Consider the following 1069435-nt stretch of genomic DNA (forward strand, 5'->3'; position numbering starts at 1 on the left):
CTTTGTAATTTGACTGTTAGATGCTCTTTGTAATTATAGCCTTGGGACCAGTCCAGTCAAAGTTTTGTGGCTTTCATTTCCTATTTGTTAACAATCGTACGAGCCAAACTTGGGAGAATGTCTCATTTTCTCAAATTAACAATCCATCCACAAAACGGAGGGAATGAGATTTTTGAAAATGCCATTAAGTTAACAGCATTCTTCAAGTTGATCATTAGAAGACCGATTTTACCCTCCCCTGGGACACAGGATACACAAGTCAGGCTGGCAGGTCACGTTTGTTGAATCATTCGCTGGTATGTACTGCCACTTTGTGGCAGAGAGACCTAACTGCGTCCAACGCACCATTCGTTGCTTCTCCCCAAAATAAATGCTCTTATTCCTTCCATTTTGAAAAAATATATTATATTTATTGATGTTTTACATTTTAACAAACAACGCAACAAAACCCACAGGAATGGTACAACATTGCAGGAAAACCAGACCCGTTTGTAACCCTGCAGGATCCAATCACGGATTCTTTATACCCATCCATAAAAAACAAGAAAACTCGCAAGTGCCCCAGTTCTAAAAGGGCGTTACAAAAAGACCACAAAACTCAACATAACCCCAGTCCCAGGCCCAGAACTGAACCAACATCATTCCGTACAATTATACAGAGAGGATCAGCAGCTATATATTTGGATTATGATCTGTGCCGTCAACGTCTCCCAACAAAAGAGACAGAGATCTACCAGGAGTGGGTGACGACGGGTCAGGAACGAACTGTGAATCCATATTCCCCGTAAAAAAGCACCCGACCGTTAGTGTGTGTGTGTTGGGGTGGGTGGGGGGAAAGAGGTGATAGGATATCAACTAAAGTACAGAACGCAGCTCAACCCCAGGCATCTGTGCACAGAAGTGTCCTTCCAGGATGTCCCTAATAAGTGCCTTCAGGAAGGGACATCACAAGCTCCAGGGGGCAACAGGACAGCAGTCACAGCACCGGACCTGGCCTAGCCCAGCACGCTCCAAAACACAAAAGCCAGCAGCCCCAGCACCCCCCAAAGCCTAAACCCCAGCTGGTCCTGCACCACTTCAACCACACTCGGGGGCAGTGCACTCCCCGACCACCCAACTCCAGACCAACCATCCACCCATCACCCTGCCATGGCTCCACTCATCTTCACCATCAACGAGACAAGAGGTGTCTAAAATACACTCCCATCCCATAACCACAAGGGTAACTGCACATAAAAAGAAAGGAATATAATTGTACACAGACCACACAAATAGACTTAATATGAAATGAAAAATGAAAATCACTTGTCACAAGTAGGCTTCAATGAAGTTACTGTGAAAAGGCCCTAGTCGCCACATTCCGGCGCCTGTTCGGGGAGGCTGGTACGGGAATTGAACCGTGCTGCTGGCCTGCTTTAAAATCCAGCGATTTATCCCAGTGTGCTAAACCAGCCCCTGGTTTTTGCCGGATAACAAGAGACTTCTCCCTTGGACTGACACTTCACACACCCTTTAACATAGAACATACATTGCAGAAGGAGGCCATTCGGCCCATCGAGTCTGCACCAACCCACTTAAGCCCTCATTTTCCACCCTATCCTTGTAACCCAATAATCCCTCCTAACCTTTTTGGACACGAAGGGAAATTTAGCATGGCCAATCCACCTAACCTGCACATCTTTGGACTGTGGGAGGAAACCGGAGCACCCCGAGGAAACCCACGCACACACAGGGAGAACGTTCAGACTCCGCACAGACAGTGACCCAGCGGGGAATCGAACCTGGGACCCTGGTGCTGTGAAGCCACAGTGCTAGCCACTTGTGCTACTGTGCTGCCCTTACAGGATAAAAGACAACAAATCATCAACAGCATAATTATAATGGAGTAATGTCCAGGATTATTGAAGAACTGCAGGATAATAACACCATGTAAAGGCCAAAGTCATGACAGGATCATCACTTCCCAGGATTTCTGGAGGATTCCAATGAACGAAGCACCTTCACTTAACAGGATAATAGGCGGCCAGTTGTCAGGGGGCCCAGCCGACCACAGGCCTCAAAGATCAGATACATCGGACTCCCGTTGAATCTGATGTACCCAGCCCCCAAATCAGGATTCTTAAAAAACTCAAGTCAGGAACTCGCCTCATTTCCCGCCAGAAGCAGGACACACCTTTCCCGGCCCCTGCCTCCCGAATCCAGCAGGATATGCGAAATGCAGTATCTCAACAAACAGCCCTGACCATGAAAAGTGCTCTATCACATGCTTGGATTCTCTCCTGCACCTCCACCATTCTCTCAAGGATATTCTGCGGTGGCGCAGTGGTTAGCACTGCTGCCTCACGGCGCTGAGGTCCCAGGATCGATCCCGTCTCTGGGTCACTGTCCGCGTGGAGTTTGCACATTCTCCCCGTGTCTGCGTGGGTTTCGCCCCCACAACCCAAAGATGTGCAGGGTAGGTGGATTGGCCACGCTAAATTGCCCCTTAATTGGAAAAAATGAATTTGGTACTCTCAATTTTTTTTTAAAAAAGAGGATACTTTGCGGTTCCTTAAGACCTGCAACACGGAGCCGAGATCATCATCATCTGGAACAACTCTCTCAGAGGCAGTCATCATCCCGATGCCTCCTGCACTGCCGAGGCACAGGCCCACTCATCAGCAACGCCACTGCAAACTGGGCCCCACCCCAGCCAACTCCGACCACCTGAATCACACAAGGATTCGTTCTGGGTTAACTCGGCTCCTCATCGCAAAACTCAGGATCATCCAGGGACATATTACGGACCATGTGCCCGAAAAAAGACAATTATGAAATGTGCACCAGGATAAAGTAAAGGATTAAAAGGTGAGCAGAGCCAGAGCTCCTGAAAACACAGCCGCTCCTGTGTTCACATCTTTGGCCGTCATCGATACGAGGTTATGTTTTCGGACTAGGTGCTTTTGTGATGCAGCTTCATTTTCTACACACTGGCCCAAAGGTGGTGCAATTCTATTATCACTAGACTCGTAATCCAGAGACCCAGCGTCCTGCTCTGGGGACCGGGGTTCAAATCCCACCATGGCAGTGTAATGATGACCATGAAACCATTGTCGATTGTTGTAAAAACCCATCTGGTTCACTAATGCCCTTTAGGAGGGGAAAGTCTGCTGCCCTTACCTGTGACTCCAGACCCACAGCAATGTGGTTGACTCTTACCTGCCCTCTGAAATGGCCTAGCACGCCACTCAGTTCAAGGGCAATTAGGGATGGACCACAAATGCTGACCTTGCCGGCAACGTCCATGACAGAATTAAAAAGAATATTCTGTGCCTGTGTGGCACTCTGGTGTCAGGCATGCGGGAACCGCCCAGATGAAAGAGATACAGAGGCACCTGCTGAGATGGGTCTGGAGTCTCCAGTACCAGTCATTTAACAGCACCCTTCGGCATCATAGTGCAAAAGTTTACAAACTCGAAGAGTTCATATTGGTGTGAAGTGTGGAAAATCCCGGATGCAATTCTACCCAGTTTCAGAACATCGAACATACAGTGCAGAAAGGGGCCATTCGGCCCATCGAGTCTGCACCGACCCACTTAAGCCCTCACTTCCACCCTATCCCCGTAACCCAATAACCCCTCCTAACCTTTTGGACACTAAGGGCAATTTATCACGGCCAATCCACCAAACCTGCACGTCTTTGGACTGTGGGAGGAAACCGGAGCACCCGGAGGAAACCCACGCACGATCGAGGCAACTCTAAAATTAAATTAAATTAAACTCCACAAGATGGGGAAGGGAAAGGCACTGATACAAACCTATTCCTTACATGGTTCGGGTCTGTAATGAAGTACTTAAGTTATGAAATTTAAATGTACTTAAGTGTCTGTAAGGATGGCGGATAAGTTTGCAATTTAAAAACAAGTGGAAATACATTTTTACTCCTCTTCCAGTAGCCCATTCAACATTTCCCCTTTATCCACTGAATTTGATTTTTGTTACATGCTTGCATGTTTATAACCCGATTACACAGCCTTTATGAATTGTGACACTGCGATTCAGCCGTTGCCCTGTGAATGTATTTCTTGTACATTATCATTGTAATAAAACGGTATGACCTAGCTCAGAAGTGACGCCGCACACTAATGATAGCAGTGTTCAATTCCATTCGCAGTCCCTCAGATACATTCTGTGTTCACCTGCAGCAAGACCTGCACAACATTCAGGCTTAGGCTGATAGTAGCAAGTAATGTTCATGTTACACAAGTCCCAGGCAGTGGTCATCTCCATAAAGAGGGAACCTAACCGTCTTGCCTTCACATTCAATAGGGTTACTATTGTTGAATCCCCCTCGAGGGGGGGGGGGGGGTGTCAACCAGTGACCAGAAAATTAATTGGACCACAGTAAGGCAGAGCTCATGTATTCTGACAGGTGGCTCATCTATGAACTCCCCTAAGCTGCTTCACCATCTGCAAGTCACAAGTACCATTGGCGGAATGGTAGCACAGTGGTTAGCACCATGACTTCACAGCGTCAGAGTCCCAGGTTCGATTCCGGCTTGGGTCACTGTCTGTGCGGAGTCTGCACGTCTCCCCGTGTGTGCGTGGGTTTCCTCCGGGTGCTCCGGTTTCCTCCCACAAGTCCCGAAAGACGTGCTGTTAGGTGAATTGGGCATTCTGAATTCTCCCTCTGTGTACCCGAACAGGTGCCGGAATGTGGCGACTAGGGGCTTTTCACAGTAACTTCATTGCAGTGTTAATGTAAGCCTACTTGTGACAATAATAAAGATTATTATTCCAAATATGTACTTGTATTTTTGTGCGTTTAAGGTTCAGGTTATAAGACTCTCTGAGATGTCAGTGAGTTTACTCAGTATCTGAGTTGGGAACATAGGAATCGAAGCAGGCCATTCAGCCCATCGATCCGACTCCACTATTCAATACGATCATGGATGATCATCCACTCCACTGCCTTTTTCACATACTATTCCCGTATCCCTTAGAAATCTTTCCCCGTATCCCTTAGAAATCCATCAATCTCTGCTTTAAACATACTTAGTGACTGAGCTTCCACAGCCTCTGTGGTAGAGAATTCCAAAGATTCACAAAGAAATAGCTCCTCACCTTGGTCCCAAGTGGCTTTGCCCTTATTTTAAAATTGTTCCCCTTGGTTGTCGACTCCCCAACCAGGGGAAGACCACAAGATATAGGAGCAGAAGTAGGCCCCTTGGCCCATCGAGTCTGCTCCGCCATTCATTGAGATCATGGCTGATCTAACCCTCAATTCCACTTTCCCACCTTATCCCCAAAACCCTGGATTCCCTTACTGATTAAAAATCTTACCGGTGTCCTTTTGTCTTTCCATTTAAGTATCCGATAGGCGATATTGGTCAAGTGTTCCCAGTTGGATTCTCACCCCATAATGAGTGATTCGGTTTTTAGACAGACTTTTTATGGGCCTCAGGAATCCGATACTGGTTGGAATCCGGCTTTTCCAACATAACAGTGACTTTGTGCTGATGTGGTGCCTCCTGCAGCGGGATAGGTTACTAGCAATCACTCCATGATGCCTGGAGCACGAGGTCATGAGTGGAACATGTACCCAGCTTGGAACACAAGGAGGAGGATGGATGGGAATGGGGAAAGTAGACAGTACCGAGAAATAAAACGGCAAGTATTGAGAATGTAACTACAATGCCTCCCTGGACAATCTGTTGCATGAAGGAGTCACCCAGTCTTGGACTAAAGATGAGAAGGCCAGGCAGGTTCTGGGTGCAATCTCTGACCCTCGCTCCATCAGCAGTAGCTTTGTTATTCGCACTGGGCATCAGGGTTAGGAAGGGGAAGGCAAACCAGGTTCTTGCTTCTGATTACTACCCACTGTGCATGTGCAGACCGGATTGAGAATGACTGTGACGCCCTCCACCATAAAACCACCACCGGTATAGGCTCATAAATACACCTCTTATACCCGTACCTATAGAATTGCTACCCGCAAGAGTCTTCAGAATAACAAGAGAAAATTAAAAGTGAGAGTGGGTGTACCTAATATATTAAAAATATAAATAATTTATCACTATATATACCCATTCTAGATTAAGACCAAATACTCCCACCACATTCACGTTGCGCAGTCTGTTGTTACGTTACACCACTTGTTGTAAAAGTTTTTAACTTTCAATAACATTTTTTCAGTCAGGTCCCAGCTCTCGTCCCATTTATTTTTCTCCGGGCTCGTGTATGTCGCCATATTTTCTGTGTATTGCAACAATGTCTTCAGGAACCTGCAAGTGGAAATGCACGATATACTTAGAAAAATACACACACACACACACACACACACGACAGGAACTTTCCAAAATCATTCATTCATTAGCAATGTACAGAGAAGGCTCATTAATTCCGTTCCGTATTGGAGGCATTTTAGGTCAGTGATGGGCAATCTAGGCCGGTGAGTGGGCCGCTTGAGTGGCTTCTCCTTCATCTCAGTGGGCCGTAAGATTGAAATCGGGCTTCTTCACTAACCGTGAATAAGGTTGAATATAACTTAAGACATGGCAAAACAAGTTATAGAAAATGTTTGATCATTCATATATTAATAGGTCATTAACTTCGAACGGTTACAACATAAGAAATATTTACACAGAGGGAGCGCACGGCTCTCAGAGTCAATGTTGTGAGCAATCAGCACACTCCTCACTTCACTCGCCCTTGCTTTGTGTACAAATCGCTTCAGTCTTACCGGCAGGAAACAAAATACTACGCTGACAGAAATCTGCAGAATGTGGCAACCCTGCGCGTGGGCAACGGTCAATAAAATGTCTCGCGGGCCACACTTCGAACCCAGATGGGCTGCAGGTATCCTAAAGACTTGTATTTCCCGGAAGGCATTCGCTCCAAATGATTAGCGTCTTATCTCTCTGCCCCCCCTCCACGCTGATACGTCAAGAAGCGGATAAACACAAATCGTTCGAGGTCCAACACGGGTAGGAAAGATCATAAGAGAGAGGTTGTATACACCCACAACAATTTGTATTTAGATTGCGCCTTTACCATAGTATAACATCCCTGGTTGCTTCATGGAGTAAATGAATTTGACACCAAAACACACAGGATATTAAGACAGGTGACCACAGGTTGGTCAAAAAAGGTAGATTTTAATGGGGACCTTAAGAGAAAGAAAGAGCATTAGAGGGCCGGAAGGATTTAGGGCGGAAATTCCAGAGTTTGGGACCTGGGCAGCTGAAGTCACAGCCACCAGTGGTGATTCCCCAACAACTGCAGGTCAGTGGAGGAGTCTCGTGCTGTGGTTCACGAGTTTGAAGAGAGGTTTCCTGGCTGAGATGTCTCACAAATAAAGAGCAAAAAATAAATAGGAGCGCGTTCTCCGTTTGCAAAAGTCTCCTCATACCGGCTGCAAAGCTGCCATCTCCGGAGAGTGACATTTAGTGAAGGTTTCAACACAAACGGCCTCAAATTATTCCTGCCTTTTCCCACCTTGGTTTACTGGATTTGAGTGGACCAAGGTACGTTATGTCAACTAAAGGAGAGACAATGGTTCCCCCATCCTAACCCCAGCCGGTATCAGACAGCGTTCCCCGACCCTAACCCCAGCCGGTATCAGACAATGTTTCCCCACCCTAACCCCAGCCGGTATCAGACAATCGTTCCCCCACCCTAACCCCAGCCGGTATCAAACAATCGTTCCCCCACCCTAACCCCAGCCGGTATCAGACAATCGTTCCCCCACCCTAACCCCAGCCGGTATCAATCGTTTCCCCACCCTAACCCCAGCTGGTATCAGACAATCGTTCCCCCACCCTAACCGCAGCTGGTATCAGACAATGTTTCCCCACCCTAACCCCAGCCGGTATCAATCGTTCCCCCACCCTAACCCCACCCGGTATCAGACAATCGTTCCCCCACCCTAACCCCAGCCGGTATCAGACAATCGTTCCCCCACCCTAACCCCAGCCGGTATCAGACAATGTTTCCCCACCCTAACCGCAGCCGGTATCAGACAATCGTTCCCCCACCCTAACCCCAGCCAGTATCAGACAGCGTTTCCCCGACCCTAACCCCAGCCGGTATCAGACAATGTTTCCCCACCCTAACCCCAGCCGGTATCAGACAATGTTTCCCCACCCTAACCGCAGCCGGTATCAAACAATCGTTCCCCCACCCTAACCCCAGCCGGTGTCAGACAATCGTTCCCCCACCCTAACCCCAGCCGGTATCAATCGTTTCCCCACCCTAACCCCAGCTGGTATCAGACAATCGTTCCCCCACCCTAACCCCAGCCGGTATCAGACAATGTTTCCCCACCCTAACCGCAGCTGGTATCAGACAATGTTTCCCCTCCCTAACCCCAGCCGGTATCAATCGTTCCCCCACCCGGTATCAGACAATCGTTCCCCCACCCTAACCCCAGCCGGTATCAGACAATGTTTCCCCACCCTAACCGCAGCCGGTATCAGACAATCGTTCCCCCACCCTAACCCCAGCCAGTATCAGACAATGTTTCCCCACCCTAACCCCAGCTGGTATGAGACAATGTCTCCCCCACCCTAACCCCAGCCGGTATCAGACAATCGTTCCCCCACCCTAACCCCAGCCGGTATCAAACAATCGTTCCCCCACCCTAACCCCAGCCGGTATCAGACAATCGCTCCCCCACCCTAACCCCAGCCGGTATCAGACAATCGTTCCCCCACCCTAAAACCAGCCAGTATCAGACAATCGTTCCCCCACCCTAACCCCAGCCGGTATCAGTGTTTCACCACCTTCCAGATCTTCCCTACAAATTACAACACACAACCTTCCCTTCGGATTCACGGAGATGGATTGGTGGCTTTTTCAGACAGTTGGCACAGAAATGATGGGCTGAATGGCGTCCTTCTGTGTTATTTTTGTGTTCGTCCAACATGGCTCAGGTGGCACGGTAGCGCAGTGGTTAGCACTGTTGCTTCTCAGCTCCAGGGTCCCAGGTTCGATTCCCGGCTTGGGTCACTGTCTGTGCGGAGTCTGTACGTTCTCCCCTTGTCTGCGTGGGTTTCCTCCGGGTGCTGCGGTTTCCTCCCACAGTCCAAAGATGTGCAGGTTAGGTGGATTGGCCATGATAAATTGCCCTTGTGTCCAAAAAGATTAGGTGGGGTTACTGGGCTATGGGGATATGGTGGAGGTGTGGGCCTAAGGAAGGTGCTCTTTCCAAGGGCTGGTGCAAACTCAATGGGCCGAATGGCCTCCTTCTGCACTGTAAATTCTGATTCTACGATCCTGGTACTTGTTACGGTGGGAGGGCAAACTGAAAGTTCAGAGGAGAAAACCCGTCGCCACCTCGGAGCGAGATACAGGTGGCCGGGAGAAACGGGAGTAGGATTGGCCACAAGAGGCCATGAAGCCTGCTCTGCTGTTCGACATCACGGGTGATCCATCATCTCAACGTCACTTTCCCACCCGATCCCCATATTCCTTGAATCCTTGATTCCCAGCTTGGGTCACTGTCTGTGCGGCGTCTGCACGTTCTCCCCGTGTCTGCGTGGGTTTCCTCCGGGTGCTCCAGTTTCCTCCCACAGTCCAAAGACGTGCAGGTTAGGTGGATTGGACATTCTGAATTCTCCCTCTGAACAGGTGCCGGAGTGTGGCGACTAGGGGCTTTTCACAGTAACTTCATTGCAGTTTTAATGTAAGCCTACTTATCACAGAACTTACAATGCAGAAGGAGGCCATTCAGCCCATTGAGTCTGCACCAGCTCTTGGAAAGAGCACCCTGCCCAAGGTCAACACCTCCACCCTATCCCCATAACACAGTAACCCCACCCAACACTAAGTGCCATTTTGGACACGAAAGGCAATTTATCATGGCCAATCCACCTAACCTGCACATCTTTGGACTGTGGGAGGAAACGGAGCACCCGGAGGAAACCCACGCACACACTGGGAGGATGTGCAGACTCCGCACAGACAGTGACCCAAGCCGGAATCGAACCCAGGACCCTGAAGCAATTGTGCTATCCACAATGCTACCGTGCTGCCCAACTTGTGACACTAATAAAGATTATTATCCTTTCATTTTCACAATTCAAAAATTGTGACTCAATGAGCGAGCATCCTCTGGGGTATAGAATTCCAAATGGGTGATAAATGTGACCTGACCAATGACACCAGTGTCCCGAGGACAAGGCGACAATCAAGGCACCCGGTGAGTGAGACAAAGCTTGGGTGTAACTCTGTGCTCACAGTCATGGTAGACACAAACAGGATGAGACAAACCAATATGGCATTTCAAAACCAGCTGTTTGATTTCCCAACTATAATCTGTTGTACGCAGGTCTTGGGTTGCAGCAAGACCTCCTCCTCCTTCAGGTACCAGGCCTGGTGACCCACAGACTTCCATTGGGTTGATCAAGAATTGAGAGAAATGTTTAAATGGTTATTAAAAAGTGCTACATTAGAGATGAGACTAGAGCAACATTTTATCCCACATTGTGATCTGCAATGGTGTATTACAGGCTGCAGTACTTACTTCAAGTAGCAGTGCCATTCAGGAGGAGCCTTGGCACTCTTTGTAGGTGCATTCAGCAGTTCCACTGTTATAAGGAGAGTAAGTAGACTGAAAACGTGGTGCAAATACTGAACACTGTAAAAGAAAATGGTATCCCATCCTGATTCATCAAATCGGTTAGATACATCATCACAATACACTCATCACACAGGATTTACCACAATACCTTGGAGACACACACAGGCAACAAGGAAATACAGTCTACTCTGCACTACTCAGAAGTTTCTCAATTAGAACTTCCTGTCAATTTGATTTGTACAGACATAAAAATACACAGCCTCCAGCGCCATCCTGATTTATATTACAGGATAAATTGAATTTATTTTTTTTCCAGCAAAAATGAACAATTAAAATAAAAATTGTGCACAAGTCGCCTGCACACACACGCATGTGCACACACGCACATGTCCACGCTCTCGCACCCATAGGTGCAAGTCACACCGCCATAGGTGCAAGTCACACAAGTCACTCACACACAGGAAAACGTTCAGTGCATGGACAATAAATTGTGCTACATACGGCAGATGGAATTTTGAGGAACAGGATGTCAAACCGCCGCCCTATAGGTGAGCAGACTGGCAGGGCATGTCTGTCTTGTTCGAAATTTTACATAGCTAATTCTAGGCATTCCATTCTTTTTTGATTAATACACACCAAATGCTCAAAGGGTTCTATTTTCATAAAAGTAACTGGTTTATTTTTGAACAAAACGGCTGGAACAGCAATAGGCAGGGAACCAAAATGTTGTCAAAACGCAAAATATCTCACATCAATACCTTACCTGTCCAACATCCGAAAATAATTCTGCCTTTGCCGCGAGCGCAGGGATTTGTTCAGCCACTGTTGGTGACGCGATGCAGCACTACCCGTGATCTTCTCCGAAACAGTCAAGCACTGAGAGGTCATTTTCCTCAGTAAGGACACCACCTCCAAAACGGCCCGCGGGCAATACAAGGTGCACATGTGGCCGGTCAGCAGTTCAGTTACCAAATGCAGCTGCCTGGAATGGGAAGAGGCAGCCTCAGTTAGGACTGCAGAACTGTGGACACTGCTCACATCCAGCGCACAAAAACACGGAAAGAATATAACAACAACATTCATTTGTATAGCCTTTGCTGAGTTATATGATACCTTGGGCATGTTTCCTGTACAAGACACCAATTGCACATAAGGGATTGGGTAAACATGTCATGGGTTTATTTATTAAGACTAGGCACACGAGAACTGTTGTACTAAGGTATAAAGCTTAAAGGCGTCAGAGCCGTGTGTGTGCTCTGCTCAAAGTAAAAGTGAAACCAGGACTGGATCACATGAGAGATCTAGGTGTACAGGTCCACAGGTCACTGAAAGGGGCAACACAGGTGGAGAAGGTAGTCAAGAAGGCATATGGCATGCTTCCCTTCATTGGCCGGGGCATTGAGTATAAAAATTGGCAAGTCATGTTGCAGCTGTATAGAACCTTAGTTAGGCCACACTTGGAGTATAGTGTTCAATTCTGGTTACCACACTACCAGAAGGATGTGGAGGCTTTAGAGAGGGTGCAAAAGAGATTTACCAGGATGTTGCCTGGTATGGAGGGCATTAGCTATGAGGAGAGGTTGAATAAACTTGATTTGTTCTCATTGGAACGAAGGACGTTGAGGGGCGACCTGATAGAGGTCGACAAAATTATGAGGGGCATAGACAGGGTGGATCAGAATTTTTCCCCCAGAGTAGAGGGGTCAATTACTAGGGGGCATAGATTTAAGGTGCGAGGGGCAAGGTTTAGAGGAGATGTACGAGGCAAGTTTTTTACACCGACGGTAGTGGGTGCCTGGAATTCTCTGCCGGAGGAGGTGGTGGAAGTAGGGATGATAGTGACGTTCAAGGGGCATCTTGACAAATACATGAATAGGATGGGAATAGAGGGATATGGACCCCGGAAGCGTAGAAGATTTTAGTTTAGACGGGCAGCATGGTCGGCGCAGGCTTGGAGGGCCGAAGGGCCTGTTCCTGTGCTACACTTTTCTTTGTTCTTTGTTCTGATATCCCTTAAAGGCATATTGCAACCTTTAACATAGTAAAATGTCCCAGAGCACTTCACAGAAGTTTTATGAAACAAAGTTTGACACCAAACAATGGGAGGAGGTATTAGGGCAGGTAACCAAAAGCTTAGTTGAGGAGGTAGTTTTTGAGGAGTGTCTTAAAGGAGCAAAGAGAGAGTAGGAAGTTTAAGGAGGGAATTCAAGGATTTAGGGCCGAGACTACTGAAAACATGGTCACCAATGGTGGCGTGATTAAAATCATTAGGAAGGACCCAGGTTTGGAGGCACACAAGACCTGTGAGGTGCAAGGTCAGGAGGATTTAATAATGATAATAATTGCATATTGTCACAAGTAGGCTTCAATTAAGTTACTGTGAAAAGCCCCTAGTTGCCACATTCCAGCACCTGTTCGGGTCGAGACTGGGTGGTCAATTGAAAATTTTAAAAACTCAAGTGATAAGACTTTTGTTCGCCAAACGCATCGAGGTGGTTTGGAATCAAGGCGGGTAAACAGAATGAAGACACAAACTGAATTCCGAAACAGCCTCGAGGGGCTGAATGGCCTCCTCCCATTCCTGTTGGTATTGTGTGTCAGTCAGCGGCCACGCTCATTACAGTTCTAGGACTCCACAGTTCTCACGTCAACCACCTCAGGTTCAGAACAGGCATCAATGCACCAGCGGAAAATAAATCACAGTGAAAGAGTCAAAACCATTCCTGAAACGTGACACTTACGCCTCAGATAACAAGTACTGGGAGGGATTAAGCTCTTTGGTCCAGATTGTCCGCAGTCGGTTTATTAGGTTAGGAACAAGTTCTTCCAACAGGCAACCTGTGGGGCCAGAACGGGCAGACCTGTGGAGTGGCGGCAAAAATAAACCCGTTTTAAACATCAACAACGGTTTCCCATCACAAATTGAATAATCAGTAAGATTTCTCATTATTAATTTAACATTACATTTTCCTTATTATGAATTTAATTATCAATGCACGTGCCCTGTTAATTTAATATTCAATATCGTCCCATTATTAATTTAACATTACAATTGCTCCATTATTAATTTAATAATTTATATAATTTCCCCCATTTTCCATTTGTGCACGCGACAACAAACATCAATTGTGTGCTACCCTTGATAATACGTTTCCCTTTATCCACCCGTTTTCTTTCCTCATGCAAGGAGGCAGTGGCCTGCGCTGGGCTACAGTTCCACGGGCAGCACAGACTTTGCCCGGTTGGCTCACCCGCTTCGACCATAAAGTGGCAGTAGATGCTCTATAGTGAGCGTCTCACAGGCCCAACCTCTATACACTTGAATGTTCCAGCACGGCGATTAAAAATGGTTCTATAGACAGGAAAAAGGACTTGTGCTCATGTAGAATAGTCAATAGTTAGCACTGTTGCTTCACAGCGCCAGGGTCCCAGGTTCGATTCCCGGCTTGGGTCACTGTCTGTGCAGAATCTGCACGTTCTCCCCGTGTCTGCGTGGGTTTCCTCCGGGTGCTCCGGTTTCCTCCCACAAAGTCCCAAAAGACGTGCTTTTTAGATGAATTGGACATTCTGAATTCTCCCTCTGTGTACCCGAACAGGGGATTTTCACAGTAACTTCATTGCAGTGTTAATGTAAGCCTAAACTTGTGACAATAATAAAGATTATTAGTATTTTTATTCACAAGCTCAGGACATTCACAGCCAGGGAGGTACAGTCACTGTTGTACTGTAGGAAACACAGCAGTCAATTTGTGCACAGCGAACCCCCACACACAGAAATGTGATAATGACTCAGATAACTTGTTCTCTGATGTTGATTAAAATATAAATTGACGATGACATCTGGGACAACTCCCCCCTGCTCTTCGAAACAGTGCAGTGGGATCTTTTACATCTAGCCGGGAGAGCTGAGACCCCACCTTAACATCTCGTGGAACAATGGCACCTCTAACATTGCAGCACTCCCTCAAGCACTGCACTGAGTCAAAGATTGGATTTTGGGGTTTCAAGTCTCTGGAGTGAGACTTGAACTCACGAACTTCAGATGCAGAGGTGAAGGTTCCACCACCTGAGCCACGGATGGTCAAAGTCAATTGAGAGGAGGCCGAAGCTGGGCGAGATTAGCTGGCCCAGCACTGGCCAGGGCTCAATCCCGAGATTGTCCCATGTGTCAATTTGCCAAGAGAAGTCATTTAAAAAAAAAAAAAATGGTACCAAGTATGCTTTTACTGAGCACCCTTTTCCCCGGCAGAGGTGACAGAACAACAATAAACAACAGCAGAACCTTGGAAGACTTACTCCTCCCAAGATATGTCTACTGAACACAATTGCCAACCCATACAACATCAGATAACTGCACAGACTTTCCTGTATACTCCAGCAGCTCACTACTTTTACCAGTCAGGCTAGCGAGGTAGTTATAAATTCATGTTTTTAAACAGCAACATCTAATTGCTGGTAGTAAGGTCTTCCTACCCGGGTCTGTCCGGTGATTGTCCAAGCGTGGGTCTGGGCATCTCACCCCATTTCTGGAGGCTTTCAACACAGTGTAGAAGCTGTAAGAATAACCAGTTGAACTAATTCTGCATGCTGAAAACAAAGGGGCTCGCACGCATTCTGTTCAATGATGGGGCAACTTCACGCAGAAGAATAAGAAAACAGGAATTCTTGTTTAGAAATCAACTGACGGCTTCCCCTCCTGCTATGATAGCACATCTGCAGCCAAGCCATACTGAACAGACTCAATGTGAAAGCACCATTTCAGTTCCGATAATGCAACTACCAAGGCAGCGGGTCAGCCAACATTCTTTTCAGTTTTTAAGTGAAGGACGTACTGACAAGCGTTTCCAATACAAAAAAAGTGTTTAAATCACCTCAGGATGTACTGTAGTTCTTCACAGCCAATACAATACCGCAGTTTATCAGTGCAGTACCTATATTAAGCTAATTAAATGCCTCATTTTTCTTTTCCACATTGTTTTGTATGGATTTTTACAGTTCTTATCTAAAATTAGAAACCCGGAAAATGTCTTATTCATAGCAATACGTGAGAGACAAGCAAATGAAACTTATGACTTTGTTTATCACTATTAACGTAATGAATCAAAAAAAGTATAATCTGTCTAGGAACAGTGTCCTCGCAGTCAGCGTCACAGTGAAGCAATCTGGGAACGGTGTCCTCGCAGTCAGCGTCGCAGTGAAGCAATCTGGGAACTGTGTGCTCGCAGTCAGCGTCGCAGTGAAGCAATCTGGGAACTGTGTGCTCACAGTCAGCGTCACAGTGAAGCAGTCAGGGAACAGTGTGCTCACAATCAGTGTAACAGTGAAGTGGTCTGGGAACAGTGTCCACGCAGTCAACTTCACAGTGAAGCAGTCTGCGAACGGTGTGCTCACAGTCAGCGTCACAGTGAAGCAGTCTGGGTACGGTGTGCTCACAGTCAGCGTCACAATGAAGCAGTCTGGGAACGGTGTGCTCGCAGTCAGCGTTCCGGAGAAGCAGTCTGGGAACAGTGTCCTGGCACTGAACCTCACAGTGAAGAAGTCTGGGAACGGTGTCCTTGCAGTCAGCGTCGCAGTAAAGCAGTCTGGGAACAGTGTGCTCGCAGTCAGCGTCACAGTGAAGCAGTCTGGGAAAAGTGTCCACGCAGTGACCGTCACAGTGAAGCAGTCTGGAAACAATGTCCTCGCAGTGAGTGTCACAGTGAAGCAGTCTGGGAACAATGTCCTCGCAGTCAGCGTCACAGTGAAGCAGTCTGGGAACAGTGTGCTCGCAGTCAGCATCACAGTGAAGCAGTCTTGGAACAGTGTGCTCGCAATCAACGTCATAGTGAAGCAGTCAGGAAACGGTGTTCTCGCAGTCAGCGTCACAGTGAAGCCGCCTGGGAACAGTGTGCTCGCAGTCAGCGTCACAGTGAAGCCGCCTGGGAACAGTGTGCTCGCAGTCAGCGTCACAGTGAAGCAGTCAGGAAACGGTGTTCTCGCAGTCAGCGTCACGGTGAAGCAGTCTGGGAACAGTGGGCTTGCAGTCAGCGTCATAGTGTAGCAGTCTGGGAACAGTGTGCTCGCAATCAGCGTCATAGTGAACCAGTCTGGGAACAGTGTCCTGGCAGTCAGCGTCACAGTCAAGCAGTCTGGGAACAGTGCCCTCGCAGTCAGCGTCCAGTCTGGGAACAGTGAGCAGGCAGTCAGCGTCACAGTGAAGCAGCCTGGGAACAGTGTGCTCGCAGTCAGCGTCACTGTGAAGCAGTCTGGGAACAGTGTGCTCGCAGTCAGCGTCACAGTGAAGCAGTTTGGGAAAAGTGTCCACGCAGTGACCGTCACAGTGAAGCAGTCTGGTAACAATGTGCTCGCAGTGAGTGTCACAATGAAGCAGTCTGGGAACAATGTCGTCGCAGTCAGCGCCACAGTGAAGCAGTCTGGGAACAGTGTGCTCGCAATCAGCATCACAGTGAAGCAGCCTGGGAACAGTGTGCTCGCAGTCAGCGTCACAGTGAAGCAGTCTAGGAACAGTGGGCTTGAAGTCAGCGTCATAGTGAAGCAGTCTGGGAACAGTGTGCTCGCAATCAGCGTCATAGTGAACCAGTCTGGGAACAGTGTCCTGGCAGTCAGCGTCACAGTCAAGCAGTCTGGGAACAGTGCCCTCGCAGTCAGCGTCCAGTCTGGGAACAGGGAGCACGCAGTCAGCGTCACAGTGAAGCAGTTTGGGAACAGTGTCCTCGCAGTCAGCGTCACAGTCAAGCAGTCTGGGTACAGTGAGCTCGCAGTCCGCGGCACAGTGAAGCAGCCTGGGAACAGTGTGCTCGCAGTCAGCGTCACAGTGAAGCAGTCTGGGAACAGTGAGCACGCAATCAGCACCACAGTGAAGCAGTCTGAGAACAGTGTGCTCGCAGTCAGCGTCACAGTGAAGCAGTCTGGGAATGGGGTGCTCGCAGTCAGCGTCACAGTGAAGCAGTCTGGGAACAGTGCCCTCGCAGTCAGCATCCAGTCTGGGAACAGTGAGCACACAGTCAGCGTCACTGTGAACCAGTCTGGGAACAGTGTGCTCGCAGTCAGCGTCACAGTGCAGCAGTCTGGGAACGTGTGCTCACAGTCCGCGTCGCAGTGAAGCAGTCTGGAAACGGTGTCCTCACAGTCCGCGTCGCAGTGAAGCAGTCTGGGAACAGTGTGCTCGCAGTCAGCGTTACAGTGAAGCAGTCTGGGAACAGTGTGCTCGCAGTCATCGTCACTGTGAAGCAGTCTGGGAGCAGTGTGCTCGCATCAGCGTCACAGTGAAGCCGTCTGGGAACTGTGTGCTCGCAGTCAGCATTACAGTGAAGCAGTCTGGGAACAGTGTGCTCGCAGTCAGCGTCACAGTGAAGCAATCTGGGAACGGCGCGCTCACAGTCAGCACCACAGTGAAGCAGTCTGGGAACAGTGTCCTCGCAGTCAGCGTCACAGTGAAGCCGTCTGGGAACGGTGTGCTCACAGTCAGCGTCACAGTGAAGTAGTCTGGGAACAGTGTCCTCGCAGTCAGCGTCACAGTGAAGCAGTCTGGGAACAGTGTCCTCGCAGTCAGCGTCACAGTGAAGCAGTCTGGGAACAGTGTCCTCGCAGTCAGCGTCTCAGTCAAGCAGTCTGGGAACAGTGTGCTCGCAGTCAGCGTCACAGTGAAGCAGTCAGGAAACGGTGTCATCGCAGTCCGCGTCGTAGTGAAGCAGTCTGGGAACAGTGGGCTTGCAGTCAGCGTCGTAGTGTAGCAGTCAGGAAACGGTGTCCTCGCAGTCAGCGTCACAGTGAAGCAGTCTGGGAACAGTGTGCTCGCAGTCAGTATCACAGTGAAGCAGTCTGGGAACAGTGTGCTCGCAGTCAGCGTCACAGTGAAGCAGTCTGGGAACAGTGGGCTTGCAGTCAGCGTCATAGTGTAGCAGTCTGGGAACAGTGTGCTCGCAATCAGTGTCACAGTGTAGCAGTCTGGGAACAGTGTGCTCGCAATCAGCATCACAGTCAAGCAGTCTGGGTACAGTGTACTTGCAGACAGCATCACAGAGAAGCAGTCTGGGAACAGTGCCCTCGCAGTCAGCGTGCAGTCTGGGAACAGTGAGCACGCAGTCAGCGTCACAGTGAAGCCGTCTGGGAACGGTGTGCTCACATTCAGCGTCACAGTGAAGTAGTCTGGGAACAGTGTCCTCGCAGTCAGCGTCACAGTGAAGCAGTCTGGGAACAGTGTCCTCGCAGTCAGCGTCACAGTGAAGCAGTCTGGGAACAGTGTCCTCGCAGTCAGCGTCTCAGTCAAGCAGTCTGGGAACAGTGTGCTCGCAGTCAGCGTCACAGTGAAGCAGTCAGGAAACGGTGTCATCGCAGTCCGCGTCGTAGTGAAGCAGTCTGGGAACAGTGGGCTTGCAGTCAGCGTCGTAGTGTAGCAGTCAGGAAACGGTGTCCTCGCAGTCAGCATCACAGTGAAGCAGTCTGGGAACAGTGTGCTCGCAGTCAGCGTCACAGTGAAGCAGTCTGGGAACAGTGGGCTTGCAGTCAGCGTCATAGTGTAGCAGTCTGGGAACAGTGTGCTCGCAATCAGCATCACAGTCAAGCAGTCTGGGTACAGTGTACTTGCAGACAGCATCACAGAGAAGCAGTCTGGGAACAGTGCCCTCGCAGTCAGCGTGCAGTCTGGGAACAGTGAGCACGCAGTCAGCGTCACAGTAAAGTAGTCTGGGAACAGTGTGCTCGCAGTCAGCGTCACAGTGAAGCAGTCTGGGAACAGTGTGCTCGCAGTCAGCGTCACAGTGAAGCAGTCTGGGAACAGTGTGCTCGCAGTCAGCGTCTCAGTGAAGCAGTCTGGGAATGGTGTGCTCGCAGTCAGCGTCACAGTGAAGCAGTCTGGGAACAGTGCCCTCGCAGTCAGCGTCACAGTGAAGCAGTCTGGGAATGGTGTGCTCGCAGTCAGCGTCACAGTGAAGCAGTCTGGGAGCAGTGTCCTCGCAGTCAGCGTCACAGTGAAGCAGTCTGGGAATGGTGTGCTCGCAGTCAGCGTCACAGTGAAGCAGTCTGGGAGCGGTGTCCTCGCAGTCAGCGTCACAGTGAAGCAGTCTGGGAATGGTGTGCTCGCAGACAGCGTCACAGTGAAGCATCTGGGAGCAGTGTCCTCGCAGTCAGCGTCACTGTGAAGCAGTCTGGGAATGGTGTGCTCGCAGTCAGCGTCACAGTGAAGCAGTCTGGGAGCAGTGTCCTCGCAGTCAGCGTCACAGTGAAGCAGTCTGGGAATGGTGTGCTCGCAGTCAGCGTCACAGTGAAGCAGTCTGGGAACGGTGTGCTCGCAGTCAGTGTAACAGTGAAATGGTTGTGATTTTAAAAACTTTTTATTGGAGGATGGACTGATGAAGGGATTAAGGCCTAAGATCACGCGTCAGATCAAGCCAAAATCAGGTGCAAGGCCTTTTCTTGTCAGCTTGTATCTTGTATGTCTCATGGAGACTATGAATTGGATTCAATTTGACTTTGAATTGGTTTTTGGAGGAAACAATGAGATGGACTAAGGGCTTGCATTGGCTTTGTAACTTTAAGAATAGGATAAACATTAAAAAAAAGGATTAACTGAGACAAAATTCAAGTGTAAGCCAAGGTAATTAAGATACAGTAAGATAGGGTAAAGGAAGCATGCATAGCATAAGTTAATAGTATTCTTATCGAAGCACAATAGTTTGTTAAAAAGGGGAGTAAATAAGTTCGTTGAGAAGGTGACTGAACAGGTAGACGAGGGTAGAGCAGTTGTTGTGGTGTATATGGATTTCAGTAAAGCGTTTGATAAGGTTCCCCACGGTAGGCTATTGCAGAAAATACGGAGGCTGGGGATTGAGGGTGATTTAGAGATGTGGATCAGAAATTGGCTAGCTGAAAGAAGACAGAGGGTGGTGGTTGATGGGAAATGTTCAGAATGGAGTTCAGTTACAAGTGGCGTACCACAAGGATCTGTTCTTGGGCCGTTGCTGTTTGTCATTTTTATCAATGACCTAGAGGAAGGCGCAGAAGGGTGGGCGAGTAAATTTGCAGACGACACTAAAGTTGGTGGTGTTGTCGACAGTGCGGAAGGATGTAGCAGGTTACAGAGGGACATAGATAAGCTGCAGAGCTGGGCTGAGAGGTGGCAAATGGAGTTTAATGTAGAGAAGTGTGAGGTGATTCACTTTGGAAGGAATAACAGGAATGCGGAATACTTGGCTAATGGTAAAATTCTTGGAAGTGTGGATGAGCAGAGGGATCTCGGTGTCCATGTACATAGATCCCTGAAAGTTGCCACCCAGGTTGATAGGGTTGTGAAGAAGGCCTATGGTGTGTTGGCCTTTATTGGTAGAGGGATTGATTTCCGGAGTCATGAGGTCATGTTGCAGCTGTACAGAACTCTGGTACGGCCGCATTTGGAGTATTGTGTACAGTTCTGGTCACCTCATTATAGGAAGGACGTGGAAGCTTTGGAACGGGTGCAGAGGAGATTTACCAGGATGTTGCCTGGTATGGAGGGAAAATCTTATGAGAAAAGGCTGATGGACTTGGTTGTTTTCGTTAGAGACAAGAAGGTTAAGAGGAGACTTAATAGAGGAATACAAAATGATCAGAGGGTTAGATAGGGTGGACAGTGAGAGCCTTCTCCCGCGGATGGAAATGGCTAGCACGAGGGGACATAGCCTTAAACTGAGGGGTAATAGATATAGGACAGAGGTCAGAGGTAGGTTCTTTACGCAAAGAGTGGTGAGGCCGTGGAATGCCCTACCTGCAACAGTAGTGAACTCGCCAACATTGAGGGCATTTAAAAGTTTATTGGCTAAGCATATGGATGATAATGGCATAGTGTAGGTTAGATGGCTTTTGTTTTTTGACTTCCCATGTCGGTGCAACATCGTGGGCCGAAGGGCCTGTACTGCGCTGTATCGTTCTATGTTCTATGTAAGGTGCTTACTGATAGTGGAGCCGGAGGATGTAGAATAGTTTGTGTCGGAATTCACTATTGAGAGGGATGATGTGGGTATAAAAATCAGGGAGAAGGATTGTGGTAAAATTGAAGAAATTAACAGAGAAAGAGGAGGTTCTGAGTGATCTGGCAGGCCTAAAAGTAGACAAATCTCCAGGGTCAGATGAAGTGTATCCCAGGCTGCTGCTTGAGGCAAGGAAGTAAATAGCAAGGGTACTGGCAATAATTTTCAATTCCCCTCTGGCCACGGGAGAGATGCCGGAGGACTGGAGGATAGCCAGTGTGGTACCATATTCAAGAAGGGAGGTAGGGATGAACCAGGAAACTACCGGCCAGTCAGTCTGACCTCAGTGGTGGGGAAATTATTGGAAGCGGTTCTGAGACACAGAATTTGGAGAGGCAGGGATTAATTAAGGACGGTCGGCAGGGTTTTGTTAAGGGGAGGTTATGTCTGACCAACTTGATTGAATTTTTCGAAGGGGTAACAAGGTGTGTAGATGAGGGCAATGCATTTGATGTAATCTATTTGAACTTCAGCAAGGCTTTTGATAAGGTCCCACATAGGAGACTGATAGCGAAGGTAAGAGCCCATGGGATTCAAAGAAATTTGGCAAATTGGATCCAGAATTGGTTGAATGGCAGGAAGCAGAGGCATACGGCATGCTTGCCTTGATTGGCCGGGGCATTGAGTATAAGAATTGGCAAGTCATGTTGCAGCTGTATAGAACCTTAGTTAGGCCACACTTGGAGTATAGTGTTCAATTCTGGTCGCCACACTACCAGAAGGATGTGGAGGCTTTAGAGAGGGTGCAGAAGAGATTTACCAGAATGTTGCCTGGTATGGAGGGCATTAGCTATGAGGAGCGGTTGAATAAACTCGGTTTGTTCTCACTGGAACGAAGGAGGTTGAGGGGCGACCTGATAGAGGTCTACAAAACTATGAGGGGCATAGACAGAGTGGATAGTCAGAGGCTTTTCCCCGGGGTAGAGGGGTCAATTACTAGGGGGTTTAAGGCGAGAGGGGCAAGGTTTAGAGTAGATGTACGAGGCAAGTTTTTTACGCAGAGGGTAGTGGGTGCCTGGAACTCGCTACCGGAGGAGGTGGTGGAAGCAGGGACGATAGTGACATTTAAGGGGCATCTTGACAAATACATGAATAGGATGGGAATAGAGGGATACGGACCCAGGAAGTGTAGAAGATTGTAGTTTAGTCGGGCAGCATGGTCGGCATGGGCTTGGAGGGCCGAAGGGCCTGTTCCTGCGCTGTACATTTCTTTGTTCTTTGTTCAGAGGTTGATGGTCCAGGGGTGTTTTTCTGACTGGAAGCCTGTGCCCAGTGGGGTTCCGCAGTGTTGGGGCCCTTGATGTTTGAGGTTTATATAAATGGTTTAGACTTGGATGTACGAGGATTAATCAGCAAGTTTGAGGAAGATATGAAAATTGGTGGGATGGTAAATAGGGAGGAGGATAGCCTTAGATTACAGGAGGATATAGCTGGCCTGGTCAGATGGGCTGAGCATGGCAAATGGAACTCAATTTGGATGTGTGAGTTGATGCACTTGGGCAGGACAAACAAGGCAAGGGAATACAGGATTAAAGTCAGGACCCTGGGAAGCACTGAAGGTCCGGGGGCCTTGGTGTGCATCCTTTAAGGTAAAGGGCAGGTAGATAAAGTGATTAAGAAGGCATATGTTATACTTGCCTTTATTAGCCGAGGCATAAAGAGCAGGAAGGTTATGCTGGAACTGTATAAAACATTGGTTAGACCACGAGTATAGCACTGGAAAAGGTGCAGACGAGATTTACCAAGATGTTGCCTGGGCTGGAGAGTTTCAGTTGTGAAGAGAGAATGGATAGACTGGGGTTGTTTTCCTTGGAGCAGAGGAGACTGATGGGGGGCATGAAGGAGACGTATAAAATTATGAGGGGGATTGATAGAGTAGACAGGAAGAAACTTTTCCCCTTGGTGTAGGAGGCCTAGAGGGGATTGGAGGGTAGAGCCTGGAACTCACTCCCTGAAAGGGTGGTAAAGGCAGAGACGCTCATAACATTTAAATGTGCACTTAGATGTGCACTTGCGATGCCAATGCATACCAGGCGAAAGGCCAAATGCTGGAAAATGGGATTAGAATAGTTAGCTGGTTGTTTTTGACCAGTGCAGATGCGAAGGACTGAAGGACCTTTTCTGTGCTGTAGGTCTCCAGGTCTCTACAACAAACCCAACATATTTAAAGCACTTTAGAGCCAGTGCGGGTAGGTTAGCTTAGTTGAGTAGAGTTTGTGCAAAATAATGGCAACTGCGCAGGTTCAATCCCTGCAAGGATCGGTCAAGGCAGATCTTGGGGGCTCCCCTTGATTTACCCTCGGACAATGAGGATGCTATACGGAGAGAGAGTGCCTGTTGAAGTGTACTCCCTGCTGTAATGGAGGAAACACAAGAGCCAATTTGTGCACAGCAAGCTCCCTCAAACAGCAATGCTCTGACGACCAGATAATCTGTTTCGGTGACATTGACTGGGGTATAATTATTTGCTCCTTGAAAGAACCAGCGCAGACTGGATGGGTCAAATCCTATGAATAATATTGCATCCCTGCTCTTCCTGGAAATGCTATCTGCCTCCAGGTTCAGCTGGGTGCGCAGAAGGAGTGCACAATCTACACACAAATGCTATAATCTAGAAATTCTGGTGTAGTGCAGTCTTCAATAACACAAAACCCAGATTGTATAGAGAAGTCTCATGTTTCGTGCCGTTGGGTCAATGCAGCATTATTCTGTCCAGCAAGTGAGAGACAACCTTCACCGAACGTTTGCATTAAAAATAGAACAGAAGTTCAAATCCCCTGGCAGAACTGGGGGTACCTTGAGGGGCGGCACGGTGGCAAAACGGTTAGCACTGCTGCCTCACGGAGCTGAGGGTCCAGGTTCGGTCCCGGCTCCGGGTCACTGTCCGTGTGGAGTTTGCACATTTTCCCTGTGTCTGTGTGGGACTCACCCCTACAACCCAAAGATGTGCAGGGTAGGTGGATTGGTCACGCTAAATTGCTCTTTACTTGGGGAAAAAAAAGAATTGGGCACTCTAATTTATAAAAAAAAGAGAAACAAGTAACTGGGGGTACCTGCCGTTTAAGCCTCCCAATTGGGTGGAACCGTGAACAATATGAAGTTGTAGAACTGATGATCGTTCTCAGGCACTCCTCTTCCTAGAAAAACAGACACCATACGTTAGATGATGTTAAGATGAACAGGTGACAAAAGCAAATTTAAAAATATATATATTTCTTTATTCTCCTCCTTTTTCGCATTTTCTCCCAAATTTACACCCACCAACAATAAACAATAATCAGTAACAAATATGTCAATCCCCATATCAATAACAACGATCCCATCCTCGCACCAAACCCCAAACATTAGCCCGCATGTTCACATAAACAAATGACAAAAAGGAATCAGGAATCCCCCAAAGCCCCCATTAACACCCATCGCCCCCCTCCCCCCAGCCCTCCCACCCACCCCCCAACTAATGTTCGATGTTATCCAGTTCTTGAAAGTGCATAATGAATAATGCCCATGAATTATAGAACCCCTCCATCCTTCCTCTCAGTTCAAACTTAACCTTCTCAAGGGTCATGAATTCCAACAGGTCCCCCCGCCACGCCAGGGCACAGGGTGGAGAGGTTGATCTCCAACCCATCAGGATCCATCTTCGGGCGATCAACGAGGCGAAGGCTATGATATCTACCTCCGCACTCGTTTCCAACCCTGGCTGGTCCGACACCCCGAATATGGCCTCCTGGGGGCCCGGGTCCAGTTTCACGTGCATATGAACGTGATTAGTGCCCTCCCCACCCCCACAACGTTCACACACATCTTCAACTCCTTCAAAGAATCGGCTCATCCTCGCCCTCGTGAGGTGTGCTCTGTATACCACCTTGATCTGTATCAGCCCCAACCTCGTGCACGAGGTGGAGGCATTCACTCTCCGGAGCAGCTCACACCAGAACCCCTCCTCCATATACTCTCCCAACTCTTCCTCCCACTTTGCTTTGATCCCTTCCAGTGGTGTCTTCTCCTCTTCCAAAATAGCTCCATAAACTGCTGACGCTACCCCCTTCTCCAGTCCCCCTGTCGTCAGCACCTTCTCCAGCAATGTGGAGGCCGGCTCCTCCGGGAAGTTCTGTAGCTCCTTTCTGGCAAAATCTCAAACCTGCATGTATCTAAACATTTCCCCCTGCTCCAGCCCATACTTCGCTTCCAGCTCCTTCAATCCTGCAAACCGACCCCTAAGAAACAAATCTTTTAGTGTCTTAATCCCCTTCTCCTCCCATTTCCATCCCACCTCCCTGGCTCAAATCGGTGGTTCCCCCGAATCGGCATTTCCCTTGACCCTGCCTCCAACCCGAAGTGTTGGCGAAACTGCCTCCAAATTCTCAATGAAGCTGTTATTACTGGACCCCCTGAGTACTTCCCCGGGGCTATCGGGAGCGGCGCTGTTGCTAGTGATTTCAATCCTGACCCCCTGCACAAACTCTTCTCCATTCTGACCCACTGGGATTCAACCCCTCTGACCCAGCTCCGCACCTTCTCCACATTCGCCGTCCAGTCGTAATAAATCAGGTTCTGAAGACCCAAACCCCCTGCCTGCCTTCCCCTCTGTAGTAGCACCTTTCTAACTCTGGCCACCTTACCTCCCCATATGAACGACGTAATCCTTCCCTCAATCTCTCTGAAAAAAACCTTTGGCGGGAAAATCGGCAGCCATTGAAAAATAAACAGAAATCGTGGCAACACTGACAAAAGCAACTTTACGTAAATGTTGAATGCAATTACAATCTGATTACCTTAACGACCCCATTGTCCCCACTACAGCAGTGATGAAGTAAAACGATCGCCAGTGCCACCACGTGACTGGCCATTCCTCTCGGAAATGCTTTCAAATCTAGCTCGCCGTGACTTAGGTGGTCCCGAAGCCGAGGACCCTCCTGGTGGTTTAACAGGTCCCAGAGAATCTCCTGCAGAATAGACGCGACGGGAGACATTAATTCAGCTAACCAGTTATTCTAGAGCCAATGTTTCCTAGATGCAACCCTAATGGTTCTAAATGGCAATGAAATATCTAGGACAGACACTAATTTGGAGTATTGTGTTAGACTCTGAAGAGGATGAGAGGAGGATGCTCAGAGTCAGCTGGATGGATAGTAGAACAAATGAGTGGATTGGAACAGCAGCAGGAGTTCAGGAATCAAAAGGGTTTCCAAGTACAGTTGGAGAGAGAACGCCATGTTGGAAACAAAGACCCAATAGTCTTGGCCTGGCAACAATTGAGGAAGAAATTGAGCGTAACGACAGACGAGGAAGCAGTAAAATTGGATGGGTGGATGATATTGAGACGTGGACCGAAGGAGGCTCGAAGAAAACCAGACAAGAAGGAAGAGGATGGCGTCGGTCCCAATAAGGCGGGGGTGAAAAGGAATGAACAAACCCACAACGTCCCTCTCCAGTATTCCCAGATTGTGGAAATCCACCCCTCCACCGTCTTGCCTTACCATGGCTGCTGGGCCAAGAGAGATCACCCTATTCAGGTCCAATTCTAGCTGCCCACCTTCCCAGTGTTCCCAGAGCCAGTGACAAGGGAATGCCTCTGACCTTTTCTTGCAAAACCTCCAACATTACACAATCAACACCAGGCAGGATCTGCTAGGGTTTTTGAATTCTCATTTTGTTACAGGATGCGGACTTGGGTCATCCCAATGTTCTGTAACCGAGGCCTTGTCCAGCCATTTCAGAGCACCCGCATGGCATGTCACAAGCAAACAAGGTCAGATAACATTGGCCCCAGTCACATGCCCCAAGGCCGACAGCTTTCCTGCTCTGGAGGGAATCACTGAAATTGCGGCAATTTTACAACATAGGACATACAATGCAGAAGGAGGCCATTCGGCCCATCGAGTCTGCACCGACCCACTTAAGCTCTCACTTCCACCCTACCCCCGTAACCCAATAACTCCTCCTAACCTTTTTGGTCACTAAGGGCAATTTATCATGGGAAATTGCAGCAAGATATCCCTGCCCCTGTACTCGAATCCTCTCGCTATGATGGCCAACATACCATTTGCCTTCTTAACCGCCTAATGCACCAGCATGCTTACTTTCAGCAACTAGTGTACAAAGACACCCAAGTCTCACTTCACATGCCCCATTCCCCTCTCTCAATTTATTGCCATTCAGATAATAATCTGCCTTCCTGTTTTTGCTACCACCCCCCTACCATTTTAATGTAAACCCTCCCCAACCACTCTCGCAAATACTCCCCCTTCTTACACCAATGTAGCAGCTTTGTCTCTTGCTGCTATGTAACAGTGTCTTGCCTCTGTAGCTCGCAGCTTACGACAATGACGGGCATTAAACGACCAGTTAGTTTATCAAACTCATGATGGCTGGAGCATAATGGAGACTCTTCCCAACTCCGTCCCTGCAGCTAATCTCCCGGGACAGGCAATTTGCAGGGACGGTGAAACACCAAGTTTATTGTATCCTGCTGGCAGGTCTCCCTTAGTGTCACTCACGAGTAGTCAACATCAATCTCAGTTGTAATATTTAGCTGATAACATGGCTTGCCCCTTTAAGGCACTTGCTGTGGTGAGGTGTTCTAATCCTAGTAATTATAGCAATTTATAAACGGCTGATTGCTATCAGAAGGAAACTATAACTGCTTAGAAATTCCAGCCTGCAATCAAAATGTCACAGAACAGAGACCTGGGGCTAAATGCCCATAAATCATTGAAGATAGCAGGGCATGTTGAGAAAGTGATTAAAATTATACCTGTACTAGACCTTGGGCTTTATAAATAGAGGCACAGAGTTCACAAATAAGGTGGTTATGATGAACTTTAAAAACACTATTAAACACAAGAAGTGGTTAGGATCCAGAATGTACTGCCCGCGGGTCGGGGGAGATTCATCGAGGCTTTCAAAAGAAAATCAGATAAACACCCAAAGAGAAAAAAACTGCGTGCCCACGGGAAAAAGAGAAGGGATTGGGGCCAGCTGATCTGCTCTTGCAGAGAGCTGGCATGGGCAGGGACAAAGGGCCTCGGTCTGTGCTGTAACCATTCTCAGAATGTGATCTGTCGTGTGTGACGAGCACGCGCCAAGACACCCAACACCAAAGGTAGAATCTCCCGAGGAGGCATAGTTGGGACTTTACACCCAAAACTATGCCCAATCGCTCATTAAGCCAATGTTCATTTTCATCCAACTTCCTGCCAATCTCATGAACACACAACGGAATGTAAAAATACTCGTAAACATGCAGAAATCAGGGTAAACAATCTGGGTCCAAGGAAATCACAGAACTCAGATCATACGTTTCTTTCGTAAGTATGAAGATAAAAGTTTCCAGCCACTTAACTACCATTCATACACATTAGTCACATCATGTTTATGAACACATATACGTGGAAGCGTTTCAATACAACCAGCAAAAATAATTTTCAGAGACACAGCAAAGACGGGGCACATCTGAGTGAAGATAACGAATCACTCAAATTCACAATAAACACCAGAAAAATAGGATTTTTGTTTGCCATTTCCCCGTAAAATTCTGGACTTCATTTTGCACCAGTGTAATTGCAGGAAATTTGTGTCCATGTTTCTTTATCCTGGGGATGGTGTAACTGTGACGAATGGATGTGTGTCCAGTCGCAGAGATTGAAAGAATGCTGTAAAAGAGCAAGGAAAGAGCAACACTCTTGCGCTAGAGTTTTCTCATTCTTTTGCGTGGGTTGTTTGTTCCATGCCCCGATTACAAAGGTTGAAGGGTGTGATTGCCACAGATTTCAACCCTACACACACTTACTGGTTTGTTCCCTCCCAAATAAGTGAAACCAGTGGATAACCAATCCAGGTCTCACTACGCATATCACTTCTGTTTTAGGGTGTTGGATACCACTCGGTATTCGCAGTGTTAAGTTGGTTAAATGTCTTTATTAACGACAAGGACAGTGGACATGTATACACAAAAGGATTCAAGCTGGGAGCAATCTCCATGCTTGCTTGTGCACACAGCTCTGTCCCAACACCAGACTGACCCTGAGAGGAGGGTCATGTGTTCTCTTACATCACTGCATGGATGATACAGTTACACATTAACATTCCAAGTATCAGACCCTTTTACCACAACTGGTACGAGAACCAGACTTGAAAAAGACGTACCATTATAGGATCTCCCAGAGCTGTAGGAAGCTGATTCCTAACATCATTGTCTAGATATTTTGCCAGCATCTGTAGGGAAAAACAATCTGCTGTGATTCACGTGACTTCAGAACAAGTGATACAAGTACCAAACGTCTTGATATTTTCTGCTGCTTCTGCGGGAAACCAGAGGGCTGGTGATAATTTGAACCATTTTTGAAATACGATTGCACACAATTACCATATTCACACGCTGTCACGAATAACATTGCACTGTAAGAGGAAACAAAAAGTGTTGATTTTGGATTATTTGTACAGATGCAGGTGTTATCTAACATTCCACATCTACCAGTTTACTGTGCTCACTCGGATAGATGCAATCTTTCAAATTTAGAATAAAACAGCTGGGATTCTATACAGCCTCTTTTTGTTTTATAATTGTGTACCCCCCCCCCCCCCCCCCGCATGCTTAAAAGCTGAACTAAGGAAGATGATTTGTGCATTAAAGGCAAATCATTAGCTGACCAACAGCACGTTAAATAAAACGATGGGCAAGAGGCACGTTCAAAATAAATTCTTGGAAAGAAAACTTGGGTTTTTTTAAAATCCTGAAATACCTCAAGTGTTTAAGAAAAAGAACTTGCATTTATGTTGCACCTTTCGCAACCTCAAAATCCGACCGTGCTTTCCCGACAATGCTGTTGAAGCGTAGCCATTGGTGTAATGTGAGATACAGGACAGCCAATTTGCACACAGCGAACACAATCCATTCAATATGTTTTAGTGATAGTGCTTAAAGGTAAAGAACTCCTCTTCTTTGAAGTGGTGGCTTGGAGTCTGCTACATCACAGTTATCTTGTAGGGGAGCAGCAGCCAAGCTGCACACAGCAAAATCCCTCAAACGACAAAGAGGTGAGTGACCTGATAGGGGAGGGATTCAGTGGCTAGATCACCAGGGAGAAATCCCCAGCCTTTCACAGAAACGTCTGTGTTGTGTACACAGGAATGTCTGTATTCATGGAATCATAGCATTTACAGTGCATTCGGCCCATCGAGTCTTCAGCGGCTCCTGGAAAGAGCACCCCAATTAATCCCACACCTCCACCCTATCCCCATAAATCAGTAACTCCATCTAACCCAAGGGCAATTTAGCATGGCCAATCCACCTAACTGTCATAATATACACCAGTATATCATGGTGCAGACACACACTGATGGACACACAGTGGGACCAATCAACACACACAACACCGCAGCCAATCATCAGTGAGAGCACACGCACTATAAAGACAGGGGGCATCAGAGTACCCGCTCACTCGAGTTGCAGCTAGCGAGGAGGACAGAGGTCACAGCCTGCAACACAGGCATTTACCATGTGCTGAGTGCATAGACTGGTTAGGACAAGACAAAGGTCTTTAGTTAAAGCTAGTATCATATTAACCCACAGTCTGAGTATGTTTAAACAGTTAATGATTCAATAAAATAGTGTTGCACTATTTCAAGTGTTGGTGACCTGTATGTGATCCAGAACACCCAACACATCACCACCCTGCACATCTTTGGACTGTGTTGTGTGCAGTGACTGGTGTTTTTTTAAAAACAGCTTTACTAATGCTTCTGTGAATCTCGCAGGAAAATCCCTTGCAGCATTTAACAAGCCAGTATGCTGCTGTGGTCTCCAGACTGAACAGAGCTGAGAAACTTTCCACTGGCCGGACGGTTGGTCGGTAACCCGAGGGCATCAGACTTAAGGAAATATCTGGAGTTTGGTGGGGAAGAGATGATCAGGAACGCACTGGCTGTGGTAGACATAGATCCATTAGTAACTTTCAAAACGGAATGAAAGGGGAAGAGGATCACTGTCCCCATGCCTTCTACCAGCTGGAGGGAAAAGGGCAGATGTATTGGGAACATCACCACTTGTGAGCTCCCCTCCTCGCCAAACACCATCATGACTTGGAAATATATCGCCGTCCCTTCACTGTCGCTGGGTCAAGGTTCTGGAACTCCCTCCCGAACAGCACTGTGGGTGTACCTACACCACATGGACTTCAGCGGTACAAGAAGGTAGCTCAGCAACACCTGGTCAAGGGCAATTAATGTTCGTTTAGCCAATGACGGCCACATCCCGTGAACAAATAAACCAATTAAAGATCGGCACTAATTGGATAGAACGGGCAGGCTGGGCTGAATGGTCTCCTTCTGTGCCAAATAATTATAACGCAAGACTCTCTCCTTGGAGATTCACTCGTGCTATTCAGATAGACTCGATAACTAGTTAACATATGATTGGAAACAGGAGGTGAAAAGGAAGAAGTTAAAACTACAATTTCTAATCATCACAGAAATCAAGCTTACCTCATCAAACGTAGTGTAGAGTGTTGTGGACTGTAGCAAAACAAAATAAAAATTACGAAATTCAAAACAAGGGAGCCAATCTTTCTGCTTGCATGAATTTCAGACTGCATCCTAGCTGGATGTCAATTAATACAGCAGCTTCTCCGGGGTAAACTAGGGGTGAGCTTATATTTTAAATTCTGCTTCTTTTACCTGACCCCTGTTCTTTAGATGCTTCCATGGGGGAACTGATGACTGGCTGGAGCCATGCTGCAGTGGGAGTGCCTCCGGAATAGGAGCAATGGTCTGTGTTTACTCCTTTCCAGGTTTTCACAGATCTCTCTCCTTCAAGACCAGATTGACTTGGACGTAGGTGACTGTCAAAGAAAAGCTGCTCCCATTAGCTGATGGCACAATGTCGAGGCGACCCAGATTGAAGCATTTGGGAGAGAAATGATTGGTAATGACCTGGGGCTTGCTGCCCGCAAGGGTAATGGAAGCAGAGATGATGATCGATTTCAAAAGAAACTGAGTGGGCGCTTGAGGGAAATAAACAAACAGGGCTACAGGGACAGAGTGGGGGAATGAGACCGACAGGATGGCCGTACAGAGACAGCATGCACTCGATGGGCTGAATGTCCACCTCTTGCACCGAGATGACTCTTTGACTTTACAGATGAGGAACTCAGGACTCGTACAACCAGAGGTGGAAACGGTTCCTTTCCCCCCCCACCTCGAGAGGAAAAAATCGCCACAAGACCGGGACTTAATATTGCAGTCAGTCTGCGCAGTTGATTTTGGGCGGTAACAACCAATTTGTAACCCATTCAGGCCTCAGTTTATTCGCTCACAGGGAGACACTGTGGCGGTGAAACCAGACAAGGTCAGGAATGCAAAATGAGCAAAGTAGTTTTTGCTTTCTAATCAAGGGCACACCGATTTAAATCAATGGAACAGAATATGAGACACGGTAAATAATACCCAGCCTCTGTGATGTTCTTGGTTTTAAATAGCCTCCCATGTCCAGCAGGTTGGCATTATTATACCAGTAAATTGCCAAGACTTTACAAGGTTTAAAGAAAAAGATGCATTTTTTTTTGGGGGGGGGGGAATGCCAAATTTGTGGTATTGCATTCTGAAGCTTGCTGAAGAGATTGAAAAGTGGGAGATAGTTTAATGATTGTTGTGGGTGCAGGGGGCATACATCCCATCACCAGATCTCTGCTGATTTCAGCAGTGCATTTTGAAGATTTAGCACAGTGTAAAGGATCTGAACTCAGTATAATGTCGCCCTTACACCAATTTCAATGGGTATAACACGAGGTGGGACCGATTCAGGGCGCTCCTTTGTCATGCTGAAGAAAGAACCACCTTTATAAAGCACCTCACATCCTGAGGAATTCCCAAAGCATGTCGGAACCAATGGATTAGCCTTGGAAGTGCTCTTATTTGTGTAGACGCACAGGTTAGGACTGTCTTGAGGCAAGCCGATTGCCCCCTCAGGTGTGAATGTACTTACCTCTGCGGTCAGCAGTCTGCTGGGACAGTTATTAACTGCAGTAAAATATTTGCGGAGTCCCATCTCCAGTTGTGGTAGTAGCAGTATTGTACAGTCCGCATACCTGTGGATACAAGATTCACATCACCTTGCCTGGAAAAAAGTTTCAGCAGCGTAACATTTCGACAATCAAGGGAACGTCGAGTGTTAGTGAGATCTGACGTCTGATATCAAAAGGTTGCTGGACTGGAATTTTACGCTGTTTTCAATTGTACTTTTAAAAATTAATAATATAAGAGGGAGGTTATGATGGAGCTGTATAAACACTTGTTAGGCCCGAGCTAGAGTACGATCTTCAATTCTGGTTGCCATACTATAGGAAGGATGTGATTGCAACTAAAAAGGGTGCAGAGGCTGAGGTTGTTCTCCTTCGAGCAGAGAAGATCGAATGGGCAGCGCGGCAGCACAGTGGTTAGCACAGTTGCTTCACAGCTCCAGGGTCCCAGGTTCGATTCCCGGCTTGGGTCACTGTCTGTGCGGAGTCTGCACGTTCTCCCCGTGCCTGCGTGGGTTTCCTCCGGGTGCTCCGGTTTCCTCCCACAGTCCAAAGATGTGCGGGTTAGGTGGATCGGCCATGATAAATTACCCTTAGTGTCCAAATAGGTTAAGTGGGGGTTACTGCATTATAGGGATAGGGTAGATACGTGGGCTTGAGTAGGGTGCTTTTTGTAAGGGCCGGTGCAGACTCGATGGGCCAAATGGCCTCCTTCTGCATTGTAAATTCTATGCCTCTATGACATGATCGAGGTGTACAAAATTACGAAGAACATCGAAAGGAAGAAACTTTTCCCTAGTGGAGGGGTCAAAAACCAGAGGGCATAGATTTACAGTAATGGGCAGGAGATTTAAAGATAACTCCCCTGATTTTCTTTGAAATAGTGACATGGGATTTTTTTCCAACTACCCGAGGGGCCAGATGGGCCTCGGTTTCACATCTCATCCAAGGGATGGCACCTCTGACAGTGACATTGTTTTTTAATAAAACGTCCCTTTGAGACACAATCCTCCAACACAAGCAATGCCACAGCAGACCAAATATTTTTATCTTACCGCTGATTTTTATACACCGTAAGTGCCTCTCTCCAGTAAGGCAGCATGATCTCCAGCACAAAATCAGATTTCCCAATGAACTCCTCTGCTACCGCAATAGCCTCTTTATTAATATCTGTTTTTAAAAAAATCACACTAACGTCATACGTGGAGTGGCATAATCTCAGGTGCACAATTTGTTTGTCATTAGGTCCCCCCGTGTCGGCAGCTAATTCTATTCTTCCTCTGGTTGGATGCCACAATGTTAATAAAAAGATAACGCTTCTCCCGTGACTGGAGGGGCGTAACATCAAAATTTGGTGACCGTCAGTTTAGGAGAGCGTAAATAAGAGGTTTATTTATTTATTTGTTTAAAACGTTTCCAATTAAAGGGCAGTTCAGTGTGGCCAATCCACCTACCCTGCACATCTTTGGGTTGTGGGGGTGAGACCCACGCAGTCACAGGGAGAATGTGCAAACTCCACATGGACGGTGACCCAGGGCCGGGATCGAATCCGGATCCTCGGCGCCGTGAGGCAGCAGTAATAACCAATGCCACACCGTGCCGCTCCCGTAAGATTTTTTATTTATTTTTTAAACCTGCAAGGTGTTACGATCTTGAATGCATTGCTTTGAAAGGGTGGTCAAAACAGATTCAATATTAGGTCTTAAAGGGAAATTATGTATAGGTTTGAAAAGGAATAATTTATTGAGTTATGGTCAAAAATAGGAAAATTGGCACTAATGGGATACCTCTTTTAAGGAGCTGGAAGACGTACAATGGGCCAAACAGCTGCCTAAAGTGCTGCAAGTTTCAACAAATAATCAAAAGTTACTAATCTGAAGGTACTGAGGCAGAGTGTAGCAGCAGGGATCAGCTAACTGGGATCGTCGGGGGAACTCTGAGCGGAGAGCTTTGTAGCTCAAAATGGCCCTCTCCTTAACTAGCTGAGACAGTAAGAGCTCTACAATTAATTTCCAGCTTCATTTCGCGAGGCTCACCAGGGAATACAGCAAGTTCCTCCAGCTGTGTCAATCTGAAATAAGGTCGATGGACAAGTGTGAGATTTCTCTGAGGCAGGGCACCTTTCAGTATCTGCCCTAGTCCAGCTGTTAGTAACAGCAGCATGGAGGTGTACCTAGAGATAATTACATACATAACAATGAAACACAAGACTGTTTTCTTTTAACAGAATGGGTAACCTGCTTCCACAAAACCTTGGGCCACCGGAAACCAAAGATGCTGGGAATGCAGAGTGGCTTCGTCAGCATTTGAAAGGAGAAAACAGACAAACATCGGACACATAAAAACGCTGGGAACACGCAGCAGGTCAGGCCAGATCTGCGCAGAGAGAAACAAAGTTAACGTTTCGGGTCAATGAACTTTCCATCGGAACTGGACGAAGTTAGAGATTCAACAGTTTGTAAGGAAATAGCATGGCAGGATGAAAGGTGGAGGGCAATAGATTACGTAACAAAAGGGATGATGGTGAAAAGCAAAAGGAGACAACAGAGTTTATCAAAAGATTATCCTCAAAATAGATTGTGGAATCATCTTGTCCATTGGGCTTGTTTGGAAAAGATATTATTAGCGTTATACATCAATATTTCTGGAATATTACAGGAATTAATCTTAGTACAATAATACAGTAATGCACTGGTCATATAATGCAGTATATGTTTAGTGTTACACAATGTTACTGCCATAGGTCGATATCATATTAATAGCTGTGGTACAGCAATATTGTGTTCTGATGCACCATAGGTCCATAGTTTGCATTAGGGATAATGAGGAGGCTACAATGTTCCTTTGCCACTGACAGCAAAATCCAAACCAATAGTACAAGAATCTATAGTTTTCTAATGCTGTACTACATTGGTGTATTGCTGCAGACTCTCAGATGTAGGGATTCATACTGGAACTTCCTCCCCAACAGCACAGTGGGAGTATCTACACGACACAGACCGCAGCAGTTGAAGAAAGACAATCAGGGATGGCCAATATGCTAAGTCCCCACTTAAAAGTCGCTTTATTTCACTTTAATGTTGCGAACAGAGTCAAGATGGTGCGCTCGCTGAACGTCGCAACGTTCATACTAGTGTCGCTATGGGCAGACCTGTACGTAGTGCTAGGTGGACAAATCGCTGCCAGCTTGGAGCAAGTGTCAGTGAGAGGCGTTAGCGCGAGTTGAAGGCAACAGAGGCTTTTGTTGAATACTGGACTTCATAGCGTTGTAGAGAAACACCACACCTACTGGGCTGGAGTGGAATCATGGACTGTTCACTTTAGTGCAGTAGCACAGGTACAGCTCCTCACTCTGCAATCCTCTTTCTGGAGACCCAGGTCCGCTTCCTGTGCAATTTTGCATCAGGCGAGGCAGAGGCCATTTTAAGTCTGCGAGGAGGCATTTGCTGCACGTTACCATGCTGTCCTTGGCTCAGGGTTTTTAAAATGTTTTGGTGTCAATGTTGACTCAAACAAATAGAACCATTGAATCCTTACCGTGCGGAAGGAGGCCATTCAGCCCATCGAGTCTGCACCAACCCTCTGAAAGAGCACCCCGTCTAGGTCCATTCCCCAAAACTGTCCTCATAACCCCACCTAACCTGCACATCCCTGGACACTCGGGGGGCAATTTTATCATGGCCAATCTATCTAACCTTCACATCTTTGGACTGTGTGGGGAAACCCACGGGGAGAACGTGCAAACTCCACATTGACAGTCACCCGAGGCCAGAAATGAAGCAGGGACACTGGTGCTGCAAAACAGCAGTGCTATCCACTGTGCCGCCCATAACAGAACATAGAACATTACAGCGCAGTACAGGCCCTTGGCCCTCGATGTTGCACCGACCTGTGAAACTACTCTAAAGCCCATCTACACTATTCCCTTATTGTCCATATGTCTATCCAATGACCATTTAAATACCCTTAATGTTGCAGAGTCCACTACTGTTGCAGGCAGGGCGTTCCACGCCCTTACAACTCTCTGAGTAAAGAACCTACCTCTGACATCTGTCCTATATCTAGCTCCCCTCAATTTAAAGCTATGTCCCCTCGTGCTAGACATCACCATCCGAGGAAAAAGGCTCTCACTGTCCACCCTATCTAATCCTCTGATCATCTTGTATGCCTCAATTAAGTTACCTCTGAACCTTCTTCTCTCTAACGAAAACAGCCTCAAGTCCCTCAGCCATCCCTCATAAGATCTTCCTTCCATACCAGGCAACATTCTAGTAAATCTCCTCTGCACCCTTTCCAATGCTTCCACATCCTTCCTATAATGCGGCGACCAGAATTGCACGCAATACTCCAAATGCGGCAGCACCAGAGTTTTGTACAGCTGCAACATGACCTCATGGCTCCGAAACGCAATCCCTCTACCAATAAAAACCAACACACCGTACGCCTTCTTAACAACCCTCTCAACCTGGGTGGCAACTTTCAGGGGTCTATGTACATGGACACCGAGATCTCTCTGCTCATCCATCCTACCAAGAATCTTACCATTAGCCCAGTACTCTGTCTTCCTGTTATTCCTTCCAAAATGAATCACCTCACACTTTTCTGCATTAAACTCCATTTGCCACCTCTCAGCCCAGCTCTTGCAGCTTATCTATGTCCCTCTGTAACTTGTAACATCCTTCCGCACTGTCCACAACGCCACCGACTTTAGTGTCATCTGCAAATTTACTCACCCATCCTTCTACGCCCTCCTCCAGGTCATTTATAAAAATGACAAACAGCAGTGGCCCCAAAACAGATCCTTGTGGTACACCACTAGTAACTGGACTCCAGGCTGAACATTTCCCATCAACCACCACCCTTTGTCTTCTTCCAGCTAGCCAATTTCTGATCCAAACTGCTAAATCACCCTGAATCCCATGCCTCCGTATTTTCTGCAATAGCCTACCGTGGGGAACCTTATCAAATGCTTTACTGAAATCCATATACACCTCATCAACTGCTTTACCCTCGTCCATCTGTTTGGTCACCTTCTCAAAGAACTCAATAAGGTTTGTGAGGCACGACCTACCCTTCACAAAACCGTGTTGACTATCTCTAAAATCAAATTATTCCTTTCCAGATGATTATACATCCTATCTCTCATAAACCTTCCCAAGACTTTGCCCACAAGCAGAAGTAAGGCTCACTGGTCTATAGTTACCGGGGTTGTCTCTACCCCCCTTCTTGAACAAGGGGACAACATTTGCCTATCCTCCAGTCTTCTGGCACTATTTCTGTAGACAATGATGACATAAAGATCAAAGCCAAAGGCTCAGCAATCTCCTCCCGAGCCTCCCAGAGATTCCTAGGATAAATCCCATCCGGCCCAGGGGACTTATCTATTTTAACACTTTCCAGAATTGCAAACACCTCCTCCTTATGAACCTCAAGCCTTTCTAGTCTAGTAGCCTGTATCTCAGTATCCTCCTCGGCAACATTGTCTTTTTCCTGAGCGAATACTGACGAAAAATATTCATTTATCACCTCTCCTATCTCTTCGGACTCCACGCACAACTTCCCACTACTGTCCTTGACTGGCCCTACTCTTACCCTAGTCATTCTTTTATTCCCGACATATCTATAGAAAGCTTTAGGGTTATCCTTGATCCTACCTGCCAAAGACTTCTCATGTCCCCTCCTGGCTCTTCTTAGCTCTCTCTTTAGGTCCTTCCTAGCTAACTTGTAACTCTCGAGTGCCCTAACTGAACCTTCACGTCTCATCTTTACATAATCCTCTTTCATCCTCTTGACAAGTGATTCAACTACTTTAGTAAATCACGGTTCCCTCGCTCGACCACTTCCTCCCTGCCTGACAGGTACATACTTATCAAGGACATGTAGTAGCTGTTCCTTGAACAAGCTCCACATTTCAATTGTGCCCATCCCCTGCAGTTTCCCTCCCTATCCGATGCATCCTAAGTCTTGCCTCATCGCATCATAATTGCCTTTCCCCAGATATAACTCTTGCCCTGCAGTAAATACCGAGCCCTTTCCATCACTAAAGTAAACGTAATCGAATTGTGGTCACGATCACCAAAGTGCTCACCGACCTCCAAATCTAACACCTGTCCTGGTTCATTACCCAGTACCAAATCCAATATGGCCTCGCCTCTCGTTGGCCTATCCACAAACTGTCAGGAAACCCTCCTGCACACATTGGACAAAAACGGACCCATCTAAAGTACTCGAACTATAGCGTTTCCAGTCAATATTTGGAAAGTTAAAGTCCCCCATAACAACTACCCTATTACTTTCGCTCCTATCCAGAATCATCTTTGCAATCCTTTCCTCTACATCTCTGGAACTTTTCAGAGGCCTTTAGAAAACTCCTAACAGAGTGACCTCTCATTTCCTGTTTCTAACCTCAGCCCATACTACCTCAGTAGACGAGTCCTCATCAAACGTTCTTTCTGCCACCGTAATACTGTCCTTGACTAACACTGTCACCCCTCCACCTCTTTTACCATCTTCCCTGAGCTTACTGAAATATCTAAACCCCGGCACCTGCAACAACCATTCCTGTCCCTGCTCTATCCATGTCTCCAAAATGGCCACAACATCGAAGTCCCAGGTACCAACCCATGCCGCAAGGTCACCCACCTTATTCCGGATGCTCCTGGCATTGAAGTAGACACACTTTAAACCACCTTCCTGCCTGCCGGTACATTCCTGCAACTTTGAAACCTTACTCATGTGCTCACTACTCTCAACCTCTTGTATACTGGAGCTACAATTCAGGTTCCCAACCCCCTGCTGAACAAGTTTAAACGCTCCCGAAGAGCAATCGCAAATTTCCCCCCAGGATATTGGTACCCCTCTGGTCCAGGAGTAGACCATCCCGTTTGTAGAGGTCCTACCGACCCCAGAATGAGCCCCAATTATCCAGGTATCTGAAACCCTCCCTCCTGCACCATCCCTGTAGCCACGTGTTCAACTCCTCTTTCTCCCTATTCCTCGTCTCGCTAGCATGTCATAGATATCATAGAATTTACAGTGCAGAAGGAGGCCATTCGGCCCATCGAGTCTGCACCGGCTCTTGGAAAGAGCACCCTACCCAAGGTTAACCCCTCCCTCCTAACCCAGTAACCCCACCCAACACTAAGGGCAATTTTGGACACTAAGGGCAATTTATCAAGGCCAATCCACCTAACCTGCACATCTTTGGACTGTGGGAGGAAACCGGAGCACCCGGAGGAAACCCACGCACACACGGGAGGATGTGCAGACTCCGCACAGACAGTGTCCCAAGCCGGAATCGAACCTGGGACCCTGGAGCTGTGAAGCAATTGTGCTATCCACAAGGCTACCGTGCTGCCCCACAAGGCTACCGTGCTGCCCCAGCAGATATGTAACAACCCAGAGATAATAACTCTTGTTTGTTCTAGATCCAAGTTTCCACCCTAGCTCCCTGAATTCCTGCCTTACATCCCTATCCTTTTTCCTACCTATGTCGTTGGTGCCTATGTGGACCACGACTTGGGGCTGCTCCCCCTCCCCCTTAAGGATCCCGGAAACACGATCCGAGACATCGCAGACCCTGGCACCTGGGAGGCAACACACCAACTGCGAGTCTCTCTCGTTCCCACAGAATCTCCTATCTATTCCCCTAACTATGGAGTCTCCAATGACTAATGCTCTACTCCTCTCCCCCATCCCTTCTGAGCAACAGGGACAGAAGCTGTGCCAGAGACCTGTACCCCATGGCTTACCCCGGGTAAGTCCCCCCCCTCCCAACAGTATCCAAAGCGGTATACTTGTTACTAAGGGGAACGACCACAGGGGATCCCTGTACTGACTGCTTCCTCCCAGCCCCTCTCACCGTCACCCATCTATCTTTATTATTCGGAGTAACTACATCCCTGAAGCTTCTATCTATGACCACCACTGCCTCCCGAATGATCCGAAGTTCATCCAGCTCCAGTTTCCTAACACGGTTTCTGAGGAGTTGGAGATGGGTGCACTTCCCACAGGTGAAATCAGCAGGGACACTGACGGCGTCCCTCACCTCAAACATTCTGCAGGATGAACATTGCACTGCCTTCCCTGCCATCCCCTCTAGATAAAACAAGAAAAAGGGAAGGAAGAGCTTACCTGATATTCACTTAACCCGTTAGGTTAGAGGAGGTGGAAGGGTGGGGGACACTGCAAGTGTAATGTCCCCCAAAGGATTTAATGTTTTATTTGAAAGTCCATGTTTTTGTAGCCATCTGAAGTAGTGATTCTGTTCCCCGGGTGCTTAGTTCACAAGAACCAGCTCGGAGATTTCCCCCCCCCGTTTTCTTTTATCAGTGTTTTAATTGGGTTGAAATTGGAATTATGCAAATATCAGGAACACGCAGTGGTCCTTAATGCTGAAAGGCCTTCCAGCTGAATTATAATGCAGTGGTTTACAGATGTGTTCCTTGCTGGCTTCGCTGGCTCCCACTCACTGATGGATCCCATTTAAAATCCTTGGTGTCATTTACATCTTCACCGTGGTCTCACCACCCCTGCTTCACATGTTTATGTCTGTGATTTCACCAGTCCTATGTCCCCTCCTGACACATTCCATTCAGCCAACACTAGACTTCTGCGATAAAAGCAAATTACTGCGGATGCTGGAATCTGAAACCAAAGAGAAACTGCTGGAAAATTTCAGCAGGTCTGGCAGCATCTGTAGGGAGAGAAAAGAGCTAACGTTTCTTCTGTAGGGAGAGAAAAGAGCTAACGTTTCGAGTCCGATGACTCTTTGTCAAAGCTAACAGACAGAGAAAGTGGGAAATATTTATACTGTGGAGTGAGAATGAAAGGTGAGTCATAGCCACAGAAACCCGGGGAAACCGGGTGCTAATGGCCACAGAAACCAAGGGGAAAGAGTGCTAATGGCAGTCCCCAGAGAGGACAAAAGATGTGAAAGGTCAAACAGCAGGGAAACTAACATCAGAGGATGGACTGTAGATGTGGGGGGAGGGGAAGGGGGAAGCAAGAGGAGAAAGGTGAAGGAAAGGGGGATAAGATTGGGGATGGGGGGGGGGGGGAATTAAATATATAAAGAAAGAAATGGTAAAAGACAGTTAAAATGAAATGAAAACAAATGGGTCGAGGTGGGGTAGAGCTGATCATCTGAAGTTGTTGAATTCGATGTTCAGGCCGGAAGGCTGTAGCGTGCCTAACCGGAAGATGAGATGTTGTTCTTCCAGTTTGCGTTGCGCTTCACTGGAACATTGCAGCAGGCCAAGAACAGACATGTGGGCATGGGAGCAGGGTCTTTTGTTAAAATGGCAAGCAACTAGGAAGGTCAGGGTCCTGAATGCGCACAGACCGAAGATTCTCAGCAAGGCGATCACCCAGTCTGCGTTTGGTCTCTCCGATATAGAGACCACATTGGGAGCAGTGAATGCAGTAGACCAAATTGGAAGAGTGCAAGTGAAACGCTGCTTAGCCTGGAATGAGTGTTTTGGGCCTGGGATGTTAAGCATGGAGAGGTAAAGGGGCAGGTGTTACACCGTCTGCAATTGCATGGGAAGGTGCCATGGGTGATGGGAGTGGTGTTGGGTACGGTGGAGGAGTGGACTAGATTGTCTCGGAGGGAACGGTCTCTGCAGAATGCTGTCAGAGGGAGTGAAGGGAAGATGTGTTTGGTGGTGGCAACACGCTGGAGTTGGCGAAAAAGGCAGAGGGTTACGGAGGCTGGTGGGATGAAATGTGAGAACGATGGGGACTCTATCCTTGTTCTGGGAGGGCGTGGAGGGAGCGAGGGTAGTGGCGCGGGAGATGGACCGCACACTGTTGAGGGCCCTGTCCACAACTGTAGGTGGGAAATCACGGTTGAAGAAGAAGGAACACATTTTTGAAGCACCATTTTGGAAAGTGGCATCATCGGAACAAATGCGACGGAGGCGAAGGAGTTGAGAGAAAGGGATGGAGTCCTTACAGGGTGTAGGGTGCGAAGAGCTGTAGTCCACATAGCTGTGGGAGTCAGTGGGCTTGTCGTGGATTCGTGGATAGACTATTGCCAGAAATGGAGACAGAAAGATCAAGGAAGGGAAGGGACGTGTCTGAGATGGACCAGGTGAAAGTGATGGAGGGGTGGTAACTGGTAGCGGAGTTGATGAATTTTTCCAGGTCCGGGCAAGAGCATGAAGCGTGAATAGTCACCAATGTAGCGGTAAAGGAGTTGTGGGAGGAGTCCAGATAGGCCTGGAACAAGGAATGTTCCACATAGCCCATAAAAAGGCAAGTGTAGCTAGGAATGCCTCCAACATTCTGCCTCCAAGTGGACTCCCCCCGCCGGGACAATTACCTGCCCTTGATCTTTTCATTGAGAACTGTCGACGGGACATTGGCCGTCTTAATTTTTCTGCCCTCCTCACCCATTCCAACCTCTCTCCTTCCGAACTTTCTGCTCTTCACTCCGTCAGGTCTAACCCTGACTTTGTCATCAAACCCGCCGACAAAGGGAGTGTTGTTGTCGTCTGGCGCACTGACCTCTACCTCGCAGAGGCTGAGCGCCAACTTGCAGATACTTCCTCTTACCTCCCCCTGGACCATGACCAGACCACTGAACATCAAGCCATTATTTCCCAACCCCGGACAGGCCCGCTTTTACCTACTTCCCAAAATCCACAAAAAGGACTGTCCCGGCAGGCCCATTTTGTCAGCATGCTCCTGCCCCACCGAACCTATTTCCTCTTATCTTGACTCTATCCTCACTCCTCTGGTCCATTCCCTCCCCACCTACATCCGGGATTCCTCTGATGCACTGAGTCATATTGCCAGCTTCCAGTGCGCGGGCCCTAACCGTAACCTATTCACCTTGGATGTGCAATCTCGCTACACCTCCATCCCACACCAGGGTGGCCTGAGAACTCTTTGCTTCTTTCTCGAAAAGAGATCCTGACAATTCCTATCCACCACCCTCCTCCGCCTGGCTGAACTCATTCTATCTCTTAACAACTTCTCCTTTAACTCATCTCACTTTCTCCAAATCACAGGTGTCGCAATGGGTACCCGCATGGGTCCTAGCCAGGCATGCCTTTTTATGGGGTATGTGGAACATTCCTTGTTCCAAGCCTATCCGGGACCCTCCCACAACTCCTTTACCGATACATTGATGACTAATTTGGTGCCGCTTCATGCTCCCGCCCGGACCTGGAAAAATTAATCAACTTCGCTTCCAGTTTCCACCCCTCCATCACTTTCACCTGGTCCATATCAGACACTTCCCTTCCCTTCCTTGATCTTTCTCCATTTCCAGCAATAGACTATCCACTAATATCCAGTACAAGCCCTTTGACTCCCACAGCTATGTGGACTACAGCTCTTCTCACCCGACATCCTGCAAGGACTCCATCCCTTTCTCTCAACTCCTTTGCCTCCGTCGCATTTGTTCCGATGATGCCACTTTCCAAAAAGCCTTCCGGCCTGAACATCAAATTCAATAACTTCAGATGATCAGCTCTACCCCACCTCGACCCATTTGTTTTCATTTCAGTTTAACTGTCTTTTACCATTTTTTTCTTTCTTTATGTATATTTAATTCCCCGCCCCCCCCCCCCCCCCCAATCTTATCCACCTTTCCTTCACCTTTCTCCTCTTTGCTTCCCCCTTCCCCTCCCCCACATCTACAGTTCATCCTCTGATGTTAGTTTCCCTGCTGTTTGACCTTTCACATCTTTTGTCCTCTCTGGGGACTGCCATTCGCACCCTTTCCCCTTGGTTTCTGTGGCCATTAGCACCCAGTTTCCCTGGGTTTCTGTGGCTATGACTCCTCTTTCATTCTCACTCCACAGTATAAATATTTCTCACTTTCTCTGTCTGTTAGCTTTGACAAAGGGTCACCTGGACTCGAAGCGTTAGCTCGTTTCTCTACAGATGCTGCCAGACCTGCTGAGATTTTCCAGCATTTTCTCTTTCGTACCAGACTTCTGCGATCTGTCCTTCCCATTGCCCATCTTCCAAAACCTTAAGACATACTCTTTGGAACTCCATCCCGAACCTCCAGGTTTAAGAACTTGCTCAAGGCCCATTGCTCTGGCCAAGTTTCCAGTTAATCCTCCTCAACCATCACACCCTCTAGTTGGCAAATACTGATTTGCGCCTTTCACTTACTCAGGAAATTCCCCCTACTTCCATCCTTGGATACAGCATTTAAACTGAACGATATTTCCTTTGCATTTTCATTAACAGACACTGCAAAATGTAAACATAAACAAAAGGAGAGTGGGGGGTCTGACTTTTGGAACCAAACACTTACATAGGAGGGATTTCTGCAGGAGCTGCGAATCCATGCCACAGGATGTTGCGGAGGTTTAAGCTTCGTGGTGACCCCAAGAACACACGCAAGATGTTCATCTGCATTTGGGGAATGAAGCCGACAGAATTAGTTTACTAGAACCTGACCTGATACATACATCACACAGAGCACCACTATCACGGGCACGATCATTCAACAGGTGTTTTTCAAATGTCTTTTCCGGGACCCACTTTTGCCAACCGGCTGACCTTTGTGACACACGCCACGTTTACATACCTCTAATGTGAAAGGGGAGTCTGCTTGGTCCTCACGATCTCACTCCATATTAGGTTCAGAGCAGGAGAGGACAATGCGCATATCAGGTGCCGACTTCAGCCAGTTCCTTTGGGCCGTCTTCACCTTTGTGAGAATGGAAAATCCAACCTCGTCATGAAGGACAATAGCAACAAAATGCTTGTTTTACTCAGCACTGGATACTCCTGGGTGGTGCAACTTCAGAATGCTGACAGCCTCATGAGCTTATCATAGAAAGCCCACACCCCTAATCTTTTTAGCAAGTTAGCATGGCCAATCCACCTACCCTGCACATCTTAGGGTGGAAACCAGAGCACCCGGAGGAAACCCACGCAGACACGGGGCGAACATGTAGACTCCGCACAGACAGTGACCCAAGCCGGGAATCGAACCTGGGGCCCTGGAGCTGTGAAGCAACAGTGCTAACTACTGTGCTGCCCAAATTGTGTGTTTTCATGTGCTATCATAGGTCAGGTACAGCAGCATAGTCTTTTCATTTGGAGTCAGCTGTAAGTTAATAACGGACTCTGGGGTCTCCAACCTCAAAAGGATTTTTTCACCCACCTCTTTCAAAACCGGAAACTTCTCTCATTTGCCAGTAAAACCTGCATATAACACATATGGACTTTGCATCCTTACTTGCACTGGCACAATTGGCAAAACCATACCGCCCAAGAAATCATCTTTATTCTGCTTTGTTCCAGAGTTAAGTTTCTTCTTTGAAGGCTTCTTTCCAAAGGCCATGGAGCTCTGTACAGACCTTCCCTGGTCTCTCCTGCGCAGCTCTCACCAGCAGATTCAGTTGAGAGATCCTGGCTGGTAGGTATGCTGTCTGTGTGTGTGTGTGTGTGTGTGTGTGTGTGTGTGTCTCCCAGGAGTATCCAGTGCTGAGTAAAACAAGCATTTTGTTGCTATTGTACTTCACGATGAGGTTGGAATTTCCGTTCTCACAAAGGTGAAGACGCACAAAGGGACTGGCTGAGGTCTGCACTTGATATGCGCATTGTCCTCTCCTTCTGTGAACCTGATAAGGAGCGTGATCACGAGGACCAAGCAGGCTCCCCTCTTGCATTAAAGGCCATTTCTTACTTGCATGAAAATGATTTGTCTCCAGTCCTCTTGCCTGGCTTGCCAGCAGCTAGAAAATGGAAAAAACACGTCCATAGAGGATGCTTGGCATCAAGTGTACATGTAGGTCAGGTGACCTGATCACTGCTGCCGCCGATGGCCAGGAGACTGCACACAGCCTCATTTCCTTTTAATTTAAAAAGGTGGCAGCGGCTGCCGTTGTCAATAGAAACACTGGTAGCAGCCATTTGACACTTTTCCCATGATCGAGACCACCGTAACAGATCACTCCGTGACCTCCTGACACCCACCCTCAACCTATCCGCGGGTCATGACCTGCACTTTGAAAGAACCCCCGAGTCAGGCACATTTAATACCGGAAACATAACAAAATATTAGCAGTATTCTGCTTGAAATAAAAGAACAAGAGAAACATTATATAAATCACCAAGAATATAAAACTAAAACTAAAATTCTTACCACGCTCTGCCCAAACAGAGAAGCTAGCTCTTGTGAGGCCAATAGATCTCTCAGGAGAAAAGGACATTCTTTGCCAATCATGAGGAAAACCTAATGTATAGAAAAATCACTTGGATATCAATGTTCACGGTTAGAATGGGTACTTGGCAGGAATTTAAGTCCCTTTGACCCAAACAGCGACTGACCATGCTGATATTTATGCACCCTTAGAACTCTGGTGATCCCAAGCAATATTGTGTATCAACTCAAGACTCCTACATTCAACTCTCACACCTCCTCAAAGGATAACAGGAATTCAAGTCACATTTTCACACAATGTTCCCAATCTCATGCCGGGTACCAGTGAATAACAGAAACTGCGATGGAAGGAATGCAAAGCTGACTTTTTGAACCAAATGCTTATCTTGGAAGGATTTCTGGAGTCTGGGAATCCCAGATTTTGATCATACATAGAAACATAGAACATTCAGTGCAGAAGGAGGCCATTGGCCCATCGAGTCTGCACCGACCGACTTAAGCCCTCACTTCCACCCTATCCCCGTAACCCAATAACCCCTCCTAACGTTTTTGGTCACTAAGGGCAATTTATCATGGCCAATCCACCTAACCTGCATGTCTTTGGACTGTGGGAGGAAACCGGAGCACCCGGAGGAAACCCACGCAGACCACGGGGAGAAGGTGCAGACTCCGCACAGACAGGTGACCCAGCAGGGAATCGAACATGGGACTCTGGCGCTGTGAAGACACAGAGCTATCCACTTGTGCTACCGTGCTGCCCTCAACATCATTGGCTGTGGCCCCCCCTCCCCCCAACACACACCCATCATGAAAACGGACATTCCCTCATCACCGTCTTAAGTGAATTATGGATTCCCCTAGGATTCAATGGTAAAGCAGGGGGAGCCGGTGGCAGGTCCGTTTGGACATTTCTTGCCTGGAAAAACCAATGCACAAATTGAAATACTGGACTGTACATGTGCAGCACCTGGCATTCCTAGCTGGAATGACTTGCAAAACAAAATAAATCATTAAATATAACGCAAAAACTATATCAATCAGTTTAGATAACACTAAATCACACAAAGAAGCTCCAAGTAGCATAGCTGCTGCGCCTCATCCACAGCATTCCGGACACTCAGCTCAGCATTTTGCTTGCTTTCCTTTCCCATTCTGTCTGTCTCCCTCCAGAGCTCGGACCCGGTCTTTAAACCCAACTTGGATGTGACCTCCCTGCAATATTTCAGGAATAGCTGAATTGGATTCTGAAATAATGTTCACTATTGGCACAAGCTTGGGGACATGGATTCAAACTTACATGAGAAGAGGTGAAGAGATGCACGCAAGTGATAAATATGTGGAGTAATAAATATGGGAGAGAAAGATATATTTGTATTCATGTGTAAACGTTCTGGCATTTTTTTTTTAAAAACCTCCTTTATAGGACCTGGGTTTCACTGGGTAGGCCAGCATTTTCATTGCCCATCCCTAATTACCCTTGAGAAAGTAGCGGTGAGCTGCCTTCTTGAATCACTGCAGGTGTAGGTACACTCAGCGCTGTTAGGGAGGGCATTGCCGGATTTTGACTCAGCGACTGAAGGAACGGTGATATATTTCCAAGTCAGGATGGAAAGGAACATGCAGATGGCGGTGTCTCCAGACAACTGCTCCCTGTCCTTCTCGGTGATTGGGGTCACAGGTTTGGAAAGGTATTGCTGAAGGAGCCTTGGTGATGGGGCGGGGGGGGGGGGGGGAGTGCATGTCGGAGGTGGTGGTGGATGGTGTGCCAATCAAGTGGACTGCTGAGTGCAGGATGGCTTGCAGCTCGAGTGTTGTTGGAGCTACACCCATCCAGGCAAGCGGAGAACATTCCATCACACTCCGGATTTGTTTCTTGTCGATGACGGACAGGTTCTGGGGCGTCAGGAGAGAAGTCTTATCGATGGGTAAGGTATTGGAAATAAATTAGGACAAAAGCTTTGATCTTTGGAACTGCTGCAATGGGTGGAGTTGGTCGTTCCAACCTCCATGCATTCCTATATTACTCAAGGAAAATTGAACAGAAAGAGGGAGGGTGGAGTAAGCTTACGTATATCTAGCAATGCATCATCACAGAACTGAATCACAGATTCAATTATCATGGATAGTTGTGGTCTCAAGAGATTACTTCACTTCTTTATACAACTGCGAATGAACAACTTAGTATAGTTCTTAAAACTGACCATATCTCTGCCCCTCTTGCGTTTTTACTTTCCCAAGCAGTCAGTGCTGCACAGGCACTCTCCCTCTCTCCATCTCACACTTTCACCAGTAATGATTCGAACAAAAAGTAAGTGCGGTCATCTCTCAACGTGAGCAGCACAGACAACCTACTAAAAAATAAATTTGCAAGTCGTTCTTGTACTTACATCACCCAAAGTCCGCTCCAAACAAGCTGTTAGTTTCATCAGGCTGAGAGCTATGGAGGTGTGTAATGAACTCTCGATGGCTTCAAACACTTCAACAAACAGCTAAAACCAAGCAAAAACACATGGGAGTTTTCTGGAGCTGTTCTTTTTTAATTTGAATTGTCAGTGTGTCACTTTGAAGCAGTACATACATGAAATATCAAAGGATGTAAAGAAGGCTGGGGGCTGGATTCTCCCATTTTGAGGCTATGTCCCCACACCGGCGTGGGAACGGTGGCATTTTACGACCAAAAATTCTGTGTAAAACGGCCACCGATCCTCCGTTTGGCGGGGCGCTGGCAGCAGAGCAGCGTAGAGCACCCGGCTCCAGCTGCCGATACGGCCCGGAGAATTGCCAGGTCGGTGGCCGCGCATGCAAATGGTGGCGGCCTGCAGCGGCCCTGCCGTGCAACATGGCGCCAGCCCTCGCGGACCCAGACTACAAAATAGTGCCCCCGCTTTGGCCGGCTCGCAAGCCCCGGACCACTCCCCAACAGTGCCCCCAGCCCCTGCCAAAGTCCCGCCTGCCCGCGGGATCGGCCCTCCCCCGATGATGGTGACGCTGGACTGAGTCCGCAGCCGCCACGCCGCATTCCAGAGGGATGATAGCACACCCGACCGACGCCATCAGGAACTCATCCGGTCGCGGACAGAGCATTGGGGGGGGGGGGGGGGATGGGCCTCAGGCAATGTCCTGAGGCTGGCGGTACGGCGTACTCGGCAGGGAGCGGAGCATCGTGAAAGTGGCACCTCCCCGATTTGGTTGGAAACAGGGATTCTCCGGCCGATTGCCGAACGCGATTTCGGCGTCGGCGACCGGAGAATCCCACCCTGTGTGTCCATTATCATTGAAACAGGGGAAGGTTAATAGGGACAGCGTGTCTGTGAGAGCTGATCAATAAAAGAGTCAGGTGCTCGATGCATGCACTTTTAATAGTAAACAGGTTGGATTTAAAAGTTGCACAGGAAATAGGTAGAGATTTGGCTTTTCAGCTGTTAAATTTAAAAGGGGAGTTCAGAAGGGACTTTTAGAACTTGGGAACAATGCAAGGTTATTACATTTTATTGACTCAAAAGTGGAGGGATTAGGAAAACAAAGTTTCTTATATTTTGGAAAAGTTAAATTCAAATGGTAAGCTGGCGACAAAGGGCTTGGAGTTGAAAGGGGAAAAGGATATTTTTTTAATATAAATTTAGAGTACCCAATTCATTTTCTCCAATTAAGGGGCAATTTAGCGTGGCCAATCTACCTACCCTGCACATCTTTGGGTTGTGGGGGGTGAAACCCACGCAGACACGGGGAGAATGTGCAAACTCCACACGGACAGTGACCCAGAGCCAGGATCGAACCTAGGACCTCAGCGCTGTGAGGCAGCAGTGCTAACCACAGCACCACCGTGCTGCCCCAGGGGAATAGGATATTTAAGAAAAGATTTTGGACTCAATTTAATGGGGGAAAAAAAGAGTCGTGCTTTGTGCGAATTTAGCGGGGGGTTTCTTGGCGCTGCACCCCGCTATCAAACGGGATTCTTTTTTCTGGTCCCGGCGAAGAATACCTAGCCGAGACCACACTTATCTTCATTTCTAAATAATGTCCCGATCTCTCAATCTCCCCCCCCTCCCCCACAAACCCTAAATTACTTGTTAGGGGTCCTCGAGACCCCTCACCCCACCTCATAAGCACAGGGCACCCCTAGCCCCGATTCTCCAGTATAAGCAACCTGGCAACCTTGACACTGCCAGCTGGGTGGCACTGCCCAGGTGGCGTGAGTGCCAGGGTACCACCCTGCCCAGAGCCTGACCACCCAGGGTGACTGATGGCCTGGGAGACTCTCTCTCTCCTCTCCTCTCTCCCACCCCCCCCACTCCAGGTGCTATTGTGCATCATCCACATTTGTGTGGACAGTGCTAAACGGTGCCACGGTGAGGTCTCCAAGGCGTGGGTGTTCAATCACAGGCCTTGGGAGACTGAGGCTAACTGCTCACTTAAATATGCAAATCTGGATCCGGTCCAGTGACGGCGAGTTCCACATCGCGGCATCTTGCAAGGCACCCCGAGCATCTTAAATCTCGTGAGAGGCTTCTTGCGAGATTTAATGACCTCATCGCATCCAGAATCGGGCGAACGAAGCCATACGATCATGCCTGTTAAGTTGTGTGGGGGGAGGGGGGGGGGGGGGATGTCATGAGACCAGCTCTGTGCTGTGAGGTAAGAAAGTTGTAACAGCCATCCAGTCAAGCTGGAAAAAGCCTGTATTCAGAAAGCAGTTTGTTTCCGAACCTTCTTGGATTTCTAAAGCCAACGGCAAGTGTTTGAGGGTTTTCCTGGGTTTACCTTTATTAAAGAGACAACAGTTTTTGCCTTGCACGTGGAGAGGAGAGGCTGTGTGTTGCTCTCGCTCACCCCAAATGTTGACTGCCTACTGTTTCAGAGTCTGCAGAATAGTCTCGAGACCCTGATGAGTCTACAATCGGAGACCTAGACTGAAAGAATTTAACTGGAAGATGGCCATCTGAAACAGACTTTGATCCTTTTACTTTTAGTATTTGTTTTTAAACACCCCTCTGTTTGTGTGTCTTGTGAGTGCGTATAGAGGACCGGGCGAGTTAAAGAGGGGAGGGGGTTAGAAACAAGTTAATGGTGTTTAAATTTACAAACCTGGTGACCAACGATTTCGGATATATTTTTAAAAATGAGAGTTAATTGCAATTACGTTGCGACGCCGGGTCAAGTGGGGCTGGAATGTACTGCGCACTAGCCCAGGGTGTGGGAACAGGCCGTTACACTCAGTATAACGTAAATGCAGACTACTTTCCCTTCCATGTAACTCCCCTGCACAGGTGGAAATTCTTTTAAATGGCCCATGAACAAATTGACATTTAACAGTCTTTAAAGGGACATTTTGATATGCTGTAACCTTTCCCCAATTATCAGCTGCTCTTAAATGACAACTAGAAAACATAGTCGAACTGTTGGTGTGCGCCCGGGAAAGGAGTCTGCTGGGCTCTCTGGTTCACTTAAAGGCCCATAGGGATCACAAACTGTAAACTGGAGGATAGTCATTCCACAGGAGGTAATTATTTGAGTTTGGCTAAGTTAAATAACACTACATTAAAGGCCTTTCAATGAGTGGGACCTGAAATAGGACTACCTCAACTGTGTAGTTACAATTTTAACTTTATGGCAATATCATTACCACAGTCCGTTTACACAAAATATGTCATTTTACAACAAATTGTATTGTCATCTAGGCACAGTGTGGGGGAGGGAAGCAAGAAAAATCCCTCATCACAAGCCAACATTGCAGGATCCAAAGCTGGAAAGGTGAAGACTTTACCTGTAAACATGTTCTAGCTGTGGGAAAATGGAGAAGTCAGCACTCAAGAAAATGGTACACGTGAGTAAATGTATTTTGTTTGAGAATAGTACCAAGTTACGTTGCTGAATCATACCTCTGTGTTGTTAGTCCATTCAAACCACAGGCCATATTGATCATCGAACTGCCTTGTGTTGAGCGACAGAAGATACAAATGGACGGTTTTACAAATGGGTCCCAGAAGCCTCACACATTCTACATAGTCCAGGTCTTGTTCTTCTGTAACAACAGTTGATCGCATTATCACAAGCTTCCCCACCTCTCTAATGTACCATTACAAATTAATCTTACAATTAATTTGGAAAAGGTGGTTTACCTGCATCTGAAGTGTGTAGGTGAAAGGTAATGGCGTCCCAGCAAACCTCACCAGATGCAGTCACTATGTGCTCACGGTCTGGGTTATCCACTTTCCCCAATCCAAGGCTGCAGACCATACGGTGCACTTCTCCAGAAAGGCAGGTGCTTATTGGCTCGAATGTTGCCATTTAAAGCAAAATTAATATTTTTAACAGCCTAAAAAAAAAAATTAGGTCAACTTAAGTTTAAACAGTAGAGGGATCTGGGTGTCCTGGTACATGAACCACAAGTTAGTATGCAAGTACAGCACATGGTTAGGAAGGCAAATGGAATGTGGGTGTTTATTGCAAGGGTCATTAGTTTGTGGCATTCTCTTCCACAGAGAGCAGTGGAGGCTGGGCCATGGAATATTTGAGGTGGCGTTAGATTCTTGATTGACAAGGGAGTTATAGAGGGTAGACAGGAAAGTGGAGTTGAGGCCACAATCAGATCAAATGGTGGAGCAGACTGGAGGCCGAAGACCTAATTCAGCTCCTACGTTGTATGTATGTTTATTTATTTATTTAAAAAGGGTTAATGCTCCAGAGCTTTACAGCACAGAAGCAGGCCGTTCATGTCAAAAGATCTAACTGGTTGAAGTCATAAATATGGTGAGTCATTACTTCAACCGACAGATCAGTTGGACTGAATGGCCAGCTTCTATGCTGCAAGTTCTATTTAACTGAATTGACCTACTCAGTGTTATCTCGCTGTTTCTGCAACAGTTCAACGTGGTTCATCCCCAGTTTTTCAGAGCGGTGGACAGTAAATACCAGTCTTGCCAGTGATGCCCACAACCAATGAATTAAAGTTAGAGAAACAATCCATGGGCAGCATCAAGGTGAGGCTGGCATGTCACAGGCTCCAATGCAACAGTTACTTTTCGCTTCGCTCCTGGAGGTGCTGATTGAGGTTTATGGAGCTCTGACAACCTCTCTCTGGTACTTTATCCAAAAAGTTCTACTGTCAGCGACCAGTGTGACTCCCGAGGATGGGCAGATGATATAATGGTCCATTAATGGAAAGGGATTAGGAACAGCACCTTCCCTTTACTAGTTCCGGATCACAAGCTCAATCAATGACAAACAGGAATTGAACACAAGAGCTTCCCTATTAAGTCTGTTATTATCTACACCACAGAGTACATGTGCATTAATGTTTCTTTATTCCATTTTGCTTCATGGTTACCTTAGCAGCACCAATTATTTCTCAATCAGTTCTCACAGGAGAAACACTTGCATTTATATTGCACTTTTCCATGCCTCCGAAAATGTCAAAATGCTACTTTTAAATTGGAGTCACTATTTTAAAGTGAGAAAAAGAATTACAAATTTGCACACAAAAAAAATTATGCAGTTTATTTCATAATGCCCCCAAGAAGCACTGTGGAAAGTTTTATCGTACTAAAGCTCTAAGTTGTTGTTGATAAATGTTGGCTCGTGCAACAGGAACAATTCCTCTACTATCGTTCAAAATATTACCGTGGCTTATTTTATGATCAGCTGAAAGAGCAATCAAAGTTTCAATTTAACCCCATCTGCAACAGCAGCTCCAATAGTGCAACACTTCCTTGGTAGTGCACAGGAGTGTCAGCCTAGATCTTTGCACTCAAGGTTTAGAGCGGGACTTGAACTCAACCTTCCATTTGCTGCTTGCTCCTGCTGATGGTTGCAAACGCCTGGAGGCTGCTGTTGCTGATTACTTTCTTTTCTGCAGCTGGAAAGAACAATTTTTTCTGTAGCTGGAAAGAAGGACAATTCTTTCTAAGATTCCTGGATCACTGGGCTCAGTGGGACGTACGGGTCCAGACTGCAATCCAGCTTGAAGCAAGACTACAGGGCTTAGGGCACGAAATTCATCCAAATGGGCCACCTGATGACACTGTTGAAGAACTGCTTTTGCAGATTGCTGATGCTTTTGTTGTTGGTGTGGTGGGTGCTGCATGTAACTGGCACATCACCACAGGCTAAACACGCTGGAAGTCAAGGATGTTTAACTGCACCTTGAGCACCGGTGGAATCTGTGGGTGCAAGGATTTGGTTCTGGTGAGATGGTGCCATGTAGGAGGGCCCGTGCGGGAGGGACTGCACAGCTGCGGCTCCTGGATGGAGAATGGCACTGATACATGGCCATAGAACACATTGATGGACATCAGGACCCGGACCTTCCCGTTGCTTGCCATTTTAACACCCTGTTCCCATGCCCACATGTCTGTCCTTGGCCTGCTGCAATGTTCCAGTGAAGCTCAAAGCAAACTGGAGGAACAACATCTCATCTTCCGGTTAGGCCTTCCGGTCTCAACATCGAATTCAACAACTTCAGATGATTAGCTCTACCTCACCTTGACCCATTTGTTTTCATCCCACTTCATTTTAACTGTCTTTTATCATTTCTCTCTCTTGTCTTTCTTTATATATATTTACCCCGCCCCCATCTTATCCACTTTTCCTTACCCTTTCCTCCCCTCCCCCCACATCTACATCTGATGTTAGTTTCTCCGCAGTCTGGCCTTTCAAACCTGCTGTTCTCTCTGGGGACTGCCACTAGCACTCTTTCCCCTTGCTTTCTGTGGCTATTAGCACCCGGTTTCCCTGGGTTTCTGTGGCTATGACTCATCTTTCATTCTCACTCCACAGTATAAATATTTCCCACTTTCTCTGTCTTTAGCTTTGACATACGGTCATCTGGACTCGAAACGTTAGCTCTTTCCTCTCCGTACAGATGCTGCCAGACCTGCTGAGATTTTCCAGCATTTTCTCTTTGGATATTGATGGACAGACCATTTCTACAACAAAGTTCTGGACATGATAACACACTCTCAGGCTTACCCTCCGGTTCTGTTGAGGAACCAATGAGGGGTGATACGGTGTGTTTTTTGTGTGAAAATGAGCTAATGTAGCTTTGTATTGGCACCAATATGGAATGGTGATGTTTCCTTGTTGCTTAATCGTTAGTGTGATATGTGCAATGTTACGTTGTTGATTTTTCAAATCTTCATTGCTGTTCACCGTTTAATAAACAAAATATTCTCAGAAGTGAGAACTCCACACTGAAACACATCTGATACAGTTGGTAGCAATGAGGAGTACGTGCTTTCTTCCACTCGTTTGCACTTCACACGTGACAGCTAACATACTTCAGAAATGCCTCCTACGGACTAGAGCCTGCAACTCGACAGTGACAACTGAATGCTAAATGTTGACATGCAATTTACAATGTTGATACAAACTAGTGCCAATTTGTAGGCAGGGAGTCCACATTCTGAATTCTCCCGGTGTACCCAAACAGGCGCCGGAATGTGGCGACTAGAGAATTTTCACAGTAACTTCATTGCAGTGTGAATGTAAGCCTACTTGTGACAATAAAGATTATTATTTTACAAAGCCTTTATGAAAAAGAAAAGCTGCAGGCCTGCCACTTATATGATTTTAAATTTATATTATAACACACATTCAAATGCAAACAGTACAAAATAATTTATTCACACACCGTAAGTGTGTAAACTGAGCTGGCACAAGGAATTCTGAAGCAAATCCTTTCCGGTGCAGCAAATAAATACCGGATAGATGCTGGGAATTGAAAACACTTCAGTGTCAGGGGGTATCTGTGGAGAGGGCAGCACGGTAGCATAGTGGTTAGCACGATGGCTTCACAGCACCAGGGTCCCAGGTTTGATTCCCACTTGGGTCACTGTCTGGGTGGAGTCTGCACATTCTTCCCGTGTCTGCGTGGGTTTCCTCCGGGTGCTCCGGTTTCCTCCCATAGTCCAAAGATGTGCAGGTTAGGTGGATTGGCCATGACAAATTGCCCTTGGGTTAGATGGGGTTGTTGGATTACAGGGATAGGGTGGAGGTGTGGGCTTAAGTGGGGTCCTCTTTCCAAGAGTCGGTGCAGACTCAATGGGCCGAATGGCCTCCTTCTGCATTGTAAATTCTATGAAATAGCAAACGATTCAGGTATCAACATGCTGAGGAAGAGCAAATAACCGCAACGACCACAACGTTCTTCCGCAGATGCATCCTAACCTACTTACAACATTTTAGTTGCAACAATAAAGATGTGTCAGAAACTGATTTTCCACTGTCATTGGGGCTAGGTGGATTGGCCATTAAAATTGCCCTTAAGTGTCCAAAAAGGTTGGGTGGCGTTACTGGGATAGAGTGCAGATGTGGGCTTAAATGGGGTGCTCTTTCCAAGGGCCAGTGCAGACTCGATGGGCCGAATGGCCTCCTTCTGCACTGTAAATTCTATAATCATATTACAGTAAGAAGTCTAACACCACCAGGTTAAAGTCCAACAGTTTGGTTTCGAATCACTAGCTTTCGGAGCACAGCTCCTTCCTCAGGTGAATCATAGAATTTATAGTGCAGAAGGAGGCCATTCGGCCCATCAAGTCTGCACCGGCTCTTGGAAAGAGCACCCTACCCAAGGTCAACACCTCCACCCTATCCAGGTGGGTTCCAGGAACATATATATTGACAAAGTCTAAAACACCTGGTTGTCACCCACACGACACTGGTCTTCTAAGACTTCTTATTGTGCTCACCCCAGTCCAACACCGGCATCTCCCCATCATAATCATATTAGGCACAGGTTGCCTGAGTCAGTGAAAGATTGGACTGCAAATTTCAACTATGTTTCTCTCCACAGACACTGCCAGACCTGGCACAGGTTGCCTGAGTCAGTGAAAGATTGGACTGCAAATTTCAACTATGTTTCTCTCCACAGACACTGCCAGACCTGCTGAGTTCTCCCAGCACTTGTTCCTCTCTCCCCCCCAAAAAACACCAAGTCGGCAGTACTTTGCTTCAACTGGGACCAGGAAGCTGCCGCCCTATTCCTCCAAGTCTCAACTTACCCACAGCAACACAGCGCTTCTGTGCTGCAACTGCTGACGTCACAAGCACGCTATTGGGCGTGTCGGCGATTGTAACGAATTGCCGTCGGAGTTCCATTCCTGGCGCATGCGCCCTTTGATTGACGGGCGGGGGCCGGGGTCGGCGCCGGCGCGCGCAGGTTCACCACGTGACAGGAGCCGGACGGAGCAGAGCGGGCGACAATCACCCGCCTCCTCTCACGACACTGAACTCTATTCTCCTCGCGCTTAACCAATGGCAGCGGCAGGCATTGCTAATAATAACATGGACAGAATAAGGCCGGAATCAAACACACAAGAAATAAATGAATGGGTGAGGCGAGGTCACGTGACATCATTTCCCGCCCGTTCTGAATGGCCGGCACGCGGGCCTCATTCAAATCAGTAACGGTCCGGCCGGCGGGCGGGAGGCCAGTGAGGAGGAAACCGGCGCGGAGACGAGATGGACGACGACGATGATGAAGTGCTCCGAAGTGCGGGAGAGGAAGGATATGAGTCCATGGAGATGGACGAGATGAAGGCGCACGTGCCGCTGGGCCGGATGGGCTTGCCGATCCGCAAGAAGATAACCCGCTCGGCCATGGAATCGCAGGATGCGCGGAGAGGAGGCTCCACCCGGACTCGCAGGTCCAGCGTGTTCGAGGAGAACGCGGTACGGGGAGGGATGGGAGGGCAAACACCTTGCCAACTATGCTGGCCCCCATTCCGGGAGGTGCCGGCCATCTGAGCTCCAACCGCCCCACTCCCACCATGCTGCCATTGGCTGCCCTGCGTGTCCATCACCACAGCCCCGCCCCTCTTATTGGCTGATCATGATCACAGCCCGGCCCTTCGATCCTCATTGGCCGCCCAGTATGTCCATCATCACAGCCCCGCCCCCTCATTCCTCATTGGCCACCCATTAGCACAGCCCCATCCCACGATCCCCTCATTAGCTGGCCACATGCCCACCTTCAGCGTCCTGCTCCACTATCCCCTCTCATTGGCTGCCCATTATCACAGCCCCGCCCCCACAAGCCAACTCCAAACACAGATTTGTTACAACACAGGAGACCATTTGGCCCATTGTGTCTGCACAGGCCCTCCAAATGGGCATCATGACTCAGTTCCATACCCCTCACACAATCCTTCCCGGTTTATAAATTCATAATGTGGAGAAGCTGCCGTTGGACTGGAGTGGGCACAGTAAGAAGTCTTACAACACCAGGTTAAAATCCAACAGCCGAAGAGAAAATGCTGGAAAATCCCAGCAGGTCTGGCAGCATCTGTAGGGAGAGAAACAAGCTAACGTTTTGAGTCCAGGTGACCCTTTGTCAAAGCTAACAGACAGAGAAAGTGGGAAATATTTATACTGTGGAGTGAGAATGAAAGACGAGTCATAGCCACAGAAACCCAGGGTAACGGGGTGCTAATGGCCACAGAAACCAAGGAGAAAGAGTGCTAATGGCAGTCCCCAGAGAGAACAAAAGGTGTGAAAGGCCAAGCAGCAGAGAAACTGACATCAGAGGGAAAACTGACAGATGTAGATTAGGGGAAGGGGGAAGCAAAGGGGTAAAAGGGTAAGGAAAGGTGGATAAGATGGGGGGGGGGGGGGTAAATATATATAAAGAAAGACAAGAACAAAATAAATGATAAAAGACAGTTAAAATTAAATGGGATGAAAACAAATGGGTTGAGGTGGGATAGAGCTAATCATTTGAAGCTCTTGAATTCGATGTTGAAACCGGAAGGCTGTAGCGTGCCTAACCGGAAGATGAGATGTTGTTCCTCCAGTTTGCGTTGAGCTTCACTGGAACATTGCAGCAGGCCAAGGACAGACATGTGGGCATGGGAGCAGGGTCTTGTGTTAAAATGGCAAGCAACGGGAAGGTCAGGGTCATGAATGCGCACAGACCGAAGGTGCTCAGCAAAGCAATCACCCAGTCTACGTTTGGTCTCTCCGATTATAGAGGTCGGGCACACTACAGCCATCCGGTGTCAACATCAAATTCAACAACTTCAGATGATTAGCTGTACCCCACCTTGACCCATTTATTTTCATCCCATTTCATTTTAACTGCCTTTTACCATTTCTTTCATTCTTGTCTTTCTTTATAAATGGGTTGCCATGTTTGCACATATTCCTGGAGGTATCAGCACATAACCCTTTGCTTCAACTGCTGACTGCACCCACCCTGGCGTAAAGAGTCATCCAGACTCAAAATGTTAGCTCCCTTTTCTCTCCGCAGATGCTGTCAGACCTGCTGAGATTGTCCAGTAGTGTCTGTTTTTGTTGTTGTATTGTCACTGGACTATTAATCCAAAGACCTGGTAATTCTCCGGGGACCTAGGTTCAAATCCCACCATGGCAGATGGTGAAATTTAAATTCAATAAAAATGTGGAATTAAAAGTCTAATGGTGACCAATGAACCATTGTCGTTTAAATGTCCTTTGGGGAAGGAAATCCCCCATGTTTCCCTGCTCTGGGCTACATGTGACTCCAGAGCCACAGCAATATTGGTGATTCTTAACTGTCCTCTGAAATGTGCTTGCAAGCCACTCAGTATTACGGCAATTAAGAATGGGCATCAAATGCTGGCCCAGCCAGCAAAGCCCACATCCTATAAACACATTTTTAAAAAGCCCACACCTTTGCTGCCCACTCACCTAACATATCTATATTGGTAGAAGAAGGAGTAGGAGTGGGCCACATATATCATTGAGCCTGCTCCACTTCAGTGCGATTATGCTTGATCTGGGCTCCAACTCCATTCTCCTGCCCGCTCTCCATATCCCTTAATTCTCTGAGTGAGAAAAAATTCTGTCAATCCCAGTCTTAACTGTATTCAAGGATGGAGCACCCACAACCCTCTGGTATAGAGAATTCCAAAGATTCACAACCCCTTGAGTTCAGTGAAGTAATTTCTCCTCCTAAATGATCGGCCCCCTTATCGTGAGACTGTTTCCCTGTGTTCGAGATTCCCCCAACTAACGGAAACAATCTCTTAGCATCTATACTGTCAAGCCCCTTCAGAATTTTTAGGTTTCAACGAGATCACCTTTCATTCTTCTAAACTTGAGAGAATATAGGTGCAGTTTACTCAGTCTGATCATAGGACAACCCCAGGAACCAATTTAGTTAACTTTTGCTGTACTGCCTCTAATGCAATTAAATGTGGAGACCAAACCTGCACACAGTAGTCTAGATGTAGTCTCACTAAAACCCTATCCAACTGGAACAAGCCTTCTTTATTATTGTACTCCAATCTCCTTCAATAAAGACCAATGTGCTATTTGCCTTCCTGCACCTTTCTGTATCTGCATTCCTTGCAATACAATCCCGAACTAGATCCCAACATTTGCCAGGATACCGGACAGAAACTCCAATATTTAATTTAATTTGTAAGATTGAAGAAAGGATAGGTCGCTCCATGAGTGACTCCACGTACAAATAGGGATATGGTATATTGAAACAAACTGCACTATTAACACAGTATTATAGTCTTTTTAAAAATATTTTTATTGAAAACGTTTTCATTTCGACAAAATATTTTACAGAACAGAATTTACAGTGCAGAAGGAGGCCATTCGGCCCATCGAGTCTGCACCGGCTCTTGGAAAGAGCACCCTACCCAAGGTCAACATCGCCACCCTATCCCCATAACCCAGTAACCCCACCCAACACTAAGGGCAATTTTTGGACACTAAGGGCAATTTATCATGGCCAATCCACCTAACCTGCACATCTTTGGACTGTGGGAGGAAACCGGAGCACCCGGAGGAAACCCACGCACACACGGGGAGGATGTGCAGACTCCGCACAGACAGTGACCCAAGCTGGAATCGAACCTGGGACCCTGGAGCTGTGAAGCAATTGTGCTATCCACAAGGCTACCGTGCTGCCCTTAGTATAACAGTATGATATAAAACGGATGCGTCAGGTTACAAAATAAAAAGAACACAGTCAACAGTTAAGAACACATCCAAACTTAACCCCCCAACAATAAACTAATCCCCCCCTTAACAACTGACAGTGACTAACTCCTTAAAAAAGGAAATGAATAGCTGCTATCTCGGGTAGAACCACTCTACCGACCCCCTAATGGTGTATTTGATCTTCTCCAAGTACAATTTCCATGAGGTCACCCAACCAGGCCGAGGCACTGGGCGGAGTAGGAGACCTCCACCCAAGCAGAACTCTCCACCGGGCTATTAACGAGGCAAAAGTGAGGACATCCACCTTGGCCCTCGTCTGTAGCACCGGCGAGTCCAAAGATAAAATCCTCTTCAGCAAGAAGCTCATGGAGTCCCAGGGCGTGGGAATTTTACCGACAGCTCAGCAAACCTGGGAAGCCATCCCTCCACGAACAAGTCCCTGAACCTTACCAGACCCTTCCCTTCCCATGACCTAAATGTTGAGTCAAACCTTGACGGCACAAAGAGATGATTGCCAGACGTAGGGGCCAACAACAACATGGAGCTAACTTTAAATGTCTGAATTGCTTCCGCATCCACAGGGTGGACACCACCCCCGGATTCAAAGAGAATCTCACAGGAGAGAACGAAAGGAGGCAGTTATTAAGGCAGCCAAACTAGAAACCCTGCACGAACCCACCTTCATTTGGCCCCATGTGGAACTCAGATAACTAAGCCATCTCAGCCGCTCATTAATAAAATTACGAATTGGGTACAGCTAAACCACCTGACTGTCTATCCCTCTGGGGAAACGCCCTACGGATCACTGGGGTCTTGCCCACCCAAATAAAACAGCACACCAATTTGTTAACGTTGGCTGGCTAGTGATCGAGCAGGTTTCAATGGACCTGGGAGGTGTGAATGGTGGGGGGAGGGTATTGATATTGGGTGAGGTGTTTGCAAAAGGAAGTAGATGGGGGGGGATTCTGGGAGTGGGAAGGGGTTCGACTAACAAAAAGATGGGGCGGGCTTGGCTGGATGGCAGGGCCCGGGAGAATGGTGATGGTGGATATGGGGGGGGGGGGGGGGGGGGGAATGAGAGACCCACAGGTCAGTATGGTGACGTGATGGGGTTAGGGAACCGGTGAAGAGAGTGAGGGTTTTTCGCACTTGGAAGAGTTTAAAAGCTGATGTGGCGATGCTGCAGGAGACCTTTGAGGGTAAAAGATCAGGTGAGGCTTAGGAACGGGTGGTTGAGTCAGGTGTTTCATTTGGGGTTTGATTGTAGGGCTCGGGGGATGGTGATCTTGGTCAGCAAGAGGGTGAGGTTTCAGAAGGAGAAGGGGGCGGCTGACCAGGGGGGCAAGTACGTGATCGTGAGGGGTGCGTTGGAGGGAAAGTTGCCAAGCAGATATGGCCCCAATTGCGACAATGTGGGCTTCATGAAGAGAGCGTTGGGTGCTATCCTGGATCTAGATATCCATGAGCTGACAGTACGTTGGGGGGGGGGGGGGGGAACAGAGTGCTGGATCCAAGGGTCGATGTAAACACTGCGCCACAATGACACCCTTGGGGGGGAGAGAGGGATTAAGGATCTGTTTCTGGGAGGGCAACTTGCGTGTTTGGAAGAGTTGGGTGAGAAGTTTGGAATGGCGTGGGTGAAGGTTTCAGGTATGTGCAGGTGCGGGACTTTGCAAGGAAGGTCTTCCCAATAGCGTCTGCCTCCCTGTTGCTGGGGGCTGTGCTGTTGGGGGGGGGTGGTTCGTCTCACAAATGTACAGGAGGATTTTGGAGAAGGACGGGGTGTCCATGGGTGGGAATTAAGGCAAAGTGGGAGGAAGAGCTGGGATGGTGCGGTAGGAGGGTCTGTGGCGCGAGGTGCTGTGGAGGGTAAATGCGAGGTAAATGCCTCGATTTTGTGCGCGAGGCTGTGGCGCACCTAGTGTACAAGGCTAGGATGAGGCGGCTATTTGAAGGGGTGGAGGATGTCTGTGAGTGGGGCTCTGCGAAGCATGTGCATATGTTCTGGTTGAAATTGGAAAGGTTTTGGAGGACGATTTGCAGCACCATTTCGAGGGTTCTGCTTGTGGACGTGGAACCTGGTGCCCCAGAAGCCATATTCGGGGTGCCGGACCGGCTGGAGCTGTAGGCGAGTGCGGGGGGCAGACTTTTTAGCCTTCGCCTCGCTGATTGCTCGCAGGCGGGTCTTGTTGGGTGGAAGTCAGCTTCTCCACCCTGTGCCTCAGCGTGGCGGGGGGACCTGCTGGAGTTTCTGACCCTGGAAAAGGCGAAACTTGCTCTAAGGTGGGTGAGTGATGGGTTCTACAATTGTTAGGATTTGTTTATCATGCACTTTCGGGAGTTGGTTACCCCAAGGGGGTTGATGGACTGGGGGCTTTGTGGGGTTGTTGTGAATTGTAAAACTACTGTAAATTTGTGGAATAAAAGTATTTTTTTTTTTATAATTATGAAAATCACCCCCCTGAACCTACCATCGAAACCCGAATGAAGTCTCTGGCAAGTCTGGTCCCTTACCCACAAATGAGTCTCTTGAAAAAACACCACATCAGCACTCAAACTTCTCAAGGTGAGCAAATAACCTCAACCTTTTCACTGGACCATCCAACCTCCTTACATTACATTCTAGGCGACTGTCTGAATTGGGGGCCTCCCACACTGCAACGCCCTCCCCAGCCCCCCTTGACCCGGAGTCAGCTATTTCCACCAAAAGGGAATAACCAACATCTACTTAGAGTATAAGCACAAGGCCTAACCAAGATGGCCACCAAAACCACCAGCAAGACAAAACAGAGAAATCTGTAGTCACTGGCAGCAAACTAATACTGCCCCCCACCCTTCTTCCCCGCAGCGCCTCCTGCCCTCCAACAATATCACATCCAAATGTACATACCAATAACATCAAAGCAAACAAACCCCCTTTCTACTAACCCTAACCCCAAACAAATTGAAAACTCTGAACTCATTATCCAAAACCAAACTAGTATAATGAGCTGCAACTACGCCCACCATTTCACTCCCGTTAGCTCACTACCTCTGGCTAGCTGGGCGGTCCCACCATGGGGGAAAAAAAATATGGCTCAGACCAAAGCAGAAATTGGAACAAAACCCCATCAAACATCATGGGCGGAATTCCCCCCCCCCACGCCGGGTGGGAGAATTGCCCGGACACCGCACGAGTCCCGCCACGCCGTCCCGATGCCCGCACAAAATTCTCCCCCCCCCCCCCCCAAACCGGCGCGGCGCGAATCACGGCTGGCCGCTGGGAGAATCGCCGCTTGCCGTTGGTAATGGGCGAGCGGCGATTCCGCGGCGCCGCTCCTAGCCCCCCCGGGGGTGGGAGAATAGGGGGCTGGGAACGGCCTCCGACGCCGGAGTGAAACACTCCGGTTTTCACTCCGGCGTCGGGACTTAGTCTCCCGATGGGAGAATTGCGCCCCATATTCCAACAGGGAGTTATATATTCCCATAACAACCATGGTACAGAGAATAACATCCCCGTAACATTAAACCTCCCGAAAACACAATCAACTCGAACCAAGCCTGTGTTTTTTTACAAAGGCATCTGCATCCTCTAGCACATCGAAAAAATAGTCTTTCGGCTCAAGTCACTCAGAGACCATGCCGGGTACACCATCTCAAACCGAACTGCACTCTTATATAGGGCAGCTTTGACCTTGTTAAATACCGCCCGCTTCTTTGCCAGCTCCGCTCGAAATCTAGGTAAAGCCTAATGGTGTGGCGTTCCCATTTATAGTCCCGATGCTCCGTGCCCATTTCAGGGCCCGATCCTTCTGGAAGCTGTGGAACCCTACAGTGGTGGTCCATTGGGACAGGGCTTCTGCCAGAATGTCCGATGGGCTCGATCCAGCTCAGGATCTTCTCATCTTCTTAAACATCTTCGAAATGTATCCTGTGGGAGTTGGACCTTCCATACCATCTGGCAACTCCATGATTCTGACATTCTGCCTCCCAAGTGGTTCTCCAGATCATCCACCTTAGTCCTCAGTGCCATCAAGGTGATTTCAGCCTCCAACGAGACAATTTGTTCACTGTATTTCGAAAGAACTGTCTCCTCGTCCTTAATCATCGCGCCATGCGCTTTTACCTGTTCTTGATCTCCTCTAGCTTCACTGAATGGAAGCCAAGGCATCCTCTATCGATTTACCAAGTTCCCCGGAAACTAACCCTCCATTGCTTCTCAAGTTCCACCACCAAGATGCCAGCAAGCAAGTGGCCGGAGTCACAGGAACAGCCTCTGCCATTTTCTCCACCAAGGAGCCTCGGGAAACCTCCGAATCTGTCGACGAATTTCTATCTGCGATTTTCTTTGTCCTGGTCCTTCTTGGGATTTACCTTATGTGGGTACTTTATGCCATCAATCGGATGGATTTTACGCAAAACTTATCCCCAGAAACTGGGTAAAAAGGGCCAAAGGTAAAGTACCCTAGTGGGAGCCACCTTGGGTCCAACTTCTCCCTACATGCTACCACCAAAAGTCCCCCATTAACACAGTATTAAACTTTCCACCTAGCTTGGTTTCATCTGCAAGCTTAGATACATTACTCTCTGTCTCTTCATCCATGTCATGAATATAAGTTGTAAATAGCTTAGACCCCAGCATTGATCCAGGCGGCATTCCACTATTCACTGTCTGCCAATGTGAAAAAGCCCAGTTTATGCCTACTCTCTTTTTTTCATCCATTAACCAGTCCTCTATCCATGCTAATATATTACCCCAATTTCATGAGCCCTGATTATACCTATTAACCTTGAGTGTGGTACCTTATGAAATGCCAGATATACTACATCTATTGATTTCCCTTTATCTACCCTATTAGTTACATCCTCATAAGACTCTTAATACAATTGTCAAAGAGGATTGCCCTTCAACATGGTTTTACTGACTTGTTCTAATCAAACTTTGCTTTTCTAAGAGCAGTTAAGAATTCCGTCACAATAGATTCCAGCATTTCCCACGACTGATAATCAGCGAAGTGGCCTCCTTTCTTGTAAAGCGATGTAACATTTTCCAACTTCAAATCTAATGGGACTGTTCCCAAATCTAAGGAATTTTGGAAAATCATTGCTCACATTTCCTCTATCCCTGCAACTTCACTTCCCTGCACCAATCGGCAAATAAATGGATTCTTCATTACCCATCTAGGTATTTTAATCTGTTGGTCGCGTTGCTTATTGAAAGTATTTGTAAGACATAAACAAAAGCCATCGATTCTCCAAGCTGGGAAACACACCACTGGTTTATAGTAACTAGCAGATTTCCATTTCTATTTTAGTTCCAAAATTCCACAAAGATAGCTCGAGCCCAAGACTTCTGAACTCCCACACAACAAAATGAGTCTCTATATTGTAGATTGTTCGTTTTTTCGGGGAGTGAGGATTGCTAGTCTCCTGCCAGCTCTGGTGGAAGATCAAAAGAATCTACTGCAGAATTTCAGAACTTTCCTGTTTTTACAAAAATGGCCAAGAAGAAGGTGTACTATGAATTTTTAAAAGTCCATCCCCATAGACTTTCCCTTAATTACTACACTTTGACCTCCAAGTCAAACTTGTAATAGTTCTGGTAAAATTGCTTACAGCTGTCAGAAATGTAAAAACCTATCATTTTGTTTCCTGCTAGAAATAAGCATGACCATAAATCAGTGCTGAACAGGTTACTTATGACTTCATCTGATCCTAATTGTTAATTTTATTTCTGATTAAAGTTTCATGAGATCCTAAAGGAAAGGCTACATGATACCATCCTTCAGGTTGTGCACGTGGATAAGAGTGAACTGGAAGAAGATGATGATGATGTTTTTGAAGAACCTTTAACTTGGAAACCTAGTCTGGTGAAACAAAAAATGGCTAATACTTATAAATTAGTCCCAGATAAAGAATTTAACTTCACTGCAGTGAGAAAAAGAGTAGATGCGCTTTTAGAGGTGATGTATAATGCAGCACAGTTTTAAAAATAAATGTGATTTTTTTGTTATTCCTTCAATGGATGTGGATGTCATAGCCAGCTCTGTCCTTGAGAAGCTGGTGGTAAGTCAGTATGGTTTAGTGGTCACAGACGGTCTTGGTCTTGGATTTAGCGTTTTCGGCATCCATGGAGGGCAGCCAGGAAAAATGGGAACACTCAAAACATGTAACAGCTGTAAACGGCCAATTGAATATAGTAATTTACATTGTTGGATGCATCTAATTACAACGTAATTGCCAATAGAAAAGAGCAGTAGAATTCAATCCATGACAGTCTGCTGAGCTGAAACTATTAGTGGAAGCATATTAAACCCATTCAATGGATTTCTCATTGAACCCACCCCACGCTGCCGGGAAACCAGCGGATGGGGGATGCGCTGCGAGCGGGAAAAGAGAATCCCAACGCCGGAGAATTCTGGGCTTAATTTCTACTTGCTGGAAAATAAAGTTGTTTAGGATTGATGAAATACAAAATTAAGTTTTTCTTTTCTTTAAGATTAAACTAAGAGATAAGGATTTTGAAACTCACAATATGAAGACTCTAACTCTTTCCCTTTCCGATGACATAAGAACAATAGCAAAAGAATTGGCACCTGATAGGTTTAAATTAATTGCTCGTGTTTTCTGTGGAGAGTTGAAAAATCAAGGCATAGTGGTAAGTAAAACATTTCAAGTTGGCAATACTTTTAAAAAAATCATGGTGTATATAATGCATATGAGAAGCCAATGATGCATTTTTATGATTTTTTCTTTTATCACATGGTGGTTTGTCTATATTGTGAGTGTCATTCAACTGCACCCTTAAATACTAAAGACCATTGTTTCTTCAATTTGCAAATAAATGGTTTATTCCCCTGTCCTTGCTAAGCTAGATTGCCTCCCAGTCCCAAATTATTTTCTATGTAAAATTCTCTTCACTTTTAGAATTACTTCATATCTCTATCACTATCCAATCATATAATCCCCAAACTCTGCTTCTATGACCTCCTTGTAAATTCCCTTTCACCACTCCATTATAGCCATGATGTGAAGATGCCAGCGTTGGACTATCATCAGGTGATGAAGGTACAGCGTTTCAAAAGCTAGTGATTCCAAATAGACCTGTTGGACTTTAACCTGGTGTTGTAAGACTTCTTACTGTGACCACTCCATTTGTCAGCAACTTTCAGCTGATTGTATGCTCTGAAATTTTTGCCGAGAGCCTTCTGCAAACCTTGCCCCTTGCTTTTAAGATTCCTTCTAGAATCTACTTTTTCTGAGCCAAGGTTCCCCCTGTAGAAATTCTTCTTTGTCACTCTCAATGTTATTTATTGGCCAATTACACCTCTTTGAAACCAATTGGCACATTTTTCTACTCTAAAGACATCGGGGGCGATTCTCCGAACCCCGCGCCGGGCCGGAGAACTGCTGCAATCGCCCCCCGGCGCCGGCACGCGATTCTCCAAGGTACGGAGAATTTGCGCCGCTGCGCGGGCTGCTGGAATTGGCGGGGCTGCCGATTCTCCGAGCGGCCACCCTGATACGACAGAGTCCCGCCGGCGCCGTTCACCCCTGGTCGCTGCTGGCGGGAACTCTGCAGGAACGCTCGGGAGGCGGCCTATGGGTGGGGGGGGGGGGCTCCGATGGAGTCTGGCCCACGATCGGGGCCCACCGATCTGCGGACCGGCCGCGCGGCCGGCTCCTGAACACCGGCCCCATGTTTGGTCGGGGCCGACGTGCCGAAGAAGTCGCATGCACAGGCTGGCACGGCCCAACTGCGCATGTGCGGGTTGGCGCGGCGCCCATTTGGCGCCGTGTAAGGAGGCTGGAACGGCATGAACCGCCCCAGCGCCGTGCTGGCCAGAATAGGTCGGGCCCTGGCCCTATTCGCGCCGTCGTGAAACGCGACGGCGCGAACACTTGGCCTCCATATCGGAGAATCGCCCCCATCAAGTGGCCAAAAATGGTGCTATATAAATACATGCCTTTTTGTGTAAATGCAAGTTGTTAAGAACTCTACTTACAATAATTAATTAGCTGATCTATATAATAGTTTTTAAGTTTGAAGTGAGACTCCCTTTTTAATAATAGTTGTAAAAGCTAAGTAGATTTATGAATAAATTTACTTCCAAACCAACTTGATTTATGGTACAATCTTAGCAATATAATTGTTATGAATTAAGAATGAATAGTTGAGTGTTTTTGACACGTTAGTATGTCAATCTAAACAGATTTTACTTTAATTGTGTAGCTTGCCAGCAGATACCTCTGGGATCCGGAACATGACAGTTGGTGTGAAAGTCTGTTTCAAACCAATTCATTTTTTGTAGTGGGAACTGTGTATGCTGTGTATTATGAGTAGCAGTACTGTAATCAAATCTTTACCATTTATTTTTAAATGTAAAAGAACTGTTTAAAAAGATGCATTGTATGTCGCTATGGAAACTAAATGTAAAATTGACCATACTTGGGGGATATCCAAAGATGATTGTTTAAACTTGATGCAAAATCTCTCCTGTACCTTTGAAAAGATTTTTCTGATATTGAGACTTAGCCATTTTCTGCTCTAGTAACTATTTTGTAGTGGAAATAAACTTTATACAAAATAAAATTTGTAATCATTAGTAGCTTGGAATTGCATCATTTTATGAAAATGCGAACTCACCTACAATAAACAAACGTTTCTTTTCAACACAAGGCACCAATAAATAATATTATCTAGGCTGCTGGTTCCTGAATGTTTTTTGTGAGGGCCATGAAGAATCCAGCACGAGTTAAAGGATAGAAAGAAATAACATTTATTTACAATAACATATATATACTACAGCAGCAACTCCCTTGCTGCTCACTCCTCTCTAGTTGGTTCCAAACTGGCCAGCTTTATTTATGCAGGGAATCTGCTAATGATTTCTCCGCCCCCCTCAATGGGGAAGCTCATACTCCCAAAGGATTGTGGGATTGCCATTAGTCCCCAGCCTGTGGTAAGCAGGCAGGTTATAACACTTGCAGTTTACATTCTTTCGCAGATTAACTCCAAACAACTTTTCTCTGGGATACATTTCGAGTATTGGTGGAAGATACTTGTTCCTGTTTTCAATGGTCTGCCCTATTTAAAGAATAGAACAACATTGAACGTGGCCACTCAGCCATTGAGTCTGTGAGTTCTTTCAAGAAGAAATCCCGCTAGTCTCAATCCCCCACCCTTTCCCTATATCCCTGCAATGTTTTTCTTCAACTATTTATCCAATTCCCTTTAGAAGGCTACTATTGAATTTGTCATCATCGAGTGTCCCTCAATTTGAGGATGATGTTTATAGAGTCACAAATTTCTATCATGGGTTTTCAAGTGACTGAACAGTTTCTTTCTCAATCCGTAGATCTTTGGACACATGCGGCAGGGCATCCCATGAGGTAGTGGGTTCTGGAGTGAAGGATTTGCTTTCTTTTCTTTCCTTCTCTGCCTTTCTGCCTCATTATGGTGTTGTGACTTCAAGGAGATCCCCTCTTGTCAATGAAGCCACCCCACCCCTCTGAGAAATCCTTGGGCGGGAAAAGAGAATCCTAATGGCCAGAGAATTCCAACCTTGATTCTCTCCTTAGCTGCTACTCCCTTTTCTGTTCTGTTTTGCCGACCAACCTTTGACTCCACTTGACCTGGGACAAATCCATTCTGACCCCATTGAAATTTGTTGCCCCGTTAATCTTACTCTGGATTGTTCCTTGTCCTTTTGAAAAATGAAATGAAAATCGTTTATTGTCACGAGTAGGCTTCAATGACGTTACTGTGAAAAGCCACTAGTCGCCACATTCTGGCACCTGTTCGGGGAGGCTGCTACGGGAATTGAACCGTGCTGCTGGCCTTCCTTGGTCTGCTTTAAAAGCCAGCGATTTAGCCGAGTGTGCTAAACCAGCCCCTGTATTTTTGCCCCTTGTTTTTGTTGTTTGCCCCAGCCCCTTGTTTTTTCCATAAACAAGCTGAATCTTATTATGCAATAATGATCATGATTCGGTGGTGACCACACGGTTGCCTCCACAGAATGTCTCTGCAAAACGTTTCGTATTTATAATCATGTACTTTCCTAGCTGCTCAATGCTAGGGAAAACTTGACAAAGAGTGGTCAGCGTATGGCCTGTATGTATGGCCTGCAACCAGGCCAAGGATGAAGGATGGTTAATTGACTGGCTCCAAGAGAGAGAGGTGAAAGACGATAACTGCTGCAGAGTACTCAGAGTACTGAAGCAGCAACATACAGGAGGATTAAAAAGGCATGCACACTAAGATGATGGGTGCATTGGCTAGCCGACCAGATATCCTCCTGTCACTGTCAAGGAAGATGGAGGAGTCCAGTTCCAACTTGGCAAAAGAAATGGTGCAGAACTTGCCCTGTCTGGTGGCTCTAATCCCTCTCAGGCAGAACGGTAGCACAGTGGTTAGCACAGTTGCTTCACAGCTCCAGGGTCTCAGGTTCGATTCCCAGCTTGCGTCACTGTCTCTGCGGAGTCTGCACGTTCTCCCCGTGTCTGCGTGGGTTTCCTCCCACAGTCCAAAGGTTTGCAGGTTAGGTGGATTGGCCATGATAAATTGCCCTTAGTGTCCAAAAAGGTTAGGTGGGGTTACGGGGATAGGGTGCTCTTTCCAAGAGCCGGTGCAGACTTGATGGGCCGAATGGTTTTCTGCACTGTAAATTCTATGACTCTCCCAATCCTGCAGACCCAGAGGCACTGCTGCCCTATTTCGGTCTTTGTGGGCACAGGCCCCCCTACTCCACAGCCATCGCTGCGAGGATGAGGCAACACACTGGCAAATGCAGGAACTCACCAAATCAGCTCAAACCACTTGAGTATTTTCAGACACTTTGCAGTAGAAAAAGGTCCAGAATCATTGGTCACAATAGTACTATTTCAGGGCCCATTTAGCAGCTTACTGTTTCTTTTCTCATGAGTAAATGTTCAGGCACTGCCTGTCCACCCTTTGTCCAAATTTGGCATCTTGCCATTTCTTCTGCCAGTTGGACAAATCAATGTCCTCTGGTGGATGCAGGGAAAGTGCTCACATTCCACCAACAATGTGCAGGCTACAAAGAAGCGCGTTCTACCCCAGGGAAATGGATAGGCATCCATAAGGTTGCTAGGAGACGAGTCGACAAGAACTATTTTTCAAACTTTTTTTTACCAGGACCCATTTTTGGCAACCGGCTGACCTTCACGACCTAGACTATGGCTCAATACAGACTACAAAAATAAAATCTATGACAAAAATATTGCATTTATCATTCCAAATGGATAGAAATAAATACATCTCAATTTCTTCAAACTAAGCTGATTTTCTGGCGAATTTCTGTACATTTGGTTTTTGGAGATGTGATGAGTGAGATCAGTTTTATAATCTGGAGAGATGTCCATGTACACAATGGAAGGCAATTATATCAACCTTTCCGGAATACACTGTTCACTAGCAGGACTCATCAGTAACTGGCAGGTCCGTCCCAAAAATTACACCGAACCCAGTGCATTTACAGAATCAGCATTTGGTTCCACAAGTATCTCCAAAGTATAGAGTTAGCTAGAGCTTTGAGAGATCAGATCCAAGCATCCTATTCCAAAACAGGGTATGGCTTGATTCTGAATCTAATCAGACCGCATTAACTGTCTCCCGTTCGCTCATACGATGCTGCTGACTCCTGGATCTGCTGATTGTAGTATTCCTGTAGGATATCACAGCTGTACTACGGGAGGACACCACCGAGGGCAGTGAGGCTATATGGGTAGAGATCAGGAATAAGAAGGGTGCAGTCACAATGTTGGGGGTTTACTACAGGCCTCCCAACAGCCAGCGGGAGTTACAGGAGCAGATAGACAGATTTTGGAAAAGAGTAAAAATAACAGGGTTGTGGTGATGGGAGACTTCAACTTCCCCAATATTGACTGGGACTCACTTAGTGCCAGGGGCTTAGACGGGGCAGAGTTTGTAAGGAGCATCCAGGAGGGCTTCTTAAAACAATATGTAGACAGTCCAACTAGGGAAGGGGTGGTACTGGACCTGGTATTGGGGAATGAGCCCGGCCAGGTGGTAGAAGTTTCAGTAGGGGAGCATTTCGGGAACTGACCACAATTCAGTAAGTTTTAAAGTGCTGGTGGACAAGGATAAGAGTGGTCCTAGGGTGAATGTGCTCAATTGGGGGAAGGCTAACTATAACAATATTAGGCGGGAATTGAAGAACCTAGATTGGGGGTGGATGTTTGAGGGTAAATCAACATCTGACATGTGGGAGGCTTTCAAGTGTCAGTTGAAAGGGGCTGTTTAGCACAGGCCTAAATCGCTGGATTTGAAAGGAGACCAAGGCAGACCAGCAGCACGGTTCAATTCCCGTAACAGCCTCCCCGAACAGGCGCCTGAATGTGGCGACTAGGGGCTTTTCACAGTAACTTCATAGAATCCTACTTGTGACAATAAGCGATTTTCATTTCATTTCATTTCAAAGGAATTCAGGACCGGCATGTTCCTGTGAGGAAGAAGGATAAATACGGCAATTTTCGGGAACCTTGGATAACGAGTGATATTGTAGGCCTCGTCAAAAAGGAAAAGGAGGCATTTGTCAGGGCTAAAAGGCTGGGAACAGACGAAGCCTGTGTGGAATATAAGGAAAGTAGGAAGGAACTTAAGCAAGGAGTCAGGAGGGCTCGAAGGGGTCATGAAAAGTCATTGGCAAATAGGGTTAAGGAAAATCCCAAGGCTTTTTACACGTACATAAAAAGCAAGAGGGTAAGGGTTGGCCCACTGAAGGATAGGCAAGGGAATCTATGTGTGGAGCCAGAGGAAATGGGCGAGGTACTAAATAAATACTTTGCATCAGTATTCACCAAAGAGAAGGAATTGGTAGATGTTGAGTCTGGAGAAGGGTGTGTAGATAGCCTGGGTCACATTGAGATCCAAAAAGACGAGGTGTTGGGTGTCTTGGATAAAAAATTAAGGTAGATAAGTCCCCAGGGCCTGATGGGATCTACCCCAGAGTACTGAAGGAGGCTAGAGAGGAAATTGCTGAGCCTTGACAGAAATCTTTGGATCCTCACTGTCTTCAGGTGATGTCCCAGAGGACTGGAGAATAGCCAATGTTGTTCCTCTGTTCAAGAAGGGTAGCAAGGATAATCCAGGGAACTACAGGCCGGTGAGCCTTACGTCAGTGGTAGGGAAGTTACTGGAGAGGATTCTTCAAGACAGGATCTACTCCCATTTGGAAGCAAATGGACGTATTAGTGAGAGGCAGGGCGCTGGCAACGGCACCGCTGCCGCTCCCTCCAAGGAGGTATGCCACGAGCCCGGTGGTGGTGGCAGCCCTCAAAATTTGGGGGCAGTGGAGGCGGCATGGGGAGGTTAGGGCCTCGGCGTGGACCCCATTACGGGGGAACCACCGGTTTGCCCCAGGAAGAACAGGTGGAGGGTTTTCGGGGTGGCACAGGGCAGGCATACGAAGGTTGGGGGACCTGTTTGTGGACGGGAAGTTGGCGAGCTTGGGTGAGCTGGAGGAGAAGTACGGGCTCCCCGGGGAACACCTTCAGGTACTTACAGGTAAGGGCGTTTGCCAGACGGCAGGTAGTGGAATTCCCACGGCTACTGCCACACACAGTACAGGACAGGGTGCTCTCGGGGGGGGGGGGTGGGTGGGAGTGGGGAAGATCTCCGAAACTTACCAGGTGATGCAGGAGGAGGAGGAGGCCTCGGTGGTGGAGTTGAAAGGTAAGTGGGAGGAGGAGTTGGGAGAGGAGATCGAAGAGGGGACGTGAGCAGATGCCCTAGGGAGGGTGAACTCTTCCTCTTCATGCGCGAGGCTCAACCTCATACAGTTTAAGGTGCTGCACAGGGCACACATGACCGGGACAAGGATGAGCAGGTTCTTTGGGGGTGAGGACAGGTGTGTTAGGTGCTCAGGGAGCCCAGCAAATCACACCCATATGTTCTGGGCTTGCCCAGCGCTGGAGGAATTTTGGAAGGGCGTAGCGAGGACGGTGTCGAGGGTGGTAGGATCCAGGGTCAAACCGGGCTGGGGGCTCGCAATAGTTGGGGTGGCAGAGGAGCCGGGAGTGCAGGAGGCGAAAGAGGCCGGAATTCTGGCCTTTGCGTCCCTGGTAGCCCGGCGAAGGATTCTACTTCAGTGGAAAGATACGAGGCCCCCAAGCGTGGAATCCTGGATCAGCGATATGGCAGGGTTCATTAAATTGGAGAGGGTGAAATTCGCCTTGAGAGGGTCGGTACAAGGGTTCTTTAGGCGGTGGCAACCGTTCTTAGACTTTCTGGCAGAACGCTAGACATTGGTCAATGGCAGCAGCAGCTCGGGGGCTTTACTTTATTTTTGTTTATGTTATTTACACTGGAAGGGTCTGAGGGGGTGTATACACCTGTTGTCTTAAGTCGGGGTGTTAATGTTAATTTATTATTTAGGTACGGGGGGAGAGGTTTGGGGGGTTGCTTTTTTAGATTGTGTTTTGTACTTAACCCTGTTGGGTTCTTTTTTCTTTCTCATTTTGTTATTGATATTTTATGAAAACCTTTAATAAAAATTATTTTTTTTAAAAATTAGTGAGAGGCAGCATGGTTTTGTGATGGGGAGGTATCTCACTAACCTGATAGAGTTTTTCGAGGAGGTCACAAAGATGATTGATGCAGGTAGGACCGTGGATGTTGTCTATATGGACTTCAGTAAGGCCTTTGGCAAGGTCCCTCATGGTAGACTAGTACAAAAGGTGAAGTCACACGGGAGCAGGGGTGAGCTGGCAAGGTGGATACAGAACTGACTAGGTCATAGAAGGCAGAGAGTAGCAATGGAAGGATGCTTTTCTAATTGGAGGGCTGTGACCAGTGGTGTTCCGCAGGGATCAGTGCTGGGACCTTTGCTGTTTGTAGTATATATAAATGATTTGGAGGAAAATGTAACTGGTCTGATTAGTAAGTTTGCAGACGACACAAAGGTTGGTGGAATTGTGGATAGCGATGAGGACTGTCAGAGGATACAGCAGGATTTAGATTTTTTTGGAGACTTGGGCGGAGAGATGGCAGATGGAGTTTAATCCGGACAAATGTGAGGTAATGCATTTTGGAAGGTCTAATGCAGGTAGGGAATATACAGTGAATGGTAGAACCCTCAAGAGTATTGAAAGTCAGAGAGATCTGACTTTCTGAGGTCCTTTCTGAGATCTGAGGTCCACAGGTCACTGAAAGGGCAACACAGGTGGAGAAGGTAATCAAGAAGGCATGCGGCATGCTTGCCTTGATTGGCTGGGGCATTGAGTATAAGAATTGGCAAGTCATGTTGCAGCTGTATAGAACCTTAGTTAGGCCACACTTGGCGTATAGTGTTCATTTCTGGTTGCCACACTACCAGAAGGATGTGGAGGCTTTAGAGAGGGTGCAGAAGAGATTTACCAGAATGTTACCTGGTATGAAGGGCATTAGCCATGAGGAGCGGTTGAATAAACTCTTTTTGAGTTTGGAACTTTTTTTCACTGGAACGACGGAGGTTGAGGAGCGACCTGATAGAGGTCTACAAAATTATGAGGGGCATAGACAGAGTGGATAGTCAGAGGCTTTTCCCCAGGGTAGAGGGGTCAATTACTAGGGGGCATAGGTTTAAGTGCGAGGGGCAAGGTTTAGAGTAGATGTACGAGGCAAGTTTTTTTACACAGAGGGTAGTGGGTGCCTGGAACTCGCTACCGGAGGAGGTGGTGGAAGCAGGGACGATAGTGACGTTTAAGGGGCATCTTGACAAATACATGGGGCGAAATTCTCCCCCAACGGCGGGATGCCCGCCGACTGGCGCCAAAGCCGGCGCAAATCAGACGGGCATCGCGCCGGCAAAAAGGTGCGGAAGTCTCCGCATCTTTGGCGGCCTAGCCCCAACATTGAGGGGCTAGGCCGACGCCGGAGGGATTTCCGCCCCGCCAGCTGGCGGAAATGGCGTTTGTTGCCCCGCCAGCTGGCGCGGAAATGCGGCGCATGCGCGGGAGCGTCAGCGGCCGCTGTCAGTTTCCCCGCGCATGCGCGGGAGCGTCAGCGGGCGCTGAAAGTTTCCCGCGCATGCGCAGTGGGGAGAGTCTCTTCCGCCTCCGCCATGGTGGAGGCCGTAGCGGAGGCGGAAGGGAAAGAGTGCCCCCACGGCACAGGCCCGCCCGTGGATCGGTGGGCCCCGATCGCGGGCCAGGCCACCGTGGGGGCACCCCCCGGGGTCAGATCGCCCCGCGCCCCCCCCCCAGGACCCCGGAGCCCGCCCACGCCGCCTGGTCCCGCCGGTAAATACCAGGTTTGATTTACGTCGGCGGGACAGGCAATTCCTGGGCGGGACTTCGGCCCATCCGGGCCGGAGAATCCAGCGGGGGGTCCCGCCAACCGGCGCGGCTGGATTCCCGCCCCCGCCCAATCTCCGGGAGCGGAGACTTCGGCGGGGGCGGGGGCGGGATTCACGGCGGCCAACGGCCATTCTCCGACCCGGCGGGGGGTCGGAGAATGACGCCCATGAATAGGATGGGAATAGAGGGATACGGACCCAGGAAGTGTAGAAGATTGTAGTTGCTGCAGAATTTTGTCAGGTGTCTTGCATTGACAATATGCCGCCTATCTGCCCCTTCCTTTAATGATGCCAGGATCAGTCCCCCTCTAATACATGATCACTACCGTCATCTTCTGAATTCAGCATGTGAAAGAATAGTAATTGCTTCAAGGCATGAAGGTTTGTTAGTGCAACCTCTGCTCGGGAATAGGAGAGTATTGAGACTGAAGACCGACCCTGGCTTGAACAGTGCAGCTCAGGCCATTTTCAATCAATATGCTGGTAGCAGCCGATGGGCGCTCCTCCCAAGATCGGGACCACTGCGTGAACGCAATGACCGATTGCCCTGCGACCCTCCCGATACCTGGCCCTGACCCACCCACAGGTCACAACCCACACTTTGAAAAACCCTGGACTAAAAGACCGTACCGGCTCACGTTTTTCATGAAGGCCCCGCTTCTCAACCATGCCCCTTGCCTGACGTGTGGTGATCCTCAGGTTAAAGTCAGCTCTCCCCCTCAGAAGGGAAATCAGCATATGGTCGTCTGGGACTATGGCGACTTTACTTTTTAGAAGACGATGCAACTGAGTTTTGTAAGAATATTTGTGAATGTATAGTCAGTAATTAGTTGCCAGTATTGGACTTACTCTCTAAATTTCTCTTCTCTTTGGCAAAAAGTGGCCATTCATTCAGGAGCCTGAAGTTTTCAATTGAAGGCTGGTCTAATCCAAAATGTGTGATGTAACAACCACATAGAGCCTTTAATGTGACCAAAAGCACTGGAGACACAACTAAAGAGATGAGGAAAAGGTTTTCACAAGTTGTCGAGATCTGGAACGCTGAACCTAAAAAGAGGATGGAAGCTGATTAAATTCAGAATTTTTAAAGGGATTTGGACAGTTACAGGATTAAGGACTGAAAGTGGGATGTGAGACTAAGCATGACTGCACTTTTAAAGAGCCAATAATGAGACTTCCGGGTGCGGCGATGACCAGCTGAGTCGCACGTTTCGGCAGCTCCCGGTGGAACGGACTTTTGGGCTCTTAATAAGAGCCCCAACGGCAATTTTAACGGCTAAAAGTACTGTGCGGTGAACCAGAAGGGAATCCCCCCTGGATACGGATGAGAAAAGGAGAGGAAGGTGGCCGGATTGCGGTGGATCCTTTAGAGCAGCGGCAAGGAAGGCAAGCAAAAACCAAGATGGCGTCGGAAGGTGGCAGTTTAATATGGGGCCCTGAACAACACGAGTTTTTGAAACGCTGCGTGGAAGAACTCAAAAAGGAATTGAAGAAGGAGCTGTTGGCCCCGATATTACAGGCGATCAAAGGGCTAAAGGAGGAGCAAAAGACCCAGGAGCGGGAGCTTCGGGTCGTGAAGGCAAAGGCTGCCGAGAATGAGGACGACATACAGGGCCTGGTGGTGAAGACGGAGATGCACGAGGCACACCATAAACGATGTGTGGAAAGGCTTGAGGCGCTGGAGAACAACGCGAGGAGGAACAACCTAAGGATTCTTGGTCTTCCTGAAGGTGCGGAGGGAGCGGACGTCGGGGCATATGTGAGCACGATGCTGCACTCGTTAATGGGAGCGGAGGCCCCGGCGGGTCCGCTGGAGGTGGAGGGAGCATACCGAGTGATGGCGCGGGGACCGAGAGCAGGAGAAATTCCTAGAGCCATAGTGGTGAGATTCCTCCGTTTTAAGGACAGAGAGATGGTCCTTAGATTGGCAAAGAAAACTCGGAGCAGTAAGTGGGAGAACGCGGTGATCCGCGTATACCAAGACTGGAGTGCGGAGGTGGCGAGAAGGAGGGCGAGCTTTAATCGGGCCAAAGCGGTGCTTCACAAAAAGAAGATAAAATTCGGAATGCTGCAGCCGGCAAGACTGTGGGTCACATATCAAGGGGGGCACCACTACTTTGAGACGGCGGATGAGGCGTGGACTTTTATCGTGGAAGAAAAATTGGAATGAGCGGGTTATTAAAAAAAGAACGTTTGAAACAAAGTGGTGGGGCGAGTATGGGGGGGCGAAGAGGGGGGTAAAAAGGGGGGAAAGAGGAGTTTTATGTTATTAATCCTGCGATGTGGTAACTTTTCTCTCTTCCACAGGAGGTGGTGGGGGGAGGAAAGGAGGTGGAAGAGATGGGGCGTTGGCCATTGGGGGCGGGGCCAAGGGGGAAGCGCGGGCTCGGTTCCCGCGCTATGATAATCATGGCGGGAATAGGGAAGCAGGAAGGAGGGGGCGTCGCACGGTGTGAGCCGAGGTCACGGGGGGAAGCCGAGGTCGGCCAGAGTTTGCTGACTTCTGGGAGCAACATGGGGGGTGTAACTACGGGGGGATCTAGCGGGGGGGGGGGGGGTGGGAGGGGGGAATTATTGGTCTGCTGCTGCTGGGGAGAGGGGGGAGCTGGTATGGGGTGGGATGGGCGGGGGGGCACCGCCCGGGGGGGACACAGCTGCGTGGGAACCGGGTGAGGAGCTGGAAAAAGGGAATGGCTAATCGACAAGGGGGGGGGGGTAAAAAGCCCCCCAACCCGGCTGATCACGTGGAACGTGAGAGGGCTGAACGGGCCGATAAAGAGGGCACGGGTACTCGCACACCTTAAGAAACTTAAGGCAGACGTGGTTATGTTACAGGAAACGCACTTGAAACTGATAGACCAGGTGAGACTACACAAAGGTTGGGTGGGGCAGGTGTTCCATTCGGGGCTAGATGCGAAAAACAGGGGGGTGGCTATATTAGTGGGGAAGCGGGTAATGTTTGAAGCAAAGACTATAGTGGCGGATAGCGGGGGCAGATACGTGATGGTGAGTGGCAAACTACAGGGGGAGACGGTGGTTTTGGTAAACGTATATGCCCCGAACTGGGATGATGCCAATTTTATGAGGCGTATGCTAGGACGCATCCCGGACCTAGAGGTGGGAAAGTTGGTAATGGGGGGAGATTTCAATACGGTGTTGGAACCAGGGCTGGACAGGTCGAGGTCCAGGACTGGAAGGAGGCCGGCAGCAGCCAAGGTGCTTAAAGATTTTATGGAGCAGATGGGAGGAGTAGACCTGTGGAGATTTAGCAGACCTAGGAGTAAGGAGTTTTCGTTTTTCTCCTATGTCCACAAAGTCTATTCGCGAATAGACGTTTTTGTTTTGGGAAGGGTGTTGATCCCGAAGGTGAGGGGAACGGAGTATACGGCTATAGCCATTTCGGATCACGCTCCACATTGGGTGGACTTGGAGATAGGGGAGGAAACAGAAGGGCGCCCACCCTGGAGAATGGACATGGGACTAATGGCAGATGAGGGGGTGTGTCTAAGGGTGAGGGGGTGCATTGAAAAGTACTTGGAACTCAATGATAATGGGGAGGTCCAGGTGGGAGTGGTCTGGGAGGCGCTGAAGGCAGTGGTTAGAGGGGAGCTGATATCAATAAGGGCACATAAAGGAAAGCAGGAGAGTAGGGAACGGGAGCGGTTGCTGCAAGAACTTCTGAGGGTGGACAGGCAATATGCGGAGGTACCGGCGGAGGGACTGTACAGGGAAAGGCAAAGGCTACATGTAGAATTTGACTTGCTGACAACGGGTACTGCAGAGGCACAGTGGAGGAAGGCACAGCGTGTACAGTACGAATATGGGGAGAAGGCGAGCAGGTTGCTGGCCCACCAATTGAGGAAAAGGGGAGCAGCGAGGGAAATAGGGGGAGTGAGGGATGAGGAAGGAGAGATGGAGCGGGGAGCGGAGAGAGTGAATGGAGTGTTCAAGGCATTTTATAAAAAATTATACGAAGCTCAACCCCCGGATGGGAGGGAGAGAATGATGGGCTTTCTGGACCGGCTGGAATTTCCCAAGGTGGAGGAGCAGGAAAGGGTGGGACTGGGAGCACAGATTGAAATAGAGGAAGTAGTGAAAGGAATTAGGAGCATGCAGGCGGGGAAGGCTCCGGGACCGGATGGATTCCCAGTTGAATTTTACAGGAAATATGTGGACTTGCTCGCCCCGCTACTGTTGAGGACCTTTAATGAGGCAAAGGAAAGGGGACAGCTGCCCCCGACTATGTCTGAGGCAACGATATCGCGTCTCCTAAAGAAGGAAAAGGACCCGCTGCAATGCGGGTCCTATAGACCTATTTCCCTCCTAAATGTAGACGCTAAGATTCTGGCCAAGGTAATGGCAATGAGGATAGAGGATTGTGTCCCGAGGGTGGTCCATGAGGACCAAACTGGGTTTGTGAAGGGGAGACAGCTGAATACGAATATACGGAGGCTGCTAGGGGCAATGATGATGCCCCCACCAGAGGGGGAAGCGGAGATAGTGGTGGCGATGGATGCCGAGAAAGCATTTGATAGAGTGGAGTGGGATTATTTGTGGGAGGTGCTGAGGAGATTTGGTTTTGGAGATGAGTATGTTGGATGGGTGCAGCTGTTGTATAGGGTCCCAGTGGCGAGTGTGGTCACGAATGGACGGGGATCTGTATACTTTCGGCTCCATAGAGGGACAAGGCAGGGATGCCCTCTGTCCCCATTACTGTTTGCACTGGCGATTGAGCCCCTGGCAATAGCATTGAGGGGTTCCAAGAAGTGGAGGGAGTACTTAGAGGAGGAGAAGAACACCGGGTATCTCTGTATGCGGATGATTTGTTGTTATATGTAGCGGACCCGGCGGAGGGGATGCCAGAGATAATGCGGACACTTCGGGAGTTTGGAGAATTCTCAGGATATAAACTGAACATGGGGAAAAGTGAGTTGTTTGTGGTGCATCCAGGGGAGCAGAGCAGAGAAATAGAGGACTTTCCGCTGAGGAAGGTAACAAGGGACTTTCGTTACTTGGGGATCCAGATAGCCAAGAATTGGGGTACATTGCATAGGTTAAATTTAACGCGATTGGTGGAACAAATGGAGGAGGACTTCAAGAGATGGGACATGGTATCCCTGTCACTGGCAGGGAGGGTGCAGGCGGTTAAAATGGTAGTCCTCCCGAGATTCCTCTTTGTGTTTCAGTGCCTCCCGGTGGTGATCACGAAGGCTTTTTTCAAAAGGATCGAAAAGAGTATCATGAGTTTTGTGTGGGCCGGGAAGACCCCGAGAGTGAGGAAGGGATTCTTACAGCGTAGTAGGGATAGTGGGGGGCTGGCACTACCGAGCCTAAGTGAGTACTACTGGGCCGCCAATATCTCAATGGTGAGTAAGTGGATGGGAGAAGAGGAGGGAGCGGCGTGGAAGAGATTGGAGAGAGCGTCCTGTAGGGGGACTAGCCTACAAGCTATGGTGACGGCCCCATTGCCGTTCTCACCGAAGAAATACACCACAAGCCCGGTGGTGGTGGCGACTTTGAAAATTTGGGGACAGTGGAGACGACATAGGGGAAAGACGGGAGCCTTGGTGGGGTCCCCGATAAGAAATAACCATAGGTTTGCCCCGGGAGAATGGATGGGGGATTTGGAATATGGCAAAGAGCAGGAGTTACGCAACTGAAAGATCTGTTTGTAGATGGGAAGTTCGCAAGTCTGGGAGCGCTGACCGAGAAATATGGGTTGCCCCAAGGGAATGCATTCCGGTATATGCAACTGAGGGCTTTTGCGAGGCAGCAGGTGAGGCAATTCCCGCAGCTCCCGACGCATGAGGTGCAGGACAGAGTAATCTCAAAGACATGGGTGGGGGACGGTAAGGTGTCAGATATATATAGGGAAATGAGGGACGAGGGGGAGATTATGGTAGATGAGCTGAAAGGGAAATGGGAAGAGCTGGGGGAGGAGATTGAGGAGGGGCTGTGGGCGGATGCCCTAAGTAGGGTAAACTCATCGTCCTCGTGTGCCAGGCTAAGCCTGATTCAATTTAAGGTGTTACACAGGGCGCATATGACTGGAGCACGGCTCAGTAAATTTTTTGGGGTAGAGGATAGGTGTGCGAGATGCTCGAGAAGCCCAGCGAATCACACCCACATGTTCTGGTCATGTCCGGCACTACAGGGGTTCTGGGTGGGGGTGACAAAGGTGCTTTCGAAAGTAGTGGGGGTCCAGGTCGAACCAAGCTGGGGGTTGGCTATATTTGGGGTTGCACAAGAGCCGGGAGTGCAGGAGGCGAGAGAGGCCGATGTTTTGGCCTTTGCGTCCCTAGTAGCCCGGCGCAGGATACTGTTGATGTGGAAGGAAGCCAAGCCCCGGGTGTGGAGACCTGGATAAATGACATGGCAGGGTTTATAAAGCTGGAACGGATTAAGTTCGTCCTAAGGGGATCGGCTCAAGGGTTCACCAGGCGGTGGCAACCGTTCGTCGAATACCTCACAGAAAGATAGAGGGAATGGAAAAGAAGAAGGCATCAGCAGCAGCCCGGGGGGGGGGGGGGGGGGGGAGGAACCAGAAGGAGTCTCAGGGTTATTAATATATATGTATAATATGTATAGGTCGTTGCTATAAATAATTGTATATTGGACTGTTAAATCATATTTTTGGAGAGTGTTTATCTGAGACAAGGCAGTTGCCATTTAGTTTTAGTTTTCGTTTTTGTTATATATTATTTATTCTTTGTTTATAAAACAGGTCATTGTTATTTATACTGTTATATTATTGTGTAAAGGATACACAATGTACTGTGATGGTTGACCAAAAATTTTCAATAAAATATTTTTTTTAAATAAAAATAAAGAGCCAATAATGCTACAAGTGGCACAGGCTCCCTCTGCTATACATTTCTAAGGCCAGAAGTTTATGCTCCCCACCAGCAGGCTTTTAGGTGGTGGAGGAGCATAAAAGTGAAGAGACGGGATTCCCACCAGGTTCCTGTCTGCCCAGAACACACAGCTATTTTACACGGGTGGGCAAGGGCTTGGATGGGAAGAACGCACTTGCCCCGTTCCCACCCAGCCTCAATTTTAGGCTGGCAGGATTGAACCTCCTTGGGGGAAGCCAGTAATAACAAGCCCAGAAACACAGATGTAATGAAGTAATTGTTTCGCTTTCATCAGCCTAGTTAACATGTCAGCCTTGACTATCATAAAATCTACAGTGCAGAAAGAGACCATTTGACCCATCGAGTCTGCGCTGGCCCTTGGAAAGCACCCTACTTTACTTAAGCCCACGTCTCCACCCTATCCCAGTAACCCCACCTGCCCTTTGGACACTAAGGGGCAATTTAGCACGGCCAAGGAAATCATAGAATCTACAGTGCAGGAGGGAAACCGGGGACTAATGGATTCAATCTAGAGACTTTGGGGCAGCACGGTAGCATAGTGGTTAGCACTGTTGCTTCACAGCTCCAGGGTCCCAGGTTCAATTCCTGACTTGGGTCACTGACTGTGCGGAGTTTGCACGTTCTCCCCGTGTCTGCGTGGGTTTCCTCTGGGTGCTCCGGTTTCCTCCCACAGTGCAAAGATTAGGTGGAACTTTGGATTAGGTGGATTGGCCATGCTAAATTGCCCTTAGTATCCAAAAAGGTTAAGTGGGGGTTACTGGGTTACGGAGATAGGGTAGAGACTTGGGCTTGAGTGGGGTGCTCTTTGTAAGGGCCGGTGCAGACTCGACGGGCAGAATAGCCTCCTTCTGCACTGTAAATTCTATGATTAAGCACTGTCAAAAGTCCATCTTACTAATGGGACATCAAGACAAGTCCTGTCTTCCCTCAGGTGGATGTAAAAGGTCCCATGGTATTTTTTCAAAGAACAGGGAAGTTATCCCATTGTCCTGACCAATATATATTCTTCAATATGATTTGGCAAGAAGTGGTCATTCATTCAGGAGGTTGAACTGTTCAATTGTATGCCCTTGAGTAAGATATGCAAATATAATCCTTGGAGTAAAAAGGTTGGACAAGCCTGCTTAAAGTATACCATTTATTTCTCTTTACATTGTGGTAGTAATAACTTTTAACCTTCGGCTGTCAAGCCAAAAAATATATATTTTTATTGAAAATGTTTTCATGTATAACAGTATAATATAAAACATATGCTTCAGATTAGAATATAAAAAGAACATAGTCAACTAAGAACACATCCAAACCTAACCTCCCAACAATAAACTAAAACCCCCCTTAACAACTGATAGTGACTAATCTCTGAAAAAGGAAATTAATGGTTGCCACCTCAGGTAAAGCTCCTCTACCGACCTCCTAATGCTGCACTTGACCTTCTCCAAACAACAATATTTAACAGTCGTGTACATTGGCTGACAATTACTGAACCTTAGCGAAACCTGTCTGGTCTTCTGCGATCACCTCTGGCAAGCAGGTCTCCAATTGCAGCGCCAACACCGTTACAAGTAATTTAGTGTTCGCATTCAAAAGGGACATGGGTCGATATAACCCACAGTTTATAGGGTCCTTGTCCTTCAGGATCAGAGAAATAGAAGCCTGTGTTAGTGTAATGGGCAACGAACCACGAGACAAGGAATTATTAAACATGTCCAATATTAACGGAATCAACTGACCCGTAAATGTCTTGTAGAATTCGATTGGAAATACATCAGGGCCTTAGCTTTGTCCGTCTGCATTAACCCAATACCTTTCAAAATCTCCTCAGGACTCAACGAGGATTCCAACTCCGCCCGCCTTTCTCTCTCCACCAATGGGAAGGACAATCCTTCTAAAAACTCCATGACCGAACTCTCCTCTGGGGTTCTGATCTATAAAAAGCCTTATAGTGTGCTTTGAAAGCCGCATTGACTTCAGACGGGATGTAAACCAATCTGCCACTCGAGTCCCCAATCTGTACAATCTCCCGGGAAGCTGCCTCAGCTGGTGAGCTAAAAGGTGACTGGCTTTCTCCCCTTATTCATAGAATACCCTCTTTGAGCACTGCAGCTGACTCACCGTCTTACCTGTTGATAACAATTAAAATTGCATCTGCAGCTCTTTCCTGCTCGCAAGTAACTCTGTGGTAGTGTCAAGTGAGTACTGATGGTTCACCTTAAGGATGGGGTCCACCAGCCTCACAGTCCTTTCCACATGTGCTTTATAGGAAATTATCTCCCCCTAATAACTACCTTAAGGGTATCCTAGAGCGAAGAGGGTGAGATAGACTTGCTCTTGCTAAACTTTATATACTCAATGGCGGAGGATATACGTTTGCAAAATCCTTTTGTCTGCTAAGAGCGCAGTATCCAACCTCGAAGGCGGGTGCTGAGAGGGACCTGACTCTAGAACCAAGTCCACAAAGTGTAGAGCATGGTCTGAAATCACAATAGCCGAATACCCTGCCCTCTTCACCCAGGGGAGAAGAGACCTACCCATCAGAAAAATGCAAATATGAGTGAACATGATGGACATGGGGAAAGAAAGAAAAATTCTGATCCCTCAGGTTCAATAAACGCCACAGATCTGCCCTCCCTCTCCCCCATCTGCTCGGTTTGACTAATTTGTTAGAGTTCTTTGAGGATGTAACAAGCCGAATGAATAATGGGAGTTCTGTAGATGTAGCGTATCTGGATTTCCGGAAGGTGCCTCACAAAAGCTTAACGTGCAAGGTAAGATCCCACAGGAGTGGGGGTAATATATTAGCTTGGATAAGGGCGGCATGGTGGCTCAGTGGTTAGCACTGCTGCCTATGGCGCCGAGGACCCGGGTTCAATCCCGGCGCTCGGTCACTATCTATTTGGAGTTTGCACATTCTCCCGTCTGCGTGGTTCTCACCCCCACAACCCAAAGATGTGCAGGGTAGTTGTATTGGCCACGCTAAATTGCCCCTTAATTGGAAAAAAAAAAGTAATTGGGTTGGATACTCTTAAATTTATAAAACAAAAAGCTTGGATAGAGGTTGGCTAACCAACAGAAAGTTGAGAGTGGGGATAAATGGGCCTTTTTCTGGTTGACATGCTATAACTAGCGGTGTGCTGCAGGGTTCGATCCTCAGACCAAACTATTTACAATCTATATTAATGACTTGGATGCAGGGATAGAATGTACTGTAGCCAAATTCACAAATGGCACTAAGATGGGTGGGAAAGCAATTTACCCGAGGAAATAAGAAATTTACAAGTGGATATGGATAGGTTAGGTGAGTGGGGGAAAAAATTGGCAGATGGAATTTAATGTGGATAAGTGTGAGATAATATTTGGTCAGAGGAATAAAACTTATTATCTAAATGGAAACTTCAAAATGCTTTGGTGCAAAGGGATCAGGGTGTCCTTGAGCATGAATCCCAGAAAGTTAGCATGCAGAGTCAACAGGTAATATTGAAGGCAAATGGAATGTTTGCATTCATTGCCGATGGAATAGAATAGGGAAGTGTTGTTGCAACTGTGTAGGGCATTGGTGAGACTGCATCCGGAGTACCGTGCAGTTTTAGTCCACTTACTTCAGGAAGGACGTAAATTAATTTGAGGCGGTTCACAGAAGGTTCGCTGGATTAATTCCAGGAAAGACGTATTTGTTTTATGAAGCGAGATTGAGCAGTTTAAGCCTATGACCGCTGGAGTTTAGGAGATCCACGGGAGATCTAATTGAGGTACATCAGATGCCAAAGGGGATTGACAGGGGAGACGTACAGTGGATGTTTCCCGTGGTTGGACATTCGAGAACAAGAGGCCATAGTTTTAGGTTAAGGGGTGGCAGATTTAAAACAGAAATGAGGAGTAATTACTTCACTCAAAGGGTCATGAATCTGTGGAATTCTTTACCCAGAGTGCATTGGACGCCGAAACACTGAACACATTTACGGAGGAAATAGGTTTTTAATTCGTAGTGGGATAAAGGATTATGGGAAGCAGGCAGGAAGGTGGAGATGAGGCCAAAATGAGATCAGCTATGATTGTACTGAATGGCGGAGCAGGCTTGAGGGGCTGAATTGCCAACTCCTCATAGAAATATAGAAAATAGGTGCAGTAGGCTATTCGGCCCTTCGAGCCTGCACTACTGTTCAATATGATCATGGCTGATCATGCAAATTCAGTATCCCCCCTCCCGCTTTCTCTCCATACCCTACGTCCAGCCCCCACTTGAATATATCCAACAAACTGGCCCCAACACCTTTCTGTGGTACAGAATTCCACAACTCTCTGAGAGATGTTCTTCCTAATCTCAGTCCTGAATGGCTTCCCCCTTATTCTTAGGCTGTAACCCCCCCCCCTAGTTCTGGACGTCCCCAACATCTGGAACATTCTTCCCGTCTCTAGCCTGACCAGTCTCATCAGGATTTTATCTGTTTCTGTGAGATACCTTCTCAGTCTTCTAAATTCCAGTGAGTACAAGCCCAATCGATCCAGTCTTTCTTCATGTCAGCCCTGCCATCCCAGGAATGAGTCTGGTGAACCTTCGCTGGGCACCCTCAATAGCAACAATGTTCTTCCTCAAACTAGGAGACCAAAACTGCGCACAATACTCAAGGTGTGGCCTCACCAAGGCCCTGTATAACTGCAGCAAGACATCTCTACTCCTATACTTAAATCCTCTCGCTGTGAAGGCCAGCATGCCATTAGCTTTCCTCACCACCTGCCATACCTGCATGCCAACCTTTAGCGACTGTTGCACCATGACACCAAGGTCTTGTTGCACTTTCCCCTTTTCCTAAACTGCTACCATTCAGATAATAATCTGCCTTCCTGTTTTTGCCACCAAAGTGGATAACCTCACATTATATTGCACTAGTCCTTATGGTCTGAACTGGTCTCGTATACCTTAAAATAGAACTCTAGTTCAGCCCATTGCCAGTCATTTCCCAAGTTTAGCTGATTTTTCCTTCTCCTCACGCCAGGTTCACCCCGCCAGCGGGATGCTCCGTTACGCCGGCCTGTCAATGGCGTTTCCCATTGTGGGGCTGCCCCATGCTGTCGTAAAACCGGAGCACCCCACCGGCGGAGAAGCCAGCCCCACGTCTTTGGGGACTTGTGCACCTGGAGGAAACCCACGCAGACACAGGAAGCACCTGCAGACTCCACACAGTCAGTGACCCCAGCCGGGAATCGAACCTGGGACCCTGGAGCTGAGGCAACAGTGCTAACCACTGCGCCGCCCCTGTCTGCGTGGGTTTCCTCCGGATACTCCGGCTTCCACCCGCAGTCCAAAGATATGCAGGTTAGGTGGGTTGGCCAGGATAAAACTGCCCCTTAGTTCACCAGGGTTATGGGTCTGGGTAGGGAGGGTGTTCTTTCAGAGGGTCGGCCAGACTCGATGGGCCGAACGGCCTCCTCCTGCGCTGAGGGGATTCTGTGAAGGAAATTAAATGTGTTTTGGCCGGACTCCTTTTCCACCGGAAATCTGCCAGTTTCCCCAGCGTTGACACAGACCCAGCGGACAACTGGCTGCTGCTCCAGGGTGGGTCAGAGCGCAGGGGGAGGCCGCACGGTGGGCCGACCGTGGCGACCCTGGAGTTGAGCCGGTGCCGGGCCGCTTTGCCGCGGGAAGGCTCATGGTCGGCCCGGCTGGCAGCGCAGTGCAGTTGAAATGGCCGCCGCGGTGTCGTCGGGCCGCTTGTACGACAGTAACCCAGCAACACCGGGAGCGCAGTCCAGCAGGGTGAGTGTGTGTGGGGGGGCGGCGGCGGCTGGGGGAAAGGGTGCTCCCCCGCCGGGAGGGGAGAGTCTGTACATTCGCCGTGCTGGTTTTGACCCGTCTCCGGGCTGAGACGGGGAGAGTTCTAATCAGCGAGCCGCCCGCGCGCAGTAAAGAGGCGTGTTGTTTTTGTGTTTCTCGCTCAGCGAACCCGCCTGCAAGTGATGCGCGCAGTGCAATTCCTGCATAGCCCATTCTCACCTGTGGAGCTTTGACAAAGAGTCATGTAGACTGGAAAGGTTAGCTCCCTTCCCTCTCCACAGATGCTCTCAGACTTGCTGAGATTGCTCAGTATTCTCTGTTTTTGTTTCCGATTCCAGCATCCGCAGTAACTTGCTTTTATCTGAAATCGAAAGAATATAGAACATACAGTGCAGAAGGAGGCCATTCGGCCCATCGAGTCTGCACCGACCCACTTAAGCCCTTACTGCCACCCTATGCCTGTAACTCAATAACCCCTCCTAACCTTTTTGGACACTAAGGGTAATTTAGCATGGCCAATCCACCTAACCTGCACGTCTTTGGACTGTGGGAGGAAACAGGAGCACCCGGAGGAAACCCACGCAGACACTGGGAGAACGTGCAGACTCCGCACAGACAGGGAATCGAACCTGGGACCCTGGCACTGTAAATCAACAGTGCTATCCACTTGTACTACCGTGCTGCATCAAAGGACTTGATTCCAGTCACTAGTTCTCCCTGTTAGTTTCTGGTGACATGATTAGCTCATCCTTTCATTAAGTTAAATAGTAACACGCCCTCCGGTGTTCTGGAACACAATTCATGATTTGAGAGAATAACTTTGCCCCCATTATTGTTCCACTTCTCTAATCCCCTCTGGAGTTACTGCAGTAAAAAAGCAAAGAACAAAATACTGCGGATGCTAAAAGTCTGGAATGTATACAGGGGATACTTAACGGGTCACAGCACCTGGGAAGAATAACAACTGTATAACTTATCTAAGGGAATAAAGCAGTTTGAGTGCTTCACAGGAGTGTTATGAAGCACAATTTGACACACAGCCATGTAATGTGACCAAAGGTTTTCTCAAGACACTCGTATTGAGTGTAAACGTTCCAGCCGAACATTCTCTTATTTCATTTTGAATCTTTTTGCTATTCAGCTGTGGATCACTTGAGTCACCGGGTTCCATGGTCAAGTCCTACTCCAGGACGTGAGCACAAATGTCAAGGCTGACACTCCAGTGCAGTACTGTGGGAGTGTTACATTGTATTATTAGACATGCTTGCATTCATCAACCGTGGCATTGAGTACAAGAGTTGGGAAATCATGCAGCAGCTATATAAAACCTTGGGTAGGTCGCATTTGGAGTATTGCGTGCAGTTCTGATCATCACATCAGAAGGATGGGGAAGCTTTGGAGAGAGTGCAAAGGAGGTTCACCAGGATGTTGCCTGGTCTCGAGGGTGTTGGCTATGCGGAGAGATTGAATAAACTAGGATTGTTTTCACTGGAAAGACAGAAGCTAAGGGGAGACCTGAAAGACAAAATAATTAAGAGGCATAGACGGGGGGCTGGATTCTCCGCCAGCGGGATACTCCGTTTGCCGGCAGCCCGGGGGTTTCCCGACGGCGTAGGGCTGCCCCACAATGGGAAACCCCATTGACCAGCCGGCGTGACGGAGCGTCCCGCCAGCGGGGTGAAACAGAAATGTGGCGGGGTGAGAGAATCCAGTCCAGAGTGTATAGGCACCCTTTTTCCAAGGGTGGAAGTGTCAATTACAAGGGGGCACATGTTCAAGGTGAGAAGGGGAAAGTTTAAGGGAGATGGGCAGGGTAAGTTTTTCACGCAGAGAGTGGTGGGTGTCTGGAATGCGCTGCCAGAGGATGTGGTGGAAGCAGGCACATTGGCAACATTTAGGAGGCATCTGGATGGATACATGAATAGGGAGGAAATAGAGGGATACGGACCGAGTAAGGGCAGAAGGTTTTTTTTTAGTTAGGGCAGCATGATCGACACAGTAATGGCGGGACAAAGAGCCTGTTCGTGTGCTGTACCTTTCTTTGTTCTTTGTTTATGAGACATTAAACTGAGCCAATATAGACCCAATGTCACAATTCTAAGACGGTAGATGCACAAGATCCCATGGCACTATTTGAAGAAAAGCAGGGGAGTTATCCCTGATGCCTTAGCTAATTTCTATCCCTCAATTAACATCACAAAAACAGATTATCTGGCCATTATCACACTGCTGTTTGTGGGAGCTTGCTGTGTACAGATTAGCTGCCACATTTCCGTCATTACAACTGTACTTCATTGATTGTAAAGAGATTTGAGACATCCAGTCGTAATGCAAAGTATTATATAAATGAAAGTTTTTTTTTGTGTTTTACTCATCACGCTAGGAAGACACAGAGGAGACTTCAAATGATGATGCCACAAGCCAGCCTGCCAAGCGCCGACGTATGGGATCTGGGGATAGCTGTAAAAGCAGTGACACTACTCAGGACTTCAGGTATATACTTTGTTCTGTTTTAAATTTCCCCTTCTTATCATATGAAGTGGTGAACAAACCCAGATATTGATGCTGTGGTAAATTAACCACAGCAGTCGTCCACAGGAAATTGGGAACATATTACTTTTGCCAGTATTATCTCCAGGTAATCGCGTTATAAGATTGCAACACACTCCCACACACTTGCACCATTGCCATTAGGGCAAGTCCTATTGAATTGAGCCTATTAGAATTTCTGTTACTTAAACTGTAAAGATTGATCAGTACTGAAGATTTTTAAAATAATCTTTCCTCTCAGCTCCAGCTATTTTCCAGCAGAGATGTTGACAGAATATAAATGGCCAGCTGATGATACGGTGGAGTATTACATGCTTCAGGAACAAGTTAGTGAATATTTAGCTGTGACTTCATTCAAGCGTAAATATCCAGGTAGGGTTTTTGGGGTTTCAGTTTGGAATGTAATGCCCTGACGTATATAGGAATTGTTTATAATAAGAACAAACCAAGCTAGAAAATCTCAGCCGGCCAGGCAGCATCTGTGGAGAGAAACAGTGTGACTGTTTCAGGTCGCAACCTTTCACCACAACCGAGGAAAGGTAAAAATGCAAGAGTTTTTAATTCATCTTCTTCTTGTTTCTTTCTTTATCCCATCCTGTTGCATTCAGGTCTTTTTTATGTAGCTCTTCACGCCTCATTTGGACACGGCCTTCGTTTTGTTAGTATACCCATTGCCATTCTTTTTTATTATAATCCTTATTAGTGTCACAAATAGGCTTACATTAAAACTGCAATGAAGTTACTGTGAAAAGCCCCTAGTCCTCACATTCTGGCGCCTGTTCAGGTACACTGAGGGATAATTCAGAATGTCCAATTCACCTAACAGCACGTCTTTCAAGACTTGTGGGAGGAAACCGGAGCACCCGGAGGAAACCCACGCGGACACGGAGAGAACGTGCAGACTCTGCACAGACAGTGATCCAAGCCGAGAATTCCTGTTGCACCATGAAATATTCTGTTAGTTAATCTTCCCTGCCCTCCATCCTATCACAGACCTTCCCTTTGTCTTTCCTGCCTCCCTCTATCCATTCTTCACACACCCCCACCCCCGCCAACTTTCCACAGACTCAAAACCTATTACATTTCCATCTTTCTTCAGTTCTGATGAAAGGTGATCGACCTGAAACTTAACTCTGCCTCCACAGATGCTGCCTGACCTGCTGAGTTTTTCCAGCTTTACTTGTTTTTTCAGAATTCCAGCACCTGCAATGTTTTGCTTTGTATCCTTGATGTAGAAATTGTTTGGTTTGTGTGTTGAATTATAAATAGTCATTTGTTACTACAAATCATGAGTATTGCTGATAAAAAGAGAAATGCTACCAAAGCTTGTCGCCTTGCACTCATTGGCATACCTCGCAGGTAAACTCCAACAGTAATGGAATTTATACTTCACAAGAAGAGTGCTCATGGTTGGCAAGTGGACTCTGATTGGTAGAGATGTTGCCATGGGGCATGCAGCATGGAACAGTTAACTGTCGTATAAATTGTTCCCCCGTTACTGTTGGAAATTTCTTGGGAGCTGTCATGATGAGTGCAAGGCGGAAAGCTTTGATGGCATTTCTTTTTTCAGCAATTTTGAATTCACATTTAAAGACCATGGTGTAATTGTGAATATACAGTAAATTTTATGCATTGCGTTTGGATCGGCAGACATTTAAGTTGCCATATCTGGCATCACCATTCTGTAATACAGCCCTGTCTGTGCTGCACTCTTCTGCATTAGATGGAGCTTCATAATCTCTAGAAACTGTAATGTTCATTCCTACAACATCACTAATGCCCTCTGACAGAAACCCTTCTGTGCACAAATACACAGAAAGTCAATTGTACCACGGATCCTCCTCTTGACTGAATACTTGTACATCCTTTTGCCCCTTTGGAGCTGATGGATCTCCTGTAGCTTGGACGTTTCTCCAGTTAGATTTGACACCCCAGCCTTTGAGATGTTTCTAAGAATTTTCAGTTATCAAAGCTGCAACCTCCTCTCTTGGGTGCCATTTATACTGTTAGAGATCCATTTTTGCATGGGTGTGAGATTACAGTTATTTTCAGTAAATCACACCACTGCGCCGATTTGGGTCAGGAACATGAGCTGCAACTCCTCGGGTCTCCCAGAGCATGAGGCCCAACTTTACTGACACTGACTGAAGCCATGAGTTGTGTTCACGAGGATAGGGGAAGGGATGGGGTGGGGGACACTGTCGGCCTGATGCTGAGAGCCCACAAATACGGTCTGCAACAAGTTAGACAAGGAATTGGGGAAGTTAGGAAAGTCTGCAATTGGGAGGCTGGGGTAGGAAAGGCACAAAGTATCCTTTGGGGACTTGGTGGAGCAGTCCTGCCACAAGGAACCTTTACATTTTAAAAAAGGTGACTTACCTCAACCTTATGTGGCCAGGATCCATGATGCCAGCACTTTGCTGGCTGGTTTGAGCGCTTAGTCGGGTTTCCGGTTAAAATGATGAACGTATCCCATTGATATAATTACCCCGTATCTTTACCGTTTATATGAGGCCCTTACCCACTTGGACCAGTGGTGTTTCCTTGTCTGACTTCAGGCTTAGCTAAAATAGTGAGATGGGAAGCCACTGTGAATGTGGCACAATCTCCACCCGCCCCTGCACCATCTTAACCCTGTCTCCCAGACTGCACCATTCCCGCTGGGTTGGGGTGCCTGTATGTTACCGAGCCACTTAGTGTTGGCTGTTGTCGTATGTCAACAGTCTGACTTCAGCTTACTTCAGTGTGAATCTGAGTCAGATACTGAATGTTATAGCCCAGAAACCGAGTACCAGACCCTAACACTCACAGGAGTCCTTTTTGGCTTCTCTATAGTCTTGATGAGGCATAAGGAGGAGTGCAGCAAGGCTGATCTAACACTGTTTGATCTTGAGTTTTCAACTTTTCTAAAGCTGTTGAACTCGTTTTGCTGGATTTTACTGTTTGATGTATTCTCTATTTTTATATCCAACACCCTACTTAACCTAAAAAAATATTGATTTGTAAGAAGCATTAGATGTTTGTATTTTTGTTTTCTGTTGAGTGCAACTCATTCAGCTGAATTATTGACTACAGGTATTTTCTGCCTGTTCTTGACTGATGGACAATATTGTGAAGAAGGTGTAGCTATTGAAAGGCTGCCATAAGTATTGATCATTTAATTCCTTAAAACAAATGAAACATGTCCTTTGCCAGATCTGGAACGACGTGATCTATCTCACAAAGAAAAACTATATCTGAGGGAGATGAATGTTATCACAGAAACCCAGTGCACTTTAGGTAAGCTGTCTTGCATTATAAAGTCACCCCACTGACCTTCTGTTTAACGTGTGTGGTTGGGATAGTGATAATAATTTTACTTAAATCAAATTAAATTTTATATTTTAATACATGTATGAATGTAAACATTAAATCAAACTATCAATATAAGGTGCTCACCAAGAAATCAAATGGGGAATTCGGAAGAAAAGTTGTTAACCAGAGAGTGATGAGAATGTGGAACTCTCTACCAAAGGGAGCAGTTGATGTGAATAGTATAGATGCATTTAAAGGCAATCTGGATAAGCATGTGAGGGAGAAGGGAAGCGATGAGTATGTTGATAATTAGTTGAGGAAAGATTGAAGGAGGTTTGAGTGGAGCATGTGGTGTAGGTACATCCACAGTGCTGTTAGGGAGGGAGTTCAGGATGTTTTCCCAGTGATAGTTAAGGAACAGCAATATATTTCAAGTCAGGGTGGTGAATGACTTGGAGGGGAACCTCTAGGTGGTGGGGTTCCCAGGTATTTGCTGCTCTTGTCCTTCTCGATCGTAGTGGTCGTGGGTTTGGAAGGTGCTGCTTAAAAAGGCTTGGTGAGGTTCTGGAGTGCATCGTGTAGATGATACACACTGCAGCAACTGTGTGTTGGTGGTGGAGGAAGTGAATGTTTGTGGATGGGTTGCCAATCTGCTTTATCCTGGATGGTGTCAAACATCCTGAGCATTTTTGGAACTGCACTCATCCAGGCAAGTGGAACTTGCTCCCTCAGGAGTTTATGCAATGAATAATTTAGATGAAGGGCAGCACGGTGGCCCAGTGGTTAGCACTGCTGCCTCACGGCACCGTGGACCCAGGTTGGATCCCGGCCCCGGGTCACTGTCCGTGTGGAGTTTACATACTCTCCCCATGTCTGCGTGGGTCTCACCCCCACAACCCAAAAAGATGTGCAGGGTTGGTAAATTGGCCACGCTAAATTGTCCCTGAATTGGGAAAAAAAGAATTGGATACTCTTTTTTAAAAAAAAAACATAATAATAATAATTTTTAAATGAATAGTTTAGATGCATTTAAGGGGAAACTAGACAAGCATTTGAGGGAGAAGGGAGTGGATGATTACAATGGCAAATTTAGATGAGGAGAAATGGAAAGAGGCTCAAGTGAAGCATGAACACTGCCGTGGACTGGTTGGGCTGAATATGGCACCGAAACAGCCATATTTTGTGTAATTCTCTGATCTCCATAAGCACTTGAAAGAAGGGGAATATTCCATTCTTTAGTCAATAGTAACTAGGAAGAGTCACAGTAAGCACACAGTTGGGGTTTAGGATGATTTACCTGCTGCACTCTACCCCTTCTCCTATTTTGGGTGGCAGTATGTCAATTGGCAGCATGGTAGCACAGTGGTTAGCACTGTTGCTTCACATCGCCAGGGTCCCAGGTTCGATTCCCAGCTTGGGTCACTGTCTGCGGCGTCTGCACGTTCTCCCCGTGTCTGCGTGGGCTTCCTCCGGGTGCTCCGGTTTCCTCCTACAAGTCTTGAAAGACATGCTGTTAGGTGAATTGGACATTCTGAATTCTCTCTCAGTGTACCTGAACAGGTGCCAGAATGTGGTGACTAGGGGAGTTTCACAGTAACCTCATTACAGTGTTAATGTAAGCCTACTTGTGACTTTTTTTTAATAATAAAAAGTCTTCTTAAATTTTCTGTCTGCAAACAATTCGGTAAAAAAGTATCAAAATGGATCGGAGAGGAATCTCCAATCCAAATGTGGGATCTGGAATACTAACATGATCTGGCTTTGTGCCAAAAATCTAGCGTGTCGAGATTGGCTCAGTGGTGGTCCATTACAATTTAGTGGTAATGCATTACAAACTTAAAGCCAGCTGTAGTTTGTTCTAAAATGCCATTCCCACCGGAGTATGATACATGTTATGAGGTTAAGTCGAGCCTCCTTCAAACTGCATTTTGAGCTGTAAGGGGAGAAACAAATTATTTGAAGCAAATCCGGTCTGTATGATCAGCTAATGATATTTTGGCCTTTGTTTCACGATTTAAACGTGAGGAAGTGAACCTTCAGTTGTATTGAACCCATCTGGAGTATGAGTCTGGTGTTAACAGCATTCGGTTATAGGCACCGCTCCTTGGGGAGGACATGTTGGCCTTGGAGGGGGTACCACACCAATCTACCAGAATTATACAATGATTTAAAAGGGGTTAAATTGAGGCTAGTTTGCAAAAACCTGGGTTGCTTTCCTTTTGCGTTTACAAGAATTGAAAAGCTTAATGTTTGAAGGGCAGATGCAGAGAACATGCGGAAGAACAAGAGGCCACATTCTCAAAATGAGAACAGGACCATTTCGGAGTGACATCTGCAAGTTGGTTTTGACAAGAAGGGCAGTGGAAATCTGGAATTCTCCCCTGAAAGCCTGTGGCTGCTGGGCCAGTTGAAAGTCAGCAGATTTTTATGATGTAAGGGTATCAAAAGAGCAACGGTGATGGATTTTGAACTACAGACCAGCCAGTTGGGTGGTACAAGAAGCTCAATGGGCTGAATAACCTATATCCTGTTCATTTGTACGGTATGATAGCCAACTATATTTGAATCATGTTGCTTCACCCCGAGAAAGGATATTTAAATGGGCTGGATCAGTTCATTGAATTGGAATCTTACCAAGAGAATTGAAATGGACAATCCTTAAAAATAAAAACGGTTTACTTGTGTGAAATCTGTCCATATTTTTAAAAATTGATTGACATTAGATGTGGCTCCTCATTTCATCCACCTGAGGTGTTAGGTAATACAATTATATATTTACAATAGAAATTCTATTACAAGCTGGGACCCACTATATTGTAGCTCGCTATGGTGTGGAACCATCTTGGACTCCAAAAGTTCCATTCAAATGAAAAACTGTGATTTTACTACATCTATAGGGGCAGCACGGAAGCACAAGTGGATAGCACTGTGGCTTCACAGCGGCAGGGTCCCAGGTACGATTCCCCGCTGGGTCACTGTCTGTGCAGAGTCTGCACGTTCTCCCCGTGTCTGCGTGGGTTTCGTCCGGATGCTCCGGTTTCCTCCCACAGTCCAAAGACGTGCAGGTTAGGTGGATTGGCCATGCTAAATTGCTCCAAAAAAGGTTAGGAGGGGTTATTGGGTTACGGGGATAGGGTGGAAGTGAGGGCTTAAGTGGGTCGGTGCAGACTGGATGGGCCGAATGGCATCCTTCTGCACTGTATGTTCTATAGAACCAATCTGTAAGACTTCTTACTGTGTTACAATCTTTTAAAGGCCGTGACTATTGTCACTGACGTTTTGAGATGTGGTTGTCCTGTACTGCTCCATGTGCATGGATATTTCTCAAAGGCGCTATCGCCAATGGGTTTTTGAACATGAAAGCCCGAATTATAGACCAGTATTTGGAGAAAAGGCTTAATTTTTCTTTGTATTTGATGCAATGAATCTGGAAAATTTTCTGTCAAAAATATTATCAAAAGTGAAATCATTCTTAACCCCTCACCTCCCATTTAAAATAGGTTAACACAGAATAGCGTAACTGCACCAACGTTATCTTGTTGGAATAGTGTGTAAAATCCAACTAGTTGATTATCAAATTCACATTCCTGCAGGAAAGGGATCCTCAGGTTGTCAGCATAACTTTGGCCTTTGTTGGCCAGGGAGTTGAGATCTAACTTGTCTCTTCGCTGGAATGTTCTAAAAGGAGAGTGTCGAGGCGCTCTTCCTTGCAGAGTTTTGAGTACTCAAAACAAAGGCTGACGAGAGGGAGTAGACTGTGATCCCCGCTATGTACTTTGAAAGAATAAACACTTTTGTTTTAGGTTTAACTGCTCTGAGAAGTGATGAAGTTATTGATCTGATGATCAAGGAATACCCAACCAAATATGCTCAATATGCTGTGGTTCTACAGGACAGGGAGCGGCAGCAGATCACCGATCGCTACAAGGAATACTCGGTCAGTACTGGGGGTGTGATGGTTTAACTGGACTTAACCTGTGCATATGATGCATAAACCTGAAACCTCTTTCACCATCTACAATCTCCCCACTCCCACAACTCCGACAAATTCAAATCTGTGACATGGTGTTTAGATCATTGTTTTGTGTTACAGAAAAATACATGTAGACTGGTCTCCAGTCTACAAGGGCTGAAAGCACTGCCCATTTTATTTCCGTAAGAAGTCTTACAACACCTGAGGAAGGAGCAGTGCTCCGAAAGCTAGTGATTCGAAACAAACCTGTTGGACTTTAACCTGGTGTTGTAAGACTTCTTACTGTGCTCACCCCAATCCAATGCCGGCATAGGGGCTGGTTTAGCACAGGGCTAAATCGCTGGCTTTGAAAGCAGGCCAGGAGCACGGTTCAATTCCCGTACCAGCCTCCTCGAATGTGGCGACTAGGGCTTTTTACAGTAACTTCATTGAAGCCTACTTGTGACAATAAGCGATTTTCATTTCATTTCATCTCCACATCATTTTATTTCCCGCAAATTCTCAATCACAGCGTTAAATGGTAGTTTATTCTATTTTTGGATTCCCTTTTCACAGAATCATAGGGACAGCATGGCGGCACAGTGGTTAGCACTGCTGCCTCACATCGTTTGATTCCGACCTCAAGTGACTGTGTGGGGTTTGCACATTCTCTGCATGGGTTTCCTCTGGGTGCTCTGGTTTTCTCCCAAAGTCCAAAGATAAGCAGGTTAGGTGGATTGGATATGTTATATTGCTCCCAGGTGGGGTTACGGCGATAGGCTGCGGGACTGGGTCTAGGTAGGGTTCTCTTTCAGAGGTTCGGTGCAGGTTCGATGGGAAGAATGGCCTCCTTCTGCACTGCAGGGATTCTATGACAGCATGAAATGGTAGTTTATTCTATTTTTGGATTTCTTTTTCTCAAGAGTTCAGTAGATATTTTTAAGATGGATGAGCGACTGGAATATTTTCTGCCTGAAAATATTTTAAGAGCAGAAGCCATTCTTTTTCAAAAATAAATTTAGAGTACCCAATTATTTTTTTTCCAATTAAGGGGCAATTTAGCGTGGCCAATCCACCTACCCTGCACACCTTTGGGTTGTTGGGGTGAGACCCACGTAGACACGGGGAGAATGTGCAAACTCCACAAGGACAGTGACCCGGGATCGAACCCGGATCCTGAGAGCCGTGAGGCAGCAGTGCTAACCACTGCGCCATCGTGCCGTCCCTAAGAGCAGAAACCATTCTTAAGTATTCACTGCCATTTAGTGTAGCTTAACACAGGATATTATAGCCCTGTGCCAATGTTATCTTGTGGGGGCATCAACATGTCACCATGGCCGGAAAGTTGAGACCGAACTTGTCACTTAGCTGGAATGTTCTAAAAGGAGAGTGCTGATGCTCTCTCCTCTCTGCAGTTTTGAGCATTAAAAACAAAGGCTGACGAGGCTCACAGGAGGGAGTACGTTTGGATCCTGCTATAACAGGCTGTCACCGGGAACACGGTTTTATGATGTGGACCGTGTCACCGGGAACACGGTTTTATGATGTGGACCGTGTTTTATATATATTATATGGGTGGCATGGGAGCACATCTGCACAACTGCAAATCTCCAGGGTCTTGGGTTCGATTCCTGGCTTGGGTCACTGTCAGTGCGCAGTCCGCCGAAAGGTTCCCGCCGGCGCCGGCCACTCCTGATCGCTGCCGGCGGGAACTCTGCGGGAACGCTGGGGAGGGCGGCCTGTGGGGGTGGAGGGGGGCTCCTTCACCCGGGTGGCCTCCGATGGGGTCTGGTCTGCGATCGGGGCCCACCGATCGGCGGGCTGGCCCCCCCCCCCTTCCGTGCGCGGCCCCAGAACACCGGCTGCATGTTGGTGAGGGGCCGGCGTGCGTAAGATGTTCCTCGCGCATGCGCAGGATGGCACGGCCCAACCGCTCCAGCGCCGTGCTGGCCCCCTATGGGGGCCAGAATAGGTCACGTCCGGGCCCTGTTTGTGCCGTCGTGAAACGCGACGGCGTTCACGATGGCGCGAACACTTGGCCTCAATATCGGAGAATCGCCCCCTATATGTCTAATTCTATGTCTATGATAATGGGGTTCAAGTGTGCTGTTAGGTTATTTCCTTTACTATTGAGTTAATGTCATAATATTGCTTAATGCTTTGAAGTGTTTTGAATGTGTAAAAGTAAATAGGAGCTTTGTACACTGAAGGACATTTTTGACTTTTTTTTTAAGTACATTGTAATTGTAAAAAAAAACAAATTATCCTGTATTTTATTGATGCCTCCACGTGGAATTGAAGTGTATTGAGCAATGCAAAAGTTATATTTCGGCATGCAGAATCATAAGGCATGGATGTAGTCCTTTCAGCCTTGTGAACAAGGGTAGAGCTATTCAATTACTCCCACTCTCCTGCCTTTACCCTATAGCTTTGCAAATGTTTCCTTCTCACGTATAGATCTAATTCCCTTTTGAAAGTTAACATGTTTTTCCATGTTTACAATCCAAAAGTATTTGGGAATTGCTCAATCTCAAGTTTCACTCTCGCATGAGCAACCTCAAATTCCCCAAATTTGTGTAATTTGGATTAGACTTTGTCCTCCCCAGGTGAACAGAATCACTGCTGGCTAATGAAATACTCACATTGGTCTCTTTCAGTGGGATTACCAGTTTAATGCTGATGTACTTTGTCAAATTGGAAGCTGAAACTGTCCAACCTCACCTCACTCCAAATACAATGCTTCCCTGGAGGCTGCCCTTCCTTTATATCTTAGCTTAACCTCACGTATTTGTTCAAAAACATTTTTTTGCAGTACGTCTGAAAGTGCATGAAGGTTCAAGATCGAGACATTTGTTAATTATTCGGTAGTGAGTCTCTGAAGCGTGGTTGTTTTAGCATTTATATTTGAAACTAACTGATGTTTTTTTTGTGCAGCAAATGCAGTTGCAGAACACGCAAAAGGTTGAGCCCAGTAAAGTTCCAGAATACATTAAGAAAGCTGCAAAGAAAGCAGCAGAGTTCAACAGCAATTTCAACAGGGAGCGGATGGAGGAAAGGCGAGCCTATTTTGACTTGCAGACACAGGTAAGGTGGATGCCACAGATAGTTTCAAAAGCAAGTGGAATCCTAAAGTGCAAAAGTGACTGACCGACCATAATTTGTGATTATAACTTGCATATCTAAAATGTAGAGAAACATTCTTGGGTTCCAATCTCATCTCGTGGAGACTTTAACTTTGATATTCTCCTATTCTGGTTAATTAATAACACTTTAATCAGATGGCGCGATAATATATGTCTGGAATCCTGTCCCCTCTCTCTGCCCCTTGGCGGAGGGGAGGGGTGAGAAAAGAAACCTCCAGCACTGGTGCAAGATCGTTACAGCTCATGTTTCGCACCCACGCTATTTCATGCAGCATAAGAATAGTACTGAATCCGCGGAATAAGACAGGGGGATAGTGATCTTAAAACATATTTTTCATGCAGGCCTCAAATTTGGTGTCTGGTATGTGAGCTCTATAGAAGTATTTAAATCTGGGTCCTACTCTTGTTAGAGACCTGGTTAGAGACCAATGCTATTCTTTATGGATAAATGGGAAAGGCATGATCTGCTCTGTTGGTACCAGGCATTGAGTGACCCAGCCAGCAGGCCTGGATAGGTCAGAAAATGGGACCCACAGATTTTTGTAACCTTTGTAAGACCAGGAGGATGTCTGTTGCCGAGGGCTTCATTGCCCCTGAACCTCTCCTCCAATACACAGATGCCTCCTCCTCTCTCCTGCCCGATGTGTGCTCAATTTGAAAACAGCACCTGGTCCTTTTCAGTATCTGAGAAACTTATTTTTAAATCAGCATTTCCTTTTTGAAAGTTGGTGTTTTCTTTTTTTCAGATTTGTATTTTCTGATTTGCAAATTCCAGTCGGAAAGTTGAGCATGCTGCGGAAGAAGAGAATTTCGAAAGCTGTACTTTTATGCTGAACTTCTGCGCTTGGCTTGAACTTTTTTCAGTCCAATCAAGTGGCGCTGGCATCCAGCATACTCCGTACAGGTCCATCATGCCTGGAACATGAAGTGTAACCCTCCCTCTGAAAGAGGGGTTTAGATGGTGTCTTCACGCATTACCCGGGAGCATCTCGGTGTTTACCATACACCAAATTGCCTTTTTGAAGCTAATGACAGCTACATAGGCAGATTTGGCAGCATTGCTTTTGCTCAAGGATTTTATTTTATTTTATGTGGAAAATGCCTTTATTTTTTCAAACCTAAGTAACATAGGGTGAGGAATCAATATTTCTGCTTCGTTTAGGATTTATTTTTTCCCCCCCAATTCAGGTAATCCAGGTGCCACAGGGGAAATACAAAGTTCTTCCACCAGAGCGGACAAAAGTTGGGGCTTATCCGGTTGCTCTGATACCAGGCCAGTTTCAGGAATATTACAAAAGGTGAAAAGAAAAACTTGATTTTTTTTTTTTTTTATAAACCCTGTGTAAAAGAGCCTTTTACCGATAGTGTATCTTCTTTACTTTTGGTTGCACGGTGAAATGTTTTTACAAAAAGCGCAACTTGTAAAGAAACATTTTTGTGTCTACATTCTTTATGTTTTCAGAAAAATCATCAGTACAGGGCTAAATCGCTGGCTTTGAAAGCAGACCAAGGCAGGCCAGCAGCACGGTTCAATTCCCGTAACAGCCTCCCTGAACAGGCGCCGGAATGTGGCGACTAGGGGCTTTTTACAGTAGCTTCATTTGAAGCCTACTTGTGACAATAAGCGATTTTCATTTCATTTTCATTATTAATACTGCAGTTGGGCAGCACGGTGGCGCAGTGGGTTAGCCCTGCTGCCTCACGGCGCCGAGGTCTCGGGTTTAATCCCGGCCCTGGGTCACTGTCCTTGTGGAGTTTGCACATTCTCCCCGTGTCTGCGTGGGTCTCACTCCCACAACCCAAAGATGTGCAGGGTAGGTGGATTGGCCATGCTAAATTGCCTCTTAATTGGAAAAAATGAATTGGGTACTCCAAATTTATTTAAAAATAAATAAATATGACAGTTGACAAAATAACAGAAAAATAATGAAGGAACATTTATATATGTAGCACCATTCCCAAGACATCAAAAAGGGGTTCCTCTGAAGGGCAGTTGCTGTTAACTTGTAAGCAATGTTGGAACTAATTTGCGTACAGCAAGGTGTCTCAAACAGGAAATTAGATGAATCTCCAGTTAATCTGTTTTGGTTGAGGGGTAAATGTTGATCAAGCATATAAGTTAGGCTAGGTCGACAGGCTTGTATTTTTCGGATGGTGGGGGCTCAGCCCTCATTGTCTGGTGGTTCGGTGGGGAACACATCCCCGCTGACTCCAATAGGCCGGCTGCCATTTTATCCTCGAACGAGCGTTGATTGGCAACAGGCGGGATTTCTGTCCTTCATGGGAATAAGTCCCACCTTGGAGAGCTGCTGGCGAATCAGATTGGCAGGGAACTCTCCAGGCACAGTGCTGCAGTGACCAGAAGAGGCACTGTACAAGGTGTCCGGCACTAAATGTCTGGACATTGAGGCTAATGGCTGGGCCCCTGGCTAGAGGAGGGTAAGGTATACCTGGGTGGGTCTCAATGGGATGGTTGGGGTCCTGGAGGATAGGCTAGGGGGCGAGAGAGATCAGGAGGTGTCCGGGCCTTCATTGGAGGGTGCCCGTCGTTAGAAGTGGGCTTCTGATGTAGCCTCCCTGTTTTTTTTCTATTGCTCCCTGATCTGCCACCTGCCAGACTAAGAATTGTGGTTGGATGGGAAACGGCCCTTAAGTGGCCACTTAAAGGCCTTAATTGGGGCAGAGGCGGATGTACTTCCGAAGCCATGCCTGCCCTAGGGTAAAATTGCTTCCAGTTCGGGGCAGGAAGTAAATGACAGCATCGCTTACAGAGTTTTGTTCATGGTAATTTTGTAAATAATATGATTATCTTACTGTGTGTCTGTTGGAAGAAAAAGAGTTTTGCACTTATTTAGCACATTTCGCTACCTCAGAATGTCTCAAAGGGCTTTACAGACAGTAAAGTAAAAGTAAGTAAAGTCGCCATAGTCCCAGATGACTCTCGGCTGTTCTCCCCTTCGAGGGGGGAGAGCTGACTGGTGGTGATTTAATCTGAGGGTCACCACACCTCAGGTGACGGACAAGCTCAGCTGGTACGGGAAGTGAAATCGCGCTGTTGGCCTTTCTCTGCATCACGAACCAGCTGTCCAGCCAACTGAGCTAAACCGGCCCCCAGATAGTGACGTACTCTTGAAGTGCAGTCGCTTTTGTGATGGAGGAAATATAATGCATTGCCAATGTAATGCAATAAGTCCCAAGGCAGTTCACAATGGAATAGTTAAGCTATGGGGGGGGATTACAAGGTGTGACCAGAAAATTGGAGAGAACAAGAGGGTCAGTGAGAGTTTTTGAGAGCAGGGCCAGAGAGATTGAAAGCTGTGACACACACATAGAGAAAATTGGATACCTAGAAAAGTAGCGTTGGGGCCAAACACTTTTCAGTTTTCTTCCCCTCCAAGACACTCACCTTCCTGACCTGGAAATATATCTGTTCCTTTTCTGTCGCTGGCTCAAAATCCTGGAACTCCCTCCCTAACAGCACTGTGGGTGTACCTACACCACATGGACTGCAGCGGTTCAAGAGGCAGCTCACCACCACCTTCTAAAGGGCAATAAGGATTGGGCAATAAATGCTGGCCCAACCAGTGACACCCACATCCTATGCCTTTACTCCGAGATAAGTCCACTGCAGGTGGAGCGTATCTAGCATTCTCAGTACTAATGTAGAAAGGATAAACTTCCCCAATAGCAATATCAATGTAGCTATGCTACCTGGGAGAAATGAGCAGGTCAATGTTGGGGTTTGAATTGAAAGGTGACAGCAGGGAAGATGAGGAAATGTTGAAAGAGTTGTCGCACCAACGTGTGAATCGACAACCTGCGTCAGACAGTCCGGAAGCAGAAGTTTGATTTCCAGGTTTCTCGAGGCTGTCAAAAGCACAAAGGAGCTAAGATGCAGTCCTGTAGTCAAGTTCGAAGGCACAGGAACAGAATTGTACAGATACCAAGAGACGAACGGGAATTCTGTCCAAGGGAGCTCTTTTGACAACCTGCAGTATTGACGACATTTTTATTTTGGTCGGATGTTTAGCAAAAATTACAACCCAAGGAGGTGACTTACGGGAAAATAAAATGTTTGCAAAATGGCGAGCATTGGGTCAAATTACAGTGGTGCTCAATTATCTACCTAGGTATTCCCCCAATGAGCTGCGTTACCTGCCTGTAAACACAGCCTTGTATGAACCACCTTTGGACCCAGAATTGCCAGCACCCGACAGTGATGGAGACTCTGACGATGCAGAAGATGGGCGTGGTGAAGATGAGCGGAAGGAAGACAAAGGCTTATCGGTAAGAAACCAGCTGAAGAAACTGGACGGTACTTGTATCTTTATTTCTGTAAATTTTAAAAAAGCCCAGCCTATTCTGCACTAATGTGTTTCTTGTATAAATGGATTAACAAAAAGTCCGAATCAAATTCCATTCTAGTCCGATACAATCTGCTTCTGCTAAGTGTGTAGCAAATAAGTGTGTACTTTGGCTAAGTATATAGAATAATGCTATTACTACTGGTATAAATATTAGGAATAATTTATATTATTACATCTGCACACAACTTCTAGCAGCCAGTGATGTGACGTCAGAACCTCGTACGGTAACGCTGCGAACGAGGTTCTTGCTACAGTTAATGGCAGCGGCCTAGTAAGTGGAAAACTTGACTTTTAAACCCATTCTTAATGTTCAGAATTAATTTTGTGCTAGTGGTCAGATAGTAGAGGTGTTTTCTCATCTATTCAACATTCATTATTCGATGCTGCGATTCTCCTGTTTTGAACTTCATAACTGTGTTTGTCTCATCAGACAAGGGGTTCCTTTTAAATGGGTTTGCTGTAACTAAGTTGAGTTAGTTTCTAATTTTAAAGATAAGATCTCATTAAAGGTAGTACCTCATTGATAAGTCGTTTGCAATTTTTTGTGCTTTTTAAATCAAAATCATCACTAGATCAGGCATTTCTTTTCTTTTGGAAAGTTGCCACACTGGTATTCATCTATCTATCTGCCTATGGTGCTCCTATAAAACGCTTGATTCCATTTTTGGAAATTTCCAGGGGTGTCACGGTGGTTAGCACTGGTGTCTCACAGCGCCAGGAACCTGGGTTTGATTCCGACCTTGGGTGACTGTGTGGAGTTTGCACGTTCTCCCCGTGTCTGCGCGGGTTTCTTCCGGGTGCTTCGGTTTCCTCCCACAATCCAAAGGTTAGATGGATCGACTACACTAAATTTCCCCTTAGTGTCTGAAGATGTGCAGGTTAGATGGAGTTGCGGGGTTGAGGTTGGGGAGTGGACCTACGTGATGTGCTCTTTCGGCGGGTAGGTGCAGAATCGATCGTCTGAATGGCCTCCTTCTGCACAGTAGGGATTCTATGAATTCTATGAATATGAAAAGCATAACTCGTTTGGAAACAATCATAGAGCCATAGATGTTTACAGCAGTCCCTTCGGCCCAGCTGGTCCATGCTGCTCAGTTTCTATCACTAAGCTAGTCCCACTTGCCTGCATTTGGCCCATATCCCTCTATACGCACCCTGCCCATGTAACTGGGCAGCACGGTAGCATGGTGGATAGCACAATTGCTTCACAGCTCCAGGGTCCCAGGTTCGATTCCGGCTTGGGTCACTGTCTGTGCGGAGTCTGCACATCTTCCCCGTGTGTGCGTGGGTTTCCTCCGGGTGCTCTGGTTTCCTCACACAGTCCAAAGATGTGCAGGTTAGGTGGATTGGCCATGATAAATTGCCCTTAGTGTCCAAAATTGCCCTTAGTGTTGGGTGGGGTTACTGGGTTATGGGGTGGGGTGGAGGTGTTGACCTTGGGTAGGGTGCTCTTTCCAAGAGCCGGTGCAGACTCGATGGGCCGAATGGCCTCCTGCACTGTAAATTCTATGATAAACTGTCTAACTGCTTTTTAAAGGACAAAATTGTACCCGCCTCTATCACTGCCTCTGGCAGCTCATCCTAGATGCTCACCACCCTCTGTGTGAAGAAATTTCCCCTCTGGTCTCTTTTGTATCTCTCTCTTCTCACCTTAAACCTATGCCCTCTAGTTCTAGTCTCCTCTACCTTTGGGAAAATATGTTGATTATCTACCTTATTGATGGTCCTCATTACTTTATAGACCTCTATAAGATCACCCCTAAGCCTCCTACGCTCCAGGGAGAAAAGTCCCAGTCTATCCAGCCTCTCCTTATAACTCAGACCATTAAGTCCTGGTAGCATCCTCGTAAATCTCTTCTGCACTCTTTCTAGTTTAACAATATCCTTCCTATAATAGGGTGACCAGAACTGAACACAGTATTTCATGTGTGGTCTTACTAATGTCTTGTACAACTTCAACAAGACGTTCCAACTCCTGTATTCAATGTTCTGACCATCTCTTTGTTCTGTAACTCTCCCCAACTGCCTACCGTTAACTGAATAGGTCCTACCCTGATTTGATCTACCAAAATGCATCACCTCACATTTATCCAAATTACACTCCATCTGCCATTCGTCAGCCCACTGGCAAATTGGTCAAGATCCTGTTGCAATCTCATATAACCACCTTCACTATCCACTATGCCACCAATCTTGATGTCACCTGCAAACTTAATAACATTGCCTCCTATATTCTCATCAAAATCATTTATATCGATATCACAAATAACAGTGGACAATCATTTTGTCCTGGCCTTTAGCTTCACTTCCTGAGTACACAAAATTATTTTTTTTAAGACTCTGAGATCCCTGGTCCATTCAATGAGCTACCTGGGTATCTGCCCATATGATTTTAAGTAGTAACATGAGCAATATTGATGAATGCAAACTTGCAGTGGACTTTCTCCTACCAGACATGTTTTTTTGTTTCTCAAAATGAACATAAGGGTCGAGGAACTGCTACTTTATTTCTGCATCTGTAAATGCATTGAAGTGGCATCAGTAAATAGCTTTTTATTTCTCTCCTAATTTTGTTAGGAGACTAATTCTCATGAAGCTGTCAGTTCCATTTCTAATTGGCAGAATGGTGAAATTCTAAGCTTCCATACCGATTTAACCAGTTTATTTCAATGCTCAATGTCCATGGTGTGGTAGTGGAGATATTAATGGTACTTTGAAAAGCATAACTCCTTTGGAAACAATCATAGAGGATTAGATTTTTAGGAGAAAAATCACTGACTGCCTAGGAAAAATAGAAGTTGGCCATACAGCCCATCAAGCCAAATGTGCTTGATCTGTATCTGAACTCAATTTATCCATTTGGTTCAGCAACCCCAGTACCATAAATTATTAATCCTAATTGAGATTTTCAATTGATCCCCAGCCTCAACAGCTTTGAGTTCCAAATTTCCACCACCCTACGTGTGAAGAAGTGCTTCCTAATGGCCTCGCTCAGTTTTAAAGAATGTGTCCCCTTGCTGTGGACAATTGGAAGAACTCTGCTATTTCTTGAGTTTTGTTGGGTTTTCCGTGCGGCCTTTTGCAGTGAAACCAACTTGAGTGAATTTCACGCCAGTAGATTTCCAGTTTCTAAAGACATCTCCACACCTGTCTGTGTTTCTCTTGGCATTGAATGATTTCCCCTCCAAATCACCTATCAACTCATGGTGGCGTTTTTTTTTGCAGTTCCGTCACTCTCCATTCATTTCAGTGCACCTGTGTAAATCCTCTCAAAGTTTGGCGGCCAGCAAGTAATGGGTTTGTTTTTGTTTCAGGATACCTCTTCGGGGAGCACAACAGACGGTGAAAGTCCGATTGAACATCAAGACGATTCCTCACAGGGAAAGCAGACACCAAAAGAAAAAGGAACTCGAGCGTGGAAAGATGCAAAACGCAGTGTGACACCCAAATCAGTAACTGGGTACAAGGTAGAAGATAAAAGCCCCTGAGACTTCTTTTTCTGATGAACCTCTCCCCGATTATTTATTTTTTGTTGTACTGGGTAGAATTGATCAGCCGGTACTAGCCACAGTCCACTAATGCATCTCCTGCAGTTTCTCGCCTCTGCTTCCTCATCTTATCCTGTTTTATTTTCACCTGAGGCTTACTGGTGAAGTTACCCGAGTTCTTTTTCCTATTGGGACTGTGCTAGGCTTGTACTATGTCTCTTCTGGGGCTTGCTATCCTCGCTCTGTTAAAGCTGCTGCTCTCTTAGTACACATCAGTACGACATATCACATTTAATTACTAACTTTATTGTTATTAGATTCTAATGATTCTATTGCTAAAGAGCATATTTTATATAAAAAGTCAAAAGTTGTATTTTTGACTATTTTTGAATTGCATTTGTGTTTTACTTCGCATTTCCATGTAGCCTGATTTTTTTTCCCCTCTGGTTTCAATATTTGTCCTTGGACGGTTTAGGCCAGTAGTGTTTTATGCAAGTAAAGGTTCATTTGGCTTCAGAGTGTCCTTGGACCGTTAGAGTCTCCAGATTATAAGGATTCAGGTTGACTGGTACAGGGAATAAAGCAAATATAATTTGCTTACTAAACTAGTCCAGTGGCCGTGAACTCGAACTTGACAAATTGTGTACGTGGCCAAACAATGGTTTTAGCACCCAATTTTGCCTCTCAACCAAAGAAATTGTGTTCAATTAAACCATACGTTTTGAACCATTACTGCTCAGTTATGACATGTTTTAGGAGGGATGGGGTTCATTGTAATTGTTAAGTAGTTCTTTGTAGCTGAGGATTGCTTCAGAGGTTTAATTAAGATTAGTTTTCGTCTAATCCAAGGTCTTGAGAGCAAATCTCATTCACTTGTTTATTTTTTCCACTTTAAGACCAGGCTTCGAATGAAAAGTTGGGATGAAGTATGCGTGAGCCTTTATTGGAGGCTGGACTTTGGGTTGTTCTGAATCAGATGAGGGTCAGGGAGAAGGAACAAATCAAGCCTGTGTAGAGTATTTATTCCTTGGGCCTTAAATGGTTTTACATGAAGTAATGTACAGCAGACTTTATTTTAGTATCAGTATTCAAGGCTGCTTCAGTGCATTTTGCTCCATTTTCATGCACATTTTACAGATGATCAAGGGTTGAAGACAAAGTGAGCAAAAATGAAAGGATGCCAAGAATCAATTACCAGATAATAACCTCATTGCAGAATTCTGATTCTCTTATAGTTTACAACCATTGTCTGCAGCCCAGGGTGAGATTACTCCCTGGATATATTTTCCATGCAATTTTTTTATTTGGTGATGTTGAGGTGAATATCAGTGATTTGTGATGAAAGGTTACAACTTTTAACATATTCATTGAAAGTTCACTTGGGGATAATTGGCAGTGAATTATCCAAAAAGGACACAGATTGCAACAAGCTCTGGTAACGTGACTTCATTTTTGGGAGAAAAACTATTTAATCTGGCAGTGCTTATTCTGGCTAGTTTTAAATACTCTTTTCCCCCATAGCTTAGCTGTCTGGCTGAGCCATACGAGCCATCCAGAAAGCTCCAAGTTTGATCACTCGTCTGTGTTGAGTTAGCTCATCTCAACAGGGCCCATAGTTGGGGCGCTAGGATAGGCCTCAGCAGTGCAAGCTGGGAAGGGCAATGCCAGCAAGGGATTCTCCCTCCTGATCTTTGAGAAGTGGAGTCACATCTATCTCAGGCAATTAGTTCAATTACCAAATTGTCTATGAACAGGTCCACACTTGCAGGGAGGGAGATGAAAAGATTTGCAGGGGAAAATTCAGATGTTTTACTGCATTTGTGCCAAAATCCAAACAAAAACCCATGTTGTTTGCGCTTGACATTAAAATTGAGCAGCAAGCTTGCTATGCCTTAAACAGTAAAAGTCAGTTATTACGTTTCTGTTAAATTTGATCATCATGCACTTGGGGGAATTTCCTTTCACTTGTAGTTCAGATGATCTCATTTATTAAGTTTATGAATGTTTCCCATTAAGTTCACTGTGAAATAGTATTTTTAGTGTTAAATCATTTTTCTTCTACATTTCATGTAAAAACAAATCTTAACTAGATGTTTTTAGTTATTTACCCTGTATCTTCTATTTTTAAAAATATATCTGTAACAGACTGAGATACTTGGAGGTAGATAGCAGGAGTAAAATTGGACAAAAAGACAACTTGACATGCTGAAAGGTTGTTTATGAATCTGATTCTGAGATGGTCCAAGCTTAGTGACAGATGAACTCGCTGCTAAATTTTTGAGCTCAAAGTGATGCTTTATTGTTTCAGCTGTATGTAGAAAATTGCTTTGCATCACCTCTGATAATTTAAATGCAATAACCTTCAATCTGCAACTTGCCCTGGGATTGGAATTTGTGACTCCGATTGTGACAAAGCAGCAATTGCATTGAAACAGCTCTGTTCAATATTAGTAATGAGTAGCAGTAATTTGAACAGGTTATGACAGCAATTGTGTTCCAAATGTTGATTGACATTCATCACTAATACTGCACAATGCAATTTCAAGTCGATGAGTATGGTATTGGCATCTTTCTCAGTTTGACTTGAGTGTCCTTAAACCAGGGTCTAATATTGAAATTGCTCCTGAACTTTGCTTTCTAGATTTCCTACATATGCTGCATTTTAACCTTAAGTGCTCCCGGGGAATAGGACATTTGAAATATCGATCAGGTATGGAGGAGTTTGAAAGATCTGGGGTGGGTTTCTCCGTCCCACAGCACCTGATTTCTGGTGCAGCACACCGTCGGGATTCTCCGTTTTGCCGGCTGGTCAATGGGGTTTCCCATTGTGGGGCAGCCCCACGCCGTCGGGAAATCCCCAGGCTGCCGGCAAAACGGAGCATCCCGCCGGCGGAGAATCCAGCCCCTGAGGTTTCGATCTTGAGGAGAAAAATGATTTGTTGGAGCAGGAACATTTATTTTAAAAAAGCCTGGACTAAACTTTGATTCCTTTTCGCTGCTTTGACCAAGGAATGACTAAGGACTAACGCGATGTTGACTTTATGATGGCGTACACCACAATTTTAAGTATTGTAGTATTGTGTTTTTACTTGACCGGTTTTGTTGGTTCCTGTGAAACGCAATCTGAACTGTGTTTCCCTCCAGCCATTTCAATTTGACCGAGAAAGTTGGTGTGAAGCTTTTAATCTTCACACTCTCAAAAGTAGGTTGCGGTTGGTGCTACTGTGCTAGAGCCAAAGAAAACTATTTTGTTTCCAATAGCGCACCTCTTTGCTACTCCAGAAAGATGCATATTTTGGATTTTGTTTCAACAGCAAATGGGAGATTGTGTTACAGATGCAATTTGAAGTGTGAATAGCCGTGATTATCAAGGGCTTTTGTTTTGCAAGATGGGAACTTTTCTCTTAATAGCGGCCTGTTGTGCCAATCTTGGGTTTCAGATGACAGGATGTTACAATCTCTATTTGTTGTTGAGGGGAGGAGGCTGTAATTTATTTTTAAGCGTTTGAGGATTTTTAAAGTCATACTAACAGTAAATGGGGAATTTAATCCTCAGTCTGAATGAGTTCATCTGAACCTTGGGAAAAGAACAGGGGGTGAATTCATTCTTTCAGAATCAGCATAGGCATGGTGGACGGCTCCCTTCTTGCTGCACAATTCTGCTCTACTTGGCATCTGAACATAAATTCTTGAACTGTAAATGTGCAAGTACTGAGCGGAGGGCGAACAAATAAATTCTACTGATCTTATTTGTTGAGTTCTGACCGAAGGGGCTTGAAACATCACCAAGCCCCAATGTAACATAATGCACGTCTAACTTGTACAAAATTAGGGTTTAGTTCTTGGCCATTGTAACCACAGCATCATTAAGCTGCTGATGAGGCAAGGACATGACATAAGCTTTTATTTAATATATCGGCACAAAGTAAGATTCCAACATAATTCATGGTCATCCATCAAACTGCACTTTTTTACCATGCTAAATAACCAACATAGATACAGTTTACCTTAATATCTTGCATCCTTTGCATACAAGCACTTTTTCTACATATATAGCTATTTGTGGCTGTGTTGATGGTTGTAGAATGATCGTAATTTATTGAGTGGATGGTGCATAGTTTCTGCTGGAGAGCAGAACTTGTGGAGAAACAGTGAAACGGAAGAAGGTTGTAACCAATCTGAACCTGAACTGGTTTCCGATTTTGCTGAGGCTGGCACTCTAGGTATTAGTACAGTGAACCGTACAATGTTTTGATGTTCAAAAATAGTTTTACGTTAGTTTTCTGCTTTTAAAAAAAATTGTAGAATAATCTCAGAACTGTAAAAATAGCAAGATGTTTCTCTGTTTGAATAATTTCCAAATTGTAGAGCTTATTTTATAGTATGATATTTAAGAGGTGCTGTCGTACAGTTTTGCAGCCTCAGTTTAAAAAGTACTCAAATACTTGTTACCAAATTTTTGATGTAAACTTTTAACACCTGAACAACTTTTTAATAAAACATTAAGCCGATTTTAAGAGTGCCTCTGTCATCTTTTAGAAAGTGTGGCTCCACAGAATGTTCACCAGCCCAAAATCAATTCTTTCGAGCATTAAATGCTGAGTTGTCAGCAGCACCATCAGGGTACTGGAACGTGAATTAGTTGACGGATGCATTTATTCTGTGCAAATTCTGTGATTTAGTTGGGGATATTTTGTGGAATTAGGTTAATAATCCCTGTTTTATGCACTATTTTTTATATACTTCTGTTTGGTTAAGAGGATCTTTTTTAAAACTTAAAAATAAATAGAATTTTCTGAACAGATTTTCAAAACCGGCCAATGAAACAGGCTTCAACATTCTGAATGTTAAAATCTATGATGGTGCATTTATTTTCTTCTCAAAAATGTACCGTGCTAGTGTTTCTGCTGTGCAGGTATAGGAATATCTTTAGTTTGATTTATTTCAAATGAGGGAAGGGAGAAAAAAAACTACTGATATTTATAAATGTTATTTAAATACTCTTTCGTGGCAATGCTCACGATAGGTTGGATGGTACACTGTTTTATAACAGGAGCATTATACCAATTAATCCTCTGCTAAAGGGGTTGTGTTTAAGTTTGGCTGTCCCCTGCATCACTATTTTAAGACCACAAGATCAGTTTTCTGTAAATGAGCACACCTTGAAGTCGGCTGCAGTAGCAGAGGGAAGTTCGTCAATCGGCGGGTGCTTGCTCGGTGGAAAATTCCTACAATTTTCCCCTTTTTTTGTAGTGCTTCTGATGCTCTGAAATTAGGTGAACATGTGCTGGGGCAAGATTTTTGTGAGCTGGGGCAAGATTTTGTGCGTGTGCGTGCATATGTAGATATTAAGGGCTATAGAAAATGGTAGTTTGTGAATAAAATACTTTGAAGTATATGAATAGTTTTAATTGCTAATTTAGTTTCTGACTTTTCTGTGCTAATTGCATATTTGCACACATTTCATTTCTTTGGTCCCTCTCACTATTTTTTAAATTATTAGTGACCTGCATTCACAGCTCGTTCTGTGTAATCTTTCCTCAATCTTTCTTTGGTCATGATTGTATGTTTTATGCTTCTTATGCCATATATGCATGCTCTAAAGTCAAGCCCCATTTGCGTTTTTAAGTACTTTCCGTGTGTACCTTCTGTGTAGTGTAATTATAAAAATATTTAAGGTTGACTCACTGATTTTAAACTAAATAGCTGGTTTGCATTTTTGCACCCACAAGCGAGAAAATCTCTTAAAGCCAGCATTCTCTTTGCTCCTGCTGAGCTCTTACTCTGTATTCTGGACTGCTAGGTTCCACGGACATGATTTTTACAGTGCTGTTCTAACTATTGCCCTTCCAGCCTAAGATCATTCCAAATGCAATATGTGGGATTTGTCTAAAGGGTAGAGAGTCCAACAAGAAAAGCAAACCTGAGGCACTGATACACTGCTCCCAGTGCGACAACAGTGGTAAGTAAGCCTAAATTAACTGGTGAAAACTATTCGGCCTCGTGCGTAATGTCTCATGTGATTTTGTTCTGCTCTGAAAATGATAGCGAACAGGTTAACGCTAAGACACCAAACCACACAGCAGCTTCAAATTACCACACGGTGAATTGTTCAGTTATGCACTCTTAACCTGTATGAAAATAATTTGGGTGGATTGTGTGAGAGTAACACTTCAGCTAGCAGATGTTTCCAGTCGCTAATTTAAAAAAAAAAATTGAGAAGAAAGTTCCTGACTCCGAGTGGTTAGAACATGGAACATGGAGTAGTTGAAAAAAATAGCAGTGATGCATTTTAAGGGGAAACTAGGTAAGTACATTTGGGGGAAAGCAATAGAAGTATGTTGTTGATGGGGTGAAGTAAAGTAGGGTGGGGGAGGCTCATGTGAAGCATTATTACCACCATAAACTTAATGGGAAAGCAAAATCCTGCAGATGCAGGAAATCTGAAATAAAAAACGGAATATGCTGGAAATGCTCAGCAGGCCGGACAGCATCAGCGGAGAGAGATGCAGGGTGAACATTTAGGTGATGAGAGGCATGGATAGAGTGGATAGCCAGAGACTTTTCCCCAGAGCAGAAATGGCTGTCACGTGGGGGTATAATTTTAAGGTGATTGGAGGAAGGTATAGGGGAGATGTCAGAGGTAGGTTCTTTACACAGAGAGTGGTGGGTGTGTGGAATGCACTGCCAGCAGAGGTGGTGGAGTCAGAGTCGTTACGGACATTTAAGTGACTTTTGGACAGGCACATGGACAGCAGTAAATTGAAGGGGTGTAGGTTAGGTTGATTTTAGATTAGGATAAATGGTCGGCACAACATCGTGGGCCGAAGGGCCTGTACCGTGCTGTACTGTTCTATGTTCTATTTCAGGCTGATGATCTTTGGTGAGAACCTGTGCCAAATGGTGATCTGATTGAGTTCTGATGAAAGATCATCGACCTGAAATGTTCCCTCTTGTTTCTCTTCATAGATGCTGACCGACCTGCTGAATATTTGCAGCATTTTCTCTTTATCACCAGCAGGGGCCTGTTGGACTGATGTGGCCTGTTTTTGTGATTTCAGTTCTATTTTAATAAACGGTGGGTGGGGAGGAACAGCTTGCATTTCACCTGCAAGTTGTAATGAACACAAATGCGATTGCTATTGTTCTGCAGAATCGTCATAGTTGGTGAAGCGACTTGGTGACTGATTCTTGAAAAAAATAAAGCGTACTTTTGAGTGGATAATTTGCCAATGCTTTTCATAGGTCACCCATCCTGCTTGGATATGTTGTCGGAGTTGGTGTCCATAATAAAAACCTACCCGTGGCAGTGTATGGAATGCAAGACCTGCATCGTGTGTGGCCAGCCACACCACGAGGAAGAGATGATGTTCTGTGATCAGTGTGACCGTGGGTATCACACTTTCTGTGTAGGAGTCGCCTCCATCCCTTCAGGTAATCTTCATTTGCATTTCGAGGCACTGGGTGTGATAAGTGTTGCTGAAATTCTACTGCCAGCTATTGAAAAAGTGTAAATGGTCATATGGTCTGGTAGGAGGTGAGATTATTAACCTGAAGAGTTGAACGTGCCTTGAATTATTTTTACATTACTGGATCTCCAATACATTGTTCTGAGTGAATTGTAAGATAATTTACTTAGAAGATCAGTGTGGTTGTATTGTAAAATACACAGAATTATATATAGCCTTAACCAGGAAATTGTTATTTTGTGCACTTTAGAAAATTTGAATTAGAAACCAGATTAGAGCAATTGTTTCTCTTTGTTCAATGAGATTATGGCTGATCTGTGACTGGATTCCATTTACCTCACTTTGTCTCCTATTCCTCTCCACCTTTGGTTAACAAAAAACTATTAATATTTGATTTAAAATTTACAGTGGGCCTTACATCAGTTGGAGTGTTCCAAACTACCACATTTTGTGTGTACAGGTATTTCCTAACTTCACTACTGCAAGGTCTGGCTCTAATTTTTTAGACTTGTCTCCTAGTCTAATTTTTTTTTTAAACTGCTAGAACTACTCGATAGCATCTGTGGAGAGAGAAGCGGAGCTCGTTTTTCAGTTCGATGACCTTTCATCAGAACTCCTAGCTTCCCAACCAGCGAAAATAGTTTCTCTCTATCCCAATTGTTTCCTTTAATGTGTTGAGAACTTCTATCAAATTACCCCTCAACCTCTAAACTCCGGGGCTACAAGTATAATTGTGCAATCTCCTCGGGTTTTAAAACTTGGAAGTTCAGGTATCATTCTGGTATGCCAATGCTGCACTTCCTCCACCACTTGTATATTCTTCCAAAGCTGGAACTGCTCACATTACTCTGGGTGTGGTCATAGAACATACAGTGCAGGAGGAGGCCATTTGGCCCATCGAGTCTGCACCGACCCACTTAAGGCCTCACTTCCACCCTATTGCTGTAACCTAATAATCCCTCCTAACCTTTTTATTTTTATACTAAGGGCAATTTAGGATGGCCAATCCACCTAACCTGCACGTCTTTGGACTGTGGGAGGAAACCGGTGCACCCGGAGGAAACCCACGCACACACTGGGAGAAGGTGCAGACTCCGCACAGACAGTGACCCAGCAGGGAATCGAACCTGGGACCCTGGCGCTGTGAAGCCACAATGCTATTCACTGTGCTACTGTGCCGCCCCGGTCAAACCAGGACTTTGTGTAGCTGAATGAGCTAAATTGCAAAGTGGAAATTTTGTGCGTGTACCCTCAATTACCAGTTACTTTGAATGAAAAAGTTACTTTATAAATGCAACAAAAACAGAAAATACGGGACGATCTCAGCAGGTCCAACAGCATCTGTGGGGAAAAAAGGGAGCGAACGTTTCGAGTCGGGTGACTCCTTATCAAAGCTAGAGAGAACCGGAAATGGGGTCAGGTTTATTTATACTGTAGTGGGGGTGGGGGAGCAGTCTGGCTGGATAGGGGCCCAGCGATAGGTGGAGATTGACGAAGATGCCGAGGACAGAAGACAAAAGGAATGTAAATGGGGGTGATTAAGGCTAAGTAGAGTGCTGATAGTGGCACATAAAGAGATTAGAATGTGTGAACGGCAGAACCAAGGTGAGCAGTGTGCATTTGTAAATGCAACTTGCTGTATGAAGATCCAGACAGCAGTATGAGGTCCTCGGATGGTGATGTCTAGCACGAGGGGACATAGCTTTAAATTGAGGGGAGATAGATATAGGACAGATGTCAGAAGTAGGTTCTTTACTCGGAGAGTAGTAAGGACATGGAATGCCCTGCCTGCAACAGTAGTGGACTCGCCAACACTAAAGGCATTCAAATGGTCATTGGACAGACATATGGACGATAAGGGAATAGTGTAGATGGGTTTTAGAGTGGTTTCACAGGTCGGCGCAACATCGAGGGCCGAAGGGCCTGTACTGCGCTGTAATGTTCTATGTTCTATGTATTCACAGTGCAGTGGAGGGACAAACTCCCATCCAAAAGCAGCAAACAAATTAAAAATAGGAAAGAAAACCCTGCAAATGCATTAGATCCGATCTCTCACGCGCAGACTGAATGATCAGAATAATGTGCCACTAAATACTAATTGGTCACCTTAGCATTTGAGGTTTTCTTATTTGATTTTCTGGCACCACCTAAGTGAGTTCTTTGTGGTAGAATCAGAATTATTAGGATGATCTGCTGGTTCATAGTATCTTCTTTGCACCAGGCCCCTTCAGATTCCATTTCAATGAAACTGTTGGGCATTTCTGTGCATATCATGGTTGCAACCTATGCATAACACAGTGTAACACTCTTGTGAACTGTTTCAGGTCGTTGGATTTGTGAGTGCTGTGCAAATGTTCCTTCTACAACCAAGAAAGGTGGACGGAGAGGAAAAAGTAACAAAGAAGGATAAAGCTACCACATCAGAACCAATCCGGGAAATGTGTGGCCAGGTTAAAGTTCCTGTCGAAGCTTTGGTCGACTAGGGATAGCAGGTGCTTTTGTGATCTCAATGTGTTTTATAAATACTCTTTACATTATTTGTACGGAAAAGTTATTTTGAATTGAATAAAATGACAGACTGAAAGAATACCAAGTGGTTGCCTATATTTATTTGAAGTGATATTGTGCAGCCTGGATTTTTCATCTAATTGCAAACTGCAGCAGAATTTGTGGACAGAAATCCGATTATTTAGTTGCCTTAGAAGGGACATGGGAACAGGAGCAGGCCATTCAGCCCCTTGGGCCTGTTCTGCCGCCAATCAAATCGTGGCTAGTCTGTAGCTCAACTCCATTTACCCACCTTTGCTCCATATCTTTGATACCCAACAAATATCAGTTGATCAAAGGTCATTGACCTGAAAAGTTAATTCCTTCTATAGATGCTATCTGACCTGCTGAATCTGACCTACAGGGGCTGGTTTAGTACAGTGGGCTAAATAGCTGGCTTGTAATGCAGAACAAGACCAGCAGTGCGGGTTCAATTCCTGTATCAGCCTCCCCGAACAGGCGCCGGAATGTAGCGACTAGGGGCTTTTCACAGTAACTTCATTGAAGCCTACTTGTGACAATAAGCGATTATTATTATTAATATTTCCAGCATTTCCTGTTTTAATTTCAAATATCAATTGATCTCTGTTTTGAAAATGAAATTGTCGTAGGATTCATAGCCTTTTCGGGGGGGGGGGGGGGGGGGGGGGAATCCAAGAATTTACCACCCTTTTGAGTCAAAAAAGTGCTTTCTGATTTCACTCCTGAATGGTCTAGCTTTAGGATTGTAGCTTCTCGTTCTCAATTCTACCAGGGGAAATAACTTCCCCATATCTGCACCCGAGGTTGAATAAACTCGAATTGTTTTCTTGGAAAGATGGAGGCTGAAGGGGAGACCTGATTGAGATCTACAAAATTACGGGAGGTATAGACGTGAATAGTCAGAAGCTTTTTCCCAGAATGGAAGACTCAGTTACAAGGGGCACAGGCTCAAGGTGAGAGGGGGATGTTTAGGGGAGATGTGCGGGGAAAGTTTTTCACGCAAAGGGCGGTGGGTACCTGGAATGCGTTGCCAGTGGAGGTGGTGGAGGCAGGCACCATAGCAACGTTTATGATGTATCTTGATAGATACATGTCCCAGAGCAGTAGCCTGCGCTTCTGGATTACTAGTCCAGTGACGATGCCATACGCCACCATCTCCACTCAAATTTTTGCATTCCTAAAGTCTGACTACTTGCAAATCCTTGGTTTTCATTGCTCGACCACTGGTGGACGTGCCTTCCGTTGCCTAGGCCTTAGCTCTGGATTTCCCTTCCTAAACTTCTCCACCTCTCTACCTATCCTTTTAAGATGCTCCTTGAAACCTACCACCTGTCCTACTAGGTAGCGCTGTCATTTTTGTTTGACATTGGTCCTGTGAAACATACTGGGATATTTTACGACATTAGAGGTGCTTTATATAAAGCAAGTTGTTGTTGTACTCTTGCTTTTGGGTCAGAATGTCATGGGTTCAAGTTGTTCTCTGGAATTTGAATGTCATTTATGCTGAGAAATTGAAGGTGTCCGACCTGTGATTTTTCCAATACTCAATGATGGTCAGTGAATTCTTCCTAAAAAAAATCAAGCTAATGCGTTTCTATTTCCTGCAAACCTGATTGTTTTAAAATTGGAACAGCGTCACTAATTTCAAGTCACCCATTGTTATTTCAGTGTTTAATGAGCCCTGAAAAATTTTCAACCACAGCTTTCCACTGTTTATTCTCTAATTTCCTCAAGTATTTATGGATTTTTGCCATCTGTTCTTGTTTAGCACATGAATGTTTAATTACTCCAGTGCATCTATCCTTTTAAAGTACCATTTCGTTACTGATCTGGTTTCTTTGTGAACTTGGATGATTGCTTTACCTATACCTGGAAGGGCTCAACACACTTTTAACCTGTGGAAATGTCCTTTATGTTCCCCTGCTCCAATTAACCTAGCTCTCTTTGGTGAAGGCATTTCAAGTTCTATATTACATCCTTCCATGCTGCCAGTATCCTCTCCCATCAAGTTCCATTCATCGATCACTCACCCCTGCTCATTGACCTGCACTGGTTCATGGTCTGGCAACACCTTGACTTTTGAAATTCTCATCCTTTTTTTCAAATCTCTCCATGGCTTTGCTTCCCCCTATCTCTAACTTCTTCCAGTCCTGCAATCCTCTGAAATCTCTGCACTCCCCCAATTCTGGCCTCTTGCACAGTGCTAATTCGAATCGATGTACCATTGGAGGCTGTGCCTTCAGCTGCCTGTGCCCTGAACTCTGGTGTTCATTTCGTAACCCACTCTTTTAAGGCACTTACCTCTTTGGCCAGGCTAGTGGTTACCTATCCTAACATCGGGGAGGTCTTGTGCCACGGGTTCTGGGCCAGAGGCTCCGGGTTCAAGTCCCACTTCAGGCCACTGAAAGTGCACGCAAGGGATGGCTAAACAGGGTGATTATCAGCCTGTAAATCCTTCCAGTACACCTGATGGCAGGCAGTAAAGAACAGAAGAGTTTCCTGGTCAGCCATACTGCTGACGGCAATGATAAACCACTGCAACACTTTGCCAAACATCACCATGGAGCAACCCAACCAAATTGGGCAGCACTGTGGCACAGTGGCTAGCACTGTGGCTTCACAGCGCCAGGATCCCAGGTTCGCTTCCCCGCTGGGTCACTGCGGAGTCAGCACATTCTCCCCAAGTCTGCGTGGGTTTCCTCCGGGTGCTCCGGTTTCCTCCCACAATCCAAGACATGCGGGTTAGGCGGATTGGCCATGATAAATTAGTGACCAAAAAGGTTAGGAGGGGTTATTCGGTTACGGGGATTGGGTGGAAGTGAGGGCTGAAGTGGGTCGGTGCAGACTCGATGAGCTGAATGGCCTCCTTCTGCACTGTATGTTCTATGTACTATGGTCCATGGTCACCAACCTCATCTTAGGTATCTGAAAGACGAGGAGGAGGATTCTGATATCTCTTGATAGGCTTGGTGTCAAATTTTGTTTGATGTACCTCTGAAGCACCTTTTAAGTTTTATCACATTAAAAGGGCAACAGAAATGTGAGTTCTTGCTTGTGGAAGTTTGATGAAAATGATTTCTCTCCACACTGTTACAAAGAGGGGATATTTGAAGGGTTGCCCAGACGTAGAAGCATGTGAATTTTGTTTCCTGTGTAAGGTATAATGGTCACGGTTTCATAAGCTGCTTCTCTTGACCCTGATGTGTTTGGTTTGGTAAGTTTTCTGCTCCTCATGCTCTTCCTCATCTTGATTTTCATTTCACTTCACTTTATTGTCCACGCAGAAATTAATTTCAAGCGCATTGCCCATTCATTAAATAAATACAGATAAATGGTAACAAAAAAATTACCCCATGACAAAGACCTAACTTTGATTTTAAATATGTATTAAAAACTATTCCAATAAAGCAAAATAATCAGTCAGCGAGTTCCATCCACTCTTGCTCATCCATACATCAAACTCCTGTTAAAAGTTCCAATTTAGAAGGGGACAAATTAGTTCAGGAACTGATTTGTCCAGCAGCTTGAGGGATTTTAGCCTTTCCCTGAAGTCATTCCAACAGTAGTTCTGAGACACGGTGATTCTCATTCTTCATGACGCTCTTTACTGTCATCAAAATTCTTCAAGAACAGGTTTCATCAAGAGGGATCTGCTCAAGACAACTTAAAATGCCACCACTTTTTGTAATGACTATTTTGAAATGTGTGTAATGTTTTGATTGTATTGAAACACCATGATCTATGTAGAAAACTTGAATATCGTTGCACTTTGTTTTGGCATTTTGAAATGTTTGTCACATTTTTCAGATATTTTACAAATAAAGTATACTTTTTGCAACAAAAACAAGTCAGTTCCCTTCCTGCCTGGTGCAATAATCCTGTACTCTTTAAGAGGAGTTCCAATATTCATTAATATGGGCTCTGAGTAAATCCTGAAAAAATCCAGTCATTGCCTGGCACTTGTGGAGCGTGAATGTAACTTGCCACTTGTCAGCCCAAGCCTGGATATTGCCCAGGTCTTGCTGCATTTGGACACGGACTGCTTCATTATCTGAGGAGTTGCGAATGGTGCTGAACATTGTGCAGTCATCCGCAAACATCCCCACTTCTGACTTTATGATGAAAGGGAGGTCATTGACGAAGCAGCTGAAGATGGCTGGGCCGAGGACACTACCCTGAGGAACTTCTGCAGTGATGTCCTGGAGCAGAAATGATTGACCTCCAAACACCAGCATCCTTTGTGCCAGGTGTGACTCCAACCAGCGGAGAGTTTTCCCCCTGATTCCCACTGACTCCAGTTTAGCTCGGGCTCCTTGATGCCACACTCGGTCAAATGCTGCCTTGATGTCAAGGGCAGTCACTCTCACCTCACCTCTGGTATTCAGCTCTTTTGTCCATGTTTGAACCAAGGCTGTAATGAGGTCAGGAGCTGAGTGACCCTGGCAGAACCCAAAGTGAGCATCCATGAGCAGGTTATTGCCGAGTAAGTGTAGCTTTGCAGCACATTAAATTTTTTTTTAGAGTACCCTATTATTTTTCTTTCAAGGGACAGTTTAGCGTGGCCAATCCACCTTATCTGCACATCTTTGGGTTGAGGGGGTGAAACTCACGCAGACATGTGGAGAATGTGCAAACTCCACACGGACAGTGACCCAGGGCCGGGATTCGAACCCAGGTCCTCAGCGCCACATTTCCAGTGCTAACCACTGCGCCATGTGCCGCCCTTGCTTAATAGCACTGTTGATGACCCCTTCCATCACTTTGCTGATGATAGAGGGTAGACTGATAGGGCGGTAATTGGCTGGGTTGGATTTGTCCTGTTTCTTGCGTACAGGACACACCCGGGGAATTTTCCACATTGCCAGATAGATGCGAGTGTTGTAGCTGAACTGGAACAACTTGGCTAGGGGTGCGGCATATTCTGGAGCAAAAGCACCTTCTCTCTCCACAGATGCTGCCAGACCCACTGAGATTGAGCAATATTTTCTGTTTTTAGAACATACAGTGCAGAAGGAGGCCATTCGGCCCATCAAGTCTGCACCGACCCACTTCAGCCCTCACTTCCACCCTATCCCCGTAACCCAATAACCCCATCTAACCTTTTTTGGTCACTAAGGGCAATTTATCATGGCCAATCCACCTAACCTGCACATCTTTGGACTGTGGGAGGAAACCGGAGCACCCGGAGGAAACCCACGCAGACACAGGGAGAATGTGCAGACTCCGCACAGACAGTGACCCAGCGGGGAATCGAACCTGTGACCCTGGCGTTGTGAAGCCACAGTGCTAACCACTATTCTACTGTGCTGCCCAAAGAGTGTTTCAGATTTCAGCATCTGCAGTAATTTAGCATCATGAGCTTGACTACTCGGAAGTGATTCTCCGACCTCGTTGGGCTCTCGCTCAAGCGTAACGAGGCCGGTGAATAGTGGGAGAGGCCACACACCAGATCCGCGGCAGGTGCCAATAATTTGCAATGCAACTGATGTGCTCCCCTTGGCGAAACCGGGATCTCACTCGCGTGGCGAGAAACCAATTATCACCACTTAAGCCCCATTTCCATACAATTAACGAGGGCCACCCCATATTCAATGGCCTCCCATCATTCACAGCCTCCCCAGCTGGCGCCGTTTAGTATTCCTTTTGAAAAATGTGAACCTGACGGAAGGGATCCTGCGGGGAGCCGAGGAGGTGAGTAGCCATCTTTGCTCACAGGGAAAGAGCCCGGGGGTGCTGGGCTTGCCCGCTCCAGTGCTTGGCGGGGGACTCTCGGCTGGGGGTGGGCCGCCATTGGGGGGGGGGGGAGGCATTGGGGCAACTGGGGGCGGCAATCGCTTGCTGCACCACCATGCCAACCCCTGGATCGTTCCGGGGGCAACCCTTGTTCCAGCCCATCTTCCCCAATGACCCCCACCGCCGACTGCTGAGGCCTCTGGCTGCGCGGCTGGAGGCTATTGCTGATAGGGAATTGGCAATCGTAGTTACGTGAGCACCTCACAGATGACTAGTAGATTCCCGTGGGTAAGTGGGCCATGTAGCATGTGGGAGTGATTGCCTAGCATCCCAATCACACCTTGATGCCTGGGCACTGGGAGGCAAGACCACACACGCAAATCCGAACACCCAGGGATGGGACACAGCTCCGGGGCCATGTCCACGGACAGAGGACGGGTGAGTGCCACGAGGGAGGGTGGGGGGGATGCTTTGGGAGATGGACAAAGGGCCTGGGGTTAAGCCGCATTGCAGTAGAAAGTGACAGAGGCATCAGAATGGCTGTGCAAAAGGAGTTGAATGTGCTGTACAATGCCCCACTCCCGATGGTGCCGCCTCCCACAACCACCACCCTCCCTACCCCCCTGTCCCCCCCCCCCCCCCACCCCCACGCCACTCCCCAGGTGCCCTCAGTGATCCTCAACGTGTCTGGCCCTCCTGGTTCTACTACTATGTCTGGGTGTTTCCCCAGGATGTACATCTGAGGCGGAGGCACTTTGATGTGGCCTTCGATGCCCCTGGTGGGCATCCTCTGGGACTAGATGGCCCCGGCTCACTTGTCAACGGCACATGCTCAGCCGTGCCGCCCTGTCCCGTGTGCTGACCCCGACACGCGGCCTCATCAGATGGGTGGAACTCGGGGGAGCTGGTGCCCACCGTCGCCACTCGATGGGACGGGCACGAGTTGGCATTCAGCACCCCTCTCCTCCTGGTTGGTGCCCATAGTGCCCTGGGGTCCACCTTAGGGATGAGTGGCAGCTGGTTCAAGCCCTGACTGCCCCTGAAACATCTGGCTTTGCCATCCCCGGCGGTTCCGCAATGTCTGCACCATGGTGTCGACGCTCTCGGCGATGCTCCTCAGTGACCGGGGCAGGCTCTGCCGCGCATCGGTGATGCTCCTCCGTGACTGCGACACGCTCTGCCGCGCATCGGCGATGCTCCACTGTGACTGGGACACGCTCTGCCGCGCATCGGCGATGCTCCTCAGTGACCGGGACACGCTCTGCCGGGCATCGGCGATGCTCCTCCGTGACTGTGACACGCTCTGCCACGCATCGGTGATGCTCCTCCGTGACTGGGTCACGCTCTGCCGCGCATCGGCGATGCTCCTCCGTGACTGGGTCACGCTCTGCCGCGCATCGGCGATGCTCCTCAGTGACTGCTACACGCTCTGCCGGGCATCGGCGATGCTCCTCAGTGACTGGGTCACGCTCTGCCACGCATCGGCGATGCTCCTCTGTGACTGGGTCACGCTCTGCCGGGCATCGGTGATGCTCCTCCGTGACTGGGTCACGCTCTGCCACGCATCGGCGATGCTCCTCTGTGACTGGGACACGCTCTGCCAGGCATCGGCGATGCTCCTCCGTGACTGGGACACGCTCTGCCGCGCATCGGCGATGCTCCTCCGTGACTGGGACACGCTCTGCCGCGCATCGGCGATGCTCCTCCGTGACTGGGACACGCTCTGCTGGGCATCGGTGATGCTCCTCCGTGACTGTGACACGCTCTGCCACGCATCGGCGATGCTCCTCAGTGACTGGGTCACGCTCTGCCACGCATCGGCGATGCTCCTCACTGACTGGGTCACGCTCTGCCACGCATCGGCGATGCTCCTCCGTGACTGGGTCACGCTCTGCCGCGCATCGGCGATGCTCCTCCGTGACTGTGACACGCTCTGCCGGGCATCGGCGATGCTCCTCCGTGACTGGGACACGCTCTGCCGCGCATCGGTGATGCTCCTCAGTGACCGGGGCAGGCTCTGCCGGGCATCGGCGATGCTCCTCCGTGACTGGGACACGCTCTGCCGCGCATCGGCGATGCTCCTCAGTGACCGGGGCAGGCTCTGCCGGGCATCGGCGATGCTCCTCCGTGACTGGGACACGCTCTGCCGCGCATCGGCGATGCTCCTCAGTGACCGGGGCAGGCTCTGCCGGGCATCGGCGATGCTCCTCCGTGACTGGGACACGCTCTGCCGCGCATCGGCGATGCTCCTCAGTGACCGGGGCAGGCTCTGCCGGGCATCGGCGATGCTCCTCCGTGACTGGGACACGCTCTGCCACGCATCGGTGATGCTCCTCAGTGACTGGGTCACGCTCTGCCGCGCATCGGCGATGCTCCTCCGTGACTGCGACACGCTCTGCCGCGCATCGGCGATGCTCCTCCGTGACTGCGACACGCTCTGCCGCGCATCGGCGATGCTCCTCAGTGACTGGGACACGCTCTGCCGGGCATCGGCGATGCTCCTCAGTGACTGGGACACGCTCTGCCGGGCATCGGCGATGCTCCTCCGTGACTGGGACACGCTCTGCCGGGCATCGGCGATGCTCCTCAGTGACTGGGACACGCTCTGCCACGCATCGGCGATGCTCCTCCGTGACTGGGACACGCTCTGCCGCGCATCGGTGATGCTCCTCCGTGACTGGGACACGCTCTGCCGCGCATCGGCGATGCTCCTCCGTGACTGTGACACGCTCTGCCGCGCATCGGCGATGCTCCTCCGTGACTGGGTCACGCTCTGCCGCGCATCGGCGATGCTCCTCCGTGACTGGGACACGCTCTGCCGCGCATCGGTGATGCTCCTCCGTGACTGGGACACGCTCTGCCGGGCATCGGTGATGCTCCTCCGTGACTGGGACACGCTCTGCCGCGCATCGGTGATGCTCCTTCGTGACTGGGACACGCTCTGCCGCGCATCGGCGATGCTCCTCCGTGACTGGGACACGCTCTGCCGCGCATCGGTGATGCTCCTCCGTGACTGCGACACGCTCTGCCACGCATCGGCAATGCTCCTCAGTGACTGCTACACGCTCTGCCGCGCATCGGCGATGCTCCTCAGTGACTGGGTCACGCTCTGCCACGCATCGGCAATGCTCCTCAGTGACTGCTACACGCTCTGCCGCGCATCGCGATGCTCCTCTGTGATTGGGTCACGCTCTGCCACACATCGGCAATGCTCCTCCGTGACTGCGACACGCTCTGCCACGCATCGGCGATGCTCCTCCGTGACTGCGACACGCTCTGCCACGCATCGGCAATGCTTCTCAGTGACTGCTACACGCTCTGCCGCGCATCGGCGATGCTCCTCAGTGACTGGGTCACGCTCTGCCACGCATCGGCAATGCTCCTCAGTGACTGCTACACGCTCTGCCACGCATCGGCGATGCTCCTCCGTGACTGCGACACGCTCTGCCACGCATCGGCGATGCTCCTCCGTGACTGGGACACGCTCTGCCGCGCATCGGCGATGCTCCTCCGTGACTGGGACACGCTCTGCCACGCATCGGCAATGCTCCTCCGTGACTGGGACACGCTCTGCCACGCATCGGTGATGCTCCTCCGTGACTGGGACACGCTCTGCCGCGCATCGGTGATGCTCCTCCGTGACTGCGACACGCTCTGCCACGCATCGGCGATGCTCCTCCGTGACTGGGACACGCTCTGCCGCGCATCGGCGATGCCCACCTGAGAGTGGGACATGTCCCGCAGAACCTCATCAAGGTTTGCCTGGTACTGGGTGACATCCCCCAGTGATCTGTCGAGACCCTCAGCCATGGCTGCCACCGATTGCGCAATGCCTTGGAGACCCCCTCTCATGGTGCCCACCTCGTGCACCAGACTCTCCACTGCGGTCGCCATCCTAGCAGTGTTGGCCTCAGTGCCACTCATTGCCGGCGCCATCTCCTGCACCCGTAGCCTCTGGGAATCCTCCAAGCGGCTATGGGTCTGCCAGAGTGATGCTGGCATCTCGCCCTCTGAATGTCCCGGCCACTCCCTATCGTCTCCATCAGCTCCGGGTCACCCACTTCCAGAGGCTCAGCTTCTGGCTGGGACCCAGCTGAGTCCAGGCATCCAGCAGACCTCTGACTGCTTTCTCGCCTGGGGGTTCCTGCCTCCACCAGATGTACATCATCAGCAATGTGGTGCTCACCAGATTGTGCCCCAGACGCCTGTTCACTAACATGTCCCACCGAGGTGTGTGTATCTGCGCCGGTGGAGGGTGGGGATGACAGCTGTGCCGTCACTATAACAGTTGCATCCTCGGAGTTCCCCTCCGAGGTGTTCTCCTCGCTACTCACGTTTGACAGGTTCTCCGGGTGGAGCCCGGTGGTTCCTCGCCTCTGCGGTGTCCGCCAGCCTCTGCCTTGGTGACTGCCCTGTCCTCGGCCACACCGCTCACCTCCAGGGCCTGCTCCTCGAAGGAGGTGGGGGATTCTGATGTCCGACACCCCTCTCCAGCCCATTGTGGGAGAGCTTTTCCTGAGGAGACACAGAGGGCATCGTTAACCACGTGTGGTTCACAGTGGTGCGAGAGCGGGAGTGTGAAAGAGGGGATGTGGTGTTGAAGGAGGAAGGGGGGTGGCCGCTCCTGTGGGGGTGAGGGGAGAGGTCTCGGGGGAGGGAGGGGATGGGGAGGCATTGGTGTCTACTCACTCGTGCTGCCCGGTAGGGCGTTGACCTTAAATACATATACATAGATACGTAGAAGATAGGAGCAGGAGGAGGCCTTTTGGCCCTTCGAGCCTGCCCCGCCATTCATCACGATCATGGCTGATCATCCAACTCAATAGCCTAATCCTGCTTTCTCCCCATAGCCTTTGATCCCATTCTCACCAAGTGCTATATCCAGCCGCCTCTTGAATATATTCAATGTTTTAGCATCAACTACTTCCTGTGGTAATGAATTCAACAGGCTCACCACTCTTTGTGTGAAGGAATGTCTCCTTATCTCTGTCTGAAATGGTTTACCCAGAATCCTCAGACTGTGACCCCAGGTTCTGGACACACCCATCATTGGTAACATCTTCCCTGCATCTACCCTGTCTAGTCCTGTTAGAATTTAAGTCTCTATGAGATCCCCCCTCATTCTTCTGAACTCCAGCGAGAACAATCCCAACCTAGTCAATCTCTCCTCAAATGACAGTCCCGCCATCCCTGGAATCAGTCTGGTAAACCTTCGCTGCACTCCCTCGAGAGCAAGAACATCCTGCCTCAGAGAAGGAGACCAAAGCTGCACACAATATTCCAGGTGTGGCTTCACCAAGGCCCTGTATAAATGCAGCAACACATCCCTGCTTCTATACTCGAAACCTCTCGCAATGAAGGCTAACATACCATTAGCCTTCTTTACCACCTGCTGCACCTGCATACTTACCTTCAGCGAATGGTGCACAAGGACACCCAGGTCCCGCTGTACACTCCCCTCTCCCAATTTACAACCATTCAGGTAGTAATCTGCCTTCCTGTTTTTGCTTCCAAGATGAATAACCTCACACTTATCCAAATTATACTGCATCTGCCATTGGCTTGCCCACTCGCCCAACCTGTCCAGATCATGCTGTAGGATCACTGCATCCTCTTCACAATTCACCTTCCCACCTAACTTGGTATCATCTGCAAACTTTGAGATGTTACATTTTGTTCCCTCATCCAAATCATTAATATATATTGTGAATAGCAGGATCTTCTTCCTGCACTGAAGACCAGTCCCCCTGGTCACACTCCCCGAGCTGACTGCTGCCGCCACCTCGTCCCAGGCAGCACTGGCTGCCTTGTGGCTCACCCTCCGTGACCCCTGGGGGAACAGGACATCCCTCCTGGCCGCCACCGCATCCAGGAGCCTCCCCAGGTCAGCATCCCTGAATCTTGGGGCTGGCCTCCTCGGCGCCATTGTTGCGAGCTAACTGGGGTTGGCCAAGCAAGTGCTGCTCAACCTTGTTTGTGGGGGTGGGGGGTGGCGAGCGCAGTCCCGGCGAATCAGCTGGTGAGCCATCATTTGCAGTGAGTAGCCCCTGAGGCCTCATTAAGTGGACCAATTAACATTGAATTTTGTTGCCGGCCTCGCTGGGCCTAGCGCCGGGAAGCTTGTGAGAATGGCGCCCCGAGACTTTTGATGACTCAGGTTGGGTCAGAATAAAGGGACCTTAAATTGGCATTTGATTTTCACTCTGTTTAACTGAGCTTTGCTTGCTAATTCTCTGACCAAAGTATATCTTTCGCAGCATTTCCTCCATTGACTGAGATATTATTCAAACTGGCCTGGAGAGGGCGGTCTTGTATCGTTTTTGAGACTAGCTTTAATGAAGACTGACAGGGAGCAATGGAAGTTGGGAAAAGGTTAAAAGCATAATCCAAAACAAATGCTTTGGCAATCAACTTTACAAAGGACTACTGGTACTGGATTGAACTTTTCTAATTTCTCGACGTAAATCTATTATACATAGGTCCATGAAATCCAGTGGGGTGTCACTTAGATCAGTTTAAACATTTAGAGCTTAATAACTTACAGAAACATAAAACGTACACTGCCTAATTTAATATATTGCTTTTTACATGGTGACTTACCACATTGAAACATTTCAAAGAGCTTCTTAGAAGGAAAGAATTGCACTTGAAAGTCAGCCATGATTTTAGTTGAAAGCATTGATCTCGCGACTGAGTCAGAAGGTTGTGTATTAATTGTCCCACTCCAGGACTTGGGCACAAATGTTTCAGCTAACACCCAACCCTGCCGCAGTGTCAGAGGTGGCGTCTTGCAGATGAGGCATTAAACCAAGCTGTGTTTGCCATCATTGGTGGGCATCAAGGATCCCACGGCATTATTTCAAACAGCAGGGGAGTTACCCCTGGTGCCCTGACCAATATTCATCCTGCAACCAACATCACTGAATCAAATTAACTGGTCATTATCAGCAGTGCTATTTGTGGGAGCTGGCTGGGGGAATTTATTTCTAAATTTCTTCATGGGATGTGGGCATTTATTGGTAAGACAAGCATCGTTGTCCCTGCCTAACTGCTCTTGAAATGAGCCACTCTCTTGACTACTGCAGGCCATATGTTGTCGCTATACTCACAGTGCTGTTACAGAGGGACTTCCAGCATTGTAACCTGTTTCCCACACTGCAATAGACGCTGCAGTTCAAAAGTGCCGGCTCCAACTGCGATTATTGGGTCATGCGCCCGACTGGCCATTCTTAAATGGGCCCCTGGAAACTGATAAAACTGTGGTCCAAACGTTTAAAAGTTTTTATATTCTTCAAAGAGAAATGTTTCGCCTGATTCCGCTCGACAATTTAGGGCCGCTGTCAGCTGGACTGTCTGGCAGAACCGCAGGGGGGGGTTCTTCTCCGCGCCGGCCATCACGGAGCCTTACACAGGCCGGCGCAGGGCCCCGATCGCGGGCCAGGCCACCGTGGGGCACCCCGGGGCTGAATCCCCCGTGCCCCCCCCAAGGACTCCGCAAGCTGTCCTCAAAGCCAGGTCTCGCCAGTATGGACCTTGTCTAATCCACGCCGACGGGACTGGCCGAAAACGGGCCGCCGCTCGGCCCATCGGGGCGCGGAGAATCAACGGGGGGGGGGGGGCACTGCCAACGCGATCCCCCCCCCCCCCCCGCCCAAAAACCGACGCCGGAGATTTCGGCAGCCGGCATCAGAACGGCAGGGCGGGATTCACGCCACCCCCCCCCCCCCCCCCCCCCCCCCCCCACTCCCGGCGATTCTCCGACCAGGCAGGGGGTCGGAGAATCCCGCCCCATATCTCCTATTAACTTTTAGCACAATCAGAGACCCTGGACTGGATTCTCCCAAAATGAGACTATGTCCCCACACCGGCGTAAAAACGGTGGAGTTTTAATCCCAAAATTCCTTGAAAAAATGTAGACGAATTCATAGCCCTAGGCTAGCAGGGACGCAGAGTGTATCTCGCAGCCTTTGCTGCAGACATGAGCCACCACACTTCCGGGTCAGAGGCCGCGCATGTGCACGGTGGCGACCTCCAGCGACGTGCTCCATGGCGGACTCGAACCGTGGAGCCAGACAAAAAAAAAATAAACTCCCCGATCGGCCGCGCGCTCGAGCCTCAAACCCCGTGCCTTTAATTGCCGGCCGCCTATAAGGCCCCCTCCTCGACTCCAATTCGCCCGCCCCTGACCAGGGCGGCCGTGGACGGAGTCCGCAGTCGCCACGCCAGCATCCTGACCGGCAATAGGTGGTTAGTTCCACGCCGTCGGGAACTCGGCCGGTCGGCAGCAGAGGATTGCTGGGCAGGCCTCTGGCATGGCCCCCCCCCCCCGGCGGCGCGGTGACGTTGGTTTTCGGTGCCTGGTGAATCGGCGAACCGGCGCCGGGCCCGTTTACAGCGTCAAATTGGATTCTCTGCCCCGGTGACGGCCGCGATTTTGGCACTGGAGAATCCAGCCCCCTATGCCACAGTTATTCTTTACATCCCACATGACCCTCTTCACTACTCTATATTACCTTGAATTAAAGGGGTAGACTGGGTAGATGCAGGTAAGATGTTTCCCCTGATTGGGGAGTCGAGAACCAGTGGACACAATGGCAAAATAAAAGGGAAGCCACTGAGGACTGAGATGAAGAAAACTTTCTTTACTCCGAGGGTTGCAAATCTTTGGAATTCTCTATCTCCGAGAGCTGTAGAAGCTTGGTCATTGAGCATGTTTAAAGTAGAGATTGGCAGATTTCTAAATACCAATAAAGAGATGTGGGGATAGTGTGGGAAAGACATTGATGTGGATGATGAGCGATGATGGTATTGAGTGGCCCGATGGGTTGAATGACCTACTCCTCTTCCTATGTTCCTAAACAGTCCAGAAACTAATTACCTTATAAAACTTTGTATTTATAACATTATTGGTAATGTTTTAAATAATGGGCCGAATCTTCCAAGGGGTGACAATCAACGTTTAATAGCCACTTCAACGTTTAATAGCCACTCTGCTCCTATTTTCTTACACAGCGCGGAAGCTTCGCACTTCTTGTCTGAACTTCTGAAATGGGCCTCTTCAAAATGTGGAGCAAGCCTGTTCTCTGAGTCCTTCTTCGTACAACAGGTTCATTCTTGGAAGTGAAGTCATGCCCCTTTTTTCCTTTTCATGGTAAGTCTTCATTCGGCAACACAGTGAAAGGCTTTGGAACATTTAAGTAGCTTTTCACTGTGTGGCTGGGCGGTAAGTGGTAAGGTGATGGGTGACAGGGTAGGTAGGGTGAGAGTGGGTAATCATAGATCATTGAATTTACAGTGCAGAAGGAGGCCATTCAGCCCATCGAGTCTGCACCGGCTCTTGGAAAGAGCACCCTACCCAAGGTCAACATCTCCACCCTATCCCCATAACCCAGTAACCCCACCCAACACTAAGGGCAATTTTGGACACTAAGGGCAATTTATCATGGCCAATCCACCTAACCCGCACATCTTTGGACTGTGGGAGGAAACCGGAGCACCCGGAGGAAACCCACGCACACACGGGGAGGATGTGCAGACTCCGCACAGACAGTGACCCAAACCGGAATCGAACCTGGGACCCTGGAGCTGTGAAGCAATTGTGCTATCCACAATGCTACCGTGCTGCCCTGATAAGGTGACTGGGTGGTAGGTGTCAGGGTGGGTAAATTGATAGGTGGCAAGGTGCCAGCTGGGGAGGGTAGTAGGTGGCAGGATGGGTAGGATGGCTGGGTGGTCAGTGGCAGGATGTGTAGTGTGTCAGTTGGATGGGGTACCAGGGTGGGTGGGGTCAGCTGGGTAGGGTGGTAGTGTGGCAAGCTAGTGAGGTCAGGTCAGGTTGATTTGGGGAGAAGTCAGAGGGTTGGGGGGATGGATCGTATTGGAGAGTTGGGGAGGGGTCAGGAGTGTTGCTATCTGTTGTATAGTTCCCCAGAAATTAGACATGGTTTTTTCCTGTCTAACATTTCCTGAGTAACTATTCTGGTGAGTCAGAACCGTCCAAAGTTGCCCAGTCTAACTCAAGAGTTGAAGACTTTTTGGAGGATTTCAGGAATCAGGGTGATTGCCTATTGGAAGTTGAGACTTCCTGGGCAATTCCCAGGGAGTCCTTGCATTGGCACACCTGAGGGGTCCCCTTGCAAATTTCCGGGGTACAACTATCCGGAGGCCAGAAGATCTGGGCCAATATTTCTGAGGTTCGTTTATCTTTAGGTTAGCTGTTTTTCCTGTCTCTTGCTTGATGCATTATTTCCAGGAAGAGCAAAAAAGCAACCTCCTCCACCTGTTCACCTGTAGGTATGATATATAACCAGGTTTTGTGTGCATTCTGACTACACATTTATCATTTTGGCGGTAGGATTCTCTGGTCCTGCTGGCAGCGCCCCCCCCAAACATTAGCTACATGAGAGATGGCAGATGGAGTTTAATCCGGACAAATGTGAGGTAATGCATTTTGGAAGGTCTAATGCAGGTAGGGAATATACAGTGAATGGTAGAACCCTCAAGAGTATTGACAGTCAGAGAGATCTAGGTGTACAGGTCCACAGGTCATTGAAAGGGGCAACACAGGTGGAGAAGGTAGTCAAGGAGGCATACGGCATGCTTGCCTTCATTGGCCGGGCCTATAACTCCATTTCGCACTACGTAGCCGAGAATGGCTAGCCGGTCGGTGCTAAATACACATTTATCCTTATTATACGTTAAGTTAAGGATTTTAGCGGTCTGGAGAGATTTTCAGAGGTTGATGTCGTGGTCCTGCTGGCCGTGCCAGGCCTTTAGCCGCATCAAAGCGGATATCGTAAATGCCACGATGCACGCCATCGACGAGTCCCTCCTCTTCCAGGTCGAGAACGACGCATCCGATGTAGCTCTGGCGGCCACTCTCAACCAAGCGGGCAGACCAGTGGTCTTTTTCTCCCGGACCCTCCACGCCTCAGAAATCCGCCACTCCTCAGTGGAAAAGGAAGCCCAAGCCATAGTGGAAGCTGTGCGACATTGGAGGCATTACCTGGCCGGCAGGAGATTCACTCTCCTCACTGACCAACGGTCGGTAGCCTTCATGTTCGATAATGCACAGCGGGGCAAGATCAAGAATGACAAGATCTTGAGGTGGAGGATTGAGCTTTCCACCTATAACTATGAGATCTTGTATCGTCCCGGAAAGCTGAACGAGCCGTCCGATGCCCTATCCCGCGGCACATGTGCCAACGCACAAGTAGACCGCCTCCAAGCCCTCCACGAGGACCTCTGCCACCCGGGGTCACTCGATTCTACCATTTCGTGAAGTCCCGCAACCTCCCCTACTCTGTTGAGGAGGTCCGTACAGCCACCAGGAACTGCCAAATCTGCACAGAGTGCAAACCGCACTTTTTCAGGCCAGATAGAGCGCACCTGATAAAGGCTTCCCGTCCCTTTGAACGCCTCAGTTCGGATTTCAAAGGCCCCCTCCCCTCCACCGACCGCAACGTATACTTCCTGAACGTGGTGGACAAGTACTCCCGTTTCCCCTTCGCCATCCCCTGCCCCGACATGACCGCGGCCACAGTTATTAAAGCCCTCGGCACCATCTTTACACTGTTCGGTTTCCCCGCGTACATCCATAGCGACAGGGGGTCCTCCTACATGAGCGACGAGCTGCGTCAGTTCCTGCTCAGCAAGGGCATTGCCTCGAGCAGGACGACCAGCTACAACCCCCGGGGAAACGGTCAGGTAGAGAGGGAGAACGGTACGGTCTGGAAGACCGTCCTACTGGCCCTACAGTCCAGAAATCTCCCAGTTTCCCGGTGGCAGGAAGTCCTCCCGGATGCCCTCCACTCCATCCGGTCGCTGCTGTGTACCACCACTAACCAAACGCCTCACGAGCGCCTCCTTGTCTTCCCTAGGAAGTCCTCCTCCGGAACGTCGCTGCCAACCTGGCTGGCAGCCCCAGGACCCATCTTGCTCTGAAAGCATGTGCAGGCACACAAATCGGACCCGTTGGTCGAGAGGGTTCACCTTCTCCACGCAAACCCTCAGTACGCCTACGTGGCGTACCCCGACGGCCGACAGGACACGGTCTCCCTACGGGACCTGGCGCCCGCCGGAAACACACACACACTCCCAACACCGATCACCCCCTCCCTGCCACCGGCGCACCCCACGACCGCTCCCTTACCGGGTGGATCGGTCCTCTTCCCATGCCCGCCCAGGAGTAAGGAAACAGGGACGAACAGCGCAACACTCCCAGAGACGACAGTGCCCGAGCCAGCACCTGCACCACCATCGGAGCTGAGGTGATCGATAAGGATGACCAGGGCACCCGCTCGACTCGTGGAATCCGCGTGACACAAAAAAAAACTTGTAAATAACTCTGACAACCTGTACATAGTTAACTGTTGGGCTAAATGCATAGCCACTGTACGAAATTTGTTCCAGGACCAGCCTTGTAAACGCCTACCACCATGCGGATCGCCACCCCGGCGGGTTCTGTGAAGCCGAGAGGCTATTGGCTGACAGGTCCCGGGTCCTGGTTGGATCTGCCGCCTGCAGGCTCCGCCCTGAAGGCGGAGTATAAGAGCTCAAGTTCTCCCAGCAGCCGCATTCTGTAACTGAGCTGCTGGGGAACAAGTCTTGTTTAATAAAGCTTCGATTGATTTAATCTCTTCTCGACTTGAGTGAGTAATTGTTGCGCTACACTTAGTTAGGCCACACTTGGAGTATAGTGTTCAATTCTGGTTGCCACACTACCAGAAGGATGTGGAGGATTTAGAGAGGGTGCAGAAGAGATTTACCAGAATGTTGCCTGGTCTGGAGGGCATTAGCTATGAGGAGCGGTTGAATGAACTCGGTTTGTTCTCACTGGAACAACGGAGGTTGAGGGGCGACCTGATAGAGGTCTACAAAATTATGAGGGGCATAGACAGAGTGGGTAATCAGAGGCTTTTCCCCAGGGTAGAGGGGTCAATTACTAGGGGGCATAGGTTTAAGGTGAGAGGGGCAAGGTTTAGAGTAGATGTACGAGGCAAGTTTTTTACGCAGAGGGTAGTGGGTGCCTGGAACTCGCTACCGGAGGAGGTGGTGGAAGCAGGGACGATAGTGACATTTAAGGGGCATCTTGACAAATACATGAATAGGATGGGAATAGAAGGATACGGACCCAGGAAGTGTAGAAGATTGTAGTTTAGTCGGGTAGCATGGTCGGCACGGGCTTGGTGGGCCGAAGGGCCTGTTCCTGTGCTGTACAATTCTTTGTTCTTTGACATAGTTTACATTACATGTAATTAATAAGAATCTGGATGTGATTAATTGTGTTTTATGAGTAATAAATGTTGATAAAAGATGAGTAATTAACAACATAATTGAGCATGTCATTACCATATTCATACTTAAAAATACTGGGAAAACTCAGCAGGTCTGGCAGCACCTGTGGTGAGAGAAACAGAGTTAATATGACTCTTCACCATATTGGACTTGAAACATTAACTCTGTTTCTCTCTTCAGAGATGCTGCCAGATCTGCTGAATTTTCCTCGCATTTTCTGTTTCATTTCATATTTCCAGCATCTGCAGTATTTTGCTTTTTCTTGCATGTTTCCATATAAGCTACCAAGATGGAAAGCAGTGCGGCTATTGTTTTGATCAGTTTGAGTGCTTACTTGTTTGGTTATTACTTAGTGTTAGATGTTTGGCTAATGTACAATGGGGAAGTACATTTACCTGTGTTGTCAGAGTGTTTGAAAGGCTTTTTCTACTAAAATCAGTGCATGTGGCCGGAACGGGTTTTTGCCTAGTCACAGCTGTAGCTAGTCTGCAATTCCTATTGGACAACACTGTTATGCATGTTCTCCCCGTGTCTGCGTGGGTTTCCTCCGGGTGTTTTGGTTTCCTCCCAAAAGACGTGCTTGTTAGGTGAATTAGACATTCTGAATTCTCCCTCTGTGTACCCGAACAGGCGCTAGTGTGTGGTGACTGGGGGCTTTTCACAGTAACTTCATTGCAGTGTTAATGCAAGCCTAGTTGTGACACTAATAAAGATTATTATTATTAAGGTGGATCCTCTGTGAGTGGACAGATGAGATGATACAAAACCAATCTGTTTCGTTCGACAGGCCTCATTGACTTGGTCAAATGCTGTGATCAACAGCGCAGAACTGATGTATTGCTCATATATTGAATGATGACGTATTGAAGAGGTTAAATATCCTACTCTGTTTTCGATCCCACGGTCATTGATTCTTGTTCTATTTTCTTTCTGTGAAACGAGTTTGCATCTTTGAGCACTCAGAACATCCAGATCTCATGAGTGGTTGCTGCAATCTCTCATGAGGGGTTGACAGGAGATACACTTGTAACAAATGATGACAGATAATGCTAATTATTCTCTTCCCCAAAGAGAACCACTCCAAGTCTTAAAAGCACGCTATCAGGTTTCGCAAGAATTGACCAAAGCTGTGGATTCTGGAGACAGAGAGCTCTTGGAAATGGAACCATTGGACGAGAAGCTAGTTACCATATTCATTGCTAATCATTGTGTCGCCTGTAACACAATGAATTTACAATCAAATATCTCAATGCAGCAAAATTTAGGTGTCGTCTGTTCATCCATTCTATCACATTGTGATTGCTTGTAGAAGGGGATCTACTGACATGTTTCTCCGGAGAAACACTTTAACCGGCAGTCAGTAACTCCGCTGTAAAGATTTAAAATTTGGCATCTTTATTGCTTACTTTCATGCATGCACATTCACATTGACCTAATTTAAACCTAAAAAGAATTGCTCATACAATAGATTTTTAAAAAACTGTTGGAATTTGGATGCTCGTCAAAAGTTAATCACATTAGGAGATCATCATCAGTTAAGGATGTGCTGTTTGTGATTACACTGGGAAAAGTAGAACTGCTAAACCTATTGATGTTTCTATGTATGCAGTGTGTTCAAACCCTTGAAGTATGTTTGTATGTATTCTTTGGATGGGAAACCTTTGAATCTATACACACATATCCCTTCATGTGTACATGTCATATTATAGATGTGTATTTTTTTAGATTGTGTTGCCAAATGTAATTACTGAGTTCAGTATTTAATCCAACATCAGTTTGAATTGATCGTAATGAGGATATTAAATATATTGTCTGCCAAACTTAGAGACATAATAACTATTACTCAGGGTTGACATTTAAGAAAGTATTTCATCTTACTTCACCATTTCAGATTTGGAAACTTTAAGTGCAGAAATATGCCTTTGTCTGCTTAAGTGTGCAATTATCATTAACTGTTACCACTGATGTCCAGTATTAACAGGATGCTTATACAACTGATTCCAAAAGGCAACAAATAACACATTTTTACCCAATGTTTAACGAATGATATACTATTAATATTCTTTGGAAAAGTCAATATATTTTTGTCCCAATTACCCTTTGGAAACTCCATTAAATACAGTCAGAAACAATTACTGGTGATTGCCCTGTCTGTACTTTCGCAGAGTAAGGCACAGTTCCTAATGTTGATTTAAGCTGAATTTATATTTTCTGTCAGTTTTCAAGGTGTCGTGTTCCTTTTGACATCATCCTCTGAAACTCTATTCAAGATGGAAGGATTCCTGATTAAGTGTTGAAAATTGTTGACATCTGTTTTCTGGATAAATGTCGCAGTTCGTCTTGCATCATCCATATGCTGCAATATAATATTCCCAATTATGCTGAGATATTATAGAAGTGTATAAGGTACCGTGACAATATTTGAGTTGCACGTTTCCTATAATTAGCAACTTATTAACTAGGCAATATTACAGGATTTTTCGGGGGGGGGGGGGGGGGGGTGGACGAGGGCGAGAAATATCTTTAATATGAAATTTTGCAGTTACAATAAGAATTCCAGACACATAGTCATAGGGATAGATGCTGACTTTGTGCTGTAAAACAGGTGACAGTGAGTCAGTATCCTGTTCTGCAGCTCTCTTCATTTTTATTTCCATTGAAGTTAATCGCGGTCACCTGTTTTACATTACACAAAATCGAATTCTACCCCATTGGTGTTTCTAGATCTCACAGTTCCTCACGCATATAAAACAGAAAATGCTGAAAATACACAGCAAGGCAGTTAGAACCTGAAAAGGAAAATAATGCAGGTTTGATGTTTCATGTGCTTACCCTTGGACAGAGCACACATTACTCGTCTTCATTTGTTTGTGAGGCAAGGGTGATGTCTTCAAGAACAGTATTTATTGCTCACCCTTAGCCACCAGGAGAAGGTGCTAATGGTCCATCTCCAACAACCATATTGGTTATCATTTGCAGTTTAACTTCCATCCTAAGGCCCCATGACCTTATCTGTAACAAGAGTTTCAATAAATTTATCCACAGTGGATGTCAAACTCACTCGTTTAGAGTTTTCTGGGATTTTCAGAAAGCTTTTGATAAAGTCCCACAGATGAGGTTAGTGTGCAAAATTAAAGCACATGGCAGGGATTGAGAATTGGTTAGCAGCCAAGAAACAGAGTGCAGGAATAAATGGGTCTTTTTCCAGGTGGCAGGCAATGACGAATGGGGTCCCACAAGGATCAGTGCTTGGGCTCAATCTCTTCACAATATACAGCAATGATTTAGATGGGCGGCACGGCGGTTAGCACTGCTGTCTCACACCGCCAGGGACCTTGGGTGACTGTGTGGAGTTTGCACGTTCTCCCCGTGTCTGCGTGGGTTTCCTCCCTCTGTCAAAAGATGTGCAGGGTAGATGGACTGGCCATGCTAAATTGCCCCTCAGTGCCCTGGGGTTGTGGGATTACAGGGATGGATGGAGGGGGTGGGCCGAGGTGGGGTGCTCTTTGGTAGGTCAGTGCAGACCTGATGGGCTGAATGGCACTTCTGCACTGTAGGGATTCTATGAGGAAATCAAATGTAATATTTCCAAGTTTGATGACAACATGAAACTTGGTATAAATGTGACTGGTGAGGAGGATGTTAAGAGGTGATTTCGACAAGTTGAGTGAGTCGCCAAATAATGGCAGATGCAGTATAACAGGAATAAATGTGAAATTATCCAATTCGGACGAAGAAATAGAATGGTAGAGTATTATTTAAATGGTGATAGATTGGGAAATGTTGACGTACAAAGGGATCTGGTATTCTTGTACACCAGTCACTGAAAGCAAGCATGAAGGTACAGCAAGCAGTTAGGAAGGCAAATAGTATGTTGGCCTTCATTGCAAGATGAGTTGAGTAAGGAGAAATGTCTTACTGCAGCCGTACAGAGTTTCAGTGAGACCATACATGGAGTATTGTTTTGGTTTCTTGATCTAATAAAGGATATACTTGCCATGGAGGGAGTGCAGTGAAAGTTCACCAGACTGATTCCTGGGATGACAGGGCGTGTATTCCTGGGCATGTATTCATAGAACATACAGTGCAGAAGGAGGCCATTCCGACCCATTTATTCCCTCATTTCCACCCTATCCCCGTAACCCAATAACCCCTCCTAACCTTTTTGGACACTAAGGGCAATTTAGCTTGGCCAATCCACCTAACCTTCACATCTTTGGACTAAATTCACTGGAATTTAGAAGAATAAGAGACTATCTAATTGAAACATAATATTCTGACAGGGCTGGACAGACTGAATGCAGTTTCCTCTGGCTGGGGTGGGGATCTAGAACAAGAGACAGTCTGAGGAAATGGGGTAGGTCATTTGGGACTGAGATCAGGAGAAACCTATTCACTCGGAGGCTGGTAAACCTGTGGAATTCTCTACCTCGGAAGACTATGGAGGTCAAGTCACTGAATATATTTAATAATAATAATCACTTATTGTCACAAGTAGGCTTCAATGAAGTTAATGTGAAAAACCCCTAGTCACCATATTCTGGCGCCTGTTCGGGGAGGCCGGTACGGGAATTGAACCCACGCCGCTGGCCTGGTTCTGCATTACAAGCCAGCTGTTTAGCCCGCTGTGCTAAACCAAAGGAAATAAGTTGGATTTCTAGATTCTAAAGGCTCCAAGGGATATGGGGCGAGCACGGGAATGTGGCATTAAGTGAGAAGATGAACCATGCTCACATTGAATGATCAAGCAGGCTCCAATGGTTCCAATGTTACTTTTACTCGAGAAGTATCATGGGTACTGTAATAGCAATAATAATATTGTTGGACTAGTGCTCCAGAGACTCAGATCTGTTCACATCCCGCTAAGACAGTTAACAAATCATGGAATATAAAACTGGTATATAATTCACTCATGGGGGTGAGGGCACCACTCAGTGGCTTGCTAGGTCATTTAAGAGTCAACTGGAGTCACAAGGTAAGAATAGCAGATTTACAACAATCAATTCATTGACATGATGAGACTTTTAATTCCAGACTTTTATTGAATTCAAATTTTACCATCTGCTGTGGCAGGATTTGAACCCAGGTCCCTAGAGCACTCTGGGTCTCTGGACCCAGTTATAATACCACTCTGCAAACAGCCATACTGATCGTGACTATTACCCATCTGATTCACAAATATCTGTTCGTGAAGGAAATCTGGTCTAGCTGACAGTTTGTAAAAATTCATTCGTGGGATGTTGGCATCACTAGTTAGGCCAGCATTTATTGCCCATCACTAATTGCCCTAGAGAAGGTGCTGGTGAACTGCCTTCTTGTACCGCTGGAGTACATGTGGTGTAGGTACACCCACAGTGCTGTTAGGAGGAAATCTCAGGAGTTTGACACAGCAACAGTTAAATAACGGCAATATAATTCCAAGGCAGGATGGTGGGTGGTTGGAAGAAAACTTGCACGTGGTGGTTGTGGTATTTCTAAAGGATAGGATTGAAGACCACAAAGGTACAAACAAGCAAGAGCTTTAATAGAAATGTGTTTATTCTACAGGCTGTAAGGATAGACTGCCCATTTGCCCGTGCAAAATGCTGATGATGTCGTCCATAAGTCACGTGATTGGACTCTTCAAGTGATCTTGTTTGACGTGAATACACACAATTTTCCTCCCCCTTTACATTAGAGGTTCCTGCAATGAAACGTAACCTAATATTAACAAACAAAATTTAAAGTATGAACAATTAATGAACACAACAGTCAATAAGTTAGACGTTTCGAAGAATGTCGATTTCTGTGTGGTTGTTGACGATCCTCAGGCATCTTCTTTTTCACGTTGACTGAAACCTCTGTTTATGGTTTAAGAACAAAGAAAAGTACAGCACAGGAACAGGCCCTTCGGCCCGCCAAGCCTATGCCGATCATGATGCCCTAACTAAAAAAAACCTTACTCGGTCCGTATCCCTCTATTCCCTCCCTATTCATGTATCCATCCAAATGCGTCTTAACTGTTGGCAAAGTGCCTGCTTTCACCATATCCTCTGGCAGCGTGTTCCAGGCACCCACCACTCTCTGCGTGAAAAACGTATCCCACACATCTCCCTTAAACTTCCCCCCTCTCACCTTGAAGCTGTGGCCCTTTGTAATTGACACTTCCATCCTTGGAAAAGCCTCTAACTGTCCACCCTGGATGGGTGTTTGGATGGTGTTGTCTCAACCAGAGTCGACGTAGTGTTTGGAGGTTGACATGGCATTGAAGTGTGCTCTTCCTGGCTGCTAACTTCCAGTTTTTTCTGGTATTGTCAGGTTCTCAGGAATGTCTAGGTCATCACTCAGCAGTTTGTTCAGACCCTCGGGTGACTCTGTCTCTGACAAACTACATCATCCCGAGTTTGAACGGAGTCGGAGGCCAGTTCGGTCTGTGCCAAAACGATGGCAGCTATCCACTTCTTACTGGTGATATAGTTCCTTGCAAATACTTCCCAACCTTTCTCAAAAACAAGGCATTTAGCCCTGTTTTCATGTTGCAAAACCTGACTTTGCTGCTTCCTCTCAATAATTTCTCTCGTCTTAGATGGCTTCAGCAAATTAAGCGCTGTACGTAACTGACGTTTTACCATGAGTAAAGATGGAAAACTTTGAGTTGTCAATGTGTTGTATTCCTGTATGTCATCAGGAGTTGGTTTAGTCGTTGAGACAATGATCCTTTCTCACTAGTTACCTTCAATGAATGTTTCATTGTCTGAACAAACCTTTCAGCCATCCTATTTGTGGCAGGATGATAAATAGTAGATTGGGTGTGTTGGATTCTGTTCTCCTTGAGATAATTTGTGAATTCATTTCTTTTAAATCTAGAGTGTCCAATTCATTTTTTCCAATTAAGGGGCAATTTAGCGTGGCCAATCCACCTACCCTGCACATCTTTGGGTTGTGGAGGTGAAACCCACGCAGACTCGGGGAGAATGTGCAAACTCCACATGGATAGTGACCCAGAGCCGGGATCAAACCTGGGACCTCGGCGCCATGAGGCAGCAGTGCTAAGACCATAAGACATAGGAGCAGAATTAGGCCACTCGGCACATCGGGTCTGCTCCGCCATTCAATCATGGCTGATATTTTCTCATCCCCATTCTCCTGCCTTCTCCCCATAATCCCTGATCCCCTTATTAAGCAAGAACCTATCTATCTCTGTCTTAAAGACACTCAGTGATTTGGCCTCCACAGCCTTCTGCAGCAAAGAGTTCCACAGATTCACCACCCTCTGGCTGAAGAAATTCCTCCTCATCTCTGTTTTAAAGGATCGTCCCTTTAGTCTGAGATGGTGTCCTCTAGTTCTAGTTTTTCCTACAAGTGGAAACATCCTCTCCACATTCACTCTATCCAGGCCTCATAGTATCTTGTAAGTTTCAATAAGGTCCCCCCTCATCCTTCTAAACTCCAACGAGTACAAACCCAGAGTCCCCAACCGTTCCTCATGCGACAAGTTCTTCATTGCAGGGATCATTCTTGTGAACCTCCTCTGGACCCTTTCCAAGGCCAGCACATCCTTCCTTAGATACGGGGTCCAAAACTGCTCACAATACTCCAAATGGTTTCTGACCAGAGCCTTATACAGCTTCAGAAGTACATCCCTGCTCACGTATTCTAGCCCTCTCGACATGAATACTAACATTGCATTTGCCTTCTTAACTGCCGAATGAACCTGCACATTAACCTTATGAGAATCGTGACCAAGGACTCCCAAGTCCCTTTGTGCTTCTGATTTCCTGAGCATTCCCCCACTTAGAAAATAGTCTATGCCTTAATTCCTCCTTCCAAAGTGCATAACCTCACACTTTTCCACATTGTATTTCATTTGCCACTTCATTGCCCACTCTCGCTTGTCAAAATCCTTTTGCAGCCCCCTTGCTTCCTCAATACTACCTGTCCCTCTAACTACTGCACCACCATGCTGCCCCTGATAATTTGTGAATTCTTGCAAAGTGAACTATGGCACATAGTCATTAACAAGTTGTTCAGCATAACCGAATCTTGCAAAAATTTCACTCGGTCTTTCTATTGTTCCCTCCGAGAACGTAGTCTTCATAGTGGTGACTTCAGGCCATTTTGAGTGCATGTCTCCCATATTCCTCCTTCGAATGGCCTGACATAATCTATATGAAGTATTTGCCATGGCCCTACTGGCTATTCCCATGTCTTTAATGGTGCTAGTGGTGCCAGGTTTCGAACCTTTGCACAAGCTGAACACATTCCCGTCTTCTCCTCGATTTCGCTACCAAGCCTGGCCACCAAAAATAGCTTCTGGCTTTCTCCTTCATCCTTACTATCCCACAATGGCGTTCACAAAGTTGGTTTAGGACATGTAGTCCAAAGGTGTGCAGGTTTGGTGAATTGGTCATGATGATATTGCCCAAACGTTAGGTGGGGTTACTGGAATGGGATGGGGAATTGAGCCTAGGTAGGGTGCTCTATTGGAGCAAGGGGCAGTGCAGACTTGATGGGCCAATGGCTTCCTTCTGCACTGGAGGGATTCTATGATTTTGAGGTTTCCTGAACAATGGTGGAATGATGATCCTCATTCCCCAGAGGAGAGAATCAGCCTGTCTGGATAATTTGAGTCTTTGGGTAACATATGGCTTTAACTCCCAAGTTTGCTCCCATGGTCTCACCATGAAATACCATGTCCATAACTTCTGACAGTAGTGGATTATTTCTAGTATACTTGTCCTGCGGTTACAAGAGTGTTATTGACTTCTTTGACAAAGAAATTACCAAACTATTCATTGACGACTCGTTAGATCAAGAAAATCCAGAGTCCATCAGCATTCCCATGGAGATTTGATTGATATTTTATCATGTATGTATGTGCTGACAACAGCTCTACATCTGGCTTGCTGCTAGAGATGGAATACTGGTGTGTAGCCCAAGTATTGTTGGCAGTGCTCAATGATCCGTTAGTAAAGTAAATTTCCTTCTATCTAGGTATTGGCCAAAATGTTTGATTCTGAAAATGATGCCCAAGAGCTCCCTTCTCTATCTGTGCATCATTCATTTCTGCTTTGTTCAAGGGTCTTGATGCAAATGCTTCTCTTCTCCATTGGGCATTATGTAAGAAACCACTGCTCCCACCCCATAAGTGATGTGTCACTAGACAGTTGCAAGGGTAACTTTGGACTAAAGTGTGTCAGGACATTTGACTTTATTAGTGCCTCTTTAACTTGTACGAAGGCTTTCTCACACTGATCCAACCATCAAAGGAGCAGTTGCTTCACAGCGCCAGGGACCCGGTTTTGATTTCTGGCTTGGGTCACTGTCTGTGCGGAGTCTGCATATTCTCCCTGTGTCTGCTTGTGTTTCCTCCCACAAGTCCTGAAAGACGTGCATTTAGGTGAGTTGGACATTCTGAATTCTCCCTCAGTGTACCCAAACAGGCACGGGGAGTGGAAACTAGTGGATTTTCACAGTAACTTCATTGCAGTGTTAATGTAAGCCTACTTGAGACACTAATAAAGATTATTATTTCCATTTCCTGTTTTGACACAATTAAGTTGTGTAAAGGCTTGAGAGTAGTTGCTAGATTATGAAAGACCTTCCATAATTATCCCCAAAATGAACAAAGTTGACTTACGTTTTGAGGTAAAAATGCCATTTATGGCTTTTACTTTTGAAGATAATTTGTACACTCTCTTTGCATCAATGATGTGTTCCAGGTATTGAATAGACTTGTAGAATTCACACTTATCCTTCTGTAATTGTAGTCCATGATCTTCGAACTTTCTACCATCTAAACTTTGAAGATGCTCTTCTTCATTTTTTAGAGTAACTAAATAGCACTGGACTCCTTCTAGTCTGCTTAAAATTTGATGCATGGAACGTTGGAATAATGCAGACATGTTGCTTCTATTCATTATTTCTATTATTATTCTTCACTTCTCGTGCCACATTCAATATTCTTCTTCATCATTTTGCTGCCGTTTTACAATTGAGGCATGCATTTTTTGTGTTAAATCAATTGCAATTTTAACCAATTTTACTTCATGGCCTGTTTTCTCCTTTATAGGTTGCCTGGCAGTTAGTCCCAGTGCCGGCAAGGTGCCAGTCTCACAGTTGCTCTGTTCTGGATGTTGTCGAGCTACTTGAGTAAATTAAGTTTGTACCTGCCTCGTGAGTGGTGCGCATTCCATCACAACTCTGATGAGACCTTGTAGATGAAGTGACATTGAGAGGTCAGCAGGTGAGACAGTCAGCAGAGTACTCAGTTTCTACCCTGTTCTTTTAGGCATTGTATTGATCTAGACAGTTACAAAGATGGTTAGGCTTCTGGGTCCATTTAAGGCCCTGGCAGGTAATCAGTATTTGCAATTTTTCTTTTATATTTTATGCCGATTAACATGTATTTTGTGGAGGCTTATGCCTGTTTGATCATTTTGTAACACTGAAAAACTCAGAACATGATGTCTACTATTACATGTGATTCCGTTATTGGACAACATTTACTGAACAATCTCAAATGTGCTATGAATTACACTAACAACAAATCTAAGACTATCAATTGAGCGAGCAATATGGCTCAATACTTACCAGAAACTACATATATTTGTGTGCAGGGACCAGGCAAAAGGAATATGTCCAGACATTGCACCTTTTTTGAATGAACACAAGTATGGGTCATAATAGTTCCCTGATGCATTCGGCATGACAATGTCTCAACCAATCGGAATCTACATGCCAACCAATCTGTACCCCTTTTCTTATGCAGCATAAATTATTGTTCCATTTTATATTTGGTATTCTTTCTTCTGTCCTGATGTGTGCAAGATGAAAAACATAAATGGCATGTCTCTTTTTTCAAAATACTATAAAGACTGAAATCTGGTCTGTCCTAATCCTGAGATCATAAATATTTTATGCAGGTGTCAAAGGAATTCTTTCACACTGACAGTACTTGGAATATTAATGACCCCCAAAAACCTGGCATGAAATCTTTAAGAAATTCTCAGAAAAGTTGCAGTGTTTTTTAAATCACGTAGAATGAAAAATGAGTTGGTGACTAATTGTGTTCTTGGCAGCTTGAAGAGATTCATGGTAATCTCAAAGTGTTCCTTTTATTTGGCATGCTGTCCATTCCTACTCCAGAAACTAAAGTAGGCTTGTTTTGTTTTGCATCCAACGCTCCCTTACGCACGCAAATTGATTAACACGCAGTGTCTGATAAAATATATAATTTCCAAATACATATTTTCCCATTTAAGAAAATAAAATTCACTTTACTGCAAAGAAAGTGAATTACTTAAGCATGCCTGTATTTATTAGAGAATTTGGGTGCCTTACTTTTGCACTTTTGCTCATTTTGTTCTGGCCAATTAGTGTAATTACTGACTCAGTGGAAGCATTCTTGCTTCTGAATACATCAATTATATAATAAAAGAATACAAACATAAATATATAAATTAAATGTAATGATTGAAAATAAAAGTTGGAAGGCAGTCATTGAATATTTTTAAGGTAGAGGTTGAGGGATTCTTGAGTAACATGGGAGTCAAAGGGTATTGGGGGGCTGGCAGGATAGTGGCAGTGACGCTACAATCAGATAAGCCATTATCTTATTGAATGGCAGAGAATGCTGGGGGGGTGGCCTACTCCTTCCCCTAGGATGGAATTCTCCTGCCTCCCCATGGCGGCAGGTTCCCCGTGATAGAGGCGGCTCGCTGTCGGGATCTTCTGATGCTGGCTAAATTAATGGCATTTACATTATTCATCCATGCCACTGTCGGGAAACTGCGGGGGGGGGGTTGCCTTCTGTCACATTAGACTTTAAATTATGATCTGGTCTGCTATCACAGGTGTATATTAAAATATCCCATGGAACTTATTAATGAAGAGAAAGAGAGTTCTTCCAGTATCCTGTCAAATATCTATCCCTCAACCAGCAAAAACGGTTTCATCTGCCATTCCTTTCATTGTATATTGTTATAACACCCTGGGTTAGGGTGCAGTCGATTCCAGCCCCATAGGCCTAGGAGTCACAACACAAGTGAATTAACCAATAATTTGTGTGAAATTCTCAAACTTCTTGGCCTTTGATGTGCTGGCCTTGGAAAGGGTCCAGAGGGAGTTCACAAGAATGATCCCTGCAATGAAGAGCTTGTCGTATGAGGAGCATTTGAGGATTCTGGGTCTGTACTCGCTGCAGTTTAGAAGGATGAGTGAGGATCTTTTTGAAACCTACAGGATACTGCGGGGCCTGGATAGAGTGGACGTGGAGAGGATGTTTCCACTTGTAGGAAAAACTAGAACCAGAGGAGACAATCTCAGACTAAAGGGACGATCCTTTAAAACAGAGATGAGGAGGAATTTCTTCAGCCAGAGGGTGGTGAATCTGTGGAACTCTTTGCCGCAGAAGGCTGTGGAGGTCAAATCACTGACTGTCTAGAGATAGATGGGTTTTTCATTAATAAGGGGATCAGGGGTTATGGGGAGAAGGCAGGAGAATGGGGATGAGAAAAATATCAGCCATTATTGAATGGCGGAGCAGACGCGATGGGCTGAGTGGCCTAATTCTGCTCCTATGTCTTATGGTCTTATGGAGTGCTCAATAATATATAGAACATGTGCGAGGTGATTCATTTTGGTAGAAAAAATTTGAATGCGGATTACAGGGTCAACGGCAGGGTTCTGAGGAATGTGGAGGAACAGAGAGGACTTGGGGTTCATGTCCACAGATCTCTGAAGGTTGCCACTCAAGTGGATAGAGCCATGAAGAAGGCTTATAGTGTGTTAGCGTTTATTAACAGGGGGCTTGAGTTTAAGAGCCGCAGGGTTATGCTGCAACTATACATGACCCTGGTGAGACCACATTTGGAGTATTGTCTGCAGTTCTGGTCACCTCATTATAGGAAGGAGTGGAAGCATTGGGAAGGGTGCAAAGGAGATTTACCAGGATGCTGCCTGGTTTGCAGGATAGGTCTTATGAGGAAAGGTTGAGGGAGCTAGGGCTTTTCTCTTTGGAGCGGAGGAGGATGAGAGGCGACTTATTAGAGGTTTATAAGATAATGAGGGGGATAGATAGAGTGGACGTTCAGAGACTATTTCCTCGGGTGGATGTAGCTGTTACAAGGGGGCATAACTATAAGATTCAGGGTGGGAGATATAGGAGGAATGTCTGAGGTAGGTTCTTTACTCAGAGAGTGGTTAAGGTGTGGAATGGACTACCTGCTGTGATAGTGGAGTTGGATACTTGAGGAACTTTCAAGCGGTTATTGGATCGGCACATGGAGCACACGAGAATGACAGGGAGCGGGATAGCTTGATCTTGGTTTCGGACAATGCTCGGCACAACATCGAGGGCCGAAGGGCCTGTTCTGTGCTGTACTGTTCTATGTTCTAACATAGAAATAGGAGTACGCGTTTCAGCCCCTCAATTTAGTCCCGCCATTTATTGAGATCATGGCTGATCTGTGACCTAACTCGATATACCTCCATATACCAAATAATAGTCACCAGGATTAAGTTGAACACAATAACTGTTTATAACAAAAAGAAAGCTGAAATATGCAGTAATTACAATGGAATAACTGTCAGCTAACCTATTACGCCCCCATTTTTAATAAGTAAATTTAGTGTACCCAATTATTCTTTTTTCCAATTAAGGGGCAATTTGGCGTGGCCAATCCACCTAACCTGCACATCTTTGGCTTGTGGGGGTGAAACCCACACAGACACGAGGAGAATGTGCAAACTCCACACCGACAGTAATCCGGGGCCAGGATCGAACCCGGGTACTCAGTGCCGTAGGCAGCAGTGCTAACCCCTGCACCACCTTGCCGCCCTACTACCCCCCCTTTTTACCGTCCCACCTTCTACCAAACACACACAGGACAAACAAACACAGAGGAGGGAGAAGGAGTTGAATAAGGGGTTAATTGCAAAAGAGAGATGAGAGTCCTTGCTTCCGGTGTTGAAGTCTCGGCAGCAGGCTGTCCTCCCTGAATGCTGAGTGATCAAAGCCACTTGTGTACTATTAAGGATGTTCTCCTGGCAGCAGCATTCAGTCAGTGCTCCCAGACAGTATGATTTCCACTGGAACAGCCTCTTAATTCTTAAGACTCCATGACTCACCTCAGCGTAGCTCCAGCCTGGGTATTAAACTTAATTGGTTTCTAGTGTCACCAGAATGACCCACAATCTTTCTGAGAAAGGAACAAAAGCCCCACACGAGATTTTCAGAGAGGTTTAAACATGTGAGGGAGAGAATCGGAGTAGCTGCTTCCAGCTCTGATCTCAAAAACAAAACTGATAGGAAAAATCAGCCCCAATGGGAAAGATACATTCCAGAGAAATCAGAACCAATTAGCATAGACTATTGGCAAATCCCAGCAATCCCAAATCTTTCTGGAATCTGCTGGTTTGAAATGCAAATAGCTTCCTGCAGACTGCCTTGCCTGGAGGTCACAGGTCAGTCTTCAGTTTACATCTTTGTCCTTAGGCTTAATCACCCCCATTTACATTCCTTTTGTCTTCTGTCCTCGACATCTTTGTCTATCTCCACCTATCGCTGGCCCCCTATCGATGCCCCACCACTCCTCTTTGACCTCTTCAGCGATGCTTTGAGGATTTCCCCACAGTGTTTCCGCTGTCCTCACGGGAGTCGACTACAGCCACTGAGCAGTTGCTTCGGGCTTCGTGTCAGGCAGACAAAACAACATGTACCACCCAGCGGAGCTGGTTCTGAGTGATTAGCGCCTCGATATTGGTCATGTTGGTTTGGGAGAGCACACTGCTGTTGGACCACCTGATTTATCAATGGTTAACCTTTAAAAAAAAAGTTTTTCCAATTAAGGGGCAACTTATCACCTACCCTGCACATCTTTTGGGTTGTGGGGGTGAGACCCACGCAGACACGGGGAGAATGTGCAAACTCCACACGGACAGTGACCCAGGGCCGGGATTGAACCCAGGACCTCGGTGCTGTGAGGCAGCAGTGCTAACCACTGCACCACCTAGCAATGATCAACCTGTGGACGTGGATTGCCTCAAACATACAATTTGACTTTTAAAAATTCCAAGTTTGGCTGGAAAATGTTCGAAGTTCTGCCCTGGCCGAGGCAGCTTTCAGCACAGGCCGGATGGGCAGAGCGGCCTCATTCGGTGCCGCAGTTCCCTCTGCCACCTTCAGCCTGCACGGTTTTGAGTTTGTCAATCTCCGCCTTTCGCTGCCCTTTCTGATCCTCGGGATGATCCGTCCGCCGGCGCCGCTGCCATGGGAGACCGCGAGCGGGGAAGACGCTGAGGGGGCGGCCGCGGTCCTCACCAAACGTACGGACGTTATTTTGTTTACCTTTTCTGACTCACGGCATGAGCTTCGGGACGGCGAGAAGCGGTAGCTCCGAGGAGGCAGCGGGATGAAGCCCCCTCTCCTCCCAATGGGCGGCTGCACCGCCCGCGCGCCCCCCAATCGCCAGTCCGCGCGCGCCCCCCCAACCGGCAGCCCGCGCGCGCCCCCCCAACCGCCAGCCCGCGCGCGCCCCCCCAACCGCCAGCCCGCGCGCGCCCCCCCAACCGCCAGCCCGCGCGCGCCCCCCCAACCGCCAGCCCGCGCGCGCCCTCCCAACCGCCAGCCCGCGCGCACCGTCACGCGCACCCGAAGTTCACGCATGCGTGCGCGGTGCCAGACACATGCAGCAGAGCGTGCTCTCACCTGCCCCTCCTCACCCCCCCTCCCCTCCTCACCCACCCCCTCATCCCCCCCCACACCCTCACCACACCCCCCACCCTCACTACACCCAGCCCCCCACCACACCCTGTCCCCTCCCCACCATGTCTCCTCCCACACTCACCCCCCACCACACTCAACCCCTCCACCACACCTTGCCCCCTACACTCACCCCCCCCGCCCCCTACATTCACCCCCACCAACCACACCCTGTCCCCCACACTCCCCACCAACCACACCCTGTCCCCCACACTCCCCACCAACCACACCCTGTCCCCTCACACGGCACACCCTGGGGGCGATTCTCCGCTCACGCGACTACGTGCCCACGCCGTCGTGAACGCCGTCGAGGTTCAGGACGGCGCGAAACGGCCCCGATCCTGACCGATTCAGGGCCCGAAAACGGTCTGAGATCGGGGCCGCGAGAAACTCGGGGGGGGGGGGGGGGGGGGGTGTTGCGAAAGCCGCATCGTCACCGCGCGACGCCCGAATGACGCGGCGCTGCGTCATTAATGCCGCGATCCGCGCACAGAGGACCCGGAGGAGAAGAAAGAGGAAGAGATGGCCGAGCCCCGATGAGCCGCGCCATGAGGGTGCCCCCAGGCACCCCCCCCCCAGCATGAGGGGGGGAAGTGGGGGGTCTGGGGCATCAGGGACGGTGGTGGGGGCATCTAGGGGGGTTTGGGGGCATCTAGCGGGGTTGGGGCATCAGGGGGGGTGGTGGGGGAGTCGGGGGGGTTGGGCCATCAGGGGGGGTTTGGGGGGGGTCAGGGTGCCCAACGATTTACTCGACCCACATGAGCCGTGGGACCCCCCCTGGAGCAATGCCATGGCGTGCTGTCTCCTGAACCAACAAAAATGTAGTTTATATCTGCACGCCCTGATGATACCCGCCCTCCTCCTCTAACCTAATAATAAGACCCATTGTGTGAGATAAGTGCCATATTATATTATTTAAATTTTTTTTATTTATTAACCAGAACTTGGTTGGAAGTTAGAGGGATGGCAGGGAAGGTAGTGCAATGTTCCTCCTGCAGGATGTTTGAGGTGCGGGATGCCGTTAGTGTCCCTGCTGATTTTACCTGCAGGAAGTGCACCCATCTCCAGCTCCTCCAAGACCGAGTTAGGGAACTGGAGCTGGAGTTGGATGAACTTCGGATCATTCGGGAGGCAGAGGGGGTCATAGATAGCAGCTTCAGGGAATTAGTTACACCGAAGATTGGAGAGAGATGGGTAACTGTAAGAGGGACTGGGAGGAAGCAGTCAGTGCAGGGATCCCCTGCGGTCGTTCCCCTGAGTAACAAGTATACCGCTTTGGATACTTGTTGGGGGGGGGGGGGGGGGGACGTACCAGGGGTAAGCCAAGGGGTACGGGCCTCAGTCGTGGTCCACATTGGCACTAACGACATAGGTAGGAAAGGGGACAAGGATGTCAGGCAGGCTTTCAGGGAGCTAGGATGGAAGCTCAGAACGAGACCAAACAGAGTTAATTCTGGGTTGTTGCCCGTGCCACGTGATAATGAGATGAGGAATAGGGAGAGAGAGCAATTAAACATGTGGCTACAGGGATGGTGCAGACGGGAGGGATTCAGATTTCTGGATAACTGGGGCTCTTTCTGGGGAAGGTGGGACCTCTGCAGACAGGATGGTCTACATCTGAACCTGACGGGCACAAATATCCTGTGGGGGGGGAGATTTGTTAGTGCTCTTTGGGGGGGTTTAAACTAATGCAGCAGGGGCATGGGAACCTGGATTGTAGTTTTAGGGTACGGGAGATTGAGAGTATAGAGGTCAGGAGCACAGATTTGACTTTGCAGGAGGGGGCCAGTGTTCAGGTAGGTTTGAAGTGTGTCTACTTCAATGCCAGGAGTATACGAAATAAGGTAGGGGAACTGGCAGCATGGGTTGGTACCTGGGACTTCGATGTTGTGGCCATTTGAGAGACATGGATAGAGCAGGGACAGGAATGGATGTTGCAGGTTCCGGGGTTTAGGTGTTTTAGTAAGCTCAGAGAAGGAGGCAAAAGAGGGGGTGGTGTGGCGCTGCCAGTCAAGAACAGTATTACGGTGGCGGAGAGGATGCTAGATGGGGACTCTTCCGAGGTGGTATGGGCTGAGGTTAGAAACAGGAAAGGAGAGGTCACCCTGTTGGGAGTTTTCTATAGGCCTCCTAATAGTTCTAGGGATGTAGAGGAAAGGATGGCGAAGATGATTCTGGATAAGAGCGAAAGTAACAGGGTAGTTATTATGGGAGACTTTTAACTTTCCAAATATTGACTGGAAAAGATATAGTTCGAGTACATTAGATGGGTCGTTTTTTTGTACAATATGTGCAGGAGGGTTTCCTGACACAATATGTTGACAGGCCAACAAGAGGCGAGGCCACATTGGATTTGGTTTTGGGTAATGAACCAGGCCAGGTGTTCGATTTGGAGGGAGGTGAGCACTTTGGGGACAGTGACCACAATTCGGTGACGTTTATGTTAGTGATGGAAAGGAATAAGTATACCCCGCAGGGCAAGAGTTATAGCTGGGGGAAGGGCAATTATGATGCCATTAGACATGACTTGGGAGGGGTAGGTTGGAGAAGTAGGCTGCAAGTGTTGGGCACACTGGATATGTGGAGCTTGTTCAAGGAACAGCTACTGCGTGTTCTTGATAAGTACGTACCGGTCAGGCCGGGAGGAAGGCGTCGAGCGAGGGAATCGTGGTTTACCAAAGAAGTGGAATCTCTTGTTAAGAGGAAGAAGGAGGCCTATATGAAGATGAGGTGTGAAGTTTCAGTTGGGGCGCTTGATAGTTACAAGGTAGCGAGGAAGGATCTAAAGAGAGAGCTAAGACGAGCAAGGAGGGGACATGAGAAGTATTTGGCAGGTCGGATCAAGGAAAACCCAAAAGCTTTCTATAGGTATGTCAGGAATAAAAGAATGACTAGGGTAAGAGTAGGACCAGTCAAGGACAGGGATGGGAAGTTGTGCGTGGAGTCTGAAGAGATAGGCGAGATACGAAATGAATATTTTTCATCAGTATTCACTCTGGAAAAAGAGAATGTTGTGGAGGAGAATGCTGAGACCCAGGCTATTAGAATAGATGGCATTGAGGTACGTAGGGAAGAGGTGTTGGCAATTCTGGACAGGCTGAAAATATATAAGTCCCCGGGGCCTGATGGGATTTATCCTAGGATTCTCTGGGAAGCCAGGGAAGAGATTGCTGAGCCTTTGGCTTTGATTTTTATGTCATCATTGGCTACAGGAATAGTGCCAGAGGACGAGGATAGCAAATGTGGTCCCTTTGTTCAAGAAGGGGAGTAGAGACAACCCCGGCAACTATAGACCGGTGAGCCTCACGTCTGTTGTGGGTAAAGTCTTGGAGGGGATTATAAGAGACAAGATTTATAATCATCTAGATAGGAATAATATGATTAGGGATAGTCAGCATGGCTTTGTGAAGGGGAGGTCATGCCTCACAAACCTTATCGAGTTCTTTGAGAAGGTGACTGAACAGGTAGACGAGGGTAGAGCAGTTGATGTGGTGTATATGGATTTCAGTAAAGCGTTTGATAAGGTTCCCCACGGTAGGCTATTGCAGAAAATACTGAGGCTGGGGATTGAGGGTGATTTAGAGATGTGGATCAGAAATTGGCGAGCTGAAAGAAGACAGAGGGTGGTGGTTGATGGGAAATGTTCAGAATGGAGTTCAGTTACAAGTGGCGTACCACAAGGGTGTGTTCTGGGGCAGTTGCTGTTTGTCATTTTTCTAAATGACCTAGAGGAGGGTGTAGAAGGGTGGGTTAGTAAATTTGCAGACGACACTAAAGTCGGTGGTGTTGTCGTAAGTGCGGAAGGATGTTGCAGGTTACTGAGGGACATAGATAAGCTGCTGAGCTGGGCTGAGAGGTGGCAAATGGAGTTTCATGTAGAGAAGTGTGAGGTGATTCACTTTGGAAGGAATACCAGGAATGCGGAATATTTGGCTAATGGTAAAATTCTTGGAAGTGTGGATGAGCAGAGGGATCTCGGTATCCATGTACACAGATCCCTGAAAGTTGCCACCCAGGTTGATAGGGTTGTGAAGAAGGCCTATGGTGTGTTGGCCTTTATTGGTAGAGGGATTGAGTTCTGGAGTCATGAGGTCATGTTGCAGCTGTACAAAACTCTGGTACGGCCGCATTTGGAGTATTACGTACAGTTCTGGTCACCTCATTACAGGAAGGACGTGGAAGCTTTGGAACCGGTGCAGAGGAGATTTACCAGGATGTTGCCTGGTATGGAGGGAAAATCTTATGAGGAAAGGCTGATGGACTTGAGGCTGTTTTCGTTAGAGAGAAGAAGGTTAAGAGGAGACTTAATAGAGGCATACAAAATGATCAGAGGGTTAGATAGGGTGGACAGTGAGAGCCTTCTCCCGCGGATAGAAATGGCTAGCACGAGGGGTACATAGCCTTAAACTGAGGGGTAATAGATATAGGACAGAGGTCAGAGGTAGGTTCTTTACGCAAAGAGTGGTGAGGCCGTGGAATGCCCTACCTGCAATAGTAGTGTACTCGCCAACATTGAGGGCATTTAAAAGTTTATTGGATAAGCATATGGATGATAATGGCATAGTGTAGGTTAGATGGCTTTTGTTTTTTGACTTCCCATGTCGGTGCAACATCGTGGGCCGAAGGGCCTGTACTGCGCTGTATCGTTCTATGTTCTAATTGTGATGCTTTATCCAACCCCCCCTCAACACCAGGACGAGATAGCTCACAACTAGCGTGAGCGTTTGAGAACCGGAGGGGGTTCCCCTGTGCTGCACCTGCTAAATGTCCACGAGCAGAGGGCCCTGGACCTCGCTGGGGGATCCGCCACCCGGGAGGTCGCGACATGCCAGCTCGGATGCGCAGAAGCAAGTGAGTCAACCCTGCATGTCCTCACCCCCCGCCCCCCAACCCGTCATCGTCTCCCTCACACACTGCCCACTGCAGCCTCGATCCCCTCCCCCCTCACACTCATGCCACTGCACCCTCGCTCCCCTCCCCCCCTCACCCACCACTACCATACACCCAGGCCACCGTGTCTAACGAACCCCGAATCTTTGTGTTCCCCAGGGCCAGCCGACGAACGTCCAGGGACGTCTCGGCCAAGAGACAGCGGAACATCGCCAACGACAAGCGCACCCAGGGACGCACGCCAAAGGTTGACAGTCGGTCGGCCAGGAGGGCAATCCTCTCAGTATGCGACGCTGGTCACGGTCTGGTGCGCACCCCACATCCGGCCCGGTACAGCAGGTGGAGTTTGGAGCAGCCCAGGGGCTGGAGGGTCAGAGGGCAGCCCAGGCCCAGCAAACAGCTGCCACACAGACGGTTCCCGGGTTCCTGGATGTACTTGACCCACCCGGACAACCGATGCATGTGGACACCCAGGGACTGAATAACGGGATGAAGGCCATCTTCCAGGACCTGCACACGCAGTTGGAGGAGTCCATCCCCGTTCAGGAGCAGGGAGTGGTGCCGCTCATCGCAGCCACCCAGGCCGACACTGCACGGGTGGCATCCGCGGTGGAGGCAATGGGTGAAACTGTTTTGGCCATGGGTCAGGTTCTGCAAGGCGTTGGGCTTAACGTGCACGCGTCATCCATGGCCCAGGAGAGGGCTGCCCTCTCACAGGTAGCCATGCGCCAGAGCCAACACGACATTGCCGCCGCTCTCCGGGCCCTGGCTGTGTCTCACCATGCCATGGCCCAGTCCCAGCAAGCGATGGCACAGTCCCAGCAATCAGTCGTGGAGAGCATTGACCGCCTGGCGCACGTGATGGATGGTGTCGCGCACTCACAGGTTGAGATCGCACAGTCCTTGGCAGGAATGTCGCACTCCCTGGGTGTATGGCAGGGGGGTGGGCATGGGAGCAATAGGTCAGAAGGTGAGAGCATTGAGGGAGAACTAGGGAATAGGGACAGTGTGGCTCTGAGGCAGAGCAGACGGGGAGAAGTTGCTGAACACAGCGGGTCTGGTGGCCTGAAGTGCATATGTTTTAATGCAAGGAGCATTACGGGTAAGGCAGATGAACTTAGAGCTTGGATTACTACTTGGAACTATGATGTTGTTCCCATTACAGAGACCTGGTTGAGGGAAGGGCAGGATTGGCAGCTAAACGTTCCAGGATTTAGATGTTTCAGGCGGGATAGAGGGGGATGTAAAAGGGGAGGTGGAGTTGCGCTACTTGTTCGGGAGAATATCACAGCTATACTGCGAGAGGACACCTCAGAGGGCAGTGAGGCTATATGGGTAGAGATCAGGAATAAGAAGGGGGCAGTCACAATGTTGGGGGTATACTACAGGCCTCCCAACAACCAGCGGGGGATAGAGGAGCAGATAGGTAGACAGATTTTGGAAAAGAGTAAAAACAACAGGGTTGTGGTGATGGGAGACTTCAACTTCCCCAATATTGACTGGGACTCACTTAGTGCCAGGGGCTTAGACGGGGCGGAGTTTGTAAGGAGCATCCAGGAGGGCTTCTTAAAACAATATGTAAACAGTCCAACTAGGGAAGGGGCGGTACTGGACCTGGTATTGGGAAATGAGCCCGGCCAGGTGGTAGATGTTTCAGTAGGGGAGCATTTTGGTAACAGTGACCACAATTCAGTAAGTTTTAAAGTACTGGTGGACAAGGATAAGAGTAGTCCGAGGATGAATGTGCTAAATTGGGGGAAGGCTAATTATAACAATATTAGGCGGGAACTGAAGAACATAGATTGGGGGCGGATGTTTGAGGGCAAATCAACATCTGACATGTGGGAGGCTTTCAAGTGTCAGTTGAAAGGAAGACAGGACCGGCATGTTCCTGTGAGGAAGAAAGATAAATACGGCAATTTTCGGGAACCTTGGATGACGAGTGATATTGTAGGCCTCGTCAAAAAGAAAAAGGAGGCATTTGTCAGGGCTAAGAGGCTGGGAACAGACGAAGCCTGTGTGGCATATAAGGAAAGTAGGAAGGAACTTAAGCAAGGAGTCAGGAGGGCTAGAAGGGGTCACGAAAAGTCATTAGCAAATAGGGTTAAGGAAAATCCCAAAGCTTTTTACACGTACATAAAAAGCAAGAGGGTAGCCAGGGAAAGGGTTGGCCCACTGAAGGATAGGCAAGGGAATCTATGTGTGGAGCCAGAGGAAATGGGCGAGGTACTAAATGAATACTTTGCATCAGTATTCACCAAAGAGAAGGAATTGGTAGATGTTGAGTCTGGAGAAGGGGGTGTAGATAGCCTGGGTCACATTGTGATCCAAAAAGACGAGGTGTTGGGTGTCTTAAAAAATATTAAGGTAGATAAGTCCCCAGGGCCTGATGGGATCTACCCCAGAATACTGAAGGAGGCTGGAGAGGAAATTGCTGAGGCCTTGACAGAAATCTTTAGATCCTCGCTGTCTTCAGGGGATGTCCCGGAGGACTGGAGAATAGCCAATGTTGTTCTTCTGTTTAAGAAGGGTAGCAAGGATAATCCCGGGAACTACAGGCCGGTAAGCCTTACTTCAGTGGTAGGGAAATTACTGGAGAGAATTCTTAGTGACAGGATCTACTCCCATTTGGAAGCAAATGGACGTATTAGTGAGAGGCAGCACGGTTTTGTGAAGGGGAGGTCGTGTCTCACTAACTTGATAGAGTTTTTCGAGGAGGTCACTAAGATGATTGATGCAGGTAGGGCAGTAGATGTTGTCTATGTGGACTTCAGTAAGGCCTTTGACAAGGTCCCTCATGGTAGACTAGTACAAAAGGTGAAGTCACACGGGATCAGGGGTGAACTGGCAAGGTGGATACAGAACTGGCTAGGCCATAGAAGGCAGAGGGTAGCAATGGAGGGATGCTTTTCTAATTGGAGGGCTGTGACCAGTGGTGTTCCACAGGGATCAGTGCTGGGACCTTTGCTCTTTGTAGTATATATAAATGATTTGGAGGAAAATGTAACTGGTCTGATTAGTAAGTTTGCAGATGACACAAAGGTTGGTGGAATTACGGATAACGATGAGGACTGTCTGAGGATACAGCAGGATTTAGATTGTGTGGAGACTTGGGCGGAGAGATGGCAGATGGAGTTTAATCCGGACAAATGTGAGGTAATGCATTTTGGAAGGTCTAATGCAGGTAGGGAATATACAGTGAATGGTAGAACCCTCAAGAGTATTGAAAGCCAAAGAGATCTAGGAGTACAGGTCCACAGGTCATTGAAAGGGGCAACACAGGTGGAGAAGGTAGTCAAGAAGGCATACGGCATGCTTGCCTTCATTGGCCGGGGCATTGAGTATAAGAATTGGCAAGTCATGTTGCATCTGTATAGAACCTTAGTTAGGCCACACTTGGAGTATAGTGTTCAATTCTGGTCGCCACACTACCAGAAGGATGTGGAGGCTTTAGAGAGGGTGCAGAAGAGATTTACCAGAATGTTGCCTGGTATGGAGGGCATAAGCTATGAGGAGCGATTGAATAAACTCGGTTTGTTCTCATTGGAACGAAGGAGGTTGAGGGGCGACCTGATAGAGGTATGCAAAATTCTGAGGGGCATAGACAGAGTGGATAGTCAGAGGCTTTTCCCCGGGGTAGAGGGGTCAATTACTAGGGGGCATAGGTTTAAGGTGAGAGGGGCAAGGTTTAGAGTAAATGTACGAGGCAAGTTTTTTACGCAGAGGGTAGTGGGTACCTGGAACTCGCTACCGGAGGAGGTAGTGGAAGCAGGGACGATAGGGACATTTAAGGGGCATCTTGACAAATATATGAATAGGATGGGAATAGAAGGATACGGACCCAGGAAGTGTAGAAGATTGTAGTTTAGTCGGGCAGTATGGTCGGCACGGGCTTGGAGGGCCGAAGGGCCTGTTCCTGTGCTGTACATTTCTTTGTTCTTTGTTTGTTCTTTGTTCTGGCCTCCGTCTCGGCGAACATTCGGACCGTGGTCGATCCCGCTGCAGGCCTCCAGGACTGGCAGCGCCAGGTGTCGGTGCTGCGACAGGGCATGTCTCCGATCGCATCTCCGTCCCACAGTGAGGCCCGGGGGCCACTGGGCTCCCCGAGGGAGGAGGAGGTTCTGGGGCCCGTCCCGGTAGCTCCATCAAGGGACGTCCCGGGACACTCGGCCTCCCCCTGTTCCGTCCCTGGCGCATCTGGTGAGCAGCGGGCAGGTCAGGGTGGCACAACGCCATCCAGCACGCCCGAGCAGCCTGGCCCATCGAAGCCAGGCCGCCCCAGGAAACGCGTGCCGGCGGGGAGCCATGTCGAAGGGCGTGATTCTCAGCAGTCCGCCTCCACTCCTGCTGTACCATCTGGGAACACACCTAGACGTAGTGGTAGGACCCGTAAGGCAAAGAAGTTAGGCACGTAAGAAGTTGGCACGGGTGCAGGACACAGTTTAGTTGTAGGGAGTAGGGCACCTATGTTAATCACACAAATAAACTCACTGTTGAATTTGACTTGTAAAACTCTGTGCTGTGTCCGGTGCCAGGGGGCTCGTGAGGGTGCCCGATTGGCTTAGTGGTATACGAGCGCTTCAAGGTCTGTTCCGGATGTGCTGACCCTTTCCCCCCTGCCTCCCATAATCGGACACCGTTGTCCTCGATATCCGTCACGAAGGCTGTGACCACCGGAGTGCATGGTCCAGCTATAGCCATGAGTCAGACCTTGGCTGGCGAATCTGACCATACAGCTCAGCGCAGAGCAGGCCGTCATCATTCAACATGACACTGATCACACCCGCTTACCCAATCATCACTGTTGTGCAATCCCGTAGTGCCGCAATGGTAAGGTGATGTGGAATTGGTGCCGTGAACGCGGTGCGGGGGGAGTTGCTGTGTGGCGCCCGTGTGCAGGAGTGACGGTGCAAGTGGCAGTGTTCACCGAATTCTACCCCCACAGTGCGTGAACCGTGCGGCCACCAACGCGTCGTGTGCCCGCTGTCCGCGGCGGTGCCGTTGTGCAGCCTCCTGGACGTAACCAGCACCCGAGCAGTGTCTGTGTCCTGCGCCCCTCCCCCCACCCTGATGCGCGCCATCCTCCTCCGCATCCTCCTCTTCCCCATCCCCCTCGTTTGCGTTAGCTCCAGTGTCGTCGGGTCCTCCCTCCGACTCCTTCACCAGGTCATCTCCCCTCTGCATGGCTATGTTGTGCATCGCACAGCAGACCACAACTATGCGACCGACCATGTCGGGCCGGTATTGCAGGGCCCCTCCGGATTGGTCCAGGCATCTAAAGCGCATCTTCAGCAGGCCGAAGCACCGCTCCACCACACCCCTGGTTGCTGCATGTGCCTCGTTGTATAGGCTCTCCGCGTTGGTCTGAGGCCTCCGTATTGGTGTCATCAGCCATGACCTCAACGGATAGCCCTTGTCGCCCAGCAACCAGCCCCTCAGCCGGGGGGGGGCATCCATCGAACATTGCGGGGATGAATGACTGTGCCAGAATGTAGGCGTCATGCACACTCCCGGGGTACTTTGCACACACGTGCATGCTTCATGTGGAGGTCGCACACCACCTGAATGTTCATGGAGTATGCGCCCTTTCTGTTCATGAACACTTTTCTGTTGTCTGCAGGCGGGCGCATGGGGACGTGCATACCATCGATGACACCCTGGACCATCGGTATCCCGGCCACCTTGGCGAATCCACGTGCCCGTGCTTCCTGCTGTGCTCGGTCCTCGGGGAATTTTATGTACCTGTCCGTGATGGCGTACAAGGCGTCGGTGACGGCCCTGATGCACCTGTGGACCGATGCCTGTGATATCCCGGAGAGGTCCCCGCTCGGCGCCTGGAAGGAACCGGTCGCATAAAAGTTTAGAGCCACCGTCACCTTGATGGAGACTGGTATCGCGTGTCCTCCAGCAGTTCCAAGTGGTGCGAGGTGCGCCACAAGGTGGCATATATGTGCGACCGTCTCCCTGCTGAACCGTAGTTTCCTCCTGCATGTGATGTCCGTTAGGGCTTCGAACTACATTCTGTCGCGGTACACCCTCGGCCTTGCTGGACGCCTGTGGCACCCTGGCACCACCATCAGTGGATCCTCGTGCTCCACCTGTTCCTCCTCCTCCTCCTGCTCCCCCCAAGCACTTCCTCTGCATTCCTCGCCGTCAGGGGGTCAATGTTCCCCTCGGCATCACCCTGTACATTCGGGTCCTGAGCGCCTGCGGCCTGCGCGGTGACGACGGGCCACTCCGCGGCCATCCCCTCTGCTGCACCGGCAACTGCTGCATCTGCAGCCACTGTGGGCCGTCGCAGTCTACGCTGCCGGATGGCCACCTGCAGTCCTGCGGCTCCAACCACGGCAGTTAACATCGCTGTCTGGTTGGCATACACGGTGACCTGCAGGAGGGTGGTGGGAGGCAGAGAAACAACATGTTACACGGAGGTTCTTCCACACCTCGCCAGCCGGGTTGCATGGGATACCCGTGTGCCCTGGTGGGATGGTCGCGCTGCAGATACGCACCCAGCCTAACATCTGGTCACTGTCTGCATCCAACGGTCAGTTCACACCATACTCCTCACCAGTGTGCCAGTTGCCTGTGCCCATCAGCCACACGGCAACGTGCGGCCGTGTCCTTGTCACCGTCCTGCCATATCAGGGCGGCTGACATGTTGCCTCAGTGCCACGCATTGCCGGCGCCATCTCCTGCGCCCGTAGCTTCTGGGACTCCTCCAAATGGCTATGGACCTGCTGGAATGTCGCTGGCATTTCCCTCTGAATATCCTGGCCGCTCCCTATCGCCTCCATCAGCTCTGAGTAACCCTGTACCAGCGGCTCAGCATCAGGCTGCGACCTAGCTGGGTCCTGGGATCCAGCGGACCTTGACTGGTGTCTCGTCTGGGGGCTCCTGCCTCCACCTGATGTACATAAGCAGCTGTGGTGTGCTCACCAGATTGTGCCCCAGTAGCCTGACAAACGTTTACCACTGAGGTATATGTATCTGCACTGGTGGAGGATGGGGTTGGCAGCTGTGACGCATCGATCATGTCTTCCTCAGAGATCTGCCCCGAGGTGTCCTCCTGGGAGGAAGGAGAGGGAGCCATCCCGGAAGGGCTGGTGCTGTCGGCTGGAGGACTCGCAGAAGAACGGACGTGTGGCCAGTGGGAGGGTTGGGTCAGTCAGTAAGGCAATAAGAACTCACGTGTGACAGGTCCTCTGGGTGGGGCCTGATCGACCTCTGCGGCTTCCGCCAGCCTCCACGTTGGTCACGGCTCTGTTCTCAGCCACCCCCGTCACCTCCACGGCCCATTCCTTGAAGGTGGTGTGGATTCTTAAGTCCGGCATGTCGCCGCTGCTCTCCCGACGATTGTGCGAGAGCTCCTGAGGAGACACAGAGAGGGCATTGTTAGCCACACGCGTGTTCACTATGGTGGGAGGGGGTTGTGAGGGAAGAGTTGGGGGGTGCTGAAGGGAGAGGGGGGTGAACGGAGGCTTGGGGACCGCATGGAGAGTTGGGGGGGGGAAACTCTTATGTGGGGACGGAAAGGTCTTGGGGTGGGAGGGGTGTGTCAACTCACCCATGCTGCCCAGTGTAGGTCGTTGACCTTAAGACACCGGAGGCCAGTCCTGGTTATGCTCCCAGAGCTCACAGCCGCCGCCACCATGTCCCAGGCAACTACCGCTGTCCTGTGGCTCACCCTCTGGGACACTCTGGGGAACAGGACATCCCCCCCTGGCTTCGACCGCATCTAGGAGCATCTCTGTAAAAGTGCTGTTTAAGTGCTGCTCGACCTTGTTGGTGGGGGGCTGATGAGTGCGGTCCTGGCAAATCGACTGGCGAGTCTTCATTTGTGGTGCGAAGCTGAGGGGCATCGTTAAGTGGACCAATTAACACTGAATTACGTTGCTGACCTCGCTGGGCTGAACGCTGGGAAGCTCGCAGCAGTTCCTGCTCGTTACCACACTTAGAAATCTTTCCAGAGAATCGCGCCGAACATTTCAAGTCTGTTTGGCTCTTCAACAGAACTTGTATTACTTTAATACTTGTTTGCAAAGATCCTTTTGTGGTAGTAGAGGTGTTACGGTACCTGGTAATGCTGAAACACCATAGAAATTGTATGCTTCCTATTGGTCAAGCTATATGGTAGCCCCGCCCTGCTAGGTGGGGTGTAAGAACCCGTGCTGCCCCAGCAGCCTTCGTTCTGTACCTGAGCTGCTGGGGGAAACATCTAGCTTATTAAAGCCTTCAGTAATTGATCGTGCATCACCTTTCAATTTTTATTTTTCTAAAGTTTGATAATATTTTTCATTTTGTTTTTAGAATGAAGGCAAGTAAAACTATCCACCAGAAGGCGGAAAATAGTTATTTGAAAGAAGTTATTACAGAAAAGCATTGTGTTCAGTCCAATACTCCACTGTCTCATATTCAGCTAGCATGTTGCTGGAAGTATTGTGCTTTTCCTCATGACAAACGAGATGTGTGCGTTTGGAATATCCACAGTCCTATCTTGCAGGTAATACTTCTTCAGAGTGTTGTCTTGTTTCGTGGACATGGTTTAAAATTGAGTTTAAAAAAAAGTTACTATGAACATTCGCGGTAATGCAATTGTTCAGATGGTAATACTGAGTTTAAATGAAAAGGTAAAAGGATCAGTTTTACACTGTGGCATAGTTGCAGCATGGACTGATGTGCCACTGCATACTTCAGTGAACTTCAGTTCTACTGGCAGTATTTTCTGGTCTTCGTTATTTGGGATTTTCCTGCCCTGGCTGCCTGACAGTGATGTAACCTTCCTCTGCAATGTACCAATTTTAAGTATTAATAAAAAATACTTTTTGCAAAGAAGGAATGACCAGCGGCACTGGTCAATGCCAAATACTGGACAGATTTTGTGTTGTGGATTTGAATCCACTGCAAACCGGATTGAGGGTTTCCTAATTTAGTTTACAGCAGATCTTTCAGTTTAAGTACTCCCTCCAACTGGCAAGGTGATTAGATGTAATTAATGCCTTGGCAGCGCAGTAAATCTCCAGATCTTCAGTAAGGGCTTAATTGGTTTTCTGGGTTACCGAGGGATAGATTTTCAGCTTGCTGCCTGTGTGCAAAACTGCTGTTGTAGATTTACCATCCATTGCAGAAATTACTGTGAAAATCCATTGCTGTGAAACTTGAGCTGATTCAATAATGGGTGATTGATTTGCAACTCCAGTTTTATGGCCAGATGAAAACCCAACAATATGCCACAGTCACTCCGAAACACTGTGTAAAATGATGAGTAGTTTCTGATTCAAGAAATGCAAAGATCACAAGATAGGTATGGATGAGCAAGGCACAATGCGTCTCATCCAGCCCCAACCATCCAGAAAAAAAGTCAACAATCACTTACCTAGAATGATTGCATGTGCTTTCCAGCCCACATGTTAATTGCTCTTTTTAAAAAAAAGTATTTTTATTAAGGTTTTGCAGAATTTTTCTAATAAAACAGTAGTAACAATAATAACAAAACAAACTAGAGTGAATATTAACTTAGTGCAAAAAGAGAATATACAATAACAATTAAATAGACATTACCCCACGCGACTCAGTCTTCCCACACCATCCCAATGAAGCACTCACCCCTCTACGGATTGCTGCTGCTGCTGACATTTTAATTTTCCCCGAGAAAGTTGACGAACAGCTGCCACCTCCGAGAGAACCCTAGCGTAGACCCTCTTAAGGCAAACTTTATTTTCTCGAGGCTGAGAAACCCAGCCATGTCGTTAACCCAAGTCTCTACACGGAATCTTCGAGTCCCTCCACATTAATAAAATCTGTCTCCGGGCTACTAGGGAGGCAAAGGCCAAGACGTCGGCCTCTTTCGCCCCCTGAACTCCCGGGTCTTCTGACACTCCAAAGATGGCTATCTCTAGACTCGGCACCACCTGTGTGTTAAGCATCTTGGACATTGCCCTTGCGAACCCTTGCCAGAACTCTCTACGCTCCGGGTATGCCCAAAACATGTGGACATGGTTTGCAGGGCTGCCCTTGCACCTCATACAACTGTCTTCTACCCAAAAAAACTTGCTCATTCTCGCTGCCGTCATGTGTGCCCGGTGGACCACCTTAAAATGAGTCTGGCACATGATGAGGAGGAATTAACCCTGCCCAGGACCTCTGCCCACAGACCCGCTTCCAACTCCTCACCTAGCTCCTCCTCCCACTTGCTCTTGAGCTCCCCCACCGGGGTTTCCTCCGCCTCCTGTAGTTCATGGTAGACATCCGACACCTTCCCCTCCCTCACCCAGGTGCCGGAGACCACCCTGTCCTGTATCTTCAGTGGCGGCAGTGTCGGAAAGGCCACTAACTTTTTTCAGGAAGGCTCGTACTTGCAGATATTTAAAGACGTTTCCTGGCAGCAGTTTAAATTTGTCCTCTAGCGCCTTCAAACTGGGAAAGCTTCTGCCTATGAACAGGTCTCCCATCCTTCTGATGCCTGCCCTCTGCCTGCTCTGGAACCCACCATCCATCCTACCCAGGACAAACCTGTGGTTGTTACATATCGGGGTCCAGACCGATGCTCCCTCCACCTTGTACCTCCTCCACTGTCCCCAGATCCGCAGTGTCGCCACCACCACCGGACCTGTGGAGTAACGGGTCGGCGAGAACGGCAAAGGAGCCGTTATCAAAGCTCCCAGACTAGTACCTTTACATGATCATAGCTATATTGGCTGCCCAGTAGTAGTTGTGAAAGTCAACCCCCCCCCCCCCCCTCAGACTGCGCTCCAACAACGATCTCCTGACTCGCGGGGTCTTATTCCCTCACACAAAGCCCGAAATGATCCTACTCACCCGCTTAAAAAAGGCCTTAGGGATGAAGATGGTGAGGCACCGAAAGACAAACAAAAATCTGGGGAGGGCAGTCATTTTCACGGTCTGCACCCTCCCTGCCAGTGACAGCGGGAGCATGTCCCACCTTTTAAAGTCCCCTTCCATTTGCTCCACCAACTGGGTTAGGTTGAACCTGCGCAGGGCATCCCATTTCCTGGCCACCTGTATACCCAGGTAACAAAAACCTTTCTCTACCATCCTGAGCGGCAGCTCTTTCAGTCTCTCCTCCTGCCCCTTGGCCTGGTTCACAAACAACTCGCTCTTTCCCATGTTCAGTTTGTACCCTGAAAAACTACCAAAATCCTTCTGGATCCGCAGAACCTCCCCCATCCCCTCCACAGGGCCCGAAATGTACAGGAGCAAATTATCCGCCTATAGCGAGACCTGATGATCCACCCCCCCCCGAACCAGTCCCTGCCAGTTCCTCGAGGCTCTCAGCGCCATAGCTAGCGGTTCTATAGCTAGGGCAAATAGTAACGGGGAGAGGGGACACCCCTGCCTCGTTCCCCAGTGAAGATCGAAGTACCCTGACCTCAGCCGGTTTGTACATACACTTGCTACAGGCGCCTGGTACAGCAATTTCATTGTTAATCGCTCTTTGTGTGAGGGAGAACTTCCAGTATTTGGTCCTAAATTCATCTTTTTCTTGACTTGAACCTGCCATTCTGTATCCTAGTTTCATTGTTTAACTTGAGACAGTGGCTTGGAATTGCTTTCATAGCACTTATGCTGGTTCCTACGATCATCTTGCTGGGCCCACAATTTCCCGGGGAGCAGGTTTCCCGCTGCCAGAATGTAAAAATGCAGTTCTACCAATGGTCTTGTTTCCAGAGCCTATTGCCTTTGACGCTTCTCTTCAATTATCATACAGATCAGGGGTAAGCCTGTGGGGGGGGGGGGGTCGCATTTCAGCTGCTTGTTCCTCTAAATGCATGCGAGTGGGATCAGGACAATCCCAAACATTTTCCAAGTCTCTGGAGGAAAATTTCAAAAGCATCCAGGAGAAACCCTTGGAACCTAAGTTGCATTGATGTCAAGTGACTGTTGGGGTGCTGTGATTAAGATTTTGGGTCTACCTATCTTTACTGGCAAAAATAAAAATGACTTACTTGTAAATGGCTGGCAGAGGGCTTTTCACCGCAAGTGATTACGGAAATTTAGCACGTTTCAATGTTTCAGTGTAAAATTGTTTAAGAGTGAATTTCCACACAGGAAAACGATGTTATGCTGCTTTGACCAACAATCGCTTGCTTGAATCCTGTTGAAAAGAGAGACATATTGCTGAAGCTTTCTGTCTTACACTCATCTGGACTAATGCAAGAATGCCAAATTTCAAACAATCGCAACAATTTATACCAGAAGAGAAAAGGGCACTGATTGGTTGACTATCAATCAGCACCTTTTTCTCATCTAGTATAAAATATTGTGATTGTTTGAAATTTGACGTTCTTGCCTTTGTCGTGATGAGTGCAAGATGAAAAGCTTCAGCAACATGTCTCTCCTTTCAGTGGCTCTTGCCCTGTAGTTATGCCGAAACTTTCAGGATTGAATGCCGTTTATCTCTTTTATCTGACTGACTACCTTAAACTACCTCTATAGACCCCCTTTTCTGGGTAGATTGGCTCACGTTTTCTTAATATTTTTGGATGAACATGCTGCTGGGTTCCCATCGCCTTATTTTCACGTAAAAGTCAAGCATCTTGTAAAAGAAAGTGTGAATTTGCATCTCCAGCAAATTATATACATTCATTTATCTTCAATTAAAACACTAAATTGCAGTTTGTGATACTATCCTGGAACGGTGCATTAATCTTATTTGCCAGGTCACCTCAGTTGGCAGTGAATCAGTTAGAATAACAACGAGCGTTTACGCTTGCAGTTAACACAGTAAATACCCCAAAGCAATTAGTAATCCAGAAACATTCCACAATCATTGATTAATGATATTTTAGTCAGTATGTTTTGCAGAGAGAATATTCTGAATGAAATGGTTCAAGTCTATATTTGAGGATAATTCTCAAGATATTGATGTGTCCATTCATTTTCTTCATATAGACCCTGCAATTAAAAGGCCACCACCAATCCATTACTGCACTAGCATTTGGAAACCACCATGAACCAATGCTTCTGAGTTCTGCAGCTGAAGATTATATCATTATATGGGATATGGAAGCATGTCAAAGGAACATACAAGAAGGTACACTGTTTTCTGATATTTTGCAGTGATATTAATGGTTCTGGTTCCTTGACATAGAATCATAGAATTTACAGTGCAGAAGGACGTCATTCAGCCCATCAAGTCTGCACTGGCCCTTCGAAAGAGCACCCCATTTAAACCCAGACTTCCAACCTATCCCCGTAATTCAACCTAACCTTTTTGGACACTAAGGGCAATTTATCATGACCAATCCACCTAACCTGCACATCTTTGGACTGTGAGAGGAAACCGGAGCACCCGGAGGAAACCCACGCAGACACGGGGAGAACTTGCAGACTCTGCACAGACAGTGACCCAAGCCGGGAATCGAACCTGGGACCCTGACGCTGTGAAGCCATGGTGCTAACCACCGTGCTGGCCTGCTTCCACTCTGTTTTATTTTATAAAATGTTACTGGGTCAGATTAAAGCACCAAGGTGAACAATTATTCTTTTTGTGAAAAAGATGTAGTTATTTTACCATGAAAGCCAGATAGAGAGAAAGGCTATTTATGTTTAGAAGATGTGGTACAGTGAGCTCAGATTATACTGACGCCAGTTTAAGTAGTTTGAGTTGTTGAAGGCAATCATGCATAAAGAAATCAGTGGGATCATTTTGTTCCAGCCAAAATTTGGGGTTGGGGGAGGGTGGGATTGACTGTGTGTTGGGCCAAAATGGGTAAGAGTGAATCAGCAGCCCAGTTAACATTTCTCCATTTAATCTTCATTGTCGTCAATAGTTCACGGAAGGTTCATTCATAATATGGCTAAACCGGTTGTTCATCAGTCTGTAAATCCTTCCAATTATGTCTGTTGGCAGGTGGCAAGAGCGGGAGAGTTTCCTGGTCAGCCATACCGCAGAAGGCATTGGCAAACCACTGCAGGACTTTGCCAAACAGAATCATGGATCAATCCAATGGATGGCTCTAGTCATAAATACCCTCTTGGGCATGGTTCCTGAAGGAAGAGGGCAGTCAATAGTTTGTTATAACCTGTTTTACACTAATGCACAAAGACAAAATGACCCCTTGTGTTAATAAATGCAGGGTGATTTCCTCTCATTGGTATTTCTCATGAAATCAGAATCACATACCTTTGATCACATTTAGAACAGAAGAAATCATCTGCCACTAAGATGTTACAACATGCAGTGACCAAGTTTAATAGTATTAGATTCCATCATTTTGTCCATTCCACCATCAATCCCATTGCAGCTTGCTATGGTCCTTCGAATGAATTATTATGCTTCTTATTTAAGCACACAAATTCTTTTTGAAGACTGTTATTTCCTATGTGGCACTTTGTCAGATATTTCCTGCTATTGTGTTCAGAATGTAGAAACAAATACTAGTCTGTATGAATAGTCTTTGGGCGGAATTCTCCCAACCTGTCAAGGTGCTTGGTCCCGATGTGGCCTACATCCTGATGGCGCCCACCAGAGTGTGTGGCCATGGAGTGCACTGCCCAATGCAAATCCGGCAGAACCTGCTGGACCAAGGTCTCCATGGTGGCTGCCAACCTTCCCATGGTGGCCTTGAAATGCCCGCATGTCGATGCCATGATATATGACAGAATGGGGAGGGCCTCCTCCACCGTGCACTCCACTCTGACGAGCCAATGTTGAAGTTGTGCCGAATGTTCCACTGCCTCCCTTTGCATCTCCACCAGTAAGCTGGTAGCTGCTTCCAGAATCATAGAATTCCTACAGTGCAGAAGCAGGCCATTCGGCACATCGAGTCTGCACTGACTCTCTGAAAGAGTAACTTATCTATGCCCAACTAACCTGCACATATTTGGACATTAAGGGGCAATTTAGCTTGGTTAATCCACTTAACCCGCACATCTTTGGACAGTGGGAGGAAACCGGAGCACCTGAAGGAAACCCAGGCAGATATAGGGAGAAAGTGCAAACTCCACCCAGACAGTCACTCCAGGCCGGAACTGATCTCGTGTCCCTGGCACTGTGAAGCAGCAGTGCTACCCACTGTGCACCAATCTGCCCATGCACTCGATTCAGCACACCAATACAGTTTCAGTTCAAACATGCGCAAAAGTGCCAAATATCAGAGTTAAGGTACTAGACAGCAAGGTAGAAGTGTGACATTAAGAATCCCCAGCAATATTTAAGTCAATGGGATTCAGGGGGGGAAACTATCCATTAGTTGGAGTCATTAGTTAGGCAGCATGGTAGCATAGTGGTTAGCACAGTTGCTTCACAGCTCCAGGGTCCCAGGTTCGATTCCTGGCTTGGGTCACTGTCTGTGCGGAGTTTGCACATTCTCCCCGTGTCTGCGAGGGTTTCCTCCGGGTGCTCCGGTTTCCTCCCACAGTCCAAAGATGTGCACGGTTAGGTGGATTGGCCTTGCTAAATTGCCCTTGGGTTAGATGGGGTTACGGGGATAGGGTGGAGGTGTGGGCTTAAGTGGGGTGCTCTTTCCAAGAGCCAGTGCAGACTCGATGGGCCAAATGGCCTCCTCCTGCACTGTAAATTCTATGATCTATATCTAGCTCAAAGGTAGATGGTTGAAGGCCAATCAACTCAGCCCTAGAATATCACTGGGAGTTCCTCTGTGTCCTAGGGCCAATCATCGTCAACTGCTTCATTAATGAACTTCCCTCCATCATAAGATCAGAAGTGGGGATGTTTGCTGCTTGTCCACAAAGTAGGGAAAATCCGCCAAGTCATATTTGTAGAAACCAAAGTTTTGACTTCTGATCTGATGGGCAGGCTTGAAAGGCTATTTTTGAACATTTTAAATGTTCGTTGCACAGTGCAGTACCATTCACAACTCCTCAGATACTGGAGCAGGTCATGCCTGCATGTAGCAAGTCCTGGACAATACTGCAGACTCCCCAAACCCTGGACACCAAAATACATGTCAGGCACAACTCTCCACCTGCCTGGATGAATGCTACTAAAACAACACTCCAGAAGCTCAACATAAACCAAGACAAAGCAACCCACCTGATTGGCACTCCATCCATCATCTTACACATTGACTCCCCTACCATAAGTGTCAGCATGGATGACTGGGTTGAATGGCCTGCTGTTGTGCTGTATATCTTATGTAATTCTATATAGAGGAATGTAATATTGCATTTACATGAGCAAAACTTGTACATAGAGTAAAATTGCCACATTAATAATAATCTTTATTCGTGTCACAAGTAGGCTTACATTAACACTGCAATGAAGTTACTGTGAAAATCCCCTAGTTGCCACATTTCGGCGCCTGTTCGGGTACACTGAGGGAGAATTCAGAATGTCCAAATTACCTAACAGCACGTCTTTCGGGACTTGTGGGAGGAAACCGGAGCACCCGGAGGAAACCCATGCAGACTCGGGGAGAACGTGCAGACTCCACACAGAACCATAGAATTTGCAGTGCAGAAGGAGGCCATTCAGCCCATCGACTCTACACTGGCCCATGAAAGAGCACCCTAGTTAAGACCATGCCTCCACCCTATCCCAGTAAGCCAGTAACCCTACCTAACCTTTTTTGTTTGGACACTAAGGGGCAATTTAGCGTAGCCAATCCACCTAACCTGCACATCTTTGGGCTGTGGGAGGAAACCGGAGCACCCGGGGGAAACCTGGGAGAAAGTACAAACTCCACACAGACAGTGCCCTAAGCCGGGAATCGAACCTGGGTTCCTGGCGCTGTGAGGCAACCGTGCTAACCACTGTGCTACTGTGCCGCCCATTAACAACAAGTAATAGTTCGCTACTGTTCCTTCTACATAGTGGGCCAAAGATGATTGGCGATAGGACTTGCTATATCTACTCGAAGACCAACAAGACAGTGTTTTATATTGTGAATTAAGCAAATCACACATGAAAGGGAGTTTCACCATCAATGGCTGTCTCCTAATGTGACTGACTGAAGTGTCGATAGCACGGTGATCACATGGTGACAGAGTGAGCCTCTGGACCCAGCTTTCTTTACAGAGAACCAGAAACAAAGCACCCATCACTGCAGTAATGGGGGAATGACACTGCACCATATCTGCCCACATATGGTGGGGAGAGGCTCAACAGCAGCAGAATGAACTAACACTGTAATACATACCATCATAATGCAACACTCCGACTGTTCTGCAGTCTGTCATACAGAACATGCAGAACCACCAGAATTAGAAACTGCTTCACGAAGCACATCTGTTTGAAACCTTCTTTGCAATATCTCCCCTTTACATCATCTGCCTGGGACTGAGCAGGTGGCTGGTCTCCAGCAACCCTCCAAGTGGCAGACACCTCAGCTGTCCCTGAAGTCGACTGCAGTGGGGACGTGACAGTGAGGTGTTCGCCAGAAAGTGACCGAGAACTACGCCCTGCTTAATTGTGGTCTCTGCACTATTGGAGGATGTGGTTGAGAGCAGTCATGGTTCTTCCTGAGCCTCCTCATCCTCAAATATGCTTCAGGGGCTTGGAGAGCTGCTGGGCTGGTTCACTGAGTTTTGGTGGATGAGCTGAAGCTAATTAGAGTATATTGCACTCACTTTGAATTGCGGGATTGGGTGAAGTGATGGAACTGAGATCCGTACACGGTTGCTGCGGGAGGCCCAACTCTGTATCAACACAGGAGCAATCCCTGTCTTCATCTGCGAGCTCTGCGGCAGCCTCCTCGAACTCGCTGAGGGCGAGTATCTCTGTTGTCACTCCCTGGTCTGGATTTGCTCTTGCATGTTGTGTGCAAGTTTGGCCTATATGGAGACATAAATAGATGTAATGAGTGGTTGGGGCAGAGGTTGGATAGAATGCATGTCCCCTGTGTGTGATGCCCTCCCAAGAAGGGACAGCGATTGGAGTTGGAGTAACAAGACAGATGGTGCTGTGAAAGTCTTGTTGAGCGAGTGTTGATATGTATTCCCCATGACTGTGAGAGATCTGTGAAGAGAGTAACCATTACAAGATGCCACACTGCGAGTTGGATAGTGGAAGGAGCCGAGAGCGGACTTGCCCTGGCGGAGTGGATGAGATTATTCACCCCCTTCATGCTTTGGATGTCACTTTGTGGGTGGGTGGCAGCTGCACTGATCTCCTGGGCAATGGCCTTTCAGGCTGGAGATGTGGGCTTGGTGTGCTGCTTTGAGCCATCCCTGGGGTGGCGAACATGCCGTTGGGTCCGCACTCCCTAATAAGGACCTCGAGGACTCTGGTGCTGAAAGCCGGTGCTGCCTTCTTCTTGAGGCTGCTAGACGTTTGCCTGTGTGATCCAGACATGTTGGAGGGTCTGGTGAAGACAGGTGCTGGACTAGTGTTTAAATATTACGCCAGGACCTTCAAACCTTCTTCAGAGTCCGAGTCAAACTCACCTGTGCATAATTAATAAGGTTCCAAGGTCGAATCAGGTGCTGGATCCCACTATTCTGGTCGGCAGGACTGGCACTTCCGGAGCCGCCCGCCACTTCATCTCAAAACGGGAGAATCCTGTCCTTTGTGTGGATGTGGTTGTAATTTTTAACTTGATGCTTGCAGGCTTTGTCCCAAGAGGAACTGTTGTGGGAACTCTACTAGGAAAGGTGTTATATTTATGCTTCAGTCCAGATGACCAAGCACTGGCCACTTGTGCAGATGACAAAATCTTTGTGTTGAGCTGTAAGGTAAGTTCAAAACAATATAATAATCCTTTACCTGAACTCAGTGATGCCAAATTATTGCAGTTGACTTTAACTCCTGGTGTGGTTCAGGGTGGGGAGGTGCTGAACGCAAGGCCTGCTCGCAGGCCCAAGGTATTTTAAATGTTGGGCCTCAGTTGCGTGTCTGCTGCTCCCCTGAAACAAATGGGAAGTAGCAGCTGCCTCCCTGGTAGGAAGAGTAGTTGAGACAGTCACCGATCGTTGGGCTGCCACCAAAGAGAGGTTTGCCAACAAGCAGATAAATATTGAGTAGGGGGGCATGGGAAGCTCTTGCAGGAGGAAAGGGGGTGATTAACCTGAAAAAGGGAGAGAAGACAAAGTTTAAGAGCACTGCATCATCAACCATTGATAACTATGTGCTACAATTATAGAACCAGAGAATGGGTTTTGGAAGGAGGCCATTCGTCCTATCGTGTCTGTGCTAGCTCTGGAGCTAGTACCACTCTCCTGCTCTTCCCCTGTAAGGCTTCAAATGATTTCTCTCCAGGGAATTATCAAATTCTCTTTTGAAATCCGGGATTGGAAGTGCCTCCTCCACGCTCTCAGGCAGTGGATTCCAGATCCTAACCACTTGCCGCATCAAAAAGGTCTACTTCATGTCTCCTTTGGTTCTGTTACTATTTACCTAGTTCTTGACCCTTACACCAAATGGGAACAGTTTATCCCTATCGACTCTGTCCCCATTTGAACACCTCAATCAAATCTCCTCTCAACCTACTCTTCTCGAAGGAGAACAGCTCCAGCTTCTTCAATCTATTTATGTAACTAAAGCCCCTCATAATAACCTTTATTAGTGTCACAAGTAGGCTTACATTAACACTGTAATGAAGTTACTGTGAAAATCCCCTAATCCCCACACTCCGGCGCCTGTTCGGGTACACTGAGGGAGAATTCAAAACGTCCAATTCACCTAACAAGCACGTCTTTCGGGACTTGTAGGAGGAAACCGGAGCGCCCGGAGGAAACCTACACAGACACGGGAAGAACGTGCGGACTCTGCGCAGACAGTGACCCAAGCCGGGAATCACTGTGCTACCATGCCACCCATCCCTGGAACCGTTCTAATTAATGTTTTCTACACCCTTTCTGAAGGCTTCACATCCTTCCTAAAGCATGGTGTCCAGAGCTCCGCAATTGAGACCAAATGAGTGCTGTATAAAGGTTCACCAGAACTCGTTTGCATTTGTACTCTATGCCTATATTTATAAAACTCAAGATCCCGTAAACCTTATTAGCCACTTTTTCACCTTGCCCTGCCCCTTCAGAATTATTTCCTTTATTTTCTATCGCCTCTCCTCGTTCTTCCAACCAAAATGTATCACTTCACACTTCTCTCCATCAAGCTCCCCCAACCTGTCCATGTCAATTCTTTCCACTGTATTTAATAAATTAAAATAATAGCCTGAATCTTACCTATTTTCCTTACACATAATTAAAGAAAGTTTTTAAAAAATAATAATTTTTATTAAAGGTTTTCATAAAATATCAATAACAAAATGAGAAAGAAAAAAGAACCCAACAGGGGTAAGTACAAAACACAATCTAAAAAAGCAACCCCCCAAACCCCTCCCCCCCCCCCCGTACCTAAATAATAAATTAACATTAACACCCCGACTTAAGACAACACGTGTATACACCCCCTCAGACCCTTCCAGTGTAAATAACATAAACAAAAATAAAGTAAACCCCCCCACCCCCCAAACTGCTGCTGCCATTGACTAATGTCTAGAGTTCTGCCAGAAAGTCTAAGAACGGTTGCCACCGCCTAAAGAACCCTTGTACCGACCCTCTCAAGGCGAATTTCACCCTCTCCAATTTAATGAACCCTGCCATATCGCTGATCCAGGATTCCACACTTGGGGGGCCTCATATCTTTCCACTGAAGGAGAATCCTCCGCCGGGCTACCAGGGACGCAAAGGCCAGAATTCCAGCCTCTTTCGCCTCCTGCACTCCCGGCTCCTCTGCCACCCCAAATATTGCGAGCCCTCAGCCCGGTTTGACCCTGGATCCTACTACCCTCGACACCGTTCTCGCTACGCCCTTCCAAAATTCCTCCAGCGCTGGGCATGCCCAGAACATATGGGTGTGATTCGCTGGGCTCCCTGAGCACCTAACACACCTATCCTCACCCCCAAAGAACCTGCTCATCCTTGTCCCGGTCATGTGTGCCCTGTGCAGCACCTTAAACTGTATGAGGCTGAGCCTCGCGCATGAAGAGGAAGAGTTCACCCTCCCTAGGGCATCTGCCCACGTCCCCTCTTCGATCTCCTCTCCCAACTCCTCCTCCCACTTACCTTTCAACTCCACCACCGAGGCCTCCTCCTCCTCCTGCATCACCTGGTAAGTTTCCGAGATCTTCCCCAATCCCACCCACCCCCCGAGAGCACCCTGTCCTGTACTGTGTGTGGCAGTAGCCGTGGGAATTCCACCACCTGCCGTCTGCCAAACACCCTTACCTGTAAGTACTTGAAGGTGTTCCCCGGGGGGAGCCCGTACTTCTCCTCCAGCTCACCCAAGCTCGCGAACTTCCCGTCCACAAACAGGTCCCCTAACTTTCGTATGCCTGCCCTGTGCCACTCCGTAAACCCTCCACCTGTTCTTCCTGGGGCGAACCGGTGGTTCCCCCGTAATGGGGTCCACGCCGAGGCCCAAACTCCCCCCTATGCCCCCTCCACTGCCCCCAAACTTTGAGGGCTGCCACCACCACCGGGCTCGTGGTATACCTCCTTGGAGGGAGCGGCAGCGGCGCCGTTGCCAGCGCCCCCAGACTCGTACCCACACAGGACGCCGTCTCCAGCCTCTTCCATGCAGCCCCCTCCCCCTCCATCACCCACTTGCGCACCATTGTCGCATTGGCGACCCAGTAGTACCCACAAAGGTTGGGCAGCGCCAGCCCCCCCCTATCTCTACTCCGCTCCAGGAACACCCTTCTCACCCTCGGAGTCCCTCGCGCCCACACAAACCCCATTATACTCCTGTTAACCCGCCTGAAAAAAGCCTTCGGGATAAACCTTGGGAGCACCGTCATTTTGATATAATTAAAGAAAGTTAACCACCATCTTTTTCTTCATAGATTCTTATTTGTGCATCTGTGTCTTTCTAATGTTAATAATCAATAGTGGGACCAATAAAAAGAGAAATTCATACTCTTGTAAAACTGACCTATTTATAGGTGTTATAGGTGTTAAATATTCTATTAGCAGGAGGAGATTTTGGCTGTCTTAGAAGGTCACCTTGCTGTGGTAACAGCTGCAGAATTTTGCCCTTGGCAAGTGAACATACTCGTATCGATTTCTGAAGATAGGACTTTTAAGGTATGGATGTTCCGATTTTAATGTTTTTTTTAACTACTGAAGTTTTGGTTCTAGAAAATTATCTCTATTTGCAATCCTTCTAACCTTGATGTTCTCAGTCAGAATGTATCCCAACACCTCCTGTTTTCTTCCCAAACCAATGAATTGCAACTTGTGCAGTAGTCATTTGTCACAGTATTACCTGCTTTGTTGGAGTACATTTTCCAGCCTCTAGGAATGAGTCTTTCACTTCATAGATCGACCTCTACCTCTCCTTTTATTACCTCTTTGCAACTAAATTCAAACTAGGACTTCATAGTTGTTACATCTTGCCAATTGTCTCCTTAACTGCCCCTATTTAATTGAAACCCATGTCCTTTCCCTCCTTTTCATTTATTTCCTATTCCTAGTTAAATTACGCTGTAATCTCTGCTTCACTGGCCACCTCTGGTAGCGAAAATTCCAGGAGCAGCATTTTCCAGCCCTTCTCACTGGTGGGATCGTCTGGTCCCACTGAAGGGGACCCCTCTTGGCGGCCATCCTGACAGTTGGGCGGGCGAGCCATACATAACACCATGGACCTCGGCAGGACTGGAAGATCCCGCTGGCGGGTCCTGCCTCTGCATCCAGAAAACACATTGCGGGGGCAGAAAATCTCAGCCCAGATCATAAGAACCCTCTGAGGGAAAACGTCTACATATCACCCCTTTGCACCGAGACTATGGGGGAGAAAATCAACCCATGAACCATGTGTTTAGTGCTGACCAGGACTCGGAAATGATGTGGCGGAAGGGTAGGCCTCTCCTTTGCTGTCCCATTGATAACCCAAGACCTGCCTAACGACATATTTAGGCTTGTAAATGGGCATGCAGATGTAGGACCCTGATGCAAAATTTAGATGCAGAAACGTACACAGTGTCAGAGCACTACCTCATTGTATCAGGCCTTGAGCTTCCTTGAAGGGATCATTGGAGACAAGTCAATAAATCCTTTTTCAAAGGAATTTTGATGGAGCAAATAGGGAGAACCTTTTTTCCACTGGAAGGTGGATGGGTAACTAGGACACATTTAATATAAACGTCAAAAAAGCAATGGAGGAGATACATTTTCGTTCACAAAGAAAGTTGTTCTGATCTACAGTGCTCTCTGAAAGGGTGGCGGAAGCAGATTGCACTGCCTGAAAACGATGGTGAAAACAGGTTCAGTCGTAACTTTTAAAATAGAATTGTATATTCCCCTTCTTAACAGCACCTATACCACATGGACAGCAGTGGTTCAAGAAGACAGCTCACCAACACCTTTGCAAAAGCAAAGTGGGTCAGGCAGCAAATACTGGTCTTTAGCCAGCAACGCCCACATCCTGGGCAGGATTTATCCGAGCAACCCGGGAACCTGGCAGTGTCATGGGTTGGTGGTGAGATCTTCTGGTCCTGTTGAATGCATCCCAGGCCTCCAGGAAACCCGTGGCGGGGTTTTCCTTCCATGGGATGGGAAGATCCCACCAGTTTTAATGACCGGAAAGCTCCAGCCCTGTGTAAGAATACATTTTTAAATTATTTACTTGAAAAGGAAAGATTTGCAGGGTTATGGGAGAAGATTAGGAGAGCAAGATTCACGAGATGACTCATACAGAAAACTGACACAAGCACCTCTACACTGTATCCGCCTATGATTGTATGAAAGCTACAGAAGGAGCAGGGGTGCTCTTCCTGTCTCCACAAAAATTCTGAAGACTGCAGCTGGCAGCCCTACACCACAGAATTGATTCAATGTGAGAGCCGCACTGTGGGTTGTCACAGCTGTTACGCAGCAAACTGCCTCAGGACAATCTTTTAGCGCTTACGGTTCACGTAGTTCCAACTTAGTGAGATCTGAGATCCAATTTGTCTTGAGTGCAGAGAAATTCCACCTAGACGTGAAGGTTCAGTTAGGGCGCTTGAGAGTTACAAGTTAGCCAGGAAAGACCTAAAGAGAGAGCTAAGAAGAGCCAGGAGGGGACATGAGAGGTCCTTGGCGGGTAGGATCAAGGAAAACCCTAAAGCTTTCTATAGGTATGTCAGGAATAAAAGAATGACTAGGGCAAGAGTAGGGCCAGTCAAGGATAGTAGTGGGAAGTTGTGCGTGCAGTCCGAGGAGATAGGCGAGGCGCTAAATGAATATTTTTCGTCAGTATTCACACAGGAAAAAGACAATGTTGTCGAGGAGAAAACTGAGATACAGGCTACGAGACGAGACGGGATTGAGGGTCATAAGGAGGAGGTGTTAGCAATTCTGGAAAGTGTGAAAATAGATAAGTCCCCTGGGCCGGTTGGGATTTATCCTAGGATTCTCTGGGAAGCTAGGGAGGAGATTGCAGAGCCTTTGGCTTTGATCTTTATGTCGTCATTGTCTACAGGAATGCTGCCAGATGACTGGATGATAGCAAATGTTGTCTCCTTGTTCAAGAAGCGGAGTAGAGACAACCCCGGTAACTATAGACCAGTGAGCCTTACTTCTGTTGTGGGCAAAGTCTTGGAATGGATTATAAGAGATAGGATTTATAATCATCTAGAAAGGAATAATTTGATTAGGGATAGTCAACATGGTTTTGTGAAGGGTTGATCGTGCCTCACAAACCTTATTGAGTTCTTTGAGAAGGTGACCAAACAGGTGGATGAGGGTAAAGCAGTTGATGTGGTGTATATGGATTTCAGTAAAGTGTTTGATAAGGTTCCCCATGGTAGGCTATTGCAGAAAATACGGAGGCATGGGATTGAGGGTGATTTAGTGGTTTGGATCAGAAATTGGCTAGCTGTAAGAAGACAGAGGGTGGTGGTTGATGGGAAATGTTCAGCCTGGAGTTCAGTTACTAGTGGTGTACCACAAGGATCTTTTTTGGGGCCACTGCTGTTTGTCATTTTTATAAATAACCTGGAGGAGGGCATAGAAGGATGGGTGAGTAAATTTGCAGATGACACTGAAGTCGGTGGAGTTGTGGACAGTGTGGAAGGATGTTGCAGGTTACAGAGGGACATTGATACGCTGCAGAGCTGGGCTGAGAAGTGGCAAATGGAGTTTAATGCAGAAATGTGTGAGGTGATTCATTTTGGAAGGAGTAACAGGAATACTGAGTACTGGGCTAATGGTAAGATTCTTGGTAGTGTGGATGAGTCCATGTACATAGATCCCTTAAAGTTGCCACCCAGGTTGATAGGGTTGTTAAAACGGCGTACGGTGTGTTAGCTTTTATTGGTAGAGGGATTGAGTTTCGGAGCCATGAGGTCATGTTGCAGCTGTACAAAACTCTGGTGCGGCCGCATTTGGAGTATTGCGTGCAGTTCTGGTCGCCGCATTATAGGAAGGATGTGGAAGCATTGGAAAGGGTGCAGAGGAGATTTACCAGGATGTTGCCTGGTATAGCGGGAAGATCTTATGAGGAAAGGCTGAGGGACTTGAGGCTGTTTTCGTTAGAGAGAAGAAGTTTAAGAGGTGACTTAATAGAGGCATACAAGATGATCAGAGGATGAGATAGGGTGGACAGTGAGAGCCTTTTTCCTCGGAAGGTGATGGCTAGCACAAGGGGACATAGCTTTAAATTGAGGGGAGATAGATATCGGACAGATGTCAGAGGTAGGTTCTTTACTCAGAGAGTAGTAGGGGCGTGGAATGCCCTGCCTGCAACAGTAGTGGACTCGCCAACATTAAGGGTATTTAAATGGTCATTGGATAAACATATGGATGATAATGGAATAGTGTAGATGGGCTTTAGATTGGTTTTACAGGTTGGCGCAACATCGAGGGCCGAAGGGCCTGTACTGCGCTGTAATGTTCTATTGTTCTATTGAAAAAATATCCTGACTTGGGTACAAGTTAAATTTCGTTCCCTATGCTCACTCACCTACCAGTCTGTCACAACCTTCTTGAACCCTTTTGTTTAGTTGAAAACTGCGATTAGATTCACCACTTAATCTTCATTGTCCAGTGAAAAATTTTATTTTGAAGCCTTTCCTGAAATCATTCCTCCTGTACCCTTTACATGCTTCCAGTATTCTCCACAGAATAGGGAATTGAGGAATACACGCACAGGGCTAAATCGCTGGCTTTGAAAGCAGACCAAGACAGGCCAGCAGCACGGTTCAATTCCCGTAACAGCCTCCCCGAACAGGCGCCGGAATGTGGCGACTAGGGGCTTTTCACAGTAACTTCATTTGAAGCCTACTTGTGACAATAAGTGATTTTCATTTTTCATTTTCATACTCTTGTCATAGTCTTGTAAGGGATTTAGCATCACTTCCTTGTTTTTAATTCAGAAAGAGAGTTAATAATAATAATCGCTTATTGTCACAAGTAGGCTTCAATGAAGTTACTGTGAAAAGTCCCGAGTCGTCACATTCTGGCGCCTGTTCGGGGAGGCCGGTACGGGAATTGAACCCGCGCTGCTGTCATTGTTCTGCATTACAAGCCAGCTGTTTAGCCCACTTGTGCTAAACCAGCCCCAGCTGCAACCTATTTATCAAATCAACTCCCATGATCCATTACCAGTGTCTCACAGAATCAACTCAGGAAGCAATTTTGAAGCACAATTCAATTTGTTGCGAAACCACAGTGTGTCTTAACCCGTATACGCTGGTCAAATGACTGCAAGTCTGTTTCTTCAAACAATCAATATTTATTCACGTGCACTCAATGTTATTGTTATACAATCACACTCACAACATAAATTATACTACAGAGCAAGTTCATACAAGACCTTAACTTAACTTCAGACTGACAAGTACCGGACAGATATGGGCCGTTATCTGTTTTCCTGTATCTTGCAGTCCTCAATGTTCGGTCCTTGGTCTGGTCTGTTCCTGGCTCAGGCCTTCCTTCTGTTTGTTGGGTGATAATCGTCCTCGCGTTGGCTGGTGAAGGTCACAGTTGTTTGGTTGCTGCTGTACAGATCATAGGGCTGTGCAGCATCTTTTATCCCTGTAGATTCCGCGCCCTTTTGGGCGGTCCCAGGTGGACCACCAATCAATCGATCAGGGTTCGATCACCCTCATTGATAAAGTCCAATCAAGGTCTGCCACCTTGATGGTGAAGCGTGCCCTTACAGGCCATGTCTGTAGGTGTCCAGGGCACGTAGGCCCTTCCAAATAAAGAAGATGGTGCCGTTGTGTCTGTTAGCTGACTGAAATTAACATTTAATCCTGTTGTCCTGGGATGACCTGGAGATGGCCTTTTCCTGTGTATTGTAAGAGTCTGGGCTGCAGCTTTAGTGTTTATTTGAACTGCAGCCTGCTTGTCCACGAACTTGGCCATTTCTCCCGGCATCCTTTGCAGGACGCCATCTTAGGTGGCCACATGGTTGTTTTAGTTTTGTAAGGGCCACGAAGAATCCAGCACGAGTTTTAAGGATACAAAATAATAACGTTTATTTACTATAACAATATATACATAACAGTAGCAGTAACTTCCCTTGCTACCTTCTCCTTCCTGTTGGTTCCTGAACTGGCCAGCTTATTTATACTAGGGGTTTCTCCGCCCCCCTCATTGGGGAAGTTCATACTCCCATAGGATTGTGGGATAGTCATTAGTCCCCAGCCAATCGTAAGTAGGCAGGTTATAACATCCCTCCCCCCCAAAGTCCAAGGAATCCACCGAAAACCCTGGCGAAGGAAGGCGTCGAACTCGTTTGGCTGCAGGCCGGACGCCATTTGCACGCGGCGCTGGATCAGGCGGCGTGTAACGAGACGGAGACCTGCGCTTCCGTGATGAAAGGCGCGGTTGTACATCCACGGCCTGTGGACCCGAGGATTCCCCCTCTGATGCATCCTGTATCTCCATCTCGGAGTCAGAGTCTGCTGCCTCCGTCATGTCAGCGTCTCTATCTCCATTCGGTCCCATAACGACCTGCGCAGGCTTCGAGTGAGGCACCAGTGGAAGATTTTGAGGACTACCTTCCCTTGTCTCTGGTCTTTGCGGCTGTTGAAATGAGCTCCGGGGGCGGGGAATCTTTTGAGGGGATGATCTTCTGGACCGGACGTGGTCTACATGTTTTCGCTGGAGACGACCCTGGGCTTGCACTTGGTAAGATATAGGGCCCGTTTGGCGAAAGATTACACCAGGAACCCATTGGGCACCACCAGCAAAATTCCGCACGAATACTGGGTCACCGGGCGCAAACTGCCGAATTGGACGATGCCGTGACAATCCCTATCCCTGCCGTTCTTGTGTGCGGTGTACTTTTGCGCCAATGTCCGGGAAGACCATACTAAGGCGGGTGCGAAGTCTTCGGCCCATTAGGAGTTCTGCGGGAGCTACCCCAGTCACTGCATGGGAGGTGGTCCTGTACGTAAACAAAAAGCGAGCCAGTCTCGTGTCCATTGATCCGGAAGACTGCTTCTTTAGGCCTCTTTTGAATGTTTGCACTGCACGCTCTGCCAACCCATTTGAAGCCGGGTGGTAAGGGGCAGTGCGGATATGGCGGATGCCGTTCATCTTTGTAAACCTAGCAAACTCCTCACTCGTGAATGGAGTGCCATTATCCGTGACCAGCACCTCGGGGAGGCCATGCGTACTAAATGATAAACGCATCTTTTCAATTGTTGCGCAGGACGTTGTCCCCTGCATCTTATGCACCTCCAGCCATTTGGACTGGGCGTCAATTAGTAGAAGGAACATGGATCCCTGAAAAGGGCCTGTGAAATCTGCATGTAAGCGTGCCCAAGGCTGCCCTGGCCATTCCCAGTGATGTAGGGGCACGGCCGGCGGAAGCTTCTGATGCTCCTGGCAAATGGAGCAGTTTTGGGCCACCTTCTCAATGTCGGTGTCGAGGCCTGGCCACCAGACATAACTCCGGGCCAACATTTTCATCTTGGTCACGCCCGGATGCCCATTGTGCAAGTCTGATAATATCAGCTCCTGGCCTTTTTCCGGGACAATCACATGCGTCCCCCACAAGAGGATGCCGTCTTCCACGCTGAACTCTGACAGCTTGGAGGAAAATGCCTGCAACTCGCCTGGGAGCTGTCTATGCTGCCCACCATACAGGACTATGTGCCGAACCTTTGACAAGACTGGCTCCGTCTGGGTCCACTCACGGATCTGTGATGCCGTGACAGGCAAGGTGTCCATAAAATTTAGGGTTGCAACCACCTCACCGGTCGTGGGGGTCGACATGGGGCCGGTCGATAAAGGCAATCGGCTCAGTGCGTCGGCATTTGCTATCTGCGTACCTGGTTTGTGCTCCAGAGAATACTCATATGCAGCAAGCAACAAAGCCCAGCGCTGGATCCGTGCAGAAGCAATGGGCGGTATTGGCTTATCCTCTCTGAAGAGTCCCAGCAGGGGCTTATGATCTGTCACAATAGTGAAATGGCGGCCGTACACATACTGGTGGAAGCGTTTCACCGCAAAAACCACTGCCAGGCCCTCCTTCTCGATCTGCGCGTACTTTTTAACCGCTGCAGTCAATGTGCGGGAGGCGAAAGCTATCGGTCGCTCGGCCCCGTTCTCCATCTTGTGGGACAGGACAGCCCCAATACCATACGGGGATGCATCACATGTGACGAGCAAAGGCTTTCCCGGATCATAGTGGGTTAGTAACCCAGACAACGACAATTGTTGCTTTACCCGCCGGAAAGCGGTTTCTTGCGGCTGACCCCAAACCCAGGTGTGATTTCTCTTTAGCAGCAGGTGCAAGGGGGCCAGCGTAGTTGCCAGATTGGGGAGGAACTTCCCGTAATAGTTTACGAGACCGAGAAAAGAACGAAGATGCGAAGTGTCAGTCGGGGTGGGGGCATGTTGAATTGCACGCACCTTCTCTGCGACGGGGTGCAGACCCTCGCGGTCCACCCGATAACCTAGACTACTTCTTTTGCCTGAAATACGCACTTTGTGTGACGTAAACGGACTCCAGCCTCCGAAAGGCGTCTAAGGACAGCCTCCAGATTTTCCAAATGCTCTTGCTCTGACGTCCCTGTAATCAACACGTCATCTAGGTAGACAGCCACACGTGGTAAACCTCTCAAAATGCCCTCCATAACACGTTGAAAAATTGCGCAGGCAGAGGATACTCCAAAGGGCAATCGTGTATATTCATACAGGCCCCGGTGTGTGTTAATTGTTACATATGGTCGGGAGGCAGGGTCCAGCTCCAACTGCAGGTAGGCGTGACTCAGATCTAATTTTGTGAATGAGAGTCCACCTGCAAGTTTCGCGTAGAGATCCTCTATGCGAGGCATTGGGCATCGGTCGAGTTGGGAAACTGTATTCACTGTAAGTTTATAGTCGCCACACAAGCGAACTGTGGCATCTGGCTTCATTACTGGTACAATTGGTGCTGCCCAGTCAGCAAAACGGACGGGCCTGATAATACCCAAACTCTCCAAAATAGTGAGCTCCCCTTCTACCTTCTCGAGCAAAGCGTAAGGCACTGGGCGCACCCGGAAATAGCGCGGCGTGGCTCCTGGTTCAACTTGGATACGGGCTACGGCCCCTTTTATTTTCCCCAAACCAGGCTGGAATACCTCTGGGTATCGTCCTAGCACCTCAGTCAACCCTCCAGAAACTGTTTGGAGGATGTGCTGCCATTGCAACCGCAAATGGCGCAACCAGTCCCGACCCAACAGGCTGGGCCCATGGCCACGCACTACGATAAGTGGGAAACGCCCCTCCTGGCGTCCATAGACAACAGGGGTCATTGTAGTTCCTGCAATGTCCAGTGGTTCCCCCGTGTAGGTAGCCAACCTGGCCTGTGAGTCAGTTAATGTAAGGGTCTGTATACCCTGCTTGATGCGGTCGAATGTCCTCTGGGCGATCACGGAGACCGCTGCGCCAGTATCCAACTCCATCTCCAGCGGGTGGCCATTGACCCATACTGTCACCTTAATGGGGGCCACACGGGGAGCTGCCACACAATGCAGCTGCAGGCAGTCGTCCTCCGTCTCCACATCCTCAGGAGTGGTCGCCGCAGGTTCATCCACATGGAAGGTACGGCCTCTGGGCTGGTCCCAGTTACGGCCCCTGGGCTGGTCCCAGTTTCGGTCGGAACGACGGCGCCTCTGGCGTCCCCAGGACCGCCGTCCGCGACGGGGTCGGCGCCTACAAGTCTGACACGGACATGGCTCCTCATCCATTGGCTCTGGAGAAGGCTCCCTTCGGGGAGGAATGTCCGATGGCCACTGGCGTCGGTCCGGTCGTTGCCTCGCCCAAGGTACCGCAGGAGTGCGGGGGGGACGTTTTTGGGCGGAAAGGGTTGCGCCCCAAGGCATGCACTTCCATTCCCTGTAGCTCCTGTACTCCTCGCTCTGCGCTCTCTCGGGACAAGACTATTTGTATTGCCTGTTGAAAAGTCAATGTTGGCTCCGCTAACAGCTTTCTCTGGGTTGCTGCATTGTTAATACCGCAAACCAAACGGTCACGTAACATTTCTGACAAGGTCTCACCATAGTCACAGTATTCCGCAATCCCGCATAGCCTGGATAAAAAATCGGCAAGGGATTCTCCAGGGGTCCTCTCAGCGGTATTAAACCGGTAACGCTGGACTATCGTGGACGGGGTTGGGTTAAAGTGTTGCCCCACTATATTCACAAGTTCATCAAACGTTTTGGTGTCCGGCGCAGCTGGGTACGTAAGGCTCCTAATCACCCCAAACGTATGCGGCCCGCAGGCGGGGAGCAATATGACCACCTGGCGCTCGTTTTCAGTGATATTGTTTGCCCGGAAATAGTAACGCATCCGTTGTGTGTACTGGTTCCAGCTTTCCAGCGCAGCATCAAAAACATCCAAACGTCCGTACAGAGGCATGGTATAATAGAAAACAACTTCCAACCTGTATCCAACAAAAATCCAGGGAGGTGGCTTCAGCAGTGTAGACAGCTATTCACTTTTACCTTCGTCGCCAGTTTTGTAAGGGCCACGAAGAATCCAGCACGAGCTTTAAGGATACAAAATAATAACGTTTATTTACTATAACAATATATACATAACAGTGGCTGTAACTTCCCTTGCTACCTTCTCCTTCCTGCTGGTTCCTGAACTGGCCAGCTTATTTATACTAGGAGTTTCTCCGCCCCCCTCATTGGGGAAGTTCACACTCCCATAGGATTGTGGGATAGTCATTAGTCCCTAGCCAATCGTAAGTAGGCAGGTTATAACATTTAGAAATTGCTTTTATTTACATAATGGATCCTAATGCTGCAGGACATCACAAACGCTTGCGTGCACAGTTCTTAAGCCACAGTTTAAGACCATATTGATCTTCATAGCTGGACAGGTACTTTGAGCACATAACACTTCACTGGTGTAGAATGGTTCCAGGAGCTTCCCAGAGGCCTGAAAAGATGGCTGCTTCTGCCTCCTGTGCAAACATGCTTTCTCTTTATGCTGCTATTTGGAGTTGCTTTAGCATTGCTACTTGCAATTAATTTGATGATTCATTCACCAGTTTGTAGTTGGTGCAAATCCACATTATAAAGCCACCATGATTCAGGCTAACTGATGGTTTCATTCAGCCTCGTAATGTCTAGTAAGAGGCATTTTTCTGAAGTGGAGGTTAAGAAATATTTAAGGAAGAGCAGCTTTGGTTGTAGCGTGCAGTAGAATTCTAAACGCATTCAGAAAGACCATATAATATGTGTCTGCACACAACAGCAAGAACAATTCTTCCCTCATAGCTTCAGTCTTTAATTAATTGTTGCACAGTAGCAAGGTCTCAAGATTGAACTGCAGATAACTGCTAGCCCCACAACCCACCTCTGCCCCACTGATCCACCTGGTTTAATTGTGAGCCTTGACATTGGTTAAAATGAATTAGGCTCCGACAGGCATTGTCGTGCTTGATTGGCACCTACAATGTGCCTAAATTAGGATGACGAGGCATAGGGACAAAACTAGTTTTCTCCTCAAGCTTTGCCATTCTAGTGTCCTGCTTGAATTGCACAGGGTTTAGGGCACTAATGAATTAGGAATGATGATATAAAATCTGTCGGCCATGTGGCCCAGTAGTAGTGTCCCTACCTCTGGGCCAGAAACTCTAGGTTCAAGTCCCCACTTCAAGATTTGATGGACACAGAAGGTGCGTTTATGATGCGGCTAAACAGGTTGATTATCAACCCGTAAATCCTTCCAATACACCTGAGGCAGGCAGTAAAGGTGAGGAGAGTTTTATGGTCAGCCACATTGCAGAGACTATGCAATGCTTTACCAAGAGTAATCATGGACCAATCCAATGGAAGGCCATAGTCGCCAATGCCCTCTTAGGGCATGGTAAGACCTTTGAAAGTTTCTTTTAAGCCATCTATCCTTTAAAAAAATAACTCCCCTTTGACTTTGAAATTTATAATACATGACTGTGCAGCGTAATAAACATTAGACGCGATTCAGCGGAAAACAATCTATGTCTGGTTTTGGGCACGTTTAGTGGGGTGTTTCTCTGCTGCTGAGAAACACCGAGAAACACCCCACTATTCAACGTCACTTTGCCATTTTCTGGCCTCGGGAAGTTTATCTCTGCCGAGGCTGCACTTGAGTCATGTCCTGCTGGGGAGCCCAGCAGGAAAGGCTCCTCACAGATCAGGGCACCATTTTGTCTGGCTGCCCCCTCCCTTTCAGCTCCCTCCCCCCTCCTTGTTTTTGACCCTCCCCACTCCCCCCAACCTTGGGGAGACCACCAGGGACACCCACGCAACCCGCTCCACCTGGTAAGGCCCCCAAGCCTGATTCCTGGCAATGCTAACCTGGCACCTGGGTGGCACTGCAGGGTTCCTGGGTAGCACTATCAGGGTGCCAGGCAGGCCATGCCAAGGTGCCCAGGTACCAGAGGGTGTGCCAGGGTGCCACCCTGCCCTGTGCCCGACCACCTGGGAGCTTCTAATGGCCTGGGAGACCCCCTCCATGCCATTGTGACTGGTCCACGTTTGTGGAAACCATACTTAAGAGTGCCCTGGCGAGTTTCCCAGGTGCAGCTGTTCGGTCCTGGGCGGCGGGAGAATCCCGGGAACGCATATTTAAATGAACCTGATGGCTCACTTAAATATGCAAATCTGGATCATGGCCAGTGAAGGCGAGGTCCAGATTGCGATGTCTCGCGGGATTTCGCAAAATCTTGCGGGGTCTCTCGTGAGTTTAAACGGCCTTGACCCGGCGTAAAGTCAGATGTGACGAGGCCGCTAAATCGCGCCCATTATTCTGTAGCAATGACATTTCTCTTTTTTTTATTTATAGGTTTGGGATTTCACCAGTAATGCATTGCTGTATCAGTCGGCAGTTTTATCAGGTAGGTTTACATTTGTCTTACTAAATCGTTCATCGATGAAGGTGTGTGGATTGTTCAACTCGTAATCATTTCTGAGCCATATATCTGATGATATAAATCTTGACATGAATTCTGCGTTTTATTTTTATCTAGGCTCTCCTCTGTTAAGCCTGTGCATGGACAACAGAACTAATCAGTTTATTACTGGATCTGCTAATGGACAAGTAAGAGCAGTGATATATTTGTGTAAAATTCCTAAAATATTGTACAAACGACAGGAAAATGTTTTCAGATTTTTGTCTGATGGAGTAAATGCTAATCAATTAATTAAAAAAATGTTTTTTTTAGAGTACCCAATTCATTTTTTCCAATTAAGGGGCAATTTAGCGTGACCAATCCACCTACCCTGCACATCTTTGGGTTGTGAGGGCGAAACCCACGCAAACACGAGGAGAATGTGCAAACTCCACACGGACAGTGACCCAGAGGCGGGATCGAACTTGGAACCTCGGTGCCGTGAGGCAGCTGTTCTCACCACTGTGCCACCGTGCTATGCTAATCAGTGAATATAGGTGCCCTCACACTAGATATCAAATTTGTTTTCAATCTTCAGGTTAACCTGGAATTTTCTTGGACTCTTTTATTTATCTGCTTATGTGTACCTATCCAATAATCCGCCCTGCTCCTGTTACATTTCAAATATCACACCTTAGCCATCAGACCTTGTATGTAAAGTACGTCTTTCTCTTGTTCTGCTCAAATTTCATATTCATAAAATTGCAACGAATCACAATGGAACAGATAGGGAGAGTGCCAATCAAAGATAGGCAAAGTGTACAAATAAATTCCCAATGAAAACAGGTAAGAATGCAGGAAAATATTCAATCGTCAGAAATTGAAAGAACCAATGAACTTGCTCCAGAAACCAAGTTGGACTCTGGCTATACCGAGTAATGTGTAACTGGAAATGACAAACTGTGACATTATAAATACATTAATACACAGTTGAACTCTGGCTATACCGAGTAATGTGTAACTGGAAATGACAAACTGTGACATTATAAATATATTAATACACAGTATAGTTCACAAAATTATTAGAATTACCAGTGCATTAGCATTTTAAAATATGTCAAACAATATCAGGGATTTGTGTGTTGAAACTTAGAACTGGAGTTCGTGGAATTTTCAAGCGCTATGATTCTCAGCGAAAAGAGATTTGATAAGGTTGCAGGCCTGTGTCTGTAACTCAAGAAATATTTGTGATTGACAGCAAGACAGGGTATTCACGGAGCATGCCAGGACTTCCAGTTTATAGGCCTCACTTCCTCTTGCACATTTGTATGTCCATGGAACATTACTGACAAATTCCCAAGAAAATCTAATTTACAAGCAGTGAAAGTATCAGAGTTTGTTTGTTTCAACAAAACATCAAGCAGGAGTTAACCTCTTTGAGGTACTAAACAGTGCAGCATACTTAATCCAAAGAGTTGTTTATGTAGCCAATGTAGTATGTTATTTGCAAGACATGATGAAAATTTGCATCATGAAATTATTTAGTCGTTCCATTTTGTAAATTATGCTAAATGGTTACACCATCTGTATTTCTTTCATTTATACTCAACTCCATACTCAAAAACAACCCGCAAAAGAAATGTTGGTTATAAATAGCAGAAAAAGTTCAAAATAAAAGTATTGCATTTAAACATATGTATTTAAGCCAAACCATTCAGTTATATTTATTTTCCAGAAACAAATCCAAAAGACATGCTACTCTGTCTCCACGAAGAGCCCCTGCAAATGTTCAAACTTATTTTAAAATTGCCTTTACGACTTCCTCAAAGCAGGAACATTTATTGTCACAGCATAACCATAAGACATAGGAGCAGAATTAGGCCACTCGGCCCATCGAGTCTGCTCCGCCATTCAATCATGACTGATATTTTTCTCATCCCCATTCTCCTGCCTTCTCCCCATAACCCCTGATCCCTTTACTGATCAAAAACCTATCTATCTCTGTCTTAAAGACACTCAGTGACTTGTTCTCCACAGCCTTCTGCGGCAAAGAGTTCCACAGATTCACCACCCTCTGGCTGAAGAAATTCCTCCTTATCTCTGTTTTAAAGGATCGTCCCTTTAGTCTGAGATTGTGTCCTCTGCTTCTAGTTTTTGTGACAAGTGGAAACATCCTCACCACATCCACTCTATCCAGGCCCCGCAGTATCCTGTAAGTTTCAATAAGATCCCCCCATATCGTTCTAAACTCCCAATGAGTACAGACCCAGAGTCCTCAACTGTTCCTCATACGACAAGCTCTTCATTCCATGGATCATTCTTGTGAACCTCCTCTGGACCCTTTCCAATACCAGCACAGCCTTCCTTAGATATGGGGCCAAAACTGCTCACAATATTCCAAATGGGGTCTGACCAGAGCCTGATACAGCCTCAGAAGCACATCCCTGGTCTTGTATTCTAGCCCTCGCGACATGAATGCTAACATTGCATTTGCCTTCTTAACTGCCGACTGAACCTGCACGTTAACCTTAAGAGAATCGTGAACAAGGACTCCCAGGTCCCTTTGTGCTTCTGATTTTCTAAGCATCTTCCCATTTAGAAAATATTGTATTCCATCTGTCACTTCTTTGCCCACTCTCCTAGCCTGCCCAAGTCCTTCTGCAGCCAGCCTGCTTCCTCAATACTATCTGCCTCTCTACAGATCTTTGTATCAATGTGAAAAGGTTGTGGTCCCAGCACCGACCCCTGAGGTATACCACTAGTCACCGGCTGCCATCCTGAAAAAGACCCCTTTGTCCCCACTCTGCCTTCTGCCAGTCAGCCAATCCTCTATCCATGCCAGGATCTTACCTTAACACCATAGGCTCTTAATGTATTTAACAGCCTCCTACACGGCCACTGGTTCTCCTTTGTCTAGCCTCCTTGTTATGTCCTCAAAGGTAACAGATTTGTCAGACATGATCTCCCCTTGACGAAGCCGTGCTGACTCAGTCCTATTTTATCATGCACTTCCAAGTACCCTGCGATCTCATCTTTAATAATGGACTCTAAAATCTTACCAATGACCGAAGTCAAGCTAACCGACCTATAATTTCCCATTTTCTGCCTCCCTCCCTTCTTAGACAGGATGTTACATTAGCCGCTTTCCAGTCCTCTGGGACCCTTCCTGCCTCCAGTGATTCCTGAAAGATCATTACCAATGATTCCACAATCTCCTGAGCTATCTCTTTTAGAACCCTGGGGTGTAGTCCATCCGGTCCAGGTGATTTATCCTTCAGACCTTTTCATTTCCCCAGAATCTCCTCCTTAGTAATGGTCACTGCACTCACCTCTGCCCCCTGGTTCTCCTAGAGCTCTGGCATCCCACTGGTGTCTTCCACTGTGAAGACTGATGCAAAGTAACTATTCAATTCATCTGCCATTTCTTTGTTTACAATCATTACTTCTCCAGCCACATTTTCCAGTGGTCGAATGTCTATTTTTGCCTTTCTCTTACCTTTGATATATTGAAAAATACTCTTCCTATCTTCCTTTATATTACTAGCGAGCTTGCACTCATACTTCATCTTCTCCCCCCTTATTGCTTTTTTAGTTGTCCTCTGCTCGCTTTTAAAGGCTTCCCAATCCTCTGGCTTCCCACTAATTCTCGTCACTTTGTATGCTTTTTCTTTAGCTATTATGCTGTCCTTGACTTCCTTCGTCAGCCATGGATGCCTTGTCCTCCCCTTAGCATGTTTCCTCCTCCTTGGAATGAATTTCTGTTGTGCTTCCCGAAACCCCCCCCAAAAACCTTCCACTTTTTTAGGACTCTCGTTTGAGAAGCCAACAATTTGCAATTTGTAAGATTGTGACACTGACCAATCATATAGCACATAACAACTTTCTACATTCATCACAGCTTACAAAGAGCAATACCACAGACGATAGGTGTGAAAAAGGTAGAACAAGAGAAAAGGCTCTGGTTTCTATAAAGTGAATAGAAGATATTTAAAGAAGCACTCGCATATTGTATTTGGAGACGTCTGATTTGCTTAAGTGTGTGGCACTGTGCCAATTCTAACCTGTACAGTATGGCACTTCAGTAATTGGATATCTAGCCTGTTACATTCGAATGCAGTTCTGTCTGTTTTGCATCCCTCTTTATACACCCATGATTTTGTTGCTATATCATATACATTAGTGTCATGTTTTGTAGCAGTCAACCACACAGCAGGAAAAGCTCACACAGAAAACTTTTCATTGTGCATGTAAATAGAAACAGTTGTTTCCCTTGAATTAAAAACGAACAATGAGGTCCTCAGCTTAGGCCGTTAATGGAATCTGTCATTCAGCCAATTTATAGAGAAGAACATGGGGAGGGTTTCTCCGTTCTGCCGCACCAGATTTGCGGATCGTCATCCAAATTCTCCGTTTCGCCGGCTGGTCAATGGGGTTTCCCATTGTGGAGCAGCCCCACGCTGTCGGGAAACCCCCGGGCTGCCGGCAAAATGGAGAATCCCGTCGTCGGAGAATTCAGCCCATAATTCAGCACAGCTTCAAGCCCTGTATGTCAATTGGAAACTGCCTGTTTGGGAAATTTATGGGCGGGTTTCTCTAATAATGGGGCTGTGCCCCAACGGCGGCGTGAAAGGCAGCGCCAACCACTCCGGCATCAACGACCCCCCCCCGATAATGGGGAATGCTCCCCTTCCTAGGGGGCTAGATTGGTGCCGGACTGATCACGCAGCTCCAGCCGGCGTGGAACAGCCGACGTGATTCCGCGCATGTGCGGAATGGCTGGCGTGATTCCGCGCATGCGTGGAACGGCCGGCGTATTTCCACGCAGGTGCGCTATGGCCGGCGTATTTCCGCGCATGCGCGGGGGTTCCCTTCTCCTCACCGGCCCCCGGGCAATATGGCGGAGCCCTACAGGGGCCAGGCACGGAGTAAAGTAGGCCCCCACGGAACGAGCCCGCCCACCGATAGGTAGGCCCCGATTGCGGGCCAGGCCACCATGGGGCTCCCCCCCAGGTCAGATCCCCATGCCGCCCCTCCAGGATGGCCCCCGCACACTCACCTTCCTGGTACCGCCGTGTGGGACCGTGAGTAACCCACGCCGGCGGGACTCGGCCAAACCTGTTGGCCACTAGGCCCATCGGGGCCTGGAGAATCGCCGGGGTTGCCGCTGTCAATGAACAGTGCGGCGAGAATCTTGCGGGCACCTGAGAATCGGCGCCGGAGAATGGGGAAGCTGGCGTGAATCGGCCCCCCCCCGGGATTCTCCGACCCGGTGCTGGGTCGGGGAATTCCGGCCTATATTTGTAGTACTGGCTGGTACTGTTGTGCGCTTTATTGGTGCTAAAACTTCCTTCCTCTGATGTAAAAAGCTGGAAAGAATTGCAGTTGCACAATGCCTTTCATAATGGGCAGCACGGTAGCACAATGGTTAGCACTGTTGCTACACAGCGCCAGGGTCCCAGGTTCGATTCCTGGCTTGGCTCACTGCCTGTGCGGAGTTTGCACGTTCTCCCTGTGTCTGCGTGAGTTTTGTCCTGGCGCTCCGGTTTCCTCCCACAAGTCCCGAAAGATGTGCTGTTACCCTCTTCTTTTCTATAGCATATCATTAGGTGAATAGGACATTTTGGATTCTCCCTCTGTTTACCCGAACAGGCGCCGGAATGTGGCGACCAGGGGCTTTTCTCAGTAACTTCATTGCAGTGTTCATGTAAGTCTACTTGTGAGAATAAAGATTATTATTATGACATCCCAACATACACCTGCAATGTAACGCAACATCCCAAATCGCTTCACTGTGACATCATGCCACAAAATGTGAGCCACATGAGGGGTCCCTGGGGCAGATGACCACAAACCTGGTCAATCAGATAAGTTTTAAAGGAAAAAAAGAGAGGGAGCAAAAGTTTCGGGAGGGAATTCCAGAGCTTAGGACCCAGGCAGTTGATGGCACATCTACCAATGATGGAATGATAAAACATGGGGGTGCACAAGAGGCCGGAATTGGAAGAATGGAGATACCTTGGAGACTTGGGAGGCTCGAGGAGATTTTACAGACAAAGAAATGTGAGACCATGGAGGGATTTGGAAACAGGATGAGAATTCTAAAATCGAGGCATTGCTTAACCTGAAGTCAGTGTGGGTCAGGGAGCACAGGGTTGATGAGTGGAAAATGAAGTATTTTTAAAGTTCTGATTTTAATGTTACGATGTCACCAAAAGGAATTGAAATGATATGCTATAGAAAAGAAGAGGGTAATTGAGTGGTTCTTTCCTTAACAGTTTCTTTAAGCAATTTGTCAAGGATTTATATACAATATATGGATCAGACACTTATTTGTATAATAACTACAGCTAGAGATAGTCATCTGTTATTTTCTGATCATATTTTATGTTTTAATAACTAATCCTAAATTGCTTCTTGCAGTTGGATGTTTTCACTTTACTGGACAAGCAGCAGTGTCGCCGTGTGCTGCACATTGATCTACAAAAAGAACAGCAGAAGTACTCCTGTAGAATCCATCAGAAAGTCAGATTAACAGAAAATTCAGGTACTGAATTAGATTCAATTATTTTGACCTCACTCTTCTCAGCATTATTGTTTTGTTTAATATTTTGATGGGGGACCTGGTTAGTTCAGTTGACTAGAGCAGCTAGTGTGTGGTCCAGAGTAGTGCCAACAGCACGGGGTTCAATCACCATTCCGCTGTGGTAGACTTGGTGCTGCCTCCTCGCGCTGCCCTGCAGTGAAATCATGGTATAAGATGTGGTTCAATGACCCTGGAATAATCGAGGATACTACCTGAACAAGGAGAATTTCTTTATCAATGATCCGGCGCTGGGTGTCACGAGCACAGTGACTAAATCTGTAAATGCTATAGGATTTAGGTGCAGGGTAAGCACATTCCCTTTAGAGTGAAGGGCTAGGGAACCCTGGATGACTCGAGATATTGAGACTCTGGTCAAAAAGAAGAAGGAGGCATATGACGTACATAAGCAACTGGGATCAAGTGGATCCCTTGAAGAGTATAGAGATTGTCGAAATAGAGTTAAGAGGGAAATCAGGAGGGCAAAAAGGGGACATGAAATTGCTTTGGCAAATAATGCAAGGGAGAATCCAAAGAGATTCTACAGATACATAAAGGGGAAAAGAGTAACTAGGGACAGAGTAGGGCCTCTTAAGGATCAACAAGGACATCTATGTGCAGAGCCACAAGAGTTGGGTGAGATCCTGAATGAATATTTCTCATTGGTTTTCACGGTGGAGAAAGGCATGGATGTTAGGAAACTAAGGGAAATAAATAGTGATGTCTTGAGAAGTGTGCATATTACAGAGGAGGAGGTGCTGGAAGTCTTAAAGCGCATCAAGGTAGATAAATCCCCGGGACCTGATGAAATGTATCCCAGGATGTTGTGGGAGGCTAGGGAGGAAATTGCGGGTCCCCTAACCGAGATATTTGAATCATCGGCAGCCACAGGTGAGGTGCCTGAAGATTGGAGAGTGGCGAATGTTGTGCCCTTGTTTAAGAAGGGCAGCAGGGAAAAGCCTGGGAACTACAGACCGGTGAGCCTAACGTCTGTAGTAGGTAAGTTGCTAGAAGGTATTCTGAGAGACAGGATCTACAAGCATTTAGAGAGGCAAGGACTGATTCGGGGCAGTCAGCATGGCTTTGTGCGTGGAAAATCATGTCTCACAAATTTGATAGAGTTTTTTGAGGGGGTGACCAAGAAGGTAGATGAGGGCAGTGCAGTAGACGTTGTCTACATGGACTTTAGCAAAGCCTTTGACAAGGTACCGCATGGTAGGTTGTTGCAGAAGGTTAAAGCTCACGGGATCCAGGGTGAGGTTGCCAATTGGATTCAAAATTGGCTGGACGACAGAAGGCAGAGGGTGGTTGTAGAGGGTTGTTTTTCAAACTGGAGGCCTGTGACCAGTGGTGTGCCTCAGGGATCGGTGCTGGGTCCACTGTTATTTGTGATTTATATTAATGATTTGAATGAGAATTTAGGAGGCATGGTTAGTAAGTTTGCAGATGACACCAAGATTGGTGGCACAGTGGATAGTGAAGAAGGTTATCTAGGATTGCAACGGGATCTTGATCAATTAGGCCAGTGGGCCGACGAATGGCAGATGGAGTTTAATTTAGATAAATGTGAGGTGATGCATTTTGGCAGATCGAATCAGGCCAGGACCTACTCAGTTAATGGTATGGCGTTGGGGAGAGTTATAGAACAAAGAGATCTAGGAGTACAGGTTCATAGCTCCTTGAAGGTGGAGTCGCAGGTGGACAGGGTGGTGAAGAAGGCATTCGGCATGCTTGGTTTCATTGGTCAGAACAATGAATACAGGAGTTGGGACGTCTTGTTGAAGTTGTACAAGACATTGGTACGGCCACACTTGGAATACTGTGTGCAGTTCTGGTCACCCTATTATAGAAAGGATATTATTAAACTGGAAAGAGTGCAGAAAAGATTTACTAGGATGTTGCCAGGACTTGATGGTTTGAGTTATAAGGAGAGGCTGGATAGACTGGGACTTTTTTCCCTGGAGCGTAGGAGGCTTAGGGGTGATCTTATAGAGGTCTATAAAATAATGAGGGGCATAGATAAGGTAGATAGTCAACATCTTTTCCCAAAGGTAGGGGAGTCTAAAACTAGAGGGCATAGGTTTAAGGTGAGAGGGGAGAGATTCAGAAGGGCCCAGAGGGGCAATTTCTTCACTCAGAGGGTAGTGAGTGTCTGGAATGGGCTGCCAGAGGTAGTAGTAGAGGCGGGTACAATTGTGTCTTTTAAAAAACATTTAGATAGTTACATGGGTAAGATGGGTATAGAGGGTTATGGGCCAAGTGCGAGCAACTGGGACTAGCTTAATGGTAAAAACTGGGCGGCATGGACTGGTTGGGCCGAAGGGCCTGTTTCCATGCTGTAAACTTCTATGATTCTATGATTCTATGATTAATGAAGGTGGCAGACTCCAGAATTGAGCAGGATAAGCGACAGAATAATTAGGATATATTTGGAAATTGTGCAGATAGGCGGCAGATTAAATTCACTGGAGAAAATTGCAAAGTGCTTCATGTATGGACAAAAAAAAGTCTCCTTCCGGTGCCTATTACTTAAATGGGTTTCTTAAATAATCTGCACAAACAATTAACAAGGTACGGGGTTCTGGATTCTTCCGATGTCATTGTCAATGTTCAGGAGCAGTGAATGAAAGAAAATCAGAAATGGCATCCTGTGTGACTACGACTGGTTAATTATCCCTCATTGTCCTCATTGATCTCTCTGGATTCTTTAACATGGTGCAACACACTACCATTCTCCAACGCTTTTTTGTGTTGTCCAACTCAATGGGACTACCATTATCTAGTTCCACTTCTTGTTATCTGATTGTACCCGGGGCATCTCCAACAATGGCTTATTATCCTGTACCATTACCTCTGGAGTCTCAACAGATTCTCGGTTGCCTTATCTGCATGTTCCTCCTTGGTGGCATCATCCAAAAAGCCACAAATACCCAATGGCTCTCAGCTCGGCCTAGCTTCTGATGCCTCCACTGCCTCTGTCATGCAAGACTATGGCCGCGATCTAGCGGTTGTGTTAGCCTCAGGCACAAATCCCATAATGACTGCTAAATCTTGTGAGCAGCCAAAACAGGGATTTGCGCAAGCAAGATCTCGGTTTGAAATCATCCACACCTCCCCCCGCTGGTGACATAATCAGGTTCACACCCAGAAATTTAATTTACAATTTAATCTAATTAATGGGATTGACACCTTAACATCCGCCCACGATGCCTCTTCCCCCACCCGCGTGGTGTGACATCATGGGATCTTCTGGTCCTGCCATTGTCAACAGGGTTTCCCGTTGAATGCACCCCTCCTAGCCTTAAGGACTGGAAGATCCCATCAGTGTGAACAGCTCGAAAATTCCGGCCTCCTGTCCTCAGTTGAGTTTCCAACCCGACAACCTCTGTAATGTTGACCATCTCTGGTCAAATTGCCAAAACTGTTATCTACACTTTTGTCATCACCAGACATGACTATTCCAATCCTCTCATCCCCTCATCCTTGATCGTCCATAAACTGCAGCTCACCTCAAACTCTGGTGCCTGTATCCTGCTGCAGGTCTCCCTCACCTATTACCCCGGTCTACCCAGTACCCCAATATTTCAAATTTACAATTCTCATCCTCATTTTCAAATCCCTTTATGCCTTTGCCCCTTCCCATCTTAATAGCATCCTGAAACCTTATAACTGCTCCTGACGTCTCCATTCCACAAACATGTGTATCTCTCTTTCTTTGCTCTACCAATGTTGACTTGAAGTTGATTGACCATGCACTCTGGAACTTACTCCCTATAATCTACTGCCTCTCAATCTTCACCTCTTCCTTTAAGACCTACCTCTTTACCTGATTTTTGGAAACCCATACTAATCGTTTCGGAATAGGCTGTGTCCACTATTTTTGATTGGACCTGCTATCCAACTTTCATAATTCACATTTTATGCCTTTTGTGGATGTATTGTTAATCATTTTTCTATTTACAGATGTCAATTGTATGAGCAGTCTGAGTAATTGTAAGAATCTGCAGTATTCTTCACCCTATGTCAATAGTAATGATTTGGAAAGTGGACCACGTGCTTGCATTGAGCTTCCAATCCTCAGAATGTGTCATTGTGAATATTTATTATGTAGTTTACTGAAAAAGGACCCAAGGTATGTATGTATCTTTTGTCATTAAAAGGTTTGAATATGAAAGTATTTTCCCTTAATACCTTTACACTTCAGCCATATCGATAATAGTAATAAAAAATCTTTATTGTCACAAGTAGGCTTACATTAACACTGCAATGAAGTTACTGTGAAAAGCCCCTAGTCGCCACATTCCGCCACCTGTTCAGGTATACTGGGAGATTTCAGAATTTCCAAATGACCTAACAGCATGTTTTTCGGGACTTGTGGGAGGAAACCGGAGCACCCGGAGGAAGCCCACGCAGACATGGGGAGAACGTTCAGACTGCACAGACAGTGACCCAAGCCGGGAATCGAACCTGCGACCCAGGAGCTGTGAAACAACTGTGCTAACCACTGTGCTACCATGCTGCCCATGTGTACGGCCTCTCCCCACTTTTGATGATGTGATGTTTTTTCAGACTGTGTAAATGGTTGAAGCTCTTTCCGCAGTCAGTTCACTGGAATACTCTCACTCGAACCGAGTGTATGTGTATCAGGTTTGTTTCAGTCACGCTGATCTTGAAAATCTATTCCTACAGATGGAATAAACAAACATTTCTTCTTCTACATTCACAGGCCAATGATATTCAGATCCTGTTGAATGGAGTGACTCTGTTAAATCATGCTGTGAAGTTTGATTTGGAGTTTCCATCTGTCAATCCTCCCCTTGTAATATTCTTCGACAGGATGAACAGGGCCATGCTCGCAGACCAAGGAAGGGAGGTCTTGTCCCTGGCCTCTTTGAAATGCAATGTGAAGGCTGGACAGTGAGTCAGTGGAAAAAATGAGATTGGGGTGCAACTAGGAGTGTGTGGAGTGTGATAGATAAGAGGAGATGTTTTTCAGAGTGGAAATTTACAGCAAAGACGTCAGTGAAAGATGAGGTTGTGAGTCTTGGGTCAAAGGTACAGGTGGGAAAGTAACTTGGACAATCTGTGGAGGTGAGTTTGGACTTTTGGTTGCCTCTTTGTCTATTTTTGATGGGCTACCAGTCTGGAACTATTGTGTCAGCTGGAAGGGAGCTAATATCTGATTAGTTGTTTTTCGAAAAAAAGGAACATGAATCAATTAGAAAAAATGCCATTTATTTTTATTTCTTTATGACCGGTTATTTTATATTTTAAAAACAATCAGATAACTTGGGCATGAACCTATACTCAAGCAACCATGGCCCAGACTTTGAGGTTGTAATGATGGTAAAACTGTCAGGGATAGCTGTTATTACTCCTCTGACATGAGTAGCAGAAGTTGTTGCCAGTGATTCTGAGTGTGTGCTGTTAGGTTTCCCTGCCGGAAATAAATCAATTAGAAACCATTGAATTGACAAGTAATTACACTTATGCTATTAGCCTTGCCAAACGAACTCTTGGATAAGTTATACATTGTCGATTGGTGTGTAACTGGGTTTTTAATGGGTGTACTGAGTTTATAATTACTGCTCTATATGCTCACCTGCTCTGAAAGAGTAATCTTATATTTGTTGAATATAAAATTTCTCCATATGATAAGAAATTCCACACTTTGAAATAATAATTTTAGAGTTTGTGTATAATACTTTAGCTTCTACCCTAATCTGCCACCATAATCATGCGCATATTTTCCTACCATTTAATTAAAAAATTAAAATGAAGGGATTCAGTATTTTTTCCTGGTTTGCTGTCTGTGAGAATACTTCAGTGTGATTGGCTGCCCACACCATTTGATGACAACATTATAGCTGCACACCTGTATATATCTGTTAATTTGGTAAAAGACTGACACCGGAAAAGAGAAAATCCACAGGCTAGAATCTCTGGTTTCAGGACTAAGTTCTCCTGGCAAGGAGAAAACTGGGGTAGTTCCCACTGGCGCTTGGAGCATCATTGAGCTGGGATTCTCATGGCTGCCTGAGATCACCATGCCAAGAGTCATCTTCAGGTTACCTAGGGCTAGGAGGGACAGTCCAGACATGGGACCCCCATCCTGGGGGAAGTCCTGAGGTCAATCCCTTACCCTCAGCATGAGCCCACCCAACCCCGGGACACTTGGGGGACCCTCTGCAGCCTTTCAACGACAGAGCGGGACATGGGCAATAGACTGACCTCTTTGAATCCCCTCGGGGTCCATCATGCCAGGACAGCGCTTGTCATGACTTGGACCAAAGCCTGCCTGATGGAGTACTCGCCAGGGGTGTCGGAGCATCACGGGGAGGTGGAGATCGGGCTCCCAGCCCATCAGTCGCATTCAGATGAATGCATATGAGCTATTTACGTGTTCCCGCTGGCGCAGGGTGGGAAGCCTGTTCTGGCCGGTGGGGCGGGACCGGAAATTTGGGACTGGTCTGTCACCTGGTGCCGATCCCGATTTTGGGCCAGTGCAGGATTCTCTGCCCGATGAGGCCTTCCCGATTTCAGTGGGAGGGAAGCAACGAATCCCCTCCCCACATCACAGAGATCGCTAGATCTTTGTGGGTAGCTTTCTTCGTGGTCAGCAGTGAGCGCTGTCACTTTGCCATTCACCGTAAAATGAGTCTACTGTCAGACAGTCACTACAAACTCAAAATATCTTGTGACATTTGTAGATATGAGGCTTAATGTAATCAGGAACATTGTTGGCCATTGCTGCTGTATCATTAATTGATTCTATGATTTTGCTGTTCTGTTTACTTTGACAGTTTTAATTGTTTATATTATTATTTGCTTTCTAATTCAGTTTTACAGAAGGCTCCAGCAGCCTGTGGGTAGGGACAATAAATGGCTTATTCAATATCAATTTGGCCACAGGTGAACTCGATGCTACTGTGCAGTTTGAAGGTAATTTTTATAACATGTTTGCACCTTATTTATGCATATGGTCCATTCAAGTCTTACTCGTTGTGGTTCCAATATTTAATTATTTAATTTACTTTGGTTCAGTATATTTAAAATACTCAACCACTTGCAGTTTTACTGAAATAATTTGTCTTATTTCATATTACATTGTTTGTTTTAAGATGCTTAAAAATCTCAGTTATGTTAATTGCATATAATATCCTTTTTCAGATCATCTTGAGTTAAGCATTCAGACAGCTGGATCTTGTGCAATAGGAAGTAGAAGTACTGACAAGGCAAGAGAAAATGATTAAATATCTCTTCAACAGGAAATGTATGACATATACCATTTTAAATTTTGTATATATTCCAACTGCCACCTAATACAGGTATATTTGCACAGAACACGTATTGTATTCCCATTGGAGATAAATACATGTCAGTGCAGTAATGTGTTCGGTTGTAGCTAGGCAAGTAACACTGTGGATTGATGGATGCTGACTTTCTGTCAATGATCCTCCCTCCATCTCCATCATAAAAATAACAACTTGCAATCATATATCTCTGTTAACATAATTAAAACGTCCCAAGGCACTTCACAGGAGCATGCTTAGGAGATATTAGGACAGGTGATCAAATGTTTTGTAAAAGAGATAGGTTTTAAGGAGCATCTTAAAAGAGGAGAGGCTGAGAGGATTGGGGAGGGTATTCCAGAACAAGAGCCGAGGCAGCAGGTGCTACAGTCGCCAGTGGTTGCGTGAAGGAGATTAAGGAAGCTGAGGAAGCTGTTGTTGGGGGAATGCAAAATTATTGGAGTGTTGTATGGCTGGAGAAGGTTACAGAGATAGGGAAGGTGGAGGCTAATGGAAAATAATGCTGAACATTTTAAATGGGAAATTTTACCAGACTGGGAGCCAAGGTAAGACAATGACACTGGTTGGTGTGGGGAGACCCAACGGTAAATAGAACTGAGAAAGGGCTGGATCTTGGGTACTGAGGCAGGTTGGGAAATCTCCCGACCTTGCTGGACCAGCTTTGGTGAAATCTTCCCCAGAATACAGTCTTTGTTTCAGGGGTTTTGGTGGTTCAGAGGTTTTGGTGGGGTGGAAGGGCAGGGGTGGTATGGAGTCAGGCCCACCCTGAAGCAGAGTATTGGCGGTCACGGGAGCGGGCGAGTGATGAGACGGGATTGAGGCATGCATGGAAAAGGAGGCCCAACTTCACAAAAGTTCTGGAGAATCTCAGAGAAGCCTATACCTGCATTAGGGCCGGCTGGGTTGGGAATTCAGGGTGCGGGCTCGCTACCCGCATCCATATCTCACGCCAGGGGCTGTCAGGCATGGTGAATGGCGGCAGGAATCCTGGAATTGGACTCCACCCGCCATTTTTGAATGGCTTTAGAGTTGTTCCGGGCTGGTGTGTATTCCTGACAAAAGAAGAGCAGTATTTGTAGAATTATGTCAACCAAATGTCACACATATACCCAAAAATACGCAAGAGACTATCTTACACAAAACAGTAACTAACCTAGTTACGTTGAAAATAAACTTTAATAAAGCAGACCAGAAATGTTCTTCATTCTTGGGTGACCCAGAGAACAAGTATATTAAGAATAAGAGTGAGCCATTTCTTGCATGACATGCAGTAAGACCTGGACAGTATTCAGGCTTGGGCTGATAAGTGGCATGTAACATTCAAGCCACACAAGTGCCAGGCAATGACGATCTCCAACAAGAGAGAACCTAAGTATCTCCTCTTGACAGTCAATGGCTTTACAATCATCAACATCCTGGGGGTTACCATGGACCAGAAACTGAACTGGACCAACCCTAGAAATACCGTGGCTACAAGAACAGCTTAGAGGCTGGGAATTCTGCAAAGAATAACTCACTTCCTGAACCCCCAAAGTTTGTCCACCATCTACAAGCTACAAGTCAGGAATGTGATGAATTATAGAATTTACAATGCAGAAGGAGACCATTCAGCTCATCGAGTCTACACCGGCCCTTAGAACGAGCACCCTACTTAAGCCCATGCTTGTTATAGGAACACCCACAGTGCTGTTGGGAATGGGTTTCAAGATTTTGACCCAGCCTTTCCACGTGGCTGGACGAGTGCAATTCCAACACCACTCAAGATATAACATATTTCAGGACAAAGGAGCCCACTTGATTGCCACCTCATCCACCACCTTCAACATCCACTCCCTCCACCACAGATGCACAGGGCCAACAGTGTGCACCATCTACAAGGTGCACTGCAGCAACTCGCCAAGGCTCCTTTACAGCACTTTCCAAATCCGCAACCGTTACCACCTAGAAGGACAAGGGCAGCAGATGCCTGGGAAATGCCATCACCTGAACGTCCCCCTCACCTCCAAGCCATCGTGGCTTGGAACAATATTTCTCTCCCTTCACTGTCGCTGGGCTAAAATCCTAAAGCTCTCTTCCTAAAAGCACTGCGGCTGTTCCTAGACCACATGGACTACAGGGATTCAAGAAGACAGCTCACCACCATCTTCTTGAGGACAGTTAAGGATGGACAATAACCACTGGCCTCGCCAGTGAAGCCCACATCCTATGAACAAATAATTTAACATAACTTACACGTGTGCTCAGTTAACTGGAAAAATTATTTGCATTGTCAATAGACTCCCTGCAAACTGAATCATTGTAACCTCGGGATGATGAATTTTGAAACTAGTTTAAGACTCAATAAACTTTGTATGAGATATATTCTGTATTCATGATGTTTCAAAACTAGACTGACAATGTTACAGGTGTAAAAATGCAGGTATGGTCATGCAAATCATTGCATATTGGCTATCATTGATTTATTTCACACAAACTGTTGAAGTTTCTTCAAGAAAAAAGTTATTTCAAGCTCACTTCTTTATACATGTTGCAGCACCGGCTTTTTAAAGTAGTGAGGTAGATTTTTCACTGTACTTATGCATGGGGAAAAATATATATCCTGTGACACGTTCCCTACCTTTAGCATGATAACATCACCAGATACCAGGATGTCTGTTAATCCGAGACAGCCAGCCTTGCTGTGACAGCATTTTCCAGACTGTGAATCCTGTACAATAAATTGCCCCACATTTACCACAATGGGAATGTAAGCCCCCCTTATCTGCAAAATGCAGGCTAGTATCTTTATGCCAATGTTTGGTTTTCAATTGTACCCAGTCTTTGCCCAATTTTTGCAAGTACATTACTGGTGATACAAGTACTCAATATTTTTACAAGATACAAAACGTACTCTGGGAGGGAAACATTTTACTGCAATTTATGAACATGCATCTCTTATTGTAATTCAATTAGTTTTACTCCTACAGATTTTCTGTCTCCTTTCTTCCATGTTTGGAGAGCAAATTGCTCTGCTGGAAGTTCATATGAATGAACTTGCAAAAATGTGTCTGCAGTATAGCAACGAGGAGGAATCACTCAGTGTCATTGCCAGGTAAATCAGTTCCTTACTAGATATTTTAAAAATGTTTAAATCTCAAATTAATACGATTTTCACCTCCGAAGCCGATGAAGCTGATATATGTATCAGCTGATGTTATGTTTTTCATCGTACACTGGGATAAATTATGCAGCTCAATAACAGAAAATATTACAGTGTACAGCCTGCAGGTTTAGGATATATCTATATTATACTAATCTGTGACTAAGGCGCCTAAATGAGGGAGGAAAGGGTTTCTCATCTTCTTCCTGTAAAGGTTTTTTGGAAGCTTCAGACCAGGAGGTGCTCTGAGAAGGTGGCCTGCCTCCACACCACTGAAAACAGTTGCTTTGCAGCAATCTTCTCGGCAGGCAGAAGGTTTTAGTCAGAGCAGCTGCAAAAAGTTATGAACCCTCCTCCCCCAGGATCCTGAGGTCTTAATGGAATCTGGGAAAATCTGCCCTTAAAATTGAACAACTGAGTCTGTATGGGAAAGAATTTTAAGATGGAAGGAAGGAAACAAATTCAAAGTGCCAACTACCCTGTGCTTTACTCTCTCTTCAATCATGTGACTTGTCATTTGCCTATCTGTAATAATATTGTCCATCCAGCTATTCTTTAATTAACTTCATTCCTTGTAGTTGTTGCCCTCGCGTTTCTATATAGCTTAACTGTAATTTTCACTATTTGATAAATCTGTTGAATTATTCATGATTTGAACCTTTATTAATATGTGCAATAGGAGTCACTTGATTGGCAATCAGTACTGAGCAGCTCATCTTTTCTTTCAGATCACCTTTGCTGACCACATCCCCGTTAAACTGTGATCTGCAGCAGAAAGAGAAAAGTAAGCCAGCCGGGCACACAAAGGCAGGTACGTGCTGTCTACCTGCTTCTCTAGAATGCGCACAGGAGCACAATGACCTTTTATTGCAGCCAGATTTATGGCTGCTGATTGACTGTACAGCCCATGGTCAGAGTTCATTTTCTTCCTTGTATTGTTTTGAAACAAAATGTCTGCACTTAACGTTGCCATTTATTTGGAGGAGACTTCAGATAGTACACAGTTTGTCACGGGCAGTTCATACTGTGACGTTTGGTGTTTGTTTCCCGTTTTGGCGCTGAATTATTGTTCCCCAACTGTGACAGTTTCATCTCGGTGAAATCACTGAGTGATCAGTTTAGCTAGAGTACAATTCACTCCCAATTCACTCTTAATGATATTTCAGTGCTTAGATTAGTGTCCAAACTGTATTCCACTTGATGCCTGCAACTGACTCTAGCAATTATAACATTTTGTTTGTTGATCTTACTGGGTTAGCTTTTAAATCTGTTAACTTTCTTCTCCCACATGTTCTTCATATTACAATTAACTTCTTCTGGTGAAATTGATTTATTTCTGAATTCAATCCAGAAATAACTGAAAGGTAATTTTTCAGTAATTTATTTTTCACTTTTGTATTATAGGTATGCACATTTTTCCATGCCCATATCACTGATCAATTTTTTGGCAACTTTTGGGAACACATTAAAAAGAATGTTATGCTGCAGGAAATGTGATGGAATATATGACAGATTGTTGTGATGATAGATCGGGATCATAGATTGTGAAGAATAACGGCTGAAGCCATGTGTTGAAAGGACCTGTGCGTGCAAGTGTGTTGGAAATGCGTTATGCTGAACATCAAAGACTACAAGAAGCAAAAGCAACTTAAAAGTTTTTGATGGGGACTGAAATAGTTTTATGGTAGCTGGGTGTCTGACGGAGTGCCAAGATTGTGTAACTGAGGCCCTGTGTAGCAGAACTCGAGTGTTCGCTGTCAAAAGCTGCACATTTTTTCATTCATCATATTTCAGACATTGCTATTTTTGTTATTGTCCGCTTTGATAGTTTGGCTTGTGTATGAAAGTGTTGCCATTGGTGTGTGTAAGTAAGAAAATCTGCTTTAAAGGGGGAGAAAGCATGGCCCAAAGAAAATCCTCATTTTAACCATATCACCAGGTTCATAATAATCTGGTTCAGGTTTTCAGGTTAGACACACAAATGTTGCATGTCTAAATCTGTGGTGGGATTGCACCCTGAATATTTCTGGTATTTTTTGCATTCACGTTACAGCCGAACGGAGATGTTTATATATATATTTACTATTATTAATTTTCTGTTATATGAATGGATAAGAGATATTTACAAATCCAGCTGAAATAAGTCAACAATACATCAAGCAAGAAGATAAACTTCATCGAATAATTGACTCCTGAACTCTATATCATGGAGATTTAATTCCCTAATTCATTCGGGGATATTTCAGAAAGCTTCACATTTTTTCACATTGTCGATCTGAAAGAGAAATGTACAGTTTATAAAATTAAACTGTCATGATATACATCAGCATATCATGGTGCAATCACACACACACTGACACACTGAAGGACATACAGTAGGACCAATCAGCATACACAACATCGCAGCCAATCATCGGTGAGAGCACACGCACTATAAAGACAGGGGACACAAGAGTTCCCGCTCATTCTAGCAGCAGCCAGCTCAGAGCACAGAGCTCACAGCCTGCCTCTCAGACATTCACCATGTGCTGAGTGCCTCACCTAGATAGTGATAAGACAGGGTCCACAGATAAGCTGGTAATGCACGTACCCAAGCTTACAGTATGTTATTACAGTTGAGTTGTTAATAAAATAGAGTTACACCATCTCCAGCCGTGTTGACCTGTTTATAGACCAGAACACCCAACACGACATAAACTTCAGTTGAAAGTATCTTGTCAGTGGAAGGAAACACTTGGATTTGGATTTGTTTATTGTCACATGTACCGAGGTACAGTGAAAAGTATTTTTTTGCAAGCAGCTCAAACAGATCATTTAGTACATTAAAATAAAATAAAAAGAAACTCGGTAATAGGGCAACACAAAGTACACAATGTAAATAAATAACACCGGCATCGGATGAAGCATACAGGAGGGTAGTGTTAATGAGGTCAGTCCATAAGAGGGTCATTTAGGAGTCTGGTAACAGCGGGGAAGAAGCTGTTTTTGAGTCTGTTCATGCGTGTTCTCAGACTTCTGTATCTCCTGCCCGATGGAAGAAGTTGGAAGAGTGAGTAAGCCGTGAGGGAGGGCTCTTTGATTATGCTGCCCACTTTCCCCAGGCAGCGGGAGGTGTAGACAGAGTCAATAGATGGGAGGCAGGTTTGTGTGATGGACTGTGCAGTGTTCACGACTCTCTGAAGTTTCTTGCAGTCTTGGGTTGAGCAGTTGCCATACCAGGCTGTGATGCAGCCCGATAGGATGCTTTCTATGGTGCATCTGTAAAAGTTTGTAAGTGTCAGTGTGGACGTGCTGAATTTCCTTAGTTTCGTGATGAAAAATAATAATAATAATCGCTTATTGTCACAAGTAGGCTTCAGTGAAGTTACTGTGAAAAGCACCGAGTCGCCACATTCCGGCACCTGTTCAGGGAGGCCGATATGGGATTGAACCCGCGCTGCTGGCCTTGTTCTATATTACAAGCCAGCCGTTTAGCCCACTGTGCTGAACCGGCCCCTATAGGCACTCTTATGCTTTCTTTTTATTTTATAAATGTTTTTTATTGGGTTTTTGAACAAAGTATATTTACCGTTATGTACACAGGATAAGAAACATATATATATATGGGGCTGGTTTAGCTCACTGGGCTAAATCGCTGGCTTTTAAAGCAGACCAAGGCAGGCCAGCAGCACGGTTCGATTCCCGTACCAGCCTCCCTGAACAGGCGCCGGAATGTGGTGACTAGGGGCTTTTCACAGTAACTTCATTGAAGCCTACTCGTGACAATAAGCGATTTTCATTTCATTTCATATATATACACATATATAGAAGAGAAGGGCACACCCAAACATACCAAAGAAAAGAAAATAGTAAATAGTTAAAAAAAAAATACAATAAAAAAAATAAAATAGGATAACTGGTAGGGTATTGTGCAACAGCTCAACAACAGCAATTTTGTACAACTGGCAGAATTCTTTACAGCACATAAGTAGGCGACTGCTTGCGTGAGGGAGAGGGGGGCAAGGGGGGTGGTGGAGACCGGGAAGGTAAATATAAATTCAGGTGCTGGAGAGACAATTACAGTGGGCAATACTCGAATGGGTTTGGTGTTGTTGTTGCTTCTCTTGGACATATCTCGCAGCCGTCTTGTGCTCACCACCACTTCTGCCGTTCCTCCCGTCTTAAGTCTTCATTCTCCTCGTTCCCTACTCCTGGAGATGTCCAGTTCGTTGTTGTATCCCGTGCCTTCCCTCCGGCTCTCATTTCCCTGCCTCCCCCCTCCCACCTCCCTGATTCTCCTCTCTTGTTCCCTGTCTCCTCCCCCCCCCACCTCTCCCGGTCCATCCCCAACCCCCCCTGCTGACCGCCAGCCAAACAGGATTCTACGGCGGGCAATCAGGGAGGCAAAGACAAGGGCATCCGCCCTCCTCCCCAGGAATGAATCTGGCTGCTCCGAAACCCCGAAGACTGCCACTTTCGGGCATGGCTTCACCCTCATCCCCACCACTTTGGATATTGCCTCGAAGAAGGCTGTCCAGTACCCTGCAAGCCTGGGGCAAGACCAGAACATGTGGGTGTGGTTGTCCGGACCTCCTTGGCACCGTTCACATCTATCCTCCACCTCCGGTAAGAACCTACTCATACGGGTTCTTGTTAAGTGGGCTCTATGTACCACTTTTAGTTGCGCCAGGCTGAGCCTTGCGCACGTGGAGGTGGAGTTGACCCGATGCAGTGCTTCGCTCCAGAGTCCCCACCCTACCCAAATCCCCAGGTCCTCCTCCCATTTCTTTCTTGTTGCGTCCAGTATGGTGTTGGCCCTTTCTATCAGTCGGTCATACATGTCACTACAGTTTCCTTTGTCTAGTATGCTTGCGCCCAGTAGTTCTTCCAGTAGTCTCTGTCGTGGCAGTTGTGGGTATGTCCTTGTCACCTTTCGTAGGAGGTTTTTGAGCTGTAGATACCTTAGCTCGTTCCCCCTGGCTAGCTGGAATTTCTCTGTCAGTTCGTCCAGTGTTGCGATCTTGCCGTCCGTGTATAGGTCCCTGACTGTCAGTGTCCCTCCGTTCTGTCCCCACTTTTTAAAGGTGGTGTCAGTCAGTGCTGGTGCGAACCTATGGTTGTTGCAGATGGGAGCTTTGTCTGACATTTTGGTCAGGCCAAATTGCCGCCGCAGTTGGTTCCAGGACTGGAGGGTGGCTATCACCACCGGGCTGCTGGAATGTTTTTTGGGTGGGGATGGGAGTGCCACCGTGGCGAGGGCCCGGAGGGAGGTCCCCATGCAGGCGGCCTCTTCCGCGCGGCAGCGGGGACAGTGGGCTTCGTTGTCTGGTGCCCCTGTGCAGCTGGAAGTATCGGGAGTTGGTATTGTTGGTCCGTACGCTCGCCATGGGAGCGTTGTATAGGAGCTTTACCCAGGAGGTGAACCCTGTTCCAAGCCCGAACAACTCCAGTACCTCTATGAGGTATTTCCATTCGACTCGGTCGAAGGCTTTTTTTGCATCTAGGGAGATAATCACCTCTGGCGTTCTCTTCCCGGAGGGGGTCATTATCACGTTCAGCAGGCGCCTGATGTTCGAGGTAAGCTGTCTACCTTTGACAAAGCCCGTCTGGTCCTCTGCAACCACCTCAGGTACACAGTCTTCTATACTTTTGGCTAGGATTTTGGCGTCTGCATTCAGCAGTGAGATGGGTCTGTATGACCCACATTCCGTTGGGTCTTTGTCTTTCTTAGGTATCAGCGAGATTGAGGCCTGTGCTAGTGTGGGTGGCAGTGTGCCCCTAGCTAGCGAGTCTGTGAACATCTCCCGCAGGTGCGGAGCCAGTGCTGTCGCAAATTATTTGTAGAAGTCAGCCGGGAACCCGTTGGGTCCCGGCACCTTCCCCGCCTGCATGGAGCTAATGCTGTCCATGATCTTTCCCAGTGCTAGTGGTGCTTCCAAGCCCCGTTTTCTGCCCTCCCCCATGACTGGAATGTCCAGTCCATCAAGGAACCGTTTCATCCCGGACTCCCCCTTTGGGGGCTCTGAGGTGTACAGCCCTTGGTAGAAGGCCTTGAAGGTTTTGTTGATATTTTCTGTTTCTGTTTCTAACGTGCCTCTGGTATCCCTGATTTGTGCAATTTCTCTGGTGACTGCCTGCTTTCTCAGCCGGTGTGCCAACAGGCGGCTGGCTTTGTCTCCGTGTTCGTATAGGGTCCCACGTCCCTGGCGGAGTTGGTGCACTGCTTTCCTGGTGGAGAGCTGGTCAAAGTTCCTTTGTAGCTCTTTCCTCTCCACCAGGAGCTCTACGGTCGGGGCCTCGGAGTGTTTACGGTCTACCTCTAGTATGGAGTCGACCAGCTGCTGCCTAGCTGCCCTTTCCTCCCTATCTCTTCGCGCTTTGAAAGTGATGATTTCCCCTCTTAGTATGGCCTTTAGCGCTTCCCAGAACGTGGAGGGTGAGACCTCCCCGTTCTGGTTGCTCTCTGTGTACTCTGCTATGGCCCGTGATATCCTTTCGTTGAAGGCCTTGTCAGCTAGTAGGGCGACGTCCAACCTCCATGTGGGGCGTTGGGCCCTGCCCGTCTCCAGCCTCACGTCCATGTAGTGTGGAGCGTGGTCTGATATCACAATTGCGGAGTATTCGACTTTGTCTATCCCCGGAAGCACCGTTTTCCCCACTACGAAGTCAATTCTGGTGTATACGTTGTGTACTGGGGAGAAGAAGGAGAATTCCTTCTCCCCCGGCGTTTTCCCCACCACGAAGAAGTCAATTCTGGTGTCTATGTTGCGTACTGGGGAGAAGAAGGAGAATTCCTTCTCCCCCGGGTGGGCGAACCTCCAGAGGTCCACCGCCCCCATCTGCTCCATAAAGTGACTGAGTTCCCTTGCCGTGCTTGAGGTTTTCCCTGTTTTGGGGTTTGATCTGTCTGTCTTTGGGTCCTGTACACAGTTGAAGTCCCCCCCCCCCCCCATGATTAGTCGATGCGTCGCTATGTCGGGGATTTCTGCCATAGTCTTCTTGATGAAGCTTGTGTCATCCCAGTTGGGTGCGTACACGTTAACTAGTACTACCGGTGCCAAATCCAGGGCCCCGCTGACCATGACGTACCGTCCCCCTTGGTCCGTAACCGTCCTTGTCGCACTAAACATCGTCCTCTTGCTGATCAGTATTGCCACCCCCCGGCCCTTGCCCCATAGCAGGAATGGTAGGTTTGTCCCACCCAGCCCTTTCTTACCCGCAGTCGGTCCTGCTCTCTCACGTGTGTCTCTTGGAGGAAGACTATGTCGGCCCTCATATTTCTTAGGTGGGTGAGGACTCTGGATCTCTTCACTGGGCTATTGAGTCCCCTTACGTTTCAGGTGACTATCCTGGTGGGGGGCTTCTGCCCCCTCGCTCCTGTGGGATTAACCATACTTACCTGTGGATGCGCCCCTGCCTTCCGGGTTTCCCTTTGTTAGGGGGCCGTCCAGGATGGCCACTGTCACTGCTCTCTCCATGCGGTCGGGTCCCTGCGCTCCGGGGTTTCCCTTTGTCCCGGGGGCACCCAACATGGCCGCCCACTGTGTGTCCTCCATGCGGGTAGTCCCCTGCACTCTGGGGTCTCCCTTCGCCCAGAGACCGTACTGGGTGGGTACTTACAGCGATTCCTTGTTTCGAGCCCTTGGTTGTGGCACTTTGTAGCCCTATTCCTTTTCTAACTTTGTTTCTCCCTCCTTCCCTGTGTCCCCCCTCCCCGGTCTCTACCTCCCTGTGTCCCCCCCTCTCCCGGTCTTGCCCTTTTGCCCCCTCCCCTGTTTACCCTTCCATTGTCCCTCTTTCCCCTGTTCCCATCCCCGTTTGCTCTCCCGTCTCTGTTGAGTGTTCCCCCCCACCCCCAGCCTGGCGCCTTCCTCCCTGTTGGGGGCGCGCTGCGGCCCTGCTTTGTTGTATGCCCCCGGCGCTAGCTTTCCTGCTAGTACGGTGGCCCCCCTCTCGGGAGTTACTGTCTCGCTTCTCCCCTGCCCGGCCTCTGCGGTTTTTTGCCCGCTCTTCCCCTATCCTACCCTGCACTCCTCTTGCTTGCTCTCCCTTCTCCGCTACTCTTGTTCCCTTGTGCTGGGGCCTGGCCCCCCACCTGAAGCGGTCCCTCGGGCAGTGGTTTGCTCATTGTTCAGGGTGCGCTCGCCGTGACGGGTGCGGGGGGGCCCGGCGTTGCCTCACCCCTCCCCTCCCCCCCCCCCCCCCCCCCCCCCCCCCCCCCCGTCGGCGTGTTGTTGCCCCTTGCCAGGGTCCCCACATTTCTACGTTCGCTGGTGGTCTTCCGGCCTGTGTTCTTCGACAAACTTGTTTGCTTCAGCAGGGGCTGTAAAGAAGTATTCTCTTTCTTGGTATGTGACCCAGAGTTTCGCTGGGTACAGCATACCAAAACGCACTTTGCTCTTGTGAAGAGCTGCTTTGCTCTATTAAACTCGGCCCGTCTCCTGGCTAGGTCTGCCCCAATGTCCTTGTAAATTCTAATGGCGTGACCTTCCCATTTGCAGGTTCTGTTTTTCCTGGCCCAGCGCAGGATTGTTTCCCTATCTTGGTACCGGTGCAGTTTAGCTATAACTGCTCTCGGGTGGTCCCCTGCCTTGGGCTTCGGGCGCAGCGACCGGTGTGCTCTGTCCATTTCTGGTGGGTTGGGAAAGGTTTTCCTCCCCACTAAGTTGCCCAGCATCTCGGCCACACATGTCGTGGGGTTTCTACCCTCGATCCCCTCTGGTAGGCCCACTATCCTGACGTTTCGCCTCCTCGAGCGGTTTTCCTGGCTGTCCACCCTGCCCTTCAGCCTCCCCTGTGTTGTGCCCAGCCTCGCCACCTCCCTCTCCAGGGCCGTGATCCGGTCACTCATGTCAGTCGCTGCTTTCTCCGGCTCCTTAATGGTCGCCTCTTGGGCTTCCAGTTTCTCCCCTTGGGCGTCCAGTTTCTCCCCTTGGGCGTCCAAAGGTCCATCAGGGCATTGGCCATTGCTGCCTGCACTGCGGCCTCTATGTCTGCCCTAGCCTCTGCCTTGTTTACCTGCTGATGTTCCCTCAGCGCATCGGCAAAGGCTGCCTTCCAGTTCCAGCTCCCCCCTAGCCCCGGGGGAGACTGCACCTGCCTGCCCAGCTCTTTATGATGCAGCGATACTTCCGTTCTGCCGCTTTGTGTGCTGATTAGCTCGTCTGAACTAGCTCGCCCATTGCCCCATCTGCCTTTGGTGCCCCTCCTCCCTCTGCTTTGGCTCCCTTCTGGCATTTTTTCCCCCCCTTCCCCCCCCCCCTTTTTTTCCCCCTCTTTCCCCCCCCCCTTTTATTTCCCGGTTTCTTCCCTTTTTCTTCTCCCCTCCCTTCTCTCCCATACCACTTTATTTTTCCTCTTTTATAAAATTCTTCTCAGGTGAACTTATTTTGGGTGAGAAAAAGAGAGAAAAAAAAAGTGCCAAAAGAATTTTAAAAAGTTTTCTTTTTAGAGTTTTGTTTTTGCAAAAGTTTTGCCAAAGTTCTTCCTTCCTTTTCCCTCACTCACCCAGGTCGAGAGAGAGAGTGGCTTTTGGTCGGGAGTCCCTCTTTGTTCCTGCCTCGTGGTGGTCGCTGCCAGTGGGGGGGGGGTCGGTCGGTCAGTCCCCGCTGCTTGGTCCGGAGGCCGCCGCTTGTCACACCTTTGCCACCGCTTGTCCTGCCCTGCACTCTGCTGCGGGGCGTGGGGGGAGGGGGTGCCCCGGATCGCTCCGCTCCCGAGGGCCCAGTTCCCCTGCTCCCGGTTTGGCGGGACTTAAAATTTTTTTTTAACCCGGAGACCCCCTGAAGTAGCCCCGACTTCGTGGACCTGCGGGAGCCTTTTTTCTGTTGTGCTTTCTTGGTAGTAGCGCCGACATGGGTGGACCAGGACAGATTTTTGGTGATATGCACACCTACGAATTTGAAGTTGTCGACCACCTTCACCTCGGCCCCGTTGATGCAGACAGGGGTGTGTAAAGTACTTTTCTTCCTGAAGTCAAAGACCAGCTCTTTAGGTTTGCTGGCATTGAGGGATAGATTGTTTTTAAAATAAAAATTTTTTAAAAATTTTGAGTACCTAATTATTTTTTCCCCAATTAAGGGGCAATTTAGCGTGGCCAATCCACCTAACCGCACATCTTTAGGTTGTGTGGGTGAAACCCACATGGACATGGGGAGAATGTGCAAACTCCACATGGACAGTGACCCAGGGCCGGGATTCGAGCCCCGATCCTCAGCAACGCAGTCCCAGTGCTAACCACTGTGCCACATGCCGCCCCGAGGGATAGATTATTGTCGTTGCACCACTCCACTAGGTTCTCTATCTCCCTCCTGTATTCTGACTCGTTGTTGTTCGAGATCCGACCCACTATGGTCGTGTCGTCAGCAAACTGTGGCAGCACGGTAGCACAGTGGTTAGTACTGTGGTTTCACAGCGCCAGGGTCCCAGGTTCGATTCCCAGCTGGGTCACTGTTTGTGCGGAGTCTGCACATTCTCCCTGAGTCTCCGTGGGTTTCCTCCGGGTACTCCGGTTTCATCCCACTAGTTCCAAAAGACATGCTGCTAGATGAATTGGACATTCTAAATTCTACCTCTGTGTACCCGAACAGGTACCGGAATGTGGCGACTAGGGGCTTTTCACAGTAACTTCATTGCAATGTAAGCCCACTTGTGACAAGACGACCATAAGACCATAAGACATAGGAGCAGAATTAGGCCACTCAGCCCATCGAGTCTGCTCCGCCATTAAATATCATGGCTGATATTTTTCTCATCCCCATTCTCCTCCCTTCTCCCCATAACCCTTGATCCTCTTATTAATAAAGAGCCTATCTATCTCTCTCTTAAAGACACTTGATTTGACCTCCACAGCCTTCTGCAGCAGAGTTCCACAGATTCACCACCCTCTGGCTGAAGAAATTTCTCCTCATCTCTGTTTTAACGGATCGTCCCTTTAGTCTGACATGGGTGTCCTCTGGTTCTTGTTTCTCCTGCAAGTGGAAACATCCTCTCCACGTCCACTCTATCCAGGCCATGCAATATTCTGTAAGTTTCAATAAGATGCCTCCTCATCCTTCTAAACTCCAACGAGTACAGACTCAAGAGTCCTCAACCGTTCCTCATATGACAAGTTCTTCATTCCAGGGATCATTCTTGTGAACCTCCTCTGGACCCTTTCCAAGGCCAGCACATTCTTCCTTAGATACGGGGCCCAGGACTGCTCACAATACTCCAAATGGGATCTGACCAGAGCCTTATACAGCCTCAGAAGTACGTCCCTGGTTTTGTATTCTAGCCCTCTTGACATGAATGCTAACATTGCATTTGCCTTCTTGACTGCCGACTGAACCTGCACGTTAACCTTAAGAGAATTGTGAACAAGGACTCCCAAATCCCTTTATGCTTCTGATTTCCTAAGCATTTCTCCATTTAGAAAATAGTCTGTGCCTAAATTCCTCCATCCAAAGTGCATAGCCTCACACTTTTCCACATTGTATTTCATTTGCCACTTCATTGCCCACTCTCCTAGCTTGTCCAAATCCTTCTTGCTTGCTCAATACTACCTGTCCCTCTACAGATCTAAAGATTATTCTGAAAAAAAATTATTATATTATATGTTGTAGATGGATTTGGAACCAAATTTTGCCATGCAGTCATGTGTACAAGTAGTATGCTTGTATTGGGAGTAGAGTAGGGGGCTAAGTACGCAGCCTTGAGGGGCCGTGGAATTGAGGACCATTGTGGAGGAGGTGTTGTTTATTCTTACTGATTGTGGCCTGTGGGTCAGAAAGTTGAGGATTTAGTTTCAGAGTGAGGAACCAATTCCTAGGTTTTAGAGCTTTGATATGAATTTGGCTAGGATTATAGTACTGAAGGCAGAGCTGTAGTCAATAAATAGGAGTCTGATGTAGAAGTCTTTGTTGTTGAGATGCTCTAAGGATGAGTGTAGGGCCAGGGAGATGGCGTCTGCTGTGGACCGGTTGCGGCGGTATTCGAATTGCAGTGGATCAAGGCGTTCTGGGCGTATGGAGGTGATGCGCTTCATGACCAACCTCTCGAAGCACTTCATTACGACTGAAGTCAGGGCCACCGGACGGTAGTCATTGAGGCACATTGTCTGGTTCTTCTTTGTCACCGGTATGATGCTGGTCTTCTTGAAGCAGGTGGGGACCTTGGAGCAGAGTAGGAAAAGGTTGAAGATTTCCACGAACACATCTGCCAGCTGGTCCGCACAGGCTCTGAGTGCACGACCGGGGATCCCGACCGGACCCATCGCCTTCCGAGGGTTCACTTTCAGGAAGTGAAAGTGAACTTGCACTACTGTATTCAGTGGAACCACAGCTCATTCAGAGGGAAAATGTGAAATTTGCTTCTTTGCAATTTCATGATTGTGTAGACTTTGGAGCGCAGAAAACCTACATGTTACAATCCATGGTTTATGCTAGTGACCTCCAAAAAACCCTGCAAATAGAGATCCTGATGGGTTGATAAGTAATGTGTATCGTACCATGCAATGCTTTGCAAGGAAAGACTGCACATTTGCAGCTGGTTATACTCCAGTAGTACCACTGTGTGCTCTTGGCCGTCCGGAGACTATGTCTTGTTTACCAGCAGAGTAAACTGCTTGTTGCCTTGAATTGTTTCCAAATTGTGCCTCTGCTGTCAGGACTTGGGTTAAGTGGGCTCCTATGGAGAGGACTTGCAGGCAGAAGCTGTTTGTGGTGCATTTCTCAGTTGCTTGGTGTGGTATTATCAGGTATTGCAGCACCCGAGAGGCTGAAGTTCCATTGGTCAAACCTGGGTGTTTACCATTGGCTGTATAGTATGTAGCTCCGCCCAGATAGACGGGGTATAAGAGTCGGTGCCGTCCCAGCAGCCCTCATTCTGTACCTGAGCTGCTGGGGAACAGTTCTAGTCTATTAAAGCCTTCAGTTACGCTTTAGCCTCGTCTTTGCAGTAATTGATCGTACACCAATTTAATAGACTACACTTAAGCAGAGAAGATGGATCTCCGAATCAAGCAGGAGTGTCTGCAACTCAGTCCCCACGTGGCGAACTCAGCGGCGATTTTCAAACACTGGCTGGCGTGTTTCAAAGGCTACCTTGAGATGGCTGGAGGCACACCCACGGGGGAGCAGAAGCTGCATCTCCTGCACTCAAGGGTAAGCCCTGGGATCTACACCCTCATCGAGGAGGCGGAAGACTTCGATGCAGCAATCGAACTTTTAAAAGGACATTATATCCGCCCTGTAAACCAGGTCTACGCACGTCACCAGCTTGCAACGAGACGACATTGCCTTGGGGAATCGTTGGAGGAGTTCTACCGCGCGCTGCTGGTGCTGGGCAGAAGCTGTGGCTGCCCGCAAGTTTCGGCGAGCGACCACACGCAACTCCTAATCCGGGATGCATTCGTAGCAGGTATGAGCTCCTCAGAGATCCGCCAGCGTCTTTTAGAGAAAGACACCCTGGGACTTAGAGAGCCACGGGTCCATGGACGTTGCCTCCAGGAACGCACAATTCGATGTGCCCGACCACGCGGCGGCCCCCTGGGCAGCATGGAATCCCGCAGCGGCAGCCTCACAGACCTTCCCCCTGTCCCCGCAGGCCTGCGCTGTAAGGCGGCCCACCAACTCCGATGGGCCCCGCTGTTTCTTCTGCGGGCAAGAAAAGCACCCCCGCCAGCGCTGCCTGGCCCACACCTCCACCTGCAAAGGGTGCGGCAAGCAGGGCCATTTTGTGGGGGTCTGCCAGGCACGAGCGGTGGCCGCGGTCTCCAGCAGCGACTCCGGGCTGCTACAGCGAACTTCCCCCCGGGCCCCAGGTGGCCAGCAGTCACCGCCACCCCCGTATCCTAGGGCCATGTGCGGCCCACGGGCGCTGCCACCTTGTTCCCCGGACACCTCCCTGGACGGATGGGAGCCGCCATTTTGTCCATCTCCGACCACCATGTGCGACCCATGGGAGACGCCATCTTGGATGGGGCCCCAGGACCCCAGCCCAGTCGACTATATACTGCCCGATCAAAATTCACAGCTACTGCGTCTGGCCTCGGTGACTCTGGACCAAACTCGACATCGAACACTCTCAACAGCAACGACGACGGTCTTCATCAACGGCCACGAGACGTCCTGCCTGATCGACTCTGAGAGCACGGAGAGCTTTATACACCCCGACACGGTAAGGCGCTGTTCACTTTTTACCCACCCTGTAAATCAAAGAATCTACCTGGCCTCCTGTTCCCACTCAGTGGCGATAAAGGGGTTCTGCCTAGCAAACCTCACAGTCCAAGGAAGGAAATTCAACAATTTCCGCCTTTATGTCCTTCCGCACCTCTGCGCGGCTACACTCCTGGGGTTGGACTTCCAATGTTATCTGCAAAGTCTGATCTTCAAATTCGGCGGCCCTTACTGTCTGTGGCCTCGCGACCCTTAACGTCGACCCGCCTTCCCTGTTTGCGAACCTCACCCCGGATTGCAAACCCGCCGCCACCAGGAGCAGGCGGTACAGTGCACAGGACCGGACCTTGATTAGGTCGGAGGTCCAGAGGCGACTAAGGGAAGGGGTCATTGAAGCTAGCAACAGTCCCTGGAGAGCCCAGGTAGTGGTGGTAAAGACCGGGGAGAAACATAGGATGGTCATTGACTACAGCCAGACCATCAACAGGTTTACGCAGCTGGACGCGTACACTCTCCCCCGCATATCCGACCTGGTAAACATGATCGCGCATTATAAGGTCATCTCCACGGTGGACCTCAAGTCCGCCTACCACTAGCTACCCCTCCGCACGAGCGACCGCAAATACACTGCCTTCGAGGCAGATGGGCGGCTCTATCATTTTTTAAGGATTCCCTTCGGTGTCACTAACACCGGGTCTTGGTCTTCCAACGCGAGATGGACCGAATCGTTGACCGGCACGGCTTGCGCGCAACATTTCCGTATCTCGATAACGTCACCATCTGCGGCCATGACCAGCAGGACCACGACACCAACCTCCGAAAATTTCTCCAGACCGCTAAAATCCTTAACTTAACGTACAATAAGGATAAATGCGGATTTAGCACCGACCATCTAGCCATTCTCGGCTACGTAGTGCGAAATGGAGTTTTCGGCCCCGACCCTGAACGCATGCGCCCCCTCATGGAGTTCCCCCTCCCTCACTGCCCCAAGGCCCTGAAGCGCTGCCTCGGGTTTTTTAGTTACTACACCCAGTGGGTCCATAACTACGCAGACAAAGCCCGTCCCCTAATCCAGTCTACAACCTTCCCCCTGTCGATGGAGGCCCGCCAGGCCTTCAGCCGCATCAAAGCAGACATTGCAAAGGCCATGATGCACGCCATTGACGAGTCCCTCCCCTTCTAGGTCGAGAGCGATGTGTCCAACGTAGCTCTGGCGGCCACCCTCAACCAAGCGGGCAGACCCGTGGCCTTCTTCTCCCGTACCCTCCATGCTTCTGAAATCCGCCACTCCTCAGTCGAAAAGGAGGTCCAAGCCATAGTAGAAGCTGTGCGACACTGGAGGCATTACCTGGCCGGCAGGAGATTCACTCTCCTCACTGACCAACGGTCGGTTGCTTTCATGTTCGATAATGCACAGCGGAGCAAGATAAAAAATGACAAGATCTTGCGGTGGAGGATCGGAACTCTCCACCTACAACTACGAGATCTTGTATCGTCCCGGGAAGCTAAACGAGCCTCCTGACGCCCTGTCCCGCGGCACATGTGCCACCGCACAAGTGGACTGCCTCCGAGCCCTCCACGAGGACCTCTGCCACCCCGGGTCACTCGTTTTTTCCACTTTGTTAAGACCCACAACCTGCCCTACTCCATCGAGGAGATCAGGACAGCCACCAGGGACTGCCAAATCTGCGCGGTGTGCAAACCGCACTTCTACCGGCCAGGGCGCACCTGATAAAGGCTTCCCGTCCCTTTGAAAGCCTCAGCATGGACTTCAAAGGCCCCCTCCCCTCCACCGACCGCAACACGTATTTCCTGAACGTGATTGACGAGTACTCCCGGTTCCCCATCGCCATCCCCTGCCCCGACATGACTGCCACCACCGTCATCAAGGCCCTCAATGGCCCTCCGGATCATTCGGGAGGCAGAGTTAGTCATAGAAAGAAGCTTCAGGGATGTAGTTACTCCGAAGAATAAAGATAGATGGGTGACGGTGAGAGGGGCTGGGAGGAAGCAGTCAGCACAGGGATCCCCTGTGGCCATTCCCCTTAGTAACAAGTATACCGCTTTGGATACTGTTGGGGGGGGGGGACTTACCAGGGTTAAGCCATGGGGTACAGGTCTCTGGCACAGAGTCTGTCCCTGTTGCTCAGAAGGGAAGGGGGGAGAGGAGTAGAGCATTAGCCATAGTTAGCGGGATAGATAGGAGATTCTGTGGGAACGAGAGAGACTCACGGTTGGTGTGTTGCCTCCCAGGTGCCAGGGTGCGTGATGTCTCGGATCGTGTTTTCGGGATCCTTAAGGGGGAGCAGCCCCAAGTCGTGGTCCACATAGGTACCAACGACATAGGTAGGAAAAGGGATGGGGATGTAAGGCAGGAATTCAGGGAGCTAGGGTGGAAACTTAGATCTAGGACAAACAGAGTTATTATCTCTAGGTTGTTACCCGTGCCACGTGATAGCGAGACGAGGAATAGGGAGAGAGAGGAGTTGAACACGTGGCTACAGGGATGGTGCAGGAGGGAGGGTTTCAGATTTCTGGATAATTGGGGCTCATTCTGGGGTCGGTGGGACCTCTACAAACTGGATGGTCTGCACCTGGACCAGAGGGGTAACAATATTCTGGGGGGGGAATTTGCTAATGCTCTTCGGGAGGGTTTAAACTAGTTCAGGGGCTTGGGAACCTGAATTGCAGCTCCAGTATACAGGAGGTTGAGAGTAGTGAGGTCATGAGTAGGGTTTCAAAGTTGCAGGAGTGTACCGGCAGGCAGGAAGGTGGTTTAAAGTGTGTCTTCTTCAATGCCAGGAGCATTCGAAATAAGGTGGGTGAACTTGCGGCATGGGTTGGTACCTGGGACTTCGATGTTGTGGCCATTTCGGAGACATGGATAGAGCAGGGGCAGGAATGGTTGTTGCAGGTGCCAGGATTTAGATATTTCAGTAAGCTCAGGGAAGGTGGTAAAAGAGGGGGAGGGGCGGCATTGTTAGCCAAGGACAGTATTACGGTGGCAGAAAGGATGTTTGATGAGGACTCGTCTACTGAGGTAGTATGGACTGAGGTTAGAAACAGGAAAGGAGAGGTCACCCTGTTAGGGGTTATCTATAGGCCTCCGAAAAGTTCCAGAGGATTGCAAAGATGAGTCTGGATAGGAGCGAAAGCAACAGGGTAGTTGTTATGGGGGACTTTAACTTTCCAAATATTGATTGGAAACGCTATAGTTCGAGTACATTAGATGGGTCCGTTTTGGTCCAATATGTGCAGGAGGGTTTCCTGACACAGTATGTAGATAGGCCAACGAGAGGCGAGGCCATATTGGATTCGGTACTGGGTAATGAACCAGGACAGGTGTTAGATTTAGAGGTAGGTGAGCACTTTGGTGATAGTGACCACAATTCGATTACGTTTACTTTAGTGATGGAAAGGGATAGTTATATACCGCAGGGCAAGAGTTATATCTGGGGCAAAGGCAGTTATGATGCGATGGGGCAAGACTTAGGATGCATCGGATGGAGAGGAAAACTGCAGGGGATGGGCACAATGGAAATGTGGAGCTTGTTCAAGGAACAGCTGCTGCGTGTCCTTGATAAGTATGTACCTGTCAGGCAGGGAGGAAGTGGTCGTGTGAGGGAACCGTGGTTTACTAAAGCAGCCGAAACACTTGTCAAGAGGAAGAAGGAGACTTATGTAATGATGAGACATGAAGGTTCAGTTAGGGTGCTCGAGAGTTACAAGTTAGCTAGGAAGGACCGAAAGAGAGAGCTAAGAAGAGCCAGGGGGGGACATGAGAAGGCTTTGGCAGGTAGGATCAAGGATAACCCTAAAGCTTTCTATAGATATGTCAGGAATAAAAGAATGACTAGGGTAAGGGTAGGGCCAGTCAAGGACAGTAGTGGGAAGTTGTGCTTGGAGTCCAAGGAGATAGGAGAGGTGCTAAACAAATATTTTTCGTCAGTATTCACACAGGAAAAAGACAATGTTGTCGAGGAGAATACTGAGATTCAGGCTACTAGACTAGAAGGGCTTGAGGTTCATAAGGAGGAGGTGTTAGCAATTCTGTAAAGTGTGAAAATAGATAAGTCACCTGGGCCGGATGGGATTTATCCTAGGATTCTCTGGGAAGCTCGGGAGGAGATTGCTGAGCCTTTGGCCTTGATCTTTAAGTCATCTTTGTCTACAGGAATAGTGCCAGAAGACTGGAGGATTGCAAATGTTGTCCCCTTGTTCAAGAAGGGGAGTAGAGATAACCCCGGTAACTATAGACCAGTGGGCCTTACTTCTGTTGTGGGAAAAATCTTGGAAAGGTTTATAAGAGATAGGATGTATAATCATCTGGAAAGGAATAATTTGATTAGAGATAGTCAACACGGTTTTGTGAAGGGTAGGTCGTGCCTCACAAACCTTATAGAGTTCTTTGAGAAGGTGGCCAAACAGGTGGATGAGGGTAAAGCAGTTGATGTGGTGTATATGGATTTCAGTAAAGGGTTTGATAAGGTTCCCCATGGTAGGCTACTGCAGAAAATACGGAGGCATGGGATTCAGGGTGATTTAGCAGTTTGGATCAGAAATTGGCTAACTGGAAGAAGGCAAAGGGTGTGGTTGATGGGAAATGTTCAGACTGGAGTCCAGTTACTAGTGGTGTACCACAAGGATCTGGTTTGGGGCCACTGCTGTTTGTCATTTTTATAAATGACCTGGAGGAGGACGTAGAAGGCTGGGTGAGTAAATTTGCAGATGACACTAAAGTCGGTGGAGTTGTGGACAGTGCGGAAGGATGGTACAAGTTGCAGAGGGACATAGATAAGCTGCAAGAGCTGGGCTGAGAGGTGGCAAATGGAGTTTAATGCAGAAAAGTGTGAGGTGATTCATTTTGGAAGGAATAACAGGAAGACTGAGTACTGGGCTAATGGTAAGATTCTTGGCAGTGTGGATGAGCAGAGAGATCTCGGTGTCCATGTACATTGATCCCTGAAAGTCGCCACCCAGGTTGAGAGGGTTGTTAAGAAGGCGTACGGTGTGTTAGTTTTTATTGGGAGAGGGATTGAGTTTAGGGGCCATGAGGTCATGTTGCAGCTATACAACACTCCGGTGCGGAGTATTGCGTGCAATTCTGGTCGCCGCATTATAGGAAGGATGTGGAAGCATTGGAAAGGGTGCAGAGAAGATTTACCAGAATGTTGCCTGGTATGGAGGGAAAATCTTATGAGGAAAGGCTGAGGGACTTGAGGCTGTTTTCGTTAGAGAGAAGAAGATTGAGAGGTGACTTAATTGAGGCATACAAGATGATCAGAGGATTGGATAGGGTGGACAGTGAGAGCCTTTTTCCTCGGATGATGATGTCTAGCACGAGGGGACAAACCTTTAAATTGAGGGGAGATAGATATATGTCAGAGGTAGGTTCTTTACTCAGAGAGTAGTAAGGGCGTGGAATGCCCTGCCTGAAACAGTAGTGGACTCGCCAACACTCAGGACATTCAAATGGTCATTGGATAGACATCTGGACAATAAGGGAATAGTGTAGATGGGCTTTAGAGTGGTTTCACAGGTCGGCGCAACATCGAGGGCCGAAGGGCCTGTACTGCGCTGTAATGTTCTATGTTCTATGGTATCTTTGCACAGTTCGGTTTACCCGCGTACATACACAGTGATAGGGGGTCCTCCTTTATGAGCGACGAACTGCGTCAATTCCTGCTCAGCAAGGGCATCGCTTCAAGCAGGACGACCAGTTACAACCCCCGGGCAAACGGGCAGGTAGAGAGGGAGAACGGAACGGTCTGGAAGACCGTCCTACTGGCCCTACGGTCTCCCGCTGGCAAAAAGTACTCCAGGAAGCCCTCCACTCCATCCGGTCATTGCTCTTTACGACCACCAATCAGACACCTCATGAACGCCTCCTTCTCTTCCCCAGGAAGTCCTCCTCCGGGACTGCGCTCCCGATCTGGCTAGCGACACCCGGACCCATCCTGCTCCGAAAACACGTGCAGGCGTACAAGTCGGACCCGTTGGTCGAGAGTGTCCATCTGCTGCACCATAACCCCCAATACACTTAATTGGCGTTCCCTGACGGCCGACAAGATACGGTCTCCCTACGGGACCTGGCGCCCGCCGGAACCCCCCCCGCACCCCAACCCCCCCCCCCGCTCCGCAGCACCTCACAGGAGGGTTAGTCCTCCTGCCTGGGCCCTCCCACCCACCAACGCCCCCTACAGGTCAACTGCTCTCCCCACCAGCGCCGTCTTGGGGTGACGAAGCTGCCATGGAGGCCGAAGCAATGCTCCCAGAGTCGCAGACGCCTGGACCCCCACCGGAATCACCACCGAGGCCCAGACGATCCCAGAGGACGACCAGGGCACCCGACCGACTGATTGCTTCATCTTAACCAATCTGTAACTGTAAATAATAAACACTGACTGTATATATCTGCCATGTCTGTAAATATCCTCTAAACACTGTAAGGAGGTATCACGGTACCTCCATATCTGATCATACCATGTTGAATACAGTTGTAGCCGCTGGCCACCACCCCCGCCAGACTTTTTTAACAGGGGGTGTATGTGGTATTATCAGGTATTGCAGCACCCGAGAGGCTGAAGTTCCATTGGTCAAACCTGGGGGTTTACAATTATCTGTATAGTATGTAGCTCCGCCCAGATAGGTGGGGTATAAGAGTCGGTGCCATCCCAGCAGCCCTCATTCTGTTCCTGAGCTGCTGGGGAACAGTTCTAGTCTATTAAAGCCTTCAGTTATGCTTTAACCTCGTCTTTGCAGTAATTGATCGTGCATCACTTGGTTTGTACACGTAAGCGCAGCAGTGAGTTTCCATGTGTGCCAATCACCTAGCTGACCTAAATGAAGAACTGTGGTACATTTGAAGGTAAAATATTACTCCACTATAACAGTAATATATTAAACAAATACTGTAGTTAACACAAAGATAATATATTACTGTGCAATAACAATAATACTGCATCATTATATGTATGTTGGCAGTATGCTGCAGCGTTAATATAGTCTGGTACTATAACACTGATGTTACAGTACAGAAATTTTGGTGCTATAACATTGACATATTAATGCACCATAATACAGGTATACTGTAGCAGAAAAAACATTCTTCTATTGATGTATTAATATATAGTGTTTTACTTTAACAGGAATATTATATTATAACACTGCAGCATGACACTATAACACATACTGTATCATAACAACAATGCATTATAATACAACTAATTTTTGCAATATAACACTGTGCTATAACAGTACTATCTTTAAGCACTAAACTCTGATTAAAGTGAAAACTAAAAATGAGAAGATTCCACAATATATATATATTTTTTAATTTAGAGTACTCAATTCATTTTTTCCAATTAAGGGGCAATTTAGCGTGGCCAATCCACCTACCCTGCACATCTTTAGGTTGTGGGGCGAAACCCACACAAACACGGGGAGAATGTGCAAACTCCACACGGACAGTGACCCAGAACCGAGATCGAACCTGGGACCTTCAAGCCATGAGGCAGCAGTGTGAACCACTGCGCCACCGTGCTGTCCCTCCACAATATATTTTATCAGAATTTTATTTATGTAACGTAGCATAGTCTTTTTCATGCTTCTATTATTTTGCCTATCTTGATAAAGCGAATGCTATAAATAGTCTCTTATTAAGTGCCAGTAACGCTTATATACCAGCTATTTTCTTCATTTATACATATTGCAAATTACAGTATTTCTTCAATCGCTATTAATGCAAAAGAACTGTGTTTTAACATTCCTGCAAAATTTAACACAGTTCTTTCCATTTTGAATTCTTGGAACCAGCTACTAGCAGTATAAAAGACAAACCGGTTGTGTTTCATACCAAAGTAAAGTCTTCTGGCTATACCTCAGCACCAACAAGGTAAGAGTAACTGTGAACACAGTCGGTATCATAGAATTTACAGTGCAGTAGGAGGCCATTCGGCCTCGCAGATCTGCACCGGCCCCTAGAAAGAGCACCCCACCCAAGTCCACACCTCCACCCTATCCCCGTAACCCCACCTAACCTTTTTGGGCACTAAGGGCAATTTAGCATGGCCAATCCACCTAACCTGCACATCTTTGGATGGTGGGAGTAAACCGGAGCACCCGGAGGAAACCCATGGAGACACGGGGAGAACGTGCAGACAGTGATCCAAGCCGGGAATTGAACCTGGGACCCTGGAGCTGTGAAGCAACTGTGTTACCACTGTGCTACCGTGCTGTATGTTTGAAGCAAGTTTCATTCAGCACATTAGCTGGGATTTTCCACTGTTGCAGAACCCAGCTACACGTTGGTTATTGTTCTGAAGATCTTCCTGTTCTGCTGGTGTGCCCTAACCCGAGAGTGATTTGCATATGTAGGGATCCATCTAGGACCAAATGGAGAATGGTTACAGAAAGGCTTTATCATCTGCCAAAGTTGAGGGGGGGAGGTAGCTCGGTGTTATCTGAACGTTTTATAATTTTATTTTGAAAAAGCATCATTATTTGTACAGTATACTGACAATATTCTGAAAATAGTGCTGAAGACTTGTGCTCCAGAACTTGCCACATCACTAGCTAAGCTGTTCCAGTACAGCTACAACACTGGCATCTACCCGGAAATGTGGAAAACTGCCCAGGTGTGTCCTGTACACAAAACTTTGGATAAATCCAAACCAACCAATTACCAACTCATCAGTCTACTATCGGTCATCAGTAGAGTAATGGAAGAAGTCATCAACAGATCTGTCGTGTGGCATTTGAACAGCAGTAATCTGTTCACGGACGCTCAGATTGGGTTCCGCCAGGGCCACTCAGCTCCTGACCTCATTACAGCCTTGGTTCAAACATGGACAAAGAGCTGAATGCCAGAGGTGAGGTGAGGGGGACTACCCTTGACATCAAGGCAGCATTTGACTAAGTATGGCATAAAGGAACCATAGCTGGACTGGAGTCAACGGGAATCAAGTGGAAAACCCTTCACTGGTTGGTGTTTCACCTGTCACAAAAAAAGGTGCCTGTGGTTGTTGGAAATCAATCAACACAGTTCCAGGACATCACTACAGGAGTTCCTCAGGGTAGTGTCCTAGGCCCAACCATCTTCAGCTGCTTCATCAACGACCCTCCTTCCATCATAAGGTCAGAAGTGGGATTGTTAGTGGATGATTGCACAATATTCAGCACCATTTGCGACTCTTCAGACACTGAAGCAGTCCAGGTCCAAATGAAGCAACACCTGGACACTATTCAGGCTTGAACTAACAAATGGCAAGTAGCATTCGCACCACACAAGTGCCAGACAATGGCCAATCTAACATTGCCCCATGACATTCAACGCCTTTACCATCGCTCAAACCCCACAATCTACATTCTAGGCATTACCATTGACTAGAAACTGAACTGGGCTAGCCATTCTGTGTCTACATAAGCACCTTAGATGATAGCAATTCTGTGGCGAATAATTCACCTGTCTCCTCAAAGCTTGTCCACCATCTACAAGGCACAAGTCAGGAATTTGATGGAATACTCTCCACTTGCCACACTTACCTTCGTTTCCTGCACAGAAGGGATCGGAACGCCATTTTTAAATTCCGCCCCGATCTCTGAACCTCTTGCCCAGGATGCCTGGGTGGCACTGCTAAGGTGACAGACTTGCAGTTCTTGGGTGGCAGTGAAAGTACCAAGGTACCGCCCTGCCCAGAACCCAGCCACCCGGGGGTCTCCCATGGCCTGGGAGACTGCCCCAGGTGCCGTTACATTTGGTCCACGTTTGTGTGGGCCAGTACTAAGTGAGGTCTCCGAAAGGTGGTGGTGTTCGATCACGATCTTTGGGAGACTCCGGCTCAGACATATAAATGAGCCGGAACTGAATATACAAATCTGGATCTCGTTAGATCTCGGGAGGCATCCTGAGCATTGCAAATGTTGCGAGAGTCCTCTTGCGAGATTTAACGGCTGAGTTGGGCGCCACAAGGCCGTTGGACCGCGCTTGATACCACTGTTGCTTGGCACCAGAGATCCATTTGCTTGTGCCAGAATGCAATTCACTTTGGGAAAAGTAACACCGAGCTAGTGATATCCTTTTTAATGCCAGCTCACTGCTGCTCTTAAAATCCGGTCCACTGAAGTTAATTCAGGAATCCAGGAGAACCTGAGTGGAAAATGCAGAACTTTATAGTTAGTACTGTGCACAGTGTTTTATGTAGTACTGTAATGCTGCAATAATATGATATCAAAATGTGAGAACAATAGTTTTCTTTTGTGCTTATTTACTTTGGGTCCAAAATGCAGCTTTGAGCTCTGCTGTAAAATAACAGTACAACTGGGATTGAACCATTTCACAGATTTAATGTCATTTTGGCAACAGGAAAGTTCTAAACCCCCCCCCCCCCCCCACTCACAGACACACACACAGTCACCACGACTATTACTGTGCCTGTAAAGGTAGTTGGTTTCTCTGGAATTAATATTCAGAAAATTTGTGCCAGATTTCAGTAAAGTGAAATGTACATTCGCCATATGGCATTCCAGGTCATCTCTCTTTGTCTTCTCTGTGCCTCCTCATACAGGAGTTTAAAATATTGTTTATGAATATTCATAGGGGAGAGTTAAAATTTCAAGACATTTATATTTTTAAAGTTTTTTTCAAATGTGGTCCACTTTTGCTCTTTTTACCCCTCTTGGACCATTTTCCTTAATAATCATGCTTCTCACCTCCATTTTATGGTACTCTGCCTTTCCAGTTCCCTACAGCAACCCTTGAGTACTCCTCTATCTTCCTGCTGTCTTACCACAGTTGCGTAGCTCCGCTCTGTGCCTCTCTGGGCAAACTGTGAAGTGCTCATCGAGGTACTCTGTACCAATTCGCTATGAGCAGCAACATCATTTGCCCTATTTTCCTCTCTGATCGACGTTCCTGCCCAGCGCACCCACTGGGGTTCATCTCGTTTCTGTCCAAATTACCTCTCCTGCTGCTAATCCTGTGGACTCTGCCAGCTGAGCAGCTCTCACCAACCTTCTGCACATCTCCCCCAGAAGGGCACCTTTTCTTCCATGAAGCTATTGTGGATGATTGCATTGACATCTTGGCCTTAACTGAAACCTCACTGACAGGTGATTGCACCTTTCCCCTTAACTTAGTTGAAGCCAGAAAATCTATAATGCACAGTTTAGCACACTGGGCTAAATCGCTGGCTTTGAAAGCAGACCAAGGCAGCCAGCAGCACAGTTCAATTCCCGTACCAGCCTGCCCGAACAGGTGCCGGAATGTGGCGACTAGGGGCTTTTCACAGTAACTTCATTTTGAAGCCTACTTGTGACAATAAATGATATTCATTTTCATATAATGTTCACTGATTTGTGTTTGGACATCGCAAGCATTGCTTTGCACCTGAGGTGTTTGCTCATTATGGGTCTTGGCTCAGCCGTTTGCAAACATTTCACTTATCTGCTCTTCAGCAGCCAAGCCACAAATAATGCTTGGATTTAAATGAGGACCGCATTTTTGAGGCTGATATGCCCCTTGCTTTTGAGTATACCGGCTGATGATTCCCCCCAAGGCAGCCCATCCAAGGGGAGTATCATGGGGTCTCCTGACTTTGAAAATTCCCTCCTTGGCTTTGGTTCTTTTGCAGCAGTGTTCTTGCAAGGCTTAACAAACTCCCAGGCAAGGTTTGAACCTGTGGTATCCTGGTCCCAACCTCTTCTCGGGCTCCTCTGCCACACCAATCATGGTCATGGCAGAAGCACATCAGCAGGGCTGTGTGATTCCAGCCCCAAATAGTTGAGTGAACTAGTTGGGCAGCACGGCAGCACAAGTGGATAGCACTGTGGCTTCACAGTGCCAGCGTCCCAGGTTAGATTCCCCGCTGGGTCACTGTCTGTGCGGAGTCTGTACGTTCGCCCCTTGTCTGAGTGGGTTTCCTCCGGGTGCTCCGGTTTCCTCCCACACTCCCAAGACTGTTCAGGTTAGGTGGATTGGACATGCTAAATTGCCCTTAGTGTCCAAAAAGGTTAGGAGAGGTTATTGGGTTACGGGGATGGGGCGGAAGTGAGGGGTTAAGTGGGTCGGTGCAGACTTGATGTGCCGAATGGCCTCCTTCTGCACTATATGTTCTATGTCTATGTTCTAGTTCAGTAGCAGTTTCCACTGTTTATGCACTTCTATTTTTGTCAGATGAAAATCTGGTCCGAAGTGTACAATCTGTCCATATCAGTTGCCAAATAATTAGTTCAAAATGTCAATTGCTAAATGATTTAAATGTTGATTCATTAAAATAAGTATTATTCAAATTTGATACAATTCAACAACATTAATAATTCTGTTGCAGTGTGAACATGTTCACGCCGACGGTAAATCCCCGGAAATCTATCAGCTCAGTGAAAAAGGAGGCAAATAGCAGTCTGAAGTAAGGGAACCATCTGCAAAAAAGTCGTCTTAATTTCTCAGATCTGCATACAAAAATATTGGGGATATTGTACAGTTGTGAAAAATGGTATTGAATCCATTGGTGCTTGTTTGTAACCGTCCCTCCCAATGTTCTGGATAGAACACATCAACGTGGAATTACAAGAAAATCAAGCATAACGTACATATATTTATATGGTGTATTGGATTTGTTATGCGATAGTTTGCATCTGTTTCTAATGGTAAATATAAAGCAAACTCTTTGGGCGTGATCGAACCGCCACATGTGCCCGAAAGCAACACGCTGCGGTGCAATGTGACCGATAGAAACCAGGAGACATCACTCCCAAGATCTACCTGGCTCCCAATGTCTCACAAAATCTAACACGATCTTTGTGGGCGGGATCTCATTTTGACAAATCTGCATATTGGTGAGACAGCTAGTTGGGGCGGGGACCCTCCCAATTGTGGGTTGGGACTGTGGGGGGGGGGAGGGGTCGGGGTGCACCAGACATGGGACACCATTTAAAAATGAACTCTCGCTACACTGAGAAGTTCCGGTGAGCCAAAACGCGACTAAGTGCGGCCTCGGTCGCGTGTTCCCAACTGAGGGCCCCTATCTAATCCGAGTGACGTTTGATAGCGTTGTGTTTCACGGCGCTGTGAGCACTGGGAAATACGGGGCTAAACGTGCTCGCTATGGAACCCATTTAGTTAAATCGCGCCCAAGATTTCAATAGCTTAAGAAATTTGGTTAGTGTTTCAGTTCAGATGTGCGGTGCTGACCAGTGCTGTTTTGATACCATGCATTGGGGTGAAATTGGACGTGGACAGAGATGCAAAACAGGCTTTTACCGACTGGTGTACGGCACACTGGTGCTCAGTTCTGTGGACGTTCAACTCCACAGGTTTTGTCTCCCACCCGTGCTTAATTTCACCCCTACATTTGGGGAAATATGATATTTAGGTCTAGTAAGAACATAAGAACTAGGAGCAGGAGTAGGCCATCTGGCCCCTCGAGCCTGCTCCACCATTCAATGAGATCATGGCTGATCTTTTGTGGACTCAGCTCCACTTTCCGGCCCGAACACCATAACCCTTAATCCCTTTATTCTTCAAAAAACGATCTATCTTTATCTTAAAAACATTTAATGAAGGAGCCTCTACTGCTTCACTGGGCAAGGAATTCCATAGATTCACAACCCTTTGGGTGAAGAAGTTCCTCCTAAACTCAGTCCTAAATCTCCTTCCCCCTATTTTGAGGCTATGCCCCCTAGTTCTGCTTTCACCTGCCAGTGGAAACAATCTGCCCGCATCTATCCTATCTATTCCCTTCATAATCTTATATGTTTCTATAAGATCCCCCCTCATCCTTCTAAATTCCAACGAGTACAGTCCCAGTCTACTCAACCTCTCCTCGTAATCCAACCCCTTCCGCTCTGGGATTAACCTAGTGAATCTCCTCTGCACGCCCTCCAGTGCCAGTACGTCCTTTCTCAAGTAAGGAGACCAAAACTGAACACAATTCTCCAGGTGTGGCCTCACTAACACCTTATACAATTGCAGCAGAACCTCCCTAGTCTTAAACTCCATCCCTCTAGCAATGAAGGACAAAATTCCATTTGCCTTCTTAATCACCTGTTGCATCTGAAAACCAACTTTCTGCGACTCATGCACTAGCACACCCAGGTCTCTCTGCACAGCAGCATGTTTTAATATTTTATCATTTAAAATAATAATCCCTTTTGCTGTTATTCCTACCAAAATGGATAACCTCACATTTGTCAACATTGTGTTCCATCTGCCAGACCCTAGCCCATTCACTTAGCCTATCCAAATCCCTCTGCAGACTTCCAGTATCCTCTGCACTTTTTGCTTTACCACTTATCTTAGTGTCGTCTGCAAACTTGGACACATTGCCCTTGGTCCCCAACTCCAAATCATCTATGTAAATTGTGAACAGTTGTGGGCCCAACACTGATCCCTGAGGGACACCACTAGCTACTGATTGCCAACCAGAGAAACACCCATTAATCCCCACTCTTTGCTTTCTATTAATTAACCAATCCTCTATCCATGCTACTACTTTCCCCTTAATGCCATGCATCTTTATCTTATGCAACAACCTTTTGTGTGGCACTTGTCAAAGGCTTTCTGGAAATCCAGATATACCACCTCCATTGGCTCCCCGTTATCTACCGCACTGTTAATGTCCTCAAAAAATTCCACTAAATTAGTTAGGCACGACCTGCCCTTTATGAACCCATGCTGCGTCTGTCCAATGGGACAATTTCCATTCAGATGCCTCGCTATTTCTTCCTTGATGATAGATTTCAGCATCTTCCCTACTACCGAAGTTAAGCTCACTGGCCTATAATTACCCGCTTTCTGCCTACCTCCTTTTTTAAACAGTGGTGTCACGTTTGCTAATTTCCAATCCGCCGGGACCACCCCAGAGTCTAGTTAATTTTGGTAAATTATCACTAGTGCATTTGCAATTTCCCTAGCCATCTCTTTTAGCACTCTGGGATGCATTCCATCAGGTCCAGGAGACTTGTCTCCCTTTAGCCCCATTAGCTTGCCCACCACTACCTCCTTGGTGATATCAATCCTCTCAAGGTCCTCACCTGTCATAGCCTCATTTCCATCAGTCACTGGCATGTTATTTGTGTCTTCCACTGTGAAGACCGACCCAAAAAACCTGTTCAGTTCCTCAGTCATTTCCTCATCTCCCATTATTAAAGCTCCCTTCTCATCCTCTAAAGGACCAATATTTACCTTAGCCACTCTTTTTTGTTTTATGTATTTGTAGAAACTTTTACGATCTGTTTTTATATTCTGAGCAAGTTTACTCTCATAATCTATCTTACTCTTCTTTATAGCTTTTTTAGTAGCTTTCTGTTGCCCCCTAAAGATTTCCCAGTCCTCTAGTCTCCCACTGATCTTTGCTACTTTGTATGTTTTGTCCTTCAATTTGATACTCTCCCTTATTTCCTTAGATATCCACGGTCGATTTTCCCTCTTTTTACCGTCCTTCCTTTTTGTTGGTATAAACCTTTGCTGGGCACTGTGAAAAATCACTTGGAAGGTTCTCCACTGTTCCTCAACTGTTTCACCATGAAGTCTTTGCTCCCAGTCTACCTTAGCTAGTTCTTCTCTCATCCCATTGTAATCTCCTTTGTTTAAGCACAAAACACTAGTGCTTGATTTTACCTTCTCACCCTCCATCTGTATTTTAAATTCCACCATATTGTGATCGCTCCTTCCGAGAGGATCCCTAACTATGAGATCCTGAATCAATCCTGTCTCATTACACAGGACCAGATCTAGGACCGCTTGTTCCCTCGTAGGTTCCATTACATACTGTTCGAGGAAACTATCGCGGATACATTCTATAAACTCCTCCTCAAGGCTGCCTTGACCGACCTGGTTAAACCAATCAACATGTAGATTAAAATCCCCCATGATAATTGCTGTACCATTTCTACATGCATCAGTTATTTTTTTGTTTATTGCCTGCCCCACCATAATGTTACTATTTGGTGGCCTATAGATTACTCCTATCAGTGACTTTTTCGCCTTACTATCCCTGATTTCCACCCAAATGGATTCAACCTTATCCTCCATAGCACCGATGTCATCCCTTACTGTTGCCCGGAAGTGATCCTTAAATAACTTAGCTACACCACCCTTACCATCCACTCTGTCCTTCCGAAAAGTTTGATACCCTCGGATATTTAACTCCCAGTCGTGACCATCCTTTAACCATGTTTCAGTAATGGCCACTAAATCATAGTCATTCACGATGATTTGCGCCATCAACTCATTTACCTTATTCCGAATACTACGAGCATTCAGGTAAAGTACACTTATGTTGGCTTTTTTACCTCTGTTCTTAATCTTAACACCTCGATCAGTAACCTCTCCTAAGTTATATTTCCTCTTAACCTTTCTTCTAATTTTCCTTGTCGTCGAACCCATATCTTCCTGTAACAACCTGCTGCGTCGCTTACCATTAATGTTTTCACTTCCCGTTTTATTTCTTTTAGTATTCCTGGTCCTATTCACTGAGCTCCCCTCAGTCACTGTACCTTGTACTGTCGCCCTTTTTGATTTTTGACTATGGCTTCTCTCCCTTACACTTTCCCCCTTACTGCGTTTTATTTCTGTCCCTGTTTTACTACCTTCCAACTTCCTGCATTGGTTCCCACCCCCCTGCCACATTAGTTTAAACTCTCCCCAACAGCTCTAGCAAACACCCCCCCTAGGACATCGGTTCCAGTCCTGCCCAGGTGCAGACCGTCCGGTTTGTACTGGTCCCACCTCCCCCAGAACCGGTTCCAATGTCCCAGGGATTTGAATTCCTCCCTCTTACACCATCTCTCGAGCCACGTATTCATCCTCTCTATCCTGACATTCCTACTCTGACTAGCTCGTGGCACTGGTAGCAATCCTGAGATTACTACCTTTGAGGTCCTACTTTTTAGTTTAACTCCTAGCTCCCTAAATTCAGCTTGTAGGACCTCGTCCCGTTTTTTACCTATATCGTTGGTGCCTATGTGCACCACGACAGCTGGCTGTTCACCCTTCCTCCCCCAGAATGTCCTGCAGCCGCTCCGAGACATCCTTGACCCTTGCACCAGGGAGGCAACATACCATCCTGGAGTCTCGATTGCGTCCGCAGAACCGCCTGTCTATTCCCCTTACAATTGAGTCCCCTATCACTATAGCCCTGCCATTCGTCTTCATGCCCAGCTGCGCTGCAGAGCCAGCCACGGTGCCATGAACCTGGCTGCTGCTGCCTTCCCCTGGTGAGCCATCTCCCTCAACAGTATCCAAAAAGGTATATCTGTTTTGCAGGGAGATGACCGCAGAGGACACCTGCACTGCCTTCCTACTCTTGCTCTGTCTATTGGTCACCCATTTTCTATCTCCCTCAGTACCTTTCATCTGCGGTGTGACCAACTCGCTAAACGTGCTATCCACGACGTCCTCAGCATCGCGGATGCTCCAAAGTGAGTCCATCCGCAGCTCCAGAGCCGTCAAGCGGTCTAACAGGAGCTGCAACTGGACACACTTCTTGCACGTGAAGGAGCCAGGGACAGTGGACGTGTCCCTGAGCTCCCACATCGCACACGAGGAGCATGACACGGGTCTGAGATCTCCTGCCATGTCTTAAACCTTCGGTTAACTTCAACAATTTCAATTTCCCCCCCAAAAAATTTAAATAAATAAATAAACAATGAAGAAAAAAATAAATAAATATACCAATGAAAAGAAACAGAAAAACGGAAACACTACTTACCAGTCACAAAAAGCACTTCCTCCCCACCCAGCTTCGAATTCCCACCTAGATTCAAATTCCCAAACTCACTCTTTGCTGTCTCACTCCTGGCTGTCTTCTCTGTCTCACTGGGACATGTTTGAAAATGTCCTTGTATTTATATTTGAAGCCCTATTGCTAAGTCTCAGTGCTTTGATTTGTTATAGGGGAGTTACCAAAGAATACCCGCTGGATAGCCTGGCACCAAGCAGGCTTCATGCACGAGTTGCTGTTTCAAACCAACCAACATCTGTGTGCTGCATCCAATACTCAGGTAGGGCATGATTGGAGAGCATAGGGAATGTTTCCTAAACGCTGTGAATCAAAAGGTTTGGCCGTCTGAACCTGGTTCATCGTGGCGTTTGGTTCTCAACTCAAAACTAATGACTGTGGATGTCTAACAATGGAAAATAGATTGAGACATACTTGTGGACAAGGGTAGAGTTAGAGCTTTACTCTGCAAGTAACTACGAATGCAAGTAACTGGGATTTCCAGGATTCCTGAGTATCAGGAATGGTTAGGTTTCCAATACCAGCACTAACTCTCCTTGATGGGCATGATGTGGAGATGCCGGCGTTGGACTGGGGTGAGCACAGTACGAAGTCTTACAACACCAGGTTAAAGTCCAACAGGTTTGTTTCAATGTCACTAGCTTTCGGAGCGCTGCTCCTTCCTCAGGTGAATGAAGAGGTCTGTTCCAGAAACACATATATAGACGAATTCAAAGATGCCAAACAATGCTTGGAATTCTCGCATTCCAAGCATTGTTTGGCATCTTTGAATTTGTCTATATATGTGTTTCTGGAACAGACCTCTTCATTCACCTGAGGAAGGAGCAGCGCTCCGAAAGCTAGTGACATCGAAACAAACCTGTTGGACTTTAACCTGGTGTTGTAAGACTTCGTACTGTGCTCCTTGATGGGGTCAAAGCAACACCCCCACACTCTAAACATTCTTTATTGAGAAAGTTATGAAACACGGTACAGAAATTCTGAAACCTCTTGCATATTCGACAGAACTATTTAAGAAGTGGCATGCAATGCATAACTGGAGAACAACTGTCTCAGAGAGGAAATTACCTTTCAAACCAAGATGCACACAGAGTATATTAGATTAACATTTTGATTTGCTTCCCTGCTTACTCAGCTAGATTAGTAAGTGATCTAATTTACCATACTCTTAGGAATCTTTCTGATGTTAGATGCAAGGGTATCCCAAAAGCAAGAAGGTAACTTGGAACACCGGTTCCTAAAGTGTGCATATTGCAATTTGGTAAAATGTGAGGAATGATATGCAAACCAGTGAGGAAAAGTCCAGCCTTGCTGTTAGTATTCAAATAAAAGAATGTTTATTAACTAAAATGAAAACACAAGGAAAAGAACACCACAATACCAAACAAAGGTACATTGAACTAAAATAATGGCTACACACAAACGCAGTATCATATGGAATTATCCCCGTTCTTTGTGCTTTGTGGTGATGATCTCATACTCATGTGGGGTACCTGCATATTGCAAATTATCGGCTAGGAAAGTGTGGGTCTTGGTTCTTTTAACCGTAATGTCCCGTCCCTGTAAAAGAAAGGTCCAACGGGCTGCGCGGACATGGCTGACTGTGCCATCTTTAAGTCGACTGTCTGATAATTGCTGTGTTGGGGTGTGTTCAGTGAGAATGGTCATGGGGTTGAGTCCTGTAATGTAGGCGAAGTACTGTACTGCCCAAAAAACTGCGAGCAGGTGCCTTTCGCAGGCAGAAAATCCTTGCTCGACAGGATCTAACACGCGTGAGGCGTATGCCACGGGGCGTAATTGGTCATGGCGTTCCTGGAGGAGCACGGCCGAAAGGATTCGGTCGGTACTTGCAACTTCGATTGCGTACGGGGAAAGTGGATCTGGGACCTGTAATGCGGGGGCTGTGCTGAGGGCTCTTTTTAAAGCATTCACGGCATCCGTGTGCTGTGGAAGCCATTCCCAAGGTGCCTGTTTCTTGAGAAGGTCGGATAGGGGCGCTGCTTTTGTGGCGAAACCGTCGATATGGTTTCGGCAGTAGCCAACCAGTCCTAGAAATGAAAGGAGGGCTGAGACATTATGGGGAAGGGGCAATTTGACGATCGAGTCGATTCTCTTTTGCTCGATCTCACGTTTACCATGAGTGATTACTGTACCCAAGTAAATCACATTTTCTTGCAAAATCTGGGCCTTCTTGGGGTTGACTTTACATCCAATCTCTTTTAGAAGCCCTAGTAGTTCGGCGAGAAGCGAAATGTGCTCTTCCTTTGTGTCTGTCTGTAGTAGCAAGTCATCTACATACTGGACCAGACAATTGGGGCGGGGAAATTTTGTTAGTCCATTTGCCAGCTATCGGTGGAAAATGGAGGGGGAGTTGTGGAAGCCTTGTGGAAGGCACGTCCACGTATATTGTTGTCCCTGGAATGTAAAGGCGAATTTATATTGGCACGCTTTATCCAATGGAATGGACCAAAAGCCGTTGCTAATGTCCAAAACCGAAAACATTTTTGATTGTCGTCCCTCTTTGAGCATGGTCTCGGGACTCGAGGCTAAGGTGGGGGTTGCTACTGGGGTTACTTTGTTCAGTTCCCGGTAATCAATGGTCAGTCGCCATGATCCATCGGGTTTCCTGACGGGCCAAATTGGTGCATTGTTCGTGGAGGATCTGAGTACGCCTTGATCAAGCAGACTCTCTATTACTTTGGAGGTCTCTCCCTCTGCCTCTTGGGGAAAACCGTACTGCTTTTGGGGTCTGGGGTCGGGACCTGTAATATTTACCAAGCCAGCTATTTTGCCACAGTCGTGCTTGTGCTGTGCAAATGCTGCTTTGTGTTGCTGCAGGACTTCCCTAACCTGTTTGTCCTGACGAATGGCTCGAGGGCCGAACCAAAAGTCTCCTACTGAGCTAATTCTGTCTTCATAGTCTCCAACTGTGAGCGTGGTGGGGGCTCGTGCTGCCTTTGCCATTTTCCATACACATTTATTAACTGGATCAAAAGAGAAGTTGTGGGAGCTCATAAAATCGATTCCTAGGATGTGTTCAGCTGTCTGGGGTAGATCGACCAAAACTACGGGGTGTTTAGTTGTAATGTATCGCTACAGGGGCTGTGATGTGTCCTTGTTGTAAATGACCTGTAAAGCCACTGAGTGTGATGGTGTCTGTTGTGGGCCATGTGTCTCACTGAAACATCATGGAGGAATTGAGTATGGTGTGGGACCCTCCTATGTCCCAAAGAAATTCTACGGGGTGTCCCCGGACTTTGCCTGCTACGACCGGTCTACCGGACTTGTCCCAAAGGGTGTCGCAGACCCAAGTTGGGGAGCCCGAACACCGTCAGTCTGTGCCGTTCATTTCTATGTTCTCTGAACGGGTGCTAACACTGTGGATTGGCTTTGCCCTATTCTTATTTAGGGTGCCTGTCTGTTGGTTTCTCTGCTGCTTTTGGGGCGCTTGACAGTCTCGTGCAAAGTGTCCTAATTGTCCACAGTTGTAACATTCCTGGGATTTTGTTTGCGGTAGGCTGTTCCTGCCCTCATTTACCCATGTGGGGTTCTGGTGTGCTTTAACTGGATTCATGTCTGCCTGCTCTTCCTCGGGGTTTGCAAATGCGGTTTTGCCTTGGACGGATTGTTCCCAAGTGCGGGACAATCTTTTCAAAACCCTTTTCTCGTTTTGGGCCTCGTCTGAGGGGTCGTAATTCGCACAAGTTCTCTGTCCTGCCTCTGTCGCATGCGAAACTAGGATTCAAGTCCATTTGGCCATATTATCCGTGGACAAATGGGTGCGGGCTAACTCTCCGAATGCCGCTGTAAAATGTATCCACAAGCATCCAGCAAATGCTGTGGGGTGCTCTGTTTTCTTTTGCCTACACTTGTTTAGGCTTTCTACGGGATCTCCTTTGTTACAGCCGATCGCATCCAGGATCGCTGTGTGCATCTCTTGGAGTGTGCCTCCTCCTACATTCTGTAGGTCGGGAAGTGCTGCCACGACTGAAGGGTTGATGCTTAAAACCGTGAGCTTCACTTGCTCCTTTACGTCCAGGCCGTACATGGTAGCCTGCTGTTTAACTTTAGCAAAAAACTGGTGGGGGTCTGATGTGGGAAGGAACGGTGTAATTTTTCCACACACGTCCTGTAATTGGGTCACGGTTAACGGGGTTGTATATAGGAAATCTGCGCTTCCTTCTGCTGCGGCCCTGCGGTGTGTGGTTACAGGGTTCATGGGGGTGTGTTCTGCCTTTTCAGTCGGGGGTTGGGGAGCTTTCCTTTTCTGTGTTTTTTCTTGCGTACATGTCTCATGTAACGTATCTGTGGGCAGTTTCATTTAACTCCTGCCAATCGGGGCCGTTTTCCTGGTCTAACTGGGTTCCAAACGTACTTTGAACCCATTATGGACAGAAAGCAGTTATTGCAATTCTGCAATTTGCTTTCGGCACTTTGCGTGATCTACTGAGCTCTGCCTTTGTTCCGTCGTCGAAGTGTGGAGTGCTCGTAGGGCTGCTTTTAAATCATTGCACTGTTTCTGCAATTGCTCTACCTGTTGCTTGGTTTCTTGTCTTACCAAGACAGCACGTTGCGTGGCCTGGTAGGCCTTATCATACTGGGTCTGAAAACTACTCAAATGGGCGAGACAAGACTGGTGTGTCCACTTGGCATCATCCACCTCTCTGTCCCTCGCTGCTAACTGTTCTCTCAAATCCTTATTCTCCTTCTCAAACTCGCTCACATCTCCCTCACTATTTCTGTCTCTCTCCTCTATCTCTCTACGGAGCATCCTAACGACCTCCTCTGTGCCTCGCAATTGTGCCAAGCAGGACATGATTGCCATCGGCTTGCGAGCTCTCCCTAAGCTCTTCTTGTGGGTCTCTGACAGGTTCTCCCACCAAGTATGTCCTATACATCCGGGACCTGTTTCATCATTCGCGCAGAATTCGCTCCAAAGGGGCCATCCTTTCCCTTTGAAATACTTTCTGATTTCCTCCTTACATACGGGACACTGTCCTACTCTATTGGTCGCTGCGACCTCGAATTCTTGGGGGTTCATAAGGCGTTCCATTGCCTTCATTGCCATTATAGCCACCTGGGTTGGCCACTTCCTGACGTAAAATGGAGAACAGCAAAGGCTGAAGGGAAATTCAGCCAACACAGGCAAAAACTAGCAGGTGCAGGTTTACTGTGTATTAGACTCTGCAAAAGCCCAGACAGCATCGATATAAGTAGCCATCTGCATAGTAATGTAGCAGCCATCTACATAGTAATGAGCGATTCCCGGGAACAATCGAAACATTTGAGGTAAACAAGGCCAAGCCAGACTCCTCGGCGCCAGCAGGAGCTAACACAAAAGAGGTTAACGGACACTTAAAGACCGCCCAACGATCAGGGAACAGCTCCAGTATTGGAGAAATCGAACCAAGCGATTGGAACGAAGTTCCATCACTTGAAACCAGGTATGGGGTCCGCCCCGAAAGGCGGGAAGCCCCTGGGGACTATAAAGTAAAGCCCCCAAGTTCAAATCGTCCTTCTTGACAGGGTCACTTAGCAACGCGAACCAACCCTTGACAGTGACCTGTCCAGCTGCCTCCAAAGAACGCAAGTTTCAAGCCAACGCTCGCTACGAGATAGGCGCTCCTAGCTACCAGTCCATACCAGCTTTTGAATCCCGCAGACTCAGAACCCGAACGAAAGGCCATTTGTTCCCCTGACTTGGTGGGTCAGTCCGAAGCTAAGTATTGGCCTGTTAGTGGTAGAAATAGCTTAGAAAGTAGAGTTTATGCATGAGTAGTGATTTACTGTGTATAATAAATGTGCTTTGATTTGAATCTTACTAATTGGTGTATTGAGTTATTGATCATTACTTGAACTTGAACCTCGTGTCAGTATCATAAAGATACCTGGCGACTCTGGAGCAAAGGTTATAAAACAGAGCCAATTGAACCAACCAAAAGTTAGCAACACCATTTTCTCTAACTCTGTGGTTCTCTACTGAATTTGGAACAGGGGGTGATAAAGTGGTTCTGTAAACACGGGTACGGCTTACGCTATTTTCCGGCCGACAAAACCCCCTACAGTTTTACGCAACAAAATCTCTCAGGTTTACCTTATATCCCTGTTAGTACTCATGCATTAACACACTTCCGAACCTCGGAGGTTTGATCAGTATCGTTCTCACACTTGTGGGTTTTCTGTTTCTAATTGCATTCCAATTCAAATTTGGGTTCTCTTCTGCGTCAGAGGTCGCCAGTAAATGTTGCTAATTGTTTCTCTATTTATTTGTCTCTGAATATGGCAGTCAATATGGTCGCCTGCCTTAATTCTAATTACGTTTGCTCTAGAGTCACCAGGTATCTTTCGATACCGCCACAAGGTTCAAACCGAATACTGATCAAAGACTCGATACACCAGTTAATTAGGTCAAAGTCAAATGCTTATTTATTTACACACACAGTTAAATATATTCATGCACAAATACTACAGACTAAACTATCACTACTGCTAAAGCCTATTCTTAGCTTTGGGCGCCCACTCAGTCAGAGGAACAATGACCGCTGTTCGGTTCTGAGGCTGCTGGGGTCGAAGTGGTGAAGCGGAACAGCTAAGGTCGTCTGTCTGGTAGCCTGTGTTGACCTTGGACTTACTTGTTCTGGTGCAGCTGTTGGGCAGGTCTCTCCTCGGTGAGAGCCAAGAGAGCGATTCTCTCTTGGGGAATCCTTCTTGTACCCAAAAGGGGCTTTCCGCGCTTTTAGGCGGGCCTTGAACTTGGCCCCAATCAACATTGGACCGTTTCTCGATCGTTCCTACCTATTTCATCCAATAAAGGGATGGGTGCCCTGATGGCTGGGCGTGTCCTAGGTCGCCGTTGGCCTGCTTTGTTCTGGTCTCCTCTGGCGCCGGGGTGTCTGCCTTAGTATCGGTTACACAAATGTTACTCTTTTGTTCCCGGAGATGGGCCATTAGTATGCTAATGGGTTTGCAGTTTTGGTCTTGTCTGGGAGCTGCGGCTCCAATGTGCAGACAAACCCTGAACCTGCTTGTTTTCTCGGTATTGTCCATTTTCCCTGCAATCTTTGCAACATGTCCATTTTGTAATCGGGAAGTGGCCATCCCAGATGGCTACAGAGGAAAACGGCGCACCCGGAGGAAACCCGCGCAGACACTGGAAGAACAGACAGTGACCCAAGCGGGAATCAAACCTGGGACCCTGGCGCTGTAAAGCAACAGCGCTAACCACTGTGCTACCATGCCAAAGGCAACGTTTCAGATTTTGGAACATAATAATCTTTATTGTCGCAAACGGGTTTACATCAACACTGAAATGATGTTATTGTGAAAAGCCCCTAGTCGCCACCTTCCAGCGCCTGTTCGGGTACAAGGAGAGAGAAGTTAGAATGTCCAAATTACCTAACAGCAAATGTTTCGGGACATGTGGGAGGAAACTGGAGCACCCGGAAGAAACCCACGCAGACACAGGGAGAACTTGCAGACTCCGCACAGTGAGCCAAGCCGGGAATCGCACCTGGGACCCTGGCGCTGTGAAGCAACAGTGCCACCCATGACATCAATGAACTGTACATCACCAGAAATATGATCAAAGTTTGCATCACTTGCAGTAAATCTTTACACGGGCCATGTGTAAAGTGCAAAATTTGTTGCAAGCATTTAAAACGGGAGAATTGTCAGTCCTGATGGTCAGTTTTACAGAAGGAATAATAATTTTTATTGTCACAAGTTAACTTACATTTACACTGCAATGAAGTTACTGTGAAAAGCCCCCAGTCGCCACATTCCGCCACCTGTTCAGGTACACAGAAGGAGAATTCAGAATAGCCAATTCACCTAACAGCATGTCTTTCGGGACTTGTGAGAGGAAACTGGAGCACCCGGAGGAAACCCATGTGGAGAATGTGCAGACTCTGCACAGACAGTGACCCAAGCCGGGAATCGAACCTGGGACTCTGGTACTGTGAAGCAACAGTGCTAGCACTGTGCTACCGTGCTGCCCTATTAATGGACCTATTAATGACAGTGTTGCGCAGTTTCTCCTGTTTCTGTGCCATCTCTATATCAATTCAGTAGTTTGCTATTATTGGCAACGATATCAATGCTGCTGCCACTTGCACTCCTAATTCTAACCACAGAGCTTGTATAAATTGGAGAACGTAAACCTTCCCCCTACTCTGCTGCTGACTGCAGGCCAGATGCTCGAGACTGGCAGCTGGATTGGGACTGGGAACTTGTGGCTGGAAGATGGCTGCTGGTGATTAGTCATGGAATGCTTACAGGTAACTGGACATGGAATGGTGCAAGTGACTGGGCATGGACTAATGCAGGTGACTGGGCATGGACTGGTGCAGGTGACTGAGCATGGACTTGTGCAGGTGGCTTGGCATGGACTGGTGCAGGTGGTTGGGCATGGACTGGTGCAGGTGGTTGGGCATGGACTGGTGCAGGTGACTGAGCATGGACTCGTGCAGGTGGCTTGGCATGGACTGGTGCAGGTGGTTGGGCATGGACTGGTGCAGGTGACTGAGCATGGACTCGTGCAGGTGGCTTGGCATGGACTGGTGCAGGTGGTTGGGCATGGACAGGTGCAGGTGGCTGGGCATGGATTGGTGCACGTGGCTGGGCATGGACTGGTGCACGTGGCTGAGCATGGACTGGTGCAGATGGTTGTGCATGGATTGGGGCAGGTGGTTGGACATGGACTAGTGCCGGTGGCTGAGCATGGACTGGTACAGGTAACTGGGCATGGACAGGTGCAGGTGGCTGGGCATGGATTGGTGCATGTGGCTGGGCATGGACTGGTGCATGTGGCTGAGCATGGACTGGTGCAGGTGGTTGAGCATGGACAGGTGCAGGTGGCTGGGCATGGACTGGTGCACGTGGCTGAGCATGGACTGGTGCAGATGGTTGTGCATGGATTGGGGCAGGTGGGTGGACATGGACTAGTGCCGGTGGCTGAGCATGGACTGGTACAGGTAACTGGGCATGGACTGGTGCAGGTGACTGGCTGGGAAATAGCTTGCACCAAGCAAGTGGTGCCTTTCAGCTCAATCAAATATACCTTTTCTTCTGTTTACAAATATCTTTTGTGCTTATTCTTCAAAGTTGTCTAATTTGCTGCGTCTGCAAACATAAGTCTAATGAAGAAACCGGTACATGGAACACTGTGTATTACCTAGACAACAACTAGGTGAATCAAAACTTAAAAGGGCATCTGTATGGCACATGCTTGTAGGTTGGATGTGCATGTGTCAGGTGTGCAGTATCCATATTATCTATTCATCTGTCAAGAAAAACAAAAATAAGTATCCAATTTTCAATTGCTGTAACTAGTAGTTGGACACTTCAGAAACATTCACCCAGCAATAAAACTCTGACACTTCCTCAGTCTCTGATTGAATGTATTTTACAGGAGATGGCAAGCTGCTTGCTGTTGGATTGGCTGACAAATCCATGCTCGTTTATAATTCATCACTTACTGGATCACCGACTGTCTTTAAAGGTAACAACTGTAAATTGCGATCATTAACAAGTGCAACAGTCACTTTGGGCAGCATGGTAGCACAGTGGTTAGCACAGTTGCTCCAGGGTCCCTGGTTCGATTCCTGGCTTGGGTCACTGTCTGTGCGGAGTCTGCACGTTCTCCCTGTGTCTGCGTGAGTTTCATCCGGGTGCTCCGCTTTCCCCCCACAGTCCAAAGCGGTGCAGGATAGGTGGATTGGCCATGCTGAATTGCCCTTAGTGTCCAAAAAGGTTAGGTGGGGTTACTGGGTTACGGGAGTAGGTTGGAAGTGTGTGCTTAAATGGGGTGCTCTTTCCAAAGGCTGGTGCAGACTCGATGGGTGGAATGTCCTCCTTCTGCACTGTAAATTCTATGATTTTATTTTGAATATATTTTGTTATCTATTCTATTATTTAAAACCTTGCAAGAGTTGTCAGTATATTTCTTTTTATAAAAAAAAAATATTTCATTCCAAACACAATCAATAAATCACATGTTCGTCAAAAGATTCAACCAAATTGCAGTTAGTCATTTTTTCATTTTTTCCTTTTTTACCCCTTAACAAACACAACTTGGGGGGCTGCAGAACGATTTGGACAGGCTAGAGGAGTGGGCCATGAAATACAATGTGGAAAAGTGTGAGGTTATGCACTTTGGAAGGAGGAATGGAGGCATAGACTATTTTCTAAATGGGGAAATGCTTGGGAAATCAGAAGCACAATGGGACTTGGGAGTCCTTGGTAACGATTCTCTTCAGGTTAACATGCAGGCTCAGTTGGCAGTTAGGAAGGCAAATGCAATGTTAGCATTCATGTCAAGAGGGCTCGAATACAAGAGCAGGGATGTACTTCTGAGGCTGAATAAGGCTCTGGTCAGACCCCATTTGGAGTACTGTGAGCAGTTTTGGGCCCCATATCTAAGGAAGGATGTGCTGGCCTTGGAAAGGGTCCACAGGAGATTCACAAGAATGATCCCTGGAATGAAGAGCTTGTCGTATGAGGAACGGTTGAGGACTCTGGGTCTGTACTCGTTGGAGTTCAGAGGGATGTGGGGGGATCTTATTGAAACTTACAGGATGCTGCGAGGCCTGGATAGAATGGACGTGGAGAGGATGTTTCCACTTGTAGGAAAAACTAGAAGCAGAGGACACAATCTCAGACTAAGGAGATGATCCTTTAAAATAGTGATGAGGAATTTTTTCAGCCAGAGGGTGGTGAATCTGTGGAACTCTTTGCCACAGAAGGCTGTTGAAGCCAAATCACTGAGTGTCTTTAAGGCAGAGATAGATAGGTTCTTGACTAATAAGGGGATCAGGGGTTATGGGGAGAAGGCAGGAGAATGGGATGAGAAAACTATCAGCCATGATTGAATGGCGGAGCAGACTCAATGGGCCAAGTGGCCTAATTCTACTCCTATGTCTGATGGTGTCCCCCCGGAACACCGCTGATGACAAACAAATCTTTGAATAGAGACATAAACAGCCTCCATCTTACATAAAATCCCTCCTCGGTTTCCTCCGCTCCCAGTTGTGGGCCACCTGAATTCCCAAATACCAACCTTGTTTTGGCCAGCTTGAATGGCAGTGCTCGCAAATTAGCACTCCTGCCCTGGGCGTTCACCGGGAATATCTCACTCTGTCGCATTCAATTTATACCCAGAAAAGGCGCCAAACTTCCTAGAATGTCCATTGTTTTCCGCATACACTCCAGCGGGTTTGAGACATATAACAGCAGATCATCCGCATGTAATGACACCCTGTGCTCCCTACTTCCCTTTTCAATGCCCTCCCCCATTGGGTGGAGAGTCATGTGTCGGCTCAAAAACAGGATCAGCCCCAGGCGGCAGACCTGCCCCAGCCTCCGGTCCCGTCGCACAAGCCAAAACAGACTCCGTGCCGGTGGAAACATGCAAATAGCTCATATGCATTCATTTGAATGTGATTAGTGGGCTAAAATGGGCCCATGTGCTGCCGCCGACACCGCCTCACCAAGGAGACCATGCGTCACCTGTGCCAGATGGTGGCGGACGTGGCGCCATGAGGCTAGGAGGAGGACACCCCCTCCTGGTAGCTGTCAAGTTGATGCCTGTCCTTAACTTCTATGCCTCTGGCTTGTTCCAGGGCTGGAGGGGAACATGTGCGAGGTTTCGCAAATGTCCGCACGCAGGTGCATCCGAGATGTCAATGATACCCTACGCACAGCGCATCTATCTACATCCACATTATCCAGGACCAGGTCCGCCATTATGCCCAGACTGCTGGATTTGCTGTCATTGCTGGCATGCGTCAGATCCAAGGGATAATTGATGGCTTGCATGTCACCCTCAGAGCACCAGATCAACAGGAGTTGCCCTTCATTAACTGGAAGGGGTTCCATTCCCTGAACATGTAGTTGGTGTGCGATGACCAGCTGCACATCATGCACATCTGTACACGATACCCCAGACCGCATGCATGACGCATATATCCTGCAGCACTAAGAGATTCCCGGCACTTTTGAGGCTCTCCCTTGGTTGAGGGATTGACTAGTGGGCGACAAGGCCTACCAGCTGACGTCATGGCTGATGACACCTGTGCGGAGGCCCCAGACCGAGCTGGAGAGACATTATAAGGAAGCCAACTCAGCAACCAGGATTGTCGTTGAGTGTTGCATTGGGCTCCTGAAGATACACTTCTGCTGCCTGGACTGGCCTCTAATACAGCACCAAGAGGGCTGCCCGTGTCGTGGTGACCTGCTGTGCCCTACACAACATCGAGGAGCGACATGCTGGAGGAGGGGGAAGATTGGCAGGCATCGGCGGACGAGGGTGGTGTCCAGGATGTGCCAGGCAAGGACCTGGAGCTGGCTCGACAGGCCGCAGAATGAGTCCTTCAGGGCCGTCGAACCAGGGTATACCTCATTACGTCCGACTTGCCGATTAGGAGGCCAAAAGACTGGCAGCTCAATCAGCCCCCCACACCCCCCTTCTCTTATCCTCAGCCCCTTATGTTCCATTGCCCTCCCCCTCCCACCTTCCCCTTAGCCTTTCACTTCTTCGCATTACCACAGCTCCCTCTCTCCCCTCTGAGGGTCATCTTAGCATCACAACTAAGTTGTTGGGTCTGGGTTGGCAGTATTAGTGGGTCTTGTCTATGGGACAGAGGATGATGATGACCCTCTGTAAAATGAGCTCTGATGGTACTCTTTGTCTTTTAGATAACATACCACTGTCCACCCGGATGATCACTGTTTATGTGATGGGAACTCATTCTCGTGGACCACATTATTTTGGGGAAGTGGGGTGGCGGTGATGAGGCGAGATGGAGCAAGCCTTGTGGTATTACACTGGGGATGCTGTCATTCTCGGCTGTCTCACACTGCGGCTCCCATGGCCTGTCACCTCTTGGTAGATAGTGGATGCCTATGGGAGGCCCATGGATCCGATACGGAATGAACCTCCCCTTCCCGCCCACCCACCCAACGACAGCCTAAGATTCAGCCCCAGCCAAACCGTCCCACACGCGAGACAACAGTAAGGCATATTAGACCAGTGTGGAAAAGTGTTTAATGGTGCATTTACACAGATTGTGTCCCCTTCCCCCTGACTAATGCTCACTGCACCCATGCCAACTTAAGTGCCGTCTAACTTTCAGATCTTCTATGGCCTCCCGCTCCTTCTAGGTATTCCTCCTGGGCTTCTGACTGCATCTGCTCTGGGACTGGATGTTCCAGAAGCCTTGGACCCACCTGGACTGTAGCTAGCTCCTTGGGCCGGCCTGCCCTCCGACGGTCAGGGGGGGGTAAACATAAATAACAACACCAGGGGTTGTGTAGATGGTGACCTCAGTGGCCAGGGCACTCGGCCATGGTGGCTGGAATGGGTGCTGGCATGTGGGGCAGGGTAGGGATTCAACTGTCCCCCAGGGAGAAGGATCTGGGTTACGGGTGTGTGGGGGGAGGGTGGGGTTTGTGCCAGGGGCATGGAGCAGCTGACTCACCCTGGCCACCCTGAGGAGGTCGTGGAGTTTCTTCCGGCACAGAATGCCAGTCCGAGCGTCGTTGCCTATGGCGCTGACTGCCTCTGCCACCTGCACCCAGGACCGTCAAATGTCGGCCTTCCTCCCGGGCCAGGGTACAGGGTCTCCTCCACGGCGGAGGGTGTCCAGCTCAGCGCCCTGGAACCGTGGCGCTGCTCTCCTCCCAGCCATCTTGTTGACTTGGACGATGTGCGTGGGGGGAATGACCGTTTAAGTGGTGTGTGAGCCTCATGTGCGCCAATCACGGACCTGGCGAACGTGGCACCGTGTTCCACGTGGCAATGGTATTAGCCCATTCAAAGTAGCTGAATCGGTGCAGCTGTTGCGCCATTCTTTTCTGTCGTAAAATGCCACGGTTCCCATGCTGGTGTCGGCACTTAGCCTCAAAATTGGAGAATCCAGCCCTTCGTCTCTGAAATGGCGAATCCCACCCCAGATTTCTGATCCTATTATTTCAGTCATATTATTCTGCACACAAGAGGGCAGCGCTTAAACTCTACAAACTTGCATCTGCACTGAAAAGATTTTTAAAAAACAAACTATTTTACTTATGCAGATTAAATAAACATGGGGCGGGATTCTCCACTCCCGCGCCGAAGTGCCTCGCGGAGAATTTTGGCGGCCCAGGCGATTCTCCCAACCGGCGCGGGAGTGGAGTATCACGCCCTAGGATTCATATATTCATAAAACTCACTTTTTAAATGTTTGTCCTTTGATGTGTGAAGCTTTTCATTAATAGTTTGCACATGTCTGTTCAAAACAAAATTGCAATTGTTGGATTTGAGTTTTGTATTGTTCCTGTTGCCTTTCCACAAAGTACTACAAAGCACTTGTAACCATGGCTCGTGTTTCTTGCCTCTTTCATAAAAGGTTTGCAAGGCCATTGTGAATAATAAATGAAACAGTATGAGAGTGGGATTCAGAAACTCTGGTGGCATTTTGGGGATGGTTCTCTGAATTTTCTTTGCAAGAACAGAAACATCAAGTAGAAAGTTTCCCTGCTGAGGCTCATTCATTGTGTGGTATTGTGAAACGAGGCAGACGTACCACAATAGTGTGATCTTGAAATGGTCGAGGAATCTCCAATAATTTCTTTCAGAGTAGCCCCTGTGCTAAAGTGTTTAAAGAGGATGTTGCTAAGGACTGAGGAGAGTCAAGGGAGGAAATAACTTTGGTCTAATCCTCCTTTTTCACATTTTCTAACAAATTTGCACCCACCAACAATAAACAATAAGCAGTAACGAATATAATGTCAATCCCCATATCAACAGCAACTATCCCATCTGCCCACCAACCCCCAAACTGCCCGCATGTTGACATAAACAAATAACAAAAAGGAATCACCCATAGTCACCATTAACACACACATTCCCCCTCCCCCCAACCCTCCCCAAACCCCCCCTCCCACCCACAAATGTTCGATGTTATCCAATTCTTGAAAGTGCATAATGAATGACGCCCATGAATTGTAGAACCCGTCCATCCTTCCCCTCAGTTCAAACTTAACCTTCTCAAGAGTCAAGAATTCCAACAGGTCCCCTCCGCCACGCCAGGGCACAGGGTGGAGAGGTTGCTCTCCATCCCAACAGTATCCGCTTTCGGCCGATCAACGAGGCAAAGGCTACAACGTCTGCCTCCGCACCCGTTTCCAACTCCGGCTGGTCCGACACCCGAATATGGCCTCCCGAGGGCCCGGGTCCAGTTTCACGTGCAGCTCTTTAGAGATTACCCTAAAAACCTCCTTCCAGTAATCCTCCAGCTTTGGACAGGACCAAAACATATGAACTTGATCCCCCCCCCCCCCTCCCGGCAACGTTCACACACATTTTCTACCCCTACCCCTCAAAGAATCGGCTCATCCTCGCCCTTGCGAGGTGTGCTCTATATACCACCTTCAGCTGTATCAGCCTCAACCTCGCGCACGATCATTCTACGGAGCACCTCACACCAGAACCCCTGCTCTATACCCTATCCCAACTCTTTCTCCCACTTTTTTTTGATCCCTTCCAGTGGTGCCTTCTTCTCTTCCAAAATAGCCCTGTAAACCCCCAACAATACCCCCTTCTCCAGTCTTCCTATCGTCAGAACCACCTCCAGCAATGTGGAAGCCGGCTCCACCGGGAAGCTCTGCATCTCCTTCCTGGCAAAATCTTGAACCTGCATGTATCTAAACATTTCCCCTGCTCCAGCCAATACTTCGCTCCCAGTTCCTTCAATCCTGCAAACAGACCCCCAAGAAACAAATCTTTTAGTGTCTTAATCCCCTACTCCTCCCATTTCCGAAATTTTCCATCCCAATTCCTTGGCTCAAATCTGTGGTTCCCCCGAATCGGCATCTCCCTTGACCTTGTCCCCAACCCGAAGTGTTGCCGAAACTGCCTCCAAATTCTCAATGAAGCCATTATTACTGGTCTCCCTGAGTATTTCCCCGAACCATCGGGAGCAGTGCTGTTGCTGGCGCCTTCAATCCCGCCCCCCTGCACAAACTCTCCTCCATTCTGACCCACTGGGAATCAACCCCTCTGACCCAGCTCCGCACCTTTTCCACATTCACCGCCCAGTAATAATACATCAGGTTCGGAAGACCCAAACCCCCTACCTGCCTTCCCCTCTGTAGCAGCACCATTCTAATTTTGGCCACCTTCCCTCCCCATATGAACGAGGTAATCATTCCTTCAATTTCTCTAAAAATGCCTTTGGCAGGAAAACCGGCAGGCATTGGAAAATAAACAGAAATCGCAGCAACATGTTCATTTTAACCACCTGTACCCGACCCGCCAGTGACAGGGGGAGACCATCCCACCTTGCCAGATCAGCTTTCACTCTCCACACCAAACTAGAAATGTTGGACCTACAGAGCGCCCCCCCCCCCACTCCCAAGCAACCTGCACCCCCAGGTATATAAAGTGAGTCCCTGCCCTAAGGAATGGCAGCACCCCCCCCCCACCCCTGCCCCCACCCCCGGAAAAATACTCACTCATGTCTAGATTTAATTTGGACCCCGAGAAAGACCTAAACACTCGAAGCAGCTCCAATATTCCCCCTATTGACGCACTCGGTTCGGACACGTATAACAACAAGTCATCGGCGTATAAGGACACCCTATGCTCTATTCACCCCTCCCCCCGCCCCCCCCCCCCGCACTATCCCTTGCCTCAATTGCGAGTGCAAACAGGGGGGACATAGAACATCCCTGCCTAGTCCCACGGTGGAGAGAAAAGTATCTCGAGCTGATGTTGCAAATGCACTAGTGATAATTTACCAAAATTCACTCGACTCTGGGGTGGTCCCGGTGGATTGGAAATTAGCAAACGTGACACCACTGTTTAAAAAAGGAGGTAGGCAGAAAGCGGGTAATTATAGGCCAGTTAGCTTAACTTCGGTAGTAGGGAAGATGCTGGAATCTATCATCAAGGAAGAAATAGCGAGGCATCTGGATGGAAATTGTCCCATTGGGCAGACGCAGCATGGGTTCATAAAGGGCAGGTCGTGCCTAACTAATTTAGTGGAATTTTTTGAGGACATTAACAGTGTGGTAGATAACGGGGAGCCAATGGATGTGGTATATCTGGATTTCCAGAAAGCCTTTGACAAGGTGCCACACAAAAGGTTGCTGCATAAGATAAAGATGCATGGCATTAAGGGGAAAGTAGTAGCATGGATAGAGGATTGGTTAATTAATAGAAAGCAAAGAGTGGGGATTAATGGGTGTTTCTCTAGTTGGCAATCAGTAGCTAGTGGTGTCCCTCAGGGATCAGTGTTGGGCCCACAATTGTTCACAATTTACATAGATGATTTGAAGTTAGGGACCAAGTGCAATGTGTCCAAGTTTGCAGACGACACTAAGATGAGTGGTAAAGCAAAAAATGCAGAGGATACCGGACGTCTGCAGAGGGATTTGGATAGGTTAAGTGAATGGGCGAGGGTCTGGCAGATGGAATACAATGTTGACAAATGTGAGGTTATCCATTTTGGTAGGAATAATAGCAAAAGGGATTATTATTTAAATGATAAAATATTAAAACATACTGCTGTGCAGAGAGACCTGGGTGTGCTAGTGCATGAGTCGCAAAAAGTTGGTTTACAGGTGCAACAGGTGATTAAGAAGGCAAATGGAATTTTGTCCTTCATTGCTAGAGGGATGGAGTTTAAGACTAGGGAGGTTCTGCTGCAATTGTATAAGGTATTAGTGAGGCCACACCTGGAGTATTGTGTTCAGTATTGGTCTCCTTACTTGAGAAAGGACATACTGGCGCTGGAGGGTGTGCAGAGGAGATTCACTAGGGGTTAATCCCAGAGCTGAAGGGGTTGGATTACGAGGAGAGGTTGAGTAGACTGGGATTGTATTCGTTGAAATTTAGAAGGTTGCGGGGGGGATCTTATAGAAACATAAAATTATTAAGGGAATAGATAGAATAGATGCGGGCAGGTTGTTTCCACTGGCAGGTGAAAGCAGAACTAGGGGGCATAGCCTCAAAATAAGGGGAAGTAGATTTAGGACTGAGCTTAGGAGGAACTTCTTCACCCAAAGGGTTGTGAATCTATGGAATTCCTTGCCCAGTGAAGCAGCTGAGGCTCCTTCATTAAATGTTTTTAAGATAAAGACAGATAGTTTTTTGAAGAATAAAGGGATTAAGAGTTATGGTGTTCTGGCCGGAAAGTGGAGCTGAGTCCACAAAAGATCAGCCATGATCTTATTGAATGGCGGAGCAGGCTCGAGGGGCCGGATGGCCTACTCCTGCTCCTAGTTCTTATGTTCTTATGTTGTTATGTTATTTTTGTGGACACTTTCCCTCGGCTCCTTATATAGTAGCTTTACCCAGTCCACAAATCAAGGTCCAATCAGAAACCGCTCCAGAACTGTCATCAAGTACCCCGATTCTACTTGGTCAAACGCTTTCTCGGCGTCCAATGCCATAACCACCTGTTACTTTCCCCTCCGCCCGTGCCATAACCACGGTCGATACCCTTCTAACGTTCGAAAAGAGCTGCCTTCCTCTCATGAACCCCGCCTGATCTTTACCTATCACCTTCGGGAGGCATTCCTCCAGTTTACTTGCTAGTACCTTCACCAATATTTTTGCATCCACGTTTAAAAGTGATATGGGGCTATACGACCCACACTCCGTCGGATCCTTATCTTTTTGAAGCGACAGGGAAATCGATGCCTGCCCCAAAGTTTGTGGTAACAACGCCTTCCCTGTCGCCTCCTCAAACATCCCCACCATCAGGGGTGCCAGCTTATCCTTGAATTTTTTAATAATATTCCACCGGAAACCCATCCGGCCCTGCCACCTTCCCCGACTGCATCCTCCCAATCGCATCTTTTATCACCTGCCCCACTATCGCTTCTTCTAATGTAGCCCTGACCCCCTCCCCTAACCTTGGGTACTCCAGCCCATCTAAAATTTCCTGCATCTCCCAGTATCCCCAGGTGGCTCTGACCTGTACAACCTTTCATAAAATTCCTCAAAGACCTTGTTAATCAGGTCCGTGGCCACCACCGACTTCCCTGCCATGCCCCGCACCTGAACAATTTCCCTTGCCGCCTCGTCCCTCCGAAGCTGACCCGCTAACATTCGCCCCTCCTTCTCTACATGCTTGTAAACTGCACCCCTTGCTCGCCTCAGTTGGCGCACCGCCTTCCTGGTAGATAGCCGGTCAAAGCTCGCCTGTAGTTCCTTCCTCTTTTCCAACTTCGTTGGGTCCCCATCTTCTGCATAACTCCTATCAACCTCCAGCATCTCATCTATTACCCTGTTCCGCTCCCATCTCTCCTCTTTGTCTACCCTGGCCTTAAACGAGATCACCTCACCCCTCACCACCATCTTACGTGCCTCCCAGACAACTGCCTTCGACGCCTCACCCGTACAGTTGAAACCTACATATTCGTCAATCACTTTTTCAATTTTGCCACAGAATCCTCGGTCCCCCAACAGTCCCACATCTAATTTCCACCCTGGCCTCTGTACCCCCTTCTCCGGTACCATATCCACCCAGTGCGGAGCATGATCTGATACTGCAATTGCCGAGTGTTCCGATCCCTTAACCCCAGCCAGCAAAGCCTTCCCATCATGAAAAAGTCGATCCGCGAGTATACCTTATGGGCTGCCGAGAAAAACAAGTACTCCCGCTCCCTCGGCTGCAGAAGCCTCCAAGGTCCACCCCTCCCGTTTCCACCATTAGCCCAGCCAACTCCTTCGCACCCCCTCCCCCCTGACGGGACCAGGTAGCGCGACTGTGAATCCACTATGAGACTTAAGGATATTGTCATTTTGTTCCTGATATGCATATTTTATAGCCTTTATAATTCAGGTACTCTCTGTACTGCGATCAACATTTATTCTGTGCTTTCATTCAGGTCATGATGGTGCTGTGAATTGTGTTGGTTGGACTCAGAGTAATAAATGGCTCTTGACAGCATCGGAAGACAGGTCGTTATGGATCTGGCCAGTTCATGGCTCTGCACCTGCACTGATGCTGGTAATTTATATGTCTGTATAAAAGGATGGTGAGCCACACCTGCTTCCTGCAACAGTGCCTATCTCTATCACATTACTTCTGTTGGCCCTGTCTTTCAAGCTTTTTTCTCACCTTTAAACTCACTTATTCACTTTATTCTGATTGTGCCCACCTGTCACTGCTGATGGCACTGCTGCATATTTGTAGAATCATACAGCACAGAAGAAGGCCATTGGCCCCATCGTTCATGGCAGCTTTTTGAGAGCACTGTTCAGTTATTCCCACTTCCTGCTCTGTGCTCATAGCCCTGCTAATTTCTCCTTTTGTCGAACTCCCCTTTGCAAGTTACCACTGAATCTGCTTTGACCACCCTTTCAGGTACTGCATTTCAGATGTACAAATGCATCTTGATTTCCACCCCTGCCTTCATGAAAGGTGGTGTTGTGACACTGCAATCCATAGAACCATCCACCTTGGAGCTAATGGCCTGCTGCTGTGTACTGCTCCCTTGCTGCTGCATCTTGGGTTGTACCCAGCTCAGAGTAATGGATTCAAATTCTCTTCAGTTGGAAGACTCGTAGATGATTTGGGCAGTTTCTGAACGTATGAATTAGGAGCAGGAGGAGGCCACTCAGCCCCTCGAGCCTGCTCTGCCATTCAATGAGATCACGGCTGATCTGATGATAACCTCAAGTACACATTCCTGCCTACCCCAATGACCTTTCACCCCTTGTTTACCAAGAATCTATCCAGCTCTGCCTTAAAAATATTCAAAGATTCCGCTTCCACTGCCTTTTGAGGAAGAGAACTCCATAAATGCACGACCATCTGAGAGAAAGAAATTCTCCTCATAGGAACACAGAGACACATAGATGTTGACAGCATGGAAACAGGCCCTTCGGCCCAGCTTGTCCATGCCACCCAGTTTCTATCACTAAGCTAGTCCCACTTGCCCGCATTTGGCCCATATCCCTCTATACCCATCCTGCCCATGTAACTGTCTTAACTGTTTCATCTCTGCCTTAAATGGGCAACTCCTTATTTTTAAATAAGAGGAAACGTCCTCTCCACATCCGCCCTGTCAAGACTCCTCGGGATCTGATATGTTTCAATCAAGTCGTCTCCTACTCTTCTAAACTCCAATGGCGATTTCTAAGGGCCAAATAATGACCTTTTATTTGGCACTGTTAAGGGACCGTTACTCAGAAAGACCTCAGAATGATTGTTTTTTGAGAAATGGTAAATATCACACTGTTGCAGCAGAAGGTGCTGTTCACACCTTCAGAAACACTGAGGAAGTTGCTTTGATTTCTATGAAATATTGTTAGGTAAATGGAGAATTGGTTTATTGGAAAAGCATCATGGCGGCAGGTGCTGAATTGTAAAGACAAAATAAATGGAACAAGTAATCTTCATCCATGACACAGCTATAGACAAATATGAAAATAAAAACAAATTACAAAATAATAAAAGGATTGCATCATTATGATCATTTCGGTATACAAATAATACGTTGCAAAATGCAGGCCTCCTTAATTTCAGTTAAAGCTAATCCGGGAATGTTTGAGGCTGTCTAAAATAGGGAACTGTTGCATTTCCCCAAAGATTTCTGAGTTTGGCATCATCCGTTTGTTGTTTTTCTTAGGATTATGCAAAGCATAAATCTTATTTCTCTGAGTGATAATTTACCTGAATATGAAATCAAAAAAAAAATTTGCGTGAATTAATTATTGCAACTTTCCAATTGACAGCTGTGTGCATCCTTTTGGATGAACTTTAGTTCCATTACATCACTTCTGACCAATCCAGAGTGACCACTATGATAGTGAGGTAACTTCTAAAAATGAACGTGGTGCAGAGAATCAGCATCTGTGCACAATAATATGACTCACGGGCCCCGTAATCTGGAACCAGTGAATTAATCACAGTGTAGCAAAAATCCAAATTGTACTACGGAATTTCACATATATTTATGTTTAACCTGATGTTACTTCTATATTACCCAATGGAAGTCGATCTGAATTAGTGAATTAAGCATACTGCCATTAGATTTGAAATGTGACACTGCCCTGCCTGGTAAATGTCCTGGTTCAGAACTATAGATGCAATCGCTGAATGAATGCTTAAAACAAGCCTCATAATTGATAATGCAACCTGAGCGCTCAATAAGAATTGAGGACACTGTTGGCCCATCCTGGTGAGTGTGTATTTATTCGTAGCAGATGTCACATATATGCTGAAAGCCAGCATCAGCCTGGTCAATTAGCAGAATGTCGGAATGGGAGGATTTTACAAAAGTTTATTAATAAAAACTATTTTCGCTTACATTGATTGCCAAACCAAATAAAAATGGAAACAGCTTTTCTCAAGGCATATGCAATTCATTATGGACATTTATAGGGTTGGCTCCATAATGGCAATGCAATCGAGCAACTCGCTCTGAGACAAGGGTCTTGAGAATAGGTAGTAGGATCCATATTTGTTTGGTTGTACTTAGTCAGTATTTGAAGAGATGAAAGCCTAGTTGCTGTTTTGAGAATTTTAATTTGGAGAAATTTAAGAACATTTGAAAAAAATATGCTAACCAAGTTTATTCTACCTGCAGCCTATATATTATTTGTGAAGTTCTAGGCTGTACATAATTTATTTAACCTCCTGAGGGAGCTCATCAGCCATGGATGGAAATTCCAAAGAGAGAAGCCTCAAACTTCTCCGTCCCACTCACTTCCCAAGATTGACTGAATTCCAGGATGCTAATAGACCATTAAGAACCCACATTATTCAGTCGCAATTGTGCACTCAACAGATAACATTTCCATGATTTCTGGAGCACAAAAATCATCATGTTTATGGGCTTGTCTTTGCTGGTTTTTCTGCTATTTGATCCTATTCTTAAACAGATACTCTTCCATCTCTTTTTCTCCAGTTGCATAAAAAGTTGTACACCACAACAGTGTAATGGTCAGATGTTACTCATGATAGAATATGAAGCAAGCCTGCAGACGCAGTGTCATGTCCGTTTACCATTTCAGCACTTCTGTTTCATTTATCAAGTTCAATTCTAATCTGACATGAGAACTATGTGACTGCAGAGCCATGTAAAATGTGGTTTGATCTAGCCCTTTTTCAAAGGACTTACCATAACCAGCTTTGGCTGAATTTTTTCTACATTTCTTTTACTCTGTGGGGTAAAACACTCTTCTGATGTGCCACCTTCATGACACCGGACGGAATTTAATCCATGGCACGCTGTTCCCGATGGTGGAACCCGGAAGTGGCACCACTTCCACTATCATCACAGGAGCCGGTGCCCATGAGATTTTTATGAAAATTTAAAGGGGCAGTGGCAAGCGCATGGAATATGTACGATTACATACTGACAGCGGGGCTGGGTTTCATTTGGAAGACCCCTCTGTCAGTCTACGCAGAGGCTTTGTAAAAGTCAAGAAGCTGCAAGTTCCACAAGATATATGAGTCATAGAAACATATAAAATAGGAGCAGGAGGAGGCCATTTGGCCCCTTAGAGCCTATTCCTCCATTCATCATGATCTTGACTGATCATCCAACTCAATAGCCTAATCCCGCTTTCCTCACATATTCTTTGATTCCCTACGCCCAAAGTGCTATATCTAACTACTTCTTAAGTACATGCAATGTTTTGGCCTCAACTACTTCCTGTGGTAACGAATTCCACAGATCGACCACTCTCTGGGTGAAGATATTTTTCCTCATCTCTACCCTAAATGGTCTACTCTGTATCCTCGGACTGTGACCCTTAGTTTTGGACACACCCATCATCAGGAACATTCTTCCTACATCTACCCTGTCTAGTCCTGTTAGAATTTTATAGGTTTCTATGAGATCCCCCCTCATTCTTCTGAACTCCAGCGAATACAATCCTAACCGATTCAATCTCTCCTCATGCGTCAATTCTGCCAACCCAGGAATCAGTCTGGTAAACCTTCGCTGCGCTCCCTCTATAATGATAATAATCTTTATTGTCACAAGTAGGCTCACGTGAACACTGCAATGAAGTTACAGTTAAAAACCCCTCGAGAGCAAGAACATCCTTCCTCAGATAAGGAGACCAAAACGGCACACAATGTTCCAGGTGTGTCCTTACCAACGTCTGTACCAATTGTATAATTGCAGCAAGACAGCTCTGCTCCTGTATTTGAATCCTCTCGCTATGAAGGCCAACATACCATTTGCCTTCTGTTGCACCTGCATGCTTATCTTCAGTGACTGATGTACGAGGTCACTCACGTCTCATTGCACGTTCCCCTCTCCCAATTTATGGCCATTCAGCTAATAATCTGCCTTCTCGTTTTTGCTACCAAAGTGGATAACCTGGCATTTATCCAAATTATACTGCATCTGCCATTCATTTGCTCACTCATTCAGCTTGCCCAAATCACACTGAAGAATCTCTGCATTCTCCTCACAGCTCACCCTCCCACACAACTTGGTGTCGTCTTCAAATTTGGAGATATTACATTTTGTTCCCTCATCTAAATCATTAATATATCGTGTGAATAGTTGGGGTCCTAGCACCGATCTCTGAGGTGCCCCACTAGTCACTGACTGCCAATTTGAAAAAGACTGTTTATTCCTACTCTTTGGTTCCAGTCTGCCAACCAGTTTCTATCCATCTCAATACACTAGCCCTAATCCCATGCGCTTTAATTTTATACTAATCTCTTATGCGGGACTTTGTCAAAAGCCTTCTGGAATTCCAAATATACCACATCCCCAGCCTCCTGCTCGTCAGCTCTACTACTTACATCCTCGAAGAATTCCAGTAGATTTCCCTTTGTAAATCCATGCTCACTCTGTCCAACCCTGCCACTATTTGCAAGTGCTCTGCTATAAAATCATGAGAACTGACTGAGAGATGAACACAGACCTTTTTTTAAAGAAACTTAGAGTATCCAATTCATTTTCAGGGCAATTTAGTGTGGCCAATCCACCTACCCTGCACATCTTTGGGTTGTGGGGGCGAAACCCACGCAAACACGGGGAGAAACCCACGCAAACTCCACACTGACAGTGACTCAGGGCCTGGATCGAACCTGGGACCCCGGCGATGTGAGACAGCAATGCTAACCACTGCGCCACCGTGCTGCCTGAGAATAACACAGACCTGCATGATTTTTCATTTGATGTCGCAGACCAGTTAGACATTAAGAGAGTGTAATGCCTTGTGGTCCACGTATGCGGCTGGCTATTCCAATGGAGCACTAGCGGCAGCTTGAATGCATTCATTGACCCCTTGCTTCTAGGGGAGTGAGCTACGGCTATGAATCCCATTACTCTGGCTATCACCTGATATACTCATTATTATGATGTAAGAAGGTATTTGCTACATGTTGCCCTTGGAGTCATGGAAGCAGCTGGTGATGAAAAAGCTGAGTGCCATGGATTTCATCCATACAGCTGCAGAGCAGTGAGATTTTCTGTCCCTGTCTAAACCTCCATTTCCTCTTATTTCTGACTCGCCCGTTGTTCCTGAGCCTCCCTGCAAGTTGCCATTCTCCTGCCCCCCCCCCCTCCCTTGTACCCCAAAGTTAAACATCCGCTCACCTCAGACACAACTGCATTAAGCCAAATAGTGCACCTCCCCTTTAGACAACTGTTAACCGAGGTCCATAAGTTTCCCATAAGCCACTGTCTTAATCTTGAAGGTAGGACATATAAAAAGGTTTTAAGATAATACGTTTACATTGCAGGCTGATGTATTAAAAGTAAGAACCTGCCACAATGCCCTAACCCTAACCCAACTGGTCACTGCCAGGCTGCTGGCTTAATTTTTCAGTGTGAATCCACCATCATAATTCCAAATAACTCACCCCCACCCCTCACTTTTTCTGCTCTGAGAGTCATTAATGTTAGGCCACCGTTTTTTGAGTACAGTTGGACCACAATGTGGGGAGCAGGCCCGAAAATGGCTCTGAAAGACATGTATCCGTGATTTTTTGTTTGTCCTGCATGACCCCATAAATGTCTTCAGAGCCAGTGACAGAAATGAGTGTTACCGTGACCACTAGGTTAGTGCCAGATGTCTCATCAGGCCTCATGCTTGATTAGAGGGGCACAGTTGGCTACAAGATTTAGTTAGCAGCAATCGGACAGTGTCAGATTATGGACCCGGGGGGGAGGGGGGGGGGGGGGGGGGGGGGCGGTCACAGAGACCTAAAATGGCCAGTCAACTCTTTTTGAGTAATTTTAAGATAGTATGTTAGGAAGCAATGGTTTAGATATGATGTATTAATTAATTGTACAATAAAAGTACACAATCCGTTGAGAGCGATTTACCCATCCTCAGGAACGGACAAATAAATGCGGCTCTGCAGCATGATATGGCAGGGATGCCAGTCGTTTGCCGTTTGCTGGCAATGGTCTTATTTTCTTTCTTTATCCTTTTCTTTCTCAGGCCAGCTGAGACATCAGGAAGCTCTTGGTCTTCTCCTAGGCAACAGCTTGGCTACTCATCCCCTCTGAATAAGCCCATTGATATACCCTATGGCCCTAATAATAATAATCATTATTAGTGTCACAAGTAGGCTTACACTAACACTGCAATGACGTTACTGTGAAAATCCCCGAGTCGCCACACTCCGGCACCTGTTCGGGTACATGGAGGGAGAATTCAGAATGTCCAATTCACCTAACAAGGACTTGTGTGAGGAAGCCAGAGTACACGGAGGAAACCCATACAGACACAGGTAGAACGTGCAGACTCCGCACAGACAGTGACCCAAGCCGGGAATTGAACCCGGGTCCTTGGCGCTGTAAAGCAACAGTGCTAACCACTGCTACCATGTCACCCATCATCACCATAAATGGGTGACCCCTTATTCTGAGATTATGCTCTCTGGTCCCAGACTCTCCCACAAGGGAACACAGCCTCTTAGCATCAACTCTTTCAAGCCCCGAGAGAAACTGGAGGTTTACCTTGTATCGATCATCTGTTTGAACCCTTTTGTCCAATGAATATCAGACAGGTACCCAAGATGTCAGAGTGGTCACCTCCCTCCCTGTCCATCACCCAGCTCGAGGTCATCTTTTTAGTGTACTCCAATGCTGAGAGTTGCTTCCTGGCCCTTTCGAGACACTTGCACAGATAGGAGGGTGCACAAGATTCCATCCGACCAACTTAGGAATGTCAGCATGGAATCCTGAACCAAGCAACCCTGATGTTTCCAGGGACTGTTTAGAATTGTTGCCTGTTTAGAAATTGCCTTTCCAGAGAGAGAAAATCAACGCTCTGTTAGCCAATCTCATAAGATTGGCATCCCACCATCTGGCCTGCAAAATCCTACCAACTGTCCTGGCTTGACACAATTCACACCTCTGTAACCTGAGGTTACCCCATCTCTGGATCTGTAAAGATTTAATCACCTGCTAATGCTCGCATTCCAAGCATTGTCTGGCATCTTTGAATTTGTCTATATAATGTTTCTGGAACATACCTCTTCATTCACCTGAGGAAGGAGCAGCGTTCCGAAAGCTAGTGACATCGAAACAAACCTGTTGGACTTTAACCTGGTGTTGTAAGACTTCGTACTGTGCTCACCCCAGTCCAACGCCGGCAATTCTACATCATGAATCTCATAAGAGTTCAATGCTGTGCTGAAAATTCCAGTTTATTGAGGCCCCTAATTTCTTACAACAGGATGGAAAAAAGATTGCCATGTACCTTGAATATGATTCGGCTTCATGTATTTTCTTATTGCTGTTTTCTTATGCTTTAGCTCTGTGAAATGGAATGCTCTGACTCTTGTTGGATGAAAAAATGCTACTAGGCCTTTCGGACATAAAACAAACCTATTTCGATTCGTATTTGGTCTTTCATGCCAAGGCAGAGTTGTCAGTCAAAATAGATAAACTATTGTAAATATAAGTTAACGTTCCAGTTAAGTGTGTGAATTCAGTTGGATTTTTATCCTGTTTTATAATAATACAGTTGAAATGTTCAAATTGCTATATATATAAAACCCAATCAACAAAGCATAAACTGTTGTTTTCTACGTTTCTACCCATGAGACACAGAGATATATCTATCCGTTTCTCTGTTTATTCTTAGGGAGGTGAGACATTTTCGAAGCCAGCACGGTCAGCTCAGTTCTATTATATGGACAAATTTATCTTGTTCTCTTCAGGGTCAGAGTTTCAGCTGCATCGATACCTTTTGGACACAAGCAGGGATGATATTAAAAGGCTGGTGCAAGTATATTTTAAAATGAATATCTTTTGGGTGACATTGTTTTGTTTGTTGCATGCTTATCAAAGTGGTGTTCATGAATGGATTATATTTATATGCTGGGTAACATTATGATCCCAGCTGATATTACTGCTGGACAATTCAGATCCCAGGGTGGAACCTGGCTTGATAGATCCTAACTTTTATTTTTTGTTTAGCAACATGGAAGGAAGGGCGGCACAGTGGTTAGCACTGCTGCCTCACGGTGCCGAGGACCAGGGTTCAATCCCGGCCCCGGGTCACTGCCTGTTTGCACATTCTCCCTGTGTCTGCTTGGGTCTCACCCCCACAACCCATAGATGTGCAGGGTAGCTTCATTGGCCATGCTAAATTGCCCCTTAATTGGAATTTTTTAAAAAAGAAACGTGAAGGGTGACACCTGAACAAAGTCACAGGAGTCTGCTGATGAACTGTTAACAAAAGAATAAAACATTCATTAAACAAGATGAACTATATTACACTATGCCTTCACCAAACTATATCATTACAGATATATACAGCTTTGTAAGGATAGCACAAGGTATAAAATCCATCTTATATTCTAATGTTCACAGTAAGTACAGAGCCCATGAAAACCAATAGGTGACTTGTGGTCAGATACAGCACACTGTGAAACGAAGTGGCAGATGTCACACAACCAACTTCCATGGATTTCTCATCAATTCCCCCAGTTGCTTGTCACACTGTGAGGCAACTGGTCTTTCTGGAACTCTGACTTTCACATGAGGATTCCCAACCTCTGCTCTCAAAGAACACGCCTTGGAGTCTTATCCCAAATCACACTTTCTCTTGGGGTGTCTTCACTAAGGATCCACCTCCAGGGTTTCAACCTCTCCTTCCATTGTTCCTCACATCTGGATCGTCACATGCATTCAAACATCGCATTCCACACTCGTTCAGATCCCCAGCCGAAAGAACAGAACACTACTGCTTCACAGGCCCTTGCAAGGAGTCACAATCCATCTGGTCATCATGGATCTGGCTTTTTGCAAACCCACTTTGCTTTACGTCTGCTTCCTGCTGCTTTGTCTTTTTGGAGTCTCTGCTCCTCATTCTTAACTTCACTGAACAGATTCCTGTTCGTTGTTCCTTTGACTGGAAGGTCGTCTTGGAACTTCATTTTGTCTCTCTCCCTGGTTTTGGGACCTTTGTATTCTTTAGTTTGGCGCCTACTCTCTGCAATCGCTCTTCATGCCTGCTCCAGCAGATTCTGTGAAAAGCTGCTCACATCAGAGTTACATTCTTTTAACTGGAAAAAACACTTTCTGTCCCCTTGTGGCTTCTCTGTTACTGGACAGTAGCCCAATTTTTTATTCCTTGTGTTTGCTTTAGGGTGGTAAAAATCACATTAAAATGCAGGCATCTTTTAAAGTGAAGCTAAATCTGCAGTTTCCTTAACACTCAATTGCAGAAATATAAAGTAAGCTTAAACTTCATAGAATCATAGAATTTACAGTACAGAAGGAGGCCATTCAGCCCTTCGAGTCTGCACCAGCCCTTGGAAAGAGCACTCTACTTAAGCCCACACCTCCACCCTATCCCTGTAACCCAGTACCCCCACCTAACCTTTTTGGACACTAAGGGCAATTTAGCATGACCAATCCACCTAACCTGTACATCTTTGGACAGTGGGAGGAAACCGGAGCACTCAGAAGAAACCCAGATATGGGGAAAAAGTGCAAACTCCACACATACAGTCACCCGAGGCCGGAATTGAACCCGGGTCACTGGAACTGTGAGGTAGCAGTGCTAGCCACTGTGCCACTGTGCAGCCCCAACTTAAATCTATACCTTATGCCCAACACACACAATGCAAATATAAATGACTTGAAACTATACCTGTTTCCGAACAGTTGGAGGGGAAGATTGGGCAAGGTGAGTGGTGGGTGTTGGTTTTTTGGAGGCTAGCAAATGAAAGGGAATAGGGACATCACTCCAGGAGGGGGGCAAAGGCAGCACCCACTCAAGGCAGGAGATCCAGGGTCACTGAAAAGAACACTAATACAGAGTAAGGAGCATCGCATAGGTCTTGGAGTGTTACAAGTGTCATGAATAGGTTCTCTAGCATGAAATAAGTCAGTAGAAATTTGGAGATAGGTTTGACCAAAGGCAACTGGAAAATGCACAAGGGAATCGTGTGTTATACAGTATTTAGGTTTTTGAAGAGCGCTGCAGGATTGTGGATGTGAGTAAAATGTCAGAATATGGGCGCGATTTACCGACTGCGTCCCGTTGGAATCAGAGTGGGGCGCGGCTGGTAGATCCCGGCAGAGGCCTCCCTCAGGATTCCCGACGGTCGTTACACCTTGCGAGATCCAACCAGACCTCACGTGACATCGCAATCTGGATCCGCTCGGAATGCGTGGGACCCAAGCTCGCAGAGCGTTTAGAAAGCCACTTAACTCTGCTGCCGCCGGATCGACCATCCACCTGGAATCTACCAGCCTCGCCGAGGAGACCCCAGCCACGCGCCGTTTAGCACTGGTCCACACAATAAGATGAACTTCTGAAGAAGTTTCTTTGCAAAATAGAAGCTTATGGAATTGGTGGCAATGTGTTAGGTTAGGTGGTTACAGGTTAGGTAGCGATTAATTTAGAATTGTCTGACTGGCCCAAGGCAGAAAGTTGCCGACGGATGTGGATTTCCTTGGAGAATGATCCAGAGAAATTGTTGTTAGGACCATTGCTATTTACTATCTTCTTTAATAAATACATGCAGGTGCTTGGAAAAATCTTCAAGTTTGTGCTTTACACCAAACATGTGTCAGTGTTCAAAGTATCGAGGATTTTCAGCTATTCTAAGCCGATCTAGACATGTTTGGAATATGGTGTTTAACTCATAAAAATGCAGTGTTATTCTAGTGAGCAATCCAATGCTAAATATAAATGCACCCTACAGGGAATAGAAGTGAAGCCAGTGGTGAGAAGGAGGAAGAGCTGGGTGTTACAGTACACTGAATTCTAGAGATTCATGACCAATGCTGTGAGACTACGGCCAAAGCAAACAAGGTTCTTAGTTGCATTCACAGGATGGGGGAAGACACAAATAACTTCCCAGCAATATTAAGGAAGCAAGGGTCCAGTGAGAAGGAGGAATTGAAGGAGACTAGTATTGCTGGAAAAATAGTATTGGAGAAATTAGTGGGACTAAAATCCCCAGGGCTTGATAATCTACATCCCAGGGTAATAAAGGAGGTGGCCATGGAAACAGTGGATGTGTTGGCTGTCATCTTCCAAAGTTCTGTAGATTCTGCAGATTGGCGGGTGACAAATGTAATCCTGTTATTTATAAAAGGAGGGAGGGAGAAAATGGAATTACAGACCAGTTAGCCTACCACAGTAGTAACAAGGAAATGTTAAAGTCTAGGATGTGATAACAGGACACTTAGAAAATATCAATGGGATTCGAAAGTTCAGCAGACTGATTTCTGGATGACAGGATTGTTGTATGAAGAGAGAATGGCTCAACTGGGTTCCGTATTCACTGAAATTTGGGAGAATTTGAGAGATTCTAATTGAAATGTATAAAATTCTGGCAGAACTGGAAAGACTGGAAGCAGGGACATTGTTTCCTCTGGCTTGGAGATCATGAACAAGGGGTCACAGTCTCAGGATATGGGACAGGCCATTTAGGACTGAGATGAGGAGAAACATCTTCACTCAGACGGTGGGGAACCTGTGGAATTCTCTCCTACAGAAGGCTATGGAGGCCAAATCACTGAATATATTTAAGAAAGAAATAGTTAGGTTTCCAGACTCCAAACGTGTTAAGGGGCATGGGGAGAGTGCTGGAGTATGGTGTTGTGATAGAGGATCAATCATGATCATGTTGAATGGCGGAACAAGCTCGAAGAACCGAATGGCCTACTCTTGATCCTATTTTCTATGTTCCTATAGCAAACCACAGTTAACAAAGCATAGCATTTTCCCCCTTGTACAAGACCATGGTTAGGCATCAGTTAGTCTAAAAGGGAATCAGAAAGAGGTCTGTTTAGTGTTTGGAATCCCTTGGTGTTTCACCGTCTGAACTCTATTAAAATTGGGCGTCTTAGCAAAAGTACTAATTGTCATCAGTGGCACTCTAAGCTTTTTCTCATCAATTAATATTGAGAGGAGGCCGGCTAAACCCTTTTTACAGAACTAATATGCCAAGTCTAGACACTGTTCATTTGTTCTCTTACTAAAAGCTGATAGCTGGTGAAGTTAACAAGTTATGAAGTTTGTTGCATTTGACCTTCTAATTAAGAGATTGGAGGGCATGGATGTTCTGGGGTCAGTAAAGTTGTACTACCAAGAGCCCTCAAGAAGGGAAGAGAGCCATAAGGAGGCTTTCAAGGCTCAATCACCCAATTAGCACTGGAGGCCCTGGTATAGATTCAAGCACGTTTGTACTTTCGTACAGGTTGCTTTCAAAGGTTGATGGACTAACTCGGGTTGTTTCCATCCTCCTAACTCATTATACAAACAGGGGAGAATTAGGTTAACGGTCCAGGTTTTGCTCAGGAACATGGGCGTCATTCTCCGACCCCCCGCCGGGTCGGAGAATGGCCGTTGGCCGCCGTGAATCCCGCCCCCGCCCCCGCCGAAGTCTCCGAAGGGAGAAAAGTCGGCGGGGCGTTAATGGCGCCGCTGCCGCGGAGAATGTCACGGGTCTGCGCAAGGCAGCCGATTTTCGGCCTGCCGATATTCTCCCTTCCGGATGGGCCGAAGTCCCGTCGACGTGATGACCGTTCACGTCGACGTGAATCAAACTTCCTTTTCATCGGCGTGACCCGGTGCTCCAGGCTCACGCCGACCAGCGAGGAGGTGAGTGACGGCCTGGGGGGTTGGCTCTGGGCAGGAAATGGCGTGGCCGCAGACTGATTGCCTGAGGAGAGGTGTGTCTCGGCTTGTGTGTGTGTGCGGCGGGGGGGGGGGGGGGGGGGGGGGGGGGGGGGGTGGTTAGAGTAGGCTGAGCTCCGGGGGAGTGCCGGGAGGGGGTCCGTGCCGGGGTGGAGGTTGGGGGTTGTGGAGGGGGTCCGTGCCGGGGTGGAGGTTGGGGGGGGGTCCGTGCCGGGGTGGAGGTTGGGGAGGGGGTCCGTGCCGGGGTGGAGGTTGGGGGGGGGTCCGTGCTGGGGTGGAGGTTGGGGGTTGGGGAGGGGGTCCGTGCCGGGGTGGAGGTTGGGGAGGGGGTCCGTGCCGGGGTGGAGGTTGGGGAGGGGGTCCGTGCCGGGGTGGAGGTTGGGGGGGGGGGTCCGTGCCGGGGTGGGTGATGGGAGGGCAAATGAGTTGGTCCACCTGGCCAGGTGCCAGCCTCCAACAGTTGGACCCATGCGGTCCATGCCACCTGGCTGGGGGGAGGAGGGGATATGGGCAATGATGACATGTCGTCGTTCCCCTCACCCCCCCACCAGGCCGTCATGTTTTCAGACCATCCAGCGATGTTGGCCGCCGTGGTGGCAGCCGCTCATGTCTATGTTGCCCTGGATGAGGAGGAGGAGGAGGAGGAGCGTGCCAGAGAGGCGGCGCAGGCTGCCGCAGAGGGGCAGGCGGCAGCCGCCCAGGCTGGAGGGACACCTGACCGACAGGACGAGGGGGGGGAGGAGGACGTCGCGGCCCCACGGCAACGGAGGCACCCGAGGGCGCCCCGTGTGTACCGGCCCCGGCAGTCATACCAGGACCTCACGGACCGGGAATGCAGGAGGAGACTCCGGATGAGCCGGGAAACCGTGGCACACATCTGCCACCTGCTGGCACACCTGTCACCGCGTGGCACTGGCGGGGGACACCCTCTCCCCGTGTCCGTCAAGGTTACGGTGGCCCTGAACTTTTATGCAACGGGGTCATTCTAGGCACCGAGTGGGGACCTGTCCGTCATATCGCAGACATCGGTGCATCGGTGCATCCGGGCAGTGACAGATGCCCTTTATGCCATGGCGCACCGCTACATCCGCTTCCCCGTGGACCGGGCCAGCCAAGATGCCCGGGCCGTGGGCTTCTCTGCCATTGCCGGGTTCCCCATGGTCCAGGGCGCGATCGATGGGATGCACGTCGCCGTGCGGCCACCTGCAGATAACAGGGCCGTGTTCACTAATAGGAAGGGGACCTATTCGATGAACGTACAGGTGGTCTGCGACCACCGCATGATGATCCTGCACGTCTGCGCCCGTCACCCAGGCAGTGTACACGACTCATTCGTGTTGTCGCGGTCATCCATCCCCGGCATGTACGAGGGACGCCATCCCCGGCTGAGGGGCTGGTTGCTGGGCGACAGGGGCTACCCATTGCGATCGTGGCTGATGACGCCTATACGGAGGCCATGCAATGAGGCGGAGAACCGCTACAATGATGCCCATGTAGCGACAAGGGGAGTGATCGAGAGGTGCTTTGGCGTGCTGAAGATGCGTTTCAGGTGCCTGGACCTCTCTGGGGGCGCCCTCCAGTATCGGTCAGATAGGGTCGGCCGCATCATTGTGGTGTGCTGCGTCCTGCACAACATAGCCCAGCAGAGGGGCGATGTGCCGCAGGCAGAGGAGGGCGGAGTGGAGGAGCAGCAGGAAGAGGCCCAGTCCTCCCCAGATGAGGGGGATGGGGGCAATGGTCAGGGCAGACGGGGTAGACACAGACGGGTGGCTGTCCACCGTTACCGGCTGGCCCAGCGGGCACAGGACAGACTGATAGACGCCCGCTTCACTGACTAGATGGGCGTGGGAATCGGGTAGTATGGCCACAGACCGCACACCATGACAACAGCCGACCACCCACACCCCCCACGCGGGTGGACGCGTGTCTATCGCAGGCCATGGAGAATGATGACAACCCGCCTCCGATGAGCTCCTGGCTCTACATCGTTGGACTATGTCTGACCCATGGCCACAGTACCACCATCCACCCGGACCATCCCTGCATGCGGCTGTGACACTGCAGCGCACGGTCCCGTCCTCTGCCCGGGGGATGTTGATGGCGGCCCAGGGGGAAGGGGGCAGACTCACCTGGGGCTGAGGTAAGACCACCCCTCACACACACACTTGCGCTCAACGTACATGACACCCCCGCACACTTTGGACAGAGCACAAAGGCAGCTTCGGTAGGTGTAACATTGACTTTAATAACCAAAGGAGTTCATGCACGTGCCCTAGCGCCTAAAACTCATCTGTGCCCTGCACCCGTGCCAACTTACTCAGTGTCTAATTGTTTGGCCTTACGGGCCCTTTGACTACGTCTACGTGGTTCCCCAGACGGTACAGCAGAACTGGAGGTGGACTCCTGTGATTCCTGCCCTCTGACACTGGATCCCTTTGGCGGCCGTTTCCTGGGGCGTCCTGGCCTAGATGGGCCAGGCTGCGGCCCGGGCGACTGGGATGGCGAGCTGCCAGCCTGTCCTGCCCGTTGCCCACCCGATGCACCTGGGACGGAAGGGGGGGAGTCCGAGGTGTCGCGGTGTACCGGGACCTCCCCTACAGAGGGAGCCGGGACGGACCACACCACCTCCTCCTCCCTCGGGGTGCCCGATGGCCCCCAGGCCTCTACATGGGTGGGGGATGCGAACGGACTGGCCATCCGACGCGCCTCCGACATCTGGCGCTGCCAGTCCTGGAGGCCCGTGCTGGTATCGACAGGGGTCTGCAGGTTTGCAGCCATGGAGCCCAGGGGGTTGTCGAACCCTGTCTGCGACAGTGCGACGCCAGCTCGCACATGGCCACTGGCGTCGATGCCCTCAGCGATGGCCTGCTGAGACTGGGCCATGGCCTGCAGAGACTGGGCCATGGCCTGCAGAGACTGGGCTATGGCCTGCTGAGACTGGGCCATGGCCTGCTGAGACTGGGCCATGGCCTGCTGAGACTGGGCTATGGCGTGCTGAGACTGGGCTATGGCGTTGAGCGCCTCTGCCATCTGGCGCTGGCACTGGCTCATGGCCTCCTGTGAGAGGGCAGCCATTTCCTGGGCCACAGACGCCGCCTGCACGGAAGGCCCCAGGCCTCGCAAACCGTTCCCCATGTCTGACACCGTCGCACCCATTGCCTCCACCGCGGACGCCACCCGTGCGGTGTCAGCCTGGGTGGCACGCATGACCGGGACCACTCCCAGCTCCTGGACGCGGGTGGACTCCTCCACCTGCGACCGCAGCCGCCGCAAGCCACCCGTCACCCTATTCGCTCGTCTCCGTGTCGGGGGTTGCATCGGATCTATGTGTGGGTGTGGTAACTGCAGGAACCCGGGATCCATCTGGGCGGCAGATGTTCGCTTGGCCTGGGCTGCCCTCCGACCGCCCGGTCCCTCTGCTGCTCCTACCTCCACCTGCTGTACCGGGACGGCTGTGTTGTGCGCACCAGTGAGTGTACCAGACGCCTCATCACTAAAGTGCCCAACCGTGGTGAGTGTTTCTGCGATGGTGGAGGGTGTTGATGACAGCAGTGGCGTTGTGTCGTGCTCTTCGTCCCACTCTGAGTCCATGGCACTTTGGGGTGGGGGTTCGTCTCCACCCATCCACTCTGAGTCACTGTCCGGTATTTCGTCTTCCCGGGTAGGGGTGTCCTGGGTAGTGCTGTCCCGGGTAGTGCTGTCCCGGGTAGTGCTGTCCCGGGTAGTGCTGTCCCGGGTAGTGCTGTCCCGGGTAGTGGTGTCCCGGGTAGGGGTGTCCTGGGTAGTGGTGTCCCGGGTAGGGGTGTCCTGGATAGTGGTGTCCTGGGTAGTGGTGTCCTGGCTCGGATGTGACGGGGGCCTGTGGCTGCCCCCCTCATCGCTGGGTGGTCGCTCCCGCACGTGACGGGGGTGTCGTCTCCCTGTTGCTCCAGGTCTCTCCGTCTCCCGTGGTCTCCGAGGGGCATCCTGCGGGCGTCGCATGCTGGAGGGTCCGGGTCTCTCCGTCTCCCGTGGTCTCCGAGGGGCATCCTGCGGGCGTCGCATGCTGGAGGGTTCGGGTCTCTCCGTCTCCCGTGGTCTCCGAGGGGCATCCTGCGGGCGTCGCATGCTGGAGGGTTCGGGTCTCTCCGTCTCCCGTGGTCTCCGAGGGGCATCCTGTGGGCGGTCTGCATCTGCGGGGATGGGTGCCTGGACGTTTGGTCCTGCGATACACAATGAAGCATGCATGGTTAGACATCAGGCAGTGATCAGGTGATACGGGAGAGGGGGATATAGGGGAGGGGGGATATGGGGACGGGCTGTTGGTGGCTCACTTGCTCATGGGGCCCCGACCTCTGCATCAGCAACCTCCCGTTCCTCAGGTCCGCCAGCCAGTTCCAGGGCCCTTTCCTCGTGTACGGTCAGTGGCCTCTCATCAGCGGGCCCTCCTCCAGTCCTCACATGCTCCCTATTGTTGTGTGCGCGCTTTTCCTGGGGGGGGGGGGGGGGGGGGGGGCGGGTGGTCGCAGGGGTAAAAGGCAACAGTGTTAGGCAGGTATATGAATGCACGCCATCGGTTGCGCGTGCATTGCAGAGGTTAAGGTTAGGGCTGGATTCACTTGGGGATATGGGGGATATGGGGGAGGGGGGGATATGGGGGAGGGGGGATATGGGGGATATGGGGGAGGGGGGATATGGGGGAGGGGGGAATATGGGGGATATGGTGGAGGGGGGATATGGGGGATATGGGGGAGGGGGGATATGGGGGAGGGGGGGTTATGGGGGAGGGGGGGTTATGGGGGAGGGGGGGGATATGGGGGATATGGGGGAGGGGGGATATGTGGGAGGGGGGATATGAGGAGGGGTGGATATGGGGAATATGGGGGAGGGGGGAATATGGGGGATATGGGGGAGGGGGGAATATGGGGGATATGGGGGAGGGGGGATATGGGGGATATGGGGGAGGGGGGATATGGGGGAGGGGGGGATATGGGGGATATGGGGGAGGGGGGATATGGGGGAGGGGGGATATGGGGGATAGGGGGGATATGGGGGAGGGGGGGGGAGGGGGGAATATGGGGGAGGGGGAATATGGGGGAGGGGGGATATGGGGGAGGGGGGATATGGGGGAGGGGGGATATGGGGGAGGGGGGATATGGGGGAGGGGGGATATGGGGGATATGGGGGAGGGGGGATATGGGGGAGGGGGGAATATGGGGGCTATGGGGGAGGGGGGAATATGGGGGCTATGGGGGAGGGGGGATATGGGGGAGGGGGGGATATGGGGGAGGGGGGATATGGGGGAGGGGGGATATGGGGGAGGGGGGGATATGGGGAGGGGGGATATGGGGGAGGGGGGATATGGGGGAGGGGGGAATATGCGGGATATGGGGGAGGGGGAATATGGGGGATATGGGGGAGGGGGGGATATGGGGGAGGGGGGAATATGGGGGATATGGGGGAGGGGGATATGGGGGAGGGGGGGATATGGGGGAGGGGGGATATGGGGGAGGGGGTGATTTGGGGGAGAGGGGATATGGGGGACGGTCACCCTGCCTGCTCTGACGAGGTCGTTCACCTTCTTGTGGCACTGGGTGCCTGTCCGTGGTGTTAGGGCCACAGCGGGTGACGGCCTCTGCCACCTCCCTCCACAGACGCCGGCTGTGGCGTGGGGCAACTCTGCGGCCGTGCCCGGGATACAGGGCGTCCCTCCTCTGCTCCACCGCATCCAGGAGCGCCTCCACATCGCGTGACTCGAACCTCGGGGCTGAGCGACGGCAGCCATCAAGTCGGGTGTTGCGGTCGGCTGTTTCCGGTCGGGTGGGGGGGGAGCTGCGCGGCCTTATGAGCCGTCACGCCGTGCAGCGCGTATGACGCTGCACGGCGTGAACCACTGCGCAAGCGCGGATCCCGTTACGTCGCTGCTAGCCCATTTCGGGCCGCAGACTATCGGCCCATTTTTATGACGTGACGCAAGTGGGATTTGCGCCGTTTTTTGCGCCGATCGGCGGAGCTTCCGCCGATAACGGAGAATTTCGCCCCTGATATGAGAAGGAACTGTGGCTTCACAGTGCCAGGGTCCCAGGTTCGATTCCCCGCTGGGTCACTGTCTGTGCGGAGTCTGCACGTCCTCCCCGTGTCTGCGTGCGTTTCCTCCGGATGCTCCGGTTTCCTCCCGCAGTCCAAAGACGTACAGGTTAGGTGGATTGGCCATGCTAAATTGCCCTTAGTGTCCAAAAAAGGTTAGGAGGAGTTATTGGGTTACGGGGATGGGGTGGAAGTGAGGGCTTAATGGGTCGGTGCAGACTCGATGGGCTGAATAGCCTTCTTCTGCGCTGTATGTCCTATGTACACTGTGAGTGAGGAAAAGAGGCAGTGATTGAGCAGAATGGGCCTATATTCACTGGATATAGATTTAGATTTATTATCATGTGTACTGAGGTACAGTGAAAAGTATTGTTCTGCGTGCAGTCCAGACAGATTGACCATACATGAATAACATAGGACATACAATAGATACACAATGTAAATACATAGACGGGTGAAGCATATGGAGTGTAGTACTACTTAGAGAAGATGAATGGAGAGATCAGTTCAGTCCATAAGAAGGTCATTCAAGAGTCGAGTAACAGCGGGGAAGAGCTGTTTTTGAATCTGTTCTCAGACTTTTGTATCTTCTGCCCAATGGAAGAGGTTGGAAGAGAGAAAGATCTGAGTGGGAGGGATCTTTGATTATGCTGCCTGCTTTCCAAAGGCAGCGGGAAGTGTCGACAAAGTCAATGGATGGGAGGCGGGTTTGTGTGATGGACTGGGTTGTGTTCACGACTCTCTGTAGTTTCTTACGGTCTTGGGCCGAGCAGTTGCCATACCAGGCTGTGATGCAGGCAGGTAGGATGCTTTCTATGGTGCATCTGTAAAAGTTGGTAAGAGTCAATGTGGACATGCCAAATTTCTTTAGTTTCCTGAAGAAGGATATACGCTGTTGTGCTTTCTTGGTCGTAGCGTCGATGTGGGGGGACCAGGATAGATTTTTGGTGATGTGCACATCTAGGAATTTGAAGCTGTCAACCATCTGCACCTCGGCACCATTGATGCTGACAGGAGTGTGTACGATACTTCACTTCCTGAAGTCAATGACCAGTTCCTTAGTTTTGCTGATGTTGAGGGAGAGATTGTTGTTGTTACACCATGCCAGTAGGTTCTCTCCCTCCTGTACTCTGACTCATCGTTGTTCGAGACCCTACCCACTATGGTTGTGTCATCAGCAAACGTGGAGATGAAGTTGGAGCCACATTTTGCCTGTGTATAGGGAGCATAGTAGGGGCTAAGTACGCAGCCTTGCGGGGCCCCGGTATTGAGGACTATCATGGAGGGGGTGTTGTTGTTTATCCTTACTGATTGTGTCTATGTGTTAGGAAGTCAAGGATCCAGTTGCAGAGAGAGGAGCCAAGTCCTAGGTTTTGGAGTTTTGATATGAGCTTGGTTGGGATTATTTTTTGAAGGCGGAGCTGTAGTCAATGAATAGGTGATGTAGGAGTCCTTGTTGTTGAGATGCTCCAGGGATGAGTGTAGGGCCAGGGAGATGGCGTCTGCTGTGGACCGGTTGTGACAGTATGCGAATTGCAGTGGATCAAGGCATTCTGGGAGTATGGAGTTGATGTGTCTCATGACCAACTTCCCGAAGCATTTCATAATAATTGATGTCAAGGCCACCGGACGATAGTCGCTCAGGCACGTTGCCTGGTTCTTTGGCATTGGTCTGATGGTGATCTTCTTGTAGCAGGTGGGAACAGAATAGGGAGAGGTTTAAGATGTCCGCGAGGAAACCCGCCAGTTGGTCCACGCAGGGTCTAGGTGCACGACCAGGGACTCTGTCAGGACCCATTGTTCTACAAGAGTTCACTTTCAAGAAGGTCAGTCTGACTTTGACTTTGGAAGCTGTGACGGTGAGTATGGGTGTGTCCGAGGTTGTTGGGACAGTTGACAATGGTTAGTTGGTTTCTTGCTCAAAACCAGCATAGAATGCATTGAGTTTATCAGGGAGGGGTGCGCTGTTGTCGGAGATTCTACTCGGCTTTGCTTTGCATCCCCTTATGTTGTTTAAGCCTTGCCAGAAGCGACGTGCGTCCGTGTCGTTAGTCTATGACTCTAGCTTGGTCTGGTATTGTCTCTTGGCATCCCTGTTGGCTTTGCGGAGGGCATACCTAGATTTCTTGTATAGGTCAGGGTCGCCTGTCTAAACGCCTTAAACGTGGCCTTCTGTAGGGAGTGAATCTCCCGGTTAAACCAGGGTTTCCGGTTGGGGTGCGCACGTACTACTTTCTTTGGCATGCAATCTTCTACACACTTGCTGATGAAGTCTGTGATGGTGCTGGCATACTCGTTTAGGTTGGCCACTGAGTACCTGAGACTGGTTGCCCACCTGAGACTGGGAGATGCTCTGCAGCACCTCAGCAAGGTCCACCAGATACTTGGTCATATCAACCAGTGACTGTTCAGACGCTCAGCCATGGCTGTCATCGATTGAGCCATGCCTTGGACACCTCCACTCATGCTTCCGACATTGTGCACAGGCTCTCCACTACGGTCGCTACCCTAGTACTGTTGGCCTCGGTGCCATGCATTGCCGGGTAGCCTCTGGGACGACTCCAATCGGCTATGAACCCGCTGGAGGGTCACTGACATCTCCCTCTGAATCTCACGGTCGCACCCTAGCGTAAGCATCAGCTCCAGGTAAACCTGACCCAGAGGCTCTGCATCTGACTGGTACCCAGCTGCGTCTTGGGATCCAGCAGACCTCCGACTGCTGTCTCGCCTGGGCGTCCCTGCGTCCACCTGATGTGCATCAGCAACTGCGTGGTGTTCACCAGAATGTGACCCAGAAGCCTGTCCAGGACATCCTGCCTGGCCTCGACTGCATCCATTAATCTGCCCATGTTGGCATCCCCGAATAGCGGGGCTGGTCTTCTCGGAGTCATGGTTGCGAGCTGTGCGGGGTTGGCTATGCAACGGCAGTTGAAGTGCTGTTCTCCTTGTTAGAGTGGGTTGGCGAGCGTGGCCCTGGCGAATCAGCCAGCGGGACCATCAATTGCGACGTGAAGCCCTTGGGGCCTCGTTAAGTGGCCCAATTAACATTTTGTAGTGTTAATGGCCTTGCCGGTCCGAGCGTCGGGATGCTCGACGAAGTTCCCGCTCAATACCACACTTAGAAACATTTTGGCTAAATCGCGCCCATTTTGTGCCTCTAGATGATTGTGCTGATCTGTATTGCTAACTGGAAGATGTGTTGGGAAGAAGTTGTTTATGAACAGATTGCAATTCTGAATTAGTGTAACTACACCTCCAATTATGATTTTGCAACATGAGTTATTGAGACTCCCCTTCATGCTAATAGATGACAACAGCTGGAATTGTTTTTTGACGCATGTGCGATGTGGGCACTTTGCCATGTTTTCATGTGGCTGACTCTTGTTCTTTGAGATACTTCCAACCATCATTCAGAATTGCACGGATAACAGTGCCTTGAAGATCGAGTCATTCTTCTAATTTAAAAACAACCCTTCAAGGCTGTTGCTTTGTGAGTCAGTGAAATAATATTATTGCTAACATTCTGGGAAAGCTATGTTCAGAGGCTACCCAGAATTTGATGGTGTTCTGTCATCTGGTATTTTGTAGGGACATAGAAGCAGGAATAGGCCATTTAATCCTTTGGGCCTGCTCCACCAATCAATAAGATCATGGCTGATCTGATCGTGGTTTCAGCTGCACATTCCTGCCTGCCCACCATAACCCTCGCGTTCCTTGTCTATAAAAAACTTGTCTAACTCAGCCATGAATAAATTCAAAGACCAAGGGCAGGATTCTCCGACCCCACGACGGGCCGGAGAATCGCTGGGGGGCAGCGTGAATCCCGCCCCGCTGCCGGCTGCCGGATTCTCCGCCGCAAACAAGGTCCTTACCGGCGGGACCTGGCTCTGTGGGCCGCCTGCGGAGTCCTCGGCGGGTCGCGGGGGGGATCTGGCCCCGGGAGGTCCCCCACGGTGGCCAGGCCTGTGCCGTGGGAGCACTCTTTCCCTCCACGCCGGCCGCTGTAACGGTCCGCCATGGCCGGCGCGGAGAAGAACCCCCCTGCGCATGCGCTGGGATCACGCCAGAACACGCTGGCGCTCCCGCACATGTGCCGACTCGTGCCGGCCGGCGGAGGCCCTTCAGCACCGGTTGGCACGGCGCCAACCCCGCCGGCACCAGCCTAGCGCCTGAAGGTGCGGAGGATTCTGCGCCTTCCGGGCGGCCCGACGCCGTAGTGGGTCACTCCACTCCTTGGTGCCGGTACGGCCCGCACCGCCAGATAATGGAGAATCCCCGTCTTAGCCTTCATTTCTTTGGGGGGGGAAGCAAATTCCACACACCAACGTCCCTTTGGAAGATAAGGTTTCTCCTCATCTCTGCATTAAAAAGGAGGCCTCTTATTTTTAAACTATATCCCCTAGTTTTAATCTCTCCCACAAAGGGAAACATCCTCTGGGTATCCACCCTATCAGTCCCGTCAGGATATGTTTCAATAAGGTTGCCTCACATTCTCAGAAACACCAGTGGGTATAGGCCGCAACTGTTCAACCTTTCTTCATAAGATGGAATTGTGTGGTTATTGAGGATGTTTACTGTTTAGCACAATGCCAATTTTACCATACCATCAGGGTACCGTATGGTGAAGGTAGCAGTCCCGTCTCGTCATCCAAACTGCCTGCAATTTCCTCAACGAACTACTAATTCTGTACTGTTGGCTTTAAAAAAAATAATATTTATTGTCACAAGTGGGCTTACATTGCAATGAAGTTGCTGTGAAAAGCCCCGAGTCGCCACATTCCAGCGCCTGATCGGGTACACAGAGGGAGAATTCAGAATGTCCAAATTACCTAACAGCACGTCTTTCAGGACTAATGGGAGGAAACCGGAGCACCCGGAGGAAACCCACGCAGTCACTGGGAGGACGTGCAAACTCCGCACAGACAGTGATCCAGCTGGGAATCGAACCTGGGACCCTGGCGCTGTGAAGCCACAGTGTTAACCACTGCGTTACCGTGCTGCCCCTAAACATAGCCTCCCTGAAACTGTCTTACAACACCAGGTTAAAGTCCAACAGGTTTGTTTCAAACACTAGCTTTCGGAGCACTCGGGAGGAAGGATCAGTGCTCCGAAAGCTAGTGTTTGAAACAAACCTGTTGGACGTTAACCTGGTGTTGTAAGACATCTTACTGTGCTCACCCCAATCCAACGCCGGCATCTCCACATCATCCCTGAAACTGAAAACAGTTTTCCCAAAATGGCCAAATAACCTGTGCGTGGTAATTATCTGTTGGATTTAGCTCAGAGTTATATCATATTGGATGTTCTTTGGGAACTAAGGGATGTCGGTAGTTGGGAACCAAGAGGTAACTACATGTAATACTGTTTGTGTACAGCCATCAGTATAATTAATTATTGTAGTGTATTATAGTCCTTGTGTGTTTTGCTTTCTTTTATTTTAATAAATAATCATTCACACAATGACTGGACTATTCTGCCCTTGTTCGCATATTTTTCCTCACTGTATACTGAATTAAAATATACACCACTAAGAACCAATGCTCCATGTAACCCTTCTGGGATTTGGAATTATCTCGCATTTAACATCAGCGGGGTTCTTAACACTGGTCAATTGACAGGTCTAATTTGGATACCTGCACCTGAATTTCCTAAAAGTTCTTTATTAGCATATTATGAATACTTGTTATGAGAGGAGTTGAACATGTCATATATTTTTGGAATCATCCTTTACCAGATGGTTGCCTCCAAGTTGTGTTTTCATGAATTTTTTTTTCCCCTGTATCCTGGACACAATCCAGAGAAAGGCTTAGGTACTTTTTGATCAACCAATAAGGGCTTTTCAATAAAGCTATCCAAGTACTGTGTGGAATGTGATTCTTCTTGATATTATATTCCGAATGAACATTTTCGTAGTTTAAAAAATGTTCTGTTAAAGGTTAAGTGGAGAGCTGATAGAAATGCTCAAAACTATGATGAGTTTCGATGAAATAAGTATGGAGAACCTTTTTCCACTGATAGGAGGGTTAGTAACCAGAGGGCACAGATTTTAGATACTTGGCTATAAACCCAGAAGGGAGATGAGGAGATTGTTAGAATCTGAAATGCGATCATTGAAAGGGTGGTGGAAGCGTAGGTCCAATAGTAACTTCCAAAGGGACAAATACTTGAAAAGGAAAGCTTTGCAGGGCCAGGAGGAAAGAGGCAGGAGTGTGGAACTAATTAAATAGTTCTTTCAAAAGATCCAACACAGCCAAGATGGGTCAAATTGCCTGCTTCTGTATGTGATTCTGATACACGGCCACAACCTCGTAAGGGGTCCGTAATACCTTCATGCTGCTAAACTCACTTGAATGTTTCTTTCCCTGAAATGTAAAGTGACAGCGGCTGAGATCCTCCGTTTGGGAAACTATGTTCTCCTGCCAGAGGCGAATCGGAACTCCCAGCGGGAGGGTAAATCAGGAAGCACTATGGGGGATTCCTGAGGGAACCCTGCTATCAGGCCTCCATTTTGAACGGGTGGCTTGATAGCGAGGTCCCGCGGCCGGCCACCCCACCCCCGACAACGCAAAGCAGCCCCCCATATCCCAACCCCGCATCGCGATTTAGCCCCCCACCCACCCTGGCATCGCAAAGCAGCCCCTCATATCCCAACCCTGCATCGCTATTCAGTCCCCCCACCTCTGGATTTCCTGGGTTCCCCTTACCTCCAAGTACAGGTGTGACCCGATCCACCTTCCCTCAAAGACCCCCTGAATAGAGGGACCCCCCCCAGACTCCATAGAGTTACCTCCCTCTCAGACTCCTGAATAGGGGACCCCTGAGACCCCTGAATCAGGGAATTACACCCTGAGACCCGTAACTAAATAGACCCTCCCAGAGACCCTCTAACTAAAGGCAGCCTACAGAGTCTCTCTCACTAAAGGAAAAAACTAAAGGCCCCCGAACTAAAGGAACCCCCCACTGAGACCCGCTAACTAAAGGGACCCCCACAGACTCCTTAACTAAAGGGAGCTCCCACAGAGACCCCCTAACTACGGAAACCCCCTACAGACCTCCCGGAAATTAGGCTCCTGTCTGGAAGCTAGAAAGCAGTCTAGACAGGGGCAGTGAAAAAAATCACTGTTGTAACACTCAACTGGATATACACCTGCTGACTAAGACAGAGGAAGCACCGTGTGTCCATTCCTGGAAGAGAAAAGCAATACGCTGTGTTTAAACCCATCAGATTCTTTAGCTGCAAGCCAGTCATTTATTTCTCTTAGTGGGCTGTGATTGGCAGCTTCCATAAACACAGCTGTCAGCCTTACTTCATTCATCTTCCTTCATGGATGAATAACTAAGCACTGTAACCACAATGTTTACAAACATCAACCACTTCAAAGAGAGTTAAGTGCTGTCAATTTCCAGCTCAGCACTTCAAAATCACACAAACATGAGAGAGGTGGGGGGGGGGGGGGTGGTGATTGGCATCCAACCCAGTATCTTCAGCCATAGTCCTCAATGTGTAATCAGTTAGACCTGAAAGCACAGTCCAGTTTCCTAGGGTGTCTTGCAACTTGCTGACTTACCCTTAGCACTAGTTAAGTATTTAATTAATAGTTTATCCACTGATGCAAACAGTAATACCATGAGTGCTTGTTGGCATTGCATTTTAATTTGACTGCCAAAAGCATTCTTTTGAGTATGAATTTGTTTTTGCAATTTCACTAGTTAGTTAGAAATAGTCCCTTTAGAATTGGGTGGTCCACAGGCTGTATGCAGCTGCATAGAACTCCGTGAGATGCTTGCAGTTAAGCCTCTATCTCGTGCTCTTCCTCAAAGGGAATAATTGAAGATCAAATTGCATCTTGTTTGGCAGCCTGTTTAATGTGTCTCAATTGTTGTTTGTATTGAAGCAGAAAAAAATGTTAATAGAAATACACATCAGCAAAGAGGCTGTTTCACTATCACCTCTTTTACCTTTGGCACAAAATCAAACTTATCCTCGTTATCTGAGAGCTTAAAATCATGGGTTATATAAAACAGTACTTTTGCGGAGGACTTTTACAGAATTGTTGAAGCTACTTAAGTAGTGATCATTACTAGTGCGAGGAGGTTCCTCTTATTTTCAAGTATCTATCTTTTCTGCAATGGCTGGAAAATACAGCACCGCAAATAAAGATGGAAACAAATCAAAACACCTTTCTGTTTGCGGTTGGGTGATGAGATGATAAATTTGTGCTTTTTAAAGTAACATCACCCCCTCCTCCAAACGCTCCTGTCCGTGACAGAAACTGGGACCTCAAGTCCAGGATTACTCGTTTGAATTTGACCAGCTCCTAAACAGAGGAAAATTCGGAACTCCAACATCCACGAGACTTCCCATAAAGATAGCTTTGGATCTTCCCAGGTCACCTAAACATCTCGCATCCCAGGACAGGACAGTACCATTGCTGATGCACCAACCCAGATGTAAACCTCAAAACAAAATGCAGCAGGGAGCTTGCATTGCCCCTGCTAACCGTGTGTCTGACATGCCAGTGTGAATGAGAGAATGAATGCAAACTTTATCCCTTGTTCTTCCTCCATAAGACGACACAGAAAAAATTTAATAGAATTCAATTTTGTTCCCCCAAGGCCGTGAGGACTGAAAGGGACTAAGACCTCACACAGTATTTTATAAAATATATTCACATATCCTCTGGCTATTTCTAACATTTAAAAAATTGAACAATCATCCTTAAAATGGCTGAATCTATGTTTGTTTGTCATGTCCAAATAAAAGATGCTACCTAGCAATATCAAGGAAACTTATACACCGTTGTCGCAGGGAGACACTCACAACATCCCGTGGGCTGCACAGGCCAAATTCAGAGAGGACTTTACAAAGGCCGCCTACATTATTTAGATGTGCACTTGAGATGCCAAGGCATACAAAGCTATGGGTCAAGTGCTGGAAATGGGATTAAAATAGTTAGGTGGTTGTTTGTGACCAGTGCAGACGCGATTGGCTGAAGGGCCTTTTCTGTCCTCTGCACCTCTCTGGCTCCGTGACATTTCAGACCCCGGGTGGCCAACAGGAGTCTGCTTGCCTGCTACGTCAGAGAGACCCACAGCCAACCTTTCAATTCTTAATGATGTGGAGATGCCGGCGTTGGACTGGGGTGAGCACAGTACGAAGTCTTACAACACCAGGTTAAAGTCCAACAGGTTTGTTTCGATGTCACTAGCTTTCGGAGCGCTGCTCCTTCCTCAGGTGAATCTGAGGAAGGAGCAGCGCTCCGAAAGCTAGTGACATCGAAACAAACCTGTTGGACTTTAACCTGGTGTTGTAAGACTTCGTACTCAATTCTTAATGGTTGAGAAAGTTAACAATCTTGGGGATCCAAATGAGGGATGCACATCCATTGTCAAAGACAGTGTGGAAAGGTGAGAGTCACATGACATGGGCCTCTGGTTTGTGGAACCAGTAATAATGCCTTGCTGAACTGCAAAGCTTAGTCTACTGTTCACCATCTAACTAGCTGCTTCATAGAAAATGAATTCTTCCCAGGTCGAGCACCTGGTCCCATCTACACTGCTTTTGCTGGAAATGCTGTACCATCGCTTACAAGATTGATTTATCTCTGCATGCCTATCTCATCATGTGCAGTCAACACCACCAGAATAGTGAATGATACAGCATCGGTTTGCAGCCCACCGATCTCTGTAAAGGAATATCTCATTGAACTTCGATTCTGACTCTGGAACCCACTTGAAATATTTCCATTCTCTGAGGTCGCTGCATTGTAGATCTCTCTTTTCTCTATCCCTCTCTTTACTAACTGAGTGTGGAGGTAACATTGCAACCCGCCTTTCACATTTTGCATGTGTGCAAATAAACTAACCTTTTGAGTTCACCCTATCTGAGATTACTGTGAGGTTATTAATAGAAAATTGGATTGCACCAAAACCGAGAGGTTGGAAACTACAACCCTGCTTATAAGGAGGGAAACAAATCAAAACACGTTTCTGTTTAAGGATGGATGATGAGAGGAGAAATTTGTGCCATTTAAATTAACCCTCCTCCTGTCCGTAATATTAGATTTGATTCTTCTCCTCTTTATCCATCTTGGCTAGGATGGAGGATATATCACTCACAGAGTGGAAGGCACTGGTTACAATCTTCACGCTGGAAAGATCTTTGTGGGATTACAGCTGTTGTTTTTTAGGATCTATCCAAAATGCTCAATATCTCCTCTGTTTAATATGCACTGATTTTTTTAAGGGGCAATTTAATAGTATTCCTGTATAGACCCTAAATTTGCTTAATAATCCAGAAAAGGTCGACTGATTCAAAGAGGCATCAAGATGTATATTAGGGTTGGGGAATAAATTCTGGCTTGACCAACCTCGCCCACATCCAGCGGATGAGTAAAAATCAAAGGAAAATGGGCTGTGCAGTAAGATAGAAAATGTTATTACTTTACAGTGTTTTATCATAATGTTCTTTAACAATAGCAGTACAACGATCTGGATTGGGTGGAGGAAGGTCGTGGATGAAGATATGAAGATTGCAAGATAATGTTTACTCTTATTTGGATGGTTGTGTCAACTTTTCCTTTCCTCCGATTTAGGAGTGGCTATCTTATCCAGGTCAAATTCAATCCAAGGCATTTTATTCTGGCATAATTTAAGACCATCCTACCTCTATGTGCCAGACAGTTTAGATTAGGTAACTTGGCCAGTGGATGCTATCAGTAAATCCTTCAGCATAATTAACTGCTAAGGCATGTCTAGTTTATTATACTTCAGCAGTGTCAAGAAGCATCACTATTTCAACACAATATTGGGTCGACATTGATCTTCATTGCCAGGCAGAAACAGAGGCAAAAAAGACTAATTTCATTAGGCCAATTACAATGCCCTAAAGACTTGCAATCCGTGACCACAGTAATGGCCTCAGATGATTTTATGGTGTCCAGGCTGTTGCCTTAATTTGGCACTATGGCCATTGTACATGTTAATGAACACCAGGGCTCTTCCGCTTATGTTTTCAAGCGATGCCATGTCCATTTCCAAACAGGTAAAATGTATTCTTTGTTTAACTGCATGTGGATCCAGGAGGAGTAGGGGCCCCTGGCCTCTCCTGAGGGCTTGGCTGGTCAATGCTAGCCCCCTCTCATTTCATCCCCTCCCTCTCACAACCTACTTGAAGATCACTGTCGGTGAGGCAGTCGGCCAAAATTGGTGATCTACCAGCATCCAGCTGCCTCTTGATGTTCAACTGGTGCCATTAGCTCACCAGTTATCAACCCCCAACCTGAGACCCAATTTCCGAATTTTCATCTCCAACTTCTCCGCGCTTATTTTTAAGCCATTCTTGTGTTAGAAAAAAAGCACTGCACATTTCCGGAATATAAATACTGTACACCAACATTAAACATTTATAGGGAGGGATTGTTCCCTTATCTTAAATCTTTCAAAGATAAGTTGTTGTGCAGGTGGACTTTTTAACGTCTACATTTGTATGAAGCAGGATTACTATGATAAATAAACCAATTGGTAACAAATCTGGTTTCTCTAGTTACAAAAGGAAGAGCAAAAGCAGATTGGTTGGCAAATTCAAGATGACAGACACCCAGGAGATCTGTTGCCTGTCTGCAGTGAATGACTTCTACTCCTGTATCCTTTTGTTGGTCTGTATAAAGTTTATTTCCTGAATAGATTTTGTGGTATTACTTGGGGTTTGTGGGATGTGAGCATTGTTATTATCCCAGTTGGTGTTATAACTGGGTGGGAGGATTCCAGAATAGAACCCTGCCTCAAAAGACTGTAACTTTTACTTTTTAAAATTAAAATTTAGAGGAACAGAGTCACAGGGCCGCTAATTAGTTTTAACAACAATAGAAACATTTATTAAACATGAAGAATTGGATTATTTTACAATACTCCTTTACTCCCCACCTTAGCTTAACAAATAAACGCCAATTTTAAGATTAACACGGATTTCAAAGTACATTTCAAACTACAATGGTCTCATTAACACAAAGTCCCTTTTATGCACACAGATTGGCTGTGGTCAAGTACGCACACTCTAGTCTGAACCCAATTTGGTGTCTGTGGTTTTCTCCTTCGAGTCCCCCCAGATGATAGGGCAGCACGGTAGCACAAGTGATTAGCACTGTGGCTTCACAGCGCCAGGGTCCCAGGTTCGATTCCCTGCTGGGTCACTGTCTGTGCGGAGTCTGCACGTTCTCCTCGTGTCTGCGTGGGTTTCCTCCGGGTGCTCCGGTTTCCTCCCACAGTCCAAAGACGTGCAGGTTAGGTGGATTGGGCATGATAAATTGCCCTTAGTGCCCAAAAAAGGTTATGAGGGGTTATTGGGTTATGGGGATAGGGTGGAAGTGAGGGCTTAAGTGGGTCGGTGCAGACTCGATGGGCCGAATGGCCTCCTGCACTGTATGTTCTATGATTGTCACATGAGAGTTTCCAAACTCCACTCCCAAACACAAGCTTCAAAACCTTCTATCATAATAATAATGCTTTCCCTTAGCGCTTTGCATTCCGAAATCTAGTCCAGGTTTTCCAAAAGACACTTTTAAACAAAACTTCCGCTTCACTTTTTATAGGAAATTGAGTCGAGGATTTTACATCAACCCCTTTTAGGATTTCCTTATCTTGATGATGGCTGTACAAACTGTTCACTATTGCTTTAACTCGCAATTCCCAGATTGTATTAAAATACCATCAAGAGTTTCATTTACTCTGAAATCCACTGACCCACTTTAAATCTAGTTACTGCAATTGTCTCTTTAACTCAGAATACATTTTTTATCCTTCATTAAATTCTTCTGAACAGTACCTTGTCTCTGTTCTCTTAACTTCAGGTGTTTTAAACGTTTTTTCTATCCCAATTCTATTGTCATCTGGATAAAAGCAGGTTACTGTGGATGCTAGAATCTGAAACACAAACAAAAACAGAAAATACTAGACAATGTCAGCAAGTCTGACAGCATCTGACAAAGAGTCATCCAGCCTCGAAACGTCATATCCCTTTTCCCTCCACAGATGCTGTCAGACCTGCTAGGATTGTCCTGTATTTTCTGTTTTTGCCCCATTGTTATCTGAAATGTATTTTGCTCCATAGAAATATTGGGCGGGATTCTCCACTCCCGCGCCAAAATGCCCATGCCGTCATGAACGGCGTTGAGGTTGACGACGGCGCGAAACGGCCCCAATCCCGAACGATTCAGGCCCCGACAATGCGGCGCCGCATAGATGACACGGCCGGCACCGCATAACTGGCGTCACCCGCGCATGCGCGGGTCGGCCAGCGCCAACCCGCGCATGATTGGTTCACGTCCTCTCTATGTCCGCCCCGCAAGAAGATGGCGGACGGATCTTGCGGGGCCGCAGAAGGAAGGAGGTCCTCCTTCAGAGAGGACGGCCCGACGATCGGTTTGCACCACATTTGAGGTGCCCCCCCGGTGCAGGATCCCCCCTCGCCCCCCCCACCCCCCCCCCCCCCCCACCGGCAGGCCGCCCCCCCAGCGTTCGCGCGCTGTTCCCGATGGCAGTGACAAGGTGTGGACGGCGCCGGGGGGGGGGGGAACCCACCGTTTTGACCTGGCCGCTCGGCCCATCCGTGCCTGAGAATAGCGGGGGTGCCGGAGAATCGCCATTTTGGGTGTCTCCAGCGTTTCTCCGGCCTACGGCCCGCGGAACTCGACGGGGCCATTCCTGCCGCTTGGGAGAATCGCGGGAGGGCGTCGGACCGGCGTCCCGGGAAATTTTGGCGGCCCAGGCGATTCTCCCAACCGGCACGTGAGTGCAGAATCTCGCCCATTGTATCCTTGCAACTCCCTTGTCCTGCCCAGCTTCTGGTAGAGTGGAGAGATGTCCAGTCCCCTGTCTCCAACTGCTCTGGCTTCCAGTTAAAAGTAAGAACAAAGGAAAGCCCGTCCCTCTGGAAAAGGGCGTCCTGTTGCTAAGCAAAGACTTACTTCTATTTACTCTTCACGTCCTAACCCTCTCTAAGCGCAATCGAGATGTAGTTGGAACTTAACCAACCCCCACACACACAAAGACCTTTGTCCAGCATGAATCTGACTATAGGATTTACCCTTCCAAGCACAGAAAGATGAAATTAAACCCATTTAAAATTTCTAATTTTTCCAATATGAATCCCTTAAAACTACCGTTATATTCTGAACAGCATCGCTGGCAGCGCCAGCATTTATTACCTATTCTTATTTGCCCTTGAGCAAGTGGTGGTGAGCTGCCTGGAACTGAGCAACTTGCTAGCTCCATTTCAGAGTGTGGCGAATCATTGAATTTACAGTGCAGAAGGAGGCCATTTGGCCCATCCAGTCTGCACCGGCTCTTGGAAAGAGCACCCTACTTAACCGCACACCTCCACCCTATCCCCATAACCCTGCAACCCCATTTAACCTAAGGGCAATTTAGCATGGCCAATCCACCTAACCTCCACATCTTTGGGAGGAAACCGGAGCACCCGGAGGAAACCCATGCAGACACGGGGAGAACGTGCAGACTTCGCACAGACAGTGACCCAAGCAGGAATTGAACCTGGGACCCTGGCGCTGTGAAGCCATAGTGCTAACCATCGCTAACCAATCAATCACATTGTATGGGCCTTGAATGACATGTATACCAGTCCAGGTAAGGACAGCAGATTCCCTCCCTTGAAGGATATTAGTGAGTTTTTACAACAATCCGGTAGTGTTATGGTGATTATTAGTAAGCATATTGATCCAGATATATTAATTAATTACCAGGGTGGGAGTTGAATTCCTGCCCCTGGAGCATTAGCCCAGACCTCTGGATTAGTGGTCCTTAATATTATCATGCTACCGCCAATCTGTGAATGGGGAGAATACTCTTCAGATACCTTTATCATATATTAATGAGTTCTGAAATTAACTCTAGTGCACTAAAACTAACTTAGCCTTTTTCATATATCTGTAAATAAAAATACATATATATTTCTACACTCTGCAGTTCTCTATCGAGAGGGATGGAATGAAAAGATGTCATGAATTATAGTTTTTGCCATTACTGATTTGGCTGCCTTACATTTCTTCATAGTTGCCAAGATAAATAACTTAATGCCATATTTTCTTTGCCTCAAGTCTGGTGCACACTCTGGGTGTTTGCTCTAGTTTAATCAATAGGGAAAACATATGCTTAGACCATCATCTTTTTCTCTCAAAGCAAACGTCATTGGGTTTATTTTCCTTGACTATTTTTAGCAAAAAATAGATCTGGGTAAAAGCAATACTGCTTTATATTTGCACATACTGTTTGCTGAAATAGTGAATGTCGGAAAATATACTGCGGTGTCTACTACCTCTGGCTTTGTCTCAGATTGGAAACCTTGTTCGGGTCTGACAAAGGGAGTAGCTTCATTCTCTGTTAGCAGCCCTCAAGATATATGGCACAACAGTGGCCTTGCGTTCTTTTAGATCTGCATCTTTCCAAAGTGCAGGTAAATAATACTTGCACTTGTCACACTGAATTATCAGTATGCTTCATGCAGTCAATTATTTTTGAAATTTAGAACATAGGTAGCCAACTTCGAGCAACAATGTCCCACTAGCAGAGGTGAGCCATTCTGGGTTTTATTTAAATGTATAGGGCACTAGGAGAACTTTCCCTTTGAAAATACTGCCACAGGATCTTTGACAACAACACGAATAAGCAGATAATGCAAATCTGCAGTGGCCCGTCGTAAAAAGCCAAATCCCCTTTGACATGTCCAGAAATCTGTGGACGTGCCAATGGCCATAGGGTATTGGTGGGCATGGGCAAAATACCTCCGGTGTCATTGTATCTTCTGTCCCTCTGTCTTACTCATCTCACTCATGCAGTGTTGCAAAGACCCCAAAAGACATCCTCATCCTTGACATTCACCTGAGGAAGGAGCTGTACTCCGAAAGTTAGTGATTCAAAACAAACCTGTTGGACTTTAACCTGGTGTTGTAAGACTTCTTGCTGTGCTCACCCCAGTCCAACGCCGGCATCTCCACATCTTGACATTTAATGACAGCAAAACCAAGAATATGTAAGGATGGGAAAAAGATTTCAAGAATGGCAGTGGAATCAATAAATCCAAACATAGAGAGTAAAGTTCAGCAAAACTTAAGAACACAACTAAAAAAATTCAAACTGTGCTATACCTTTAAGAGGCCTAGCTGAGCAGGCCAAGTGTGTGGATTTATAACACACCGACATTACAAAGTGATTTGTGGACGCGATTGAACTAAAGTCATGGGGCTGGATTCTCTATTATTGGGACTATATCTCCATGCCGGCGTAAAAACGGTAGAGTTTTATGCCAGAAAACCTGGCATCAAAGGGACATGAACTCTCAGCCCTGCAGGAGGCTAGCAGGGACCTGGAGTAGATCTCGCAGCTTTTGCTGCAGATACGGGCTCCCACACCTCCGGGTCAGAGGCTAAGCATGCGCACGGCGGCGGACTCCAGCAGCCGTCACCGTGCTCCATGGCGGACTCGGACCACGGAGCTAGACCCACAAAAGAGACCCCACGATCAGCCGCGCGCCTAACCCTCAACCCCCGCACAAACATTCCCCGGCCGCCTATAAGGCCCCCTCTGGCCTCTGATCGGCCTGCCTGACCATGGCGGCCGCAGACTGAGTCCGCAGCCACCACCCGAGTATCCCGACCGGCTGGAGCACATTAATTCCACGCCGTCGGGAGGATGACGGAGTGAGCCTCTGGCAATGGCCCCAGGCGGCGCGGCGAACTCCCTGAGTACGCTACTTCTCGGGGCCTGCAGAATCGGTGAACCGGCGCCAGTCCCGATTTCCTGCGGTAACATGGATTCTCTGCCCCCGCGCCGGCCACGATTTTGGCGCGAGGGTGCGGAGAATCCTGCCCCAGGCTTTTAATTTGGGAACTTTTAATGTGATTGACAGGGTTGTACTTGCCTATGGCATGAACTTATTTTACTCCAGATATCCCGTGTTGTAAAATGTAATTCCAGAATTACATTACAGGAACTAGGTGACCAAAGGCATTGCTGCCGATTGTGGAGTAAAGAGAAGGGTGGTGTACAAAAGTTGAGAGTCAGAGAGACTGTAGGGCTGGTGGGGTGAAACAATTTAAACACAAGAGTGAGAATTTTCGACTGGACACCGGGAGACTGGGTGCCAGTGTGGGTCTGCAAGAACTGAGTGGGCGACACTTGATGACAGATAGTTTGTGGACAACCAAAGTCTGCATGAAGAGGGATATTGGGTCTGTAGCTCAATTTATGCGAGAGTAGAACATGAAGATCGTAAACAATTCTGATCCAGCCTGTGCCAGAGGCAATAGACTGGAATGGAGTCAGCAGGAATAGACTGGAGGTTGTGGCAGGACTGAAAGGAGTTGGCTTCAGTTTCCCTATTGTTTGAAAGATATTTTGGCTGATCTCAGATTAGGGACAGAAGTTTTCCAGTAGGGGGGTTTCTCTCCCTATCACTGCAGAATTTAATGGCCAATGTATCCCGACTGATCAGGGCTGCCCAGCAGCAATTTAATGCTCCGCGAAGTGGTAATTGGCTGGAGGCAAAGAAACATAGAAAATAGGAGCAAGAGGAGGCCATTCGGTCCTTGTGCTCTGCCATTCATTAGGGAGCAGTGACCACAATATGATAGAGTTTACACTGCAGTTTGAGAGGGAGAAACTGCCATCAGATGTAACGGTATTACAATTAAATAAGGGCAACGACAGACATGAGGGAGGAGCTGGCCAGAGTTGATTGGAAAAGGAGCCCAGCAGGGAAAACAGTGCATCAGCAATGGCAGGAGTTTTGGGGGATTATTCGGGAGGCACAACAGAAACTCATCCCAAGGAGGAGGAAATATGCTAAGGGGAGGACAAGGCATCGATGGCTGACAAGGGAAGTCAAGGACAGCATAAAAGCTAAAGAAAAAACATACAAAGTGGCGAGAATTACTGGGAAGCCAGAGGATTGGGAAGCCTTTAAAAGCGAGCAGAGGACAACTAAAAAAGCAATAAAGGGGGAGAAGATGAAGTATGAGTGTAAGCTAGCTAGTAATATAAAGGGAGATAAGAAGAGGTTTTTTTGATATATAAAAGATAAGAGAGGCAAAAATAGACATTGGACCACTGGAAAATGTGGCTGGAGAAGTAATAATAGGAAACAATGAAATGGCAGAGCAACTGAATAGTTACTTTGCATCAGTCTTCATGGTGGAAGACACCAGTGGGATGTCAGATCTCCAGAACCAGGGGGCAGAGGTGAGTGCAGTGACCATTACTAAAGAGAAGGTTCTGGGGAAACTGAAAGGTCTGAAGGTGGATAAATCACCTGGACTGGATGGACTACACCTCAGGGTTCTAAAAGAGATAGCTGAGGAGATTGTGGAGGCATTGGTGGTGATCTTTCAGGAATCACTGGAGGCATGAAGGGTCCCAGAGGACCGGAAAGTGGCTAATGTAACACCCCTGTTTCAGAAGGGAGGGAGGCAGAAGACGCGAAATTATAGGCTGGTTAGCCTGACTTCGGTCATTGGTAAGACTTTAGAGTCCGTCATTAAAGATGAGATTGCGTAGATTGGAAGTGCGTGATACAATAGGACTGAGTCAGCACGGCTTCGTCAAGGGGAGGTCATGTCTGTCAAATTTGTTAGAGTTCTTTGAGGAAGAAACAAGGAAGTTAGACAAAGGAGAACCAGTGGACATGATTTATTTAGATTTCCAGAAGGCCTTTGACAAGGTGCCGCATAGGAGACTGTTAAATAAGTTAAGAGCCCATGGTGTTAAGGGTAAGATCCTGGCATGGATAGAGGATTGGCTGACTGTCAGAAGGCAGAGCGTGGGGATAAAGGGGTCTTTTTCAGGATGGCTGCCGGTGACTAGTGATGTGCCTCAGGGGTCGGTACTGGGACCACAACTTTTCACAATATACATGAATGATCTGCAAGGAGGAACTGAAGGCACTGTTGCTAAGTTTTCAGATGATAGAAAGATCTGTAGAGGGGCAGGTAGTATTAAGGAAGCAGGCGGGCTGTAGAAGGACTTGGACAGGCTAGGAGAGTGGGCAAAGAAGTGGCAGTTGGAATACAATGTGGAAAAATGTGAGGTTATGAACTTTGGAAGGAGGGGTGCTCTGCTATAAAATCCATGCTAATGGAATCTAGAATTTTCCCCACTACCGACGCCCGGCTGCTGGCAAGACTTCCACCTATTACTCGGCATATGTTCAGCCTCAGAGAACTGCTGGCCAATCTGATTGGTTGCAACTCTGTGGTCCCAAATCCACCCGGAGCGATGGCCATTGCTGTAGTCCCAAAACCACCCGGAGCGTTGGCCATTGCTGTAGTCCCAAAACCACCCGGAGCGTTGGCCACTGCTGGGAGCACAAACAGTGCTGGAGTCCCAAGACATGAGAAGATTTGGGGTATTGTGGTGAGAAGTGGGGTGGCTGGGGGTGTGGGTCCTGTTGAGCAATTGGGGAGAGAGCACTCGCGGGGGCCGTGTGGAGAGGAGCGGGGAAGGTCACCCAATTTCAAAAGGTGATCAGTAATGGAACTGCCCCATCCCCCACCTGAGCCCCAAGCGAGATAACCTGCTGGGCAACCCTTCCTCCCTAAACCTGTCTTTCAAGCATGGGGCAGGAGGCGGCCCTTAAGTGGCCAGGCTGCCTGTAAGACATGCCGATCACCCAGGAACTTTCATGAGCCCCTCCACCTACAATTCCACCATTGGGGGGTCCATAAAATTCTGCCCTGGATGTTGGTCAAGCACTGAGACATCGGAGAGTATGGTGAACTGGATCGACCTCCTTTCCCTCATCATTCTTCCCTTAACTCTGCCCAATCTCGTTTTCTTGCAAAGTGTCCTGATGAATTCAAAATGAAAAGCTTCAACACGTCTCTTTTTTTCAACAGTAATATCTGGGTTGTTAGCTGAGCCATGCACCAATTGACATAGGGTCAAGCAGACTAGAGAAATAAAAGCCAGGCTCAAGGAGTGATGTGGGAAGAAGGGGTATTGATTCATCGGCACCGACATTACTGCTCCAGGTAGAGTGAGCTATTCTGTTGGGATGGGTTACACGTGAACTGGGCTGGGACCAGTGCCCTGGCCAATCCTATGACTAGGACCATGAACAGGACATTAAACTGAAATCTGTGGAGGTCATGGAGGGGGTTGTGGAGAGAGGGGGGGAGTGAAGAGAGATTTAGAAATCCAAAGAGAAAAGTTAAGGCATCAGAGCAGTAATGTGGGTAAAGACAAACGGAATGGAATGAGAAGGGACAGAGGGTTTAACAAAACATGCCCATCAACAAAGAAGCTCAGCATAAGTTCTTCATCTGAATGCACAAAACTTCTGCAATAAGATAGTTGAACTTGTGGCACAAATAGAGGTGACTGAGTTAGATCTAATGGCCATTTCAGAGACATGATTGCAAAGTTACCAAGGTTGGGAAATAAATATTCAAGGGGACATAATGGGCTTGATTCTCTGCCTCATCGGGAACTCCGGGCACCTATCCCGTTCAGATGTTCCGGTCGCCACTGATGCCGGGATCGAGATTCACGGCACGCGCCATCCTGTTACTGGCTGGGCACCATATATGAGCTGGTTTAGCGCAGTGGGCTAAACAGCTGGCTTGTAATGCAGAACAAGGCCAGCAGCGCGAGTTCCATTCCCAGCCTCCCTGAACAGGTGCCGAAATGTGGCGACTAGGGGCTTTTCACAGTAACTTCATTGAAGCCTACTTGTGACAATAAGCAATTATTATTATTATCATATTCGCCAGGCCTGCCTGATTCTCTGGTCCTCGAGGCCAGGAATCGCATGGACATGAATTGGTGTAGGTCTTGACAAGCATGGCCCTGACACGGTGTACCTTGCGGTGGGCCAAAGTGGTAAATCTTTAAGGGAATTGCCGCCAAAAGTCCATTGGAGGTCCACCCTCACGCCCCCAACAATGCAAGACCTGCCCACTCCATCAGACTCACCGCCCCCCCACCAGAGGCCCGCTAATTAAAGAGCCCCCCCCCCACCACCAGTGACCCCCTAATTAACAATCGTTATTTTTTAAATAATCTTCATTAGTGTCACAAGTAGGCTTACATTAACACTGCAATGAAGTTATTGTGAAAATCCCCTAGTCGCCACACTCCGGCGCCTGTTTGGGTACACTGAGGGAGAATTCAGAATGTCTAATTCACCTAACAAGCACGACTTTCTGGACTTGTGGGAGGAAACCCACACAGACACTGGGAAAACGTGCAGACTCCACACAGACCGTGACCCAAGCCGAGAATCGAACCTGGGACCCTGGCGCTGTGAAGCAACAGTTCTAACCATAGTGCTACCGTGCCGCTCATAACGAGCCCCCCTAAATAAAGAAGGCCTCACCAGAGGCTCCCAAATTCAAGAGACCCCCACTAGAGACCCCCTAATTGAAAAGACCGCCATAAGAGGGACTCTTGTCTGGATGTCCCCCCAGAAGAGAGATCTTTGTCTGGAAGCTAGAGAGCAGTCCACACAGAGGCAGTGAAAAACAATCACTGTTTTAACACTCATGTGGGCAATACACAGGCTGGCTCAGGAAGCAGCACCTGTCAATTCCTGGAATGGGAAAACCTGTCAGCTGGGTTTAAACCCCCTCAGATCTTTGATCTGCGAGCCATTCATTAATTTCCTTGTGATATTGAATTTACTAGGCTGTGATTGACAGCTTCCACACAAAACCAGTTGTCTGCATTGTTTCATTCATCTTCCTTCAGGCTTGACTGATTTTGAAGTAGTCAGCTGTGAAACTAACTGTAATGTTTATCAACTTCAAACTATGATTAACAGCTCCTGGACCACATCAAAGAGAGTTAAGTGCTTTCTTTTATTTTCTCGCCACCAGACCTCGCTACCGGGCTGCCGGCTCAAAATGACGACCTGATGGGGGGATTCCCTTGGGAATCCCTTGCAATGCTCACCATGCAAAAATTTGCATGGCGAAGGATTACGCATCTCTTCATGATTTGCGTTACCAGTATGAGCGAAAATCAGGTGAAATTCATCTCTGGTGGGAGAACATAGGGCTGGATTCTCCATTTCTGCGGCTAAGTGCCAATGCCAGCATGGGAGCTGTGGCGTTTTATGATGCCAAAATCGGCGCCGAACCCTCACTGATTCCAGCACCGGTGAGCGGCTAGCAGCGGCGCCGGGTAGAGCTCCTGGCTCCCGCGGCAAAAACGGCTGGAGAATGGCCGGGTCTGTGGCTGCACATGTGCACGGCGATGACCTGTAGCGGTCGCGCCGTACATCATGGTGTCGGCCGTGCGTGGACCCGACCTGCCAAATATGGCCCCACAGAACAACCCCTGGCCACCCCCTACCAGCTTCCCTGACCAGCAGCACGGTTCCCGGCCGACTTTGGCGGCGCTGGACACAATCCACGGCCATCACGCCGGGTTTCCGACTGCTCAGACCACACGTCAACAGCAAGGTCGGAACTCAGCCCACCGGGGCGCAGCATTGGGGGAGGGTATTCAGGTGACACACCAACACCGTTCCAACGGCGCGCGACGTGATGATATCATCTCGGAGGGGGCGAAAAATCGAAAACCGATGTCAAACCGGCGCTGCCCCAGATCTGGGCGATGAAAGGGATTCTCCGCCAACCGCCAATTACGATATCGGCGTCGGGCAATGGAGAATTACACCCATAGTCTCCCCAGTGAGAATTCTGCCCAATATTTCAGAAAGACAATTGAAATGGCAAAGAAGGCAGATACTACAGGATGGCAAAAGGACGTTAGAGAGATGGACCCTGGGCTCAGGAGACAATTAAGTAGAATCAATACGGATGGAAATTAGAAATAGCAAGAGTCTGAAAATTCTGGTGAGAGTAGTTTATAGGCCCCTTAACAGTAGTTATACCGGTCAACAGCATTGAACACGAAATCATTGGAGCTTGTAACAAAGGCAATGCAATAATTGTGGGGTACTCTAATCTTCATGTAGACTGCGACTGGTTAATTTGTAATGTCTTTGCAAAAGTTCAACTGGGAAATAGTGATCATAATTCCATGTTAAATGTGAAAGTGATATACTCCAATCACAAATCAAGAATTTTAAACTTAAACAAAACCAATTACCCAGGTTTGAAAGGAGAAATGATTAAGGCAAATTGGGCAATAGTTTATAAGGTATGACTGTAAATGAACAGTGGGGCACATTTAAAGAAATAATTCAAACTGTCCAACAAAACAACATTCCATGGAATGAATAAAACTCAGCAAGAAAGACCATCAGTGACTCATTCGGGAATTTAGATATTATTTGATTAAAAGATTAATATTCCAAAAAACAGGTACAAGTCAGATTGGGAATGTTTTAGAAATCAGCAAACAGTAATCAAACATTTGATGAAAAGGAAAAAAAGAGAATGAGAATAAACTAGCCAGCAGTATAAAAACAGACTGTAAAAGTTTTTCTAAATATATAAAGGAATGTTGGCCCATTAGAGTCAGAGACAGGAGAAATTATGGGGAAATTTTTTTAAAATTTGTTCATGAGATGTGGGCATTGCTGGCTGGGCCAGCATTTATTCGCCCATTCCTGAGGACATTTAAGAGTCAATTGCATTGCTGTGGCTCTAGAGCCACAAAAAAAACCAGACTGGATAAGGATGGCAGATTTCTTTCCCTCAAGAGCATTAGTGAACCAGATGGGTTATTACAACAATCGATGATGGTTGTTACGGTCACCATTACTGAGACTAACTTTCAATTCCAGAATTATTTATTGAATTTAAATTCCACCAGCTGCTGTGGTGGGATTTGAAACCCATGCCCCAGAGCATTACCTGGGTCTCGGGATTACCAGCACAGCGACAATACCACTTCACCACTGCCAATGCAGCATTTAATGCAACATTGAAATTATATTCTGTGTCTGTCTTCGCAGTAGAAGGCACAAGTTTCATTCCGGAAATATATGGTAACCTAGGGGCTAAAAAGAGAGGAAATTAGGGGACTAAATTTCAACAGAGAAAAAGTATTGGAAAAAATTGAAGGACTAAAATCCAACAAATCCCTGTGGGCTAATGGCCTACACTCCAGGGTTCCAACGGAAATGGCTGCAGTGAAAGTGGATGTGCTGGCTATGATTTTCCAAAACTCATTGGATTTGGGAACAAACCCATTAGAGTGCAAGTTGGGCAAATGTTACCCCGCCTTTCAAGAAAAGAGAGAGAGAGAAAACAGTGAACTACAGGCCAGTCATCCTAACATCAGTTGTCGGGCAAATGTTGGAATCTATTGTCAAGGAAGTGATAACAATGCACTTCGAAAAGCATAGTATGATTGAAACAAGTCAACATGGTTTTACAAATTTATTGGAGTTTTTTGAGGATACAGCTAATGAGATAGATAAAGGAATGTGTAGATATAATGGGCTGAATTCTCCAATAAAGGGTCTATGTCCCCACTGGCGTTTCACTCTGGACTTTCTTTAAGAAAGTCCTGAGTGATTCTCCAACCTGCAGGGGGCTAGGAGGGCCCCGGAGTGCCTCTTGCAGCTCTGGCTGTGGTTGCGGGGCCCCACACTTCCGGTCGGGAGTCCGCGCATGCGCATGGCGGCCTGCAACGACCGCCCCGTCGGACATAACGGACTCGGACCGCGGAGCGGCACCAAAAATGTAGGCCTCCCCGAAATTGCGCGTGCCCACGAGTCCGTGATGCCCGATCGCTCCCCTGGCCATCCATGAGGCCCCCCCCGGTGAACGATCCCCCCCCCCCCCTCACCAGGCGGCCGCAGACTGAGTCCGCAGCTGCCACCCGACGTTCCCAACGGCCGATAGGTGGTTAGAACCACGCCGTCGGGAATCAGCTGGTTTTGCGCAGAGAATCGTGGTGGGGGCCTCTGTCAATGGTCCCCTATCTGCGCCGCGTAGTTTTAAAAAAAAAATATTTTTTTAATTCTCCTTTTTCACATTTTCTCCCAAATTTACACCCACCAACAATAATCAGCAACAAATATGTCAATCCCCATATCAATAACAACGATCCCATCCTCCCACCAAACCCCAAACATTAGCCTGCATGTTTACATAAACAAATGACAAAAAAGAATCACCCATAGTCACCCTTAATACACACAGTCCCCCTCCCCCCAACCCTCCTGCCTACCCCTCCCAACTAATGTTCGATGTTATCCAATTCTTGAAAGTGCATAATGAATAATGCCCATGAATTGTAGAACCCCTCCATCCTTCCCCTCAGTTCAAACTTAACCTTCTCAAGAGTCAAGAATTCCAAAAGATACCCCCGCCACGCCAGGGCACAGGGTGGAGAGGTTGCTCTCCATCCCAACAGAATCTGCCTTTGGGCGATCAACGAGGCGAAGGCTACAATATCTGCCTCCGCACCTGTGTCCAACCCTGGCTGGTCCGACACCCCAAATATGGCCTGCCGGGGACCCGGGTCCAGTTTCATGTGCACCACCTTGGAAATTACCCTAAAAACCTCCTCCAGTAATCCTCTAGCTTTGGACAGGACCAAAACATATGAACGTGATTAGCGCCCCCCCCCCCCCCCCCCCCCCCCCGCAACGCTCACACACATCTTCTATAACTTCAAAGAATCGGCTCATCCTCACCCTCGTGAGGTGTGCTCTGTCTACCACCTTCAGCTGTATCGGCCCCAACCTCGCGCACGAGGTGGAGGCATTTACTCTCCGGAGCACCTCACAAGGGGCTAGTTTAGCCCACTGGGCTAAATCGCTGGCTTTTAAAGCAGGCCAGCAGCACGGTTCAATTCCCGTACCAGCCTCCCCGAACAGGCGCCGGAATGTGGCGACTAGGGGCTTTTCACAGTAACTTCATTTGAAGCCTATTTGTGACAGTAAACCATTTTCATTTCATTTCATTCACCAGAACCCCTACTCCATAACCTCTCCCAACTCTTCCTCCCATTTTGCTTTGATCCCTTCCAGTGGTGCCTTCCAAAATAGCTCCATAAACCGCTGACACTACCCCCTTCTCCAGTCCCCCTGTCGTCAGCACATTCTCCAGCAATGTGGAGGCCGGCTCCTCCGGGAAGTTCTGTATCTCCTTTCTGGCAAAATCTCGAACCTGCATGTATCTAAACACTCCCCCCCCCCCCCCCCCCCCGCTCCAGCCCATACTTCGCTTTGTTGCTCGTTTTAGCCTTAGTTTAATTGCTCTTGTTCTATCACCTTTGCTGTTGAGTTGCCAGGTATCTTTCTGATTCTGCCAGGTGGTTCAAGTCCGAGTAATGATCAATGATCCAACATACCGCTTCGTAAGAGTTAAATCAACGCACATTTATTATATACAGTAATCAATACTTATACATTAATTCTACTTCTAAGCTACTTCCTACAACTAACAGGCCAATACTTAACTTTGGAAATGGCCCATCAGGTCAGGGAAACGAATGGCCTTTCGTATGGGTTCTGAGCCTGCGGGATTCAAAGCTGGTACAGGTCGATAGTCAGGAGTGCCTATCTCGTAGCGAGCGTTGGAGTAAGACTTACTATTTCTCGCGGCTGTTGCAGAGGGTCAGCAGAAGGGTCTCGAAGGGTTCGGAGAGGAGAAGAAGGGAAGAAGGGCCGATTTGAACTTGGCCCCTATTCTTATAGTCCCCAGGGGCTTCCCGCCTCTCGGGGCGGACCTTGTACCTGGTTCCAAGTGATTGGACTTGGCCCCAATCACTTGGTTCGATATTCTCCAATGCTGGAGCGATTCCTTGATCGAGGGGTGGTCATTCACCTCTCTTTGTGTAAGCTCCTGCTGGCGCCGAAAAGTCTGGGTCGGCTTTGTGTTACTAATTTGTAGCATATTGTTCCCGGGATTGCTACTTACTATGCAGATGGCTGGTGTGGTGTTGTGTTGATGGCTGCAGGTATCGATTCGGTCTGGCTTCCCCAGAGGCGAATACACTGTTTTACCTGCAGCTGTCTGTTTGAGTCCTGTTGGCTGATTTTCCCATCAGCCTCTTCCGTTCGCCATTTTAAATCGGGGTTTGGCCATTCTAATCGGGAGTTAGCCATTTTACATGTCTACAGCTTCCAGCTCCTTCAGTCCTGCAAACCGACCCCGAAGAAACAAATCTTTTAGCGTCTTAATCCCCTTCTCCTCCCATTTCCGAACATTTCCATCCCACCTCCTTGGCTTAAATCTGTGGTCACCCGAATCGGCATTTCCCTTGACCCTGCCCCCAATCTGAAGTGTTGGCGAAACCACCTCCAAATCCTCAATGAAGCTATTATACCGGACTCCCTGAGTATTTCCCCGGGGCTATCGGGAGCGGTGTGTTGCTAGTGCTTTCAGTCCCGACCCCCTGCACAAACTCTCCTTCATTCTGACCCACTGGGGATCAACCCCTCTGACCCAGCTCCGCACCTTCTCCACATTCGCCGCCCAGTAGTAGTACATCAGGTTCGGAAGGCCCAAACCCCCTACCTACCTTCCCCTCTGTAGCAGCACCTTTCTCACTCTGGCCACCTTTCCTCCCCATATGAATGAGGTAATTCTTCCCTCAATCTCTCTGAAAAAAGCCTTTGGCAGGAAAATCGATAGGCATTGAAAAATAAACAGAAATCACAGCAGCACGTTCATTTTAACCGCCTGTGCCCGACCCGCCAGTGACAGAGGGAGACCATCCCACCTTGCCAGATCAACTTTCACTCTCCCCACCAAACTAGAGATGTTGTACCTGCGAAGCCCCCTCCACTCCCGGGCAACCTGCACCCCCAGATACCTAAAGCGAGTCTGCGCCGCGTAGTTCACGTGTGAGAGACTCCCGACCGATTCTCCAGGGACCGGAGAATCGCGGGAGCGGCGTCGGCCAAAATATCAGGTTTGACGACCATTTTCCGCCCCTGCAGCGTGCGCGATTTCGGCGCGGAGGCGCGGATAATCCAGCTGAATATGCTTGGATTCCAAAATGATTCCGATGAGGTACCAAACAAAATGTTAATTGAGAAGATAAATGCTCATGGAGTTGGAAGTAATGCTTTAGCATTGATAGAGGATAGGTTAACAGATAGAAAGCATAAAATAGGTTTAAATGAGACTTTTTCAAGTTGGCAGGCAGTGAATGGAGTATGGCAAGGGTCAGTGCTGGTCCTTAGCTATTTACAATCTATAGTAATGACTTAGATGAAGAGACAGAGAGTAATATATCTATGTTTGCTGCTGTTATAACACTAGGTGGAAAGTTAAGCTTTGGGGAAGACACAAAGAGGTAGCAAAGTGATGTAGACAGATGAAATGAGTGGAATTAGGAGCAGAGGTAGGCAATTCAGCCCTTCAAGTCTGCTCCGTCGTTTAATCACATCTTGGCTGATCTCTTTCTGGTCTCAAATGTACCTCCCCACTTGTTGCCGTTATTCCTTTAACCTGTTTTTTTAAAATCAGAAATGTATCGATCTCCTTCTTGAAACCATTTAATGACTCCGATTCATCAATCCAATTTAGTATTTCATACACCTCGATTAGATCTCCTCTCATCCTTCTAAATTCCAGCGAGTATGAGGCCCAAACTGTTTAGTCTCTCCTCATACGTCAACCCTTTCATTCCCGGAATCAATCTGGTGACCCCCCCCCCCCCTCAGAACTGCCTTCAATGCTACCACATCCTTTCTCAAATAAGGAGACCAAAACTGGACATAATACACCAGATGTGGTCTCACCAACCCTATGCAATTGCATCTTTACAGATGGATTATAATGTAGGAAAGTATGAAATTATTTACTTTGATCGAAAAACTAGAAGAATTGAAAATTTTCTGAAAGGTGAGAAACTTATAAATGTTGATGTTCAAAGAGACTTAGATGATTTCGTACAAACAACACAAAAGTCCCGAAAGACGTGCTGTGAGGTGAATTGGACATTCTGAATTCTCCCTCGGTGTACCAGGTGCTGGAGTGTGGCAACTAGGGGATTTTCACAGTAACTTCATTGCAGTGTTAATGTAAGCCTACTTGTGACAATAATAGAGATTATTATTATTAAATGTTAGCATACCGGTATAGCAAACAATTCGGAAGGCAAATGGGTTGCTGATTGGAGTACAGGAATAAAGAAGTCTTGCTAGTCTGGTTTTTACATTGACGAAACACGCGTATGGGATATTTTTAAAAAAGGGGTTTAAGGTGGAGGAGAAAGGTCAAAATCTAAAGTTGTCAAACTCAACTTTGAGTCCTGGGGATTGTAATGTGCCCAACCGGAAGATGAGATGCTGCTCCTCCAGCTTGGGATAGGCTTCACTGGAGCATTGCAGCAGGACCAAGGATGGACATGTGACATGAGAGCAAGGTGCTGAGTTAAAATGACATGCAGCAGGAAGGTTGGGAATCTTCATAGATAGAACAGAATTTACAGTGCAGAAGGAGGCCATTCGGCCCATCGAGTCTGCACCGGCTCTTGGAAAGAGCACCCTACCCAAGGTCAACACCACCACCCTATCCCCATTAAACCCCTCCCAACACTAAGGGCAATTTTGGACACTAAGGGCAATTTATCATGGCCAATCCACCTAACCTGCACATCTTTGGACTGTGGGAGGAAACCGGAGCACCCGGAGGAAACCCACGCACACACGGGGAGGATGTGCAGACTCCGCACAGACAGTGACCCAAGCCGGAATCGAACCTGGGACCCTGGAGCTGTGAAGCAATTGTGCTATCCGCAAGGCTACCGTGCTGCATCCTTGTGGACTATGCTATTTTAAGCATTTTGATATTCCTTACATGTTTTGCCTCAATTAAAAAACCCCTCTCCCCCTCTCACACCAGGCCATTTGTCTTTTGTTCTTTTCATAAAGGAATAATTGGCAATCCAGTTGTCCGAGACCCTTTGGGGATGAGCGATCATAATATAATAGAATTTTTCATCAAGGTGGGGAGTGACGGAATTGATTCTTTATAAAGGAAACTACAATAGTATGAGGCATGAGTTGGCTATGATGGTTTGGGAAACACTACTTAAAGGGATGACAGGTGATATGCAATGCCAAACATTCAAAGAGCGCATGGTTGAATTGCAACAATTGTTTATTCCTGTCTCACGCAAAAGTAAAATGGGAAAGGTGGCCAAACCATGGCTTACAAGGGAAATTAGGCATAGCATTAGATCTAAGGAAGGAAGAGGTATACCAATTGGGAACAAAATGTAATATCTCCAAATTTGCAGATGAAACAAAGCTGGGTGGGAGGGTAAGCTATGAGGAGGATGCAGAAATTAATGTGATTTCGAAACGCTGAATGAGTGGGAAAATGCATGGCAGATGCAGTATAATGTGAATAAATGAGAGGTTATCCACTTTGGTTGCAAAAACAGGAATGTCTATAAATTAGGAGAGGGGAATGTGCAACAAGACCTGGGTGTCCTGTATTACCAGTCACTGAAAGTAAGAAGGCAAATGGTATGTTGGTCTTCATAACGAGCGAATTCGAGTACAGGAGAAAGGATGTCTTGCTGCAATTGTATAGGGCCTTGGTGAGGCCACACCTGGAATATTGTGTGCAGTTTTGGTCTCCTTATCCGAGGGAGGATGTTCTTGACAGAGAAAGTTTACCAGACTGATCCCTGGAATGGCATGACTGACGTATGAGGAGCGATTGAGTCGATTATGATATTCGCTGGAGTTCAGAAGAATGAGGCGGGATCTCATAGAAACCTAGGAAATTCTAACAGGACTAGACAGTGTCGATGCAAGAAGGATGTTCCTGATGATGGGGGTGACAAGAATCAGGGGTCACAATCTAAGGATATGGATTAAATCTTTTAGGACTGAGATGAGGAGAAATTTCTTCATCCAGATCGTGGTGAACCTGTGAAATTTGTTATCACAGGAAGAAGTTGAGGCCAAAAATTGCATGTTGTCAAGAAGGAATTAGATATAGCTCTTGGATCTAAAGGGATCAATGAATATGGGGGAGGCAGGAACAGGTTACTGAGTTGGATGACCAGACATGATCATAATGAATGGCGGAGCAATCTCAAAGGGCCAAATGGCCTATTCCTGCTCTTTATTTTCAAGGTTATTTAAAGTTGTTACATTCTCACGAAAGTGTCTGTGAGTCGAAACGTTAGCTCTGTTTCTCTCCTGCTAGATGCTGGCAGACCTGTTGAGTTTTTCCAGGGTCCTCTGTTCTTTTTTCAGATTCCAACATCTGCAGTATTTTGCTTATTATTACAAGCAATATTATCTCTGTGTAAGAACAGCTGAAATGGAGGAATGTTTATTTTCTAATCTAGCAAAAGAGAAATTAATTTTAAAGCAGACATGGTTATAAGAGACTTGGTAAAGAATGCAAAAGTCTGTTTTCAATTTTCTGTGACTTGTGTGCTTTTGTGTACTTTTACTGTATTCTCATTAAATCAGCTTTTCTGAATGAGATCCAAAGCCAATCTTTATTATGGGGAAATTCCTGAGAGTTTCACCTCGTTTCCTAGTTAAATCTGACGCCCACACGGTAGAAGTTTATTATTTCTGTCTGCCCTGTCCACTTTCCTGCTACCATGTTCCTCTTCCTGTCAGATTTCAGTTGATTGGATTATTTTCAGCAATATAACCCTAGGACGTGCCAAACAAGTCTCCTTATTCTATATGTCATGTATTGCAGATAGCATCCATTTAAAATTGTGAAGTTTTGGATTTCTGAACCCATCGCATTATGATGCCAGTTTGGTTAAGATGTGTAAAATTAACAGACATAAGAACGGAATGTTTTGTCAGCATCTGGTTAGGTTTAAAATAATTTGTGGGATTCTGACCCAAACTAGTTGATAGTCCAAAACGCTGGCATTTGCCTGTTTTGGACTATCAAGTAGTTTGGATCAGTATTGTTCCACGTGAGCTTGGATGTACTTTTCGTCATACAACTGGTTAAATGAACAGTTTTTCCCCCCATACCATGCCACATGCTATTACAGTGCCAAGTCTGAAAATGGCAGACCATTTGCAATTGTGTCCACCATTTTCTGACGTGGCAGTGATGCGGCCTTGGCTCAGCTTCCAGCAGAATGTGCAGAGCGGGAATGAGGAGCTCCATCTCAGCAAGCTGGGGTGAAAGTTAACTCTGCTGCCCATATTTACCACCTTTATTTAATAATCCTATTGTCACAAGTAAGCCTACATTAACACTGCAATGAAGTTACTGTGAAAATCCCCTAGTCGCCACACTCCGGCACCTGTTCGGGTACACTGAGGGAGAATTCAGAATATCCAGTTCACCTAACATCACGTCTTTCGGGACTTGTGGGAGGAAACTGGAGCACCCGGGGGAAATCCACGCAGGCACAGGACAACTGATGACTGAGGATAGTGAGCAGACATCTAATAATCACTTGCTTGCTTGTTCTTGTCGTAGAATAATGCACATTTAAAGATGGAAAAATAATTGGACTCGAGTAATTGTATTTAAACATTTTATATAATCTATTTTTTTTAATGGACTTTACATGCATAATTGACAATACAAGTTCTAGTCCATGCGGCTGGGTGTTTTATAATGCTCCTGTGAACCACCTTGGGACATTTTACTCATAGCTGCTGCATGATTATGAACTGTCGTTAAAAATTGATTCACTTGTGAAATTTAACTTTGTCCCATTCAAAAAAATTTTTAATAAAGGTTTTGGAACAGATCATTGTCTTAACTAGTTACTTGAGAAAAATAGTGGTTATGTTTGTCAGACTAACATTTCCCTGTTTCCATATGCTATCAATTTTTTTTCTACTGCTCTTAAGTCTGTTCTACTTCTCTGGATAATATATTTCTAACCATCCCATTTCTATTTATGTCTGAAAAAGTTTCAATCGAGCAGAAAACCCATGGCCCTTCTGGCACATCCCCACTGTAACTTCAGCAGGATGGAACAGGCACAGACTGAGCTGGGTTTCAGATATTCCAGGCCGTGGCCTAACCTTGGAGTATTTATCTTCACCTTTTGGGGTCACTGTCTCTGTCCACCGGGTACAAAAAATGAGTTATGAAAAGTCATGGTGGTGCATGAAATCTGAGATTTGAGCTTGCACTTTTGAATAAATTGTAGATCGGCTGGAGATTTGTGTATTAGGAAATAGCATTCAGTTGAGTTTGCGATGGGTGTAAGGTGATCATTTAGTCACTAATTGTCAGGCAGAGGGGTATCAGCAGTAAAATATACCTCATTAAAAAGTAACATTTTCAATTTGAACTGTTAATAACGACAGAGCATGGCCGCCTCAATGTTTGCAAGATTCCTTAAGTTTTTATTTAATAAGATTGCTGCCTTGCACCTCCCCCTTCCTCCCACAACTGTCCGCAAGGATGGTTTTGTGAAGTTACCGGCTGAGCCATACAGGCACTATTGGCTCAAGGCTCCGTCCCAGGTTCCAGTAGAGTTAGTGGGTCTCAGCCAATGTAATGATAAATTGCAATGTTTAACTTCAGCTCCCCAGGATTCAAGGAGGGGCAAGTTGGGGACGATACCCACTTCTTGACCACTGTACTTTGACCAGCGGTCAAATGACGTGTGTGTGTGTGTGTGTGTGTGTGTGTGTGTGTGTGCAGCTATCAAAATTGGGTTTGGTTTTGATGTCTTCCATGGTTCTGTCATCATCATTGCCAAGGCTGAAAATTGGACAGCAGCCAGTTGGCAACTGTTATCATGCGGGGAATTAGACACCCGCAGGAACGGAGAGAAGAGAAGAAGAATTGTAAAAAATATTACTTCTTTGTTGAGATAAATCCAACCGTATTAGGCACCTTAAAGTAATTTATCCCGATTAGGAACAATTTTGCTGAAGTCAGCAAGTTTGCCTCTAATTAAATGTGAAGGCTGTGGGTTCTGCATGTGGGCGATGGGAACGAGTAAAGTGCTTTTAGTTTTTTATAAAGTTTATAGGTATTAATGTTTCTATGATACCACTCACAACTGTTTACCTTAATGGAAAGACATTGCAGATATTGTTCTGACAGCTGGCACAAACCATGCTTTGGAGGTGTTTGATCTGAATGTTGGTCGAAGTGTAGTAACTGTTCCAGATGCTCATGCTAGACCTGTGCACCAGATTTGTCAGAATAATGTAGGTCATTGCTTTTACAACTTTTTCTCTATTTCTACATTAAATATAGTGGCTACTTACTTAATGTCCTGGAAAATGTGATTGATATGTTGTGTACAGCAATCCTCCCTCCCATCCCCCACTTTATATTGCATATATTTAGAACAAGACACGTTGGAGTTAAAACAAAACACTGCTCATTTTTGTGTACATAATTGCAGTATAGTTCCAGTGCATGCCAGAATCAGGAGCCCGGGTCCACCCAAAATTGGTTCTCAATGATAATTGAGTTGAGCTGCTGGGCAGAGCCTTATACAGCCTCGGAAGTATATCTCTTGTATTCTAGCCCTCCGGACATAAATGTTAACATTGCATTTGCCTTCCTAACTGCCGACTGAACCTGCACGTTAACCGTAACAGAATCTTGAACCAGGGCTCCTAAGTCCGTTTGTGCTTCTGACTTTGTGAGCCTTTTCCCATTTAGAAAATAGTCTATGTCTCCATTCCTCCACCAAAGTGCATAACCTCACACTTTTCCACATTGTATTCCATCTGCCACTTCTTTGCCCACTCTCTTAGCCTGTTCAAGTCCTTCTGCAGCCCTCCCCCTGCTTCCTCAGTACTACCTGTGCCTCTGTATATCTTTGTGTCATCTGCAAACTTAGTAACAGTGCCCTCAGTTCCTTCTTCGCAGTCGTTAATGTATATTGTGAAAAGTTGTGGTCCCAACACCGACCCCTGAAGTACACCACTAGTGTGCTACCATCCTAAAAAGACCCCATTATCCCCACTCTCTGTCTTCTGCCAGTCAGCCAATCCTCTATCCATGCCAGGATCTTACCCTTAACACCATAGGCTCTTAACGTATTTAACAGCCTCCTATACGGCACCTTGTCAAAGGCCTTCTGGAAATCTAAATAAATCAAGTCCATTGGTTTTCCTTTGTCTAACTTCCTTGTTACCTCCTCAAAGTATTCTAACAGATTTGTCAGACATGACCTCCCTTTGTCGAAGCCGTGCTGACTCAACCCTATTTTTTCATGCACTTCCAAGTACTCTGCAGTCTCATCTTTAATAATGGACCCTAAAACCTTACCACTGACCGAAGTTAGACTAACCGGCCTGTAATTTCCCATCTTTCTTCCCGATTCAATTTGGGCTGCTGCTCCCACTGGGAATGTACTCGAGGGGCATGAAGTAACCCACTCAGTCCATGCAAGTGACCGTATGCATTTGGAACAGAGTTGATGGCTTTGTGCAAGGACAGAAGGGGTTCTGTTCCTTTGCACTTTGAGTAGCTCCCCAGAAATTACAATGATCGCCAAGTGTGGGCAGTACAGAGTGCAAATTCTTCTAATCACAAGTTATTGCTTCAGAAGTTGAAGCTTCTCAGCATTTCCATCTATCTGTTTCTGTGTTATCTAAACTTGTAGATTGCTCTCTGCAGATTTTAAGGAAGTAAAATTCAACAGTACATGTGAATTGTGGCAAAATAATTTTGAAATGATATAGGTGCAAAATGTTGCAGATGCTGTCGGTCTGAAACAAAAACAAAGTGCTGCGAAAAAATCAGCAGGCCTGGTAGCGTCGGTGGAGCGAGAGAAGCAGAGTTAATCTTTCTTTGGAACCCCGATGAAGAGTCCTGTTGGACTTGAAACCTCAGGGACTTCAACGGTTCAAGAAGGCAGCTCACCACCACCTTCTCAGGGGCAATTAGGGATGGGTAATGATGGGCAACAAAGCCCACACCCCTTGAATGAATAAACAAGACCTCCTAAGTATTGTTTAAATGGAATATGTTTTCAGATAGTGCAAATGGGCAGCACGGTAGCATGGTGGTTAGCACAATTGCTTCACAGCTCCAGGGTCCCAGGTTCAATTCCCGGCTTGGTTCACTGTCTGTGCGGAGTCTGCACATTCTCCGTGTGTGCGTGGGTTTCCTCCGGGTGCTCTGGTTTCCTCCCACAGTCCAAAGATGTGCAGGTTAGGTGGATTGGCCATGATAAATTGCCCTTAGTGTTCAAAATTGCCCTTAGTGTTGGGTGGGGTTACTGAGTTATGGGGATGGGATGGAGATGTGGGCTTGGGTAGGATGCTCTTTCCAAGAGCCGGTGCAGACTCGATGGGCCGAATGGCCTCCTTCTGAACTGTAAATTCTATGATTCTAAAAGAATCTATCCATCAAAGTCCAATGACCATGCAAACACTCTGTAACAAGAGCACCCCTAAAATATCGTAAAAGGAGAGATTTTACAGTATCTTTTACAGCAGTGTTGCTCCAGGCATATTCATTTTTGTAGAAACATAGGGGCAGCACGGTGGCGCAGTGGGTTAGCCCTGCTGCCTCACGGCGCCGAGGTCCCAGGTTCGATCCCGGCTCTATGTCACTGTCCGTGTGGAGTTTGCACATTCTCCCCATGTTTGCGTGGGTCTCGCCCTCACAACCCAAAGACGTGCAGACTAGGTGAATCGGTCACGCTAAATTGCCCCTTAATTGGAAAAACTGAATTGGGCACTCTAAATTTTTTTAATTTTTAAAAATGTTTTTGTAGAAACATTGGGTGGGATTTAGAGGGCCCGTTCTCCGCGGGTGCGAATCCCACGATAGCCGCTAAATCTCGCAAGAGGGCCATAACAGGATTTGCGCCAGTGAGATCCTGCCAGTGACAGGATCAGGTTCAGGTTCACATCCAAAAAGGGCGTGAACCTGATTTTCATAATTTTTTATATATTTACAGATACTTACCAGGCTTGGCACCTAAACATTCACCCATGCCTTACCCACTCACCCAGTTGGCCTGATGTCATGGCGGCATGAATCACTACTGGTTTTCAAAAATGAGAGCAAGTCGTGATGACCCATGCCGGGGGCATGGAGATTAGTATAGCTCCCAGGTGGTGAGGGACATGGGCTTGCGCGCTGACACCCTGGCACTCCCCTCTGGCGAGCCATGTTGGGGGACCCTCTTTTGTGTAGGGAGTGGCCCAATGGTTGTCAGGGGTGGGGCTGTGCATACATTTGGGTGAGGAGGTGCCAGAGACTGTGGAGGGTGGTGGCTGCAGTACCAGTGATGGGGGAGCAGTGCTAAGGAGGGGGAGAGGGTGCCGTGCCAGTGACAAAGTGTGGGGGGCGGTGCCAGTGATGGGGAAGGGGGGCTGTGCCAATGTGAGGGGGCGAGGGGGAGTGCCCTGATGCTCGTGGGCGTCGGGTCACGCCGATGCTTACGTGATATTAGGGGGGTCCCGATATTTGCATGGTGGTGGGGTTGGTGCTCTTCTGCATGTGGAGTTTGGAGGGAGTCTGCTGAGGGGATGTCCCAATCTCTCTGGGGGGGGGGGGGGGGGGAGGTCCCAACCTCGGTGTGTGAGTGGGGGGGGAGGGTGGGGGGGGGGGGGTCCTGATGGCTGTGGGAGGAGAAGTGTACCTTTAATGTAACTTTTTGAAGGGCATCCTGATCTCAAATCCTGGCTTTGCTAGCGTATTTGCGTACCCCCCCCCCCCACCTCTCAAAGCTGGCTATATGATCCTCCCCAGCACTTTGGGACGGTAGTGGTGTAGTGGTATTATCACTGGACGAGTAATTCAGAGACCCAAAGTCATGCTCTGGGACCCACGTTCGAATCCCATCATGGCAGATGGTGAAATTTGAATTCAATAAAAATCTGGAATTAAAAGTCTAAAGGTGACCATGAAACCATTGTCGATTGTCGTAAAAACCCATCTGGTTCACTAATGTCCTTCAGGGAAAGAAATCTGTCGTCCTTACCTGGTCTGGCCTACATGTGACTCCAGATCCACAGCAATGTGGTTGACTCTTAAGTGCCCTCAGAGAATGGACAATGAATGCTGGTCCAGCCAGCGATGCCCACATCCCGTGAAATAATTTTTTTAAAATTGCATCGAGTGCTGTTAAGTCAGGTGAGAAAATGTATATCTGTAGCCAGCGAAATTCACCCAGCTTTTCTAGCCTGATTTGATTTGATTTGATTTATTGTCACATGTACCGAAGTGCAGTGAAAAGTATTTTTCTGCGGCCGAGGGAACGTACGCGGTACGCACATAGTAGACAAAGAGAATAATCAACAGAGAACATTGACAAATGGTGCATCGACAAAGTGATTGGTTACAGTGCAGAACAAGGGGCCAAACAAAGCAAATACATGAGCAAGAGCAGCATAGGGCATCGTGAATAGTGTTCTTACAGGGAACAGATCAGTCCGAGGGGGAGTCATTGAGGCGTCTTGTAGCTGTGGGGAAGATGATGTTCCTATGTCTGGATGTGCGGGTCTTCAGACTTCTGTACCTACTGCCTGACCCAGCACTCGGTGCAATTTTGGGAAAATCTGCCCCTTGTCTCCTGTAAATATTATTTGAAATGAATTGTGGCCCATAATAACTTTTTGTCCAAAGCTACTTCAATGGCAGAAAGCTGACTTGGGCAATTGCAATCTCCTGTTGTCAGAAACTATGTGGCATTAACGTTTTGCAATATAATGTATATAATGTATATCACATTCATTTGCATGGTAGGCAATATGAGGTGCCATCCAAATTTTAGTGAAACATGACAAATGTGGTGTAATGAAATAATGGCAGGATTCTCCATTTGGAAGTGAATTGCTCATGGCTTGCGCTGGAGCCAGGAGCAGTGCCCAGTAGTGATACACTCTAACTCTCTCTTGCGGTGCTAATTTATGCACGGCGAGGAGTTCGAAGGATTCCATTCTAGCTATTATTGGCAGCTCCAGACAACACCATAAGCAGTTCAGTGCGTTCTGCTGAGAAAAAGGGGAAGTGAAACCATTTAATTCCTAGATGTTTATAAATATTGCAATATGGTTCAAAACAGGGTACTTGAGATGCATTCAAGCATGAAGGGAAATGGAAATAACCAATCCAGATATCAATCCAGATATTGGACCTTCACTTTTATAGGGCCCAGGGGCTTCCCGCCTCCCCGGGCGGCCCTTGACCCTGAGTCCCAAGTGATTGGATTCTGTCCCCAATCTCTGGGGTCGATGTGTCCAATGGTGAGGCGATTCCTCGATCGGGGGGTGGTCGCTCACCTGTCTTTGTTTCGGCCACTGCAGGCGCCGACAGGTCTGGCCCGGTATTCAATTGCTAATATGTTGCAATTGTTCCCGGGGATAGCCGATTTAACTGTGGATGTCTGAGTAGATTAGGTGTAAACAGTCCTGAATGCAACTGCGGATACCTGGGTTGATGGGCTGTTGATTGCCCTGAGTATCGATCTGGGCTACGTTCCCAGAGCTGAATATGCAAACCTGTCTGCAGCTGCCTGCTTGTGTCTTCTTGGCTGCTTTTCCCAGCAGTCTTTCGGGTTAGCCGTTTTAAACTGGGTTTTGGCCAGATTAATCGGAGCGCAGCCATTTTACATGGCTACATTCCCGCCTTGTGATCCTAACGCGAAGCGTGAAGGATCACATAAATTTTGTCCTCTTCGTTTCCCGACTGGGGGCGCACCTCCCACATGGCCACTCCTCTGACCCTAGCTATGCACAAAAATTTACCTAAACAATTCTTGAGGGCGCTATGTCAGGCAGTGGCATGTGTCTGGAAAAAAATAAACTGGGAACCTCTAATTTTACCTAAACAATTCTTCAAACTTACAGTCTTATCTCTCTATACAATGACAATTACAACATTTAATATATTCTTTCCTGGCTTGGCAGTCAAGCTCAGGATCATACATTTCCACACATTCTCTTTTTTTATTTACAGGAAAAAACAAACCGCCGGTGCATGTTTTATTGTTCATATGTCGCGGGGGTCTGGGGTCTGGTTGTAGCCGAATATCGGGGATTGGATCCGATAGACCGAGGTTCGAGCGCGGTATGCTCTCCTTTTCCACTTGCGGAGGCGCATGGTCTGTACTCCACAACTGAGTATAGCCAATGCCAACAGTGCCTCAATGATGTACGATAGGGAGTACCAAGTTATGAACTTGGCACACCAGGATAATGCAGCGTGGTTGGTAACTGAGCCCTCGGTACTACGGGGCACTGAAGCGTTAACGGCAGGGGGGTTTGGAGTAATGGGGTCCGCGTTCCCGCGCAACAAAAAGTCCATAACAAGCATGTTGAGCACGAAGAAAGGAGTCCTCATGGCTGTCTTCTTTCTTTCCTTTTCCTGTTTTTGCTGGTTTTCTCCGGACTTGGAGCTTCTGGAGTTCTGTAAGACAAGCGTAGTGTGTGTAAATACTTCGGTTTAATATCTGGTGTGTTAGTGTGTCTGTCCTACTTGGGGCCAATTAAACCCTTATAATTGGTCACAGTATGTGACTCTCCCCCCATTTTTTTTTTTTCAAAACAAATGTTTGGACAGGGCACACTTCCCAATGGTGGACCAGTGCTAACTTTATCATCCAAATGCTCTAGGATGTAAATAGCATGTGGCAGCAACCCGTTGGATTCAAACTTACACTTGCCGGTGGCTGGTCTTGCGAAGGTCTCGAGCCGGCGAAGATGAGAGAGAGAGCGATCTGAACTTGGACCTTCACTTTTATAGGGCACAGGGGCTTCCCGCCTCCCGGGGCGGCCCTTGACCCTGAGTCCCAAGTGATTGGATTCTGTCCCCAATCTCTGGGGTCGATGTGTCCAATGGTGAGGCGATTCCTCGATCGGGGGGTCATTCCCTGTCATTTACAGCCTACTAAATCCATTTCTTTTTGAAAGTGAACAGACGCCTTTCAGAGCAAAGGATCTGTGGGAGTTTAAAGCCTAATGTGTTTTGGCTTTTTGTGAAGTAACAGCTGCTGCTTTCTGCACATCTATTTGAGGCAGCAGGTGTAAGGGACAGGGAAGTGAAAAAGCAGTGATTTTTCACTGTTCTGCCTGGTGTAGCCATGTAAAATGGCTGCGTTCCGATTAATCTGGCCAAAACCCAGTTTAAAACGGCTAACCCGAAAGACTGCTGGGAAAAGCAGCCAAGAAGACACAAGCAGGCAGCTGCAGACAGGTTTGCATATTCAGCTCTGGGAACGTAGCCTAGATCGATACTCAGGGCTATCAACAGCCCATCAACCCAGGTATTCACAGTTGCATTCAGGACTGTTTGCAGCCAATCTACTCAGACATCCACAGTTAAATCGGCTATCCCCGGGAACAATTGCAACATATTAGCAATTGAATACCGGGCCAGACCTGTCGGCGCCTGCAGTGGCCGAAACAAAGACAGGTGAGCGACCACCCCCCGATCGAGGAATCGCCTCACCATTGGACACATCGACCCCAGAGATTGGGGACAGAATCCAATCACTTGGAACTCAGGGTCAAGGGCCGCCCCGGGAGGCGGGAAGCCCCTGGGCCCAAAGTGAAGGTCCAAGTTCAGATCGCTCTCTCTCTCATCTTCACCTGCTCGAGACCTTCGCAAGACCAGCCACTGGCAAGTGTAAGTTTGAATCCAACGATCGCTATCCGGTAGAGACATCTAGCCACCGACCTGTAGCAGCCTTTTGAATCCCGCAGGCCAGATTTGATTGGACAAGCCATTCGTTTCCCTGACCTGGTGAGCTCTTCCTCAGTTAAATATTGGCCAGTAGTGATAGGTTTATTATATAAATAGTAGTATTAGGGTATTAATATTGCTTGTATATAATAAATGACCGTTGTTTTAATCCTTACTAAGCGGTGTGCTGTGTTATTAATCATAACCTGAACTTGAACCACGTGGCGGTATCATAAAGATACCTGGCGACTCATGAGCAAAGGTGACCTAAACAGAGCAAATAGACTAAAGCTAGAAAGAGCAACATAATTGGCGACTCCGCCGGGACCCGACTTTGAAGTGGAAAACCACTCCGGGAGAACCCCAACATTTTGAATTAGAATCCAATCGGAAGCAAACAAAAAAAAACCACAAGTGTTCATGCGGTTCTGGTTAATAATTCACAATTCGGAAGTGTGTATATGCATGCGTAACTAACATGGTTATAAGGCAAAACTGATAGATTTTTCGTTGCGTCAAAACTATCGGCAGTTGGTATTTCGGAAATAGCGCAAGCCGCACCCGCATCTACCACACCACCTTGGCCCCCTGTTCCAAATTCGAACGTAACGAGCAGATAAGAGAGAGCCATGCAGGCAATGCAAGCGATGCAGCGCCTCATGAACCCCGAAGATTTTGCTGTCGCACCAGTCAGCAGCGTAGGAGCGGGACAGTGTCCCGTGTGGGAGGTGGAAATCCGCAAAATTCTGCAGGGCAAAGGATGGCCCGTGTGGAAGGATTTCTGCAATAACGACGACTCAGGTCCTGGAAGTATGGGCATACTTGGTGGGAGAACCTGAGTGAGATTCACAGAAAGAGTTTAGTAAAAGCGTGCAAGCCGATGGCAATTGTGTCCTGTCTGGCACAATTGCGAGGCACAGAGGAGGTCGTCAGGACGCTCCGCAAGGAAATAGAAGGCATACATCGGATAAGTAAAACCGATATATGCGAAATTGAGAAAGAGAACCTGGAATTGAAAGGGAAATTAGCAGCAAAGGACCAAGAGGTGGCTGACTCCAAACGGGGTCACCAATCTTGTCTGGCGTACTTGAGTAGTTTCCAGTCACAATATGAGAAGGCTTATCAGGACCTGCAGCGTGCAGTCCTGGTAAAGAAAGAAACAGAAAACCAGTTAGAGAAGCTCCAGAAACAATGCAGTGATCTCAAGGCAGCCTTGAGAGCGCTCCACGCCACAACAACGGAACAAAGGCAGAGTACTTTAGACCATGCAAAGTGCCGAAAGCAGGTTGCAGACTTGAAAGCACTGCTTTCTGTCCAAAAGGGATTTCAAGAAACCTTTGGGGAAAGTTTAGACCAGGAAGACGGCCCTGATTGGGAAGAATTGCAAGAGACAGCGCAGAGATATGTTCAGGGAGCATGTGCGCAGGGAAAACCCCAAAGGAGGAAAGCACCCCCACACAACAGATAATACAGGCTCCCATGAACCCTGTAACCACCCACCGCACCACCACAGCAGACGCGGCGGAGGTCTTATATTCCACCCCCCTCACAGTGACCCAATTACGGGACGCGTGTGCCAAAATCACACCGTTCCTCCCCGCTTCAGACCCACACCATTTCTTTGCCACCGTCAAACACCAGGCGACCATGTACGGCCTGGATGAGAAAGAGCAGGTAAAGCTCACGGTCCTCTGCTTAGACCCATCGGTCGCAGCAGCCCTTCCCGACCCACAGAATGTAGGAGGAGGCACCCTTGCAGAAATGCATACCGCGATCCTGGACGCAATCGGGTACAACCGGGGCGACCCCGTAGACGGTCTGAATAAATGCAGACAGAAAAAGTCTGAACACCCCACAGCGTTCGCAGGACGCTTGTGGATTCACTTTGAAGCTGTTTTCGGCAACGTAGATCGTGCCCATTTGTCCCCAGACAATATGGCCAAGTGGGCCCGCACCCTTATCTCCCATGCCACGGAAGCAGGACAGAATGCCTGTAGCAATTATGACCCCTCGGAGGAGGCTCATAATGAGAAGTGGGTGGTCAAGAGATTGTCCCGCGTTTGTGAACAAGCGGCTCACGGTAAAGCAGCCACTAGAACACCCGAGGAAAACCAAGCCGCCGCAGACGTGCAGGCAGTAAGAACCACTCTCCACAACCCCGCCTGGGTAAACGAGGGAAAGAACAGCCCCCCAGCCAAACCGCAAGAGTGCTACAATTGCGGCCAATTGGGACATTTTGCTCGGGAATGCAATGGCCCGAAGAAACCACAGAGTGCCCAACCGACAGGCACTCTCGATAAGAAAAAGGCAGAGCCCGTAGCTCCCGAGAACTGAGCTGTCCACATGATGATTTAAAGGAGACACTTGGTGAAAAGTGTTGTCCTTTCTGATGGAACCTGCAGAATGTTTTATGTTGTCTGTCTGTCTGTTAAATGTTGTTCGTCCTACAGGAGAATTTTCTCACCGCCCCACACCCATTCACCTGAACTTTTTAACTTTCCCACTGACCCCCACCACGGCCACATGCCCATTCGGCCGATACCTCTGAGGACTTGCCTCAGACACCCACCGAGACCAGACGCCCATTCAGAGGAACTAGCTTTTCAGCTGATACCTGATCACCAGACCAGACGCCCGATCGTAGCTACTCTTCTGATTTGATGGTAGAATCAGAACAGTAGCCCCACCATGATGACTACATTTTTGTCCGTTCTTTGGTCGCTCAGGCAGTGGAGAAACGGCATGAGACCCGCCCTGCCTGGGGACCCCCCCGTTGGTCAGAAACGCTCGGGTAGGGAAGATACGGTATTGGTAGCCGTCCTACCCGGGGACTCCACCCAAATCGTACCCGTCGCGGCCCACACGCACCTCATTCGAACTTTTCTTTCAAAAACCGTTTTATTTTATTCAGGCAACCTTTGGGTTGCTGCCACATGCTATTTACATCCTAGAGCATTTGGATGATAAAGTTAGCACTGGTCCACCATTGGGAAGTGTGCCCTGTCCAAACATTTGTTTTGAAAAAAAAAAATGGGGGGAGAGTCACATACTGTGACCAATTATAAGGGTTTAATTGGCCCCAAGAAGGACAGACACACTAACACACCAGACATTAAACCGAAGTATTTACACACACTACGCTTGTCTTACAGAACTCCAGAAGCTCCAAGTCCGGAGAAAACCAGCAAAAACAGGAAAAGGAAAGAAAGAAGACAGCCATGAGGACTCCTTTCTTCGTGCTCAACATGCTTGTTATGGACTTTTTGTTGCGCGGGAACGCGGACCCCATTACTCCAAACCCCCCTGCCGTTAACGCTTCAGTGCCCCGTAGTACCGAGGGCTCAGTCACCAACCACCCTGCATTATCCTGGTGTGCCAAGTTCATAACTTGGTACTCCCTATCGTACATCATTGAGGCACTGTTGGCATTGGCTATACTCAGTTGTGCAGTACAGACCATGCGCCTCCGCAAGTGGAAAAGGAGAGCATACCGCGCTCGAACCCCGGTCTATCGGATCCAATCCCCGATATTCAGCTATGACCAGACCCCAGACCCCCGCGACATATGAATAATAAAACATGCACCGGCGGTTTGTTTTTTCCTGTAAATAAAAAAAGAGAATGTGTGGAAATGTATGATCCTGAGCTTGACTGCCAAGCCAGGAAAGAATATATTAAATGTTGTAATTGTCATTGTATAGAGAGATAAGACTGTAAGTTTGAAGAATTGTTTAGGTAAAATTAGAGGTTCCCAGTTTATTTTTTTCCAGACACATGCCACTGCCTGACATAGCGCCCTCAAGAATTGTTTAGGTAAATTTTTGTGCATAGCTAGGGTCAGAGTAGTGGCCATGTGGGAGGTGCGCCCCCAGTCGGGAAACGAAGAGGACAAAATTTATGTGATCCTTCACGCTTCCCGTTAGGATCACAAGGCGGGAATGTAGCCATGTAAAATGGCTGCGTTCCGATTAATCTGGCCAAAACCCAGTTTAAAACGGCTAACCCGAAAGACTGCTGGGAAAAGCAGCCAAGAAGACACAAGCAGGCAGCTGCAGACAGGTTTGCATATTCAGCTCTGGGAACGTAGCCCAGATCGATACTCAGGGCTATCAACAGACCATCAACCCAGGTATCCGCAGTTGCATTCAGGACGGTTTACACCTAATCTACTCAGACATCCACAGTTAAATCGGCTATCCCCGGGAACAATTGCAACATATTAGCAATTGAATACCGGGCCAGACCTGTCGGCGCCTGCAGTGGCCGAAACAAAGACAGGTGAGCGACCACCCCCCGATCGAGGAATCGCCTCACCATTGGACACATCGACCCCAGAGATTGGGGACAGAATCCAATCACTTGGGACTCAGGGTCAAGGGCCGCCCCGGGAGGCGGGAAGCCCCTGTGCCCTATAAAAGTGAAGGTCCAAGTTCAGATCGCTCTCTCTCTCATCTTCGCCGGCTCGAGACCTTCGCAAGACCAGCCACCTGCAAGTGTAAGTTTGAATCCAACGATCGCTATCCGGTATAGACATCTAGCCACCGACCTGTATTAGCCTTTTGAATCCCGCGGGCCAGATTTGATTGGACAAGCCATTCGTTTCCCTGACCTGGTGGGCTCTTCCTAAGTTAAGTATTGGCCAGTAGTGATAGGTTTATTATATAAATAGTAGTATTAGGGTATTAATATTGCTTGTTGTATATAATAAATGACCGTTGTTTTAATCCTTACTAAGCGGTGTGCAAATAGACTAAAGCTAGAAAGAGCAACACTGGACTACTCATCAGCTTCCAGGCAGGGGTGACTGATGGGCGATCTCTAATATGCGGGGTGAGGTGAATAGGTTTTGCGACAGTGGGGCCCTCCGATGGAATTTTTGGGGCACCTATGTAAAACACTGTATCAGGGCCATGTTGGCAAATACTTGCACAAATTCACGCCGCGTGAATCCCGGCCAAGAGGGCCAGAGCATCACGGAGGCGTGGAGAATCTGGTGTCCAGCCTTCTAAATGGATGCAAATTAGTTCAAATGACCGACTTGCATCCTCCCGCCGGCATGAGGCATAAACCTCGATGCCGCTGCCAGTTGAGGACCAGAGCATCGAAACGGGATTGTTGTTTTTTTGCCCAGCGCGAGATTTTCCGCCACATCGTGAATTCCACTGCTGGCAGTGGGTGGTGGATTAATTTAGTTATGACTTTTATTTATATATATGTTATATAAAACAAGGCAGCAGCGCGTGCTCAATTCCTGTACCGGCCTCCCCAAACAGGCGCCGGAATATGGCAACTAGGGGCTTTTCACAGTAACTTCATTGAAGCCTACTTGTGACAATAGGCGGTTATTACTATTATTATAATATATATGTATAAAAAAAGCGTCATAGCCATATCATTATTTCAGCACCAAAGTCAAAATCTATGCCGGAATTCTCTGTTCCCGCCGGCAACGCATGCCTGCCAGGGGTTTCCCAGTGAAGCAGGGTAGCTTCAATGGGTAATCTCCTTGATGGACAGTGGGAGTAGAGAACCCTGCTGCTCGCGAATGGTGTGCCGCCAAGAAACATACAGCTGAGGGGCTGGAGAATCCAACTTGTAATCTAGTTACAAATCTTCGTAAATTCTCACAAAATGTTAAGTTGTAGGCCCAGTGATTACAGTATGCGCATGCTAATTAGGCCCACTGACAATGCAAATTGGAAGAATTACTATTTTAGGCCCCTCCCCAAAATTCTTCAATTTCGGCGCATTATAACCCACGTGACTCAACAATTAATTCAACAACTTTAGACTGTGATATTTCTCTTCCATCTTGACCCCCCCCCCCCTCCTTTTAATCCCAAACATTTTTTGTTCCAACACAAACCGTGAAGTCACAGCCTGCAGGTAAGAGATTGGCTGGTAACTGGTAAGTAGTTTTTCTTTTATTTTCCCTCGGGTGTTATCGTGCGGGGCGCAAAGATTGCTGAGTGAGTGTTTGCTGAGAAGGGGAGTGAATAACAGGTAAGCTCTTTCTTTTTCTTTTGGCAGGGATGGCAGGGAAGGTAGTGCAATGTTCCTCCTGCAGAATGTTTGAGGTGAGGGGCGCCGTCAGTGTCGCTGCTGATTTCATCTGTGGGAAGTGCACCCATCTCCAGCTCCTCAGAAACCGCGTTAGGGAACTGGAGCTGGATGAACTTAGGATCATTCGGGAGGCAAAGGTGGTCATAGATAGAAGCTTCAGGGATGTAGTTACTCCGAAGAATAAAGATAGATGGGTGATGGTGAGAGGGGCTGGGAGGAAGCAGTCAGTTCAGGGATCCCCTGGTGTCGTTCCCCTTAGTAACAAGTATACCGTTTTGGATACTGTTTGGGGGGGGGGGGACTTGCCAGGGGTAAGCCATGGGGTACAGGTCTCTGGCACAGAGTCTGTCCCTGTTGCTCAGAAGGGAAGGGGAAAGAGGAGTAGAGCATTAGTCATTGGAGACTCCATAGTTAGGGGGATAGATAGGAGATTCTGTGGGAACGAGAGAGACTCACGGTTGGTGTGTTGCCTCCCAGGTGCCAGGGTGCGTGATGTCTCGGATCGTGTTTTCGGGATCCTTAAGGGGGAGGGGGAGCAGCCCCAAGTCGTGGTCCACATAGGTACCAACGACATAGGTAGGAAAAGGGATAGGGATGTAAGGCAGGAATTCAGGGAGCTTGGGTGGAAACTTAGATCTAGGACAAACAGAGTTATTATCTCTGGGTTGTTACCCGTGCCACGTGCTAGCGAGACGAGGAATAGGGAGAGAGAGGAGTTGAACACGTGGCTACAGGGATGGTGCAGGAGGGAGGGTTTCAGATTTGTGGATAATTGGGGCTCATTCTGGGGTCAGTGGGACCTCTACAAACGGGATGGTCTACACCTGGACCAGAGGGGTACCAATATCCTGGGGGGGAAATTTGCTAATGCTCTTCGGGAGGGTTTAAACTCGTTCAGCAGGGGCTTGGGAACCTGAATTGTAGCTCCACTGTAGAGGAGATTGAGAGTCGTGAGGTCATGAGTAAGGTTTCAAAGTTGCAGGAGTGTACCGGCAGGCAGGAAGATGGTTTAAAGTGTGTCTTCTTCAATGCCAGGAGCATCCGGAATAAGGTGGGTGAACTTGCGGCATGGGTTGGTACCTGGGACTTCGATGTTGTGGCCATTTTGGAGACATGGATAGAGCAGGGACAGGAATGGTTGTTGCAGGTGCCAGGGTTTAGATATTTCAGTAAGCTCAGGGAAGGTGGTAAAAGAGGGTGGCATTGTTAGTCAAGGACAGTATTACGGTGGCAGAAAGGACTTTTGATGAGGACTCATCTACTGAGGTAGTATGGGCTGAGGTTAGAAACAGGAAAGGAGAGGTCACCCTGTTAGGGGTTTTCTATAGGCCTCCGAAAAGTTCCAGAGATGTAGAGGAAAGGATTGCAAAGATGATTCTGGATAGGAGCGAAAGCAACAGGGTAGTTGTTATGGGGGACTTTAACTTTCCAAATATTGACTGGAAACGCTATAGTTCGAGTACTTTCGATGGGTCCGTTTTTGTCCAATGTGTGCAGGAGGGTTTCCTGACACAGTTTGTAGATAGGCCAACGAGAGGCGAGGCCATATTGGATTTGGTATTGGGTAATGAACCAGGAGAGGTGTTAGATTTGGAGGTAGGTGAGCACTTTGGTGATAGTGACCACAATTCGATTACGTTTACTTTAGTGATGGAAAGGGATAGGTATATACCGCAGGGCAAGAGTTATATCTGGGGGAAAGACGATTATGATGCGATGAGGCAAGACTTAGGATGCATCGGATGGAGAGGAAAACTGCAGGGGATGGGCACAATGGAAATGTAGAGCTTGTTCAAGGAACAGCTACTGCGTGTCCTTGATAAGTATGTACCTGTCAGGCAGGGACGAAGTGGTCGAGCAAGGGAACTGTGGTTTACTAAAGCAGTTGAAACACTTGTGAAGAGGAAGAAGGAGGCTTATGTAAAGATGAGACATGAAGGTTCAGTTAGGGCACTCAAGAGTTACAAGTTAGCTAGGATGGACCTAAAGAGAGAGCTAAGAAGAGCCAGGAGGGAACATGAGAAGTCTTTGGCAGGTAGGATCAAGGATAACCTTAAAGCTTTCTATAGATATGTCAGGAATAAATGAATGACTAGGGTAAGAGTAGGGCCAGTCAAGGACAGTAGTGTGAAGTTGTGCTTGGAGTCCGAGGAGATAGGAGAGGTGCTAAATGAATATTTTTTGTCAGTATTCACACAGGAAAAAGACAATGTTGTCGAGGAGAATACTGAGATTCAGGCTACTAGACTAGAAGGGCTTGAGGTTCATAAGGAGGAGGTGTTAGCAATTCTGGAAAGTGTGAAAATAGATAAGTCCCCTGGGCCGGATGGGATTTATCCTAGGATTCTCTGGGACACTAGGGAGGAGATTGCTGAGCCTTTGGCTTTGATCTTTAAGTCATCTCTGTCTACAGGAATAGTGCCAGAAGACTGGAGGATAGCAAATGTTGTCCCCTTGTTCAAGAAGGGGAGTAGAGACAACCCAGTTAACTATAGACCAGTGAATCTTCCTTCTGTTGTGGGCAAAATCTTGGAAAGGCTGTTTTCATTCGAGAGAAGAAGGTTAAGAGGTGACTTAATTGAAGCATACAAGATGATCAGAGGATTGGATAGAGTGGACAGTGAGAGCCTTTTTCCTCGGATGGTGATGTCTAGCACGAGGGAACATAGCTTTAAATTGAGGGGAGATAGATATAAGACAGATGTCAGAGGTTGGTTCTTTACTCAGAGTGTAGTAAGGGCGTGGAATACCCTGCCTGCAACAGTAGTGGACTCGCCAACACTCAGGGCATTCAAATGGTCACTGGATAGACATATGGACAATAAGGGAATAGTGTAGATGGGCTTTATAGTGGTTTCACAGGTCGGCGCAACACCGAGGGCTGAAGGGCCTGTACTGCGCTGTTATGTTCTATGTTCTAACTCTCGCTCCGCCACTGGGTCACCAGTCACTTGTTCTTACGTTTTGCTTCCAGCGAGCACTGACCTTTGTTCTCCTGTTAACACATTCTGCTATCTTACCATTATGCCACTATCAGCACCTTCTATAGCCCTTCACACTGCCATTCACACTTCTTCTGTCTAGTGATCTACACATCTTTGTTGAAATCTGCCCTCGCTCCCACCAACCACTGACCTTCTACTCTGCTCCTGCTGCTCCACCTCCTCTTCTGCAGTATATAATCCATCACATTCCTCCCTCTCTTTAGCTCTGAAGAAAAGTTATACAGACTTGAAACGTGAATTTTATTTCTCTCTCCATAGATGCTGCCAGACCTGCTGACAGCAGGTGCCCAGCACTTTCTGTTTCTATTTCAGAGTTCCAGCATAGGTAGTATTTTGCTTTTAGACAAAGTACTGACAATGCTGAAAGAAAAACCAAAAATGTTGGAAATACTCAGCAGGTCTGCCTCTATGGAGAGTGAAACAGAGTTAGCGGGCGCGATTCAATTAATTGGGAACAACGTCCCATAGCGAGTGCGTTTACTCGCGTGTTTTGCAGCGCTCACAAGGCCGAGAAACACGTGAGTCCACAACCCGAAAGTTGCATAAGGGGCCTCAGTGGGGAACGTACAGCCGAGACTGCACATAACCTGTCTTGTAGACTGGGCAGCCTGACCCCCCCCCCAGCGCCCGAATGTACTACGGGAGGGTTCCCGGCTCCCCCACCACCACTCTCGCAGGGAAGCCCCGGCCCAATCACGCACTGATGTGCAATCAATTACACTCTAGATGAAGTGATTCCATAACTGAAGGCTTTAATCTGCTAGAACTCTTCCCCAGCAGCTTTGATACAGAAAGTGAAGGCTGCTGGGACGGCATCGGTTCTTATACTCCGCCTCTCAGGGTGGAGCTATGTACATCAGCCAATGGTAGACTCCTGGGTCTAACCAATGGTCATCCACCTTAGGTACCGCAATACCTGGTACTACCACATTCACCCCCTGTTAAAAAAAGAGCCCGGCGGGGTGATGGCTCAGCGTTAATAGTCGCCTTTCGCATGGTATGATCAGGTATGGAGGTACCGTGATGTCGAGGGTAATAACAAAGTGTTCATCGTGCAGCAATCAGTCGATCGGGTGGCCTTGTCGTCCTTCTGGAGCGTCTGGGCTTCGGCGTGATCCTGATGGGAGTCCCGGAGGTTGCGACTCCGGGAGCATGAGGTCGTCCTCCCAGGCAGCTTTGTTACCCCTAGGCGGCGTTGTTGGGGCAAAAGGTGGACTGGGAGGAAGGCGCCTGTAGGGGGCGTCGGTGTGTGTTCGGGCCCAGGTAGGAGCAGCGGGAGTACTGACCCTCCGGTTAGGTGCTGTGGGGAGGATGGGGGGCGCCAGGTCCCAAAGGGAAACCGTGTCTTGGCGGCCGTCAGGGAACGCTACGTAGGCGCACTGGGGGTTGCTGTGCAGCAGGTGGACCCTCTCGACCAACGGGTCCGACTTGTGCGCCCGCACGTGCTTCCGAAGCAGGATGGGTCCGGGTGTCGCTAGCCAGGTTGGGAGCGAGGTCCCGGAGGAGGACTTCCTGGGGAAAACAAGGAGACGTTCGTGAGGTGTCTGATTCGTGTTTGTACAGTGCAGTGACCCGATGGAGTGGAGAGCCACCGGAGGACTTCCTGCCAGCGGGAGACTGGGAGATTTCTGGACCGTAGGGCCAGCAGGACGGTCTTCCAGACCGTTCCGTTCTCCCTTTCTACCTGCCCGCTTCCCCGGGGGTTGTAACTTGTTGTCCTGCTCGAGGCGATGCCCTTGCTGAGCAGGAATTGACGCAGTTCGTCACTCATAAAGGAGGACCCCCTATCACTGTGAATGTATGCGGGGAAACCGAACAGTGTAAAGATACCCTGGAGGGCCTTCATGACGGTGGTTGTGGTCATGTCTGGGCAGGGGATGGCGAATGGGAACCGGGAGTACTCGTCAATCACGTTCAGGAAGTATGTGTTGCGGTCGGTGGAGGGGAGGGGGTCTTTGAAATCCATGCTGAGGCGTTCAAAGGGACAGGAAGCCTTTATCAGGTGCACCCTCTCTGGCCGGTAGAAGTGCGGTTTGCACACCGCGCAGATTTGGCAGTCCCTGGTGACTGTCCTGACCTCCTCGATGGAGTAGGGCAGGTTGCAGGTCGTGATAAAATGAAAAAAACGAGTGACCCCCGCGTGGCAGAGGTCCTCGTGGAGGGATCGGAGGCGGTCCACTTGTGTGGTGGCACATGTGCCGCGGGACAGGGCATCAGGAGGCCCGTTCAGCTTCCCCGGACGGTACAAGATCGCATAATTGTAGGTGGAGAGTTCTATCCTCCACCGCAAGATCTTAAATAAATAAATAGATAAATAGAACATACAGTGCAGAAGGAGGCCATTCGGCCCATCGAGTCTGCACCGACCCACTTAAGCCCTCACTTCCACCCTATCCCCATAACCCAATAATCCCTCCTAACCTTTTTGGATACTAAGGGCAATTTAGTATGGCCAATCCACCTAACCTGCACGTCTTTGGACAGTGGGAGGAAACCGGAGCACCCGGAGGAAACCCACGCAGACACGGGGAGAACGTGCAGACTCCACACAGACAGTGACCCAAGCCGGGAATCGAACGTGGGACCCTGGCGCTGTGAAGCCACAGTGCTAGCCACGTGTGCTACCGTGCTGCCATCTTGTCGTTCTTAATCTTGCCCCGCTGTGCATTATCGAACATGAAGGCAACCGACCGTTGGTCCGTGAGGAGAGTGAATCTCCTGCCGGCCAGGTAATGCCTCCAGTGTCGCACAGCTTCCACCATGGCCTGGGCCTCCTTTTCGACCGAGGAGTGGCGAATTTCGGAAGCATGGAGAGTACGGGAGAAGAAAGCCACAGGCCTGTCGGCTTGATTGAGGGTGGCCGCCAGAGCTACGTCGGACGCATCGCTCTCAACCTGGAAGGGGAGGGACTCGTCGATGGCGCGCATCATGGCTTTTGCAATGTCTGCTTTGATGCGGCTGAAGGCCTGGCGGGCCTCCATCGACAGGGGGAAGGTTGTGGACTGGATCAGGCATCGGGCTTTATCTGCGTAATTGGGGACCCACTGTGCATAATAGCTGAAGAAAATAGCGTCGCCCGGAGATGTAATTTCCGCGCCAGATGGCGGGGCACCAAAGGCATTTTCCTCCTGCTGGCGGGGCGGAAATTCGTCCGGCGCGGGCCTAGCTCCTTCAGGTTGGGGCTCGGCCCCCAAAGGGGGTTAGATAGGGTGGACAGTGAGAGCCTTCTCCCGCGGATGGAAATTTCTGGCACGAGGGGACATAGCTTTAAACAGAGGGGTAATAGATATAGGACAGAGGTCAGAGGTAGGTTCTTTACGCAAAGAGTAGTGAGGCCGTGGAATGCCCTACCTGCTACAGTAGTGAACTCGCCAACATTGAGGGCATTTAAAAGTTTATTGGATAAACATATGGATGATAATGGCATAGTGTAGGTTAGATGGCTTTTGTTTCGGTGCAAAATCGTGGGCCGAAGGGCCTGTACTGCGCTGTATCGTTCTATGTTCTATAAACAGAGGCAGCGCTTTAGGGCCTTGGAGCAGTGAGTGAGAGGGAACTCCATGAGGGGGCGCATGCGCTCAGGGTCGGGGCCTATAACTCCATTTCGCACTATGTAGCCTAGAATGGCTAGACGGTCGGTGCTAAACACGCATTTATCTTTATTGTATGTCAGGTTAAGGATTTTCGCGGTCTGAAGAAATTTGTGGAGGTTGGTGTTGTGGTTCTGCTGGTCATGGCCGCAGATGGTGACGTTATCCAGATACGGGAACGTTGCGCGTAAGCCGTACCGGTCAACCATTCGGTCCATCTCTCGCTGGAAGACCGAGACCCCGTTCGTGACACCGAAGGGAACCCTTCAAAAGTGATAGAGCCGCCCGTCTGCTTCAAAAGCAGTGTACTGGCGGTCACTATTACGGAGGGGTAGCTGGTGGTAGGCGGACTTGAGATCCACCGTGGAGAAAACCTTGTATTGTGCGATCCTGTTCACCAGGTCGGCTATACGGGGGAGAGGGTACGCATCCAGCTGCGTAAACCTGTTGATGGTCTGACTGTAGTCAATGACCATCCTATGTTTCTCCCCGATCTTTACCATCACTACTTGAGCTCGCCAGGGACTGTTGCTCACTTTGATGACTCCTTCCCTCAGCAGCCTCTGGACCTCCTACCTGACAAAGGTCCGGTCCTGGGCACTGTACCGTCTGCTCCTGGTGGCGACGGGTTTGCAATCTGGGGTGAAGTTCGCAAACAGGGAAGGCAGGTTGACCTTAAGGGTCGCGAGGCCGCAGACAGTAAGGTGGGGTATAGGGCCGCCGAATTTAAAAGTCAGGCTTTGCAAATGGCACTGGAAATCCAGCCCAAGGAGGGTAGCCGCGCAGAGGTGCGGCAGGACGTACAGGCGGAAATTGTGGAATTCCCTGCCTTGGACAGTGAGGTTCGCTAGGCAGAACCCCTTTATCTCCACCAAGTGTGACCCGGAGGCCAGGGAGATCCTTTGATTTACGGGATGGGTGACAAGAGAACAGCGCGTGTCAGGGTGAACAAAGCTTTCCGTGCTCTCAGAGTCAATCAGGCACGGCGTCTCGTGGCCGTTGATGGAGATCGTCGTTGTAGCTTTCGTCCGGGGCCGACTCAGGTCCAGAGTTACCGAGGCCAGCTGAAGCAATGGACAGTTCTGGTCAGGCAGCATGTAGTCGGCTGTGCTGGGGGCCTGGGGCCCCATCCAAGATGGCGTCACCCATGGGTCACACATGGTGTCCGGGGATGAAGAAGATGACGGCGGCGAGGGACAAAATGGCGGCGCCCACCCGTCCAGCGTGGTGTCCGGGGGGCAAAATGGCCGCGCCTGCGGGTCGCACTTGGCCGTAGGGTAGGGGGGTGGTGGTGAGCGCTGGGCGGTCGGGGCCTGAAAGGGGGGTTGCCGATAGTCGCTGGAGACCGCGGCCACGGCACGGGCCTGGCAGTCCCCCACATAGTGGCCCTTCTTGCCGCACCCTTTGCAGGTGGCGGTGCGGGCCGGGCAGCGCGGGCGGGGATGATTCGCCTGCCCGCAGAAGAAGCAGTGGTGTACAGCGGCGTTAGCGGGCCGTCTCGCCGCGCAGGCTTGCGGGGTCAGGGGGAAGATCTGAGGGGCTGCCGCTACGGGGTGCCACGCAGCCCAGGGGGCCGCCGCGCGATCAGGAGCAAAGGACAGCGCGTTTTTATAGGCAACGTCCATGGACCCTGCCAGGGCCCGTGCCTCTGCAAGTCCCAGAGTGTCCATTTTTAGGAGCCTTCGGCGGATATCGGGGGAGGTCATACCTGCCACGAAAGCAACCCTGATCAAAAGTTCCGTGTGCTTTTTCCCCGAAGCTGGCGGGCAGCCACAGTTTAGGCCCAGCACCAGCAGCGCCCGGTAGAAGTCTTCCAACGTTTCCTCGGGTACTTTGCCTCCTAGTCGCCAGCAGATGACGAGCGTAGACCTGGTTCACAGGGCGGATATCATGTCCTTCCAGCAGCTCGATCGCGGCAGCATAATTCGCCGCCTCCTCGATCAGAGGGTAGATCCTAGGGCTGACCCATGAGCGTAGTTTTGTCCTTCCGTGGGGGTGTCGGCGGCAGTGTCGAGGTAGCCCTGAAAGCATGCCAGCCAATGTTTGAAAATAGCAGCAGAATTGTCCGCGTGGGGGCTGAGCTGATGGCATTCCGGTTTGATACGGAGATCCACCTTTTCAACTGAAGTTGTAGCAGATTAAATTGATGCGCAATCAATTACACTCAAGACGAAGTGATTCCATAACTGAAGGCTTTAATCTTCTAGAACTCTTCCCCAGCAGCTTCAATACAGAAAGTGAAGGCTGCTGGGACGGCACCGGTTCTTATACTCCGCCTCTCAAGGCAGAGCTATGTACATCAGCCAATGGTAGACTCCTGGGTCTAACCAATGGTCATCCACCTCTTAGGTACCGCAATACCTGGTACTACCACACGCACGTACAAAAAATGATCGATTGGTAGTGCCAACCAGGGAAAAGGACCAAGGGAGAAATGTGTGTGTGAAGCCGCAGGGTACTGCTATGGTGTTAAATGAATACTTCTCATCGGTCTTCACTCAGGAAGAAGACGACACAGGTGCTGAATTCAGTAAATGGGACTGAGGACCTTGAGCAGTTCGACACAGGAAGTGAGGAGGTATTGGAGCTTTGATGGGCTTAAAACTAGACAAATCCCCAGGCCTGGATGAACTGCTTCCCAGGCTGCTGAGGGAGGCAAAGCAGGAAATTGCAGGGGCTGTGACACAAATTTTTAATTCCTCTCTTGTCATCGTGGAAGTGTCAGAGGACCGGAGAGCAGCTAATGTTGTTTCCCTTTTCAAGAAGGGTGGTAGAGAGAAACCAGGGAATTACAGACCGGTGAGTCTCGCGTCAGTGGTAGGGAAACAGCTGCAGAAACTTCAGAAGGAGACAATTAATTTCCATTTGGAAAGGCATGAGTTAATTAGGGACAACCAGCATGGCTTTGTCAGAGGGAAGTCATGCCTGATAAATTTGATAGAATTTCTTGATAAAGTGACTGAGTGTGTATAGCACAGAAGCATAGAGTCTACAGTGCAGAAGGAGGCTATTCGGCCCATTGAGTCTGCACCGGCCCTTGGAAAGAGCACTCTACTTAAGCCCACACCTCCACCCTATCCCCGTAACCCAGTAACTCTACTTAACCTTTTTGGACACTAAGGGCAATTTAGCATGGCCAATCCACCTAACCCACATATCTTTGGACTGTGGGAGGAAACCGGAGCACCCGGAGGAAACCCACGCACACACGGGCAGAATGTGCAGACTCTATGCAGACAGTGAGCCAAGCCGGGAATCGAACCTGGGACCCTGGAGCTGTGAAGCAACTGTGCTAACCACTGTGCTGCCCTGTAGATGAAGGAAGTGCAGTTGATGTAGTTTATATGGATTTTAGCAAAGCCTTTAACAAGGCCCCATATGGGAGACTGATTGAGAAGGTTGAAGCACATGGAATTCAAGGAAACTTGTCAAGAAGGATCCAAAACTGGCTTAGTTGTAGGACACAAGAGGTGGTGGTAAAAGGCTGCTCGAGTAACTGGAGGCCTGTGTCCAGCAGTGTACCACAGGGGACAGTGCTGGGTCCCTTATTGTTTGTTGTATATTTAAATTGGCAGGAATGATAAGTAAGTTTTCAGATAACACCAAGATTGGTAGGATGGTTAACAGTGAAGAAGAGGGTCATGGGTTACAGGAAGATATAGATGGGTTGGTCAGATGGGCAGAGCATTGGCAGATGGTATTTAACCCAGATAAGTGCGAGGTGATGCACTTTGGAAGAAGAAATAGGACAAGGGAATGTGTAATGAATGGCAAGACACCAGGAAACTCAGAGGAACAGATGGATCTTGGGGTACCTGTTCACAGATCCCTGAAAGTAGCCGAGTGGGTGAATAGGGTGGTTACGGCGGCATATGGGACACTTGCCTTTATCAGTCGTGGCACGGAATATAAGAGCAAGCAGGTTATGTTGGAGATGTACAGAACATTGGTTAGGCCACAGCTGGAATACTGTGTCCAGTTCTGGTCACCACACTCGAGGAATGAGGTGATTGCACTAGAGGGGGTACAGAGGTGATCAAGATGTTGCCTGGGACGGAGCATCTGAGCTATAACGAGAGACTGGATAGACTTGGATTGTTTTCTTTAGAGCAGAGAAGGCTGAGGTGGGATATGATTGAGGTATAAGATTATGAGGGGTAAATAGAAAGCAGCTGTTCTCCTTGGTTGAGAGGTCAATCACAAGGGGGCATAGTTTAAGGGTGAGGGGCAGGAGATTCCGAGAAGATTTGAGAAGACAAAATTCACTCAGAGGGTGGTGAGAATCTGGAATGCACTGCCTGGGAAGGTAGTGGAGGCTGGAAACCTCACACTGGAATGCATGGCCTGGGAAGGTAGTGGAGGCCAGAAACCTCACACTGGAATGCACTGTCTGGGAGGGTATTGGAGGCTGGAAACCTCACACTGGAATGCACTGTCTGGGAGGGTAGTGGAGGCTGGAACCTCACACTGGAATGCACTGTCTGGGAGGGTATTGGAGGCTGGAAACCTCACACTGGAATGCACTGTCTGGGAGGGTAGTGGAGGCTGGAAACCTCACACTGGAATGCACTGTCTGGGAGGGTATTGGAGGCTGGAAACCTCACACTGGAATGCACTGTCTGGGAGGGTATTGGAGGCTGGAAACCTCACACTGGAATGCACTGTCTGGGAGGGTAGTGGAGGCTGGAAACCTCACACTGGAATGCACGGCCTGGGAAGGTAGTGGAGGCTGGAAACCTCACACAGGAATGCACTGTCTGGGAGAGTATTGGAGGCTGGAAACCTCACACTGGAATGCACTGTCTGGGAGGGTAGTGGAGGCTGGAAACCTCACACTGGAATGCATCGCCTGGAAAGGTAGTGGAGGCTGGAAACCTCACACTGGAATGCACTGTCTGGGAGAGTATTGGAGGCTGGAAACCTCACACTGGAATGCACTGTCTGGGAGGGTAGTGGAGGCTGGAAACCTCACACTGGAATGCATCGCCTGGAAAGGTAGTGGAGGCTGGAAACCTCACACTGGAATGCACTGTCTGGGAGAGTATTGGAGGCTGGAAACCTCACACTGGAATGCACTGTCTGGGAGGGTAGTGGAGGCTGGAAACCTCACACTGGAATGCATCGCCTGGAAAGGTAGTGGAGGCTGGAAACCTCACACTGGAATGCACTGTCTGGGAGAGTATTGGAGGCTGGAAACCTCACACTGGAATGCACTGTCTGGGAGGGTAGTGGAGGCTGGAAACCTCACACTGGAATGCTCGGTCTGGGAGGGTAGTGGAGGCTGGAAACCTCACACTGGAATGCACTGTCTGGGAGGGTAGTGGAGGCTGCAAACCTCACACTGGAATGCTCGGTCTGGGAGGGTAGTGGAGGCTGGAAACCTCACACTGGAATGCTCGGTCTGGGAGGGTAGTGGAGGCTGGAAACCTCACACTGGAATGCTCGGTCTGGGAGGGGAGTGGAGGCTGGAAACCTCACACTGGAATGCTAGGTCTAGGAGGGTAGTGGAGGCTGGAAACCTCACACTGGAATGCACGGCCTGGGAAGGTAGTGGAGGCTGGAAACCTCACACTGGAATGCTCGGTCTGGGAGGGTAGTGGAGGCTGGAAACCTCACACTGGAATGCACTGTCTGGGAGGGTAGTGGAGGCTGGAAACCTCACACTGGAATGCTCGGTCTGGGAGGGGAGTGGAGGCTGGAAACCTCACACTGGAATGCTCGGTCTGGGAGGGTAGTGGAGGCTGGAAACCTCACACTGGAATGCACGGCCTGGGAAGGTAGTGGAGGCTGGAAACCTCACACTGGAATGCTCGGTCTGGGAAGGTAGTGGAGGCTGGAAACCTCACACTGGAATGCTCGGTCTGGGAAGGTAGTGGAGGCTGGAAACCTCACACTGGAATGCTCGGTCTGGGAAGGTAATGGAGGCTGGAAACCTCACACTGGAATGCACGGCCTGGGAAGGTAGTGGAAGCTGGAAACCTCACACTGGAATGCTCGGTCTGGGAAGGTAGTGGAGGCCGGAAACCTCACACTGGAATGCACGGCCTGGGAAGGTAGTGGAGGCTGGAAACCTCACACTGGAATCACGGCCTGGGAAGGTAGTGGAAGCTGGAAACCTCACACTGGAATGCACGGCCTGCGAAGGTAGTGGAGGCTGGAAACCTCACACTGGAATGCACGGCCTGGGAAGGTAGTGGAGGCTGGAAACCTCACACTGGAATGCTCGGTCTGGGAAGGTAGTGGAGGCTGGAAACCTCACACTGGAATGCACGGCCTGGGAAGGTAGTGGAGGCTGGAAACCTCACACTGGAATGCACTGTCTGGGAGGGTAGTGGAGGCTGGAAACCTCACACAGGAATGCATCGCCTGGAAAGGTAGTGGAGGCTGGAAACCTCACACTGGAATGCTCGGTCTGGGAAGGTAGTGGAGGCTGGAAACCTCACACTGGAATGCACGGCCTGGGAAGGTAGTGGAGGCTGGAAACCTCACACTGGAATGCTCGGTCTGGGAAGGTAGTGGAGGCTGGAAACCTCACACTGGAATGCACGGCCTGGGAAGGTAGTGGAGGCTGGAAACCTCACACTGGAATGCTCGGTCTGGGAAGGTAGTGGAGGCCGGAAACCTCACACTGGAATGCACGGCCTGGGAAGGTAGTGGAGGCTGGAAACCTCACACTGGAATGCACGGCCTGGGAAGGTAGTGGAGGCCGGAAACCTCACACTGGAATGCACGGCCTGGGAAGGTAGTGGAAGCTGGAAACCTCACACTGGAATGCACGGCCTGGGAAGGTAGTGGAGGCTGGAAACCTCACACTGGAATGCACGGCCTGGGAAGGTAGTGGAGGCTGGAAACCTCACACTGGAATGCACGGCCTGGGAAGGTAGTGGAAGCTGGAAACCTCACACTGGAATGCACGGCCTGGGAAGGTAGTGGAGGCTGGAAACCTCACACTGGAATGCATGGCCTGGGAAGCTAGTGGAGGCTGGAAACCTCACACAGGAATGCATCGCCTGGGAAGGTGGTGGAGGCTGGAAACCTCACACTGGAATGCACGGTCTGGGAAGGTAGTGGAGGCTGGAAACCTCACACTGGAATGCTCGGTCTGGGAAGGTAGTGGAGGCCGGAAACCTCACACTGGAATGCACGGCCTGGGAAGGTAGTGGAGGCTGGAAACCTCACACTGGAATGCACTGCCTGGGAGGGTAGTGGAGGCCGGAAACCTCACACTGGAATGCACGGCCTGGGAAGGTAGTGGAAGCTGGAAACCTCACACTGGAATGCACGGCCTGGGAAGGTAGTGGAGGCTGGAAACCTCACACTGGAATGCACGGCTGGGAAGGTAGTGGAGGCTGGAAACCTCACACTGGAATGCTCGGTCTGCGAAGGTAGTGGAGGTTGGAAACCTCACACTGGAATGCACAGCCTGGGAAGGTAGTGGAGGCCGGAAACCTCACACTGGAATGCTCGGTCTGGGAAGGTAGTGGAGGCTGGAAACCTCACACTGGAATGCACGGCCTGGGAAGGTAGTGGAGGCCGGAAACCTCACACTGGAATGCTCGGTCTGGGAAGGTAGTGGAGGCTGGAAACCTCACACTGGAATGCATGGCCTGGGAAGGTAGTGGAGGCCGGAAACCTCACACTGGAATGCTCGGTCTGGGAAGGTAGTGGAGGCTGGAAACCTCACACTGGAATGCATGGCCTGGGAAGCTAGTGGAGGCTGGAAACCTCACACAGGAATGCATCGCCTGGAAAGGTAGTGGAGGCTGGAAACCTCACACTGGAATGCATGGCCTGGGAGGGTAGTGGAGGCCGGAAACCTCACACTGGAATGCATGGCCTGGGAAGGTAGTGGAGGCTGGAAACCTCACACTGGAATGCACGGCCTGGGAAGGTAGTGGAGGCTGGAAACCTCACACTGGAATGCACGGCCTGGGAAGGTAGTGGAGGCTGGAAACCTCACACTGGAATGCACGGCCTGGGAAGGTAGTGGAGGCTGGAAACCTCACACTGGAATGCTCGGTCTGGGAAGGTAGTGGAGGCTGGAAACCTCACACTGGAATGCTCGGTCTGGGAAGGTAGTGGAGGCTGGAAACCTCACACTGGAATGCTCGGTCTGGGAAGGTAGTGGAGGCTGGAAACCTCACACTGGAATGCACTGTCTTGGAGGGTAGTGGAGGCTGGAAACCTCACACTGGAATGCTCGGTCTGGGAAGGTAGTGGAGGCTGGAAACCTCACACTGGAATGCACAGCCTGGGAAGGTAGTGGAGGCTGGAAACCTCAGAACCTTTTAAGAGCGCTTGGGTGAACACTTGACATACCCCCACATTCAAGGATATGGGCCAAGTGCTGGTAAATGGGATTAGCGCAAGATTAGAGATAGTTGTTGTCAGTTGTACAAAGAGCTGCAAATTCATTGTTGCCAGACTTGCCTTACTGCCAATGACTCATTTCACCCCAGATGTCTTCAGCATGGGTTGACAGGTAAGAATAACAAGGAAAAGAATATCAATCTACCTTTGAGAGGCTTTTTGGCCAAGACCTATTTTGCCACATTGCATTGAATTGCTTGAAGTTTCATTCTATGTTATTTTTCATCCATTTCAAAAAAGTATGCTGGCTTCAAAACAGCCAAAGAAGAAAGTAAGTAGATTAATGCCCACAAATGTTGTTCTATTTTACTTTGTTTTCTTTGAGGTTTGGGGCAGTTCTGTAATTGTTCTATGCCTGTTTCTGTTTTGAAACAATAAAAACAATAATCAGGGGCTGGTGTAGCACAGGGCTAAATCGCTGGCTTTGAAAGCAGACCAAGGCAGGCAAGCAGCACGATTCCATTCCCGTAACAGCCTCCCCGAACAAGCGCCGGAATGTGGCGACTAGGGGCTTTTCACAGTAACGTCATTGAAGCCTACTTGTGACAATAAGCGATTATTATTATCTGCCCTGATTTATGAGAGGCAAGTTGAAAGTTTTTGTTATTTCTTGCTGGAACATGCTTTTATGAACTGTAATTTGCGCTGGTAGTCTTTCAGAAGATGACAAAGATTCAAAGACTTGAGAGACAGTACTGAAGCTTCTTCAGGCTAAAATAAATGCAGCATTTAGATATTAAGCACAAGCTACTCAATGCAGTTAAAGATCGTAAACACTCTCTGATCCGTTCTTATCAAAGTTAAAATCCAACAGAAATAATTCCAAGGATTGATCAGCATTAGACCTTAGATCCTATTTATGTTTGTATTGACTTTCTTCAGTTTTGTTTTTTTAATGAGGTGTGGTGATATTTCTAGAACCAAATATCTTAAAGAAAACGATACTTAGTCAATTATTAATGCCAGAGAGAACACCGCACAACCTCATTGATGGTTATTCTATGCTAGTCTTTGATCCTTGGAATGAACAAGTGCACTATCCTTGGAATCAACAAGTGCATTGCTGTCCAACATTCATGCTGGGATGGGGGCTGCAAATTGCATTTGATCTCTGTCAGTGATAAAAGTTGAAATATGGTCCAGCTAGCCTTTTGAGCTTCTCAGAGGCAACTGATACAGTTAACAATGAATTTTCCAGTTTCAATCCGCTGGTATCTACCGAGTTGGCTGACTTTGGCCAACATTGGGGTGATGGTGCTGCAGTTGATTCTGATTCACTGTGCTAATGAATATAAAACCAGACCAGGCTTCCGCTCCTGCCAGATATCCATTGGAAAGTACATATTTTAAAAATTAATTTAGGGGATGTGGGCATCGCTGGTTAGGCCAGCCTTTATTGCCCATCCCTAGTCGCCCTTCAGAAGGTGGTGGTGAGTGGCCTTCTTGAACTGCTACAGACCTTGAGGTGTAGGTACACTGACTGTGCCGTTAGGGAGGGAGTTCCAGGATGTTTCCCCAGCGACAGTGAAGGAATGGCGATATATTTCCAATTCAGGGCGGTGAGTGACTTGCAGGCGAACCTCCAGGTGGTGGGGTTCCCAGGTATCTGCTGCTCTTGTCCTTCTAGATGGTAGTGGTCGTGAGTTTGGAAGGTGCTGTCTAAGGATCCTTGGTGAGTTACTGCAGTGCAACTTATAGACGGTACACTGCCACTGTCCGTCAGTGGGGGACAGTTTGAATGTTTGTGGAAGGGGGAGCAATCAAGCGGACTGCTTTGTCCTGGATAGTATTGAGCTTCTTGGATGATGTTGGAGCTGCACTCATCCAGGCAAGTGGAGAGTATTCCATTACACTCCTGACTTGTGACTTGTAGATGAACAGGCTTTGGGGGTGGGGGGGTGGGGGGGGGGGAGGAGGTGAGTTACTCGCCGTAGGATTCCGAGCCTTTGATCTGGCCTGGTAGCCACAATATTAATATGGCTAGTCCATTCAGTTTCTGATCAGTGGTAACTCTTAGAATGTTGATTGTGGGGGATTCAATGATGGTAATGCCATTGAATATCAAGGGGCGGTGGTTTGATCCTCTCTTGTAGGAGATGGTCATTGTGTGATGTGAATGTAACTTGCCACTTGTCAGCCCAAGCCTGGATATTTCCCAGGTCTTGCTGCATTTGGACACGGACTGCTTCATTATCTGAGGAGTCACGAATGGTGCTGAACATTGTGTAGTCATCCGCAAACATCCCCACTTCTGACATTGTGATGGAAAGGAGGTAATTGACGAAGCAGCTGAATATAGTTGGGCCGAGGACACTACCCTGAGGAACCCCTGCAGTGAAGTCCTGGAGCTGAGATGATTGACCTCCAACCACCACAACCATCTTCCTTTGAGCCAGGTATGGCTCCAACCAGCGGAGAGCTTTCCCCCTGATTCACATTGACTCCATTTTAGCTCGGGCTCCTTGATGCCACACTCGGTCAAATGCTGTCTTGATGTCAAGGGCAGTCACCCTCACCTCACTCCTGCCATTCAGCTCTTTTGTGCATGTTTGAACCAAGGCTGTAATGAGGTCAGGAGCTGAGTGACCAAGGCAGAATCCAAACTGACAGTCCGTGAGCAGTTATTGCTGAGTAATTGCCGCTTAATAGCACTTTAAAAACATTATTATAATTTTTTATTTAAAACAAATTTGTAACATTTCCAGAGAGATCACAGGGCCTATGCAAAGGGCCAAAACATAGTGAAAACAAACAGTGGGAAAGAATAAACATGTTAACGAAACATTTCCCCATGCCCCACATGTTCAACTAAACTAACGTGGCTCTAATCCTCTCCCCCCACCACCCCCCCTTCGGGTGCTGCTGCTATCGGTTTCTTGTGCCGTTCCCTGAGAGTCCGCAGCGACTCTCTCCCTCAGGGGATCCGTCGGCACCCCCCCCCCTTGCCCCTTAAGTCTCCTCTGCTCCCCTTCCTGTCTGCACCCCCCCCCCCCCAACCTCTCTCAGGGGATCCCTCGACACCCCCCCCTTGCCCCTTAAGTCTCCTCTGCTCCCCTTCCCATCTGCCCCCCCCCTAACCTCCCCCACCCCCGAGGCCTGACCTGCCAGGCCAGCCCACGCCTGGCCCTAGCCCGCCCCTCCTCCTACTCTCCCTGGTGCCCCCTGACCTACGCTAGCTACGCTGACCCCTGCCCTTGGCGCCTGTCCGTCTCCTACCCGAGCACTCGGGCCCTCCCCCCACACACCAAGGACCCATTAACCTGATCGTATCTCCCCATGCCCTTCCATGTCCCCTGGCCAGTCCCTAGCCCATCCCCCCCTCCGAGGTCCCGATCTCCCGCCAAAAGGTACCATGCGCGGGATCCCCTTTGCAGGGCCCCTCTCTCTACCCCCCCCTTCGATGCAATCTCCCACAAACACCCCACACAGTGCGCCCTCCAGCCCCCGCTCCCTGTCCTGGCTGTAAACAATCTTGGATATAACATTACAGTACAGGATAATCTAACAAACCGCCGCTACACAAAAGCTCTGAGAGCCCAGAGTCCCTTAGTTCAAGTCCAGCTTCTTTCTAGAAAAAAAAATCACTCCTAATCAGAACAAGTTGGGTTAACAGACCACCGCCACCGTACAGCACTGAAAAAACCAAGCGCCCTTTAGTTCAAGTCCAGCTTCTTTTCTTTGATTAAAGTCCAAACCTGCTCCGGTGTCTCAAAATAGTAGTGGAGTTCCTCAAACGTAACCCAAAGCTTTGCAGGATACAGCATTCCAAACCTCACCTTCTTTTTGTAGAGGGCTGCCTTTACCTTGATGAATCCTGCACGCCTCTTGGCCAGCTCCGTTCCCAAGTCCTGGTAAATGCGCACCTTGCAATTCTCTCATCTGCTGCTCCTCTCCGCCTTGGCCCATTGCAGCACACGATCCCTGTCAGCAAGCCGGTGAAAGCGGACCACCAAGGCCCTCGGTCGGTTGCCCGTCCTGGGCTTCCTTGCGGGGGCTTTATGCGCCCCATCCAACTCCAGGGGTCGGGGGAAGGCCTCCGGCCCCATCAGCGCCTCGAGCATACCTCACGTATGCACCCACATCCGACCCCTCGCAGCCCTCGGGGAGGCCAACGATCCTCAAATTCTGCCTCCTGGCTCTGTTCCCCAGCTCTTCAAGCTGCTCCTGCATCCTCCTCTGGCGGGCGTTCAGCTCTTCCACCTCGTGCCCCAGATCCGCCACCATGTCCGCCTGGCTGGACAGCTTCACCTCGACCTCCCCGAGCGCCTTCTCCTGGACCGCCTGCGCCTCGACCATTCGGTCCATTACCACCCTCATCGGGTCCAACGTGTCCTTCAATTCGGCGAAACAGTTCTTAAAAACATCTGTTGCTCCCTTGGCCAGTGAGCCTCCGCTCCCTGGTCCCTGCCGTCTGCCATGTTTCACCGCCTGGCCTGAGGTACCCGCTGCTCCCACTTCGAGCCCTGCCGCTCCATTCGACCACTTCTGGTCCAGCTGCTCATACCCTAGGGGGGGGGGGAGCCTCTTCCATATCGTCCCCTCAACCTAACCAGGTCGCTGGTCCCGCAAAAGTCTGTTTAACAGGTCCGTTTGCCCATCACGGGCGGGAGCGATCCGACCTGCGACCTGCTTCCTCGAGGGCGCCACTGGAAGTCCCTCTTAATAGCACTGTTGATGACTCCTTCCATCACTTTGCTGATGCTGGAGAATAGACTGACAGGGCAGTAATTTGCTGGGTTGGATTTGTCCTGTTTCTTGTGTACAGGATACACCTGGCCAATTTTCCACATTGCTCGGTAGATGTCAGTGTTGTAGCTGTACTGAAATACTGAAACAGCTTGGTGAGGGGTGTGGCAACTTCTGGAGCACAACTCTTCAGTACTATTGCCAGAATATTGTGAGGACCCATAACCTTTGCATTATCCAGTGCCCTCAGCCATTTCTTGATTTTGTGTGGAGTGAATCGTATCAGCTGAAGACTGACATCTGTGATGCTGGAGATCTCTGGAGGAGACCGGGTAGATGGATCATCCACATGGCATTTCTGGCTGAAGATTGTTGCGAATACCTCAGCCTTGTCAAATGTGCTGGGCTCCTCCATCATTGAGAATGGGGATATATGTGGAGCCTCCTCCTCCAGTGAGTTGTTTAATTGTCCATCACCATCAGGGGCTGGTTTAGCACAGGGCTAAATCGCTGGCTTTGAAAACAGACCAAGGCAGGCCAGCAGCACGGTTCAATTCCCGTACCAGCCTCCCCGAACTGGCGCCGGAATGTGGCGACTAGGGGCTTTTCACAGTAACTTCATTTGACGCCTACTTGTGACAATAAGCGATTTTCATTTGTTTTCATTTTCACCTGGTATGGCAACTGCTCGGCCCAGGACCGCAAGAAACTTCAGAGAGTCGTGAACACAGCCCAGTCCATCACACGAACCTGCCTCCCATCCATTGACTTCATCTACACCTCCCGCTGCCTGGGGAAAGTGGGCAGCATAATCAAAGACCCCTCCCACCCAGGTTACTCACTCGTCCAACTTCTTCCATCGGGCAGGAGATACAGAAGTCTGAGAATATGCACAAACAGACTCAAAAACAGCTTCTTCCCCGCTGTTACCAGACTCCTAAACGACCCTCTTATGGACAGACCTCATTAACTACATGCTGTATGCTTTATCCGATGCCGGTGCTTATGTAGTTACATTGTATACCTTCTGTTGCCCTATTATGTATTTTCTTTTATTTCCTTTTCTTTTAATGTACTTAACGATCTGTTTAGCTGCTCGCAGAAAAATACTTTCCACTGTACCTCGGTACACGTGACAAACAAATTCAATCCAATCCATTCACGGCTGGATATGGCAGGGCTTAGATCTGATGCGTTCATTGTGGAATTGCTTAGCTCTGTCGATTACTTGTTGCTTATGCTGTTTGGCACACAAGTAGTCCTGTATTGTAACTTCACCACGTTGACACCTCATTTTTCGGTATGTCTGTTGTTGCTCCAGGCATGCTCTCCAACACTCCTCATTAAACCAGGGTTGATCACCTGGCTTGCTGGTAATGGTAGAGTGGGGGATATGCCAGGCTATGAGGTTGCAGATTGTGGTTGAATACAATCCTGCTGCTTCTGATGGCCCACAGAGCCTCATGGATGCCCAGTCATGAGTTGCTAGATCTGTTCGAAGTCTATCCCATTTAGCACAATGGAGGGTATCCTCAATATGAAGAATGGACTTTGTCTCCACAAGGACTGTGCAATGGTTACTTCTACCGATACTGTCATGGACAGATGTATCTGCAGCAGACAGATTGGTGAGGGTGAGGTCAAGTATGTTTTTCCCTCTTGGTTCCCTCACCGCCTGCTGCAGTCCCAGTTTAGCAGCTATGCCCTTTAGGCCAACTCGGTCTGTGGTGGTCCTCCCGAGCCATTCTTGGTGATGAACATTGAAGTCCCCCTCAGTGCTTCCTCCAAGTGGTGTTCGATGTGGAGCAATATTGATGGTAATCAGCAGGAGGTTTCCTTGCCCATGTTTAACCTGAAGCCATGAGACTTCATGGGGCCCAGAGTCAAAGTTGAGGACTCCCAGGGCAACTCCCTCCCGACTGTGCCGCCACACTGCTGAGTCAGTCCTGCTGGTGACACAGGACATACCCAGGTATGGTGACAGTGGTGTCTGGGACATTGTCTGAAAGGTATGATTCTGTGAGTATGACTATGTCAGGCTGTTACAAAGAACAAAGAAATGTACAGCACAGGAACAGGCCCTTCGGCCCTCCAAGCCCGTGCCGACCATACTGCCCGACTAAACTACAATCTTCTACACTACCTGGGTCCGTATCCTTCTATTCCCATCCTATTCATATATTTGTCAAGATGCCCCTTAAATGTCCCTATCGTCCCTGCTTCCACTACCTCCTCCGGTAGTGAGTTCCAGGCACCCACTACCCTCTGCGTAAAAAACTTACCTCGTACATCTACTCTAAACTTTGCCCCTCTCACCTTAAACCTATGCCCCCTAGTAATTGACCCCTCTACCCTGGGGAAAAGCCTCTGACTATCCACTCTGTCTATGCCCCTCATAATTTTGTATACCTCTATCAGGTCGCCCCTCAACCTCCTTCGTTCCAGTGAGAACAAACCGAGTTTATTCAATCGCTCCTCATAGCTTATGCCCTCCATACCAGGCAACATTCTGGTAAATCTCTTCTGCACCCTCTCTAAAGCCTCCACATCCTTCTGGTAGTGTGGCGACCAGAATTGAACACTATACTCCAAGTGTGGCCTAACTAAGGTTCTATACAGCTGCAACATGACTTGCCAATTCTTATACTCAATGCCCCGGCCAATGAAGGCAAGCATGCCGTATGCCTTCTTGACTACCTTCTCCACCTGTGTTGCCCCTTTCAATGACCTGTGGACCTGTACTCCTAGATCTCTTTGACTTTCAATACTCTTGAGGGTTCTACCATTCACTGTATATTCCCTACCTGCATTAGCCCTTCCAAAATGCATTACCTCACATTTGTCCAGATTAAACTCCATCTGCCATCTCTCCGCCCAAGTCTCCAGACAATCTAAATCCTGCTGTATCCTCAGACAGTCCTCATCGCTATCCGCAATTCCACCAACCTTTGTGTCGTCTGCAAACTTACTAATCAGACCAGTTACATTTTCCTCCAAATCATTTATATATACTACAAAGAGCAAAGGTCCCAGCACTGATCCCTGTGGAACACCACTGGTCACAGCCCTCCAATTAGAAAAGCATCCCTCCATTGCTACCCTCTGCCTTCTATGGCCTAGCCAGTTCTGTATCCACTTTGCCAGTTCACCCCTGATCCCGTGTGACTTCACCTTTTGTACTAGTCTACCATGAGGGACCTTGTCAAAGGCCTTACTGAAGTCCATATAGACAACATCTACTGCCCTACCTGCATCAATCATCTTAGTGACCTCCTCGAAAAACTCTATCAAGTTAGTGAGACACGACCTCCCCTTCACAAAACCGTGCTGCCTCTCACTAATACGTCCATTTGCTTCCAAATGGGAGTAGATCCTGTCTCGAAGAATTTTCTCCAGTAATTTCCCTACCACTGAAGTAAGGCTCACCGGCCTGTAGTTCCCGGGATTATCCTTGCTACCCTTCTTAAACAGAGGAACAACATTGGCTATTCTCCAGTCCTCCGGGACATCCCCTGAAGACAGCGAGGATCCAAAGATTTCTGTCAAGGCCTCAGCAATTTCCTCTCCAGCCTCCTTCAGTATCCTGGGGTAGATCCCATCCGGCCCTGGGGACTTATCTACCTTAATATTTTTTAAGACACCCAACACCTCGTCTTTTTGGATCACAATGTGACCCAGGCTATCTACACCCCCTTCTCCAGACTCAACATCTACCAATTCCTTCTCTTTGGTGAATACTGATGCAAAGTATTCATTTAGTACCTCGCCCATTTCCTCTGGCTCCACACATAGATTCCCTTGCCTATCCTTCAGTGGGCCAACCCTTTCCCTGGCTACCCTCTTGCTTTTTATGTACGTGTAAAAAGCCTTGGGATTTTCCTTAACCCTATTTGCCAATGACTTTTCATGACCCCTTCTAGCCCTCCTGACTCCTTGCTTAAGTTCCTTCCTACTTTCCTTATATGCCACACAGGCTTCGTCTGTTCCCAGCCTTTTAGCCCTGACAAATGCCTCCTTTTTCTTTTGACGAGGCCTACAATATCACTCGTCATCCAAGGTTCCCGAAAATTGCCGTATTTATCTTTCTTCCTCACAGGAACATGCCTGTCCTGTATTCCTTTCAACTGACACTTGAAAGCCTCCCACATGTCAGATGTTGATTTGCCCTCAAACATCCGCCCCCAATCTATGTTCTTCAGTTCCCGCCTAATATTGTTATAATTAGCCTTCCCCCAATTTAGCACATTCATCCTCGGACCACTCTTATCCTTGTCCACCAGTACTTTAAAACTTACTGAATTGTGGTCACTGTTACCGAAATGCTCCCCTACTGAAACATCTACCACCTGGCCGGGCTCATTCCCCAATACCAGGTCCAGTACCGCCCCTTCCCTAGTTGGACTGTTTACATATTGTTTTAAGAAGCCCTCCTGGATGCTCCTTACAAACTCCGCCCCGTCTAAGCCCCTGGCACTAAGTGAGTCCCAGTCAATATTGGGGAAGTTGAAGTCTCCCATCACCACAACCCTGTTGTTTTTACTCTTTTCCAAAATCTGTCTACCTATCTGCTCCTCTATCTCCCGCTGGCTGTTGGGAGGCCTGTAGTATACCCCCAACATTGTGACTGCACCCTTCTTATTCCTGATCTCTACCCATATAGCCTCACTGCCCTCTGAGGTGTCCTCTCGCAGTATATGCTTAACTAGTCTGTAAGATAGCTCTCCCAACTTTGGCACAAGCCCCCGATCTAGTAAGGAGGACTTTGCTGGGTTTGCCGTTGTCTTTTCCGGTGCCTGGTTCAATGCCGGGTGGTCCATCTGGTTTCATTCCTTTTTTGTGTTTTCGTAGCGATTGAATGCAACTGAGTGGCTTTCAGATGCAAATGCCATTTCAGAGGGCATTTAAGAGTCAACCACATTGCTGTGCAGACCAGGGAAGGATGCAGATTTCCTTGCCTAAAGGACGTTCATGAACCAGGTGGTTTTTTTTTTTACAATCGACAATGGTTTCATGGTTTTCATTCCAAATATTTTATTGAGTTTAAATTCCATGACCTGCCATGATGGGATTCGAACCCGGGTCCCCAGATCATTATCCTGGGTCTCTGGTTTACTAGTCGAGTGACAATACCACTTTGCCAACGCCTCCCCAAGGGAATAGCTTGGACTGGAATGCCTATTCTGGTGAATAATCTGCTAGCATTCACTTTCTGTGCTCATATATAAAAAAAGAGAGTAAGTTTAAGAGGGATGCCTTTGTCCATGACAGTACGAAGTCTTACAACACCAGGTTAAAGTCCAACAGGTTTGTTTCGATGTCACTAGCTTTCGGAGCGCTGCTCCTTCCTCAGGTGAATGAAGAGGTCTGTTCCAGAAACACATATATAGACAAATTCAAAGATGCCAAACAATGCTAGGAATGCGAGCATTAGCAGGTGATTAAATCTTTACAGATCCAGAGATGGGGTAATCCCAGGTTAAAGAGGTGTGAATTGTCTCAAGCCAGGACAGTTGGTAGGATTTCGCAGGCCAGATGGTGGGGGATGAATGTAATGTGACATGAATCCCAGGTCCCGGTTGAGGCCGCACTCATGTGTGCGGAACTTGGCTATAAGTTTCTGCTCGGCGATTCTGCGTTGTCGCGGGTCCTGAAGGCCGCCTTGGAGAACGCTTACCCGGAGATCAGAGGCTGAATGCCCTTGACTGCTGAAGTGTTCCCCGACTGGAAGGGAACATTCCTGCCTGGTGATTGTTGCGCGATGTCCGTTCATTCGTTGTCGCAGTGTCTGCATGGTCTCGCCAATGTACCACGCTTCGGGACATCCTTTCCTGCAGCGTATGAGGTAGACAACGTTGGCCGAGTCGCACGAGTATGTACCGCGTACCTGGTGGGTGGTGTTCTCACGTGTAATAGTGGTATCCATGTCGATGATCTGGCACGTCTTGCAGAGATTACCATGACAGGGTTGTGTGGTGTCGTGGTCACTGTTCTGAAGACTGGGTAGTTTGCTGCAAACAATGGTTCGTTTGAGGTTGCGCGGTTGTTTGAAGGCAAGTAGTGGGGGTGTGGGGATGATCTTGGCAAGATGTTCATCGTCATCAATGACGTGTTGAAGGCTGTGAAGAAGATGGCGTAGTTTCTCCGCTCGATCGATGAGTCGAGTGCCATATCCCATTCGTACGAGGGCATCTTTCAACGTCTGTAGATGTCTGTTACGCTCCTCCTCTTCTGAGCAGATCCTGTGTATACGGAGCGCTTGTCCATAGGGAATGGCTTCTTTAATGTGTTTAGGGTGGAAGCTGGAGAAGTGGAGCATCACGAGGTTATCCGTGGGTTTGCGGTAAAGCGAAGTGCTGAGGTGACCGCACTTGATGGAGACGAGTGTGTCCAAGAATGCAACTGATTTTGGAGAGTAGTCCATGGTGAGTCTGATGGTTGGATGGAACTTATTAATGTCATTGTGTAGTCGTTTCAGTGATTCTTCGCCGTGGGTCAACCAGACGAAATCGAAGTCCTCAGCAGAGGGCTTAATTTCTGCACCACCACCAAAATGGACCCCATCAGTCTCGCGGCAGACACGGAGGAATTCATCAGGCGAATGAGGCTCCGGGAATTCTTCCACAGACCCCAAGAGGCCAACAGCGAACCCAAGCAGACTACCAATGAACCGGAACAGCAGACCGAGAGATCTGCGGTGCGGCAACCGAAGAGGAAAGAGTCGAATTGGACCCCTCCGGAAGGCCGCTGCCTTAGACTCGACATGTATGCTCAAGCCGTCAGGAGTCGCGTCAATGCCAGATTCATCAGTCGCATTCACAAGACAACCCCGAACGTCACCCAAGCACAACGCAATGCCATCCGCGCTCTCAAGACCAACCACAGCATCGTCATCAAACCAGCAGACAAAGGGGGGGCCACTGTCGTACTGAACAGAACGGACTACTGCAAAGAAGTATACCGACAACTGAACAACCAAGAACACTACAGACAATTACCCGCAGATCCGACCAAGGAACACATCCGCCAACTTAACAGACTGATCAAGACCTTGGATCCAGATCTTCAGAGCACCCTACGTGCTCTCATCCCACGTACTCCCCGCATTGGAGATCTCTACTGCCTCCCAAAAATACATAAGGCCAACACACCAGGCCGCCCTATCGTTTCAGGCAATGGGACCCTGTGTGAGAACCTCTCTGGCTACATCAAGGGCATCTTGAAACCCATCGTACAAGGTACACCCAGCTTCTGTCGCGACACGACGGACTTCCTACAGAAACTCAGCACCCATGGACCAGTTGAACCAGGAACATTCCTCGTCACAATGGACGTCTCGGCACTCTACACCAGCATCCCCCATGACGACGGCATTGCTGCAACAGCCTCAGTACTCAACACCGACAACTGCCAATCTCCAGACGCAATTCTGCAACTCATCCGCTTTATTCTGGATCACAACGTCTTCACCTTCGACAACAAGTTCTTCATTCAGACGCACGGAACAGCCATGGGGACCAAATTCGCACCCCAATATGCCAACATCTTCATGCACAAGTTTGAACACGACCTACTCACCGCACAGGACCTTCAACCGATGTTATACACCAGATACATCGATGACATTTTTTTCCTTTGGACCCACGGCGAAGAATCACTGAAACGACTACACAATGACATTAATAAGTTCCATCCAACCATCAGACTCACCATGGACTACTCTCCAAAATCAGTTGCATTCTTGGACACATTCGTCTCCATCAAGGACGGTCACCTCAGCACTTCGCTTTACCGCAAACCCACGGATAACCTCATGATGCTCCACTTCTCCAGCTTCCACCCTAAACACATTAAAGAAGCCATCCCCTATGGACAAGCGCTCCGTACACACAGGATCTGCTCAGACAAGGAGGAGCGTAACAGACATCTACAGACGTTGAAAGATGCCCTCGTACGAATGGGATATGGCACTCGACTCATCGATCGACAGTTCCAACGCGCCACAGCGAAAAACCGGACCGACCTCCTCAGAAGACAAACATGGGACACAACCGACAGAATACCCTTCGTCGTCCAGTACTTCCCCGGAGCGGAGAAACTACGTCATCTTCTTCACAGCCTTCAACACGTCATTGATGACGATGAACATCTTGCCAAGGTCATCCCCACACCCCCACTACTTGCCTTCAAACAACCGCGCAACCTCAAACGAACCATTGTTTGCAGCAAACTACCCAGTCTTCAGAACAGTGACCACGACACCACACAACCCTGTCATGGTAATCTCTGCAAGACGTGCCAGATCATCGACATGGATACCACTATTACACGTGAGAACACCACCCACCAGGTACGCGGTACATACTCGTGCGACTCGGCCAACGTTGTCTACCTCATACGCTGCAGGAAAGGATGTCCCGAAGCGTGGTACATTGGCGAGACCATGCAGACGCTGCGACAACGAATGAACGGACATCGCGCAACAATCACCAGGCAGGAATGTTCCCTTCCAGTCGGGGAACATTTCAGCAGTCAAGGGCATTCAGCCTCTGATCTCCGGGTAAGCGTTCTCCAAGGCGGCCTTCAGGACCCGCGACAACGCAGAATCGCCGAGCAGAAACTTATAGCCAAGTTCCGCACACATGAGTGCGGCCTCAACCGGGACCTGGGATTCATGCCACATTACATTCATCCCCCACCATCTGGCCTGCGAAATCCCACCAACTGTCCTGGCTTGAGACAATTCACACCTCTTTAACCTGGGGTTACCCCATCTCTGGATCTGTAAAGATTTAATCACCTGCTAATGCTCGCATTCCTAGCATTGTTTGGCATCTTTGAATTTGTCTATATATGTGTTTCTGGAACAGACCTCTTCATTCACCTGAGGAAGGAGCAGCGCTCCGAAAGCTAGTGACATCAAAACAAACCTGTTGGACTTTAACCTGGTGTTGTAAGACTTCGTACTGTGCTCACCCCAGTCCAACACCGGCATCTCCACATCATTTGTCCATGACACCATACTTTTAACCTTGAAGCACTAAACAAAGGCCTGTTCTGCCCTCCCAGGTGGGCACAAAAGATTCAGTTTTGCTAATTTGAAGAAGTGCAGGTGTGAATCCCATTGATGCCTTGGCCAATGTTTATCCCTGAAGTAACAACACCAAAAAACAATAACTTGGCCATTACCACATTGCTGTTTGTAGTAGTTTGTTGTGCCCAAACTAGCTGCCACATTTTTTACATCAGAAAAGTGTCTGCACTTCAAAAGTATTTAATTGACTGTAAAGTGCTTTAGGTTGTCCTGGGGACGTGTGAGTTACTGCTTGTCTGCGAGCCTTTCTTTCTCAAGAAAGAAGGTTGGGAATAAACATGAGAGGAAAGGAAAACAAGGAGTTGAACCTACATTGTCAGCGCATAACTAAGGCTTTCGAAAGTATATTAAATTTGACCTATGTTAATTTCTCCTATGGGCGGCACGGCAGCACAGTGGCTAGCACTGTTGCTTCACAGCTCCAGGGTCCGAGGTTCGATTCCTGGCTTGGGTCACTGTCTGTGTGGAATCTGCACGTTCTCCCCGTGTCTACGTGGGTTTCCTCCGGGTGCTCCGGTTTCCTCCCACAAGTCCTGAAACTGCTGTTAGGTGAATTGGACATTCTGAATTCTCCCTCTGTGTACCCGAACAGGCACCGGAATGTGGCGACTAGGGGATTTTCACAGTAACTTCATTGCAGTGTTAATGTAAGACTATTTGTGATAACAACATTTATTATTATTATAGTCTTTATCTACTCCCGGTGGCCAACAAATTCAGATTGTGCATCCTCAGATGCACTTTGTTGTGCAGCTTAAAACAAAATGATATGCAGCTGTATATCGGTAAAGGGCAACAGATGTATACTTGTGAAGATAATGGCTGAATGTTTGCAGAACAGCTTTAAAAAAAATAGACAGCCTGCTGCCAAAAGGGGAACATTTGCATAAATTCGGCACAACCAGCAGGCCTAGTGCCAGGGTGATGGGATATGAATCATCTGCACAAGTTTGTGGGAAGTGACAGAATGAGTTCATGTAATAAACTGAGAATTGAATTTTAAGAAAATCAGCTTGGTCAAGTTGGATTAGATTACGAGTAATTCTACCTGGGCAAATTCCCAACATTTTGTAGTTAGCATTTTGCAAAGACTGCCTTGAGCTAGAATATCTAAAAGGCCTTTTTTTTTTCCGGCTTGAAAATGTCTGTAATTATTGAGAATATATTTGACTCCAGCATTTCATGGTTCCAAAGTTTAAAATGCTTTTGTCCCATGTCCCAGTGGCCTTAAGGCTCCCAGCATAGACATTCATTTGTATGTAACCCATGTTTGATGGCTTGTCTTTTAATAATTGTATGAACGATTTCCTCTTCAATTCATGTTGTTCCTAGAGAACAAGTTAGATCATTTTGTGATATTAATTGATTTGTGCTGTGGTTGAAGACTGGCATCCAGAGGAGCACATCACAAAAAGTATGGAAGGGTAAATGGATGACTTGATTGAGGATTTTTAGGAACTTGGAAAGGCTGGTATACAAAGGTTGGCATGAGCGTGGAACTCTTCCACAATAACCAGGAGACACAAGCTCAGTTAATAATTTGGCATTTGAGATTGACAGGTTTTTGCTCAGGGATGTAAATGGAGTTACGATGCAGACTAATCATGATCGTACAGAATAACAACAGGCTTGAAGGGCTGAATAACCTACTTCCTTTTCTGTGTTCCCTCTGGGTGGGATTCTCTGGCCTCCCAGTGTTCCTCAGCGGATGGGAGGCTGTGCGCTGTTTGCTGGCGGCGGGATTCTCTGCCCCCACCGCTGTCAGCGGGAATTCCCATTGAAGCCGCCCCACGCCGCCGGGAGACCCGCAGGCGGGGGTGCGCTGCCAGTGAGACCAGAGCATCCTGCTGCCAGTGAACGGCCGGAGAATTCCAGCCTTGGTCTTTAGCAAATCGTGAAGAACTAATAATGGATTTAACAAAAGCTTTAGTCACCTTTTAAAACAGAAATTGACCAAGAACATACTTGGTGCTCCATACAAATGTGATTCTGAAGCAGATTAGACTGCATTCTATTTTGCTTTCTGATATTGTTATAATTGTATCCTGTAAGTTACCTCAGCTCTGTGTGCTTGGTTTCCAAGAACCATGTTAATGATTATATGGAAATAGAATATCTTCTACATTTTGCACTCAATGTCAGCGTTAATATCAAGTCAGATTTAGTATTGCTGGGAGGAAGAGTAACATTTTCTTTACTCTACCCCGCCCCAAACAATTCGGATTAATGTCCATATGCAGAAAAGTGTTGTGATATGATGTATGTGTACCTTAGGTTTGGCACAGGGCTAAATCGCTGGCTTTTAAAGCAGACCAAGGCAGGCCAGCAGCACGGTTCAATTCCCGTGCCAGCCTCCCCGAACAGGCACCGGAATGTGGCGACTAGGGGCTTTTCACAGTAACTTCATTTGAAGCCTACTTGTGACAATAAGCGATTTTCATTTAAGGGAGTGTATCTTAAACTGCTTTTAGTCACGATCACCATGACAAGATGTGATGTAGTGGTCGCAAGACTTGTAATCAGTCTTAAAGCAGCCGAAAAAGGAGTCAGCTGTACTATACATAGTCTCCCAGTTAACTCTATTTGTCTCTAGTCTTATCTTCAAATAAAGAACCCACATTATTGTTTCACCAATCCTCTTGTAGATTGATAAGTTTACAGTGAAGAGAAGAAATTATCCATATCACCCACATGGTATCTCAAAACCAGTTTGCCAATCCATGTTAAACCTCTGGCGGTTTTGTGCTGCTTAGTGACCTAATTGCCCTTAGTGACCAAAACGTTTAGGAGGGGTTATTGGGTTACTGGGATAGGGTGGAAGTGAGGGCTTAAGTGGGTCGGTGCAGACTCGATGGGCCAAATGGCCTCCTTCTGCAGTATATGTTCTATGTTTTATGGGTTACAAAGTATATCTTCGGCTACCATAGTCTCAGTAACACACAGTTCCTTTGAACACACAGGCTGGCTGTGGTCAGACGCACTACACCCTGAACCCAAGAAAATTTCTGAGGATTTCTCCTAAAATCCCCCAGATGATTCTTATACCACAAGCCACCTTGTCTCACTGGACTCTGGCTTCCAAATGAGCGATTTCAAATTCCACTTTCAAAAAGACACACTTTCAAATCTTCTTTTCAATGATGCTTCCTCTCAGTTGCTTCCATCTAGAATTTTCTTCAAGGTTTTACACTTCTCCCTTCAGGATTCTTTTGTCTTGACTGTTACATAAACTCTTCACAATTGCTTTAGTTAGCGATTCCCAGACTGTATTAAGACAGAACCAAACTTTTGATTTAACTCTGAAGTCTACTTTCCCAATTTAAATCTGGGCCGGGATTCTCTGACCCCCCGCCGGGTCGGAGAATCGCCGGGGGCTGGCGTGAATCCCGCTCCTGCCGGCTGCCGAATTTTCGGGGGCGGGAATCGCGCCGCGCCAGTCGGCGGGGTCCCCCCCGTGATTCTCTGGTCCGCGATGGGCCGAGGTCCCGCTGCTGTCATGCCAGTCCCGCTGGTGTGAATCAAACCACCTACCTTACCGCCGGGACTGGCGGCATGGGCAGGGCTCCGGGGCCCTGGGGGGAAGGGGGGCACGGGGCGATCTGGCCCCAGGGGGTGCCCCCAGGGTGGCCTGGCCCGCGATCGGGGCCCACCGATCCGCGGGCAGGCCTGTACCATGGGGGCACTCTTTTCCCTCCACCTCGGCCATAGCCTTCACCATGACCGACGTGGAAGAGACCCCCCCCCGCGCATGCGCGGGGACGACGTCAGCAGCCGCTGACGCTCCCGCGCATGCGCGAACTTCCACCGGCCGGCAAAGTCCTTTCAGCCCCGGCTGGCGTGGCGCCAAAGGCCTTCCACGCCAGCCTGTGGAGCGGAAACCACTTCGGCACGGGCCTAGCCCCTCACGGTGAGTCTCTTTAACTCTGAATACCCAACCTGTCTTTACCCTTCGGTTTTCCTGCACGGTATCTTGTTCAATTCTTGGTTGTTGTTCCTTGAACTTCAGTCTTCCCAATGCATTGTTTCTGTCTAAATTCCCTGGTTGTCCGGACTTTGTCTGTTTTATGGGGTAAAGTCTGTCTTTTTGCAGCCCCCTTGTCCTGTCCAGCTTTTCTTCTGGCAGAACTGAGAGATGTTCACTCTCTGACTTCATGGGTGCGATTCTCCGCTCCCGCGCCGGTTGGCAGAATCGCCTGGGTCGCCAAATTTTCCCGCGACGCCGGTCTGACGCCCTCCACGTTTTGCGTGGCGCGGTACAGTGAATCGCCCGAGACAGCCAAAATCAGGTACCCCCGTGATTCTCCGGCCCAGATGGGCCGAGCGGCCTGCCCAAAACGGCGGGTTCCCCCGGCGCCGTCCACACCTGGTCGCTGCCGGCGGGAACAGCGCGGGAACGCTGGGGGGGGGGGGCGGCCTGCGGGGGGCGAGGGGGGATCCTGCACCGGGGGGGGCCTCAAATGGGGTCTGGCCCGCGATCGGTGCCCACCGATCGTCGGGCCGGCCTCTCTGAAGGAGGACCTCCTTTCTTCCGCAGCCCCGCAAGATCCGTCAGACATCTTCTTGCGGGGCGGACTCGGAGAGGACGGCAACCACGCATGCGCGGGTTGGCGCCGGCCAACCCGTGCATGCGCGGGTGACGCCAGTTATGCAGCGCCGGCCGCGTCATGCATGCGCCACCGTCTTTACGCGGCGCCAAGGCCTGGCCCGTGCAAATGACGCGGCGCCGCACCTAGCCCATTATCGGGCCCTGAATCGGTCGGGATAGGGGCCGTTTCGCGCCGTCGTGAACCTCGATGGTGTTCACGACGCCGCTAACACTCTGCCTCCATTTCGGAGAATCTCGCCCCCTATCTTCAACTGTTATTGAATTCCGTTAAAATACAATCACAAAAGCCTTCCTGCCCTCAAGGTGACCCTGGTTGCTAAGCAACACTTCCACTTCTCCAGCCTTATATTTACTTTTTGTGCTGTAACCCTCTCTAAGCACAATAGAAGCACGGTTTTATCTGAAACCAAAACCCCCAGATGCAAACACTTTTGTCTAGCGTGAATCTAGCTATAGGTTTACCCTTCCTTACACAGAAACACTAAATGAAACCCACTTAAACTACACCTTATTTCTAATATGCCACCATACAAATATAAAACACTTAAAACTACCGCTGTTTTCCTGACACAGTGAAGTAGCCATGTCTGGGCACAATGACCGCCAGCTCAGTGGTAGTTTTCCTCCCTCTGGCAGAAGAGTCATGCCAGCTCTCAATACTGGATTGCCGTCCAGCCAGGGCAAATCTGGTGCCAGGCCCCTGTATTGTAAACTGTAGGTGAGGAATACAAGTCAGATGAATGCAATGGAAAGCTACTTTAGCTACTTTTCCAGTAAGTTTCTGAAGAATCTCATGTGTGATACTGGAGTTTGAGCCTACCTTGCGGGAGAACACAGTGGACAGACTTTAAATTTATGTAAATGTTAAGTATAGCATCGCCTCAGGGAGAGTTCTGATTAATAATAATCTTTATTATTGTCACAAGTAGGCTTAAATTAACACTGCAATGAAGTTACTGTGAAAATCCCCTATTCGCCACACTCCAGCACCTGCTCGGGTACTGAGGGAGAATTCAGAATGTTCAGTTCACCTAACAGCACGTCTATCGGGACATGTGGGAGGAAACACCGGAGATGCTCGGAGCACTTATAATCTTATAATGATCTTTATTGTCACATGCCTGTTCGGGTACACAGAGGGAGAATCCAGAACGTCCAAATCACCCTACAGCATGTCCCTCGGGATTTATGGGAAGGAATCCGGAGCACCCGGAGGAAACCCACGTAGACATAGGGAGAACGTGCAGACTCCACACAGACAGTGACCCAAGCCGGGAATCGAACCTGGGACCCTGGAGATGTGAAGCAACAGCGTTAACCACTTGAGCACTTTGGACATGGATGTTCGGATTATCCAATACTCCACATAAACAAAACATGCATTAAGAATGCCCATTTCGCTTTGTAAATATACAACCTAAATTCAGGAAACCCGGATGTCGAAACAGTTTGTTGCGACTGAAAGTCCACAATCCTTCTACTGCAATCCCATTGCAATATGAGTAGGATTGTAGCAGATAGGCTTAAAACAGACTTTGGCTAGTTTACTCTGGGTCCTGGCTTGCTATGGCCGTATCAGTGGATTGTTTTAAGGAGCAGAACCTATATTCTGGGGGTGAATGATGAGGATGGAGATCATGATGGTGGTGACTCCCAGCAATCTGGGCACGGCACCTGCTGAAAGGTCCAGTGTGTGGCAATTTTCCAAGAGCACAAGAAATAGGGGCAGCAATGGCGCATATCGCCCCTCGTGTCTGCTCTGCCATTCAATATGACCATGACTGATCTTGGGCTTCAACTCCATTTTCCCACTTGCTCCTCGTATCCCTTCTTTCCCTGTCTATCCCAGCCTTAAGTATATTCAATGACGGAACATCCACAACCGCAGGATAGGGAATTCTATATATTCACAACCCTTTGAATTAAGTAATTTCTTCTCCTATCAGTTCTAAGTGATTTACCCCTTATCCTGAGTGGGTGCCCTCGTGTTGCGGATTCCCCAACTAACAACAATTGATGACATTCCTTGACATTTCTCGCATCTGTTATGGCATGGTAGATGATAAGTCCCAAATCCCAAAGGGAAAATTGAAACAGCCGTCCGAACAGTTTTGCAATTTGTGCATTATGAGGAGGTTTTCTGGAAGTAACTTCTCAGCTCAATTGTGATAATTTTATATTAGAGTGAAAATTAAAATAAATAAATAAGAAAAAATGACACTCAAAGAACAAAAACACCCTGCCACAGTTAATAGTACTTTTTCGGAAAGATTTAATACTTTTAATTTTTAAAAAAAGTAAAATTATGAAATCTTTCCAAACAGATCTTGGCTTCAATAACTGAGAGCTAACTCCCCCCTTTAAATGGCATCAGTTCTTATAGATTTTTTATCTACAGCATTCTGATAACTTCACCACACAATGCCCTGCTGCTTTTTGGGTGTTCTCAGAGGGTGAAAGCAAACCGGTACTCCAGGTCTAACCTTGTCTCTGTCTTCTATGGAGATGTTGGGCGGGATTCTCTGCAATCGCCGTGATGTCCGCCGACCGGCGCCAAGTACGGCGCGAATCGGTCCGGCATCGCGCCGCCCCAAAGGTGCGGAATTCTCTGCATCTTGGGGCCTCAAGGTGAGGGCTCGGCCCACGCCGGACTGATTTCCGCCCCGCCAGCTGGCAGGAAAGGCCTTTGGTGCCCCGCCAGTTGGCGCGGAAATGACTTTGCCGTGCGGAGCATGCGCGGGATCGTCAGCGGCCGCTCACGGCATCCCCGCGCATGCGCAGTGGAGGGGGTCTCTTCCGCCTCCGCCATAGTGGAGACCATGGCGAAGGCAGAAGGAAAAGAGTGCCCCCACGGCACATGGGCCGGAATTCTCCAGCCATTGGGATTCTCTGTTCACACCGGCAGCGCACTCCCATCTTCAATGGTGGGGGCACCCCCCCCCCCCCGGGGCCAGATCGCCCTGCGCGCCCCCCAGGTCCCCAGAGCCCACCCGCGCCGCCTTGCCCCGCCGTTCGAAAGGTGGTTCAATCCACACCGGCTGGCGTGGGTTGACAGCGGCGGGACTTCGGCCCATTGCGGAATTTCCGCCGACCGGCGCGGCGGATTCATGCCGGCCCCCGGCGATTCTCCGACCAGGTGGGGGGTCGGAGATTCGCGTCCCTTATCAGCCATTACACTGTCTTCTTTGAGATCTCATCAGCTACGACACACACAGTTTTCTTTGGGCTGGATTCACCTGTCCCCCAGCTGCGTGTTTCTTGGTGGGGTGCTGTTCACTAGTGGCTGGATTCACTACTCCTGCCACTTGTCAGTGGGATTTCCCATGGAGCCACTCCACGTCGCCGGGAAACCCGCAGATGGGAGTGCACTGCCGGTGTGAACAGAGAATCCCAATGGCTGGAGAATTCCGGCCCATGTTTTTAAAAATTTGTTTTTCCCTTTTCATCTTACCCTCTTTTATTCCAACAATCCTTCAGAAGTTTCATTTTCTCATAATGGAGCAATCCCATTATTTTACTTTATGGCTACTGGATTTTAAAAGTAAACTTACACTATCGTTGCCTCATCTATTTACACTCTTCCACTTTGTATATGCTCCCCCTTGAAATACAACAGCCAACTTCAATCACATCTTTTGTTGCCTTCTGTAATTTTTTATTCAAGCTCTCCTGGTTGTCTGTGTTCATCACCATATCAAATCAACTGCCGTCACACTCTTCTTATTGATGTTTGACCGTTGCAGTCTTTCTGTCTCTAATCTAATTAAACCAGTCACACCCCCACAAGCTTCTTTACCAGCCTAGGCGAATATGACAGTGATATTACAACTTTTGCAAAAATTAAAACTTTCAAGTTCCTGTAACATCTGCGAAGAATAATTCCACGAAGGAAGAAAAATCTGACATTTTAAACTGCAGATTTGTGTATAATGTGAACCGAATCAATTGCAACCAATTTCTGCTGATAATAACCTTTTATTGTCACAAGTATGAAGTTCCTGTAAAAAGCCCCTAGTCGCCACATTCCAGCGCCTGTTCAGGTAAATTGGTACGGGAATTGAAGTATATTCACATATACTTATATATTATTTGATATATTGGGTTATGATGGGGATAGGGTGGAGGTGTGGGCTTAGGTAGGGTGCTCTTTCCAAAGGCCGGTGCAGACTCGATGGGCCAAATAGCCTCCTTCTGCACTGTAAATTCTATGATTCTATGAATGTATGATTCTATGATCATAATGGGAATTCTTTTGGGTTTCTTTCATAAGAATGGGAGAGGTGTGGCGTAATGGTATTGCCACAAGTCTAGTTATCCAGGGGCCTAGAGTAATGTTCTGGGGACCAGGGTTCTAATCCCACCGTGGCAGATGGTGACATTTTAATTTAATTTTTTTTTAAAATTGGGATTGAATGTTTGATGATGACCTTGAAACCATTGTTGTAAAAATCTACCTGGTTCAGTAATACTCTTCAGGGTAGGAACTCTTCCATTTATACCTGGCCTGGCCTACATGTGACTCCAGATTCACAGCAGTTTGGTTGATTCTTAAATGCCCTCTGAAATGGCCAAGTGAGCCATTGAGTTAAGGGCAGTTAGGGATGGGCAAAACCTGCTGGCCCAGCCAACAATGCCCACACCTCATGAATGAATTTAAAAAAAATTAGGCGATGGCTTAAAAGGAAAACGTAGCTACTTGCTTTGGTTGGGAAATTTTCCATCCCTTTTTATTGTAATTTCCCTAAGCTTTCTCACTGTACCAGCCAAGTTTACATCAAGAGTTGAATTCCTTTTCGTTCAGATAACATTTGTATTCCAGCAAAGATGCCAAACATTAATATGTGCTGGCAGTAACATATGATCTTGCCATAATCCCAGTTAGTTGTAATAAAAAATAATATCAATTAACATTTCACAACTAATGGATCTGAAGCCCAGCCATAGAGCGAAAATCAAACACTGTAACTCTTATGCCCTGAGTCATTGGAGTCAACTTCTGCCAGAGCAAATAAATGGCAGCAACAGACTCTCTTGGCATCTGTTAAAGATAAAAAGAATCAGTCGCATCACAAAAACTGAATGCTAATCACTTAGCCCCCAAACATCTGGAGGAATTACATGGTCTCTGAATAACCTGGGTATTTCATCGTTTGCATGCCAAAAGCAAAGAGCAGTAAATATTTGCTACTAAAACAAAAGCAAAATACTGCAGATGCTGGAAATCTGAGATAAAAACACAAAATGCTGGAAATGTTCAGCATGCCTGGCAGCATCTGTGGAGAAAGAAATAGAGTCAATGTGCGAGATTTTCCAGTCAAGCCCAGCCCAAGACCGATGTCAACGGGCCTTTTAACAGTCCGCCGATTTGTATCCCGCTTTTGATGATTCCCACGGGGGAGGACCGGAAAATTTATATCAATGTTTCAGGTCAAGGACCTTATTATAATCCACAGCGGTCTTGCGGGTTAGGGATGATTAACTAACTCGTGGATATTGCGGAGTACGAGCTCCCCTGATAAGGGGGCGGAGGATTTGTTACAATACTTAGCTTTGTATAAAAAGAGTCGACTAGTAAGGCACCGGACTAGAGAAGACCCAGTAGGAATCTCCTGGAGCTGTACATAATAGTTATTGTAAAATAAAGTAAGTTTTAGTTTCGACCAAACTCAGCGTGGACTCTTCGCTGCCCTTACTAAAGACCGGTCTTCAGTTTCTTTGGTACTGAAGAAAGTCCATAACCCAAAATGGTAACTCTGTTTCTCTCTCCTCAGATGCTGCCAAACCTGCTGTGTGCTTCCAACATTTTCTGGTTTTATTTTAAATGTTTGCTGCAATGGTTAAAACAAGGTCTTGTGGGGCAGTGGATAGCATCCCTGCCTCTGAGCCAGAAGCTCCAGGTTCAAATTCTACCCCAGGACTTGATGACCAAGGAAGGTGTGCTCATAAAGCAGCACACATGTTGATTATTAACCTGCAAAATCCTTCCAATACATGGACCGCAGATGGCAAGGACGGGAGAAATTCCTGGCCGGCCGCGCTTAATGTGGGATGGCGCCTCCTCAAGCCAAAAGCCTTTGGCAACAGGCTAGTGACCGGCTCCAGGAAAAACGTTGCTATGGGAGCAGATGAAAGTCTGCCTTGTGCATCACTAGGTGTGGGAAGGGAAACAGCAGCAAACAATGTCAAACTTCTTAAGCAAAATGTAATGTATGGTAAAGTTCTCTTCAGGTTTTTAAATCAATCTCATGGAAAACTTGGAACAGTTGGGTCCGACATTGTTGCAAAAGCACATTTAGTGGCAAATAACATTAATCAACCTTTTGTATTCATCATTGGTCCTGTGCTCGATTTATGATGCAACTTGCTGGAGCCTCAATCCTGTCATGCCACATTGAGGTCACTGTCACATCTGGGACCTCATGAGCTGCATGCCCAATAGCTTCTAACCAATTAAAGAACAAGATAAAGGAACAGAGTGAAAGACGGAGAATGAAATTGGTAGATTAGAGCAAAGAAAACACAAAAAAAGAATATAGAGAGGGAGAAAAGGGAGACTAAACGGAAAAGTACAAAGAACACGCAGAAGAAGACATTGTAAGTCACTTGCTTCTGGAAATTCCTGCAATGTTCCTTGAGAAGTTAATGAGTGAATGACAAGGTAGATCTGTGAAATGTAGGTTCTTAACCCATGAAGTATAGATCAGCGGCTCCATTCATCATGATCAGCTGCACTGGAACAACCAGTATTGCCATTGTATTACTATGATAGGAATATTGGAATTGTTAACCAAAAAGACTAAAGCTGACTGAGTTCAATGAATCTACAACAGGTAGAGACATCATATGAGGAAGATCCCCAGTGGTGGAGAGCTTTGGAAACCAAAAGCCCTAGGTCACCTGTTTTTCTTCAGCATGATGTAGAGATGCCGGCGTTGGACTGGGGTGAGCACAGTGCGAAGTCTTACAACACCAGGTTAAAGTCCAACAGGTTTGTTTCGATATCACAAGCTTTCGGAGCGCTGCTCCTTCCTCATACCTCTTCATTCACCTGAGGAAGGAGCAGCGCTACGAAAGCTTGTGATATTGAAACAAACCTGTTGGACTTTATCCTGGTGTTGTAAGACTTCTTACTGCGCTCTTTCTTCAGCATGTTACACTTATAAAGTGTCATGTCTGCAATTGCTCATATACCAAATCCCAAAAAGCAACTTTCTGAAACTAATCTTATTTTCATTTGAATGAATGAACTTCCTGAAAATTATTGGGCGGTTCAAAGCTTTTAGGCTTGTAAGCATGCCTAAAGACTTGCAAAAGTTAATGGGGAATGAAACTGATTGTGAAAAAAACACTTCAAAGGTTTCCAACACATTAAAGGGAAGACCTTCACCTTCTTCTCACTGACCATTGATATTGACATGCTCGAAGAGAGTTTAACGGTTTTAAGGCTGTAGAGAGAAGACTTCCTCCTTAAAACATTTTTTAAAAACCTTTTTCCAGTTAAGGGGCAATTTAGCATGGCCAACCCACCTACCCTGCACATCTTTGGGTTGTGGGGGTGAGGCCCATGCAGACACGGGGAGAATGGGCAAACTCCACACAGACAGTGACCCGTGCGGGGATCGGACCTGGGTCCTTGGCGACATGAGGCAGCAGTGCTAACCACTGCACCAACATGCCACCTTGGCTTTCACCTTCTGACAGATCTTTAAACTTGACATCAGAGGGTAGACATTTTACTACAACTTGACATGCTGATAGACAGTTTAATGATTTTCAAAGATACACAGGGAAGACCTGCCACATGACCCCATCGCGGGAAAGATGCCCGACCTGAGCCCCTCCAGCCTGGCCCAAGGCCCCCCAACCACCCTCACCTCTCCTGAAGAACCCCCTCAGCACTCTAGAGGTGTGAGTAGAGAGTATAATCACCCACTTGCCCCCCCCGTGGAGTCCACAGAGCCAATTGTACCTGTCAGGACCTGCATTAATTCACACCTGCGTGATTCCCAGCTGGGGAGTGGGGGTTGGCGAGACCATCCCAGGAGACCAGTTCATTGGACTTCTTGCCCGATAATTACATTCCAGTGAACGGAGATGAGAATTAGCATGCTCTCAACCATCTAGGCGAGAACCACATCGGGCCTGGCAGAGCAGGCCGGGAGACTGGCAACAGCTATGGCGCCCAACAAGAATGACATTTTGGTCCTCGCGTCTGATTCAGCTGGCCATTGCGATTCCCACCTAGGACTAGCAACCCCAGAGAATTGCACCTCACAGCATCATTGCATCCTTCATGAGCGTCGAAGGTTGAGTGTCAGGGCAGGGCCTTAAATCATGTAATTAACAGGGTGTTGTACTACATTAATTACCAGCTCTAACTGCAGAGGGAATCGTTTATAATTTTGGCGAAGATGCAGGCTGAATGGCTATTTGGGGAGAATTAGAAATTCACAGTTGTGGATCCGGTTGCGGCGATGACCAGCTAAGCCGCACGTTTCGGCGGCTCCAGCTTAAACGGACCTTCGGGCTCTTTTAAGAGCCCCAACGGGAAATTCTTTTTTGACGAAACCCGGTGTGGGGTGAGGCAACAGGGAGTCCCCCCCCCCCAGTGAGAAAGAAAAATAGCGGCAGCGGCTAGATCTCGGAGAATCCTCGAGGGCAGTGGCAGAAGAAAGAAAGGAGGAAGATGGCGTCGGAGGGAGCCCAGCCGACATGGGGACCGGACCAAGACAAATTTTTAAGACGGTGTGTGGAGCTGCTTAAAAAGGAGGTGCTGGCCCCGATGCTACAGGCAATCGAGGGGCTTAAAGAGACACAAAAGGCCCAGGAGATAGAGCTCCGTGTGGTGGAGCAGAAGGTAACGGACAACGAGGATGAGATCCTGGGCCTAGCGGTCAAAATGCAGACGCACGAGGCGCTCCATAAGAAGTGCATCGAAAGGATTGAAGTCCTGGAAAATAGATCAAGGAGAAAGAACCTCCGGATCCTAGGTCAAACCTAACGGTGCAGGGGAGAGAGTTCAAACATTACCGGCTGTATGTCCTCACCCACCTCCGCGCTCCCACCCTCCTGGGGTTGGATTTCCAATGCAACCTCCAGAGCTTAACATTCAAATTTGGCAGCCCTATACCCCCAATGACTATCTGCGGCCTCGTGACCCTCAAGGTTGAACCGCCTTCCTTGTTTGTGAACCTCACCCCGGATTGCAAGCCTGTCGCCACTAGGAGCAGTCGATGCAGCACCCAGGACCGGACGTTTATCCGGTCCGAAGTCCAGCGGCTGCTGAAGGAAGGCATAATCCAGGCCAGCAATAGTCCCTGGAGAGCCCAGGTGGTAGTTGTGAAGACTGGGGAGAAGCAGAGGATGGTCGTAGACTACAGTCAGACCATCAACAGGTACACGCAGCTAGATGCGTACCCTCTTCCCCGCATATCCGACATGATCAATCGGATTGCACAGTACAAGGTCATCTCCACCGTGGACCTTAAGTCCGCCTACCACCAGCTCCCCATTCGCCCCGGTGACCGCAAGTACACTGCCTTCGAAGCAGACGGGCGACTATACCACTTTTTAAGGGTTCCATTCGGCGTCAGGAACGGAGTCTCGGTCTTCCAACGGGAGATGGACCGAATGGTTGACCAGCACGGTTTACGGGCCACGTTCCCGTACCTCGACAACATCACCATCTGCGGCCACGACCAGCAGGACCACGACGCCAACCTCCGAAAATTCCTCCAGACCGCTAACGCCCTCAACCTCACCTACAACGAGGAAAAATGCGTGTTTAGCACCGACCGTCTAGCCATCTTGGGCTACGTAGTGCGTAATGGAGTGATAGGCCCCGACCCTGAACGCATGCGCCCCCTCATGGAGTTCCCTCTCCCCCACTGTGCCAAAGCCCTGAAACGCTGCCTGGGCTTCTTTTCTTATTACGCCCAGTGGGTTCCCCAATACGCAGACAAGGCCCGCCCACTAATCCAGTCCACTACTTTTCCCCTGTCGACAGAGGCCCGCCAGGCCTTCAGCCGCATCAAAGCGGATATCGCAAAGGCCACGATGCGCGCCATCGACGAGTCCCTCCCCTTCCAAGTCGAGAACGACGCAGCCGACGTAGCTCTGGCGGCCACTCTCAACCGAGCGGGCAGACCCGTGACCTTTTTCTCCCGGACCCTCCACGCTTCAGAAATTCGCCACTCCTCAGTAGAAAAGGAGGCCTAAGCCATAGTGGATGCTGTGCGACATTGGAGGCATTACCTGGCCGGTAGGAGATTCACTCTCCTCACTGACCAACGGTCGGTAGCCTTCATGTTCGATAATGCACAGCGGGGCAAGATAAAAAACGACAAGTTCCTGCAGTGGAGGATCGAACTCTCTACCTACAATTATGAGATCTTGTACCGTCCCGGAAAGCTGAACGAGCCGTCCGATGCCCTATCTCGCGGCACATGTGCCAACGCACAGGTGGACCGTCTCCAAGCCCTCCACGAGGACCTCTGCCACCCAGGGGTCACTCGTTTCTACCACTTCATAAAGGCCCGCAACCTCCCGCACTCCGTCGAGGAGGTCCGAACAGTCACCAGGAACTGCCAAATCTGCGCAGAATGCAAACCGCATTTTTTCAGGCCAGATAGAGCGCACCTGATAAAGGCTTCCCGTCCCTTTGAACGCCTCAGTTTGGATTTCAAAGGCCCCCTCCCCTCCACTGATCGCAACACGTACTTTCTTAATGTTGTTGACGAATACGCCCGTTTCCCCTTCGCCATCCCCTGCCCCGACATGACCGCGGCCACGGTCATTAAACCCCTCTGCATCATCTTTACCCTGTTCGGTTTCCCCGCCTACATCCATAGCGATAGGGGGTCCTCCTTCATGAGTGACGAACTGAGTCAATTCCTGCTCAGCAAGGGCATAGCCTCGAGCAGGACGACCAGCTACAACCCCCGGGGGAACGGGCTGGCAGAGAGGGAGAATGGAACAGTCTGGAAGACCGTCCTACTGGCCCTACGGTCTATGAGTCTCCCAACTTCCCGCTGGCAGGAAGTCCTCCCGGATGCCCTTCACTCTATCCGATCCCTGCTGTGCACCACCACTAACCAAACGCCTCACGAGCGCCTCCTTGTCTTCCCTAGGAAGTCCTCCTCTGGAACATCACTTCCGACCTGGCTGGCAGCCCCGGGACCCATCCTGCTCCGGAAACATGTGCGGGCGCACAAATCAGACCCGCTGGTGGAAAAGGTACATCTCCTCCACGCAAACCCACAGTACGCCCACGTGGCGTACCCCAACGGCCGACAGGACACGGTCTCTCTGCGGGACCTGGCGCCCGCCGGAGCTTCCCACACCCCCCCAACACCAATCACCATCCCCTCACTCCCGCCAGTGCACCCCACAGCCACCCCCTTCCCGGGGGGATCGGTTCTCCTCCCAGGCCCGCCCAGGAGTAAGGAAACAGGGATGGACAGCGCGATTCTCCCAGAGTCGACCGGACCCGAGCCACCACCACCACCACGACCAGAGCACCCTCTCGGCTCATCGAATCGGTTTAAGCAATGTAAATAATTCAGTGGCCCAGTAAAAGCGGCATTGTTGTACATAGTTAATGGTTAAGGCACCATACCGACCCTGTAAACCCCGACCACCATACCATCCACCACCCCGCCGGGTTCCCTTTTAACAAGGGGTGAATGTGGTGGTATGTATTAGGGGTAATACGGTACACCATGATGCCGAGGGGCTATTGGTGGACAGATACTGGGTCCTGATTGGATCTGCCGCTTACTGGGCTCCACCAGAAAGGCGGGGTATAAGAACCCAGGTTCTGCCAGCAGCCGCATTCTGTAACTGAGCTGCTGGGGAACAAGTCTGCTCAATAAAGCCTCGATTGAGTTCTCTACGTCTCGCCTCGTGTGTTATCGATGGTGCCACAACAGTATATCTCAGTCACTCCACAATTGGGAGCACCATTAATGCATCGTTCCAATGACGCAACCTCCCAGCAACTTATTGGCCAATATATCCTGAACATAAAACAAGTCCAAACTAGGGCAGTGATTCCGCTGTAAGTGTTTGATGTGAATAGATGTGAGCTGCAGACACATACAACTCTGACGAATATGAATGTGAAGTTTGTGTTGTGCAGCTGAAGACACATGGTCAGTCTCAAAGTCCCCTGGAGCTTGAATGTAGGTGCTAGGAGCTCTGTGCTTGGGTGGTCCACTACTTTGATGCTCTTCTCTTGAGCTGTGGAAGCCTGCCCCTGAAGCAAATGAAATATGGTCATGTGGCATGGCTCCACATTTCTCCATGTAAACAAGCCTAGAGATGTTTTACAAACTGGAAGAGCTGGCCAAATTGCTATAACTGGGGCTTATGATTATTGGCTCCTTGATATTTCAGTTACTTTTGTTGAAAGGAAAATCAAGCTCTAAAGGAGTGGTAGGAACTGAGACACAGAACTTCATTTTAGTGGACGCTGTGTTCGTCGTTGCCCCCAACCAGCTGAAAGGTTGATCGGGAGCCTGCCGAGAAAAAAGCTGGCTGCACCCAGGCATTTAACACTCGACAAGGCGTTAACTAGCTGACAACGAAACATTGTTGAAATAAAAAGTCCTGCCATACAGAAGTGCTGGCAGTTGGGTTGGCTGGAAGCTCTATACTTACAGCAGCTACTGGTTCGAGCGGTGGTCACTGCTGAGATTACAGCAAGTCCCTCAAGAAGGAGAGCCTATGAATCCTGGATCCAAATGTGTGTCTGGGATTTGCGAATCCAGGCTGGCAGGCCCAAGTGAGGGGGTTGGGAGGCCACATGGCCAGTAGGGGAATGTTAAATGTGTGTGTGGGTGCTGATATGACCTAGGGGGTATTTCCGACGGGCACAGGGGATAACCAAGAGAGATCCCATCCCCTTGCCTGACACCAGCGCATGCATATAAAACTGCCCAGCTTCCCGTATGGTTTGGGCCATGCCCCATTGTGGATAAAATAGCTTCAGGGGTGCGGTGAGGCACAGTCGTTGGCACTGCTGCCTCACTGTGCCAGGGACCCCGGGTTGGATTCCGATCTTGGGTGACTGTGTGGAGTTCGCACATTCTCCCCAATCCCAACGTGGGTTTCCTCCGGGTGCTCCGGTTTCCTCCCACAGTCCAAAGATGTGCAGGTTAGGTGGATTGGCCATGCTAAATTGCCCCTCAGTGTCCTAAAAAAGGTTGATGGGGTTATGGGGCACAGGGTAGGGTGGGGGTTTGGGCCCAGGTAGAGTGCTCTTTTGGAGGTCGGTGCAGACTTAACGGGCCGAATGGCCTCCTGCACTGCAGGGATTCTATGATTCTAATTGACAATACAGGGGCTGTTTAGCACACTGGGCTAAATCGCTGGCTTTGAAGGCAGGCCAGCAGCACGGTTCGATTCCCGTAACAGCCTCCCCGACCAGGCGCCGGAATGTGGCGACTAGGGGCTTTTCACAGTAACTTCATTTGAAGCCTACTTGTGACAATAAGCGATTTTCATTTCATTTCATTTCAATATTGATTCAATAGACCCATGGGTGGACAGGCCATCTGATGCCTCCACCCCTTCCCAAACAATGGAAGAGAGGTTGGGACAGGTAAATAGGTGGCGGGCAGGCCATGCGAGACTCCCCTACCTTGAAACCCACCTGTGGGGAAAGCATAAAATCCAGCCCACAGTGATAGGCCAATTGGACTTCCATTTGGTGTCATCCTAGATATTTCCAGACCCAAGGAATATATGAGATGATAAACTGCTCGAGTACATCAGCTTGGTAAACTATTACTTTCTTCAGTAGGTGTGGATGATATAACAACTCATTTCATTTTAAAGATAAGAATGCATATGTGTCATTAAGTGCGGGTACTCATCTAAGTACTTACCTGTACTTGAACAATGTCACCATCTGCGGCCATGATCAGCAGGACCATGACGCGAACCTTGAAAGGTTCCTCCAAACCCCCCGGGCCCTCAACCTGACCTGCAACAAGGAAAAATGCGTTTTCCACACAACCGGACTAGCCATCCTCGGCTACGTCGTGGAAAACGGGGTCCTAGGCCCCGACCCCGACCGCATTCGCCCCCTTAAGGAACTCCCCCTTCCCCGTAGCCTCAAGGCCCTCAAACGGTGCTTGGGGCTTTTCTCCTATTACGCCCAGTGGGTCCCCAGATATGCGGACAAAGCCCGCCCACTCATAAAGACCACGACATTTCCCCTGACGGCTGAGTCCCGGTCGGCCTTCAGTCGCATCAAGGCTGACATCATCAAGGCCGCTATGCACGCGGTGGACGAAACCATCCCTTTCCAGGTAGAGAGCGATGCGTCAGACATCGCCCTTGCTGCTACCTTCAACCAGGCAGGCTAGTAGCATTCTTCTCCCGGACCCTCACCGCCTCCGAGATTCAATCAAAAAGGAGGCACAAGCCATTGTGGAGGCTGTGCAGCACTGGAGGCACTACCTAGCCGGTAGAACGTTCATCCTCGTTACCGACCAACGGTCGGTAGCCTTCATGTTTGATAACGCACAACGGGGCAAAATTAAAAATGATAAAATCTTGAGGTGGACGATCAAACTCTCCACCTGCGCATACAATATTAAGTGTCGTCCAGGGTGCTCAACGAGCCCCCAGATGCCCTGTCCCACGGCATGTGCGCCAACGTGCAGGAGGATAGCTTGCGGGCCATCCACAATGACCTCTGTCACCCGGGGATTACCCGGCTCGCCCACTTTATCAAGTCCCGCAACCTACCTTACTCCACCAAGGAGGTGGGCCTTGGGTCTGGCCAGGCAGGCCCTCACGAAATGCCCCTTTCCGCAGTCGCTGCAGATGGCGGAGAGGGCTGGGCAGCGTTGACGTGGATGCTGGCCCTGCCCACAGAAATAGCACGGTGTGCCCCCAGTCTGGGCGGGTCGCCGAGTGGCGCAGGCCTGTAGCGTGGCCGAGTCTGGGGAAGTCCGAGGGGGGCTCGCAGGGTCTGCGGGGTACGTGCCTAGGTTGTGGCGGGCCATCTCCAGTGAGGCGGCGAGCGTTACCATGTCCTGAGGGTCTTTAGCTCCATTTTCAAGGAGTCGCTGCCTGATATAGGTCGAACGGATGCCGGACACAAAGGCGTCTCGGATGTGCAGGTTCATGTGGACTTTCCCCGTCGCATCCTGGTGGTTGCAGTTCATGGCGAGCGCGGTGAGCTTCTCCACGTACTCGTCCAGCGTTTCCCCTGAGCGCTGCCGGCAGGTAGAGAGCAGGTGCCGTGCATGTACCTCATTTATGGGTTTGACGAAGCGCTTTTGCAGGATCTCGATCGCCTCATCGTAAGTGGTCGCCTTCTCGATCATGGCAGAGATTCTATGGCTCACCCGGGCGTGGAGTAGGCGGAGCTTGCGAGGCCCTAGGACAGGAGCTTCCGTGAATTCCAGGTAGGCCTCGAAGCAGCGGAGCCAGTACTTAAAAATTTCTTTGGCCTCCGGTGTCCGTGCTTTCAGGTTGAGCTTTTCCGGCTTGAGACCGACGTCCATCCTAACATAGTCTGCTTATTAAATTGTAGTACCCTCAATAACGACACAAGAGTGTGGAATGGTAAATGAAGGCTTTAATAAGCAGAGAACCAGCCAGCTACACAGACGTGTGCGCACTGAGTGCCGCCTACAGGGCGTCACCTTATATACGGTTCTCTGGTGGGCGGAGCCGGAGGCGGAGTCCCCCAGGGTTCCCAAGCCGGTCTTAAAGGGGCATCACCTACATGGTGTTAAGGGTACAGTAACCATTCATCACAAAGACACATGGGCGTCAAGAAAGACTCGTCTTTTACTTTGCTGTGTGTAAAGCTAAAGAAAATATCTCCTTTTAGATCACTGGTTTATAATGACAGTTCAATACAGTATTTGGAAATCTCATCCCTGATATTACTTCACTCCATGCACCTTAAATATGTTTTGCCTACCTCCCAAAATGTAGCCATCTGTATAAAGAACACAAATATCTATGTGGTAAACCAACAACTGTTATGAAGTCTGGGATAAATGAGGCACATGCACTGTTCAAATTGCACCTGATATTACTGCTTTCTCTTTTTTCCGAGTGCTTTTTCTCATGTAAGTAGCTTCATGGGAGTTTCTCTACGCAGACTGAAATCTTCTACGGAATGAAACATAATTTCTGTTATCCAAATTGAAGTTCGATAAGCTCAGTCCATTCACCATAAATTGTTCGCCAGATATGTCGAATGACTATGAAATCTCATGTTAATCTGGATGTTGTAAAATATCATGTTGGTAGACCACTCAATCTGTCTGAACAACTGCCCTGAGTTATTTGCATGCAAAATAGTGAAGCAAAGGACTTGGACTAAATACCAAATAGCATGATAATTGCACAAGAGACCTGGAACTGGTCTTTCCTTTCTAAAGGCTTTTAAAATAGATCTTCTTGGAATGAAGTTTGGATGAAGCTGCTGAGCCTGGTCATTCTTTGGATCACAGTTCACTGTGTCAAAGTATGTCTTCCAGGATTAGATGTTATACATAGAATATGTGAACTTCCAGTAAAGACGAAGCCTGGTGTGCTCTTGCCAGAACAAAGGTCCAATAGCCTGAGGTATGATATTTAACCCTTGGACTCTCTTTCATGTAGAACCATTTCTTTTTTACATAGAATTTTACAGCATAGAAACAGGGTAATCAACTCGGGTAAGCGCTGGAAAAGCTCAGCAAGTCTGGCAGCATCTACAGAGAGAGAAACCGTGTGAATGTTTCGAGTTCATAACCACTCTTTTAGGAACTGAAGAGAAGTAGAAAAAGGAGGGAGGGTAGGTAGAATAAACGGAAGGTCAAACCTCCTCTCACCTGACTTACAACTCACCCGATCAGCAGTTTCTTCTTTTGGAGCATTCAAACAAATGAAATGGTGACCATGCTCACACCCAGGGAGGTGTGTAAGACCAATATTTATTGCCATCCCTGCTTGCCCTGAGGAGTTGTTGATATAACTGAAAGTTTTGCTACGCCAGAGGGCAACTAAAAGTCAAGTACGTTGGTGTGAGTCAAGTACGTTGGTGTGGGACTGGAGTCACAGGACAGCAAGTTTCTTTTCCAAAACGGCAGCTGGGCTTTTACAACAATCTGATAGTTTCACGGTCGATTTTCCTGCTTTTTATTTCCAGATTCTTTTAAACCTAAGTTCAAATCCTCCAAGTGCCACATTGGGATTTAAACTCAAAGTCTTTGCATTATTAATCCAAGGCTCGGAATTTCTTGCTCAGTAGCATAATAACTAGGACAGCATCCCGATAGTTGGGTGCCGGGATTCTCCGATCCCGCGCTGGGTAGGAGAATCGCCAGGGGCGTGGGATATTCTTGCCACGCCGCTCAAATGCACATTCTCTGGTTTAGCACAGTGGGCAAAATAGCTGGCTTGCAATGCAGAACAATGCCAGCGGCGCGGGTTCTATTCTCGTACCGGCCTCCCCGAGCAGGCGCCTGAATGTGGCGACTAGGGGCTTTTCACAGTAACTTCATTGAAGCCTACTTGTGACAATAAGCGATTATTACTCTTATTATTATGTCTGCGTGGGTCTCACCCCCACAACCCAAAGATGTACAGAGTAGATGGATTGGCCACGCTAAATTGCCCCTTAGTTGGAAGAAAATAAGTGGGTACTCTAAAATTAAAAAAAAAACACTAAAGTGCGGCATTGTAGCACAGTGGTTAGCACTACTGCTTCACAGCGCCAGGGTCTCAGGTTCGATTCCCAGCTTGGGTCACTGTGCGGAGTCTGCACATTCTCCCCGTGCCTCCGTGGGTTTCCTCCGGGTGATCCAGTTTCCTCCCACAAGTCCCGAAAGACGTGGGCCGGGATACTCTGAAATCCCGGCCAAGTGTTGACGCCGGCGTAAACACTGGAGTAGTGTACGGCGGCGTCAACGGGCCTCCTGGCCCAGCGATTCAGCGGCCTTCAGTGGGCCAGCACGGCACTGGAGTGCTGCGTGTGCTCCGGGGCCGAAAGACGGCCCTGCACGGCCGACGCAGGTTCATGCATATGCGCGATGGCCATCTCCGTGCCGGCGCATGCGCACGACGGCTGTCTCCGTGCAGGCACATGAGCGTGGTTGCTGTCTCCGCACCGGCACCGTGCAACATGGCGGAGACCTACAGTGGCCCGCACAGAAGGAGGTAGGCCGCCTCCAGATCGTGGGTACCTGCTGATCCGAAGCCCCCGATCGGGGCCTGGACCCCGTGGAGGCCCCCCCCCCCCCCCCCCCCCGGAGTCAGATTCCGCCCCCCCCCTCTCCCCCCCTCCCCCCCCCCCTCCACCAGGACGTCCACTGTGGCCGTGGGTCCGAGCTCCCGCCGGGTGGTACTAGGTTGTAACCACGCTGGGGTGACTCGGCGGGAGCTCAGCTGGTCGACGGCGAAGAATCGCCACGGGGGCCTTTTTCCGTGGCCCCCGACCGGCGCCGCGGCAACCGCACGGGCGCGATTGCCGGCGATTCTCCGGTCACCTGAGAATCACGCCCCGGCGTCGGAGTGATGTGGCGGGAAGTTCCCGTGTCCCTGGCGATTCTCTGACCCGGCGCGGGCTCCGAGAATCCCGCCCGTGCTGTTTGGTAATTTGGACATTCTGAATTCTCCCTCTGTGTACCCGAACAGGCGCTGGATTGTGGCAACCAGGGGCTTTTCACAGTAACTTCATTGCAGTGTAAATGTAAGCCTACTTGTGACCATAAAGATTATTATTATTAAGTATCACACGGGTTTGCTAGTGTCACACGGGAGGGTTTAAACTAGTATGGCAGGGGGATGGGCACGGGAGCAATAGGTCAGAAGGTGAGAGCATTGAGGGAGAACTAGGGAATAAGGACAGTGTGGCTCTGAGGCAGAGCAGACGGGGAGAAGTTGCTGAACACAGCGGGTCTGGTGGCCTGAAGTGCATATGTTTTAATGCAAGGAGCATTACGGGTAAGGCAGATGAACTTAGAGCTTGGATTAGTACTTGGAACTATGATGTTGTTGCCATTACAGAGACCTGGTTGAGGGAAGGGCAGGATTGGCAGCTAAACGTTCCAGGATTTAGATGTTTCAGGCGGGATAGAGGGGGATGTAAAAGGGGAGGCGGAGTTGCGCTACTTGTTCGGGAGAATATCACAGCTATACTGCGAGAGGACACCTCAGAGGGCAGTGAGGCTATATGGGTAGAGATCAGGAATAAGAAGGGTGCAGTCACAATGTTGGGGGTATACTACAGGCCTCCCAACAGCCAGCGGGAGATAGAGGAGCAGATAGGTAGACAGATTTTGGAAAAGAGTAAAAACAACAGGGTTGTGGTGATGGGAGACTTCAACTTCCCCAATATTGACTGGGACTCACTTAGTGCCAGGGGCTTAGACGGGGCGGAGTTTGTAAGGAGCATCCAGGAGGGCTTCTTAAAACAATATGTAAACAGCCCAACGAGGGAAGGGGCGGGACTGGACCTGGTATTGGGGAATGAGCCCGGCCAGGTGGTAGATGTTTCAGTAGGGGAGCATTTCGGTAACAGTGACCACAATTCAGTAAGTTTTAAAGTACTGGTGGACAAGGATAAGAGTGGTCCGAGGATGAATGTGCTAAATTGGGGGAAGGCTAATTATAACAATATTAGGCGGGAACTAAAGAACATAGATTGGGGGCGGATGTTTGAGGGCAAATCAACATCTGACATGTGGGAGGCTTTCAAGTGTCAATTGAAAGGAATACAGGACAGGCATGTTCCTGTGAGGAAGAAAGATAAATACGGCAATTTTCGGGAACCTTGGATGACGAGTGATATTGTAGGCCTCGTCAAAAAGAAAAAGGAGGCATTTGTCAGGGCTAAAAGGCTGAGAACAGACAAAGCCTGTGTGGCATATAAGGAAAGTAGGAAGGAACTTAAGCAAGGAGTCAGGAGGGCTAGAAGGGGTCATGAAAAGTCATTGGCAAATAGGGTTAAGGAAAATCCCAAGGCTTTTTACACGTACATAAAAAGCAAGAGGGTAGCCAGGGAAAGGGTTGGCCCACTGAAGGATAGGCAAGGGAATCTATGTGTGGAGCCAGAGGAAATGGGCGAGGTACTAAATTAATACTTTGCATCAGTATTCACCAAAGAGAAGGAATTGGTAGATGTTGAGTCTGGAGAAGGGGGTGTAGATAGCCTGGGTCACATTGTGATCCAAAAAGACGAGGTGTTGGGTGTCTTAAAAAATATTAAGGTAGATAAGTCCCCAGGGCCTGATGGGATCTACCCCAGAATACTGAAGGAGGCTGGAGAGGAAATTGCTGAGGCCTTGACAGAAATCTTTGGATCCTCGCTGTCTTCAGGGGATGTCCCGGAGGACTGGAGAATAGCCAATGTTGTTCCTCTGTTTAAGAAGGGTAGCAAGGATAATCCCGGGAACTACAGGCCGGTGAGCCTTACTTCAGTGGTAGGGAAATTACTGGAGAGAATTCTTCGAGACAGGATCTACTCCCATTTGGAAGCAAATGGACGTATTAGTGAGAGGCAGCACGGTTTTGTGAAGGGGAGGTCGTGTCTCACTAACTTGATAGAGTTTTTCGAGGAGGTCACTAAGATGATTGATGCAGGTAGGGCAGTAGATGTTGTCTATATGGACTTCAGTAAGGCCTTTGACAAGGTCCCTCATGGTAGACTAGTACAAAAGGTGAAGTCACACGGGATCAGGGGTGAACTGGCAAGGTGGATACAGAACTGGCTAGGCCATAGAAGGCAGAGGGTAGCAATGGAGGGATGCTTTTCTAATTGGAGGGCTGTGACCAGTGGTGTTCCACAGGGATCAGTGCTGGGACCTTTGCTGTTTGTAGTATATATAAATGATTTGGAGGAAAATGTAACTGGTCTGATTAGTAAGTTTGCAGACGACACAAAGGTTGGTGGAATTGCGGATAGCGATGAGGACTGTCTGAGGATACAGCAGGATTTAGATTGTCTGGAGACTTGGGCGGAGAGATGGCAGATGGAGTTTAATCCGGACAAATGTGAGGTAATGCATTTTGGAAGGGCTAATGCAGGTAGGGAATATACAGTGAATGGTAGAACCCTCAAGAGTATTGAAAGTCAAAGAGATCTAGGAGTACAGGTCCACAGGTCATTGAAAGGGGCAACACAGGTGGAGAAGGTAGTCAAGAAGGCATACGGCATGCTTGCCTTCATTGGCCGGGGCATTGAGTATAAGAATTGGCAAGTCATGTTGCAGCTGTATAGAACCTTAGTTAGGCCACACTTGGAGTATAGTGTTCAGTTCTGGTCGCCACACTACCAGAAGGATGTGGAGGCTTTAGAGAGGGTGCAGAAGAGATTTACCAGAATGTTGCCTGGTATGGAGGGCATTAGCTATGAGGAGCGGTTGAATAAACTCGGTTTGTTCTCACTGGAACGAAGGAGGTTGAGGGGAGACCTGATAGAGGTCTACAAAATTATGAGGGGCATAGACAGAGTGGATAGTCAGAGGCTTTTCCCCAGGGTAGAGGGGTCAATTACTAGGGGGCATAGGTTTAAGGTGAGAGGGGCAAGGTTTAGAGTAGATGTACGAGGCAAGTTTTTTACGCAGAGGGTAGTGGGTGCCTGGAACTCACTACTGGAGGAGGTAGTGGAAGCAGGGACGATAGGGACATTTAAGGGGCATCTTGACAAATATATGAATAGGATGGGAATAGAAGGATACGGACCCAGGAAGTGTAGAAGATTGTAGTTTAGTCGGGCAGTATGGTCGGCACGGGCTTGGAGGGCCGAAGGGCCTGTTCCTGCGCTGTACATTTCTTTGTTCTTTGTTGTTCTTTGTATCTATTGAGCAGATGTTGTTTCAAACTGCAGTTTGTTTATTGAGGTTTATTTATTTGTTCTGGAGTCCTTCCAAGAAATACCAGGGACGGGATTCTCCAACCTCCCGCCGGGTCGGAGATTCGCCGGTGGGCAGTGTGAATCCCGCCCCGCTGGCTGCCGAATTCTCCTGCACCGGTTTTCCGGCGGGGGCGGGGTTTACACCACGCCGGTCCCCCTGACAACTCTCCGGGCCCCGATGGGCCGAGCGGCCACGCGGTCCTGGCCAGTCCCGCCGGCGTGAAATGGACATGGTCCATCCCGGCGGGACCTGGCTTGGAGGGCGGCTAGCGGATTCCTCGGGGGGGGGGGCGTGGTGGGATCCGGCCCCGGGGGCGTTCCCCCAAGGTGGCCTGGCCCGCGATCGTGGCCCACCGATCTGCGGGTGGGCCTGTGTCGTGGGGGCACTTTTTCCCTCCACGCCGGCTTCTGTAAGGCTCCGCCATGGCTGGCGCGGAGAAGTATCCCCTTGCGCATGCGCAGGAAACACGGCGGTGGTTCTGCGCATGCGCCAACTCGCGCCGGCCGGCGTGGTGCCAACCCCTCCGGCACCGGCCTAGCGTCCGGAAGTGCGAAGTGGTTCGTGCCGCTCTTGGAGCTGGCGTAGGGCCGTCCCACCAATTGCAGGAGAATTCCGGCCCAGGCGTTCTTTCTGAGTGCTTTATTTTCTTCTGGGGTTTCCTCACCCGGGGGAACGTGCCGGGAGACTCGTGACGGGTTTGACACCCATCGAGAATCCTGTTTGGAGCCTCACTCCCAACTCAACGGGCCAGTAGGAATCGTGGCTAGAGCTAATGGCCCCAGAGAATCACTCCTCATAACTAGAATATTTTGCCAAACCCGCCCTCCGCAAACCTGCTGTCCCGCCATCATGGTGCCTTTATCTTAACTGATTCCAGATCAAAAAAATTCTCTTTTCCTTGGTACAGCATAGGTCTGATGCCTATAATGCTACAGGTAAAGTTTTGGATCTCAGTTGCCCCACAGCTAACCAAGAGCAGTTGAAACTGGTAACCTAAAGGATGGCATGGAAGGAAATGAAGAAAAATCAAAAAGGGAGTCAACTGAGCCATTCCCTTGCAAATCCCTCGTGATTTGATGAGAAACAATGGGCGAGATTCTCCGACCCCCCGCCTGGTTGGAGAATCGCCGAGGGCTGACGTGAATCCCGCCCCCGCCGGTTGCCGAATTCTCTGGGACCGGAGATTCGGCGGGGGCGGGAATCGCGCCGCGCGGTTGGCGGGCCCCCCCTGGCGATTCTCCGGCCCGGATGGGCCGAAGTCCCGCAGCTAGAATGCCTGTCCCGCCGGCGTGGATTAAACCACCTACCTTACCGACGGGACAAGGCGGCGCGGGCAGGCTCCGGGGTCCTGGGGGGGGGGGCGCGGGGCGATCTGGCCCCGTGGGGTGCCCCCACGGTGGCCTTGCCCGCGATCAGGGCCCACCGATCCATGGGCGGGCCTGTGCCGTGGGGGCACTCTTTTCCTTCCGCCTTCGCCACGGTCTCCACCATGGCGGAGGCGGAAGAGACTCCCTCCACAGCGCATGCGCGGGGATGCTGTGAGCGGCCGCTAACGCTCCCGCGCATGCGCTGCCCGGCAATGTCATTTCCGCGCCGGCTGGTGGGGCACCAAAGGCCTTTCCCGCCAGCTGGCGGGGCGGAAATCAGTCCGGCGCGGGCCTAGCCCGTCAAGGTTAGGACTCGGCCCCCCAAGATGCGGAGGATTCCGCACCTTTGGGGCGGCGCGATGCCGGACTGATTTGCGCCGTTCTTGGCGCCGGTCAGCGGACATCGCGCCGATACCGGAGAATTTCGCCCAATATTAGTAGTTGAGGCCTCGGAACAGGTTCTTAAGTGTCTTCTTTAAGGCCTGAAGAAATCTTGTGGAAGGCTTCCTCAAAAGGCAGGAGAAGCAGAGTCTTTAGGTGGATAGATTCTTGAGAAGCAAGGGGTGAAAGGTTACAGGGGATAAGCGCGGTCAGATCAGCCATGATTTTATTGAATGGTGGAGCAGACTTGAGAGGCTGTGTGGCCTACTCCTGCTCCTAATTCGTTTGCCTTATGATGTGAAGAGACCACTGAGAAGAAAGTCAAAGGTGAAATACAGGGGGAAATGAAACCTACCTACCGAGACGTTGTTCAGCAGTAGGAATGTATGGTCAGTGAGCTCCCCAGTTGTCAGTTTAATCGTTCCCATCCAATGATTTCTGGGGCTCAAAGTGTTTCCCTTTCCCAAGTTTGACAGAACTTTCTTTCAAGCTTGGCTTTGGGGAGGAAATTCTGTACGAGTACGGAAAATTCGGGAGAACTCAGTTTCAGGACTGAAGTACATCTCCCACCTCCTCCTCTGTCTGCTGGGTGGGATGTAAAAGAGTTCAGCAACCTCACGATTCCTCTGAAGAAATGTGAACAGCTTACTATGTGTTCATAGAGCAGTTCATAGAATTTACAGTGCAGAAGGAGGCCATTCGGCCCATCTAGTCTGCACCGGCCGTTGGAAAGAGCGCCCTACCCAAGCCCACACCTCCACTCTATCCCCAGAACCCAGGAACCTCACTTAACCTTTTTGGACATTAAGGGACAATTTAGCATGGCCAATTAACCTAACCCGCGTATCTTTGGACTGTGGGAGGAAACCGGAGCACCCGGAGGAAACCCACGCAGACACGGGGAGAATGCGACGACTTTGCACAGACAGTGACCCAAGCCGGGAATCGAACCTGGGACCCTGGAGCTGTGAAGCAATTGTGCTAACCACTGTGCTACCCTTCTGCCCGAACTGAAGTGTAAGTGAATCAAGGCGATCAAGTTGGAAGATCAGCTGAAAGAACTAAAGTGTCATAAACTGCAATCTGTGAAATAAAAATGACCCACAAATATTAGAACTGGAACAAAGTTTGAATAATTTCTAGATAAAAGAATAGAAAAAAGGTGATTGAAGTTGCTTACTTTGGAACTGGAGAGGCATAATGAGGGTCGGTGGGTCTGGGACTCGAAAATGGGAATGCTGCAAAATTGAGTAAGGATCTAGCATGACGGACCCTTATCCCATTTCTACATCCCCTGGTCCAGTATTAATGGAAAACCTTGGAAATCCAGACTAAAATCCTGCCAAGATGTCTTTCTTTGCTCATCATTTGGGAGTTTAGAATACGGTCAATAGTATCTTGAATGCGACCTCAGTCTGTGTAGATCGAGATCATAATTTGCACTCTTTTTGTATTTAAAATGCAATAATTTGAAATATTGCTAAATCCCTTTCTCTCACTTTACTTTGTAATATCCATGCACTATCCATCAGAAATCCCCATTAAATCCACATCTTGCTCCTCCTCACTATCTATGATGAAATTCCAGTAAGTTTCCTTTTAACACTGAAGATTTAGTGGTGCATAATAATATTTTGGGTGTGTGTGCATGTGGAAAAAGTCTGAAATATTCCTCTCATAAATGTTAAAATGATTTTTGCAAAAATGGACACATCACCTTCGATCTATTTCAGACATGTTCTGCATTGTTTCAGTCTTCCCACCATGACTGCAACGTATATAAAGGTGTTCTCCTTAAAGAGAAGCTTATGAGGAGATTCAATAGAGGTATTAAGAATTATGAGAGACCCAGACAGAGCACAATGGGATATACTAGAGTAGATTGGGTTATAGGGTGAGTCGAGAGCGACTGACCTTGACATCAAAACAACATTTGACCGAGAGTGGCATCAAGGAAGCAAAATGAAACTGAAGTTAATGAAAATCAGAGGAATAACTTTACACTGGTTGGAATCATACCTGGCACAAAGGAAAATAGTTGTGATGGTTGGAGCTCAATAATCTCAGTCCCAAGACATCACTGCAGGAGTTCCTCAGAGTAGTGTCCTAGGCCGAACTATCTTCAACTGCTTCATCAAAGACCTTGGGCGGGATTCTCTGAGCCAAAATTGCAATCGGCGCGGGGGCGGAGAAGAGGCGTTAACGCCGAAATCTGGCGCAACGCCGCTCCCGCTATTCTCCGGTCCCCGGAAAATCACCGCTAATCACGCGTAGTCTACGCGACGCACATAGGGTGCCATTGACAGAGGCCCCCGCAGCGATTCTTCGATGAAAACTGGCCGAGTTCCTGACTGCGTGGTTCTAACTACGTTTTGCCTGTTGGGAACAGCCGGAGGCGGCTGCGGACTCATTCCCGGCCGCCCTGGTGGGGGGCCTCATGGACGGCCGGGGCAGCGATCAGGCGGCACCAATCTGGGGGCACGCGTGATCTCGGGGGGACCTACGTTACTGGTGCTGCTGCGCGGTGCGAGTCCGCCATGTCCCACAGGGCCGCCGCTGCAGGCTGCCGCCGTGCACATGCGTGGACTCCCAACCGGAAGTGTGGGGCGCCGTATCCACAGCCAGAGCTGCAAAAAGCACTCGGGGGGTCGGGCTGCTAGCCCCCTGCAAATTGGAGAATCACTTTGGACTTTCTCAAGGAAAGTCCAGAGTGAAACACCCGCGTTTTGACTCTGGCGTGGGGACATAGCCCCATTATTGGAGAATCCCTCCCCTTCCATCATAAGATCAAAAGTGGGGATGTTTGCTGATGATTGCAAAATGTTCAGCACCATTTGCAACTCCTCAGATACTGAAGGCGTCTATGTCCATAAGAGCTGGAATACATTAATGCTTGGGCTGATAAGTGGCAATTTTGGCCCACAGAAGTGCCAGGCAATGACCATCTGCAACAAGAAAGAAACTCACTACATGTCCTTGACATTCAATCGCATTACCATCGCTGCATCCCCCAATATCAATACTCAGTATCATTGACCAGAAACTGAACTTGACCAACCAATGTGAGGAATCTTTTTACAGAACAAGTGGTAATGACCTGGGACTCACTGCCCATGAGGGTGGTGGAAACAAACACTCATGTCAAAAGAAAATTAGGTGGGCACTTGATGGAAATAAACTTGCAGGGCTAGTGGATCAAGTGGGAGAGTGGAACTGACTGGATTTCTCTGCGGGAAGTCAGCATGGACTCAAAGGGCTGAATGGCCTCCTTCTATGGCATTAATGATGCAATGACCCTTTATACGTACTGTGATTATAAGAGCAGGTCAGAGACTGGGAATTCTGCGGTAAATAACTCACCTCCTGACTCTCCAAAGCCTGTCCACCATCAACAAAGCACAAAGTCTGGAATGTGATGGAATACTGCCCACTTGCCTGGATGATTGCAGCTCCAACAACACTCTTGAAGGCCTGCCATCGTCCAGGACAAAACAGCTCACTTGATTGACACCCTATTTTCCACCTTAAACATTTACTCCCTCCACCATCGATGCACAGTGGCAGCAGTGTGTACCATCTACAAGATGCATTGCAACAACTCATCAAGGCTCCTTTGTCAGGACCTTCCAAACCCATGACCTTTACTTACGAGGGCAGCAGAACGGGAATACTATCAGACTCAGACCTATGGGCGTGATTCAGTGGATTTAAAAGGAAGTTCGCTGTCGTGAGGTTTGGGGTGAAGGGAGGGGGCTGTGAAGGGTGGGTTTGGGTTGCGGGGGGCGGGCAGATGGAGGATTGGGGGGGGGGGCGGGGCGGTCAAGCTGGGGGGTGGGAAGGTTCCTGGAGGGGTGGGGTGGGCGGCGGGGGGGGGGGGGTGGGGGGTGGGGGGGGGGGTTGTTGTCAACTCACCCGTGCTGTCTGGTGTAGATTGTTGTCCTTGCGCCACGAGAAGCCAGTCCTCCTGGTTACGCTGCCTGTGCTTATGGCCGCTGCCATTTAATCCCAAGCGACACTGGCTGTCCTATGGCTCACCGTCCAGGACCCTCGGGGGGACAGGACATCCCTCCTGGCCTCCACCGCCTCTAGGTGCCTCCCCAAGTCCGCGTCTCCAAACCTTGGGGCCGGTCGTCTCGGCATCATGGCATCGAGCTTAGTGGGGTTGGTTGTGCAAGTGTTGTTTAAGTTCTGCGTGCTGCTCGATCTTGTTGGGGGGGGTGGCTGCTGGCACCATGGGCCTGGTGAATCAGCTGGTGAGCCTTTATTTGCAGTGTGAAACCCGTGAGACCTTGTTAAGTGGACCAATTAGTGCTGAATAGTGCTGCCGGCCTCCCGGTGCAGTTCCCGCTCGCTACCGCACTTCGAAATCTTTCCGGAGAATCGTACCCTATATGTCGTTTGATAGCAATGGGGAACTCACCGGCAGAACTGCCGGGAAATCCCTGAAAACCCACCACAAATGAACTCAGAATTTTTTCCATTAAATTCCGGCCATAAGGTTCTGACAGGGTAGATGCTGAGAGGATGTTTTCACTGGCTGGAGAGTCTAGAACTAAGGGCAGAACTTTCCCGGCCCTTCCTGTCGGCGGGATCACCGGCCCCATTGGAGGAAACTCCTGCGGCGGGTTTCCCGAGTGGCGCAGATGGCGAGCCACGCAAATGGCCAGTGTCATCACGCCGACAGCCAATGACGAGCTGCCTCCGCCGCCGCCGGAAAACCCGCTGCGGCGGTACCACAAAATCCCGGCTTTGCGTGGCATAGGGCGGGACTTACCGACCATCCCGCCACCTGTTTTTCATTGGCTGTTGCAGTGCCACGATCCCTTCCCCCACCCTACACACTGTTATACTGCCGAATCCGTATCGGCGTGGGCATGGCTAATACCCCGAAGGCGTCCTCCACCCTGCCAGGGGCTGGGTGGTCAAAAAACACCTATGCAGGGGTGGCAGCCTCCAAGACCTCCGCTGCCCCTGTTGTCGAGGCGGTTGGGGGCAAAATACTATGTCCACCCCACCATGATCATCGAGGCATGCACTTGTGCGATGGCCGGGGTCGTCGCCCCCTCAGCCATCGTAGCCGCCTCCCGGATGTACGGCAAGGCTGTGTTTATTCTGCAGGCCGAGTGAGCGGTCCACCTCGTCCTGGAAAAGGGTCTCACGGTGGGTGGGATGCACATGCCTGTGGACCCGCTGGAGGCCACCGCCAAGCATGTTATTCTTTCCAACGTCCCGCCCTACCTCCCCACTGAGCTTCTCCTCCCCCATCTCCACCTACTGGGGGAGGTTAGGACCAGGGTGGTGCTGCTCACGCTCGGCCTGAGGGATCCCTCCCTCCATCACATCTACAGGTTTTTATCCACCTGGCCAGCGAGGAGGTCACGGAGGGCGGTTTTGAGGTCTCCCACCAAGGTGAGCCCTTCAAAGTCTTCTGGTCCGCGGACGGCATGCGATGCCACGCCTGCAGAGGGGTGGGGCACATTCGTCACAACTCCCCCACCCTCGCGGCCGCCACTACCGCCACCACCAAGGTGGCCGCGGCTGTCACTGCCGCCCCCTCCTCCCCCACCACCTCTTGCTGATTACCCAAATACGACACACTACTTCACATTATAACTACCTAAGGATTAGTTAAGGAATGTAAAGTTGAATCGGGTTATTATACATTGAAAGCAGCAGCAAGCCAGTAGCAAGGAACACAAATTGTTATTTCAGATGTGTTAAAATTTGATATGGCAGTTACAAAATGGAACATTGATTCATCAAAGGAATATGATGAAGTTGTGGTTATAAATTCTGCCTGCTCTTATCCTTACAAGGAAAGAGGTTTTGCTTGCACGAGGAGGGAGCATCTGCTGTATCAGTGAGTAGTTGGTAAAAGGTGGAAAAGAATGAGAAGCATGTTTCCATTCTGCAGTATGTCTGCAGTGGGCTACTGTATAATGATGGAAAAATGTTGTACCCGAGGCTTAACAAAAGCCTGGTTTCAATCTTTTTTATTTCCTCTGAGAATAGTTTTCTGTTTTGTTGAAATACCTAAGATAGATTCGCTCAGTCGACATAATCTCTCCTAAGAGATAATGCAAAATGAGTATGCGAATGTTGAAATCCCAATGTGTTCTTTTTGTGGCACTTTTGTGGAATAACTGTTCACTGACTTGGATGTATGAAGGAATCAGCTGAACTGTTTAATTTTCTCAGCAGTTAACAAAAAAGATTTTTACACCTTAAGTAGATAAGGACATTGAAAAAGGGGGAAAGGGAATTCTTGGCTCTGGACCTCGAGGCATTGAATTCAATGGAAAGGGAAGCTTTCCAGGCTGCATATTAATATTGGACCTTAATCAAGCACAGTTGGACTGCTGTGCACAAATTTGGGCTCTCTGTTCGAAGAAAGATGGAAATGATGCAGCATTGACCTTGGAACCATATCATGGAACTCATAGTTGCAAGCCATTCAGCCCATTTGATCTTTGCTGATGTTTATGCTCCACATAAACTTCCTCCCGTCGTACTGCAACCAAACTGCAACCAACACAACATAGAAGTATAAATTAGAAGTGAATTAGCATCTGGGACATATTATGAGCCAAAGCTTATGAGCAAAGAGACTTGCTGTGCCACCGCTTACGGTTTTTGACTATTACACCATAGGCAAGTGCTCAGGTGAGAAGTGGTGTTAAATTTGAGCTGAGGGCAATTATGCTGACAATATTCGGTTGAGAGGTGACCGCTTGGGACATGGGAAATTCTATTGGTTCATCAACTGCACAGAAAATCCCCTCTTCTCCATGGTCCTCCCGAGTGAGTTGCAGGATCAGCCCCGGGAGCGACGACAAGCTGGGAAACCATGTCACAGATCCCGGATTTTGCTGGCTGCCAACATAGAGGGGAGCTGATGGTGGAGCATAACATGCGTCACGCTGGCTGGATAAGATGCTGGAACTCAGGACCGGTAGTAGGGCGGGGAGATGTCAGTGAGGGATTTGAGAGTGACAAGCAAAACTTAGAAACCAATCCATCAGGTGTAGAAACTAATGGAGCTTAAAGAGGGTGGGACCTAGTGCAAGAAAGACCTAGGGCTGCAACATTATGAATAAATTGATTCATGCGAAGGGTTGAGGCAAGTTGACCCACTAGGAGAGCAGAAGAGAAGTCAGAGCTTAAAGTGATGAAGCCATAAACTAAGGCCTCAGTGACAGAGGTGAGAAACAATTGGGATTTCAACACTCTTGCACACATTTTGCTTTATCTCTTAGGAGAGATTACGTGGACTGAGTGAATCTATTTTAGGTATTTCAACAAACAAAGGATGGGAGCTAAACACATTTCATTGGTAATTGAACTGTTGTGTGTGGAAACAGGGATTTGGGGTTGCATTGTTGGCTATAGTTCAGCCTGATTGATGGTGCCAAGGCTAGAGGAATGTAGATGTTTCCAAGAGCCAAAAGGAATTATTTTGGTTTTGCCAACATTATGGAAGGAATTTGGTGATAGCAATCATATGATCCAGCAATGTTTTTTCTCTCTTCCTCTGATTCTGTAGCTCTCTTCAGAACTGCCAGTTCAACATTGCCTCAATTTTAAAGTTCCACTCTTAAGTTTTAAATCCCCCCAAGGCCACGTATCCTGCCGTCGTGTCACTGTAACCTCCTCCAATTTGAGAACTGTCTCAAATTTTGTTTGATAATGCTTCTGTGAACTGCTTTGAGATGTTTTACTGAGGAAAAGATGCTAAATAAATGCAAGGTATTGTTGGTGTTCGGATCACATGTGAAACATAGAAATATATAAACATAGAAAATAGGAGCAGGAGGAGGCCATTCGGCCCTTCGATCCCGCTCCGCCATTCATTATGATCATGGCTGACCATCCAACTCCATACCTAATCCTGTTGGCTCTCCCATATCCTTTGATCCCCTTCGCCCTAAGTGCTGTATCTAACTGCTACTTGAAAACATACAGGGCGGGATTTTCTGTTTCTGAGACTAAGGACTGGATTCTCCATCAGCGGGATCCTCCGTTTTGGCAGCATCACACTCACGCCCAGGGATTTCCCTACGGTGATAGGGTGCACAATGAGAAACCCCATTGGCCGGGTGGCGGGACGGAGGATCCTGCTGCCGGCGGGGCCGCGCCGGACCAGAAAAAGAGTGTAGCAGGACGGAAAATCCTGCCCTAAGTGTTGACGCCGACGTAGAATTCGTGGAGTTCCACGATAGCAAAACTGGCACCACACGTGGATTGCTTCTGCTACTGTTAAGAGGTTAGCACCACTGCCACGTGGAACACAATCGATTCTAATGAGAAACAGGGCCGGGTTCACCGCGATTGACACTCAGGAGGCTGACAAGCTGCAACCACAGAAACACACTTCATTCCCCACACACACCAACCAAGCCAACAAGATGGTAACGAGGCCCCAAGATTCACGGATGGCAAGCCTCCTGGACGCGGTAGAGGAGAGGAGGATGACCCTGTATCTCGGCCCGGGCTTTGGACCATAAAATAGACAAAGCGTAATCTATATTACCATGGATTCTATCCCCACTGATTTGACATCCTGAAGGAAAATACTGCATGGATTTTCCTGTTTTTTTCTCCGCCCAAGTTAATTTGTAAAACAAATATGAGATTATTCAGCCCTGGCCGGTTGTTTTTGCATAGCTGACATTGGGTCCATCCCAAAAGCACAGGGATCATCGTGTTCCTTAGAACGTTTGTTATCTTTATGTTTCGTCTTAATTTTAAACAAGTGCTTATTCAGTTACTTTCTTAAAGGAGTTAATTAACACAGCAATAACCACTTTGGCTAATAATCTGGGGCTGGATTCTCCGTCCCGCTGCGCCACATTTTTGCCTCGACCTGCTGGCGGGATTCTCCGTTACACCGGCTGGTCAATGGGGTTTCCCATTGTGGGCAGCCGCACACCGTTGGGAAACCCCCGGGCACCGGCAAAACGGAGAATCCCGCCGGCGGAGAATTCAGCCCCTGGTGTACATTTCCATGACTGTTGAGAGAAAAACATTTACAATTAAAGTAGGTAACCTTCTTCTATCTACATTATCCATACCCCAGCAGTCTGTAACAGTGTCCCTTTTCTATTAATGTTAATAATACATACAGAAAAAGCTAGACATACTGAGCGGGTCTGGCAGCATCTGTGGAGGTAAAACAGAATTAGCATTTCAGGTTGATTGCCTTTTATCAGAACCCACAACACCGGCAGAATTTTGCTTTTCTATTAACATCATGATGACACTGATTAAATCCATTCAAAAATCTTTTCCTGGAAGGTACCCCTTCACCTTTTACAGGAAAACAATGACTCACTCTAATGCTTTGATTTGATAGCATAATGTTTGGTTAATTTTATTGCAACAACAAATTATTTTGATAAGATGCTCAATTTAGACTTGTTTCTTTTTCCTGCAAAAGTGGGATACTTTCTTTTAACTTTAATTTACAGTCTTGACAATGGGTGCTTGTTTATGTGCTGTCTCCATCTTGTTTTAGGGCTCAGTGTTTAGTACCCAGCCTTCAGAATCATATAATCTCTTTCTGACAACCGCTATAACGGATGGGATTAAATTGTGGGATTTGCGGACATTGAGGTAAGAAAATATCAATCCTTAGTGGAATTGTGTCCTGCATCTCATCTGATTGTAAAAATAAGTTTCACATCATACAGGAGTACTAAAATTAAGTGTGATAAATACTTTTATATTTAAGCTTCCTGCAAGCTTGCTGGTCAACTAGATTATAAATTTAGACAGAGCAAAGAATCCATAGAGTCATAGATGTTTAAAGCATGGAAACAGGCCCTTCGGCCCAGCTTGTCCATGCCGCCCAGTTACTATCACTAAGCTAGTCCCACTTGCCCACATTTGGCTCATTCACCTGATAAAGGAGCTGTGCTCCCAAAGCTAGTAATTCAAAACAAACCTGTTCGACATTAACCTGGTGTTATGGACCAGGGTTTAGAGAATCCCAAAGTGTATCATAGAGTTCACCTGGCCCACAACTTTTAATAGATTGTGGTTATGGGGAGCACACGGGTCTACCTTACAGGTATCGTGCAACAGAGAGTTAAAGTACTTTTAAATTAAAACAATGTTTATTTATGAAGTTAACATTTTATAAACCCCCAGTAAACATCTTAACAACTATCAGCACCAATAAATCCCCCAAAGAATACAGTACTCTATAAGTAACTCTTAATCTTTCCTTGCAGCATCCATAAGATTGCAGAGAGAGATCCTTATACAGCTGCTTGCTTTGCCTGCAGCTAACCAGCTCTCAAAACAAAACTAAAATGTACCCTGTAGCTGACAGCCTCAAAGCAAAAGTAAAAGCAGACAGCCCAGCTCCACCCACTCTCTGACATCACTGCAGCCATCCGATAAACACCCATTTCTTAAAGGTACACTCACTACAGCTATTTTATAAACACCCATTTCTTAAAGGTACTCTCACATGACACTGGTGTTATAAGACTTCTTGCTGTGCCCACCCCAGTCCAATGCCGGGATCTCTACATCACAAGATTATTAGACCTGTGGAATTTGTCAATGTTTCTGAGGGTGATGTGCAATGAAGTGCTCGTTTTCAGTAGTGGTGATTGGAAATATTAAACTTAAGAATTTTTTTAAATTGCTAAGTATTTTGGAATTCTGTATTGGAATCAGTGTGATTAGTGTGGGCTACGTATCATTGCACAGCAATTTTAAATTTGAAGTGAGGTTTACTTCCTATGTATAGTTTAAAACTAATTTTGAAATGAATGCTGAGCCTCGTATCAAATGACATTTAGGTGTTTGTTCTCTAGAAAGTTTATACCAAAGCAAATCCAGTATAAATGCTACCCTATTTCCAAACTGGTCATGGAAACAGTCAGGGAGCCATCTCGATGTTTCTTGCCCACCCTCCCTCTCCTGTTATCCCCACCCAGCCTCCGCCTTGCCCTGTCTCCAAGCCGACCATCACGGTGCCAGCATAAGTCAGCCCAATATCCCGGGTTGCAATGCTGATTGGTGTAGCTGAGAAGGAGATTGACATTAGGATTGTCAGCAGTGAGGCTTTGACCTATTCCGGACTTGGTCCAACAAAAAACCTGCCTGTTAACCGAGATGGCAGATTATTGGTATAGAAGCAAAATACCGAAGATGCTGGAAACCTGAAATAAAAACAGAAAATACTGGTCAATAGCGTAACCAGCCTCTCTTCATATCTGAAACCGTCCAGCCCAGGCAACATCCTGGTAAATCTCTGCACTCTTTCTAGCAATCACAACTTTCCTATAGTGTGGTAGCCAGAACTGCACACAGTACTCCAGCTGTGGCCTAGCAAGCGTTTTATACAGCTCCAGCATAACCTCCCTGCTCTTATATTCTATACCTCAGCTAATAGCAAGTATCCCGTGTACCATCTTAATCACCTTATCTACCTGTCCTGTTGCCTTCAGGGATCTTTGGACATGCAACCCAAGGTCCCTCTGGTCCTTTATACCTCCTGTACTTGATATGACCCTTACAAATTGAATTTCCTGCCTAACATTCTCTCTCACCATGTAAATTTAATCTGTTAGGTTGTTCAGTTTTATTCTAATCATGCCATTGTTAGTTGTGTTTTGATGGTTAAGTAAAAGCTAAGGGCTACACTGATATAAATCTATCAGCAGAGAAGATAGCATGAATACCAGGAGACTGATCATTTGTGTGCATAATATTTCTGTACTAACTTTATGGATTTACTTGTGGATTGTTGACATTTTTGTCAAAATCAGTTGACCTGTACTCAAGACAATTTAATGTACTGATAAATAAAGCAAATAGTCTTCATTGTTCCATAGCCTGGTTCATTTAGGCCGTTGGTCACCTTTCAGCCGACAGTGTCAATGGTGCTTTTGGTGCCAGCTAATACATGTGAGGGTTGGCCCTTGGCTCATTTTCTGCTGATGCTTCATCCTGAGCTGCTTTCTTGGCAGTCGGTTTGCTAGTCCCTTCCATGCTCAGGGGCAGGGCAAGGAGGCAGGTCCCAAGTCTGCCTCAGCTGGAACGGGAATCGAACCTGCGCTGTTGGTGTTATTTTCAACCACACAGTAGCCATCTAGCCAACAGAGCTAACCACATCTTCACCACATACATAAAAATGAGTTTAAAGTTTGAGATGATTGACATTGATTCTTTTAACAGCCCTGGGTGATGCTCTCACCATTTCCCCACGAATATTTGTGTCGATTCCATTTACAGATGCAAAGCCCTCTACAAGAAGCCAAAGTGTGGGCGTGTGTGTTTGTGTGGCTGGGTGTGTGTGTGCGTGTGAGTTGGTGTGGGTGAGTGTGCCTGTGTGAGTTTGTGTGAGTGGGTGTGCGTGTGTGAGTTTGTGTGGGTGTGTATGTATGTGTGAGTTTGTGTGGGTGTGTGTGTGTGTGAGTTTGTGTGGGTGCATGTGCGGTGGGGTGCATCTGTGTGGCAGTGTGTGTGGGGTGTGTATGTTTGTGTGTGTGTGAATTTGTGTAGGTGAGTGTGAGGTATGTGTGCGTGGGATGTATGTGTGATTTTAGGAATGTGTGTCGGTGTGTGGGCTGTGTATGTTTGTTTATGTGTGAATTTGTGTAAGTGAGTGTGGGGTGAGGCACGATCAATTGGACAAAGACGATAGCTAAATCCAACTGAGGCTTTATTGCTATCAGGTGTGTGGCCTCCCACAGCAGCTGGCGAAATGGCTGCTGGCTGGAGGACACGCATATTTATACAGGCAGGGACTACCGGCGAACCTGTAGTACAGGTCCAACCATACATCAAATCGCTGGCTTTGAAAGCAGACCAAGGCAGGCCAGCAGCACGGTTCGATTCCCGTAGCAGCCTCCCCGAACAGGCGCCGGAATGTGGCGACTAGGGGCTTTTCACAGTAACTTCATTTGAAGCCTACTTGTGACAATAAGCGATTTTCATTTCATTTCATTTCAATACAGGTGCAACAGTGGCTTACCACACTCACCCCCTGTTAAAAATTGAGTCCGGCGGAGGTGGTGGATAACTATATACAACAATGAGTTAATATTTACAAGATTTGAGCAAACAAATGTCCTTTGATGTCCGGTGGACCGGTCAGAGGTTTAGCAGGTCCGGGGCCTTGATGTTACTCTGGGAGCGGCGCAGTGGTGTCGGTGCTGATCTGGTCGATGGTGACACCGGGAGCGTGCCAAAATCCTCTTCATCGTCGGGCGTGGGCAGGGGGGGACGGATGGTCCTGGGGGGGGTGCTGTTGGGAGCGATGGGAGAGGGGAGGATGGCGGAGGGGGTGTGGGGGTGGAACCTGCTGGTGCCAGGTCCCTGAGGGAGACAGTATCCTGGCGGCCATCAGGGAACGCCACGTAGGCGTACTGGGGGTTTGCGTGGAGTAAGTGCACCCTCTCCACCAACGGGTCCGCCTTGTGGAGTCGGAAGTGCTTGCGGAGAAGCACGGTTCCTGGAGCTGCGAGCCAAGTCGGGAGCGACATCCCGGATGTGGACTTCCTGGGGAAGGCAAAAAGACGTTCATGGGGTGTATTGTTCGTGGTAGTGCAGAGTAATGAGCGAATGGAGTGGAGTGCATCAGGGAGGACCTCCTGCCAGCGGGAGGCCGGGTGGGTTCTGGACCGAAGGGCCAGTTGGACGGCCCTCCATACCGTCCCATTCTCCCTTTCTACCTGTCCGTTTCCCCGGGGGTTATAGCTTGTCATTCTGCTGGAGGCGATATCCCTGCTGAGCATGAACTGGAAATGACGCAGCTCATCACTCATGAATGAGGATCCCCTGTCACTGTGGATGAAGGCGGGGAAATCGAACAGAGTGAAGATTGTGTTGAGGGCTTTAATGACGGTGGCATGGGATGGCAAAGGGGAATCTGGAGTATTCGTCGATCACACTGAGAAAATATGTGTGACGGTCGGTGGAGGGGAGGGGGCCTTTGAAGTCCACGCTGAGGCGTTCAAAGGGGCGGGAGGCCTTCACCAGGCGCGCGCGGTCCGGCCGGTAGAAGTGAGGCTTGCACTCCGCACAGACCTGGCAGTCCCTGATGATTGTCCTTACTTCCTCGACGGAGTAGGGCAGATTTTGTGCCTTAATGAAGTGGTACAACCGTGTGACTCCTGAGTGACAAAGGCTGTCGTGCAGGGCCCGGAGTCGGTCTACCTGTGCGCTGGCACACCTAACTCGATTCTCCACCGCAAGATTTTATCATTTTTCATCTTGCCCCACTGTGTTGTTGTTGAACATGAAGGCTACTGACCATTGGTCAGTGAGGCGAGTGAATCTCCTGCCGGCCAGGTAATGCCTCCACTGCCGCACAGCTTCAACGATAGCTTGGGCCTCCTTTTCGACGGATGAGTGCCGGATTTCTGAGGCATGAAGGGTGCGGGAAAAGAATGCCATGGGCCTGCCTGCCTGATTGAGGGTGGCGGCAAGGGCGAGGTCTGATGCGTCGCTTTCTACTTGGAAGTGCAGTGTCTCATCTAAAGCGTGCATTGTGGCCTTGGCAATATCAGCTCTGATCCGGGCGAAGGCCTGTTGGGCCTCGGCTGTCAGGGGAAACTGGGTGGACTGTATAAGTGGGCGGACCTTGTCAGCATAGTTTGGGACCCACTGAGCGTAGTACGAAAAGAACCCCAGGCAGTGTTTGAGGGTCTTGGGGCATGCAGTCGGGATCGGGCCCCAGAACTCCGTTCTGGATCACATAGCCGAGGATGGCTAAGCGGTTCGTGCTGAACACGCACTTCTCCTTGTTGTAAGTGAGGTTTAGGAGAGTAGCGGTGTGGAGAACTTTAGCAAGGTTGGCGTCGTGGTCCTGCTGATCATGGTCGCAGATGGTGACATTGTATAGGTACGGAAAGGTGGCCCGCACCCCGTACCGGTCGACCATTTGGTCCATCTCCCTTTGGAAGACCAAGACCCTGTTTGTGACGCTGAAGGGGACCCAAAGGAAGTGGTATAGGCGGCCGTCTGCCTCGAAGGCGGTATATGGACGGTCCGATTTACGGATGGGGAGCTGGTGGTAGGTGGATTTCAGGTCTACCGTTGAGAAGACCCGGTATTGCGCAATCTGGTTAACCATGTCAGATATGCGTGGGAGGGGGTACGCGTCGAGCTGCGTGTACTGGTTGATGGTCTGGCTGTAGTCCACGACCATTCGGTGTTTCTTCCCAATTTTAACTACGACCACTTGAGCTCTCCAGGGGCTGTTGTTGGCCTCGATGATGCCTTCCCGAAGCAGCCGCTGGACTTCGGACCTGATGAAGGTCTTGTCCTGGGTGCTGTACCGTCTGCTCCTGGTGGCGATGGGTTTGCAATCTGGAGTTAGATTGACAAAGAGGGAGGTGGGTCGACCTTTAGGGTTGCGAGGCCGCACACAGTAAGGGGTGGTAAGGGCCCGCCGAATTTCAGAGTTAGGCTCTGGAGGTTGCACTGCAAGTCCAGGCCGAGGATTAATGCAGCGCAGAGGTTAGGGAGGACGTAGAGGCGGAAGCCGCTGAATTCTACTCCCTGGACCGTGAGCGTGACCGTACAGTACCCCCAGATCGCTACGCAATGGGATCCGGAGGCCAGGGAGATTTTTTGGTTGGTGGGGTGTATCGTGAGGGAGCAGCGCCTTACCGTATCCGGGTGTCGGACGCTTTCGGTGCTCTCGGAGTCCATCAGGCAGGAGGTTACATGTCCGTCGACTTTCACGCTGATGGATGCGTTGGTCAGGTTATGCGGACGAGACTGGTTAATTGACATGGAGGCAAGTCTTGGTTGGTCGTCGGGTAATGGGGTGGCTGGTGAGCCCGGGTCCTGGAACGCTGGTAGTGCCCATGTGCTGAGGGGTGGACAAGATGGCGGCGCCCGAAGATCTTGAGGGTTACAAAATGGCCCATGGAACGCACGTTGCGGGGGCGGAACAAGATGGCGGGGCCCATGAAACGCACGTGTTGCGCGGAGAGGAAGATGGCAATGCCCACTGGCCGCACGCGGTCTGAGGGGGTGGGGATGGCGACGCCCATTGTCCGTGACCGAGGGGGGTGGGGGCGATAGCGGCTACTGAGCAGGCCTGGCACACCGCGGCGAAGTGGCCCTTCTTCCCGCAGGCTTTACAAAGGGCAGCGTGGGTCGGGCAGCATTGGCGGGAGTGCTTCTGTTGGCCGCAAAAATAGCATTGGGTGCCCCCGGGGTTCGCTGGCTGGCATGCACGCAGGCGTATTGGGTGGGCAGCGCCCCCGCTGGGGCGGCTGTCTGTGGGGTCTACGAAGCGTAGGAAGGGCGGGCCGCGCGACTGGGGGTGTAGGATTAGACGTTGCGCAGGGTGACCGTTATGGAGAGCGCTAGCGTTTTAGTCTCTGCGAGGTCGCGCGTGCCCCCTTCTAGCAGCCGCTGGAGTATGAAATCTGACCCAATTCCAGTCACAAAAGCGTCCCGCATAAGGAGGTCTTGAGTGTTCCGTGGCCGTAATGGCCTGACAGTCACAGTCCCTGACTAGTGGGATTACGGCCTGCCAGAAGTCTTCCATGGACTCACCAGGGAGTTGAGAGCGAGTGGCGAGTGCGTGCCTGGCGAAGAGCGTGTTCGTTTTCTGTGCGTAGTTGTCCCTGAGTAGAGTCATGGCTTTGGCGTAATTCGGCACATCCTGGATTAACGGAAAGACATTGGAACTCAACCTGGAATATAAAATCAGAATCTTCTGAGCCTCCGGAGCAGGGGCTGGTGCCGCGTTGATATACGCTTCGAAGCAAGCTAGTCAGTGCTGGAAGTCCTTTCTGGCTCACAGTGAGGATCCAGCTGCAGGCGATCCGGTTTGATATGGAGGTCTATCCTTAGAAACTGATAGCAATATATTGAAGCACGATCAATTGGACAAAGACGATAGTTGAATCCAACTGAGGCTTTATTGCTATCAGGTGTGTGGCCTCCCACAGCAGCTGGCGAAATGGCTGCTGGCTGGAGGACACGCATATTTATACAGGCAGGGACTACCGGCGAACCTGTAGTACAGGTCCAACCGTACATCACCTAATACAGGTGCAACAGTGGTTTACCACATGGGGTATGTGTGCGTGGGGTGTGTGTGTGATTTTAGGAATGTGTGCGGCGGTGTGTGTGTGGGATGTGTGTGTGTGTGAGTTTGTGTAGGTGAGTGTGGGGTATGTGTGCGTGGGGTGTGTGTGATTTTGGGAATGTGTGTGACAGTGTGTGTGTGTGGGCTGTGTATGTTTGTGTAGGTGAGTGGGGGGCATATGTGCGTGGGGTGTGTGTGATTTTAGGAATGTGTGCGGCGGTGTGTGTGTGTGTGAGTTTGTGTAGGTGAGTGTGGGGTATGTGTGCCTGGGGTGTGTGTGATTTTGGGAATGTGTGTGACAGTGTGTGTGTGTGGGCTGTGTATGTTTGTGTGTGTGTGTGAGTTTGTGTAGGTGAGTGGGGGGCATATGTGCGTGAGGTGTGTGTGATTTTAGGAATGTGTGTGGATGTGTTTGTTTTAGGAGGGAGAGAAGAGAGTAAGTAGCTTTAGTAATGTTAACTTCCAACCCTTTCAGTCATAGGATTAAAAGTATATTTGTCCTTTTGCATTCTGTTCATGAAGGCATCTGAAAATACTCCACATCCTGAGAACCCCAATCAGGAATTAAGTTCGCCTTCAGGCTAAAACATGAGTCTTATGAAGTGTTTGGGATTCCTACCCTCAGTTCCCTATGGTTCACTTCAATTTATATATGAGAAGGACAGCTAGGCTAAACAAACAGTAGCCCCATTGACAGTGGGCCAACCATTGATTGCTGCAGGCCGGTAAGGAAGTGTTCATTACTATTTTTTTTAAATTGTAGTGATTCTCCAGGTGTGGACAAAGTACCAGAGAGGAAGTCATCAGTCTGGGGAAAGCATTCTATTTCCCCAAGTAAAAATCCATGTGTTTAGATACACGGGAAGATAGATGTATTCTCAGGATATCTTTGCTCTCTAGCATATCGAGTGGGCAGCTTTTCTACACAGATGATGCAACCGAGAGCCCCTACGGCACCAGAAATTTACAGTCCACGTTCTGAGCATAAGTATTCTATCCAAAGCCAAGGATGTTGGCTGTCTAAACAAATATATCTTCAAAACTGCAGGCAAATCCACTGCAGCTCCCCCCTTCGATGTGGAACAATTTTGGAAGGAGGTGAAGGAGATTCTGGAGCTTTGCAGGACACCCTTGAACACTGTCAGACAAGGGCTGGCGTTCAATGCAATAATTTGTCAGAAGCGGATGCTGAACCTCTTTCAGGGATAACTCGTGGGTAAATTGCAAGGAGCCATTCAGTTCAATCGGTTAGAAGTATATTAGTGAGGGGCAAGAATCCTCTCCCTATTATTTTGTTTTGACCAAAGGCTGCTGAGCAAACTCCTGTGACTGCAGAAACCCTAGGATACCTGCTAGCCAGAACCCAGGAAAATATATAATGCCAAAATCCACATACTTGGCAGATCACTTACATTTATATAGAATGGAGTTTGCCCTTCTTTCTGCCCACCCAGAGAACTCCAGAGTACCTATTTGGTTTTTTTTCAAGACTAATCTGGTCTATATTATTGGCCTCTTTGATACAACATTCCAATTTTGCATTCAATTTCTTATGCATGCAATTCAAGCTGGAATATCTATTTCAATGACTTCTTGTCCCATTACCATCCACCGCTGCTGGAGTCCCTAGCAGCTGACGGTAGCCAACTCTTTAAAGAGAAAAATAAACAAACCTCATGTCTTCTGGAACCCCTGAATCGCCCCCTTCAATGTAAACTTATCCTTCTCCAAATACAGAAACTCTATCAGGCCCCCAAGCCACACTGAGGCACTGGGCGGAGAGGCTGACCTCCACCCCAACAGGACCCACCTTCAAATAATCAGTGAGATGATGGCTAAATCGGACTTGCCCTGGCTTCCGTGTACAGCTCTGGCACGGCCGACACCCCAAATATGACCCCTGGGGGACGGGGCTCCAAATCCAAGTGCAAGATCGCCAATATGGTGCTGACAAACAGTCCACAATATTTTGTGCAGGATCAGAACATAGGTACATGATTAGCTGGACCACTCCCACACCGCTCGCAAGTATCCTCCACCTCCTCAAACAATCAGCTCATCCTCAACCTCTTCAAGCGCACCACCTTTAACTGTATTAACCGCAGCCGTGCACATGAGGTTGAGGCATTCACCCTCCGCAACACCTCACACGACAACCCCTCCTCCAATGCCACGTCCAGCTCCTCCTCCTACTTGGCCTTAACTCCCTCCAGCAACGCCATATCTTCCTCCAAAATCTTCCCATAAATCACCGAGATGGCACCCCCATCCAATCCCATCACTGACAACACCTCCTCCAACAACGAGGAGGGAGGTGTCACCGGAAACATCGGGAAAACCTTCCTTGCAAAGTTCCACACCTGCAAATACCTAAAGGCCTCCCCCGCGAGATCCCAAATTTCTCTGTTAGCTTCTCAAAACTCGAAAATCTCCCTTCCAAAAATAAGTCTTTCATTTCTACCACCCATCGCTCCTCCCATCCCCGAAACCTAGCATCCAGTCTCGCCGGCACAAACACATGGCCGGGATTCTCCGATCCCGCGCTGGGTCGGAGAATCGCCAGTGGGGCGCGAGAATTGCGCCACGTCACTCCGACGCCCGGAGAATCGGCGGCAATCGCTGAAAGCGCCCCCCCCCCGGCGATTCTCCGCGCTCAACGGGCCAAGTGCCCGCCGGCGTGGGATATGTATGGTCCCACCCGGCGGGACATCGGAGTTCTGGCTGCGGGGGCCGTCCTGGTGGTGGGGCGGGGGGATCCGACTCCAAGGCAGGCATCCACGGTGGCCAGGCCCGCGATCGGGGCCTACCGATCGGCGGGCGGGCTAATTCCGGGGGGGCCTATGTTCCTCCACGCCAGGCTCCTATCGGGCTCCGCCATGTTGTCCGGGGGCGGCACGGTAACACAGTGGCTAGCACCGTTGCTGAACAGCGCCAAGGTCCCAGGTTCGATTCCCGGCTTGGGTCACTGTCTACGGAGTTTGCACGTTCTCCCTGTGTGGGTTTCTCCAGTGCTCCGGTTTCCTCCCACAAGCCCCGAAAGTCTTGCTTGTTAGGTAAATTGGACATTGTGAATTCTTCCTCAGTGTACCCGAAAAGGTGCCTGAATGTGGTGACGAGTGTCTTTTCACAGTAACTTCATTGCAGTGTTAATGTAAGCCTACTTGTGACACTAATAAAAAAAATTATCGAACCCAGGCCCGTGGCGCAGTGAAGTAACAGTGCTAACCACTGTGCTACCGTCCCGTCCATCAGGTTGTCAGCATACAGGGACACCTTATGCTTTTCTCCCCCACACCTTTACTATCCCCCTCCATTTATCCGAGCACCTCTGCTCAATGGCCAAGGGCTCTACCACCAACGCAAACAAAAAGGTGGACATGGGACACCCCTTTGTCGTTCCCCTATGCAGTTGAAAATATCCTGAGTTCATCTCATTTGGACGAACACTCGCCTTTGGTTCCAGATATAACAATTTGTCCCACGCCACAAAACTTAGACCCAATGCCAAACTGCTCCAACACGGGACTGGGTGATGTTATAGAGGTGTGATGGGTGGTCTTCATAGTGTCGAGGATATGGGGTTGGAAGTTGTCATTGAGATCAAATAGGTTGTGAACAGACAGCTTCAACGCGACACAATGGCTGTTGAATGGCATTGGAATTGACAGTGCGATGGTGAAGTTTGTTACCGGTTAGAAAGCTCCTTAGTCGCCACCTCGGGGATAACTGCACCCATGATTCCAATACGGATATTTCCAGGTTCCCAACCCGGAATTGAAACTGAAGTCGGGATCATGACCCACCTGACAAAATTCACCTCCTGTTCTGACACCGAAATGCAACAAAGGGAAATTTAACTGACAAGCCGGGAAAACCATGTGAGGGGAATTATACTTTCAGAAATTAACATGGATTTCTTCAGTCTTGTAAATTCAAATGGCCAGAGACAGAACAAACAGAAAACTCCTCTCGAGGAGGGTGGGGGGGGGGGGGGGGGGGGGGGGGGGGGGGTGCGGGGGGTGGGGTGGGGGGGGGTGGTCAGATAAACTCCCTCTAAATTACATTCATTCACCTTACAACAGGTGCGCACAGTCAGGAAACTTCCTAGCTCCACAAGGCCAACCCAGGAGAAAATGCCCAGAAGGTCAGATTTTGGATTTGGTGAGGCGTGTGAAAATGGGAGTCGCGGCGGGTGACTCTGGGATGAGTGCGGAGGCAGCCAGATGCGGAGGACGCTTTGCAGACGATCTGCCTCAGTGCATTGGCACTGTGCAGAATTTTTTTTTAAATCATAAAACCGGCATGCAGTTTTCACTCCCTCACCTTCACACGTCCCAGGCCCCTTTCATGCCAACTTCTGGTACCACGTGCTCCCCTACCCATTGATGACCCATCATACCCTGCTCTGTCACTCAATAAGATCATGACTGATCTGTTAATAACCTCAAATATGCACCCCGCCTACTCCCGATAACCTATCACCCCATTGGTTACCAAGAATCTATCCATATCTGCGTTAAAAATATTCAAAGACTCTGTTTCCACAACCTTTCAGGAAGAGAGTTCCAGAGAAACACAACCCTTTGAGTGAAAAACATTGTCTCGTCTCTGCCTTAAATGAGCAAACTCTTGTTTTTAAACAGTGACCGCGATATGTAGATTTTCCCACAAGAGGAAATAGCCACTCAATATTCACCCTGTCAGACCCCTCGGGATCTTTTATGTTTCAGCCAATCAGCTCTTACTCTTCTAACTCCAGCTGATACAAGCCTAGCCTATTTAACCTTTCCTCAGAAGACGACCCACCCATTCCAGGTATTAGCTTGAACTGCTTCCAACACATTTACATCTTTCCTTCAATAAGGTGACCAATATTGCACACACTGCTCCAAATAGGGTCACGACATTTACATTCTTTCAATTACATCCTCACAAAAACAAACACATTATTCATGTGCTTGATCCCTGATAAAATTAAGAATTTAAATTCATAGTCCCACTTCAAAGAGTCCATAACCACTGGTATTCCCCCACTCTACCATTACCACTGATCAACCCTGGTTCAATGAAGAGTGCAGGAGAGCGTGCCAGGAGCAACACCAGGCATACCGAAAAATGAGGTGTCAACCTGGAGAAGTTACAACACAGGACCACTTATGTGCCAAACAGCATAAGTGGCAAATAATAGGCAGAGCTAAGCGATTGCACAACCAATGCATTATATCTAAGCTCTGCTGTCCTGCCACATCCAGCCGTGAATGGTGGTGAACTACTGAACAACTCACTGAAGGAGGAGGCTCCACAAATATCCCCATCCTCAATTATGGGGGAGACTAGCATATATGTTCAAAAGACAAGGCTGAGGCATTTGCAACAATCTTCAGCCAGAAGTGCCGAGTGGATGATCCATCTCGGTCTCTTCCAGAAGTCCCCAGTATCACAGATGTCAGTCTTCAGCCAATACGATTCACTCCACGTGATATCAAGAAACAGCTGAAGGCACTAGAAACTGCAAAGGCTTTGGGTCCTGATAATATTCTAGCAATAGTACTGAAGACATGTGCTCCTGGACAAGCTGTGCCGCACTCCTGGACAAGCTGTTCCAGCACAGCGAGAATGCTGGTATCTCCCCGACAATGTGGAAAGTTGCCCAGGTGTGTCCTGTATACAAGAAACAGGACAATCCAACCCATCCAATTACCACCCTATCAATCTAATCTCCATCATCAGCAAAGTGATGGAAGGAGTCATCAACAGTGCTATCAATAACCTGCTCATGGACGCTCAGTTTGGTTTCCGCCAGGGTCACTCAGCGCCTGACCTCATTATAACCTTGGTTCAAACATGGACAAAAGAGCTGAATGCTAGACGTTAGGTGAGAGTGACTGCCCTTGACATCAAGGCAGCATTTGACAAAGTACAGCATCAATGAGCCCTAGCTAAGCTAGATTCAATGGGAATCAGTGGGGAAACTCTCTGATGGTTGGAGTCATACCTGGCACAAAGGAAGATGGTTGTGGTAGTTGGAGGTCAATCATCTCAGCTCCAGGACATCACTGCAGGAGTTCCTCAGGGTAGTGTGCTAGGCCCCAACCATCTTCAGCTGCTTCATTAACGACCTCCCTACCATCATAAGGTCAGAAGTGGAGATGTTTGCGGATGACTGTGCAATGTTCACCACTATTCGTGACTCCTCAGATAATGAAGCAGTCCGTGTCCAAATGCAGCAATACCTGGGCAATATCCAGGCTTGGGCTGACAAGTGACAATTTACATTCGCACCACACAAGTGTCAGGCAATGGCCATCTCCTGCAAGAGAGGATCTAACCATCACCCCTTGACATTCAATGGCATTACCATCGCTGAAACTCCCACAATCAACATCCTGGGGGGTTACCATTGATCAGAAACTGAACTGGACTAGACATTTTTCATAGAATTTACAGTGCAGAAGGAGGCCATTCGGCCCATCGAGTCTGCGCCGGCTCTTGGAAAGAGCACTCTACCCAACCGCACACTTCCACCCTATCCCCATAACCCAGTAACCCCACCCAAGACTAACGGCAATTTTGGACATTAAAGGCAATTTAGCATGGCCAATCCACCTAACCTGCACATCTTTGGACTGTGGGAGGAAACCGGAGCACCCGGAGGAAACCCACGCACACATGGGGAGAACATGCAGACTCCGCACAGACAGTGACCCAAGCCTGGAATCGAACCTGGGACCCTGGAGCTGTGAAGCAATTGTGCTAATCACTATGCTACCGCTACCAGGGCAGGTCATAGGCTAGGAATCCTATGGCAAATAACTCACCTCCTGACCCCCCCCCAAAACCTGCCAACCATCCACAAGGCACAAGTCAGGAGTGTAATGGAATACTCTTCACTTGCCTGGTTGAGTGCAGGTCAAACAACACTGAAGAAGCTTGACACCATCCAGGACAAAGTAGCCCACTTGATTGCTCCTCCTTCAACAAACATTCAAACCCTCCATCACCGACGAACAGTGGCAGCCATGTGTACCATCTACAAGATGCACTGCAGTAACGCACCAAGGTTCCTTAGTCAGCACTTTCCAAATCCATGACCACTGCCATCTAGAAGAACATGAGCAGCAGATATCTGGGAGCCCCACCACCTGGAGGTTCCCCTCTAAGTCACTCACCGCCCTGACTTGGAAATATATTGCTGTTCCTTTGCTGTCACGAGAACAAAATCCTGGAACTCCCTCCTTTTAAAAAAATATATATATTTTATTAAAGTTTTTCGATCAAACTAAAATTTCCCATTTTACAACTTTGTAATAATATATACATTGATCGTTTTTTAAATAAATAATATGCTAACGGCAACTGCCAACAACAAAATAAGAAACAAACAAAAATAATAACTAAAATAGTAACTTTGTGAAATCAAATATAAATAACTAATATATAAACACACACATAAAACCCCTGAAGACCCAAATGAGCCCCCCCCCCGGGCTGCTGCTGCTGCTGCCTTTCCTATTTTCCCTTATCGCTCTGCGAGATAGTCGAGGAACGGTTGCCACCGCCCGGTGAACCCCTGAGCCGAACCTCTTAATGCATATTTTATCCGCTCCAGTTTTATAAACCCTGCCATGTTGTTGATCCAGGCCTCCACGCCCGGGGGTTTAGCTTCTTTCCACATAAGTAGAATCCTTCGCCGGGCTACTAGGGACGCAAAGGCCAACACGTCGGCCTCTCTCGCCTCCTGCACTCCCGGCTCATCTGCAACCCCAAATATAGCCAACCCCCAGCTTGGTTTGACCCGGACCCCCACCACCTTCGAGATCACTTTTGCCACACCCACCCAGAACCCATGCAATACCGGACATGACCAGAACATGTGGGTGTGGTTCGCCGGGCTTCCCGCGCATCTCTCGCACCTATCTTCCACTCCAAAAAATCTACTCAGCCTTGCTCCGTCATATGCGCCCTGTGTAGAACCTTGAATTGTATCAGGCTGAGCCTGGCACACGAGGACGAAGAGTTTACCCTACTTAGGGCACCTGCCCACAGCCCCTCCTCAATCTCTTCCCCCAACTCCTCCTCCCATTTTCCCTTCAGCTCCTCTACCATCGTCTCCCCCTCGTCTCTCATTTCCCTATATATATCTGACACCCTCCCATCACCCACCCATGCCCCCGAAATCACTCTGTCCTGGATCTCTTGCGCCGGGAGCTGCGGAAATTCCCTCACCTGTTGCCTCACAAATGCCCTCACTTGCATATAGCGAAATGCATTCCCAGGTGGCAACCCATATTTTTCTGTCAGTTCTCCCAGACTCGCGAACGTCCCGTCTAAGAACAAGTCCTGCAATTTCGCAATTCCTGCTCACTGCCAAGATTTAAATCCCCCATCTATCCTTCCCGGGACGAATCTATGGTTGTTCCTTATCGGGGACCACACTGAGGCACCCGTCACTCCCTTATGTTGTCTCCACTGCCCCCAAATTTTCAGAGTTGCCACCACCACTGGGTTTGTGGTGTATTTTTTCGGGGAGAACGGTAACGGCGCCGTCGCCAGTGCTTTTAAGCTAGTTCCCCTACAGGACGCCATCTCCAGTCTTTTCCACGCCGCTCCTTCCCCTTCCCTCATCCACTTACATATCATTGACACGTTGGCGGCCCAATAATAATCACTTAGTCTCGGCAGTGCCAGTCCCCCTCTGTCCCTACTGCGCTGCAGGAACCCCCTCTTTACTCTTGGGGTCTTTCCAGCCCACACAAAGCTCATAATACTCTTGTCCACCTTCTTAAAAAAGGCCTTTGTAATCAGTACAGGGAGGCACTGGAACACAAAAAGAAACCTCGGAAGGACCACCATTTTAACCGCCTGCACCCTGCCTGCCAATGACAGGGGCGCCATGTCCCACCTCCTAAAGTCCTCTTCCATCTGCTTTACCAGTCGTGCCAAGTTAAGCTTATGCAAGGTTCCCCAGTTCCTGGCCACCTGGATCCCCAAATACCGGAAATCCCTTGTTACCCTCCTCAACGGTAAATCGTCTATTCCCCTGCCCTGTTCCCCGGGGTGCATCACAAACAGTTCACTCTTCCCCATATTCAATTTATATCCTGAAAATTCTCCAAACTCCCTGAGTGTCTGCATTATCTCAGGCATCCCCTCCACTGGGTCCGCGACATACAACAACAAATCATCCGCGTATAATGACACCCGATGCTCTTCTCCTCCTCTAAGTACCCCCCTCCACTTCCTAGAGCCCCTCAGCGCTATGGCCAATGGCTCAATTGCCAACGCAAACAGTAACAGGGACAGGGGACATCCCTGTCTTGTACCCCTATATAGTCGGAAGTGGTCAGATCGTTGCCTATTTGTAATCACACTTGCCACCGGGGCCCTGTAAAGGAGCTGAACCCATCTAATGAACCCCTCTCCAAATCTAAATCTCCTCAGTACTTCCCACAGGTAGTCCCACTCCACTCTATCAAATGCTTTCTCTGCATCCATCGCCACCACTATCTCCGCCTCCCCCTCCGGTGGGGGCATCATCATCACCCCCAACAGCCTCCGTATGTTAGCATTCAATTGCCTCCCTTTAACAAACCCCGTTTGATCATCATGCACCACCCCAGGGACACAGTCCTCTATCCTCGTCGCCATCACCTTAGCCAAAAGCTTGGCATCTACGTTCAAGAGGGAAATAGGCCTGTATGACCCGCACTGCAGCGGGTCTTTGTCTCTTTTCAGGATCAGCGATATCGTCGCCTCCAACATCGTCAGGGGTAGTATCCCCCTTTCCCTAGCCTCATTAAAGGTTCTCGTCAGAAGTGGGGCCAGCAGGTCCACGTATTTCCTATAGAACTCCGCCGGGAACCCATCCGGTCCCGGGGCCTTCCCTGCCTGCATGTTCCCAATTCCTTTTACCACCTCCTCCACCTCTATCTGCGCTCCCAGTCCTGTCATCTCCTGTTCCTCAACCTTCGGGAACTCCAGCTGGTCTAGGAAACGCATCATTCCCTCTTTCCCTTCCGGGGGTTGAGCCTTATATAGCCTCTCGTAAAATACCTTAAACACCCCGTTCACCCTCTCCGCTCCCCGTTCCATCTTTCCCTCCTCGTCTCTAACCCTTCCGATCTCTCTCGCCGCCCCCCTCTTCCTAAGTTGTTGGGCCAGCAGCCGGCTCGCCTTCTCTCCATATTCATACTGCACTCCCTGTGCCTTCCTCCATTGTGCCTCCGCCTTACCCGTGGTCAACAAGTCAAAGTCCGTGTGCAATCTCCGTCTTTCCCTGCATAGCCCTTCATCTGGAGCCTCCGCATATTGCCTATCCACCCTCAAAATCTCCCCCAACAATCTCTCCCTTTCTTTACCCTCTTGTTTCCCCTTATGGGCCCTTATGGAGATCAGCTCCCCTCTAACCACCGCCTTCAGCGCCTCCCAGACCACTCCCACCTGGACCTCTCCGTCATCATTGATCTCTAGGTACCTTTCAATACATCCCCTCACCCTTACACATACCCCCTCGTCCGCCAACAGTCCCATATCTAATCTCCAGAGTGGGCGCTGCTCCTTTTCCTCTCCTACTTCCAGATCTACCCAATGTGGGGCATGATCTGAAATGGCATTCCTCCCATCTGCTCCATAAAGTCCTTAAGCACCTTGGCCGCTGCCGGCCTCCTCCCGGTCCTAGATCTGGACCGGTCCAGCCCTGGGTCCAGCACCGTGTTGAAGTCCCCCCCCATTACCAACTTTCCCATCTCCAGGTCCGGGATGCGCCCCAGCATACGCTTCATAAAGTTCGCATCATCCCAGTTCGGGGCATATACGTTCACCAGCACCACCGCCTCCCCTTGCAATCTGCCACTCACCATCACGTATCTACCCCCACTGTCCACCACTGTGGTCTTCGCCTCAAACAATACCCATTTCCCCACCAGTATTGCCACCCCTCTATTTCTCGCATCCAAGCCCGAGTGGAATACCTGTCCCGCCCATCCTTTTCTCAATCTGACCTGATCCGCCAATTTCAGGTGCGTCTCCTGAAGCATGACCACGTCTGCCTTTAGCTTCTTTAGGTGCGCAAATACTCTTGCCCTCTTAATCGGCCCATTCAACCCTCTCACGTTCCACGTGATCAACCGGGTTGGGGGGCTCTTTACCCCCCCCCCCCCTCGTCGACTAGCCATCCCCTTTTTTAGACCAGCTCCTCACCCGGTTCACACGCACCCGCTTATCCCCCGGACGGTGCCCTCCCGTCCCGACCATCCCATCCCGTAACAGCTCCCCCTTCCCCTTAGCAGCAGCAACCCAGTTAACCCCCCCCCCCCCCCCCCCCCCCGCTAGATCCCTCTCTAGCTTAGTTGCTCCCCCCATATTGCTTCCGGAAGTCAGCAAACTCTGGCTGACCTCGGCTTCCCCCGTTTATCCTTAGCCTCCCATTATGTGAGGCCCCCTTTTCCCGCCACAATTTCCATAGCGCGGGAACAAAGCCCGCGCTTCCCTCTCGGCCCCGCCCCTGATGGCGCAGCTCCCTCTCTCCTTCCCCCTCCCCTTCCCCACCGGCGCCCACATTTCTTCGTGTCCCCCCCTTCGAGGGGAAAGAAAATTTTCCCCCATCTGATTCACAGTCCCTTGCCACCACCTCGCTACTTCATTTCAAACACTCTTTCTCAAATCTAGTCCAACTTCTCCTCTTCAATAAATGTCCACGCCTCCTCTGCCGTCTCGAAGTAGTGGTGTTTACCCTGGTGTGTAACCCACAATCTTGCCGGCTGCAACATTCCGAATTTCACTTTCCTCTTGTGGAGCACCGCCTTGGCCCGATTGAAACTCGCCCTCCTTCTCGCCACCTCCGCACTCCAATCCTGATACACGCGGATCACCGCATTCTCCCACCTGCTGCTCCGTGTCTTTTTCGCCCATCTCAGGACCATCTCCCTGTCCTTGTAGCGGTGGAACCTCACCACTATTGCTCGAGGTATTTCTCCTGCCTTTGGTCTTCTCACGAGGACTCGGTACGCTCCCTCCACTTCCAGGGGGCCCGTAGGGGCCTCAGCTCCCATTAAGGTATGGAGCATCGTGCTCACATACACCCCAACGTCCGCTCCCTCTGCCCCTTTGGGAAGACCCAAAATTCTTAAGTTCTTCCTCCTCGAGCTATTTTCCAGGGCTTCCAGTCTCTCCATACACCTCTTATGCAGTGCCTCGTGCGTCTCCGTCTTCACCACCAAGCCCTGTATCTCGTCCTCATTTTCGGCAGCTTTTGCCTTCACTCCACGGAGCTCCATCTCTTGGGTCTTCTGCGCCTCCTTTAACCCCTCAATCGCCTGCAGCATCGACGCCAGCACCTCCTTCTTGAGCTCCTCCACACATCGCCGGAGGAACTCCTGCTGTTCCAGGCCCCATACCAACTGGCCTCCCTCTGCCGCCATCTTGCTTCTCACTTCCCTTCTTTGCCGCTGCTCCAGAGGATCCTCCACAATCTGGCCACTATTATCTCTTCTATCCATTCACATCCGGGGGGACTCCCTTCTATGTCGCCTCACAGTGGGTTTAGCCTTCGAAAATTGCCGTTGGGGTTCCCGATAAGAGCCCAAAAGTCCGTTAAAACGGGAGGTGCCGAAACGTGCGACTTAGCTGGTCATCGCCGCACCCGGAAGTCCTGGAACTCCCTCCTTAACAGCACAGCGGGTGTACCTACACCTGAAGGACTGCAGTGGTTTAACAAGGCAACTCACCACCACCTTCTGAAGGGAAACTAGTGATGGGCAATAAAGGCTGGTTTAATCAGCGATGCCGACATCCCATAAATGAATTTTTAAAAAGCTGTAAATTAAACTGTGAAACGACAGGCACCCCACTGTGATAATGGAAGGTTGTGCAATCAGTAATGCAGCACTAATCCAGTCACGGAAACTCTCAGGTATATGTCAACAGACAGATTGAAATCACTAGCCATACTATTTTAAAACATTTATGGGCATTTTGGCCTCTACCACCATTTTCACAGGAGAGTGGCTCTCTATCATTGCAAAAATTCAGGCTGACTGTACTCTTTTTGTTCCCCCTCCCACACTGCTACATCTGGAGTCCCTGATTTCTCATGTTGTCACAGGTGACATGATCTGAAAACACATCTGGCTCCGCATGCTGGCGATGCCTCGCTCTATCCCTTGGTTGAGTTTCAGTGACATTGAACTTTTTGCAGATGCAGTGGACTTTAAACATGTATATATAATGTGGTTATGACTCCAGTCTTTGGTCTGTTATTTCTGCCAGAAAAATGTTGCTAAAAATATTTTGCTTGATTAGTATGAAAGAATTAATACCTTGAAAGTGAGATGAAATGCTTTTATGCCTGACAATGCAAAAACAGCTCTCTTGAATAACAGCATTCTTGAGTGACTTATCTTTGGCACTGGCCGAAATTCTCCGCCTTGTGATGCCGCAAGCACGAACCGCGATCCGGTGGAGAATCAGGGGCTGGATTCTCTGGTCGCCGATGCTGAAATCGCGTTCAGCGACCGGCCAAAGAATCCGAGTTCCCGACCAAATCAGGGAGGGGGCGCCACTTTCGCAATCCTCCGCCCCCTCCAAAGTGCCGTACTCCTAGAGTATGCCACGCCATGTATCAACGGCCTCAGGACGTTGTCTGTGGCCCGCCCCCCCCGCTGCTCCGCCCCCGACCGGCCAAGTTCCCGACGGCATGGGACCCCGTGTGGTCTCACCCATCGGGAACTCGGCGTGTTGGCTGCAGACTCAGTCAAACGCTGCCACAGTCGGGAGGGGGCAGCGGGGGGGGGGGGGGAAGGGACATTATTCGGGGGTGGGAGCACTGTAGGGGGGTGGGGGGGGTGTCAGGGGAGTGCAAGCCGGCTGAAGGGGGGGGACTATTTTGCGGGCTGTTTCCGCGAGCGGCTGCCGCCATGTTACACGGCGCGGTGGCCGTTTTGCGACATTTTCCCATTCCCACGCCAGCGTGGGGACATAGCTCCAGAATCGGAGAATCCAGCCCCAGGTGTCTGGCCAAAATTGAGGTCCGCTCTCATCGCCGAATCGTGCGCCATGCTACTGTCCCTCCCTGGTGGAGATATCGAGGTAAGTGACCCCCGCCAGCAGCGGCATGCAAAACAGGCATTTGCATTCATTTAAATGTGATTAATGGGTTGGACACAGTATGCTTCGCCTTTCTATGGCGCTTCGCCCCTCTCCAGCGGAGGTCTCCTGGGTGTGAATTGCTACAACTATTTACAATTGTGGACTGGGCGCCATGGCTGCGGAGAGGGAGCGGGAGGCTAAAAAAAGTTGAAGACTGACGGGCTTGTTGAAGGATGGCTGCCCGGGCTGGGGGTAGTAGTGCGTAGTGACCTGGTGCCAAGTCCGTGGACTTGGTGTTCCCCTTTCAGAATCAGGGTGGCCTGGCTCAGACCGCCATTGCTTTAATCTGACTTTTAAACACACCCCTTTGGTGCTACAATCAGGCTCCTGGCTGCTCAGACTGCTGAGTGCTGCCTGTGTACTTAAAATGCTCAGAAGGCCCAGGAGCCCACCCAGAACCCCCTCTGGACACTCTCATACCTTAGCTGTATGATCAAGGGCCAAGCTCAATCAGGGGCCCACCAGGTGTTGGCACTCCTCAGAAGCGCTGCCCCATTGCAGAGGAAACAGGGGATCAACAGTGCTCACCCCAACCAGAGGACACCTGCACCACAGCCTTTGGCACCCTCCCTGGTTCTCTGTTCCTCTTTGGGCAGAGGACTCACCAGTGACCTCCACCCTTCTGGATCACCAGCTGTCTCCTCCTGGTGAGACTAACAGGGTTGACTGCTCTGCCACCACGTCCCAGGCAGTGTTCAGGAGGGCAGGCTTGAGTCTGCGGCACATGCTGGGCAAGAGGGTGTCCCTCTGCTCCTCACTGGCTTGGAGCTGTGGGTTCACCTCAGATTCCCGTCCTCGGGGGACAGGTCTTCTCTGAGCCATCAGTGTGTGGTAAGTGGAGCACTTAAAAACTGCTCCAGCTGCAAGACTCTATGGCGCTAACTGCCATAGTGCACAGGTGATACTGACAGGCTGGCAGCGGCCCCAGCGGTTAAAGCGCCTGCTGGGGTGGGAATTGATCAGAATCCGTGCCAGCCGATTGCTGGTCCATTAGCATGTCCTGAATTGCTCCACAAATATGAACCCTATTGGGAACACGAACCGCATGCAATTCAGTCACACCATCAACACTTCGGACGCGATTTAACCAAAATAAAACAGAGTGCCTTTCTGGGCGGGATTAACGGGGTCGTGTCCACACTTGTAGTGCTGGGAACGGTCCCGCTATCTATCGTCATTCTGCCTTGTTTTCGTGCCTCGGTAGGGAACGCCCAACGAGCAGAGCTCCTCAATGTAGGAAGGATCTCATGGCCTCCCCAACACAACCTGCAGACCCTCCTCCAACTCCCCAATTCACCTCTCAGGGGGCCTTGAGACCTCCCTGCACCATACGGGCAGGGCACCCCATGAGCCCAATCCCTGATGCGGGCACAATGCCAGCATGGCACCTTGACATCACGATCCTGGCACCCTGGCAATGCCGCTGCCAGCCTGTCAGTATCACCTGGGGACCCTGGCAGAACCAGGTTGGAACCCAGGTGGCATTGTCAGGGTACCCAGGTGGCACTGCCAGGGTGCCAGGCCAACTGCGTTAAGGTTCCCGGGTGGCACCAGCAGCCAGGGTGCCAACCTGGACAGAGGCTGCCCAGCCTTCGATTGCTTGGAAGACCTTCCTCGGGTACCATTCCACCTTGTCCCCAACATCACGCCCCTGTTTGGGCGCATAGCGGCCGGTAGATCGCACCCCTAGTCTCCCAAACTGAGAATTTTGGCCACTGACTTTACCATTCAATTAGATCTCTCTGTGCACATTTAATGTGGTGTGGTATAAAAGAGTGATCACCATCTTGCGCTGGATTTATTTTTCTAAAAAAGCCCTCTCTAGAATTACTGAATTTTGTCTCGAAATAAAACAGGGATTGCCAAACGTTAGTTCAATTCAGCTGGAAGCCATATTCAATTCATATATTTCTCTTTAAAAACAAATGCATTCAGACCAGACATAATACCCAGAGCTTGAAATCATGCAGCCTTTAGCTTTGTTGCTGGCAGATAGCTCCATTTCTGATGCAAAATGCTTATGTTTTAAATACATTGCTTTGATTGGTCAGGAAACAATTTAGATTGAAGACCAAGATTAATTTGTGTTTGAGATACGGCTTTGAGCTCTGGACCATCTGAGTGGAGTTTTAGAATTATTTTCCAGAATTCATTATTAGGAGTATGCAACTTTTAATCCTTCACTTGTTTCTGAGTATTGAATAAGTATTCTGTATTTCCAAATCCGAAATTGTACTGATTATTCCTTTACCTAAGGTTTACCTTGGCCTGTTTTCTTTTGCTTATGTATTGGCTTGGCTTTTCATCGTCCTGTTTTCTCAGAATTGGCACAACTTTATTATCTGTCAAACCTGGTAAAATGGGTGATGCTGATTTTGGTTCAGGATATAAACATGAACAAGTGCCATGCTGTTTGAAATTGAGCAGCTATTATTCTGTGAGGCTTTGTCTTAAGGACACACTGCTCCAGCACGTATGTCGAGTTATGAAATACGTTAATTGTTCTCAAGTATATTTTCCCCCCAATGCTTCAATTTAAAAAAAATAAACACCTCACATTAATCCAAATCCGATTGACGTGCCAGAGTGAAATTTTGCGGTGTCAGCAGTTTCTTGCAGAAAGTCGACGTGACTGCAAATCTGAAATACTACCTGCGCACCCAAAGAGTTACAATTATCCCCTCGTGTAAGCATCCCAATGAAGACATGGTGCTGATGTTTCTCAGACCTGCTGCCCAAGAATGGCTGAATTTTGTGGTGGGGACATCTGGGGTGTGTGGGATGGGGTGGGAGGATGTTAAATCAGGCTGGCTTCCCAAATAAGCTGCTGGACTTCTGTTTCTCATAATGAGCTGTTTGCTAGGTCAATTCAGAGGGGAGCTTTTCTGGGTGGGGCTGGCTGGGAAATCTGTCATGGAGTCGAGTCGGTAGGAACACCGTAGGATGGGGAGAACATATTTTGGATGTCGGGCTGATATGGAGGGACCAGCAGCAGGTGGAGGGAGTTTTCTGGGGTCATGGTTCTTCTAACACCACAAATATGTTTTAAAAACATATGTTTCCGATTTTTTGTGAATTCCATTCAAGGATTGATGGTTGATGGTCAGGCTGCATCACATCACTTACCAATGAACATAGTGGGCAGAATTTTCCCAAGTTTTTCAGAGAGTCAGGATCTGACTGAAACCCGGCCTGTAGCTCTTCAGCTGCACAGCCGGGTTTTCTAGCCCTAATCTTAAGCCTTTCTGACAAAATAAAATCGTAGTTTATGCCATCATTGTGGCGGGCTGGAACCCGATAGAGCTGGTGAGGCCGGCTTCACTGAGATCAGGGTGGCCTTTTTCCGATCAGCACAGAAAATAACCCCTACGAGCCCTGCCCCCTCCCACCACCCCGTCCTGGAGTTTGCATTTTCTATTATAGCTTTTGTTAATGACTGTGCACCGACGACAGCCAGTAAAATTGTAGATTTTCTCCCACACATAAAAAATATTCTGATATTATGGGCGGCACGGTAGCACTGTTTTTACACACTCCAGGGCCCCAGGTTCGATTTGCAGCTTGGGTCACTGTCTGTGTTGAGTCTGCACGTTCTCCCCGTGTCTATGGGTTTCCTCCGGGTGCTCCGGTTTCCTGCCACGTGGGACGAAAGACGTGGGCCGGGATTCACCGATACCGCAGCCAAGTGTTGACGCGGCGTCAAAACCAGCCTGAGTGATGCCAACGTGAACGGGCCTCCAGGCACAGTAATTCTCCTCTTCCTCCGGGGCTAGAACGGCGCCTGAGTGCTGTGCGCTGCTCCAGCGCCAAAAGCCGGCCCTACACGGCTGGCACAGGTCCACGCATGCGCGCCACGGCCGTCTCCACACCGGCGCATGCGCGTGGTTGCCGTTTCTGCACCGGCCCCGGGCAACATGGCGGAGCCCTACAGAGGCCCGGCGCGGAGGAACATAGGCCCCCCCCCCCCCCAGAATGAGCGCGCCCGCCGATCAGTAGCCCCAATCGCGGGCCTGGCGATCCCCCCGCCCCCCCACAAGGACGGTCCCCACAGCCAGAACGCCGAGGCCCCGCCGGGTGGGACCATATATAAACCACGCTGGCGGGACTCGGCCCACCGAGCATGGAGAATCACCGCGGGGGTCGTTTTCAACGGCCCCCGACCAGCGGGGCGGCGACAGCAATTGGTGCCAATTCTCCGGTCGCCGGAGAATCGGCGGCTCCGTGTCGGAGTGGCATGGCGGGATTCTCGCACCCCCCCCCCCCCCAAGCGATTCTCTGACCCAGCACGGGCTCGGAGAATCCCGGCTGTGATGTTAGGTGAATTGGACATTCTGAATTCTCCCTCTGTGTACCCGAACAGGCGCCAGAGTGTGGCAACTGGTGGATTTTCACAGCATCATCATAGAATTTACAGTGCAGAAGGAGGCCATTCAGCCCATGGGTTCTGCACCAGCCCTTGGAAAGAGCACCCTACCTAAGCCCACACCACCACCCTATCCCAGTAACCCCACCCAACCCAACCTTTTTGGACACTAAGGGCAATTTAGCATGGCCAATCCACCTAACCTGCACTATTTTGGACTGTGGGAGGAAACCGGAACACCCGGAGGAAATCCACGCAGACACGGGGAGAATGTACAATCTCCGCACAGACAGTGACCCAAACCGAGAAGCGAACCTGGGACCCTGGGGCTGTGATGTAACTGTGCTAACCACTGTGCTACCGTGCCCCCTGTAACTTCTTGCAGTGTTAATGTAAACCTACTTGTGACACCAATAAAGATTGTAAAGATTATATTAAAGATGAATGGGTGTGAATTCTTCATTTTCAAAGCTTTGCAGGAAAGACAAAATGGGAAATGTTGTAAGCTGTGTTTTACATCAATTCAGTCATTTATATGAGCTCAAAGAGTTGGAGAAGTTGCAGCACTGGTGAGAAGGAGATTCGCTAAACCTTGTAAATGTTTTCATACGCCCTGCAGTGACAGCCTTGTGACTTTTATTTTCTTTGTTTGCTGGAAATATTATGTTCTACTTGATTGCAAAGTTCACAGTAGGACTGATTTTGACAGGCAGGAGTTATGTTTCAACCTCTTTAGATATGCATACAGTCTACAGTCACATTTATACCAACACCCACCAAGAAACAGAAAGACATCACCGCCCAGGAATGTGCATAAACCACAAATATATAGCACGATTTCCATAATATCAGACACAAATGTTTATGTAATGAATGCCTGTGGTAAAAGTGACTCTCATTATAAAGACAGCTATAGTTTACACAAGTATCGTTCAAAAATGCTGAGATCAATCTGTGAACCCTTGGGAACTGTGAAACTTTTTCCACTTGGCCAACATCATTGTCAAAGTATCCCACATGATCGGAGAAATGCATTAGGGGCACAAAGCAATTCCACATCTGGAGTTTCAGACTTTTGTTAGCAAGCTGTACCTTGCCTCAGCAGTTATGGCATGGATCTAGCACAAAAGAGAGCATAACTTAAAAGACTCACAGGGAATATAATCAGCTCAATTACGTTGACCACAAGGCAAATCCATGCAACTACTGAGCTGATAACCTGTCCAGCAAGAGACCGACTTTGGGTTTGTTAAATAAAACTGTGACCAAGATGGATTATACATATAGGAAATCCAAACCATCCCTGTGAATGATTCCAAAGCGCTGTATTGTTTGTGTCCTTTTGTCCCAGGGGAATGCCGAAATTATTATAGAATTTACACTGCAGAAGGAGGCCATTCGGCCCATCGAGTCTGCACCGGCTCTTGGAAAGAGCACCCTACCCAAGGCCACACCTCCACCCAATCCCTGTAACCCAGTAACCCCACCCAACACTGAGGGCAATTTTGGACACTAAGGGCAATTTATCATGGCCAATCCACCTAACCTGCACATCTTTGGACTGTGGGAGGAAACCGGAGCAGCCGGAGTAAACCCATGCACACACGAGGAGGATGTGCAGACTCCGTACAGACAGTGACCCAAGCCGGAATCGAACCTGGGACCCTGGAGCTGTGAAGCAACTGTGCTACCCACAATGCTATCGTGCTGCCCAATATCCCGTCCTATTTGAAATTGGTTAATGAAGTACACTCACTTCTGTTTAAATGCCTCTAGTTATTATTATCTGTATATATATATTATTATAGATGTTGAATGGTTGAAATAGTTAATGTCTATTTGTTCTATGTGGCTCTGGGCTATTTCCAACGCAATTTCCTTTCCATCACACGCACCATCTGTATGCCACCGACCTCAGCCCATTTTTGAGTTGCAACCCTCTCAGCTTCTGTCCTTCCACACTCGATTATTCAAATGTTTGTAGGGCAGGTTCCTATCCCCCATGCTTTGCAAACGTCAACTCTTGCCAAAACGTACTACTGGTATCAAGTGGAAACTTATCAGGGTTCTGGAAGCGGGAGTGGGGGTTTGGAAAATCTTGCTTGGAACAGCTCCCTGACGGGTTCCCACTTCCGAACAATCTTCACGGTGTTGGGGTGAGACTGGCATCAGCCACACACCTCTCATCGGCATGTAGAAATTTAGTAGCAATTAAGTGCCCACAGGGGCAAATTGGTGAAGCTGCCGGGACCTTATTCCAGAAATGGGCCCCCATGGCCATCCTCAGACACTTGGAAATGGACCTTTGGTGGACAGTTGATTATTAACTAAGGCAGTAAGCTTTCTCACATCCTATTCTGCACTATTGCTCCTGTCCTGGCTGACTGTTATGATCTGGCAGATGGTAATTGCCATACAAACCAAATCCCAAAGAGCAACTTAGCCTACATGTCACATCTATTCCTCTTTGCATTTTGACAACGAGAAAAAATAGTTTACTGAATTCAGAAGCCACAAATTTCAGTCACATTTTTGGGACTTTAAACATTAAATTAGAACATTTATTACCAAAGGAAAAGAAAATTTTAACATACAAGATTACATTTACACAGTTAAAAGTAGTCTTACAAAACATTCTCCCAATAAGACCTCCGACTTGGTTAGCCTCACAGAAAGCACCTCTTTAGGCAACAGTCCATTAAGTTTAAGTGTAAAAGTTCCAGAAATATTACCACAAGGTATTCCCACTGTTGCTGTAGGGGAGCACATCATAAGGCTTCTCACTCACTCCTACACTGTTGTGGAAATCCAAGAAACGTGAAAACAAAACCCTGCTTTCTGATAAACAGATACTTTCTGGGTTGGCTGGAAGGCTGCTCACTTTGCCTCTTCATGGCTCCTTTTCCCAGCACAGAGCAGCATCCCAAGTCTCACAGACCACTTTCAAATGCAGCTCACAACCTCTCATTCAATATTTGTCTGACTCTTTCACCTTGATTTCTCCATTGTCCATAGCCCTGTTTTGAAACTTAACTTTCCCAGAATATAAAATCTTTCATGTTCTCCATATTGAAATATTGAATATTGAAATTCTCCAATTTCATTTCTTTTCATTGCCCTTACTTTCGGATCAAATGAAATTCAGTAACCTTGCTTTATTTATTTATGACCATTTCCAAGTTGTAAACACTTTTTACATCCCTTTCAAATTTCACAACTGAACTCAACAATCATCTTTATCTCCCAATGCAAATCTCTACCTATGTTTTATTCACTTCTAGAAAATTCAATTTGAAGTATATGCCTTTCACACCTAGACTTATTTGTGTCCTCAATCTTGTAGACAATCACCAGCTTAATTAAATTAGTTACACACACACACACCGCAAGCTTGCTTCACAGAATAGCAGAGTAGACCCCCAAAATATTAAAAATAATAACTTTTAATCCCCAGTGCCTCTAATTTAAAATTCTCGTGCCTGTGGTTGAATCCACTCATTACCTTACCCTCATCTCTGTTCCCGCCTTCATATTATTGAATCCTCACTTTTGTTTTGAGTCTTGTGCATCCTTTATCCTTTGCCCCGCTATTAATGGCCATGGATTCAGCCATTTAGTCACCATGCTCTGAGATTCCCTCTCTAAACCCGTTTGGTTCTGCATTTCTCCTTTAAGATTCACCTAAGAAACAATCTCTGATTAAGCATTTGGTAATCCATTCTAATATTTCCTTCTTGTGCTGAGGTCTATTCTGTTCTCCAAGTGGCGAGGGTGTTGTTCTTCATTTATATGCACTGTACACATGTATAATGCTCTACTGATATGGTGTTCAGAGGCAATGTGAGAAATGTCTCGTTATAGGACTCATTTGGTTTAAGGGTCCATTCATTGTTATGATTCGCTCACCCCAGTACAACTTAATCTCTGTAGCCACTGGAGCGCCCCTTTAAAATGCCTCCCCAGCACCTGCTCCAAGTTCAGTTAGGGGGACGGTTGCCAGGGAGACAGCACCACTTTTCATGGAGGGAGCCCTCAGCAAACTTCTGGATGGTGTTGAGAAGAGCCCGAACATCCTCTACCCGCTATTGGGCAGACGTCCCACAAGCAAGTTTGCCGACCCCACCTGGGAGGTTGTGGCAGCGATAGTGAGTGTCAACTCGCTCCATAAGAGGACGGGGCTACAGTGCTGAAAGAAGATGAATGATATTCTTTGTGCAGCAAGGTAAAGTCTGCTTTCTCATCCCTTAACCCACCCATCACACCTCCACAATGATCTCTCTCCCAGCCACTTCACGAGGTCCCAACACTTGTCATACCACCCTCCCCAACGCCCCCGACCCCACCGTCCCCTTGCCTCGCAGAAGAGACTTAAGTGAGAACCACATACGCACCCAGCCATGGCACAAGCATCAGGCGAGTTAGTTTTCTCTGATTATTCTGCCCTCTGATGCACTAATACCATCTCTCTTCCCTTGCGGGTCAATCAGTTGACCATCCCGGATCAGCCACGTGTCCCCTAGTGACTACAGACCCGAGCAGCTCCGAGGGAGACATCTCAGAGACAAGCATTGAAGAGGCGTCACCGCTGTCACCAGCACTCTTCACCAGCGCAGATACTCACCACTCGATGGGAATAACTAGTAAGCAAGCTTCTGGGTCACTCACTGGTGAGTACCTCACAGCTGAAGATTCACAACAGGCAGAGACGGAACATCCTAGGGATCTGGCACGCGGAGGGCTGTCAGAGCCGAGCACTCTGCTGAGCCCCAGGCCAATGACGTGACCCTATACACGGTCATCCCAGAGTTGTTGGAGGTTCAAAGGCAAAGTCGCGATCATCAGGAAGGGATGACAGAACGAGGAAGGAATGACAGCATCCCTCCTTGGACTGTAAGGCCGTCTGCAAACATCCGATCGCCTTCTGTCTGAAGAGTTGCTGTCACATCAGTCCAACGCAATGAGGCCAACACTGAGGGTTGCATGCGCAGTTGTTGAGACTTTGGTGCAGGATGCGCACTCCATGGCGGGGAATGTCTATTCCGTGGTTCAGCTCTTTTTCCCCAAGGAACATGGGATAACCTCTTCGTAACTCCTTGCAGGTGTTACCTGTCTTGTGCTAGGACCTTCTCAAAGTCTGCAGCATGGTCGCCACGCGCCGCAGCTCTCCCCCCTCAGGACTGGTGACTATCGTTAGGGAGCCGCTACTCAGGAATCCGCATCTCCGCCAATATCCTTTCAGGTGGCTGGCAAAGCAGAAAGCTGTGGCTGCCGGAGTGACCAGTATTAGGACGTGCTAGGTGGTAGAGGAGTGGGCTGGATGACGCCCTACGAGCTTGTGGAGGGCGCAGCAGTGTCCGTCCAGTTTGCGGTCGAAGCCACCCAAGTCTTCAAAATGGTTGTGCTCGGCCCGAGGGCCATGTCCGTGACCAATGTCTATGTTGAATGTCCCAGGCTGCACTCCTTTTTTAGTTTTTTGACAATGTTGTTGTTGAAACTTTGTTTGCACTTTAGCAGCGGGCGATCGAGGGAATCGTCCGACTGGACTGCCTGCCCCTCTTCCGCGGCTATGTACACGGCTGGTTGTCCCTGGAGAGGGAGCATGCGGTGTCCACGGGCACACTCGAGGCCTTTGTGTCCGGTGGGCACTGCGCGGATTTGATTGCTTTATCGACCCCTCGTTTCACATTATGTTTTGATGTTGATAAATTTCCGTTGCTCTTTGTTATTTTTGGGCCCCCTACCAGGAGCAGCCCTTTTAATTTGTCCCTCAGTTAATTTCTGTTGTTATATTTAGTTGATTGGACCCTAAAATACAACACGAGATAACCAACTGTCCCCAGCCAATAGGATCCGGGCAGGTTATAACACTTCCAAAGGGTTCACTTTTGGGTGCCAATCAATGGCATGCCCATGCTTTGCAATGCTGACTAAATTGGAAGTATTGACTCATCAAGGATGTGTCTGCAAGCTGATTAGGCAACTAACTTACCCTTGTGGCAGGCAAGGCACACCCGATGCATGTGAAGACTGCAATTTGCAGTCAACTTCATCTGTAGATGGTACCCTCGATACCCCAGTTCTCATGAGCTGCGGATTAAACAAGCCTGACAACTTGAACAGCCAGTCACCCATAACTAATCTCTGACAGCCAGCCTCCTTAACCAGTGTCCCTGCACTTCCAGACATCTCATGCCCTCAGGCTTCAAAGTGCAGCCTGAGTGTGGGGTTTAAATATGGCTGCACGCGTTCCACCCCCCCCCCCCCCCCCCTTCCCAACCACCACCACCACCCAGGGACCTCACAGCTGCCTCCTGTGCTGACCCTGGAGATTTACCTGCTCCCATCCACTTCCTAGCATCCACTCTAACCCTCAGGCGATCCTCAGCAATAGTATCGCCACAAGCCCAGCAAGGGGGGCGTGGAAAGTGTTGCCCACAATCAGCCACCAAACCTGTAATACCGTCAATTCACTGTGAGACCATGAGAACGAATGAACATTAGGCTTTATTATCTATGAACTCGCCTGCCAGAGTCGGCTGTACAAATGAGTGCCACCCACAGGTGGCAAGTCTATATATGGCCCCGGTGGGGGCGGAGCCAGAGATGGAGCCCACCGGGGTTCCAGTACAGTACCTGGAAGTAGACCGTATCATCACTTCCAGGTCATAGGTCACAGCATTATACAAACAGCTCATGCATTAGGTGAATACATTCACCACATTCACCCCCTGTTAAAAAAAATCAAGTCCAGCGGGGGTGAAGTGGGGTCATTACATATTCAGTCTGTCTGGAGGCCGGATCGTTCTTTTAGACGTCCTCAGTTCTGGCGATGCAGTGGGCACGGTTGTTGCAGATGGTGACTCCGGGGGCGTTGTGTCTGGAGCTTGAGCCTCAGTCCGGCGTGTCGGAGACGGTTGGGGGGTGTGGGTAGGCAGGGGGGTGGTGGGTGGCAGCAGTACCGGCGTGGGACAATACAGGAGACCCAGAGGGGCGTAAGGGGTGCTGGGGGTGGCGGTAGGCAGCGGGGAGGATGGAAGCAAGACTCCAGAGATGGACTTCCTAGGGAAGACAAACAAACGGTCGTGAGGGATCTAATGGAGTGGAGGGCGTCGGGGAGGACCTCCTGCCAGCGGAGGATCGGGAGATTTCTAGACTGGAGGGCCAGAAGGACGGCCTTCCATACCGTCACGTTCTCCCTCTACACCTGCCCGTTTCCCTGCGGGTTATAGCTCGTAGTCCTGCTCGAGGCGATGCCTTTGCTGAACAGATACTGGCGTAGCTCATCGCACATGAACGATGTGCCGCGCGGTTGCTGTGGACGTACGCAGGGAAACCGAACAGTGTGAAGATGCTGTGCAGTGCCTTTATCACAGTGGCCGAGGTCATGTCGGGGCAGGGGACAGCGAAGGGGAAGCGGGGGTACTCATTGACGACGGTTAGAAAGTATATATTATGGTTGGTGGAGGGGAGGGGAGGGGCCCTTTGAAGTCAATACTTCGGCGCTCAAAGGGCCGGGAGGCCTTTACCAGGCAGGCCTTGTCTGGCCGATAGAAGTGCGGTTTGCACTCCACGCAGACCTGGCAGTCCGTGGTCATGGCCTTGACCTCTTCAGTGGAAAAGGGCAGATTGCGGGCCTTAATAAAGTGGGTAAGCCGGGTGACCCCCGGATGATAGAGGTCATCGTGAATAGCCCGAAGTCGGTCATCTTGTGCGCTGGCGCATGTGCCACGGGACAGGGCATCTGGGGGCTCATTGAGCTTCCCAGGATATCGTAATTGTAGGTGACGAGTTCGATCCTCCACCTCAAGATTTTGTCATTTTTTATTTTGCCCCGTTGTGCATTGTCAAACATGAAGGCGACCGACCGCTGGTCGGTGACGAGGGTGAACCTCCTACTGGCTAGGTAGTGCCTCCAGTGCCGCACGGCTTCCACTATGGCTTGTGCTTCCTTCTCGAGCGTCGGATTTCGGAAGCGTGGAGAATTCTAGAGAAGAATGCTAGTGACCTTCCCACCTGGTTGAGTGTGGCGGCCAATGTGACGTCTGATGCATCACTTTCTACCTGAAAGGAGACAGACCCGTCCACCGCGTGCATTGCGGCCTTGGTGATGTCGGCCTTGATGCGGCTGAAGGCCGAGCGGGCCTCATCCGTCGGGGAAAAGTGGTGGTTTGAATAAGTGGGCGGGCTTTGTTCGCATAGTTGGGGACCCACTGTGCGTAGTAGAAGAACAGCCCCGGGCATTGTTTGAGGGCCTTGAGGCTTTGGGGAGGGGGGAGTTCCGTGAGGGGGCGCATACGGTCGGGGTCGGGACCTAGGACTCCGTTCTCCACGACGTAGCCGAGGATGGCCAGTCGGGTAGTGCGGAAAACGCACTTCTCTTTGTTATATGTGAGTTTGAGGGATTGGGCGGCCTGGAGGAACCTCTGAAGGTTGGTGTCATGGTCCTGCTGATCATGGACACAGATGGTAACATTGTCCAAGTACGGGTATGTAGCCTGCAAACCGTACTGTTCCACCATTCGGTCCATCGTTCTCTGAAAGACCGAGACCCTGTTAGTGACGCCGAAGAGGACCCTGAGGAAGTGGAAGAGTCAGCCGGCTGCTTCAAAGGCAGTGTTGTGGCGCTCTTCCGGGCGGATTGGGAGCTGGTGGTAGGCCGACTTCAGATCGACCGTTGAGAACACACGGTACTGCGCGATATGGTTGATCATCTCTGCTATGCGGGGGAGGGGGTACGCATCCAGTTGCGTGAACCGGTTAATGGTCTGGCTGTAGTCCACAACCATCCGATTCTTTTGCCCGGTCCGGACGACCACCGCTTGCGCTCTCCCGGGGCTGTTGCTGGCCTCGATGATCCCTTCACTCAACAGCCGCTGGAACTCCAACTTGATAAACGTCATGTCTTGGGAACTGTACCGCCTGTTCCTGGTGGCGATGGGCTTACAGTCGGGAGTGAGGTTCACAAAGAGCGAAGGGTGGGAGACCTTGAGGGTCGCGAGGCTGCATACCGTGAGGGGGGGGGCAAGGGTCCGCTGAACTGTAGAGTCAGGCTTCGGTGACTGCATTGGAAGTCTAATCCGAGCAGTAGGGGGGCACAGAGGTGAGGGAGGACGTACAGCTTAAAATGAGTGTACTCTGCGCCCTGCATCGCGAGATTGGCGATACATAACCCCCGGATCTGAACCGAATGGGAACTGGAGACAAGGGAGATTGTTTGGGATGCGGGGTAGATGTGGCGGGAGCAGCGCCTTACTGTGTCAGGGTGGACAAAGCTCTCCGTGCTCCCGGAGTCGAAAAGACAGGGTGTCTCGTGCCCGTTGACCCGGATGAACATCATTGAGTTTTTCAGGTGCTTTGGCTGCAACTGGTCGAGGGTGACTGTGCCAAGCTGCGGTTAGCCAGCGTGGTCGGCGGTATCGGGGTCACAAAATGGCGGCCCCCGTGAGTCGCACGTGTCGGGCTGGGTCGAAGATGGTGACCAAGATGGCTGCCCCTATCGGTCGCACGTGTCGTTCGGTGCCGGAGCCGACGGCCAAGATGGCAGCCCCCACGAGTCACACCTGTCGCGGATGTTGGACCCGGCGGCCAAGGTGGCGCCCCCCACGAGTCGCACGAGGCTGATGACGCGTCTGAAAGGGCGTTCCGGGTAGGCTCGCAGCCACATTGCGGGGTCTGCGGGCCTGCGAGTCCATGGGTCGGGCCTGGTGAGTTTTCAATTTCTGGGCTTTAGGTTGGCCCAGACAGACTCTGGCGAAGTGTCTCTTTTTCCCACAGTCGCTGCACGTCGCTGTGCGTGCTGGGCAACGCTGCCGGGGGTGTTGACCCTGGCTGCAGAAGTAGCACTGCGGTTCGCCGGGCTGGACTGGCAGCCGTGCGGCACAGGCCTGTGACGTAGTCGGTTCCGACGGGGGCCGCGGTGATGGTGTACACGAGGGATTCGCCGGGCTCGCGGGGAACGCACTGAGGTTCTGGTAGGCCACCTTAACGGGTTAGCTAGCTTTACCATGTCCCGCAGGTCAGAGGTCCCGTTTTCCAGCAGGTGTTGCCTGATGTAGTTCAATCGTACCCCAGCCACGTAGGTGTCCCGGATCTGTAGGTTCATGTGTTCCTCCGCCTTCACATCCCGATAGCTGCAGTTCCTCGCGAGTAGGGTCAGGGTTTCCAGGTACTAGTCCAGCAATTCCCCGGCGCGTTGACGGCGAGTAGTGAGAAGGTATTGGGCGAACACCTCGTTTACGGGCTCCACGAAATGCGCCTTGAGGGTTGCGACCGCCGCCTCGTACGTGGCAGCTTTCTCTATCATCACGGAGATTCGATAGCTAACCCGAGCGTGGAGGAGTCGCAGCTTGAGGGTTTCAGTGGGAGGCGTTGTGGAGGAGTCGAGGTAGGCCTCGAAGCAGCGAAGCCAATGTTCGAAGATCTCCTTGGCCTCTGACACGCGCGGGTCGAGTTCAAGCTAATCTGGCTTTATAGCGGCTTCCATGGTGCTGTCGATGGATAATAAATTGTTATACCGTCAATTCACTGTGAGACCGTGAGAACGAGTGAACATTAGGCTTTATTATCCATGAACTCACCTGCCAGAGTCAGCTGTACAAATGAGTGCCACCCACAGTGGCCGGTCTATATATGGCCCCGGTGAGGGCGGAGCCAGAGGCGGAGCCCACCAGGGTTCCAGTACAGTACCTGGAAGTATCATCACTTCCAGGTCATAGGTCACAGCATTACACAGACAGCTCATGCATTAGGTGAATACATTCACCACAAAACCCTTTTACACCTGGAGGCTCACAGCCATGAAGGGCCGCTAAGGCCTGTGAGCGATTCCAACCCCCGAGACTGAGCGCCCCCAGCCCCGATTTGCTCTTATCTGTGTCTCCTGCGTTCTCTCTGGTGGGCCCTCTGAACTGACACACTCGAGGGTGATGGCGACCCGAGCGCTCACCTCCAATATCCCCTTCGGAGGTGAGGCCAACAGGTTCTTGTTTTTTATACAGCTGTTATAAATTGTGTTGGTCAAATGTCACGCTGGTGCCCAATGAATATTCAGTGGAGGAGTGGGGGTGGGTTAAGTCCTGGCAGAAGGGCTTTCCAATAAGATGCAAATGTATTCCTGACCTACTGTGGCTGGATTCCCGTTATATCACCAGCGAGGTGGGTGTGGAACATAGGGAAACACGATCATGCTGGCTCAAATTGTATTTCCGGTTCTCGTTGGATTTTGCGCCGGCATTGCCATTCTTGCTGACGGCTAACACGGGCTCAAAATTACCCCTGCTCAAAATTACCAATGCTCTCTGGGGAAGAGAATTCCAAAGACGAATGACTCTGAGAGAAGAAATGTCCCCTCACCCCAACTTAAATTGGGGAGCCCTTATTTTTAAACTAGTTCCAGGTTCCCCCATGGAGGGGAAACATCCTCTCAGCATCTCCCCTGTCAAACCCCCTCAGAATCTTATATACTTCAATAAAATCGCCTCTCATTCTTTTAAGCTCCAAGAAGTATTGTCCCAACCAGCTCAACCATTCCTCTTAAGGAAACCCCTTCATCCTAGGAATCGACCTCGTGACCTTTCTCTGATCTCCTCCAATGCAAGTATATCCCTCTTTAAATAAGGAGACCAAAACTGTACACAGTACTCCCAGTGTAATGCCCTGTACTGTTGTGGCAAGGTTACCAACTTTTATACTTGCAATCAAGACTCCATTTGCTCCTTGTTTGCCCTCAGCCCTGTGTCTTTCTATCTTCAACCCTTCTAATTGCCTCTTCCACCTTCCCCCACCAACTCTTTTCTTTTTTGGCCCTTCCACATCTGGCTCCAATTATCTTCTCACCTTTGGGTTATGGATATAGGTTAGGTGAGTGGATCAAAATGTGGCAGATGGAATTCAACGTGAATAAGTCTGAGGTCATCCATTTTGGTTGGATAAATGGACAGGCAATTTATTATCTAAATGGGGAGACTCTTTGGGGTGCTCAGGTGCAGAGGGATCTGGGTGTTTTTGTGCATGAGTCGCAGAAAACTAGCTTTCAGGTACAGCAGGTAATAAAGAAAGTGAATGGTTTGTTGGCATTTATAGCTAAAGGAATTGAGTATAAAGGTAAGGAGGTGTTGTTGCAACTGTACAAAGCATTGGTGAGACTGCACCTGGAGTGTTGTGCACAGTTTTGGTCCCCTTATTTGAGGAAAGATGTAGTGGCATTGGAGGCAGTTCAGAACAGGTTCACTCGATTAATCCCAGAGATGAGGGGTTTTGTCTTATGAAGAGAAATTGAACAGTTTAGGCCTATACTCTCTAGAGTTTAGAAGAATGATGGGCGATTAAATTGAGGTTTTTTCAAAAGATAAAAGATATGGATAAATTAGATGTGGAGCGGATGTTTCCTCTTATGGGGCATTCTAGAACGAGAGGTCATAGTCTCAGGATAGAGGTAGCAGATTTAAAACAGAGATGAGGATAAACTACTTCTCCCAAAGAATTGTGAATCTGGAATTCGCTACCCCAGAGTGCAGTGGCTGCTGGGACAGTGAGTAAATTTAAGGAGGTGTTGGACAGATTTTTAATTAGTAATGGGTTCAAGGGTTACGGAGGACAGGCAGGACGGTGGAGTTAAGGCCGCGATGAGATCAGCCATGATCGCATTGAATGTTGGAGCAGAATTGAGAAGCTAAATTGCCAATTCCTGCTCCTTGTTCTTATGTTCTATGAAATAGCTATTCCGTCTAATTCCACCTTCCAGTTCTTGGCCTGTAGCCCAGTAGGTAACAGCACCTCAAGCACAAATCTGGTGTTCTTGGGGGATAAGAAGTTATGGGAAGAAGGCAGGAGAATGAGGATGAGAAACATCAGCCATGATTGAATGGCGTAGCAGACTCGATAGGCCAAATGGCCGAATTCTGCTCCTATATCTTACGGTCTTATGGTCTTGACTCCCGCCTAACCTAAATAGTAGGTTTCACTCAATGTGACATGAGATTGATTTTCAATATATTGTCAGTCCTGTACCAGGGAACAGTTTTCTGCCAAACTTTAGTTCAAATTCAAATCAGGCAGGTCGATTCTAATTAGTCGAGGAATTTCCATGGGTAATTTATTAGGGAAGGGCTGTCCCCCAAGCTTGTGCAGACAGAAGGTGTTATAACCCGCATAATACATACGGGATGGGAGCAATCACTATCCCCGTGAGTCTCGCCGAATACGAGCTCTCCCGCTAAGAGGGCGGGGTGCCGAGATTGATCATGGTTAAATTTCCTATAAAATAAAATCGGCCAGAATTGGAACAGACAGGACAGACCCGGCTGGGATCTGATGTATATTGTAAATAACTTCCCGTTATAATAAACCAAAATTACTTCTGTACCAACTTGGTCTGGACTCCTTTATTGTCTACACAACAAGGGATATGTCCACGCATTTCACCTATTTCCACTAAACAAAACCCTTTTTGAATAAGCAAATGTATAGGGGACCAGAGTTCCTTGGGCATTTGCCATGGCAACGTTTTGACCAATTGGAGCTGACTTCTCAACCAACCAGCACCCATTTTCTCACCTGGTATAAATTGCTGCTCCCTTTGAAATTTTGCACTCTTGCGTCTGTCCTGATGGGGCAAGATTGAAAGCTTCAACAGCACGTCTTTCTTTTCAGCAAGACCTGAATTTGGAACTTTTATTCTGATTCGATCTCCTTTGGGACAAATGCATTCTATTATAGTTCTTCAGAGGAATACTGATGTTATAAAAGTTGGCCCTACCATTAACAGTCTCTGATGTTTAAAGTAATCTACATGAAGCAAATTTTGAAACACACAGTAGATTTGGAATTGCTTAATTTGTAATAAAATGGAGGTAAATCCTGCTCACAAAGGGATAAAAGGCAGCAATCATGTTGCTTCTCTCTGATTCTGTGAATTACAAAAGTAAAAATAAGGGGGTGAAATTCAGACTCCGAGCACAGGCACATGGGGCGGAATCTTCAAATGTGCGGATGAAGCCACAAAAGTCAGAAAGAACTTAAAATTATTGTAATACCGAGCAGCTCCAGTCAATAACTGACAAGTGGGATGGCATAACCCTCCATTGGAGCTAAAACAGCTGTCAGTTTTATGTTTAGGAAAGAGCAATTGTTGCCTGAGCAGCGATGAAGAATTGAAAGAGGGAAAGTAGAAGGAAGGTTCAGAGTGTGTGGCGAGCTGGTAAAGACGGAACTATAAATGTATAACTAGCCGGGAGGTGGACTGAAGGAGAAATCTTGAAAGCAAGCCAGATGAAATAGTATGTAGTTACATTAATGTTGTTTTATGACACCGATTTATCAGTATGTGTAAAGTGCTCTATCTTATGAAGAGGGGCGAAGATAATAAGAACAATGAATGAATTGAACCTTTCTAATTGTGTGTTACCCACAGGTCTAAGGTGAAACTTTGCTGATAATGATGCAAAGTGAATAATTTGCCTTTAAGTTGACTGTGGTTAATTCCCTGCTATAACCATGAGCAGCAGTGTTCCTGCAGCTTCATAAAGTTAGCACCACTTGTGACATTGGATACTGGGTACATCCATTGATATACTTTGCTGTAATTAAATACGTTACTTTAAAGATACAACTTAGAACAGCAGCTGGGGAAGGCTGGCATTGGGACCTGAGCAGAAAATTGCTTCCTGAATGTTATTTTTTATTTCATTTGCGAGGCTTCCTGCTTGAGGTTTGATCAGTGGTGGCAATGGGGACATTTATATGAGCCCGGGGACCACATGTAGCCCCTCTGGGTTCTGAGTGCAGCCCACAAGACATGCACAGGGTTGCCACATTCCGCTGATTCCCATCCACGTGGTTTTCTTCCCACAGGTATGAAGTCATACGCACCTAAACCAAGGACACGTGAAGTGAGGTGCATGCTGATTGCATCAGCTGCCATGAGCTGCCATCCTTAATAATAATAATCGCTTATTGTCACAGGTAGGCTTCAATGAAGTTACTGTGAAAAGCCCCTAGTCGCCACATTCCGGCGCCTGTTCGGGGAGGCTGGTACGGGAATTGAACCCGCGCTGCTGGCATTGTTCTGCATTGCAAGCCAGCTATTTAGCCCACTGTGCTAAACCAGCCCCTTATCCTTGTCATCTCTAGTTTGAGTTGTCGTGCGTAATTTTGTCCCATGCATAAGTTGATAATTGCATGTTTAAAAATGTTCTTTTAAGTGTCAGATCAGACTAGGCTAAGGAATGGCTGGATCAGCCACGTCTTCCACTCGGGCTTGGATTCTAAGTCCAGGGGGGTAGCAATTATGATCAATAAGCGGGTTCAATTTGAGGCGGGGGGCGTAATCGTCGACGGCGGGGGCAGATTCCTTATGGTAAGGGGCAAGCTGGAGGGGAGGAGAGTGGTGCTGGTGAACATATACGCTCCGAACTGGGATGACGCTGACTTTATTAAAAGAGTGCTGGGGAAGATCCCAGACCTAGACTCACGTAAGTTGATGATGGGGGGACTTTAATACGGTCCTCGATCAGTTCCCAGAACGGGTAGGCTCCCAGCAATGGCAAGGGAGCTGAAAGGGTTCATGGAGCAAATGGGGGCAGTGGACCCATGGAGAGCCGGACAGCCGACGGGAAGGGGCTACTCGTTCTATTCGCATGTTCATAAAGTATATTCTAGGATTGATTTCTTTATCTTGAGCAGGGACTGTGTGGGGGAGGTAAAGAATACGGAATACTCGGCAATCACTATCTCGGACCATGCCCCGCACTGGGTGGACCTGCAGGTCGGTGGGGCGAATTACCAACGCCCACAATAGAGGTTAGACGTAGGATTGCTGTTGGAGGTGGGGATATGTGAGAGACTGCGGAAGTGTATGCAGAATTACTTGCAGGTGAACGATATGGGGGAGGTTTCAGCAGCGACCCTGTGGGAGGCGCTGAAGGCAGTAGTGAGGGGGGAAGCTGATCTCAATTCGGGCTCACAGGGATAGGACGGACAGAGCAGAAATGGACAGATTGGTTAAGGAGATTCACCGGATAGACGAGGAGCATGCGGGGTCCCCGGGGCAGGACCTACTCAGGGAGAGACGGAGACTGCAGGCGGAACTGGGAGTAGAACCGTGGAACAGCTTAGGAAGGCAAGGGGTGTGGTGTATGAGCATGGGGAGAAGGCCAGCAGATTGCTAGCGCAGCAACTCAGGAAGATGGAGGCGGCCAGGGAAATAAGTAGGGTGGTGGACGGGGAGGGGAGCAGAGTGGAGGACCCGTCAGGACTGAATAAGGTGTTTCGGGACGTTTATAGTAAGCTCTACACTTCAGAACCGCCGGAGGAGCCGGAGAAGGTGAAACGGTTACTGGACGGACTAACCTTCCCAAAAGTAAGAAGTCTTACAACACCAGGTTAAAGTCCAACAGGTTTGTTTTGATGTCACTAGCTTATGGAGCGCTGCTCCTTCCTCAGGTGAAGGAGCAGCGCTCCGAAGGCTAGTGACATCGAAACAAACCTGTTGGACTTTAACCTGGTGTTGTAAGACTTCTTACTGTGCTCACCCCAGTCCAACGCCGGCATCTCCACATTATGGTTCCCAAAAGTAGGCGGGGGACTAGTGGACGGGCTGGGTTAGAGCAGAGTAGGTACTGGGGGGCCTAAAGGCCATGCAGTCGGGGAAAGCCCCGGGGCCGGATGGATACCCAGTAGAGTTTTACAATTAGTTCTTGGAAATAGTGGGGCCGGTCCTGACAAGGGTTTTTAATGAGGCGATGGACAGAGGGACCTTGCCGCCGCCGATGTCGCAGGCCACCATCTTGCTGACAAGGACCCGGAATCCTGCGGGTCATACAGGCCGATCTCCCTGATCAATGTAGATGCCAAGCTCCTGGCCAAGGTCCTGGCGATTAGAATTGAGGACTGCGTACCGGAGGTGATTGGGGACGATCAGACAGGGTTTGTGAAAGGCAGACAGCTGACCGCTAACTTGAGAAGATTGCTTAATGTGATCATGATGCCCCGACGGGCAAGGAGGTGGAGGTGGTGGTGGCAATGGACGCTGAGAAGGCCTTTGACCGGGTGGAGTGGGGCTATTTGTGGGAGGTACTCGTTCGGGGAGGGACTGGTTAATTGGGTCAGACTATTGTACCAGGCCCCAAAAGCTAGCGTAAGGACGAACAGGATAATGTCAGATTATTTCAGGGATGCCCACTCTCCCCGTTGCTGTTCGCGCTGGCCATAGAACTGTTAGCGATTGCTCTGAGAGCTGCAAAGCGATGGAAGGGAATGACTGGGGGTGTGTGGGGTGGAGCACAGGGTCTCTCTCTATGCGGACGACCTGCTCCTGTACGTGTTGGACCCACTGGCCGGGATAGAAAATATACTGGAAACATTGAGGAAGTTCGGCCGGTTCTCAGGGGACAAATTAAATATGGCCAAGAGTGAGATGTTTGTGGTGCAGGCAAGGGGCCAGGAGAATAGACTGAAGGAGCTGCCATTTAGGCTGGTGGAGGAAAGTTTCCGGTACTTGGGGATACAGGTGGCACGAGACTGGGGCAGGTTACATAAGTTAACTTTGACTAGAGTGGTGGAACAAATGAAGAGGAAGTTTTGGAGATGGGATGCACTCCCGCTGTCACTTGCAGGGAGGGTGCAGACGGTAAAGATGACAATCCTCCCTAGATTCCTGTTCATCTTCCAGTGCCTCCCGATCTTTATCCCACGGTCCTTCTTCAAAAGGACCGGCAAAATCAACATGAGCTTTGTCTGGGCGGGAAAGTCCCCGCGGGTGAGGAAGGCGATGCTTGAAAGGAGCCGCAGCGAGGGGGGACTGGCATTGCCGAGTCTGATCAACTACTACTGGATGGTTAACATAGTCATAAGGAAGTGGATGATGGGTACAGGGTCTATTTGGGAGCGGGTGGAGGCGGCTTCGTGCAGGGACACCAGTTTGGCAGCCCTGGTCACGGCTCCCCTACCGCTGTCGCCGGCCAGGTACCCCACCAGCCTGGTAGTGGGGGCGACCCTGCGGATATGGGGCCAATGGAGAAAGCATGCAGGGTAGGTGGGGGCGTCGGTCTGGGCTCCAATTTGTGATAACCATTGATTCGCCCCCCGGGAACATGGATGAAGGGTTTCGAGCATGACGGCGGGCGGGGGTGAAGAGGGGGGGTGATATGTTCCTGGAGGGGAACTTTGTGAGTTTGAGGGATTTGGAGGAGAAAGCTGGGCTGGAAAGAGGAAACGACTTTAGGTACTTATAGGTGCGGGACTTTGTACGCAGACAGGTCCCATCCTTCCCACGCCTCCCGCCAATAGGGATCCAGGACAGCATAGTCTCTGGAGGAGAAGGAGGACAGGGTAGAGTCTCGGATATTTACGGTGCTCATGAAGGGGGAAGAGTCCCTGACGGAGGAGCTGAAACTCAAATGGGAGGAGGAACTCGGCGGGGAGATGGAGGATGGGGTATGGACGGAAGCCCTGAGTCAGGTAAACTCAACCGCAACATGTGCCAGGCTCGGCCTGATTCAGTTTAAGGTTGTTCACCGGGCGCACATTGGGGTAGAGGCCAAGTGCGCTAGATAAGCGGGAGGACCAGCGAACCACGTACACATGTTTTGGGCATGCCCTAAGCTTAGGGGGTACTGGGAGGGATTTGCGGATGTCATGTCCCAGGTGCTGAGAACAAGGGTGGTGATGAGTCCAGGGGTGGCAATTTTCGGGGTTTCGGAAGACCCGGGAGTCCAGGGGGAGAAAGAGGCAGATGTTCTGGCCTTTAGAAAACATAGAACATAGAAAATACAGCACAGAACAGGCCCTTCGGCCCACGATGTTGTGCCGAACCTTTGTCCTAGATTAATCATAGATTATCATTGAATTTACAGTGCAGAAGGAGGCCATTCGGCCCTTTGAGTCTGCACTGGCTCCTGGAAAGAGCACCCTACCCAAACTCAACACCTCCACCCAACACCAGGGCAATTCTGGACATTAAGGGCAATTTATCATTGGCCAATGCACATCTTTGGACTGTGGGAGGAAACCGGAGCACCCGGAGGAAACCCACGCAGACACGGGGAGGACGTGCAGACTCCGCACAGACAGTGACCCAAGCCGGAATCGAACCTGGGACCCTGGAGCTGTGAAGCAATTGTGCTATCCACAATGCTACCGTGCTGCCCTTAAGAACAAATAAATCTACACTATATCATTTTACCGTAATCCATGTACCTATCCAATAGCTGCTTGAAGGTCCCTAATGTTTCCGACTCAACTACTTCCACAGGCAGTGCATTCCATGCCCCCACTACTCTCTGGGTAAAGAACCTACCTCTGATATCCCTCCTATATCTTCCACCTTTCACCTTAAATTTATGTCCCCTTGTAATGGTTTGTTCCACCCGGGGAAAAAGTCTCTGACTGTCTACTCTATCTATTCCCCTGATCATCTTATAAACCTCTATCAAGTCGCCCCTCATCCTTCTCCGTTCTAATGAGAAAAGGCCTAGCACCCTCAACCTTTCCTCGTAAGACCTACTCTCCATTCCAGGCAACATCCTGGTAAATCTTCTTTGCACCTTTTCCAAAGCTTCCACATCCTTCCTAAAATGAGGCGACCAGAACTGTACACAGTACTCCAAATGTGGCCTTACCAAGGTTTTGTACAGCTGCATCATCACCTCACGGCTCTTAAATTCAATCCCTCTGTTAATGAACGCGAGCACACCATAGGCCTTCTTCACAGCTCTATCCACTTGAGTGGCAACTTTCAAAGATGTATGAACATAGACCCCAAGATCTCTCTGCTCCTCCACATTGCCAAGAACTCTACCGTAAACCCTGTATTCCGCATTCATCTTTGTCCTTCCAAAATGGACAACCTCACACTTTTCAGGGTTAAACTCCATCTGCCACTTCTCAGCCCAGCTCTGCATCCTATCTATGTCTCTTTGCAGCCGACAACAGCCCTCCTTACTATCCACAACTCCACCAATCTTCGTATCGTCTTCAAATTTACTGACCCACCCTTCAACTCCCTCATCCAAGTCATTAATGAAAATCACAAACAGCAGAGGACCCAGAACTGATCCCTGCGGTACGCCACTGGTAACTGGGATCCAGGCTGAATATTTGCCATCCACCACCACTCTCTGACTTCTATCGGTTAGCCAGTTCGTTATCCAACTGGCCAAATTTCCCACTATCCCATGCCTCCTTTCTTTCTGCATAAGCCTACCATGGGGAACCTTATCAAATGCCTTACTAAAATCCATGTACACTACCTTCATCCACATGCTTGGTCACCTCCTCAAAGAATTCAATAAGACTTGTAAGGCAAGACCTACCCCTCACAAATCCGTGCTGACTATCCCTAATCAAGCAGTGTCTTTCCAGATGCTCAGAAATCCTATCCTTCAGTACCCTTTCCATTACTTTGCCTACCACCGAAGTAAGACTAACTGGCCCGTAATTCCCAGGGTTATCTCTAGTCCTTTTTTTGAACAGGGGCACGACATTCGCCACTCTCCAATCCCCTGGTACCACCTGGTTGACAGTGAGGATGAAAAGATCATTGCCAACGGCTCTGCAATTTCATCTCTTGCTTCCCATAGAATCCTTGGATATATCCCGTCAGGCCCGGGGGACTTGTCTATCCTCAAGTTTTTCAAAATGCCCAACACATCTTCCTTCCTAACAAGTATTTCCTCGAGCTTACTAATCTGTTTCACACTGTCCTCTCCAACAATATCGCCCCTCTCATTTGTAAATACAGAAGAAAAGTACTCGTTCAAGACCTCTCCTATCTCTTCAGACTCAATACACAATCTCCCGCTACTGTCCTTGATCGGATCTACCCTCGCTCTAGTCATTCTCATATTTCTCACATATGTGTAAAAGGCCTTGGGGTTTTCCTTGATCCTACCCGCCAAAGATTGTTCATGCCCTCTCTTAGCTCTCCTAATCCCTTTCTTCAGTTCCCTCCTGGCTATCTTGTATTCCTCCAATGCCCTGTCTGAACCTTGTTTCCTCAGCCTTACATAAGTCTCCTTTTTCCTCTTAACAAGACATTCAACCTCTCTTGTCAACCATGGTTCCCTCACTCGACCATCTCTTCCCTGCCTGACAGGGACATACATATCAAGGACACGTAGCACCTGTTCCTTGAACAAGTTCCACATTTCACTTGTGTCCTTCCCTGCCAGTCTATGTTCCCAACTTATGCACTTCAATTCTTGTCTGACAACATCGTATTTACCCTTCCCCCAATTGTAAACCTTGCCCTGTTGCACGTACCTATCCCTCTCCATTACTAAAGTGAAAGTCACAGAATTGTGGTCACTATCTCCAAAATGCTCCCCCACTAACAAATCTATCACTTGCCCTGGTTCATTACCCAGTACTAAATCCAATATTGCCCCTCCTCTGGTCGGACAATCTACATACTGTGTTAGAAAAGCTTCCTGGACACACTGCACAAACACCACCCCATCCAAACTTTTTGATCTAAAGAGTTTCCACTCAATATTTGGGAAGTTAAAGTCGCCCATGACTACTACCCTATGACTTCTGCACCTTTCCAAAATCTGTTTCCCAATCTGTTCCTCCACATCTCTGCTACTATTGGGGGGCCTATAGAAAACTCCTAACAAGGTGACTGCTCCTTTCCTATTTCTGACTTCAACCCATACTACCTCAATAGGGTGATAATCCTCGAACTGCCTTTCTGCAGCTGTTATACTATCTCTAATTAATAATGCCACCCCCCCACCTCTTTTACCACCCTCCCTAATCTTATTGAAACATCTATAACCAGGGACCTCCAACAACCATTTCTGCCCCTCTTCTATCCAAGTTTCCGTGATGGCCACCACATCGTAGTCCCAAGTACCGATCCATGCCTTAAGTTCACCCACCTTATTCCTGATGCTTCTTGCGTTGAAGTATACACACTTCAACCCATCTCCGTGCCTGCAAGTACTCTCCTTTGTCAGTGTTCCCTTCCCCACTGCCTCATTACACGCTTTGGCATCCTGAATATCAGCTACCTTAGTTGCTGGACTACAAATCTGGTTCCCATTCCCCTGCCAAATTAGTTTAAAAATTTGCTTCCCTAATAGCCCGGCAGCGAATACTGCTGGCATGGAGGGACTCAAAACCCCCGATGACCGAACTATGGCTTTCGGACATATCAAGTTTTCTGGGTATGGAAAAAATCAAGTTCGCCTTAAGGGGATCTGTATTGGGGTTCGCCCAAAGGGGTGGGGGGGGGGGAGATTAGGGTAGAGTAGGAGGGATTGGGTGAGTGTGTGGAATTTGCACTTTCTCCCTGTGTCTGTGTGGGTTTCCTCCGGGTGCTCCGGTTTCCTCCCATGGTCCAAAGATGTGCAGGTTAGGTGGATTAGCCATGCTAAATTGCTGCTTAGTGTCCAGGGAAATGCAGGTTATGTTATGTGGGTACAGGTGTTGGGCGGGTGAAGTGGACATGCGTGGGAACTCTTTTAGAGGGCCAGTGCAGATACGATGGGTTGAATGGCCTCCTTCCGCACTGAAGGATACAAGTTATCAGATACAAAAAATACAATGACTGAGAGCCGTGCGATCCATCTGCGAACAAACAAAGTGTTAATATTTATTTTGCTTTTGTCATTTGAAGTTGATAGTTCTATTAATATATGAAGGTTTCAGCATTTTCTCTAACTAGTTCTGAAATATTCAGCCCACACAAAACCTATTTAATCTTATTCACGGGGTCATGGTTAGTGAACAAGCCCGATTTCAATTTTGCAGCCCACTGAGATGAAGGAGGGCCACTTATGCTGCCATCCCTAGGTTAGATCTTTTCAGTACAAGAGCAAAATCCGAAAATACTGGACAATCTCAGCAGTTCTGACAACATCTGTGGAGAGAGAAAGGAGCTAACGTTGAGTCTGGATGACTCTTTGTCAAAGCTGGATCACTGGAGGCAACTTTGATAAAGCATCATCCAGATTCGAAACATTAGCTCCCTTTTCTCTCCACAGATGCTGAGATTGACCAGCATTTTCTGTTTTTGTTTCAAGGTTCCAGCATCTGCAGTAATTTGCTTTGATCAATACAGGAGCACATTGGCCCCGACATTTATTAGGCCGCTTAGTTTGCTGGATTGTTGACGAGGTTGCAGGTATAATGCCGAATGTTGGGTCCTGACAAATTTAACCTGCAGGATTGAGTTTAAATTCTTTTTCCTCGTTTCCATCAGTGACCCGTGCTTGATGAATTATTAATTCACGCTGTCTGCTAACCTGTATCACAGCTAGTAATCTTTTTCTATTGTTAGTGATGCACGTTACACAGGATTACATCAAATTGCACTGCACAGAAACAGGCCAATTGACCCTATTAGTCTGTGCTGGTGTTTATTTTCCACACAACTTTCCGCCACTCCATCAGCCTCAATCCAGCCTTTCAGCATATGTTCCTATTCCCTTTTGTCTCATGTACTCATCAAGTTTCCTTCTGAAAGCATCTGAGCTATTTGCCCCAACCATTTCCTGTGGTATCGCGTTCACATTCTAACCAGCATCTGAGTAAAGACATTTTTCCTTATTTGCCTGTTGGATTTATTAGTAACTATCGTACATTTATGGCCCTTACTTTTAGATTCTCCCACAAGTGGAAACATTCTCTCCACAACTACCCTGTCCAGCCCATTTTATTTTTATGACCTCGCGTCAGTCTCCACTTAGTCATCTCTTTTCCGAAGGAAAAAGCCCCAACCTATTCAATCTTTCCCAACAGCTATAATCTCAGTTCTTGTAAATGATTTTTGCATTTTTCCAGCATTTCTATGTGGCATTTGTCAATGAAATTTCCCTTTTGAAGAAGACAATACGATTCTATTGCAATTGACGTTTTTCAGCTAAATTCAATTGTTTTCCATTCTACCTGTTATGTTGATAGGATTTTATTTCCTTGTTTTAAAACACAGTGTCATCATTCGCTTTGGGAGCACATGACTTTCAACACATGGCTTTTTGTGTGCCGTCGTATGGGAGATTGACTGGTGAATGTAACATAATTCACAGAATCGTTACGGTGCAGAAAGGGACCATTTCCCATTGTGTCTGTACCAGCTCTCCAAATGAGCATTATGACTTTGTGCCATTCCCCTGCCTTTTCCCCTGTCCCCCTGCACAGTGCTTCTGTTCAAGTAACCATCTAATGCTCCCTTGAATGCCTCGATTGAATCTGTCTCCACTTCCAGGCCATGCATTCCAGACCCCAACCACTCGCTGAATTAAGTTTTTTTTCCCTCACATCACATTTGCTTCTTTTGCAAATCACTTTAAATCTATAATCTATAGTCACTTTAAACCCTTTTCCAAGCAGGAACAGTTTCTCCCTATCTACTCTGTCTAACCCCCTCTCATGATTTTGAACACCTCTATCAAATCTTCTCTTAGCCACCGTTTCTCCAAGGTGAACAGTCCCAATCTCTCCGAACTATCCTCATAACTGAAGTCTCTCATCCTTGGAACCATTCTTCTGCACTCTCGCCAATGTGTTCACAAGTTGTCCAGAGCTATACGCAATACTCCAGATGAAGTCTAAGTAATGTCTTGTATATGTTCAGCATGATCTCCTTGTTTTTGTACTCTATGTCTCTATTAATAGTGCTCAGAATACTTGTGTTGTTAACTGCTCTCTCCGCCTGTCCTTCCACCTTCAATGATCTATGCACATATACACCCAGGTCCCTCTGTTCCTGCACCCCTTAAGAATTGTCGTCCTTATTGTATATTGTCATTCCCCATTCTTCCTATCAAAATTCACCACCTCACACTTATCACCATTGAACTTCATCTGCTATCTATCCGCCCATTGCACCAACTTGTCTATGTCTTTTGAAGTTCTACACTCTCCACCTCACAGTTTACAATACTTCCAATTTTTGCATCATCCACAAACTTTGAAATTGTCCCCTGCACACCAAAATCTAGACCATCAATATATATCAGGAAAAGCAAGGGTCCCAATAACGACACCTGGGGTATACCACAACAAACCTTTCTCCAGCCTGAAAAATATCCATTGAGCATTGCTTTCAGCTTTGTATTATTCTGCCAATTTTGTATCCATGTGGCACTGCATTGAATGCCTTCTGAAAGTTCATGGCCAGGGTTCTCTGAAACCCGGGCAAAACCGGCGTGAGCGACGCCGGGGTCAATGGGCCTCCAGGCACAGCCATTCACCCCTTCCAAGGGGGCGAGAACGGTACCAGAGTACTGTCCGCTGCTCCGGCGCGCCACTGCCGGCGTGGGTCCGCACATGCGCACCACAGCTGTCTCCGCGCCGGCCCCCGGGCAATATGCCGAAGCCCTACAAGGGTCCGGCGTGGAGGAGCATAGGCCCTCCCGGAATGAGCCCACCCGCCGATTGGTTGCCCCCGATCGCGGGCTTGGCCACCGTGGAGGCCCCCCCCCCCCCGAAGTCAGCTACCGCCGCCCCCCCACCAGGACGGCCCCCGCAGCCAGAACGGGAGGTCCCGCCGGATAGGACAATATGTAAACGACGTGGCTGGACTTGGCCCGTCGATCACGGAGAATCACCTGGAGGTTGCTTTCAACGGCCTGACGGGCTGGCGCAATTGGTGGCGATTCTCCGGTCGCCGAAGAATTGGCGGCCCGGCGTTGGAGCAGCATGGCGGGATTTGCACACCCCCCCCCCCCCCCGCCGGTGAATCTCCGACACGGCATGGGATCGGAGAATCCCGACCCATGTACGCCACATGAACCGCATCCTTCATCCCTCATTCACACTTTCTCTAACCTCTTCAAATAACTCCAGAAGGTTAGTCAAACACACATTCTCCTTTAGAAATCCATGCTGGCTCTTTCTAATCAACCCACATTTGTCCATGTGACTACTAATTTTATCCCGAATAATTATTTCTGGAAGATTGCCCACCACTGACTGGTCTGTAATTGCTGGTCTTATCCTTGCAACAAGGACGTAATGTTTGCAATTGTCCAATCCTCTCATACCTCCCCTGAGTCTCGGGGAGATTGAAAGTGTTTATGCCCCTCAAACACTGCCGAGGTGGGAAAGACCCTCCGAGGCACTGCATCTATAGGGCAAAATTCTCCGTTATCGGCGGAAAGTCCGCCGATCGGCGCAAAAAACGGCACAAATCCGACTTGCGTCACGTCGGAAAAATGGGTCGAAGGTCTCTGGCCCGAAATGGGCTAGCAGCGACGTAATGGGATCCGCGCTTGCGCAGTGGTTCACGCCGTGCAGCGTCATACGCGCCGCACGGCGTGACCGCTCATAAGGCCGCGCTGCTCCCCCCCCACCCGACCGGAACACCCGACCGGAACACCCGACTGGATGGCTGGCCGCCGCTCAGCCCCGAGGTTCGAGTCACGGGATGTGGAGGCGCTCCTGGACACGGTGGAGCAGAGGAGGGACGCCCTGTATCCTGGGCACGGCCGCAGAGTTGCCCCACGCCACAGCCGGCGTTTGTGGAGTGAAGTGGCAGAGGCCGACACCGCTGCGGCCCTGACACCACGGACAGGCACCCAGTGCCACAAGAAGGTGAACGACCTCGTCAGAGCAGGCAGGGTGAGCCTCCCCATATTCCCCTCTCCCCCATATCCCCCCTCCCCCCTATCCCCCCCTCCCCCATATCCCCCCTCCCCCTATCCCCCCTCCCCATATCCCCCCTCCCCCATATACCCCATATCCCCCCCTCCCCCATATCCCCCCTCCCCCATATCCCCTCTCCCCCATATCCCCCATATCCCCCTCCCCCATATCCCCCCTCCCCCATATCCCCCATATCCCCCTCCCCCATATCCCCCCTCCCCATATCCCGCTCCCCATATCCCCCTCCCCCATATCCCCCCTCCCCCATATCCCCCCTCCCCCATATCCCCCATATCCCCTCTCCCCATATCCCCCCTCCCCCATATCTCCCCCTCCCCCATATCCCCCTCCCCCATATCCCCCTCTCCTATATCCCCCCTCCCCCATATCCCCCCTCCCCCATATCCCCCCTCCCCCATATCCCCCCTCCCCCATATCCCCCCTCCCCCATATCCCCCTCCCCCATATCCCCCCTCCCCCATATCCCCAAGTGAATCCAGCCCTAACCTTAACCTCTGCAATGCACGCGCAACCGATGGCGTGCATTCATATACCTGCCTAACAGTGTTGCCTTTTACCCCTGCCACCCCCCCCCCCCCACAGGATAAGCGCGCACACAACAATAGGGAGCATGTGAGGACTGGAGGAGGCCCCGCTGATGAGAGGCCACTGACCGAACACGAGGAAAGGGCCCTGGAACTGGCTGTCGGACCTGACTACCGGGAGGTTGCTGATGCAGAGGTCGGGGGCGTAGTAGCAAGTGGGCCACCGACAGCCCGTGCCCATATCCCCCCTCCCCAAGATCCCCCTCCCCCATATCACCTGATCACTGCCTGATGTCTAACCATGCATGCTTCATTGTGTATCGCAGGACCAAACATCCAGGCACCCATCCCCGCAGATGCAGACCACCCGCAGGATGCCCCTCGGAGGCCACGGGAGACGAAGAGACACGAACCCTCCAGCATGCGACGCCCGCAGGATGCCCCTCGGAGGCCACGGGAGACGGAGAGACACGAACCCTCAAGCATGCGACGCCCGCAGGATGCCCCTCGGAGGCCACGGGAGAGGGAGAGACCCGGACCCTCCAGCATGCGACGCCCGCAGGATGCCCCTCGCACACCACGGGAGACGGAGAGACCCGCACCCTCCAGCATGCGACGCCCGCAGGATGCCCCTCGGAGGCCACGGGAGACGGAGAGACCTGGAGCAACAGGGAGATGACACCCCCGTCACGTGCAGGAGCGACCACCCAGCGACGAGGGGGGCAGCCACAGGCCCCCGTCACATCCGAGCCAGGACACCACTACCCAGGACACCACTACCCAGGACACCACTACCCAGGACACCACTACCCGGGACATCACTACCCGGGACACCACTACCCGGGACACCCCTACCCGGGACAGCACTACCCGGGACACCCCTACCCGGGACAGCACTACCCGGGACAGCACGACCCAGGAAGACGAAATACCGGACAGTGACTCAGAGTGGATGGGTGGAGACGAACCCCCACCCCAAAGTGCCATGGACTCAGAGTGGGACGAAGAGCACGACACAACGCCACTGCTGTCACCAACACCCTCCACCATCGCAGAAACACTCACCTCGGTTGGGCACTTTAGTGATGAGGCGTCTGGTACACTCACTGGTGCGCACAACACAGCCGTCCCGGTACAGCAGGTGGAGGTAGGAGCAGCAGAGGGGCCGGGCGGTCGGAGGGCAGCCCAGCCCAAGCAAACATCTGCCGCCCGGATGGATCCCGGGTTCCTGGAGTTACCACAACCACACATAGATCCGATGCAACCACCGACCCGGAGACGAGCGAAGAGGGTGACGGGCGGCTTGCGGCGGCTGCAGTCGCAGGTGGAGGAGTCCACCCGCGTCCAGGAGATGGGAGTGGTGCCGGGCATGCGTGCCGCCCAAGCTGACACCGCACGGGTGGCATCCGCGGCGGAGGCAATGGGTGCGACGGTGTCAGACATGGGGAACGGTTTGCGAGGCCTGGGGCTTTCCGTGCAGGCGGCGTCTGTGGCCCAGGAAATGGCTGCCCTCTCACAGGAGGCCATGAGCCAGTGCCAGCGCCAGATGGCAGAGGCGCTCAACGCCATAGCCCAGTCTCTGCAGGCCATGGCCCAGTCTCAGCAGGCCATGGCCCAGTCTCAGCAGGCCATGGCCCAGTCTCTGCAGGCCATCGCTGAGGGCATCGGCGCCAGTGGCCATGTGCGAGCCGGCGTCGCACTGTCACAGACAGGGTTTGCCAACCCCCTGGGCCCCATGGCTGCAAACCTGCAGACCCCTGTCGATACCAGCACGGGCCTCCAGGACTGGCAGCGCCAGATGTCGGGGGGGCGTCGGATGGCCAGTCCGTTTGCATCCCCCACCCATGTAGAGGCCTGGGGGCCATCGGGCACCCCGAGGGAGGAGGAGGTGGTGTGGTCCGTCCCGGCTCCCCCTGTAGGGGAGGTCCCGGTACACCGCGACACCTCGGACTCCCCCCCTTCCGTCCCAGGTGCATCGGGTGGGCAACGGGCAGGACAGGCTGGCAGCTCGCCATCCCAGTCGCCCGGGCCACAGCCTGGCCCATCTAGGCCAGGACGCCCCAGGAAACGGCCGCCAAAGGGATCCAGTGTCAGAGGGCAGGAATCACAGGAGTCCACCTCCAGTTCTGCTCTACCGTCTGGGGAACCACATAGACGTAGTCAAAGGGCCCGTAAGGCCAAACAATTAGACACTGAGTAAGTTGGCAGGGGTGCAGGGCACAGATGAGTTTTAGGGGCTAGGGCACGTGCATGAACTCCTTTGGTTATTAAAATCAATGTTACACCTACAGAAGCTGCCTTTGTGCTCTGTCCAAAGCGTGCGGGGGTGTCATGTACGTTGAGCGCAAGTGTGTGTGTGAGGGGTGGTCCTACCTCAGCCCCAGGTGAGTCTGCCCCCTTCCCCCGGGCCGCCATCAACATCCCCTGGGCAGAGGACGGGACCGTGCGCTGCAGTGTCACAGCCGCATGCAGGGATGGTCCGGGTGGATGGTGGTACTGTGGCCATGGGTCAGACATAGTCCAACGATGTAGAGCCAGGAGCTCACCGCAGGGCGGGTTGTCATCATCCTCCATGGCCTGCAATAGACATGCGTCCACCCGCAACTGTGTGAGCCCGGCCCATTGTGCCGCAGGTGGATCGGCAATGGGGGGGGGTGGTGTGCATGCGGGTGGGGTGGGTGGGGTTGGGGAGGGGGATGAGGGTGCTGGGTGTGTGGATGGGTGGGGGGTGTGGGTGGTCGGCTGTTGCCATGGTGTGCGGTATGTGGCCATACTATCCGATTCCCACGCCCATCTAGTCAGTGAAGCGGGCGGCTATCAGTCTGTCCCGTGCCCGCTGGGCCAGCCGGTAACGATGGACAGCCACCTGCCTGTGTCTACCCTTTCTGCCCTGACCATGACCCCCATCCCCCTCATCTGGGGAGGACTGCGCCTCTTCCTGCTGCTCCTCCACTCCGCCCTCCTCTGCCTGCGGCACATCGCCCCTCTGCTGGGCTATGTTGTGCAGGACGCAGCACACCACAATGATGCGGCCGACCCTATCTGACCGATACTGGAGGGCGCCCCCAGAGAGGTCTAGGCACCTGAAACGCATCTTCAGCACGCCAAAGCACCTCTCTATCACTCCCCTTGTCGCTACATGGGCATCATTGTAGCAGTTCTCCGCCTCATTGCGTGGCCTCCGTATAGGCGTCATCAGCCACGATCGCAATGGGTAGTCCCTGTCGCCCAGCAACCAGCCCCTCAGCCGGGGATGGCGTCCCTCGTACATGCCGGGGATGGATGACCGCGACAACACATATGAGTCGTGTACACTGCCTGGGTAACGGGCGCAGACGTGCAGGATCATGATGCGGTGGTCGCAGACCACCTGTATGTTCATCGAATAGGTCCCCTTCCTATTGGTGAACACGGCCCTGTTATCTGCAGGTGGCCGCACGGCGACGTGCATCCCATCGATCGCGCCCTGCACCATGGGGAACCCGGCCACGGCAGAGAAGCCCACGGCCCGGGCATCTTGGCTGGCCCGGTCCACGGGGAAGCGGATGTAGCGGTGCGCCATGGCATATAGGGCATCTGTCACTGCCTGGATGCACCGATGCACCGATGTCTGCGATATGCCGGACAGGTCCCCACTCGGTGCCTGGAATGACCCCGTTGCATAAAAGTTCAGGGCCACCATAACCTTGACGGACACGGGGAGAGGGTGTCCCCCGCCAGTGCCACGCGGTGACAGGTGTGCCAGCAGGTGGCAGATGTGTGCCACGGTTTCCCGCCTCATCCGGAGTCTCTTCCTGCATTCCCGGTCCGTGAGGTCCTGGTATGACTGCCGGGGCCGGTACACACGGGGCGCCCTCGGGTGCCTCCGTTGCCGTGGGGCCGCGACGTCCTCCTCCCCCTCCTCGTCCTGTCGGTCAGGTGTCCCTCCAGCCTGGGCGACTGCCGCCTGTCCCTCTGCGGCAGCCTGCGCCGCCTCTCTGGCACGCTCCTCCTCCTCCTCCTCCTCCTCATCCAGGGCAACATAGACATGAGCGGCTGCAGCCACGGCGGCCAACATCGCTGGATGATCGGAAAACATGACGGCCTGGTGGGGGGGAGGGGAACGACGACATGTCATCATTGCCCATATCCCCTCCTCCCCCCAGCCAGGTGGCATGGACCGCATGGGTCCAACTGTTGGAGGCTGGCACCTGGCCAGGTGGACCAACTCACTTGCCCTCGCATCCCCCTCCCCGGCACGGACCCCCCCCCAACCTCCACCCGGGCACGGACCCCCTAACCTCCACCCCGGCACGGACCCCCCCCAACCTCCACCCCGGCATGGACCCCCCCCAACCTCCACCCCGACACGGACCCCCCAACCTCCACCCCGGCACGGACCCCCCCCAACCTCCACCCCGGCACGGACCCCCCAACCTCCACCCCGGCACGGACCCCCCAACCTCCACCCCGGCACGAAACCCCCCCAACATCCACCTCGGCACGGAACCCCCCCCCCAACCTCCACCCCGGCACGGACCCCCCAACCTCCACCCCGGCACGGACACCCCAACTTCCACCCCGGCACGGACCCCCCAACCTCCACCCCGGCACGGACCCCCCCCAACCTCCACCCCGGCACGGAACCCCCCCCAACCTCCACCCCGGCACGGACCCCCCCCAACCTCCACCCCGGCACGGACCCCCCCCCCAACATCCACCCCGGCACGGACCCCCCCCCCAACCTCCACCCCGGCACGGAACCCCCCCCCAACCTCCACCCCGGCACGGACCCCCCATCCCCCTCCCTGGCACGGACCCCCCCCATCCCCCTCCCCGGCACGGACCCCCCCCCAACCTCCACCCCGGCACGGACCCCCCAACCTCCACCCCGGCACGGACCCCCCCCCCCAACCTCCACCCCGGCACGGACCCCCCATCCCCCTCCCCGGCACGGACCCCCCCCCCATCCCCCTCCCCGGCACGGACCCCCTCCCGGCACTCCCCCGGAGCCCAGCCTACTCTAACCGCCCCCCCCCCCGCCGCACACACACACACACAACCCGAGACACACCTCTCCTCACGCATTCAGACTGCGGCCACGCCATCGCCTGCCCAGAGCCAACCCCCCAGGCCGTCACTCACCTCCACGCTGGTCGGCGTGAACCTGGAGCACCGGGTCACGCCGATGAAAAGGAGGTTTAAGTTACGTCGACGTGAACGGTCATCACGTCGACGGGACTTCGGCCCATCCGGAAGGGAGAATATCGGCAGGCCGAAAATCGGCTGCCTTGTGCAGACCCGTGACATTCTCCGACGGCAGAGGCGACATTAACGCCCCGCCGACTTTTCTCCCTTCGGAGACTTCGGCAACCGGCGGGGGCGGGATTCACGGCGGCCAACGGCCATTCTCCGACCCTCTGGGGGGTCGGAGAATGACGCCCATAGCGTTTTCAGCATAAAGCTTTCGTCTCTAAACTTTACTTTTTTTCTCCGTGCTGCTCGTTCTGTGCCACCTGCACATGGGGCCAGAATTTCAGCCCCATTACTACTGCATTTTAATGAAGCACGTCAAATCATTTTACGTTGCCAGGAACACAAATACTGACCCAACCACGGGCAAACACTCACAACTAGAGACCAGGAAAATATCTTTTACCACACAATGAAAGAAAACCACCATGAAGTATGAAGTAACATTTGTTTTTGTGAACTGAACAAATCATACTCAGGGAAAGCTATGTTTTGGTGTGGTTTTAAAATCGGTTGTGTGTCTAATAGTTGTGATAAAAAAGCACCCGTAAATTTAAGGCTCATTCTAACTGTATCATGAAAGTCGAAGGACATACTAAACTTGCCTTCACATTTAGGATGCTCCGAATAGATTGGTTTTGACATTTAATCGAGCTGCGTCATGATGTGTCACATTTGCGGATGGAACCAATGACACGATTTTAAAAATGGCGGCTTTAGAGATCTTTCCAGCTGCGAAAATCAGATATGGAACATATGAAGACAGTCGTGAAAAATAATCCAAATGACTTATTTATAGATGTCTGAGACCATATTTCTGCAATACTGTAGCAATGTGAATCTGGCAGGCTGACATCTGCGAGTTTTATTAGCGTTTGAATTCATTGAAGTAAATCTTTAATTTACAGTTATTTTCTAAAAGCAATACCAAAACCTATTAAATAATATAGCATGCCAAGACGCCTTCATTGGCTAAATGTGCAGAACAGTTAGTTTTACAAATATAGCTGCACCATTTCCTGCCTCTATTGAAAAAAGGCTTTAGTTGGCCCATTTTGCCAAATTCTGTGATCATAGAATTTACAGTGCAGAAGGAGATCATTCGGCCCATCGAGTCTGCCCGGCTCTTGGAAAGAGCACCCTACCCAAGGTCAACACCTCCACCCTATCCTCATAACCCAGTAACCCCACCCAACACTATGGGCAATTTTGCACACTAAGGGCAATTTATCTTGGCCAATCCACCTAACCTGCACATCTTTGGACTGCGGGAGGAAACCGGAGCACCCGGAGGAAACCCACGCACACACGGGGAGGATGTTCAGACTCCGCAGAGACAGTGACCCAAGCCGGAATCGAACCTGGGACCCTGGAGCTGTGAAGCAATTGTGCTATCCACAATGCTACCGTGCTGCCCCTGATCTGACGATAAAATCCATGACCAGGATTCACCACCAGTCAGTATAATCCAAACCCCTCACCATTCACCATTTGGTTGACACGATGCTGCCTTCCAGGTCTGGATGAGTTTAACATGGTCCACTGTACTTCATCCAGGCCTGGATGCTGCTCTGTAAATCAGTAAAGCGGATCTGAAAATGATCAAACGTTTCTTGGAGGATTACTAATATTTTTTTCTCATGCTTCAAGGGCAAAATTCAGTTCAATCATAAGTCCATGAGCACATGGCAAAACAGTACAGAGATCCAATATGTTAAGACCTTTGCTCAAATCTGTCTGATTTCATAGCTGGGCGGAGGCAGAAAATCTGTTGAAGTGTTTCACCATTACCCTGCTGTCACCTCCCGAATGTGTCGTCAGAACTGAGAGGTGTGGGTGAATATATCTTCCCACATTTGAATGTGTGTATTCTTTTTTTTAAAATTAGAGTACCCAATTCATTTTTTCCAATTAAGGGGTAATTTAGCGTGGCCAATCCACCTAGCCTGCACATCTTTGGGTTGTGGGGGTGAAACCCACGCAAACACGAGGAGAATGTGCAAACTCCACACTGCAGTGACCCAGGGCCGGGATCGAACCTGGGTCCTCGGCGCCGTGAGGCAGCAGTGCTAGCCACTGCGCCACCGTGCCGCCCGAATGTGTGTATTCTAAACAAGTGAATGAAACACCATTTTGTGGCAGTACCCACTGTGGCTCAGTTGGTAGCGCTCTGAGTTAGAAGTCCTCACTCCAGGACTTGAGGACCAAAATATAGGCTGGCACTCCAAGTCAGAACTGAGGGAAAGCAACACTGCGGGAGGTGCCATCTTTTAGACGAGACATGCTACCTGCACTCTCAGGTGCACGTTATGGAGGTCGCTGGGCTGTCTCCCTATTACAGAGGTGCCTGGGGGGTCCCCCTACTACAAGGGTCCCTGGGGGGGGGTGGAGCGTGTCAGGTCACCCGATACCTGGGGGTAGTGTGGGGGGGACACCCAGACTAGCTGTCTCACTTTAATATGCAGATTTGCCAAAAAGTGATCCCATGAGATTGCGTTACATGTTGCGAGGCATTGCGAGCTCGGTAGATCCTGGGAGCGGGCCTTCTGGCTTCTATCAGCCACCCAGTGCCACAGTGAGCTACTTTTCTGGGCAGCGTGGCCATTCAATCACACCCACGGGCTCCCAAAGAAGAGAATCCCATCCTCTACATAAATAAAAGTGTTCCTTTTTTTCATTAAAATAATGCCCATTAAAAAAAAGAAAAAATGATTCCAGCTGTTCATTTTATCCATTGTTGTGTTCACCATTTATCTAAACGATTTGAGCTTTATTCAAAATTTGCAGATTTCATCAAGTTGGGACATGTACTCAATGCTGAAGAAGGCGGGATCTTCCCACCGCTATCAATGGGATTTCCCATTGAATCCACCCAACGTAACCCAGAAACCTGCGGCAGGGGTGGGCCGTCGGCAGGACTGGAAGATCCCGCCGGTGTGAACTGCCGGAAGATCTCCTTCATGATGCATGTAAACTTGCAGAGGGATGCATCAATGGCAAATTCATTTCAATGTCGATAAGTGTGAGATTAGCAGGTGGAATAAGAAAATCACATGCCCTTTGAAAAATGAGGGGAATTTTAATGCATTCAAAATCCATTCACTTAAGAGTTAAAATTAGGCCAAGAGTCTAAATGAAAGTGGTGGAGCAAGTAGATCTCAGGGTACAGGTATGCTAATCATTAAAAGTAGCAGTGCAGGTTAACAAGGCCATAAAAATGCAAACAAAACCCCTGGTGCTCATTTCGAGAGGAATAGAACTGAAAAACAAAGATGTAATGTCAAATTTATACGGAACCTTGTTGAGACCAAACTTAAGTACTGTGCTCAGTTTGGCTTCAATATTCCAGTGAGGAGAAACAGGTGCAAGACTGTTTACGGGAATGATACCAGAACTTGTAGGTGTTAACCATGAGGAAAGATTGAATTGACTGGAGCTTCTTTTCTCAAGAAAGGACAAAATTGAGAGTGGTGTCACAATAGCAATTTTAAAAATTATGCCAGAGTTTGACAGGGAAGACGCGAAGAAGATATTTCAAGTTGCGGGATGCCCAAGACTAGAGGTCGTAAATATAAATTCGCTATCAGTTAATCTGTTGGGGAATTCAGGGAAAAATATTTTACCCAGTGAGTGGCGAGAATATGGAACTTTAGATTGAGATTTATTGTCATGTGTACTGAGGTACAGTGAAAAGTATTGTTCTGCGTACAGTCCAGGCAGATTGTTCCATTCATGAAAAAAAAATAGGACATCCAATAAATACACAATGTAAATACATAGATATAGACATTGGGTGAAGCATACGGAATATGCTGCTACAACAGTAGAGAAGATGCATGGAGAGATCAGTTCAATCCACATGAGCGTCATTCAGGAGTCTGGTAACAGCGGGGAAGAAGCTGTTTTTGAATCTTAATATGTGTTCTCAGACTTTTGTATCTTCTGCTCGATGGAAGAAGTTGGAAGAGTGAGTAAGCCGGGTGGGAGGGGTCTTTTATTATGCAGCCCGCTTTCCCAAGGCAGCAGGAGGTGGAGACAGAGTCAATGGATGGGAGGCGGTTTTGCGTGATGGACTGTGCTGTGCTCATGACTCTCTAGTTTCTTACGGTCTTGGGTCGAGCAGTTGCCATACTAGGCTGTGATGCAGTCAGATAGGATATTTTCTCTAGTGCACCTCTAAAAATTGGCAAGAGTCAATGTGGACATGCCGAATTTTCTTAGTTTCCTGAGGAAACTCCTGAGCACTTGCTACCATAGGGAGGAGTTGAGGCAAATGGTACAAATACGTTTAAGGAGAAGCTAGATAAACATCTGAGTGGAGAAAGGAATAGAAAAATAATGCTGATAGAGAAAGATTAATCAAGGTGGGAGGACATTGATGTGCATGCAGCGTTCTCATTGCCCTAAACCAGTTGGGCTGAAAATTCTGTGTAATTAAATGACATAATGTAGGGCTGCATTCCAGGTAATGCTACTAAAGGAGAAAAATAACTGCTGTCTGAAAGCTCAGTAGGTACATTTTGACAAAGGTCATTTAGCTCAGTCAGGCACAAGACTGATTGGAGCTTTTTAATAGAGATTGATATTCTATTGTCACTTTAAAACGTCTCTTTGAAAATAGGAGGACATGAGGACTTGGGTGTCTACCCAAATGGGGACTGAGTCCCATGGTGCGCAAGATTAGCCAGGTGTTTCCGGAGGGCAGAGAAATATCTAACGCCAATCCGGGTACATCGAGGTCTCAAGGGGTCCAAGCTCTGCTTGCCAGAACTCCTCATGGCAGCGAGAGATCGGGACGCCATTTAAAAATGGCTCCCGATCTCTTTAGCCTCCAAGGCGACCCTCGAACTGCCCCCCTAATCCATTTAAAACTGTTGAGCAGAGCTCCTCTTCGCAGGAAATGAAGGTAAGTGTGGCCTCGGTGGGGCCTTCCTCGCTGAGGACCAAGAAATGAAAAGTCCTGTATAATAGCGGGGTCGATACGCCGCTAAACGCGCCTGTAACGGGACCCTTTTTTTCCCGTCCTTGAAAATGTTTTCAGCAATGGGGAGCTGAACCTGCCGGCAAGACCGACTTTTCAGAGATCGGGCCGCCATTTTGAAAGGGTGCCCCAAGCTCTAAGTGAGCTTGAGGGTCCCACACACTCCCAGCCATGGGAAATGTCACCCCCATCGCACACATGAGAATTGTGGTCAATTTGGGATACAGACAGGTACACAGCCTCTGTGTATTGTGCAAAGAAACCAGACTTGGCTGAAACTTGTATCCATTAAGAGTCGATCACCATTTCCCCCAGGACAATAGAGTTTGAATCAAGGAGTTACAGTAGTAGCAGACTAACCGGTGCCACCCCCCCTTATTTGGAAATGCCTACGTGCCTGGGACAATGATAGCTAGGACCCGCCCAGCTATCGAGGTATCCGCCCCCTAATTGGCTAGGATTGATGAGGGTGATCGAGAGCCCTATCGATCCATTGGACCTAGAGTAAGGACCGCCCAAAAGGGCACGCAAGAGATGAAGGATAAAAAGCCCTGCGCACTAGAGATCTGACTCTTTTGGGACCGGCCTGTGCGCGACCAACTGCAGCAGAACAACAAAGTTCAAGGACCCGTGACCATTCCTGAAGGACGAGCCCAGCTGAGACGAACCCAACCACTTCCAAACCGACCACGTGGACCTGGATAAAGGCCTTATTTCGCACAGTGCCGATCACTCGAAGTTAAGTAAAGTCATTTTAGTTGTTAGGTGTAGTTTAGTACAGAGCCGCGTGTATTATTGCATAAAGATACAAGTCTTGTGTTATTAATAAACTGTGTTTTTGAGCTAACATATTGGTTGTGTGGTCATTCGGTCGATATAAGAAACAGCTTGTGGTTCACCCCAAAGTAAAGAAGGCAACAGGATGCCGACCCTTTAATCCCCACAACCTTTATGAGGCCCCTTTATATCCACTCTCATGCCATTATGCCTGGTCCACATTTGTGTGGAGCAGTACTAAACAGCAGTACTAACCCAGTGAAGGCGAGATCCAGATTGCGTCGTCTCACGAGGTTCGATTGAATCTCGCGAGATGTCACAAGCGTTGTGAATCTCGTGAGAGGCCTCTCGCAAGATCCAATGGCCTCGTCGCGTCACCAAGTCGGGCAAGGCATGGCTGCTAAATCGCGCCCATAGTCTCCAATTCCAATGTATTTTTCCTGTTCCCCTTCAAGCTGCTGATGGGTTTTAAATCTTCAAGCAGTTAACCCCCCCCCCCCCCCCCCCAATAGTCAGACCAGCTGAGAACGCAGCTCCATCACCCCCTAACAAATAACCTGAGTGCATCAGACAAGCAATTTGTGCAACTTACCAAGCTGACCATTTTAGGAAGCCAGATTTTAAGGAGATATATTCCAGGCATGTCAGCAAGTCTTTGAAAAGTTAATTTCTTCAAAGGTCATTAGTCTAACTTAGTGTGCAGCAGTTAAAGTCGATAATTATGCTGGGAGGTATTTGGCTCTTAAAAAAGAAATATTATGTTAGGAGCTAAATTAAAATGTTTGTGGAGCCAGGCCATGTGGACAATTTAATATTAAAGCTCAATGGTGGGAAAATCGAGATCCGATTAAAGTGTCATCATCAACATATACGGAAGCGATCATTAGACGTGATGTAGTGTGGGGGTATCCAATCTGCAGGACTGGGGCTAAATGGGCCCCCAAACTCTGGAGTCCAGCTCGAGAAGTCCAGGCTGCAGTCCGGCTTGTTTGACTATTGGGAGTCTGAAAGTTTGGAAAGAGCCAGCGTTGACACTGTTGCCTCATTAATGGATACATCGTAATTCAGAGCTTCAAGATACTTCAGTTATAGCAATTTCAGGTATGTGCAAATAATAGGACCGTGGATTTAAACAGGTCCTAGCTAATAGAAATGGACTCTAGCAAATGATATTTAAAATAGACAAGTATTAAGTGATTCATTCCAGTCAGAAGAATCAAGGAAGGCAATATGAATCAAACGGCAATTTTAAAGAAGGTGCACAGAGAGACCTGGGGGGTATATATAAAATCTTTTGGAGGTGAACAAGTGAGAGGGCTATTAGAAAGGCATACAGGATGTGTGGCTTTCTCAAAAGAGGCACAGAATACAAAATCAATGAAGTTATGCTAAATCTTTATAAAACACCAGTTAAGCTCCATCTTGGAGTATTACAACCAATTCTGTTTTTACTTTCAATTTCTCCTTCAATTGTTGCCAGGCTAAGGATCTTTGTTTCCAATGTCCACAGTTGGCTTTCTTTCTCGAACTGTACTTCAAAACCCTTTTGATTCCTGAATTTCTATTCTTGATCTAACCCACTCATTTGCCGTTCTGTCCACTCAGCTGATTCTCAGTATCCTCTTCCATTCCCACATTTCAAAAGCTGTTTTCCTCTTTCTTCAGCCCAACTCTTAGATCCACTCGACACAGGAATGGACACAGTCGGAGGAATTCTCCGTTCCTGAGACTAAATGTTGACCCTGGGGCAGGATTCATGGGCTCCTACGACAGCAAAACTGAAGCCGCACCTCGACCAATTCAGCGACCGTTGAGGAGCTAGCACCGGCGCCACATGGAACCCGGTCGATTCCAATGGGAAATGTTGCGGGATTCACCAGGTCCGTGATTGTCACTCAGGAGGCTGACAAGTTGCAGCCGCATAGACAGTTCACTCCCCACACACACACTCATCCCAGCCAACAAGGTGGCATTGGTTGCGCTGGAATGTGCCCATCCCATTGATGGGTCAGCTGGGGCCAGAGGGCACCTGGAGGATGGCCTGGGAGGACAAACATATGACCTGTGGCACTACGTTCACAGCGGGCAGTCAGTGGTGTACACAGCTACATGGCTACCTGGCAGGCTGTGGAAATAGTGTTCCTTGACCGTCCATCCTGACCCCACAACCCGCCTCCTGGCTACCCCCCCGCTCTCACCCCGGCCCTGACAGAAGCCCCATGGCCAGCGGCACAATTGTCAGCAAACTATGGCCATGTTGGGCACTTTCCGTACCCCCTCGCTCTCCCTCAGCAGCCATGGCGCCTGTTTCACGATTCTTAAAAGCACAAGTGAACCTTGCCGCTGGCAATTCCTCCCAGTGGAGGAGGAGAATCGCGGAGGCCCTGGAGAATACCGGGTCAGACCCGCTAATGATACGCAAACGGTGTTCACTGTACATGCGGAGTGAAATGCATTGACGCCACTTTCGAGGCCGCGGAGAATTGCAATTTGGCGTGAAACTGGCACCCGCCACGATTTCAGCGTCAAAAACGATTCTCCACCCAATTGCGTTTCCCTATATATCTACATCAGCCGACAGAGAATCACGCCCAGTGAATTTGAAGTGTCTACTTGGTCCATTAATAGCTTCAAACTCTGAGCAGTATGGTTGGGTCTTTCCCAGTTATGTATGTGGCGCAAGGCCGGTCTGTGCATCTCTAGATCAGTGGTTCCCAACCTTTTGTATGTCACAGCACATCTTTATATAACAAACAAAGTTGAGGCACAGCTCCTCTTTTCTCCAACTGAACTGCCCTGTAATAAAAGCCCTTTATCTCTAAAACCTCCAAAAACACATCCAGCCAACACCCAAGACAAATTTCAGGAGTTTAAGAAGTCAACAATGAAGCCCTATCACAATTTGCATGTCAAGAATAATATTGTTCATTGAAAGTGAACACAATTTAAATGTTTCTCATTAAATGGTCGGCACAACATTGTGGGCCGAAGGGCCTGTACTGTGCTGTACTGTTCTATGTTCTGTGTTCTAAATATCTCAATTATTTACTGTTTTTCATTTCTCAGTGTGAAAGTTTATACTCGTAACACAATGAAAGAGAATTGTTTCTTTTTAAAATTATTGGAAGTACATGAATCGGAGCAAAGCACAAATGAAGGAAATACTGTGAACAGTACCTTACCGCCAACGCTGGTGTGACACCTGGACCTCTTTCTATGAGATGAGTCTCTTTATCTGGGGAATAACTGATGACAGGGCAACTCACAGGTCTTACTCCACTGATAGGCGCTCCCATGCTTTGAATTTTTACATAAGTGTTGAGAACATCAACTTGCATGGGTAGGCTGTGGGAAGTGGGACAAGCACAGCTGTAGCATGATCTGAAATAGATGAATTTTCTTGTCCCGCAAGCGACCAAAATGTGTCCAGAGCGTCTCTGCAAATTTCAGTTTCAGTGCATGATCCATCCTGAGCACCGTGAATTCCTCTTGTTTTCTTAATGACAATGGGCTGGATTGTCCGGTCCTCCAGTCACATGTTTCTCGGCAGTGGGAGGCGACGCGCTGTTTGTTGGCAGTGGGATTATCTGCTCCCACCGCTGTCAATGGGAATTCCCATTGAAGCCACCCCACGCTGCCGGGAAACCCGCGGGCAGTGGTGCGCTGCCTGTGAGACCAGGGAATGTCCCCCCCTCCCCCCGCCAGTGAACGTCTGGAGAATTTCGGCCAATTTCTTTGATGATTCAAACGAAAGTGACCTAAATGGAGCACATACCCAGTCAAAGACTGTTTGCGAATGGGAAGTAGCATTTGAGCTTCTCTTGTAACGTTTTAAGGTTTGAGGAGATGAGGTTGAGTATGGTTTTGCCGGCAGGACATGCTGATGCCAGCTTGACATCTCAATCGACCCACGTGCCAGTTTTTCCTGGCAAAGGGTCAGTTTTGACCTCAAACCCTGCAGTTTATCTGTGGCAGTCGGAATGTTCAAATTTTTCACCTGAATTTTAACATGCAGCTCATTCAGGTGGCTGAATATATCTGGAAGAAATGCAAGCTTAGCATGTCAGGAACCATCGCATATTAAATCTTTTGGGTGGAAAGAGCCAAAAGTTCTTTCAACGCATTATGGAGCTTTAAAACACGGGTGATGACCTGCCCTCGAGACAGCCATCGTACTTCTGTGTGCATGAGTAAACGTGGTACTCTGCTCCCATCACTTCACACAAAATAGTAAACTAGCGCGACTTCATTGGACCTGATTTTACATAATTCACAATTTTCACTGTTTGGTTTGGCAGTACAGTTAACTAAGAGGGCATTCATAGAATCATCGAATTTACAGTGCAGAAGGAGGCCATTCGGCCCATCGAGTCTGCACCGGCCCTTGGAAAGAGCACCCCACTTAAGTCCACCCCATCCCCATAACCATAACCCAGTAACTCCACCTAACCCTGGTAAGGTTTCTCCATTGATCTTGATGGCGGGAGGGACTGGATCTTGCCCTGGGGCAGGTTGACAAAGCACTGGAGCCTTCTTGAGGTTGGGGGCTTCGGCCGATTCTTTGGTATGCTTCCGCGAAGATGTCAAGCATGCCTTGGAGATTCATTTCTGAGAGATTGGAGATGGCGTTGTCATCCACATACTGAAGTTCCACGAGCGATGTCAGTGTCGTTTTGTTCTTGGATTTCAACCGGTTGAGGTTTTAAAGTTTTCCGTCCATCCTGTAGATGATGTCCACTGCACTGGGAAGCTTGTTCTTATCAAGATGAAGGATGATGGTGAAGAAGATGTGGAAAAGCATGAGGAAAGGTTTCTGTCTTATTTCCATTGGTGAAGACTGCCACCGACATCTTGTCATGGATGAGCCGAAGGATGTTGATGAATATTTCTGAACAACCGACCTTTGACAGCGACTTCCATAGCACTTCCTGATTGACTGAGTCAAATGCCTTGTCAGATCGATCAAGGCCTTGTAGAGTGGTGAAAATCACTCAGGATGTTGCTCCTGACATTTCTCTTGAAGTTGTCGAGTGGTGAAAATCATGTCTGCTGTTCCACGGTTTGGTCACAAACCACATTGGCTTTCCGGAGGATTTCTTTACAGGCTGTGAGAAGGCGGCTAGCAAGGATTCGGACAATGATCCTCCCGGCAATAGGGAGTAGGGAGATTCCTCAGTCGTTCCCACAATCCGTTTTTGTCTCCTTTCTTGAAGATGGTGACGATGACAGCGTCCCTGAGGTCGGCTGGGATTTCTTCTCTGTCCCAAATTTTCAGGAGAAGCTGATAGAGATGGCGGGTGATGTCTACTCCTCCAAGTTTGCAAATCTCCACTGGAATCCCATTCACTCCTGCGGCTGTTCCATTCTCCACATGTTTAATGGCAGTTTCGACTTCATCCTTGTTTGGTGGGAGTCCAAGATTATCTTTGATGAGGAGTAGGGGGATTTCCTTGAACACATCCTCATCTATGATTGTATCATGGTTTAGGAGTTCTTTGAAGTATTCTTTCTATTGTCTCTCAAAAGGGTTGCGTCCTTTTTCAGCACAAGTTTAAGGCCGAGGGTGTTGGGTCCAAATATTGCCTTTGTTGCACCGAAGAAGCCCCTGGTGTCGTGCTTGTTGGCGAGGAGGTGCAATTCTTTAGCTTTCTCAGTCCACCATTGGTTTTGATTTCCCTAGTTCTTCTTTATACGTTTGGTTCTCATTCTTATATTGGAGATCATTCAGAGACGATTCACCAGATTGATTGCTGAGATGAAGCTGTTGCCTTATGAGGAAAGATTGAGTAGGTTGGGCCTTTACACTTTGGAGTTTAGTAGACTGAGAAGTGATGTTATTGAAACAAAAAGGATTCCGAGGGGGAGTAACAGGGCAGAATGTTTCTTCTGGCAATCTACAACTAGCGGGCATAGTTTCAATTAGAGACAAGGAAGAATTTCTTCTCTCTGAGGGCCTTGTATCTTTGGAATTCTCTAGAGCAGTGGAGGCTGTGTTCTTGAATATATTCAAAGTTGATATAGACAGATTTTTGAACTACAGTGGAGTGAAGAGTTAGGGCAATGGGCAGGAAAGTGGAGTTGAGGCCATTGAATGGTGGAGTGTGTGGGAGGGGATGTACGGCCTACTCCTGTTCCGATTTTGTATGTTCAGATGTTCTCATAACCCCACAGGCATTTTCCCCCAAATTAGACTGCACCCTTCATCTGGAACACTATTTGGTAGACTGGTCATTAAGACTGGAGTTTTTTTTTCACGATTTGTGCTTCAAACAAAAATTAGAATAATTGGACAATAAAGCATGGAGGGAGGTCATCCGCCCCACAATGCCTGTGTCAGCCCTTTGTGGTAGAGCTGGCCAATTAATGCTAATCCTCTCCTCTTTTTGCCAAATGTATATTTTTTTCCCCTCTAGCTTTTATCCTGTCCTCTTTTGAATTTTAATATTGAATCGGATTCATTACCCTTTCCAGCAGTGTATCCCAGATCACAATAACTCATGTGGGTGTGCCTACACCACATGGACGACAGTGGTTCAAGAAGGCAGCTCACCTCCGCCTTCTCAGGGGCAGTTAGGCATGGGGAATAAATGCTGGCTCAGTCAGAAAAGTCCACGTCCCATAGAAGAATAAAAAAGGACCAAATTTTTCCATGTGTCACCACTGGTTCTTCTGCCAAGCACCGTAAGTCTGCTACATCCGGTTACCAACCTCTAGCCACTGGATAAGAAGAGAAATTTGTACAGTGGTATTCCCCCAGAAACCGTGATGCCTTTGTGCTGCACAAACTTAAGCATTTCTTCTTAGCTCCGTTTTCACCTTGGTAGCTCAGCAATCTTCTAGCAGTCTGTCAGCCTTATTGGATTTGGCATGGTGAACATGTTGTCCTGAGGTCTCACTCAACATTTCTACCCAAAATGGTCTCCCAAGTATAAATTTTGTGGTTGCCATTGATGGTGAGGACAGCTTTATTTTCATATGTAAATATACATGTTTATGTTTTTTGGATGCATGTTAGTACGTCCTGAATTTCTCACGATGCTTACCAGAAAAGCACCAAGTCCTTCTTCGGAAAACACCCAATGAGGCACATCTGGGATGTCGGCAAGTCCACATTTAAACAACAATCCTTTGTATTATGAGAGACAGGCAAAAAACCTAAAAGTGAAATTCAGTTTTCACTGAAGATTTTGGTTAGATCTGTTTCTTGCTTTTGTCGAAGATGTTTTAGTTGCTGCCACTGTGATTTTCAAAGTATGCATTTTTCTATTTTTGCATTACTTGGAAGAGGAAGAAGTGGATTGAAGAATCATAGGTCACAGCTCAGAAAGAGACCACTCAATCCATCAACTCTGCACCTATGTTCTTCTCCGCAGAGTGCAAACTTATTTTCCTGCTCACTTTAATATTTTTCCAGCAGCGATTTTCTCATGGGAAACCACCCAGTAGAATAAAAATTAGTGCAAAACGTTTCAAAGGGTAGGATTCCCGAAAGTCCGTGGAGTGGTATTGATGGAACCTTGTGATCTCCAGGGCGTCTGCACACAGCTACATGACCGTTATCGACCGCATTCAACCATACTCCACCAACCAACATGTCCTCTGTGACCATCAATATAAAATAAAATAAAAGTCAGGTAGTAATCATCATTTTAAGGCAAACCATGGAGACGGGGGCTGGATTCTCCCGTTCTCCAGCTCCATGTTTCTTGGCGGTGCGCTGTTGGTCGGAAGCGGAATTCTCTCTGGGATGGGTACTGACTGCGTTATAGACATTTTGATGGAGTGCTTTGGATATCTGGATAGATCATGCCGTATAGGTTTTTAGAGGTTTCGAAGAAGATTGCGTTCTCTGAAAGCTGCATAACTTTGTTATTCATAGAAGGCATGGAAGAGGAGGATGCCACCCAGAACGAGCAAAGGACAGACAATGATGCAGAGGAATTGCCAGATTTGTTTTTTTAAATTATCTTTCGGACAGCAAGAACTACACATATAGGACAAGACCTTTACTTGGGCAGTTCATGGATGGTTCTTGCCCTGTGCATAAGGCAATATCCAATTCCATCTTCTATAGTATTGCCCTCTGCACTAACTCAATTAACATTCACCCGATTACTTTTACCTGGCATTGCATTGTTCTGCATCATTAATATCCTTTAGGGAAGGAATCCTGCTATCCTAACCTGGTCTGGCCTATGCATATCTCCGGGTCCACAGTAATGTGGCTGACTCTTAACTGCCCTCTGAAATGGCCTAGCAAGGCACTTAGTTCAAGGGCAATTGGGGATGGACAACAAACAATGGCCTTGCCATAACTCATGGAAGAATAAATAGAAATCATCTTCAGAAATCTCCCAGAGTAGCTGAAATAAAGTGCAACCAAATTAATAGCCTGTTAGTGAATTGTGTATGTGTTGAACGTTTTGTTTGCCCCAGTTCTTCCGAATAGTGACATTGTGGATTTTGTGCACTCACAAACCCTCCTAGGTATTCCCCCTGTGGTACAAATAAGTGAACTACCAAGTGGTGTTGAGAGAACATTGAGATGCAGTAGCCCTCCGTCTCTCATTAGATGGCCTTATGACTGACTGCATTGCACTGCTATTGCAATGGGAAGCCTGGCCTTGTGTGCTCATACCATCATCCACTTTCATGTCAGGGTCATATGCGACATAATCTTTGACAAGGTCCCTCATGGTAGACTAGTACAAAAGGTGAAGTCACACGGGATCAGGGGTGAGCTGGCAAGGTGGATACAGAACTGGCTAGGTCATAGAAGGCAGAGAGTAGCAATGGAAGGATGCTTTTCTAATTGGAGGGCTGTGACCAGTGGTGTTCCACAGGGATCAGTGCTGGGACCTTTGCTCTTTGTAGTACATATAAATGATTTGGAGGAAAATGTAACTGGTCTGATTAATAAGTTTGCAGACGACACAAAGGTTGGTGGAATTGCGGATAGCGATGAGGACTGTCAGAGGATACAGCAGGATTTAGATTGTTTGGAGACTTGGGCGGAGAGATGGCAGATGGAGTTTAGTCCGGACAAATGTGAGGTAATGCATTTTGGAAGGTCTAATGCAGGTAGGGAATATACAGTGAATGGTAGAACCCTCAAGAGTTTTGAAAGTCATCTAGGAGTACAGGTCCACAGGTCACTGAAAGGGGCAACACAGGTGGAGAAGGTAGTCAAGAAGGCATACGGCATGCTTGCCTTCATTGGTCGGGGCATTGAGTATAAGAATTGGCAAGTCATGTTGCAGCTGTATAGAACCTTAGTTAGGCCACACTTGGAGTATAGTGTTCAATTCTGGTCGCCACACTACCAGAAGGATGTGGAGGCTTTAGAGAGGGTGCAGAAGAGATTTGCCAGAATGTTGCCTGGTATGGAGGGCATTAGCTATGAGGAGCGGTTGAATAAACTCGGTTTGTTCTCACTGGAACGAAGGAGGTTGAGGGGCGACCTGATAGAGGTCGACAAAATTATGAGGGGCATAGACAGAGTGGATAGTCAGAGGCTTTTCCCCGGGGTAGAGGGGTCAATTACTAGGGGGCATAGGTTTAAGGTGAGAGGGGCAAGGTTTAGAGTAGATGTATGAGGCAAGTTTTTTACGCAGAGGGTAGTGGGTGCCTGGAACTCGCTGCCGGAGGAGATGGTGGAAGCAGGGACGATAGTGACATTTAAGGGGCATCTTGACAAATACATGAATAGGATGGGAATCGAGGGATACGGACCCAGGAAGTGTAGAAGATTGTAGTTTAGTCGGGCTGCATGGTCGGCACGGGCTTGGAGGGCCGAAGGGCCTGTTCCTGTGCTGTACATTTCTTTGTTCTTTGTTCTAATCCTCAGAGGCCTTATCCGCACCTACTGTGCTCCCTCTACCAAGCACTGCATCAAGATGCCCACTGATGTGTTTGAGGGCGGACGCTTAGGTAACAATGATTTCAGTGAAGCCCTGCCTGCAAGTAGTTTCCTTCTGCTTGTCAACTTTGAAGCTGTGGATCAGGCTAGGAAAAAGCCTCAACATCAGAAGACTGATATTCAGGAGAGATATTATAACCAGGCATTGGATCTCTGCCATTGATAACTTGGCTTCAGATGTTTGTGGTTGCAGAGGCTGGGTCACTGAATCTATTCAAGGCTGAGTTAGATAGATTTCCATTATACAAGGACGTCAAGGGTTATGGGGGACATACAGGACAGTGGAGTTGAGACTACAACCAGATGAGCCACGATCTTACTGAATGGTGGAGCATAGGTTCGAAGGGCTGAATCGCCTACTCTGAAAGTGTTTCCTGCAATATAACACTGATTGCACTTCAAAACGCTACACTGGCTGTGAAGAGCTTTGGCATGTCCAGTGGTCATGAAAGATACTAAAAGATTGCAAATCCTTTTTATCGCAAAAGTGTTAATGGATGACCTGACCGACATCCTGATTTTGTTGGCATTACTGGGGCTGGCCGTATTCCTCTGTGAATGCCTAAAGAAACAAGGAAAGAACATATGTTTAAATGGTGCTGGAAAGTATCCACTGAAGTAAAGGTTCCATAACTTGCGAATGTCAGCGTAATTTGCTGCATGTTGAAAGTTTGAAGAGTTCAGAAACAAAGGATAGCCTAACATCCCAACGTCTGTGTGAGAAAATGAAGACACACCAGGGAAGATTGTTGCATACCAATCTTGGTTTGTCGGGTCACTTTTTCATGGGGGGTGACTTTCAGCCCACGTCAGCTCTAAACGAGAAAATTGACATGGGCGCAAAATACAGCGAGAATCGGGAAATGCGGTTCTCACCAACAAGATTGCGTGTTCTGGTTTTCTCGGCCCCTCGCTGTGATGTAGCGGGAATTCTGCCACGGAAGGTCGAGAGTCTCATTTAAATACATTATTAGCATCTTAATAGGAAGTCCTCTCTCCAGGACTAGCGGATGCGGGTTTCCAGGTATGTGCAACTAAGAGCCAGCTTGTTTCAGTCGCAGCATCTCTTGAGGAGGAGTCGTCGCAGGCCTTAGCGGCCCTTCATGTCTGTGAGCCTCGCCGTTTAAAGGGACCTGGCGGCTGGTTTGCAGGCAGTGTTTCCCGTGTCCTCCTTGCTGGGCTTGTGGTGATATCACTGCTGAGGGAGTGCCCTCAGCTGGAAAGTGGGTGGCAGCAGGTGAATCCACAGGGTCAGCACAGGGGATGACCGTGATATCCTTGGCTGGGATCTCGTGAGATGCCAGGCTGCATCAGCCGAATGGGGGACTCTGGCAAGGGGTCATTTCCAGCTTCATGCGGGGGGGAAGGACGAGTGCAGCCTGAGGACGAGGACTAACAAACTCCCACACGCGAAGTTGAGCCTGAGGGAAAGAGATGTCTGAAAGTCCAAAGCCGCTGATTATGGAATCCAGTGTGTCAGTGATTGTGTATGGGTGGCTGGTTGTTCAAGTTGGAAGGCTCGTTTAATCTGCAGCTCGTGAGAGCTAGGGGAATGAAGATGCCCTCGAAGGATGAATTTGACTGTAAATTGCGGTCTTCACATGCATCAGTGTGTCTCACCTGCCATAAGGGGAAGTTAGTTACTTATTTAGCTCCCTGACCCTGCCTTCACAAGTCATTTGTGCCAATTTAGTCAGCATTGCAATGCCTGAGTATGCCACTGATTGGTGTCCAATTGATAACCCTTTGGAAGCCTAGCCCCCAAGCGTTTAACTCAAAAGCTAATAATACTCATGCCTCCATAACAGAGAGGTAACACTGATCTGGCTTCCAATGCAAGGCGTTATGGTGAAGTCGCTCATCAGTCACCCCGCTCAGGCGTGTGGCAGCGTCTTGTTCCCCTGTGAGATTAAAATGTAGGTCCATTGAATGCACTCACCTTTGGGGGAGTAACACGGCCCACTGGAGCTCTTGAGTGTCAAAACGCTTAATTCAAGTGGAGTTGACAAGATCAGCTGTGGGGAAGTGGCTCTTGTATAACAGGGGAGAAAGTGAGGCTCATAGGAAAGGAGTTCACAGAGGGGGATACGGATGGGTTGATGTCCCTGATCCTGAGAGGGATGTGGGTCAGGGCATTGTCAGGACTCCTCATTGTCTACTTTGATATTCTCTTCCTTTGAGTTATTGATTCAGTGGAATCATGGAACCAGTCGAGATGGCAATTCTTTTGATTGCAATTGATCAGCAACAGTGACAAGGAATGCTCACTCAGGAGATGGCTGATGGCGGCAGTTTGGAAGCCACAAACACCCGCTGAGACTTGCCGCAACGAGGCCCCTGCATCAACGCATGCTGTGGTCAAGCAGGCAATTGGACTGCTCACGATGCAGTTCCGGTGCCTGGACCACTGGGGGTGAGCCCTCTAATACCGCCCCCAGAGGGTGTTACACATCATAGTGATCAGCTGCGCTCTGCAAAACCTGGCACTGCAGTGGATGAGCAACTGGACCAGGAGGAGATAAAGGAGCACCATATCTTCATGGATGAGGAGGGTGGCAAGGAGCAACCAATGTAGGAGGCAGAAGAAGGAAGTAAGGCAATGGCTAGGGCCCACATGGGGTACAGGGCTAGGGATGCCCTCATCGCCTCTCAGTTTGGGAACGAGCAGGACTAGGTTGGTAAGACCTCTCTCTCACCATGCAAGAGGTCATTGTGGTGGTGGCCACATTCAGGATGCTAAAGCGATTGGCCGGGCACTGCAAGAGAATGATGACTTGCAGCGAGGGCAGACGATGCTCCTCTAACCCTCTGCGATTATCTAACTCCTGCCTGACAAAGCACTGAATGCTACCTGCCATTGAACGGGGTGCTCTAGGGGCCCAGAAAAACAGAATGTCACATCCCAGCTGCTACTGCCTCCTCCAAGGTCAGGGCTCCCGGTGTGTATCTCCACCTGCTGCTGAGGTGGATAAACTCTCTCATGTTTTCAGCTGATGGCATCCTCATAACTAAAGAATGCTGGCAGAAGAGGACTGAGTGTTGCTGTGGGGGCACGTGTGGAGGGTGAATGGTGGGGATCAGGGTGGGTGGGGCCTGGGGGTCCGTGCCAGGAGCAGCATGGCTTTACTGCCTCGCCAGGGTGGGAGGTGGGAGAGACATAGTGTTGCCATTCGCGAACTGCACAGGGATGAAGCGCCAATCTAGCGCGGCGTGGAGATGTCGCCATAACATGACATCATGGAGGATCCATATGGGTCAACAAAGTGATTTTTAATACAAGTGTGCTATTACAATGGTGACTTATCTCTACAAGAGCCCTGTTTCACACATGCCCACTAGGTTCCTCTCATTTCAAACTCTTCCTCACCCTTCCGCTATGTCTAGGTGTATCCCCAGGAGCTACTCCTGAGGTTCTGACGACCTGCTGACTCCCATGCCCTGTTGCTTGATATGACTTTGATGGGTGTCCCCCTGGGTCTTGAGGGTCCTGGCCTATTTTTGGGCTGCACGAGTGTTGCAATGTTGCCCTCTGCGGCCTGAGGGGCTGGAGAGGTGTCGCTCACAGGGAGGGGGTGTCAAATGGGCTGGACCTCCCTCAGATCTCCTCAGTGGAACGCCCCGGGCTCCGCTCCTGCCGATCCTCTTCCCTCGGGGTTTCCATGGGATAGAGGGGCAGGTGCAGTGGGATCCAGAAGTCCTCTGGCACTGACACTCGTGGATTCCCGCCAGTGCCTGTATCATGCAGTTGAAGCCCTGCACCATGGAGCTCATGCCCTCAGCCACGGAGCTCATGAGCTGTACTATTGGAGCAGACATCCCCCACGATGGAGGGCATGTTCTACGCCAAGGTCTCCACTGCAGACGCCATTGTCTCTCTGTTTGCCTTGTTGCATCGGCGTGACGGCATCATTTATTTTCCTCCTTCATGGATTGTGGGCTTCGCTGGCTGGTCCAGCATTTATTGCCTATCCCTGAGAGTATTTAAGAGTCAACCACGTTTCTTGGGTCTGGAGTCACATGTAGGCCAGACTGGGTAAAGACGGCAGAGTTCCTTCCTTAAAGGACATTGTGAATCAGATGTTTTTTTAACGACAATCGACAATGGTTTTATGGTCACTTTTAGACTTCTAATTTTTATTGAATTAAAATTACACCATCTGCCATGGTGGGATTCGAACCCGAATCCTCAGCGTATGATTCTGGGTCTCTGGATTACTAGCCCAGTGACAATACCACAGTGCCACTGATTCAGACAGAATGCAATGGATCTCTTTGCACTGCGGGTTTTGGCCAAGGGTGGCATCATGACCGGTACAGGCTTGGAGGACCGAAGGGCCTGTTCCTGTGCTGTATTGTTCTTTGTTCTTTCTTCGTTCTTCCAGGCAAACTTGCAGTCCAAGGAAGGATGCTGTTATCACTGACGCCACTAGCTTTCGGAGCGCTGCTCCTTCCTCAGGTGAATGAAGAGGTATGTTCCAGAAACATATATATAGACAGATTCAAAGATGCCAGACAATGCTTGGAATACGAGCATTAGCAGAATCGCCGAGCAGAAACTTATAGCCAAGTTCCGCACACATGAGTGCGGCCTCAACCAGGACCTGGGATTCATGTCGCATTACTTTCCAAGATGGCGCCGGAGCGAGGCGACTCTTTGCGAGCTCTCCCAAACAGATCCACTTTTTGCTTAACCTGTACTCATTCTAATCTTTTAAAAATTAACTCTAAAACTAACATTATTACTAACCTCTCTCTCTATGGTGTGTTGCCCTATTATGTATTTTCTTTTATTCCCTTTTCTTCTCATGTACTTAATGATCTGTTGAGCTGCTCGCAGAAAAATACTTTTCACTGTACCTCGGTACACATGGCAATAAACAAATCCAATCCAATCCAATCCAATCCATTCATCCCCCACCATCTGGCCTGCAAAATCCTACCAACTGTCCTGGCTTGACACAATTCACACCTCTTTAACCTGGATCTCTGGATCTGTAAAGATTTAATCACCTGCTAATGCTTGTATTCCAAGCATTGTCTTGCATCTTTGAATCTGTCCATATATATGTTTCTGGCACATACCTCTTCATTCACCTGAGGAAGGAGCAGCGCTCCGAAAGCTAGTGACATCGAAACAAACCTGTTGGACTTTAACCTGGTGTTGCAAGATGTCTTACTGTGCTCACCCCAGTCCAACGCCGGCAATCCCACATCATCGTTATCACTGATGTTAGTGACTCAGCATTTGTAATTCCAGTAGCTCTGGGATGACCATATTCAGGGGCAAATCATCAGCCTGGGGCTCAGCAGGGTCCTGGGCTCTGGCATCCCTCCGAGTGCTGGATCCTTGGGGATTCCTTCCTCCGTCTGCTGTGAATCTTCAGCTGTGAGGTGCTAATGACTGAGTGACCCAGAAACGTGTTCACTAATTATTCCCACCAAGGTGCGTGTATCTACGCTGGTGGAGGGTGGGGTGATAGCTATGGGGCTAGATTCTCTGCCCCGCTGCGCCACATTTCTGTTTCACCCCACCGGCAGGATTCTCCGTTACGCCGGCTGGTCAATGGGGTTTCCCATTGTGGGGAGAGCCCCACGCCATCGGGAAACCCCAGGCCGCCGGCAAAACGGAGCATCCCACCGGCGGAGAATCCCACCCATATTTCCTTGATGCTTTCTCCATGATGTCTCCCTCGGAGCTGACCAGGATGGTCTGGACTGGTCGACTGATTAGCATGCAAGGGAAGTGAGATGACATAAGTGCACCACAGGGGCAGACTGATGGGAGAAATTTAACTTGCATGAAGCTTGCACCATTGGGTTGCATGTGTTGAGGGGTCTCACTTTTGACTGGTGCCTCCACCTCGCCCCCTGCACAGATGCAGTCCTTAACCTTGTCGGCCAGCTCAAGAGCTTTCTCATCAAAATGTGTTAGGGTTCTCAGCTCGGGCATGACTCTGACAGGCTTTGCCCACTCACGCTGGTTGTGCTCCTGCAATGAGACAATTGAGGAATGTAAGGCAGGAATCCTGCCAGGTCAGATGGTGATGAGGTCGGGCATTCATGGGAGGTGAGTGGGAGCGGGGAGGTGTGATGAGTGCGTGGAGGGGTGCAATGGGAGACATGAGGAGGCAAATGTACCCTGGCTGCAAAATGAAGGTCATTCATCTTCTTTGTGCACTGTGGCCCCATCCTCTTATGGAGCAAGCTGGCATTCACTGTCACTGCCACAGCCTCCCAGGCGGGATTGGTGACCTTGCTTGCTGGACATCTGGCCGGTCGTGGGTACAGGATGTCACGCCTCTGCTCGACACCATCCAAATGTTTGGTGAGGGGTCCCTCCGCGAAGTGTGGTGCTGTTTTCTTGGGAGCCATTCCCTGACCGGTCTTGGAGCAAGTATTGTGGAGGTGTTTATAGGGGGGCCCCCCACCGATTACAAACATTACGGCCAGATTTTTCCAGCCATTATGATTCTCTGTTCCTGCCGGCAGCACACCCCCACCTGTGGGATTTCCGGCGGTGTGCGGTGGCTTCAATGGGAAACCCCATTGACAAGCGGCGACATCACAGAATCCCGCCCTAGGTTTTCCGGGGCGAACGAATCAGAGGCAAGCCGCCACGAGCGCGGTGTGAAACTCGTGGGAAACAAAATTTTGTTAATGAGGCTGAATATACTGCGGGTTTTCCCATTGTCGGTGGGATCCTTCCTGATCTTCACGCAGCGACCGACACTTTGGAAAACTATCAGAAGGTAACATCACTGAAATGAGGTGAACCCTCCACGTTCTGGAAGGGCCGGTTAAGTTAAAAACTACTTGTTTTCAATCTCTAAAATCATTACTAACAGAAAAGTGGTAATATTTTATGGCAAGCATGCTGGTTGAATTTGATTGAAGTGTCTTGTTGGCAGGGTAAGAAGATCGCAGCAGTTTTGTTTAAGAAATTATTAGCAGCTGGGTAAATAAATAATTTGAAATGAATGGTGAATGCTATTGCAGATGATGCCATTTCTACCCTGGCTTGGAATCGTCTTTTGATGATATTTGACTCATAAAATAGAATGCCACACACACGCTGGTGCCATAAACTTGTCTAAGTAACCAAAGCCACCATAGTCCCATAGGCTGCTTTCCCCTTTGCGGGAAAGAGCTGATCGATGGTGATTTAACCTGAGGGTCACCTACCTCAGGCGAGGGGCAAGGTTGCAAAGTCGGGGCCTTCATGAATAACCTCAGCCGGTACAGGGATCGAACCCACACTGCTGGCCTCGCTCTGCATCACCAACCAGCTGTCCAGCCAACTGAGCTAAGCCAGCTACCCTTTTATCAAAAGGGGAAATGTAAAAAGCATTGGTCATTAAGTATAGGATACAGTCATTTTGGAGGTCTTGTGGTGCAGAGGGTAATGTCCCTGCCTCTGAGCCAGCAGCACGGGGTTCAAGTCCCACTCCCAGGACTTGATGGCAAGGAAGGTGGACTCATAACGCAGCCAAGCAGGTGGATTATCAACTTCTAAATCCTTTCAACATACACGAATGGCAGGCGGAAAGAATGAGAGAGATTCCTAGTCAGACCTGCCTTTGGATAGAGAACTGAAGAAAAAGTGCAGCACGGTGGCGCAGTGGTTAGCACTGCTGCCTACGGTGCTGAGGACCCGAGTACGATCCCAGGCCCTGGTCTCTGTCCGTATGGAGTTTGCACATTCTCCCCGTGTCTGCGTGGGTCTCACCCCCACAACCCAAAGATGTGCAGGGTAGGTGGATTGGCCATGCTAAATTGCTAATTCGAATTTTTTTTCAGAAGGGCAGCATGGTGGGGCAGTAGTTAGCACTGCTGCCTCACGGCGCCGAGGTCCCAGGTTCGATCCCGGCTCTGGGTCGTTGTCCGTGTGGAGTTTGCACATTCTCCCCGTGTTTGTGTGGGTTTCGCCCCCACAACCCAAAATGATGTGCAGGGTAGGTGGATTGGCCATGCTAAGTTGCCCCTTAATTGAAATAAAATGAATTGGGTACTCTAAATTTATTTTTTAAAAGAACTGAAAAGGTTTTTTGCAAAAGAAGCAAATGTGATGTGAGGAAAAAACATTTTCAAGCGACGGGTGGTTGGGGTCAGGAATGCACGGCCTGGAATTGTGCTGGAGGCAGGTTCAATCGAGCATTCAAGAGAGTATTAGGGCAGCACGGTAGCATTGTGGATAGCACAATTGCTTCACAGCTCCAGGGTCCCAGGTTCGATTCCCGGCTTGGGTCACTGTCTGTGCGGAGTCTGCACATTCTCCCTGTGTCTGCGTTGGTTTCCTCCGGGTGCTCCGGTTTCCTCCCACAGCCCAAAGATGTGCGGGTTAGGTGGATTGGCCATGCTAAATTGCCCTTAGTGTCCAAAATTGCCCTTAGTGTTGGGTCTGGTAACTGGGTTATGGGGATAGGGTTGAGGTGTGGACCTTGGGTAGGGTGCTCTTTCCAAGAGCCGGTGCAGACTCGATGGGCCGAATGGCCTCCTTCTGCAGTGTAAATTCTATGATTCTATGATTACTTGAATAGAAACAATATGCGGGGGTACGGGGAAAAGGCAGGGGATAGGCACTAAATCGTAATGCTTGTTTGAGAGTCATTGCAGGTGCAATGGGTGAAATAGCCTCCTGCGTCGCAACAATTCTGTGATTCTGTGAAAGAAGAAGACAATAGGCAATTGTTATGGGTAGACAGGGAAATGGAGCTGAGACCACAACCAGAATGGTGAAGCAAGCTCGAAGGGAGGAATGGCCTACACTCATGTCTTCCTAAGACACCTTGTCATCCAACTCGCAAACACATTGGATGCCGCACTGTGTGAAAGGTGCAAAGGTGTTAGTGAAGATGCAGAAAATACTCACAGGAATGTTCCCAGAGACTTCAGTCATGTGGATGGATTGGAGAAGCTGGGGTTGTTCAAAATCATGAGGAGTCTAGACAGAGTAGAAAGGTGGAAGGATCGTGAATCAGGACAGGGATTTAAGGTGATCGGCAAAAGAACTGAAGGTGGCACGAGGAAAAGCTTTCCTATGTAGCAAGTGGTTTTGAATTGGAATGCGCTGCCTGGATTGGATTTGTTTATTGTCACTTGTACCGAGATACAGTGAAAAGTATTGTTCTATGTGCAGCTCAGACAGATCATTCTGTACCTGAAAAGAAAATACATAGGGCAAACATAAAATACACAATGTAAATACATAGACACAGGCATCGGGTGAAGCATACAAGAGTGTAGTCCTACTCAGTTGAGAAGATGGGGTGGCATGGTAACAGAGTGGGTAGCACAGTAGCACAGTTGTTTCACAGCTCCAGGGTCCCAGGATCGATTCCTGGTTTCGGTCACTGTCTGAGCAGAGTCTGCACGTTCTCCCCATGTCTACGTGGGTTTCCTCCAGATGCTCTGGTTTCCTCGGAACACGTCCAAAGATGTGCAGGTTAAGTGGATTGGCTATGCTAAATTGCATTTAGTGACCAAAAGAAAAAAAAGGTTAAGTGGTGTTATGAAAATGAAATGAATGAAATGAAATGAATGAAATGTTATGAGATAGGGTGGAGGTGGAGGTGTGGGCTTTGGTAGGGTGCTCTTTCCAAGGGCCAACGTGGATTCGATGGGCCGAATGGCCTCCTTCTGCACTGCAAATTCTATGATTCTATGTGTGAAGCGATCAGTTCAGTCCATTAGAGGGTCGTATAGGAGTCTGGTAACAGTGAGGAAGAAGCTGTTTTTGAATCTGATAGTGCATGTTCTCAGACTTTTGTATCTCCTGCCCAATGGAAGAAGTTGGAAGAGTGAGTAGGCCGTGTGGGAGGGGCCTTTGATTATGCTGCCCACTTTCCCAAGGCAGCGGGAGGTGTAAACAGAGTCAATGGCTGGGAAGCGGGTTTGTGTGATGGATTGGACGGTGTTCACAACTCTCTTTAGTTTCTTACGGTCTTGGGCCGCGCAGTTACCATACCAGGCTGTGATGCATTCAGATAGGATGCTGTCTCTGGTGCACCTGTAAAAGTTGGTGAGAGTCAATGTGGACATGCCGAATTTCCTTAGTTTCCAGTGAAGGTATAGGTGCTGTTGTGCTATCTTGGTCGTAGTGTCGATGTGGATGGGCCAGGACAGATTGTTGGTGATGTGCACACATAGGAATTTGAAGCTGTCAACCATCTTCACCTCGGCCCCGTTGATGCAGTCAAGGGTGTGTACAATACTTTGCTTCCTGAAGTCACTGACCAGCTCTTTAGTTTCGCTGGCATTGAGGGGTAGATTGTTGTCGTTGCACCACTCCACTAGGTTCTTATCTCCATCCTGTATTCTGACTCATCGTTGTTCAAGATCCGACCCATTACGGCCATGTCTTCAGCAAACTTGTAAATGGAGTTGGAGCCAAATGTTGCCATGCAGTCGTGAAGCCAAATGTTGCCACGCAGGGGCTGGTTTAGCACAGTGGGCTAAATAGCTGGCTTGCAATGTAGAACAATACCAGCAGCGCGGGTTCAATTGCCGTACCGGCCTCTCCGAACAGACGACGGAATGTGGCGACTAGGAGCTTTTCACAGTAACTTCATTGACGCCTACTTGTGACAATAAGCAATTATTATTATTGTGTGTGCATAGAGAGTAGGGGTCTATGTACGCAGTCTTCCAGGGCCGCAGTATTGAGGACGATTGTGGAAGAGGTGTCGTTTTTATCCTTCCTGATTGTGGTCTATGGGTCTTCGAGGATTTTCATTGTCTCTGTTCAAACATAGGAATGTCATGGATGTTATTAAACATTCATTTGCTAATTTACAGTAACCAGTTTTAATTGACACATCTTCAACGCTGAGCGGAGTGTTTTTATAAACTGTTCACGCTGCTTCGACTGATTTGTTGCTCAAAGGATGTGAGCATCATTATTAAATCTAGCATTGCCCACCCCAAATTGCCCTTTGAGAAGGTGGTGGTGAGCTGCCTTCTTGAACAGCTGCAGTCCATGTGGGTACACGCACAGTGTTGTTAGGGAGCAAGTAAAGTGGCCATAGTCCCAGATGGCCATAGGCTGTTTGCCCACTTTGAGGGGGAGAGCTGACTGGTGGTGATTTAACCTGAGGATCACCACGCCTCAGGCGAGGGGCAAGGTTGAGAAGGTGGGGCCTTCATGAATAGCCTCAGCCGATACGGGGATTGAACCCGCGCTGCTGGTCTTGCTCTGTCCAGCCAACTGAGCTAAACTGGCCCCATGCTCATACCAGTCACATGCCAACCATGTATGGGCCCACAAACTTCAAAGGCAGCTGGGAAAGTTGTTGGAAGAGTGAGTATCCTCAAGATCAAAAACAGCAACTGAGTCACAGTCTGCAACACATGCCAAGGTTCAGATAACGTTCACTTTTTTTGCCATCTTTGCTTTAGTGATTTCTAACATCCAAACCCCTCCGTTAGGCTTCCAACATCAACGCAACTATTGCATGCAAAAAACCCTATTGCCTTGTGGTTTATGCAAGTGTGAATTGAAACTAGTTACTGTAAATCCACTTCGATTATTGCAGCTGATTTCTTTCAAACACCCTTACTAACTGCTGTAATAGCCTATTAAAATCTTTCATTATGCTTTTTGAAATGCATTCAAACTGTCTGCTTAGGGTTTCAGTACAGTTGGCTGACCCTCAAAGTTATATTATACTTAATATTGTGCCTGTTATGTCAATCATTATTTAATATAACTATTTGCGTTTAAATTATAATTAGATATGCAGAATAGCTGTTGACATTGGAACTAAAGGTTTAATCATTGACCTGGAATTCTCTGTAACGGAAATATTAACTGCAAATTTCATGAGTTAAATCCTCCGGTGTTGAATTTATAGTAATATTTTCTGGAGAGCTCATTGGAGTACTTCACAGCAAACGTAACCTCAACTCAGGAGTGGCATAGTCATAGAATCATAGAATTTACAGTGCAGAAGGAGGCCATTCGGCCCATCGAGTCTGCACCGGCCCTTGGAAAGAGCACCCTACCCAAGGCCACACCTCCACCCAATCCCTGTAACCCAGTAACCCCACCCAACCTTTTTGGACTCTTAAGGGCAATTTAGCATGGCCAATCCACCTAACCTGCACATCTTTGGACTGTGGGAGGAAACCAGGGCACCCGGAGGAAACCCACGCTGACACGAGGAAAACGCGCAGGCTCTGCACAGACAGTGATCCAAGCTGGAAATCGAACCCGGGACCCTGACGCTGTGAAGGAACTGTGCTAACCACTGTGCTACCATGCTGCCCTTGGATACTTCTTCAGCAATAAGGAAAAGAAAAGGCTTTAAATGTTCATTCACAAGTCAGTTCACCCCACAAAGCACTGTAGTTAAAACTTTGTGTAATAGTTGAACTAACACATATTAACTGTTTAGAATATGAATCAATGGCCGATGATAATTGTTGGATGCATACGTTATTCAAGATACACAATTGACTTAGGACTGAGAGCACATATAAAGAGAATATGCTGGGACACTGCATTAGTAGCTAGGAGGTAGAGATCTGTAATGTTTCTTTATGTGACTAAAAACCTATTACTAAGGAAAGATTTATGTCTTGTTTTGTACTTCACCACCTGGCATAATAATAATACTGTAATAATACTGGCCTAGAGCTTGCTGGGGCAATGCATCTTGCGGTGTGCTGCATTAGTTAGATTTGTCTTCTCCTCACCTTTCAGCTTGAAAATATTTTTGCCCTGCAAGTTACTGGAAGTGTGAGCTGAAAACAGTATTGTGAAGGTAATGTGGCTTCTGGGGCTATGTTGAATAACTGGACCAACAGTCTGTCTCCTTAACCAGTAAGATTTAAAGCTTGAGAATTAAGAAGCAGCCCAAACACTAGGGAAAGAAATAGAGTTAATTAGAGTCAAATTGTATACAGAAAGAGAGCATGGGGGCAGGAAAGAATGGATTAACTGGGGCAAAAAAGATATCGGAAGGAAAGGTCAGAAAAATGTGAAGTTTTAAATAACCTCTCAGATAATGTACAACCTGTAGGACTGAGACACCAGAGTCTCAATTGCTTCCTTTCAAGACCTCCAAGGTTTCATAGAGTTTCATATTGGACCATCAAGAATGCCATTAACAGGTTTCTTATATTCTGATTTGTTGGAGCTACCTTTGAGCAGCATGTGAAATTCATAATACTGTAATAATACTGGCCCAGAGCAGTGCAAATCTAACAATTTCTAAAATTAACTAAACTACGTGGGGCACGCAAACCTATTTCTTATAGAGCTCACGCTCATCACTGTTTCATGGTAAAGTGGTGACCAGGTTCCTTGCTATCTCACGGAGCCCCAAATCTAAAGGGGATTACTGTCTATGATATTAAAGTGCCCTACAATCTAAGACAGGTATTTTAGCGGAACGACGTTGGAACCAGTGGAGGCCGCGTACCAGCATGAATGGGGTGATAAGTTTTTGCGAGTGCTACTGCCCTGTTTGCACCATATGGCTCAAGTTAAAACCCAACCCATGTGTGGCACAAATATGTGAGATGTTTTGTTTTTAGCTAAGACATTTGTAGTTTGAATAACTACACAGTAAACAGTAGTACTGGGATGTTAAACTGATTGCTTGTTGGTTTCCTTTTAAATCCTTAAAGCTAATGCAAAAACAAGAGGTTGCGGTGAAATTAATGGCATCATTTCCAGCCTACGGCAACTGTGGCAACCACAAAATTTTTCATGATTGAATTTTCCCCATTTCTTTGGAAATAGCCTTTTCTGAATTACCGCCATGTGTTTGAAGATTATTGAAGAATGTTCCATATCAGCAGGCATTGCTTCATAACTGCCCACTAAGAGATTTGAGTGAAGATGGAGGCTTAATGCCAGTTCCAAAATATGGAAAGATTTACAAAATAGAAAGAAAGACATAAATTTGTGTAATACCTTTCTCGATTTTAGATGATTCGTAGGTGCTTTACGGTTTCCAACGACGTGAGCTAGGGTCCTTGTTCCCCTGGTGATCATGCTGTTAATTAGTTTACAATGGAGGTTCTAACTCCCTCTGGGCTGGAAGTCTTACTCTGAGAGTTGCTGGCCAATAAAATGGCCAACAGCTTTTAGTACCAACAGCTTCACCGGGGGGGTATCCACTGCTGGGACAGGATCCAGGCCGCAACAGTGAGGAGCCATGGAGTTGGAGTTAAAGGTAAGTGGCGGGGTGCTGGAAGGGGTTTTGGCAAGGTTTAGGCTAGATGGCAAGTATGGTGGGGGTGCCAGGGTAGGCAGACCAAGGGATGTAGAGGAAATACTTTGTGGGCCCTCGAATGGGCCCGGGGGGGGCCTTTAGGTTGGTCCCCCCTTGCCCGCCACCAGCCTGCAAAGTGAAAACTGCTGGCTGGGTGCTTAGTGTGGGCCTCTCCCACTGCTGGTTAAAATGCAGCAGTGGTGGGATTAATTAACCAGTAATTGCCCAATTATGACCCTCAATTGGCCCACATATGGGTAGACCTCCCAATGCCTCCCCCACCGCTAATAGATTTGCAACGGGGAGGGGTAGACGTTGGGGACATAGCCATTGGCATGGTGCCTAATTTTTGCACCCACCTGCTTGCCAACTTGCTCCGATAGCAGTGGAGTGGGGAGGCAGAAGCCCAGCCCCATCAAAACGTTTGTTAGATTGTCCTCTCTTCCTGCACAACCACTTCTTTCTCTTCCAGCAAAGAACAGTCAGAACGAGTCACAAACTACATCCTAGCTTACATTTATTTTTATTTTGGCATTTTGGCAGATTTCTACCATAGAAATACTTATTGGGGGACGGGTATTATCGTTCTGTAATTCAGTTGTTGCAGCACTCACTGTTCCTGCATAGAATAAGGTTTAGTAATTGTTCCCCCATTACATCCAGTTACAACAATTTTCCAGTTAAGGGGAAATTTAGCATGGCCAATCCACCTACTCTCCACATCTTTGGGTTGTGGGGCTGAGACTCACACAGACACAGGGAGAATGTGCAAACTCCACACGGATAGTGACCCAGGGCCGGGATCGAACCCGGGTCCTCTGCGCTGTGACGTAGCAGTGCTAACCACTGCATCACCTTGCAAAACTCTTCCATTTGATTATACCTCAAGTCCATTTACATGACTTTGTTCGAGAAGCCGATAGAAATAAAATCAAGGAAGATGTAAAATGGGCTGTTGATTCGCGATGACCTATTTTACACTGTCATACAAAGTCAAGAAGAGTAGGGGAGTCCTGGTGTCCTGGCCATGATTTACCCCTTAATCAATATCACAAATACAGATGATCTGGTCATTATCACGTTGCTGTTTGTAGGAGTTTGCACGATAACTGCCTCATCAGGGATTACACTTTATAAACTATTTCATTGACTGTAAAACACTTGGGATATCCACCCTCCCCCCCACTCACCACCACCGATAAACCCCTTGGAGTCTGTCACTCTACCTTTGTACTTCCTGCTTCCATCTATGCAACTTACTGTTCCACGAACAGGCGGAAACTAACCAGAACTTTGCAAAGTGTCATACTCAACATAAAATTGGCGTGAAACTCTCCAGTTGCATAGACCAGGGGCTGGATTCTCCGTTCTGGAGACTAAGTGCTGACGCCAGCATAGAATGTGTCGACTTTCGCAATAGGAAATTCGGCGCCGACTGCTCACCGATTCCGGTACCGGTGAGAGGCTAGCAACGGTGGCGACTGAAACACCCGCTGCCCGTGTTGAAAAAGATCGGCGAATGGCCGGGTCCCGGGCTGTGCATGCGCACGGCTGACAACCTGCACCAGTGGCGCTGTACAACGTGGCGCCGGCTAAACCGAAGCCACTGACCGCGACCCCACAGCCACCCCCAGGCCACCCCACGCCCCCCCGGCCAGCGGCACGGATTCCGACCGAGTGTGGCAGCGTGGATACAGTCCGCAGCCGGCACGCCGGCTCCGACCACAAATGTCCCGCACCGTCGGGAACTCGGCCTATCGGAGGCAGAGAATCGCGAGTAGACCGGTTGATGAGGCACCAGTGGCATTGCGAATGCGCGTGGCGCGCGTCATGATGACGCCGGTTTGGAGGGGGCTGAGAATCGCTAACCGGCGCCGACCTCGATTTCGGTGTCAGAATCGATTCTCTGCCCGCCGCTGATTACGATTTTGGCAACGGGCAATGGAGAATCCCGCCCCAGTTTTTTCACGGAATCTTGAGCCTCTTTGCCAAATAAGATGAGCGGGCATGGTTTATGCCGTCACACTGGTGAGGTGGGGTCTCATAGAGCTGGGGACCGCCTCAAAGAGATTGAGGCACCATCTTTAGAGGGCACCCGATCAGCACTGCAGCCTAACAACCTCCAGCCCCCATCACGGATGTATCAGTGACTCCCCCCCCCACAAGAATACTCGCCGGAACCCCACCCCCCAGTCATCACTAGCATACACCACTCAACAAGAATCATCGCCGGCACTCCCATCCCCTACCTCAGTGTCCGTGCTCCCACCGCACATCAACTAGGGCCCACTCCGACTTCCGGGTGCGGCGATGACCAGCAAAGTCGCACGTTTCGGCAGCTCCCGGTGGAACGGACTTTTGGGCTCTTAATAAGAGCCCCAGCGGCAATTTTAACGGCTAAAAGTACTGTGCGGTAAACCAGAAGGGAATCCCCCCTGGATACGGATGGAAAAAGGAGAGGAAAGTGGCCGGATTGCGGTGGATCCTTTAGAGCAGCAGCAAGGAAGGCAAGCAAAAACCAAGATGGCGTCGGAAGGTGGCAGTTTAATATGGGGCCCTGAACAACACGAGTTTTTGAAACGCTGCGTGGAAGAGCTTAAAAAGGAGATGAAGAAGGAGCTGTTGGCCCCGATATTACAGGCGATTGAAGGGCTAAAAGATGAGCAAAAGACCCAGGAGCGGGAGCTTCGGGTGGTGAAGGCAAAGGCTGCCGAGAACGAGGACGATATACAGGGCCTGGTGGTGAAGACGGAGATGCACGAGGCACACCATAAACGATGTGTGGAAAGGCTGGAGGTGCTGGAGAATAATGCGAGGAGGAAGAATTTAAGGATTCTTGGTCTTCCTGAAGGTGCAGAAGGGGCGGACGTCGGGGCATATGTGAGCACGATGCTGCACTCGTTAATGGGAGCGGAGGCCCCGACGGGTCCGTTGGAGGTGGAGGGAGCATACCGAGTGGTGGCGCGAGGACCGAGAGCAGGAGAAATTCCCAGAGCCATAGTGGTGAGATTCCTCCGTTTTAAGGACAGAGAGATGGTCCTCAGATGGGCAAAGAAAACTCGGAGCAGTAGGTGGGAGAACGCGGTGATCCGCGTATATCAAGACTGGAGTGCGGAGGTGGCGAGAAGGAGGGCAAGCTTTAATCGGGCCAAGGCGGTGCTTCAGAAAAAGAAGATTAAATTTGAAATGCTGCAGCCGGCAAGACTGTGGGTCACATATCAAGGGAAGCACTACTACTTTGAAACAGCGGATGAGGCGTGGACATTTATTGTTGAAGAGAAATTGGAATAAGCGGGTTATTAAAAAAGAACGTTTGAGACAATGTGGTGGGGCGAATATGGGGGGCGAAGAGGGGGGAAAAAGGGGGGAGAGATGATTTTTATGTTGTTAATCCTGCGACCTGGTAACTTTTCTCTCTTCCACAGGTTGTGGGGGAGGGAGGAAGGGAGGTGGAGGAGCTGGGGACGTTGGCCATTGGGGGCGGGGCCAAAAGGGAAGCGCGGGCTTTGTTCCCACGCTATGATAATTATGGCGGGAACAGGGAAGCAGGAAGGAGGGGGCGTCGCACGGTGCGAGCCGAGGTCACGGGGGGAAGCCGAGGTCGGCCAGAGTTTGCTGACTTCTGGGAGCAACATGGGGGATGTAACTACACTCGTGGGGGATCTAGCGGGGGGTGGGGGTGGGAGGGGGGATTTACTGGGTTGCTGCTGCTGGGGAGAAGGGGGAGCTGGTATGGGGTGGGGTGGGCAGGGCGGGAGGGCACCGCCTGGGGGGGACACAGCTGCATGGGAACCGGGTGAGGAGCTGGATAAAAGGGGATGGCTAATCGACAAGGGGGGGGGGTAAAGAGCCCCCCAACCCGGCTGATCACGTGGAATGTGAGAGGGCTGAACGGGCCGATAAAGAGGGCACGGGTACTCGCACACCTTAAGAAACTTAAGGCAGATGTGGTTATGTTACAGGAGACGCATTTGAAACTGATAGACCAGGTTAGATGGGTGGGGCAGGTGTTGCAAAGGATGGGTGGGGCAGGTGTTTCATTCGGGGCTCGATGCGAAAAACAGGGGGGTGGCTATACTAGTGAGGAAGCGGGTAATGTTTGAGGCAAAGACCATAGTGGCGGATAGTGGGGGCAGATACGTGATGGTGAGTGGCAAATTACAGGGGGAGGCAGTGGTCTTGGTGAACGTATATGCCCCGAACTGGGATGATGCCAAATTTATGAGGCGCATGTTAGGACGTATCCCGGACCTAGAGGTGGGGAAGTTGGTAATGGGTGGAGATTTTAACACGGTGCTGGAACCAGGGCTGGACAGATCGAGGTCCAGGACTGGAAGGAGGCCAGCAGCAGCCAAGGTGCTTAAAGACTTTATGGAGCAGATGGGAGGAGTAGACCCATGGAGATTTAGCAGACCTAGGAGCAAGGAGTTTTCGTTTTTCTCCTATGTCCACAAAGTTTATTCGCGAATAGACTTTTTTGTTTTGGGAAGGGCGTTGAACCCGAAGGTGAGGGGGACGGAGTATACGGCGATAGCTATTTCGGATCACGCTCAACACTGGGTGGACTTGGAGATAGGGGAGGAAAAAGAACGGCATCCACCCTGGAGAATGGACATGGGACTAATGGCGGATGAGGGGGTGTGTCTAAGGGTGAGGGGGTGTATTGAAAAGTACTTGGAACTCAATGATAATGGGGAGGTCCAGGTGGGAGTGGTCTGGGAGGTGCTGAAGGCAGTGGTTAGAGGGGAGCTGATATCAATCAGGGCACATAAAGGAAAGCAGGAGAGTAGGGAACGGGAGCGGTTGCTGCAAGAACTTCTGAGGGTGGACAGGCAATATGCAGAGGCACCGGAGGAGGGACTGTACAGGGAAAGGCAAAGGCTACATGTAGAATTTGATTTGCTGACAACGGGTACTGCAGAGGCACAGTGGAGGAAGGCACAGAGTGTACAGTACGAATATGGGGAGAAGGCGAGCAGGTTGCTGGCCCACCAATTGAGGAAAAGGGGAGCAGCGAGGGAAATAGGGGGAGTGAGGGATGAGGAGGGAGAGATGGAGCGGGGAGCGGAGAGAGTGAATGGAGTGTTCAAGGCATTCTATGAAAGATTATATGAAGCTCAGCCCCCGGATGGGAAGGAGAGAATGATGTGTTTTCTGGACCAGCTGGAATTTCCTAAGGTGGAGGAGCAGGAGAGGGTGGGACTGGGAGCACAGATCGAAATGGAGGAAGTAGTGAAAGGAATTAGGAGCATGCAGGCGGGGAAGGCCCCGGGACCGGATGGATTCCCAGTTGAATTTTACAGGAAATATGGGGACTTGCTCGCCCCGCTACTGATGAGAACCTTTAATGAGGCGAGGGAAAGGGGACAGCTGCCCCCGACTATGTCAGAGGCAACGATATTGCTTCTCCTAAAGAAGGAAAAAGACCCGCTGCAATGCGGGTCCTATAGGCCTATTTCCCTCCTGAACGTAGACGCTAAGATTCTGGCCAAGGTAATGGCAATGAGGATAGAGGATTGTGTCCCGGGGGTTGTCCATGAGGACCAAACTGGGTTTGTGAAGGGGAGACAGCTGAATACGAATATACGGAGGCTGCTAGGGTTAATGATGATGCCCCCACCAGAGGGGGAAGTGGAGATAGTGGTGGCGATGGATGCCGAGAAAGCATTTGATAGAGTGGATTGATAGAGTGGAGTGGGATTATTTGTGGGAGGTGTTGAGGAGATTTGGCTTTGGAGATGAATATATTAGATGGGTACAGCTGCTGTATAGGGCCCCGATGGCGAGCGTGGTCACGAATGGACGGGGGTCTGCATATTTTCGGCTCCATAGAGGGACGAGGCAGGGATGTCCTCTGTCCCCATTATTGTTTGCACTGGCGATAGAGCCCCTGGCGATAGCATTGAGGGGTTCCAGGAAGTGGAGGGGAGTACTCAGGGGAGGAGAAGAACACCGGGTATCTCTGTATGCGGACGATTTGTTGTTGTATGTGGCGGACCCGGCGGAGGGGATGCCAGAGATAATGCGGATACTTGGGGAGTTTGGAGAATTTTCAGGATATAAACTGAACATGGGGAAAAGTGAGTTGTTTGTGGTGCATCCAGGGGAGCAGAGCAGAGAAATAGAGGACTTACCGCTGAGGAAGGTAACAAGGGACTTTCGGTACTTGGGGATCCAGATAGCCAAGAATTGGGATACATTGCATAGGTTAAATTTAACGCGGTTGGTGGAACAGATGGAGGAGGACTTCAAGAGATGGGACATGGTATCCCTGTCACTGGCAGGGAGGGTGCAGGCGGTTAAAATGGTGGTCCTCCCGAGATTCCTCTTTGTGTTTCAGTGCCTCCCGGTGGTGATCACGAAGGCTTTTTTCAAAAGGATTGAGAAGAGTATCATGAGTTTTGTGTGGGCCGGGAAGATCCCGAGAGTGAGGAAGGGATTTTTGCAGCGTAGTAGGGATGGGGGGGGCTGGCACTACCGAGCCTAAGTGAGTACTACTGGGCCGCCAATATCTCAATGGTATGTAAGTGGATGGGAGAAGAGGAGGGAGCGGCGTGGAAGAGATTGGAGAGGGCGTCCTGCAGGGGGACTAGCCTACAAGCTATGGTGACGGCGCCGTTGCCGTTCTCACCGAAGAAATACACCACAAGCCCGGTGGTGGTGGCTACTCTGAAAATTTGGGGGCAGTGGAGACGGCATAGGGGAAAGACGGGAGCCTCGGTGTGGTCCCCGATAAGAAATAACCATAGGTTTGCTCCGGGGAGAATGGATGGGGGATTTGGAACATGGCAAAGAGCAGGAGTAACACAATTGAGAGATCTGTTTGTAGATGGGACGTTTGCAAGTCTGGGAGCGCTGACCGAAAAATATGGGTTGCCCCAAGGGAATGCATTCCGGTATATGCAACTGAGGGCTTTTGCGAGGCAACGGGTGAGGGAATTCCCGCAGCTCCCGACGCAGGAGGTGCAGGACAGAGTGATCTCAAAGACATGGGTGGGGGACGGTAAGGTATCAGACATATATAGGGAAATGAGGGACGAGGGAGAGATTATGGTAGATGAGCTGAAAGGGAAATGGGAAGAAGAGCTGGGGGAGGAACCAGAAGGACTCTCAGGGATGTTAGTGTACATGTATAATATGTATAGGTTGTTGTTATAGGTAATTGTCGACTGGACTGCTGAATTGTATTTTTTGAGGGTATTTATTTGGGACAAGGCAGTTGCCATTTAGTTTTGTTTTTTAATTTTGATGTTGTTTATACATTATTTATTTCTTGTTTAAAAAACAGGCCATTGTTATTTATATTGTTATATTACTGTGTAAAAGATACACAATGTACTGTTATGGTTGGCCAAAAATTTTAAATAATATATATTTTAAAAAAAACTAGGGCCCACTCCGGCACTACCCTCGGCTGAGCCCCCGGAGGGATTGCCTCAATGGCCTCATGCCTGGCCAACCTTCTTGTAAACCTCGCTGGCATATGAATATTTACCGAGGGTAGATCATTTAGAGGTTGGGGGGGGCGCTAATAGTATTAAAATGTATGGAAATGTATTAAAATGAAGTTTGCATACATCATGGGCATGAATCACGTCGTCGGCGAGGGGGCGGGGAAAATTGGAAAATGTAATCGCTCTGACAAGAATCGCGCTTCCCAATTCTCAGGAGATTTTCCGCCCCCACCGCGAATCCCACGGACGGCGGGTTGCGGGCTCAAGATCGCAGCCACAGCATCAGTTGCAAACTTGGATGCACAACTCTCAATTCCATCATTTGATGTTATGATGCACGGTGTAACGCTGCACACCGAGAACCCACTGATTAGAGAATATTCTCTTTATCCTACTTTCTGCCTCCCATCTCCCGACCAATTACTAACCCATAAACTGGAACCCAAATACATCAAAAATGAACATTTCAGACCTGGTATGGCAGTACAGTAGAATGTAGAACATAGAACATTACAGCGCAGCACAGGCCCTTGGGCCCTCGATGTTGCGCCGACCTGTAAAACAACTCTAAAGCCCATCTACACTATTCCCTTATCGTCCATATCTCTATCCAATGACCATTTGAATGCCCTTAGTGTTGGTGAGTCCACTACTGTTGCAGGCAGGGCATTCCACGCCCTTACTACTCTCTGAGTAAAGAACCTACCTCTGACATCTGTCTTACATCTATCTCCCCTCAATTTAAAGCTATGTCCCCTCGTGCTAGACATCACCATCCGAGGAAAAAGGCTCTCACTGTCCACCCTATCCAATCCTCTGATCATCTTGTATGCCTCAATTACGTCACCTCTTAACCTTCTTCTCTCTAACGAAAACAGCCTCAAGCCCCTCAGCCTTTCCTCATAAGATCTTCCCTCCATACCAGGCAACATTCTGGTAAATCTCCTCTGCACCCTTTCCAATGCTTCCACATCCTCCCTATAATGCGGCGACCAGAATTGCACGCAGTACTCCAAATGCGGCCGCACCAGAGTTTTGTACAGCTGCAACATGACCTAATGGCTCCGAAACTCAATCCCTCTACCAATAAAAGCTAACACACCATACGCCTTCTTAACAACCCTCTCAACCTGGGTGGCAACTTTCAGGGATCTATGTACATGGACACCGAGATCTCTCTGCTCAACCACACTGCCAAGAATCTTACCATTAGCCCAGTACTCTGTCTTCATGTTATTCCTTCCGAAATGAATCACCTCACACTTTTCTGCATTAAACTCCATTTGCCACCTCTCAGCCCAGCGCTGCAGCTTATCTATGTCCCTCTGTAACTTGTAACATTCTTCCGCACTGTCCACAACTCCACCGACTTTAGTGTCATCTGCAAATTTACTCACCCATCCTTCTATGCCCTCTTCCAGGTCATTTATAAAAATGACAAACAGCAGTGGCCCCAAAACAGATCCTTGTGGTACACCACTAGTAACTGGACTCCAGGCTGAACATTTCCCATCAACCACCACCCTTTGTCTTCTTCCAGCTAGCCAATGTCTGATCCAAACTGCGAAATCACCCTGAATCCCATGCCTCCGTATTTTCTGCAGTAGCCTACCATGGGGAACCTTATCAAATGCTTTACTGAAATCCATACACACCACATCAACTGCTTTACCCTCATCCACCTGTTTGGTCACCTTCTCAAAGAACTCAATAAGGTTTGTGAGGCACGACCTACCCTTCACAAAAACGTGTTGACTATCTCTAATCAAATTATTCCTTTCCAGATGATTATACATCCTATCTCTTATAAACCTTTCCAAGAATTTGCCCACAATAGAAGTAAGGCTCACTGGTCTATAGTTACCGGGGTTGTCTCTACTCCCCTTCTTGAACAAGGGGACAACATTTGCTATCCTCCAGTCTTCTGGCACTATTCCTGTAGACAAAGATGACTTAAAAATCAAAGCCAAAGGCTCAGCAATCTCCTCCCTAGCTTCCCAGAGAATCCTAGGATAAATCCCATCCGGCCCAGGTGACTTTTCTATTTTCACACTTTCCAGAATTGCTAACACCTCCGCCTTATGAACCTCAAGCCCTTCTAGTCTAGTAGCCTGAATCTCAGTATTCTCCTCAACAACATTGTCTTTTTCCTGTGTGAATACTGATGAAAAATATTCATTTAGCACCTCTCCTATCTCCTCGGACTCCAAGCACAACTTCCCACTACTGTCCTTGACTGGCCCTACTCTTACCCTAGTCATTCGTTTATTCCTGACATCTCTATAGAAAGCTTTAGGGTTATCCTTGATCCTACCTGCCAAAGACTTCTCATGTCCCCTCCTGGCTCTTCTAAGCTCTCTCTTTAGGTCCTTCCAAGCTAACTTGTAACTCTCGAGCGCCCTAACTGAACCTTCATGTCTCATCTTTACATAATCCTCCTTCTTCCTCTTGACAAGTGTTTCGACTGCTTTAGTAAACCACAGTTCCCTTGCTCGACGACTTCCTCCCTGCCTGACAGGTACATACTTATCAAGGATACGCAGTAGCTGTTCCTTGAACAAGCTCCACATTTCCATTGTGCCCATCCCCTGCAGTTTTCCTCTCCATCCGATGCATCCTAAGTCTTGCCTCATCGCATCATAATTGCCTTTCCCCCAGATATAACTCTTGACTTGCGGCATATACCTATCCCTTTCCATCACTAAAGTAAATGTAATCGAATTGTGGTCACTATCACCAAAGTGCTCACCTACCTCCAAATCTAACACCTGTCCTGGTTCATTACCCAGTACCAAATCCAATATGGCCTCGCCTCTAGTTGGCCTATTTACATACTGTGTCAGGAAACCCTCCTGCACACATTGGACAAAAACGGACCCATCTAAAGTACTCCAACTATAGCGTTTCCAGTCAATATTTGGAAAGTTAAAGTCCCCCATAACAACTACCCTGTTGCTTTCACTCCTATCCAGAATCATCTTTGCAATCCTTTCCTCTACATCTCTGGAACTTTTCGGAGGCCTATAGAAAACAGGGTGACCTCTCCTTTCCTGTTTCTAACCTCAGCCCATACTACCTCAGTAGACGAGTCCTCATCAAACGTCCTTTCTGCCACCGTAATACTGTCCTTGACTAACAATGCCACCCCTCCCCCTCTATTACCACCATCCTTGAGCTTACTGAAATATCTAAACCCCGGCACCTGCACAAACCTTTCCTGTCCCTGCTCACAATGGACACAACATCAAAGGCCCAGGTACCAACCCATGCCGCAAGTTCACCCACCTTATTCCGGATGCTCCCGGCATTGAAGAAGACACACTTTAAACCACCTTCCTGCCTGCCGGTACACTCCTGCAACTTTGAAACCTTACTCATGACGTCACTACGCTTAACCTCCTGTATACTGGAGCTACAATTCAGGTTCCCAAGCCCCTACTGAACTAGTTTCACCCTCCCGAACAGCATTAGCAAATTTCCCCCCCAGGATATTGGTACCCCTCTGGTCCAGGTGTAGACCATCCCGTTTGTAGACGTCCCACCGACCCCAGAATGAGCCCCAATTATCCAGAAACCTGAAACCCTCCCTCCTGCACCATCCCTGTAGCCACGTGTTCAACTCCTCTCTCTCCCTATTCCTCGTCTCCTATCATGTGGCACGGGTAACAACCCAGAGATAATAACTCTGTTTGTCCTAGATCTAAGTTTCCACCCTAGCTCCCTGAATTCCTGCCTTACATTCCTATCCCTTTTCCTACCTATGTCGTTGGTACCTATGTGGACCACGACTTGGGGCTGCTCTTCCTCCCCCTTAAGGATCCCGAAAACACGATCCGAGACATCACGGACCCTGGCACCTGGGAGGCAACACACCAACCGCGAGTCTCTCTCGTTCCCACAGAATCTCCTATCTATCCCCCTAACTATGGAGTCTCCAATGACTAATGCTCTACTCCTCTCCCCCTTCCCTTCTGAGCAACAGGGACAGACTCTGTGCCAGAGACCTGTACCCCATGGCTTACCCCTGGTAAGTCCCCCCCACAACAGTATCCAAAGCAGTATACTTGTTACTAAGGGGAACGACCACAGGGGATCGCTGTACTGACTGCTTCCTCCCAGCCCCTCTCACCTTCACCCATCTATCTTTATTCTTTGGAGTAACTACATCCCTGAAGCTTCTATCTTTAGCCACGCCTGCCTCCCGAATGATCCGAAGTTCACCCAGCTCCAGCTCCAGTTCCCTAACGCAGTTTCTGAGGAGCTGGAGATGGGTGCACTTCCCACAGATGAAATCAGCAGGGACACTGACGGCGTCCCTCACCTCAAACATTCTGCAGGAGGAACATTGCACTACCTTCCCTGCCATCCCCTCCAGATAAATAAAGATTCTGCAATGGTTAGCACTGCTGCTTCACAACGGCAGGGACCCAGGTTCGATTCCAGCCTTGTGTGACTGTCTGCGTGGAGTCTGCACATTCTTCCTCGGGCTGCGTGGGTCTCCTCCGGGTGCTCTGGTTTCTTCCCACATCCCAAAAATGTGCAGGTTCGGTGGATTGGCCATACCAAAATTGCCCTTCGTGTCCAAAGATATGCAGGTTAGGTGGGGTTACGGGGTTACAGAGATATGGCGGGGGGAGAGTGGGCCTAGGTAGAGTGCTCTATCGGAGGCAGACCCGATGGGCTGAATGGCCTCCTTCTGTGCTGTAGGGATTCTCTAGTTCTGTGGCACGTCTCGTATCACATAGTACAAAAGATTGAAAGAACTCATAGATAAGTACCTTGCTCAGACCAGCTAATTTCAATGAATTCTTTGCTCAGCTCTTCGACCATTGTTTTTATACTGGCTGGAATGTAGAGCTGAAGATAGAAGACAGTAGACGTTGTCTGACACAAAGCAACTTTTAATGTTTAGTTGTTGCAGTTCTGAAAAAAAAAAGTAAACTATTCTCAGCCAGTATTGCTGTGGGCAGGCTTGGCAAGAAATCATTGCAACATTGCGAGGAAACAATGACTCATTTTTGTTCTACCAGTTTAGTGGGTTCTTACTGTGCGCCAGGCCTGCAGATTTCAAAGAATGAAGCAAGGTCTTTTGATGCTGTCAGCTGCGGTTCACATGAACTTGGTATTCCTTCTGGCCTTGCAGAAGATGGTGTCCACAGCACGCGATTCAGTCAGCTGTTTTATTTGATGCCTTGCCTTTTGTGCTTGAGGTTACCAGACTGTGTGCTACTTGACGCATGTAGTAAGATTATTATTAATAGTGCTTATACATTAAATTGAGCACTTCAAAAGATTTGACTTGATCTGCATTGTGCCATGACACAGAAAGCATTCCAAGACATCTTTTAATTATCATAATCTTTGTCACAAGTAGGCCTACATTGCAATGAAGTTACTGTGAAAAGCCCCAAGTTGCCACATTCGGCGCCTGTTCGGGCACACAGAGGAAGAATTCAGAATGTCCAATTCACCTAACAGCTCGTCTTTCAGGACTTGTGTGAGGAAACCGGAGAACCCAGACAAAACCAACAAAGAGACGGAGGGAATATGCAGACTCCACACAGGCAGTGACCCATCCGGGAATCGAACCTGGGACCCTGGTGCTGTGAAGCCACAGTGCTAACCACTGTGCTGCCGTACTGCCCACAGTGCTACCATGCTTCCCTCTTGCTGAAAAAGTAAAGACCATAAGATGTAGGAGCAGAAGTAGGCCATTTGGCCCATCGAGTCTGTCCATCGTTCAATGAGATCTTTAACTGATCAGATCTGATAATCCTCAACTCCACTTTCCTGCCTTATCCCCATAATCTTTTATTCTCTTGCTGATTAATAATCTGTTTATCTCAGCCTTGAACATACTTAACGACCCAGCCTCCACAGCCCTCTGCGGTAAACAATTCCAGAAATTCACTCCTTTCTGAGAGATGAAATCCCTCCTCATCTTCGTAATAATAACCTTTATTAGTGTCACAAGTAGGCTTACATTACCACTGCAATAAAGTTACTGTGAAAATCCCCTGGTCGCCACATTCCGGCCCCTGTTAGGGTACATTGAGGGAGAATTCTGAATGTCCAATGCACCTAACAAGCACGAATTTCGGGACTTGTGGGAGGAAACCGGAGCACCCGGAGGAAACCCACGCAGACACGGGGAGAACATGCAGACTCCGCCAGACAGTGTCCCAAGCTGGAATCGAACCTGGGACCCTGGCGCTGTGAAACAACAGTGCTAGCCAATGTGCTACCGTGCCACCCATCAGCACCATAAATGGGTGACCCTTTATTCTGAGATTATGCCCTCTGGTCCCTGACTCTCTCACAAGCGGAAACCGCCTCTGAGCATCAACTCTGTCAAGCCCCCAGAGAATCTTATGTGTCTCAAGATGAGACACGCATTCTTCTAAACTTCAATGCGTACAGGCCCAACCTACTCAACCTCTCTTCATAAGAAAATCCCTCCATATCTGGGATCAACCTAGTGAATCTTCTCTGGACTGCCTCCAATGCCAATATATCTTTCCTTAGATAATACTGTTCACAGTATTCCAGTACGGTCTAAAAGAAAATGGGTACCGCATGGTGCAGTGGGTGAGAGTCTCTCCTCTCGATTCAATGAAAGCGAGACTGATGAGATGAAATTCTCCTTGTATGCCACTAGGGGCCAATGTAGAATGTGTTTGGGAAGTCTTAATCAATTACTAATGGTCAGCAGAATATAGCACGAAACTTGGAATAATTGCCAGTTTTTCAGAGGGGACACAGAAAACTGCAGCAACATGGAAAAAATATCTCAACGGTGCAGAAGTATGGTCGTTATTGCAAGAGTCAGGCAGATTCGCTCTGAATCAGGCGGTGTTGTGTGCCATAATCCTCCTCGACACCGACAACTTTTAGAAGAAGGAAATCCCCACAATGCCAATTGAAAGAAAATCGATGGACAAGACTTTGGTTTTTAAAACATTTACTGGAACAAACCAGTCAACATAATTTGAACATTAATTAACAAAGGATATTTCAAACAAAAAGATAAGTTTCACTTTAAATAGTCAATATAATAAAGATTCATCTCACATAGTTCAGTTCTGAGCACTTGAATTAGTTGCTGCACAAATGTGGGACAGTGTGCAATCTCACCGTCTTTCTGGTTAGGCCTTTGCAATGTAGGATCTCTGACTTCTCATTCAATTGTTTCCAGCCTTGAGTCACATTCAACAGCAGCAGTGTTCCATCTGAAGCCCCTGGACATGGTTACCACTGACAAGCCGCATGTCTATGAATCCTCTCTCACTGGAGTCACAACAGTCCTAATGGCACGGGATCTCCAGAGACTCCATTTTCTGCCCAATCGAAATGGTCTGGTGGGCTCCGGCAACACAGAAACAACAGGAATGGGCCTTGTTCATTCCACAATCTCTTGCCCTTCCTGACATCAACTCTTTGAAATTTCCAATTGTTTAATGTCCACAGTAGCACAATTTCTGTTCTGCTTCACTGCAAGGACTAGCCAAAATAGAAAATTGTTCTATCCAGAGAGATCTTGCTTGTTTTCACACAAAAAAATTATCAGTGCATTCTTAATTGTTTGCCACATAGACAGGCTGAAGAAACCCAACGTCGCTACAATTAGTTTTCTATTTACCCTTTGCTTCTTAACGATTCATCCAATGGCAATTCTGGGTTAAATGGGCATTTTTTGGAACCTGATGATGTCACAATCTAGAAACCAATTAATTCTCTTTCAGAAAACTCCCCAATCCACTTTGGTTTTCAAGGAGACATCCCGCGAAAATGAAATACAGATTTTCCTCTGAAGCACATGGGTAATCAGATGTCTCTGGTTTGACAGTATTTGATACTTACACTAAGTACTTAAAAATCATTAGAATTTCATTTTCCAGTACAAACTCCCCACCTATATAACCACAAGACTTTTCTTGCCAATAGTGTGGTTTTGTGATGCATGGATCAACAGAGGATGACACGATTCCATGCAATCTATTTTAGCCTGAAATTTGGAAAGGGGAATGTAGTCATAGAATCATAGAATTTAGAGTGCAGAAGGAGACCATTCGGCCCATCGAGTCTGCATTGTCCCTACTTAAGCCCACGCCTCCACCCTATCCCCGTAACCCAGTAACCCCACCTAATCGTTTTGGACACTAAGGGTAATTTAGCATGGCCAATCCACCTGCACATCTTTGGACTGTGGGAGGAAACCGGAGAACCCGGAGGAAACCCACGCAGACACGGGGAGAACGTGCAGACTCCACACAGACAGTGACCCAAACCGGGAATCGAACCTGGGATCCTGGAGCTGTGAAGCAATTGTGCTAACTAATGTGCTACCGTCATCGTCAGTGCCCTTGTCATTGACCCGGGAGTGGTATCTGTGGCGGGGATCATAGATAATGGCTTCAATCTTTCTAATGTCCAGTTGGAGAAAGTTTTCACGATTTGGTGTCCGATGGCACTGAGTTGACCATGGAACCATGGAGAGTGGTGGATAAAAGGGGCAATAAATGTCAGCTCAATGGGGCGGCACAGTAGCAGAAGTGGATAGCACTGTGGCTTCACAGCGCCAGGATCCCAGGTTTGATTCCCCGCTGGGTCACTGTTAGGAGTCTGCACGTTCTTCCCGTGTCTACGTGGGTTTCCTCCGGGTGCTCCGGTTTCCTCCCAAAGATGTGCAGGTTAGGTCGATTGGCCAGGTTAAATTTCTCTTAGTGACCAACAAAAAAGGTTAGCAGGAGTTATTGGGTTACCGGGATACTGTGGAAGTGAGGGCTTAAGTAGGCCGGTGCAGACTCGATGGGCCGAATGGCCTCCTTCTGCATTTATGTTCCATGTTCTATGTTAGATTCCAATGCCAATTCATTAATGTGAATTGTAAAGTGTTTGTTTCGTCTCTGCACAGTATGGGATCAATTAAATCATTCTTCTTGCACCCATCTATCCAATTGGAAAGCAGTCTTTATTTTTAACTGTGATAGCTGGATATTGCGCTGAATGGTTTGGACTTTCAAGGTAACTTGAATCCAGCTTATTCCCTTAATCTAACGTTATCGGATATAAAATCTACTGCTGTTAAATATGATAAATTTGTTCGCCACATCTACATTTTAGATCATGCCTTGGTGCTTTGTGGTTGTACCTCTCTCAATGCATGAATTCTAGCAGATGTGACATTCTTTGCATTGCTGTGGGTACAGACTGGTTATTGAGACGCTTGGTTGTAAGTTTAAAAGCTGAAGCAGCATTATTGATTGAAAGTTCTCATATTAACGCTGACACAAGCATTTATTCTGTAAAAGCCATGGGCATTGTTAGGCCCCCATTCAATGGCAGACTTCATAGGTGGAAGAGGCGACCAGGTAACAATCAAGATTGTGGAACTGAAGAGGAAATAATTTTTTATCTTGAAGACCCTATGCCTGCTTGTTCTGACTCTCTATTGATTATTTGTCTGTATAGTATAGCTTAGATTGTCCTTCTCTGAGCATCGCAGAGATTTACTTCCTTCATCTAAGATCCACTGCTTCTGAAATCTCTCCAATTTTCCATGTTGCTATTCACAACGTCCCTCTGTCACCATCACAGGATGTTCTCCCCTATAGTTTGTTCACACTCTTCTGCATCTTTTCCAATTCATTCAAATCTTTTGTTTCACGATACAATGCGCAGAACTGCCACTGAGAAACATAGAAACCAGGAGCAGGAGTAGGCCTTTCGGTCATTCGAGCTTGCTCTGTTATTCAATATGATCATGGCTGATCCTCGACTTCAATGCCATATTCCTACTTCCTCCACATATCCTTTGATGCCATTAAAATCTAAAAAAAAGTCTGTCTCTTTTTTGGACACAATCAGTGACGTGGCTTCTACGCAGCCGTTGAAAAAGGCCCTCGCGGCGATTCTCCGTGGTCGACCGGCTGAGTTCCCACCAGTGGGGTTCACGTATGATTGCACCCGGCGGGAGCTCAATGGCGTGGCTGCGGTGGCCGTCCTGGCGGGGGGCGGGGCGATCAGTCTCCGGGTGGGGCCTCCACGAAGGCTAGGCCCGCGATTGAGGACCACCGATCGGCGGGCGTGCGCGATCTGGGAGAGGCCAACCTTCTTCCACGCCGGCCCGCTGTGTGGCTCTGCCATGTAGCGCGGCGCCGGCGTGTAAGCGGCCGGCAGCGAGCGGTGCAGGGCCACGTAGGGTAGCTGGAGCAGCGCAGAGCACTCCGGTGTTTACGCTGGCGTCAACACTTAGTCACGTTTTTAGAGAATCCCGGCCCAGATCTCCTCCCATCTTTCTAAACTTGAATGGTTTTGACTTTCAAAGTAACTTGAAGCCAGTTCATCCCGTTAATCTAATGTTATCTAAACATTTACGGGATGTGGGCATCACTGGCTAGACCAGCATTTATTGCCCATTCCTCGTTACCCTTGAGAAAGTGCTGATCAGCTGCCTTCTTGAACCGCTGCTGTCCCTGAGGTGTATGTACATCCACAGTGCTGTTAGTGAGGGAGTTGCAGGATTTTGACCCAGCGACTGAAGGAATAGGGACATATTTCCAAGTCAGGATGGTGAGTGACTTGGAGGGGAACCTCCAGGTGGCGGGGTTCCCAGGCATCTGCTGCTCTTGTCCTTCTAGGTGGTAGTAGTCATGAGTTTGGAAGGTGCTGCATGGACTCACTAAGGTTCCTTGTCAGGAGTGTGATGAAATACTCTTCACTTGCCTGGATGAGCGCAACTCTAACAACAATCAAGAGGCTCAACAGCATCCATTGATTGATTGATTGATAGATATTTATTGTCACATGTACCGAAGTACAGAGAAAAGTATTTTTCTGCGGCCAAGAGAACGCACACAGTACGTACATAGTAGACAAAAGAATAATCGACAGAGTACATTGACAGTGGTGCATCAACAAATAGTGATTTGTTACAGTGCGAAACAAGACCAGACAAGAGCAGCATAGGGTGTCGTGAATAGTGTTCTTACAGGGAACAGACAGTGCAAGGGAGAGTCGCTGAGGAGTCTAATAACTGTGAGGAACAAGCTGTTCCCATGTCTGGATGTGCGGAGCTTCAGACTTCGGTGTCTTCTGCCTGATGGAACGGTCTGGAAGAGGGCAAAGCGTGGTTGTGAGGGGTCTCTGGCAATGCTGTCTGCCTTTCTAAGGCAGCGGGAGGTGTATACAGAATCAATGGGAGGATGGCAAGCTTGTGTGATGCCTTGGGCTGAGTTCACTAAACTGTCGTTTCTTGCGATTTTGGGCCGAGCAGTTGCCATACCAAGCTGTAATGCAGCCAGATAGGATGCTCTCTATGGCACATCTGTAGAAGTTTGTGAGAGTCGATGCAGACACGCCAAATTTCTTTAGCTTCCGTAGGAAGTAGAGACATTGTTCGGCTTTCTTGACTGTTGTATCAACAGGGGTGTGTGTCGTGCTATGCTTCCTGATGTCGATGATCAGTTCGTTGGTCTTTAAAGAGAGGTTGTTTTTGGTACACCATGCAACCAATCTATCTCCCTTCTGTAGTCTGATTCGTTGTTCTTTGAGATACGACCCACCACAGTCGTATCATCTGCAAACTTGTAGATTGAATTGAAGTTGAATCTCGCCACAGTCGTGTGTTCAGGGAGTACAGTAAGAAGTCTTACAACACCAGGTTAAAGTCCAACAGGTTTGTTTCGATGTCACTAGCTTTCGGAGCGCTGCTCCTTCCTCAGCTGAATTCACCTGAGGAAGGAGCAGCGCTCCAAAAGCTAGTGACATCGAAACAAACCTGTTGGACTTTAACCTGGTGGTGTAAGACTTCTTACTGTGCTCACCCCAGTCCAACGCCGGCATCTCCACTACAGGGAGTACAGTAGAAGACTGAGCACACATCCTTGCGGGGCCTCGGTGTTGAGAAATATTGTGGAGGGGGTGCTGTTGCGTATCCTGACTGATTGGGGTCTGTTGGTGAGGAAGTTGAGGATCCAGCTACACAGTAAGGGGTCAAGTCCAAGGTTGCAGAGTTTGGTTATTAGTCTTGTTGGGATAATGGTGTTGAAGGTGGAGCTGTAGTCTATGAACAGCAGTCTTACATAGGTGTCCTTGTTATCGAGATGTTCGAGAGTTGATAGTAGGTCCAGAGAGATAGCATCTGCTGTGGATACGGTTGCCGCGGTAGGCGAACTGCAATGGATCGAGACCGTCTGGGAGACTGGTGTTGATCTGTCTCATGACTAGCCACTCAAAGCATTTCTTGGTAACAGACATCAGGGCCACCGGTCGGTAGTCGTTGAGGCAGGCTACCTTGTTCTTCTTTGGTACTGGTATTATACTGGTATTATGGTGGCCTTCTTGAAGGAGGTGGGGACCTCAGAGCGGAGGAGTGAGGTGGTGAAGATATCTGCGAATATACTCGCCAGCTGGTCTGTGCAGGCTCTGAGTGCTCACCCAGGGACTCGGTTGGGGCCCGTCGCTTTCCGCGGGTTTACTGTCAAGAAGGCACCTCTTACCTCCGAGGCTGTAATAGTGGGTATGGATGTGTCCAAGGCTGTTGTGGCGGTTGGCACTGATGTATTGGTTGACTGTTCAAAGCGGGCATAGAACTTGTACAGTTCATCGGGGAGGGATGCTCCAGGACAAAGTAGCCCGCTTGATTTGACACCCCTTTCACAAACATTCAATCCCTCCACCACCAACAAACAGTGGCAGCCGTGTGAAACACCTGGTGTTGAGTTTCTTGAGTATTTTTGGTGCTGCACCTATCCAGGCAAGTGGAGAGTATTCTATTAAACTCCTGACTTGTTCCTTTGTCGATGGTGGACAGGCTTTGGGAAGTTAGGAAGTGAGTTACTTGCCGCATGATTTCTATTCTTTGCCCTACTCTGGTAGCCGCAGTATTTATATGGCTGGCCCAGTTCAGTTTCTGATCAATGGTAACTCCCAGGATGTTGATAGGAGGGGATTTAGCAATGATAATGTCATTGAATGTCAAGGGATGGTGATCAGATCCACTCTTATTGAAGATGGCCATTGCCTGGCTCTTGTGTGGCATGACTGCCACTTGTCACTTGTCAGCCCAAGCCTGGTCTTGCTGCATTTGGACATGGACTGCTTCATTGTCTGAGGAGTCACAAATGATGCTGAACATCATGTACTCATCTGTGAACATCCTTCTGACCTTACAATACAAGGGAGGTCATTGATGAAGCAGCTGAACGTGGTTGGACCAAGAACACTATCCTGAGGAACTCCTACAATGATGTCTTGCAGCTGAGATAATTGACCTCCAATCATCACAACCATCTTTGTGCTAGATATGACTCCAACCAGCAAAGCGTTTCCACCTGATTGGCATTAATTCCAGTTTTGTTAAGGCTCCTTGATGTCATACTCGGTCAAATGCTGTTTTGATATCAAGGACAGTCACTCTCCCCTCACCTCTGGCAATCAGCTGTTTTGTCCATGTTTGAACCAAGGCTCAAATGAGGTCAGGAGCTGATTGATCCTGGCAGGACCCAAACTGTGCGTCACTGAGCAGGTTCTTATGAGTAAGTGCTGCTTGATAGCACTGTTAATGACTCCTTCCATCACTTTACTGATGATTGAGAGTAGACTGATAGGGCGATAATTTGCCGAGTTGGATTTTTCCTGTTTCTTGTGTACAGGACATACCTGGGCAATTTTCCACATTGAGGGGTAGATGCCAGTGTTGTAGCTATACTGGAATAGCTTGGATTGGGGCACGGCAAGTTCTGGAGCACTAGTCTTCAGTGCTATTGCCGGAATCGTCAAGGCCCATAGCCTTTGCAGTATCCAGTGTCTTCAGTCATTTCTTGATGATGCATGAATCGAATTGGCTGAAAACTGACATCTGTGATGCTGGGGACCTCCCAAGATGGATCATTGGCATTTCTGGCTGAAGATTGTTGCGAATGCTTCAGCCTTATATTTTGCACTGATATGCTGGGCTCCTCCATCATTGAGGATGAGATTATTTGTGGAGCCTCATTCTCCAATGAGTTGTTTAATTGTCCCCCATTCCTGACTGGGTGTGGCAGGACTGCAGAGCTTAGATCTGATCCGATGGTTGTAGGATTGCTTAGCCGTGTCTATTACATTCTGCTCATGCTGTTTGGTACACAAATAGTCCTGTGTTGTAGCTTCACCAGGTTGACACCTCATTGTTAGGTACGCCTGGTGTTGCTCCTGGCATGCCCTCCTGCACTCTTCTTTGAACTAGAGTTGAGCTCCTAGTTTGGTGGTAATGGTAAAGTGGGGGATTTGCTGGGCCATGAGGTTACAGGTTGTGGCTGAGTACAATTGTGCTGCTGCTGCTAGCCCACAGCACTTCATAGATATCCATTCTTGAGTTGCTAGATCTGTTTAAAGTCTATCCCTTTCAGCACAATGAGACAGTTCTTCCAATTTTGGCACAAGCCCTCATATGTTAGCAAGGAGGACTTTGCAGGGTAGACAGGGCTGGGTTTGCTGTTCTAGGTCGATGCTGGATGGTCCGTCCGGTTTCATTTTCTTTTGTTTTCTTTGGAGTGGTTGACTATTACCGAGTGTCTTGCTAGGTGATTTCAGAGGGTATTCAAGGTAACCATATTGCTGTTGGTCTGAAGTCAGGTAAGGGCGTGACTGAACCAGATGGGTTTTTACGACAATCTACAATGGTTACATGGCCGTCATTAAACTTTTAATTGCAGATATTTATTGAATTCAAATTTCACCATCTGCCAAGGTGGAATTTGAACCCAAGTCGCCAGAATATTACAACTCACGACTCACAATTCCGCCCAGTTTTGTGTTGTCAGCAAACTTGGAAATGTTACATTTGGTTCCCTCATCCAGGTCATTTATATATATCGTGAACAGCTGGGGCCAATGCACTGACCCCTGCGGTACTCACCAGCCACTGCCTGCCACTCAGAAAAACACCCATTTATTCCCACTCTCTGTTTCCTGTCTGTCAACCAATTCTCGATCAATGCCAATACATTACCCCCTATCACATGTGCTTTAATTTTGCCCAATAACCTCTTATGAGGGAACTTATCAAAAGCCTTCTGAAAGTCCAAATGCACCTCATCCACTGGTTTATGGTTGCATCCTTAAAAAAACTCCAGTAGATTTGTTAAGCAAGTCTTTCACAAACCCATGCAGGCTTTGTCCGATCCTGTTAATGTTTCCAAAGGTTCCCTTATCACGTACTTTATAATAGATCCTAGCATTTTCCCCACTACTGATGTCAGGCTACCTGGTCTGTAGTTCTCCCCTTTTTATCTCCCTCCATTTTTAAAAAAAAATAATTTTTATTAAAGGTTTTCATAAAATATCAATAACAAAATGAGAAAGAAAAAAGAACCCAACAGGGTTAAGTACAAAACACAATCTAAAAAAGCAACCCCCCAAACCCCTCCCCCCGTACCTAAATAATAAATTAACATTAACACCCAGACTTAAGACAACAGGTGTATACACCCCCTCAGACCCTTCCAGTGTAAATAACATAAACAAAAATAAAGTAAACCCCCCCCCCCCCCCGAGCTCCTGCTGCCATTGACCAATGTCTAGCGTTCTGCCAGAAAGTCTAAGAATGGTTGCCACCGCCATAGGAAGGATGTGGAAGCATTGGAAAGGGTGCAGAGGAGATTTACCAGAATGTTGCCTGGTATGGAGGGAAAATCTTATGAGGAAAGGCTGAGGGACTTGAGGCTGTTTTTGTTAGAGAGAAGAAGGTTAAGAGGTGACTTAATTGAAGCATACAAGATGATCAGAGGATTGGATAGGGTGGACAGCGAGAGCCTTTTTCCTCGGATGGTGATGTCTCGCACGAGGGGACATAGCTTTAAATTGAGGGGAGATAGATATAGGACAGATGTCAGAGGTAGGTTCTTTACTCAGAGAGTAGTAAGGGCGTGGAATGCCCTCCCTGCAACAGTAGTGGACTCGCCAACACTAAGGACATTCAAATGGCCATTGGATAGACATATGGACGATAAGGGAATAGTGTAGATGGGCTTTAGAGTGGTTTCACAGGTCGGCGCAACATCGAGGGCCGAAGGGCCTGTACTGCGCTGTAATGTTCTATGTTCTATGTTCTAAAGAACCCTTGTACCGACCCTCTCAAGGCGAATTTCACCCTCTCCAATTTAATGAACCCTGCCATAACGCTGATCCAGGATTCCACACTTGGGGGGCCTCATATCTTTCCACTGAAGGAGAATCCTCCGCCGGGCTACCAGGGACGCAAAGGCCAGAATTCCAGCCTCTTTTGCCTCCTGCACTCCCGGCTCCTCTGCCACCCCAAATATTGCGAGCCCCCAGCCCGGTTTGACCCTGGATCCTACCACCCTCGACACCGTCCTCGCTATGCCCTTCCAAAATTCCTCCAGCGCTGGGCATGCCCAGAACATATGGGTGTGATTTGCTGGGCTCCCTGAGCACCTAACACACCTGTCCTCACCCCCAAAGAACCTGCTCATCCTTGTCCCGGTCATGTGTGCCTTGTGCAGCACCTTAAACTGTATGAGGCTGAGCCTCGCGCATGAAGAGGAAGAGTTCACCCTCCCTAGGGCATCTGCCCACGTCCCCTCTTCGATCTCCTCTCCCAACTCCTCCTCCCACTTACCTTTCAACTCCACCACCGAGGCCTCCTCCTCCTCCTGCATCACCTGGTAAGTTTCCGAGATCTTCCCCAATCTCACCCACCCCCCCCGAGAGCACCCTGTCCTGTACTGTGTGTGGCAGTAGCCGTGGGAATTCCACCACCTGCCGTCTGCCAAACGCCCTTACCTGTAAGTACCTGAAGGTGTTCCCCGGGGGGAGCCCATACTTCTCCTTCAGCTCACCCAAGCTCGCGAACTTCCCGTCCACAAACAGGTCCCCTAACTTTTGTATGCCTGCCCTGTGCCACCCCGAAAACCCTCCACCTGTTCTTCCTGGGGCGAACCGGTGGTTCCCCCGTAATGGGGTCCACGCCGAGGCCCTAACTTCCCCCCTATGCCGCCTCCACTGCCCCCAAATTTTGAGGGCCGCCACCACCACCGGGCTCCTTGGAGGGAGCGACAGCGGCGCCGTTGCCAGCGCCCCCAGACTCGTACCCACACAGGACGCCGTCTCCAGCCTCTTCCATGCAGCCCCCTCCCCCTCCATCACCCACTTGCGCACCATTGTCGCATTGGCGGCCCAGTAGTACCCACAGAGGTTGGGCAGCGCCAGCCCCCCCTATCTCTACTCCACTCCAGGAACACCCTTCTCACCCTCGGAGTCCCTCGCGCCCACACAAACCCCATTATACTCCTGTTAACCCGCCTGAAAAAAGCCTTCGGGATAAACACGGAGAGGCACTGGAACAGGAACAAAAACCTTGGGAGCACCGTCATTTTGATTGACTGCACCCTACCCGCCAGGGACAGCGGCAACGCGTCCCACCTCTTGAACTCCTCCTCCATTTGCTCCACCAGCCTTGTAAAGTTAAGCCTATGCAGGGCCCCCCAGCTCCTGGCCACCTGGACCCCCAAATATCTGAAACTCCTCTCCGCCCTTTTTAGTGGGAGCTCGCCAGTCCCCCTCTCCTGGTCCCCTAGCTGAACTACGAACAGCTCACTTTTCCCCATATTGAGCTTGTACCCCAAAAAGTCCCCGAATTCCCTAAGCATCCTCATTACCTCTGGCATTCCTCCCACCAGGTCCGCCACATACAGCAGCAGGTCGTCCGCATAAAGCGACACCCTGTGCTCCTCCCCACCCCGCACCAACCCCCTCCAGTTCCTCGACTCTCTCAGTGCCATAGCCAGGGGTTCAATCGCCAGTGCGAAGAGCAGGGGGGACAGGGGACACCCCTGTCTCGTCCCTCGGTGCAACCGAAAGTACTCGGACCTCCTCCTATTTGTGGCCACACTCGCCACCGGGACCTCGTACAACAGCCTAACCCACCTGACAAATCCCTCCCCAAACCCGAACCTCTTCAGCACCTCCCACAGGTACCCCCACTCTACCCTATCGAAGGCTTTCTCAGCGTCCATCACCACCACTATCTCCGCCTCCCCCTCCCTCGCCGGCATCATGATAACGTTCAAAAGCCTCCGCACATTCGCGTTCAACTGTCTCCCCTTCACAAACCCCGTCTGGTCTTCATGGATGATCTGCGGCACACAATCCTCAATCCTCGTGGCTAAGACCTTCGCCAGCACCTTGGCATCTCCATTTAGCAAGGAAATCGGTCTGTAAAACCCACATTGCAGGGGATCCTTGTTCCGCTTCAGGATCAAGGCGATCAGTGCCCGGGACATCGTCGGGGGTAAAGCCCCCCCTCCCTTGCCTCATTAAAGGTCCTAACTAACAGCGGGCCCAACAGGTCCATATATTTTTTATAGAACTCGACCGGGAAACCGTCCGGCCCCGGTGCCTTCCCCGCCTGCATGCTTCCTATCCCTTTGATCAGCTCCTCCAGCCCAATCGGGGCCCCCAGTCCCGCCACCAGTCCCTCTTCCACCTTTGGAAACCTCAATTGGTCCAGGAAACGGCCCATCCCTCCCTCCTCCCGTAGGGGCTCGGATCGGTACAATTCCTCGTAAAAGTCCCTGAAGACCCCATTGATGCCAACCCCACTCCGCACCACGCTCCCTCCCCTGTCCTTAACTCCCCCGATCTCCCTAGCTGCATCCCGCTTCCGAAGCTGATGCGCCAGCATCCGGCTTGCCTTTTCCCCATACTCGTAGACCGCCCCCTGGGCCTTCCTCCACTGCACCTCCGCCTTCCTGGTGGTCACCAGGTCGAATTCGGCCTGGAGGCTGCGCCTCTTCCTCAACAATACTTCCTCAGGTTCTTCCGCATACCTCCTGTCTACCCTCACCATCTCCCCCACCAGCCTCTCCCTCTCCCCCTGCTCCCTCCGCTCCTTGTGGGCCCTGATGGATGTCAGCTCTCCCCTCACCACCGCCTTCAGTGCCTCCCATACTATCCCCACTCGGACCTCCCCGTTGTCGTTGGTCTCCAAGTACCTCTCTATACTTCCTCGGACCCGCTCGCTCACCTCCTCGTCCGCCAACAGCCCCACCTCCAAGCGCCACAGCAGGCGCTGGTCCCTCTCCTCCCCCATCTCCAAGTCCACCCAATGCAAGGCGTGGTCCGAAATGGCTATTGCTGAATACTCGGTATCCTCTACTCTCGCTATCAGCGCCCTACTCAAAATGAAAAAGTCGATTCGAGAATAAGCCTTATGGACATGTGAGAAGAATGAAAATTCCCTAGCCCCCGGCCTTTCAAATCTCCAAGGGTCTACCCCTCCCATTTGGTCCATAAATCCTCTCGACACTCTAGCCGCCGCCGGCTTCCTACCCGTCCGAGACCTGGAGCGATCCAGTGCAGGATCCAACACCGTGTTAAAGTCTCCCCCCATTATCAGGCCCCCCACTTCCAAGTCTGGGATCCGACCCAACATATGCCGCATAAAACCCGCATCGTCCCAGTTCGGAGCATACACATTGACCAGTACCACCCTCTCTCCCTGCAACTTACCACTTACCATTGTGTACCTACCGCCATTATCTGCCACAATGCTCGACGCCTCGAATAACACCTTCTTTCCCACCAAGATCGCCACCCCTCGATTTTTGGCATCTAGCCCCGAGTGAAACACCTGACCTACCCACCCTTTCCTCAGTCTTACCTGGTCTGCCACCTTCAGGTGTGTCTCCTGGAGCATAACCACATCCGCCTTGAGCCCCTTCAGGTGCGCGAACACGCGGGCCCGCTTAACCGGCCCATTCAGTCCCCTTACATTCCAGGTTATCAGCCGGATTAGGGGGGCTACCCGCCCCCCTCCCCCGCCGACTAGCCATGACCCCTCCTCAGCCAGCCACGCGCCCGCACCCCACACCCGGCCCGTTCCCCACAGCGGCATACCCCCGTCTTGACCCACCCCACTTTCTCCAGCTCCTCCTTGATCTTAGCAGCAGCAACTCGATTCCCCCCCCCCTGGCTAGGACCCATCCTAGCTGGTTTACTCCCCACATTGCACTTCCGCAAGTCAGCTGACTCCTGCTGACCCCGGCCACACCCGCCTCCCCTGCGACTCCTCCCATTGTGTGGCACACCCTCCTCTCCCGCTCCCCATTCACAGGCTCTCCCCCTCCGTTCTAAGCACGGGAAACAATCCTCGCTTCCCCGCCCCGGTCCCGTCCCCCCCAGTCTTCGGTGCGGGAAAAAAATCCCGCGCTCTCCACCTACCAGGCCCCGCCACCAACCAAAACAGTGCCCAACCCGCCCCATCCACCCTCCCCAACCCGAAAGAGAAAAACACAGAGAAAAAGAAACCCAAAATAATGCAAAGGCCCCCCCCCGAACCAAAAATAGGCATAACATATCCACCGCAGTCCCCAATCGCCCATCCCAACCCTCAGTCTGTGTCCAGTTTCTCGGCCTGAACAAAGGCCCACGCCTCCTCCAGAGACTCAAATTAATGGTGCCGGTCCTTGTAGGTAACCCACAATCGCGCCGGCTGCAACATGCCAAACTTCACCCCCTTCCTGTGCAGCACTGCCTCCTAAGCCATATACTGACGGGGAACTATTATTAACTCCTTCCCACACCGGGAAACGTCGAAAAGGTGCCCTTGGGGGCCCTGAAAAGAGCCCAAAAGTCTCGAGAGGGAATCCTTTTAGCAGTGTTCGCTTCACCAATCTGCCCCAAAATGTCCGTGGAAACTCCTGAAAAAGGTCTAAGTGTCCGTTCCAGACGGGAGCTGCCGAATGCGTGACCTACTCCTCCATGGCCGCCACCGGAAGCCTCGTCCCCGCTTCTTCAGTGGCCCTGGTGAGATCTTTTCACAGTTGTTCCCTCTGCTGTTAGAATTGACTTTTGATAAAGGTCCTCAGGACAGTTTGCAGCTTTAAGCTTGCCCTTCTCCCGCTTGCATGCTGCAAACGCTGTTTATCCTGTTGCAGCCAAATCTTCCACTGCTTCTGCCGGGCCTGGCAGCCAAAAGACACAACACTCCTGGGGGACACCATCAGGGGAGTGTTGCAGTCCTCTTGCCACACCGGGAAATGTCAAACAAATGCCGTGGGGGCCCTGCAAAAGAGCCCAAAAGTCCGTTCCAAGCGGGAGCTACCGAATATGCGACCTAGCTCTGCATAGCCGCACCCGGAAGTCCTCCCTCCCTTTTTAAACAGTGAGGTTACATTTGCCACCCTCCAATCTGTAAGGACTGCTCCAGAGTCTATAGAATTCTGGAAGGTGACCGCCAATGCATCCAATATTCTCTGTCACACTCTGTCTGCTCTGGCCAGTGCTTTCTAAAAATTTCAGGTGATATTTTCCTCCTAATTTTCAGGAACCTCCATGTAGAGCAAGCCATAATGGGGCCTCACAATCCCCTGGGCTGCTGCATTTGCTGTAATATAAGATATCCAGATCTCGGGCTGTTACAATCCCAGGTGATGCGAAAACTGGACGGGAAGATCCCAGAATTGAACCCTCGAAAGACTGTAACTTTAAAAAAAATGTGGAGGAATAGAGTCACAGGACCACTAATTAGTTTTAAGAACAAGAAAATAAACATTTATTAAACATCAAACGTTGAATTACTATTCAATACTCCTTTCCTCCCCCTCACCTTAACAAATGTACACAGATTTAAAGATTAACATGGATTACAAAGTATATCTTAAGATATAATGGTCTCATCAACACAAAAAGTCACTTTTAAGCACCCAAGATGACTCTGGTAAGACACATTCCTCTCTGAACCCAAATGAATGTCTGAGGATTTATCATGAAAATCCCCCTAGATGATTCTTATACAGTGTGTCACCTTGTCTCACTGAATTCTGGCTTCCACGTGAGCAAATTCAAATCCCACTTTCAAAAATCACACTTGTAAGTCTTCTTTTAAATTATGCTTTTCCTTAATGATTTGCATTCTGAAATCTAGTCCAGGTTTTCCAAATTACGCTTCTAAACAAAGCTTCTGCTTGACTTTTAATAGTGAATCCAGTCCAGGATTTTACACTGACTCCTTTAGGATTTATTTGGCTTGGCTGCTGTGCAAACTGCTCACGATTGCTTTAACTCTTGATTCCCAGATGGTATTCACATGGCATCAGACATTTGATTTACCTTTGAAGGCTGCTGCTCCTCTTTAAATCTGGTTACTGCAATTGTCTTTTTAACTCAGAACACTTTTTTTACTCTTCCTTGAATTCTTCTCAACCATACCTTGGTCTCTGTTCTGTTAACTTTAGGTGTCTTAAACTTTCTTTCTTTCCCAGTTCCCTGGTTACCTAGATTGCATCTTGTTCTTCGGAAGTCTGCATCTTTGCAACTCCCTTGTCCTGTCCAGCTTCTCCTGGCAGAGTTCAGAGCTGTTCACTCCCTAATGTCCTGACTCCAACTGCAATCACATTAACTAAACTAAAACTTAAAAGCCTCTCTACTGTAAAAGGTCCAAGGTGCTAAGCAACCACTACTGGTGTATTTATTCTTCACATCATAGCCCTCTCCAAGCACAATAGAAACACAGTTGGAACTGAACCAACACCCACACATACAAACACCTTTGTCCAACATAAATCATAACTATATATAATCTTTATTATTGTCAGATGTAGGCTTACATTAACACTGCAATGAAGTTACTGTGAAAATCCCCTAGTCGTCATACTCCGGCGCCTGTTTGGGTACACAGAGGGAGAATTCAGAATGTTCAAATTACTTAACATGCACGTCTTTCAGGACTTGAGGAAGGAAACCGGAGCACCCGGAGGAAACCCACGCAGACACAGGGAGAACGTGCTGACTCCGCACAGACAGTGCCCCAAGCCGGGAATCAAACCTGGGAGTCTGGCACTGTGAAGCAATAATACTGTCCACTGTGCTACTATAGGTTTTACCCTTCCATACGGAGAAACATTAAATTAAACCCACTTAAAACTGTACCTGATTCCTAATGTTTGCCAAGACAAATATAAATCCTTTAAAACTACCTTTATTTTCCTAACACAGGCCGCCTGTCAAGTTTTCAGTCATGCTTCCAGCATCACTCGCTGCTGTTCCATCAGTCAACCATCAGTTTAGAGAGCTTCTATTTTCTAACTTCTTCCGCAAAGACGAAGCCTACTCTGGAATGAATATGTGAAAGTGTTTTGAATCAATTCCACTCTCAGGTCAGGTCCCAAAGCCATGCCAAAGCAAGATGGTTGGCAAGCTTTTGTATGCCATATTTGAGTACAAAGAGCGAATTTCCCAGTGCCCTTCACCTTATAGCACAGCAGTGGATATTGCTGTAGTGGGGATCCTCATAGCTCAAAATTCAATTCCATCATGTAGGATGGCCAGATTGCGCTTGGGTGGCAACCATTACGTTATGACCACTAATTGTGTAGCCTAGACCCTTGGGTCTTCCGAGCTCCAGGCCATGGAGGTGTACAAGTCTCTTCACCATGCTGAGGTTATGGTCAAGAAGGAGCAAATAATTTGTTGCCAAAAGACGGTTCCTGAATGAATCAGTCGCTGTATTTGTACCTTTTTTGGGAGAAAGTGTACAGTTAATATTTATCTAATTCGACTAAAAAGAAAGACATTATGCAATTATCTTCCATTTTGTTGATACTCTTCCCACCTTTTTGCTTGAAGTCATTTAATCTTGCAGGTTTAGAGTTCCACAGTTAACAACACAGTGGTAATTTGCTTAAATGGCCGTTCTGCATTTATGATATCATTTGATGCCGCCCTCTTCATGGGGGCATTAAAGTCAAGTTGGACCTGATGCATGTACTCGCCCATCGCAGAAGATGACGCTGACTGGTCGGCCTATTCTAGCCAAGAGTCCTGAGCACCATTGGAGTGCCACTGTGACAATCCCAACTAACGTCGAGCAGACCAGAAATCGAACCTGAGACCGTTCAGACTGTGTGCCTCAGCTGCATGCTGTCTGAACCATTGCGGGAGCATCACTTAAATCTTTTCAAAGATCAATCCAGAACCTTATACCCAAAGGGACAAAGGCGTAATTGAAATCACAATTATTTTTTCTGGATAATGAGTGTTTCATTCAGTCTGCCATGGGTTTCACTGTCACATTGTTGAATAAACCCTTTAAGATCCTAGTGATTTATGACTGCCTTACCAAGAGGTCCTGTTAGTGTTGCTCTAAATTATTGCCCTCTTGGCAGATCAAAGCTGTGCGTTACCTTATGTGTGTACATAATATAGCATATCTCTTGATCCTGTTAAAAAATGGTCCTGTTTCTGAAAGATTGTTGAATAGAGGATGCGTATTGACAAATGGGTGGATATGACAAATGTCTCCAAAACTGAACTGACTGCTGCAGTGGAGTTATGTCTCTTGAGAAGGAATAGGCATTGTATTTGACTCCTCGCCATGACAGATCTTATTTATTTTACATAAATTATGTTATCAATGAATTTTTTGTAGTTTATTCTTTTTTAAGTCAACAAAGTGATTGGAGGAAGCTGATGATCTAATTTTATTGTGTGACACCAGTGGGAATATGAATTTAGTTTTTACTGCGACTTCTGCACCCACACCATTGTATAAATTGTCATGCGTTTCTCAGGCACAACAATCCCATTGATCGTTCAAACTACTATATTGTTCGCCTGGAATGCTGTGCTTAACAAAGGCAGGAATTTTCTCCTCCTGCCAGCGGCAGGTTTCATGGCAGGCGAGCGGGGGCGGAGAATATGACTGGAGGAAAGAAATCTGTGGTGATTTCTGTCGGTGCATGCACACAAGGGGATAATGGGTAGGTAGCAGCACCACATGATCACCAGAGGGCTGGACCAACAGGGGTATAAAGGGCAGCCACACGGGGTCTCTGGCTCTCTCTCGGGTGTGCTGTGAACAGGGAAACATCAGAATCACATAGATAGTTAGTGGAGTTACATTTAGTTACAATTGTTAAATCTTGTTATCCAATTCCCAGTTCCCATGTTAAGGTAAAGAACTCACGCATTAATAGTTATAGTTACTCAATAAACCTTTGTTGTTACTGCACGGGTTTGAGTCTTCAACAAGATTCAGAGGACCTCACCATCAGCCAAGGATTGAGTAACACGTGGTATCGACCACGCTGGTAACACTACATGGTACCACGAGCTGTGCTACAGATGACTTCCACAGACAACAACTAAGACTCTGCGACGTTCGGAACGTGGCATCTATGAACCGCCAATCAATATTCAGTGATTACCTGGCCGAAAACGATGACCTTGCCTATGATGACTCCTACCGGGTGGACACAGTTACAGTCGCAGAGGAACCTTACATCACAACGCCTCATCCAAAATGCCCGAAAGTGAACAAAAAGGGGTTTAAAGTCTCAAAACAAAAAATTATTTTCCCCCAAATCGGCTTCCCGACAGCGAGAAATGATGGTGGCGACTTGCAGTCCCGGCTGCCATGACGCGATAAGGGTGGGTTGCCATTCCCGCTGCCGGTCGTCGGAAAGTGAATTAGCATAACATTAATTGTATTCGAATCAGTATCAGACTGGGGTGTTCACTCACACACAGCCCCCCCACCCTCCTGACCCATAACATTCTCTGCCCCGCCAGTGGGAATTCATGCCGGTCCGATTCACGACCGGACCAGTGTGGCGCGTGAGAGCGCTTACCTGAAAAACTGAGGCCTGGATCAGCAGCGGACCACATGGAGATATTGTCATCTAGGGACTGCTGGACAACAAAGGGTGAGGGAGTCAGAAGACAAAGAAGGAGTGAATAAACCCAGGAGCCTTGAAGTGGGAATGGGTAACCATGGAGCCTTTAACTGGAGGGGGGAGGGGCAGAACCCAGGGACCAGGCAGCCTTGAAGGGTGTTGGGAGGAGATGTTTAGAGGGAGGGGTCTGTGTGTTCTCTGCTGGAATGTTGGGGGGACAATGGAGGGTGCGCGGGTGTCAATGGCAATGGCAGCATCGGTGCTGCCTATCCCTAAACGCCCTTGAGAAGGGCATTCTAACTGTGAGAGGGGGCATGGGAGGCAGTAAGGTGAGAAGGATGGGGGACCGTCTGTGCCAGCAGTAGGCCTTGTCTAGGGAGCCGCTGGAGGGGACAAGATGTATGACACGGATCTTGGGAATGGGCAGGATCAGGGTGAGCAAGGGGACTGTGACAGCTGTGGGCTCATCGTGGAGGGAAGCATATGAAGTGTGACAGTGATGGACCCCAAGGTGAAGGTGGAGGCTCAAAGGTGACAGATGGGAGCAAGGTAACACCGGAGGTTGCCTCCCTCCCAGCATACCACATGAACTGCAGTGGGGCAATGACACAGCACCCCAGCACCTTTTCAAGGGCATTTACGGATAGGCAGCATGGATGCTGCCCTTGCCATTGACACCCGTGTTCCATAACAGATTCAGACATTGGTGAGATGAATTTAAAGAGTAGAGGGCTCACTTACTCTGACAGCACGGATAAAGTCGTTCATGTGTTTTCTGCATTGCTGTGCAGTTCTCCTCTGCACCCCTGTGGCCCTGACCAGTCTGGCGACTTCGTCCCAGCCCGCTGTGGTGAATTGGACAGCACGGTAGCACAGTGGTTAACATAGTTGCTTCACAGGGCCAGGGTCCCGGGTTTGATTCCCGGCTTGGGTCATTGTCTATGTGGGGTCTGCACGTTCTCCCCGAGTCTGCGTGGGTTTCCAATGGGTACTCCGGTTTCCTCCCACAAGTCCTGAAAGACGTGCTTGTTAGGTGAATTGGACATTCTGAATTCTCTCTCAATGTACCCAAACAGGCGCCGGAATGTGGCGACTAGGGGATTTTCACAGTAACTTTATTGCAGTGTTAATGTAAGCCTACTTGTGACGCTAATAAAGATTATTATTATGTCCTCTAGGGCAGGAAATCTGCCATCCTTTTTTGGTTTCACCTACATGTGGCTCCAGATCTACAGCAACGTAGTTGACTCTTAAGTGCCCCTCTATTGGCCGAGCAGGTCATTCAGTTGAAGAGCAATTAGAGATGGGCATCAAATGCTGGTCTTGCCTTTTGTGCATGTAATGCAACCAATCAGGCACTCCCTTCTGCTGAACAATGGCATGGCAACTTCCCCTTTCAGGGTGAGCATTAGTCCTTCAAAAGCTGCCAGTGGGTCTAAATTTGTGACTTGCAGCCAACATATCCCATGAAAGAATATGTTTAAAAGTTATTGAAGAGCCGACAATTGGATGTAGGTTGCTGAGTGAGTGAACGCAGTCTTCCAGGTCTGACAGAGCTGGAAGAGAATGAGCAAAAATAGCTCAGTGATCTCACAGGTGGTATGAATGTAAGTAGGCACCTTTGTATACATACACATGTTTCATAGCTGACATGAATGAAATGAATGAAACATACATGGACATGGACATACATGAGAAATATAAGCGCAAATACATTTTGTTACCCTAGTTTCGAAGGCTCAAATATCAAGAGTTCAGGTCACAATTTAGATAACCTCTATCATAAAACATACTCAATGATTTAATAACCTGCGTAATTATCAGTTAACTGAACGTGAGAAGAATACAAACAGTTCATAAAGAGACTGCCAGCAAAAAGGCAACTTTTTAAAATGTGCTTACTTTTAAGCGGAACCAGGAGGCGTGCTCTACAGTCGCTGTTCTCCACTCTGCCTCCCTTGTGATTGCTTCTCCTCCCAGATCAACTCTTTTCGATCTCTCTTCTGACCTGTTTCCACCGCCACTTCCGCTCAGCCCCCTGCCTCCCTTTTGATCCTGCCCCTCCTTCCAGAGCAATCCCAGTGGAGGCCTCTCCCGGGATCTACCGGCCATGTCCAGCCCTTGTTTCGGCCGATGGATAACGCCCAATATCTAAAAATATTTGACAATCTGTGGTTAGAGACTGTGATTCTGATTCTGATTTCCTTTACTGTCCTCTGGTGCAGTGCCATCAATTCCAGATATTTATTGATTTTGAATTCTGCTCACTTTTATGGAAAGAATTCCTTTCTATTATATGAACAATTTCCTCACATCTCCCATAGTGCAACTGCATTCTCACATTGATCTTTGTATATAAAAAACCTGCTGCTTAAATATTTATTTAGCACGTGTCTCAGTCTCCACAACTGGATTTCCCTCTTCATCTCTAACACATCTGTTTCTTAAGCTTATGAAAGCTGAAGCGTTTATTATCTAATAGCTTTCTGAAATAGAATACCTTTCTGGGTAATGCAGAATGTAGAAAAAGGCTGACTGTGAGATTAAAAGCATTTTTCAATGCCGATAGTAAGGCCCAAGAAATGGCGAAAAGTCTCCTCAAGCACTCTTGGTAAGCAGTGGGCTGGATCCTACGTCTCGCGCCATCGGTAGCAGAGTTCCCAATGCGGCAGAGAATCCAGCGTTGGGGCGGAAACGGGATCGGCGCCCGATGCCCCGGATCCCATTGGTGATGGATCGAGATTCGTGCCCCGCGCCAACAAGAGGATGCGAATGAGTCATTAAGGACCATTTGCATCCGATTAACAGAGGCACCATATTCTCTGGGCCCTTGTGAATCTCCTCCCTTGTGGGTTTCCTCCGGGTGCTACGGTTTCTTCCCACGGTCCAAAGATGTGCAGGTTAGGTGGTTTGGCCATGATAAATTGTCTCTTAGCATTCAAATGGTAAGGTGGGAGTTACGGGGATACAGAGGAGGCATGGGCTTAAGTAGGGTGCTCTTTCCAGAGGCGGGTGCAGACTCGATGGGCTGAATGGCCTCTTTCTGCATGGTAAATTCTATGATTTAGGGGTCTCTTTATTTAAAGGGTCTCTGGCTGGTGTTCTCTTTATTTAGACACTCTGGCATGGCTCTCTTTATTTAGGGGGTCTGTGGGTGCTCTCTTTTTTGGGGGTTCTTTAGTGGGTGGGGTATTGGGGGAGGGGTGGTGGGGGGCGGGTTCAGGTCATTCCCATACTGGAAGGACAGGGGGTGCCCCAGAAAGTCCCGGGGTGGGGAGGCTGGCTAGATTGTGCTGCGGGGGGGGGGGGGGGGGGGGGGGGGGGGGCGATTCCCAAGCCTCAGGATTGGGAATTACTTCCTCATTTGGGCTCCCAGCGGGTGTTTGGACCCTGATTTTGTATTCTTATGGGTGTCCCGAGCCTGCTCATGTCATGAGCTCACTTGCTGGCTCACCCTTCTGGGAGGCAGCTTGCTAGTTGGCCCTGCCCGTATTAGCCATCCTATTAAGGACGGTGGGGTGGGATGAACAGTTCTCGCGGTTCAAAGCCAATCAGCAATTTTCAGTGATGTCAGGCCAGCAGCCTTGCTGGGAGATGTGGGCACTGCTGAGGCAGGCAGACAAGGGTGCTGGGCACCTCAGCCTTAAGGTGCTCTTGACTGCCTGCAATGAAGTCTTAAGATAAAGTTCCTGAAGCCGGTAGAGGCTACTGGGTGGAGGGGAAACCCTCTGGCAGCAGTAGTGACAGATACGGTTGTGGCATATCATCCCCGAGGGTCCATCACTGGCGCATGAAGTCTGTGGCTCTGATGGTCACTCGACCTGTCACCGGGAGACCACCGCAAATAAACTGGCAGCCTCTAGACAATTGCCGGAATTTTCTGACCATTCACGTGGGCGAGATCTTCCGGTGGTGCACCTCCACTGTGGGTTTCCCGGCGGCAAGGGGTGGATTCAACAGGAAACCACATTGACAGCCATGATCAGCTGTGGTCATAATGAATGATGGAGCAAAGTCGAAGGCCTGAATGGCCCCCTGCTTCTATTTTCTATGGATTTAAACAATGGTGGGCTGCATCCACCAAACACGTGGCGGGGACACACGGACAATCCTGCCCATGGTTTGGGGACGGCGAGGGAGGGTGCTTAGACAGTGGGAAAATATGGGCATTGTCATAAATTGACTCCTAATTAGAGCCTTTGTTGCCCTAATTGGCTGCCTGCCTCCGTTGAATGGGTCACCGATTGTGTTTAGAACCCGGCCCTGGGAAAGTTCCTCACGGGCAAGAATGTGTTGGGGGCTCCCCTCTATTTTCTCAGGCCCTACCCTCTCTCCAAGCCTGTCTCTACAGAACTGGGAAATGTCACCCCCTTCAGTTTCAGCTTTTATGAGTGTTATGGAAAATAGCGGATCTCCATTCCAGCTGTGAACATGACAGTGTAGAAGATGGAGTTAGTGCAACATCCTTGTCAAAGAAGCTGCAAAGTATTTATAGGGGAAATAAAAGCCTGCTGGGCTGCAAAATCTACTTCTTAACATTTCCATTAACACCTCACAGGAAATGTTTCTGGATCATAATTACTGAAAAAAGTTAACTCTCAGCTCATCAAGAGCACAAATGTAATCTAGAGTGAAATTAGAGCTATTCATTGATGGTAAATGATATTATTTCAGATCTGTGCGTCGATATGAAGGGCACCACAATCGTTGCCATCCCTGCAGGATTTCCCTGAGTCCCTGTGGGAGATACTTGGCCACAGGATCTGAAGACAAATGTGTAAGTAGAGCTTTACATCATTCCGAAATGCTTCAGCATCATACTGTTTTCACAGGATACTCACTGTAACCATGTCCATCATTCATCGAAAGAACTGTGCCTGCACAATTACCCTGAAACTGAAACAAAAACTGAGGTCCTCTCCTCGAAAATCACAGACAAGCCTGGAAAATCTAAGTCCCACCTCTGAGCGCAGCAATTCCTATTTTTACAGGGGGTGGATCTGGATTTGGGCTAGGGTTCGTACATGTGTGGCTTACAGAGGCACCTGTCATTTAAATCGGCAGCTGCCTCCACTGAAATTGAATTTTGGCCAGACAGGTGTGCCTGGTCCCAACTTGATAGAATCAGTTAGAAAGCCGGGACATCCCTTTGGAGGGATAAGGTGCCCTTTGAGAGAGGTTAGATATCCTTTGAGATTGGTAAAGGTAAAATGTGCGTAAAAAGTATGTCAACTCATTGGAACTCTCTAAACTGTCAAAGAACTGTCAAGCTATTAGACAGCTGACAACATTGCCAATGAACTGTCAAAGCTGTCAAATAAGCATCAGGCTGTGCAAAAACTCCTAAGCTGTCAAAGAACTGTTAAAGCAGTTAAAGAACTATCAAGCTGTCAAATAACTATCAAGCTGTCAAAGAGCTCGCAAGCTGTCAGAGAACTGTCAAACTGTAACAAAGAACTGTCAAGCTGTCAAAACAAACTTTAAAGTTGTCACAAAGAATTGTCAAAGGTGTTAACGAGTTGCCAAAGTGTCAAAAGACTTTCAAAGGAACTGTCAAAGGGGCGGCACAGTGGTTAGCACTGCTGCCACACAGCCCCAGGGTCCTGGGTTCAATTCCAGCCTCTGGTGACTGTCTGTGTGGAGTTTGCACTTTCCCCCCTGTCTGCTTGGGTTTCCTCCGGGTGCTCCGGTTTCCCCCCAAAGATGTGCAGGTTAGGTGGACTGGCCATGCTAAATTGCCCCTTAATGTTAAAAGGTTAGTTGGAGTTACGGGGTTAGGGAGGAGGCGTGGGCTTAAGTAGGGTGCTCTTTCCAAGGGTCAGTGTAGACTCGATTGGCCGACTGGCCTCCTTCTGCACTGTAACTCCAATGATTCTATGAAGGATAATAGGTGAGTTGACATGGTGGTAAGGGCAAAGGGCCGTGGGGGTGGGGGGGGCATAGCTTGGCATGAGTTGGGTATTTAGGGCCATGGGGTTGTGGGGGCATAGGGGTATAAAGGTGGGGTGGAGGAGCCATGCATATGTTTGCATGGACGGTGTGAGGGTTGTAGGGCTGCCTTTTAAAAACTCTTTTACTTATTAAATTCAACAAAGTGTTGGAGCACAGACATCCAGCAGCCACTACATTAATTCCGGGGGTGTCAGGTGCGAATTCAAATCCAGGCCCCCCCCCCCCCCCCCCCCCACCCCTGGAACGAAAAACGAAACTGTGGGTGGCCATTTATAAAGGTCAGGTTTGCAGACCCAGGAATTGTGTCCCTAGGCACCCGACCTGGGAGTGAAAATCTGGACCTGACATTTTATAGTGCACCTGTCATATAACAAATTGCCCAAGGCCAGTTTTTATATCATGTTGTAATTTTACTGGCAATGATTTTTGGAAATTAAAATGAATCACTTTCCTCATTGTAACTGAAAACCATAGGAGGACAGGGAGGTGATATTTCAATTGCTGGTGATTTTTATGTCAACTTTACTGCCATGCAAACTGTTGTCTGCGTGTAAAAGTGTATTAATGCCAGTTCACCATTTCCAACACTGACCTTTCTGTGATGGTGGACTCTAAATATCAATTCAGTGATGGGGGGTGTGGGGGAATTGAGAAAATGGAACACATAGTCACATTCAAGCTGCATTTTCTGGTTAGTTGCAGGATGGTTGCATCTAGAGTATGTTTCAAACTGCAATGGATAGTAAGTTTGCAGATGACACCAATATTGGTGACATAGTGGACAGGGAAGAAGGTTATCTAGGATTGCAACGGGATCTTGATCAATTGGGCCAGTGGGCCAATGAATGGCAAATGGAGTTTAATTTAAATAAATGTGAGGTAACACATTTTGGTAGATCGAATCGGGGCAGGACCTATTCAGTTAATGGTAGGGTGTTGAGGAGAGTTACAGAACAAAAAGATCTTGGGGTACAGGTTCATAGCTCCTTGAAAGTGGAGTCACAGGTGGGCAGGGTGGTGAAGAAGGCATTTGGCATGCTTGGTTTCATTGGTCAGAACATTGAATACAGGAATTGGGACGTCTTGCTGAAGTTATACAAGACATTAGTAAGGCCACACTTGGAATACTGTGTACAGTTCTGGTCGTCCTATTATAGAGAGGATATTGTTAAACTAGAAAGGATGCAGGAAAGATTTACTTGGATACTAACGAGACTTGATGGTTTGAATTATAAGGAGAAGCCAAATAGACTGGGACATTTTTCTCTGGAGCGTAGGAGGCTTAGGGGTGATCTTCTCGAGATCTACATAATGAGGGTAGATAGTCAACATCTTTTCCCAAAGGTAGGGGAGTCTAAAATTAAAGGGCATAGGTTTAATAATACAATATATAATAACTTATTGTCACAAGTAGGCTTCAATGAAGTTACTGTGAAAAGCCCCTAGTCGCCACATTCCAGCGCTTGTTCAGGGAGCCGGTACAGGAATTGAACCCGCGCTGCTGGCATTGTTCTGCATTACAAGCCAGCTGTTTAGCCCACTGTGCTGCACCAGCCCCTGTCTAAGGTGAGAGGGGAGAGATACAAAAGGGTCCAGAAGGGCAATCTTTTCACACAGAGGGTGGTGAGTGTCTAGATTGAGCTGCTGGAGGCAGTAGTCGAGACTGGTTCAATTTTGTCTTTTAAAAAGCATTTCGACAGTTATAGGGAAAGTTCGATATAAAGGGTTATGGGCCAAATGCGGAAAATTGGGACTAGCTTGGTGGTAAAAACTGGGCGGCGTGGACAGGTTGGGCCGAAGGATCTTACTTCCATGCTGTAAACCTCTATGACTTTATGATTCTAAGCAGCATTCAACATTGCACTAGTCAAATCAGGCAGAATGTGTCAGAGGAAATAGGCGTGGAAGCATTAGGAATAAATTGGAACTGCCCATTTTGTTCACAAATTTCACTCGCATGTGAGGTCTGATCAATCACAAACACAGTTAATCGTATTCAACTGTGCTTAATTTTTAAAGTTACATTCAGGAACATTCACAGACAGTTAAACTCTGAGATTGAGTCGTGTTCGAACCTTTTAAGAGGAAGGCTACATAAACATAGGAACTAGGAGCAGGAGTCTGCAATTCAGCTCCTCGAGCCCACTCCTCCATTCAATACGATCATGGCTGATCTCCTCTCGGCCTCAACTCCACTTTCCTGCCCATTTTCCATAACTCTTCAGCCCATTACCAATTAAAAATCTGTCTATCTCCTCCTCAAATTTACTCACTGTCCCAGCATCCACCGCACTCCGGGTTAGCAAATTCCACAGATTCACAACCCTTTGGGAGAAGTAATTTCTCCTCATCTCTGTTTTAAATTTGCTCCTCCTTATCCGAAAACTATGACCTCTCGTTCTAGAATGCCCCACAAGAGGAAACATCCTCTCGACGTCTACTTTGTCAATCCCCATTATCATCTTATATACCTTAATTAGATCTGCTCTCGTTCTTCTAAACTCTAGAGTGTCTAGGCCTAAACTGCTCAATCTCTCTTCATAAGACAAATCCCTCATCCCTGGGTGATAAAAGTCTTACAAGATTAAAATAAAATATTCGGGTTTCGGTATCCTAGCCACTGTTTGGGTCTAGTCTAGGATCGTAACAATCTGATGAATCTTCTATCAATTACCTCCAATGCAACTACATCCCTCCTCAGTGAGGAGACCAAAATACGCACAATAGCCCAGGTGCGGAGTCGCTCATGCTTTGTACAGTTGCAGCATCACTTCCTTACTTTTATACTCTATACCTCTAGCAATAAATGCCAAAGTTCCATTTACCTGCTTCTGACCTGCTGTACCTGCATAATAGTTTTCTGTGATTCATGCCCGAGGACACCCAGATCTCTCTGCACCGAAGCACTCTGAAGTTTCCCTTTGTTTAGATAATAAGTTGCCTTTCTATTTTTACGACCAAATGGTTAACCTCAAACTTTTCCACTTTAAACTTCATCTGCCAGGTTTTGGCCCACTCACTATCCATATCCATTTGTCAATTTCTTATTTCTTTATTGCAACTTACTATCCCATCAATTTTAGTGCCAACTGCTATAGTACCTTCTATGCCTGCATCCAAGTCATTAATATAGATTGTGAATAGTTAGGGCCCCACTAGTCACATCTTGCCAACCAGAAAAAGACCCATTTATCCCAATTTTCTGCTTTCTGTTGGTGAGCCTGTCCTCTATCCAAGCTAATAAATTACCCCAACTCTGTCTTAGCAACAGAATGATACATTTTGGGTGCGATTGAATGGCCTCGTCATGTCCGACTCACTGATGTGACGAGGCTGTTAAATCTAGCGATTTAAATGAGCAATTAGGCTCATTTAAGTATATCGGTACCCCATTCTCTCAAGTCCCGCTGGGTGACCTCGCCATGGCACCGTTTAGCACTGGTCCGAACAAAAGCGGACCAGGTATACCGGCACTGGGGGTGGGGTCTCCCAGGCCATCAGAGGCCCCCGGGTGGTCGGGCTCTGGGTGTGGTGGTACACCGGCACTCCCATTAGCACCTGGGCACCTTGGCACTGCCAACCTAGCACATTGGTAGTGCCACCCTGGCACTCTGCAGTGCCAGCCGGATACCCTGGCAATGCTACCCTGGCGCTGATTGCGTTGGTGGCACTGCCAGGCCAGGCTGGCAATACAAAGGTGCCTGGATGCCAAGTTGGCCGTGCCAGGTATCGGGCCGGTGGGTTCCCTGCCCTTGAGAGGTGGGGCTTGAGGACCCCATTGAAGTCATTTGGGGCATGGTGGTGGGGGGTGGGGGGGGAGGGGGTCCAGAGGTCCCAGTGTGGTGTACAACAGGGGTCGAGAGATCAGGAAAGCATTTAAAAATGGTGCTTTCCCAAGCGAGGCAAGGAAAAAACAACAGAGTTCTGTTTGAGAAAGACCCCGTGCAGGATTTACCAACCACCCCATCACGTGTTTCTAGGTGGGAAGGCGGATCTATCAGTCCCTCCTCGTCGCCAGCATGGGACTGGAATTTCCCACCGGCGTGAACAGCCGATAAATCCCGCCCCGCCCACTTTACGTGTCCAAAACAAAACTATTTTTTGTGCATTAAATCGTGCCCTTTATTTATCATTCATTCTTAAGTTTTGGCTGTTTCTGCTGTGCCAGCATGTAATGCTCATCCCTAATTGCCCTTGAGAAGCCCTGAACCATGTTCGTGTGGTGAATGTACTCCCACAGTGCTCTCAGAAAAGACTTCCAGAATTTTGACTCAACAGTCCTTTGATGTGGTAGAGGCTGCGGGCTTGGGCAATGTTACTTGGACCTGTATTATGTTCTGTCACATTATAAAAAGTTTGTCAACAAGTTTACTTTAGGCCAATGTTTTTTGGGATTTGTTAAAAAAAACAGGATATCCGCCCATGATTTTATCACAGTGTCTGTGTCAGGCTTTGCCATAGTACTTATTTTAGGTTGGAATTTCCGTACTTCATTGGCTACAAAGCAGCAGTACATCAACACTGAAATGTAAAGCATTTCTAAATCAAGGTGAGAAATGCAGCTGCAGAAATCCGGGTGAAGTTGTCGTGCCAGCAAATGAGAACGGCAGGATTGGATTCTCCATAAAATAAAAAATAAGCAATGGTCAGCACTGCAGCCTGCATTTGAGTCAGTGAAGCGGATGAGAGGTTTACTGGATATGACAATCAACGGCATCTGTCTCCATGACTTTATCACTCAGTGGCAAAGCTGTGATATGGGCACTCAGCAGCTGCCGGTAAACTCTTCAACAGCCTTAGAAATTACGAGACTGAGATTTAGATTGAGATTTATTGTCACGTGTACTGAGGTACACTGAAAAGTATTGTTCTGCGTACAGTCCAGGTCGATCGTTGCATACATGAAAAACATAGGACATACGATAAATGCACTATGCCAATACATAGACACAGACATAGGGTGAAGCATACGGAGTGTAGTACTACTCAGTAGAGAAGATGCGTGCAGTGATCAATTCAGTCCATAAGAGAGTCATTCAGGAGTCTGGTGACAGTGGGGAAGAAGCTGTTTTTGAATCTGTTAGTGCGTGTTCTCAGTCTTTTGTATCCTGCCAAATGGAAGAGGTGACTTTGAGCTCCAGCTGTGAAGCTGCCTCTTCTCACACACCGGGGAGTGGACACAGTCGAAGAACCATTTACCTTTTGCAAGACCTCATTGCAATGGATAAATACAGGCTGAATTCCCTTGTGATCGCCCAAATTGGTTACTCGTCACTGCTGGGCAGGTAGCTGCTGCCTTCAGCAAAAGTGCATGAAGGCAAGAAAGTAGCAGGGTGTCAACCCAACATGAAACTATCCAAACTTCAACCCCACCTAAACACAAGGAACAGAAGATTCTGACTCAGAAGTTGACTGAGAGGCAACTTTGAGTATTGTATAAAATATAAACGGTACAGAAAATACAGATTCAGAACTCTACTTCAGGATAAACCTCGATAGTAGGCCCAGAGGGCACAGGCTCAAAGTAATGAAAGCTAAATTTAGGATTAGTATCAGAAAATTCTTCTTCACACAGAAAGCAGTGGAGGTTGTGACAGGGGAGGCTGTGGGTGTAACTTCTCGATGGATAAGCCAAGATGGACCAAATGATTTTCCTCACATGTATCTATACTTTTGAAAGTATCATAGACATATATTGAACACAGAATCATCATTCCATGCGTTAAAAGTACTGCACAGCGGGAATTAAACACCATGAGCTGGGTTGGAAATGTGCACTTAATGGGTCAGATGGGCTTTTTTCAATTGCTTACTTATGTTCTGTACATCATGCCATTTCGTGAAAATTGGAAGGGAGTGCAGTAATAGTTTCAATTTAAGCACAATAGCTGTTGATATATCAACCATGCATGTGACCAACTACCTACTTGGTTTGGCTTTTGGTGTTTGCACTCTGATGGAATGTAATATTTTTAGCACTTTGATCTTTTTATTACACAAGATCAAGGGAGGAAAGGAACTCCTCCAGACTGGCCTCATCTATCCTGGAAAATGACAGGACGTGGCATGATGTGAATCTTTACCTTGTACCTGCGCTGGTTTCCTTAGCCAAATATCTAAAGCTGTTGCAGAATGTATTTTCATGCACTTTATTGGGATTGGTCATTATAATGTGTACGAAATGCCATAATTCATCTTTACTGAGCGCAGTTGAATATTTTTGTGAGTAAACCATGCGTTAAATTTGGCTTGATTTTGCGCTCAAGGAATGATAGGATTTCAAAAATAAATCTGAAATGGGGGTAATTAATTTCCCGATCGCACAGTAGATGAAATTTCAAAGAGCAGACTGACATAAACTAGGTGATAAATCAATGGCAGTGGCATTCTAGGCATGCAACTGGTGGAAAAGATTACAGACTTAAAATCCGGACATGAGGAACCAGTACACATGGATGAAAAGTGGAGCTAAGAAGGAAATTTATAATATCTTGATTGATTTAAGGGTTTGAAGGAATTGAGACATATTTTGAAGGTCCGTTGTTTTTCAAAATTAGCTGGGCAAGTTATGTAACCTCGAAAGTGAGGTAACTGCTCAGAACCGATTTTATTTCACAACTTTTCATTAATTTGTAAGTATCTAAGTTTTTTATTGTCTGATGTAGGTCATTCCTTCGCATCAGGAATGAAGTGCACTTTGAAGCACCACCATTCTTTAACATAGTGCAAATCAAAGTATTGCTCACCCCCAGGGATTTCCTGTATCTGGAAAAAGATACAGCGCTCCCAGGGAACAGACTGATCTTATCAGCTTCTAAGAGAATGATTTCCTTCAGTTCACAAATAATGCATTTGTTATTATTATTCGAAACGACGACCAGAGGAAACCAAACCGCCTCCCCTCCCCTCCCCGCCTCAGAACCTCCCAAACCCATGAACCTCTCTAACTAGAACGACAGCCCGTATCACGAGACTAAATTTTTAAGAAATATATTACTTGGCTTTTCATTAGGTCATAAGTTGCTATATCATTGTCTTCTTTATTGCACAAGTTTTTCATCTTAACAATGTTTATCTTTCGTTCAACATTGCATTTTCCCCACCCTCTTGAGTATTAGGCAGATTCTTACCAAGTGCCAGGCTCAGACAAAGAAATGAGTGGCCCTGGTTTACACCGTCACTCTGGCGAGGCGTGGCTGATACGGAGACCCAGGCACCCTCTTTAAAGGGCGCCCCAATCAGAATTTAAGTTTTACTCCCCCAGAAAATCATCAGGGCTCCTCCCCCCTCCCAGTGCCCACTACCCCACCACTCCCAAGTGAGAGGGGAGCCATTAATAATATTGCAATTTATGATAATCCATTTGAATGAGCTCATGACGTCGCCGGCTTGGGGCTGGGAATATCGGAAAATCTGGGACGGGATTCTCTACGCTCGACGGGCCGAGTGCCCGCCAAGTTCCGCCGAGTCCCACCAGCGTGGTTAATGTGGTCCCACCCGGTGGGACCTCAGCGTTCTGGCTGCGGGGGCCACCCTGGTGGGAGGGCGGGAGGGATCCAACTCCGGGGGGGCCTCCACAGTGGCCAAGTCCGCGATTGGGGGCTACCGATCGGCGGACGCGCTCATTCCAGGGGGGTGGCCTATGTTCCTCTGTGCTGGGCCCCTGTAGGGTTCCGCAATCTTGTTGGGGGGCCAGTGCAGAGACGGCCGTCGCGTGCAGGCGCAGACCCACGCCGGCTGTGCAGGGCCGCCTTTCGCCGCTGGAGCAGCGCACAGCTCTCTGGCGCTGTGCTAGCCCCCCGAACACCGGTGAATTGTTGGGCCAGGATGCCCGTTGATGCCGGCGTACACCATTCCAGTGTTTTCGCTGCCGTCAACACTTAGCCGTGATCGCTCCGATCCGTTCCTGATTCTCTCCGGATTTTTTGCTTGCGTCGCCGTTCCCTCTGACGGCGATCGCAGGTTGGAAAACCACCCCCATAGGGCTAAACTTTTTACAGATTTCATGGTTCTTCATTACACTGTCCTTTCATTCACATCTCACATGAAAGCATGAGAAATGAGAGCAGGAGTAGGCCATTCAGCCCCTCTAGCCTGCTCCACCATTCAATAGATCATAGCTGATGTGGTCTTGGCCCCAACCCCACTTCATGGTCTGTTCCCCATAACCCTTGACTCCCCTATAGTTCTAAAATCTGTCTATCCCAGCCTCGAACATGCTTTAATGCACATTTTTCTTTATCCTTTGAACTATTTCCTTTTATTAAAACCATCGCATCTTCCTCTCAGTTGAAAGATTTTCCTTCACGTATAGGGTTTCAGTCCAAGCGCATTAGACGTATTCTCTTTGGGAAGGAGACAAAAGCAACACATTATTTCTGAGTCTGAGGATCTGAGCGCATTACAAATTTGAGGAATGTCGAACATAAGACAGTTCTATTTTTGGACAAACATAAAATTGAATGTTTGGCGATCGATTTTGCTGACCTTGTCTTTATACCATTTATCAGATTAAATCAAAGGTACAAAGGGAGACTTTCAGTGAAAGCTGAATTGTTTCAGAAATATTCTGAATGCAATGTAAAACCAAATTGAAAAGAAGTTTACAAAAACATGTTATTTGTGGGGACCCAGAGATTTGGAACAGCCAAATGAATTTTCATTCGTCACAATAATTCAAAAGAAGCAACGAAATTCAAGATTTTTTGGGGGAATCAATATTTTTGAATGTGACTCGATTCACTCCATCTGTTAACCTATGTTTCAAATTAGCTAGTCTGCTTCTTAATCTTCTTTATTCTAAAAGTATTCCCTAAGAGGGAGTTTGATACTTGGAGTTGATTTTAATTTGGATCATCTGGTATCAGCATTAAAATGGGTTAAACCTCATTAAACTCAAAGCTTGGAGGTCTCATGATGCAGTGGGTAGTGTCCCTGCCTCTGAACCAGAAGGTCCAGGTTCAATTCCCACCCCAGGGCTGATGGGTATATACAGATCAGCCATAAACTGATTGAATGGCACAACAGGCTCGAAGGGCTAAATGGCCTACATCTATTTCTGTGCCCTTGGCCAGGATGGTGTGTGACCCGAAGGGAAACTTGAAGTTGATGGCATTGCCATGTGCCTTTTGTCTTTGTCCTGCCAGGTGGAAGGGGGCGCAGCTTGAGAACAGCAAAGTCTTGGCGAATCGCAGTCAGCGCACCTTATAGATGGTGCAGACTGCTGCTGTCCCTGTGTGCTGGTGGTGGATGGAGTTTCAATCAAATGGGCTGCTTTGCCCTGGATGGCATTGAGCTTCTTGAGTTTTGTTGGAGCTGTACTCATGAATCATAGAATTTACAGTGCAGAAGGCGGCCATTCGGCCCATTGAGTTTGCATCGGCCTTTGGAAAGGGCACCCGACCTAATCCCACACCTCCACCCCATCCCTGTAACCCAGCAATCCCACCTTTTTTGGACACTGAGGGGCAATTTAGCATGGTCAATTCGCTTAATCTGCACATCTTTGGCTTTGGACTTTGCCATGAAGGCAAGTGGAGAGTAGCCCATCGCACAAGTTTTTGCCGAAAAATCAAAATCGACCTCTCTTGCATTTTAATGAACTCATGAGCAAAATTTGTTGCTCCATGTCTTCTCAACAGATGCTGTGGAAAATTTGAGCTGTTAATGTATTGCTTCAGTGTCCAGGAGATACCAATTCATCCAGTATATGATAAACAGCAATTACCCACCCAGGATGTACCACTTCATCTAAATATTGCAAAGAGCTGAATAACTGAATAGAAACACCGGCAACATGAGGAAAAACATTTTCACGCAGCGAGTGGTTAGGATCTTGAATGCGCTTCCTGAGGCATTGATAAAGAAATTGGATTGTTACCCGGAAAGGAAGAATGTGCAGGGCTATGGAGAGAAGGTGGGGGACTGGCCTTAGGAACCTTGCTCCCACTGAGGGCCCACACAGACACGTTGGACAGAATGGACACCTCCTGTGCCATAACAATTCTGTGATTCTGTCACTGTATGCAGCCAGCAACTTTACTTTACAATTTCCGTCATAAGGGAAATATATATTCTTTAGCAGTGAAATAAATTAGCAAATTTCTAGGATGCACCATCAACACGAATTGCAAATATTACACACCAGATATTAGAGGAATACATGTGAAAAATTAGGCCCCACAGTCACTAGGGGCGGGATTCTCCACGCAACCCGCCTCATGGTTCACGGCAGCAGAGGCGACCTGTCATTGGCCGGCAGTGGGACCTTCTGGTCCTGCCGTTGTCAATGGGGTTTCCTGTTGAATACACCCCTCGGCACTGGAAAAGCCGTGGCGGCGGTGCACCATCGGCAGAACCGGAAGATCCCGGCTTGGAGATCTGTCGCTCGATCCTGAAATCAACAAATGCATTGCAAAAGTTGCAGCTGTTATGTCCAAGCTGAGTAAGAGAGTGTGGAACAACAGCGACCTGACTGAGAGCACCAAACAAAGAGTCTACCAAGCCTGCGTCCTCATCCCCTCTCTACACTAGGAGACCTGGACGACATATGCTTGGCAGGAGAAAAGGGCTGAACAGTTTCCATCTTCGTTGTTTCAGTCATATCCTTGACATCTCTTGGCAGGACAAGTTCATCAAGTCAGAGGTCCTAGAGTGTGCTGATTCCATCAGCATACACTCATTGCTATCAGCCAGCGATGCCTGTGCTGGCTCGGCCATGTTCGTTGGAAGATGACAGCTGCACTGTACAGTGAATTGGTCACTGGGTCACGTCCTGCTGGGCATCCATACCTCTGGTACAAGGACACCTGCAAGTGAGATAGGAAGATGGCGGGCATTGAGAGTGACAATTGGGAGACAGTTGCTTCTAACTGACCTCTAGAGGCTGACTGCTGGGAAGGGCATTCGAAGTTGCAAGCAAAATGAAAAGCTCAGCTGGCCAAGAGAAGACCCGGAGAAAGCAGAAACAGGCTACCTTGTCAGACAATGTTTCCCTCTGCAGCAAATACAGTAGAGACTGTCACGCCAGAGTGGGACTCTGAACCGCACCAAGCGATGCTGAACACCGAGTTTATCACCTCAGTGCAAATCATTGTCATACACGAAGGTTGCCATTATCATTATATCCAAATTATATCTAAAACTCTCAACCGAGTGAACAAGTTTGTATTTGTCTCAGTCACTATCACATTCTGTACATTGAGATCTTTGGATATATTCCAAACTTTCCCCTCTTTTTGGAATCCTATACCACTTAAAAATGATGTACGTGTATTAGGTATTTAATGGCAGGTTGTGGAATTTGTCTTACTGAGCCAGGATCAAGTGCTTAACAGAATGTCCTAAACCTAAGTGTGTATGTCTGTGCACAGCAGCTATGATAGCACTTTTCATCTTTATTAGAACAGAAGGTTCCTTAAAGGAACACTTCTTTTTTTACTGGTTTATTAAAGGAGCTTAAAATTATAAGCCAACAGACATCATAGAATCCCTACAGTGCAGAAGGAGGCCATTCGGCCCATCGCATCTGCACCGACCCTCCGAAAGAGCACTCCACCCAAGCCCACTCCCCACCTATCCAAATAACCACTTAACCTAACCTACACATCTTAGGACACTTAAGGGGCAATTTAGCATGGCCAATCCACCTAACCTACACATCTTTGGACACTTAAGGGGTAATTTAGCATGGCCAATCCACCTAACCTGCACATCTTTGGACTGTGGGAGGAAACCGGAGCATCCCCACACAGACACAGGGAGAAAGTGCAAATTCCACACAATCACCCAAGGCTGGAATTGAACTCGGATCCCTGGGACTGTGAGGCAGCAGTGCTAACCACTGTGCCACCTTCATATACCCTTCCTATACAGGCAAGAACTGAGTTTTGTCTTTCACAAAATTTGATTTCTACTAAGCCAGTTAGATCATTGCAATTTACAATTTAGTTAACATAGATGACCTTTCTTCTTTAGTAATACATCAATCCAGTCATTGAGCGGAGAGAAGGTGGATTTAGGAGATGGGCCGGATAGGAATGAAGTGGGGGGGTTTTGTAAGGGCCCCGAAGAATCCAGCACGAATTTTAAGGATACAAAATAATAACGTTTATTTACTATAACAACATATACATAGCAGTAACTTCCCTTGCTACCTTCTCCTTCCTCCTGGTTCCTGGACTGGCCAGCTTATTTATAGTAGGAGTTTCTCCGCCCCCCTCATTGGGGAAGTTCATACTCCCATAGGATTGTGGGATAATCATTAGTCCCCAGCCAATCGTCAGTAGGCAGGTTATAACATCCCTCCCCCCCAAAGTCCAAGGAATCCACCGTAGGCCCTGGCGAAGGGAGGCGTCGAACTCGTTTGGCCGCAGGCCGGACGCCATTTGCACGCGGCGCTGGATCAGGCGGCGTATAACGAGACGGAGACCGGCGCTTCCGTGATGAACGGCGCGGTTGTACATCCACGGCCTGTGGACCCGAGGATTCCCCCTCTGATTCATCCTATGTCTCCATCTCGGAGTCAGAGTCTGCTGCCTCCGTCATGTCAGCGTCTCTGTCCCCATTCGGTCCCGTCATGACCTGCGCAGGTTTTGAGTGAGGCACCAGTGGAAGATTTGGAGGACTACCTTCCCTTGTTTCTGGTCTTTGCCGCTGTTGAACTGAGCTCCGGGGGCGGGGAATCTTTTGCGGGGATGATCTTCTGGACCGGACGTGGTCTACATGTTTTCGCTGGAGACGACCCTGGGCTTGCACTTGGTACGATATAGGGCCCGTTTGGCGAAAGATTACCCCAGGAACCCATTGGGCACCACCAGCAAAATTCCGCACGAATACTGGATCACCGGGCGCAAACTGCCAAATCGGACGATGCCGAGACAATCCCGGTCCCTGCCGTTCTTGTGTGCGGCGTACTTTTGCGCCAATGTCCGGGAAGACCATACTAAGGCGGGTGCGAAGTCTCCGGCCCATTAGGAGTTCTGCGGGAGCTACCCCAGTCACTGTATGGGGGGTGGTCCTGTACGTAAACAAAAACCGAGCCAGTCTCGTGTCCATTGATCCGGAAGACTGCTTCTTTAGGCCTCTTTTGAATGTTTGCACTGCACGCTCTGCCAACCCATTTGAAGCCGGGTGGTAAGGGGCAGTGCGGATATGGCGGATGCCGTTCATCTTTGTAAACCTAGCAAACTCCTCACTCGTGAATGGAGTGCCATTATCCGTGACCAGCACCTCGGGGAGGCCATGCGTGCTAAATGATAAACGCATTTTTTCAATTGTTGCGCAGGACGTTGTCCCCTGCATCTTATGCACCTCCAGCCATTTGGACTGGGCGTCAATTAGTAGAAGGAACATGGATCCCTGAAAAGGGCCTGCGAAATCTGCATGTAAGCGTGCCCAAGGCCGCCCTGGCCATTCCCAGTGATGTAGGGGCGCGGCCGGCGGAAGCTTCTGATGCTCCTGGCAAATGGAGCAGTTTTGGGCCACCTTCTCAATGTCGGTGTCGAGGCCTGGCCACCAGACATAACTCCGGGCCAACATTTTCATCTTGGTCACGCCCGGATGCCCATTGTGCAAGTCTGATAATATCAGCTCCTGGCCTTTTTCCGGGACAACCACACGCGTCCCCCACAAGAGGATGCCGTCTTCCACGCTGAACTCTGACAGCTTGGAGGAAAATGCCCGTAACTCGCCTGGGAGCTGTCTATGCTGCCCACCATACAGGACTATGTGCCGAACCTTTGACAAGACTGGCTCCGTCTGGGTCCACTCACGGATCTGTGATGCCGTGACAGGCAAGGTGTCCATAAAATTTAGGGTTGAGACCACCTCACCGGTCGTGGGGGTCGACATGGGGCCGGTCGATAAAGGCAATCGGCTCAGTGCGTCGGCATTTGCTATCTGCGTACCTGGTTTGTGCTCCAGAGAATACTCATATGCAGCAAGCAACAAAACCCAGCGCTGGATCCGTGCAGAAGCAATGGGCGGTATCGGCTTATCCTCTCTGAAGAGTCCCAGCAGGGGCTTATGATCAGTCACGATAGTGAAATGGCGGCCGTACACATACTGGTGGAAGCGTTTCACCGCGAAAACCACTGCCAGGCCCTCCTTCTCGATCTGCGCGTACTTCTTCTCCGCTGCAGTCAATGTGCGGGAGGCGAAAGCTATCGGTCGCTCGGCCCCGTTCTCCATCTTGTGGGACAGGACAGCCCCAATACCATACGGGGATGCATCACATGTGACGAGCAAAGGCTTTCCCGGATCATAGTGGGTTAGTAACCCAGACGACGACAATTGTTGCTTTACCCGCCGGAAAGCGGTTTCTTGCGGCTGACCCCAAACCCAGGTGTGATTTTTCTTTAGCAGCAGGTGTAAGGGGGCCAGCGTAGTTGCCAGATTGGGGAGGAACTTCCCGTAATAGTTTACGAGACCGAGAAAAGAACGAAGATGCGAAGTGTCAGTCGGGGTGGGGGCATGTTGAATCGCACGCACCTTCTCTGCGACGGGGTGCAGACCCTCGCGGTCCACCCGATAACCTAGGTAGACTACTTCTTTTGCCTGAAATACGCACTTTGTGTGACGTAAACGGACTCCAGCCTCCGAAAGGCGTTTAAGGACAGCCTCCAGATTTTCCAAATGCTCTTGCTCCGACGTCCCTGTAATCAACACGTCATCTAGGTAGACAGCCACACGTGGTAAACCTCTCAAAATGCCCTCCATAACACGTTGAAAAATTGCGCAGGCAGAGGATACTCCAAAGGGCAACCGTGTATATTCATACAGGCCCCGGTGTGTGTTAATTGTTACACATGGTCGGGAGGCAGGGTCCAGCTCCAACTGCAGGTAGGCGTGACTCATATCTAATTTTGTGAATGAGAGTCCGCCTGCAAGTTTCGCGTAGAGATCCTCTATGCGAGGCATTGGGTATCGGTTGAGTCGGGAAACTGTATTCACTGTAAGTTTATAGTCGCCACACAAGCGAACTGTGGCATCTGGCTTCATTACTGGCACAATTGGTGCTGCCCAGTCAGCAAAACGGACAGGCCTGATAATACCCAAACTCTCCAAACGAGTGAGCTCCCCTTCTACCTTCTCGAGCAAAGCGTAAGGCACTGGGCGCGCCCGGAAATAGCGCGGTGTGGCTCCTGGTTCAACTTGGATACGGGCTACGGCCCCTTTTATTTTCCCCAGACCAGGCTGGAATACCTCTGGGTATCGTCCTAGCACCTCAGTCAACCCTCCAGAAACTGTTTGGAGGATGTGCTGCCATTGCAACCGCAAATGGCGCAACCAGTCCCGACCCAACAGGCTGGGCCCATGGCCACGCACTACGATAAGTGGGAAACGCCCCTCCTGGCGTCCATAGACAACAGGGGTCATTGTAGTTCCTGCAATGTCCAGTAGTTCCCCCGTGTAGGTGGCCAACCTGGCCTGTGAGTCAGTTAGTGTAAGGGTCTGTATACCCTGCTTGATGCGGTCGAATGTCCTCTGGGCGATCACGGAGACCGCTGCGCCAGTATCCAACTCCATCTCCAGCGGGTGGCCATTGACCCGTACTGTCACCTTAATGGGGGCCACACGGGGAGCTGCCACACAATGCAGCTGCAGGCAGTCGTCCTCCGTCTCCACGTCCTCAGGAGTGGTCGCCGCAGGTTCATCCACATGGAAGGTACGGCCTCTGGGCTGGTCCCAGTTACGGCCCCTGGGCTGGTCCCAGTTTCGGTCGGAACGACGGCGCCTCTGGCGTCCCCAGGACCGCCGTCCGCGACGGGGTCGGTGCCTACAAGTCTGACGGACATGGCTCCTCATCCATTGGCTCTGGAGAAGGCTCCCTTCGGGGAGGAATGTCCGATGGCCACTGGCGTCGGTCTGGTCGTTGCCTCGCCCAAGGTACCGCAGGAGTGCGGGGGGACGTTTTTGGGCGGAAAGGGTTTCGCCCCAAGGCATGCACTTCCATTCCCTGTAGCTCCTGTACTCCTCGCTCTGCGCTCTCTCGGGACAAGACTATTTGTATTGCCTGTTGAAAAGTCAATGTTGGCTCCGCTAACAACTTTCTCTGGGTGGCCGCATTGTTAATACCGCAAACCAAACGGTCGCGTAACATTTCTGACAAGGTCTCACCATAGTCACAGTATTCCGCAATCCCGCGTAGCCTGGATAAAAAATCGGCAAGGGATTCTCCAGGGGTCCTCTCAGCGGTATTAAACCGGTAACGCTGGACTATCGTGGACGGGGTTGGGTTAAAGTGTTGCCCCACTATATTCACAAGTTTGTCAAACGTTTTGGTGTCCGGCGCAGCTGGGTACGCAAGGCTCCTAATCACCCCAAACGTATGCGGTCCGCAGGCGGTGAGCAATATGACCACCTGGCGCTCGTTTTCAGTGATATTGTTTGCCCGGAAATAGTAACGCAGCCGTTGCGTGTACTGGTTCCAGCTTTCCAGCGCAGCATCAAAAACATCCAAACGTCCGTACAGAGGCATGGTATAATAGAAAACAACTTCCAACCTGTATCCAACAAAAATCCAGGGAGGTGGCTTCAGCAGTGTAGACAGCTATTCACTTTTACCTTCGTCGCCAGTTTTGTAAGGGCCCCGAAGAATCCAGCATGAGTTTTAAGGATACAAAATAATAAAGTTTATTTACTATAACAACATATACATAGCAGTAAGTTCCCTTGCTACCTTCTCCTTCCTCCTGGTTCCTGGACTGGCCAGCTTATTTATAGTAGAAGTTTCTCCGCCCCCCTCATTGGGGAAGTTCATACTCCCATAGGATTGTGGGATAATCATTAGTCCCCAGCCAATCGTCAGTAGGCAGGTTATAACAGGGGGGTGGGGCTGTTCAGTCTAATGAGGGTAAAGGACAACCCACGAAGTATGAACCCTGCCTCCCACTCCGTCCTTTAACCATGTGAGGTTAAACGTTGGGCTTCCCACTCCTGCCCTGTTGCTTGCATCAAACATGTTATGGGCTGCTTACTTTGGCGCACCTGCACCCCCCCACATTCCACCCCACCCCACATTTTGGGGATGAGCGCCGGGGTGGGTGGGAAGGTGGTGGGATGTGCGCTCGCTCCATTTTATGTGTGCCCCCCCCTCTCCCCGTGCAGGGTTTCAAAGACAGAAGCGGGCCAAAGAGAAGGGTAAGAGGGCCGGAAAAAGAAACAAAGAAACAAAAGATCTGTCTCGTGCAGATATGCTGCTGTCTGAAAGGAAATTAAGAGAAAAACTGAAACAAGCAAAGGAAAGGAAACAGAATGGACGGTCTGAAATAGTTGTAACTTGGTGTTGTGTCTGGAAAGCTGCAAGGTGCCGAATCAAAAGATGAGGTGCTGTTCCCCGAGCTGGAGCAGGGTAGCAGATCAAGGACAGGGATGTCAGCGTGAGAGCAAGTTGGAGAACTAAAATAGCTTGGGGTCATGCTGAAAGGCTGAATTAAGGTGTTCCACAAAGCAATCACCCAATCTGGTTAGGCCTCCCCAATGTACAGGAGATCACATCATGAGCAGTGAATGTAGCAAATTAAATTGAAGTAAGTACACATAACCTGCTGCTTTACCTGCTGGAAGAGTATGAAAAAAAAAATGAAAATTGTTTATTGTCACGAGTAGGCTTCAATGAAGTTACCGTGAAAAGCCCCTAGCCGCCACATTCCGGCACCTGTTCGGGGAGGCTGGTACGGGAATTGAACCGTGCTGCTGGCCTGCCTTGGTCTGTTTTCAAAGCCAGCGATTTAGCCCAGTGAGCTAAACCAGCCCCTTGTAACTTGGTGTTGCGTCTGGAAAGCTGCAAGGTGCAAGTATTTGGGCTCTTGGACATTGAGGAGAGAGGAGGTAAAAGGGCAGGTGTTGCATCTCTTGAGTTTGCATAGGAAGGTGCCATGGGAAGGGGAGGGGGTGATTGAGGAGTGAAACAGAGTACATGGGGGGAGCAGCCCCTTAGGAATGCAGAGGGGAAGGTGAGGGGAAGATGTGTTTGGTGCTGGCATCATCCCAAAGATTGTAGAAATGACGGAGGCTGGTGGGGTGAAAGGTGAGGACAAGAGGAATCCTGTGAAACCCTCAACAGCAGCTTTCTGAGATGTTGTTTTTCCTGAACTGAGGATTCTCCCCCGCCGTGTCTGGACAGGGCATCCCACCCTGTCTGGCATTATTCCCATACCTTACCCTCGCTCCCAGAACCACAATAGGTATTGTCGGATAAAAAATGTAGGTGCATCAAAGCCTGTAATGGAAATCCAGAGATCGAAGGGGAGAATTGGTGATGCATTTCGAGGGGCACATTGACATGGAGAAATTTAAAATTATGCATTCTGCATTTGGAAATGTGCCAGAGGCAGAAATCACTGCACTTTCATAAAATCTTATAAATTTGAATGTAAAGGGGCAGCACGGTGGCACAGTGGTTAGTGCTGCTGCCTCACGGCGCTGAGGTCCCAGGTTCGATCCTGGCCCCGGGTCACAGTCTGTGTGGAGTTTGCACATTCTCCCTGTGTCTGCGTGGGTTTCACCCCCACAACCCAAAGATGTGCAGGGTAGGCGGATTGGCCACGCTAAATTACCTCCTAATTTGAAAAAATGAATTGGGTACTCTAAACTTAAAAACAAAAAAAATTTGAATGAAAAATCGAATTCACTATGTGAAGTGGGTTTTGTCATGTTCTTCTGAGATGCATCACACTCATATTTCACCGAGCTATCAGAACTGTGTCCTCATTAATATAAAGCTTAATCTTTCAAGAATGTATTTGGTGGGAGAACATCAAGGGGTTTTCAGTGTCGCTTGACATCTTGAACTCGAATTCCAACAAGTTAAGCATTTGCACATAATGTCATTTCTTATCTTTGTGTCAGTTTATATTGCTTTGAATTTCCTCACAGTTAATTTTTCTTTAAGTTTTGCAACTTTGCTTTACGTGGGTGGTATTGGTTCTTGGCCTTTGCTGTAAGTTGGACGAAATGGCCGATTCATTTTGCTTTCTCATGTATATCCATCACTTACCTCCTACAGGGCACCAGTCCCTGGCTCATCATAGGCCACGGCAGAGAATAGAGGAGTCAATATATTTTTATAAGGAATCTAAGAAAACCATTAGTAATAGAGCAACGTCCTGGCACAGTTTACATTTTTCAACATCAAACACAGTCATTTTTTTTCCACCATGCAGTTAAATATTGCAATGTGTATCAAATGGCATAATTGGAAATCTTCCTGTCGTTATAGAATGGGTGCGTTCATGCGCGAGAGGTAGCCTGTTGCAAACGATTGCTGCAAGATTGCACAAATCTCCCCCCCCCAGAAGTGGTTAAGCTTTGGCCTTGATTTTCTTGCTCCCTAATGTCCCGTACTAATCTTAGAACAGCAGACAAAGTTACTGCCAAGTTTGTAGAAAGTCATAATATTCCCTTTAGTTTGGCACAAACAAGCCATGTAACTTTTAAGAGAAATTACTTTGAGTTGGACTGAGTTTGTATTGACACACAAGCTTCAATTTTGTACCCCAGTGTGATGGGGCGTTTGCTAATGGTGAAATCGGCAACAGAAAAGTCTCGTATTTATATGGTGCTTTTCACACTAGTCCTGTAAGTTCTTATTCTACCACAGGGCTGGAAAAGAACTTGCAGTGGGAGAAGGACGATTCAGCTGTTGTGTTCCACGTAGGTACCAATGATAAAGGTAGAACTAGGAAAGAGGTTCTGCATAGTGAGTATGAGGACGTGGGCACTAAATTAAAAAGCAAAATCTCAAAGGTTATAATTTCTGGATTATTGCCTGGGCTACGTGCAAATTGACATAGGGTACATAAAATTAGAGAGTTGAATATGTGGCTCAAAGACTGGTGTGGGAGAAGTGGGTTCCAGTTTGTGGGGTACTGTCAAGCAGTATTGGGGAAAGTTGGGGTTGTACCTTTGGAACGATCTACACCTGAACCAAGCTGGGACCAGTGTTCTTGCGAACTACCTAACTAGAGAAGTAGAGAGGGTTTTAAACCTGGTTAACACAGAACATCAACTTTTACGCATGCAAGAGGAGTTTGAAAATGAAGAAAGAGAACTGATGAGAGTAATTGAGAATCAGTCGGGGAAAGTGGACCATTTGACTGAGGGCTTGAACTGTGTAAAGGATAAACTTTAAAAAACAAACTTGGCAATGATTGATCGTCAACTAAAACTTGGTAAACTCCAAGCATCAAAAGTATTTAGGAATTATCGTGGAAAATACCTTGAACAAGAAAAAGAGTTTCTGGTAAATCAGAATAACTTGTTGAATGCAGAATTCTACAACAATGTAGCAGTTGGAAAAAAGGCAAGTTTGCCAAAGACCATTCAAACTCCATTGAGAACTGGACTGAGATAGTTCAGAACTTGTGCAAAAATACTGAAAGGACTAGGACGAAGTGATTGACATGGTTCAAATTGAATTGAAAATAACCCGTTACAAATTTAGAGTTAACATAAGAAGCTTCATAACAACATTCTTGAAACAGCTGAAAGAGATTTTGATAAGAGAAGAAATTGGATGATAATGCACAAAAGTGACATTTTGACTGTGTTAAATCGAACGTCAAATTTACCGCATGTGAATTTGGAAAGTGGGCTTGAGAATGGGACTATGCCTACAAGTGATGAAAAGGACAATTAAACTATAGACTTAAATGAAACATTATTTTCTGAGTTGAAAACTGGAAATCAGAAGAAAAAGAAACACAAGACTTGAATTATGCTAACGTTACCATGTAAAGATTCTGATAATGCTGTGGAAGTTATTAGGTACAATCGAACAGCTTTGTCGTGCCGTTTCTTGCGAGATGTGCAACTCTCAGAATGCCTCTCAAGATCTAACAAGATTTTGCGAGACATCGCAATCTGGAACTTGCCTAATCGATATGGGGGGGGGGTCTGGAAGCCTTGGTGCAATGTCCGAGGGCGGGGGTCAAGAAATCGGAGCGGCATTTAAAAATGTATATTTTATATGTTGTGTTGCCCTATTATGTATTTTCTTTTATTCCCTTTTCTTCTCATGTACTTAATGATCTGTTGAGCTGCTCGCAGAAAAATACTGTTCACTGTACCTCGGTACACGTGACAATAAACAAATCCAATCCAATCCAATTAACATATTTTATGTCGACGCCCGATTCTTCTGAGGCCCGGAACAAATGCCCAAGCCTGGGAGACCTTGCCATGCGCCGTTTAGCACTGGTCACAAACGTGGATCAGGCGTAATGGCACCTGGGGGCTGAGGGGGTAACCCAGGCCATCGCAGGCCCCTGGGATGTCGGGCTCTGGGTAAGGTGGTATGCTCCTGCTGCCACCCGGTCACCTGGCAGTGCCACCCTGTCACTGCCTGCGTGTCACTGCCAGGGTGGCAGGCTGGCAATGCCAAGGTTCCTGGGTGTCCGTTTATCTGTGCCAGGGATTGGGCGTGGGGGTGCCCTGCATCTAAGAGATGGGCTGAGGGGTTGCTTGAGGACACTTTAAGAGGTAAATTGGTACAGCGGGGGGGTCCGGAAGCTTGGTGCGATGTCCGAGGTGGGGGTCAAGAAATCGGAGCGGCATTTAAAAATGGCACCCTAATCAGCTTGTCCATGCAGGAAGTGAGGTAAGTGCGACCTTAGCAGGGTGTTCCCCATCGAGGTCAAAATAAACAGTCCCATTTGATTGTGGGGTCATTCACGATGTTGCAGGCGCCAAGAAAGACTCCACTAACGTACCAAAAACAGGACTCTGTGTTTTGCACGTTATATCGCACCCATTGTCTTTTTTTTGGTTAAATCATTGTAATTATATAATATGAAGTGTAATTGTGAACTAAGAAACCTGTACATGTACAATGTAATTAGTTCTGTGATTAGATATTATCATGTTACGTTTGTGTGAAGTGGATGTAACACCAGTGTAAAGAAATCTTCATGATTATGAAGATTTATTTATTTCAAAGGGGGCGATGTCAGGAAAATAAAGGTAGCTTTAAGGGATTTAAATTTGTATTGGTAAACATTAGAAATAAGGTATAGTTTTAAGTGTGTTTAATGTAATGTTTCTGTGCCTGGCAGGGTAAAACCTATAGTTAGATTCATGCTGGACAAAGATGTCTGTGTGTGTGGGGGTTGGTTAAGTTCCAATTGTGTTTCTATTGTACTTAAAGATGGCTATGGCATGAAGAATAAATAGGCCAGTAGAGGTTTGCAGGCATTGCTTAACAACTGGGGGCCCTTGTAAGGAAAAACCGCTTTTAAAGTTTTAGCTGTATATATTGTAGTTGTAGACAGGAAACAGTGGAGTGAACTTCTCTCAACTCTCCCAGGAGAAGCTGAACAGAACAAGGCAGTCACAAAGACGCAAGCTTCCTAAGTGACAAAGTACAGTCTAGGTAACCAGGGAATTGGGACAGAAAGAATGTCTTTGGCAACTGGAGTTAAGGGAACAGAAGAATTCAAGGAAGAGTAAACAAAGTGTTCTGAGTTAAAGGCACAATTACAGTAGCTAGATTTAAAATGGGATAGCAGACACCTTAATACATTCTGGGAATTGAGGGTTAGAACAACTGTAAATGGTCTGTATAACAATGAAGACAAGGAAATTCCAAAAGGGATTGGTGTAAATCCTGGATTGGATTCACTGGTAAAAGTGAAGTTCAAACTCTGTTTGAAAGAATCATTTGGAAAATGTGGACTGGATTTATAAAATTGATTTACTGGATGTGGGTATTGCTGACTAGGCCGATATTTTGGTTGCCCTGCAGCAGGTAGTGGTGACTGCCTTCTTATACTGTTGCAGTCCTTGAGATGTAGGTGCACCCACAGTGCTGTTAGAGAGAAAATTCCAGAGTTTTGCCCCAGCGACAGTGAAGAAACGGCATTATATTTCCAAGTCAGAATGGTAAATGACTTGAAGGGGAACCTCCATGTGGTTTTGTTTCCAGATATCTGCTGCTCTTGTCCCCCTAGATGGTAGTGGTTGTGGGTTTGGAAGGTGCTGCCTAAGGTACCTTGGTGAGTCCCTGCAGTGCATCTTGTAGATGGTACACATGGCTGCCACTAGGGGGTTTGAATATTTGTGAAAGGGGAGCAATCAAGCGGGCTGCTTTGTCCTGGATGGTGCCAAGTTTCTTGAGTGTTGGAGCTGCACTCATTCAAGCAAGTGGAGAGTATTCCATTACTCTGATTTGTGCCTTGTAGATGGTGGACAGGCTTTAGGGAGTCAGGAGGTGAGTTACTCACTGCAGGATTTCTCTGGCATTCAGCTCTTTTGTCCATGTTTGAGACAAGGCTGTAATGCAGTCAGGATGTGACTGACCCTGACGCAATCCAAACTGAACATCCATGAGCTGAGCAGGCTATTGCTGATGAAGTGCCGCTTGATTGAACTTTACTGATGATTGAGAGTAGACTGATGGGGCGATAATTGGCCATGTTGTATTTGTCCTGTTTAAAGTAATAATAATCTTTAATGAAGTTACTGTGAAAAAAAACCTAGTTGCCACATTCCGGCACCTGCTCAGGTACGCAGAGGGAGAATTTAGAACGTCCAAATTGCCTAATAACACGTATTTCGGGACTTGTAGGAGGAAACTGGAGCAACCGGAGAAAACCCACGCAGACACGGGGAGAACGTGCAGACTCCGCACAGACAGTGATCAAAGCAGGAATCGAACCTGGGACCCTGCCGTCATACCATCCATATTGTACATGGCATACCTAGGCAATTGTTCACATTGCCAATGTTGTAGCTGTACTGGAACAGCTTCACTTGGGGCGCAGCAAGTTCTGGAGCACGAGTCTTCAGTACGATTGCTGGAATATTGTCAGGGCCCATAGGCTTTGCAGTAACCAGTGCCTTCAGCCTTTTCTTGATATCATGTGGAATGAATCGAATTGGCTGAAGGCTGACATCTGTGATGCTGGGGACCTCTGGAGCAGACCGAGATGGATCATACACCCGGCAATTCTGGCTGAAGATTGTAATGAATGCTTCAGCCTTGTCTTTTGCACTGATATACTGGGCTCCTCCATCATTGTGGATGGGGATATTTGTGGAGCCTCCTCCTCCTCCAGTGAGTTGTTTAATTGTCCACCACAATTCACAGCTGGATGTGGCAGGGCTTAGATCTGATCCGTTGATTGTGGGATCGCTTAGCTCTCTATTATTTGCTGCTTATGTTGTTTGGCACACAAGTAGTCCTGTTTGTAGCTTCACCAGGTTGCCACCTCATTTTTCGATATGACTGGTGTTGCTCCTGGCATGCTCTCTTGCACTCTTCATTGAAGGGTTGATCTCCTGGCTCGATGGTAATGGTAGAGTGGGGGATATTCCAGGCCATGAGGTTACGGATTGTGGTTGACTACAATTCTGCTACTGCTGATGGCCCACAGCGTCTCAAGGATGCCCAGTCCTGAATTGCTATATCTGTTTGAAGTCTATCCTTTTTAGACAGTGGTAGTACCACACAACACGATGGAGGGCATTCTCAATGTGAAACCCAACAAGGACTGTGCAGTGGTTACTCCTACTGATACTGTCATGGACAGATGCATCTGCGGCAGGCAAGTTGGTGAGGATGAGGTCAAGTATGTTTTTCCCCTCTTGTTGGTTCCCTCACTACCTGCTGCAGTCCCAGCCTAGCAGCTGTGTCATTTAGGACCCGGCCAGCTCGGTCTGTGGTGGTACTACCAAGTCACTCTTAATGAAGGACATTGAAGTCTCCCACCCAGAGTACATTCTGTGCCCTTACCACCCGTGGAGCTTCCTCCAAGTTGTGTTCAACATGGAGGAGTACTGATTCATAGCTGAGGGAGGATGACATGTGGTAATCAGCAGGAGGTTTCCTTGCCCATATTTGACCTGGTGCCATGAGACATCATGGGATCCAGAGTCCATGTTAAAGACTCCCAAGGCAACTCCCTCCTGATTGTAGACCACTGGTCTGTCTTTGCGGTTCTACAGGACGTACCGTTGAATATTGATTGTGGTGTCTGTGGCATCATTATATGATTCTGTGAGTATGGCCAAGTATGGCTGCTACTTGATTAGTCTGTGAGAGCTCTCCCAATTTTGGCACACGCCCCCAGATGTTAGTAAGGCGGACTTTGCAGGGTCGAAAGGGCTGACTTTGCCATTAGCGTTTCAGGTGTCTAGGTCAACGCCAGGTTGACCATCCGGTTTCTTTCCCTTTTTCTGTGTTTTCTTTGTAGCGGTTGAATACAAACTGAGTGGCTTACTTGATGGTTTCAGAGAGCATGTAAGAATCAACCACATTTCTGTGGGTCTGGAGTCACATGTAGGCCAGACCAGGTAAGGATAGCAGATTTCCTTCCTAAATGATATTAGTGAACTAGGTGGCTTTTTACAGCAATCAACAATTGTTTCATGTTCATAATTTTTGTCATGATGTTCAGGTAAACATCATAGCTCATACATACATACATACTGATGGACAGATCAACGGACCAATCAACACACACAACACGACAGCCAATCACAGGCAAGAGCATACACAGTACAAAACAGGGAACGCGACACTTCCTGGGCACTCGAGCAGGAGACGGCTCAGGGCACAGAGCTCATTGCAGGCCACTCAGACATCCACCATGTGCTGAGTGCCACTACAAGATAGAATTAGGAATAGGTCCATAGAATCAAGGGTCATGATCAAACCTCAGTAAACAGTTTACCAATGTAAATAGATGTTTGGAATAAAACTGCGTTGTACCATTCACAACCGTGATGGTTCATCTGTGTGGCAGGGCACCCAACACTTCATAGTACCACGAGTGAATTTGGTACCTACCTAAAGATCCTCCGGAATCTGCCATCCTGCGCCATGGACACCGTCATCACACCGCAGCCGCTGCAAGCCGCTGGAAACCTCAGCGTTAATTGGAAGCTGTTCAAACAGCGCTTCCAGCTCTTTCATAGAATTTCATAGAATTTGCAGTGCAGAAGGAGGCCATTCAGCCCATCGAGTCTGCACCGGCTCTTGGAAAGAGCACCCTACCCAAGGTCAACACCTCCACCCTATCCCCATAACCCAGTAACCCCACCCAACACTAAGGGCACTTTTGGACATTAAGGGCAATTTATCATAGCCAATCCACCTAACCTGCACATCTTTGGACTGTGGGAGGAAACCCACGCAGACACGGGGAGGATGTGCAGACTCCGCACAGACAGTGACCCAAGCCGGAATCGAACCTGGGACCCTGGAGCTGTGAAGCAATTGTGCTATCCACAATGCTACCGTGCTGCCCAATGGAAAGCGCCTCGGACACCAGAAAGATCGCCATCCTCACCACGGCAGGTCAACACGCCATCTATGTCTACAATTCCCTGGTGTTCGCGGAAGGCGAGGACAAGACCAAATACAAGACGGTCCTTCTCAAGCTCGACCAACGCTTCAACATCGAGGTCAATGAGAGCTTCGAGAGGTATCTCTTCCAGCAACGCCTGGAAGGTAAGGATGAGCCCTTTCAGTCATTCCTTACGCATCTCCGCATCCTCGCGCAGTCCTGCGGTTACAACACCACCTCCGACTCCATGATTCGGGACCAGATCGTTTTTGGGGTCACCTCGGGCACCCCACGCCAGCAGCTCTTAAAAATAAAAGGCCTCACCTTAGCCTCCGCAATCGAAGCCTGTGTCCTGCACGAAAATACGACTAGCCGTTATACCCAATTTCAGGCGGCCGAATCGGCGCGGCAGGGGTCCGACGCGGCCGGATCGGCGAGGCAGGCGCCCTACGAGGCCGAACGGATCCAGGCGATCGAGTCCCTCCCGGCCTGCGGCCCGGACGAGGGCGGGCATTTTGCGCGCTTTTCGAGGCCTCCCGCGCCTGTGCGCGCCAAAAACTACAGCAACACTGAGGGATGTGATGCGCAGGCGTGCCCAATGCAAGACCGAACCGCGCATGCGCAGTGGCGCAACGAACGCCATGAATTCACGACGTGCGGCAACTGTGGAGCCGCACATTTAAAGCGGCAATGTCCCTCAAGAACCCGACAATGCTTCCGCTGTGGCAAGGTGGGCCACTACGCTGCTTGCTGTCGAGCAGCTCAACCTGTCAATGTTCCCCAACTCCGAAAACCTCGCAGGGACGTGCGGACCATTCAGCCTCCTTATTACGAATCGTGCCCAGACGATGTCCAGACCAGTGACACAGGTGACCGGGACGCCTTCCGTGTTGCAGTCATTGACGGGAACCAAATGTCTCCACCCAGGACCCACCAGCTGGTGCAAGTTAACACGATCAATCCGGGTGATGAATGGTGTGCCACCCTAACGGTCAACTGATCACCGATAACGTTCCGTCTGGACACTGGCGCCTCCGCCAACCTCATAGCTTGGTCAGCCTTCTATGCCATGATGGTCAGACCACCAATTCGGCCGTCCCGTTGCAGGATGGTCGACTACAACTGGAACGTTATCCCGGCTATGGGATCCTGCCAGCTCCAGGTGACACACGGCCGCACTCTCATTCGAGATAGTCGGCTCATCGAAGGACTCCCTGCTAGGCGCACAGGCATGCAAGGCTCTCCACCTCGTGCAACGAGTCCACTCTCTCTCTCCAGACGGCACATCTGACTTCCCGGATGCAGAGTTCAGCATTCAGCTCCAATTGCTCCTCGCCCACAACCTGGAGGCATTCGAGGGCATGGGAACACTGCCCTACACCTACAGAATTCGGCTCAAACCGGACACCACCCCAGTCATTCACGCACCCCGCAGGGTCCCGGCGCCACTCAAAGACCGCCTCTCAAGCAGCAGCTGCAGGATCTCCAGGACCAAGGGGTCATTTCCTGGGTCACGGAGCCCACGCCATGGGTCAGCTCCAGGTGTGTGTTAAGAAACCCTCTGGCGAGCTCCGGATCTGCATTGATCCAAAAGACCTCAACAACAACATTATGAGGGAACACGACCCCATACCCAAATGGGAAGAGATCACGAGCGAAATGGCCCGGGCTAAAATCTTCACGAAACTGGATGCCTCGAAGGGCTTTTGGCAGATGCAACTGGATCCGTCCAGCCGAAAGCTGTGCACCTTCAACACCCCTTTCGGCAGGTTCTGCTACAACTGAATGACATTTGGCATCATCTTGGCATCCAAGGTCTTTCATAGGATCATGGAGCAGTTGATGGAAGGCATCGAAGGGGTGCGCGTCTACGCGGACGACGTCATCATCTGGTCCACCACACCACAGGAGCACATCTATCGTCTCCAGCGCGTCTTTGCGCACATACGCGAAAACAGCCGACGCCTCAACCGAGCCAAGTGTTCTTTCGGCCAAACCAAGCTGAAGTTCCTGGGGGACCACATTTCCCGGTCAGGGGTCCGTCCGGATGCAGACAAGGTGAGCGTCATTACAGCCATGCCGCAGCTGGCAGACAAGAAAGCAGTGCTACGCTTTCTTGGCATGGTCAACTTCCTGGGGAAGTTCATTCCCAACCTTGCCTCCCACACGACAGCTCTGCGCCACCTCGTCAAGAAGTCCACGGAGTTCCAGTGGCTACACACACACCAGCAGGAATGGGAGGAGCTCAAACTTAAGCTCACCACAGCACCGGTGTTGGCGTTTTTCAACACATCTCGTGCCACTAAAATCTCGACTGATGCCAGCCAGTCCGGCATTGGGGCGGTGCTCCTATAGCAGGATTACACTGCGTCATGGGCCCCGGTCGCCTATGCCTCGCGGGCCATGACCCCCACAGAACAGCACTACGCACAGATCGAAAAGGAGTGCCTGGGCTTGCTAACCGGGTTAGACAAGTTCCATGACGATGTGTATGGTCTTCCCCGGTTTACCGTTGAGACTGACCACCGCCCCCTGGTCAGCATCATTAATAAGGATCGAAACGAGATGACCCCTCGCCTCCAGCGCATCCTACTTAAACTTAGGAGGTATGACTTCCAACTGGTCTGCACCCCGGGAAAGGACCTTATCATTGCGGATGCCCTGTCTAGTGCAGTGAGCACGCTGCCAGATTCGGAAGAGTTCGTCTGTCAGGTCGAAGCGCAGGTGGCTTTCACATCGGCAAATCTGCCAGCTGACGACTCCAGTCTGGCCCGTATTCGCCGAGAGACTGCGGCTGACCCCCTTCTACAACGTGTGATGTGCCACATAACGGGAGGGTGGCACAAAGGGCAGTGCCCGCAGTTCTACAATGTCCGAGACGACTTGGCTGTCATTGATGGTGTTCTTCTAAAGCTGGACAGGATTGTGATTCCGCACAGCATGCACAAGCTGGTCCTTGACCAACTACACGAAGGCCATCTGGGGGTCGAGAAGTGCAGACGGAGGGCCCGAGAGGCGGTATACTGGCCGGGCATCAGTAATGACATTGCCAATATGGTGCTCAACTGCCCCACTTGCCAAAGGTTTCAGCCGGCGCAACCTCCTGAAACGCTTCTGCCCCATGAGCTGGTGACGTCCCCCTGGGCGAAGGTGGGTGTGGACCTCTTTCACGCGCTCGGCAGGGACTATGTCATCATTGTTGACTACTTTTCCAACTATCCAGAGGTCATACGCCTGCACGATTTGACATTGTCCGCTGTCATAAGGGCCTGCAAAGACACCTTCGCTCGACACGGCAGTCCGGTGACTGTCATGCCGGACAATGGGCCCTGTTTCGCCAGCCAGGAATGGTCATCGTTTGCTGCCTCGTATGGTTTCACACACATGACGTCCAACCCTCTGCATCCCCAGTCCAATGGAAAGGCGGAGAAGGGCGTTCACATCGTCAAGCGGCTCCTCTGCAAGGCTGCTGCTGCCGGATCGGATTTCTGCCTAGCCCTGCTAGACTATCGCTCGGCCCCACTAGCCACTGGCCTCTCACCAGCCCAGCTGTTGATGGGTCGCGCCCTCAGGACCACTGTGCCTTCCATTCTGGCACGCACAACCATCCATGCTCCGGTGCTACACAGAATGCAACTGCAGCGCGGTCGCCAGAAGAAGGTATATGACACACGGGCAACTGATCTTCCCACCCTGGCCCCTGGAGACGAAGTCCGCACCCACCTACCAGAAGGTGGCTGGTCAGCACCTGCCGAAGTTCTCCGACGCGTGGCTCCCCGCTCGTTCCTGGTTCGCATGCCTGATGGATCCATTCGTAGGCGCAATCGCCGGGCTCTTTGCCTACTTCCACGCTCGCCATGGGACCTTACACCGACACCGTGCCCCCCTGTTGTTCCTGACATTGACTTCGTGGAGCTGCCTGCCACCATGCCCCTTCCGTCGTCGCCCGTGGCCAGGCCCATTCCTCAGCCGGTGGTTCCAGACATACCCTTGAGGCGGTCAACCCGAATTCGTCGCCCACCTACTAGACTGGACTTATGAGACTGCTTGTACATTGAACTCATACTACCACTGTGTTAAGTGTTTATGTTACTATCGTTACAAGATTTTGTTTTATCGTTCAAACGTTCTTTGTTTATGGTACAACCTCGTTGTTATGTCGCACCCGACATCGCCCCTTGTATATAGTTTATCCCCATGTACATGCTGTAAATATTGCACACACACACATTTAGCTACACTCAGTACACATCTCTATTTATGACCACGTAGGCACATGTTCTTGTAAAAAAAAAGGGGGGGATGTCATGATATTCAGGTAAACATCATAGCACATACATACATACATACATACTGACGGACAGATCAACGGACCAGTCAACACACACAACACGACAGCCAATCATAGGCAAGAGCATACACAGTACAAAACAGGGAACACGACACTTCCTGGGCACTCGAGCAGGAGACGGCTCAGGGCACAGAGCTCATTGCAGGCCACTCAGACATTCGCCATGTGCTGAGTGCCTCTACAAGATAGAATTAGGAATAGGTCCATAGAATCAAGGGTCATGATCAAACCTCAGTAAACAGTTTACCAATGTAAATAGATGTTTGGAATAAAACTGCGTTGTACCATTCGCAACCGTGTTGGTTCATCTGTGTGGCAGAGCACCCAACACTTCAATTTTGTTTTCAAACGTTTTTATAAAGTCTAATTTTCTCCATCTGCCATGGTGGAATTCAAATGACCCAGAACATTATCCTAGTTCTCTGGATTACTGTCCACCTTCAACATGTCCTCTACCAGATTTCTGGTAGAGGTCCTCCCTCTCTTCTTCATCCAACTTTGCCAAACCGATATCACCTCTCCACTCACTACAGCCTTCAGGTCCTCCCACACCACCGCCTGTGATATGTCCCCTGTACATTATATCTTACATACTCCTAATCACCTTCCCGATCTTATCACAAAATCTTCGGTCTCCCAACATCCCCGCATCCATTCTCTACCCCGGCCTCTGGGCTACCCCTCTCTCCAGGACCACATCCACCCAGTGCGGCACGTGGTCCGAGATCGCTATCGCTGAATACTCCGACCCCCTAACTCCAGCCAGTAACACCTTCCCTATCACAAAATAGTCTATCCTCGAATATACTTTGTGTACCGGGGAAAAGAGCACTCAGATGCAAAAACCTCCACGGGTCCACTCCCATCGCCCTTATAAGCCCAGTTAGCGGCTTCACCCCCTCCCGACTGGGCCAGTGAGCGAGGCTGTGACCTGAACATCCTCAGCTCTTGCACCATATTCCAGTCCCCTCCTACTGTTAGCTTGTATGTGTCCAAGTCCGGGATGGCCCCCAGCACCCTACATCGTCCCAGTTGGGGCCATATACACTTGCCAGTGCCACCAACCTCACCTCCAATGTCCCTGTTGCAATCACATATCCACCCCCCCCCCCGGTCCGCCACCACCTTCTCCATCTGAAACCTCAGCCTCTTGCCCACCAACACCGCTACCCCCCCCCCCCCCCCCCCGAGCCCTACTATTGAACCCCAAATGAAATACCTAGCTCACCCAGCCCTACCTGACCCTAAGGTGGGTCTCCTGCAACACCACTATACGGTCTTTAAGCTTTCTAGGTGTGCAAACACACTCGATCTCTTCACCCCCCCCTCCCAAAACCCCTCACTTTCCACGTTATCTATCACAACAGTCTATCACTCCCCCCGCCCCTCCTGTGTGCCATCACCATCACGCTGGGCCCTGCCCACTGGGCTTTGCCCGCCCCAGCCCTTTGTTGCCATCAAATCCCTCCCCCTCACAGAGTCCCCCCATTTACCTCCTCTCGAGAACACCTCTCCCAGTATCGATCCCACCCCCCACATTTCACACCTCCCAGGCCCTTCGAAACCTGTTCGACCAGGCTCCAATGACCGCGGCCCCTCCCCCCACCACACTCCCGTTCAGTAGCCAACTCACACTTGCTAGTGTGGAGGCCCTGCCCAGCGCCCTCTCCTCCCTGTTCCCTCCCCCATGCCCAGTCCCTGAAAAAATACCCATCAGATAAACAGCTAAGCAAACCCAGTGCCAACACACAAACCCCCAAAAAACGGCATCGTGAAAAATCCCAACTCCTGTCTGTGGTGATCTTTGTGGGGGGTTTCCAGGATGGAAGGTGAAGTGATCACAAAGATACATGAAGCTCTTGTGAAGAACTAAATTAATTTTATTAACACTACCAAATTTGAGTTTGTCACTTATTTGAATAGCAAACATACATGTAAGAATTAAACTACACTCACTAACACTATCTCTATCTACTAATTATAACTATTATATCTTAACTAACTCTGCAGTACACTATGAATCTTATCTTCGTCAGTTCCAGTCTAAACTCCTCCCCTTAGCTTAAGAGCCAGTGCAATTTATAGTACTGTTCCTTAGCTTCCTCTTGTGGCTAGGCGTAACATAACTCTTCACATGCTGTACATTTGTATAATGTCACACTATCCTTCTCAAACAGCAACTTCACACCCTAAAACCATGAATACAAAATGAGAAACAAAACTATATACAACCTTCCACTACCCTACCCTCCGTCGAAGACCAGACTCCAGTCCAATTTCTCATTTCTGCCCCAATCCTTCAGCCTTCACAAAAGCCTCCACTGCCTCGAAGTAAAAGTACTTTGAGTTGTAGGTCACCCTCAACTTCACTGGATACACCACGCCGAACTTCACACCACTGCTTTACAGTGCTGCCTTCACTCGGCCGAAGACCGCCCGCGTCCTCACCAACTCCACGGTTAAGTCCTAGTAAATACGTATACTAGCTCCTGCCTATTACAGCTCCCGTTTATGTTTCGCCCAACTCAGAATCATAGAATTGTAGAATTTACAGTGCAGAAGGAGGCCATTCGGCCCATTGAGTCTGCACCGGCCCTTACAAAGAGCACCCTACTGAAGCCCACGTATCTACCCTAGCCCCGTAACCCAGTAACCCCCACTTAACATTTTCTGGACACTAAGGGCAATTTAGCATGGCCAATCCACCTAACGTGCACATCTTTGGACTGTGGGAGGAAACCGGAGCACCCGGAGGAAACCCACGCACACACGGGGAGAACGCGCAGACTCTGCACCGACAGTAACCCAAGCCGGAAGCAGAACCTGGGACCCTGGAACTGTGAAGCAATTGTGCTAACCACTGTGCTACCGTGCTACCCAGGGCCTTCTCCTTGACATGGCACCTATGAAACCAAATTATTACCACCCTTGACGGTTCATTCGTCTTCAGTTTAGGCCTCAATGACCGATGAGCCCTATCCCGTTCATGTCGGGAGGGATCATCCCCCTCCCAGGAGCTCCGCCAACATCTTGGCAAAATACTCAGTCAGCTTCGGGTTCTCCACCGCTTCGGGCAGACCCACAATTCTTAAGTTCTGCCGCCGAGATCTATTTTCCAGGTCCTCTGCCTTCATTCTCAGTCCTTTGGTGTCCCCCACCATCCTCCGAAGCTCCTCACCCATTGAGGTGAACTGGTCGCTATGCTGCGACAAAGCTTTTTCCACCCCTTCAGCTTCTCTCCCTGCTCCTGCACCTCGGCCGATGTCTTCGACACCGCCGCCTTCACCGGGGCAATCGCCTCCTCCACCAATACCTTTACTGCTGCCATCATTTCCTTCCTCATCACCTCCATGTGTTTGGCAAACTGCTTCTCAAACTCCCGGGACATCTCCTCGGTCATCTTCTCTACTGTGAAGGGCGTGGCCCCACCCAGCGATCCAACCTCCACCATCTTTCCTGCTGCCGTGCTGACCCGTTCGCTCGATGGCGAACCTTTGCTTGCCACCTTCTTCCCGAAGGCTTTCTTCTGGTTTTAAACACCCTCCTCCTTCTTTATGTCTTCCTGCACCTGCTCGTCTAAAAATTGCCCTGGGACCGGGTATTAAATTCCGAAAAACCGTGCCTCAAGCAGGAGCTACCCAACTTGCGACATCCACCCACATGCCGCCACCGGAAGTCGACTGTAGTCAAAGTTGGTTAAGAACACAAATTCTATCGATGGGACATAACCATTAAAGGACATTGCCAATTGTCATGTTTCATTACTACTGCGGGCATTGATTCCTGAAAATTCCAGTGGAGAAATGCAATGGCAGACACAGTTATGGATAATATTCAGTGAGCCATAAGCTGCAATTTAACACACTCGTTTAAGATATCATGTAAACAAGATAAAATTATAATATTTGTCTACTCTAAGCAATCTGTTATGTTTTATGAAGTACATATTTTTGTCTCAAACGTTGAACAACATTGGCAACGTTTAAAAGCGGAGCAGGAATTTCAATTATTTTAGGGTAGTTTTCAGAAGGAATAGGCTTGTTGCATTATTCATGAGTGGAATAAAGGAATTGTTTTGCAGTAGGGATGTAAATGACAACAAATGGAAGCATTCAACTGTCACAATGAGGCTGTAAGTTCTTCAGCCAAGTGGCTTTGTGGAAGGAGTTTCCACTGAACAGCTGGAAGATAGATGTGATGGTATTCATTAGATCCTGTGGACCTGGATGTTGGTTACTCTTATTCATTCCAAATGGCCCCCAAGTCTGACAAACCATGGCTAAATGTCTATGTGGGATGTAAGACTGGCCTAGATACCTCGCTATTAGGAAAATCGCTGCACTGACACTGAAACTCAATCTAGTTAACACTGAGTTTTGTTGGATTTTTCTTGACATTGACACGGAAGATAGTTTTAGAATCTAATATTAAATTTGCCAACAGGTCCTCCAGGACGACACACAGTGCCTCCATGTGTTATGCCCATCCAGTACTTTCCTTGTGGAGCAGGAGTCTCCAGATTTGAATCTGCAGCCCCTGAAGCTTTGACTGACTTCTGCACAGCCTCCAATCCCCAGTGCCAGAACCCACTTGCGCCTCCGATTTCTCCAGTCCCTTAAGTGCCATGTCTCTCCTTGTAAGAACTAATCAGAACCAATACATCCACTGGGTAAATTTCTCAGGGCTGCTAGTTGAGAGAGTACGGTACAATTAAAGCACAGGACAAATATGTGTTTGGGAGGGCATCTTTATTCTTCCTGCATCTCAGTGACACCATGTGGTGAGTTAAAATGAAGAAACATAATATTAAGTGCTTACGATAGAACATAGAACATTACAGCGCAGTACAGGCCCTTCGGCCCTCGATATTGCGCCGACCTGTGAAACCACTTTAAAGCCCATCTACACTATTCCCTTATCGTCCATATGTCTATCAAATGACCATTGGAATGCCCTTAGTGTTGGCGAGTCCACTACTGTTGCAGGCAGGGCATTCCACACCCTCACTACTCTCAGTAAAGAACCTACCTCTGACATCTGTCCTATATCTATCAATTTAAAGCTATGTCCCCTCGTGCTAGACATCACCATCTGAGGAAAAAGGCTCTCACTGTCCACCCTATCCAATCCTCTGATCATCTTGTATGCCTCAATTAAGTCACCTTTTAACCTTCTTCTCTCTAACAAAAACAGCCTCAAGTCCCTCAGCCTTCCCTCATAAGATCTTCCCTCCATACCAGGCAACATTCTGGTAAATCTCCTCTGTACCTTTTCCAATGCTTCCACAGCCTTCCTATAATGCGGCGACCAGAATTGCACGGAATACTGCAAATGCGGCCGCACCAGAGTTTTGTACAGCTGCAACATGACCTCATGGCTCCGAAACTCAATCCCTCTACCAATAAAAGCTAACACACCGTACGCCTTCTTAACAACCCTCTCAACCTGGGTGGCAACTTTCAGGGATCTATCTACATGGACACCGAGATCTCTCTGCTCATCCACACTACCAAGAATCTTACCATTAGCCCAGTACTCTGTCTTCCTGTTATTCCTTCGTCAGTGAACTGTGGAGATGCCCCAGTGTTGTTTAGTATTGGTTTGTACTGTAAGTTAAAGTGACTCATTAAGGTGACTTTTGAACCCTCCTGCCAGGTGCAAATGGTTTGTAGTAACCTGAAAACAGCATGCAAGGATGACATCCCATTGCTGTGGCTATTTTCATTCTTCTGTGGACCTCTGTTATACTCTTGATAGCCAGTTGATAAAGGGAGAAATCAGTGAAGCCAGACTTTACCTGGAGTAAATTTATTCACAGACTGAAACACTACAGGTGTATATCTCCCAACTCTACTCCTGTGTCAGTAAGTGTTTCTTTATATGTGTTCAAGTAACTATCGAATGAGTGCCCTTCACCGATATATACTTACTTTGTTTGATACAATTAACACTATTTTACTAAGTCCAAATTTTTGACTTTTTCTTCTTGCACTAATTCCAGCTTTATTCATGCAATTGACTTCACAGGAATGAATATGCGGCCTCCTTTGCCTGTATTTAGTATATCTTGCATGCCGTTAATTGGTTAATCGCTGTAGCCTGTTAATGAGACTTATTCATAAGTGACCCAACGGAATAGCTCAAATACAAAACTTTTCATTCTTTTAAAGTGAATCTGCTTCCATTGTACATTGCCCATCTACAAGAATCTTGCGAGGTTTGCTTTGAGGTAGGTTGGCAGGAGTATTATATAGTTTGTGTGGGGTAAACCCTTTCTTTGCTACTTGACCTGGAGGAGGACTTCCAGTGCTGGAGTCACCTTACCATTGTGTGCATGGTGTTACACACAGAATCTAAATGAGCCTTCTTCCTTTAAATGGATTTGTTCGGTTCCTACTTAGCAAAGGAGTTGCCAGTTAGCACTTAGAGCTTGATATTCGTTGTGCAGTAACTATCTCAGGATAAAATATAAAGTATTATCAACTTGCCTGACAGTTTAAAAAGTTAAATATATCTTGACTTTAAATTTTATTGCCAGACGGCAGAATTTTAGTACTTTTCCAAGGGTTATTTACAGATCTCCAGCTGCTGGTGTTCTCGCCCTTTACTCCTCTACTCATAGTCATTTATTGGTATTGATTATACATTTGTCACAGCCAGATTATAGTTTGAGGATGCTCCCAAAAAATGTTATCAGTATAACCTCGGACATACTGACAAATCTGGCCTGGGGTTTTGTGTTTGGTCATGATGAAGGATTCCTTCTGCAAAAAGACTTACTTGGCTCTTTCATGTAAAGTGTTTACACTACAGATGTTGCTACTATCTTCAAACTCGTCCCTTTGCACAGACCTCAATGAATCGAAGTGCATTTTCTCATTCTTCTCTGAAATAATTTTTTTTTTGCTTCTTTTTTTAAAGGCCTCAAATGTTTTTCTAACTGAAGCTTTCCAGCTGTATGATAAATTGGTCCTGCACCACTGTCGTCTTCTGAAACCTGGCCAGTCGGCAAAGTATTTCCAAGATCTACATTACATCACCCATGGTTTCTGCCGACTGTTCATTCTCCAACACATACTAACAAAGAGCTATAGAATTAACCTCATCCCACAGAAAATTTCTTGTGTCTTACAACAGTCTATTGTCCTAAATTTGAACGTGATGGATAAACAAATGAAGTCAGAAGAAATTGTAAAACAGAACAAAAGTAAGGAATGCTTCCTTCTCCAAATTTTCCTCTTTTCTCCTGCTCTCCTGCAAGTGTCCACATCCTCATTGGAATATGGGGCGTCATTCTCCGCCGGCGGGAGTCTCCGTTCTGCCGGCACCGGGGGGTTTCCCGACGGCGTGGGGCTGCCCCACAATGGGAAACCCCATTGACCGGCCGGTGTTACGGAGACTCCCGCCGGCCGGTCGACGCAGAAATGTGGCGGGGCGGGTAGGAGAATTTCGCCCTTAGTTCTACAGGAAGGGACCACCTTGCTTTGCCTCGCCCAACTGAATATTATTCATTCATGAGTTCTGGCACCTTTAGCGGACAAGGACATTGCATACGAGATTCATCCGGTCCTCATTAAGCTTCCTCACTTCCAGGAAAGCCTGTCACTCAGTGATGGGAAACCTGGACAATCATCTCTTCCCTGAACCTAGACACATTACAGTTCAGGGCTCGAGTGCAAAAACTAAAGTTGGCATTCCAGTGCAGTACTGAGGGAGAGCTACACAGTTGGAGGTGCTGTTCTTTGGATGAGACATTAAACTGAGGCCCCATATGCCTGCTTCGGTCGATATAAAAGACCCCATTGCGTTATTGCAAAGGAGAGTTCTCACTCGTGTGCTGGACAATATTTATCGCCAATCAACATTGTAGAACAGATTATCTGGTCATTATTCCCGTACCAGCCTCCCCGAACAGGCGCCGGAATGTGGCAACTAGGGGCTTTTCACAGTAACTTCTTTTGAAGCTTACTTGTGACAATAAGCGATTTTCATTTCATTTCATTTTCATCACATTGCTGTTTGTGGGGGTTTGCTGTGTGCAAATTGGCTGTCACGTTTCCTACATTACAACAGTACACTTCAAATGTATTCCACTGACTAAAGCACTTTGAGATTTCCAGTTACGCTGAAATGCGTTATATAAATTCAAGTCTTGATTTATTTCAAATATAGCTCTCTCATTGCCACTCCAGCTAGGTTCAGCTAACAGTGCAGACCAAAGGGTAGGCTTGCACCGTCTTGCAATCAGGCAATTACTTTGAGACCTTAATCCATTATCTTTGAACCTTTTAATGGTTAATGCAACATGAGAAAATTAATTAATTATTTTACATATTTATTCATACACATTATGAATAGCAAATGAAATTTACTAAAATACTACTGTGATATGTGAACAGTATTTGGAGGCAACTGCAGCACAGATATCTTACATAATTGATCTTGGCAGTTCCTGACAGCAAGAAGAAAGAAGTAGTGAATTTGTGCCAGGAACAAACTCGGAGCTCCCATGGGCTACTGCAGGTTCCAACAACTTTGGCTTCTAAAATGTCGACATTGTCTCAGAGATAGTTGCACAGATAGGAACAGAGTGTAATCCATTACATATGGGCGGCACGGTAGCACATGGGTTAGCCAGGGTCCCAGGTTTGATTCCCGGCTTGGGTCACTGTCTGTGCAAAGTCTGCACGTTCTCCCTCTGTCTGCGTGGGTTTCCTCCGGGTGCTCCGGTTTCCTCCCACATGTCCCAAAATACATGCTGTTAGGTAATTTGGACATTCTGTGTACCCGAACAGGTACCAGAGTGTGGCAACTAGGGGATTTTCACAGCAACTTCATTGCAGTGTTAATGTAAGCCTACTTGTGACAATAATAAAGATTATTATTATCAATCATATTGCAAACGCACTTTTTCACTTGGATTTCTGTCAATGGAGAGCCTTTCCATCTTTGCGAAAATAGCTTGAGTTTGGAAATCCCATCCCAAACTCAGCACCTAAAAATGGGCCCAGGTCTGGATGGATATGTGTATGCACATTTTGTGGAGGCAGTTGCAAATATAAATCAGCAGCAGCCTACAATTGTGTGACTTTGGTGTGAGAGGTGTCTGAAACCTGAAGTGCGCAGATACGTTCCTCCCTTTTAGAGAGGTAAGGTATCCTTTTGGATTTAGTCCCAGGCCACCTTTGGGGGAGGTCAGGGATCCTTTTGGAGAGGTAAAGAGCCCTCTGGGATTGCTAGAAGTAGTTATGAATTTGGTTAAAAAATGCATGAACTCATTGGAACTGTAAAGCTCATTGAAACTGACAAAAATAACAATCAAAAGTCAAGATGAATTGTAAAAGAGAGCTGTCAAGGAATTTAAAACCCCTGCCCTTTAGATATTGGTGAAAAAAACTGTCTGGAGTGTTAAAAAAATGATCGCTTTCTGTTTCATTCTGTCTGTTGACATAAACTTCTGGGCTACAATAATTGGATCAGTGCTACATGACTGATTTCACAATCTTCCGCTATCATAGTTGGGTGCCTGCCATTTCACAGTTTGATTGATATTTCTAAGTTGTTATGAACTCTTTGAAGTGGGACCATGAATTCCAGTTATTGTTGTTAAAAGAGATTATAGAAATGAATAAAATGTTTGTGTTATGGGAGATAATGTAGTGGGAAGAATGTAGCAAATGTTTTTGTGAATGAAAGTGCTTTTTAAAAATAAAGTCTGCAACAGACACTTGCAACTTTATTTAATTTAATCTCAGCATGAGTCCTGAATATTGCACATGGTGGAAACTGTGTGAGTTGACATGGTAGGGATATGAGTAAAGCAAGTGGGTGGGTACCTGGATAAGCGAGTTAGCACTAAGTTTTCACTGAGGCTATAAACGGCATAGGATGGTTGGGGGCATAAGTTGGCATGCAGGATATAAGAGGCCATGGGGGAGTGGGAAGAGGTGTATAGGTTGGCATGGAGAGGATGAGAGCCCATGCGAGGTTGGCGCAGGTATAGGTTGGCATGGATTGGCATGGGGAATGTGTGTGGGAGGTGAGGGGATGAGGGCTGGAAGGCATTTTTACGTATTTTAAAATACTCCAACGCAGTGCTGGTGGAGCGAGGCAGACGCTCCGCCCACCATGTCTCCACACCTGTCGTCCTCCACATTCATTCCAGGATTGCCCGGTCTGACTTTCAGGGAACCCCGCCACTCCAGAAAGACATTTTGACCTTCTGATCCTCTTTCTCCCTGGTGGGGTTTGCAGAGACTGGAAATCTAGGATGCATACTACTTATATTTCTCCTAAACGTGGTGCTTAAGTACCAGCATTTCCGGCAATTCTGCTCCATTGAAGGACTGACAGTCGAACCACATTCCTTCATTGCTGTAGAGCAGCGTTTTTAAAAGTGCAGGTCGTGATGCGCGACCAGTTGTTGGAAGGGTTACGGAGGGATCAGTCACAGTGTTCCCGCAGGGGAGAAGCGCCCAATGGCTGTTACCGGCATTTTATTGAGAGTGGCAGCCGCTGCCGCCTTTCAAATGAGAAGAAAATGAGGCTGTGTGGAGTCTTCTGGCCAGAAGCAGCAGCAGTGAGCAGGTCAGCATGCCCTGCACGTACACTTGTTGTCAAGTTGTATGTATGTGATTTTGCCACCAAACCATGGAGGAGAGCTTCTTCCATTTTCTAGCTGCTGTCAGGCAAGGCAAGAGGACTGTGAAGATGAATCATTTCCTTACAAGTAAGAGATGGCTAGAGACACAAATAGATAGAGTACCTACTGGCCAGGATCTCACATCTGCTGGAGAAAGCGGCTCAGGTGAGTCCAGGACAGAGCAGTGCTAGTGTTAGCTCTGTACTGAGTTCCAGAGCCTATGTTAACAGCCGACAAAGAAGAAAATTAACTCGGCAACAAAGCAGTACAAAGATGATTTCTTGAGGTAAGGTTTTGTCAATTGTGCCAATGCAAGTGTGGATGCAAAGCCCATGTGTGTTATATGCAGGGAAGTGCTGGTAAATGAGATAAGGGCCGGGATTCTCCACAATCCCAGCTAAGTGTTGAGACCGGCGTAAACACCGGAGTGTTTCACGACTGCGTCAACGGGCCTCTTGACCCAATGATTCAGTGGCCCACAGTGGGCCAGCATGGCGCCGGAGTGATGCACGCAGCTCCAGCCCCGATACGCGGCCCTACGCTGCTGACGTTGGTCCGTGCATGCGCGTGGTGGCCATTTCCACACTGGCGCATGCGCGTGGTAGCCATTTCCGTGCCGGCGCATGTGCGTGGTGACCATTTCCGCGCTGGCGCCGCGCAACATGGCGTAGCGACACAGCAGGCCCGCACGAAAGAAGGTAGGCCCCCCACGGATCGCGCTCGCCCACCGATCGCTAGCCCCCGATCGCGGACCTGGCCGTCATGGAGGGCCCCACCGGAGTCTGATCTTCCCGCCGCCCCCATCAGGACAGCCACCGCGGCCATGGGTCTGAGCTCCCGCCGGGTGGTACCATATGTGAACCATGGCGGCGGGAACTCGGCCGGTCGACCGCAGCGAATCGCTGCAGAGGCTTCTTTCAACGGCCCCCGACCGACGCTGCGCCGTCCGCGCGCGACTGGTGCCGATTCTCCGGTCACCGGGGAACTGACTCCAAATGAAAAGTCTATGCTGCTGTACCTGACCTGTGATAGCACATAAAAACATACTAAAAGCCCATGAAGCTGTCAGTATTCTGGAGTAACATCTTCCAGTAGTATCCAGTGCTGAGTAAAACAAGAATTTTGTTGCTACTGCCCTGCACAACTGCCAAGGTTGGATTTTCCGTTCTCACAAAGATGAAGGTGGCCAAACGGAATTGGCTAAAGTCTGCACCTAATAAATGCATTGCCCTCTCCTCCTGTGAACCTGTTTGGAGTGAAATCCTGTGGATCAAGCATGCCCGCCTTTCGCATTCAAGGTAAGAGAACGTGGTTTGTGTTGCAAAGATCAGCCAGCATGGATCCCAAAGGTTGGCCAGTTGGCAAAAATGGATCCCGGGAAAAAGAGTTTGAAAAACACAGCTGTAAAGGATTAATTGTGTTCTGAAGTAAAGTCATCCTCATTCAGTCGCCATGTATTCATGGCTTTGTATTATGTTAAGTCTTAAACTAAGAGGTGGGTTTATAGCAGAGCTATAATGTTCCACCATTGGAAAAGTAGAAGCTTTGTGCAATGTTAATGCTGTTGTTGGTACCTAGAAATTCTAACAGCCATTCCAATGACCGGTGCCTCAGACAATCTTTCTCATAGTCTTCTCACTATGAAAGAAACCTATTTGTTAATGAACTGACCAGTGTTATTACTTTAATTTTCAGTGATTTAGGCACGATTCAACAACCGCCTTGTGCCCGGCACGGATCGGGGCGCACCGGTTAAATAGCGGGAAAGGCCAAAATTGAGATTCGCGCCGGGTGCAAACCAATTTGCAAATCACCCAGCCTGCTTCTGGTGGTGAGTTCCAGATCTCGCCCAAAAATGGCGAGAATATCATTAACCCCAATTTGCATTCATTTCAATCTCATTGATGAGATTGAAGGCGAATGCAGCGGCCTCCCGGGAATTACCTGACTCTCCAGTGGGAAATCAAGCGAGCATTGTTTAGTACTCCTTTTAAAAAACATGAAGTTGGCACAATGGAAATTGAGGGGAAGTGCAGAGGTAAGACTCATTTTGGGAGATGGGTGGGAGACCCCTCAGGTTGGGCTTGGCCGGGGGCGATCCAGGTCAGAGGTCGCCCCTGGGCCGGGGGTTAGGGGCTTTGCGTCTGTGAAGCCGTCAAGCCATCTTTAAATATTGTGGACAACCACAGCTACAGCCTGTCTGACCTTCCAAACTGTTCCAGCACAGAGCCATGCTGAAGCTTCTCTCCTGAAAGTCAATTTCATCCCCTTTGACTGTGAGCAGCCTCTAACTTCACTGCTGAAGACTATTCCAAATGATAAATTAGCCTTGTTGTTTGTGAGAACACTTCATGCTCCTCAACTCTCAAGTGCCTCCTCAAAAGACACAAGTGCCATGTCTCAGAGGATGATTAATGAACCGCATGCCCAGCAAACGTTGATGCCTGAACAGTGTGCCTGTGCTCGAGGAGCGTGAGCACCATAAAGGCAGCTGCCAACAATCAAACAGTAAAGAGCAGGGCTTCACCACTGTGGATCCTCTCGCAGCCAAAGATGGCATCCGCCAAGTTATCTGTGACAGCACAAGGCAAAGCAAACTTCACTTCGCCGTTTATTTCCAAGAACCACTGGAGAATTGTCATGAATTTGCATGCATCCTGTGAAGAAGTCACACCTTGAACTGTTTGCTGGATTGGCCACAAGAAAGCAGCATAGGGCAGCACTCTCTACCAATATTCTAGTAATACTGGGAGCGGCAACTCTGTCTCTGTGCTTACATGAAAGAGGCAGACTTTACTTTTCAGAAAACAAATCCGTGTATAGTTGCCTCCAAAGTGGAGTCTGCCAATGATCTTTGACTTTTTAGTGTTACGAACCATGCTGATGTTAAACGCGAGGGTATCCTAAAATCCTGACGATCAACCCAGAAGAACACTGCTTCGTAGTCGTGGAAGTGTTTTTTTCTGGTATGGTGTGAGGAACAGTGTACAATCCAGCGAGTAACAATCCAATTGTTGTGTGGACAATTAATAAAGAATATTCATTAATTTAAAAGAAAGACAAAACACCGACAGCAATAAGGATTATAATACACACTTACATATACTGATGAATATACACACAGAATTTTACAAGAAACTATCCCTTGGTCCCCAACTGCCTACATTTACCTGAACTCTGAGACACCTCTTTTCCTAAACAACATCTAATTTTAAGTAATTCTATGAGAGAAATCCAGCAACTAATTACCACAACCAGGTTAAGGTGGTCACATCTGGGAAATAGTCTTCAGGTTCAGGGAAAGCGGGAAATGGCTGCTTCTTTTGGGAGGCTGTATCTGTAACGTGATGCAGTTCTGACGTTGGTAGTCTCTCTCCCTCTCGCTCTCTAGTTAGGGTTCTGTTGTTATAATGTTTCTTTCCCTTTGATGTTATTCACCGTGGAGTTGGCTTTTGGCAGGTATCTGTCAATTTCCTTGTATGTCCACTTTGAAGTTATCTCCTCTCTAGCCCCATAGTTTTCTCAATGGCACGCCGTTCACTGACAGCGGGATTCTCTACTCCCACCGCTTGTCAATGGGATTTTCCATTTAAACCACAGCCTGCTGCTGAGATACACGCGGGAGAGCGTGCGCTGCTTGCGGGAATAGACAATCCCAATGGCTGGAGAATTCCGGCTCACATATGTAAAATGCTTGATTTCCACGGATAGGCGAATTTGCATCTCATTTCTCCAGACGTCTGTCTCTAATCAACTTCCTGCTTTAACTTTGTCTTTCAATCGTAATCTTTCCCAATTCTTAACATTAGTTAAGAGGTGCAAGAAACACCCATTTACAATGTCACAAATTCAAAGCATTGTCTTGCATCTTTGAATTTGTCTATATATATGTTTCTGTAACCTACCTCTTCATTCACCTGAGGAAGGAACAGTGCTCCGAAAACTAGTGATTTGAAACAAACCTGTTGGACTTTAACCTGGTGTTGTAAGACTTTTACTGTGCTCACCCCAGTCCAACGCCGGCACCTCCACATCATTCAAAGACAGTGCAGACATGATGGGCTGAATGGTCTCCTTCTGCGCTGTGACAAATCTGAAGATTGAATCAGTCCTTTTGCACAATATTTTTTCAGTATCTAATATTTCAATTAAGATTTTTGTCCACTTCTGTGACAGTTAAGCCTGATTCTCAGTGCACTACTGACGTGTGATATAATTCATAGTGTAGCATTGTGATCAATAATACTGCAATTGTGCGTGTGTGTGGGGGCGGGGGGGTGCTGGGTAGCTAGACGTGCAGACCAAATTTGAGGGCTCCTGCATCTGAGTACTTCCAAAGTTCAATCCAGGATGGATCTGTCAAATTGAACAAACATGTGGTTGGAATGAGTCACCATCCCCATTGACATTGCCACAAAGGCAGGGAATGCACCCTAATCAATCTGCCCCACTTATCAATGCAGCTAGTCATACCTTGACTGATGACATTCGTGTAATGAATGGAAAATATGGATCAGTCACACTGCATGGAGATATCACTGCATGCTTGCTGAGAAAATGTGTGCAGTTGGAGAAACCCAATGTCACAGGCACACAGTAACTACTGAAAAAGAGAGAGGAGGTAGACATGTGGTGAAATATTTGTCTACACATATCATTTCTAGGTTTATACATGTGCGTTTAAAGTGGGAAACACCATCCAGTGTTCAACATGTTAGAACATTGTCAGTAATTCTGACACTTGTATACTGAAATATGCATGATCTTTGATTTGAGATTTCATCGTACCAATTTCAAATGTGATATTTTCCTTTGAAAAATAACATGAAAATTTGATTGTTCAGAGCTATGAACTCTTACTCAAGTCACAAAATATAATAAATGCACTGTAAGTGTTAAATAATATTCTTACGCTCCTCCAATTCTGGCTTCTAGTGCGTCCCTGATTTTCTTCATTCCACCATTAGCGTTTATGCCTTCAGCTGTCAAGGTCCTAGCTTGGGGCAGCATGGTACCACAGTGGTTAGCACAGTTTCTTCTCAGCTCCAGAATCCCTGGTTCGATTCCGGCTTGGGTCACTGTCTGTGCGGTGTCTGCACGTTCTCCCAGTGTGTGCGTGGGTTTCCTCCGGGTGCTCCGGTTTCCTCCCACAGTCCAAAGACGTGCAGGTTAGGTGGATTGGCCATGATAAATTACCTTCAGTGTCCAAAAAGGTTAGGTGGGGTTATTGGGTTATGGGGATAGGGTGGAGATGTGGGCTTAAGTGGGGTGCTCTTTCTAAAGGCCAGTGCAGACTTGATGGGCCAAATGGCCTCCTTCTGCACTGTAAATTCTATGATTCACTTGAATTATCTCCCAAACTTCTCTATTTCTTTCTCTCTCTCCTTTAAGCCACGCCTGACAACCTACCTATTTGACCAAGCTTTTGGTCACCTGTTGGTCACCTATCCTAATACTTAATAATGTGGCTCGGCTCCAACTTTATAACCCTCCAATGGACCAGTTTGGGCCATTTTACTCTTCTAAAGGCACTATCATACGTACAGTTAAGCTACTGTTTTTCATAGAATTTCATAGAATTTACAGTGCAGAAGGAGGCCATTCGGCCCATCGAGTCTGCACCGGCTCGTGGAAAGAGCACCCTACCCAATGTCAACACCTCCACCCTATCCCCATAACCTAGTAACCCCACCCAACACTAAGGGCAATTTTGGACACTAAGGGCAATTTATCATGGCCAAACCACCTAACCTGCACATCTTTGGACTGTGGGAGGAACCCGAGCACCCGGAGGAAACCCACGCACACACGGGGAGGATGTGCAGACTCTGCACAGACAGTGACCCAAGCTGGAATCAAACCTGGGACCCTGGAGCTGTGAAGCAATTGTGCTATCCACAATGCTACCCTTACTGTTGGCCCTTACTGTTGTTTCCTGCTTCTCTGTTCTGGAGCTGATTTTAGCCCCCAGCAGGTTTCAGATAGGCAGACCTAAATTTGTGGCCTGAAGTGTTTTAACTTTGGGGCCTCATCTCAGTTGCCCCTCAGCTTCCTGCTCAAACAGGCCTCCAGAGAGCCTCGTCCTCATTCACGACAGCTGCTGACTTGCCTTTTGCTTTCTCATTCTAACCGGAGTTAAAATGCAGAGGGGAGTTTCCGTTGGCATAATAGAACATCAATTTCCATTGATTCCCGAGACCCCTGTTAGCTTTTGTCAAACGCCTTAGCCACCTAACTGCAGTGAGCCATTAAAATGGTTGCCATCATAATTCCAGTGGGAGTGGGGCAGTATGGTCCATCTTCAAAGCTTCTCCATTCCCCACTACCCTGTACCCACTTAGCAAAGTGGGTTAATATTAAGCCCAACCTCAAAATTTACAAAACCAAAGATCTACACAAATTTAGAACTATATTTGGGAGTTTCATTGAGACTGACCCAATGTGGCACGGTGGCACAGTTATTAGCACTGCTGCCACAAAGTACCAGGGACCCGGGTTCAATTCTGACCTTAGGTGACTGGCTGAGTGGAGTTTGCACATTTTCTCCTCGTGTCTGCGTGGGTTTCCTCCGGATTCTCCGATTTCCTCCCATAGTCAAAGGATGCGCAGGTTAGGTGGATTGGCCATACCAAAATTGCTCCTTAGTGTCCAAAGATGTGCAGATTAGGTGGGGTTATAGGGATAGAGCGGGGTTGACTTGATTTGATTTGCTTTATTGTCACATGTACCGAAGTACAGTGAAAAGTATTTTTCTGCGGCCGAGGGAACGTACACAGTACGTACATAGTAGACAAAAAGAATAATCAACAGAGAACCTTGACAAATGGTACATCGACAAAACAGTGATTGGTTACAGTGCGGAACAAGGGGCCAAACAAAGCAAATACATGAGCAAGAGCAGCATAGGGCATCGTGAATAGTGTTCTTACAGGGAACAGATCAGTACGAGGGGGAGCTGTTGAGACTTGTAGCTGTGGGGAAGAAGCTGCTCCTATATCTGGATGTGCGGGTCTTCAGACCTCTGTACCTTCTGCCTGATGGAAGGGTCTGGAAGAAGGCAATGCCTGGGTGGGAGGGGTCTCTGATAATGCCGTCTGCCTTCCTGAGGCAGCGGAAGGTGTGTAAAGAGCTTGTGTGATGCGTTGGGCTGAGTTCACCACACACTGCAGTTTCTTGTGATCTTGGACCAGTTGTGCGCCTAAGTAGTGTGCCCTTTTGGAGGGTCAATGCAGACTCAATGGGCTGAATGGCCTCCTTCTGCACTGTAGGGATTCTATAGATTGTCAAAGGCTTGGGATTATGCTGTGATACTTTGCGGATTGATTAGCTACGATCTTTCCAGTTGAGATTCTGTAAAAATACCTGGGGAATTTTCAAACATAATTTCTGTGATGATATGCATAAGGCAAGTTCGTACATCATGTTATGCACCACCTGGCTTTGCAAACTCATCATGTTACCCTCTGATCTGGGAGTTGAGAGTAGGTTGTGCTGGGAGATAGACGTATTTGCAGTAGTTCCACAATAGTTGTTTAGTGTTAGTCGTTCATTATTTAATTTATCCTAGTTATCTAATCACGTAGTTGTTCTAAATTATTATACACTACATGTTCTGTAGTTCATCACTCACTTCGGCCAGCCTACAGATCATGACCGTTTCGGCTGTAGTTCTTGATCGTGAATAGGCACTGCTGCGTCTATCACCTGCACTTAGTGAAATGAAATGATGGACAGTATCATTGAGAGTGAAAAAAAGGTCTTTGCTAATGTGGCACAAAAAGTTGAGACCTCTTCCTCTGCACAAACTGATTTTCTAACGGCAATATTGTTGCTTTTGGCCCATAATCTCGTGGTTCCCCAGCGTCGCATTCCCCCCCCCCCAGTATGAACCGGTTAACCTCAAACTTACTTTCTTCCTTTAAATTGTCCCTTTAAATAGCCCCTTCATGGTAGTTAGTGCCATCAAAAGAACATAAGAACTAGAAGCAGGAATAGGCAATCTGGCCCCTCGAGCCTGCTCCACCATTCAATGAGATCATGGCTGATCTTTTGTGGACTCAGCTCCACTTTCCGGCCCGAACACCATAACCCGTAATCCCTTTATTCTTCAAAAAACTGACCATCTTTATCTTAAAAACAAAAGGGCCGTTTCTTTCCTCTCTGTGCCCATTACTCCACGCCTCACTGCTCCTGTCTCCCCCAGCCTGAGTGAGGAAGGTTGGACGAGGGGATTTTGCAATTTCAACGGGGGAAAGCCCATCGAGAGTGGCAATCCGCCAGAGATTACCAGTCTACCAGTCTGAGGAAGTCACGGGCCGCTGTATCAGAGTTGTGTGTTTTATGTCAAAAAGGACATTTCTGTTTCTCGCACAGTCATGTGTTTTTTCGAATCCTGAAACTTCTCATTACAACATTCTTTCCTGCAAATTTAACAAATGAACTATTTGCCTAATAAAATCTGAAGTCATTGAGTAAAATAAAGTAATCATTTTACGTCTGTAACCTGGATTAACAGCAACCAAAATGCTGTTATCATTCCCGAGCAACTTTGTACAAAACAAATGAAGAAAATGCACAGTGACTTTCTCGAAAGCAAATGAATGAATTACATCAACCACATGTCTAGTGACACATGATTTATTACACCCATTTTGCTGAGGTTTAATTATCCACAATTCACTTCAGCACAGTCACTCATTTGATTTATGTCACACGGTTGAGAACAATAATTTAAGCAAATATGAATCCTCTTTGTTCACCATTATATGGTTTGTTGCGAATTTGATCGTACTGATGCAGATAGAGATATGTGTCACTACAGGCCAGGTGTCCAATGAATTGTTTGTGCAATGCTATATGTGGCATTTAGCTTTGATTATCCACGAGGAAACTGAAAAGAACAGAATGAGAAATAGAAGGATCAATTAAAGCTATTGACAAAGCCCTGAGATAGGGGATGTAGGTAAAGTGCTAGGAGGGGAACCAGGGAGGAGTGGCAGAGCAGAGAAGAGCAGGAAGGGCACAGAGAAGGGGGAAGTGGTCAGATGAGTATGGGGGGATATAAGCTGGCGCTGGATGAGGTGCAGATGGATGGATATTTGCATAGTGCACCTGTGCAATAATATGGAAGGCCCTCACAGGAAACTGTCACCTGCAGCAACAGAACATAGATATTTATAGCCAGACTTTGACATAAAGGCACAAATCAACGGGTACGTCACGCCTGACTTGATGTCAGGATGAGACCGTTGAATCTCATGAGAGGCCTTGTGAGATCCGCGATGCCCGCGACGTCTCGCGAGATTTAAAGGTGTCTCAAGAGATGCCGTAATTTGGACTTTGCTCTTGCTGGGCGAGATCCAGATAAACCTATCAAATGAGCCATTGGGCCCGGGATCCACCGTCTGCGCCTGGGAGATCTCGCCAGGCTGCCGTTTAGGACTGGTCCACACAACCAAATGTGGACCAGTTGTAACGACACCTGTGGGGGGGGGATCTCCCAGGCAATTGGAGACCCCCCCCCCCCCCCGAGTTGTTGGGCATTGGGCAGGATTGTACCCTAGCATTCCTGCTGCCAGCCTGGCACCTTGGCACTCTGGCACTGCCAGCCTGGCAGGGGCACTGTCAGTAGCTGGGTGCCAGGTTGCCTGTGCTAGGGGTGCCTTTCCCATAAGAGGTGTGGTGAAGTTGTGCCTGAGGGCCCCAGGGGAGGTAAGTTGGGTGAAGTAGAGGGGGTCCGGATTCCGGGCCATGGTGGGGTCGCTGAGGGGGGGGGTTGAAACATCCGCCCCGACTCGAGAGTAGACTTCCGGCTTGCCAGTGTGCTCGACAGGATGTTCCTCGCTGAGGCCTCCAAAAAATGGCAAAGTGCTGTTGGATAGGTGGGTCTTTCTCGGCGAGGTGCCAAGAAACACCCTGCTAAATGCGCCTGAAACCTGACTCAGAAATGTCTCGGTTGAATCGCGCCCAGAGGAACTGACTAGCCCACTATTATTGAGTCGGAGGTATGACCAGGCCATTGACAAAATTTGGGAATATGAATGCAACTCCCCTTTAAGAGAAGCATGCACACTTTAATCCTGTCCTATTGGTAGGCAGTCTGCCGGCCATCAACACAATCAAATACCAATGCGGCTCAGCAGCTATAGCACCCAGGCTTCACCCTGATGATATCAGGCGGGGGGAGGGGGGGGGGGGTCTTACTAGCCCGCTTCTCCCCTGCCACTTGCCCTACCACACATCAGCTGCACTACCTCAATCCCCTCCCTGTCCAACCATACCCTATCCACTTGAACAATTTGCCCCACCTGCAATATCTGTGAATATGGAATATATAGCATAGCAATAACATTAGGACCAACATTTACAATGGATCACGCAACTGTCCAAATGCAGAATGTGTTTTCAGTAAATATTGGTACAACATCCTCATCCAAGGACGTTATAGAATCATTGTAACAATTAAAGGCGTATTTCTATGCTCATCCCCCACCCTCCTCCCACCACCAGACCTCATGCTCCCTCAGGGTTTTGTCATGATATTCAAACACACACATCATGATGGACACACTAACAGGCAAATCAGAGTACACAACACCACAACCAATCACAGACAAGAACACCAACCACATAAAAAGCACGAGCACGACACCTGGAGGTCAGTAGGTCTGGGGAGAAGGAAGCATGAAAGAGCTGTTGAAACACCACAAGCAGGGAGCCCCCCACGTGCAGAGTGCAAAGACCAAGTTGTAAATAGCAAGTTTAAATAAACAAGTGTTGTACCATATGCAACTGTGTTGGCTCTTCTGTGTGTTAGAACACCCAACACCACATGGTACAGGAGTGGATCGATACCTGCCTACCAACCTGCCATTCTGGACATGGACCACACCGGCAAACCGCAGCCGATGCAAGTCACGGGGAACCTAGGCACCAACTGGAAGCTCTACAGGCAGCGATTTGACCTGTACATCCGTGCCACCGAAAAACAGAATGTCTCGGATGATTCGAAGATTGCAATGCTCCTCTTCTACGCAGGCCCCCACCCAAATGATGTCTTTAATTCACTGGTGTTCGAGGAAGGCGAAAACCAGGCCAAATATGACACGGTCATCCTCAAAATGGACCAGCACTTTCAAACTGAAGTAAACGAAACTTTCGAAAGATACATCTTTCAGCAACGCCTGCAAGGTAAGGAGGAGCTTTTTCAACCCTTTTTGACGCACCTCCGGATTCTAGCGCAGTCCTGCGGTTACGGCACCACCACAGAGTCCATGATCAGGGACCAGATTGTTTTTGGCGTTGCCTCCAGTGGCCTACGCCAGCAGCTTCTTAAAATAAAGAGCCTCACCTTAGCGTCTGCTGTGGAAGCCTGTGTCCTCCATGAAAATGCGACCTGCCGTTTTGCCCGATTTCAGGCGTCCGAGTTGGCACGGAGGGGGTCCCCAGCCGTCGAATCGGCAAGCCAGGCCGCCCACGACGTTGAACGCATCCAGGCCGTCGATTTCTTCCCGCCCCACGGCCCGGACGACAGCGGCCGCTTCCCGCGCTTTTCGCGGTCTCCCGCGCAGGTGCGCGCCAAGAATAACGGCCACAACGAGGAACGCACTGCGCAGGCGCGCCCACCGCAAGATCGCACTGCGCATGCGCAGTGGCGCAACGAACGCCGTGACGTCATGACGTGCAGCAAGTGTGGAGGTCTACACTTAAAAGGGCAATGTCCTGCAAAATACCAACAGTGCAACAGATGTGCCATGATAGGCCACTACGCAGCCCGCTGTCGTGCGGCTCAACCCATGGATCCGGCGCATCCTCGACAACCTCGCACACGAGTCAGGACCGTCCAGCCCACGCATCAAGACTTCCAGTTAAGTGATGCAGATGACCAGGATGACTTCAGAGTTGCCGTCATTGATGTCAACAAGGTCAATGCCATCAATCCAGACGATGAGTGGTGTGCCACCCTGACGGTCAACCGATCGCGCGTCGCCTTCCGTCTGGACACCGGCGCATCCGCCAACCTGATTGCTTACTCTGCAGTCCAGGCCATGAAGGTCAAACCACTCATCACACCATCCCGGCTTAAGATGGTTGACTATAACGGGAACGTTATCCCGTCCGTAGGATCTTGCCAGCTACAGGTGACTCACAAGAGGTACACGGCCACACTCCCCTTCGAAGTTGTGGGCTCATCAAAGGACTCGTTACTGGGCGCACAAGCGTGTAAGGTCCTTCACCTGGTACAGCGCATCATGTCTCTCTCTCCAGATGAGATATCCGACTTCCCGGATGCTGAGTTCCACGCGAATCTCCATTCCCTCCTCGCTCACAACCAGGAGGTTTTTGAAGGCATGGGGACATTGCCACACACGTACAAGATTCGACTCAGACCGGACGCCATCCCTGTCGTTCACGCACCTCGCAGGGTTCCTGCGCCTCTCAAAGACCGCCTCAAGGCACAACTGCAGATTCTTCAGGACCAAGGGGTCCTATCCAAGGTCACGGAGCCCACGCCATGGGTCAGCTCCATGGTCTGTGTAAAGAAGCCCTCTGGCGAGCTCCGTATATGTATAGATCCAAAAGATCTGAACAACAACATCATGCGGGAACACTATCCCATCCCAAAACGAGAAGACCTCACCAGCGAGATGGCGCGAGCCAACATATTCACTAAATTGGATGCGTCCAAAGGATTCTGGCAGATCCAACTGGACCCGGCCAGCCGAAGACTATGCACATTCAACACCCCTTTTGGCAGATTCTGCTACAACCGGATGCCATTCGGCATCATTTCGGCATCTGAAGTATTCCACCGCATTATGGAGCAGATGATGGAAGGCATCGAAGGGGTACGTGTATATGTGGACGATATCATCATTTGGTCCACCACTCCGCAGGAACACATGCATCGTCTTCGACGTGTCTTCACCCGCATACGGCAAAATGGCCTGCGTCTCAACCGTGCGAAGTGTGCTTTCGGCCAGACGGAGCTGAAATTCCTCGGGGACCACATCTCAAGGTCCGGGGTCCGTCCCGATGCAGACAAGGTTAGCGCCATCACAGCCATGCCACGACCGGCTGACAAGAAGGCTGTCTTAAGATTCCTGGGCATGGTCAACTTCCTTGGGAAGTTCATTCCCAACCTGGCTTCTCATACAACAAACATGCGCCATCTCGTAAAAAAATCGACGGAATTCAACTGGCACCAGTCGCATCAGCAGGAATGGGAGGAGCTCAAGCACAAACTGGTCACGGCACCAGTGCTGGCCTTCTTTGACGCGACTCGCCCTACAAAGATCTCAACAGACGCCAGCCAATCTGGTATTGGAGCGGTACTCCTGCAAAAAGACAGCACGTCATCATGGGCCCCGGTTGCGTATGCCTCACGAGCCATGACCCCTACCGAACAGCGCTACGCGCAAATCGAAAAAGAATGCCTGGGCTTGTTAACTGGACTGGACAAGTTCCACGACTATGTGTATGGCCTGCCACGATTCACGGTCGAAACTGACCACCGCCCCCTGGTCAACATCATTAACAAAGACCTGAACGACATGACTCCTCGCCTCCAGCGCATCTTACTCAAACTCAGGAGGTACGATTTTGAACTGATCTACACTCCGGGGAAGGAACTCATAGTGGCGGACACTCTTTCCCGAGCAGTGAGCACACCACCAGATGCGGAGGGGTTCGTGCGTCAAATTGAGGCACACGTGACTCTGACAGCAGCAAATATGCCAGCTGATGATCCTTGTCTGGCCCACATACGCGCAGAGACGGCGACTGACCCTCTGCTGCAGCGAGTGATGCGCCACATGACGGAAGGGTGGCTAAAAGGGCAGTGCCCCCAGTTTTACAATGTGCGAGATGATCTCACCAATATAGACGGGGTCCTTATGAAATCGCATAGGATCGTCATTCCACACAGTGTGCGCCAGATGATTCTTCGTCAACTACACGAAGGCCACTTGGGTGTCGAAAAATGCAGACGAAGGGCCCGGGCGGCGGTATATTGGCCGGGTATTAATGAAGACATAGCCAACATGGTGCTCAACTGCACAACCTGTCAGAGGTTTCAGCCGGCGCAACCTCCGGAAACACTTCTACCACACGAGATGGTGACGTCCCCCTGGGCGAAGGTGGGTGTTGACCTATTTCACGCGCTCGGCAGAGATTACATTGTTATTATAGACTACTTCTCAAACTACCCGGAAGTCATGCCTCTCCATGATCTGACGTCGTCCGCAGTCATTGGGGCCTGCAAGGAAACGTTTGCTCGCCATGGCATTCCAAGGACTGTCATGTCAGACAATGGACCTTGTTTTGCCAGCCGTGAATGGTCGTCCTTTGCCGCAGCATATGGTTTCACTCATGTGACATCCAGCCCTCTGCATCCACAATCGAACGGGAAGGCTGAAAAGGGTGTCCACATCGCAAAGCGGCTCCTGTGCAAGGCGGCTGATGCCGGATCGGACTTTAACCTTGCCTTGCTGGCCTATCGATCGGCCCCGTTATCCACGGGCCTCTCGCCAGCGCAGCTACTAATGGGTCGCTCCCTCAGGACGACGGTACCTTCCGTCCTGGCACCGACAACAGACCATGAGGCGGTTCTTCGGGACATGCAACTGCAGCGTGATCGCCAGAAAGGTCGGTACGACACACGAGCGACGGACCTGCCCCCCCTGTCCTCCGGAGACAAAGTACGCGTCCATCAACCGTATGGTGGCTGGTCAGCACCGGCCGAAGTCCTCCGACAAGTGGCTCCCCGCTCGTTCCTGGTTCGCATGCCGGATGGTTCCGTGCGTCGCCGCAATCGGCGCGCCCTTCGCCGACTTCCACGTTCACAGCCACACAACACGCCAGATCCTCAACAGGCTTCCGAGGATGACTTTGTGGAGCTGCCGCACATCACGCCCTTTCCATCGCCACCCATGGCCATGCCTGCACAGCAGCCGGTGGTTCTTGATCCACCCTTAAGGCGGTCAACCCGAATTCGTCGCAAACCCATTAGAATGGACTTATAATACAGTTCATATGTTTAATAAGTTGGACAATTTTACATGATAACCTGTTGTTGTTTATCGTTCCAGATGTCGTCTGACTGGACAACTGTTCAAAATTTTTTTTCTTCTTCTCTCGTTCGCATTTCTGTTATGTTATGGTACAACTGGATTCATGTGACGCACTCGACATCGCCCCATGTACATAGTTCCGTCATAGACACATGCTGCACACGACACACACACACTCTTAGATGCACTCACGTCACGATCATATTTATTACCACGTAGGCACATATCTTTGTAAAAAGGGGGGATGTCATGATATTCAAACACACACATCATGATGGACACACTAACAGGCAAATCAGAGTACACAACACCACAACCAATCACAGACAAGAACACCAACCACATAAAAAGCACGAGCACGACACCTGGAGGTCAGTAGGTCTGGGGAGAAGGAAGCATGAAAGAGCTGTTGAAACACCACAAGCAGGGAGCCCCCCACGTGCAGAGTGCAAAGACCAAGTTGTAAATAGCAAGTTTAAATAAACAAGTGTTGTACCATATGCAACTGTGTTGGCTCTTCTGTGTGTTAGAACACCCAACACCACAGGTTTCAGCTCCTTTATTACTCTCTCCATACTCTGCTGCATGAAGGCAAAGAAAGGATGGAATTTGGAAGCAAAGTTGAAATAAAATGGGCAACTATTGGAAACTGTGAATGTTAGCTATGCCTTCCATTTTGTGAGACGTGAAATATTCTTTGTTCCGAAACTCCCCAGTTTCCCTCCTTCAGGCCTCGATGACTGTATCGGTTCTGTTTCCTCCTCTCGTCCCATCTGGACTTTTTCATCAATTCTGCCTCCAATTTCCACCTTTCCCTCGTGTGGTCCATCTCTGATTCTTCCCTTCCTCGATTTCCCTGTCTCCATTTCTGGGGAAAGAGCAATGTTCTTTGCAAGCCCGTTGGTGCCTGCGAAAATATATCCACAAATGGCCGAAAAGGTTTTGATGATCAAAGGGCAAAAACAAATTTATCAGAAGTAGTCTTTAACAATAGCAAAGTCATTTATCTAAATGGAACAAAAGAAACTTTAACAAAAATAAAAAATTGAAATGAATGTGTCAGCCCAATGATTGACTCAATAATATCTACTTTTTCCTTATAGGCCTATCTGTTTGAACTTGGCTCCAGTAACTACATCCACAAGTTATCGGGACATACAGAAACGGTCATGACTTTGGCATTTAGTCCTTCTGTACCCAAGGTAATCCATTTTCTTTATTACTTCCTGAATTAATAAATCAATCAATAAACAAGTAGAAACCCACTATCCACAAGTCCTACAGCAGAGTTTTACTTCCTTGTGAAATGGATCAGAAAGTACTGTTAATTATGCATTTTGTAATGGTCAAATCTGGTGAATTAATTTTGAACTCTAACACAGATCTCTAAAAATGTTCAAATGTTTCTTTGCTATCAGCTGAGCAATGGGAAAATACCGTTATTTTTCAGGTGAAATAAGAAAACTCTTTAATTTCTTTCTTGTTAGTCATGTTTTAGTAATTTGATGCCATGACTTACATTATTGGAAAGGTAACTTGAAAGGGAGGTTGAAATAAAAACAGGAAATGCCCAATAACAACAGCAGGTCTGGCAGGATCTGTGGAGAAACAAACAGAGTTAACGTTTCGAGTCCGTCAAACAGACTCAATAGGTTAACTCTGTTTTTCTCCCCACAGATGGTGCCAGACCTGCTGCTTTTTTCTGGCATTTTCTGTTTTTATTTCAGATTTCTAGTATCTGCAGGACTTTGCTTTTATTCAAGGAGAGGTTGTGTGGTGTGCTAAGTGGAGTCGCTTTTATGAATGGTCAAATAGGCTTTGCAGTTTTTTTTAGTGATGGCAGTTTTTAAAAAAAATCTGTCATGGGACATGGGCATCGCAGGCTGTGCCAGCATTTATTGACCATCCCCAATTGCCCTTGAGGGGGCAGTTAAGAGTCACCCACATTGCAGTGGCTCCAGAGTCACATCTAGGCCAAACCAGGTAAGGATGGCCGATTTCCTTCCCTGAAGGATATTAGTGAACCAGATGTTTTTTTCCCCGACAATGATTTCATGTCATCATTAGACTTTTAATTCCAGATATTTTATTGAGTTTAAATTCAACCGTCTGCCTTGGTGGGATTCAAACCCGGGTCCCCGGTGTTTGCTGTATGTACCTGAAGCCTGGGTAGAGCTGCTTTGCGGAGGATCATCATGTATATTCAGCATAGCAGGGACTGCAGCAGCTGCCTTTGCCCTTCTAGGCAGTAGAGGTTGCTCATTTGGGAGGTACTGCTGCAGATGCCTTGGAAACTTGCTGGAGCGCATCCTGTCAGAGAACACACAGCAGTCACTTTGCAGTGCAGTGGAGCTGCAGAAGTGTGGCCTGTGTTGATTTACCCTTCTTTCCCTTTGTAGAAGTCTTTTTCCTTATTTGCTTTTGATGGCAATATGTGTGGAATTACCGCTTCAAATCCTGGCTGTACCAATCCATCATGCAGCACATCAAAGTTCCAATAAACTATCAGCTCCCTGCTACCCTGTTGTAATTCCCATTTAAGATCAAAGCAGCACGATGGGATAAATTAGCTCTTCTTTACTTGTGGGAATAGAATGCAGAGCAAAGCAAAAAAGGTGTGCAATTCAAGAGGGTTTGTCTCACAAGATCCTGGGCAACAAGAGTCGGTATGGATTTATTAAAAGCAAACCATGTCTGACAAACAGGATCTGTGGAGATACCAGATGAATTGGTATCAGGTATTTGGATTTTCAGACCCAGTTTAGTAATTCCTCTGGGGACGTAGCTCAGAATCATAATCCAGCTTTGTTTTCCCTGACTGTGAGCAAAAACTGCTGAACATGCTCTTTAACGGCAACCCACTTTATGGTGGAGAAGTGAAGGGACTGTTGGAGGGCAATAAAGGCCAATCGCAGAAACTTCAAGTTATTCCTAGATTGCGATCGTAGGAACGAACATCCCACCATGGGAACAGCAACTGCATCCGTCAGTCTAGGTGGGCCCACAGCAGCAGCTCCTTTACAATTTTATCTGGAGCTTTTGAGCAATGCATCGCCATGTGGCCCATTGACCTCAACCCGAAACTGGACTTTGGAGTTCCTGTTACAGACGTCCAGTAAAACCCATCACCTTCCCATCACCCCTGGAACTCCATCCCACTGTGGATCTGGATAAGGGATCAGTTGCGAAGATGTTGACGTCAGATGCTTGCTTGCACTCAATCCCCATGAAGTCTCTTCACTGAGTCAGACTTCTGTTTTCTGCAACGATGGAGAAATTTCCTTAGGATCAGAAACATTTCGGAGAGAACACACTCAATCCTAGATCTTCAAACACAGATCCAATTGATTCTTTAAGCATGTTTATTTCCACGTTGTAAATCGACAATGCCCTCCAAAGTATCTGAGGCTCTTTGGGTTGACGCTGCCAATACAGAGTGATATCCTTTGCTCTTTGCCTAACAACCAGCCTCTTCACAAAAATTCTATTATGCCACTACATTTATTGTTATTTTGTCAACTAACTCATGAGAGTTGCTTGCTGAAAGGACTGTTCACGAGCTTCTGACCGACCAGGTGATTCTCGCACTCACTATAGGATATTGGAAGGAATTGGAGGTCTATAATTGACTTGTTTGGCTATGTCATGTGCTTTCTGTGGCCATCAAGTTCTGAAATGGGACCTAAACCCAGGGTTTGCAGTTTAAGGGACCGTTACAGCTACATTTACCTGCAGAGAGGCTGCAAAAGAGTCACTACCTTCAGGCGGGCAATAGGAATGATGCTACTTGTGAGGCCGACACTGCAGTGCAGTATTGAGTGGGTACTGCAATATCATAGGAGTTGTTTTTCAAAAGAGGTATTAAACAGTCTGGTGTGAAGTACCTCAGAGTGCATCATGATATGTAGAAAACTTAGTCGGGATTCTCCATTCTCCACCACTGCAACTGGGAATCCCGATCGGGCAGTGAATGGAGCGTGGCCAAAAAAAGGGTTGGACGGGGGCACCAGGCCCATTGCCATTCTTCCCTTCACACTTAAATGCAACTCAAGCACCCTGCTTTGAAGCTAACTTCAATGTTTAACACTCTTGCTATGATTGACAGCTCCTCACCACATCAAAGGAGCTAAGTGCTTTCTGCTGTGAGAAAAGAGGAACTGAAGCCACTGAGCTCCTTTGATATGGTAAAGAGCTGTCAGTCATAGCAGAAGTGTTTATAAACATTGTGGTTAGAAACAAAGTAGGATTCTGAAGATGCATTCAAGCGTGAAGGGAAATATAAATAAGCAATCCACCAAGAAGCAGTGTCTGAACCATTAAACTGTCAATCACAGACTAGTGAAAGGTAATGCTCTATGAAATTGGATGGACCTTTTGCAATTCAAAGGGTGTCAAGGCATTTGTAGCCTTTTCAAGTGTGCACTTTTGAGAAAGTCTGTGAAATGTGCAACAGCTGCTGTTTTCAAGACTCTTGTCTAAGGAAGCAGAATATATGAAAGGGAAAGTGTGTCTGCTTTGATTCGTCACTAAGCTGCCAGGACTGCTCTACAGCTGTCAGGCAGAGCAGTTCAGGGAGAGGGGGCCACTTCAGAATTAAAGAACTCAGGCCAGGAGCACACTGTTGAGCAGAGGGCTGCCTGAGATCATCATGCCAAGAGTGATCTTCAGATTCCCCAAGGCTGGAAGGGGAAGACTAGATACAGGACCCCCATTTAGTGGGGCATCCCTGGGTCAAACCCCCACCCACAGCTCGAGCCCACCCAACTCCCAGGACCCTTGGGGACTCTCCCTCTGCAGCCTGGCAATGGCATAGGGGTACATAGACTCCTTACAGTGCAAAAGGAGGCCATTCAGTCCACTGAGTCGGCACTGACCCTCTGAAAGAGCACCCTACCTAGGCCCACTCCCCCACCCTATCACCGTAACCCCACCTAACCTGCACATTCCTGGACACTAAGGAACAATTTTATCATGGCTGATCCACCTAAACTGCATGGGCGCGATTCTCTGCTCCTGCGCCGTTTCAGAAAATCGCCTGGGTCGCCAAATTTTCCCGCGACGCCAGTGCGACACCCTCCCGCGATTCACGGAAGCAGCCAGATCGGCACAATCGGGTTTTGCGGCGCGGTCTAGTGAATCGCCCGAGACAGCCAAAATGGCGATTCACCGGTACCCCCGCGATTCTCAGTGCTGGATGGGCTGAGCGGCCTGCCCAAAACGGCGGGTTCCCCCCGGCGCCGTCCACACCTGGTCACTGCCGGCGGGAACAGTGCGGGAATGCTGGGGGTCGGCCTGTGGGGAAGGGAGGGGGGAGGGAGGGGGATCCTGCACCGGGGGGGGCCTCAAATGGGGTCTGGCCCGCGATCGGTGCCCACCGATTGTCGGGCGAGCCTCTCTGGAGGAGGACCTCCTTTCTCCCGCAGCCCCGCAAGATCCATCGGACATGCGCATGCGCGGGTGACACCAGTTATGCGGCGCCGGCCGCGTCATGTATGCGGCGCCGCCTTTATGCGGCGTCAAAGCCTGGCCCACATAAATGACGCGGCGCCATTCCTAGCCCATTATCGGTCCCTGAATCGGTCGGGATAGGGGCCGCTTTGCGCCGTCTTGAACCTCGACGGCGTTCACGACGCCGCGAACACTCTGTCTCCATTTCAGAGAATCGCGCCTGTAAACTCCACACAGTCAGCCAAGTCTGAGCTAACACTTCGAGAGCAATTATGTTCAGATCTTCTTAGCTTGAATGGTACAATGTCTTTCCATAATAATACAAAATAATAAAAACATCACATATACTTGATTTCAGCTTGACACTCCTGCATTCTCCTGCTCCGCGTGACAAAAGTATTCCTTGAAGCTTGCAGTTTAAATGACAAAAGTACTTACAGACTTCGTTGGAACTGATTATATGTCTGTACCTTTGTCTCTGCTTTTATCACAGTAATTCCATTCACAGCTAACAAGGAAAGGCAGCCAGAAACCCTTCCTTCTTAATGCTGGGACAACGATTTCCCAAGACAATGGGTAAAAAATGTTTATCTCGTTATGATACAAGCTAACAAATTACTATTGTTTGCAGTCTTATCGGAAACAACTATCGTTCACATATTAGCACCCTCTTGCTGAGGTGCCGTTTTTGCTATTGCTATTAAAACATTAATATTAAAACCAAAATCTCTACTATGGAAAATCTTTGAAACAAACCAAAACAATGATCTATGAATGCAGGTTCTAGCATTATTATCCATATTTCATTCGTGGGTTGAAGGATTATGGAGAACAGACAGGACAGTGGCGTTAAGGTCAGGATGAGATCAGCCATGAACGAATGGTAAAGCAGACTCGATGAACCAAATGGCCTAATTCTGCTCGTATATCTTATGAACTTATTTCATATAATATTCATAGCGAATACACCTACTGTATTGTAGTTGAGAGTAACAATATTTAACAATCGTCTAACACCTCTAATGTAGTAACATATCCCAAACTAGTCCACAGGACCATTATCAAATGCTATTTGGCACTGATCCACATGAAGATATTACAACAAGTGACCAAAAGCTTTGTCAAAGAGGTTTAAAAGGTGGCTTAGAGGAGAGAGAGGCGGAGAGGTTTGGGGAGGAAATTCCAGAGCATGCCCTCCAATGGTGGAGCAATGAAAATCAGGGACGCAGAAGAGGCAGTGATCTTGGATTATTGGAGGAGGTTACAAGATGGGTAGTGCAGGGAATATTCAAATTGAGACTTGCTGAACAGGAAGCCAATGGCACTCAGTCAGAATGGTGATGAGCAAAGTGGACTTTTTCCACATTAGGATACGGGCAGCAAAGTTTTAGATGAACTCAAGTTTATGCAGTGTACAAGCTGGGAGGCAGCCATTAGAGCATTGGGGTAGTCGAGCCGAGAGATAACAAATGCCTGGATGGGAGTTTTAGGAGCAGCTGAGCTGAAGAAGGGACAGAGATGGCCAATGTCATAAAAGTGGAAATATGCAATCTTCGTGATGGAGTGGATTTAGGGTTGGAATCTCTCCTCGGTTTCAGATAGGATGCCAAGGTTACACAGAGTGATATTTTATTGCTGATATATTATCATACCCTCGACATATTTATCTTATTTCCAATCACTCAACTGGAAAGAATTAATGGCATTGATAATAAAAAGAAACATTTTGCATCTGTTTGGGACCTTGGAAAGCCTTCCAACTGAACATGCAACTTGAATTATAAATCTGCTCTTTTATATGTTTGCCATCATTATAGTTATGGTATTTGTCTTCATAAATCGCACCCAGTCTCCAGGCAGCCTTTCCCAGACTGTGTATTTTTTATTTTGTAATCTGTTTCTCTTGCATCAACATCAAACTCACTGGGAATGTTTGTAAGACGGTGCATCCGTATTAGACGGTTATTTCCAACCAAAGTTTCAATGAATTTGTAATCTCCTTCAGCTCAATAATTCCTCAGAGCTGAAGGATCCTCCCAATAAAGGGGCTGGATAAATCACTGGCTTGTAAAGCAGACCAAGGCAGGCCAGCAGCACGGTTCAATTCCCGTACCAGCCTCCCCGAATAGGCGCTGGAATGTGGCGACTAGGGGCTTTTCACAGTAACTTCATTTGAAGCCTACTTGGGACAATAAGCGATTTTCATTTCATTTCAATGTCCAATTAAAAGTAAACATCGTGTGGGGGGGGGGGGGGGGGGGGGTGGGGGGGGGGGGGGGGGGGGGGGCAATTTAAAACCGACTTTTCCTCCGCTTTATATACCTTTGTTGCTCATGTTTGGAATGAATCCTCGTGAACGTAAAGACATTGGATTCAGCAGTATATAGAGTTACCGGGGGTGAGGGGAGGACAGGGTGGGGAGGAAGAGGGTGTGAGCTCAGTCAAACGACAGAGACCTGGGACTTGGTATGCAAAAGCAAGGAATTTTCAGCAACTCGCCAAGGGAACAATAACAGTCCTCGGTGAAACCCAATCCATCAGTCTGGCAGTCTGTAAATTTGAAAGTTTAGGTAGTAATCTTGGTTGTTGGAATTGCTCACCAAGTAATATAACTATATGCAGTTAATGAAAAGCAGCAACCAGGGCACAAGTACTTCATTATTGCATCAGATGAAATGCATTCAGAAGTAGTCCTGTACAAATACAATTCTAATGCCTTTCAGCAGATACTGATGATAAAAATAGGTAAAGTAGAACCTACATCATGACGAAGACAACAGAGTCAAGAGTGTTTTTGGGGTGAATTCCCCGCCTCCCCAACCGCGTGTTTCTCGGTGGCGCGCCGTCGCTGGCAGCGGGATTCTCAGTTCCCGCCGCTGGCCAATTTCCCATTGTAGGCACCCACACCTCCGGGAACCGAGGGCAGGGGTGCGCTGCCGGCGGAACGGAAAATCCCACCGGAGGAGAATTGATTTGTTTCCTTCTCTCAAAGCTTTAGGCAACAAGGATATTTGCTACGATTCACTGAGCTTCAGACACAGATGTAGACAGGGACAACAGCTTGCCTGAGCCACAAGGAAATCCCTATTGAAAACTGCATCCAAGATCTAAAAACACATTGGAGTGGTTTGAGATTTCTGTCCCGATCTAAGTACTTGCTGTGAAATTGTAGTTTTGGCTTTGGTTTGGCAATGTATTTAAAAATCAATGTGATAACCGCATAAAAGTATGAATAAGAAAGGGGATTTCAGAATATGAACCTATTCGCCCCACAGGACTTTCCAACTATTTTTATTCAGGATGGTACAAAGAACTCCATAGATACTTCTAAAATACCTGAGGACTGGCAAATGGCATACCCAATTCCAATATTCAGGCATGAGCTTATTGGTTACAATTCATTTAGCCTAATGTTTATAATTTTCGGCTATTGTAATCTGATCAACAGTGGCTTTTAACAGGATGTATTTCAAGGGCACAGAGATCGTAATTTTACAAATTCGAAAATATAGTCTGGGTCCCCTGGCCTCCCAGCCACGTGCTTCCCAGTGGTGAGAGGTGTCGCGCCATTTGCTGGTGGCGAGGTTCTCTGCTCCCACCGCTGCCAATGGGAATTCCCATTGAAGCCACCCCACAACACCGGAAACCCATAGGCGGGGGTACGCTGCTGGCGGGAATAAAGAATCCCATCGCCAGCAAACGGCCTGGGAATTCCGGCCCATGTCTTTTAAAAATACCAGGATTGTTTGAGGGGGTAGAAAAGCTACTGGATGAAGAAAATGAGTAGATGTAGTTTCTTGGACTTTTTGTGAAGAATAATTTGGCCCACAGTGAGCGTGATAAGGGAGCTTTAGGCTTCTGAAATGGTGGTAAATTACATAATCCATCTTTCAGATTAAGTATTATGAAAACAATGGGTGGAATTTTTGCCAAAATAGTAAAGTGTCAAGTTCAGTCAGAAAATCAGTGTGTTTCTTCCCAAAGAAACAGGCAAACTTCTTGATGAGACCTTCCCACACTTTGCCATTTTTTTGAGGGAGGCGTGTTTTGCGCCATCATTGGGAGGTGCGGGGTCTAATCATGTTGGCAAGCAGGCCTTCACAAAGATTGAGGTACCCTTTATAATTGCTCCACTGAAGGTGAAATTAAAGACACCCCCTCCCCCATGGACATCAGGGCCCCACCCTCTCCCCATCATTGGTGGCCAGCCTGATCCCCCCCTCCCCGTAACCTGAACATTGATCACTGGCATTGGGGCCCTCCCATTGGGTTGCCCTTCAGACTCTGCCCTTTGGCACTGCCCCCTGGCATCTTGGCACTGCCAAGTTGGCACAGCAAGGGTGCCAGGGGGCACAGCCAGGGCACTTTCCTACCATATCCATGACCACCTGGGGGCTACAATAGCCTACAAGCCCTCCCAGTGTGCTCATCACATCTGGTCTCCATTTGGGAGACCAGTAGTGATACCCACCGGCGTCATGTGCCATGTCACATCGGCGGATGGGAACACAGTACGTTCCCGGCTGATTTGGCCTCAAGCATCTACATCTACTAATTCCGTTCACCTATTTAAATGCATGGTAATTAGGTTTGAGCCCTCGCTGGGCGTGAAGCTGATTATGTCTGCTGGGAGGGCCCAGGAACATAGTGAGCTGTTTGGCATCGGTTGCAAATCCCGTTTCACAGCTCCTCCGGTATTTTCCTGACATAGTGGGATTTGCGCCAGGAGTAATGTGGTCGGAAAATCATCACATGTGTCTTCTGGTGTAAAAGATACCATGGTATAATGCTATAAGTAAAAGCACAGGAGAGTTCTCCTAATGTCCTGGACAACATTTATCCCTCAACCAACACACCAAGGAGATCTCTGTGACTTTGGACAACATTGTTAAATGGAAATTAGCCCGTTTTACGTCTCTCGTGATTTCCAATTGCATTAAAGTGAACCTGGCTAATTATTTACAATGCAACGGGTTGAAATACCAGCGCTGACAAATTATTAATTAGAGAATTGGGAATATAAAGGGAAACAACTATTTTACTTCAATGTGTGGGTGGATTTAACAGTGAATATTGTTCAGGTGGATGGAATAAATGGGTTTACAGACAATTATTATCTAATTGTAAGAATTTTTATGTGTTTTGCATATAGAGGGCAAAATTAAATTCCCCTTTTTGGGAGTGAGCTGGGAGGTAGTAGGGCACACAATTGGGAGGAAAGGCGAGATGGGAGGTTATGTGGAATACCTACTGCCATCCCCACTCCCTCCAATTCACTTACGGGAGGCCTGAAGATGTTCTTTCTACCTGGAGACAAATTGAGGCCTTAAATGGCCAATAAGCGGCCACTCGGGGGTTTCATCCACAGCTGACGGTATTCCACAGTGGTGTAAGGGAGGAGGATGGGTGTTTGGATGGGGGGGGGGGGGGTTAGTTCCACGACATGTGGGGACACCACCCAGTAAAGGCTGGTGACCACATTTTACGTTCGGATGGAGTGGGCCTCATCAGCCAATGGAGGGCTGCCCCTTTTGAAAGCCTCTCCCTTTCCCTCAACAATGATCCTGCAACCCCATCGCTGGGGCCTGCCTAAATGACCATAACGACACTCAAACACGTACGCCCCATTCCTGGGTGCCACCATCGATGTTGGTCCAAACAGCAGCAGTACCGGCTGTGACCACCGTTCCAGGCGGAGCTGGTGGGACTGAAGAGCTGTCGGCTATCCAATTGGCCTCGTGGAGAGACAGGAGCCCCTATGCCAGGCATTTAATTGCCTGATAGGCACGCAGTTGCATTGGGGTCTCAGAAATGGCCACCACAGGGTTGCCCCCGACTTTCCGGCCAGTGAAAGGGACCTCCGCCATGGACCTTAAATTCATTTCATTTGGTGTAGAATTTAATGAATTTTAGTTGTGTTTGTCATGATATTCAGGTAAACATCATGGTGCAAACATACATACATACTGATGAACAGATCAACGGACCAATCAATACACACACAACACCACAGCCAATCACAGGCAAGAGCATACACACTATAAAATGGGGAACACGACACTTCCCGCTCATTCCAGCAGGAGACAGCTCAGGGCACAGAGCTCACAGCAAGCCACTCAGACATCCACCATGTTCATTTCATTTCATTTTTCATATGCTGAGTGCAACTCCAAGATAGTGTTAGGGCTGGGTCCACAGATTCAAGGGTAATGAACGAACCACAGTAACCAGTTTACCATTGTATATATTGTTAGTAATAAAACTGAGTTGTACCATCTGCAACCGTGTTGGTTCATCTGTGTAGCAGAGCACCCAACACGACATAGTACCAGGATTGGAACCCGGTAACTGTGAGAACTACCTACAAATCCTCAGGAATCCGCCATCCTGCACCATGGACACCATCAGCACACTGCAGCCGTTAGAAATCGCTGGAAACCTCGGCGTCAATTAGAAGCTGTTCAAACAGCGCTTCGAGTTCTTCCTGGAAGCCACCGAAAGGGAGAGCGCTTCGAACACCAGAAAAATCGCCCTCCTCCTGCCCACGGCAGGGCAACACACCATCCATGTCTACAACTCCCTGGTGTTCACGGAAGGCGAGGACAAGACCAAGTACAAGACGGTCCTTCTCAAACTCGAGCAACACTTCAGCGTCGAGGTAAATGAGAGTTGAGAGGTATCTCTTCCAGCAGCGCCTGCAGGGTAAGGATGAGCCCTTTCAATCTTTCCTTACACACCTCCGTATCCTCACGCAGTCCTGCGGTTACGACACCACCTCCGATTCAATGATTCGGGACCAGACTGTTTTTGGGGTCACCTCGGGCGCCCTACGCCAGCAGCTCCTCAAAATTAAAGGCCTCGCCCTAGCCTCCGCAACCGAAGCCTATGTCCTTCATGAAAACGTGACCGGCCGCTACTCCCAATTTCAAGCGGCCGAATCGGCACGGCAGGGATCCTACGCGGCCGGATCGGCGAGGCAGGCGTCCTACGAGGCCGAACGGGTCCAGGCGATCGAGTTCCTCCCGGCCCGCGGCCCGGATGAGGGCGGCCATTTTGCGCGCCTTCCGCGGCCTCCCGCGTTTGTGCGCGCCAAAAAAGACATCGATGGAGAGGGACGTGATGCGCAGGTGCACTTGACGCAAGACCGAACTGCGCATGCGCAGTGGCGCAACAAACGCCATGACATCACGACGTGCGGCAACCGCGGAGCCGCACATTTAAAGCGGCAATGTCCGGCAAAAAACCGACAATGCCTCCGCTGTGGCAAGATGGGCCACTACGCTGCCTGCTGTCGAGCAGCTCAACCTGCCAATGTTCCCCAATTCCGACAACCTCGCAGGGACGTGCGGACCATTCAGCCTCCGTACTACGAGTCGTGCCCAGACGACATCCAAACCAGTGACACAGACGACCAGGACGCCTTCCGTGTTGCGGTCATTGATAGGAACCGGATGTCTCCAGGCAGGACCCATCGGCCGATGCCCGTGAACAGCGTCAATCCGGGTGATGAATGGTGTGCCACCCTAACGGTCAACCCGAATTCGTCGCCCACCTACTAGGCTGGACTTATGAGCCTGTTTGAACATTGAACTCACTGATGTATCATACCACTGTGTTAATATGTTTCTCTTTTTCCTTGTCGTTACAGGAGTTCGTTTTGACGTTTAACATTTCCACGTGTTTTGTTTATGGTACAACCTCGTTGCAATGTCGCACCTGACATCGCCCCATAGTTTAGCCTCATGTACATGCTGTAGATATTGGACACACACACATTCAGCTGTACTCAGTACACATATCTATTTATAACCACATAGGCACATGTTCTTGTAAGAAAGGGGGGATGTCATGATATTCAGGTAAATATCATGGTGCAAACATACATACATACTGATGGGCAGACCACTGGACCAATCAATACACACACAACACCACAGCCAATCACAGGCAAGAGCATACACACTATAAAATGGGGAACACAACACTTCCTGCTCATTCCAGCAGGAGACAGGCACAGAGCTCACAGCAAGCCCCTCAGACATCCACCATATGCTGAGTGCCACTCCAAGATAGTGTTAGGGATAGGTCCACAGATTCAAGGGTAATGAACGAACCACAGTAACTAGTTTACCATTGTTAGTAATAAAACTGAGTTGTACCATCCGCAACTGTGTTGGTTCGTCTGTGTAGCAGAGCACCTAACACAACAGTGTTCTATCAATTCCATATGGCTGTATTGTTACCCAATATTTCTTGGGTTTTCAAAATCAAAAATTATTCTATGCTTTCAATTTGCTTTCAGCAAAATACAGGAAGATAGGAACAGGAGTCGGCCATTCAACCTGCCGAGCCTGCTCCACCATTCAATACAATCACGGGTGGATCAGACACTTCAATTCCTTTTACATCCACTATGCACATCACCCTTTACGTGATTGTTTATCTGAAATGTATCAAACCCACCCCCCTGCCCCTTGAGCATACTCAATGACTTTTATCCCAGATAAATTTTGAATAGCAGCTTGCATCCGAATAGCTAAAAACAAAGATTATCCAAGAGGTTAGAAGCTCTGACATCGCTACGACTGAAACCGTAAATTGTAAAGTCTAAATCATAACCCTTATGTGAATTTGAGGAAGTGATTATTCTCAAGGTCCAGATATCATTTTCAAATCCCTCGAGCTTCAGTTGCAGTTTCTATCATCATGCGGACCTCTCAGTCGGATCAGTCTCTGGCAATTCACTTGGGGGTATCTCGTATCCTTTATGCAAGATTACTTGCGATACTGCCCTGTGCCTCAAATTGGAAAGGCAATAACCATGACTCTCCATCGTAACAACATGTGTAATGTTGTTTTTATTTCTTGGAATTAAACAGTACAAAAGCATAATGAAAATAACTGGTGTATGTTTTTCTGCACATATTTTATTTTTGTTTTTCTTTACATAACGAGATCAGTGCTGTGACTGAAGCATTAATCAACATATTTTACCCCAACCAGTTCATATTTGCGGTTCTCTTCTTACGACATAGATGCATCATTAAACACTGCATTAAAAGGAAGATTTAGCGTGCAAAAGTGAATTAAGTTTCCCTCAATGCTTCTATGCTGAATCAGCTATTTCTACAACAATGCATTATTGTGGTTTAACTGTTAGGTATAATTTCCTCTCACTGCGTGCACTGTGCCATGTTGATGACATTTTGTGGCAGTCCACAAATATTAGCAATATCCTAAAAATGTGGAAAAATGAAAAAGTTCCACTTTATGAATAAATTCCCTAATATTCTTCAAATACTTGGAAAATAGCATTAGAGTCGAATAATCACGCATTTAATCTGTCAAATACAAAGTACAATACAGGAACAGGCCCTTCAGCCCTCCAAGCTTGTACCGGAGGTACCGGATAGTTATACAAAATCGTCTGCAAACGATGGAGCAGGATAGTGATCATTCTTTCCACTTATCTGCTTTGAGATCATGGCGGTAGTGCACTAGAATCATTGAATTTACAGTGCAGAAGGGGGCCATTCAGCCCATCGAATATGCACCGGCCCTTGGAAAGAGCACCCTACTCAGGCCCACACCTCCACCTTATCCCCGTAACCCAACCCAACCTTTTTGGACGCTAAAGGCAATTTAGCTTGGCCAATCCACCTAACCTGCACATCTTTGGACTGTGGGAAGAAACCGGAGCACCCGGAAGAAACACACGCAGGCACGGGGAGAACATGCAGACTCCGCACAGACAGTGACCCAAGCCGGGAATCGAACCCGGGATGCTGGAGCTGTGAAGCAACTGTGCTAACCACTGTGCTACCGTGCTGCCCACTCGAGGGTATTTGTTTTTACAATTATAAGCTTATTACCTATGATTTTGTTTATAGAAAGTTTAAGGAGACATTTTAAAGTGGCAGGAAATTATACACAATTATAGTATGTAGTTGGATCCACTTGTAGTTTCCCTGTTAAATGTAGTGTATTGAAAAATTGCATTGTGCATTTTGCCCACTTGAGGCTGACATTTACACATGTACCAGCGGAAGGAGTCTGCTGGGACGAGAATAATGGGTAAAAAGGATCAATGTTTAACCGTTTGTGCAGTGATAATTCTAAATGCCTCTGGCTAAATATATAACTGTTTCTGTTCCAAGAATGTCACATTAAAGCTGCAAAGATTTGAGATTGTAGCGCGTCCATTGTGAGTTGGTAAACTGAAATGTATCTTAACCTGTTTGGCATTGGCACGGACTTTCAACATCACAATAGAAAGGGCAGAATGCTTTTAATATTGGACAATCCTCTGATTAACAACATGGGCATCATCTCACTCCAAAGGCGACAGCATATGGGTGGGAATGGGAGAATGAGCTGACTGGTGGTTGGGAATTGGGAGTGATGATTGGAGGGCTAGGCCTGTAGACAGTGGATGCAGTAGTTGCCAACATTACAAAGTGAGTAGACAGCTTATATGTGGTTCAAAAGGTTGGGTTGATGTGGACATGCCAGTGTTGAACTGGGGTGAGCACAGTAAGTCTTACAACACCAGGTTAAAGTCTAACAGGTTTGTTTCAAACACTAGCTTTCGGAGAACTGCTCCTTCCTTAGGTTGGGGTTAGGGAGTATCAAGAGGGGATGATTCTGGACAACAGAGGCCGATACGTGATGGTGAGTGGTAGGTTGCAGGGGAGGTATTGGTAAATGTATACGCCCCGAATTGGGACGACGCTGGATTCATGAAACGTATGTTGGGGTGTATTCCGGACTTGGGGGTAGGAAGTTTGATAATGGGTGGGGACTTCAACACTGTGTTGGACACAGCACTGGATCGCTCCAGATCCAGGACCGGAAAGAGGCCGGCTGCGGCCAAGGTGCTCAGGGGGTTTATGGATCAGACGGGGGGGGGGGGAAAGTGGAGGGGATGGAGTATTCGGCCATAGCCATTTCAGACCACGCCCCGCACTGGGTGGAATTAGAGCTGGGGGGAGGAGAGGGACCAACGCCCGCTGTGGCGGTTGGATGTGGGACTGTTGGCAGACGAGGAAGTGTGCAGGAGGGTGCATCGAAAGGTATCTGGAGGCCAACGACAATGGGGAGGTGCAGGTGGGAGTAATATGGGAGGCACTGAAGGCGGTGGTTAGGGGAGAGTTAATCTCCATCAGGGTTTATAGGGAGAAGAGAGGGGGCAGGGAAAGGGAGAGGTTAGTGGGGGAGATTTTAAGAGGGGACAGGAGATATGCAGAGGCCCCTGATGAGGGACTACTCAGGGAGAGGTGAAGTCTCCAGACAGAGTTCGACCGGTTGACCACAGGGAAGGCAGAGGCACAGTGGAGGAAGGCACAAGGGGTGATGTATGAATATGGGGAGAAGGCGAGCCGGATGCTGGCACATCAGCTCCGTAAGAGGATGGCAGAGAGAGATGTAGGTGGAGTCAAGGATAGAAGGGGAACTACAGTGCGGAGTGCGGTGAAAGTGAATGAGGCATTCAAGGTCTTCTACGAGGAGCTGTATAGGTCCCGGCCCCCAGGGGGAAAAGAGGGGATGCGACGATTCTTGGACCAACTGAGGTTCCCGAGGGTGGAGGAGCAGGAGGTGGCTGGTTTGGGGGCGCCAATTGGGGTGGAGGAGCTGGTTAAAGGACTGGGGAGCATGCAGGCAGGGAAGGCCCCGGGGCCGGATGGGTTCCCGGTGGAGTTCTATAGAAAGTATGTAGACCTGTTAGCCCCGTTGCTGGCAAGGACTTTCAATGGGACAATGTCGGAGGCGATGATCTCTTTGATCCTGAAGCGGGATAAGGACCCACTGCAATGCGGTTCGTATAGGCCGATCTCGCTCCGCAACGTAGATGCTAAGTTGCTGGCAAAAGTGTTAGCTACGAGGATTGAGGACTGTGTCCCGGGGGTGATTCACGAGGACCAGACGGGATTTGTAAAGGGCAGGCAGCTAAATACCAATGTGTGGAGGCTACTGAATGTGATTATGATGCCATCGGTGGAGGGAGAGGCGGAGATAGTGGCAGCTATGGACACGGAGAAGGCCTTTGACCGAGTAGAGTGGGAGTATCTCTGGGAAGTGTTGAGGAGGTTTGGGTTCGGGGGAGGGTTTATTAGTTGGGTTAAGCTCCTGTATAGAGCCCTGGTGGTGAGTGTGGTCACGAACCGGCGGAGGTCGGAGTATTTCCGGCTGTATCGAGGGACGAGGCAGTGGTGCCCCCTGTCCCCCCTGCTGTTTGCATTAGCAATTGAACCTTTGGCCATGGCGTTAAGGGAGTCGGGGAAATGGAGGGGGGTGGTCCGAGGGGGAGAGGAGCATAGAGTGTCGCTGTACTCAGACAACCTGTTGCTGTATGTGGCGGATCCAGTGGAAGGGATGGTTGAGGTCATGCAGATCCTAAGGGAGTTTGGGGGCTTCTCGGGCTATAAGATCAATGTGGGAAAGATTGAGCTCTTTGTGGTGCATCTGGGGGATCAGGGAAGAGGGATAGACGACCTACCGTTGAGGAGGGCGGAAAGGAGCTTTTGATACTTGGGGATCCAGGTAGCTAGGAGCTGGGGGGCACTGCACAAACTTAATTTGACGCGGCTGGTGGAACAGATGGAGGAGGACTTTAAAAGGTGGGACATGTTGCCACTCTCACTAGCGGGCAGGGTACAGTCGATTAAAATGGTGGTCCTCCCGAGGTTTCTTTTTGTATTCCAATGCCTCCCAATTGTGATTACCAAGGCCTTTTTTAAGAGGGTAAGCAGGAGCATTATGGGATTTGTGTGGGCGAGCAAGACCCCGAGGGTAAGGAGGGGGTTCCTGGAGCGTAGTAGAGATAGAGGAGGGCTGGCATTGCTGAATCTGGGTGGCTATTACTGGGCAGCCAACGTGGCGATGATCCGTAAGTGGGTGATGGAGGGAGAGGGGGCGGCATGGAAGAGGTTGGAGATGGCGTCCTGCAAAGGAACGAGCCTGTGGGCGCTGGTGACGGCACCGCTGCCGCTCTCGCCGACAAGGTAAACCACGAGTCTGGTGGTGGCAGCAACGCTAAAGATCTGGGGGCAGTGGAGACGGCACAGGGGTGCGATAGGAGCCTCGGTGTGGTCCCCGATCAGAGATAACCATCGGTTAGTCCCAGGAAGGATGGACGGGGGGTGTCAGAGCTGGTATCGGGCAGGGATTAGAAGAAGAATGGGGGACCTGTTCATCGATGGGACGTTTGCGAGCTTAGGGGCGCTGGAGGAGAAATTTGGACTACCCTCGGGAAATGCCTTCAGGTACATGCAAGTGAGGGTGTTTGTGAGGCGGCAGGTGAGGGAGTTCCCGCTGCTCCCGGCACAGGGGATTCAAGACAGGGTGATTTTGGGCGTATGGGTCGGAGAGGGCAAGGTGTCGGAAATATACCAGGAGATGAAAGAAGAGGGGGAGGCTTTGGTAGAGGAGCTGAAGGGTAAATGGGAAGAGGAGCTGGGGGAGGAGATTGAGGAGGGTCTATGGGCTGATGCCCTAAATAGGGTTAATTCCTCTTCCTCGTGTGCCAGGCTTAGCCTGATACAATTTAAGGTTGTTCACAGAGCGCATATGATGGGGGCGAGGCTGAGTAGGTTCTTTGGGGTGGAGGACAGATGTGGGAGGTGCTCAGGAAACCCAGCGAACCATGTACATATGTTTTGGTCATGCCCGGCACTGGATGGGTTCTGGAGGGGAGTTGCGAGAACAGTACCGAAGGTGGTTAAAGTCCAGGTTAAGCCAAGCTGGGGGCTAGCACTATTTGGAGTAGCGGACGAGCTGGGAGTGCAGGAGGCGAAAGAGGCCGGCATTCTGGCCTTTGCGTCCCTGGTAGCCCGGCGAAGGATCTTGTTAGTGTGGAAAGATGCGAAGCCCCCCAGTGTGGAAGCCTGGATAAATGAGATGGCAGGGTTTCTCTGGTTGGAAAGGATAAAAAGTTTGCCCTGAGAGGGTCTGTGCAGGGGTCCTCCAGGCAGTGGCAACCGTTCCTAGACTATCTCGCGGAGCGTTAGATGGAGTTCGGTTGACAACAGCAGCAACCGGGGGGGGGGGGGGGGGGGGGGGGGGCATCTGAGCAAGAAAAACTGATATGTACGGGAGGAATCCAATGTACAAAGTTCTGTATCATATTGCTCTGCCATGTTTATGTCTTGCTATGCAAGTTTTTTCTTCTTTTTTGTTACGGGGGGCGGGGGGTTGTTTATATGGTTGAAAATTCTGTTAAAAATTCTTAATAAACATATTTTCAAAAAAAAATGGGATGATTCAAGGCATTAGGAAGGCTGCGATATAATAGCACTTAGGAGTATAATAGCGTTGTAATTCTACAGTATTTGAAAATTATTTGCAGTTCCTGTAACATGTAAGACATTCAAGGTGATGGACAGGATTCTCAGATTCTGAGACTAAGTGCTGACCAGCGGTGTGGGAACGGTGGCGTTTTACGACCGAAAAAATGGCACAAAACAAAAGCGATGCTGCCCCCAATTTCGGCGCCAACGTGGATTCTCCAGCCGATCGCCGCAAGCGATTTTGGCGTCGGAGACTGGAGAATCCCGACCCTTGTTTCTTAATTCTTTGAAGTCTAATATGCAGAACCCAAATTCTATGTACGATCTACTTACAATTTGTATGGCTGTTCTATGTGTACTTTAATGGGTCTGAAGGTTCGTGAATAAGACCAAAATAAATAGTAACTTTTAAAAAATTTAGAGTACCCAATTCATTTTTTCCATTAAAGGGGCAATTTAGCGTAGCCAATCCACTACTCTGCACATCTTTGGGTTTGGGGGCGAAACCCACGCAAACACAGGAGAATGTGCAAACTCCACACAGACAAGAGCTGGGATCGAACCTGGGACCTCGGCGCACTGAGGCTGCAGGGCTAACCCACTGCGCCATCGTGCTGCCCGTTAAATTTTAACTTTTAAATGGTACATACGCAATTAGTTAAAATTAGATTCTAATAACTCTCCGGGGTCTCTGTTAGAAATAGTGGGTAAACAGCCTTGATATTTTGGGGATAGAAATGACAAATATAAATTGCAGATTTCAGCAAAGGATTAAACTCAAGTGGTTTGTATAGTTTGAATCATTAACATATTTAAATGACATTTTTGTACAGTAAGAAAATAAAAGTTGCAATAACAGAACATAAGTACAGAAGGAGGCCATTCAGCCCATCGAGTCTGCACCGACCCCCTCACTTCCACCCTAGCCCCGTAACCCAATAACCCCTCCTAACTTTTATGGACACTTAAGGGCAATTTATCCTGCACGTCTTTGGACTGTGGGAGGAAACCGGAGCACCCGGAGGAAACCCACGCAGACACGGGGAGAAACGTGCAGACTCCGCACAGACAGTGGCCCAGTGGGGAATCGAACCTGGGACCCTGGCGCTCTGAAGCCACAGTGCTAGCCACTTGTGCTACAAGTTTCAAACAAAATCAGAATGCTATAAAATACTCACCAGATCAGGCAACATCTGTAGAGAGAGAAACGGAGCTGGTGGGTGGAACTCGGGTCACCTCAGTCCCAGCCAGAATGGTACCCAACAGTCTACACAGCTCACACCCAGCAGTTTCCCTTTACCAGAAAAATCCATTTGCCATTTTCATCCAGGTTCCCAGATCAATAAGGGAGTGAGTGTGGGATTATTAATGACAAAGGAAAGGGACTACTGCAAGGGTCAGAAAAGCTCACCAGCATTTGGATTTCTGAGGCTACTGTAACCACAGGAATGGAAAGGAAACTTGGGAAGGCAGCTCCCTGCCTCTCACCTGAAGGCCCCGCAGAGGGATCTTAGAGGCTGCAGCGAGGTGTCCAATGGACAGCTTGAAGAGGACAATCTCTCCAACCAAGCTGGCATGGATGGAAGTAGCTGAGGAAGTCAACAACAGGTGTACTCCCCCAAACTTGGATACAGTGCACCAAGGTGATCCAGCACCTCAGGAGAACAGCAGCATGGCACTTTTAGGTGCCCAGCCCCACACTGACTTTCCCAGCATTCTCCTGCATTGCACTCCTCAGGTTAACACACATTGGAGCTGCACTCATTCCAAGGCTATCCCCTTCTGAACAGCCAACACTCACACACATCCTCAACCTATTTCCCCTCGCCACCTATGCCGCAAAGTCACCCTATACAAATGGTGTCCTTCCCTCCTCTTTGCACAATCGCTTGGAGCACTGACACCTCGCTACTCTCTCTCTCCTGGTAGAAGAAGAGTACACAACTTGATAAGAGACAATGACCCGGGGTGGCAGGAGATGACTCTCGTGACAGGAACCTTGTTAGCCATTGGCAATGTGCACCCACCTGCTCTACTGGGAAGGAGGTCTTATTCCAGGAGCCTGCCAATGGTAGCAATGTCCTGGGTGAGAGCCTGAGCCAATTGGGGCGTTGGTGCACAGACATCTAGAGAAAGCTTATTTCTGCCCGTTCCATGTGTCAGGTGTCTCACCTCCTTCCAGCCTGATCTCTATGTCTGTCCCCCCCTGCCCTGTGGGTGTTGTGTTTTTATAATGGTAAAAAGACACCAAGCACTCAAGAGATAGGGTAAACATTTTGTGAGTTCATTTATTAAGGTTTGACCAGATATACATGGACAGAAAGCTTGAAGACATCGGCAAAGAGTTGTGGTTTTGTGCACTGCTTGAAGGAAAAGTGAAACTAAAACTGGATTGCATGATGCAATTCATTCCAGTGATGTCATGCTGCAATCCCGTTAAGGCATGGTATAGGTGCATGGTCTCTGGGTAGGGTGGCACTCTGGCTCTGCTGGTGACACCTGGGTACCCTGCCACTGCTGGCCTGGCACCCTGGCAGTGCCACCTGGGTGCCAGCCTGGCACTGCCAAGGTGCCCAGGTAGCACGGATTTCGGCGGGAGCGGTGCGCAAGTGATTTCTGGGAGGTAAGTTTCTCCTTTAAAAACACTTATCTTCACAGGAGCAGGCCAGTTGATTCCAGCGGGAGCGGTGCGCAAGTGATTTCTGGGAGGTAAGTTTCTCCTTTAAAAAAAACACTTCTTTTCTGTTTTATTTTTTTTGACCCGCGGACTTCTGGGAAGGCGCCCCAGGCGCCCCCCCCCCCCCCCCCCCCCCCCCCCCCAACCAATAAATTCTGGTGGAGAGGAAACCCGAGACACTACACGTGTAGTGTCTCCCGCCCACTCTCCTCCTCTAACCTAATAATAAGATCCATTGGTATGAGGTAAGTGCCATATTATATTATTATTAGCATTATTGTATTATATTATTAGCATTGCGCAGGTCAAGGAGACACAGCCGGAGTGAGAGAGATACAGACAGTGAGAATTTGCTAGTTTGGTGCAGTGAGGTAACCAGGATAGGTAAGTGGTTAATCTAATTGTGCTGTTTTTCAGTTAAAAGTGCAGGGTAGTGTCTGATTGGCTGAAGCTGCCCCCACCATAAACTTAAATTAAATTAATTAATTAGTGATGGCTGGTCAGGTGATGTGCTTGATGTGGGAGCTGGCAGATCCCATTGCGAGCTGCAGCGACCACATCTGCAGTAAGTGTTGGCTGCTCGAAGAGCTCCGGCTCAGAGTTGATGAGCTGGAGTCTGAGCTTCAAACACTGAGGCACATCCGGGAGGGGGAGACTTACCTGGACACTGTTTCAGGAGGCAGTCACACCTGTCAGAGTAAGTAGTTTAAATCCTGCTAGTGGCCAGGGACAGCAGGGTGTGACTGCAAGTCAGGCAGGTAAAGGGAACCAGCAGTCAGGAACTCAGGAGTCTCAGCCCTTGACTCTGTCCAACAGGTATGAGGCACTTGCTCCCTGTGTGGACGGCGAACAGGGTTGCAGGAAGGATGAGTCAGCTGACCAAGGCACCATGGTTCAGCAGGCCATTCAAGGGGAGGGAGTAAATAGGCAAGTTGTAGTTGTAGGGGATTCTATTATTAGGGGGATAGATAATATCCTTTGTGAGCAGGATAAAGAGTCCCGCATGGTATGTTGCCTGCCCGGTGCTAGGGTGCGGGACATCTCTGACCAGCTTGAAAGGATACTGGAGTGGGAGGGGAAGGATCCAGTTGTTGTGGTCCATGTTGGTACCAACAACATAGGCAAGTCTAGGAAAGAGGACCTGTTTAGAGATTATAAAGAGCTAGGATTCAAATTAAAAAACAGGTCCTCAAGGGTCATAATCTCCGGATTACTGCCCGAGCCACGTGCAAATTGGCATAGGGAGGCAAGAATAAGGGAAGTTAACATGTGGCTGAAAGAGTGGTGTGGGAATGAGGGGTTCCTTTTCATGGGACACTGGCATCAGTTTTGGGACAGGGGGGACCTATACCGTTGGGATGGTCTCCACTTGAACCGAGCTGGGACCAGTGTTCTGGCGAAAAGAGTAAATAGGGTGGTCAATAGGACTTTAAACTAAAGATTGGGGGTGGGGGGGGGGGGGGGGGGGGGGTGGGGGGGGGGGGGGGGAGTCAGGGAACCAAGAGGTGAAGTAATCAGTGGGAAGCGTAGCTGCTTAGGAATACAAAAAAAGCACGAAAAGACAGAACTCAGGAGAGGTTACAATAGTCCCCATCTCACAAAATATGACAGTGTATGGGAAGGCTCAGTAAACCAAGGTCCGCCACACTAAGAAAACAAAAAGGGACGGTCAATAGAGAATTAAAGGTGCTAAATTTAAATGCGCGCAGTGTACGGAACAAGGTAGATGAGCTTGTGGCCCAGATTGTGACTGGCAGGTATGATGTGGTAGGCATCACAGAGACATGGTTGCAGGGGGTTCAGGACTGGCATTTAAACATCCAGGGATTCACAACCTATCGAAAAGACAGAGAGGTGGGCAGAGGGGGCGGGGTTGCCTTGTTAATTAGGAATGAAATTAAATCAATAGCACTAAACGACATGGGGTCGGATGATGTGGAGTCTGTGTGGGTAGAGTTGAGGAACCACAAAGGCAAAAAAACCATAATGGGAGTTATGTACAGGCCTCCTAACAGTGGTCAGGACCAGGGGCACAAGATACACCACAAAATAGAAAGTGCATGTCAGAAAGGCAAGGTCACAGTGATCATGGGGGACTTTAATATGCAGGTGGACTGGGTAAATAATACTGCCAGTGGACCAAAGGAAAGGGAATTCATTGAATGTTTACAGGAGGGCTTTTTGGAACAGCTTGTGATGGAGCCCACGAGGGGACAGGCTATTCTGGACTTAAGTGTTATGTAATGAGCCAGACTTGATTAAAGATCTTAAAGTAAGGGAGCACTTAGGAGGCAGTGATCATAATATGGTCGAATTCAATCTCCAATTTGAAAGAAAGAAGGTAGAATCAGATGTAAAGGTGTTACAGTTAAATAAAGGTAACTACAGGGGCATGAGGGAGGAACTGACGAAAATCGACTGGGAGCAGAGCCTAGTGGGAAAGACAGTAGAACAGCAATGGCAGGAGTTTCTGGGAGTAATTGAGGACACAGTACAGAGGTTCATCCCAAAGAAAAGAAAAGGTTATCAGAGGGGGGATTAGGCAGCCATGGCTGACAAAGGAAGTTAGGGAATGCATCAAAGCAAAAGAGAAAGCCTATAATGTGGCAAAGAGTAGTGGGAAGTCAGAAGATTGGGAAGGCTACAAAAACAAACAGAGGATAACAAAGAGAGAGATAAGGAAAGAGAGGATCAAATTTGAAGGTAGGCTAGCCAGTAACATTAGGAATGATAGTAAAAGTTTCTTTAAATACATTAAAAACAAACGAGAGGCAAAAGTTGACATTGGGCCGCTCCAAAATGACGCTGGTAATTTTGTGATGGGAGACAAGGAAATAGCCGAGGAACTGAATAAGTACTTTGCCTCAGTCTTCACAGTAGAAGACAGGAGTAATATCCCAACAATTCCAGAGAGTCAGGGGACAGAGTTGAATATGGTAGCCATCACAAAGGAGAAAGTGCTAGAGAAACTAAGAGGTCTAAAAATTGATAAATCTCCGGGCCCAGATGGGCTACATCCTAGAGTTCTAAAGGAGATAGCTGAAGAAATAGTGGAGGCGTTAGTTATGATCTTTCAAAAGTCACTGGAGTCAGGGAAAGTACCAGAGGATTGGAAAATCGCTGTTGTAACCTCCCTGTTCAAGAAAGGAACAAGGAAAAAGATGGAAAATTATAGGCCAATTAGCCTAACCTCGGTTGTTGGCAAGATTCTAGAATCCATTGTTAAGGATGAGATTTCTAAATTCTTGGAAGTGCAGGGTCGGATTAGGACAAGTCAGCATGGATTTAGTAAGGGGAGGTCTTGCCTGACAAACCTGTTAGAGTTCTTTGTTGATAACAAATAGGTTAGACCAAGGAGAACTAATGGATGTTATCTATCTTGACTTCCAAAAGGCCTTTGATAAGGTGCCTCACGGGAGACTGCTGAGTAAAATAAGGGCCCATGGTATTAGAGGCAAGGTACTAACATGGATTGACGACTGGCTGTCAGGCAGAAGGCAGAGAGTTGGGATAAAAAGGTTCTTTTTCGGAATGGCAACCGGTGACGAGTGGTGTCCCGCAGGGTTCAGTGTTGGGGCCACAGCTGTTCTCTTTATATATATATATATAGATGACGGGACTGGGGGCATTCTGGCTAAGTTTGCCGATGATACAAAGATAGGTGGAGGGGCAGCTAGTATGGAGGAGGTGGGGAGGCTGCAGAAAGATTTAGACAGTTTAGGAGAGTGGTCCAAGAAATGGCTGATGAAATTCAACGTGGGCAAGTGCGAGGTCTTGCACTTTGGAAAAAAGAAGAGAGGCGTGGACTATTTTCTAAACGGTGACAAAATTCATAATGTTGAAGTGCACAGGGACTTGGGAGTCCTAGTCCAGGATTCTCTAAAGGTAAACTTGCAGGTTGAGTCCGTAATTAAGAAAGCAAATGCAATGTTGTCATTCATCTCAAGAGGCTTGGAATATAAAAGCAGGGATGTACTTCTGAAGCTTTATAAAGCATTAGTTAGGCCCCATTTAGAATACTGTGAGCAATTTTGGGCTCCACACCTCAGGAAGGACATACTGGCGCTGGAGCAGGTCCAGCGGAGATTCACACGGATGATCCCAGGAATGGTAGGCCTAATATACGATGAACGTCTGAGGATCCTGGGATTATATTCATTGGAGTTTAGGAGGTTGAGGGGAGATCTAATAGAAACTTACAAGATAATGAATGGCTTAGATAGGGTGGATGTAGGGAAGTTGTTTTCATTAACAGGGGAGACTAGGACCCGGGGGCACAGCCTTAGAATAAAAGGGAGTCACTTTAGAACAGAGATGAGGAGAAATTTCTTCAGCCAGAGAGTGGTGGGTATGTGGAATTCATTGCCACAGAGGGCGGTGGAGGCCGGGAAGTTGAGTGTCTTTAAGACAGAAGTTGATAAATTCTTGATTTCTCAAGGAATTAAGGGCTATTGAGAGAGAGCGGGTAAATGGAGTTGAAATCAGCAATGATTGAATGGTGGAGTGGACTCGATGGGCCGAATGGCCTTACTTCCACTCTTATGGTAGCACTGCCAGCTGGTAGGGGACTGCCAACGTGGCATTTTCTGCACAGTAGCGATTGGCTAGGGGGAATGCCATGTGCAGGTGAGGGGGGGCGGCAGGAACTCCTTAGTGAGTTGGGGCTGAGGTGTGTTGGGGATCAATTTGAGTGCCCTTAGTCTCCCAAACGGAGAACCAACCCACCACCCCTACCTTTTTTTTTAATTAAAAGGGGCAATTTAGCGTGGCCAATTCACCTAACCCGCACATCTTTCTAGGTTGTGGGGGTGAGACCTACAGGCGTGGGGAGAATGTGCAACTCCACAGACAGTGACCCAGGGCCGGGATCAGACCCGGGTCCTCGGCCCGGAGAGGCAGCAATGCTCACCACTGCGCCAGCGTGACGCCATGCCTATTTTAACTCATTTCAGTATCTTGTCGGAATTCTGGTTTTTGCGATTCACTTTTTCCGTTGGCAACGCACGCCTGCCCATGGGTTTCCCGGCGGAGTTGGCCGGTTACAATGGGAAATCTCATTGACAAGTGGCGGGAAGATAGAACCCGCACCCCATTGTGGGGCAGCCCCACACCGTCGGAAAACCCCCGGGCTCTGGCAAAACAGAACATCCGTCCGGCGGAGAATCCCACTCCATAGCTTTGAACAACTCAGTGTTTTTTAAAAATGTTACATGAAGTAATATTGTCCTCTAGAATTGAGAAATGCACCATTCAATGACAGCACATGGCAGCTTGGGCCTCATTATATCGGGTCTCATGTCTCCGTAGCGGCGTCATCAGCCAGGACCTCAGCATATAGCCCTTGTCCCCCAAGACCCAACCCCCAAACCTGGAGTGGTCCTCGAAGACGCCGGGGATCTCCAGGTGTCATGCACACTCCTTGGGTAGTGAACAGACACGTGCATGATATGAGGTGGCGGTCACACACAATCTTAAAATTCAGGGAGTGGAACCACTTCCTGCTTATAAAGGGCATTCCCTGATGAACTGGTGGGTGCAAGGTGACATATTACCCCCCAGACCTGGGCCATCCTGGCGATGGCGGAGAATTATGAAGCCCGGGCCTCTTGGCAGGCCTGGTCCAGCTCGAAAGTGATGCATTTGGATGCCTTGAGCATATAGGGCATCTGTGAACTCCCGGATGCACCTGTGGGCTGACGCTCGTGATATGCCGCACAGATCACCGCTCAAGCCCCTGAATGAGCCGGTTGCATAAAGGTTCAGCGTTGCGGTGACCTTCACAGCCACCAGGTGCGGGTGTCTTTCTTCTCCATGTGATGCCAGGTACATGTGACACACTTGCAGCACTGTCGCTGTGTTGAGACAGAGTCTCCTGCGGCACATGCTGTTCAGAATCTCGTCGAAAGACCAACGTCGCCTGTACACCTTGGGCCATCGCAGGCCTCCCCCTCTGGGTTCCTCCTTGGTCTAATGGGCAGCCATGTCTTCAGGGTGTACCTGAAGTGCACATGGGGTGCAGTCTCCAACCTGTGTCATTGCTGCTGCCCTCACCGGCCTCTGGCTACCTGGGGTTCCACCAGTAATGTGATGGCAGCGGCTGCAACACCGACACCACCATCCATTTTGGTATCTGTAAGGAATTGGAGAAGGAGTTAGACCAGCAATCTGTAATGTTCCTTGTATTGTTCTCCAAGGTTGCCAAAGTTGTAGTGTTTACAAAGTAGTGAGCTATGTATTTAAACCAAAGCTAGTTTATTTTACACTACTTGAAATGGTTTGCACACCCTACTGAGTAACAGCTAACAAAATAAAAGTACTGAATCTATTTTACAGTAATTAATTATCTCTCTCTAATACAACCAACACTAACTCAACCTCACACTGTCCTTCATCAGCTTCTTTCAGAATGCTTAGAGACGCAGCCTTTTATAAGGCTAGTCAGTGGTGCCATCTAGTGTTGATAAACATGAACATCGTGTTAACCCTTTACTCTCTTTAGATTATATAATCAATCAATGAGGGCTTCCATCCCAGGACCCTCAAATCTCCCAAGCCTCCCACATGCTCATGTGTCCTGCCTTCTCGCAGCATGTCATCCAGCGAGCCAGTTGTGTTGGCAAACCTTGCTCTGCACCACTCACCCCCAGCCACATCAGGAGCCCCTGGATCCCAGACCTCTGCCGAGGACATTAGGGAGACTGCTCAGGGGCCTTCCCCTGATCCACAAACTAAAATAATAATAAGTTAATCTTTATTATTGTCACAAGTAGGCTTACATTAACACTGCAAACATTAACACTGCAATGAAGTTACTGTGAAAATCCCCTAGTTGCCACACTCTGGCACCTGTTCGGGTAAACTGAGGGAGAATTCAGAATGGCGAAATTACCTAACAGCAAGTCTTTCGGGACTTGTGGGCGAAAGCCGGAGCACCCGGAGGAAACCCACGCAGACACGGGGAGAACGTGCAGACTCCACACAGACAGTGACCCAAGCCGGGAATCGAACCTGGGACCCTGGCACTGTGAAACAACAGTGCTAACCACTGTGCCACCGTGCCACCCTTAGCCTTTGGTTGCGATAAGATCCCAAGTGCTGAAGCCCTGCTCTTTCGTGTTTGATAGTTGGCAGCTGCCTCTATGGTGCTGACATTCCTAGAGTTCAGGTGCAGTGTTCAGACTTCAAAGTTTGATTGAAATGCTCTCCGCCAATCATCCCGAGACACCACACACACACACCACACACACCTAATTCCTTATTTGCAATAGCCTTCAGCTGTGAAGCTAGAGACTGCTCCCAGTCAAAGGGAATTGAAATGACTTTCAGCATAAAACCAAGAGCAGGGCTCTGTCCTGGAGGTGTTTGGTAGGACAGACAGGCTGCAGCTGTGGTTGCCACTGTTATGGATCTTCACAATATTTAAATATTTAAAGATGGTTTGAAGGCCTCACAGATGCAAAACCTCACACCCCCTGGCCCAGGGATGACCCCCAGTCTTGAATGCTTCAGGCCCCCGACCAAGCCAACCACCCCCCCCCTCCCCGAGGGGTGCACCGCCGCCCACCCCTCCCCCCACCCTGAGCAACAGGCCAGCAGCTCAGGAAAATGGAATTGGCTACTCACCTCCTCACTTCTCCTTACTTATCTCCGCATTCCCTTTACTCACCTCCTCACGTCCCCTTACTCTAAAATGCTTTAGATTGACCTGAGGGCGTGGAAGGTACTATATAAATTCAAGGTTTTAATCAGCTGTTATTCTGCAAAGGGGACTGAATATAAGTTTGCTCGTCATTCTGCCAAACCCTTGTTCTTATAAGAGTACCTAAGTAGCCTCCCTTGACATTGCTTTAAGTTTACTTTTTAGCTTAACTGAAAAGTGACACTCCAACATTATGTGCATCTAAGCCTAGATGGGCCATGTAAAATAAGTGAAGCTATCTAATAAATTCCAGATTAATTACCAGCACCAGTCAAATTTGGAGAAGAATATAATATAAATGTTTGTAGAAATTTATGAACGATGGTGCCTGTAATAACTTCACCAAAATCAATCATCCGATACCAAAGCCTTTTATTTACACAACGGAAAAGGCCGCAGGCGCTGCTTACAGTGCACATATCCAAGCCCGGGACCCATTGGGCGCGTTCCTGCCCACGAAGTCCACGGCCCAATCTGTTGATGATCCCCCGTGTCCTTTGTGTAACAATGCCTTTTGTAGAACAGGATTTCTGTACACCATTATCAAGCTGAGGTGAAAAGGTTAGCCAGGTGGACATAAGGCAGTAATAATGACAAGAGCTGCCTAAGATAACCAACCTTCTATTCAGTGACTGATGCATACAATCCCAAATACCAAGGCTTTGAAACTATTTCATGAGATTCTAGCACTTGTACCCGACTCCTTTGTCCACACGTTTAACATAAGTATGTAGCAATATATTTTAAACACGTTTAGCCCATTCATCCTTTTTGTTATTCATTCATGGGATGTGGGCTTCGCCGGCCGGGCCAGCATATCTTGCCCATCTCTAATTGCCCTTGAACTGAGTGGCTTGCCAGGCCATTTCAGAAGACAGTTAAGAGTCAACCACATTGCTGTGGTTTTGAAATCGCATGTAGGCCAGGCGAGGTAAGGACGGCAGATTTCCTCGCCTAAAGGTGAACCAGATGGGCTTTTATGACAATGGTTTCATGGACCTGTAATTCCAGATTTTTTTTGTTGAATTCAAATTTCACGATCTGCCATGGTGGGATTCGAACCAGGGTCTCCAGAGCATTATTACCCTGGGTCTCTGGGATTATTAGTTCAGCGACAATAGGACTACAGCACTGCCTTCCCTCTTATAGATGGTTCACACTGCTTTCTTTGCACAGGAATTACCTGTAATGGAACGCATGTTCTGGAGTATAAGTCTTCAATGCTACAGCTGGGATGTTGACAGGGCCCATAGCCTTTGCTGTATCCAGTGCAATCAGTGATATCACTTGGAGTAAATCAAAGTATCTGAAGATTGGCATCTGTGATAGTGCAGACATCAGGAGTAGGCCCAAATGGATCATCCACTCGGCACTTCGGGCTGAAGATTGTTGCAAATGCTTCAGCTTTGTCTTTTGAAATGACATGCTTGTCTCCCCAATCAGTAAGGAGGGAGATATTTTTGAACCTGCTCCCCCGGTTCCTTGTTTAATTGTCTATCACCACTCACAATGGATGTGGCAGGACTGCAGAGCTTTGATCTGATCCATTGGTTGTGGGATTGTTTAGCTCTGTCTCTGGCATGCTGCTTTTGTTGTTTCGTGTCCAAGTAATCCTGTGCTGTAGCTTCACCAGGTTGGCACTCATTTTTAGGTATGCCTGATGCTGCTTCTCATTAAACCAGAATTGATCCCCTGACTTGATGGTAATCTTAGAGCAAGGGGTATGCCGGGCCACGGGGGGATGAATTCTATGGGGTGCCATAGTCCCGGGCCCCCTGTTAAAAAGTCAGCCGTGCCCACCCATGATCCCAATGGTTGTCCAGCAGAAATTCAACACCAGGGGCAGCATTAATTGCTTTAAGGCGAGGCTTCCATCCCTTTCTCGGTGGGGGGAAGACGCCACCAATGAGCCCAGTAGGGAGCCCCAAAAGGAGGACCCCCCATCCCTCCCTTGCCCAACAGCAACACGCACAGCTAAAGTTGCCAGGCTTCCTAAATGGCATAGGCCTCGTCCGCAGCAGGGAAAATACTGAGGGTGTTGGGATCAGCCTCTTGAGTGGCCATTCATTGACTACTTAAGGGCCTCAAGAGGCTCAAGTGCAGGCAGGCCACCCAATGCATACTCCCCTAACTCCCCCTGTAAAGTTTCAGGCAGACAGAGGCAAGCAGGTCGGCAGCGGGAAGACCTCCTGCTGGATTTTACAAGCTTCTCCGCCTTTAAACTTGCCAACCAGGCAGTGTAAAATCTAGGCCGAGGTTACAGATTGTAATTGAATACAATTCTGCTGCTGCTGATGGCTAGTTTAGAGCTGCTAGATCTGTCTATCATGATTTAATGTGATTGGCAAAAGAACAAAGGGCGACATAAACAAACTTTTTTGCTTAACGCAGCAAGGGGTTCAGATCTGGAATGCACTGCCCAAGAGGCTGTGGAGGCAAAGACAGTTCTGACTTTCAGAAGGGATTGGGTAAACACTGGAAGATCAGAAATATCTGAGGTTACGGGGACAGACCGGGGGAGTGGGCCTTGCTGAATTGCAAAGAGGCGCCGACTTCATAGTGAAAGACCCAATTTAACATAGCCAACCCTATTCTGTGCTTTAGCCATTCTATGATTCTCTGTGCTGATGTAAGTGTTAAAAGCAAGACAAATTGGAAAGCTTTTCACTTCATTAAAATGAAGATTTACTTCCCTTTCCCATCAATGAATTAGAAGGAACAATTTTCCTGCACTGCAGTAAAGAATTTCTGCATAGAAACAAGTGTAGAGCCTGTTTCTCCATTCAGTTAGATCACGGCTAAGCTCTACCATTAACTCCATCCACCCGCCTTGGTTCTGCTTCCCTTTGCAAACGTGCCAAACAGGAATAAAGTAATGCAGTGGGTCCTCTAACATATACCTGAGATTGCGGATTGGGATCAGTTTAAAGTCGCATCTGAAAGACTTGCCATTGGGCATCATATCCTAATCTATTTCACCTGCGGCTCTGGCAGCCTCCCATCTTGTAAGACGATGGTTTGCGCTGTGGTGCTTAACTCTGTGTTATGCATCGCTTAGTGTGGCTCAGGAACCCCACTCCGCAATGGCAGTGTCTGCCCCAGTGCGCCGAGGAGGCACATGATGCATTGACCTCTGTTTTCTCTGGGCCGTCTTATTGGCCAGCTGAGCTTTTTGTTTCTGCTTGCCTCTTCCAATGTCCCTCCAAACAATCCAGCTCCAGAGGTCACGGCCGTCAGCGCCTGTTTCTCCATTGTCAGTGTCATTGTCCGCCATCTACATATTTTGCTTGTAGCAGAGGCATAGACACCCAGAATGTCAAGGCCCAGTGGCCATTTCACTGTACAGAAGGTCTTTAGGCATATGGTCGTCATCATCCAGTGAATGTGGCTGAGCCAACGTAGCCATCGTTGGCTTAGCAATGAGTGTATACTGATGGAATTTGCACACTCCAGGATCTCTGAGTTGGTGATGTTATTCGGCCAAGAGATGCCGAGGGTATGTGTTAAGTCAGCGAAAGGAGGTGTTCAGCCTTTTCTCCTGCCTGGAATACGTTGTCCAGGTCTCACCACATTAGAGCAGTGTGCTGAGGATGCAGGCTTAGAATTACTACTTGGTGTTCTCAGTCAAGTTGCTGGTATTTCACACTCTGTTACACAGCTTGGTCATAACAGCTGCAGCTTTTCAATGTGTTTGTTGATTTCAGCATCAAACAACAGATTGCTGGTGACTGTGGAATCTAGATGTGTGAAGCTACCAACATCCTCCAGCGTCACACTGTCAATGCTGATAGGCCAGCAGTTTGGCAACATCCTGGACCATTACATTTGTCTTCCTGATCCAGATGCCTAACTCTTTACAAGTGTGAGGGAGCTTCACTGTTAGCCACAGTTTTGACGGGGCAACTTGTTACTATGCTACTGCACTAATAAAGAAAAGAAAGCAGCTGTCAGAAGCAAAGTGTCAACCAAACCTCTGGGATATACCTTCTACATATCAATTGAGACATTGCTGAAAGAGAACTAAAATGTATTAAGTAAGTGTTTTGTTGTGAAGTGTATGCAGAATGTATGATTCAAATTTCACCTGCAGTAGAGTTATTTTTCTACCATGTTGTATTGAGTAATACGTTGGTAAAACGTGCATTTCACACTTGTATGGCCAATGGCTGAGGCATGATCAATTTGGCTGGAGACGAAGTTGAATTCAAACTGAGGCTTTATTAGTATCTGAAGTGTGACCTCCTACAGCAGCTGACGAAATGGCTGCGAGCTGAAGGCCACGCATATTTATAACCCGGCTCCTGGGCGGAGCTAGCACGCAGGGGCCCAGGTGAACCTGTAGTGCAGGTTCTACCGTACAACCCTTAATATAGGAACACAGTGGTTTACCACAATGGCTTCACTCCCAGTGGAAGGATATTTTAAGATGCAGTGTATGAGTGATGGTTGTGTTAGACATCTGCTCCAGCTGTGCTTTGAGTAGGTCTTCTCCACTGTTGAAGTTGCCAAGCCAAGTTTGGAAGCCTGCTGCGTTTTTATGAAACTTGGATGAAGCACATTTGAGTTCTTGAGGTGACTACTTTCTATTTATGGACACAGTGATAGTTTTCAACATGCTGTTTCTGAGAATGATCCAGTGTCTAACATGGAAAAAAACGAACTAGACTTGTTAAGGTTTGTGAAGTATTTTTACATTACTGTGATGCAGATATATTCTACAGTTCCTGCACTGGGACTTACAGAGTTAAACAGAAATGCAACCAGCCCCAACCATCTTCTGCTTATCTTGAATATAATTGACCTTTTTATTTATATAAATTTAGAGTACCCAATTCATTTTTTCCAAGTAAGGGGCAATTCAGCGTGGCCCACGCTGCACATCTCTGGGTTGTGGGGGCGAGGCCCACGCAAACACGGGGAGAATGTGCAAACTCCACACGGACAGTGACCCAGAGCCGGGATCAAACCTGGGATTTATTTTTTATCTAACTCTGTGTTAAAATGTTTTTTCATGCAGTGTCATTGCAGCGGATTGGGCTAGCATACGTCCTTACAGTGATTTGGTAGGGTTACGATCCGTTTGGCCAATTTTCTTTTCTTTTTCAACAAATAACTGTGACCAGGCTTACTGCAGCCTGGTCTTAGTTTCCTCTCGAGTTGGCGAGGCAGCTATCTGCTTCAGTGCCATCGACTCGGCAAAAGGATTACAATGCAAAGGTATTTTCCTTATTGCATTCCAGCCGTCTCTTTGCCTATTCATTGGATATCCTTCCATCCCCTTCAGCCAATGGTGGCTGCATTTCTGCCCTAAACATTTCCAGGCAGTGACGTTGGTTTATCTTCTACATCCTCCCTTCTCACCATCTCAAAAACCCCAAGCATTCCTTCCAGGTGAAACTGCAATTTACTTGTACTTTTTTCCCTACATCGAGGAGACCCAGGGCACATTGGGCGAACCACTTGGCAGAACATCTCCATTCAGTCCACAAGCCTGATCCTGAGTTTCCTGTCACTTGTCATTTTAATTCTCCACCTTTCTGTTCTTGGCCTGCTATAATGTTCCAGTGAAGTTCAATGAGGAACATCACCTCTCTGAGCTCGGTACTCGACAGTACAGCCTTCTGGACTCAACATTGAGTTCGACAATTTTAGATCATAACGCCTGTCATGTTTATGGTTTTTTTTTGCTGGTTTAGAATTGTCTTGTTTCTTTTGTTATCCTTTTGTGTTGCGTTCAAGCAGCTGTTATGTAGCCATTCGTGTCTCATATGGATGAATCTTTTGTTTCTTTATCCATTACTGCTCTCTTTGCACCAAGCTTTGTCATTTACTCTCTCTTACCCTCCACCCTATCACAGATCTTCCTTTTTGTATCCTGCCCCCTCCCCGTTTCCACCAGTGGTTCAAGTAAACCTCCTTCTTTTCTGTCTTTCTTCAATTCTGAAAAAAGGTAAGCTCGATCTGGAACATTAATCCTATTTCTCCCCACAGATCCTGCCTGATCTGCTGAGTATTTCCAGCACTTTTGTTTTAATTTCAGATTCCAGCATCGGTGGTATTTTGCTTTCTCAGTTTTAAGTTGTGGGGGTGAGATAACCTCATTTACGACTCAGGAGAGGAGTTTGATAATACAAAGGCTTTAATAACCAGAAAACCAGACAGCTGCCGAGAAGTGTGCTCACTGCACGCTGCCTACTGAACGTAACCTTATATACAGCTTCCTGGGGGCGGAGTCCCCCAGGGTTCCAAACCCGGTCTTAAAGGGGCCTACGCATTAAAGGTACATATGTATACAGATATCATTCATCACATTCACCCCCTGTTTAAAAAAAAAATGCATAGTCCGTCGGGGGTGAAGTGGAATTACAAGTTCAGTCTTTTGGGTGGTCTGATTGCCCGTGTCGACCTTCTCAGCTCCGGCGGTGGTGCAGCGGGTACGGTCGTCCTCGGTGGTGGTATATCCAGGAGCACGGTTGTCTGAGCCTTTGCCCGCGTTGGAGCAGGGGGGGTATCCGGGGTGACTAGGGTGATTGGTGCCGGCTGGGGGGAGGGGGGCGCTATGGGGGGGGCGCTGTCGGAGTCGACCGCCGGTGCGGGGAGGGGAGCATCGGTGGAAGGGGGGGGCGTCTGTGGGCGAACCAGCGGTTGCCAGGTCTCGCAGGGAAACGGTGTCCTGCCTGCCGTCGGGGTGCTCGACGTAGGCGTATTGAGGGTTTGCGTGTAATAGTTGGACCCTCTCGACCAGTGGATCTGTCTTATGGCTCCTCACGTGCCTCTGGAGTAGAACTGGTCCCGGAGTCGTCAGCCAACGTGGAAGCGAGACCCCAGAGGTGGACTTCCTGGGGAAGACAAACAAACGGTTGTGAGGGGTCTCGTTCGTGGCCGTACAGAGGAGCGACCTAATGGAGTGTAGGGCATCGGGTAGGACCTCCTGCCAACGGGCGATTGGGAGACCTCTTGACCGTAGGGCTCGAAGAACGGCCTTCCAAACTGTTGCGTTCTCCCTCTCCACCTGCCCGTTTCCCCGCGGGTTATAGCTGGTCGTTCTGCTCGAGGCGATGCCCTTGTTGAGCAGATACTGACGCAGCTCATCGCTCATGAACGATGTACCACGGTCGCTGTGGATATAAGCGGGGAACCAAACCGGGTGAAGATGCTGTGCGGTGCCTTGATTACGGAGGCCGAGATCATATCGGGGCAGGGGACAGCAAATGGGAAGCGGGAGAATTTGTCGATGACAGTTAGGAAGTAGGTGTTGCGGTTGGTGGGGAGGGGCCCTTTGAAGTCCACGCTCAGTCGCTCAAAGAGTCCATTTGCCTTTGCTAGGCAAGCCTTGTCTGGTCGATAGAAGTGCAGTTTGCACTCCGCACAGATCTGGCAAGCCTTGGTCATGGCCTTGACCTCCTCGGTGGAGTAAGGTAGGTTGCGGGACTTGATAAAGTGGATAACCCCCGGGTGGCAGAGGTCATCGTGGATGGCCCGCAGACGGTCTTTCTGCACGTTGGTGCACGTGCCACGGGACAGGGCATCTGGGGACTCGTTGAGCTTCCCCGGACGATATGTAATATCGTACGTGTAGGTGGAGAGTTCGATCCTCCACCTCAGAATTTTATCATTCTTTATTTTGCCCCGTTGTGCGTTATCGAACATAAAGGCGACCGATCGTTGGTCGGTGACGAGAGCGAACCTCCTATCGGCTAGGTAGTGCCTCCAGTGCCGCACAGCCTCCACTGTGGCTTGTTCCTCCTTCGCGACTGCGGAGTGTCGAATTTCCGAGGCGGTGAGGGTTCGGGAGAAGAACGCTACCGGTCTGCCCGCCTGGTTGAGGGGAGCAGCCAGGGCGACGTCTGATGCGTTGCTTTCTACCTGGAAGGGAATGGTTTCGTCCACCGCGTACATGGCGGCCTTGATGATATTGGCCTTGATACGACTGAAGGCCAACTGAGCCTCAGCCGTCAGGGGAAAAACCGTGGTCTTAATGAGTGGACGGGCTTTATCTGGGGACCCACTGGGCATAATAGGAAAAGAGCCCTAGGCACCGTTTGAGTGCCTTGAGGCTACAGGGGAGGGGAAGTTCCTTAAGGGGGTGCATGCGGTCGGGGTCTGGCCCTAGGACCCCGTTTTCCACGATGTAGCTGAGGATGGCTAGCCGTGTTGTGTGGAACACGCATTTCTCTTTATTGTATGTCAGATTGAGGGCCCGGGCAGTCTGGAGGAACTTCCTCAGGTTTCCGTCATTGTCCTGCTGGTCATGGCCGCAGATGGTGACGTTGTCCAAGTACGGGTATGTAGCCCGTAAGCCGTACTGGTCCACCATTTGATCCATTGTCCTATGGAAAACAGAGACTCCGTTTGTGACACCGAAAGGGACCCTGAGGAAGTGGAAGAGCCGACCGGCTGCATCGAAGGCTGTATAGGGGCAGTCCTCTGGGCGGATAGGGAGTTGATGATAGGCCGATTTTAGGTCGACCGTGGAGAATACTCGATACTGGGCGATTTGGTTCACCATTTTTGCTATGCGGGGAAGTGGGTATGCATCGAGTTGCGTAAAACAGTTTATGGTCTACCTATAGTCCACCGCCATACATTGTTTTTCCCCGGAGCGGACTACCAGTACTTGTGCCCTCCAAGGGCTGTTGCTAGCCTCTATGACCCCTTCTTTTAGTAGCCGCTGAACCTCTGACTTGATGAAAGTCATGTCTTGGGCACTGTACCGCCGACTCCTGGTGGCGACGGGCTTACAGTCGGGGGTGAAGTTCGCGAAGAGGGGGGGGGGTGGTGCAACTTTGAGTGTCGCCAGGCTACATACCGTGTGCGGGGGCAGGGGTCCACCGAACTTCAGGGTCAGGCTTCGGTGGCTGCACTGAAAGTCCAGACCGAGCAGCAGGGGGGCGCAGAGGTGAGGGAGGACATAAAGTTTCTAACGGGCCTTGGATAGCGAGGTTCGCGACACAGTGCCCCGTGATTTGTACCGAATGAGACCCAGATGCGAGGGCGATAGTTTGGGAGGCGGCAAAGGTGCGCAGAGAGCAGCGTCTTACCGTGTCTGGATGGATAAAACTCTCCGTGCTCCCGGAGTCAGAAAGGCAGGGGGTGTCGCGGCCATTGATTTGAACCTGGATCATTGAGTTTCTCGGTTGAATTGGACTCGCAAAATGGCCGCCGCCGTCGGTCGCACGTTTTGGGTTTTGAAGATGCCCGCCGCCAAGATCGCCGCCCCATGACTCGCATGTCGGATGTACGTGGATCGGATACCGGACACGAAATGGATACCGGACATGAATATGTAAGTTCATATGGACTTCTACCGTCACCTCTTTATGATCGCAGTTCCTGGCGAGCGCGGTGAGTCTCTCCAAGTATTCATCTAGAGTTTCCCCGGAGCGCTGGCGGCAGGTCGAGAGCAAATGTCTGGCGTGTACCTCGTTTATCGGCTTTACGAAGCACTTCTGTAGATTTTGACCGCCGTTTCGTACGTTGTAGCTTTCTCGATCACGGAGGATAGTCGGTGGCCCACCCGGGCATGTAGTAAGCAAGGCTTGCGAGGTCCGTCAACTTCAGTCTCTGAGGAATTCAGATAGGCCTCAAAGCACCGGAGCCAGTATTTAAACATGTCAGTGGCTTCCGGCGACCGAGAGTCCAAATTGAGCTTCTCTGGCTTTAGACCGCTGTCCATCATGATGTAGTCTGGTTATTAAATTGAGATACCCTCAATTACGACTCAGGAGAGGAGTTTGATAATACAAAGGCTTTAATAACCAAAAAACCAGACAGCTGCCGAGAAGTGTGCTCACTGCACGCTGCCTACTGAACGTAACCTTAAATACAGCTTCCTGGGGGCGGAGCTGAAGGCGGAGTCCCCCAGGGTTCCAAACCCGGTCTTAAAGGGGCCTACGCATTAAAGGTACATATGCATACAGATATCATTCATCACAGGGGGGGGAAATCTTTCTGCCTTCCCCCTACGTACCGACGTTGCAAATCCATTTGCAAATTTCATCTACTTGGGATCGCTGGTGAAATCTTTCAGCCTATTCTTAAAATAGCATTCAATTTGCATCCATTGTGATCATTGGAGCCGAGATTTACTACAAGTAGTTTTGTGTGTTGTTACAGAAATACTTTTATTGCAGCTTCACACGAAGAGCAAACCATTGCTCATTGGTTTGAAAGCTGGCAAAAGGAAAGATCAGCCTGGCCGGGTAGATTGTACAGTCTGGTATCGTAACCTGTGTGTGAGAACATTTCAGATTCCTCTTGACCATACTGCTGCATTGCTGAAAAGTTAAAGTCAGAAATTCCGAGGGAATAAAGAGATTCCAGACGTGGTTCATAGCCAGAATCCCAATGCGAGAGAATTCCATATGTTTGTGCATTCTTAAAGATGTTTTGTCTAAGCGGCAGACATTCCAACCCCTTGCTTTAGTTTTGCTTAACAAAGTAGCAATATAAAGTAGATAAAGCTCTATCGTTCCACGTGATTGACGACTCAGACTAGACAGCACAGGCATAACCTCGAAGGAGCTACAGGGAGTCATGACCTCCCCAGAGCCCCGTGAAGGATAGAATATTGCAATTTCCTTCCCTTAGAGAAAGTTTCATTCCTGTTGCTGGCCATGAAATAAAATTTCCTTGTCTCATAAATAAGAATGCCTGTTGTCTAATTGTTATTTTCTTACTTTGAAGATAGCAATAATTTGTTTGAATTATTTCTTCTGAGATCTGTATCAATGGCAAATGTGATTAAATACAATAAGCCACTTAAAATGTAGGGCTGGATTCTCACCCCAGCTGCGTGTTTCTTGGTAGCCCGCCTTTCTCTCGCGGCGGGATTCTCTGCTACCCCGTGCCGCCGGGACACATGCGGGGGGCGATTCTCCGATATGGAGGCCAAGTGTTTGCGCCATCGTGAACGCCGTCGTGTTTCACGACGGCGCGAACAGGGCCTGGGCACGACCTATTCTGGCCCCCACAGGCGCTGGAGTGGTTCACGCGCTCTAGCCTCCTTGGCGCCGCACCAATCCACGCATGCGCAGTTGGGCCGCACCAACCTGCGCATGCACGGGGGACCTCTTCCGCGCGCCGGCCCCGACCCAACATGGGGTCGGTGTTTAGGGGCCAGCCGCACCAGGAAGTAGGCCCGGGGGGGGGGGGGAGGAGAGGCCGGCCCGCCGATCGGTGGGCCCCGATCGCGGGCCAGACCCCATCGGAGGCCCCCCCCCACACAGGCCGCCCCCCCGAGTGTTCGCGCAGAGTTCCCGCTGGCAGCGACCAGGGGTGAACGGCGCCGGGGGGACTCTGTCATGTTGGAGCGGCCGCGCGGCCCATCCGGGCCGGAGAATCAGCGGCCCCACCGATTCCAGCAGCCGCCGCTGCGCCAAACGCACTGGCGCAAATGGCGCCGATTCTCCGCACCTCGGAGAATCGCGTGCCAGCGTCAGGGCGTCGTGGCGCGGTTGCTCTGATTCTCCGACCCGGCACGGGGCTCGGAGAATCGCCCCCGCGAGCGGGCGTGTGCTATCGGCACAACAGAGAATCGGAATGACTGGAGAATTCCGACCGTAGTGTGATTTTGTTCCTTTAAACTTAGCATCACATTTTGTCCACTGTCGATACGATGGTTGATCAGATTGAGGTTTCAATGTACCATGCTACAGGAATTAGGTCCATGGAGGACACACCTGTAGATTGCAGGTGAAACTGTTTGCCTCCTCAGGTGACTGTTAAAGACCCCATGGAACCATTTGAAGCAGAACATTGCAGAATTCTCCTGATGTTCCAGTATTACTCACTTAAACAACGCCTCCAAAATATAGATTAGCAGGTCATTCATCTTAGTTGCCCCGTGCACAACTATGCTGTCCACAATTAGCTACTCTGTTTGCCCATATAATGACAAAAGAACATCAAAGTTAGTGCTTTGGAACATCCTGGAAAATGTGATAAGTAGCTTTATTCTTACAGTGCAGAAGGAGGCTATTCAACCCATTGAGCCTGCACCAACCCTCTAAAAGAGTACCCTACCCACCCTGCCCTAACCCTGCAACCCCACCCAACCTGCACATCTTTGGGCACTAAAGGGTAATTTTATCACAGCCATTCCACCTCCCCTGCACATCTTTGGACTGTGGGAGGAAACCAGAGCATCTGGAGGAAACCCACGCAGACATGGGGAGAACGTGCAAACTCCACACAGCCAGTCACCTGAGGACAGAATCGAACCCGATTCCCGGGCGCTGTGAGGTAGCAGTGCTAGTCACTGTACCGCCCTATCCCCATGACAAAATCCACCATCGCCTTTCAGTAGCTGCAACAAATTGCAACCAAATTTCCCAGCCTGTGTCCTGCAATCCTCCAGCTTGTAATTTTTCTGTGTATTCCACTCTGCTCGTCATTTGGTGGGACAGCTTTCATCCACCAAGAAAGCAATCCTTGGCAAATTGTTCTTAACCATCTTTGATTTAATCTTTCCCTTCTCCCTTTCAGAACCCAGCACCAGAGACCCGGGTTCAATTCTAGCCTCAGGTGACTGTGTCTTTTCGCGTCTCTCCGTGTCTTTTCAATCAATTCAACCAATTCTATCATAGTTCAATTCTTTCTCCCCAGTTTACTGTACTTTAGAGATTAATTATGTTAAAGTGCGACGGGGCGATTCTCCGAGCCCCGCGCCAGGCCGGAGAATCGCCGCAACCGCGCCCCGGCGCCAGCGCGCGATTCTCCAAGGTGTGGAGAATCGCCGCCATTTGCGCGGGCACATTTGCCGCGGCGCAGGCCGCGGGCCACTGGAATCGGCGGGGCCGCCGATTCTCCGGCCTGGAGCGACCCCTGGTCGTTGCCGGCGGGAACTCTGCGCGAATGCTCGGGGGGGTGGTCCAGTTTTAGAAGAACCCCGTCTACTACCGCCAGATCATCTCTGACATTATAGAATTGAGGACATTGGCCCTTGAGCCACCCGTCCATTAGGTGGCACATGACACGCTGTAGCAAGGGGTCAGCTGCCATCGCACGGCGAATTTGGACGAGGCGTTCACCCGTGGCAGGTGTCAACCTGGCAGACAAATCCCGCTAGGTCACATGGAGTGTTGACTGCCCTGGAGGGAGCGTCAGCAATGTTGAGGTCTGTGCCTGGGGTGTATACCAGCTGGAAGTCATATCGCCGGAGCTTGAGAAGAATACGCTGGAGGCGAGGCGTCATGTCGTTCAAGTCTTTCTGTATTATACTGACCAGCGGGCGATGGTCGGTCTCGATGGTGAATTGAGGAAGTCCGTAGACATAATCGTGAAACTTAACCACACCGGTCAGAAGGCCCAGGCACTCCTTTTCTATCTGCGAGTAGCGCTGCTCCGTGGGGGTCATCGCATGTGACGCATATGCAACGGGGTCCCACGATGAGGCCTCATCACATTGAAGGAGCACTGCCCCAATGCCGGATTGGCTGGCGTCGGTCGAAATTTTGGTCTCCTTTGCTGGATCAAAGAAAGCTAAGACTGGGGCCGTGGTGAGTTTGGTTTTGAGTTCTCTCTATTCGCGCTCTTGGGCAGGGAGCCATTGGAAGTCTGTCGTCTTCCTGACCAGGTTCCTGAGAGCCGTGGTATGAGAGGCAAGGTTGGGGATGAATTTCCCTAAAAAATTGACCATGCCCAGAAATCGGAGGACCGCCTTCTTGTCCTCTGGTGTTTTCATAGCTGTGATGGCAGCTACCTTGTCCGCGTCCGGCTGCATGCCCAATTGGGAGATGTGGTTCCTGAGGAACTTGAGTTCCGCCTGACCAAAAGAGCATTTGGCCCTGTTGAGGCGGAGGCCATGCTCATGTATACGTCTGAATATGCGCTGGAGGCGACTAACATGCTCCTGCGGGGTGGTGGACCAGATGATTATGTCATCGACATAGACGCGAACATCTTCAATACCTTCCATCAGTTGTTCCATAATCCTATGGAACACTTCTGATGCAGAGATGATGCCAAACGGCATCCTGTTGTAACAATATCTTCCAAAGGGGGTGTTAAACGTGCAGTTTCCTGCTGGATTCATCGAGCTGGATTTGCCAGAATCCTTTTGAGGCATCGAGTTTGCTAAAAAGGTTGGCGCGAGCCATCTCACATGTGATCTCTTCGCGCTTGGGAATTGGATAATGCTCTCTCATAATATTGCGATTTAGATCCTTGGGATCAATGCAAAGTCTCAATTCACCGGAAGGCTTTTTTACACATACCATGGAACTGACCCAGTCGGTCGGTTCCGTGACTTTGGAAATCACTCCTTGGTTCTGGAGGTCCTGCAGCTGCTGCTTGAGGCGGTCCTTGACGGGTGCTGGGGCCCTGCGAGGTACGTGCACCACAGGCGTGGCATTCGGTTTTAATAAAATCTTGTAGATGTACGGCAGCGTGCCCATGCCCTTGAAGATGTTGTGGTACTGGTTCATAATGGCGTCGAGCTGCACCCTGAAGTCAGTGTCCTGAAAGGCAGGCGCATCAGCAGGAGAGAGAGAGTGAACTCTCTGAACTAGGTTCAACAGCTTGCATGCCTGCCCGCCAAGCAGGGAGGCTTTCGAGGAGCCCGCGATTTCAACGGGAAGGATGGCTTTGCGTGACCTGTGCGTCACTTCAAGTTGGCATGAGCCGCTGGCAGCAATGGCATTGCCATTATAATCTAATAGCTGGCAGGCTGATGGCAGGATGGCTGGTTTAACACAAAGGCTTTGGAGGTCAGTGAGATTGGCGGACGCACCGGTGTCCAGGCGGAATCGTATTTGGGACCGGTTGACCGTAAGGGTGGCACACCACTCATTGTCCGGATCGATGCTGTATACCGGTAGAGGCTGGATTCTTTGCTTCGCGGACACGATGGGCGAGATTCTCCACTCCCGCGCCGGTTGGGAGAATCGCCTGGGCCGCCAAAATTTCCTGGGACGCCGGTCCGACGCCCTCCGTGATTCTCCCAAGCGGCGGGAACGGCCCCATCGAGTTCCGCGGGCCGCAGGCCGGAGAATCGCCGGAGACACCCAAAATGGCGATTATCCGGCACCCCCGCTATTCTCAGGCCCAGATGGGCCAAGCGGCCAGGCTAAAACGGCGGGTTCCCCCCAGCGCCGTCCACGCCTGGTCGCTACCTTCGGAAACAGCGTGGGAACGCTGGGGGGGGGGCTACCTGCGGCGGGGGGGGGGGGTATCCTGCACCGGGGGTACCTCAAATGTGGCATGGCCCGTGATCGGTGCCCACCGATCGTCGGGCCGTCCTCTCTGAAGGAGGACCTCCTTCCTTCCACGGCCCCGCAAGATCCGTACGCCATCTTCTTGCGGGACGGACTCGGCGAGGACGGCAACCACGCATGCGCGGGTGACACCAGTTATGCGGCGCCGGCCACGTCATTTATGCGGTGCCGCCTTTACGCGGTGACAAGGCCTGGCGCGTGTAGATGACGTGGCCCCGATTCTAGCCCATTGTCGGGGCCTGAATCGGTCGGGATCGGGGCCGTTTCGCGCCGTTATGAACCTCAACGGCGTTCACGACGGCGTGGGCACTTCGGCGCGGGAGCGGAGAATACCGCCCCCTGTTTTTTGTAACGATACCGACTCGAAAAGGCGCCTTCGGGTCCTCGGTGTTAATATCGGGTAGCAGGTCCGAATCGGGCTCGGTGATCGTGGGTTGAATGGCCCGGACATTCCTGCAAGGCTGGCTTGAGCGACGAGAGTTGGCAGGCTGAGCTGATCTGCATAAAACAGCATAGTGGCCAAGTTTGCCACATCTCAGGCATCGTCGGGATTTGGCAGGGCATTGCCGCTTTAAGTGGGCGGAGCCACAGTTGCCGCACGTTGTAGCGTCAGTACATTCGCTGCACCACCGCACATGCGCGGTGCGTCGTACGCGATGCGCGCCTGCGCAGTACGTTCGTCGACGTCCCCTCGTTCGGTGCGCACAAGCGCGGGAGTCCGCGAAAAGCGCGCAAAGTGGCCGCCCTCATCCAGGTTGAGGCCCTGGAGTTGCTCGATTGCTTGGACCCGTTCTGCTTCGTGGGGACCTTGCCTCACCGTTTCAGCCGCTTGGATGTGGGAATACCGACTGGTGGCGTGTTCGTGTAGCACGCAGGTCTTGATGGCGATCGCTAGGGTGAGCTGCTTTACTGTGAGGAGTTGCTGGTGTCGGGAATCCGACTGAACACCGAAAACGATCTGGTCGCATGTCATGGAGTCGGAGGTGGGCCCGTAATTACAGGACTGCGCAAGGATGCGGAGGTGGGTGAGAAAGAACTGGAAAGGTTTGTGCTTACCCTGCAAATGCTGTTGGAATACATAGCGCTCAAAACTTTCATTCACCTCTATGTTGCAGTGAGTGTCAAACTTGAGGAGGACCGTCTTGAATTTTGATTTATCTTCATCATCAGCAAAAGTGAGAGAATTGAAAATGTGGATGGCATGTTCCCCGGCCGTGGATAGGAAGAGAGCGATCTTCCTGGTGTCTGAGGCATCTTCCCGGTCTGTTCTCTTTTTGTTCTCTGTCTTGGTATCCCTTTTGGTGTATTTTCTAATGATAGAAAGTGAACTATCCTCTGTCACTGTCTGGCTGCATACACATCTGCTTAAAATTCAAACTGAGTTAATAAATAAGCCTCCTTAAAACCGATGTCTTTGGCCAAACACTTGGTCATCTGATCTAAGATCTCGTTATGTGGCTCAGTGTCAAAATCAATTTTATTGTGCTCCTGTTGGATGTTTAATTAGGTTCAAGTCCATTTATAAATACAAGTTGTTCCTAATGTTGAACGAATTGCTGAATTTCTTGTTCAGATATGTCATCAGTCTCATCTCTTTTTTAAATTTAGAGTACCCAATTAATTTTTTTTCCAATTAAGGGGCAATTTAGCGTGGCCAATCCACCTAGCCTGCACATCTTTGGGATGTGGGGGCGAAATCCACGCAAACACGGGGAGAATGTGCGAACTCCACACGGACAGTGACCCAGAGCCTGGGACCTCGGCGCCGTGAGGCAGCAGAGATAACCACTGCGCCACCGTGCTGCCCCAATCAGTCTCATCTCTAGAATCAGACAATATCATAGGACAGTTTTTCCCTCTTAAATTAAAGTTGCTTCATTCGAATCGTCTGATGATTTCTCAAGCAAAATGAAAAAGTCTCTCATTGTTTTCATTAAGTGGATTTGAGTTGCTGGATAATTTCATTTATTTCCCCCAAACAAATAGCTTTTAATTAACAGGCAGAGGCTCATCTCTTTGAAGCTTTACACTACTGTGTTGTGTCTGAAGTTCAGATCATTATCGTTGGAGCAGAATTGTTCTGGAGCAATCCTCATCTTGCATTTGGGAGCATTCCGCTCCTGCACAACTCCAAAGAGCCAAGCTTAACAAAAGCTGGAATCCAGCCAAGAGGTTGTCATAGGTTATTGCTTGTGAAGGAGCCAGTGATGACAATCCAAGAAAATGTCGATGCCAACACAAAGTTTAGCTCCTGATGAAAGATGCAGTTCTGGGAAAAGCTTCAGGACCACTGCATAGTGCTATTGCAAACCCTCTTGTAAGATCAACTTTAATAAGATGAACTTTCGAGTAATGGCGTAAAATCTTCCATTCCAGAAATTTTTTTAAAACTTGTGTTTTTATAGCAGCTTATCACATCTTTCAGAACCATCTGAAAGCACTTTGTACTTCAAAGCAAATGAATTGTGTACAATGGGTGTTGTTATATGGATGAATGAGGGAACTGTTTTCAGTGAGTACTGTACTATTCCACAAACAGTAGTGGCTGCTAATCTATCTTTGGTAGCCAGAAAGCTCGCCTACTCCACTTCATGAGCATCGCCATGGAATCTTTGATGAGTATCTAAAGGCAGCCTTGGCCTCAAGTGAACATCCGATCCTCAGGGAGTGCCAATGCCACACTGGTGTGTCAGACGAGATTCAGCTCCTGTTGTGATGTAAAGTATCATGACTAACATCAATTTCTTGCAGTTATTTCCTCAGTATAAGGGGCAGCATGGTAGCACAGTGGTTAGCACTGTGGATTCACAACACCAGGGTCCCAGGTTCGATTCCCCGCTGGGTCACTGTCGGTGCGGAGTCTGCACGTTCTCCCCGTGTCTGCGTGGGTTTCCTCCGGTTTCCTCCCACAGTCCAAAGACGTGTAGGTTAGGCGGATTGGCCATGCTAAATTGCCCTTGGTGTCCAAAAAGGTTAGGAGGGATTATTGGGTTACGGGGATAGGGTGGAAGTGAGGGCTTAAGTGGGTCGGTGCAGACTTGATGGGCCAAATGGCCTCCTTCTGCACTGCATGTTCTCTGGGGCGGGATTCTCCCCTACCTGGCGGGGCGGGATGTCCCGGCAGGATGGAGTGGCGTGAACCACTCCGGCGTCGGGCCGCCCCAAAGGTGCGGATTCCTCTGCACCGTTAGGGGCCAAGCCCACACCTTTAGGGGCTGGGTCCCCCCCGGAGTGGTTGGCGCCCAGCCGGCTGGCATGGAAGGCCTTTGGCGCCACGCCAACCGGGGCTGAAGGGACTCCGCCAGCCGGAGGGAGTCTGCGCATGCGCGGGAGCGTCAGCGGCTGCTGACGTCATCGCGGAGACCTACATGGCCGACGCGTAGTAAAAGAGTGCCCCCACGGCACAGGCCCGTCTGCGGATCGGTGGGCCCCGATCGCGGGCCAGGCTACCGTGGGGGCACCCCCCGAGGCCAGATCGCCCCCCCCCCCAGGACCCCGGAGCGCGCTCGCCCCACCAGGTCCCACTGGTAAGGGACCTGGTTCAATTCACGCCGGCGGGACCGGCATAGCAGCAGCGGGACTTCGGCCCGTCGCGGGCAGGAGAATCGCTGGGGGGGTGGGGGGTGGGGGGGGGGCCTGCCGACCGGCGCGGCGCGATTCCCGCCCCCACCGAATCTCCGGTGCCGGAGAATTTGGCGGCCGCGGGGGCGGGATTCACGCCGCCCCCCCGCCGATTCTCCGACCTGGCGGGGGGGTCAGAGAATCTGTTCTATGAAATAAGTGCCAATTTGCTGATCACAAAATATTGTCAGTCCAATTTCAACACAGCATAATGGTTTGCAAATAATTTTTATATAATGCCCATTGGACCTTTGAGAAACATTCAGTTGTACAGCTGTAGATTTTTTCCCATCCAAACCGGGCTTTTATACAGAAAAACTAACCAAGGATGAAGCAACAAAAGCTTGGATGAGGATTTCAGAAACAGGTAAGCTGAGGCAGGAGCACATTTCTTATTTGCAATATTGGTTTAGAATGGCTGCATTATTCCAGTTAAATAGAACTAGATAGATTGGAGGCAAAGGAGCCAAGACAATAAGATCATGCACTTGAATGAGATTTGTTATTGTGATTGGAGCTAAGAGTCTGGAATTTTATTATTATTTTCATATGCCGATTTTCATTTTGAGGTTTAGTTTGTTCTGGACGCCAGAAATAGGGCACTTATTAATTTTGCACTCAGCTGGAATCAGTGGATGAAATTTAGTGTTTTCCCCAAGGCGAATTTGGAAGTGTGGAGCACGTAATTGGGTGGGAGGGTGCTCAGTGGGAACTCCACCGTCTTCCCACTTCTACGTCCGCGCCTATGTCCAGGACGTGTGGACAGGTACGCAAGTCCCCATACAGGTAGCCAAGAGGCAAACCGCGTTGAGTTTACTTGTTGGCTTCCAGAGGAAATCACTCATTCATAAGCACTCAGGACCTGATCGAGGGACGCAGCATTGAGAAGGAAAAGGCCACAAAGAGCTGCCCCATGCCCTTGCTTCAACCCATCACCCCCAGCGACCCCCACCCACCATCACCCTTCACTCACCTGTGCCCTGGCCATCTCAGCGATTCTAGGTCTCTCCCTGGGTACATTAACAGCAGCTACCATCAACCCCCATGATGCTGACAGGAGAGATGAGCTGCTGGTCTCTGATTAGCTGTGGGAGAAGCGAGATTTCCTCCATCGGGATTCTTGATCCCAGAGAAGACCCACGGAAGGCCACTTCAGTCTTCTGAGGCACTTAATTACAGCGGACCTTCCCCAAAGGAGGGAATGCAGGGCTTCCACTTGCTCTCTAGACAGCAGGCAAGAGAAACCACATTGCCTCGATTAAATTTGGCCCAATGTGTTATTCTGAGTGAATGTAAACCTTTACCCTTAGTCCTAAAATTGCTTCTGGGAGTGAACAAGCATAACTTGAGTTAACCCACAGACCTAGAGCCATATTTTTACAGAGTTGGAACTTCTCCAGATGTCTTTAAAATGGCGGATGGGACTCGGCTGCAGATGTCCCTTGCCCAGTTCTAGAAGATCCCATTTTTTCCATTGGGGGAGGAGGAGAGCATGAATCTTAGAGATGGGAAACCTGAACTCAGCAGGACAACTTGAAATTAAGACTGAGTTTAAACAAGCCCCATTTTTGCTGTTCCAAGGGCCTTAACCCACAGAATGGGAGTACAAATGAATGGAGAAGGCATAAATGCTCTCAAAGAGTGGATAACATATGTTTACCTGTCATGGTCTGCAGTTATTAAATCCCTAGCCCTTTAAACATGAAAAAGCAGACTGCAGCTGTCAGCTAGAGTAAAAAGAAACCTGCTTCTGGAGGGTGTTGATTGACAGGCCATCTGATGTTGCTTAGAGAAACACATTGCCGTCTGTTCCTGTCTTTTTAAATATTTCGTTGTTGGAATTTCGTAAGGGCTGCTATTACTGTTGAGCCAATTATGAATGCTTGGCTGAGTTTGAAGAGCTCCAAAACTACATTTCAGCAGGAGGTGCAGAGTTCACAATTGATTGTCAGTTTTAACAGGCTATTGAAGAATTAGCTGTCTTTGATGTGGAGTCTGAATAGAAGCTGGTTTGTTTTGATAACAAATTGACCATCTGAGGGATTTTAAAAGCTGAACTGGTTTTATGAATGAGTTGTTTTTTTTCAGTATCAAGTGTATATGAGTGAGAGCCCTCAGATTGTTGGAAGTTTAATTTTTTTCATTTCGACATGGCTCCTGAAGTCTTCCCATAGTGGACACTGGGAGAGTAGCTATGGAGGTGGCATGGGGATTATGATGTGGCATGGAGGTGGCATACTGTTATGAGGGGGCCTGGAGATAGTATGGGGGTATGAGTTATTAATGAAGTGGCATGGGGTATGAGGTGTCATAGGGCTAGGAGGGGGTTTTGAGTGGGGCGGCCATGGGGTGAAGTCCAGAGGGCCTAACTTATTAAACTAAGTCAAAGAGAAATGTGAAGTGATTCATTTTGGTAGGAAGAACATAGAGAGACAATATAAAGGGTACAATTCTGAAGTGGGTTCAGGAGCAGAGAGATCTGTATGAATATGTGCATAAATCATTAAAGATGGCCGGGCAACTTGAGAGCACCTTTCAGTAAGCATACGGTATCCTGCGCTTTATTAATAGGAGCATAGCATTCAAGAGCAAGGAGTTTATTCTGAACTTGTATAAGCCTGCAGTGGTTCAAGAAGGCATCTCACCACTAACTTCTCAAGGGTGATTAGGGATGGACAATAAAGGAAGGGGACCGAAGCGTCGGCAGCGGTGACGACAAAGGCGCGCCTTGAAAAGAAAATCCGAAATAAATAAATAGTTTTTAATGCGAAAAAAAAAAGGGATGGACAATAAAAATACTGGCTTCGCCAGTGTCGCACACTCCTCATGGAAGAATTTTTAAAAAGACATTAGTTTGGCCTGAGCTGGACCATTCTCAGGCACCGCACTTCAGGAAAGACATAAGGACAACGGAGAGAATGCAGAAAAGATTCACAAAAATGGTTCCAGGGACGAGGAACTGAGGAACGTCAATTCTGAAAATAGATTGGAGAAGCTCGGGCTGTTTTCCTCGTAGAAAAGAAGGCCAAGAGCAGATTTGATCGAGGTAGTCAAAGAACAGTAGGGAGAAAGTGTCCCCACACATGAAAGGACCGAGACCGACAGGGCGCAGGGTTAAAGTAACAGTAAAAGAAGCAAAAGTGACACGAGGAAAATCTTTTTCACGCAACGAGTGGTTAGGGTCTGGAACGCGCTGCCTGAGAGTGTGGTAGTGGCAGGTTTAATTGAAGCTTTCAATAGGAATTGTACTACTGTCTTTTCACAGTAACTCCATTGCAGTGTTGATGTAAGCCTACTAGTGACAATAAAGATTATTATCTCACAAGTAGGCTTCCATTAATACTGCAATGAAGTTACTGTGCCTGTTTGGGTATACAGAGGGAGAGTTCAGAATGTCCAATTCACCTAACCTGCACATATTTCGGGACTTGTGGGAGGAAACCGGAGCACCCGGAGGAAACCCACACAGACACGGGGAGAACGTGCAGGCTCCACACAGACAATGACCCAAGCCGGGAATCGAACCTGGGACCCTGGTGCTGTGAAGCAACAGTGCTAACCACTGTGCTACTGTATCGCCCACTGGAGATCAGGAAACCCTGCAAGGCGTATCAATTTTGGAGCAATTAGAAAATGTCAGAGATGTACAAGATTTACAGTCAAAGGGGTGCATTGTACAGTAAAGTAACAAAGAATGTACAACCTAGCTATTGCTATACGCCAAGCGGGATTCTCCATGTCCAAGCTGCGCGTTTCTTGCCGGCGTGCCGTGTGCTGGTGGTGGGATTCTCTCTTTCTGCCGTTCGTCAATCAGAATTCCCAGTGAAGCCACCCCACATCGGGAAACCCGCGGGCGGGAGTGCGCTGCCAGCGGGACCAAAGAATCCCAAAGGCCAGAGAATTCCGGCCCCCACTTTGGAGATGGTCGCGCATCTCGGTATCAAACTATGGGTTCTATCATGCTAATGCCAGGTGGCGAGCTGTCAAATCAGTGAGAATCCTGTAATGTACAACCCACTGTTCCTCCGGAGAAGCTGAGTGGCATTGCTGCCAGCATTGATTTTCTGTGAGTTGGAAAATTCAAAGCAGCTAATAAAACACGCAAGTGATATTAAAGGACATTTAAGCATAAATTACTTACATCGCATAATATTTACCTAGCAACAAGATGATATCATTCACAGAAACCCGTAACGTTGCACCCGCAGCCATGCAGCTTGTACTATTCAAGAGGAACGTGACTGTCAGAACATTGACATAAATCAATGGTAATCAAAACCTTGAGTGTTAACCTTCTTTTCTAATATTATTTTATAATCTGAATGTATTTCAGGTGTGCTTTCGAAGAACAGAGCGAGGAATCTTATTAATTCAAATTTCAGATGCTGCAATTGCAACAAATCAGAATTGGACAGTGGGATTTCAGCCATTCCTTCATGCATATAAAGTTCTTTGTCTCATTCTACTTCTCACCTTCTGTATTTGCTGTGGAAGTTTCTTTTTAAATGTAATATACAACGATGCACATTGGCAGCTTTAATTTGTTAATTAAATGCTGGCATGATTCTCGGAGTGATGCGCGATCAATTACACTCAAGACGAAGTGATTTCATAACTGAAGGCTTTAATCTACTAGAACTTGTTCCCCAGCAGCTTCGGTACAGAAAGTGAAGGCTGCTGGGATGGCACCGTTTCTTATACTCCGCATGTCAGGACGGAGCTACGTACAACAGCCAATAGTAGACTCCTGGGTCTAACCAATGGTCATCAGCCTCTTAGGTACCGCAATACCTGGTACTACCACATTCACCCCCTGTTAAAAAAGAGTCCGGCGGGGGTGGTGGCCAGTGGTAACAGTCGCCTTTAACATGGTATGACCAGGTATGGAGGTACCGTGGTGTCGAGGATATTTACAAAGTGTTCACGGGGAAGCAATCAGTCGATCAGGTGGCCTGGTTGTCCTTCTGGAGCGTCTGGGCTTCGGTGGTGATTCTGGTGGGGGTCCCGGTGGTTGCGACTCCGGGAGCGTGGTTTCGGCCTCCCTGGCGGCTTCGTCACCCCTAGGCGGCGCTGTTGGGGCAAACGGTTGACACGGGGGTGGGGGGGGCGCCTGTTGGGGGTGTCGGTGGGTGGGTGGGGCTAGGCAGGAGCGGCGGGAGTACTGACCCCTCCCACTGCTGTGGGGGCGGGGAGGTGGAGGGGGTAATGGTTCAGGTGCGCGTGGGGTTCAGGCGGGCGCCAGGTCCCGAAGGGAGACTGTATCTTGCCGGCCGTCAGGGACCGCCACGTAGGCGTACTGGGGGTTAGCGTGCAGCAGGTGGACCCTCTCGACCAACGGGTCCGACTTGTGCGCCCGCATGTGCTTCCGAAGCAGGATGGGCCGGGTGTCGCTAGCCAGGTTGGGAGCGAGGTCCCGGAGGAGGACTTCCTGGGGAAAACAAGGAGACGTTCATGAGGTGTCTGATTTGTGGTTGTACAGAGCACTGACCGCATGGCATGGAGGGCCATCGGGAGGACTTCTTGCCAGCGGGAGACTAGGAGATTCCTGGACCGTAGGGTCAGTAGGACAGTCTTCCAGACCGTTCCGTTCTCCCTCTCCACCTGTCCGTTTCCCCGGGGGTTGTAACTGGTCGTCCTGCTCGAGGCAATGCCTTTGCTGAGCAGGAACTGACGCAGTTCGTCGCTCATGAAGGAGGACCCCCTGTCGCTATGTATGTAGGCGGGGAAACCGAACAGTATAAAGATACCCTGGAGGGCCTTCATGACGGTGGTTGTGGTCATGTCTGGGCAGGGGATGGCAAATGGGAACCGGGAGTACTCGTCAATCACGTTCAGGAAGTATGTGTTGCGATCGGTGGAGGGGAGGGGGCCTTTGAAGTCCATGCTGAGGCGTTCAAAGGGACGGGAAGCCTTTATCAGGTGCGCCCTCTCTGGCCGGTAGAAGTGCGGTTTGCACTCTGCGCAGATTTAGCAGTCCCTGGTGACGGACCTGACCTCCTCGATGGAGTAGGGCACGGGAGAAGAAAGCCACGGGCCTGCCCGCTTGGTTGAGGGTGGCCTCCAGAGCTACGACGGATGCATCGCTCTCGACCTGGAAGGGGAGGGACTCGTCGACGGTGCGCATCGTGGCCTTTGCAATGTCTGCTTTGATGCGGCTGAAGGCCTGGCGGGCCTCCGTCGACAGGGGGAAGGTTGTGGACTGGATTAGAGGTCGGGCTTTGTCCGCGTAGTTGGGGACCCACTGTGCATAATAGCTAGGCAGCGCTTCAGGGCCTTGGGGCAGTGAGGGAGCGGGAACTCCATAAGGGGGCGCATGCATTCAGGGTCGGGGCCTATAACTCCATTTTGCACTATGTAACCTAGAATGGCTAGATGGTCGGTGCTAAACACGCATTTATCCTTATTGTATGTCAGGTTAAGGATTTTCGCAGTCTGGAGAAATTTGCAGAGGTTGGTGTCGTGGTCCTGCTGGTGATGGCCGCAGATGGTGACGTTATCCAGATACGGGAACGTTGCGCGTAAGCCGTACCAGTCAACCATTTGGTCCACCTCTCGCTGGAAGACCGAGACCCCATTAGTGACACCAAAGGGAACTCTTAAAAATTGTTGGAGCCGCCCATATGCTTCGAAGGCAGTGTACTGGCAGTCACCATGACGAAGGGGTAGCTGGTGGTAGGCGGACTTGAGATCCACCGTGGAGAAAACCTTGTATTGTGCGATCCTGTTTACCAGGTCAGCTATACGGGGGAGAGGGTACGTGTCCAACTGCGTAAACCTGTTGATGGTCTGGCTGTAGTCAATGACAATCCTATGCTTCTCCCCGGTCTTTACCACCACTACTTGAGCTCTCCAGGGGCTGTTGCTTGCTTCTATGACCCCGTCCCTCAGCAGCCTTTGGACCTCTGACCTGATGAAGGTCCGGTCCTGGGCACTGTACCGCCTGCTCCTGGTGGCGACGGGTTTGCAATCTGGGGTGAGGTTCGCAAACAGGGAAGGCGGGTCAACCTTAAGGGTCGCGAGGCCGCAGACAGTAAGGGGAGGTATAGGGCCGCCAAATTTAAAGGTCAGGCTTTGCAAATGGCATTGGAGTCCAGCCCCAGGAGGGTAGCCGCGCAGAGGTGCGTCAGGACATACAGGCGGAAATTGTCGAATTTCCTGCCTTGGACAGTGAGGTTCGCTAGGCAGAACCCCTTTATCTCCACCGAGTGTGAACCGGAGGCCAGGGAGATCCTTTGGTTTACAGGGTGGGTTACAAGTGAACAGCGCCTTACCGTGTCGGGGTGAGCAAAGCTTTCCGTGCTCCCAGAGTAAATCAGGCACGGCGTCTCGTGGCCGTTGTTGAAGACCATCGTTGTAGCTGTTGCGAGTGTCCGGGGTCGATTTTGGTCCAGTGTCACCGAGGCCAGATGAAGCAGTTGCGAGTTCTGATCGGGCAGCGTGTAGTCGGCCGTGCTAGGGCCCTGGGGCCCCATCCAAGATGGCGTCACCCATGGGTCACACATGGTGTCCGGGGATGAACAAGATTGCGGCGGCGATGGACAAAATGGCGGCGCCCACCCATCCAGCGTGGTGTCCGGGGGGCACGATGGTCGCCCCCGTAGGTCGCACGTGGCCCTAGGATAGGGGGGTGGCGGTGAGCGCTGGCCGGTCGGGGGCCTGAAGGAGGGGTTGCCGCGGCGGTCCGGAGTCGCTGGAGACCGCGGCCACGGCGCGAGCCAGGCAGACCCCCACAAAGTGGCCCTTCTTGCCGCACCCTTTGCAGGTGGCGGTGCGGGCCGGGCAGCGCGGGCGGGGATGATTCGCCTGCCCGCAGAAGAAACAGCGGGGCCCGGCAGCTTTAGCGGGCCCTCTCATAGCGCAGGCCTGCGGGGTCAGGGAGAAGGTCTGTGGGGCTGCCGCTGTGGGGTGCCACGCAGCCCAGGGGGCCGCCACACGGTCGGGTGCACAGGACTGCGCATTTTTGTAGGCAACGTCCATGGACCCTGCCAGGGCCCGTGCCTCTCTAAGTCCCAGGGCGTCCCTTTCTAGGAGTATTCGGCGGATATCTGAGGAGCTCATACCTGCTACGAAAGCATCCCTGATTAAAGGTTCTGTGTGCTCGCTCCCCGAAACTTGCGGGCAGCCATAGTTTCGTCCCAGCACCAGTTGCGCCCGGTAGAAATCTTCCAACGATTCCCCGGGGCTTTGCCGTCTAGTTGCAAGCAGGTGACGTGCGTAGACCTGATTTACAGGGTGGATATAATGTCCTTCTAGCAGTTCGATCGCGGCATCATAGTTCTCCGCCTCCTCGATAAGGGGATAGATCCCAGGGCTGACCCTTGAGCGCAGGAGATGCATTTTCTGTCCCTCCGTGGGGGTGCCTCCGACCATCTCGAGGTATCCTTTAAAGCACGCCAGCCAGTGTTTAAATATTGCAGCCGAGTTCTCCGCGTGGGGGCTGAGTTGAAGGCACTCCGGTTTGATGCGGACATCCATCCTTCCAGCTTAATTCTAGTAGATTAAATTGATGCGCGATCAATAACGCTCAAGACGAAGTGATTTCATAACTGAAGGCTTTAATCTACTAGAACTTGTTCCCCAGCAGCTTTGGTACAGAAAGTGAAGGCTGCTGGGACAGCACCGTTTCTTATACTCGCCTGTCAGGGTGGAGCTACATACAACAGCCAATGGTAGACTCCTGGGTCTAACCAATGGTCATCAGCCTCTTAGGTACCGCAATACCTGGTACTACCACATTGAGCACCTTTAAAGGTTTTATCCGGTGCTGATATTGCAAGCTGGGTTTTCCTTCCAGTTAAAGGTGCTGTTTCCCTGGGTTTCTGTGGCTATGACTCATCTTTCATTCTCACTCCACAGTATAAATATTTCCCACTTTCTCTGTCTGTTAGCTTTGACAAAGAGTCATCAGACTCGAAACGTTAGCTCTTTTCTCTCCCTACAGATGCTGCCAGACGTGCAGAGATTTTCCATCATTTTCTCTTTTGTTTCAGATTCCAGCATCCGCAGTAATTTGCTTTTATAAAGGTGCTGTTGGATATTTTGAAGAACTAAAATGAGTGAAATGGGAAAATAGAATTTCCTGAAAAATCCCCACAAAGGCCACCCCAGAATACTCTTCCTGGATATTCGCCATTCCTCTTTAATGCCTCCGTAGAGCTTGGTCCACAGGGACATTGAGTGGATGTGGCTAATGATCCCCATCCAACCAGACCTGACCCAAACTAAAACCACACCTATACAAGTGATGATATGAACAGATTAGTGATAACATTGATATGGATGCCATATTGATAAGACCATTAAAAGTGCTTTACATAGTCCCTTGTTAAATAATAATCTTTTTATTGTCACAAGTAAGCTTACATTAACACTGCAATGAAGTTGCTGTGAAAAGCCCCTAGTTGCCACACTCCGGCGCCTGTTCGGGTACACAGAGAGAGAATTCAGAATGTCCAACTTACCTAACAGCACGGGCGCGATTCTACGCTCCCGCGACTAATTTCCCACGCAATCGTGAACGCCGTCGAGTTTCACGATGGCGCGAAATGGCCCCGATCGCGGTCGATTCAGGGTGCACAACGTTGTACTCGACCCACATCAGCATCGGGACCCCCCTGGAGAGATGCCATGGCGTGGCTCCAACTGTCTCCTCGCCCAGCATTAATATAGCCTATATCTGCACGCCCTGATGATACCCGCCTAATTGTGATGCTTTATCCAACCCCACCACCCCCAGGACAAGACAGCTCACAACCAACGTGAGCGTATGAGAACCGGAGGGGGTTCTCTTGTGCTGCACCCCCTAAATGTTCACAAGCAGAGGGCCTTGGACCTCGCTGGGGGATCCGTCACCCAGGAGGTCGCGACATGCCAGGTCGGAGTCGCAGAAGCAAGTGAGACAAACTTGCATGTCCTCCCCCACACCCCCCCCCCCACCCCGCCCGTCATCGCCCCCCTCACACTCAGGCCACTGCACCCTCAATCCCCTCCCCCCTCACACTCTGCCCACTGCACCCCCGATCCCCTCCCCCCTCACACTCTGGCCACTGCACTCCCGATCCCTTCCCCCTCACACGCTGCCCACTGCACCCTCAATCCCGTCCCCCCTCACACACTGGCCACTGCACCCTCGATCCCCTCCCCCCCTCACACACTGCCCCCACCACCAACATACACCCGGCCCAGCGTGTCTAACGAACCCCGTATGGTTGTGTTCCCCAGGGCCAGCCGCCGTACGTCCAGGGTCGTCTCGGCCAAGACACAGCCGACCATATCCAACCTCAAGCGCACCCAGGGACGCACGCCAGAGGGTGGCAGTCGTTCGGACAGGAGGGCCATCCTCTCAGTATGGGACGCTGGGCGGTGACGCACATACGACGGACAGAGACTATACTGAGGGGCACAGGATGGACAGTGACGATGACGCACAGAGAACGGCCACACAGTCCACGGATTCACCTGGAGGGCAACATGACATGGGCCGCATGCACCTTGCGCCGGGCCATGAGGGGGACCAGTACACACCAGACTTCCTAACGGACGATGACCTCGAGCTAGCGGCACTGCTGTCTCCCACACCATCCACCATCGCAGAGACACTCACCTCGGTTGGGCAGATAAGCGATGAGGCTCCCGGGTCACGGTCTGGTGCGCACCCCATAGCCGAGCCGGTACAGCAGGTGGAGTTTGGAGCAGCCGAGGGTCTGGACGGTCGGAGGGCAGCCCAGGCCCAGCAACCAGCTGCCACCCAGACGGTTCCCGGGTTCCTGGATGTACTTGACCCACCCGGACAACCGATGCTTGTGGACACCGAGGGACTGAATAATGGGATGAGGGCCATCTTCCAGGACCTGCACACGCAGTTGGAGGAGTCCATTCGCGTCCAGGAGCAGGGAGTGGTGCCGCCCATCGCAGCCACCCAGGCCGACACCGCACGGGTGGCGTCTGCGATGGAGGCAATGGCTGAAACGATCTCGGCCATTGGTCAGGTTCTGCAAGGCGTTGGGCTTCACGTGCACGTGTCATCCATGGCCCAGGAGAGGGCTGCCCTCTCACAGGTAACCATGCGCCAGAGCCAACATGACATTGCCGCCGCTCTCTGGGCCCTGTCCGAGTCTCACCATGCCATGGCCCGGTCCCAGCAGGCGATGGCACTGTCCCAGCAGTCAGTCGCGGAGAGCATAGACCGCCTGGCGCACGTGATGGATGGCGTAGCGAACTCACAGGGTAAGATAACACAGTCCCCGGCAGGAATGTCGCAATCCCTGGGCTCTGTCTCTGCGAACATTTGGACCGTGGTCGATACCGCTGCAGGCCTCCAGGACTGGCAGCGCCAGGTGTCGTTGGTGCGACAGGGCATGTCTCTGATCGCACCCCCATCCCACAGTGAGGCCCGGAAGCTTATGAAAATCGCTTATTGTCACAAGTAGGCTTCAAATGAAGTTACTGTGAAAAGCCCCTAGTCGCCACATTCCGGCACCTGTTCGGTGAGGCTGTTACGGGAATCGAACCGTGCTGCTGCCCTGCCTTGGTCTGCTTTCAAAGCCAGCGATTTAGCCCTGTGCTAAACAGCCAGCCTAACACCTGGTCACTGTCTGCGTCCAACGGTCAGTTCACACCGTCCTCCTCACCAGTGTGCCAGTCGCCTGTGCCCATCAGCCACACGACAACCTGGGGCCGTGCCCTCGTCACCGTCCTGCATATCTGGGCGACTGACATGTGGCATCTGCGAATGGATGACACCCTCCACACTCTCCCTCACCCCCCTCCCACCTCCACTCCCTCCATCAACCCCCCTCCCACCTCCACATTCTTCCTCACCCCCTCCCACCTCCACTCCCTCCCTCACCCCCCTCCCACCTCCACTCCCTCCCTCACCCACCTCCACACTCTCCCCCCCCGCCGTTGGCTGCAGCGTTCTCAGGGAAGCCAACCCGGTCTGCAGGAGCTCCGGAACAGTCCGCTCACCTCCTCCCTGCTCAGCGTCAGCCGGCACGACTGGCTGCCGACTTTATTTACCAGGTGTGAACGGCGATGGTGTGAACTGGGGTCACACCGTCGGGACTGGCCCATCCGGGCCGGAGAATAGCGGGGGTAGCGGAGAATCGCCATTTTGGGTGTCTTGGGCGATTCTCCGGCCTGCGCCGCGCAGAACCCAGACGGGACCGATCTTGCCGCTTCGGTGAATCGCGGGAGGGCGTCGGACCGGCGTCGCGGGGAAAAATGGCGCGATCGCCGATTCTCCTAACCGGCGCAGCATCGTAGAATTGCGGCCCACGTCTTTTGGGACTTTTGGGAGGAAAGCGGAGCACCCGGAGGAAACCCTCGCAGACACGGGGAGAACGTGCAGACTCCGCACAGACGGTGTTCTGATACACTTCTCCCAATACAAAAGTACTTGTTCACTATTCAAACCATATCAAAGGACCAGTGATCACTCCGGTCCTTCACAAAAGCTCCACTTCAGCACAGCCTTTTATTTCATGTTGGTTAAACTGTACAGCTTAAGCTTGACCGGAATAATAAGGTTTCACAACTGTATGAAAGTAAAGTTGCCATAGGGTCTGCGAAGCAAAAAGGACCCTCAAGCATTCTTTTCAACTCATAATAGCTAGGAAGTTTAGCAATCTTTGAGACCCAGCCGCATTCCTGACGATGGGTGCACGTCCGTGGCTGCTATTTTGTGAAGCTCACTGCATGCTGAGGCTGAGCTGCCATTTTTTGAGAGTCTTAACAGCAGATCGAGAGGCTCAACTCACCCAACAATTTGTGGAAATTCGCAATTCATGATTAGTTCTTCCTCCGCACAAATTGCTGGACATTAATAATGGTGAGAGCATGAATCTCTATTATTATGACACCAACTTAGAACTGTTAGTGATTACTTTGACAAGCGGTAGGGCCTGGAGGCCATGACAATTAAAGATGCTTCGGTGACCATGTGGGCAGAGGAGGCAAAGCAATTCAAGGAGTAGATGTTATATGTTGAGGCAGATAGGACTGGAATCAGGAGGAGGCCAAGATACCACGAAGATGGAACACAGAGGAGAGAGCACAGAAATGTAAGTTTGAAATTTCTCTTCTGAAGAAATTAAATTCCATATTCTTTTTAATACGTGTTTTGGTGTACCAAGCCACTTACACAGCTCTAAGGTTTCAATACTGACAATACTGGCAGTTGTTGCAATATATAATCAGTCTGCACAGATACCTATTTCCTCTGAATGCAACCGGGTAACTGAACACTTTATTATGTGTTCTTCATCTGCCGTATCCATGTGTAAAAGCTGAGTGCCAGAAAAAAGATTCAATACTAAGGTCTCTCTGGATGAAAGTACCTTTACAATTCATTATGTCAAAGTCCGTCACTGTTGCAGTTTATTCATTGTGCTCATTAATTTCATTTTCTCTCTAATATCGCTTCACTATAAGTAAATGTTAAAAAATAGGATTGAAAACATATTGGAACACCTAATACTCAATCAATAATATGCTTATGACTGCAATTTCCCTGCATATCAAATAAAATATATCAAAACATAGACAGACACTAACTTGGCTGCAGAATCGGACCAATTGATGGCAATGTGGAATTTCCTCGAACAGAACCTGTTTATCTTCAGAAATGACACACTCACATATTCGCAGAGACTAATTCAGTTGTTGCAGAGAGGAAGAATGATTAAAAGCAGCCTCAGAGCAACAGACTAATCATCCTGGTTTCTGCATCTGCCCAAAGGGTACTTTGGTTAGTTCATAAATTATGCCAATTTATTTGTACGCAAAGCATAAACCATTCTTATGCCACACTCTGCCAAATTAACACAGAAAAGGTTCTCTTGTTCTTCAAACAACGGAGACTAACTGAGAAGGCTCCTCGGTAGGAACTTGTGCTTCGCCTGCAACTTTGTGTCACAAAGTAGGCACCACTTCTGCAGTTAAAGCCTGGCTCTCTGAAAGTGCTAGCCAATTAGTCCCATTCCTTTGTCCTTTCCATAGAATCACAGAGTGTATATTCATATTGTCTGACAAATGCTTGGAGCAAGTAATAATTGGTATAATTTAAAATTCCTAATAGATAGCATATTGGAGTGTAAGGTTATTGTTATCCATTCATTCACATAAATGGTCCATATTACAATAAAATGCAGCCGTTTAGATACTATCTGTTTCCTCCATAGCATAGTCAATTCCATTCATTGTCCACAAACCATTACACATTGTAATTCTCCAAGCCAGCAGTTTAATATTTACTCCTCTGAGTGTGTCAGATGCTTTCTAACTATCCCTGGATCATTATGTGAACATAGTAACTTGGGGTCAATCTTAAGAAGGTACAAGATATGGCTGGTGTTATTCCTTACTTTGGAAAAGTCCTTCGTTTCCATGTATTAACGACTGCAGCACTGTGCTCCATACAACTTTGCAAAGTTGGCAGGTTTCATTGGAAACATGAGGGGCAATATCCTGAGTCAGTGCCGAACCGCATTGGATCACTTGGGCAACATAAACTTTGTAAATTTAAGTCGGTTGAAGGACTTGCCTATTAAAAAAAACATCCAATTTTCAAATATTTTCTGTGCTTGTCTGCCTGGGTTTAGATTTGGATTATAGGTTGTGCGGTGGCACAGGGGTTAGCACTGCTGCCTTAGAGTTCCAGGGACCCGGGTTCAATTCCGGCCTCAGATGACTGTCTATGTAGAGTTTGCACTTTCTCCCCGTGTCTGTGTGGGTTTCCTCCGAGCTTCCTCCCACAGTCCAAAGAAGTACGGAGTAGGTGGATTGGCCATTCTAAATTGCCCCTTAGTATCCAAAAGGTTGGGAGGAGTTATGGGGATAGAGTGCAGGTGTGGGCTTAAGTAGGGTGTTCTTTCCAAGGGCCAGTGCAGACTCATTCGGCTGAATAGCCTCTTTCTGCACTGTAAATTCTATGATTCTATGTCCCTTCAAAAATAGCGCAGGAGGAAATTGCTGGCAGAAGTGGAATACAAACCCTTCAAGTGCTGGAGATCTGTGTCACTGCCTCCACCTGCTGTGGGCACATATGTGGGAGAAGGCCACCAGAGTGTGACCCCAAACCTAAATGCGATCTATGACCCATCGAGGTGTGTGTCTCTGGGCTGACAGAGAGTGCATGTGAACGTTGCAACGGTTCTTCAGGCATGAAGTCGCCATCGTCTTCTTCCTCTGGGGAGTTCTGGGGGCTGGGGCTTTCTTCTGTTGAGGATTCTGACCACCTTCTCACCATGCCTGCACCTGGAATGGAGAAAGGAGAGAATAAGTGGCAGAAAAGGACACATTACACACACTTGTTGGAATAAAAAACATGCATCAGGCAAGATTTGCAAAAAGCAAGAGCCGAATAAATCAATTGGGTAACTGAATAAAAGATAAAGGGCGGGATCCTCCGACCCCCAGCCGGGCTGGAGAATCGCCGGGGGGCGGCGTGAATCCCGCCCCGCCGGCTGCCGAATTCTCCAGCGCCGGGAATTTGGCGGGGGCGGGAATCGCACCGCGCCGGTCGGCGGCCGCTAGCAGCGCCCCCCCGGCGATTCTCCGGGCTACGATGGGCCGAGTGGCCGCCCGTTTTTGGTGGGTCCGCCGGCGTATGTTATGACAGGCACTTAACGGCAGGACCTGGCCCCGCGGGCGGCCTCCGGGGTCCTCGGGTGGGGCGCGGGGGGATCTGCCCCGGGGGGTGCCCCATGGTGGCCTGACCCGTGAGCAGAGCCCACCGAGCCGCGGACGGTCCTGTACCATGGGGGCACTCTATTCCTCCGCGCCGGCTGGTGTACCGGTCCGCGATGGCCGGCGCGGAGATGAACCACCCTGCGCATGTAGTGGGATGACGCAGGGGTGTTAAGAGATCCAATGTTTATTTAAGATGTTAAGTTGAGTTCATGGAATGAATATTATTTTGTGTTTAAAAACCCACGTGTCCATAATTGTATTCCCACACCGAGGGAACAAGCCGTGTGCTAGGAAAAGCAACAAATACATTAAAGGCGGAAGTTGGTTGAACTCCATGATACATTTTGGGGTTCTGAAAACGCCTCGCCCATAACAACTGGGGGCTCGTCCGGGATAAAAGGCTATCTATTAGAACATAGAACATTACAGCGGAGTACAGGCCCTTCGGCCCTCGATGTTGCGCCGACCTGTGAAACCACTCTAAAGCCCATCTACATTATTCCCTTATCGTCCATATGTCTATCCAATGACCATTTGAATGCCCTTAGTGTTGGCGAGTCCACTACTGTTGCAGGCAGGGCATTCCACGTCCTTATTACTCTCTGAGTAAAGAACCTACCTCTGACATCTATCTCCCCTCAATTTAAAGCTAGACATCACCATCCAAGGAAGTAGGCTCTCACTGTCCACCCTATCCAATCCTCTGATCATCTTGTATGCCTCAATTAAGTCACCTCTTAACCTTCTTCTCTGTAACAAAAACACCCTCAAGTCCCTCAGCCTTTCCTCATAAGATCGTCCCTCCATACCAGGCAACATTCTGGTAAATCTCCTCTGCACCCTTTCCAATGCTTCCACATCCTTCCTATAATGCGGTGACCAGAATTGCACGCAATACTCCAAATGCGGCCGCACCAGAGTTTTGTACAGCTGCAACATGACCTCATGGCTCCGAAACTCAATCCCTCTACCAATAAAAGCTAACACACCGTACGCCTTCTTAACAACCCTCTCAACCTGGGTGGCAACTTTCAGGGATCTATGTACATGGACACCGAGATCTCTCTGCTCATCCACACTGCCAAGAATCTTACCATTAGCCCAGTACTCTGTCTTCCTGTTATCCCTTCCAAAATGAATCACCTCACGCTTTTCTGCATTAAACTCCATTTGCCATCTCTCAGCCCAGCGCTGCAACTTATCTATGTCCCTCTGTAACTTGTAACATCCGTCCGCACTGTCCACAACTCCACCGACTTTAGTGTCATCTGCAAATTTATTGACCCATCCTTCTACGCCCTCCTCCTCCAGGTCATTTATAAAAATGACAAACAGCAGTGGCCCCAAAACAGATCCTTGTGGTACACCACTAGTAACTGGAGTCCAGTCTGAACATTTCCCATCAATCACCACCCTTTGTCTTCTTCCAGCTAACCAATTTCTGATCCAAACTGCTAAATCACCCTGAATCCCATGCCTCCGTATTTTCTGCAGTAGCCTACCGTGGGGAACCTTATAAAACGCTCTACTGAAATCCATATACACCACATCGACTGCTTTACCCTCATCCACCTGTTTGGTCACCTTCTCAAAGAACTCAATAAGGTTTGTGAGGCACGACCTACCCTTCACAAAACCGTGTTGACTATCTCTAATCAAATTATTCCTTTCCAGATGATTATACATCCTGGGCGAAATTCTCCGGTATCGGCGCGATGTCCGCCGACCGGCGCCAAAAACGGCGCAAATCAGTCGGGCATCGCGCCGCCCCAAAGGTGCGGAATCCTCCGCACCTTGGGGGGCCCAGCCCTAACCTTGAGGGGCTAGGCCCGCGCCGGACTGATTTCTGCCCTCCAGCTGGCGGAAAGGGCCTTTGGTGCCCCGCCAGCTGGCACGGAAATGACATTGCCGGGCGGTGCATGCGCGGGACGTTAGCGGCCGCTCACGGCATCCCCGCGCATGCGCTGTGGAGGGAGTCTCTTCCGCCACCGCGATGGTGGAGACCGTGGCGAAGGCGGAAGGATAAGAGTGCCCCCATGGCACAGACCCGCCCGCGGATCGGTGGGCCCCGCTCGCGGGCCAGGCCACCGTGGGGGCACCCCCCGGGGCCATATCACCCCGCGCCCCCCCCAGGACCCCGGAGCCAGCCCGCGCCGCCTTGTCCCGCCGGTAAGAGAGGTGGTTTAATCCACGCCGGCGGGACAAGCATCCTAGCAGCGGGACTTCGGCCCATCTGGGCCGGAGAATCGCGGGGGGGTGGCCTGCCAACCGACGCGGCGCGATTCCCGCCCCCGCCGAATCTCCAGTGCCGGATAACTCGGCAACCGGCGGGGGCGGGATTCACGCCAGCCCTCGGCGATTCTCCGACCCGGCGGGGGGTCGGAGAATCTCGCCCACAATCTCTTATAAACCTTTCCAAGATTTTGCCCCCAACAGAAGTAAGGCTCACTGGTCTATAGTTACCGGGGTTGTCTCTACTCCCCTTCTTGAACAAGTGGACAACATTTGCTATCCTCCAGTCTTCTGGCACTATTCCTGTAGACAAAGATGACGTAAAGATCAAAGCCAAAGGCTCAACCATCTCCTCCCTAGCTTCCCAGAGAATCCTAGGATAAATCCCATCTGGCCCAGGGGACTTATCTATTTTCACACTTTCCAGAATTGCTAACACCTCGTCCTTATGAACCTCAAGCCCTTCTAGTCTAGTAGCCTGAGTCTCAGTATTCTCCTTTTTCCTGTGTGAATACTGACGAAAAATATTCATTTAGCACTTCTCCTATCTCCTCGGACTCCAAGCACAACTTCCCATTGACTGGCCCTACTCTTACCCTAGTCATTCGTTTATTCCTGACATATCTATAGAAAGCTTTAGGGTTATCCTTGATCCTACCTGCCAAAGACTTCTCATGTCCCCTCATGGCTCTTCTTAGCTCTCTCTTTAGGTCCTTCCTAGCTAACTTGTAACTCTCGAGCACCCTAACTGAACCTTCATGTCTCATCTTTACATAAGCCTCCTTCTTCCTCTTGACAAGTGTTTCGACTGCTTTAGTAAACCACGATTCCCTTGCTTGACCACTTCCTCCCTGCCTGACAGGTACATACTTATCAAGGACATGCAGTAGCTGTTCCTTGAACAAGCTCCACATTTCCATTGTGCCCATCCCCTGCAGTTTTCCTCTCCATCCAATGCATCCTAAGTCTTGCCTCATCGCATCATAATTGCCTTTCCCCCAGATATAACTCTTGCCCTGCGGTATATACCTATCCCTTTCCATCACTAAAGTAAACGTAATCGAATTGTGGTCACTATCACCAAAGTGCTGACCTACCTCCAAATCTAACACCTTTCCTGGTTCATTACCCAGTACCGAATCCAATATAGCCTCGCCTCTCGTTGTCCTATCTACATACTGTGTCAGGAAACCCTCCTGCACACATTGGACAAAAACGGGCCCATCTAAAGTACTCGAACTACAGCGTTTCCAGTCAATATTTGGAAAGTTAAAGTCCCCCATAACAACTACCCTGTTGCTTTCGCTCCTATCCAGAATCATCTTTGCAATCATCCAAGCTTTGGATTGGCTTCTGTGAACTTAAAGACAGTGAAGGATTGTTGCTTTTCCGGTGTGGTATTTTAGTTTAAGTGGGGAGAGTTTTGTGAACAATGGCCCTTTCAGAGGCTCAGAAGTTTTTGGGGATGGAGAATGTCACACGTAGTACCTTACGGACAGAAACGAAAAGCAGACTGTTAGATTTGGCAAGAACATTGCAGTTAACATTACCTGACAAAATGCGAAAAGATGAGGTAATTATGGCGGTGGTTAAGCATTTAAAGTTGCCTGAGATAGAGTTTGACTCATTGGAAATGGCAAAAAATTCAGTTGCAAATTAAACAAATGGAACATGAGAAAGAATTAAAGTGGCTTGAATACGAGAGTGAGAGAGAGGAAAAAGAAAGAGAGAGAGAGGAAAAAGAAAAGGAGAGAGAAGAAAGGAGAAAAGAAAAAATAGCACTAGCAGAACAAAAAGAAAAAGAAAGGGAGATACTGATCAGGGAAAAAGATAAAGAGAGGGAGTTTGAACTTCAGAAAATGGCCATGAAACATGAAAGTCAGTTAAAATTGGCAGACGTAAAAGGAAACGTACAGTTGGATGATAGTGATGAAGATAGTGAGAAAGAGCGTCATAGTCGAAGGCTTGGTGGGAATCTATTTAAATATGTCCAAGCATTGCCAAGGTTTGACGAGAAGGAAGTGGAAGCCTTTTTAATTTCATTTGAGAAGGTAGCTAAACAAATGAAATGGCCACAGGACATGTGGGTGTTACTGATTCAAACAAAGCTGGTAGATAGAGCTAGTGAAGTGTTTGCTTCACTATCGGAAGAGGTATCTGGAACGTATGAGGAGGTGAAGAAATCCATCTTAAGTGCATATGAGCTAGTGCCTGAAGCTTACAGACAAAGGTTTCGAAATTTAAGGAAAGAAATTGGTCAAACATAAATGGAGTTTGAAAGGCTCAAACAGAGTAATTTTGATAGGTGGATAAGGGTTTTGAAAATAGACCAAACGTATGAAGCTCTCAGAGAAATTATACTTTTGGAGGAGTTTAAAAATTCAATTCCTGATGTAGTGAGAACTCATGTGGAAGAACAGAGGGTTAAAACTGTGAGATTAGCAGCGGAAATGGCAGATGATTATGAATTAGTTCATAAATCAAAGATTGGTTTCCGACATCAGTTTCAGCCGGTGAGGGATAGAAACTGGGGACATGAGAAATACTCAAAAGGTAAAGGTAAAGGTGATCTGATGGGAGACAATAAAGAGAGTATACCTCAGATTAAAAAAGAAATCCAGGAGGGTGGAAAAGAGATGAAAAGTTTCAAATGTTTTCACTGTAATAAACTAGGCCATGTAAAGTCACAGTGTTGGTGGTTGAAGAAAAGCACTGGGAAGGCTGATGTGGTAAAACAGGATAAGACAGTGGGGTTTGTTAGAGTGGTAAAGGAAAGCCCAAGGGAAGCGAAGGAGGTGCACATGATTGTACAGCCTGATCAAGAAGTAATTGTGAAGAAGGTGTCAGATGTATTTAAAGAAATTACCTGTGTGGGTAAAGTTTACTCATGTGTATCAGGAGGAGCAGGTAAAGAAGTCACAATTTTAAGAGATACAGTGGCTAGTCAATCTTTAATGGTAAGAGATGAAGAATTATGTAGTTTGGGAAGAATGTTGCCAGAAAAGGTGGTAATATGTGGACTTCAGGGTGAGAGGAGTAGCGTTCCATTATATAAGGTACGGTTGGAAAGTCCAGTGAAGAGTGGTGAAGTGGTAGTAGAGTAATAGATAAACTATCTTGTCCAGGAATACAGTTTATCTTGGGTAATGATATATCTGGATCACAGGTGGGAGTGATGCCTGCTGTGGTTGATAAGCCAGTGGAAAATCAGTCAACTGAAGTGTTGAAGGACGAATATCCTGGGATTTTTCTGGATTGTGTAGGAACAAGGTCGCAAAGTCACCGGTTAAGACAAGAGGAGAAATCAAAGAGTGAGATAAAGTTGAAGTGCAATTATCAGAAACGATTTTTGATCAGATGGTTGAAAAAGAACAAGAACAGGTGGAGGATGAGGCGGATATTTTTAGTTCAGGAAAATTGGCAGAGTTACAACAGAAAGATGTAAAAATAAAACGGATATATCAGAAAGCATATACGGAAGAAAAATCTGAGAGCATACCAGAGTGTTATTACCGTAAAAATGATGTCTTGATGAGAAAATGGAGACCTGTACATATGCAGGTGGATGAAAAGTGGGCAGAAGTTCATCAAGTAGTATTGCCGGTAGGGTATAGAAAGGAGGTGTTGTGAGTTGCACATGAGGTATCAGTGGGAGATCATTTGGGAATAAGGAAAACTCAAGCTAAAATCCAGAAACATTTTTATTGGCCTGGACTACACAAAGATGTAGTTAAATTTTGTCAATCATGTCACACATGTCAAGTGATGGGGAAACCTCAAGCAGTGATAAATCCAGCGCCCTTAATACCCTTTCCAGCACTTGAGGAACCTTTTTCAAGTATCCTAATTGATTGTGTAGGACCGCTTCCTAAAACAAAAAGTGGGAATCAATATCTTTTGACTATAATGGATGTGTCTACTAGGTTTCCAGAGGCCATTCCAGTATGTAATGTTACAGCTAAAAGGATTTTGGAGGAGTTACTTAAATTCTTTACTAGATGTGGACTACCCACAGAAATTCAATCGGATCAAGGATCGAATTTTACTTCAAAGTTATTCAAAGAAGTTATGGATAGCTTAGGAATAAAACAATTTAAATCAACTGTGTACCATCCAGAATCGCAGGGAGCGTTAGAAAGGTGGCATCAAACATTAAAGACAATATTGAGGGCGTATTGTCAAGATTATCCAGAGGATTGGGATAAAGGAATTCCATTCGTACTGTTTGCAATTAGGGCTGCACTTAATGAGTCTACCAAATTTAGTCCTTTTGAACTAATTTTTCGTCATGAGGTAAGAGGACCACTTAAATTGATTAAGGAAAAATTTGTGGGTGAGAAATCGGAAATTACACTATTGGATTACGTATCAAATTTTAGGGAATGATTACATAGAGCAGGTGAATTGGTTAGACAACATTTGAAAGTTGCACAAAATGTGATGAAACGGGTAGCGGACAAGAAATCCAAAATTCGTAGTTTTGCCAGTGGGGATAAAGTTTTAGTGTTGTTACCAGTGGTAGGTGAGCCTTTAAAAGCTAGGTTTTGTGGACCGTATCAGATTGAAAGGAAATTAAGTGAGGTGAATTACGTGGTAAAAACACCAGATAGAAGGAAGACTCACCGAGTGTGTCATGTGAATATGCTTAAAAGGTACTTTGAAAGGGAAGGAGAGAAAAAGGAGGTTTTAATGATTCTAACTCAAAGTGACAAACCAAATCCAGATGACTGTGAATTTGACATACCTCAAATTAAATTGGAACATGAGGATGTTCTTAAAAATTGGGATGAATTGTTAAGTTACCTTCCAGAGGAAAAACAAACTGACCTGAAAGTGTTATTGATATCACATGGGCAAGTTTGTAGAGATAAATTGGGAAGTACTAAAATGGCTATACATGGTGTAGATGTGGGAAATGCTGTTCCGATCAAACAACATCCATATAGACTTAACCCTTTAAAATTGGCACAGGTTAACAGAGAGATTGAGAGTATGCTTAAAATGGCATAATTGAAGTGGGTTGCAGCCAGTGGAGCTCACCCATAGTGATGGTACCTAAACCAGACGGTACCCAACGGTTGTGTGTGGACTATCGAAAGGTGAATGCAGATACAAGAATGGGCTCTTATCCTATCCCACGTTTGGAGGATTGCATTGAGAAAGTGGGACAATCTGCTTTTATTTCCAACTTCCAGACATGGAAAGAATATTTAAAACATCGTATGGCGTTGTTCGATCGACTTCAGGAGACGGGTTTGGTGATGAACCGAGCCGAAAGTGAATTTAGAGAAGCCCAAATCACTTTCCTTGCAGAGTTTCCGATACCCTCAAGACGAAGGGAAATAATGCGATTTCTTAGCATGAGTGGATTTGATCGAACAGTTGTGCAAAGGTTTTGTGGCGTGATTACTCCACTGATTTAATTGCTGAAGAAACGTAAAAAAGTTCAATGGACAGCGGACTTTCAACAGGCATTTGACTGCCTGAGAGCTGTGGTAACCAATGCTCCTGTATCGGAGAATTGCAAGGGGCTCTGTGGTCAGATTGAACTAAATTATCTGATTCTGAAGGGAAATGCCGAGGAGTAGAGGAATGGATGGATCGTGCAGAGACTTTGTTCAAAGAGACTGTCAATCGAGAAGGATTTCGGTTGGAGGAAGGAGAACAAAGAAAAATGGGCTATATTATTATACTTGTTTGAGTGTGTTGTTTTCTTTAAATGAAAATGTATATTTACTGTGTACATTTCTTAGTGGATGGTGCAAAAGTGAAAAATGAAACCATCTTGAAGTTGATGGTTTATTTTTTTTTCTTGGGGGGAGGTGTCATGTGAGTGTACCTTTAAGACATGTATGTTTAAGCAATGTACCTTTAAGAAAACAGTGATGTCAGAGAGTGGGTGGAGCTGAGGTCAGGTCAGCCATTTTGCAGTTTAGTTTTGCAGTTTGAAAATAGCTTGGGAGTGTCTGTGTTTGCAGTGAGCTGGATCTCTGCCATGTAAGACTATCTCTGGATCATTTGGGTGATTTAAACTCATAGTAGTAAAGCCTTTAACCTGATGTGATTCTGTTTAAAGGTGTTAAGTCTCTTGGAAGTTTGAAGGAACATTTTAAGGAATTATTTACTGTTGCAATATTTTCTGAGTTATCTTTGAAGTAAGGGGTGTTAAGAGATCCAATGTTTATTTCAGATGTTAAGTTGAGTTCATGGAATAAACATTGTTTTGTGTTTAAAAACCCACGTGTTCCATAATTGTAATCCCACACCTAGGGAACAAGCCGTGTGCTAGGAAAAGCAACAAATACATTAAAGGGGGAGGTTGGTTGAACTCCATGATACATTTTGGGGTTCTGAAAACGCCTCGCCCATAACACATGGCAGATCATCCAACCTCTTCCCGCTTTCTCCCATATCCTTTGATCTCTTTCGCCACAAGGTCTATATCTAACTCCTTCTTGAAAACATTGTCCACGTGGTACAAAAAGGACGTGAGAAGAGACTCCATTCACAGTCCAAAGACGAACTGCACTCGCTATTTCTGATGCAACAAACGGATATTGGGTCACTCCGTTACTGGATGGTCAACTGGTGAAGATGGAGATGAACACTAGGGCAGCAGTCTCATTGGTACCAGAGACTGTTGAGCAAGAAAGAAAACCTCTGATATCCTGCTCTGAAACCGTCAAAGAAAGTGTTAAAACCCGATTCTCTTCTTCAGCGATCACTCGCTAACCTAAGAAACTCCGTGTTACTCCATGAGTTCTGTGGGTCCTTGTGTGGCTGATGAGCCCGATCTTATAGCCGCATCCTCAACCACACGCTTTGCAAAGGTTTCCGGGAGGGAGGATTGGTCTTTGGAGTCTAGATCACTGACATTTCTCCCTCAGGCTCCTTTTGTTATTGGTGTCCTCGAAGAATTGTGTCCCTTCAATCAGGAGGTTCCTCCATGTAGGTCTCTTCTGAGCAAGGGTCTCCCAGGCATTGACATCTATGTTTCCTGAGGTAAGCCATTGTGGTATTGCAAGGATGAAGGAGATAGCCTGGAGCTATTTTTGGTTGCTGGGGCTCGATGCCAAAATCGAGGAGAATACAGGAATGCATTTGTTTTGAATAAAAGTGTGTAACCTGCGCCATCAGCCCCATTACACCCATGGGAGTGACCAGAAGAAGCCTGGTAATGGGGTACATGTTGATTATACCAAACCGTTTGAAGGGTGCATATTTCTCATTCGAGTTGATGCTCACTCGAAATGGCCTGAAATTTTGCCATCATGAAGTCAACGTCAGCGGAGAAAATGATTGAAAGATTTGGGGGAAACCTTCAGCAGATTCGGTTACCCTGAATACCGTGAGCAATAATGGGCCGCAGTTCATTTCGCCCAAGTTCATACAGTACTCGAAGGAAAATGGAATTCAACACATCCGATCCGTTCCATATCACCCTGCCACAAATGGGCTGACAGAACGTCAATTCCTGCTCACATACAAGAATACTGCGCACTCAACAACCCAAGTTCCTCCGGCGTTGTTAATGGTTAAATATCAACTATGCACAGCATTCGATTCACTAAAACCACCCAACACCAAATAAATTGTCAAGAAAAAGCAGTAGGAGAACAAAGCAAAATGTGTTTTTCACCAAGGTCAAGAAGTTACGGAAGGTACTATACCACAAGTGAAAAGTGGACTCCTGCCCCCATCTTAGCACAGACAGGACCGCTCACCTACCTTGTGCAAACCTGAAACTGTGTAATATGGAGAAGACATGCAGATCATCCTTTGGCCACAAGAACCAATCTGCCAGAAGCAGAACCGACAGAGAGCCCAAATCAAGCTGTGCCAAGAGGCGGTCTGAGCTTCCCAAGAACCTGACACTAATCAAACCAATTGGGGAAAGCAATGCTTCAGTTAAGAACCAGACACAGAGTTAGTCTCAGAACTCGACATTGACTCTGGTTAAGCCGACCACAACGCATCTAAACCAAGTCAAGGACACCAGAGGTTGCAGCAAGCACTAAAAAGCAGAGCCTGAGTTTCGCAGACAACCACACAGAGAACGACTGCCTCCGAAGCGTTTGGCTTGTTGTTAATTGATTGTTCAGGTTGCTAATTGATTGTTAATGTTATACTGTTCTTTGTGTCAGAGACCTTTGATTTAAAGGGGGAGGAAAATGTTGGTATTCATAGTGTTTCTCGTGTTTCCTCACGAACAGCCTTGCAGTGGAGCAGAGGCCAATCATGTAACGTCATTGGCCGTTTGCATGGGACCTGCATGGGACAACATAGCAACCTGTGGTGTTAAAATCTTCTTAATAAAGCTCTTTGTTTGTTTGAACCTCTGGGGCCTGCAGACTCAATCTTTTTTTTAAATAATTTAAAGTACCCAATTCATTTTTACCAATTAAGGGGTAATTTAGCGTGGCCAATCCACCGAGCCTGCACATCTTTGGGTTGTGGGGGCGAAACCCACGCAAACACGTGGAGAATGTGCAAACTCCACACGGACAGTGACCCAGAGCCGGGATCAAACCTGGGACCTCGGCGCCGTGAGACAACAGTGCTAAGCCACTACGCCACTGTGCTGTCCCCGCAGACTCAATCTTTAAAATCACCACAAGGGGTGTGACGAAATACTGTCCACTTGCCTGGATGAGTGCAGCATTCAAGAAGCTGAAAACAATCTAGGACAAAGCCACCTGCTTGGGCACCCTATTCACCTCTTTCAACATTCACTCCCTCCACCACCAACACACCAAGGTCAAGAAGGTATGTGAAGAGAAGAAGATTGGTGAAGACAAATGTAGGTCCCTTGCAGTCAGAAACAGGAGAATGTATTATAATACATGGCTGAGCAACTAAATACATACTTTGGTTCTGTCTTCACAAATGAAGACACAAATAATTGAAGGTGATCAATATCAGCAGAGAAATGGTGTTGGGGAAATAATAATAATAATCACTTATTGTCACAAGTAGGCTTCAATGAAATTACTGTGAAAAACCCCTAGTCGCCACATTCCGGCGCCTGTTCGGGGAGCCGGTATGGGAATTGAACCCGCGCTGCTGGGCCTGTTCTGCATTACAAGCCAGCTGTTTAGCCCACTGTGCTAAACCAGCCCCAGAAGGGCTTGAAGCCTGGTAAATCCCCGGGGCCTGATAATCTACATCACAGGGTACTGAAGGAGGTGGCTCTAGAAATGGTGGATGCATTGGTGGTCATCTTCAGGATTCTATGGACTATGGAACAGTTCCTGTAGATTGGAGGGTGGCTAATGTAACTCCACTATTTAAAAAGGGAGCTCGAGAGAAATCAGGGAATTATGGACCAGTAAGCCTGATGTCAGTAGTGCAAAAAATTCTAGAATCCATTACCAAGGATTTCATAGCAGAGCATTTAGAAACCAGTGGCAGGATCGGACAGAGTCGGCACGGATTTATGAAGGGGAAATCATGCTTGACAAATCTACTTGAATTCTTCGAGGATGTAACTAGTAGAATTGATGAAGGGGAGCCAGTGGATTTTTTGTATCTGGACTTTCAGAAGGTTTTAACAAAGTCTCCCATAAAAGATTAGCGTGTAAAATTAAAGCGCACGGGATTGGTGGTCGTGTATTGAGATGGATACTAAACTGGTTAGCAGACAGGAAACAAAGAGTCGGAATTAACAGGTCTTTCAAATTGGCAGGCAGTGACTAGTGGGGTACCGCAGGGATCGGTGCTGGGACCCCAGCTATTCACAATATATATTAATGATTTAGATGAGGGAACAAAATGTCATATCTTCAAATTTGCAGATGACACCAAGTTGGGTGGGAGGGTGAGCTGTGAGGAGGATATAGAGATCCTTCAGTGTGATTTGGGCAAGTTGAGTGAGAGGGCAAATGAAGGGCAGATGCAGTATAATTTGGATAAATGCCACGTTATCCAGTTTGGTGGCAAAAATAAGAAGGTAGATTATTATCTGAATGGCCATAAATTAGGAGAAGGGAACGTGCAATGAGACCAGGGTGCTTTGTACACCAGTCACTGAAGGTAAGCATGCAGGTGCAGCAGACAGTAAAGAAGGCAAATGGTATGCTGGCCTTCATTGCAAGAGCATCCTGGTGCAGGAGCAGGAATATCTTGAGTTTTGAACAGAGAACATGTAGTGCAGAAGGAGGTCATTCGGCCTATCGAGTCTGCACTGACCCACTTAAGCCCTCACTTCCACCCTATCCCTGTAACCCAATAACACCTCCTAACCTTTTTTGGTCACGAAGGGCAATTTATCATGGCCAATCCACCAACCTGCACGTCTTTGGACTGTGGGAGGAAACCGGAGCACCCAGAGGAAGCCCACTCAGACATGGGGCGAAAGTGCAGACTCCGCACAGTCAGTGACCCAGCGGGGAATCGAACCTGGGACCCTGGCGCTGTGAAGCCACAGTGCTATCCACTTGTGCTACCATGCTGCCCTTTTGGTCTCCTTATCTTAGGAAGGATGTTCTAACTATGGAGAGAATGCAGAAAAGGTTTGCCAGACTGATTCCTGGGAAGGCAGGACTGATGTACGAGGAGAGATTGAATCGGTTCAGAAGAATGAGAGGGGTTCTCATAGAAATCTATCAAATGCTAACAGGGCTGAATATGGTAAATGCAGGAAGGATGTTGCCAATGGTGAGGGGAGTCCAGAACCAGGAGTCATCGTCTGAGGATATGGGGTGAACATTTGGGATCGAGGGGAGAAGAGCTTTCTTCACCCAGAGAGTGGTCGGCCTGTGGAATTCGTTAGCACAGGAAGTAGTTGAGTCCAAAACATTGTATGGTTTCAAGAAGCAGTTAGACGTAGCACTTAGGGCGAATGGGATCAAAGGCTTTGGAGAAAGCAGGATTAGGCTATTGAGTTGGATGCTCAGCCATGATCGTGATGAATGGCTGAGCATGGGGAGAATGGGGTGGGCTTGAAGGACCGAAATCCTCCTCCTACTCCTATTTTCTCTCTGTTTCTACACCAGTGGCTGCAGTGTGTATTATGAACAAGGTACATTGTGGTAACTCACAAGACACCTTTGATATAATCTTCCAAACCCACAAGCTCTGCATGCCATATGGGGAAGGGCAGCAGCATCATCTGTAGGTTACCTTCTACTCCATATCCATGGCTGTGCCTTCACTGTAGCTGGGTTAAAATTCTCCCGAACAGTTCAGCATATAGACTGCAGTAGTTTGAGAAGGCAGCACCCACCACATTCTCAAGGGCATTTATAAATAGGCAACAAAAATGCTGGCCTTGAACATGACCCCTATGCCCTTTGACGGAATCACAAAATGAGTGGTGATGTGAGTTTGGAGTGAATAGAAGGTTCACTTATCCTCGCACAGCGGATTAGATCATTGACCTGTGTCCTGCACTCCAGGGCAAGCTTCCTTTGGAACCCATGGGCACTGGCCATTTTGGCCAGCTCCTCCCAAGCTGCAGGGCTCAGACAAGAGGGCCTTCAGCTGCCACCCCTTTCCTCAATGACAAGATGCCCCTAACAAGGCATCACTGAATCATGGGGCAGAGGTTGCTGGCTTCTACTGCACAACGTTCTGCAAGGTTCCTGACACCGTTAATGAAGGTCTATCCAGGTACTTTTTAAATATGGTGCCTGGACATGTCTGTAGTGGGCAACATTCCCAGTGGCACTGCTGGGACCAGAGAGCTGCTAGGAGGCAGGACTTCCTCCCAAATGGGGACAGAAGTAACGACCTGAAAGCTCAGTGCTGATTTTTCAGCATCGTCTCCACACAAAATTCCATCCAAAAGCTCATTAGCTCAGGTGACCTAAAGATTAGTCAAAGAGGTAGGACCTGATCGGGCGGCCTCTTTGCGCCTGATTCGGGACACAATGTGGTTGTTAAATCCTGCGAGAGGGCCTCTCGCAAGATTTGCAACGCTCGGGATACCTCACGAATTGCAACAAGATCTCTCGATCTCGAGAAGTCGTGATCTGGATCATGCCCTCACTGGGCGGGATCCAGATTTGCATATTTAAGTGAGCAGTTGTCTTCACTTATATATGTCTATGCCGGATTCTCCCAAGGCTCGGGATCAAAGGCACACGCCTGGAAGACCTCACCACGGCGCAGTTTAACACTGGTTTCCCCAAACGTGGACCAAGCATAACGGCATTTGGGGGAAGTCTCCCAGGGGATCAGAGGCCTCTGGGTGGTCGGGCTCTGGGCAGGGTACCCTGGCACCCCCAATGCCAACTGGCCACCTTGGCACTGCCACCCAGGCATCCTGGCAGTGTCACCCAGGGGCATTGTTAGGGTCCTAGGCTGACAGTGCTAAGGTGCCGGGGTACCAGGTTGGCATTGCCAGGGATTGGGACTGGGGGTGCCCTGCCCTTATGAGGTGGGGTGAGAGGGGGGCTTGAGGACCCCCTGGCTGGTAAGTTGTGGCGGTGTAGTAGTCCAGAGGCGACGATGGATGTACAGGGATTGGGGATGTCAGGGGGCAGGAAATGGCAGGGAATGAATCTAAGTACGGCCTCGGCAGGGTGTTCCAGGGGCCATTAAAAGAAACAGAGTCCCATGAACGACTCCGCTAAACATGTCCAAAACAGGACTCTGCTTTTTTCCCGTTAAATCACATCCATAGGTTTAAAGGACCGACTTAAAGAAGGAAAGAAAGGTCAGAGATGCAGAGATTTAGAGTGAAATTTCCAGAGCTTAGTGACTCGGCAGCTGAAGGCACAGCTGCTTGAAGTCTGCGCCGGAGGCCAGAACTGGAGGAATGCAGAGATCTCCAAGGTTTTAACCTCAGAAAAGTGAGATGGACTCTGGAGGGCCTGGAGCCGGGGCATCCCAAATTTAACCTCAAGGATGAGAATGTTTAAAATTGAGCTGTTGCCAAATGAGGACCCATTATTAATCAGCAACCACAGTAGTGATGTGTGAGCAGGATTTGGTGCAAGTTGCGTTACAGGCAGGAGATTTTTAGACAAGTTCTGTTTACTGAGGGTAGCAGCTGGAAAGCCTACCAGGAAAGCATTGGAATAGAAATATAAAAAACAAAGGTGCAGGTAAAATTCAGCAGGTCTAGCATTGTATGTAGGGAGAGAAACTGTTAGCTTTTCAAGTCAAATATGACTCTTCTTTAGAACCAAAAGCATTGGAATAGTCAAGTCTGCGAGTAACAAAGACATGGGTGAGGATTCAAACACTATACGGCAAGGGAGGTCATTTGGCTCAGTTGACTGGTTCGTGATACAGAGTGACGCCAGCAACATGGGTTCAATTCCTGTACCAGCTGAGGCTACTCTGAAAGCCCCACCTTCTGACCCTTGTTCCTCGCCTGGAGGTGTGGGAACCTTCAGGTTAAATCACCACCAGTCCGCTCTCTCTCAAACAAGGAGAGCAGCCTATGGCCCTCTAGGACTATGGTGACCTTCACTTTCATGGAAAGATAATGTGACATGCTGCTATTGTGCAGTTTAATGTTCTTGTATCTAAGAATGGGGAGAGGAGTCATGTAAAAGTGGTGCTAGTCCTGATCTGGGAGATGCTTGTTACGGACGCTTGGTCAGCACTGACCAATGGCTAAGGTACTGAACCAGACATGTAAAGTTTAAAGACTGTGCAGAAAGATCGATCCATTCCAGGAGTGATAATATAAGAAACAGGGCTTGGTTATTTTATAAACAAAACTTTATTCAAACAAAAGTAAACAAAACAATATTTAAAGTTTTACTTCACAGTTCTAACATGAACAGATTATGTGTAGTTTCTTAATTTTAACATTAGTTTCCATTAAAACAACACATTGCATGGAAATACAGCTCTCATTCCACTTACACATACAAACCAAGGCACCACTTGTATTCAGGAAGCAATCTTTTTTCTGTTAGGGACATTCATTCTGAACCCTTTTTGAAAGTCTGTAATTTGGAACAGCTTCTTTCATGACCTCTCTGGGTGACCTCCATAGCTTTCTTTATGGAGCAGATTTCATGACCTGTGTCTTGGCTGCTAGCATCCTTCTCTGTTCCAAATTCATTCGCTCTCTCTAAACTTCCCCAATCCCTACACTTTCATATCAAGAGAGTGGATGATATTTAAGAGGGTTCACTCCAGTACACGTATGTTTTTTTGTTATTCACGGCTTTTGCCATTTAAAATACATATATTTTGAAATACTGCTCAAGTACCCAGTTTATATGCAAGCTTGTGAAGACCATAAACATTAATAGTGTGATTTAACGGAAATATTTCGAAGTGTCATTCTGGGCATGGATGTCGGGTCTTTCTCGACGGCCACGTTGGCGCGTATTCAATGGCATTTAGTGCTGGAAACGAGCTCTCAGGAGCTTCTCAACATTACTGGTTGCGCTGTCAGATTTGCCGGATTTGCTCCCCAGCGTCCCACCGCTAACAAAGGGGAGCAGCTTTTAAATGCTCCCTCAGCACTCACTCCCAGTCAACACAGAAGCATGGCAGCGCAGACCTACTTCTCCTGCTCCTCGCTTTGGGAACCTAGCCAGGCTTCTCGACGCCGGCGATGCGAGACAGGGCGTCCTGTTCCCACGAGGGGGTCAGACGACCAGCAGCAGGGTCACCAGTACCGACTGGGATTCAGGGGCAGCGGTCATCAGTGTGGGCAGCATGACCAGGAGGACCGCCATACAATGTCAGAAGAAGACCAACGACCTCCACCGAGCTGTAACAGTAAGTTACCACCTCTCTCCTGGCATCAGTTCCGTCTGCCACCCCATAATTTCCCAACACCCCTCCCCACAAATCGCTGGCTGACACTTTGCACCCGCCCCACAACTTTGTGCTTGTTCCTCAGAACCCCCTGACCCATCAGCACAACCCCTTCATGTCCAGTTGCGGTGCCCACGCATGCCATCTGCTATAGAACCCCCTGACCCATCAACCGTGAGGCTCACAATGCCCTCTCTTTTTCCCCGCAGGAGAAGATAGCCCACAATAAGCATTAAGGGACCAAGACAGAGGGTGGGTGGCAGAGTACCGTTGATCCGAGCCCTCTCCTCCTTTGAGGAACGGGCAGTGGAGATCATGGGGTTGCCTGAGGAGAGAGCAGTCACCGACAGTGAGGTTGGCCTGCACCGCAGGGGTGAGAATACACTGCCCCTTCACCCAGATGACCTGTTTCAAGTGATGTCAGATCACTTGATGTCAGACAAAATTACCCTTCCCTCTCACTGACCACATGTCCATTGTCTCGCAGGATCTCCATCTGATGGGGCTGGGCCATCGAGAGTCGTTCCCCGCCCTGCCACCCAATAGACCACCTCAGGGGAGAGCTCGGAGGAGGCCACCATCAAGGCATCACAGCTATCATCTGCACCCTCCACAAAGGCAGAGACACACACCTCTGGGGATGGCGTTAGTGGACAGCGGCTTCTGGGACACAATCTGGTGAACACCACACAGTTGCTGATGCACATCTGGTGGAGGCAGGAACATCCCAGGAAGTCATCAGTCGGAGATCTGCTGGATCCCAGGACTCAGCTGAATCCCAGTCAGATGCCGAGCCTCTGGACAAAGTTATCCCAGAGTTATCCCAGAGCTGATGGAGATGATATGACAGAGCTGTGAGGCTGTGAGATTCAGCAGGTATTATCAGCAACATTGCAGTGAGTGCCCAGCCAAAAGGAGGAGTCCCAAAGGCTATGGGCGCTGATGATGATACCAACGAAGCATGGCACCGACGCCAACACTGCTAAGGTGGCGTTCGCGGTGGAAAGTCTGGAGCACGAGCGGCATGGTAGCACAGTGGTTAACATTGTTGCTTCACAGCGCCAGGGACCCAAGGTTCGATTCCAGGCTTAAGTCACTGTCTGTGCGGAGTCTGCACATTCTTCCCATGTCCGGGTGGGTTTCCTCCGGGTGCTCCAGTTTCCTCCCACAAGTCCCGAAAGACATGCTTGTTAGGTGAATTGGACATTCTGAATTTTCCCTCCGTGTACCCGAACAGGTGCCAGAGTGTGGCGACTAGGGGATTTTCACAGTAACTTCATTGCAGTGTTAATGTAAGCCTACTTGTGACACTAATAAAGATTATTATTGTTACACTATCCATGTCTTGAGTGGTGGTGCCCAAGGCATGGCTCAGTCTGTGATTACCATGGGCCTTGACATCATGTTCCAGTCGCTGAGGGACATGTCCAGACACACGTGGACATTGCCGAAGAATTGCAGAGCATGGCCCAGTCGTAGGACCATCGCTGAGGACGCCAACACCATGGAGCAGACAATGGGAAGCTGCCAGGACTGGCAGAGCCAGATGACTCAGAGGCCTCTGGAGGTCATTCCGGCTGTCCCTCCATCCGTCCCAGGTTGTAAAGGGCACAGCAGACAACCACAAAGTGGGTGACCCTCTGGGGGAGGGTGTACTGCAAAGCACCGCCGGAGAAGTCCAGGCATCAGAACTGCATTTTGAGCAGTCAGGTGGCAACATGGGCCTCGTCATCTTGGATCTAAGCCTCGGTCTCCGGCCTCCACATTGACGTCATGAGCCAGGACCTCAGCAGGTACTTCCCTCAAGCGTCAACCCATTATCCAGGGGTGGTCCTTGAAGATGCCGAGTGTCCCAGGATGTAGCTGTCATGCTAGGAAGCGTGTACACACGTGCATGATCTGGTGGAGGTGGTTGCACACAAGGGGAACATTCAGGGAGTGGAACTCCTTCCTGTTAATGAAGGGCACTGCTCTTCACAAAGCGACATGTGCACCATCTATTGCTCCCTGGGCCATCCCGGCGATGGTGGAGAATCCTGCAGCCCGGGCATCTTGGTAGGCCTCGTCCACACACTTGTGGGCTGTAGCTTGTGATATGCTGCTCAAATCCCCACTTAAGCCCTGAAATGATCCGGTTGCATAGAGGTTCAGGGCTGGGCTGACCTTCATGGCCACCAGAGCGGACATCCTCCTCCTGCATGGGTGCCAAGTCCGCAAGAACGTGGCACAGGTGCTGCATTGCGTCTTTGTTGAGGAGGCATCTCCTGTGGCACATGCTGTCCGTCATCTCCTTGAAAGACCTTGAACGACGTCTGTACAACATGGGTTGTTACTGATGTCCCCATCTGGGTACCTCCTCGGCCTGATGAATGGCCAAGTCTTCAGGGTGTGCGGCAGCAACCTGCACATGGAGTGCCGCCTCCGGCCTGCGTTGAGGGTGCTGCCTTTCATGGCGTCTGGCCACCTGGGCCTCCACCAGCACTGCGAGGGCTTCCTCTGTGGGACCGACATAACCAGCTATATTGTTATGTCTGTAAGGTATTGGAGAAGGAGAGAGACTGACCCCAAGAGCCTCAAATTCCCTAATCAGCAATCAGAATGCATATGACTGGGTCCCATAACGAGTTGATTGATAAGTCAATCTGTTTTTAGTGGTATTGGTAAATATTGTCCGAGAAAGTAGAAATCCACTGCTTTTCGGCAAATAATACCGTGGGATCTTGTATATCCATCAGAGAGGGTAGGTGGAGCTTGATTTAACATCTGACCTGTGTTGTACTGATGTGACAACCTGAATTATGTACTTAAGTTTATATAACGGACTTGATTACACATTGGACGCGATGGAGTGGACTTGTTGCACCAGACTGGTGACGCGATGCGACCGTTGAATCTTGCGAAAGGCCTCTCGCGAGATTAACAATGCTGGGGATGCCTCGTGAGATCTAACGAGATCCTGAGAGACGTCGCAATCTGAACCTCGCCCTCATTGGGTGGGATCTAGATTTGCATATTTAAGTGAGCAGTTAGCGTCACTTAAATGTGTCTGCACCAGAGTATCCCAAGACCCGGGATCGAACGCCCTCTTCTGGGAGACCTCGCTGTGGCGCCAATTAGCACTGGGCCACACAAATGTGGACCAAGTGTATTGCCACTTGAGTGGGGTCATCCAGGTGATCGGTGACTCCTGGGTGATTGGGTTCTGGGCAGGATGGTACCCTGGCACTCTGACGCCACCTGGGCACCTTGGCACTGCCACCAGGGTACAAGTGACACTGTTGGGCTGGAAGGGGCACTGCCAGTGTGCCAGGCAGTGGTTGCCGGGGAGGGGGGTTGGGGGTTGGGGGTTGGGGGGGGGGGGAATCGAGAGATCGGGGCAGCATTTAAAAATGAAGTGAGTTAAGAGTAGTCTTGGTGGGGAGTTCCCCTCAGAGGCTGCCAAAAATCCGGAGTCCCGTTTGATAGCTGGGTCATTCTTGGTGCTACAGGCTCCAAGAAACACCCCGCTATTTGCGCCCAAAACAGGACTCTTTTTTTTCCCATTAAATTGCGCCCATAATCTTCTGGCTTGTTACTAATTTTTTTTTAAAATAATATTTTATTGAAAATTTTTGGTCAACCAACACAGTACATTGTGCATCCTTTACACAACATTGTAACAATACAGATAATAATGACCTTTTTAAATTTAAACAAAAACAACAACAAATAAATAAATATTAAATAACAAAAAATAAAAACTAGCCCTAATTGGCAACTGCCTTGTCTCAGGCCACACACCCCCCCCCCATCCCCCCCCATCCCTCCCCCCCCCCCCCCCCAAGTCCTGGGCCGCTGCTGCTGCCTTCTTTGTTCTCCCCTATCTATCTTTCCGCAAGATATTCGACGAACGGTTGCCACCGCCTAGTAAACCCTTGAGCCGACCCCCTTAGGACGAACTTAATCCGCTCTAACTTTATGAACCCCGCCATATCATTTATCCAGGTCTCCACCCCCGGGGGCTTGGCTTCTTTCCACATTAGCAATATTCTGCGCCGGGCTACTAGGGACGCAAAGGCCAAAACATCGGCCTCTTTCGCCTCCTGCACTCCCGGCTCTTGTGCAACCCCAAATATAGCCAACCCCCAGCTTGGTTCGACCCGGACTCCTACTACTTTCGAAAGCACCTTTGTCACCCCCATCCAAAACCCCTGTAGTGCCGGGCATGACCAAAACATATGGGTATGATTCGCTGGGCTTCTCGAGCACCTCGCACACCTATCCTCCACCCCAAAAAATTTACTGAGCCGTGTTCCAGTCATATGTGCCCTGTGTAATACCTTAAACTGAATCAGGCTTAGCCTGGCGCACGAGGACGACGAGTTTACCCTGTTTAGGGCATCTGCCCACATCCCCTCCTCAATCTCCTCCCCTAGCTCTTCTTCCCATTTCCCTTTTAGTTCGTCCATCATAGTCTCCCCTTCGTCTCTCATTTCCCTATATATATCCGACACCTTACCGTCCCCCACCCATTTCTTTGAGATGACTCTGTCCTGCACCTCTTGTGTCGGGGGCTGCGGGAATTCCCTCACCTGTTGCCTCGCAAAAGCCCTCAATTGCATGTACCTGAATGCATTCCCTTGGGGCAACCCATATTTCTCGGTCAGCGCTCCCAGACTCGCAAACTTCCCATCCACAAATAGATCTTTCAATTGCGTTATACCTGCTCTTTGCCACATTCCATATCCCCAATCCATTCCCCCCGGGGCAAACCTATGGTTGTTTCTTATCGGGGACCCCCCCCAGTGCTCCGGTCTTTCCCCTATGTCGTCTCCACTGTCCCCAAATCTTCAGTGTAGCTACCACCACCGGACTCGTGGTATAGTTCCTTGGTGAGAACGGCAATGGGGCTGTCACCATAGCCTGCAGGCTGGTCCCCCTACAGGACGCCCTCTCTAATCTCTTCCACGCCGCTCCTTCCTCCTCTCCCATCCACTTACTCACCATTGAAATATTAGCGGCCCAATAATACTCACTTAGGCTCGGTAGTGCCAGCCCCCCCCTATCCCTCCTACGCTGTAAGAATCCCTTCCTCACTCTCGGAGTCTTCCCGGCCCAAACAAAACCCATGATACTCTTTTCTATCCTTTTGAAAAAAGCCTTCGTGATCACCACCGGGAGACACTGAAACACAAAGAGGAATCTCGGGAGGACCACCATCTTAACCGCCTGCACCCTCCCTGCCATTGACAATGCTACCATATCCCATCTCTTGAAATCTTCCTCCATCTGTTCCACCAACCGCGTCAAATTTAGCCTGTGCAATGTGCCCCAATTCTTAGCTATCTGGATCCCCAGGTAACGAAAGTCTCTTGTTACCTTCCTCAACGGTAGGTCTTCTATTTCTCTACTCTGCTCCACTGGATGCACCACAAACAGCTCACTCTTCCCCATGTTCAATTTATACCCTGAAAAATCCCCAAACTCCCCAAGTATCCGCATTATTTCTGGCATCCCCTCCGCTGGATCCGCCACATATTGTAGCAGATCATCCGCATATAAAGATACCCGGTGACTTGTTACTAATTGGCTGAGACATGTTGGTGTAATTCTTCGTTCTTCATATGTCAGAATGTCTCGGCCGGGACTGTACAATTTAGCTTTGTTTCAGTGAAATTAACCCTAATACAACCTGATGAAACTTTTGTTCCATTCTTCAGTTGAACACGATGCAGAAGTGTTCACTCAAGACAATGGTGCAAAAGCATCTTGCTGCCAGCCAACTAGTCCTAACGCCCAGTGCAAGAGGCAAACAAAAACTGATTGCTGATCAGTATAGGCTGAGAGGTTCAGGGTGACATTCCGAGTGTTGAGCCGCCTGATAACTTTCCCCTTGACATATGCCAGTTATGAGGGGAATGCAGATGAGTAAGAGCTGGTCTTATCGCTGAGCAATGCAAGCTGTGCCAACATCCAGAAACTAAATGTTCTTTTTCACAAATGCATATTTATTTTAGTACAAAGGAAGAAGTTAAAACGGTTATCCTTTTGCAGACTTCCTCCTGCAGAATGCACGAGAGATGCTGCCCATCAAACCGGACACTTTACTCTCATTCAAATCTGGTTTGAATATTAAGCAATATGTGCACAGCACCAAGGTAGAAAAACGCATTCTTTATCATTCGTCACACTTCTCATTACACGGGAAAAGTAAGCAGGAAAATTACAGCAATATCTGTTTCTTCAAGTGGCCTTTTGGCCAGAACCCACATGACCTTGCCTTACTCTATGCTAGAAGAATGTCCCTCAGGCAGCCACCTTGAGTTCTTTTAATCCCATCATCTGCATCAATCATGGGATTTGCTGCTCCCACTGCCAGAGAAAAACATTGCAAAATAATCCCATAAGCTTTTTGTTTTATGAAACTTTAAGTTTTGAAGGAGCTGTGTCATGATATGCAAACATGCAACCAATGAACACTCCGAATAGGACACAACCAATGGGCAGTCAGGACACTCAGAGGTGACATCAACACTCTGGGGGGATTTAATGGGAAAACCCATTGTCAGCGGAGGAACCAGAAGATCCGACCTCCGTCCAATAGCAGGCCACCGCGGGGAGGCCAGAGAATCTCACCCACAGACTTACCACCATTTGAAATGGCTTCACAGGCCACTAATTGTCGGCAGGTCAATGTCACTTAGGGCTGGGTAATAAATTCTGGTCTTGCCAGCGATGAACATGTTAAAAAAAGCTTACCTAGCTTCCCATCTTCTCTGCCATTTGCTTCACTATTGCATGTGGTACAGATTTCCACAATCTTCACCAATTTCTGAGTAAAGAAGTTTCTCAAAGATTCTTTATTGGATTTATTAGGGACTCTCTTATGTTTATGGCCCCTAGCTTTAGCTCTCCCACAAGTGGAAACATCTCTCTGAATCTACCCTATGAGACCTCTTCAGAATTTTAAAGACCTCTATTAGGTCACTGCACAATCTTCCAGGGCAGCACGCTAGCACAGTGGTTAGCACAGTTGCTTCACAGCTCCAGGGTCCCAGGTTCAATTCCCGACTTGGGTCACTGTCTGTACGGAGTCTGCACTTTCTCACCGTGCCTGCGTGGGTTTCCTCCAGGTGCTCCCGTTTCCTCCCACAAGTCGGGCCCATCCAGGCACATCGCCACAGAAGACACATGTCAACAGGGACCCAGGTCACAGGGCTGGAATAAAAACATAAGAACTAGAAGCAGGAGTAGGCCATCAGGCCCCTCGAGCCTGCTCCACCATGAAATGAGATCATGGCTGATCTTTTGTGGACTCAGCTCCACTTTCCGGCCCGAACACCATAACCCTTAATCCCTTTATTCTTCAAAAAACTATCTATCTTTATCTTAAAAACATTTAATGAAGGAGCCTCTCCTGCTTCACTGGGCAAGGAATTCCATAGATTTACAGCCCTTTGGGTGAAGAAGTTCCTCCTAAACTCAGTCCTAAATCTACTTCCCCTTATTTTGAGGCTATGCCCCCTAGTTCTGCTTTCACCCGCCAGTGGAAACAACCTGCCCGCATCTATCCTATCTATTCCCTTCATAATTTTATATGTTTCTATAAGATCCCCCTCATCCTTCTAAATTCCAGCGAGTACAGTCCCAGTCTACCCAACCTCTCCTCGTAATCCAACCCCTTCAGCTCTGGGATTAACCTAGTGAATCTCCTCTGCACACCCTCCAGTGCCAGTACTTCCTTTCTCAGGTAAGGAGACCAAAACTGAACACAATACTCCAGGTGCGGCCTCACTAACACCTTATACAATTGCAGCATTACCTCCCTAGTCTTAAACTCCATCCCTCTAGCAATGAAGGACAAAATTCCATTTGCCTTCTTAATCACCTGTTGCACCTGTAAACCAACTTTTTGCAACTCATGCGCTAGCACACCCAGGTCTCTCTGCACAGCAGCATGTTTTAATATTTTATCATTTAACTAATAATCCCTTTTGCTGTTATTCCTACCAAAATGGATATCCTCACATTTGTCAACATTGTATTCCATCTGCCAGACCCTAGCCCATTCACTTAGCCTATCCAAATCCCTCTGCAGACTTCCAGTATCTTCTGCACTTTTTGCTTTACCACTTATCTCAGTGTCGTTTGCAAACTTGGACACATTGCCCTTGGTCCCCAACTCCAAATCATCTATGTAAATTGTGAACAGTTGTGGGCCCAACACTGATCCCTGAGGGACACCACTAACTACTGATTGCCAACCAGAGAAACACCCATTAATCCCCACTCTTTGCTTTCTATTAATTAACCAATCCTCTATCCATGCTACTACTTTCCCCTTAATGCATGCATCTTTATCTTATGCAGCAACCTTTTGTGTGGCACCTTGTCAAAGGCTTTCTGGAAATTCAGATATACCACATCCATTGGCTCCCCGTTATCTACCGCACTGGTAATGTCCTCAAAAAATTCCACTCAATTAGTTAGGCATGACTTGCCCTTTATAAACCCATGCTGCATCTGCCCAATGGGACAATTTTCATCCAGATGCCTCGCTATTTCTTCCTTGATGATAGATTCCAGCATCTTCCCTACTACCAAAGTTAAGCTCACTGGTCTATAATTACCCGCTTTCTGCCTACCTCCTTTTTTAAACAGCGGTGTCACGTTTGCTAATTTCCAATCCGCCGGGACCACCCCAGAGTCTAGTGAATTTTGGTAAATTATCACTAGTGCATTTGCAATTTCCCTAGCCATCTCTTTTAGCACTCTGGGATGCATTCCATCAGGGCCAGGAGACTTGTCTACCTTTAGCCCCATTAGCTTGCCCATCACTATCTCCTTGGTGATAACAATCCTCTCAAGGTCCTCACCTGTCATAGCCTCATTTTCATCAGTTACTGGCATATTATTTGTGTCTTCCACTGTGAAGACCGACCCAAAAAACCTGTTCAGTTCCTCAGCCATTTCCTCATCTCCCATTATTAAATATCCCTTCTCATCCTCTAAAGGGCCAATATTTACCTGAGCCACTCTTTTTTGTTTTATATATTTGTAGAAACTTTTACTATCTGTTTTTATATTCTGAGCAAGTTTACTCTCATAATCTATCTTACTCTTCTTTATAGCTTTTTTAGTAGCTTTCTGTTGCCCCCTAAAGATTTCCCAGTACTCTAGTCTCCCACTAATCTTTGCTACTTTGTATGCTTTTTCCTTCAATTTGATACTCTCCTTTATTTCCTTAGATATCCACGGTCGATTTTCCCTCTTTCTACCGTCCTTCCTTTTTGTTGGTATAAACCTTTGCTGAGCACTGTGAAAAATCGCTTGGAAGGTTCTCCACTGTTCCTCAACTGTTTCACCATAAAGTCTTTGCTCCCAGTCTAACTTAGCTAGTTCTTCTCTCATCCCATTGTAATCTCCTTTGTTTAAGCACAAAACAATCGTGCTTGATTTTACCTTCTCACCCTCCATCTGTATTTTAAATTCCACCATATTGTGATCGCTCCTTCCGAGAGGATCCCTAACTATGAGATCCTGAATCAATCCTGTCTCATTACACAGGACCAGATCTAGGACCGCTTGTTCCTTCGTAGGTTCCATTACATACTGTTCGAGGAAACTATCGCGGATACATTCTATAAACTCCTCCTCAAGGCTGCCTTGACCGACCTGGTTAAACCAATCGACATGTAGATTAAAATCCCCCATGATAACTGCTGTACCATTTCTACATGCATCAGTTATTTCTTTGTTTATTGCCTACCCCACCATACTGTTACTATTTGGTGGCCTATAGACTTCTCCTATCAGTGACTTTTTCGCCTTACTATTCCTGATTTCCACCCAAATGGATTAAACCTTATTTTCCATAGCACCGATGCCATCCCTTACTGTTGCCCGGATGTCATCCTTAAATAACAGAGCTACACCACCTCCCTTACCACCCACTTCTCTCCTTCCGAATGGTTTGATACCCTCGGATATTTAACTCCCAGTTGTGACAATCCTTTAACCATTTTTCAGTAATGGCCACTAAATCATAGTCATTCACAATGATTTGCGCCATCAACTCATTTACCTTATTCCGAATACTACGAGCATTCAGGTAAAGTACACTTATGTTGGCTTTTTTACCTCTGTTCTGAATCTTAACACCTCGATCAGTAACCTCTCCTCAGTTGTATTTCCTCTTCACCTTTCTCCTAATTTTCCTTGTCGTTGAACCCATATCTTCATGTAACAACCTGCTGCGTCGCTTACCATTAATGTTTTCATTTCCTGTTTTATTCCTTTTAGTATTCCTGGTCCTATTCACTGAGCTCCCCTCAGTCACTCTACCTTGTACTGTCGCCCTTTTTGATTTTTGACTATGGCTTCTCTGCCTTACACTTTCCCCCTTACTGCCTTTTGTTTCTGTCCCTGTTTTACTACCTTCCAACTTCCTGCATCGGTTCCCATCCCCCTGCCACATTAGTTTAAACTCTCCCCAACGGCTCTAGCAAAAAACCCCTCTAGGACATCGGTTCCAGTCCTGCCCAGGTGCAGACCGTCCGGTTTGTACTGGTCCCACCTCCCCCAGAACCGGGGCGGTATTCTCCACTCCCACGCCGAAGTGGCCGCGCCGTCGTGAACGCTGTCGAGGTTCACGACGGCGCAGAACGGCCCCGGTCCCGACGGATTCAGGCCCTGACAATGGGCCACGATCGGGGCCGCGTCATCTACACGTGCCAGGCCTTGTCACCCGCGTAAAAGCGGCGCCGCAAAGATGACGCGTCCGGCGCCGCACAACGGGCGGCATCCGCGCATGCGCGGGTTGGCCGGCGCCAACCTGCGCATGCGTGGTTGTCGTCCTCTCTAAATCCGCCCCGCAAGAAGATGGGGGACGGATCTTGCGGGGCCGCGGAAGGAAGGAGGTCCTCCTTCAGAGAGGACGGCCCGAACACCGGTGGGCACCGATCGCGGGCCACCCCACATTCCAGGTGAAGCCCGGTGCAGGAACCCCCCTCGCCCCCCCCCCACAGGCCACCCCCCCAGCGTTCACGCACCGCCCACGACTGCAGCGACCAGGTGTGGACGGCGCCGGGGGGAACCCGCCGTTTTGGCCTGGCCGCTCGGCCCATACGGGCCTCAGAATAGCGGGGGTGCCGGAGAATCGCCATTTTGGGTGTCTCCGGCGATTCTCCGGCCGGCGGCCCGCGAAACTCGGCCGGGCCGTTCCCGCCGCTTCGCGGGAGGGCGTCGGACCGGCGTCCCCGGAAATTTTGGCGGCCCAGGCGATTCTCCCAACCGGCGTGGGAGTGGAGAATCACGCCCCCTGTTCCAATGCCCCAGGAATTTGAATCCCTCCCTCTTGCACCATCTCTCGAGCCACGCATTCACCCTATCTATCCTGACATTCCTACTCTGACTAGCTCGTGGCACTGGTAGCAATCCTGAGATTACTACCTTTGAGGTCCTACTTTTTAGTTTAACTCCTAACTCCCTGAATTCAGCTTGTAGGACCCCGTCCCGTTTTTTACCTTTTTTGTTGGTGCCTTTGTGCACCACGACAGCTGGCTGTTCACCCTCCCCCCCCAGATTGTCCTGCAGCCGCTCCGAGACATCCTTGACCCTTGCACCAGGGAGGCAACATACCATCCTGGAGTCTCGATTGTGTCCGCAGAACCGCCTGTCTATTCCCCTTACAATTGAGTCCCCTATCACTATAGCCTTGCCATTCTTCTTCCTGCCCTCCTGCGCAGCAGAGCTAGCCATGGTGCCATGAACCTGGCTGCTGCTGCCTTCCCCTGGTGAGCCATCTCCCCCAACAGTATCCAAAGCGGTATATCTGTTTTGTAGGGAGATGACCGCAGAGGACACCTGCACTGCCTTCCTACTCTTGCTCTGTCTATTGGTCACCCATTTTCTATCTCCCTCAGTACCTTTCACCTGCGGTGTGACCAACTCGCTAAACGTGCTATCCACGACGTCCTCAGCATCGCGGATGCTCCAAAGTGAGTCCATCCGCACCTCCAGAGCCATCAAGCGGTCTAACAGGAGCTGCAACTGGACACATTTCTTGCACGTGAAGGAGCCAGGGACAGTGGACGTGTCCCTGAGCTCCCACATCGCACACGAGGAGCATGACACGGGTCTGAGATCTCCTGCCATGTCTTAAACCTTCGGTTAACTTCAACAATTACAATTTCCCCCCCCCAAAAATAAACAACAAAGAAAAAAAGTAATAAATATACCAATGAAAAGAAAAAGAAAACAGAAACACTACTTACCAGGGATAAAAAGCCCTTCCTCCCCACCCAGCTTCGAATTCCCACCTAGATTCAAATTCCCAAACTCACTCTTGCTTCTGTCTCACTCTGGCTGTGTCTTCTCTGGCTCACTGGGAGAACTCACTGGGAGTGAGTTTACAAGTTGCTCTTTTTAAATTGTCCTGAATTGACTCCCCTCCCCCACCTGCTTTTAGATCAATGTACATTTAAGTGACTGACACTTAACTGCCAACCAGTTATGTGAGTGGGTGGGGCAGCCCTTGTTAACCTACACTGCACAATTCTAGCTTAATTTAAATTAATTTAAACTCCTGAAATTTAAAAGGAGCTGCCTTACTGATTTGATTCAATTCCCACCTAGATTCTAATTCCCAAACTCACTCTTGGTTCTGTCTCACTCTGGCTGTGTCTTCTCTGGCTCACTGGGAGAACTCACTGGGAGTGAGTTTACAAGTTGCTCTTTTTAATTTGTCCTGAATTGACTCCCCTCCCCCACCTGCTTTTAGATCAAGGTAGATTTAAGTGACTGACACTTAACTGCCAACCAGTTATGTGAGTGGGTGGGGCAGCCCTTGTTAACCTACACTGCACAATTCTAGCTTAATTTAAATTAATTTAAACTCCTGAAATTTAAAAGGAAATTTAAAAATCACAACAGGCCGCCTGACCTCCTGTTGTACCATCTAGGGAACCACTTAGAAGTAGCGTTAGGGCCCATAAGGCCAGAAAGTTAGACACTAGTTAAGTTGGCACAGATGCAGGGCACAGTTTAGTTATAGGGGCTAGGGCACAAATATGTGAATATTCGTTCACATTAAACACCTGTTACCACTGTTACAACCTGTATCTGTGCTCTGTCAGATGGGTGTGAGGGGTGGGCTAGTCTGAACTGGCCATAGAGGGGGGGCGAAAGGGCAGACATTATAGGTGGCCGGGCTCCCCAATTCCCCCCCAACCGTCCCCACTACCGTCACCCCAGGGATTTGGTGGGACCGTGTGATGGAATGACCAGTTCACATGCAGGGATCACCCAAGTGGACGGTGGAAAGTGCTACTGTGGGCAGGAGTCAGACATTGTCAGATGATACGGAGCATCAGGGCTCATTGCAGAGTGCTGCGTCTCCCAATCCAGGGCCCCCGCTCCGTAGTGCGGCAGGTATGTGTCCACAGAGGAAGTTGCAGGCATGGGATGGCCTGGGGGCAGGGGGAGAATGAGGGGGTGTGAGTGTGGGATGTGGTGCCCCTGGCCCGTCACCCCCACCCCCATCCCACTCCCCCTAGTTGGTGAACCTGGAGGCGATCAGAGCGTCCCGTGCGTGTTGGCCAAGACGCACACGTCTTATGGCCTCCCTTGCTGCCTAGGCCCCATGTCCTGCCCATTCTCGCCCTCCCCCGTGTCCACTTCGTCGGACAAGGCCTGGTGTTCCACCTCCTCCTCCAGAATTCAGGCCAATACTTATGACATTCTAGTTAAAGTGACGTTGGGTAGGTAGTAAAAACACATGTCCAGCCTTTATGGAGCTGCAGATATTTAGCCATTTATACGTAGATTAGATTCCAGCCATATACAGTGAACATTATAACACTTTCCAACTTGTCTTTCCTTGGCTGTTTCACCTGAATTAATGATCCAAACAGCACACATTTTCTGGCTGGGTGCTAAAATACACAAGTAACGTGCAAAGTGTTAATTATTTGAACATATTCTAACAAGAAAAGTCAGGTGAAACGCTATTTCCTGACTGTTCCTTTTAGTGTTTATGTGATTTTGAAGCCAATCCTTAAAATGCATCTGGAAAAGTGCTGCCTTTTCCCTTTGAGATTCACTCTGAACAGACAGGGAAATTATGATTTCAGCAGTACTTGGTATGGGCCAGAAATTACAGACCATAATTCAATTATCTGTGGAAAGGAAAGCAGTGCGCATTTAAAACCTAATCTGTACCTGTAAAGTATATGTTTATGAATTAAACAGAAGTATTTTAAGGTGACATAGTCGTCGAGCTTGCATGATCAGATCTTTAGTTTAACCATGTGCAGCAGATAAACTGTTAGCTGGCATTAAAATTAACTGCTGCGGGAAATAAAATTTCTGCCGATTGCAATCAGCTGCTAAAAATTCACTGAATTGTTTATGAACTATAACTTTTATGGTTGTTGACTATCAAGAATGAAACATTATTTTGGATACACAGTTTTACAACTCCATAATATATAGCACATTGAAGTTACTGATAAAAGAATACTGCAGCCATTGTATTGAGTACATGTGTTATGGCCAGGGTTTAGAGAACCCCAAAGTGTATAATGGAGATCACCTGACCCACTACTTTTACTAGATTGTGGTATGGGGAGCACATGGCCCACTCTACAGGTGTGGTGCAGCAGAAATCTAAAAGTATTTTTAAAAACAAAACAATGTTTATTCTATGAACGCAGTTGACCTTTTTAAAACATACAGTGAACATCTTAGCGACCACCAATTCAAATACAGCCCCCAAAGAATACAACACTCCAAGTAATCCTTAAACTTTCCTTTTAACATCCATAAGACAAAAACCCTTTTTACAGAAGCACATCAGGTTTAAATTCTCTACTGAGAGCAGTTATCACTCTGAATTCACCAAATGATCTAGAGATAGTCTTTCGATGGCAGAGAGATCAAAATTACACCTTCTTTGGCTGACTGCAGCTCCAACACTAAAACAGAACTAAAAACACAGACACACCCAAGCTTTTCCTCAAAGCGAAACTACAAAGCAGAGCCAGACCTCGGCTCCACCCACACTCTGACATCACTGCAGCAACTTGAGCAGCCAAACATTTCTCAAAAGTTACATTCCCATGACACATGAAACTCCATTACAACCTTCATTACAGGATGCGAGAAGCTGGATCCTTAGAAATTGGAACCAGCTGCTCTATTACAATGCTCATTACAGGATTCTATAATTGGATTCTAAGAAATAGGAGTCTGTCAGAGTGGATAGTCAGAGGCTTTTTCCCAGGGTAGAGGGGTCAATTACTAGGGGACATAGGTTTATGATGTGAGGGGCAAGGTTTAAAGGAGATGTACGAGGAGAGTTTTTTTACACAGAGGGTAGTGGGTGCCTGGAACTCGCTGCCGGAGGAGGTGGTGGAAGCAGGGACGATGGTGACATTTAAGGGGCATCTTGATAAATACATGAATAGGATGCGAATAGAGGGATACGGACCCAGGAAGTGTAGAAGAGTTTAGTTTAGATGGGCAGCATGGTCGGCACAGGTTTGGAGAGCCGAAGGGCCTGTTCCAGTGCTGTCCTTTTCTTTGTTCTTTGTTCTTTGTCACTCCATTACAATACTCTTCACAGGGTGCTATAACCTGGGTCCTTAGCAACTGGAGTTTGTTACTGCATCACAACGCTCATTAAAGGATGTATCATAGAATCATAGCATTTACAGTGCAGAAGGAGGCCATTCGAGACTGCACTGGCTCTTGCACCCATGCCCACGTCTCCACCCTATCCCTGTAACCCAGTAACCCCACCTAACCTTTTTTGGACACTAAGGGCAATTTAGCATGGCCAATCCACCTAACCTGCACATCTTTGGACTGTGGGAGGAAACCGGGGCACCCGGAGGAAACCCATGCAGACACGGGGAGAACGTGCAGACTCCACACAGTCAGTGGCCCAAGCCTAACCAGGATCCTTAGCAACTGGAGTCTGTTACTCCATTACAATACATTACAACGCTCATTACAGGATGCTAGAACCTGGCTCCTTAGCAATTGGAGCCTGATACTCCATAACAATGCTCATTTACAAGACACTGCACCTAATAAGGGGTGATTTTCAGCCCATATTAGCCGTCAGCGAGAACGGTGACTTGGACGGAAAATCTCACGAGAATTGAAAACGTGATTCTCGCCAGCGAGATCGTATTTTCCTATTTTCCATGACCATCGCCAGTGACGTAACAAGGATCTCGCCCAGTAAAGGTGGGAACCTCATTTAAATACATTTCAATATACTTACTGAGCCTCCCCCACCCCCTCCTCAAATGAACCCCGTCCCTGAATATTCCTACCTCGTTGATGTGATGTCACAGGTTTGGAAAAACATGACTCAATCAAGGGGATCCCTACAGGGGACACAAAGATAAACGTATAGACCCTGGGGGGAGAGAGAGAGGTTGGCACTGCCAACCTGTGACAGGAGACAGTGCCAAGGGGAGCCTAATTGAGGGTGAGATTTAGGTTCTGTTTGTTGAAGGGGGAGCTGGTGGGGGTAGGTGTTGGTGGTTGGAGGGGGGGGGGGTGGAGTCCCCGGGGGGGAGGGGAGATGGAGTCCCCGGTGCTGATGGTGGAGGAGGGGAGAAGAGTAAGAGCTCTGATGATGGTGTGGGGGTGGGGCTGGGGGTGAGAGTGGGAGTGGGGGTAGAGAGAGTCCGCTGTGCTAATGATGGCAGATTTCCCGAAGGTGGTGTTTTGGGGGGAGCCCCTGATGGTAGTGGGAGGGGTCTTCCATGTCTGATGGGGGAGAGGAGGGGTCGGCTTGGGGGAATAGTGGGGGGAGGGGGTCTGTTTTCTGTGCTAATTGGGGTGCCATTTCTCTAGTGCACCTCGATCTCTATGTTGCCAGCCTCGCTGGCTCTATCAGGCCCAGCCCGCCATGATGAAGGCGTAAACCATGCCCCATGAATTTTTTTTTCAGAGATGCTCAAAATCTGGACTAAAAAAGCCCAGCCGGAGAGCTACAGGCCGAGTTCCTGTCAGAGCCTGACAGAGAATTGGGGAAAATTCCGCCCTATCCTCTTGTTTGAAAGCTCTTTGGCCCAAGGAATAAAGCAAACTGTGGAACCTTTGGGTTTTGGTTTGCTGCTCCTAGTAAGCATGAGAAAGTAAATGTGCGAGCCCAGCCGAGTGCACTCCGTGATGACAGCCCTGAGTCTGACCTGCACGCACTTTATGGTGGAGAAACTTGCTGTTTCTTTTAGAAGCTGATGCTGCAAACTCATGTGAATTTCATTAACAGTTTTGACTCCGATATCAGTGTGTCCCACGTCAAATGTCACAGTGAGGATTTCAGGAGGTGGACATACTGTACCTGTGACCCTGGGGAACACTTCCCTGGTAGTGGTGCCCAGAGGAGGTGACAAACAAGGGGGGGGGGAGGGGGGGGGGGGGGGGGGGGAGGAGATCCAAGGCTTCCATAAGGGACACAGGGGAGCACTACAGTTACTCTCAGGTTACATGAAAGCAAATGACTGTTTCCATTCAATACTTTTCCTGGCCTTTTACTGCTTCCGCCAGTTTTCACTGCTGGATCCACCACAGTTATTGGCAGTTAAAATCTTGTAGTGGGACTAATCACATCAAAGGATCCCAATATTAATGAGGCCACACTCGCTGCCGAAAGCTGAAGTTAAAGTAGCAGCAGGTGGATGGGAGCAGGTCAAGAAGGGCGAGGAATGCCACAATTACAACGATAATCACTCACGCAACATGTTTCCAGTGAGTAGGAATCCAGTGTTAAAATCAACTCTTACCTTGTTACGCCGCATTTCGTCCTCGATAGCATCGCTTACCTGTTCGTTTTGTATGGATCATTCACGGAACGTGGGCGTCACTGGAAAAACTAGCATTTGTTGCCCGCCCCTAATTTCCTTCGAGAAGGTGGTGGTGGACTGCCTTCGTGAATCACGACACTCAATGGGGTGCTGGCTCTCCCACAGTGTTGTTGGGGACGGACTTCCAGCATTTCTACCCAGCGATGATAGGGAACGCTCCAAGTCAGGATGGCACGTGACGTCGAGCCGGTGGTATTCCCATGCGCCTGTTGCACAGTGCCCTATGTGATAGGTGTTGTGGGTTTGAGAGATGCTGTTGAAGCAGCCTTGGTGAGCTGCTGCGGTGCATCCTGTAGATGTTTCGCACTGCCGCTGTGTTGCTTGGACGGTGGGGGGGAGTGACGTTTTAAGCTGGTGAATGGGTTGCCAATCAAAGGAGGCGCTTTTTGCCTAGATGGTGTTGAGCTTGTTGAGTGATGTTGGAGCTGCAATCTGGTGGGTATTTCATCATGCTGTCAAATGGGCTCATTACTCTTCAGCTGGCTAGGTACCCAAAAGTTGGCTTTTTTACTGATTACCAGAGGTTCTCAGTGTTGGTTGGGACCTTTAATTTCTCATAGTAATTGGTTACATTTGCATTTTTATTGGTGCATTATTTTCTACTGTCGTACGCGTTTAGGGTTTTGCAGTTGCCAGCCTTTTTGATACAAAAGTGTTCCATCGAGGAATTCCATTGAGGTTTGGAAGTGGAAGATTCATTTATGAGGCAACAAGAAAAGCAATTATGTTTAAAGCTCTCAGAGCCTCAATATTTGGCTCGTAGTGCCTTGAGTCTCAGTGATAGGCATGCCGTTTCAATACTTTGCTAAGGAGGTTAGTGCAGGCGGTGCAAGCATGCACCGAAGGATGTGGAGTCAGCTTACCATGACCAGTCAGTGTCTAATACTGATATGGCAACAATGCTGCCAGTTTGGACCACATTAATCTAGTTAATGTACTCTCTGAAGCACATACAGATGAAGATGTGCTTGCTGCAGTGAGGAGCTCCATCCCATCTGGGCTATTTAAAGAGATCTTCAACAACGTTCACGTTAGTTTCTGCTTGCTCTCATCTAGCTTTATTTGACTTTGTGGAAGTGCTGTTTTCTTTTAGTTGGTGAAATCTGCAAGAAGTAATACTACAGATGGGAAACGTGTTGGCTGTGATTGAAAGGCTCTGGGCACACCACTTGTTGCTAGTCATGGATTCCCTTGGGTTGCACGGCAAGCAGGTGATATAAAGGCAGCAAATAAGAAGATAAGAGGGAGGAGAGAGGACATCATTATTTTCTCTCTGTATAGTGAGAAGCAGATGGAGTGTGCACTTGTCATTGTTCGGACAGTGGATTTCCCCATGGTACAGAGTGCTATTGACTGCACATATTTGACTTTGCAATGCACTGCATCTGCTGAAGTGTACTGCAGCTGCAACGTTTACCACTCACCAAATGTACACTTGGTGTGTGAGCATGTTCAGCACAATCCTGGCAATAGTCAATCTGTGCCAGTCTGCTGTTCCATCACTCTTTCAGTTACCACATTAAGCCAGAGGGTGACTGCCAGCAACAGGGGCTATCCACTCTGGGATCTGCTTCATGAATCCCCTCCACAACCCAACCACATGTGGCCAGCCGTCACCAAGCGAGAGCCACGTTGCCACAAGAAACAGAACTGAGAAGCTGCTAAAACTATGCTTCCACTTTTCAAACACCCTGGTGTTCTGCTAATCGTCAGGGTGGGTGTTCCAATTCGTGATGGTGTGCTGCATCCTGCACAATCTGGCAATAAGGCCGCAGCCCTTGCCACCACAGTAGGAAGAGCTGGAGAGAAGGAGGCCAAGATGTCCCCGTCCCGGATGGGCTGTCCATGAGCACTTCATTCAACTCCAGTTCCCATGAATTCAATCCCAGATTCACATGGTCACACATCTTACCATTCTTCGGCTATGAACCATCACTGTGTCCTTTTGGTCACATGCCTGAAATAGAATAGTCATTCAATATCAGGTTAATCCACGAAAACATCCAATATTTGATACAGAATTCAACTAATTACCCTTGTTAATTTTCTCAGCGCCTGTCTTGCTGTTGCCTTTGCCTGTCTCGTGCTCTGCAGTTTTACCCCAGTCGCTGCAGCATGGCTGTAAACTTTCAGTGAGGGAGACTGCAGATGAACTTACAGAACTTGCAGCTCTGGGCCTCGAACACCCAACTTTGTACCGCTTGACTTCAGCATAGACCCTCTAATTGAGGGCCCCAGGTCCACATCATTCTTATTCCACCCAGGCCTCCCATATAAGAACCTGGACAGCGAACAGAGAAGCTGGAATACCGACCAAATTGACCAATGATTAAAAGAGGAATAATTTCTGAAAATATATGAAGACACGGGTAAAAGTCTGGATCGGACAAGTGACTGTGTTGCTCAAGGGTTTGTGTGCAGGTTCTGCAATCAACCTTTCTTCCTCCGCCCTTGGTGGATTAAATTGTGCCCCAAAATTAATCTTTCGTAGTTAAGCAGATCATTCAGAAGGAAGTTGTGGTGTTCATTGTCTTCTTTTTGTGGTCCCCTCATAGCGTATTTTGGAGAGTATCGAGAAATATGCCACCAAGGGAACATTTGATGAGCTCCTTGCTCGCAAACTGTGACAAGTGATTTTGGTGAAAGAGCTCATCCCCAGTAGGTGGCGCTATTATTCATTCGCCCAATAATTGGATTTGTAACTTAACATCAGCTTGTCTTTATGTAATGTTTTTAATGTAGTAAAACATTATAAGAAGATCTATCAAACAAAATTTGACACTGAGGCATAAAATCTTGGTCACCGAGATGGGGTATCTTAAAGGAGGGTAAGGAGTTATGGACGCAGAAGGGTTTAAGGAGGGAATCATCATAGATTATCATAGAATTTACAGTGCAGAAGGAGGCCATTCGGCCCATCGAGTCTGCACCTGCTCTTGGAAAGAGCACCCTACCCAAGGTCAACACCTTCACCCTATCCCCATAACCCAGTAACCCCCACCCAACACTAAGGGCAATTTTGGACATTAAGGGAAATTTATCATGGCCAATCCACCTAACCTGCACATCTTTGGACTGTGGGAGGAAACCGGAGCACCCAGAGGAAACCCACGCACACACGGGGAGGATGTGCAGACTCCGCACAGACAGTGACTCAAGCCGGAATCGAACCTGGGACCCTGGAGCTGTGAAGCAATTGTGCTATCCACAATGTTACCCTGCTGCACTTAAGAACAAATTAATCTACACTATTATCATTCTACCGTAATCCATGTACCTATCCAATAGCTGATTGAAGGTCCCTAATGTTTCCGACTCAACTACTTCCACAGGCAGTGCATTCCATGCCCCCACTGCTCTCTGGGTAACGAACCTACCTCTGATATACCCCCTATATCTTCCACCATTCACCTTAAATTTATGTCCCCTTGTAATGGTTTGTTCCACAAGGGAAAAAAGTCTCTGACTGTCTACTCTATTCCCCTGATCATCTTATAAACCTCTATCAAGTCGCCCCTCATCCTTCTCCATTCTAATGAGAAAAGGCCTAGCACCCTCAACCTTTCCTCGGAAGATCTACTCTCCATTCCAGGCAACATCCTGGTAAATCTCTTTTGCACCTTTTCCAAAGCTTCCACATCCTTCCTAAAATGAGGCGACCAGAACTGTACACAATACTCCAAATGTGGCCTTACCAAAGTTTTGTACAGCTGCATCATCACCTCACAGCTCTTAAATTCAATCCCTCTGTTAATGAACGCCAGCACACCATAGGCCTTCTTCACAGCTCTATCCACTTGAGTGGCAACTTTCAAAGATCTATGAACACAGACCCCAAGATCTCTCTGCTCCTCCACATTGCCAAGAACTCTACCGTTAACCCTGTATTCCGCATTCATATTTGTCCTTCCAAAATGGACAACCTCACACTTTTCAGGGTTAAACTCCATCTGCCACTTCTCAGCCCAGCTCTGCATCCTATCTATGCAGCCGACAACAGCCCTCCTCACTATCCACAACTCCACAAAACTTCGTATCGTCTGCAAATTTACTGACCCACCCTTCAACTCCCTCATCCAAGTCATTAATGAAAATCACAAACAGCAGAGGACCCAGAACTGATCCCTGCGGTATGCCACTGGTAACTGGGATCCAGGCTGAATATTTGCCATCCACCACCACTCTCTGACTCCTATCGGTTAGCCAGTTTGTTATCCAACTGGCCAAATTTCCCACTTTCCCATCCCTCCTTACTTTGTGCAGAAGCCTACCATGGGGAACCTTATCAAATGCCATACTAAAATCCATGTACACTACATCCACTGCTTTATCTTCATCCACATGCTTGGTCACCTCCTCAAAGAATTCAATAAGACTTGTAAGGCAAGACCTACCACTCACAAATCCGTGCTGACTATCCCTAATCAAGCAGTGTCTTTCCAGGTGCTCAAAAATCCTATCCTTCAGTACCCTTTCCATTACTTTGCCTCGCACCGAAGTAAGACTAACTGGCCTGTAATTCCCAGAGTTATCCCTATTCCCTTTTTTGAACAGGGGCATGACATTCGCCACTCTCCAATCCCCTGGTACCACCCCTGTTGACAGTGAGGACGAAAAGATCATTGCCAACGGCTCTGCAATTTCATCTCTTGCTTCCCATCGAATCCTTGGATATATCCTGTCAGGCCCGGGGGACTTGTCTATCCTCAAGTTTTTCAAAATGCCCAACACATCTTCCTTCCTAACAAGTATTTTCTCGAGCTTACCAGTCTGTTTCACACTGTCCTCTCCAACAATATGGCCCCTCTCATTTGTAAAGAAAAGTACTCGTTCAAGACCTCTCCTATCTCTTCAGACTCAATACACAACCTCCCGCGACTGTCCTTGATCGGACCTACCCTCGCTCTAGTCATTCTCATATTTCTCACATATGTGTAAAAGGCCTTGGGGTTTTCCTTGATCCTACCCGCCAAAGATTGTTCATGCCCTCTCTAAGCTCTCCTAATCCCTTTCTTCAGTTCCCTCCTGGCTATCTTGTATCTGTCCAGCGCCCTGTCTGAACCTTGTTTCCTCAGCCTTACATAAGTCTCCTTCTTCCTCTTAACAAGACATTCAAACTCTCTTGTCAACCATGGTTCCTTCACTCAACCATCTCTTCCCTGCCTGACAGGGACATACATATCGAGGACACGTAGTACCTGTTCCTTGAACAAGTTCCACATTTCACTTGTGTCCTTTCCTGACAGCCTATGTTCCCAACTTATGCACGTCAATTCTTGTCTGACAACATCGTATTTACCCTTCCCCCAATTGTAAACCTTGCCCTGTTGCACGCACCTATCCCTCTCCATTACTAAAGTGAAAGTCACAGAATTGTGGTCACTATCTCCAAAATGTTCCCCCACTAACAAATCTATCACTTGCCCTGGTTCTTTACCAAGTACCAAATCCAATATGGCCTCCCCTCTGGTCGGACAATCTACATACTGTGTTAGAAAAGCTTCATGGACACACTGCACAAACACCACCCCATCCAAACTATTTGATCTAAAGCGTTTCCACTCAATGTTTGGGAAGTTGAAATCACCCATGACTACTACCCTGTGACTTCTGCACCTCTCCAAAATCTGTTTCCCAATCTGTTCCTCCACATCTCTGCTACTATTGGGGGGCCTATAGCAAACTCCTAACAAGGTGACAGCTCCTTTCCTATTTCTGACTTCAACCCATACTACCTCAATAGGGTGATACTCCTCGAACTGCCTTTCTGCAGCTGTTATACTATCTCTAATTAACAATGCCACCCCCCCCCCCCCCCACCTCTTTTACCACCCTCCTTAATCTTATTGAAACATCTATAACCAGGGACCTCCAACAACCATTTCTGCCCCTCTTCTATCCAAGTTTCCGTGATGGCCACCACATCGTAGTCCCAAGTGCGGATCCATGCCTTAAGTTCACCCACCTTATTCCTGATGCTTCTTGCATTGAAGTATACACACTTCAACCCAGCTCCGTGCCTGCAAGTACTCTCCTTTGTCAGTGTTCCCTTCCCCACTGCCTCACTACACGCTTCGGCGTCCTGAATATCGGCTACCTTATTTGCTGGACTACAAATCCGGTTCCCATTCCCCTGCCGAATTAGTTTAAACCCTCCCGAAGAGTACGAGAAAACCTCCCTCCCAGGATATTGGTGCCCCTCTGGTTCAGATGCAACCCGTCCTGCTTGTACAGGTCCCACCTTCCCCAGAATGCGCTCCAATTATCCAAATACCTGAAGCCCTCCCTCCTACACCATTCCTGCAGCAACGTGTTCAACTGCACTCTCTCCCTATTCCTAGCCTCGCTATCACATGGCACCGGCAACAAACCAGAGATGACAACTCTGTCTGTCCTGGCTTTTAACTTCCAGCCTAACTCCCTAAACTCGTTTATTACCTCCACACCCCTTTTCCTACCTACGTCGTTGGTACCAATGTGCACCACGACTTCTGGCTGCTCCCCATCACCCTTAAGGATCCTGAAGACACGATCCGAGGCATCACTGGCCCTGGCACCCGGGAGGCAACATACCTACCGGGAGTCTCGCTCGCGACCACAGAATCTCCTATCTATTCCCCTCACCATTGAATCTCCTACTACTATTGCTTTTCTATTCTCCCCACTTCCCTTCTGAGCCCCAGAGCCAGACTCAGTGCCAGAGACCTGGCCGCTAGGGCCTTCCCCCGGTCGGTCATCCTGCCCAACATCCAAAACGGTATACTTGTTTTGAAGGGAAAGGCCACGAGGAATCCCTGCACTGTCTGCCCGTTTGTTTTCTTTCCCCTGACTGTAACCCAGCTACCCTTGTCCTGTACCTTGGGTGTGGTTATCTCCCTGTAACTCTTCTCTATAACCCCCTCTGCCTCCCGGATGATCCGAAGTTCATCCAGCTCCAGCTCCAGTTCCCTAACACGGTCTTTGAGGAGCTGGAGTTGGGTGCACTTCCCGCAGGTATAGTCAGCGGGACACCGGTGGTATCCCTCACCACCCACATCCTTCAGGAGGAGCATGCAACTGGCCTAGCCTCCATCCCCTCTTACCTTACAGAATATAGCTGCCCTGAGAACCAACTGGACCTCCGCCCTCCGAACTCTGCTCCCAGTCAGCTGCACTCTCTGTAAACTACTGGCTCCCTTCTCGCTCTTTGCGGAAATGTAGGAAACAAAATGAAAGGAGCACCTTACTCCCTCCTCACCTAACTCCCTCAGTCACAAAACTCCCACTATAGCAATCAAATGCACCAAATTCAGCACTCCCACAGTCACCAAACTCTCACTATAGCACTCAAATGCACCAAATTCATAGATTACATAGATTACATAGAACATACAGTGCAGAAGGAGGCCATTCGGCCCATCGAGTCTGCACCGACCCACATTAATCCCTCACTTCCACCCTATCCCCGCAACCCAATAACCCCTCCCAACCCTTATGGACACTACGGGCAATTTTTAGCATGGCCAATCCACCTAACCTGCACGTCTTTGGACTGTGGGAGGAAACCGGAGCACCCGGAGGAAACCCACGCAGACACGGGGAGAACGTGCAGACTCCGCACAGACAGTGACCCAGCGGGGAATCGAACCTGGGACCCTGGCGCTGTGAAGCCACAGTGCTATCCACTTGTGCTACCGTGCTGCCCACACGGGCACTCCCTCAGCACTCCCTCAGTCACCAAACTCTCACTATAGCACTCAAATGCACCAAATTCAGCACTCCCTCAGTCACCAAACTCTCACTATAGCACTCAAATGCACCAAATTCAGCACTCAGTGCAAATCCTCAGTATCTGTAAGCAGAGCCACTAATGGTGGAGCGATTAACATTGGGGATTGTCATGAGGACAGAATTGGAGGAGTGCAAAGAACTCTGAGAGCTGTAGAACGGGAGGGGGGGGGGGGTGGATTATAGTGATAGGGAACAGTAAGGTCATGGAGGGATTTGGAAACATGGATGAGATTTGAGTTTTAAAATGGAGATGTTGCCTAACCAGAAACAGCAAACACAGGAGTAATGAGTGGGGCTTGGTGTGACTTAGGACATGGGCAGCAGAGTTGTGGATGTGAACAAGTTTAAGGAGAGCAAACAATGGGAGGCTGGCCATGAATGCATTGGGAGTGGGCGAGAGGTACCAGAGACACAGATAGGGGGGTTCAGCAACAGATAAAGGGGGAGAGTCGGTCGAGGTTGTGCAGGTGGAAATAGGCAGTCTTAGTAATGATGCAGCTAAACAGTTAGAAGCTCAGCTCGGGGTGGAATACGACACCAAAGCTACAAAGAGTTTAGCTGAGCCTTAGAGAATCGTGAGTGAGAGGGGTGGAGCCGGTAGCTAGGGAACCGAGATTGTGGCTGGGATCAAAGACTACGGGGGCGATTCTCCGAGCCCCGTGCCGGGCCGGAGAATCGCCGCAACCGCGCCACGACACCCCGACGCCGGCCCGCGATTCTCTGAGGTGAGGAGAATCGGCGCGATTTGCGCTGGCGCATTTGGCGCGGCGCGGGCCGCTGGAATCGTCAGGGCTGCCGATTCTCCGGCCCAGATGGGCCGAGCGGCCGTGCCGATACGACAGAGTCCCGCCGGCGCCGTTCACCCCTGGTCGCTGCCGGCGGGAACTCTGCGGGAATGGTCGGTTGGGCCCCACCGATCGGTGGGCCGGTCTCTACCCTCCCGGGCCTACTTTCTGGCGCGTCGGCCCCTGAACACGACTCCATGTTGAGTCAAGGCCGGCGCGCTAAAGACGTCCCCCACGCATGCGCAGGTTGAAGCGCATGAACCGCTCCAGCACCACAGTGCTGGCCCCCAGTGGGCTCCATATTGGAGAATCACCCCCGGGGAATCCCGCTACCGGCGGGGGCGCATCGCGCAGGAAAACGGGGCTGGCGGGTTGGTGAATCCCGCTCTCCTTTGATTCAGTAATCAAATGTACTATAATTAAAACTGCCAAAAATGTAATAAATGAAATAATCACTGCTAATATGTGTGGCTCTGAATGAAAATTGCTTTAAAATGATAGCCTTGAAATTAAATATTAACATAAATGCTTAATGAAGTCATAGAATCATAGATTGATCCAGCACAGAAGAAGGCCATTCTTCCCATTGTCTCCATGCTGGTTCTCTACAGGGGCATCTCAGCCAGCCCCACGTACTTTCCCTGTAACGCTACAAATTTCTTCTCTTCAGATAATTATCCAACTCCTTTTAGAAGCCCATGATTGAATCTACCTCCTACACTCCCAGGCAGTGCATTCCAGATCCTAATCGCACACTGCGTAAAATGTTTTTCCTCATATATCCTTGCATTCTTTCGCTATTCGCCTTAAATCAGTGTCCCTTGGTTCCCTACCCTCCCACCAATGGGAACAGTTTCTCCCTAGTTACACAGTCCACACCTCATGATTCTATCCAATCTCTTCCAGAAGAACTGTCCCTGATGCCTGATGCCTGGAATCATTAATATATATTTTTTTAATTAAAAAAAAATTCCAATTAAGGGGCTGTTTAGCACAGGGCTAAATCGCTGGCTTTGAAAGCAGACCAAGGCAGGCCAGCAGCACGGTTCAATTCCCGCAACAGCCTCCCCGAACAGGCGCCGGAATGTGGCGACTGGGGGCTTTTCACAGTAACTTCATTGAAGCCTACTTGTGACAATAAGCGATTTTCATTTCATTTTCATTTCATTTCATTTCATTTAGCATGTTCAATTCACCTACTTTTGTGAGGGCCACGAAGAATCCTGCACGAATTTCAAGGATACAAAGAAATAACATTTATTTACAACAACATATATATACACACAACAGCAACCTCACTTGCTGCTTACTCCTTCCTGCTGGTTCCAACTGGCCAGCTTTATTTATATAGGGAGTCTGCTAATGATTTCTCCGCCCCCTTCATTGGGGAAGCTCATACTCCCACAGGATTGTGGGATTGTCATTAGTCCCCAGCCAATGGTAAGTAGGCAGGTTATAACACCTACTCTGCACATTTTTGGGCTGTGGGGGTGAAACCCACACAAACACAGGGAGAATGTGCAAACTCCACACAGACAGTGACCCAGAGCCAGGATCGAACCTGGGACCTCAGCGCCCTGAGGCTGCAGGGCTAACCCACTGCGCCACCGTGCTGCCCTGGAATCATTAATATGACATTACCCTGTCCACTATATTCACACGGATTCATCTGTTAGCGGTGATAGAAGAAAGAAATAACTTGCATTTATGTAACAACTTGCAGGGTTGTGCCTTTGATGTGTATCTACCGTTCACGCAGTTCACGCCCCACAAATCTAGGCCCCACAAAGACCAGTGAGATAAATGCCAATCTGTTTTGGTGTTGTCGGGTGAGGGACACTTGCTGGCAGTCTGCACCTTCCCTGCTCTGATTCAACCAGTGCCATGGAATCTTTTACAATCGCCTGCCTCCCGTCTGACTATGAGAGGTTTTTAGGGTACGCCAGGTGGCGGTCCCAACCTCAGGGTTTCCTTTAGCTCAACATGAGCCACTCGGCTGCACAGGCGTGACTTTTGTTCCCGGCCATAACCTGGCTCCAGTTAGGTTTCCCACGGTTATTCTGCACCTTATAATTGGTTAGCTAAGTATCCCTTTGGGAAAAGTAAATAAATAAGCGTGGTCCCATCGCAGTCCGACCTTGGAGTTGCATTGTGCTGCTGGTAGTCACAACGCCTACCTCTGTTGTTCCGCTGTGGGCACTGGCTGCCTGCACTACTTATTTAAATAGCCCTATTTCTGCGATTTGTGGATGGAATTAATTTTTTTTTGACTAAAGTCACCCAGGAGTCCCGTTTCCCACTCATTCCAGATTTTAGGGATGTTATGAATGTCTGCCCATGCAGCCTTAGATTTCAGATTTGAATGTTCTTGACCTACGGTAACTAGCTCTGACAATTATTGTTCCTTCAGGATGTTTTTGTGTCATTCTCTTCAGACAGTTCCTTAATTGACTGTCCAGCATTCAGTTGATCTTCTAACTTTTCTTTCCTTTAGCTGCCTTCACTAAAGGGTTTCCTGTTCTGTAAATGTTGATCTAGCCCAGCCCCCTCCATCTGTTTCCAATTGTGCCTTTGCCGTGTACTTCACACACACACACACACAGGCAGGCAGCCTGCTCCCAATTTAGTGTGAACGGAACGTTATTGTGGCAAATCAGATTTAATTACAAAATGGGACAACGATCCTCTCAGTGTTGGATGTCTGAAGACTGGGACTGTGGAGAAATGTTGGCTTATGCTTTGGGCCAGTCTGGGAATAGCACAACTTAAATCACTCCTAACTATCAGCACCAACTCGTTTGTTTCACCGGAATGGATTGAATTGCTTCATCGATGCCTTGGACTTGTAACCCACGAGCAGTTGTGGTTTTAAAACCTTACATAAAAAACAGTTACATTGCATTTTTCACGACCTCAGGACATCCCAAAGTGCTTTCTAGCCAGTGAAGTACTTTTGAAGTGTAGTCAGGAAATGTGACTGCCAATTTACACACTGCAATTACTCACAAAAAACAGCGATAATGTCCAGATTATTGTTTTTAGTGATGTTGGTCGAGGGACAGATATTTCCCAGGATGCCAGGGAAAACTCCTCTACTCCTCTTTCAAATAGTGTCGTGGGCTCTTTTACTTTTAACTGTTGATGCATGATCAATAATTATTAAAACAAGGTTGTAACATAACTGAAGGCTTTAATAGACTAGAACTGTTCCCCAGCACTTCGGTACAGAATGAGGGCTGCTGGGACGGCACCGGTTCTTATACCCCGCCTGTCAGGGCGGAGCTACATACTATACAGCCAATGGTAAACTCCTAAGTTTAACCAATGGTCTTCAGCTTCTCGGGTACTGCAATACCTGATAATAACACATTCATCCCGTGTTAAAAAAGAGTCCGGTGGGGGTGGTGGCCAGTGGTTACAATTGCATTCAACATGGTATGATCAGATATGGAGATACCGTGATACCTCCTTACAGGGTGTAGAGAATATTTACAATCATGGAAGATATATACAGTCAGTGTTTATTTACAGTTACAGATCGGTTATACTGAAGCAATCAGTCGGTCGGGTGGCCTGGTCGTCCTCCTGGATCGTCTGAGCCTCGGTGGTGATTTCAGTGGGGGTCCGGGCGTCTGCAACTCCGAGAGCGTGGCTTCGGCCTCCATGGCAGCTTCGTCACCCCTAGACGGCGCTTGTGGGGCAAACGGTTGACCTGAGAGGGGGTGCCTGTAGGGGGCATCGGTGGGTGGGAGGGCCTAGGCAGGGGCGGCGGGAGGACTGACCCTCCTGTGAGGTGCTGGGGAGGGGGGGGGGTGGAGGTGGTGGTTCGGGTGCCCGAAGGGCTCCGGCGGGCGCGAGGTCCCGTAGGGAGACCGTATCTTGCCGGCCATCAGGGAACGCCACGTAGGCGTACTGGGGGTTAGCGTGCAGCAGGTGGACCCTCGCGACCAACGGGTCCGACTTGTGCACCCTGTGGTAGTATGTATTGGGGGTCATGTGGGACTGGAAGCCCTAATGTCATTGGCTGACAGATCCCGGGTCCTGGTTGGCCGTTGACCTCATACTCCGCCCTGAAGGCGAAGTATAAGAAGCCGGTGCCTTCCCCCGCAGGCCAGTTTACTATCGGGCTGCTGGGGAACAGACACGCTTAATAAAGCCTCATCGACTTCACTCTATTCGTCTCACGGAGTCTTTGTGCGCCACAATTTATTAAGCGTGCCTAAAAAGGACTATGGAGCTCAGGATCATTCCAGAATGCCTGAGGATCAGCCCCCACGCAGTGAATGCGGCAGCAGCCTTCAAACACTGGCAGACTTGCTTTGAGGCCTACATCACATCGACCACAGGCCGAGTCTCAGACGAACAAAAACTGCAGGTCCTGCACTCGAGGGTGAGCACGGAGATTTTCACCCTCATTGAAGACACCCACGATTTCCAGACGGCGTTCACAGCACTGAGAAGTCTCTACGTTCGCCCAGTTAACCAAATCTACGCTCGCTACCAGCTCGCGACAAGACGTCAAGCTCCCGGAGAATCGATGGACGAGTTCTACGCCGCGCTGCTGATTTTGGGAAGAGCCTGCAGCTGCCCGTCGGTGAATGCAAATGAACATACGGACATGTTAATGCGCAATGCTTTTGTAGCAGGTATGCAATCCTCCCAAATCCGCCAAAGACTTCTAGAAAAAGAGTCGCTAGGACTCTCAGAGGCACGGGCCCTGGCAGCCTCGCTGGACGTAGCCGCGCGTAATACCCGCGCCTACGGCCCCGACCGCGCGGCAGGCCATTGGGCCCCGTACGTACCCGCCGCGGCAAACCCCCTACCCCCCCCCCCCGGACACCCCACAGGCTTGCGCAGTCCAAACGCCGAGTCGCACCGGTGGCGCCCGCTGTTATTTCTGCGGCCAGGCGAAGCACCCCCGACAACGCTGTCCGGCCCGCGCAGCCATCTGCAAAAGCTGCGGGAAAAAGGGCCACTATGCGGTGGTGTGCCGATCCCGCGTGGTCGCCGACGTCCCGGGGCCACAGGGAGCCCTACAGGCAGCCTATGCGTCCCAACCCCCCCAGCACGCCATGTGCGACCCGCAGGCGCCGCCATTTTGGGTCCCGACCACCGCGGTCCCGGGAGAACTGGGAGCCCTGCACGCCGCCTACGCTCCCCAACCCCCCTCCCCGCAGTCCATGTACGACCCGCCGCCGGCGCTCCCGATTTGGGTGCCGGCCAACAACGGGGAGGAGGGGGTTTTCCGCATCCCGAACGCCACCCTCACCCCCGTCCCGCGCCCCACGCCTGACCCGCCGGCGCCACCTACCTTGACCCCGACCACCGCTGTCCCCGGCGAGGGAGCTCCGCACGGTCCCAGCGCTCGCGGCCCCACGACTGACCCGCCGGCGCCGCCGACCTGGGCCCTCACCCCCGTCCCGCGCCCCACGCCTGACCCGCCGGCCTGGGCCCCGACCACCGCTGTCCCCGCCGAGGGATCTCCGCGCGGTCCCAGCGCTCGCGGCCCACGACTGACCCGCCGGCGCCGCCGACCTGGGCCCACACCCCCGTCCCACGCCTGACCCGCCGGCCTGGGCCCCGACCACGCTGTCCCCGCCGAGGGACCTCCGCGCGGTCCCAGCGCTCGCGGCCCCACGACTGACCCGCCGGCGCCGCCGACCTGGGCCCTCACCCCCATCCCACGCCCCACGCCTGACCCGCCGCCGCCGCCGACCTGGGCCCTCACCCACGCCCCACGCCTGACCCGCCGGCGCCGCCGACCTGGGCCCTCACCCCCGTCCCGCGCCCCACGCCTGACCCGCCGGCGCCGCCGACCTGGGCCCTCACCCCCGTCCCGCGCCCCACGCCTGACCCGCCGGCGCAACTTACCTGGACCCCGATCACCGCTGTCCCCGGCGAGGGAGCTCCTCACGGTCCCAGCGCTCGCGGTACTGACCCGCCGGCCTGGGCCCCGACCACCGCTGTTCCCGGCGAGGGAGCTCCGCGCGGTCCTAGCGCCCGCGGCCCTGGCGCTCGCAGTCAAGGAACTCCGCGCGGTCCTAGCGCCCGCGGCCCGGGCGCTCGCAATGCAGGAACTCCGCGCGGTCCTAGCGCCCCCCAGACCCCCCAGCACACCATGTGCGACCCGCAGACGCCGCCATTTTGGGTCCCGACCACCACGAGGGGAGGAGGGGCCCCGCCATCATGGACCGCCCCCGACCTGTACGACGCATGGGGGCGGCCATTTTTGTCCACCCCCGACGCCATCTTGTGACCCCTCAGCCACGGGCGATGTATGGGGGTGGCCATTTTGTCCATCCCCGACGCCATCTTGGACGGCAACAACGGACCCCACCCCACTACTACAACCACGGCTCGCTTCGGTTACACTCGATCAGGCTCGGCCCCGGACTCTCCAGACGACGACGACAACGGTCCTAATTAACGGCCACGAGACGCCATGCCTAGTTGACTCCGGGAGCACGGAAAGTTTTATACATCCCGACACGGTAAGACGCTGTTCCTTAACTACCTTCCCCAGCGCACAAAAGATTTGCCTAGCTGCAGGATCCCACTCCGTACAGATCCAGGGATTCTGCATAGTTACCCTAACGGTACAGGGGAGGGAATTCAAAAACTACAAACTTAACGTCCTTCCCCAACTCTGTGCCCCCACCTTGCTGGGCTTAGATTTTCAATGTAACCTACAGAGCCTTACGTTTAAATTCGGCGGCCCCATACCCCCACTCACTATCTGCGGCCTCGCCACCCTCAAGGTGCAAACCCCGTCCTTGTTTGCGAACCTCACCCCGGATTGCAAACCCGTCGCCACTAGGAGCAGACGGTACAGCGCCCAGGACTGGACCTTCATTCGCTCCGAAGTCCAGCGGCTACTAAAGGAGGGCATAATCCAGGCCAGCAATAGTCCCTGGAGAGCGCAGGTGGTAGTAGTGAAGACAGGGGAGAAACAAAGGATGGTCATTGACTATAGCCAGACCATCAACAGGTACACACAACTAGACGCGTACCCTCTCCCCCGCATAGCCGACATGGTCAATCGGATTGCCCAGTATAAAGTCTTCTCCACCGTGGACCTCAAGTCCGCCTACCATCAGCTCCCCATCCGCCCAAGTGACCGCAAGTACACAGCCTTCGAGGCAGACGGGCGGTTATACCATTTCCTATGGGTCCCTTTTGGCGTCACAAACGGCGTCTCGGTCTTCCAACGGGAAATGGACCGAATGGTTGATCAACATGGGTTACGGGCCACGTTCCCGTACCTCGACAATGTAACCATCTGCGGCCACGATCAGCAGGACCATGACGCCAACCTCCAAAAATTCCTCCAGACTGCCAAAGCCTTGAACCTCACGTACAACGAGGACAAGTGCGTTTTTAGCACCGATCGGCTAGCCATTCTGGGCTACATAGTGCGCAATGGGATAATAGGCCCCGACCCCGAACGTATGCGCGCACTCATGGAATTTCCCCTCCCGCACTGCCCAAAAGCCCTGAAACGCTGCCTGGGGTTCTTTTCATACTACGCCCAGTGGGTCCCCCAGTACGCAGACAAGGCCCGCCCCCTAATACAGACCACGACTTTCCCGCTGTCGACAGAGGCTTGCCAGGCTTTCAGCCGCATCAAAGCGGACATCGCAAAGGCCACGATGCGCGCCATCGACGAGTCCCTCCCCTTCCAGGTCGAGAGCGACGCCTCTGACGTAGCTCTAGCGGCTACCCTTAACCAAGCGGGCAGACCCGTGGCCTTCTTCTCCCGAACCCTCCACGCCTCAGAAATCCGCCACTCCTCAGTGGAAAAGGAAGCCCAAGCCATAGTGGAAGCTGTGCGACATTGGAGGCATTACCTAGCCGGCAGGAGATTCACTCTCCTCACTGACCAACGGTCGGTAGCCTTCATGTTCGATAATGCACAGCGGGGCAAGATCAAGAACGACAAGATCTTGCGGTGGAGGATCGAACTCTCCACCTTCAACTATGAGATCTTGTACCGGCCCGGAAAGCTGAACGAGCCGTCCGATGCCCTATCCCGCGGGACATGTGCCAACGCACAAATTGACCGCCTCCAAGCCCTCCACGAGGACCTCTGCCACCCGGGGGTCACTCGATTTTACCACTTCATCAAGTCCCGCAATCTCCCATACTCCTTAGAGGAGGTCCGTACAGTCACAAGAGACTGCCACATCTGCGCAGAATGCAAACCGCATTTTTTCAGGCCAGATGGAGCGCACCTGATTAAGGCTTCCCGCCCCTTTGAACGCCTCAGTCTCGATTTCAAAGGGCCCCTCCACCGACCGCAACGCGTATTTCCTTAATGTAGTTGACGAATACTCCCGCTTCCCTTTTGCCATTCCCTGCTCCGACATGACCGCGGCCACAGTCATTAAAGCCCTGAACAGCATCTTCACGCTGTTTGGTTACCCCACATACGTCCACAGCGACAGGGGGTCCTCTTTCATGAGTGACGAGCTGCGCCAGTTCCTGCTCAGCAAGGGCATAGCTTCAAGCAGGACGACCAGCTACAACCCCCGGGGGAACGGGCAAGTAGAAAGGGAGAACGGCACGGTCTGGAAGGCTGTCCTACTGGCCCTACGGTCCAGGGATCTCCCAGTTTCACGGTGGCAGGAGATCCTCCCGGACGCTCTCCATTCCATCCGGTCGTTATTATGTACGAGCACTAATCAAACGCCTCACGAGCGTCTCCTTGTCTTCCCTAGGAGGTCCTCCTCTGGAACGTCGCTGCCGACCTGGCTGGCGGCCCCAGGACCCATCCTGCTCCGAAAGCACGTGCGGGCACATAAGGCGGACCCGTTGGTCGAAAGGTTTCACCTCCTCCACGCAAACCCCCAGTACGCCTACGTGGAGTACCCCGACGGCCGACAGGACACGGTCTCCCTGCGGGATCTGGCGCCCGCCGGCACCACGCACACCCCCCCGACACCATCAACCCAACCGCCCCCCTTCCTGCCACCGCCGCACCCCGCGACCGCCCCCTTCCCAGGAGGATCAGTCCCCCTCCCCTTTGCACCGACAGCTGAAACCGTGCGGCTCCCGGAGGCGACAACGCTGGTACAAGCACCACCACCACCGCCGGGGCCGAGGCGATCGACACGGACGACCAGACCGCCCGACCGACTCGTGGCGTCGATATAAAACAAAGATGGACTGTCCAATGAACATTTTGTTTTTCCTATATCCTCTGTAAATAGTTGTAACAGGACGATACTGTCCAATACTGTACTACCATGTAACTGTTCTATCCTCCCAGGACCAGCCCTGTAAACCCTTACCACCATACGAAGCATCACCCCGCCGGGTTCATTTTTGACAAGGGGTGAATGTGGTAGTATGTATTGGGGGTCATGTGGGACTGGAAGCCCTAATGTCATTGGCTGACAGATCCCGGGTCCTGGTTGGCCGTTGACCTCATACTCCGCCCTGAAGGCGAAGTATAAGAAGCCGGTGCCTTCCCCCGCAGGCCAGTTTACTATCGGGCTGCTGGGGAACAGACACGCTTAATAAAGCCTCATCGACTTCACTCTATTCGTCTCACGGAGTCTTTGTGCGCCACACACCCGCACGTGTTTTCGGAGCAGGATGGGTCCGGGTGTTGCTAGCCGAGTCGGGAGCGAGATCCCGGAAGAGGATTTCCTGGGGAAAACAAGGACACGTTTGTGAGGTGTCTGGTTGGTGATTGTACAGAGCAGTGACCGGATGGCGTGGAGGGCCTCCAGGAGGACCTCTTCCAGCGGGAGACTGGGAGGTTCCTGGACCGTAGGGCCAGCAGGACGGTCTTCCAGACCTTTCCGTTCTCCCTCTCTACCTGCCCATTTCTCCGGGTGTTGTAACTGGTCATCCTGCTTGAGGTGATGCCCTTGCTGAGCAGGAATTGACGCAGTTCGTCGCTAATAAAGGAGGACCCCCCATCACTGTGTATGTACGCGGGGAATCCGAACAGTGTAAAGATACCATGGAGGACCTTGATGACGGTGGTTGTGGTCATGTCTGGGCAGAGGATGGCGAATGGGAACCGGGTGTACTCGTCAATCACGTTCAGGAAGTACGTGTTGCGATCGGTGGAGGGGAGGGGGCCTTTGAAGTCCATGCTGAGGCGTTCAAAGGGACGGGAAGCCTTTATCAGGTGCGCCCTCTCTGGCCGGTAGAAGTGCGGTTTGCACTCCACGCAGATTTGGCAGTCCCTGGTGGCTGTCCTGACCTCCTCGATGGAGTAGGGCAGGTTGCGGGTCTTAATAAAGTGGAAAAAGCGAGTGACCCCCGGGTGGCAGAGGTCCTCTTGGAGGGCTTGGAGGCGGTCCACATGTGCGGTGGCACATTTGCCGCGGAACAGGGCATCAGGAGGCTCGTTTAGCTTCCCGGGACGATACAAGATCTCGTAGTTGTAGGTGGAGAGTTCTATCCTCCACCGCAAGATCTTGTTGTTTTTTATCTTGCCCCGCTGTGCATTATCAAACATGAATAGTAATTGGGGACTCTATAGTCAGGGGCACAGATAGGAGATTTTGTGGGAGCGTGAGAGACTCACGTTTGGTATGTTGCCTCCCAGGTGCAAGGGTACGTGATGTCTCGGATCGTGTTTTCCGGGTCCTTAGGGGGGAGGGGGAGCAGCCCCAAGTCGTGGTCCACATTGGCACCAACGACATAGGTAGGAAAGGGGACAAGGATGTCAGGCAGGCTTTCAGGGAGCTAGGATGGAAGCTCAGAACTAGAACAAACAGAGTTGTTATCTCTGGGTTGTTGCCCGTGCCACGTGATAGTGAGATGAGGAATAGGGAGAGAGAGCATTTAAACACGTGGCTACAGGGATGGTGCAGGCGGGAGGGTTTCAGATTTTTGGATAACTGGGGCTCTTTCTGGGGAAGGTGGGACCTCTACAGACAGGATGGTCTACATCTGAACCTGAGGGGCACAAAGATCCTGGGGGGGGAGATTTGTTAGTGCTCTTTGGGGGGGTTTAAACTAATGCAGCAGGGGCATGGGAACCTGGATTGTAGTTTTAGGGTAAGGGAGAATGAGAGTATAGAGGTCAGGAGCACAGATTTGACGTCGCAGGAGGGGGCCAGCGTTCAGGTAGGTGGTTTGAAGTGTGTCTACTTCAATGCCAGGAGTATACGAAACAAGGTAGGGGAACTGGCAGCATGGGTTGGTACCTGGGACTTCGATGTTGTGGCCATTTCGGAGACATGGATAGAGCAGGGACAGGAATGGATGTTGCAGGTTCCGGGGTTTAGGTGTTTTAGTAAGCTCAGAGAAGGAGGCAAAAGAGGGGGAGGTGTGGCGCTGCTAGTCAAGAGCAGTATTACGGTGGCGGAGAGGATGCTAGATGGGGACTCTTCTTCCGAGGTAGTATTGGCTGAAGTTAGAAACAGGAAAGGAGAGGTCACCCTGTTGGGAGTTTTTTATAGGCCTCCTAATAGTTCTAGGGATGTAGAGGAAAGGATGGCGAAGATGATTCTGGATATGAGCGAAAGTAACAGGGTAGTTATTATGGGAGACTTTAACTTTCCAAATATTGACTGGAAAAGATATAGTTCGAGTACAATAGATGGGTCGTTTTTTGTACAGTGTGTGCAGGAGGGTTTCCTGAAACAATATGTTGACAGGCCAACAAGAGGCGAGGCCACGTTGGATTTGGTTTTGGGTATTGAACCAGGCCAGGTGTTGGATTTGGAGGTAGGAGAGCACTTTGGGGACAGTGACCACAATTCGGTGACGTTTACGTTAATGATGGAAAGGGATAAGTATACACCGCAGGGCAAGAGTTATAGCTGGGGGAAGGGCAATTATGATGCCATTAGACGTGACTTGGGGGGGATAAGGTGGAGAAGTAGGCTGCAAGTGTTGGGCACACTGGATAAGTGGGGCTTGTTCAAGGATCAGCTACTGCGTGTTCTTGATAAGTATGTACCGGTCAGACAGGGAGGAAGGCGTCGAGCGAGGGAACCGTGGTTTACCAGGGAAGTGGAATCTCTTGTTAAGAGGAAGAAGGAGGCCTATGTGAAGATGAAGTGTGAAGTTTCGGTTGGGGCGATGGATAGTTACAAGGTAGCGAGGAAGGATCTAAAGAGAGAGCTAAGACGAGCAAGGAGGGGACATGAGAAGTATTTGGCAGGAAGGATCAAGGAAAACCCAAAAGCTTTCTATAGGTATGTCAGGAATAAGCGAATGACTAGGGAAAGAGTAGGACCAGTCAAGGACAGGGATGGGAAATTGTGTGTGGAGTCTGACGAGATAGGCGAGATACTAAATGAATATTTTTCGTCAGTATTCACTCAGGAAAAAGATAATGTTGTGGAGGAGAATGCTGAGCCCCAGGCTAATAGAATAGATGGCATTGAGGTACGTAGGGAAGAGGTGTTGGCAATTCTGGACAGGCTGAAAATAGATAAGTCCCCGGGACCTGATGGGATTTATCCTAGGATTCTATGGGAGGCCAGGGAAGAGATTGCTGGACCTTTGGCTTTGATTTTTATGTCATCATTGGCTACAGGAATAGTGCCAGAGGACTGGAGGACAGCAAATGTGGTCCCTTTGTTCAAAAAGGGGAGCAGAGACAACCCCGGCAACTATAGACCGGTGAGCCTCACGTCTGTAGTGGGTAAAGTCTTGGAGGGGATTATAAGGGACAAGATTTATAATCATCTAGATAGGAATGATATGATCAGGGATAGTCAGCATGGCTTTGTGAAGGGTAGGTCATGCCTCACAAACCTTATTGAGTTCTTTGAGAAGGTGACTGAACAGGTAGACGAGGGTAGAGCAGTTGATGTGGTGTATATGGATTTCAGCAAAGCGTTTGATAAGGTTCCCCACGGTAGGCTATTGCAAAAAATACGGAGGCTGGGGATTAAGGGTGATTTAGAGATGTGGATCAGAAATTGGCTAGCTGAAAGAAGACAGAGGGTGGTGGTTGATGGGAAATGTTCAGAATGGAGTACAGTCACAAGTGGAGTACCACAAGGATCTGTTCTGGGGCCGTTGCTGTTTGTCATTTTTATCAATGACCTAGAGGAAGGCACAGAAGGGTGGGTGAGTAAATTTGCAGACGATACTAAAGTCGGTGGTGTTGTCGATAGTGTGGAAGGATGTAGCAGGTTACAGAGGGATATAGATAAGCTGCAGAGCTGGGCTGAGAGGTGGCAAATGGAGTTTAATGTAGAGAAGTGTGAGGTGATTCACTTTGGAAGGAATAACAGGAATGCGGAATATTTGGCTAATGGTAAAGTTCTTGAAAGTGTGGCTGAGCAGAGGGATCTAGGTGTCCATGTACATAGATCCCTGAAAGTTGCCACCCAGGTTGATAGGGTTGTGAAGAAGGCCTATGGAGTGTTGGCCTTTATTGGTAGAGGGATTGAGTTCCGGAGTCTGGAGGTCATGTTGCAGCTGTACAGAACTCTGGTCCGGCCGCATTTGGAGTATTGCGTACAGTTCTGGTCACCGCATTATAGGAAGGACGTGGAGGCTTTGGAGCGGGTGCAGAGGAGATTTACCAGGATGTTGCCTGGTATGGAGGGAAAATCTTATGAGGAAAGGCTGACGGACTTGAGGTTGTTTTCGTTGGAGAGAAGAAGGTTAAGAGGAGACTTAATAGAGGCATACAAAATGATCAGGGGGTTGGATAGGGTGGACAGTGAGAGCCTTCTCCCGCGGATGGATATGGCTGGCACGAGGGGACATAACTTTAAACTGAGGGGTAATAGATATAGGACAGAGGTCAGAGGTAGGTTCTTTACGCAAAGAGTAGTGAGGCCGTGGAATGCCCTACCTGCTACAGTAGTGAACTCGCCAACATTGAGGGCATTTAAAAGTTTATTGGATAAACATATGGATGATAATGGCATAGTGTAGGTTAGATGGCTTTTGTTTCGGTGCAACATCGTGGGCCGAAGGGCCTGTACTGCGCTGTATTGTTCTATGTTCTATGTTCTATGAAGGCCACTGACCGTTGGTCAGTGAGGAGAGTGAATCTCCTCCAATGCCGCACACCTTCTACTATGGCTTGTGCCTCCTTTTCGACCGAGGAATGGCGAATTTCGGAAGCATGGAGGGTGCGGGAGAAGAAGGCCACGGGTCTGCCCGCTTGGTTGAGGGTGGCGGCCAGAGCTACGTCGGATGCGTCTCTCTCGACCTGGAAGGGGAGGGACTCGTCGATGGCGCATAACATGGCCTTTGTAATGTCTGCTTTGATGCGGCTGAAGGCCTGACGGGCCTGCGTCGACAGAGGGAAGGTTGTGGACTGGATATGGGGTCGGGCTTTGTCTGCGTAGTTAGGGACCCACTGGGCGTAATAGCTGAAAAACCCGAGGCGGCGCTTCAGGGCCTTGGGGCAGTGAGGGAAGGGGAATTCCATGAGGGGGCGCATGCATTCAGGGTCGGGGCCTATAACTCCATTTCGCACTACGTAGCCGAGAATGGCTAGCCGGTCGGTGCTAAATACACATTTATCCTTATTATTCGTTAAGTTAAGGATTTTAGCGGTCTGGACAAATTTTAGGAGGTTGGTGTCGTGGTCCTGCTGGTCGTGGCCGCAGATGGTGACGTTGTCGAGATACGGAAACGTTGCGCGCAAGCCGTACCGGTCAACCATTCGGTCCATCTCACGTTTGACGACCGAGACCCTGTTAGTGACACCAAAGGGAACCCTTAAAAAATGATAGAGCCGCCCATCTGCTTCAAAGGCAGTGTATTTGCGGTCACTAGTACGGAGGGGTAGCTGATGGTAGGCGGACTTGAGATCCACCGTGGAGAAGACCTTATAATGCGCGATCCTGTTTACCAGGTCGAATATGCGGGGGAGAGGGTACACGTCCAGCTGCGTAAACCTGTTGATGGTCTGACTGTAATCGATGACCATCCTATGCTTCTCCCCGGTCTTTACCACCACTATTTGAGCTCTCCAGGGGCTGTTGCTTGCTTCGATGACCCCTTCCCTCAGCAGCCTTTGGACCTCTGACCTGATGAAAGTCCGGTCCTGGGCACTGTACCGCCTGCTCCTGGTGGCGACGGGTTTGCAATCCGGGATGAGGTTCGCAAACAGGGAAGGCGGGTCGACCTTAAGGGTCGCGAGGCCGCAGACAGTAAGGGGGGGTATAGGGCCGCCGAATTTGAAGGTCAGACTTTGCAAGTTAAATTGGAAATCCAACCCCAGGAGAGTAGCCGCGCAGAGGTGCGGCAGGACATAAAGGCAGAAATTGTTGAATTTCCTGCCTTGGGCCGTGAGGTTTGCTAGGCAGAACCCCTTTATCTCCACTGAGTGTGAACCGGAGGCCAGGGAAATTCTTTGATTTGCAGAAGATGCAGTTTCTGCTCCCCTGAGGGTGTGCCTCCGGCCGTCTCAAGGTAGCCTTTAAAACACGGCAGACAGTGCTTGAAAATCGCCGCCGAGTTCTCCGTGTGGGTGCTGAGTTGCAGACACTCCGGCTTGATTCGGAGATCCATCCTTTCAGCTTAAGTAGTAGTCTATTAAATTGATGCACGATCAATAACTATTAAAACGAGGTTGTAACATAACTGAAGGCTTTACTAGACTAGAACTGTTCCCCAGCAGCTTCGGTACAGAATGAGGGCTGCTGGGACGGCACCGGTTCTTATACCCCGCCTGTCAGGGTGGAGCTACATACTATATAGCCAATGGTAAACTCCTCGGTTTAACCAATGGACTTCAGCCTCTCGGGTACTGCAATACCTGATAATACCACATCTGTGAAAGCAGCAGCCTTGGGTTTAACACCTCATCTGAAGAAGGGATGACCTTGTATTGTCTAACGCATCCAGATGCATTATAAACCGGGGCATTTGTTTACATTGTTAGAAATTTAAACTGGAACAGTATTCTGCAAAAAAAAGATATGGGTTTCTCTTAATTACAGCAGAATAGGTGAGCACAATATCACAATAAATAATATCCAAGCCAACTCCAGTCTGAGCCCGTAGTGCAATAATCTGATGTGGGAATTGGCAATTAGTTCCTTTCTATAATAGACATCACAAAGTAAAAATGTACGCCATGATTTAATGGCCTCATCGCACCTGACTTGGTGATGCAACGAGGTTGTTTAATCTTGTGAGAGGCCTCTTGCGAGATTTGCAATGCTCAAAGTTTCTTGCGAGATTTAATGGAATTTCGTGAGGCTTTGCGATTTGGATTTTGCCCTCGCTGGTTGAAATTGTTATTAATATATTTAAGTGACCCATTAGCTTAATTCAAATATGACTGCGCCGTATTCCCCGGGCCCGAGAACTAACAGCCGTGCCTGAGAGACCCCGCCATGGCGCCATTTAGCACGTGGACCAGATGGAGCAGCACCTGGGTGGTCGGTTTCATGGGCGGGGTGGTACTCTTGCACTCCCACTGATACCTGGGCACCTTGGCACTGCCAGACTGGCACCTTGGCAGTGCCACCTGGGTACCCTGCCAGTGCCACCCTGGAACTGTCAAGGTACCCAGGTGACACTACCAGGCTGTCAGGGGCACTGCCAGGGTGCCCAGGTAGCACTGCCAGGGTGCCCAGGTGGCCCTGCCAGGGTGCCAAGCTGGCAGTGCCAAGGTGCCCAGGTCCCATGTTGCCTGTGCTAGGGATTCGGCTTGGGATGCCTTGAGGTGGGGTGAGGGGAGACACAAGGACCCTGCAAGAGATACATTGGGTGGAGTGGGGGGGAGGGGCAGTGGGGTTGCAGAGGGGGTCGAAAGATCAGAGCGGCATTTAAAAGTAGTGCCACGATCCACAAATACTCTTGCTGCACTGGAGAGCTGAGCTGGTCAATGCAGGAAATGCACCCCGCTGAGGCGAAAAAACCCAGCAAAGTGCCATTCACTAGCGGTGTCTTTCTTAAACATGTAAAGATGGATGACAATACAATGCTCCGTTAGGTTAACCATTACACATAGGTTTTCAGATTAACACGGATGACAAAGCACATTTCAAGCTACAATGGTTTCATTTACACACAAAATCCTTTTTTAAAACACGCAGATTGGCTGTGTTCAAACACACGCTCTACTCTGAACCCAAGTTAGTGTCTGTGGACTTCTCCTCAGAATCCCCCCAGATGATTGTCACGCAGAGGATGGTGAATTTGTGGAACTCGCTGCCCCATAGTGTGGTGGAGTCTGAGTCATGAAATGGTTTCAAGAAGGAAGTAGACATAGTTCTGATTTTAAAAATGGGTTAACGGGGACCAGGTAGGGAGGTGAATTTGAGACCAGGAAGAGATCAGCCAAGATCTGGCTGAATGGCGGAGCGGGCTACGTCTGCTCCTAATTCCCATGTTCCTCTGAGGATTTCCGAGCTAAACTCACAAAAACACATTTTAAAATCTCTCGCAATAAGGCTTTCCATTCGCAAGTTGCCTTCTGAAATCCACTCCACGCTTCCCAAAGGACTCTTGAACAGAGTTTTCGCTCCACTTCTGCCAGTCCATCTACTTCAGATTTTACACCAACCCCTTTTAGGATTTCTTTTTCTTGTCTGCTTTTACACAAACAAATTCTGAAATCCAGCCACTGATTGCTCCCCAATTAATGTTTCACAAACTGTAGTAAAATATCACAAACCTTAGAATTGCTTCAGATATATTTCTGACTTCTCACTAACCAGCTCCTTGTCAGTTCTGTCACTTGAAATAAGCAGTACCCTGTTCTGCTCCCAGTTATAATCTTTATTGTTGTCACAAGTAGGCTTACATTAACACAGCAATGAAGTTACTGTGAAAATCCCTTAGTTGCTGCACTACAGCGCCTGTTCGGATACACTGAGGGAGAATTCAGAATGTTCAATTCACCTAACAAGCACGTCTTTTGGGACTTGTGGGAGGGAACCAGAGCACCCGGAGCAAACCTCCGCAGACACGGGGAGAACGTGCAGGCTCCGCACAGACAGTGACCCAAGCTGGGAATCGAACCTGGTACCCTGGAGCTGTGACGCAATAGTGCTAACCACTGTGCTATCATGCCACCCTATTTGTTCCTATTTCCAATTTGTTCCTTTAACTTCAGGCTCTTTGGAAACTTCTCTTCATATTTCTGGTTTCCTTAAGAAGCTGCCCTTTAGATTTCTGGCACTGGATTTCTTAACTATTACTGCATTCTCTGGCTTTTCTTCTCTCAAAGTTGAGAGAGTTATTCTCTCTCTAGCTGCCGGCCCCAACTACAAAGCTAAAATACAAAGGAATATGTTTTTTCCCTTACAAGGACCTCTAGTTACCAAGCAACTATATTCTTTCTTCACACTGTAGCGCCCTCTATCACAGTTGGAACATAACCAACAGCCCCCCCCCCTCCCCCCACACACACAAACACCTTTGTCCAGCATGAATCTAACTACAGGAAGATTAAATTAAACTCACCTAAAACTATACCTTATTTCTAATGTTTACCAATACAAATATAAATCCTTTAAAACTACCTTTCTTTTCCGAACACTATACCCAAAGGTAGTTTTTGCTTAAGAGCACTTTGGGATGTGAGGTGGGTCACTAAACATATTCATGGAAAACCAGTCACAGTAAGTGGCCTGATAACGAGGACTTGACCATTTCGAGATTATAATTGGATGAGTGTGTTAGGAATACCCTTATGATAATACATTGAACGGTGTTGAATTGCAAGGATTTCAACTTACTGATGAGAATATCATGATTATTTTCAGAGGGCAATATATGGTTGCAGTAAACTCATTTAGTCACAGAGAAAAAGATCTTGGGCTTTTTGTATATTGTTTTTATTTACATATCTGACTGAAAAACCAAGCCACATAGTGCAAGGTACTACGGAGGTTGCTGAGAGTAAAAGGGATAAAATAAATTAGCTGTCACACATTTTGGGCCTACTCTAGATTTTCCCTTCGCTTCAGCTTCACTTGTCTATCCTGTAAGTGATTCCTTACGACCGGGAGTCTGCATTTACTGCCCAATATCCAGTCATTGTATGATGTGAACTGGATGTTGAAAACCTTTACATGCCCCCGATACCCTGTATATTTTCTTTATCTTCCAAAAGGTGGACTAGTAAACGAGCAAAGCCACCCATAAACCAACAAAGTATTTAATATTTAATATATTATCTGAATGAAATGGGCAATGATTAGAGTGTATTCCAATATATTTCAGCATGAACACTCTGCTACCCCCTAAGTACATTATTCCGACCTGCCATTCTCCCTAAATCTAATCCTCGCTATCCCCAAGTTAAAAACTTTCCTTCTCGAGGCCAAGTAAGCTGACATGGCAGTCCATGTATTTCTAGCTCGTCTGAACAGTAAGACTCAGACCCTTTCCCGACATTCCTTTCCATGATTGGGCTAAGCCGAGGAAGGGCTGGCTTCCAGCTTGCCCGAGGCTGAAATTGCTCGGTTCACTTTGACCCATCTTTGCTCCTTCCAGATGTTGATGGGCCTGCTGTGCATTTTCAGCATTCTATGTCCTTCCTTCAGATTTACAGCCTTCAAAATGTTTTCCTTTTTATTTAACAGCACAAAGTGTACTGATATGGTTTGCCGCAAGAATCTGCATGTTCCAGTTTTGCAAAACCTACAAATGTAGGTTTATGATTGGAATAATAACTGGAATATTTACTTTACTAGCAAGGGGCACTGGGATTAATAAACTGATCTATTCGTTTGAAGTAATAGTGAAATGATGTCATTCAATTTCTAGGGGGCAGTAATAGGATATTAGTAATATGATACTGAGTTGAAATATTCTGCAACAAGCTTGAAATAGTGTTTTGGAAACAGCAAGCCTTTGCTGTATTATGTATCATATTCCTCCGAAAGGTCCATACAATTCTGTTTTCTAATACGGTATAACATGTATATTGTTACGTCTTGCTGCCCACAGTAAATTGCTGGATGATTGTTTCAACAATAAGTCGGACATGAGCCTTAATTTAGAACTGGAGCTGACAAGTTATTAAAATGTGCCTGGGGAGAAAGTGATCGCTACGACAAGACAGCTAGGAGAAAAAGAAAAGTGGGTTGGATTGTGACTTAATGATAATATATCGCAGGATCTGATCATTATGTTATGTTGCCCTCTCTGCTGCCCCTTCTGCTGGGGAGGTGTAAATAAAGCTAGTTCAATAATGGCTTCCTGCAGTTAAGCCTGTGTCAGTCAGTACAATATACAAACAGTCACCTGGCATTACCAAGCCCTTGTAGTGCTACTCACAACAGCAATGGGACTGCCTCAATTTTGAAAGCGGCCAGCTACCACTTTTCCAAAGTGCCCCTTAACCTATCGATCAGAACTGCTCATTGCACGCTCTGCTCAGTTCTGTGGGAGAGAAGAAACCCAGGGCGCGATCTACCCGAATGGGGGCAGAGTCCCGTAGCGCGGGAGATTAACCGCTATCCAACAACCATCTGGATAGATCGGGGGCCACAGCGGGGAACTCTCTGACGAGGTCGCACTTTGCCCTGTTTTGTGCACTGAGGAGATCCGCTCGCCAGAACGCCTCAGTGCAGCGAGAGATCAAGACACCATTTTTAAATGTCATCCTGACCCTCGAGCCCTTGACGCAACTTCTGAACCTCCCCCAAGCCCCAACTCACTATGTCCCATGCCCCCGCACCCTCCCACACCCTCGCAGGGCACACCCCGGCCCGATCACCGCCGCACATAAAATGCCAGCCTGGCACCACCCCAAGAATGTTCAGGCACCTTGGCAGTGCCAGGGTGCCAATGCCAGAGTTCCCAGGTGGCACCAGCTGTACCAGGGTACCACCCTGTCAGAGGGCATGCATCTGGGGGGCCTCCGATGCCCTGGGAGACCCCCACGATTGTTGTTCCGTCTGGTCTCCGTTCCTGGAGACCAGTACTGAACGGCGCTCGCCCAAGGTCTCCAAGGCGAGGGAGTTAGATCCCACGTCTTAGTTAGAACTCGGGAACGCATATTAGAGTGAGATTCGCTGCCTCACTCCAATCAGCAGATTCGCCAAAAAGTGATCCTGCCCGCAATGGGACGTGATCTGTCGAGGTGTGAATAGCTTGGGTACAGCCCGGATGTGGGGTCACCTGACATCTGGTGGTCATGCTGCGCTGCGCTGCACTGCTTTTCGGGTCCAACGCGAGCGGTAGATCCCACCCCCAACAAAAGGTAAATCTTGAATTATTTTTGTGTGTCAAGGAGGAGGATGCATCTCTGCAGCTAACACAACCATAACCTTGGCCTCTTCCTGTTCCCCCAGTACCCTCCTTATTCCACCACCACCATCACATGAAAGGTCAAAATAGATCCCGTGTGAACAAGACTCCTTTTGCCAAAACTAGCTGGAAATAGCTATGTTGGAGAAGAAATCCTCCTTCTGCTTTTGTACAATAACAACAACTTGCATTTATACAGCACCTCTAACATAGTAAAACATCTCAAGGTGCTCAGTAGGTATAAAGAATGGCCCAAATCCTCCGGTCAGCGACGATGCTTAGACGATCACAGCTGACTGCGAAGATCACCACACCCTGAACTTTATTATGACCTTCCAGTTGGGACTTCCTCTCCCTGTTGCAGCAGCAATGCTTCATTGTCGCCATCCATGGAGCTCACCGATGAAGATGAGCAGCCCCGAGGACATACTCCCTTTTTACCACGTCAACGGCGATATTCAGATAGATGTTTAAAGATCGCAGAGGTTTCCAATGAGTTAGTGAGTGAGCTGGCGAATTGGCTGGTATGTAAGTCGGTGGGTGGATGAGTGAGGGGGTGTGGGTCTAGTCGGACCGGGTGGGTTTAGTCGGGTTTGGGAATGTCGGCAGTGGGCTGGGAAGTCGGGTCAGAAGTGGGTCGTCAGGTTGGGGGGGGGGTGGTTTGGAAGGGTGAGCAGTTGAGTGGATGGGGTGAGCAGCCCGGTTATATGACGGCTAGTTGGGTTGGGGGGCTGGGCATTTGGGTCAGGGGTGAGCAGTCGGGTTGTGTCGGATAGTTGGGTTGGAGAGATGGATAATTGAGTCGGGCGAGTAAGCAGTCAGGGCAAGAGGGTGGGGAATCAATCGGAGAATGGGTAACAGGGTCAGAGAGATGGGTTGTCGGGTCGGAGGGATGGGTAATAGGGTCGGAGGGATGGGTAATAGGGTCGGAGGGATGGGTAATAGGGTCGGAGGGATGGGTAATAGGGTCGGAAGGATGGGTAATAGGGTGGGAGGGATGGGTAATAGGGTGGGAGGGATGAGTAATAGGGTCGGAGGGATGGGTAGTCGGGTCAGACGGATGGGTAGTCGGGACGGAGGGATATGTAGTCAGGTCGGAGGGATATGTAGTAGGGTCGGAGGGATGGGTAGTCGGGTCGGAGGGATGGGTAGTCGGATCGGAGGGATGGGTAGTCAGGTCGGAGGGGATGGGTAGTCGGATCGGAGGTATATGTAATCGGCTCGGAGGGAAGGGTAGTCGGGTCGGAGGGATGGATAGTCGGGTCGGAGGGAAGGGTAGTCGGGTCGGAGGGATGGATAGTCTGGTCGGAGGGATGGGTAGTCGGGTCGGAAGGATGGGTAGTCGGGTCGGAGGGATGGGTAGTCGGGTCGGAGGGATGGGTAATAGGGTCGGAGGGATGGGTAATAGGGTCGGAAGGATGGGTAATAGGGTGGGAGGGATGGGTAGTCGGGTCGGAAGGGTGGGTAGTCAGGTCGGAGGGATGGGTAGTCAGGTCGGAAAGATGGGTGGTCGGGTCGGAGGGATATGTAGTCGGGTCGGATGGATGGGTAGGCTGGTCGAAGGGATGGATAGTCGGGTCGGAGGGATGGGTAGTTGGGTCGGAGGGATGGGTAGTCGGGTCGGAAGGGTGGGTAGTCAGGTCGGAGGGATGGGTAGTCAGGTCGGAAGGATGGGTGGTCGTGTCGGAGGGATATGTAGTCGGGTCGGAGGGATGGGTAGGCTGGTCGAAGGGATGGATAGTCGGGTCGGAGGGATGGGTAGTTGGGTCGGAAGGATGGGTAGTCGGGTCGGAGGGATATGTAGTCAGGTCGGAGGGATGGGTAGTCGGGTCGGAGGGTTATGTAGTCGGGTCGGAGGGATGGGCAGTCGGATCGGAGGGATGGGTAGTCGAGTCGGAGGGATGGGTAGTCGGGTTGGAGGGATGGGCAGTCTGGTCGGAGGGAAGGGTAGTCGGGTCGGAGGGATGGGTAGTCGGGTCGGAAGGATGGGTAGTCGGGTCGGAGGGATGGATAGTCGGGTCGGAGGGATGGGTAGTGGGGTCGGAGGGAAGGGTAGTCGGGTCGGAGGGATATGAATTCGGGTCGGAGGGATGGGCAGTCAGGTCGAAGGGAAGGGTAGTCGGGTCGGAGGGAAGGATAGTCAGGTCGGAGGGAAGGGTAGTCGGGTCGGAGGGATATGGATTCGGGTCGGAGGGATGGGCAGTCGGGTGGGAGGGATGGGTAGTCGGGTCGGAGGGAAGGGTAGTCGGGTCGGAGGGAAGGGTAGTCGGGTCGGAGGGATGTGTAGTCGGGTCGGAGGGATGGGTAGTCGGGTCGGAGGGACATGTATTCGGGTCGGAGGGATGGGCAGTCGGGTCGGAGGGATGGGTAATAGGGTCGGAGGGATGGGTAGTCGGGTTGGAGGGGTGGGTTGTCGGGTCAGAGGGATGTGTAGTCGGGTCGGAGGGATGGATAGGTGGTCGGAGGGATGGGTAGTCGGGTCGGAGGGATGGGTAATATGGTCGGAGGGATGGGTAGTCGGGTGGGAGGGATGGGTAGTCGGGTCGGAGGGGTGGGTAGTCGGGTCGGAGGGATGGGTAATAGGGTCGGAGGGATGGGTAGTCGGGTTGGAGGGGTGGGTTGTCGGGTCAGAGGGATGTGTAGTCGGGTCGGAGGGATGGATAGGTGGTCGGAGGGATGGGTAGTCGGGTCGGAGGGATGGGTAATATGGTCGGAGGGATGGGTAGTCGGGTGGGAGGGATGGGTAGTCGGGTCGGAGGGATGGGTAGTGGGGTCGGAGGGATGGGTAGTCGGGTCGGAGGGATGGGTAGTCGGGTCGGAGGGATGAGTAGTCGGGTCGGAGGGATGGGTAGTCGGGTCGGAGGGATGGGTGGTCGGGTCGGAGGGATGGTTAGTCGGGTCTGAGGGAAGGGTAGTCGGGTCGGAGGGACGGAAAGTCGGGTCGGAGGGATGGATAGTCGGGTTGGTGGGATGGGTAGTCGTCGGAGGGATGGGTAGTGGGGTTCGAGGAATATGTAGTCGGGTCGGAGGGATGGGTAGTCGAGTCGGAGGGATGGGTAGTCGGGTCGGAGGGATGGTTAGTCTGGTCGGAGGGATGTGTAGTCGGGTCGGAGGGATGGTTCGTCGGGTCGGAGGGATAAGTAGTCGGATCGGAGGGATGAGTAATCGGATCGGAGGGTGGGTAGTCGGGTTGGAGGGATATGTAGTCGGGTCGGAGGGTTGGGTAGTCGGATCGGAGGGATGGATAGTCGGGTCGGAGGGAAGGGTAGTCGGGTCGGAGGGACGGGTAGTCTGGTCGGAGGGATGTGTAGGCGGGTCGGAGGGATAAGTAGTCGGATCGGTGGGATGGGTAGTCGGGTTGGAGGGATATGTAGTCGGGTCGGAGGGTTGGGTAGTCGGATCGGAGGGATGGATAGTCGGGTCGGAGGGAAGGGTAGTCGTGTGGAAGTGATGTGTAGTCTGGTCGGAGAGATGTGTAGTCTGGTCGGAGGTATATGTAGTCGGGTCGGAGGGATTTGTAGTCGGGTTGGAGGGATGGGTAGTCGGGTCGGAGGGATATGTAGTCGGGTCGGAGGGATGGGTAGTCTGGTCGGAGGTATGTGTAGTCGGGTCGGAGGGATGGGTAGTTGGGTCGGAGGGATAAGTAGTCGGATCGGGGAGGTGAGTAGTCGGATCGGAGGGTGGGTAGTCGGGTTGGAGGGATATGTAGTCGGGTCGGAGGGTTGGGTAGTCGGATCGGAGGGATGGATAGTCGGGTCGGAGGGAAGGGTAGTCGTGTGGGAGTGATGTGTAGTCTGGTCGGAGAGATGTGTAGACTGGTCGGAGGTATATGTAGTCGGGTTGGAGGGATGTGCAGTCGGGTTGGAGGGATATGTAGTCGGGTTGGAGGGATGGGTAGTCGGGTTGGTGGGATGGGCAGTCGGGTTGGAGGGATGGGCAGTCGGGTTGGAGGGATGGGTAGTCGGGTTGGAGGGATGGGTAGTCGGGTTGGAGGGATGGGTAGTCGGGTTGGAGGGATATGTAGTCGGGTTGGAGGGATGGGTAGTCGGGTTGGAGGGATGTGTAGTCGGGTTGGAGGGATGGGTAGTCGGGTCGGAGGGATGGGCAGTCGGGTGGTAGGGCTGGGTAGTCGGGTCGGAGGGATGGAAAGTCGGATCGGAGGGATGGGTATCGGGTCGGAGGGATGGATCGTCGGATCGTGGGGATGGGTAGTCGGCTCGGAGGGCTGGGTATTCGGGTTGGAGGGATGGCTTGTCGGGTCAGAGGGATGTGTAGTCGGGTCGGAGGGATGGCTAGTCAGGTCGGAGGGGTGGGTAGTCGGGTCGGAGGGATGGGTAGTCGGGTCGGAGGAATGGGTAATAGGGTCGGAGGGATGGGTAGTCGGGTTGGAGGGGTGGGTTGTCGGGTCGGAGGGATGGGTAGTCGGGTCGGAGGGATAGGTAGTCGGGTCGGAGGGATGGGTAATATGGTCGGAGGGATGGGGAGTCGGGTCGGAGGGATGGGTAGTGGGGTCGGAGGGATGGGTAGTCGGGTCGGAGGGATGGGTAGTCGGGTCGGAGGGATGAGTAGTCGGGTCGGAGGGATGGGTAGTCTGGTCGGAGGGATGTGTAGTCGGGTCGGTGGGATGGGTAGTCGGGTCGGAGGGTTGGGTAGTCGGATCGGAGGGATGGATAGTCGGGTCGGAGGGAAGCTGGTCGGGTCGGAGGGACGGGTAGTCTGGTCGGAGGGATGTGTATTCGGGTCGGAGGGATAAGTAGTCGGATTGGTGGGATGGGTAGTCGGGTTGGAGGGATATGTAGTCGGGTCGGAGGGTTGGGTAGTCGGATAGGAGGGATGGATAGTCGGGTCGGAGGGAAGGGTAGTCCTGTGGGAGTGATGTGTAGTCTGGTCGGAGAGATGTGTAGACTGGTCGGAGGTATATGTAGTCGGGTTGGAGGGATGGGTAGTCGGGTTGGAGGGATGGGCAGTCGGGTTGGAGGGATGGGTAGTCGGGTTGGAGGGATGTGTAGTCGGGTTGGAGGGATGGGTAGTCGGGTCGGAGGGAAGGGTAGTCGGGTCGGAGGGATGGGTAGCCGGGTCGGGGGGAAGGGTAGTCGGATCGGAGGGATGGGTAGTCGGGTCGGAGGGGTGGGTAGTCGGGTCGAAGGGACGGGTAGTCGAGACGGAGGGCTGGGTAGTCGGGTCGGAGGGATGGGTAGTCGGGTCGGAGGGATGGGTAGTCGGGTCGGAGGGGTGGATAGTCGGGTCGGAGGGGTGGGTAGTCAGGTCGGAGGGATGGGTAATCGGGTCGGAGGAGTGGGTAGTCGGGTTCGAGGAATGGGTAGTCGGGTCGGAAGGATGGATAGTCGGGTGGGAGGGGTGGGTAGTCGGGTCGGAGGGATGGGTAGTCGGGTCGGAGGGGTGGGTAGCTGGGTCGGAGGGATGGGTTGTCAGGACAGAGGGATGGATAGTCAGATCGGAGGGATGGGTAGTCGGGTAGGAGGGATGGGTAGTCGGGTCGGAGGGATGGGTAGTCGGGTCGGAGGGATGGGTAGTCGGGTCGGAGGGATATGTAGTCGGGTCTGAGGGCTGGACAGTCGAGTCGGAGGGATGGGCAGTCGGGTGGTAGGGATGGGTAGTCGGGTAGGAGGGATGGATAGTCGGATCGTAGGGATGGGTAGTCGGGTCGGAGGGCTGGGTATTCGGGATGGAGGGATGGGTAGTCGGGTCGGATGGATGGGTAGTCGGGTCGGAGGGATGGGTAGTCGGTTTGGAGGGATATGCAGTCGGGTCGGAGGGATTTGTAGTCGGGTCGGAGGGATGGGTAGTCGGGTCGGAGGGATGGGTAGTCGGGTCGGAGGGATGGGTAGTCGGGTCGGAGGGATGGGTAGTCGGGTCGGAGGGATGGGTAGTCGGATCGGTGGGATGGGTAGTCGGGCTGGAGGGATATGTAGTCGGGTCGGAGGGTTGGGTAGTCGGATAGGAGGGATGGATAGTCGGGTCGGAGGGAAGGGTAGTCCTGTGGGAGTGATGTGTAGTCTGGTCGGAGAGATGTGTAGACTGGTCGGAGGTATATGTAGTCGGGTTGGAGGGATGGGTAGTCGGGATGGAGGGATGGGTAGTCGGGTTGGAGGGATGGGCAGTCGGGTTGGAGGGATGGGTTGTCGGGTTGGAGGGATGTGTAGTCGGGTTGGAGGGATGGGTAGTCGGGTCGGAGGGAAGGGTAGTCGGGTCGGAGGGATGGGTAGCCGGGTCGGGGGGAAGGGTAGTCGGATCGGAGGGATGGGTAGTCGGGTCGGAGGGGTGGGTGGTCATGTCGAAGGGATGGGTAGTCGAGTCGGAGGGCTGGGTAGTCGGGTCGGAGGGATGGGTAGTCGGGTCGGAGGGATAGGTAGTCGGGTCGGAGGGGTGGATAGTCGGGTCGGAGGGGTGGGTAGTCAGGTCGGAGGGATGGGTAATCGGGTCGGAGGAGTGGGTAGTCGGGTTCGAGGAATGGGTAGTCGGGTCGGAAGGATGGATAGTCGGGTCGGAGGGGTGGGTAGCTGGGTCGGAGGGATGGGTTGTCAGGACAGAGGGATGGATAGTCAGATCGGAGGGATGGGTATTCGGGATTAAGGGATGGGTAGTCGGGTCGGATGGATGGGTAGTCAGGTCGGAGGGATGGGTAGTCGGTTTGGAGGGATATGCAGTCGGCTCGGAGGGATTTGTAGTCGGGTCGGATGGATGGGTAGACGGGTCGGAGGGATGGGTAGTCGGGTCGGAGGGATGGGTAGTCGGGTCGGAGGGATGGGTAGTCGGGTCGGAGGGATGGTTAGTCGGGTCGGAGGGATGGGTAGTCGGGTCAGAGGGATATGTAGTCGGGTCGGACGGATGGGTAGACGGTTCGGAGGGGTGGGTAGTCGGGTCGGAGGGATGGATAGTCGGGTCGGAGGGATGGGTAGTCGGGTCGGAGGGGTGGGTAGTCGGGTCGGAGAGATGGGTAATAGGGTCGGAGGGATGGGTAGTCGGGTCGGAGGGATGGGTAGTCGGGTCGGAGGGGTGGGTAGTCGGGTCGGAGAGATGGGTAATAGGGTCGGAGGGGTGGGTAGTCGGGTCGGAGGGATGGGTAATAGGGTCGGAGGGATGGGTAGTCGGGTTGGAGGGATGGGTTGTCGGGTCAGAGGGATGTGTAGTCGGGTCGGAGGGATGGATAGGTGGTCGGAGGGATGGGTAGTCGGGTCGGAGGGATGGGCAATATGGTCGGAGGGATGGGTAGTCGGGTGGGAGGGATGGGTAGTCGGGTCGGAGGGATGGGTAGTGGGGTCGGAGGGATGGGTAGTCGGGTCGGAGGGATGGGTAGTCGGGACGGAGGGATGAGTAAGTCGGGTCGGAGGGATGGGTAGTCGGGTCGGAGGGATGGGTAGTCGGGTCGGAGGGATGGTTAGTCGGGTCTGAGGGAAGGGTAGTCGGGTCGGAGGGACGGGAAGTCGGGTCGGAGGATATGTAGTCGGGTCTGAGGGCTGGACAGTCGAGTCGGAGGAATGGGCAGTCGGGTGGTAGGGATGGGTAGTCGGGTAGGAGGGATGGATAGTCGGATCGTAGGGATGGGTAGTCGGGTCGGAGGGCTGGGTATTCGGGATGGAGGGATGGGTAGTCGGGTCGGATGGATGGGTAGTCGGGTCGGAGGGATGGGTAGTCGGTTTGGAGGGATATGCAGTCGGGTCGGAGGGATTTGTAGTCGGGTCGGAGGGATGGGTAGTCGGGTCGGAGGGATGGGTAGTCGGGTCGGAGGGATGGGTAGTCGGGTCGGAGGGATGGGTAGTCGGGTCGGAGGGATGGGTAGTCGGATCGGTGGGATGGGTAGTCGGGTTGGAGGGATATGTAGTCGGGTCGGAGGGTTGGGTAGTCGGATAGGAGGGATGGATAGTCGGGTCGGAGGGAAGGGTAGTCCTGTGGGAGTGATGTGTAGTCTGGTCGGAGAGATGTGTAGACTGGTCGGAGGTATATGTAGTCGGGTTGGAGGGATGGGTAGTCGGGATGGAGGGATGGGTAGTCGGGTTGGAGTGATGGCCAGTCGGGTTGGAGGGATGGGCAGTCGGGTTGGAGGGATGGGTAGTCGGGGTGGAGGGATGGGTAGTCGGGTCGGAGGGAAGGGTAGTCGGGTCGGAGGGATGGGTAGCCGGGTCGGGGGGAAGGGTAGTCGGATCGCAGGGATGGGTAGTCGGGTCGGAGGGGTGGGTAGTCGGGTCGAAGGGATGGGTAGTCGAGTCGGAGGGCTGGGTAGTCGGGTCGGAGGGATGGGTAGTCGGGTCGGAGGGATAGGTAGTCGGGTCGGAGGGGTGGATAGTCGGGTCGGAGGGGTGGGTAGTCAGGTCGGAGTGATGGGTAATCGGGTCGGAGGAGTGGGTAGTCGGGTTCGAGGAATGGGTAGTCGGGTCGGAAGGATGGATAGTCGGGTGGGAGGGGTGGGTAGTCGGGTCGGAGGGATGGGTAGTCGGGTCGGAGGGGTGGGTATTCGGGATGGAGGGATGGGTAGTCGGGTCGGATGGATGGGTAGTCGGGTCGGAGGGATGGGTAGTCGGTTTGGAGGGATATGCAGTCGGGTCGGAGAGATGTGTAGACTGGTCGGAGGTATATGTAGTCGGGTTGGAGGGATGGGTAGTCGGGATGGAGGGACGGGTAGTCGGGTTGGAGGGATGGGCAGTCGGGTTGGAGGGATGGGTAGTCGGGTTGGAGGGATGTGTAGTCGGGTTGGAGGGATGGGTAGTCGGGTCGGAGGGAAGGGTAGTCGGGTCGGAGGGATGGGTAGCCGGGTCGGGGGGAAGGGTAGTCGGATCGGAGGGATGGGTAGTCGGGTCGGAGGGGTGGGTAGTCGGGTCGAAGGGATGGGTAGTCGAGTCGGAGGGCTGGGTAGTCGGGTCGGAGGGATGGGTAGTCGGGTCGGAGGGATAGGTAGTCGGGTCGGAGGGGTGGATAGTCGGGTCGGAGGGGTGGGTTGTCAGGTCGGAGGGATGGGTAATCGGGTGGGAGGAGTGGGTAGTCGGGTTCGAGGAATGGGTAGTCGGGTCGGAAGGATGGATAGTCGGGTGGGAGGGGTGGGTAGTCGGGTCGGAGGGATGGGTAGTCGGGTCGGAGGGGTGGGTAGCTGGGTCGGAGGGATGGGTTGTCAGGACAGAGGGATGGATAGTCAGATCGGAGGGATGGGTAGTCGGGTAGGAGGGATGGGTAGTCGGGTCGGAGGGATGGGTAGTCGGGTCGGAGGGATGGGTAGTCGGGTCGGAGGGATATGTAGTCGGGTCTGAGGGCTGGACAGTCGAGTCGGAGGGATGGGTTGTCAGGTCGGAGGGATGGGCAGTCGGGTGGTAGGAATGGGTAGTCGGGTAGGAGGGATGGATAGTCGGATCGTAGGGATGGGTAGTCGGGTCGGAGGGCTGGGTATTCGGGATTAAGGGATGGGTAGTCGTGTCGGATGGATGGGTAGTCGGGGCGGAGGGATGGGTAGTCGGTTTGGAGGGATATGCAGTCGGGTCGGAGGGATTTGTAGTCGGGTCGGAGGGATGGGTAGTCGGGTCGGAGGGATGGGTAGTCGGGTCGGAGGGATGGGTAGTCGGGTCGGAGGGATGGGTAGTCGGGTCGGAGGGATGGGTAGTCGGGTCGGAGGGATGGTTAGTCGGGTCGGAGGGATGGGTAGTCGGGTCAGAGGGATATGTAGTCGGGTCGGACGGATGGGTAGACGGTTCGGAGGGGTGGGTAGTCGGGTCGGAGGGATGGATAGTCGGGTCGGAGGGATGGGTAGTCGGGTCGGAGGGGTGGGTAGTCGGGTCGGAGAGATGGGTAATAGGGTCGGAGGGATGGGTAGTCGGGTCGGAGGGATGGGTAGTCGGGTCGGAGGGGTGGGTAGTCGGGTCGGAGAGATGGGTAATAGGGTCGGAGGGGTGGGTAGTCGGGTCGGAGGGATGGGTAATAGGGTCGGAGAGATGGGTAGTCGGGTTGGAGGGATGGGTTGTCGGGTCAGAGGGATGTGTAGTCGGGTCGGAGGGATGGATAGGTGGTCGGAGGGATGGGTAGTCGGGTCGGAGGGATGGGTAATATGGTCGGAGGGATGGGTAGTCGGGTGGGAGGGATGGGTAGTCGTGTCGGAGGGATGGGTAGTGGGGTCGGAGGGATGGGTAGTCGGGTCGGAGCGATGGGTAGTCGGGTCGGAGGGATGAGTAAGTCGGGTCGGAGGGATGGGTAGTCGGGTCGGAGGGATGGGTAGTCGGGTCGGAGGGATGGTTATTCGGGTCTGAGGGAAGGGTAGTCGGGTCGGAGGGACGGGAAGTCGGGTCGGAGGGATGGATAGTCGGGTTGGTGGGATGGGTAGTCGGGTTGAAGGGATGGTTAGTCGGGTCGGAGGGAAGGGTAGTCGTCGGAGGGACGGGTAGTGGGGTTCGAGGAATATGTAGTCGGGTCGGAGGGATGGGTAGTCGAGTCGGAGGGATGGGTAGTCGGGTCGGAGAGATGGGTAGTCTGGTCGGAGGGAGGTGTAGTCGGGTCGGAGGGATGGGTCGTCGGGTCGGAGGGATAAGTAGTCGGATCGGAGGGATGAGTAGTCGGATCGGAGGGTGGGTAGTCTGGTTGGAGGGATATGTAGTCGGGTCGGAGGGTTGGGTAGTCGGATCGGAGGGATGGATAGTCAGGTCGGAGGGAAGGGTAGTCGGGTCGGAGGGACGGGTAGTCTGGTCGGAGGGATGTGTAGTCGGGTCGGAGGGATAAGTAGTCGGATCGGTGGGATGGGTAGTCGGGTTGGAGGGATATGTAGTCGGGTCGGAGGGTTGGGTAGTCGGATCGGAGGGATGGATAGTCGGGTCGGAGGGAAGGGTAGTCGTGTGGGAGTGATGTGTAGTCTGGTCGGAGAGATGTGTAGTCTGGTCGGAGGAATATGTAGTCGGGTCGGAGGGATATGTAGTCGGGTTGGAGGGATGGGTAGTCGGGTCGGAGGGATATGTAGTCGGGTCGGAGGGATGGGTAGTCTGGTCGGAGGTATGTGTAGTCGGGTCGGAGGGATGGGTAGTCGGGTCGGAGGGATAAGTAGTCGGATCGGAGGGATGAGTAGTCGGATCGGAGGGTGGGTAGTCGGGTTGGAGGGATATGTAGTCGGGTCAGAGGGTTGGGTAGTCGGATCGGAGGGATGGATAGTCGGGTCGGAGGGAAGGGTAGTCGTGTGGGAGTGATGTGTAGTCTGGTCGGAGAGATGTGTAGACTGGTCGGAGGTATATGTAGTCGGGTTGGAGGGATGGGTAGTCGGGTTGGTGGGATGGGCAGTCGGGTTGGAGGGATGGGCAGTCGGGTTGGAGGGATGGGTAGTCGGGTTGGAGGGATGGGTAGTCGGGTTGGAGGGATGTGTAGTCGGGTTGGAGGGATGGGTAGTCGGGTCGGAGGGATGGGCAGTCGGGTGGGAGGAGTGGGTAGTCGGGTTCGAGGAATGGGTAGTCGGGTCGGAAGGATGGATAGTCGGGTGGGAGGGGTGGGTAGTCGGGTCGGAGGGATGGGTAGTCGGGTCGGAGGGGTGGGTAGCTGGGTCGGAGGGATGGGTTGTCAGGACAGAGGGATGGATAGTCAGATCGGAGGGATGGGTAGTCGGGTAGGAGGGATGGGTAGTCGGGTCGGAGGGATGGGTAGTCGGGTCGGAGGGATGGGTAGTCGGGTCGGAGGGATATGTAGTCGGGTCTGAGGGCTGGACAGTCGAGTCGGAGGGATGGGTTGTCAGGTCGGAGGGATGGGCAGTCGGGTGGTAGGGATGGGTAGTCGGGTAGGAGGGATGGATAGTCGGATCGTAGGGATGGGTAGTCGGGTCGGAGGGCTGGGTATTCGGGATTAAGGGATGGGTAGTCGTGTCGGATCGATGGGTAGTCGGGCGGAGGGATGGGTAGTCGGTTTGGAGGGATATGCAGTCGGGTCGGAGGGATTTGTAGTCGGGTCGGAGGGATGGGTAGTCGGGTCGGAGGGATGGGTAGTCGGGTCGGAGGGATGGGTAGTCGGGTCGGAGGGATGGGTAGTCGGGTCGGAGGGATGGGTAGTCGGGTCGGAGGGATGGTTAGTCGGGTCGGAGGGATGGGTAGTCGGGTCAGAGGGATATGTAGTCGGGTCGGACGGATGGGTAGACGGTTCGGAGGGGTGGGTAGTCGGGTCGGAGGGATGGATAGTCGGGTCGGAGGGATGGGTAGTCGGGTCGGAGGGGTGGGTTGTCGGGTCGGAGAGATGGGTAATAGGGTCGGAGGGATGGGTAGTCGGGTCGGAGGGATGGGTAGTCGGGTCGGAGGGGTGGGTAGTCGGGTCGGAGAGATGGGTAATAGGGTCGGAGGGGTGGGTAGTCGGGTCGGAGGGATGGGTAATAGGGTCGGAGGGATGGGTAGTCGGGTTGGAGGGATGGGTTGTCGGGTCAGAGGGATGTGTAGTCGGGTCGGAGGGATGGATAGGTGGTCGGAGGGATGGGTAGTCGGGTCGGAGGGATGGGTAATATGGTCGGAGGGATGGGTGGGAGGGATGGGTAGTCGTGTCGGAGGGATGGGTAGTGGGGTCGGAGGGATGGGTAGTCGGGTCGGAGCGATGGGTAGTCGGGTCGGAGGGATGAGTAAGTCGGGTCGGAGGGATGGGTAGTCGGGTCGGAGGGATGGGTAGTCGGGTCGGAGGGATGGTTATTCGGGTCTGAGGGAAGGGTAGTCGGGTCGGAGGGACGGGAAGTCGGGTCGGAGGGATGGATAGTCGGGTTGGTGGGATGGGTAGTCGGGTTGAAGGGATGGTTAGTCGGGTCGGAGGGAAGGGTAGTCGTCGGAGGGACGGGTAGTGGGGTTCGAGGAATATGTAGTCGGGTCGGAGGGATGGGTAGTCGAGTCGGAGGGATGGGTAGTCGGGTCGGAGAGATGGGTAGTCTGGTCGGAGGGAGGTGTAGTCGGGTCGGAGGGATGGGTCGTCGGGTCGGAGGGATAAGTAGTCGGATCGGAGGGATGAGTAGTCGGATCGGAGGGTGGGTAGTCTGGTTGGAGGGATATGTAGTCGGGTCGGAGGGTTGGGTAGTCGGATCGGAGGGATGGATAGTCAGGTCGGAGGGAAGGGTAGTCGGGTCGGAGGGACGGGTAGTCTGGTCGGAGGGATGTGTAGTCGGGTCGGAGGGATAAGTAGTCGGATCGGTGGGATGGGTAGTCGGGTTGGAGGGATATGTAGTCGGGTCGGAGGGTTGGGTAGTCGGATCGGAGGGATGGATAGTCGGGTCGGAGGGAAGGGTAGTCGTGTGGGAGTGATGTGTAGTCTGGTCGGAGAGATGTGTAGTCTGGTCGGAGGAATATGTAGTCGGGTCGGAGGGATATGTAGTCGGGTTGGAGGGATGGGTAGTCGGGTCGGAGGGATATGTAGTCGGGTCGGAGGGATGGGTAGTCTGGTCGGAGGTATGTGTAGTCGGGTCGGAGGGATGGGTAGTCGGGTCGGAGGGATAAGTAGTCGGATCGGAGGGATGAGTAGTCGGATCGGAGGGTGGGTAGTCGGGTTGGAGGGATATGTAGTCGGGTCAGAGGGTTGGGTAGTCGGATCGGAGGGATGGATAGTCGGGTCGGAGGGAAGGGTAGTCGTGTGGGAGTGATGTGTAGTCTGGTCGGAGAGATGTGTAGACTGGTCGGAGGTATATGTAGTCGGGTTGGAGGGATGGGTAGTCGGGTTGGTGGGATGGGCAGTCGGGTTGGAGGGATGGGCAGTCGGGTTGGAGGGATGGGTAGTCGGGTTGGAGGGATGGGTAGTCGGGTTGGAGGGATGTGTAGTCGGGTTGGAGGAATGGGTAGTCGGGTCGGAGGGATGGGCAGTCGGGTGGGAGGAGTGGGTAGTCGGGTTCGAGGAATGGGTAGTCGGGTCGGAAGGATGGATAGTCGGGTGGGAGGGGTGGGTAGTCGGGTCGGAGGGATGGGTAGTCGGGTCGGAGGGGTGGGTAGCTGGGTCGGAGGGATGGGTTGTCAGGACAGAGGGATGGATAGTCAGATCGGAGGGATGGGTAGTCGGGTAGGAGGGATGGGTAGTCGGGTCGGAGGGATGGGTAGTCGGGTCGGAGGGATGGGTAGTCGGGTCGGAGGGATATGTAGTCGGGTCTGAGGGCTGGACAGTCGAGTCGGAGGGATGGGTTGTCAGGTCGGAGGGATGGGCAGTCGGGTGGTAGGGATGGGTAGTCGGGTAGGAGGGATGGATAGTCGGATCGTAGGGATGGGTAGTCGGGTCGGAGGGCTGGGTATTCGGGATTAAGGGATGGGTAGTCGTGTCGGATCGATGGGTAGTCGGGGCGGAGGGATGGGTAGTCGGTTTGGAGGGATATGCAGTCGGGTCGGAGGGATTTGTAGTCGGGTCGGAGGGATGGGTAGTCGGGTCGGAGGGATGGGTAGTCGGGTCGGAGGGATGGGTAGTCGGGTCGGAGGGATGGGTAGTCGGGTCGGAGGGATGGGTAGTCGGGTCGGAGGGATGGTTAGTCGGGTCGGAGGGATGGGTAGTCGGGTCAGAGGGATATGTAGTCGGGTCGGACGGATGGGTAGACGGTTCGGAGGGGTGGGTAGTCGGGTCGGAGGGATGGATAGTCGGGTCGGAGGGATGGGTAGTCGGGTCGGAGGGGTGGGTTGTCGGGTCGGAGAGATGGGTAATAGGGTCGGAGGGATGGGTAGTCGGGTCGGAGGGATGGGTAGTCGGGTCGGAGGGGTGGGTAGTCGGGTCGGAGAGATGGGTAATAGGGTCGGAGGGGTGGGTAGTCGGGTCGGAGGGATGGGTAATAGGGTCGGAGGGATGGGTAGTCGGGATTAAGGGATGGGTAGTCGTGTCGGATCGATGGGTAGTCGGGGCGGAGGGATGGGTAGTCGGTTTGGAGGGATATGCAGTCGGGTCGGAGGGATTTGTAGTCGGGTCGGAGGGATGGGTAGTCGGGTCGGAGGGATGGGTAGTCGGGTGGGAGGGGTGGGTAGTCGGGTCGGAGGGATGGGTAGTCGGGTCGGAGGGGTGGGTAGCTGGGTCGGAGGGATGGGTTGTCAGGACAGAGGGATGGATAGTCAGATCGGAGGGATGGGTAGTCGGGTAGGAGGGATGGGTAGTCGGGTCGGAGGGATGGGTAGTCGGGTCGGAGGGATGGGTAGTCGGGTCGGAGGGATATGTAGTCGGGTCTGAGGGCTGGACAGTCGAGTCGGAGGGATGGGTTGTCAGGTCGGAGGGATGGGCAGTCGGGTGGTAGGGATGGGTAGTCGGGTAGGAGGGATGGATAGTCGGATCGTAGGGATGGGTAGTCGGGTCGGAGGGCTGGGTATTCGGGATTAAGGGATGGGTAGTCGTGTCGGATCGATGGGTAGTCGGGGCGGAGGGATGGGTAGTCGGTTTGGAGGGATATGCAGTCGGGTCGGAGGGATTTGTAGTCGGGTCGGAGGGATGGGTAGTCGGGTCGGAGGGATGGGTAGTCGGGTCGGAGGGATGGGTAGTCGGGTCGGAGGGATGGGTAGTCGGGTCGGAGGGATGGGTAGTCGGGTCGGAGGGATGGTTAGTCGGGTCGGAGGGATGGGTAGTCGGGTCAGAGGGATATGTAGTCGGGTCGGACGGATGGGTAGACGGTTCGGAGGGGTGGGTAGTCGGGTCGGAGGGATGGATAGTCGGGTCGGAGGGATGGGTAGTCGGGTCGGAGGGGTGGGTTGTCGGGTCGGAGAGATGGGTAATAGGGTCGGAGGGATGGGTAGTCGGGTCGGAGGGATGGGTAGTCGGGTCGGAGGGGTGGGTAGTCGGGTCGGAGAGATGGGTAATAGGGTCGGAGGGGTGGGTAGTCGGGTCGGAGGGATGGGTAATAGGGTCGGAGGGATGGGTAGTCGGGTTGGAGGGATGGGTTGTCGGGTCAGAGGGATGTGTAGTCGGGTCGGAGGGATGGATAGGTGGTCGGAGGGATGGGTAGTCGGGTCGGAGGGATGGGTAATATGGTCGGAGGGATGGGTAGTCGGGTGGGAGGGATGGGTAGTCGTGTCGGAGGGATGGGTAGTGGGGTCGGAGGGATGGGTAGTCGGGTCGGAGCGATGGGTAGTCGGGTCGGAGGGATGAGTAAGTCGGGTCGGAGGGATGGGTAGTCGGGTCGGAGGGATGGGTAGTCGGGTCGGAGGGATGGTTATTCGGGTCTGAGGGAAGGGTAGTCGGGTCGGAGGGACGGGAAGTCGGGTCGGAGGGATGGATAGTCGGGTTGGTGGGATGGGTAGTCGGGTTGAAGGGATGGTTAGTCGGGTCGGAGGGAAGGGTAGTCGTCGGAGGGACGGGTAGTGGGGTTCGAGGAATATGTAGTCGGGTCGGAGGAATGGGTAGTCGAGTCGGAGGGATGGGTAGTCGGGTCGGAGAGATGGGTAGTCTGGTCGGAGGGAGGTGTAGTCGGGTCGGAGGGATGGGTCGTCGGGTCGGAGGGATAAGTAGTCGGATCGGAGGGATGAGTAGTCGGATCGGAGGGTGGGTAGTCTGGTTGGAGGGATATGTAGTCGGGTCGGAGGGTTGGGTAGTCGGATCGGAGGGATGGATAGTCAGGTCGGAGGGAAGGGTAGTCGGGTCGGAGGGACGGGTAGTCTGGTCGGAGGGATGTGTAGTCGGGTCGGAGGGATAAGTAGTCGGATCGGTGGGATGGGTAGTCGGGTTGGAGGGATATGTAGTCGGGTCGGAGGGTTGGGTAGTCGGATCGGAGGGATGGATAGTCGGGTCGGAGGGAAGGGTAGTCGTGTGGGAGTGATGTGTAGTCTGGTCGGAGAGATATGTAGTCTGGTCGGAGGAATATGTAGTCGGGTCGGAGGGATATGTAGTCGGGTTGGAGGGATGGGTAGTCGGGTCGGAGGGATATGTAGTCGGGTCGGAGGGATGGGTAGTCTGGTCGGAGGTATGTGTAGTCGGGTCGGAGGGATGGGTAGTCGGGTCGGAGGGATAAGTAGTCGGATCGGAGGGATGAGTAGTCGGATCGGAGGGTGGGTAGTCGGGTTGGAGGGATATGTAGTCGGGTCAGAGGGTTGGGTAGTCGGATCGGAGGGATGGATAGTCGGGTCGGAGGGAAGGGTAGTCGTGTGGGAGTGATGTGTAGTCTGGTCGGAGAGATGTATAGACTGGTCGGAGGTATATGTAGTCGGGTTGGAGGGATGGGTAGTCGGGTTGGTGGGATGGGCAGTCGGGTTGGAGGGATGGGCAGTCGGGTTGGAGGGATGGGTAGTCGGGTTGGAGGGATGGGTAGTCGGGTTGGAGGGATGTGTAGTCGTGTGGGAGTGATGTGTAGTCTGGTCGGAGAGATGTGTAGACTGGTCGGAGGTATATGTAGTCGGGTTGGAGGGATGGGTAGTCGGGTTGGTGGGATGGGCAGTCGGGTTGGAGGGATGGGCAGTCGGGTTGGAGGGATGGGTAGTCGGGTTGGAGGGATGGGTAGTCGGGTTGGAGGGATGTGTAGTCGGGTTGGAGGGATGGGTAGTCGGGTCGGAGGGATGGGCAGTCGAGTGGTAGGGATGGGTAGTCGGGTTGGAGGGATGTGTAGTCGGGTTGGAGGGATGGGTAGTCGGGTCGGAGGGATGGGCAGTCGGGTGGTAGGGATGGGTAGTCGGGTCGGAGGGATGGAAAGTCGGATCGGAGGGATGGGTATCGGGTCGGAGGGATGGATCGTCGGATCGTAGGGATGGGTAGTCGGGTCGGAGGGCTGGGTATTCGGGTTGGAGGGATGGGTAGTCGGGTCGGAGGGATGGGCAGTCGGGTGGTAGGGATGGGTAGTCGGGTCGGAGGGATGGAAAGTCGGATCGGAGGGATGGGTATCGGGTCGGAGGGATGGATCGTCGGATCGTAGGGATGGGTAGTCGGGTCGGAGGGCTGGGTATTCGGGTTGGAGGGATGGCTTGTCGGGTCAGAGGGATGTGTAGTCGGGTCGGAGGGATGGCTAGTCGGGTCGGAGGGGTGGGTAGTCGGGTCGGAGGGATGGGTAGTCGGGTCGGAGGGATGGGTAATAGGGTCGGGGGGATGGGTAGTCGGGTTGGAGGGGTGGGTTGTCGGGTCGGAGGGATGGGTAGTCGGGTCGGAGGGATGGGTAATATGGTCGGAGGGATGGGTAGTCGGGTGGGAGGGATGGGTAGTCGGGTCGGAGGGATGGGTAGTGGGGTCGGAGGGATGGGTAGTCGGGTCGGAGGGATGAGTAGTCGGGTCGGAGGGATGGGTAGTCTGGTCGGAGGGATGTGTAGTCGGGTCGGAGGGATGGGTAGTCGGGTCGGAGGGATGGGTAGTCGGGTCGGAGGGATGGTTAATAGGGTCGGAGGGTTGGGTAGTCGGGTAGGAGGGATGGGTAGTCGGGTCGGAGGGATGGGTAGTGGGGTCGGAGGGATGGGTAGTCGGGTCGGAGGGATAAGTAGTCGGATCGGAGGAATGAGTAGTCGGATCGGAGGGTGGGTAGTCGGGTTGGAGGGATATGTAATCGGGTCGGAGGGTTGGGTAGTCGGATCGGAGGGATGGATAGTCGGGTCGGAGGGAAGGGTAGTCGTGTCGGAGGGACGGGTAGTCTGGTCGGAGGGATGTGTATTCGTGTCGGAGGGATAAGTAGTCGGATCGGTGGGATGGGTAGTCGGGTTGGAGGGATATGCAATCGGGTCGGAGGGATAAGTAGTCGGATCGGTGGGATGGATAGTCGGGTCGGAGGGGTGGGTTGTCGGGTCGGAGGGATGTGTAATCGGGTCAGAGGGATGGGTAGTCGGGTCGGAGGGATGAATAGTCGGATCGGAGGGTGGGTAGTCGGGTTGGAGGGATATGTAGTCGGGTCGGAGGGTTGGGTAGTCGGATCGGAGGGATGGATAGTCGGGTCGGAGGGATGGGTAATATGGTCGGAGGGATGGGTAGTCGGGTGGGAGGGATGGGTAGTCGGGTCGGAGGGATGGGTAGTGGGGTCGGAGGGATGGGTAGTCGGGTCGGAGGGATGAGTAGTCGGGTCGGAGGGATGGGTAGTCTGGTCGGAGGGATGTGTAGTCGGGTCGGAGGGATGGGTAGTCGGGTCGGAGGGATGGGTAGTCGGGTCGGAGGGATGGTTAATAGGGTCGGAGGGTTGGGTAGTCGGGTAGGAGGGATGGGTAGTCGGGTCGGAGGGATGGGTAGTGGGGTCGGAGGGATGGGTAGTCGGGTCGGAGGGATAAGTAGTCGGATCGGAGGAATGAGTAGTCGGATCGGAGGGTGGGTAGTCGGGTTGGAGGGATATGTAATCGTGTCGGAGGGTTGGGTAGTCGGATCGGAGGGATGGATAGTCGGGTCGGAGGGAAGGGTAGTCGTGTCGGAGGGACGGGTAGTCTGGTCGGAGGGATGTGTATTCGTGTCGGAGGGATAAGTAGTCGGATCGGTGGGATGGGTAGTCGGGTTGGAGGGATATGCAATCGGGTCGGAGGGATAAGTAGTCGGATCGGTGGGATGGATAGTCGGGTCGGAGGGGTGGGTTGTCGGGTCGGAGGGATGTGTAATCGGGTCAGAGGGATGGGTAGTCGGGTCGGAGGGATGAATAGTCGGATCGGAGGGTGGGTAGTCGGGTTGGAGGGATATGTAGTCGGGTCGGAGGGTTGGGTAGTCGGATCGGAGGGATGGATAGTCGGATCTGAGGGAAGGGTAGTCGTGTCGGAGGGACGGGTAGTCTGGTCGGAGGGATGTGTATTCGTGTCGGAGGGATAAGTAGTCGGATCAGTGGGATGGGTAGTCGGGTTGGAGGGATATGCAATCGGGTCGGAGGGATGGGTAATAGGGTCGGAGGGATGGGTAGTCGGGTCGGAGGGGTGGGTTGTCGGGTTGGAGGGCTGTGTAGTCGGGTCGGAGGTATGGGTAGTCGGGTCGGAGGGATGGGTAGTCAGGTCGGAGGGGTGGGTAGTCGGGGTCGGAGGGGTGGGTAGTCGGGTTGGAGGGATGGATAGTCGGGTCGGAGGGATGGGTAGTCGGGTCAGAGGGATGGGTAGTCGGGTCGGAGGGGTGGGTAGTCGGGTCGGAGGGATGGGTTGTCGGGTCGAAGGGATGGGTAGTCGGCTCGGAGGGATGGGTAATAGGGTCGGAGGGATGGGTAGTTGGGTTGGAGCGGTGGGTTGTCGGGTCGGAGGAATGTGTAGTCGGGTCGGAGGGATGGGTAGTCGGGTCGGAGGGATGGGTAGTCGGGTCGGAGGGATGGTTAATAGGGTCGGAGGGTTGGGTAGTCGGGTAGGAGGGATGGGTAGTCGGGTCGGAGGGATGGGTAGTGGGGTCGGAGGGATGGGTAGTCGGGTCGGAGGGATGGGTAGTCGGGTCGGAGGGATGGGTAGTCGGGTCGGAGGGATGGGTAGTCGGGTCGGAGGGATGGGTAGTCGGCTCGGAGGGATGGTTAGTCGGGTCGGAGGGAAGGGTAGTCTGGTCGGAGGGATGTGTAGTCGGGTCGGAGGGATGGGTAGTCGGGTCGGAGGGATAAGTAGTCGGATCGGAGGGATGAGTAGTCGGATCGGAGGGTGGGTAGTCGGGTTGGAGGGATATGTAATCGGGTCGGAGGGTTGGGTAGTCGGATCGGAGGGATGGATAGTCGGGTCGGAGGGAAGGGTAGTCGTGTCGGAGGGACGGGTAGTCTGGTCGGAGGGATGTGTATTCGTGTCGGAGGGATAAGTAGTCGGATCGGTGGGATGGGTAGTCGGGTTGGAGGGATATGCAATCGGGTTGGAGGGATATGCAATCGGGTCGGAGGGATAAGTAGTCGGATCGGTGGGATGGATAGTCGGGTCGGAGGGGTGGGTTGTCGGGTCGGAGGGATGTGTAATCGGGTCAGAGGGATGGGTAGTCGGGTCGGAGGGATGAATAGTCGGATCGGAGGGTGGGTAGTCGGGTTGGAGGGATATGTAGTCGGGTCGGAGGGTTGGGTAGTCGGATCGAAGGGATGGATAGTCGGATCTGAGGGAAGGGTAGTCGTGTGGGAGTGATGTGTAGTCTGGTCGGAGAGATGTGTAGACTGGTCGGAGGTATATGTAGTCGGGTTGGAGGGATGGGTAGTCGGGTTGGAGGGATGGGTAGTGGGGTCGGAGGGATGGGTAGTCGGGTCGGAGGGATAAGTAGTCGGATCGGAGGAATGAGTAGTCGGATCGGAGGGTGGGTAGTCGGGTTGGAGGGATATGTAATCGGGTCGGAGGGTTGGGTAGTCGGATCGGAGGGATGGATAGTCGGGTCGGAGGGAAGGGTAGTCGTGTCGGAGGGACGGGTAGTCTGGTCGGAGGGATGTGTATTCGTGTCGGAGGGATAAGTAGTCGGATCGGTGGGATGGGTAGTCGGGTTGGAGGGATATGCAATCGGGTCGGAGGGATAAGTAGTCGGATCGGTGGGATGGATAGTCGGGTCGGAGGGGTGGGTTGTCGGGTCGGAGGGATGTGTAATCGGGTCAGAGGGATGGGTAGTCGGGTCGGAGGGATGAATAGTCGGATCGGAGGGTGGGTAGTCGGGTTGGAGGGATTTGTAGTCGGGTCGGAGGGTTGGGTAGTCGGATCGGAGGGATGGATAGTCGGATCTGAGGTAAGGGTAGTCGTGTCGGAGGGACGGGTAGTCTGGTCGGAGGGATGTGTATTCGTGTCGGAGGGATAAGTAGTCGGATCAGTGGGATGGGTAGTCGGGTTGGAGGGATATGCAATCGGGTCGGAGGGATGGGTAATAGGGTCGGAGGGATGGGTAGTCGGGTCGGAGGGGTGGGTTGTCGGGTTGGAGGGCTGTGTAGTCGGGTCGGAGGTATGGGTAGTCGGGTCGGAGGGATGGGTAGTCAGGTCGGAGGGGTGGGTAGTCGGGGTCGGAGGGGTGGGTAGTCGGGTTGGAGGGATGGATAGTCGGGTCGGAGGGATGGGTAGTCGGGTCGGAGGGATGGGTAGTCGGGTCGGAGGGGTGGGTAGTCGGGTCGGAGGGATGGGTTGTCGGGTCGAAGGGATGGGTAGTCGGCTCGGAGGGATGGGTAATAGGGTCCGAGGGATGGGTAGTTGGGTTGGAGCGGTGGGTTGTCGGGTCGGAGGAATGTGTAGTCGGGTCGGAGGGATGGGTAGTCGGGTCGGAGGGATGGGTAGTCGGGTCGGAGGGATGGTTAATAGGGTCGGAGGGTTGGGTAGTCGGGTAGGAGGGATGGGTAGTCGGGTCGGAGGGATGGGTAGTGGGGTCGGAGGGATGGGTAGTCTGGTCGGAGGGATGGGTAGTCGGGTCGGAGGGATGGGTAGTCGGGTCGGAGGGATGGGTAGTCGGGTCGGAGGGATGGGTAGTCGGCTCGGAGGGATGGTTAGTCGGGTCGGAGGGAAGGGTAGTCTGGTCGGAGGGATGTGTAGTCGGGTCGGAGGGATGGGTAGTCGGGTCGGAGGGATAAGTAGTCGGATCGGAGGGATGAGTAGTCGGATCGGAGGGTGGGTAGTCGGGTTGGAGGGATATGTAATCGGGTCGGAGGGTTGGGTAGTCGGATCGGAGGGATGGATAGTCGGGTCGGAGGGAAGGGTAGTCGTGTCGGAGGGACGGGTAGTCTGGTCGGAGGGATGTGTATTCGTGTCGGAGGGATAAGTAGTCGGATCGGTGGGATGGGTAGTCGGGTTGGAGGGATATGCAATCGGGTTGGAGGGATATGCAATCGGGTCGGAGGGATAAGTAGTCGGATCGGTGGGATGGATAGTCGGGTCGGAGGGGTGGGTTGTCGGGTCGGAGGGATGTGTAATCGGGTCAGAGGGATGGGTAGTCGGGTCGGAGGGATGAATAGTCGGATCGGAGGGTGGGTAGTCGGGTTGGAGGGATATGTAGTCGGGTCGGAGGGTTGGGTAGTCGGATCGAAGGGATGGATAGTCGGATCTGAGGGAAGGGTAGTCGTGTGGGAGTGATGTGTAGTCTGGTCGGAGAGATGTGTAGACTGGTCGGAGGTATATGTAGTCGGGTTGGAGGGATGGGTAGTCGGGTTGGAGGGATGGGTAGTCGGGTTGGAGGGAAGGGTAGTCGTGTGGGAGTGATGTGTAGTCTGGTCGGAGAGATGTGTAGACTGGTCGGAGGTATATGTAGTCGGGTTGGAGGGATATGTAGTCGGGTTGGAGGGATGGGTAGTCGGGTTGGAGGGATGGGTAGTCGGGTTGGAGGGATGGGTAGTCGGGTTGGAGGGATGGGCAGTCGGGTTGGAGGGATGGGTAGTCGGGTTGGAGGGATGGGCAGTCGGGTTGGAGGGATATGTAGTCGGGTTGGAGGGATGGGTAGTCGGGTTGGAGGGATGTGTAGTCGGGTTGGAGGGATGGGTAATCGGGTTGGAGGGATGGGTAGTCGGGTTGGAGGGATGGGTATTCGAATCAGGTCGGTCTTTGTGTTGTATGGTGGGTTGAGATAAGCTGTTAATCACGGAGTTACACCAGAGTTTAAACAGTGTAACAATTCTAGGATAGATTATGTGGTAAGTAGCATGTATCTAGCCCAATTCCCCAACACTAAGATCAGTGTGAGAAACACTTGTGGTGGGTCCCAGCAAGGGTTAATTCGACCATCGGAATTTTAAACTTCCTGGACAATTACAGCATTTATCCACACGTCAGGCCGATGCATTCTGAAGCGTAACAGTGGCGGATGCCTCAACATTTGCTGCTGTTGGCCTCAGAAGAACTGGTTCATTGCATTTCCAATCAAACACAGTTCATATTAGAGCCCCCACATGACCAACTTCCCATCATGGATTTGAATGTGTAAAAGAGTTTCACTAGGGGCTGCACAGTGGCACAGTGGTTCACACTGCTGCCTCATGGCGCCGATGTTCCAGGTTCGATCCCAGCCTTGGGTCACTGTCCGTGTGGAGTTGCACACGCTCCCGTGTTTGCGTGGGTTTCGCCTCCACAACCCAAAGATGTGCAGGTTAGGTGGATTGGCCACGCTAAATTGCCCCTTAATTGGAAAAAAATTGGGTACTCTAAATTTAAAAAAAAGATTTTCACTGTAATTTTTTTAGTATATAGTTTTGTCAAGTTTTTCCATTTTAACCAATAATGCAGCAGAATCCTCAAAACCGGAGCACCTGGAGGTAACCCACGCACACACAGGGAGGATGTGCAGACTCCGCACAGACAGTGACCCAAGCCGGAATCGAACCTGGGACCCTGGAGCTGTGAAGCAATTGTGCTATCCACAATGCTACCATGCTTCCATGTTGTGTGCCATGTTTGGGCGTGCACCAAAACACACCTCCCCCAGCTCCAATTATACCAGAAGCAGCAATGACTCTTTACCATGTCTTTTCCTCACATATGAGGCCTGCCTGCACCTTTGCAAGAGCCAGTTAACAATTCTTTAACCCCAAAATCAAGAAAAGAAATACAGAAAAAATTCAGGAAGACATTAGTTCTGAGAGGATGTTTTACACATAACCACAGTGCTAGCCACTGTGCCACTGTGCCTCCCCATAACCCCAAATAACAGAAGTACAAAAAAACCCCACAACAGTGGCCAAATTGCCTCCTTCTGCACTGTAAATTCTGAGTTCTACTGGGGGCTTTTCATCAACCAAAATGCAGATTTATAAGCCCATGCCAACCACTCTGCACCAAACCCTGTATCCACCACACTGCTGTGGCATTGCTCTTCCTTATAAACAAAGTGAAGGGTGCATAAAAAAGAAAAAATACACTCGCTCATTGTAAAAGCAATGATTACAGCACATATAGAAAAACAAAAATAGGTACACACTGCACAACCCTCATGCATGATTTTCACCACAACGGGCGACAAACACCCCCGTGCTCATGTATCATACATCCTTGTCAAAATAAGAGGAAATAACACAAGCTCAACAATATAATCACAAGGGGACAAAGTTCAGGATTATTGATGAACTGCAGGATAATATCACCGTCCATGGAACTTGGAAAACCTAAAGCCATGATAGGTTCATCAAGCAACATCTTCATCTGGTGTTTCATAAACTCCCTACAGTGCAGAAAGAGGCTACTCGGCCCGTCATGTCTGCACTGAACCTTCGAAAGAGCACCCTACGCATGTCCACTCACCCGTCCGCCTCCCCCATAACCCCATAACCTAACCTGCACAAATCTGGACACTATGAGGCATAATATCATGGCCAATCCACGTAACCCGCTGATCTCTGGATTGTGGACTGTGGGAGGAAACCGGAGCATCAGGAGGAACCCGGGTCCCCGGCACTGTGAGACAGCATTGCTAACCACTGAAGCTCTTGCACTTCAGCCATGTCATCGTCCCGAAACCCAGGTTGTGGGAAACCTGGGCCCGTGCGGGTGGTGAAGTACTGTCTCGTCCAGCCACCTCCAACCCTTCTCAACCAGCATCGAAGACAAAACAACATAAACGTAAGACCAGTGGTCAGAATCCTGAACTGACCCCAAGCCTCGAAGATCAGATACAATGTGCTCCATCAAACTCAAAACGCCCAGCCTTCAAATCGAGATTTTGAAAGCCTGGTGGCCGGTTCTCAAATTCGGCCGCACTTTCGTTCCCAGTCCACCTCGGAAGACCAAGCGCCCTTTCCGGCCCCATCCCCTGGACTCGAGCATGGTGGTTGACATACCATGCAGCAGGATTTACAAGAACTGACGCCAAGGCCCCGCTGAGAAGACTGCCCTCTCAACTGACAGGATTCTCTTCTCTGCTTCATCCATTCTCTTCAGCATATCTCGCAATTCCTCAACGTGAACGCCAATAACCTGTGCCAGGGAACCGAGATCGCCGTCCACAACTTCACTCACAGCAGCTGCCATCATCTGGACACCAACGGCATCGCTGAAGCGTAGCCTGCGAACCGGGCCCCATCCTGGCTGTCTCTGAGTGTCCCAAACAAACAAGGATTTTCTTGACTTAATTCTGCTCCCATCGCCAAAATCGAGTAGGATCTTCCAGGAACATAGTATAGGGCATATATACCAGGAATAAATTATTATGAGTTGTGCAGCAGGATAAAGAAAAGGATTTAAAAATGAGTAACGTCAGAGCTCGTGAAACCACAGTCACTTCCACGCTCACTCCACGTGAGCCCCCTTGACTGTAATTTTAGAACAAAGAACAAAGAAAGGTACAGCACAGGAACAGGCCCTTCGGCCCTCCAAGCCTGTGCCGACCATGCTGCCCGACTAAACTACACTTCCTGGGTCCGTATCCCTCTATTCCCATCCTATTCATGTATTTGTCAAGATGCCCCTTAAATGTCACTATCGTCCCTGCTTCCACCACCTCCTCCAGTAGCGAGTTCCAGACACGCACTACAATCTGTGTAAAAACCTTGCCTCGTACATCTACTCTGAACCTTGCCCCTCGCACCTTAAACCTAATCCCCCTAGTAATTGACCCCTCTACCCTGGGGAAAAGCCACTGACTATCCACTCTGTCTATGCCCCTCATAATTTTGTAGACCTCTATCAGGTCGCCCCTCAACCAGTTTATTCAACTGAGTTTATTCAACCGCTCCTCATAGCTAATGCCCTCCATACCAGGCAACATTCTGGTAAATCTCTTCTGCACCCTCTCTAAAGCCTCCACATCCTTCTGGTAGTGTGGCGACCAGAATTGAACACTATACTCCAAGTGTGGCCTAACTAAAGTTCTATACAGCTGCAACATGACTTGCCAATTCTTATACTCAATGCCCCAGCCAATGAAGGCAAGCATGCCGCATGCCTTCTTGACTACCTTCTCCACCTGTGTTGCCCCTTTCAGTGACCTGTGGACCTGTACTCTTAGATCTCTCTGACTTTCAATACTCTTGAGGGTTCTACCATTCACTGTATATTCCCTATCTGCATTAGACCTTCCAAAATGCATTACCTCACATTTGCCCGGATTAAACTCCATCTGCCATCTCTCCGCCCAAGTCTCCAAACAATCTAAATTCTGCTGTATCCTCTGACAGTCCTCATCGCTATCCACAATTCCACCAATCTTTGTGTCGTCTGCAAACTTACTAATCAGACCAGTTACATTTCCCTCCAAATCATTTATATATACTACAAACAGCAAAGTCCCAGCACTGATCCCTGTGGAACACCATTAGTCACAGCCCTCCAATTAGAAAAGCATCCTTCCATTGCTACTCTCTGCCTTCTATGACCTAGCCAGTTCTGTATCCACCTTGCCAGCTCACCCCTGATCCCGTGTGATTTCACCTTTTGTACTAGTCTACCATGAGGGACCTTGTCAAAGGCCTTACTGAAGTCCATATAGACAACATCCACTGCCCTACCTACATCAATCATCTTTGTGATCTCTTCGAAAAACTCTATCAAGTTAGTGAGACACGACCTCCCCTTCACAAAACCATGCTGCCTCTCACTAATACGTCCATTTGCTTCCAAATGGGAGTAGATCCTGTCTCGAAGAATTCTCTCCAGTAAGTTCCCTACCACTGACGTAAGGCTCACCGGCCTGTAGTTCCCTGGATTATCCTTGCTACCCTTCTTAAACAGAGTAACAACATTGGCTATTTTCCAGTCCTCCGGGGCATCACCTGAAGACAGTGAGGATCCAAAGATTTCTGTCAAGGCCTCAGCAATTTCCTCTCTAGCCTCCTTCAGTAAGCTTTATTCAAGCTTTTCTCATGGACATTCAGAGCGCTGTCACTCTGTGGACTGCCGCACTTACAAACATTATATAGTTGAATGGGGAGGTCTTTATAGAAAGATCAAAGAAGCTATACCTCAAATTATCATGTTGCAGTCAAGGGAAAGATTGATTTGCTGTCTTTACCAGTCTGATGTGTGGAACAGAACATTCTTTGTTTGAGATCTTATACTGAGAGGGGCCCTTTCACACCAAAATAATCTGGCCAAGGGTGGACAAAAAGTTCAAAAGGACCATCTGCAAGCTTCCTGACTCCTGTCGGGGTCAGTTTTTTTAGGCGGGGGAAATATACAGCCAGTGTTTCAGCTCAGAACAGATAGGAGCCTTATTGAAATATTTAAATCAGCCAGCTTCAGGAGCCTGATGGAATTTTCATGTGCCCGAGAATAGAGTGGCCTAACGAGGAATGACAGACTGAAGGCCATGCCAGAAAGAGCTGTGGCATAGATCTTAGTGGGGCCAAGAGAAGCAAAAACATTTTAGGCCCCTCTTGACTGCTTTCCTTCCTAACCATGCCCCCACTACGCCCCTTTAAGTGCAGATCTCTAGTTTGGCTCCATGTATGCACTGTTACACTCCGATTACAGCACCTGAAGGATACATTGCATAAATTAGGCTTGACATGTTCCCTCGTTTGGCTTTCGGTCATACATCACTACATGGAAAATCATCTCCCACTGCACCTCAGCAGCCCTGGCCTTGGCAGGAACCAGCTGCAGACATTTCGGAGAATGTTTCAAAGTTTCGCAGTTTTGTATGTCCATCGCATTTCTGAGAAATGAAAAGTTTGCAAAGAGGACTCGCTGTTATTTGGTACGAACACTATCATGGCCAAATGTTTGTAATATTTTGATGGAATTTCAGTATCTGAATTGAGCTAAGAATTTTTTTTGATAGTGAAATAGTGCAGAAGCCATTGATGCTGTTTGCTCAGCCCAGACCTGATTTCCTTGAAAGCCCCCACCCCGCCTACAATGCTCTTTGAGCCTTGCTACCATTCACCTTCCAAGTCCTGCATGATCCAACATTTGTAAATTGTAGTGAGGTCCATTTGGGGCGAAAGTTTCAAGTTTTCTCTCACAAAGCAAAGGGACGATGTTAGAGCAAGCATTGTCAGGATTATCGGAGACTGGTGGAAGTGAGGAGTGTTGTGAGCTTGAAGACCATGGAGAGTTTGCACATCAGCGGCGCGATGTCCGCCGACTGGCGCCCAAAATGGTGCAAATCAGACGGGCATCGCGCCACCCCAAAGGTGCGGAATGCTCCGCATCTTTGGGGGCCAAGCCCCAACATTGAGGGGCTAGGTCGGCGCCGGACGGGTTTCCGCCCCGCCAGCTGGCGGAAAAGGCCTTTGGTGCCCCTCCAGCTGGCGCGGAAATGACACCTCCGGGCGGCGCATGCGCGGGAGCGTCAGCGGCCGCTGACAGCTTCCCACGCATGCGCAGTGGAGGGAGTCTCTTCCGCCTCCGCCATGGTGGAGACCGTGGCGGAGGCGGAAGGGAAAGAGTGCCCCCACGGCACAGGCCCGCCTGCGGATCGGTGGGTCCCGATCGCGGGCCAGGCCACCGTGGGGGCACCCCCCGGGGCCAGATCGCCCCACGCCCCCCACAGGACCCCGGAGCCCGCCCACGCCGCCTTGTCCCGCCGGTAAGGTAGGTGATTTAATTTACGCCGGCGGGACAGGCATTTTAGCGGCAGGACTTCGGCCCATCCGGGCCGGAGAATCGAGCGGGGTGGCCCGCCAACTGGCGCGGCGTGATTCCCGCCCCCGCCGAATCTCCGGTGCCGGAGACTTCGGCAACCGGCGGGGGCAGGATTCACGCCAGCCCCCGGCGATTCTCCGACCCGGCGGGGGGTCGGAAAATCTCGCCCCAGGTTCCTCAGCTGGGAATGAGTTTTTCATAGAATCATAGAATTTACAGTGCAGAAGGAGGCCATTCGGCCTATCGAGTCTGCACCGGCTCTTGGAAAGAGCACCTACCCAAGCCCACACCTCCACACTATCCCCATAACCCAGTAACCCCACCCACCAGTAAGGGCAATTTATCATGGCCAATCCACCTAACCTGCACATCTTTGGACTGTGGGAGGAAACCGGAGCAACCGGAGGAAACCCATGCACACATGGGGAGAACGTGCAGACTCCGCACAGTGACCCAGTGGGGCATCGAACCTGGGACCTTGGCGCTGTGAAGCAATTGTGCTAACCTCTGTGCTACCGTGCTGCCCTAATGTCTTGTTTGTTTGGGATTTCTGCCTAAGACATCAGTGACTTGCTTCTCAACCACATCTGTAGCGTGAGACCAGTGGGAGTTTTAGACCCATCCTTCCATTTACACTGAAAATTTATCAGGAACAGTTACGGCAAATTCTTGTGGGCATATATCCCTCTACAAATATAATGAGGAAGGATCGTAGGATGGAGCAGGTAGCATTTAAGGATGGTGTGCCCCTGTCTACTAATATCTACATGTCTCTTTGGTGGGTGTGGTGATATGCCTATGGGCTATATCATAGTTGAATGGTGTGCGACCTCCAACCAGCAGGTGGCGGTACAGGCACACCATGCGGTCTCCAGACCAAGGTCATGTGATCTGGGACCTGGTTATAAAGGGAGACACATCCGGCCATCTTCAGAAGAAGATTGACAGGGTGGTAAGACGTACATGCAATTGGTCAGTGCTAGGTGTAAGCTGCAGAAGAGTAGCAAGACTCCATGATAACGTGCTCGGTATCAGATTGCCATCTTACCATACGAGACACATAAGATCCTGGTTCGGACAGATCGAAGTGTGTGGCGAGCTACTTCATAAAGTACAAGGGACCAAACACAATAGTAAGCTTCAGGAAGTTGTACCTGGTGCAGAAGCATCATGATATGTATCCTCATTTGTCCCATTCTGCTCACTTTGCACTCTCCCAAGGTGTCGTGAAACACAATTGTTCCCGCAGTCACTTGGCTGCAGTGAGAACACACTGTCTCCAGTGAGTGAAAAATACTCCAGCTGGTGGGATCTTCCGGCCCGCCAATGGTGAGCCTCTGTCGCGGGGTCGGCAGGGCTTGCATAGAACGGGAAACCCTGTTGCCCTGTTGACAGCAGCAGGACCAGTAGATCTTGGCGTGGAGGGAGGGGGGCGGGGTAAAACCCCACCCAAAATCCTCAGCTACAGGTGGAAAATACTATTCCTTGCAATGAAGGGCAGCTCCACATGCCAATTAAGATTATGCCACCCACATGGAGAGTAGGCAGTTGCGATTTTATTGAGCTCTTGCGCTCATTTGATTGTGGGGCTTTGGAGTCCGAAATTCACAGATTTACGGTGAAAGAGAAAGGGAATGAGGTGAACTATTAAACTTCTGACAGCCAATTACTGAAGGGGGAGAAGTCAATCTTTACTCAGTTTCGGATTTATTCACAAAGTGAAACATTAGAAATGCATAGCTCCTAACTCTGCAACCCACCATCAGTGTCAATAATTACGCTCTTTTTGAGAAGATATGAAATAAACTAATGAAAGCCCTTCAACAGTGCATGCAATCTGAGAGCACAGGCAGGCTGACCTTAAAGTCAATGAGTGGCACTGCTGCACACCCTTAATATTGTACTGCAATTCCACAGAATCACAGAGTAATACAGTGCAGAAGAGGTCCTTCGGCCCATCGAGTTTGCACTGACGCATGAAAAACACCTGACCTGTCCACCTAATCCCACTTGCCAGCATTTGGCCCATAGCCTTGAATGTTATGACATGCAAGTGATCATCCTGGTACTTTTTAAAGGATGTGAGGCAACCCGCCTCTACCACCCTCCCAGGCAGTGCATTCCAGACCGTCATAACCCTCTGGGTAAATAAGTGTTTCCTCAAATCCCCCTTGAACTAACTGTCCCTCACACTGAACTTGTGTCCCCTCGAAACTGACCCTTCATCTAAGGGGAACAGCTGCTCCCTATCCATCCTGCCCATTGTGGCAGTCGGTATTAGGGGTATTACGGTACCCTCAATAATGCTGTAAGACCATTGGTGTGAAAGGTACCTGAGACTGCTATTACATTGGTGAAGCCTGCCTGCTCGTTCCGCCCAGTAAGGCGGAGTATAAGAGCATGTGTCTCCCCAGCAGCTGCATTCTGTACCTGGCCTGCTGGGGAAACATCTAGTACAATAAAGCCTTCAATTGTCTCCAATTTCGCTTTAGGAGTTATTGATCGAGCATCAATTTATTGTACTAGATTTTAAAGAATGGAGCTCCAAATCAAGCCGGAGTTTCTGCAACTCAGCCCCCACGCGACAAACTCAGCGGCAACCTTCAAGCACTGGCTGGCATGCTTCAAAGGGTACCTCAGGACAGCCACGACTGAACCTACGGAGGACCAGAAACTGCAGGTTCTCCACTCGAGGGTGAGCCCAGAGATCTACACCCTCATCGAGGACGCGGACGATTTCGAGGCCGGAATGACCCTGCTGAAAGGACACTATATTCGCCCTGTAAACCAGGTCTACGCCCGACATCTGCTAGCGACGAGACGACAAATCCCTGGGGAATTGCTGGAGGAGTTCTACCGTGCGCTCCTGGTGTTAGGGAGGAACTGTGACTGCCCGCAAGTTTCGGCCAGCGACCACACAGAACATTTGATCTGGGACGCATTCGTTGCAGGTATGCTGTCCTCCCAAATCCGCCAGCGATTGCTGGAGAAAGAGACACTAGGCCTCAAGGAGGCACAGACCCTTGCTAGTTCCCTGGATGTGGCCTCCCAAAACGCCGCGTTTACGTCCCTGACCGTGCGGCAGCCCCTTGGGCAGCGTGGAACCCCTCCGCGGCCGACTCCGATGCATCCCCCATCCTCCCACAGGCAACCCCAGGGGGCCCTGCTGCTATTTTTGCGGGCAAGCGAAGCACCCCCGGCAGCGCTGCCCGGCCCGCTCATCCATCTGCAAAGGGTGCGGCAAAAAGGGCCATTTCGTGGCAGTATGCCAGGCCCGGGCGGTCGCCGCGGTCTCCGGGTGCGAACCGGGACCGCCACCACAACTCTCTCCGCAAGCCACGTGCGGCCAGCGGGCACCGCCATGTTCCTTCTCCAGAGCCACGTGTGGCCTCCGGGCGCCGCCATCTTGTTCCCCAGGGATCCACGTGCGACGGATGGGCACTGCCATCTTGTAAACCTCCAGCCATGTGCGACCAATGGGCGCCGCCATCTTGGCTGGACTCTCAGAACCCCGACTCGGATGACCACACACCGCCAGAGGAAAACATCCAACTTTTGCCACGACTTGCCTCGGTGACCCTGGACCAGTCTCGGCCCCGAACACTCTCGACTGCGACGACGACCTGCTCATCAACGGGCATAAAACATCCTGTCTGATTGACTCCGGGAGCACAGAGAGTTTCATACACCCCAATATGGTAAGGCGCTGTTCTCTTCCCATCCACCAAGTTAACCAAAAAATCTCCCTGGCCTCAGGGTCTCACTCGGTAGAGATCAAAGGATTCTGCATAGCGAACCTCACGGTCCAGGGAAGGGAGTTTAAAAATTACCGGCTCTACTTCCTTCCTCACCTCTGCGCTGCCACGCTCCGCGGGTTAGACTTCCAATGTAACCTCCAGAGCTTACCTTTTAAATTTGGCGGTCATATACCGCTCCCCCCTCACTGTCTGCAGCCTCACGACCCTCAAAGTCGATCCGCCTTCCCTGTTTGTGACCCTCACCCCGGATTGCAAACCCGTCGCTACCAGGGGCAGACAGTACAGTGCCCAGGAACGGACCTTCATTAGGTCGGACGTCCAGCGGTTACTGAAGGGAAGGTATTATTGAGGCTAGCAACAGTCCCTGGAGAGCTCAAGTAGTGGTTGTAAAGACCGGGGAGAAGCATAGGATGGTCATCGATTATACTCAGACCATCAACAGGTGTACGCAGCTCGATGTGTACCCTCTCCCCCACATATCTGATCTGGTCAATCAGATTGCACAATACAAGGTCTTTTCCACGGGGGATCTAAAATCCGCCTACCACCAGCTCCCCATCCGCCCTAGCGACCGCAAATACTACTTCCCAAGGGTTCCCTTCGGTGTCACGAATGGAGTCTCGATCTTCCAACGGGAGATGGACCGAATGGTTGACCGGTACGGTTTGCGGGCCACGTTTCCGTACCTTGATAACGTCAACATCTGCGGCCACGACCAGCAGGACCAAGGCACCAACCTCCGAAAATTTCTCCATACTGCAAAAATCCTTAATCTAACATATAACAAGGACAAATGCGTGTTCAGCACCGACCGTCTAGCCATCCTCGGCTACGTAGTGCATGATGGAGTTATAGGCCCAGATCCCGAATGCATGCGCACGCTCATGGAGTTCCCCCTCCCCCAGTGCTCCAAGGCCCTGAAACGCTGCCTGGGATTTTTTTCGTATTATGCCCAGTGGGGCCCCAACTATGCGGACAAGGCCCGCCCACTAATTCAATCCACAGTTTTTCCACTGTCGGCAGAGGCTCGCCAGGCCTTCAGCCACATCAAAGCGAACATCGCAACGGCCACGATGCACGCAATCGACGAATCCTTCCCCTTCCAAGTCGAGAGCGACGCATCCGACGTAGCTCTGGCGGCCACCCTCAACCAAACGGGCAGACCCGTGGCCTTCTTCTCACGCACCCTCCATGCTTCAGAAATCCGCCATTCCTCAGTTCAAAAGGAGGCCTAGGCCATAGTAGAAGCTGTGCGGCACTGGAGGCATTACCTGGCCGGAAGGAGATTCACCCTCCTCACTGACCAATGGTCGGTTGCTTTCATGTTCGATAATGCATAGCGGGGCAAGATAAAGAACGACAAGATCTTACGGTGGAGGATCGACCGTAGCACGGTAGCATTGTGGATAGCACAATTGCTTCACAGCTCCAGGGTCCCAGGTTCGATTCCGGCTTGGGTCACTGTCTGTGCGGAGTCTGCACATCCTCCCGGTGTGTGCGTGGGTTTCCTCCGGGTGCTCCGGTTTCCTCCCACAGTCCAACGATGTGCAGGTTAGGTGGATTGGCCATGATAAATTACCCTTAGTGTCCAAAATTGCCCTTAGTGTTGGGTGGGGTTACTGGGTTATGGGGATAGGGTGGAAGTGTTGACCTTGGGTAGGGTGCTCTTTCCAAGAACTGGTGCAGACTCGATGGGCTGAATGGCCTCCTCCTGCACTGTAAATTCTATGATAATCGAGCTCTCCACCTACAACTATGAGATCTTGTATCGTCCCGGGAAGTTAAACGAGCCTCCTGAGGCCCTATCCCGTGGCACATGTGCCAACGCACAAGTGGACTGCCTCTGGGCCCTCCACGCGGACCTCTGCCAGCCGGGGGTCACTCGATTCTTCCATTTCATTAAGACCCGCAACCTGCCCTACTCCATCGAGGATGTCAGGACCGCCACCAGGAATTGCCAAATCTGCGCGGAGAGCAAGCCGCACTTCTACAGGCCAGAGAAAGCGCACCTGATAAAGGCTTCCCGTATCAGTATGGACTTCAAAGGGCCCCTCCCCTCCACCGACCGCAACACGTACTTCCTGAACGTGATTGACAAGTACTCCCGGTTCCCATTTGCTATCCCCTGCCCCGACATGACCGCAGCCACCGTCATAAAAGCCCTCCACAGTATCCTCACGCTGTTTTGTTTCCCTGCCTACGTACACAGCGATCGGGGGTCCCCCTTCATGAACGACGAACTGCATCAATTCCTGCTCAGCAAGGGCATTGCCTCGAGCAGGACGACCAGTTACAACCCCCGGGGAAACGGGCAGGTGGAGAGGGAGAACAGAACGGTCTGGAAGACCGTCCTACTGGCCCTACGGTCCAGGAATCTCCCAGTCTCCCGCTGGCAGGAGGTCCTCCCGGATGCTCTCCATTCCATCTGATCACTGCTGAGTACCATGACCAGCCAAACCCCTCAAGAACGTCTCCTTGTCTTCCCTAGGAAGTCCTCCTCCGGGACCTCGCTCCCAACCTGGCTGGCAGCTCATGGACCCATCCTGCTCCGCAAACACGTGCGGGCGCAAAAGTCGGACCCATTGTGCAAGAGGGTCCACCTCCTTCACGCTAACCCTCAATAAGCCTACGTGGCATACCCCGACGGCCGACAGGATACGGTCTCCCTACGGGACCTGGCGCCCACTGGATCCCCACCCACACCTCCACCACCGACCCCACCCTCCCTCCCACCGGCGCACCCCAAAGCGGCTCCCTTCCCAGGTGGATCGGTCCTTCCACTGGTCCGATCTAGGGGTGATGAAACTGCTGAAGCCACGCTCCTGGAACCACAGGTGCCCGATCGCCGCCTGCATCACCGCCGAAGCTACGACGGTTGCAGAGGACGACCAAGGCCCCCGATCAACTGATTGCTTCATTCTGACTGTAAATAATCAGTGTAAATAGTTGCGACATGTAACGAGGCAAAACACTGTGCTAATGTATACCGGTTACCACCATAACCTCAACCTCTACCACTGTATAACGCGAGACCACCACCCCCGCCGGACCCTTTTTTTACAGGGAATGAATGTGGTAGTCGGTATTAGGGGCATTACGGTACCCTGAATAATGCTGTAAGACCATTGGTGTGGGAGGTACCTGAGACTGCTATATCATTGGTGATATAGCTGGTTCCGCCCAGTAAGGCGGAGTATAAGAGCCTGTGTCTCCCCAGCAGCTGCCTTCTGTACCTACGCTGCTGGGGGAAACATCTAGTACAATAAAGCCTTCAATTGTCTCCAATCTCGCTTCAGGAGTTATTGATCGAGCATCACCCATGCCCCTCATAATCTTGTACACCTTGATCAGGTCGCTCCCTCAGTCTTCTCTGCTAGCAAAAACAACCTAAGCCTACACAAGGTCTATTCAGAACTTTAATGTTCCATCCCAGGCAATCTGCTGGTGAACTGCCTCTGCACCCCCTTCAATGCAATCACATCCTTCTATATTGTGACGACCAAATTGCACACAATACTCCAGCTGTGGCCTCACCAAAGTTCTATACAGCTCCTTCTGACCTCCCTGCTTTTATAATCTATGCCTCTATTGAGAAAGGCAAATGTCCCATATGCCTTTTTCACCACCCTATTCACCTGCCCTTCTGCCTTCAGGGAATTATGGACAAACATTCCAAGGTCCCTTTGTTCCTCAAAACTTCCCAGTGTCAGGCCATTCATTGAATACTTCCTTGTCACGTTACTCCTTCCAAAGTGTATCACCTCACACTTTTCAGGGTTCAATTCCATCTGCCACTTTTCTGCCCATTTGACCATCCCGTCTATATCTTCCTGTAACCGAAGACACTCAACCTCACTGATAACCATCCGGCCGATCTTGGTGTCATCCACAAACCTCCTGATCCTACCCCCCACATAGTCATCTATGTTGTTTATATAAACGACAAACAATAAGGGACCCAATACAGATCCCTGCGGTACACTACTGGACAATGGTTCCCAGTCACTAAAGCAACCGCCTGTCATCACCCTCTATCTCCTACAGCTAAGCCAATTTTGAATCCACTTTATCAAGTTACCCTGTATCCCATGTGTATTTGCCTTCTTTATAAGCCTCCCATGTGGGACCTGGTCAAAGGCATTGCTGAAATCCATGTAAACTACATCAGCTGCACTACCCTCATCTACACACCTGCTCACATGCTCAAAAAATTCAATTACATTTGTTAGGCATGACCTCCCTCTGACAAAGCCATGCTGACTATCCCTGATCAAACCTTGCCTGTCCAAATGGAGATAGATTCTCCCTTCAGAATCTTCTCCAGTAGTTTCCCAACCACTGACGTGAGACTCACTGGTCTGTAGTTCCCTGGCTTGCCTCTACAACCTTTCTTATATAGTGGGACCACATTTGCTGTTCTCCAGTCCTCTGGCACATCCCCTGTGGCCAAAGAGGAATTCAAAATTTGGATAAGAGCCCCTGCAATCTCCTCCCTAGCCTTCCACAGTATCATGGGACACAATTCATCCGGACCTGGAGATTTGTCCATTTTTAAGCCTACCAGCACCTGGAATCAGACTTGAACCCACAGCTTCTGTTTCAGAGGCATATGTGTGCGACCACTGAGCCACAGCTAAAACCCACATTTCTCCTTGTACTCTCTGAGTACAAACATGGGGCAAATTAAAACAAATTAACAAACACACAGGTGAAAGTCCCTTAAAAGGCACTGTGACTAAAAACAAAGTTCCAAAAGGAAACTTATCCAAATTAAATCAAGATGTTCTGGGGAGTCGATGATGCGTGCCAGCAGGTGTCACTTTAAAAAATAAAATGAAAAGCAACAAATTAAACACTGTGGGCGCGATCCAACAGCCATGGTCCGCCGGAAAAGCAGCTGGCCGTGGTGCAGCATGGCTGATAAAAGCTGGGAGACCCCTCACTCCCGGATCTACCTGGCTCCCAAAGCCTCACAAGGTCCAATGCGATCTCGCGAGATGTTGCGATGTAAATCCTGCCATTGTGGGCCGGATGACCTTTTGGCAAATCTGTGTATTGAAGAGAGACAGTTAGTCTCACTGTAATGTGTATATTCCTGAAGTACCTGAGGCTTTGGGGTTCATCCTCTTCACCTCAGAGACCTTGGGCGAGTGCCGTTCAGCACTGGTCCCCAGACAGCACTTCTGGGAGTCTCCCACGGGATTGGAGGCTCCCACATGCATGCCCTTTGGGCAAGGTGGTGCCCTGGCACTGCTGGTGCCACCTGGCTGTTGCCAGCTGGCAGGGGCACTGCCAAGGTGCCAAGCTGGCATTTTTTGCATGTGCGCGATCAGGCTAGGGGTGCCCTGTGTAGGTGTTGAGCGGGGGTAAGGGGACCCTCCCATAGTGCATTCGGGCTGAGGGGGAGGTCAGCGATCGCTTTGGGGATCTCGGCGTGCCATTTAAAATGGCGTCCCAATCTCACGCTACACTGGGGAGTTCTGGCGAGCCGAGCTCTCCAGTGTACAAAATGGGGCTATGTGCGGAGGGCCGCACATTCCCCATTGAGGCCCCTTCTATAACACGAGTCACATTGAATGGCCGCCTGTTTCCCGGCACTGCGAGCGCCGGGAAACATGCGGCTAAACGTGCTCGCTCTGGGACTTTGTTCCCATTTTGTTGAATCAAGCCATGTGTCCCAACATACGTGTTTGTGTAATCATCTAATGAATGCTCTCCATCTGTATATTCTTGACTTTCATTTACATCATTTACATTAATTGATAGCTTTTTCGGAGAACCAGCATGGGTGTGTGGTGCCAGTACAAAACGTTATGGGTTCAAATATACAATTTAGTGTGTCTGGGTCTTTGTCCAGTTCCCAGACTACATTAAAGTTGTGTTTTGGCCCAATCCATCTAAGTGCAACAATTCATCCTGTCATCATTTTCTGACATGCTTTTTTCCATAATCCTGCTATGCCTAGGCCGAAACACTTTTAATTTTCCTATTTACTTCAATGGTGCTGATTCAGTCTGCCCACCTGGACCTTAGTGCTGACTGGAGAGGATCCAGTGACATGGTCCTCCCAGGCATCTCTCCCAATACTTTGAGAGCGTAATTGTAAATATTGTTGTGCAATAAGGTAACGTCATTGTGTTTCCTGGCTTATCTGTACTCCACAGCATGTGTACTTTCCACTGCCACAATCAGCAACTTGGTGACCTGTACCAGTGCCTTCCTGGTGTTCAGCGGGGATGTTGAAGAGAAGGTATTGACAGATGCACTGTCGAATCCAAATAGAAAAGAGGTTCATATTAGTCGAATTTGGACTATGTAATGTTTCACTGTTGCTACAACAGCACTGCTGGAGGATCTAGGGGGTGCTAGTTTATATATTTACTGAGATCACATCAAAAACTGAAGAACGCACACAGCTTTTTTTGCTGGAGATTTACGATTTTCACCAGTGCTGTGCTTATTGCCCAAGACTTCGTAACCATTGATGTGATACCATTTTTATTACAAAAATATACGCTTCTTCGATTCACCCAGAGATTCTTCTGTGGAGTTATTGTTACCTCTGCTCCTGAGGTTATACACTTGTGCCACAGGATCTTTGCTGGCTTTGGTTTTTCTTTGCTCGATGTATTTTCATTTTGGTTTGATGCTGGTTGTATTATTCTGGTGTTGCAAGCTGTAGGTGTTCCATATGATGCTCACAATGGCTTCTGCCTCAATCCTTTGTATGAACAAAGGTCACCGCAGAGGTCAAATGTCTCTGGCAAGCCACAGTACTCAAAAGGCAACAGTGTGCAAAGGCATCTCTTCAAACAACCCACCTTTTCCATAGCAAAGAAAAACAAATTGTATGAACCATCATTGGCAGTGACAAGTTACCCGCATCCATGGTATATAAAAAAAGTCATCATGCATTGCCCTGCCCTGCTCTGCAGACATGAAGGAAATATATCTGTTTGTATCACCCTGGCTACTTTATTGTTTTAGCGGGGTGGCACGGTAGCACAGTGGCTAGCACTGTTGCTCCACAGTTCCAGGATCCCAGGTTCGATTCCCGGCTTGGATCACTGTCTGTGCGGAGTCTGCAGGTTCTCCCTGTGTCTGTGTGGGTTTCCTCCCACGGTTCAAAGATGTGCAGGTTAGGCGGATTGGCCACGCTAACTTGCTCTTCGTGTCCAAAAAGGTCTCGCCAGGACATGCTGTTAGGTTTTGTGCCATGTGACCTCCCCCATGGGGGTCACAGTTCCCATGATACTATTTAACTGCACATTCCCATGCAAAGTGGGCCCTCGCCAGCCCCAGGTTGGGTGACCGACCCTTCCTATGCCCGATCTGAGGTCAGCTCAGTTGGTGGGAGGCCAGGAACCTGGCCCTATTTCCCCATCATCTTCATCCCCTCCCCACTTCTCTGCACGCTTGAGGAGAGTTAAAGTCAACTCTGTAATGTTTAAACAAAGTACAAGCAAAAAGGAGCGAGACTGGACCTATGCAAAATAGAGTATTACTGATGAAAGTTTGCTCGTTTCAGCTCTGACTCACAGTGACAGTTCACATTCCTTAATTTTTATACATCAAACACTGGCTTATATTACTGACATATTGTTGTTTCTTATGTCTACTTGTTTTTAGTAGCGCTACAAATAGGGTATGGATCTTCACGTAAAGTAGATATGTTAGTTACCAGTCCTTCGCCATGATGCAGGGTGCAACCAGTTGGTCACGGTCAGAATTGGTCGGACATCTGGCAAACCACCAATACTAATGCCTCAGATTTTACATTTTACTTGCATCCTACTGCTCCACTCAAGGATTGACTTTTCTTTTTCACTTCCCCTGGGGCTTCTCGCTACATTTCAAGATTGCACTTAAGTTTGATTTAATGTCCATTCACACTGCTCGGATTTAATCTCCAGTCTTTCCAAAGAGATTGTCCCAGAGGTGACTAGTCTGCTGGCTAGATGATCATTAGTTTCTTTCTTTTTGTTCAGCCACATCTGCAGGCTATTTTGGAACAGAATAGATTGCCTGGAATGATCCCCCCTTTTTTCTGCTGCTTGCATTTTCTTTTATGGCCGGTGTGGGTTGAGGAGACAATTGGTTGCATTCCTGGAGAAAGATGCGATCGAAAGCATTATGGTCTAAAGCAACTAAGTGCGGTTGATCCGCTATAAGAGGAATAGCTGGCTTTTGGTGTGTCTAATAGCCTATTCCTGTTGCAATGCAGTCACAACCAGTTCCACACTGGACAACTGAAGGGATTTTGCTTCTTTATTGCGACTGAAAAATATCAAACGTGTTTTTTTTTCAGAAGAAAGGTATGCTGGCAGAGTGGAGCAGGATAAGGTGGGAGACCAAAATGTTAGGAATCTGTGGGAGGAGTAATTGCTTACTGATTATAAATTATCTCCAATGCACAGGAAGCTAAATTTCTGAATTCTTTTAGGATGAGAGAAAATGGGAAGTATTCTATATTAACTAAACTACTCGACCCTTTTAGTCTCCTTTTACAAATTCTTCTTCGTGCCTGTGCACTATTTTCCATGCATTGGCGAATGAATTTATCTTTGATTTCTCCCTGAAGCCATTAAAATAAAGGGGCTAACAAATATGTCAAAAGAGCACAGTTACAAATTGAACGCAGCTGCATTAACCAACGCACAGAGGGAATTAAATCCTCCAGGCTTTTACTTGAGGTTGTTTGTTGAAAAGGTGGATTGGTTCAAACCCAACTCTTAAACCATCTTGCAGTGGAATATCCTTTCTAATTTAAACTCATACTCTGGAATTTTCATTTTTGTTGGTGGGACATCATTGAAATCATTGGCTGGCAAATGGGAAATGCTGGCCGTAATGAGCAGGGAAGCTTTGAAGAATCATTGATGGGTTCAGGTGCAACCTCCAACATTTATATTCCACCTCCCCCCCTGTCCCAACCCATGACCTAAATATGAACAGAAAATGTATTTTAAAGCATGTATGCAGGCAGTTTTTTGATGGACAGTACCAAACTGTGGAGCTACAGGGAAATATTTTATCACGTAAAGTGAAGTGATTTTTATATTCTCTTTATGTTGGCAGAGGGTACAGCAGTGGTTACAGTACTCCTGTACTCACAGAGGACAAGAGTTAGAATCCATCCATAACAAGTTGAGAAATTGAACTCAATGGCTGGTCGTTTTTGGGTTGGCTTCAGAAAAATAACCAGGAAATCTGCTGCGTTGTTGCAAAAATCCCAACTTAATTGTCCTTCCGGGAAGTAATCTTGCCGCACTGCCTGGTCTGGCCCATCGACAACTTCAGTCCCACACTAGCAAACCTCTCAGTTGAAATCAATTTTTACAAATAACAAGAAGGAAAGTGTAATGAGAAAAGAATCAGACAAAGAATGTGGCCATCATTTCGGCATCGTATCAAGACAATACAAATTCAATCTCAGCCATTCAACCACTTGTTATTAACATCTGCAGTAGGCGGGCCCATGCCCAAGTTGGGAGAGCTGTCACGCGGACTAATCAAGCCACAGACCGATAGAGGTGAACTCTCAAAATCTGACTAATCAACCAATATCCTGGATTTCTCCATCACCATCCCTGGAGTTGTCCTGTTCGACTTGCAATGACGGAAAGCTCCTCCAGTCTCCAGAACACCAAGGTCATTGTTACATTGGATTCCTCCCTCCCTCCCAAACCCACCCTCCAGTTCCTGAGAATGGAATCACGCCCATGTACTTCTACCTGTTATGAGAACTCAACAGATTGTGGTCAGGCCAGTACTGTGCCATTCTGGATCTGACAACTTGCCCTGTATTGTGTTTGTTCTTTCACAGGATGGCTAGGCTATCACTTGTTGTCTACCCCATAATTGCCTTTGAACCACTGCAGTCCATGTGGTGTAGTTATATCCACAGTGCTGTTAGGACAGAAGTTCCAGTATTTTGACCCAGTGACAGTGAAGGAATGCCAATATAGATCTAAATTAGGATCTGTGGCTTGGGCGACTTACAGTTGGTATTGTTCCCAAACATCTGCTGCCCTTGTCCTTCTAACTGGTAAAGGTTGTGGGTTTGGCAGGTGCAGATAAAGGAACTTTAGTGAGTTGCTGCAGTGCATTTTGTGAGATACACTGCAGCCACTGTACGTCAGTGGGAGAAGGAGTGAATGTTTAAGGTGGTGGATGAAGTGCCAATCAAGCAGAGCTGCTTTGTCCAGGATGGTGGCGAGCTTCTTGAGTTTTGTTGGAGTTGCACTCATCCAGACAAATGATGAGGATTCCATCACGTTTGCCATGTGGGTTTGCCAATTGTTGAATATTTAGGGGGGCAGGTCCAGTTCAGTTTCTGATCAATGGTAACCCCCAAGATGTTGATTGTGGGAGTTTCAGTGATGGTAATGCCATTGAATGTCAAGGGGCGATGGTTCGATCCTCTCTTGTAGGAGCTGGCCATTTCCTGGCACTTGTGTGGTGCTAACATGCCACTTCTCAGCTCAAGCCTGGATATTGTCCAGGTCTTGCTGCTTTTGGGCATGGACTGCTTTATTATCTGAGGAGCTACGAATGGTGCTGAACATTATGCAGTCATCCGCAAACATCCCCACTTCTGACCTTATGATGGGAAGGAGGTCATTGATGAAGCAGCTGCAGATGATTGGGCCGAGGTCACAACCCTGAGGAACTCTTTCAGTGATGTCCTGGAGCTGAGATGATTGACTTTCAACCACCACAACCATCTTCCTTTGTGCCAGGTATGACTCCAACCAGCAGAGAGTTTTCTCCCTGATTCCCATTGACTCCAGTTTAGCTCGGGCTCCTTGATGCCATAGTCAGTCAAATGCTGCCTTGATTTCAAGGGCAGTCACTCTCACCTCACCTCTGGTATTCAGCTCTTTTGTCCATGTTTGAACCAAGGCTGTAATGAGGTCAGGAGCTGAGTGACCCTGGCGGAACCCAAACTCAACATCCGTGAGCAGGTAATTGCTGACTATGTGTTGTTTGTTAGCACAGTTGATGACTCCTTCCATCAATTTGCTGACAATGGTGAGTAGACTGATTGGGCGATTTGTCCTGTTTCTTGTGTACAGGACACACTTAGGCAATTTTCCACATTGCCGGGTAGATGCCAATGTTGTAGCTGTATTAGAACAGCTTGGCTAGGGGTGTGGCAAGTTCTGGAGCATAAGTCTTCAGTACTATTGCCGGGATAGTGTCAGGGCCCATAGCCTTTGCAGTAACCAGTACCTTCAGCCTTTTCTTGATATCACGTGGAGTGAATCGTATTGGCTGAAGACAGACATCTGTGATGCTGGGGACTTCTGGAAGAGACTGAGATGGATCATCCACTCGGCACTTCTGGCTGAAGATTGTTGCGAGTTCCACAGATGTGCTGGGCGCCTCCATCATTGAGGATGGGGATATTTGTGGAGCCTCCTCCGCCAGTGAGTTGTTTAATTGTCCACCACCATTCACAGCTAGATGTGGCAGGACTCCAGGGCTTAGATCTGGTGCATTTGTTGTGGAATCATGTAGCTCTGTCTATTACTTGCTACTTATGCTGTTTGGTACTCAAGTAGTCTCGTGTTACAGCTTCACGAGGTTGACACCTCATTTTTAGATATGCCTGTGTTGCTCCTGGCATGCTTTCTTGCACTCTTCCTTACACCAGGGTTGATCCCCTGGCTTGGTGGTAATGGTAGAGTTGGGGATATGCCGGGCCATGAGCGTTCAGATTGTGGTTGAATACAATCCTGCTCCTGCTAATAACCCACAGCACCTCTTGGATGCCCAGTCTGGAGTTGTGAGATCTGTTCGAAGTCTACCCAATTTAGCACGGTGGTAGTGCCACACAACACGCTGGACGATCTCCTCGATGTGAAAACGGGACTTTGTCTCCACAAGGACTGTGCGGTGGTCAGTTCTACTGATGCTGTCATGGACAGATGCATCCGCAGTAGGCAGGTTGGTGAGGTTGAGGTCAAGAATGTTTTTCCCTCTTGTTGGTTCCCTCACCACCTGCTATAGTCCCAGTATAGCATCTATGTCCTTTAGGACCTAGCCAGCTGGCCTGTGATGGCATTACCGAGCCACTCTTGGTGATAGACATTGAAGTCCCCACCCACAGTATATTCTGCACCCTTGCCACCCTCAGTGCTTCTTCCACAGCGCTTCCTGAAAGTGAACTCTCGGAAGGCGACGGGCCCGGACGGGATCCCCGGTCATGCACTCAGAGCCTGCGCGGACCAGCTGGCAGAGGTGTTCGCGGACATCTTTAACCTGTCTCTACTCCGCTCCGGGGTCCCCACCTGCTTCAAGACGACCACCATCCTACCGGTGCCAAAGAAGAACCAGGCAACATGCCTCAATGACTACCGTCTGGTGGCCCTGACGTCAGTCGTAATGAAGTGCTTCGAGAGGTTGATCATGAAGTGCATCGCCTCCATACTCCCAGAGCGCCTTGATCCACTGCAATTCGCATACCGCTGCAACCGGTCCACATCAGACACCATTTCCCTGGCCCTATACTCACCCCTAGAGCTTCTCAACAACGAGGACTCCTAATCAGACTCCTTTTTATTGACTACAGCTCCGTCTTCAACACCATAATCCCAGCCAAGCTCATATCAAAGCGCCAAAACCTAGGACTTGGCTCCCCACTCTGCAACTGGATCCTCGACTTTCTGACCCACAGTAAGAATGGACAACAATACATTCTCCACAATAGTCCTCAATACCGGGGCCCCGCAGGGCTGCGTACTTAGCCCCCTACTCTACTCCCTGTGCACACACGACTGCGTGGCAAAATTTGGTTCCAACTCCAAGTTTGCTGACAATACGACCATAGTGGGCCGGGTCTCGAATAACGACGAGTCAAAATACAGGAGGGAGATAGAGAACCTAGTGGAGTGGTGCAGTGACAACAATCTCTCCCTCAACCAGGTCGGTCAAGGCAGCCTTGAGGAGGAGTTTATAGAATGTATCTGCGATAGTTTCCCAGAACAGTATGTAATGGAACCTACGAGGGAACAAGCGGTCCTGGATCTGGGGCATCATTCTCCGCCGGCGGGAGTCTCCGTTTTGCCGGCGCCCGGGGGTTTCCCGACGGCGTGGGGCTGCCCCACAATGGGAAACCCCATTGACCGGCCGGTGTTACGGAGACTCCCGCCGGCCGGTCGGGGCAGAAATGTGGCGGGGTGGGTAGGAGAATTTCGCCCCTGGTCTGTGTAATGAAACAGGATTGATCCATGATCTCATAGTTAGGGATCCTCTTGGAAGGAGCAATCACAATATGGTGGAATTTATAATACTGATGGAGGGTGAGAAGGTAAAATCAAACACTAGTGTTTTGTGCTTAAACAAAGGAGATTACAATGGAATGAGAGAATAACTAGCTAAGGTAGACTAGGAGCAAAGACTTTATGGTGAAACAGTTGAGGAACAATGGAGGACCTTCCAAGCGATGTTTCACAGTGCTCAGCAAAGGTTTATACCAACAGAAATGAAGGACGGTAGAAAGAGGGAAAATCAACCGTAGGATTTGGATAGGCTAAGTGAATGGGCTAGGGTCTGGAAGATGGAATACAATGTTGACAAATGTGAGGTTATCCATTTTGGTAGGAATAATAGCAAATGGGATTATTATTTAAATGATAAAATATTTAAACATGCTGCTGTGCAGAGAGACCTGGGTGTGCTAGTGCATGAGTCGCAAAAAGTTGGTTTACATATGCAACAGGTGATTAAGAGGTTGTTTCCACTGGCGGGTGAAAGCAGAACTAGGGGGCATAGCCTCAAAATAAGGGGAAGTAGATTTAGGACTGAGTTTAGGAGGAACGTCTTCACCCAAAGGGTTGTGAATCTATGGAATTCCTTGCCCAGTGAAGCAGTAGAAGCTCCTTCATTAAATGTTTTTGAGATAAAGATAGTTGGTTTTTGAAGAATAGAGGGATTAAGGGTTATGGTGTTCGGGCCGGAAAGTGGAGCTGAGTCCACAAAAGATCAGCCATGATCTCAATGAATGGCGGAGCAGGCTCGAGGGTCTAGATGGCCTACTGCTGCTCCTAGTTCTTATGTTCTTATGTTCTCAATGCCAGCAAAACTAAAGAGCTGGTCATTGACTTCAGGAAGCAAAGTACTGTACACACCCCTGTCAGCATCAACGGGGCTGAGGTGGAGATGGTTAGCAGTTTCAAATCCTAGAGGTTGCACATCTCCAAAAATCTGACCTGGTCCACCCACGTCGACGCTACCACCAAGAAAGCATAACAGTGCCTATACTTCCTCAGGAAACTAAGGAAATTCGGCATGTCCACATTAACTCTTGCCAAATTTTACATTTGCACCATAGAAAGCATCCTATCTGGCTGCATCACAGCCTGGTATGGCAACTGCTCGGCCCAGGACCGCAAGAAACTTCAGAGAGTTGTGAACACCGCCCAGTCCATCTCACGAACCTGCCTCCCATCCATTGACTCCATCTACACCTCCCGCTGCCTGGGGCAAGCGGGCAGCATAATCAAAGACCCCTCCCACCCGGCTTACTCACTCTTCCAACTTCTTCCATCGGGCAGGAGTTACAAAAGTCTGAGAACATGCACGAACAGACTCAAAAACAGCTTCTTCCCCGCTGTTACCAGACTCCTAAATTACCCTCTTAGGAACTGACCTCATTAACACTACACCCTGTATGCTTCATCCGATGCCGGTGCATATGTAGTTACATTGTATACCTTGTGTTGCCCTATTATGTATTTTCTTTTATTCACTCTTCTTCCCATGTACTTAATGATCTGTTGAGCTGCTCGCAGAACAATACTTTTCACTGTACCTCGGTACACGTGACAACAAACAAATCCAAATCCAAATCCAAGCGGTGTTCAACATGGAGGAGTACTGATTCATCAGCAGATGGTGGATCGTACATGGTTTACTTGTCCATGTTTAACCTGAAGCCATAAGACTTCAGAGGGTCCAGAGTTGATGTTGAGGACTCCCAGGGCAATTCCCTCCTGACTCTATATCACTGTGCCACCACCTCTGCTGGTCTGTTTTGCCAGTGAGCCAGGACATATCTAGGAAGGTGATAGTGGTGTTTGGGACATTCACTGTAAGGTATGATTCTGTGAATATGGCGATGTCAGGCTGTTGAGACAGCCCTCCCAACTTTGGCACAAGCCCCCAGATGTTAGTAAGGAGGACTTTGCAGGGTCAAAAGAACAAAGAAATGTACAGCACAGGAACAGGCCCTTCGGCCCTCCAAGCCCGTGCCGACCATGCTGCCCGACTAAACTACAATCTTCTACACTTCCTGGGTCCGTATCCCTCTATTCCCATCCTATTCATGTATTTGTCAAGATGCCCCTTAAATGTCACTATCGTCCCTGCTTCCACCACCTCCTCCGGTAGCGAGTTCCAGGCACCCACTACCCTCTGCGTAAAAAACTTGCCTCGTACATCTACTCTAAACCTTGCCCCTCTCACCTTAAACCTATGCCCCCTAGTAATTGACCCCTCTACCCTGGGGAAAAGCCTCTGACTATCCACTCTGTCTATGCCCCTCATAATTTTGTATACCTCTATCAGGTCTCCCCTCAACCTCCTTCATTCCAGTGAGAACAAACCGAGTTTATTCAACCGCTCCTCATAGCTAATGCCCTCCATACCAGGCAACATTCTGGTTATTCTCTTCTGCACCCTCTTTAAAGCCTCCACATCCTTCTGGTAGTGTGGCGACCAGAATTGAACACTATACTCCAAGTGTGGCCTAACTAAGGTTCTATACAGCTGCAACATGACTTGCCAATTCTTATACTCAATGCCCCGGCCAATGAAGGCAAGCATGCCATATGCCTTCTTGACTACCTTCTCCACCTGTGTTGCCCCTTTCAATGACCTGTGGACCTGTACTCCTAGATCTCTTTGACTTTCAATACTCTTGAGGGTTCTACCATTCACTGTATATTCCCTACCTGCATTAGACCTTCCAAAATGCATTACCTCACATTTGTCCGGATTAAACTCCATCTGCCATCTCTCCGCCCAAGTCTCCAAACAATCTAAATCCTGCTGTATCCTCCGACAGTCCTCATCGCTATCCGCAATTCCACCAACCTTTGTGTCGTCTGCAAACTTACTAATCAGACAAGTTACATTTTCCTCCAAATCATTTATATATACTACAAAGAGCAAAGGTCCCAGCACTGATCCCTGTGGAACACCACTGGGTGTTCCAATTAGAAAAGCATCCTTCCATTGCTACTCGCTGCCTTCTATGACCTAGCCAGTTCTGTATCCACCTTGCCAGCTCACCCCTGATCCCGTGTGACTTCACCTTTTGTACTAGTCTACCATGAGGGACCTTGTCAAAGGCCTTACTGAAGTCCATATAGACAACATCCACTGCCCTACCTACATCAATCATCTTAGTGACCTCCTCGAAAAACTCTATCAAGTTAGTGAGACACGACCTTCCCTTCACAAAACCGTGCTGCCTCTCACTAATACGTCCATTTGCTTCCAAATGGGAGTAGATCCTGTCTCGAAGAATTCTCTCCAGTAATTTCCCTACCACTGAAGTAAGGCTCACCGGCCTGTAGTTCCCGGGATTATCCTTGCTACCCTTCTTAAACAGAGGAACAACATTGGCTATTCTCCAGTCCTCCGGGACATCCCCTGAAGACAGCGAGGATCCAAAGATTTCTGTCAAGGCCTCAGCAATTTCCTCTCCAGCCTCCTTCTGTATTCTGGGGTAGATCCCATCAGGCCCTGGGGACTTATCTACCTTAATATTTTTTAAGACACCCAACACCTCGTCTTTTTGGATCTCAATGTGACCCACGCTATCTACACACCCTTCTCCAGACTCAACATCTACCAATTTCTTCTCTTTGGTGAATACTGATGCAAAGTATTCATTTAGTACCTCACCCATTTCCCTTGGCTCCACACATAGATTCCCTTGCCTATCCTTCAGTGGGCCAACCCTTTCCCTGGCTACCCTCTTGCTTTTTATGTACGTGTAAAAAGCCTTGGGATTTTCCTTAACCCTATTTGCCAATGACTTTTTGTGACCCCTTCTAGCCCTCCTGACTCCTTGCTTAAGTTCCTTCCTACTTTCCTTATATTCCACGCAGGCTTCGTCTGTTCCCAGCCTTTTAGCCCTGACAAATGCCTCCTTTTTCTTTTTGACGAGGCCTACAATATCTCTCGTCATCCAAGGTTCCCGAAAATTGCCGTATTTATCCTTCTTCCTCACAGGAACATGCCGGTCCTGAATTCCTTTCAACTGCCACTTGAAAGCCTCCCACATGTCAGATGTTGATTTGCCCTCAAACATCCGCCCCCAATCTATGTTCTTCAGTTCCCGCCTAATATTGTTATAATTAGCCTTCCCCCAATTTAGCACATTCATCCTAGGACCACTCTTATCCTTGTCCACCAGTACTTTAAAACTTACTGAATTGTGGTCACTGTTACCGAAATGCTCCCCTACTGAAACATCTACCACCTGGCCGGGCTCATTCCCCAATACCAGGTCCAGTACCGCCCCTTCCCTAGTTGGACTGCCTACATATTGTTTTAAGAAGCCCTCCTGGATGCTCCTTACAAACTCCGCCCCATCTAAGCCCCTGGCACTAAGTGAGTCCCAGTCAATATTGGGGAAGTTGAAGTCTCCCAATTTGGTTTGGTTTGCCGTTGTCGTTTCCGGTGCCTGGGTCGATGCCGGGTGGCCCGTCTGGTTTCATTTCAGAGGGCATTTAAGAGTCAACTACATTGCTGTGGGTCTGGAGTCACATGTAGTCCACACCTGGTAAGGACGGCAGATTTCCTTCCCTAAAGGACATTAGTGAACCAGATGGGTTTTTACGACAATCGACAATGGTTTCATAATCATGACTTGAATGAGGAAGTGGAAGGGTGGGTTAGTAAGTTTGCTGATGACACGAAGGTTGGTGGAGTTGTAGATAGTGTTGAGATCTGTTGCAGGTTACAACAGGACATTGACAGGATGCAGAGCTGGGCTGAGAAGTGGCAGATGGAGTTCGACCTAGATAAATGTGAAGTGATTCATTTTGGAAGGTTGAATTTGAATGCTGAATACAGGGTTAAAGGCAGGATTCTTGGAAGTGTGGAGAAACAGAGGGATCTTGGGGTCCACGTACATAGATTCCTCAAAGATGCCACCCAGGTTGATAGGCTTGTTAAGAAGGCGTATGGTGTGTTGGCTTTCATTAACAGGGGGATTGAGTTTAAGAGCCGCAAGGTTTTGCTGCAGCTTTATAAAACTCTAGTTAGACCACACTTAGAATATTGTGTCCAGTTCTGGTCGCCTCATTATAGGAAGGACGTGGATGCTTTGGAGAGGGGGCAGAGGAGATTTACCATGATGCTGCCTGGACTGGAGGGCATGTCTTACGAAGAAAGGTTGAGGGAGCTAGGGCTTTTCCCCTAGAAAAGAGAGCGAAGAAGGAAGAGAGGTAACTTGATAGAGGTGTACAAGGTGATGCGAGGCACGGATAGAGTGGATAGCCAGAGACTTTTCCCCAGGGTGGAAATGGCTGTCACGAGGGGACATAATTTTAAGGTGATTGGAGGAAGGTATAGGGGAGATGTCAGAGGTAGGTTCTTTACACAGAGAGTGGTGGGTGTGTGGAATGCAGAGGTGGTAGAGTCAGAGTCATTAGGGACATTTAAGCGACTCTTGGACAGGCACATGGACAGCAGTAAATTGAAGGGGTGTAGGTTAGGTTGATCTTAGATTAGGATAAATGGTCGGCACAACATTGTGGGCCGAAGAGCCTGTACTGTGCTGTACTGTTCTATGTAATGCTCCTGAGACCCGGTTTCGAATCACACTATGGGAGACGATGAAATTGTGTTCAATAAAAAAAAAGTCTGGCATTGAATGTTTGTTGGAAAGATCCTTCTAGGAAGGAAACCTGGTTTGGCGTACATGTGACTCAGGTCCACAGCAATTAGGGATGGGCAATAAATCCCCATTAAAGAATGAATAAAAACATTGTGGTCTAACTTTCTGCGCAGTGTTCAATCTGAAGGCCAGATGCATCCCTCTCCCAGTGTACCCCAATTGCAAATCCATTTGAGCTAACAGTAATTTTACCCTGAGAGGCAGAATTCATAGAATCCCTGCAGTGCAGAAGGAGGCCATGTGGCCCACCGAGTCTGCACCAACCCTCCAAAGGAGCACCCGACCTCGGCCCACTCACCCGACCTATCCATGTTACCACACCTAACCTTTGATTACTAAGGTGCAATTTATCATGGTCAATCCACCTAACCTGCACCCGGAGGAAACCCACGCAGAGACAGGGGGGTATGTGCAAACTTCACACAGTCACCCAAGCTTGGAATTGAACCGGGGTCCTTGGGCTGTGAGGCAGCAGTGCTAACCACTGTACCACAATGTCGCCCTTATGCAACCATTCGGCTTACTTGGAATCTTTCTGTCCACAGTTTGACTGAAGGCATCACTCAGTAGGTAAACAAATACATTAAAATTTGAATGTAAACATTTAACAGTTACCTAGCAACATTTTCTTGATTTTGACCCTTATTTCTTCATCAAGACGCAAAAGCTTTGATTCCACTCCAGGCACAAATGTTGTAAGCGTAATCTTATGGTCCATAGACAAAATATTTCTGCTAGCACTTGCTGCTAAACAAATTCACAGCTGGGGTCCTTTTTATGACAAGATGTTTGTGTTTTTATTGCCCAGCTGGTTGTACAGCTGTATAATGAAAACACACCCTCAAGTATTATGGCATTTTCATCAATTATTTCAACAGAAGGAAACACCATGAATTTAATGGACTTCATAAGAATTATCTGGAGAGAATGACCAAAATACCAGTGAGTTACAATACCTGTCTTCTAATGAGCTTTGGTCTCCGATGAATATTGAATCATACTTACTGTTTACTTCAGCACTCAATGCCCAATTTACCCATTAATGCTGACGTGACCTTATTACAATCCCATTCCAACTCTGTCATTTACATCAAGGCTTAGAAAAGCGCACTTTTGGGTCTGTCAGTGGAAATGAATTTGAACCACTTGAAAAATTGCCCATTTTCCCTCTGGTGTCCTTCAGCTGTTCACACACAATTACCAAATTAATGGGCAGGATTCTCTCCCATTCTATCCTGGGACTAAGTTCTGTAGCGAGGTAGGGGACTGCGGAGGCAGGCGGGCAAACACGCAAAATCCTCAGGCCCCAACCTCATTAAATATGCAGCCACGCCTTTTGCGCTGTATTCAGTGAAGGGGCAAGCCTGATGGTGTGCAGTCCGCCATCCTAACCAGACACCGTATTGTAAAGGAGCCCAACATCACGGACCCACTGTTGAAGAAAGAAGATGGACCTCCAGAAAATGGAGATGGATTTCTGGGGACATCCTGAGGCCTAAAGACAATGCTCCTGAAAAGAAGGTTGATCTCCGGGAACATTCTGAGGTTAAGAAGATGGGCCCTTTCCAGGACACCAAATCTGGAAGGTCCAGCTGTTCTGTTCCGAGGTCCAGGGTTGCCGATGACCTCCATCCTGAACTCCGGAGACTGCCTGAGGGAATGTTCAGCTGAGCCCTGATATCTGCATACCACGTTTTTCTCCAGTACGTTTTCCTGCTCGCGGCACAGAGAATTGGTCATGAGTGATCTGGCCTTCATCCCATTAACTGGATGCAAATGACTTTCATGCTGGCCATGTCAGGGATGTGAAGCTGGCAGGTGGAAGTGGTGATGGGGGGGTGGGGGGGGGGGGGGGGGTTGCAGGGGAAGGGGTGGGTGGTGGGAGAGGGAGTTCACAGGGAAGAAACCATCTAGGGGGAGGAAGGGTAAGCAGAGGAGAAAAATGCCAGTGTGGAGGTGGGTATTATGGGGGTGAAGGAGTAAGGGTGGAAGCTCAGAGGTGTGAAAGAGTAAAGGTTGAGGAGGATTGTCCTGGTAAATGAGAAAAAGAGCGGTATGTGGGGTCAATGACTACATCCTGGGAGCATACAGAGGGGGGTGTTGAAGGGAGGAATGGTGAATGTGGGAGAGGGTAGTGGATCTGCCAGGGTGGGACGGTGGGTGAGGATGCATCAGTACCGGTAAAAGACACGACAAGGGTGGTTGGTGGGGACTTAGGGGCAGACACATACCCTGGGGACGGAATGGAAGAGGTCAATAGATGGGCGTGGGGTGTGCAGGGAGGAAGGGACTGTGCACATTCACTGGGACATAGTTGAAGAAAGGTTGAGGCTGAAGGGTAACGGGTGGGAGGTGATGCTGGGTTAGAGTTTGTAATGGTGATTGGGGAAAAGGTATGATTGATGGGTGGGGGGGGGGGGGGGGGGGCGGGGGAGAGAACCAAGGAGGGAGATTATAAAGTAAGTAACATTTCCCCCAAAACAAATATAAATGAAGCCGCACATTGACCGGACACAGGTGCTGCATGGGAATCAGATAAACAACTGAGAGAGAACTCCAGCAGGCAGCATTGGAAATGCTCCGGACAGTCAGATGAGTGTGATGGATGGAGGATCCGGGCCCATGGCGTAGTGCTTGCAAGAGGCTGTGAAAGGCCTTGCCACAGACACCTCTCCCTCCAGAATTACCCACGGTGTGGCTGCCTGCAGCTGAAATCGAGTGTTGAAGGGGTTGGGCAGGGGCCTATGACCAGTATCTTACCAGAATTTGACAAAGTGTCAAGCTGAGACAGAAAACTGGCGTGTAATTCTCCAGTTCCACAAACCAGTTTTCTCACAGAACCATGAGCCTCTTTAAAGAAAGAAACTGAGTGGGCTTGGTTTACACCATCATTGTGGCAGGGCAGGACCTCACAGAGCCAAGAACTGTCTCCAAAGTGATGGGGCGTCATCGTTAAAGGGCATGCTGATCAACGCTGCAGCCTAATGGCTCCCAGTCCCTGGCACAGAGATCTCAGTGGCTCTCTCTCCCCACCCCTCCCAGTCAACAATCCGCGGCAGCAAACCCCCCCCCCCCCATAAACATTCATTGCTGGCAAATCCCTCCACCCTGTGACATACATTGCCAGCAAACCACTCCCCCCCCCCCCCCCAACAATTATCGCTGGAAATTCCCCCCCCGTCCCCGTCCCGCCCCCCGCCACACTATTACATTCATTGCCGATTGCCGGCAACCCCACCTCCAACAATCCTACCTGGCACTCCATCCCATCCCGACCCCAGTGTCCACTTCCTCCTGCCCACACACTTCAACACATCCTCGCCCCTACCCCAATTGGGCTCCCACTAGAGTCAACCCCTGGCACTACCCATTTCTAGGCACTGCTAAGGTATTACCTGGGAACATGTACCCCCCCACCCTGTGGGGCTAGACTTACCTCTGCTCCCCTGGAGGGATCCCCTCGACTGCCTCACCCCTGGCCAAACCTGATATTGGTGAGGTTTCAATATTCCGTGAGGGGGGATCATTTGGCAGGGGGGGCCGCTAATAGAATTGAAATTAATTCAAATTCATTGAAATGAGGTTCATGCCCTTTGTAAGCCTGAATACCGTGACATCGACGGCAAGAGGCAGGGAAAATCGGCAAACGTGATCTCTCCGGCAAGGACCGTATCTCCAGCTGAAACTGGGTGTTCTGCTGGACCACAGTCTCCAGGGCTTCCTCCATCCTTCCCATGGAGACCTCGATGCGCTCATATGTAGATCCCGGGAATGGGGGTCTACCGGCTTTTATCGTCCACGTTTTTAGGCACAGTGCGGCCTTTGGAATGCGCCCAATATTTGTGAAGGTGTTTCTTCAGTAGAGTGCAAAATGTAATTCAAAGCAGTTTTTTGTTACTTTAGATATGCTGAAATATATTGGATTAATATCCACCGTGGTTTGGAGACGGCTAAAATACATGCAGGCCTGAAATGCAGCACTTTCTTGAAGTACACCCAGATTGCATTACTGACCAATATGTGAATTAGGAGAACCTGAATATAAAAACACCTTTAGATTACTGTTGTTGGAATGCTTTACAATTTCAGTTTTCTTCATCTTTTGTGTGGACTGACCATGCAGGGTTCCCGAGTGGAAGCCAATGTATCTTTCCCTGGTGGTTACAGGGAAAATGTGAAAGATTTAGTGGGAATATAGTCGGTGGTGTACCTTTTGATATTCTCCTTCTTGGAAGGTTTCCAAAGCATGAAAGGATTTTTCCCCCCTCTCAGAGTAAAACCTGGCTGAACATCAAAGGCTGCGCAGTGCACCAATCTCAAAGTAGGCTCACAGCTAGAGTTGGACGAAACTTTGCATAATCACTTCTTCACACCGTATGTGCTTGATTAACTAGCCAGCACCAGAACTCTACCTCATCAGAGAAATAGAGCATCGAAATCGCCTTGTGTCTTTTAACTCATTCGTGAAGGCTCATATAGCTTTATTAAATTCATTCATGTGACATGGACATCCCTAACCACCCCAGCATTTATTGTTCAAGTCTAGTTGCCTCACTGGGGAAGGTGTTCATGAACCCTCTTCCTGAGCCCATGGAGTGAAGGTGCTCCCAAGTTGAGTATGGCAGAGGTCCCGATGAACCGTGAAGGTCCCCGCATGTGTGCTGCGGAACAAGCTTCAAAATGATTAAAAATGAACTAAATCTAATCTTCGTTTTCAGCTCCAGGGTCAACATCCACCAAGTTCTGATGAACCTCGCACACCGCCCCCCTCTCCCCAAGCATGCGCCTGCAGGGAAAGGGCCACACATGCTCAGTTTTGATTTTTTACATTGGTCAGGCGCATGTGCATGGGCCTGACTGATGTAAAACAATCTGTACTACACATGTACTGCACATGTGCACCCCTTTCCTGGCTTCAGGTGACGGCGACGTCATCTGAGGCCCTTCCCCGATGCTCCGCCCCCTGATGGGCCAAGTTCTCGACGGCGTAAAACACTCATCCTATTTATTTTCGTGAATCCGGTGTGGCGGCTGCGACTGAGTCCAGCGCCGCTACAGTCGGGTGGGAGCTGTTCCGCGGGCAGGGGGTGGCTTTGGCGGGGGCTGGGGGCACTGGTGGGAGGTGGTCCGGGGTTGGCGGGCCTGGTCAAAGGGGGCAGTTTTAGGCAGGCCGGGTCCGCATGTGGACTGCGCCATGTTGCGCGGTGCGACCGCTGCAGGCCACCGCCGTGCACCTGCTCGGCCACGGACCCAGCAATTCTCCGGCCATATCCGCAGATAAAGAACCTAAATAAAAGTACAGCACAGGAATAGGCCCTTTGGCCCTCCAAGCCTGCGTCGACCATGCTGCCCGTATAAACTAAAATCTTCTACACTTCTGGGGTCCGTATCAGTCTCTTCTCATCTTATTCATGTATTTGTCAAGTTGCCCCTTAAACGTCACTATCGTCCCTGCTTCCACCAGCTTCTCCGGCAGCGAGTTCCAGACACCCCCACTACCCACTGTGTAAAAAACTTGCTTCGTACATCTCCTCTAAACCTTGCCCCTGCCACCTTAAACCCATGCCGCCTAGTAATTGACCCCTCTACCCTGGGAAAAAGTCTCTCACTTCCACTCTGTCTATGCCCCTCATAATTTTGTAGACCTCTATCAGGTCGCCCCTCAACCTCCATTGTTCCAGTGAGAACAAACCAAGTTTATTCAACCTCTCCTCATAGCTAATGCCCTCCATACCAGGCAGCACCCTGGTAAATCTCTTCTGCACCCTCTCCAAAGCCTCCACATCCTTCAGGTAGTGTGGCGACCAGAATTGAAGACTATACTCCAAGTATGGCTATACTCCAAGTGTGGCCTAACTAAGGTTCTATACAGCTGCAACATGGCTTGCCATTTTTCATACTCAATGCCCCGGCCAATGAAGGCAAGCATGCCGTACACCTTCTTGACTACCATCTCCACATGTGTTGCCACTTTCAGTGACCTGTGGACCTGTACACCCAGATTGCTCTGACTGTCAATACTCTTGAGGGTTCTACCATTCAATCAGCGTAAAGCCAGGGACTTTACGCTGCGTGCTTGCCAGCCCCCCACCAGACGGAGGATCGGTGTAGCTTTTGCGCCATTTGTTCGGGCATAAAACGGCACTGTTCCCACACCGGCGTCAGCACTAAATCTTCAAATCGGAGAATCCAGCCCGAGGTTCTTCAGGAATTGGAGATGCCGACCAGGGAGCCTGCGCGAAACCCGAAAACACAAAAAGGGCGCAAAAACCCTGGGAGAAGTGAGGGAGACAGGGAGTGGTCGAAAATAAACAGGAGAGTGAAGATAATAATAGTAATAATCGCTTATTGTCACAAGTAGGATCAATGAAGTCACTGTGAAAAGCCCCTAGTTGCCACATTCCGGCGCCTGTTCGGGGAAGCAGGTACGGAAATTGAACCCGCGCCGCTGCCTTGTTCTGTTTTACAAGCCAGCCGTTTAGCCCACTGTGCTAAACCAGCCCCTCCAGAGGGAGAATTTTTTTTTTAAAGTTTCCAGTTCAGGAAGAGGACAGTGATATGAAACAGGAATGAATAAAGTTAAGAAAAGGAGAAACAGTCTGCAATTAGAGAAATGGCAACAGGGACCAGACTTTACGTGAGGTGGGCTCAGGAGAACTCCGAGTAGACGGAGGGATCCCAAAATAATTCCCGAAGATCCAAGAAGGCAACTATCAGAGAATTTCTTCTTTTCCAAAGAATTGTGCAGCCGGACATTTTTTGTGTCACAACTGCTTATCTGGAGGGAAATAGTTTAAACTGGACCAAGTGCGATAGCGGAAAAGTTGTAAAAGGCCTGTTAATTCCCGTGCAGTATCCTGATTGCTGCCCGACTAGGCATGTGCGGATCTTCGAGGGAACACTGGTGCTAACCATTTGCAACACACGCTGATGCACTATCAATTACGATGAGACGAGAGTAGAGTAATCGAGGCTTTATTAAGCAAAGATGTGTTTCCTCCTGCAGCTGCTTCCGAAATGGCTGCAGCTCGGTGAGCACACACATTTATACTCCTCCCACTGGGTGGAGCCAGCAGGCAGGGATCTACCCCCGTACCTGTAGTACAGGAGCCTTACCGTATTACCTCTCATATACGTATTATACAAACAGTGGTGACTACCACACATGCGTTTGAGCTTCTGTGGATGTGGCAGACGGGAAATTGAAAGTTATTGTGATAATGTCATTCAGTTTCATTTATTCTTGTCTCTTAGGACGTGGATATTATTTCTTGCCCAGTGGCTTGCTTGGCCACTTCAGAGAGCATTAAAATCACGCATGCACTGGGCAGGATTTTCTAGCCATTCCCACCAGCAGGATCCTCCTGTCCTGCCTGCGGCGACCTCCCCCCATCGCCGCGGGTTCCCTGCTGGCAGAGGGTGCGAACAACGGGAAAACCCGTTGACAATAGTGGGACCAGAATATCCCACCGCCTGATGAGTCACATGTACGCCTGTTGGGGTAGCAGGTTCCTTTCCCAGAAGAACATTAATGAAGCAGGTGGTTTTTCAAACATCCTGGGCGGGATTCTCCACCCCCACGCCAAAGTGGCCGCGCCGTCGTGAACGCCCTTGAGGTTCACGACGGCGCGGAACGGCCCCGGTCCCGACCGATTCAGGCCCTGACAATGGGCCAATATCGGGGCCGCGTCATCTACCCGCGCCAGGCCTTGTTGCCCGCGTAAAACTGGCGCCGAATAGATGACGCGGCCGGCGCCGCATAACGGACGTCATCCGCGCATGCGTGGTTGCCATCCTGTACAAATCCGCCCCGCATGAAGATGGGGGACGGATCTTGCGGGGCCACGGAAGGAAGGAGGTCCTCCTTCAGAGAGGACGGCCCGACGATCGGTGCGGGCCACCCCACATTCAAGGTGAAGCCCGGTGCAGGATCCCCTCTCGCCCCCCCACAGGCCGCCCCCCAGCATTCACGCACCGCCCACGACTGTAGCGACCAGGTGTGGATGGCGCTGGGGGGAACCCGCCGTTTTGGCCTGGCCGCTCGGCCCATCCGGGCCTCAGAATAGCGGGGGTGCCGGAGAATCGCCATTTTGGGTATCTCCGGCCTGCGGCCCGCGAAACTCGACTGGCCCGTTCCCGCCGCTCGGGAGAATCGCGGGAGGTCGTCGGACCGGCATCTCCGGAAATTTCGGCGGCCCAGGCGATTCTCCCAATTGGCGTGGGAGTGGAGAATCGCGCCCCCTATCGGTTTTTTTTTCTGTTGCTGGCATTTAGCAGTTTTGTTAATTTTAGTTTCACCGGTTGTCATGGGATCACATATTTATAAGGTCTTGGGTTGGGCTCGTCCAGCGCCATAACCCCTACACAGCCAGGCTTAAATCACAACAATTCTCTTTGCTTCAGTATTCACCACTTTGCATCAGTATTCACCAAAGATAAGAAATTGGTAGATGTTGAGTCTGGAGAAGGGTGTGTAGATAGCCTGGGTCACATTGAGATCCAAAAAGACGAGGTGTTGGGTGTCTTAAAAAATATTACGGGAGATAAGTCCCCAGGGCCTGATGGGATCTACCCCAGAATACTGAAGGAGACTGGAGAGGAAATTGCTGAGGCCTTGACAGAAATCTTTGGATCCTCACTGTCTTCAGGGGATGTCCTGGAGGACTGGAGAATAGCCAATGCTGTTCCTCTGTTTAAGAAGGGTAGCAAGGATAATCCCGGGAACTACAGGCCGGTGAGCCTTACTTCAGTGGTAGGGAAATTACTGGAGAGAATTCTTCGAGACAGGATCTACTCCCATTTGGAAGCAAATGGACGTATTAGTGAGAGGCAGCACGGTTTTGTGAAGGGAAGGTCGTGTCTCACTAACTTGATAGAGTTTTTCGAGGAGGCCACTAAGATTTTTGATGCAGGTAGGGCAGTGGATGTTGTCTATATGGACTTCAGTAAGGCCTTTGACAAGGTCCCTCATGGTAGACTAGTACAAAAGGTGAAGTCACACGGGATCAGGGGTGAGCTGGCAAGGTGGATACAGAACTGGCTAGGTCATAGAAGGCAGAGAGTAGCCATGGAAGGATGCTTTTCTAATTGGAGGGCTGTGACCAGTGGTGTTCCACAGGGATCAGTGCTGGGACCTTTGCTCTTTGTAGTATATATAAATGATTTGGAGGAAAATGTGACTGGTCTGATTAGTAAGTTTGCAGACGACACAAAGGTTGGTGGAATTGCGGATAGCGATGAGGACTGTCAGAGGATACAGCAGGATTTAGATTGTTTGGAGACTTTAGCGGAGAGATGGCAGATGGAGTTTAATCTGGACAAATGTGAGGTAATGCATTTTGGAAGGTCTAATGCAGGTAGGGAATATACAGTGAATGGTAGAACCCTCAAGAGTATTGAAAGTCAAAGAGATCTAGGAGTACAGGTCCACAGGTCATTGAAAGGGGCAACACAGGTGGAGAAGGTAGTCAAGAAGGCATACGGCATGCTTGCCTTCGTTGGCCGGGGCATTGAGTATAAGAATTGGCAAGTCATGTTGCAGCTGTATAGAATCTTAGTTAGGCCACACTTGTTCAATTCTGGTCGCCACACTACCAGAAGGATGTGGAGGCTTTAGAGAGGGTGCAGAAGAGATTTACCAGAATGTTGCCTGGTATGGAGGGCATTGGCTATGAGGAGCGGTTGAATAAACTTGGTTTGTTCTCACTGGAACGAAGGAGGTTGAGGGGAGACCTGATAGAGGTCTACAAAATTATGAGGGGCATAGACAGAGTGGATAGTCAGAGGCTTTTCCCCAGGGTAGAGGGGTCAATTACTAGGGGGCATAGGTTTAAGGTGAGAGGGGCAAAGTTTTGAGTAGATGTACGAGGCAAGTTTTTTACGCAGAGGGTAGTGGGTGCCTGGAACTCGCTACCGGAGGAGGTGTTGGAAGCAGGGACGATAGTGACATTTAAGGGGCATCTTGACAAATACATCAATAGGATGGGAATAGAAGGATACGGACCCAGGAAGTGTAGAAGATTGTAGTTTAGTCGGGCAGCATGGTCGTCACGGGCTTGAAGGGCCGAAGGGCCTGTTCCTGTGCTGTACATTTCTTTGTTCTTTGTTTGCCCCTGGAGCAGCCGTAATCACAAAAGACGTCCTAATCCTCCCAGTGGCATCCCCATATCTACTTTAACCTGCCCATTTGTAAAGTTAAAAGATCTGTTCACCAGGAAAATGTTTTCTTTCTGTTGCATTTGAAAATTAATCTCTGTAGTGGCAGCTGTATCTCAGTGGGTAACTGAGTCACAAGGTGGTGTACATAGAACATATTGTTCTAGGCCCATGCAGTCCTCAGCGCAGCACTCAGTGACAGTTGTCTCCTCCAGATAAGAGATTAAACTGAGATCCCACCTGTTCTCTCAGATGAGTGATAAAGGTCCTTTAGCACGATTTTGTACAACTGCTGTCCTGGCCAATATTGATCCATCAAACAACTCCTAAAAAAAAATGACTTGGCCATTATCCATTTGCTGTTTGTGGGGCCTTGCTTTGTGCAAATTGGCTGTTGCGTTCCCTACGTTACAACAGTGACTATACTCCAAACAAATACTTTATTGGCTGTAAAGCACTTTGGGACATCCTGAAGTCATGAAAAGCACAATGCAAGTGCAAATTCTTTCTAACTGGGACTCATAATTTATTTCTAACAAATGTATTGCTGTTTTGAGGTCCAGGTTCATGGCTAAAAGTGCCGCGAGAGAGGCCTCTGGAATCAAGAGTGAAGGATCAGGGTGTTGTAACTCATGTCACCACGGAATAAGAATTCATCTGATTGATTAACGTGGAAATATCCTAAATGAAAGTGTTTCTGGCACAATTGTAACTAACTTATTTATGATTCATCAGCCCCTACTCTCCACAGTCACAAAGGAATTCTTAAGTAATATATTTAAAAGTAGATAAATTATTTCTAATAAAAACAGAAACAAAGCTTTAATGCTGGAAATGCATGACAGATTCCTCAGCATCTGAAAAGGGAACAGACAGGTTAATGTCTTGGGTCTAGGTTCATCATTAGAACTGGAAACTGGTAGACAATTAATGCCCTTCTCAGGACGAGGCAAAGCAAAAGAGAGGAGAAAGAGAACGACAGGTAGAAGCTGTGATTTCTGACTTCTACCTTTTATCCTACCTTTGTTTTGTTTATTCCTGTACAGGGGATCGCTAGCCTTCTGTTTTCCAGTTCCAGTGAAGTGTCCACACTCAAAAGGTTCACCTGAATTCCGTCTGCCTTAATTTCAACCACTTTTGATCAAAATTTTCAAGTTGCATTCTATTTTTTTTATCACAAGTTGCCAATTTGTGAAGGTATTTACTTTCTAATATATCCTGCAAACCTCAATAGCAATGTGTCACTGCTCACCAACCTGAGCATTATTTGATTTGAAGTAAACAACTGGCAGTCTGACATAGTTGTTACTCTTTGCTTTTCGGCACGAGATAGGTCTACATACCCCTTGAGACTTTATAATGATGGAAAAGATCTTTGGTGAATTTTATGATTGTGGTTCAAACTTTTAGTTTATTCTTATACCCAAGACATTAACTTGTCTTCCCCCTTTTCAGATGCTGGTGAATCTGTCATGAGCTTCCAGCAATGGAGCTTTGTTTTTGTTTTTAGTTAGAAATAATTTATCTACTTTTAAATACATTACTTAGGAATTCCGTTGTAACTGCAGAGAATAGCAGCTAATGAATCATAGATAAGTAAGTTACAATTTTGCTGGACACCCAAAACATTTGAAGGCTGTACACAACAGGCTTGAGGGCAAAGGTGGATTGGATTGGATGTATTTATTGTCACGCGCACCGAGGTACAGTGAAAAGTATTTTTCTGCGAGCAGCTCAACAGCTCATTTAGTACATGAAAAAAAACCAACGTAATAGGGCAAAACAAGGTACACAGTGTAAATACATCGACACAGACGTCCGAGTTCAAGTTATTTGTATCCTTACATATTTATTTAATTAAGCTCTCAATCCTGCAGCAACAGTATGGGAAGATAGTGTAATGGTGATGTCACTGGGCGAGTAATCCAGGGACTCGGAATAATAATTCCACCTGGCAATCTCAGAATTTGAATTTGGTTTCAAACATCCATAAAACTTGCCTTGAAAATCCAACAAGTTTATTATTTTCCTTTATGGAATCCTTACATGGTCTGTGTCTTCAGTCCTGCATCAATGTAGTTGATTCTTTGCTAAGCTTTGAAGTGGCCCCTAACCAGACACTCAGTTGCATCAAACTATGACAACAGGCAACTAGAGATATATGAAAAAAAAGTACCTGGCACAAGTATCACATGTGAAGGAGATTCCAGCATCTTGCAATTCTAAAAACATCCCAAATTCACTTTGTCCTGCTGTCAAACCTCCTCTGCCATGATTGATATTCCTCCCACCCAATTTATATCATGCGTGTACATATATCGGCATTGATTGCATAGCCACCAAATTTTCACTACCATAGTATGACAACAACAACTTGGTTTTATGTAGCACTTTTAATGCTTTAATGCAGTAAATAGTTGGGACACATTGGACTGGATTGTCCGCACCCCGACGCCGAAATCGTATCCGGCGGCGGGGCGGAGAATCCATTTCCGCACATGGTTTCAGGACCGGCGCCAATTCCACAATTCTCCGGGCCCCGAAGAGTATGCCGCACCGCGAATCCCCTACTTGCGGCCATTGCCAGAGGCCCGCCCCACTATTCTCCCCCCCGGACCGGCCGAAGTCCCGAAGCGTGGATCTAATATGGTCCTGCCATTCGGGATACTCACGTGGCGGCTGCGGACTCAGTCCGTGGCCGCCATGTCGGGGGTGGGCCGTCCGGAGGCAGGGGGGGGGGGGGGGGGGGGGGCCTCATACGGGACCAGGCTAATTTTGGGCGTGCAATCCGGGTCTGGCGCGCGGCAGATCGAGGGCACTATTTAGGAGGTCCAGCTCCACGGTCTGAGTCCGCCGTGGAGCACGATGCAGCAGCTGGAGGTCGCCACCGTGCGCATGTGCGTCCCCTGACCCGGAATTGCGGGGGCCCGTATCTGCAGCAAAAGCTATTCACAACGGATCCCTGCTAGCCCCCTTCAGGTCTACGAATATGGGGCCTTTTCACGCCAGTTTTTCTGGCGTGAAAGGCCACAGTATTTATGACGGCTTGGGGACATAGTCCCTGAAATGGAGAATCCAGTCCATTACCTTTCTTTTCTATGGGACCCACGGGATTCCAAAGCCAATGGGTAAGACGCTGGCTTCCAGTCAATATTGGCTTAAGTCAGAAGCGATCCACAGCTTTAACTTATTTGCTGCCCGTTTACAGATGAGGTGTCGGAACATTGACATCTATTCCTTGATGTGGTGGGGTAGAATTCCTTCAGTCGATATGTGTCGTGAGGTTGTAAAAAAGTCTATAAAGGTTCCCTCTGTTCAATATTTGCAGAAAGTTTTACCACAAGCATCGGACAGGGGATAATTTCACATGCACCTTTAGAATGTTGCTACACATAGAAGCCAGATGCATTTTATTCCAAATTGATTTTATTCTGCGACAGAAAGTCTGCAAATTATACTTTTCTAGTATTTTGCCACAGCATTACAAGTAAACTTCAAAATATTCATCAGATTTAATTGGTATGATCGCATCCAATTCAATTTTTACTCCTTGCAAATGACCAAATGAATAATCACGCTGCTCTTATTGCGACGGATACTCGCAATCAAAGATCACGGAAGTCTTGCTTACCCAATAGTTGAGCTAGCTTTCCTGAGCTGTGCAGTGCAGGATGTTTCCAGTTCATTGAGATAGGGGGAGGAATAATTCTCCCATGGCCCCACTGGCAGGCCCAATGGCAGACGGGGAGAGGGAGAGCATTTGGTGGGAGGCCCAATAATCTGTTTCACGCCAGCATGAATTTACAACAAGATCTTCCAAGATGGTGCCTATCATGGCAGATCAGGATTGCCAGGATAGCGTGAAACCGATTTGTATCCCACTAATGGACTACAAATGAAGGCCCAACTGGAATCTTTCCCCCTCACCCGATTATCCATGATACAGACGGCAAAACATGCCAGTCCAGAACATGTCTGGACCAATGTGACCTGAAGAAGGCCTGGGGCTGCCTTCAGAGTTTGGGGTGGAGGCCACCAGTGACACTGGACTCCAGAATACCACAGCACCAGTTAGAGGGAGCATCTATCGGGTGGATCTTCCAGCTTCAGTGTGTTCGAGGACGTCCATCTTGCAGTTTCAGAATGTTCCTGGAGAACCATCATCTTTCACCAGGTGGCCCACCTCCTTTCTTCAACGGTGGGTCAGTGATGTCAGGCACCTTTTCAATATGGCACCTGGGTACAACAGTGGGCCTTACGCCATCATGCCCGCTCCGCCACAAAAGATGGCATGAAACTCACAGTGGTGCGAAGCCACACCCAGCTATACAAATTGAACTTGGCATGTTTGGTGGAGGGAACGAAGGTGGGTTTTAAGAAGTGGGATGTGTTGCCATTGTCACTGGCTGGGCGCGAGCAGATGGTGAAAATGACGATGCTGCCCAGGCTTCTGATCGTGTTCCAGAACCTCCCTATCTTTCTCCCCAAGTCGTTTTTCAGGAAGGTTAACGGGATAATTTGGGGGTTTGTGTGGACTGAGAAGATCCCGGGGGTAAGGCGAGTGTTCTTGAAGAGGGGACGAGGGGGGGGGCTGGCTTTATCGAATCTGATCAATTGCCATTGGGCGGCGAATATTGCGATGGTGAGGAAATGGGCTGTGGAGGAGAGGTTGGTTTGGGGACGGATGGAGGTGGCTTCGTGTAGGGGAACGAGTAGGAGGGCTCTGCTGTTGGCACCTCTTCCATTCTCGCCAGCCCAGTACTCCATGATCCCAGTAGTGGTGTCGGCGTTAAAGAGTGTGAAACCAGTGCAGGCAGCAGTTTGGGCTGGAGGGCATGTTGTTGTGGGCGCCAATATTCGCTAACCATAGGTTTGTGCCGGTGGGGCTGGATGCGAGGTTCCGGAGAGTATTTTAGGGACTTGTTCATAGGGGGCAAATTTGCAGAGCTGGAGGGGTTGGAGGAATTATATGAGTTTCCCAAGGGGAATGGATTTAGGTACCTGCAGATGAGGGATTTCCTGAGGAAAGAGGTGCCGTCCTTCCTGGGGCTACCCCTCCAGTGTTGCAGGATAAGCTGTTGTTGAAGAGTGAAATAGGGGAGGAGAGGGTGTTGGATATACACAAGGAATTCATAGAATTTACAGTGCAGAAAGAGGTCATTTGGCCCATTGAGTCTGCGCTGGCCCTTGGAAAGAGCATCTCATTTAAGTCCATATTTCCAACCTGTTCCCGTAACCCAGTAACACTACCTAAACTTTTTAGACACTAAGGGCAATTTATCATGGCCATTCCACCTAACCTGCACATCTTTGGACTGTGGGAGAAAACCGGAGCCCCCGGAGGAAACCCACGCCCACACGGGGGAACGTGCAGACTCCACACAGACAGTGACCCAAGCTGGGAATCGAACCTGGGACCCTGGAGCTGTGAAGCAACTGTGTTAACCACTGTGCTACCATGCCACCCATTAGAGAGGGAGGGTGCTCCGGTGGAGGAGATCAAATGCAAGTGGGAGGAGGAGCTGGGAGGGGAGTTGGGGCCTGGGTGATGAGCTATGGCCTTACGGAGGGTGAGAGCGTCCTTGCCATGTGTGAGGTTAAGCCTCATCCAGTTTAAAGGGGTGTATAGGGTCCACGTGACGGTGGCGAGGATGAGCAGGTTCTTTGTGAGGGTGGAAAACAGATGTGGCCGATCTGCGGGGGGCTGGTGCCTGCCAATCACGTCCTCATGTTCTGGTCATGTCCATGACTGAGGGGTTTCTGGCAGGGATTCTCAGATGTGTCCGAGGTTCTGGGTGTGGGGGTGGCCCCGAGTCCGGAGATGGCGATATCTGGGGTGTCGGAGGATCCGGGAGCCCATGGGGCGGGGAGAGAGAGGCTGATGTCTTGGCCTTCACCTCCCTGAGAGCCCGGAGACGGATTCTGTTGCGTTGGCGGGATTCGGAGCTCACCGAAGGCAGGAGTCTGGGTGAGCGACCCGGCAGAATTCCTGAGGTTGGAGAAAGTCAAGTTGGCTTTGCAGGGGTTGGTAGAGAGGTTCACCCGGAGGTGGAAAATAGTCACTGATTTCTTCAAGGAGAATTGAAGGGTCAGAAGGGGGTGAGGGGTTTGGGAGGGGGGAGATAAGGGGGTAAACATTGGGAAGACGGGTGCGGTTGGGTGTTAGTATCGGGGGAGGTTGGGAATTATTTGTTTAGGTTGATGTGTTCTTCTGATATTTTGTGTATATATGTAAAAAGCCTTGAATAAAAATATTAAAAACAATAAAATCCATTCTGTCATGTTCGTACTCTACATTCCATGTCATGACGACCCTTTGCAAAAACAATCTCTGTTCATTCTTTTGGTGTTGATCTAAAATTGATGTCCTCCAGTTGCTGACTCGACAACCAGTGGAAATATTCTCCAGCAGTTTACGTTATCAGAACCCCTCACCTGTTCTGGATATCCTCCGTTTTAAATGATACGAACCCAACTTCGTCACGTGTCGTTTCACAACTAAAGCCTAATTTCTGGAAGCATTTCCGCAAACCTATGCTACACCCTTATTTGTGGATGGCCCCGATATCCTTCCCAAAATAACACACCTAAAACCGAGCACAATAGTGCCGCCTCAGCCAAAGCTTAGCACTAACTCACTGCTTCAGTGGTATCGGGTACCGCTATTTAGAGAACATCGGATCTCCTCTGCCTGTGCCAATAGTAGACCTCAGTCAGGAAGGTGGTCAAGGAGTACCTTACAGTTCATCTAACCCTCCGCGCACCCCAGTGACTTTGAGACTCCTTGGGCGGGATTCTGCCGTAATTGGCGGGGCGGGCAACTCCGGCGGGACTGAGTGGCGTGAACCGCTCCGGTGTTGGGCCGCCCCAAAGGTGCGGAATCCTCCGCACCTTCAGGGGCTAGGCCCGCCCCGGAGTGGTTTGCGCCCCGCCAGCCAGCGGGAAAGGGGCTTGGCGCCACGCCAACCGGCACGAAGTGCCTCCACGGGCCGGCGCGAGTTGGTGCATGCGCAGGAGCACCAGCGTGTGCTGGCATCATCCCCGTGCATGCGCAGTGGGCTTCGTTTCCGTACCAGCAATGGCGGACTGCTACAGCCGCCGGTGCGGAACAATAGAGTGCCCCCACGGCACAGACCCGCCCGCGGATCAGTGGGCCCCGATCGCGGGCCAGGCCACCGTGGGGGCACCTCCCGGGGCCAGATCCCTCCGCGCCCCCCAAGAGCCCTGGAGGCCGCCCGCGTTGCCAGGTCCCGCCGGTAAGGACCTACTCCAATTTACGCCGGCGGGACTGGCAAAAGACGGGCGGGACTTCGGCCCATCAGCCCCGGGGCCCATTGAATCGCGCCGGACACCGGCATTCTCCAAGACGGGCCGGGCCGATTTTTTGGGGGCGGGAGAATTTAGAGGACGGCGGGGGCGGGATTCACGCCGACCCCCGGCGATTCTCCGTTCCGGCGGGGGGGGTCGGAGAATCCCGTCCCTTCTTCCGCCACGTGTCTCCAATCGAATTTCCACACGTGATTGAGATGAGAATAGGGGAAAAAATGTGAACATTTGAACAAGAAACAGAGAGCTGCTTCAGGATAAATCGCTGAGAGTAGCCTTTGAGCAAGTCATTAGTCTTACAGTGCTTTTAAAATCTAACGAGTTAATACCACCCACCGCCCCATTGCCATATTTGTCAAAGACCCTCCACATCACACTGGAATATCTTATACCAGGAGATTATTAACCTTGCCATTGCAAAGAAACCTAGGCAGGATGTAAAATTGGCATTCAATTTGCACCCTCCAATTTTTCATCGACACCCACCACGGTGAAAATGACCCCCCCACCCTGTTTTCATTGATAGGCTCAGACATGATTATAGTGCAGCTTTTTTTAAATACTGATTGTCTAACAAACGATAACTAAAATAAAATATTTCCTTCTTATTACACAGGGGAACCTGTTTACTTCATCATCTAGGCAAGTCAGCACCGGTCCCCTCCATAGGCAAAAACCATCGCTTGGTCTACCTGATAGTCTGTTTCCAGATTGGACTATAATTTAAAAAAATATACAACAGCCACACCAGATTTCTTCATTCTTAAGCAGGACCACAACAGAGATTGTGGGCACGATTTAAGGAAAAAGACACAGAGTTAATTTTGGGTGCGCATAGCAGAGTGTTTCTCGGAGCTAAACGGGACTTTGGTTTTTTTTGACCTCGGTAGGGAACGCCTCAACAAGTCTGCACTTATCTCACTTCCTGCACTGACGAACTCAGTTCAGCTCCTCAGTGCAGGAAGAGATCTGGGCACCACTTCTAAGTGCCTCCCCAATCTCTTGTTCAATTCCCGTACCAGCCTCCCCGAACAGGCGCTGGAATGTGGCGACTAGGGGCTTTTCACAGTAACTTCATTTGCAGCCTACTTGTGGCAATAAGCGATTTTCATTTCATTTCATATCAGATCAGTCAAGATCTCATCGAATGGAAGAGCAAACTCAATGGGCAAAAAGGCCTACTTCTGTTCCTACATCTTATGGTCCAGGCATCTTCCAATGTGAAAAGCCCTCAAAATCTGGGACACGATTCAGGCTGGTTAAGATCCACATCTGAATATTTACTTAAGCCTAATTGCTCATTTAAATACCTGGACGCCGGATTCACCCAGCACCCGGGACTCACAGGCTGTGCCTGGGATGGCTTCAGCTCGCCAGCAGGAAATCACTGTAAGTGCAGCCTCGGTGTGGAGAAACTCCCCCCAAAACACGGCAAAGTGGCGTTGGGTAGCGGGATGTTTCTCTGCACTGCAGCCGCTGAGAAACACCCCGCCTAATGTGTCGTTAAGCGGACTTTAACTTGAGTCCGCTGAATCGCATCCCGATCTCTGAATGTCTAAAACCGAATTACTGGACGTCTACATCAAGGGACAAATCTCATATCAACTTCCAATTAAACACACCTGCTATTACCCTCAACTATTCCTTGTAGGTAAACAAAGGGCTGGACTCTCCGATTTTGAGGCTATGTCCTGAGCATGCATCTGGTCTTCCGACCAAATCGGCGGCGGCGCCCCCGCACCGATGCTCCACCCGGTGGGGGGCTAGCAGCTGCGCCACGTAAAGCCCCCGGCTTTACCTACAGATACGGACGGAAAATGGCCGGGTCCATGGCCACGCATGCACACGGCAGTGACCTGTGGTGACCGCACCGTACAACATGGCGCTAGCCGCACGCGGACCCGGCCTGCCAGATAGTGTCCCCCCCAGCCCTCGCCGAAGCGCCACCGGCTAGCGGAATGGCTCCCTCCCCCTCCACCCCCCCGCAGGCGCCACACAATGGCCCCGAGAACTGTGAGCACATGTGCCCCACCCCGTCGGGAATTTGGCCCATCGGGGGCGGAGCATTGGGGGAGGTCCTCAGGTCGCGTCGTGAGGCCGTCCCAAACGGCGTACGGCATACTCAGCGATGATGCTGTTTTTGGGAGGCTGGGGGGAGCGTCCGAAAAACATCACCGCCCCCAATTTCGACGTAAAAAAACTGATTCTCCGGCCTTCGCCGAACGCGATTTTGGAGTCGGTAATCTGAGAATCGAGCCCAAAGTTCCTCATTTTAACCTCTCTCTGCGTCAAAATAATTTTGCTTGCATTTATTAGTGACTGCCTTATACTTCCGGCTCATATTTTGGGACTCCTCCACAAGCGGAAGCATCTTTTCCACATTTACAATATCAAACCGCTTCACATTATAAAGACCTCTATTAGGTCAACCCTCTGTTCGGTTAAAACCCCAGATTGTTCATTCTTTCCTAATACCTTTAACCCTAGTTTTGGTATGATCCTTGGAAATCCTATTGCATCTCCGACTGTGCCTCTATATCAGTGGTGGGCAACCTAGGCTGGTGAGTGGGCAGCATAAGTGGCCCTCCTTTAACTCCGCAGGATTGTTAACTAACCACGACCCATGAATGAGATTAAATACATTTAAGACATGCCGAATATTTCATAATGAGCTATAGAAAATGTTTAATTATTCATAAAAACAAAATAAATCTTTCGACTTGATTGGACACAGAGGGAGCTCACAGTCAATGTTGTGTGTAATCAGCAGGCACCTCACCACTCGCCCTCCCTTTACTTGTGCATCGCTTGAGACACACTGGAGGAAAAAGAGCCACGTGAATTGAAGCCAGCAGAACGTAACAACTCTGTGCGTGGACAGTGATCAACAAAATGTCTCCTGGGCTGCACTCAGAACCCTGATGGACCGCAATTGGTCCCCGGGCGCAGCCTGTCCACCACTGCTCAGTGTCCTTATCTGTTGCTGAAGTCAAAATGATTCCAACTGTTGGTGGAATCAGTAAAAAATGGGCAGGTAAAGGTAGCAGGAATATATTGACATCGGGATCCTGGATGCAATGAAGTGCATTGATAAGTTGCTCATAAGCTGTCCAGTTCAGTGTTTACATTACCTGCAATATACAGGAACCTGTCTATCTTTTTAAGCTAAACTAAATTCTTACTGAAGCCCTTAATACATAACTTACATTATAAGAGTAGCACGGTAGCACAAGTGGATAGTACTGTGGCTTCACGGCGCCACGGTCCCAGGTTTGATTCCCCGCTGGGTCACTGTCTGCGGAGTCTGCACGTTCTCCCGTGTCTGTGTGGGATTCCTCCAGGTGCTCCGGTTTCCTCCCACAGTCCAAAGACGTGCAGGTTAGGTGGATTGGCCATGATAAATTGCCCTTAGTGTCCAAAAAGGTTAGGAGGGGTTATTGGGTTACGAGGATAGGGTGGAAGTGAGGGCTTAAGTGGGTCAGTGCAGACTCGATGGGCTGAATGTCCTCCTTCTGCACTGTATATTCTATGTAATTATACCTATTGACAGGGTGGCCGATTTATTGTTCTCAATCCCTTTTGTTAATTAAAACCTACCTCTGTCTCACAATAGCAAATGTGTTAAATTGGCTCTTTCACTATGAAGCTAAGTTAAACTATTTTTTTTTGCTGTGAGATATATGACTTCTATTTTGCATGCTGTGGAACTTTCCACAGTTCATTTACACTCTCTGGCTAGCAATGTGTGTGCTTTTTCATAAAAGTAAATTTCAGGAGGCCAATCCATCATTTATATTGTTCCACACCCTCTTGGAGACAGGCAAGCAACACCCTGTGATGTACAATAAATAATGACATAAAGCCATCGTGAATCAATTTCCCATCAGCAATTTAACATGCTAAATCTGTTATTTTGTAAGACGCATGTTTGTATTTCACAGCGCAGAATTCATTGTGTACTCTTTAGCCTGGCTTGTTATTAGAACTAAATTCTATGTTGCAGCAACTGTCTGCAGAGCCACATTCGATAAAGTTCGACTAATTTATTTTGCTCGGGAACCTTATGAACAGTTTGGCACTTGACACTGTCATTAATCTAAACGATTGAGGTAAGGAGTCTTTTTTAAAAATGATATAATCTATCAGATCATCAGCTGAGATGGACTGACGGGAGCAGATGTTTAATTTTCCAGGAAAACATTCTTTTTTCATAGAATCATAGCAATGGCAGCACTGAGGGAGGTTGTTTAGCCCCAGCCAGTCTAAGCTCTGCTTTTATTCTACTTCCATTCCTTCTCGAACAACAACAACTTGTGTTTAAATATCTTTAACATCATGACACTCCTACGCCCTTATCCATATATCATGTGCTTCCTTTTCAAATATTTCCCCAATTCCCTTTTAAATTATGTTGGAACCTCTACTTCAGTAATCACTCGCTACACAGCATTGCCTTCTCAATAATCCTCCCCGTGAAATAAATCTCTTCTAACTTTCCCCTGCAGTTTTCTAGTGATTAGTCCAGACCTCAAACCTCCTTTTTACTAATTAGGCAGCAAACAGAAATGATGTTTAATTATTTCACCCACTCAAAACCTTTTATATTTTTCACTATTAGTTCATTCATCAGCTCTCATTCCAATAAACAAGGCCTCCAGGACTGGCAGCACCAGGTGTTGGTGGAGCATCCGGAGCTCACTCCGGCCTCATCTCCGTCTCATGGAGTATCCCGAGGGGCACCAAGAACCCCGAGGGAGGAGGAAGTGAAGGGGCCCATGCCGGTGCCTCCTGCTGGGGAGGTACTGGAACACCTCATTGCTTCCGAATCCTCCCTACCTGACACTGGTGGGAAGCGGGTAGAACAGGGGGACACATTGTCAGCTGTGACACCCGAAGGTCAGCCGGGCCCATCCAGGTCCAGCTCCTCCAGAGGACGGCTGCCAAAGACATCCCAGGGCAGAGGGCAAGACACGAGGCAGGCCGCATCCATGTCTGATGTGCAATCTGGGTACCACCAGGAAAGATTGATAGAGCATGTAAAATTTGAAAGTTAGACACCAGTTTATTTGGCATGGGTTTAGCACATAGGTTAAAGGTAGGGGTCAGGGCAGAACAATGTATATAGTCACCAGTAAACACTTTTGCACCAATATTCCGACCTGCCTCGATCCTCTATCTGAAGGGTGTTGGGGGATGGGCTGGGGCTGGGTGTAGAAGGTTTGCCAGGGGGTGTGGGGTGGGGGTTTGGGCAGGAGGTTGATGGTTGGAGGATAGCACCAGGCATGGCCCCCAGGACACTTGAACGTCCCATCTAGGTCACCCTCCGAGAAAGGTGTCAGGGAATGGGGCCAGAAGTGTGAGGCCACCTTATATGGCAGCTTACCCAATGAGTGACCCCTCACCACTCCGCTCTTGGAGGGGGAGCTTGAATGGTGGAATGGAGTGAAGGCTGTGGGAGAGTGAAGGGCTGTGGGATTGGGAAGGGCACCCTCCAAATCCCGTGGTGTCAGGTGCGCCACCACCTACAGGTGACCCATTTCAGAGAAACGGTCTTAAAGAGACAGTTATCACAATCACAACATTTCTCCTCTTTACCTTTTTTTAAAAAGAAATTCAAAATCGTTTTACTCGAATCCACATTCGGAATAAACATCATGCACACAAATTAAACATTTGTAAATCGATGTAGCGATTGTTCAATAATGAGATCTTGAGACTTGCAAGTCAATATAACACTCTGGTTTAGCTCAGTTGGCTAGACAGCTGGTTGGTGATGCAGAGTGAGACCAGCATGGTGGGTTCAATCCCCGTACCGGCTGAGGCTAATTCATGAAGGCCCCGACTTCTCAACCTTGCCCCTCACCTGAGGTGTGGTGACCCTCAGGTTAAATCACCGCCAGTCACCTCTCCCCTTCAAAGGTGAGGAGCCTATGGCCATCTGGGACTATGGCAACTTTACCTTTACCTGCGGATACGGCAACAGAATGGCGGGTCCGTGACCGTGCATGCGCACGGTGGGGGCCTGTGGCGGCCCCGCCGTGCAGCATGATGCATGCCATGTGCCGATCCGGCCTGCCAAAAACCACTCCCCTATAACCCCTCTCGCCCCCCCCGGACCACCCCACACCAGTCCTCCCAGACCCCACCGAAGCCCCCCTGCCAGCAGAACAGCACCCCCCCCCCCCGACTGTGGCGCCGCTGGACTCAGTCCGCAGCCGCCACGCGAGATCCCCGAAATTTGCGAGGACATGCGGCCCATGCTGTCGGTGACATTGTGGGTGGAGCATCGGCGAAGGGCCTCAGGTGACGTCCTGAGGCCATCCCGACGGCGTGCGGTGTACCCGAGGTGTACGCCGTTTTTGAGGGGCACAGCATCGCAAAAATGCCGCCGCCCCCGAGTCCAGCATAAAAGTGTACTCTCAGACCGATTGCCAATCCAGCCCAGTGAATTTGACTCCTTGATTCATGAAAGGCGGAGGCAAAAAGGAGGAAACTACCAGCCAGTTAGCTTAACATTTATCATTGGGAAAATGCTGGAATCCAATAAGGAGGTTATCGCAGGGCACCTAGAAACTTACAATCACGCAGAGTCAACATGGTTTTGCGAACTTGAAATAATGTTTGACTAGTTTATTGAAGTTTTTGAGGATGTAACAAGCAAGGTGGATAAAGGGGAGCCTGTGGATGTACTGTACTTTCCAAATGTCCAGAAGGTATTTGACAAGATGCCAGATCAAAGATCACTATGCAAGATAAGAAATCATGATGTAGGGGGTAACATATTAACATGGTTAACCAACAGGAAACAAAGACTAGACATAAATGGGTAATTTTTGAGTTGACAATTATTGACCGATGACGTACCACAAGGATCAGTGCTGGGACTTCACCCATTTGCAATTCATATCAATTATTCGGATGAAGGGACTGAATACTTGGGCCAGAATGTTCCAGCTATTCGCTGGATTTTCTGGTCGAACCGGCAGCGCACCCCCACCCGTGGCTTTCCCGGCGGTGAGGGGAGGAAATCCCATTGACAGCGGCGGGAGCAGAGTATCCCGTCACCAGCGAACGGCGCGCCACCTCCCGCCGGCGAGAAACACGCGGCTGGGAGGCCGGAGAACCCACCCATGTATGCTGAATTTGTGGATGACACAAAGATCGGTAGGAAAATAAGTCGTGAAGGGAGCTTAAGAAGTCTGCAAAGGGACATCGACAGGTTAAGTGAGTGGGCAAAATTTGGGAGTTGGATTACAATGTGGGGAAATGAGAACTTTTTGGAAGGAAGAATAGAAAAGCAGCATTTTATTTTAATGGAGAGAGATTGCAGAACTCTGAGGTAAAGAGGAATCTGGGTTTCCTAGTACATGAATCACAAAATGTTAGTATGCCGGTACAGCAAGTGATTAGGAAGGCAAATGGAATGTTGGCGTTTATTGCCAAGGCAATGGAATATAAAAGTAGGAAAGTTTTGCTACATTTTTCAGGGTATTGATGAGACCACCTCTGGAGTATTATGTCCAGTTTTCGTCTCCTTGTTTAAAAAAGGATATAAATGCGTTAAAAGCAACCATCTCCAGCTCCTCAGAAACCGCGCTAGGGAACTGGAGCTGGAGCTGGATGAACTTCGGATCATTCGGGAGGCAGAGGTGGTCATATCAGGGATGTAGTTACTCCGAAGAATCAAGACAGATGGGTGACGGTGAGAGGGGCTGGGAGGAAGCAGTCAGTACAGGGGTCCCCTGTGGTCGTTCCCCTTAGTAACAAGTATACCGCTTTGGATACTGTTGGGGGGGGGGACTTACCAGGGGTAAGCCATGGGGTACAGGTCTCTGCCACAGAGTCTGTCCCTGTTGCTCAAAAGAGAAGGTGGGAGAGGAGTAGAACATTAGTCATTGGAGACTCCATAGTTAGGGGGATAGACAGGATATTCTGTGGGAACGAGAGAGACTCGCGGTTGGTGTGTTGCCTCCCAGGTGCCAGGGTGCGTGATGTCTCGGATCGTGTTTTCGGGATCCTTAAGGGGGAGGGGGAGCAGCCCCAAGTCGTGGTCCACATAGGTACCAATGACATAGGTAGGAAAAGGGATAGGGATGTAAGGCAGGAATTCAAGGAGCTAGGGTGGAAACCTAGATCTAGGACAAACAGAGTTATTATCTCTGGGTTGTTACCCGTGCCACGTGATAGCGAGACGAGGAATAGGGAGAGAGAGGAGTTGAACACGTGGCTACAGGGATGGCGCAGGAGGGAGGGTTTCAGATTTCTGGATAATTGGGGCTCATTCTGGGGTCGGTGGGACCTCTACAAACGGAATGGTCTACACCTGGACCAGAGGGGTACCAATATCCTGAGTGGGGGGGGAATTTGCTAATGCTCTTCGGGAGGGTTTAAACTAGTTCAGCAGGGGCTTGGGAACCTGAATTGCAGCTCCAGTATACAGGAGGCTGAGAGTAGTGAGGTCATGAGTAAGGTTTCAAAGTTGCAGGAGTGTACCGGCAGGCAGGAAGGTGGTTTTAAGTGTGTCTTCTTCAATGCCAGGAGCATCCGGAATAAGGTGGGTGAACTTGCGGCATGGGTTAGTACCTGGGACTTCGATGTTGTGGCCATTTTGGAGACATGGATAGAGCAGGGACAGGAATGGTTGTTGCAGGTGCCGGGGTTTAGATATTTCAGTAAGCCCAGGGAAGGTGGTAAAAGAGGGGGAGGGGTAGCATTGTTAGTCAAGGACAATATTACGGTGGCAGAAAGGACGTTTGATGAGGACTCGTCTACTGAGGTAGTATGGGCTGAGGTTAGAAACAGGAAAGGAGAGGTCACCCTTTTAAGGGTTTTCTATAGGCCTCCGAAAAGTTCCAGAGATGTGGAGGAAAGGATTGCAAAGATGATTCTGGATAGGAGCGAAAGCAACAGGGGAATTGTTATGGGGGACTTTAACTTTCCAAATATTGACTGGAAACGCTATAGATACTCGAGTACTTTAGATGGGTCTGTTTTTGTCCAATGTGTGCAGGAGGGTTTCCTGACACAGTATGTAGATAGGCCAACGAGAAGCGAGGCCATATTGGATTTGGTACTGGGTAATGAACCAGGAGAGGTGTTAGATTTGGAGGTAGGTGAGCACTTTGGTGATAGTGACCACAATTTGATTACGTTTACTTTAGTGATGGAAAGGGATAGGTACATACCGCAGGGCAAGAGTTATATCTGGGGGAAAGGCAATTATGATGCGATGAGGCAAGACTTAGGATGCATCGGATGGAGAGGAAAACTGCAGGGGATGGGCACAATGGAAATGTGGAGCTTGTTCAAGGAACAGCTGCTGCGTGTCCTTGATAAGTATGTACCTGTCAGGCAGGGAGGAAGTGGTCGTGCAAGGGAACCGTGGTTTACTAAAGCAGTCGAAACACTTGTCAAGAGGAAGAAGGAGGCTTATGTTAAGATGAGACATGAAGGTTCAGTTAGGGCACTTGAGAGTTACAAGTTAGCTAGGAAGGACCTAAAGAGAGAGCTAAGAAGAGCCAGGAGGGGACATGAGAAGTCTTTGGCAGGTAGGATCAAGGATAACCCTCAAGCTTTCTATAGATATGTCAGGAATAAACGAATGACTAGGGTAAGAGTAGGGCCAGTCAAGGACAGTAGTGGGAAGTTGTGCTTGGAGTCCGAGGAGATAGGAGAGGTGCGAAATGAATATTTTTCGTCAGTATTCACACAGGAAAAAGACAATGTTGTCGAGGAGAATACTGAGATTCAGGCTACTAGACTAGAAGGGCTTGAGGTTCATAAGGAGGAGGTGTTAGCAATTCTGGAAAGTGTGAAAATAGATAAGTCCCCTGGGCCGGATGGGATTTATCCTACGATTCTCTGGGAAGCTAGGGAGGAGATTGCTGAGCCTTTGGCTTTGATCTTTAAGTCATCTTTGTCTACAGGAATAGTGCCAGAAGACTGGAGGATAGCAAATGTTGTCCCCTTGTTCAAGAAGGGGAGTAGAGACAACCCCGGTAACTATAGACCAGTGAGCCTTACTTCTGTTGTGGGCAAAATCTTGGAAAGGTTTATAAGAGATAGGATGTATAATCATCTGGAAAGGAATAATTTGATTAGAGATAGTCAACACGTTTTTGTGAAGGGTAGGTCGTGCCTCACAAACCTTATTGAGTTCTTTGAGAAGGTGACCAAACAGGTGGATGAAGGTAAAGCAGTTGATGTGGTGTATATGGATTTCAGTAAAGCGTTTGATAAGGTTCCCCACGGTAGGCTACTGCAGAAAATACGGAGGCATGGGATTCAGGGTGATTTAGCAGTTTGGATCAGAAATTGGCAGCTGGAAGAAGACAAAGGGTGGTGGTTGATGGGAAATGTTCAGACTGGAGTCCAGTTACTAGTGGTGTGCCACAAGGATCTGTTTTGGGGCCACTGCTGTTTGTCATTTTTATAAATGACCTGGAAGAGGGCGTAGAAGGATGGGTGAGTAAGTTTGCAGATGACACTAAAGTTGGTGGAGTTGTGGACAGTGCGGAAGGATGTTACAAGTTACAGAGGGACATAGATAAGCTGCAGTGCTGGGCTGAGAGGTGGCAAATCGAGTTTAATGCAGAAAAGTGTGAGGTGATTCATTTTGGAAGGAATAACAGGAAGACAGAGTACTAGGCTAATGGTAAGATTCTTGGCAGTGTGGATGAGCAGGGAGAGCTCGGTGTCCATGTACATAGATCCCTGAAAGTTGCCACCCAGGTTAAGAGGGTTGTTAAGAAGACGTACGGTGTATTGGCCTTTATTGGCAGAGGGATTGAGTTTCGGAGCCATGAGGTCATGTTGCAGCTGTACAAAACTCTGGTGCGGCCGCATTTGGAGTATTGCATGCAATTCTGGTCGCCGCATTATAGGAAGGATGTGGAAGCATTGGAAAGGGTGCAGAGGAGATTTACCAGAATGTTGCCTGGTATGGAGGGAAGATCTTATGAGGAAAGGCTGAAGGACTTGAGGCTGTTTTCGTTAGAGAGAAGAAGGTTAAGAGGTGACTTAATTGAGGCATACAAGATGATCAGAGGATTGGATAGGGTGGACAGTGAGAGCCTTTTTCCTCGGATGGTGATGTCTAGCACGAGGGGACATAGCTTTAAATTGAGGGGAGATAGATATAGGACAGATGTCAGAGGTAGGTTCTTTACTCAGAGAGTAGTAAGGGCGTGGAATGCCTGCAACAGTAGTGGACTCGCGAAAACTAAGGGCATTCAAATGGTCATTGGATAGACATATGGACGATAAGGGAATAGCGTAGATGGGCTTTAGAGTGGTTTCACAGGTCGGCGCAACAACAAGGGCCGAAGGGCCTTTCCTGCGCTGTAATGTTCTATGTTCTATGTTCTAATTCAGAGAAGGTTCACGCGACTGATACCTGGAGTGGGGGGTTATCTTTTGCGGAAAGGTTGCACAGGCTGAGCCTGTATCCATTAGAGTTTAGAAGACTGAGAAGTGATGTTGTTGAAACATATGAGATTCAGAGGGGATTTGACAGAGTGGGTGCTGAATGGATGTTTTCCCTTGTGGGAGAGACTAGAACTAGGGGACACAGTTTAAAAATAGCAGCCTCCCATTTAAGTCAGAGATGAGAAGAAATGTTTTCCCTCAGAGTTTTGTGAATCTTTGGAACTCACTTCACTGGAGAGTGGTGGAGGCGGGGTCAGGCAGCATAGTAGCAGTCTGGCGGCATAATAGCACAGTGGTTAGCACTGTTGTTCACAGCTCTAGGGTCCCAGGTTCGATTCCCGGCTTGGGTCACTGTCTGTGTGGAGTCTGCATGTTCTCCCCGCGACTGTGTGGGTTTCCTCCGGGTGCTCCAGTTTCCTCCCACAAGTCCCGAAAGACGTGCTTGTTAGGTGAACTGGACGTTCTGAATTCTCCCTCAGTGTACCCGAACAGGCGCCAGAGTGTGGCGACTCTGGGCTTTTCACAGTAACTTCATTGAAGTGCTAATGTAAGCCTACTTGTGACAATAAAGATTATTAAATGTTTTTAAGGCAGAGATGGATAGATTCTTGACTAACAAGGGAGTCAGTTTATCGGGAGTAGATTGAATGTGAAGTTAAGGCCTCAATCAGATCAATCATGATCTTATTGAATGGTGGAGCAGATTCGAGGGGACGAGTGGCCTTCTCCTGCTCCTTGTTCATACGTTCGTATGTATGCTGGTAGACACCACTGTCTGTGAACAGCAAAAATCCCTGAAACAGAAGCCTTTTGATTTATTTGGTTAAATACCACATTTAACAAGTACAAACTGTACTGTAGACAGTACTGCAAGATATTGAGAAAAATTAAATGCAGTCGTAATCTATTGACTAAACAAATATTTTAGTTTGAGCTCGGCACCTTGCTTGGGCATAAGGAGCGTGTTGCTTAACTAGTTGATTCAAAGTAAAGATTACCACCTCAAAGTAAAAGAATCCCAGCATTTGGTTAAGAGACCTGTATGCATATTAAAAGCAATAATTATGGCTGAAATATTTTGATTATTTTTCACATATAGATGAACTGTTTCTTCGTAGCACTTGACTAACACAGAGAGCACATGGAGCTTTTGATGCCTTCTCTCTGAATCTCTACTCAGAGTAACCTTTCACCCCTTCATTCCCCCAAGAGCCCACGTTGTTCCCTCAAGAGTTTCCACCACAGGGCGGTGCAGTGGTTAGCACTGCTTCCTCACAGCCCCGAGGACCAGGGTTTGAACCCGGCCCAGGGTCACTGTCCGTGTGGAGTTTGCACATTCTCCCTGTGTCTGCCTGGGTCTCACCCCCACAACCCAAAAATGTGCAGGTTCCGTTAAATTGTCCCTTAATTGGAAAAAATAATTGGGTACTCTGAAGTTATATTTTAAAAGAAGAGTTGCCGCCACCACATTTTTGTGTGTGGGGCTGGTGTCTTTCGTGTTCCCAAGCTGCTGCTTGTGGTAAATACTTGGCTGAGAAAACAATTCTTTTCACTATGAACATTTGACTCTTGTCTTTTCTGTGCTTTAAAAAAAAAATCTAGTTTTAGCAGTTAGAACAAATCATCCAAAATATTTAAGAATCAAAATCTCAGTCTGCAATTTGTCCGCTCTATTTACTTTGAGTTGAATGTAAATTAAACCTAACGTGAACAGGCCCTGCAGAAATAGCAAACAATTTTTTCGGACGTCTGTAGCACCCTTCTGAATCCTTCTCGCATTCTAAAATGTACTAATAGAAATTACCACAAATCCTTGATAAATATGGTTTAAGGCCTTGTTAATGGGCAATCAAGATCAAATCATATGAAAGAAATAAGTTCTGAACACCCGATAAGTCTCAGTTAGTATAGATCTGAAGGGTGAGATGTCTCTGATCGTCCTCACAAAAATAATTGGAGAATATTGGATTAATAAATGCTTCCTGTGGCGTACGTGCAGAGATTTTCGAGGCGATTCTCCAATATGGAGCCCAAGTGTTTGCGCTGTCGTGAACGCCGTCGCATTTCACGACGGCGCGAACCGGGCTCGGGTACGACCAATTCTGGCCCCCATAGGGGGCCAGCACGGCGCTGGAGCAGTTCACACCGCTCCAGCCTCCTTTCCCGCCGCCAAATGGGCGCCGTGCCAACCCGCGCATTCGCAGTTGGGCCGCGCCAACCTGCACATGCGTGGGGGACTTCTTTAACGTGCCGGCCCCAACCAACGCGGTGTTCGGGGCCGGCCGCGTCAGAAAGTAGGCCCGGGGGGGGGGGGAGAGGCCGGCCCACCGACTGGTGGGCCCCGATCGCAGGCCAGACCCAATCGGAGGCCCCACCCCCCCGCCCCCCGGTGAACGAGCCCCCACAGGCCACCCCCCGACCGTTCGCACAGAGTTCCCGCCGGCAGTGACCAGAGGTGAATGGCGCCGGCAGGTCTCTGTCGTATCGGCGCGGCCACTCGGCCCATCCGGGCTGAAGAATCGGCGGCCCCGCCAATTCCAGCGGCCGGTGCCGTGCCAAACGGGCCAGCGCAAATGGCGCCGATTCGCCGCTCCTCGGAAAATCGTGCGCCGGCGTCGGGGCATCGTGGCGCGGGGCTCGGAGAATCGCCCCCTTTGTTCTGTAGCTTTTAAGTGTTATTCAGCTGTTTGAGGATAGGAGCAATGATCATCAGGTACATGAGCGGTGTCGTACAATTATGTCTAATGACACCTCGTACTGATAGACAGGGGACTTCACTGAGCAAACATTTTAGCCATTGAGTTGCAGATGTTTAAGACCCAAATGGAAATCATAGGCCCACCACAGGAGAAATCCAAAACTAATCCACCTGCTGCCTCTCCCCGTTGCCTTTGCTTCTGGTACTTATCCAATTTTCCCGAAGAAGTTGCAATAGGCCCTGCCTTTAATCGCCTTGAAACACTCCATCCTCTCATTAACCCTCTTAAACAGAAACCTCTAACCTCCCACTTCATCAGTTAATGGTCCTTTTAAATTGGTCACTCTTCATCGCTGATTCCCCAGGCAGGCTGTCCTGATTCACCCTCGCAAATCTCTTCCAACTTTTAAAAAGTTTTATTAAATTGCTTAACCTTCAGCTGAGGGATGGCAGCCACAATAAGAACACCTTCTGAAGTGCTACCTTCTTTTTGGGTTTGGCAAAGTATTTGTTCCCACTTGTGGTATCCTAATACCAGCCGTATATGGGAACCAATGGACCGAGGCCTTTAAGTAGTCAGATATTCAGTGTAGTCATTTTCAAGAGGAATGGTTTTTAACTGGGTTTGACATAGCCAGTCTGCAGATCCATCTCTTGGCATAGTAAGGAATATATAACCTACCTCAACATCAAAGGTCTGTTCCGTAGTGCATAGGATCGCTGTCTCCGTGTGTAAATACTATGCAGACGTGGAAAAGTGCTCCCATTGTTCTGCAACACTCAATTCACATTTGTTTTATCAGTGACAGAATTTATTTCAAGCAGAATTTTCCAAGAATTATAATTCAGTTCTTTATCAGCAAGACACTATTAGAGATATCTTCTGACTTCCTGTCTAGGTGTTTGATTTCCTATTGTTCTAAATGCATAGCAGACATGACCTTAGTTTCCTGTTGCCTTTTGCACATCTGTATAATCTCATGCTAGCTGCAGTACCCCTGTATCAGTTTCAGGTTCATCACTGGTTTGTTGGTAACTGAGACCACACATAACATTCCTCATCTTGTGTGTTGACACTCTCACTGTCAGAACAGTAAGAAAATAGAAGCCAGCGGATAGTTCATTGTAGAGTCATGCGAACCTCTATTGCCAGTCAGAAGAAACACAGATGCAAGTTAAAGGAAACTAAATGCCATTTTAATCAAGAAAAAATGGCTATTTAATCTTTACTACCAGAGGACCATTCCTTATTACTTAACTGGCTCCGCTTTTACCGCAGAATTAAATGTTTCATGCCAATTGTTAACAAACACCCATATATCTAAGAGTACTCCCGCACTTTCTACAAACTTTGTGGACGGTTTTATTGAAGGCATTTGAAGCTTAGCCGTTACTTGGCTCAAGTAAAGGGACATTTTGTATTCTAAGTTGGACGTGCTGTTATTGGCCGATTCTACTTTTTTAAACTTTATATTAATAAACTGTAAAGGTCAGTGCAGCAATAAGGATCGGAATCAGCTGTTAATGGATTTTGTCCGGTTAGCCCAAGTATGAAAATTTGAAATCATAGATGCCAAAGACAGCTAACTCTGAACCTTGTACAATGGTGAGCCGCATATTGCCACATCACTATTCCCAGCCAGAATGGAGATAAGCGGATAAATCCCCCCTCAATCATGCACAGGACAGCGACTGGCTTGATTTAAGTAACTATTCACCGCTCACTACATTTTACTGCAAAATTATCCTACTTTTATTGGTAAACTTTTCTGTAGTTTTGGTAATGAGTTGTGTTTGCTGTAGTGCATAGAGACTCTTTTTAAATAGACACTGTAGACTGTTACAGTGCACTGTTTAAACAGACTCTGCTTGCTGGCTGGAGGGATTTTGTTTGTTGTAAAATCAACTGCTCGCAGTGAGTCCTGCCATAAGTCCCACCCCGCCTCCAACTCATTGGGCGACTGATTTAAATAGACATTCCGCTGCATGGTGTTGTGCTTTTATTTCTCCCCTGTCTCTTTGAGCTACCAACCTAGCAAAAAAGGTCAATCTATTCTGCAAAGTAAAAGCAAAAAAAATGCTAGAAACATTCAGAAGGCGAGGCCAGAAACCACGTTGACATTTAGGTCAATGATCTTTCATTAGAACTGGGAAAAGTTAGCATTGTAACAGGTTTTGAGTAAGGGATGGGTGGGTCAAGGCCTAAAGCAGAGTCTGCAGCAGGGTGACAGATTTGAGAGATTGAATGAGAGAAGAGTTAGTCTTCCAGGGCCAAACAAAATGGTGATGGGGCAAGAAAGGAAATGAAGAAACAAAACATGTGCCCAGAGCAGGTGTGCTGCTGACTAAAAGCAAAAATGAGAGAAAAACCGAAATATGCAAAGAAAAAGAATAAAATGGGGGGACGGTTACAGGCTGAAATGATTGTACTCAGATCTAGGTTTTCACCACAGTGAAGAGGCTCTCTGTCCTGGCAAAAGAATTATCTGATAATCAGAAGCCCTATCCCCCCAAAAAGGCTCTTCCCATTTTTGTAGGTTGGGAACAGGGCGGGGCATATTCAGCACATGTGTGGGCTACAGAGGCAGCCAGCCATTTCCATCATCAGCTTCCTCCACTGAAATGGGATTTTGGGAGGCCTGGAGTGTGAAACCGGACATGTGCAGGTTAGACCAGGAAAGAGCAGGTGTGAACTTGGTGGATTTGTTTGGATACTCCTTTGGAGAAGTAAGGAACACCTTTGAATATTGCCCAAGGACAGTTTTGGAGGAAGTCAGGTGCCCTTTGGGGTAGATAAGGTGCCTTTTTGCAAAAGTAGGCACAAATACGTGTAAAACAGTGCACAAACTCATTACTGTCAAGATGACTGGAGCCCCTCAACAGACCTGCCAAAAATCAACTGCCTAAGCTGTCAGAAGCACTTGTCAAAGCGATCTGTCAAGGGGCGATATCAAGCTGTCAAGGCATTTAAACTCCCAGCCTGGCTAACCTGAAAAGCAATGTCTGGAGTGTGTTGAAAAAATCGCTCTGTCTGTTGAAATAAGCCTGAGTGCTTCAATTTCTGGATTACTACAGCATGACTTATGTCACAACAATCCATTTCACAGTTTTATTGACAGCTATCAATGGCTATAGACTCTTTGATGTGGGACTATGCATTCCAATGCTTGTTAAAGAGATTGTTCCCTTGAATAGGAACATAGGAGGAGTATGTCATTCAGGACTTTCAGCCTGCACCGCCTTTCAATACGATCATGTCTGGTCATCCATTTCAAAACCCTTTCCCCACACAATCTCCATATCCCTTTACGTCATTGAGATTTAGAAATCTGTTGTTCTCTACTTTAAACATACTCAGTGACTCAGCTTCCACAGCCCTTTGGAGTAGAAAATTCCACATTCAGAATCCTCCGAGTTTAAAAAAAATCCTCATCTCGTTCCATCATTTGGACCTTATTTTGAAATGTGTCCCTTGGTTCTAGAATCTCAAACCAGGGAAAACATCATACCAACATCTCCCCTGTCTATCCCTTTAAGTATTTTGTACGTTTCATAGAGATCAGTTCTGTGCATTAAACAGTTCTGCCATCCTGAAAACAGTAAGAAGTCTTACAACACCAGGTTAAAGTCCAACAGGTTTGTTTCGAATCCCTAGCTGTCGGAGCACTGCTCCTTCCTCAGGTGAATGAAGAGGTGGGTTCCAGAAACATATATATAGACAAAGTCAATGATGCAAGACGATACTTTGAATGCGAGCCTTTGCAGGTAATTAAGTCGTTACAGGTCCAGACGGGTTTTATCAACCTTCAGTCTCATTGATTTCTCTCATACAACCTTCTTACTAATACTAATTCCTTTAATTTCTCATTCTCTCTAGTCCCTTGGGTGTCTAATTCTGGGAGATTTCTTGCATCTTCCTCAGTGAAGACAGACACAAAGCAATCAGTTAGCTTCTCTGTCATTTCTCCATTCCCCATTATAAATTCTCCTGACTGCCCTTAATGGACCCACTTTTGTCGAAGCCTAATGTTTCCTTTTTATGCACCTATAGAAGTTTTTACAGTATTACTATTTCTGGTAACTTTATAGACCTTTTTAAGAACATAAAAGCATAAGAACTAGGAGCAGGATTAGGCAATTCGGCCCCTCGAGCCTGCTCCATCATTCAATACGTTCATGGCTGATCTCCTTTCAGATTCAATCCACTTTCCTGCTTGTTCTCAATAACCCTTCAACCCATTACGAATTAAAAATCTGTCCATCACCTCCCTAAATTTACTCAATGTTCCGGCAACCACTGTACTCTGAGATAGTGAATTCCACAGATTCACGACTCTTTGAGAGAAGTAATTTCTCCTCATCTCTGCTACCCCTTACCTCTCCTTCTAGATTGCCCCACAAGAGGAAACATCCATTCGACGTCTACTTTGTCAATCCCCATTATCATCGTATGTACTTCAATTAGATCTCCTCTCATTCTTCTAAACTCCAGAGAGTATAGGCTTAAACTGCTTAATCTCTCTCCTCATCTTTAGAATCAATCTTGTGAACCTCCTCTGAACTGCCTCCAATGCAACTACATCCCTCCTCAAGTAAGGGGACCAAATCTGTACACAGTACTCCAGGTGAGTTCTCACCAATGCCTTGTACAGTTGCAGCAACACTTTCATGCTTTTAAACTTTATTCCTTTCGCCATAAATACTAAATTCCATTTGCTTTCCCTATTACCTGCCAAATCTGCATCCCTTTGCACCGAAGCACTCTGAAGTTTCTCTCCATTTGGATATTAGCCTGCCTTTTTCATTTTCCGAGCAAAGTGGATAACTTCATACTTATACACGTTGAACACCATCTGGAACATTTTGGCCCACTCACCTAACCTATCCACATCAATTTGTAAATTTCGTATTTTCTCATTGCAACTTACTGTTCCACCTATTTATATATCATCTTCAAATTTGGCTATAGTACCTTCTATCCCTGCATCCAAGTCATGAATAGATTGTATATAGTTGGGGCCCCAGGACCGAACCTGTGGCAACCCCACGAGTTACATCTTGCCAACCAGAAAAAGACCCATTTATTCCAGACCTCTGCCTTCTGTTGGTTAGCCTGTCCTCTAACAAGCTAATAAATTACCCCTATCCCCATGTAATCTTACCTTGTATATTTTGTTCGGCGCCTTAGCAAATTTCTTCTGGAAATCCAGATACACTACATCTACAGGATCCCCATTATCCACTTGGCATCTTCAAAGAACTCTAGCAAATTAGACAAACACGATTTATCCTTCATAAAACCATGCTGACTCTGATGGATTGCGTTTTGACTTTCCAAATGTACTATTATTACATCCTTAAAAATGGTTTCTAACTATTTCCCAATGACAGATGTTAAACTAACTGGTCCATCGGTTCCTACTTTCTGCCCCTCTCCCTTTTTGAATAAGGGCGTTCCATTAGCACTTTTCCAATCCACTGGAACCTTTGCCGCATCCAGGGAATTTTGGAATACTATAACTATTGGTTCCACTATCTCCGCTGCCACTTCCTTTAAGATCCTGGGATGTAGGCTGTCAAGTCCTGGGGGTTTGATTGCCTTCATTCCCAATAGTTTTCTCAGTACTTTTTTGTTATTGATGATGATTATTTTAAGTCCCTCCTTTTCAACAACCTCTGCATTATCTTTTACTATTGGGGTGGTTTCAGTGTCTTCCACTGTGAAAACTGATATTGATTTACCGTCTCTGCCATTTCTGTGTTCCCATTATGTATCCTCGGTCCCATCCTACATTCACTTTAGCCACCCTCTTCCCTTTTATATACTTACAGAAGCTTTTGCTATCCTTGTTTTAATCTTATACAATGCTTAACTTCCTTTGTTAGTCATGAAATGCTTGTTGCTGTAAGGCTTTTTTTAGTTGAAGGAATGCAAATATAGTAAAAAGAATTTTATAAATGAGTGTCTTTTTCAATATAGTGAAGTCTGCATAAGACACTTAGGTCTGAATTTTCACAGGGACAGAGAGTCTCTTTTGAGTGAGTCCAGAACACAGGGTGCAAATGTAAGATCACCACTAGGAGGGGTGGGGAGGGGGTCTCATCAATCAGCTAGAGCAGTCATTTTCAAATCAGGGTCGCGACTGGAGCGGGTGCCAGGAGGATCGCGGAATGATCGGTCACGCCGTTTCCGATCACGGGAAGAAGTGCCCAACAGCCGCAACTGTCTTTTAAAAATGCCGCCGCGATCGGCTTTCAAGAATGCCATCCGACCCGTGCATGCATGCCCCCTCAGCTGGATCTAGCAGTGCGCAGGCCCGGAGTCCAGCAGGGCAGACCACCTCCTCCTGACGTCGGCACGCTGTCCCAGGACCACATTTGTTTTAATCGGTGTGGGGGGGCGGGGGGGGGGAGGGGGGGGGGGGGGTTCTTCCCGGCAGAAGTGCTGGCAGAGAGCAGGACTGACGTCATGTGCTCCGGGCATGAAATCACTGAGCAGAGATTCCTCAATTTTGTAGTTGCCAGCAAGCAACAGGACTGTGTAAAAAACTGAAGATGGAGCATTTTGTAATAAAGGAAGAGAGGACCAGAGACACAAACAGGCCAGGATCTCACAATTGAATCTGCTGGAGAGAGCTTCGCAGGAGAGTCCACAGCAGGACAAAGCAGTGCTGGTGTGAGCTGTATCCAGAGCTCCAGGGCCTCTGGTGATCAAACAATTAAGAAGATACTGAAATCGGGAACAAAGCAGCATTAAGATGATTTCTTGAGGGATGGCATGGTTAGTTTTCCAATGCCCCAAATCAGGATGCAAAGCCCATGTGTACTATAGTCAGGGAAGAACTGGCAAATGAAAGTTTAAAAACCCCACAGGGACATTCATTTTAATTATCTGAAGCCGGCTGCCAAGCACAGAGGGAGGCTATCCCACTTCTGCAAGTCAGATTTGACCCCATTAACCAGGCTAGCAAATTTTTATTTATGGAGTGAGGCCCAATCGTGGGCCACGCAGATTCCCAGATAATAAAAGCTAGACCTGGCAAGGCTAAAAGGTAACATCCCCAGATTGGCTCCCCTCCCTGGGGGGTTAACTGGAAAGTATTCGCTCTCATCCAAATTCAACTTATACCCAGAGAAGGAGCCAAAACCTGTAAGGACTTCATTATCTCATCCATAGTGGATACTGGGTCCATAAATAAAGAAGCAGATCATCTGCCTACAAGGACACCCTATGCTCCTTCCGTCCTGGATTTATCCCCTTCCACTTATTGGAAGATCTGAACGCTATTGCCAGCAGTTCAATTACATAAGCAACTAGAAGCGGAGACAATTGGCATCCCTGTCCCGTAGCCCTGTTCAGCAGAAAATAACCCGAGCTCAAGGTATTTGTGCGAACACGAGCAATGGGGACCATATACATTTTTAAAAATCCAGGATATAAACTTTTTGCCCCAAACCAAACTGTAATATCCCACACAGGACTTACGGGGTGGGAATGATTATCTCCCACGTGGTCCCCGCTGAGGGGCGGGGGATCTCTCCATTTAGTATTGTATAAAAGGTCGGCCAGTGAGGCACCGACCAGAGAGAAAGACCCGGTAGGGATCTCCCAGGAGGTGTATATACCGTATTATAAATAAATCAAACTTCTTTATTTTACTCGGTGTGCATTCCCCATGTCCTTATTAAACAAACCTCCCAAGAATCTCAAAGAGATATCTCGACCCCACCCTATCAAACACTTTTTCAGTGTCCATGGAAACAATCACCTCCAGTTTGGGCACTGGAGAGGGGGAAAGGACCATATTTAATCGCCGACGTATATTGGCCAACAATTGCTGACCCTTGACCAAGCCTGTCTGGTCTTCCGAGATCACCTCTGGAGGCAGGACTCCAACGCAGTGCCAGCATTTTTGCGAGTAATTTAGCGCCCGCATACAAAAGCGCAATAGGTCGAAATGACCTACATTCCGTAAAGTCCTTGTCCTTCTTCAGGATCAGGGAAATAGCGATCTGCGCAAGTGTAACAGGCAACAAACCCCAGGACATGGAGTCAATAAACATATCTAAGGTCAGAGGAATCAATTGTCCTGCAAACTTTTAAACTCAATGGGGAATCCATAAGGACCAGGAGCTTTACCCGTCTGCATCAACCCAATGTATTTCATAATTTCCTCATGGTCCAATGGGGATTCCAATTCTTCCCACCACTCCCTCACCACCAATGGGAAGGATAACCCATCCAAAATCTCCGTCATGCCCGAACACCACCGATTTATAGAGATCCCGATAAAATGTTTCAAAAGCGGCATTGACCTTTGGCGGGGCGGGAACCAGACTGCCACCAGTCTCCTGGGAAGCAGCTGCCACCTCAGCTGGTGAGCTAAAAGGCGGCTGGCCTTTCCCCATGTTCCTAACATACCCCCCTCGAACATCGCAGCTGCCCCACCGCCTTACATGTTGATAGTAATTCAAATTGTGTCCGCAGCTCTTTCCTGCCCAAGTAACTCCGGGATAGGGGCAAACGAGTTCTGATGGTCCACTCCAAGGATGAAATCCACCAGCCTCTGCCATTCCACCCTCGCAATCCTTTTCATGTGTGCTTTGTAGGAAATTACTTCCCCTCCCCAGATAACTACCCTAAGGGCTTCCCACAACGTAGCGCATGAGATAAGCTCACTCATATTAAATTTTATATATTCTCCAATGGCGGAGGGCATGCGTTTGCAAAATATTTTGTCAGCCAACAATGCTGTATCCAATCTTCATGGCGGACATTGGCAGGGACCTGACTCTAATATCTGATCAACAAAATGTGGGGCATGGTCTGAAATCACAATCGCCAAATACCCTACCCTCTTCAGTCAAGGGAGGAGAGACTTACCCACCACAAAAAAGTCAGTACGTGAGTACTGGTGGCCATGGGAGAAAAAAGAAAAATCTTTATCCCTCGGGTGCAAAAAACGCCATAGATCTGCCCCCCCGTACCTGCTCAAGGAAAGCCAACAATGCCTTTGCCACCCCTGATGGACTCAGAGATCTGGGCCTGGATCGATCCATCCTGGGATCCAGAACACAGTTTAAGTCACCCTCTAAGATTAGCTGATGAAAATCCAAATCAGGAATGGAGGCTAGCAGCTTATTAATAAAACCCATGTCGCCCCAATTTGGAACATAAACATTAACTAGGACCACCGAGGTGCGCTTAAAGGACCCACGAACAAGCACATGTCTACCATTCGGGTCTGCCAAGATCTTAGCGGCCGCAAATTGAACCCTCTTAATGGTTAAAATTGCCGCACCCTGGGCCCTACCATCAAAGCCCGAATGAAAAACTTGTCCCACCCACTCCTTCCGCAACCTTGTCTGGCCTCTGACCCACAAATAAGTCTCCTGCAGAAACAGCACATCAGCATTCAAACTTTTAAGGTGAGCAAATACCCTCGGCCTTTTCACTGGACCATTCAAACCCTTACATTCCAGGTGGTCAAACGAATTGGGGGCCTCCAAGCCCCCTTCGATCCAAAGTCTGCCATTTCCACCAGGAGAGGTTATCCAACAGTTACTTAGAGAGTACAGGCTCCAGGCCCACCCAACATGGCCACCAAACCCGCCAGCAAGACAAAACAAAGAAGAATCTGGAGTGACCATCAGTAAGCTATCCCTGTCCCCCCCCCCCCCCCCCCACCCTTCTGCCCTCTGCCACTCCGCCCTGAAACAATACCACATCCAAACATACATACAAAGGAGAGTAAGGCGAGCAAAAACCACAAAAACATACTTCTATTAACCCAAACCCCAAGCAAAACGAAAATACAACGCTCATTATCGAAAACAAAACTAATGTAATGAGCTGCGATCACCCCACCGCTCCGCTCCTGTTAGCTAACCTTTCAGCTAGCAGAGCGGCTCTCACCCAGAGTGAAGAAAAAGGCTAACAGATAAAAAGACACAAAGTATAAGGCTCCCCTTAAAACATAGTGCTCCAACAGGTAGATACATATTTCTCATAACAGCTACAGTAGATAAAGCAAAAAACCCCATAACATTAAACCCCCCCAACCAAATCCAACTTTCGAAACACTCAACCCACACAAGAACAAAGGATTCCAAACATCAACAAGGAACCTCAACAACTCCCCGTATCTACATCCCCACCATCAACATCTAAAAACCTCGCAGAAGCCTCAATAAATCCACACCCAGCTGTGATTTTTCACAAAAGAACCTGCCTCCTCCGGTGCATCAAAAAAATAGTCTTTCCCCTCAGAAGTCACTCTGAGCTGCGCCGGGTTCACCGCCCCAAATCGGACTCCACTTTTACACACCGTGAATTTGGCCTTGTTAAATGCCGCCCGCTTCTTTGCCAGCTCTGAATCAACGTCTTGATAAAGCCTGCTGGTGTGGCCTTCCCATTTATAGTCACGATGCTCCCTATCCCATCTCAGGGCGCGTGGCACGTTCTTTTGTGGGCACCTTATTCCATTAATCAAGTGGGTTTTTAAACAAAACTACCCCCAGAAACTGTGCGCAAAGGACTAAAAGTACAGTACCCTGGCGAGAGCCACCACGTGTGCATCCTTCCCCTACAAACCACCACCAGAAGTCCATGAATATTCTTTATTACTGTTCAGACAACAACTGGACCATTCCTCCCTGTTTCACATTTTTCTCACAGTATACCTATAATAACCACCAAGAACGCGTGTTCAAGGTTACCCTTCTGGGTTTTGGGATACTGTCGCATTTAAAATCAGCCTGGTTCTGAGCTTTAACTTTGCTGAAAAGTTTGTTGTGTGGTGTTGCTGATTTTGCCTTAGTTCAATTGCTCTGTTTTATTACCTTTGCTCTTGAGTATCTTTATGATACCGCCACGTGGTTCAAGTCCGAGTAATGATCAATAATCCAATATGCCGATTAGTAAGGTTTAAATCAAAACACATTTATTGTACACAGTAATCGCTACTCATGCACAATTCTACGTCTAAGCTACTTCTACAACTAACAGGCCTATACTTAACTTGGAACTGGCACACCAGGTCAGGGAAACAAATGGCCTTTTGTTCGGGTTCTGCGCCTGTGGGATTCGAAGTTGGTACAGATTGGTAGCTAGGAGCGCCTATCTCGTAGCGAGCGTTGAATTAAACTTACGAGTTCGATCTTCACTGCTCCAGTCACGGTCAACGTTGATTCGTTGTTGCTGGGTGACCCGGGCAGGACGAAGAGCGCGAAGGGGTGGAGAAGAAGAGAAGAGCGCGATTTGAACTTGGGGCTCAATTCTTATAGTTCCCAGGGGCTTACCGCCTTTCGGCACGGACCCTGTACCTGGTCCCAAGTGATTGGACTTTGTCCCAATTGCTTGGTTCGATTTTCTCCAATGCTGGAGCGGTTCCCTGATCGATGGGCGGTCTTGAGGTGCTCGTTCACCTCCTTTTGTGTAGGCTTCTGCTGGCGCCGAAGAGTCTGGTTTTGCTTTGTGTGTCTAAATGTTGCTTATTGTTCCCGGGGATTGCTCATTGGTATGCAGATGGCTGTTGTTTTGTTATGCTGATGGTTGCTGGTATCGTTATTGTCTGGCCTTTCCAGAGGTGAATACACAGCCAACCTCCAGCTACTGGTTTTTGTCTTGTTGGCTGACTTTCCCGTCGGCCTTTGCTGTTCGCCATTTTGAATCGGGAGTTGACCATTTTAAGTGGCTACATATCCTCCTTGTGATCCTAACGCGAAGCGTGAAGGATCACATAACTATGTTGCTGTCCATTCCCTGACCTGGGGGGGGGGCACTTCCTTCATGGCCCCTGCACTGACCATAACTATGCAAAAAAAAATTTTAACTGACAATTCTAAGGGCGCTATGTCAAACAGAGACATGCATTACACAACAATAAACTGGGAACCTCTAACTATTCTTAATACACTACACTCACTTAAACATTTCATTATCCTAACTTCCTCAACCATACAACAAAATCATAGCAGTTTATACACAGTTTTCCTGGCTTGGCAGTCAAGCTCAGGATTGTACAATTGTCTCATGAACAGTTCTTTACATTTCTTTATTTACAATAAAACCGCAAATGAATGCTCTTTATTATAGATCGCGGGGGTCGGGGGTCTGGTCATATCCGAAAATAGGGGATCTGATCCTATATACCGGGGTTCGAGCGCGGTAGGCTTTCCTTCTCCATTTCCTTAGACGCATAGTCTGCACGATGCAGCAGAGTATCGCCAATACCAGTAAGGTTTCTATTACATATGACAGAGAGTACCAGGTTATAAACCTGGCACACCAAGATGATGTGGTGTCGCTGGTGACTGGGCTCTGGGTACTGTGGGGAAGTGAAACATTAACGGCTGGGGGGCTTGAAGTCATGGGGTTCGCGTTCACTCGCAACCAAATGTCCATAAATATGATGATCCATGTGGAGGAAGTCCTCATGGTGCTTCTTCTTTTCTTTTCTTTTCTTCTCCGGTTCTGGAGTTCTGTGGAAACAAGCATAGTGTCTGTAACTATCTTTGTTGAACATCTCGTACGATAGTCTGTCCTTTAGTGCCAATTACTCCCTTTATAATTGGTCACTATGTGTGACTCCCTCATTTTTTTTTTCAAAACCGAATTTTAGGACAAGACACACTTCCAAATAATGAACCAGTGCGAACCGTCTCGCAGACTGTGCAATTTACCATCCAAATGTTTCAGGATGTAAATAGCATGTGGTTGGCAACCTAAGGGTGACCTGAAACAAAACAAAACTTTTTGAACTAAAATTTCCAAAATGAGGTGCGCATGGGCCGCAACGGGTAAGAGTTGGGTGGAGTCCCCGGGTAGGACGGCTACCAATGCCGTGTCTTTCCTACCCGAGCGTAGTTGACCAGAGGGGGGGTTCCCAGGCAGGGCGGGTCCCAAGCCGTTTCTCCACTGCCTGAGCAACCGACAAGAACGGGCAAGAAATGTAGTCATCGTGGTGGGGCTGCCATAGTGGTTCTTTCCTTCGAACCAGAAGGGCAGTTACGAACAGGCATCTGGTACCGTAACAAGTCTCAGCAGACAAGCTAGTTCCACTGAACTAGTGTCTGGCAATAGTGAGTCTCTGTGGGCAAGTCCTCAGAGGTTTCAGCCGAAAAGGCGTGGGGCCGTGAAATTTCTTTTCCTGTCGGACATACAACATTTAACAAACTTACAAACAACATAAACATTCTGCAGGTTCCATCAGAAAGGACACCACTTCTCCCAAGCGGTTCCTTTTAAAACATCATCTGGACACCTCAGTTCTCGGTTGCGAACAGGGTCGCAAAGGGGTTCTCGGTTTGGGAGTCAGACCCAAGGTCATCATCTTCTCCCGGGTGCCAAACTCGTGAGTGTATCAGGGCTGAAAGGGCTGCATGGTGTGAGGTGGGGTCGCTCTCGTCGTTGCGGACGAGTCGGAACGAGTTATCTCGGTGCCAATAGTGGGTGTCTAGCTGTGTGGGGACGGAATCGGGGTCGTCAGTGTAGTTCGGTGGTCGGTGGTGGGGTTTGTTCAGGAAAGTGATCATGAAGGGATCACTCGGATCGTAGTCGGAATCACTGGGTGTGGGTCCTGTTGCCTGGGGATAGTAGGGAGGCGTGCTGTGGCCATTGTCCGAGTCACAGTCGCTGTCTCTGCTGCTGTAGTCTGTGGGCGTTCCGGGGCAGAGTGTATATTTCAGGGGTCGAGTCGATGGCTGGGCTAGACGTGTTGGGGGATGGTAGGGTTACGTTGGCTGTGGGCGGGGCGTGATGTGCTGCGTCGAGCATGACGTGGTGTGCGTGGTTCAACTGTGTTCCATATGCCTTCAGCTGGTTGATATGGAACCACGCAGTCTTACCGTTGGGATACTTTATTTTATATATGGAAGGGCTTACTTTGTGCGCAATGGAGTACGGACCCGAGTATTTTGGGGACAGGAATGTGCTGGGGTTATATACAGAGAGCATAACTTGCTGTCCTATACTGTACTCAGTTGCATGCACTGTCTTGTCGAAACAAGCCTTGCTCTGTTTCTTTCTGGTGCCCAATTTTACTGCGGCTGCTAGCTGAGCCGTTTTAACATTTTGAACTAATTGCTCTACTGCTTTCTCGTGTGTGAGGGCCGTCACTTCGGGGCTGGTCAAGTCTAAACCTAACAAATATTCTGTGCCTTTCATGGGGCGTCCGGTCATGAGGGTGTGTGGGGTGTAACTTGTGGAAGTAGAAATTGTGTTACACAAAAGCATCAGCGCGAAAGGAAGAACTGAGTCCCAAGTGGTGTTGTTCTGCTGGACCATTTTTCTGAGGGTGGATTTTAGGGTCCGATTCATGCGCTCCACGATACCACTCGACTGTGGGTGGTATGCTATGTAGAATTTTTGGGTGATGCCAAATATCGTGAGGACGTTCTGCATGACACGTCCTGTAAAATGGGAACCTTGGTCTGATTCTATGCTGCTGGGGAGTCCCCATCTTGTAAAGATGTGGTGGGTCAAAATCTTGGCTATGGTTTTTGCAGTGTTTGTGCGGGCTGGGAATGCTTCCACCCATTTTGTAAATGTGTCAATCACCACGAGTACATATTTATAGCCATTCCTGCAAGGGGGCAATGGTCCTATAAAGTCAATCTGGAGGTTAGTCCAGGGGCCATTAACGGGTCGGGTATGGCTAAATTGAGCCTTTTTGGCATATCTGTCCGGATTATTCTGGGCACAGATAAGACAATTCTCGATGTAATGGTTTACATCTTCCTTTAAATTCGGCCACCAACAAAGCTGCTTGAGATGGGCCGTGGTGGGATCGATTCCCTGATGTCCATGACCGTCATGGAACAAACAAATCAGTTGACTCCTGTCCTGTTCAGGAACCACATAAAGGGTGTATTTTAACACCACACCGTCATGTGTGGTCAGTGCATTTTTGAACCTCTCATAGGGTGCTGGATATTTTCCTTTTACAATCTCCCTGAGATTGCTGTCCTGCTTCTGGGCCTCCACTAGATCCTCGATCTTTGTCTGTGAGACCTGAACTGCACTCGCTGGTGCGCTTTCGGGGGGTGTCCAAAAATATCTGTGTATATAGGTGTGCGTCTTTGTCCTTTTAACAGTGATGTCCCGTCCCTGCAAGAGAAGGGTCCATCGAGCTGCTCTAATCTGGCTTACTGTGCCGTCCTTGAGTCATCCGTCCAGTAAAAGTTGGGTGGGGGTGTGTTCGGTGAGAATTGTAATGGGGTTCAGTCCGGTAATATATGAAAAATACTGCACTGCCCAAAATATTGCGAGCAGGTCCCTCTCACAGGCTGAAAATCCCTGCTCCACAGCATCTAAAATTCTGGAGGTGTAAGCTACGGGCCTTAACTTGTCGTGCCGTTCCTGGAGGAGCACGGCTGAGAGGGTGCGGTATGTGGTCGCTACCTCTATGGCGTAAGGGTCTGGAACTTGTAGTGCGGGGGCTGCTATGAGTGCCTGTTTTAAAAAGTCCACAGCATCCGTATGCTGCGGAAGCCATTCCCGGAGGCTCCTTTCTTTAGGAGGTCTGAGAGGGGTGCTGTCTTGCTGGCGAAACTGTCAATGTGGTTTCGGCAGTAGCCAACCAGTCCTAAAAACGACCGGAGGGCTGAAACGCTCTGGGGAAGGGGCAATTTAGCAATCGAGTCAATCCTTTTATGTCCGATCTCGCGTTTACCATGTGTGATAATTGTTCCCAAATATACCACTTTTTCTTCCAAACTCTGGGCCTTTTTGGGGTTGACTTTACAACCGATTGAGTGTAAGAGTTCAAGGAGTTTGGACAGAAGCTCAATGTGCTCTGCCTTGGTGCCTGTCTGCAGTAGTAGATCGTCTACATACTGAACCAGACATTTGGGGCGAGAGAATTTGGCTAAACCATTTGCCAGCTGTCGGTGGAAAATGGAGGGGGAGTTGTGGAAGCCTTGTGGCAGGCATGTCCACGTGTACTGCTGTGCTTTAAAGGTGAAGGCAAATTTGTACTGGCACGCCTTTGCCAATGGAATGGACCAGAATCCATTACTGACGTCCAAAACCGTAAAGAATCGGGAATTGAGTCCCTGCTTGAGCTTGGTCTCGGGACTTGTTGCTACTGTGGGGGCTGCTGCGGGGGTGACTTTGTTGAGTTCCCGGTAATCGATGGTCAGTCGCCATGATCCATCGGGCTTTCTCACTGGCCAAATCGGGGCATTATTAGTGGAGGCTACTGATCTAAGTACGCCCTGTTCTAATAAGCTTTCTATTACCTTGGAGATTTCTCTCTCTACCTCTTGGGGAAATCCATACTGTTTTTGGTGTCTAGGGTCAGGTCCTGTTATCTGTACGGAGCCAGTCATCGTACTTGTGGGTCGCGAATGCTGTCATGTTCTTTTGCAGAACTGCCCTAACCTGCTTGTCCGTACTAATCGTGGTCGGGTAGAACAAAATTTGCCTACTGCGCAAATTTTGTTTGCGTACTCTCCTATGTTGAGCGTTGCGGGGGCTCTTGCGGATTTTGCCATCTTCCAGACACACTGGTTGACTGGATCGAATGAAAGATTATGGGAATTCATGAAATCGATTCCCAGAATGTGTTCTGCTGTGTGGGGCAGGTCAACTAAAACTACAGGGTGCTTGGTGGTGATGGTACCGATTTGAATGGGTACAGGGGCTGTGATGTGTCCCTGCTGTGAGTGGCCTGTAAAGCCGCTGAGGGTGATAGTGACTGTAGTGGGCCACGTGTCTTTTTGAAACAGGGTGAAGGAATTTATCGTGGTGCAGGACCCTCCTGTGTCCCAGAGAAATTTGATGGGCTGTCCCCGAATTTTCGCTGCAACTACCGGTCGTCCAGACCTATCCCAAAGGATGTCGCAGACCCAACTGGGGGAGCCCGTACACCGTCAGTCCGTTCCGGTCAAGGCCGTCTGATCTGAACGGGCGCTAACGCTATGAATGGGCTCTGTCTTTTTCTTACTCAGAGTGCCCGTCTGCTGGGCTCTCTGTGGCTTTTTAGGGGCATTGCACTCTTTTGCGAAGTGTCCCAACTGTCCGCAGTTGTAACACTCCTGTGACTTGGGTGGGGGGCTGTTCTTTCCCTCATTCACCCATGCGGGGTTCGGGTGTGTTTTTACTGCCTGCATATCTGCGGCGGCCTGCTTTTCCTCGGTATTCTTAACTGTGGGTTTGCTCTGTATATATTGCTCCCAAGCACGGGACAATCTTTTCACTACCCACTTCTCGGTATGGGCCTCCTCTGAGGGATCATAACTCATGCAAGCTTTCTGTCCTGTTTCTGTGGCATGGGAGATAAGGGTGCGGGTCCATTTGGCCATGTTGTCTGGGGACAAATGGGCACGGTCTAAGTCTCCAAAGACTGCTGCAAAGTGGATCCACAGGCGTCCAGCAAATGCTGTGGGGTGCTCGGATTTCTTTTGCCTACATTTGTTGAGGCCATCTACGGGGTCACCCCGGTTATACCCGATCGCATCCAGGATCGCGGCATGCATTTCTGCAAGGGTGCCTCCTCCTACATTGGATCGGGAAGGGCTGCTGCGACTGAAGGATCTAAACTTAAAACGGTGAGCTTTACATGCTCTCGCTCATCCAGGCCGTATATGGTCACCTGATGCTTAACTGTGGCAAAGAAATGGTGGGGAGGAACGGTGTGAATGTATCGTATGCGTCCCGTAATTGGGTCACTGTTAAGGGGGTGGAGTATAGAAATTCCACATCGTCCGATGTGGCTGTGCGGTGGGTGGTGACTGGGTTCATTGGAGCTTGAACTATCTGCCGTGTGGGGGGTTGGGGCGCTTGCCTCTTTTGTGGCTTTCCCTGCGCACATGTTCCCTGAACATATCTCTGCGCTGTTTCGTTCAATTCCTCCCAATCAGATCCGTCTTCATGATCTACTTTTTCTCCAAAGGTTTCCTGGAAACCTTTCTGAACTGAAAGCAGTGATTGCAGCTCTGCAATCTGCTTCCGGCACTTTGCGTGATCTAATGTGCTTTGTCTTTGTTCTGTGGTGGCAGCATGGAGTGCTCTTAATGCTGCCTTTAGATCGCTACACTGTCTCTGTAACGCTTCTACCTGCTTTTCTGTTTCTTCACGTACCAGGACTGCACGTTGCGTGTCCTGATAAGCCTTTTCGTACTGAGACTGGAAGCTGCTTAAGTGCGCCAGACAAGACTGGTGTGCCCTTTTGGCATCCTCCACCTCTCCATCTTTTGCTGCCAACTTCCTTCTCAATTCTAAATTCTCCTTTTCTACCTCGCTTACATCGACCTTACTCATTCGATGTATGCCCTCAATTTCTTTCCGGAGCATCCTAACGACCTCCTCTGTGCCTCGCAATTGTGCCAAGCAGGACACGATTGCCATCGGCTTGCGAGCTTTCCCTAAGCTCCTTTTGTGGATCTTGCTCGGGTTCTCCCACCAAGTATGTCCTATACTCCCGGGACCTGATTCCTTGTTATCACAGAATTCATTCCAAAGGGGCCATCCTTTCCCTTTGAGATATTTCCTGATCTCTTCCTCCCAAATGGGACATTGTCCCACTCTATTGCTGCTGGTCGCTGCGACCGCAAATTCCTCGGGGTTCATTAGGCGCTGCATTGCCTGCATTGCCATCTTTCCTATCCGAATACTGCTCTTCAAATTTGGGACAGGGGTTTTAATCCGAATGCTGCTCTTCAAATTTGGGACAGGGGTATTCAGGCGGTGCTGTAAATACGGGTACGGCTGTCGCTACTTTCCGAAATACAAACTTCCGACAGTTTTGTCGCAACAAAAAATCTATCAGTTTTACCTTATCACCCTGTTAGTTACGCATGCATACACACACTTCCGAATTATGAGTATTGATTAGAACTGCTTGAACACTTGTGGTTTTCCGTTTCCAATTGGATCTCTAATTCAAATTCTGGGTTCTCCAGGAGTGGTTTTCCACTTCTAGATCGGGTCCCGGCGGAGTCGCCAAATAATGTTGCTGATTTTGCCTTAGTTCAATTGCTCTGTTTTATTACCTTTGCTCTTGAGTATCTTTATGATACCGCCACGTGGTTCAAGTCCGAGTAATGATCAATAATCCAATACACCGATTAGTAAGATTTAAATCAAAACACATTTATTATACACATATGTTGTTTTGTTAAGCTGATGGTTGCTGGTATCGATATTGTCTGGCCTTTCCAGAGGTAAATACACAGCCAACCTGCAGCTGCTGGTTTTTGTCTTGTTGGCTGACTTTCCCATCAGCCTTTGCCGTTCGCCATTTTGAATCGGGAGTTGGCCATTTTAAGTGGCTACAGTGGCACTTCTGGAAACCTATGAACATTATCCTCATCAACCCTCTCTGTTACCAAAACCTCAAGCAATTTAGTTAGACATGATGTACCATTAACAAATCTCTGCTGCCTTTCCTTAATTAATCCACATTTATCCAAGGGATTCTTAATTTTGTCCCGAATTGTTGTTCCTAAAAGATTTCCCACCATCGAAGTTAAACTGACAGGCCTGTAGTTGCTGGGCCTTTCCCCTTAATTTTTTGGGGTGAGAAGTTGTGGGTTTTCCAAAAATGGATAGGAAAGTAACAATTGCTCAGATATACTTGAACTTCTGATTGTTGTGTACAATAAATAGTACGCTGAAATGGCATTATTAATCATGAAATCTGAAGTAACAGCAGAATATGTTGGTAATGAGAACAGGTCTGTCACTACCTGAAACCACAGATTAACGTCAACCTACTTGTTACAGTTTGACATTTTAAAGCACCCTTCCCCTGATGGACCAGACTATTCAAAAGCAAGTCATGACATACATACAACCTAGGAATATGTGCCATGGGCTGGATTATAACAGCCCTGAATTTTACAGCAGCTACTACTCCTCCGGAGGTCCCAGCATCACAGATGTCAGTCTTCAGCCAATACGATTCACTTCACGTGATATCAAGAAATGGCTGAAGGAACTGGATACTGCAAAGGCTATGGGCCCTGACAATATTCCGGCAATAGTACTGAAGACTTGTGCTCCAGAAATTGCCGTGCCCCTCGACAAGCTGTTCCAGTACAGCTACAACACTGGCAGCCACCCAGCAATGTGGAAAATTGCCCAACTGTGTCCTGTGGCCCCACTCTCCAGCCTCCTGCCATGGGCTTCCCTTCAGCTTCTCATAACAGTGGATGTAGCTGTTACAAGGGGGCATAACGATAAGATTCAGGGTGGGAGATATAGGAGGGATGTCCGAGGTAGGTTCTTTACTCAGAGAGTGGTTATGGTGTGGAATGGACTGCCTGCTGTGATAGTGGAGTCGGACACTTTAGGAACTTTCAAGCGGTTATTAGATAGGCCCATGGAGCACACCAGAATGACAGGGAGTGGGATAGCTTGATCTTGGTTTCGGACAATGCTCGGCACAACATCGAGGGCCGAAGGGCCTGTTCTGTGCTGTACTGTCCTATGTTCTATGTAGACAAGAAACAGGACAAATCCAGTCCAGCCAATTACCGCCATTTCGTCAGCAAAGTGATGGAAGGAGTCACTAACAGGGCTATCAAGCGGCACTTAGTCAGCAATAACCTGCTCACGGAAGCTCAGTTTGGGTTCTGCCAGGGTCACTCAGTTCCTGACTTCATTAAAGCCTTGGTTCAAACGTGGACAAAAGAACTGAATGCTAGAGGTGAGGTGAGAGTGACTGGCCTTAACATCAAGGCAGCATTTGATCGCGTATGGCATCAAGGAGCCCTAGCCAAACTGGAGTCATTGGAAATCATGGGGGAAACTCTCCGCTAGTTGGAGTCACACCTGGCACAAAGGAAAATGATTGTGATGGTTGGAGGTCAATCATCTCTGCTCCAGGACATCACTGCAGGAGTTCCGCAGGGTTGTGACCTCGGCCCAACCATCTTCAGCTGTTTCATCAATGACCTCCCTTCCATCATAAGGCCAGAAGTGGCGATGTTTGTGGATGACTGCACAATGTTCAGCACCATTCGCAACTCCTCAGATAATGAAGCAGTCCATTACAAATACAGCAAGATCTGGACAATATCCAGGCTTGGGCTGACAAGTGGCAAGTTACATTTGCGCCACATTAATGCCAGGCAATGACCATCTCCTACAACAGAGGATCTAACCATCGCCCCTTGACATTCAATGGCATTACCATCGCTGAATCCCCCACAATCAACATTCTGGGGGTTACCATTGATCAGAAATTGAACTACACTAGCCATATTAATACTGTGGCCACCAGAGCAGGTCAAAGGCTAGGAATCCTGTGGTGAATAACTCACCTTCTGACCCCCCAAAACCTGTCCACCATCTACAAGGCACAAGTCAGGAGTGTAATGGAATACTCTCCACTTTCCTCGATGAGTGCAGCTCCAACAACACTCAAGAAGCTCAACACCATCGAGGACAAAGCAGCTGCTTGATTGCTCCCCCTTCCACAAACATTCAAATCCTCCACCACTGATGAACAGTGACAGCCGTGTGTACCAGCTACAAGATGCACTCGCCAAGGCTCCTTAGACAGCACCTTCCAAACCCACGATCACTTTCATCTCGAAGGACAAGAGCAGCAGATACCTGGGAACCCCACCACGTGGAGGTTCCCCTCCAAGTCACTCACCCCTTTCACTTGGAAATATATCACCATTCCTTCACTGTCGCTGGGGCAACATTCTAACAGCACAGTGGATGTACCTACACCTCAAGGACTGTAGTGGTTCAAGAAGGCAACTCACCATCACCTTCTGAAGGGCAACTAGGGATGGGCAATGAATGCTAGCCTAACTAGCGATGCCCGCATCCCGTGAATGAAGTTTTAAAAAAGATTTGTAAAGATGAATATCAATCTATTCACAAATAGTATTCACTTCTGATGCCATGGAATCTTTTACATCTAACTCAATAAACAAGCAGGGCTTGGATCTAAAGTCCCATCAAAGGACTTCACCTCTGAAAATGCAGGATTTCCCCAATCCTGTACAACTGTGAGTCTAGATTATGGGATGGAGATGCCACTCTCGGTTCTCCCACTCTCTTCAAATGGATGGACTACTAAAATTACAAGAGATCAGGAGAACCCCTGTGGAATTTCAAGATCTTACATGCATATGGAGGGCTTGAACCCACAATGATTATGAGCATAAACTAGAGGTCTAATGGGTGTTTTAAGGGACTGCTTCCGACACCTCAAAAATGCTCCAATCTGATGTTGGGTTGGATATATTTCAAGCACCTTTTTCACACACGGCGTTGGTCCCCAAAATTGGACCTGGTGTGCCCATTAAAAGAATACAATTACGTCCAATTTATACCCCTAGGCCTCTTCACATCTCCTCCCAAAAACGTCCTGAGGAATTTAATGGCAAATGGTTTCATCGGGTTTAGTTTGAACAAATATCAGCTGGGCCAAAAGATGAATCTGAACCTTTGCAGCGAGCGATTTGGAATTGCTTGTCGACTGAAATTGATTCTCCCTGTTTGTGTTATGTTGGCAAATGGTCACATTGCAGAAAATATACAGCTTATAATCAGACGCGATATGACCAGAGTGCGGGTTTCAAAAAGTGATTCCTGGCATCTTTCGCTGAATTATGGCCCTACTTTGCAAATCCTTACGTTCTGAATATTGTGTGTGACGCAATCAGATCATAATTTACAGTCAAATTTCGGATGTTTCCACATTGAGACTTCCATTTATAGTGTGCTATTTGACCTCGACACTATTATTTCCGGAATGCTCCAAGCCCTGGCTGCGTAGAATCAGAGAGGCCATGTTTTGTTTCTACATTAATACTTGATGACAGACGATGGGCTCAATTTTTCCTGAAAGAGTTGCTGACTAACTCTGCTTCTGGCATGTCCTAATTCCACTTTAGCAAAAGTGCCAGTGATGTGCGCATGTATTGTTCGCTGATGATTCATACGATTGAGGCCAAATTCTACAGGGTTTTTTTTGTCCTTTGAAGCGCTGATCTGTTTGACACGTTGCACACTGCTCATCATTTATATAACCGCTGGAGCCCAACCTATTTGAGATTGAGTTTGTGCATTGTACTGCACCTTGTTTTTCGGCTTTGAGCATTATGCTACACATTGTTTCTTTGTCCTTGAATTTTCTCCCTTCCTCTCTTGATAGTGCTGGTACAGTAGCATATTAGGGGGACGTGGTAATGGTACAGAACTAAGAATCACGAGGATGGCAGCTTTCCTTCCCTAAAGGACATTTGTGAACCAGATGGGTTTTAATGACAATCATGGTTAGTTTCGAGGTTATTGAGACAAGCTTGCCAGGTGGGATTTGACAACCTGATCCCCAGAGCATAAATATTGGTCTCTGGATTTCTAGTCCTGTGATATGATACCACCACAAGGATGATTCCTGCAAGTTGAAAAATTTAATTCTGGATGCCAGGCAAACGATCTGATGGCATCAGGTCCTACCAGCTGTGTGAGGTTACAATTTGCCCCACCGTGGCTGTTTAGGACAGCACTTTCATCACTTTCCTATGGACTTGACAGACAGGTTTTGTCGGGTGTCCAGGAAATTTCCTCAAGTGCAATGTGGAATCCATAGAATTCCTCCAGTGCAGAAAGAGGCCATTCGGCGCATCGAGTCTGCACCAAATCTCTGAAAGAGCATCCCACCCAGGCCCACGGTCTTGCCCCATCCCCACAACCCCACCCAACCTGCGCATCTTTGGGCACGAAGGGGCAATTTAGCATGGCCAATCCACGTACCCTGCACAACTGTGGACTGTGGGAGGAAACCGGAGCACCCAGAGAAACCCACGCAGACATGGGGAGAAGGTGCAGACTCTAAAGCCGGAATTGAACCCGGGTCACTGGCGTTGTGAGGCAGCAGTGCTAATCACTTTGCCAACTTGCCCTGATGACCCTCATAAACAGAAATAATTTGGGCATACACCATTACCCAAATCCAGCAGCCACGATGTCTTCATTTGGTAGCATTTGAAGGTGTCTGCCTCATCTGAGGATAATGGGGGAGATTGTGGCATAATGGTAATGTCACTGGACTAGAGATCCACTGGACTAGTTAATTCTCCTGGGGTGAGGTTTCAAATCCAATCATGACAAGCTTGCCATGGTGACCGTGAAACTTATCATCGATTATCACAAAAACCCACCTGGTCCACAAATGTCCTTCAGGGAAGGAAATCTGCCATCCTTACCAAGTCTGACCTATATAGGACTCCAGACCCACAGTAATGTGATTAGCTCTTTCTTAACTGCCCTCTGAAATGGCCCAGCAAGCCACTGATTTCAAGGGCACTTCTCAGTAAGATGAACGAGAAGTTAACCTATTGCTGATGGCCGTTCATCGCTTTGTTGGAAGATTAAGAGCAAGGTCACCAGGATACTTCTCTACCATGTGACATTTTTAACTGAGTGTCTTTGTCGGGGACGGTATGGCTCGAACATAAAGTACTGTGTGACTACTGAGGTGAGGTCACGCTGTGGAATATTAGTACTGAGCATGTTAACACGTATGAAGTAAGTGAGTTAACAACTTCATTAAATTTTCACCTTGAATTTTCAGACCTACATGTTTGTCACAATAACTAGTGAGGGTGATTTCAATTTTTACGTATCAACTCGCTAAGGAAAATATTTGACAGTGAAGAAACTTGTGCTTAAATTGTACACTCTATTTATTGCACAGTTGTGTTGCCATGAGTTGTAACAAATGAAGCCAAATCCCTACTGTCCTGTGCTTTGTTTAACATTTCAAGATTGATTGCTCTCTTATCCAGTGAACTTTGAAAATGTCTTAACCTATTCCTATAAAAGCTGAACTTTTGTTTCCCATTCCCACGAACCCCACTCTTGCCGCCTTCAAGTTTATTCTCCACGGAGGAAATAATGATTTCCTCTGCATCATCATGCTCATTTTCCCAATGGCTCTGTTTATCTTCGGCCCCCACAAGCACACTTATCCATTTTTCGCCTCCTGCTTTCTTGTCGTAATCTGCCGGTTCACAACGATGTTGTTAGTCTTCCTGCTTGCTCACTTTGCTCATCATCTCTCGTTCAATATTTGCCATGCAGCAAAGGAGAGAACAACGATAGAAAAATGCTAGACATTATGTTAAATAGACATTAAAGAGAAAATTGAAAAAAATTAAATTACGCAGAAGGAAGAGTATTTTAAGCAGCATAATAATAATCTTTATTGTCACAAGTACACTTACATTGCAATGAAATTACTGTGAAAAGCTCCTAGTCGCCACATTTCAGTGCCTGTTCGGGTGCACAGAGGGAGAATTTAGAATGTCCAAATCACCTAACAGCATGTCTTTCGGGGCTAGTGGGAGGAAACTGGAGCACCCGGAGGAAACCCACGCAGACACGGGGAGAATGTGCAGACTCCTCACAGACCTAAGCTGGGAATCGAACCTGGGACCCTGGCGGTGTACAGTGTGAGAAAATGTTAAACACAGTTACCTGGCTGCCAAAAATGCTTCTGACAGAAAGAAATGTAGATATTATTAATTTAATTACCCATGACTTGAGTTCCATGAAAATGTTCCACTTTTTTCTCTGCAGACCATTGACCTCTCTAATTTTCAGTGTTCCATTATCATCCAAAAGGGACCTACTGGAGGCAGCTTAGACAGGATGTGAGATGTGTGTTTACCTTTCACAGTTTAAAAATAAGGGGCCTCTCGTTTAAGATGGAGAAGAGAAGACATGTTCTTAGGAGGCTGGGTCCTCCGCCTCGTGACACCAGAAATGCAAATCATGATCGGGCGGTGAATTTGAGGTCCGCGCCCGGCACTGATTCCGGCGCCTTGCTCCGGTCCCTCCCTGGCAGAGATAACGAGATTTCCGCCCTGTGCTGGCGGGAGCATGCAAGACCGGCATTTGCATGCATCTAAATGTGATTAGTGGGTTAGACACAGGATACTCCGCCCTTGCCCGATGCTCTGTTTCTTTCAGGTAGAAGTCTCGCAGGCGCAAATGACTACAAGTATTGGTGTACGTCGTCTGGGCGCCATGGGTGGGGAGAATCATAGAATCTACAGTGCAGAAGGAAGCCATTTGGCCCATCGAGTCTGCACCAGCTCTTGGAAAGAGCACCCCAGCCAAGGTCAACACCTCCACCCTATCCCCATAACCCAGTAACCCCACCCAACACTATGGGCAATTTTGGACACTAAGGGCAATTTATCATGGCCAATCCACCTAACCTGCACATCTTTGGACTGGGGGAAGGGGGGGGCGGAGAGAGCGGGAGGCTAGAAAAACACTGAAAAACAGTTGAAAACCTACTTGGTTGCCCGGATCAGGGGTGGTTATGGGGAGCGACTTGATGCCAAGTCTGTGGCCTCGGGATGTTCCATTGGGGTGGCCTAGCTCAGACCGATTGCTGGAGTCTGCCTGGTGCTACTTACAGGCTCCTGGCTGCTCACACTGCTGAGGCCTCTGGGAAGAGGATGTCCCTCTGCTCCTCACTGGCACGGAGCTGTGGGTCCACCTCGGACTGCCAGCCTCAGGGGACAGGTCTTCTGTGAGCTGTCTTTCTGGCTGCAGTGAGTGGGTGGTAAGTGGAGCGCTTATGAAAATCTCTAATTGCCAGGCTCTTTAGTGCTAACTCCAGCTCCAGCGGGTATAATGCCCGCTGGGCTGGGAATTGCTCTGAATTTGAGCTGGCAGAGTGCTGGCCGATTTGCATGTCCTGACTCACTTACTGAATAACGCCCCAAACAGGAACACAAATTGTACGCAATTCAAACCCGGCAGCAACTTATCCGAATGGGGACATAGTCCCATAGCGCGAGATTAGCCGGGTGTTTCCCACCGCTAGGAGTGCTGAGAAAAACCCCGCTATCTAACGCCCATCCAGGTATATCGGGGAACTCCACGGGGAACTCACCAACGAGGCCACACTTAGCACCGTTTTCTGCACTGAGGAGCTCCACTTACCAGAATCTCTCAGTGCAGCGAAATTCAGGACGCCTTTTTAAATGTCAGTCCTATCTCCCGAGCCTCAGACGTGGCCTCAGTCCCAGCCCGAACCCCCCTCAAGCCCCAAATCAGTATGACGGAGTCTGCAGGCCCCTCCACACACACACACCACACCCGCACAGGGCATCTCCGGCCCTATCATCGCCGTTCAAAATACCAGCTTGGCACATTGGCAGTGTCCCTGCCAGCTGACAGTGCCATGTGGTTACCTTGACATTGCCATGCTGGCACTGCCAGTGTGCCCAGGTGGCGCCGGCAGTGCCAGGGTACCACCCTGCCTGGAGGATATGCACCTGGTGGCCTCCAATTCCCTGGGAGACCCCCACGAGTGCCGGTTGTGGAGACCAGTACTGAATGGCGCCTGTCCGAGGCAAGGGGGTTAAATCCCACACCTTGGTTAGATCTCAGGAACGCATGTCCAGCTGTCCCACTCTAATATGCAGATTTGACAGAAAGTGATAACGCCCACATCACGCCGTCTGCGAGGTTGCGTTAGATCGCGTGAGGCACGGGAAGCCGAGTAGATTACAGAAGTGGGATCACCCGGCATCTACCTGTAGCATTGCGTGGTCATTGAGTGTCACTGGAACCATGGGCGGGATTCTCTGATCCTGAGGCTAAGTGTTGATGCCGCCGCGTTTCTCGACGGCATCAACATGGCCTCGGGATCGGCAATTCTGGCCCCTACACGGCACTTGAGCGACCCTCGCCGCTCCAGCTGCTGATCCCGGCGTCAACTGGGTGCCGCGGAGTCCGCGCATGCACAGGCGCCAAAGCGCACATGCGCAGTGGCTGCCTTCTCCGCGCCGGCCCCGACGCAACATGACGTAGGTCTAGAGGCCGGTGCGGACGAAAGGAGGCCCCCAGCCCAAGAGGCTGGCCTGCCGATCGGAGGGCCCCAATCGCGGGCTAGGCCACAACGGAGCCCCCCCCTCCCCCCCCCCGGGGTCGGACCCCCCACCCCCCCACATGCCGCCCCCGGACCCTTCCACTACGCGGTCCCACTGGGTAAGAGCAGGTTAGAAAGGCGCTGGCAGGACTCGGGTTTTTTGTTACGGCCACTCGGCCCATCCCGGGCCGAGAATCGCCAGGGGGGCCCCGTAGAGCAGCCCCCGGCCAGCGCCGTGCTGACTGTGCCAATGGCACCGATTCTCCGCTCGGCATTGGGGCGGCGTGGTGTGATTCCCACAGGTCACGGCGATTCTCCGGCCCGGCCCGGGCTGAGAGAATTCCGCCCATGTCTATTCTGGGCTCTAATGAACATAGGCCCCATTATGTTCAATATGGTGATTAAGGACTTTCACTCCAATCAAAGAACAAAGGACAAAGAATAATACAACACAGGAACAGACCCTTCGGCCCTCCAAGCCTGCACCGGTCATAATACCAGCCTTGGCCAAAACCCTCAGCATTTCCTAGTGCCGTATCCCTCTATACCCATCCTATCCATGTGTTTGTCAAGATACCTTTTGAAGACCGTTAATGTATTTGCTTCCACAACCTTCCCTGGCAGCGCGATCCAGGCACTCACCACCCTCTGCGTAAAAAAACCTGCCTCGCACATCTCCTCGAAACTTTGCCCCACGGACCTCAATCCTATGCCCCCTGGTAACTGACCCATCCACCCTGGGAAAGAGTGCCTGCCCATCCACCCTATCCAAGCCCCTCATAATCTTGTAGATCATGTGCTGCATTTCCAAATTTCGCTTTTCTCTTCTTGCAGGTCAATTAAACTTTGGTTTAGATTTACTTTAAATGAAAAGTGAATTTAGGAATGACTTATCAACAAAGTTGTTCTTTAAATATTTGAGATATATCCAAATAGTTGTCTTTATCAGTTGTGACTGAAATGTATTCCCATACAAGTATTTATTGAATTAACAGACACCCGCCACACAGCATTTCACTTGTTGTTTGCATACATGTTTCCTGTGTTTTTTGCTTTTTGTTATTGTCTGTGCTCGTATTTTGGATACCAGAGTCTGACAGAGTTAAACACAACCTTGACTTTCAGTCCTGTGCCCAGTGCTCCTTGCCATGAGTTCCACAGTCAGCCAAGAACTTAGCACACAGTGAACTCCAGTCACATCACCATTGGTGGCCATGCTTTCAATCACCTAAGCCATAAACTCTGGTATTACCTTCTCAAACCTTTCCCCCTCTAACCTCACTCTCCACCTTTAAGAACACACCTTAAAACCTAGTCCAAACATCTAAAATCCATGCTTACGAGGCCAATAGTTTGGCTGAATGTGCAGCTCTGTGGGCTGGATTCCCCGATTTGAAGACTAAGTGCCGATGCCGGCTTGAGAACAGTGGCATTTTACTCCCCAAAAAACGGAGCGAAAGCTACACCTATCCTCCGTCTGCTGGGGGGGGGGGCTAGCGGGCACGCAGCGTAACGGCTTCATCTGCGGATACGGCCGGAGAATTGCCGGGTCTGTGGCCGTGCATGTGCACGCCGGTGACCTGCGGCGGCCGTGCCGTGCAATATGGCGCCGGCGGCGCGCGGACCTGGCCTTCCACATACTGTCCCCCAGTAACCCCCCTCGCCACCCCCGGACCAACCCCAACCATGCCCCCAGCCCCCGCCAAAACCCCCCCTGCCCGCGGAACGGCTCCCCCCCCCCCCAACTGTGGTTCGAGTGTGCCGTTTTTGAGGGGCGAAACATCGCAAAAGCAGCGGCGCCACCGATTCGCCGCAAACGGGGATTCTCAGGCCGATCGCCGAACGCGATTTTGGCGTCGCCGACCGGAGATTCCCGCCCACTATCTCTCCTCAGATCCACTCTGCGTATGATGAATGCCCGTGATTAGCCATCTCTTCAGGGAGCACCACCTCTCCCTGGGGAACCAACCCTCTCAGCACTGAGCTCCCTTAAATATCTCTGGCACCTGGGATTGACTCAAATGTACAAAGGGTGTGAAGCTCCCTGGGTCCCGAGCACAAACATGCTGGATTGGCTTTCTGTGGTCACAAATTAGGTGAGCATTTAGAGAATGAAATCCTTTTCTATGAATGAATCTCACAGGCTGCTACCAGGGAACTCTCAAGATTACGGATGTGATTTAATGAAAAAAGTGTCATCTTGGGTGAGTTTGGTGGTGTGTTTCTCGTTGGCTATTTTGGTGAGGTCCACCCGAGGTTTTATCCACACTTAGCCATTTTTTGGGCCTTAGGGACTTTCTCCCCGATCTAGCCCACACTTAGTACACGATCCAGTGGCCAGGCTGCTCCCAAAACGCAGCTCGCCGCGGTGCAGCGTGGCCGATAAAAACCAGGTGACCCCGCTCCCTGGATCGACTCGGCTCTTAACGCCCCGTGAAATCCAACGTGATGTCGCGAGACGTTGCGATGTAAATCCCGCCCATTGTGAGCGGGATCACTTTATGGAAAATCTGCATATTAGAGCGAAACAGCGAGCCTCACTCCATTGTGCAGATTCCGAGGTACCTGAGGTTTTGGGATTCATCCTGTTCACCTCGGAGACCTGGGGCGAATGCCATTCATCACTGGTCCCCACAAACAGGGACCCGATGCCAGATGGATCGGCACTCCTGGGGGTCTCCCAGGACATCGGAGGACCCCAGCTGCATGCCTTTTGGACAGGGTGGTGCCCTAGCACTGCTGGTACCACCTGGGCACCTTGGCAATGCCATCATGCCAGTGGCACCTGGGTGCCATCCTGACATTGCCAAGGTGCTCAGGTGGCATTGTCAGCTGGCATGGGCATGTAACTATCTAAGATGGCCACCTGCAAAGGGCCATGGGAATTATGGCCAACCCAAGTCTCAGACAGATACAGAGCCTATGTGTATCTGAAACACAGGTAACCAGACCTGATCAAAACCCCCACTTGTTTGTATTTTAATGGCCCATTTTCCTAGGACAATGGAACTCCAATCAAGCAACCGGTACAGCCACAGACTGATCGGCGGCACTCCCCTTACTCAGAAAGCACAACTGCCAAGGTCAATGACCGCTAAGGACCCGCCCCTTTATTGGCCGAAATCGAAGACAGTGATCAGAGCCTTATCGAACTATTGGGTCCAAGGTTAAGGACCACCACAAAGAGCAAATTCCCAGAGGGATAAAAGAGAGCACAGCCACGTGTTCTGTCCCTTTTGGATCCGGCCTGTGCCAACCCAATTGCAGCAGGAACAGCCAGCCAAATTCAAGACCAACGATTGCTACCTGACGGATGAGCCCAGCAGAGACAGAGCCACTTTCTTCGAACCAGCCAAGTGAAAACCAGATAAAGGCCTTATCCATTTGCACAGTGCCGGTCGCCCTGAAGTTAAGTATAGGGTTTGTAGCTGATAGGTGTAGTTTAACTCGTAGTAGATATTGTGTATGTAAACTTTTGTGTACGTAAGTAAACCATCTTTTGAACTAACTAACTGGTTTTGTGGTCATTTCATCGATATAAGGGAAGGCTTGTGGTTCACCAACATTATTAATAGAGCAACAGGCACTGCTGGGGTTCCACACTGGCATTCTTCTGCGTGCATGATCGGGCCGGAGGTGTCCGGTGTGGGTGGTGGGAGGAACACAGTGGGGGGCTGCAGACGCTACCGGACCTCTCCAGTGTACTAAACGGAGTTGCTATAATAATAATAATCCTGATTATTGTCACAAGTAGGCTTACAGTAACACTGCAATGTTACTGTACATTTCAGCGGCTTTTCGGGTACACGGAGGGAGAATTCAGAATGTCCAATTCACCTAACAGCACGTCTTTTGGGACTTGTGGGAGGAAACCGGAGCACCCGGAGGAAATCCACACAGACACGGGGAGAACGTGCAGACTCCGCACAGACCATGCGTTCCCCACTGAGGCCCCATATACAACGTGGGTCTTCGCGGCTAAACGCACTCGCTATGGGACTTTGTTCCCATTTAGTTGAATTAAGCCTTAGACATTTGTGAGCAATGGGGAGCTGATCTCACTGGCGAGACCGGCTCCTCAGAGGGCCATTTTAAAAGGGTGCCCTGTCTCTAAGTGAGCTTATGCGAGGGCAAAATCCAGATCGCAACGTCTTGAAATGAAAAGGAAAATCGCTTATTGTCACAAGTAGGCTTCAAATGAAGTTACTGTGAAAAGCCCCTAGTCGCCACATTCCGGCGCCTGTTCGGGGAGGCTGTTACGGGCTGTCTTGCGAGATCTTGTTCTTGTGAGGCATTCCGAGCATTGCAAATCCCACGAGAGGCCAATTGCAAGATTTAATGGCCTTGCTGTGTCACCGAGTCGTGCGCGACGAGGCTGATCGATCGTGCCCTACATGTGTGCAGTTTATGGTGCCTTGCTCTTGCAGGAATCTGCGATCGCAGCAAATCCCACAGCTCTGGCAGTCTGGCTTATTTCACCCATGTAGAGCTGCACATAATGGTGCACTTTACTGAGAACGGCATCCGTCACCTTCCTTCTGCAATTGTGTGTCGTCAATTATGAGATTCCACAATGGTTCCCAGTGGAGCCCTGGACGAATCTGCTAACAAAGTTCATTGCAGCGGTAACCTTCAAAGCAATCGGCATTGGATGACAACCAAATCCGTATGGCGTCAGTTCCTCAAGAAGAATGGGGCAAATATGAGCTCTGTTTTTTGTGGTCCATTGGTTGCACCGAATATCTTTGTCTATTTAGCCCCTCCTCGTCGCCATCTAGGTCTTCCTGAGTTCCACTGGCTCTTGTTCCTCAGGACGATGTTCTTTTCTGAACTGTTCCAGTCGGTGACAAGCCCTTCTTCTCCTCTCTCTAATCAAAGCTTTCAAGAAGGCAGTGTTGAATATAGGTTGCATTCTCAACTCCTGTTTGTATCTAGGAATGGATTCATCTGAATAATCAATGGTAATTCCCATGGAATGGTCTCCTCCCATGTACAAGAAATATGCCCTTGATTTTCGCAAGTCTGCACATCGCATACCAAGACCGCCCCTCGCATCAGGGGTGGCACGGTGGCCTCACAGCACCAGGGACCCAGGTGACTGTGTGGAGTTTGAACATTCTCCCCTCAGTGTGACTTTCCTTTCACAGTCCAAAGATGTGCAGATTAGGTGTATTGGCCAAGCTAAATTGCCCCTTAGTGTCCAAAGACTAGATGGGGTTACGGGGAAGGGGCTGGGGAGTGGGCCTAGGTAGGGTCCTCTTTCGGAGGGTCGGTGCAGACTCGATGGGCCAAATGACCTCCTTCTGAACTGTAGGGATTGATTCTATTGTATGATACCATCCTGGAGGACGACATGTAGTTGACATTTTCATTCAGACGTGACTGTACATTCACAACGAGGGTCTTCATTAAGGTCAAAAGGACTAAGTCCTAAGATCCACAGTCAGCCTTGTGTTGGTTGTCTTCCAGTGACAATAACTGGATCCCCAATCGGTCATGACTGCAGGCATGGTGCCCTGAATGCCATGCCCGTAACCCCAGCTAATCTTTAGACACAAAGTGGCAATTTAGCATGGCCATGTGACTATTCTTGTTCTTCCCCCAAACTCTTCAATGTTGATAGCCCGATGCCCTTTATTAGAATGAACCCCCCTTTCTCAAAGCTACATGCACTCTGACATTTCAGGACTCCCCCCTCTCCCCCACCCAGTGACACCATCAATCCCGGCATGACTTCTCATTCTATGACTTACTGGATGATGATATCTCCTCTGAATGTTACTGTGCCCTCTGCCTCACAACATCATGACCTCCAGGACCACACCCTGACTGGCTACACCCTGCATACAATTCTATGCATGACCGATGAATGTCACATTCCAGAGAGGCATTTCCCTGCCCAAGACCAGGACAAAGACGTGTGCATTCCGAGCCCTCTAACATGGCCCACACATCCCCATGACAATCACATCAATCTGCCCCCAGCAGTGTGGCCCCAGCCCCAGGACAGTCTCTTCAATCTGCCCCCAGCAGTGTGGCCCCAGCCCCAGGACAGTCTCTTCAATCTGCTCCCAGCAGCCTGGCCCCCAAACCCAGGACAGACTCTTCAATCTGCCCCCAGCAGTGTGGCCCCAGTCCCAGGACAGACTCTTCAATCTGCCCCCAGCAGCCTGGCCCCAGCCCCAGGACAGACTCTTCAATCTGCCCCCAGCAGTGTGGCCCCAGCCCCAGGACAGTCTCTTCAATCTGCCCCCAGCAGCCTGGCCCCAGCCCCAGGACAGACTCTTCAATCTGCCCCCAGCAGTGTGGCCCCAGCCCCAGGACAGACTCTTCAATCTGCCCCCAGCAGCGTGGGCCCAGCCCCAGGACAGTCTCTTCAATCTGCCCCCAGCAGTGTGGCCCCAGCCCCAGGAGAGTCTCTTCAATCTGCCCCCAGCAGCCTGGCCCCAGCCACAGGACAGATTCTTCAAACTGCCCCCAGCAGTGTGGCCCCAGCCCCAGGAAAGACTCTTCAATCTGCCCCCAGCAGCGTGGGCCCAGCCCCAGGACAGTCTCTTCAAACTGCCCCCAGCAGTGTGGCCCCAGACCCAGGACAGTCTCTTCAATCTGCCCCCAGCAGTGTGGCCCCAGCCCCAGGACAGACTCTTCAATCCGCCCCTGACAGTGTGGCCCCAGCCCCAGGACAGACTCTTCAATCTGCCCCCAGCAGTGTGGCCCCAGCCCCAGGACAGACTCTTCAATCTGCCCCCAGCAGTGTGGCCCCAGCCCCAGGACAGACTCTTCAATCTGCCCCCAGTATTGTGGCCCCAGCCCCAGGACAGTCTCTTCAATCTGCCCCCAGCCTCAGGACAGTCTCTTCAATCTGCCCCCAGTAGTGTGGCCCCAGCCCCAGGACAGTCTCTTCAATCTGCCCCCAGCAGCCTGGCCCTAGCCCCAGGACAGTCTCTTCAATCTGCCCCCAGCAGTGTGGCCCCAGCCCCAGGACAGGCTCTTCAATCTGCCCCCAGTATTGTGGCCCCAGCCCCAGGACAGTCTCTTCAATCTGCCGCCAGCCTCAGGACAGTCTCTTCAATCTGCCCCCAGTAGTGTGGCCCCAGCCCCAGGACAGACTCTTCAATCTGCCCCCAGCAGCCTGGCCCCAGCCCCAGGACAGTCTCTTCAATCTGCCCCCAGCAGTGTGGCCCCAGCCGCAGGAGAGTCTCTTCAATCTGCCCCCAGCAGTGTGGCCCCAGCCCCAGGACAGTCTCTTCAATCTGCCCCCAGCAGCCTGGCCCCAGCCACAGGACAGACTCTCCAATCTGCCCCCAGCAGTGTGGCCCCAGTCCCAGGACAGTCTCCTCAATCTGCCCCCAGCAGCGTGGGCCCAGCCCCAGGACAGGCTCTTCAATCTGCCCCCAGCAGTGTGGCCCCAGTCCCAGGACAGTCTCCTCAATCTGCCCCCAGCAGCCTGGCCCCAGTCCCAGGACAGTCTCCTCAATCTGCCCCCAGCAGCCTGGCCCCAGCCCCAGGACAGACTCTTCAATCTGGCCCCAGCAGTGTGGCCCCAGACCCAGGACAGTCTCTTCAATCTGCCCCCAGCAGCCTGGCCCTAGCCCCAGGACAGTCTCTTCAATCTGCCCCCAGCCTCAGGACAGTCTCTTCAATCTGCCCCCAGCGGTGTGGCCCCAGCCCCAGGACAGTCTCTTCAATCTGCCCCCAGCAGTGTGGCCCCAGCCCCAGGACAGTCTCTTCAATCTGCCCCCAGCCTCAGGACAGTCTCTTCAATCTGCCCCCAGCGGTGTGGCCCCAGCCCCAGGACAGTCTCTTCAATCTGCCCCCAGCAGCGTGGGCCCAGCCCCAGGACAGACTCTTCAATCTGCCCCCAGCAGTGTGGCCCCAGCCCCAGGACAGACTCTTCAATCTGTCCCCAGTAGTGTGGCCCCAGCCCCAGGACAGTCTCTTCAATCAGCCCCCAGCAGCCTGGCCCCAGCCCCAGGACAGACTCTTCAATCTGCCCCCAGCAGTGTGGCCTCAGCCCCAGGACAGTCTCTTCAATCTGCCCCCAGCAGCGTGGCCCCAACCCCAGGACAGTCTCTTCAATCAGCCCCCAGCAGCCTGGCCCCAGCCCCAGGACAGACTCTTCAATCTGCCCCCAGCAGCCTGGCCCCAGCCCCAGGACAGTCTCTTCAATCTGCCCCCAGCAGCCTGGCCCCAGCCCCAGGACAGGCTCTTCAATCTGCCCCCAGCAGTGTGGCCCCAGCCCCAGGACAGACTCTTCAGTCCGCCCCTGACAGTGTGGCCCCAGCCCCAGGACAGACTCTTCAATCTGCCCCCAGCAGCCTGGCCCCCAAACCCAGGACAGTCTCTTCAATCTGCCCCCAGCAGCGTGGCTCCAGCCCCAGGACAGTCTCTTCAATCTGCCCCCAACAGTGTGGCCCCAGCCCCAGGACAGACTCTTCAATCCGCCCCTGACAGTGTGGCCCCAGCCCCAGGACAGGCTCTTCAATCTGCCCCCAGTAGTGTGGCCCCAGCCCCAGGACAGTCTCTTCAATCTGCCCCCAGCAGCCTGGCCCCAGCCCCAGGACAGACTCTTCAATCTGCCCCCAGCAATGTGGCCCCAGACCCAGGACAGTCTCTTCAATCCGCCCCCAGCAGTGTGGCCCCAGCCCCAGGACAGACTCTTCAATCTGCCCCCAGCAGTGTGGCCCCAGACCCAGGACAGTCTCTTCAATCTGCCCCCAGCAGTGTGGCCCCAGCCCCAGGACAGACTCTTCAATCTGCCCTCAGCAGTGTGGCCCCAGCCCCAGGACAGTCTCTTCAATCTGCCCCCAGCGGTGTGGCCCCAGCCCCAGGACAGTCTCTTCAATCTGCCCCCAGCAGCGTGGGCCCAGCCCCAGGACAGTCTCTTCAATCTGCCCCCAGCAGCATGGGCCCAGCCCCAGGACAGTCTCTTCAATCTGCCCCCAGCAGCGTGGGCCCAGCCCCTGGACAGTCTCTTCAATCTGCCCCCAGCAGCGTGGGCCCAGCCCCAGGACAGTCTCTTCAATCTGCCCCCAGCGGTGTGGCCCCAGCCCCAGGACAGTCTCTTCAATCTGCCCCCAGCAGTGTGGCCCCAGCCCCAGGACAGTCTCTTCAATCTGCCCCCAGCCCCAGGACAGTCTCTTCAATCCGCCCCTAACTGTGTGGCCCCAGCCCCAGGACAGTCTCTTCAATCTGCCCCCAGCAGTGTGGCCCCAGCCCCAGGACAGTCTCTTCAATCTGCCCCCAGCAGCCTGGCCCCAGCCCCAGGACAGGCTCTTCAACGAACATACAAACATACGAATTAGGAATAGGCCACTCAGCCCCTCGAGCATTCTCTGCCGTTCAATAAGGTGATGGTTGATCTGATTGTAGCCTCAACTCCATATTCCTGCCCACCCCCGATAACCTTTCACCCCCTTTTTAATCAAAAATCTATCTCGCTCTGTCTTAAAAATATTCAAAGACTCCACTTCCACTGCCTTTTGAGCAAGAGAGTTCCAGAGACTCACGACCCTGTGAGAGAACAAAATTCTCCTCATCTCCATCTTCAATTGGCTACCCCTTATTTTTAAACGGTAACCCCATGTTCTAGATTCTCCCACAAGAGGAACCACCATCTCCATATCCATCCGGTCAATACCCCTCAGAAACTTAAAGGTTTTGAACAAGTCGCCTCTTACTCTTCTAACCTCCAATGGATACAATCCTAACCTCTCCAACCAGGCCCATTCCTGGTACTTGTCAAGTGAACCTTCTCTGAACCGTTTCTAATGCATTTACGTCTTTCCTTAAATAAAGAACAGTAAGAAGTCTTACAACACCAGTGATGCTCGATCATGGATGACAATTGAAGGCTTTATTGGGCTAGATGTTTCCCCCACAACGCAGGTACAGAATGCGGCTGCTAGGGAGACACCGACTCTTATACTCCACCTTACTGGGCGGAACCAGCAAGCAGGCTTCACCAATGATCTTCATGCCTCAGGTACCTCCCACACCAATGGTCTTACAGCCTCAACCTAGGTACCATAATACCCCTAATACAGACTACCACAACCCAAGTTAAAGTCCAACAGGTTTGTTTCAAACACTAGCTTTCGGAGCACTGCTCCTTTCACAGGTGTGGAAGGAGCAGTGCTCCAAAAGCTAGTGTTTGAAACAAACCTGTTGGACTTTACCCTGTTGGCGTAAGACTTCTTACTGTGCTCACCCCAGTCCAACACCGGCATCTCCACATCATGGCTTAAAGAAAGAGACCGAGATTGTCGACAATACCCCAGATGTGGTCTCACCAATGTCCTGTGCAACTGAAGCTTAATCTCTCTACTTTTATAATGAATTCCCTCCATAATCAAAAATACCATTCTATTAGCATTCCTAATTACTTGCTCTACCTGTGTACTATCCTTTTGTGATTCATGCACTAGATCGCCCAGATCACTCTGTACCACAGAGCTCTGCAATTTCTCACCATTTAGATAAGAAGCTTATTTTTTATTCTTCCTGCCAAAATGGTCACATTTTCCCACATTATACTCCATTTGCCAGATTTTTGCCAACTCCCTAACATATCTATGTCCTTTTGTAGCCTCCTTATGTCCTCTTCACAATTGACTTTCCTACCTCCTTTTGTGTAATCAGCAAATTTAGCAACCGTACCATCAGTCCCTTCATCCAAATCATTTATATAAATTATAAAAAGGTGAGGTTTTAGTACTGATCCCTGTGACACACCACTCGTCACATACTGCCAACCAAAAAAACATCCCATTTAGGCCAACTCTCTGTTTCCTGTTTGCTAGCCAATCTTCAATCCGTGCCAATATGTTACCCCCTACACCATAATATTTTATTTTCTGCAATAACCTTTGATATCTTATCAAATGGCTTCTGGAAAACTAAATACAGTACATCTACTGGCTCCCCTTTATCTACAGCAAATATAACTCCTTCAAAGAACTCCAATAAATTGGTTAAACATGATTTCCCTTTCACAAAACCATGGTTCATCTGCCTGATTACCTTGAATTTTTCCCTGCTGTAACATCTTTAATAATAGCTACTAACCGATATTAGGCTAACTAGCCTCTAGTTTTCTGCTTTCTTTCTTCTTCCTTTTTGAATAAAGGAATAACATTTGCTATCTTGCAATTTATAGAACATTGGCTGAATCAAGCGACTTTTGGAAAATTAAAACCAATGCAGCAACTATCTCATTTGCCACTTCTTTGAAGATCTTAGGGTGAAGTTCATCCAGACCAGGAGATTAGTATGAGACTGGAGTTGATATGTGGGGTGTCAACTCAGGCGGGACAAGTGGGGTGTAGCCCGCCGACTCCACTCCTGGCTTTTCCTACCATATTTTTTGGCACCCAGAGCCCACCCTGCCAGCAACCTCGGCTCTTGAAAGGTCAGAGTGCCCCTTTTAAAGGCCGCCCCGATGTCAAAAAGATAATAGAATAAAAGAACCCACCCCTCTGCCAACAACCACAGAATCCCCCCACCCACGAACTCCCCAATCACATGGACTCCTCTCCCCCAAGACACAGAACCCTTGGCGCCTCCCCACTCGCACTGTCCCCTTGCACTACCAGCCAACACTGAGGGGAAGGAAGCGCCAGAGTACTGCCTGGACACGACCCCGTCCCCCTCTGATTCTGGTTATGTTCCCTGTTTTTAAATGCCTGTTGTAAATCCTGCTGACGTCATGTCATGCCGCCGGGGGGTGACTTGACAGTGTGTGGGAGTGATACGTGGAGGCCTGATAATCATATTTAAATGTATTACAATGGAGTTCCCGTTATTGCGTGGTGGGAACACCGTGAGGTCACTGGCGAGGGCCGGAACAAGCGAGCTGGAAAATCCCGCCATGTTAAAGCTGTTTTGGGAGTTCTCCTCGATTCTCCGTCCCCTCTGCCATTCCTGCCCATCAAAAACAGTGGTGGAAAATCCTTCCCCATGGTGTTTGGATTGGTAAGAAGGTGGGAACGGACTGATGAGCTTATAAAGCCCCTGCTTAGTTTTTCTAGTGAGCCAGGAACCTCCAAGCGAGGTGGAAGCTTTCACTGTCTAGGCTATGTCCCGAGTTCAGGCAAGGGCGATTTCTGTTACAAATATCACAGAGCCACATCTTTAACTAACCTCAACATCACATGCAAATTCACATGTATGCAGCAATATTATCAGGAAGTTGCTTGTAATTATTACCTAGTATAATTTAGTGCTTCGTTCATGGTAAGTGATTATGTAAGCTCTCTTCCAATGTACAATTCTGACTGTGCCAAGCATGGCTCTGTTGGTAGTATACTTGCTGCTGAATTGCAAGGTTCTGGTCTCAAGTCTCAACACAGGGCTTGAGGCCAAGAATCAAGGCTGATACTCCAGTGCAGTTCATTTGGATGAGACGTTAAACTGAGGCCCTCGTTGCGTACTTGGGTGGGTGTAAAAGATCCCCCCTTTTTCAAAGTAGAGCAATGGAGTTATCATAGATTATCATCGAATTTACAGTGCAGAAGGAGGCCATTCGGCCCATCGAGTCTGCACCGGCTCTTGGAAAGAGCACCCTACCCAAGGTCCACACCTCCACCCTATCCCCATAACCCAGTAACCCCACCCAACACTAAGGGCAATTTATCATGGCCAATCCACCTTCCCTGCACATCTTTGGACTGTGGGGGGAAACCGGAGAACCCGGAGGAAACCCACGCACACACGGGGAGAACGTGCAGACTCCGCACAGACAGTGACCCAAGCTGGAATTGAACCTGGGACCCTGGAGCTGTGAAGCAATTGTGCTATCCACAATGCTACTGTGCTACCGTTATCCCCGTGTCCTGGTTTGCAATTAAAAAAGAGAGGTATTGGATAAGTTATCTGCAATTAAAGTCTGACACCAGGGCAACAGGGACCGGGTGAGATGCAACCAAGTCATGAGTAAAAGAAGGAAACTTTATGTGAGAAAAAATGTTTTCACTCAGCGAGTGGTTAGAGTCTGCAATGCGCTGCCTCACTGGGTGGAGGCTGGTTCAATTGAAGAATTCAAAAGGGAATGAGACTGTTATCTGAAAAGGAAGAATGTGCGGAGTTACGGGGAGAAGATGGGGAAATGTCACGAGGTGAGTTTGGAGAGAGGGTGCAGACACGATGGGTTAAATGAGCTCCTTCCCTGCTATATCAATTCTGCGATTCCAGTGATTATTTATCCCTTAATCAACAAAAAACAGATTATAAGATCACATTGCGGTTTGTGGGAATTTCCTGAGCACATATTAGTTGCCACATTTCCCACATTACGATAATAACTACACTTCAAAAAGAAATTGTCTGCCATCACTGTGAGACATCCAGTGGCTGTGAAAACGCTATATAAATGCAAGCTGTGCTTTCTATTTTTTCTCAGTACAACTGTTCTGTCTTGTTAATGTATGAACCAACCCATGACTTCCAGTCGTCGCAGCAAAATGATTGGAGTTGCAAAGCACAATACCGGAAAAAGACCCGGAATCCAATGTTATACAATGAACTTTGACTTATTCTGTCACCATAGGCGACACGATCGCTTCACATTGCCAGAGTCCCGTGTTCGATTCCCGGCTTGGGTCACTGTCTGTGTGGGGTCTGCACGTTCTCCCCGTGTCTGCGTGGGTTTCCTCCGGGTGCTCCGGTTTCCACCCACAAGTCCCAAACGATGTGCTTGTTTGGTGAAATGGACATTCTGAATTCTCCCTCTATGTACCCGAACAGGCGCCGGAATGTGGCAACGAAGGGTTTTTCACAGTAACTTCATTGTTAATGTAAGACTACTTGTGACACTAATAAAAATTATTATTATAAACCAATGACTCTAACTCTGCAGAACGGTATTTTTGTAAATGACATAGCCAAGGCCACTGGTTTTATTGGCGGAATTGCATGGCGCAGACCCCTAAACACCAAAGATCCCAAGGTGATGTATAATCAGAATGGAATTTGACTTAGTCAGTCAACTGTAAACCCGACATGGAGCTGGACTGCAGTGTGTGCATGTTGTACTTGGTCTGAAACGTTGACTCCCTTTGAACAATGCGATCATTAATGTTGCAGCAACAAACGGTGCTTTTTGTCACATTTCACTCAATCTCACCCCACTCTCCTGCTCCCTCTTTCTTAAAGAATATCGCCTGTGTGAAAATGGCTGCCATGAATTAATACCAGTGAACAATAATCTGATGAAAAGTAGGTCCCTTGCTTGATAACGTTACAAAAAGTGGCTGCGGGCAGCTCAAAACAAGTTTAAAGCCTGACCATTTTTAGAAAGGAATACCATGTTTTTCCCCAGATAAAGCCAGGATTGCTGGCTCGCCAGGCATTCCCCATTTAATGTAATTGTTGTTGTTCTTTTTAATTCATTGCCAGCCCTAAAATAATCCCTAATGGATCTTAAAACCCTTGACTTTCTGGCATGGCAATGCGTTATGTTAACCTGCTCTTAGAAACCAAACCGCCACTGCCTCTGTTAAATAAACCTCTGTGCTTCCCTACTGACTATCCTTCCTCCATTACAAGGAGTCTGAATGCCCAAGTCGCCGGGGACAGTGCTTATTTCTGGGAGAGCTTGGGTAAGGCGTGAACGTGCCAAGAAAGCAGCCATTAGTGTTAAGTTAAGCAAGTCTTGTGGACTTTGAAGCTACTTTCACTTCTGTGCCTGTTCAATGAGCTGCGCTGCTCTGAGAAACCAGGAGTAGAGTGAAAGGCGGTTAGTTGCCAACTCTCAACAAAACAAATGACCTTAGTGGGTTTCTCTGCATCAGTTCAGGATTGTTGGCACCAGTACTGATATATACATTTAGGTTCCTTTCCTAGTTGTGCATTTCTACAGAAACAAGGGAGTTCGCTGCTTAAATCTAAGTGCATTAACGACTCTGAAGGAAGAATAACATCAGAGCTCATTTACAACAAGAGGCAAAAATTGAACTGAGCAACTAAGGCCATAATGCAATATATTTGCTGAAGTGTCGATGCAGTTTGTGAAGACTGAGCCATCGCCTCGATTGTTAAAAAACAGTCAGTTTAATTTGAATGCTGCTGATTCTGATTAAAAGAGAAAACAAGAGGTGATTATTTTAACTAGGTTTATTCAAACATATCGGCCGGGATTCCCTGGCTCCGCCTGCTAAATTTGGGATTCGTGATTGGGCGGTGAATAAGCATGCCAGCCCAAACACCGCGGTTATAAAAGAGGAACTGAAAGCACTTAACTGTTTTGAAGTTGCCTGCAGCTGTTAATCAGAACAAGGATGTTTATTAACATTGCGGCAAAGAACAATGCGCGGGGGGGTACTTCAGATGCTTTCAACCCTAATGGGAAAGATAAATAAACAAAGCTCCTGCCTGCTGTGTAAAAACCATTAAGCTGTCAATCAAAGGCTAGTCAAAAGTACTGGACTGTACAATCGATTGAAAACAAAAGTTTTGAGCTTTCGAGGAAGGTTCAGAGACTTGAAAAAAATAGTGTTAAAAGCATGGGGCTAAGTGAACAGCTGTGGAGAAAGGGAAATTACTTGAGGCTTCCGAACAGTGAACTGTTTGTTCTGCTCTGCAGTTGTCAAGCAGAGCAGTTCAAAGTGGCCAGGCTGCACCTGCTGCTTGTATAGACTACAAAAGGGATCCCCCCCTCTCCTGTCAGTCAGAGAACTTCAAAGGGGTCTTCTCACTCCTGCAACTTCTGAGAGAGAGAAAGAGGAATTCCTTCTTCAGAATGGAGTGCTGCTGTGATTTGGAAGCCTTCCAGGTGCTGAGGGGGTATGGAAATTAAAGTGACCAGGGCATTTCAAAGTTTTCACAGTGCACAGACAAGAACGGAGATTTTGCCTGAAATCACCATGATGTTCAGGTTTTGTAGGGTTAAAAGGGACAGGCTAGCCAATAGCCCCATCATGAGGAAGAGTCCAGAAGTCAAACCCTTGCCACCAGCCTGAGCCCAAGCCCATCCAACCCCCAGGACCCGTTGAGAAGGGGTGCACCCCCAATGCCTCCCTCTGCAGCAGAGGGGCAATAGACTTAACTGCTTGATAGCCCCCCCCCCCCCTTGGAGTCCAATGCATCTGTCCAGGATGTCAGTGCCAGGGGGCAGTGCATTGTTGACACTGCCAAGGGGAAGGACCTGAAGGGGGGCCTAAAGAGGGGTTTGGTTGGGTCACCCTCATGCCTGTGTGGTGTGGGGGCATGATCTGTAATAATCTAATAACAGATCATTATTATTTTAGTGATGGGGGGAAGGGTGCCCCTCTTTGCTGAGGAAGGCATTGGGGGTGCACCCCTTCTCAACGGGGGTGGGGGGTCACCATTTCCATTGTGGGGAGGGAGGGGGTCCTGTGTGTGAATGCTGGGATCAGGGTGAAGATCGGTGAAGGTGGGCTCACTGGTGTGCTCTCTGATATACATATTTTTAATTACTAAAGGTGGGTGATCCCCCCTGGGAGGCGCTGCCGGCGTCAGCGGGAAACGCTCTGATTATCTCGCTGGCAGGAGCACCTCGTCCGCGACCAGGAGAAACGCTCCCCTCAAGGCTTCGTCACTTGAGGCCAGAGTTTAATCATTTTCGCTCTGAACATCTCCCACTTGTCATGATATTCAAACACACACATCATGATGGACACACTAACAGGCAAATCAGAGTACACAACACCACAACCAATCACAGACAAGAACACCAACCACATAAAAAGCACGAGCACGACACCTGGTGGTCAGTAGGTCTGGGGAGAAGGGAACAAGAAAGAGCTGTTGAAACACCACAAGCAGGGAGCCCCCCACGTGCAGAGTGCAAAGACCAAACTGTAAATAGTGAGTTTAAATAAAGAAGCGTTGTACCATATGCAACTGTGTTGGCTCATCTGTGTGTCAGAACACCCAACACCACATGGTACAGGAGTGGATCGATACCTGCCTACTAACCTGCCATTCTGGACATGGACCACACCGGCAAACCGCAGCCGATGCAAGTCACGGGGAACCTAGGCACCAACTGGAAGCTCTACAGGCAGCGATTTGACCTGTACATCCGTGCCACCGAAAAACAGAATGTCTCGGATGACTCGAAGATTGCAATGCTCCTCTTCTACGCAGGCCCGCACGCAACCGATGTCTTTAACTCACTGGTGTTCGAAGAAGGCGAAAACCAGGCCAAATATGACACGGTCATCCTCAAATTGGACCAGCACTTTCAAGTTGAAGTAAACGAAAGTTTTGAAAGATACATCTTTCAGCAACGCCTGCAAGGTAAGGAGGAGCTTTTTCAACCCTTTTTGACGAACCTCCGGATTCTAGCGCAGTCCTGCGGTTACGGCACCACTACAGAGTCCATGATCAGGGACCAGATTGTTTTTGGCGTTGCCTCTAGTGGCCTACGCCAGCAGCTTCTTAAAATGAAAAGCCTCACCTTAGCGTCTGCTGTGGAAGCCTGTGTCCTCCATGAAAATGCTACCTGCCGTTTTGCCCGATTTCAGGCGTCCGAGTTGGCACGGAGGGGGTCCCCAGCCGTCGAATCGGCAAGCCAGGCCGCCCACGACGTCGAACGCATCCAGGCCGTCGATTACTTCCCGACCCACGGCCCGGACGACAGCGGCCGCTTCCCGCGCTTTTCGCGGTCTCCCGCGCAGGTGCGCGCCAAAAATAACGGCCACAACGAGGGACGCACTGCGCAGGCGCGCCCACCGCAAGATCGCACTGCGCATGCGCAGTGGCGCAACGAACGCCGTGACGTCATGACGTGCAGCAATTGTGGAGGTCTACACTTAAAAGGGCAATGTCCTGCAAAAAACCGACAGTGCCACAGATGTGCCATGATGGGCCACTACGCAGCCCGCTGTCGTGCGGCTCAACCCATGGATCCGGCGCATCCTCGACAACCTCGCACACGAGTCAGGACCGTCCAGCCCACGCATCAAGACTTCCAGTTAAGTGATGCAGATGACCAGGATGCCTTCCGAGTTTCCGTCATTGATGTCAACAAGGTCAATGCCATCAATCCAGCCGATGAGTGGTGTGCCACCCTGACGGTCAACCGATCGCGCGTCGCCTTCCGTCTGGACACCGGCGCATCCGCCAACCTGATTGCTTACTCTGCAGTCCAGGCCATGAAGGTCAAACCACCCATCACACCATCCCGGCTTAAGATGGTTGACTATAACGGGAACGTTATCCCGTCCATAGGATCTTGCCAGCTACAGGTGACTCACAAGAGGTACACGGCCACACTCCCCTTCGAAGTTGTTGGCTCATCAAAGGACTCGTTACTGGGCGCACAAGCGTGTAAGGTCCTTCACCTGGTACAGCGCATTATGTCTCTCTCTCCAGATGAGATATCCGACTTCCCGGATGCTGAGTTCCACGCGAATCTCCATTCCCTCCTCGCTCACAACCAGGAGGTTTTTGAAGGCATGGGGACATTGCCACACACGTACAAGATTCGACTCAGACCGGACGCCATCCCTGTCGTTCACGCACCTCGCAGGGTTCCTGCGCCTCTCAAAGACCGCCTCAAGGCACAACTGCAGATTCTTCAGGACCAAGGGGTCCTATCCAAGGTCACGGAGCCCACGCCATGGGTCAGCTCCATGGTCTGTGTAAAGAAGCCCTCTGGCGAGCTCCGTATATGTATAGATCCAAAAGATCTGAACAACAACATCATGCTTGGAACACTATCCCATCCTGAAACGAGAAGACCTCACCAGCGAGATGGCGCGAGCCAAGATATTCACTAAATTGGATGCGTCCAAAGGATTCTGGCAGATCCAACTGGACCCGGCCAGCCGAAGACTATGCACATTGAACACCCCTTTTGGCAGATTCTGCTACAACCGGATGCCATTCGGCATCATTTCGGCATCTGAAGTATTCCACCGCATTATGGAGCAGATGATGGAAGGCATCGAAGGGGTACGTGTATATGTGGACGATATCATAATTTGGTCCACCACTCCGCAGGAACACATGCATCGTCTACGACGTGTCTTTACCCGCATACGACAAAATGGCCTGCGTCTCAACCGTGCGAAGTGTGCTTTCGGCCAGACGGAGCTGAAATTCCTCGGGGACCACATCTCAAGGTCCGGGGTCCGTCCCGATGCAGACAAGGTTAGCGCCATCACAGCCATGCCACGACCGGCTGACAAGAAGGCTGTCTTAAGATTCCTGGGCATGGTCAACTTCCTTGGGAAGTTCATTCCCAACCTGGCTTCTCATACAACAAATATGCGCCATCTCGTAAAAAAATCGACGGAATTCAACTGGCACCAATCGCATCAGCGGGAATGGGAGGAGCTCAAGCACAAACTGGTCACGGCACCAGTGCTGGCCTTCTTTGACACGACTCGCCCTACAAAGATCTCAACAGACGCCAGCCAATCTGGTATTGGAGCGGTACTCCTGCAAAAAGACAGCACGTCATCATGGGCCCCGGTTGCGTATGCCTCACGAGCCATGACCCCTACCGAACAGCGCTACGCGCAAATCGAAAAAGAATGCCTGGGCTTGTTAACTGGACTGGACAAGTTCCACGACTATGTGTATGGCCTGCCACGATTCACGGTCGAAACTGACCACCGCCCCCTGGTCAACATCATTAACAAAGACCTGAACGACATGACTCCTCGCCTCCAGCGCATCTTACTTAAACTCAGGAGGTATGATTTTGAACTGATCTACACTCCGGGGAAGGAACTCATCGTGGCGGACACTCTTTCCCGAGCAGTGAGCACACCACCAGATGCAGAGGGGTTCGTGCGTCAAATTGAGGCACACGTGACTCTGACAGCAGCAAATCTGCCAGCTGATGATCCTAGTCTGGCCCACATACGCGCAGAGACGGCGACTGACCCCCTTCTGCAGCGAGTGATGCGCCACATGACGGAAGGGTGGCTAAAAGGGCAGTGCCCCCAGTTTTATAATGTGCGAGATGATCTCACCAATATAGACGGGGTCCTTATGAAATCGCACAGGATCGTTATTCCACACAGCGTGCGCCAGATGATTCTTCATCAACTACACGAAGGCCACTTGGGCGTCGAAAAATGCAGACGAAGGGCCCGGGAGGCGGTATATTGGCCGGGTATTAATGAAGACATAGCCAACATGGTGCTCAACTGCACAACCTGTCAGAGGTTTCAGCCGGCGCAACCTCCGGAAACACTTCTACCACACGAGATGGTGACGTCCCCCTGGGCGAAGGTGGGTGTTGACCTATTTCACGCGCTCGGCAGAGATTACATTGTTATTATAGACTACTTCTCAAACTACCCGGAAGTCATGCCTCTCCATGATCTGACGTCGTCCGCAGTCATTGGGGCCTGCAAGGAAACGTTTGCTCGCCATGGCATTCCAAGGACTGTCATGTCAGACAATGGACCTTGTTTTGCCAGCCGTGAATGGTCGTCCTTTGCCGCAGCATATGGTTTCACTCATGTGACATCCAGCCCTCTGCATCCACAATCGAACGGGAAGGCTGAAAAGGGTGTCCACATCGCAAAGCGGCTCCTGTGCAAGGCGGCTGATGCCGGATCGGACTTTAACCTTGCCTTGCTGGCCTATCGATCGGCCCCGTTATCCACGGGCCTCTCGCCAGCGCAGCTACTAATGGGTCGCTCCCTCAGGACGACGGTACCTTCCGTCCTGGCACCGACAACAGACCATGAGGCGGTTCTTCGGAACATGCAACTGCAGCGTGATCGCCAGAAAGGTCGGTACGACACACGAGCGACGGACCTGCCCCCCCTGTCCTCCGGAGACAAAGTACGCGTCCATCAACCGTATGGTGGTTGGTCAGCACCGGCCGAAGTCCTCCGACAAGTGGCTCCCCGCTCGTTCCTGGTTCGCATGCCGGGTGGTTCCGTGCGTCGCCGCAATCGGCGCGCCCTTCGCCGACTTCCACGCTCACAGCCACACAGCACGCCAGATCCTCAACAGGCTTCCGAGGATGACTTTGTGGAGCTGCCGCACATCACGCCCTTTCCATCGCCACCCATGGCCATGCCTGCACAGCAGCCGGTGGTTCTTGATCCACCCTTGAGGCGGTCAACCCGAATTCGTCGCAAACCCATTAGACTGGACTTATAATACAGTTCATATGTTTAACAAGTTGCACAGTTTTACATGATAACCTGTTGTTGTTTATCGTTCCAGATGTCGTCTGACTGGACAACTGTTCAAGTTTTTTTTTTTTTTTCTCTTCTTCTCTCGTTCGCATTTCTGTTATGTTATGGTACAACTGGATTCATGTGACGCACTCGACATCGCCCCATGTACATAGTTCCGTCATAGACACATGCTGCACACGACACACACACACTCTTAGATGCACTCACGTCACGATCATATTTATTACCACGTAGGCACATATCTTTGTAAAAAGGGGGGATGTCATGATATTCAAACACACACATCATGATGGACACACTAACAGGCAAATCAGAGTACACAACACCACAACCAATCACAGACAAGAACACCAACCACATAAAAAGCACGAGCACGACACCTGGTGGTCAGTAGGTCTGGGGAGAAGGGAACAAGAAAGAGCTGTTGAAACACCACAAGCAGGGAGCCCCCCACGTGCAGAGTGCAAAGACCAAACTGTAAATAGTGAGTTTAAATAAAGAAGCGTTGTACCATATGCAACTGTGTTGGCTCATCTGTGTGTCAGAACACCCAACACCACACCACTGTCAAAAATATGAACAGCTCCATGTGGCTCAATGGGTTATATATCTCCATGGCCTTTAAATTACACTGAGGGTATTTGTGTATAATCCCTTAACTGATTCTTCTGAGGCTCCTATTTTAACAGTGGACTAGTATACTCATTTCAAACAGCTGAAGGTCTCTCAGGAGTGGACAAAAGAATTTCATATGAAGGCGTGAAGTTCCTCACCATTTTTCACACAGCAGTGGTATAGAAAGTGTGCAGGAAATATTTTTCAGGCAGAAATATCAGGTTTCTTATAGTTATTGCCTAGGTATAATTTAGTGCTTCTTTCATAGATTGTTTTATCCTTTTGCAGGTTGTGGGTATCACTGACATGGTCAGCATTTGTTCCCCATCCCTAATTGCCCTTGAATTGAGTGGTTTGATCGTCCTTTTCAAGGGGCAGTTAGGAGTCAACCACAGTGCGGTGGGTCTGGGGTCACATGTAGGCCATACCAGGTAAGGACGGCAGATTTCCTTCCCTAAAGGACATTAGTGAACCAATGTTTTTTTTACGGCAGTGACCAAGTCGCTGTCTCCCACAATAATCAGTTTTTGTGTCAGCTCTCTTCCGATGGGGAAATCTGACTGTGATGAAGCTCTTTTGCGAGCACACTGGCTTCTGAATCACAAGGTTTTAGGGTCAAATGCACTCCAGGGCTTGAGCACAAAAATCAAGGCTTGCACTCCAGTGCAGGACATAGGGGGCGAAATTCTCCCGAAACGGCGCGATGTCCGCCGACTGGCGCCCAAAACGGCGCCAATCAGACGGGCATCGCGCCGCCCAAAAGGTGCGGAATGCTCTGCATCTTTGGGGGCCGAGCCCCAACATTGAGGGGCTAGGCCGACGCCGGAGGAATTTCCTCCCCGCCAGCTGGCGGAAGCGGCCTTTGTTGCCCCGCCAGCTGGCGCGGAAATGACATGTCGGGGCGGCGCATGCACGGGAGCGTCAGCGGCCGCTGACAGTTTCCCACGCATGCGCAGTGAAGGGAGTCTCTTCCGCCTCCGCCATGGTGGAGACCGTGGTGGAGGCGGAAGGGAAAGAGTGCCCCCACGGCACAGGCCCGCCCGCGGATCAGTGGGCCCCTGATCGCGGGCCAGGCCACCATGGGGGCACCCCCCGGGGCCAGATCGCCCCGCGCCCCCCCCCCAGGACCCCGGAGCCCGCCCACGCCGCCTTGTCCCGCCGTTCAAAAGGTGGTTTAATCCACGCCGGCGGGACAGGCAATTTATCGGCGGGACTTCAGCCCATCCGGGCCGGAGAATCGAGCGGGGGGGGGCCCGCCAACCGGCGCGGCCCGATTCCCGCCCCCGCCGAATATCCGGTACCGGAGACTTCGGCAACCGGCCGTGAATCCCGCCCCCGCCGATTCTCCAACCCGGCGGGGGGTCGGAGAATGACGCCCAGGGAGTGCTGTATTGGCAGAGGTGCTCCCTTATGGGTGCTTGGATGGTTCGAGGAAGTGGAGCCAGGAAGTTATCCCGGCCAAAAACTATCTCTCTGTCAACATCACAAAACAGATGATCTGATCATTGTCATGTTGCTGACCACAAATTTGTTGCCACATTTCCTACATTGCAACAGTGATGATGGGCAGAATTTACCGACCACCCCGCTGTGTGTTTTTCCGTAGCAGAGGCAGCCTGCTAGTGGGATCTACTGGTCCCGCCGTTGTCAATGGGATTTCCCACTGACTGTACCGCTTGTCACCGGGAAACCCGTGCGCCGGCGTGCGACCGGAATTTCGTGCCAGCGTGAACAGCCGGTAAATCCCGCTCTATGGGCTGTAAAGCGCTGTGAGACTTCTGGTAGTCATGAAAAGCACAATGTAAATGCAAGTCTTTCTTTCTTTCTAAGTACAACTGTTCTGACTTGTTGATATATGATCAAGCCAATGACCTTCAATGGTCGCAGCAAAAGAGTTGGAGTTGCAAAGCACAACACCAGACGAATTTGGCTTATTCTTTATGTTGCCATAAACCAATGGCTCTAATCCTGCAGATCAGCATTCCTGTGTATGTCATAGCCAAGGCCACTGGTTTTCATTAGTGCAATTGCATGGAGCAGACCCTTAAACACCAGCAAAGACCCCAAGGTGATGTGTAATCAGAATGGAATTCGACTTAGCCAGTCAACTGTAAACCCTACAAGTAACTGGACTGGGATGTCTGCATGTCGTACTTGGTCTGATATGTTGATTGCCACTTAACAGTCATTACTGTTGCAGTAACAAAGTGCTTTTTTCCACTATTCACTCAGTCTCACGCCACTCTCTTACTCGCCAAAGTCCCTCTTTCTTAAGGGATATCCACAGGTGAAGAAATTCTCCTAACGGCTGCTATTATTTTCCATGAATTAATGTCAGTGAGCAATAATCTTCACCTACTGGGGTAGGTTGCACCCAATTTCTGCCATTGAAACACTTCCCCTCAGCTCCATATGTGGTCCGCACCATCCTGATTGACCAAATTTATACAAGTCACAGTAAGGGCTAGAGTTCGAGTTTCCTGATTTTGAATTCCGAATATGGTCTGGTTAACATAGATGGTGATTCATAAGACACATCTGCTGCTAGTGTCAGCTGATGGTGAGGTCTTGCTGAGTCTGGAGAGTTTGCATAGCAACTTCAGCAGCTGGAAGACAACTTTTCTTTCAGAGTTATTTATGCTGCTATTCTGCTCCTGAAACTTGCTACTAATTATTTCTGACTGGGTCACCTACAGACAGCCCTCATACTCCATAAGGGTTTCTTGGATGCTGATATTGCATTTCTTTGTGTGCCAGTATCATGCATCAGGAGGAGGGGGAGCAGAACAGGATGGCGCATAAGTGATGGAGGCAATGTTTAAGGAGAATGCAGCCTACCATATTTCAGCTTCAGTGTTGGCCCAGTAGAAGCACCCTCGCTCAGCAAACTATTTACAATCTGTCTTAGTGATTTAGATGCAGAGACAGGAAGTAATGCACCTAAGTTTGCTGACGTTGCAACATTAGGTGGGAATGTAATCTGTGAAGAGAATACAGAGGGGCTGCAAAGAGAATATAGACAGGTCAAGCAAGTGGGCAAGAAATTAAAGTCTAAGATTATTTGATTTGGTCGCAAGAATAGACGTGTGAATGTTGTCAGAATGATCCGGATGTGCTCACGCAATTAGGAATGCAGAAAGTTAGCATGGCAGGTACAACAAGCATTTAGGAAGGCAACTGGCATGTTGCCCTTTCTTCCAAGGGGATTGGCATACATGAGTAAAGAGGTCTTGCTACAGTTGAATGGGGCTTTGATAATTCCACATCTGGAATACTGTGTGCATCGTGGTCTCCATATTTAAGGAAGGATATACTTGCATTGGAGGTGGTGCAGCAAAGGGTCACTAGCTTGTTCCCTGGGATGAGAGGGTTGTCTTATGGTGGGAGGCGGGATGAATTGGGCCGAAATGTTCTTTGGAGCTCAGATAGAAGGAAACATACAAAATTCTAAAGGAGTTTGATAGGATAGACACTGAAAGATTCTTTTCAATGGCTGGAGAATCGAGAACATGGAGAGGCAGAATCTCAGGATAAGGGGGCGATCATTTAGGCCAGCGATAACTCACACAAAGGATTGTGAATCTTTGGAATTCTCTATCCCAGAGGATTACAGATACTACATCATTAAATATATTTACGGCTGGCATAGACAGATTTTTAGTGTCTCAGAGAATCAAAGAATACGGGGAGCGACGGGAAAGTGGAGTTGAAGCCCGAGATTAGCCATGATCATATTCAATGGTGGGTCAGGCTCAACAGGCCGTTTGGTCTACTCCTGCTTCTATTCCTTGTGTTCTTTTGAGTCAAAAGGTTGTGTGCTCAAGGCTTGAATACAAACTGCGGGATTCTCCGTTGGCGGGATCCTCCGCTTCGCCGGCAGTGCACCCACACCCGGGTTTCCCGACGGCGTGGGATGGACACAATGGGAAACTCCATTGGCCGGCTGCTGGAACGGAGGATTCCGCAGCCGCCGGAAAACGGGGCTGGCGGGACAGAGAATCCCGCCCGAAATCTAAGCCGTGAGTCACAGTGCTGTACTAAGGGAGTGCTGCACAGTTGGAAGTGTCATTCTTCGAATGAGATGTTGAACTGAGGCCTTCACTGCCCTCTCAGGATGGATGTAAATGATCCCGAGGCAGCTTTTTAGAAAAGCAGGGCAGTTACTTTCCTAACAGCACTGTGTAGCTGCACCAGGTGGACTGCAGTGATTCAAGAAGACAGATTGTCACAATATTCTCTGGTGAAATTAGGGATGGCAATAACTGTTGACACACTCCCTGTGAAAATGTTTTAAAATGTTATCTTCGCTATCCTGGCCAGTATTATATCACTCAACCAATGCCTCAGGTACATTAATAATAAAAACAGAAAATGCTGGAAGAACTCACCTGGTTTGGTAGCATCTACAGAGAGAGAAACAGAGTTTTGTAGGCCACAAACGAGTCCGGATTGACTTAGTAAAAAGAAAACTTGGGTTTATTGTAAAACAATTATATTTATAATACACAACAGATCCCAGCCGGGTCTGCTCTGTCGGTTCCATACCTGGCCGATGTTATACAGATCTTAACCGTGAATGATCGAGGGCTCTCTGTGCCCTTAGCTGGCGGGCTCGTATTCGGCCAGACTCATGGGCATTTCGGAAAGGGACCTTCCATGTTCACAATATTCAGCTAGTTTTTGTAGCCTAGTCAAAAGCTCAGTTATGGACACGCCAGGGGTCCTTTCCACCGTATTAAAACAGTATCTCTGCACTATAATGTACAGTTTAGGGTTGAAGTGTTGCGCCACCAGGGTTACCAATTGCTCAAATGTTTTAGTGTCCGGAGCTGCAGGATATATAAGGCTTTTTATCACTCCAGAGGGATGAACTCCAGAGACAGTCAGCAGTATTACTCTCTGTCAATCATCATCTGTGATAGTGTTTGCCCGAAAACAGTAATGCATGCCTTCTGCGTACTGTGTCCTATCATCTAAGATTACGTCGAACAAGTCTAATCTTCCAAACAAAGGCATGTTGGAAACACAAATTCTCAATCTTAGTCCATCAGAGTAAAGGAGGTGGTTTACCCAACGGTGTAGCAGCGTCGACAGTAATCCAGTTGTATCCTCGTCGCCAGTGTTGTAGGCCACAAATATGTCCGGATCGAGACAGTAAAAAGAAAATTGGGGTTATTGCAGAGCAGTTTTATTTACAATATACATTAGATCCTAGCCATATATTTACAATATACATTAGATCCCAGCCGTATATTTACAATATACATTAGATCCCAGCCGTATATTTACAATATACATTAGATCCCAGCCGTATATTTACAATATACATTAGATCCCAGTCGTATATTTACAATATACATTAGATCCCAGCCGTATATTTACAATATACATTAGATCCCAGCCGTATATTTACAATATACATTAGATCCCAGTCGTATATTTACAATATACATTAGATCCCAGCCGTATATTTACAATATACATTAGATCCCAGTCGTATATTTACAATATACATTAGATCCCAGCCGTATATTTACAATATACATTAGATCCCAGTCGTATATTTACATTATACATTAGAGCCTAGCTGGGTCCATACCTGGCAGACTTTATGCAGATCTAGGGCTCCCCGCCCCCTTAGCGTGGAGATCGTATTCGGCCAGACTCACGGGGAGACTGATTGCTACAACCCTGTAGGTCTCGTGCGGGTCAAAACACAAAGTTAACGTTTTGAGTCCGCCTGCCTCTTCAGAGAAGGAAGAGACAACCCCGCCAGCCAGCTCCAGCCAAAGGCAGTTATTGTGATTCCTTGGCGGCGATTCTCCAAAATGGAGACTAAGTGTTCGCGCCGTTGTGAACGCCGTTGCGTTTCACGACGGCGCAAAACGGGCACTGAGACGAACGATTCTGTCCCCCACAGGGGGCCAGCACGGCGCTGGAGTGGTTCACGCCGCTCCAGCCTCCCTTCCCAGTGCCAAATGGGCGCCGCGCCAACCCGCGCATGCGCAGTTGGGCCGCGCCAACCTGCGCATGCGCGGGGTACTTCTTCAGCGCGCCAGCCCCTACCAACATGGCGTGGGGGTTCAGGGGCCGGCCGCGCAATAAAGTAGGCCCGGGGGGGGGGGGGGGGGGGGGTGGGGGGAGAGGCCGACCCACCGATCGGTAGGCCCCGATCGAGGGCCAGACCCCATCGGAAGCCCCCCCCCCCCCCCCAGTGAAGGAGCGCTTTCCCAGCCCCACAGGCCACCCCGACCCTTTGCGCTGAGTTCCCGCCGGCAGCGACCAGGGGTGAATGGCGCCGGCAGGACTCTGCCGTTTCCACGTGGCCGCTCGGCCCATGCGGGCCGGAGAATCGGTGGCCCCGCCGATTCCAACGGCCCGCGGCCAGCGGCGGGTCAAATGCGACGGCGCAAATGGCACCAATTCTCCGCACCTCGGGGCGCCGTGGCGCGGTTGCGGCGATTCTCCAACCCGGCGCGGGGCTCGGAGAATCGCGCCCAATATCTCCCAACATTGTGCTAATGGTTCCTCAGTTATCGGTTAAAATACAATGGGTGTCAATGAGGCACATGTTAGCTGGGGGGCTCAACCCGAAGCCACCATGTCACATGGGATTTGAGCTGTTTGAATTGCTTTAATTGCAGCTTTTGGGTCCTGTCTTCAGTTGTGGTTTAACCCCAGAAGAAAAAAACAGACACCGGGTTATCAGCCCTCAAAGTCAGATCTGCAGAAAGTACGGGATTTTGTCAATTAATATCCAAAATAATTTGCTACACCTTCAACAGCCCTAACTGAATTCCTGGGACAAAGACCAGGAATTCCTGGGACAAAGACCAGGAATTCTGCCAGACTAAGACAACTGAAAGAACCTTCATTGGACGTTGACTAACTGGGCTCCACTCACCTGAATTAATGCCAATACCTTTTTGAATTTTGTTTAAGTAACTATGATTTTGTAACTTTATCCTTTAGGATCTAGCAAGTGAGCCAAGGGCTACTTCTGCCTTAATTTACTGCTGATGTGTGTGCAGATTGAAGTACCTATTTAACATTGCAGTGTTAATGCAAGCCTACTTGTGACAATAATAAAGATTATTATTATTGAAAAGCTGCCCCTGGCATCCCGCACTCACTTTACCAAGATTTCCCAATCCCTGTTCCAGAATTAGCTAACCCAGAAACCCTCTGGTTCGATTGGCCACTAAAACTATACATCATTTGGAATATTTCCTGTCTTCAGATGGGCCGGGTGGGATACTCCGGTTTGCCAGCCGATTCCACCACTCACTCCTCCGCCGGCAGTGGGATTCTCCGTTCCCGCAGCCAGTCAATGGGGTTTCCCATTGTGGCCAACTCGCACCGTCGGGAAATCTTGTGGGCTTGGGTGTGCTGCTGGAGGATCCTGCCGATGGAGAATTCCGCTAGAGACCCTTGGGATTGGTCACAGTCCGTGTCAGATAAACATTGAGTGAAAAGTGGAACAATAGTTGGGGCAAGAACCTCCATCAACTTGTAACCAATGGATGAAAACTCCAGGACACGATTCAGCAGACTCAAGTTTAAGTCCGCTGAACGGCACGTTTAGAGGGATGTTTCTCTGCAGCTGCAGTGCTGAGAATTGCCCCGCTATCCAACGGCACTCGGCCATTTGTTTTGGCATTGGGGGCATTCTCCCCTCCATGCCGCATTTAGGGAGACGTTCTGCTGGCCAGAGCAAGTCAGGTGAATCGCACGCGGTTTCGAGTCCAGTGTGGAGTCCGATTTGGGGTTAACCCGTGATTCACCCGTTGTGCCTGGTGCAAGGGGGTTGCTGAATCACGCCCCCTGTTACTTTCATAATGAAGTAGCTAAGGAATCTAGTAAGCTACTAATTAATAATAATAATAATAATAATTGCTTATTCTCACAAATAGGCTTCAATTAAGTTACTGTGAAAAGCCCCTAGTCGCCACATTCTGGCTCCTGTTCGGGGAGGCCGGTATGGGAATTGAACCCACGCTGCTGGCCTTGTTCTGCATTACAAGCCAGCTGTTTAGCCCACTGTGCTAAACCAGCCTCCAGATTATTCCTAGAAACATAGAAAATAGGAGTAGAGGTACGTCATTTGGTCCTCCGAGCCTGCTCCACATTCAATATGATCACGGCTGATCTTCTATCTAAAAGCAGTACCCCCAAGCTCTCTGCATACCCCTTAATGCCATCAGTCTAGAAATCTCTCTATTTCCTTCTTAAATATATTCAGTGACTTGGTCCCTGCAACATTCTTTGGTAGAGAACCCCTCAGGTTCGCCCCCCTCTTGAGACTGTGACCCTTTTGTCGTGTTGGGTGTTCTGGTCTATAAACAGGTCAACACGGCTGGAGATGGTGTAACTCTATTTTATTAACAACTCAACTGTAATAACATACTGTAAGCTTGGGTACGTGCATTACCAGCTTATCTGTGGACCCTGTCCTATCACTATCTAGGTGAGGCACTCAGCACATGGTGAATGTCTGAGAGGCAGGCTGTGAGCTCTGTGCTCTGAGCTGGCTGCTGCTAGAATGAGCGGGAACTCTGGTGTCCCCTGTCTTTATAGTGCGTGTGCTCTCACTGGTGATTGGCTGCGATGTTGTGTATGCTGGTTGGTCCTACTGTATGTCCATCAGTGTGTCAGCGTGTGTGTGATTGCACCATGATATGCTGATGTATATTATGACATCCCCCTTTTTCGCAAAGAATATGTTCCTACATGAGAATAAATAAAGTGTAGTGAGTGTGGCTGATCACGTGTGGGCATTATTTACATCAATATGTACATACAAAGAACAAAGAAATGTACAGCACAGGAACAGGCCCTTCGGCCCTCCAAGCCCGTGCCGACCATGCTGCCCGACTAAACTACAATCTTCTACACTTCCTGGGTCCGTATCCCTCTATTCCCATCCTATTCATGTATTTGTCAAGATGCCCCTTAAATGTCACTATCGTCCCTGCTTCCACCACCTCCTCCGGTAGTGAGTTCCAGGCACCCACTACCCTCTGCGTAAAAAACTTGCCTCGTACATCTACTCTAAACCTTGCCCCTCTCACCTTAAACCTATGCCCCCTAGTAATTGACCCCTCTACCCTGGGGAAAAGCCTCTGACTATCCACTCTGTCTACGCCCCTCATATTTTGGATACCTCTATCAGGTCTCCCCTCAACCTCCTTCGTTCCAGTGAGAACAAACCGAGTTTATTCAACCGCTCCTCATAGCTAATGCCCTCCATACCAGGCAACATTCTGGTAAATCTCTTCTGCACCCTCTCTAAAGCTTCCACATCCTTCTGGTAGTGTGGCGACCAGAATTGAACACTATACTCCAAGTGTGGCCTAACTAAGATTCTATACAGCTGCAACATGACTTGCCAATTCTTATACTCAATGCCCCGGCCAATGAAGGCAAGCATGCCGTATGCCTTCTTGACTACCTTCTCCACCTGTGTTGCCCCTTTCAATGACCTGTGGACCTGTACTCCTAGATCTCTTTGACTTTCAATACTCTTGAGGGTTCTACCATTCACTGTATATTCCCTACCTGCATTAGACCTTCCAAAATGCATTACCTCACATTTGTCCGGATTAAACTCCATCTGCCCATCTCTCTGCCCAAGTCTCCAAACAATCTAAATCCTGCTGTATCCTCTGACAGTCCTCATCGCTATCCGCAATTCCACCAACCTTTGTGTCGTCTGCAAACTTACTAATCAGACCAGTTACATTTTCCTCCAAATCATTTATATATACTACAAAGAGCAAAGGTCCCAGCACTGATCCCTGTGGAACACCACTGGTCACAGCCCTCCAATTAGAAAAGCATCTTTCCATTGCTACTCTCTGCCTTCTATGACCTAGCCAGTTCTGTAACCACCTTGCCAGCTCACCCTGATCCCGTGTGACTTCACCTTTTGTACTAGTCTACCATGAGGGACCTTGTCAAAGGCCTTACTGAAGTCCACATAGCCAACATCCACTGCCCTACCTGCATCAATCATCTTAGTGACCTCCTCGAAAAACTCTATCAAGTTAGTGAGACACGACCTTCCCTTCACAAAACCGTGCTGCCTCTCACTAATATGTTCATTTGCTTCCAAATGGGAGTAGATCCTGTCTCAAAGAATTCTCTCCAGTAATTTCCCTACCACTGAAGTAAGGCTCATCGGCCTGTAGTTCCCAGGATTATCCTTGCTACCCTTCTTAAACAGAGGAACTACATTGGCTATTCTCCAGTCCTCCGGGACATCCCCTGAAGACAGTGAGGATCCAAAGATTTCTGTCAAGGCCTCAGCAATTTCCTCTCCAGCCTCCTTCAGTATTCTGGGGTAGATCCCATCAGGCCCTGGGGAATTATCTACCTTAATATTTTTTAAGACACCCAACACCTCGTCTTTCTGGATCTCAATGTGACCCAGGCTATCTACACACCCTTCTCCAGACTCAACATCTACCAATTTCTTCTCTTTGGTGAATACTGATGCAAAGTATTCATTTAGTACCTCGCCCATTTCCTCTGGCTCCACACATAGATTCCCTTGCCTATCCTTCAGTGGGCCAACCCTTTCCCTGGCTACCCTCTTGTTTTTTATGTACATGTAAAAAGCCTTGGGATTTTCCTTAACCCTATTTGCCAATGACTTTTCGTGACCCCTTCTAGCCCTCCTGACTCCTTGCTTAAGTTCCTTCCTACTTTCCTTATATTCCACGCAGGCTTCGTCTGTTCCCAGCCTTTTAGCCCTGACAAATGCCTCCTTTTTCTTTTTGACGAGGCCTACAATATCTCTCGTTATCCAAGGTTCCCGAAAATTGCCGTATTTATCCTTCTTCCTCACAGGAACATGCCGGTCCTGTCTTCCTTTCAACTGACACTTGAAAGCCTCCCACATGTCAGATGTTGATTTGCCCTCAAACATCCGCCCCCAATCTATGTTCTTCAGTTCCCGCCTAATATTGTTATAATTAGCCTTCCCCCAATTTAGCACATTCATCCTAGGACCACGCTTATCCTTGTCCACCAGTACTTTAAAACTTACTGAATTGTGGTCTCTGTTACCGAAATACTCCCCTACTGAAACATCTACCACCTGGCCGGGCTCATTCCCCAATACCAGGTCCAGTACAGCCCCTTCCCTAGTTGTACTGTCTACATATTGTTTTAAGAAGCCCTCCTGGATGCTCCTTACAAACTCCGCCCCGTCTAAGCCCCTGGCACTAAGTGAGTCCCAGTCAATATTGGGGAAGTTGAAGTCTCCCATCACCACAACCCTGTTGTTTTTACTCTTTTCCAAAATCTGTCTACCTATCTGCTCCTCTATCTCCCGCTGGCTGTTGGGAGGCCTGTAGTAAACCCCCAACATTGTGACTGCACCCTTCTTATTCCTGATCTCTACCCATATAGCCTCACTGCCCTCTGAGGTGTCCTCCCGCAGTACAGCTGTGATATTCTCCTGAACCAGTAGCGCAACTCCGCCTCCCCTTTTACATTCCCCTCTATCCCGCCTGAAACATCTAAATCCTGGAACGTTTAGCTGCCAATCCTGCCCTTCCCTCAACCAGGTCTCTGTAATGGCAACAACATCATAGTTCCAAGTACTAATCCAAGCTCTAAGTTCATCTGCCTTACCCGTAATACTTCTTGCATTAAAACATATGCACTTCAGGCCACCAGACCCGCTGTGTTCAGCAACTTCTCCCTGTCTGCTCTGCCTCAGAGCCCCACAGTCCCTATTCCCTAGTTCTCCCTCAATGCTCTCACCTTCTGACCTATTGCTCCCGTGCCCACCCCCCTGCCATACTAGTTTAAACCCTCCCGTGTGACACTAGCAAACCTCGCGGCCAGGATATTTATGCCTCTCCGGTTTAGATGCAACCCGTCCTTCTTAGATAGGTCACACCTGCCCCGGAAGAGCTCCCAGTAGTCCAGATAACGGAAACCCTCCCTCCTACACCAGCTGTTTCGCCACGTGTTTAGCTGCTCTATCTTCCTATTTCTAGCCTCACTGGCACGTGGCACAGGGAGTAATCCCGAGATTACAACCCTCGAGGTCCTGTCTTTTAACTTTCTGCCTAGCTCCCTGAACTCCTGCTGCAGGACCTCATGCCACTTCCTGCCTATGTCGTTAGTACCAATATGTACAACGACCACTGCCTGTTTGCCCTCCCCGTTCAGGATGCCCTCTACCCGTTCGGAGACATCCTGGACCCTGGCACCAGGGAGGCAACATACCATCCTGGAGTCTCTTTCACGTCCACAGAAGCGCCTATCTGTGCCCCTGACTATAGAGTCCCCTATTACTACCGCAGGGGTCAGTTCTGGGTCCTCTGCTGTTTGTGATTTTCATTAATGACTTGGATGAGGGAGTTGAAGGGTGGGTCAGTAAATTTGCAGACGATACGAAGATTGGTGGAGTTGTGGATAGTAAGGAGGGCTGTTTCTGGCTGCAAAGAGACATAGATAGGATGCAGAGCTGGGCTGAGAAGTGGCAAATGGAGTTTAACCCTGAAAAGTGTGAGGTTGTCCATTTTGGAAGGACAAATATGAATGCGGAATACAGGGTTAACGGTAGAGTTCTTGGCATTGTGGAGGAGCAGAGAGACCTTGGGGTCTATGTTCATACATCTTTGAAAGTTGCCACTCAAGTGGATAGAGCTGTGAAGAAGGCCGATGGTGTGCTCGCGTTCATTAACAGAGGGATTGAATTTAAGAGCCGTGAGGTGATGATGCAGCTGTACAAAACTTTGGTAAGGCCACATTTGGAGTACTGTGTACAGTTCTGGTCGCCTCATTTTAGGAAGGATGTGGAAGCTCTGGAAAAGGTGCAAAGAAGATTTACCAGGATGTTGCCTGGAATGGAGAGTAGGTCTTACGAGGAAAGGTTGAGGGTGCTAGGCCTTTTCTCATTAGAGCGGAGAAGGATGAGGGGCGACTTGATAGAGGTTTATAAGATGATCAGGGGAATAGATAGAGTAGAGAGTCAGAGACTTTTTCCCCAGGTGGAACACACCATTACAAGGGGACATAAATTTAAGGTGAAAGGTGGAAGATATAGGAGGGATATCAGAGGTAGGTTCTTTACCCAGAGAGTAGTGGGGGCATGGAATGCACTGCCTGTGGAAGTAGTTGAGTCGGAAACATTAGGGACCTTCAAGCAGCTGTTGGATAGGTACATGGATTACGGGAAAATGATATAGTGTAGATTTATTTGTTCTTAAGGGCAGCACGGTAGCATTGTGGATAGCACAATTGCTTCACAGATCCATGGTCCCAGGTTCGATTCCGGCTTGGGTCATTGTCTGTGCGGAGTCTGCACGTCCTCCCCGTGTCTGTGTGGGTTTCCTCCGGGTGCTCCGGTTTCCTCCCACAGTCCAAAGATGTGCGGGTTAGGTGAATTGGCCAATGATAAATTGCCCTTAATGTCCAAATTGCCCTTGGTGTTGGGTGGAGGTGTTGAGTTTGGGTAGGGTGCTCTTTCCAGGAGCTGGTGCAGACTCAAGGGGCCGAATGGCCTCCTTCTGCACTGTAAATTCAATGATAATCTATGATTAATCTAGGACAAAGGTTCGGCACAACATCGTGGGCCGAAGGGCCTGTTCTGTGCTGTATTTTCTATGTTCTATGTTCTATGTTCTTCTGCGCTTTGACCCTCCCTTCTGAACATCAGAGCCAGCCGTGGTGCCACTGCTCTGGCTGCTGCTGTTTTCCCCTGATAGGCTATCCCCCCTGACAGTATCCAAAGGGGTATACCTGTTCGAGAGGGGGACAACCACAGGGGATTCCTGCACTGACTGCCTGCCCTTTCTGGTGATCACCCATTTCTCTGCCTGCACCTTGGGTGTGACCACATTTACATAACTGCGATCTATGACGCTTTCCGCCACCTGCATGTTCCTAAGTGCATCCAATTGCTGCTCCAGCCGAACCATGCGGTCTGTGAGGAGCTCCAGTTGGGTGCACTTCCTGCAGATGAAGCCATCCGGGATGCTGGAAGCCTCACGGACCTGCCACATCTCACAGTCAGGGCACTGCACCCCTCTAACTGACATTGCGTCAATTAATTAAAATTTAAAAAAAAAATTTTTTTAATTTTAAATATATATTTTTTAAAATTTCAAAGTTACTGTTAACTATCTGTTTCCTAGCACTAGATTTCTAATGGAAATGCGAAAGCTAAATATAGTACTCTCCGATCTCTGGCTTAGATACCCCTCTAAATTATAATTAAGTAATTATGTTTAATTAGTTACCAATGCTTAATTTTTTAAATTTAGTGTAGATTCCCAACCAGCCACTCAGGCCACAGCTTTTCTGTGCTGTCACTTCAGTTTCCCCCCGACACACACAATTTGAAAAAGGTATAAAAGTAAAAATGAGTAAAAATCACTTACTTACCTTCTTACCTTCTGAGTGTCTTAGATGTTCTCAGGTTCTCTCCCTGACAGAGACTGCTCCTCCTCCTCCGAACGGCTCCCGAAACTAGGCCGCGATCTTTTAAAATCTCCGCTCCGACTCGCAGCTCCCGCGCTTTTTAAATCTCCCGCGCTGTTTTCAATGTCCCGGCTCACTCAGCTCCCGCGCTGTTTTCAAAGTCCCGGCTCACTCAGCTCCCGCGCTGTTTTCAAAGTCCCGGCTCACTCAGCTCCCGCTCTGTTTTCAAAGTCCCGGCTCACTCACCTCTCGCGCTGTTTTCACTGTCCCGGCTCACTCACCTCCCTCTCATGTGGCTATGCTATATACACGGGAAGGTGCCAGGTGCAGAGGAAAACTATGTTAAACAAAGAACGAAACAAATGCTATTAACAAACGATGAAAAACTCTTAGTCAGTGAGTCCAATAGTTCAAGGTTTATAAATCAAGTCTTTGGGGTGGGCGACGAATTTGGGTTGACCGTCAGGGTGGCAGACCACTTGTCGTCCGGATCAATGCTGTGCACCGACAGCGGCTGGTGCGTTCGACTCGGGGACAGCTTGTTCTTGTTGATGACAGCAATGCGGAAGGGCTCCCTGTCTTTAGTGTCACTGGTCTGTATGAAGTCAGGATCGGACTCGGTGAACGTGGGTAGAATTGCCCGAACATTTCTGCGAGGCTGGTTAAACTGTTGCGAGTTGGCAGGCTGAGGTGCTCGACAGCAGGCAGCATAGTGACCAAGCCTGCCACAGCGTAGGCATTGTCGCGCTTTGGCCGGACATTGCCGCTTTAAATGGGCGGAGCCACAGTTGCCGCATGTCATGACGTCAGTGCGTTCGTTGCGCCACCGCGCATGCGCGGTGCGGTCTTGCGTAGTTCGCGCCTGCGCATCGCGTTCCTCCACGTCAACGTCCCCTCTTTAGGCGCGTACAAGCGCGGGAGGACTCGGAAAGCGCGCAAAACGGCCGCCCTCCTCCGGGCCGTGGGCCGGGAGGTACTCGATCATCTGGACCTGCGCTGCCTCGTGGGGCCCCTGCTGCGCCATTTCAGCCGCCTGGATGTGTGAGTACCGGCTGGTGGCGTTCTCATGCAGGACGCAGGTCTCGATAGCCGTCGCTAGCGTGAGTTGCTTGATTTTAAGGAGCTGCTGATGCAGGGTGTACGACATGACCCCGAAAACTATCTGGTCGCGTACCATGGAGTCAGAGGTGGGCCCATAGCCGCAGGACTGCGCGAGGATGCGGAGGTGCGTTAAATAAGACTGGAAAGGCTCGTCCTTACCCTGCAGGCGCTGCTGGAACAGGTACCTTTCGAAGCTCTCGTTTACTTCAACGCTGAAGTGGTCATCAAATTTTAGGAGCACCGTCTTGTACTTGGTTTTGTCCTCGCTGTCCGCGAATGTAAGGGAATTAAAGATGTGGATGCCGTGTTGCACTGCCATGGAGAGAAGAAGGGCAATCTTCCTGGTGTCCGATGCATTCTCCCTGGCTGTGGCCTCTAGGAAGAGCTGGAAGCACTGTTTAAAAAGCTTCCAATTCACCCCGAGATTGCCAGCAATGCGTAGAGGCGGCGGCGGGTTGATGTTCTCCATGCTGCAGGGTGGCGGATTGCTGATAAGTTGCAGGTAGGTCTCACAGGGGCTAGTATGCGTCCACCCCTCGAACCATGTCATGTTGGGTGTTCTGATCTACAAACAGGTCAACACAGCTGGAGATGGTGTAACTCTATTTTATCAACTCAACTGTAATACCATACTGTAAGCTTGGGTATGTGCATTACCAGCTTATCTGTGGACCCTGTCTATCACTATCTAGGTGAGGCACTCAGCACATGGTGATGTCTGAGAAGCAGGCTGTGAGCTCTGTGCTCTGAGCTGGCTGCTGCTCGAATGAGCGGGAACTCTGGTGTCCCCTGTCTTTATAGTGCGTGTGCTCTCACTGGTGATTGGCTGCGATGTTGTGTATGCTGGTTGGTCCTACTGCATGTCCATCAGTGTGTCAGTGTGATTGCACCATGATATGCTGATGTATATCATGACACCTTTGTTCTAGATGCCCCCCAGCCTGAGGGAATAACATCCCTGCATCCAGTCTGTTCAGCCCTGCCAGACTTTTATCCGTTTCAGTCAGATCCTCTCTGGTTGTTCTAAATTCCAGTGAATACAGGCTCAAACTACCTCCTCACACAACAACCCAGCCATCCCAGGAATTAGTCTGGTGAACCTTTGCTGCATTCCGTCAATGGGAAGTAAATCCTTTCAAAGTTAAGACCAGAACTGTATACAGTACTCCGGGTGTGGTCTGACCAAGGCCCTGTACAGCTGCAGTAAGACATCCTCGCTCCTGTACTCCAGTCCCCTTGCAATGAAGGCCAACATACCATTTGCCTTCTTAACTGCTTGTTGCATCTGCATGCTTGCTTTCAGTGACTGGTGTACAAGGGCACCCAAGTCCCTTTTGTACATCAACATTTCCCAATCTATTACTGATTAAATGATGCTCTGGATCTTGAAAAGCTGGGAAGTATAAAATACTGAAGAAAGAACAACTTACATTTATATAGCGCCTTTCACTACCATCGGATGCCTCAAAGTGCTTTAAAGCCAATGAAGTAATTTTGACGTGTAGTTATTGTAGTAATTATGCAGGAAACGCGGCAGTCAGTCTGCACACAGCAAGCTCCAACAATGTGATCATGATCAGATGCTCTGTTTTTTTGTGATGTTGAAGGGTACGTGTCTGGTCAGGGAACAGGGGAGAACATCCCCTGCTCCCCTTTGATGTAGTGCCTGTGGTAGTCACCACTAATAGTATATTACATGTATTACGGCACTGCCCGTATAGTAGAGGTACATGGGTAAATCCCTTGCTACTGGCTCCGCCCAGTAGGCGGCGTATAAATGTGTGTGCTCGCCGGCGCTGCAGCCGTTCTGGTTCCAGCTACAGGAGGCACAACATCTTTGCTCAATAAAGCCTCGATTATTCCACTACTCTTGTCTGTGTGGTAAGTGATAGTGCATCAATTTATTGAACAAGATTTTTTTTTTAAACGATGGATCTCCAGCTCCAAGTCCTGTATTCACGGGTGAGCCCTGACATTTTTCCTCTCATCTGGGATGCGCCCGCTTACTCCGGAGCGATGGAGCTCCTGAAGGGACATTATGTTCGACCAGTCAATCAAGTATACGCCAGGCACCTCCTGGCCACAAGACAGCAACTCCCCGGGGAGTCTCTGGACGGTTTCTGGCATGCCCTGCACATCCTAGGTAGGAACTGTGACTGCCAGGCAGTTGCGGCAGTCCAGCACACCGAACTTTTAATTTGAGATGCTTACATTATGGGCTTGAAGTCTGTGTACGTCCGCCAGCGGCTACTGGAAGGGGCCACGCTTGATCTTGCGGGAACTAGGCAGCTCGCTAATTCATTAGAAGTGGCCCCCTGTAACGTCCAGTCCTACACCCCCGACCGCACGGCACACTCGTGGGCATCGTGGGCCCCACCAGCTGCCGACTCCAGCTCACCGCAAGCCTGCGGCAGCCAGCCAACTCTGGGGGGCCCATGTGCTATTTTTACGGGTAAAACAAACACCCCAGGCAGCGCTGCCCGGCGCGGAGCGCGACCTGCAACGGCTGTGGGAAGAAGGGACACTTTGTTTCTGTTTGCCAGGCCTGGTTAGTCGCCGCTGTTTCCAGGCCCGGTGTTCCTACACTCCCACGGGCGCCGCCATTTTCCCCTTCGCAAAGCCACGTGCGGCCCGTGGCGCAGCCATCTTCTTCACCGCAAGCCACGTGCGGCCATTGGGCACCGCCATCTTTGATGACGCCCGCCATGTGCGCCCCGTGGGCGCCGCCATCTTTGGCACCATTTTGGACGCCGTCTCAGGACTCCTGCTTGTTTAGCTGTTCACCGCCTGCCGCTACCTCCACCACCGCTGGCCGGCTGGGACTTCCCAACATCTGCTGCAGCTCGCCTCTAACACCCTGGATCAGTCCCGGCCCCGCAACCTCGCGACCGCGACGACGACGGTGAAGATCGATGGGCACGAGACAACCTGCATTTTTGACTCCGGGAGCACAGAGAGCTTCATCCACCCCACTACGGTAAGGCGCTGCTCCCTCCCGGTACACCCCGTCACCCAGAAAATCTCCCTGGCCTCTAGATCCCATTCCGTGGAAATCCGGGGGTACTGCATCGCGACCCTCACCGTCCAGGGCGTAGAGTTCAGCAACTTCCGGCTCTACATCCTCCCCACCTCTGCGCTGCCGTTACTCGGCCTGGATTTTCAGTGCCATCTCCAAAGCCTAACCTTAAAATTCGGCGGACCCCTACCCCCCTTCACCTTATGCGGCCTCACGACTCTTAAGGTCGATCCATCTTCCCTGTTTGCGAACCTCACCCCGGATTGCAAACCCGTTGCCACTAGGAGCAGACGGTACAGTGCCCAGGACATGACCTTCATCAGGTCGGAGGTCCAACGGCTTCTGCGGGAAGGGTCATTGAGGCCAGCAACAGCCCCTGGAGAGCTCATGTGGTAGTAGTAAAGACTGGGGAGAAACACAGGATGGTCATTGACTACAGTCAGACCATCAATCAGTACACGCAGCTCGACGCGTACCCCCTCCCACGCATATCTGATATGGTCAATCAGATTGCGCAGTATCGAGTCTTTTCCACAGTGGACCTGAAGCCCTCCTACCACCAGCTCCCCATCTACCTGGAGGACCGCCAATACACTGCGTTCGAAGCAGATGGCCGCCTCTATCACTTCCTTAGGGTTCCCTTCGGCGTCACTAATGGGGTCTCGGTCTTCCAGCGAGAGATGGACCGAATGGTTGACCGGTACGGACTGCGGGCCACCTTCCCGTACCTAGATAATGTCACCATCTGTGGCCACGATCAGCAGGACCACGACACGAACCTCCAAAAATTCCTGCATACAGCCAAACTCCTTAATCTCACATACAATAAGAAGAAATGCGTGTTCCACACCAACTGCTTAGCCATCCTTGGCTATGTCGTGGAAAATGGAGTCCTAGGGCCCGACCCCGACCGCATGCGCCCCCTCATGGAACTCCCACTCCCCCACTGCCCCAAGGCCCTGAAACAATGCCTGGGGTTTTTCTCCTACTATGCCCAGTGGGTCCCTAATTTTGCGGACAAGGCCCGCCCACTCATTCAGTCCACAGTTTTTCCCCTGATGGCTGAGGCCTGCCAGGCCTTCAACCGTATCAAGGCAGACATCGCCAAGGCCACGATGCACACGGTCGACGAGTCCCTCCCCTTCCAGGTGGAGAGCGATGCATCGGACGTAGCTCTGGCCTCCACCCTCAACCAGGCGGGCAGGCCCGTGGCCTTCTTTTCCCACACCCTCCATGCCTCCGAAATTCAGCACTCCTGTGTCGAAAAGCAGTCCCAAGCCATAGTGCAAGCTGTGCGACATTGGAGGCATTACCTAGCCGGCAGGAGATTCACTCTCCTCACTGACCAATGGTTGGCCGCCTTTATGTTTAATAATACACAGCGGAGCAAGATGAAAGATGACAATATCTTGAGGTGGAGGATCGAGCTCTCCACCTATAATTATGAGATCTTGTATCGCCCGGGGAAGCTCAACGAGCCCCGTGATGCCCTATCCCGCGGTACATGTGCCAGCACACAAATGGACCGACTCCGGGCTCTCCACTATGACCTCTGCCACCCGGGGGTCACCCGGTTCTTCCATTTCATCAAGACCCGCAACCTGCCCTACTCCATTGAGGAGGTCAGGACCGTCACCAGAGATTGTCAGGTCTGCGCAGGGTGCAAGCCGCACTTCTACCGGCCAGATAGAGTGCACCTGGTGAAGGCCTCCCGCCCCTTTGCGAGCCTCAGCATGGACTTCAAAGGGCCCCTCCCCTCCACCGACCGCAACACGTACTTTCTGAACGTGATTGATTATCATAGAATTTACAGTGCAGAAGGAGGCCATTCGGCCCATCGAGTCTGCACCGGCTCTTGGAAAGAGCCCCCTACCCAAGGTCAACACCTCCACCCTATCCCCATAACCCAGTAACCCACCCAACACTAAGGGCAATTTTGGACACTAAGGACAATTTATCATGACCAGTCCACCTAACCTGCACATCTTTGGTCTGTGGGAGGAAACCGGAGCACCCGGAGGAAACCCACGTACACACGGGGAGAACGTGCAGACTCCGCACAGACAGCGACCCAAGCCGGAATCGAACCTGGGACCCTGGAGCTGTGAAGCAATTGTGCTATCCACAATGCTACCGTGCTGCCCCAAAATGATGAGTACTCCCGGTTCCCTTTCGCCATCCCATGCCCCGATATGACTTCTGCCACGGTAACTAAAGCCCTCCACAGCACCTTCACTCTGTTCGGTTTCCCCACCTACATCCACAGCAATCGGGGATCCTCTTTTATGAGCAATGAGCTGCGTCAGTTCCTGCTCAGCAAGGGCATTGCCTCGAGCAGGACGACCAGCTACAACCCCCGGGGAAACGGGCAGGTGGAGAGGGAGAACGAGACGGTCTGGAAGGCCATCCTGCTGGCCCTGCGGACTAAAAATCTCCCGGTCTCCCGCTGGTAGGAGGTCCTCCCTGACGCGCTCCACCTCATCCAATCGCTCCTCTGCACCGCGGCTAACGAGACCCCTCACGAACGTGTGTTTGCCTTCCCCAGGAAGTCCACCTCTGGGGTTTCGCTCCCAACATGGTTGACAGTTCCTGGACCCGTCCTCCTTCGGATGCATGTGCGGACCCATAAGTTGGACCCCTTGGTCGAAAACGTCCACATGCAAGCCCGCAGTACGCCTACGTGGCACACCCCGATGAGCGCCAGGACACAGTATCCCTCTGGGACCTGGCACCCGCTGGATCCCCACCCACGACCCCCGACCTGACACCGCCCCCCCCACCGGTTACCTCATTCACCCCTGCGCCACTCACCCTCCCTCCAGCGAACCTCACCGCAGCCCCCGTCCCAGTAGGATCCGTCCTCCCACTGGTTCCACTCAGGGGTAACGAAGACGAGGACAACACGCTCCCGGAGTCACAGGTGACTAAGTCGGCGCCCACATCACCACCAGGACTGAGGCTTATGCAGAGGAGGGTCAAGGCCCCCGACAGACTTAACTTGTAATGTTGTCCCCCCCTCCACCGGACTCTTTTTTTAACAGGGGGTGAATGTGGTAGTTACCACTAGTAGTATATTATATGTATTACGGCACTGCCCGTATAGTAGAGGTACATGGGTAAATCCCTGCCTGCTGGCTCCGCCCAGTAGGCGGCGTATATAAGTGTGTTTTCTCCCGAGCTGCAGCCATTCTGGTTCCAGCTACAGGAGGCACAACATCTTTGCTCAATAAAGCCTCGATTATTCCACTACTCTCGTCTTTGTGGTAAGTGATAGTGCATCAGTGCCATAAAATTGTTTACAACTCCCCCCCCCCAAACAAAAAAAGGCAGACAGGGCAGCAGACAGACAGGGCAGCAGTTTAATATCTCAACCAAGAGATGGCCAACAATGCAGCACTCCCTCAGTTCTGCACTGGAGTCTCAACCTTGATTATTGTGCTCAAGCGCTGAAGTGGGGCTATGTGAAAGAGCTCAGGGAGGAAGGGGGTTACATAGACATTTGAAGGTCAAAGGGTGAGTGAGCCTAATGTGCTCTAAAATAGGGGGAGAGCAGTTTATTGTGAGTAACATCGACTAGGGGACACTCAAAGTAAATTGAGAGTACAGCCAACACCAGAAGCTACCAATTAAAGTTAGTGCGGATCTATACAGAAAAGACAGGCGGGAAAAGGTCAGCTGGCCCATCATGCGTGCACACACCCTGTGATGCCTGGCACAATTTGACTAGACCATTCTCAAATGCCTGTAGACGTATCAGAGGAGTTAGAAACCTCCCCCTGAGCAGGGATGCTGCCAATGTGTAGTTGCTGCGTTGACGTGGTCCATTTCCCAAGTGTCCCCGTTGCACTTTTCATCGCAATTCCTGAATAGAACACAGAGTTGGCGTATTTCAGGAGTAGCTGGACTGTGAGTGAGTGCACTGAAAATACTCTATAGGCTTGCGTCGTTCTTGTAATGTAGCCATGACTCATTGACTCATGCCTATTGTCTTACTGTTCTGGCAGAAAGAAATATGGTGTGCCCGACCAGAGAGGGGGAGACGGGGAGGGACAAATTATAAATTAAGTAACTAATTTAGAGGGAAACAATGAAATGTTAAACTGAAGATGTCATTGTTTTGGATCTACGAGTTCAAAAGTTAACAGAAATCAAGCCAAGAAACCTCTTGGCAGAGTTATGCAAATAAACTAATTTCCTTTGATTAGACAGTTCTTTCATTAGGCTCAACAGTTGGCATACACAGTGAGGATCTCAGTGGTAAAACTGACTCATATCCTTTAGCGAGTGGCTCAGTCAATATGTTTATTCAAAAGAATGTTATTGTGCGTTTTGGATTGTGTTTTATAATCTAATGCTTTTTTTTGTTTCTATCTTTGAAGCAGAATTAAATTTATGCAGCGGATCAAATCAGAGATACGTGGGCAGTCTTTCCCCCCCAAGCTTAGGTTGACCTCACGCAGTGTGCACACCCACATGTGTTGAAATCTCCTCGACTAAATGTTTAAGAAAGCAACAGCTCTTATGTGTCAAAGTACACATCAGTGACACCCAGTTTTTAGCAAATATATCGCCCAGCACATCAGTCAGTAATGTAAATATTGATTATTTGACCAGAGAGGACACCTTCATGGAGTGGCTTCCATTCAAAATAAAACAAACAAGCTCTAGGCTTCATTTCTAGAGGAATAGAATTACAGAGCAGTGACGTTATGTCAAATTTGTGTCGAATCCTGGTTAGACCACACCAGGGGTACTGGCCTCCATATTGTAAAAAGAATAGAGTCATCGGGGAAGGCGCAATGAAGATTTACCACGGTGATGCTAAAGCCAAGAGGTCATAACCAAGAGAAAAGACTGAACAGGTTGGCTTTCTCTTCTTTAGGAAAGAGTTCCTTAAGGTTAGGAAAGAAATTGATAGGGTAGACGTGGAGCAAATTTTTTCATTTATGTGTAGGAGACAAAACTAGAGGTCATAATATAACATAGTCACTGATAAATCCAATCGGGAATTCAGGAGGAAATTCCTTAGCCAGACAGTGATGAGAATGCGGAACTTGCTGCCTAAAGGAATGGCTGAGACAAATAGTGGTTGAAGTAAGTTGGCCGTGACAGAAATGCCCACACACCATGAAGAAAATAGCACAGATATATATATTTATAAAGGGAAGCTAATGGTAAAGGAAAGGGATAGAAGGATATGGCGTTGTACTAGACGAAGCGGAATAAGAGTGGGCTCGTGTGGTGCGTAAATATGGGTATCGTTTTGTGAGGTACATTCTCAGTATTTTGATGTTAAAATAGCTCTCTTTTAATTTGACAGACTCAAAACGTTAGCTCCCTTCTCTCGCCACAGATTCTGTCAGACCTGCTGGGATTATCCAGTATTTCCTGTTTTTGTTTCAGATTCCAGCATCCGCAGTAATTTGCTTTTATCTCTCTTTTAATTGCTCTAATTTTCTCTGCTCCTCCTGTATCCATGACTTATTCCCTGTGTAGTTCCACCGACATCAACTAATAGCTAGTCCCAATACCTGTTTTCCATGTAGAATCCTCGATGGTGGGTGTCTGCCAGCCATGGCAGGCCTGACCCTGTCCTCACTTCATGTCAACACTTGCACATGTTCCAGCAGCAGCCATTCGGTAGTGATTAGGATTTGGGAACCTGGGCTAGTTGTTTTCTTCTTTCTGAGCCAAGTAGCGCTGAGGCCAACTATGTATCCATACAACTGCCAAAGGTGCGATCTGCCAATTCAGCAGGGCAACGGAGCGAGCCTGGACCTTTGTGGCCAGCACTGTGCACAGCAATACCGGGCACTCTGTTTATTCACTGAGCCAATTGGTGGTAAACGTAAAGCTCAAAGTAAACAATTGAGGCCAGAGGAGAGTGCCAAGCTGACATGAAAACTGAAGCTGTCTCATCATGCTCCGCAGAGACGTCATGATTCAGAACATGCATTCGTGGAAGCTTTTCAGCTTTGAATGTGACTCACACTGAAGCCATAAAACTGCATCCAAACAAGAAGATACAGAGCAGGTCTCAGTGAAGAAAAATGTTTGGAAACCACAGAAAATATCTCAATAAATCACCAGAAAAATGACTTTATTTTCCTCTGCACTGAAGCTCTAGGTTTAATTTCTAAACCCGTTTTGGACCCTGTAACTGCTGGAAATGCATGCGTGCAGCTCTTTATCTTGAGGGCAAAGCCCTTATAATAAGCTGAGATACATTCAAGCTCTCAATAGACAGTCATAGTGAAACTGTGTAAACGCACTGCTCAATGTGCATGTCACTGGGTGCAAAAACGCAGGAAATTCCACCCCCGTGCATAATTGGGGAGGTTCATATTGAACTAAATCTTATACAACAATGCTTCATTTCTGAAATTTCGCTCCCCCCTCCTTTTATATTCGATACTCATGCTGCCAAGGTGAGAAGTGAACATCAACGTCCCATACATCCCTAAAGTGACTGTCCATCGGCATTCCCACTTTGGAGCCAGTGTGCGCCAAGTTCCATTTCAGTGGATTCCTAGAATCCTACAACACAAAATGAGGCTGTTCGGCCCAAAGTGCCTGTGCCGGCTCTTTGAAAGAATTATTTGTTTAGACTCTCTCCTCCCACTCTTTCCTCATAGCTCTGCACACTCTTCCCCTTCAAGGCCAGGAGTTCCGGATTCCCAGCTTGGGTCACTGTCTGTGTGGAGTCTGCACGTTCTCCCCGTGTCTGCGTGGGTTTCCTCTGGGCGCTCCGGTTTACTCCCTCAAGTCCCCAAAGACGTGCTTTCAGGTGAATTGGATATTCTGAATTCTCCCTCGGTGTACCCGAACAGGTGCCGGAATGTGGCGGCTAGGGGCTTTTCACAGAAACTTCATTGCAGTGTAAATGTAAGCCTACTTGTGACAATAAAGATTATTATTATTAGTAGTGGTAGTAGTCGTCATCCAAGTGCTTTTTAAAGGATGTGAGGCATCCCGTCTCTACCACACTCCCAGGCAGCACATTCCAGACCGTCACCACTCTCTAGGTAAAAATGTTTTCCCTCAAATTCCCCCTAAACCTCCCACCCTTCACTTTGAACTTGTGTCCCCTCATAACTGACCCTTCAACTAAGGGGAACAGCTGCTCCCTATCCACCCTGTCCATGTCCTTCATAATCTTGTCCACCTCAATCAGGTTGCCCCTCAGTCTTCTCTGCTCCAGGGAAAACAACCCAAGCCTATCCAAACTCTCTTTGTAACTCGTTCCATTCTATCCAGATTCTGGTGAATCTTCTCTGCACTCCCTCCAGTACAATTACACCCTTCCTATAATGTGGCGACCAGAATTGCACACAGTACTCCAGCTGTGGCCCCACCAAAGTTCTATACAACTCCAACATGACCTCCCTGCTTTTGTAATCTGTGCCTTGACTGATAAAAGCGAGCGTCCCATTTGACTTTTTCACCACCTTATTAACCCTTCTGCCTTCAGGGATCTATGGACAAACCCTCCAAGGTCCCTTTGTTCTTCGGAACTTCTCAATGTCAGACCTTTCATAGTATACTTCCTTGTTAAATCAATCTTTCCAAAGTGTATCACCTGACATTTTTCAGGGTTAGATTCCATCTGCCACTTATCCGCCCATTTGACCATCCTGTCTATATCTTCCTGTAACCCAAGAAATGCAACCTCACTGTTAACCACCCGGGCACTCTTTGTGGCATCTGCAAACTTACTGATCCTATCCCCCACATAGTCACCTATGTCATTTATATAAATGACAAACAATAGGGGGTCCAGCACAGATCCCTGTGGTATGCCACTGGTCACTCGCTTCCAGACACTAAAGCAACCGTACATCCTCACCCTCTCTCCTACCGCTAATCCAATTAAGACTCCACATTATCAAATTACCTGGTATCCCATGTGAATCTGCTTTCTTAATAAGTCTCGCATGTGGGACCTGTAGTGATATTCAGATATCAATGTACATGATCAATGTATGTAAATGTAGTACAGTCATTTCAACACTAGATGGCTCACAGTCAGATACTGTAAGAACTGATTTCCCGCCTTTTCTAAGTCAGATGACATGAGGAAGTGATTCAGAACAGTGAACAAGCAAGGCATAGAATAGCGAGAGTGAGAGAAGTTAGAATTAGTTTATTATAATATCGTATAGTTATATAGTTATCTGTATTGTACTTTAATTCTTTATTGTTAGTTTAGTATTGAGTAAAAGGACTCAGAGTTTATTATTTTAATACTCATTAAATAGTTCATCTTTCAACAAGACTTTTGGTCATATTATCATCCTGGTGGTTTCAAGAGTAATATATATATTTTAGATAAATTCTTATTTAAAATATAACAGGATCTTGTTAAAGGCTTTGCTGAAATCCATGTAAACTACATCAACTGCACTACCCTCATCTATACATGGGTTACATGCTCAAAAAATTCAATCAAATTCGTTAGGCGTGACCTCCCTCTGATAAAGCCATGCTAACTATCCCCGACCAATCCTTGCCTCTCCAAATGGAGATAGATTCTCTCCTTCTGAATCTTCTCCAGTAGTTTCCCAACCACTGACGTGAGACTCACTGGTCTGTAGTTCCCTGGCTTGTCTCTACAACCTTTCTTAAATAGTGGGGTCACATTAGCTGTTCTCCAGTCCTCTGGAACCTCCCCCATGGCTAGAGAGGAATGAAAAATTTGTGTCAGATCCCTGCCATCTCCTCCCTCGCCTCCCACAGCAGCCTGGGACACAATTCATCCGGACATGGAGATTTGTCCACTTTTAAGCCTGCCAATACCTCCAATAATTGTCACTCCCGATGACAATTTGCTCAAGAACCTCACAATCTCTCGCCCGAAGTTCCACAACTACCTCCTCATTCTCTTGGGTGAAGACAGATGTGAAATATTCGTTCAATACCCTACCAATGTCCTCTGGCTCCACCCACAAATTTCCCCCTTGGTCCTTAATGGACCCCACTCCTTACCTGGTAATCCTCTTCCCATTGATATACTTATAGAATATCTTGGGATTTTCCCTACTTCTATCAGCCAGAGTTTTCTCATCTCCCCTCTTTGCTCTCCTAATTGATTTCTTAAGTTCCATCCTGCACTTTCTGTACTCCACTAATGCCTCTGCAGATTTGCTCCCCTTATACTTGTTAAAAGCCTCTCTTTTCCTTCTCCTCGTATCCTGAATGTCTCTGGTCATCCATGCTTCTCTGGGTATGTTACACCTTCCTATTACCTTAGAGGGAACAGATTGGGCCTGTACCTTCCCCATTGCATCTTGGAATGCCCCCCACTGCTCTTTTGTGGGTTTACCCACAGTATCTCTTCACAGTCTATCTAGGCCAGATCCTGCCTGTGGTGAATGTATAGTACTAGTAATTCACCAGCGTATTAGTATCATGTTCTGCCATTGTGTTACAGCTATATTATGTTGTTGACCTTGCGGGCTCCACCTATGAGCCATTGTGTGGCTTCACCCACAGGGGGATATGTTGGGGCATGTACGGGCTCCGCCCATGGCCCCTCCCCTTGAAAGGAAGTATAAAGAGCAGTTGACCTGTAGGGGGCTCACAGTATTGTACCAGTCGCAGGCAGGCACTGTTCTAAGCTGATTAAAACCAGTGTTTACTTCTACTTTGTGTCTTTGAGTGAATTGATGGTCGCATCAATTTAATCAGCTTAAACACAACTATGGAATCAGCCCTCAAACCTGATCGACTGGAACTCGATCCGCAGGCTTCGATGCTTCAAGGCCTATCTCACTGCTTCTTCCACGCCTTCCATCACCGATGAACAGAAGCTGAGCCTCCTCCACGCACGGGTGAGCCATCGCGTTTCTGTTCAACTCGACAAGGCCTCCTCCTATGCACATGCCCTCGCGATGCTCGAACGCCTATAGGTACGGCCCTTGAACGAGGTATACGCGCAACACATCTTCACCACTCGCCCCCAGCGCCCCGAGGAGTCGCTGGATGCCTACCTATGCGACCTCAAAGCCCTCGCAAGCAACTGTAATTACCAGCCACTCAGCACATGGAACTCGCCGTCCGAGACGTCTACGTGGCGGGGGTCCGGTCGAATTATGTGAGACAGTGCCTGCTCGAAAAGGGGGCCCAGGATCTAGACGACACGGTAAAGTTAGCCACCTCTCTGGAGGTTGCATTTCAGAGCCTTACTGCGTTCCCGGCTGACCACACGATCCCCTCGTGGGCCCCTGACCAAACACTACCCCAGGCCTGTGCCGTGTGGCCGCCCGCCCATCATGGGGGGCTACCCTGCTATATTTGCGGCATGTCTCAACACCCCCGACAGCACTGCCCGGCCTGCACGCGAACTGCAGCAGCTGCGGGAGAAAAGGACATTTCGCCAAAGTCTGCCTGGCCAGGTCTAAGAACTCTAACTCACAGACCCGATCCTCAGACTCACAGGCCCGCAGACCCTGCAGGGTGGCAGCGTGTCTGCCGACTCCGCCCCCTGCAGATGCCTCAGCCTCGTGCTATCAGTGGGAGCAGCCATCTTCCAGGCCTCACAGCATGTGCGACTAACGGGGGCCACCACCATGGCCACCCTCCCCATGCGGACGGCCACGTGCGATCCATGGGGGCCGCCATCTTGGACGGCATCTTCCTCACCGCCCGCCACGCTCGACCAACGGGGACCGCCACCTTGGCCGCCATCTGCTACGCCGCTCGACGCGTATGATCAATATGGACAGTCATCGCGGGGCCGCCTCAGCACCTCCGACCACGCCGCCGGCTACCTGCAGTTCAGCGCGGTCACCCTGGACCAGTTGCGACCCAAGCACCTCCGGAGCTCCATGATGGCCGTCCAGGTTAACGGGCACAAGACGCCTTGCCTCTTCGACTCCGAGAGCACAGAGAGCTTCATTCACCCGGACATGGTAAGACGCTGCTCGCTACTTATTTTCCCGGCGCAACAAACCATCTCCCTCGCCTCTGGGTCGCACTCGGTGCAAATCCAAGTGTGCACTACTGCAACCCTAGCAATACAGGGCGCTGAGTACGCTAACTTTAAATTATATGTCCTCTCAGACCTCTGTGCTCCTCTCCTATTGGGTCGCGACTTCCAATGTAACCTCAGGAGCCACCCTGAAGTTCGGGGGGGCCCTGCCCCACTCACCATATGCAGCCTCGCGACCTTAAAAGTCAACCCTCCCCCTCTCTTCGCAAACCTCACCGCCGACTGCAAGCCAGTCGCCACCAGAAGCAGGTGGTATAGCATGCAGGACAGGACATTCATTAGGTCCGAGGTCCAGAGTCTCTTGCGGGAGGGTGTCATCGAGGCCAGCAATAGCCCCTGGAGAGCTCCAGGTGGTTGTTGTCAAGACCGGGAAATGTTCCGGATGGTGGTTGATTACAGCCAAACCATTAACCGGTACACGCAACTCAATGCATACCCACTTCCCCGGATTGCAGACATGGTAAACCAGATCGCACACTACCGGGTGTTCTCCACGGTGGATCTGAAGTCTGCATTCCACCAGCTCCCAATCCGCCCGGAGGACCGCCACTACACGGTTTTTGAGGCAGACGGCCGCCTTTTCCATTTCCTCCGTGTCCCCTTTGGCGTCACGAATGGGGTTTCGGTGTTCCAAAGAGCAATGGACCGAATGGTGGACCAGTACGGGCTGCGGGCCACGTTTCCGTACTTGGACAATGTCACCATCTGTGGCCGTGATCAGCAGGACCACGACGCCAACCTCCACCGATTTCTCCAAACAGCCCAAAAACTCAACCTCACCTACAACAAGGAGAAATGCGTTTTCTGCACAACCAGACTAGCCATCCTCGGCTCCATCGTGGAGAACGGGGTCCTAGTACCCGATCATGACCCTATGCGCCCCCTCCTGCAACTCCCTCTCCCTCACTGTCCCAAGGCCCTGAAAAGGTGCCTTGGGTTCTTTTCATATTACGCCCAGTGGGTCCCCAATTATGCGGACAAAGCCCTCCCACTAATCAAGGCCACCATCTTTCCACTGGCAACTGAGGCCCACCAGGCCTTCAGCTGCATCTAGGCGGACATTGCCAAAGCCGCGATGCACGCAGTGGACAAGTCCATCCCCTTCCAGGTAGAGAGCGACGCCTCAGAGGTCGCTCTCGCCGCCACTCTCAACCAAGCAGGCAGACCGGTAGCGTTCTTTTCGCGCACTCTCACCTCCTCTGAAATTCGACACTCCTCGGTCGAAAAAGAAACCCAAGCCATCGTGGAAGCCATGCGGCACTGGAGGCACTACCTCGCTGGTAGGAGGTTTACCCTCGTCACCGACCAACGATCGGTAACCTTCATGCTCGACAATACGCAGTGGGGCAAAATCAAGAACGATAAGATCTTGAGGTGGAGGATCGAACTCTCCACCAATAACTACGATATAGTATATCGTCCTTGGAAGCTCAACGAGCCCCCAGATGCCCTGTCCCGCGGCACATGCGCCAGCGCGCAAGATGACTGACTATCCACGCTGACCTCTGCCACACGGGGGTCACCCGGCTCATCCATTATATCAAGGCTCGCAACCTGCCCTACAAAGAAATGTGCCTTTAAGAAATGGAACTGCTCATGTTACTGAAGTGATGTCAGAGTGTGGGGGGAGCTGAGCTATTCTTCTGCTTTTTGAGTTTCAGTTTGAGAGAGCAGCTTGGGTGTGTCTGTGTGTTTCCAGTGAGCTGCATGAAGAAGACAAAGGGGCTGTAGCTGAAGTAACCAAAAGCAGCAGCACGGTTGAACCCTTTCTCACTATATATATGTATTGAATAACCTAATGTGCTCCTGTTTGAAGGTTGATTAAGTCTTTTGGATGTTAAAAGGACAGCTGAAACGATTACTTAGTCTTTGGGGGTTACCTTTGAATTAATGGGTGTTAAGATATTCAATGGTTGTTTTAAAAAGGTTAACTTGAGTTGATAGAATAAACATTGTTTTGTTTTAAAAAAACACTTGTCCATTTATGCTGTATCACACCTGTAGAGTGCGCTGTGTGCTCCCCACACCACAATCTATTAAAGGTTGTGGGTCAGTTGAACTCCATGCTACACTTTGGGGTTCTCTAAACTCTGACCCATAACAATCAGGACTTGTCAATCAAAGATTGATGTCTAGAAAAATTGCAGTCAGAGCACTTCAGAGTTACTCAACTGTGAAGGAATATGAATGAAACAAAGCCGACAGCTGTGTGAGTGTAAAAGCTGTCAATCACAGCCTAGTAAGGGTAATAAATGAATAGACTGCAGCTCGAGAATCTGAGGAAGTTTAAACACGGCTGACTGGTTACTCTTTCCAGGAATTGACACGTGGATCTTCCTGCGTCTGAGCCAGCAGGTGTACTGCCTAGGTTACAACAGTACATTTGTTCTCAGCCTCTGCCTGGACTACTCTCTAGCTTCCAGAGAAGGGTCTCTTTTCTGGGGAATTCCTACGGGGGTCTCTTTTCTGGGTGTTTTCTGGGGAGGGGGGCGGGGAGAGATTCTTTATTTCAGAAGTTTCTGGGGGGTCTCATTATTTACCGAGTCTCTGGAAGTCTCTTTATTTCGTGGGTCGCTGTGGCGTTGCAGTGATGGTGTCTGGTGGGATGGGATAGGCAGGTCTTGCAATGTGGATGGGAGGGTGGCTCTCGGATGAACTTTGGGCAACTTTCTTAAGGAGTTATCCTTTGGCCCACTGTGAGGTCCACCACGTCAGGGCCAGGTTTGTCCATACCTGTAGTAATTCTCGCCCAAGTGATTCCATGTCCAGAGGACTGGAGGATCACGCAGGCCTGGGGCATATAGTGCCCGGCCCGCAACGTGCATGCAAAATGGATCATTAAGACACCTTTGCATCCTCCCGCTAGCACGTGGATGCAAACCTCGATCCCGCCACCTTCTGAAACGGATCGATGCCCAGCGCTGATACCGTTTTCTCCCCGATGCTGGATCCTCCGCCTCACCGGGAACTCTGCTATCAGCGGCGCGAGGCGGAGAATTTAGCCCAGCAAATAAAACAACGGAGAATTTTATGGAGCTGAATGGGATCTTGGGTTCCAATTGGAAGGCCTAAAGAGAGATCGTATTGCCTCTTTTGCGGAAGGGTAGCCGAATTACGAGACAAATCAACAGACCAGATTCCACAGGATCAAGAACCCGGGGGCAGGAAATCCCGCCTGCCCAGAGATGACAGCCAACCAGAGGCTGGAAGCTTTTTTGCCCATTGGCGCCACCAGGTGTCTGCTGCGGGAAATACACCCACTGGAGGCCCAGGATCTCAGAGTGATCCAGGCTAGAGGTAAGTGATGGTGCGGCAGTGCAGGGGGGGTGCATGCTTGTCGCAAGGGTGGAGTAGTAGGGGGCTTGGCATCCTCCTTTCCCTATATCAGGTCCCCCTTTTGAACGAGGGATACCTCCTGGCAGCCCTCAAGCACGGGTTTGTTTGTTGTGCTCACTAAGTGGTGACAGGCCCTCCTATTGCTGGCTTAATACTAATGCCGGCAGAATGAGGCTCATAAGTGCTGGGTTAAGGGCCTCAATTGATGGCGGGGCAGGAAGACCAGCCATGGGCCTTTCTACAACAAACTTAATAGGGTTGGAGGCAGGAAGATGGCGCGGTCCTCACTCACCACCCTCCCACCTGACTAAATGCCCACCCCGCCACCAGACATGCCAATGAGAGGGCATAAATTATTTCCCAATAAATGATGGGAGAAACGATTTGTATAATGGAAGGAAGTAAAGGAATAAAACTTGAAATAATGCATGCCAGGATTAATTGGATTACTTTTTTAACTTAAAGTACTCAATTTTTTTTCCCATTAAGGGGTAATTAAGTACGGCCAATTCACCCAGCCTGCACATCTTTGGGTTGTGGGGGTGAGACCCACGCAGACATGGGGAGAATGTGCAAACTCCACACGGACAATGAACCGGGGCCGGGATCGAACCTGGGACCTCAGCACCCTGAGGCAGCAGTGCTAACCACTGCATCACGATGGGATGAATTGGATTAATGATGGCATATTATTTCTGTATTATTTCAGCAAGGGTGTTTATACCAAAAGTATTTGTCAGCATTATGTCAGAAGCTTCTTACATGGCTGGGGTAGGTTTGCTTAATTGCTTTGACATAAACCAAATAAATGTTTTGCTGGTCTTCAAATCCCATCTGGTTCACTCATGTCCATTAGGGAAGGAAATCTGCCGTCCTTACCTGGTCTGGCCTGGCCGACTGGGAACTCCAGATCTACAGAAATGTGATTGACTCTCAAGTGCCCTCTGAAATGGAGGGCAGCTAGGGATGGGCAATAAATGCTGGCCCAACCAGCGAGACCCACATACTGTAAATGAATTTTTATAACTCCAGTCAGCAATTGGTAGATGACAGTTTGCCTCAAGTAGCGTATTGAAGGTAAATTCACATTGTATTTCATCAAGGCTTGCTGAATTGGATTAATGGTCAGGACTCTGTCAGTGTGGAGTCAGGGAACTGGTGGAGAGCCCCCGTCACTTCCTTGTTGGAAGTCCTTCGGTCACTGAACTGGCCACTGGTACCACGGTGGCACAGTAGCACAGTGGTTAGCACTGTTGCTTCACAGCTCCAGGGTCCCAGGTTTGATTCCCGGTTTGGGTCACTGTCTGTGCGGAGTCTGCACTTTCTCCCCGTTTCTGCGTGGGTTTCCTCCGGGCGCTCCGGTTTCCTCCTACAAAGTCCCAAAAGACATGCTGTTAGGTAATTTGGACATTCTGAATTCTTCCTCCGTGTACCCGAACAGGCGCCGGAATGTGGCGACTTGGGATTTTTCACAGTAACTTCATTGCAGTGTTAATGTAAGCCTACTTGATGCACTATCAATTACGACAAGACGAGAGTAGAGTAATCGAGGCTTTATTAAGCAGAGATGTGGAGCCTCCCGCAGCTGCTGCCAGCATGGCAGCAGCTCGGTGAGCACTCGCATTTATACTCCGCCTACTGGGCGGAGCCAGCAGGCAGGGATCTACCCCCGTACCTGTAGTACAGGAGCCTTACCGTATTACCTCTCATATGTATTATACAAACAGTGGTGACAACCACATTCACCCCCTGTTAAAAAAAAGAGTCCAGCGGGGGTGGTGGAAAACTATTTACAGGTATGTGAGCATTTTTAAAGTGTACAGTTTGGTGAAAGTTCACAAATTTAGCCGGTCGGGTGCCTTGATCCTCCGTTGTGAGCGCCGCGGTCCCGGTGGTGATGCAGGCGCTGGTTTGGTCGCCTGTGACTCCGGGAGCGTGTAGTCTTCATCTTCATCCCCGGGTGGAATCAATGGGAGGACGGATCGTCCTGGAGAGGGGGCTGTAGTGAGGTGCGCTTCGGGGAGGATGGGTGGCGCCGGGGCAATTGGAGGGGGGGTGGGGAACCAGCTGGTGCCAGGTCCCTGAGGGAGACTGTGTGTTGGCGGCCGTCGGGGTACGCCACGTAGGCGTACTGTGGGTTCGTATGCAGCAGCTGTACCCTTTCGACCAACGGGTCCGCCTTGTGGAGCCGCACGTGCTTGCGGAGGATGGGTCCTGGAGCTGCCAGCCACGTTGGGAGCGAAACCCCGTAGGTGGACTTCCTGGGGAAGGCAAGGAGACGTTCATGGGGGGTTTCATTAGTCGCAGTGCAAAGTATCGATCGGATGGAGTGGAGGTCGTCATGGAGGACTTCCTGCCAGCGGGAGACCGGGAGATTTTTAGACCGTAGGGCCAGCAGGACGGCCTTCCAGAACGTCCTGTTCTCCCTCTCCACCTGCCCGTTTCCTCGGGGGTTGTAACTGGTCGTCCTGCTCGAGGCGATGCCCTTGCTGAGCAGGAACTGATGCAGCTCATCATTCATAAAGGAGGATCCCCGGTCGCTGTGGACGTAAGCGGGGAAACGGAACAGGGTGAATATGCTATTGAGGGCTTTGATGACTGTGGCAAACGTCATATCAGGGCATGGAATGGCGAAGGGGAATCTGGAATATTCATCAACCACATTAAGGACGTACGTGTTTCGGTCAGAGGAGGGGAGGGGCCCTTTGAAATCCATGCTGAGGCGTTCAAAGGGACGGGAGGCCTTCACCAGGTGCGCTCGGTCTGGCCGGTAGAAGTGCGGTTTGCACTCCGCGCAGACCTGGCAGTCTTTGGTGACCACCCTGACTTCTGCAATGGAGTAGGGAGGTTGCGGGCCTTTATGAAGTGAAAGAATCGGGTGACCCCTGGGTGACAGAGACCATCGTGTAGGGCCCGGAGTCGGTCCACTTGTGCGCTGGCACATGTACCTCGGGTTAGGGCATCGGGGGGCTCGTTGAGCTTACCGGGGCGATACAAAATCTCGTAATTGTAGGTGGAGAGCTCGATCCTCCACCTCAAGATTTTATCATTTTTGATCTTGCCCCGCTGTGTATTATTGAACATGAAGGCAACCGACTGTTGGTCAGTGAGGAGAGTGAATCGCCTGCCGGCCAGGTAATGCCACCAATGCCGCACAGCTTCTACGATGGCTTGGGCCTCCTTTTCGACTGAGGAGTGCCGAATTTCGGAGGCATGGAGGGTGCGGCAAAAGAATGCCACGGGTCTGCCTGCCTGGTTGAGGGTGGCGGCCAGAGCGACGTCCGATGCATCGCTCTCGACTTGAAATGGGAGGGTCTCGTCGACCGTGTGCATCGCGGCCTTGGCAGTGTCGGCCTTGATACGGTTGAAGGCCTGGTCAGCCTCGGGTGTCAGGGGAAAAACTGTGGAGTGAATGAGTGGGCGGGCCTTGTCCGCATAGTTAGGGACCCACTGGGCATAGTATGAGAAGAACCCCAGGCATCGTATTAGGACCTTGGCGCAGTGGGGGAGGGGGATTTCCATGAGGGTGCGCATGCGGTCGGGGTCGTGCCCTAGAACTCCATTTTGCACAACATAGCCAAGGATGGCTAAGCGGTTGGTGCTGAACATGCACTTCTCCTTGTTATACGTGAGGTTCAGGAGTTTGACGATGTGGAGAAATTTGAAACGGTTAGCGTCGTGGTCCTGCTGGTCGTGGCCGCAGATGGTGACGTTATCTAGGTATGGGAAGGTGGCCCGCCGTCCGTACCGGTCAACCATTCGGTCCATCTCCCGTTGGAAGACCGAGACCCCCATTAGTGACGCCGAAGGGAACCCTAAGGAGGTGATAAAGGCGGCCGTCTGCTTCAAACGCAGTGTATTGGTGGTCCACCTTGCGGATGGGGAGCTGGTGGTAGGCAGATTTCAGGTCCACTATAGAGAAGACCCGGTACTGTGCAATCTGATTGACCATATCATATGTGCGTGGGAGGGGGCACGCGTCGAGCTTCGTGTACCGATTGATGGTCTGACTGTAGTCAATGACCATCCTGTGTTTCTCCCCAGTCTTTACAACTACCACTTGGGCTCTCCAGGGGCTGTTGCTGGCCTCAATGGTGCCTTCCTGCCGTAACCGCTGGACCTCCGACCTGATGAGGGTCCTGTCCTGGGCATTGTACCGTCTGCTCCTGGTGGCGACGGGCTTGCAATCCGGGGTGAGGTTTGCAAACAGGGAGGGTGGGTCGACCTTAAGGGTCGTGAGGCCGCATACGGTGAGGGGTGGTAGGGGTCCGCCGAATTTTAGTGTTAGATTTTGGAAGTTTCACTGGATGTCCAGGCCGAGTAGCAAAGCAGCGCAGAGGTTGGGGAGGACGTAGAGCCGGAAGTTGCTGAACTCTACGCCCTGGACGGTGAGGGTGGCGGCGCAGTACCCCCGGATTTCCACAGAGTGGGATCCGGAGGCCAGGGAGATTCTCTGGGTAACGGGATGTACCGCGAGGGAGCAGCGCCTTACCGTAGAGGGGTGGATAAAGCTCTCCGTGCTCCCGGAGTAGAGAAGGCAAGGTGTCTTGTGGCCATCGACTTTCACCGTCGTTGTCGCGGTTGCGAGGTTGTGCGGCCGGGACTGGTGATGGAGGCGAGCTCCGGCTGGAGTTGGTGGGCCGCAGGCTGGTCGGCGGCGGTTGCGGGCGATGAGCAGCGAGATGAGGTGCCCGACGAGCAGGGGTCCTGAGGCGTCGTCCAAAATGGCGCCGAAGATGGCGGCGCCCACGGGGCGCATGTTGTGGGCGGCGTTAAAGATGGCAGTGCCCACGGGCCGCACGAGGTCTGATGGGAGGAAGATGGCGGCGCCCACGGGCCGCACGTGGGCTGCGGGGATGAAAACGGTGGCGCCCACGGGTAGCATGTGGGGGGGGCAGGAACAATGGGCCTCGATACAGCGACGATCGACCGGGCCTGGCACACCGCAGCGAAATGTCCCTTCTTCCCGCAGGCCTTGCAGATTGCGCTCCGCGCCGGGCAGCGCTGCCGAGGGTGCTTTGTCTGCCCGCAGAAATAACACGTGGGCCCCCCGGGGTTGGCTGCCGCGCGGCGCAGGCTTGGGGTTGGCTGGGGGCAGCCGCTGGTGGGGCCCACGGTGTCCAGGAGGGGGGGGCCGTGCAGTCGGGGGTGTACACTTGTACATGATGGGAGGCTACCGTTAGTGAGGTCGTGAGTTGCTTGGTCGCCGCGAGGTGGAGCGTACCCCCTTCTAAAAGGCGCTGGCGGATATACGCCGACCCCATGCCCATAACGAAAGCGTCCCTGATTAAGAGTTCAGTATGTTCAACGGCCGAAACTGCCTGGAAATCGCAGTTCCTCGCCAGGACGTGCAGGGCACGGCAGAAATCGTCCAATGACTCACCGGGGAGTTGTTGCCGCGTGGACAGGAGGTGCCTGGCGTAGCGTTTGTTGATCAGCCGGATGTAGTTCTCTTTCAGAAGTGCCATGGCCTCAGTGTAGTTGGGCGCATCCCGGATAAGGGGGAAAATATCGGCGGCGGTTGCGGGCGATGAGCGTGTGTACAGGATCTGGAGTTTCTGTGCTTCTGAGGGTTGTTCTGTCGCTGATCCGATGTAGGCTTCAAAGCAAGCCAGCCAGTGGTCGAAGGCCGACGTGGCGTTGTCTGCTTGAGGGTGCAGCTGCAGGCGATCTGGCTTGATGCGTAGGTCCATCGCTGTAAAATCTCTGCTTAATAAATTGATGCATTATCAATTACGACAAAACGGGAGTAGAGAGTAACCAAGGCTTTATTACACAGAGATGTGTTTCCTCCTGCAGCTGCCTTCAATTGGACTACAATCTCGCTTCAGTAGTGATTGATCGTGCATCAATCTGATCCCAAGTTAAACAACACATTAAAGTTTAGATCCGAAATCTCTCCCAAATTCAGACATGCTTCGAGACTAACGTGTCTGTAATGTAGCCACAATAGGTACATTCCATACTTTGGCTAACTTAAACATCAGCCCACGAGGCTCTGGGTCCATGACAGATGTGAAGAGAGCCAGGGATATCTCGATAAAGACTTGTGAGAAATGGTGTAAATTGCAGCAACGTCCTATAAAATAATATTAACAGGAAGATATAAAAATGACAAAGTTATAGCGTGGGTTACAACTCAAAGCAGGAGAAAGATCTGGAAGGTTGAGCCCACTGCAATGTGTGTTTGTGAATCTGCTCCTTTAACCCTTAATAAACCTGCAGTTGTTGGACTGCAAACTCTGCTTCTTCTTATAGTTATTTAGTGGTTGCGGAGGAGTCCGCAAAGAGAGTTCAACGAAAAAGTTTATTGTCAAAGTAAACTATGTAAAGCACAATTCAAGTCCCAGCCGGGACTGCGCACCACAGCCCGGCTCCTACCTGGGCCGAGTTTTAAGTGCCAAGTCCAAAATCCCGCTGACGGGTCTCTGTCCCTCAGTGGGGGAGCTCATACTCCACGAGGCTCACAGGGGCATTAATCGGTTCACCCCGTGGGTCTGGTGCGGGTTAGAACAAGTTATAATACTCACATAGAACATCTTGTGAAAATGCCTCCCTCTCCCTCTCCAAATATCAAATAACCTGTCTCCCTTTACTTCCATCATGCTCCCTGACCGAAGGGCGTTCTGATATAAAAGTGAATGAAGCCTTTGACAAATCAGTTGGTATTCAGCTTCAGGGAGAAAAATCTTCCTTTGAAAGTTAGAGCTCCAGCCAACAATTTTTGTCTGGGTGGCATTTTGAATAATAAAACAAATTGTGTTTAAAATCCCAAGTGTGTAAGGTGTTTTACCCCAATTCTTTCGATGGGAAAATGTTCAAGGAGGAACAGATATTCACAGAGTTCATAGGCGGGATTCTCCGAGCCCCCCTGCCGGGTCGGAGAATTGTCGGGGGTCAGCGTGAATCCCGCCCCCGCCGGCTGCCGAATTCTCCGGCACGCGATGGGCCGAGTGGCCGTTTGTATTTTGCTGGTCCCGCCAGCGTAAATTAGAGTAGGTCCTTACCGGCGGGACCTGGCGGCGCGGGGTTCTCGGGAGGTGGGGGGAGGAGGGGGGGGCGGGGGGATCTGGCCCTGGGAGGCGCCCCCACGGTGGCCTGGCCCGCGATCGGGGCCCACCGATCCGCAGGCGGGCCTGTTCCATGGGGGCACTCTATTCCGCACTGGCGGCTGTAGCGGTCCGCCATTGCCGGTGCATAGATCAAGCCCTCTGCGCATGCGCTGGGATGACGCCAGCACACGCTGGCGCTCCCGTGCATGCGCCAACTCGCGCCAGCCGGCGGAGGCCCTTCGCCGCCGGTTGGAGTGGCGCCAAGCCCCTTCCCCACCAGCCGGCGCGGCGCAAACCACTCCGGGGCCGGCCTAGCCCCTGAAGGTGCGGAGGATTCCGCACCTTCAGGGCGGCCCTACGCTGGAGTGGTTCACGCCACTCCTTCCCGCCGGAGTTGCCCGCCCCGCTGGATTACGGCAGAATCACGCCCCATGTCCCTGGAGGTTGCCTCCTCCAGCTGATTGAGTGGGTTGACTCGAATTATAAATTGGGGCAAATATCCTTCAGTTGGAAGACGGAACATGAGAAAAAGGCTTTTCGGCCTTCACAATCTTCCCCTTTCCGAGGATAAATCCTACATTTCACCACCTCCAACAAAGACTTCCCTCACGGGAAACACACCCAGCATTTATGAATTAAGCTGATACTTTAAATTTCATTTTAGTAAATTGAATGTGAAGAGAATGTATGATTAGCTGTGGAATCTAATCTACATTCCTCTACTTGACTGACTGCTACTTAAGGACACGGAGCCTCTGATCCCTTCCTCATTGAACTAGAGTTCAGGAAAGTCGACAGATCCAGCTGACTATTCTGCGGCTCCGCATTGTGATTGGACAAACTGAACTGCAATGTGCATATATAAGATGCTCCTTCGCTTATTGAGAACAGTATCGCACAGGATAATCACGCAAATGATGTGCCTCGAACCAAGTCAAAAGTATTGTCAATTTATGTGGAGGTTTTGACCATTATGTTTTATTCTGAAAGCTTTAGGCACTGTTCCCTCGTGTATTGGTTTGCCAGCAGTTAAAATTTGAGTTGCTATTTGCTTTACGAACTCAAAAATACCTCAGAGACCCATCGCTTGTAATTAGCCTGGACAGTTTAGTGCCGTCAAGTGGTTGGATATGTTATACTCAGCTAGGAAAGGGGTCAGCTGTTCGATTTTTCTGGTGATGACACAGATTTACAGAATTGTTATGACGTAGACGGAGGCCGTTTGGCCCATGGTGTCTGCACCGGCTCTCTAAACGAACATTAAGGCTTAGTGCCGTTCCTCTGCCTTTTCCCAGTAGCCCAGCATTCCAAATCCAAACCACTGGCTGTACATGGTGCTATGCTGGAAGAAGGAACTGAGGGCACTGTTGCCAAGTTTGCAGATGATAAAAAGATATGTAGAGGGACAGGTAGTATTGAGGAAGCATGGGGGGGCTGCAAAAGGTCTTGGACTGGCTAGGAGAGTGGGCAATGAAGTAGCAGTTGGAATACAATGTGGAAAAGTGTGAGGTTATGCATTTTGGAAGGAAGAATGGAGGCATAGACTATTTTCTAAATGGGGAAATGCTTAGGAAATCAGAAGCACAAAGGGACTTAGGAGTTCTAGTTCACGATTCTCTTAAGCTTAACGTGCAGGTTCAGTCGGCAACTAGGAAGGCAAATGCAATGTTAGCATTAATGTCGAGAGGGCTCGAATACAAGAGCAGGGATGTACCTCTGAGGCAGTACAAGGCTCTGGTCAGGCCAGAGTATTGGAGTTTTAGACTCCATACCTAAGGAAGGATGTGCTGGCCTTGGAAAGGGTCCAGAGGATGTTCACAAGAATGAGCCCTGGAATGAAGAGCTTGTTGTATGAGGAACGCTTGAGGACTCTGGGTCTGCACTTGTTGGAGTTTAGGAGGATGAGGGAGGGTCTAGTTGAAATTTACAGGATACTGCGAGGCCTGGATAGAGTGGACTGGAGAGGATGTTTCCACCAGTAGGAAAAACTAGAAGCAGAGGACACAACCCCTCAGACTGAAGAGACGATCATTTGAATCAGAGATGAGGAGGAATTTCTTCAGCCAAAGGGTGGTGAATCTGTGGAACTCATTGCCGCAGAAGGCTGTGGAGATCAAGTCACTGATGTCTTTAAGACAGACATAGATAGGTTCTTGATTAATAAGAGTATCAAGGGTTATGGGGAGAAGGCAGGAGAATGGGGATGAGAAACATACCAGCCATGGTTGAATGGCCGAGCAGACACGATGGGCTTTGCGGCCTAATTCTGCTCCTATGTCATATGTTCTCATAGAGAGAAGTCCAGGGAGTGACACTAGGTAACTTGCTGGCCAGCATTGGCACCCATTCTTAGTTGCCCTTGAGAAGGTGCTGGAGAACCACCTCCTTGTACTGCTCCAGTCTGTTTAGTGTAGGCACGCTCACAATGTTGTTGATTGAGGAAGTTCCAGGGTTTTGATCCAGGGGCAGTGAAGGAGATTGGACCATTCCAGTCAGCTGTGCATTGTAAACACGCACCTCAAGCTCGTGAGGTAAATCAGTGAGGTTAGTAACATGTTGCAGTCACAGAGGCTGAACCTAGACCTGCTCATACTGAGATGTCAATGAGCATGGCAACTTGAAAAGTCTGTTTTAATTCTAGGTAATGAGATCTCAGGCACTGCCTGAGGTTCGTGATCATTATGCACAGGTATTGCTCATTGTCATTTAGAATGGGTTTCTTTCAGGCCTCTAGTGAACCCCACTCGAATCTGTGGGTGGAATTTCATGTCTATCCCCCATGGAGGGTTTGGTGCTGGGCATATTTATTCAGGTTGGAGGGTGGTGATGAGGACCCGGTCACCTTGCCACCTCCACCCCAATTCCGTCTGTGGTGGGAAGGCCAATGGATTGTCTTCCCGCCCTGCTGCCAATTGAGGCCCATTAAGTGCTTCATCCCATAGCCAGTGATATTAACCCAGCAGCAGGTGGTGGGCTCACCACGTTGGAGCACGACAAACAAACCCATCTGAGCTTGTGGGTTTTCCCTATTCAAAGGAATTCAGTACCTGATACAGGGACATAGCATTGGGAAGGAGGGGGGTCTGCTCAAAGCAACCTCCATGTCCTTACTGTTGAACCACACTCCTGCCATCACTCCTATGTGGGCTGGGATCCAGTGACGATCTTACGCCTTTCTGGGTGTAGTACGCACAAGAGCCACCTGTCAGAATGCCGTTTAATAGCGCTGCCGTCCTCTGCTTGGCTCTAATCCACCACCGGGGTCCTTTATCTCAGGGAAGGCCACTGCTGTCCAGTTAAATGTTGAATGGCACTTTATTCAACTGGATTTCCCTTAGGTATCTGGGACTCCTGCCAGCTCTCCATCTGATGTGAGAGACCTCCGCCACCTCCATTAAATCCAGTTCTGTGAGTGTCTTTTTAAACATGATAATTCAGGTGTGAATTGGAGTAACACGGACATCTCGGAGGGTTTGAGGCTGAGGGTTGTTACAGAGGTGGAAAGATTTGAAAAACAAGGATGAGAACGACATAGGCGTTAACCTCCCTCTTCCAAAGTGGACACCCCAGCACAGATGGGAAACCCATCAGGAGCCCACCACAAATCTCTCACTGTGGCTGATGCCGGGAAATCTGCTGGTGACACCCTGTATATTAATGCTGGCAGTCTTGGCTATGGGAAAACATAGGCTATGATGTAACGTTCCTGATCAATAACGTTCGCATTCTGATGCCTCCGTGTTTGCCTGGTTTGTTTGGGAAAACAGTAAGTGGGTCAGTACACATCTGGTTAATGTTAATGGCAATTGGATCCATGCTTTGAAATTTTCAGTGAACCCTAAATTAAATATTTGAAGTGTTCCAACAACATCTAAAACAACTGCGATTTGTTAAATGTTTGCCTGGTTCAGTTGTTTTGTTGATTAAAAGGATATTAGTAACAGTTCAAAAATGTAAAATAAGCTGTTATTTATGTTAAATTGCCAATTGGCTGTTCTTGTAAACACTGGGTATTATGTCTTCCAGTTACTTACATTACAGTAAAAGTATGAATGTAACATTAGCCGCCCAGAAACACTTCATTGAATTAAAATGCTGTCTGAATGGCAAAAAGTAGCAATCACAAATGTCTTATTAATATAGTTTGAATAATTGGCAACGTCCTTTATTTGAATTTGGCGATATCTGCCGGTGCAGCAGTGGTGGTGATTTTCTCGGAAGGAAAGCGGCATTTGCCCAAACAAGTCCCATCTTTTTAAAGTCATATGTCAAATCCACCAACCATCCACTTTTCATCTCAATCCTGTCCTCCCGCAGGATCGTCTCCTGCATCCATTACAGCACAGAAGGAGTTCACTCAGCTTGTCGAATCCACGCCGGCTTTCTGCAAGATCAGTTTGCAGATACTGGTTTCATTGTCCTGCCCTTTGTCCTTAGCCTTGCCATTTATTTCCATTTGTCTGCCTGTCCAATCTCCCTTTGAGAGCCTCGATTGAACCTGCCTCTACCACACTCTCAGACAGTGCATTCCAAATCCAACTGCTCACTGTGTCAAAATGTTTTTCCTCATGTCGCCTTTGATTCTGTTGCCATGATGTGGAGATGCCGGCGTTGGACTGGGGTGAGCACAGTACGAAGTCTTACAACACCAGGTTAAAGTCCAACAGGTTTGTTTCGAAGTCACTAGCTTTCGGAGCGCTGCTCCTTCCTCAGGTGAATGAAGAGGTCTGTTCCAGAAACACATATATAGACAAATTCAAAGATGCCAAACAATGCTTGGATTCTGTTGCCAATCACCTTCAATCTGTTTTCTGGTTCTCAACCCTGGGAGGCCCATGTTACATTCATATTTTTAACACAATGTAAGTAACTGGGGGAAATAATACCCAGTGTTCCCAAAAAGGGTCAGATTAGAAACACAGAAAGGTTTGCATAGGATGTTTCTCTGTCTGCTCTATCACAGATCCCTCATGATCTTGAACATCTCTATCAAACTTCCTCTCAGCCTTCCCTTCTCCAATCAGGGAAACAGCTCCAGCTTCTCCGATCTATCAACCTAACTGGAAGTTTCTCATTCATAGCGCCATAGAGGTTTACAGCATGAAAACAAGCCCTTTGGCCCAACTTGTCCATGCCGCCCAGTGTTTATTACTAAGGCAGTCCCAATTGCCTGCATTTGGCCCATATCCCTCTATAACCAGTTTTCCCATATAACTGTCTAAATGCTTTTTAAAAGACAACATTGTACCCGAATCTACTACTGCCTTTGGCAGTCCGTTCCAGACACTCACCACCCTCTGTGTGAAAGAAATGCCCCCCTGGACCCTTTTGTATATCCCCCCTCTCACCTTAAACCTATGCCCTCTAGTTTTAGACTCCCCTACCTTTGGGAAATGATGTTGACTATCTACCTTATCTATGCCAGGGGCAGCACGGTAGCATAGTGGTTAGCACAGTTGCTTCACAGCTGCAGGGTCCCAGGTACGATTCCGGCTTGGGTCACTGTCTGTGTGGAGTCTGCGCGTTCTCCCCGTGTCTGCGTGGGTTTCCTCCGGGTGCTCCGGTTTCCTCCCACAAGTCCCGAAGACGTGCTATCAGGTAATTTGGACATTCTGAATTTTCCATCTGTGTACTGAATTTTCCATCTGTGTACCCGAACAGGCGCCGGAATGTGGCGACTCGGGGCTTTTCACAGTAACTTCATTGCAGTGTTAATGTACGCCTACATGTGACAATAAAGATTGTTAAAAATTGTTAAAGCTTCTTGAACTCATTTATTTTGTCCTCTTAATTTCCTCTTCAATTATTTTGGTGAAGACTAGTAAAGAAAATTGCACTGGTATAAAATGAGCTTCCGTTTCTCTCACATTTGTTTCAAGCTATCTCCGAAGTTTAAATTCCACATCATTTTTTTTTTCAGACTTGATATTCACTTCACGTAGAATGGCTTGACATTACCTCTCGTGTTATAACTTTTTCCAAACCAGCTAGTTCTTTATACGAGCAATTAAGAACGAGATAAAGAATTTTACACAATAAATGGTAGGATACTGAGAAGTGTAGAAGAACAGAGGGACCTTGAAGCCTATGTCCACAGATCCCTGAAGGTGGCTGGACAGGTAAGAAAAGTGGTCAAGAAGGCTGACAGGAGAGGAGACGCAGACTGAGGAGCTGAAGTGCAAGTGGGAAGAGGAGTTGGGAGGAGAGATAGAGGATGGTCTATGGGCGGACACGTTGAGTAGAGTCAACGCGTCCACAACATGTGGCAGGCTCAGCCTGATCCAATTCAAGGTCATTCACCGGGCTCACATGACTGTGGCCCGGATGAACAGGTTCTTTGGGGTAGAAGACAGGTGTGCAAAGTGTGCGGGAGGACCAGCGAACCATGTCCACATGTTTTGGACATGTCCAAAGCTTAGGGGATTCTGGCAGGGGTTTGCAGATGTCATGTCCACGGTGTTAAAAACAAGGGTGGCACCGAGTCCAGGAGTGATGATTTTCAGGGTGTCGGAAGATCCGGGAATCCAGGAGGAGAAAGAGGCAGATGTTCTGGCCTTTGCTTCCCTGGTAGCCTGGAGACGGATATTATTAGCTTGGAGGGACTCAAAGCCCCTGAAGTCGGAGACCTGGCTATCGGACCTCGCTAGCTTTCTCTGTTTGGAGAAAATCAAGTTCGCCTTGAGATGGTCAATGTTAGGGTTCGCCTGGAGGTGGCAACCATTCGTCGACTTCTTTGCGGAAAATTAATAGTCAACAGAAGGGGGGGGGGGGGGGGCGGGTGTTAGTTTAGCTTAGAGTAGGGGGTTAATAAAGGTGGGACCTGTAAGGGAGGAAGATGGCTTTTGCACTATGTTTATAGTTTCATGTACATTATTTATTTTGTTGTTGTTGTAAAACCAAAAAATACCTCAATAAAATGTTTATTAAAACAAAAGAAGGCTGACAGGATACTTTCCTTTCACAGCTGAGGCATACACTCCAAGAGCAAAGGAGGTTATGTTGCATCTGTATAAAAAAATGGTTAGGCCACAGTTTGAGTACTCTGTGCAATTCTGGTCACCGCACTATAGGAAGGATGTGATTGCACTAGAGAGGATGCAGAAAAGATTTATGAGCATGTTGCCTGGACTGGAGCATTTTAGTTATGAGGAAAGATTGGGTAGATTTGGATTGTTTCTTTGGAAGCTGAGGGGAGACCTAGTTGAAGTGTATAAAAACACGAGAGGAGTCTACAGGGGGAATAAGAAGGCGCAATTCTCTTGGTCGAGGGGGTCCATAATCAAAAGAGCGTTGGCTGAGGTAAAGAGATAGAAGATCACGCAGGCATTCGAGAGAAAGCTTTTTCACCCAGATGGTTTTGGGATTGGATTTTGTTCATTGTCACGTGTACCGAGGTACAGTGAACAGTATTTTTCTGTGAGCAGCTCAACAGATCATTAAGTACATGAAAAGAAAAAGAAATAAAAGAAAATACATAATAGGGCAACACGAGGTACACAATGTAACTACATAACACCGGCATCGGATGAAGCATACAGGGTGCAGTGTTAATGAGGTCAGTCCATAAGAGGGTCATTTAGGAGTCTGGTAACATAAGGGAAGAAGCTGTTTTTGAGTCTGTTAGTGCGTGTTCTCCTGCCTGATGGTGACGAGGATCTGGAATTCGCTGCCTGAACATAAGACCATAAGACATAGGAGCAGAATTAGGCCACTCGGCCCATCGAGTCTGCTCCGCCATTCAATCATGGCTGATATTTTCTCATCCCCATTCTCCTGCTTCTCCCCATAATCCCTAATCCCCTTATTGACCAAAAATTTATTGACCTCTGTTTTAAAGACACTCAGTAATTTGGCCTCCAAAGCCTTCTGTGACAAAGAGTTCCACAGATTCACCACCCTCTGGCTGAAGAAATTCCTCCTCATCACTTTAATGTGCAGACTCCTGAGTTACCAGAGCCGTGGGAGCTATCTCCCTCACCTCGGAGACCTCGGGCGAGCACAGTTCAGTCCTGGTCCCCACAAACAGGGACCAGACGGAATGGCACTCATGGGGGTCTCCCAGGGGTCGGAGGCCCCCAGTTACATGCTCTTTGGGCAGAGTGGTACCTGGCACTGCTGGTGTCACCTGGGCACCCTGGCACTGCCAGCCTGGCACCCTGACAGTGCTACCCGAGTGCCAGCCTTGCACCAGGCATGGTGGTTTCAGTTCAAAATCAACAGTCTGTACTTTTAAAATCAGCCAGCAGGAGAGGGATTAAAAAGGTCACAAGGATTAGACACGGGGGTTACAAGAGGATCCTTACACAGGCTTTATAGGAGGGGGAGTCAGCAATTTTCCAGCAGATGCAATTGGAGAAGTCCAACTGCCTCAGGCATAGGAGACAGTGCCAGCAATGGATAGTACCTAGCCAGTACTGAACGGCTGGCATCCGCAGTGGAAGCTTTGGGTCAAAAGGTCACAGCCATGGGTCAAGTCTTCCAAGGCTTGGGGCGCACAGTGTGGGTGGTGGCTGAGGCTCAGGACAGGGAAACCCACTCACAGGCAACCATGTAACGGGCCCACATGGACATTGCTGTGGCGCTCCAGAGCTTGGCCCAGTCACAAAGGGTCATCACTGAGGGTGCCGAGAACATTAGCCGGGATCTGACTGACCTGGGCCAGGCATAGAGGGACCTGGCACAGTCCCAGAGGACATAACATAATGCCAGAGGGACATGATCGAGGCCGAGAACGACATGGTTCACTCACTGAGGGACATGTGTCTGTCTCAGTGATCCATGGCTGTGGGCATCGAGTCCCTGGTTGAGGCGAGAGCGGGCCTCCAGGACTGGCAGCACCTGGTGATGGTGGAGCCTCTGGAGCTCACTCCGTCCTCATCTCTATCACATTATAGTAGCCCGGGGACCATCGAGCACCCGAGGGAGAAGAAAGTGAAGGGACTCGTGCCGGTGACCCCCGCAGGGGAGGTGCTGGAATACCTCAGCGCTTCTGAATCCTCCCACCTGACACTGCCGCATCTGATGGATGGCGGGCAGAACAGGTTGACACATCATCGCCCTTGACACCGTATGTTAGCTGGGCCCATTCAGGTCCAGGCCCCCCAGAGGACGGGCACCAAAGGCATTGCAGGTCAGAGGGTGTAATACGCAGCAGGCCGTCTCCATGTCTGATGTACTGTCTGGGGTCACACCTCGAAGGAGCAGTACACCACGTTAGATAAGGAAGTTAGGCACCAGTTAAATTGGCATGGGTGCAGCACATAGGTTAGAGGTACATGGTCAGGGCACATTAAGATATAGAGTCAATATTAAGCATCTTTTCACCAACATTCTGACCTCTGTCTGGAGGGTGTAAGAGATGGTCTGGTCTGGGTGTAGAGAGGGTGGTGGCGGGGTAAGTGAGGGGAGGTTGGGAGTGTGGGTGTTGGAGGCATGGGGCAGGACCCTCAGGGCAATTGGACATTGCATCCGGGGTCAACCTCAGAGGTGGCAGGGAACGGGGCGAGAGATGTGAGGGCAACCGGTAGGACAGCTTAGCCAGTGAATGACCCATCACCGTTCGCCATCTCCATAATCACCCTCCCCCTAGCACCCCCCAGTCCCCCAAAAGACTATATGAGCCGTGACATGGAATGGTCAGCACACATATAGGGGTCACCCGGGCGACAGGGGAATGTGATCCTGAAGGCAGGAGTCAGACTTTGTCAAACTATGGGGAGCACCAGAGCTCATCTCACAGCGAGTCGTCATCATCCTCTGTCCCGGGGATAAGACCTGCTGATGCTGCCAACTCTGCGCCAACACCCTGTAGTGATCCTGGTAGGACCCTCAGAGAGGGAGGGGGAGCTGGGGTGGTGGGATGGAGTGAAGGGAGGAGGGTCAGAGGAGGATGTGAGCGGCTATGGAGAAGGGGCACCACTTGGAAGGGGGTGGGGGTAGGGAGAGTATGGACCATAAGACCATAAGACATAGGAGCGGAAGTAAGGCCATTCGGACCATTGAGTCCACTCCACCATTCAATCATGGCTGATTTCAACTCCATTTACCCGCTCTCGCTCCATGGCCCTTAATTCCTCGAGAAATCAAGAATTTATCAACTTCTGTCTTCAAGACACTCAACGTCCCGGCCTCCACCGCCCTCTGTGGCAATGAATTCCACAGACCCACCACTCTCTGCTGAAGAAATTTCTCCTCATCTCTGTTCTAAAGTGACTCCCTTTTATTCTAAGGCTGTGCCCCCGGGTCCTAGTCTCCCCTGCTAATGGAAACAACTTCCCTACATCCATCCTATCTAACCCATTCATTATCTTGTAAGTTTCTATTCGATCTCCCCTCAACCTCCTAAACTACAACGAATATAATCCCAGGATCCTCAGATGTTCATCGTATGTTGGGCCTACCATTCATGGGATCATCCGTGTGAATCTCCGCTGGACCCGCTCCAGTGCCAGTATGTCCTTCCTGAGGTGTGGGGCCCAAAATTGCTCACAGTATTCTAAATGGGGCCTAACTAATGCTTTATAAAGCTTCAGAAGTACATCCCTGCTTTTATATTCCAAGCCTCTTGAGATGAATGACAACATTGCATTTGCTTTCTTAATTACAGACTCAACCTGCAAGTTTACCTTTAGAGAATCCTGGACTAGGACTCCCAAGTCCCTTTGCACTTCAGCATTATGAATTTTGTCACGTTTAGAAAATAATCCATGCCTCTATTCTTTTTTCCAAAGTGCAAGACCTCGCACTTGCCCACGTTGAATTTCATCAGCCATTTCTTGGACCACTCTCCTAAACTGTCTAAATCTTTCTGTAGCCTCCCCACCTCCTCCATACTACCTGCCCCTCCACCTATCTTTGTATCATCGGCAAACTTAGACAGAATGCCCCCAGTCCCGTCATCTAGATCGTTAATATATAAAGAGAACAGCTGTGGCCCCAACACTGAACCCTGCGGGACACCACGCGTCACCGGTTGCCATTCCGAAAAGGAACCTTTTATCCCAACTCTCTGCCTTTTGCCTGACAGCCAATCGTCAATCCATGTTAGTACCTTGCCTCGAATACCATGGGCCCTTATTTTACTCAGCAGTCTCCCGTGAGGCACCTTATCAAAGGCCTTTTGGAAGTCAAGATAGATAACATCCATTGGCTCTCCTTGGTCTAACCTATTTGTTATCTCTTCAAAGAACTCTAACAGGTTTGTCAGGCACGACCTCCCCTTACTAAATCCATGCTGACTTGTCCTAATCCGACCCTGCACTTCCAAGAATTTAGAAATCTCATCCTTAACAATGGATTCTAGAATCTTGCCAACAACCGAGGTTAGGCTAATTGGCCTATAATTTTCCATCTTTTTCCTTGTTCCCTTCTTGAACAGGGGGGTTACAACAGCGATTTTCCAATCCTCTGGGACTTTCCCTGACTCCAGTGACTTTTGAAAGATCATAACTAACGCCTCCACTATTTCTTCAGCTATCTCCTTTAGAACTCTAGGATGTAGCCCATCTGGGCCCGGAGATTTATCAATTTTTAGACCTCTTAGTTTCTCTAGCACTTTCTCCTTTGTGATGGCTACCATGTTCAACTCTGCCCTCTGACTATCCTGAATTGTTGGGATATTACTCATGTCTTCTACTGTGAAGACTGATGCAAAGTACTTATTTAGTTCCTCAGCTATTTCCTTGTCTCCCATCACAAAATTACATGCACAATGTCAACTTTTGCCTCCCGTTTGTTTTTAATGTATTTAAAGAAACTTTTACTATCATTCCTAATGTTACTGGCTCGCCTACCTTCATATTTGATCCTCTCTTTCCTTATTTCTCTCTTTGTTATCCTCTGTTTGTTTTTGTAGCCTTCCTAATCTTCTGACTTCCCACTACTCTTTGCCACATTATAGGCTTTCTCTTTTGCTTTGATGCATTCCCCAACTTCCTTTGTCAGCCATGGCTGCCTAATCCCCCCTCTGATAACCTTTCTTTTCTTTGGGATGAACCTCTGTACTGTGTCCTCAATTACTCCCAGAAACTCCTGCCATTGCTGTTCTACTGTCTTTCCCACTAGGCTCTGCTCCCAGTCGATTTGTCAGTTCCTCCCTCATGCCCCTGTAGTTACCTTTATTTAACTGTAACACCTTTACATCTGATTCTACCTTCTTTCTTTCAAATTGGAGATTGAATTCTACCATATTATGATCACTGCCTCCTAAGTGTTCCCTTACTTTAAGATCTTTAATCAAGTCTGGCTCATTACATAACACAAAGTCCAGAATGGCCTGTTCCCTCGTGGGCTCCATCACAAGCTGTTCCAAAAAGCCCTCCTGTAAACATTCAATGAATTCCCTTTCCTTGGGTCCACTGGCAGCATTATGGAGAGGTGGGACAGGGTGGCAGAGCTGCCGGTGGCCATGCCTCCTACTCTGAGAACCTGGAGGTGATGAGGTTGCCCGTGTGCAGCAGCCCTGGAGCACACGTTGGGAGGCCTGTCCTGCCCTGTCCTTCCTGGCCATCCTCCTGCTCAGATGAGGCCTGCCCTTCTTCCTCCTCCTCCAGCATGTCCCCACTCTGCTGGAGGAGGAAGCAGCAGGTCACCATGACCCAGGGTGCCCAGTTGGCACTGGCAGGGTGCCCGGGTGCCAGGTTGACACTGCCAGGGATCGGTCCCCAGGGCGCCTTGTCAATTAGAGCAGGGGGTGGGTGTGAGGGGGAGTTCCCAGACGCCTTGCCATGGTTGGGGGGGGGGGGGGGCAGGGTGTAGTGAGCAGGGGTCAATAAATTGGGGGTGCCTGAAATTGTGGGGGTGCGGAGATCAGGGTTGCCGAACAAAATGCCAACATCTGAGAGCAGCCGCTCCTTCTGGCGACATCAGCCCACCAGCAGGAAATCACTCGTAAGTGCGGCCTCGGTGGAGAGAAATTCCCTGAGGCCAAAAAAAACAGCAAAGTGCCGTTGAACAGCGGCCTGATTCTCGGCTCTGCAGCCCACGTGTAGACTTAGTTTTAAGCCCACTGAACCGTGCCCAAGGATTGAAGAATGATCTTTTAAAAATGGTGACACTTATCTGTTGACTCATTTCTCACATCATTGCTCTATTGAGCTGTTATCAGATAGATTTAAGTGGGCTGGAGAGTCTTAAAACCAAGAAACTCATTATTGACCCTTACACGTATTAGCTAATAATGAGAGAGAAAGAGCATCGTTTAATTAGATCATGGGAAAGCTCGATCTCAAAGAAAACCTGAAGTCACGCTGGTTAAAAAATACAGGGGCATAAAATTGACACGGAACAGACTCCTTGCAACTGCTAAACCCATCTGACTAAATACTTTAAAGAAATAGCAGCTGTCAGTATCTGTAACCACAAAGAAAATGTCTGCCTGCCAAAGGCCATCTTGACCTCAAATAATTATGAGTGTCTTTATCAGGGACGCTTGGTCTGGACAGTGTCAGTTAGGATGCGCTGCCTTTATTTACGGTGCAGAAGAGCGATACGTGGCCTGGAAGGAAAGTTTCAAAAGCTGATCGTGTTAGATGCCATTCCGAAACTACTGTACAGTGCCCGAGTCAGATTTGGTCTTCGAGACATAAAGGAAGCATTTAAGCATTGGATCGCAGGACGAGTCTAATTTCTGTCATATAGGAATTGAGTTAAGAGGAAAGACCAGAGAGAGTGAGTTTATTCTGGCTTGAAAGGAGGCGGCTGGAAAATGTCCTTATAGAACGATATAAGATGGGAGATGACATAGATCTGGTTAATCTGGGCATTGGTTCAAGGTTTTACAGGGGAAAGGGATACAGGTTAATGCTGGTAAATGGGAAATTTAGGACAGATGTCAGCAAAAGCCTCAGACGAAATACGATCAGTGTTTGGAATAATCTTTTGAGTAGGGCAATAAAGGTGGAAATATTAAACTCATTCAAAAGACAGATGATTCGACAGTGGAATTTTTGTCTTTGTTCCAGATGGATGAGCTAAATGACCTGAATGGCCTTTTTCATCACCATGTGTTAGTGCGGTGGCGCATATTTTGTTTCTGGCCTAATGTGCTGGTGAAAGTGGAGTCTGAGATATATTTCCAAGTCAGGATGGTATGTGGTTTGGAGGGGAACACGTAGATGGTGGTATTCCCACATGTATCTTTCTCCTTCGGGATGGTCGAGGTCACAGGTATAGAAGGTGGAGCCTTGGTGAGATGTTAGCCACGGGCTGCAGTATTCTGACAGCGTCCTGAGGCTGCGTTGTTCACACATCTTGAGAAAGTTGATCCTTTGTCTGTAGATCCTGTTTTGGTAGTCACTTTTTTATCATCTTTATTAGTGTCACAAGTAGGCTTATATTAATGCAATGAAGTTACTGTGAAAAGCCCCTAGTCGCCACACTAGGGCGCCTGGTCAGGTACACGGAGGGAGTTTTCATAATGTCCAATTTGGCATGATATTCAAACATACATCATAACACATACATAATGATAGACAGACCAACGGACCAATTAGCACACATAACACGACAGCCAATCACAGACAAGAGCAGACACAGTATAAGACAAGAAACACGACACTTCCTGGGCAGTCCATCTGGAGACAGCACAGGGCCAGGACCTCATAGTAAGACACTAACACCGTCACAACGTGCTGAGTACCAAGTCTGATGTATAAATAGTTAAATGGAATAAAACTGCATTGTACCAATCGCAACCGTGTTGGTTCATATGTACCTCAGAGCACCCAACACTTCATGATACCAGGAGTGAATCGATACCTACCGGCAAATCTGCCATCCTGAGCCATGGACACCCGCAACAAACCGCAGCCGTTGCAAGTCGCTGGGAACCTGGGCACAAATTGGAAGCTCTTCAAGCAGCGCTTCGAACTCTCCATGCAAGCCAATGAAAAACAGGGCGCCTCGGACGAAACAAAGATTGCCATGCTCCTCACTACCGCAGGTCAGCACGCCATCGATGTATACAACTCCTTGGTGTTCGCGGAAGGCGAGAACAAAGCTAAGTATGACACGGTCCTCCTCAAGCTCGACAAGCACTTCAACGTTGAGGTCAACAAAAGCTTTGAGAGGTATGTCTTTCAGCAGTGCCTGCAAGGTAAGGATGGGCTCTTTCAGTCCTTCCTGACGCACCTCTGCATGCTCGCGCAGTCCTGCGGTTACGACACCACCTCAGAGTCCATGATCCGGGACCAGATCGTTTTTGGCGTTGCCTCCAGTGGCCTACGCCAGCAGCTTCTGAAAATTAAAGGCCTGACCTTAGCACCTGCAGTTGAAGCCTGTGTCCTGCATGAGAATGCGACCAGCCGCTATGCCCAATTTCAGGCGACCGAATCGGCACGGAGGGGGTCCCACGCGACCGAATCGGCAAGCCAGGCCGCCCACGAGGCCGAACGTGTCCAGGCAATCGAGTTTCTCCCGGCCCGCGGCCCGGACGAGGGCGGCTGTTTCATGCGCTTTTTAAGGCCTCCCGCGTTTGTGTGCGCCAAAACCTACGGCAACACTGAGGGACGTGCTGCGCAGGCGCGCCCGACGCAAGACCGAACTGCGCATGCGCAGTGGCGTAACGAACGCCATGACGTCATGACGTGCGGCAACTGTGGAGCTGCACATTTAAAAGGGCAATGTCCTGCAAAAACCCGACAATGCCTACGCTGTGGCAAGATGGGCCACTACGCTGCCTATTGTCGAGCGGCTCAACCTGTTGATCTTCCACATCTCCGACAACCTCGCAGGAACGTGCGGACCATTCAGCCTCCACATCACGACATCCAAACCGACGACACAGATGACCAAGACGCCTTCCGGGTTGCGGTCATTGATGCGAACCAGGTCAACACCATCAATCCGGGCGATGAATTGAGTGCCACCCTAACGGTCAACCCGAATTCGTCGCCCACCTACTAGACTGGACTTATGAGACTGTTCACACGTCAAACTTTTGCAACCACTGTTTTATAACATGTCACTGTTTTATCGTTACAGGCCTCGTTTGATCGTTCCAAATTTCAACGTTGTTCTTCTTTTGTTATGGTACAACCTCGTTAGCATGTCACACCTGACATCGCCCCTTGTATATAGTTAAGCCCCATATACATGATGTAAATATTACGCACACACACACACCTTTAGCTGCACTCAGGACACATTTATATTTATAACCACGTAGGCACATAATCTTGTAAAAAAGGGAGGGATGTCATGATATTCAAACATACATCATAACACATACATAATGATAGACAGACCAACGGACCAATTAGCACACATAACACGACAGCCAATCACAGACAAGAGCAGACACAGTATAAGACAAGAAACACGACACTTCCTGGGCAGTCCATCTGGAGACAGCACAGGGCCAGGACCTCATAGCAAGACACTCACACCATCACAACGTGCTGAGTACCGAGTCTGATGTATAAATAGTTAAATGGAATAAAACTGCATTGTACCAATCGCAACCGTGTTGGTTCGTCTGTACCTCAAGAGCACCCAACACTTCACAATTCACCAAACAAGCACGTCTTTCGGGACATGTGGGAGGAAACCGGAGCACCCGGAGGAAACCCCCGCAGACACGGGGAGAACGTGCAGACTCCGCACAGACAGTGACCCAAGCCGGGAATCGAACCCGGGTCCCTGGAGCGGTGAAGCAATCACTGTGCTACTGTGGACCTGTATCTCTGTGTCCTTCCTCTCTGCCTTGTGGAGCGACACATGGCTGAGGAGAAGGCGGCTGGTGGCGCTTCTGGTGTTGGGATTGCTGAGTCCTCTTCTTCCTCATCAGAGATGTGTGAGAGTTTCATAAGCAGTCCCCATGCCGTAGTAAAGGCTTACAGCAGGAAAGGGCATATCAAGGTGACGGAAATCCAAAGCAGGCTTCCAAGAAGTTGGAAATCATGCAGCAGTGAAAGTGTATTCTCAGAAGAAGGACTGTGTGAATTAACCTCTCATCGTGATCAGCTGGAGCTGTCCTCTTTAGTTAATGTTGTTAGCTCCTGGTAACATTTCACCCAGGCCCTCAGCCAACTCACTTACAATCAGTCCTATCCATCTAAAATGGTCTTTAAGATTATGGGATGTATTGATCGGCTAGGCATGGAGAAAATGTTTCCACTTGCGGGGAGGAGAGCAGATAGGGGTTAATAAATCCAATCGGGAATTCGGGAGAAACGTCTTTACCCAGAGAGTGTGATTTGGATGAGGAACTCACTGCATCAAGTACCAACTGGCATAGGGAAAGCTAGAGAGAAGGAAGTAGAAGGGGCTGCTGATTGGGAGGACCAGGGTTTCCAAAGCGCTTTGAGCCGCGGAACCGCTAGTGACTTCCCAAGTGAATCAAGAATCCCAAGCATTCTCATTTTTTGCCGTGAAATAGATGCGAACACAGAAATCAAATGTAAACAAATCTTTTCCAGCTATATCTATGCCTATGTTAGGAATTAGGGGGCGGCACGGCGGCGCAGTGGTTAGCACTTTCGCCTCACGGCGCCAAGGACCCGCTTTCGATCCCGGCCCACTGTCCATGTGGAATTTGCACATTCTCCCCGTGTTTGCGTGGGTCTCACCCCCACAACCCAAAGATGTGCAGGGTAGGTGGGTTGGCCACGTTAAATTGCCCCTTAATTGGATTTTTTTTAAATTTTTTTTTTAAAGCAATTAGGAAGAGACACAAATATATTCGGCAGTTACGTGATCCCCTCGCATTAAGCCCTGGCCAAGACACCCTCCCATGACCCTTTGACATTAACCCCTGGAGATAGTACCCATTTTAGGAGTGGGTAATCTAAAAAGTTCTCTTATTTAAAAAAAATTAAGTCTTACCATTTATAATTTTTTTTTTTAAGTTATATTTATTGATGTTTTACATTTTAACAAACAATGCAACAAACTCCCCAGGAATGGTACAACACTGCAGGAAAAAGTAAAGCTCAACATACAAGAGTACAGAGGGGGAAGGCGAACAGCAGTACAACTGGGTCAATATAATCATTAGACATAACTTGCTGCCTCTCAAAACCCGACCAGAGAAGAAGGGAGAAACAGGATAAAACCATGGCAACATGGTAAAATGGTGCACACATTCCCACATGGTGATTGCTCACAATTACCCCCAGGGTTCAGGATATATTTTTCGTGCCATCTTTGGGCTCGCACCAATAAACATCGTCCTCAACTCCAGCAGCATCAGAGACACCAATGACACACCACAGCCTCCTCCCCTTGGATACCAGATCGGTCTATACCCCAGCAGGATCCAATCACAGATTCTTTGGCCGGGATTCTCCCTTCCGGGGACTAAGTGCCCACACCGGCAGGAAAACCGGCGCCAATGACTCGGGCATCAACGGGCATCCAAGGTGAGGAATTCTCACCTGTCTAGGGGGCTAGGTGGATGCCTCAGGGGTTGGCGCCGCTCCAGCCGGTGGCGAAGGGACTGTGCGAGTTCGCACGTGCGCGGAACGGCCATCGTGATCTCGCGCAGGCGTGGAACCGCCGCCGTGATTCCGCGCATGTGCAGACCGTCCATCATATTTTGCCGCATGCGCGGCCATGGCGGTGCCCTACAGGGGTTGGCGCAGAAGGAAGAAGTGCCCCCACGGAACAGGCCAGCCCGCAGATCGGTAGGCCCCGATCGCGGGCCAGGCCACCGTGGGGGCCCCCCGGGGTCGGATCCCCCCACGCCTCCCCGAGGACCGCCCACGCTGACTTACCTGCCAGGTCCCGCTGTGTGGGACCATACGTATCCCACGCCGGCGGGACTGGCCAAAAACGAATGGCTGCTCGGCCCATCAGGACCTGGAGAATCGCTGGGGGGGGCCGCTGCCAACGGCCCCCGACCGGCGTGGCGGGAATCCCGCCCCTGCCTGAAAAACGGCACCGGAGAATACGGCAGCCGGCGGCGGGGCGGGATTCGGGTCGGAGAATCCCGCCCTTTATACCCACCCATAAAAAACAACAAAACTCGCAAGAGTCCCAGTTCTAAAAGGGTCTTACATATTATACAATTATACAGAGAGGATCAGCAGCTATATATTCGGATTACGATAAGTGCCATTAACGCCTCCCAACAAAAGAGACAGAGATCTACCAGGTGTGGATCAAAGGATAACAAAGTGTCAGGACCTGACCATGGATCCCTAATCTCCCGGAGCACGCTCACCATTATTGATGAGAAAGAGAAAAAAAAAACTGCTCAATCAAACAAAAAAGCATCCCGACTGTAAGGTGGGGCCTCAGAATATCAAATAAAGTACAGAACTCGGCTCAACCTCAGGCCCCTGTGCTCAGAAGTGTCCTCTCAGGATGTCCCTAATAAGTGTCATCGAGAAGAGACATCTCAACGTCCAGGGAGCAACAGGACACCAACCACAACACCGGAACCTGGCCTAGCCCAGCACTCCACACAAACGTTAGCACCCCGAGGACCTCTAGCACACTCCAAAACCTATTCCCGAGCTGGCCCTGTACCTCCTCAGCCAACAGCGACTAGCAGACACATGGGAACACCACCACTTGGAAGTTCCCCTCCAAACCACACACCATCATGATTTGAAAATATAATCATCATTCCTTCACTGTCGCTAAGTCAAAATCTCGGAACTCCCTCTCTAACTGCTTTGTGGATGTACCGGGCTTCCAAAAATAACCACAGCAGAGTGGTCCCCAACCTTCCAGCCAGTTGATGGCGTCATCAGCACAACCATTAAATTAAGCCCTGTGTATTTGTTTGTGTGTGTAGACAATGGGCCACTGAGAGTCACCATTCTCAGCGAAGGTGAATATTGTTTGGGTGTGGGAAAGAGCCTGGGAAAATAGTTCTAAAATAGTTTTTGTGAGGGCCACAAAGAATCCAGCACAAGTTTCAAGGATACAAAGAAATAACATTTATTTACAATAATATATAGCGACAGCAACTTCGCTTGCTGCTTACTCCTTCCTGCTGGTTCCAAACTGGCCAGCTTTATTTATACAGGGAGTCTGCTAATGATTTCTCCGCCCCCCTCATTGGGGAAGCTCATACTCCCGCAGGATTGTGGGATTGTCATTAGTCCCCAGCCAATGGTAAGCAGGCAGGTTATAACAGCAGTAAATGTTTGGAAATTCTGCTTTACCTCTCTCTTTCTGAGCTTCAATTGCACCTCAATTGACATAGAGGATCAGTCTTTATTGGGTCATCAAATCATGGGATTTGAATGAGACAGAACAAATTGCTTTAAAACTTGCCTTCCAAGATTGAGGTGGAAAATGCAAACAAGACCCCACCAAGGAAGTGTGAAACGAGAGAGAGTGAGACTTCTGGTAATCTACAAACATCAAATCTAACACTATGGAAGATATTAAAAATGAAAAGTGCTGGACATTAAACAACCATAATCCTATTAAAACAATGGGGAACTGGTAGCTAGTAGGCACTCAAACCTCCTGTACAGGGTGAAAGAAACCTGTCTCCTGTTAGTTTCACTCTCTTAAAACATGTTTTTGTAAGGGCCACGAAGAATCCAGCACGAGTTTTAAGGATACAAAATAATAACGTTTATTTACTATAACTATATATACACATAACAGTAGCAGTAACTTCCCTTGCTACCTTCTTCTTCCTGCTGGTTCCTGAACTGGCCAGCCTATTTATACTAGGAGTTTCTCCGCCCCCTTCATTGGGGAAGTTCATACTCCCATAGGATTGTGGGATAGTCATTAGTCCCCAGCCAATCGTAAGTAGGCAGGTTATAACATCCCTCCCCCCCAAAGTCCAAGGAATCCACCGAAGACCCTGGCGAAGGAAGGCGTCGGACTCGTTTGGCCGCAGGCCGGACGCCATTTGCACGCGGCGCTGGATCAGGCGGCGTGTAATGAGACGGAGACCGGCGCTTCCGTGATGAACGGCGCGGTTGTACATCCACGGCCTGTGGACCCGAGGATTCCCCCTCTGATGCATCCTGTGTCTCCATCTCGGAGTCAGAGTCTGCTGCCTCCGTCATGTCAGCGTCTCTATCTCCATTCGGTTCTGTAACGACCTGCGCAGGCTTCGAGTGAGGCACCAGTGGAAGATTTTGAGGACTACCGTCCCTTGTCTCTGGTCTTTGCGGCTGTTGAAATGAGCTCCGGGGGCGGGGAATCTTTTGAGGGGATGATCTTCTGGACCGGACGTGGTCTACATGTTTTCGCTGGAGACGACCCTGGGCTTGCACTTGGTAAGATATAGGACCCGTTTGGCGAAAGATTACACCAGGAACCCATTGGGCACCACCAGCAAAATTCCGCACGAATACTGGGTCACCGGGCGCAAACTGCCGAATCGGACGATGCCGAGACAATCCCTGTCCCTGCCGTTCTTGTGTGCGGCGTACTTTTGCGCCAATGTCCGGGGAGACCATACTAAGGCGGGTGCGAAGTCTTCGGCCCATTAGGAGTTCTGCGGGAGCTACCCCAGTCACTAAATGATAAACGCATCTTTTCAATTGTTGCGCAGGACGTTGTCCCCTGCATCTTATGCACCTCCAGCCATTTGGGCGTCAATTAATAGAAGGAACATGGATCCCTGAAAAGGGCCTGCAAAATCTGCATGTAAGCGTGCCCAAGGCCGCCCTGGCCATTCCCAGTGATGTAGGGGCGCGGCCGGCGGAAGCTTCTGATGCTCCTGGCAAATGGAGCAGTTTTGGGCCACCTTCTCAATGTCGGTGTCGAGGCCTGGCCACCAGACATAACTCCGGGCCAACATTTTCATCTTGGTCACGTCCGGATGCCCATTGTGCAAGTCTGATAATATCAGCTCCTGGCCTTTTTCCGGGACAACCACACGCGTCCCCCACAAGAGGATGCCGTCTTCCACGCTGAACTCTGACAGCTTGGAGGAAAATGCCCGCAACTCGCCTGGGAGCGGTCTATGCTGCCCACCATACAGGACTGTGTGCCGAACCTTTGACAAGACTGGCTCCGTCTGGGTCCACTCACTGATCTGTGATGCCGTGACAGGCAAGGTGTCCATAAAATTTAGGGTTGCAACCACCTCACCGGTCGTGGGGGTCGACATGGGGCCGGTCGATAAAGGCAATCGGCTCAGTGCGTCGGCATTTGCTATCTGCGTAGCTGGTTTGTGCTCCAGAGAATACTCATATGCAGCAAGCAACAAAGCCCAGCGCTGGATCCGTGCAGAAGCAATGGGCGGTATTGGCTTATCCTCTCTGAAGAGTCCCAGCAGGGGCTTATGATCAGTCACGATAGCGAAATGGCGGCCGTACACATACTGGTGGAAGCGTTTCACCGCGAAAACCACTGCCAGGCCCTCCTTCTCGATCTGCGCGTACTTTTTCTCCGCTGCAGTCAATGTGCGGGAGGCGAAAGCGATCAGTCGCTCGTCCCCGTTCTCCATCTTGTGGGACAGGACAGCCCCAATACCATACGGGGATGCATCACATGTGACGAGCAAAGGCTTTCCCGGATCATAGTGGGTTAGTAACCCAGACAACGACAATTGTTGCTTTACCCGCCAGAAAGCGGTTTCTTGCGGCTGACCCCAAACCCAGGTGTGATTTTTCTTTAGCAGAAGGTGCAAGGGGGCCAGCGTAGTTGCCAGATTGGGGAGGAACTTCCCGTTATAGTTTACGAGACCGAGAAAAGAACGAAGATGCGAAGTGTCAGTCGGGGTGGGGGCATGTTGAATTGCACGCACCTTCTCTGCGACGGGGTGCAGACCCTCGCGGTCCACCCGATAACCTAGGTAGACTACTTCTTTTGCCTGAAGTACGCACTTTGTGTGACGTAAACGGACTCCAGCCTCCGAAAGGCGTCTAAGGACAGCCTCCAGATTTTCCAAATGCTCTTGCTCCGACGTCCCTGTAATCAACACGTCATCTAGGTAGACAGCCACACGTGGTAAACCTCTCAAAATGCCCTCCATAACACGTTGAAAAATTGCGCAGGCAGAGGATACTCCAAAGGGCAACCGTGTACATTCATACAGGCCCCGGTGTGTGTTAATTGTTACATATGGTCGGGAGGCAGGGTCCAGCTCCAACTGCAGGTAGGCGTGACTCATATCTAATTTTGTGAATGAGAGTCCACCTGCAAGTTTCGCGTAGAGATCCTCTATGCGAGGCATTGGGTATCGGTTGAGTCGGGAAACTGTATTCACTGTAAGTTTATAGTCGCCACACAAGCGAACTGTGGCATCTGGCTTCATTACTGGTACAATTGGTGCTGCCCAGTCAGCAAAACAGATGGGCCTGATCATACCCAAACTCTCCAAACGAGTGAGCTCCCCTTCTACCTTCTCGAGCAAAGCGCAAGGCACTGGGCGCGCCCGGAAATAGCGCGGCGTGGCTCCTGGTTCAACTTGGATACGGGCTACGGCCCCTTTTATTTTCCCCAAACCAGGCTGGAATACCTCTGGGTATCGTCCTAGCACCTCAGTCAACCCTCCAGAAACTGTTTGGAAGATGTGCTGCCATTGCAACCGCAAATGGCGCAACCAGTCCCGACCCAACAGGCTGGGCCCATGGCCACGCACTACGATAAGTGGGAAACGCCCCTCCTGGCGTCCATAGACAACAGGGGTCATTGTAGTTCCTGCAATGTCCAGTGGTTCCCCCGTGTAGGTGGCCAACCTGGCCTGTGAGTCAGTTAATGTAAGGGTCTGTATACCCTGCTTGATGCGGTCGAATGTCCTCTGGGCGATCACGGAGACCGCTGCGCCAGTATCCAACTCCATCTCCAGCGGGTGGCCAAACCTTAATGGGGGCCACACGGGGAGCTGCCACACAATGCAGCTGCAGGCAGTCGTCCTCCGTCTCCACGTCCTCAGGAGTGGTCGCCGCAGGTTCATCCACATGGAAGGTACGGCCTCTGGGCTGGTCCCAGTTACGGCCCCTGGGCTGGTCCCAGTTTCGGTCGGAACGACAGCACCTCTGGCGTCCCCAGGACCGCCGTCCGCGACGGGGTCGGCGCCTACAAGTCTGACACGGACATGGCTCCTCATCCATTGGCTCTGGAGAAGGCTTACTTTGGGGAGGAATGTCCGATGGCCACTGGCGTCGGTCCGGTCGTTGCCTCGCGCAAGGTACCGCAGGAGTGCGGGGGGACGTTTTTGGGCGGAAAGGGTTGCGCCCCAAGGCATGCACTTCCATTCCCTGTAGCTCCTGTACTCCTCGCTCTGTGCTCTCTCGGGACAAGACTATTTGTATTGCCTGTTGAAAAGTCAATGTTGGCTCCGCTAACAACTTTCTCTGGGTTGCTGCATTGTTAATACCGCAAACCAAACAGTCGCGTAACATTTCTGACAAGGTCTCACCATAGTCACAGTATTCCGCAATCCCGCGTAGCCTGAATAAAAAAATCGGCAAGGGATTCTCCAGGGGTCCTGTCAGCGGTATTAAACCGGTAACGCTGGACTCTCGTGGACGGGGTTGGGTTAAAGTGTTGCCCCACTATATTCACAAGTTCGTCAAACGTTTTGGTGTCCGGCACAGCTGGGTACGTAAGGCTCCAAATCACCCAAACGTATGCGGCCCGCAGGCGGTGAGCAATATGACCACCTGGCGCTCGTTTTCAGTGATATTGTTTGCCCGGAAATAGTAACGCATCCGTTGTGTGTACTGGTTCCAGCTTTCCAGCGCAGCATCAAAAACATCCAAACGTCCGTACAGAGGCATGGTATAATAGAAAACAACTTCCAACCTGTATCCAACAAAAATCCAGGGAGGTGGCTTCAGCAGTGTAGACAGCTATTCACTTTTACCTTCGTCGCCAGTTTTGTAAGGGCCACGAAGAATCCAGCACGAGTTTTAAGGATACAAAATAATAACGTTTATTTACTATAACAATATATACATAACAGTAGCAGTAACGTCCCTTGCTACCTTCTTCTTCCTGCTGGTTCCTGAACTGGCCAGCTTATTTATACTAGGAGTTTCTCCGCCCCCCTCATTGGGGAAGTTCATACTCCCATAGGATTGTGGATAGTCATTAGTCCCCAGCCAATCGTAAGTAGGCAGGTTATAACACATGTCTAAAGGTTCCTAACATGAAACATCAACAAATGTAATCACTTGTTCTACAACAATGACTCCAGCAGACACGGTAACCAAATTCCTTTGGAATATAGATCTTAAGCAGGGCTTTCAGAGCTGGGTCTTACCAAGCAAAAAGACACCAGCAGAGAGATTTGTGAAAAAGACTTCAGGAAAGAAACAGGCTGAAACATAGAAACATAGATAACAGATCAGGAGGAGGCCATTCGGCCCTTCGAGCCTGCTCCACCATTCATTATGATCATGGCTGATCATCAGGTTCAATACCCTGATCCTGCCTTCCCCCCATACCCCTTGATCCCTTTAGCCCCAAGAGCTATATCTGATTCCTTCTTGAAATTACACAATGTTTTGGCCTCAACTTCTTTCTGTGGAAGCGAATTCCACAGATTCACCACTCTCTGGGTGAAGACATTTCTCCTCAGCTCAGTCCTAAAAGGTTTACCCCCTATCCTCAAACTATGATCCCGAGTTCTGGATTCCCTCACCATCGGGAACATTCTTTCTGAATCTACCCAGTCTATTCCTGTTAGAATTCTTTAAGTTTCTCTGAGATCCCCTCTCACTCTTCTAAACTCCAATGAATATAATCCTAACTGGCTTAGTCTCTCCTCATATGACAGTCCTGCCATCCCAGGAATCAGACTGGTAGACCTTCACTGCACTCTCTCCATAGCACAAACATCCTTCCTCAGATAGGGTCACCAAAATTACACACAATACTCCAGGTGTGACCTCACCAATGCCCTATATAATTGCAGTAAAACATCTCTATTCCTATACTCAAATCCTCTCACTATGAAGGCCAACATACCTGCCTCCTGTACCTGTGCGCTTACTTTCAGCGATTGATGCACAGGGACACCAAGGTCTCACTGAGTATCCACCTCTCTCAATTTACACTCCAATAATAATCTGCCTTCCTATTTTTGCTACAGAAGCGGATAACCTCACATTTATCCACATTATACTGTATCTGCCATGCATGCACCCAGCCTGTCCAAATCCCACTGAAGGATCTCTGCATCCTCCTCATAACTCACCCTCCCTGAAGAGATATCTCTCTCTCTGTTCCTCCTGGGAATAAGCACAGCACCCGGTTCAAGAATTCAGCGTACCCAAGACCCACCAATGAATTGAAATCTTGGCCGGGATTCTCCGTTGCGAGTCTCCGTTGCAAGTCTGCCTCGCTACCGCTGCCAGCGAGAATAGAGCATTTGGCGCTGAGTCAAAATCTCCATTACTGCAGCGGGACGGAAATCCCACCAGCGGGAAGGAACGGGAAATCCCGCGCCTTGTAGGAATTGCAGCACCTCCCACATCTACCTGGTCAAAGAACCACGGTCGGGATTCACCGACACGGCGCCGGGTTGGGGAATCCCCGGGGGGACGCGAGAATCGTGCTCCGTCGTCGGCTTCCCCATTCTCCAGCGCCGGTTCTCGGGCGCCCGCGGGATTCCTGCCCCGCCGGTCGGGGGTCGTTGAAAGCGCCCCCCCCCCCCCCCCCCCAGCGATTCTCCAGGTCCCGATGGGCTGAGTGCCCGCCGAGTTCGGCCGAGTCCCACCGATGTGGGTTACTCAGGTGCCACACGGCGGGACCTGGAAGATGAGTCTGCGGGGAGGTCGGGGAACCGACCCTGTGGGCCCCCCACGGTGGCCTTGTCCGCGATCGGGGCCTACCGATCGGTGGGCGGGCTGGTTCCGTGGGGGCCTATTTTACTCCGCGCCGGGCCCCTGATTGGCTCTGCCATGTTGCCCGGGGATCGGCACGGAGAAGGGAACCCCTGTGCATGAGCGGAAATACACCGGCTGTAGCGCGCATGCGTGGAAATACGCCGGTCGTTCCGCGCATGCGCGAACTCGCGCGGGCCATTCTGCACCGGCTGGAGCTGCGGGGACCACTCCGGCGGCAACCTAGCCCCCTAGGAAGAGGAGCATTCCCCATTATCGGGGACAATTGATGGCGGAGTGGTTGGCGTCGCTTTTCACGCTGGCGTGGGGACATAGCCCCATTATTGGAGAATCCCGCCCAATATAATCGCCCTTTGGCGGTAAATCCTACCCCAGGATATTAAATGTTACAGCCGACTTAGGTTATGTGGTTCTTTGGAGCAGGTAGAAGCGGGAGGCGGCCCACCATTGACCGGTGGCAGGATCTTCTGGCCTCACCATTGTCAATGAGGCTTCCTGCTGAATGCATCCCTCCTCACCATGAAAACCATGGCGGGGATGCGCCGTCGGCGGAGCCGTAAGATCCCACCATTGCGAACAGCCGGAAAGTTCCGGGCCTATACCTCAAAGACAAGCAAAGGACTTCTTACCGTTTATAGTTTCAACTTTTATTCAGACTCCAACTTTCCTTACCTCTGACACCTGTGTGTGACGTTGCTTTAGTGGCTAGTAAACTTGCTCTTGTTTTGATTCAAGAAAACGAGCATAGCTCCTTATTGTTCACTGCATACGCGGTACAAATTGCATTTGGATTGAAAAGGGCTTCCACAGATAAAATAAATTGACAAACCCTTGTTGTTACCAACAAAGGAAGCTAAATGGAGGGTGGCCAGTTCACTCTTCCTCACCTGGGGCGCGATTCTCCGACCCCTCACTGGGTCGGAGAATCGCGGGGTGCTGCCGTGAATCCCGCCCCCGAATTCCGTGTCCCGAATTCTCCGCCACCAGAGATTCGGCGGGGGCGGGAATCGCGCCACGCCAGTCAGCGGGCTCCCCCCGGCGATTCTCCGGCCCGCGATGGGCCGAAGTCCCGCCGCTGTCAACCTTCGCCAGCCGGCGTGGATTGAACCACCTACCTTACCGGCGGGAGCAGATGGCGCGTGCGGGCTCCGGGGTCCTGGGGGGGGCGATCTGGCCCCGGGGGGTGCCCCCACTGTGGCCTGGCCCGCGATCGGGGCCCACCGATCGGCGGGCGAGCCTGTGCCGTGGGGGCACTCTTTTTCTTCCGCCTTCGCTATGGTCTTCACTATGGTGGAGGTGGAAGAGACCCCCTCCACTGCGCATGCGCAGAGATGCCGTGAGCGGCCGCTGACGTTCCCGCGCATGCGTCGCCCGGCAAAGTCCTTTCGGCTCCGGCTGGCGTGGCGTCAAAGGCCTTTCCTGCCAGCCGGCGGGAAATTCGGCAGGAATTCCGCACCTTTGGGGCAGCCCGACGCCGGTGTGGTTCACGCCATTCCATTACGCCGGATTCCCCCGCCCCGCCGGGTAGGGGAGAATCCCGGCCCTGGTCTCTTAAGTATTGAGGCAAGGAAACACTCAGCCCCACTATTTGGTGAAAATCCCTTATTTTTCAGCGATCTCAAAGGGCCACTGACAGCAAGTTGGACTACTAGACTAAATAATTACATACCCGGACTTCCATCTGAACACACGACTACATACAGATTGGCAAATGATACATCTAGACACCTTAAATGTGGTTACGTCCAGGACCACCAGCTGCACTATTATGATAGAGACCGATTCAGAAAGTGTTGGAGGGGAGATGTAGCTGAGTTTGGAAAGTGAATCATATCCATGACTGAACCCATTGTGCCCCATACACACAACCTGCAACACAACACTTACCACTGATTTTAAGGTTGAAACTTGCTTAAATGTTGCTGCTGAAACAACTCAGTAGCTGACAAGGCCCAGTCACAGCACACTGCCTTTCAAGATAGTAGGTGTTGGAAAAAACACAAAAACCTAACCTTTGTGTGACCAATCCTTGTGGCAGCTGATTATTCAGTAGCTAAATTAATGGCAAACAATGAGGTTGCAGTAGCACTAAATGAAGCCTCTTTCAATGTTAAACTCACCATGAAAAAGGATCGCACGCTGATTGGCACTTCTGTGGGCTAGGCTGTGCTGAAAGCGTAAGACTTTCCCAGAACAATTTAGGGTTCGAAAAAGAAGATAACTTTCAGGTTATGTTTTTTGTCATTTCTGTGACCTTTATGCATTGTCTACACTCCCATTGCCTCGCCAAGGGGTTGGTTTAGCACACTGGGCTAAATAGCTGGCTTTTAAAGCAGACCAAGGCAGGCCAGCAGCACGGTTCAATTCTCGTACCAACCTCCCCGAACAGCCGCCGGAATGTGGCGACTCGGGGCTTTTCACAGTAACTTCATTGAAGCCTACTTGTGACAATAAGCGATTTTCATTTTTCATTTAATTTCCACACATTTGTCCTCCCATTCCTTGGCTGATACTTTGCTTTGTTATTTTGGGTCGAATGTTCAGAGGTGACAGTGTGCGTTCCTCCAAAGGTCGTTGATGCGCGGTTTAATTAAGATGAGAAGGAATCAGTTTGTGAAGTGCCAAGCTGAGGTATTTTGATTCCACTTTCTTTTTATTCTTTTCTTGGTTGTGAGCATTACTATCAAGGCCAGCATTTGTTGCACACCCACCCATGGTGGGTGGGATGCAGATTGTGACGTCTCGAAGATCCCGTTAGATCTCCCGAAACACGGTGAACCGGGTAAATCTCACAAAAAAAAGCTTCTCGCAAGATTTACTGCACGCGTCACGTCCCGAGTTGTTTGCAATGCGGACGTTAGATTGTGCCCAGAGTTAACATTCCAAGTCCAATCAGCCTCTTCTTCAGAGCATTTAATGAAAGCCTTTATACAGTGCGATTTCAAATGTTTTATGAGTTGGTACCGTGGTTGATATAACCAGTGCGAAACAAAACAAGCAGTTAAGTTAGTTCAGGAAATACGAAGTTGACCTGGATGCCTTAACAATACAGAAATCATAGATTCATAGAATTTACAGTGCAGGAGGAGGCCATTCGGCCCATCAAGTCTGCACCGGCTCTTGGAAAGAGCACCCTATCCAACCGCACACCTCCACCCTATCCCCATAATCCAGTAACCGCACACAACACTAAGGGCAATTTTGGACACTAAGGGCAATTTATAATGGCCAATCCACCTAACCTGCACATCTTTGGACTGTGGGAGGAAACCGGAGAACCCGGAGGAAACCCACGCACACATGGGGAGGATGTGCAGACTCCGCACAGACAGTGACCCAAGCCGGAATCGAACCTGGGATCCTGGAGCTGTGAAGCAATTGTGCTAATCACTGATGTGTTGGGTAAGCTGAGTGTGCGAGGACTGCGTTTACTGTAGCAGAGAGAGACAGGCTTCCAACACTTGAAGAAATGCAACTCTATTTTATTAAACTCTTAACTATTAAACAGACTTTAACTGTGGGTTGACACTATGCTGAGTTAACTGGAGACCTGAGGCTAACCTGACCAGACTATCTTACTACCACATGGTGGATGTTCTAGTTGTTGCTCACGCGCTCTGACTGTCTCAGAGGCTGCATCCCAAGAGAGCGGGAAAACTGGTGCCCTCTGGTTTTATAGTGGCCGTGTCCTGTCTGGTGATTGGCCGCTGTGTTCTGTATGTTCATTGGTCATCCTTTGTGTCAATCAATGTTTGTCTGTGCACCATCATATACTTGTGTGCATATTATGACAATCACTATGCTAATCACTATGCTACCGTGCTGCCCAATCAGTTTCTCCATTGCTCTGCCATGTTTGCAAACTCCCGTGCTTTCATTTTTGGGGGGTTTGGGTCTGACTCACAACCAGTTTGGACAGCGGTTAGACACAATTAGTGTCAACTGGGCTCCTGACAGTAGTCACCTGCTTATAGGGGCATTTCTCTGCAACAAAGAGGGCACTGTTGCAGGGTATTTCACGCAGACAACGCAAGTGCAATAAAAACATTGACAGGAGTGCAATTTCATATTGCATCACTGGAGTAGACAGGTATTTGTGGCATGGTGCCAGCTATTAGCCATGAGTGAGCCTAAACAGCATTCCATGTGGTCAGTCCGGGAAAGAGTTGAGACAGGTTTGCAGCCAGAGCTATCTTAACAACCAAGAAATTCATGAATGGGTTTCAGGTGTGTATTGAAGGTGAAGTCATTTATACTTGGGTCTGATTATAAAAGTAAGCAACTGGACATTATACCAGTCTTATCCTTTGTATGTTTGTAATGAACAATCCAGAGCTCGTCGGTAAATGCAAGTTCCATGCAGCAGCTGCGAGCTTTCATGGCTGTGATTTTTTTTAATGTACAATATGATTTAAGATAGCAGGACCTGAAATTCCCTCTGTCTTTGCGCCCAAAGACATCTGTGAATTTTGGCCATTAGTAAGATGTGAACTACAAAATCACAAATCTCCTCGATCTTCTACATCCATTCCCTCAACCCCCCCTGCCCAAATCAACCTTTACCTATAAAGCTAGCAACGCTCCCGACTCTGAAATGTGCCAGTTTGGTATCTTGGGGTTAGGGTAGAATGGTGGAGTGGGATGGGGATCGCCTCTCAGTATTACAGTTAGGTTCAGCAGCAAACTCTGCCATTTCTTGGCCTATTAATTGAACGTTTTTGCAGAGTTTATCCGCACTGAGGATGCCCTGCATTTTCTGTTCCCTTTGATGCCATTTTCTGACCTAAGAATAAGTCACAGTAAAATTCATGAACATAAGAACATAGGAACATAAGAACTAGGAGCAGGAGTAGGCCATCTGGCCCCTCGAGCCTGCTCCGCCATTCTATGAGATCATGGCTGATCTTTTGTGGACTCAGCTCCACTTTCCGGCCCAAACACCATAACCCTTAATCCCTTTATTCTTCAAAAAACTGTCTATCTTTATCTTAAAAACATTTAATGAAGGAGCCTCAACTACTTCACTGGGCAAGGAATTCCATAGATTCACAACCCTTTGAAGTGTTGTAACCCCACCCAAGACACACGCGGACGACCCGATCGATCTCCCCGAGGGGCTCGTGGAATGCGAACTGCTCTGCTGAGGGGCCCAGGAGCAGGGCTCATTAATTCCCCGAGATAAAAGCCAGCCCAGAAGGGAACGGGCGTCCTCGGATATGGTCCCGGCTGGGACTACCTGTGCTTCTTACCTCTGTGCATTCTTACTGTGTGTAAGAAATAAACTACTTAAACTTACCTATTCGGGATTCTTTCATGCTCATAAACACGTGTAACTAATGTGCATGACCGATGGCTGAAAGAATTGTTAGTCTTACTTCGATGGTAGGCAAAGTCATGGAAAGGGTACTGAAGGATAGGATTTCTGAGCATCTGGAAAGACACTGCTTGATTAGGGATAGTCAGCATGGATTTGTGAGGGGTAGGTCTTGCCTTACAAGTCTCATTGAATTCTTTGAGGAGGTGACCAAGCATGTGGATGAAGGTAAAGCAGTGGATGTAGTGTACATGGATTTTAGTAAGGCATTTGATAAGGTCCCCATGGTAGGCTTCTGCAGAAAGTAAGGAGGCATGGGACAGTGGGAAATTTGGCCAGTTGGATAACATACTGGCTAACCGATAGAAGTCAGAGAGTGGTGGTGGATGGCAAATATTCAGCCTGGATCCCAGTTACCAGTGGCGTACCGCAGGGATCAGTTCTGGGTCCTCTGCTGTTTGTGATTTTCATTAATGACTTGGATGAGGGAGTTGATTATCATAGATTATCATAGAATTTACAGTGCAGAAGGAGGCCATTCGGCCCATCGAGTCTGCACCGGCTCTTGGAAAGAGCACCCTACCCAAGGTCAACACCTCCACCCTATCCCCATAACCCAGTAACCCCACCCAACACTAAGGGCAATTGTGGACACTAAGGGCAATTTAGCATGGCCAATCCACCTAACCTGCACATCTTTGGACTGTGGGAGGAAACCGGAGCACCCGGAGGAAACCCACGAACACACGGGGAGGATGTGCAGACTCCGCACAGACAGTGACCCACGCCGGACTCAAACCTGTGACCCTGGAGCTGTGAAGCAATTGTGCTATCCACAATGCTACCGTGCTACCATGCTGTTGAAGGGTAGGTCAGTAAATTTGCAGACGATACGAAGACTGGTGGAGTTGTGGATAGTGAGGAGGGCTGTTGTCGGCTGCAAAGAGACATAGATAGGATGCAGAGCTGGGCTGAGAAGTGGCAGATGGAGTTTAACCCTGAAAAGTGTGAGGTTGTCCATTTTGGAAGGACAAATATGAATGCGGAATACAGGGTTAACGGTAGAGTTCTTGGCAATGTGGAGGAGCAGACAGATCTTGGGGTCTATGTTCATACATCGTTGAAAGTTGCCACTCAAGTGGATAGAGCTGTGAAGAAGGCCTATGGTGTGCTAGCGTTCATTAACAGAGGGATTGAATTTAAGAGCCGTGAGGTGATGATGCAACTGTACAAAACTTTATTAAGGCCACATTTGGAATACTGTGTGCAGTTCTGGTCGCCTCATTTTAGGAAGGATGTGGAAGCTTTGGAAAAGGTGCAAAGGAGATTTACCAGGATGTTGCCTGGAATGGAGAGTAGGTCTTACGAGGAAAGGTTGAGGGTGCTAGGCCTTTTCTCATTAGAACGGAGAAGGATGAGGGGCGACTTGACAGAGGTTTATAAGATGATCAGGGGAATAGATAGAGTAGACAGTCAGAGACTTTTTCCCCGGGTGGAACAAACCATTACAAGGGGACATAAATTTAAGGTGAATGGTGGAAGATATAGGGGGGATGTCAGAGGTAGGTTCTTTAACCAGAGAGTAGTGGGGGCATGGAATGCACTGCCTGTGGAAGTAGTTGAGTCGGAAACATTAGGGACCTTCAAGCAGCTATTGGATAGGTACATGGATTACGGTAAAATGATATAGTGTAGATTTATTTGTTCTTAAGGGCAGCACGGTAGCATTGTGGATAGCACAATTGCTTCACAGCTCCATGGTCCCAGGTTCGATTCCGGCTTGGGTCACTGTCTGTGCGGGCTCTGCACATCCTCCCCGTGTCTGTGTGGGTTTCCTCCGGGTGCTCCGGTTTCCTCCCACAGTCCAAAGATGTGCAGGTTAGGTGGATTGGCCATGATAAATTGCCCTTAGTGTCCAAAATTGCCCTTGGTGTTGGGTGGAGCTGTTGACCTTGGGTGGGGTGCTCTTCCCGGGGGCTGGTGCGGACTCGGTGGGCCGAGTGGCCTCCTTCTGCACTGTAAATTCAATGATAATCTATGATTAATCTAGGACAAAGGTTCGACACAACATCGTGGGCCGAAGGGCCTGTTCTATGCTGTATTTTTCAGTGTTCTATGTTCTCTGAATTGAAGCTTTAATTCTGAGATGTAGTTCTGTAGGTTCAGTTGGTGTTTCCCTGGCAGCAAATTGTTTACATTGACATACAATTGCTTTATTTTCAATCATATACTGAAGAGATTGAGAGGATGGTGGGGGTACTGTGTACTGCTTTGGTCTCCTTATTTAAGGAAAGATGTAAGTGCATTCATTTGGAGCAGTACAGAGAAGGTTCACTAGACTAATTCCAGGAATGGGCGGGTTGTCTTACAAGGAAACGTTGGGGAGGTTAGCTTTGTACATGCTGGAGTTTCGAAGAGTAAGAGGTGATTTGATCAAAACCTTTAAGATCCTGACAGGTATTGACAGGGTAGGTGTGGAGAGAATGTTTCCTCTTGACGGGGAATCTAGAACGAGGGTGTGGTATTATAGGTATTACGGTACCTGATAGGCTAAAGCACCATTGGTGGAAACTGTATGCTTTCTATTGGTTAGAATGTATGATAGCTCCGCCCTGCTAGGCAGGGTATAAGAACCAGTGCCGCCCCAGCAGCCTTCATTCTGTACCTGAGCTGCTGGGGGAAACATCTAGCTTATTAAAGCCTTCAGTTGGACTACAACCTCGCTTTAGTGGTCATTGATCGTGCATCAGAAGGGTCACTGTTTATAAATAAGGGTTTGCTCATTTGTGATAGAGATGAGGAGAAATGGTTTTCTCTCAGAGGGTGGTGAGTCTCTGGAACTCTCTTCCTCAAAAGGCAGAAGCTTTGAATATTTTTAAGGCAGAGCTGGATAGATTCTTGATTAAAAAGGGGGTGAAAGGTTATCAGGGGTGGGCAGGAATGTGGCGTTGAGGTTACAATCAGATCAGCCATGATCTCATTGAATGGTGGAGCAGGATTGAGGGGCCGAGTGGCATACTCCTGCTCCTAATTCCAATGTTCGTACGTAATTTTAAAAAAATAATAATTTTGAGTACCCAATTCATTTTTTCCAATTAAGGGGCAATTTAGCGTGGCCAATCCACCTACCCTGCACATCTTTGGGTTGTGGGGGTGAGACCCACGCAGACACGGGGAGAATGTGCAAACTCTACACGGACTTTGACCCAGAGCCGGGATCGAACCTGGGACCTCGGTGCCGTGAGGCAGCAGTGCTAACCACTGCGCTGCCAAGCTGCCCTCCTCAGCGGAAGAGTTGACTCTTTTCATGAGTCCTTCTGTTTACTCAAGATTCTGTCACCTGATGGAATTGTATTGTTTAATGCTTTGAGGAAATCAGAATGTGCCACTGTATTCAGGGTGACCAACTTCCAGCGAAGATTTATGCAACACTTTGACATGGTAAGTGAGGGGGGGGGGGCAGTGCTGTTGTGGGCTTGTTGCGGGGTGTCATGATATACACCAGTATATCATGGTGCAGATACACACACTGATGGACACACAGCAAGACCAATCAACACACACAACACTGCAGCCAATCACCAGTTAGAGCACACTCACTATAAAGACAGGGGGCATCAGAGTTCCCGCTCATTCGGGATGCAGCCTCCTACAAGGACAGAGCTTACAGCTTACAGCACAGATCCTCACCATGTGCTGAGTGCATAGACTGGTTCGGACAGGCATAGGTCTTTAGTTTAATCTAACATCGTGTTAACCCACAGTGAAAGTATGTTCAACAGTTTCTAACCTAATAAAATAGTGTTGCACTATTTTAAGTGTTGGTGGCCTGTATGTGTTCCATGGATCCAGAACACCCAACACATCATGATACCAGGAGTTGAGGGATATTAGAACTTCTTAGACCTACCTGCAAGTGATCTGCCTTCCATCAGCATTCCGTCATCCGGCAAAATGGACAGCGTCCGCCCGCCGCCCCCGCTCCGCATCACCGGTAACCTGGGGGCCAAATGGAAGATATTCAAACAATGCTTCCAGCTCTACCTGGATGCCTTGGACACCAAGAAGATCGGTCTCTTCCTATCCATGGCCGGGGAACATGCCATCCACATTTTCAATTCTCTCACCTTTGCGGATGATGAAGATAAATCAAAATTCAAGATGGGCCTCCTCAAGTTTGACAGTCACTGCAGCATAGAGGTGAATGAAAGTTTCGAGCACTATGTATTCCAACAGCGTTTACAGGGTAAGGATAAACCTTTCCAGTCCTTTCTCACCCACCTCCGCATCCTTGCGCAGTCCTGTAATTACGGGCCCACCTCCGACTCCATGATACGTGACCAGATCGTTTTTGGTGTTCAGTCGGACCCCCTACGCCAGCAGCTCCTCAAGGTACAGCAGGTCACCCTAGTGACTGCCATCGAGACCTGTGTGCTACACGAACACGCCACTAGTCGGTATTCCCACATCCAAGCGGCTGAAACGGCATGCCAAGGTCCCCACGAGGCAGAACGTGTCCAAGCAATCGAGCAACTCCAGGGCCTCAGCTTGGATGAAGGCGGCCATTTCGCGCGCTTTTCGCGGACTCCTGTGCTTGTGCGCAGCGAACGAGGGGACGTCGACGTCGACGAACGTACTGCGCAGGCGCGCACGATCAAGGGGGGGGGGGTCCCGTGCATCCTGAAATCAAACTGCACGCATGTGCAGAATCAACAAAACTATGTGCAAGGCCCACCACGTGCACAGACATAGTAGACAAAGATAAGAAAAGAATGAAAACTGAAAACGTCAGACAAAATATGTCCCAGACAGACTTGACACAGGACAAAAGCCCCAATTCCAGGACCATCCTGGAAAGCCCAGGATGGTTGGTTACCCTGACCCCACAGATGATGCATTGTTGCCAAGTAACCATTTATGCACCACCTCCATGGACATTCCATTCATTCCTGCTGCAGGAGCGACTCTCTGGTTTTACTTGCACACACATGACCGCAAGTACCACCTATGTCAACCTTAACATAATATATGCCATTGGTAAAAGACATTTAAAGGCACCTCGTCCAACTTTACTCAGCTTTCGCTTCACCCAATTTTTGGAGGTTTCACACCTGATAAAGCTTGACAGGGGAGCTGCTTTTGTCAAGGGGAAGCAGCCCCAACACATAAGGAACTGAGAGGAGGGGAACCAGGAGCAGGGGTAGTGACTGACGTGGGCAAAGCACCTCAGGCATCACAGCACCTGTGATTGTTGCCCCCTCATTTTGCAGCGCTCTGCCGAACGACCATTCCCATCCTTAGCAGTTTATGCATTACAATATAAATATCAGCAGCACCAGGAATGAGGACCCTTGATGTATCAGTTGTGGCTCAGTGGATAGCACTCTCGCCTCTGAGTCACAACGTTCTGGGTTCAAGTCCCATTCCAGGGCTTGAGTTCAAAAATAAAGGCTTACTCCTCAGTGCAATAGCACTTCTGGAGGTGCTGTCATTCAGTGAGACATTAAAACAGGGTGGCTGACCATCCTGGATTTTGCGGGATAGGCCTGTAATTTGGCTTTTCATTCCAGGTTTGGCCTTCCCAGGATGTGTTTAGTCCCAGATTTCTTCCATCTTTGTAGGCTTTGTATCTTCTGCGCATGCCTCGAGCGAGGCAGGTTGGTGGTTTGAGTTTGGCACTGTTCAATGGGAGTCTTCACCACACCCCCCCCCCAACTCCCATGGTGCCACCTGACCCCTTCCCCCTCATTCCCCATTCAACGCTCCCACAATCTCATCAGCAACACCCCACCCTCTTCAGAGTCTCACCAACAACCCCCCTGGTCCCTTATTTCTTTCACCCAGAGTTGGTAACCCTGTGTTAAAGAGAGGGCCCATTCTGCCTGCTGGGGTGGGTGTAGAAGATCCAATGGCACTATTTCAAAGAAAGTGTTCTCCCAATTTGCCAATATTTATCCCTCAATCAGCATCACAAAGATTATTTGGTCATTATCATGTTGCTGTTTGTGGGAGCTTCCTGCGAGAAAATTGGCTGCTGAATTTCCTACATGGTAGAACAGTGACTACACTTCAAGAAGTATATTGCCTGTAAAGCACTTTGGGATGTCTGATGGCTGTGGAAGGTGCTATATAAATGCAAAGCATTCTTTCTTTGTGAGACTTGCAAGAGATGACAAACGTGCCAGTAAAACCCAAATGAAGCCCAGAGCAAAATTCTGCAAAATCTAATTGCATAGCAGGGAATCCAAATATCTTCAGTTGCAGCTCAAGTGACAGCCTCCCTTTAAGAAGTCTGCTGACCTCCAGATTCCTAATTATTGTGATGAGGTGAGGAATGTGGGCAAAGCGTCTGCCAAAAGCAGGCAACAAAAACAGCTGCAATTTCTTATTGAGAAAACACGACGTTGATATTTCCAGGAAGGTGTGCAGGCTTAAACAGCCCAGAAAAACCATGAATGTGGAGGTCCTGCTGAACTATAACAACTCCCTTTAAACTCTGCTTCCTCCCCGAGTGATGGCCAACTGGGCAGCTGGCCAGCAGACAGAAGGGAATGCCAGTGGCACGATGCCAATCAGGAGGTGTGAGCCAGTCAGCAATCAGGTGTGACAGAGGATTGTGATCAGAAGGAGACAGTGAGGCCCTAATCTGGAGTGGGAGAAGCATGGGATTAGCAGTGATCACAATTTTCTCGCAGAAAGCTCTCACAAACAGCAACACGATAATGACCAAATAATCTTTGTGATGTTGAATGAGGGCTAAATATTGGACACTGCATTTTACACCCTCTCCTCTTGTTTCTCCTTCAGGAAACATTACCGTGTTCTTCATCTGTGGTGTTTGGTAGGGTTCCGGCGAGTATGTAAGTGAGAGTTAAGGCCAGTCTGTGCCCAGAAAGTTCTGCTATAAATAGGACAGGATCCCGCAGACAATTGAATTTTGCATGAGTTGCTGGCTCGGGATCTCCTCTCACATTTTGTTTCTGTCTCTGATATGCGCTTTTAAAAGACGCCACACTGTTTTTCCATTTGGGATGTGCAAGATTCTCCCAGGACTCAAATTCATTATCAAACCTCCTAAGTAAAACATTCAGAGTCTTCATGTAGAGCTTCCTTTGTCAGCCATGGAAGTGCACCACAGACTCAGGCTCTCCACACAAGATTTGCTTCAGTGAGTGAGTGAGTGTCAGGCATTCTGGTTACATGACCAGCCCAGTCAGTTGTGACTGTCTGAGTGATGGTGTGGATGCTTGGCATGCAAGCTGGAGCAAGCACCTCAGTGTCTGGTATTTTGTTCTGCCACCTGATCGTTAGAAGCTTCCAAAGGCGGCTCAGGTGAAAGTGGCTGAGCTACTTGGCACGACGCTGGTACACAGTCCGAGTCTCACACTGTAAGAACAGAGTGGGCAGGACTATTGCTCTGTAGACTTTATTTGATAGGCAGACTGTGGCGAACACCACTAGTGGTATATATGTATTACGGCACTGCATGTATATTAGAGGTACCATGGTAAATCCCTGCCTGCTGGCTCCACCCAGTAGGCGGTGTATAAAAGTGTGTGCTCTCCCGAGCTGCAGCCATTCTGGGTCCAGCTACAGGAGGCACAACATCTTGTTCAATATAGCCTCGATTGTTCCACCATTCTTGTCTCGTGGTAATTGATGGCACATCACAGACTTACTCATATTCATTCTCAGATTGATGTTCAAAGGTCTGCCAAAGGCTACACTTGCTTTGACAATTCTTGCATCTGTCTTATTATCAATATAGACAGCTCAAGAATGTGTGCTGCCCAGATAATTGAATGTATCCACTGCTGACAGCTTCTGGTCATGGGCTGAAACTTTGGGCTTGAGATAGGGCTTTCCTGGAGCAAGCTGGTATGTCACTTCAGCTTTCTTGTCCACCCCACCCCCACCAGATCCTCCCCCAGAGATCCCCTAAAATGGGAGACCCCCCCCATGGAGATCTCCTGAGATGGGAGACACCTCCCCTTTCTGAAGGACCCCCCAGGGGTCCTCTAACTGAAGGGACCCCCAATAGAGATGCCCTGCTAAAGGGACTGCTCCAGGGACCCCCTAACTAACGGGACCCCCACCGGATACCACCTAACTAAAGGGACCCCCTAAATAAAGGGACTCCCCCACCCACAGACCCCTAGAAAAGAGATTCCTGTCTGGAAGCTCGAGAGGAGTCCAAACAGGCAGTGAAAAAAATTACCGTTGAAACGCTCACCTGGGCATACACCTGCTGGCTCAGACAGCGGAAGCACAGTGTGTCCATTCCTGGAAAGTGAAAACCGCTGAGCTGTGTTTAAACACCTCAGATCCCTGAGCTGCAAGCCAGTCATTCATTTCAGTGAGCGGTGGCACGGTGGCACAGTGGTTAGCACTGGTGCCTCACAACTCCAGGGACCCAGGTTCAATTCCGGCCTCGGGTGACTGTGGCGTTTGCACTTTCTCCCCGTGTCTGCGTGGGTTTCCTCTCACAGTCCAAAGATGTGCAGGTTAGGTGGATTGGACATGATAAATTGCCCCTTTGCGTCCAAAAGGTTAGGTCAGGTTGCTGGGATATGGAAATATGTTGGAGGCGTGAGCTTGAGTAGGGTGCTCTTTCCAAGGGCCGGTGCAGACTCGATGGGCCAAAAGGCCTCCTTCTGCACTGTAAATTCTATGATGCTATAATTCCTCATAATAATCTTTATTGTCACACGTAGGCTTCCATTAACACTGCCATGAAGTTGGGGCAGCACGGTGGCACAGTGGTTTGCACTGCTGCCTCACAGTGCTGAGGTCCCAGGTTCAATCCCGGCTCTGGGTCACTGTCCGTGTGGAGTTTTCACACTCTCCCCGTGTTTGCGTGGATTTCGCCCCCACAACCCAAAGATGTGCAGGCTAGGTGGATTGGCCACGCTAATTGCCCCCTAATTGGAAAAAATGAATTGGGTACTCTAAATTTAAAAAAAAAGTTTTAATTTAAAAAAACAGAAAAAACATTGCAATGAGGTTACTGTGAAAATCCCCCTAGTCGCCACAATCCAGCGCCTGTGCGGGTACACAGAGGGAGGATTCAGAATGTCCAAATTACCTAACAAGCACGTCTTTCGGGACTTGTGGGAGGAAACCGGAGAACCCGGAGGAAACCCACGCAGACACGGGGAGAACGTGCAGACTCCGCACAGACAGTGACTGGAAATGACCTCCAATTGGCATTATTGGTTGGCCAATTGGAGTATGAGCTCCCTCAATGGTAGCTCATTGAGGGGGGCCATATAAGCATCTGTGTGGGCTTTGTGAGGCAGTCTTAAGTTGACTGGAATGCTAGCAGCACTGTTTGGAGCTGCTCTTGGATATAAGTTATTGCAAATACATACTGGTGTGGTGACGGAACCCCTGCCTCCTGTGGATTATTACAGTGGCGACGAGGTAAACAAACTACATTGCGGAGACCAGCTGCTGCAATCGGAGGGTAAGCCTTGCTCTTTCAAAAATGCCTCTTTTTGGAAGTTGGATGCATTCGACCCGGCTATTGAGGACTGGTCCCAGTATGTGGAGAGAATGTGTTACTTTTTCCAGGCCAATGAGATAACGGAGGACGTAAGGAAACGGGTTATACTGCTGTCGGCGTGTGGACCCTCAGCCTTCGCCATTATACGTAGTCTAACTTATCCCGATAGGCCGGACACGATACCTTTCCAAGAATTAACGAAATTGGTGGAAGAGCACTATGACCCAAAACCACCCCTCATTTTGCGTCGGTACAGATTCTACACAACGAAGCGGGAAGACAGAGAGTCAGTCACGAATGTCTTGACCCGCCTGAGAAGGCTGGCGGAAAAATGTGAGTTCGGCCCGACGCTAAATGAAATGCTTCGGGACCGGTTAGTGTGTGGCATAAATTACCTCACAATACAGAAGCGCCTGTTGGCGGAAACGCAGCTAGACTGCAGGCGGGCATTACAGCTCGCACTGTCCCCAGAAAAGGCAGCAAGTAGGGCGCAGGAACTACAGGGCACGCCAATGGAGGTAGATACCTGGGAGAGGGACTACCACAATGGGTCCAGCTACCAGATAGCCGCCCTCAGGAAAAGCCTGAGGAACAGAGGGCCAAAGGAAAACCCCAGAACTGCCCCCAAGTCTGCTAGGACTAACTGGAGACAGAGGGAACTACCTGCTGAGGCTCCCCCAACAGAGAAGGACCGTTTCTGGCACCAGACAGAGTGGGGTAACAGCGACAGAAATCCTAGAAGGAGGTGGCAAAAGAGGAATAGCAGGTGGGGACGCAGGGAAGTACACAACCTAGATGCCCCATCCTCCTCCGAAGGGGAACAGTTATATAATATTGCGACGAAGAAAGCAGAACCTATTAAGATTACCCCACGGGTGAACGGTCGGCCGACAATAATGGAAATAGACACGGGTGCGGCCGTATCAGTAATGGGAGTGGCAGCATTTAAAAAAAATCAAAGATGGACTCCAGCCACTAACCCTAACAAAAACATTGACAAAACTTAAAACCTACACGGGGGAACCCCTGGAAGTTCTAGGCACGACTCATGTACCCGTGGAATATGACAAACAATTGCTCAGATTACCGTTGACGATAGTAGAGGGCTCCGGACCGAACTTAATAGGACGGAACTGGCTGAAAGACCTTAACTTAGATTGGATGAAAATTTTCCAGAGTGGAAGTGGGCAGTTGAGTGGAGCACTCCAAAAATACCCGGAGTCTTCCAAGAAGGTTTGGGGGAAATTATAGGCGCCAAAGCAACTTTGCACGTGGACCCAGAAGCCTTTCCGAAATTTTGTAAGGCCAGGCCGGTACCTTTTGCATTAAGGAAGAAAGTAGATGTCGAAATAGAAAGGTTACGGCGCGACGGCATTATCAGACCAGTACAGTTCTCGGAATGGGCAGCGCTGGTGGTACCAATTTTGAAGCCAGACGGCTCGATACGTCTCTGTGGAGATTTCAAACAGACGGTAAACAAATACACACTGCTGGACAAATACCCGATCCCGAAAATAGACGACCTATATGCCAAATTGGCAGGTGGGCTTTTGTTCACGAAACTGGACATGAGCCACGCCTACCTGCAGTTAAAACTGGACAAGGACTCCCAGAAGTTCGCTACGATCAACACCCTGAAGGGACTTTTTCGTTATACGAGGCTACCTTCGGAGTGTCATCAGCCTGCGCTATATTCCAGCGTACGATGGAAAATATTCTGCAGGGACTACCGCAGGTGGCGATTTATTTGGACGATGTCTGAATCACGGGTAGGACAAACAGGGAACACTTAAGGAACCTGGAGGAAGTGCTCAGGCGTTTCGCAAAGGCAGGTGTACGGCTGAAAAGAGAAAATGTGTTTTTCTGGCCCCACAAGTGACGTACCTGGGATATAAAATAGACGAGTCGGGCTTACACCCATTGGAAGACCGAGTAAGGGCAATAAAAGGAGCCCCAGCTCCCACCACGGTCCAGGAGCTACGATCATTTCTAGGATTGGTAACATATTATGGCAAATTTATTGAAAATAGGGCGTCCATCCTAGGACCCCTCCACCAGCTACTAAAAAAGGGACAAGAATGGAAATGATCCGCCCGCCAAAACCGAGCATTTAGGGACATTAAGGAACAGCTGTCATCCGAAAATGTCCTAGAGCATTATGACCCAAGGAAGGAGTTCGTGGTCACATGTGACGCATCACCTTACGGGGTAGGAGCCGTCTTAGCCCATAGAGGAAGGAATGGGGAAGAACGGCCAATAGCCAATGCTTCGAGGACCTTGGCGATGGCTGAGAGAAAGTACGCCCAAATCGAGAAGGAAGGACTGGCGGTGATATTTGCAGTAAAAAAATGTCACCAGTATCTGTGTGGGTGGAAATTCACCATAGTGACGGACCATAAGCCGTTATTAGGGTTATTAAAAGAAGACAAGTCAATACCCCCGATTGCATCAGTTAGAATCCAATGCTGGGCGTTGCTACTGGCGGCGTATAGATACGTTCTGGAGCACAGACCGGGAACGCGAGTAGCAAATGCAGATGCTTTGAGCAGACTTCCCCTCCCAGACACCCCGCCGCTAATACCGAAAGTAGAGGAGACAGTAATGACTCTAAATTTTTTGGACACCCTACCAGTGGACGCACAACATATTCGGTTGTGGACGCAAAAAGACCCAGTTTTAGCCAAGGTGAAGCATTTACTGCTAACAGGGGAACTGGAGAGACCAGTGGAGCCCCAGATGCACCCATACTGGAGCAGAAGGGACCAAATAACCGTAGAAGACGGTATCCTATTTTGGGGAGCCTGGGTAATAGTCCCAGCTCAGGGCAGTCAGGCAATCTTAACCGAGTTACATCACGGACACCCAGGGGTGTCTAAAATGAAGATGCTAGCTCGAAGCTACGTTTGGTGGCCAGGATTGGACACAGACATAGCAGCCTTGATACGTCGGTGCCAGGAGTGCCAACAGGGGCAAAGAGTGCCACCAGCTGCGCCATTGCACCCGTGGGAATAGCCAGGCAGACCGTGGACCCGCCTGCATATTGACCACGCCGGCCCTTTCATGGGCTCAATGTTTTTGGTGATAGTGGACGCCCACTCCAAATGGTTGGACGTTTACTGGGTAAACGCGGCAAGCACAGCATCGACAATTGAAAAGCTCAGGGCCTCGTTTGCAACACATGGACTTCCGGAGGTATTGGTATCGGACAACGGAACGGCATTCACAAGTGGGGAATTTGGAAAATTCCTCAAGGGAAACGGAGTCCGCCACATCAAAACGGCCCCTTACCATCCAGCGTCCAACGGCCTGGCAGAGAGAGAGCGGTCCAGACACTAAAAGTGGGACTCAAGAAGCAGCCGGCAGCGTCAATGGACACAAAGCTCTCCCGCTGAACCAGTCTTAAGTTGACTGGAATGCTAGCAGCACTGTTTGGAGCTGCTCTTGTATATAAGTTATTGCAAATAAATACTGGTGTGGTGACGGAACCCCTGCCTCCTGTGGATCATTACAGTGACCTAAGCTGGGAATCGAACCTGGGACCCTGGCGCTGTGAAGCAACAGTGCTAACCACTGTGCTGATTGTGAGGCTGAAGTTGTCGCGTTGCATGAGTGTATAGGATCACATAATTCCTTCCCACTGAAACCCTGCAGCCAGCAGGTCCACCTACACCTCCCAATTGCACAGAGGCAGAAGCCGCAGTACAACACTGTGCCACTAAGGGGGGACCTCATGGGACAGCAAGGGAACAACGTTTGCCTGCTTGGATTGTGCACTTATCAGGGCTGAACCAATCCAATTCCAATGAAACCCCAGATTCTGGATCTCGCTGACTTTCTCACATTCTATCAACTAGAACATTTATCCTAAAAAAGTGTTCAATATATATTGATCGAGGGTGGCACTGTTGGGTTTAAAATCCTGGAATCATTGAAGGTACGGTCGACGGAAGATTCAGGGGGCTTTTGGGATGGGTCATCGAAGGGGGAATAAATGGCTTTCCAGGCCTTTATTTATTTCTTCAGCACGGTAGTAACAGGCCACACAGTGGCTTCCTACATTGACAAAGGGATCCAGACTCATTCAACATGCCAGTTTTGAGGTCCTTTTGAAGCTATGAGTAATGGTTCAACTTAGGTCAGTTTGGGGCTTGAACTCGAATTGGCACTCATCCCTTTGCAAGAGACTTCAAATGTTCAGGGAATTTTAAAAGGATTCCTCAACAGTAACTGTCAGTTTAAGCAGACGGAGGAGGAAAGCAGCAGTCCTAATTCCGTGTTATCCTTTATTTTTTACATGATTCATTTTTTTTTATCTCAGTAGTTAGATGGTTTGTCTTTAGTAAATGTGTGCTACTCCACTGTTTTAGCTACGTAACATTAGACATGCCTGGTTTGAACCAAAGTAATGTTCTTTAATGGCACATTACAGTTTCATCCCTTCAAAGGGCCCTTTGACGTAACCCTTCACAAAAATAATTGGCTTCGAATTGTGAAAAACGCTTTTAACGTTTTAACGAAAAACTTGAAAAATGTTTTGAATAAGTCTGGAAGCATTTTTGAACCGTTTCACATCAGCTCTTTGTAAGCTTATGAATATTTAGCACTTGGAGAGGTGGTGGCCTCGCGGTATTGTCACTGGACTAGGAAACCAGAGACCCAGAGTAAAGCTCTGGGGACCCAGATTCAAATCCCGCCACTGCAGATGGTGAAATTTGAATTCAATAAAAATCTGGAATTAAAAGTCTAATAATGACCATGAAACCATTGTCAATTGTCGTAAAACAAAACCCCATCTGGTTCACCAATGTCCTTTGGGGAAGGAAATCTGCTGTCTTTACCTGGTCTAGCCTAGATATGACTCCATTTCCACGGCAACGTGTTTGACTTTTAACTGCCCCCTCAAGGGCAATTAGGGATGGGCAATAAATGCTGGCACAGCCAGCGACATCCATGTCCCATGAATGAATAGAAATAAATAAATAACTTGAAATGGATTCAAAATTAACAGGTTTATACTTTGATTAGGATGGCGAGCAAATGGCATTGCATTCATATGTCAATGTATAAGTATGAGTTCAAGGTGGACCCCAATGTTGCAAGGAGTGCCAGTGCTTGATTAGGTTCATAACGTGCCATGTGCATTTTCTTTCTCTTCTTACAGCTCATCACAGCCACGCTTGATGGCAAGCTCCAGCTGTTTGTACCATAGAGGCGGACAATCCCAAAGGAACAGTGTATAATGGAGGGAAATCGTAACTTGGACACAGCGTGGGTAAATCAGATCAGAAATCGAAAGCTAGAAGATCGTTCCATGATCGGGGACGAAATGAGAAGTGTGACAAATTGGGAATCAGTAAGCAGGAGAGTTCAGAGCGACGTAGGAATTTTGGACTTAGGAGCAGGAGTTGGCCATTCAGCCCCTTGAACCTGCTCCTCCATTCGGTAAGATCATGGCTAATCCGGTTGTGACCTCAACTCCACTTTTTCCTGTTTGCCATACCCCCATAACCCTTGACTCCCTCGTCACGATGAAGACAACGACATGCTTTGTCTCAATTTCTCAATGTCCCCGGGATAAAGGGCTTGTGGTAAACATATTACTCAGAGACTTCAAAATGACTGGATGTTATTCAGCAAAGACGATGAAAAGACTTTGAAACCAGAGCCCTGCGTCTGACCATCAATGTTTGTCAGAACTGTTTGTGTTTTAGTCACTGAAAATTATCTATGACTTATTCTGAGAGGGAAGCCGTGTAAATCCACTGGGCCGGTTTTCAGGCTGCCTTTAACAACCTACGTAGCTCGCGGTTTTGGAAGCACTGTGTTAACTCACTGTAAACTTGCAATTAGAGACAAAGCACATTGAATAAATTTGCAAACTCTTTTATTTTAATAAACGGTTACTATAAACCAATGGCAGTTCAGTAAAGTAACGTTCCTTATCTTCACAGAGTAAAATATATCATTTTGGCATTACACGTTCGTTCAACAAATGTTAGCCAGCGATTTTCAGCCTGCTTTAGTCGTCAGCGAGAAATGTGACACGGGCGGAAAATAGGGAAAGATTCAGGCCTGGTATCCTCACCTCCAGAGGGAACATTGGAAATCAGCGCTCAGGTCGCCATCACCCTCCAGGGTGCCTATTGCAGAGGGGGCACAAGACGATGAGGGAGGCCCAGATAAGTGCTACTCGGGGCAGGAGGTGGGGGGGGGGGGGGTCTCAGGGCTGCAGGGTCGCTCACAGGTCTTAGCGGCCCTTCATGTCTGTGAGCTTCTAGGTTTCAAGGGACCTGGTGGCTGGTTTGTAGACACCACTTCCCATTTCCTCCTTGCTGGGCTTGTGGTGATATCACTGCTGAGGGAGTACCCTCAGCTGGAAAGTGGGTGGGAGAAGATGAATCCACAAGGTCAGCACAGGGGACGACTGGTTGAGGTGGTTGAGGTCCCTGGGTGGGGTCCCATGAGATGCCGGGCTGCATCGGCAGAGTGGGGGCGTCTGACAAGGAGTGGTGCCCAATCTCATGAGAACTGAAGACCATCACACCGGGGGATGACAGGTGCAGTCAGAAAGAAGCCCTACACTCAGGCAGCACAATGAAGCCAGAGGGCACGAGATGCTGGGAGGTTCAAGGCCACTGGTTATGGAGACCAGACTGCCTGTGATTCACACATGGGTGTTCAGGTTGGAATGCTTGTTTAGTCCGCAGCCCATGTGAGCTGGGGAGCCCTCTAATGATCAAGTTGACTGCATCAGATGTGTCTCGTCTGCCACAAGGGGAAGCCAGTTGCCTAATCAGCTCGCCGACCCATGCTTGATGAGACAGTTGTGCCAATTTAGTCAACATTGCAAGGCATGGGTGTGCCACAGCTTGACGTCAAATTGTTGACTCCTGACATTGTTTTAATCAAAATCATTGGAAGCATAGCCCCTAGTATTGAACCCGAATGCTAATACTCATGTCTCCATTACGAAGTCTTACAACACCACTTCGTACTGTGCTCACCCCAGTCCAACGCCGGCATCTCCACATCATGTCTCCATGACAGAGAGATAACAGAGATGTGGCCCCCAATGCAAGGCGTTTGTTGGTGAAGTCGCTCATCAGTCACCCCGCTCAGGAGATGGCAGGTGGCAGTGTCTCATTTCCCCTGTGAGGTCAGAACGTCGGCCCATTGCATGCACTCGACTGCCGTCAGTCCTCCCCCTTGTGAGGGGCATGCGGACCGCTGAGGTTCTGAAGGGTCGAAGTGCTTCCTTTACGTGTAGTTGAGAGGGGCAACTGTGGTGAAGAGGCTATTGTGTGACCGGGGAAGGAGTGAGGCTCACATAGGGAGATGCGCATGGGTGGCTGTCCCAGATTCTGAGAGGGCTGTGGGTCAGGCTTTATCAGAACTCCTAATCACTCACTTTGATGTTGTCTTCTTTTTAGCTTTTGGTTTGGGAGAATTACTGAGCCAGTCGAGCTGACGATTATTTTGATTGTTGAGCAGTAGCAGTGACATCGAAGTGCCGCTGTACGTGGCCAGAACCAGCACCCTGCAGAGGAGCGTGAGGCTGGGCCACAGCTGGAGGAGCCTCAGAGACATTACTGGCCATGAGTATATCGTTGTAGAACTTCCTATCTGCAGACGTCAGAGGTCCAGTGCCGGAGAAGGCTGCGTCTGTCCCGGGGAAGGTGGACCACCTGTGCCAGATGATGCATGAGTTGGCACCACATGGACTAGGAGGTCACCCATTGCCTATGACACTGAAAGTCACTGCCGCTCTGTGCTTCAAAGCCAGCAATTTGTTTCAGGGCTGCACGGGTGACCTGTACTGCATCACCCAGTCAGCCGCGCGCAAGTGCATAAGGAAGGCCACAGATGCGCTATTTGCGAGGGCCCATGTACATCAACTTGGACCAGGGCCAGGATGCCAGGGCCATGGACTTCGCGCAGCAGGCATGTCCCAGGTGCAGGATGTCATCGGCTCCACCCATGTGGCTCTGTGCTCCCCATGGTGGCATTTGATGCCATTTGTGAACCACGAAGATACCACTCCCTCAATGCCCAGATTGTCTGTGACCTCACCATGTGCATTATGCAGGTGAGTGTCCATTTCTCGGAGTGTGTCCATGATAGTTACATCTGAGACACACAGTACCCAGGCGTTTTTGAGGGAGCGCAGCGCTGTAGAGATGGCACCTCGGGACAAAGGGTACCCACTCAGGAGGTGGCTGATGACACCAGTACGGAGGCCACAAACACCCGCTGAGACTCACTACAACATGTGTTAACATGTGCACTGGTCGAATAGGCGATTGGACTGCTCAAGATGCAGTTCCAGTGCCTGGATCAGTTAGAGGGGAACTCTCCAATACAGCCCCCAGAGGGTGTCACAGGTCATAGTGGTCTGTTGCGCTCTGCACAACCTGGTACTGCCGCGGGGAGTACAGCTGGACCCCCAGGAGGAGATGGAGGAACCTCACATCTCCTCCAGTGGTGAGGAGGGTGGCAAGGATCAACCCACAGAGGAGATGGAGGAAGGGCCTTGGGGGCTGGCCAAGGCCCGCATGGAGCACTGGGCCAGGGATGCCCTCCTAGCCTCTTGATTTGGTGATGAGCAGGACTAGGGCGTGAAGACCTCTCCCACCATGGGGCCTGACATCTGCCTCACATCCGGTCATCGTGATGGTGGCTACGTTCATGGGCAGGGCGATAAAGCGATTGGCCGGACATTGCAGGAGAATGATGATGACAGTGAGGACAGAGCGATGCTCCTTTTATCCTCTGCAAAATGTCTGACTCCTGCCTGACAATGAACTAAATGTGGCCTGCCATTGAACGGGGTGACATAGAGGCACAGAGCGGCTGAATGACACATCTCAGCTGCTATTGCCTCCTCCGACGTCAGGGATCCCAGTGTTTTCCTCCACTTACTGTCGAGGTGTTTTCAGTTCTTGGTATCCCCATAAATAGGGAATACTGTCAGACATGAGAGGCCTGGGCGTTGCTGTGGGGCAAAGCGGTGAACGGTTCCATGGATGGGGGGATGGTTGGAGGGGTAGGGCTGGAAGCCCCATGCCAGGAGTGGCGTGGCTTTACTGCCAAGTCAGTGTGGGAGGCGGGAGAGATGGAGCGCTGCCATTCTCCCACTGCACAGGGATGAAGTGCCGGGTTTGTGCGGAGGTGTACGGAGCATGGCACCATGACATTGTGGAGGATCCAAATGGGTGGACAAAGTGATTCCTAGTACAAGTGAGCTATTACAAAGGTGACTTTTCTCTCCGAGTGCATAGGTTCACCCGTGCCCACTCGGTGCCTATCGTTTCTTACTCGTCCTCGCCCTCCCACTGCATCGAGGTGTCTCCCCGGGACCTAGAGCTGAGGTTGAGGCAGCCTGCTGACCTTCACACTCTCTTACCCGAGATGACCCTGGGGCGCCTGGACCATGAGGGTGTTGCAGTACTGCCCTCCTCATTGTGCAGGGATGGAGTTGTGTCGCTCACAGGGAAGGGAGTGTCAGGTGGGAACTTTGGTGAGGTCTCCCTCCGTGAAACATGGCGCTGTCTTCCTGGCCGCTAACCCCCCAACTGGACTTGGAACAAGTACTGGGGAGGCGTTTAAAAGGAGCGCCCCACTAATTACAGAGGGGCTGGATTCTCCGATTTGGAGACCTTCGACGGGGTGCCCCGCCGCGCCACATTTCAGGTTCATCCCGCCGGCGGGATGCTCCGTCACGCCGGCTGGTCAATGGGGTTTCCCATTGTGGGGCAGCCCCACGCCATCGGGAAACCCCCGGGCTGCCAGCAAAACGGAGCATCCGGGCGGCAGAGAATCCCTGTCCCCACGCTGGCATGGGATCGGTGTACGCCAGGAGAACTGGCGCAAAACGGCCATTGATTCCCCGTCTTCCTGGGAGCTAGCAGGGAGGCAGCACAGAGCACCCAGTTCTAGCTGCTGATATAGCCTGGAGAATTGTCGGGTCTATGGCCGCGCATGCGCAAGGTGGCGGCCTACAGTGGCCCCGCCGTGCTTCATGGTGGATGCCGCTCACAGACCCAGCCCACAAAATAATCCCCCCCTCTTCAGCCGGCTCACGCAGCCCAGATCGCCCCACCAGAGTGCCCCCAGCCGCGAATATGTCCCCTCCTGCCCGCCGATCGTCCCTCCCCTGACTGTGGCAGCGCTGGACTGACTCTGCAGCCGCCACGCTGAGTTCCCGATGGATGAAACCATGAGAGACCCACGCTGTCGGGAACCCGGCCAGTCGGGGACGGAACATTGCGGGACGGGCCTCAGCCAACGTACGGAGGCCGTGGATACGGCGTGTGGCGTACTCTGTGAGTACGCTGCTTTTCAGGGGGCGGGTCATCGTGAAAGCGGCACCACCCCCGATTCCGTCATCATCAGGGATTCTCCGCCCCGTCGACGAACGCAATTTTGGCGTCGCCGACCGGCGAATCCAGCCCTAGGTGTTCCCACGGCAAACAAATCAGAGGCAAACCGCCACGGGCACAGTTTGAATCCCGTGGAAAAAGCATTTTGTTAAAGAGGCTGAATATGCGGTGAGTTTTCCCGCTGTCAGTGCCGACGGGATTCTCCCTGATATTCTCATCAGAACAGACACTTTGAAAAAGTATGGAAAATTCCGCCGTTTATCTCTGATTTAATTACCTGAGAATGAAATATTGGACTGTGCCATTTTGAATCGGCCAATTTCTGAGAAAGTGATGTTGTCAAAAGGTTGTTGATAAAGGAGTAAACTAGACATCTGCCCAGTCTTCATTCAAAAAGGACCATAAATGAAATGAGGGCCCTCGTATTGCTGTTGATATTACTAAATATTCTTGGTGATTGAACTTAAATGTCCCTCATCTCACTGCGCACTTCAGGGTCTGCTAACCGGAGGTTATGTATAAAGAGCAAAGGACCCATAGGGGTGGTAGTAAGATTGAAACCCGACAGAGGTTTTCAGGTGATGCATGTGCAATTTCTTGAGCAGAAGGCAAGGTTCTATGGGCTGAATTTTCACGTGCCAGCAACCATTGGACATTTACAATTGGCAGGGAGGAATGGTCTAGACCACAATGATGATTTGTTCACCAGTATTGTTGTGTTATGCTACTTCTGTGCTTCATGGGATTAAACACACTGGGATGGATTCTCCATTTCAGAGACCAAGGGCGGGATTCTCCGATTGCCGACGCCAAAATCCCGTTCGGTGATTGGCCGGAGAATCCATTTTTACGCCAAAATCGGGGGTGGCACCTTTTTCCGGATGCTCCGCCCCCGCAAAAATGGCGTACTCGAGGAATACGGCGCACACCATTGGGACGGTTTCAGGACATCACCTGAGGCCCTCCCCTGGTGCTCCGCCCCCCCCCCCCCCAATGGGCCGACTTCCCAACAGCACCAGTCGCATGTCCTCTCAATTTTCGGGGACCTCACGTGGCGGCTGCGGACTTTGCCCAGCGCCGCCACAGTCGAGGGGAGGGGTGAAGTCGTTCCGCTAGCAGGGGATGCTTCGGCGGGCGCTGGTGGGGGTAGGTCCGGGTGTGACGAGGAAGGCACAATGCGGCAGGCCGTGTCCATGCGTGGCCGCCGCCATGTTGTATGGCGCAGCCTGCCGCCGTACGCATGCATGGCCATGGACCTGCCCATTTTGTGACTGTATCTGCAGGTAAAGCCGGGGACTTGGTGCGGCTGCTAGCCCCCCACCAGGCGGACCATCAGTGCAGGGGCAGCCACGACAATTTGGTCGAAAGATCAGATGCTTCCTGAGGGCATAGCTGCTGAATCAGAGAATCCAGCCCCAAGTGCTGACGCCAGGTCTGAATCGAGAGATTCTTCAGTCCTGAAAGCGGCGCCGATCCCAGAGTAATTCCAGGCATGTTAATGGGCTAGAACCAGCATCAGGTGGAACTAGTGCAATTCCAATCCATGCTGGCGTATGATATGACGGGGTCAAGATCGGCACTGGAAAGCCTGACAAACAGGAGCTGCATATTGGCACTCCACTCCCTGCACACCCTCATCCCAGCCAAGACCACTGGTTGTACGGGTGCGCGCCCATCCCATTTATGATACGGCCCATAGCGGGTCACAGTGGACAGTCAGCGGCGTGCACAGCTGCATGATCGCCTTCATGGCTGCTGCAAAGGTGGTCCGTACCTGGCCACCCCGACCCCACGGCCCACCTCCTGGCCCCCCGCCCCCCCTCCCCCCCCGCTGTGGCAGATGCCTCGCAACCAGCAGCACAACTGTCAGCACACTATAACGATGTTGGACTCTGTTCATGCCCCCTCCCGCACCCTCAGCAACTACGGGGCACCCGGTTCCCGATTTTCAATCCCACAAATGATCGCCATCGGCAATTCCACCTGGCGCAGGCGAAGCATAATTAATGAGATGCCAACGGCGTTTACTGTACAATTTGCATGCCCACGCCAGGTGCAACTGGAACATGGCATCCCCGTTGGGCACCCAGCGTCTGCCTCGATTTTCTGCTGACTCACGATTCTCCATCCAATCGCGCTTCGCGGTTCTAGCGTTGCTGGACGGAGAGCCTCGCTCACTGCGTTTGGTTTTTCTGCATTTCATTAATTTGTATTAGTGACAAGATCAATGCAAGGCAAAAGTTAGAAAGAAGGGCGACAGGAAAATTGACCATATTAGCAGTGAAAGAGGCAAATGGGGCTAGTTTAGCTCAATGGGGCTAGTTTAGCTCACTGGGGCTGGTTTAGCTCACTGGGCTAAATCGCTGGCTTTGAAAGCAGACCAAGGCAGGCCGGCAGCACGGTTCAATTCCCGTACCAGCCTCCCCGAACAGGTGCTGGAATGTGGCGACTAAGGGCTTTTCACAGTAACTTCATTGAAGCCTACTCGTGACAATAAGCAATTTTCATTTCATGAAAAGTGAGAATAGTAAAAGTCCAGTTTTGCATGTTGTGTTATTTTGTTTTTAAGGGGAGACGTGGTGCAGTACTAATGGCAACGGTCTAGTAATCCAGAGGCCAAAGCTAATTCTCATGGAGACATGGGTTCAAGTCCCACCATGATGGTTGGTGGGATTTGAATTCAACGTGACCTTTTGGCTCAGATCAAGCCCAAGGTGAGGTGCCCATGCCTTTCCCTGGCAGCTCGAATCTTTTATGTCTCTCGTGGCGACCGACCCTGAATTGGATTACATTTGAATTGGTTTTTTGGAGCAAACAATGAGATGGATTTAGGGAGAGCCTTTTCCATTCTGCGCATTGGCTTTGTAATGAATGAGAATGTGGAATTGAAAGCTAGTCTCAGTAATGGTGACTCTGAAACTATCGCCGATTGTTGTAAAAACCCACCGAGTTCACTATGGTGCGCTTTAGGGAAGTAAATCTGCCGTCCTTACTTGGTCAGGACTCAAGATGGTCGACCAAGCTGCATAGCACAGGCAATACTGGCCTTGCCTGCAATATCCCATGAAATAATTTTTTTAAATTGTAAATTCAGATCAAAAGTGTGGATTTTATTCTAGGCTAGAGCTGGAACTTAAAAAGCACGGAAAATTTCAAAATGATTAATGTTTTCTTTAAATTAAACAAGACTTCCAATTAAGGGGCAATTTAGCGTGGCCAATCCACCTACCCTGCACATCGTTTTGCGTTGTGGGGGTGAGACCCACGCAGACACGGGGAGAATGTGCAAACTCCACACGGACAGTGACCCAGGGCCGCGACCAAACCCTGGTCCTCGATGCCATGAGGCAGCAGTGCTAACCACAGCGTCACCCTACCGCCACAGAAGTGATTAACATAATAATAATAATCACTTATTGTCACAAGTAGGCATCAAATGAAGTTACTGTGAAAAGCCCCTAGTCACCACATTCCTGCATCTGTTCGGGGAGGCCGGTACGGGAATTGAACCCGCGCTGCTGGCCTGCCTTGAAAGCCAGCGATTTAGCCCTGTGCTAAATCAGCCCCTGGTTGGAGTTAATGCTGGTTCATGGGTCAAAGTAGGCCCTGTAAGTGCAAAATACTTATTCAGACAAAGAAACAAAGAATGGTGGAATTCTAGGACTCTTCCCCTTCCTGCACCCTCCCCCCCTCTTCCCCCTCCACCTAACCATCTTTGGACTGTGGGAAGAAACCGGAACACTTGTAGGAAACCCCCACAGACACGGGGAGACATGCAAACTCCACTCATGCAGTCTCCCAACCCAAAAATTAAACCTGAGTCCTTGAAGCTGTGAGGCAAAAATGCTAACCACTGTGCCACCTTTCGCAGGAATCACCAATCACTGACCGTTGTCAAGCCAAACGCTGTGCCTGGCTAACCCATCGATTGCTAGTTATCCCATTGATCCAGCTTTCTCCAAAACTAGTCCCTAAGGTCCACTTGGTGCCGAGGAGTCTGATTTCTTTCCAAAAGCAAAACCTGGGAACACAGTGTCCTGCCAAGCAGGTTGCTTCAATTGAGTCTTCTCAAATTCCGATTATGGGTTCACGGCCCAAAGTAATGAAATAACATAAAAGAATTGGGAGCAAAGGAAATAAAGAGGGAGGATTCTTACACAAGGGTATGAAGGGGTACGGAACTGAAGGGGGTAAATGGAGTTGAAATATGGATCAACCATAATCTAATTGACTGGCAGAACAGGTTCAAGGGCCCGAATGGCCTCCTCCTGTTCCTAATGTGCAGGGATGCTGAAAGAAGAAAGGTTGAAGTGACTGTTATCAGAGAGCGATAAGTAGCTCATGATGTACAAACCATCGCAGCACAGAACTTGAATCATGTGGAAAGGTCTCTTGTCCTGATGACGACAAGATAAAAAGCCTTGATCCACATTTGATCCATCGAATGTGCACTGACCCTCCAAAAGAGCACCCCACCAGGTCCACTCCCCTGTCCCATGCCCGTGTTGTCAAAGCTTTTCACCTTGTACTCATCAGGACAAATGCAGGAACGCCAAATTTCACCCTTTGGCAACGTGTTTCTCTTTCCAGCGAAGTTCGTGGTGTGTAAATTATTTCATTCCGCCAGGGCAGGGAACTGCAAAAACATTCCATTCCAAGGTACCAGGTGCACTCAAGCACATCTGGTGCTGTTCATTGTTCCATTGGCCCCTGGGTCTTGGTTTAAGATTAGGTCAACAAAAAAAAACTCGAAGGGCCTGTTGCCAACAGCCTGATCCACTAACCTCGCCTTTCATTTTGCTTTAGCTCAGAGACCATGCCTCAGGATCTCTTCTGCTCTAATAAAAGCCACCTTTCACCTGCCATCTATATTCATATAATGGAAGCAGCAATTGCTGAAAAGACACCCCAGCATCTGATGGGACAGGTTAAAGGTTTCGGGGCAGGAATCATTTACCCGAACTTCATTTACACAATTCAATTTGCACATTCTCAGATCCCGACAGGCCTGTGGTACGTTCCCTATTTTTACTTTGGATTCAGCGGTTTCTTGTGCTTTCTTCCCACACCATCTGAATGGCTGGGGTTTGTCGCTACATCGGAGCTGTACAGAACTGAGGCAGCCCCCTGAGCACCGTAGCACAGTGGTTAGCACCGTTGCTTCATAACTGCAGGGTCCCAGGTTCCATTCCCGGCTTGGGTCACTGTCTGTGCGGAGGATGCACGTTCTCCCCGTGTCTGCGTGGGTTTCCTCCGGGTGCTCCGGTTTCCTCCCACAAGTCCTGAAAGACGTGCTGTTAGGTAATTTGGACATTCGGAATTCTCCCTCAGTGTACCCGAACAGGCGCCGGGGTGTGGCGACTAGGATTTTTTCAGTACACTGCAGTGTTAATGTAATCCTACTTGTGACAATAAAGACTATTATTATTATAAAGGTTCAGGGTAAATCTCATTAGCAGAAACCACTTAAGAACATAAGAACTCAGAGTAGGAGTAGGCCATCTGGCCCCTCGAGCCTGCTCCGCCATTCAATGAGATCATGGCTGATCTTTGTGGACTCAGCTCCACTCTCTGGCCCGTACACCATATCCCCGAGCTGTTTTATTCCCTCAAACCAGATAAACTTCCCGGCCTTAAGCCTCGAGTTGATGTCAGTTGTTTGGCCACTGCTTTAACAACCCTCCCCCTACCCGGGACCCGGTTTTGAATGACAACTTTTTTTTCTTTTTCGAGTGTGCCTTCTTTTCATCAAGACCTCTGCCCAGGAAAGCTCTGCAGCCTGCACTCTTAGGCCGGTGTCCGCAAAATGTTCCCGACTGAACCCAAAAAAACAAAACCTTGACAATTTGGGATAATTGCTGTGGCAATCAATCACAAGCGGATTCTCCGCTGTATTAGCTCAGTCTACCCAAACAATGCTTCACATTTTTTTGAAGAAACTAAGATTTATTGCATGGTATTTATTTTCCCATTTCCAGTGCCAAGGTAGAAAGTGCTCCGCAGAGAATTGAACTCACATTCACATAACACCGGTATTACAGATGTCATTAGCATCATTTTAAAGGAATGTGCTTCCATTCTGCTATCTAATTTTGAAGCTGGAATGAAAAGGGCACCAGATTCTTAACTCGCACTCCCACATGAAATGGAACTTTATCACACGCCGCTGTGTGCCCCAGTTTCGAAGGCTGTTTATGAAAACGTTGCTCTGCTGTCTGGGGGGGAGTGAGATTAAGTAGGCGGGAGGACTTTGTACATTGTCTGTATTTTAGTGAAATTACGAAACTGGTCAGAATGGATCTGGGTTCACCATCTCCCCAGAATTTCCATTGGGAAATCTTGCTGAGCGTTGGCAGCATCATTATCACAGAGACCCGGGGGATCAGGGGACTGTGTTTACAGTCACGAGCACGCAGGGAGACCGGAATATCCCCACTGTATTTACAGTGACTAACACAGAGAGAGAGAGCGAGTTCAGAGGGAATCTCCCCGCTGCATTAACCAAGTTACTAACCCAGAGACCAGAGGGAACCTCCCCATTGTGTTTACAGTGTCACTAACACAGAGACCAGAGGGAATCTCCCAATTGTGTTTACAGTGTCTCTAATACAGACCAGAGGGAACCTCCCCACTGTGTTTACAGTGTCGCTAACACAGAGCCCAGAGGGAATCTCCCCATTGTGTTACTGTGTCACTAACACAGAGACCAGAGGGAACCTCCCCATTGTGTTTACAGTGTCACTAACACAGAGACCAGAAGGAACCTCCCCATTGTGTTTACAGTGTCACTAACACACACAGAGACCAGAGGGAACCTCCCAATTGTGTTTACAGTGTCACTAACACAGAGACCAGAGGGAACCTCCCAATTGTGTTTACAGTGTCACTAACACAGAGACTAGAGGGAATCTCCCCATTGTGTTTACAACGTCACTAACACACACAGAGACCAGAGGGAACCTCCCCATTGTGTTTACAGTGTCACTAACACAGAGACCAGAGGGAACCTCCCCATTGTGTTTACAGTGTCACTAACACACACAGAGACCAGAGGGAACCTCCCCATTGTGTTTACAGTGTCACTAACACAGAGACCAGAGGGAACCACCGATTGTGTTTACAGTGTCACTAACACAGAGACCAGAGGGAACCTCCCCATTGTGTTTACAGTGTCACTAACACAGAGACCAGAAGGAACCTCCCCATTGTGTTTACAGTGTCACTAACACACACAGAGACCAGAGGGAACCTCCCAATTGTGTTTACAGTGTCTCTAATACAGACCAGAGGGAACCTCCCCACTGTGTTTACAGTGTCGCTAACACAGAGCCCAGAGGGAATCTCCCCATTGTGTTACTGTGTCACTAACACAGAGACCAGAGGGAACCTTCCCATTGTGTTTACAGTGTCACTAACACAGAGACCAGAAGGAACCTCCCCATTGTGTTTACAGTGTCACTAACACACACAGAGACCAGAGGGAACCTCCCCATTGTGTTTACAGTGTCACTAACACAGAGACCAGAGGGAACCTCCCCATTGTGTTTACAGTGTCACTAACACAGAGACCAGAGGGAACCTCCCCATTGTGTTTACAGTGTCACTAACACACACAGAGACCAGAGGGAACCACCGATTGTGTTTACAGTGTCACTAACACAGAGACTAGAGGGAATCTCCCCATTGTGTTTACAACGTCACTAACACACACAGAGACCAGAGGGAACCTCCCCATTGTGTTTACAGTGTCACTAACACAGAGACCAGAGGGAACCACCGATTGTGTTTACAGTGTCACTAACACAGAGACTAGAGGGAATCTCCCCATTGTGTTTACAACGTCACTAACACACACAGAGACCAGAGGGAATCTCCCCATTGTGTTTACAATGTCACTAACACACACAGACCAGACATAATCTTCCTGCTATATCTGCAGTGTCATTAACATGCAGACTCCAGAGGATCTACTTCATCTCATTTCTCAAGGTTTGTGGCCAGGCAAATAATGGGTGTATTTTGTAATTAATTAAATTCAGTTATGCACACTTGGCCACATTCTTCTAAACACCTTTTAGTTCGGCCTGTACTGAAAACATGCTAATATCCACCTGAAAATAGTGCATTTGTTTGTTACTCGTTCAGTGAGGAAGGCACGTTGCACTTTTACATACATATTATATTCTGGAGCTATGGATAGTGGTGATATAGGCTTCAACTATCCATCACATGGCTGACCAGGAATCTCTCCCACTCTGACCGCCTGCCATTGGTTTGTGTTGGATGGATTTGCAGGTTGATACTCAATCTGTTTGGCTGTTGTCTGGATCACCTTCCTTATCCATCAATTGTCCAGAGATGTGCAGTTAAGGTGGATTGGCTATGCTAAAATTGCCCCCTTAGTGTCCAGAAATGTGCAGGTTAGGTTAATTGGCCTTGCTAAATTGCCCCTAAGTGTCCAAAGATTAGATGGGTTTACAGGGATAGGGCGGGGTATTGGGCCTAGGTAGGGTGGTCTTTCGAACAGTCAGTGCCGTCTCGATGGGCCAAATGGCCTTCTTCTGCACTGTCGGCATTCATAGAATCATAGAATCATAGAATTTACAGTGCAGAAGGAGGCCATTCGGCCCATCGAGTCTGCACCGGCTCTTGGAAAGAGCACCCCACCCAAGGTCCACACCTCCACCCTATCCCCACAACCCAGTAACCCCACGCAACACTAAGGGCAATTTTGGACACTATGGGCAATATAGCATGGCCAATCCACCTAACCCGCACATCTTTGGACTGTGGGAGGAAACCGGAGGATTCTAATTCCTTGGGTGTGACTTGAATCAGAGCATCTAGCTCAGAGGCTGGGACACATTACCCACTAGGCCACAAGACCTCAAGTACATCTAGTAAAGGCGAATCATTGTGAAGGTTGTTTCCTATTCATACCAGACCTCCTTCATTTGTAGTTTACTCTCTGGTAAGCTATACAGTCATTCGCCAATGAACTGTAAATTGTCTTAATACATTCATTTATTTTTATTTATTCATTGGATGTGAAAATCGCTATTGCCCATCCCTAATTGCACTTGAACCGAGTGACTAGCTAGGAAATTTCAGAGGGCATTTAGGAGTCAGCCACATTGCTGTGGATCTGGAGTCACCTGTGGGCCAGACCAGGTAAGAATGGCCAGCTTTATTTATACATGGGGTTTACTAATGGTTTCTCCGCCCCCCTCATTGGGGAAGCTCATACTCCCACAGGATTGTGGGATTGTCATTAGTCCCCAGCCAATGGTAAGCAGACAGGTTATAACAGCTGCCTTTGGAGGCAGACATCCTCAGACTAGTTCAATAAAGTCTCTGACTGGGACAAGACATTGATGATGACTACTGTCCTTACATATGGGTCAGAGGCCCGTAACATCCTCACACTGGCAATCTCCAGCAAATTTCCACTCTGGGCAAACTTACCCTCACTGAAATTCTAAAGTCCGTATCTTGCCTAACCTTCCTCACTCAGGCTGGGCGAGACAGGAGCAGCGAAGCATGCCCCCAGTTGCATTGATGTGGAGTAACTGGGGCGCAGGGAAGAAAGGAATGCCCCTTTTTTTAACGACAGCAACTTCTTTAAAGAAAATATTTAATGGGACAATTTGGAGGCAGAAGATAAGTTTCAAAGGTAAGTAGTTCTGAAAAGCGGGGTGGGGGGGGCGCAAGGGAGGGAGAGGGGGACTGGGAGGAGGCAGTGTGTGAGGGTAAGGTCAGTTTGGGCTGACGGATGGGTGCGTGCCATGAGGGGCGTGGGGGTCGGGCCAGGGGGGTTGCTGTTCGGTTTGAGCCACTGTGACGGGGTGGGGGTATCACGTCAGGCCAGGGGTGGTTGGGGTCGGGTCAGGCTGGGAGGGGAGTGTTGGGTCAGGGCTGGGGGTGGTGTGAGGGATCCTCTGTGGGGGTTGAGTGTGTGCAGAGTGTAAGAGGCTGGGTCTGGGCACTTAAATAGTTACTCTGGAGTTAGAAGTGATTTCTTTCCTGCTAACCCTTTCAAAGTAACTATCAGCCTAAAACTGGCAGAACCATTCGAAGTTAAGTGGATTAGATTGCTTCTGTGGGGTGGTTCCCAGCCCAGTGCAATTGTCCAGGGAAGTTAGCACATCTGGACAATTGCCAGGTAAATGCTTACGTGGGAACTTCCTCGAGGAATTCCCCAGCGCATCATTGGGATACTTCCTATATGTGGCACTGGGGAACAAGGAAGTTATGGGCCATTGGGTCAGGAAATGAAGAATTAATAGATTTTTGAACTTTGGAAACTAAGCAGAGAGCCCAAGAGCACAGAAAGACTCAAATGTGAATTAGAAAGCTGCTGAAAGAGGACAAAGAGAAAAGCTGAAAGTGAAATATTGGCTTCGGAGAAGGCATAGCAAAGACAGAACACAGAAAAGTTCAAGTCTACAAACAGCTACTGCAAAAGCACCAAGGAAAAGCTGAAAAGGACAAATGAAAACAAACAAAGGCTGCGAGCGAATACAGAGTGAGTAAAAAATGGATGTGGTAAATTTTCCCATCCCACCTCCAGTAACATTGGCCAGTGATTTGTGGTAAAACTGGCAGTTTTTCCACTTACAATGCCAAACTATAGATCACAACAGACTTAATTAACAAGTCCGAAAAGATGAGAGTAGCTACACTTTTAACACTGCTGGGGACGGACTGCTGCAAAGTGTACGCCACCCTAAATCTAACTGGTGAGCAAGGAAAACAGATGGCTGAGGTGTTGCACGCTTTCAACACACATTTTGAACTTCATGTGAATGGTGCATATGAACAATATGTATTCAACACAAGAGTGCAGGGTGAAAATGGCACCAGTGAGCAGCAAGTGACAGCAGTAACACAGCTGGCAGAATCATGTGCATTCAGACAGCTAAAAGGTGATCTGAGTAAAGATAGATTAGTCTAAGATGTGAGGGACCCCTCAGTGAGACAAGTTTACTGAAGGATGAGGAACTGATACTAAAGAAAGCGATAGATGTGTGTCAAAATGCAGAAGTTGTGAATCGTCAGCTGGATCATATGTATGGCAGGGCAGACCAGAGATACATTATGCTGAGAAACAGTGCAAGCTGAAAGTGTGGAGCCATCGCAGACAAAGGACAGGATGCAAATTTTGTGAAAGAATGCATGCACGGGGAAAGAAGGATTGTCGGACATCGGGAAATAAGTGTTTTAACAGCAAGAAGCAGAATCATCAGAGGCTGGTTTAGCTCACTGGGCTAAATCGCTGGCTTTTAAAGCAGACCAAGGCAGGCCAGCAGCACGGTTCAATTCCTGTACCAGCCTCCCCGAACAGGTGCCGGAATGTGGCGACTAGGGGCTTTTCACAGTAACTTCATTTGAAGCCTACTTGTGACAATAAGCGATTTTTAAATTTTATTTTTATTTTTTATCTTGCACACAAGTATTTCGCTAGAAAGAAGCAAAACGTGCCTATGCAGTTAGCCATGGGAGAGATATCAGTAGATGAGTCTGATGAAGAATTATACACAATACAACAGTTTGGTTCAGTCAAGTATATAGGACAGAATCGGTTTGTTACTGTAGATCATGCAACATAATGACCACAGCTCTGTGTGAAGTGGCTCAACATTGAGATCCAAAAATGAAGCACTCAAAACTAAGATTGAGGTTGTATGGTGGCACGATACGCATACCAAAAAGACAAGTTATTCTGACAGCTGAATGTATCGACAAGGAGAAAGGTCCCCACTTCCAGACCATACATGGGAAGCAATGGCCAATCATTCAGGTAACCCTGAACGTGCCAACAGAGAAAGGGCAACAAAAAACCCCAGAGAAAAGGCAGAACAAGAAGCCAGAGACAAGGAAACAAAATACTTCAGCGGGAATCAGAAGACTAGAGCGAGGGCGGCAATATTCAAGGAAACCGCAAAATGATTGCAGACCACATCAGTGCAATTAAATACACAAGCAGAAGGTAAATGTTTACACCAGAGTTGAACTGGGAGATTTGAAGAGCAAGATTCCAGCTGAGTATATACCAGTGAAAACACATGATACACTGAAGTCTTCAATGAAACAAGCTGTGCGAGGTCGGAACAAACAAATTTCAGAGACAACACAAGGTACCAGGAAGAAAGAATGACCCACAATTCCATGGATGGCAACCACAGGTATATACGCTGAACTAGTGAAGCTGCTCCTTCACACTAATTGTCTGGGAGAAGGGATCTTAGCAGCTGCACTGAGCACAGGACTACCATCAATCCCAGAGCTCCATACATCTCCAACAGCTGTCACCAAGGCAACAAGTGCCACCAAAACAACTCTCTGGACAAGGAACATCACCCAGATATACAGCAAATGTCAATGGATCACTGTGGTGTTTCTTGGTGGTTTCTGGGCCCCCCTGACGGCGCATCCCTGCCTTGGCTTTCCTGAAGTCGCAGGGTGGATTCAATGGGAAATCCCAGCCGTGGGACCAGAAGATCCAGCCACTGGCCAACAATGGGTCGCATCCCACTGCCAAGAAACACGCCACAGGAAGGCCAAAGAATCTCGTCCACAGTCTTGATATCATGCATGATACTCAGGGCTATCAACAGCCCATCAACCCAGGTATCCGCAGTTTCATTCAGGACTGTTTTCACCTAATCTACTCAGACATCCACAGCTAAATCGGCTATCCCCGGGAACAATTGCAACATATTAGCAATTGAATACCGGGCCAGACCTGTCGGCGCCTGCAGTGGCCGAAACAAAGACAGGTGAGCGACCACCCCCCGATCGAGGAATCGCCTCACCATTGGACACATCGACCCCAGAGATTGGGGACAGAATCCAATCACTTGGGACTCAGGGTCAAGGGCCGCCCCGGGAGACGGGAAGCCCGTGGGCCCTATAAAAGTAAAGGTCCAAGATTGCCTGCTCGAGACCTTCGCAAGACCAGCCACCGTGTATCGTAAGTTTGAATCCAACGATCGCTATCCGGTAGAGACACCTAGCCACCGACCTGTAGCAGCCTTTTGAATCCCGCGGGCCAGATTTGATTGGACGAGCCATTCATTTCCCTGACCTGGTGGGCTCTTCCTAAGTTAAGTATTGGCCAGTAGTGATAGGTTTATTATATAAATAGTAGTATTAGGGTATTAATATTGCTTGTTGTATATAATAAATGACCGTTTTAATCCTTACTAAGCGGTGTGCTGTGTTATTAATCATAACCTGAACTTGAACCACGTGGCGGTATCATAAAGATACCTGGCGACTCATGAGCAAAGGTGACCTAAACAGAGCAAATAGACTAAAGCTAGAAAGAGCAACACTGCTCAAAACCAGACATAGATTTTCCCCGGTTAAATCGCACCCATTAATGGTCATTTTTCGGCAGAAATACAGAGAGGCTGATTCTGCTGCTCCTTTTACAGGGTCAAGCAAGTCAAAAGTGCCCTCCTTAACTCTTGAGGAATGCAAGACCCTTCAGTTGAAGTACCCAATGTCAACATCAACTACTCCGAGTTTGGATACAGCACAATTACGCAGTACAAGGGCATTCGGCTTGGCAAAGGCTAATGTGGATTGGACATACCCACAGTATGAGTAGACACAGGAAAGTTGACAGGAGTCATTGTGTGGAGAGTCTTAAGGAGAAGTCAATGCGAAGTTAGCTCCTGGGGATAAGAGATCCCCAAAACTGATGGCGGGGGGGGGGGGGGGGGGGCGGGGTGAGACCCCCGATACTGATGGTGGGAGGCGTCAGGGGTGTGTGCAGTGAGAGCCCTGATGCTGATGGTGGTGGGTGGAGGGGAGTGGGGATGCAGGGGAGGGGGTGCAGTGAGAGCCCTGATGGGGGTGGGGGATAGGGTGAGCCATGGACTCATGGACCTTTTCAATTGTGATGCGCTGCCATTGGGATTTTGCAGAGTAAAGTTGTAACATGGGATGCAAGGTTAATGTGTGTGCGTAGTATGAGCCATATGTAAGATTTACACCAATCACAAAGTACCAAGATTTCATATTATAAATTGTCTTTGTTGAGGGCTTGATTTTTAGCCCCAACTGGGTTTTGTAAGTTGTGGGAAAAGCCATATGTAAGACCCAGGACATTTTAACTCTCAGGGTTCAATTAAATTATACGAGTCCAGTAAATCCACCAACTTGCCGGAAAATGGTGGATTCAGATTTTCAGATTCCTGCGGCAGGAGAGCTGTGTATGAGCAGAATGGATCTATGTTACCTGGACTTTAGAAGAATGAGAGGTGATCTTATTTAAAGGTGCAAAATATTTTGAGGATTTGGCAGGGTAAAGATTCAATATTGGCTCAGAACTCTATAGGAACAGTATGGGTGGAGCTAAGAAGCAACAAGGGGTGGAAAACATTAGTGGGTGTGGCCCATAGGTTTCCAAATAGTAGTGGTAAGGTAAGGGACGACATCAAACAGGAAATTAGAGATGCATATAAAAAGGGTGCCACAGTAATTATGAGTGACTTTAATCTACATATAGACTGGGCAAGTCACATTAGCAATAATACTGTGGCAGGTGAATTCCTGGAGTGTGTACAGGATGTTTTTATGGACCGGTATATTGAGGAACCTACTAGGAAACAGGCTACCCTAGATTTAGGGGCTGGTTTAGCACAGTGGGCTAAAGACCTGGCTTGTGAAATGAAAATGAAATGAAATGAAAATGTAATGCAGAACAAGGCAGCAGCGTGGCCTCAATTCCCGTACCGGCGTCCCCGAACAGGCGCCGGAATGTGGCGACTAGGGGCTTTTCACAGTAACTTCATTGAAGCCTACTTGTGACAATAAGCGATTATTATTATTATTGTGCAATGAGAAGGGGTTAAATAACAATCATGTGTTGCCGGGTCCTTTAGGGAAGAGTGACCATAACATGTGGAGTTCTTCACTGGGATAAAAGGTGAAGTAATCCATTACGAAACTAGGACCCAAAATCTAAACAAATAAACTATATTTTTTTAATAATATGTTTATTCAACGTTTTTCCAACAAAAATTTTCAACCAATTGAACCCCCCCCCCCCCCCGTAACAGAAAAGAGAAAGAGAAAAGAACAGAACAAAACATATCAATCAAACATACTACAGAACTTATACAATGGGTTTCTCCCGCACATAATAACCCTCCCATATGCTTTTTACAAGTACCCCTAGGGGAGAAAAACCTCCCCCGCCCACCCAACTAACCCCCCCCCCGAACGAGACCCCCCCATCCCCTCCCCTCACCCCCCCCCCTCCCTCCCTGGGTTGCTGCTGCTGCTGACCGACCTCATTCTAATGCTCCGAGAGATAGTCTAGGAACGGTTGCCACCGCCTGAAGAACCCCTGCGCAGATCCTCTCAGGGCAAACTTTATCCTCTCCAGCTTAATGAACCCTGTCATGTCATTTATCCAGGCTTCCACACTGGGGGGCTTCACGTCCTTCCACATATGCAAGATCCTCCGCCAGGCTGCCAGGGACGCAAAGGCCAGAATGCCAGCCTCTTTCGCCTCCTGCACTCCCAGCTCGTCCGCCACCCCAAATAATGCTAGCCCCCAACTTGGCTTGACCTGGACTTTCACCATCTTGGACATTGTCTTCGCGAAACCCCTCCAGAACCCATCCAGTGCCGGGCACGACCAGAACATGTGGGCGTGATTCGCCGGGCTTCCCGAGCACCTCCCGCATCTGTCCTCCATCCCAAAGAACCTACTCAGCCTCGCCCCTGTCATATGCGCTCTGTGAATAACCTTAAACTGTATCAGGCTGAGCCTGGCACATGAGGAAGAGGAATTAACCCTACTCAGGGCATCAGCCCACAGACCCTCTTCGATCTCCTCCCCCAACTCCTCCTCCCACTTGCCCTTCAGCTCCTCTACCGAAGCCTCCTCCTCTTCCTTCAACTCCTGACATATCGCCGAAACCTTGCCTTCTCCGACCCATACACCCGAAATCACCCTGTCCTGAATCCCCTGTACCGGGAGCAACGGGAGTCCCCTCACCTGCCGCCTCACAAACGCCCTCACTTGCATATACCTGAACGCATTTCCCGGGGGTAACCCAAACTTCTCCTCCAGCGCCCCTAGGCTCGCAAACGTCCCATCTATAAACAGGTCCCCCATCCTTCTGATCCCTGCCCGATGCCAGCTCCGAAACCCCCCGTCCATCCGTCCTGGGACGAACCGATGGTTCTCCCGGATCGGGGACCACACCGAGGCTCCCATCTCACCCACATGTCGTCTCCACTGCCCCCAGATCTTTAGCGTTGCCGCCACCACCGGACTCGTGGTGTACCTTGTCGGCGAGAGCGGCAGTGGTGCCGTCACCAGCGCACTCAGGCTCGTTCCGTTGCAGGACGCCCTCTCCAGCCTCTTCCATGCCTCCCTCTCTCCCTCTATTACCCACTTACGGATCATCGCCACGTTGGCTGCCCAATAATAGCCACCCAGATTCGGCAACGCCAGCCCTCCCTGTCCCTACTACGCTCCAGAAACCCCCTCCTTACCCTCGGGGTCTTGTTTGCCCACACAAAACCCATGATGCTCCTACCTACCCGCTTAAAAAAGGCCTTGGTAATCATAATAGGAAGGCACTGGAACACAAAAAGAAACCTCGGGAGGACCATCATTTTAATCGACTGTACCCTGCCAGCTAGCGAGAGTGGCAACACATCCCATCTTTTAAAGTCCTCCTCCATCTGCTCCACCAGCCGCGTCAAATTAAGTTTGTGCAGGGCCCCCCAGCTCCTGGCTACCTGGATCCCCAAGTACCGAAAGTTCCTTTCCGCCCTCCTCAACGGTAGGTCGTCTATCCCTCTTCCCTGGTCCCCTGGATGCACCACAAAGAGCTCACTTTTCCCTACATTGAGCTTATAGCCCGACAAGTCCCCAAACTCCCTTAGGATCTGCATGACCTCCACCATCCCCTCCACTGGATCTGCCACACACAGCAACAGGTCGTCGGCATACAGCGACACCTGATGCTCCTCTCCCCCTCAGACCACTCCCCTCCATTTCCTGGACTCCGTTAATGCCATAGCCAAAGGCTCAATTGCTAATGCAAACAACAGGGGGGGACAGGGGGCACCCCTGTCTCGTCCCTCAATACAGCCGAAAATACTCCGACCTCCGTCGATTCGTAAACGCACTCGCCACCGGGGCTCTATATAGGAGCTTAACCCACCTGATAAACCCCTCCCCAAACCCAAACCTCCGTAACACTTCCCAGAGATACTCCCACTCCACCCGGTCAAAGGCCATCTCCGCGTCCATAGCTGCCACTATCTCCGCCTCTCCCTCCACCGAGGGCATCATAATCACATTGAGGAGTCTCCGCACATTGGTGTCTGCCCTTTACAAATCCCGTCTGGTCCTCATGAATCACCCCCGGGACACAGTCCTCAATTCTCATAGCCAACACTTTTGCCAGCAACTTAGCATCCACATTGAGGAGCGAGATCGGTCTATACGACCCACATTGCAGTGGGTCCTTGTCCCGCTTCAGGATCAGAGAGATCAGCGCCCCGGACATTGTCGGGGGCAGGGTCCCCCCCTCCCTTGCCTCATTGAAAGTCCTCACTAGCAACGGGGCTAACAGGTCCGTATACTTCCTGTAAAACTCAACCGGGAACCCATCTAGCCCCGGGGCCTTCCCCGCCTGCATGCTCCCCAGTCCTTTAACCAGCTCCTCCAACCCAATTGGCGCCCCCAAACCAGCCACCTCCTGCTCCTCCACCCTCGGGAACTTCAGTTGATCGAGAAATCGTCGCATCCCCTCTTCCCCCGCTGGGGGCTGAGATCTGTACAGCTCCTCATAAAAGTCCTTAAATGCCTCATTTACTTTCACCGCACTCCGCACCGTAGTTCCCCTGCTATCCTTAACTCCACCTATCTCCCTCGCTGCCATCCTCTTATGGAGCTGATGTGCCAGCATCCGGCTCGCCTTCTCCCCATACTCGTACGTTGCCCCCTGTGCTTTCCTCCACTGTGCCTCTGCCTTCCCTGTGGTCAACAGGTCGAATTCCGTCTGGAGACTTTGCCGCTCCCTAAGTAGTCCCTCCTCAGGGGCCTCTGCATATCTCCTGTCTACCCTTAGGATCTCCCCCACTAACCTCTCCCTTTCCCTGCCCTCTCTCTTCTCCCTGTGAGCCCTGATGGAGATTAACTCTCCCCTGACCACCGCCTTCAGCGCCTCCCATACTACCCCCACCTGCACCTCCCCGTTGTCGTTGGCCTCCAAATACCTTTCAATGCACCCCCGCACCCTCCCGCACACCTCCTCATCCGCCAGTAATCCCACATCCAGACGCCACAGCGGGCATTGGTCCCTCTCCTCTCCCAACTCCAGCTCCACCCAGTGTGGGGCGTGGTCTGAGATAGCTATGGCCGAGTACTCCGTTCCCTCCACTTTCGGAATCAGCGTCCTACTCAAAACAAAAAAATCTATCCGGGAGTAGGCTCTGTGTACGTGAGAGAAAAAAGAAAATTCCCTGGCCAGGGGCCTAACAAATCTCCACGGGTCTACTCCCCCCATCTGGTCCATAAACCCACTAAACACCTTGGCCGCAGCCGGCCTCTTCCCCGTCCTAGATCTAGAGCGATCTCATGCTGGGTCCAACACCGTGTTGTAAACAAATAAACTATGAAGATATGAGGGGTGAGTTGTTTCCAATAGATTGGGTAGCTTCATTGAAAGGCATGATGGTGAATCAACAATGACTAATATTTAAGAAATGAATGCATGTAGTGTCACAGTTATACATTCTGTTTCAGTGCAAAACAAGGCAGCAGCGCGGGTTCAATTCCCGTACAAATTGGCCCAACCATGCTAACAAAAGAAATTAGGGCTATTATGCGATCCAAAAAGGAGTCATAAAAAGTTGCTAGAAAAAGTAGTAAATTGAGGGTTGGGAGCAGTTCAGAATTCAGCAAAGGAGTACCAAAAGATTGATTACATAAGAACATAAGAACTAGGAGCAAGAGTAGGCCATCTGGCCCCTCGAGCCTGCTCCACCATTCAATGAGATCATGGCTGATCTTTTGTGGACTCAGCTCCATTTTCCGGCCCAAACACCATAACCCTTAATCCCTTTCTTCTTCAAAAAACTATCTATCTTTATCTTAAAAACATTTAATGAAGGCTGTTTAGCACAGGGCTAAATCGCTGGCTTTGAAAGCAGACCAAGGCAGGCCAGCAGCACGGTTCAATTCCTGTAACAGCCTCCCTGAACAGGCACCGGAATGTGGCGACTAGGGGCTTTTCACAGTAACTTCATTTGAAGCCTACTTGTGACAATAAGCGATTTTCATTTCATTTCATTTCTACTGCTTCACTGAGCAAGGAAGTCCATAGATTCACAACCCTTTGGGTGAAGAAGTTCCTCCTAAACTCAGTCCTAAATCTACTTCCCCTTATTTTAAGGCTATGCCCCCTAGTTCTGCTTTCACCTTCCAGTAGAAACAACCTGCCCGCATCTATCCTATCTATTCCCTTCATAATTTTATATGTTTCTATAAGATCCCCCCTCATCCTTCTAAATTCCAATGAGTACAGTCCCAGTCTACTCAACCTCTCCTCGTAATCCAACCTCTTCAGCTCTGGGATTAATTTAGTGAATCTCCTCTGCACACCCTCCAGTGCCAGTATGCCCTTTCTTAAGTAAGGAGACCAAAACTGAACACAATACTCCAGGTGTGGCCTCACTAACATCTTATACCATTGCAGCATAACCTCCCTAGTCTTAAACTCCATCCCTCTAGCAATGAAGGACAAAATTCCATTCACCTTCTTAATCACCTGTTGCACCTGTAAACCAACTTTTTGTGACTCATGCACTAGCACACCCAGGTCTCTCTGCACAGCATCATGTTTTAATATTTTATCATTTAAATAATAATCCCTTTTGCTGTTATTCGTACCAAAATGGATAACCTCACATTTGTCAACATTGTATTCCATCTGCCAGACCCTAGCCCATTCACTTAGCCTATCCAAATCCCTCTGCAGACTTCCAGTATCCTCTGCACTTTTTGCTTTACCACTCATCTTAGTGTCGTCTGCAAACTTGGACCACTCCAACTTGTCCCCAACTCCAAATCATCTATGTAAATTGTGAACAATTGTGGGCCCAACACTGATCCCTGAGGGACACCACTAGCTACTGATTGCCAACCAGAGAAGCACCAATTAATCCCCACTCTTTGCTTTCTATTAATTAACCAATCCTCTATCCATGCTACTACTTTACCCTTAATGCCATGCATCTTAAGAGGGGGAAAATAGAGTATGAGAGTAAACTTGCCAGTAGCATAAAAGTGCAATGTAGAAGTTTCTACAATTATGTAAAAAGAAAAAGATTAGTGAAGACAAATATAGGTGCCTTACAGTTCAAAACCAGGATAATTGGCAATGGGGAACAAGGAAATGGCAGAACAATTAAACAATTATTTTAGTTCTGTATTCACAGAAGACACAAATGACTTACCAGAAATTCTCAGGAAGCAAGGGTCTCGTGAGAAAGAAGAAATTAAGGAAATTAGTCTTTGTGAAGAAAATAGTGCTGGGATTGAAAGTGGATAAACCCCCAGGGCCTGATAATCTACATCCCAGGATACTAAAAGGAGGTAGCCATGGAAATAGTGGATGCGTTGGATGCCATTTTCCAAAATTCGGTAGATTCTGGAACAGATCCAGCAGATTAAAGAGTGGCAAATGTGACCCAATTATTTAAAAAAGGAGGGAGGAAGAAAACAGGGAATTACAGACCAGTAGATCAAACATCAGTAATAGGGAAAATGCTGGAGTATGTCAAAAAGGAGGCCAATATTTATCCATCAATCAGTATCCCAAAACGCAGATGATCTGGTCATTATCACATTGCTGCTTGAAGAAGCTTACATTTCAACAGTGACAACTCGTACTTCATTGTCTGGTGGACATGAAAGGCGCTGTATAATCTTATTTTTCATTCTGTTTGTTTTGTGTATCTGTGATTCATGAATGATAGCAGCCGAAGCTCATTGGCTCACATTCACTCTTTCTAGTGTCAACCAGCCATGATCATATTGAATCATGCTCCTACTTTTATATTCTATGTATCCTTGCCAAACTGTGCTTTACTTTTTTTTAAATTCATTCACGGGATGTGGGCATCGCTGGCTGGGCCAACACTTATTGTCCACTTCTGAGGGCATTTAAAAGTCAACCACATTGCGGTGGGTCTGGAGTCACATGTAGGTACCAGACCAGGTAAAGATTTTCTTCCCTAAAGGAAATTAGTGAACCAGATGGGTTTTTATGACAATCAACAATGGTTTCATGGTCATCATTAGATTTTAATTCCAGATTTTTATTGAATTCAAATTTCACCATCTGCCATGATGGGATTTGAACCCCGGACCCCAGAGCATTAGCTGGGGTCTCTGGATTACTCACCCAGCGACAATGCCACTACGCTACTGCCTCCCCTATACTTTCCTGGAATTCAGTCTGACTTTCCTCCGATTGTTTGTCAAAGCAATAACAATTTGCCAAGAAGCTGCTGAGCCACTCACAGTAGACAAAGTTAAGTCCATCCAACAGATAAGGCGGTATTGGATACATCCTGATCAGGATTACCCTGATGGGGTCCACTCTGTCTCGTTCCTGACACCTAACAGTTCCAAACTGTTACCAACACTGCTCCAGTAAAACCATATTTCAATGGGAAAGGTGTGGTCATCTGAACCTGGGCTACTAAACCCAGGTATCTGCTACAGTGTGGCCAACATTGATTTTTAATGGGGTTACAGCTACTTTCAGTAGTTGAGACGGCCAGCGTCTTGGTATGCAACAGTGCTCAGCCAGATGTGATTATCTCAAGGTAGGCCAACTCATAACTCACAAACTCTCCCCCAACTCCTCTGCCCCACACCTCCGAGGCTACTCTGGAATACTGGGTCCCATTAAATCAATGTGAGAGCACCGCACAGGCTGCAATAGTTCAAGAAGATGTGCAAGAAGACCAAAGATGTGCAGGTTAGGTGGATTGGCCGTGATAAATTGCCCCTGAATGTCCTAAAGGTTGGGTAGGGTTAGAGAGGCAGGGCCTGGTTAGGGTGCTCTTTCAACAGGTCAGTGCAGACTCGATGGGTCGAATGGCCTCCTTCTGCACTGTCGGTATTTTCTGCTCTATGATTCTACGTTGCTAAGAAAGTCCAGTCCAATACCTTTGGAAAGGCAACTAGAGATGGGCAATAAGTGCTGGCCTCGCCAGGGACGCCCACCTTGCCAGAGTCGTCGTGTCCCCCCCGTAACTGGTACAGCCCAGCAAGTGAGGAGGGGAGCAAAAATCTTCTCCGGCCTACCAAGGCAAGCGTCTAAAGGATCGTAAAGGCAGCCAAAGCCTAAAGGGATGTTTAAACTATGGCACTGAACAAACCTTCTCATAAGTAAGAGAAATCCTGTCTGTGTACTTTTTAAGTGAAATGGGGCAACACGTTGTGCAGAATAAACTCCGGGGGGGGGGGGGGGGGGGAATTAAATTACAATATCTTTTACTGGCGGCAGCTGGTACAAAATCTGCGGGATCGCGTTCAGCAAAGTAAGATCCAAAGGATGCCATGGCCCCACATGCAACAGAAAGCTCCAGGAACTGTGCGTTATCCTTCAAAGATTAGCTAATGGGCTGCTGGATAAAAGAAACAGTGATGAAGAATGATGAGAAGGAGCTGGTGAAGCAGAGGTAAGAATGAAGTGGTTTAGTCACATTTTCAGGGTCAGGGTTCATTACCAGGATGCCAGTAAGCTGCACATCAGCACACTGGTTATTGGCAGAACCCGAGACATCCAGGGTGGTCCCTGAAACTGGTAAATCGAGGGCTTAATGCAGAAGTGTTTCCCCCTGACTCCTTATTAAAATCAGGACTGGTACGGCCACCATGCACCTTCCTCCCAATTGCCCACCCCCTTGTCCACCACCCCAACCCCCATGACTGATGAGTTGCCCCTAGGGCCTGTCATGATATGCAAACATGCAGCTAATGAACACATAGAATATGACACGACCAATGAACAGTCAGGACACTCAAGGATGGTATCTCACTATAAAAGGGATGAGGCACTCACACCCCACCTCTTTCCACAGACCAACATCTACAGAGTGAGGCAGGGTGTATCCTCAGCATCACACCCCAGCACGTGGCTTAGAGCAAGGCTGGTCCAGTTAGACTGAGTTACTACATTTAGATTAGCAGAGAGTCAAACTCATTGAGAACTGTGCTAATAGTTCAATAAAACACATTGAACTCACTTCAAAGTCTGGAGCATCTTTTACTCAAAACTGCATCAAGTGGCAGCTTGTGTTATTCCAAATTACATAACACAACAGGGCCAAGACTGGTGCCCGCAGCTTGCCATCCTATCTCAGTGAGAGCAGGCAGACCAATTTGGGCAGAGTCCAATCTCCAAGCCACCCTTCTCTAAGCAGTTCCTGCTGTTAATTGGTGGGTGTCAGCTTGTGGGAATACATCCACCACAGGCTCGTTCGTTCCATTGCTGCTTGCGGAACATTATTGTTGCACAATTGCTGTCCCATTTGGCTACATAACAAGAGTCACTAAACTTGAAACAAATAAGTTCCAGGTTTCCTGCCCTAACGCACGTTGGTAGACCAGTCCAACGTTCCGCAACAGTCCAACAGCTTGCCGGTCACCCGTATTGATGCAAGCTTTTCTCTTTACTGCTTTTTTGCAAACGGAATATGAATTCTCAAACTGCCATGCTACAAATTTAACCTCACACCCTCTAGATGATTCGCACAGTCACGTAGCCGCTGGAAGTACCAGCTGTGTCTCATTTGGTGTCACGCTTGCCTGAAGGATCCGGATTCAAGCTCCACTCCAAACCTTGAGCGTGTAGATCACTCCAGTGCAGTACTGAGGGGGTGCTGCACTGTCAGAGGTGCTGTCTTCAGGGTGAAACATTAAGTCAAAGCTCCATGTGCTCTCTCATGTGAATATAAAAAGCCCCATGACACTATTGCAAAGAAGTTCTCTCTACTGTTGTGATATTTATCCCCAACCGACATTACAAAAACAGATTATCTGATCAATATCACATTAGTGTTAGTGGGAGCTTTCTGTGCGCAAATTGGCTGCCACGTTTCCTACATTTCAACAGTGAGAACAATTCAGAAGTATTGTGTTAATTATAAAGCACTCTGAGGTGGCCTGTCACCATGAAAGATCCGATGTAACCGGAGTCAATGGGAATCGGGGTGGGGGAAACATGTCTGCTGGTTGGAGTCATACCTGGCTCAAAGGAAAATGGTTGTGGTGTTTGGAGGTCAATCATCTCAGCTCCAGGACATCATTGAAGAAGTTCCTCAGGGTAGTGTCCTCAGGACCAACCATCTTCAGCTGCTTCATCAATGACCTTCCTTCCATTAAAAGGTCAGAAATGTGGATGATTGCAGAATGTTCAGCACCATTTGTGACTCCTCAGATACTGAAGCAGTCCATGTCCAAATTCAGCAAGACTTGGACAATATCAGGCTTGGGCTGATAAGTGGCAAATAACATTTGTGCCCCACAAGTGCCAGGCAATGACCATCTCCAACAAGAGGGAATCTTAATATTGCCCCTTGACAGTCAATGGCATTACCATCGCTGAGTCCCCCACTATCAGCATCCTGGGAGTTACCATTGACTAGAGACTTAACTGGGCACAGCCATATAAATACTGTGGTTACAAGAGGCTAAAATTCCTGCGGCAAGTAACCCACCTCCTGATTCCCCAAAACCTGCCCGACATCTGCAAGACACAAGTCAGGAGTGTAATGGAATATTCTCCACTTGCCTGGATGAGTGCAGCTCCAACAACACTCAAGAAGCTCGACACCATCCAGGACAAAGCAGCCCGCTTGGTTGCCTCCCATCCACTAACTCCCTCCACCACTGATGCACAGTAGCAGCAGAGTGTACCATCTACAAGATTCACTGCAGGAGCTCACCAAGGCTCCTCGAAAAAAAACCACGGCCGCTACCATCTAGAAGGGCAGCAGACACTTGGTAACATCACCCTCCAAGCCACTCACCATCCTGACTTGGAAATATATCGCCGTTCCTTCACTGTCGCTGGGTCAAAATCTTAAAATTCCCTCCCTAACAGCAGTGTGGGTGTACCTGCATCTCAGGGACTGCAGCTTTTCAAGAAGGCAGCTTACCACCACCTTCTCAAGGACAATTAGGGATGGCCTAGCCAGCGATGTCCACATCCATCGAATGAAGTAAAAAATAGATCAATGCGGGTGTTTCTCTTTTTACACCTTGTATCCTCCTGTATTTCTTCATCTTCGAGCACAATGTTGTCCTAGGGAAACTATTGACTGGCCACAAATGTAGCTACGACAATCTCCGTTTCAGCTGGGTGCAGCAATTTTAGTAAAAAATGCTTCAATGCACTCACAAAGTACAGGTAAATCTACTTCATCTGGACATATTTAGTTAAGAGACATATCATGCTAGTCAATAAAGCGTTCAAAAAATACTCACGCTCTCTTGTCTTGCTAATTTACCAACAACAGCACGAAAAGGTTTGAGTACACGTTTTTATTGTCAGATGGCTGGGGAAGCAGCCATAGTTCGATATTAAGGTTAACATTGGTTTTAGCTGATGGTGTGGGCACAGTTGTGATGCCACCAGGAATGGATCTCAGCGTAGAGACATGCCTCTGCCAGCCTCTTCCCGTACCAGCCTCCCTGAACAGGCGCCGGAATGTGGCGACTAGGGGCTTTTCACAGTAACTTCATTTGAAGCCTACTTGTGACAATAAGCGATTTTCATTTCAATTTCATTTTCATTTTTCATGCATATCTCGTATACGTTTCAGTATTGGGACCACACGCACGTGAGCGTCCCATGTACTAATCAGCAGTGTTTCTCGCCGCATTTAAATTGCCAATTTGCCACATGTGGCTTATGTATCGGACAAACTGGTCCCTGTATGTGCTGCCCGTGTTCAGCCCTGATCAGCCAGGACGGCAGAAAGCCAGGCACTGCAGTAAAAGGTTGCGTCTCAGTCTTGGGCCAACGCCTGTCCTTGGGCGATGCCAGAGTGCGATGGCACGGCGAGGCAACCCACCAGACAAAATTCCCACAAACTAAGCAAACGTTAAAACGGAACACACTGGAATCGCCTGTGCCTTGGTTTTCTGCCTGCGGTTTATTCTTTTGGACATGGCTAAATTTTCACATAGCTGAATTCCTCCACTTTAATGAGCTCTTGGGCTGTGCAGCATGAAAGCAGGGAGCACCCAGGGACCCAAAGCCAAAGGCTCCACCCACCCAGTTTTCCGATGGTGAAAAAGCATTGGTTGAACTTCAGTGAGTTACAGGTCACTTCAGCAAGTTGCTCAGATTGACCCCCACCCCCCCAACACCCAAACCCCTTCTATGTGTTCAGGCAGCAGAATGGCAAATTTGATTTGTCTTCCTCGAGTAGAAAATCAGCTCTCCCTCTTTTAACAAGCTAGAGCTCTCTTGGCAAGGCTGGGAGTCTCTCATCTGCTCTGCATTGGGTTAAAAGCTGGGATGGACTGCGCCTTATTGTGAAGCTGGGATAATTTACAGTTCTGTCCAAACTTCTGGCAGAGGCCTGCGTCTCGCTGCTACCGTTAATGCACTAATAGCAAACATCTGAGGATGCTGCCAGATTTAAACACACCAAGTCCAGTGTGCAAGGGCTGCTGCATGTGTCACCATGCAGGGCCAAATTCTCAGAGTTTGTCTTGTTCAACCCGGAATATCTCTTCTCAGGCTCGCTGTAACTCAGCCTGGCATCCACTTCGGTGCCTGTTTTATAGGATGCACTGCTTGTAGAAAGAGTGTGTGAGCTCAAATCTGCTGGGTTTCCTGGGAATAAATCATTCTCTCCAGCCTCCGCCAGAGTCAAATTTAGGTCAGATTTAGTCTGTGTTTATTTAACGACTTCTCATCCTTTTCCTTCAGATAATTGCAATACTTTGCCTCACGGTGTAGTCGCTATTACATGTCGGAGAATCCGGTCTCAATTTCATTTGGAATTCTTCAGAATTAAAAAGGACCTTTTTTCCAAACTATACTGTCAAACTGATACAGCATCATTGGCATGCACTGGGGCCGAGCGGGCCAAATCCTCTCCCCCGGCATGGGAATATCTGGATCATTACTAGTGTTTTGCGGATGCCATTTGTGCCATTGTTTCCACTTTTCCATGAGAATCGTCATCTTCTGTAAAGACACGCACGCATCGTGAACAAACGGTTGAGAAGAAAGAAAACCAATAACACAAGTGACAGGATTCCCTCTTAATATTAAGCTCATTTTAAAATGATTGTGCCCATTATGTTTTAATTTTTGTTTCGGCTCGGTGGATCTTTTGGTCATGTTGCACTTCCGCTAGAAGCACATTGGCGTTTTCCCCCACATGGAAGGCACCATAAAAAAGCAAGTTGCTGCTCTTGAAAGGTCAGGCTGCCCGTATTGGGATTGGGAACTTTTCTTGCTTCAAGTAGAGAAACCCTAAAATTGACAGGGCCAGGATTGGCCATGTAAGGGCAATAGGGAGGCACAGTGGCCCGAGGCCTGGGCAATTGTATCTTGGAGGGCTGCCCTTTGAAAGGAACAGGCCTAGATCATTCAACTCCTCTGCCAATTGATTAGGTCATGAAGCCAACACGAAGACAACAGCTCATCACTGAGGGCTGCTAGTCACAGAGTGTGAACTTTGAAATTTGGTGAGTATAGGAATTCAGGTGTAGTGAGGGGAGTTGGTAAGTGATTGGTTGGTGAGTATTTTGCTCATTTATCTTTCAAAACACAGATAATCTAGCCGTAATTCTAAGGTTTTATTCTCAGTAATAAGGTTTACAATCAGTAGTGAATCACTTTGGGAGTAGTAACGTTTGTTAATTATAAATTAGCTGAGAAAATAATAATTAATTAGTGATGTTTTACGACTATGCGTGCAGAGGAGATTCACGAGGTTAATCCCAGAGCTGAGGGGGTTGGATTACGAGGAGAGGTTGAGTAGACTGGGACTGTACTCGTTGGAATTTAGAAGGATGCCGGGGGGTGGGGGGGGGGGGGGGGTGGCGGGGCGGGGGGGGGGGGGGGGGGGGGGGGGGATCTTGTAGAAATATATAAAATTATGAAGGGAATAGATAGGATAGATGCGGGCAGGTTGTTTCCACTGGCGGGTGAAAGCAGAACTAGGGGGCAAAGCCTCAAAATAGGAGGAAGTAGATTTAGGACTGAACTTAGGAGGAACTTCTTCACCCAAAGGGTTGTGAATCTATGGAATTCCTTGCCCAGTGAAGCAGTTGAGGCTCCTTCATTAAATGTTTTCAAGATAAAGATAGATAGTTTTTTGAAGAATAAAGGAATAAAGGGTTATGATGTTCAGGTGGGAAAGTGGAGCTGAGTCCACAAAAGATCAGCCATGATCTCATTGAATGGTGGAGCAGGCTCGAAGGGCCAGATGGCCTACTCCTGCTCCTGGTTCTTGTGTTCTCATGTTCTTATGGCATCTCCTGGATGCCAATTGTGATCTAGAGCAAGCGTGTCTATTGATCTTCGGCGCAGAATCTTTGAGCTGTAAGCCAAGTGCAGACACTGTGATACATCATGGAAGGGGCAGGTTATCTGGAAGTGATCAGGGTCTTCTGATTTGGTCAGGGACAGGAATGTGTGACTACGGTTGAGGCAGGTAAGGGAAGCAAAATGGAGAAGTTGAGGGGTCTCAGTTCTTGAAATTGTCCAATAGGACTGAGGTTCTTGCATCTTGTGGGGCTGAAAGGGGGGCTGCAGAGTGGGTGAGTGAACTGACCGTGGCACCATGGCAGAGGAAGCTATTCAAGTAGGGGGAATGTAGAAATGTAGTGGTAGTAGGGGACAGTGTAGTCATGGGGATTGACACAGTTCTCAGCAGGCATTGAACAGGCATTCGGTGTTTGTGGTTTCTGTGCTTTTAGTTTTCAAATATCTTTGGGAAGTTTTCTCCAGTAGAAAATGCACAAAACTTCCCAAAGACATTTGAAAACCAAAAGGTGAACAGGAGGGAGGAACGTAAAACAATCATCATCACAATGGGAAAGGTGCAGGGCAAACTAGTAAGCCGAAAGATTGACCAGATGGCCTGCATCCTAGGGTCTTAAAAGAAGTGGCTACAGAGGTGGTAGATGCATTGGTTATAATATTCCAAAATTCCTTAGGTTCTGGAAGGGTTCCAGTGGATTGGAAAATTGCTAATGTAACACCTTTATTCAAGAAAGGAAGGAGACAGAAAGCAGGACATTACAGGTTAGTTAGCCGAACATCTTTCAAAGGGAGATTGCAAGATTCCATTATTAAGGAGGTCTTGGCAGGATACTTCGGAAATCATAATGTGATCAGGCCAAGTCAATATGGGTTTGTGAAAGGGAAATCATGTTTGACTAATTTATTACAGATTCTTTAAGGCGGTACCATGCAAGGTTAATAAAGGGGAACTTGTAGATGTGGTGTACTTGGATTTCCAAAAGGTATTTGGTTATGTGCCGCATCAAATGTTACTACACAAGATAAAATTGCAAGGGGCAACATATTAGCATGGGTAAAGGATCGGTTAGTAAACAGGAAGCAGAGTAGTGATCAATGGGTCTTTTTTTGGGTTGGCATCTGTAATAAATTGTGGTAATAATAATAATCACTTATTGTCACAAGTAGGCTTCAATGAAATTACTATGAAAAGCCCCTAGTCGCCACATTCCGGCGCCTGTTCGGGGAGGCTGGTATGGGAATTGAACCCACGCTGCTGACTGTGTTCTGCATTACAAGCCAGCAATTTAGCCCACTGTGCTAAACCAGCCCCTCAAAATGGACAACGTCTGAATTTTAGGCTAAATATATAATTGGGTCAAAAATTCACCTGAGGAAGGAGCTGCGCTCTGAAAGCTAGTGATTCGAAACAAACTTGTTGGACTTTAACTTGGCGTTGTAAGACTTCTTACTGTGCTCACCCCAGTCCAAAGCCGGCATCTCCACATCAAAATATAATTGGTCACTTGAACTAAAGAATTGGACATTTTAAATCACAGCCACAGGCAGGCCTGATGGGAATTTGAACGGCCAAGTTTGAATACACTGAGCAGAGCCAGACAGTCAGGATAAGTCTGGGCCTGTCTTGTCAACAGGACATCAGTAGATAATCGGTCCCACTCAAATGGATCGATTGTTGTGGATTGCCGAGGTTAAGTTAGACTATCTGGTACCAGATTACTTGTCTTTACCAAAAATGGAATAAGGTTACGTGCAAGCAGTACACCTGGAAATGGACCCCTGGGGGTGGGTTTCTGGTGTCCTGCAGAGATGTAATTGGCAACTGCTTTGGGTGTTGCGACCCCTACCATGAGACCTCATTGACTGAGGGCTTGAGAACTTTCTGGAAAGGCGCGAAGAGGGGTATAAGAAGCGACCATCAGAACCCTCTCCAGCGAAGACTCGACGCAGAGGCAATAAAGAAGATTCGACAGTGGACCAGAGGGCAGGAGGAAGCAGCGTGCGAGATCCACCTTCGTGGACGGAGGCCCTGAGACATCCGAGACTCCAAGAATTGGACCCGCAGCTCAATTTAATTCACCAGCATGGATGGTATTAAGAATCTTGGGATTATTGTAGTTGGGATAATGTAAGGGAGGTAGCTGTTTTTACTGTGTTTGATAATACATTTTGTTGAATTATAAACTTGTGTTTGTCCTTTGTTCATCTCGCAAATACGGGCGCCTACATCGAGATAGGGAGGAAAATAAGTTGTCAAGAGGCGATAGAGGCCGGAATTTTCCGGCTGTTCACGCCGATGGGATCTTCCCGTCTTGCCGACGCTGCGTTTCCCAGCAGTGATGGGTGCATTCAACGGGAAATCCGCATTGACAACGCCGGCCAAAGGCAGGCCGCCTCCACTGTCACAAAACGCAGAATTAACCACATTAACATCGAATAAATGGCTTTACAATTATCAGTTACACAGTTCTTAAATAAAAAAACTTGAACTTACTATCTACACCTGCTGCTAATTCCAATTAAGCAACGCAATACATTTCAAATGCCACTTATAAATAAAGTTAACACAACAGGTTTACTTGCTTACCTGGGCAGACCTTTGGAGAGAGATTCTTTCAAGCAAATCCGTACACAGGGTCATCATGGCACAATAGCTAGTGCTGCTGCCACATAGCGCCAGGGACCCAGGTTTGATTCCAACCTTAGGTGATTGCCCAGGTGCGTCGGTTTCCTCCCACAGTCCAAAAATGTACAGGTGAGGTGAATTAGCCATACTAAATCGTCCCTTAGTGGCCAAAGATGTGTAGGTTGTGTTGTGAGAATGGACAGGGGAGTGGCAGAATGCTCTTTTGGAGAGTCGATGCAGACCTGATGGGCTGAATGGCCTCTTTCTGCACAGTAGGGATTCTATGACTCTGTACCCTTCTATACACAGCATTTGGCAAAAACTGCTGTTCAACTTAAAATCCTGTATCAGACTTCAAAATTACAGACAGACCTGGCTCCTCCCATTAATTACATCATGTATCCAACTAAGGGCCATGACATGCTTAGCTAAGACTAAATAAACTCCCTCATGAATTATCTACACTCCAGGGAACCATGCAAAAAATAAACAATGTTCCATTAGCCCTTTATCTGTAAGTGGTTGGGATGAATGATTACGATTTTACAACTCTTTAATTACAACTTTAATTTACAACATCCTGCCTGTATGTGTTTCAAAACAAGGTTTTTAATAACATTACTACCACAAATATGAAGCACTTATATCAATTTCTACATTCCTCACATCACCTTTCCTCCTTTTGCTCATTATTTTGAATCCGTTTCCGTTAGTTCTTGATGGTCTCTTGAGTGGGAACAGTTTCTCACTATTTACCCTATCCATAACCCTCAGAATCTTGAAACATGTATCAAATCTCCTCTCAGCCTTTTGTTCTCCAAGGAAAATAGCCCCAACCTCTCCAATCTATCCTCATAGCGACAGTTTTTTATCATTGGAATCATTCTCGTGAATCTCCTCTGTACTTTCTCCAATGCCTTCACATCCTTCCTCAAGTTTAGTGCCCAGAACTGGGCGCAGTGTTCCAGATGAGGTGGAACTCGTGCCTTGATCAAGTTCAACATGAAGGGCGTATCCTTTGTAGAAATGTTGAATAGGTTAAGCACATTCCCATTGGAGTTTAGAAGACTAAGAGATGACCTGAGGGAAACATATAAGATCCTGAGGGAAACATATAAGATCCTGAGTGGACTTGGCAAGGTGGATCCTGAGAGAATGTTTCCCCTTGTGGGGGAGATCAGACCTAGGAGACACAGTTGAAGAATAAGCGATCCCTCTTTTGAAACGGAGGTGAGGGGAATTTCTTTTTTCTGTCAGTGGCGTTAGTCTGAGGAATTCACTTCCCCAGAAAGCAGTGGGAGACTGGGTCATTGGGCGGAATCCTCCCCTCCCACCATTTTTTTTATCTAGAGGGGATGGCAGGGAACGTAGTGCAATGTTCCTCCTACAGAATGTTTGAGGTGAGGGACGCCGTCAGTGTCCCTGCTGATTTCATTTGTGGAAAGTGCACCCATCTCCAGCTCCTCAGAAACTGGAGATTAGGGAACTGGAGCTGGAGCTGGATGAACTTTGGATCATTCGGGAGGCAGAGGTGGTCATAGATAGAAGCTTCAGGGATGTAGTTACTCCGAAGAATAAAGATAGATGGGTGATGGTGAGAGGGGCTGGGAGGAAGCAGTCAGTACAGAAATCCCCTGTGGTCGTTCCCCTTAGTAACAAGTATACCGCTTTGGATACTGTTGGGGGGGGGGGGGAGGGGACTTAACAGGGGTAAGCCATGGGGTACAGGTCTCTGCCACAGTGTCTGTCCCTGTTGCTCAGAAGGGAAGGGGGAAGAGGAGTAGAGCATTAGTCATTGGAGACTCCATAGTTAGGGGGATAGATAGGAGATTCTGTGGGAACGAGAGAGAATCGCGGTTGGTGTGTTGCCTCCCAGGTACCAGGGTGCGTGATGTCTCGGATCGTGTTTTCGGGATCCTTAAAGGGGAGGGGGAGCAGCCCCAAGTCGTGGTCCACATAGGTACCAATGACAAGGAAAGGGGATAGGGATGCAAGGCAGGAATTCAGGGAGCTAGGGTGGAAACCTAGATCTAGGACAAACAGAGTTATTATCTCTGGGTTGTTACCCCTGCCACGTGATAGCGAGACGAGGAATAGGGAGAGAGAGGAGTTGAACACATGGCTACAGGGATGGTGCAGGAGGGAGGGTTTCAGATTTCTGGATAATTGGGGCTCATTCTGGGGTCGGTGGGAGCTCTACAAACAGGATGGTCTACACCTGGACCAGAGGGGTACCGATATCCTGGGGGGGAAATTTGCTAATGCTATTCGGGAGGATTTAAATTAGTTCAGCAGGGGCTTGGGAACCTGAATTGTAGCTCCAGTATACAGGAGGTTGAGAGTAGTGAGGTCATGAGTAAGGTTTCAAAGTTGCAGGAGTGTACCGGCAGGCAGAAAGGTGGTTTAAAGTGTGTCTTCTTCAATGCCCGGAGCATCCGGAATAAGGTGGGTGAACTTGCAGCATGGGTTGGTACCTGGGACTTCGATGTTGTGGCCATTTTGGAGACATGGATAGAGCAGGAACAGGAATGGTTGTTGCAGGTGCCGAGGTTTAGATATTTCAGTAAGCTCAGGGAAGGTGGTAAAAGAGGTGGAGGGGTAGCATTGTTAGTCAAGGACAGTATTACGGTGGCAGAAAGGACGTTTGATGAGGACTCGTCTACTGAGGTAGTATGGGCTGAGGTTAGAAACAGGAAAGGAGAAGTCACCCTGTTAGGGGTGTCCTATAGGCCTCCAAAAAGTTCCAGCGATGTAGAGGAAAGGATTGCAAAGATGATTCTGGATAGGAGCGAAAGTAACAGGGTAGTTGTTATGGGGGACTTTAACTTTCCAAATATTGACTGGAAGCGCTACAGTTCGAGTACTTTTGATGGGTCCTTTTTTGTCCAATGTGTGCAGGAGGGTTTCCTGACACAGTATGTAGATAGGCCAACGAGAGGCGAGGCCATATTGGACTTGGTACTGGGTAATGAACCAGGAGAGGTGTTAGATTTGGAGGTAGGTGAGCACTTTGGTGATAGTGACCACAATTTGATTACGTTTACTTTAGTGATGGAAAGGGATAGGGATATACCGTAGGGCAAGAGTTATATCTGGGGGGAAAGCAATTATGATGCGATGAGGCAAGACTTAGGATGCATCGGATGGAGAGCAAAACTGCAGGGGATGGGCACAATGGAAATGTGGACCTTGTTCAAGGAACAGCTACTGCGTGTCCTTGATAAGTATGTACCTGTCAGGCAGGGAGGAAGTGGTCGAGCAAGGGAACCGTGGTTTACTAAAGCAGTCGAAACACTTGTCAAGAGGAAGAAGGAGGCTTATGTAAAGATGAGACATGAAGGTTCAGTTAGGGCACTCGAGAGTTACAAGTTAGCTAGGAAGGACTTAAAGAGAGAGCTAAGAAGAGCCAGGACGGGGCATGAGAAGTCTTTGGCAGGTAGGAGCAAGGATAACCCTAAAGCTTTCTATAGATGTGTCAGGAATAAAAGAATGACTAGGGTAAGAGTAGGGCCAGTCAAGGACAGTAGTGGGAAGTTGTGCGTGGAGTCCGAGGAGATAGGAGAGGTGCTAAATGAATATTTTTCTTCAGTATTCACACAGGAAAAAGACAATGTTGTCGAGGAGAATACTGAGATTCAGGCTACTAGACTAGAAGGGCTTAAGGTTCATAAGGAGGAGGTGTTAACAATTCTGGAAAGTGTGAAAATAGATAAGTCCCCTGGGCCGGATGGGATTTATCCTAGGATTCTCTGGGAAGCTAGGGAGGAGATTGCTGAGCCTTTGGCTTTGATCTTTTAGTCATCTTTGTCTACAGGAATAGTGCCAGAAGACTGGAGGATAGCAAATGTTGTCCCCTTGTTCAAGAAGGGGAGTAGAGACAACCCTGGTAACTATAGACCAGTGAGCTTCTGTTGTGGACAAAATCTTGGAAAGGTTTATAAGAGATAGGATGTATAATCATCTGGAAAGGAATAATTTGATTAGAGATAGTCAACACGGTTTTCTGAAGGGTAGGTCGTGCCTCACAAACCTTATTGAGTTCTTTGAGAAGGTGACCAAACAGGTGGATGAGGGTAAAGCAGTTGATGTGGTGTACATGGATTTCAGTAAAGCGTTTGATAAGGTTCCCCACGGCAGGCTACTGCAGAAAATACAGAGGCATGGGATTCAGGGTGATTTAGCAGTTCGGATCAGAAATTGGCTAGCTGGAAGAAGACAAAGGATGGTGGTTGATGGGAAATGTTCCGACTGGAGTCCAGTTGCTAGTGGTGTACCACAAGGATCTGTTTTGGGGCCACTGCTGCTTGTCATTTTTATAAATGACCTGGAGGAGGGCGTAGAAGGATGGGTGAGTAAATTTGCAGATGACACTAAAGTCGGTGGAGTTGTGGACAGTGCGGAAGGATGTTACAAGTTACAGAGGGACATAGGTATGCTGCAGCGCTGGGCTGAGAGGTGGCAAATGGAGTTTAATGCAGAAAAGTGTAAGGTGATTGATTTTGGAAGGAATAACAGGAAGACAGAGTACTGGGCTAATGGTAAGATTCTTGGCAGTGTGGATGAGCAGAGAGATCTCGGTGTCCATGTACATAGATCCCTGAAAGTTGCCACCCAGGTTGAGAGGGTTGTTAAGAAGGCGTACGGTGTGTTAGCTTTTATTGGTAGAGGGATTGAGTTTCGGAGCCATGATGTCATGTTGCAGCTGTACAAAACTCTGGTGCGTCCGCATTTGCAGTATTGCGTGCAATTCTGGTCGCCGCATTATAGGAAGGATGTGGAAGCATTGGAAAGGGTGCAGAGGGGATTTACCAGAAAGTTGCCTGGTATGGAGGGAAGATCTTATGAGGAAAGGCTGAGGGACCTGAGGCTGTTTTCGTTTTGATGTGGAGATCACCTGAGGAAGGAGCAGTGCACCGAAAGCTAGAGAAGAAGGTTAAGAGGTGACTTAATTGAGGCATACAAGATGATCAGAGGATTGGATAAGGTGGACAGTGAGAGCCTTTTTCCTCAGATGGTGATGTCTAGCCCGAGGGGACATAGCTTTAAATTGTGGGGAGATAGATATAGGACAGATGTCAGAGGTAGGTTCTTTACTCAGAGAGTAGTAAGGCGTGGAATGCCCTGCCTGCAACAGTAGTGGACTCGCCAACACTAAGGGCATTCAAATGGTCATTGGATAGACATATGGACGGTAAGCGAATAGTGTAGATGGGCTTTAGAGTGGTTTCACAGGTCAGGGCAACATCGAGGGCCGAAGGGCCTGTACTGTGCTGTGATGTTTTATGTTCTATGTTCTATGTTCTATGTTCTATCAGTGGGATCCGTGGCGGGGAGCGAAAAATCAGTTTTCCGATTTCAGAAAACCAGGTTGGAATCGTTCACTCTAAATGTACCTGGCAGGTCGATGGCAGATCGGGCCTCCGGCCGAGACTCAGTGGGAACCCACTTAACATCTCATGCCTACTCATCAAAACTGGAATTGTGCGCTTCCCGAGGTGAGATGTTTCTGCCCCCCCCCCCGGTTTGATTGGCAACTGTCGAAGTCCATTTCTCCTTTGGTTTTGTCGATGGTATTTGCAAAATGGCTTTTGTTCAGGACCATCTGCTTTGATGATCTCACAGTTTCTGTCATTGGACTGCCTGAAGACAACTGGTTCATGTCTTTGTGATGATCATGTCCCAGTGTGCAGTGATATTTTCCCAGTGTGCAGTGACAATGTCCCAGTGTCGCAGTGATAATATCCCAGTGCCCCAATAATGTCCCAGTGTCACAGTGATAATGACCCAGTGTCGCAGTGATAATGTCCCATTGTCACAGTGATAATGCCCCAGTGTCACAGTGATAATGACCCAGTGTCGCAGTGATAATGTCCCAGTGTCGCAGTGATAATGTCCCAGTGTCACAGTGATAATGTCCCAGTGTCACAGTGATAATGACCCAGTGTCGCAGTGATAATGTCCCAGTGTAACAGTGATAATGACACAGTGTCGCAGTGATAATGCCCCAGTGTCGCAGTGATAATGTCCCAGTGTCGCAGTGATAATATCCCAGTGTCACAGTGATAATGACCCAGTGTAGCAGTGATAATGCCCCAGTGTCACAGTGATAATGTCCCAGTGTCCCAGTGATAATGACCCAGTGTCACAGTGATAATGTCCCAGTGTCGCAGTGATAATGTCCCAGTGTTGCAGTGATAATGACAAAGTGTCTCCGTGATAATGTCCCAGTGTCATAGTGATAATGACCCAGTGTAGCAGTGATAATGCCCCAGTGTCACAGTGATAATGACCCAGTGTCGCAGTGATAATGCCCCAGTGTCACAGTGATAATGACCCAGTGTCGCAGTGATAATGTCCCAGTGTCACAGTGACAGTGTCCCAGTGTTGCAGTGATAATGTCCCTGTGTCACAGTGATAATGTCCCGCTGTCGCAGTGATAATGTCCCAGTGTCCCAGTGATAATGACCCAGTGTCTCAGTGATAATGTCCCAGTGTCGCAGTGATAATGACCCAGTGTCGCAGTGATAATGACCCAGTGTCGCAGTGATAATGTCCCAGAGTCGCAGTGATAATGACCCAGTGTCTCAGTGATAATGTTCCAGTGTCGCAGTGATAATGACACAGTGTAGCAGTGATAATGTCCCAGTGTCGCAGTGATAATGTCCCAGTGTCGCAGTGATAATGTCCCAGTGTCGCAGTGATAATGTCCCAGTGTCGCAGTGATAATGTCCCAGTGTCGCAGTGACAATGACCCAGTGTCACAGTGATAATGTCCCAGTGTCGCAGTGATAATGTCCCAGTGTTGCAGTGATAATGACAAAGTGTCTCCGTGATAATGTCCCAGTGTCATAGTGATAATGACCCAGTGTAGCAGTGATAATGTCCCAGTGTCCCAGTGATAATGACCCAGTGTCGCAGTGATAATGTCCCAGTGTCACAGTGACAGTGTCCCAGTGTTGCAGTGATAATGTCCCAGTGTCACAGTGATAATGTCCCGCTGTCGCAGTGATAATGTCCCAGTGTCCCAGTGATAATGACCCAGTGTCTCAGTGATAATGTCCCAGTGTCGCAGTGATAATGACCCAGTGTCGCAGTGATAATGACCCAGTGTCGCAGTGATAATGTCCCAGAGTCGCAGTGATAATGACCCAGTGTCTCAGTGATAATGTTCCTGTGTCGCAGTGATAATGACACAGTGTAGCAGTGATAATGTCCCAGTGTCGCAGTGATAATGTCCCAGTGTCGCAGTGATAATGTCCCAGTGTCGCAGTGATAATGTCCCAGTGTCGCAGTGACAATGTCCCAGTGTCGCAGTGATAATGTCCCAGTGTCACAGTGATAATGACCCAGTGTAGCAGTGATAATGTTCCTGTGTCGCAGTGATAATGACACAGTGTAGCAGTGATAATGTCCCAGTGTCGCAGTGATAATGTCCCAGTGTCGCAGTGATAATGTCCCAGTGTCGCAGTGATAATGTCCCAGTGTCGCAGTGACAATGTCCCAGTGTCGCAGTGACAATGTCCCAGTGCCCCAACGATAATACCCCACCCACCCCTCATTGTGTTGTGTTTTCCGATGACAGGGGCAGCTCACCGTTGGGGGCCAGCGGTATTTCCCTGTCTCTCTGATGTCTGCAGTGTTTAGCATGGTTCACCCCTCCCGCCGCCAGGGTACCCACCTTGGGGGGGGGGGGGGGGGTCACCTTCAGCAGGGCCCGAAGATTCCGCCAGCTGGAACAGCCGGAACAGCGTGCCCATGGTATTGACTCGGTTTCGATATTAACGTGCTTTGAAGATTGACCCTTGACAGTAAGGTGCTGCAGTTTGGCCTGTTTAGTTGCAGTGTTAATGCCCATAGATTTTGGCGTTTTACATTTAATAAAAGTCCCTTTGGAGGGGATTCCAATCCTACAGGATTGGCCATAAGGCCGATCAAGATTGTTCTGATAACCCGGGACCAGACGGGTTCCCGGTGGAATACTACAGAAAATATGTGGACTTGTTGGCCCCGTTGATGGTGAGGACGTTCAATGAGGCCATGGAATGGGGGACTCTACCCCCGACGATGTCGGAGGCGACGATATCTTTAATTTTGAAGAGGGATAAAGATCCGTTGCAGTGCAGGTCCTATAGACCTATTTCATTATTGAACGTGGACGCCAAATTGTTAGCAAAGGTACTGGCATCGAGGATAGAGGACAGTGTCCCGGGGGTAGTGCACGAAGACCAGACAGGGTTCGTAAAAGGGAGACAACTGAATGTTAACGTGCGACGACTACTAGGGGTGATAATGATGCCCCCAGTGGAGGGGGAGGCAGAGATAGTGGCGGCAATGGATGCAGAGAAGGCATTTGATAGGGTGGAGTGGGAGTATTTATGGGAAGTGTTAAGGAGGTTTGGGTTCGGGAACGGGTTTATTAGCTGGGTTAGACTTCTTTATGGGGCTCCAACGGCAAATGTAGTTACAGGTCGACATAGATCGGAGTATTTCCGACTATATAGGGGAACAAGACAGGGATGCCCGCTGTCTCCATTGTTGTTCGCGTTGGCAATTGAACCTCTGGCCATGGCGTTGAGAGACTCCAGGAAATGGAGAGGGGTGATTAGAGGGGGAGAAGAACACCGAGTCTCGTTATACGCAGATGACCTATTGTTATACGTGTCGGACCCAGCGGGGGGGATGATAGAGGTTATGCGAATGTTGAGGGAGTTCGGGGATTTCTCGGGGTATAGGCTAAACATGGGGAAGAGTGAATTATTTGTGATACATCCAGGGGACCAGAGTAGAGAGATAGAAGGCCTGCCTCTAAGGAAAGTGGAAAGAAACTTCCGATACCTGGGGATTCAGATCGCTAGGAGCTGGGGAACCTTGCACAGACTTAACCTGACACGGCTGGTAGAACAAATGGAGGAGGACTTTAAGAGGTGGGACATTCAGCCTCTATCGCTGGCGGGCAGGGTGCAAGCAATTAAGATGATGGTCCTCCCGAGGTTCTTATTTGTATTTCAATGTCTCCCTATACTAATCACCAAGACCTTTTTTAATAAAATAGACAGGAGCATCACGAGCTTCGTGTGGGCAGGGAAAGTTCCGAGAGTAAGGAGGGGGTTCCTTCAGCGTAGTAGGGACAGAGGAGGATTGGCACTACCGGATTTGGGCGATTACTATTGGGCCGCCAATGTGGCAATGATACGTAGATGGATGATGGAGGGTGAGGGAGCGGCGTGGAAAAGACTGGAGAGAAAGTCCTGTAAAGGGACGAGTTTAGAGGCGCTGGTGACGGCGCCGCTACCGTTCTCACCTAAAAAGTTTACCACGAACCCGGTGGTAGCGGCAACTTTGAATATCTGGGGTCAGTGGAGGTGACAGGGGTGCGGGGAGCCCTGGTGGGGTCCCCAATCAGGAACAACCATAGGTTCGCCCCAGGAAGAATGGATGGAGGATTTCAGAACTGGTACCAGTTGGGAATTAGGAGGGTGGGAGATTTATTTATAGATGGGACTTTTGCGAGCTTGGGAGCATTGGAGGAAAAGTATAAGTTGCCCCTGGGAAATTTCTGGAGATATATGCAGGTGAGGGCGTTTACTAGACAACAGGTGAGGGAATTTCCGTTGCTCCCGACGCAGGGGATACAGGACAGAGTGCTTTCAGGGGTGTGGGTCGGAGAGGGCAAGGTGTCAGAGATTTACCGAGAGATGAGGGAAGAGGGGGAGGAATCGGTGGGCGAACTAAAAGGAAAGTGGGAAGAAGAACTAGGGGAGGAGATAGAGGAGGGTATGTGGGCTGATGCCCTAAGCAGGGTAAATTCCTCTTCCTCATGCGCCAGGCTTAGCCTGATTCAATTTAAGGTGCTACATAGAGCACACATAACGGGAGCAAGATTGAGCAGGTTCTTTGGAGTGGAGGACAAATGTGGGAGGTGTGGCGGGAGCCCGGCAAACCACGCACATATGTTTTGGGCGTGCCAGGCACTGGAAGGGTATTGGAAGGGAGTGACGGGAGTGATTTCGAAGGTGGTGAAGGCCCGGGTCAAACCAAGCTGGGGGTTAGCTCTATTTGGAGTTGCGGAAGAGCCGGGAGTGCAGGAGGCGAAAGAGGCCGACGATGTGGGCTTTGCGTCCCTAGTAGCCCGGCGCAGGATCCTACTCATGTGGAAGGAGGCGAAACCCCCCGGACTGGAGGCCTGGGTAAATGATATGGCGGGGTTCATTAAATTGGAGCAGATAAAGTTTGCCCTGAGAGGATCGGCTCAAGGGTTCACCAAACGGTGGCAGCCATTTCTCGACTACCTAGGGGAACGTTAGAGGGGACTGATGACCAGCAGCAGCAACCCAGGGGGGAGGGGGAGGGAGGGGGAGGGGGGGGGGGGGGGGGCGGGGGTTTTAGTTTAGTTAAGGTCAAAAGATAATGGGGTTTTGTTATTTATGTATTGTTAAAAATTTCTGCATCGTTACGTTTGTTTTGTAAGAGGGGAAAAATTGTTGTTTGGGGAAAAAATTTTCAATAAAATATATTTTTTTAAAAAAAGATTGTTCTGATAAAGCCTGATCTTACCTTCTAACTCACCCCATTTCCCACCCTATCCCTTGACTCCCTGTGTGTCCAAATTAAAATGCTGAAAGGGGGCCTAACCCAATGGAGTCAAATACTCTTCACGGGCTGCATTGTGCTAGAGTATTTCCATGTGAAAGATGGATTTATAGATGAGGTACAGGAAAATGGTTGGTGCCGATGGAACTGTGCCTTCAGGAGAGGAAGAAACTCAGGGAAATTAATGAGCAGAACAAATATTTTGATTTGCAAAGCGAATATTGCCAGCAGCCTAGTTCCATCTGAATTACAGTTGTAATGTTTCCCATTTGTTTACAGGCAACCAGCCATTCAGCATCAACTTGACTTATTTATGCAAGGTTTATATTGACAACGGCAACCATGGCAACAATAATCCCTGTCAATATGGAACCTTTCTGATTTTAATGTAACAAATGGGATCTCATCGCAATCCAGTATGTCCATTATTTAGCTCACTGAATTTATATAGGAATGTCAAATATGGCAACAGATGCATGCCAAGATGTGTGGTTGTATAAACAAGGCAGTTTAATATTACACAGCAATTTAAGTGGATGATTGCTGACATTTAATTTGCATCATCAAAATGTAGCAAGAGTGAGGAACAAATTCATCTTACTTTGCAAGATGTACTGCAGGTCAGGCTGTTCCCAGAGTTAGCAAGATGGGGAATGGTCACTTGAACTACAGCTGTTTGACGGTGAAAGGGGAGCCGGGGAGTGTTTTTACTGAAATCTCAAAGATTCTTGTTAGAGGGAGAGAAAGTGAAGCTGTAACAATGAGGTACAGTAGGGGCAAACAGACCAAAGGGTTGTGAGGCTGTGAAATAGTTTTTGGCCAAAGCCAAGAGTGTTGCCTGACACAGATGACCAACAGGGAGGGGCTTGGGTGTAAGGTCACTCACTCCGCACATTTAAGATCAATGTGACTATCATAATGGGGAGACGGCAGGGCTAGCATTGTGGAAGAATAAGTGCAAATGAACCAAATGAGTTTCTTCATCAGAACTGATCTGGTTAATGGAAAACTAGAATTTAAATGAATTGGAGGTTTAGCTGCAAGTACCTATTCTGAGGGTGAAACCAATGTAGTCTGGAACAGTTTTGGTCTCTATTTAAGGAAGGATATATTTGTATTGGAGGCGGCACAGCGAAGGTTCACTAATTTGGTCCCTGGGATGAGGGGGTTGTCCTATGAGGAGAGACCGAGTAAATGGAGCTTTTTATTCTCCGGAGTTTATAAGATTGAGAGGTGATCTCATTGAAGCCGACAGAATTCTGAAGGGGTTTGATAGGGTGGACGCTGAGAGATTGTTTCTGCTGGTGGGGAATCTAGAACACGGGGTCACAGTCTCAAGATAAGGGGGGCCGATCGTTTAGGACTGAGATGAGGAGAAATTGCTTCACTCAAAGAGTTGTGAATCGTTGGAATTCCCGACCCCTGAGGGTTGTAGATGCCCATCGTTGAATATATTTAAGGTTGGGGTGGACAAAAGTTTGGTCTCTCAGGGAATTAAGGGATATGGGGAGTGGGCGGGAAAATGGAGTTGAATCCCAAGGTCAGCGAAGATCGTATAGAATGTTGGAGCAGGCTTGATGGGCTAATTGGTCTACTCCTCTTATTTCTTGTGTTCTTGTTATTGTTTCTGATACTAGCGAGCAAGGCCGTGGGTTCAAGGGGGTCTCCCAATAATAGAAGGAATTCTGAGGTGATTTTTGGTGGGCTGGTGGTGAGAAACTTCCAATATCCCAATGGTGGCAACAAACAGAAGTAAGCTTGCAGTGCAATGTCATCCCCTCTTCGAGATTCAATTAATGTTTGTGGATTTTTACTGTGGACATGATACTAACTTTTTTATCTACCGGTAGAGGCAGTGTTGTGATATAAGTGGCATCTATTCACACCAATGTCAGTTAGTGAGTTGGACAAGGCGTAGAATTTAGGGCTGTACGAGCAGCAAACTATGTATTTTACACTAAATTCTATCTAAAGAGCGGTACCAAACTGAACTCGGGACTGAAACTGCAGCGCTATCATCCAACAAACACAAGATTATTTCTCCATCGACATGCACAGGCTGAAAGATATTCAGTCATTGAAGCATACATTGAAACACAATGAGTGGCAACAGTGTGGGTTTCCAGGTGTGAAGGAGGAACCCCCCAAACATCTCCATTCTGGCTGACAATAGTGTTGTCCCCAAATGTAGCCGTAATATAGACGGGGTGGCAATGGTGCCTCAGCTGGCATGGACACCCCAAGTTTTCTTTCATTCCTTCATGGATGTGGGTGCATTTACCTCCCATTGCTAATTGCCTTTGAAACAAAAAGCCAGATAAGAGTCATCACATTACTGCGGGCCTAGGGGACACACTGGATGGAGGTGGCAGATTTCTTTCCCTTAAAATGGCCGCTTAAGAATCTCAATGGGCCATTGACGTGGGGCTGCCAGACACCTCCCTCTTCCGAGGGTAAGATACCTGCAGGGCGGGGAAAGTGGACAGGTGATTCGTACAGGTCGCAGGCATGGTGACCAATTCTACATTCCCCTGAAATTAATTATAATCCTCACCCCTTTTTGGGACTATTCCGGATCAGGCCTATACCTTGCACAATTACTCTCACTTAAAATTGAGAAAGACAGACACCTTAATGGGGCTGAAGAACTGGTCAAACTGTCCCCAAAGGAAGTATGTTGAGCACTCATGCTGGACAACATCCTTTGTTTTTCATCGACATCCTTCACCAGTTGAATAGGATATTCTGGTATGTGCATTCAGTCAGAACTCACATTTATCAGCCTCACTGAGGTAAGGTTAGAGTTTTCCAACAATCAGATTTTAAGAAGAGGTTTTCATATAACCCAGCCTGCCTGCAGCTGGTGTTGGCCTGAATCTTCCTGCAGATTAAACTGGTTGTAGAGAAATGAGAACTGTGGCTCTCCAAGCCTCTTAATCAAATGTGAGCTTCACTCTACAAAATGGAGCCTGTCTGAGTTTGGCAGAACATTCTGGAACACCAGCACCAATCAGCATCGAGAGGAAGTCAGGTCCTGGGAAATCAAAGTAGCCAATTGGCTGCCAGCCAAGTGTATCAAAATATATAATCTCTGGGCCAGAGCAAATAGCACTGCTACGGTGGATCACATCTGCCGGGGGGTGGGGGGGGGTGGGGATCAGTAATCATCCAGATACAGAACAGACAAGATAACAAATAAATAAAAAGGATACACAAGGGAAACCAGGTTTAAACAGGAGGATCCTTACAATACCCGGGCATATTCATGAACTTCTAAACCTTTGTCCAGGAGATGAACGCTGCTTTTAATTTTCAATCACTACTTCATAGGTTCGATTCCCGGCCGGCTTCCTCCCGCAGTCCAAAGATGTGCGGGTTAGGTAGATTGGCTATGCTAAATTGCCCTTCGTGTCCAAACAATGTTAAGTGGGGGTTACTGGGTTACAGGGATAGGGTAGGTTTGTGGGCTTCAGTAGAGTGCTCTTTCCAAGGGCCGGTGCAGACTCGAAGGGCAGAATGGGCTCCTTCTGCACTGTAAATTCTATGATTCTATGATTCTATTAATTACTCTTTTTAATCTTATAACTCCATATTTATAACTGGATTCTCTTATAACTCCATATTTGTAGCTGCGTTCCATCACGTTACGCCTCCCCCACCTTGCACCCTTTCCCGAGGTGATGTATAAAATTCTGACCATTGTTCCTAACATCCTGTGTGGGCAGCACAGTGGCACAATGGTCAGCACTGCTGCCTCACAGTGCCAGTGACCTGGCTCCAATTCTGGCCTTGAGTGACTGTGTGAAGTTCGTACTCCCCGTGCCTGTGTGGGTTTCCTCCGGGTGCTCTGGTTTCCTCCCACAGCCCGAAGCTGTGTAGGCTAGGTGGATTGGCCATGATTAATGTGAGGGGTTCCGGGGATAGGGCGGGGGAGTGGACCTAGGTAGAGTCCTCTTTTGGAGGGTCGGTGCAAACTCGATGGGCCGAATGGCTTCCTTCTGCACTGTAAGGATTCTCTGGAAATGGAGTTACAGTCCCACATTGGCTGCTGGTGATAAGAGTCTGGGATCCTTCCTGTTCAGAAGCTTGGAGGTTCAAGTTCCATTCAAGAAACTTGAGCATAAGGAGCTGGGAGGTGAGATAGAGGATGTCTATGGGCAGACGCGTTGAGTAGAGTCAACGCATTCGCAACATGTGCCAGGCTCAGCCTGATACAATTCAAGGTTGTTCACTGGGCTCACATGACAGTGGCCAGGATGAGCAGGTTCTTTGGGGTGGAGGACAGGTCTGCAAAATGTGCGGGAGGACCAGTGAACCATGTCCACATGTTTTGGACATGTCCGAAGCTTGGGGGATTTTGACAGGGGTTTGCAGACGTCAGTCCACGGTGTTAAAAACAAGGGTGGCGCTGAGTCCAGAGGTGGCGATTTTCGGGGCGTCAGAAGACCCGGGAATCCAGGAGGAGAAAGAGGCAGATGTTCTGGCCTTTGCTTCCCTGGTAGACCGGAGACGGATACTGTTAGATTGGAGGGACACAAAGCCCCCGAAGTCGGAGACCTGGCTATCGGACCTTGCTAGCTTTCTCTGTTTGGAGAAAATCAAGTTCGCCTTGAGAGGGTCACTGTCAGGGTTCGCCGGGAGGTGGCAACCGTTCGTCGACTTCTTTGCGGGAAATTAATCGTCGGGGGGGGGGGGCGGTAGTAGTTTAGATTAGAGTAGGGGGTCAATAAGGGTGGGACCTGTACGAGAGGCTTTTGCACTATGTTTATTTTGTTGTTGTTACTATACCAAAAATACCTCAATAAAATGTTAATTAAAAAAGAAAGAAACTTGAGCATAAAACCTAAGCTGAAACACCCAAAGGAGTACTGAGGGAACACTTCACTGTCAGAGAAGCCAGGTGCAATTTTTCACTCTGTGCACAAAGGGAAAACCGGCGTGTAGCTCTCCAGCTGCGCAGTCGGGTTTTCTCTCCAGATTCGCTGGCACTCTGTGCACAGAAGATCTGGGGTCATGGTTTGCACCATCACTTTGGTGGGGCGGGGTGGAACCTGATAGAGCCAGCAATGCTGGCTCCACAGATCAAGGTACCATCTTTAAAGGGCGCCCTGATCTGCATTTTAAAAAATCTCCCCCCACCTCCCATGGACACGGGGAACCTCCCCCGAAAAGCACTGGGGTGATGACCCACCCCCACACAAGCATCAAGGTGCCCCAATTCCCCCGCCACACAGGCATTGCACTCCTCCCCCCTCAACCACCACACTGGCATCTGGGCAATGACCCCCACACCGAAGGGGAACCCCCACGGGCACTGCCCCCTGGTACTATCACACTGGTACTACCCAGTTGGCACTGTCCAATTGGCACTGCCAGGTTGGTACTGTCAGCGTGCCAGGGGGCAGTGCAAGGACACAGCCTGGGCATGTCCCTCTCCCCGCGGGTGCTAACTTACCTTTGCACCCACAGCTGGTTCCACTCGACTGCTTCACCTTTTTAAAAACCTGTTGTAAACCTCACTGAAGTCCCGTCACATCGGTGAGCTATGAATATTCTGTGAGGGGGCAACATATTGCGGGGAAACCCTTTAATTATATTTAAATTGATTGAAATCTATTGAATGATTGGGCAGGAACCTCATTATATCACTGGGGGGCAGGGAAAATCGGAAAACGAGATCTTGCCTGTGAGAATCCCGTTTTCCGATCGTCATGAGATTTTGCGCCCACGCCACCATTTGCGCTCATGGCAAACGTGGATGTAAAATTGCCCCCGCCGTCTTTTTGATGGCGATGTTAAACTGAGGCCCCTATCCGTTCTCTCGGGTAGACGGAATAGATAGCGGGATCACTATTTTGAAGGGAAACAGTGGAATTTTCCCCAGTAATCCAAACAGAAAATCCTGGGAATACCCAGCAGGCCTGGAAGTATCTGTGGGGAAGGAAATAGGGAGGGCGGCCTCAGCTGCCTGCACAGAATTTGTGAGATAAAGAGGCCCAGAGCAGGTGGAGGGGAAAATCCCTCCCCGGGATTAGTGAGGATGGGGCTGCAAAATTACCCCTGAAGTGGGAGATTAATTTCTCAGCCCACACTGCGAAAGTCCCCTGAAAGGCAGTCCGCCAGTCTAATGCTGCTTCCCCACTGTTTTCCTGTCCCCTGCCAGCGCTAATCCTGTCTCCATGGGGACGATAAAACCCAGCCAGCATTTCGTGACCATCCTGATCAGAAAGGTCGGCGACCCGAAACGCTAACTCTATTTTCCTCTCCACGGGCTTTTTCATTTCAGACTTACAGGGTGCGATTCTCCCAGCCCCTCGCCAGGCCGGAGAATCGCCGCAACCGCGCCACGCCGCCCTGACGCTGGCACGCGATTCTCCGAGGTGCGGAGAATCGGCGCCATTTGCGGTGGCGTGGCGCTGGTCGCGGGCCACTGTCTGCGGCTGGGCCGCCGATTCTCCGGCCCGGATGGGCCGCGCGGATACGACAGAGTCGCGCCGGCGCCGTTCACCCCGTGTCGCTGCCGGCGGGAACTCTGCGCAAAAGTTCGGGGGGCGGCCTGTGGGGCAGGGAAAAGCGCTCCTTCACCGAGGAGGTGGGGCCTCCGATGGGGTCTGGCCCGCCTCTCCCTCCCTGGGCCTACTCTGCTGGAACTAAATGAGAACGTGCTGCAAAATCTCAGCAGGTCTGACAGCATCTGGAGGGAGAGAGAAGAGCTAACGTTTTGAGTCTGATGACTCTTTGTCAAAGCTAACAGACAAAGTGGGAAATATTTATACTGTGGAGTGAGAATGAAAGATGAGTCATAGCCACAGAAACTCAGGGAAACCGGGTGCTAATGGCCACAGAAACCAAGGGGAAAGAGTGCTAATGGCAGTACCTAGAGAGGACACAAGGGGCGTCATTCTCCGACCCCCGCCGGGTTGGAGAATCGCCGGGGGCTGCCGTGAATCCCGCCCACGCCGGTTGCCGAAGTCTCCGGCACCGGATATTCGGCGAGGGCGGGAATCGGGCCGTGCCGGTTGGCGGGCCCCCCCCCGCTCGATTCTCTGGCCCGGATGGGCCGAAGTCCCGCCGATAAATTGCCTGTCCCGCCGGCGTGGATTAAACCACCTTTTGAACGGCGGGACAAGGCAGCGTGGGCGGCTCCGGGGTCCTGGGGGGGGGGGCGCGGGGCGATCTGGCCCCGGGGGGTGCCCCCACGGTGGCCTGGCCCGCGAGCGGGGCCCACCGATCCGCGGGCGGGCCTGTGCCGTGGGGGCACTCTTTCCCTTCCGCCTCCGCCACGGTCTCCACCATGGTGGAGGCAGAAGAGACTCCCTCCACTGCGCATGCGTGGGAAACTGTCAGCGGCCGCTGACGCTCCCGCGCATGCGCCGCCCCGAGATGTCATTTCCGCGCCAGCTGGCGGGGCAACAAAGGCCTTTTCCGCCAGCTGGCGGGGCGGAAATTCCTCCGGCGTTGGCCTAGCCCCTCAATGTTGGGGCTCGGCCCCCAAAGATGCGGAGCATTCCGGACCTTTGGGGCGGCGCGATGCCCGTCTGATTGGCACCGTCCTGGGCGCCAGTCGGCGGACATCGCGCCGTTTCGGGAGAATTTCGCCCAAGATGTGAAAGGTCAAACAGCAGGGAAACTAACATCAGAGGATGGACTGTAGATGTGGGGGAGGGGAAGGGGGAAGCAAAGAGAAGAAAGGTGAAGGAAAGGTGAATAAGGTTGGGTGGGGGGGGGGCGATTAAATCTATATTAAGAAAGAAAGAAATGATAAAAGGCAGTTAAAATGAAATGGGATGAAAACAAATGGGTCGAGGTGGGGGAGAGCTGGAAAGTGTTTTGGGATGTCCTGGTGGCGCGAAAGGTGCTGCATAAATTGGAAGAAATCGTGCTCCTTGAACTCAGTTCTTCGCACTCTGTGACACCTGGCAGAGTCCCCGCAATATGTTCCCCCCTCACAGAATATTCACAGCTCACCGATGTGACGGGACGCCCGCTATCAGCTGCTGTTCGGCTGACATTCCAAAACAAGCTTGTGCAATTCCTATCCCCCAGATGACACGGGCGCCTCGAACAAAAGCCAAATTGTCGGCCTCTGGGAAACAAGAAGAAATGGAAAGGACGCTTTACTGCTGCCGAGTCTGGAGCTGAGTCACGTCATCCCAGCAAAAGAAAGGGGGCTTTATTATTACATCTCACCCACGTAATAATTGCTGTGTCCTGCCCTGACCTGAGCATGCTTGTTGCTAAGGGATGCCTGGATTTTCCCTTGCGTCACTGTTGACCCGTGCGAATGAATGGGGCAGAATATTAAATTCCATGAACACTGGCAGCCATGAAGTTTGCCACGGGAAGAGAGTCAATCCACCTACATTCGCCTCGTAAAGTGAAATGGCCGCAGCCCTGTTCTGCTTGAAGTCCTCTGTGATTGCTGGGCAGAGAGCAGTGTGGATGGTTTAAATGGTTTAATTTGTAAAGTTTCTTGTGTTGTTTTGATGAACTGCATTTCTGATCATTATGTTCCTGCGTTTAGCTGTTTTTTTTATTGGTTGGATGACCCTGGGGAAACGCAGTATCTCATGGGTTTTGAAGGAAGGCTATCCAGAGGTCGATGACCTTTCATCAAAACTCTGCGGGATTCTCCATCAGCCAACACCGAAATCGGGAAAGGTGATTGGGCGGAGAATCGGTTTTGATGATAAAATCGTGGTGGGTTCACGCCAAATCGCAATTCCCCGTCACCTCGACAGCGGCGTCAATGCATTCCACTCCGCACGTACAGTAAACGTCATTCACATATCATTAGCCAGCCTGATCCAGAGTTCTCCGGGGCGTCCGCCATTCTCTACCTCGTCTGGGGAGAATTCCCGGTGGCGATGTGGTTTTAAAAATCTGGAAACAGGTGCCGTGGCTGATGAGGGAGAGAGAGGAGGTAGGACATGGAGAGACACGGCTGTGGGCTGCCAGTCCTGACACTGGCGGGGGGAGGGGTTGGGGGGGTATGTGGGGGCGGGGGGAGGAGGTCTGTGGGGGGGGGTCTGCCATAGCCTGGAGGGGGGGGGGAGGGGAGGAGGTGACCCCTCCACGGGACAGTATTCACCAAAGAGAAGGAATTGGTAGATGTTGAGTCTGGAGAAGGGTGTGTAGATAGCCTGGGTCACATTGAGATCCAAAAATTGGGCGTCTTAAAAAATATTAAGGTAGATAAGTCCCCAGGGCCTGATGGGATCTACCCCAGAATACTGAAGGACGCTGGAGAGGAAATTGCTGAGGCCTTGACAGAAATCTTTGGATCCTCACTGTTTTCAGGTGATGTCCCGGAGGACTGGAGAATAGCGAATGTTGTTCCTCTGTTTAAGAAGGGGAGCAAGGATAATCCAGGGAACTACAGGCCGGTGAGCCTTACTTCAGTGGTAGGGAAATTACTGGAGAGAATTCTTCGAGACAGGATCTACTCCCATTTGGAAGCAAATGGATGTATTAGTGAGAGGCAGCATGGTTTTGTGAAGGGGAGGTCGTGTCTGACTAACTTGATAGAGTTTTTCGAGGAGGTCACAAAGATGATTGATGCAGGTAGGGCAGTGGATGTTGTCTATATGGATTTCAGTCAGGCCTTAGACAAGGTCCCTCATGGTAGACTAGTACAAAAGGTGAAGTCACACGGGATCAGGGGTGAGCTGGCAAGGTGGATATAGAACTGGCTAGGTCATAGAAGGCAGAGAGTAGCAATGGAAGGATGCTTTTCGAATTGGAGGGCTGTGACCAGTGGTGTTCCGCAGGGATCAGTGCTGGGACCTTTGCTGTTTGTAGTACATATAAATGATTTGGAGGAAAATGTAACTGGTCTGATTAGTAAGTTTGCAGACGACACAAAGGTTAGTGGAATTGCGGATAGTGATGAGGACTGTCAGAGGATATAGCAGGATTTAGATTGTTTGGAGACTTGGGCGGAGAGATGGCAGATGGAGTTTAATCTGGACAAATGTGAGGTATGCATTTTGGAAGGTCTAATGCAGGTAGGGAATATACAGTGAATGGTAGAACCCTCAAGAGTATTGAAAGTCAGAGAGATCTAACAGTACAGGTCCACAGGTCACTGAAAGGGGCAGCACAGGTGGAGAAGGTAGTCAAGAAGGCATACGGCATGCTTGCCTTCATTGGCCGGGGCATTGAGTATAAGAATTGGCAAGTCATGTTGCAGCTGTATAGAACCTTAGTTAGGCCACACTTGGAGTATAGTGTTCAATTCTGGTCGCCACACTACCAGAAGGATGTGGAGGCTTTAGAGAGGGTGCAGAAGAGATTTACCAGGATGTTGCCTGGTATGGAGGGCATTAGCTATGAGGAGCGGTTGAATAAACTCGGTTTGTTCTCACTGAAACGACAGAGGTTGAGGGGAGACCTGATAGAGGTCTACAAAATTATGAGGGGCATAAACAGAGTGGATAGTCAGAGGCTTTTCCCCAGGGTAGAGGGGTCAATTACTAGGCAGCATGGGTTTAAGGAGCGAGGGGCAAGGTTTAGAATAGATGTACGAGGCAAGTTTTTTACACAGAGGGTAGTGGGTGCCTGGAACTCGCTGCCGGGGGAGGTGGTGGAAGCAGGGACGATAGTGACATTTAAGGGGCTTCTTGACAAATACATGAATAGGATGGGAATAGAGGGATACGGACCCAGGAAGTGTAGAAGATTGTAGTTTAGTCGGGCAGCATGGTCGGCACGGGCTTGGAGGGCCGAAGGGCCTGTTCCTGTGCTGTACATTTCTTTGTTCTTTGTTGACTGGGGCGGTGTCCAGCCATCTTGCTGTGCACCCCATTGACCAACCACCTTGGACACTGGTTCTGCAGAGTGACACCGGCCGTATGAGTGCCCCCACCCGACCACCCTACACCCCAGACCCCACCCTCCACCCCACTATCCCTGCACCCAACCTCCATCCTCCGCCATACTACTCCCCCCAATAGGCTGCCACAGCGGCGGGGCATCACACTGCCCACCCAAGGGCAACGCCCACAGTAGCCCCTGCAGGGGGGCGCCAGACAGGGGCGATGGAGAGCCTATGGTACCCCTGGCAGCGGGGAAGGGTGCCAGGGCCAGAGGCACCCTTAGTGCTGGGCAGCGAATGGGGCCAGGGGTGTGGGGTTAGGGGAGGTGGGGGGAGGGGACATGCGGAGGCAGGGTTCGCAGTGCCATCCGGGGCCACCGTGTAGCCCGGTGGACCTGGTTGGACACGGGGGTGCGCACCATGCTAACATGTCGGCCTTCACCACTGCAGACAATGGATAACGGAATACAAACAGCAGTGGTGACCTTCCTGCAAGTCACGGCAGCCTTGGGGAGATGCAGTGCGGCTGTGTGAGCTGGGACTGCTCGAGGAGGAGGACTATGCAGCAGTGGAGACTGTCCCAGAGGAACAGGAAGTGCTTGTTTCCCGACTTTTAAAAGCACAAGTGAACCTCGCCGACAGGGATTCCACCTCCCCGGTGGAGGCGCAGGATCACGGGGGCCCCAGGTAATACCAGGTCAGGCCCGCTAATGATATGCCAATGGCGTTTACTGTACGTGCGGAGTGGAACGCATTGACGCCGCTGTCGAGGCGCCGGAGAATTGCGAGTTGCCGTGAACCCAGCGCCCGCCATGATTTTGCCGTCAAAACCGACCCTCCGCCCAATCGCCTTTCCTGATTTCGCCGTCGACCGACGGAGAATGCCGCCCAAGTTCTTTTTGAAGTGGAGTTGTTGTTGTAATGTAGACAGTGTGCTGGCCAATTGGAGCAAAACAGCTCCTGAAACAGACAAATGCAATCAGCAGCGTGAACAGCTGGTCTATATATTTGACCTAAAAGAGGGTAAAATAATACAGAATTTCTCTTTTTGGCATCCATGCAGTGACCCCTGTTGAAAGCTGCAACCCCCCCCCATGGTTAAACAGTCTAACAAGGTACACCATGACTCAAGCAGGAGGAATGGTCATGGCATCAAAGGGTGACCATCCCTTGTGGAACATTACCTCTAGAAAGTGAATAAGGAGAGAATGTTAAGGCCACAAGACACAGGAGCAGAATTAGGCCACTCGGCCCATCGAGTCTGCTCCGCCATTCAATCATGGTTGATATGTTTCTCACCCCCATTCTCCCGCCTTCTCCCCATAACCCCTCCATAACCAATGCTGGGGAGGAAAACGTTTTAAAAACTGCAAATGAAGAAAGACTCGTGTTTATGTAGCTCTTTCCATCAGCGTGACCTACTCAGTGCTGGGGGAAAACATTAACGGACCCTTTGGCAAGAGGTCCTGGTGTTGGGCTGATGCTGTTAAGCCTCAGAGACCAAAATGAGTGGCGTTAACAAACCTGTTAAAACAGGCCACCGTCACAAGAGCACAGTGCACAGGAGTACTGAGTATGCGCAGAAACAAAATCAAATATAGGGGAAAACAGAGTCTTGGCAACAAACAATCCGTGAAGCAGGACAACCAGCTCAAAAAGAGGACGGTCCCGTAAAATAAGATCACTCTGCTTTAATTGACCGCCAGGGATGCGATAATGACCAAATCATCTGTTCTTGTAATGTTGGATGAAGGGTGAATATTAATCAGAACAGCATCTTCTTCGAAATACTGGCCAGGGGCCACATGCAGCCCATCTGGGCTCTGTGTGCGGCCCACCAGACATTTTGTTGATGGTTGCCCACGGACAGGGTCGCCACACTCCGCTGTTTTCTTTCCATGTCGTTTTTTTTCCTACCGGTCTGACTGACGTCATTCACAAGTAAAGCGAGGGTAAGTGATGTGAGGGGCACGCTGACTGCTCACATCATTGACTGAGAGAGTCGTGCGCTCCCCCTGCGTCCAAAGTGTCAATATTTATTTTGTTTTTACCATTTTGGAATTGATGATTGTTCTATTCATATAGGAATGATTAAACATTTTCCATAACTCGTTCTGAAATAGTTGACATGTATTAAATGTATTTAATCTAATTCACAGGGTCTTGGTGAGTGAACAAGCCCAATTTCAATTTTGCGGCCTACTGAGATGGAGGAGGGCCATTTGTGCGGCCCACTCACCAGCCTCGGTTGCCCAACGTTGATTTAATGCCTTATCCAACAGTACCACTGACAGTGCAGCAGTCCCCGAGTACTGCAGCGGGGTGTCAGCCTTGATTTTTGTATTCAAGCCCCGGAGTGGGGCCTGAACCGAGGCTCTTGTACCTCGACACCTGACAGGCTGGATTCTGTGTTCCCTTGATTTCCAACGTTGTTTCCCCATGGTCACCATTCTGCTCATTTTAGTGACAAGCATTTTTGATTAAGAAAGCTTAAAAAAATGCGAGTGAAGCGATTACCTCAGAGTTCCTCACTTTTTTAACTCTACTGAATGTAGACGGTTACAAGTTCCTGGGCTTTCTGTATTTAAAAAACAGCCAAATCCACACTGTTTCAGTAATTGGTTGAACTTGGCATGGATTGAAGATTATCTAGCTGACAGGAAATACAGGCCGGGATTCTCTGTTCCGAGTCTGCTCCCACCAGCAGACAATCGGGACTGTGTCCTGCTGGCGCTAGGAGTGTCGCTGGGGTGGTATTCTAATGGCTTGACTATGCTAAATGTACATAGCACTGAACATGCCAGTTTCCCTGCAGTTACTGGAGTCAGGCCACCATTTTGAACAGGAGTCCTTACCACAAAGTCCAGGGACAGGCCCTCCTCCCCTTACACAATGCAAATTTTGATCCCCTCCTTCCCCGTTGACAAGGGCAGCATGGTAGCACAAATGGATAGCACTGTGGCTTCACAGCGCCAGGGTTCCAGGTTCGATTCCCTGCTGGGTCACTGTCTGTGCGGAATCTGCACGTTCTCCCCGTGTCTGCATGGGTTTCCTCTGGGTGCTCCGGTTTCCTCCCACAATCCAAAGACGTGCAGGTTAGGTGGATTGGCCATGATAAATTGCCCTAAGTGACCAAAAAAAAAGGTTAGGAGGGGTTATTGGGTTATGGTGATAGGGTGGAAGTGAGGGCTTAAGTGGGTCGGTGCAGACGCGATGGGACGAATGCCCTCCTTCTGCACTGTATGTTCTAAGGGGAGCAGCCCCAACCCCTCATCAATAATGGGCATCCTCCCCCACCACCCAATGAATAACAAGTCACCCAACCCCCACCACGCACGCATGAGGGTGATCCGACACTTGCACCTGACACCTTCAGGCCCACACCTGATTTTTATGCTTAGAAAAGAGGCAGCGAAGGGCGGCACAGTGGCACAGTGGTTAGCACTGCTGCCTCACAGCACTGAGGACCCAGGTTGGATCTCGATCTCGGATCACTGTTCATGTGGACTTTGCACATTCTTCCCCGTGTCTGTGTGGATCTCACCCCCATAACCCAAAGGTGTGCTGGGTAAGTGTATTGGTCACACTAAGTTGCCCCTTAATTCAAAAACAAATACTGAACTAGGTACTTTAAATTGATTAAAAAAAGAAAAGAGGAAGTGAAATCACTTTGCTACTTTGAAGTGGTCAGCAGCTGTCAATCATAACAAGAATGTCTATAAACATTGTGCTTAGGATCAATGGAAGGTACTTTAGATGCATTCAAGAGTGAAGGGAAAGATAAATAAATAAACAAACCTCCTGACTGCTGTTTTTAAATCATTAAATTGTCAATAAAAGGCAAGTTAAAGGTACTGCACTGTGAAATTGAATGATTGCTAGACATTTCAAAGGATCTCAGGGGACTTCAAGCGTTTTCAAGTGCTATGGGCTTTCCAGGAAGCTCAGTCACGTCAAAAAGCAGAAGTTTTAAAAGCATAGGGCTGAGAGTAGTTCAGAGTGAGAAGGCCACTTCGGAGTTTAAACAGGTCAGACCAGGATGATGATTTTGAACAGTGATCGTCATGCCAGGAGTGATCTTCCAGTCCAGGGCTGGAAGGGGCAATCCAGACACGGGACCCCCATACCAGGTCAGGGTCCCGGGGTCAACCCCTTACCTACAACCCGAGCCCACCCAACCCCCAGGACCCTTGATTGTCCTTCTGCAGCCTGGCAACAACAGAGAGGCACAGGAGCAATGGGCTGACCCCCTTGACACCCCTCAGAGTCAATCGCACCAAGACTGCGCTGGGCAACACGTAGACCAAAGCCCGTGCGGTGGACTGGAGTTTCCGCTGTAGGGGCTGGAGCATAACAGGAGGTCGGGGTAGTGGAGGGGGGGGGGGGATAGGTTATATTCGAGCTTCCAGCCCATTAATTGCATTCAAATCAATGCAGATCAGGGGCGGGATTCTCCCATCGGGCGGCTAAGTGCCGATGCCGGCGTAACAACGGGAATGTTTTACTCCGGCGTCGGCACCCGTTCCAGGACCCCATTCTGCGGCCCACAGGAGGCTAGCACGGCCCACGCCACTCCAGCTGCCGATCCCGGCCTGAACCCAGCGCCGCAGGGTCCGCGGAAGCGCAGTTGGGCCAGCGCCAACTAGCGCATGCGCAGTGACCCTCTTCCCACCGCCGGCCTCGACGCCAAGTGAATTCCCCCGCCAGGTGTTTGCATGTTCCTACCAGCGCAAGGTGGGAATCTCATTAAGGTCGGCTGGGCAGGAGCAGAGGCTGGGAATGGGTTTGCCGCCCAGCCGATCCAATTTTTGGCCCAACGCAGGATTCTCTGCCTGTCCGGGATCTCAATCTTAGTGGCGGGGGACAGAGAATCCAGCCCAGCGAGTTGACATAAATGAGTTTGTTCTGCTTGTCCACTGGGATCAGTGCTGGAGCCTCAACTTTTTACAATTTATATAAATTACTTGGATGAAGGGACCGAAGGTTTGGTTGTGAAATTTGCTAATGGCACAAACATAGGTAGGAAAGTAAATTGTGAAGACGATGTAAGGAGGCTATAATAATAATAATTTTCTTAGTGTCACAAGCAGGCTTACATTAACACTGTAATGAAGTTACTGTGAAAAACCCCTAGTCGCCACACTCCGGTGTCTGTTCGGGTACACAGAGGGAGAATTCAGAATGTCCAAATCACCTAAAAGCACAAGGACTTGTGGGAGGAAAGCGGAGCACCCGGAGGAAACCCACGCAGACACGGGGGCAACATGCAGACTCCATTCAGACAGTGACCCGAGCAGGAATCGAACCCGGGACCCTGGCGTTATGAAGCAGCTGTGCTAACCACTGTGCCGCCGTAGTGAGGATGTTGTGAGAATGAGGAGCATCTCAGATTTTTCTTAGCATATCAGTCCAAAGATGTGCAGGTTAGGTGGATTGGCCATGATAAATTGCCCTTAGTGTCCAAAATTGCCCTTAGTGTCGGGTGGGGTTACTGGGTTATGGGGATAGGGTGGAGGTGTTGACCTGAGGTCGGGTGCTCTTTCAAAGAGCCAGTGCAGACTCGAGGGGCCGAATGGCCTCCTTCTGCTCTGTAAATTCTATGATAATCTTCACACCCACACGTTTTTTTAAATCCTCTTTGGGGAATAATGGGGGATGCGTTGGAAGGATTCCCAAACTTATTATCAGCCAGTTGAACTTCATTATGAACACTCCTTCCATGGCCAACAAGTCCTGGCATTGGATTTGAACCCGCAGCTTCTAGTCCAGCGGTAGGAACTCTACGCACTGCGACACAGGGTCCTTAGCATCTCAAATATCAGAGCAGAAGGTGCATAGGTGTAAAGTTCACAGGCAAAATCATTAAAATGGCATTGAAAGAGAGACAAAAAAATAAAAGGAGAAAAAGAAATGAATCACGTGGAGAAGAAATTTCTAGAAGCTGCAAAGCACCAAGCATTACTGCTGGAGTAGCTCTCAGAGCAAGGCAAAAAAAATCAACAGGTCCTTAACATTTTAACGAAGGTCGGAACAAGGTACTGGAAACTAAATAGGGAAGAAAGGATTATTTGTCAGGCAGAAAGTTTGCTCGTTTCCTCGAGTGATGTATTATTTGTCGAGCATCGATAGCAAGGCCAGCATTTGTCACCCATCCGTAGCCCAGTCATCTGAGAGTGTCACAAACCTCATATCGATGAGCAGAAAATGTATCATTTGTGGAGACGTGGTATTCAAAGATGCTGAAAAATACGTCATGGAGGAAAGCAAGTGTTTAAGTAAAAGTCTTCTTGAGGTTGTCCAGTAGAAATGTTTTGTACCAGAGCCAAGTGCACTGACATTAACACTAGTGCCAGAAATATTGCAGCATATTTATATCTTTTAGCCAAACACTATGTTGTCTGTGACTGGAGGTGACTAGTTGGAAACTGATAAGCTGTGTAAATGAGTTACGGATACGGATAACGTATGAAGGGGGTGTTTATTTGGCCACATGGTTTCCCCGTGTGATTGTATTCTCACTATCTTGTATGTGTTGACGATTCCTCCCCTTATTTGACTTCAGGTTTGCGTTTGGCTTCCCTGTACAATGGCCACGGAACGTATTTTAGACTTTGTGCATGACGCCGGTACTTATTTTTCTGAAACATCAGCATTTAGGAAGGCATTTCTAACTCCCAATGTGGCTGAGAAATCTCGAAAGAAAGTGAAAACTCATAGAAAGCAGAATACGATTTTCTTCCTCCTTGTAATTCGGAGTCCGGCATCAAAACTGACTTCTCAGAAATTGTGCCTTTCAGAGTCACGTCTTCCCACAGTAAGGTTAAAATGTAACGTCTTCACAGTCCCAACAACCATAGGCTGCTTTCCCCTTTGAGGGGGAGAGCTGCCTGGTGGTGATTTAAGCTGAGGGTCACCACAGCTCAGGCAAGGGGTAATGTTGAGAAGGGGGGGGCCTTCAAGAATAACCTCAGCTGGTACGGTTGAACCCACGCTGCTGGTCTTGCTTTGCATCACGAACCAGTGGTCTAACCAACTGAACTAATCCCCCCTCCCCCAGTGCAACATTAACATAGAATTTACAGTGCAGAAGGAGGCCATTCGGCCCATCGAGACTGCACCGGCTCTTGGAAAGAGCACCCTACCCAAGGTCAACACCTCCACCCGATCCCCATAACCCAGTAACCCCACCCAACACTAAGGGAAATTTTGGACACTGAGGGCAATTTATCATGGCCAATCCACCTAACCTGCACATCTTTGGACTGTGGGAGGAAACCAGAGCACCCGGAGGAAACCCACACAGACACGGGGAGGACGTGCAGACTCCGCACAGACAGTGACCCAAGCCGGGAATCGAACCTGGGACCCTGGAGCTGTGAAGCAATTGTGCTATCCACAATGCTACCGTGCTGCCCCTGGAAGAGCTAAACCAGTGATGGGCAACCCAGTTCACAGAATTCTGCATCTTAAATCCCTTCGCTATACTGAAACCAATGGCTTGTGGAAAATTGTTTGAGATGCTCTGATTTCAGTTTTCAGGATCATTTTTGCCATTCATTTAAAAGATGCCATAATAATAATCGCTTATTGTCATAGGTAGGCTTCAATGAAGTTACTGTGAAAAGCACAATGCGGCGCCTGTTCGGAGAGGCCGGTACGGGAATTGAACCCGCGCTGCTGGCATTGTCCTGCATTACAAGCCAGCTGTTTAGCCCACTGTGCTAAACCAGCCCCATTAGTCACGTCCCGTGTGCCCTGCCCGAAGGCAGCGTCTGCTGATGTTCCACCCTGAGCCATATTCTTGGCAGTTTCTCTTGTCAGTGTTGGTTTGCCATTGCCTTCCACTCTTGTGGACAGGATGAGGAGGCAGGTTCCCCAGCCTACCTCAACCAAATGCTGGGCCAACGGGGCCGCATTAGTCATTTCAGTGACTTGAAAGACCTCAGAATGAAAGGGAGAATGGTGAGGGATTGCAAATGGGATTCCGTTCCAATGCAAGATTCCCTTTCTGGATGAATGTTCCACCCAGTTTGACACAAATGGATCGGGTGGGTGCAGGAAGGTTTTTTTTTTTAAATATGGAGCGCTGGTTTCAGACAGTCAACAGATACGCCCATAACTGTGAAGACCAGTGTGTTTTATTTTGTACAAATGGGATTAATTGCAGGACATAATGCTCAGGAATTAGTATACATTCTGCCCATTGCACTTCCCAAAATTCAAGCAAAACACATGACTAATTTCTGCCCCTGCGTTGCCAAATAACATCCACAGAAAGTGCCGCCCGTCAAGGGCCAGGTTGCCAGATCAGATCCACCATGTAACTGAGTTTGACATCCCTGGTCTGCATTATCTAGTCCCTTTACAAAAACAGCAATTACATCAGCGTTTATTTTCCAGGATTATCTCACCATTTTGGCTCAACGTTGACCTTTTAATCCATTCCAACATCTGATTTGCTTTATTCACTGAAGCAATGGCAACAATGCTTGGTGGTAATCCGGAGCCCCCAGGTCTCCCTCGTTTTCCATGGTCATTATTTTCTTTCCATTTACGTAATAGCCGTTTCCTGGAGTTTATTTGTTGTCCCCATGCGAAGCACTTTGCATTGCTGTTATATCAGTTCCATCGAGCACCAGTCCACCCAATTCCCCAAAACATACAAGACCTCCTGCTGCTCATTCAAGCTCAGCTTGGCATTTTACCATCTTCAATAGCTTTGCATCATGCACATCTGTAGCCTCTGTGCTTGCGACTCCTAACTCCATTATACCGTAAGAAGTAGCTAAACAGCTAAACAGAAAAGGTCCCCAAATTCCCACAGGTAAGATTCTCCCAGGTTGATGATGGACCCAATACCACCACTCTCTGGATTCTATCAGTGAACTAATTACGTGCCCATTGCAAAACATCTCCACTTATTCACACAGTTGTTCTTTCTGGTACCAACCTTTCCAGAGGAACTCTATTGGAAGCTTCACGTAAATCCAAGTATACCATATCCACTGCCTTACCCCTATCTAGCACCTTTTTCATATTCCCAAAGAAAACCAATAAGTTATATTGACAAGATGCCTCCTTCACAAGCCTATGTTGGGTACTTATTATGATTTCACTGGCCCACAACCTCATCGTATCGAAAGGTAAAGGATTCTGAGGAGTTTTGACGGGATAGATGCTGAGAGGATGTTTACTCTCGAGGGGGAAATCTAGAACCGGGGGCACGGATTAAAATTAAGCAGTCCCCCATTTTGGAAGTGAAGAGGAGTTTCTTCTCTCAGAGGGTTGTAAATCTTTAGAATTCTTTACTTTGAGAGAGCACTGGAGGCTGAGTCAGGTCACGGCTGAATTAGACAGACCTTTGCATCGAGGGATTCAAGGGTTATGGGGAACAGGCAGGAAAGTGATGTTGAGGCCAAGATCAGCTCAGCCATGATCGTATAGAATGGTGGAGCAGGCTCGAGGGGCCGAATTGGCTTACTCCTGCTCCTATTTCTTACATTCTTATGTTCCTCACTAAGAGTGTCCATAACATAGTGACACTGCTGGAATATGTTGCTCATAGAATCATAGAATTTACAGTGCAGAAGGAGGCCGTTCGGCCCATCGAGTCTGGAAAGAGCACCCCACTTAAGCCCACACCTCCAACCTATCCCCATAACCCAGTAACCCCACCTAACCTTTTTGGACACTAAGGGCAATTTCGCATGGCCAATCCACCTAACCTGCACATCTTTGGACTGTGGGAGGAAACCGGAGCACCCGGAGGAAACCCACGCAGACACGGGGAGAACGTGCAGACTCCGCACAGACAGTGACCCAAGCCGGGAATCGAACCTGAGACCCTGGAGCTGTGAAGCAACTGTGCTAACCACTGTGTTATCGTGCTGCCCTATGGGAGCAACCTTCCTCCAGTTTCTAGATGTTAAAGATCTAAATCTCAGTAAAGATTAGGTGTGCCATCTATTGGCCGCATTGTGCCTGAAAAGCAGCGTGGCGCAGTCGGTAGATGCCGGGGTCTCCCTCTTCCGGGATCTACCCGGTTCGCCATGCCTCGTGAGATTGCGATTGTGGGTGAGAATCACTATTTTGCACATTTGCATAGTAGAGCGAGACAGCATATAGTAATATGCATTTCCCGGAATACCCGAGGCGTTGGGATCTAACCCCCTCGCCTTGGAGACCTCGGGCAAGTCCCATTCAGTATTGATCTCCACAAATGGGGACCAGATGGGTCCCCCGGGGAATCGGAGCCCCCCAGGTGCTTACCCTCTGAACAGGCTGGCACCCTGGCACTACCAGACTGGCAATGCCAAGGGGTCAGGCCAGCATTTTCCCTGTTCCGGGGATCGGCCCGGGAGTGCCCTGCGTGGGAGCTGTGGGGTGTTCTGATTTGGTTAGATCATGCCCCAAGAATTGTTCGTAGACTAATTTCTGGCCTCTTGATTTTGTTCGCCCCCCCCCTCAACTAAATGTCTGAATCCCTTCGTCACATCTATAATATTTGTGTAATTCTCTCAGAGTAAGTATTGGAAACTGGGTGTATTTCAAATTTTGTATTAATAGAGTTTCCATTCCGAATGCGACAGGATTCCATTTCAGAATTCCTCCCGTTTTCTCCTTAGTAATGTTTTAATTAAGTGGGGAATGTTTTTTTTATGCCGAGCTGACATATTTCCAGTTGTTTGCTTTTGTTCTTTGGGGGGAATCCATTGGAATCTGAATTCCTATTCAAACAATAATTACTGTGGCGGGTAGTCTCATAGTCGGAACTCATGGGTGAAAATTAAAAATATATCTTACTCATATTGGATTTCACCCAGACTTTGGAAACTGTGTCCTCAGAGTATATCATACCGTGGAAGACTTTTCGTGGAGTGCGAATTCAAATCTCCCTACTGGAGCCCCTCTCTGTCCTAATCCTCTGATGTCACTTCATTATTCCAAATATGGTGCAATAGTAGCTACTGACTTCACATAACTTCATCTCCCTCTTACCTGTGTAATATACTTTGCTCATTTGTCCATTATGTTACCCAAGTGAGGGGAAAGGTCAGATGGGGGGAATCTGGAAGCCCAGAGATTTACCTGCCTTTTCAGTCTAAAATTAGGTCAACACCTTCACTTAACCTTTTCTCAGGGTAAGCAACTTCCACCTCACTTAACAGTGATCCATTTTAATAAGAGAGCCAAAGGATTGGACGGCTCATTCATCAAGTTTGGCGATGAGAATCCTCTCCTCAAGAAACAAGAGTTTGAATTTCCCAATCCCCTGCCCCTTGCCCCATCGACTCCCCCCCCCCCCCCCGAACCGCCGTGGGGTCCCCTGCGGCCAGGCCGAGGAGCCGTTGAATTCTCCATTCACATCGGCGGGACGGCTGGACCTCGCCAGCACGAAGATCTGGAAGGTTCCGGCCACGTTTTGTATAAAGTCTCCCCAAGTGTTAATCTGGAAGATTCGAAAAAAAGTTATCCTAACTCCTCAGTGCGCAATTAAAATAGATAATTCTTGAGATATGGATGTCGCCAGCTAAGCCAACATTTATTGCCCAACCCAAGGTGCCCTTGAGAAGGTGATGGTGGGCTGCCTTCTTCACCCCCCCCTGCAGTCCACGTGGCGAAGGAACTCCTTATTAGGAAGACATTCCATGATTGTAACTCAGGGGCACGATCTATCGGCTGCGTCGTGCCTGAACAGGAGGGCGACGTGGCTGGAAGATGCAGGGCGAAGCCTCCCCTGGGCTTCCCGACAGTCAGTGAGTCTCGTGAGATTTACCCGGACCTCGTGAGGCGGCATGATCAGTATCCCGCCCACAAAGGCCATGACCAAGCCGCGCATGCCTAAGGAGGCTTTAAACCTACAAGGCCGACTCACCCGGGATCTACTGACTTGCCTCCTGGCATCTAACGGCCTCCCCAGGGAGTCCCCAGGTAGGCGCCGTTGAGTACTGGGCCAGTTGGAATGATGCCCAGGCCATCTGACGCCCCAGGGTGGTCAGGGACAATGTAGGGTGACCCCTGGCCCTCCCCCTGGAATGTGGGTGCCATGGGGAGGGCCACCCTGGCAGTACCTGGGTAGCACCACAAAGCCGGCAGCAGCACTGACAGGGTGCCAGTGCCAAGGACTAGGGCCTGAAGGGGCCATGCCCATGAGAGGAGGATGGAATGGGGTCTGAAGGATGAGGGGTCTGCAGGGTGGGTATGAGGGAGCCACTATAAGGTTGGGACATGAAACATGGGGGTCGAGGAAGGGGGGGGTGGGGTGGCCCGAAAGGAGGGGGTGGGAAGACCGAAGAAGGGGGGCCCTCAGCGACCCCATAGTGGGGTGTGGGGTAATGCTCATGTGTTTTGGGGGGGGGGGGGGGGTGAGACATTGCCCATGGGTAAGGGGTGTGGGGAACCTGCAAGCTCATAGGACCATAAGACATAGGAACGGAAGTAAGGCCATTCAGCCCATCGAGTCCACTCCACCATTCAATCATGGCTGATTTCAACTCCATTTACCCGCTCTCTCTCCATAGCCCTTAATTCCTTGAGAAATCAAGAATTTATCAACTTCTGTCTTAAAGACACTCAGCATCCCGGCCTCCACCGCCCTCTGTGGCAATGAATTCCACAGACCCACCCCTCTCTGGCTGAAGAAATTTCTCCTCATCTCTGTTCTAAAGTGACTCCCATTTAGTCTAAGGCTGTGCCCCCGGGTCCTAGTCTCCCCTGCTAATGGAAATAACTTTGTACGTCCATCCTATCTAAGCCATTCATTATCTTGTAAGTTTCTATTAGATCTCCCCTCAACCTCCTAAACTCCAATGAATATAATCCTCAGACGTTCATCGTATGTTAGGCCTACCATTCCTGGGATCATCCGTGTGAATCTCCGCTGGACCCGCTCCAGTGCCAGTATGTCCTTCCTGAGGTGTGGGGCCCAAAATTGCTCACAGTATTCTGAATGGGGCCTAACTAGTGCTTTATAAAGCTTCAGAAGTACATCCCTGCTTTTATATTCCAAGCCTCTTGAGATAAATGACAACATTGCATTTGCTTTCTTAATTACGGACTCAACCTGCAAGTTTACCTTTAGAGAATCCTGGACTAGGACTCCCAAGTCCCTTTGCACTTCGGCATTATGAATTTTGTCACCGTTTAGAAAATAGTCCATGCCTCTATTCCTTTTTCCAAAGTACAAGACCTCGCACTTGTCCACGTTGAATTTCATCAGCCATTTCTTGGACCACTCTCCTAAACTGTCTAAATCTTTCTGCAGCCTCCCCACCTCCTCCATACTACCTGCCCCTCCACCTATCTTTGTATCATCGGCAAACTTAGCCAGAATGCCCCCAGTCCCGTCATCTAGATCGTTAATATATAAAGACAACAGCTGTGGCCCCAACACTGAACCCTGCGGGGCACCACTAGTCACCGGTTGCCATTCCGAAAAAGAACCTTTTATCCCAACTCTCTGCCTTCTGCCTGACAGCCAATCGTCAATCCATGTTAGTACCTTGCCTCGAATACCATGGAAGCTCACTTAGAGATCGGGGTACACATTTGAAAATGGCGGCCTGATCTCTGAGGAGCCGGTCTGGCCAGTGAGTTAAGCGGCCCAGTGATGAAAATAATTTAAGGGCCCAATCTAACCAAATGGGAATAGAGTCCCATAGCGAGCGCGTTTAGCTGCGTGTTTCCCAGCCCTTGCATGGCCAAGAAACGTAACGCTATGCAACGTAACTCCGGTTAGATATGGGACCTCAGCAGGGAACACATGCCATTTAAAAATGGCGTCCCGATCTCATGAACCCCCAACTCACCTGTAAGAGGGTCCTCTGGCCCCACCACACATGCACATGGCACCCAGGGACCAGATCCCCATCAGTAAAAGAATGCCACCTTGGTAGTGCCAGGCTGACACACAGGTGGCACTGCTAGGGTGCCAGGGTGCCCAGGTGACACCAGCAGTACAAGGGTACCACCCTATGCAGACAGCATGCTCCTGGGCACCTCCAATCCCCTGGGAGACCCCACCATTTACCTTCCATCTGGTCCCCGTTTTGGGGGGACCAGTATTGAACGGCAGACAAAGGAGATCGATACCAATGCCTCGGTTACCTCAGGGAACTGCATATTACAGTGAGACTAGCTGTCTCGCTCTAATATGCAGATTTGCCAAAAAGTGATCCCGCCCACAATAGGCAGGATTCACATTGTGACGTCTCGCGAGATCGCGTAGCTGGGTAAATCCCTGGAGGGGGGTCTCCCGGCATCTACCGGCTGTGATGTTCCTTGTGTCGTTCCCCAAGATCGCTAAAAGCCGTAGTGTTTACAAAGAACATCAAGCTCTGTATTTAAAACAAAGCTAGTTTATTTTACACTACCTTAAATGGTTCACACACTCTACTAAGTAATAGTCACCAAAATAATAATATTAAATCTATGCTACCGTAATCTATTATGTCTCTAATACAACCAACACTCTCAACTTCGCTCTGTCCATCTCCATAAGCTTCTCCCAGAATGCGGAGAGACGCAGCCTTTTATAAGACTACTCAGTGATGCCATCTAGTGTTGAGATACATGAAGATCATCTTGTTAACCCTTTACTCTCTTTAGATCATACATATCATTACACCGCATTACAACGCAGTGCGCTGACTTTCAGCCGCAACATGGCCAGTAGATCGTGCCCTAAGTGTCAGCTAAACTGGTGAGAAACTCCCCAGGGCCCCAGAAAGTGACTAAGTGTGGTTAGCTAGGTGTAGGGAACTCGCCGTCAGAGCAAAGCCAGCCACAAATAGCTTTTCCATTAGATCGTGCTCAGGGACAGAGAAGGAATTGGGAGATAGTTTCAAGTCAGGACGATGTGTGTCTTGAAGGGGAACTTGAAGGTGGTGATGTTCCCATTCACCTGCTGCCTTTGTCTTTCTAGATATTAAAGATTGTGAGCTTGGGTGGTCAACAATGACCTGGCGAGTTGCTGCGGTGCACCCTGCGCAACTGAAGCACAGTACACAATGGGGAGGATCATTGCCCATTTCCTATCAGCCCATGCCTGGCTGCTATCTCGGTCTCGCTACACGCAGGCACATTGACAAATAGACCAGGAAGGTCTTATGTTAAATTCGTACCCTATACAGTTGAGGATTGTAATGAGAAACACAATGATCTCAGCGTTGCTGAGCTGTAAACGAGGTGTGCACTTGCAGCAGGGCCAGAATGGCAATGTTCAGGACAGCCCACATATGGGAGCGGGACCTGAAGCAGGCATTTACCCCTCTAGTTGATGCAAATGATTGAGTGCCTATCCCAGGCATGGGCTGTAGACACCACCGCTTCCTTTATCAATACGGCAGGAGTGGCACCCTTCATTTTTGTAAAACATGGACAGCACGGTGGCACAGTGGTTAGCACCATTGCTCAACAGCGCCAGGGATCTAGGTTCGACTCCGGTCTTGGGTGGCTGTGTAGAGATTGCACATCCTCCCCGTGTCTGCGTGGGTTTCGTTCGGGAGCTCCGGTTTCCTCCCACAGTCAAAGATGTGCGGGTTAGGTGGATTGGCCATGATAGATTGCCCCTTATTGTCTAGGGATGTGCAGGTAGGCTGGGTCGGAAAATCCCCAGCGCCCCGCTGCCCCGACGGCGGCTTCCCCAATCTCGAGCACCGTTTTCCGGCTGCCGGTGGGACCGGCGCCACGCCAGTCGGGGGACGTTGACAGCGCGCCCCCCCCCCCCCCCCCCCCCCCGGCGATTCTCCTGGCCCCGATGGGCTGAATGGCCGATGAGTTTGCTGAGTCCTGCCGGCGTGGATCACTCACCTCCCATACGGTGGGACCTGGAAGGTGAGTGTGTGCGGGGGCCATCCTGGAGGGGGCGGGGGGGGGGGGGATACCGACCCCGGGGGGTGCCCCCACGGTGGCCTGGCCCGCAATCGGGGCCTACCAATCGGCGGGCAGGCTGGTACAGTGGGGGCCTACTTTACTCTGCGCCGGGCCCCTGTAGGGCTCCGCCATATTGCCCGGGGGCCGGTGCGGAGAAAGGAACCCCCACGCATGCGAAAAATACGCCGGCCATTCCGCGCACGCGTGGAAATACACCGGCTGTTCCGCGCCGGCTGGAGCTGCGGGGACCACTCCGCGGCAACCTAGCCCCTAGAAAAGGGAGAATTCCTCACTTTCGGGGGCCATTGATGCCGGAGCCATTGGCATCGGTTTTCATGCCGACGTGGGAACATAGCCCCATTGTTAGAGGATCCCGCCCCTTAAGGTGTTCTTTTGCAGGGCCTGTACAGATTTGACGGGCTGAATGGCCTCCTTCTGCATTGTAGGGATTCTATGGAGTACATTTCTGGTATGGAAGCATCAGGCGCTATCTCTTACTAGATACGTGGGTGCCCATTTTATGCCTGGTGCAGATTCAAGAAACTTATAGGTCAACATTCCTTAAAGAACAATTATTAATTACCATCATGGTAAAGAGTCTAGGTGAGCCTCCAAGCTGTTTGTTTCCCCTGATGAATGAATATCCTGATATCCTTTGCTAATATGCAGTTTCAACTTTAGCTTCGAAGCAATGCAGTTGGTAAGCTGGTGTGGCAAAGCTGGCCACAGACATTGCCTGTGATGTCTGACTGACTGCTCCATTTGAAGTCCCATTGTGGGCACTCATGGTTATTATGCCTGCTGAGTGGTTTCTGTTGCTGCTACTTAACTCCATAAAGCCAGAAATCTCCTTAACCTGAGTGGAAAGATTCAATGGAAAGTAAAAGACACTAAATTGGTGGTTTTGACTAAATTGTATGTAATTTACAGCCTTAAATTTGGGTCATACTAAGATTATACTTTCCAGAAAGGGTTCCAATTACTCCAGTGGGAAAGGGACATGTGCAGATCTGTCTAAAATTGAGTTATTTTATTTTTATTCACTTAACTTGATAAAAAAGATATCACATTTATAACACATTATTCATTCTTGAACAATGTATAGGAACTATTTGATATTGTGGTAATTGTGTAATTGTAACAAGTACATATAAGTATTGTCATCTACAATATAATATAACGTATCCTAACAAATCTGCATATTCTGCACATAGAATCCCTACAGTGCAGAATGAGGCCATGAGGCCTATTGAGTCTGCACTTACCCTCCGAAAGAGCACTCGTCTTAGGCCCACTCCCCCGCCCAATCCCCATCACCCAGCACATTGATCGTGGCCAATCCATCTCACCTGCACATCTTTGGACTGTGGGAGGAAATCGGAGCATCCGGAGGAAACCCACGCAGACACGGGGAGAAAGTGCAAACTCCACACAGTCACCCAAAGCTGGTATTGAACCCGGGTCTCTGGCGCTGTGAGGAAGCAGTGCTAACCACTGTGCCACCATGCATATGTTTAATCGTGTTCTGATCTTTATATTTCTTACATTTAATAATTGCATGCAATTGGTGTGAAATACATGATATTGGAACTGGAGGAGGCCATTCAGCCCCTCAAGCCTGTTTCATCCTTCAATTAGCTCAATGCTGATTTGTACCTCGACATCAACTTGTCTTTAGTCCATATTCCTTGCTACTCTGCCTAAGAAAAAGTTAGCAATCTTAAACTTGGCAAATTCAATGACCTGGACCAGAATATTCCAGATTTCTAAATTTGTTCTTGAGAAATGAATATCGCAGCATTTATTGCCTGTCCCTCATTGCTCTAGGGAAAGCAGTGGTGAGTTGGTCTATGTGGGATATGCACATCCACGGTGCTTTTTTTCACTGTCGAGGTTTGATACAGCTGAGGGACTTGCTAGGCCATTTCAGAGTCAACCACATTGCTGTGGAGTCTGGAGTCACTTGATAGCCAGACCAGATAAGGAAGGTAGGCATCCTTCGCTTTCGGAAGACCCGGATCATCCCGAACATCACCTCTACAGGGTTTACCTTAACGACAAGTCAACACTCTCCAAGTACAATGTCCACCTAAAAATCCACCGAGATGCTAGTGTTATGGGCCAGGGTTTAGCGAACCCCAAAGTGTAACATGGAGTTCATCTGACCCACAACTTTTGATAGATTGTGGTATGGGGAGCACACGGCCCACTCTACAGGTGAGGTACAGCAGAAATGGAAAAGTATTTTTTAAAGCAAAACAATGTCTATTCTATGAACTCAAGTTAATCTTTTTAAAACATACAGTAAACATCTTAGAAACCATTCATTCAAATACAACGCCCAAAGAATACAACACTAAGTAATCCTTTAAGCATTCCTTTTAACATCCATACGACTTAAAAACACCTTTTAACAGACGCACATTAGGTTTACATTCACTACTGAGAACATTTATAATTTCGAATTCACCAAATTATCAAGAGATAGTCTTTTGATGGCAGAGAGAACAGCAGTACACCTGCTCTGTCTGGCTTCAGCTCCAACACTGAAAACGAAACTAAAACACACCTTGCAGCCTGCTCAAAAACGAAAGTAAAAAGCTGACAGACAGCCCAGCTCCACCCACTCTCTGACATCACTGCAGTAGTAAACACCCATTTCTTAAAGGTACTCTCACTACAGATATTTATATACACACCCATTTATACACACCCATTTCTTAAAGGTACTCTCACATGATACTAGACACTTGGCTTAATCAGAAAACAGACAAACTATGGTCGTATGCAGATCAACAAGGTGGCATGAGAGCCTGCGATGTTCTGAAATCTATCGACAGACCACAATCTACTGATTCGTCAACAATTCTCAGTGCTAATGGGTCAACATTGCACATAGAAAAAGGCAACATTCTGGAAAGATGGAGGGGGCACTTTACCCAAACCCTCAACCGTCTTTACATCAATGAAGAAGGAATCAACAAATGCCACAGGTTTCCACCCACTGCTCTCTTGATGATCCCCTCACACTGCCAGAAACAACAGAGACAATCAAACTGTTGTCCATCGGCAAGACGTCAGGAGTTGGTGTTACCCCAGCTGAGGACAATGCCTGGTCAAGGAGCTCACTCTGTGTCAGTCTATGAGGGAGCAAGGAACCATCATAGAAACATAGAAAATAGAAGCAGGAGGAGGCTATTCGGCAAGAATACAAGGATGCCCACATTGACCACCTGCGCAAGCTGAAAGTCGCCAATCTTGCAACAATCATAGAGGAATCTCACTCTTCCCCAGGAGGTGATGGCCGAATGACTCCAGATCCACAGCAATGTGGTTGACTCTTAAATGCCCTCAGAAATGGCCTAGCAAGCCACTGCATTCAAGGGCAATTCGGGATTGGGAATAACTGCTGGCCCAGCCTGCGACACCCACATCCCATGAATGAATTTTTAAAAAGTCACCATAAAATCTTCTCCGTTCGGCAGCTCCAGGAGAAATGCCAAGAACAGAAGATGGATCGCCGCGCCACCTTTGGCACAGTCAGGCATGAGGGCCATTGGAAGGGAATGGAGAAATCTGGCTGCCCTGAGAAATTCATCACAATGTTGGACGGTTCTATGGCAGTCTGTCCTGGATGATGGTGGGTCTTCTGACCCATTCCCAGTCATGGATGGAGTTAAACAAGGCCACGTTCCAACCCTCTCCGCTGCCTCCCATGGTGGCGATGCTGGCATTGAAATCAGATATTACATGGACAGAAGGCTGCCCAATCTGAGATGGTTCCAGGCAAAGACTCAGATCTCCAAGGATATACTTTGCGATTTCCTGTTTGTTGATGATAGAACACTAGGTGCGGGTTAGAGCTGGACATGCAATGTAGCATTTATTTGTTTTCCAGTGCAAAGGACAACTCAGCCTTACAATGGGCACAGGAAAGCCCTATCTATAGAGACATAAAAAATAGAAACAGGAGGAGGCCATTCGGCCCTTTGAGCCTGCTCCGCCATTCTTTATGATCATGGCTGATCATCAAGTTCAATACCGTGATCCTGCCTTCCCCCCATATACCTTGATCCCTTTTAGCCCCAAGAGCTATATCTGATTCCTTCTGGAAATTACACAATGTTTTGGCCTCAACTACTTTCTGTGGTAGCGAATTCCAGATTCACCACTCTCTGGGTGAAGACATTCCTCCTCAGCTCAGTCCTAAAAGGTTTACCCCTTATCCTCAAACTATGATCCTGAGTTCTGGACACCCCACCATCGGGAACATTCTTTCTGAATCTACCCTGTCTAATCCTGTTTGACTTCTAGAAGTTTCTATGAGATCCCCTCTCACTCTGCTAAACTCCAATTAATATAATCCAAACCGATTTAGTCTCTCCTCATATGACAGTCCCGCCATCCCAGGAATCAGCCTGGTAAACCTTCGCTGCTCTCCCTCCATAGCAAGAACATCCTTCCTCAGATAAGGACACCAAAACTGCACACAATACTCCAGATGTGGCCTCACCAAGGCCCTGTACAATTGCAGTAAAACATCATTATTCCGATACTCAAATGCTCTGATTCTGAAGGCCAACATTCCATTTGCATTCTTTACCACCTGCTGTACCTGTGCGCTTACTTTCAGCGACTGGTGCACGAGGACACCAAGGTCTCGCTGAGTATCCACCTCTCTCAATTTGCACGCCAATAATAATCTGCCTTCCTATTTTTGCTACCAAAGCGGATAACCTCACATTTATCCACATTATACTGCCTCTGACATGCATGTGCCCACTCACTCAGCCTGTCCAAATCCTGCTTAAGCATCTCTGCATCCTCCTCACAGCTCACCCTCCCACCCAACTTTGTATCATCTGCAAATTTGGAGATAATGCATTTAGTTCCCTCGTCCAAATCATTAATATATAATGTGAACAGTTGGGGTCCTAGCACAGATCCCTGCAGTACCCCACTAGTCATCTCAACACAGGGTTCGATCCATGACCAGTGTGGTGGTATGTATTAGGGGTATTAAGGTACCCTGTGATGCCGAGAGGCTATTGGTGGATAGACACTGGGTCCCGATTGGATCAGCCGCCTGCTGGCTCCACCCAGTAAGGCGGAGTATAAGAGCTTGGTTTCTCCCAGCAGCCGCATTCTGTAACTGTGCTGCTGGGGAACAAGTCTGCGTAATAAAGCCATCGTTCGACTCCTTCTCATCTCGTCTCGTGAGTGATTGATTGTGCTACAATTTATTTCGCAAACTTTTAAGGACATGGAGCTCTGAATCATTCCGGAGTGTCTGCGAATCAGCCCCCACGCAGCAAACTCAGCGGCCACTTTTAAACATTGGTAAGCGTGTTTTCAGGGATACCTCCGAACGGCCCCCGGCATACCTACAGAAGACCAGAAAATGCAGGTCCTGCATGCCAGGGTGAGCCCTGAAATCTACACGCTTATAGAGAATGCGGACGATTTCCCGGCGGCGATCGCCATGCTGATAAGAATCTACGTTCAGCCCGTCAACCAGGTCTACGCACGCCACCAGTTCGCGACGAGACGGCAAATCCCTGGGGAATCGCTGGACGAATTCGACAGTGTGCTGTTAATACTGGGGAGAAACTGCAACTGCCCATCGGTTTCGGCTAACGAACACACAGAGCCAATGGTCCGAGATGCGTTCGTGGCAGGTATGCTTTCATCCCAAATTCGCCAGCGATTGCTGGAAAGAGACACACTAGGCCTCAAAGAGGCACGGGCCCTCGCGGGCTCGTTTGATGTGGCATCGCAGAACGCCCGTGCCTACGCCCCCGACCGCGCGGCAGCCCCTTGGGCACCGTGGACCCCCGCCGCGACCGAACCCCCGGGACCCCCGCCTCCCGCAGGCCTGCACTGCCAGAACGGCAGATAACCCGGGGGGGGCCCCGCTGCTACTTTTGTGGGCAGGCGAAACACCCCCGAATGCGCTGCCCGGCCCGCTCGGACCTCTGTAAAGGGTGCAGCAAAAAAGGGGCATTTTTTAGCAGTGTGCCAGGCGCGGGGGGTAGCCGCAATCTCCGGGGGATAACCCCAAACTCAACCCCCCAGCGATCCATGTGCGGCCAACGGGCGCCGCCATCTTGGCTGATGGCTAAGGACCCCGGGATGGATGGTCCCACGGGGCCTGAAGAAAATGCCCCGATGCAGCAACTACGACTGGCTTCTGTCACCCTGGGCCAGTCGCGGCCCCGAACGCTCCAAACAGCAACACAACTGTATTTATAAACGGGTACGAAACGCCCTGCCTGATCGACCCTAAGCACGGAGAGTTTTATACATCCTGATACGGTAAGACGCTGTTCCCTTCCGATCCACCCGAGTAATCAAAAAAAAATTCTGCCGGCAGGGTCCCATTCGGTTGAGATAAAAGGGTTCTGCATCGCGAACCTCACGGTGCAGTGGAGGGAGTTCAAGAACTACCGGCTTTATGTCCTTCCCCACCTCTGCGCTGCCACACTCCTGGGATTGGATTTTCAGTGTAACCTCCAGAGTTTAACGTTTAAATTCGGCGGCCCTATACCCCCACTCACTATCCGCAGCCTTGCGACCCTCAAGGTCGATCTGCCTTCCCTGTTCTCGAACCTCACCCCGGATTGCAAATCAGTCGCCACTAGGAGCAGACGGTACAGCGCCCAGGACCGAACATTTATCCGGTCTGAAGTCCAGCGGTTGCTGAAGGAAGGCATAATCCAGGCCAGCAATAGTCCCTGGAGAGCTCAGGTGGTAGTTGTAAAGACCGGGGAGAAGCAGAGGATGGTCGTAGACTATAGTCAAACCATCAATAGGTACACTCAGCTGGATGCGTACCCTCTCCCCCGCATATCCGACATGGTCAATCGGATTGCACAGTACGAGGTCTTTTCCACGGTGGACCTTAAGTCCGCCTATCACCAGCTCCCCATCCGCCCGAGCGACCGCAAATACACGGCTTTTGAAGCAGATGGGCGGCTCTATCACTTTTTAAGGGTTCCATTCGGCGTCACTAACGGGGTCTCGGTCTTCCAACGGGAGATGGACCGAATGGTTGACCGGTACGGTTTGCGGGCCACATTCCCGTATCTCGATAATGTCACCATCTGCGGCCACGACCAGCAGGACCCCGACGCCAACCTCCGCAAATTCCTCCATACCGCGAACGCCCTGAATCTCACATACAACAGGGAGAAATGTGTGTTTAGCACCAACCGTCTAGCCATCCTCGGCTACGTAGTGCGAAATGGAGTGATAGGCTCAGACCCCGAACACATGCACCCCTCATGGAGTTCCCCCTCCCTCACTGCTCCAAGGCCCTGAAACGCTACCTGGGCTTTTTCTCTTATTATGCCCAGTGGGTCCCCAGCTACGCGGACAAGGCCCGTCCGCTAATCCAGTCCACGGTTTTTCCCCTGTCGATAGAGGCCCGCCAGGCCTTCAGTCGCATCAAAGCGGATATCGCAAAGGCCACGATGCACGCGATCGATGAATCCCTCTCCTTCCAGGTCGAGAGCGATGCGTCCGACGTAGCTCTGGCGCCATCCTCAACCAGGCGGGCAGACCTGTGGCCTTCTTCTCACGGACACTCCATGCTTCCGGAATCCGCCATTCCTCAGTTCAAAAGGAGGCCCAGGCCATAGTGGACGTTGTGCGGCATTGGAGGCATTGCCTGGCCGGCAGGAGATTCACTCTCCTCACTGATCAACGGTCGGTTGCTTTCATGTTCGATAATGCACAGCGGGGCAAGATCAAGAACAACAAGATCTTGCGGTGGAGGATCGAACTCTCCACCTATAACTATGAGATCTTGTATCGACCCGGAAAGCTGAACGAGCCTTCTGATGCCCTATCCCGTTACACATGTGCCAATGCACAAGTGGACCGCCTCTGAACCCTCCACGAGGACCTCTGCCACCCGGGGGTCACTCAGTTCTATCACTTCGTAAAGACCTGCAACCTGCCCTACTCCATCTAGGAGGTCAGGACCGCCACCAGGAACTGCCAGATCTGCGCGGAGTGCAAGCCGCACTTCTACCAGCCAGAGAGAGCACACCTGATAAAGGCTTCCCGTCCCTTTGAACGCCTCAGTCTGGACTTCAAAGGCCCCCTTCTGGACTTCAAAGGCCCCCTCCCCTCCACCGATCGCAACACGTACTTCCTGAACGTGATTGACGAATACTCCCGGTTCCCATTCGCCATCCCCTGTCCTGACATGACCGCGGCCACGGTCATTAGGTCCTGCTGGCCCTATGGTCCAGAAGTCTCCCAGTTTCCCGCTGGCAGGAAGTCCTCCCAGACGTCCTCCACTCCATCGGGTCACTACTGTGTACAACAATGAATCAAACACCTCACGAATGCCTCCTTGTCTTCCCTAGGAAGTCCTCCTCCGGAACGTCACTTCCGACCTGGCTGGCAGCCCCGGGACCCATCCTGCTCCGAAAGCATGTGCGGGCGCACAAATCGGACCCGTTGGTTGAGAGGGTTCATCTCCTCCACGCGAACCCTCAATACGCCTACGTGGCGTACCCCGACGGCCGACAGGACACAGTCTCCCTGCAGGACCTGGCACCCGCTGGAGCTCCACACCCCCCCCCCCCCTCCAACACCAGTGACCCCCTCTGGAGCCACACACACCCCCCCAACACCAATCACCCCCTCCCTCCCACCAGCGCACCCCACAGCCGCCACCTTCCCGGGTGGATCGGTCCTTCCCCCGGCCCCGAATAGGGGTATTGGAGTGGGAAGAGGCATCGCGACGCTCCCAGAGGCGACGGGGCCCGAACCAGCTCCTGCATCACCACCGGGGCTAAGACGATCGGCGAGGACGACCAGGGCACCTATTCGACTCATCGAATCAGTATAGTAAAGCAAGAAATGCCTCTGTAAATAATCTTTTTGGGTTACCCAGTAAAAGCGACATTGTAAGTAGTACTAGTAGTTGATATCAGAGCATAGCCGCCGTGTTAGCGGCATCCTAGGTACCGACTCTGGAAACCCCTACCACCATACGGTTCACTACCCCGCTGGGTTCTTTTTTAACAAGGGGTGAATGTGGTGGTATATATTAGGGGTATTAAGGTACCCTGTGATGCCGAGAGGCTATTGGTGGATAGACACTGGGTCCCGATTGGATCAGCCGCCTGCTGGCTCCACCCAGTAAGGCGGAGTATAAGAGCCCGTGTTCTCCCAGCAGCCGCATTCTGTAACTGTGCTGCTGGGGAACAAGTCTGCGTCATAAAGCCATCGTTCGACTCCTTGTCATCTCGTCTCGTGAGTGATTGATTGTGCTACAACCAGAACATGTCAGTGGTGGATAAGTTCACTTATCTCACAGCATGCACAGCATGCACTTTCTCTGACAAGACAAATGCAAAAATTGCCAAAGCAAGTGCAGCTTCAGTAGACTTCAAATGTCAGTCTGGGAATGAAGAACAATCTGCCTATCAAACAAAGTCTACAGAGCAATAGTCCTGCCCACTCTGCTCTACTATGTGAGACTCGGACTGTGTACCAGCGTCATGCCAAGTAGCTCAGCCATTTTCACCTGAGCCGCCTTTGGAAGCTTCTGAAGATCAGATGGCAAAAAGAAATACCAGGCACTGAGGTGCTCGCTCCAGCTGGCACGCCAAGCATCCACACCATCACTCAGACAGTCACAACTGACTGGGCTGGTCATGAAACCAGAATGCCTGACACTCACTCACTCACCAAAGCAAATCTTGGCCGGGATTCACCCCCAACCGGCGGGCGGGCGGACCCGGCGCCAAAGAGCGGCGCGAAGCACTCCAGCGTCGGGCCGCCCGGAATTTGTGGAATCCTCCGCACTTCCGGGGGCTAGGCCAGCGCTGGAGTGTTTGGCGCCGCGACGAAGGGCCTCCGCCGACCGGCGCGAGTTGGCACATGCACGGGAGCGCCAGCGTGTTCTGGCGCATGTGCAGAACTGCTGGCGTGATCCCTGCGCATGCGCAGGGGGTTTCCTCTCCGCGCCGGCCATGGCGGAGCTTTACAGATGCCGGCGCGGAGGGAAAAAGTGCCCCCACGGCACAGGCCCGCCCGCAGGTGGGTGGGCTTGGCCACCATGGGGTCCCGCCCTCGGGGCCGGATCCCCCCGCGCCCCCCCCGAGGACCCCGCTAACCGCCCTCAGAGCCAGGTCCCGCCGGTATGGACCTTGTGTATTTCACGCCGGCGGGACTGGCCGAAAACAGGCGGCCACTCGGCCCATCGGGGCCCGGAGAATCGGCAGGGGGGCCACTGCCAATGGCCCCCGACCGGCGCGAATTCGTCAGCCGGCGTCGGAGCGGGGGGGGGCGGGGGGGGGGGGGGGGGGGCGGGATTCACAGCGATTTTCCGACCCGGCGAGGAGTCGGTGAATCCCGCCCCTTGAGTCTGGAGTGCACTCTCCAAGTGGTCAAAAAATCTCCACAGGGACATTCTGAAGGCTTCACTTTTATAATAATCTTTATTGTCACAAGTAGGCTTACATTAACACTGCAATGAAGTTACTGTGAAAAACCCCGAGTCGCCACATTCCGGCGCCTGTTCGGGTACACTGAGGGAGAATTCAGAATGTCCAAATTACCTAACAAGTCAGTCTTTCGGGACTTGTGGGAGGAAACCGGAGCACCCGGACGAAACCCACGCAGACGCGGGGAGAACGTGCAGACTCCGCACAGACAGTGACCCAGCCGGGAATCGAACCTGGGAACCCGGAGCTGTAAAGCAACAGTGCTAATCGCTGAGCGACCGTGCCGCGCACCACTTAAGAGAAGCTGGGAGAAGCTTGCCCCCTAAGAATCGCCATCACCAAATAAAAAATGGCGCAGCCTCCTTTGAAAGCAAGTGCATATTTAATTGGCTGCAAAGTGCTCTGGGACGTTAGGACATAATAAAAGACACTGTGTAAATACAAGTCCTTTTTTGAACAATAATTTCCCCATCATTAGGAAGGAAGGCCAGGGATGTTTCTGCAATTCTGGCCTCAGCTGACGCTAGCTGCTTGTGGAAAGCAGGTTGATGCTTTGCATCGAAAATCAGCATTTATGCTTCTAACTTTTGACACAGTTGAGTATTAGGAGACGCACATAGATTTCCCGGCATTGGCTGACTTTCCTGAGGTCTGGCAAGATACAATTTGCACACAGGAGTCTGTCCAAATCCGCAAGTTAAAAGGATAATATGTGCTTGAGCGAGCAGCTCATTGTTAGCTTTCCAGGATCCTGTCATAATTTGATCTTTCTGTGCAAGTTCTCATTCCCAGACACTGATACACACGGAAAACCATCGACTCGGTTGAGTCTGTTCTACTTTATGAGCCAGTTGTGGTTCAGTTGGTAGCACTCTCGCCTCTGAGTCAGAGGTTGTGAGTTCAAGTCGCAGTCCATAAACAAAAGCTTAAATAATCAAGGCTGATACTCCTGTACAATGCTGAGGGAGAGCTGCACCATTGGAGGTCGTTTAAATGAGGTATTAAATCCAAGTTCCGTTTGCCCTCTCAGGTAAATATAAAGGTCAGGGGCAGGTTTCTCCGCTGTCAGGATTCTCCGTTGCCCCCGGGGATTTCCCGACGGCGTGGGACTGCCCACAATGGGAAACCCAATGGCCGGCGGGCGAGACGGCGAATCCTCGGGGCGCGCTAGGGGTGCGCTGCACCAGGGGCGGGATTCTCTGACCCCCCCCACCGGATCGAAGAATCCCCGGGGGGGAGGGGGGGCCGTGCGAATCCCGCCCCGCCGCTCCAATGCCGGCTGCCGTATTCTCCGGCGCCGGTTTTCGGGCGGGGTTTACGTCGCGCCGGTCGGGGGCCGTTGGCAGCGCCCCCCCCCCCCCCGATGGGCCGAGCGGCCGTCGTTTCCAGACCAGTCCTGCCGGAGTGAAATGGACATGGTCCATCACGGCGGGACCACCCCACGGTGGCCTGACCCGCGATCGGGGCCCACCGATCTGCGGGCGGGCCTGTGCCGTGGGGGCACTCTTTCCTTCTGCGCCGGCCTCTGTAGGGCTCCGCATGCCCAGCGCGGAGAAGAACCTCCCAGTGCATGCACAGGAACCACGCAGGCAGTTTTGCGCATGCGTCAACTCGCGCCGGCCCTTCGGCGCCAGTTGGCATGGCGCTAATCTCTCCGGCGCCAGCCTCGCCCCCGGAAGTGTGGAGAATTCCGCACCTTCCGGTCGGCCCGACGCCGGAGTGGTTCGTGCCGTTCTTGACGCCGGTGCCGGGCCATCCGGCCAGTTGCGGGAGAATCCCGCCCCTCTGGTGCGGCGGGACGGAGAATCCCGCCCCAGGATTTCGTGTTCCCCATGGCAGGGGATCCATACATCAGGAAACCCCTTTGACAGTGGGTGCAAGAGGGCGCAAAAAATCCTGCCCAAGGGATCCCATCGTGCAATTTCCAAACAGAACAATGGGACATCTCCTGGCCAATAGATACCTGTCAACCAATTTCACCTGGAACTGATTACCTGGCCGATGATCTCATTGCTCGTTATGGGATCTTGCTTTGCACTAGTTCATAAAGAACTTAATTGGCTGAAAAGAACTTTGGGATGTCCTGAGGTCATGAAAGGTTCTTTCTAAATGCAAGTCTTCCCTTTCTTATCAATCGCATTCTCGAACCTAGCATTCTGGATGTGTGTGAATGTAATGCTGGATTAACTCTTCTGTTTGTCCCCGCTGCCCTCTCTCTCTCTCTTAGTGGAAAAAGAATTGCCTATATTTCAATCTGGCAACCCCACCACCATCCTGACAATCTAGCTGAAGTCAGAGGGTTTCTGTCGCACGACAGCTGTCCACAGGTAACTACCCCCTTGACTTGTGTGACATACGAACTGTCACATAGAGGACTGGGGTCACACAAAGCAGCCACTAAAAATAGAGGTTGAAGTATTACCTAACGAGAAGTGAAAGAATGCTTTGTTTCTTTTTGTGACGAATGACTTGACACCAAAATTGAATTCCTAGGAATCACAATTTTCAAAATTCCGTGATTTAATTAGCAAGGTGCTAATTAATAATAATAATAACAATCACTTATTGTCACCAGTCGGCTTCAATGAAGTTATTGTGAAAAGCCCCTAGTTGCCACATTCTGGCGCCTGTTCGGGGAGGCCGGAAGGGAATTGAACCCGCGCTGCTGGCCTTATTCTGCAATACAAGCCAGCTGTTTAGCCCACTGTGCTAAACTAACCCCAGGAGAGAATTAGGGAGAGAAGTTGAAATTTATTAATAGAAGAATTCTTGCCGGTGTATTTGACCCAACTTCTGCCGCACACCGAGAGGACGTTTAATTGAAAGAATAATGAGGGATGTATGTCGACATATTAGCCAATACGCATATGCATGAACTTAACTACTCACAATGAAGTTAATTGACAATGCTGTCATGATGCATTGCAACTGAGTTTAATCCAATGTGGAGTATATAGACTGGTGGAATATGCTCTGCCTGCAGTACCTATGCCTGTACCATCTATTAACAGCACAAATGCAGCAAAGAGGCCAAATGCAATGCAGTAACATGTATAAATCAACTCGTTACGTTGATCTCCTAGAAATCTCACCCGCAAGTTTCTCATTTACAGACTTTTCCCACATGCTGGTTGATTACCAAGAATATGTTGTCAAAAGAAATACACAATAATTGTGTAATCACAGTGGGAGCCAAATAAATGTTTGCCCTTTCATTTTCAATAAATTAAAAGCCAGATGGCCAGACTTCACGAGCTAAGCAGATAGTGTAGATCCATTAAGCTCTCCGTGGCTGAGGATTCTCTGCAAAGTTTCAGCTCCAGATCAATATTTACGCAAAGGCAAATACTTCCCAGTGAGGTAGCTTGCTTGGTTGAGCAATACCCTCTCACACTTAATATGCAGCACTTAATCTGCCACAAATTAGGAGACATTAATTGTAGCCCATAAATAATCATTGCCAATAGACAACAGGCCGTAGGGCAGCCTGTTCCTCCCCCTGGTGTGGTTTGCATTCCATCACCACAAGGTTAACCTAGCACATGCCAGTTGGGCTCCTTGTGGAGCATTTTGTGCTGTCATCAAATGCAAAATAAAGTTTTAAATCTTTCCATGATGATCAAAGGTTATGCTGTTTTTAAAGAACCCATGCCTTTGTTATTGGAATTTCGGAGCTGGATTTAGTCAGCATGGTAGCACAGGTTATTAGCACTGTGGCTTCACAGCGCCAGGGTCCCAGGTTCGATTCCCAGCTTGGGTCACAGTCTGTGTGGAGTCTGCACGTTCTCCCCGTGAGTGCGTGGGTTTCCTCTGGGTGCTCCGGTTTCCTCCCACAGTCCAACGACGTGCAGGTTAGGTGGATTGGCCCTGATAAATTGCCCTTAGTGACCAAAAAAGGTTAGGAGGGGTTACGGGGATAGGGTGGAAGTGAGGGCTTAAGTGGGTCGGTGCAGTCCTGATGGGCCAAATGGCCAACTTCTGCACTGTGTGTTCTCTGTTCTAGTCACTCTGGCCTGCGACCTTGCAATGCTGCAATATGATATTTTAAATATGGTTCAGGGCACCTTTCCCCAACTCCCCTCAAATGTTTTGGGTTTCATCTTGTGGTCAACTATAGCCCAGTTGGTGGTGCCCCCATCTCTGAGCCACTATGTCCCACTCCAGGACTTGAGCAGGGAAATCAAGGCTGACTCCCATTGCATTGCGAGGGAGCACAGAGCTTTACAGAAGACATGTTAAACTGAGGACCCGTCTGCTCTCTTGTAGGTGGATGTAACAGAACCTATCGCATTATTTCGAAGAAGCGCACGAGGGGGATTGTCCCCGCTGTCCTGGCCAACATGCACCTCTCAATCAGCATCAGAAAAATAGCTCATCTGGTCATTATGACATTGCTATTTGTGGGAGCTTGCTGTGCACAAATGACTGCTGCCTTTCCGACATTACAGCAGTGATTGCAATACAAAAAACACATCAATGACGATAAAAGACTTTGGGACATCCAGTGGTCATGAAAGATACTACATAAATTCAAGTCTTTCTCATTTGCAAACGGCTCCAATAGCAGTTATTTTATCCTGAAAGGTCTGGGCCACAGCAGGGGCTATCATTTATAAATTGTGCTCCAGTCCCCATCCCCTGATTCCTATGGCAGTCTGTGCTTCCTCGGAGGTGGAATCTGTAGAATGTGCAGTCAAAGAACAAAGAACAATACAGCACAGGAACAGGCCCTTCGCCCTCCAAGCCTGCACCGGTCATGGTACCAACCTTGGCCAAAACCCTCAGCACTTCCTTGTGCCGTATCCCTCTATACCCATCCTATCCATGTGTTTGTCGAGATGCCTTTTGAACGCCGTTAATGTATCTGCTTCCACGATCTCCCCTGGCAACGCGTTCCAGGCACCCACCACCCTCGGTGTAAAAAACCTGCCTTGCACATCTCCTCTAAACCTTGCCCCACGGACCTTAACCCTATGCCCCTTGGTGACTGACTCCTCCATCCTGGGAAAGAGTACCTGCCATCCACTCTATCATTCCCCTCATAATCTTGTAGATCTCTATCAGGTCACCCCTCAACCTCCTTCGTTCTAATGAAAACAGTCTGAGTCTATTCAGCCTCTCCACATAGCTAACACCCTTTTCCACGAGACCTGTGCACCGGTAGTGCACCCTGCGATGTGGCAGGGTGGGGGGGGGGGGGGGTGCTGGAAGTCACTCCCATGAGGCTTCAGGCAAGGCATAGAACATAAAACATAGAAAATACAGCACAGAACAGGCCCTTCGGCCCACGATGTTGTGCCGAACCTTTGTCCTAGATTAATCATAGATTATCATTGAATCCACAGTGCAGAAGGAGGCCATTCGGCCCCCCGAGTCTGCACCGGCTCCCGGAAAGAGCACCCCACCCAAACCCAACACCTCCACCCAACACCAAGGGCAATTTTGGACACTGAGGGCAATTTATCATGGCCAATCCACCTAACCTGCACATCTTTGGACTGTGGGAGGAAACCGGAGCACCCGGAGGAAACCCACGCAGACACGGGGAGGACATGCAGACTCCGCACAGACAGTGACCCAAGCCGGAATCGAACCTGGGACCCTCGAGCTGTGAAGCAATTGTGCTATCCACAATGCTACCGTGCTGCCCTTAAGAACAAATAAATCTACACTATATAATTTTACCGTAACCCATGTATCTATCCAATAGCCGCTTGAAGGTCCCTAATGTTTCCGACTCAACTACTTCCACAGGCAGTGCATTCCATGCCCAACTACTCTCTGGGTAAAGAACCTACCTCTGATATCCCTCCTATATCTTCCACCTTTCACCTTAAATTTATGTCCCCTTGTAATGGTTTGTTCCACCCGGGGAAAAAGTCTCTGACTGTCTACTCTATCTATTCCCCTGATCATCTTATAAACCTCTACCAAGTCGCCCCTCATCCTTCTCCGTTCTAATGAGAAAAGGCCTAGCACCCTCAACCGTTCCTCGTAAGACCTACTCTCCATTCCAGGCAACATCCTGGTAAATCTTCTTTGCACCTTTTCCAAAGCTTCCACATCCTTCCTAAAATGAGGCGACCAGAACTGTACACAATACTCCAAATGTGGCCTTACCAAAGTTTTGTACAGCTGCATCATCACCTCACGGCTCTTAAATTCAATCCCTCTGTTAATGAACGCGAGCACACCATAGGCCTTCTTCACAGCTCTATGTACTTGAGTGGCAACTTTCAAAGATGTATGAACATAGACCCCAAGATCTCTCTGCTCCTCCACATTGCCAAGAACTCTACCGTTAACCCTGTATTCCGCATTCATATTTGTCCTTCCAAAATGGACAACCTCACACTTTTCAGGGTTAAACTCCATCTGCCACTTCTCAGCCCAGCTCTGTATCCTATCTATGTCTCTTTGCAGCCGACAACAGCCCTCCTTACTATCCCCAACTCCACCAATCTTCGTATCGTCTGCAAATTTACTGACCCACCCTTCAACTCCCTCATCCAAGTCATTAATGAAAATCACAAACAGCAGAGGACCCAGAACTGATCCCTGCGGTACGCCACTGGTAACAGGAATCCAGGCTGAATATTTGCCCTCCACCACCACTCTCTGACTTCTATCGGTTAGCCAGTTCGTTATCCAACTGGCCAAATTTCCCACTATCCCATGCCTCCTTACTTTCTGCATAAGCCTACCATGGGGAACTTTATCAAATGCCTTACTAAAATCCATGTACACTACATCCACTGCTTTACCTTCATCCACATGCTTTGTCACCTCCTCAAAGAATTCAATAAGACTTGTAAGGCAAGACCTACCCCTCACAAATCCGTGCTGACTATCCCTAATCAAGCAGTGTCTTTCCAGATGCTCAGAAATCCTATCCTTCAGTACCCTTTCCATTACTTTGCCTACCACCGAAGTAAGACTAACTGGCCTGTAATTCCCAGGGTTATCCCTAGTCCCTTTTTTGAACAGGGGCACGACATTCGCCACTCACCAATCCCCTGGTACCACCCCTGTTGACAGTGAGGACGAAAAGATCATTGCCAACGGCTCTGAAATTTCATCTCTTGCTTCCCATAGAATCCTTGGATATATCCCGTCAGGCCCGGGGGACTTGTCTATCCTCGAGTTTTTCAAAATGCCCAACATATCTTCCTTCCTAACAAGTATTTCCTCGAGCTTACCAATCTGTTTCACACTGTCCTCTCCAACAATATCGTCCCTCTCATTTGTAAATACAGAAGAAAAGTACTCGTTCAAGACCTCTCCTATCTCTTCAGACTCAATACACAATCTCCCGCTACTGTCCTTGATCGGACCTACCCTCGCTCTAGCCATTCAAATTCCCGTACCAGCCTCCCCGAACAGGAGCTGGAATGTGGCGACTAGGGGCTTTCCACAGTAACTTCATTGAAGCCTACTTGTGACAATAAGCGATTTTCATTTTTCATTTCATTTCCACACATTTGTCCTCTCATTCCTTGGCTGATACTTTGCTTTGTTATTTTGGGTCGAATGTTCAGAGGTGACGGTGTGCGTTCCTCCAAAGGTCGTTGATGCGCGGTTTAATTAAGATGAGAAGGACATGCTAAGGCATGCGTGAGCAGTCGAGGACTTCTGTAATAAACTGTTGAATGTATCAGTTGTGCTGTCATTGACGCGCAATCGTACAAACTTACAACCTCTCTGATCACCTTTTGCTCGGGTTCCAACTGCTGTCTCAATGAAGCTGCCATTTTCAGGGGCTGTTTAGCACAGGGCTAAATCACTGGCTTTTAAAGCAGACCAAGGCAGGCCAGCAGAATGGTTCTATTCCCGTACCAGCCTCCCCGAACAGGCGCCGGAATGTGGCGACTAGGGGCTTTTCACAGTAACTTCATTTGAAGCCGACTTGTGACAATAAGCGATTTTCATTTCATTTCTGCAGGAGGAGACCGGATTTTCAAGATATCACTGCAAAGGAGAGGGGAGCTTTCAGAGCGTCACGCCTGCCAGTTACTGCTACATTTAATGAGATGGTACCGGGAGAGGGCATCATTTCCCTCAAATATCCTTCATTTCTTAAGAACATAAGAAACAGGAGCGAGACTAGGCCACTCGGCCCCTTGAGCCTGCTCTATCAGTCAGTGAGATCATGGCTGACCTGCTATGAAATAAATGAAAAATGAAAAACGTTTATTGTCACAAGTAGGCTTCAAATGAAGTTACTGTGAAAAGCCCCTAGTCGCCACATTCCGGCGCCTGTTCGGGGAGGCTGGTACGGGAATTGAACCGTGCTGCTGGCTTGCTTTCAAAGCCAGCGATTTAGCCCAGTGTGCTAAACCAGCCCCTTCACCCCACTTTCCTCTCTGTCCCCCACAATCATTGACTCCCGAGGTCCCCGTCTGCTCTCTTTTTGGTGGTTGCAACAGAACCCGTGAAACTAGTTCGAAGGAGCGCAGGAGGTGAATTATCCCCTGGCCAACATGTACCTCTCAATCAACATTGGAATAAATCTGTCTAACTCATATATTCAATAGCTTAGCCTCCACTGCTCGCTGGGGAAGAGAATTCCAAGCACTAGTGACCTTCTCGGAGAAATAATTCCTGCTCATTTCTGTCTTGAACAGGAGAGTCCTTTTTTTTTGCAGGTTGGTGCCATGAGTTCAGGGAACACTGGTCTCCTCGAAAGGTGTCAAGCGGAATGGGGAAACCACTGGTGCATGGCATTGGGAGAAGGCTGGAGAATGGTGCCAGAGCAGGCTCAGAGGGCCGAAAGGCCTCCCTCCCCTTCCTATTTTCTATGTTTCTCTGTCTATCCTCCCGTACTGCTCCAAATCTCTATGCTTGACGAACCGTCCAGTGCCAATTGCTCAATATCACCTCAATGGCAGTCTCTGAGCTGCTTTCAGAGCTGACAACTTTTTTATCCACGGCATGTACGTGTTGCTGGCAAGGTCAGAGCTTGTTGCCCATCCTGGTTCCCTCTGAGAAGGGGTTGGGTGAGCTGCATTATTAAAATGCTACAGAACCACGTGGATTACAGTTTTCTTTGTAGCAGTTTCGATACAACGGAGTGGATTGCTAATTTAGAATTAGAGGAGTGCAGGTATCGGTGGGGGGGGGGCCGGGGTTATGAGATTGGAGGAGGTTACTAGAGCTAGAGATTTAAGATTAGGGGGAGTCACTGTAGGTCAGTGAGCACAGAGCTGATGAGTGAGCGGGTCTTGGTGCAAGTAAAGACACGGACAGCAGAGTTTTGGATGATGTGAAGTTTACAGACATTGTGGGAGCTGGCCAGGCAGGTGTTAGAAGGGTCAAGGCCAGGATAACAAAGGCACAAATGAGGGTTTCAACGACAGATGAGGTGAGACAGGGCTGCGCTGGGCGATATTACATAGATGGAAATAAGAGGTCTTAGTCATGATGGACGGCACGGTAGCACAGTGGTCAGCACTGTTGCTTCACAGCTCCAGGGTCCCAGGTTCGATTCCCAGCTGGGTCACTGTGTGTGTGGAGTCTGCACGTACTCCCCGTGTGCGCATGGGTTTCCTCCGGGTGCTCCGGTTTCCTCACACAGTCCAAAGACGTGCGGGTTAGGTGGATTGGCCACGCTAAATTGCCCTTAGTGTCCAAAAAGGTTAAGTGAGGTTATTGAATTACAGGGATGGGGTGGAGGAGTGGGCTTTCCAAGGGCTGGTGCAGACTCGAGGGCCTGAATGGCCTCCTTCTGCACTGTAAAGTCTATGATTCTATGTACATACGTGGTTGGAAGCTGATCTCAGGGTCAAATATGATCATCAGGCAGTTGCCAGGGAGAAGGAAGGAGTTGGGGATGGGGGAAAAGAGTTTACTGGCGTCCGATGACAAAGGCTCAGGTCTTCCCAGTATGTAATTGGAAGAAATGTTTCTTCATCCACTTGGACAAGCGGTCCGACAATGTAGACACAGTGGAGGAGTTGGGAGGCCATTCGGCCCATCAAGCCTGCTCCGGCATTCATTATGACCATGGCTGATCATCCATCTCAATAGCCTAATCCCGCTCCCCCCCCCCCCCCCCCCCCCCCCCCCCCCCATACCCTTTCAGCCCCTCCGCCCTAAGTGGGCCCAGGTTGGTCACACTCACCCGCTTTTTCATTTGGCTGTGTTTTCCTAATGTGCCAGCTGTGTCTTAGTGTAGCATTCCCACTACTGAGATACAGGATAGAATGGATACTGGGGGGGGAAATCTAATCGATAAAAACGTGCAAACGGATCCTTCACATCCATCTGAGAGAGGAGACGTGGATTAAGACCTCGTCCAAAAGGCTGCCTGTCTGACAGTGCAGCACTCCCTCAGTACTGACCCTCTGACAGTGTAGCACTCCCTCAGCACTGACCCTCTGACAGTGCAGCACTCCCTCAGCACTGACCCTCTGACAGTGCAGCACTCCCTCAGTACTGACCCTCTGACAGTGCAGCACTCCCTCAGTACTGACCCTCTGACAGTGCAGCACTCCCTCAGTACTGACCCTCTGACAGTGCAGCACTCCCTCAGTACTGACCCTCTGACAGTGCAGCACTCCCTCAGTACTGACCCTCTGACAGAGCAGCACTCCCTCAGTACTGACCCTCTGACAGTGCAGCACTCCCTCAGTACTGACCCTCTGACAGTGCAGCACTCCCTCAGTACTGACCCTCTGACAGTGCAGCACTCCCTCAGTACTGGCCCTCTGACAGTGCGGCACTCCCTCAGTACTGACCCTCTGACAGTGCAGCACTTACTCTGTACTGACCCTCTGACAGTGCAGCACTCCCTCAGTACTGACCCTCTGACAGTGCGGCACTCCCTCAGTACTGGCCGTCTGACAGTGCGGCACTCCCTCAGTACAGACCCTCTGACAGTGCAGCACTCCCTCAGTACTGACCCTCTGACAGTGCGGCACTCCCTCAGTACTCACCCTCTGACAGTGCAGCACTCCCTCAGTACTGACCCTCTGACAGTGCAGCACTCTCTCAGTACTGACCCTCTGACAGTGCGGCACTCCCTCAGTACTGGCCCTCTGACAGTGCAGCACTCCCTCAGTCCTGACCCTCTGACAGTGCGGCACTCCCTCAGTACAGACCCCCTGACAGTGCAGCACTCCCTCAGTACTGACCCTCTGACAGTGCAGCACTCCCTCAGTACTGACCCTCTGACAGTGCAGCACTCCCTCAGTACTGACCCTCTGACAGTGCGGCACGCCCTCAGTACTGACCCTCTGACAGTGCGGCACTCCCTCAGTACTGACCCTCTGACAGTGCAGCACTCCCTCAGTACTGACCCTCTGACAGTGCAGCACGGACTTAGTACTGACCCTCTGACAGCGCAGCACTCCCTCAGTGCTGACCCTCTGACAATGCAGTGCTCCCTTAGTACTCACCCTCTGACAGTGCAGCACTCCCTCAGTCCTGACCCTCTGACAGTGCAGCACTCCCTCTGTACTGACCCTCTGACAGTGCAGCACTCCCTCAGTACTGACCCTCTGACAGTGCGGCACTCCCTCAGTACTGGACCTCTGACAGTGCAGCACTCCCTCAATCCTGACCCTCTGACAGTGCGGCACTCCCTCAGTACTGACCCTCTGACAGTGCAGCACTCCCTCAGTACTGACCCTCTGACAGTGCAGCACTCCCTCAGTACTGACCCTCTGACAGTGCAGCACTCCTTCAGTACTGACCCTCTGACAGTGCGGCACGCCCTCAGTACTGATCCTCTGACAGTGTGGCACTCCCTTAGTACTGACCCTCTGACAGTGCAGCACTCCCTCAGTACTGACCCTCTGACAGCGCAGCACTGCCTCAGTACTGACCCTCTGACAGTGCAGCACTCCCTCAGTACTGACCCTCTGACAGTGCGGCACTCCCTCAGTACTGGACCTCTGACAGTGCAGCACTCCCTCAATCCTGACCCTCTGACGGTGCGGCACTCCCTCAGTACTGACCCTCTGACAGTGCAGCACTCCCTCAGTACTGACCCTCTGACAGTGCGGCACGCCCTCAGTACTGACCCTCTGACAGTGCGGCACTCCCTTAGTACTGACCCTCTGACAGTGCAGCACTCCCTCAGTACTGACTCTCTGACAGTGCAGCACTTCCTCTGTACTGACCCTCTGACAGTGCAGCACTCCCTCAGTACTGACCCTCTGACAGTGCAGCACTCCCTCAGTACTGACTCTCTGACAGTGCAGCACTTCCTCGGTACTGACCCTCTGACAGTGCAGCACTCCCTCAGTACTGACCCTCTGACAGTGCAGCACTCCCTCAGCACTGACCCTCTGACAGTGCGGCACTCCCTCAGTACTGACCCTCTGACAGTGCAGCACTCCCTCAGTACTGACCCTCTGACAGTGCAGCACTCCCTCAGTACTGACCCTCTGACAGTGCAGCAGTCCCTCAGTACTGACCCTCTGACACTGCAGCACTCCCTCAGTACTGACTCTCTGACAGTGCAGCACTCCCTCAGTACTGACCCTCTGACAGTGCGGCACGCCCTCAGTACTGACCCTCTGACAGTGCAGCACTCCCTCAGTACTGACCCTCTGACACTGCAGCACTCCCTCAGTACTGACTCTCTGACAGTGCAGCACTCCCTCAGTACTGACCCTCTGACAGTGCAGCACTCCCTCAGTACTGACCCTCTGACAGTGCAGCACTCCCTCATTACTGACCCTCTGACAGTGCGGCACTCCCTCAGTACTGACCCTCTGACAGTGCGGCACTCCCTCAGTGCTCCGTGGAGTGTCAGACGAGGTTTTTTGTGTTCAACCATCTGGCGCCCGACTTGAATACCTTCCACCCAGTGCGTCACAGCAGGGAAGCTGGGGCAGCAGGAAGTAAGAGTGAGCGAACCCGATCCTCTTGGGCTAAAGGGAATTGAGAAAGGAGATTAAAATCTGACCACGTGGACTGCAGAGGATAATGTCATCGGAGCAACGGGATGCCACCTTCAGTACATGACAATGTGTGCCCATGTCTTGCACGGTCTTGACCTCAGGGTGGGCACAAGGAATCTGAAGATGGGAATGGACTCTCCAGTTGTCAGCTATAGACTGCTATCGTTTCTTACAAAGTAATAAGAAAATGAAGGTAAGATTGACAGGTAAAGAATGTGTAACAAATGGCATGGTATAGATAGGGCAATGTGTGAGAAAGGTGTTTGGTCTGGTTCAAATCAGTAATTGTGAGCTACAGGATATATAATAATAATAATCATTATTATTGTCACAAGTAGGCTTACATTAACACTGCAATGAAGTTACTGTGAAAATCCCCTCGTCACCACATTCCGGCGCCTGTCCGAGTACACGGAGGGAGAATTCAGAATGTCCAATATGTAACCAAAGTCAGCCAGGATTGAGAGCTAAAGCGACTCTTAACTGGAGTACAGTGCGTTAAGAATTAGTAAGAGTGTGATGATCAAAGAATGAAAGGGCAGCTATGCTGGGTTTATTACTTTGGAAGCCCCAAGATGACCTCAGGAAGCAAAGTACTGTACACACCCCTGTCAGCATCAACGGGGCCGAGGTGGAGATGGTTAGCAGTTTCAAATTCCTCGGGGTGCACATCTCCAAAAATCTGTCCTGACCCACCCACGTCGACGCTACCACCAAGAAAGCACAACAGCGCCTATACTTCCTCAAAAAATTAAGGAAATTCGGCATGTCCACATTAACCCTTACCAACCTTTACAGATGCACCATAGAAAGCATCCTATCGGGCTGCATCACCGCCTGGTATGGCAACTGCTTGGCCCAGGACCGCAAGAAACTTCAGACAGTCGTGAACACTGCCCAGTCCATCACACGAACCTGCCTCCCATCCATTGACTCCATTTACACCTCCCGCTGCCTGGGGAAAGCGGGCAGCATAATCAAAGATCCCTCCCACCCGGCTTACTCACTCGTCCAACTTCTTCCATCGGGCAGCTACAGAAGTCTGAGAACACGCACGAACAGACTCAAAAACAGCTTCTTCCCCACTGTCACCAGACTCCTAAATGACCCTCTTATAGACTGACCTCATTAACACTGCACCCTGTATACTTCACCCGATGCCAGTGCTTATTTGGTTATATTGTATACCTTGTGTTGCAATATTATGTATTTTCTTTTATTCCCTTTTCTTCCCATGTACTTAATGATCTGTTGAGCTGCTCGCAGAAAAATACTTTTCACTGTACCTCGGTATCCACGCCCTGATCAAGTCATTCAACACTTTTTGGCGTTGTTCTGGAAGCAAAAGAATTGGCAGTTATACCAAAATGCACTCTGACCGGCTCAGTGGATTGCAAGCCCAGGAGTCCACGCCCCCTGCTTTCAAACCCATCCAGGAGGAATCAGAAGTCGTCACAGAAGTTCTGGGTCATTCACGTGGTTATAGCCCTCTGCCCAACTGGCGACCATAACATAAGCCACAGAAAGGGAGAATGCATCGGACACCAGGAAGATCGCCCTCCTCCTCTCCACGGCAGGGCAACACGCCATCCACATCTACAACTCCCTGGTATTCGCGGAAGGCGAGGACAAGACGAAGTACAAGACGGTCCTGCTAAAATTTGAGGAACACTTCAGTGTGGAAGTTAATGAGAGCTTCGAGAGGTACCTCTTCCAGCAGCGCCTGCAGGGTAAGGATGAGCCTTTTCAATCTTATTTGACACACCTCCGTATCCTCGCGCAGTCCTGCGGCTATGAGGCCACCTCCGACTCCATGATTCGGGATCAGATAGTTTTTGGGGTCACCTCGGACCCCCTACGCCAGCAGCTCCTCAAAATAAACGCCTCACCCTAGCCACCGCCATCGAGACCTGCGTCCTCCACGAAAACGCGACCAGCCGGTACTCCCAATTCCAGGCGGCCGAAACGGCACGGCAGGGGTCCTACGAGGCCGAGCGGGTCCAGTCGATCGAGTTCCTCCCGGCCCGCGGCCCGGACGAGGGCGGCCATTTCACGCGCTTTCCGAGGCCCCCCGCGCTTGTACGCGCCAAAAGAGGGGACGTCGACACAGAGGGACAGGACGCGCAGGCGCGCTCTACGCAAGACCGCACAGCACATGTGCGGTGGCGTAACGAACGCCATGACGTCACGACATGCGGCAACTGTGGATCCGCACATTTAAAGCGGCAATGTCCGGCCAAAGCGCGACAATACCTCCGCTGTGGCAGGATGGGCCACTATGCTGCCTGCTGTCGAGCAGCTCAACCTGCCAACTCTCCGCAATTCTGCCAGCCTCGCAGGGATGTGCAGGCCATTCAGCCCCCATACACCGAGTCATACCCTGACGACGTGCAGACCTGTGATACCGACGACCGGGAACCCTTCCGCGTTGCGATAATAAACAAGAACCTGATGTCCCCAAGTCGGACCTACCAGCCGATGCCAGTGCACAGCATTAATCCGGGCAATGAATGGTGTGCCTCCCTAACGGTCAACCGATCACCAATCACATTCCGCTTAGACACTGGTGCCTCTGCCAATCTCATTGCATGGCCAGCCTTCCACACCTTGAAGGTTAAACCACCGATTCTGCCATCCCACTGTCAGCTGGTTGATTATAACAGAAACGTTATCCCGGCCATGGGGCCCTGCCAGCTCGAGGTTGCACACAATTCACGTACAGCCACACTGTCGTTTGAGATAGTTCGATCCTCGAAGGCCCTACACTTACAGAATACGGCTCAAACCGGACGCCACCCCGGTCATTCACGCACCTCGTAGAGTCCCAGCACCACTCAAGGACCGCCTCAAGCAGCAGCTGCAGGATCTCCAGGACCAAGGAATGCTTTCCCGGGTCACGGAGCCCACGCCATGGGTCAGCTCCATGGTGTGCGTAAAAAAGCCCTCCGGCGAGCTCCGGATCTGCATCGACCCGAAAGACCTGAACAACAACAGCATGAGGGAACACTATCCCATACCCAAACGGGAAGAGATCACGAGCGAAATGGCCCGGTCTAAAATTTTCACCAAGCTTGATGCCTCAAAGGGTTTTGGCAGATTCAACTGGATCAGTCCAGCAAGAAGCTGTGCACTTTCAACACTCCCTTTGGCAGATACTGCTACAATAGGATGCCGTTTGGCATCATCTCGGCATCCGAGGTGTTTCATCGCATCATGGAACAGGTGATGGAGGGCATCGAAGGGGTACGAGTCTATGTTGACGACGTCATCATCTGGTCCACCACACCACAGGAGCACATCAGTCGTCTCCAGCGTGTCTCTGCATGGATACGAGATCAGGGCCTGCGCCTCAACCGAGCCAAGTGCTCTTTTGGCCAAACTGAGCTTAAGTTTCTGGGGGACCACATATCCCGGTCAGGGGTGCGGCTGGATGCCGACAAAGTGGCAGCTGTCGCAGCCATGCCGCAGCCGGCAGACAAGAAGGCAGTGCTACGCTTTCTCGGGATGGTCAACTTCCTGGGGAAGTTTATTCCCAACCTAGCCTCCCACACAACGGCTCTTCGCCACCTGGTCAAGAAGACGACAGAATTCCAGTGGCTGCCCGCACACCAGAAGGAATGGGAGGAGCTCAAGATCAAGCTCACCACCGCCCCGGTATTGGCGTTCTTTATTGGACGCAAAGATCTCGACTGATGCAAGCCAGTCCGGCATTGGGGCGGTACTCCTGCAACGGGACAACACTGCATCATGGGCCCCGGTCGCCTATGCCTCGCGGGCCATGACCCCCACAGAACAGCGCTATGCGCAGATTGAAAAGGAGTGCCTGGGTTTGTTGACCGGCATCGACAAATTCCACGATTATGTGTATGATCTTCCGCAGTTCACTGTGGAGACTGACCATCTCCCCCTGGTCGGTATCATTCAGAAGGACCTCAACGATATGACCCCTCGCCTCCAGCGCATTCTGCTCAAGCTCCGGAGGTACGACTTCCAACTTGTCTACACCCCGGGAAAGGACCTCATCATCGCGGATGCCCTGTCCAGAGCAGTGAACACACCGCCCGAATCGGAGGGGTTCGTTTGTCAGGTCGACGCACAAGTAGCCTTCACATCGGCCAATCTGCCGGCTACTGAGGCACGTCTGGCCCACATTCGCCATGAGACTGCGTTGACCCCCTTCTACAACGTGTGATGTGCCACATGACGGGAGGGTGGCTCAAAGGACAGTGCCCGCAGTTCTACAATGTCCGGGACGACTTGGCCGTCATTGATGGTGTCCTCCTAAAGTTGGACCGGACTGTGATCCCACACAGCATCACTGGCTTGTCCTCGAACAACTGCACGAAGGCCATCTCGGAGTTGAAAAGTGCAGGCGGAGGGCCCGAGAAGCTGTGTACTGGCCGGGTATCAGCGACGATATTGCCAACATGGTGCTCAACTGCCCCACCTGCCAAAGGTTTCAGCCGGCGCAACCCCCTGAGACACTTCATCCCCATGAGTTGGTAACGTTCCTCTGGGCGAAGGTGGATGTGGATCTCTTTCATGTGCTCGGCAGGGACAACGTCATCATAATTGACTATTTTTCAAATTATCCGGAGGTCATACGCCTGCACGACTTGACATCATCAGCTGTCATCAGAGCATGTAAAGAAACCTTCGCTCGCCATGGCATTCCGCTCACCGTCATGTCTGACAACGGGCCCTGTTTTGCGAGCCAAGAATGGTCTTCTTTTGCCGCTTCATACGACTTCTCACACATGACGTCCAGCCCTTTGCGTCCCCAGTCCAATGGCAAGGCGGAAAAGGGCGTCCATATCGTGAAGCGGCTCCTCTGCAAGGCTGCTGATGCCGGATCTGACTTCTGTTTAGCCCTGATGGCCTATCGCTCGGCCCCACTGTCCACGGGCCTCTCGCCAGCCCAGCTGTTGATGGGTCGCACCCTCAGAACCACTGTGCCGTCCCTTCATGTTCCTAAACCCGACCATGCTCCAGTACTGCAAAGGATGCGACAGCAGCGTGCTCAGCAGAAGGTGGCACATGACGCTTGGGCAACTGATCTTCCTGCCCTGGCGCCTGGAGACAGCGTCCGCATACACCTACCGGAGGGTGGCTGGTCGGCAACCGCCGAGGCTCTCCACCACGTGGCTCCCCGCTCGTTCCTGGTTCGCCTGCCTGATGGCTCCATTCGCCGGCGCAATCGACGGGCCCTTTGGCTGCTTCCGCGCTCGCTACGTGATCATGCACCGGTGCCACGTCCTCCTGTTGTCCCTGATGTCGACTTCGTGGAGCTTCCTGCCACCCTGCCTATTCCTCTGTCGCCCGTGGCCAGGCCCATTCCTCAGCCGGTGGATCCTGACCCACCCTTGAGGCGGTCAACCCGAATTCGTCGCCCACCTAATAGACTGGACTTATGAGCCTGTTTGCGCATTGGACTCACTGAATTGTTTTGCGATAATGTTAACGTGTTTCTTTCTTGTCGTTCCAGGAGTTCTCTTTCGAAGTTTGCTGTTTGCTCTTGTTCTGTTCGTGGTACAACCTCGTTGCTCTGTTGCACCTGACACCTTCCTATGTATATAGTTTAGCCTCATGTACATGTTGTAAATATTGCACACACATACTCAGCCGCACTCAGTACACACCAATATTTATTACCATGTAGGCACATATTCTTGTGAAAAGGGGGGATGTCATGATATCCACATTAACATATCATGGTGCAATCACACACACACTGATGGACAGATAGTTGGACCAACCAACACACACACAACATCGCAGCCAATCACTAGTGAGAGCACACGCACTATAAAACAGGGAACACCACAGTTCCTGCTCATTCCAGCAGGAGATAGCTCAGAGCACAGAGCTCACAGCGTGCCACTCAGACATACACCATGTGCTGAGTGCCTCACTAAGATAGTGCTAGGGCTGGGTCCACAGGTTAGCTGGTGAAGTACGAACCACAGCCAGAAGTTAACAGTTATTATTGTACAGAATAAAAAACAGAGTTGTACCATCTACAACCGTGTTGGTTCGTTTGTGTATCGGAACACCCAACACGACACCGGGTTCAACTCCGGCCTCGGGTGACTGTCTGTGCGGAGTCTGCACGTTCTCTCCGTGTCTGCGTGGGTTTCCTCCAGGTTCTCTGGTTTCCTCCCACAGTCCAAAGATGTGCGGGTTTGGTGGATTGGCCATGAAAAATTGCCCCTTAGTGTCCAAAAGGTTAGGTGGGGTTACAGGGATAGGGTGGAGTCGTGAGTGCTCTTTCCAATGGCCGGTGTAGACTCGATGGGCTGAATGGCCTCCTTCTGCACTGTAAAGTCTATGATTTGGCCAATCGTGATTTGGCCAAGCAAGATAAGCTGTTTGTGTTGGAAGACTGGAGCACTTCGATTGAAGGTAACATGACTAATATTATCAGAGTGTCACACTACATGCTTTTCAATCCAGTGACTATAGGCTGATTTCCCCTTTGAGGGGGAGAGGTGACTGGTGGTGATTTAACCTGCGGGTCACCACACCTCAGGCGAGAGGCGAGGTTGAGAAGGTGGGGCCGTCCTAAATAACCTCAGCCGGTACGGGGATTGAACCCGCACTGCTGGCCTCGCTCTGCATCACGAACCAGCCGTCCAGCCAACTGAGCTAAACCGGCCGCAGTCCAGTCCAGTAGAAGGTTAGGGACTAACTACAATGATGTCTGGCAGCTCTTAAATGAGGACCATATTTATTTCCAAACCATAATGATGATTTATTGATGAGAGGATTGCAGTCATTCTTTCATTCACCACATTCTCCCTGCTACTTGAAATTTCCCGGTATTCTGGTGAATCAAGTATTTCCCAAAACATGAACTGCTTTTAATTGACGAATGACCAGATTTGCTATGAAGTCAAAGTAATACTGAGAACACAAAATGGTGTACTACTGGTTCAGAGAGTGGGTTTCTTTTCAGATAGACATGTGCTTGATCCTGCCAGATGTATTTCATAATTTTTCAAATCATGGCATTTCTTATTAGCCGTGACATGTCCTGTTTATAATGCTTTGTTTGATTGTCAGAATCATCTTCCAGTTGCATGTACTGCGAGGTCCTCTCTGTGGATATAACACAAACCATATAGCACCATTCAAAGTGACATAGCCCATGGTTTTCCAGCCCAGTGGTGGCGGGACCCGCCGGACCAGTCAAAAGCTCATTGATGTTTAGCTGAGCCGGAAGATCCCGGCGGAAGGGGGTACTGGAAAATCCTGGCTATAGACTCGTCGGATTTGCAGCACAGAACTCAGTACATCACTGTGATGTTCTTTGTTGGGTCAATCAAGATGTCTTGAGCATGTAGTGTTAACAAAGAACATCAAGCTGAGTTATTGAGCAAAGTTGATTTATTTACACAACAAAATTAAGATTCTAACCAGTCAACAAGGAACAAGTTATTAAATAAATCGATACAATATCCCTTACTACAGAACTCTATACTATGCAACCATTCTCTCTCACACCTGAACACCTTCTCTCCGAATCCCAGGAGGCACATTTATACGACTGCTCCTTATCTCCATCTGGTGGTGAGAAGTATTAATATCATATTGTTAACCCTTTGTTTTTCTTACAATACACATATTGTTACAATCACGCTTGTGTTGGCGAAGAAACTAGCCACCCAGCCTAGTCCCACTCTCCAGCCTTTGGCCCCTCACCCTGGAGGTTGTGGCATTACAGACACCCTTTAAATGAGTTGAGGGTTTCTGCCTCTAACGACCCTTTCAGGCAGTGCGTTCCCTTCCACCCTCTGGGTGAAATTTATTTTCTCATCTTCCCTCTAATGTTTCTGTCAATCACTTTAAGTCTATGCCCCCGAGACACTGACATCCCTGCTAAGGGAAACAGGCCTCTAGTCCAGCCCCTTCACAATCTTGCACATCTCAATCAAATCTCCCCTCAGGCCCCTCCGATCCAAGGAGAACAACCCCACCGTCTCCAATCTTTCCTCATCGCTGCAATTTTCCAGTCCTGGCAACATCCTCGTAAACCACCTCTGCGCTCTCACTAATGTAATTACAGCCTTTCTGTAATGAGGTGACCTGAACTGCACACAGCACTCAAGTTGTGGCCTAACTAATGTTTTATTTAGCTCCAGCATAATCTCCCTGCTCTTCTATTCTGTACCTCGGCTAATAAAGGGAAGGATTCTTTGTACCTTCTTCAACACCTCATCGACCTGTCCGGCTACCTTCAGGGATCTGTGGACATTCACTCCAAATTCCTTCACTTCCCCCACACCTCTCAGTATTCTCCCATTTATTCCCTAATACTTTGCCTTGTTTTACCTCCCCAAATTCAACACCTCACACTTCTCTGGTTTGACTGCTCTGTCCACGTGACCAGTCCATTGATCTCTTCCGGCAGCCAACAGCAATCCACCTCGCCATCTACCCAGCAGCCTATTTTTTAATGTTTTGACGCATTCCACAAAGACCGTTCCCTCCGAGACAATCTAGTCCACTCCTCCACCCTACCCAACGCCACTCCCATCACCCATGGCACCTTCCCATGCAATTGCAGACGGTGTAACACCTGCCCCTTTACCTCTTCCATGCTTAACATCCCAGGCCCAAAACACTCATTCCAGGCTAAGCAGCGTTTCACTTGCACCTCGTCCAATTTGGTCTCTGGAATTCGCTGCTCCTAATGTGGTCTCCTCTATATCGGAGAGACCAAACGCAGACTGGGTGATCGCTTTGCTGAGCATCTTCGGTCTGTGCGCATTCAGGACCCTGACCTTCCTGTTGCTTGCCATTTTAACAAAAGACCCTGCTCCCATGCCCACATGTCTGTCCTTGGCCTGCTGCAATGTTCCAGTGAAGCTCAACGCAAACTGGAAGAACAACATCTCATCTTCCGGTTAGGCACGCTACAGCCTTCCGGCCTGAACATCGAATTCAACAACTTCAGATGATCAGCTCTACCCCACCTCGACCCATTTGTTTTCATTTCATTTTAACTGTCTTTTACCATTTCTTTCTTTATATATTTAATTCCCCGCCCCCATCCCCAATCTTATCCCCCTTTCCTTCACCTTTCTCCTCTTTGCTTCCCCCTTCCCCTCCCCCACATCTACAGTTCACCCTCTGATGTTAGTTTCTCTGCTGTTTGACCTTTCACATCTTTTGCCCTCTCTGGGGACTGCCATTAGCGCTCTTTCCCCTTGGTTTCTGTGGCCATTAGCACTCGGTTTCCCCGGGTTTCTGTGGCTATGACTCATCTTTCATTCTCACTCCACAGTATAAATATTTCCCACTTTCTCTGTCTGTTAGCTTTGACAAAGAGTCATCGGACTCAAAACGTTAGCTCTTTTCTCTCCCTACAGATGCTGCCAGACCTGCTGAAATTTTCCAGCAGTTTCTCTTTGGTTTCAGATTCCAGCATCCGCAGTAATTTGCTTTTATCCAGGGTTGAAGTGAGGACTTAAGTGGGTCGGTGCAGACTCGATGGGCCGAATGGCCTCCTTCTGCACTGTATATTCTATGTTCCATATGTGGCCAAATGACTAGCCAAATGATTAAAAGTTTAATCATTCCAGATAGCAACCTTCCCAGAGGTTCAATGTACGAAGGAGAATAAACTTTAAGATAGTATACCAACAACTGGATGCAGAACAAAATGTTTACTGATATTTTCAACTGAATGTTGAATGGTGAACTTTGTTTTGTTCTGACTGAGAGAATGTGCCTCAGAAGACATTCCAGCGTCCATTCCCCATTAGAATATCCATTGGATAAGTGGTTCCACACCCACCATGCAGTTGGTGCAAATGACCCGGGACACCATGGCTTATTTTAGCTTTGATGATCTGTCGCACCCCAAGGGTTCACAGGTCAATGCCTTGAAAAGTTAATGCAGTGATTTCACTTAAGATTAATGAACTGTTGCTATACTTGCCATTACTGGAGCTGAGGTCACTGCACTGTGCAACACTGCATATTTCATCAATGCAACTGGGACTGACCTATTGGAGTAATTACACCTGCAACTGACAGACTGACTTCTACCAGATGTTAGAGAATTTCCAAGACTTTCATTGCTGGATTGAATTGAAGGCCATCACTGCTTAGATAGTGATGACATCACAAGACCATGTTGGATACATATATGTAATGGAATTTATTGCCCCCCCCCCTCCCCGCCAGAGGTGAGTTTCAAAAGGGGGTGGGGGCAGTTTGTTCAGGTGGGAGGGTCCGGGTGAGGACCTTGCCGACACCCCAGCTTCCCCCACTTCAGTGCGGCGTGGGAAGGCTCAAGGATGCTCTTCCTGGGTGGCACGGTGTCGCAGTGGTTAGCACGGCGCTGAGGACCCGGATTCGATCCCGGCTCTGGGTCACTGTCCGCGTGGAGTTTGCACATTCTCCCCTTGTCTGTGTGGGTCTCACCCCCACAGCTCAATGATGTGCAGGGTAGGTGGATTTGCCACGCTAAATTGCCCTTAGTGTCCAAAAAAGTTTAGTTTAGCATTACTGGGTTACGGGGATGAGGGGGAATTGTGGCTTAAGTGGGGTGCACTTTCCAAGAGCCGGTGCAGACTCGATGGGCTGAATGGCCTCCTTTTGCACTGTAAATTCTATGATTCGATGATTGTAGAATTCCATGATTCTATGAAAAGAAAAAAAAAGATGATCTTCCTGCCCAGATGCTAATTGAGGCCCTTTGCTGAGCAATTATTGCCCGCTCCAGGCCTCCTGCTTCCACTGCTGGCATTTAAGCAGTGTTGGTCACGGAACTCCCCATACAGGAGACAAAAGGAGGCCAGGTTTGATTTTCGCCTATGGGGTGGAGGGTCCTCGTCGAAAGGCACCGCTGAGAGAAACCCCCATACCTTCTCCCCCACCCCTTGACTGTAACCCCCCCTCCCCGCTGCCTCCAGCCCGTCCTTCCTCGCCTCCCTCAGTGGCTCCGATGATGATCCTTAGTGAAGGCCCAAGTGTATTACCGGCAGCAGCTGCCACCTTGACTGGGGGCAGCCTGCTGCCCCGATCTCTGACCTCCTTCTGCCATGAAGGGACTTTATTCCCTCGGCACTCGCAGAGATCATGTTGAGGGGAACGCCACCAGTTTTGGTGATGGACATTGAGCCCCCTGCCATCCTCATTAAATTCCGGCCACATACAGTGTACCGCACAGATACAGGCCATTTGATCCAACAGATTCATGGCAAGTTTATGTTCCATCTCCTCCCACCCCTCTTTATCTTACCTTTGCATCGGGCCCTTATATTCATTTCTCCCTCACGTCTCTCCCTGGATTCCCCTTAAATGCTTCTTTCTCTGTTATTCACTTCATCTACTCCATGTAGTCCGGAGTTCCCACATTCTGACCGCTCTGTTTTCTCCTGAATTCTCTGTTGGATTGAGTAGTGGGCGATCTAATATTCATGTCCCCTAGTTTATTGTGTCAGAAATGTTCTCCATGACCTGTAAAACACAGGGACTGCAGCGGTTCAAGAAGGCACCTCACCACCACCTTCTCAAGGGCAGCTAGGGATGGGCACAAATGCTGGCCTCGCCTGCGACGCCCACATCCCAGGACTGAGTTTTTTTTTAATGACGCCACTCAAGCCACTTGGAAAGTGAAAACGAACACGATCATTTGGGGCAGGGAAAACGGTCCTAAAAGTCAAATCGCAAGATTAAAAGGACCACAAGGGTAAAGAAGACATTCCTTCCAATGACACCGCTTCTACTTACTCACCTATCATTTTCCGACTGCAGCATCGACCTGTTTTATGTGAAACTTCCAAAGCAGAAACTTAGCAAGCTGAGTGACGTTGAACCTCTGGTAGTCTCTCCAACCGTGGTAAAACATCATCCAGAGATATAGGAATAGGCCATTCAGCCTCTCGTGCCTGTTCTTTCATTTGATTCGATCACAGCTGACTCCATCGACCTGCCTGGGGTAAACTTTAATACCGCTGGCGTGACAAAAATAAAACGGTCCATCTCAATTTTAATCTCCTGAAGATTGGACTCTCTCAGCCACAGTCAAGACACAACATTCACCTTTTGCCCACATGCCTTCCCAATGGATGTTAGCTGTGGAATAGTGGCCATCCTTTTGGAAGCTTGGGAATTTTTCATCTCAGGACGCTGTGTAGGCCTTTTTTCAAGGCTGAGATTGCTAGCTTTTTAATCAGTGGGGGGATTAAGGATTGTGGAGATCAGGCAGGAGGGTGGACTTCATGAGTGTTAGATCAGCCTTGACACTATTAAATAGCAAATCGGGCTCAAAGCGCTGAATAGAACATAGAACATACAGTGACCCAGCAGGGAATCGAACCTGGGACCCTGGCGCTGTGAAGCCACAGTGCTATCCACTTGCGCTACCGTGCTGCCCCTGAATGACCTACTCCTGTTCCTATTCTTATGGTCTCATGGTTTTCCCCACACTAAACTCAATCAACGGCAACTTGGGCTTGTCCATTGTCCAAATTAACTTGGCCAATGCAACGCAAATGAAGAAATAATATCTGGGCAACATGGAACGGGAGAAATTGTGCCGGTCATTCAAATATTTGAGTGTTCTTGGTAAATGAGACCCCTTCTTCCTTTGCGAGAGGGATGAAGGCTCTGAGAAGCAATAATTCTGTAAACGGTCTTCCCATTCTCACTTTCACACAAACATTTTCCAGATTGCAAATATTAAATCTTCAAACTGAATCATGTTGACTCGTTTACGCTGAATTCCAGTGAGGTATCATCAGAGGCTTTGTGTGAATTATGTTGGGTCACATTCCTTTTGACAGGATTGAAGCATGTTATTCTTAAACTGAACTGTTCTTTTTGAGACAGGATTTGTCTGGTTTTAACATAAGAAGCTTCAGAGACCTTTAGTTTATTACTGATACTTTTCATTTCCTTTTGTTTTAGAAAAGGGTTCACAACATGGTTTTAAAGTAGCTCGGACTGGAATTTAACGTGAAGGTGTTAAACAATGTGTTCAGAGGAAATTAAAGCCTCACTTTTTTGACTCCCTCCTATTTTTCTCCCATCCCTAGTGATCCACCAGCTCATGGAATGCCATATTCTCACAGGCCCCAACCAGCCTTCAGCGCCCTGTCCAAATGGCCACCCTCATTTGTGGCCCTTATCAAGATCCGCAACAACAACTTGCATTTATATAGCCCCTTTAACGGAGTAAAACATTCCAATGTCCTTCACAGACAACGATTTGACGCCGAGTCACATAAGGAGCTCTTTGGACAAAGGTTTGGTTAAAGTCCTGGGTTTTAAGGAGTATCTCGCAGGAGGAGAGGTGAGGCGGAGAGGATGAGTAATGGATATCCCCCAGCTTAGGGCTCAGGTCGAGCACAATGTCCTGCAAAGGGAATTGGGGCGCACATGAGGCCAGGTCTGGAGAGACGGCGGAGGGTTGCAGGACTGGGGGAGATTACAGAGACGCGGAGGGACGAAGCCCATGAAGTGATTTAAATATGAGGGTGAGGATTTTAAAATCAAAATGGTGTTGGAACAGGAGCCCGTGCTGGTCAGCAGGTGGAGAATAGGTGTGCGAATGGGACCCGTGCGTGTTAGGATAATGGCAGCAGGGTTTCGGATGAGAATGGAAAATGAGAAGCTGGCCTGGAGAACGTTAAAATAGGTTTCCATAATTCCTCATTTGCCAGCCTTTAAAATATCACATATGCAGCTTCCAATGGGGTTGACTGGATTGATTTCCATGATGACGACAAAATGCCTGAGTTGCCAATGAAAATGCGGACAATGGCATCTAATGAACAAACACCTGTCGACATTCCCCATCCCCCTCCGGCGACGTCACGAGGTTCATGTCCGCAAAGGCCGTCAACCTCATTAGAATAGATCTCCATTTATTCAAACATAACTAACGTGTCCCCCGCCACATGATCCCCCCCTCACTCAATATTCATACCTCCCCAACATTGACAACAGGTTTGACCAAATGAGAATCGGTCGAGGGGATGTCTCCCGGAGCACAGAGGTAAGCATATATCAGGTGGGGAGGGAAGGGGGAGGAGAGGGACATGCTGGGTTGGCACGGCCAGGTTGGTACAGTGGCAACCTGTGCAGGGGGCAGTGCCAGGGGTGGGCCTTAGTGGAAGCCCCATTTGTGGGGGGTTATTTATATGTGGTGGTGGGGAGGGGGGAGAGAGCGCGGACACTGGGGCAGTGGGGGAGTGCCAGCGATACTTCCATTGGGTTTATGGGGAGTGGCATGCCGGCGATGATTGTCGGGTGGGGGTGGGGTAGAATGCTAGCCAGGATTGTCGGGGATGGGGAAGAGGGTCCGATGCCTCCACGAGGGGGGTTCTGGGCCATTAGGCTGCAGTGCTGGAGGCGCCCTTTAAAAATGGCGCCCCAATCTCTGTGGTGTTGGTTGCTGGCTCATCAAGCCCCGCCCCACCGGAGTGAAGGCGTAAAACACCTCCACTCATTCCCTTTTCTCCAAGAGGCTCAATAATTGGAGATAAAACTGCTCTGTGAACCCGGAGAGTTACACGTCAGTGTTCCGTCTGAGCCTGACCCTTCACCAAATTCTGGTAAGATTCTGCTCAAAGTTTGAAATCTCCCCTTACTTTATGCTCCGAGTTTGGGTCACAGGTTGTAGCGCACAAAGACTCCCGAGAGACAAATAGAGATGAAGTCGATGAGGCTTTATTAAGCGTGACTTGTTCCCCGCAGTTCAGCAACAGACTGGAGCTGCGGGGAGAATTCCTGGTTCTTATACTCCGCCTTCAGGGCAGAGCTAGAGGTCAACAGCCAACCAGGACCCGGGATCTGTCAGCCAATGGCATCACGGCTTCACAGTCCCACATGACCCCCAATGCATACTACCACATTCACCCCTTGTTAAAAATAAACCCGGCGGGGTGGTGCTTCGCATGGTGGTAGGGGTTTACAAGGCTGGTCCAGGGAGGGAAAAAAACTTTTGCATGTCATTACAGTGCCCTACACTGGGCTATGTACAGGGTTTGTGAACTATTTACAATATTCGTAAGAAGAAAAGAACATTCTCGTTAAAGTCCACGACATTCTTGTGTTACACTGATGCCACGAGTCGAGCGGGCGGTCTGGTCTTCCTTGTCGATCGCCTCAGCCCCGGTGGTGGTGCAGGTGCTTGTTCCAGTGTTGTCGTCTCCGGGAGCTTTTCGGTTTCTGCTTCAGCTTCACTCCTGGTCGGACCTGGGAGGAGGACCGATCCTCCCGGGAAGGGGACGGTCGCGGGGTGCGCCGGTGGCAGGGAGGGGGTGATTGGTGTCGAGGGGGTGTGCGTGTTGCCGGCGGGCGCCAGGTCTCGCAGGGAGACCGTGTCCTGTCGGCCGTCGGGGTACTCCACGTAGGCGTACTGCGGGTTCGCGTGGAGGAGATGAACCCTCTCGACCAACGGGTCCGACTTGTGCGCCCGCACATGTTTCCGGAGCAAGATGGGTCCTGGGGCCGCCAGCCAGGTCGGCGGCGACGTTCCAGAGGAGTACTTCCTGGGGAAGACAAGGAGGCGCTCATGAGGCGTTTGATTAGTGGTGGTACACAGCAGCGACCGGATGGAGTGGAGAGCGTCCGGGAGGACCTCCTGCCACCGTGAAACTGGGAGATCCCTGGACCGTAGGGCCAGTAGGACGGTCTTCCAGACCGTGCCGTTCTCCCTCTCTACTTGCCCGTTCACCCGGGGGTTGTAGCTGGTCGTCCTGCTTGAGGCTATACCCTTGCTGAGCAGGAACTGGCGCAGCTCGTCACTCATGAAGGAGGACCCCCTGTCGCTATGGATATATGCGGGGCAACCGAACAGTGTGAATATGGTGCTAAGGGCTTTAATAACTGTGGCCGCTGTCATGTCGGGGCAGGGGATGGCGAAAGGGAAATGAGAGTACTCGTCCACCACGTTCAGGAAGTATGTGTTGCGGTCGGTGGAGGGGAGGGGCCCTTTGAAATCCAGACTGAGGCGTTCAAAGGGGCGGGAAGCCTTGATCAGGTGCGCTCTATCCGGCCTGAAATAGTGCGGTTTGCACTCTGCGCAGATGTGGCAGTTCCTGGTGACTGTACGGACCTCCTCCACGGAGTAGGGGAGGTTGCGGGACTTTATAAAATGGTAGAACCGAGTGACCCCCGGGTGGCAGAGGTCCTCGTGGCGGGTTTGGAGACGGTCTATTTGTGCCGCGAAATGGCCCTTTTTCCCGCAGCTCTTGCAAATCGCTGCGCGGGCTGGGCAGCGCTGCCGGGGGTGTTTCGCCTGGCCGCAGAAATAGCAGCGGGCCCCCCCGGGATGACCTGGCGTCTGGACCGCGCAAGCCTGTGGGAGGGGGGGGGTTTGTCGCGACGGGGGTCCATGGAGCCCAAGGGGCTGCCGCGCGGTCGGGGCCGTATGCGCGGGCGTTTTGCGCGGCCGCATCTAGGGAAGCTGCAAGGGCCCGTGCCTCTGAGAGTCCTAGCGACTCTTTTTCTAACAGTCTTTGGCGGATTTGGGGCGAGTTCATACCTGCCACAAACGCATCGCGAATTAACATGTCCGTGTGTTCAGCCATGTTTACCGGCGGGCAGCTGCAGGCCCGTCCCAAGATTAGCAGCGCGGCGTAGAATTCGTCTATCGATTCTCCGGGACTTTGCCGTCTCGTTGCGAGTTGGTAGCGTGCGTAGACCTGATTCACTGGGCGAACGTAGATGCTCTTTAGTGCTGCGAACGCCGTCTGGAAATCCTCTGCGTCTTCTATGAGAGGGTAAATTTCCGGGCTTACTCTCAAGTGCAGGACCTGCAGTTTCTGGTCTTCTGTGATCCGGCCGGGGCCGTTCGGAGGTAGCCTTCGAAACAAGTCTGCCAGTGTTTAAAAATTGCTGCTGAGTTCACTGCGTGGGGGCTGGTCCTCAGGCATTCCGGGACGATCCTGAGCTCCATAGTCCTTTAAGTCACGCTTAATAAATTGTAGCGCACAAAGACTCCCGAGAGACGAATAGAGATGAAGTCGATGAGGCTTTATTAAGCGTGACTTGTTCCCCGCAGTTCAGCAACAGACTGGAGCTGCGGGGAGAATTCCTGGTTCTTATACTCCGCCTTCAGGGCGGAGCTAGAGGTCAACAGCCAACCAGGACCCGGGATCTGTCAGCCAATGGCATCACGGCTTCACAGTCCCACATGACCCCTAATGCATACTACCACACAGGTTTTGGAGCTGGTCCAAATAGTGGCTTACCCAGAGGAGCAACCCGGGAACTACTATTGGAGCCCGACTCGAGAAGACCTCTTCTGGAGCCTGTGGACAAAAATGTCAAGCAGAACCTTCTGGTCCCACCAGCAGTGGGAAGCATGACGAGTGGTGTGAGGCCAAAAATTAGATTCCCAATATCGGGACAGACGCTTGGAATTCCGTTCCCAGGACTTGGAAGTTAGGTCATGTTTTCTGGCAAACAATGTCGGGAAGACCTTTTTGCATGCAATTGCATATCACGTACACTCATTAAAAGCCCACCTCCGGGGCAGCACGGTGGCGCAGTGGGTTAGCCCTGTTGCCTCACGGCGCCGAGGTCCCAGGTTTGATCCCGGCTCTGGGTCACTGTCCGTGTGGAGTTTGCACATTCTCCCCGTGTTTGCGTGGGTTTTGCCCCCACAACCCAAAAGATGTGCAGGGTAGGTGGATTGGCCACGCTAAAATTGCCCCTTAATTGGAAAAAAGATTTTTGGGTGCTCTAAATTTATTTTTTTTAAAAGGGCCACCTCACGAGACTGAAGTTGCTGCTTCCAATTCAGCTCCCCGTCAGTGAGGTACATTTACATTCACGACTGCACATGTGTGTCGTGCAACTGGAGAAGTAGATCTCCTCCATGGTGAACAGTGAGTTGATGCTGCGTTTCCCTCTTTGAGGAGTGTCTATAAATGCCAGCCTACGTTTTAGAGCAGCTGGTGACAGGGCAATTTTTCATGGAAGTTGACTATGGGAGGGAGGCAGGGTTAGCAGGGGATGGTGGAGCAGTGGCGGGCAAAGGAGGAAGGGATAGCGGAGGCTCCCTTTAAATATGGCGCCCAAGTCATCGATCCGATGAGGTAACGGTGGGGGTGGCGAATTCCTAGCCTCCTCCGCTATGGGATCGGTGAGCTCCTAGCAGATCCTTATGGAATGAGCAGAACGGTGCAAGGTGGCACGTGGTCAGCTATCCCACCCCTCTTCTAGTGGAAAACATTCTCACTCCAATGTCCACCACCAAACTTAGACTACAGAACAGAGGATTCTGGCGATCTAGGGGAACCTCCTCACTGAAAATGTCCTGAGACAATCTGACACACGGACAGGTCGTACATTTACAAAACTGGAACTTTGGGTTGAAAATTTTCTGTCGTAAATTCACAAAAAGTAGAAAGAATCGCAAGAACACAGCCATTGGCCAACTTAGCTCATGAAATTTACTGAGAACTTTCTGTAGTAATCCAGGAAAAAGGAAGATAAAGGTTAAACCAAATTTATTTAACTCAAAAGTAAACTGGACCCATGACAGACAACACTAGTGTCCCGGCCCGGGACTCACAGGAAGTCCCGGTCCGGATCTGGGACAACATTTAAAAGGCTCGATAATCAACCCAGCTGGTCGGGCCTATGCCTGTTGCCATGCGCTCGTACCACGGACCCCACAGGGAGATCAATGAGCGATCCCTCATGGTCCTCATGAGGGTTAGCACAGTTTCCATCATCTGAAGGGTAGCGTGCGACATAACTGCTCAGGTAACTGGAGTTTGGGGCGGTTTCTGATCCTGATCTCACTACTTTAACATACTCCTTAAAACCTAAGTCTTTGACTCAGCTTATTAGTCGTCTATTTTGGTGTCTCCTTCTTTGTTTCTGTGCCATTGTATGATTGATGTAGTAGCTAGCCCGTTCTCTAAGACAGGGGTCATGCGACCCACTCGTCCAATCAGGGACTGAATTGAGAATTCACTGGGATGTGTTGGGACTTGTCCCAGCAATTGGACCCTGGAGCTGAGTATATGAAGATAATTTTAAGCTATGTGCAGACGCGTTGAGTAGAGTCAACACGTCCGCAACATGTGCCAGGCTCAGCCTGATACAATTTAAGGTTGTTCACCGGGCTCACATGACAGTGGCCCAGATGAGCAGATTCTTTGGGGTGGAGGACAGGTAAGCAAAATGTGCGGGAGGACCAGTGAACCATGTCCACATGTTTTGGACATGTCCAAAGCTTAGGGGATTTTGGCAGGAGTTTGCGGACGTCATGTCCACGGTGTTAAAAACAAGGGTGTGTAATTGAAAATGTGGAAAGATGTGTCATTTGAAACATGGAAGTCTGGCAATATCTGGTCTGAGAGAAACATGAGAGGATACAGGGAAAGATCCCACAAAGGGTTAACAGCAGCTGCAAAGAGCAGGATTGTAAAATGCAGATATCCTTGGTCAAGCAGGCTTAGCAAACAAGACAAACAGGATTTTGAATGAAGCCAAAAACAATGGCTCACACCTTCATTCAAAGTAACTATCTTAGTAAGCAGCTGGAAAAAAAAGGATGAGGTTCAGTTGAATTCTAGGTGTGAAATTTTGCTAATACCAGGAAAATTAAAGAAAACTGGAGACTATCAGTCTACGAGAAACATAATTTAAAGCCAAAATCAAAGTCAAAATTATGAGCTGAGGACACAATGGGAAAATAAAACTATAGAAATGACAGGAATTAAAAGTAGCACCTCTTGAAGTCAAAGCATTTGAACATCACAAAGGAAACAATGTAATCAGATCTATGAGCTGAGGTTATGCCAAAATGAATACTTAGCTGGATTAGAAAGTTTAGATCAAAGATACTTTTTACAATCAAAGTGAAAAATGTTACTTTACAATAAAATCACAAAAACTAGATAACTGTTAGAAAAATATATAAACCCGAAGAAAGGGAACCAGAACCAGAACCAGAGGGCGAGAGAGAGAGGGGGGAGAAGCAGTTCAGAGTCAGATTACAGTCAGCTCTGCCATGGGAAAGGGACAGGGCAGAGCAGCCGAGCTAAAATAACTAATACATCTAAGGAAGACTAGAATTTAAAGAGGAGCCAGAGTCAGCTCAGAGTCAGTTCAGAGGCAGCCAGCAGAGCCAGCTCTCACAGCTCGGTACATGGGAAAGATAGGACACAGCAACCGAGCTAACGAGCGAATACATCTAAAGAAGACCAGACTTTAAAGAAGATTGATTGTCAAGTTGGGCCTGAAGGTCCCTTCAACCAACCAGAAGGATCCAGAAGCAAGATCTTTTTACCTTTCTGTAAAGACAGTAATTGCAGCTTTTAAAAGAAAAAATATAACAATAAAATAACTTAATTTAACCTGAAATAGTGGTTATTCCAAAGTCTACTTTACTTAGCAATGCGGGACCCAGAATCGATGCTACTAAGTGGTAGGTAGGTGAAATCTTCGGTGAAGGTATGGGTTATACCGGGGGATAACTTGAAAACATAGCTTGACCTGAATAGCACCCACTGAAGCTTGCATCGGAGTCGGGGAGTGAGAATCCCTGATCACCATTTAGAATGTCGGCCCTTTTTGGTATCGGGGGACTTCTAAGAATAGTGGTGAGTTTTCAAAAATAGGTGGCGCTGAGTCGAGGGGTGGCGATTTTCGGGGTGTCGGAAGACCCGGGAATCCAGGGGGAGAAAGAGGCAGACGTTCTGGCCTTTGCTTCCCTGGTAGCCCGGCGACGGACACTATTAGCATGGAGGGACTCAAAACCCCCGAAGTCGGAGACCTGGCTATCGGACATGGCTAGCTTTCTCTGTTTGGAGAAAATCAAGTTCGCCTTGAGAGGGTCACTGTCAGGGTTCACCCGGAGGTGGCAACCGTTCGTCGACTTCTTTGCGGGAAATTAACCGTCAGCAGGCGGGAGGGAGGGGGGCGGAGTAGTTTAGATTAGAGTAGGGGGCCAATAAGGGTGGGACCTGTACGAGAAGTAAATGGCTTTTGCACTATGCTTATGGTTTCATGTAGATTGTTTATTTTGTTGTTGTCACTATACCACAAATACCTCAATAAAATGCTTATTAAAAAAAATCATTTTAAGCACTCCGTAAATAGTTGTTTACGGTTGTAATAAATTGTTGTGTCTTACAAATTAACTGGTGGAGTCAATTCTTGAAGTTATTACAATCACAGTCCTGTGATTACTATGTTTAAGATGCTATTAGGTGCAAGTGATAGGCACAAGGTGAAGGCACTAAGTACAGACATCCACATTTTATTTATTCAATGCAGCAAATGAATGAATCAGACTATAGTTGTCGCAGGTATAACAGTGGATAGTGGGAAACTCCCTGATGAAAAACTCTCCTATCGACTTATCACTTTCGCCGTCAGCCATTTCCGGTTAGCCTGCTGGGAGGAGACATTTCAATATGAGGCATAACAAAAGGGCTCGAGTGAGACAATGAGTGAACTTGCAGTCATCAGGTTCTAGCATGTGTTTCATTGTTGGTGATAAAATAACCACAAACATCCAAAAATAATCCACTAGTCATACTTTGCATCCTGGAACACTTAGGAACAGTTTATTAAGTCACTCTTGGGCAACTGAAAGATTTTTTTTAGCTCTCAAAGTACGAATGTATTTTCTGGAGTACGACATCTGCAACAGAAGGATTTTCTTTGCATTCCTAATTTTAGCCACTGGATTTGAGAAACGTCAGGATCCGAACATGTAATAGCTGTGAATCTTTTTCTGTAAAGTGAGGGTTTTACCACAAAGTAGCAATGTTCATTCTCAGAAGCGCTGTAATTGGTCTAATAGGGATGATGGGCGTGTGTCTTATTTAGAAGCAAAATACTGCGGATGGGGGAAATCTGTAATAAAAACTGAAAATGCTGGGAAAATCTCAGCAGGTTTGGCAGAGGGGCTGGTTTAGCTCAGGGCTAAATCGCTGGCTTTGAAAGCAGACCAAGGCAGGCCAGCAGCACAGTTCAATTCCCATACCAGCCTCCCCGAACAGGCGCCGGAATGTGGCGACTAGGGGCTTTTCACAGTAACTTCATTTGAAGCCTACTTGTGACAATAAGCGATTTTCATTTCATTCATTTCAGTATCTGTGGAGAAAGAAACTTTCAAGTTGAATATGACTAGGGCAGGATTTTCAAGCCCTGCCTTGCCACCAGGATCATCCAGTCCTGCCGAAAGTCAATGGACCTTTGGCTGGGCTGCTGCATTCCCCCATATTATGGGCCAGGGTTCAGAGAAACCCAAAGTGTATCATGGAGTTCACCTGACCCACAACCTTTAATAGATTGTGGTTATGGGGAGCACAAGGGCCCACTTTACAGGTGTGGTGCAACAGAGAGCTAAAAGTATTTTTAAACAAAAACAATGTTTATTCTATGAAATCCAGTTAACACTTTATAAACCCACAGTAAACATCTTAACAACTATCAACATCAATCATCCCCACAGATACAATATTCTATAATTAACCCTTAATCTTCCCTTGCAACATCCATAAGACAAACACCCTCTTTAACACAGATTCAAATTCTCTCCTGAGAGCAGTTATCACTTTGAAACCCTCAAATGATCTGGAGACAGTCTTTAGATTGCAGAGGTCCTTATACAGCTGCTTGCTTTGCCTGCAGCTATCCAGCTCTGTAAACAAAACTAAAACTCACAGACATACACCAGCTTTTGTTTAAAGCGAAGGCAAAAGCAGACAGACAGCCCAGTTCCACCCACTCTCTGACATCACTACAGCTATTTGACAAACACCCATTTCTTAAAGGTGCACCCACTACAGCTATTTGACAAACACCCATTTCTTAAAGGTGCACCCACTACAGCTATCTGATAAACACCTATTTCTTAAAGGTATTCTCACATGACACCCATGACGGGCCCCGCCACAGCAGGACTGGAAAGATCGGAGGATTGTTTTCTAAATTCATCCTTGTGATGTGAGCATTGCTGGCTAATGTGATAGTGACGAGCCATCTTCTTGAACCACCACAGTCCGTATAGTGTAGTTAGCCATTTGACACAACTCACTGGCTTGCCAGGCCATTTCAGAGAGCAGTTATGGGTCACCCCCATTGCTGTGCACGTCAAATCACACAGAGGTCAGGACAGATAAAGGGTGACAGATTTCCTGCAGGAAGTGAGCGAATCCTATGGGGTTTATAATAATAATCTTTATTGTCACAAGTAGGCTTACACTAACACTGCAATGAAGTTACTGTGTAAAGCCCCTCGTCGCCACATTCCGGCGCCTGTTCGGGTACACAGAGGGAGAATTCAGAATGTCCAATTCACCTGACAGCACGTCTTTCGGGACTTGTGGGAGGAAACCAGAGCACCCGGAAGAAACCCACGCAGACACGGGGAGAACGTGCAGATTCCACGCAGACAGTGACCCAAGCCGGGAATCGAACCTGGGACCCTGGAGCTGTGAAGCAACAGTGCTACCCACTGTGCTACCGTGCTGCCCATAAAACTCCGTGAGCCTGGCGAGATTTAAACAGCAACCCAGTAGTTTCATGATGGCTATAATAATAATTATATTCCAGATTTGTTAATTGAGTAATATCACATGCTGCCATGTTGGGGTTTGAACTCACGTCTCCAGATACATTAATCCAGTAACATTACCACTACACCAACCGCATTCATCACCTTCTTCTTTGGCGATCATTCTCTAACGAGTATGATTATACATCTAAGAAACTGTGTGTTACTGGTCATGGGGAGGTTCCTCTCGGTAGATGCCTGATGCGGGACATCTTTTAACGAGGGTTGTGCTGTTGCACATCGGCGGTCACACGGTTTCCTGACAGAGGCTGGGTCCAGTTCCAGCGGTAAAGGAACCGCGATGACCAGGAATCTCCCTACTGCTGCAGCCTTCACCCTCCATCGCAGCCGTTGACACCATCCGAGTATCTTTCGCCTGATCTGCCGTTGCGGACTTGTTTAGGATTGCGTTTTGCCTGGTTCCTCCCCTCTGACCTTTGGGTGACCGCAAGGAGCTTGAGACTCCCGACGGCATCGCTCTCGGGATCAGCGGAACATTCAACCCTCCCCGACACAGCAAGGTGGCAATGCAAGGAAGAGACCAACAGCACACTTATGATGTTATCAACCTCTTGCTAATTAAAAGTGAGGGTTGTGTATTCATTGAAACACTTTGTAAAACGGATGGTTGATGTTCTGAGTTAGACATTGCAGAAAGGAGCAAATATATAAAAAGGCAACGAGCATGTTGACCTTTCCAAAGACCCATTGGTATTCTACCCCCTATCAAGCAAAAGTGGATTGAAGAAGAAATTGGTACTGTTGTAGAAGGGCTTGCTTGTTCGGGTGCCTCTAGTGACTCCTTCAGATCCAAAGGAACTCCCTGCCTGAAATTTAAACTTTCCGCTTTTCAATGCTGCACGCCCTGCTGTGTATTTCCAGCAAGACATGTTTTTTTTTAACATTTGAGATCGACAGCGTTCGTGCTTTTTACCTTATCAAAATAAAGCTTGCTGCAATACCAACGTTGCGCCACTAGATGCCAGCAATCCTGGCACACCCAGCGGCCAGGCCACACTCCTCGGGGGCAGCGCAGTTATCTAAGGTGTCCAACCCAGGCTCCTTGCGAGTTTGGCATTCCTCTGAGACCACAAGAACACAATATACCCCCCCCCCCATCTCATACCTACAATGTGTCATGATATTCAAACACACACATCATGATGGACACACTAACAGGCAAATCAGAGTACACAACACCACAACCAATCACAGACAAGAACACCAACCACATAAAAAGCACGAGCACGACACCTGGTGGTCAGTAGGTCTGGGGAGAAGGGAACAAGAAAGAGCTGTTAAAACATCACAAGCAGGGAACCCCCAAGTGCAGAGTGCAAAGACCAAACTGTAAATAGTAAGTTTAAATAAAATAGCGTTGTACCATATGCAACCGTGTTGGCTCATCTGTGTGTCAGAACACCCAACACCACATGGTACAGGAGTGGATCGATACCTGCCTACTAACCTGCCATTCTGGTCATGGACCACACCGACAAACCGCAGCCGATGCAAGTCGCGGGGAACCTAGGTACCAACTGGAAGCTCTACAGGCAGCGATTTGACCTGTACATCCATGCCACCGAAAAACAGAATGCCTCGGATGACACGAAGATTGCAATGCTCCTCTTCTACGCAGGTCAGCACGCCACCAACGTCTTCAACTCACTGGTGTTCGAAGAAGGCGAAAACCAAGCCAAATATGACACGGTCATCCTCAAACTGGACCAGCACTTTCAAGTTGAAGTAAATGAAAGTTTTGAAAGATACCTCTTTCAGCAACGCCTGCAAGGTAAGGAGGAGCTTTTTCAACCCTTCTTGACGCACCTCCGGATTCTAGCGCAGTCCTGCGGTTACGGCACCACCACAGAGTCCATGATCAGGGACCAGATTGTTTTTGGCGTTGCCTCTAGTGGCCTACGCCAGCAGCTTCTTAAAATGAAAAGCCTCATCTTAGCGTCTGCTGTGGAAGCCTGTGTCCTCCACGAAAATGCTACCTGCCGTTTTGCCCGATTTCAGGCGTCCGAGTTGGCACGGAGGGGGTCCCCAGCCGTCGAATCGGCAAGCCAGGCCGCCCACGACGTCGAACGCATCCAGGCCGTCGATTACTTCCCGACCCACGGCCCGGACGACAGCGGCCGCTTCCCGCGCTTTTCGCGGTCTCCCGCGCAGGTGCGCGCCAAAAATAACGGCCACAACGAGGGACGCACTGCGCAGGCGCGCCCACCGCAAGATCGCACTGCGCATGCGCAGTGGCGCAACGAACGCCGTGACGTCATGACGTGCGGCAATTGTGGAGCTCTACATTTAAAAGGGCAATGTCCTGCAAAAAACCGACAGTGCCTCAGATGTGGCAAGATGGGCCACTACGCAGCCCACTGTCGTTCGGCTCAACCCATGGATCCGGCGCATCCTCGACAATCTCGCAGACAAGTCAGGACCGTCCAGCCCACGCATCAAGACTTCCAGTTAAGTGATGTAGATGACCAGGATGCCTTCCGCGTTTCCGTCATTGATGTCAACAAGGTCAATGCCATCAATCCAGCCGATGAGTGGTGTGCCACCCTGACGGTCAACCGATCGCGCGTCGCCTTCCGTCTGGACACCGGCGCATCCGCCAACCTGATTGCTTACTCTGCAGTCCAGGCCATGAAGGTCAAACCACCCATCACGCCATCCCGGCTCAAGATGGTTGACTATAACGGGAACGTCATCCCGTCCATAGGATCTTGCCAGCTACAGGTGACTCACAAGATGTACACGGCCACACTCCCCTTCGAAGTTGTCGGCTCATCAAAGGACTCGTTACTGGGCGCACAGGCGTGTAAGGTCCTTCACCTGGTACAGCGCATTATGTCTCTCTCTCCAGATGAGATATCCGACTTCCCGGATGCTGAGTTCCACGCAAATCTCCATTCCCTCCTTGCTCACAACCAGGAGGTTTTTGAAGGCATGGGGACATTGCCATACACGTACAAGATTCGACTCAGACCGGACGCCATCCCTGTCGTTCACGCACCTCGCAGGGTTCCTGCGCCACTCAAAGACCGCCTCAAGGCACAACTGCAGATTCTTCAGGACCAAGGGGTCCTATCCAGGGTCACGGAGCCCACGCCATGGGTCAGCTCCATGGTCTGTGTAAAGAAGCCCTCTGGCGAGCTCCGTATATGTATAGATCCTAAAGATCTGAATAACAACATCATGCGGGAACACTATCCCATCCCGAAACGAGAAGACCTCACCAGCGAGATGGCGCGAGCCAAAATATTCACTAAATTGGATGCGTCCAAAGGATTCTGGCAGATCCAACTGGACCCGGCCAGCCGAAGACTATGCACATTCAACACCCCTTTTGGCAGATTCTGCTACAACCGGATGCCATTCGGCATCATTTCAGCATCTGAAGTTTTCCACCGCATTATGGAGCAGATGATGGAAGGCATCGAAGGGGTACGTGTATATGTGGACGATATCATCATTTGGTCCACCATTCCGCAGGAACACATGCATCGTCTACGACGTGTCTTTACCCGCATACGACAAAATGGCCTGCGTCTCAACCGTGCGAAGTGTGCCTTCGGCCAGACGGAGCTGAAATTCCTCGGGGACCACATCTCAAGGTCAGGGGTCCGTCCCGATGCAGACAAGGTTAGCGCCATCACAGCCATGCCACGACCGGCTGACAAGAAGGCTGTCTTAAGATTCCTGGGCATGGTCAACTTCCTTGGGAAGTTCATTCCCAACCTGGCTTCTCATACAACAAATATGCGCCATCTCGTAAAAAAATCGACAGAATTCAACTGGCACCAATCGCATCAGCGGGAATGGGAGGAGCTCAAGCACAAACTGGTCACGGCACCAGTGCTGGCCTTCTTTGACACGACTCGCCCTACAAAGATCTCAACAGACGCCAGCCAATCTGGTATTGGAGCGGTACTCCTGCAAAAAGACAGCACGTCGTCATGGGCCCCGGTTGCATATGCCTCACGAGCCATGACCCCTACCGAACAGCGCTACGCGCAAATCGAAAAAGAATGCCTGGGCTTGTTAACTGGACTGGACAAGTTCCACGACTATGTGTATGGCCTGCCACGATTTACGGTCGGAACTGACCACCGCCCCCTGGTCAACATCATTAACAAAGACCTGAACGACATGACTCCTCGCCTCCAGCGCATCTTACTTAAACTCAGGAGGTACGATTTTGAACTTATCTACACTCCGGGGAAGGAGCTCATCGTGGCGGACACTCTTTCCCGAGCAGTGAGCACACCACCAGATGCGGAGGGTTTCGTGCGTCAAATTGAGGCACACGTAACTCTGACAGCAGCAAATCTGCCAGCTGATGATCCTAGTCTGGCCCACATACGCGCAGAGACGGCGACTGACCCCCTTCTGCAGCGAGTGATGCGCCACATGACGGAAGGGTGGCTAAAAGGGCAGTGCCCCCAGTTTTATAATGTGTGAGATGATCTCACCAACATAGACGGGGTCCTTATGAAATCACACAGGATCGTTATTCCGCACAGCGTGCGCCAGATGATTCTTCATCAACTACACGAAGGCCACTTGGGCGTCGAAAAATGCAGACGAAGGGCCCGGGAGGCGGTATATTGGCCGGGTATTAATGAAGACATAGCCAACATGGTGCTCAACTGCACAACCTGTCAGAGGTTTCAGCCGGCGCAACCTCCGGAAACACTTCTACCACACGAGATGGTGACGTCCCCCTGGGCGAAGGTGGGTGTTGACCTATTTCACGCGCTCGGCAGAGATTACATCGTTATTATAGACTACTTCTCAAACTACCCGGAAGTCATGCCTCTCCATGATCTGACGTCATCCGCAGTCATTGGGGCCTGCAAGGAAACATTTGCTCGCTATGGCATTCCAAGGACTGTCATGTCAGACAATGGACCCTGTTACGCCAGCCGTGAATGGTCGTCCTTTGCCGCAGCATATGGTTTCACTCATGTGACATCCAGCCCTCTGCATCCACAATCGAACGGGAAGGCTGAAAAGGGTGTCCACATCGCCAAGCGGCTCCTGTGCAAGGCGGCTGCTGCCGGATCGGACTTTAACCTTGCCTTGCTGGCCTATCGATCGGCCCCGCTATCCACGGGTCTCTCGCCAGCGCAGCTACTAATGGGTCGCTCCCTCAGGACGACGGTACCTTCCATCCTGGCACCAACAACAGACCATGAGGCGGTTCTTCGGAACATGCAACTGCAGCGTGATCGCCAGAAAAGTCGGTACGACACACGAGCGACGGACCTGCCCCCCCTGTCCTCCGGAGACAAAGTACGCGTCCATCAACCGTATGGTGGCTGGTCAGCACCGGCCGAAGTCCTCCGACAAGTGGCTCCCCGCTCGTTCCTGGTTCGCATGCCGGATGGTTCCGTGCGTCGCCGCAATCGGCGCGCCCTTCGCCGACTTCCACGCTCACAGCCACACAGTACGCACACGCCAGATCCTCAACAGGCTTCCGAGGATGACTTTGTGGAGCTGCCGCACATCACGCCCTTTCCATCGCCACCCATGGCCATGCCTGCACAGCAGCCGGTGGTTCTTGATCCACCCTTGAGGCGGTCAACCCGAACTCGTCGCAAGCCCATTAGACTGGACTTATAATACCGTTCATATGTTTAACAAGTTGCACAATTTTACATGATAACCTGTTGTTGTTTATCGTTCCAGATGTCGTCTGACTGGACAACTGTTCAAGTTTTTTTTTTTCTTCTTCTCTCGTTCGCATTTATGTTATGTTATGTTATGGTACAACTTGGTTCATGTGACGCACCCGACATCGCCCCATGTACATAGTTCCGTCATATGCACATGCTGCACACGACACACACACACTCTTAGATGCACTCACGTCACGATCATATTTATTACCACGTAGGCACATATCTTTGTAAAAAGGGGGGATGTCATGATATTCAAACACACACATCATGATGGACACACTAACAGGCAAATCAGAGTACACAACACCACAACCAATCACAGACAAGAACACCAACCACATAAAAAGCACGAGCACGACACCTGGTGGTCAGTAGGTCTGGGGAGAAGGGAACAAGAAAGAGCTGTTAAAACATCACAAGCAGGGAACCCCCACGTGCAGAGTGCAAAGACCAAACTGTAAATAGTAAGTTTAAATAAAATAGCGTTGTACCATATGCAACCGTGTTGGCTCATCTGTGTGTCAGAACACCCAACACCACACAATGCATGCTGAGGAGTGAAGGGATGCCAAGTATTTGATCTTGTTTCACTGTCTTGTCTATTTTGATGGCCTGAGACCAACATAGTATTCCAGATGATTTAACCTTGGGTGTCTGAATGGGACCCAAGCCTGAGAGTTGAAGAATTAATGGTGCCTTGTGGGTTTTGGCAGACCTGACCAACAATGACTTTATCTGTAACCCTATCCTTGCAAGCACAGTGCTTGGTTTTTGCAATGAGGAGACGAACCCATGTCCAGCTCCATAACCTGAGATTGGCGATTTGAGAAACTGGCACTGCCCATATCTTTTCATCGGGTTGTTACAGTACAGAAGGAGGTCATTCAGCCCCTCATTTCCATTCTCTTTTGATAAGAGAATCTGGGATTGTTCTCCTTAAAGCAGAGAAGGTGAAATGGCATTATAAAAGAAGTTTTCCAAATTGTATCGAGTTTTGGGGACGTGCATACAGTTTCCATCGACAGGTGAGTTGACAAGTAGAGGAGACAGATCAACAGAAAATCAGGGAAGGTGGTGGGGAGGAGCAGGGGTTTAATGGGAAGATGTTTTTGCCAAGAAAATGGTCATGATTAGGACCGCGCTTCCTGACAGGGTGGAAGCAGATCGAATAGTAATTTTCAACGGGGAATTGGCCATTTCTTTAAAAAGGAGAAGTTGGAAGGATTACGTGAAAGGACAAGGGAAGGGGAAGAATTGGGTGGTTCTCCCGGAGGGCCAGCACAGGCACGATGGGCCAAATGGCCTCCTTCTGCGCTGCATGTTTCGTTTTGGCAAGTGCGCAGACCTGAGTTATACTGCTGATCATCAACGCGTTCCCCGCAGTGACATCGGGCCTCTGCCGCCATGATCTGCCTCTTGGGGAGGCCATTATTATGGAGGGGTGCAGGAGGTGGATTGGCACTGCTTTAATAATATTTTGAAACATATTAAAATCAGACAATGGTTACAGAGAAACCATTCAGTCCACTGAACCTGTGCCATGAAATACATCTAGCACCTTCCCCGGAGGAACATATGGAAAACTGGGACACTTTGCACGCAATTGTTCTTGAGTGGTTTTGAGGTGTTCAGGAATCTTATCGGAAACCCATATCCTGAGTGTGCTGCTATATTTGCATCAATGTCTTCCCGAAAGGAAGTACCAGTGTTACTGCAGCCAGGGATCCGGAAATATAATAATGGATCCGCATCAAGACCATGGGTAACTGAGGCACCGGGATGCTACTCGAGTTGGCAGTGTGGTTTCTCCATCGATTAGCCAGGCTTTACTGCCAATCTACAGATCAAGTTGCAGCATGGGGAATCAGGAGGAGCCTCTGTGAAAGTCTGATCTGGAGGGAATGTCTCGGGACTTAGACAGGAAGAGGAGGAGGATGCAGCCCTGGCTTTGATGTCCCATCAGGAGTGGGGATGGGGCGGGGGGCATTGACGCAAGGGGTGTTTAAAAGCTGGAATGGAGAAGTAGGTATGTGTGTCTTTGTGTGTTGAGGAACAGAATATAGGGAGCTAGGCGGAGGAGCCCGAGACTAAGATAGATCTGCGGAGAAGCTGCTCTACATTGAGTAGGCACAGAATTAGACGGCATTTCAAAATACCCAGCCATTCAGTCCTCCCATGCTGGGAGTTATACTGCACGGAAACTTTCCTTCATCTCACCTGATCAATGGTATCTTTCAATTCCTTTCTCCCTCGTGTGTTTATCTAACTTCCTTTTAAGTACATCAATGCGACTCAACCGCACAGCCTGCTCACGGATTCCAAATTCTCACCATTTTTGGTTGAGGTCAACCAAAGTTCGACGACAAGACCATAAGATGTAGGAGCAGAAGGAGGCCACTCGGCCCATCGAGTCTGCTCCGCCATTCAATGAGATCATGGCTGATCTGATATAATCCACAACTCCACTTTCCCGCTTTATCCCCATAATCTTTGATTCCCTTACGGATTAAATATCCGTTTATCTCAGCCTTGAACATACTTACCGACCCAGTCTCTACAGCTCTCTGTACCGGGAGAAAAAATTCCCCATCGTCTCTGTCTTAAATGGGCGACTCCTTACTCAGATGACGCCCTCTGGTCCTAGGCTCTCCCACACGGGGAAACATCCTCTCAGCATCTACCCTGTCAAGCCCCCTGAGAATCCTATACGTCCCAATAAGGTCACCTCTCAATTTTCTAAAGTCCAATGAGTACAGGCCTATCTACTCAACCTCTCCTGATAAGAAAATCCTTTCATACCTGGGATCAACCGAGTGAGCCTTCTCTGGACTTCCTCCAATGCCAGTTTATCTTTCCTTAGATTAGGGGACCAAAACTTTTCACAATATTCCAGGTGTGGTCTGACTTGTGCTTTGTACAGTTTTAGCAGATCTTCCCTATTTTTATATTCCATTCCCTTTGAAATTAAGGCCAACGTTCAACTTGCCTTCCCAATTACCTGCTGTCTTCCCAACTAAACAATCATCAGTTTGATGTCCAGACAAACCTCTGCTAATTTTTTAAGCTTTCCTCATTTTCCTTAGTTTTGCTGAAGAAAGAGGCCTGTCGAAGTTTTTCATTGTGCACTTATCAGAACACTTCACAAGAATACCAATATGAGGGAAAACTAACAAACAATATATTGATACACAGGGCCCCGTTCTTTACAGACAGAAAGAACAAAATATGTGACATATGTGAAAGAACAAAATATGAGACATTTGCTGCCTCTTTCCTTAGGACAATGTTTTGACCCAGCGCGATCAAGCTGCCTGGTTTAAATTTCGAACAGTGCTTTTCAGTTTAATATCAGTCACCATCAACAGGTGCATTCTCTATGGCAATGCCTCTATCAATCAGAGTCAACTTGCCAACCAATCCACAATCTCTTCTCATAAAGTGTAAATTGATGAGTTCCCCTTATATTGGTATTCTTGTGAAATGTCCTGATAAGTGCAAGATGAAAAGCTTCAACATGTCTTCTTTTTCAGCAATACTCAAGTTCTGTGCTACCAAACAACTTTACTTAAGTTGTTCTCCCTTTGTAATTGTGGTTTACTGATATTGCAATGAAGGCTAATGGTTCCGGTCTCCATAATCACTCAATTAAGTACCGCCACGGACAGCTCAACCGAACATAGGTACATGACAGCGATTGAGAAATTCTGAACTATAAGCTTTAAGACTTATGAATCTGCCTCGGATGGTATGACTCATGTGGCTTCCTCTAGAATGTTCTTTAATGCAACCACAATTGGCTGGAACTAATAAAGTATTTTATTGCTTCATATTTTAGACACCCAGGATAAATCATTGTCGGGTTGATCTGAAATCAGAGAACCAGGAGAATGGGATTGACGAATGGAATTTTTTCCACTTTCGTATATTACAGATAACTCATCTGACGGAATGTTATAAACACGATGTTCCCATCATGATTATTCCTTTACAGTTGTTTATGAAGCTGAGTAACCAAACATTACCTCCATGAGGCATAATATGGAGCTCTGATTAATTGTGACGCAGTCAATCACAATTCAGCGAGATTATTGATGCACGGGGTCTAAACCACTATATCTCGATCAGCATTGCTGTGTGTAATCCTAGCCAGTCTCTTCAATGGTAGATAAAGGGGGTGCAGGTGGAAACTAAGTCAAAAACTATTTTCAGGCTATCTTTTTTTTCTTCTGAGACAGAGGTTGAAGTCTAGCCCAGAATGATGCAGCAGACAGAATTTACAGCACACACGCAAGTCATTCAGTCCAAACGGTCTGTGCTAATGTTAATGTTCCACATGAGCCTCCGCTCCCACTCATTTCATATCACCCTTTCAAACTCCACTCCCTTCTCCCTCATAAGGTTATCTAAGCTTCCCTGCAATACATTTACCTATTTCCCTTCTCCAATCCATGTGGTAGTGAGTTCCACATTCTCTGGGTAAAGCGCATTCGAACACATGAAGGGAGGAAATAGGAACTGGGGGAGACTTTTTGACCTTTTGAGTCTACTTCACCATTCAATAAGGTCATGGCTCCTCTTCTACCTCAGCTACACCTTCCCCCACTGTCCCCGTATCCCTTGATTTCTTAGTATCTATGACCTCTGCCTTGAATATACTCAATGCTGCGCAACTGCAGCTCTCTGTGGTAGAGTTCCAAAACTTCACAACACTTTAATTGAAGAAATTTCTCCTCGTCTCCATCCTAGGTTTCTCCTGAATGACTTTTTGGATTTATCTGTGATCGTCTTACATTTAGGACCCCGAGTTCTGGCCTCCCCCACAAGTGGAAACATCTTCTCTATGTTTACCCTATCAAATCCTTTCAGAATTTTAAAGACCTTGATTCGGTCAATTGTCAGACACTTCTTTCATAGCAGGATTGGGACATGTTCTCTCTTTGCCAAGTTAGCAAAAACAAGCCAGCATAGCGCTAACCCAGTTCCTTACAGGCACAGGGCCAGTGTGCGAAACTGCCCCATAATTCAGAACAAATTGGCACTAAGGAACAACATACCTCATAAAAAATGCTCATGAGGGAAATGTAAAATTCACACTGGCACTGCAGGAGGTGTGACACTGGGATGTGCTGCAGAAAATATTGCTGCTGGGGTGTGCTGCTGGGGTGTGCTGCTGGGATGTGCTGCTGGGGTGTGCTGATGGGACATGCTCCTGGGGTGTGCTTCTGGGGTGTGCTGCTGGAGTGTGCTGCTGGGGCATGCTCCTGGGGTGTGCTGCTGGGGCGTGCTCCTGGGGTGTGCTGCTGGGGTGTGCTGCTGGCGTGTGCTGCTGGGGTGTGCTGCTGGGATGTGCTGCTGGAGTATGCTCCTGGGATGTGCTGCTGGGGTGTGCTGCTGGGGTGTGCTCCTGGGATGTGCTGCTGGGGTGTGCTGATGGGACATGCTCCTGGGGTGTGCTTCTGGGGTGTGCTGCTGGAGTGTGCTGCTGGGGCATGCTCCTGGGGTGTGCTGCTGGGGCGTGCTCCTGGGGTGTGCTGCTGGGATGTGCTGCTGGCGTGTGCTGCTGGGGTGTGCTGCTGGGATGTGCTGCTGGAGTATGCTCCTGGGATGTGCTGCTGGGGTGTGCTGCTGGGGTGTGCTCCTGGGATGTGCTGCTGGGGTGTGCTGCTGGGATGTGCTGCTGGGGTGTGCTGCAGGGGTGTGCTGCAGGGGTGTGCTGCTGGGATGTGCTGCTGGGGTGTGCTGCTGTGGTGTGTTCCTGGGGTGTGCTGCTGGGGTGTGCTCCTGGGGTGTGCTACTGGGGTGTGCTGCTGGAAATGTGCTGCTGGGATGTGCTGCTGGGATGTGCTACTGTGGTGTGCTGCTGGGGCGTGCTCCTGGGGTGTGCTGCTGGGGTGTGCTCCTGGGGTGTGCTGCTGGGGTGTGCTGCTGGGATGTGCTGCTGGGGTGTGCTGCTGGGATGTGTCACTGGAATGTGTCACTGGGGTGTGCTGCTGTAAATGTGCTGCTGGGGTGTGCTGCTGGGATGTGCTGCTGGGGTGTGCTGCTGGAAATGTGCTGCTGGGGGCTGCTGCTGGGGTGTGCTGCTGGGGTGTGCTGCTGGGATATGCTGCTGGGGTGTGCTGCTGGGTTGTCCTGCTGGGGTGTGCTGTTGGGGTGTGCTGCAGTGGTGTGCTGCTGGGGTGTGCTGCTGGGGTGTGCTGCTGGGGTGTGCTGCTGGGGTGTGCTACAGGGGTGTGCTGCTCAGCTGGGATGTGCTGTAAATTTGCTGCTGGGGAGTGCTGCTGGAGTGTGCTGTTGGGATGTGCTGCTGGAAATGTGCTGCGGGGGGTGCTGCTGGAAATGTGCTGCTGGAATGTTGTGCTGTTGGGGTGTGCTGCTGGGGTGTGCTGCTGGGGTGTGCTGCTGGAAATGTGCTGCTGGAAATGTGCTGCAGCGGTGTGCTACTAGACATGTGCTTCCAGAGTGTGCTGCTGGGATGTGCTGCTGGGGTGTGCTGCTGGAAATGTGCTGCTGGGCTGTGCTGCTGGGGTGTGCTGCTGGGCTGTGCTGCTGGGGTGTGCTGCTGGAAATGTGCTGCTGGGGTGCGCTGCTGGAAATGTGCTGCTGGGGTGTGCTGCTGGGGTGTGCTGCTGGAAATGTGCTGCTGGGATGTGCTGCTGGGGTGTGCTGTGGGGGTGTGCTACTTGGATGTGCTGCAGGAAATATGCTGCTGGAAATGTGCTGTGGAAATGTGCTGCTGGGGTGTGCTGTTGGGGTGTGCTATTGAAAATGTGCTGCTGGGGTGTGCTCCTGGGGTATGCTGCTGGGGTGTGCTGCTGTGGTGTGCTGCTGGAAATGGGCTGATGGGAATGTGCTGTGGAAATGTGCTGCTGGGGTGTGCTGCTGGGGTGTGCTGTTGGGGTGTGCTGTTGGAAATGTGCTGCTGGTGTGTGCTCCTGGGGTGTGCTGCTAGGGTGTGCTGCTGGAAATGGGCTGCTGGAAATGTGCTGCTGGAAATGTGCGGTTTGGAACGGTCTGCTGGGGTGTGCTGTTGGGGTGTGCTGTTGGAAATGTGCTGCTGGGGTGTGCTCCTGGGGTGTGCTACTGGAAATATGCTGCTGGGGTGTGCTGCTGGGGTGTGCTGCTGGGGTGTGCTGCTGCAAATGGGCAGCTGGAAATGAGCTGCTGGGAATGTGCCGCTAGAAATGTGCTGCTGGGGTGTGCTCCTGGGGTGTGCTGCTGGGGTGTGCTGCTGGAAATGGGCTGCTGGAAATGTGCTGCTGGAAATGTGCGGTTTGGAACGGTCTGCTGGGGTGTGCTGCTGGTGTGTGCTGTTGGGGTGTGCTGTTGGAAATGTGCTGCTGGAAATGTGCGGTTTGGAACGGTCTGCTGGGGTGTGCTGCTGGTGTGTGCTGTTGGGGTGTGCTGTTGGAAATGTGCTGCTGGGGTGTGCTCCTGGGGTGTGCTACTGGAAATATGCCACAGGGGTGTGCTGCTGGGGTGTGCTCCTGGGGTGTGCTGCTGGGGTGTGCTGCTGGAAATGGGCTGCTGGAAATGTGCTGCTGGAAATGTGCGGTTTGGAACGGTCTGCTGGGGTGTGCTGCTGGTGTGTGCTGTTGGGGTGTGCTGTTGGAAATGTGCTGCTGGAAATGTGCGGTTTGGAACGGTCTGCTGGGGTGTGCTGCTGGTGTGTGCTGTTGGGGTGTGCTGTTGGAAATGTGCTGCTGGGGTGTGCTCCTGGGGTGTGCTACTGGAAATATGCCACAGGGGTGTGCTGCTGGGGTGTGCTGCTGGAAATGGGCTGCTGGAAATGAGCTGCTGGGAATGTGCCGCTAGAAATGTGCTGCTGGGGTGTGCTGTGGGGGGTGGGGATGCTGCTTGGATATGCTGCAGGAAATATGCTGCTGGAAATGTGCTTTGGAAATGTGCTGCTGGGGTGTGCTGCTGGGGTGTGCTACTGGAAATATGCTGCTGGGGTGTGCTGCTGGGGTGTGCTCTTGGGGTGTGCTGCTGGCGTGTGCTGTTGGAAATGTGCTGTTGGGGTGTGCTTCTGGGATGTGCTGCAGGAAATATGCTGCTGGGGTGTGCTGCTGGGGTGTGCTACTGGAAATGTGTTGCTGGGGTGAGCTGCTGGAAATGTGATGCTGGGATGTTGTGCTGCTGGGAATGCATTGAGGGAAGATTGTTCTCCACTTGACCTGGGCAGTACCCGAACTAGGAACACTAGTTAACGGCGTTGGGTGCCAATGTATAAACTTGGTCGAATTCCTAAGCCCTGACGTCCCATACCTTGACAAGTTGCCTTCCACTCCCCCCTGACAACAGATATTACAGAAATATGAAAGTGGGAGGTAGTTTCAGTTCAGACAGTTGACAGAACATTGTCCTGATGCCGCAGATGCGTCATGTTTGCGTCGGAAATAATGCATTCCAGACCTGCTCTGTCAAACGGGCCAGGAGCAGAAAATGGTACGTTAGTCTCTCAAAAAAGAAATAATTCCCTGAATTGAGCAGTTCTGTCTCAATTGCTGACCCCTTTGTGAATAAGCAATAGCCTGCTCACCTTCAGTCACCATTAGAATCAAGTGAAGCATAAGTATCCGCAAGTGCTGATTAGGGCTGAATGGCCTCATCTGCAATGTGTCTTCTGCACAGCGGGCATGCCAGTGCAGTGGGCGAGTGAATTCAGTGGAGATGCTGATCCAATGGAAGAGTTAATCCAGTCTGAGTTAGGCTCCCTGCAGGAGAACCGATACAACAGCTTCACTGTGATGCTAACAATATTAGAGGATATAACACAGGAGACGCAGGGATGGCAAAGATTCTCATCGTATAGTCCCACTCTCAAATCAAAGTTACATCATTCAAAATATCCGAAAATATTTTAATGTTAAATTCACACATTGGTGTGTTATTTAAACTGCTCAATGGAAATGTTTCGATGATTCAATGTGTTTAACCATCAACATGAATGCAACATTGAATTATCAGCTGCGGGCTGTGGAGGGGAAAAAATTATTTTGCAGACTGTAGGTTAGGATGGACATTGACGCCTGGATTTGCAGTTGAAAAGATTATTGGACCATTCATTGAACCATATTAGTTCTTCTAAATAACATTACTTTGTTCTACGGCCAGTGGAGGTGTTAACCCAGAGGATGAATTCATCCAGTGGAGGTGTTAACCCAGAGGGGGCTTTAGCCCAGCAGAGGTTTGAACTCAATAAATCCATTAATCCAGCGGATGTACTAATCCAGTAGATGAGTTAAACCAGTGGAGATGGTCACCCAGTGAAGGCTGTGAAGTCCACTGGAGGTGTTAACCCAATGGGTGAGTTAATCCAGTGGGCATGCTAATGCAGTGGGCGAGGTAATCCAGTGGGGATGCTAATCCAGTGGGTGGTTTAATCCAGTGGAGATGAAAATCCAGTGGAGACGCTCGTGCAATGAGTGAGGTAATCCAGTGGAGATGCTAGTCCAGTGCAGATGCTAATCCAGTGAATGAATTAATCCAGTGGAGGTGCTAATCCAGTGGATGAATTAATCCAGTGCAGGTGCTAATCCAGTGGATGAATTAATCCAGTGGGGATGCTAATCTGGTGGGTGGGTTAATCCAGTGGAGGTGCTAATCCAGTGGATTAATTAAACCAGTGGAGGTGCTAATCCAGTGGATGAATTAATCCAGTGGGGATGCTAGTCTGGTGGGTGGGTTAATCCAGTGGAGGTGCTAATCCAGTGGATGAATTCATCCAGTGGAGGTGCTAATCCAGTGGATGAATTAATCCAGTGGAGATGCTAATCCGGTGAGTGGGTTAATCCAGTGGAGGGGCTAATCCAGTGGATGAATTAATCCAGTGGAGATGTTAATCCAGTGGAGATGTTAATCCAGTGGGCGAGTTATCCAGTCGGGGATTAAAACGAGGGTCAGTACATATTAGAGGCTGCGTGAACGGATTAAACAGCCGCCCTTTCACTTTCTGGCGGCAGATTCTGGGTTTAAACTTGCTTAGACTGTACCATGTAATAATAATCTTTATTGGTGTCACAAGTAGACACGCAATGAAGTTACTGTGAAAATCCCCTCATCACCACTTTCCGGCGCCTGTTCGGGTACACAGGAGTGTTCAGAATGCCCAAAGAACCAATGTGTGGGCACACTCCTCAAGACCAGCACTTACAGGTCGAGACCAGCACTTACAGGTCGAGACCAGCACTTATAGGTCGAGACCAGCACTTATAGGGGTTCACAATTTTAAAAAAATCTAACTATGGTGATGTGAATGTTTATCCAGTGCCTGGTTCATCGCAGCGCCTCCTCACCACAGCCCAGTGGCTGCAGTGTATCCACAGCAGCTGATCCAGGAGAGAGGAGACAGTGCTGCCTCTCACCTTCGAGGATTTCCCCTCCATATCAATATATATCAAGCCCCAATCTGTTTAATATATTAATATGCCGTGGGTGCATATAGTCATAATTAATGTTAATTTGTTTTTAAATGCACTTGTAAAATGGTGCAGAAATACTTGGCTGTGACTCTTGAGACCGGCCTCCAACATTCACTGTGAACACACACTTCTGCACACAGAAATAAAAGGTGCTGGGATCGGTTTTTATATTTTGCAAGGAAATTCAACTGGGCAAACATTAAATGCACTTGGCAGCAAGTAGATTAAAGTATGTGTGTGTGTGTGTGTGGTGTGTGTGTGTGTGTGTATGGGGGGTGTGTATGTGGGGGGGGGGGGTGGGGGGGTTATGTGGGTGTATTCATAAACTTTTAATGTAAAATAAAAACAGAAAATGCTGCATAAATCCAGCAGGTCTGGCAGCATCTGTGGAGAGAGAAACAGAGTTAAAGTTTTGAGTCTAACGTGACCCGTCCAGTCTTATTTTCATTAAATATACTTGGGAACAAGCAGAATTTGAATAAGTACTGCTCAAGTTTATAAATGTATGTATCTGTTCATACATAAAGGTTTAAATAAATGCATTTGGGAACAAGTAGATTTATCTGACAAGAATGTTGTTAACGGTTACATGTTGTGTATCCGTCTGTGTGTATGGTGTGTATCTGTGTGTGTACATCTGTGTGTGTATCTGTATCTCCGTGTGTATATCTGTCTGTGTATCTGTATCTCTGTGTATCACTGTGTGTATTTGTATCTATGTGTGTATAGCTGTGTGTGTATCTGTATCTATGAGTATCCCTGTGTGTATGTGTGTGTATCTGTGTGTGTGTATATCTGTGTGCATAAGGGGCTGGTTTAGCACACTGGGCTAAATCGCTGGCTTTTAAAGCAGACCAAGCAGGCCAGCAGCACGGTTCAATTCCCGTACCAGCCTCCCGGACAGGCGCCGGAATGTGGCGACTAGGGGCTTTTCACAGTAACTTCATTGAAGCCTACTTGTGACAATAAGTGATTTTCATTTCATTTATGTGTGTGTGTGTGTGTGTGTGTGTGTGTGTGTGTGTGTGTGTATATGTAACCCTGTGTGTATGTGTATATAGCTTTGACAAAGTCATCGGACTCGAAACATTAGCTCTATTCTCTCCCTACAGATGCTGCCCGACTTGCTGAGATTTTCCAGCATTTTCTCTTTTGTTGTATATATCTATGTATCCGTGCCTGTGTGTATCTCTGTGTTTATATGTGTGTGTATCTGTGTGTCTATGCAATAATAATAACTTATTGTCAGAAGTAGGCTTCAATGAAGTTACTGTGAAAAGCCCCTAGTCACCACATTCCAGCGCCTGTTCGGGGAGGCTGGTACGGGAATTGAACCCGCGCTGCTGGCCTTGTTCTGCATTACAAGCCAGCTGTTTAGCCCACTGTGCTAAACTTGACTGTATGTGTAACTGTAAACTTGACTTGACTTGACATGTGTATATCTGTGTGTATGTGTCTTTTTATGTGTGTATCTGTGCGTATATTTCTGTGTGTGAATGTTCATCCGCCCCCCCCCCCCCCCTCCAACCCCCTCCCGTTAGCCAGGAATCGACTGGGGTGGGTGGGTGGATAGGAGGGCTGAATTTAAACTCGCAATGCCTCCCCATGTCCTCCTCTCC

At 49.1% G+C, this 1069435-nt stretch overlaps 4 protein-coding genes and 1 long non-coding RNA gene across 8 annotated transcripts; 3 read left to right on the forward strand and 2 right to left on the reverse strand.

The window, feature by feature from the left end:
* Positions 1-6015: 6015 nt before the first annotated feature.
* LOC140427639 (endoplasmic reticulum membrane-associated RNA degradation protein-like) lies at positions 6016-58818 on the reverse strand. The gene is made up of 18 exons (XM_072513076.1): positions 58716-58818; positions 53838-54034; positions 53598-53740; positions 50106-50207; positions 47701-47790; positions 45859-45956; positions 35618-35754; positions 34637-34751; positions 33548-33650; positions 32050-32079; positions 29713-29781; positions 26340-26510; positions 24618-24701; positions 15035-15114; positions 13303-13422; positions 11325-11543; positions 10505-10618; positions 6016-6263 (listed from the first exon to the last, which is right to left on the reverse strand). The coding sequence occupies exons 2-18, from the start codon at positions 54004-54006 to the stop codon at positions 6101-6103; spliced, it is 2007 nt and encodes a 668-aa protein (XP_072369177.1). The 5' UTR covers positions 54007-54034; positions 58716-58818; the 3' UTR covers positions 6016-6100.
* Positions 58819-58891: 73 nt separating this feature from the next.
* LOC140427641 (dynein light chain Tctex-type protein 2-like) lies at positions 58892-71237 on the forward strand. Its single transcript, XM_072513091.1, has 4 exons — positions 58892-59385; positions 68373-68591; positions 69128-69286; positions 70862-71237. Exons 1-4 carry the CDS (start codon positions 59176-59178, stop codon positions 70970-70972), a joined length of 699 nt encoding a protein of 232 aa, XP_072369192.1. The 5' UTR covers positions 58892-59175; the 3' UTR covers positions 70973-71237.
* A 20207-nt stretch (positions 71238-91444) lies between these two features.
* phf10 (PHD finger protein 10) lies at positions 91445-122442 on the forward strand. The gene is made up of 12 exons (XM_072513102.1): positions 91445-91574; positions 93976-94085; positions 94384-94514; positions 97338-97421; positions 101240-101373; positions 104323-104472; positions 105720-105829; positions 108662-108818; positions 112213-112365; positions 118240-118348; positions 119632-119820; positions 122180-122442. Exons 1-12 carry the CDS (start codon positions 91503-91505, stop codon positions 122263-122265), a joined length of 1485 nt encoding a protein of 494 aa, XP_072369203.1. The 5' UTR covers positions 91445-91502; the 3' UTR covers positions 122266-122442.
* Positions 122443-146933: 24491 nt separating this feature from the next.
* Positions 146934-156859, reverse strand: LOC140427664 (uncharacterized). Its single transcript, XR_011948585.1, has 2 exons — positions 156742-156859; positions 146934-147096 (listed from the first exon to the last, which is right to left on the reverse strand). It is a non-coding gene; the product is annotated as an uncharacterized lncRNA (long non-coding RNA).
* Positions 156606-931825, forward strand: wdr27 (WD repeat domain 27). 4 transcript variants are annotated; one of them, XM_072513130.1, is made up of 26 exons: positions 156639-156719; positions 161850-162006; positions 170353-170545; positions 174955-175096; positions 180575-180699; positions 183937-184050; positions 196219-196270; positions 196403-196473; positions 202685-202808; positions 206808-206976; positions 209686-209786; positions 210015-210079; positions 213124-213248; positions 214025-214107; positions 235247-235325; positions 239758-239835; positions 245325-245431; positions 254579-254668; positions 265045-265166; positions 273233-273366; positions 295863-295960; positions 318268-318389; positions 398382-398479; positions 524516-524618; positions 583249-583347; positions 931087-931825. In XM_072513130.1, exons 2-26 carry the CDS (start codon positions 161981-161983, stop codon positions 931132-931134), a joined length of 2568 nt encoding a protein of 855 aa, XP_072369231.1. In that variant the 5' UTR covers positions 156639-156719; positions 161850-161980; the 3' UTR covers positions 931135-931825. The 4 variants fall into 4 exon arrangements, with proteins under 4 accessions (XP_072369219.1, XP_072369231.1, XP_072369217.1 ...); XM_072513116.1 differs by lacking the exons at positions 398382-398479; positions 524516-524618; positions 583249-583347; positions 931087-931825 and adding an exon at positions 328989-330939 and having other exon boundaries at positions 156645-156719; XM_072513118.1 differs by lacking the exons at positions 161850-162006; positions 398382-398479; positions 524516-524618; positions 583249-583347; positions 931087-931825 and adding an exon at positions 328989-330940 and having other exon boundaries at positions 156606-156719; positions 318259-318389.
* The last annotated feature ends 137610 nt before the right edge of the window (positions 931826-1069435 follow it).

Source organism: Scyliorhinus torazame, chromosome 1 (genome assembly GCF_047496885.1).
Source record: "Scyliorhinus torazame isolate Kashiwa2021f chromosome 1, sScyTor2.1, whole genome shotgun sequence".
NCBI lineage: Eukaryota > Metazoa > Chordata > Chondrichthyes > Carcharhiniformes > Scyliorhinidae > Scyliorhinus > Scyliorhinus torazame.

What these genes read in the sequence shown, in the direction of transcription:
- LOC140427639 (XM_072513076.1), bottom strand. Translation starts at nt 54,006, where the DNA reads ATGGCAACATTCGAGCCAATAAGCACCTGCCTTTCTGGAGAAGTGCAC. An exon ending in CCTACACACTTCAGATGCAG is followed by an intron (nt 53,741 to 53,837) that starts GTAAACCACCTT and finishes CTGTTGTTACAG; the next exon opens with AAGAACAAGACCTGGACTAT. An exon ending in CCTGCAGAAATCCCTCCTAT is followed by an intron (nt 35,755 to 45,858) that starts GTAAGTGTTTGG and finishes AATTATCTCTAG; the next exon opens with GTACACCTCCATGCTGCTGT.
- LOC140427641 (XM_072513091.1), top strand. Translation starts at nt 59,176, where the DNA reads ATGGACGACGACGATGATGAAGTGCTCCGAAGTGCGGGAGAGGAAGGA. An exon ending in GAGTAGATGCGCTTTTAGAG is followed by an intron (nt 68,592 to 69,127) that starts GTGATGTATAAT and finishes CTTTTCTTTAAG; the next exon opens with ATTAAACTAAGAGATAAGGA. An exon ending in TGAAAAATCAAGGCATAGTG is followed by an intron (nt 69,287 to 70,861) that starts GTAAGTAAAACA and finishes TTAATTGTGTAG; the next exon opens with CTTGCCAGCAGATACCTCTG.
- phf10 (XM_072513102.1), top strand. Translation starts at nt 91,503, where the DNA reads ATGGCCGCCGCGGTGTCGTCGGGCCGCTTGTACGACAGTAACCCAGCA. An exon ending in ATCGCTACAAGGAATACTCG is followed by an intron (nt 101,374 to 104,322) that starts GTCAGTACTGGG and finishes TTTTTTGTGCAG; the next exon opens with CAAATGCAGTTGCAGAACAC. An exon ending in CTCCCAGTGCGACAACAGTG is followed by an intron (nt 118,349 to 119,631) that starts GTAAGTAAGCCT and finishes TGCTTTTCATAG; the next exon opens with GTCACCCATCCTGCTTGGAT.
- wdr27 (XM_072513116.1), top strand. Translation starts at nt 161,981, where the DNA reads ATGCCAGCTCGGATGCGCAGAAGCAA. An exon ending in GAGGCAAATAGCAGTCTGAA is followed by an intron (nt 239,836 to 245,324) that starts GTAAGGGAACCA and finishes GATTTGTTATAG; the next exon opens with GGGAGTTACCAAAGAATACC. An exon ending in AGTGAATGACTTCTACTCCT is followed by an intron (nt 295,961 to 318,267) that starts GTATCCTTTTGT and finishes AAGACATTGCAG; the next exon opens with ATATTGTTCTGACAGCTGGC.